Source organism: Halictus rubicundus, chromosome 16 (assembly GCF_050948215.1).
Source record: "Halictus rubicundus isolate RS-2024b chromosome 16, iyHalRubi1_principal, whole genome shotgun sequence".
NCBI classification, from domain to species: domain Eukaryota; kingdom Metazoa; phylum Arthropoda; class Insecta; order Hymenoptera; family Halictidae; genus Halictus; species Halictus rubicundus.
In genome coordinates, this window is record NC_135164.1 from 5,761,014 (window position 1) to 6,873,667 (window position 1,112,654).

The 1,112,654-nt window shown below is 42.5% G+C and overlaps 21 protein-coding genes and 3 long non-coding RNA genes across 50 annotated transcripts; 10 read left to right on the plus strand and 14 right to left on the minus strand.

Moving 5' to 3' along the window:
- Positions 1–43,093: 43,093 nt before the first annotated feature.
- Mesr6 (misexpression suppressor of ras 6) lies at positions 43,094–875,486 on the minus strand. Its single transcript, XM_076802429.1, has 8 exons — positions 875,090–875,486; positions 874,717–874,862; positions 873,448–873,597; positions 358,897–359,023; positions 300,057–300,251; positions 192,323–192,438; positions 46,321–46,539; positions 43,094–43,291 (listed from the first exon to the last, which is right to left on the minus strand). Exons 1-8 carry the CDS (start codon positions 875,147–875,149, stop codon positions 43,162–43,164), a joined length of 1,143 nt encoding a protein of 380 aa, XP_076658544.1. The 5' UTR covers positions 875,150–875,486; the 3' UTR covers positions 43,094–43,161.
- LOC143362366 (uncharacterized) lies at positions 104,946–206,327 on the plus strand. The gene is made up of 3 exons (XR_013083626.1): positions 104,946–105,024; positions 184,628–184,733; positions 206,149–206,327. It is a non-coding gene; the product is annotated as an uncharacterized LOC143362366 (long non-coding RNA).
- Positions 575,583–653,011, minus strand: LOC143362365 (uncharacterized). Its single transcript, XR_013083625.1, has 3 exons — positions 652,887–653,011; positions 651,816–651,862; positions 575,583–576,164 (listed from the first exon to the last, which is right to left on the minus strand). It is a non-coding gene; the product is annotated as an uncharacterized LOC143362365 (long non-coding RNA).
- A 311-nt stretch (positions 875,487–875,797) lies between the features above and the next one.
- Positions 875,798–880,595, minus strand: LOC143362019 (uncharacterized). 3 transcript variants are annotated; one of them, XM_076801790.1, is made up of 7 exons: positions 880,420–880,595; positions 880,067–880,289; positions 879,816–879,989; positions 879,535–879,736; positions 879,257–879,452; positions 879,093–879,178; positions 875,798–879,005 (listed from the first exon to the last, which is right to left on the minus strand). In XM_076801790.1, exons 2-7 carry the CDS (start codon positions 880,251–880,253, stop codon positions 876,410–876,412), a joined length of 3,441 nt encoding a protein of 1,146 aa, XP_076657905.1. In that variant the 5' UTR covers positions 880,254–880,289; positions 880,420–880,595; the 3' UTR covers positions 875,798–876,409. The 3 variants fall into 3 exon arrangements, with proteins under 3 accessions (XP_076657905.1, XP_076657906.1, XP_076657907.1); XM_076801791.1 differs by lacking the exon at positions 880,420–880,595 and having other exon boundaries at positions 880,078–880,214; XM_076801792.1 differs by lacking the exons at positions 880,067–880,289; positions 880,420–880,595 and having other exon boundaries at positions 879,799–879,921.
- Positions 880,596–935,575: 54,980 nt separating this feature from the next.
- On the plus strand, positions 935,576–938,169 carry Emc (Basic helix-loop-helix domain-containing extra-macrochaetae). Its single transcript, XM_076801732.1, has one exon. It carries the CDS (start codon positions 936,146–936,148, stop codon positions 936,524–936,526), a length of 381 nt encoding a protein of 126 aa, XP_076657847.1. The 5' UTR covers positions 935,576–936,145; the 3' UTR covers positions 936,527–938,169.
- A 4,489-nt stretch (positions 938,170–942,658) lies between these two features.
- Positions 942,659–946,878, minus strand: Psa (puromycin-sensitive aminopeptidase). 2 transcript variants are annotated; one of them, XM_076802360.1, is made up of 4 exons: positions 946,576–946,878; positions 945,780–946,024; positions 945,531–945,678; positions 942,659–945,234 (listed from the first exon to the last, which is right to left on the minus strand). In XM_076802360.1, the coding sequence occupies exons 1-4, from the start codon at positions 946,840–946,842 to the stop codon at positions 943,150–943,152; spliced, it is 2,745 nt and encodes a 914-aa protein (XP_076658475.1). In that variant the 5' UTR covers positions 946,843–946,878; the 3' UTR covers positions 942,659–943,149. The 2 variants fall into 2 exon arrangements, with proteins under 2 accessions (XP_076658475.1, XP_076658474.1); XM_076802359.1 differs by lacking the exon at positions 945,531–945,678 and adding an exon at positions 945,329–945,479 and having other exon boundaries at positions 946,576–946,873.
- Positions 946,879–949,835: 2,957 nt separating this feature from the next.
- On the plus strand, positions 949,836–957,981 carry Eip63e (cyclin dependent kinase Eip63E). Of its 4 annotated transcripts, none has more exons than XM_076802423.1 (7): positions 949,836–950,426; positions 952,785–952,874; positions 953,626–953,754; positions 954,214–954,410; positions 954,676–955,061; positions 955,147–955,691; positions 956,036–957,981. In XM_076802423.1, exons 1-7 carry the CDS (start codon positions 950,381–950,383, stop codon positions 956,125–956,127), a joined length of 1,485 nt encoding a protein of 494 aa, XP_076658538.1. In that variant the 5' UTR covers positions 949,836–950,380; the 3' UTR covers positions 956,128–957,981. The 4 variants fall into 4 exon arrangements, with proteins under 4 accessions (XP_076658538.1, XP_076658537.1, XP_076658539.1 ...); XM_076802422.1 differs by lacking the exon at positions 949,836–950,426 and adding an exon at positions 950,808–951,174; XM_076802424.1 differs by lacking the exon at positions 949,836–950,426 and adding an exon at positions 950,808–951,146.
- A 799-nt stretch (positions 957,982–958,780) lies between these two features.
- Positions 958,781–966,892, plus strand: LOC143362355 (RAB11-binding protein RELCH homolog). Its single transcript, XM_076802419.1, has 16 exons — positions 958,781–959,020; positions 959,283–959,483; positions 959,641–959,799; positions 959,873–960,219; positions 960,295–960,408; positions 960,491–960,735; positions 960,803–961,113; positions 961,182–961,468; positions 961,553–961,880; positions 961,964–962,117; positions 962,184–962,307; positions 962,448–962,718; positions 962,813–962,948; positions 963,084–963,283; positions 963,353–963,614; positions 963,837–966,892. Exons 1-16 carry the CDS (start codon positions 958,969–958,971, stop codon positions 963,982–963,984), a joined length of 3,339 nt encoding a protein of 1,112 aa, XP_076658534.1. The 5' UTR covers positions 958,781–958,968; the 3' UTR covers positions 963,985–966,892.
- Lpcat (lysophosphatidylcholine acyltransferase) lies at positions 966,419–996,342 on the minus strand. 3 transcript variants are annotated; one of them, XM_076802427.1, is made up of 11 exons: positions 995,776–996,342; positions 984,438–984,583; positions 972,115–972,329; positions 970,418–970,530; positions 969,612–969,766; positions 969,343–969,480; positions 968,817–968,942; positions 968,589–968,736; positions 968,273–968,371; positions 968,061–968,205; positions 966,419–967,634 (listed from the first exon to the last, which is right to left on the minus strand). In XM_076802427.1, the coding sequence occupies exons 1-11, from the start codon at positions 995,899–995,901 to the stop codon at positions 967,549–967,551; spliced, it is 1,497 nt and encodes a 498-aa protein (XP_076658542.1). In that variant the 5' UTR covers positions 995,902–996,342; the 3' UTR covers positions 966,419–967,548. The 3 variants fall into 3 exon arrangements, with proteins under 3 accessions (XP_076658542.1, XP_076658541.1, XP_076658543.1); XM_076802426.1 differs by lacking the exon at positions 972,115–972,329 and adding an exon at positions 975,388–975,605 and having other exon boundaries at positions 995,776–996,339; XM_076802428.1 differs by lacking the exons at positions 966,419–967,634; positions 972,115–972,329 and adding exons at positions 967,742–967,855; positions 975,388–975,605 and having other exon boundaries at positions 995,776–996,340.
- On the minus strand, positions 976,185–976,991 carry LOC143362085 (uncharacterized). The gene is made up of 2 exons (XR_013083574.1): positions 976,677–976,991; positions 976,185–976,540 (listed from the first exon to the last, which is right to left on the minus strand). It is a non-coding gene; the product is annotated as an uncharacterized LOC143362085 (long non-coding RNA).
- Positions 996,343–996,787: 445 nt separating the features above from the next.
- Positions 996,788–998,819, plus strand: LOC143361917 (uncharacterized). Its single transcript, XM_076801631.1, has 5 exons — positions 996,788–997,704; positions 997,845–997,980; positions 998,132–998,289; positions 998,371–998,483; positions 998,556–998,819. The coding sequence occupies exons 1-5, from the start codon at positions 997,559–997,561 to the stop codon at positions 998,600–998,602; spliced, it is 600 nt and encodes a 199-aa protein (XP_076657746.1). The 5' UTR covers positions 996,788–997,558; the 3' UTR covers positions 998,603–998,819.
- A 1,867-nt stretch (positions 998,820–1,000,686) lies between these two features.
- On the plus strand, positions 1,000,687–1,008,856 carry LOC143361923 (sodium-dependent neutral amino acid transporter B(0)AT3). Of its 2 annotated transcripts, none has more exons than XM_076801637.1 (14): positions 1,000,687–1,000,843; positions 1,002,581–1,002,857; positions 1,003,247–1,003,442; positions 1,003,585–1,003,700; positions 1,003,794–1,003,901; positions 1,004,367–1,004,450; positions 1,004,516–1,004,677; positions 1,004,791–1,004,901; positions 1,005,196–1,005,397; positions 1,005,480–1,005,679; positions 1,005,754–1,005,955; positions 1,006,456–1,006,615; positions 1,006,914–1,007,177; positions 1,007,496–1,008,856. In XM_076801637.1, exons 2-14 carry the CDS (start codon positions 1,002,672–1,002,674, stop codon positions 1,007,689–1,007,691), a joined length of 2,187 nt encoding a protein of 728 aa, XP_076657752.1. In that variant the 5' UTR covers positions 1,000,687–1,000,843; positions 1,002,581–1,002,671; the 3' UTR covers positions 1,007,692–1,008,856. The 2 variants fall into 2 exon arrangements, with proteins under 2 accessions (XP_076657752.1, XP_076657751.1); XM_076801636.1 differs by having other exon boundaries at positions 1,002,584–1,002,857.
- A 3,999-nt stretch (positions 1,008,857–1,012,855) lies between these two features.
- Positions 1,012,856–1,016,273, plus strand: Art7 (arginine methyltransferase 7). Of its 2 annotated transcripts, XM_076801669.1 has the most exons (9): positions 1,012,856–1,013,337; positions 1,013,410–1,013,559; positions 1,013,649–1,013,870; positions 1,013,950–1,014,182; positions 1,014,510–1,014,639; positions 1,014,700–1,014,926; positions 1,015,000–1,015,558; positions 1,015,719–1,015,879; positions 1,015,958–1,016,273. In XM_076801669.1, exons 1-9 carry the CDS (start codon positions 1,013,167–1,013,169, stop codon positions 1,016,214–1,016,216), a joined length of 2,112 nt encoding a protein of 703 aa, XP_076657784.1. In that variant the 5' UTR covers positions 1,012,856–1,013,166; the 3' UTR covers positions 1,016,217–1,016,273. The 2 variants fall into 2 exon arrangements, with proteins under 2 accessions (XP_076657784.1, XP_076657785.1); XM_076801670.1 differs by lacking the exon at positions 1,012,856–1,013,337 and having other exon boundaries at positions 1,013,442–1,013,559; positions 1,013,631–1,013,870.
- Positions 1,016,269–1,017,850, minus strand: Dtwd2 (DTW domain containing 2). The gene is made up of 5 exons (XM_076801671.1): positions 1,017,438–1,017,850; positions 1,017,134–1,017,295; positions 1,016,883–1,017,063; positions 1,016,553–1,016,755; positions 1,016,269–1,016,497 (listed from the first exon to the last, which is right to left on the minus strand). Exons 1-5 carry the CDS (start codon positions 1,017,521–1,017,523, stop codon positions 1,016,368–1,016,370), a joined length of 762 nt encoding a protein of 253 aa, XP_076657786.1. The 5' UTR covers positions 1,017,524–1,017,850; the 3' UTR covers positions 1,016,269–1,016,367.
- Positions 1,017,851–1,038,775: 20,925 nt separating this feature from the next.
- Positions 1,038,776–1,044,994, minus strand: LOC143361925 (uncharacterized). Its single transcript, XM_076801640.1, has 5 exons — positions 1,044,805–1,044,994; positions 1,044,135–1,044,257; positions 1,040,379–1,042,328; positions 1,039,869–1,040,034; positions 1,038,776–1,039,191 (listed from the first exon to the last, which is right to left on the minus strand). Exons 1-5 carry the CDS (start codon positions 1,044,868–1,044,870, stop codon positions 1,038,980–1,038,982), a joined length of 2,517 nt encoding a protein of 838 aa, XP_076657755.1. The 5' UTR covers positions 1,044,871–1,044,994; the 3' UTR covers positions 1,038,776–1,038,979.
- Positions 1,044,995–1,046,076: 1,082 nt separating this feature from the next.
- On the minus strand, positions 1,046,077–1,047,818 carry LOC143362269 (FGFR1 oncogene partner 2 homolog). 2 transcript variants are annotated; one of them, XM_076802274.1, is made up of 4 exons: positions 1,047,636–1,047,818; positions 1,046,900–1,047,034; positions 1,046,527–1,046,778; positions 1,046,077–1,046,443 (listed from the first exon to the last, which is right to left on the minus strand). In XM_076802274.1, exons 2-4 carry the CDS (start codon positions 1,047,032–1,047,034, stop codon positions 1,046,216–1,046,218), a joined length of 615 nt encoding a protein of 204 aa, XP_076658389.1. In that variant the 5' UTR covers positions 1,047,636–1,047,818; the 3' UTR covers positions 1,046,077–1,046,215. The 2 variants fall into 2 exon arrangements, with proteins under 2 accessions (XP_076658389.1, XP_076658390.1); XM_076802275.1 differs by lacking the exon at positions 1,047,636–1,047,818 and adding an exon at positions 1,047,256–1,047,387.
- Positions 1,047,819–1,048,150: 332 nt separating this feature from the next.
- LOC143361987 (baculoviral IAP repeat-containing protein 8-like) lies at positions 1,048,151–1,049,968 on the minus strand. Its single transcript, XM_076801748.1, has 2 exons — positions 1,049,005–1,049,968; positions 1,048,151–1,048,932 (listed from the first exon to the last, which is right to left on the minus strand). The coding sequence occupies exons 1-2, from the start codon at positions 1,049,839–1,049,841 to the stop codon at positions 1,048,549–1,048,551; spliced, it is 1,221 nt and encodes a 406-aa protein (XP_076657863.1). The 5' UTR covers positions 1,049,842–1,049,968; the 3' UTR covers positions 1,048,151–1,048,548.
- Positions 1,049,969–1,050,937: 969 nt separating this feature from the next.
- Mfs9 (major facilitator superfamily transporter 9) lies at positions 1,050,938–1,059,617 on the minus strand. Of its 5 annotated transcripts, none has more exons than XM_076801741.1 (10): positions 1,059,370–1,059,617; positions 1,054,731–1,054,792; positions 1,054,289–1,054,472; positions 1,053,332–1,053,565; positions 1,052,244–1,052,549; positions 1,052,026–1,052,149; positions 1,051,730–1,051,863; positions 1,051,458–1,051,600; positions 1,051,264–1,051,384; positions 1,050,938–1,051,147 (listed from the first exon to the last, which is right to left on the minus strand). In XM_076801741.1, the coding sequence occupies exons 2-10, from the start codon at positions 1,054,784–1,054,786 to the stop codon at positions 1,050,968–1,050,970; spliced, it is 1,482 nt and encodes a 493-aa protein (XP_076657856.1). In that variant the 5' UTR covers positions 1,054,787–1,054,792; positions 1,059,370–1,059,617; the 3' UTR covers positions 1,050,938–1,050,967. The 5 variants fall into 5 exon arrangements, with proteins under 5 accessions (XP_076657856.1, XP_076657857.1, XP_076657858.1 ...); XM_076801742.1 differs by lacking the exon at positions 1,059,370–1,059,617 and adding an exon at positions 1,056,949–1,057,232; XM_076801743.1 differs by lacking the exon at positions 1,059,370–1,059,617 and adding an exon at positions 1,056,805–1,056,922.
- Positions 1,059,618–1,061,580: 1,963 nt separating this feature from the next.
- On the plus strand, positions 1,061,581–1,065,703 carry Atg4a (Autophagy-related 4a). Of its 3 annotated transcripts, none has more exons than XM_076802375.1 (9): positions 1,061,581–1,062,275; positions 1,062,341–1,062,511; positions 1,062,608–1,062,785; positions 1,062,862–1,062,941; positions 1,063,019–1,063,170; positions 1,063,266–1,063,344; positions 1,063,418–1,063,572; positions 1,063,657–1,063,825; positions 1,064,389–1,065,703. In XM_076802375.1, the coding sequence occupies exons 1-9, from the start codon at positions 1,062,173–1,062,175 to the stop codon at positions 1,064,454–1,064,456; spliced, it is 1,155 nt and encodes a 384-aa protein (XP_076658490.1). In that variant the 5' UTR covers positions 1,061,581–1,062,172; the 3' UTR covers positions 1,064,457–1,065,703. The 3 variants fall into 3 exon arrangements, with proteins under 3 accessions (XP_076658490.1, XP_076658492.1, XP_076658491.1); XM_076802377.1 differs by having other exon boundaries at positions 1,062,360–1,062,511; positions 1,064,389–1,065,696; XM_076802376.1 differs by having other exon boundaries at positions 1,062,327–1,062,511; positions 1,064,389–1,065,695.
- Positions 1,065,704–1,066,663: 960 nt separating this feature from the next.
- LOC143362325 (protein phosphatase 1L) lies at positions 1,066,664–1,070,192 on the minus strand. 3 transcript variants are annotated; one of them, XM_076802374.1, is made up of 9 exons: positions 1,069,732–1,070,192; positions 1,069,512–1,069,645; positions 1,068,965–1,069,210; positions 1,068,663–1,068,860; positions 1,067,740–1,068,033; positions 1,067,513–1,067,669; positions 1,067,301–1,067,431; positions 1,066,924–1,067,231; positions 1,066,664–1,066,848 (listed from the first exon to the last, which is right to left on the minus strand). In XM_076802374.1, exons 2-9 carry the CDS (start codon positions 1,069,512–1,069,514, stop codon positions 1,066,764–1,066,766), a joined length of 1,422 nt encoding a protein of 473 aa, XP_076658489.1. In that variant the 5' UTR covers positions 1,069,515–1,069,645; positions 1,069,732–1,070,192; the 3' UTR covers positions 1,066,664–1,066,763. The 3 variants fall into 3 exon arrangements, with proteins under 3 accessions (XP_076658489.1, XP_076658487.1, XP_076658486.1); XM_076802372.1 differs by lacking the exon at positions 1,069,512–1,069,645 and having other exon boundaries at positions 1,068,663–1,068,845; positions 1,069,732–1,070,191; XM_076802371.1 differs by lacking the exon at positions 1,069,512–1,069,645 and having other exon boundaries at positions 1,069,732–1,070,191.
- A 1,146-nt stretch (positions 1,070,193–1,071,338) lies between these two features.
- Positions 1,071,339–1,083,672, plus strand: Ziz (dedicator of cytokinesis protein Ziz). 5 transcript variants are annotated; one of them, XM_076802330.1, is made up of 29 exons: positions 1,071,339–1,071,589; positions 1,072,257–1,072,373; positions 1,072,583–1,072,761; positions 1,072,915–1,072,984; positions 1,073,104–1,073,544; positions 1,073,656–1,074,150; positions 1,074,249–1,074,415; positions 1,074,485–1,074,646; positions 1,074,712–1,074,791; positions 1,074,868–1,075,121; positions 1,075,200–1,075,441; positions 1,075,515–1,075,614; positions 1,075,696–1,076,067; positions 1,076,162–1,076,359; positions 1,076,435–1,076,581; positions 1,076,661–1,076,847; positions 1,076,924–1,076,953; positions 1,077,503–1,077,681; positions 1,077,757–1,077,965; positions 1,078,044–1,078,454; positions 1,078,538–1,078,838; positions 1,078,918–1,079,077; positions 1,079,144–1,079,304; positions 1,079,406–1,079,735; positions 1,079,806–1,079,956; positions 1,080,120–1,080,382; positions 1,080,470–1,080,827; positions 1,080,941–1,081,232; positions 1,081,308–1,083,672. In XM_076802330.1, exons 1-29 carry the CDS (start codon positions 1,071,491–1,071,493, stop codon positions 1,081,540–1,081,542), a joined length of 6,390 nt encoding a protein of 2,129 aa, XP_076658445.1. In that variant the 5' UTR covers positions 1,071,339–1,071,490; the 3' UTR covers positions 1,081,543–1,083,672. The 5 variants fall into 5 exon arrangements, with proteins under 5 accessions (XP_076658445.1, XP_076658446.1, XP_076658447.1 ...); XM_076802331.1 differs by having other exon boundaries at positions 1,079,806–1,079,947; XM_076802332.1 differs by having other exon boundaries at positions 1,074,485–1,074,637.
- Positions 1,083,673–1,085,551: 1,879 nt separating this feature from the next.
- On the minus strand, positions 1,085,552–1,087,923 carry LOC143362302 (uncharacterized). Of its 2 annotated transcripts, none has more exons than XM_076802336.1 (6): positions 1,087,403–1,087,923; positions 1,087,095–1,087,331; positions 1,086,814–1,087,002; positions 1,086,173–1,086,725; positions 1,085,823–1,086,102; positions 1,085,552–1,085,734 (listed from the first exon to the last, which is right to left on the minus strand). In XM_076802336.1, exons 1-6 carry the CDS (start codon positions 1,087,491–1,087,493, stop codon positions 1,085,615–1,085,617), a joined length of 1,470 nt encoding a protein of 489 aa, XP_076658451.1. In that variant the 5' UTR covers positions 1,087,494–1,087,923; the 3' UTR covers positions 1,085,552–1,085,614. The 2 variants fall into 2 exon arrangements, with proteins under 2 accessions (XP_076658451.1, XP_076658450.1); XM_076802335.1 differs by having other exon boundaries at positions 1,085,552–1,085,730; positions 1,085,819–1,086,102.
- A 646-nt stretch (positions 1,087,924–1,088,569) lies between these two features.
- Positions 1,088,570–1,095,979, plus strand: LOC143362052 (uncharacterized). Of its 3 annotated transcripts, XM_076801859.1 has the most exons (6): positions 1,088,570–1,088,767; positions 1,089,243–1,089,432; positions 1,089,653–1,089,835; positions 1,089,917–1,090,136; positions 1,093,305–1,093,616; positions 1,095,600–1,095,979. In XM_076801859.1, the coding sequence occupies exons 2-6, from the start codon at positions 1,089,244–1,089,246 to the stop codon at positions 1,095,872–1,095,874; spliced, it is 1,179 nt and encodes a 392-aa protein (XP_076657974.1). In that variant the 5' UTR covers positions 1,088,570–1,088,767; position 1,089,243; the 3' UTR covers positions 1,095,875–1,095,979. The 3 variants fall into 3 exon arrangements, with proteins under 3 accessions (XP_076657974.1, XP_076657972.1, XP_076657973.1); XM_076801857.1 differs by lacking the exons at positions 1,093,305–1,093,616; positions 1,095,600–1,095,979 and adding an exon at positions 1,090,782–1,091,896; XM_076801858.1 differs by lacking the exons at positions 1,093,305–1,093,616; positions 1,095,600–1,095,979 and adding an exon at positions 1,090,785–1,091,896.
- A 632-nt stretch (positions 1,095,980–1,096,611) lies between these two features.
- Positions 1,096,612–1,104,636, minus strand: LOC143362011 (uncharacterized). The gene is made up of 6 exons (XM_076801780.1): positions 1,104,494–1,104,636; positions 1,103,683–1,104,099; positions 1,101,056–1,101,527; positions 1,100,466–1,100,854; positions 1,099,320–1,099,604; positions 1,096,612–1,097,909 (listed from the first exon to the last, which is right to left on the minus strand). Exons 2-6 carry the CDS (start codon positions 1,104,010–1,104,012, stop codon positions 1,097,718–1,097,720), a joined length of 1,668 nt encoding a protein of 555 aa, XP_076657895.1. The 5' UTR covers positions 1,104,013–1,104,099; positions 1,104,494–1,104,636; the 3' UTR covers positions 1,096,612–1,097,717.
- Positions 1,104,637–1,112,654: the final 8,018 nt, after the last annotated feature.

Sequence of the window (1,112,654 nt, forward strand, 5' to 3'; positions counted from 1 at the left end):
TCTCAAGTCATACAGTCAAGACAGACCTAAAGTGTAATTTATAATCCATTAAAATTATCAAGAACGTTGCAGATATTACCCTTTCCCAAGGTATATCGTGGTTGAGCTTAGGGGTCGGTCGAAATTCGGCGACCCTCTGACAGGATTTCGGTGTTATGGTCCTTTCGGAACTGTGTCGTGATTTTTCGTGAAATGACCGGCTGGAAATTCGAATTTTAAGGACCTGCGTTTAGGATACAGGTTCCCTTTGAGGTGGGTGACGAGGAGGAATAGGAGAAGAGGCGCCCTTGTCTTCCTCGACCTAATAAAAAGCCTCGAGAAGAGATCGGCGTGGCTGGGCACCGGCATCGGCTTCTCGTTTCTTTGCAGTTCCGTCGAACGCCCTTGTTTGCGACGGTGTACTCCCTGCGCGGGGGTGTGGGGGGTGGGTAGGTGGGTGGGTGTCCTCGCGTAGGATACCGGGGCGCTAAACAAGCCGTGCACACGGGGAACGAGAAGGAAAGACGAGGGAGGACTCGCACAAAGCGTCGGAGGGGCGACGTAGGGGGGAGGGGGCGGCAGGGTGCAGAATAATGCTTAACAAGCCGACTTGAAAGGACGGCCGCCATTTTGAGTCAATACTTGAAAGTCTTTGCTCATTAAGAATATTTTACGTCTCCCTCTTTCAATGGAATCACCCGTCCTCTCCTCGCGGCACCCCCTTTCCGCCGGTTGCCCTTTCTTTTTCTCCACTTTTTCGCTTTCTCTCACTCCTCCCCCTTTCACCCTGTCATTCTGGGTCCACCCTCCGAGGGGGTGGTTGCACCCTTGAAGATGGAAGTTATTTACACGGCACTCGGAGCCACCTTCCACCATCGCAACCCCGTAACCATTCCCTCGCCACCTCCGCCCACCCCCCCGCTGTTGCCTCTATCGGCCTTCCCTTTCGTTCAAGACGCATCCACGCTGCTGCCACCCCACCATCCCCATCCCCTTCAGGATATCTCACCCTCGACGCTCCGCTCCACCATAGACTCCCGATAGCCAGCGCAATCCCTGTCGAGGGCAGAAAATTCCGACTTCGCCCGTGGAACCACCCCCTTGGCCAACCCCCTCGCTCTCCGCTCGTAATCATAGTCCCATTTCGCGGCGTTTTTCCTAATTCCTACCCAATTTCGCTTTTAGCATTTCAATTTATGCGCGCGAACCGATTCGCCAGGCGTGTCAGCTCTTGGCCCCAAATCGATTCGCCATTTTTACATTTGCGCGAATCGCTTCTTCTCGCGCAATAATCTCGTATTGTCGATCATGACTTTGTAACCGGAACTTAGCTTTAGATTCGTTCACGTATTTGATCGATCCGTACGTGAGATCACCTACTTTAATCAATTTGTTAAAAATTAAAGCCTTAACAATTTCGTATTGCGACATGTATTAACTCTTTACCTACCGGCAATGGTTTAACGCTCACACGTTCCTCAGGGTGAAAATTCATTCATCCACTATTTTCACATATTGTAAAATGATCGATTCTGTCGGAAATCTTGAGTGAGATGTATGTCCCTAACCCTTTAACTGGTATACTGAGGTCTCTAATGCCGCCAACGAAATTTCTGTACGCTAACTTTCGCTACTGTACGATAATTGCAAATATCAAGTTGCTTTAACTTCTTCACAGAGAATTTATACAAACTGTTACAAAGTATGACACTTCGTAATCTGTGTAGACACCGTACCACTAAAGGGGTTAAATTGCGACGTTATAAACGAGACATAATTTTTTGATTTTCAAGCATAAAGCAAAAAGTGGATGAGACATTTTATACGACTATTTCGGAGGAGCGCGTAAAATACACGCTTCTATAGGATACAACGAACATTTAGTTTATGTATAGTTGAAAACTTACCCTTAGCAAGCTCCTTTAGCGTTCGCACTTTTGAGCGAAGTCGATTGCTTATCAAAGAAACAGAAGGAGCGTTTAAAAATTCTGGTTCGTAGCCGATGAAACCCGAGGCACGCGAGGGTTAAACATCCCCGCGGACTTGTCGCAGCGTTCGTTAGTCGTAACGAACGTTCCAAACAATGAGGGGGCCGGTCGTTCGAGTTTTTAAGTCATCGCGAAGGTAATTCGTCCACGGGTCCCTGCAACACCGTGCCAGAAAGACAATAGCGGCGTTACTAGCTCTGCCAGGGGATGCTGGCAGAAGAGAGAGAAAGAGAGAGAGAGAGAGAGAGAGAGAGAGAGAGGGAGAGAGAGGGGTCTTCGGGGTCTGTAAAAATAAATCACGCGTGCAACGTCGTCGTTTCTCGCTCAATTGTATCAACTTTAACCCCTTTATTGTATCGCTCTTTTTTTTCCGTCATTCTTTCCTCGCCGTTTGACCGGATTCGACCCTCTCCCTCCTCCCCTCTCCTCTCTCTCTCTCTCTCTCTCTCTCTCTCTCTCTCTCTCTCTCTCGCTCCGGTTCCGAGTGAATCAGGTTCGGAGCTCGGCCGTGCGAACAATCGTGCGCGCACGGAACGGCAGAAAGCGCATATAATAAGCTGCGGAGAGAGAGACAGAGTGGAAACAAAAACTGGTCTCGCTTGGTAAAACAATAGGGGGTTCCTTTTTCCGAGGGAGAGGGAGAAAGAGGTGAAAGGAGCTGCGCGCGGCGGAACGGAGAGGGTAGAGAGAGCAACCCCATCTCGCAAAATCTCGCGGGCACGGAGGACGTGTGTGAAATTCAAGAACCTGTAGCGCCGGTGAAGAACAAAACGACGGTGCCCAGAGCAGCTGCATGGTGCATACGTTATTAGTGCGTCGTTTTGTCCTTCGCGAGACTTACTCGCGTTCGCCGAAATAAAAAGATCATCGTAACCCCGTGAGACGCGCGCCTCCCTATACCTCCCTTCTGCTGCTCCGGGTTCGCCCTCTCCGTTTTGTCTCTCTTCGTCCTTATCCCTTCCTCGGTTCTGGGTCTCCTTCTCGGCTCGCGGAACAGGTTCCTCTTTATTCGGCCTGCTTATTATACAAGTTATTGTTTTCGCCCGAGACACGAGAGCCCCGGCGAGGAGTGCCACCAACCTGGAACAAGAACCGGAGGAAAAAAGAAGCAAGTCCTCGAGTGATTCTCTCTCATGCGTCCCCCGGTCCACCCGGGGCCGCACCAAATAATTATCATAACTCTGTGTATCGGGAAACCCGTTTCAAGTAGAGACCCCCCTGACCCCCTGACCCCCCGACCCCCCCGTTCTCTTGGTCTATCGCGAAATTCGCGGGGATTCTCCTCTCGGCGAGAAATATGGAATAAATTTCTGCCTCGCCGCTTTCTTTCCGGCGTCAAGAGACTTGTCGCACCCCGTCTTTTCTCGGGCTCGTCTTCTCTCAGGTTTAAGCCACTGTGCCGCACCGTCGATACTCTCTTCAGGTCGTCCAATCGCATCTTCTCGGGCACCGGTTTCCCTGTTCAAAGCCACGAGATGCCTCTCGTTTTTATTTAACTGCTGGCGTTTAAATAAAATGAATGGTTTCCTAGGTTGTTTTATGGACGCTAGAATGAGCGGACGTCTGCCTTTGATAATTACTAGACTTTATGCATTTATGGCCTGTAAAAATCTTCAAAGAATCGGAGAACATAAAATGCGATAGAATTTAGTACGGTTTTTATGTATTTTGGATCTACAAAGCCTATTCTAATTAGAAATAAAATTTCGTGTGATTCTACTTTCTTAAATTTTGTCTATAAAAATTGAAAATTGCATAAACATTAATAAGTACAATAGACAGGTGGAGTTTTACGAAGAACAGAAGACAGATGAAAATATATTTCTTTGTTCGATAATTTTATAAAGGTCTAAAATTATGATTACACGATAGTGCATTTTCTCTTCTAAGAATTTTAGTAAGTCAAAAATAATATACCATCATCTTTCTTCTAATGTCTCAGGTTTGTTATCGACGAATTCATTTTTACGATAAGTCCATGAAATCTTCTAGTATCAATCAATTTTTAATATTTTTTCATTTCTAGTTCAGTAGTAGCTTATATGTTCTTAAAATTTTAATTTGTAGCTCGTGTGTATATTAATCGATGCGATGAAATTTTCAGAATGTGTATAACTAATATAGTTCTACAAAACGCACACTTTAAATTTTCATTACAGGCTCAAATAAAAAAGTTCTAAAAAGTGCCATTTTTATTTTTCCACGTAATTCCTACCAACTGCAATTTCTTCTAAATCTTTCTTGCACATCATTTGGAAAACCAATTCTTCTAGTTGCTCAAAAAAAGTCAATTCGTTTGATCCAATGTAGAAAAAGTTATACTGCTTTAAAAAGCGTTCGAATCTCGTGTATCCAGTACTTGAAGAACACTCACCTAATTCAGCAGATAGGTGAACTTTGTCAGCGTTGATCGAAGAATTCCGAGACACCCAGTATGTCATCTTACACTCTGATGGACAGTGGTCCAGTGGTGGAACCCTGGGTAGCAGGGCCGGCGCAATGGCGATCAATGGCAGATGTCCAGAGGCGAGTGGAAAAAGGATTTTTTTTTCTGGGCGCGGGCTCCTATGGTCCCGTCCAGGTGTCCATTGTGGGTCCGAGCTAGGATTCTCAACCCTTAGACTTTAACCCTTTGGCCGCACGCATCCGCTGGCAAGCACCCATTTACCTATACTGAAACAATGCCGGCCGGACCGCACCCCGGATGCGCACGTTTATTAAGTAATGTCCCCCTATGGTTTTACGCTCCACAGCTGCCTTCGCAAAAAAAAAAATCACTGTTGCTTTTGTCTATCGCCTGCTTACTGTGACGCTGCACGTAAGAATCGTTACGTTGTATCGAGAGACTCGATCTGCTCGCGGAATCCCGCTGCTCGGGCAATTACAATGGCCCCACCCGTTATTCGAATCTAATTGGAGCGATTTTCGAACTCGTTCATTTCTTAAAAACTGGCATTTATATATTTTCGTTGAATTTTGCGAGCCATTTTTTGTTCGAACGTTACCTTTGATTTTCTAAAGATGGAGAGAAGCTGTTGGTAACGGACACAGTGTCCAAATATTTTTTACTGCGTTTTAAACTTTTTAAACGGACGACAATTAGTAGTTTTGGTTCAGTGTTTATCAACTTAGAGGAATGGATGATATTCGTATTATAACATTCCGTTCTTTGATTTTAAGATACAGGCACTGAATCACCGTTTTATACTGCAATTTCGTATAGTAACGTTGAGAAACATCGTTATGTTATTTTGCTAATTTCGTTCGAAATATTTAATATGAATATTGACAGTCTTGATGAGCAAAAAGAATCGATTGTAGGAGTTCGAATGAGATTTTCATCGTTCAAAATATGTTACTCTTTGATTTCATACGTAAAGTGTACAGGTAATAAGTATAATGGTGAATAATCACCATTTTATTCTGCAATTTCGTACAGTAACGTTGAGAAGCACCGTTTCACTATTTTGTTAATTTTGTTCGAAATATTTCATATGAATATTTACAATTTTGATGAGCAAAAAGATTGTAGGAGTTCGAATGAAATTTTCATCGTTCAAAATACACTGTTCTTTGATTTCATACATAAAGTATACAGGTACTGAATCACCATTTTATACTGCCATTTAATACAATAATGTTGAGAAGCACCGTTTCACTATTTTGTTAATTTCGTTCGAAATATTTAATACGAATATTGACAGCCCCGGTGAGTAAAAATGACCGATTGTAGGAGTTCGAATGAAGTATACAGAATCGCTTTTGGACCACAAGTTCGTATAGTAACGTTTATTATTTTCTTTATGTCTGCTTTATGCGTTCATCCACTTCCGACTATTTGGTACTGTAATATTAGCGTTTTAAATATTTAATATGAATATTGACAGCTCCGGTGAGTAAAAAGAATCAATTGTAGGAGTTCGAACGAAGTATGCAGAATCGCTTTTGGACCACAAGTTCACACAGTAACGTTTATTATTTGATTTTACGTTTGCTTTATGCGTTCGTCTACCTCCGACTATATCGTACAGTAATATTATTTTAAATATTTAACATGAATATTGACAGGTTCGGTGAATACAAAACTCGATGGCCACTCAGTCGGTGGATTTAAAATTTTCAGAATTTCAGATGCACGTTGAGCTTCGTGATCAATTAATTTGACGAATATTGATGAATTCTGCTTTTCTGCCACGTTAAAAAAGATGGACGACTGTCGGACCGTTTTTGCCAGCGAAGATACCGAACAATGCTCATTGTCAGACGATGCTCTTCTAGGGACCGGTTTCTAACGTCAGTTTCTCGACGAGAAAATCTGCATACCGTGCCGAAGGTCCAGTTTACGTACAATGAATCAGCACACGAGCGGAATCCTATGGAATCTTGAAGGGGTCACATGAAACCTGACCAAGTCCACGGACTTACCCCACCATGTGGCCAACGAAAGGGTGGTCTTTGCCATTCGAACCAGTCCTACATTCATGCAAAATACAAGAGGCCAGTTTGAAAACGGCCGGCCATCATATCTCCACGATATTATTTCGACGAAATTGTCTGCGCGAAATTTCGTGCAAATCGGTGAAACGAATTGATGGATTTTTGAGTGGCGAGAATGGACACGAGGAGGAAAAAACAAAACGGAGGCAGAAAATAATTGCATAATTTCTGGAGCAATCAACGAAAATTGATTTCGGTCGATCGACGTTTAAATTGTTACTCTAATTCGCGACGTTTTATTTAGTTTATAGGTGACTATCAATTTTATAGTTAACGTTCGTCACGATGAAAATGTGCTGTGCTTCGGTGTGTTCGTAAACAGTGAATTATACTAATGTTTCTTAAAAAATGTGTCCAGTTTTGAAACAGTATGAAAACAGTATGAAATTGCAGTATACTCTGGCGTCTTGTGAAAATGGCGGCAGTGTGAGTCATCGTTTCGCTGATATAAGAATTGTTTGAACAGTGTGGAGCCTCGAGGTTTGCAGTATTGATTTTTTAACGAAAAGTCAGTTGAAAAAATCTATTTCTATCTCTATAATAATCGCGTATGTAAATGTCGATTATGGTAGGCGACGATTTGTTGTAAATTTGTCTAACTATTGGGGTGTTAAAAAATCAGGGAAAAAGTATTTTTGTATGCTCTGGTCCTTTCTCTTTCAATCGGACTTTTTTTCGCGAGGAAATTCAAAAATTATTATCTTAGTAAGCCTATAAAGATGGCGTCCGGTAGTAGATCGAAACATCACAAATGCGTGAATTTTTAGCTTCGTATACAGTAATAAAACAATGCTTGAACTGTCGGATTTTTATGAGATTTTATCTTAGAACGTGTGCAGATTAATGTGATATTATTTAGAATTGTTGAATTAATTTCTTACCTCTGACAAAATATAAAATTCGTGTCTGATCCACCAGTACGTCGCCATGACTGCCTGGACGAGCGCACCACTATGTTTCACGATCTGTCACCGACTGTAATTTGAGAATGTTTGCAAACTGAGCAAGGTTAATTGAAAGAGGGAAGATCATAGAATACGAAAACATTTTTTGTCAAATTTCTTTAACATGTGAAGGGTAATATTTGAAAGGTAACACAAAAACGTGGTAGGCATTGGCCGATATTGTCAACCTTGAGAGTTTGAATTGTTTACACAATCTCGACACCAGCAAAATGATGACTTACAATATATTTTAATTTAAATGTCTTCTAGTTACCCATAAAAATGAATTAATTCCCAAAATTTTCGTGAAAATATTTTTATAGATCTTGAAAGACTGTTTAACGACAAAGAAGCCTTAGAACTATTATTTTATTTCTTTATACAATAAACAGTCGAAATATATTTTTATATTATCTGCTATTTAATGTTCATAAAAGGTATGTTTTCTGTTTGATCTAATCCAATATTTCGTTTTGTACTTTGCTGTGTCCGAAGCCAGAAAGATTAATAAATTTCATATTTTAATAAAAAGAACAGATGGTAGTTTTTCTATAGTATTATGATAACCGAAGTCGTTAAAATTGATAAGGGTTCGAAAGACTCTCGTCTCAATTTTTCAATGGATGAATAGAAGGATGCCGGTTGGCGCGATCGATAACGGCGTTTCGCCAATTAATGCAATTAGTAAAAACTATTTCGGGTCGAGGGTTTAAGGCGATGACTTTAATCCCTGCAGAATCAATTAGTCACTGATTAATTTTCACGAAGTATCCTCTCGGCCATTTCCTCGCCGATTGTCTGTGAAATTATCGCGCGTAATTCAGACCTCATAATGATCAAGTCGACTTTCCTCCCTTGAACTTCAATGAAGTTGCAGTCCATTCTTGTTCGCGCCAAATTACAGCTAATTAGGACCGGATTCGAAGGGTGACTCTTGTTTCAAAGTAGGTACGCATTTTTCATTAAGAATTCAAGAAGCCGCTGCAATTGTTGCTCGGTTACCCAGGCCAATAATTAAATAAATTACCATTGAATCACAAATCAAACGTATATTTTTATTAACAATCTTCGTTAAGAGCTCGCTATATTTATGTTGGAGTTATTGACAAATTTATTTAATAATAATCAATAGGATATAAGAAAGCTACAGAGAAATCAATAAATATGATAAGAAAAGAGTTTATGAAATTGCCCAATTAGGTACTGATTAATTAGGTAAATTCGACTACCAAATAGGTACACAAAAATATTGGATAAAGAGAACATTGTGTTACCAATTAATAATACTTTATCTACTTAGTAACACTTTGAAAGAAAATCTTTTTTGAAATAAGAATCCTAAAAGAAATGATTAGATTTCGCGTTGCTGAGGGTGATCTGTCGATTCACAAATAATATTGTCATTGTTATGGAAAAATTGATTTAGAAATTTTCAGTTTTTAAAAATCATTGAATTTTCAATTAGTTATGTCTACTATTGGTTTCGGTAAAACAAAGATGGAAATCTGTTAGCTCTGTATTTTATCTCCTTAACATTTTTATAGGGCCTAAAAATGAACTATTTTTGTGAAGATATTTGTATATTTCAGAATACAACGTTTATTATAAAACGTTGGTCTTTTAAATCAAATTACGAAGATAAATACCATGGTTTTCGTGAATCTTATGCAACTGCGTATAGATCCGCAGCAAATAATTAATATACGTTGTAAATATTTGTATATTTCATTATAAAACCCTTTTTATATAAGCAACTATACTATAAATAAAACTGCACGATTTTATACGATTTTAATTCCACGCAAAACTGCAAAAACAATAAAAATAACGGAAGAATTGGATAATGTTGCCATATTATTCCCATATTGGATAATGTTGCCATATTATTTATTAATGTCGCCATTATTATTATTATTATTATTATTCAAATTATTAGAAGAGGAAATATACTTTTATTCAACTTCTGTTCCCTGCAATCGACTCGGAAATTTTTATTGTGCTCAAAGATCCACAGTCTACTGAAAAAATCAAGATTTATCATAGCCACTGTTATTTCACCTTATGCATCGTAGGTCCCAGCAAAATTTTGATTCGCTCTGCCTACCACCGTGCGAATTAACGTTGAAATCTAGTAAAAAAAAAAAGAAGATGGTGTCAGTCATGACCGACCGACGCGGCAGTTAACGCGTTAATGAAATGTCATTGAGACACTCTTTAAAATGAACATAAGGGGCAAAATGCTAGCGTTTATAGAACTATCGCGTGTGGATAATATTAGTTAAAACACGATCTTACCAACCGAGGGCTAAGAAGTCGCGAGTGCAACAATTGCGAGGGCTAAGACGTGCGGGAGCAACAATCGCGAACGAGGGCGTGATTGCTTAAAATGTCGACCGCGGAATCATTCGCCGTCACCCGGTGGGGGGGGGGGGCGGGGGTGAACTCGGAGGAGTTAGATCCCACCCAGGCCTTTGTACATCGAAGGTATGGAGCCATTGATTTTGAATATGTAATCCGAGGCATTTTATTATTCCGTCGTACTTGGCCCGGGGTAGGGGGTGGCGACCCTCTGTAGTCAGGGGCGGTTCGACCTCCACCGCCATCGACCTTCGTCCCTGGTCAGAGAGAGGCTGCGAAAGGGGGTGGGGGGCGGTTAGTGGGCTGGGGTTGAAGAAGACGAGGGGGGCACCGAGGGTGATTCGATTCTCCGGCAACCAGCACACTCTCTCTCGCGCAAACAGGGGGCACACCACCACCACTACCACCGCCGCCCTCGAGTTCTTGACGCGTGATTGAATATTTTTTCGCTGTGCGCGATTGGTTCGTCGTACCGGTGGCAGGCAGAACAAACGAGTCTGGAGGAGATGGAGGGCGCTGCTCCGGGAGAGGGTGGTTGGCGGTGGTAGCTGCAGCCACCTGTCAAGCAAAAGAATCGCCATGGTAACCGGGGCCGCGTCGCCATCGGCTCTCTCTCCGAAGGGACGGAGGTTCCACGGGGGTTGGCGACCCGGTCTTCTCTCTCTCGCAGGGGTGCCCGCGGGGCTTATATTGAATTTTAAGGAAGTTCCTGCCGGCGGAAAAGACGACTCGCCGAATTATATTTATTCGGTCCTGTCTTGCCTTACCCCATCGATCTTCCCCTTTTTTACAAGCCGAGCCACCGGCTTCGACTTCTCCGGACCTCGGCTCCTCGCGCGCCGGGGATTTAGGCTACTCCTTGTACGGCTGGAGAATCGATTGCTTCTCAGAGAAAATATTAACACGTACAGTTTCCTGTCCAGATCCACCATCCGAAACGCACTTTGGTTTTGATTAATATTTACTTCCTGCTACGCGAAGTTAGACGAAGAGTTACAATACTCGTGAGCATCAATTGATGCTATAGTAAAACCTTGAGTAACCGAACCAGACAGAGGAACGTCAGAGTTGGCATAATAAAATAATTTTGGTCGGATTTAGTTTAGTTTATAGTTTAGTCGGATTTTATGCATTTATAGCAATAATGGGTGGGTGCCATTTCAAACAATAAAAAGATTGCCAATAAATTTCTTACAATTTAGTAAAACTATTGAAAAGAGGAATAAATTCCTACTTGGCTCCTATGTCTTGCGATTAATGCAAACAATTTTTATTTTGCATAGAGATACGTAGTCTATTAATTGCTAGATTCAATGCTTATTGTACAATAAATAGACTGAGCTATGTAAAGAAGCATGTCGAGATACCAGAGACCTCAGACGTCAGTTCTCCTATTTTTCTATTTGTTTTTTAATAATAAATTTACCATGGTCAGATGGACGGTTCTTTATATCGCATTTATTGAAATTATAGTGATGTTATGAAGCTTCCATCTGAATTGACTGAATAAATTTTAATAAACCCCCTTTCAGGGGGTGTTGGACACTATTTACTTTAGTGTTCGGTAGGTTTGGTGTTGAACAAAAATTTATGACGACTGTAGTGATTATTTTTTTAATAGAGCGAAAAGCAATTGTCCACGTTTTACTAATACATCAACGAAAATGTAACAGTTACAGCGGTAATTTGTGGGAGCGTGTTAAATGACGTAGAGTTTAATTTGGGCGGATTGTAACCAACCGCATGGCGGATGGCAGGGTTGGTTCTGACCCATGCGTAGAAATTCCAATTTGTGTCATTGGAAATGAACTTTTGATTAACACTATACCTACCAAAAGTGTCAAGAGGTGAAAATATATTACCGAAGGAATCGGCCAAGTATATTGATTTATTCTAGCATATATTCTACTAAAAATTATAAAGAGTATAAATATAAAATCCCACACTAGGAAAAGGTACAAGTATTCATATATTGCATCACAAAGAAACATACTATTCAGGTTAAGAATTGTTTTCAATTTCTTTGGCACATTTATCTTGTTTGGAAGTGGATGTTTTAAATTTTTCCAACAATTCCTTAACAAAATTAACCAAAATGTCTCCGTTTCCAGCGAACTTCCCTTAAAAAGTGCGAACAAAATTTCGTACATCCAATGCATAGAAAATTTTTCTAACAAATAGTTTGTTCAAATAAATACTTCTATTTCTATTAGTGATAATTTTATCTAGAAAGTTCTGTTTATTCATTTTTATTCTGTTTCTAACCTATTAAATCGATTGCTAGAAAAATTGAATTTCAATTCTGCCACCCTCAACTACAAATGTCCATATAAAAATGCACAGGGTGGTAACAATAAATGATTGTCGCAACAGACTCGGTTGAACGATGGAAAAAAAAACTTAATGCCAATGGTGGCAGACTTTCGAACGATGATACGACTGAAGAAATATTATTTTCAACCTGTTAACTAATGGACAGAAAATTTTGATCATCTTCAACTACAAATATCGAAGTTTGAGTAAAAATTCACAGTAACGATAAATGATTTGGTAGAACCGATGGAAAATACTTGTTGCCAATGGTGGCAGACTTTCGAACGATGATACGACTGAAGAAATATTATTTTCAACCTGTTATTTATGGACAGAAAATTTTGAACATCCTTAACTACAAATATCGAAGTTTGAGTAAAAATTCACAGTAACGATAAATGATTTGGTAGAACCGATGGAAAATACTTGTTGCCAATGGTGGCAGACTTTCGCACGATGATACGACTGAAGAAATATTATTTTCAACCTGTTAACTAATGGACAGAAAATTTGGATCATCTTCAACTACAAATATCGAAGTTTGAGTAAAAATTCACAGTAACGATAAATGATTCGGTAGAACCGATGGAAAATACTTGTTGCCAGTGACTTCTGAACGTCGGCGAGCGAAGGAACCGCGAAGTCACCTAACGTTCGGCGACAAAGAAATCACGGAGCGAGGCTGTTCGAGATTCACCGTCGCGAGTGCACGAAGTGGAAAGAATTCGCAGCCCCCAACGGTCGAAAGCGAGCGGGAGAGAAAGTGAGGAGGACTAAAGAGGAGCCAGGGCCAGGGAGCGAAGGGGTGGCGCTCGCAGGGAGCCTCCTGTAATGATCTTACGGCCGTGGTAACTTTTTTAATCAGCGCCCGGTTTAATTATACGGTCGATGAGGAAGGTGCTCGTCCTCCTCTTCCCTGTACCACCCCTCTTGCTCTCTCGTTCTCTCACCCTTTCTCGCTTTCTATCCACCTCTTCTTCCGTCACTGCCTCTTCTGGCTTTCCTCATCAATCCCTCGCGCAGACCCGGCCAGTCGTCCTAACTAGGCACCGACTCGCAAACAAGATTTAACTTATTACGCCCGAGCGATTCCTCCTTCGCCTCCTTTTGCCCTTCGCGGTGAAATCCCGCAGGAAATTTTGAGACCTTTTTAAACGGACTTTGTCGCGGGGCTGGATCTTCGGATTGCTCCGCGAGAAAATGTCTGACGCGGCGACTTGAACCCACGAGGGTAACCTGGCGACCGCCGATTTTTACGTGGCTCCAAGCGATTGTTTATTGATCCGACCTAAATTTTTCCTCCCGTCAACAAACCTCTCAAATGGCAGACGACAGAAAAAAATATTAGAACATCGAACTCTTCATTAGATTAATTTCTTGACGCGAATAAAAATTGTCAAGGACATTTGAAGGTCGCTTTACATTTTTCTAAATTAAGGTACTAATTTTTGTTCTTGTGTGATGAGAGGAAAGAACGAATGCAGAAGAAGTCATTCAATTGCAAGTATGTGTGGGTATTTTGATTGTTAATTGAACTACAACTTTTTATAATTTAAGATCACTCGAAAGCAGTATTTTGAATTTATTTCTTTTTCTTTTTCATTACTTTTTTTCTGAGCCACACCCTTCATGCTTGTATTACATGAATTGTAAAATATTAAACTGAAGATATTAAAAAAATATTTACGTCAATTTTGTTACCATTTCTGTTTCTGAAATGATGTGCACAATTTTCCAAAGCTACTGTTCATACATAACAGTACACAATCATATATTTCTAGTATGCACTGCATAAATTAAAAGTATTATTTGTAATTTTACAGTGACGGTACAGAGCTCGAATAAAAGAGTACAAGAGGATGCCAGGGGTGGGGGTTAGGGGGTGGCTCTACGTCCAATGATACAATTCAAACTCTGCTGTGCAATGGCGGCTGCCCGGGCTTTACATCCCTCGAATATACTCGCTAGATCTGATTAATTAAGCCATGAACTGTTACAACAATTATTAAAATATTAATTCAACGTATAATTATAGAAAATACATTTCTCTGTACTCTTAGAACGTTTTAAGAACACAATGAAAGAATAAGGATTATCGGTAGAGAAATGAATTTGTAAATCTAAGTGTTAAGGAAGTCAAACGGTGAACGTGTCAGTGGTTATTGATCTTTTTGAAAGCTAAGCCCTGAATGGCATTCGAGGTGAACCTGCGAACGGATTTTACCTGGTCGCGTGCCACCTACCTGCTGTGTGACGAACAGGTGCGATATCGATGCTATTGGGTATCGAATCAATAGTGCGAAAATAATAGAAGGTATCGATACCTGTTGCTGGAAGCCCGTTTTGTTACCTGCCTCGGCATTCGCTTTTATGTACTGTCAGCCAACTCAATCCTTTCCCCTGTCCCTACCTGTTCTGGTAAACATAGTCCTTCGCACCGATATTATCCTTCTCCTTCGTCAAAGCTTATGGCTCATCAACTATAAAGTTTTCACCGTCGTTATGCAAACTAAAATGTCTCCGAATTAATTGCACGATATAAGAGACAGGTGCGATCTTATTCTTTAAATCTTTCGACTGTTTTAAATTTTATGCAGTCATATTTTTGTAATTACATTCGCAGTCTAATTGTCATTTACTTGGATATAGGACTGTAACATTAACCTCGATTATTTTATAAATTTTAACAAAAGAAAACGGAACAGACGGCGGATTATTTTGAAAAATAATAATTTTCTACATCAATTCCAAGAACTAGAAACAAAATGAAAAAGTCCTTTTGAATTCTTTGAATCTTTCTACTGTTTTAAAATCTACTCAATTATGTTAGAATCATTAGTAGTGTGATGAAAATAATGTGCTATGCGGTACATAAAATATCGGAGGTTAAATCAACAGTAACAGAAAGTAAAAAACAGTAGAAATTTGGAATTCTGGAGGTCCATTTCATTTTCGACCGCGTTGTTAAAAGTACAAGCTATAAGTAGGCATAAAATGAAGTTTTAATGGCGCGGTGTTCGATTCTGCCATCGTTCTCCCTTCATCTTATTTTCTTCCCTTTTTTTTCTGTGTCGGAGGGGGTCGATAATCGCCATCGTTACGTTTTATTCGGCGCCGTTAACGGTGGCTCGAGTTTACCAAGGATTTTCGAGGTAAGCGGTGTAAAATCGTTCCGCTGACTTTCTACGATTTCCTCTGACAATGTCCGCGACGAGAGTTAATTACTGCGTAATTAACGTGTAAGGTAATCCCAGACTTACGTTTCCGTTCGAACGGGAGAACCGAGATGATCGTAATTAGCGCGTAGCTTTGCAAGATCTATCGCTTTGATGGGGGTGGCTTTTGAATGGAATCTTATTTTTCCGAGAGCCGAGAACACCGTTGTTCCGTTCTGTACCAAAATTTCACGTCAATCTTAATTAGTCGCTGAATTTTTCAAACCCCGGTTCAATCAAATTAAATTGAATAGACTCGAATAGACTCTCAGTCCTGAAACTTTTAGAATCAATTTTGCGTAAGTCACTATGTAAATTTATTCAGAACTTGATGATTTCTTTCCCCTGGCTCGTTTTTTCGCTAATTAATGATTGTGGAAAAAGTGTGTTTGATTCTTTTCAAATATCTCAATTTTTCAATTATTTAGATCACTGTGGAGTAAATGCAACGATAAAGACGCTATGTAATATCTAATGTTTAAAATTAAATATCACAAATGAAAAAATTAAAAAAACAGTTTGTCCTTTGCAGAAGGGGTTGATCTTTCTGCAAGAGGTACAAATGAAGAAAATTAATGTTCACAAAAATGCACAACAAAATTGATACGGATCGAATTAAATTATAAATGCTATTTCAACATTAAAAAATCGAAGAAAGTGCGCCGGAATTATTAATAAAACGGGGGTAAGATCGACCTTATCGACTGCAAAACAATTCCAGAAAAGTTTCAGCCACCCTTCGCCAGATGGAGTAAAATTCAGCATCCCCCCACCGCCAGACCAGTTCCGACAAAGTAGAAATTTTCTTTACCCACAGAATCATTCACGGCGCAGATCTCTACGTTATCTCATCAGTGATTCTCAAATCACAAGCCCCGTTTAATTCCCACGTTTAAACGTATCTCACGTATCGAATGCGATGGCTTGTCTCGCTCCTAAACGATTTATGCCGGCGATAAAACAGTCACTTATGCACCGAAAGCGCTCAAATTACTCGTATAAATTCCAATTCACCATCTTACCGAGTTAATTGCATGCGTTCATCTTCCGGCAACCTATTTCGACGCATTCAAACGACCCTTAATACACAATTATACTTTGCGTGGGTCATTTGAATGGAAATATTCGTTACTGTCCGTCGCGATTAGCTGAAAATTATTATTTCATGATTTGCGACTTGAAAATAAAGTCAATGCAACACATTACACGTAGACATACAATCATTTTTAGTACTGTATAATTTATAGCTGAGGACTGCTCCATTAACGCCCCCAGTAACATGATCTAATCATTTCTTTTGGAATTATCGTTCAACCCTCGTATGCGCCCAAAAATAGTTGCACAAAAGACCATTTTGTAGTTTCTATACTGCACTTTAATTGTGTCTTGTGTATCATTTTATATTTTAAAGAAATACATCAGATTGCAATATGATCAGGAAGAAATATAAATTGTGCAGTATCTAAAACAGAAATGGGGGTTGAAAGAATATTTTTCAGTTTCCAAAATCTTAACAATAGAGTAGAGGATGTATTAGTAGGTGGATGAAGTGTTATTACCAGAGTTAATGTTATTATGTAAATTGGAAAAATGTGATTATTGAGATTGGAATTGGCTGCTATTGCATTCTCTACCAAATAAATTCCTCGATGAATCTTCAAAATAAATCTTTTCCGTTTTTTTTATTCCAGTTTTGGTACTTTTATTTCACTCGATGCTCAGAGCAGAATCGGCAACATAATCGACTGCGTTTCGGAACGAGTATGCGGCGAAATTCGCAAGGAATCGCGAGTTGACAAGCGGCAGAGCCGGTTCTCGCTCGGGCAATGTATTCTCTCCTGTAAAAACAGTTATTATTTTTTCGACGATTGTTCGAGCAGGCAGATGTATACTGAAAGGCCTGTTCTCTCTCTCTCTCTCTGACTCTCCCTCTCTCTCTCTCTTTCGCACTCGCAGCCTCGAAACGGCGAAATTTGCATACGCGGGAACGAATCGCTGGATCCGGAAGGATGTCAGGTAGCGATGCCGTCGCAGTTCCAGCATTGGTGCGCGCACGGTGAAAATGAAGTGGCCCAGGGCATTAATAACTATACAAAAGGGCCTTAAGAACGGGGTGGGAAACGTGGACCGCCATGCATAAATTAAATCGAAACGAGTTCCGCGAGACAACGGACCCGGAAGGGTCGAACGCCGTCATTCTATGCTCGAACGGTGTACTTGTCTGTTGTGCTGCCGTTTCCATTAACAGTCCATAGAAATTATCGTTCGCTGTATCAACATTCTTACCTTCAACCCCTTGCCAACGACGATTTTTTTCGAATACTAACAATATTCTCCACGGAAAATCAAATAACGTACCAAGGTCGTCTTGTAAAGCTAATATCGGAAAAAGATTGGGAGAAATCAAATTTGTGCTATTTAAATAATCAATTATTCGAATTAAATATTCGTCTAATTTAACCCTCAAGCGCAGCAAAAGCAATGCAAAAGACCGTAAGGGTCGAAAAACGGTTGGAAAAAGAAGTAACCAATTTTTCGTTACAACATTTTCATTCAAACTAACTTATTAATTCACTTTTTACATTTTTATACACAGTATTGATTTTTCTTAACGCCCCGAGCATAATGAGAATCAAATCACGTTCCACATTTCACTTTTACATAACCATTATTGCTAAAATGGTCCCAATAGTTCACTTAAGGGTTGCCAAAAATTTATTTGGTATTATTTGAGGATGTTTTACGAGTGTCAATGAAACGTTCGCTTTACGTTTGACTGATATTACGAATTTTTCTTTGCGAAAAATTTAATTTCGGGGAATAGAGAGATGTTTTCTGAAGAATTTTTGCCCCACCGTTGAAATCAATTGTGGCACAATTCGATTGTACGCGTTCCGAACAATATTCACCCCTCCCGATTTGAAAAGACGCGAACGAGGTACGCGTCGAGTTGTAACGACTTCGCGCGGAGGATTAAGCGCGATGATCAGCATTGATAAAGACACAAATCCCCGAGGAAGCCAGGGAGAGAGGAGGAGGGCCAAAGGAAGAGGAGGGAAACGTGTCCACCGGCGCTGAAAAATGCGAGGACATTACGATGTTCTCGTTCTTCGATCCCCCTTTGGCCTGTCCCGAACGAGACAGAGACACCAGCGTTCTCGATAATCTGTATAAATTGCCGCGGATCGCTCCTCATCAGGTTTATTGAATTAATACCATGTTGCAACCTCAGCTTCGGCCCTTAGTCAGCGATCTGAATCGGGCAGGTCCGAGAATGTAATTCTCAAACGACTGCAGAAAAAAAGGAAGAAGATTCTTGCTCGAGGAACGAAGGCAGCTTCGATCGAACGAACCAAAAATGTTAAAACACTCAAAAGTGACGCTACGATGAAAAATAATCTGATAAAACAATCAAGTTCAATTTTGAGTACACTAGATGTGTAACATTTTAGTTTTCTTCAGAAATAATCATCTGTTGAATTACGTGCCACTGCAATTATGTGTTATATATATGTGGAATATTTTTTTGAACAGAATAAAAACACAAGTGGAGTGTTAAATAAATTATTCGCCTGTCTAGTTCAATTTTGACTCGAATTAATTCCCTTAATTTTTCCTATGAATTTTTGTCCTCAATCCGTTTATTATTTTTATATATTTATATCAGCCCTATGGCTACGAATGGACTTGGTTCACCTTTATCTATTTATTTACGGACATTTGTCACACTTTTCGCGTTGTTTGCAGCTGGAGAAACGTGTTAAACAAATTGAATATAATATTGTTGAACAGACCAGAGTTGCGAATAAGGTGTTAACACAGAACCTACCAAGCATTAACAGTATCTGGCAAATATTGCCTTATAAAAATGGCAACCCTAAATTTGCTAAGATTGTCCGTATGTCAATACGATAAATGCTTGGACAAGGACATTTATTCCACTATTTTCCATAAATGAATTTTTACAGTTTGAATAATTGTAAAATATAAAACCGGTCATTTCGACCATGGTAGGTTTAGTGTTAAACGGATTATTCGTTTTGCAGGGAGGAGCGCGATTCGACAGGATAAACAAAACCATCAGATGTCATCAGATGTTCGGGGCTGTCGCAGTAACTCATCTTGAAACTTGCACCCCGGCTGCCTCCGCCATCCCAGACAGTTTTGTTCGTTTTTGTCGGGCGGAAAGCAATTGTTTCGACCTGGCAGTCTGCAAGAGAGAAAGAATAAAGTACCAGGAGTGGTCGGAAGGGTGGTGTGGGGGACAGAAATTATAAATGCGCGACTGCCAGCGACACCCCATTACTCGGTCGGCGGGGCCCTCTTCTTTTCGGCGCCATTGCATCGAAAATGCTTGCACGGCGAAAAACAAAAGACGAACACTGTCGGACTCCCTTTTCGAGAGTTGTTTTATTTTTTTTTTTTTTCACTGGTATTAATGCGGTACGCGGCACGGCCAGATACACGGTTAAAATATTAAAACGTGCGCGGGAATTTCGTGCCGAGCGTGTCGGCGAATTTTTTCCGAAGCTAACCGTTGTGCCAACAAACAATATTTATACGTTGCGCAATACACACGGTAAGAAGCTTTTATTGTTTTCGATGGAAATTTTTATTAGTTTGTGAAATCGAAAATGTCTACTCCCGTATATTCTACAGTTGTTATCAAAAAATTCTTGAACATCACTCGCTGTCGCGCGAGAAGTCTCTGTTAATTAATAAATATTTTAGATTTTGTGATTTTATCTTTCCGCTGACTAGAGTTTCCGATAGCGAGAATAAAAAGGGAGTATAGCAAATTTTTATTAGTCCGCGGTTTATGAATTGGGGATGAACGCGGGCGGGAGTTTCCGGGCATGACACGCTTTCGCCTGTAGTATTAATTGAACATTTCGCCCGGTGTCTGCATATTGCGGGGCTCGCATGATAAGGCCGGGAGACACGACCATTCTCCTTTCTTCTTATTTCCTTTTTTCCCCATTCGCTTCAACCTCGTAAATCCGCGTCCATGTTGGCCTGGGGTTGAACGCGCACTCCGACGCGCATCGATCCGAGGCGTTGCGACGCCTGCCTTTCTTTTTGGATCCTCGGGTATGTGTTTCCCTTCGATCCTACCCGCGAATGCCATCTCCGCTTCTCTTTTTCGGCGTCTCTATTCGAACACCATAGAAATACACACCCGGGAAATATTAATAATCCCCTGGCACGCCGCGCCGTGATCGCCGAGCTCAAAGCTCCGTCCGTGCGTTCGACGATTTTGTCTTTTGTGCAATTTTAATTCCGCCCGGAATTTAAACACAAAACTCTTCTACTCTTGCACGGCTTAAAAACAGCAGAACCCTTTCAATACATATTTCATACAAGCATCTGATATTCATAGTGGAAAATTCAATTTTACTCGGACACGTCACGTGTATTCTTATGCCATTGTATTGTTGTAGAATATTATTTAATATCGACAGAAAATATTTTAGAATTTGAATTTAAACAGAAAACCTCGCAATTCTTGGATGTATTAAAATTATAATTATAGGAGACGAAATTATAATCGATTCTGAGGCAACGAATTTTGTAATATTTAATTTTCCGGAGGATAGTAATGTAAAGAAGGTTTTTGTGTCTGTGTATTTCAGAAGGACGAGGATATTGAGCATGTGATATTGAAATTTTGTATTTTCTTGAACGAATTGTGGAAAGAACTTTTTAATATTTATGTAATATTGTAGAGTTTGCACGTACGTTTATTTCGAAAGGACCAGCGCGCAGGATATCGCAGAAATTTTGTTTCTCGAGTGAAACCGCGACCTCTGTTTTTCTCACCTTTATTCAGAGCGGAAGCTCGGCTGACTGGCACTCAGGAAGACCTTAACTTTATTAGAGTGTCGCAACTTTCCGGGTATTATCCATGGTAATTGTTACCGCGATGCTTACTCGCCGATTTTCTGACGTTTCCTTTCCAGGATTAATTTTATGTAGATACAAGATTTACAAACTAATTTCTTGCCCGCGAAACTTCCCCGCGAACTTTCTGTTTGGTGGACGTTTGTAATTTGAATGGAGGACGGATTCTGGATAATGGAGCGGGTCCTATTTATTCAATTTCAAGAGAAAGTTCATTCCACGAGGATAAACTATACCTGGCTCCACCTGCATCGCCCGGAATATCCTTTTCTTTCGATTAACAAAGGAACAAACTCATTACTAAACTGCGCACCTTTATGCGAACTAAAAATTTTCTGCACCATTTACACGACTCTAAGTGCCTCTCTCGGGTCATTAGCGTGTTCGCCGGATTGAAAAATAAGGGTATGTGTAAAACCAGGGACAGACATTTATTTGTTAGATAGGGGGATCAAATTTTATGTAAAAATTAATCTATGCGAAGTTTAAACCATAAATTACGATGAATTCATAGCACGTTTGAAACAATCCTTTAGATTGCAACAATTTTGCATTGCCTTCTATGGGTTTACTCAAATTTTTCGGAAGCGGAGCTGCCTCTGCGTAATAATGTATTATAATTTGTTAATCCTTAGCACTCGAATGGCGACTGTAAGGCACCACTAAAAATTGTTGTATCATTATCCAAAATATTTTTTACATTATTAAATTAGTTTGTATTAAATGAATTACTAAACATTTCGGTATTGTACGAGCAAGATGCACCATTTTCGTATGTATAACATGAAAAAAAAAATATAGAGAAGGGTAATATTAAAAATTGTTGAATTGAAGCGCCATTAAAAATTGTTGTGGCATTATTTCAAAGAAATTACAAAAACTATTACAAAATATTTGTTACATTACAAAATTTGTATTCAATACATCACTAAACATTTAAACATTGTATGTGCAAATCGGATCAGCTTCGTATGAATAAAATGAAAATATTTTAAGACGAAAGAAAACTTTAGTTTTAGAATTAAAATAGGGCCGAGTGCAAAGGGTTAAAACAGCTTCGAGTGCAAAGGGTTAATAAACTTGAAATAAGTGGTAGTTTCGAAGAGTTCATAATAATTTGATCTCGCACGGTAGTTTAACTGCATACAAGGGTAGTACTCCATATTTGGTCAGCGTCTCCTAGAAATGACTGTCTCGGTGGCCGGAAGTCTCGGCGAAGGATTCGAGAATGATTCGCGGTTCGCGTGCACGGGAGAGCCGGTGCAACGAGTGCACAGTTTCCAATTGCATTCCACCGATTGAAATCCCGCGAGCAGAACTCGGCGAGACCCCCGTGTACAACGGCAACACACGGAAGCGTAAAAAGAAGTCTGCGGCGCGATTTCCATCTCTCGAGCGACGAAAGGTCGCTCGGGGAAAGCGCGAGCGTGTAAAAGCTCGAAAGCTGGAAAAAGCTTTTCGGTTCGGTGCCGGTCGGATAAAAGTTCTCCTATACCGCCTCCTTGCCGGCTTCCGCCCTCGCATTCCTCCTGATTCGCGGTCCCTTTCTCCCCTATCGGCCTCTCCCGCCTTCATCCCCTTCGTCCCACTCTCTCCCTCTCACTCTCTCTCTCTCACTCCCTCTCGCGATGGAAGGCGAAGATTGAAGCTTACGCGAGTCGTCCTTGTGTTCGCATATTCCATCTGCTCCTCCACGGCTCCTCCGTCACGTGTGTGTTCCCTTCGAACGCGTATACAGGGTGGGCCACGCAACATTCTCCTCCCGAAACAATCTTGCGATATGGAAACTCGCGGAAAGCCACCCCTGAAAATCCCAACTTCACAATTCTTCGAGAACCAGTGCGCTCTTGCGCTGATTATTTTCCAATCAGCACAGGGTTGATAAAATTATAGGGCCAGTTATTTTTTATTTATTTATTCGCAACCGGACGGAGTCAAGTGCCCTAATGTCTCGCGAAAAGCCACCCCTGAAAATCCCAACTTCACAATTCTTCGAGATCCAGTGCGCTCTTGCGGTGATTATTTTCCAATCAGCACAGGGTTGATAAAATGATAGGGCCGGTTATTTTTTATTTATTTATTCGCAACCGGACGGAGTCAAGTACAGTCGCCTATCCGAGTCTCCTAACGTCTCGCGATGAGCACTCGCGAGAAGCCGTCTCCGAAAACCCTGAAATAGCAATTTTTCTGGGATCAGTGTGCAGCAACGGTTGCTAAAATAAAAGAGCCAGGCTTGTTTTATCGCCTTGACGGTTATTTTTTGTTTATTTATTCGCAAGAGCCGCGGAACGGAGTCAAGTGCAGTCACCTATCCGAGTCCCCTGATGTCTCCCCTGAAATTGCAGTTATTCTGGGATCAATGTGCAGCAACAATGTTTTCCAGACGGTTGATAAAATAAAAGAGTTATTTTTTACTTATTTATTAGCCACAGTACAGGACCTAGCGAGCTCTCTAATATCGGAACTTCGCGCGAGAGTTTCAACTTTTGGTTTTTCGGTTTCGGGGATGGTTGTTTGTCAACACGTGGCGCAAGTGTCAGCGACATTTTTAATTACACCGGTAGCGTTTCAGGTGACGAAGTTGCACGGTACACCCTGTATGTGTGCGCACCTTGGTATTGGGGCGAATGGGTTAGTATGTACGCGTGTCCTATCTCTTTGCTTCTCTCTCTCTCTCTCTCTCTCTCTCTCTCTCTCTCTCTCTCTCTCTCTCTTGCTCACTCTCTATCCCCTTTCTCTCCCCTTCTGCAACCCCTCTGACTCACAGTCTCTCTCTTTCTCTCTCTTGTTGAACGTAGCGCGCGCACTCTCTTTCTCCCTGTTCCGTCTCTCTTTCTCTCTCGCTCATTCTCTTCGGATACAATGTGTGCGCGTCAAGAATACACGCTATTGATCGCGGGTGGATGCGAGAAAGAGCCGGGAAATACGAGAAACCAGTCTCTGCCTCTGCAAACTCTTTTTCTCTTCCCCGCGTTCTTCACGCGAGGGAGGAAGAGAATGTGACGTTATTCCGGCCGACCCGATCCTCTCTCGTATTACCCTATACTTGATTTATGCGGACGACTCGGAATCGAATGCGTTAGGCTGTTCCCGCTTCCTTTCGGGCGTGCTTTTTCACGAGCCCGCTGAAACGCGAGAAGAAAAATCCGCGGAGCGGTTCAACGCGAGACGAAATGTTCAACAATTTTTTTTCCAGTCTCGTAGGGTCACGAAATTACACTGCAGACAACGTTGTTGTTGCGGAACGATGTGCATTTATGCAGGGACGTGTATCAACTCTTTGCAGTCGAAGCTATTTCAACCCCAAAACTAGAATATTTCCCTTCTTTTTGTTCATGTTATACACGCGAAAATGGTGGAATTTACTCGTGCAATACTGAAATGTATAGTAATCTATTATCACTTTAAGTGCCAAATATCAACCCCTGAGATTCTTACGAAATCAGAGTAATTTAATTAATGAAACCAAAACTAGAAATTTTGAATGTGTTATAGTCTATAGTATATACTTATAGTATAGTATATACGTATATAGTATATAAGTATAGTATATACTTATAATATATAGTATTATACTTATAGTATATTCAATAAAATAAGAATGAATTTCTAAACACAGTAAAAAATCATTGTCAGTCATATGTGACTGACGTGGTAGTCTACGTGTTAAATACAAACAAATTTAGTAATGCAAAAAATATTTTCAATAACGATACAGCAATTTTTAGGGACGCCTTACAGTCGCCATTCGAGTGTTGAGGGTTCAAGAGATTAGGACTACAAACTGGCTCAAATTAAATACGAAAAATGATATTCAACAATTTGTTCTCGGTTTTATAAAAATCGTGAAATAGAGAAACGTGTCCCAAATGTGTTTGCACATCAACGAGTTAAATATTTTCATTTGTCTGTGATCGGTGGACTGCGGGTCTTTATGTAAAATAAAAAATATGCAAGACACAGGAGCGAAATAGAAATTTCTTTCTTCTTTGAATTATTTTATTAAGCTAAAGCCAATACACTGGTGCTTTTAAATCTTATTAACATGTCCACTGGTTTAAATTGTGCCCTCCAATTTTTGTCATAAATGCGTAAAATCTAGTCACAGGCATTCCAGCGATCGCAAATTTATCTAAAACTCGCAAAAGCTTTATCTAAGCAAAAACACACAGTCGATCGATGATTAAATTTCACTGGTCTCCGAGCGGAGCGATCATTCGAAAACTGTTTTTTACGTGTTGTCCTCGAATAAACTCTGTAGGGTGACTTTCTCAGCAGACTGAACCAACGATTGGTCACCGAAGTGATCCAGAGAGTGAACGGCAACGATCCCGAAGGCCTCTAGAGGCGTTTTTCTAGGTTTTTGTCGAACGTTGCGGAGGGAAAATCTTGGCGGAAAGTTATGGTAACTATCGATGCAGATGGTACGCTCGGGCCTCCCCGGGCCTCCCCGGGGTCTTCCCCGGTGCTTCTCCAAGACATTGTTTCGGTGTTTTCCCCCGTGATTTATTGATAATCGGCATAACGGACACGCTGGAAGCCTCGGAGACGCTATAACGACGCCACTCCATCTTGGTTCGCCCGGCGCGACGCTATTCGTTGCTCTCATCTCTTCCTCCTCCGGAAGAGTTTTTGCCTCCTTCCGTTCGCGCCCTCGGATGTCGGTGATGAATGGATCCTGGCGAACCTCCAGGACGGGGAAGGAGGGAAAAAAAGATATCCTGGCCTATGCGGGAATTATTCGAAGACGAAGACGTCGTAGTCCGGGGGTGTGAAAGAAGAAACGACAACACCGCCGCCGACGACGACGCCGCCGCCGACGACGACGACGACGACGCCGAAGACGACGCTTCGGAGCTGGCTGAGACGGACAGGGAACGGGGAAAGAAGGTCTGCCGGCGACGTCGAGCTTTCCTATGATTGATCGAAGCCACTATAGTTTACTATAGCAGATCATCGTTAATGATATCCATCGGCTGGAGAACCTGATCCATTATTAACGTTGTCATCAATATCTCCCGGACGCTATTCCGCATTGGCATGTCTCGAGCATTGCTGCCTCCCGCCGCCTCGAAAATCTCGTCCTTATTCCACGGGGGAAAAATACCTCTTTGTTGCTCTTTTTACAGTCGTTAGAGCCGCCAGATTGGTAACAGTCTCCTCTATCGACGATTTCAAAAAGAAAAATTAATCAAACCAACCGAATAATAAATAAAATTTCCATTCTAACCCGTCATCCCGAAGTTCAATTTCCGTTCCTGATACTGTCGTACAGCTGTGAGGAGAATGAAAAATTTTTTAACTGTCTTTATGGATCGATTTGGAAGAATTGAACACCTAGTTAAACTTTTCTAAAGATCTCACGATGCTGAGTTTCGTTAGAACTGCAAATACTTGAAATTTGAAACATTGTCTTTATAGCAAAAGAGCACCCGGTCCTCCAGAAACCTGTCTGTCTGTTCTACTTGCTTGGTTGCTTCGAAAATTTTTCAGGGATTATGCGCTCGAATATGAAAAGTGAGCGTATGGATGTGAAAGAAAAATCGGGAACGCAGGTGTACACAGCCGGGATTAGAAATTCCCAAAATGCACTGGGTGCCGCAACAAAACCACGGGCAGGTACGAGGGAAAAATTGTTTCAACTGGTACGTGCGTCGACTGCGAATCGGAATTTCTGAATGGTAGTGAAATGAACACCGATTCGGCAGAGGATTTGAAAGCGAGGATGCCTCTCGAATAATTCTTACGCCGCGTCCCGGAGTCACATGGTGTGCACGGTTTAGCATTTTTTCCTCGCCGGTTGAATATCAATGGCCATTGATACGTGTGTCATCTTCTTTCTTTTTCGCGTCACTACACACCTGCCCCGTCCGGCGCGGGACAGGTAAAACACACGTTGGATGTTTAAATTAAACGTGGGAAAAGGTTAGCCCGGGCCTGCCTGCCTGCCTGCCCGTTCTCCTCCTTTCACCGGCGAGCGATCGCATAAATCAGCATATATACATGCGTTCCGACGGTGAAAAAAACTTTTGACGCGCCGCCAAGGGTGTTTTCCTTCGGAGAAACGTTAAGGGTGAGAGACGGGGCGAGCACCGGGCCTGGAAAAGAGCAAGAAACGCTCGATAGACGAATTTTCAATTTTCGAGCACCAACCCCTTTCTGTCGGCCGCCGCATCTAAATAATAGTGTTGATTTCAGGGGTGCAGCAAGTGGATATCGAATGTCGTTCTCCCGGGCCATTTATTTCGCACCGAACCCCGAAATTACCGTTCCCCGATTTTTGAAAATGAAAGGAAACGTAGCATCCCGGTTTGCACTTACCATTTATGCCATTTTTCAGTGCTTAAATTATTTCAACCCCCAAAACCAAGTACTGTCTAATATCGTCTTCATTATTGTATCGAAAAATGGAAACTTGAAGGAAATCATTTTCATTTCATTTCTGATTTAAACGAATTAACAAGTACAAATTTGAAGAAAGCAAAAACGATCTCAATTTATTTTTGCTTCATCGAATTTCAAAGAAGAACTAGCCCCTGATCTCCGTCATGTGTAAATCAGGATAAAAAACCACAGACATGCACGTAAATCGTTGTTATTAATGATATAGATTTACCAAAATGGATATTGTTATGCAAAAATGTTTCCGATTAATATCCCGGTTATTTTAACGCGTCAAAATGTATCGCAAAATTAATTAAATGCAATTTCACCGACGGATACGACAATACGAGTTAAAAATACACCACACTGGTGACTTATGAATCAGGATCGGTATGGTATCCCGACAAAGGACTCGATAGGTCGTATATCCTGCGGTTCACAATAGCAGAGCGGCACAATAGTGACGAGACAAGTATATATTTTAAAAGTCAATTAATCAATCCCCGGAAAGGTCGGCGAGGTTAAGAGCGATCTGACAAACCTAAGTGCGAGTAGAAATCGAATTGCAGTGCATAGGGGTAGATGTCGATAGTTTGTCAAAACTGATCATTTATCCTGGGCCTCTTACGGGGTGCCCCACTTTAATTTCCATGCGCCATTATCAGTCGCTAAAAAATCTTATGACTATAAACATTTGTTTCTGTATCTGAACACATTTATAATATGTAGACTGCGGATATTTATGCGGAATAAAAATGTTCAAAGTCGATGGTAAGAAATGGGAGTTGGACGAAGATGTGTATCTTGTTTCAATAATTTCTATAAGTCGAAAATAATGTAGCAATATTTTTAAATTCCTCTTGTGTTCTCACAGATCCATTGTTGCCATAAAAGCATAAAAATTAGCAGTTTAGTACTTCAGAATTATTCAACGAAGCTTTATCATTCTTCTAAACATTGAAAAATCCGGATAGATTAAATGCAAGTCTGCGAACACTTAAAGAAAGTACTCTGTATAAGAATAATACCACATTATTCATAAATGATACCTTCATAAATGAAATCATGATACGACTTATTAGTAAAGATAATAGATATACCACTAGATATAATAGGATTGTTTTAAAAGTAGTATAATAAGGCGTAACTAATTGCAAGGATGGAAGAATGATCGATGCATGAACGAGCGAGGGTGTGTAAGATAAAAAGGCAATTATTGTAAACCGGCTTCTATTTTCATATCTAGCAGTCTGAAAAATAAACTAACTACCTATAACAGGATTGTTGTATCTCTACTCTCTATGTGCAAGTTGTAACAATTTAGAAGTAGATTTGCCTAATATTTAGAAATGTGGGATTTATAAAAGCTTCTTGCAGGAATAATTTGACAAGGCGTCGAAGATGCGTGTAAAACAATTTTTAACGAAAGTGAGGCCCGAGGATTGTTTAACGTTCAGACTGTCGCGGGTTATAATGCCGTTTTGCTTCGTTCGATTCTTAATGATGCATTCTTCGTCGCCGGAGCCCCGGATTCTCCTATTTTCCTCGGGCCCGGCGTTCTCTTTCCTTTTCCCTCAATTAAGGAAGCTGAAGATCGCGCGTCGACGCGCTCGTTTAACCTTCCATTTTTTCAGGGACTCGTCCTCTATTTATTTTCTTAGTAAATTACTTGAGGACGGTCCGGGACACGGTGAAAAGGGGTGGCCGGTGGGGTGAATCGTCGGCCGAGGAGTGTGAGGCCAATGAAACAGACGAGGAGAGAGGAGCCAACGCAAACGAGAAGAGAGAGAAAGAGAGAGAGACCGGGAGAGAGAGAGAGGGTGAGAGAGTTTAAAGACGTCTACACCCACCTGTTGAGACGCTCTCATAATTAATTCCATTTCACACCGCCACGCGCTTACTTTCTTCGCGGTGCGATAGAAAGACTAAGAAATAGCGAAAAAAGTGACGACGCGACGGGAACGAAGACGCTCTTCCAGCTCGCGCTTTAACTCCTGCACCCTGAAGAGAGCTTCGCAACTTCACCGCCATCGAATCCCGGGTCATCTTGACCCGGGAAGGAAACGCACATTTACAGCGTCGAATTTTTGCGTTATTGTTTCTTTAACCCTAGGTTCACGGGGTTCTAATATCTCTAACTCAAAATTATTAAGATTCTAAAGACGCATACATGAGAAATTATTTAGCAAATTTATTTCTTTGTAGCACGTTCTTCTTATTTTTATGGAGCAATGCAAAATAGTCACTTTTACTGCTCCGTAAACCTAGTGTTAAAGACCGTAAACCTTTCTCACAATAGTGAACAAATATTGTACCCAACAGTACAATATATTATTTTCAATCTGCAACTATGAACATTTACAAAAAAGAAACAAGAAAAATCTGTCTCATGTATGAACATAAATTTTTAACGCACTAGTTTGAATACAATTTCGTGACAGCTATGCAAACATAGCAAAGAAAATGACCGCATGACTTTAAACGAGAACAATGTTGGAAACATCCTTCTGTTTTTTAAATCTATTGATGTATATATAAACTGTTATAAATTTGTTTTTTGCTGTACCCCACCACAATGTAAATATTATTCGTAACCTTCTCTTCTATATTCAATTGTAAACCACGTGGTCGCTAATGACCTAGCTGTTAATGCGACCACTTTAAAATAAACGATGTACAATATACAGGGTGAGTCACCAAACGGTAGCACCTCAAATATCTTTGTTGTTTCTAAAGACACGTAAAATATGGTAAGGACAAAGTTGAATGGTACAATGGGGCTGACACGATGCAAAAAAAAACTTTTGTTTTTATGTCATTTTTTTGGAGATATCAAGGTCACCTTGACTTTTTTATCACCTTGAATTTTCATTAGGAATTCAGTGACTATAATTAGTCCAAGGCTATGTAGCTCCAAGAAAACCGCAATAGGATGTTGAACAAGTTACCTAACGTTTACTCGAATTTTGTTCTTTGCACTGGAACATTTCGAACAAAATGAAACGCAAACGCAAACGCGTAACTAAAATCTCGAGCGAGTCCAACGAGAGCGTTGTTGGTCTAAGAAGTCGACGAGCTCGCAAGGGTTCATTTAACCTAATTAAGGGTTGACGAGTCGTTGAATTAGGTCCCGGGGCAAAAGGGGCGCGGAAGTTTGACCGCAAAGGGTTAACGATTACAGATAGTGGTCAGCGGTCGAAAGTTTCGATTCTGAATTGCATTCGGGATTTTCCGGTTGGTTGCCAGCTGCACAAAGAATCCCGTCCTAACCTCAAACCCGGCAAGGAGCCGCTGCCCGCATGCACAAGAACTTCGGGGGTCGTTCTATATAGTTTCGGCGAAGTATAGTATAGTTCGCCGGCTAACTTTCTTTCGCATCCATTCGGCCACGTTTTAATCTTTCCCCGGGTTTGGAAACCCGCGGGGCCGTCTGCTCCTTCGGGTAGTTTCATTTCAATTTCATCCCCCGCCACCCCCCCTCCCCTGTACCAGCCATCTCCAAACCTCGAAGCTAACGGAAGAGGCAAGGAATAGATATCTACATTATGCTGATACGAACCAACTACGTTTTCATCCCCTTCCCGAGCCGCGGTCCACCCTCGTATCTTTCTGGCCCACCCCCCGTCGGTTCGCATCTCTCCCTTCCACCCACGCCCTAACCTTAATCTTGCCAACTGCGATATGTAAGAGTCTCCAACTTTCCATGCGAGGAGAAAAGTCCTTTTCGAGCAAAACCGATTCGAAAATATTCCCTGGCTGCTGGTCCAATTTCGGCGAAATATAATTTCAACGTTTCATCCCTTCCTCCTCGAGTTCAATTTGTCTTGTGATACAAAATCAATATGCTGGGAAAATGAACGTTGAACGTTGCTCCTTTGACAGTGAACAACTGTGGTAACGATAAGACAGTAATAAATCGAAATGCAGGAGATGCTACCCTCCTGGAATACCTAAAATGTTGCAAACTGTAGAAAGTGTTGAAATAACAAATAACATGCACAGGAGCCTGTTATTAAATCGTAGGTAATTTCTAAGCTCAACAGAGCTATACGGAAGATCGTAAGCTATCAAATCGCTAGCCAATGAGATGGAAATGTAGGACCAATTTTAGAGGGTTGCTAATGACCTTGGATGCTGAGGAAACGTTGAAGCTGGAAGATTAAAAATACGTGCAAGGCGGAAAGGTGCTTTCCCACGTTTCCCGTGTACCCGAGGCATGCCGGGCCGGTCAGAAGGACGCGAGGCCAGCTGTCGTTCACTTTCACCTATCGAGTTATGGTCGTTTTGCTCGATTCTTTTTTTCGCCGGTAACGAAGGTGGTACACGTCGTCGGTGCCAAGATTGCGAGTGAATCGATACGAGAGGTGGATGCACGACGAGAACGAGAGAGGAGAGACACGTGGAGAGAGGGTAGGGGAGGTCGCGAGGGTGGTTTTTGAGGGAGATGTTTCGTTCGTAGGCAGTAGGTTTCCACCACCCCCGGTCGGCCAGAAGTCCCGCAGCATAATCTCCATCCCTCTGGCCCGTCTCTTTCGCATCCCCCTCCCCCAACTCTTTTCTCTCTCTCTCTCTCTCTCTCTCTCCCCCTTTTCCAACCCCCTCGCAAGGGGGTGAAACTCGCTCATCCTCTGTTCTATGAACGTGGCCCTCCACCCATCTCCGGTGTAAAACCCCCGGTGCCGTGACGTAAATGCCAGAGAAATGGGCTGGAGGGGCTGCGAGAACGTGGCGTGGCCAGTGACGCGTGTGCACGCAGGAAAACTCTTCTTATTTATATGCTCCACGCTGCCATGGCGAATCGATATTTCGCGTGAGTTCGCTCGCCGAAAAAAAAAAGGAAGGAAGAGGGTCACCCCCGCGTGCCACCGGGCAAGGCCAACGATTTCCTTTTCCGCCCTCGACGAGCCCGTTTTCTTGCTGTCACCTACCTTGCTCTCGCTGTAGCCTCCATCGGTGACGTGTGCTTATTTTTCTGCCACCTTACGCAATTGTTTAGAGGGGAAACCGTGGCTCGCGGTTGCTTTCCAACTTAATCGGGGCTCCAATTCCAGCTAGAAATCGAAATTTGAACGCTCCGTTGGACTTCTAATAATTTAACCCCTTGCACTCCAAGCTACTTTAACCCCAAAACGAAACATTTCTTCCGACCTAGAATATTTCCCTCCTATATGTTTTTTTTTCATGTTGTACATGCGAAAATGGTGCAGTTAAAAATGCAACATGCAGTTGATAATGTAAAACATACGTCGAATAATGATACAGCTATTTTTAGTGGCGCCTTACAGTCGCCATTCGAGTGCTAAGGGTTAATTATTTTCAAATGCCACCAATCTTGGAGACCTTCCTGCAATTATTCATTGGATAGACATCTTCAGTTTCAAAGGACCCTTCCTTTATCATCTTTGTCTCTATTATCAAAATTTCCAGGAGTACGAATCATTTTTCAACCGACTTCGAAAATGAGGATGTTACTCAATTCGGTCTTGGATGTAATTTGTAAATGAGCCGTTCACAGGCCAAATCGATTAACTCCACTTTTTGAAATATTTTAAATTTAAGCGTCAAAGCACTTGGTTCAGTCATAACTTTTTATATTTGCAACAAATTTCCCAAATAATACAGATCAACAGCATCAAACAACAAAATTGTTTTGGTCGCCGAATAATAAATAATTTATTTCAGAAGCCATTCATTACACCAAGGCTATTCTATCTTATTCATTATACGTGTCTTTACATGAAAGCTACATCTGTACAATGTTTATTTCAATTTCTATTTTAAAGGGAATTTTAAAAAACAGTGTATACTATTTCATCACATTTCTCCACTTTCTCTTTTATGGGGTTAATTTGGCAAGTGAGCGGCTCAAAGCATAGTTAATTAGCACCACTAGTAATATTGCAAGTATTTCCCTCGTTTATTGTACATACAGCTAAACCAGACTAAAAGCATAATTGCCAGTCAATTGATACTATCATGAACTCTTGAATAATTTTTCTTTCCAAAAATACACGGTGTTTCAAGTAAGGTGTTGGTCCAAATTAGGCTACTCTCCCCTATGTCGTCTCTTTAAAATTTGCCGGAAGGACCACTCAGAATGCATCCCTCTGCATCTCGTAGAGGATTCTTCCCTGGTGGTCCACATTTTCCAGATTCGTTTATCGTTAGCTATTATTGTCACGAGAAACTTGTTGATTTAATTTTTCCTCAGCGCCCCAGGAGCTGTCCTCGTTGTCCGAACTACGTTTAATCTAGCAAAGTAGAATCGTAGAAGTTTCGGAATTTGTGAATGGCATTGGACCATGTTCCGTTCGCCGGATAAAAGATTGAATGCGATCGCTCGCATGAAGCAAGAAAGAAGGACCTCCGTCGTCGGGGAGGTGGCTAGGATCGAAAACGGCGTTCAACTAATTTGTTCCGAACAAACGAAGGCACGCGGCCGCGCCGTTGGAACGAGGACTCCTCGAGAGGGAAACAAGATGTCAGACAAGAAAGAGAAATTCTTTCCCGGATAGCTCGCCGATGCATGGGAAGCCCCTCGAAGGCGTATCGTGAACGAGACAGCCGATAATTTGTTTTGGGCCTGTTCTTTTTCCCTCTCGCAATAGGGGTAGTACACGGAGAGAAAGAAAGAGAGAGAACTTTGCATTGTTACGGAATCGAGTGTCGCATTCGCTGACTGCCGACAATTTCGAAGTTTTAATTTGAGTTTGAGGATTCATTAGAGACATTATGCTCCGCCCGGCAAACTTCCAAGCAGCCACGCGAACGCCACCCCCTGCCACCCCTCTCGTCCGTCGTCCGAAGTCACCCAAAACAGCCCTCTCTCCTCTCTCGCTCTCTCTCTTTTTCTCTCCGATGCTCTCGCACCACTCGGAGGGGCACAGATCGAATAATTCCGGAGTCGCGAATCGTGTCCCTTTTTTTCCATTATCTGAAAGCAACTTTTTCCTCAATGGCAACGAAAGGGGTCGGCCGACAATAACAGGCGTGATTGTGCGACACAAGGTCCGCTGATGTCCGTGATTCCCTCGGATTTCAGGTCGGCCTGCTCGAACCTCGCGATTCACAAGCCCTGAAGAAGGACCTTGCAAAATTGGAAAATTAGAAGCGTCTTTACCGATACTACTTATCGCTAGACTGCGGATCTTTATGCAAAATGAAAATTTCGGGAAATTGGGACCAAGTGAAAAATTGTTTCTTCTTTAATAAGTTCAGAAAGCTGGAAATAATGCATCGATACATTTGAACGATTTTAATCGTTATACTTTTTCAAATTGCACCTACCTAATAAAATCCGCAGTCTACTTAACACCTGTACGCAAGGCCTATACTTAATTGTACTCTGAGCATTTCGAAGGTACAGCCTTTTTTAAAATAATTGGATAACCGTCCAACTGTAGTTTCAATTTGTTTGAAATTCCCGAATCTGGAGTAATTGATGCAAATATGTTTATTCAATTGGGCAGTGTGATTTACATAGATTTTAGCTTACAACCAGAATTATCATGAGCACCATGTACAATACAGCCACTGTTGCAAGAAGCCCATAAGGGATAAATATATTCTGCAAGTCTTTCCTGAAATAAATCAATTAAGCTAGAAGTAAGGATTTATTATACATGAGGTGGAATCCCTCGATGATTTTACTTTCCATGTAAAATACTTTCGAAGCTTAACATTTTGAGTCCCATCTCAGCAGCCTCTAAAATTCCACAAGATAAACGTAACGTATTTAACGAAATAGAACTTAAAGATTTAGAATGTCCGACACTGAGGACTCTGCCACTCTTGTTTTATTTTTCAGATCCCAACCAAATTCCTTACACTTAACACAATATCGCCAGAATTTGTTTATGAGTCTGTCTAAATCTAGTTTGGGGAGACGTGGCATTAAAAGTGCCAGTGTCTCCTTGTCATTGCAAAGAAGAAACATTTCCGGATCGAGTAGAATCCCGGAACGTGGGTGCAGTGTTCCGGCAGGACCAAACAAAACGATCTCGTGGTGGTCCGGCCGCGCTCGTCCTCGTTCTACTTAATAATTCAATAAATCGTGTCGGGGCATTGTGGCAACTTTCGCTGTTCCGCGGCACGCGTGTACGCATGTTTGTCCGGGGCCGGTCGGCAAAAAGAGAATGATTACCTCTCGGTCGTGACTCCTCCGCTCGGCGGCGAACCGCGCGAGTAATTTTCCGCAGGAAATTTACCGCGGTACATCATTACCTGGTGCAGTCTCCCCTGTTCGTGTCTACGTTCACAAAGAACCAGAATGCGACGGAGCAAAGAAAGGAAGAAAGCCCGAAGGAGGGGTTGGTGAGGGGCGGCGGGGACGGTGAAGGGAAGCGGGAAGAAGGGGGAGTTGTACCACCTCCTACCCTTCTCTCTCTTCCTCTCTGCCCTCCGCTTCCCTCGCGTTCTCCATCTCGCTCGATCGCACCCCTCCGCCCTTCCCGTGCCCTTCCCTCCGTCCCCCCTTCCTCGCGAAAAGTAAAAGAACGTCGTTAGCCCGCGCATCGCACCGGTTTGCCTTCCATCCTCCCCTCCCCGCGGCCCCCGCAAAAGCCAACGGGGCGGGGAGGGGGTGGCCGGCGATGGGCGTTGGTTGCCGAGGGGTCGACGTCGACTTCCACCCCCTCCACACCCCCTTCGCCCCCACGGTTTCCCCTCGGATAGTCCCCTTTCCCCCGCGTCGCCCCTCCACGGTCTCATCGTGCAGCTCTCTGCAACGTTCACCCCTTCCACCCTCGCAGAGCCCCACCATCCCCCTCCCTTCCCCCCGTGTTCGGCACAGAGGGTGGCGGTGGGGTGGGATTGTGTATTCCAGATAAACCACCCTCCCCGTCGACGGCGCTGCCACGTGTGCGCCGACCATTTTGCTGAAACATAATGTAACTCGGAACGATGTTAAAATATGGCGCGGCCTCGGAATTACACGCACCCCCGCGTGTATTAGAGCCGCGATCCACTCTCCGACTCCCTCGCGCGCCCTCCGCCACACCCGCGAGACTCGCTCTTATCGGCAATGGATTCTGGCAGGTTCACTTCGCGCGATTGAGTAGCAAACAAAATAGAAAGAAAATGAAAAAAAACACCCGCAGACTCTCGCCCCTTTGTCCAAGAAAATCCAAGCGTTTCGTTCCTTTTTCGGGTTTACGCGATTTTCTGATTTCTGGGATCAACCCCTCGCTGGACACGCTGCTTTCCGTTGGAAATGCGGGAGGCTTCTCAGAATTTGTTACAAACTATAGCCGAAAAGTCGTTTCTGTCTCGTTAGCGTCCTCACGGATGTTGATTTGTTTGTAGACATTACAAATGAAACTGTTCGACAGATACGAAGGGGTGGAGGTTCGAAAGCAAATTTTTAATCTTTTCAAAGCCTAAAAAATATTCTCGAGCACTTGGGAGTGTCCAAAAATTTCATACGTGTACAATTTAAAAAATATAACATTCCATTCGAATAACGGCGGTCTAATTATTTTGTAACTCACTTATATTTCCTGGTTGAAAGGTCTCTTTAAAAAAACCCTTAAAAAATACCACTAAAGATTTATTTATTTCCCAAGTTCTGCACTGCTCGAACCAACCAAAAGAACATCAGGTAAAAATTGCAATAACCAGGAAACGCAATACGAAAATGCAAAGATGCAACAATGTACAGTCTCCGTTTAATTGTTTCGAGGACCCGACGTCTCCATCAGCGGCGAAACGCAAGAATCGTGCTCTTAAAGAGGAAGGACTAACTCCGTTTGTTTCGTCCTCCAGCGACGGAGTTGAAGCTCGTTAATTTCCGATAATTCCGTCAGAAGGTACCATAGAGGCCACGATGAAATTCCGACAGCGGCACATGCTCGGATTACGCTTGTCTGGCCTCAGCGTGTGTCGCGTGATACGTTGGAGAGAAAAACCGTGATGGTTGCGATTGAATATTTATAACGAGATCGCGTTACTTTTGCAACGAATCTCGCTCGGGAAAACTCGTTCCGCGGGAACTCTATTACAACGTTCCCGTTTATTTATGTACCATTAAAACTTATAACGGGAACTTCTCGTTTCGTGCTTCGACCATGTAAAAACTGTCCGGAACTTCATTTTGCGACATTATGAAATTACTTGTCCGGTCTCCCTTCCCCGCGAAACGTCGTGGGTATCCATAGGAATGAACTTAGAATATATAGAAATCGCCAAGGAAACTTTATTGCACCGACAAACGCCTCGAGCACATTTTTCATTAACCGTTAAACAGTCTGTTGTTTCAACTTTACAATCGATGGAACACTTCGCGAGCACACCGCGGACAGACGCACTGGATTTTCGAAATTATTTCGTAGCCTGAATTTCGTCTCGAGGCACTGAGCAATTGTTGTTGACAATTTGTTGTTCAACGTATAATTGTTCGCGGACACGTCACTCGCGAGCCACGACGAATAAGCGGCGAGGGAATGTACCGAGCGGTCAGTCGTTTTGCGAGCTACTGGCCACTCGCAGTTGCATCCACTGCACGAGATGCATTCACGCACACATGGAATCATCTCGTCACATACTGCACCAACGGGAACGAGGGAATCTGCATGACGGAGCAAACGCTCGCTCGTAATTCGATTTCGCGAATTATTCCCGCCGTCCGAACAGCTGCTCCCTGTTTTTCTTTCGAATTTCTCCCCGATTCAGCAGTTCGCGGAATCCGACATTTTCAAACCCCGTCATCCGTCCAGAATTATCTACGGCCGAAGAAATTCAAACGATGCGATTCTCGCAGGAATTATATTTGAAAGGCGAAACGGTACCTTCATACACAAATAACCATTCGTAAAATTCAGTAATAAATTAAGCAAATCTACGTAGATCATTTTCAATTTATTCAAATACCGACAGAAAGAAAGAAATTGAAGTATTCCGTCTTTTGTTAAGTACAGTGTATATTTATTCAAGTGTTCTTTCTGGTCAAACGATACAGAATATTTTTATTTTACACCTAACTTTCTGCGCTAATATCAAACAAGGTGGAAGCAAGGCACAACTGTTGTCAAGCAAATAAATAGATAAAATAAATATTTCGTGCGTCGAGTCACTTTACACTTAATGGACGAGTCTAATGAGTTCACACAGCGTACGGGACTGTTTCGAACAAGCTATGCGGTAGTTAGGTCACTTTTGTTCTTTCGAGATCGCGCAGGAAGGATATTATATCGTATCGCGTCAGGACGATTATTTTTTTCGACCGAAACGCGTTGTAGTGCCGTAGCAACTAGCGAGCTTCACCCTTTGCTTCTTGTCTGCATAATTTCTCGCGCGACCCACCCCACCCTCCACCCCATGGATCTCCAGGGTCGGAACAAAGAGCTCGAATAAATACAAATAGCACTTTCGAACAACGGCCAACGAGGTCTCCGCCTATCCCGTTGTCTATGACCGTCCCGTTCTCATTCTTCCGTCTTTTTTTATTTGCCATTCATTTTCTCTCGCCGATGCGACGCTGCGTGCACGACCCTTTCATGCGATTCACCGAGACGTTTTTCTAGAGAGAGAGAGAGAGATAGTAGCATGGATCCCCATGGCATAATTGGCTTTCTCCAGGCGTATCGATATTGCATTATGCCCGCTGATTAGCATACTTACCTCTCTGAAGATCTCTTTCGTCACGCGCATAATCGTCAGGTATGCCCGAGGAAGGGTTCCAGGCGACTTTTCGAACAGGATGCGTGACTCGGCCCTCCTGGAAGCTGCTGGCTAGCTAAAAAATATGATTCTGCGATAATATTTCGAGTTTATAGCACTGTTTTCAAACTTTCTGTGGAAACTAGCGGAATATAATAAATAAAATTCAAGTCATCAGTCGCGTGGACTGCGTGCGTTTCCTTAAAATTCCATTTGGAAATTTGTGGAATTAGTTGATCTGCTGATAGGCAGTTCAGAGTATTTTTTAATGTAAGTACCATTTTTTCAGGCAAATACTCGAATTTTCTTACCGTGATTGGTTAGGTTGCCTCTTACATGCAAACTGGAACAGTTGAACTCAAAATGACATCGTTAAAAAGTTGGGATCTTTCTCGTATTTTAAAATTTTGTATTCCTCGAAATTTTCATTGACAAATTCATATACCATGGTTTAAAGTAAATATTTGAATTTTTCTTTCGTGGTTCGTTGTCTCTCGTACATGAACCGAAAATTTCTTTGTACCTTTAACTGTGGTTATTGCTCGAAAAAATCTGTTTAAAATTCGTAAAATTGATCGTAGAATTATTTATTGTGTCGTTTTTTTAGAGAATGCTTTTAAGTTTCCGTGCCGCGGCTTGCGAGATTGTTAACGTGCTATAAATTACAGGTAAAAAGGAGAACAAAGCGTTTTTAATATACAGTATTTTAATCCGGACAGTTCGTTGCACGTCGCATTTTGTTATGTTTTCTTATCGCTTTTGTTTTTTCTTCCGTCGCGTTTATTGTATTTCTCCCTTATGCAAATCAGATGCGGGATTACGATGCCGGGGACGGTTGTGCTTTTGCCAGCCAGGCCTGGTTTTGAATAATTCCGCTAGAACTCAATGTCACGGTGTCACCTGGGTGAATGAAATCCGAACAGCCGTGGGAGAGACCGGAACGTTTCAAATTATACGCAGCTTGCGATAGAAAACAATATTTTCAACCATCTTTGTGATTAAACATTTTCTTTGGATCACTCGTTTCTCGCGAATCTCTTTGGTTCGTCGATTCTTGTAAATTAGTACTGAACGTTGCATTGATAAATCGAGAATTTAATAGTATTTTAATTTTAAATCATAAAATTTTTATTTTTAATCACGAAAGTACCATTTATTGCTTTTTGAATGCATCAATGTTGTCAGAATTGCTTCTGATATTTATAATCAAAAAATGCTTAGTGTATTAAGGGTTCACATATCTGTTTCAATTAACCAAAGATTATCAACAACTCTACTGTTAAAATTGTAATTGTTAATGCCATCAAAGATTGTTTAGAGTGCAAATTGTTGATACCTGTTTCAACGAACTTTGAGATTTTGAACAGCACAAAAGACTTAATTAATTAAATAGAACTGCCGAGCCCTAAACGACACTGATGTATATTCCTTTGTAATAATAACAGAACTGAATTCATTCAGTTATAAATAAGGAAGTTTACGAAAAAATTTCTCAAGAAAATATTTCCATAACTTCACGAATTGTAGAAGTAAAAATTCTGAAATCCGTTTGCTTGACGGGCTCGGGATAATGATAACTAGACTGCGGACTTTTATGCAAAATAAAAATGGTTTCCATCGATTACAACAAACAGGAGCCAGATGAAAATTCAATTCTCTCTCGAATAATTTCAGTGAGCTGAAAATAATGTATGCACGTTCTCAAATGCTCTTAATCTTTCTACTGTTTAGAATTTCATTTATTCAATTTTATACTAAATTTTATAAGATCCGCAGTCTAGTGATAACGAAGCTCTCAATAAATTAGTGACGCTGTAGGCGTTGGAAGTGCTCGAAGGCAAATGATAATAATGTCTGTGATTACCTCGGATCGTTGGTTTCTGGGTTAGCAGGTTTTCGCGCGGCGCAGCTCTCGTTAGGTGCGAACAATGAGTGTAATTTAATGAATATTAATACGCGTGTTGCTCGGGCGAACGGTGGCGTGCCGGTTATCCCAAGGGTCTCGAAGCGTTTGCCATAGTTTGCCACGGGCATCTCCAGTCTCCCGACCGGAAGTTAATTTCGTACGAATAGGAGAGCTCGCCGCTTGCCGAGTGGGGTTGGAAGGGGGGTGGTGGGCGGGGGGTGGGATGGGATCTCGGGGTTCCGTGTTCGTCAATGAATTTGCGAAAAGTACGGGTATATACCCGGCCGTCGTAAAGTTTTCAGCGGGTCGAAGGTCGTGCCCGTGTTTAATTTGAGGTCAATGGTGCTCGAGGGAGACTTAAAACTCGGGCGAAGCGATGGGTCTGTTGACCCCCAAGATTTTTTACTCCCCGGGCCGGGTGAAATCGGACCACCCTGTCATTAGCATACAAAAGTCTGGCTCTGCCGTTCGAGAGAGGCTCGCGCCGTGGTTAACGACAGTCATTACGTGAGGTTGGCAGCTCGTAAACTCTTCTTGCGGCTCTTTAAATCTCGTCCCTTCCTCGCGACCGCATTTCCGCATTCACCTTGTCCATTTCCCGTTGATTCGACGCCGTTATCGCCCGTTGCCTCCGTGCAACCCCTTAAACGCGACTCTTTGTCATCGGCCTAACTGCGGAATGACTCATTCCCGCCAAGTATCGGCCGCATATGAAACCAACGATCCCGCCAAGACTCCGGTCTTCCCGCTAATTGATCCGCAACACCCGAAAACCACCCCTAATTGCACGATAAAATCGTTTCCGTAACACTGTATCGAGGGAGTCAATATTTCATTGTCGGAAAGTCAAAACTTCATTCTCTTCAATCTTTCCATTTGTCCCAGTCCATCATTTCACCGAGACTGAGCTGGTTAACTGTTTCAAAGCAGAGCAATATTACAAAACAGAGAATAAATTAATATCACTTTCTTCCTGTCCCTAAAATAATTCTAGAGACAGAATTATTAGAGAAAAATGATTAGAATAAATTCAGAAATCCCGTGACGGGATGTGAACAGAGGACCATGCTCCCTCAATGACAGCACATAGAGGCTGTCAGTGGGAGAGAAGTCTCACCAGGAAACGCCAGCATCCTCCAGAAGAAGGAAGACGTCTTTTTTCCGAGTCTGTTCAAATTTTTTGTCTTTGCCGGCTGAAAGGGTTGTGAAACGAGCAACGGAAGGGGCAAAGGAAGCGAGGAGGAAGTCGAGTGAGACGGAAACAAGGGAAGTAGGAAGCGAGAGAGGGTGAGAGAGCGAGAGAAAGCGAGCTAACGATCGCCCCGGCTAAGACGTGTGGGAAACTAGCCCTACGGTATGCAAATAGCCGACTGGCTGGAACGAGGAACCGTCGAGGGGCGCAGGGGTGCAAAAAAGAAAAGTGCTAACCTTCAGGTTGCCATTGTGCTCGGTCCTTATAATGGACCAGTGGCACCGATCTTATGTAAATCGTCGCTTTGATCAAAGACAGGCCAGCTTCCTTCTTCCTCCTCGGTCGCTCGATCATCTGATGCATTCCATCGATTCGACGTGCTGCCTACAACTCGGACTTTTCGACTCGTACCCCTCTTCAGCCCCTAATTGGCTCTTCGGACTCGAAAACGAAAACTGAGTCGTCACACTCGATTAACGGATATGGCGTCTTCTGATCATTTTCACGTCTCTGATGCCAGCCGATAGGTGCTGCAGTTCTTAGTGGGGCTACCCCTTCGAAATAACGAAGAGGGATGAGAGAACAGTATACTTATTTTTAAATATGTATCTGCATCAAAACGTTGACATGGTCCGAAAAATTTAAAGAATTGTGTTAAAGAAATAGGAATGATAAGGGTATGAAGGGTCCAAGGAACGAAGAAAAGGTTGAATAAAAGATCTGGAGACGTTGGAATCATTTTTATGCGAATATTAAAAAAAAATCTTTATTAAAACCCATGTATTTTATTGAAGGAGGAAAAGGGTATTTATTATCTTGGAAGGTAGGATTAGTATGTTTCCTCTCGCTGGTACGACAACTGAACGTCTATGTCGCCTAATCGCTGGCGAAGCTCCTCGAGGACGCCTATTTGTATCAGATCGACGTCTTCCGGTGGGCAATATTCATCCTCGCTGGACCTGAAGCAACAAAATTGACAGAATTTGTACCGTCCGATGTTCGATGCAATTATCTTCATGGTCCACCTAGATCAGCCATACTCAACCTGTTTTATTCGCGGGCCATATACATTTGTCACAAAATAAACGAACGTGACGTTCGTGTGACCATTGCCCGAAAAATTTCGTTTGTCAGACGTCCAAAAAATTACCAAATAATGAAAAAGTAAGTGTTTTAATGTCATCTAAATGTCATCCGTTTCTGAGAACGCAAGCCGAAGCTTGTGGCGATAAGATTAAATTGGCACAAGAAGATCAATGTGTACGGATCAAGTGACCTCCGTAATTGTGATTAAAATAATGATGAAAATAGTAGTTAATGATTTAAATAGATCAACGATACGGTAGTCTGAAACTTTCGTTTTCCAAGGGCCGATAGCAGAGTCTATTATTTAGCCACGGAAAACAAGGATTCGAATAATCGAGGGGTTGATAAGGCGTAATCCGTCGGCGTAACGAGTTTTAGACATCATTAAGGGGTAAATTTGATTTCCCCGTCGGCGGCTTGCTTTTTGCTTTTGTTTGGAGAGCCTGGAAAGCTGCAAGAGAACCTCGGTGCAGTCCAGAGGCGACATCCGGCAGCGTCTTCGCGTCTTCTCCGGAAGCGAGGCGTGCCGGAGCAGGGAGGAGCGGATTGCGAGGGATTGGAAGTGGGCCGAACACGATGAAATCGATTTTTTTTTCTGGCATAGCCGGAATTCCGAATAGCGTTTCCCTAATTTCATCGCGAGATGGCGCCAACTCAACCGTTTACGGCTCCCTTTGCCATTCTCGCCCACGCAATCTGGTTGTTAAACAACGTATTCGACATTTCGAATAGCTCATCATTTTTCCATCCACCTAGCCCCTCTTTTTAATCTTTAACACGTTCACGGACAGTAAAAATTTCAGTGAGCTGCAAAAATAGACAGGCAATTTTTCTTGAAAAAAGTTGTACTATCCGAAATCTGATTAGAAATAAGCAATAATAATAAGTTAACTGTCATTAGTAATGACAGATGAAATGTATATTAATTACAAAAACAAATTTCAATTTGAAATGTATATCAATTAAAAAAAATTAAGGTTGTATAAAATTAAATGAATAAAAATTGGCTTTAAAATTTGAATGCTACAGCATTCACGTCATTTTGCATCACTATGAAAATGAATGCTACAGCATTCACGTCCGCGAACGTGTTAACAGACGTGCCAGGGTCCATAGTGACCCATCTTTTCAAAGACTTTAGTCATTTTCAACCGTCGGCTAATTTTTAGTTATTTCCATTAGATGTTATATTAATTTACGTAAAACGTCTGACTTGCGAGGGTTAATGAACGCTATAGAAATCTTTTTAATGCTTCTCGTATTAATTGGACATCCTGGAACGAATCAGTAAACAGAAAATTCATATAAATGCGCCATCGTTCCCCGATAGTATCAATTTCCAGGAAAGTGTTGTAAAATATGCAAAGAAACGAACAAATCGAAGACAGATAAATTATTTCAATGGTTCCCGTTGTTCTCCCGTCCGAGCTGTTTTCCCACAGATAACTTTAAATAAACAAACAGCAATAAATAACAGCAGCCCGTCCCGCGCATTAATATAAACAAGAGTCTCCACAGCCGGATAATTAACGGTTCATAAAATTGCGAGAGCCGTCATAAAATATTGAGAGGACAGGACATTTTGTGGAAAACGAGATTTAAGTATTTATCCGGAAGAATCCATAAAGGGGACGAATGTTTCCTGCGGAACGAGCTCGCCGTGGCCAGCATCCCCCACGCGTAATTCATAAATTACAATTCTCCCGGTGTACGCGGGCGTGTACGCGGGGATGTTTATTACGGGGTCGCAGAAATTGAGAAACGGATTACCACGTCTCGCCTTAATCATCCGGCCAACTAGAGCGTGGCAGGAAGATAAAGGAGTAATTAGTGCCTATCTGTCGCAGGACATCGAAGACAGAGACATCTGACAACGACCGCCGAAAGCTCCATCCGTTTGATTTTGTGCACCCCTGAGGAGGCCACCCCTTACCCACATGGAAGGTGGGGCTTGATGGTACCTGAACCTCCATGAACCCACCCCTCGCCCGGCCCAACCATGCCTCCCTTATGGTCCTCCCTTTTTCTCGATTTTCAACCCCCCCAGCATCTTCGGCCGCGCCATCTGCGACTCTAACCCCGTGCTTCCGAAGGAAATGGAGAAACCTCCGTTTAACATACTTCGAAAACTTTCCGCCCGTTTATTTATGAAGGTTAATCGCCTCGCGATTATCAGTGGACTGCGGTCTTTCATGTAAAATAAAACTTTTCAGCGTCCTATAAAACAGGCGTTCGTTCCTTCTTTTAATAATTTTGGTGAACTTGATTTAATATATTAACATTTTGAATTGTTTGAAATTTTTCACTGTTCACCTTCCGACTTTTTTCATAAATGCTGAGACTGCGAATTTGGTGCATTCATAGAATCGCTGATTTTCTACTCCGTACAATAAAACATTTAATAAAGTTTCAGGAGATTTTTGTCTCTCTAGATTGTATATAAACAGTTAGCAGAATAAGAAAATTTTTTATTAATACCATTATCCATGAATTAATCCATAAAAATTTATAAGTTGCATAAATATTTACAAAGTACCCCCTTTTGTGTATAGTTTTGTTAGATATCTCAATTTATCCCATGGGCATATTTGCATTCTTTTTAGAGATATTTTTTAAATATCGAGAGTATTTTGATTACTGTGCATTTTTTTGCAATTACTACCTTTTGACAAAGTCACAATAATTTTTTTTTAACGACTATTAAGAGAGTTTGTGTTTCCATTTATGGTCCATGGTTGGACTTGCTTATTATTCGTTTTTTGTTAAAGATATTAATTTTTCAGACAATGTGTAGAGTTTTATTCTACAATATGAACGTTATTCCTTGTTAAGTTTTAAAAATATGCTCTATTGAACACTGTAAATGTAATATTGGAAATTGTTTCAACATTTCAGATCTTACCTGGCGATTGTTACAATTGTTGGCGGGCTAGGTAGAGCAGCCAAAAATGCTCTGAAAGTACCCGTAATCAAACGATCAAGATCTGTACGTGAAGTGATGTGATGGGGCAAGTCAGTGTCATCTCTGGTGCATCCTGCATCGTGTATGATCTTCCAGTCGATGTCCGACTGCTTGCAAACTTTTGCCAACTCGCGGTATATTAGCTGCACTGCCTCGTATCTGTAAATAAAATATCGTTCTTCATTGATACACATTTAACATTTCATGGGGATCGTAATTCACAGGGTTCCATGAAATATAGAGTAGAGTAGCATAAATAGTTTATTTATCAGCCTCTCAATCGTGAAAAAGGACTCTACCTAATACAATGTTTCGATATATGTCCAAAAAACGGGACTAGCCACGGACATATATCGGAGAGGAGAGGAGATATCGGCTAGGAGATATTATTCTTTGATCCCCCTCACACTCCTTCGCAACCGAGGTATGCACCCGGTAGTGGGGGCAATTCCACGACATTTATCGGCCATGCCTCGGCGACATATATAGAGAATTCACTGTGATGCCCTCTACTCTAATTGTCCTTTCCCATTTTTAAAAAATCAAATATAAATAATGTGTGATCTTCTTTCAAATAAAAATTCGAGAAGTTGTTGCATTGTACCAATTCCAAAAATTTGCTAAGTTACGAATGAAATTGCTGTTGCTCTGGACCAATTCGTCGAGAAATTCTCAACCGTCGATGATTTTGGAAAGACAATTAGAAAATTGCCGGTGAGTAGAGCGTTAAAACGAAACACGTCTATTGAGAAGTAGAGCTTGCAAAACGGGCATAAATACGAATAAAAAAAAAAAAAACGTGGGAATCGGGAAGATTTCGCGAAGGTGTTTCACTTTCGAGGAGAGTAACGACGGGACCGGCAAGGTTGCCGCGTAAAATTCGTTAAAGTGTCGTAAATAATGAAGGCAAACAAGGAAAGGGAAAAGGAATAGAGAGGGAAAGGCCGGGGCAATGGAAAGTTTATAATGCGCGGACGATAACACGCGGCTGCAAAAGTTGAGGCATTTCCTGGGGGCACGCGACGAAAGTTAACACGGCCACGAGACCAGTTTCCGGGTGCTCGTAATTTGTACACCGCTCCCCGCCGCCTCCCTCTTCCGCTATCTCTTTTTCTCGAACTCCTTTCATGCCCTGCGCTCGCCTCCACGTTCGCCCTTATCTGATCCCAAGTTTTCCTCGTTTTCTGCGGCTGCAATTCGTCCTGCACCGTGCGCCACGTACCTACACGCTTTCGTTATCAAGGCTACCGAGATTCCACCGAAAGATTGCCGGTATGTGTGTTAGCGGACTGCTGCGCGACCGCCGAATCGCTTATGCTGCCTCTACCATCAACTATACCGCGTTTCTCACATCCCTTTCCTTCGATTACTCCCTAGAAAGGGACAGAAGTGCAAACTCGAATTTTAATTGGCGCCCCTACCATCAATTTCGCGGTTTTTGACATCCCTTCCCTTCAATCACCTTTAACCCTTAACGCTCCAAGTGTGCCTCTAAGGCACCACCGATGTGCGACCGATTAATATAAATATTGTAATCAAAATTGCATTACTTCTGAGATGAATAATGATTGTTTTGAATGACTTTAATATTATTATTCACACGTCATTGCAGCATTTAAAATCCGACACTTAAAAACTTGCAAGTCGAAGTATGATGAGAATAAGTTGAAGTTGACGGTATATTCACAATTAAAAGTCGGAGCGTTAAGGGTTAAAAGATTCTTTAGCACTAGGTTTAATGACAGGTTCCAATATTTTTAATGTACAATTACCGAGATAAAGACGCATCCATGCGAAATTATCCAACAAATTGATTTCTTTGCGCACACGCTCTAAAAAGGAACTGCTAAAAATTTAGATAGATAAATTCTTGTTATTTTTATAAAATTATGTAGAATAGCAATTTTTAGTGATTGAGAATAATTACTCCAACTATATCTTCCACACAGTTGAAATCACGTATGAATGGTAAAACACCAGTGACGATATCAAGGATTAAATTTCACATTAACTCAGAAAAAACAGATGCTGATTGGGTAATTGCAGGTGTATTAGTAAATATTGCATCGAAAGATGTTTATAGTGATCCATATTTTGGACTGAGAATAATTACTCCAACTATATCTTCCACAGAGTAATTTTTAGTGGTCCGCAAACCTAGTGTTAAACCATAAATGTGTATCTGTACGATATCATTATCATAAATATTTTCGTAGGAAGTTTTCTTTGCTCTTTTCACTTAAAAAATAGTGGATACTAAGGGAACATTAATTGTACTCCTCTATGGTCCCAATGTGTGAATTTTTCACTTCCAGATTAAGTATTACAAGCTCAATTTTAATACAATTATCGGATGTAGATTAAACGTAATGTGTTGCTTGAATTTTCTTCTTTTTCTTAAGTTTTTCTATGTAACAAAATTCACTTAAGCGAATAAGTAACATAGATTTTTGTAGGTACACGGCGACGCGATTGTTTACCGCGTCGCGTGACTGAAATTGATACATTGAAATGCGAGAGCGAAGTCTATCAGGCAACAGGGTAATTATAAATATTCGCTAAAGCCCGTTGTAGGAAAGTGTTGCCGCCGAACACTTTGGCACGCCACCGTGATTACCGCTCGTTACAGATAATATCCGTTTACGAGAGCATAAGCCTGCATCACGAATTTCTGAAATTCACGGCTTCCTAATCAACACCCTAGCATTACGTCTAATTACGGTCCGCGAATACTTTTCGAACACTGTATTCAATTTCCTCGTAAAATTTCTTTATCGTTTCACCTCGTTTGAGAAATAAGCATCCTTGACCGGCTCCCAGAAAGCGTTATGATCGCTGTTCTAATTGAAACACCCCTGCGCTACGAAACGGAAGCATAATTTATTCGTAATTCACCTGGTCTGAGAAAAAAAACATGCTTCACCGGGCTCGAGAAAGCGTTGAAATAATTCTTTTAATTGTAACACCTATTTCTATACAATTTCAAAATAGTATCAAAACCTGTATACTCAATCTAATTTTATATTTACTTGAAATGTTTGATATCTGTAAGCACTCAAGAATATTTTTCTTAGACTGCAATGATCTCAGAGGCAATTATAGTTATCAACGAACTATGAGCCTTTGTGCAACATAAAAATGGGAACGGGAACTGCACAGACACCTGGTCTTCACAATTTTATCAAGTTACAAATAAGCTAATCGAATTTTTAAATTCCCGCGGCACTTTCAGTGTTTCATCTTCCCATTTTTGTCATAAATTCCGGAGCGTGGTTATTAAATTCAATTCGAAGTTGGAAATGACCTATTTCTGTGGATTTTAGCTATAAAATTCATGCTTTTAGTCATGTCAAAAACAAGGGACCGAGATCGTATAAAATCGGCGATGATACCGAGCAGATCGAATGTTAGACTATTAAAAATCATGTTTTTGCCCGGTGACGTCCAAAAAAGGATTCTCCGATCGTCGGAAGTTCGGCGAAACGCGAGGGACCGGTTGAGATAAAATCGATCGCGTAAAATCGCCGGCGATACCGGATCGAATGTTAAACAATTACGGTACAAGAAGAACAGGCAGACGAGCATAATCGACTCCGGTGTGTCTCCAGCGAGGACCAGCTGCGTGTCTAAGTAGAAGCGATGCGCCCGTTCGCTAACGCGCTAACTGTTCATCGGAGAAGACCATCATTGGCTCTCGCCCACTTTTTCCTCGCTGAATATTAATTATTCCCTCGGCGGGTACACCTGCCCTCACCCTCGGGGCCGGACATACCTATACATGCTCGTGTACATGTATCACGGCTCATGATTCTCGCCGCAGATTATCCTAACAGTTGTGTAACGAAGTCGGTAACGATCGGTCTCACGAGGATACGAAACCAGCCGTGTACAGTACTTTACTGCCACACCGAGCCGTCGCAGAAAATCCTGGAAAATACCCGCGGTCTCAAAGTTCATTATTAATAGTTAATGTTAATCGCAGCTTATCCGATTTGCGACGAGAGTTATGCGTTTCTTAATTATCGCGGCGGTCAACTAACAGCGCTAGGAGGTCGGCGAAATTCATTTCGCCTTCTTTAGGGCCAGATGGACTGCGATTAGTATTTTTATTCTACTATACAGTTAAATGTAAGACGATAGTTGGTTAGTCTCATTTTGTTCGTCGAATAACCGCACTAGGAAGTGAGCAAAATTAATTTTATATTCTTTAGACATGAACTTCAGGCATGATCTTGCTTCGGATATGAATTTTAAAATTCTTGTCCTTGTAAAAAAATACGGTACTTTTATCGCTTATGCATTGTGCAGATTCTGATCTCTATGCGAATAATAAAGCGAACGGTTAACAGTCCAGATGGAGAAATATTCGTTTGCAATAATTTTTTACAGATTTTTTCGTTTAAATTGTTATTTGTACGAAATCATGATCAATTTATAAATATGTACTACTCAATGGAGCTCCTAGGATAAATTAAGTAACCTATATTGTGTTTTATATGAAAAATAGTTAACAACTTCGAAGAAGAATTTACTTGTACAGCAGCCTTTTCGTTTTAAAATTGTCTGAGGTCTTCTTGGCATAAAACTAATTAAAACAATAATACATTAATTACAAGATTATTCGTTTTCCATTATTTTTCAGTGTTGCCTTATCAACATTTCCAAAACCAGTGTTATCACGCAACATACAGTTCTAGAAGGTCTAGATTAATAAAAAAAGACAAGGTTTAGCAATTTTCGGTTTCCATAGACAGGGTGCGTTTATAACTCACTCAAATGACAATGAACCCAATCGAATCATTCTAGTGTACCCATGGTTCCTGACTGCACGAAGTTTCGCCAAAGTTCTGCCCAGTAAATTTTTTTCCAATATTTATTTCGAAAAGCAGATGTCACAGCGGAGTCTCTCGAACGCGTTCACGGTTGCAGCTCTCTATCTTTATGATTCATATTTTCTGACGTGCAACCGGTTCGACCCCGTCAGTTTTTTTTCTACTTAACACGTTTCGGGAACGGTAAAAGGAAGAGAGGGCGAGAGAGAGAGAGAGAGTGAGAGAGAGAGAGAGAGAGAGGGAGGGAGAGAGGGGATAGGGGGACAAAGAGAAGGCGAAGGAAAGATGAAGAGGATAACGAGGAAGGAAGGGAGATACGAGAGCTGGTCCACGCTGCCACGTCGAATGAGTTAACGGACAATGGCGGTCCACGTTAAAAAAATAAAGGAAAGAGGGATGAAGAGCGAGGGAAGGGAGCCCTCATTACGAGGGGCGCCCCCGGTGTATTTGTCGATAAGGGGGCCTATATGCAAATGATCGTCCCTCGCCCGGCCGACGGAAGAAAAACTTTGCCTCTCTGTTTCTCTCTCCCTCTCCCTCTCTCTCCAGCTCTGTTTCCCTCGGTGCACGAATAATGCTCTCTGACGGTGTACCAAAGTAGAAAAAAAAGGGGGGTATAATGTATCGTAATCAGATGATCAATTATTAAGAGCGCGGCAAAAAAACAACGAGGGTTGACATACGACTGACAGGACAGGAACGTATCCGGATACGAGGGGGCCTTTTCCTATCCTCTCTCTCTCTCTCTTTCTCTCTCTCTCTCTCTCTCTCTCTCTCTCTCTCTCTCTCTTTCTCACTGTTCTGTAACGAGCTTCCACGAACGTAATCGATACTCCGAACGATATTAGAATATTCGTCGAGCGAACATGTCTCCTTCCAGGGGAAAAGCGAAATGTAATTCTCGTTTTGGTCGAGAATATTCGTGTGGGATTCGTATAGAAAATGCGAACCTCGGTCGGAAAATATTCCCTAGGTTATAGTATCTACAAAATAGAATATCTAGAATAACGAAAACATGGATATTTATGCATTCATGACGAAATTTTAAAGTATAAGGAGACGCATATATTAACGAAAATCGATTGTTATCTTTTCAAACAGAAACCACAAAAACTCTATTTCCCATTATAATTCTAAAATAATGTAAAAAAATCTAAAGTAATCTAAAATAATCTCTAGGAAAATAAGAATTTCTACTATAATCCTCTCACAATCCCTAATAATGACCATTTCGAACGGTTTATCCGCGGTAAGAAGTTCATAACTTTTGAACAAATTCACATACAACAATGTTTCTTTCGTTTTTAATAAGTGTGAAGTGTCCTTTAATTTTTCAGGTAATTTATTTGCGCAAAATGTACCTAGATAAAAAATTATAGCCAATTATTAGCGAATATAGTTGATTACAGCTGTTCAATCCGAGCATTTGCACGTGTAAATGGGGGCGTTGAAAACGATTCGATATCTATCGACTTTCCAATCGATATTAATTTGTTAAAATGCTTCAAATCCTCCAGATTAAAAGAAAAAAAGATTCATCTCGATCGTCCATACAGTTCCAGAGATAAACATTCCTGAATACAGCGAAATTGATAGTAATCAAGAAAACTGCAACGTTTTAAGAAAAATTGATAATATAAATTTGAACTTTTACGAAACGACTAATGAAAATAGAAACTTGCCTAAGGAAGCCGAACCGAAATGAAGTGAAGGGAAAAATGTTTGAGAATATTGAACATGACAAGAAGCGCATGAACAAACTCGGGAAAACCCGTTCGGAACATTGTTTAGCGATCCTGCATAGTAAACGTATCGTTTCCTTCGACCGCGGCCGCATAATAAATGTATCGCTTTCTTGGTCTCTCCTGCATAGCTGAGCAAACTTTTCAGGCCTGTGTATCGAGCGCACGTTAGGACAATACCCTGGTATCGAGTTACCAATTTTTAATGGATGTGGATCTAGCCGCGATCATGCGTGTGATCGTCGAGGTAAAAACTGGTTGCGGCCATTTAATACAAGCGTCCGTTATGCGTTCGGCTTTGCTCGTAATTATAATATCCATATGGAGATTGCTACGAAGCCTTCGTTACGAGGTCTGTCAAGGGGGTGAGCTGAAAAGAATTTTTTTTCATTTTTCTTTACACAATATAACACTGTTCTTAAAAAAAATTAGACATATCGAATTTTGTACATGCAGCGATTCGGTACTCAACTGAATCGTTTTAATGCACTCTTAATTTCGGAGAGATTCTAGACGATGATTACTAGTATTTTGCGAATGAAAATTAATAACATTTCCATTTTTCGTTTATCGCAAGCAATCTTTTTTATTTTTAGTCAATGAAGGGAAATGTTATTTTGTTTCGGTTTGATGCGATTAAATATGAATTTGTGAATCTGTGATTATGGAGTTTTAGATAGAAGTCGGTGAACGGTTATCGATATTAGCTATTAGGAAATGAAAAGAAGAGGCGTTATAGTGAGTGTACCTGACTCGCGGCACGTGCCACTGAAAACAGGATAATTTGCTGCATACTCGCAGGTAGCACGAGCATATTTGGGGTGGCGGCAGGTATACGACTATATATCGAGGCGATTCTGAGGGGTGGCTTTGCCAATCAATAGATATTCATCCCCATCGAACCATCGACACTATTGTCGATACACGATGCATTCAGCTGCACCGAGGGACGCGCAGGTTGCGCTTTGATGCGCCGTGCACTTCGAGCCGAAGAGATCATCGAGTGCAGGTACCTTCTGGTGCCTCTTTCAATTCTCCGCAATTTTCACACTGAATACACACACCCCAAGCAGTCAACAACTTATTTATTCTGTCACAAATACCGTCCGCACTGCTGACAATAATTAGCCCTTAAAAAATTAACAAAATTTCCCCGAGTTAAATATTTCTTTTTATTTTGTTGGTACCATTACCGGAAGCAAATTTGTTCAACTGTACAAAAGTACTCCGGGGTCTCTCGCGACTTCAGCAAAATTTTCTGCACACCGATTTTCTTTTCTTTGCTTCACGTTAATCGCAAATATGAAATTTGATGAACTCCTTTTAAATTGCTTACGATTAGACGTGTAAAAGTATTATAGTGAACTTTTACGAAATTCTGACGCTTTGCAGTTTATGTGCACAGAATTAAATGCACAAGAATTACAATACCTGCAAGTGGAACAGTCACGAAAATGGCGCGCGATCGTTTGAGGGTTAAAATACATTTCTCCGTTTGATAGTATGTTCCGCGTTGCAAGACAAATCTTTCGGTCCATTAGGATGGAAAAAAGATGCGAGTCTGGAGAATAAATTTGGAGCGCCGGAGGAGTCTTCCGTATTCAATTATCAGCGGAAGGAACGAGGGTCGAGTTACGGGGCGAAGAAAACAAGAAGAAAGGGCGCATACATCAAAACGGAAGGAACGGCTCTTTCGAATTTCTAATGAGGTGTGTGAACTTTCAACCCGTTTTCTAGGCGTAACCTAATTAAAGTGCCGAACGCGTATGCAAATTCTCGCTCAGCGGGACACAGCCTCCCTTCTCTGCGCTTTCGTCCTCGTGGCTCCGCTTTCAGACGGCGCGGTAGAGCTGTTCGTGCGACGATTTTTCACGGAGCGTGTTCTCAGTTGTCGTCGGGACCGGCCGTTAATTAATTAATTTTATGGGGAAAGGGTTCCCGGCGGATTCCGTTGCCGGATTGAAACGTTCGACCGGTACCAATTAAACGGACGGAATTTCAATCGCTTAGCTTCTCGGCCGGATCAACGCCGCTAAAAAGGTGTACGGCTGTGCAATTTATTAGCCTAACCATTATTCTCTTTGTGTACCGTGGTATCCTCTTCTCGACGTGCTTGCTCCATCACTGAGACGCGTTAGGAAATATTGTTGAAAAGCTTGGAACGAAATTATTAAAATAGAAGGCAGCGAGAAAAACATTTCATATTTTGGGGGCCAAAGCATCCTGCGGAAATGTTTAACTGTAATCAGATTTATTGTCCCGAGGTCTTGGGAATCAATAGAAAAATTGCAAATTTACTATGATCAAGGAGAAAATTTGTCGGTTGTTCACAAGGGGTGAAATAGTTGACAAAGTGTAAAATATATGTCGTGAGAATCGTGTCGCCATACTGCCGGAATATTTAAAAGCGTGTAACATAATACGCCGCTGGTATTTTCGCGAGCATTTGCATGCGGCCAGCCCCTGCTAATTATAAATTTCATGCGGCAGCCGTGTAAGGGTTGCGCGTCTTCGATCCTGCCGAAACGAACAACGCGATCCGGATGTGCCTAAAATCAGGACCATATGCAAATCGTGTATCCTGCGCGATGCCATCAGCTGTCTTAACCTATTCCAAGACACGATCGCGCTGGAAACGAGGTGGATCAGCCTCCTGGAATAATCCCACGCTATCCCCACCTTGAGGAAACTCGTTCTTCAGGTGGGGAGAAAATTCTGGCACAGTACCGTCAACATCAAACACTCGAAAATGTTAAAACCAATCCCAGAAAATTTTTATACGATTTTCAATTTTGATTTGTCTGATCTACGATAAACATTTTAGCTTTTCAATGAAATTTAAACAAAAAGCGTAAACGCCTATTGTCTTTGGTACATTGTTCCATAACTGTAAAATCTGCAGATTATGTGAATCATCTAAGACAAAAATTCGGTGGTACGGTATTTTTGCTTCTTCAGGAGGCTTTGAGATTTAAAGACGAAACGCAACGGTCTATTGTCTGTCGCGCATTGTGCATCGACTAATGCAAACGAAAGGTGCAAAACAAAGCTCCATAACGTGACTAATGACCATGCTTATTCGGAATGCAAGAAGGTATTGTCTTCGTCGCGCAGTTCTTCGAGTGACGCTGATGATAGCTGCCGGTCGGGGATTAAATTCGGTGATTAATATGTTTAAGAATTTCTGCGACAATGTGAACGTTGAAGAGTCACGTTTCCGTGACCTCTGATTCGGCGCAGAAGTTTCGGAGTTGGAGGGGTGAGGGGGGTACCGTTTAAGTCGTAGAATTCCGTGGCGCGGCGTCTTAATTGCGGTCGCAATCGACAATTTGTACGGCAACGGCTTAACGAACTTTTCCTTTGTCACTGGGCTCTATCGATTCCGGGTGAATGCCGAGTCGCCCCCTGATACGAGCCAGAGGGAGGACGGTGGTCGGGTAGTAATAATTTTTTAAGAACTCTCGACTTCTTTCAGCGTCCCCGTCCTGGGGTGCATTTCCGCGGTCGTGATTCGTACAAATTGCAATTTAACAGTGGCGAGAGAGAAAGAAAGAAAGAGAGAGAGAGAAAGATGAAGAAGAGAGAGGGTGGGTCGGTCGTTTTGCTCCTCGAGGAATTTTATCGAGAGACGTAATCCCGAGGAGGTGGGAGGCGCAGGGTCGTTTAATAACGTAATTAGCTCGGAGGATCTGGAATTTCTGCGGCAGATCGGGAATAAATTAATGCAATTATCCTTGATCGAGGGCGGGCGCGACTGGACGAAAGGGGTGGAGGCTCCAACTTCGAACCCCGTTCCCCGACTCCGGTCCCGTTTCCACCCCCCTGGCCCCCGTCTAGCAACGCGACAGGAACGATTTGGTCTTTCCTGTACTCATTGTCGGCCCTCGGTCTTTCCCGGCGAACAGCTGAAAGCTACCTCGGTTTTTGGTCCTCGAGGAATGCTTATTAACATCTCTTATCGATTCGTCTCACCCAATTAACTTGCTTCTCTTATTTTCCTTTCTTTTTCCGCTCTCCTTTCTCTCCGCGCGCTCGCTGCATCCACCGGCCCAGCGCCAAATGAATACTCGCCCCGCGGGTGGCTCTCTTTTAATATGCTAAACATCCCGCCGTTCGGCCCTCCGGGGGAAACGCTCCTAAACGCTCCCTGACCACCGATTATTAGTTGCCTTCGTTTTTGGTAACCCCGGGTGTGGTGTCACGGGCAATTATTCGCTCAACGATACTGCCGCGCCGCGCGGTGGGATAGGCTCTGCGGCAAAAAGTTCGTAACTCTTGAACGAGCCAGGATAAATCAATGTTTCTTTGGTTTTTTGCGAGAGCGACGCGTTCGTTAATTTTGAAGCTGAAAAATGTGCGTAGATCATGCCTCGATACAAAGTTACGAACGATTGTTGGCAAATATTGGAGAAGAAACGCGGTCAGCGGCAGGTTCCGCTGGTGCAAATGGGGGCGCTGAAAAGAATTCGACATCCATCGACTATCGAGACGATATTGAATCGATAAAATAGGTTGAGTCTTCCAGATTAAAAGGAAGCAAGGTTCATCTCGATCGGCCAAACGGTTCCACGGATAAAAATTCCCGAGTGCGGTGGAACTTGGAAAAATGAATAAAAGCGCGACGTTCTAGAAGAATATTACGGGTGCAAAAACAAAGTATCACCAGTTAAAATATTTCTATTTTACAGAGTTTGATTTACTAAATTCATTTCTGCCTTTAAAGAATGCCCGTTATGGAAAAAGACATACGATCTCCATTACCAAGGATAGTCGATGACGTTTATTCCCGTCGGCCCTGATCTATGGACACCGATGCGAACGCCGGCCTGCGATCTCTAGTGGATCACAGGCCGGCGACGTGATCTCGCACGAATTAACCGCTCCTATATGAAAAACGACGCTTAACACGCACGACCATGCTCGTCACGAACAGAAGAAAAATAAAAAATACGTAGGAGAGAAGGGGGGGAGCCTCGCATTATTTGGACGAAGTAGGGTCGCGTCTTTTCGTTCTCCTTTTGTACATGTAGCATTATACGAGTTAGATTCTCAGGCACGAATCTGTGTTAGCATGCAAATGCAATAACAAGAGTGCAGGGACGTAGCTGATTTCCCGATGCGCCCCAACGGTATAATGACGTCAGGGTAACGACGCTTGTAACGTGCTAATGGCTCCGGCAAAGTCAATAATCCCGGTTTTTAACGTTCAATCTTCGATCTGATACGACTTAACCGGATACACTTATTGTCCATTCTAGATCATATGAAATTTTACACAATTTCTAGTTAAAAATGCCGCGAAACAAACTATGTACTTGTTTTCACAAGTCTTCATTACGGGATGGTGTGTTACAATTTTATATAGAGGGGAGTGCAACTATAATTTTATATGAAATTAGATAATATAATTAACTAGATAGTATTCATTTCACACTTTAAGCTCAAAATGTCACACGGTTATGCACCGTGTGTGCAACAATTGAGAACAGAAAGAAACGAGTACGTTATCGTGAGTAGTGGGATTTTTATTTTATTTTTACCACTAGAAATCTACTTTTTCGATTTTTGTAAGATGAGTGATGAAAGTAGAGAAATCGCTGAAAATTGTATGATTGTGAATGTTAAAGCTCGGAAATGGGTTGCACACGTTGGCCAGTCAGAAGAGGGTTAATTGTATGAAACAGGATCAATGAGACGGAGCAGACTGCAGAAATTAAACGAATCTCCGGCAGATGTGCCACCGGAGCATGGTCCTGTAGGAGAGGAGCCCTCAAGGTAGCTGTGCAAAGGGCCCATTACGCGAACCGGCTCCGGAACAAGAAAAAACGACACATTGTGATGGGATGTATGCGCAAAGGGTCGCACCGTGGGACTAGAACAAAGCGCCGCGATAAAAACTGGGCATGAATCCGAGGGCCCGGTTGCTCGAGACGTCGGAGTAGGAGGAGGGGATAACGGGGGGCCAGTGGGGGCCCCTTGCTTTCAAACCTGCTCCAATAGTTTCAGTCATCCGCGCGTATTCGGGCCCGCGTTTCCACTCGTCCTTCGCCTCTTTCAATCCGCGAATTCTTCCTTCAAACATTTCGGTACCACTCGATCATAATCGCGTCTCGTACGTTCACGACAGGTGCGGCTGTGCGAAACACACAATCAAAGTTTCGAGCAATTTTTAGTGTACTTCTGCTCCGTGCAAAATGAGAGTTTGCTTGAATTTCTGCGCTTTGTTCCGAGTGTGATTAGTTCTTCCATTGCGAATTCTCTTTCATATTTTTGGAAGGAGACGTAGAAAAATATTTGCATTAGTATGATGGAAATCTAGCGGTGGGGATGAAGTTTTTGTATTTTTCTTTTGGAAAATGTAAATAGAAATTCGCATTACTCATGGAATGGTACACAGCACGTTATTCATAATTTTTGAGAACACGGGATCGAAATGAAATTACGAATACGTTCTTTTGTCGGCATAGTTGGGATCCCGGGGCCGTTTTAATTCATTCGCACGGCGACAAAAGATTTTTTGCGCGGTCTGAGCAGACGCGCCTGGATTCATAGCAATTTACAAAAACAGGAACCGGAAAGGAAGCAGGATCCGTGGGATCCTGAGAGGCGGGAACCGGTATAATGTCATCCCCTCTCGTTCGATTCGTACGCGTCCGATCCAATTGTGGTTCCATCTTGGATTCCGGCAACCAGTTTTCGAGCAACTCGCGTTCGCCTAACTCGTTCTCGGCGAAGAAACAACACGAGCACGTGACACCACGGTAAATAGACCAGTGCGAGAAATTCTACGGAGAATCGCCGTGTCCTTCGACGGGAGAACGTGTGAAATGAACAGTGACAAAAGTATGTTGTAACCAAAAGTGAGAATATAAAACTGCAAAGGGAGTTCATGCCAGAGCTGGTGCGTTCGAATAGTTTGACGCTCAACGGGGGTGTTTCGCAAAGATGGCCGCTGCGGCCGAACTGTGGGGATGTGGAGCATTAGGGCATTTCGGGGTGTACACCCCTGCTGCGGGGTGGATGACTTTCCAAGATGGACGGTGGAGACATTTTCGAAAAGAAATATGACACTTCGTGAAATGTTGGAACTGAAAATTCAACCCTTGAGTACTAGAGACATTGAAATTTATTGAATCACTGTAGAAGGTCTTCCGGGTCGCTAATATTTATCCCGTTATTACCAGACTGCAGATTTTTATACGAAATAGAAATTTTCTGCATAAATTGTGGTTCTTTAAAAATTTCAATAACCTAAAGATTATTGATATTCTTAAATTCTTTTCACGCTCACTGTCTAGTTATTACATGCATACACGTGGCAAATAAAAATTCAATTATTCTTACATTATATGTTACTGATAAAGAGTTCTATAACGAAGTCGAAAAATAGCAAATATGTTGGAAAATAAAAATTCTGTAATAATCAAATATAATCAAAATTGAGACACAGATGAATTCTGGGTGGCTACACAGACGGTTTACAGTACGTAAAGGGTGATATTTGTATCAGCAACCAGAAAATTTGTTTTTACATTGGAAAACAAAATAATTAGGGCTACCTGATCTCTCGAATCGATTGATCTCAATTTTTTCATTCTGCGATTATCAGGGTCGAAAAGGGTCTTTGCAGGAAATTACGAATGAAAATGACTTTGGACCCGAAAGTAGGTGATTACGTGGGAAACATTGAAGACTACAGCTGGATAGCTTGTCGCCCGAATCGTCCGGAAACGCTGTCGATATTAAATGCGCGAGTTACAGTCGAGAGTTTCGAGTCTACCTGGTTAGCCGGGCTTTCATCCCCCGCGATATAGGGGGTGTAGGAGGCGCGTCTCTGCAGAAAGAAGAGCGAAAAGGGAAGAAGAGAGAAAGAGAGGGAAGGCAGCAGGGCCGCGTATGGATTTGCTTGGGGCCGTTTCAAGGGAGAGAGGTTAGACCAGGGCGGTTTGAAAATGATGAAAAAGCTTCTTGCGTCACTGTCAGCCTCTGTCGCTCGTCCCTCTCCCCCCTCCCGTTCCTTCCCTCGCCCCCTCGGCACCTACAGAAGAAGAACCTACACCCTCGCCCCTATCCATCTTAATATTATTATTTCATTCCGCGAGCCTGTTTTTTAGAGGCTCTCATCTTTTCTCCGGTCTCCGCCGCCGTCTTTCTCGCTTTCTCCCGCTTTATTTCTCCTGATCTAATCGTACGAATACGACCTCCGGGTTCACTCCACGGTGGAAGCCCACCTTCCATCCCCCGCGTTCACCCCCTCGGCACCGATCTACCCCTCGGTCAGGGGACACCCTCCACCTTCCGGAGCACCATCACTTACGGATCAATAGGGTATGGAAGATAAACGCACCTAGAGGGGATTCAGAGGGGCTCTGTCGGTCGAAAGCAGGAGAAAGAGGAAACGCAAATGGCATCCGAGGCAGACTGCCGGCCTCTTGTCAACAACCTGCAGGAATTGTGCTGTTGTTGCTGCGTCGGGACTCGCGATTTTTACCTCTCCCCCCCCCCCAGCTCCGTGCACAGCCCTAGACGTCTTAGCTACCTTGTTTATGGACTCCTCGATGACTGCACTTAACAATTCCATGAGCAGTTGCCGAGAAATCCTTGGCTGCCAGCTAAACAACTGGTTTTATTTAGCTGGATGCGTCGAAACTATTGTTTTTTAGGTTTGGACGCTCTTTTTATTCTACTAACTGATCAGCCATCTTTGTAAACTTGTGCATCAGTGGTGATATCGGTGGGCTGGATTTAACAGTGAATTTTTATGTTGATACTGGTCCGGTAGACGATATCTAAACGACTTAATTTTGCAAAAATAAATAGCTTGCATTATAATCCTTGTAGCTGTGTTATAATTAATATTTTATTTTTGCATAAATAGCTGCTCCTATGACTCTGGTAGCTCACGAATTTCTCAGAAGAATGTTGACAATAAGTATGTTAAAATAACGAAGCTATTAGGCAAAACGTACCGGGAAAAATGTCAGATTCGTCAAAGAAAGTAAGGATATTAAGATGCACGTCGCACGGTGGCTCGAGGTACACGATTTTCGGCCGGTTATAGTGATTCGTTGTTGGCCGGGCGGTGATCGCCGCGCGACGTTTCATTTCCAGGGCGCATAAATAGCCAGCAGCCAGGAACAGAAAACATTTGCGAGCAGCTTTTCCGTCTTTATCTTCTTCTTCTGGTTCCTCCGCGGCTGCTCCTCTGTCTCCTTCGAGGGTCCTCTCTCTACCCTTGTCCCGGTTTTCTTGCCCAGAGGGTGCTAGAGCCAGAGGTGGGCGAAACTTTCGAACGAATTTGCATGTCGCTCTCCTAACGATTTCCTCCTTCGAGGAGAGAACTCGGCCTCTCCGTCCTCTCTCCGTTCATCGATAAAAGAAATGACGTTGAATAAGGTCCCCCTTCGGCTCGGCGCGAGATACTCGCGATAACGGCCGCGAGATTCGTCCCAAATATATTTTAGGGGGCTCATCTTGATACGGAGATTGGTCTCCTTCGACTTCGAGACCCGAGAATATCAATACCATTCACGGGAACGTAACCGAAAATCCGCGCGCAACAGTTCACTGTTCTCGGGAAAATTAACACGTTAACTGCCACTGATCATTCCCAGAGATTCTCACAAAATCATAATAAAAAATAATTAATGTAAGCGAAACTAGAAAATTTTAAATGTAGGGGATGTTGTTTGAACCCTTTTCAATTCTATAGATCTTAATCAAATTCGGTTCGTCTGGATATATCACAATTAATGTCTAAACCTGGTCAAAAAACACATGTGACTGACATGGCAGTGTTAATCTTTCTTGACCGAGAACCGAGTTTAATTACTTCATATCCGACGCACACGAGAGGCTTCAATTTTATAAATTTTGTACGTTATTTTAGCTCCTGCAAATTGTTCTGAGAATCGTTATATTTCGAACGAAGGGAAAGACTTTTTCTTATAAATCGATTGTACTGCCTGAATGTTAGAAAAATTGTTTACGAGTAAGGATGATTGATGAAACACTCGTGCAAGGTATCGAAAATGTGGAAGCATTGAAATTTGTTTTGGACCGATCTAAAAATTTAATTCCCCAGATTTTAATATTCCTTGCTCTCCGAGGTATTCAGGAAATCCCCGGCCGAAGACAAAGAGATTTTTCTTCTTTGATCTTCAGTACACCGGCAGCGGAACATTCGGCCGGAGAGCTTTGAGCCAACTTCGGAGTCCAATCGTGTCCTAGACTTTCCAATATACGGAGTAACTTAAGCCGTGTCCACACTGTCTCGGTTTAAATCGCATAGTTTCGTCCTGTGGCTCCATTCGGATCAAATTCTGAGCCGTAACGTAACCTTCAAAATATATTTTTCCTATCATTAACGAATGGCCTAAAATTTTGAGAAATATATATGGAGTAGAGTTAACGTGCAGCTGTTACCTGCTTTTTGGTTCGTTGAAATATCTTGCCTAGTTGTCGAGAAAAACGTTCTCAGAGATTTAAGACTGGTGGAGTAGCTCTGCCGTCGCAAAAATATTTTTTCGAAGCTCGGCGAGCTATCAAAAAATTTTCCGAAAATTGCAGGAGATAGAGCCGATGTGCAGTTATTGTCTGCCTCACCGAATCGCCAGAATCTCTCCGAATGGTAACCGAGGAAATCGAAGTTTCCGAATCGTTTATCCGGCCGTCTATATTTTTCGAGAGGCTCGGCGCGGCCCGCGAGAATTAATGAGAACGCGACCATAAAGCGCTCCCGTAGGAAGGATAGAGTGCAAGCGTCGGCCGAGCTGTTTATAGACAGCAAATTCGCGTGGTATCCAATTATTTTGATATCCCTCGCCATAAATCTGCGGGACACGCGAGATAACGCGGTTTCGGCTCCGGCTCCCGGCATAAACGGCGCCTCGTTTTTCAAGCTTCGTGAATTTTTATCGTATCGCGACGCTTCCGGCCGCGCGTGCCATATTTCCCCGGCCACCCGATAGATTTTCGGCCCTGCAGAAATACTGTCGAGCAAGATAAAATAAACGCGAAAACGAAAATCGGAGAAAGAGGGAAACAATACCGCTCGGTTTCGGATCACCGCAAAACCCGCCCACCGACTTCCTCCTGCTTCTCTCTCTCTCTCTCTCTATTTTCTATCCGATCTCTCTCTCTCTCTCTCGCTCTCTCACTGTTCCCCTCTCTTTTTTTCAATCGCCGGCACGCCGTCGGTACGAGGGTGGATGGCAATATTCGAAGCGAATCGAGCCAAGCCCGCTTAATATCAGCAGATCGAGGCACAAATGAATATTCATTAAACACATTTTTCCGATTTTAATTACATCCCCTAAGCGGATCTGGCCTGGGCTTACGCAGCGGTTCCCTGCCTCTCCTCTCCACCATTTTTCTACTATTCCAGGGCCGCGTCTCTCTCTCTCTCTCTCTCTCTCTCTCTCTCTCTCTCTCTCTCCCCCGTTTCTCCGCTTTCCCTTTCGACCCGTCCTCTCTCTCTCTCTCTTCTCTCCCGTTTCTCGCTCTCTTCACATCGCGGCGCCCGCTTTTTAATGAAATCCACCGCGGCCCAGGAACAACGAATGCCATTATCAATATCACCGGTCTTATCTTTCGGCGCAATAAAGAATTACTTTGTTATTAATTTCGATGTTCCCCCAAGCTGGAGGCAACCGAAGCCCTCTAGAGTTCTTCGGCCGCTGTTTCGTGTTCCCGAACGAATGAAATTGCTATACCCCGGGCGCATCGAACCGGAGACACCTCGTCGAAGGGTGTCCAGAGACTTCCGGTCGAGATGCTCGCCGATTTAATTTGGCAAAAAACGAAAGAGACACCGACGATCGCCAGCGACGCGGAAACGCACGGTTTTGTCTCCCGTTTGATGTCTTCGACCGGCTAAGCAAATTTCACCCGTCGCTTGATGCACTGCCAGCCACCAACTTTCGATCCCTCGCTTTCTTTCGCACTCTGTTTGCTCTTTCCTGCCCTTTGAATTATTATTAGCCGATCCTGCGAATCGGTTGATTCACAGCTTTATTTCGGAGTTGGTTTGTGACCGGTAACCGTTGTTATCTCGTTCCAACTTTTTATAGCAACAGGAATAAATTGTGCAAAAATTAGGGAGCAAGTAGAAGCAGGTACACATAAATTCAGGAAATATAATAATTAGACTGAGCATTTTTATGTAAAATAGAAATTGTCTTCATTAACTGGTAGCTACAGCCGCTACGTAAAAATTTGTTTCGATTGAAAATAAGGCAATAGAATTTTTAAATTCCTTAAACACTTTTTCCGGTTTATCAGAATTTATTAAACCAGCGAAGTATGCACCGAGCAACAAAGTACGTCATTAAGTGTATTGCAGAACTATATGCACTCATACAATACTTTATTATTATATTTTATAGAAGAACCTTACAATCGATCACAAACAATTTTGTTACGTCTTGACAAAAATAAAAATTTATTTAGCTAGCCGGATGTGCATCAACCAATAAAATATGTACGTCTATATGACAGAGTGGTAGACTGCCAATTTTTTTTTCTATTTGTACCTCATATAAATCCATAAAATATAGTACCTACATGTATTTCATTCTTACTATGAGGAATTTTAAAGTTGACGAAAACAAATATTTCCTTGGTCCTGATCAAAATAAGAATTTACTTAGCCAATGACGTACACATCGAGCAAAAGCGTATGTCCATGTATACCGCAGATCCGTGTGCACTTATATTGTATATAAACTGGCGAAATATATATTTCTTTTATTTTTCTCGTCCTGATTAAAACGAGAATTTATTGAACCAGTGACGTGTGCATCGAGTGACAGAGCCCACCCCCAACACATTGATACCACATCTAACAGTATAAAATCAAATATTTTTATTTCATTTTCACCGTGACGGATTATGCGGTGGTTGAACAGAAGTTTCGCCAGCTCCTGGTAAAAACAGGAATTTGTTTAGCCGGTACCGTGGCCCGATCCGCGATAGTACCGGGTGTCGGAGGGGTTGTTAAACAATCGTCGGCAATCCTCCTTGTGATCTCCAGACGGCCCCGAATTTTTCTTTGTGCCCTCCCCCATCGTCGCCGTAACACGGGACACCGTGCGCACACATGACGCGATGGCGAATGGTGGCGTACCGGGACGCATGCGCCCCCTCATATTTTTTCCTCTTCTTTCTCCCGTACTCCACCCCAACGGGGGCTACTCGCAAGACGAGGGTTTGGTTTGGTTTGGCGGTCGGGGGTGCGGGTCTGCGAAGGTAAGGGTGTTGCCACGGGCAACGCTAACGAGCTCCATGAGCGACGTTAGATAGAGCAACACACCCCCGTGTTACCCTCGGAATTCCCCTCCCCCTTTCCACCCCCTTACCCCCTGTTCCTGCCACGGCTGCTACGACAAACCCCGTAGAAAGTTGGTTATGTATAAATACTCTCTCTTACGCGGCTACCGTCTATGCGATACGAAGGATGAGAGGATGTTGGGGAAAAAAGAGAGGGGGAGAGAGAGAGAGAGAGAGAGAGAGAGAAGGAAGAGAGGAGAGAACCTGGCCACGTTGTTCCACGTGCACGTCGATTCAGTCCGCGGCTTTCTTCCTTTTTGTTCTTGCCCGCGCACGGACGTAATTTAACCATTTTCGTTCGGGATACGGTTTTCTTGCCGCTCCCCAAGCCCTTTCTTCCGTTCCGACGATCTGTGAAGTCGATTGCCGGCTATGGAGAGACTTCGATCGCTCCTGGATTCGCCCAACGAACCTCCCGGAACAACTACACCCCATGGCACACCCGCAGGATTGCATAATGTCCCCATGAAATTGTCAGAACCGAGGAGGACGCTCCGAATCGCACATTCGATCAGAGCGAAATAGATTTATAGAAATTGGAACTGCCAGAAAATGATCTTGTGCTTTCCAGCGCTCTTCCTTGGTCTGAAGAATGCGCAGATTTCATTATTTACCATTTTAATTTCAAGATTTACATCGATAATAATAACTTGAGACAACTGCTGTCTTTTTGAAGAAAAATCTACTTGGCCGTCTTACAGTCAAGGCTGGGTCGCTTTTGACCCATTGTAACTCAAACCTCTTCTCTTAAGGCGGCTACTTAGAAATGAAAAATATTCCCTGTGACAGAAGAAAATGAAAATATTTTTAATTTTTGTCGATACGCAGGATTTTTGGTATTTTAAAGATTCATGTACGAAAGCAGTGGTCCACTGGTTAATCATAAATAAAATATTTTGTTGCGGGGGTCGAGTGTTAACGGCGTTTTTAAGTGTCCGCGTCGTATCAAGGGCCAGGAAGGAATTAATTTGCCCTAAAAGGGTTCTTTCTTTTAGGAAGATGTTCAGGGTGAGGAGGATCACGCAGCTAGGGGTGAATCAGCGGGGGTTTACCGGCCGCGACGAGCCGTGGGAGGGTGATTGTCGGAGCGGGAAGGCAATTACGTAATCAAGTAATTAGTCCCTGACCTCGGCTAACAGGTTTCACCGTGCCATTCAACCGTCCTGATTTCCTACTGAATCTCAACTTCCTTTCCTCTCCGTTTCTTCGCTCGCTACACCGCTTTGTGCTCTCCTTAAAGACAACCGTCGCGTCGGTTTTATTTTCCGAATTACCCCTCTATGCGATCCTCCATTTTAACTTTTTTAATTCACCCTCGGGCAAGATGTCCATCGTTACATTAAACTTTACGTAATTGTTTTACTACGGTATTGTCATTCAATTATGCCAGAGTCGTTAAGAATATTTAATCTTATTCGCATTTTCTGCACAATTGCGCGCATATAATTGCTCTTAGTGTGTGTATATTTAATCAATTTCGACTCCTTCTCTCCTCTGCTTTTATTTATTTTCTTATATCGTCAATCTTTTTAAGCCAGCTACTTCTACAATTCTATTACGTCACGATACCTTTTAGATACTTATTTATTCTCTTCACCCCCTCTATCAGAAGTATAAAACAATTTTACCGCAGAATTTATATTTATTGACGCAGGTTAAACATTCTGTTTTTGAATATTCAATTCTGAAGGTAAGAAAATTGATATATCGTTTGCAGAATGCACCCTGCAGGTATGTTTGCAGATTCCCATTTTCTGGAGGGTTAATTTACAAAAATCGATAAGGGGTTGATTCTGCAGGAAAGAATGACTAAAAAAGTATCGGCAGAATTTCTTTACAGGGGATTGTATTTCACAGATAATTTCGAATCGTGACGCTGTCCAGCAGCGCCATGTCTGACCACGACCGACCGTTTCTACTTCCTCGAAAGTCCACATCGCGCAAACAATCGAACTCGATTCTCTGTGAAACGAAGCCCCCAGCAGAACAGACCGTTGTTCTCCGTGTTCCGCGTATATTTTAAACAAATTGTTGCGGGGCCCGTTCAGACGCAATCGCGCGCAAAAAGATGCAGAAAAACCGTATCTATTTAATTGACTTGTTTGCCGATCGATTGCAAAGTTATTTCGCGTGCTGCAGCATTCCTTCGTTCGCAAAAAAAAAAAAGGAAAAGGTGGAAAACAACGGACGAGCGAAAGCAGCGGAACAGCCGAGCGAACGGGCCGGGGGGGGGGGGGGAGAGAAAGAGAAAGTTTGAGCAAATTAAAAGACTCGCTTTAAGCAGCGTGGTATCGCGTGGGGAATTGTTTGCGCCGGTTCGATACCGATTTCCAGCCTCCGCTTCCGGGGGGAAGTTACAGAAATTTTTCGCTCGTAACGCGACAGTACGGAGTAGTTGCGAAAACGCGGATATACCGCGACGGAGCGGCCGTTTTCATTTTTTTCTGTTTTATCTCCGCTCCTCCTGGCGGGACGCAGTTCATGTAGAAATATTTATTGGAGCGAGAAATGCGACAAGGGTACCGGCGGACCGCTTTTTTTTTCGCGAAAGTTTTGAACAAATTTTTAAAAGCACGATATAAAGACTAGATGAGGTAACGGGAGGATGGGCAAACGAGTTTCCGCGCAAATTGGAGAGTTCCTTTTCGCGAACACGGTAAATCGTTATATTTGAACTGCGTACAACGCGCACGATAAAAAAAAACGAGGACGAGGGAGAGGGGAAAAGAGAGAAAGAGAGAAATTCTATTCCACTGCTCCCGGGGCCGCGTACGATTTCGTCTAATGAGATACTCGTGTATCAAGGGAAGGGAAACGTTAAGCATTGCGACGCGAGTTTTTGTTTTCGAGAGATCAAAGCCGATGCCGACTGTATGTCTGCGTGCGTTTCACCACGACGTCGACAATTATCGAGAATAATTCGACGTTTAATAACACGATAAGTGTTGTTCGAACAATTGAGCGAGCGGACAGGTTAAGTCAACCACACTGTGCATAATTTGCTCTGGTATGTTTGAGCGCGTTTGTTTGCATATCTCGCAAACATTTATCGAAAACAGAGATTTCATTCATACAAATATGAGCTAAGAGCGACCGAATCGATGATACAAACGCATCCATTTGCCTGTAGTTTGTGGTTTAGTTTGAAGTAGTTTGATTATGTTGAGTGACGAATATACATTAAAAAGCCGATGGTGATGGACTCGATCATTTTGTTTATGATCCCATGGTTTAGTTTGAAGTGGTTTGAGAATGTCTAGGATACGGATATGTCCAGAATAAAGTATTATTACAACATATATTAACTTAGTCTCAGCATGTTTAAGTGTGTTTAAATTGTAAGTGAAAAACTGATTATTGAAATAAGAATCTGTGTAAAATGAATATCGAAATTAACTAATCTGTAGATCCTGGTTCAGTTTGGTTTAAATATATTTATGTACGTTTAAATTGTAAGTAAAACGTTTCTTAGTAAAATAATAAATTGAGTTTAGAAAGTGTCGAAACTAATTTGCCCGTAATTCCCGGTTTGATTTAGTTCAGGTACGTTTGAACGATAAGTGAAACATTTGTTGCTGAAAGAATAAATTGCGTAAAGTGTCGAAATAAAAGAGATGCGATATTTACGTGATATTTCAGCTCGTCCGCGTTCGCGAGTAAACGAGGAAAAATATTCGACAGACACACTCGTCCCCCCGGGTACAAAAGAAATGATGTCAAGAGTTGTCTGGGAATTTCGAATATTTCATATCTCCTTTGTTCTACGGCGAGCATTGCGGGCACCACGTCGTCGTCGTCCCAAGAAATGAAAAAAAATCCCCGTGATCACACAGGATACAAGAGGGTGGTTCCGAGGGGTGGGGACTAACATCGAAGGCAAGAGGAAGGAAGAGACTGACGGAAACCTTACTTATTGCTATGTTTTAATATAACGATGCTGTAACGATGCTTCGTCTGCTGTTGTTCTCTCTTGTTTTTCCCATTATCCCCGTCGCAATTTATGCTTGGATAATTCAGGATCCTCGGTGTGTCTTAATACGTTCGCCTTGTCCTTATAAAATATTCACACCCGACACATTTTTTCCCCGTACCGTGGATTTTACGATTATGCTCTCGAAAAAGTCATTCAAAAAATCTATTTCACCCCTTAACTGTCTATGTCGACACTCGTTTTTAAAGTGACAAGTTTTTTTTATTTTCTCTGAATTAAAATAACGGAAGCACCTATAAATTTATCAGCTCGTTATTTTGCGAACAGAGTTAAAACCAGGAAGCTATTGTTTCGCGTTGGGGGGAAAAAATGGAGGAATTTATTTTATCGAGCCGCTGAGACAGCGACGGTCGGGTTTAGGCACAGAAAGAAACAATGGCATGCTTCACGGTGCGATAACGTCGCAAAAAATTCGCTACAAGCGTTCGAGCCCCTGCATGCCATGCGTTCGTCACGCGTTAGATTTCTTCTTTCGAGATAAAAACCATACAGGACCATTATCCAAGTGTCACGCCTCGATTTCGACGAAACGTCACAGGGAACTTTTCAAACTATTCTTTCGGAGACCTACATTCGATTTCAGGGAACGAAAACTACCCTTGAAACATCGAAATTCAACAATTTTCAACTAAACACCATAAAAATTATTATGTTTGGTATTATTTCTGCCGAGATAATTATACTAAAATAATTTTCCTTTTCTCAAACTTAAGAATTTTGCTGTTTCTACAGATATAGAAATAAATCGATACAGAACAGACATAAAAATAGTATTACTAGTAATATAACTTTTTGAAGGACGTATCAAAGAATATTCGTACAAAACTATTTCACGAGTTCATCGATGTCCTCGAAGGACCACGTTCCAGATCCCCGGGGGAGAATGAGTTCGGAAAGACAAAGATATCCCGGTAGCAGGAAAAATGATCAACGAGAAGGACGAGTCACAGGCGGTGCGGTATTGTGCATGGCACAAAGCACAGGTTTTCCTCCATTTCTTTCCATCCCTCTCTCCGCTTTGACCGCACTATATCAGTTTCTCCATTCTCCGGCTTCGTTTCGGTGAATAATACCGCCTCGGATATAATAATACTCCCGCGCAAAGCACAATGCGATATTTTCTCTTGGTAAATTATCTCTGCGTTGCCTCCTCGAGTTCCTTCCCACCTGCTTCTTATCCTCGCGTTCCCTTCGCTTGATCATTTCCTCCCTTAGTTTGGAATCTTTCAACAAATACCTTTGATCTTCCCTTAATTATTCTCCTAATCATTTTAATAAGCTAGAGACCACGTGCGTGAAGTACCCTGTAAATATTTCTACATTTCCACTGTCATCCGTGTCACTTAAATTTTTCTAGAAGTATATAAAATTCAGTCTGCTGATCCATGACAATTTTTAAACAATTTTTTCTTTAGAATCCCTAAAAATATTCCCATAAAATATCCTGCTACGTTTAACCCTTAAATGCATGAGTGGGGTCCGCAAAGGACCCCAGTGTTGGATTTTGCGTTAACATTTTTAGCCGCACCATTTGTGAACTGAGAGTTCAACTATTTGCTTGAAATAAATTGTTGCTGTAATCAAAGTTAGCAAGGAATTAGGTAAGTGGGGTCCTCAATGGACACCATGTAGGCATTCATGTTCCTAATATTTAGTTTACCTATGCACTTAAGGGTTAATATCGTAGTGGTTGTATAAATTATTTTTGTGCCTCAGTTGGAAATGAATTCTTAATTGTCCAAGTAGAAATCAGTTTTGGTCAACTAGAAAATAGAACAAATATTAAAGGAAAATTGAAAGTAGGTACTCAAGTACCCAGGTACTGACGCGAGGGTTAAATGAGGATCTTAAGGGATGTTAGCCATTGTCATACCAATTTAATAAAAGAAAATGGCTATTTCCTGTATACCTCGTGTTCATCGTGCGTCTGACACATACTCGTTCCGAGAGTTCGGTGGCGTTGCTATTCGAGGAGCAGAAGCGATCTTCGTGGAATCGGAGGCAGGGAAAGCTGGGCAGAAGAAAACAGAAACAATCTGCCGTGTTCGCGGATGATAAATGTTTTCGTTCTGCGGTGCCATCGGGCCGTGGCATCTCTAAATCCAATTCCTATAATGCTCGCCGCCCGCCCCGTTCAATCCTCCCTGCGTCTTTCGCTCCGTCTACGGCGAGGAGGAAAAGGGGAGTGCAAGCGTAAGCGCGTCCAAACAAACCTGGAACCGGGAGAGCCGCGTTCTCGGGGATCTAGGAAAACGGGTTTCCATTCCCGACTCGATTTTCTCTCCGTCGGAAAATCCTCGGCCCCCCTACCCGAAAAGAGACGGGAAGAGGCGGGATCGGTATGATAATGCAAAATGAGGCGTCTCTGCGGATACATTTCGGCCGATTGGAGCGTCGAAAGCCTTATAAAATACAGTAGAACATTCCACCGTTCTGGGCCATTCCACTGGCCGAATAGTTCCATTAGCGAGACGTTCTATCGGTTAATTAATTCCTGGACGAAGGTGTTCTCTGCGCAGCGAGAAAATCCAGATTGTATTACGAGTTTGGATACCTTTGAACGATTGAATAAATAAGTGGTGTTCAATAACTGTATTTTGTACATAAAATTAAATTTCTTTAGAAAATCGGCACATACATCTTATTAGCAGTACTTGCTGAAATGTTAACCCTTGGCACTCGAAGCCATTTTAACTCGAAAACGAAACATTTCTTCCGACCTAGAATATTTCCCTTCTACATATATTTTTTCTTGCTGTACACACGAAAATGGTGCGATTTACTCGCACAGTACTGAAAAGTTTAGTAATCTATTAAATACAAACAAATTTAATAATGTAAAAGATATTTTGAATAATGATACAGGAATTTTTAGTGGCGCCTTACAGTCGCCATTCGAGTGCTAAGGGTTAAGCTAGATATCTTGAAACTCGCTAGTTTCCCAAAGCCATTTTTGCGAAACCTATAATTGGTATATACCCTGTACAAATTACGAGAATCGAAAAACCAAATAAGCTCCCACTTCAAATTTTCTTAATAGCGAAGCTAGGAATCTGAAATGGGTAATTTCGACTCCCCAATGGCTTTCAGCGTTAAACAACGAAGCCTGCCAACAGCCTCTGCTCTGACGAAGATGACCCGTGAACCGGGTTCGAAGTTTTCTTTTTCGACGGAGCGTGGAAGCCGGAGGATCCGCGGAGGAAGAGTCACACACAGTTCCTGTCGCAAAATAATCCCCTATACCGGCTTATTGATCAGATCACAAGTCGTTGGGGCACGCCACCCCGTTTCATCCACCCCCTCTCGCCCCTTCGTCGACGAACAACCCACCCCCGTTCGGTGCCGGCTCAGAAACCGGGCATTTTTATTCGCGCAGTTTCACCCCCCGAACCTTCCTTCCATCTCGCCTCACCTCTCATTCTCTCTTTCTCTCTGACCCCCCTGCCACCCCTGTCGCCGTTCCACAAGCCGCCCTCTCAACGACACTGGGGTGGTAAAGTCGTGAGAGCGCCATTTTTTATTTCACCTACGTCGTGGAACGGCCGCATGGAGATTCATTAATAACAAGCTGCGGTGGTTCCTACGAGGATTAGAGAGAGAACGAGAGAATCGGAAGCGGCTGGATTGACAGCGGGGGTGGGGGAGGAGGAGGGGCGAATATCCCTTTCTCGCTCTTTCTCCCTTCTTCTCTCCCTCTCTCGTTCTCTGGTTCTCGTTTGTTAGGTGGGATCAATCCTCGAACGAATATCGAGGGAAAAGGAAAATTGCACGAGTCGAAATATTCGACGGATTAGAGGACACGTGCCCGCAGACTGAAGGAAATTGTTAGGAAATTTTAATAAACCGACCTCGGCCGCGATTATGGCTCCGGGGGTGTTGCGTCGTGCACGCTCCGACGGAAATTATCACTGGATCTCGAGGATTATTCGGTACATTTCGAAAAACGGATTTACCGGTTGGCAGCAGTGCGTGCAATAATTTATTTTGCGAGCAACAGGTTTGTTGGCGGATTAAAAAAGAATTTCCGAGATCACTAGTAGAAAAAATAAGTAGCACTCTGGGAGCAGAAAGAAATTCCAAAAAAGTTGAATTCGTCGCTTTGGACCTTGTTCACGAATTATTTTGAATCACTATGCGTGAGTAATTAAATTTCAAGCTGCTCGAACATCGTCGCTGGTGTTTTAACTTTATTTTAATTAAAACATGGTTTAAACGTCAGGGGTGCGTTTTATTTAACTGCAGCGAAAGAGAAAGGGTGTTCTTCTTCACTATTATGGGGGTTGCATCTTGTTCCCTCGATTCCAAGAAAAATTGTAAATTTTATCAACTACTCCCGCCATTTCAAACGCTATTTTCAATTTTGAGTATTAATTTATTTAACACAGAACAGGTCGCATAAGGTGGAAAGTAGGAAAGAGCCCAGGAAGCGAGAAGGAAAATAAAATTAGTTGCGAAAGAATTTTGTCGAACTTTGTACGCCAATTATTATTAATTATTCCACGAATAAAATAAATTTAAGGTTACCGAAATGTTACGCAGAGTTTTGTTAACGCCGTTTTAGTTCCACGGTTTATAGGAATACGATTTCAGTGTCCACGGTTAAAATGTAAGGGGGCGCGTTTAATTCAACTGCAACGAAAGAAAAAGGGTGTTTTATTATACGTCAACATACTGCCGGCTCCGCGAACACTTTTATTCGGCCGATTCAGGGGGTTGGTCTCCGTTGGAAAGCGCCGTAGGGTGGATCGCTGCTGTTGCAACGAAGAAAGAGGATTTTTGGTGTTTCGCGGGAGACCGGAGGGAAACGGAACGACGAACCGAGAAGGATAGATCGTGGCTGGTGGGGGACGGTTAAATAAGGAACAGAAATAAATAGGAAGGGAAGAAAGGAGCTCGTTAGGGGGTCTTGGTGAGTTTCTGAGTACCCAACTACGCGGCACCGAACCCTCCTCGTTCTCTTCCTTCGCCTCTATCCCTCCCTTCTTTCTCTTCTGCTCCTTTTCGTCGTCTCTCTGTCGCCTCTTACGTCCCATTTCATTCTTCGAGCCTCCCATACCGCCGGCCACGTTTCAACAATAATTTTCTGCAATGTCCAAATGCTTGTAAAAATTAAAAGACTGCTCGCTTCCTTAAGCCACCGTTACTCTCAGAGACTCAGCCTTATTATTATCCAACTATGTAAGCAACGTCCATCCATAGAAAATATTGTTAAGTAAGAACATTATTGTATGGTAACAGTTATAACACTATTTTTCACTTACTGAATTTACTACAGTACCTCTCTGGTTCGTTCTACGCATCACGAGTAATTTAAACACAACGTTAAACGTATACCGATAATTTAAAAACAGTACTTCTGAAATTAAATTAAAATTGAAATCAGATATTGTCATCGGTAGACGGCGGATCCCTGTGCAGAATAAAAATGTTCCATGCCAATTGCAAGACACGGGAGTTCGATAAAAATGTATATTTTCCTTTCAATAATTTTGAAAATCGTAGAGGATACAACATTCTTATATTTTTCTGTTTTTACAGTTTCGAATTTTAGCTGGTCATTTTTATCGTAAATCCACCAGTAGACTCGTAAGACGATAATTAAAAACGTTTAGTAATTCATCTTGAGCACAGAGAATACGTTCAACGACCAAATAAATTATTTCCTCGTACTGATTTTTAAACCATCATCCCTAAAAATCGGAGTTTGTTAGGCCGGAGAGTTTCACGCGTTCCCGGCATTTCCAGAAAATCCTAAGGTGCAAGATTTTTAGAATTCCGGCTGCCGAGTATTTCGAGGAACAATTCCCGGTAGCATAGCAATTTTCCTCCCGGTCCCTGGTCCCCGGAAAAGCAAAATGTGCGGCGAGAATTGCGTTCGGCTGTTTCAGCGGGGGGCGTAAAAATATTTTCCCGGATTCGAATCGGTGTGTGGTAGTAGTTGGTGGGTGGGGGAGAGGAGGGGAGGGGAGGGGAGGAAGTGCAACAACCTGTCTGAAAACTTCCACTTTAATGGATCGAATATTGACGTGGACGACGAGGCTGTTTTCCGCGGCGGGAAGCACTTATGTCCTTTACGACGCCTCCATTACGGTGAACATTACGTGACGATAGAAGAAAGGTGGGAAAGGGACGCTTTGCACGGGAGAGAGGGGTGGGGAGGGGGTGGTTGGGAAGAAAGATGGGCTCGTCCGCGCACGCAAATGCGAGTACATAGGTATACGATGTGCCGAGCAATTAACTTAATGTCTTCGAGCCATTAGCCCGTCGTCGTTGGAACGACGACGCTCCGTAAACAGTATCCGCCTCGTCTTGATTGTGTACCGGACTTGTCGCGAGACAACAGAAACGGGGATGGCGAAACGGGGAGGGGTGCTGGCCAATTCCCGCTCACGTGGCTGCACGCATGCTGATTAATCGGAAATCAATCGAGCCCCTTCAACGGAAACTGAAATCTCGCTTCGCGTTCGTGTCCGTGCTCGAAGAATCGATTAAAGTGCAGTACAACCTCGCTTATTGCACCGGAATCTTCGCACGTTGCCCACTAGCGATCCCCACCACGAGCTGTTCCAAGTTCTGGGACACGTGGTGGGAAAATTAGGCACAGTAGAACCTCGAGTGTCAGAACTAAACGGGGAAACGTGACTGTTCGAACATTAGAAGAGTTACTCGGTGATAACGCTGTATTTAATATTTATTAATTTGTGCAGGTATGCTGGTATGCTGAGGACGCGAGATATCGATGGTTCGGATAACCGAGACAGAGATGGGGATAAATTCACAATCGCAGTAAACCCTTCGCTGCACTCATTTCTGGACGCAGGAGTCGAACAAAGTGAAAATATCTCAGTTATTTACAACGGCAGAGAAAAATTCCTTAGGACGAAGTTGTGCCGCCTCAAAGGGCCCATTTAATGGCGGGAAAAGATTTCTCTGAAAGTTTCGTTCCTGTGAGACTCCAAAGCCTTTTCCCTTCAGTAACGTTCAAGGAATTTCCCTCGTCGTAGCAATGTTCTGCAACGTCGGTCTAGAGTTTCAATAATGGATCCTACACTCTTTTCGATAAAAATTAACCGACAGTCTCGAGGAACTTGGATACTAATAGTCCACTGAATAGATCGTTTCTCGTCGGTGTATCGCGCGGAGGAAAGCGAGGGTAGAAATAAAAGAAAAGAGGTGTAATTCAACAGACGATTGGCCCAGAATAGGCCCGGTGTCGGTTGAACGATTCTGCCTGCGGGCGACATGTGGACAGACAGCAGGTGATCCCAATGTAACACGTAAGCTCCTGCGCCTGTGTATGCGCGCGTGTGCGCGTGTGTGTGTGCGTTGCACCCACGTGTCCGTTTCTACGGTAGCCATTGAACGAAACGAATTGCGATGGACACTTTTATCTGTTTCAACTTCAATTTCTAAATCTATTATACGAGCTCTGTCGACAAAATAATGGGACTAATAAAAATGTTTATCCGATAAAAACTACACACCCTTCAAAATAGCGACGTTGCAAACTTATACACCGTTGGAGACGGTGCTTCCACTTGTGGAATTAAATGCTAGATTAATGCTGACGGTAGAGTGGAAATACAGGGTGTTTGAAGTAACTTTTTCCCTTGACCCCTTTCAGGGAAGTACAGAATTTTTGGGACACCCCGTATACAAGTACACGACGGCCCAGAAGTGATCATTTAAAATTCGAATTTGCTTGTAAAAGAATAAACGTGAATTTCTGAAGAGTATAAGGGTTGTTACATTTTAAAATGGTCTAGTCATTTTAAAATGGTCAGTGAATTTCTGAAGAGTATAAGGGTTGTTACATTTTAAAATGGTCTAGTGATTTTTGGGGTAGCTTGTGTCAGGTGGCGTCAGGTCATCGATGCAATGACGGATTTCATAGAACCTAAATCATTACTTGTTCATCATTACTCGTGCATTATCCGCGTATTAATAGATCTTCCATAATTTCTGTGCAGGGTAACCAGAAGAGCACCTGTGTGGACGCGTAGGCAAACCGTAGGGACCACAGCCTCTGTGTCTGGTCCTTTTGGAAGACGCTCTTCCAGATGGTTTGCTCCCGAGTCGGCCCTCGAGTGGATCAGTGTCCGTTCTTCAGGATTCCGGGAGATTGAGCTCTGTTCATGGTTCATCTCACGGCAGAAGACTCGGTTATGACCGTCCCCCTTTCCCCTGTCAGTCCCTTGCCGGTCGCCACCTCCCCCGGTTTCTTTATAATACCAAGTGTTAACGACTTTGTTGCACGCTTCTGTGACTGCATCGACGGCTCCTTTGACCGGCCGATCAAACTTAACAGCCAAAAAGTCGGGAAAGCTGTTTCCCCTTGGATAATTAAGCTCGGCCAGCCAGCAAGCCACGCGAAGCGTCATCAGCTCACGGTAACGTGTAATGACTCCATTTTACACGTTAGATGAAACGCAAACACCAAATTTTTTCAGACAGACTGGTCACTTGCCGTAGAACAGATTTTTCCAAGACGGATACTTCATTGTTTCATCATCTGCACACGTACAATTGAGTTGCGTTTATTTTCTAATTTTAATGAAAGTAAAAAATGTTTAAGATTAAAATAACCAAAGTAAATAAATAATAAAAAATGGAGTGATTTGGACGGTTACTAACCATGTTTTTCTGTTGTGTTTGCACTACGTCAAACTGAATTACAGTGATTCCTCTATATATGTCGCCAAGACCTGGATGATAAAGGTCGCGGAATTATCCCCACTACCGCCGGGTATACCCCTGAGAGGTCTCGTAGAGGAGTGTAAACATAACACGGCTCGGGTATACCTCCTGGACGATACATGACGCTGGCAAGACCCGTGTTGTTGACATATATCGAGAATTCACTGTATGTTCACTAGGAGTAACACATTGAGTGTTCAGATAATAAAAACATAACAAAATATAAATTATTTCATTGTTGCCTGTTCTGATAGCACTGGTCGAGCTCGAAGTGTTTCTCCCTTTGAATACAAGTAAAATATTAAGTGTGTGCATTCGAATAATAATAACAGAGATTTAATGAAAATATAATTAAAAATATGTGATAATTTTATAAAAGCTGTTTATAAGGAAACAGATTGTTGCACTCTGTTTGACCTGTACCCGAGCAGCGGCTCGAAAGGGACAAGTTTCGCGAATGTAGTATAGTTTAATTCCCCGGCGGTTTCTTGACACACTTATCCCTTTGAAGGGCCGTAAGACGGAAATTCCTGTCGGATCGAAGGGCTTGGTTTAATGCGGAGACAAATGGGCACGGTCGACCTCAATTATCGATGAGAGAAGTCGCGGCGGGCCCGGCTTGTTAAACGGTGTCTTTCTAGAAACGAGATATAATCGCGAGGTGATATCTAAACGACCCTCGAGCGGGGACCGGGATAGCCTAATTAACGTCATCCTGGGGATGAGGAGCGACCGCGTTCCAAATGTAAACAAGCCGAGTTAGGTCCAATTAGCGAAATCGAGCATCGAATTAAGTTTAGGATCTAAGGTGCAACCGTCTCTAGCGGACAACGACCCGTAACGTATGATTAACCAGCCGTTGCTTATACCAATTATCTATGAGCTTTGCTATTCTACCGTAATTATGCGTGATGGACACTGCAGCCCGTAATTATAGTGAATTTCGTATCTGTTTCCCGTATGTTCGATTATATTGGACTGCAAGTTTGCGCCATTTCAATGTCTACTATTCGTATTTGTTAGTATTCGTACTTTTATCTTTGTATTATCGCAAAGGTTTTATAAAAATAATGTGACAATATCTGACAAGTAAGCTGTGGATTTTTATGCGAGATCAAAATTGGTTTCTTTCTCCAATAATTTCAATAAATTGCAAGTAACCCTTCTACTATTTTTGACTGTACTTAATTAATAAAATTAATGAAATTGTATACAAGAAAAATGTTCTAGGTCGTAAGATAAGTTGAAATTTTGCGGATACAAAGGATCACGTTTTACGAAAATATCTGACAACGAGCATGTTTCGCAGTAGCATTTTAGAAGATTGACTGAAAATTAGTTGTAAGCGATTTTGTCATTGTAGAATCACTTAATGCCTGTATGGTAATTTCGAGGGAGACATGTCCCATCGAGAAACACGATACCGGCAATGACTCCGCGTTGACGGATCGGGAAATAATTTTGTGTGTACGAGGCCTAGAAGGAGGGAAAAAAGTTTCGCCTGTGCAAACACTGCCTCCTAAGGGACAATTAGGACGGTCCATAACACGGTGGAACATCAAGGTACGCTAGGACAGCTCCAAGGGAGCTAATGTGCTTGCGCGACTCCGATTACATTAGGCCTGGGGGGTGGGAAAGGGCTGAAATCAGATAATCGACACACCGCTACACATAGACCGCCAATACTATTTCCTTTATGAACCTATAACGTTCAGAAATCTTCGAAACACACCGCAAAGAAGACTTCCGAAAAATTTCTGATAGCACATCACTGTTGCGTCTATCCTAGCTCTTTAATTATCATTCTCTTTCTACATGTTTCTCGACGCGGTTCCTTGAAATCTTCATCGACTTCTTTTTTAGTCTTCATACTTTAGTCTTCATTAGTTAAGGCTTTCAGTTAGTTAAAATGGACCCGACACAATTTATCCGAAGGTTAGATTGCAGGTTCAGCGGTGACAACAACCGAATTAAACATTTTTATTTCACTATTTTCCACAAAAATATCTTTGCCATTTTAATATACATATTACGAGGAAATTCAAGGAGTCGTTTTGACTTGATCCATGACTATTGTCATAGTTTTGAGCAGAGAAAATATAGAAAAATTTAAGACCCCTGAGAAAGGCTTTGCTACCTTCTGATGACGAGTTTAGGTTTAAAGAATCTCAAAAATATGAAACAAGGAAATCAAGCACAGCTTTGACACTAAAAATGCCAAACACGCACTGCATTAACAATTGATTTGAGAATCCTCCACAGGAAGTTTCAATGATTAAAATTTCAAAATTGCAAAATGAGCTTGCTGAAAGTACTCGTGTCAATTTCGAATTTTTTAGTAGGGGAAGGATTAAAATTCCCGAAAAATTAGGGAATTAGTTCCCGGTGATGAGCTTTCCAGCCAAGGATAGTGGATGCAACGAACTGTCCGTGGTCTTCGGTCCGTTCTGAATGCGTGAGCGCGTACACACGCTCGTCGTTCCCGTCCGCCATGATCAAATATTGATGCCGCGCGAATGAGTTGGACCACCGGCAGGAAGCCATGCTGCCACCCTCTGATTACAATGCGAGATAGCGACAGGACTATTAGGCTGTGTCTCGAGAGGAGACGTCGGGAAGAGAGAACCGGGCGAAAAACACGCGGGGAAACGAGCCGCAGCGATGGCCTTCATCACCTTGGAAATGGTGACACGTGGCAGGAGCCTTTACATTTTTACTTTCGCCTCCGGGAGAACCGCCTCTGTTAATTACTGTTTACCTTGCGAGCATTCGGCCCGCTCCATTTAACCATGTTCTTGCCGTTATTGTGCACCGAAGGGATCGTTAACGAGTATAGGCTCGCGTCTCACAACTTCAGCTTGTACCTGCGAATTTATAATAATTAGCGGACCTTTGTGCGAAATAAAAATTCTTCAGCTCGATCGCAACAGACTGGAGGAGAATGGAAATTCTTTACCTCGATTCCGACAGACCGGAGCAGAATAGAAATGCTCTAACTCAATTGGAACGGGCTCGAGCAAAATAAAATTTCCCTAGCGTAATCGCAACCGGCTGGTGCAAAATACACATTTTCTCTCCAGACATTTTCTTTTACAGACTGGAGTGAAATAGAAATTCTATACCTTGACTGGCATAGAGTGGAGCAATATAGAAATTCTCTACCGCGATTGCAAGAGATTGAAGGAAAAATAAACATTCCCTCAATTGAATCAGGCTAGGACAAAATAAAATGTCTCCACCGTAATTGCAATGGACTGGAGAAAAATAAAAATAAAAATTCTCTAGCGTAATTGCAACCGACTGGAGCAACACCAACATTGATTTCTTCCTTTAACCGATGAATTAGAAGATTATTGGAGGAAAAAAGAAACTTCAATGTGTCTCGTGTTTCCTGTTATTCATAGAATAAAAGCAGTTAAGTCGTCCACCATCCCAGAATTGAACATGACTCGATGAAACTCGATGGAAACAATGTTTAACACCTCCAATCTAAACCTGTGCCAATTGTTTCGACGTTGTTTTTCATTTTTTATCGACGACAAAACATGGCTTGTTCGCTGCAAGTCGCGTTCAAATCTCTTCAAAACTCCGCTCGGTTCTTAGATCGCCGTGGAGTCGATAGAAGGAACAGTTCGACACGCACTCCCGATTCGTCTGAACTCGTCCGGACACCTTTAATTGAACCAATCAACCGCGGATTATCCATATTAAGTTTCGCGCCTCGTTTCGCTCCTGCTGATTCCGTTCTCGTAATTTCGTCGGATAATTCGATCTACGGCGAGTCTGAGCGGGAAGAAAAGGACGCTGGCAACAGGGAACAATAACCTGCGCGTACCATCGAAATCGAATTGTTAATCGCGAGGAAATATTCAAAGTTGAAGTGTGCTCTTTCGATGAGAATTTATTGTTTAGATATTTTCTAGTTGAACTTCAGCGTCTTCTAACAATTATCGGAGGTTCTTCCAACACAAAAAAATTATTCCGACAATTATACAGTGAATTCTCGATATATGTCAAAAACGCTTGTCAGCGTCATGTACAGTCCACGAGACATACCCGAGTCTTGTTTACACTCCTTGGCGTGCGAGGCCTCTCGGGTATACCCCGCGGTAGTGGGGATGGTTCCGCGACGTTTATCATCCAGGCCTTGGCGACATATATAAAGAAATCACTGTATTCCCCTTCGATGCAACTTCAGGTATTATACGCTTATGGAATCTTTTTCCCAGTCGTCCTTGAATCTGTTAAAAATGTTTTAAAAATGCTATACTGTGATGTTCCCGAACTGTTTAAGTACACATAATATCTTGCGTTCTCAAGAAAATCGAACGAACCGCGATGAAGCGGAGGAGGATGTAGGTATCGTTGGCCTATGGTGTCAACGTGTTCGTGGCAGGACACGTGGTCCACCAGGATTGTCCAGGGCCAAATAACCCGGAGGCATGGCGATCCTCGCGGTCGCAGGAGCGCACTGATGAACCGGGGGAGACGGTTGTCAGTTAATCACGCAATTTTCGCCGGTTCCTATCAAGTCCCCTGCCTAGCCGGATAGGAGGCCCGGTCTTAGGGGGTGAGAAAGTGGCTGGTCGGTTAAAGAACGAAGCAATGGCGCAGAATGGCGGTGGGCAATTGCTCGTAACTCGCTAAACCACCCCTCTCTCTCTCTCTCTCTCTCTCTCTCTCTCTCTCTCTCAGTCTAGCCTAAACCCCTCGATCCGGCGACCAGCGAAACCCCGTTAAACTCACCGCCGAAAGCACCAGACAAAACCTAGCCGACCCTTCGCCGGGCCGGCGATCTTCCTTCCTTCCTTCCTTCCTTTCGTGGCGAAAGGGTTGACCAACCTCTAGAACCCTCGAGGGCCACAGGAGGGGGGAATTAACCCGTTAACATTTAAAGCCACCCAGAAACGATTAACGACACGATAAATGCGCTCGCGGGGATCGGTGACTTCCGGATCGGCTCGAGACTGTGTCAAGCTTTCGATGCGGGCCCTCTAAGCTTTCTTATAGCGTACATCACGAGTGCAGTAATGCCTCGACGCATGGGAAAGAGATGTGCACGATGTTTGTCAAAGTTTGGCCCCCATACCGCGGGCTGCAGCCTATCAGGGGCCTGGAAGATTAGATACACCCGTAAGACAGTGCTAATTTCTTGACAAAACTTGTTTGTTTTTAATGATTTCTTGTGACACCTTTAGCAACATATTTGTTACGCTTTTATTATTAAAATGAGAATTTGTTTAGTTCAGGATTTGGGCTCGTTTCGACCAGTATCACAGATATCCTAATCAATTTACTTGTGTAAAGTTAGTGGTACGCGTTAAGTAATTATCAACGTAAATTCCAATAAAGTTGCCGGGAGTCAAAGAGTTGAAATGCTACATGAAAGTTTGAGGATATTGATCAAAGTTGCTATATAAAGAATGTTAATTTATTTTATAAAGAAATGCTCGTTTCTTTTTACCGATTTCAGTGAAAATGAAGAATGACTATATTTATCAAGCCGTTGCATTGTTCGAGACAATTCTGAGAGGCCCGTTGGGTGGTTAAGGGTGGCTGATAAATAATCTAGTGATATTTGGTGGTGAAACCAGGTTGCGAGACATCCGCGAGGTTAACAAAGTGTATACTTTAGAAATTCGAAGCGACGCCGAGCGTTCGGAGGGAGGATATTATTTTTCTTTCTATTTCTGTCTGCCGGTGGGATCGAGATGGGGGTGAAATTACGACGGCCGTGCATGAAGGACTCGTTTAATGGATACTTCAATTAAAATTGGTCGAATCGGGGACGGGTTAATTAAAACGGTATTTACAAGGGGGCATGAAATTTAATAGAAAATTTTCTCCCGGCCAGTTGAAAGTTATAATGCCGATTATGTAACCAAGGAGCAGGAAAGAAGCAACGTGGCATTTATTAATTCGGCGCGGAGACCCGCGACGGAGCGGGTTAATCGTTATAGGAGGAACTGCTGATGAATTCACCGGCGAGCCCCGGTTATAAATATGGATGGTCCTCTCTCTCCGAAGAGCCACGCCGGGCCCCGCTGTTACAACTTAACCTAGAATAATCGCGGAATTATTTCTCAGAGGCTCCCGGTGTGCCCGCCCCTCCTCGAGATTTCCTACTTTTCAACAATTTTCATAACGACCGGAGGAGAACGCCGCTGAATCGAGTCCACCGGTAATGCATATTAAATAAGGAACCTCCGAGTATCAACGTCTCGTTAACGAAAACACACTGGCGACCGATGCTTCCGCCCCCCTTTACCGAAAATTTTTACTCGTTTCCGTCAGAAACGCTCGAAATAAACAGGAAAACCAATTGGAGAACCACTCGTCGGACCGACAAATATTTTTCTTAATTAGGAACCATTTTTAACACCACAGCATTCCACTTCCACCCTGGTAACCGAAAAGTAACACTAAATATACGTATAGATACAGAAATTAGAAAATTACTCACAGTAGACATTTCTATTAAACAAAGAAGAATATTTAACGCGTGTTCAACTCTACAGAAATTTTTATTCAACTGTCCAGCCTGTTGGGACGACGATCGCAGTAATTAAAACGCGAATGAATAAAAATTCAGTCAATTATGTAAATCTACCTTTCCGAGGATCGATCGATAGGAAAAAGAATTAGAAAAATACTCACTGCCTCGGTGGACATTTTTACTCGACAGAGAAGAATATTTAAACCTGTTTAACTTTGCAGAAATTTTTATTCGACTGCCCAGCCTGTTAGGACGACAAGCTCGGTATTTAAAACGCGAATAAGAACGCAAAAGTATGGATGCTTGTGCAAATCAATTATTTTCAAGATTATTTGATGCAAAAAGTTATTCCAAAAATAATTACTGCCCTGGGAAACATTTTTCTTGGACGTAGAAGAATATTTAAATCCGTTCCAGATATTCGTATTCATTATAATTGTTGGTCCTGATGGATCCTTCTAGGATTTTTATCAAGGATAAAATAAAAATTCATGTACGTAATTCTCAAAGTGACTACCGAATAATTTAACTACTGAAACAATAACAGATTAATCTACTAATTCTTTTTCTCTCCGTTATTCGAGACTAATATATGATCTATATCTGCGGGGAGACCATCTTCAATATTTTAATCACTATGAAGAGGGTGTCTTCTTCCCAGACTAAATTTTGAACCCAGCAGTAACAGCATGAAAATTCGACTTCAGCGGCCGCGGAGAGCAGAGCCCGGGAACAATTACAACAATTCGAATTGTTCGAGCGACGACGTCGATTTGTTTGCTCCGCTAGGGACAATTATTATTTTTCTCCATCGGTTTTAACAGCCATACTTGTTCGGTCGCAAATAACCTCGAAGGGTGTATTTTTCTTATCGTCTTCTCGTTTCCCGCGCGGTTGTTGACTCGGAAAGTTACAAGGACAGAGACGGAATAAAGAAACGACAAACAAGAAGAAAGAGAAACAGAGGGGGTCGCGGGGCGGGGGAGGGGGGTTGAAACGGGGGAGGATTGAAAAGGGGGGAGGGGTGTTTCAGGAGAATCGGTGGAGAAGGAACGAGCTCGTTACCTCTTCCTGCTTCGTGGATAGAGACTCACCTTTTTCGCACTGTCGCATCATCCCCCGATCCTGTACCGACCCGACCAACCCCCCGCGCACCCCCGTACAACCCCTCTCGATCTTTCCTTTGCGCGACCTCCTGCTTGTCCGATAAGGAATTTGATTTAAAAATTCCAACGACTCGCCCTTTTATGTAAATACACGCAGACTGTTCGACGAGCAAAAATCAGGGAGGTCTCCCTCTTTATCATCCCCCCTTGACGACATACTATAGCCTTTTTATATTATTTCTCTGTCGCGTGATTGCGGCCGTTTAGATGGAACCGTGAAAAACGAGGCACAACATGTTGTTTACCACTGAGTCTGTGCCAGTTTTACATTTTAGCAAGGTGAAGGGACATCGCAAAATTACTGAGGGATGTCGTAAAATTAAAATGTTTATAGTTAGTATGAACAGCTTCGTCTTTTATTTTTACATCGTGTAATTCCGGTCGTTTACGCGGACTCGCGAAAAACGAGATAATACGTGTTTATACACCGCGGTGTATGTTACTTTTAGTTTTTAGCAAAATGGGGGAACATTGGCAGACTTTTTAAACATTTTGTCGTACCAACGTGGTAGCGAAAATAAATACTTTTGATGCCCCCGAACTTTTTAGAAAACGATGGATACCCTGGTAGGGGGTGAAAATGTTTTATTTTATTTTTTAATGCTAACTTTAACTGTTTAACAAAGTGGAGGAACGTTGGCAGACTTTGCAACACTTTGTCGTGCAACAAGAAACTTTAAAACGTTTACATTTGTCCTAAATAATGGAATTCCTTCCAGGGGAGGTGAATTTGTTTTCTATACACATGTTTATAAATAAATTCATTAAATAAAGTGGTAGGATATTGATAGGCTTTTACAACAATTCGTCGTGCAACTTGGAAGCTAAAATGTTCATTGCAAATAAGCATTTTTGATTTGCCAAAACCTTTTTGGAAGATAATAGATTTCCTAATTGTAAGCTCGTTCTCGACAAAAATATTTACAACTCAGCCCATAAAAATCTATATTCGCATAAATCCTGATTCGAGAAACGTTTGATCGAATTTCTACGGGCAAACAAGAACGTATTGGTTTGATTATGTGCGCCGGAATATTGTGTACGGCTAAAGATGTAATAAAAAAAGTCTTTGATATACGTAAATGGCGGAATGAGATTGAAAATGAGAGATGGCAAAGCGGGAGGAGGGGTTACCGAGGACATAAATCTTCGGAGCTTCCTTATCAAAGGTGCTCCACTGGGAAATGGCGGCAATCTCGGACCTTTTCGTTCTCGAAATGAAGAAAAGCCGATCTCGAAGCCGATATGCCTATCCCGTTGCTTCGCCCGCCCCCGCGGAGCGCAGATGATCATATTAAAATATCCTTTATGGTAAAATCAACCAACGAATCAAAGGAATATTTATTAACTTTTTACCAGCAATAGTACGGGAACAACCGCATGATAAATATGTATAGAATATTGAAGCATTGGTCCTCGAAAAGAACATCAAAGTTTCTCCTCAAGAAAGGAAATCCACTTTAAAACTGAATATCAATGTAAATACATATTCTAAACACAAAGCACAATATAACTACATATTCACGAACTCAGGGACTACACAGTGCTAATTTCTCAGGAATTATTACATTTCTACCGTTTCGAAAGTTACAAATAAATCGTGGATTTTTCATTTTTAGGATTAAAAATTATCAAGAGGAAAAATACAGTTCTATTTGGTAGCATTGCTTGGGAAGAGGTTAATGGAAATATGGAAGATGTTTATTTCGAACTCCGACCATAATCTCGCGTCAAGCAACTTTGTGTGGCGTCAGCCAGGGCCGGTGACGTCGCCCACACGCGCGTAGAAATTTTGATGACACGGTCGCGCTGTGATCAATCTCGATCTTCGGTGGAAGCCGCCCTCGACGAACTGCATCGGCGATGCAACCGGCGATCGGCTGCGTTCCCTCAATTTCGGCAGGGTGGCATGTGCGGCGGGACCGCAATGGCCGACTAGCGAGATAATGAGACGTCTCGATCTGCGATTGCGGGCCTTCGGATAGGGATATCGCGATTGGTAGTAAGAGGTAGCCGGGATTTATAATTGATGAGGGCTGTAGAACGACGCCGAGGTGTCGTTATCCGCGCTGACAAGATAATACTCGCGAAAGCCGAGAGCCCTCTCCTCTCTATCTCCCCCCCTACCCCCTTTCCAAGCCCCCTCTCTTTCCCTTTCCTTCACCGTCATCCCCTTATCACTGTCTCCGTTGCTCTCGCCGGGGTTTCTCGCTTCGGCCCTTTCGTCCCTTTTCGCCCACCCACTTGTCCCGCCTTTCTCACCCCGATAGCACTCCTATTTCCCTGCGCTCGAGGGCCCTCTCTCACCTGACAGCCCTTCAAGGAACGACCGACTACCACGATAACGACCAGACACTATATGCATGCGAATACATTATGTAACGACTATTATGTTACGCCTACTGGAAACCTCGTGTCACCCTGTCGATGACTACGACCGGGAAATCTTCCATCCCGGTTCGAATTTGTTTATAGCAGCGGTGGGAGTGAGCCAATTCTTTCTCAACATTTTCATGTAATTCGTCAAGTACTTACCGTAACGCGCAATAATAATCGCACACTCTTAAGAGGATGATCACTTTTTTCATATTGGACCACACGTCTTGGAAATTTTTGAGACGTTAGAACAATTAGTTTACTGCTTGACGTGACAAAGAAATTGAATAAAAATTCCAATCGATCGGAATTGCAGAGAAAATACTAAACATTGTTTTTCTACAACTTGTTTTGTGTGGGCCTATATTGAAAATTTCAAAAATTTTGTAGATCGATGCTTATGTATTCGTATGTACCTTAAATACAATCATATTTTGCTATTAACAATCGATGTTAGTCGCAAGAGTTACAAAGAATCGTTGGTTTTTTCTAAAACCTTGACCGTAAATATTTTATAGTATATGTCTTCTCATTTTCTACAAAAAAATAGTAAACGAAAGTTCCCGTTCCCCCTCCCAAAATTTTGAAGGGATTTTAGTGTCTTTTATATTTTCTGTCATTTTCTGTAAAATTGTTAAGGGAAAGTTTCCCTTCACATCCCAAAAATTTTGAACGGTACATTGATGACGGAATCGCCTAACGTATTTAAAGAAATACCAGTCCGTAACGAACCCTGGAAGGTCGAAAAAATTGACCAGTCGGCGTTTCTCCGTTAACGAGTCGGCAGAAGTCATGGGATCGCCTAAAAACGCGAGGCCATCGGTGATCAGGGGATTAACGATCCCGTCATTAAGACAGTCGGAATGAATAGGCTTTGTCGGCAGCTCAAACGCAACGGTTTTCCTCCGTCGCGAGGAATCCTCCGTCCCTTTCGCCCTTTTTCCCTCTGTAGAAGATGCAGCAGGTCCATCCTTGATGGACAAAAGGTGTTCCACATAATGAAGGGTTCCAGTTAGCCTAATAAAAAGCCGGTGCCATTACGCCTGCTCCTTTTCTGTGCTTTCACAGATATATATATATATATATATATATATATATATATATATATATATATATATTCTCGTCAGGGTACCTTACGAGGACATCACCGGAAAAGATAGTTCAGCCTGATGCGATCTTGCTTATCGAGCCTATATCTCGATCCTAATGACGAGGGTCATGGCACTTTTCCTGCAGCTTGAAAACTAGAAAAAGGTGTCTGCAGTTGCTATAGTTTTGAACCCTACATTTCATGGCATGAAACCGAGAACGTTCTTACAAATGTCACAGAAACAAGAGGTTTTGTAAAAAGAATGTAGATTGAGATAAATATAATTGAAAAATAAGTGAAAGACACCCCTGACGATCCTGTGAGCTAATTATATTCATTATGGAACTATCAGGACTCTGTGAGAGCAAAGTATTAAATCAGCTTTAAAGTGAATATCCTCTGTTATTTTAATTTCTATAAAATTGTCCCATGAAAATAAGACTGCAGAAAAATCTCACGTCTAGTAATAATAATAACAGAATTTCAGAATTTTGACACTAGAGGCAATTCGGTGAACCATTTCAGGAGCAGCAACAACGTTACAGCACTACGATACCAAAGTGACATAATTGCCTACTAGGTTGCCTACCCCTAGGAGTTAGTATTATGTATATTATGTAGGGGCGGTTAACCCTTCAACAGGATCCATCTGCCTGATATTCATCGGTGAATGCGTGGTTGCCCGATTCTAGGGGCAAATAAAATAATACAATCTGTTTTGGACATTTTATAATTTTTTCTCTACACTCACAATTCAACAATCGATATTAATACTTTAAACGAATTAACGATAGCAAGGAAATTGTATTTCTAGCATCGAAATTTAAATTAAATTAGTCGGTAATAAACTAGTATGAGCTGGAGAATAATTTCCAATTTTTCGTTTCAACTGAAAAACAAATAAAATGATTAAAACTTTTTGGTGGTAGTTCTTCTGCGAAAAAGTCACTAGGGGTTGTAAAAAAGGATTCCGTCATGTAGTACCGACCCTCGCCACGCGGGTCGCTGGCGGTAAAAAAAGAAATTACCCCCGAAGAAAGAATTCTGCCGCATCGATACGATGGGGACGCAAAAGAGGGTGAGCTGCTTTATCGACATTTATGGCTGTTGCCATTCGTGTCATTTCTAGCGTCACCACTAGATTGGTCTGATGTGTCCACAAATTTTTAAATTCAAACTTACCACCCCTGACTCGATAATGATTTAAAATTCTCAAACCCCCGAACGTTGACGTACAATTTACAAAATAACTATTTCTAAAATTGCAACATAAATCGGTCCTTCAAAAACAGAAATTTAACAAAACGAACCGAAGTCTTTAGACGAAAATAAAAAAAGATTCGTATCGATTCGACGCATAGCTACCGAGATAAAAATTTATACAATGCATAATTATAAGAAAATTGAAAGATATTTAGGGATTTAAATTATTCAATGGACAAATTGCAATTGAAGAAAGTGATGACTTAAACTACCCCTAATTTGACACGCAGTAACCAAGAAATATTTAATTTTAACCCTCACTCAATCAATAATGGACTATTTTGCGTTGTCACTCGACGCTTCATCACAGTTTCGTGATGGAGCAGCTACTCCAGAGGGGTAGGAATAATGTATATCCTAATTTAAAAAATGGTTAACAGAAGATAATTGTAACCTACCACTGCTGCTTTCAGGAGGTCCGTACCCCGAGGGTTAAGAGTATAGTAGATGACCATAATGTCATCTGAAGATGACTTCGGTTTACAGTATGACGGAGACAGCAACTGTTCTGTTTGCTGCACAGTTTCATGTTGTGTTTAGATGTATTGCAAAATGTAAATGCAAGCGCACACGCATCGCCGTCGCGAGTTTTCCTCCTCCTCCCCCCTATCTCTCTCTCACTCTCTCTCTCTCTCTCACTCTCTCTCTCTCTCTCTCTCTCTCTCTCTCTCTCTCTCTCTCTCTCTCTCTCTCTCTCTCTCTCTCTGTTCGCGGACTTATCGCAGTGGAGCAGAAATATCTCGAGCGTGTAATAAAGCACCGAGAAAAATGTCGAAACTCGAAACCGAGACGAAGCTCGAGGTGCGTAATGTACGAGTATCATACGTCACAATCAACTGCACGCGGCGCCGAACGCTTATTTCTCCGATGGCGCTGCCACGCTATGAAATTACACCAAGTTGACTTACGTTCGCGAACGACACCCTGACGTAGTTTAAACTCGGTCTCGCTGGGCAAAAATAATTTTCTCGTATATTTAATGCCTTATTTACGTCTATCGCAGCCCACCTCGAGCCTCTGTTCCACGGTAACGAGGATTTTCCAAGGAGCTAACGAGCGTGCACACGCAGACCCCTTCGCGAAACGAAAATTAACATTTCATTCACTGCGTTTATCGCTCAAATACTATTCTCCGCGCCTTTATCCTTCACTCATTTTTTAACTCGTATTATTTTCCTCGCGGCTGCACCGAGCAGAACCTCTTTGTCTTTGACAACTTTCTAGTAGAAAATTTTAATTTTTAGATTTTTAAAGTTTTCCGTTTGAAATTTTGTGTCTGATTCGTTGTATTGTATGGGAATGTGTTAAATGAGAAACTTAAGATTTAGAATAATGGACAAATTCAATATTGAATCTTTAAGGTAACAGTACGATTGAATTGAAAAATTTAGAATTATTTTCTTTGTGTTAATTTTATACATTTGTAGACAAATTATAGACGTATAAAATCAAGTAAAATTAAAAAGACATGCTTTTAGTAGTGAAAGCTCTGATTGGTAAAGAATAAGTAAGAACTTTCTTGAATTTGGTGGCTTAACGTTTTTTGAAAATTTTTGTACGCCATACGGATTAATGTCTTAAGTATCCATCTATTTATCGCATTTAATCGAGGGAGAGATTGATGCTGAAACAATAAAGCCACTCTGTGTTCCAATGGTCGGCGGACACTCGAGAACTTTATACTTTAATAACTTTTGAGGTATTAATTGAATTTTGCTCGAACGATCAGGGTTAATGGCTTTCCCTCCTGAACGAACTTCAACCGAAGTGGCCGAACGGCATAATGCAGGATTATCGAGGCAGGAACAGTTAACAATTAGCTTCGATGAGGTTAAATTGAGATTGAAATCTAATTGGGAATGAATTGCGGCGAATGATTAAAAACTTGTTACCGACGAAAGCTGTTGTAGAATGTACAAATGTGAGATATAAAATAATGCTTAATCTTCGTGAATCTTTGTCATTCATTAAAATGCAAATACTACTAATATAAAATATTAAATAGAATATTTCCAATGAAGTACCGCTTATTACAAAGGAAATAATTCTTTAACTTATTGTTATATATTATTGTGTTAGTCTTGTGATAAAGATCTCGTCAAAATTACTACATACAAATGTTATTCATAGATTTCACGAATTCATAACAAAAACTAGGAGACCAATTTCAAGTAAAAACATTTAAAGAATTTTAAAATACTGTTGTTTCAAAGTCGTTAAAATTATTTAAACAAAAAGAGGACATGTGAAGCTCCTGTATCTTGCAATTAATATACACAATTTTTATTTTGCACACAAATAAACTAGTCCAGTTAAAAATATTTAAGAATGAAAGTAAAGGTCGACGTACAATATATATAAATTCCCTTTCGCCACTAGAAAACTCTCCAGAAAAAAGTACAATAGTCGTAACCATTGTAGCCGTGAGACAATAATAGAAGGGTTAAACAGAATTTAATAAACGCGAACGTAGAAAACAATCGCACGCCCGTGTAACAGACACACCAGTTCCATTTCAAAGGGTTCAAAGGAGAAATAAATGGCAGCGTGTATAAATTACACGGGGACGTACCTACCTCGTTTACCTGAAACACAGATCTCGAGGCATTGTGCGCGCACAGCTGATAACGAACAATACGCGGCCGTGGAACAATGAAGTTTTGCATGAATGGAAAAAACAGCGGCTCGGGGTCAGCAGGAGCGATCGATAGTCGACGGGGCCAATATTATCTGACGGATTCATCGAAAATATGATACCATATGCTAATAACTCACGCATGGCTCGTCCGTAAAAAAAGGCCGAGAGAGAGAGGAGCGAGAAATCGGGTAGCAAGGCGGTTAGAGTAACCAGACAAACCGATCGTGTTATGCTCGCAAGAACGAATAAAGCCTGGATATTCCGCATTGTGGTTCGAGGGAGATCAGAGAGAGAGAGAGAGAGAGAGAGAGAGAGAGAGAGAGAGAGAGAGAGAGAGAGGGAGAGAGAGAAAGAGGAGGTCAGGTAGAAGCTTTTAAATATTCGAAAAACGAGACAGAAGCCAGGTAGGGTTGCGCGCGTCGACGTAACCGGTTACAAACGCGATATGTACCTGCGATTCCGCTGTTCGATCGAATCAGTAGCCGGCTCGTTTCACAGGATATTCGAGGTTCGAGAGCAAACTCGTTCAAAGAGCCTACAACAGCCTTCATCAACGCTCAAAATCTTGTTTGCCGCGCACAAACGGTGCAAACGCAGCTTTCGAGGCCCAGAATTGCAGCGCAAATAATCGTTTGGACAACAGGGGACCTTCTCCGTTATTTATTTATTTCAGCAGCTCGAGATAGTCGCTTCAACCCCTTGCCCTACAACATCAAGCCAGACTTGTCATGAAGACGAGTTGATTGTGAACAGAGTCTAACAAATACGTACCTATGTTATTAACCCTTTGCACTCGAGTGGCGACTCTGAAGCACCACTAGAAATTGTTGTGGCATTATTTCAAAGAAATTACTAAATATTTGTTGCGTTACAAAATTTGTATTTAATAGATTACTAAACGTTTAAATATTATATGTAGAAATCGAATCAGTTTCGTATGAATAAAATTAAAATGTTGTAAGACTGAAGAAAAATTTAGTTTTGGATTGAAAATAGCGCCGAGTGCAAAGGGTTAATTTCCTTTAAATCGAAATAAAATTCAATTTTGTCGCAGTCATATATCCTTCGAAGAGAACTTAAGCGTACAATAAATATAAACTACCTTTTCTATGAAATTCTGAACGATGAAGAATTTCTAGTCATTAAAATCACAGAATAAATAGTAGTGCAAGGGGTTGATTAAAAAATCGTTTGTCGCACCTACCGTGATCGATGCTGGAACAAAAGTGTAGAAAAAAAAAATGGTCCGGTCTGGTCTGTGAAGCAAGCAAACAAGGTCAGTGGAATAAGAATGGCCACTGGCTTTGAGGTACGGGGTTTGCCGATTGATCGACATCAGCCCCAAACCCATCAATTGGTCGAATCGGTCCCCCTCTGATGAACGGGGTGGACGCATTTCGATTTCCACCCCCTGCGTGCGAGGGTGCGTTTGTCATCAAACGGCTCGGCCATGCTTGAAATTTCGTGCGATGCAGCTATGGAATATCGATATTCCCTGGCAGCGTTGCTGGATTCCTCAAGGACGACATCAAAGGACGCTATTCGCGGGGATTACATTTACAGAAGAACATACATGTCGACCATTTTTCCTGCTCGCAATCCACGAGCTTTCTGATACCGGAATATAATCTGCTAGAATTTTATAATCACGGGCTAAACTCTGTTCGTAACAATTCGTCGTTCCGTAACGTGCTTATACATAGTGCTTTATGGTAAAACAGTTTTACTGTACTGTGTTTTGGTATATTCTTTATTATGCTTTTCGTGCTTATACTATTGTGTACTATTTTGTTTACTACGCTGTTATCCGGTTGGTTCAAGATGGACGGTCACTGGATGTATAGTAATTTCCTTGCAGAAAATTTTTCTCGTCACAGGAGTCAACAAAACGCAACCCCCTTTGCGGGGTTGGAGGGGTTGGATTTCTGCGGAATAGTTTTGTAAAATATACGCAATGTTACTTTCCAATTTTACGATTGTTGGTTGCTTTTTATAGAATATTTCAAGGATTATGAGACAATATTACGAGTATTTATTAAGTAGGTATTATAATAGTGCTCGGGGGGTAAATTCAGCGCTATTTTCTCTTAACTTCATTAATGTCTACAACAGTACACGATTACATTAATTTCATTAATGTCTACAAAAGTACACGATTACATTAATTTCATTAATGTCTACAACGGTACAATACATATATATAAATGATGCCGAGAACTGCAACTTTACAGGAATTTAATTTTTATTACTGACTTAAACACTAAGCCTTTGTACACCTATGTAATGGAACATGACTTGACATTTTTAAATTGCCAATTTAGATATGCATTATATTCTATAATATCAACCGTTAGCGGACGAATTATTTTATCCCTTACATTTATCTCGATAGTACATAACCTTTCTTTTTAACTGTTTATTTATACAGGTCGCATCAACATCCAGGTGATCAACCATATTCTTCTTCTATAGAAGGATGAGTATATTTGACCCGCCGGAATATTCACCAAGAAATAAGGCAGATTTGCCCTGGTCGTGAAAATGGTCCGCCGTCCAAGGATGAAAATAATAGGAAGCTGTTGAACTCGAGGTGCAAATGGTCAGCAAGCGACTGGAACGTCATCGACCGATTGTGAAACAAGACAAAAATTGATGCACCCGCGGGGGTGAAGGTATTACGGTTCGATTTACCATTTATAAGGATACGGGGGCCAGGGTCTCGCGGATCTGGCCAATAAAGGACGACTTAAGCGTTCGTTTTCGAAGGCAATGGGTGCCATCGTTCTTCCGTCACGCGGCCCCGGGAAAAGAGACTTGCCTGGAATTGGCCCCGACGTCACCGAAAGAAGATAATACCGAGGCTCGCCTAGGTTTCCCCGCGGAAAAGAAGGTCCTCTTCTCTCGTGAGGTACGCCGGGACGCGGTGCATCTCGTGATTCTGGTTTCGAGAGGATCCTCGGGTTCCTCCCCTCGCCTCCCACGACTTTGAAGAAATAAATCTTCGGCCCGGGGCTCTACATCACCGGTTGGCAAGCAATTTGGGCCCCGACGATAACTCATACATGCATCGATAGTACTTCGTTCCCCTCGCCTCTCTCTCTCTCTCTCTCTCTCTCTCTTCTCTCTCCTCTCGCCGACGACGACGACGACGACGACGCGTAGGCTATACGCCACCGCTGCTGCCTATCCGTGTGCGCGTGGCTGCGCTCGTATATACGCATAATGTATTATGTATGTACGTATATAAGCTGAGAAAACCGGCGGAGAAGATGCACGATGATTCGCCGCGGCCGTGGTACAATGTCTCGAACGCTCGGGAACGAGACGAGAGCATCTCGACGGAGCTGGATCGCTGGATCCTGATAGCGCGGGAATAAGCTGCGCCGGAAGATCGCTGCCAATTTTCTCGTTGCCGCCGATTTTTAACTGCGCGGCATCGATCCTCCGAGTCTTCGCGGTCCTGCGATCGTGGACGCGTGGAAAACCAGCGGCTTATCTTATGGGGAAAATTAGACGCGGATGTAGCCCGGAGCTATTAGTCCACTGTCACCGTCGATTGGGACATTAAACCACGATTTTCAACCCTGGGCACTCGAAGAAATTTTAACTCCAAAAACGAAACGTTTATTTCCGACATAGAATATTTCCCTTCTATATATTTTCTTTTCATGGTATACATACGAAAATCGTGCAATTTACTCGTACAATACTAAAGTGTTTAGTAATTTATTAAATACAAATACATTGAATACTGTAAAAAATATTTTGAATAACGATACAGCAATATTTAGTGGCGCCTCACAGTCGCCATTCGAGTGCTGAGCGTTAATTGTCTTTGCTCGACGCTGAAAGTTCTCGCGGCTCTGCACAGCTCCGGGGAGTTTACTTTATTTCACGAAGAAAGTTAGGTGATTTGGATGTAGCCTGTCTAGACTGTCGTTGTTACTATATTTTTAATCTCGATTTCTAATTGTGCCAGGTCAATTCTGAGGAATGTTGTGACGATCTGCAGTGTCAGATGGTAAAACAGTAACTGGATTTGTCTAACAGGAAATATTGGGGGACGTAAATCTAGCTCAACAGCTATGCGTTCTGTTATCGCTGTCGATTTGCCCCCCGGCTGCGATATTTAATTGTGATTCCGTGACTTAGGAAGATTAATAGACATAGTCGAAGCTCAGACCTAACTCGTAATTAGTGAGCGACCGTTTTCGAGTGATCTGGAAAGATTAATAGCAGTAGACCCAGCCTAGACTTAAATTACTATGTATTTTCCAAGCAGTTTGTAAATTAACAGTCCCGTTTCGTTATTATTCTTGTCTCAAGGATTCCCATCTTTGGAGAAATACAGTTTGTGCTTATTCTACGTTTTATAAGATAAAAAGAATTCCAAAGACAAACGGGACGCACAGCTTTTTGTTTCAGAAATTCGTATAGTTATTGTTCTATAGTAACGTCTATAGTCTATAATGTAATGGTGTGGTTCTATACATATAATTTGATATGGGGATTACAGGGATAGGAAATCTCGCTGGCAATAGGTCTAGGGAAAGGGGGATAAGAAATATCGGTTCTTCGTTCAATGCTGTCGACATTCACAGCCGCATTTCCGGATATGATTTGTACGTTACGTAAGCACATCGGATCAGTTTCTTACATAAGACCACCGCCACCCGGTAGATAGGTAGTTTCGTACATCTTTGCATATAATTAGAAGAGCATTGAATCGACCCTCATCGGACGTCTTTTCACTGTGAAAGAGCAGGATGGGACCACGGGGGTAGGTCTGCTCGCATCCCGAGTAGCAAGCATGCAACCCTCTCTCCCTCTCTCTCTCTCTCTTCTTTTTGGGGGGCTTTACAAAAAGAGGTCTCCTCCACCCGGTGAAAAAAGAGAAGGGATGTGGGTTCCTTTCTAGATCGGCAGGTACATGCCTGTGACGTGTTCTAGGGCACATGCATATTACCTGACAATGGCCCATCCGGAAGAGGGCAACCGAATTAGGCCAGTGCCGTACGAGCCGCGTCGCTTACCAAAAAATCAACCGACAAACCAATAAATCAAAATCAATAACAAGATTCCGGAAAAAGTTCAGCGTTCGTAGTTGAATGATAATAAACCTAAAAATAATTAAAGAGGAGTATACCTGAGAAGCCACCCCTTTCTGTGCACACAAATATTTTCTTTTCAACACACAATTGTATAACAGCTTGGTTAAACATGTTTTCAAAAGAAACTTATAAATGGAAGAAGAATTTCTTTCTCAGTATGGTGATGTAATAGCACACTTAAAAGTAATTGACGGGAAATATACTTGAAATTCTATCACCTTTCGCGTACCTAAATGTTTCCTTCAGGAAAAAAATTGTATAATGGCTATAGATAAGAATAATCGAAAAATGGTAAAAGTACATCTTTTTCAATTTAGTTATACACAGTGGCACGCTTATTTAAAGTAAATCTACTTGAGATTCTACTCCGTTTGCTAACACACTTACTTTTTCGCATAAAATATTCTTTTGAAGAAAAATTGATAAATTAGTTTGTATGCAGTTTACTTCGTCCAGGTGACATCGAGGCACGGATTGTTATGATAAATATTCCGAATGGACTTTATTTTGTGCATTCGTTTCAAACGGGAGGAATTGATGAACGTTACGGCCCTGGCGTAGCAACCCTTTCTTCCTTGGGCCCCGTCTGCTTCCTTGAAAATCATCGGCATAAATTATGTATGCAGGTAGCTGACATTGTGCGGCCGCTCACCTCAGCGGGGCCCGATGATAAATTATTGCACATTGAGAATTTCGGGGCTAACGAGGGTACGAAATTTGAATATCCTTCCGCGGGCTTTTCATTCTCACGATCGTCCCACCCTTGTCCCTCTTCTCTCGCTCTCTTTCCTTTCTCGCTTATACACTGACTCTCCTCTCTCGGCAACCCCTTATCATACGTTCTCTTACGCTCTCGCACAGCTACAAGCGCATCAATTCTGGTCTACCTGAGGCCACGCGAGCACAATGACTCTCTGATTTGATTTATCGAACAATTTCTCTCCTATGCGCGGACTCGCGTTTATCAAACGATTTTTTTTTTCTTTCACACCTCCCCCCTCCACCTCCCTCTGCACGCGCAGCGAGTGCAACGATGCGGCGAGGTTTTAACGGAGTCACGAAACTGGGACAAATTCGCGTGACCTTGGATCTTCGCCGGTATAACCTTGAACTTGCGGCGTCGAAGTTCCTTCTGTCAAACATCTATTTTGCATACAAATTTTTAAATATTGTACATATTTTCGGTCTGGAAACAGTGAAGATACAAGATTTGTTCTTTAGGATGTTAAATGAAATACTGTTCCTATGAAATATTGAAAAATCGAAATTATTTACTGTGCCACTTACCATAAAAGAAATAAGATTTATGTTGTGGAATATTACACGAACAAGTGAAAAAAAAAAATAGTAAAATATTGAGGGTATGTTAGTGTGCTATTTAATGCAAAAATACTAAAATACGTATGTTATATTCCAGAACCGTTTATCATATAAATATAAGATATATTTTGTAGAATATCAAATGAAATAATGACGGCGTACAATACTAAAATATCTAAATCGTGTTAGTTTTATCAAGTAATAAGATTTATGTTGTAGAATACAAAACGTATTAATGGCGTACAATGCAAAAACATGATGATTGTTTAGTGTGCTATTTGTCACAGAAAGGTTAGGTCGGTTTTCAAGAATCTAAAACAAAATATCGTTGCTATAAAGTACAAATAAATCAAGATTATATCAGCATGCTATCTGTCATGAAGTGAACAAACCATTGTTGCCATAAACTGCTAAAAACCCAAGACTATACCAACACATTGCTTATCACGAAGGTGTTCCCCGTGAAACAAACAGAAAATTGTCGGCGAAAAGAGCGTGGCATTTATGAGGCCAGCGATCCAATGATTACAGGATCGATCGAAACGCCCATCGGTGTAAACTACACCCTTATAAACAATCGTGAGTCGCGTGGTTGGTGGGGTTGTTCGTCATGATGGCTGCCGGCTCGGACCCAGTGCCCCTATCTCGGCCGAAAAAAAAAAAAATAATGAGCTTCCTGGTTCGGCCCCACCACTCGGCACGATTATATTTTTCTTTTTTGTTCGGCACGGGGCACCGGGATAGACTAGAAAGAGAAAGTCGAAAGAAAGGGAGCGGGAACCGTGGAGGAGAGAGAAGGAACGAGGAAGAACCCCACGCGAGTGATTTGCATACGCGGCCAGCCGGCTGCGCGAACCGAGTTAGTTCTATCGACGAGGGGTTAACTCGAGTCGTCTCTCCGCTTTAATCAAGTGCCGGTTTTCACCGTTGCGTTCTCCTTCTTCTCCTGCTCGTTTTGTGCGAAAACAATGAACAATCTTTTGTGAATTTTTCGGGACCACCGGCCGCCACCGGTTTCGCCACGAGTTTGGCCGAGACGCGCGAGTTTAGGGTTGCCCGGTGACTCGGAATCGCGAGTCGATGTTTGTTAGTTGGAAAACAGTAACGTGGACTATCCGCAATTTGTTCGTTGAAGTTCGTGTGAAATATTGCACGATTTGGAAATTTTATGGAAATAAATGTGGTACAGTTGTTCTGCAGAATGCGGTAACTTTTATTGTGGGTGGTGGAAAATTATGTTTTGAGATTCGATAGTTGTTTCGTTACTTCACTAGAATGGAAGGAATAATGTCTTGTGTATAGTAATCGTTAATGTTGTTAACGTTTCAGTAGAAAACAGATCCTCTTTTTTGCTGTTACTCTTTACTTCGATAATATCGTATATATTTTCTGAGAATATGATTGATCACAACATTACCCTTGATTGATCACTACGAAAGAGTAAATGAGATTGAAAACAGTAGAAGCATTAAACGAATTAATTAATACAGTCCCTTTTATTTTCTAACTATTTATTAACACTAGAACTACGAGACCTGTCGAAGTAACGGGCTCCAAATTAGTTAATACAAGATCATTGTGGTTCCAAGGCTGCATTTCAGAGGAATTATTCAATGAATTCATGTCTTACATATTATAATACGAATCGTTGAAATTCTGAATGCACTCTTGTGATTTTCATAAAGTATTATGAAATTTTTAGTGATCCGTAGATCCAGAGTTAATAGAATTTTATTAGTAGAATATTAATAAATATTATTACTAAAATTAATTGGATCGACATAGAAAATTCTTATTTTGTACAAAGATTGTCAGACCACCGATTGACACCTTATTTATTCATCGAGCGAACGTTCACTTTCCAGATTTGAAATGCAATTTCCAGCCGAGAAAAACAATTTAATTCGTTCGTTAAAACAAGGATACATCCGCTATACAATTGTTTAGAGGCTCTAACATTTCTGATGTCATTTTCTTGGCAAATTAGGTCACCACCTTCGAAGAAGGATCGTTCATAGCACATTCTTCGGAAATTATTGATCGGCGAAAACAACCACTTCGACTCACAAATTCGTGAAAGAAGGCACACGGTACTGCTCTGTCAACTACGAACAATTTCCACGACGAATTTCCATTTAATCCTCCTGCTACCTGATCGAGAAAGGAGTCCCGGCCGAATGAATTTTCATTAACGAAACAACGGTCACTTCACCTCGATTAATCGTCTTCCGGATTTCGAGTCACTGGAACGTCTCCCGTGAATCTCGAACACTCGAAACAGGGTTGTTTTTTTCGTGGAGGAGCCTGCACGCGAGATCGTGTCGGCACGAAAGCACTTAGCGACGTTTTATTAATTACTGATACGGGTTAAACGAGGGAGAATCTAGCCTGGATGGAGGCGAGAAGTGGCGGCCATTTTGACGCCTGCGTGGACGGCCGACAGAACGCTTTTCTGGGGCGTCGTGACACGGGGGCGGAAAGGGGTTGTGCTTTGCCGTGAGGGGGTGATACTCGAGGAACACACTGGGAAAAGCTGAAAGGCGTCGTTATTTTTTCAGATTTTCATCCCTTGATCTCTCGCGTAACTATTTGCCCTTAGATCCTGCCCAAAATCGCACCCTTCGATCCAATATCACCGAAAACCAATCAATTTTCTCCATCAGATTCAGATCATTCCACCGGTCAGAATCAAACGATTTTAACAATGTGCAGTGGAGAATAACACAAAAATTGCTCACCTTAAAATTCAATCAATACTTAACCCTTATATCCGAGTAAAAATTTTTTGTCATCCACTGGCTGTCGTACAATAATTTTATAATGCACTCGTGGTACTGTAGACTCCCGTATAACGCGATCAAAAAATTGTTTACGGAGGCTACATATATATGCGTCTCCTGTGGCAGCAAGTGTACAATCGTTTTAAACAATTGCACGTCTACTGCACATTTTCTACCACACATTTTGAATCCCCATTCTACAATTTTTATGCCATATTTTTTCCAGTGAATTAAAATAAAGTTAGACAACCAGAAGCTAGTTAACATAAAATTTAATTGAAGGAATTAAAGGCATGTGAAACGAACTCTGTGTCGGGCCAGAGTGTTGGAAGAAATTGTGCGTGACTTCGGTTGCAATAAATAATATACTGGCGGGACAAAAATGCAAGTAATTATGGGATTCGTGTCCAACTGATCAGTCAAACAGTCGGGAACAGCTACTCCAGGTACCACGGAGGGAAAACAGGGAACGTTTCGAGTTTTCTGCCGGTAATAAGACGACGACGACGACGACGACGACGACGACGACGACGAAAACAAGAATATTTTTCCTTCGAATTTGATTGGCGCTTCGAGAGGCTCCCGCATACTCCCGAATAGGTTGGTGCGCGCATGTAAATATTATATTATACAATCCGTACATGCACGCCTCTATTCGACTACGCAGATATATGTATATATAGGCAGATGGGACGCAGACGCCGGCGTCGCGACGTTCGACGGTACAGTTCCCGTCGGACGGTCCTTCGAGATGGCAGGATCCACTCTCAGTCCTTCCTACGCCTCCGCTCTGACATATCGTCCTTCCCTCTTCACAACCTCCTACAAGAGTCGCGAGTCTAAGTGTCCACAACTTTCGCCTCGATGAATTACACCTTACCGATTCTATCGAACAGTACACGAAAACGAAAGAGTGAAGTGACGTTTCGATTTTCATTCTTCGAAAAGCTAGCCAATCGAAAAGCCTCTCTCATTTGAACCGTGTGTCCGAATGATTACAACTTTTTATTGCAACATCTGAGAATTTATAGGACCCGTAGAGTTTTAAATACAATTGCGTTGCGTTGACAGTGAAGTTCGGTGACGGCTACTTTCTTCTTTGATTAATTGTCCAACCCTCTGCGTGACTTTCGAGTCGTATATTTCCTATTTGTCTTTTGCAAGTTTAGTAAATATTCCTCCACCACTTTGAAGCCAAAGAATTTCTACGGTACAATTTTTCTATTTTTGTTCAAGAATTCTGGAACTCGCGAGAGGGTAGGTTTCTTTTTGCTAGGATGTTAGAGTAGCGTTTGAGTCTATTGTCTTCGGGTACTGCAGATGTGTTGTATAATTTGTGAGGGGATGGTAGAGTAGTGTCGCGGCAGATTCTTGACACAGATATTTCGGGGAGACGAACTGTCTCCAAGGGCAGCCAACAGCTGATTGTTTCCCTCTCGCGATGCGTCGACCGCCCCCGTCTCGAATTAATTACGTCACCGCCACCTCTCCACGAGCCACCCTCTCTCCGCTCTTAATCACCGTACATCCCCACCCTCACCCAGTGCCTTCTCATTCATTTTCACTTTCACCGACGACGCGTTTCCCCCGCGCTTTCGCCGTTATTTACACCCCTTTCCTCCTCTTCTCTCTCTCTCTCTCTCTCTCTCTCTCTTCCGCTTTCTCTCATTCCCTCTGTGCACGTGAAAATCAACGCGGTCACTCGGCTTCTGAAACGAAATCCGACCTGGCTATCGATCATTTTCGACCTTCGTTTCTACCCGGTTCGCGATCGAGATCGGCGAGGGAGATCGGCGATCGAAGATCATCGACGGTGAGTACTTCGAACAATTCTAACTATTCTGTACCAATGTCATGAAAATCATTGTTTTCTGAATTGAAGCTGTATGTTTGTGGAATTTTTATGACGATTTATTGGATATTAAAAATGTATTATTGAAACTGTGCTCCCATTTCTGACATGTATAATGTACTTTTTATGGTGCATACCGAATTATAATGATGCGGAGAACACGACGGATTATTGTTAATAGAAATAAGCCAATAGTTTGTCACTATTTCAGGTCGAATCGAATCTAAGACAGAAAAAATTTTAAAATAATGTTTAAGAGCTCCAACATATTTTTTATTAACTATTCAGAGTTACATTCAAACTTCTCTGCTCTCGTATCAAATATAGCAGATTTCATTATCATTTCCGACATTTCCAGATTCGAAGGGAACAGAGAAAACTTTGGAACAATGTTCGAATATGTTTAACACGTTAGCTGCCCGTAAAGTCCATTATTCTATTCTTTTCATTACCTGTTCTGAATTAAAAATGAATTTTTCTGCTTTCGTATCAAACATGGCAAATTTTACCATTATTTCTGGCATTTCTAATATGTATATAAAATATTATCGAGATTAATCTGGATTAAAAAATTGTTTTCTCTGTTCATATATCGTGTACAGTAAATTTTATGATTTAATCATTACTTTTGATGGTTCTAGTATGTTTTATTAGAATTGATCCAGATTAGAAAATTAATTTTTCTGTTCACGTATCACGTACATCAAATTTTACCATTTCTGATGCTTCTAGTGTGTTTTATTCGGACTATTTCCTATAAGAAAATTAATGTATTTGTTGATCTTCTGAGGAAAAGCGGGCAAAATCAAAAGGGCAGCTACGAACCTCTGTTTTTTCAGTTTCTGCTCCGTAAAGCGAATTACGTTGGTTTTGCTGGATTTTCATGGTAGCCGGGCTCGGCAGTGAACGTGTTAAGGAGCCACGATTAAATAAGATTGCGAGGAAGCGACGTTTAAAGTCGACGTTGGTCGCCCGCTCGCCGAGTATCGGAGTATTGCCGACGTTCATGAGACTTTCACCGGGCTAAACGGTTATACTTTTGCGCGAGTAATAAATACGATTTTCTCGGGGGCGGAGCGAAAAGAGCGAGGAATTGATAAACGTATTATGGTCGGGCCGGAGCGGGAATGGAATCTTTAATTCCGAAACTGAAATATTCGAGGGGAGCGGCGCCGGAGGACGTTGACAGTCGCGATGTAGATCGTTCACTTTGACAGTCACTTTCAGTCTCCTTGCAATCGCCTGAGAAATTAATTTCGTCAACCCTCTCAATTGCTCCACAAACGTTTATGCGTTTACAGTATGCTTAGATCGAAACAAATATGAACAAAAATTAATTTTTATCCTCCCCCTACCATCGAGAATCTCTTGAACAGTGACACAAATATTTTCCGAATTTAGATTGCACGAAATAATTTTTAAATGCGAATATTTGCATAAAGATCCTACATTGCGAATATTTATGCATCTGTACCATGCGTAAATTTAAACGTATATTGATAAAAATTAATTTTCATCTTCTTCCTACTACGAAGAACATCTTAAGCAGCGATACAAATTTTTTTCCGAATTTGGATTGCACGAAATAATTTTTAAATGCGAATATTTGCATAATGATTCCCCATTGCGAATATTTATGCATCTGTACCATGCGCAAATTTCAACGTATATTAATAAAAATTAATTTTCATCTTCTTCCTACTACGAAGAACATCTTAAGCAGCGATACAAATTTTCTTCCGAATTTGGATTGCACAAAATAATATTTAAAATATGAATATTTGCACGAAGAAGTGTTTCGGAAATATCGTAGAAATATTTGTTGTCGATTTGCGCGCAGAGAGCACTTATTAATTAACAAGATCGGCGAGACGTACTTACTGAATTAAAAATTTTAACTAAAGGTTCAACGAAATAGTCACTTTGTTCGAATTGAGCGATGATTCGAGTTGTGGTTTTTCTTTAGAGTAGATTGGCGGCACGATAAAGTATTCGAATGAGCGGTCTCTAGTTACTATAGTCGCGAGGGTAGGTATCTACGTTTCCGTGTTCTCACTTTCGCTGGCACTTTCGGTCGTTCTGCATCGAGATTACGTGTTAAACTGACACGTTTCCGATGACAGGAATCCGCGAGGCCGTTTTGTCGACTGTTGGGGACAGAAGGTGGGGAGGAAGACACCGGTTGCACTCATCAAACCCCCCCTCTCTCGACCTTCTTTAACCCTTTCGCCCCCTCCAGTTTCCGACGCACGTTCTGCATGTGTTACGGAACGGTCGGGAAACATTGCTTCTTCTTTTTTCGAAATTACAGATGGTGCTCCTCGGTCTAGAAACTAGGCTTAGGCACCTTATCCGACATTTTCTAATACTCTCCTTGGACAAATATTCTCTGAACTGTAACAATCTTCGTTAAACTATTTCATTTGTGCACGACGGGTTAATTCGTCGGTCGATCAGTAGCTTCTCATGTTCTTCTCAATTAAACGAGCAACTCTTTTAGTTCATTGTGCTGGGCTATGTTGATTACGGTGAAATTTTTGTTACCTCAAGTTTACTTCGTCTTTGTGTCTTTGTAAACCCAGTTAACAACTGAAACTGGAAGCTTTCTACAACTTTTTAAATTATTCCCTTTTTGAAAACTCAATAGAATCTTATTGTCCATAAAAATCCGCAGCCTGGCATCGTGATCGCGCTGGATGATTGTGGAAGAGTCCTCAATTGTAGAAACTGATGATGTCTATATTAATTGATTAACAGAACTGTTATTTTAAAATGCGAAAGCTTCATTTTCAAGTCGTGCAGGAACTTTTCGCCGCGTGCAACAGAGGACGAAATGCAACGCGCGTTCCACGTAACAGGCATAAAACATAGGTGACAAAAGGCGGTATGAACAAAGACCGGCAGAAAGAGGAAGCGTCAGGGAAAGAGCGTCGTATCAGCGGGTCATTAAACACAGATAGGGTCAGCCCACTGCATATGTCGCGGCTCGAAGTCTCTCTGCCGTTGGATGCCAGCCCGGCTACTTAGTTATCGTGTATGCAAAGCCGGCCCAGGTAGAAGAAGAGTCGCTCTGATTATTTATGTGCCCTGCGCCCTCCCCCCGTTCTCTCCAACCCTTCCGTTTCGCGGGTAGGGTGACAAGGGAAACAGGGTTCCTGCCAGCCGTTTGCTTTTTATAGATAGTAAAAAATATTATAATCTATGCTCCGATGGAAAAGAAAAATATAATTCATTATTCGACCCGGCGTACAATGGGACACGACAACGGGGTGCCCCGCAGGGTGAATCCCGCCCGCCTTCCGGCAAGGAAAAAGGGTTCAAGGGAGGCGAAAGGGTGATCCGAAGAAAGAAACATTCACGGTGGATTCAAGGAACCGAGAGATATTTATTTTTACACACGGTGTTTCAAAGAGCAGTGACTCTAAACATTCGAAAAAGAAAAACAACGTTAATAGTCTATCCCGTTGTCATTATAAAATTTTAATCTGATTTCCTGAACCTGCCAAATTAAGGGGGGTTTAAGTCACCCCTTTGCTAGTTACGACGAATTTTCCAAATTCTAGGTACGGTACCTACGAATTTTTATCTTCACTTTGAGAATTTTGGAGATAATGCTTCGAATTCGAAGATTAAAATTTGGGTTAGGTACGAAATAGTAAGTCAGCTACCAGAGAATTAAATTAGGTGTTTCGTGTACTAATTTTCGCCATGAATGCATAAAATCGTGCAAAAGTTAACATCTGCAGTTTCTCGTCCAAAAGGTAAATGACTCGACGTTGTCGGGGGATGATTGTTCGGCGGGCGAGCGTGTTAAAAATGCGAAAAACTTTTCAAAGGTCGAGAGGAGACTTCTATGAATCATTCACAGCTCGCGAAACGCGCAGAGCACTGCGGTCCAACAAATCAAACGTCGGCGCCGCGCAACAAAACTACATTCATCTATCAGAGAGGCGAAGGAGGATAAAGGGAGAGGAGAGATCTGATTTTCTTTTTTTTTTTTCGTTGCTCTTCCCCTCTCTCCCGGTAAACGGGCACTTTGGCTTGTATCCCGTTTCACACATGGTGCCGCGGAACCCCTTTTGCCGGCATTTCGGTCTCCGTCTGTGGCAGGTCGGAGTAATGTTTTAGATCTTATCCCCGAAATTATACGTCTGTCTGGCTGTCTGCTTCTACTCCGGACCCTCAGGACGTTGGCACGCGGTATCAAACGCTAATCGCATGCCACGTCTTTCTTCCTCCGGCTCTCGCTATCTCTTTATTCGGTCTCCTCCTTTTCTTCCTGTCTGGCCCTGTTTCACGTCCTTTTCCCTTCCGTTCTCTATCCCGCAGGATAACGGAACGACACCTCTAACCAAGCCTCTCGCGATGGAGGACAGGGACCTGGACATCCTCTTCGAGGGATTTCGAACGTCCCCGATTCGTTTTCCAAGTCCTCCCACTCCTCAGACTTCTACAATTTTATTCCAGATTTATCTGTACCTTGACGTTTTGTTGAATTTTAACTGGCTGTATTTTGCATCTATACGCGTTCACAGGAAAGTCTTTAGAAATTCATATTCAGATTTGTATGTGTTCACCTATCAATTCCATTTAATCGTACAATTTTTAATTCGTTGATCAGTGCTGTTTGGTATTTTAAAAATAATTTTTTAATAAATGAAAAGAAATATATAGATAATTCCATGCAAGGAAATGTATTTCATCGTTCCATGTGGAAAAAGAATTTTAACATGAATTTTATCAGAGAAAGTTTTATCATTCTTTGATAATTTTACAGGAAAGAGAATAATATATTAACGTTCCTAAATTTTCTTAATCGTCCTACTATTTTTAACTTATTCATTTCTGTCTGATACAGCATAATCATTAACAGTCTTCAGTCAACAGGAGCCAAAGAGAACTTTCTTTCTTAAGTAATTTCAATGAGTTGATAATAATCTACAAACATTTTTGCATTCTTTCAATCTTACCATTTTAAATTACGTTTCACAGTTCTGTCATAATGTTTCGGCAGTCGAGTCTGAGTTTAATTTGAGATTTTCAGTCGAAAGTGTACAGGGAGTTTTTAGTTGAATTTTACCGTGACGCGTGGTTTCGTTTCGTTTGGAAAGTTAATGGGTATTACGAGACGGCGTTTAACGATGACGAAATGAGCCGCGCACGCGCTGCATCGCGCAGGACCCAACTCACCCCTAACGCGAGATCTACGTTATTATGCAACAAGTTGCTCTACTCACCCCCTTTCTCTATCTGGTCTCCAGTCGCCGGTAGTTATTAAGGGCGTCGTTCTCATTGGGCCACATTCCAGCGAAATGCAACGGTATCTTACGGTCGCCCTTAAAGACGATGCTAGGTTATTTATGACTCTGCACCTTGCATCGATTATTAACACTTCTGTCCCTGTACTTTTAACGCTCGTATCAGTCTAATAGTATTTTATAAAATTCATTCGTGGTTAGATATGATATATTATTCAATTATGAAAGATCAAACGAAAGTGTATCAGTGAGCAATCGGAACGATTTTTCGAAACCCATTTTCGTTGCAGAAAAATAGTTAAAAATCGTTACGGAAAACTTGCTTCCTTCGTGAATTGTAGCAGACAGAAGCCAGATAAAAATTTCTTATTTTCTTTAATAATTCTAGCGAGTTGAAAATAGTATAAATTCCCTTAATCTTTCCACTTTTAATAATTTCACCTCCTCATTTTTATTATAAATTCATAAGCACTGCATTTATTGGTTATTCTTCGAAGCGAAATTTCGAGAAATATCATTTGCGACAAAAATGAGTAGCTGTAATTTGAAACAGAACGATACAGAAATCGATGCAAAAATTACTGAAGGTAGAAAGACAATTTTTATTTAGCGTGAATTTGAGCAGTACAATTACGAAGAATAACACCGTAGAAAAACCGTTTCGTTCGCCGAGCCGAGCATTCTCCGGCAACTCGAAATCGCACGGTCGATTAAAAGAGGAGAAAAGGGTATTCGGTGATTTATGGGAGATCGGCGCTGTTGCGTTTAACCCTTTCGAAGGTCAGGGTGCATCCTCGAGGACCGGGGGGTAATCGTAGGCATTTTACGGGCCTTTTAGAATCGGGGCCTCTCTTCCCGGCGCGATATTACGATACTTCGTGATGCTCGAGGACAACGCGACGCGCGTGTAACCTGGCAATAAATCCTGATTATCGGTGTCCTTCTTCCCGATTCTTTTATTCGACTCCGCCGTGTCCATATGCAGATACGCATGCGTTATATAGACCGTGAAAATGTGGGGAGAAAAATGCAGGCTGCCGTGCACCGTGAAGCAACAGAATGCTTCGGTGTAAATTCCGGTTTTTTTCGACGCGTTTTCGATCCGTTTAAAATCTGGAGCAATCGGTGGCGAAATTTAAACATTATACAAGCCTTCAACCAAAGCACTTTTTTAAAAATCATTGATTAAACGCACTGCAAGGACGGGACTCTGGAATAATGAAATTTTTGTGCAATACTTACATTAGAATTATATTTAGTCTCGTTAATACTGGTTTCTAAATTCAACAACTAGTTTTACGACATCTGCTACGATTTTTTTATTTAAAAGAAAACCGACCGAGCTTCTTTCATAACTACAGAACAATTTACATATTAACACATATCCAATCACTCAAATTCTTCGCTATATCGCCAATCAACGGCGACCAAATGATTAATATTAGTCGTACGAGTGATTTATGTCTCCCAGTAAATATTTGACTCCAATTTCTTTAAACCGAGAAATTGAAAAATATATTAGAAAATATGAGAAAGAACAGAGAAAAAATGTCGGTAGAATATGCGTTAAAAAAATTGTCAATTGTTAAGCGTTCAGTCTTAAAAGACTGCTAGGCAGTATTTAGCAGGGGAAATATTAAATTATGGCATCCTGGCATTGTCAGCATAGCAGAGGTGGTCGTTACAGTTGTTCGCGATCCAGAACGAGAGTTCCGGCTGGATCATTCACGCGTTAATGATCGGCACCGCGTATTTTGCCGAAATAAGAATGAATGGTGCCCGTGTCGACTCTGTATAACCGAATACATCGCAGCGGTTCTTTGTGTCTTTTTACACGCATAAGCCTGGTGCGAGCGTATATATATATATATATACATGCATACACGTATATAGATATATGTATATATATAACATACGTTGTTCAATTTCACGACGTCTCGCTTCAATTCAGCCGACGGATTTTCCACCATTACTCCGGCGTATTCCTCCTCTTTTTGCCGTTCTCTGCCTACACCCTCGCCCACCCTCGCCCACCCCCGCAGTCAGCCCGTTTCACCCTTCGCCGGCCTCAGGGACAGCACACCACTTTGTGCTCGAAGACAAATTGGAAATATCTTCTCGCGAAATATAGCCGAGGTATCGGCTTCGACTTGCCGAAATATATGGGGCGACGACGGTACATCCGGTCCTACCCGCTCGTTATTAAATATCCGTGGTACCTGCGCCTCTGCGCTGCCATAAGCACCAGTCCTTCATACGTAATCCGTCTCCAAATAGAAAGAAAACCAGGCAGGATAGACAACGTCTTTTGTTACGTACAAACATGTACGTCAGCGAGTCAAAACAGAAGGTGCATTCGCCTGGAAATTTTTCCGATAAATAACAATCCTTCAATAGCAAATGAAAGGCGATCACCACTTCGAAGATGCCAACCCAATTTTTATTTTGTACAAAAATTCCCAGTCTAATCGCAATACTTTTAACTTAAATTATATACTGCGTTGCATCCACGAGTTTGTCTAGATTTACAGTAATAATTCGAACCTTCGCCTGGAAATATTTGCGATAAGTAACAATCTTTCAATAGCAAATGAAAGGCGGTCACCATTTCGAAGATGCCAACACAATTTTTATTTTGTACAAAAATTCTTAGTCTAATCGCAGTACTTTTAACTTAAATTATATACTGTGTTGCATCCACGAGTTTGTCTAGATTTACAGTAATAATTCGAACCTTCGCCTGGAAATATTTGCGATAAGTAACAATCTTCCAATAGCAAATGAAAGGCGATCACCACTTCGAAGATGCCAACGCAATTTTTATTTTAAAAATTCCCAGTCTAAGCACTTTTAACTCAAATTATATAATGTGTTGCATCCACAAATCTGTCCAACTTTACATTAATAATTCATAGCTTCACTCTCCGATCCAACAGCCAAGGAAACAAATTAAATTCTAACTGTAATTAATTCTACTGTAATATTAAGTAATATTGCAGGAAAATTCCTAAAAATAAATTCGCTATCAAATTTTCGCTTGGAGGGGTTTGCTCAGCTCTCGGGATGATCAGGCACTTTTCCCAGCAACACTGAGTCAACTCAGGCACACAGTAACACCTGACGCCGTACTTCAGGAATCACCTTTGAATCGTGCGACCCCGATTTTCCCCGAAAAGTGTTCGTACAGCAGCACAAAAAGGAAACGCACCCTCCCTGTGTGAACACACGTTGACCCACGACCCCTGGCTACCTGCTGACGGATGCTGCGGATACAAACATTTCTACGGTGATTCCTGCACAGCCCCTCGGGACCTTTTACACGGCCACTGTTCTTTAATGCGGCATTATATTGGACGCGGGTTATTAATGGACGCTGCTACGAGGCTTCGCCGTTCGATCGATCGAACTGTCCTCCTGTCGTTTAATCCGTCAAATCGCAGCCTAAGCGGATCCGTCGACGACACCGCCTTTGAACGTGTCAACGAGAATAATATTCGGTATTTAATTATTCTTAAAAATGTCGTTTGCCGAGGGGTCGAGTTTTCGTTCGAATAAATCGGCAACGAAATATCGTACAACAAATTTCCTGCGCCCGTTCCAAAGGGGAGAGTTCGTCCTTTGAATCCAGGATACTGTGAGAAACAATCTTTAAATCTTGTAGAAACGTTCGAATTAATAAATTTGAGAAAAAGAACCACTTTAATATTCCCATCTATTTTTCAGCGCAATAGTATAGTCGAAAAAATATAATTCAGGAGAATGTACAGATTCTACCCTTTAACACGAGCTAAGGTAGACTGTCCTCTAATTTTTTTGTACAACGTTTCACCAGGTTGACCATCAACAATATTCAAATATAATTTTTATAGCGATTACATTTTACGGAAAGAGCAATCAGGGGTTGTAAAAATAGAGATTTTGAGCGCTGAGACGAGCTCAATTATTTTACCATATTTCAATACAATAAAAAAATTAAAAGAAACAGAAATAGTGATTCCATCCTTCAGATTTCCAGCCGATTGTGTCCGCAAATTTGACACAGGTTGATTAAAAAATGTTTCGGAGATCCAGTGACGCTGTAATTTTGATCGTTGATATTTCCTCGAAGAGAGTGGCAACGGCAAGGGAAATATTCAGGCGCGGCGGTTTCGAGCGGTTAGAACAGTCGTCGGCACGCAGGTATTTCTCTCAGGTAGAGACCGAGGACTACCCCAAAGGTTGCGCAACCCCTAGACAAGCCCGACCGGCCCGGGACAAGAGCGTCCGGGCCGAGAGAAGAGGATGAGAAAGCTACCTACTGAACTGTCGCGGCACAATGACACCAAATAGGCGGTTGATTGCACAATGCGTCGATGTTTATCGACCAACATCGATACCGTGCCTCTCTTCCGCGCGCATCCGTGCCCCCCTTCCCCCCGAGTTGCGAGAGTGTGTGTGTGTGTACGCGCCGAGAGTCAACAGCCGAATGTTACACCCAATTTAAGACAGCCAATGCGGAAGCGTTTGATGCGCATTAGAAAGCGAGAGAGCAGAACCGCCCTTTCGAGCATTTCACTCGAACGTCCACCCGGTAACCGATCGGCTCTGTCACCTTTCGATCGTCCTCCGATCGAGGGGACAGCGACCGATAACCCGGAGAACCTCAAGTGGATCATCCATTGTCGGGATCGCAGATAGCGAAATCGACGCAGGTTGTTTTCCTGGAAAGCGTATCGCACGGTTTTTGGGAGACTGCATAATGCTAGACGATTCGAAACGTTTGTGTCCGATTCTATACAGTGAATTCTCGATACATGTCAACGACACCGGTCTTGCCAGCGTCATGTATCGTCCAGGAGACATACCCGAGTTATGTTTACACTCCTCGGCGTCGGAGGTCTCTCGAGTCAGCCCGCGGTAGTGGGGATAATCCCGCGACGTTTATCACCCAGACCTTGGCGACATATATAGAGAAAGCACTGTAGTTTAAAATAACAGATTTATTAACCCTCAAGTACTGTAACCGTTTGAAACTATTATAGAGGGTCCCTCGGACGCCTCGCGAAAAGCAAATGAATTTTACAAATAACTGGATAAACGAGTTTTAACATTCGGCTCTAACGTTGCCACAAGCAAATACCTCGTAGGACTATAGAGAGTATTTCGAGGTGACAGTACAAAAAAATCATGTCAGGAATATCTTGAACGGAGCAGTATGCTTAAACTAACAGAGTAAGTCGAACCTGATGAGTTTTTCGTTCTGTTTAAATTGTCTCCTACCGAAAAATGAAGAGCACGGGTCATAGAGAAATCCTTTGAGAACGTCACCCCAAAATTTGAGCAGCGACGCATAAATTAGAAGCTCGCAGTAGCCATTTTCCAGAACAGTCTGCTCACCAGTCGAGGGGGATGCTGATACAGGAGTGGCCAACTTCGTGTACAGTCTGATCGCACAAAGGAAGTGGTAATTCAACGTCTTAAGCTTCTTGATGTGCTTAATGCGCAACAATCTAAGCTCTCGTGGCTGTGCCTGGCTCCCTACGGGAAATTTAATAAGAACCTGTCCGAAGACTGTCGGTCAAACTTCCGAAGGGAAAACAGGGGAAAAGTCGTAGCCGTCCGTGTCGCTGCTAAGAGTCCGCCGGAGCCGCATAACAGGTTCTACAATGTGTACGAAGAACGGAGGATCGACTATGCGAAATTAGAGTCTACGGGTGGCTCGAGTGGGTCTCGACAAGCAATGGGGTCCGGTTTGCCGGGAAAGCGGAAAACCGTGGATGCACTCGTTCCCCTCGATTACCGGGCGTCCTGACAATAGACGGCCGCCGGATAAGACGGCAGCGGCAGCTTTGGGAAATTTTTCGATTCGATTGCAGCTGTCGCGCGACGACGACGACGACGACGACGACGACTGCTGCTGCTGCTGGTTGCAGCCAGCAGCCAGCAGCCTCGCGCCACGGGAATAAGATATGGAAATTTTCAATTCGGGCAAAATTTAAGAATTTACCCCGCACGCGGGCTCGGGTAGGGTGCAGGACATGTATTAAGCGGGGAACGGTGTCTTGCGAGTGGAGGAACGGGGGAGAGAAGGCGCTGGAGGAGGACAGACAACACGGGAAACGGAAGGGAGAGGGTACGTGTGTGTGACGTGTGTGGCGGCCATTACGGAGAGCCGGGGGTGGTTGCCAGGCAACGCCTTTCAACCCCCACATACTCACACCACCCTCGACCAACCCCAATACCCCCTTGCGAGCGCCCCATACCATCCCCCACACACCCTCCTTCACCTCATGGCGCACTCTTTCTTTCTTTCGTTCTTTCTTTCCTTCGAGGTCGGTTCATTGCTCGACATCTTACACGCGGATTTTAATTACCGGAGTACCGCCGCAGCTGCTCAACGTTTGCTACCGTTTGAACCAGTTCGATCTTCCTTTTCAGGGAAACAACTATTTGCCCGACATTTTATACGGGGATTCTAATTATCACGGTCCCGCCTCGGTCTCCCGAGATTGACTAGCTTCCGAGCGAGATTATTCGATTACTGGACTGCGAATCTTTGTGCGTTTATGGCTTCGGAAAATTTTCACAGAATGCCGTAACATAAAATTCCACAGAATTTAGTACGATTTTTATGTATAAAGGTCGCCGCTACTGAAAGTTAGATTTGTCTCCACTTTCCTAAAATTTGCCGACGAAAATTGTAAATTGCATCGACATCGGCAGTCTATCGATTACACTTCACCTTGCGTCTCGAGTTCAATTCTTTCTTCGGGAGGTTGAGTGTCTTCGGTTCGTTGCGAGTAGCTAACTCTTAGCAGTGATGGACACAACGACGTTCCGTTTGTGCCGCGGCAAGGGTTAAACTAGTAATTAAATTAAAAGAATCGAGTATTTACTGAATCATTAAAATGATTGAAGCAAGAAAGGAATTTGGTACGGTCTACTAACAGCGAATGGACTAAAAAGAGATTAAAAAATTGCAGGAAGAGCACCATTGACCTATATATCCTGTGAAATAGATTGGAAAGAACGAGGCACCACAAATTACTGATTGGAATGAACGGGAACGGGATAGTTTGGTGTTTTCGAGCCGGTCTAAACGGCTCGGTTTAGGATGAGGGATTCTGTGACGTGTTTCGGGGGCAGAGAGAAAGCGCGAGAGAGAGAGAGAGAGAGAGAGAGGGAGAGAGGTAGAAAAAAAGAGACAGAAGAGGGAAGCACAACACCCGGAAGCAGGAAGCAGAGGGTCGCGAGTCCTTTAATCGGATGTCGGGGCACGTGTTTCGTGGTGGCACCGCTCGCAGCTGCCAGGACATTTATGCAAATCGCGCGCGCCTCGAGCCGGCTGAGCTTTCGGCTTTATGCACTCCGTTTTAGTTGGCGAATTTGCATCCGTTGAATCGACTCTGCGCCTTCTCTCTCTCTCTCTTCCTCCGGGCCCCGTCCATCCTTTCTATTTTTACCTTTTGCCCCGCGATATATACCTGAGCGAGAGAGCACTGCGAGCTCCGCGCGACCGGGAGTATAGTACCAGAAGCGTATGTATACCAAGCCGCCACGTAACGCACGACAATATCGACTAATTTGCATACGAGACGCGTCGCTACAGGGTCTTTCAAAGCTTTCAACGGCGCGCCAATCGGGCCCGACAAATATTTTCCTTTTGCTCGAATCAGTCCTTTCGTTCTGCCACGGGCGGAACGCTACGCTCTTCTTCCTGCGCCAAGCTTGTAATCCTGCACCGCCATTTTCGGGGAAATGCCACCTCGCCGCACCGCGGAATCTCGAACCGTCGAAAATCGATTCCCAATTTTTCTTTCTCCTCAAACTTTTATTCCCGGTTCTTGACAGTTTACATTTAATTTGCTCCAACTACTCCCGGAAAAATCGAGTCGGCTCTGTTACTTTCGACATCGTTCCCGGTGCTTAAATACGTTCAAATTGGTTTAGAGAACAGAATAACTTTCTGTGTCGATATCGGAAATTGATTCTCGATTTTTTTAAATTTATACCGTGATTTTTACCAATTTAGAATGGTGATTTCTCGACTCTCATCGACACCTTCGTTTGCGAAAAAAGAAAAAATTAGTGACCAGATGATCGCGTTGTTTATGCGTACACGTGCTATCCGACAATATTAAACGTGCAGATTGCGAGAGAAACTTTTCAGACAGTCGCTTGCAAATCGCTTGCAGGAGTCGACAATCTTGCATTCGAGCAATCAATTTTTAAATGAACGTCCCGCCAGACTAAATTCTTAGCAATTTTTTTTTCATAAACTATTGATGCTTGAAAATGCCAAATATAGCAATACGCTGGACGACACGTGATTCTTCCATACTGTGGATTTAACAATCCGATCGCCCACTCCGGGAGCAAATTGCGATCACCCAGATTTCACCGATCAGAAACTGCAACCCGGAAGCGGCGTCGTCCAGTGGCTGCCTATCAGCGTTCTCCGTGAAAAAGAGTAGCCAATCCGCGTCTGCTTGGAGTGGAATAATATTGTCATGCAAATTTCGCTGACCGTGTGCACGCACACGCTGAAACACGCGTGGATCTCCTAACCTGGCTGGCGCACGTGGGCCACTCGATACACACGGGAGAACAGCTTTTGCGCGGTGATTTGCATATGTCTATGGAACACGGGACTGGAACAGCGATAGGTCTACAGTCTGGAGGGAAAAAGAGAAAGAGAGAGAGAGAGAGAGAGAGAGAGAGAGAGAGAGAGAGAAAAGGGAAAATGGATAAAGACAAAAATTGGGAGCGCTCGCTCTGCATCTACCTGATTATTCGAGGCTCGAAGGGCACACCGATCGAAAAAGGGTGCCCGGAAGAACGTTGAAAAGCGACGGGGAAGGGGGCACCGTAGATCGTCGAGCATACGTACATATTTGCAAATATATTTATCCCGATTCGACAGGGCCGGGAAGTTAAAAGGGCAAACGATGTGCGCTCGATACTTCGTCCGAACTCGTTGAGCCGCAGTCAATTTAATGATTTCGTCTACTCTGTTCGCGTCTCGCGACTCCCTCGAGCAGAGCAGCCTGACGGCGAACCTAATCGCACGAAGTACACGGAAATAGCAAGTTTTCCTGTGTTTCTCCTGTTAAACGCGAATCTCGAAATTCGAAGTTTCCACGTCTGATTTTTAGAGGCGATTCAAGAAAAAAATTCTTTCCGCTTTTGTTAGCGCTACACGTCTGTAGTATTATGCATAAACAACTAGAAGTATATAGATGATACTCTGTACCGGAGGTGATATGTAACTTGGAGCAATTTAATTTAACACACTTTAAGATTCAATTTAATTTAACAATTTAATTTAATACGATTTAAGCGAATAAAGCGATGCACTGTTACATTTTGGTGGTTTAAGTCGATTTAGTTGCAAGATTTCTTCGTATTTTTCAATGCGATGCTTGTGGAGTTATGCGTGAACTAATACAAGAAATAAACAAACTGAGATGGTACAGAACGTACAGCACCTAGTCGAAGGTACTTAAAACAATAATCTGGTTTAGTCTAATTTAATTTGATGGACGAATTTTACTTTGCCGGATTCAAAATTACAAAATATTTATATGTGTCACGCTTACTGTGTTAATTTTAATGAATATTTTAAGCAATTCAGATTTGAAAGCTTCAGTGCATCATCTGCACTCCTCGCACGAAAACCGACACGTGTAAACTAAACTGGGTGCTCACCACGTATAATGAGGGATCTGTTTACAAGGTTTATTAGAGGGACAAGATAACAAAGCTGTCGGTTCCCGTGGTCGGGCTTCGTCATTCAAAATACGGGCACGGCCAATCAAGTGACGCAGGTATGCGAGATCCGAAACCGAAAGGTAGGGGCTGATTCCGTGGATCACGCGCTCTATGAACGGGTACAGGGGTTAGTTTTCTCTAGAGCATCATGTGAACTGCATGGGAATCCTCCTGTGAAGTGTTCCATTTTCGTTAAACAATTTTATTTAAACCCGTACACGTTATACCGGAAGTGAAGTGCTTCATTCTCAACATCTAACGCTTTTTAACTTTGTGACCGAATTAAACGTGGATCATCAGAATACAGTCGATAATGAAATTATATTGGAGCCACCAATAACGTTGCCTGCAGTCTTGTTGACTGTATGTTTGCAATTTCACATTTTCAGTCATCGATACACCATCAAATACACCATAAAAGAAATAATAAGAGCTCAGTAGAATCGACAATTTATGCCAGTGTTCTCGGGTGGAAATATGTCGAGCGACGATCAAGCTGCGAATTTTTATAGCAGTTTATCTTTTTTATTCGAAGTGTAATTTATTCACTGTAGAACATTAACCCTCGTCTGTTTCTCGAATTAATTTGACACGTTTCTCGCTGCAATTTTATTTCCTGACTCGTCTTACCACAATTTTCTGTTTTCAAAGAGGGTGTCTACACATCGAAATATATATATAAAAATAAATATAAAATATTTGTTTACCGAGGCGCCAATTTCACTAAAGGATAAGTTAGTGCAGATCACTTGACACTGTTATCTAATTTGCCAGGATAATTTTCTTTTCTCATGCCTTGGTTGGCTTTTCTATATTTTAATTGAAATGAATGAAATCCAAGCCTTGTCTATTGTATTCGAAAACGTTCTGCTATCTCGTGGCCTCTTCATTTTACTGGAATAAATAAATCCAGCAACCAACGCTGTCGATCGACTGAAAATGCAAAACCATTGTGGCCAGTTTAACGAAAACAGTTTCTCAGAAAAACCGAAAGGTGGACGTGGCTCGACATAAATTTCCGACGCAAATTCCGCTGAATTTTGTCGCGCGAGATTCCTGGATGGTTAGGGAATCGTTCTCGAAATCGAAACTGCCGCGATATTTTCCCGAGCAGAATCTCCGCGTCATCCCGGGAGCTTCTCATTCTCTCGTTCGCCGACGATTTTGTCTCTACCTTACGACCTTTCGCGAAAAGGTGTGCCTCCGAGAACAGTGGCATGATATGCAAAAATATATGATAAGGGTGGCTGGGGTATCGGGCTTGCCGGCGTGTTGGTCCCTGTGCACGTGAACCCGTTGGTTGGTGTGCGTCGATGTATGCGGATATGGAAAAGCCAGTGGCAACCCTATCAGAATGGAGGCCCCAGGGGGGCTCACGGGAAAAAGAGGAGGAGAAGCGACCGACCAACCAAGGCCCGAATATAGGATGTCAGGAATTTTCATATCTCGATGCCACTCTCGGAAAGTCGCGAGCTTTTTCTGGAAAATTCTTTCGCGACCGCGCTCGCTCGCGCGCGCGCGCGCTCACACGACCCTCCGAACAGACGTGCAATGCATGACGGGATGCGGAATCAAAGTACACCGCCCAAAAAATTTCGAATCCCTCGGAAAACTTTTCTTCCACCCGCCTTCACTATTCTGCAAATTAAAACTTTTTTCGTGCGTTCTTCTAATTCGATCTAACAGAATTCGAGGATCTTTTGGCGACAACTGTGAAGGAAATAGAAAATGATTCTGTGGATTCTCTGGATTAGAGAGTATATTTTTTTTACGTTAGGCATGTTTGACGTTGTTTGAGCAATGTTTGAAGTGAGATGGTTACTGCTGATGAGTCTCTTCGGTTGCTTTTCGAATTTTTTTTTAGTGGAAGTTGGGGGATTCGGTGGAAAATTTTTCTACGGAAACTGCCAAGAAAAGCTACGATTCTAATTTTGCTTTTGGTGGTAAAAATAAACGAATCCCGTGAGATGTGAAGCATCTCAAGCTTATGGTCCCTTTGCATGTCTCCTCAGTTGCTTCAAATATTATTAAAACATCTATATTTCCATAAAAATATGTACTATTGTATTCTGGTGGATTTGTAGAGTCCTGTTATAAAATAAATTACAAAAAGATTGTTGGAGATTCTATTCTCTCTTCGAAATTAACTCTACAGAAAATTAATTGGAAAACATACATGAGAGTCTGTAGAAATAGGTAGTATTGTAACACTAAACTATTTATAAATATTAAAATTATAAAAAAACATTCATACTGTAGCCTTTGCAGCCTGTAGAATTACCTAAACGACTTTATTCGAGCTTATATTACAATAAAAATAGTTGAAGATCCAAGTAAATTTAGTATAGTCATTTTTATAAGGCAACAGATACAAATTCCTTTTATTGCTCGGTAGATATAGAGCATTCTACGTTGAATAAAAGTTTGAAAACGGAGCGGGCCCTGACAATTTATTGCCGGAGCCAGTATTTTATTAGTTCGCAAGGCAAAAGTGTTTTTTGCAATATATCGAGCGTATATTTGGAGCATTCGCATACTCTCTCGGGCAGGGTGCTCGCACGAGGCAGACACTTACAATCCGGAGCAGCCCTCCTCCCTATTGGCAAGAGGCAGCCAGCCCGAAGGATGAAGGTGTTAGGAGTGCAAGCTGCAACTGACAGCTACATTTATACGTTTCGCGGATTTTCCATATCGAGATTTGTCGAGTGCACACGAGCGGGGTTAACGTCGCGCCATGCCACTGCAAATAACGTCGGGAAGATTTGTATCTGTCAGAAGTTGCGGAGCTGGTCTGTACGTGCCTGGCTGGCAGGCTGCTGGATGGCTGGCTGGCTTGGAAATCGCCGGCTAACGGGTTACCAGAAATTCCACGCATTCTGCCGCCTCGTTCGATCGCGAACGAGAAGCTTGTCACTTTTCCTGCGCCCCGGAAGATTTGATTTCTTCAACAGATATGGAACGAGCTGTCCCCAGCCACGCACACACACACACCCGCCCAAACTCCTCGTGGCTCCCTTCGAAAATCTCTGATTTTGCCCTTCAAACTCGCTGCCACCCGTCAAATTTATTATTCACCATTATCTTCAAATCTAATCCGTCAAAAGTATTTTTTTCTTTCCTTAATAGACGATTGAAAATTTTGGAAAAAATACACGGGGCACAGCAAGAGTGCATCTACTAATCGCCGTTTGATTCGTTTGGATATCTTGAATATTTGTCGAGAAATATAATTCTAAAGTTTGGGGTGTGTAACCTTCTTTTCAGTTTAGAAAATTAGTTTTCGTATCTCCAAGCCTATAAAAGTATTTTTTTCTATCCTTAATAAACGACCGAAAATTTTGGAAAAAATACACGGGGCACAGCAAGAGTGCATCTACTAATCGCTTTTTGATTCGTTAGGATATCTTGAATATTTGTCGAGAAATATAATTCTAAAGTTTGGGGTGTGTAACTTTCTTTTCAGTTTAGAAAATTAGTATTCGTATCTCCAAGCCTGTAAAAGTATTTTTTTCTATCCATAACAAACGATCAAAAATTTTGGAAAAAATACACGGGGCACAGCAAGGGTGCATCTACTAATCGCTTTTTGATTCGTTTGGATATCTTGAATAGTTGTCGAGAAATATAATTCAAAAGTTTGGGGTGTGTGACTTTCTTTTCAGTTTAGAAAATTTTTTTCTATTCTAAATAAGATGGTCTAAAATTTGGAAAAATGGCATAAAAAAGAGCCATAATGCATCTATTAAGTGCACTTTGATTCGTTTGAATATCTCAAGTAGTAGTCACGAAATATAGTTTTAAAGTTAGGGGTGTGTAATCTTCTCTTCAGATTGGAAGATCAATATTTTAAAGCCTTTGGAAGTATTTTTTTTTCTAGATTAAAATGAATTTTATGGAATTTTGTGTTGCAGTGAATTTTCATGGTTTTTGTAAGTTATAGTTTTGCGGAAAGAGGTATTGTTTTCGATTTTCTGTATTTGAATATAAGGCGAACGTGCGCGGATTTTCATTTATATTCAAATGGAGGATAAGTGGGTATAGCTGCGGAAGTTCTTTTGTACTTTTAAATACTCGCGGAAGACCTACTCCGTCGACGACACGAAAGTTTTCGTGCTCGAACAAGTTTCCTTGTTTCGACATCGTCGAACATTCCGAACTTGTGCCCGCGCACGCCTATAGTTTACGCGCTTTCCGTAAAAGATGAAATTCTCGAGAGCTGCCGCACCATTTTGAATCTGTGGCACGCGTTTCAATCGTGCCGAGACCAGAGAATACCAAATTTTTCATTCTTTTCCTTACCATTCGACTATTTCTCTTCCATTTTAATCATAGTCTTTACCTTTCGTCGATCGTTGCGTCTCAGGATTATTTTTATTCGTACAAAATATCTCAAAACCTTTTCTATAAAAATATCATAAGACTTATAATCTTTGATAGTTCTGAATAGAAATTTTTGGTTCTTCACTAATTTTCTCGAAGTCGTGGAGGGTTAAATTTGCATTACATCAAACAAACATTTTAATAGAAAAATAATAACAGTAATAATTGCATTTTACGCGAATGAAGATATTTTTATCTGCAAGATTTACATTCTGGTGGCTTTAACGGGTTCAAATAAATATTATTGTAGATTCAGCAATTTCCTAGAAATTATTCCTCGCAACTAAAAATGTTCATTACAAGAGACAAGTGATTCAATTCTAGCACCAGTTGCGTTCCACGCAAATAAAAATAATTTCACCTATAAGATTTACGTTATCTCCGGAAGTTTTAAATATAAATGTTTGGAGATCGTTTATTTTTTTTAAAATCGTGAAGAATCATCCCTCGAAAGTGTCTCAGCGGTTACGGACAGTATGAAAGGATAATAAAGGTATGGTCGTCCAGAAAACTTTAACGCTCCCCCAGCTGCGAGTTAGTGGCCACGTTGAGAAGTCTAAAAACGCGTGCCGGCGGAATTGTCAATTTCATAGTCGGACTCGGAGCTCGTATCCCAGCTGAAAGGGCATATTTGCCCAGAGCGTAGACGCTACCTTGGCCAGGTTATATTTATATTATTATTAAACATTGCAATGCGCAGCTCATGCATACATTCTCATATTCCACACCGCAGGGCGACCTTTCGCTTCGCGGCTTCCTTTTCTCGCGATATATTCCGTTCATGTGGCACTATTTCTATTCCGGCCCACTATTTCTACTCCGAAAATTGCTTTCGCAAATTCCGTTTCACTTTAAGGCTCGCCCCGCGACCAACAATACTCCCTGTATCGTGGTTTAGGGCGCCCTACGCACTTTACTTGACGATTTTCTTCTATTCGAAAATCACGAGCAGCAAAATTCGTCACTCTCGAAGATTTCTGTATTTTTTCTACAATTTCGGTGACTGTTCTATAAATATTTAGAAGCAATACTTTCCTAAGATGGGACGCGGGATACTCGAAGAATCTCTCTTCAAGACTTCTATAATTCTTCCATAATTCTGTAACTGCTCTCTAAACATTTACAAGCAATACTTTCCTGAGATTGCAACTGTAAAGTTGTGTAACTTTCTGAAAGAAAGAAATATTTGCGGAGCATATTTGATCTTCGTCTTCCGCATAAAATATTACCGAGCTGGAAATAACGTTTGAAATATTTCTTCCGATTATTCTAGCTCGTAAACATTTCATAAAATCGTATAAATTAAATTACGGAGCTACAGAATTTCGGGAAACAATTCTCAAAGTTTGTAAAGACTCTCGTTCAAAGAGTATGCGGTGGGTGGGGAGTAATCGAAGTAAGGGGTTAATTAATTCCATTGGTAGCGGGCAATCTCGGAGCAAAATGGGGGGCAGGCTCATTGAAGGCTGGCGCTCGAAAATCCATTTTCATTGGTCGGTGAATGGCCGTGGAACGACACGGGGACACACCGGTGGGCGCTTATACTTTTATTAAAAATCCACAGAATGCGAGCACATAGTCTGCACGGTGGTTGCCACGGTATTCAAGAGTGGCAGCCAGACTACGCCACTGTGCTATTCACTTGAGACATTTCGCGGCGTTGGGTTTTCTTCTGAAGTTCCAGGCGGTCTGGGAAAGACGAAGAGAAGGTTGCAGCCCAGGATAACGGGTAGTGGATGGGTTGGCTATGGCGGTTTCCGGAATCCGAGGAGAAGGAAGAGGGGGCACGCGGGTTGATGCGGGGGGCGGGTTTTTTCTTTTCGTTTCCACCGGCGAAATGGGAGGGCCGGAGGGCGAGCGAAAGAAGAGTGTCTTATACCGCGGGTGCACCGGCCTCTTATATGAAATACTTATACCGGGGGATATTCAGCAAGCTTATATTCGACTCGTATGCAAATCTCTTCCATACTTGATTTCTCGTGGATGCGACGCTCCGGGGGATGATGGCTCGTTTTACGCGGCAGCCACTTTCCTTCTCTCTTCCGTTCCTTTTTCCCGTCGTTAAGTTCGACCAGCCGCGTACCGTTGCTCTTTCTATAAAAGGATACCGTTGTCTCTGAAAAACGGTCTCCGTGAATCGCGAAAACTTCACCCATTCCTTCTCCAGCGTTGTGCTATTTTTTCCGGGCCTCAACGAACGATCGAGAATTTTGGAAAGAATATATACGACGAAGCAAGAGTGCGTCTGTTAACTGAATTTTTATTTGTTCAAATATTTCAAGCAGTCGCGGAGAAACGCACTTCTAAAGTTAGGGGTGCGTGAGCTTCTCTTCAGATTAGAAAATTAATATTTGGATTTTCAAAATGTTTTTTTCTAGCCTAGACAGGTGACATGAAATTTAGAGAAAAATACGTATAATAGAGCAAGAGTGCGGCTACCGATTGCTATTTTATTCATCCCTGTAGCTCAAGCAGTAACCGAGAAAAGTATTTACGAAGTTACGGGGTAGTTTTCTGTCCGTGCTAGGCAAGTATCGAAGAAAACATTTTTGTGGCTCGAATGAATTTCTGAAAAAATTATAAAAAAATATATTTAATAAACTGTAAGTGCCGTTATCATTTTCGCTTTTCACCGGAATATTCCAAGCAGTGCTGAGGAAATCCACGAAGTCGCGAAAGTCGTCATCTGTTTAATTTCGATCGAGCGTGTGCGAGGGTAAGATGATATTTCCCGCGGCCTTATACGTCACTGCCATGATTTCCCAGTTATTACCGGCTGGCGCATGCATCGCGGGTGGTACAATTTCTGCCAGAAAAATATGGCGACCCACTCGACCTTAGGAATAATATAATCTGGCTATTTTACTTGAACCACTGTGTGTACCAAGACTAGGAAGAGTACGCGGGTGGAGCAGAAGGGATGAGAGGGATGAAACTGGAGAGGGAGAGAGACTGAGAGAGAGGGGGGGTGGAGAAAAGGGGGATGCTGTGTAACATAGTACCCGGAGGGTGCGCGGAGCGAGGATGGTGAGAATACTGTCGGATGGGGCGCGATGGCCTAGCTTAAAGCACCAAGACACACAGTCTGGCTACGGAATTGTTTGGCGAAATACGTTGGGACTTTGTCACTTCTTTCTGGATACATTTTCTTGCCCATACGCTCACGTGTACCCATCCACGCTCCCGCGCTTCACTCGGAATAACTTTCGTGAAAAAACAAAGGTCTGATTTACTTTGTTCCGCCGCGACAGCTCCTCCAACCACCTCAATCGCTTTATAAATACTCTCTTGTTTACTGGCTTCGAAGTTCCTTGAAACACTTCCCCCGGAACAATTTAGAGATGTCTTATATTTCAAGAAATGTCAAGCTTTAATTCCAACTTAAATTCGTTCTCCAATTTTAAAGCTTCAGTACTGAAGATTCCTTTTTGTAGCAACAGTGTCCAAAGAATAAACATCCAAAGCGATTATATATTTTTAGAATAAAATAGAAAATTTTTTAGGAATTTGTATGAGTGAAGTGTTAGGATAAAATTTGTTTTTCGGAAATTTCCAAAGAAAGAACTCGGTATCCAAGTCCTACTTTTCTTCGAAACTTAGCTAAAGCGACGGAATCGAAGTCGGAGATGAGTTTCGCAGGGTGTGGGTGGTTCTAAGTCGTGACGTGAGTCCTTCTGCCCCCCGTAAGTGTATGCACGTGTATCGCGAAGAGGGGCTGGATCTTGGAACGATAGTGTCCCGAGGGAGGCGTCTCGAAAGATAGGCGAGATAGTGGCTGCGAAGTATGTATACTTTCAGGATGTAGAACCTGCAGGAGTTGAAGATGCACAACCCACTTCTTGCATTTTTATTATGCATTGTATATTTCCTTCCATATACACGACGTCAATATAGCAAAAGAAAATCGTTAAATTCAGCTCGCGTGTACAGTTTGGGCAAAAATTAGCCTGCAGTTAAATTTTCCACATTTGCACATACATTTCCGGTTTGTACAGTGCGACGTATTAAACATACATTAAAAATTATTATATATATATAAGATAATATAGGATAATATTAAATATAAATATGTATAAGATGATATAGGATAATATTAAATATAAATATATATAAAATGATATAGGATAATATTATATATATTAAATATAAATATATATAAAATGATATAGGATAATATTATATATATATATTTATATATAATGTATATAGAACGATTGTATTATGTTACAATAAGAGACGCCCGATTTGTCTGTCGAGCAATAGTTAGAAGGGTTGCGGAAGGCCGATCAATTATGTTGATTCGCCCCCGTTTACTTAGCCGTCGTCGCACACCTATCCGCTTTTGCTCATTGCTCGAGAGCGTCCCTCTGAAATAACATCGTGCCGAGGAAAGTCCTGACCCACCTTAAGAACTTTCGCAAAGTACTTCGCAGTAACTTTCACTCTCTCCGAATGAACTTACCCCGAGTTAACGGTCGAAGTAACGAGGAACAATTTTCCTCTCTCTCTCTCGCGCGCGCGCGCCACAACCACGGAAGTTGCTGCGCGCACGATAAATTTGTTACACGCGGTACGCCACTGTACTCCACTCGACGGGATTCGATAAATCACATCGAGCATTAGTCTGTTCACGGTAATTAATTTATTGACAAATGCATTACACGACAAAACCGTCTTTATCGATTCAAAACTTCACAACCGCGCTCCGCGAAATCGTGTTATGCCTTCAAACAATACACTCCGCTTTTCGAATTTACGCTGCGCACAAATTCTAAACAAACGAACGCTGAATCGAATTTTATTCGTGGTTGACGCGTACTTGTGTTCAATTCCAAATTTGTGTGAATATAAAAGCGGATATTAATTGATTTAACACGCGAAAATTTATTATTTTGCATCAGAAGGGAAAGAATAAAAAAAAAGAAATAAAAATCTTGAAATCTGGGTTACCGGAAAATAGTTTTTATTTTCTCATAATTTTAGTGAAGTGTTTCAAGTAGAAGTAAGTAAAATGGAGGTCTGTTGGTATATTGGGAGTTTTGTTGTATGTGGAGGATGTAGTGTTTGTTCCTCGCTGTTTAAATTATTGTTGATAGAGGATACGAGATTTAGGCAAATTTCTGAACGGATACAGCGTTTTTCAGATCGAAGAATTATTAGTGTCACGTGACGGTTACATTCGCGAGATCCCACGTATCGTGGCTATCGATTTTGTGTTCCCAGTAGTTTTACGTTTCCAAGGAGAGGCCAGACAGAAGAAGATGGGTAAACGTACGTACGTACATAGACTCGCGTATGTGTATTTATATACACGCGTATATATGTAGATGATGCACACGTATGTACATCCCGTCTATATGGTTCATGCGATCCCCGTGCGAGTACGTGTTGTACGGGGTAAAAATAGGGTGACATCTCGGCGCCATGACAGATGCGTGTATCTGTCGAAGGAAAAGATGGAGTCTGGAAATAGTTGCCCCGTTGTGGGAGTTGCCCGAATATTCGCTCACTAAAATATTTTCATAGAGCTTCCAATAATCAAATTTTATTATTGCAAATTTATTAAGCACGAAGACATCCGGAATTATATATTAATACAAATCAGCAGCAAATTTATTTAATTTTTGATAGAACAAATTTTCAAGCTGGCAAACTAGATTTCTTTTTCATTCGAATTTTTTTTACGAACATCCAATGGAAATTGTGGAGAGAAATTCTATTAAAATTCTCTCAGGCTTCTGCGAACTCGCTGTAATACTTTGCTTTCAATGAGAGAGTCGCGAAGGGACAGGAAAAGAAAATCCGTTTTCTTTTTCAAAAAGAAGCCTCGCTAGAAAAGGGGTAGCCTAAACGCGTCATTGGGCTTTCATTGGCACGTCCAACGCGTTACACGATATAACGGTGATCCGAGGTAATATGGTAGAATGTCGACGTCGGACCGGTACTTAAGAAACGGGTACAGGATATATAAGGGATGAGCGATGATGCTTGATATTAGGCAGGCACAGGACACGTCGCCCAGGCGAAACTCGGGGGTGTAACGTGGGGTTGCGAAACGGGGGAGCCGCCTTGCGAGAGAAGAAGAACGTGGAAAAGGAAGACGGTCTGGTGGAAGGGCGGGTTGGTTGGCAAGGATATAAGATAAGGATATACGTGTGCATCGCATCCAGGATCCTTGATCCTTTATCCCAAGAGAGCTCACGCTGGAGATGGAGCTTTTCGAGTCCTCCTTTCAGCCGAGACTTCGTCTATAGGTCGGTTCAACGTGAAGCACTTGTAACCGTATCGGTAATATTCAGCCTTTCATTATTAATAACCACCCGTCATCTGGTTTTATAATTTATTAGCCTGCAAACAATCCTCTGGACGCAGCACACAATTTTAAAATTTCTTTTCTGGAATAATGATTGCAACCGAAATTTGTCACTGTTTTTGCTACGAAATTGTAACCGAGTTAGTAATATTTAAATGAACAATCCTCTGGACAAGAGATAAATATTTTACAATTTATTTTTCGTGAAACTGGGACCGGAAAAGTTCAGTTTGCTACTTTTCTTTTTCGAAAATTGTATCGCTAATATTTCACTTTTCATAGTAACCATCTGTCATCTACTTTACAATATTTAGTAATTTATCAATCTGTAATTAATCATTGAGACACGGAAGACAAATATTTTACAAATCCTTTTACGAAACAGGCACGAGAAAACATAAGTTTGTTTTGACACACTCAGCTCTTCTGGAAATAATATGCAATTAATTCTGTTACCATAAAAATTAATTTTATTGCCACAAAGAATTAATTGCTAAGTCTAGAAGAAGTACTAAATTGTTGCGTTTCGAGACAATCTGTCGCTGCATTTTTCTGTGCATTTCTCCTTCGTGTTCTAACGAAGCCCAGAAATTTTTGAACGTCAGTGAAATTGAGCTACCATAAACGATCGAATACATCGGCGAGATAAAGTTTCGAAATGGCTACTATAACAGCGAAAAAGACGAGAAGACATCGTAAGAGTTGCGATACCGTGTTCCAGAAGGATGTGCCGGTGGTAATTGAAATGTCCTGTAAGATCAGCAGTGGAAAATGGTGCTGGAATACTATGCGACATACAGTATGCTGCTTTCCTCTCCATCGTCTTACACGATACCATCCCCGTAGAAGCCTTCTCCCATCCCCATCGTCGAGTTCTCTGGCACATCCCGATCTCCCATATTATATTATTCACAGCGAATCCCTTTTTTGCTCTCCCCTTTCCAACCTGGCTATTACATACCTTATAGTGTCACAAAAAATGCTTAAAACTCTATTCCACTTAGAAGAGCAGAACCGAAGAACAAAATACGAAGCTTCCTAAGCAATCCTTCTCCTCAAAACAAAATTCAGCTAACATATTGTTAATACAAGATGTCGGAGCCATTAAATCGTCCTTGAACCTTCCAATTGGTACTTTTCACAAGGTTGTGCTTAATTGTCCGTAGTAATTCCAATTTTGATCTTCTACTAAAAATTCGTGAATGCAGTTGAAAAATTGTCAAACCTGCCCACGAGGTCCAAGCTAGCTACTGCAGTGATTTCTCTATATTTGTCGCCGAGGATCGATGATAAATGTCGCGGAATTATCCCCACTACCGCGGGGTACCTCGAAGAGGAGTGTAAACATAACAGGGCTCGGGTATGTCTCCTGGACGATACATGACGCTGGCAAGACCCGTGCTGTTGACATGTATCGAGCATTCACTGTACACACTTTATAGAATTTCTAAAAATGTTTAAAACTCCATTCTACATCAAGTAAATACTATCTATGATATTCATTAAAGATATTTCTTGTGCAAGCTGCCAGACCAATAGCTAGAACCACTTAAATGGCACTTTTTGCAAGTTTCTGCTAAATTGGCTGTAGCAATCTCAATATTGACCTTGCCTCTAAAAATTTGAGAACATTGCCAAAAGTACTCCATTAATCCCACGAAAAATATCAGATTTAGGAGAAAGAGAATCGCGAAGAAACCGGGAAGTTTCTTCACCGAAAATGGTTCGTTCGTCAAGTCGCGTGCTATACAGCGGTCTCCCTTCGCTATCTCAGCAGTCAGCGACCCAATTGTATGTGTCCTGGAAGCTCCTCCATCAGTCAGCTTACTGATATCCTCGGATCCGTCGTGCCTCTCTCGAGGAAAAATCTATCTTCCTTCCGCTTCGACACATATGTCGCTGACGCGGGCACACAATACCGTTTCGGTGATGGCATCGTGTCCTCGGCTTTTCCTCCGCGCTCTCCCTGTGTATCCAGTTCGAAAGTAACAACCTTGCAGTCACCGTTACACCTACTCGAAAGAGGAACTTTTCCTCCTCGCTATCCCGTTTATTCGTCGGGCGTTCTCCGGCGCGTTTCCAGTTCGCAGAGGCCCGGCCTAGCGCACTCCAGTTTTCCTTATCCTCTGTTTCTTCGCCCGGTAATGGTCCTGACGTCTGCCGGAATACGCAAAATCCTATTTGGACCCTCGACAGACGTGTCTCAGCCCCCTGGCTGCCACCCACCTTCAGGTCGGTCGGCGAATCCTACAGGAAACAGGAAAGAGAAACGACGGAAGAGAGGAAGAGAGAGAGAGAGAGAGACCCAGACCCGGCTTGCTCTTCGACTTGAATTTCAGAGGAACGAACGACCCTTGAGAAAACTATACCGACGAGGTCCTTAGTGTTCTTACATGCTCGAGGAGACGACGCGACGTTCCGTTTCCTAGGACGGCCATGTGTGTACTGAAAAAGCATTCGTAACGATGGAAACGGTCGCGGAGCTCTGTAGAGCCATTAGGATCGACGTATAAAAATGTTTCCCGGGAATCCGTGTGAGACGCCAACGAGCGATAGCTTCCAGTCGCATTGTTAACGACGGGCACCGTTATCAGGGGACAAGGAGCTTAGACAATCTTCGATGCCGCGTCCCGGCCACTGTTGCCATAGAATATTATTTCGCGACCATACCGTCGCCAAATGTAATAAAATTGTTCGAACTAAAACAGAAAAATTTGTTAACTCTTCTTCGAAGTTCGAAATTTGTGGCGTCCAAACTGAGCTGTTTAAAACAATACAGTGGAGAAGATCTAGAGAGCAGAAGGTCTGGAGATACTGTCAGTAAAGTTAGAAAATTGTTCCAACTAAAACAAAAATCTTTCAACTCTCCTTCGAACTTCGAAATTTGTGGCGTCCAAACTGAGCTGTTTAAAACAATACAGTGCAGAAGATTTAGAAAGCAGAAGGTCTGGAGATACTGCACCGAAAATTAGAAAATTGTTCGAACTAAAACAACAAAATTTTTTAACTTTCCTTCGAACTTTGAAATTTGTGGAGTCCAAACTGAGTCGTTTAAAACAGTACAGTGCAGAAGATTTAGAAAGCAGAAGGTCTGGAGATACTGCACCGAAAATTAGAAAATTGTTCGAACTAAAACAACAAAATTTTTTAACTCTCCTTCGAACTTTGAAATTTGTGGAGTCCAAACTGAGTCGTTTAAAACAATACAGTGGAGCAGGTCTAGAGAGCAGGTCTGGAGATACTGCCACTAAAATTAGAAAATTGTTCGAAGTAAAACAACAAAATTTGTTACCTCTTCTTCGAACTTTGAAATTCGTGGCGTCCAAACTGAGTCTTTAAAACAATACAGTGGAGAAGATCTAAAGAGCAGAAGATCTGGAGATACTGCCACTAAAATTAGAAAATTGTTCGAAGTAAAATAACAAAATTTGTTAACTCTTCCTCGAACTTTGAAGTTTGCGGCGTCCAAACTGAGCTGTTTAAAACAATACAGTGGAGAAGATCTAGAGAGCAGGTCTGGAGATACTGCCACTAAAATTAGAAAATTATTCGAACTAAAACAACAAAATTTGTTAACTCTCCTTCGAACTTTGAAATTTGTGGCGTCCAAACTGATCTGTTTAAAACATTACAGTCGAGAAGATCTAGAGAGCAGAGGGTCTGGAGACACTGCCACTAAATTAGAAAATTGTCCACCGCTGTATACCGCGTCTGTAAAAATTTGATTAACCGCAAACTTCTTCAATAAATTAAAATGAAATACTCCTAGTTAATGCGTGCGTATTCTGTGTTTCGCGGGACTGCAAATCCGGCTGCGTCCTTTGCCGATCTCTTCCGCGCCGCTTGGCAAGTTGAGAGCTGATCGTTTGACGACGGATTTCCTTTTTTCGAAAGGATGGTCACCCTGGTCAAAGGACGGCCCTTTTTAAAGTTCAAACCCCGGCTCGGAACGTTTTATTGAAGACACGTCGCGTCGTGGGGGGATGCGATCCGAAGTCGAGGAATTATCTTGCGAAGTTTAAGGTCGAGTGAACGTTCAAAAGGGACGGGATTATTTGCTTTCGGAATTGAGTAATGGAACCCTTGCGTTTGCAGTGTTTGCTCTTTTTTTCCTTAGATCGTCCTTCTTTTCTTGTTAATGTGTCTTGTGGGTCGACTTTCCAATCTTCTGACCGTTCAATGCAAATTGTATGAGAATAATCTTAGGAATGAAGAAAATCTTTACGTTTCCATCCACGAAAACATTTTATAAATTATTATTTTATTGCAGATAATGAAGATAGTGAAGGTGGGAGTTATTGGTCCAGTTTATGTGCTTAGAAAGTAGATATTAAGACAAAAAGAAATTTTTATATTCGACTACGATATTATTTTTAATTGTTTTCTATCATTAGTGAATCAAGAACTTCAAATTAACAAGTTTGACCCATACTGCACTGTTAATTAAAATATCTACATTTTTCAAATTTATCCGTTCAGTTCAAAGTGTTTCTTATTAAAATCGTTTACGGTAAAAGGGAAAAAGAAATTTGACAAAAAAAAAATGCAACTGAGACGCGGGTCATAAGTGACCCGGAATCGGCAGATTATTGTTGCAAATCAGGTAGTCAACGGTAAAGAAAAGCAGGAGGGGAATTTCTCTGAGAATTGCAGGCGGAGCCGGGTTTCAGTGGTTAGTATGACTTAATTGACATGAATAATGAATCCTGGTTCTCGGTGATACCGAGGAGCGTAGGTCGGGGCTACTTGGATGTGTAGGTGCCGGCGAGAAGCGCAACAGGTTCCACTTAATTATTGAACACTATAACTGACTGGCACAGCTGCCACCCCCGTTTTTGCGCCCCTCGCGGCGAGACGTAATCAACCACCTGTCCGCGATTACGCGAAGGTTAAGGCCGATCGTTGCCCTCGAATCGCTGCCAGTTCTTCCTCCTCTTCGGTCCTCCTCGTCCTCCGTCAATTTCCATCACAAAGCGAACTGTTTCTCCCGCGAAATCTCCAATTTCGCCAGCCGTGCTCCGGTCGATTAGAAAACGTCTGTCGAAATCCTTCCGAAAAATCATTATTCCGCTTTCATTCTGATTTTCGCGGATTTGCGGATACGCTTCGTTTTTGGAGAACGTGGAGACGCTCGCCGTTGCGTTGGCAGCACTGCAGGCGGCAGTACGGGAAATGGGTTCAGAGACGCTGAGACGGTATTGATTTTCTATCTGACGTATGAAAGATGCGTGTTTCGTATGGTCCTCTTGCTCTTTATTTTCCTCTTTTCCTCTCTCTATCTCTCTCTCTCTCTCTCTCTCTCTCTCTCTCTCTCTCTCTCCCTCTCTAGCAGGCTCTCTCGTCTACTCCCTATCTCGCCGAGCTGCATTCTTTAGAATGCACTTTGATAAAATGTCTTATTTACGAGTTTCGAAAACACGGCTGCGTGGCGCGCGCGCCTGCGCACCTTTTTACGTCCTTCGATCTAGGATAATAATTTCACACTGTTTAACGGGGACAACGGGTTTCTATAGCGTCGCGAAAAATTGCTAAAATTACTGTTGCACTGAATCGAAGACTTAACGCATTTTATTTTTAATGGGATCAAGCGGAACTTCGAAATTCTTATCCGAATTACGAAGCTCATGTGTACCACCTATACTATTATCTATAGAATAATAATCTACTATCTGTAGTAATTTGTTTTTATTTTATATAATAAGTTGTTTAAAAATTTGTAAAATAGCTTCTAACGCGAAATAAAAATTGTCCAAGTCGGTTGTAAGAAGTGGTACTTAAATGAAAATGTGTTTCTCATTTTAACAATCTTAATAATGTAAGAACATCTTAAAATTCCACTAATTTATTCACAATTTTGCAAAGAGTTGCAATAAAAAAGGATTAACATAACCTTACACCATTTCTCTATTTAATACAACCAATTTACGAAAGGAACGGAATAGATCTTGTACAATAAATAAAAAAAAAAAAAAAAAATAAAAGGGAACGCATAAATGGAGTCAAAATTTACTTTCACCATTCCTTGTTGCAGTCAGACAACTACCCTTCGTAATTTCCCAATCGAAGCAAAAATGATTCTAAAAGACTCTCTTATCTATTTGAATAAGATGAGATTAAATTAGAAGCCCTTGAAATAGAGATTGCTTTAGTTATTGTGTCCCGAATCCGTGATTGCAAGGTTTTCTTCGAGCGAACATTTGAAAATGGAGGGAGGGAGTAATTTCGATGGTTCCATGGGTATAAACGATGGTCGGCCATTTGGCGTGCAGGCACGGCAGCGTCGGCGTCTCGTGAAGAATGAATTTCTTCGTCTTCTTACGAGGGTTTTTGCTCTCTCGCGGGAGAGGGGAGAAACTCGCGAGACCGGGCTGACGTTGACGAAACGCTATTTGGAAACAACAACTATCGAGAAACTCGCGATATGGGTAAATACAGTGGCTGCTGCAGGCGGCGGCGGCGGCGTCTCGCGTTTTACACACGGACGAGCACACGCAAACAGGCGAATGTGTATGGAAATTCGCGGCATGCAGTGGCACACGTACGCCTCCGCATCTCTCTCTCTCTCTCTCTCTCTCTCTCTCGTTTCCTCTCTGTGTACGTCCGCTTCCGGCTGTAGGGAGCACGAAAGAAAGGAAACGCAGCTCCGCCGCTGGCTGAAGTTGACAGATTCGGGAAAAGTTGAAATAATGCCACTGTCTGTTCCGCGAATCATTTTAGTAATAGAGCACCGGATCAACGGGAATACTGATGCAACTCGGTACAACGAACAAGATCCTCGCAAGCATGGATGACATTGCGCAATGAGGGTATCCGGTCCCAGACAATTTTAATGTGTCAGACGCTTCAGACCGATGGTGTGCCTCGCTACGTTCTTGTGCTATTCTTTTTTTTTATAAATAGACTGTGGATCTTTATGCGAAATAAACATTATCGACCGCAAGAAATACCAGCCAAATACAAATAATATATTCATTCTTAAATTTCTGTAACCTCTTCGCTATTGCAAATTTTACACATTTTTACCATAAATGCATAAACTCCGCAGCCCGTTTATAAAATCTTCGAAAACGTCATCGGACGTTTCGTTACTTTATTTTTACCACGAAGAAGCGTGTAACTAGTGAAATAAATGTTTCATTTCCTCCCAGATAATTCGCAAATTGTTAAAACAGTATGGACACTTTCTATACATTTATGTTGTTTAGAAATATACAAATTATTAAAAAACCTGCTCAGATGTGTTTTCACTTTAGTTCACCGTACCCAATCCTCTGTCCAGCGAAATAAAATCTTTCGTTGCCCCAGAATTCACAAAATAGTCTCCGAAAATAAAAATTGCATGCTGATCTGTATTCGGAAGGCATGCATTCATATACTATTCTGGTTTGATATCTTTTCAGCCATGCACTAGCCTGGTTTATTGTTAGACCTTTGTCAAGCGAGTAAGTAACACGGAGGAGAATTTTTCAGCGCCATAAGATTACACTCTTTGCCATTATTGTTGCCTACGGTCGCAACAAAGCAACGTCAGTAAATTCAGTTGGTAAACGATCATTTCTGCTCTGCTTGATCATTCAATTCCCTAAGTTTATTTAATATCCATAAAAATCGTAAAAGGGAGAATATTTCCCTCCGTACATTTGAATTAATTATGCAACGTAATTTGTCTACGACACACTCGCTCAAACACGTTCACGAGCGAAAATCCTGTTCTTGTCGAACAGTTGTCTAGGGTTTCTAGGGGCCCTAAATTAATGCCCGCTCGGGTCCTTAAAGATGGCCGGAACGACTCAAGTTGCCGAGTGCGCATAAAACAGGAACGGCGTGTTCTCGTTTGTTAGCGACCGCAGTTCTGCGTGTTTTATCGCGGCGAGGAGCGCGTATGCGAGCCAAGAAACGACGAAAGGTCATGGGACGCCTCCCGCGCGCGCGAAGTCCATGGAATTAGCGAGATTTACACGGGACATAAACGCCGTGAGGGTGTCGTAAAAGTTTTCAGATGCGAGGGTCGTTCCGCGTCTCTCTCTCTCTCTCTCTCTCTCTCTCTCTCTCTCTCTCTCGCTCTCCTTTTCCCGGAGAGTGTAAGTGTCCACGTATGGCGACAGGGAACCCGTGTTCCATGCCAGGTCTCGTTCGATGAGGATGTGCACGCGTTCGCCTTCGATCCCGCCGCACACGTTGCTATCACTGCCAGAATGGTAACGGCCTCGTAAAAATTTTGAATCGCTGCTACGACGAAACTTTCAACGTCTCTTACGAGTACGGGATAAGAAAAAGCACACGGCCCGACGAGCACGTATATTCTGCCGTGAACACCGTCGTTCGTTACACGCGAAACGGTGAAACGCCTTTCCCGCTAAAATATTCTAATCAAACAATTCTCAAGCGGTTCAGAGCTGAAATTAACCCTTTGCACTCGGCGCTATTTTCATTCTAAAACTAAATTTCTCTTCCGTCTTAGAATATTCTCATTTTACTCATACGAAACTGATCCGATTTCCACGTATAACATTTAAATGTTTAGTAATCTGTTCAATACAACTTTTGTAATGTAACGAATATTTTGTAATAATTTTTGTAATATCTTTGAAATAATGCCACAACAATTTCGAATGGTGCTTCAGAGTCACCACTCGAGTGCTAAGGGTTAATTTGGTCGGAATTTTATGGAATTTTTCGGCACGAATATAATTAAGTTCTGTGCTTCAATGAGTTGCAGCACAAGAACTATTTCGATAAATCCGTCAGTGAAATGTTCTGGTAAAAATTATTAGTTTAACGGTTGTCAAGTGTTCTTAATACTTTGTGTACGGAAAATCGGTTAGAAAATCTTCAAATAGTAAATTGTTACTGGGAACGATGAGAGTTTGTTGAAAACCAGCCAAGAAATAGAATGTTCTTAACATTTTATTAGTGGAAGCGTGAAGATCATCTCCTTAGTAGTTCTTGTGTTAAATAAAATTTGCGACTGTAAGAACTAGACATTTTTTTTATCTAAATTTTTAATATTTCTAAATATATCCAAAGATATGGAAGGATTTATGCGACTGATAGAACCTAACCTTTTCGTGTTCTCCAATGCATCGAAAGCTTTCAGCAAAGGATCGGATTCAAGCAAAATTTGTTGGTTCGTCGGCGTAAAGATTTTGCCAAGAGGTTCGGCTGTGTTTATGGGAGACCATAGCTGTCGGAGGTTTGGCAGAGAGCGTCTCCGCCACATCCAGCCATTTGTTCTTGTCCTATCTACATCCGCAACGTGCTCTACGTAGCGCGATGAAACATGGCGGCTTCATTCCCGAAACGGCACTTCGTGGAAACGAATTTTCCGACCGGCGGAATTTTCGATCGCTTCTGTACACTCGATCGGAAAAGATCGATAAGGATCTCGCTTGAGAGGAAGTCGGATCAATACGTCAACGACGGCGCACAAAACGGACAATGTGACCTCGAAATCGGAAACAATTATTTTCTTGTGATCTACCGATTTTCAAAAAGAAGTCACAGCTATCTGAACTGAAATGTACGAGTTTTCTTTCGCTTGTGAGAAGAGAAAAAGAAAAATATACGAACCCAAAATTTATTGTTAAGCTTACAGAAATGATAAGTTAATCATTCAAGGACGACATGCTACTGCCAATTTCTTTTTATACCGTCAGCGTTGTAACGCTTGGAATTGTATCGCATTTAACACTTTGGCTGTCAAACTACAAACCTCAAATATTCCATAAAATCAAAGTGTTATTTAATGAAATAAAAATTGAAAAAAATGAAATGTATGATATTGAGTAGTCCTCCAACTTTCTTGAATTTGACAGATCCTAATCAAATTAGGCGCAATGAATATATTAACGTAAAAATTCATTGTAAAACCTGGACAAATAATTCTTGATGAAATGAAACGAAATTCTTCTTGAAATTTAATGCTTGATCCCATGTAATAAATTTTAGAAAACTCTTCAAAGTGAATACGGTGCGCAGGCGTCGTCCCCGAAGGGTTGAAAGATAAATAGTATCGTTGTAATATTAAAACAGGCCCAATAATTCGCACGTCAAAGGGTTGAGAGCACCTCGAAGGACATCGGTAGTTAGATGGTACAGATTTTGGAATAAAAACAGTGACAGTTCGATCCCGGCAACAATGAGGCGGCAGATAGAGACTCGTTGGCGTGTATCATCAAGCTCTTTCGCCATTTACTTGGCTTATCTATTCTCGACCAGGTCGAGCCTAAAGATCGACAGCAGCGGCGTCATCAGGAAAGGGTGTCGAGCGATAGTAGATACCGGTGCGGGGGATGCAGAAGAAGGGGGTTGCTCGGGGAGGCTGTCGAGAGTAAGCGGGTAGGTTCTTCCTCGTGTCACGAAGATTATCAATATCCAAACTCCTATCTCTGGAAGGCGCGTGTACACATTCCGTCTACATGCTAAAGAGCCGGTATCTGCGGGGGTGTAAACGTTCCGTCGTCACATAAACACCCCTGCAGATTACACGGCCGTTGGGTCCTGGAGCTTCTCCAGCTCGTCAGCAACCGGCAACACCCGTCCGCCTGTCTGCTGCCTAGCTGCCGCCTACACCTCTCCTTGTGCCGGGTAAAACCGTTTCGTGGTCGAACTCGAAAGCGGGACGCGTGTCGTTGTACACGGGAATCGATTACCGCGCACTCGCCCGATTCCCCTCGATTCATCATTTGCCCCCCAAGTGCCGTTGCAGTTCTGCCCCGGATAAAATAAAATCGGGACCAGTTATTGAACCCGCGATCAATCTTCCCCGCGACGAACCCCCGCATCTCGTAATTCGATAGAGACCCGGAAAATATCGGACCTCCGATTAGAGAAGCAGAAACGATTCGAGTCGACCTTTGCGTTCTTTTTTTAAATCTCTGAATAATAATAACGCGCTCGGTGAAAATTGGAGGTCCATTTTCTAAGAAATTAATTTTGGCAATTGCTTACCACCGATACGTGGGCTTTGCTTCTTCAGGAATGCGAGAAATGAGAAGGGCGTAGCTGAATAAGCAGGCCAAGAGTGCTCACAAAGCGAATTGAATTTGCAATAAGAATATTCGACAGCTTATCCAAAGAAAATACTTTGTGCCAATTTTCAACCCTGTATTTCGACATGGGAGGTAGTAGTGACAAAGAAAATCAGATTTTTCCGGAATTTCTCTTATCCCCTTCGATTGAAAATTCCGAATAAATCGGATATATTTTAGCTGTTAGAATGCACATCTATGAATTTTTTCAGAATCTTTAGCTTCAAAACCGAATTTTAAAAAATAAAGAAATTCTGAAATCCGATTTCTTGTGGAAGTTATGGGTTACAGAGGAAATAATGTAACAGTATTTTAAAATTTTTCTAATGTTTTTACTGTTTAAATTTGACGTTGCAAAATATGAAAGAAAACCTTGTATCCAATGTTATACATGCGAACACTAATCCTACAATATAAAATACTAATGTAAAGTACACTTACAAATTTTTCAGAATGATCTGTTCGTCCGTCGGATCTATAGTACACTATTCTTGACTCAGGCGAATGCGTCCGATTAATTGTGCCTGTCTATTTTCTACACAATCACTAAACACTACGCGACACACTTTACGAAATCGTGACAGCGAGCGAGAAGAAGTTACTCCGACCACGGTCAAAATAATAATGCGATTTTAATCGCTTCGGTGCCACAGACGTGTTAGGGTCGCGTTATCCTAGGCAGGTCAGACTCCGAGGTCTGCAAACGCTAGAAACAAAAGAAGGTAAACAAATTCTGTCGGCTGAATTGCCGTCCCGATTTCCTGGAACTCTCTGTTTTGGTATCTAGTGTTTACAAACCCACGGCGTCCGACCTGCTTAGTATAACCTAACCGTCACACATGTGCGAGCGAAGCGGTTCAAATCGCAGTATTATTTTGTTCGTGGTCGGAGTAACTTCTTCTCGTTCGCTGTCACGATTTCGTTAAGTCTGTTGCGTAGAGTTTAGTGATTGTGGTCCAATTATTCGGACGTATTCGCGTGAGTCAATAATAGTGTTCTGTGGACACGACGGCGGAACAGAAGATTCAGAAAAATTTGTAAGTGTACATTAGTATTTTATACTGTGGAATTAGTATTCGTATGTAGAACATTGGATAAAGAATTTTCTTTCATATTTTCCAACTTCAAATATGTGATCCTAATGGGCAGGGAGACAGTGATTAGGTGCGAGCCTAGCGACGAATGTCGCTTCAAATTTCGTTTGTCTCGAGACACGCACACGATTATGTTCCGTCCCATGGACACGGTCAGGTGGACTGTAGTAGTAGGCTTTTGGCTATACGTATAACTCCATACAATCAAATTTTGCAGAAACTTTAACAGCTTATTTTTGAATAACTGTTTGTGACATATGGTTCCTTTCAAACTTTTTCTTTTCTCGAAGGTCAAGATGTAGAGAGAAACTTTAACAACAATTTTCTTTGTTATAAGAACTACCGAGCCCTAAACGTAACTTATACTTATCCCTTTATGATAACAGCAAGATTGAATTTGCTCAGGTTTGATACGATTTTTATGGTAACGTGTGCTCCAAAGAAGAGTTATATTAAAAAATTTCTCATGAAAACGTTTTCATAGTTTCACTGATCGTGAAAGAAAAAATCATCCACCAGTCATTTTGACTGGTTCGGTAGTTCTAGTGTTAAAGAACTTTATACGTTTCATTGCTGGAGGACCACTCCGTGTCGGTATAGAACATCATCTCGGATGATTAACAGACTCCGCAGGACGCAAGCCCCGACAAATCGTGGCGGCCATTGCAACGGAGAAAGACATCCCGGATGAAATACCGTGGAGAAATAAGGTTTACCGCGAGAGATCGACAGTATCCAGCGGCAAGGGGGGGACCGGAGGGGGACGAGGATAAAGAAGGTGGATGGGAGCTGCGAGTAGATGCGTGGGCGAGAGGGAGGCGGTTAGGGGGCAGTTAGGGGGTAAAGTCTGTGGTTGTGAAGGTGAGGCAAGCATGCAAAAGGGGTCCTGGATGGCGGTGGGTTCCAAGAGTGATAGATTGCCTCCTCGCGAGGACGAGGCAACCTCTCTTCCAACGGCAGAGGTGATCTCTCTCGAGAAAGCTCGAGCTTTCTCTCTAGGATCTCGCTTCCAGGAGGAACGGAGAGCCTGCCGCTCGGCGATGGAACGATAGAATGTATCATCGTATGATTTATTATCGGTAGCTGTCTTCGAGTAACCATCTCGCATCCAGTTCCACCCTTGCCACCCCCCGGACTACCGCCGTCGTGGACCTAACCTCGCGTTTCGACTCGAAAACCGCTCGAAAACGGCGCGGAATCATCGAACGCCTCGGGAACCTCGAAATTCGATATTTCAATCTGTCGCGACACTAAAACGATCGATTAGGGATCGGTGGATCTGTCGGAACGCGAATTTAATCGGGTGGCTCTTGGGTCAATAGACTAATATCCACTTTTCATTTTTCAACTTAACTAACTAAGCTTTAACTTAACATCAACTTGAACTTCATTTACTTATTACTTATTTATATTGAATTACGATGATTGTTAGAACTTACTTATATTGAACTTACGCAACTTGATCGATAATAAACGTGGCTAAATAATTAAACTCATCAGCCGAGAGGATTAACTTTTGATGCATTACTGTTTCTTTCTGCTAGAGAGCTCTGATAAAAAAATTGTTTTTCAATCAGTATGCTGCGTAAAAATAATAGTTTCGACATATCCTTTTAACACTAGGTTTACGGAGCACTAAAAGTGACCATTTTGCATTACTTTATAAGAATTACAAGAACGTGCAACCCAGATTTTTATAAATATTTTAAAAATAATATATACCCAAAGAAATAAATTTGCTAAATAATTTCTCATGTATGCATTCTTAGAATTTTAATAATTTTATTTTTAAAATATTAGAACTCGTCATTTTGACGGGTCCCGTAAACCTAGTGTTAAATAAGGGTCCCAGAAGAAATTTATGCGAACAATATTGAATTTAAGGTATAAGTCTATTTAAGGGTTAAAATGTAATAAGAAAGCTAGTAAATACCTTCTGAATGATTTTGCGAACAAATTTAAATTGTTGCTGATGATCTTGTGGCCACTTGGACTGTTCATTAATAATTTGATCAACGCAGTGTCTCGTACAACGTTCGTTCCAAAGCGAAAAGAAGCTTTGTTGTGAAGCCCGAGGAATGCGTCGGGAAATTACAGACACGCGAGAAGGGAAAAGATCGGAGCGATTGTTTCGGATGGCGGCTCCTTATGAAATTATCGCGAATGCAGAAAAAATCTGCCTCGGAGGCAGTCGTTTAGAAAATCGACGATATGAAACACCGGCTTTTGTCGAAAGATAAAGGAAACAGCGCGGGGGATGAGCACAGGCTGAGATTCGACTTTCACTTAGGAAAAAACTTAGCCGACTGGAAGACCATAATACCCTGCGGCTCGAGGTCGATGCATGTCAGAACACCGACGAACCACGGGAGAAATTCTTTCGGTGCGAATTCAATCGCTGAACATCGGAAACGTTAATTATATTTCCAAGGGTTGTACAAATCTTTAAAAAAGAAACAATTACCGATATTACAAATGCATTCTACGTCAGGAAAGTGGATCAGGATATTTTCAACCCCTTAGATCAATCTGAACCACTTAATATTTCTTAATGAAGAAATTATGAAGAATGCTTTAAAATGCACTCCTTCGGATAGGGAAATTTTTATTATTAACACTAGGTTTACGGAACTCGTCAAAATGACGGGTTCTAATATTTTTAATTTAAAATTATTGAGAAATGATTGAAATTTATTTCTTTGGGTATATATTATTTTAAAAATATTGCTAAAAATATGGGTGGCACGTTCTTTTCATTTTTGTAAGGTAATGCACAATAGTCACTTTTAGTGCTCCGAAAAACTTAGTGTTAAAAGTTCAAAAAATAAATTAGAAATAATGCTTTAAAAATGTATTCCTGAGAATTCAGAGCAGTCCTTCACCATATCTTCAACCCCCTAAATGAATTTGAGTCAATTAACATTTTTTGATTGTGAGAGGTGGAAAGCACAATCTATCGAACAGAGAAAGATTCGTTGTTGAAAGTTTACGGGTTTTTTGAAAAAAAAATTGCACAAAGATCACGTTTCCCTCATTTCCTGCAGTCGGTTCGAGTGCAACGACCGAACGTCGTGGCGGCGCAACTAAAATTCTGAAATTGCACGGCACGATATTGACATTCGCAGAGTGAAATTTTACACGAATCCCGTAATTTCTTTCGCAAGATTTCCTTCGGCTGTATGCATCGCTGTTTGCATGCATCGGCAAGCCGCTTACTCGAACATTTGTTAACGTGTCTCGTATGCTTACTGAAAGCACAAGTCGCTCGAGTGTAAAAGCCTCCTTCAAATCCCCAATTACCCGGATCTACGAGCCGACACTTTTGTTGCATAATCGTTCGTTACGAAAGCGTTTCGCAGGATTTTCCTTGCCTCCTCCGTCAAAGATCCTCTTATCGCTGTAACAAGTGAACTTACATGACGTTAGTATCATGAATTTCTTAGAACCTTTCGAAACGTTTTTCCGCGCGTACCACCTTTGTGCCATCGTCCGATTTTCGAGAGAGAAAATTTACATCATTGCAGTCTATCGATCACGGGTTAACCCTAATCTTCGACCTATCCCTTTCAAAAATCGAAATCTTCAAAGGTACTCCTTTCATTTTATTTGTTTAAAGAATCTTCCGATGTCCATATTATATTAAGACAAAGTGAAAATCAGTTATTTAAAACAGAGTCAGAAGCCTAATCACCGAGACGTGTAACAAGATTAGATATATCGGTGAGAGAATACTGATCCAAAAGCTCCGTTGTTTTTAATTATTTCCTTATAAAACCTTTATTAAAATGCTCGTGACACTTTCCTGATTAAAACGAGCACAAACTTGACATATTTCGTAGCACATTTAATTGTTTACTACACGATTTAGTAGAACCTCGATTATCCGAACCGATGATATTTGAAAACTTTTAGTTGAAAACACGATTGATTGTAGAAATTACTATCGATTTAATCTAGCAAAAAACTGTTCTATTATACGATACTCCAGTTGATTGGTTCGGATAATCAAGGTTTTTCTATATCGTGGATTAAAGGATCACGATCGAAACTGTGACATGTTTGGTGTCGTTTTAATCAGGAAAGTGTTACGGATATGTTAGTAAAAGCTTCGTTAAATAATCATTGTACACGGAAAAGGGTTGTAAATGAATTAGTATTCTTTCTATACTTTTCTCACTAGCCTAGATTCTATAGGCAGATGGAATGATTTAGAAAGATACTTTGCACGAGGAAGAATGTAAGGAGAAGGTTCGAAATTTCTGCGAATTTCTCTTGGGTTGATATTTTTATGGTTTGAAAAACGGAAGCGGAGCAGTGCGGGACGCATTCTCTCGCATGAGAGCGACCATAATGGAGCAGTAGGAGCAACGCGTTCTTTTCCCGACGACATGTCATCCGGAGAATTGCCGAGGCTCGTCGATGTCTTCTCATCCCTCGCACGTTAAGAATAATAGAATTTTGATCGAATACAAACAATCGCGTGGGCGGCAACAGGAAAAAGTCGCTCGCTAGGAATATGGAAGAGGCTCTCCGTAAACCGCCCATCCAATCATCCCCATGGTTCTGCTCGCGCGTCACCTTTCGCCTCTCTCTCTCTCTCTCTCTCTCTCTCTCTCTCTCTCTTCGCTCTTTCGTATTTGGTCTCTCTCCATCGTCGTCATGTGTAGCCTTCGCATTTTTCGCGATCAGTCTTCCCAGGATTCGATGCTTCACCTGCGGCGACAACTTCTCTTCTTGCATTTTTATCCCGTGACGCTACGCCTTTGCTTGTTACCCCCGCAAGAATAGCGCAAAATTCAATCTGGCCGCCGCGCCAGATCGATTTTTAATTCTTTTCGTATCTGAACTCGAAAGTTCTTCATCAAAATCTGACGACTTTCTTTTTCGAGTTGAGTTGTAAACAATTTCCATTTCTGAGAACAAATTGTAATGCATTTGCCATTAATCCGAGGATTTTAATGCGTTTTTCATTCCCTATTATAGGGTGCATGCTTAATAAACCGTTCTTCCACCTTGTGGTCATAAATTGCTACTTAATTTTAAAGAATAGACTCTTAGTTTGATTCGAATAAAAGTTTACAGTGAATTCATCGTATTCGAGCTATTTGATAAATGGCGACGAATCATTGTGAATACTAGTGAATATGTAATTGATTTAGGAGCAATCATTGTTTACTGGTATGTTTTATTATTGATATAGAAAATTGACATGGTAACACGGACAAATTTCACACTAATTTTAGATGAAATTGATATAGTAAGGCGGATATTATTTGTGACTCGAATCTGAATCAGAAACATTAATATTTTTCATCTTTTTATTATAATATGCAATCTAGATTGTTAGGAAGAACATTTTTGACAGGGTGAATTCCTTTTGATCTTATTTTTAATCTTTGCCACAAAATATCCGATTGATATCTTGAAGTATTAGGTACTTCTATGTCTGACCATAACCTACCACTTCTACTTCCTTCACAAATGCAGCCTACTAAAGAAACCACTAAAGATACAAAAGAACTTCTTCACGGAGACGCACTAATAAATCAATGACACTTCCTAGACAAGATGAATCTTCTACTTCCGCTAATTTCATCTACAAGAAGATCGAATATATTTTTAAACAGGCGCAGCTACAAAATCGAAAAATTCAATCTCCGCCCAATTAAACCCAATTTAATATCCAATGACCTTCGGCTTACGAAGAAAAGGGATCTCGCGAACGAACATGGCGTCTCCAGCACACGTTACGCAACCCCTCTGTCGAAGAAAAAAAGAAAGCACAAAGAAGAGATCCAGAAAGCAGCAGGGTTCAGTTGAATTTCATCCGGTAGTTAACCGAACCCGGTGGATAAGAAAAAGAAAAGAAAGGTTGGATGTCAGGGAGAGTAGAAAGGAGAGAAACAAGAAGGGGAGGAGAGGGGAGGGAGAGAACCGTGGCCGAGGGATGGAGGGCTCCGGGACAAAGGGGTTTGTATCGAAAGTCGGAATGCAAATGCGAGTAACATCGACACGGCATCTCCATTCGAACGGTCCCTAAATTTGTCCCCGGCATTCTTTTCGTTCCTCCACCCCCGTCCTTGGGGTTTCACGATCTCCTCGAATACGTACGAGGACTCACGGACGAAGGTACACAGGACAGAAAAGCATATTCCTGCCGGGGAATACACGCGAACGAACGCCAAAGGAACGAAAAGGCACACACGTGAACGCGGAACCGGCAAGGGGGCGGCCGTGGAGAACCCCAATCAATAGGAAGTGCGGCATTTCGCATGACAATCAACGATCAAATAAGAGAAACGTCAGTCACCGGTACTCCTTACAGTCCTCGATCCTCTCGTAAACTCGAGACGGATCTATGATTTACGGTGCGGCTGTCGGTGGTCACGCGAACCCGCGATTCCATTTCGGCGGGCTGCGTTCTCGTCGATCACGACTGCGAACCTGACGTACACCAATTGTTAAACGGTCTTTATGCGATATACGAATTTTCCACGTCCGTTGCAAGCAACACGAATGAAAGTGTATTTAACAGTCTCAAGCTATTACTTCTAGACGGACGATCCAAACGGCCGTGGTCTTGAATAATAAATCCGAATGGCGGGATCGAAAGGGTGTTCGCGAAATAAGGGTATTCCGGGGTCCTCGGCTCGGTGTATAATCCAGATCCGAAATGGGCTGCAAAATTTTCTTTTAAAGTCCGCCGAAAAAAACCGGGTCAGCGAGATTGGTCGTAGAATACGAGCGCAGCGAGGGGTAAAAGAAGGAAACGACACCGGGGCAGAGACGGGAAAGGAAAAGAATAATAAGCGATGCAAGGAGCGAAGGGTGGAGAGGAGGCCGAGAACGGGTGAACTCCGAGTGATATGTACGGGCGTAGGTATGCGGGGTGAATATTTCACGAGGAAAATTCAGTTACGGCCCCGAAGATTCTCAGGACACGTAGAGCTCGTCCGCCACGGCGGAGCATTTCAGAGTATTTCAGACTTAGTTAGAACGTTTGCGTTCCTATTTAACGTCCGATGCCTTCGAATCCTTCGCGAGAGTTTCCTTCCTGTTTTCCGAACGGAGAATACACTGCATTTTTATAAGCCGCCGTCACCGGTCGAGTGTGACGCACATACCGCCCGATAATATTCTCTGCGGACACGCGTCCTCTCCGAATCGGCTGCCGACTATGGCTGCAGTCTTCTGACATGACAAACTGCTGAAATATTTATTTTTTAGCATTTTATCCCATTTTTGCTTCACTTTTAAGGCGATCGAAATTGTTCGAGATAGAACAGCTATGACAATTTTTCTGATATGTCTATACTCTTTGTTATTCTTTGAATTTCTTTTATAGATTACGTAATTTTTTTCAGAGATACTCTTCCATTACGTTTTTAAAAATTGTTCAATTGGTCGACGTGCTGGACCGTTGGTTGTTCTTTGGTCTTTTTGTTTCTGGACTCTTCGTTATTCTTTCAATTCCTTTTATACGATAGATTACATGTTGAGGATCGCGGTCAATTTTTTTCCTGAGATGCGCTTCCATTACGTTTTTAAAAATTGTTCAATTAGTCGCTGAGCTGGACCGTTGGTTGTTCTTTGGACTCTTCGTTTCTGGACTCTTTGTTATTCTTTCAATTTCTTTTATATGATAGATTACATATTGGGGATCGCGGTCAATCTTTTTCCAGAGATACTCTTCCATTACGTTTATTAAAAATTGTTCAATTAGTCGATGTGCTGAACCGTTGGTTGTTCTTTGGACTCTTTGTTTCTGGACTCTTTATTATTCTTTCTATTTCTTTTATACGATAGATTACACATTCAGCATCGCGGTCAATATTTTTCCAGAGATACTCTTCCATTACGTTTTTCAAAATTGTTCAATTAGTCGCTGAGCTGGACCGTTGGTCCAATTTTTACATTTGTACTTCTGTTAATTTCTATTGACAATCCATCATTTCATTTATACCCTTGCATCATTTGTTCGTAAATTCTTCACCGAATACAGAATGAAAAATTTCAATAATATACTTCCATTAATGACATTTCCCAAAAATCGTCTGATCAGCCAACGTTCCGGGCTCTCTAGGACTCGCGCTCTAGTTTGATTAACGTTTGAACCAATTAAAACCGAAGGAACCGGCTCTCGGCAAAGCGGATTCCCGCGGAGGTTTCAAAGAGGCTGAAGAAGAGGGAGAGAGGGCGAGTGGAAACGAGGTTCGTATTTATCCCGGACATGTATGTAGGTTACCGCGCATGTACATCGCCGGATAGATAACCCTGGAGGATTTCGCTTTTCTGAATTCGACTTTAAACCGCTCGCAGACGAGCCGAGACGAGACGACAGCCTTCTGCCAATGACGTCGGCTCAAGCCGCCGCCCCGGCCCTTTCTATTAGGTTACCTATCCTATCCGTACTATCTGTACTATCGTTTTTTCTCGGTCGGTCTCTCTTTTTCTCACATCGTACCGGAGGCATGCGTCTATCTGCCAAGTTCTTCCTTCGAGGTTGCCAGCTGCTGATGTGCCCTCGGGTTCAGACCGACGGACAGGCAGACATACGAAATCTCGTATCCCGCGCGCCTCCTCCCAGCCTCCCCCGCATCCTCCTTCCCCCTTGTCCCTCTTTTGCCTCCTCCTCCTCCCCTCTCCGTCTCTGGTTCTCCTCCAACCCCGTTCCTCGTTCCGCCGGCTGTTTCTTTCCGCGTCCGTCTCTTTTCACCCGTTTCCCCCTGCACTCCACGCTTATATCGGCTGAAAGACGTCGACTCAGCTTCCAACCCTCTTTCCATTCCACCCTCCGACGACTCCCGCACAACCCACCCCTGCACTCTCTCTCTCTTTCTGTCTCTCCCTCTCTCTCTCTCTCTCTCTCTCTCTCTCTCATTGGAACCCCGCGCGTATGAGGCGAGGAATTCGATTCTGCGCTACCGCCGCGCGAATGAGTCCTCCCGGAGCACACGGGAAATTTTGCTTTCGACTCTCCGCCACCGTGTCAGCGATTTATAATGGGGGGAACATTAATCCGGAGAGTTGACGTTTCCACTTGTCACCGAGAACGCATGAAATTACTTTCGATAACGGCCGATTGTCGCCCGAGAGAGCCGAACCGCCGACATCCCGATGCAAACACTGCGAATCGAATTATCCTGGCGATTATGATGTTGCCTCTTGCCACGGTTCAAGCTGTTCTTGAACTTGTATCGTCCAGGAGACCCACCTGAGGCCTCTCGAACTTCCTGGGGTTTACGGTACGGGTTCTGCGACATTTATCAGCCAGATATTGGCGACATGTATGTATATAAAAGTGCGATTTTAAGACGAAAATCGTGAAAAATGGCAATTCGTCCACTTTTAAGCGTTTATAACTCGTAAACGAATTAACCAATATCGGTGAAATTTTCAGCATGGATATAATTTATTCGAGCGAATCAAAGACATTTTTAAAATTTTCAATACAGGCTCAGATAAAAAAGCTGAAAAAACCAACTTTTACTATTTTTTTTTTTGCTATTCCGACCAATTCAAACTTTTTTCAAAAATTTTTTACACCTCGTCTAACAAACTAATCCTTCTAACTTCTCAATAAAATTCAAGTCATTTGATCTAATTTTTAAAAAATTATGTTGCTTCAAATAGTGCAGACTCAGTTTTGCTCGTTAGTGTATATCGAGAAAAGACTGTGTACCCCTTGAGAATGTGTACGAAGTAGTTTTAGCGATTTCTCAATCCCCAGAGACGATCCTAAGTACAGCTAACTTTCTTTCGAACCTTCACTATAATGTGCGTTAACACTAAATAACATAAAAGATAAAATATTTGTATAACCGTTTGTGCTTGCTAAGACAAGTGTAACGTTGATTTTCGTTAAGACTTTACCGATTCCACAGCTGAAGTAAAAGCTTTTCCGTTCCGTTGTAAGATATCTGTGAAAAAAGCAAAATGGACGATTGTGAGAGGATATGATGGAAAGTTTGAGACCTTGACACAGTAATGTACAATTTTGACCAGCAGGAGGCACGGTGTGCTGGTCTCGCAGGGAGCATTTTCAGGACCAGAGACGAGTAGAAAGGGGTGAGTGCGAGGGGCGTGCGAGTCTCGCGTCACCGACGCATTCTTAGACTCCATCCTATTCCGCGATTCTACTCACTCATTCCACTTTGCTCACCCCCTGGGAACCACCGAGACTTCTATTCCTCTCTTCGCATCCCGCAGTCCCGACACTGACATCCCGACATCCGCAGTCCTCGGCTCTCCCTTTCTACCCCCAGGTTTCTCTTCTCCCGTCTTCCTCGCGTTCCTCGTCCTTCTTCCTCTCTACGGTCCCGTTCCAGATCGTCGCGGCGTATCCTCTTCGCAACCTTTCTCTCTTCTCTCTCGTATTCCCTCTCTCTCTCTCTCTCTCTTTCTCTCTTTCTGGTTCCCTCGCCGTTTTCCATCTTCAGCTCCCCGGCGTCAACCCCTCTCTTCTCGCCCACCCCTCGCTCGTACATCCAATATTGTAGATATGTCCCGGCTACGTCTCGGGAATCGCGAGTGTTCGCCCAGCGACGCCCCCGTTCGTGTGCGTACAGGTGTGTACCGACAGACAGGTGCGCAGGAGACGCAGGGCTTCCCCGGGAATTGCGGAATTTTCGTCGGGAAAAGGAACGAGACCGGATAGACGCTGTTTGTTCGGGGATCGATGCGTCACGCTTCTTTTCGATCGGCACGATCTGTCTGCCTCGCATCGTCCACGCTGCACTTCGATACCGACTGCGTACTCGAAAAACGAGTGCAGATCTTTCTGCGTTCATGGCGAATTTCGAAAATTTGCCGGCACTCTTATTTTATGCCGAGCTGGCGAAATTTGTCATCAAACGAAGGACACTTTTGATCTGTGCTCCACTTTGTATAAGACAGGCCGATAAGAATTATTAACTCCACGCGTATCAATTGTTTAGTGAAAGTGCAATTGCCACTTGGAAGTAAGAGATTAGGAATTTCAAAAGAATTTGGAATTGATCCTACCAACATGTATCCGAAGGGTGAAGATCAATATTGCCAGGAATTTCGAAAAAACGTCGACTTGAAATGGAGGCGATTCCGAGGAAACCGGTTCCCGGAGGATGCACCGGGTTCAATTGTTACAAGGTCGAATCCGAATTCCAAGGGGATTCATTTGCTGAGAGGGTATCATCCCTTGAGTCAACTCGGCCGGGTTTGCTCTACATTCGCGCACCCTCTCTCATTTAAGGGTGCACGCGAAGAGTCAAGGTCGCGATCAGACGTGAATGAGAGACCAAAAGAGAGAGAGAGAAAGAGAAAGAGAGAGAGAGAGAGGGAAAGGGAGGGAAGCGCAAGAACGCGATCCTCCGAGGCGCAAGAAGGAGAGAAAAATGGATTGAGATAAAGAAAGGAGAAAGCGGAGGGTTGGGGCGGGGGGTGACGGGAAGAGAGAGAGCTATGGAGGCGAGAGTAAGCGGGGCTGAACGAGGAAGATGAGACCAGAGGAAGGTAGTTTCCCCCTTATAATTAATGTGTAAGGGTAGGTCATGGCACGCGGCGACGGCGGCGCTGCCTCCACCTTCCTTTCGTGGGAATTAAATTACATCAGCTGATTCGAGAGATAGAGGACGAGGGTGGGGAACAGGGACGATGGAGAGAGAAAGCTGTTTCTTCACCTTCTCTTCCCACCACCTTCGGGGCCTCTTCTTTCTTCTCAAACGGCTACGACCCGTCGCAACCACTTGTTAAGCGGCTCCCATTGTCCTCGAGGAACTGGCCGGGACGAAACTCTTGATTAACGGAGCTCCGACGCTGAACCGATTACGCTACCGAATCGTTTGCTGTTCGATGGTTGAATTATCAACACATCTTGCGCGGGAAGCGACTAAAGTCGTTTTCTGCGGATTTCACATCTTGAGCGGGAAGCGACTAAAGTCGTTTTTCACGGATTATTGATGGATTATTGTTATCGATGGATTTACAATGAAATCGCATAGACATGCGTTGCAAAAATACAAAACGTGCGTTGCAAGAATGAATGCAACACGGTGAGACTTTGGCGGCAAAGTGCCCGCGCAAGATGTGTTAACGGTGTTTGGAAAGTCGAATATGATCGTCTCGGTTTACCTAAGTTTTGCGACTGAATTTTCTACCACAATTGATAACATTGTACTTTGGAGTTAGACCTCGAGTATAGTGAAGTCAGACCTCGTAGTTTCAGTGCATATTTTTGTGCCTCTTTAATTTACAACTATTCAACGAAGTAGAATTTATACAGTTGTCAAGAACGTGTGATAAATTCTAAAGACACGTTGAAAATGGATGACCACGTACCTGACTGTTGATATAAAGGTTCATTGACTTCGGGGATTTGAAAGTAGAATTCAAGTTTGTCGAATTTGACTGAGTTCTTGGGCTGTACAAGGTTCTCGGAGGTTATCTAAATTTTGTAGAAAGCTCGAATAAACATGCTTAAGATAAACATGTTTTGTACATTTCTGTTAAAATAATTAACCCTTAGCACTCGAATGGCGACTGTAAGGCGCCACTAAAAATTGCTCTATCATTATTCAAAATATGTTTTACATTATTACATTTGTTTGTATTTAATAAATTAGTAAACATTTCAGTACTGTACGCGTAAATTGCACCATTTTCATATGTATAGCATGAAAAAATATATATAGAAGGAAAATATTCTAGGTCGGAAGAAATGTTTCGTTTTAGAGTTACAAAGGCTTCGAGTGCAAAGGGTTAATAGACGCCAATATGGTGACACACGTCCTTAAAAAGGTAGCACTAGATGTTCTCGTATAACCTTGCAACTACAGACTGTGCAGAAGGTAACAAAATCTAAAACCAGACGTCCATGTTCAAGTTTCCAAGAAATCTGTTAAAAAGCCAATTCAAGCTCACAAAAACGTTGCCAAAAAGCTAAAAGAACATGTTGTACGCGAGCTGTCGTAATCTAGACCTAGTCCTCGTCCAAGCTGTGAAAAAATCTGTTAAAAAGCTCAACCGACATGTTATACACGAAGTGGCTTAGCCTAAAACCCAAACGTGCTCATCCAACCTTCCGAAAAGTATCTAAAGAGCTAACTCGCGATGTTCAACCAAAATTTTCGAAGAAGAACAACTCTTGAGCGCCTAGCAGAAAGCCCCGAAAGAACGGCAGCTGCCTGAAATCACGGCTGCAGCCGGTATCCGTCTACCCTGTCCTAATCAGAATCAGGCTTAGCGGAGCCGTGTTCGGAACGGAGGGCTGGCATCCTTCTCGCAGATCCTTCCGTGATCATGGGAATCCTTGGGTGAGCGCGACACACGTCTCGCGACATCGAAAAGGGAGTCTGCCGGAGGAAAACTCGCGAGGGGCGGCGGTGTACGTTGGTAACAATCTCGGATAAGGAATAAAGCTGGTGCGGGGGTTGGAAAAAAGTGAAAGAGAGAGAGAGAGAGAGAGAGAGAGAGAGAGGGATAGGTAGACGGAGGAACGAGGGGTTCGGAGGGGTGCTAGCGGGGGCGGATGCGGTACGACGAGGGATGTACGGAAAATAGAAAGAATTCAGATCACGGGACGCAACGGGGGGAGGAGAGTAAGCGACGAGGTGGGCTCCAAGGAGCAACAGAGACGAGCCACGGGGCCAGAAAAGGGGGAAGAGAGAGAGAGAGAGAGAGAGAGAGGAGTGGAGTGGTGAAAAGGAGAAGGAAGAGAAAGGAAGGGAAAAGGAGTCCCTAGAACGAGAATGGAATCAATACGTGGAGGCAAGTGTGTGCTTCTAGTCCCACATGCGTGTTTCACTGCCTGGGGAGGCCAAACACGCGAGTTTCCGCGGGGGTGGATAAAGGCGGCCGCCCCCATCTCTCCACCCCCCGACCAACCCTCGGGGCCACGCGTGTGCGCCTTTGCGTGCGTGCCCATATACGAGAAATTCGATGGTATCGAGAGTTATTGGAATTTCTTTCGTTTCGTACCCGTATTTTGCCCGGTTGTTGCGGGAAATTGGTTTTGTCTTTCCGGTTTCGGACTGACAAACCTGTGCCCGAACAATTTGTCAATCACTGGCGCGTCAGCGGCGACAGAAAGAATATCTAGAGTCAGTAGTGGTGACCAGAATCTGTATTAATTTGGGAGCACTGGAACGGTAGAAATAGGAAAGAGGGTATTGCACTTGGTAATTATCAGTTACGTTATAGCGAGTATCCAAATTATATAATATTTATATTTAGCAGATACTATTTGAAATTTTTACTTTTTGACGTAGTGTTAGGCGGCGTGGGGTTAATTATTGACACTTTCTTTGTAAAGAAGAAGGACGAACAGAAGGCGCGCCGCATCCTTTTGTCTCGCCAATAAAAATGAAACTCCCATCACGTATGATTGATTCTTTTTGCCGTCGTGGGGCTGCTACATCATTTTCGTCCCTCCGACGATCTACCCTCCTGCTTATCTTACGGAATACGCAAGAATACGAGTGGTATAACCAAGCTGGAGGAGAATGGCGAGGGGGGTAGCGTCGGAGGGGGCAATATTCTTGACTCTATCAATTCTCAACGGGAATGGTTGGCAGCCACCCATGAACTCTTTGACGTTGTTGATTTGTCTCGAAAGCCTCCTCTTCCGCTTCCGAAGTCCTCCGCCCGTCCAACAAATATTCCTCTATCGCGTCGTCGTATTGACATATCCTCGTAAACATGTTGCGATTGTTAAAATAAATATACAGGCTCCTAGACCCTTTTCAGTCCTTTCGTCTTCGGAAAAATCGCTGCCTCGTCGCTGACAAAACTACGATCGTTATACGATGATTATGTTCCGCATCGTGTACGAAATAAACGTCAACCCTCATCCTTCAAAATAAATATCTGCCATAGGAACAAAAAATTAAAACTTCGAAATATGATCATTTATAACAGGTCCAAATTTTTATACAATTCTCTCTGTACAAATATTTTACAAAAGAGGATGAAAAAATAATTTTTTCCCGGAAAGATTTCACGCTTTTTGGGACCGAATGTTCCAACGGATCTTCGGTAATGGTAGGACGAACGATAACTAGATTCCCGATAAAATAAATCCGGGCGATCAACTAAAATCCAGCATTGTTGACCGGTGTCCTAATTGTGCTTGCGAATGCGCTGTTTTAAATGCAGAAGCATTACCGTGGGCCACGTGCTGATGCAGTCAGAGCCGGCGAATGGAATTATCGAGGCACCGTGCGTACTCCCGTAAATACCGTGCAGCTTTACGAAATGCGAGTGGAATGGAATTAAATAGGATTTCCCGGCGTGTACTGTCGCGCCCGCGTGCGCGCGCGCACACTCTCACGGCCACCCCCGTGTGCTGTGAAATGCGTTCGCACTTAGAAACCCCGTGCATGACGGAATTAAGTGGAATTAGCATGCTTCTCGCGTCCGGACAGTCTCGCGAAAAGCCCGATTTTTCGGGGAATTGAACCGCCGAAACGATATCGGGTCCGACTACATTTTCGAATTTACTTTCCCAATCCTTACTCAATCCGACAAGAAAGACTGGGCAACCCAGAAATCCAAAAACCCCCAAAATTGTGCGTACGAATAAAATATATTGTCCGTAGTATAACTTCAAAATTTTGAATTTCTTCGTGGAATATATGACAAGAAGGTCATACAAAGGTCATACAATTCTAGTTTGATCATGTTTGATACTTTAAAATTGTTAAGGGATGAATATATTGTGGGTTAATATATTAAAATTGTTGGGGGACGAATATATTGCGTTCAATATATCAAAATTGTTAAGGGATGAAATATACTGTGTTCAATATATTAAAATTCTTAAGGGAGAATATATTGTGTACAATATATTAAAAGTGTTAAGGGATGAATACATTGTGTTCAATATATTAAAATTGTTGAGGGAACAATATATTGTGTTCAATATATAAAAATTGTTAAGGGATGAAATATATTGTGTTCAATATATTAAAATTGTTAAGGGAGAATATATTGTGTTCAATATATTAAAATTGTTAAGGGAGAATATATTGTGTTCAATATATTAAAATTGTTAAAGGATGAATACATTGTGTTCAATATATTAAAATTGCTAAGGGATGAAATTTGACTCGTATTTTAAAAACATTTAGAAAATAATGGGTTAAAAGTTCATTGTCCTGTGTCGTATCGCAATAAAGGCTAACTTGTTTTATGGTTTTTATTACGAAGAATACCACGTCGATAGACATGAGTGCTGCATTATAATGCAAGATGAAGGCACGTTAAAATAGGAGAAATATGACCGAATGTAAAACCAGTGGTACAAGTGACCGAAAGGGATGAATTCGGCCGAAAATCTCGAAACTACCCACGGTCCCGTTCATGCTCGGCAGAAAGGGCTTCGTGGAAAGCATGTGCGCCCTTATCGGGGAAAAAATAACGCCCAATCAGGAGCGTAGAACGTGTGCAGCTCACCCCAGCCCGGGGATGCGTGTGTCTATGGAATTCGGAGCGGTCGCCATGACAACCCCATGCCTTTCTTCGAAAGATGTCCATAGGAGGTTGGTCCACCCCCACTCCCCTCTCTCTCTCTCTCTCTCTCTCTCACTCTTTACTGTTCGTCTAACGCGTTACAAGATTTACATGTGTCTTTCTTGTGCTCGTGTCAGTGGCCCGCCTTTTAACAATGATTTCGCGTTTAACGAGATGCAAACGAATCACCGCGGAATAAATTTGCCATTGTGACGCAACCCGGCGTCTTTGGACCGTCCCCGACTGGCAACGGTTGATTAGCCTCGGCGAGACTGCTCGCGACGCCTTTCACCTCCGAACGATGCAGAAAAAATTTAATTTTTACATAAGTGTGATACGGCACACCGTTTTCTCATTGAAAGTCCCTTTTAAGAATTTTCATCCCTTAAATACCATTGTCACTTGTAGCGTGCAAAAATCCGAAAAAATTCATACGGTACGGGGTTCAATGAAATTCAACGATTCACCGAAGTCAACAGGAAATCTAATCTGAATAATCGTACGTATCTTGTTATGGCTTCGGACGAAAGAAAATAGTTGAACACTAATTCCGCACTTAGACCGTCGCATATAAGAAAGGTACACGGAATATTATGTTCGTAGAACGAAACACAAGTTTCTTTAAATAACGATAACAAGAGAGACAACAAAATATTGATCAGTGGCATTACGACTGGAAAGAAACTCGCATCACTTTACATATCTATCAGCGAGAAGGTTCATAAATATAAAACGGTAAAGTAAGGATAACATGTCGACGAGTTTATGGTAATTTTCTTGCTCGCACGAAAATTGTACTGCCGATGTTTTTACGAGGCGATTGAACATTGTTTCAGTTTGCTGCGCGTCGAATGCAATATTTACCTGCACGCCGCTTATTGTAATATATCATTCTAAACGCGTTAAAATTGTTCAGATTCTTCGAAATTGAACAATGATAACCCAACTAGGTCTGGTCGAATAAAATAAATACAACAGTGTTTTTAACTGCTATTGACAAACGCCATAAAAACAGTTGCCCAATAGATAAACAAGTGAATAGATGCAGGGCGTCGTTCTCGGGACAAGCGATGGATCAGAGCATAGTTGTCGAAAGGCGATGCTTCAGGGTGGTGATAAGAGCCGATTCCTCGGTTCCCGGGGCGGTGATTTGACGGACCCGGGGGTTGGTAGCTGTCGGTCCATTTCGCATCCTGTCACCGACCGAATTCCGTGAACGCCGAAGACGAGAGCTGGGGCTACGAGTATCCGCGCGTGTTTGGCCCGGAAGTCCATTCATAAATCTGGCTGTTTTCGAGTCTCCTCGGTGAAATATGATAATAGATGTGCGAGCGATGGAGGGCTGTCTGCTGAAGAAGCTAAATTCCAGCCCCGAGATAGAGAGAGAAAAGGAGAGAGAAAGAGAGAGAGAGACGATAGTCCGCGGGGCTAACCTCCGCGAACACTTACAGTCCTCTCCATTGTGGTCTCGCGTGCCGACAGCAGCTGAGAGTAACCGGCACCAAGTCCCCCAACCCCTTCTGTCTCTCGCTCCCTCTTCTCTCTCTCTCTCTCTCTCTCTTTTTTTTTCTCCCCTCCTTTTTCTCTGCAACGTGGATTCTCGAGCGTGAGTTTTCCTGGGAAAGTTTGCAGATTACTCATGCGGATGCCGCGGTGCATCGCGTCGGATAGCGAACTCGTTGAATAAATATGTTTCGCGGTTTCCTGCGGCTTCACTTCTTGCCGCGCCACTTTTTCGCCACGCTTCCGGCCTGGCTTGCTGTCGATACCACTCCGCCTTGGGCGCGTTGCGAATTACAATTAACAGACGTGTGTCCAAGCAAACGATTCGTCGGTGGAAATTTTCTAAACGTGAACGATTTTTAAAATAATACGTGGCACGTATGGATCGCAAGGGGTATCGTACAGTTCTTTGTAACGGTAAACTTGCTATTACAAATTAAACAAGATTGTTTTAACCAGCAGAGGGCATTTTTTAACATTTTAGATACTGTATTAGGAACGAGGCTCTGTCATGTGCCTCATATTAAATTACTCGTAAACTATTAGTATTGAGTAAAAGTTCTTTAAACAAAAGTTGTAGGGCTCCAAAGGAACTATATTTCCTGGTAATTAGTTTTTCAATAGTTCCCCTTTCTGTTGAGATACAAGGTTTACAAGGTGAAGTAGAATAAAATAGCAAATATACCATCTATGCAGGGGTTGGATCACCTAACCTCAAATTACTCGAAGACTATCAGTATTATGAAAGAGTTCTTGAAACAAAAGTTGTAGGGCTCCAAAGGAACTATATTTCCTGGTAATTAGTTTTTCAATAGTTTCCCATTTTATTGAGATAGAAGTTTCAGAACGTGAAGTAGAATAAAATAGCTAATATACCATCTATGCAGGGGTTGGGTCACCTAACCTCAAATTACTCGAAGACTATCAGTATTATGAAAGAGTTCTTGAAACAAAAGTTGTAGGGCTCCAAAGGAACTATATTTCCTGGTAATTAGTTTTTCAATAGTATCCCATTTTATTGAGATAGAAGGTGAAGTAGAATAAAACAGCAAATATACCATTTATGCAGGGGTTGAGTGACCTAACCTCAAATTACTCGCAAACAATCAGTATTATGAAGAAGTTCCTTTAACAAAAGTTGTAGGGCATTAAAGGGACTGCATAACCTGGTAATTAGTTTTTTGTTAGCTTGCTGTGTTATCGAAAATAATACTTATGCCGTGTATGCAGGGGGTGAAACCTTAAATTGTTTGAAAGCTATCAGTAATATGAGAATATTTTCTAAACAAAAGTTGTAGGGCATCAAAGAGATTACATAATCTGGTAATTAGTTTCGTAACAGCCTGCTTTTTAGATAAGATGCAGTGCTCGAGAGGGAGGATGCAATAAAGTAGTGAATGTAAGTGTTGGTCAGACCCATTCGCAATTTTGACAGCGAATAACCGAGAGTTGCGGCAGTAAATCAGAAGAGGGAGGCTCGCCCGGGGTTTCGAACAATATTCTTTTCGAGGGTAAGAGTGACAGAGATAAAGAGGGAAAGTGGCGGCGGTAAGCATTTTCCGCGGCGCCGGTGGTTAAGAGAGCTCGCTCGGGGGATGATAAGATGCGATGCGAGTTTTTATTAATACTCTACCTCATCTGCCAGTTACTCCTTCCACCGCGGGGTCCCTAAAGTCTTAAAGAGATTACGGAACAAATGGCGAGGGGGGAAGGAGACGCCAACGGCGGAGGAAGAAAGATGCAACCGGAATTTCCGCACCCCTGCTGTACAGTGGCAAACACCACGGTATACCTGGCTAAACGAAACACCTGACCTACCTTAACTTGACCCGAGCTCTGCTTGACGCAGTGCTGCTTTAAATTAGACCTACGACAGCAATTTTAACTGGTCAACAACTGGATAATATAATAATATTTTATGTTGTACACATTTTCGTAAATTTCTTTTATTATCCTTGTCTGCTCTATGAAAATCAGAACGAAAGCAAAATGTTGACTAGAAGGTGTCTCCAGATGGGAATAATAAAATGAAGCTTATGTTAATTAATTTCTGCTGATACACACGCTTTTTTGCTCCATTTTATAGAGTAGGAGGAACAGCAAGAAAGAAATTAATCTATGCACTCTACAGAATAATTTAAACTAATTCTAAAAACATGAAAGACCTGCTGACGCACCTCATAGAAGATAGAATTCAAAGTGCAAATAAAAAATAGAATAGGAAACGTAAAGAGTGAAGAAAGTGATTGTAGATAAAAGGATTTACTTCTCCTTTTGTTGTTCAAGGATCAGGGTGTTTGACAAATCCCGTTTTAAAGGCGGTTCCGTCCCGGTCCCTTTAAACTGTACGCAGTGGCACAATTTAAGCGCGACCTTGCGCTTGATAATAGTTTATGAAGCGGGGCCATGCTCTCTATGCAGAACGACAGCTCGTAGTTTGTTCGAGAGAGAAAGAGGGAGCTCGAGAGCGGGGGTGGGTTTATGTCCCGGAATTAATTAACCTAGAGCCCCTCCGACGGCAGCCATTCCACCCTCTCATTCTCTCGCCGTGAAAGCGGCGAGCGTGCCAGCCATTTTGTCCACGACTCTCGCTCTCGAAATTCGATTACCTACTTTCTCCACCCCGCGCGAACTACCCCCACAACTTTTGTCCCGCTCCCCGCCTTTCTCTCTCTCTCTCCCTCTCTCTATCTCTTTCTCTCTCACTATCATTCGGCTGTTCCACTCGCCCCTGCCACCCCTTTTGGCACTGTCATCGTCCACGCGGTTTCACCCACCCCTACAGACTTAAACCACCACCCACTTCCTGCCAGAACTTTCTCTCGAGTGGCAACGAACCGTTGAAATCAACGTGAATTCCATTCACGTTCCCGGCTCACTGCGAATTAGTCACTGCTAATTAGTCACCGAGTTCAACCCTGCCGCCCTTTAATGTCTCATTTTTGTATTTTACTTCTGCCCTTTGCGCGTGAACGCCTAGGCACACACCGACAAATATAATGCAATTGTAGATCGCTTGATACCAAACAATTTTCATTTGGAATATGTTTTTGTGAAAATATTTTGCAAGTAAATGTGGGTGGTACAGTTTAATAATTCAGTCTGCATACCAAAGTGTAATTACAGTAATCTTTTTTTTTTGTCAATCAATGATGTAAAAATAATGGTGCACAAATCAGCTGTCGCTGTTAGCAGGTTTGTTACAAATCGAAGTTAGAATTCAATAAAAAAAAAAGAACTCTTCCAGAACTCTTTTATTACACGTTCGAAAACAGCGATTTTCCTGCAGTTGCAAGGCACAAAATCGACGTGTACATTTTCCGATAATAATTAACCCTTTGCACTCGGCGCTGTTTTCAATCTAAAACTAAATTTTTCTTCCGTCTTAGAATATTTTCATTTTATTCATACGAAACTGATCCGATTTCTACATATAATATTGAAATGTTCAGTAATCTATTAAATACAAATTTTGTAATGTAACAAATATTTTGTAATGTTTTTTGTAATTTCTTTGAAATAATGCCACAACAATTTCTAGTGGTGCTTCAGAGTCACCACTCGAGAGTGCAAAGGGTTAAACAATTCTGCAAATGCGCATAAAAATTTCATCAACTAGAAGATTCTTCGAGACCAAAATAAATGAACAATAATGTTCTTGGCTGATGTATACATTTCTACTGTTTCACATATTTATGCGCGGCTATGAGCGCAGCTGCACAGCCTATTAACGACAGTTCCTACAATAATTTCGATTGCGGCGGAATGCAAGATCGTTCCGAAATTTCCAGGCAGAAAAATTTCGCCACATTACAGTTTGCCGGGAGACGGGGAGGCTATTTCCCATGTAAATGTATACGGACATTCATCAGAGCCCATTGTAAGTCTTCCCGCGCGGCACACGCGAGAAAGTATTCCGACTGTGCCGACTTGGTTCGCTTATTGCTTATCAGGGTATCCTTGAAAGCATCGCTGCGCCACGCACGATCGCTGTAGGGCTGTTTGCCTGCCTTCGCCTATGATTGAATGCGTAATTTACGATGTTTTCGCGGTGAAGTTGACGATACTTGCCGATAAATCGCTGCGCCTGTGAAATATCGGGAACGCCGCGTACGCCGAAAGTCGGATAAGAATGTATTCCCTTCTTCCTGCATAATTTTATGCCTCCCGAAAAAAAATAACCGCCTGAGCAGTTTAATCAAAAGTGGTTGCTCTTAACAAAACTAAAAAAAGACAAATAACATCGGCTTTTTCGTCTTTTCGTCCTTAGTTGTTGGAGTACAGAACTAGTAGATATTCATTTTGCAAATTAACCCATCGCTGTGTAACTCAACACTAGATTTACGGGACCCGTCATAATGGCGGATTCCAATATTTTTAATTTACGAATATTGAGATTGTGAAGACGCATCCGTGAGGAATTATTTAACAAACTGATTTCCTTGGGTATAAATTATTAAAGAAATGGCTGCAAATTTTGACAGATACGTTCATGTTATTTTTATAAAGTGAAACAGTCATTTTTAGTGGTCCGAAAACCTAGTGTTAAGGTCACACATTTATTAATTACTCCATTGTATCGTGTAGCATTATAACCAAAGAATTTTATGATTTTTCGTTCGACTCTATTACACATTTTCCAAGCCGTTTTCCATGCTACGAACATTTAGTTGAAAGTTGAATTACAGTTAGGTTAGTTAGCAACTGAAACGTTTCTGGCGATTGATAGTTGGAACCACGGTTTCGGTGTGCAGCAGAGATTCGTTTCGAAAAGCGTCGATGAATACTAATTTCTGTTTGCTCGCATACAGAACGGTTTCGGATACAGGAAATCGAGCAAGGCTTTCACGGCCGGCGAGCATCCGATCGTAACCGAAACGCCGGGATCGGCTAACCGAGGCAGGTGCTCGGCGAATGATACGCAGATGGCTGCAGCCGATCGTAATCGGCCGGGTCGAAATTGATAAAAGATAGAGGGAACATTTAATTAGCGCGTTCGGACGTGTTACGCGCGCGATTGCCTCACGACATCACGGGATCGAAATAATTATAGCCAGCACCCGCGGCTCTTCGCCGGCGAAATGACTCTTCGATTTATGGCTTCCGTGCCCGATGCTAATCGGATTTTGTATTTGGAGAAACTGGTCGTAATCCAATTATCGATTAATCGGCTGCGACAGTGCCGACGGCGTCTTTATCGTTCCAACGGTATTATCTGTTTTATTGCTTCCTGGACATACGTCTCGAGAACTATTGTTGCATGTTATAGGCCTTTAACGTTTGAGCGGACTTTACCCTCCGTCTGCAACCTAATTTCCGCCGCCTGTATGCTCGGTGACCATGTTCACGATTAATCTATTTTACTGCCCTACGTTTTCGAAAAACATTCTGTTCGAATCTGTTCGCAAATGTACATAATTCAGATAATAATAGAAAAGGGGCCACTTGCAGTCCCAAATTACACAATCGATTGGATATAATTCTGTGCATGAGTAAAAAAAGATTCAATAAGTAAAAGTCTCAATACCGCTAATCATTTAAAGAAGATATCGAACGATGTACAGTGAATTCTCGATATTTGTCAACAACACGGGTCTTGCCAGCGACATGTATCGTGTAGGAGACATACCCGAGTCACGTTATGTTTACCGAGGCCTCTCGAGCTTCGGGGCCCCTCACTCGCTCCGCGGTAGTGGGGATAATTCCGCGACGTTTATCATCCAGGCCTCGGCGACATATATAGAAATAATCGCAGTTTTATACAATTTTTGTAGGGACGAATCACTTGTCGGACTATTGGAGAAGCAACAAGAGTCGAAGTACGTGCGCGAACAAAGTCCGATCGTTGCCGAGCGCCGATCATTGTACTTCGACGGTCTCCTTTCATCGTGTCGCTTAAAATTTGTTTTGCAGTCAACTCCGCAGGGCCTATGGCAACGCTAGAATGGAAGAGAGTTCGATTCCATATGCAAATGCGCCGCTCTCACGACATTTCGCGCGTGGAGGACCCCCGGCGCGGCGGCCGCCTCGGGAATTTGAAAAGCCACCACCTGAGAACGTGTCAATCGGCCGACATAATTCGATTTGAATAATGAACGAACGTCCCCTATGCAAATTTCGTCCATTATAGAGGGACCTTGTAACGGTCCTCGTGCGACGTTATTTCACGTGACAAGCCCGTCACCTTCCTTGAGGAACGCGGCCTCGCTTTTCAACCCCTTTTGATAATAAATCCCTGTTAACCTCTTAGACGTGTGCAACTGGCATACTCGCCACGAAGAAACGGCAACATTATGTGCTACGGTGCCAACAATGTAATTGCTACACTGCGAATCTCTGCGTAAAATGAAAATTTTAGGTATATAGAAATTTCTTTTCCTCTTTATGGATTTTACGCAAATTTATAAATATAAGATGCAGGAGTTGGTGTCGTTTAAAACAATGGGCAGATTAAAACAAGCTAATAATGTTGATCTAGTACTTATTCAACTTATTCGGATTATTAAAGAAAGAAATTTATACGTGGCTACTATTTCTTGCAGACAGTTCTCATTTTGTAGAAAGATGCATAGTCTAGCAGTTACATTTTTATGTATTAAATGTTATATATAATAGTAAACGGTAACTATGAATTTTATATATTTATAGGATAAAGTCATTTAAGATACTAAAAAGATTTATGCAGGATGAAATATTATTTTCTTTTTATTCAGACTATTACTATTTATTATTGGGATTGAAGTTTTTAGAAGCTAGAGTATATTCGTAGATTTCAGACATTATAGAATTATTTTAGACAATGTTGAAATAGGAAAATCAAGTACAAAATTAAAAATTTATATAAGGTTGCATCTGCTTCCAAAAAATCAATTTCACAAAAATGAACAAGGGAAACTGATATTACCAAGGTCTGATAATCAAGAGGCTTCTTTCTATTTTAATAAAAATTGTTACGATTCATGTTACCATTGAAGTTTAATTAAAATACGTTTACCTTTAGCCCAAGAGAAAATAATGTACAACTCGACGATACGTTTTAAGAATAAAAGTCCTTTCAGAGCCTGTTACGGTTTGTTTAAAATGTATTTCTTTCTTTCGGAGTGCGAACAATGGCACAATGAGAGGCGAAGTTCGTCAAACATATGCGAAACGAAGCGTCCAGGTTTTATCTGAGGCATTCACCTGCATCAGCTCGCTAATTTTTTCTTTTTCTCCAGAAAGAAAAAGTTGTGACGAAGAGCCTAGAGGGGCATGTGACTAAAAATTGTTTACCTATTGTCTAGCTTCCACGAACTATTTGCATGATGTTAATTAGTGTCGAGGCACGGTCAGCGCGAGGCGCGCGCACTTATCTGATATTGATCTTTCGATCCTGATATCATTGTTCACCGGGGACTACATATTCAATGGCGTCAAGAAACAATTATAACTGTTATCCGCGCGGAGCCTGTTTATAGCGATCTCCATATAATAGCGTGTGCGCGAGCGTGGAAAGTTGAAGGTGGTGTATAATTTCCACCAATTAACATCGACTTCTAAATGTCAGTAAATGGTGGATAATCATGTGCAAATGATATATGTCGCGTTAGTTAAAAGTTAACATCTTTGTCAATTTTTTAGACTTTTGCTGCTAAGAACGGGTTTTGTGTCTGGCAATTCGACCAGGGTTTTCCGGCTACCCGATTGCTATTATGGCGGTGAACTGGGTGGACCGTTTGCGTCCACCACCCGCACGCGTTTAGGCTCACAATCCGTCGGGAATTAAAAGCGAGCCGGAACAGATACGTTGACACGCGCATACATTAGCGAGCGAACATCTGTCGGCGGGCAAAACGTGATAGACGGCCCTAATAGGGTCAGTACAATGGCTGAATGCCACCTTGAGAACTTGGAGTGATCCAAGGTTGCGGATGAAAGAACAATTTTCATTTTTACTATAAATTCGACACACCTTGCATCGTCAATTAAATCAATAAAACATTCGAGGACACGATAGAAAAAGTTTTCCTGTTTCAAATTATTATAACCTAGGAGTTTAAGGGCCACGATTTGTTTAACCCTCGACTGGCGGGGAGTTGCAAACTTTCCATCTAAATTCTAATTTCCTAGCAGGCAGTTGAAACCGTTAGCTAGCTGTATCAAGATCAATAAGGCGATCAACGTAGATCTCAAACAAGTAGGTTAAAAAAATATCAGGATTTGGCCGCAAAATGCATTCATTTTAAGAAGGTTAAGACTAGAATTTCCCATGAAAATTAGCGAATTTGTTGACTGATTCTTTATAGGAGAATCTTTGTGATTTTTGAGATTGTAGAGTGAAAAATTGGAAATGTTTCTTTGTTGAAAAAACAGATCTACGGATAAGAATGATTCCCAGCTGAATTTGTTCCCCGAGGAGGGCCAAAATCCTCGAATTTACTGCTTCGATCTTGCCGGTCCTTTACCGAATCCCCTGGTAAACGAGATTCGATGAGACCGTGTACCAATGAGATCGATAGTCTCCCCCTACAGATGGTACTGTCTTCCACGCCTGTAAGCATGCAACTGGAACTACACCTCTGTGCGGAGACCGGTTCCCCTGAAAGGATGCTACCATCTCGTCCTGCCATTGTGATGCAATCGTTCTACAGGCGCGGTCTTGTAATTGTATCTCCAGGGACCGTGCTAGTCTCGAAATTACAGAAAATTTTTAAACGGTGTTCCCTCATCCCATAGAATTCTCAAATACTAAGAACACTATTTTCACTTTATCTCGAATTTCCATAATATGATATTTTGCTGTGAAATTGTGCAGCAAATTGTACCATATTTTATTTTAGACTGTAACTCGCTGAATTTTATCGTGAAAAAATGACATTTGCAATTAGCACTAGGTCAAACTAGCACTAAAAATGACTAATTTTTATTGCTTTCTAATGGATTGAAAGTTATGACGAAAATGAGCAGATCTAATTTAGGAAATTGAAACGATCGAAACAATTTCAGAATTTCTAGCTTATTGAAGTTATTAGAGAAATAATGAAGTTTCTATTTGATTCTTCGCTCTTGCAATTCCTGTAGAATATTTTTACTCTCCATAAGGGTCCGGCAGTCTAGTCATAGTAGTTGGAATAAAATTCTTTAAAGAATCCTTAAATAATTTACCACTTTTTGTCAATGTATCATATCGTTCTTATAAAAATTTAATCTGCTATTAAATACGAATTGCTGTTCGTTCGTGAGAAATCGGTTCGAGCCGCGCAAAGGTCGCTTCGGATCGTGGTTCCTTAAACGTGGTATGATCGCGGGCTCTGTTAACGTTAATACGCCGGGTAAAACAACAAAAGAAGGAAGATTTTGTTTAAAAGAGGATCTCCGCGAGAGGTTTCTTTTTGCGGCGTAGGATAGGAGCCAGCGAGACCACGAAGAAGAGCCATCCAGTCGGATATCGACGGGGCAGATGAACTACCAATAACTCAATGTGCGCTTATAAACTGATCAGACTTCCAACCCACTCTCCTCTCCCACCTTCCATCTCCGTACAATCCTCGAGACCTTCGACTCGACCCCGTTCCAATAGCTCCAAGTTCCTCTTATGCCCTCCATGACGACGACGACGACGACGAAGACGACGACGACGAAGACGACGACGAAGACGACGACGACGACGACATATTACTTGAGACTCCTTCGGCAGAGAGTGAAATGCAAGCGAATTTACCGCACGATTTAACATCCCCTCCGACCTACGGGCACGAATCTGCCTTCTCCCACGTATTCGTTGCGTAAGGGGGTGGGTGGAGGATCGAGAAAAAATCGGGAATCGTAAACGGGGGTTAACCGAGTTACCTATGCCCAAATTTCGACCGGCGACCTTCCATTTACCTGTACAGTGCAGCCAAAAAGTACAGTAGACTGCCGATAACAAATTGTTCAAGAAGACTGCATGTGTGCACCTTCTGTGCTAGTAAGTATGCAGTCTTGAACAATTTTTTAGACATTTATTGTAGATTTAATGACGCGAAAAATATATATTATATATTGACTTTTTAATGAGTTTGACATGTAGCAATTTAATTTTGTAGTAAAATTATATTTCCTTATCAATCTTACTAAGCGGTATCTCAGTAGTATTTGTTGAAAAAATGGGCTAATACCATTGATCCTATATCAGATGTATGTCTATGGGGTTTTGTCTAATACATGTATTTTAAATTTTGTATTAAACTAGACAAAACACACCTGTTTATGTCGTCAGAAGGGAAAGAACTATCAAAAAACTATCAAAAAAAAAAAAAGGAAATGAAAATACAATTCATTATCTACAAAATACCTAAATTGGCCCAATGAATTTGCTTAATAAACTGTCTGAATAAATTCATTTAGTAAATTCACACAATAAATTGAGGAATTAATTTGCCCAATAATTTCACGAATTAATTTGCACACCAAATATTGTATTCACGCTTTCAATAAATGCGATTATACAGGGTTGATGATGTCCATGTCAAAGTTGTTTCTAAACGGCTATCAGATGGAAATAAATAAAACGCGTCGTAACTCGTTTAGAAGAAGAATGCGAATTTTTCTTCACACATGAGGAGATGTGTGTAAAAATGTAATTAGCATTTACAAATATACGAAATTAAATTATGTATCAATCTTAAGTTGTGGACAGTGTTGTTTTGGAGATATCGGACCACCAATAAACTGCGGTGATAGCGTATCGAATGCCGCAGCTATGATGCGATAAAAGACCGGTAGTGGTAATCGGTCATCGAAGCGATGATAAATCAATGTAAGAGTACCGTATTAATAATATACAGTGTGAGCCACGAGAAATGGAGCAGTTGAACAATTCAGACGAAAGATGTAAGCTGATATCCCAGGCGCAAAAATTAAAATAACTTTTAACTTGACAAAATACAGTATAGTTTTTTCGTAATTCATTTTGATGGGGCTTTGAACAACCTTTGCTATACGACTTTACGTTATTTTTAAGGTTGCTTAGTGTATTTATCATGTTTTAATTTCAGACAGAGGTAAAACATCAATGAAAGAAGAAGATGAATAAAATTTTGCTAATTATTTTACGGAAAATAAATTCTTCGTACATTAATTCTCGTTTAGAGATATCACATTTCATTCGCACGTGTTCGATTTTGCATTGACTCAATCTCACCTTTGTCTCGCGATGAAGACATCAATGAAAAGAAGTTGTAACGCGCCTTCTTTGCTTCTTCAAGTATGCATGTCTAATTGAATTCTAATGAGATGAAATTCTGAAGAGGCAGTCCAATGAATGCATACGTATTCGAGCAACAATTACAAAGCAACGAACAAGCTGTCAAATGACCGTACAAATCGAAAGAGTTACGTGGGACGTCAATCTGATAGACCTTTGCGTAACAAACAAATATTTTCACACCGTGTGGACATATATTTTACCATTAACAACACCAAATATCAGATCAATTTTTCTACCGATAGCTGAACAACATCTTTCGCGTGAAAAGCGTGTCAAATTAACGCGAGGGACATATAAGAGTTAAGAGTCACTATGTACATTTGATATTGGAGCGAACAAATTGCTATTTTTAATCGCAAAAAATTCTTTGCTTTACGTGCCACCATGTGCATATGTATCAGCTGAAACCAGATAGCGAACATCGGGTTCCGGGCTCCGGAAAAATCATGTTCCTACATCGCGTGGAAAATAGACGGCGTTATTAATGGCCAGACGTACTCCATACAAGTGTTTCTAATTAACCGTACAAATTGACATGTTGCCGCTCGGTGAAAAACCGTTCTCGATCGGGACTTGAACAAATTGGACTCGATTTCTAGGATACACCGTGGCCGTTTCCTGCCCGCGGAAATAAGATCACGGTGACGGGCCGGCCATTAGTCCGCGACTTTTTTCGAGAACAGAGAATAGATTAGAACGGAACAGGCTGCTGGACCGATTACCGAGCATAATGACGCTTGATTGAGAAACTCGAAAAGAGTGTATTACCCACTGAAACATCGTCCCGGGAGCGTACCGCCGCTCGCCGGTGATCTGCGTGCAAGAAAAATGACGTGTCGTTCGCAGGTGTGCCTGTGAGTAATCTACTGCGGCCTTGATGAGTTAGTAACAAGGAATATTATTAAAGAAATATTGTTTTACTACCGGAACGGCCTCCGACGATAGCTCACCGCGTTGATAAATACGACGTCACCGTTGAAAAAACAATCCCATTTACAGATTGCATCACTGCCGAGATATACCTACGAAGATGAAATTATTTGCGCTGTAGAAAAAGTAGCAACGATTAGTATCGCTGCGAGGGTGAGTATTTACGACGCCATTTGTCTTATTGGCCTCGCTGGATACCGAAAAAACCACTGTCTCCGCGACACAGACGCATAAATTTCGCGGAAACCGATACCGTATCACGAATTTATTTTAAACCATGGCCGACACGTTTGTCAAAATAATCGCCCGATGGTGGGGCAATTTTTGTTACTATCAGCAGCACGTGGTTGGATAAATGCGCTTTAGAAATTGAAGCAACAGGTGCTATAAACGCCGCAATAACTGGCAAGCTCTGTAGTGATTTCTACAATTTTCTTTAATACGTCAAAATCTGCAAGAGTTGGTTGCCAAGACGCAAAGAAGGAGGTTGAATTTATTGGATAACTTTCATATGCACTTTTATGTGCAGAAAGTATTTCTGCTTAACACTAGGGTTACGGGACCCGTCAAAATGGCGGATTCGAATATTTTTAATTTAGGATTATTGAGATTCTGAAGATCCATCTACGTGGAATCACTCAACAAACTTATTTCCTTAGGTATATATTCTTTAAAAAACGGCTGAAAACTTGGAAAGACACATTCTTCTTACTTTTATAAAGTAATGTAAAATACTCGCCTTTAATGCTCCGTAAATCTAGTGTTAAAGATATTGCTCGCAATTGCTACGAAAAAGATAAAGGTAACAATTTTTAATGCAATCTTAGCTTAGACTTGTAATTTCACTTTTAAATCAATTTTATGCAAACCATATTCACAATAGCATTGTGAAGAGGTTGATATTTGGTAAAAAATGTTGTGATTTTCTCATCTCTACAACGCAATGTTAAAAAGTCACTTTTAGTACCGCGTAAACGTTAATGTCACGGTGGACAATCGGACACAGCATGCGCAACGAGCTAACAAACGAAAGCCATCAAAATCATCGAGAAGTAATATTTCCCGGACGCGATCATTCCGTCCCGTCGGATTGGTAAAATGTCACGCCGCGGGGAAAACGGGAGAAAAGGGAATCCGAAACGCGGCGCTGAGATTACGCGAAAGAAGAGCAGTGGATATTCGGAGTGGAAGAAAGACTTAGCAGCTTGTCGGGCAGAGTTATGCGAGATGAACGACGTAAATATGCGCCTCTGCCATGCTTCGGCTATGAAGACCCGCCGGAAGAGGTGCACCGGGGGTGGGGGCGGGGGGTGTAGCGCGGTGGAGGGGCGGAGGAGAGGAGATAAAGGAAGTTCTCGTACGTAGGTACAAGCGGAGGTTTCGAGATACAAAAGGCTAGGCGAGAAGGAAGGTGGTTAGGAGCTAGTCGTAAACAACTGTCGAACACAATCTCCTAATGCACGCCTCTTCTTTGGCACACGGGACACCTCTCCGCCCCCGCTCCCCGCCTTCACCCCCAGACCGACGACCCCCCATCTAGATCGCGCAGCCCCCGTTCGGTAATAGGAAGTTATATTCGCGGGATTCACGAGAGACCGGTGCCGCCGAACTTATCTTTCGCAGCGCTTTTTTGCCGGGCTTCGGCGAACGGGCCCGTAAACATAACATTCCGACTCGTGAAATTTATATGGATGCATCCTCCTCCATTTTTCTGTCTCGGCGATCGGCGACTGTTGGCGCGCGTGTGTGTGCGTGAAAGTTTCAGTCTTCTTCCATCGTTCATGCAGCGAGTTTGAGCAGAAAGCTTGTCTAATTCTTTCGAGAAAACTTGAACGACAAATAGAATTGCAGGGACTTTTGCTGAAATTTGTCGCTGCACGAACACTGTATATACCAGAGCTGCTCAACAGCCCCAGTGTCGCCAGATGAGGGGAAGGAGCACGAATCAAGGGGAAAAGTTACCCCCTCTCTGCCGGTAACGGAGTGTGCACGACAGAGAGGGAACACGCATCACGTGACCCGGCCGCGTGGTAGAAGGGGAAGTTAGAGTGGGGGAACAAGTCTTGATCTGGCGAGCGACTTAGCGGAGTGGGCGTGGCATGCCCAGGGCAAGAAAATCGCTGCCCGTAATTAATAGCTCGACAACAAAGCGTTTCAGAATTGGCGAAGAAAAAAGGAGCTTAAAATCACCTCTTTCTTTTTCCTACACTCTTTCTGGGACACCCTGTACACGGAACGTCAAATAGTTTGGAACATGAACACTTTGATCGCCAAATTAGAAACCCTCAAAATTCCATATAATCGAAGTAAGTTATTTAATGAAATAAAAATTGAAAAGAATTAAATGTATGACACCGAGTAGTCCTCCAACTTTCTTGCGTATTACAGATGCTAATCAAGTTTGGTACAATGAATACATCAACGTAAAAATTCATTTTAAAACCTGCACAAATAATTCCGTCTCCCACATATGACGTAGTATTGAACGTGTGTTAATGGGAAAAAATAAATATTGGAATGATAGAATTGAAGAATGAAATTTCCGGTATAAATGGGTTATCACAGCGGAGGGTAAAGATTTGTTGGTGTAGGAGCATCGACTTTCGCAGTTCATTATTCAAGGCTGATTGAAAAATAAGAGGAAGCGATTAGGTCAGAAGTCAGATCGCATCTCGACGCGGTAGGATCTGATCGGTGTGATGGTACGCGTGGGTATAGAGAAGTTTGAAGCGGAATGACGACGAAACGCGATGTCGTCAATTAGATCGGGGCCGCGGAGCATATCGCGTGCCGAGCCGCAAAGAATCTCCCCGTCAGCCTATTACATTCAAATGGTCCGCCTGTAAATAAGAGTAGCGCATCCGCTTGTATCATTAGTCGTGGCAAGTGGAACCGTACACGGAAATAGAGCAGGGACGCACTCGATTACGGTTTATCGGTTCTGGATCCTCGAGAGTGTTGGATCGTTCGAGCCGAACGAGTCGGCGCGACGCGACGCGACGCGGTTTAATGCGATTTAGAATAAATACGGGACGCGCGCGACTCGCGGCGGTTTGGTTACGGATAATTGACTTCGGACACACCGTGCGCGTCGTCTCAAAGGAGGTGCAAACCTGTTCGGCAAACTTTTCGAACAGGAAGCCGAGTTTCGCGGCTTTTTGCTCGCGAAAATGAGACAAATGGATGGCCGGGACAGGCTGCAAACTATACATTAGCGATCGTATTTTCCACGGTACATTACGCGTTTTTGTATAACGGTGGATAGCGCGGCGAGAAAAAAATCCTACGGCGCGAAACTCGAACGATTTATAACCGCGCAGAAACGATTTTGTAACCAGATTCCCACTGCAGAAAATGAGCTATCCGCCTTTACATGGGAACAGTAAATGGGTTCGTATCAAATAGAAATAATAAGCTGTCGATGATTTATTAACCGCCGTTTTATTGGATCTCCTTCGTTTAATTATAGACGCCTATTCCCGGCGTTTCAACTATGCGGATTCCGCTTTGTATCGAAAACAACGTTCGCAGAAGTGGAAACACACCTGGAAAATATTGCAGGTTCTCCCGCAAGCTTTCACGGAGTGTGTCGAAAGTTTTCAACCTCATTGATTTATGTTTAAACATTTCAGTTATATTTATGATAATGGACGGCGCGCTTTTCATGTAAATTGTTGTCTTGAGCAGCTGGAAAAATTCCAACAGAATAAGATATTTTAAAAATGTTGCTACGGCACGGCGGAGTGCTGAACACGTCCTCGCAGTAGGCACAATTTTACATCGCAATAGACACAAGTTTAAATCCCTTTTTAACCCTTCGAAATTAAATATAAATTAAATATTCTCTATACTTGAATAATCCATCTCTAGGGGATCTAGTAATTTTTATGTTAGCCATTAGGTCCTCCTTATGGAAAAATTATTCTGCACAACTAAACATAAATCTATTGAGTTTCACTAATAAGACCACGGAATACACAATGTTGCAACGAACTCTGCATCTTTCTAAAACGAATAATAACCGAATGCTATATCAAATTGACAAAATGAAATCACTACCAGCCCCACTGGTAGAAAACTGAGCAGGGATGTTCAGCTTTTGAAACGCTAAACGCGATCGTGTTGCAACCGTGCACACGTGCACAGCATTGCAACAAACCTGTGTAATTAAAACATTTTGGAGAACAAAACTGGAAAATCGTTGCGTATCGCAAACTCTTCTCACAGAGTCGATGCAATCGCGGAGATAAGTTGTGCGATTTCATGGGCGCCGCGTCCGCACGCATGTAGCTGGCTTTGATTTTTTTATCGAATATAAATTGGAATCATATTCTACAGATTAGCGGTGTTGCTGGAGTTCGTCAGTCCCGAAAGATAAAGATGCGAGAATTGGTTCCCACAATTTCGTTGCAACTGCACAGCATGCGGGACACGAGACATAAGAAATCAGCAGCCGCGACGGAGTTGCATACATTGCAACCAGGAAGTTCCCAAGTTTATCGCTCGGCGCGAGGACTGGACTCTATTAACTCGCGAACGAAGCAATCGTGTGTCGGCAAATGCATCGCCACGAGAAATTAAAGATTGCCGACAAAAAAAAAAGAAAGAAGAAAAAATAATACAAGTCAATCGTGTCCGGCGGAAGGGCGGGGAGGATCAGATAATATTGCAACAGTGTTCCAGGGGCGGCCTGTCCGGCGCAGGTGCATCCGATGATTTAAGCGCGCACAAAGTAGACGGCCAATAAAGGGAATATGCAGGGTTGATGCTTGCAACCTTTTTGCTCGCCTGTTGTCCCTGCACCACGTATGGATACGAGAGCGATCAACTGGTCGTTAGCATGAAAAATTCAACTTTGATTGTATACCGTTCCCCTGCAAAATTATCGACTGCAGAAACATTGATGCAACCTTAATATTCAGAGAATAGTCCGATGAAAATGAGACAGACTCCCTCGGCAGATCTATTACTAATACGCGATGCAATCGCTGTTAAATCGTGGAAATGACGGACAATGTAGATAATCGTTGCTCGGGATCACAATAGATTAAAAAGAAACGAGATCGTCAGTTCCTTGCGAAATTATTGGGTACAGAATAATAATATTCAGGAAATCATCCAGTGAAAATGGATCTCTTGGTAGTCGCTAACACGAAATTATAGACAATGTGCATAATTGTCTCCCGAGGGACAAATAGATTTGTTTTCGAAGGGACGAATCATAAGATGGGATCGTAAAAAGAGCAGCCTGGAGGAATGCTAGTCGAATTAGTATACGTCGAAATGATACTAAATGAATATTGCTATTAAAAGGGGGTGTCCAGTCGCATATAATTCCATCTTTAATTACGCGGCTTAATTAAACGGGCGATTTAAATCACCGACACTTATCGAATGGGAATACGATGCCGCTTTGATCGATATAAGGGACGTTCGAGATCGAGTCGCCGGCGATTCATACACAGATCGCTTGGTTCGGCTAGCAAATGGCTCTGTCATAAAGTACGTATTAATTGCTAGTCGGGTCGCGTGCAATTGAAAATGTAGTTTATTATTGATTCATTCGATTACCGTCCGAACAACAGAATTCATTTCAGAAACTGTTAGGGCTGCTATTATACTGCTCCCTAATCGATCCCGGCCAATTAAAACGCGGGTTCGTTAAACCAAATTACAAATTAAATCGCTCTCTTATTAACATTCGGACACGCTGAGAGACGTGCGCTTAATATTTCGAACATTCTGACACTTTCTGCACACCGGATGCAATCCATTCAAATTTTTAGAACACTTTCCTTCCAAGTAACAACATAAGAATTTTTATGGAAAAATTGCTGGAAACAAGGGGGTAAATAAAATAATAATTCCAGTACTGTTCTACATTATTTTTTAAAAATAGTGAAAATGCATCTATCCAAAAGCCATTTCTTTTACAATATATACCCAAAGAAATGTTGAATAATTTCTCATTCGTGCATCTTCACAATTTCGATAATTGTGAATTAAGAATTCTAGAAATAAACCTGGTGTTAATAACCGTTTCAAATTCCGCCTACTTATTGTTCTCATAAATGTATAGAATTCTTTATTGATCACTCACTCGAGACAGACGATTAATCAATTTCTGTTTAAAAATGAATTTCAACAGCTTCGAAACGTTAGAAATCGTGATTTTGTTTTTTTTTTTCGACCGAACTGAACAGATTTCTCAAGCAGACTATAGATCGGAGGACCGCCGCAGGGCAGAGAGGTTCGTACCGATCGCATCGATCGTCGATCATTACCGGGCGTCATTATTAACGCACGCCTCACGAAAAGATAAACAGGTCCCGGAGACCCGAGTTCGTGCGTTCGAAATCAATCGGTTTCTGCGAGCCGCATCTGCCTTGTATCGGATGAAACGCGCGGCGTTCATGCAATTTTAATCGAATGATTGCACAGTTCGGATAACCGGGTCGGCCGTCGTTCAACGAATCAAATTGCATTGTGCCTCCGACGATCCCGGACCATAACCGACGGTTAGATCATTTTCGTGAATTAGCGGTCGAATTCTTACTTAACTGTCCAGCGAGACTCGCGGAATGCAGACGATCGAGAGCTCGATCGCCGCCGCCGATCCGAATGATCCCAGGAGCAGATTAAAACCGTTCATCGCGTATGCATTTACCAGCTGTTTAATTCGTGCTCGCAGGAATCCTCGTTCTGACAATTGTAGTCTCGTGCATCTTAATAATTATTGGATAAAAAATCTGAAACCGTTCATTTGACCGGGCGGTGGTAGGTTTACTGTTAATTGTGAATTAAGTCTCGTATGTATTTGACTGCGGATTTGATGCATTTCTTGACAAAAATTAGTAGGTGTAATTTCAAGTAGCGAAAATATTAGAAAAATTTAAACATACTATTACATTATTTTCAATCTGCTAGACATAATAAGAAAGAAAATAAATTTCACTTGAGTTCGTTGCAATTCAGGTAAAATAATTTTATTTTGCGCAAAGTTTCGCAGTCTAATTATCACAATTTCCAAAGAACAAGGCGCATTTATGAAACATGGATATCTGCTGTTTACAGCGCAGCGTGGTCATTAAAAATGATTGGATGTTCGTTGAAAATTTGCTTGGGGCTACCTGGAATTTCGCGGAAACTTCTAAGCATTCTGTCTCGGCGAACGATACGTCCTTCTAATCTTGTAATGTAAAATTGTCTGGAGAATTAATTGAGGTATTCCTGATATTTTCAATTCTCCGGTTAGAACAACGTGTCAAGGATCCCGATGAATACTCGTCGCGGCATGTCGAGAAAAGAAGTGAAACGTTTTCGCGATAGTCGCCGGCCATAGAAAAATCTCTAACCTAGATTTATTATGCTATATAATCGTCCGCGGTGGCGTTGTCTGATCATTATGCAAATCAGTCGTGGCTGTTAGTTGATCGTCTCGCGGCGAGGTCTGCGTCGTTTGCATAACTTTAATTATTTAGTTGGTGCCGTATCTATTATGGGGCCGCGGAAAGAATTTATGCGTAATAAAATTACAAAGACCGCTAGACCAAAGTATTCCGACGGCCGGCATTCTTCACGAATTTCTATTATAATTACTCGCGGATTACGTCGATTCGGAAATAGCCGAGGTTCGATTAACTATTCGTCTGAACTTTGCCTCAACGTATCAATGAATTATTAATTATTTTGCGACGTTGATATTCTGTTCAATTTATTCCGATTGTTATTCAGAGAGAAAACCTGACTTCTGTTCATTTTTATTTTGTATCAAGATCCGGCAGTGTAAATGTTATTGCTTGCTTACGCGAACAATTATCAGTAATATACTTATATTTCAGAAATTAGATGAAAATTACTATTGCCAAATTATTACTTACCGAGCATGTCTACTAGAATTAATGTCAAAAATTCTATGGCAATTGTTATTAACGAAATTCTATCACAATTTTTAATATTAAAATATTATAGTATCATTACCGAAACCTAAAATTAAGTGTTACACAGTAGAACATTCAATTTTAATGAATCGTGAGATCGTTAGCATGTACTTTGAGTGTAAATAATTTGGATAATGAGAGATTGAATATAATTAACTAATTTTAGCATGAGAGGCCGGCGAATTAGGTGTCTCGATCGTCGGTTTCCGGTCTGCTGCATCGCAAGATGGCCGCGGTCGTTGTCACGGTAAAAACTGCATCGGCTTCCCTCTTTTTTCGCGACGTGGAAAAATTTTCGCCGGCGCGGCGGGACGAGAGAATTAACACGGCGGGCTTGTACTCATTAAAAGGAACAATTACGCCCCCCCCCCCACCCTCCTCCCCGTCGCGAGATTTTTATCGATGCCCAACCGCCGTTAATGTCTCGCTTTTTGATCGTGTTGCAGCCTCGGCCGTTGCACGACACCGATTAAATTAATAACACGTTTCAGCGGCTCGCTTCCGAGTTAAACAATTAAGGTTCTGTCGCGCGTATATCCAAGGTGGCCTGCACACATTTCACGCCCACGTACAATGTTGCACAAAAATCCGAACAACCGGCGTACCGCTCGACGTGAAACTCAATTTTCATACATCAAATGTATGTTAAAAAATAAGTCAGAAAGCAGAAAACATTTTTTACAATTGAGCTTCGTCTCCGAGAAAATGGACCCCACAAACTTTACATCAGGAAACTAGAAATTTTAACTTTTTGTTATGTAATCCTGTAGATTTTTGCGAGAATGCGTCGAAATTTCAAGTTCTAGTCCTAGAAGATCGGTAATTCAGCGTTTTTGACAGGTAAAACACACAGGTGAATTCCTAGCATGAAAACTTGGATTTTCGGCATTTCCAGGCCAAAATCTACAGGATTACATTAAAAAAGATAAAAATTTCTGGTTTTCTGAAGGAAAGTTTAACCAAGATCCATTGGTCACCAACTGTACAAAAATTTACAAGAAGCTGATTCTTATTTCCAGAATATTAGCAACACCCTCATCCCACCGAGTTCCATTTTACAAGACGAGCAACAAGCTAGTCTAAATCTATTGTTCGCAGTTTAAAAATCGGTGGCGGTATTTTCAGCGCAGAATTGAAAGCGCTCGTGCTATCACCGCGAATCTTCAGTGTGTCAGAGGTTAATAAACGAGGATAAATAGCGCAGCCTGAGCGGAAGATCTCGAAACGGTTTGCGAGGCCGCAAAAAGCGTTCATCAACATAATAAACAGATTATACGTACGGTTATGGTGGCCGCAAAATGGCACCTCGTTAACCGGGGAATCATTAGCGATCGCGGTCGCATGTTCGCGCAATAACAACGGGCTCGCCGCGGCCGCGGGGGAAAAAGAAGGCCGCGTTTAATTCTTTGTGGCATCCTCGGAAACTATTATGAATACGTTCGTGGCGGGAATAGAAGCTCCGTAGTAGACAAATTGAATGGCGGACGGACACGCAACGCTCTCGGAGATGCTCTCCTCGGTGCGCGTGGGCGTCTGCAAACGTTCCGGACGGCGAAACGTGCGAATCGAGAGAGGAACACGCTGTTTAGAAATTCTCAAGAGCGAACAGTCCCAGAATAAGGCTGGCTGCGACCACGTAATGTATTCAAATTGACACCTTTTTGAAAATATCCCGTAAACAGATTTAAATTCATAGCGACCACGGCGCGGCCGAGCGCGCGTTTAGCGTTCCTTTCGCAATGTTTGCGCTCCACCGTGACTAAACACGGGTCACCTAAACGGTGGTCTGCTTGGAATCCAAAAAGAACAAACACTCTCCTTCTTAGAAAAATTAATGTCCCACGAATATCGTACGCGGGACACGTCGACGAGCCGAACGACCCGAGAAGCGACGATTTTTAAACGTTTCGCTTTGGGGATCTGTAATTTTGTTTGTGGGAGTGCAATTTTTGATTTTAATTAATGATATAAATTTTGTTGGCATTATTTTCAGCGTTTGCTGTACAAGTTACTTTAAATGAAACAGATTGGATATTTTAGAAAATTTACTTAAAATACTTTAGAAAAAAATTTGAATTGTTATTTTAAATGGTTATGGCATGTTTCAGAAATTCTAGCTCATTTTTTAAGATCGAGTTAACCCTTTGCACTCGGCGCTATTTTCATTCTAAAACTAGATTTCTCTTCCGTATTAGAATATTTTCATTTTATTCATACGAAACTGATCCGATTACCATAATATTCAAATGTTTGGTAATCTATTCAATACAAATTTTGTACTGTAACAAATATTTTGTAATATTTTTTGTAATTTCTTTGAAATAATGCCACAATAATTTCTAGTGGTGCTTGAGAATCACCGCTCGAGTGCAAAGGGTTAAATTTTCCAGCTCTTCTACGGTTTGTTTTCAGCCGCATAAGTTGCAGCTGGAAATTTTGAAAGACATTTCGAGTCCATTCCTGATTTTCATAGAAATGGAAATTTGCGTAGAAATTCGGTCTCGTTTCTGGAACGATGGAGAAGGCAGACGGAATGATTAATAAAACCGAGCAGTCGTTTTACGATTTACGATTTAATAATGACGAATGCACGGGGAATGCCTGGGAGTATTATTTTCCTTCGGTCGGGGCAGGATCGATGGATCCTTGGCTGGCACACGCACGACCGATTATGGAGCCGTTGTTCACGGTAACGCAACCCCTTCTTCTCATTAGAAACTTGTAAAACTCTCGGGAACGCGGCGCGCGGTAATGCTAGAAAGGAGAGGGAGCGATAGAAGGGAAAAAGAGGCGGAAGATGTTCGTGGAGAAGCGAAAAGAACGAGCCGGAGGGAGACGAACTTGGAAACCAGTTCCTTGGGCGTTACTCGAACCGAGGAAGAACGATTTCTTTCCCACGTGGAAACGCCACGCCGCGGATAAATATACCTGTAGCTCCGGCTCCTTTTATAGCTATGCGAGATTAGTCATTGGAAATTCACGGGTGCACGTGTGCCTTCTTATTTCGTTCCGCCATTCTACATTGTGAACGCGGTTACCGTGCATCCCTCGACCCTGGCAAATGCGGTTCAATTCCTGCCTCGGCAATGCTGGCCTCTACGTCAGATTCTGCTGTTCTACTCGATTTTATAATTCGCGCTTTGACTCCCGCGAAAATCAATTTTTACTAGAATTTACCAACAATTTTTACTATTAAGTAAACCGAATTTTATGAGACCTGAGAAGGTTACAAGAATCACTGATGCGATAAACTTTGTCTGTTGTCATAGACCGAGGATTTTATCCTTTTATAACAAAAATTAGAATTCAACGAAAAATGTGACCAAACGAATGAACGGAGGTACGCGGCGAATGATAATTGCACAAACTTATCCTAGGACCATTGAGCGAAAATAAATGTACGAGAGTACGTGGGACGGCCTATGAACAATTGCTAAATAAATTAACGTAGTGCCGGTTGTAAAAGCAGAAGATCTTTCTAGCGAGACATTGTTGAACGTAGAATAGAATTTTGTATGAAGACACGAAAGAGGTCACCGTGAATGTTATTTTTCCGTTTAATGCGAATCATGTTAATTCCCTGGACTCGCCTTACGTGTCAAGACACGTCCGTCGATTGAAACAAATTTCTAAGCTCGACCGTGAATCTTTCAGAGGCCGATGAAGACGTATGCTCGGTGGGACGGACGCTCCTTCAGTGGCAGCTATAGCAGCGAAACGATCGAGAACGCGGATGCTCCTATTGCAATTGTTATTCCCGGTAAGGATGCGTCGTATTATTCCACGGGCTTCTCTCCATGAACCAGAAGAGAAATAGCATGGTAATCATTACGGTTGCCCCGATAAGATTCATAGCGCAGGCTATTTTCAGTCTCGTGTGAAAATTCCACGATCAGATAGCGGCGAGGTTCGCGACCCCTTTGTAATTGCATACAAATTGTCGGACTATTTACGTTACTGCTCGTTTCATTCGCATTTTATTGCGTTTCTTTTTTATAGTACACGCCCGGCTAACTTTTCCTTCGGCATTGTTTAATGACTTGTTCTTCGGTTCCGTGGTAAACAGCGCGATAGACCACGGTCTACACTTTTCTCACACGGTGCGACGCGACGCGACGCGACGCGACGCGGCCGGTGCTCGTAAAAAACGCGACTCGCAATCAACCGGCGAAGCATAATCTGCATGCACGTTTGCTAATTTTCGTCGTGGGTTTATGGGACACTTTCGGTTTAATCTCGTGATTCGGGAAACGTGTTTATTGCGAAACGTTTGTTTAAAGAGACTAGACTGCATGCGAACTTCGCTGTGCCGCACCTATTAAATTTCTTTCTTTCGTGTCAGTTTGATCATTAACCGTTGTCCTGAGATAGCAAACGAGCAATGAACGTTGGTCATTGGAATTTTAATGGCCGTGAAAAAGATGTTTCAAAAGAACAGTTAAGGATTAAATGGTGCACCTGATACGTTCATTTACTTGCTCATTTATCTGCTCGCATATTATTCAGTTTAGTTTATGTGTCAGCTTGTTCGCTGACTGTTGTCTACATCTTTTCGATTACCATTTGTCGCATTTTTTAACAAATTTTACTACAAAAATTTACGTGCGACAGACAAAATTTGTTCATATGCAATATCTTTTAAAAGAAAATCGACTTTAAAAATTTGTTTCACATGCATGCTATTTTACACTTCTTGTAAAAGCAGGACTGGGCAACTTCTTCCCCGCCGTCGCTTCACAACCCCCACCAGTCTACAGGACACCCCACCACTGACCATTTCATTTTACCCTACCGTGCTTTTGTCTCTCCTAGCCCCCCTTCTCTTCTTCAAAACTCCATAGAAGTATGATGGGGAGTCTCAGGTGTGGGAAGAGGACTCGCTTGTGGCTCGCGAGCCGCCAGTTGCTCAGGCCTGTTGTAAAATCAGTATGTGTAGTGTAATTACTGCACCACGAATTTTTACAATTAATTTGCAGAGACTGGAGTCGAACAAAAGCTTGATCCTTCGGTTAAACGTTTGATTCGGACCAGAACTAAATAAAAAACTGAAAATTTTCATCCGAATAATACTTTATGTACTCATGGGAAGATAAAGTGGGTGAAATACGAAACAGTGAAACAGAAAAATGTGCAAGTTCTATTATTCGCATTTCATTCGAATCAGCGAGAAACAAACTTGCAGCTTGTAACATTTCCCTGCACATGCAACGAGGAGACTTTTTATTCTGCATAAAGATCCGCAGTATAATTAGAAACGTTCCGAGCAGCCGCCTGCATAGTGGCCAGGCAATTTACCGAGCGCAATTAATAATTCATTCTAAAACGATCGTCGTAAAGGAAAAAAAAAGAGCAAAACAACAAAAAACAGAGCAGGAAGACGATTAGACGAAGCGACAGTAGTCGGACAAAGAATGGATCACGGCGTGTTCGTTAGCTCATCCTGTTCTTGCAGAAATGCAATTCGCCAGCTGACGATGCGCTTAAGTGCAACGAAATGATCGTGATGCAGGCCGCGCGTAGAAACGCAGTGAAGTGTGGAGGGGTGGGCAGGGCTGAAAGGGGAGGGGGAAGGAGGAAACGCTATAGCAATAGAGGCAAGGGAGCAACGCGTCCAGGATAGAAATAGATAGGGAATCGGTGGAAAGGTGAGAGGGAGGAGTTGGGAAAGGATAGCAGCGATCCTCTCGATTTTTTATTTCTAATTATCGCGTAATGACCCTGCACTCCAACCCCCGCGCCCCACGTGTGCAGACCTTATGCTTCGACGGAGTGCACGGCCCTTAGTTATGGGTTTGCGATAATTGCCAATTTCCATCCGACCCGTCTACTCTAGTTTCTCATAGGTTCTGCACGTGTTCCGCGCGACTATGCACCCCTAAGCTCCATTCACACGGGCGCGATCCGTCTTCGGGATCCTTCTTCAGCCGTTTGTTCGATTAGAAAATTCATTTGAAACGTTTAGGTGAACGTAACAATTTTTATACACGCACTGCACTGACTTTTAGCCCTTTTAGTGGTCACTAAAGCAAGAACGTGTAACGCAAAAAATATCTAGTTCATATATTACCCATATTACACCATGCCACACAAATTATTATACACCAACCGTAATAAAGCAAGGGACGGATATTAATAAAACAGCGGCGTTAACGTCCCGGTGGTGGAACCCGATTGCAAGATGCTGAAAAAAAAATCCGTTTATCATCGAGTCAAGAGAAGCGAGCGCGCCGCTCGCAGAAGTCATTTGCCTTCAAGAGTAATTAGAGGTTCGACACGCTGCAATTCAATGATAAAATCTGCATATCTGAGTTACAATCATAGGATACACCGGCGGCTATTTCGGTCCGTTGAATGCTGGCGATAGCGAGTGCGTGTTCTCTAATTGCAAACATGATATTTGATAAATTAAGTTTATCGTGGATAACGATATTAAATGGCGGTCTATGATCACGAGAGGAAAACTGTATTTAGAAGTCTTAAAAATCGATAGAGTTATTAATCTGTTCCATTCTCTTGTCTCATCTTTCTCGGTGAACTGCAGGTGTATTATACAGGTGTTATACCGTGCGTTAAGAATGACTATGCACGTGGAGCAGATGATCTCTTCATAGAAAATTTCCTGGGAGATCTACGATCGACGTTGATGACTTTTTCACGGGATAACACGCGGCCAAGTAACATTCTAGTTTTTGTGCCTGGCTTTTTGATGAGCAAGGGTTACAACGATTAAAATGACTTATTGTTCTCTGTCGGATGCAATCTGATGACTCGTCTCGATTGATTTTATCTCGGCGAGATGAACGCGTTGAAATTAATTAAGAGCCTGACCGGGATAGGGGAAAATGTTTCAAGCGTTGCCTGTGATAGTTGATGTATGTTGTAGAGAATTTCTGTAGACAAGGGGATAAACGATCAGAAAATATTATAATTTATTGTAATACTTTATCTACAGGAATAAAGCTTGATAATTTTCTTCTAGACAATACAAACGATTAAACCGTAAGAAATGATTAAATTATTCATGAAAATCCTTATTATCCCTGATTATTAAACAAATTTCTTAACAAGCCTTGTATTAGTAGTCTTTTAATGCTGAAATTACCTCGATTAAATGACTGGCTTCTTATTTGACAATTTCGGAATTTTAACAAAGCATTTGTTAAAATAAAATCGAGGAAAATCTAAATAAATTCAATATCGTCTACTTTTGTGTATTGCTTGTCTAGCCTATTACTTTTAGTGTTCACTACATTTAGCGTTAAGACTACCAAAAGTTTATTCGCCTAATCGAAAGTTCGACTACCCTCTGTTTCGAGTTTTCGTAAACTGCTCGATGCCTTTCTGTTTCAGTGTCAAATTAAATTTCCGTGAAAAGTGACATTTATAGAATAAAACGGAAATTGTTCATTTCACAAATGTACAGCAATGACGAATCAAGTTTTAATGATCCAGTGCTTGAGATATTTGTGGATCGAATTCGAGCGAGTGTTTGGAATAATTCTCGATGAAAACAGTGAACGAGAATATTGGAAAGTGGTGAGTGAAAACGGTTCAAAACGGAGGCGCCGACATCCGCCGTTAATTGTCGATGATTATGCGTGCGGGTGGGCGGTTAATTGGTATTTATGCTCGCTATGATAACATACGAGTAACATGGTTCTACTCGGCTGGGGGCGGCGAGAGAGTTCGACTTAACGCGCCCATGGGTTTCATTTAATTGTTATTTACGCGAAACGATCACGCCATTCTCACGATCGGGCGCCGTGCGAGGGAGTAGACAAAGGGAAAAAAGAAAAGAAAAGAAGAAAAAGGAAACGAAGTAACAGAACCGTAGAAAAAGAACGCGAAGACGCAATGGTCTGATTTACTGGACTAATTCGCGACAATTATCAACTGAGAAGAAAAAGCGCCTCGGCTCACGCGAACCTCTAAATCTTTCACGGGCTGCGACATTCTACGAGAAACCTAATCTTTGATACGATTAATCGCTCCTTTCGATTTCAGTGATACACTATTCATCTCACACGCTAATATTAGAAGCGAGATTTAAACGCTATCCATATACATGGTGCTCTATAATCGATAGGAATGTGTTAAACAAGACTTAATTAACACTACATAATTATTGTGTTATACATCCACAGTTTAGTTGCGAGCACCAAAAGTGACTATTTTGCATTACTTTATAAAAACAACAGGAACATGCTACCCACATTTTTAGCAAAATATTTTAAAAATAATATATACCCAGAGAATCTTAGAATCTTAACAATTTTAAATTAAAAATATTAGATTACAAAATATTAGAAACTAAAAATATTATTTTGACGGGTCCCATAAGTAAACCTAGTGTTAAAGGGATATGAGCGTGATTATTTTTCAAATTGTTTCAGCAAAGACAGGACTTTTTTAACTTGTTTCAGGATAACTGTTATTTTTTTTTATGCTGATGCCAGGGTGCTGGTCCCTGGAATTGATCATGCGATCTCGCCAAAGCCACCAGACATTGTCAAGCCCCCGCCCGATAGTAACGTCTACACCTTGCGCTTTTTTTCCGGGCGGCCGAACGGAATGCCGGAAGTATCGATGCTCGTATTCGCCAACGTAAAAGTCACGGGGATACCGAAGAATCCGGCGGGCAATAAAATCGGAGACAAGCCGTGAATTCGTGACACGACGCTCATAAAGGGATTTATGCGCGCGTTCGAGAGTAACGGTCGCCGAGATCGACGGTTACGACGAGGATGAACATGCTGACGGGGAATAGTCCTAGTAAAATGGGCGTCGCGCGTAAACTATGTTTCACGAGTTCCGTACAGGACGATTCTCGAACGATGATAATCGCGGGCTGGCCACCATAATCACCGGGAATTCAGCATTCGTAAAATACGATCGTGGACATTGGAGTACCCGAGCCTCCAAACCGTTTCAATGCGTTTCATAACGTTACCAGGAATAAACGACATTGTAGCGCGTGGGCGAGATGCTTACCATATTGCCGGTTAAACAGTCTTATAAAACATAAATTTTCATAATCGAGGTACTCGTGCAACTAGAAGATTGTCCCTAGTAACATGACCCCGATAACTTCTTTAAAAAAGAAGTATTATTTGAAAAGAAATGATTACCTCTCTGAGGAGTATGTACCCAATTTCTGAAGTTGTTGGTATAATTAAAAGCAAAGAATATTTGTTGGTTTGCTTACCTGTGAAAACCCTAGTTCAAGTATAAGACTACAGTAAGTGCTGTGACATAGATCGTGTAGGGCTACTATTTCCTTGTGTTTCTCGAACGTAGAAATTGACAGCGCGTGTAAACAGCGGAGTAACAATTACATATTAAAATAGGCAACTAAATAATGACCATTGGGTGTCACTAACAACCTAATGTTGCTATATTCTTGGATGGTTGTCGCCTCGCAAGACCACAAGGTTATTGAACGTCATAGATAATTATAGGCTTAATACAACACAGTAAGATCGTTAGAGGTTTCCTATTTGGTTAGCAATGACTAGGTTCGAGAAGATCGATGGATCGGCGGCGTAAATGCACAGGTTTTGTTCGATATTTCTGTGGGATCAGTGTCCGCGTGTCCCGGCAAAGAGTGAAACAGCGTTTCCCAGTGTAAATCTCATCGCGTTCCGGACAAACAGCGTGCGAGACGCGGCTCTGAGAGATCGCAGCGAGATGGGACACTGAAAAGGTCGCGGGGAAAGGGACGACGGGACCAAGTAGTCGCCGAGGAGGCAGAGGAGAGAATCAATCGAGCCGATTGAAGATTGATTAGGCGGTTGCAGCGTCGTCCGAGATTTAGCATGCAATGCAATTTCTTTGCCGTCTGCCCTTTGTGCTCGGGGATCTTTGGCTTCCGGATGCTTCTGCATCAGCCTCGCTCCTATCCTCTCTCGATACTGGATCTCCGGTCGGCACAGAGAAAACGCCGGTTTCAATGCTGGCTTAGAAAACAGTCGACGGATAGCCGGGGCAAACGGACAAAAGCAGGAAAAAGCCATCCTGCGGTCTCTCATTTTGTATTCGATGGATTTTAACCATTCTGGATTAAGCATTCTAACGCTGAACCCAACATTGAACAAACTTACGGCGACTACAGTGATTTCTCCGTATATGTCGCCGAGGCCTGGATGATAAACGTCGCGGAACTATCCCCGCTACCGCAGGGTATACCCACGAAGCTCGAGAGGCCTCGGTAAACATAACACGGCTCGGGTATGTCTCCTGGACGATACATGTCGCTGGCAAGACCAGTGTTGTTGACAAATATCGAGTAACTTACAAGACACTAAGATCGGACATTAAACGTATGTAACTGTTACATACAGTGACTCCCACTAATATTCGGACGCTCTTAAAAATCGCATAACCTTGTTAATATTGGACTATACTACCTGAATTTGTTTCGAGAAGTTAGAACAATTGGTTCGCTACATAACGTGAAAAAATGTTTGATTAAAATTGCAAATGGCGGGCTTATATAAAAAATTTAAAAAGTACGTTTTGTACATCTGTATCAATTATACATATTCTGAATGTTTCGTCTAAATCAGTCAACGTTGCAATGAGCTACAAACGCTTAACGATGATAGCTTAAGGGTGAAAATCGCAGAATTGTGGTCTTGTCAGGGAATTTCGCCCTTACGTGTTCATTTTGAAACATCTGTAGCTCATTGCAACGTTGACCGATTTTGATGAAATTCTCAGAATATGTATAATTCATACAAATCTACAAATCGTACTTTCTAAATTTTCAATACAAGTCCACATAAAAAAGTTGCAAAATACAACTTTTCCTATTTTCTCTGCAATTTATTGTAAAAATTTTGTTTTCACTTTACGTAGCAAACCAATTGTGCTAACTTCTTTGAAAAAATCTAAGTCGTATGATCCAATAATAACAAAGTTATACGATTTTTAAAAGCGTCCGAATATTAGTGGGAGTCACTGTATGTGCTGATTTATAATAACGACTGGATTGAATTTGTTAGATCGCCCACGATTTTTGTTATAACGTGTGCTTGCATGAAGAAGCGAAAATGCTGACTTGGGTTCTCTAAGGGAACAAGGCGATCCGAAGATTGTATAGCATAATTCCGGCTCGTGGACGATTTGACGGGAAATGGCTCGTCCCCGTTCCCGATTGACACCGAGCAAACATCGAACGCCAATAAAACTCGTTGAACGCGGCACAATCCAATTACGGATTTCAATTTTCTCTGTCAGGCGAAACTCATTTTAATCCCGTTACCCGGCCGTTTGATTTACGAGCGGCCGATGTAAATCACCCCCGGTTCTCGAGTGTCTAATAAAACGTAGAAAATCATGCAAACTCACCGCGCTGACTTTTCGCCCTCGTAACCCTGTAGGCTCCGGTGTTCCTCCAAATAGCCGAACAGATTTTCCAGCTCGGATAGCTGCTCGTTTCTTGCCGCTGTTGCTTCCTTCAGCACCTGCGGACAACCGGCCGTGATCAATTAGAACACGTGCACACTCAACAGTATTATACATCGTTCAATATCGTTAAATTGTCAGAGCTGGATAAACATTTTCCACTGGAAGGCTTAGAAGGGAAATTCGCGAATATTTGCTCGCGTTCTCAGTTTCTTAATTTGAACACATTCGAGAAACCTTCGCGGAGGGCTGAGTCAAAGGGCCGACTGCAAGACCGCGATAATTTTTCACAGTTGAAGACTCTGTCTCTCCCCCCGGCCGGAAATCGAAAGGAACGGATAAGTGGTTGTTACGGGCGGAAACAAATCTGACGCGGAACGATTCCGAAATGGCGCGCGATGTCGTTCGTAAATGGGGTCTGAATTTCTGGGATAAAAGGGTGATTTCCATCGCAAGCTTGCGCGAACAATGCAGTGTTTTCGCGGCTGCGAATCGGTTTCTTGCGCGTCGAACGGTGAACACGTCGTTGAGCACCGTCTTTCCCTGATTTTCACGGAAATTGAGCGGCGAAAGCGAATTCTCATTTGAGGTGAAAAAATACTTTGTACCGCTATATTTACATGGTAGTCGAATTATTGAGATCACGGTACGAAAAACATATTTTATCGGCAAACCGATACCTTATACAAAAATTATAAGAATTCTAGACTTCGATTAAAAATTGATTTTAATAGTTAATCTATGAGACCAGTTTTAGCAACTGTATTTGTACCGAAAGAAGTGCACATTTTCCCTTTTATTCGCACTTTCCCGTCGCGCATCGAAGCGGAGATTGCATCGAGGCTATAAAAAGTAACAGACAGTTTCCCAGAAGAGTTCACGAAACCTTGTAACACATTTCGCACATATTACATGTGTCGTGTGCAAAAATGGCGTCTATGATACGCGGCGTGATTTACATAATTGTAATACCTGCGCGTTGTATCGCATCACGACAATGGCGCACGGAATCGTTCCTCCGGTGGTCTTCTGGAAGCCGTAGAAAGAAACGCGGAAAAAGACGGGACGAGAGATCACGTGCTAACCCGTGGAAGCCCTTGAAACATTTAAAAAATATTTACAGACATCGGCGACGTCTCCGCGAGGAAAAACACCGGCCGAATCGATTTCGAAGGAAAACATGCGCGAGGCATGCAAATCGTTGATTTTCTATCGCCTTGAACGCGGAAAAATGCGTTAGGCTATACTCCTCAACAGCAAATCGACGCGACAAAACTAACATATTGTTCGGCAAAAATGTTACTTGACAAATGTGTCAGAATTGAAAACAGTTCCATTGCAAAATACCAAAACTCGGGACACTCAAATTCTGTTGTCCTTTGCAAATCTGGTCCCTGGACAGAATTCTCGATATATGTCACGGTTCTTGTCAGCGTCTTGTATCGTCCAGGAGACATACTCGAAGCGTGTTATGTTTACAGTCCGCGGCGTCCGAGGCCTCTCCAGTAGTGGGGATAATTCCGCGACGTTTATCATCCAGGCCACGGCGACATATATCGAGAAATCACTGTAACTCGTGTAATAGTGGCACGCCCTAATTTCCTACAGCGTTTTCTACGAACTTCAGCAACTGTTTCGAGTTTGCCAGATCCGCCAGGAGGAACGTTTGCCTATTTTTGTCCCATAGCGGAGCGTATCGATACACAGGTTCGCAGGCGATGTAAAAGAGAGAGGAAGCGGAGAGAGGGGGTTCGATGGTTAGAGACAAAGGGACGAAGGGTAGCGACGAGACACAAGAAGAAAAAAATATCGAAGGCAAGCGTCCCTCGAAAATAAAATCGGTTTTCCGATAACTGGTTATTTGCTCGCACAAGTGGCTCGCTGACTGGGCGAGCACATCGAAAGCGGTTTTCGCGTGTAATATTATCGAGTTATCGATAGGAGAAGAGGGCATTGATCGGCTACCGAAGGGACAGAGGGAGAGAGGATGCGAGCAGCAGACACGGAGAGAGAGAGGGGAGAAGAGGGAACAGGAGATGGAGGAGGAGGAGGAGGAGGAGGAGGAGGTGGAGAGAGTAGGTGGATGCGGAGGATAGGGTGGCTGGAGAGGACTAGGCGAACGTGCATTGCACGAGCACAATATATCCGCGTGATTACAATATGTCGGTCCTCCAGAGACCAATATCAACGTGAAGTCGGCTCAGCCAATGCTAATAATCCCTATTGTTGGTGTCTCCTCTCGACTGCCTCCCGCGATCAGATACATCTTGTTTCGAAAATTCGAATTGCCTCGTCGCCAGCCCTGCTGTCTTCCACCCTTCCCCCCGCCCCGTTAAGAACAAATCAGCATTTGCTCACTTTTTATTATCATTTGCTCTTCACGGTAATTTTTAAGCCAGCTACTTTGACCAATTGAAAATTATAACGCCCGAATATTTGCTGTAATCTTTGGTGGAAACATTATTCTATTTTGTTGTCGTTTGCCTCTTGGTGGTTTTTATTGGGAGCCATGTCCAGATTCAGTCGAATTCTTATGCAGTTTATTTACAAATATTTTCGAACTCTTTTTGCTGAGGCCAAAATGAAATGAAAGTTCTCTTGAAATTTTTAAAAAATCGAATCTACAGTACGAACGCGTGTCCCATGGTGTTTTCTGGAAATGGTGGTTGAGCATCGAGGCAGGCCAACGTCGACGTGGGAGAACTGGCGCCGAAGAATGCGTAATTGTTTTGAAAGAGATCTAAGCTTCGTCGTGTTTCGTGTAGGACGTGTGAAAGGCGACGTAGCCTGCTGACGCCATGTTAAACATCGAGGACAACTTTGATTTCCTTCATCGATTGTCGCTGCCTGCCATAATCCCTTTTTCTTTCACGCCCGATCCCAGAAGCAACGGGAAAATTCCGGGGAAAACTGGAGGAAAGTCGGCCGTCGAACCCGTCGTAATTAGCATAATTCTTTAACAACTTTTTCAGTGGCAGGCTTTAGCGTATCACCTTGGCTGATAAAGTACGATGTTTATGACTTAGGTCGGAAAAACCGTGCGCGTGCATTTCAAGTGAATTCAGCATTGCATTATTAATAATGCATAATTTCAACCCCAACGGCGTACTCGGTTAATAGTAATTTTTAATGATCGCATGAGAATACACTGGGCGAAAGAACCGCGGCGTTATTATGACGTATACAGGAACGATGCTAATCAATGCTAATGCATGGTGATTAGCCGTATATGTGTCTTCGAAACTTCACAGGATTCGCGTGGAATTGAATTGAGAAGTTAATGATCGAGCTAAAACAATTTCTACGCGGGCCCATTGTATTAAAATACGAACACGTGCATATTAATTCTTTTCCGACTATTCAATTGTCATTCAGGAACACAACTGATTTATGCTCTCCCGAACAATCGCACACCTACTCTCCGTTTGTTGCACAACGAAGATAATATTCGCATAGGCAGAATGTTTTCGGATTCAGCGGAACAAGTAAAACAATTTCGCAATTAAACAACACTAACGTGGCACGATTAGGATTAAATTACTTCGTTTATTACAATTACGAGATGATTAAGTTACATTGTAATTCCTGTTTCAGAAATCTCCCGTCCAATTAAATTACGATTCCATTTTTTAATTATAGTAGAAATATAATCATTTCAAAATGTAATGTGAGATGTGAAGATTTCAAACAAAAAAAAAAAGGATTGCTATAGTTAGATTATGGATCTTTATGCAACATGAGCACTTCCTGCCTCGATTGCCATGAAATGATGTCAAATAGAAATTTACAAATAATCTCTTAATATTTTGAGTTGATTGGAAATAATATAATTGCATTTTTAAATTCTTACAATTTTTTCTTATAATTATTGTATTTTTTTCACACGGCATGTAGTAAACTAATCCTTCTAAAATCGTAGAAAAATTCAAGTCTTTAGTAGAGACTTTTTCGGCTGACTGTAGCAAGTTACTGGACCACACCGCGACAAATAAACGCGAATCCGTTCAGACACTTAGCTGAATGGGAAGATGATTATCCGATTGGTCGTTCGAAATGGTTGTCAAAACGAACCGGGGAGAAATTGTTGGAATTGCATGTTTACTCTTACTAAGCGAATGGTCATTTTCGCAATACCCATGTGGGAAGGAATTACTAAGTACACATTACGGTCCGGTGCTCAACGATTTCACTAAATCTCGCGGTAAATATTGTTGAGTTAGCGGTAATTGGTGACCCGGGGAACCGTAATACCAGTGTTTACACCCGTCATGAAATAATTGTTGCGTCCCGGCGATCCCGTAATTTCCCGGTACGCAATTTCGCGAACGTGTAATTCAAGAAGCGAGAATACCAATTGTCTTCTCGCAAAAATAGATTTCTGGAACCTGTTAACAGACTCTAAATCTCCAAATCTAAACAGACTCTAACTTTCGGGGACCATTCGAGAACCCATTAAATCGTCTTTCAGTTTTTATTGCTTTTCGTTGATAATATTACATTCCCTCGATTATTGTTCTCATTTAAATCATTGGAAAAAATATCAGCCTTTGTTACGAGCATGGAACATTTTATTGAATGCACTTTATCCTGCAGTTCGATGTTCATTCATGCAACAATTTTTACGCACAAATTAGGGAGGATTCGGATCAAAGGAAAATGTTCATACTTTATCAAAGGCTACGAATGAAATGAAGGGCCACAATATTGTATTAAATACTTTTTTAGTTTCATTGTAAAATATAATTCGAGGATTATTCGTGCAGAAACTTTTATGCACAAATTCGAGAACAATGGCGTCAAAGAGAAAAGTTTATATTTTATTAAAGGACTTCAGTAAAATATTCTGCCACTCGATGTTCATGCACGTGATAATTTTTGTGACGAAAGTATGAAAGAAATTAAATATGAAAGGAACGTGTGTACCTACACTTGATAAGAAATATTAAATAAAATAAGATGCCATGCTATGCACTGACGGAAGAATTTCACGGCTACAATATTGCATTAAATGCATTATACTCTCGCCATAAATTATTCTGTAATTCAATGTTTATGCACGTTCGAACTTTTATGACGGAGAAATAGAAAATCAAAGAACAGTTTGTACCTAATGCCATGATCCACGCAGGTAGAAGTCACACAACTGTGATATAATACTAAATGCGTTATACTACCGTCATAAATGTTCTATCGTTCGATGTTTATGCACATACCAATTTTTATGACGAAAAAACACGAAATTAAACAGGAGTACCGCAAACACACAAAACTTTCAAGTTATCTCTTATTAGAGACTTTAAACGAAATAAAATACCATGCTCTACACAGATGAAAGTCACACGGCTATAATAGCATGCTAAACGCGCCATACTCTCGTCATAAAATATCCTGAAATTAGATGTTTATTCACGTAACAATTTTCATAACGACAAAATGTGAAACCGAACAACAGTGTGCACCTAATCTCATCGAACACGTTAAACGAAATAAAATGCAACGTTGCATACCGATAGAAGCCCCCGCAGCAACAATATTGTATCGAATGCGCTATAATCTCGTCATAAAATCTGTAATTCGATGTTTACGAACGTATCGAATTTTACGACGAAAAAGACAAAAACCAAACAGAAGTACTGCAATCAATCAAAACAAAAGTTTCTGGCGCTTCGAGGCTTCGAATAAACTAAAATCCCATAAAACTATACTAAGTGCACTATATTCTCGTCATCAAATATCTTGCAATTTGATGTTTATTCGCGTGTCAATTTTTACAGCGAAAAAATGCAGAACCAAAGAGCCTAACCTCATGGGACACTCAAACCTAATCTCGTTGAACACTTTAAGTGAAATAAAATGCCATACTGTGCACCGATGGAAATCTTCGCGGCTACGATATGAAATGCACCTGGTAATAAAGTTTCCCGTGATTCGATGTTTATTCGTACAATTTTTATAACGGACGGGGGTTCGTAATAATTGAAGAAATAGAACGAAACGGCACCGAGAGAAAAATCGTGCGCAGAAACACGGCGTTTGATAGAATGTTAGGCGCATATAAAGATCGGCTCGCAGTTGCCGCGCCGATACCGAAAGGTTCAGCTAATTATCTATTCGAGCAGTGAATCGGTAACAGGTTTGGTGTTCTATTTCTCACGTCCTAGGTCTCCTTTCTCTGGTAGCTAGACAAACCGCGAGTGCGTTCTATTAACGCGGTGTCAGTTACATGGAAAACTACTTCCAGTCAATAAATAGCGGTCGGCGAGTGCCGATGCAGGTAAACGCATTTCCCTTTGCCGTTTCCCACGTATTTCCACGGGTTTCCTTCACCCGGGGCTCGCACACACGGCCCGTGGCTGTAGGATGGAATTCCAGTGGCCGACGGGAGTACCGTTCCACACTTTATCCCACTCGCGATCGGCCTACACACGCCTAGAATGCGCTGAAATAATATGATTATGCTAATGGGACAGGACACCGAGAGAGCGAAAGAGAGAGAAAGACAGAGTAATGAAGAGAGAGAGAGAGAGGGTGAAAGGGGGACAGAGGGAAAAAGATTCTATTGAATTATTCTTGGGAGTAGCGACGCGATCGGCAATAATTATCGGGTACACACCATTCATCTTGATCGGCTTCGCGAGACGTCGCGTAATTCTTATTGTTACTAGCCAGCATCGACACCTTCGCCGTATGTCTTATTCCTCCTTTGTGTCCGTGGCGGCCACGACAAAAGAATGTAATTTACGAGACGATTTGTAATATACCGTTTGCTACAACTGTTCGCGGCTGAACAACTATCCCGCGAGAGGGACTACATGCAACGGGATAAAGCTGTAAACCTGGAGCGGCACTAATGCGAAAAATTCAGGCCGGCCGGCCTTCAGGCACTCCCTCTTTACTGCCCTGGGAACAATTAATGCTTGAACTGCCCGACGTGTCAAAATAAGTCATTCCTGATGGATGCTTTGAGAGTTACTGCCTATACAGAGTCTCCTTTACCACGGTCGCTGCTACTGTTACGGATAAGTGTCGTCCGCAAGCTCGCGGCTTGCGCACTTAATAGTGCTGCATCAGAAGGAAACTTCACAATCTCCTTTTATGTTATTATAATACCAAACAAAATTATTAGTTTACGTCACTGGGGTTGACTCGTTTGGTTACGACTCAAGTAGCCATTGCTGTTACAGGATCTACTAAAAATCTAGATATTTCAAAATAGCAATTTTAAAATCCGCTGGATATTTCAAAATAGCAATTTTAAAATCCGCTAGGGTTAAAATTTAACCCTATTTGATTTCCGCACGGTTAAGGTAATAGTTCACGTAATTCTGCTTACTTTATTTAATATTTAATATAGGAAGTACAGTACAGATTTCTCTATTTATGTCGTCAAGGCCTGGATGATAAACGTCGCGGAATTATCCCCACTACCGCGGGGTGTACACCGTGAGGGGCCGCGAAGCGTGTAAGCATAACACGGCTTGAGCATATCTCCTGGGCGATAAACGACGCTGGCAAGATCCGCGTTGTTGACATATATCGAGAATCCACGTTGCATTTCGAGAAATATTTCGACAAGGAAGGTGAGCAGCAAGCTTCGTTTGTTCAAAATTGAAATTAGTAATTCTATTGCAAAGAACGTCCGACTATTAATAAGAGCCTTTGCAAACGGTACTTTGCAAGTGAGTCCAATATTTCCGGGTGAAGCGTGTATAGAAAAATTAAGTATGAAATTGAAATGCAGAGAATAGTATTACATCTGGTGACAATTTTTGACATTGCTCGACATTTTTGGAGTGCAACGGTTTACTTGAAAATTGCTGAAGAACGGTGAACATTGATTGTCAGCAGACCACGCGTCCGCAAAGGGCCAGCTGGTTGGATCTGCGAGAAGACATTGAAGCGGAGGATAGTTCGCATAACCAGATCGCAGAGACGTGTCGACCGAGCGAAGACAGAGAAAGTCGTGGTTAGACAAGGGGCCTGAAAACGGCGGATAAAGGTTAACCGGGCCGAGAACGGGGGCATAGTAAAATGGAGAAAGGATCGTTACAGCTCATTAGCCTTATCGTCTGTTGATCGTTTAACCTCACACCTTTCCGGCAACGGGAACATCTATCCGAGAATATTGGAATTTTAATAGAGCACCGCGCCGCCGAGGTATAACCCAGGCCCTCTTTATGGGGATCGGGGCCCTAATTGTGCGATCGAGGCATGTCTCGATCAACAATTGGGCCGCCCCCGCGGTCACGGGGACGATCCCCTAACGAAAAAGTTTCTTCGGTATAATAAACACGGGCCCCGCGTGACGTAAGACAATAAATTCTGCAAACGAGCCCGTGAAAGGTCGCCACATGACGGAACGATCGTCGCTATTCCCGAGGTTGATTTATGTGCCTACGAGCGATCGTGAAGATCGTTGCGGCTGATTCGAGAGACAAGTAAAATAAATGTCAAGCCTGGGCACCGGGATCCGTGGAAATCTGCCGACGACACCGTTGAGCTTTCTCTTCTATTTTTCCCCGTCCTTTGTTTCTTTTTCTTGTTTCTCCCATTTACACGATATTTTACGCGTTCGCGGTACACGATAATTCCCCCCACCATTAAAAGATGTCCGTAACCGATGCTAACACCACGATATCAGTAATTCACTGCGGATCTTTACGCAATCTAAAAGTTTGCTGTGTCAATTACTAGAACTAAAGAAAAACTTCTTGCTTCGGTTTATCGGTTTAGCGAGTTGGAAACAGTAGACCAGTGACGGGCACGGTAGGGGCCCCTCGAACGCCTGCTTCCCCCACCAATCTCTCTTTCGTCGCGTTCCCTGGTGTCTCGAGTCTTCGCGGAAGGCGACAATAGGCGCTATGGTGGGGACTGTATTGTCTCAATTCGGACAAAAATGCCCGACCCTGCAGTAGACCGATCTTCATTGAAAATGTTCGTCCGTATTTAACACTAGGTTTACGGAGCATTAAAAGTGAGTATTTTACATTACTTTATAAGAATAAGAAGAATGTGTCTATCCAAGTTTTCAGCCATTTTTTAAAGAATATATACCTACGATCTTCACATTATATACCGTAGATGGATCTTCACAATCTCAATAATCGTAAATTAAAAATATTAAAACCCGTCATTTTGACGGGTCCCGTAAACCTAGTGTTCAATTGCGATAACTTTAAGACAAAGAATCGTACGGTAATCATTCTCGACTCGTTTTAAAGCCTAAAGCCTCTACTTTCAGAGTCATCAGTTCATCTTGTCAAAGACGGTCCTGTATCGTGTGGAATAATGAAAAAGGTACCTCCCTTTTCGAATATATTTTCGTGGCAGCAGACTATTGAAAGTTCAATAAAACGGCGTCGAAAAATTGTACATCAATTTTATAGAGGTAAAGGGGGTCCTCAAAAAAATTGTTTACGGCGGAGTCGTTTGAATTTGATAAATTTTTGTAAGAAAGAAGTACTCTTTCATCATCCCATACGATGCGGACACGCAGATTATAGTATAAAATGAGTCCAGAATGATTGTTGTACGACTTTTGGTCACGAAGTTGTACCAGTTTAAATGTCAGCAATTCTTCGACGGGAATTTAGTGCTTCTTTTATTTTGCACGCTAGCGTAGTTGTACAAAGATCATGTAAAAGGATAATGCTTAACCCAATTTTGCTTCGTACTTTAAATTACCAAATTCTATTTATAAATCCACCGTCAGGGAAAAAGATTTCGTAACGCAAACAAAAAGAAAATGAAGCCATTGCAGAATTTATAAACTGAAAATGTGTAAATTTTCACCCTTAGGAATGTGTGAGGATTTTATCTACACATTTTTGAATGCAAAAGAAAGTTTATTAATTAGCACACCATTTTGAATCTCTGATAGAGCAGTTCACCATTGAATAAACACTGTGAGACCGTTTTCTCGTATCGACAGGCTCTCAGTCGATATTTTACATTTTATAGATCCCGATTGAGACATTAACTGCCCAAGATTTATTATCGTTAGTCGATGGAATGCGTATTATAATAAGCGAGTAATGAGGAAATATTGCGCAACACCTTGTCACCGATTATCCCCGAAACTCTCTGATACGATCGCTTGATATCATAACTCTGTTGAATAACACAGTTTTTGCTCCGACTTGCTATCTGGTTAATTGACGTTCATTCGCTCCGAACTTTTTAGACAATTTGATACGTCGATTACCAATGATCATTCAAGCGTCACTGGCAGCACAACGAAGGGGTCACCGTGAATGTCGGGCTTGTCAATTTAGCTACTAAACTTCATTACTTTTTTATCCCTCGAATATCTCGACGGAAATTCCGACTTCCTTTTCAAAGTTTCTTCTGAAAATTGCCAGCCTGCGCAGACACCTTTTTCCCAAGCTAACTCTTAGCTCCAATGTTGCACAGTAAAAATATGTGAATCAGCTTAAAAAAATTCTAGGAAACAAAATTGGAGGTATCTGTCAAATTGAACAAGTTTCTTAAATTATTGTAACGTTACGAATATTATATTATATAAATGTTATATTGTAACGACTATAAGCTAGCGCGAAAGAAACTTTTTTAATAAACCTTCCAAGTGAGTTGGTTTGCTTTGGAACTTTTATTGTACAGATTCTGAAATACGTGCTCGATGGGGACACTTTTTAGAAAAGTTCGTAGGAGTGACACGAACTCCTCGTAGGAAGAGACATTTTCCTAAACGACGCGTACGAAATCGAGAATAGCAATGAAGTTTGGTGAGGACAAATTAATCGCGTCCGCGCGATTTGTCGTTGTACGTCGAAACGATCCATATTTATGCGTGCCGATGATGCAACCCCGTACACAATCGGATGCCTGTTGACACACCTGGTCGGAGGCGAATTTAGCATAATTCATGGCGGGACTCCTTTCAGCTCGGCTCGGCTCGGCTCGCGCCGTCTTCGTTGAAAGGATCCAACCTACCGCGATTAGAATTCGCAGACGGGCGTGATGCGGCGCGACACGTGACGTATTTTTCACGTGTTTCTGTTTGTCGGTTAATCCCGTGCCCCCGCGCACCATTCATTCACGGATAATTGCTTCTCCCCGCCCCGTAGGCGTTATTGTTGTATCATTACCATTATCGTTGCGTTACCATTCGATGCTGCGCCGCGAGGAGGAGTTTCAGAATCCGCGGCTTCGTCCGAAGCGAATGCACAATGCGAGAAACATGCGTTTTTCTCAGCTGGCTGGGTGCATTCTATGCACGTCTAACTACCGAGATATGGATTTTTAAGACGTGCATTGTTGAACGTTTTTGAAAAACGTTTTCATATTCTCCGATGGGATTGGATAAAGAAACATCCTGGAAAGTTAGCTTGAATTAGCAAGTACAGAACTATACTCGTTATACTTGCATAATGCCTGATTGCAGGTGACTTCTTTTCAATTGCATACCATTACCATGAGTCATAATTAAATTGTAAAAAATTAGAACATGTTTATACTTGCTACAGAATTTATGTTACGTCCCAGTCAATATATCAATTTTTCTATCACAGAGACAGATCTTTGGTGCATCGACAGAAGAAATTATTTAAGAAAGAATTATTTTGTTAATAATTGAAGGAGTTTAATGATTCAGTTTAATGAATCAACGTATTCTAAGAAAAAGGTATGAAGTTTGAAGAACTTAAAAATAAGACAGCAATCTTACGTTCTCTGGTTAAGGAAAAATTCTTAAAATTTGCAGTCTAATATCGGTTTGAGGCATTTCGAGAAAAAGTTTGGAAGTTTGGGCGATCGTCGTTCATTCCGCGATACCCACACACTCTCGGCTTAATGTTCAGTCTTAAAGGGCAGTCGAGCGTGGAATTTGTTTGACAAATGGCATGGAACTAGTACTAGTATGGATTAGTTCGTCCTTGGAGGAAATCGCGTTCTCCAGGTTGGCGGTACGTACAGCCGAGCGATTAATGTGAGGCGAGAGCCATAGTGAATGCACGCGCGTTGCTCAAACGACAGAAAACCGCCACGCAAATGTTCTTTATGAATCGACGCAAAACTGACAGACGGCCGACAGCATCACAATATAATCGGCCTGGAAATACGAGCTGCACCGGCCGTTTCGATATTTCACCGAGAACCGTTCCTAACCGACCCCGAGAATTAATTATGAGACTATTTATCGGCCATGTTCGACACCAGATTAAAAATCAAAGTGATTTTTAACCCTCGTTCACTGCTCAGATGAAAATTCACCCATTTTCTCTTCTGTTAAATATATTTGCTATTTCTCTGCGATTGTCCTATAATTTTATATATTTGCGTAAAACACGAGACTGCAGTGTGGTAATTTGACATACAATTTATTTGAAAAACGCGGGGTTGTAGCAATTCTCTGTTACATATTTTTGAACCCACTTTCTCGAGACCAAATTCACTCCTTTTCTTGGATTTGACATAAATAAGTAATAATTTAAATTGGCTGCTGGAGCATCAGAATTTAGACTTTTATAATGACGGGTCACAATGGACCCAACTCCCAGCATTTGTGCCTAAATTGATAAATAGAGATCTTCGTGCAAAGTAAACATGGTCTCCATCGATTGCGATAAACAGAGAATAAATTGAAATTTATTTCCACCCTCAGCAGTCCTGAGAAATAAAAAATAATAGTGATTTTAAACTCCTCCGATGACTGTGCTATTCTAAATTTGATCTGCTCGTTTCCCTTATAAATAAAATCCGCGGTCTGTCGAGAAATATTTCCGTTTGACATGCTCTAAATTTCATTTCACGGAACGTCATCGCAGAAATATCTGTCGATTAAAAGAATAAATAGCGAACAAATTAAAACGGAGCCAACGTTCTCCGAACTAGATTTACATAACACGATTGAACATAACCCCGCGATGTAAGCTCGGAGGATGCAAAAATGCGTGGCACGATCGGCGTACAGAAAAAAGCGGACCCTGTCCTGCAAGTCCCGAGCGGTTAAGTCTTATTAGGCGATGTTCTTCCTATCGCAATTAAACTTTTACTGCCCGGCTATGCAATGATATCCAGCTTATAATTCGCGGAATCGTTCTTCGGGCTAATTTACGCTAGCTGTTACGAGCGTTGCAATTAAAAGGGAACGTGGCGAGCCAAGCTAGAAATCGCATAAATCTGCTCGGGTGCTTCCGTTTCGGATCGACGTCAGTAACGTTCAAGTATTTTACCATCGATCCAATCACGGATCCGTCGTATTTCGGCCTGCTAGATGAGCTCGGTGTTAATCAGGAAAGATATCCACACTAATAACTTCATCTCGGTCTCATCTTTAATCGCCATCCCGAAGAGTTTAACCGTCGCGAAGGTTCAACGTTACTGCGCACCAAAAACATAATCGTGAAATACATTGATCAGAAAAATTCGCTAGAGAATTACTGCGGTACGTTTGTAACACTAGAATCACCAGATGAGTCAAAATGATGCATTTCATTTTCCTTCATTCAATATGTAAAAGTAGTTTTTAACTGCTTGGTAGGTTAAACTTTACCTCAGGAAACTAGGAATATTTAACTATTTTTAATGTAATCCTGTGGATTTTGGCGAGAAAATGCAGAAAATCCAAGTTTTAATGTTAGGAATTCACTGGTTCAGAAGTTACGCGTGTTTCGATCTGTGTTTGTGGCACTTTATTCGGTACATTCTGAGTGTTATAAAGAATGTATGTATGTGTATGTTTCTATAGAATATTCGTAGGGAGAAAATTTCCAATTGTTTGTGGTATGAAGTTCGAATAACGCGTTTAGGTTCGCAGGTGCGGCGAAATTTTCGATGACTAACGATTGCCTGCGAGCATCGGCGTCGATCGAGGTGCTAAGAGGCGGTGGAACAAAGGGGAATTAATTAACACCTTCGCCACCTGCGCAGACCGGACGGTGTCACGACGATAAACGATCAAACCTCTCGAGAAGAGAGAAAGAGAGAGAGAGAGAGAGAGAGAGAGAGAGAGAGAGAGAGAGGGAGAGGGGGAGAAAGAGGCGGCTGATTTTGTCCTTTCGAAATCCCGATCCGCGGAAACGCGATCTCTAATTGGCCGGCGGCAATCGCATCGCGTCCGATACGGTTAGAATTTTCCTGGCCGCGATACCGTACGATGGCGCAATTACGCATAATTTCTGCAACCACATTCAGCGCTGATTCGCCGACGCCGGTTACCATCGCGGTAATTGCGCGAATCTGGCTCGAAATCCCGAGAAATCGAACGATCTCGCCGCGAAATATCGCCTCGACATACCAACAAACTTTGCTGATTCTCCCTTGAAAATACTGAATCGTCTTTTTGCACAACATTTCGCATTGCATCCACCCAGCACTAACTGTGCCACGGTTAAAAAACACGTAATCGCAAACGTAAAAATGGCACGGTTAAATTTATCTCGATGCTGTGCCATTTTTATCGTAATGTCTGCTTGACCAAATACAACGAAAGCATTTTTATAATTTCATGTGCATAATTTAAAGTTAAAGGCTGACTCTTCGTTTCAATCCTCTCAACACAAGGCAGGTTTCGAAAATTTAAAAAGAACACGATTATTAAATATTATGCTTCCAAACTTTGTACACTTATGAAGTAGCATTTGGAGAATGTACTCAAATTTTTTAAATTAGCAATAATTATTTTCTGCAAAGTTACAGCGTTAGAACATAGAGGGTTTGGAGAAAGTATGTGACATTAAAAATACAAGATATTTCTTAACCTGTATGAGTGTTAATCTAGCATGAAATGGCATAAATATGTATTGAAAAATACGGAAACGTTTGAAAGAAGAGTTTTATAATTCGTTGAAAAAGTTAGATGTTAAATATTATCAAAAAAAATAGATATTGCACAAGAAGAAATCAATATTTTTGTAATCTTGCAATTCTTCGCGTTTCAATGTTTTAACCTTATCCGGGTTTTGTAATTTGTATAAAATACCGCGCACCAGTAGCGCGAAAGCTGAATAGTTGTGTTTCGCGTGAACGATAGTAAAAGCAAGTCATACTACTTCCGCGTCGAAATCGTAGAAACGTGGAAGGAATGCAGCGGTTCGTTCGTTGGTGGTCCTCGATTTTTGCGAGAGCGCCACTGTCATCATTCCAGCCGTTCCAATTACAGACAACACCGCCATTAAATTCAATTATTTATGAAGCATAAGCGGTAGGAAACGATCTTACTGTCGAACTATTCGCGACCATTCCTCCGGGCGGTATTGCTAGATATACCGGTTAACTAATTCCGTCTACTTTTTGCCGGAGATAATCGGTAACTGGAACTGTTTATACGGCTGAACGATCGATTGACTCCGTAAGAATCACTTTCCATAACTCGATCGGGGATTCCGATCGGTCGATTCTTCCAAACAACCGACGAAACTCGGAGTCGAACGTTCGAAATTAGCTTCGAACCGTTCGCCCGGATTTTTCGGAAGTCTCGATTCGCCGCGGGCGAGCATCGTGCGAACATTCATGCTGGTTAGGAAACACGCACAGCTTGCAGATTTTTGCATAGTGATGTCGGATATTCGCCTACACTTCGTGTGCTGTTGTCTGCTTTAACACGTTGAATGCCACGTCACCCATATGCGAGTGACGGAATTATTTGTGCAGGTTTTAAAATGAATTTTTACCTTGATGTATTCATTGCACCAAACTTAGGATCTGTAATATGCAAGAAAGTTGCAGGACTAATCGGTGTCATACATTTAATTCTTTTACAATTTTTATTTCATTAAATAACTTACTTTGATTTTATGGAATTTTGAGGGTTTCACACACGTATAAATATACAATAGTTAGACTACGAATTTTATGCACACATGACATAAGTACAAAACTGTGGAAAGATTGGAAGAATTTGAAAATATTTTCGACTTGTTGCAATTATTGGAAGAAGAAAATTCATTTGTTTCGACCACTGCCTCCACGCAATCGATGCAGAACATCCGCAATCTGGGACTGCAATCATTTTTGCACCGGTTCGGGTTGGAAAAATATCGAAAAATCTTAAGAATCGATAGATCAAAATTCCCTCGAAACGGCTTCGCAGGAGCAATTTCCAGCTGTCTTTACGATTTTGAGTTTGTCTGATGCGATTGATTCAATTGCGTTCTCGCGTACCGCGTTATACGGACATGATTTTCAATTGCGTTCGCAGCACGGAGGAGTTACGCGGCAGATTTGAGGATACTCCTGCCAATTAATACTTTGTAAATCAATCTCGGACACGGGTTACACGGGAGTATGGCCGGAGTCGTGGGGTTTCGCCTTTAACAACGCCGCGATTACGCGGGCCACGGTCGCCTTCGAGATTCTGCTCGTCTAATAATACCCTGCGAACCGGTAATTGCTACCCTCTGTGTGGAAATGGCTATTCTTACTCGAGATAATCGCGCACAGTCGCACGATTAATAAGCGATAAAGTCGCCGAGCCCTTCCCGTCGCTCTGCCCACCGTCTCGTCCCGTCCATTCTTATGGTTACCGTTTTTCGATCTTTTCATCCTCTATGGCCGCCGCGTGCGCAGCCATGACTGCGCTCGACGATGCACGTGTCCGCGATCCGCAAATTACTCGGCGCAAAAATTTGTATAAAACAACTTCATCTATATCTACATTAATTGCTATTAAAATTGGCTACTTCGTATGTCCTGTATTATCAACAGTAGCTCCAGATAAACGATCGAACATCGTAATCACACCTTTTCACTGTATAAAAATTCGAAGACCGGTTTAACGGTTTCTGGAGATACTAGACTTTCGAAAAAGCTACTTTTTGCGTTACGTAAATCCTAAAACGAACTATCCTTCAATTAATACATGTCGGTATTCCAGAACAAGTCGTATATTTACTTGCATCTGTCTATCGTAAGGAAACGGTGGTTTCAGAGCGTATAGAAATGAGCTACTATGTTGCAGAAATATAAAGGAAGCATTAGGTGGTCTCGGCCTGGAGTATGGAGGCCTAATCGCCATAAACCAGTACATATATCCCAGTGCCTCCCGGTACGAAAGAATCGAATCGCGGACGAGGTACAGGATCGAACGTCGGGTTCGCGCGACACTTGCAGCGTTCGTGTCGCAGAATGCAATTACATCTTATCGCGTAAGGGATCAACGGCGCGCGGGAATGACGCGGACAGCGCACGCGTTTTGTCAGTATTTATCGAGCCGTGTAATTGCGCACGCCTACAAATTAAAGTCGGGCAAACGGCGGACAAGCCGCGGCCGCGGATACACCTGGCCTCCCATCGGTGGGTATAGCACGCGGAAAATTTTCGCGACGTTCGCGCGAGCTTGTTAGCGCCGCGACAGTGATCGATCGCCACGTTCGAAGAGGATTGACCGATCTTGCTAATAACCGAGCACCGCTCCTACCGACGCCGAGAGAATTTCCAACGAAGTGGAAAAATTTTTCAGTCAAAGTTCTCGGATGAAAAATTTCCTGCTGAAAATTGTTTTATCAATTGTTGCTACTCGTCACAGAACGAAGAAATATTCTGTGAATCGGGACGGCAGATAATAATTAACCCTAGCACTCTCAGGGGGGGACTCCCCGATCACATAGTTTGGAAAACTGTAAATTAGGGCTATCTTTCTCGGGCCAAAAATTCTCAAAATATTATTTTTGGCGTTTGTGCATTTAAGTTTAATATTCCCGTTGCTGTAGGAAAAAATTACAATTTCGAGGAGCCCCCCCCCCCCCCCTTGAGAGTGACAGCTCGAGGCTTGGGTTAAGTATTTGAAAGAATTTTGAAAAATAGATAACGCCGAGGCAAAGGACGCTAACGCGTTTCAGTCGATGCTCGAAACTGTGTCGGCATTCTGGAACAAGCTACACCCACAGATTGATTTCAGCGTAATTGTGGATGTTGATTAACGTCGTTGTTAGCGAAGAAAAAAAAAAGAAATGGCACCAACACGGGACTGGCTATCTAGATAAAGCGGAAGACAACTTAATTTGATAAATCGATAACGACATACCGGCTCGGTGGACAGAATAGTTCCCATGCGACAAGAATTTGTGATCAAGGTAGACAAGGTTCCAAGTGGAGTAGAAGAGTCGATTTAAAAAGCTCGAGAGTTGGGTGCCGAGATAACCGTAACTATGTAAACATCGGTGCAAGCGTAGCACAAGCTTGCGATCAATTTTTCCAAAGAATTTTGATCCTGTTCGACAAGCGAGTTCTCGCTTGAGAATGAAAATTCCGTGTCCTTCGAGATAATGAGTCTGCAATTCTGATCAGTCTTATTTTCCTGATCGATTGATATGCGACGCAGGAAATAATGCGTCTTTAGTTCGCCAACAGCAAAACCGGGAACTGCTTCACGATAGTCTGACGCCGTGATACGATAATTGCAGGATCAATGAATTATACACAAAGTAAAGTTCCGTTCGCGTGTAGCGTGCGCGTATCGTGAATGAATATCGATTAGATGCATGCCATTAGGCTATGACCTCGGTCGATTCTGTCGGCAAATTTCAAGGGGCCTGCTCGAACTGAAGATTGAAACAGTGGCTGATCAAATTGTTAGAGACACGGTACGAAAATCGGTTTCCGAAATTGTTTAACATTGGAAGCTATTTTAACTCCAGGAAACATTTCTTCCAACCTAGAATATTTCCCTTCTATATATTTTTTTCATGTTACACATACGAAAATGGTGCGATCTACTCGTACAATACTGAAACGTTTAGTAATTTATTAAATACAAACAAATTTAATAATCTAAGAAGTATTTTGAATAATAATAGAGCAATTTTTAGTGGCGCTTTACAGTCGCTATTCGAGTGCCAAGGGTTAAAAATCGATTTTGCCGTCAAAAATTCGGTGGGGATTAGCTCGAACGACCGTCAATATGCAATTTTATTTCGAAATAAGAAAATCGCTATGGCCTCTTCTTTTCCTTCTCCATCCGAAATACGGCGAAAGCCGGTACCGAGCGATCGCCTTGTATCGAAAGGAAACTGTAGTGAAGTGTGGGTCAGAAATGACTCCGGCATAGGCCTAGAAAGGTGGGTGCGTACCCGCGTACCCTGGCGATGAAACGATGTGAAACTTTTGGATTACGAACAAGATGGTTGACACTAGGATTACGGAGCACTAAAAGTGCCCGTTTTACATTTCTTCATAGAAATAAGAACAATGTGCTCCCCAAACCTTTAGCCGTTATTTTTAATAACATACACCCAAAGAAATAAATTGAATAATTCCTCGTGTATGTATCTTCAGAATTTTACTACTTGAAAATTCAAAATATTAGAACCCGTAAACCTAGTGTTGAGAACGTTGCACGGTTCGCGTTCGAAGCAAAATCTACCTGTAAAGCGTCATAGCTCTTTCGCTGTGTGGTTCGAAGCGTTCGAGACGAAGTGTTGGCCGTTAAATCGGCAATCGACTGAAAGCGAGTCGGTTCTCGCAGGGATATCGTTCCCGCGGATCTCGCATACCGATAGCCGTCGTCTTTCACGCGAGCGAGAGCGGTCTTCGCGGACGATTTATGTATCAATGCTATCGAAAACAGGTGGTTGCCTAATTAATTCCATGCGATCGGCGCAGGCTGTGCAGCGAGCGCGCGAGCCTGCCGGGAGATAAAGGGTTCCAAAGGGGGAGGAAAGAATGGGAGGGGAAGGGTTGGCGGGTCGACGGAGGAAAATCGATGCAGGGATTATTCGATATGGGACGAATTATCGGTATCTGAACGGTGTATCGGCCGGCGAGCAAATTCGAGCGACGCGACGCGACGCGACGCGACGCGGAATCCCGTTTATCGCGGACGTTCGGTCATGCGAGGATATTCGTCCGCGGGTGCGTATCCGCCAGCCCGACCTTTAAATAGGCACAGTGGAACGGGTTTTAGAACAGCCGGGCCTTAAACCGGTCCCCGGCGTTATCTCTCGCGAAGAAGTATTTCCTGCGCGTAGGTACAACGATCGTGGCAGATAAGGCGGCCGAAGCTGCGCCACGCCGAGTCCGATACCCGCGAGCTTCGCGACAATGTTGCGTTTCGCAACACGCAACCACAAACCAGGAATGTTAATCTGCCCGGGCGCGTCCACTCGCCGCACCGGATATCGCCGATTTCGTGAGCGTAATCCGGTTTTCAACTTTCAAAACATCCATTTTTGTTTGCTCTCGCTCCGGGTGCACGTGTTCCGCGAGCTGAAAAGGACCTGTCCGAATTTGTAAAATTATTTTACTTACAGGCGATTCATGAATGCGCGTCATCGATCCCTTCAGTTCCTAATCAAGCTTTTAGCTTTTTACGACCAGGATTTAGAGCCGAAAATTATTTTAGTTACAGGCGATTCATGAATGCATGTTATTAATCCCATCAGTTCGTAATTAAGCTTTTAGCTTTTTACGACCAGGATTTAGAGCCGAAAATTATTTTACTTACAGGCGATTCATGAATGCATGTTATCAATAACTTCAGTTCCCAATCAAGCTTTTAGCTTTTTACGACCAGGATTTAGAGCCGAAAATTATTTTAGTTACAGGCGATTCATGAATGCGCGTTATCAATCCCTTCAGTTCCTAATCAAGTTTTTAGCTTTTTACGACCAGGATGTAGAGCCGAAAATTATTTTACTTACAGGCGATTCATGAATGCGCGTTATCAATCCCTTCAGTTCCTAATCAAGTTTTTAGCTTTTTACGACCAGGATTTACAGCCGAAAAATTCGAAAAAATTCAGGGATGCGCGATGAGGTGTCTGTAAGGTGTCAGATTTTTTTCAGAATTTTTGCTCGCAATTAGGCGAAGCGAACAGGCCTAAGAGCGATAGGTCTTTGGTAAAAGAGGTTATCAAGGATAGCGAGGAAGTGACTGTTCGAGGACAGGCATAACAGTGGTTAAATATCGCGAACTGTTGCCACTTGCAGATGCCATAAATTCGCCTGGTATTGTCCATTAATATCGAGTGGCACCGTGATAAAGCAGCATTAATTTCTAAGCGGACACGCCGCTTTTCGTTCAAGAGCTCAAGAGCTCAAGAGCAGGCAACGATTATCACTGGCAACCGTTATCTGACGCATAGTTTACGAAGTATCCAGCGGAGGAAGTGGCAGCAACTCGCGAAACAAATTCAGAGAATATCGCAGCCTGGATTTCGTTGAATGGGAGTCGCATTAGTTCGATTTAAAAATAACGATACCTTCGTTCGACTCCGTGAATTATGAGCCTTTTAGAGTTTCGTAGTCCGGCGTGAACGACATCAATCTCTCTCCGCATATTTCACCGCGCGATAAGGACTCGAATGTGCTCATATTAAATTTCTAGAATCGGTGCTTTCCGAAAGCATGACGGAATTTGCCTCGGTGACCTCGCGTTAGCGCATTGGCGCGCAAACATCCGGGAGTGGGGGTATATCACTCGTTATTAATCACCAATCAATTCTGGATAGCACAAATGCAGAGAGCACCTCTAAATAGTTCAAACTATTTCTGCGGGAAACCAAGGTGAAAATGATCACTTTCTAGTTTATGCCTCCGGGATAATTCTGTGTCACAGAAAGGAGCAGCTGGGGCGTCTGAAAATTGTTTGTTTGGCAATTATTAATTGTCACTTGCCAGGAAAAGAATTCTTCTGTTCATAATTTCAATTACTTTGAGACGATCCCCTAAAATTTCTTCCTCAGATTTTATTCCTAATTTCTTTTCTATAAAACAGCTGAAAATGTTAAAAATTTTCGGGGCTCGTTGAGAAGGGAAAGCTTCAGTCTTCGAACCTGCGATGGATTCAATGAGGAAAGAAATTTTCCAATATTTTTAATGCAGGCTTAAAAATGGTGGTCCGCTTGAGCTGTTAATTATGTGGGTACAGGGTTGACGGAAAGACCGTAAAAGTCGTGGGAAATCAATCTGGTTTGCAATTGTTGCAACAGAATAGTAACCCGAGATTCAGAGGTTTTCTCGGAGGCGAATACACGTATCTCCAATAACGATCCTTGTAACAATTTTTTGTTGCATGCTTGCGGGGTTTCGCATCGGCGAACGAGTTACGACACGTTCAAATTACCCTGAAAGATCACTGATTTTCCTGCGATCTGCACATACGCTCGCGGTCACCCGTGTCCCGCGTCCTTGTCCACTCGGGAACACGCGCAGATAATAACTTAATCGGTTCCATTATTTTCGAGGGCCTCGGGCGACGTTTAGCATGCGCGCCGGAGAACGCCGATCCTACTCGCGATGGATTCACTTTGAAACTTTAAATGCGTCATTAGACGCCGAGCGGCCGAGTGGGACGCGGCCGGATCGTCGAGTAATTCGTCCGCTATTGTTTCCCGCTGCCACTTTGTTCCGTGCGAGTTTTGCAACCGATTTTATCGCGCCGGCGACGCGATCTCTCCCGAGCCGCGAGAGCTTTGCACGCGATTTCTCGATCACGGAAACCTGCAGAACTCACCTACGAAAGCACCTTGGAACCTTCGGATAATAGAATTTTCGAACGTTCTTCTCGAAAAGTTTCTCGCTTTTGGAATCGCGCTGGTTGCGATTGAAAAATTAACTGCGCGTTGACAAATTACTTGAATCAAACGCGATGAAAAACGCACGAAACTGCATTTAATTAGCTCGAGAGTGAATCAAAAATCGATTGGAAATGTTGAAAACTGACAAAATTACAGCCGTTCGAAGATCGAAGATTTCAGCCTTGATATGCTAGGAAAAATTGTCATTATTCTCTTCCTTGTTGAAATTCGAATGAGATTTGTTAGCCTTCGAGGATCGGTGCGAAATATCAACAATCTATCGGAAGGATAATGTCACAGGATTGTTGGTTCAACATCTCGATCGCGAAGCAATAACTCACACGCGCAAATTGCGAGACTAAACGACAGATTGATTCCACGAGGCAATAATTGGCGGACGATGATAGTCACGATTGATGATCCACGGGAAAAAGAGGCGCAGGTAGAGCACGTCTCAATTAGGCCGGTTGTTAATTAGAAAAGTGGTGGCTGCTGGTTTTCGTGAAGATGTAAAGCGCGTAATTAGTCAACCGCCTGCAATTACATTCCGGTAGCGAGCATCGGTCGGCGAGTTGCAATTATCTGTCGACAATTTTACTGACAAATGATCGATATTACCGTTCTTAATGGTCACCATGATAATTGATCGTTTTATAGCCAGGTTTGCGCGAATCATCGAGCCGCTCAGTGCGTGCTATTCATTACGAGTCAGTCGATCTTCCATTTTATCCGAAGACAATTCGATCGCACTATCAATTATATGAGTTGCCAATCACGAACGATGTGATTATTATTTAGAAGCGCTATTGTAGCACTGAAAATAATTTTTTGAACTATGTCTTGTCCACGTTTCGACGGGAAAGTACTCATAATTGCATCAAAATGCAGTCGGAAGACTGCAGTCACGAAGCTGTACTTTTCTTACAATTGACATTAAATTTGGGATATTTTAGCATTCGGTAAACTACCCTTCCAATCGTTAATAATTACAGTTTTTCTGTCTCAGTGTATCATCAACAGGAACCTCTTCTTCTTAACTTTTTGTACAATTAAAATTAAATTTGAAATGTTGCAGCAATATTTGAAATTGTCCCTTCAGTTGTAAATGATCACATTTTTAAACCTGTCACAATGTTTTATCAGGTCCAAGAAAAATATATATGTTTTATCCTTCTCCTCGACTTTTTTTACAACTGAAATTAAATTTGAAATATTCTAGCAATATTTGAAATTATCCCTTCGGTTGTAAATTAGCACATTTTTAACCCTGCCACAATGTTTGATTACATCCAAGAAAAATATGGATGTTTTATCCTTCTCCTCGACTTTTTGTACAACTGAAATTAAATTGGAGATATTGTAGCAATATTTGAAACTATCCCTTCAGTTGTAAATAATCACATTTTTAACCCTGTCACAATGTTTGATTACATCCAAGAAAAGTATGGATGTTTTATGCTTGCCCTCGACTATTTTTACAGTTGAAATTAAATTTGAGATATCGCAGCACTCGGAATCGTTGAGACAACTGTTTAAATTTAGTCTCCCACCGTATAGATAGAAAGTCGCCTCGATCCCGCAGCTTCGGGTCGCGCCCTAATGAATTTATAAAGTGTCGCTGTTGCAATCGTCGGATTTTATGAAGTATTAACTGTAAGCGACGCGTACAAATCGCCGATGTTACTAACTTGTTCGCGCGTTGCGCCAACCAGGACGGAGAAGAAAAAGAAAATGATTCTATCGCTTTATCGTTATGCTTAATTCACAGCGGCACGGCCGGGAACGAAATATTCGGCACCGGGCACGCCTTTCGTGAGATTTGATTGAGTCACGCGAAGCCTCGGAATCATTAATAAAATGAATCGTTTCTCCGGATCGGGGTAATAATTTCAACGTAACTAGCCGAAGTGCACAGTTTAACGGTACCGGTGATTGCACGTGAACACTTGAATGCAGATCTAGAGAAATCGTTGGATCTGTTCGAACATCAGGAGACTGTTCTGGAAAAGTCTAATTACTAATCTACTAATTTTCAAATAAAACTTACAGAACTGATAGACGAAAGTATACACTTTAAGATGTACAGAAAGAGATTTCTCGATGGAAAATACAGTTTCACCTAAAAATATTGTCAAAGGTCGCGGTGTAGTACGCAGGTTCGCCAGATGAGGGGAGGGAGCACGAATCGAGGGGAAACAGTTACCCTCTCTCTGCCAACCGCGTCACGTGACCGGCCGTGACGAAAGCATGGGGGAATAGCGCGGTAGAAGGGGAAGTTAGAGTGGGGGAACAAGGCCCCTGATCTGGCTCTTGTATACAGGGTGTTGAGAAAGACGCGCGAGCGTTTTGCTTTTATTAAAAAATGTTTTTTTTTTTGCACGGGAGTTTCGGCGCGTTGGGTCGAAGGAATTACGAAGCATGAAAAATCGACTAAAAGGCGTTATCGCACCGCTAATTAGCGGGCTTCTATCGAGCGTGATGAAGCTCGTCAATGTGCAACCACGATCCGCTGTTGTTCGAGGGGCTTCGTGCAGCGTAGTCTCCATCGTGCGTTAATGTTATCGCATATCATTAACGTTACTCATGCCGATAATGCGTGCTCACTCTCGAAGGCGGGTGACCATATTTGGCTCATTGTTTAATTATTGATTGCGCGCGCGCATCCGTGGGTACTCCGTTTCTCTCGTCTACGCGATTACGCCAAATTATAGATTATTTTGTTAATTATTTTGTTTATTAAGTTACTCTCCCTCTTTTGTTCTTTATTTTTTCTCCCACGTGTCGGCTGCCCACTCTTTCCAGTTACACAGTTCGCCATGCTTAAACGGCTCGTACATTCCGCTCATTAAATATTCTTCGCGTTGAGCAACTCTAATTAAAACTTCTCTAGCCTCCACATTTTTATAATTCGTCCTATTAAGCAGCTAGAAGGCCAAGTGAAATTTGTTTGTCATTTACTTCAGGATATTTCAAGTATACGGAAAATTCTTTAGACATCGTTCGCTTTCGCGATCAGCATTTCTACAATTTAATGGTGGATCAATTTTATGCCGATTTGACCAATTAAATTTGCTTCCTGTGGATTGCCGTTACGTTTATCTCCTGATACTGTAATCACGGAATTAAGTAGAAATTTCTATCCGATTTCTCCGAGCCCCGCTTTCTCCATCCCCTAACAGAAAATAGATAAAGACGTCGCCGATGGCAAACATAAATGATGGAAAATTAGAAAAATAATAGAAACGGACTACAAACTTTCTCATTTCCGCACTTCAAGGAAAGATTAAACTTCGCTCCTTTCATTTCTGATTTCATCTCTTTATAGTGAATTCTCGATATATGTCAACAACACGAATCTTGCCAGCGACATATATCGTCCAGGAGACATACCCGAGCCCTGTTATGTTTACACTCCTCGGGTCTCTCTAACTCCGGGACCACTTACGAAGTATACTCCACGGTAGTGGGGATAATAACGCGACGTTTATCATCCAGGCCTTGACGACATATATAGAGAAATCACTGTATTTAGACCTCGGTGATCGGCAATAGAATGACTAATTTTTAACCGTGTCATATATGCGTTAATGTAAATCGAAGAGGCTGAGAGCAGTCAAAATAAATAGCAAAAAATTCAGAAAGAAGTTTGAAAAATGACAAAAACTTCCTGGAATTCTTCCAGAAAGGTAGCCATAATTTTTCATGGATGCGCCGAAAGAAGACGCAGGTTTGACTTCCTTCTGCGTCCAAAAATAGAGACGTCACGGAGTGAAAATCGTTTTCCCGGCTCGAGGGACCGAATCATGAATATGGAGAAGGTGGGCAGTGTTCCAGTCGATGATTCCCGGACGCCAATCGAGTAACTCATGTCGGTTGACGTTTTCCTGCATTAGGTTGATTCCGGGTGCCTCCGATGATTCTCCGAACGGGAGAAAGGGAAAAAAGGGACAGTCCAATCTCGAGGGCGATCTTAGTAGCCAGATGAAATAAGGTGGAACGCGGTGCCGTTGCGTCGGACGGACGTGGCTCGAGATTTAAGAGGCTTAGCGGTGCTCGTCGACTGTGGCAGCCCTTCGAACGCATCCAGCCCGTTTTATGGGGGCCTCTTCTCTAGGGGCCGGGCCCCGAAATTGGAGAGTGCTTGCCCGTCTAGGGAGGGTTCTAGATTCCAGATACCGGAGGAATAGGGTTTCTCGCTCGGAACTAGCAGGTGGATACCGTCCGAGGCGTGTGAATGCTCTTCACGTAACGGGTGTCGAATATTACCGGACACCTGAACCCTTAGGGTGCTCCAGTCCCTACGAATTCTCGATCCTGTACCCTCAGGAACGCTATCTTCACTCTTTGAACCGCCCTTCGTAGGAACACTGAATTTAAAAAATTAGCGCTGTCCACGATCATTTGGAAATCGAGTCTCAGCTGTATCAAAATTTGTAACGCTTGCATTGGAATAAGTTAATCGTGGCCTCCCAGCTTTCATTTATATGAAAACTGATGATTGATCCAGAGCTTCGTGCAAAATGAAAATTTCATACATCGATTGCGAGGAACGCGAGCTGTATACACACTTGTTTCGTTTATTAGTAATTTTAAATTGTGTAAAATTAAAAATGTTGTAAATTGTGTGGATATGTGTGATCACATACTCGTCCGGTCGAGCAGAATAGATTCTGAGTAGCACGTGTGCTCCAGCTAATTTTTCATTTGGCTTGCCGAACGAACCGATTTCTACGCGGAATCGTTCGGACGTGGAAGAAAGATTCGAGCGATTAGGACGGGAGTTTTCAGCGGAAAAAGGAGGCAAGAGTTGTTCGAATGGGCGATCGGGTCCGATAAGATTTCGAATCGTTTTCCGGTCGTTGGAGGGTTCTTCCGGTATTCTGAAATCGGCGATTGTCTGGCAAGCACCGCTGTTAACCGGACTTTTACGATCCGAACCGCTAGCTCGGATGGCTCGGAAAGGTACAGAACCAGGGTGGAAGGGAACGGTTCGAACAAGGACGGAGAGGAGAAAGACAGCGAAACGTGCGTAAGGAGACATTTCCGTGGCGTTGTTTGTATGCCGTTCGCGATAGCGTACTCGTACACACGGTAACGACTCCGTCGCGTTTCCGGTACGCGTGCCGGCGCCATTTTCGTTCCACTCCGAGCTGGGACGCTCTCCGCAATCACGAAAACCTTCACACTTCGATCTCCAAACGCTGCGTCCAACCAGAACAATAATATTATTCACTTTCATTGTTCACCAAAACGTTCGTCCTATAAACGCTTTTACTGGTGGTCCCATATGAATATACGTATGCATACGTAATGTAGCACACATATACACCTCTATGCTATTCTTTGGCCAGGTTTAAAAATTCATTTTTATTGTGACAAACTCACTATTAAGCAATTAAAATGTCCAACCACTCGTTCGTCATATATAACAATTTCTTATGTATCTACAAAATTATCAAAATTGTATATCCTACAAAACCTTCGTCCGCAAACATTTTTAACACTGTCGAGCAGACGTCCTAGCAAGTTCCAAAAAATCATAATATTTGTCCGACGGTTAACACGTTGAACGCCACGACGGAATTATTTGTGCAGGTTTTAAAATGAATTTTTACGTTGATATATTCATTATACTAAACTTAATTAGGATCTGTAACATGCAAGAAAGTTGGAGGATTACTCGGTATCGTACATTTAAGTTATTGCAATTTTTATTTCATTAAATAACTTACTTTGATTTTATGGAGTTTTGTGGGGTTTCTATTTTGACGTTCAAAGTGTTAAACAATGCGATGAAAGATCGAATACGCGAAGCTTTTCGTTTCTCTCGACGCGAGAGATATTTTTATTACCGCGTCGGGTTATTATAATTAGACTACGGGTATTGATGGTCACACGCAGTTCTATTCCCGTTGCATCGAGAGGCGAGCACGTGAAATTGGTGTGCAGATTCGATTTTTCTGCGTCGCGTCGTACGCAACCGGCCTCCGCGCCGTTCAATTGTGTAATAATTGCACCCCTCGGATGGAACTGCGCAACATTCCACGTTAATTGCGCGGCGTTCCTTTGGCGCAGCCCGATTGACGAATAACAAAACGGCGCATCGGTCTCGCGTCCCCGCGCTTCGGCTTTTTTCACCGGCAAACCAGTTTACAACGATAATAATACATTCCCGATTCCCTCGAAAAATTTCTCTTACACTCTCCCATCAATTTCTACACATTTTCCGGTGAAAAGATCGAATTAAACTGACTGCAGTCATTTGACTACAAGTGACTGCTACTTCGTAAATGTGTAACAAGAATTCATAACTCGCAAAGGTTACGAGTAAAAAAACATATTTTACGTGCACTTTATAGCAGACTTAAAACCGTGCAGATTTAATTAATAGACTTATTAACCCATTTGCATCATAAGGAAATATGAAAAACTTTTCTTTTTATTATATTTAAGTAGAAAAATGACTACAAGTAAAAGAACTTCATATTTCAGCATTACAGGAAAAAATAAATTGAGCGTATATATACTCTAATGATGCAAATGGGTTAAACTGTCTTGTAACTTGAACCAGTTACGAAATATTTTCTCTGACATTTATGGAAGGACATCCTGTGTGTATATAAATTTTTGCAGATGCTTCCGACAAAGTCGACAAATTCTAGAATCGTTAATAGAAAATGGGGGTGTTCGAAATGGAGGGAATCGGAGGATTAACTGTCGTTCAGAATTCAGATCGGCATAAGGTGATCCGGATGAACGAAACAGGCGTTTGCAGAATCGGTAGTTGTCGATTGCTCGTTCCAGGAACGGTCTCGCTTGGTTCTCTCGTAATTCTCTGGCGTTCCTCGCCGCCACCCGTGAAAGATGAATATTTCACAGCAAATGTTCGGGCACGGAGAGCCCGTAGCCACGCTAATGCCTCGTAAAACAGCCCGGGAATTTTGTCGAGGCGAGCCGTTGGCGAGTTCCTTTCGGCCACGGACGGGATCTCTCCTCCGCCGCGGGAATTAATTTGAATTGAAATCCAAAAAGGGAAGAGATTTAATTACCGCGATCGGGGTTGTCGACCGTCGTTGAACTTTAACGGTCGCGGCTCAATATCAGTATCGACTCGCATACTCGCCGGGAGACGTCCTCCAGGTATCTGGGTCCCCGGCGAAACTATTATATTTCCCTGCGCGGTTTCGGTATCTCTTCAATTATAGGAAATATTCCCCATGCGCGTATTTTACCCGTTGCCCACCGTGTGTATCGATGAAATTCCTTTTTTATTGTCTACGGGCTGAGTCACCTGAGTCATGGGAGATGGGAGAAACGCTTCGGTGCAAAGCCGCTTGGCTCCGTGGCGTTCCTGGGCGATGGGCAAGGCTTTTCCTTAGGGATTCCAGGGACTCGATGGTCAGAGTAGATTTTTAAAATCGGTCCTTCCATTTTGCCTACGATTTTTTTCCAAAGTGGCTTTCTATCGCCGGAACCGTAGTCTCTCCAACATGTAAAAATCAAAAGATCAAAATTTGAAAGATTGACGAAAGGAAGAAAAGTCTCTTCAAGGAAGGCAAAAATGGTAGTTTTCCTGATCGGAGTACGCCGAAGCCTAACCGAGGCTGTTAAACGCTATCGAGTTCCCTCTTCCATGGTTTTCCCTCCCCTCCCTCGCCGTACCTGTCGGTCTAGAATGCATCGCAGGAGATAATACTCGGAGGAGTCGACTTCGAGACGCTTTGACTGTTCAAGATAAGTTTCCATGGGCCAGTTTCGTTTCTGTCCGCTCGCATAGACAGGTCAGAAGGGACGCAGGGTCCCCAGTGGGTGTGGGTGTGCCTATGTGTGTGCGTAGAACCACGGACGAAAAAGCACGAGAACATCTCGTAGCTGTGGGGTGCAGGTCAGTTTTGTGTCGGCTGTGTTACGCTGTTGGTGGCGATGCACGTGCTTGCATCGGTCCTCGCGCTGCATTCTCAATTTTTCTTCGAGCCCGGAACCAAGTCTTCACCAATTTGGTATGTAGAAAGTAACGCACAAAGTAGCACTGACGACCGACTGGAACAAAAACCCTTAAATACACCGATCTTCGGGCACAATTGATTCTTGAAAGCATATTTGCTCAGTATTTGTTACTTTAGAGTCTATTCAAGGGTTGACTGAACCAGTGGCTGTAAATGATTCGCAAAAGTAAAATAATCTTCGTACTTTTACTTGGAAAGTCGATCGACGTCTGTAAAGTTATGAAATCTTACTTTCCTTCAATTTTTGGGCACTCGACAGGTTAAAAATTCTAAATTAATTAACCCTTGTATGTTGAACTTTTCTTTTACACTTTATTCCGGCCAATTATATTTAATTTATAATCTGATATTTTCAAATTACCAAATTACAACAAATTCATGGAGAAACAAAAGATTTTATATATATATATAGGAAAGCGAAATGATTGAGTTTTTCCCCAGAAGAATGTACGAGGATTGATTGTTTAATTTAATGGATATTTTTGCGGTTGACTAGACGTTTCTCTGTCGAGTTTCGTTGAAATTCGAGTCCCGTGACCCGGTATCATATTTCGTCAGCCCGAGATTCGCATGTTGTGTAGTGTGTATCGAAATAATTAGTATCACGATCGAACCGTAACTGGCGAACGGTTCGGCACGGGCAGCATTAAAACTAGCGTTACGTGATTAGCAATGATAATGGACGATACCAGGCTTTGCCGTTAAACATTTGAAAAGATGCACGGACAAAAACCGAAGATGGTATCGGTGGCCGCGAACGACTGTTCCCGCTAACGAATCCGAAATTTATTCACAACACCGACCGATCCTGCCGGCTAGAAAACAATTTACAAGCGTTTCGCGTGCTGGATGATACCGCGCGATAACGATCAGCCGACTGCGTTATTATTCAACGCTTTTAATGGTATTATCTTCTATAAAAGTAGCTGGGAAACGCTAATGATTAATCCGCGAGGGCCGGACGGCACGAGATGAACTGATACACCGTGTATTCTCACAGTGGATACAATTAAAGCCTCTGTTAGAGCGTGACTACACGTTCTCCTGCCTCTGATGTAATTCGCCTGGTAATCATCGCTATTATTAACCAATAACGTGTAATTAGGTGTATAGCTGTTTAGAGCCAACGATAGGAGACAAATGGACGCCCATGCCGTGCTTTATAATCTATCGTCCGTGATCGTTTCTACCACCAACCAATCAACGCGTCGTTACTCCCACCAGTGCACCACGCGTCGCATAATTTTGAAAATTCTTTTTATACCAAAGATTCACAGACTCAAAAATTCAAATATTTAAAAATTCAAAGATTCAAAGACTCGAATATTCAAAGATTCAAAGATTCAAAGACTCGACGATTCAAAGACGCAACGATTCATAGATTCAACGATTCAAAGACTCAATGGTTTAAAGATTCACAGATTCAAAGATTCAAAGACTCAATGATTCAAAGATTCAAAGACCCGACGATTCGAAGACTCGACGATTCAAAGACTCAACGATTCAAAGATTCAACGATTCAAAGACTCAATGGTTTAAAGACTCAATGATTCAAAGATTCAAAGACTCAATGATTCAAATATTTAAAAATTCAAAGATTCAAAGACTCGACGATTCAAAGACTCGACGATTCAAAGACTCAACGATTCAAAGATTCAACGATTTAAAGACTCAACGATTCAAAGAGTCATAAATGTTTATTCTTTAAATGTTCAGCTATTCGAAGGCAGGTTTATAAATTGAAGAGGTAGCGGGGTAATTCGGGAAGCTGGGATATTTTCGATATTTCGGGAATCGATATTCGGCAACTGGCAATCATTCGTTGGAATATCGACCCGGCGATTTTCGTATCTGGCACGAAACATTAGTGCTGGCGGACTACTTGCCGAAATTGCCCCATAAACGGGATCGTTAGAAGTACAATAGGCCCCAGAGCAAACTACTGGTTCTCGACTTCTCGATGGAGCCTCTCGGCACGGTGCAGGTTGCAGGCAGACCCTCGAGGGTCCAGGTATCTGGAAAACGATCTTGAACACACACACCGTGTAACCGAGCTGTGGAAAGTTAGGTGGGGACCTCGTGCATCATGGGTACAGGTGCATAAGGTGGACGATGAAAAAACCACTCGAAATCCCCTAATCCCAGAGAAAGAGCAGATCTCTTTCGTAGCCACGGGAAAAAAACGTTCCAGGGGCGTGGTCGACCCTTTTAGCAGGTTGATTTTTCGAATTAGGGGCTGGCTTTCGGATCCGTCCGAGGAATGGAATTTTTTTTCTCCCTCGCGTTTCAGATATCCTGACTTCTTCCGTGATGCTTCTTTTTTTTTTTAATTCCTCCGAACACGTTCTCTATCATAGATCCTTGTGTGAACCGGAAAAACTAGAACCTCCGAGATTGATCCAATATAGTCATTAATTATTGCTCGCGGACAAGTATCGTTAATCATCATCCATTTGCGTTACACACGCGGAAATTCTTTCGTCTTGTGCTCGCTTCGTCCGTGATTTTTAAAAAGGCTGTTTTTTACTCGATCCTGATACGACGTTCAATTAACCTTTCGCCAACGTCGAACAAAAAATTGCGACTAGCAATTACTGTCAAGTAATTACTCGCAAGCTTGCGCATTCAGGAAACTATATGAGGAGGAGTGATATTGGAAGCAACGCTATCTCGTGTATCGAATAAAATACTATGTAGATGGATTCAGTCGATTAAATAGAAAATAAACAACATTTTATTCAGTTGACGCCAGAGCTACGAGACTCGTCAAAATGATGGTCTGCAAATTTGTTATTTTATAATCCTTTTAATTATAAAGAGTATTTAATCACCTTTAAGTATTCAGAACATTTTTGAAAATTTTAAAAGGTGTTCTGTCACTTTGTTACACTATTCAAATTTTCTATTTTATTCATATGTAATACACTCCGGAATAATTCGTTCCACGAATATCATATTCACGATTTTGATCGAATATATTCTGCAAACATTTGCATTTTAAAATCGAACCTTTCACACGCCTAATGCATTCTTGGGCTTTTTGAAAAGTAATTGAAAACGGTCACGTTTAATTGTTCGCGGACCTAGCGTGAATTATGAAAGTGTTTGGCCGTCGGTGCCACTTGGTGGTGCCAGGAGGCGAGCACCATGGGCGGGAAAATCGTCGCGGCGCATTATTTATTAGCCGACACGACCGTAAACACCGGCCCGTTGTTTAACGTCCGATGTACCGGTGCGTTGGTACGGTGATGCGGCGCCGCCCACGCGGTGCACGCATGCAACGCGTGCACACGCGAGCCGCGCGGTGCAACTCCTTTAACGGGGAAATTAGTTACGAGCCCGTGAGACTCGCGTACGAACGATTCCGCTACCCCCTGATTGCGTCAACCTCCTCGCGCGGCTCTGTGTTTCGCGATTTTTTTCTCGCGGGTTTAATCGACACGGCGGACATTCTACGCGTTGTTTACGATCCCCGGGATCACAGTTTGCGGATCATTTTGCACGCCATTGGATAATTGAATATTGTATTCGGCCGAGCTTTATGATCCCCGGGGCTGTAGACGGGCATAAAGCGTAGGGAGAACAATTAAGCTAACGTTCCCCGCTGTCTGCACAGAGATGTGCACGGTGATAGCGTTGTTAGCGTTAAGCATTTTTGCTCTTAAACGTCCCGCTCCGAGTAATTAATCTCGGAGATAAGAATCGATTTCTCGGAAAGGTATTACCACTTTCCAGCTAAACATTCTAGCCAGCTTTCTCGTCCCGCTGAAACTATTTGCAATTTTGATAGAACGATTCGATTATTTTCAAATTCGGAGATTCGAGCATTCGAAAACAGAGCTTCGAGGATACGAACGTTTTAAAATTCAAACCTTCGAAGAACGTTCCGAAACTCGAGAGGTTCAAACATTGTGAAATTCATGCAGAAAAAGCTCGATAGGGTTAAAGGGGGCGCCGGGGTGGAGGGGGCGAACAGAGGGGTCATGCTGCACCGTTTAAACGAAATCAATTACGAGCGGCGACAGGCCTGCCGGCGTAATCCGTTGGTTGTTACACGGCCGATGCCATGCGACGCGTCGCGTCGCCTCGACGGGGTGCCCGCGTCCAATCGGCTTCCAGGTATTGCGAAACGCCGTTGGCATCCAATCAGCCCCGGTGGATCGTACCTCTAAGCCGTTGTCATTACGTCGAATTAGTCTTCGGGGGTTTCGAAGGCCGCGGCTCGACCGTCGGCTATCCATAATCCATCCGTGCAACGGCTGAATCGCATCGTCATCCTTCGATATTATCATAGCAATCTTCCGACCCGTCCTGCCATCGAGGAAAACCTTTCGCATTGATCCCCGAATTAACTTGATTCTCCCCTAACACGTTCCTCTGCCGCATCAGTGCCCACAAGTCGCGGGAAATCGGAACAACTTATTTTCAACTTTGACTTTAACCCCTTGTCCTATAATTCTATTTAGTTATAGTAGATTATCAGAGAAGTTCTAATCATTGTAACCATGAAATAAATTGTATTGCAAGGGGTTAAGGCCACTTCATGAAACATACCTTGTGTTCTCGCTCGTGGTCCAAGGCCAACATGTTTTTGATGGAGATACGACTTAGGGCGATGAAAGCAGAGACAACACACCGTAAAATGCGCCTAGGTAGATTATTCTGCGACTTTTCTTTGCAGAATTACATTTGATGAAACATACCTTTTTCGATCACTTTCTGAATAATATTATAATTTAAGTTATCTCAGCGTGTGCCACATGTGGAAAGATAAATACTCAGTTCGCAGGAAATTGATTTGAAACTCCTCGCGTCAAGAGCCAACAGAAAATTCAGGTTAAAAATCGCTGAGGTAATTCGAAACGTCTCGCGAGGATTTCTGAAAGCAGCTTGCACCGCCTGTTCGCCTGACACGTTCCGCCATCAAAGTGGAATAAATTAAAACGAATAGCTGGCCAAGTCGGTCCGGGAGCGCAGAAAAAAGCTGAATAATACGCGCACGCACCGCGAACAATGTAGCGAGGCGATTTTCGAGCGGCCGACTTGCGGAGTTGTACAAGGAAGCGACGGCGTACGCAAAGAGCGAGGAGTTCCCTGAAACTACTAAATTGCTCCTAATTTCACGGTCGAAAGCGAGGCGTCTCGCAAAAAAAGAAAAAAAGCGCTCGTTAGGTGATTACCAGCCTGTCGACGAAGAATACACACAGAGCGATCAAGATGTAAACGGGGAAGAGCTTACTGTCAGCCGATAGTTTATCCTAGCGCCCGACCTAATTGTCTCTTTCTCTCGGAAAAAAAGGAAGCGAAACAAAACGAAAAGAAAAGACCGGCCGCAGAAGCGGAGCCTAAACGATTCGGTGGAAAGCCGGTGACGTGTCCCGGCATTCTTCTCACGAGTTCGCCGGCGGTCGTACTTATAAGGATCCGTCGAAATTCTGTGTCACTCGCGAGAGCGATTCTTTTGTCGGCTCGGCTCGGTTTAATCGGCGGTTGTCGCATTCTTGGTTACCGGAAACGCCGTCGCCGGGGCCCCTTTCCCTTTTTCTTCCGAGTGGTAATGGCGGGCCGTGCCGCGCGGTCCCACACGCATAATTATCGCCGACAAACCAGAAGATCCTTATCGGCAGCCAGCGTCATAATTATCACCGTGCCGGTGGTCACTTACGCGTTACACGGCCGCGCACATACCTCGCATTGCTTCGCTCGAATTCCGTGGCTGACTGCCACCGACAGATGCACGTAACTCGTAAAGCTGCCCCTATACAGTGAGCGAGAGAGAGAGAAAGAGAGAGAGAGAGAAAAATCGAAACGGAAAAAACTATAGGGGGTCCCACGGGGGAAGGGAGAAGGCATCCGATTCCCGTTACACCACCCGGGACCGATCGCGATCAAGAATCGACCGGGAACCGGCAAAAATCTTCGACTCGGTATTTCGGCCCGTCGATAAACACTCGCCGCGGCCCCCGTCTGACTATAATCGTTTTAATCTACTTGACGCGTTCCCGGCTCAACGCATGACTGCCTGCCTGTGCCCGCCTGCCGCTCAGCCTATGCGTTTCTTTTTCGCGATCTCGACGGAATTGTTACTACATTCCACCGACGAGAACGCTCGAGACCAAGGTGCATGGAAAATAGGAATGCGAGCGGATTCGGATGGGATCCAGCTAGATGCGTGGCCGAATGATTTAGCTACCTATCAACCCTTCAACGGCGGACCTTTTTGACCTAACAATTTTTTAAAACACTTTTTATGGCACTCCTCGTAGACGTATTTCCATTATTCTCATTAGAACAACTATTTATTCAATTTGATTGCCAGAAATTCAATAATTATGTAACGAGTTTCCTACTCTGGGTCAAAATAGACCAAGCTGTCGGAGGGTTAATAGGGGATCGAGTCATGGAAATGTCCTATACATTCCATTTATAATTCGAAATATTTTTAATAAACGTCCTCTAAGTTCCGATGAGAACAGATAGGAAAAGTTTTACTTTGAAATATAAAAATATCAATTTTCCTACTTCAAGAACAGTAATAATATATTTTCAAAAATTAAAAGTGCCCAACCATCAGGGAAATATAAACAGGTAGTGGTAGAATAATGTTAAATAACTCTAGCGGATAGATTGATGTTCTAAGTATTATTTATTGGTAGTTGAGTAGATATTTCACAGTAGTTTGTGCTTCATTTATGGAGTATAGGTCATAAAACAATCGTAATCGTTTAGCGTTAATGCTTGATTTGAGAAAACCATCGTCAGTTCGTTTTTGTTTAACTTTCTGAATTTGTAAAAATTGTACATACATGCGCCATCAGTAGTCTGATTCGTACCAAGTTAAAGTGACTGGTTGAGAATCGGAGAAAATTCCTTCTTCACCGACGGAGCGATGAAATAGGGGTGTTTTTACCAGTGGGCAATATCACCCCTTTTCAGGAAACGATCTTCCCTCATCAACGTAAATTATTTTCTTCTTACCTTGTCATGCAGTGAAACCTGGATTAGTCAAATATATTTTTAAGACTCTAAATATAAAATATTTGACAGTATCAGCCACCCCTAGAAATATTTATTCTGCAACTACACTTCAACTCTCAATCAATACTACATATCAATTTCTACAAAACTCTAACCGAGAAAATAAATGATTCAACAATTAAAACACTCAACCAAGTGCGTCTAGACACAGAGAAAAGTGGAAATCCTAAGGGGTGGGTTACCCTCGTGGCGGCAACTCCGCCAACAGATGTCGCCAACCTACAGTCTAGTAACTTCCTCGCCCTAGTAAAATCGATGCCAGAGGGACTGCAGATTCCTCCCCTACCCGTAGACGGTATCACGGAAAACGCAAACACCTTCTAAAAAATTCAATTCCATCCACCTCAATTCTCAACGAACACCCCACTCTTAATTCTCAAAAACCTCTCTATCAAAAAAGAAAATTAAATCACCAAACGAACAAAAATTCTTTGCTCCCGTTCAAATTCTCAAATACCGAAGAAATTCCGTGGCGTCCCAAAATTGTCAAATACCCGGTTCAGGCTGGCATTTTCATCGATATACCCCTGGCTCGTCGGAAAACCTGAAGAGAAGTATGACACAGAGTGATGCAGAGTGCTCGCCGCTAGATGGCAGCATAGTGTCCGTCCGCGTCGAAGCATTCGGCAGAGGGGCGGCCGGAGTCTCGCCGCGGCGAGCCATGTTCCCCGGAAAAGCGGTGGAAAATCGTCCGGGGAGGCCGTGGAAAGGGGGCGGCGCTTCGGCGCGTAGAACGCTCTGGGAAGAAGTGGGAAAAAGGCATCGTGGCTCCGCGCCTGCTCAGTTTTTTCCCCGGCGATCGTTGCCTCTCGCTTCCGCGCAGGGCTAGGCGGAGTTTAAAAAATGATTTTGCGCCCGGCGAGGGGGAGGGTGGAGTCAGGAGCCCGCGAAATTCCGGAATCGTGCGTCCCTGAGCGGGGGAGGAAGACGGGATGCAACGCGGGAAGGGATGAAGGGGAAAATACGTGTGCCTTCGGTGTGCGTTCGCTAAGACTCGGGTGGGAGGCGCAGGGAAAGTGGCGAAGGGGAAACTGGCAGCTTCGGGCGAACCGATCGAGCTCGACAACAGTCAGTTCAACGCGTGGCAACCCTCTCTTGAGACACTGTCCTGTCCGAGCAATCTCTGTATCCGTTCGTCTCGGAGATCCCCGGTGATTCCCGCGACAGTCCTCCGACTGAGAGAGGACCCAAGGTGTCCGCGAGGTTCACAGTGATCAGTGTTCGCGTTGGTCAGGCCGTGTCGGAAGATCGTGACGATTGTATCGTGATCGGACGGCGGAGTCCGAGTTGGAAGAGCGGTTCAAAGTCCCCTGGTTCGTATAATTCTATCTGTCACGCACCCCTCGGAGTGCCCCGCGAGACCTCGAGAAGAGTGGGTAGCTCGGTTAGGTGTCTCTGTAGCGTACGTGGAGATCACGTGGCTAAGTGGTAGGAAGCTAGTGACCGATTAACGACTCGCGAACCTCTGGACCAAGGTGATCCGGCTAGATATCTTTTGTCGTGCGCTGCGTTCGATTTGAACTGTCTCTTCTCGAATCTACGACGCTTCGCAAGGAAGATAAGGACACCGGATCTTCGTGCGCGGCGAACTGGTGATTAGATTACCCCGCGGCGAATTCGTCAAGCTTTTTCTCGAGACCCTATCGGCCCTCCGCTCTCCCCGGAACCGATAGACGTTCGTTCGTTCGTTCGAGGCGTAATCTATCCGCCGGGAGTGATTAACGCTGGTCGTTAGATACGAACAACCAAACGCGGCTCGAACGTTCCGCATCGGCGATACCGCGGCACGATAAGGCGACGAAGACGACCTTGCCCGTTCTCTCCCAGTCGCGTTGCTCGTGTCGTTCATCTGGCTCGCTTGTGAAAGTGCTCGGAAAAAGTCCCGGGTCGGATATAAAAATCCTCTCCGCAGCTCCCGATACGACCATACTCGCAGCGTGGAGAGCGCGTGACGTGTGCTGGCGGTATTACGATCCGTCGTCCCCCACCCCCGGCGCTCGTTTCGCAAACATCCCCGCCGAAACGGCCGCTCTACCCCCATCCGGGGCACCGGCGTACAGCTTGTCGAGACGAGGACGGGGCTATGGGCGAGCACGCAGGCCCGAGCGCAACGGAGCACGTGCCGCGACGGTGGGGGTGGAGGAGGAGCGATACCGACGGAGGGGAAGGTGGGAGCACGCTGCGAGGGGAACCGAACTCACCCCCGCAGTTACCACTCCCCTTCCACCAACCAGTGCGGACGCGTCCTCTCCCATACAGCGGCGCCGACGACGGGATCTTTGTTGCCCGCCACGCTCGAGCGACGTCCCGCCGGAACGTTTGGACGCTGGTGCCGCCCAGCGGCGACCGCGAGAACCTCTGCGAGCCCGTGGTGGGGGTACCGAGTCGTTGGCGGGGGTAGAAAAGCCGACTGGTAGGGGTAGAGCATAAAAGATCTGGTGGGGGCGAATGCAGAGAACGGAGCGAGTAGCAGGACGGGGGCACGCTGGCCTCAGGACGCGCAGAACGTCAGAGTGGGTCGAAAAAGACGGGTGTCTCCTGCTCTCTTTCTCTCCCCCTACCGCTCTCTCTCTCTCTCTCTCTGTTTCACTAGCTAGCTAGCTGGCTAGCTCTTTCTCTCTCGTTCTCTCTTTTTCGCCGGCCCTCTCTCTTTCTTCGTTTCTTTCGATCGCTAGTGTTTCCCTCTCGCTCTTGCTCACTCCTCGCGGCGAGGCAGAGAGAGAATGAGAGAGAGAGAGAGAGAGAGAGAGATAGGCCGATGGCGGGGTGAGAGTCGGCTTACTACGCGGTGAAACGCTTCCACGGCGTTCAGTCGTCAGCGATCAGACCGCCGGGCAGTGTGAACCTTCCTGGGCAGTCTCTCTTCATCCAGTCCTTCTCTGCTGCTTCCCTCTTGGACAACGCGCACCGATAACCGCCTCGGAAAGCCGGAGGATCGGTTTCGCGATGGATTTATCCGAGCTTCCGGTAGTCGAGGGCCAGCCTTGCAACCGTCGCCGGCCACCGAGTACCATTCGCTTTTTCACCGGAACGTCCTCGTGAAGCATCGTTCGAACATCATCATGCTCGTCCGTCTACGGGAAAACACTTCGAACGTCACTCTCTCTCTCTCTCTCTCTCTCTCTCGGTGTTCGAGCTTCCGAGGACTCGGCGCGATCGGCGACGACTCGGCCTCGCTGGGAACTCGAGGGTCGCTGACAGATACTAACAGATGTTCGGGAAGATCTGCGACGAACGATGCTCGTTGATCGAATCCTCGCGAGACAGTCGGATTTCATCCTCGTCGACCGAAGACGAACTCTAAGCAGATCATTCTCGAACGCCTCCGGCTCTCCGGCTTATCGAATCGTACCAGTGACGTCAACTCAGTGAAGAACAAGGCAAGGACGTTCGAATGGTTTGTGCGACACCGTGTCGAGCCACGTGGTGCTTCCGAATCGTGTGAACCGACGACGTCTCGCTCGATCCCCGGAGAAGGCCGCTCGACGATCGGCAGTAGTCGACGACGGTGTCACCGTTTGAAGATGTAGTATACCTTCGCCAGGTATGTGGTGCCGTTTTGGAATCGTTACGCAACCGACCGTTATGCCAAGACAACCGGTCTCCTGTCGGCGAACTGAAATATATTTTTGCACTGAGTGCGGGCTAGTGCAGAAAGAGAAACGCAAACGACGGCAGAGCAAAAAGTAATGTGTGATAAAAAGTGGGGACAAACGCGACGCGAGCGACAGAGCACCGACTGTCGCCTGCGTCGTTGCTACATCTCGACGGCATCGACAGATCATCGGTTTTGCGAGAGTGAGGTAAGAGACACCGCTTTAATAAACTCGATCCCCTGAAATTTCCCCACGCATCGGTTACGTCGTTCATCCCCTGGATCGTTCAAAACGACCCCGAGCACTCGTTTCTCTTGTCCGAGCGAACATGGCAGGTCTAGGCTGTCTTCGGGTACCGTTCCCAACGGGCAGCGAATTCCTCGGCTCCGGGCAAACTTGTCTGGCCAAACAAGTCTCGGATTTCGCTGACACTCCCGAGCAAACAGTTTCCCAAGTGGAAACAGATCCACCTGTTAGGCAAACGGGCGGCTGACCGCAAATCTTCGTCCGAAACTGCCGGCTCGAGAAGAGTCCACCTGTAGCGCGAGAACCGTCTCTCGCGTGTCACCGAAAAATTTGCCCGCATCGAACAAAAACCGGAGCACGTGTTCCCGTGGTTCAGGTAACGGCGCCCTCCGGCTCGGTCGCATTGTATCCTCGAAAATAGCGAGGCTCCTAATCCTGCGCTCGCCGGATCCACGAGTCAAGTGTTCCCATTCAGCACGGAAAACCGTCCGAGACACGTGCGACTACCTGTCCCGAAAATCCCGTCGTTCGAAAACCGATTTTCACACGACAACGAGCGATTCTTCCGCCTTTCAGTCGCGCAAGAAGCAGCTCGTGATCAAACTTGATCCCGCGTCGAGAGAACTATCAGGACTGCTATTAATCACACGCGATCAAGCTGTTAGAGACGGATATCTCCGGCAATGCTTCACCAAGTCCCCGTCAGACTCGCGTAACCGTCGTATTTTTCTCCGACGTCAAGCCGAAACGTCATCCTCCATAATTCATCGGCGGACGGTTTCGAAATTGCGCCGCGTTTCGAAACGACCGGCTACGATCGGCGCGGATCGTTTTCGAATGAAATTTTTCGATGGAACGAACGGAATTCTGGAGAAACCTCGAGCCGCTCGAAACGCGAATCCGCTTCGTTTCTCCGGCTAGAAACTCCGCGCGGTTAATTGACCGAGACCCGCGAAATACGTTTGCCCTCGTCTTTTCCGTTCGGTTTTGATTTCGTTGGAATTTGGTTTCACTGAAATGCACAGAATGCGAAACGTTCGAACGCGGTCTCGAACGCAATCGTCCGCAGCCTTGGACGAAAGATCTGCCGTCGGACGGCCGACGGGAATTTGTCCGCGTCATTCGGAATCATTTCACGACGGTGATAAGTGGACTGATCTTTATGCGAAATAGAAATTTTTCATGCGAATCACAAGTTGCAGCGAAATAGAAATTTATTTCTTTTCTTAATGCGTTTGGTTGGTTGAACGGAGTGTAGCGGTGTCTTCAAATTTTTCTGATATTTTTACTGTCTCAAATTGCACCTAGCAATTCTTGCCATAAATAAATCCGCTGTCTAGTGATAAGTTACGCGGTTAGTCGGTGCAGAACTTAACATTTTTGCAGAATAATCCAGCGAATGTCTAACTGTGTTTTGATTAAATGTGGATTTTGTTGCTTTTTGAACACGAAATTATATTGAAGTAGAAATTGTATTGTTTTCTGAGATGATAGAGAAGACATTTTGCGTTAACTTTGGTGAGATTCTCTTTCACACTGATTCAAGATATATTATTTCGTGATGTGCCCCAAACTGTACATATTGTGCGTTTGTAGTGTTTTTACTTTTTCGGCACAGAATGCCGAACGAAGTTCAATGAACTTTTGGTTTATCAACAATTTTTAGTTTAATAACCTCTTGCAGTGAAAGAGTTTTAGTCTCAGAAACAGTGCTTTCATTTTAAATTGTTCTGAAGTAATGCTAGATGCTCAAAATTTCGTATTTCATACGTTCCTCATTCGCATCAAGTCAAGAAACTTGTCTCCACAAAGTTGATTTGTTCATAGAAAAATCACCTACGATAAAATTTAAAACACAAAATACCAGATATTGTTCTCTAATCTTTAGTATGCTTCTTCTGACGCCATAGTAATGCCAAATGTGGAAGCGTGCTTGCATTTTAGCACCAGTCACAAGAATAGGACCTAATTCTGTAAAAACTGAAATTCTAAATCAATTAAACTCCCAGTACTATCTCAATTTTATTTTATTTTATTCCTTCAGAATTGGCAGGATTAGACTCAATTTGTGGGCGAAGACAAAGTGTCTCCGTTTCAAAACATTTTAAAATTATGGCAGCTAATCAAAATTTCGTGTATTAAACGTTCCCCGTGACAAATAAGACCTATTTTCGCCAAATTAAACATTTTCTTTCGAAAGATCGTCTTTCACTTACGAAAATTAAAATATAAAATACCAAATGCTGTTCTCTGATCATTCCAAGTTCCGTAAAAACTGAGGCCTCGAAGAGTCAAAAAAATCGAATGAAGCGCTCCGTAATTCAAAATCGACCAGTCTCTGAATGCCATCTGAATGTTCAAAGGTCTCTTCAGGATCAGAGACAATTTCCTCTCGCCACCGGGTACGGTCGTCGTAGGACATGAAGGGTTGAGTCGTCGAGCGGACGTTCCGCGGGCCCGTTTCGAAAGTCCGGGGACTTAAACACTTAATCCGGTGTCACCGGTCGTATCAGATATCGGTTGTGAATGAAATCGATGCGATCGATTGGTCGCTGGTCCCCGTGAGTAATGCGTCTTGACGAAAATAAAGGCTCTCCGGCAGCCGAAGACAATCGTGCCACGATTCCCGTACAAGCTGCGGTTCGGTAGATACCCCTGGCGGCCGAAGGGGCCTTCTCGGGGCCTTATAGGGGCCATTATCCGATCGTGGAATTCGAGATCTGGCCCTTTCAGCCGCGCGTCAAATTATCCCTGAGCACAATGCGCCCGTTGATTGATATCTTCAGTCGTTGCTGTTGTAACGTGGCCTGGTCCGCGTTCGTTCGCCTCCTTTTTCTTTCCTTCTCTTTTTCTTCTGCTCTCTCTCTCTCTCTTTCTCTTCCTCTCTCTCTCTCTCTGTGATGTATCTTTCTCTCCCTTTGGCTTCGGTCTGTCCTGCTCCTCGGCCGACAGCCTCCTTGTTGCTCGTTTTTCTTCTTCCTTTTCGGCCGTCCCGTGCAGCGGCCTCGTACAAAGCGAGTGCCAAATATTTCTAGTCCGTGGATCCACTCGGCCTTTCTACTTGATTTATTCTAAACCTCCGGCTTTCTTTGCCCTCTCCCCCCTCTCTCTCTCTCGTTGTCTCTCCGAAAATCGGCTCGCTAAATCTACCGATCACCTCCAGCGACAATCTCGATCGAACTTTTGATCCTGAGGAAATTCTAGCTTCTAGAAGAAATACAACAGTAATTTATGTTAATACTTCCCTTCTATTTGGAACATTTTCCCTATCCTGGAAATGCAGAAAAATTCGCATTCAGATAACGACAGTCTCGAACCTAGGAACCCCATGGATTCAACAATCCATGAAACAAAATTTCGCGTGTAAAGTTACTCCCCTAAGTCACAGCCCCGAAGACACCCTACGAGAAATAATTCTCCTAAATATCTACACAGAATATCTCTTAGACTAGGAGTTATTAGAACGGAGTTGCAACGAATTCAGAGAAGAAATCTGAGAATGCATTTTTGTGAAATTCCAACAAGTGCGCAGCAATAGTTCCACTCCAGGCAACGCGGACATGGTGGACGTGGGTCCAGAGAATTTTTCGAAACGTAAGACGTCTCATTCTGATTTTCGCACGAAACAGCGCGTTCATTCGGAAGCTGGTCCACTGTGAAGCGCAACGTCCGTCACTTGAAATGAGCTCGCGGCGCAGAACTTCGTATCCCGAACGACACTCGGCGGCTCCCAGCGAAGTTGCTCGTCCACCAGCGAAAGAACTATCGTTCGCGGAGTTATGCTGGCTGTCTACACGCGAGTCAGACTGGAAAGCAGCTCTCTCACGCTCCCGTCCGCGCGAGAGCAAAGTTATCCTCGCGTTCCGCGGACTGCCGGTCGACAGCTATTGGCATATAGGAGCTGTCGGGACTGTGTGTTCTCAGGTGTGCGTTCGCTAACGAGAGCCTAACCGTTCTCATCAAGTTGACACGCAGCATTAAGTCCCGCGAGCGAGAACGCAGGAACGACTGGTATTCGGTATCACCTGCAGCTGCCTCGAGAAATGTCTCGGGAACGACACCCTAATCGTCGGAAATTACGCATGGCCGAATTAGGTAATTACATCGCGCGGAGGACTATCCATTTCTATCTTAGCCGGCCGTTCCATCTCGGTATAATTAACTGGAGTCGGACCGTATAATGCCAGGTTCCTCGCGGAGGCGAGACTGTGGCTACGAAATTCGTCCATTTTACGGTGCCGTCCCTTTTTGCCGTTTTGTCCGTCGACCCTCGTTCTATTCCGCCGCTCTTGTTACACGCGGCCGTATTGTTCCTTGACTGGAACTCTCGTGACGTTTGATTAATTGTATCCCCGGTAAAAATTGAGCCCTTCGTACGTTCAGAATCGGTGGAAAATCGTCAAATTGCCGATTAAAATAGAAAAGAAACGAGAAAATTCTGTGAAATAAAATTGGATGACGGACACTAAATCGTCGAGAGCAGTTATCTCGGCTGGTTAAGGGACCCGTTCATCTTAATGGGGAGATCAAACGTGCGCCGAAAAATATCGGAGCTCCGTTTATTCGCTAAGGGTCGAACGCCGGGGTTGGCGCGACGCGATTTTCCGCAAGAGGTATTTTCGACAGTCTTCGGCGTGCACACTCGCAGCGGTCGCGAATCGCGTTCTCGCCCGTTTCTCGCGTGCATCAACGGCTTTTTCCCCCGTCGTATTTCAAACGGCCGAAGGGACGTCGAACGACCGGAAGCGAGTTTTCCGCGCCGTCGCCGCCGGCAGCGTCCTCGCTGCAGCTTCAAGTGGATTTTTCTCGCTTTTCCACTGGCTGCCGGCGTAACGAGGTTACGCCTTAAGTATTTGCTCGTCGATTCCACGATGATGGCTGCAAACGGGCCGCCGGAGGATGCCTAGCCCTCCACCCGGAGCCTCTCATCCCCCGCGGACCTCCATCGGCTCTTCGAAAAATTCGCCATCCGGAAAAAAGTTCTACGTGACTTTTCCTCCGGCGAGAGAGAGAGAAAGAAAAAGAGAGAGAGAGAGAAAGAGAGAAGGAGCTGCTCTCTTCCCTGACGCACTCGAAATACTTCAGAGACACTCGAACCGTACAGCTACTACCACGCTCGATGACAAAGTCAAATAACTCGCGTGTGTTCCGACACGATTTAGCCACTCCTGCCATCTTCTTGGCGTTTTGGTACGCGAGTCGGTGGGACTCGTGGAGAAATTTGTTATTCAACTCCTTGGAATTAATTAATTAACTAATAAATAAGATTTAGTCGAATTTTTTAATACACCGACACGAGCAAAACGAGCTGCTTTTGTTAGTGCCAGTACGATCGAATGACTCCCCAGGCATTGCGACTTCAATTTTTAAAACACTTTTCCGGATAACAGTTCATGATAGAGCCACTTAGGTTTGCAGCAAATTTTTCGAGATCACGTCGTAAAATCGATATAATCCCGATCGAAGCCCCGGGAAAAGTGATCCGTCCGTGCCCGAAGGTGTTAATAAAAAATAATTGCACTGTAGGCTTTTATCGGTCGATTTAATGACGAGAAAACAATTTCTGAGTTTAATGGGATCGTTATCGCGTTTCCAGGCCAATTAAGAAGTGATTTTTGCGTCGCGATGTGAAATAAAATGGTGTAACGCGTCAAGTTTTGTTGTTCAGTGTTTTGTCATATTTTCTTAAAGTGTTCGTAACGCGCGATATTATTGAAAGTGCCGACGTCTTCGTGAAATGGAATACGATCGAATAGGTTAGGGTCGAAGATCCGAAAGATTCGATCGTTTACAGGTGTGTGTGCGATCCCTTTCACCCCTTTCGAGGCAGTTCGATACCTAAAGTTTCACGAGGGCTGCCGTTTCAGGTCATGCGTGGCGTATAAATATTGTATATAAATAAGCACCGCCTAAACGCGCTTATTTATGTGAATTTTATGAAAATCCAGCGAAGGGGTGAAAGCTGGGACGGGAGCTGTAACGATCGGAAACCGTTAGGAGCTTGCCGTGTAGCTGGGAGAAGTATACAGTGGTATACTTAACCAGTTCACACCGCTTAAAAATTATTACGAGATTATTTTCAACCCTTGCTGCCGTAAGACTATTTTTATTCGCGTCCGGACAAAGTCAGTCTTCTTCTCGGATTTTCTGAGCAAGGTGATCAGTATCACTTCAGTCAATAAAGATCGTTCAGATCGTTAAGGAAAAATTATTTTAAGGAATTAGAAACGATGTCCTTAATAGCAAAATTGTATCATTAAGACGAGATCAAACCTGGAGCAGAATTTTATAAATATGGACAATGGAAATCGAGTTTGTTTTGAAGTAAATACGAATGAGGCAACAGTCAAAACGACTGGTCCCTAATTTTCTCTTTCACAATTGCTGAAATTATAAGAATATTGAAATGTTTGGATGAACTTATTTATTGAAGCCCATGTTAGAATAAAATTATTATAAAGCAATATACGATCAGATGCATTTCCAGTGTTAAATATAATATATACAGTTGAAATCGACTTTAGAATAAAATACGAGTATAGCTGGTTGAATTATTTTAAAACGAGCAAATTTTTGTCTGAATGTGGAGAGCTGAATTCGGATTTATTCTTAAGAAAATGCGAGAAACAACGTGCGAAGGAGCAACATTTTCCGAACATGCGCAATTGAGTTCTAATTTATTTCGAAGAAGCTACGAATCAATGAAGAACTTTCGAATTGAGACGGACAAGGTGCGAATACGATAATGGTCACCGGGGATTTGTTTATCGAGATGGTTACAGTGGCTGGGTCCGTGAGAAACGAAAGGATGATCGTCTTATGCTAATGGCGGCGAAGGAAAAACACCCTCGGGGAATTTTCTCACGGGATCCGGTAGTCTAAGGAATATTAATAGGTCCCCGATCCATCGGTCTTCGACACGAGACCGAATTCCTCCGTGATGAAGGGTTAAGGGCGACGCTGGACCATCTGTGTACCTTCTGACGAACCTTCTCCGTATTCTATTAGCATGCCCTCCTCTCGCGCGCATTATAATATGATACACGCAGGATCCATCCCGGGTAATATTTATTCGAAAAGGGGAACAGGTAAAGGGTACCTCGAGAAAACTACCTCTACGAGCAAACACACTCACACACGGACATATACCACTCTCTCTCTCTCTCTCTCTCTCCCTCTCTGTCGGATCTCTCGCTAGATTGTTTCGTGTTTGCGCTCCTGGAATTAAACCGAGAAGAACGCGTGTTCTTGTATTCATGAGACTCTAATCGGGAACTTTATTGCCGCTCGAACTCCGTTCGTGACTTTCGCGTATTACCGAAATCTTGTATTTCATTCGTTATGCCGACTCCTTTCACGGTACTCGTGTGGTCTTATCATCGCAGATTTATGTATTAATAAAGTTGTACCGGGGATTTATGGCACTGCTGTTGCTCGAGGAAAGACGCTTTTACATCAGTATTTATATTAGAATTCATAAAAGTATCGCTGATTATTCGGGAGATCTGTTGTCTTTCACGCGAGAGAAGAGCATCTCGTTAGACATTTTATGTTACCCGGTGTACAAATTGTTCTTCGCCCTTTGTTCGGTAACAATCGTCCCACGACAAATTAGTATCCTCCTGCTGACACGAGAACGTCAATTTAGACAAGCATCCGTGGCTTAGTAACGGCAATAAAATTATATGAATGCTATAAAATGAAACAGAAAGATACATTAGATCAGCCTCTGGCAAAATTGGTAAATCGTAAAATGAAATTGTTAGCTGTCAACGTTTTACATTCTGGAATAAATTGGTAACGCTTAGCTCGTCTTCCTTGCAAAATCTGTGTCTAATTTTACATTGCTTTCTAAAAATGAATGTATCTATCACAATGTAATGTATCCATCAAAATAAACCCTCGTGGATGCATCTTTACAATCTCAGTGTTCTTAAATTAAAAATAACAGGACCCGTCGTTTTGACAGGTTAATCTAGCGTTAATAATGAAAATAAAGATCTCGAAATGCCACACGGAACGAAGTAAAAGGTCGAATTAGCCACAACAGACACAAATTATTCTTTCGTTTGTTTTACGATAGATTGGCGTCAGTGATAACATAAAATCCTCCAGAACAAAATGAAATGAAAGGTAGGATCAGCCGCAGAAATTGTTGTTTGTTCTGCAAGAAATGAAAATAAAAATCAAATGAACGAAAATAAAGAGAAATTCTGTGGACGTAACAAAAGAGGATAAATTTTGGAAGAAAGCGAGCTTGTTTCTGGTCAAAATGGGCCCGCAGGCCGATCGAAATTTCGTTAAAGGGGTCCGTGGCCGTTGCCCGGGCATCATCTTGCGCGTCTTGATGCGATTATAATGAACGCTCGGTTTACCGATAACCTAACTCCGGGGAAAGAGTAGGAGGAGGAGGAGGAAGAAGAAGCTGAAACCGGCCGTGGCACGAAAAAAGAGAATAGGGAAACAAAAAAAGGAGGAATGGAAAAATGCGCGGAGTCGGGCAATAATATGAGAGGGCGGGGCAGGCCGGAATACGTAATGCGCTAACAGTGAGCCAGGAGAGCGCGTCTTGAACGGAGCATGAAATTGGATTTTCGGGGCCGGGGATCGATTCGCAACAAAAACGATGTTGTTGCTTGGCCCGACGTTTTGCGATCTACCAGAGATAGAATTATATCGTGCTTCCGCGAACACGTCTTACATCGTTGTTAATTTGAATTCGCTTCGGCGCGGCGCGGCGCGGCGCGGTGCGCGGGTATCGCACGCATTGCGCCATGAACAAGAAAATTGCCGGCCAAGGATCTCCTTTCTCGTTGCGTCGGGCCTGACACGCTAGACGGGCGACGCAACATGGAATTTCGTGCCTGCCATTATCTTCCGCAATTCGCGGCAATTATTGCTCCGTTCATTTCGAGGATCCACTCGTGGACCCCGGATTTTTATGCAAATCACTCTCGCTCTGGGTCCGCAGAACGGGCCCCCGAAAACTGGCGACAGTCTATTAGCAAACTGGGTAGAACAACACATTGTTCTTCAAGAAACGAATTCCCTAAAAATTGGGGAAGAAGCATAATTCCTCTCGGAATGTCATCGATGAATGCATCTATCCTTTGTCATTTCTACTTGTGCTAGAAAAACACATTCTTCTAGGGCAAATATATTTCAGAAGTGTTAAACAGAAATATTACGAAACGTGATTGTTTCATGCATCCATTGCTCGCTATTACTATCGATATTTGTCCATAATTAACTGCTTTTACTCGATTATGTTCCATCTGAAAACGCGTGGCGCGATTGCCAAGGCCTGCAAATATCGGCACAGATAGGACCAACCGGTACTTAATAAGAAAATGAAGCACGTGTTAAGTAAATGTCCAACGCGAACACAGGAAATATTTATGGTCGGTGTGTGTAAATATTGGCACAGATGGAACGGTTCTTGACCACTCGGAACGCTTTGAATAAAGTGGAAAGTGGACTGAATAACATTTTACTTGTATCGTACAACGTCTTTTAAATATTTCCGAATATCGTGGGATAATTATGTAAACGATCTCCGGAGAAAGCAACGCAAAATTGTTTTCGGACCAGCTCTAAATTATTTTCTTTATTTCTTGTTCAGCATGCTGCTGCGGAGTTGTTTCAGCACGCTCGTTACGATGTCATCTGCAGAAAAAAAGAAACGCTCTGCATTCGGTCGTCCCAGATTCTCGCATTTAGTATACCGAACATTACACGCTCGTCGAACATTCCTCGACGTTGCTCGTCGTTCGGTAATAAGACTTTCCGCGTAACGTGCAATTTCTACAGATGTTATTCTTTAACATCCTGTGTTTATTATAATTCCAGAAACGGCGGTGCTCGAGGCGTTTTTAAACCGTCCCACGACAAAGCAACGGCGTTTCACTTTAAGTATACGTTGCCTCCGTTGATCCTTAAAAGCAAAGTTGCGAAATCCGTACGGTTGATACCGGAGCTCTCGGAATAATAATAATAATTACTATTAAACGGGAGCGCGGCGCGAAAACAGATCCGTATCCTGTGCCTCGAGAGAGAGAGAGAGAGAGAGAGAGAGAGAGAGAGAGAGAGAGAGAGAGAGAGAGTGAGAGAGAAAAGGGGATGCGAACGAACGGTTGTCGCGCAGAACGAGAGATTCGTGTGAATTCTCGAAAGAGAAAGTGCCGAGTAAACGCGGTTTCAAATTCCTCCGCCGAAACTTTGCGAAATAACGTCGTAATTAATTCTGTTCCTTTTTCTTTGATTGTTTCAGGTGTGACGCTCGATAGGAAGTGTAACATGTATCTAGTGGACCGGTAAGAATCTTCCGTGAAACGGTAGGAGATTGATCGAACAGTGTCGCAAGTATTCTCGCTGCACGAGCTCCTTTTCTTTCATTCGCATAACGTTCGATCATAGTGGAGTGGTCGTGCCGTATGCTGTTACACGTTCGTTCAATTTTTCACTAATTCACTCGTCGACTTCTACATCAACACAACCGCATCAATTAAACTCGGCTCGCTGCGAGAGATTCGATTCCCCATACAATTTCAGAAAATTTACAACGCTGTCTACAAACAAGCAGGCGGAATAAAAATTCCGCAAACTTTAACGCCTACCGTGTGAATAGGATTTCCAATAATTGCGACGTACCAAAAGGTAGCTTAGAGAACTTCTTTTATTTTACAATCCCAAAGGAAATTACTATATAACGTCCCCGGGGTTTACAATCAAAAAATTACCGTTGCTGTCGTGGGATCCGTTGAAAACTCTAGTCTACTTAAAAATTATGAGATAATCGGACCCGCATTTTGTTCTCTGCTCATCTCTCTGTCGCTTCTCAAGTTGTCCCAGCAAGACAAAATTGTCCGCATCAGTCGCAAGATGTAGGAGCCTGACGTGGACATTGATTTTTCGTTTTTCGAATGTGACTGATTTCAATCATGCGGTCGGACGTGTGTTAATGCGCCGCACGATTCCCCCGCTTCGCCGTGGAAATAATGAAGAACACCCGGTTAGAACGTTAATAATAACAACATTGTAGCACACGGGGGTCCGCCGGTCACTCGGTTCGCTGTACCGCAAAGGTATCGCACAGCCGGGGCCGAAAAAGACACCCGAGAGGGGGGTCCAGAAAGTTGGAGGACCCCATAAGATTGTTGTTGGGGTTTTCGAGAGGGGGGGGGTGAGGGGAGGAGAGATGGTGGTCGGTTGCGTCACCGAGTGAATTCGAGGCGCCTCGGAATCCGGCAAGACGATACGGCCCTGGTCTCGGTGGGTAGATAGGGTATAATCATGGCGGGTTTCGTATCTCGAAGGGGCACACGGGAAGATGGTCCAACATCTGCCGCTGCAGGGAATCTCTGCCCACATGCTGGCCGCAGTGGTTGTATGTGGGCACGCACACGCGCAAAAACCGACATGGCTACGGGCCCGGGGAACGTCATGTAAATTCATTCGAAACACATGGCAGGGCCCCGAAAGGGTTCTCGATCGAGGAATCCGAGGAACCGTAGCTCTGACGGGGAAAGGGAGAGGAGGGGAGGGGAAGGAGAGGGGGGGGGAAGAGCACCGGTAAAAAGGCCAGATGATAACTTTGACTTACAAGTTAGATTTCGACGTCTCTTCATGTAGCCGTTCGAACGCGCCGCCGAGCTCACAGTCGCGCCGATTCGTTTCTTTAATCGTCTTCCAGTGCCCCTCTTCCAGTGTCAAGCTATACGGGGCCCCCAGTTAATTGGCTGTCTCGATGCGTGATAAATAACCCGTCCAATCGCGCGCCGCCAACAACATTTCCGAAAATTCCTCTCGTCTCCAGGCAAGCCCGTTCCGTTAGTTCTAGCACCAGAAAGTGTCGATCTTGCCTCGTACCGTACCTCGTGACGTTTTTTCTTTTTTTTTTCTTTTTTTTTATAGGACTCTACGTGTAGAAATGGCCACATAAAATGTGCACTCGAAACGTCCATAGCGGTACTCTTTATCTGGACAGATAGATGTACGAAGAAGGAGTCAGCGACATTTATAGTCGACGTCCTGTACACTTTGAGTTTAGAAATTGCAATACAGTTAAAAATATTTCGGAGAACGCGTTTTGATAAACTATAAAAGCTGGTTTTTCAGATTTTTAAATTTTTATGGAGGCAGAAGTTCTTTTAAATAAACAGACCGAAGCCTGTGTGACAATCTTATGAGAAAACGAACATTGCTGCGCGTATTAGTATTTTCTTTATACATGAAGATGTTTGTCATTGTGAAATCACTTGGTGCATATAAAATATTTGATTCTGGAATGCAAATGCAATGAAGCCTTTTGATGTGGAAGTACTATTCTAGTCTACAGGTATTTTTGCATACCGTTTTCAAGTACAGAACTGATCCTCAAGATCTACAATTTTTAATCAGATATTTAGTTTTAATTTCAAGTATAATTTACTGCGGTGTTAATCAAGGTGGCTGCTACGTAATCTTTTCATACGAGTGGAGTAAAGATATTGATCACAACGTTACGTGATTTTTGGTCAAAATGTGAAGTATAAAAATCGGACATGCAACAGACTGATACATGAATAAACGGATATGTCAGCAAAAAAGCATGTTCTAATGAAAATCGTAGAAAATCCGGATGAGAGCGGGCATTATTAACAGAGAAACTAAAAGTTCATTTAATTAAGCCTCCTTGGAAATGCGATGTACAATGTTCGTTTGCAAGATTGCGCAGAGACTCGGCACATTAAATAATAAGATAGGATCTCTATGCAATCCGCAAGAGTTTCGTACGGTTTTAATAATCGCTGATACCGAAAGCTTCGCATAAATATGCATTCGGAGTTCCGCAATCCACGGTATAGCATAATTTTCGTTGCATCGGAGGAGCGCATTCGAAATCGCAGCCAATTTCGGTCGGATTCCCCCGGTGATCATGAAATTACAGTTAGAAAGTAACGGTACCGTTCACGGTTTTCTTCGTTAGATATAATTGTTGCATTGGCGGAGGGAACGCGTTGCTATTCGACGATCCTTGAAAAACCTTTTGCCAAGAATCGTTGGCACGTCGGCTCCTCGGAGATGCCGTTGATCATGCGATCGTCGCCCAGCGGGTTCCGGGACCCGGATGGGATGATCAACGGTCTGTGATTTTCAAATCAGTGATAAACGGGCAATTCATTATTCGGGCATTATCATCGGTCCGCGGGCTTCGGGGATCGCGATATTTTTTCGAAATAACAGAGTCTCGGTAACGAATCGTCGATTTTTTTCTGTTTTTCTTTTTGGCTCGTTGCTCCTCCGAGCGGAGAGAAGAAAAAAGGATGAAAATGGAAACGGCGAGCACGGCGAAATAACAGGGCAGCCCCGTTAACGAGACGTTCTTAGCGTATAACGAGGGTTTTCGAAGAAATCGTTAGGGGAGTAATTCGCGCGTTCCTTCTCGCGAGTAATTACACGGCTGCCCGTAGAATTCCAGCGATCCCCTGATTCATTATGCCACCGCTACGAGCCGGCAGCCACCGGTGTGATAGATCACCTTTTGTTTTCGATTCGTCAAATCCGCGCGCGTATCCGTTGTGTCGACTCGCGCGATCACTACGCGCGATAACGCGCGCTCTCCTGGGGACTCCGGGGCTCGTTGAAACGTAAATACGTTCGCCTAACCGCAGAAAATGGCTGCGCCGAGGAAACAGGGGGCGTCGGTGCCGGGGAGGGTAGAGTAAAAAGAAGAAAAAAGCAAAAAAACCGGGAAAAAGTGGGAAAAATGGAAGCTGGACGGCGAGAGCCTGCGGCCAGGCTGAATTGCAGCGCGCTGTCTTTAATTAAAACCATCAAGCTAGTTGAACAATTATCATTAATTACGGACGTTGGCTCGGTTGCTCGCCTCGCGTCGGCCGGTCTCGGCGCTCCCCTCCTAGAGCCTGGTTTCGATTCCAAAACCGACCGAGAAAAAACGATTTCTATCGTGCCTCCTTTCTCCTTCGACGCCGTTCGAAACTCCACTTTTTACCGCTAATTGAAGCCACGTTAATTAAAACGACGCGACGGCCTCTCGCGCGGTACGATCGCCAGTCGTGAATTATCGAATCGGATCGTTAACCGAGAGTCCGTTCTACTCGAATCATACCGAATAATTCGTGGAATTGCCGTGAAATAAAGGAATCGGCGAATTAAGAATCAGAAATCGGATCAAGAATCGGAAACACCCTTTACTTTGACTTTTCCCGCGTTTCCGTACGATCGAAATCAACCGATCGATCGGGTCTCCTTTTATTCGTCTTTCCCCGCTTACTTTCACGACGAGAATTGATCGTTAATGCGAGCGCACACCGGTTCGATACCGTTCGAGATAATTCGCTCGATTGCCCGTGGGTGGTTAAGATTACAAGGAGAAAAATGTAGGTGGGGCACCTCGACTTCCTAAAAGCACACTCGGTGAACCGTTTCGGCCGATAATCGTCCGGCGGGCGATAATTAATTACGCGTTATCTGGAATGGGGCTCGATTACGGTGTCTTAACGGGACAATAGCGAGCGGGCCCCGATAGCGGGGTCCTTATTAGGAAAAATTTAAGGCCCGGCCCGCGTGTTTATGGGCCACACGCAACGGTCCCGGCCATATTTCTCCGTGAAATTTAACGAACCCGCGGCGCAATGGGACACCATTAAAAAAATTCTTTCGCGGCGCACGCAACGCCGATAAATACCGCAGAACTCGGCCCCGGGGAATGGCCGTTGGACAACCAACGGGGAATGATAATATTACGGGACGTTTTACGCATGCCCGTGCAAAAATGCCAACGGCGGGGCAACAACAAAAAAAAAAAAAAAAAAAAAGAAAACCAACGTACTGATTTATTCGCCGGCCGTGTAATTACGGACAAGTCGATTTACGAACCGCGATGCACGCGTTCCGCGATTACGCGAGCACACCTGCACACGGCCGAGTTGCCCGAGATGCAAATTGCCCCCTAACCTCTCGGGGACTTATCGAAATTCTACCGCGATAACGAATTCGTCTATTCGCGAAACCGGACGCCTAACGGTCTCATCTCTTCCGTACGCGGCGCGGTAAGAAATAAAATCAAATTGAACGTTCATCTTCGCTTTCGGTGATTATGAGAAATCAGCGAGCGTCGGGACCAGTTATTAAATCATCCGGAGCGCGTTCGCTGTGTCGGTTGCGTTTAAAAGCGAGAGCTGTCCGCTGCGCGTGAAATATGGCAGCCGTAACGAACTAATTAAAATTCAATGTTTTCATGGGATTCGACCAGATTTATTTCGGCGATAGCAGATGATTCCCGTTACCCGGAGCGATAAACTGAAGATCACGGTCTTAATTCATCCGAAAAAATTCGGGAACAAAATTAAATCCAACTTATTCGTTCCGCGTAAAAGCATAAGCAAACGGCTTCGTGGAAATTGATGCAATCATTATCAGAAGCAGCTTTCGTTGCACGAACCGCGGCAGATTTCGAGCCGCGCCAATTATTGTACGAGTCCCAGAGCCGCAGGAGCGTCGAAAGATTGCAAAGGGGGCCGCAGCAGCCCTTACAAACGAGGCCCGGCGAAAAAATAAAGGCAAAAAAGAAAAAAGGAAATCGAGGACATGGCCCCCGGGTCCCTCGACCAAGAGAAAATCGACGGTGTTTCGCGCATAATTAACCAGTTGTTCCGAGCGTATTTCAACCCCGGTGACGTCTCTATCCGAGCGCTTCGCTCATATCACAGCGTTTACTCGGATTTACATCGTGCATACATATGTATGAAAGAAACTACGATTTGTATCGTCACGTTGGCCAATTAAGGTTGGCCGGGGTCGTTAACGAAGAGAATAATTAGAAAGCGCGGGCCTCTCCGCGGACCAGGGACGATTCCCCCCGCGCGTCCACTATGGAATACTGGTTGCGTTACTTTTTTTTTCCTTTTACCCGTCTTTTGCATCCTCGACACGAAACCAAACGCACGGGGTGCGTCCCGTAGGTGGTGCAAAGACGCCCAGGAATTAATATGTCCGTCATGGGTATCCGCGTCCGAAATCCTCTCTGCATGCGAAATACGCCGTACAACGGGTATCCGCGGCGCATGCAATTAAAACGCCGGTAATTGGATAGTATCTCACCATCCGATGCACGGTCTGTCACTCCGGAGCCTCGATATCCCCGAAAAAAGCCGATCTCAAGCGCGATCTTGCACCTTTTGTAACCTTAAACTCCACGCTCTTTCGAGCATGCGCCAAAACGGGCCCGGTGACACGGAAACTGATTATCTGACCCACTCCAAATGCTTCATACCAGCTCAGTAGACATCTCTTCATTATTTCATGCGAAGTCTTAACGATCTCGTAAAATATTTAATTGAATACGGCCAGATCGCTGATACCGTGTTCGTCGCCCGGAAGAATTGTTCGTTAACTGCTCTATTAACCTTTCGCACTCGAAGAATTGAATCCCCCTTCTATATATTTTTTGTTCATGTTGTACACGCGAAAATGGTGCAATTTACTCGTACAAAATGTTTAGTAATTTATTAAATACTAACAAATTTAATTACGTGAAAAATATTTCGAATAATCGTGCAGCCATTCGGGTGCTAAGGGTTAAAATTTGTCCTCGGTTGTTCACAATCCTGTTTCGTGACGGAGCACACAGAATTCATATTGCTCCAAGTTCAAATCGACCGTACATTTTTCCTCGAAAATATTCCGGTCAATTCTCAGAGCGTATGTAAATATGCAGTTAAAGTGTCAAACGCACCGGTTTATCAAAGAGAGACTGTACACGTCGTCGCGCGATCAACGCCTGCCTGAAATTACCCTCGATTAATTCTCGCTTCGAAAAAAAAAAAAAAAAAATAATTCCTCGATTATCGAAGGGAAGAGGAGCGCTCGCGCGGGACAAAATATCGGTTCCGGGTATTTCCGGTCGGCTCGGGGTTTAATCGTCGCGATGGTCGATTCGCGGGCGGGCATGTTTGCCGTTTGCTTTTTCCGCGGGATTTTTTCTGGCCGTGACACGAGTCGGCGCGCGGGCGGCGGGAAACGGCCGGGGGTAGCGAGAGAGGAAATATTTGATAAACCGTCCCCCGATTACGGTCGCTTTTTTTCGACGGGAGCCGGCCGGCTGATATTTACCGCGAAAATCGTTCGGCTGGGTCGGTAAACAAAACGAGAGCGCGCACAACGGGCCGAATCCCCGTGAAAAGATATTCCCGGTCGATTGAACGTGTTTCCTGGCGGTCGAAATTTCGCGGCAATAAAGAGGCGGACCAACAAAAAAAAAAAAAGGAAAAAAAGCGCGCGAGGAAGAAAGAATGGGCGAGAGAATGAGAGAGTGAGAGAGGTGGTAAAAAAAGAACGCCACGCGCGCGCGAACCGACACGATTTTTCGGAGGCTGTAAAAATCACGTGTCCGCGCCCGGGAGCCGCCACGGTCGGGTCTGATCAGATGGCTACAGGGCTGATTTGCATGCGACCTTTGCCTCCAGGTGTTTCGGAATTTGCATACGAAAGGGTGACGCTCGCAGATTTCCCCCACCCCTTCGTTCTACTCTCTCGTCCCATTTTCCTCTGCTCCTCGTCTTTCTCTCTCTCTTTCACTGTTTCTCCCGGGGTCCCTCGGCTCGTTCAACCCCCGGCGTACGCATTTATGGGTTACTGGCTCAGCGTGTCGCGTCGTTAACTCGCCGTTAAATTTTCGTTAACGTCGCTCTTTAACCGCCGCTGCTTCGACCGCCTCGAAATCACCGTCGACTTCGACTACCGCGCGATCCGCTAGCGTTGCCATCCTTCGTCTACTCGATCCTCCTTATTAACACAGGACACTCGGGCCGCCGCTGCAGCTTATAAGAAGTCGGAATTTATGTTGTTGCAAATGTGAACGCTTTCGGTCCTCCAGAAAGCCGAACGCGTTTATGGTGCATAAATATACGATATTTATTGGTCTTTACCAGTTGCCGCGTAGTAACCAGACAGGCTCGTGATGGACACTTCAAATATAATTTAATAAATACCAGCATTACGCCTTTCTTTGAGACGATGTAAACTTCTGTACTTTCATGGCCAATATGCAGGCTATAATATATAGGCATTCGCCGTGGATGTATTTGCAGTTTCATTCATTTTAGCTACGCTGATATCGTCAGTATTGCGCAGTTGTGCTCTATGCAGTTATTATTCTCAGAAAAAGATTCTTGGAGTGCACTAGAAATTTCCTTCTTATTCTTATAGAAAATTGTTGTTTCTTCTTGAAATAAAAGTTCTAGCCATTTTTGCAGCCACGAAGGAAATCGTACAACAAGGTGTTAATGATTCACGTGTTTCGCGTCTTTTCTGAACATCTGCTCCAAATATGTTTACAATATTCATTACAATGTTTATCAAAGTACTTCACATAACGAAATTGAGACTAGAAAATAATGATTTACGAAGCCCAAGAAAATTCGACTCGTCTCAAAACACAGCAGAATACACTTTTAAAAAATACCGTCACTCATACATGCCCGAATCGGCAATAAACGCGTTGATATCGTCTCCGGTATTTTAAATCGTAGTATAGTGAAACATTCAAGAATCATCGGAATATGTTCTGCAGGAGATGAATCAATCTTTCAGCGGCGGCCTCTCGATACCAGGAAGCAATTAGCAGGGAAGAGCGTTTCAAACGCACGCTCTCGGTGAAATGATATTTATCTTGGCGTTTGAAATTTTCTTCGGGCGAGAAAATTGCTTGGCAGTAATTCACTGCGATAGACCGGACACGACTCGAAATTTAATGAGCGCTTCTCGAAAGCGGCTCGACGAATCGAACGTTATTATAAATTCAATCGCACGCGTGGCGCGTATGTGTGCGCGCGCCGAGAGGCCAGGGACGAGCAAACCGAAAAGACTCCCATGCCATTACTTCTGATTACGAATCGGTATTGCACGTAACCGGGGCCACTGCAAACACACGGCTCAATTGTAACGAGAGTTTGCACGCGACCCATTGATTTGTTTATGTACTTCGGGGCACCGACAAGACCCATAAATAATCTGTCGGCCAACCGGAATAGCAACGATTTCAATGGTTATCGCCTAATCCAATTGATTTCTATCGACCTGTCGAAATTGTATATTGAGTTCGCTGGATTCGTTTTGCAACTTTCGATTTCAGAGTCCTTATTTTTTTATTGCATCGAGCTTTTAAATGTTGCCCGAGTATTTTCGTGAACGTGGCATTATGGCAAGAGAAAATAAAGTTCGGAACTGGATTTGGAGAAATGATCGTTCCAAAGGGCTCATTTAGTTGTCAGCTTTGAAAGGCTCTATAGAAAATCTCTACTAATACTTTTTAATTTTTTATATGTCGTTAGACTGTCTTCACAAACGTAGAAATATTATCAATGGCTATTGACCTCGCACAGTATCGAGTCGGACGAATGTTACTCGTTTCTTCTAAGTCGAAACAAAATTTCGTTCTTCTGTAAACAATATTTAAGCAACGGAGTAAATGTGGACGTGTAAGAAATATAAATTTTGCCTGCTCTTCTAGACAATCATCGGAGACAAAGAAGATCTAATCCTTCTAGCCGTGATGAGATACACGAAGGAGTAAAATGAATAACGAGTGAACAATTTTCTAGAGTCTTTCTGATGAATTTCAATGAATCTATATTGTGAAAAATGATCGAATTATTAAGAAGAGGTTGGTATTAAATTTCGAAGAATTATCACCGGCGCGATTGCGTCTACGCGTACATGCCATGCGTGTGCGTGTTCCGCGATTATGGAGAGGGCCGGTCGGCAGCCATCTTGGCTGACGTCGCTCATGCTGAGCACGCAACCGCGAAACGTCGACTTCCTTGTTGCGATAGCGCCTTACTTTTTATTGCACCCTCTCTTTCCCTCTTGTTCTTCTCCCTCTCCCCCTCTCTCTTCCTCTCTCTCTCTCTCTCTCTCTCTCTCTCTCTCATTCTCTCTCCCGTCCCTCTCGTTGGTTCCTTACGCCTCCTCGCCCCTCTCTGTACACAAACGGCGTGTGTACTGTGTACACTTACACCGTGAGGCTGCGAAACGAACCGAGACACCCCTCCCGCGATAACTAAAATGGCGGAATTTAATGGACAAGCGGTTGGCCGCTATTCGCCGCTTACTATGAAAATTAAGGTAGGCGGCGGCGAGATCCTTATCGAGGCTGTTCGGTTTCCTCGTCGTCGAACCACCGAGAAAACGCACCCCTCCACCTCATAGTCTCCTTGCAACACCCACGGTCCTGGCGAACACTGTGCCGGGTCACTGGCGACCCGTTCTACTCGCCTTTCGCGAGGCTGATCCTTGACCTTGCAATTAATACTTCGGAGGTAACGTCTGCAAACTGGCTCTGACGAATATTTAAAAATTTCTGACGCACGGTTATGACTTTTGGTAAAATGAGATTCTGGAAGCGTGCAACAGAAAGATATAGGTTCCAAAGAAATATTTTCGAAAACTCTTTGGATCTGCTGAGTGAAAACGACCCTTAAAGATTGCTAAATCTTTTCCATCGAAAAAAAAAGGACGTTCACTTGAAAAATATTTTTTAATATTTTCTGCGCCCTCTGAATGCAAACGGTCCTTAAAGATTAAAAAATCTCTTGAAAACCTCCCATTTCTTTCCTATTTATTCGAGACTGTTGTAGCAGCAAGAGTGCAGGGGTTGTTTAGGTAACGCGAGGGATGTAGCGAAAAGAAATAACAGAATAGGGGTTGTTTTAGGGCTAAACTAGCCTGTAGAACATCGAATAAAAATATCGGTACATTTTTATGCAAATTAAGCATCTCGACAAATCAACTGTTTGCATTTCAATGACACAAAGTCGGAACGATTCAGAACATTCAGACTCGTCATCCCTAAAATCGTAATAGTCGTGCAGCAAATTAGCAACGCGTCACAAAACCATGTTCTAATAGCGTTTATAGCGTGTATTCTCGGCGATACGCGAGGTAATCCGAAAATAAAGATGCACGCGCGCCGTCGAGGTGTCCGACCGTTAATGAGAGTCCCTTTTACGATGTCACGCGATATCATGCCGTGCGGTGTAAGTAATTTGAATTCGCGGAAGCCCATTATTCAAGAGACGTCTCGTTCAATGTTCATCGGCGAGCTAACGACGCTAAAAGAAGAGTATCACTCCGTAATGTCGGGGGAACGATCGAAGAACCAATTCGGAGGTATTCAATGAGCGCAAGGTTTCGTTTCTGCGCGAGCATCAAACGCGTACGCCGAGCTATTATCCAAAGCAAACGTTAACCGTTACGAGCGAGCCGTTTTGCGTCGAAAGAAAATAGAAAGTGGAAACTCTTATGTGCCATTTACATCTTAGTGGAGCAAACATCCCGAAGACGGTGCAAAACGAGCACAACGTGTTCTTGGAAGCTGTTGTATCAACTTTAAGCGTTTCGAGCTTGTATAATCAGCTGCCTTTAAAAAAAATCAAGTGTATTTAAAAAATTCTTAAAAGTAATATTACCCCTCTCGAAATTGGTCTTCAACCTTTAAGTTTATTTATCGTCCCATAAGTTCGTGCCGTGGATATGTTTATATTATTCAGCATTGAAAAGTATTTTAGTGAAAAACCGCAGAAATTTTATAGCGAAGGTATGATGTCTTAGCCAAAAAGGGTCAGAAGAGGTTGTGGAACGAAAGGGTGATTACATATTTTATTTTTCGAATTTAACCGTTAGCACTCGAATGGCGACTGTAAGGCGCCACTAAAAATTGCTGTACTATTGTTCAACATTTTTTTACACTATTAAATCTGATTGTATTTAATAAATTACTAAACGTTTCAGTATCGAACGAGTAAATTACACCATTTTCGTATGAATAATATGAAAATAAAAATATGTAGAAGGGATATATTCTAGGTCGAAAGAAATGTTTCGTTTTGCAGTTAAAATAGCTTCGAGTCCAAAGGGTTAATTGGTGCAAGAGTGAACGGCACGAACCTATGAGACGACCGAATAATTTGTATTGATTATCGTACAAGATTTTTAGTGTCGAAGCAGGATTGAGTTCCTGTTGCACCAGTTCGGTGGGAAATGAATATTAAATGTTTTTACCTGTTGCATTGTTGAAGTTCGGGCGAGGGTTAAGAGCCCACGGGGATCTTTTGTGCGGCGACAGGCGGCGAACAAAAGTTCGTCGGAGTCCGGAGGCCTAGAGATTTTTTGCGGAAACATTACGAGTTATTATGGCGCCTTGTGCTCGTCGCCGATCGGCTTGCTGGAAAAGCTGTTCCCGCAAAAACCCGCTGAAAAACGAGATCGATAGCCGGCCGCGTCGCTAATCCGTAGCCAGCTCGCGTTTCCTTTTCTTCTTCGAAACGATCACGCCGGGTAGAACGGACGGCTACAACGAGAAATGGTACGGGTAAACTGTCACGGATCGGCCTAACCGTCGCTGCAGCGAATATTAATTTTTTGCAGGATCTTGGCCGCGCTGCGCTTCCCACCACTTGGAAATCGTAGTAACAGTAAAACGATCTCGGCGGTTCGGGCTTCTTCTTTTTATTTTCGCGTTTGTCCGAAGCGTCACCGCGCGATCCACCGTGTCTTCTCACCGTTGCCGATACCCTAAGCTCTCCGATCTTCGCCGCGTCCGTCGCGATTCGAGATGGTTAACGACGGTTAATTCGCGCGAGAACTTCAACAGCCGGTTCGGCTCCTCGTTGATCGAGGATCGCGTGAAAATAGAACGCTTCGACGGGGAAATCAATCGTTCCCCGTCTGATCAATTCCAGCCGACTGTTTCTTGTTCAGTTTGTTACCGTAACCGAGACGGTGCGGTCTTGCAAGAAACTTTGCCGGTGTTGCGAAATCGTTTTAACTGCTATGAGATGAAATTGATACGAAGCCCATTCAAGCTGTTCAAGAAAGATCGAGATTCCCACTTGGTTCCTGTTTTTTCTCACATTTTTTCTCTTCTGCATCCACTGACCAAAATTCACTGACAAAATGGGGTTTCGAGGACATTTTTGCGTGGAACACTAAAATTATTAACATCGAAGAATATCTAGTAGTCGTAGTGCTTCATTCATTGGAAAATTAGCTTGGAAAAATTGGGATTCCAGTTTCGGTAGCAGCAGAAATGGTAACAAGAGTGGTAACCGACTTGTTGCGGATTCAGAAATAAAAATGTGAGAAGAGGTGTTCTAGTCGCCGTTGCAAAAAGAATTAACGTTCCTCGAGAGTGACGCCTGGCCAAATTCTGAGATTACGAAAAACGGGGAGAGGTGAAAAATCAGCGTTCGAGCAACAGTGAAAAATGGCAGCAACGGGGAGACGATCCAGGAAATTTCGATTGGGAAAACGGAAAAAACAGAAAGAGGAGGTAAAATGGGAAGCGTCTGTTCTTGTTTGCACGCGTGGACGCAAAACGAGGCACGATCATCCGGGCCGGACGATTGACCGAGCGATGGTATGGGGGGTTGGTCGCGGGCGTGGTGCTTACGAGAAAAATGGCGACACGGTGCGCGCGCGAGGGTGGCCGCTTTTATTCTCGCATAAATGCCGCGTGTGCGATGCACCCTCAACAGACCGCCCCGGTTTACTCTGACGAAAAACAGCCCTCTTCCCCCCTGCAACCCCCTCGGACGCATCTGCGAAAGCCCCTCGAACCCCGCCGGAAAAGAGCGAGAGAGAAGGAGAGAGCGCCCGCCACCCTTCACGTGATTGGGAGGCACGAGTTTCCGCTTAACCCTCGGCCGGCTTATTATGCGCCAGTCGGATGGATAGATGGCACACGAATGGTTTCGGGATCGTCAGAGGGCACGTCGACGACAGATCGAACTGTTCCAGAGGGTTTTCGCGGCCTAACCGCCCACGCGTGCTTTTTCTTTTGTCGTCCGGCCGATCACGGCACATTGTTCTGCGAGACGCGAGCTGGCCGGGCAAAACTGTATTTTTCACATTTTTAGATTCCGCATTCAGCTCAAGAGAATCGACACGGTCAAATTGCCGCTTTTTAAACGATACAGCCATTTTAAATGAGTATACATTTATTTTACATTTACTGCCACATAAAATGCGTATATGCACAGTTTTCTTAAACTGTTCCGAGTCTACTGTACTTGAAATGTCTTAATGAACTAAATTAATTCGTTACTTTCTGACAGTTATTTTGATTACAATATATCTTGGCAATTCATAACTGGAGATATTAATTTTCCAACATGTGTATGGGAGGCTGTGTGGCACAGTGAGTAGGACTTTGGAGACCTTCTTTTCGGAATTATTTCGACCCACCATAACCTAAAATTTCATTCGGGATTCCCGAGAACGAAAATTGAATTTCGCAGAACAAACCGCGGTCCAGTTATTAGCTATCGATACGCAGCCACGTTTTACCTCCGCGAACGCTTCATAGCGCGCTCGACGGTGCAACGTGGGTTGGTGGACACAAAAAAAAAAAGGGGCATAGCTAGTCGATGAAGGGTGTATAACGCGCCCCTAACAATTCCATTTGCCGGCGCGACAAACCGTGCGATCGCGGGCCCGCGCAATAAACAGATCGAACCGGACGTTCCAGTGTGTACCGTGGCGATGTCATCTCGAAATCCGGATCGTTTCACGCATCCGTAGATCGAGCGAGCGCAGTAACAACATCGTGCTCTCGATTCGATGCGTTCCATCCCCCTTCTGCGTGATGGTTTACGGATTTTCTGTTGGCCGATTTCGTGGTCAAACCGCGAAATTAAAAAAGCCGGTTCGATGCCGCGTCCATCGATCCGCGCGCACGGAATTGTTCCCCGTTACGTTTAGAGTACGGTTGATGCGCTTTATTATTTCATTCCCGGCACCGAAAACCTCTTCGCGGAGTCCGAAAGATTTCTAAAAAGCTTGTCATTAAAAAAATTGATTTCGTAATTATATTCGCACGCTAGAGAATCGAATGTCTCCTTTGCGGAGGCACTGATTGATTCGAATCTATACGAAACCTTGCGCAGACGTTAACAGTGTTTAAGAACATCTAATTAAAAGCTAATTACAATTATTACAAGAAAAGACACACTGCCACCTAACTTCTGTTCCTTGTAAATGACTGGGAACAATTTTATTCTGCATTACAATATACAACCTGATAATTATCCGAGATAGTTCGTAGAAAATTTGCCAGTACAGTGAATTCTCGATATATGTCAACACGGGTCATGCCAGCGTCATGTATCGTCCAGGAGACATACCCGAGTCGCGTTATGTTTACACTCCTCGGCGTCCGAGGCCTCTCGAACTTCTGTATACCTCGCGGTAGTGGGGACAATTCCGCGACGTTTATCGTCCAGGCCTTGGCGACATATATAGTGGAATCACTGTAGTGAACAAGAAGATTTCTAAAGTATTAGAAACAAATTAGACAAAGAAGAGTATTAACAGAAGGGTCGACATGTTTGAAGTGTTTTGACCGTGAACGATTGTTTAAAAATGTCGGCGCGATGGGCGATTTGCCAGGCAGAATTTGCACATTCAGCGATCGCGACGGAGAGGTTCGTCTTCGGAATATCAACGCGAAAGAACAACGTGTTCCCCTGTTGGCAACACGCAAGAAGGTGGGGCAGGGCGTGTAACGATGCGTCGCCAACGCTCAGGGGTGGTCGGAGATGCATCGCAGGAGGATGGGCGAGAGCGATGCAATTGCATCGACCACACTGTCACGTAGCCGCGTCAACGTGGATGCCGGTAGACGCGTATAATGGCCGTGCGCGCATCGTCGATAGTTATTGCTTTGTTATTGGGCCGACTGACGCGCGCCCGGCCACCGTCGAATGTTGGATTTCCCTTTATTGGAAATTTCCCGCGTCCCACTTCTGCGATTCCCCGATTTCCCGTCCGCAAATATAACGGGCGAGCCGTCACGCGTGCGATTTCACCCTTCCGCGTTCTCTCGCGCCCTTTGATTTTATTTCTTCCCCCACCCCACCGCGATCGACTGCTGTTGCCATTTGTTTCGATCCCTCATAAAATATACATGCTCCGACCGGTCGAAAAGAACTGTTTACTCAACGCGTTGCACGCTCACGGCCGTTTAATAGTTGTCCATTTTTCTATTTGCATTTTCCAAGAATCGCCCCATTTGTCGGTCGAATTTACCGTGATATTTTATTGTTTCTTCGTTCCTTTGTCACCGACGAACTTCTTTGTTCCACTACGGTAGCATGAAACCCTTCCCATGTTATACACACCTTGCTCTGTATAGGACAATGCATAGAAAGATTTTCTCTGTTTATTCTTTTGAAATTATTATGAAACCGCTCCGGAATGTCTGGCTACTTTGGACACTACTACTTCGATGTAGAGTTTCCAGATAAAGGACAATCTTGAATGTATACCGGAGCTGTATTAATTGTTTTATCTAGAATGTGATTACTACTCGAAGTGGACAGCAACAAGGAAACTTGTTTTCTTTTTCCCCGCGGCAGGGGCAAATTAGACGACGCGTGTCTCGTTTCCTCCATTTTGCGAGAACCTTTCAACCGATCCAATCACCGATGCAGCGAAGGAGAGGGTGGGGTTGCACACGGCTTAATTGATTCGATTTCGAGGGGTTTTCATCCCACTTTCGATGGGTAGGACCCCGCCGGCATTAGCGGAGCCCTTCCCCTCTAGGGGCTTCCCCCATGGATTTCGAAAAGGTCGATCGTCGCTTGTAAACTCGACGGGTCGCGTGCATCCCTATGGTCTCCATCTTGTTGTTGTTTCCATTGACATTTTCCCCGTTTTATTTTTCCTTCATCCATCCCCCGATATCAATTAACCCGGAAACAATTTTTAAAGTTCGAACCGGCTAAAGTTCAACATCGATCGAGCGATTAATTCGTCGATTCGCGAGTGAGACGCGATCAGGGCAGTTCGGTGGACTCTCGCGTTCGATAACGAGAAATTTATCTTGAAAAACGCAAAGCCAAAGCGTCGGAGCGACACGATTTTTATCAGCGTTAACTTTACCTCATCCTCCTCTTTTATTACCTCATCGTCCGATTCGAGATTATTATAATTGGCTCGGACCGACTGACTCATAAAAACGGGAAATCGCCAGGATGATTCACCGATCCGTTTATTGCAAAATCCGCGAGCTCTGCGAGCCGTCATCGGCGCGAACGCAACGTTTCGCATCGGTTTTCCTTCCGGTGGGCTTGGCAAAATTACAGCGTTCGAAATATTCGATGACATCATCGTCTATGTAATTCGCCCCTTCGGTTGGCTCTCGCTCCGATGAATGAAAACTATTTAGGTGTATTGCCAACGACGTGACCAATAATAATTTACCCGGATAATCCCGCGTTTCCGCGGAAAATGACGATTTCACTGCTGGCGTTCTCCCAACCAAAAGAACATCAAATCGTTTTACAATGATCGAGGTCAAATTTGACAGTGTGGAAAATTGTTTCGAAACTGCCACTTTCAGTAATTATTTCAGAACTTCTAAATTCTATACAGGTAATATCGTGAACATTTTTTAGACAAATTTTATAAAGTAAAGTTGAAGTTTGTACCTTTCGTATCGGGTTTTATTAAAATTAAAGTATATTTCAGTCAATATATTTCTAATTAAATAAGCCACAGAATGCTTCCTTGGAAAGTAATTTAATTTCCTAGTTCAAGTACCCATAATGCAAACCGTACGAAATCTGAATAAATGTAATCTTGTCATTTTTGCAGGGCGACACGCAAAAGCTAAAAGTTACTTTTAACTGGCCGAGTTAAAGATTGCTTTCAGCTAGTTCTAAACGAAAGTTGTATTGTTATTAGTGTGCGAGGGTTAAAGATTCGGTAAATATTGTTAGCAGCAAGACCTTCCAAAGGAACTGAAGTTCGAGCATTGTTCTCAAAGTCGATGCAAAGTCCCCGAGGATGAAAAAAGGACAGGTCGCGAGCGGCTCTGGGTCTGCGGAGTAATTTTCAATATCCAGCTTATTAGCTCGGAATAATATCTTGTCCCGGGAGCTTCGACCTTCCCCCCGATTACACGGTGGCTCCTCGTTTCCACGGGTCTAATACCGCTCCGCCACTCGAAACGAAATCTTATCCATATTTCGTGACTATGGGGATGCGCCGTGGGCCGCCGCCGGAAGCGGAGTAACACGGGTTCCAACGGGGGTTGCGACGGGAAGCCACGCGAGGAATCCATGGGGGTGAGCCCGGGACAGCTTCGTTTCATCCCTTCTGGGCCCTCGTTTACGACCACGTAGGCGTTTTTACAAGCGCATCTCGTAGACTCCTCGATCCCGTTCTCCTCTTCGAGCACGCCACTCCGGTATTAATGTTCTGTTTTACGTTTCGGGGTGAACCGACCCCGCCGAACCCCCCCTCGTCCCCGACAACTCTCTGGCAGACGAGTAATGACCGGGACTTTCGCGAAGATTTCCATAATTTCGGCAGAAGTGGAACTCTCGGCAAGTTTGATTGCCACCGTGAAGTGTCAGCCTGTTTCGAGAGGAACGAGATTCGGAGGAACGTTGTGGTCATGCGCGACTTTCTGCTCAAGTTTCTCCTCGTGTTTTATAGTCGAGCATAGTTTATCCAGTCTCCAAATACCTCTCCTATAAGGCATAAATAACAACAAAATTGTATTTCTTTAGATTTCGTGCCTGTCTCGTTTAAATATCCGCTTCGATAGAGACGTACATCAAGAAAATGTTCTCGGTGGAAACATATTTGTAATTTCGATATTTCCAAAAGAGAAAATTAGAAGCAAGTCACTTTGAGTCTATTAGTATTGGCTCATATTTTCACGAGGAGAAACGAGTAGAGAGAATTTTCTCGGTGGAAACATATTTGTAATTTCGATATTTCCAAAAGAGAAAATTAGAAGCAGCTCATTTTGACCCTATTAGTATTGGCTCATATTTTCACGAGGAGAAACGAGTAGAGAAAATGTTCTCGGTGGAAACATATTTGTAATTTCGATATTTCCAAGAGAGAAAATTAGAAGCAGGTCATTTTGAGTCTATTGGTATTGGCTCATATTTTCACGAGGAGAAACGAGTGGAGAAAATGTCCTCGGTGGAAACATATTTGTAATTTCGATATTTCCAAGAGAGAAAATTAGAAGCAGGTCATTTTGACTCTATCGGTATTGGCTCATATTTTCACGAAGAGAAACGAGTATAGAAAATTTCCGGTCGGATAGTACGGGTTGCCGTAGAACGGCAAGACGCGAAGGAAACTAGACAGCGGAGAAAATCAATTGGACGGATATGACGGATAAATATGGAACTGGATGACTGTGGGAAGGGTTACGGGGTTTAATTCGATCCGAGGTACGGGTCGAAGCTGACGGAAATCGAGCCGGCGTCGTTCGGCGTGCAGTCTCGGCCGCGTTTCAGCAGGAAAAAGGCATTTACGGTCCGGGGCTTAATTAGAGACGAATTTGCGATACGCGACGGGACATTCTTTCGCCGGTCGTGGTCACTACCGTCGGTGGCAACGAGCGTGCCCGGGTTCCGAGATGGAATAGCAGCTCTCGCGGCTACTTGAACGGGTCCGGTGATGAACGCCGCTGCCGGGCAATAATGTTTTTCCCCTCTTTTTATCGCAATATCGATCCCCGATCGACACACGGGCCCCCGTAACACGCTGCAATTTAGAAGATGACTTGGCAAGTAAACACAGGTACTCGCGAATCATTCTCGCATCCGCGCACGAGGTGGAACTCGTTTGCGGGTGAACGAGAGATCGGACACGAAGATTCGATTCGATCGGACCAGCTCGCGCGGACGTGCGCGAACGGGAACGTGAACGTGAACGTGAACGTGAACGCGAACCTGAACGCGAACGCGCGGTTCCTGAACGCGAGAGGAAGAGGGCCCCAGCTTCATCGGTGCTCTGGACCGGTTTCAAAGTGAATAGCAAGGTGCTCGCCCGTCGAAATTGCTCCGTGTTACGAGCCCGCGGTGGAACGCTCCTTCCCGACGAGGAAATATCGATTGGGGACGAGAATATCACGCCGGTCCGACCAACGGTTCGCAGAACCCCAAGCCGGCCATGTTTTCGAGGCTCCTCGAAAACATGATCGACGACCCCGAATTGTTTATTATTGAATTTCGGACCTCGATCGCCCGGCTTCGTCTCCTCCACGAAATGTAGCCGTTGCAAATCATCTGGAAAATCGGTAGGCGGACGCGGGTGTCTTCAAGAGCTGCTACAGCCGAGACTTATAAGAATCATTTGACGATAGAATAGAATTTGCAAAGTTAACATTTTTTAAGATATTAATACCTTGACTATTCTGATATTTTTAACCCCTTGCTCTTCAATATCGACTCAGACTCGTGATGAAGATTCTGAACAGAGTCTAATAAACAGCCGAAATAAAATTCTATTTTGTTGTGGTTGATATATATCCTTTGGAGAAAACACAGGCATACGATAAATATAAACTATCTTTTTTTTAAATAGTAGTGAAAGGGGTTAATTTACGAATATTGAGATTGTATCCATGAGGAATTATTTAAGTATCTATTTTTATGAAGTAGTCATTTTTAGTGCTCCGTGAGCCTAGCGTCAAAGCAAGACGAACAACCTCGAATTGTTTACTGAATTTTCTCGGACGTCGATCGCCCAGTTTCGTGTCTTCTGTGAACAATGAAGCTTCACGAGCTCTCGTGAATTATTTAGAAGATCAGTGGTCGGTTAAAGGTGTCTTCCAGCTGAGAGTTAGAAGTACGACAGATTAATTTGTTAAGAATTAACGTGGTATTTGCAACAATGTTTGCACACCATTGAAATATTCGCTCCAGAAAGACAGCCAGCGCGGACGGGTCGCCCTTCAGTCTGCGTCTTGACTTCGGACCGAATTGATCGGTATCCAGAGACGATCGGATCGACCGGGGGAGCAAATCGTGGGTTTCATTGGCTGCCGGTGATCGAGGTAGGACAAAATACCGGCAGGAATCTTTATCATCGGTCCTGGTAACCGGGGTGTAGCCGCAAATTGGACGCGCGGTTCACGCCGGCACGCTATCATTTAACGTCGCCGTATATTACGCTAAAGCGTGCGCGGGCAAGCGAGAAAGCGAGCGAGTAAAGCGTGCAAAGCGAGCAAGCGAGTGAACGCGTCGCGTCGCGTCCCCTTTCCTTCCTCTTGTCAGAGTCCGCAGCTTGAAAAGTTTTGCTCGGTCCACGGGACGAGGAAAGGGGGAGGAAAGAGAGGACCGCGGGAGAGAGAAAGAGAGAGAGATCGGCCAGCAACGATATATAATGCCGCTGGCATGACAAGGCGAGAGCAATTAGATGTCGCCGGATGCAGCTGCAGGCGATTGCGTCATCAGAGTTACTTTGCAACCTTGATCTCTCTCGTAGGGGTCTCCGCTTCCCTGATTGCCGCCTCTGCCCCCTACCCCGTACGCTCTGGAGCCACCATGCACGCTCTCTTTTTCGTCTTCTTCTTCTTCTTCTTCTTCTTCTTCTCCTTCTTCTTCTACTGCTCCCCTTCTTCTTTTTCTTCCTTTCCCTGGCTATCTAGCTGCCATGGGCGCAGGTTGCCCCGTGGGGCACTGGCTCCGTCGGGAGCAGGAAAATCATGCCTATTTAGGCCAAGATAGATGTGCCATTTTCTTCCTCCGATTCCAAGAGTTACTCCCACGGGCGAAGCTTCCTTTGCTCTTGCGTGTGCTCTAGGATGTACAGTCTATAGCCTAGAGTCTGGACTTATGGGGAGCATAGAAGACAGTTTAGGGCCTAGGGTTTATCTAGGGTCTAGAGGCTAGGCTTATCTAGAGCCTAGAGTTTAGGCTTATCTACGGCCAAGCGTTCCTCAGGATCAAACTGGATAGCTTAGGGCCCGGAGTGTAGAGATAAAAGTGGATAGTTTAGGGTGCAGTGTTACTCTGATCTTACGTGGCTAGATTTTAGAACTTCCAGCTCACAACTGTAGCCATTTTCTTCTTCTTGTTATTTCGAGTCCCACTGATCCTAATGAAATTCGGTTTACACAAACAATCGCGTGTCGTGTTTGCATTCACTGCGATACACGAGAGGCGGATAAAATATCGTTTCTACCTTTAACTATCTTATCAAACTGGAACTAATAAGCTGACGTCCTTAAATCTTCTCAACATGGCCGCTGCTTTTTAAATTGTGCGTACCCATTTTAATCGTAAATGCATAAAATCGGTAGTGACTCGTGTACGATCTACATGATAAGTCGATGTATCTACACCAGAACAGACCTGGTTTATCCGAATTGTCAGACGTACGAATCCTCGATCATCCGAGCACCTCGCAAACGATTTCAACAAAACCAACCCGTGCGCGGCACGATTCATCGCACGAATCAATAGGAATCGAGTCCAACAGTGTAACTAAGTGACCGTGCCATTAGCCGAACGGCAGTGTAGCCCGCAGATTAGCTAAAATAACAGGGGTCCCTGTATTCCGCGATCACTGGCGGCCTCTATAATGATTCTTTCAATCGGCCCTCGGTTCCACGGGACTTCTTGCGTTCTGAAAGGCAAATCGTTGCCGATGATGCGAGGATCGGGATCGGAAACACCTGCCGCAGGATCGAGAGATCCCCGGGGAAGGGGACTGGGTCGAGGCGGATCGAGATTCCCGGGATCGCTTGGCAGAAAAATAGCATATTCGTGTCTCCGATAGGAGGCAGATAGTCGGGGATAATCAGATCCGCAGGCGTTTCTCGATTATTCTTCTTTTATTTCTTTTTTTTTTTTTTCGTTCTCTCATTTGTTGTCCCGTGGCCCCGTTTACGGGACTTGGGAGAGCAAACAGAAACTCTCGCCCGGCCGGGGATAATTAACCTGGGCGAAGAAGGCACGGTTTAACGAGTCCCACGATTCAGCCGCGCGGATCACGACGCGAGGATCAACGGGCGGCAAAAAGCGAGCGACTCGTTCGTTTCGTCGCGCGTTCTTCTGCGAGTGTTTTGCCGCCGGGATGAAAATCCGAGAGAGAGAGAGAGAGGGGGGAGTCTTCCAACAGATAGACAGAGAAAGAAGAGAGAGGAGCGATTGGTCGGAGGAGGAAGATGAGAGGAGGGAAACGCGTCACCGCCCGCAATATCGTGGATCGCACCTGTTCCCACCGCGGCTCCTCCCGAGGTCTTTAACGACTCTTAGCTTAATCGGCGTCTAAATTACACGGACTGGCTACTCGCTTCCGGGGTACGCCGCGAGACCAGTTGATTTACAGGATAATTCTATTTTATGCGCGGCGTTTCCGACGAATACACGCTCGCCCATAGTATCGCGATCCCTCTCGCCCGGGATAACCGAGAGAAACGTACAGAGAGGCGAGAGAGAGAGAGAGAGAGAGAGAGAGAGAGAGAGACCTGTCGTCGAATCGCGGTTTAATATCAGCTCCCCGGGGCCGGTTTCTTCGAATTCTGGTCTAAGCTATTTTCTGATTCCTTGATTGAATGTAAATGAGCCGCGAGATAACGCCCGGAGAGAAACCTTCTTCTAGCCGTGACTTTTCCGCGTACCCGGCGATCTTTCTCGATCCGCGGGTATCAAGGCGGCGGATCCGCGTCGAATTTCCATAGCCTGTTCTCCACGCCTGAATATGCGGAACTAACGCGAGACCTGGCACACGTATCCTCCTATCGCGTTTATCTGCCGCGCTAATGAATTCCGCGACTGTGATCCGCTTGCGAAACACTCGACACACGATGTTTTCCTTCCTACTTCGACGCTGTTTTCCAATGCGAGCCCCGTCGATCTCGATCGTGACCCACAAACGCGGCTACTCTCTCTCTCTCTCTCTGTTCCAAAGGGAAATTATATTTTCCGGCCCATGGGATCGGACCGAGCTCCCACGGGACTACGAAAATTATAATAGTTCCACCTACGGCAATTATATTCCGACGGTCTGGCTGCAATATCGAACTGTCTCGTCGATGCTGAAATGAAATTTCTAGTTTTATCTCTCGTTTCTATATTTTATTTCTCGACAAAATGAACTGCGAGGACAATTTATGGCTATTACAGAAATGATTACAGATCTTTCCGCAAAGTGAAACTGTCCTGTAGGAATTTCTCGAAAACAGGAGTTAAGTAAAAAGTCATTTCTTCTCCTGATAATTTTAGTAAATTCTAACGAATACTTGTGCTCTGAAAATCTGGCAATCTTTTGCTCGTTTTCTTTACCCATTTTTCTGCCCGTTGTTCAAAAAGGCGTAAGGCGTCGAACATCATCAAACTGGGGACGAATATTTGGAGAGAGGTAATTTTCCGCAGAGGCCGAGTGATTTCTCGGGGGATTCGGAGCGAAGTTTCGACGGCGGCGTTAATTGTGTATGCGGGCGTGCATATCACCGGAATGAAAAAAGTTCCCACGAGTTGACGAGAACTGCGGAAGAAGAAGGGAAGCACGTGTGGCCGTAACAACTTAGAGCCGATTCACACATGGCCGGGTCTGTTTCGTGGTTCCTCCGTTTGAGATGCGTGCACGCCTATACGCGTGTTCCTTCGGTATGCAAGTTGCGACTGCTAAACATCTGTCGAACGTGTTTGTTAGGCGAACCGCAGTCGTTCGAGGGACCGAGAGCGGTCTCGAGGATGAAGCCCTCGAGATTCTTTTAGAGCTCGCACGGCACATAATAATCCGACAATTGAAAATTATCTATCAGCTTCTACCAATTCTTTTTCTGCGTTCGCGCTGTTCACACGACCGAAACAATATTTGTTGTTTCAATGTTCGATCGACGTTTATTAATTTATATTTTTGTATAGAGAAGAGGATTGAGGGTCGCTTTGAAGTTGATCCGTGTAGAGAAGCGGAGAAATAATGGAAATGGAAAATTGAAATTAATTGGAATGTCGATGTTGTTTGTCGATTGCCATTGAGGTCATTGGACGGTCTTCGAATGGTCGCGTGGAAGGGTTGATTTCGCGTAAATCGCAGCGGCAACAATGATATCATTCGACTGACACGGTAGCGGTCATGTCGATCGAGCTAATGCATTTAAGTGCGAGGCAACCGACGGCCAATGCTATTAATCGTCCAGTAATCGAATCGCTCAATTGACTCGGCTTTCCTTTGAACGTTGGATCGTCCATTGTAACGCGGCCGCTTCTTCTTCGGGTTCATTGAAGGTACGCCTTCCCCTCGCGATTTATCTCGTTCGCAATGATATCGTGTTATTTCGGTATTTGCTGATAGAAATAACATGTCTATCTCTCACGATAAAAAGAAATCCAGAAGATGCCACGGTGCAACCTGTTTATTCACACGGAACCTTTTTACAGTCTGCAAGATACCAGTGGATAGCACAAAAAAGAATTTTAAGCAGTATTTCAATTGTGCATTCTAGTGCATTTTTACTATTTCGGACAGCTTCTGGAATTTTTGGAGCTGCTAATCTTTTCCAGCTCCAAAAAATCTCCTGGAAAACTCGATATAATTCCCAAAGATTTAGCAAACTCGAAGTAATCTGCCTAACGAAACAATTTTTGACTAGCTCCAAAACCTGTTTCAGAAAGCTCGATAGAATTCCCAAGGATTTAGCAAACTCGAAGTAATCTGCCTAACGAAACAATTTTTGACGATCTCCAAAAACTGTTTCAGAAAGCTCGATAGAATTCCCAAAGATTTAGCAAACTCGAAGTAATCTGCCTAACGAAACAATTTTTGACGATCTCTAAAACCTGTTTTAGAAAGCTCGATAGAATTCCCAAAAATTTAGCAAACTCGAAGTAATGTGCCTAACGAAACAATTTTTGACGATCTCCAAAAACTGTTTCAGAAAGCTCGATAGAATTCCCAAGGATTTAGCAAACTCGAAGTAATCTGCCTAACGAAACAATTTTTGACGATCTCCAAAACCTGTTTTAGAAAGCTCGATAAATTCCCAAGGATTTAGCAAACTCGAAGTAATCTGCCTAACGAAACAATTTTTGCAACCTTTTCGCACATTGCAGCTGGCGACCGATAGCGCGGAAATGAATTCCAGCATCTGGACAAGTGTTGAACCGTCAAATTGCTTCAATCTGTCATTGCTAAAACTAATTTTAACAGCTGAAGAAGTATTTAACCGCTGATGAGATGGTGGTTCAAAGAACCTTGAGGATCTGTCAATATTCCAAAAAGTCTGTTTCAGTTAGAGCTCAACAACCGCAAGAAAGCGTCCCAAACGAACCCGAAATAATTCCTGAAGAACCAAATCCAGCAGATTACCTCTAGAATGGACTAAAAATTCAGTTGGCTCTTCGGGGAGGTGACGGGCAGTCGAAATTTCCGATTGGTTCCGCGGCGCGGCGGCCGGAGGACAGTTTCGATCCCGTGCGCTGCGGATCGAGAGATCCACGCCCGCGATCCTCTCCTTCCTGTCCCGTCTCCCTTTCCTCGACGTCTTCTTCGTCTTGTTCCTCTCGGACGTCGTGTCATTCCTCACCGCCAGGGGCGTCAGCGTCGCCGGTGGACGTCGGGCTGGAGGAGGGGAGATCGGGAGGGCCGTGTGTGTCTTCGTCATGTGTGCTCCTAGCCGGTGCCCCTCGGAACTCTTCAGTTCTCCGCGGGTCTCTGTGCGAGTAGGTTCTACATATAAAGTCGTTCGAAGCCTCGAAGCCGCCAGCTCTTCCCCTCCCTCGGGGGTCTCCGATCCTCGCTCGAGGCGAACCGAGTCGAAATCGCAGGTGATCGTGTCATCCCGACCGGTCGTGTCCACCGTCAACGTCGAGGATCAATCGAGCCCACCAGTGGCTAGGATTTTCCGCGATTTACCGTCTGGACTTTTAACCGAAAATCGACGGAAACTCTTCGGGAACCGGTGATCGACTATTTTGGGACACTTGGTGCTCGACAGAGTCCTCCAGGACCGGTTAAATCGCAGTTTCGCAGAGACGGTGATCCACCGTGGGGCTCTTGGCCGGTTAGAGTCCTCGAGGATCATCTACCTGCTGCTAGCTAATTTTTTAAACGGTCGTTAAACGCTCGCCATTGATTCGGGAGAAATTGAATTTCGAGAAACCGGTTTTCGGGCATTACGGTTGGTGATCGGTGTGTAGCGGTTCTAGCCAGGACACAGTGATCCGAAAGGTCCTTGAACGGTCCGGTCCTCATTTTTCCAAAAGTTTCTCTTCTTCGAATTCTTCCAGATTCATCGGGTCTGTAAATTCGCAGGATCTTAGATCGTTGCTCGTTTTATGTAATTCGCGTTGATCCAGCCCCGCATTTTAGAAATCTTCTCCGGAGTCTTGGTTCCCTTCGGACGATTGGATTTCGAGGAAGATCGACGAGCAAACGGATCGACGGAGCAGTGCTCGATGCCAGTGCGATGACGAAAGTGCCGAGAGCCAGCAAGAGCTCGCAAGAAGAGAGAAGAGAAAACGCGGGGGACACGTATCGACGAGTATAGTATTCATATATGGTAGAGATCCAGCAGCGAGGTATAGAGTTCCTACGTAGTGTTCAGAAAGTAGGAACTTCATACCGTGCTCTTGGACTTGCCGAAAGATCGTCGAGCAGTGGGTGACAAGTGAGAAACGAAACGATAGAGACCGATATCCGCGGAATCGATCACGGAAAAGTACCGACGGCCGCAGGCCACGACCTTCGATTGATAACCGGAGGATTTATCAGCGATCACTGCCTGATCACCGGCACCGGCGATTTCGTTCAAGTAAGTCACGATCACGGAGCCGAGGATGCGTTTTTCCCGGTGCATCGATCCCTAAGCGTGCGATTTTCTTGTGCTAGATCCCGTAGATACTTAAATTTCAAATTTCCAGAGAAGCCTGGAAAAAGCACGATAGTGCTGAACCATAAATCATTATTCAGTTGTACAATAAATCGTGTTGCATATGGATCGTTTTCGATCGTAGGAAACTATTGAATAAATTCAGATACTAGAGCTCGAAGTAATTTAAGTTCTACTGCAGTTTCGAATCGTCATAGTTTTCGCCCGTTTCGTGTTCAATTATTGGATGCCTCTGCGATTCGTTGTTTTATAATTTAATTGTTTAAAGTGAAAACTTCTGTTCGCGAAATTCGAGGTTTGAAGTACTGTTTAATTTTGAAAACCTGAGAGTAGATAATTTTTAATTTTCCTAATAGAGCCTCCAATATTAAAATTTCCAGCGAAATATATCCCTGAAAAAAATAGTTGCATGTGAAAACCCGAAGCTAGATCAGTTCCGTATACGATTGTTTAACACGAGGATTTTCATTTCCGAAAATTGAGAGTTGCAGCCTACCGGTGAAATTTGCGGAAACTAGTAAATTGCAAAGCCTGTGAGACTGGAAAATGATTTCTGAATAATTGTTTAGCGCGAGAGTGTCCGTGTTAAATTTAAGATTTCTCTATGGGAAAAACTAGTGTAAGTTTTGCGAGGTGAAATTGTTGTCGAAGTTCGAGCATAGATGCGACGTTATTCGTTATCCAGCACAGGCGTTTATCGAGGTAGCAGGAGTCTAATCTCTGTTTTCATGATTCAGTCGTTACAGACGCGAATTTGCATAATGACCCACAGTCTACTTATTAGACAGAAGTTAACCTGTGATCAGGAGGGGCACTATGCAGTTTCATTTATTTACCGCTCGGTAACCCGAGGCACGATCGGCGAACTATTCCCAGTCGAGTCGGATCATTTCGGATTAATAATTAGTGATTAATTATCGATTCGTCGCGACGCAGGCCTCTGTGCAGCGACATGACCCTGCACTTTTGCCACGAGCGTCGCAGAATTTCACGTCGACACGCGCGCGTTGTTTCGCGACTTCTCTCGCATCGAGCTGTCATTTTTATGGAACAATCGGATAGAAATAGTTGAACAATATTTTGGGAGAAACGTTCTGAAGAAATTGTCGTAAAATCAATATTTCTACACGCCGAACGGCCAACAGATAAACGGTATTGACAATACGAGCGTCGACGATAAGACGATGTTTTTCTCCGATTAACGATAACAATATTACTCCAAGTTCCCTCGTGCAGTCGGTAAAAATTTATCGCGCTCCCAACTATGACGGACTCCGACGTAGACGCGCGTTCCGAACATCGACGATTATTCACGTCGATTCGAAAATGTTTCCTGTTTTCAACTTCTATCATTTCTACTTCGTATACTTGAAAACAGGTTTCAAATGTTGCTCAAGATGGAGGAATGCAGTGACGAACTCGCCGAGCCCCCCACCCCACTTTCGAAGTTGTCTAACAATTCCGTAACAGGAAAAATCCAATGCAGTCGACGCTAAAAATTCTTCGTACATAATTGTTTTGTACATAAAACGATGCTTCTATTGTTATATTGTATCATATTTTTAAGTGGAGTTACAGCTTTTCATGAAAAATAGTGATTTCTTATTTTAATCGCAGGAATCGCTCGACGATGTGAGCCAAAGTAATTAACTCCACTTTTTGAAATATTTTCAATTTCGGTGTCAAAGCACTTGGCACATAACTTTTTTCATTTATAATAAATTTCCCAAACGATATAGATTAACACCATTAGACAAAAAAATTTGTTTGGTCGCCGAGTAAGAAATAATTTATTTCAGAAACCATTCATTACACCAAGGCTATTCTATCTTATTTATTATACGTGCCTCTACATGAAAGCTACATCTGTATTTGTGCATTATACAATTTTCATTTTAAAGGGAATTTTGAAAAACAATTATTTCATCACGTTTCTGCACTTTCTGTTTTATGGAGTTCATCAAGAACTCAGGTTTATTTGTTCTCATCAACACTTTCAATATTTAAATCTTTAAAATTTGTTTAACTCCTTGCCGCACAGTGAAGATCATAGCAGTATAATAAAGAATCTTAATAGAAAGCTTGAGTTATTAACCCTCGAACTCCTGCGAGTTCTAGGCCTATGCCGGAGTCATTTCTGACCCACGCCGAGATTTCGCCACAGTTTTCTTTCGTTATAAGGCGATGGCTCGGGACCGGCTTTCGTCGTATTTCGGATGAAGAAGAGAAAAATCAAAGAGATGAAAAATCGTCGTCTTATATCGGAATAAAATTGTACATATTGACGGTCGCTCAATAAAATTAAAGAAAGAAATTTCTACTTGGTCCCCGTTTCTTGCAATTGGCGTAGACAACTTTAATTTCGCACAATGATCCGCAGTTTAATAATAAACACATCGAGAAATGTAATCATTGGGCCGACTAAAATCGACCGAAAATGTAAATATAAATATAAATTCTACCGAAAATGTTGAAAATAAAAAATGCTGGTACCCATGCAGAAAATCTCAGCGGTTGAGAAAAATGTTCACGCTTTACGTTTTAGGTGGAACCTATCAAAAAGTTCTAGAACACCTTCGATCCCTGATTTAAATTGATGGAAAACGTTGATGGGGTTTTTTGGGGGTGCGTCGATAGCACACGGCTAATATTGGTCTCGATCGATGTTTGCATGCGGTGACAGGATTATGTTTGACTCACCGAATCAGTGCCACGGCCATTTGTCACCTCGAGATTAAATAGAGAGCCGAACTGTCTTCGAGGAGGGAACGGGGACACGGTACAAGGGTGATTATTCGGCGTCCCTCTCTCTTCTCGAGCCACCCCCTTTGGCCCCGTGTCGGTTTTTACCAGTGTTACCAACTCCCCAGGAGATAAGACATCGGAGGACGATCCTGGTCCCCGTCGTTCTATTAGCATGTGTCGGTCGTCATGATATTTTTCACGGTGACGACGCGCACCGCTTTTCCACGACAAATTGTATTCGCTCATGGGCTCCAGATGGATATTTGCATTAGGGGTGGGGCCGCGCGTTCCCGCGCTTTTCTCCGAGCCTGTTCCGTACGCAGTTGCTATCTTCTTCGTCGGCAAACTATACGTTTCGTCGTTAACACCTTGTATAATCTAGCTCCATTAAAAAAATCGTGCGTTTTCCTACAGTCGAAAAATGATTGCTTACAGTAAGTTAAATTTCTACGTTATATTATAAATTTCTTTTTACCATTTTCTTTTTGCAGACTTATATGCAAAGTCTGTTTAAACGCTGACTGTTGTAAAAACAGTTCTCTCTTCAAGAGCGCATAGCCACAGTTGCAGTTAATATTTTTTCAACGTTCTTAAATTCTTGTAGTGTCTTCTTTACAGTTTTGTATATCGCCCATTTATTTTGGTCACGAATGCATAAAGTCCGCAGTTTAGTCGTACGTCGGTCACACAATCCCTCGTCTATATCTAACTCAAGATCGCGTAATTATAGGTCTCTGAATTCGCCTTTTTTTTCGACTACAAGATAACACGAAAACAATTGTGCAAGCACCTTGAAACAGTTAACGTTACCTTAATATTACAGAAAATATGAGATAGAACAAAAAAAAAACATTTAACCGACGATAGAAACAATTTTTATTTTGCGTAAAAATGCGCGGTCTATTCGTAACATTTGCATTCAAACCTCTGCATTGTTAATGACTAAAACATCTGAAATATAAGACAAACTGGTAATTATTTTTGCATACACCGCCCTATTAAACCTTGTATTTCCCCTTCATCTATGTCATTTCCACTCAATTATTTCGACAAACGTGCTCAATTTTCATAATGAACGTCTGGCCGTAAAGAACTAATAAAACCTAACGTTACACTTCATTCTCCTTCTGGGAATGAGCGTCGCTATCGTTCGCGTTCTATTTAAAATTATGAAGACAGTAAAAAGCCGATGAAATTGTTTAATAGCGTTTGTTTTTAAAAGACCGACGACCAGTGTCGACGTCAACAGCTGAATAATTGCATATTATCAACGCTTGCCAATTATTCGCTAGTTCCACCGTGAACGATTAGCCTCGCCTGTCTTTTTAGAATTGAAAATACTCACTATGTCGAGAAGTATTCGACGCGTCACGTTTCAAGAAGCATTTAATGCACCGTTTTTATTCTATTTTCCCCATTTCCATATAAAATTATTTGCTGTTCCACTGTATCGTTTTAACCCCATTTTCTTTTGTTCTGTTTTTTTTTCCTCGGTTGGAAATCGGTACGGCTCGACATTTCGAAAGTTTTCGGCTACAGCATCTGCCCGTTTTTCCACATGTCACGTACGTAGACGTCCCCCAAACAAAAATCACGCACGTGAAGGTGGGGTGCATAAATTATGGCAAACGCCATCTTTCTCCTATGCCGTGCGGATTGGACGAATGAAAAAAATCCATCCCTCGGCGGAACTGCTCCTGCACTCGCGCAGTTTTCGCCCGGAATACACGAACGTGGTCTGCGCCATTTTCCTTACCACCCCCTCCCCGCCCCTAACATCATCAATTTGCAAACATCGTTATCGCGCTCGATCTGCTGCCTATTCGATTACGGAATTGCTATAAATACGACAGTGCTGTTCGAACAGTAAATGTCTCAATAGAATTTTATATGCTATACAGGGTTACCAAAAATCTTTCTTGCAAAACATAATTTGTTCGCACAGAGAACATACTCGAAAGCGGCCTAAAACAATTCCAAAATATTAACAAAATATTCACTCAAAATATTCAAATGTGTGCATTTACAGTGTTACTCGATACACGTCCACAACACGGGTCTGCTCAGTGACATATATCGGCTAGAAGATAGATAAATGATGAATGTAGGATAGCGAAGCTTCTTGGCTCCTCACGGGGTATACCTCGCGGCAGTGGGGATACTTTTGGGACTTTTATCTGCTAGATATTTGGGACATATATCGAGTAAAGTCTGTACAATTACAAATTCTGTGTGCAAACGATTAGTAAGTTTTTTTAAACGTGTTGTAGGTTACAGTACTTTATGGTGAAGAGCAGATTCCGAAGTAAAAATGGTTTATTGTTCTTGTTATGGCAAAGCAGAGTTCTTGCAGGATTACGAGAACTCGCCAAGAGAAGCTCGTTGCAATAAAAACGTTTTCGCAGAACGATCTACTATTCGCCTGTGAATGGAATCAAGGTTTTATGCGCAGGATAGTATCGGTGCATAACTTTTTATGGCGCCGATGGGGACGTTGTTGAAAGTATTCCTCCGATATGCGTGCCGACACCCTTTACACAATCGAAAACAAGGGTGTAGAAGACTCGGTTAATGGCGGAGAATTCGCCTCTTCTATCTATAATTCCGCTATCATTTTTCGGCGCTTATTATTTGTATAACAGCGATTATTGTTCATGTACGGGGCCGAGTTTTGATTAAGAGAGCCACGATATCGGCTAAAAATAATTTATTATCACCAGATAAACGAAACGGAAATAAACGACTGTATCAACGGAAAACAAATAAACAAATGTAAAAAAAATGCACGATTCACTGAAATTCTTCAAAAAATTCGATGTAGTAAAAAAATTGATGTATAAAGGAGAAGAATGGTTTCGTTATTCTTCGGGGGACGAGCAAGTATTATTTTATGTAATAATACGTAATTGTATGTAATTGTATGTAATTGTATGCTACTGTATGCTGTTGTATGTTATTGTACATTATGATATGTTACATGCAGATCAATAAGACGGTAATAGATGCTTCAAAAATAAATAAATAAAAAAATTCTTCAGAATAATTCAATTTTATCAAAAAATTCATGTACAGAAAAAGGTGTAATAGTTTCGCTAACGTTTAAGAGAACAGATTTCATCGTATGTTAATACATGTTATATCTGTGGATGAATAGAATGAAAATAGAAATTTTGCTTCAGTGTATTAACAAGAAACAAATGAATGCGTAAAAATTCCTGATATACTGAAGCTCTTCGAAATGATTAATTTTCGTCCTAAGCAGGTGTTGTTGAATGTTACTCAGACGTCAATTAAATACAGAAATAAATAGACAAAAATTTCTGAATCACTGAAATTCACAACAGGATTCAACTCGGTGAAAAAATTAATGGAACAGAATAATGGTGTTGTTTAATGTTTAAGGGACGAGCAGGTGTCGATGCGAAATCGAAAATAATTGTCACAGGCAAGTGACAAGCTCTACGGCAAAACTCGAGATTGTAAAATCGTTGGTAATGTTCAAAGCGACTCCAGCCGATCGCGAGACAATCATCGTCGAAATATAAAAGGCCGTCCATCGCAGGGTAGTTCCGGTTTGCGACACGTTTCCGTTTGCCCGAAAGCTCGTCTTGCCGGAAGGGAATCTGTCGCGCACGAGGATATTTTCCGTAACCGTGTGCACCTGGCGCGATCGCGCATTCGACGAAAATTGCACTGTATTGTGCTTCATGACGCCGCGCTGCGCTGCACCGAGCCGAGCCGGGCCGTGCCGGAGTGTTGTACCAACTTTGGTCATTGAACTGCGCTATACATGTGGCACGAATTTGCATACACAACGTGTCCAGAAATTCGGGGTACCTGTGCAGAAGGCGCGCGTGCCCGCGCCGTTTTAAGAAGCTTCGCGAAACGAAACGACAGACCAGGAAGTCCGTGCGATTTTACTCCAAGTTTCTGCGCAATAAATTTGCCGCGCGTTTAATCCGATTTTGCATGTACCACTAAATGGATTATTCCATTTGGATGTGGAATATTTCAAGCGAGCAATTTTAGTGTCTTTTCATTATTGATCTTCCACACTTTTGTTTCATAAACACCTCTATGGAATTCGTTTAACGCGTTTAGCACAATTCAGCACTGTTGTTCAATGCATTTAATATTGTTACATGCAATTTATTTAACACTTTAGATGTTAGAAGTGTTTAGAAGTTCGTGCAAAATGAAAACATTCTGCATCTATTGCAAGAAACAGGAGCCAGATAACAATGTCTATTATCCTTTAATAATTTGATAAGTTGAAAATATGTACCACTGTTTTAATAGACCAACTAAGGTTTTAGAGTTCTGCAGAACATTAAAATCGTCAGTTTGAACGTCCACAAATTATTATTAGTCTAAAAAGTGTCTAACGCGTTTCCATTTATAATAATTAGTTCTCTTTGGCATATGTTTTGAATGAAAATGATTCAACGCTTATCGCGTATGATGCACAAGGCAGTGAACGTGTTAAGCATAATGTATTATAAATGCATAAAATTTGCAATCTATTAACACTCGATAGTGCTGTGTATTTATGATAAAAAAGATGTTTTGCTTATTCTTATCGGTAGAATTTTGCATAAAATTTTACTGTTCCGCCACTTGTTTCTTAACTAAAGTCTTTATCAACCAGTTTGACGATGCTCGCGTCTGATTCAGATGTAAAAAACATCGAGTTGTGAATGTTTATGGTTGGTATCGAACGCGGTGAATACTCGTAGGTGGACGAAGCGGCGGTCCAATTAAAAAATGATACTTTTAGGGCGACGGGAAAGTGATTCGAAAAGAAAAAGACTATAACCGAAGAACGTGACAAAGGAACGGGGCTGCGCGTCGCAGGCAAGAGTGAAACCGCGAACGCGGCGCTGCAAACCACGAACATTTCCAAGGTACGTCCGTTAAAGCGCAACGGAAATTGCGTGAATGGTCACGGGACGAGATTGCCTCTCCGGGGTTGCAAACTTATGCCACGGAAGTTCGACCGATGCAAATATCTTTGTCGTTTACACTTGCACTCTCGGTTGCTTCGAAATTCTACTACGAGTTACGCCCGTTCCTTTCGACAAAAAAAAAAAAAAAAAAAAAGAAACGGACCACAGAAAGTGCTAAAGCAGAATTTCATTTAGCCAGCCGAAATTGGATCCGAAATTGAATCCGAGAAAATATGAAAATTCTATTAACGCTCTTCGATATTTGTAACTAAATTGCGGATTTTACAGAATTCATAAAAATAGATGTAAAAACACCTAAGAATGTACTATTTTCATCTGAATAAAATTATTAATGAAAAAGTGTCACTTTTTCGCACCCGACTCTCGAAATCGATTGCGAACGATTCTTATTTTACAAAATGGGAGCTGAACGGGACAACAGGGGCCACCTACGTTAAAAACACGTTTGCGTCCGGCACGTGGTGAACGAGCAAAAAAAAAATGGTAGGAGGCAGGATCGATTGTAATAAGGGCCGAAATTTATGGGGACGCGATAAACTCGAAGATTTACCGCGCCATCGCCGTTAATAAATAACAAAATCGTCGGGCAGCGGTCGTCCAAAAACACAAAAGGCCGGAGCGGCGCGCCGCTCGTTCGCGATATATAATTTATAAATATCGGCCCGGCCAATTTGTCCGCGTCCTCCGGACGATAATTTCACGGAGCCGATAACCCGATCGCGCATTGTACAACGTCGATTCATAACTATCGTCGCGGGTTTTCGTCGTTCGAAATGTGTCGCGAACGACCCTCCTTTCGCTATCCGGGAAGAGGATGATGGCAATGGCCATCGCCAGCCATCGTCGTGCCTCGTCGTAGACCACCGGTGTTGATGGGATTTATCTGCCAAGGGAACGACGCGACGGAGCAAATAGACAAGCCATAAGTCGCGGAATTCAATTGTCGATCTCTGAAAATATTCCCGTTTTCGCTGCGAGCTGGAACGACGCTGCCGAGGCGTCTTGTGTGGCTCGGGTTTGTGGAAAGACTCTATTTTAAGTCCAGTCAATTATTTAGCTTCGAATAGAGATACCAATACAGATATTCTCTTCAGAATTTGTTGATTTTAGTAACTGATTTTATCTCCTATATTAGTTTAGCATCAAATAAATATAATATCGAATTTACAATTATTGTCATCATTTCTTTATTGAGGTAGCTCTGAGGATCTTTTTTAAAAATATATTTTGCGACTGTGTATGACTCGATTTATGCTGGACACTTTTTAAGAATGCTAAATCAGTACTGGAATTACTATAAACCTACGTCTACAATGAAAAGAAGCTTCCTAGCAGGTGTTTAATAGAAGAATTTGATTTGATATAGCTGTATAAAATTCAATTTTATTTATCCATTGTATATCATATTTTATATAATTCTTTAATAGTGCTAGCTACAATAAACCTATGTCTACAGTCAAAACTGTGCGCATTCAGTTTATAATCATCATAAATTTCTGCTCGGTGAAACGACATATTCTGAATTAGGATAAACTTATTTGAAACATATTATAAACATATTTTAGATAACTTAAAAGAATGGTTACTACTAGAATTTGTAATAAGTTCATGTATACGGTAATAAATTGCGTCCGTTCGCTTAAATAATTTCTGTGATCTTAGTTTCTTTGATTAAACAGTATCTTTTGAATTAGCGAAAAATACCAAGTGATGTTAGTAAATTCGCGGAGAAAGTAAAAAGAACAAGAAAAATTATCATGCTTTCGCATGATAATTTTTATGAACTCGAATGGTTTGCCGCAGGAAAGTGGCTGGCACGGAATTACATATTTCGTTTCCAGCAGTATGATGGTGGTAAGTTTACTGACTTCTTAAACAGAATACAGTCAGGATATCTTGGTGTGACTGTGTGAGGCGATATCTTTGCCTGCTCGAGATTGGGCCTTTCCAGTTTCGTGGTCGCTGCTCGTATCGAATCTCCGGTTGCGGGAAGCAGCCAGTCCGGAGGGCGTTAACAACGATAGGTTTATCAAGCGACGAATTGCTTTATCATAAGAATACAGAAAAAGGAAGAGAGAAAGACAAGCGAGAAGAAATCAGTCACGCGATGCGCGACAATAAGAAGCGACCAGCTCGCAGGATCCATTCTTCCGCAGAAACGCTGAAAACCGTGCACTGAAATGTGAATTAACTCGTTCGCGTCTAACTATCGCACATATATTCTATTTCGTATTTTTCATTCAAGGAAAGTTAAATTAATCTTAACTGTGACACGATATAAAATTATTCATCATTTCCAAACATTTAAAATACATTTTTCACTGCAAAATAATTTCCGTCACTTCCTATGCATTTACTCCACCTAACAAGCAATTAATAAATCTGAATTATAACTGGTAAAAGAATTTAATATGGAAGTAAATTCATTGTAGAGGACACGAATTAATTGACACGCCAAATATAATATGTTCTTCAAGAAATTTGCCATTTCAGAAAAATGGTACTCTTTTTCACATTTTATGCATATGCTGCAACCAGTAGCTGTGATAATGAATCGACTGTATCTTTTATGCAGTTATAACAAAAATTCATAAATCAGCCACAAAACTGGGAAAACTTTAAGGATATGTTTCTATTATTTCTGATCTTCGGTTTTTGGATTTTGCATAAAAACCCATAGTTTAATCGTGAAGATGTTTACCGAAACAAATGCTGGCAGCGAACGAGCGAAAAGCAGGTGGATCGCGAAGGAGTTAAAAGGAGTATAGTAAATTCGATGAATAATTTAAAAAATCAAATACTCACTTGGAAACAGCGTAACCGTAGGACAGATAAATTTACGAGACGTGTTGTAGTTTTGATTCTCTCTGCCGCCCGATTCATCGGGCACCCTCTGTAAAATTCAGATTGGCAGTGACGCGACACCTATCGGCTCGCGCCCCCGCAGTTTTGTTATTTTTTCACGGCTCCGCCGGTTTTTTTTTTTCGTGTGTGTTCTTTTTCCCGTTTTGTTTCGCGTAAACGCGACAGGTAGTTGAATTTTATGGCTTATTTTTATCGCGGCGATCTGCGGAGAGAGTTAAACGAAACGTAGTGAGTTATTTTCGCGGTGTTTCGCCGCGATGCGATGAAGCGGTCCTCCGTTTTACGGTGAATCGATACCGCGCCCATATTCCACGATTATACAAGTTTATCGAGACGAAGAGAGATCGCCCAGTTATAAATTCTGCCGGGGCTTTTTGGGAACCGATCGATCGCGAGGAGATGACCCGTTCGCATCTGCCCGCCCGCGTCGATAATCGATATTAAAATTAGTCCGACTCCGTAACAGAAACACTCCCGTCCCGTTCGTTTCAATTTTGTAAACCGTTCGCCAGAATTATTCATTCGTACCTATTTCGAATATTGATTTCAGAAATCGTAACAACCTATTTAATAAATCAGAAACTCAGAAGTTCAGGTTCCTCTGATATTAATTGCCATTTCAATCCCGATGCCCTATGCAAATCATAAGAAAAAAATATGTAAAAACTAATTTTTAAGTCATACAAAAATGTAAACGTATGTGAATGTAAAATGTAAAATAATTCCTTGTAGCTTGCTGGATAGAAAGTAGAATAGAAAATTGATGCAGCTTGTTTGAAGAACAGTAACACGAGAAGTAATAAAAACTGAATACTTCTCCTTGCTATTCTTTCAGATTATTGATAGCGGTTTTTTTAATGGCAACGGTAGTTTTTTCATTGGCATATTGTCGGAGCTGTTTGGAGCGGATTTCGTTCGGTGCAACAAATTCGTACGATGACGCGGATGAATTTAATCCATTCTGCCCGTTCGATACAACACAATGGACTTTCCTGAATTATTGATCGACTTTTGTGGACGCAGTGCAGTATTTTTCTAACCGAACCGGAAGATCATCGACCTGTTGAAGCAATTTCGAATCCGTGCACGCGACGACGGCGGACGCGACTTGATTTACTTGTGCTGGCAATTACGTCAATTGCGGCACAGAGTGTTGTAAAATCGGTAGGGGGCCAGAACGATACTCAACGGTTCCGCACTCCCACATTCCGGACAAGTAAACGGAATTTATAGGCTACGTTAAGGGCCCCGGGTAATTTGCGAGCCATACATGCTTGGTCGATCGAAAATAACTCGACGCGTTCGATCATGCGAGCCTTGACACTCCGTTCGAATTGACAACGAGCGAAATAACACTTCTCTTAAGCTTTATTTATGAAACAGCTCACCGATGCTAGACGCCAACGTTAATAACAATTCTTCTCAGCGATGTGTAAGTTGTAAATTTATGTGTCTGTGAATTTTTGAAATTTCAGCGGGCCTCTAATGACCGCGAAATAGAACGATCCACTTTAAACGTCTCAAGCAACTGTCTCTCCTATATAAGTCACCCCGATCGCGTAATTGCAACGCTGTTCGCAATTAACATGAATTGCGAATAACTTTTACCTGAGGTCAGATCTACGCGGAGATGGTAAATAGTTGCATAGATCGCTATCTCCCACTGACGCTGGCAACATGAAAAACGCGAGGCTCGCGCCTCGAGTCAGGGGTTAATTGACAGTATAGACAACGCAAAACAATTACCGTCAATTACAGAAACTTTGTTGCGCTGCGCCAGCTATGCGCGCTGGGTAAATTACGAGACACCTAAATGTCACTATTAACACCGCGTAGAACAACATTGTAATTAGCAACGTGTTCGGTACATATTTTTCAAAATCACCGACCGAAGGACCTATAAGCGTCATCTTCTTGCGCTATCTTATATTTTATGCTCTTCAGTGACTATTTCACATTACTTTATGAAAATAACAAGAACGTGCTGCCTAAAATTTTAGCCATATCTTTTTTAATAACATATACCCAAAGAAATATATTTGTAGAATAATTCCTGATGGATGTATCTTTAGAATCTTAATAATTGCAAATTAAAAATATCACAACCCGTCATTCCGGGTCCCGTAAACCTAGTGTTAAGCTTGACATGTAAAATTTATGTTACTATAGTGCTGGAACGAAAACTATCTTGCTGAGCCATGTTACTTCTCTTTCTTTCTTTCTCTGTTAGTTCTCTTTTGTAATATGGTGCCGAATGCTGTTTTTAATGTTGCGTATTTTAAAAGAGTAGGCTCGCATGCTTGGTGCACAACAATGTTAAATATTCGAAATGTGTCATCCATTACTGACCTTGTGTGACCTTGAAAGTCATTGTCTCGTACACGAATGAATTTTTCTTGACATATGATTGTCTTTCATATGGCATAAGGCAATATAATATAATATTTCATTAAAAAAATTGAAGGTTACCTTCTGTTCTGAAAAGGTAATGCAGACACAATAATATGACGTACGCCATTACGTAGCTTGCAAAGGGCAGTGTTACTGCATCCTCTGTCATGTTTCTTCTAATATTTATTATTTGCGAGAAACAACGCGAACGCCCTGTATAGGTATAAATTTTTCGAAAAGAAAATGTTCAATATCACCGGCGCTATAAGGGTTGAAGAGGGAAAGAGGAAGATGATAGGTAGAGAAATGATGATGATCTTTTGGACTTTCGGAGGAAAAAATTCCGGAGGGTCCTGAGGAGGATCGAGAATCTCGTTCGAGATCGTTGTTCTTGTTCGTTCCGCCCACGCGTCCACCGGATTCGACTGTTATTCGGCCTCGCGGGCACGTTCTCGGTTCCCCGATTACGCGAGCGTGGGTGCAGGTGCAGATAGCGGTGCAACGGTGCACCGCGGCGGTCATCGTGCAGAAAGAAGAAGATCGCGGGACGATCGAAAGTGAGCGGAACAAGGTCCCCCCCGATCCAGCGATCCATGAAGCCCCCTAGGATGCAAGGAGCGTGTTGTAAGTCTCCGTCATGCTCCATAAATCCCACCCTCGATATTGCTTGTCCTCGGTTACGTGCGTCCGCTTACGTATACGTTCGCCACGGATGCTTTTCCGCTGTTACCAGCGTTTAGGCTTCCTTGACGGGGTAGGGACGCGGGGGAAGAAAAGAAAAAACTGCCGAGAGGAAACATCGGCCGAACGAACAGGACGAGACAGGAGACAGATAAGGAGGCAGAGCGAGTATTTTGATCTGCTGACAGACACGCTCCATAAACCGCCTCATCTGCCGCGCCGGAAACCTTGGATCGATCGTTTCTGATCTCCTCCACGCATTCGCGGTGATCATCCGCACGGATATTCAGCCAATTTGAATCTACTAGCTGCCCTGACCGGTCCGCCAATATTCCCTCACCAGAGAGAGAGAGTCGCATCTCTACTTATAATTAAACCACGGTCTTTCATGCGTTTAATGCTTTCGCGAATTTTTTTCCAAACACCAATCAACGTTTACGGCCTCCTCCGTAAGGATCCGGACACTCACGGATTTCCTGATTTAGCATAAACCTCGTCGGAGTTTGGTTTCTCTCGCGGATTTATTACGTTGTCTCATAATATTCACGTTACATTCAGAAGCCAATCAATGTAAATCGAAGTTTCCCATGCTGTTTTATGCGAACCATGAGGGCATAGCTTTAGGAAAGAAAAAAGAAAATTTGTTTGTTCGACGTCCCGTTTACGAGAAAAACGAATTTAAAGATCAGGCGGGCTCGCGTGCTTTAGTATATGCAAGAAGTAGAATCGGTACGCAGTGATCAGACGCACGCGTATTCTCCGAATTTTCAAATCCGATCTACTCGAAAACGCAGTGTCAAATGAAAAATTTGATTCTTTCTGTTCGACTCGTTTTTGTACGCGGGACACCCTGTATAAATGTTTCCGGTGCTCTCGTCAAGCCATCGGCTCATTCAAGATAAAATATAGCGAGACAAGATTATTCTGCGTTATTTTTAAGAATATTATCAAATTGTTTGTCCAAGAGAAACGCTTTTCGGACGCTTTCTTCAGCGGGACACGCAAGCAACTATATTCCCGGGGATATGATAAATGAACCGTCGGTAACCACGCCGGAATGCGGCGACATCCGGTCAAATAATCACGAGATAATTACTTTCCTGCACAAGGTTCATCGAAACCGTTCGCAAGCCGGATCTCCTGTTCCCGCGGGATCGGCAAGGATTCATAAGCGGACGGTCGCGTTCAACCGCAGGCAGGAACGGTCTTTCGTGGCTCCGAATATCTGGCTTAGTGGTTTCCACCAGGAAAATTTTACCCCATTTTCCGGAACAATTCCCGTTTCGAGATTTTCCTTGAGAACATTCCTTTAAGTTCACCTACCGACGCAATGCAAACGATTTGTCTGCGATATTCTGTCTTGCAGCTGTGAAAATGATAAATATGATCTCAATGGAAACGAAAAATTCGTGGAGATAATTCCGCGACGTTTATCATCCACGCCTTGGCGACATATATAGAGAAATCACTGTGTATCTACTGGCGATTATTTCATTTTGCAAACATATTATCCATGGTTAAGAATTTTTTAACAGATCCTCCAACGCGTTTGGAGCCACTTATTTGAATTTTGTAAAAACAAAACAGCTTTTCCATTGCAGCACTATTAACGAATATTAATTTATCGCATATTTGTAACACATTCTAAATCGTTCGATTAAATTTCGCGGAGGTGAAGTAGTCTATTTATCGCGGCTGCTCCTTTAATTGCGGTTATTGCAGCTAACGACGAATACTAGTTTATAGTATATTTAAAATACGTTCAAAGGCGTCTGCTTGAATTTCGCAAAAAGCGAATCAGCTTCTTTATCGCATTCTTCGGTTGTGGATTCGCAGCAGCCAACCGTAAACGGCAAATTCAGTCGCGAATTACTTCGTTAGGTGCGGGCACGGCTATGGGAAAATCCAGTCGGCGGAGACTAAATGGAAAATCGCGTTATTTTTCGCCGGCGCGCATTCATATTAATGAAACAAACACGCTCGAAAAGCGCGACGCAGCCAATGGCGTCTCTGTTTGAACGCGCGGTGCCGAACACCGGGGCGATTTATTATTTCCGTTTGTTGCGCCGCGGAAAAACGCGGCGAAAGGTTAAAATCATTTTAATTTATACCGCGGGGCAATTCCACTCGACAGGTAAACGCGTAATTAGCTATCGACCGGCGAGGCTGGTGGCGGGAGAAAAAAATCCCAGCGAACCGGCAGCGACGGCGGTGGCGGCAGAGCCAGACCTGCCCGCCGCGGTTTTCTGCCAAATAATATCCAGAAACGTGCCAGGTATATATGGCTTTCCTAATTAATGCCGGCCACCAAAGTGCCGCGAGCCGAGCCAATTAACTGCGATCGCATGCGCGCGGCTCCCTTTCCATTAATTGGAAGAAAACACATCATTTCCCAATTAATCGACGCGACGGAAACGCCCGTTCATTACGCTCGTCAGGCTTCCCTATGTAAATGATATTACCGAACAATGCTATCCGTTTTTCTTTTTTTCTCTTTTTTCATCTGTGAAATACAAAACTTTTCACACGACGCATCCCGAACACTGTGGCTCCGAGCCGATACCAGGCTGTTAAATAAACGGAGAAATCAATAAATGTTACATTACTGAGCTTCATTATCTTACCACCGATCGAACAGTAATTCAATAAGTTTCTTTGAAAAGAAAATATATTTTAAACGTCCGTTAAATAACGAAGTTCAAGATTGAGAGAATAAATGCATTATGATTAATTAAATGCGTTCAGATTTAGAATTAAATACATTTCTTTTGAAAAACAATATTTTTCCAAAGGTGAGTTTTCTGCTTTCACAGCGAAGAGCATTATTGTTGTTTCAAGGACAAGGAACAGGCTCCTAACACAGAAGAATGTTCTTTATTTATGAAAAAAGTGGACAGAAAGTATTAAATAGTTTCGTCAGAGCATCGAGAAGAAGAATAGCAATTTTTTCACTAAAAAATGGTATCCACGTAATGCTCATCCTCAAATATATTGTTTGAACTTCTATTTATATTATTAGTCGAAAGTGATGGACTTTTAGAAAGCAATAAAAATTCAACAAGCATAAAAAAATTTCAAGATTCCAGGACAAGATTTCCAAATTAATTTTTATCATAATATATGTATTTCTATTCGAATAAACTAATACTCGTCATAACTTCTATAGGGTGTACAAGGGTTGAGGTATCAAATTATTGGGTGTAGAAATTAACTCATGGCCCTCACAATTAACCAATAGTAACGTTGTTTTAAATTCAAATTTCATGATCACTTGTTTGCAAGATTCAGCGATATTTTTAACACTTGAATGTATTTTAGTAGTAACGTGGAAAAAAAGCCTTGAATTAATTTGGACATCCACTTAGCTTCCCCGTTCCGGCTGCGCCGATTACAATAAATTATTTTGATTTTATGGGATCGTTTAAGGTTGACAGCGCATTCGGCAGTCAATGCGTCGAAAATTATGCTCCCGGTCGGCAAATTTGAAGCAGGCAAAGTGCTTGCGCAACGAGCATAACACATTGGCCAGTCGGCTCGACCATTTTCCCTCGGCGGTTGATTAAAATTGAAAACTACGCGGAGCAAACGCTGCGACACCTGCACAAATCTACATACTGGATCGACGGGTGCGTGTCTAACCCGTCCTCGCGAGTTGATACGCGAGGCGTTGCCTCTGTAAGCGTTCGCTGCTCGCCTCGTCCACGTGTGCTCGCGTGCTGCCTTCAAATCGCCTGAATTCGCGATCCTACGACTATTGCCGAGCAGTTTCTACCACCAGTTGGTGAAGTCACGTTGGAATTCGGTGTACCGATGTGTTCGACACACTAAATTCCCGCGGTCCTCGAAGAACGAAAATATTCGGTTGTCCGGAAAGTTCGTGCCGATTTTTAAGGGAAACTGAAACCCAGTTAAATTTCTATATACGTTTATTGAATCATTTTAAGTGCCATTTTGTTCCATAATCTTTTCCCATCCTCCACGCAACTTGCGTTTTTCGGCGAAAAACTTTTAAATATGATTTTTTACGTCCACCAAAGAGTTAATGTTTTTGTCATTATCTGAATTTTGTGTTCACCTAAAGAGATAAAAATCTGAGGGTGTAATGTCCTGTTTAATGGGGTAGCACATCCCAACCAAGCTCCAACAGCTTTTGGAAGAAAAAAGCATCAAATGGCTATAATGCACTCTGTTTCCTTCCATATTTAAGAGCGTATAAAACTAAATAAAAATTAATGTATCCTAATCAAACTTTTTTCTAAAAATGCCTGAAATATCACCTTTCAGACTATGTACACACACCGTTTGTGTTCAATCATTCTGACATATTCAGACCTATCCTAATACCACCCGATACTTGCAGCCATTCTCACTTGTGAACGGTTCACAAATATTCACAATCGATTCTTGAAAAATCTCTAAAAATGAAGTGAGCATCTACAATTTGTTCGTCTGTATTTCGTCTTAGTCCCTCTTAATTCCTCTCGCAAGAACGTAGGGAAATTTCGTTTATTTCGTAATAGTGGCAATTTGTTTTGCGGTGTTTAATTTACAAAAATTTAGTGGCACCTGTTGACACGCGAAAAATAATTCGATTTGACTGCAGTGACACAAAACATTGCGATTGGGAGAAAAAATATGTTATATACTTATCCGTGATTAAAAAGTTAAAAATAAAAATATTGTAAATTGAGAAGAGTGCACCACGTTATGGACAAAGTCTTTAAGAGACTGTAAAAATTAGAAAAGCGTCCGGTTTGGTATAGCTAATATGATATAATTAATTTTGGAAAAAATACGTGTGCCGAAAGCAAGTAGAATTTGAGTCGTGAAATCATTTAAAAGAACACAGTTTCAAGATACGACGAGTGTGTCAGTATAAACGATCTATAACGTCGTTATATTTTCGAATGCGACTGTAAAATTTGGTGAGCATATTTTTTAATTAGATATGACGCTAATGTTTGGTATAAGGAAAACCGGCTCTAATCGCTGCTCTAATCGCGCCACGAGGAACGCTGAATCAACCAGTGCACCGACATAAATGGTCCGCCGCGAGCGGAGCGACAATTAAGCATTTCTCCGTATTCCGTCAAGTACGCTTATTAATAAACATTACTTCACCCGGCGCATAAATTATTTAGCATGACTGTTATTGCACCCGTTTAGCACATCTTTAAGGCGATCGGCAACCGCGTGAATCATCGAAAACCGAGAGTCTCCAAACGTCTAAGAATACGAATGACTCGACACGCTGGTGTAACGTCCATCAGGGAATCAACGGTTTCGTGTAAACGATCATCGTTCGAATCGGTTAACTTCGTCGAACTGGCGGGTTCGAAATCGTTGGAAAATATTGGACTGTATAAATAATATAAAAGGTGCGCAGATGGTATCGTGGAAGCGGTGTCGCTGACAATTTGATACAAAATATTTTATTATCACACGCCGAGGTCGTTCCGAGACGATATCTGTTGCGAACAGGTTCGTGTCGCAGTCGGCACGAAAATCGTAAACGCGAGGGCTCGCGTTGTTCGAAGGAACGTTCGCCGAGGCATTAAAAATCTAGACCATAATGAGACTGGCGAACCTTAGCAAAGTTAACGACTAATAAACAGTGCGTAACAACTTCTTAACGAATATCATTGTAACCGGACGTTTATTGCTCTTGTGCGAATGCCAGCCCGTTTTATAGCAGTCGTTCCCAACACGGCGAAGCTTTTAACACGTCGTTAACAAATTAAGAGTGAAAGTTTATTAATAGAACGACCGTCATCAAGGATACTCGCAATTAGCGTTATACTTGGGGGCATTAAATTACAGAGAATTCGATAAAACGCGTCGTGAACGCGTCTCGAAACACTTTCCGTCGACGAACGGGCCACATCGGCGTGCCTATAGTGTCCCCTATAGTTCGCGGTCTGACCGATCATCTCGTCCGTTACGAAACGTTCACGTTTGTCATCGATAATGGCCGATTGTTAAACATAACCGTTCGTAATCAACGTGGAATTCTGATTATGCGATAGAACACCAAGATTCCAGCCGTGGCAGCCATGCAATCAAGCCTTTAGGTAGTCATAGATAGTCATCAGTCTTTTAGCCGGAGACAAACAGAACGATCTTTTCTATTCCCATGTATGACGTGATTCGACAGTCATTTGGCGACCGTTTAACCAAATGTCAAACCTCCTACGTCCTTCTAATTGGTTTAATCGTGTAACCACAGGTAACGTGCGCCGGGAATTCCTCAGAGGGTAGCTGCTCCTCGACCGTTAACGATCGATCATTAACTCCTATGCCTGTGCACGATGATTTCCCGAAAATTCTTCCATCATGCTTCCAATTTTCATTCGATTCTTACACTACGTTTACGGGTTCTCAAAGTCTTCGTCATTGAGTCGAAATTCCAGTGCCAGCGACAATTAAATATTTCCATTATCGTATTCCATCTGTTTCTAAACAATTACATCTCAATAATTCTTACACTGCACGATTTAATTTCCGGCTTCCCATCTTTTCTCGTACTTCATTATAAAGATTTTTAGTTCACATAGAGATCCACAGATTAGGCCTTGAAGCACGAACGATTCAAGAAGACCAAAACTTTTGCGTACACCTATTAGAATTACAGTGAACTCTCGAAATATGTCAACAACACGGGTCTTGCCAGCGTCATGTATCGTCCAGGAGACATACCCGAGCCGTGTTATGTTTACACTCCGCGGTAGCGGGCATAATTCCGCGACGTTTGTCATCCAGGCCTTGGCGACATATAACGAGAAATCACTGTACTCCTTAGCACTTGCACGGCGACGCCGAGGCGTCACTAAAACTGTCTATATTCGATGTATATTAAGCAGTATACCTGATATTCAAAATATGCGTAAAGTGAACAAAATCACGTGAATATTTGATTTTGGAGTTGAAGGAGAGAAAGAAAAATTTCTATATCGTGGTCAGGCTGCGGAAATCAGGCGTCCCATGCTGCAAACGTTCAAAGTTTCCACGAGTTTACTCTTCAGGGTAAACGGCCTCGAAGAATAAGGGATCTGTGACGCGAGTCCCCGAAATCGTGCGGGTACGAGACGAGGAGAGGGAGAGAGAGAGAGAGAGAGAGGAGGGGAGGGGGAGAGATAGAGCCGGGCAAGGAACTCTCCGGTGATGATACGCTGAGGACATCAGGTGGTATCGACAACCGATGTACAACTGTAACGCGCTTGACATGTGCGAACTGCAAGTGAACAATTACTAGCATGCGAGGGCACGCGCGCGCGGCTGGCGCGGCGTAAAAATAAAAACGCGTGGCCGACGGTGGAATCCACGCGAAAAAGCGTGAACACGCCATCACCGGATGCACTTACCCCTTTCGCAGATTAATGGCCACCTTTGCGACTAGTCCGATGACCCCTTGCCAGGTTGACAGAAAGCGTTACAGCCCCGGTCAACGAACCCCGCGGGACGCTCGCGCCGCCATCGACGTCGTCGACGTCGTCGTCGTCGCTTCGACGACCTCCGATTTTCGTCCCGGGACGTTTAGCGGCGTCGCTTACATAATGATTCCGTCGCGCTGCGTTCGTCCATGTCCAGCCAACTGTCACTGGCCCGGGCGGTCACCTTAACGCGATCATTTTCGTTATTGTCACCGGGCCCGGTGAGTAGGTGTCAGGTGATGGGACACGGGCGACGCCGGTCGTTGAACCGTGAGCATGCTCGCTCAAGCTGTACCCGAAACCATGACAGCAGGACGAACAACGAGGACCAGCGGCGCAACAAGTTTTAAAAAGCTAAAGTATCTTGGTAGTAGGTTGCTGGGAAGTTTAGTCGCCGCTGAGGCTCTACGTTGGACTAATTGCAACCCTTCCGAGGGGGTTGATGATCCGCGGGAAACTTCAATTGAAGAATTTTTGGACACCATCAATTCCCTGGATAATCACAACGGAGGTACTTTCGGACATTGTGAAATTTCAAATTTTTCTTACGGGTTTAATCCCTTCCACTTCGTGGAAGTTTCTCTTCTTCGTTATATTGAGTTGTAATATAAAGTCGTTTAGTTGCAAATGGTACTACTGATGAGGAATCAAATGGTGTATATGATCAGTAGAGTGTGGATTTTATATGTTTACGATAAACATGGCAAGGCGAAGTAGCAAACTGTAAAACTACTAGAAGAATTTAAGAACATTATCAAATTCTTTTCAATCTATTAATATTATTAAACGAAGAAATACATATTTGTTAAGCGTTCGAGGACTTAAAGTTACCAGAAACTAATTTAATTGTCGTTGCAACTATTTTTATATTTTTATTTCCCCAGAATTGAAGTTATGAAGAAAATATTAAAAATATTTTAAAAATTCTAGTCCTCTAAGGGTTGAACTTTTGTTTCTTGCTACTGATTTAGAAAATTTCTATTTTGCCTGGGGATCCACAGCCTAGTGATTGATAGACATTGTTTTGTAGACTTGTAGGAATTAATTGGGGTGACTATACAGGCTATAAACGAAGTGGTGATGGTATCAGAATTTTTTATTTGAATCTTCGTTTAGAGAATTTGTTGCTTCGATGTTTAAACGGGATTTTGCTTATAAAAAGAATGTGATTGTAGCTATTCTTCGATCCTAATAAGAAGCGAGGATACCCCGAAAACCAACCCTTTCCGACCCACCACCCCCTATGTGCTTGCGCGCGATCGTTTAACGATCCGCGGCCATTTTGAGCACATGGCGTCGGCGTCGGCGTCGGCGTCGGCGTCGGCGTCGGCGTCGGCGTCGCTCGTCACGTCACCCCTGGACTGTGCGGCTTATCCGTAAACTGCGAAGAAACCCCTCGTTCTTATCACCCATAACAGATGGCAGTGTTGGTTCTTATCCGATTTTTCCAAAGACTCCAAAAATTACAAAACAAATTCTAGCTTGTCTTACCTTCTCAAATCCACTACACTTTCCAATAACAAATCATTCTTAAAATACCTCAGTCGTTCCTAGAATGGACCACCTCATTTCCAAAAAATTTCATTTCACCTTTACATTCGATATGAAGCCTCCAACAGTCCCATAACGCAAGCCTTTGCAGCCCCATGTGTCTTTAAACAGGTTAAGGGTTTAAGAAATTTTCTATTTCATAGGGCCTCTAATATTCCACAACAAACTTTGCTGCTCATTCCGGAATTCGGCTAGGATCAGTACTAAATAAATAAAGGAGTTGTTGAAGTTTACTCTGAAAGTTCACTAAGGGTTGACGGAGAGACGTACGTTTTGCACCGCCAGCTTCCGCAAATCAATTATAAAAATTGTCTGATACTCTCTTCGTGTAAAAGTTCATCCATTTCACAATCTAGACTTTAGAATACTCGTTATTCCTTCATGATATTCGTTTAAAGTGTGAGACTAGGATTAAAACACAGTTGCAGGAATTAAACTGTCAAATGAAGATAGACGAAATGTACAGGATGATGTTGAGTACGATGATCAAATCAACTTTTCCTACAATTAGATCAACCGTAGTTGGGTAGTCGAACGATTTCAGAAGTGATTGATTAAAAAAAAATTGAAAACCCGGTCGAATGATTTCCAAAAATTCGGAAGAATGTCCCGAGAAGAGTGCATTCGAGTGTATTACAGAAAAGAACAGGTCCAGCGACTCCATTGGCAGTCATGAACCAATTAGAAAGTATCGCGAGTTTATTGGTCACGAAATGAAACAGTTGCGGCGCTGTTAGGACGATTTGCGCGGAATGCAAAGAGCGCTCACGCGGGCGTTATCGATTTAATTGTCGGAGGGCTTAATTGTAGGGAATGAAGGGCAGCCTTAAGAAGGGCCGACAGAAAGCGAAGTTCGGCCGACGGGGGACTTCCGTGAGAGGAGGTAGTCACGGAAGTGACCTACCTCAACGACATTCCCCTTGTCAATGAAGAAACGTTCCCTTGGCCGGGTCCACGTGAACCAGTTTTCGTTCGCACGCTTTAAACGGGCAGGCTCTCTGCGATTTTCTTAACCCTCCGCCACGGAAATAGAAAACGGTTGAGAACAGATCTCAGCGAGCAGATTATGACAATCGTCTGTCTATTTGTTCATGAGATTTTCTAGAAACCAGAAGATTCGACCCTGAAGCGAGAAACTCTGCGACGAGCGGTTTGCTATTTGTTGGCAAAAGGGGGTTATTTATAGATATACGAGCGGCTCATTTGCCAAATCAGTAACAGAGAAAATTGCTGAAATAATGTACGTAGTTCTCTCTGTGCTTTGAACGGCATAAGATTTGTCTAAGGTACCATTACAAATCAGGTTATTAATTATTAGAGGTGAGTACCTTAAGAATAAAATTTGGAACGTCAGGTTTGGAGGACAATTTTTCGGAACGGACTCCGAAAGCTTCGATATTGATTTTGAGGCTTTTGCGATTCAAAACTGGAAGTAGCAGACCGGCGAATGAGAACAAGAAGGCAGAGCATCGCAATTGCAAAAGGCAATGGCGTCCCCGGGAAAAAGCGAAGTCGTTCCGGCGGGTAACCGGCGTGTTTCCTTCGATGGGAAATCCGTGAAAAGTCGTGATTGAATTATCCCAGTGCGGTGCCATGACAGAGACGACGAGGGGGTGAAGCCAGAGAGAGAGAGAGAGAGAGAGAGAGAGAGAGAGAGAGAGAGAGAGAAACAGCCGGTTGCCAGGCTGACGCCGGGGTGGAAAGGAAAACGAGAGAAAATAAAATACACACCCAGCCATTGGCGCGCGACTTCGTTTCGTACATTTTATTCGAGCCAATTGGATTTATTTATGCGGCCGGGTAGCAAACGGGGGTGGGGGACTAGGGGATGCCGGGCTGGAAGGTGCAGTCGGTAAAGCAGTTTCCTCTCCAACGCCCTTTCTTCCTCCCCACCACGCCCTTTCTGTGTCCAGGTTCGCGAGCTTTATTGTATATTTAATTCCACGGTGTTTGTCTCTGTCCTATTCCCAAGGCTTCCTGCTGTACGCCACCCGGATAGATATTTCAACGGGGTAAAGGGCGTTAATCGAATGCAGGAGAAACGACAACGACGACCGAAGACGCCTTATTGCCGGTCGAATTCCGAGGCGAAACGATTTTTGGAGGTACCTGTAGATAACACAATTTGTCTCTATCTTCCATAATAAGAAAACTTACGAGAAAGTATAGCAGATTTTTGTGCATTTTACCAGGAAAATTTTCAGAATATAGGAAAACGTTGACATCAATAAATACTAATAACTAGTCTACTAGATCGAATGCAAAACAAGCAGAAACATTTAAAGAATTTGAAAATATACTGTTTTGTTATTTTCGATTACAATTTTGTTGCTATATTTCTTACCAATTCTTAGTGTTTCATCAACTAGAATAGAGAATACGTGGTATTAGATTTTTTGGATGAAAGGCAACCCAACTTATTAATTAATTAATTTTCAATTCTCGAAAATAATACTTGAGCTTTGCTATTTATATTAGATTCACAAAGAAATTATATTATCCAAATTGATTCGATAAAAATTTTGTTCTGAAAAAAGGGTTCAAAAACATCTAAAAGAAAACAAAACGTACGAGATCGAATAAAATAGCCATGGCTACTACAAAATTGTCAAAAGCCTTCATCTGTATGAGTTAAACAATTCATAAGAAGTCGAAGGCGGTTTAAACAATGATAATAACTTACCCAATCAATTAGTATCGAAGAAATTTCATTTATAAGTTTAGTACGTCAACGAGTTTTAATTTCTAATGGTACCGTTTTATATTTTACAGAGACTTGGTAATTTGAAATTTTTACTGAAGAGAATGTGGACGATTATGAAATTGAGCCAAACCCATTTCTTCTTGGCTGACACCGGCAAGAAAAAGTCAATGACTATAATTCGACCTAGACGACAGAAAGGGCATTTCGCTCGGGGAGGAGGAGAGAAGGTGGGGTAGTAGTTTACTTCCGGTTCGTCTATTCGCGTCACCATCCGGCACGAGCTGCATTCTCACGCTCATTTGCATACCCGGCTACACATCAATATTCAGAGAGGCCAGAAAACGGGCCCGTTTTGCATACTGGACCCCCCGCTCTCGTGTTATTTCTTCTCGAAGCTGGGATCACGGCGGGACATCGCGATTTTGATCCTGAGAAAACGAATTGGGTCGAATCGATTCCGAATTCAATATTACCGATCGATTTCTCTACTCGAAAAACGTCTTCCTCGCATTCCACGTCTAAATAAGAAACGCTGTCCGATTAAATAATAACGTTTGAGAATTTAGTTGGATTCGTTTTCATCTCGTTAAATATTTTAATGGCACTCTGTCCGTTTAAAGTATTAATAACTCCATCGAGCAAATTAAATGTCAGAGTCTCTGTTAATGATGAATAAATCACAATGAAAGCGTTCTCTGAATATACGTGAAACGATGATACGCGAACGAGTACTTTTGTTTGATTTCATGCCGGTATTCTATTTGTTCTATATTTAATGCTTTCCGCAGATGTTCGTGGAAAACAAAGACTGAAAACGATTTATAACAAAGAGGAATTGGTGAATCAGAAAACTGTAATAATAACTGAAGAATTTAGAAATATTGTTATGCTATATTGGACTAACTAAAATGACTCAGAGAACATGTACATTTTTATTTGAATCGTATCTAACGTAACTGGCAAATAAACTTTCTATTTCGAGCAGAGCTCCACAGTCTAAAGCTAAATAATAAGCAAGCGGAGAATCGTTATTGATTTCTACAGATATTGTTGCAAAAAGTGACGAACAAGAAGAATTTACGAGTATCATTATATTTTTTTGGACTGAAACAATTAAAAGAAGAAATACATTTGGCTCGCGTTTAACGTAACCGATGCATCCAATCGCTATATCGCGCGAGGACTCGCGGCCAACAAATAAACAATGAGCGAATAAGGAAACAAAATACTTCGCCGATAAGGGAGCGGCGAACGTTGCAAAATGTTTGCATGGTGCCCCGTCAGAATAGCAAAAATGGTTCCCAAGAGATCTCTCGGATCCATGTACGTCCGTTGGAATCCTCGTGAAACTAGATCCCAGTCATTGATAATCAAACGGTCATCAAAGAGTACGATGAAATTCCAACCTCGAACGGCACGCATGCTCCTTATCGGGATTGCAAGGGTTTGTCCCTTCCTTCTGCCCTTCTCCCCGTGCGTTCTCTCCTCTCCTCTCTCTCTCTCACCCTTTCGCAGCGAGGGAATGCGGCATTCAACTAAAATCGCGTTCCCGAAGGAAGGAAGGAAGGAGGGCGGGTTGCGTAATTTAAATAATTCAAGAATGACCCTGACCCCGGTTAGGCCGCGGGCTGACCTGCAACCGGCGATTACAATCACAATGCAATGCCGAGTTCTCAGGGTAAGACAGGTAGCACACCGGTCCGTCCCGCATATATTAGATCGAAAGCCATCCGCTATAGAAGCATAAGCGATATTTTGGAACGAGCATACTGATTTTATGCACTCCGGCCACGGTCTCCTTCGAAACTCGAAATCATCCAGCCTCTATCTCCGGCTCCCTGACACACATTCAACCGGACCGCGCGATTAGCATAACGACTAGCGATAGTGCGTGCCTCCTGACACACGCACCTTGCGAAAATCCCACGGTTAGGGCACTTTTCTCGAGCCGATTTCCGCCAATGATTTATCTGCCGCCGATGAAACCCATCTTACGTTGCAATTGTCATTCCGATTCCGTTTGGAAAACTGATTAAAGCAGGTACGCTGTTCGCTGGGAACTAGCATAATTTCGGGATGATGCGTGCGACTGTAAACGCACTGCCGATCCCTGGATCAAAGGAAACCCTAATCGAGTTGTTGTAATCCAGAAGAGTCTGAGAATTTGAATACGCTCGAATGCTTGACAATTTGAATATATAAATATTTAAAAATTTGAATGCTCCAATGCTTGAAGAGTTGACGATTTAAATGCTTGAATATTTGCAAATTTGAACAGTCGCTTGTACCTGAGTGTTTTGAACGTCGGAGAGTTTGAAACTTTGGATACTCGAACGTACAATGTTTCAAAATTGAAAAATACGAATATTCGAATTTTTCGAAGCCGAAGAATTTGAAAATCAGAAAAGCTAGGAAGACTGATGAACACCTTGGATCGCGTTATGAATTTAGCCCGGCCCTTTGTTCGTTAGTTTTCTCTCTCGATGATTTTCTATTCGTCGAAAGAACAATGGGGTGGGCTCAGTAGGAAGGAGAAACAGACGTCCCGTTTTGCATGATCGATAACAATCGAACGTCGGGCGGAATCGCAACGGTAATTTGCATCTTCGATGCTGGAAACCAAACACTTGAAGGATCGGAAGCTGGCATGCAGATGAGCTGACATAGCCGCCCTCAAAAGCGGATGTTGGCGGTCTGCAGCTACCGTAGACAATGGACCAGTGCCATTATGTCCGTCGAATCCTAAAACCCCATAGAGTCGTTCTTCTCTGTCTATTATCCGGCTGGTGGCAGGCCACATTGTGTATCCGGTCTGCCACGGGACCCCGGCTATTGTCGGCCCACCTAATTATTCGCAAATCTTCCGCTCCTTGTCAGTACACACCCCTCCCACTCCCACTCCCTCTTCGTTACACTCAAACACCGCGAATTTCCGTCTTTGGTAACCGGGCCTCGCTGTTTCCGTTTAATTCACCACTAGTTCGAATCTCGCCGGGCCAGAGCCTTTTGTTTCGCGAAACTTTTATGTTTTCTTGCCCGTGCGATCATGCTGCACCTAACTCTGTCAACTAAACCAACGGAAATCGTACCTTAATCGTAACTTAAATTAAAATTGAATCGCCACTTATACATGGACTTTGTGCACATTCCTATTTTCATAGGCCATCTTATAACCGTGCGAATAAAGTAGAAATGATTAAAAATGAAGAAAATTACAAGTTAGAATTCCTAGGACACGAAGGAGCTAAGGAATCATTCACTTGGTACCTTTCTAAGTACCAGTGAAATAAAATCAAAAATTTGCCACTCAATGAGTAATCAGTACTCACATCAGGATCCGTTGATTCGGGTCGTTGGAAAGCATACAATGGCGCTAATTTGTCGTAAAGATTCGCTTCTTCGTGAAGCGATTTGAACGGATTCTTCGTGCTGAAGAAGTCCAGATCGATGTCCAGTATGTACGGGGTGTCCCGTTCCGGAAGATATTGGCGCAGTGCCGCGGTGATTAGGCCAAAATCGTCTTTCTGAAATGCAAAAATTCTCTTATTTAGACTTCTCAATTAAATCTCACTTAGAATTCTCAATTTTTGACATATAAGAAATTCCGATTCATTTCAAACAACACACCGAAAATATTAGCTTGGCCGGAAAGTTTTTCAAATGTTCTGACGTTAACAGGCAAATTGAGCGCTACAAAATACTTTTGGAAACAGTTCCAAGCAAAACAAATTTGCTCTCCACCTTCGAAGAGGTGCAGTAACGTATTCAGGTTTAAAAAAATACGGGGTTCTCTGAAAAAAAATCCGAAAAATCGTCTTATTTCGTGTCGCGTGAGCCGGTCCCGTTAAATTTCCGAAACGAAACCGGGTAAATGGCGAAATAAAACGTCGATTCCCCGTTTCGCGACTCATCGAGCGCAATTTACAAACTCGTCGATTCTTCGCGGCAAGAGGACCGGTTGCTCTCGCACGTCCTGGATATTATTCGAAACGAGGCGGACGCGTCACAGGCCGCCATAACACCGAGCCTAGGGGGGAACGAGTAGGGTAGCAGAGCGAGGGTTCGAGGCTTTTTGCGACGCGCAAAAAACAATGACTGCACTCGAATTAATCCTGTTAGAATTGATACTCGTCCCGGTAGCGGGATCGCGATTTGCATGCGCTCATAACAATGAAACGCAACGGTGTTCGCAGCGGCGGCCACGCTGCAAGGGTTGCGGCGGATGATCGAGGGGGTGGAGGGACGCAAAGCCAACGATCACTATGGTCAACGGCTTTCAAACGTTTAATACGGTCTTCGATGGCCGCGGACGTTCTGCTTTTTCCCGTCGCGGGCCCCCGGGGAACGCGTGATCTAATTTAATTATCGCTTTTTCACCCTTCCGCAAATGCGCCTGGCATAGTTTAGTTTTCGCCTATTCGCCTCTATACTCCTGCGTATTTGGAACGAATTTCTATCGAGTGACATTTAATCTCGCTTAATATTTTATTTCATACGATGTATCCAGAGAATTTTGTAAACTGACATTATTATGTGATGTCGCTTTATCCTGCTACAGATTAGGAGTGCATTTTTGTGGAGTGGAATTCGATCTTAACCATCACTTTTTAACCCTTTGCACTCGAGTGGTGACTCTGGAGCACCACTAAAAATTGTTGTGGCATTAGTTCAACGAAATTACAAAAAATATTACAAAATATTTGTTACATTACAAAATTTGTATTTAACAGATTACTAAACATTTAAATATTATATGTAGAAGTCGGATCGGTTTCGTATGATTGAAATGAAAATATTCTAAGACGGAAGAAAAATGTAGTTTTAGAATTAAAATAGCGCCGAGTGCAAAGGGTTAACCTGTAGCTACCAAAAAGTGCATCGAGAGAAGCACATTTCAATTTCGACGCCACCTATACGGATTAAGAGTGAATTTTCGTGACGTGGGTCCGACTAATTGAATTGTTATCGTTTGATCCCCCAACCGGTAAAAATACATCCGGCAATGTATACTTTTGCAGTATTTGTAACGCCGTTCGTACGGACCAACAATGCCTTTTTGTGGTCCACGATGGGGCGGAGCACCGGGAGGAGTACATTTTATTTTTGGCGTATTGGTAACGCTGTATTCGTAGATTGAAAGCGAATGTTTACGACCCAGACTCTAATTTAATTTAGTCATCGGTGTTGAACACGCCGCGAGAAGCATGTTTCACTTCTCGGCGTATTTCCGACGCGGTTCCAGCGAACCGCAAATGGACACTCGTGTATCCCACTGTCGATTCTTCCTTAAATGAAATAACTCGAAGCTAGAGCCTGGTACAATCGATGCATACAAAGTTCCCAAAGCCGGCAGACCGCTTATCAAGCGAGTTAAAGTTGCCGTTCATTAAACGAGCAAACTTTCGCGAACAGATCGCCGCCGGTAGGCGAAGTTTCCGCGACAAACCCGGTAATTTTCTTTGACCGAAAACATCAGACCCGATGGAGCCTGTTTTCTTTTTCTGTTTTTTTTTTTTGTGAAACGTGTCCGAGAAGTGTCACGCGACCACATTAGCCGGGCATTAGAAGGGAGCACTTGAATGGCCGCTCTTCCTGGACATATTCATTTGCATTCTCCAAACATCGGCTTTTTCGTAGCCCTCGGTTTCCTTTTCAATGCGACGCGGGGAGAAAGAGAGAACGGAAGCGTGAAGGGAACGAAAGGGTGGACGGAGAGAGAGAGAGAGAGAGAGAGAGAGAGAGAGAGAGAGGGGTGTGGGGAGAGTAAGAGAGAAAGAGAGAGAGTGAGAGAGGAACGAGGGCCGATGGTGCAAGCGAAACCAATCGAAAGAGGTGCGCGCGTTCGTGTACTCTTTTTTTCTCTCGTTGGCCCCGTGACAATGCACTGTTCTTTTACGCTGAACTACCAAAGCTCTTTCTGACTGGAACCCGTTTCCCGTTTATGCGAACTAAACCGGGCAGCAGGGTGATTCTGACTGGAATCGAGGAAGGACAAAAGGCTCTTACGGAATCCCCGTTGTGCTTAAACCAACAGCTCCGCATGCACGCCAGACGTTGCCATCACGTGTCCGCAGAGAACCAATCTTCCAGCGTTCCTTGGATATCGGTTTCCATTATTTCTTCATTCACCAGCAACGCTTCATTATTCTTTCCAATTCGTGGCTGCGCGTTTCTCATCCTCGCGATCTAAATGCTCGTCATCTGTAACGCCTCACGGCCCCCCCCCGTAATGCTTTTAGCATAATAAATTAAAGGTGTACACCGAGTGGAACGGGAACGAACGAACAGCTTGCGATTACTGTACACCGGGTCTTTAAGCGGAATAAAAATTCTCTACCTAAATTGCAGCAAACTCGAGTGAAATAGAAATTTTTTAAAAATATTTTTAATAGGTTGAGAATCACATAACAGAATTTTTTAATTCTTCTAATATTTTTACAGATTTTTTAAACTGCACCATTTTTGTCATAAACGCAGAAAATCCGCTGTCCAGTGGTTACAGATGTTCTTCATGAACCACCTGGTTTTACAATTCGTTCATTGTGATGCCATACTCAGGCTCCGTAAAGTCTAATGGTCTTCGAGGATGAGTCACTCGAATATGCTACCTTAACGCGATTGCTATCGCGTGATTCATTCACCAACCATGCAATTATTTGTCATACTGATGAAGACATTTGTGTGCTGATCTTTTAAATATTGTTTCCAATACATTTGGAAATTGTGTTACCCGGGATGGCTTGCCGGTACATGCTTGAAAATTATTAGTGTTGCTCAGACATTTCTTAAGTCCTCAGATGCGAATCAAAGAATTTGAAAAATTATTCCATGCATCCGGTCGCGTTCGAACCAATAAGGGATGGAAATATTAGTGCTTTTTGCATAAAATTGCAGGAAAATATTTTCTGATATATATGTTATACTCTCGAAAAATACGGATTTGTAATTCCAAGGTGTTACGCGTTCAAAAAATACGATTAGAAAAGTAGGTTTTTTCGTCTCCCCGGATAGAAATACCTTCTAAATTTCACTCGGCTCTGCAGTAGTATGTGCATAAGTTAAACGCGACTATAACGGGGACCGGTGGGTGTTATTTGTCTCGACTTGTGTTTTCTAAGACGGACACGGCTGCTCTTAGAGTGGTTGATCGGTGGAATTTCGAAACAAGTCTCGGCTTGTCTCTAAGACAGTCTCGACTATTCTTGGAGTAGTTAATCGGTAGAAATTCGAAACAAGTCCGATTTAGAAAAGTCCCGTTACGTTCGAAGAAAATTTGCGTACGTGTGGCCAAACTATTTCGAAACTATCCCTCGGAGCGATAGTGGAAATGGTGAAAAATTAGACGGAGCGGAGTCTGCAATTATTAGACTGCGGATTTGTATGCATTTTTAAAGAAATTTTCAAAGTGACATATAAAACAACAAAATATTCGAAAAATCTAAGAATATTCGTATTGTCCATGTATAAAAATCGTTAACGGATGAAATGAATTTTCATCTAATCTCTGCTTCACCCAATCAATGTAGAACATTTGCACAAAGATCCACAGTCTCGTAATTATAAATAAAATTTCGCTAACCGGAAGCCAAACTTCAAGAAATGTAACTATCGGCTGTGCAGAATTTTCGATATATCAACTGTCCTAAATAATTACTCATTTCGCAGTAGTATTTGTACGAATTGGGATTAAAATATATATATATAAGACAATTAATTGAGGAATTTCAAATAACAATCAACTAGAATTTGTTTCTCTGAAAATCAAAGTTTTTCGTTATTTATTTTTTTGTACATTAGGTTACTATTTACATTATATACACGCTCACCTGAAAATCAAAGAAACGACAATTAAAGTTAATTAATTTATCTTTCTTTGGTCTGTACTCTTAACTTCTTTCTAATGGTTTTACCCCGAGTTCGAATAACAGTTCTACTCGCGGTCAGTTTCTCACACGTGCCCTATCTTATATATGTGTTCTCTCTATCTCTTTCTACCGGTCAGTCGGTATCTCACTCGCGCGAGACTCGACACATTCGGTTCAAGAAAGTACACTTTCTTTACATATATATTTCAAATTTTCCAAATCTTGTATCAGTCGAAATTTATTTATTTTTTCCCAGCCCGGAGAGCAGGTGACCGAAGCCGAGCGTTTTCCTTCGGAAGGAGATTTTCAAGCTGGAATAAAAGTTGAAACACGAGGTTCGCGTAAGCGCGCGGCCATCGGGAAGTTAGCCGGAAGTGCAATTTTGGATGCAGGAATCCGGGGGATTCGCGACCTCGTGCGCCGTTCGCGAACGCGTAACAAGGCCAACCGCGGGTTGGCGACATCGCGCCACTACGGGTCAAGACAATGCACCGATTTGCATGCGGCACTGGTCGGCTTAATTGCGCTCGCGACGGTGCGGTGGTGTGATGGACGACCGTCTGTTCGGTTAATGCGCATGGAAATGCCTTCGATCTGGCCAGCCACGTGCTGCGACTCGTCCGCTCGCATGCTCGTTTGCGAGTCATTCCCGCGCCGCCCAAAATATCTGCCGAAATCGAACCGACGCGGATTATCGCGTTATTGCACTTACCATCGCATCGGGTGCAACGCCCTGCCTTGGATTCCTCGCGCGAACGATGTAAAATTAGCCGAGCCACTGTCCGCGCGTATCTTTCTTTCGCGGGAATCGCGTGAAATTTTCCTGCTTCAGGGATCCCCCAATTTCTAGAAAAGATCTAATCACGGTTACCCGAATTCGAACGCGTCACGTGGCGTCCTCGATTAAGTTGGACCAGACCACCCTAAACGAAGACAACATCAGAAACTCTTCTATCAATCCATTGATTTGCATGACTCGTTATAGCTTTATGCTGTAGTTACTCAGGCTGATGTCAATGGTAATTACATTGTAGTTAATGGTAAGCCACGTGGTCTCGAATGACTTCGCAGTTAATGCGATCAGGATAAAATAAACTATAAAAAGGAATTTCTTGCGCGTCAGATTACGCTCGAACAATTGACCCTCAGACTGAAACTGGTTCCAACAATTAATCCTTTTATGCCAAATTCTAATTGTTTAGTAGTCAGGCGCTTGGGGGACGAAATTTTGTATATAATTATATTATACATTTACCACCGCAGAAATTAGTCGTCAATGTCGACATTCGTCATCAAAGGGTTAAAGCTATTAGTAAGTAGATTAATATTGATCTCAGAGACGTAGGTACAGAGATATGCAAAACAGTATTAACGCGCAAGGATTCGAATGGATTTAGCTATGACTGCCGTGAAATCATCAGAAACGTCAGCCTGGCGAAGGTTAACGATGTATGCATAATGCATTTGTGTGGCATCGTTTGAGAATCATGTGCAAGGTTAACAAATTCATTTAATTGGAGTGACGAAAGGAAATTCGTGTATAATGATGCCGAACATCGTTGTCTTGTTGGCAGGGAAGCCCGGTGACTATCGATTCGAAAGCAGCGGAACAGAATTGCTCGCGAACGCCTCCGCTCGGGGAAAATCCTGTCGCAATATCGGGCTGTTGCCGCCATCGCGGCTAACAATAAGCGACAAACCGGTGTTTCTTTGTTTCCGACATTGTCCGCGATGATGCATCGCGGTCAGAATTGCTTCACCCGGCTATGAGTCATTAGAATCGAATACTATGCGTTTGTAGAACACGGTTCGCGACTCGCGATGCTCGTCACGCGTACGTGCCCACGAGATAACAGCGCCTCGATGCAAATTAAAAATCGCATGACAAAGATAGGGGATTACGGGTGTTGCGCAATCGCGCACTTAATGATTTCAACGTATACACCAGAAACACATGGCTACCCGTCCGTTTCATCGATTGTTAAATACCGCGTTGCCATTTTTACGTTGCCCAACCGACTTCGCAGTTCCAGAGAACGCTCGTAATTAATTCTTTGATTAACCCTCAAATTTGCGTTCTTCAACTAATACACCGTTCGTTCCATCGACTGTTAAACATCACGTTGCTATTTCTATATTACCCAAATTATTATATTATCGCAGGAAATAGTCGTAATTAATTCGTTAGCTAACCCTACAATTGACTGTGGATCTTTATGTGAATGCATATTTTTATTTACTAATTTATCTCCCTATTACAGATACCTATCTATTCAAACAAGGTAAAAATCTTGTTAAATGTTTTTAACACAGCTCGTACTGTCGACTGTTTGTGGACTAAAAATGTTATTATTAAATGTACGAGCTAGCAATAATTATTCAACGTGTGCACATGAAATTATTTAAAGGATAATCCTCCCTTGTTTTACAGTGTTTGATATTGTAAGGAAAATTCATTTCCACTGGCGAATTTAGTTAAATTAAGATGTCAGATTTACATTGTAGATAATTAAGAATTTAGATGAATTAAGTGAGTTGCCAGACTTCCCAAGTTAATTTTGATGGTCCGCTAAAAATTGTACAGTGACATAAAGCTAAAATTTGTGCTATGCAATATAAATAAAGTTGTGCGGAATCGTACGTACAGATGTTACTCGAAAGTAACAAAATAGCCAGAAATAAATGTAATGCATTTAGAAGTTCCATTTTACGCTGTGCAAAATTGATGGTGCTCCAACCATGTCCGACACGTCGCAGTGAAATATTAATTTGCACCGTACGATATAAACGAAGTTCCACAGAATCGCATATAGACGTTACTCGAAGGTAACAAACAGTAGACAGTAATACGTTTTGAATGCATTTAGACGTTCCATTTAACGCCGTGTAAAATTTATGGTTCCCGGAGCGTGTGCGAAGTTAAAACTTCGTCTTCGGACGTCGAGGATTTAATTTAATGACTGGCACAGTCTGATTAGGAGCAGATGTCGGTAGCAAAGGAACGAGAGCGGTCTAGATCGGCGAGTGGTGATTCGGTTCAAAGGTCACCCGTGCGGCTTAAATCACAGAGAGGCCGACGCAAGAAGTCCGGTGAACATCTGCATGGTGGAATTCAACGATTGCGCAAATGCTGTTATCATTTCTAAACTGGGACAAGGGGCAGAGGAAAAATTGATCGGGAGCTATGCTCCTCGAAATGACAGAATCATCTTCGAGTGAAATGATTGCGTTCCACGGATTGCCGCAAAAAAAAATGGGGGAATACCGGGAAAAGTGCAACGAGCTTCTTCAAACGGAAAAGAATTTTCTAAGAAAAGTAATTGTTTGGAATAGAGACGACTTTATCGGTTTCAATGACCTTCGGATATAATGTCAAGGTCAACATTCTAAACTACTATTCCCGGTATATGTTGCTTAGCACGTTCTGCATTATACAGGGTGGCTCGAAAGTCACCGGACTATTTCTTTTTCAATTTCGACTTTTGGGCCACCCTGTACTATGTTTCCAATTTTTGGGACATATTTGCATCGGTTGTGGTTAGGGATATACCCCTCCCTTCTTTCTGGCTTTACAATTATAGTTAAACGCAATTAGAGCTCGTCTGTACTGGGTAGAGACAAGATACAAACAAACCAAATCATTTTAATTATCCATTTCCTATACATATCATTCTTGCTTGTTGTTATTCTCCAAGGAATACATATCTAGCACCACATCTGTGCAACACTATCTAAATTACCAAGTGTCTAGGACACTTAGTGTCAGATATATACTTAACATAGTTGACGTATAATTACTCTGGACCTAACCCAGATCTCATCTATGCAGATCTGTGCAGATGATGAACGAGAAGATTCATAAAACAGGTTCAAGTTTATGACACTTATTCACGATGAGTGTCAGAACATTAATAATCACACGGATCTGCTTGGTCCCACGTAGGACGATCCAGAGATGTAGAATCGTCCACGACATTTATTTTTGAATAGACCCTGTACACCTAATACGGTGAATTCTCTATACATGTCGCCGATGCATGGCCGATAAATGTCTATGTTTCGCGCGACTTCTGGACGATAAACGACACCAAGACCCCGTACTCACCGGATATTGCTCCCTCTGATCTTTTCAGATCTCTGGAGCATTATTTAAGAAATAAAACATTCTGTAGGAGATGTAAGGAGGCACCTTGAGTCATATTTTGCTTAACCCTGGATTTCTATAAGAGGGGGATTGAAAATTTGCAGGAAAGATGGCGAACTGTCCTCGATAATGATGGAGATTATATAATAAATTAAGAAATAAAAACTTGAATGTACTACAAAGTTCGTTTTACATTTGAAAATAATTGATTACTTATGGGTCCCTGTAATAAGATCGGAGACACGTTGCTGGGAGAAAATGCTGTTCCATCCGAATCCGCCGGAGGATGCAAATAAAACTGTTCACCCGTTGATTGAACGGCCCAGTTGATTGTAAAAGGTGGCTAAGGTCGCGGGCAAACAACTTCGACACCGGGCCAGCCCGCTCAGTTCGAATCCAGGGGACGGAGCGGTTTTGTTCCTCAAACTCGTTAACAGATTCGGTGCCGGGGACCATGCTCCGACACCCTTTTTAATATTTCTCGTCTTTTTTGGCGCGCAGTCGGCCCGGCATTCCACTTTTGCAATCAACGGGGTACGCGCGCGAGACTCCAAGGACGTCCTGCTGCATTCGGCGACCTATCGCGTGGCAGATGCGACGCCGATCGTGACGCATTGTTCTCGTACAAGGCGAATTAGTTCTACGAACGCCGCGACGCGACGCGACGGGACGCGACGGGGCAAAATTCACAGTGTGTTAATTAAAACAATACCATCAGGCGCGGCGAGAATTCAAATTTCGCGCGCACATGTCACACCTCGGCCTTTTATTTTTTTTTCTTTTTTTTTTTTTTTGTTGTTGTCCTTTCGTTGCGAACAATATAGTCCGCGTCGAATGTTCACCGTGTTTCCCCCTGCAGCGTGCACTCGGCCGCGTCTATTGTCGATGCAGTTCCTTTGCATTCTGGTAATTGACGTGAACAATACTACAAATAATTAATAACATAAGGAAGCTCAGCGTTCCCTTAGTGTGTTGCACCTGGATGCATCCATTATCGATGCATCACTCTCGCATTCTAGTAATCGACAAATTTAAAATTCATAGTCATTGCTAAATAAAGCCATCAATTCTTTGCTGTGCTCTTTTGCTAAATGCGTACCGCTTGGTTGGATTCATCACCGACGCATTTTTTTGCATTCTAATAATTAACGAACACAAAACATTAACACGGTTCTTTGTCACTCCTCACCAACGCACCTATTGGTTAAAAAATAATTCGAAAATTGAACACGTTACTCGCTCGTAATGCAATTCTGCACTCCGTGTCAAAGTTTGTCCAGTTGCATTCGGTTGCATCCGCGATCGATGCATTTCCTTTGCAAATAGAGGCAGTAGAAATTCAAAATAAGGAAGTCGTCTACCGTGTTTCGAACGGTTCAATTGCTTCGACAACGTCAGACGTACGTCATCGATTTCTAAGAATAGAGTAGAAATGTGAAAATTAAAATCTCCGTTCGCAGCACAATCGTTGCAAGGGATTACCCGCGAACGCGTTCGGTCATCGGCAATAAACGGCCGTGACGATCCAGCACGTCCTCCAGTTGGGCCTTAGAAGACGAAGCCGCTGTTCAGTATGCAAGTTCGGTGTGGGCGCATCCGGTAGGCGCCGCAACCACAGAAACTCACGTTGCATTATATATCCGGCTGTCGATACGACCGTCATCCCGATGATAAGAATAGAATAATAGAATTTTCTATGAGCCTGCGACTCGTTGCGGTCGTAGTGGGCTACGGTTCAGGTGGTGGAGGGGGAACGGGCGGGAAGATGGTGACGTGTTGCAAAACGAAGAAAATGCACGGGGGCCTTTTCCGGTCCGATGATCGACGACGATCCACGACGTGTCTCTCTGTTTCGCGTATATCTAGCCTCCGGATCTCTCCTCCTCGTACGTCATCGTCTTTTTTTGTCTATAGGGCTCTGAAATTACGATAGAGCACTGTTGCACCGACCTCGTTTCAGCTTACTCTGGTGGGAGTTCTTCAAGTACCGCACAAGATGTTTTTCAAGTTGTGCACACAATTACAACATCTTTTTCGGCATTTTCCTTGCACGAACGCTAGCTTTACGGGACCCAAAATGACGGGTTCTAATATTTTTAATTTACAATTACCGGGACTGTAAAGATGCATCCGTGAGAAATTATTCGACAAATTTATTTCTTTTGGGTATATACTGTAGAAAGGAATAGCTAAAAATTTCGGTGGATAAATTCTTGTTATTTCTACAAAATGATGTAGAACAGTCATTTCTAGTGGTCCGTAAACCTAGTGTTAAATTACATTGACTAATAAAAGGATTTGTAACTATTGCGCCGTATCAGAAGGAAGCTTAAAGACCATCATTATTTAATTACGTTACTATTGCTGGTGGATAATTTATTAAAAAGTCCGAGTTCGTTTTTCACCGAATCGAATTTTTTTCTCTGTAGAATATTTGACTTTTCCATTGTAATAAAATCAGTTACTTCGCAAATTTCACTTTGGAATAAGGTAGGGAATTTACGTTTACAGATTTACGTTTATAATTTGCATAAGTTAACGAAAGGTTTATTTATGAACTGTACGGAAATAGTTTCCACTACCGGAAAAAACGATGGCCAAAAGTCTCGGTAGCGGCGTTCCAACAACTAATTAACAAAGAATCAATAAAAGACGAGTCCGGAGGAACGGCAGCTCCGCGTGGCACTGGTCTTAGCAATCGCGCGACTGGTAATTGCCGGACAATTACAGTCGCGCTGACGTGTTTACTCGCATGCGAGAAGACTTGGCCTTTGTTTACTCGGTACCGACGGCACCGGCCACCGCCTAATTACATAGAATGTTCACGAGGGAAATTGTCGACAGCCAATACTCGCTTTCCGCGGGATACGGGCTCAATCTTTTTACCGGTGAATTCAAGTCGAGTCCAAAATCAAATTGCAGCCTTCCCTGATAGCTGGTGCATGCCAATTCTTAATTTTCTGAAGGCAAATGCAACTGGAAATTTTATTTCTTGAGAGATAAGTTGAGATAAGTTTTAGTTGGCACTTTGGTGTATCAGAAATTAATTTCCCAGCTCGAGGAATACTTGATTACACCGATTTCTCTATATATGTCGCCAAGACCTGGGTGATAGACGTCGCGGAATTGTCCCCACTACCGCGGGATATACCCCGTGGGGGGAATCTCCTGCACGATACACGACGCTGGCATGACCCCTGTTGTTGACATGTATCGGGAAGTCACTGTACTTGGTGCTCAAATTAGTCTGAGCTTTAAGTTAGCCCTCGAGGAATAAATTCCTAAAATCAAATGGCATTTAGCTCGACTAAAAAAGATTATAAATTCCTTCTCTACTTATTCTCTAGTTCCCGAGTTATTCTTGATTTACCCCTCAGGGGACCGATGTCCGAGATTGCAACGTTATTTCGCCAGACGAAAATTGCATAAAAATTCACCGAAATAGAATCGTCCGTTAGAAAACATGGCGACGGCTCCCCATTTAGTCCGCGACACTCGGGACTCCGTTTGAGGCAGTGCAAGTGTCGTATCGCAAGCACGGGATCAGGCAATTGTACCTCTAACGAAAGACGCATTCTGGTTGCGCCCTCGGCAGATTAATGAGGCCGGCTCACCGGTAAGCGAACAGAAGGTTCGTTCACGCGTTTGTTACATTCTAGAGGAATCTAATGGCGCGGTGAACGCTCAAATTGCGTCGAAGAAGCGGCCACTGTGCTGCGATTGCTTCGGGATTCGAATCGTCGAGATTCTGACGCGAGAAAGAGGGGCCTTTCCGACTGCGACGGTTGGCCGAGGGGAAGGGGGGTTAGAGGGGGCAAACGCAGGGCGGAGGAGAGACGTAACACGACAAGAAGACAGAACGAAAGAACCACGAAAACGGACGGGGGGAGGGGGGAGGAACGAAGGAGAGGAACGAGGGTATAAAAGGAAGGCCGAACGCGGAGTCGCAGATGCCGGCGATAGCGGGCATAAGAGCTGTATCTACATTTAGTTCGGACAGGCACCACTTTATTCGCTCGGCGAGCGTTAACAAGTGTTTTCCATCGGTTTAAAAGGCGCTAAGGTGCTTTGCGGCGGCGCAACCGGTCCAGGAACCCGCTGCTCGCCCGGTGACTCATTGGAAACGCAGCCGGTTTTCGTGTGCGAGAGAAAGATTCGATCGGTCGATCCACGCTCGAGTTGAGTCGTTCGATATCACACGGCCGGACAGAATCGTCGCCTATTTTCCGCGCGATACCTCGGGTCTAGGTTTGCGAGAATCCGACCGAAAATTCCCGAGCGATCGCGCTTTTCTTCGTCCGTGCCCGATAACTGCTACACAAAGCGATAGCGCTTTAATTGAATATTGAACGCTCTAAATAAGCCACAAAACGGTATAAATGTCAACTTGTTTAAATGTCAACATGCATCGACGAAAGTTGAACTCCGTTGAACTCTGTCAAGACTATCATTTACAATTATTGTAAAATGGCAAAAGAAACACGTATCCCCCATCTTGAATCGAAGATCACACACCCGAGTTTATATTAAAATAAATTGACAATAAATAGGAGAAAGTGAAAACAGAATGGAATCATTGATATAATGTTTAAACAAATGATTTTTGTTACAATTTTCCATTCAAAACCCACAACGTAGAATTCAATTTTTGCGACCCCTGGTTTCCGAGATATCCCACAAAATGTCGTTTCGACCCCCAACTCTGAGGGCTGTTTTCACCCCTCCAAAGTGAACGGTTGACGATAAAGAGAAACACGTGTCAAATATTTTTTGAAGAAGTGTGTCCCGCGTAAGTTTCAACAAAATCGGCTTGTGCAACTTGAATATGTTCCCTTGTGAGCGACAACATAAACTCTCTGTATAAACAAGGCCTAAGAAATTGCCGGTCGTAGCTAAAGAGAACATAATTTTTGTTAACCTCATTCCACGCGCGCATAGTCATCTTAATAAAGTCGCGTTACTACCGACACGTTGCTGGGAGTCAGTTTGTGAAAAACCTGATCCTACATACATATCGGTTATTGGATTTTTAATGCGATCTTCTAGACACTTGTTTAGCTTTGGAGTGATTAAAAAGATACGTAGGTTCGGATCGATTTGGGAAAATTGTAACATGCTGAAAATGACTGTAGCAGAGAAACGAGAAAAGAAGTTCTAATATGATTTTGTCAATTTCGTTCAGCTAGAGCGAGCATTTCGAGCGCCGTGCGCCTGGTTCCGGTTGATTTAGCCGGTCTTAATGGTCGCTTTTAATTAGGAAGTCCAATCAGACGGCCTCGGTGAATCGACAGATCTGGTTTACCCACTAGCGATAGCGATACCATAGTTCGCGGTGTATCAGGAACAGGCGCGGTGACTTGTTTACACGAATACTGTAATTTCGAGCCGGAAATCGACACGATCAATTGCCGGTACAATTATTGCTTAATTTGCCAGCGAACAACGTCCGCGTTCTGCGCTTCCAGCTACATAATATTTCAATATGTTATCACTAGACTGCGGCTGTTCATGCGAAATAAACATTGTCTGCGTTTATTTCGGACATAAGACATTCGTCTCTTTCCATAATAATTTCAGTGAGTTGGAAATGGTCCAACAGCATTTTTCAAGTATGTAAATGCTTTCACCATTTGCGCCGTGAATGCCTAAAATAAACAGTCTATTTCTTTTGGAAAAAACGCTTCTATCTGCTTTTTCTTCTTGAACATTAAATAGAAATAGAAAACCACAATTTAAAAATCGAATTCAGTCTCTACAAACATAAACATCGTCTCTGAAGGGTTAAATCGACCAATTGCGTTTCATTTCAGTGGTTTCAATCAATTTCAGTATAAAATGATGGGAGAGCATTTTTAAGGTTCTATACAAAACTCGATGTTTTGGTCCAATTAAACGGGAAAATCCCCGCTCAAAATTCCACGGTCTAACCCTTTGCATCATAATCTATTTTCCCTGGAGAGTCAAGTCAAGGTCGACTCAAGAATTCCATGGGAAAATAATGTTGCCGCGTCAAAGGATGACAGCAAAATGCAGAAGGGTTAAAGTAGTATACGGAAGAAATGAGAAGACTTGGCAGTACTTGGCAGACAGAAAATGAGCGAACATTCACAAAGAGTGACTTTTTCTGGTTTCAAAGCCTGAAACCCGCAGTCAGGATTAGAACAGCCGAGGCAGGACGCCGAAGGGCTCGCCAATTGCCTAGCGTGCAGCAGAAGTGCAGCTGAAGTCGGTCCCGGCGTTACGATGCGAGATTTCGCGGAACAAAACCGTTCGCCGTGGTCCTGGTCGGTTTTATTTATCGCGAGGCATGGGCCACGATCCCGTGGCCGGTTTCGATCCGTTTTCCCGGCGGTTCCGGCCGATCTCGGGACTACCAGAACTACTAGGAAACGGTGTGCAGCGTGCGGCGGCCGGGCCTCGACGGTGCAGCGAATGCACCCGATGCACCCGGCGGCGGTTCTCTGCCGGTTGAACCTCGAGAGAGCCCCGGAGAGCCTTCACCGGCGAACTTTACGTTTATATGCGCCCGTACAAGACGTTATCCCGATAGCGGGCCGGCCACACGTCACCGAATCGTGATCCTCGAGAGGTCGAAGACGATGTTGTGTCCCCCATCAAAGCTAGAAGCACTCCACGGGTTCGTGAGCCGGGCTGCTCCCTGCACGGCCGACCGTAAAATATGAAATACCATTCCGGGGCTTCGGTATATCGGCGTGGCGGGCTATTCTTTCCTTCTTTTCTGGCGTGCCGTTTCGAACGCGACGTCCAACGGTATGACGGGGCACATCACGTGTTGCCCCGACGCGACGTGTCACGGTGCCGTGTGCCGTGTCCCCCTCGCGAAAAATCCAAATGTCCCGGACACGACGCTCGGTTCTTTTCGACCTCCCGCGAGCCGGCTCTCTCCTCTTCCTTCTGCTGATAATCGGATTAGGCCCGACCACAAAGAGAGAGAGAGAGAGAGAGAGAAAGATACTGTCACGCTCCGACTTCTGCTTTCCCAACCGTTTTTATCTTTACCCGGTCCCAGACACCGCTACACCGAGCCAAATCGTTGACAGACACATCGCCGACCAGGTGTTTCGAAACTTTTGGTTCGATTTATTCGGAGAGACTGTTCGAGTTCCGGATGATCTTGGTTTACGGGCAGGAGACCGCCGGGGACCAAGGTACACCCACACCGGGTTTATTCCCGGGTTTATTCGCCGGCCGTGAGCGGTCTAGTGATCGTGGATAGCGCAGCCCGGAATGGAGATCGCGCAGCCCTGTCCTTTCCTAGGCGAGCACGGACCCGTCCGTCATTCTTCCGATAACGAGCAGCGACTTAAAGTCTTTACGGTGTCATACGGGCTTAATGCCACGGGCACGGCGACGGGCCGTGAGCCAAGATAGCGAAGGCGCTATTTAATTAACGATAATAGCTCGGCTTAACAAGAACTTCGCGGCATTTTCTTTTCATTGTCTTTCCGTAATGCGATGCCTTCCTTTCCCCCTCCACCTCCTCCTCCTCCTCCTTCTACTCCTGTGGACCGCTCGAACGCGGACACGGTTATGTCTCCGCGTTCCTCCTTCCTGTCTCCGGTTGAAGCCTGTCGATATACACCGTGGCCAATCCGTGGAACTCGTATCGGTCTGCCGCGACCACGACGCTCGGTCCCGGCGAAATGGTCTCGCCAATCATTCCTCCCGGTTTATTACCCCGTCTTTTATCGAATTTACCGTTTTTCCCCGTTTTTATTGCGCCCCGGCAATTGCGCAAGCATCTGCGATAGTGTCTGCGCGCGAACCCACCCGGCGAACGCTTTCGCAACCGGCGCGGAGCTGCTTTTCTTAATAACTTTACGGAAAAACGAATTCCGCGTTTCGCGAGAGTGTGTCGTTATTTTGGTTTAAATGTTAATAAGTTGCGATGGTTATGGACTGTATGCCCACCTGACTCTGTGGCTTGGCTGTTCCCGACTTTTATGGGCGCGGTTACTGCCCCAGAGGGCAATTTCTGCCGTCGGGTGGGCTTTGTATTTTTCAAAAAGCTGGTTCTCGAAACAGTAAACGAATGTTTAACTTCCTGTTTCTCTGTACAGAGTGCTCTAAAGGTTTCGCTGCTCTCCACTTCGACTGAGGCAGGACAGTGCCCTACAGGGCAATCTGTGGACGTGATAACGTAAAAATGATCTGGACTGTTTTCTAAAGTAACTTCTAAACAAATTATATCAGAAAACCTGCTAGAAGACATCTGCTTCCTTCTTTGCAGAGTGCCCTGAGTGGGCGTGGCTTCGGTGCTCCTCACTTCACAGAGCCATAACAGAGCCCCACAGAGTAATCTTTGCCATCGTGGAACATAGACTCTATGTCCGCTAAAAGTTCCAACTTTAAGAAAGCAGAGTAAATGTAGTTTCTCTAAAAGGACGTTGTCGTGTTTGTGGAAGAGAATAAGTGGGCGTGGCTTCGTTGCTCCTCGCTTCACAGAGCCATATTAGTGCCCCATATGGTAATCTTTACCATCATGGAACCTAGACTCTATATCCTCCAATAATTCCTACTTTAAGAAACCAGAGTAAATTTAGTTTCTCTAAAAGGACGTTGTCGTGTTTGTGGAAGAGAATAAGTGGGCGTGGCTTCGTTGCTCCTCACTTCACAGAGCCATATTAGTGCCCCATATGGTAATCTTTACCATCATGGAACCTAGACTCTATATCCTCCAATAATTCCTACTTTAAGAAACCAGAGTAAATTTCGTTTCTCTAAAAGGACGTTGTCGTGTTTGTGGAAGAGAATAAGTGGGCGTGGCTTCGTCGCTCCTGACTTCACAGAGCCACATCAGTGCCCCATATGGTAACCTTTGCCATCGTGGAACTTAGACTCTATATCCTCCAATAATTCCTACTTTAAGAAACCAGAGTAAATTTAGTTTCTCTAAAAGGACGTTGTCGTGTCTGTGGAAGGAAATAAGTGGGCGTGGCTTCGTCGCTCCAGACTTCACAGTGCCACATCAGTGCCCCATATGGTAACCTTTGCCATCGTGGAACTTAGACCTTATATCCCCTACAATTCCAGCTTTAAATAATCACAATAGATCTAGCTTCCTTAGAAGGCCGGTGTCCTCTTTACAAAGCGTTCCAAGTAGGCGTGGCTTCGCCGCTCCAAATTCCAACGGTGCCAGTACACTGTCCCAGAGTGCAGCCACCATACAAATTGACTGATCCATCAATCCTAGAGTCTCGAGAACAGTTAAAAAAACTGTCTCGACACTAATCTCCCCCAAGCCATCAGTATGCTCATGGCCGTCGCATATCGTAACTTAGCCAGTCCAGCTCGAGTGTTAACATGAATGACCAGTGTGTACGTTGAACGCGATCGGTATATTTTAACGGGTGTTGGGGCCAGCGCCAAAGCTCGGCGCATCCTGTGCGCCGTCGGAGCTTAGTGTATAAATAACCTTGGTAGTGACCATTCCTTTCGTCAAACAGTTTTTTGCCGGGGTCTCTGTGCATAGGCTAACGAAATCACGTGTTCGGTTGCGTCGGTGCAGTCACCGGCTATCCGCAGATGGAAGGCGTGTCGTCGTTCGAGCCCGCGCGCGGGTGACGCACGTGCAACAAGAGAACACGGCTCGGGCTCGGCTCGGCTCGGCGCGGCGCGGCGCGGCTCGTTGCAGATACGCCGGTGCTAATTGCAATTTATGTCTCATTGCAGTCGTCGTCGGTGCGCCACGACAAAGGCCTGCGCGCCGCAGGCGGCCGTTTCTGCGTTAAAGCGTTTCAAAAGAGAGCCCGCGCGCGTATGTGTATATGCGCGCGCGCGCGCGCGTGTACGCCACCGGTGCGCCTGCACAAAACCGGCCGCGCGATCCTCATTGTTGTCGCTGCCGCTACTGTTGCTGACGTTGCTGTTGTTGTTGTTGACGCTGATGTCGATGCTGGTTCACTTATGACAGCAAATTTGAAATTACAGTGATTTCTCCATATATGTCGCCAAGGCCTGGATGATAAACGTCGAGGAGCTATCCCCACTACCGCAAGGTATACCCCTAAGCTCGAGAGGCCTCGGTCGCTGAGCAGTGTAAGGTGGATCAAAGAATAATATCTCCTACCTGATATATGTCAGTGGCTGGACCCGTGTTTTGGACATATATCGAGTAGACACTGTATTAATGAGGTAAAGACTGCGGTAAAGAGTTCTTTTTCATGATTGAGAGACTGAAAATTGCTGCTGCCGTATATTTCATGGAACCCTGTGAATTATGACCCTCATGAAATCTTAAATGAGAATTTCGCAGGTAGTTTCAGTGAATGATAAATAAAATGAAACGTTGATGGGATCGCGCAGAAACGTTAGTTTTGCGTTTAAACAGGAAGGAATTCTGCAGGCGTCACGAGATGCTATCGACCATATTTTATTAGCATTTCTTGGTTTTAGTTTCATTGCGTGTCTTTTGTAATTTCTTTGACGCAACGTGTTGCCTTGTTAGCCGCAGAGATTTCGCGTTACTATATAGCCAGTCCAATTAACGTTTAATAGGATTAAGAGCAGGCAACTGCGATTCAGGATACGTGCAATTACAACCATTGCACAATAAAGACAATGTTAATTGTTCTGAGAACGAATCTAATACAATGTTCAGAAAATCGTACTTTCTGTAAAGATCTCGAGGCATAACTTTCTCGGAAACATATTCAAGCGCGAAGTCTCTATGATTTTTATAGTAATATTTCTCCCATTCGCACAGACATTGGCATCGTTCTCTGACACCTATTTTACATAAGCTGCTGTGCCTTCACCGTACACTTTCAATAATAATTAGATACAATGAAATGCAATTTTACATATGAAAAAGAAAATGTTTAATCCTAGTTTTGCCATACGATGCAACCGTTTGAGAAAGCTGGAAGGAACTGCGAACCAAAGGAAAACACGAATACATAATGAGATAAATGCCAGTTAAGGGTAGAACCTTTTATTCCCGTGTTGCCGCGGCAAGGTTTCACAAGCGAGGAACCGTAGAATGATTTATAGGCTTTCAAAATGAATAGCGTATCAGGTGCGTTCAAGCGTGTCCATCAATCGTTGTTACATCAAATTGACCTTTACATTTAAAGGCGGCTACTTGATGCCGGGATAAGCAATCTTTAATGATGTTGACTGCATTAAGGATTTTTCGAAACGGTCTATACCTCTCTTTCAATTCGCCTCTCTAAACATCCATTTTAATACACTAAGTGCATTCATATTCTCGTCGGCCATCCATTATCAAAGTAACTATTCTACGATTTAGTCGCGGAACATGTTGTTGCGGCTGTTAAATAGCTGGAAATAATGGATCCATCAATCAGCATCGATTCAGGCGTTCTCCTGGCCCTGGAATCAGGTATCAGGACACATTCTAGAGCCTTTTTTCATTAGGTGGTTCCTTTCACTAGGGTTCCTTCTCACTGGGGACTCTCTTTCACTTAGCTCTTTAGTAGAGATTCTTTATGATTAGGACCTCTCTTCACTGGAATCTCTCCCACTAGGATCTGTTTCTGAGAGCTACCTTTCATTAGGGTTTCCGTTTCTCTGGGATCTATCTCTCGCTGGGGTCACTTTTTCTCTTGGGTCCTTCTTTTACTAGGACCTCTCTTTCCCTAGGACCTCCCTTTCCCTAGGACCTCTCTTGAGTAGGACCTCTCTTGCGTAGGACCTCTCTTGACATAGGACCTCTCTTTACCTAGGACCTCTCTTTCACTAGGTCCTCTCTTTCCCTAGGACCTCCCCTTCCCTAGGACCTCTCTTTACATAGGACCTCTCTTTACCTAGGACCTCTCTTTCCCTAGGACCTCTCTTTCCCTAGGACCCCTCTTTCTCTAGGACCTCTCTTGAGTAGGACCTCTCTTTCTTTAGGACCTCTCTTGAGTAGGACCTCTCTTGAGCAGGACCTCTCTTTCTCTAGGACCTCTCTTGAGTAGGACCTCTCTTGAGTAGGACCTCTCTTTCCCTAGGACCTCTATTCACTAGGACCTTTCTTTACCTAGGACCCCTCTTTCCCTAGGACCTCTCTTTCACTAGAACCTCGTATTCTTTTAAATTTCTTTTCCACCTAACTCATACATTTTATTTACGTCACTTTTAACTAGGACTCCTCTTCACCTAGGACCTTTCTTCCTCTAGGTCTTCCCCTTTCTAGGAAATCTCTTTAGGTGCCTTCACTAGAACAACATCTGGAATGTAGAAATAAATTAGTCGTAAATACTTGCGAAATAATTACAGCTGACCGCAAAGTAGCTGTAGAGACACGAAAACATTTAAATTCCGACTACCGCGAAGCTCACGAGCAATCTCGCTGCCGTCGATCTGTTGAGAGCTCATTACAAGCGGCAACACGCATCGGAAATGCAATTCACCGGGGTTGCAGTACGGTAGCACAGGCTCCAACAATTTCGCATTACCATAATTGAATAGATCCAGCCTGGCATTAATGAAATATCAAATATCCACGGTCCGTAAACAATACCGCGAAATCCATTTAAATGGCCGCGATTAAATATCCATTCACGACTACCATGTTCAACGAGACGGAACGCGTATCTTTTCTGCAACAAAGACGTTACCTACCTCGGCCAGCCATACAGTGTGTTGCAATATGGAGGCCGTTGAGCCGGCCGAGCACAATGCTGAGCGAAAACGACGTCATTTTTCAGTCGCATAATGCCGTCCATGCGTAATAAATGCAAATCCGTACATCCCCGGCTCGAAAGTTCCCCCTCGGGACGTTTACGGCTTTTGTTAAAATATAAAGTCGATTCGCCGATCAAAAGATCGTGCTCCGTTGACGTTCGATTCTCGAAAGAGCATGTCCCCGACTATTTGAGTCGAACGTTCGAGAAAATCTAATTCTCGAAAGGTCGGGACGACGAAGCCGATTCGAGTTCCCTAATTCAAGTTCCACTTCCCACGCAGCGTTGTTGCGTGCCTGTTGCTAAACGAGCAGCGGCGGCGCACGGGTTAGCGAAAAATCCGGCGGTTGCACAATTCGCACGCTATTAAAACGTCAACCGTGCGTCGCGTCGGCCGTAGAATAAATAATAAACCGCCTCGCCGCTAATTAGTTGGAGTTTCCGGGGGCACGAAACGGTTTTATAAGACAACGACGACGTCCAACACTGCTTGCTCACGGATTGTTCGACAATCCAACGCGCCAGGCCGATAAATTAAACCAGAAACTATTCCGCGAGCCGCCGAAACCACGGTTTCAGTATTTCTAGCCGTAATTTAAATTCCAGCCGGCGGACATGTACGATTCGACGGATTTGCATAATCCAATCGAGCGCGAACGCGAAACTCGACGTTTAACTGACCCGGTATACACCTGTTTACCTAAGTTCCGACAAACTGCGAACAATCCGGTTACCGCGGGGCCCCCGGTGTTATTAAGTTCTCGTCACAGTTTTTGCGACCATCGACGCGGGAGGTCGCGCGAAAATAATTATTTTATTACCAAGTTCCACGCCGGTCCGGCGCCGTTTACGAAACTTCGGAAAACTGCTCGCCGGATAAGAGAAGTTTCGCCGGATGCCTGCGGAAAATTCAATCCGCCACGAATTTAATAAGCAACCCCGCGACTCGATTTGTATTATCGGAGTTTTCTTATCGATAAGATTAACTCGATGGGCCTACCGTCTCTCCTTCGCCTCGGATTCGCACCAGCTCTGTCGCTTGATTTTGCGCTAATCGAACCACATTATTTTTACTTCAACCGAATGAGTATATTTGTTTCGATTAAACGACAATTTAATATTTCTTTTTACTCCTGCGAGAATGTTCTGTCCAAGCGAAACTGTGTCAAATTGTTCATACTTTAACCTACCGCGAATGACTGGCTTTCTGTTCCACAATTATTGAAATTATCAAAACTTTTTCGTAGGAAATTGCTTAATTGATTTTTTCATTTCAGGACATATTGTAATAAAAATCGTACAAAGTTTAAGGAAATTCAATCTTCGCCCTTCTAGAAGACGTTTCGCTTTTATACATTTTGTGCTTGGTAGGTTTAAATTAAAGTGTATTATTTTTGTTTCGAATACAGAATGAGGCACTGACTAATTGTATTCGAAGTAAGCAATACTCATAGAATTGCATATATTTTTATTAATTCTAGCCGTAGCGTCGTTTACTTTTCGCCTGTCGAGATTGCATTATTTTGTGTTTCAATCCTATTGCTATAGTTGTATTAACACGTTGACTGCCATGTGACCCATATGTGGGTGACGGAATTATTTGTCCAGGTTTTAAAACGAACTTTTACATTGATATATTCATTGCACCAAATTTGATTAGGATCTGTAAAATTCAATAAAGTTGAAGGACTGCTCAATACCATACATTTAATTTTTTTAAATTTTCATTTCATTAAATAAAACTTTGATTTCATGGAATTTTTTAAGTTTTCAGTTTGGCAGTGAAAGTGTTAAGGTGCGTGGATTTTCTTAACTTCCACAGATATTTTAATTTTCTGCAAGTGAAATGCACTTGTAAGCGTAGTTTCGTTGTATTGTTCGTTTAATTTACAAACAGTGTGATTGCAATATAGGGCAGCCTGAACTCAACACTAAGTTTCCATCCTTTTCATTTTCAGAGCGACAATTCCCGTACGATTTTGCCCAGTGCACATATGTTTCGCACGCTAATCCTGAATAAGAGCAGTTTCGAACCGCAGCGTTGCAATTCCGAGAAACAGGCGGCGGTTCCGTGAAAGCGTGTGCGGCGCGGGTCGATTTTATTGAGTGTAAACCTGCGAAATATTTTCAGCGATCCTTAAAATCGGACTTTCGACGAGTTTTATTGGCTGGACGTCAGGTGGTCATGATCCGGGGAATTTACGACGCCGGTTATTCTTCTTCTTGTTATTCCCCGAGGTGTTCGAGGAGTTGCGCCACGCGGCGTGCAGGATTTTGTTGGAAATGCAATTGAAAGCTTACGAGCTGGGCGCAGCGCATGACCAGCATTCGTTGCTGTCGCCGAGGCTCTTTGCACCTCCGGGAAATCACGATGTGGAGCGATTGCGAAAAACGACGCCGCGTCGGCGTAATGGCCGCCGAGCGCGGCACCGTGCACACCGTGGTGCAGCGTGGTGCAGCGTGCTGCACTCGGCCGCGCCGCCGGTCTATTGCGGCTGCGGTCGCGGCAACAACTGCACCAACAACAACGGGCCGAGCGAAAGGAAATCCAAAGGAAAAGGTAGCCGGATCGCGTGCGCGCCAGACTATTTACTCTTGGCGCACAAAGAGCCGCACATAATGCGCGATTTATGTGCCACGTGTTTCTATGCTTCCACGTCCATTGTGCGTTCGTATTTTATCGACCCGCCGCGTTTCGGCGCTCCTCGCCGCCGCTGCCGAGCCGAGCCGCTCTGCTCGAACAAACAACGAACGACGATCTCGGTCGAACACACGACGATCGATCCGATCCGCGTTTTGCTCGATCGCACCTACCACCGCTTCCCTTCAATGTCCACCGGCTTTGCAATTTTTAACAATTTTCTGCTCGGACGCAGAGCACCTACTGCAACGCAATACCCACGCAGAAACTTGGAGTGATCGATACCCGTCTAGTTTCAATTTTTATGGAGTTTTCTAAAAACGTAAACTTCCTTTCTTTACTTTGAACATTATGGACATTGAATATGAATATTCCTTCTATTAAATTCCACTGGAATTTGTTTTTTGTCATTTTTGTAGCACATGGTTACGCAAGCCGATTTAATGAAACTTTTGTATGTGAGAGAATGTTCTTAGGAAAATCTTGAATTTCTTTTCGTTAGACATTGTCTAGATTGAAGGGACGAGAGCAGCCAAGTAAGAAGTCAGAAACATGTTTCTTGAGGTATTTCCAAAATTGTACATTGAATATGAATATTTCTTCTATTAAATTCCACTGGAATTTGTTTTTTGTCATTTTTGTAGCACATGGTTACGCAAGCCGATTTAATGAAACTGTTGTATGTGAGAGAATGTTCTTAGGAAAATCTTGAATTTCTTTTCGTTAGACATTGTCTACATTGAAGGGACGAGAGCAGCCAAGTAAAAAGTCAGAAACATGTTTGTTGAGGTATTTCCAAAATTGTACATTGAATATGAATATTCCTTCTATTAAATTCCACTGGAATTTGTTTTTTATAATTTTTGTAGCACATGGTTACGCAAGCCGATTTAATGAAACTTTTGTATGTGAGAGATAGTTCTTAGAAAAAGGTTAAATTTCTATTCAACTTCTTCTTCTTTCTATTCAATTTTCTTGAGGTATTTCCAAAATTGTAGGGTGCAGGAGACTCGAATTTCATTCAAACTGTATGTTTTTGAACGAAGAATTTAGTTACGTACGAAAATTTTGAAGAATTAAATATAAAAATAGATAAGTAAGAAAAATTCAAATTATTTTTGACGGCCATTCCCGGGGGGGGGGGGCACTTCTGTGAGGTATTTTCAAGGACCCCTCATGCCGTTCTGCATTTCCAATAACCCGCAATGTCAATTCCAATTAATTTTAGGCCCTGATAATTCAAATCACCGTGTTCCTTCGTCAATCAGAAATGGCTCCAGCTATCAGTAATTAAAATTAACGTACAGAGTGAAGGAATGCTGTAACTTTCGGTGGCGTTGTGGACCTAAGGGCGGGATACGAAGCGACACTATACGTCGGCAACATGATCGACCCCGAAGCGGTCGGGAACGAGTCCTGGAGCAAGGTGGGCATTAAAAGTGACATTTTCCGAGCGGGACGGGGTCCGGATCTCTCGTGAGATTCCCTCGGCCGGCGAATCCGGTTCGGGGGGCCCGTGTGACTCGCCGACCCCGAAACCACTGAATGAAGTTTGTCGCCGGCCCTAAGAAATAAATAAAGAAACGGAGCAGTGCGCGCGGCGAACAGGGCCCGTTGAGCCTGGTCCGGCTTCTGGTACCGGTTGCAACGTGGTCACACGTACTTCCAAGTAAGAGCCGCGGACGAAGTTGCATGCGAATGAACTCCCTCTGACCAAAACGGGCGTTCGAGACGGCCGGCTGGGGCCCGATGGGTCCCCCTTTTCTTCGGGATCTCTCGTCTTGGAATACCGTACGGTTCCTTCTTGCTGCTCGCTTCCGAGGAAGCCGCTTTCTTTGGTCTCTCCTCTTCAGCGGCTTCACACGATGCCCTCTCTCTCTCTCCTCATCCTGTACCTTCTCCTTCTTCTTCTTCTTCTCCTTCTTCTTCTTCTTCTTCTTCTTCTTCGTCGTCGTCGTTGTCCCCCTACTATCTCCCGGAAGATGCTTCTGGCTAAACATGGATTCGAGGAATATCACGGGCTATGCCTAACGGGCTCTAGCGAATCCCTGATACCTTCCTTCGGGTGCCATTTTTTAGGCGGCCGTTATGGTCGTCGCTGGACACTGACCAACGCGCAACGCTCAGGAATACAAAGCTCCATGCGTTTCGACGCGCATTGTTCACACAGCGACGCTGCAGGGGAGACCGAGGCTGGTTCGCTAATCTTTTTTAGCATATCCAATTTTTATTACCGTTGGCATTTTCTTGGCCTGTTGCGCACCGAAGTGAGCACCACGAGCTGCATCTTGTTGCAATATACTTGATGCGTAACTCTTTTCTTTGTCAAGCAACCATTTCTAACGTTGTCTTTCTATGACAACCACAGTGAGTGTAATAAAGTGTTAAATATAAAGTAAAAATCTTGTCTACTATTTGCTATTAAAATAAATACAATGAATTATAAATAGTCCACGTTATACTTCGCCGCCAGAATCGCTGAATCCTTTCTTATTTCGACGAAGCTGCAGCGCGCGTAAACACGGCCACAAAATTGTCGGTGAGATTTTTAACGAGGAAAACAAAGTTTGAAGATAAAAAAGCAGGAAACCGAGAGGCGAGAATCCCGAAATATCCGAGCAAATGGAATAATCTTTAAGAAAACGTGTATTGAAATGAGCGAGGAACGCTCAATATTTGCCGTTAACAAAGATACAGCTCAAACAAGTGCTCGAGATAACGACTTCTTTCGATGAAACGAGAGTTTCTCACGATCGTCAGGGTATCGCGTCAATTAAATCCGCATCAAGATTCGCTCCCCGGCATCTTTATCTGCAGATTGATTATCAAAACACCGTTTAATTCCTCTCGGGCACGATACCCAGCGAGACAATTTACCGCTCACGGCCTTTCAACTCTCCGTTCAGGCGCAGCGCGAGATGCAGTTTGTCTGCGAACGTTGCACACGGCATCCACGACCGATCCGAATTCCCGATATCCCGAAATTATCGAGATCTGTTATGTCATCCCGCTTTCCCTTCACCCAAGCTTTTTCTGTCGGGCCGGTCCACGCCCGTTTCTCACGCCATTAAGCTCTCTCGTGGCCCTGACCACCTAGTAATCTAAACAACCTCGTCCAATAATCAAACATTTTCATAGCAAGCTTCGAGAATTTTCTTGCCTTCGCCGCAGCCTTTGTGAGAATAAAATAAAGAATAAAATCTGTTAGGTTCTATTAAAAGAGTTTCACATTTCCTGCAAGATCTTTGATATGTTATGTAAAATTTTGACGTGGTTGGTAATTGCCTAGTGCAACTCTTACGCAGTTTCGCGAATTGATGCTATGAAAGTATAAATATTCTTGCCTTTATCGCTGCATTTGCGAGAATAGAACGGCGGTCTACCAATTTCCACCGAAATTTCTGTTTCACAAAATTTACTACGTTTTGTGCAGAAAACAAAGGAGTTCCATAAAGTTCTATTAAGTTAAGAACTCTATTAAGTTCCATTGAAATTTATTCTTTACTGTTTTTGTGGGCTATGGATGTAGAAAGTTAGTTCAATTGTTATCAGCAAGTCTGGTCTCAATTTTCTATTATTGCCACCTTTAGTAAGTTGGCTAGAAAAGGAAGATTTTACAGGTCATGAATGCAGAAAGTTAGTGCAATTATCTTCAGTGAAGTGTTCACAGTTCAATCTAAATTTCCGCCAACTTTTGCAGGATAAATACACGAGACGACTTCTGCAGTCTAGTACCAAGCGCGTTGCAGGATTAACGAGACAAGGACCGCATGAAAAAGAGAAGATGGTGAAGTTCTGAATGCAGCTCGATTTTGGACAGCCGAGAGCTTCGCGAGGAAGGGCGTGATGGCTCTCGGGAACGGAGAAGAAGCACGGAGCCGGCGTCGAAGGTGGGAACCTTCGAAGAATCTCTAATAAACACCACCATTGTATGCTAATCCATAAATATGCCCTGACTACGGTGCAAGCTCGCGTACAAACCAGCTGCGCCGTACGTGCGTGCGTACGCGCGTTTTCTCTCGGCCAATCGGCATCTCCGTGCATACCAACAGCAGGTATCTCGTCGCTGTACATAATAATATGATCTTGACGACGACGTTGTCTACGATCTGACATTTTTACGCTGACACATCCGTCTTCTCTTTCCTGTTCCACGTCGAACCACTCGCCCGTCCGTTCAAGTCGCGCCGGCACACCTTGCAAAACTCGATCGTACGTCTTCAATCTTCCCCGGCACAGCGAAACGATTTCGCTGACCTCCCACGCAAAAATAATTGCAATTCATCTATTAAATAAATTGCGTAGGTTTGTGTAACGCCGCGATTTCAAAGCGCGGAGTTATATTTAGAATACCGGTCGAACAGCAGCAATTATGCATTTAATATTGTGATAATATTATTCAGTATTCGTTACAACGACTGACGACTCTTTTTTTACACTAGGCTTACGGAGCACTAGAACTGAATATTTTACATTACTTTATAATAATAAGAAGAATGTGTCTTTTCAAGTTTTTTAGCCATTTCTTAGATAATATATACCTGAAGAAATAAATTTGTTGAGTAATTCCACGTAGCTGGATCTTCACAATCTCAACAATCGTAAATTAAAAATATTAGAACTCGTCATTTTGACGAGTCCCGTGAACCTAGTGTTAATATCGATGAGCAAAATATATCTGTCCCAGCCAGAAGATTTTCATAGTTTATAAGTTCTATTCAAACTACAACTGACTACAATGAGAACTTGTGACACCGTCTTCCAAAAAACTCTACGGCCCATGTGGCAGCCTTCCATTGGCGAAACTGGGATCCATTTTGACCTACAATTTAAACAATTTTGACCTACATTTACCAATAATTAAGAATTTAATTTTCTAGTAGGTTCAAAAATGTGTGAGAAAAATCGACGCACGAGGAATTGAACGAATTCAGCCATGGCAGCCATTTAAATCGTTGAAAGCGTGTACCCGGCGAGGTTTAAATAGAACCTATCGAAAAATTTCATAACTTTCACAATCCCTACTTTTATTCATACTAAGTCACAACTATTTCCCAGGCTAATCCAGTAATTGCAAGAGAAATGGGGAAAACAAGTAACTACAGTGATTTCTCTATATATGTCGCCGAGGCCTGCATGATAAACGTCGCGGAATTATCCCCTCTACCGCGGGGCATACCCCGAGAGGGGCCTCGGACGCCGAGGAGTGTTGGACGATACGCGACGCTGGCAAGACTCGTGTTGGTGACATATATCGAGAATTCACTGTACACGGAAGCGGCAGCCATCGCGGAGAGCAAACCTAAAGTCTGGTTTCCGGTTCCCCGTGGCCGATCGATCGTCAATCATCCTGCGAACAGTATCAATAATTAGATGCGTCAATAACGCGTGGAGCACGCGTGGGCTAAAAAGCGTTGCTCGCTCGCACGCTCTCGCACGGTGAATGTCGTTCTAACGGGTGTTCTAAATGTCAGCCACGTTCCACGACGAACTTACGCGCCGATACCTTTTTCCATCTTTCAAAACCGTTCGACGCCTGGCTACACGACTTTTAAGGTCACCGGAGTAATTATACGCCTTCGAACACACGCGAGAGCTTGACGCGCTGCGCGGAGCGCTGCACCGCGCCGGGCTGCGCCACGGCCACCGCGTTCGATCCGACGCGCATCGACGTGCAACGTAATGAGCGAAATCTAATTGTGCAACGCGATACGCGGATGCAACCGCCCGTCGCTGCTGCGCTCCGCGATGAATCTCGTCGCACCGATTGCGCCGCGCACGAGCCGCGAATCAATGATATTCCAGACAATCGCAGACGCAACGATTCGCGCGACTGGATTCGATGACGGTGAACTATTATACTTGGCCGACGACGTTGATGACGTTGGTCACGGTGTTTTTCATCGATACGATTAGGGATGACCCCCACGGACCCAGACGATTTTTTGGAAAGATATTATACATGTCTTTTACATCTTTTAGTTGCACCGGATTGCATCGATCCTTTGTACTACAAAATCGAGTTCGACTCGCGATGAAGATTTCGAACAGGATCAACTAAACATGTATGCTATTAACCCTTTGCACTCGGCGCTAGTTTCATTCTAAAACCAAATTTTTCTTTCGTCTTAGAATATTTTCATTTTATTCATACGAAACTGATCCGATTTCCACATATAATATGTAAATGTTTAGTAATCTGTTAAATACAAATTTTGTAATGTAGCAAATACATTGTAATATTTTTTGTAATTTCTTTGAAATAATGCCACAACAATTTCTAGTGGCGCTTCAGAGTCACCACTCGAGTGCAAAGGGTTAATCTATTTAATTTCTTCTAAAACGAAATAAAATTCTATGTTGTCAAAAACAATCTAAATACAATACAAAATAAATATCCTTCTTCTTTCAAGAAATCATGAACCGTAAGGAAGTTATAATCACTGCAATCGTGAAAGAGGTTAGGGACACAATTCTAGTCTAGCTTTAAAAATTAATTCTCTTCATGCTAATACAGTTGCTTAAACCTAACTGCATTAAGATTTATATTAACACTTTGAACGCCAAACCAGAAACCCCAAAAATTCCATAAAATCAAAGTAAGTTATTCAATGAAATAAAAATTGCAAAAAATTAAATGTACGATACTGAGTAATCCTCCAACTTTCTTGCATGTTACAGATCCTAATTAAGTTTAGTACAATGAATATATCAACGTAAAAATTCATTTTAAAACCTGCACAAATAATTCCTTCAGCCACATATGACTGACGTGGCGTTCAACGTGTTAAAGATGCATAAAACAAGAAAATTGTATTAAAAATTTGCGTAAAAACCCATTGCTATATTATTTCGACAGCAAAGATTTTCGTTGTATGTCAAAGAAACTTGTGTTATTTTACTATTCATAAGACGAGCAAGAGAAATGATATACCTCGCTCCAATGTCTACAGAATAGGCCGCAGATCTGCACGCGTCTACGGTGTACAGTGATTTCTCTATATACGTCGCCAAGGCCTGGACGATAAACGTCTCGGAAATATCCCCACTACCGCGGGGTATACCTCGTGAGGTGTCACGGAGCTCGCGAGGGCTCTGACGTCAAGGAGTATAAACATAATACGGCTCGGGTAGGTCTCCTGCACGATACAAGACACTGGCAAGACCCGTGTTGTTGACATATATCGAGTATTCGGTGTCTACCGCAAGCGACTGTTTCTGCGCACCTGTTCCGAAAGCTGTCGATCATCCGAAAAGCTCGATTGTAAATCGCGGCGTGGCTCTGCGCGCGGTGCATCGCCGGTTTCCTGGAAGTGCACCGAGTGCACCGATGCAAGAAGATGAGCTTGCTTACGCGCGCGCGCGCGCGCATTTTTACGGCGGTCCACGGCGGGACGCGCGCGGAATGGGACGAAGCGCGGTAATTAAAATGCTGCGTACGAAGCGGTGGCGCGTCCGACGCTCTCTTTTCTTTCTGCGATAAATAAATTCAACGGTCGGTTCTTGTTCCTCTTGGTCCCGCGGCCGGGCTTCGCTGGAAACTGTCTGCGATACAGGACGCCGCGCCGAAAGAAACCCGGGGGAAAAAAAAAGCAAACGAACGAAAAGAATCGCGGCTCGTAACCGGCGAGAGAGCGCTTATGGCGACAGCGATACTAATTTCACCTCTGCATTCCATCGCCCCGTTGGCCTGTTGCCTTAAGGCGCGCCTCATTCGCGACAGTTGACGCCTCGACGCTCGCTGCTTAACGACCTTATCCATCCACGAACGTCGAAACCATCGAACTCCCAAATTACCTCGCGGACCTTTAAAAACTCGATTCTTCAAGTACAAAACAGCTTCCGTCCTTGTCTGAGCAGTCGAAATTGAACGAGTACCTCGCCTACATCTACTTAATTTACGAAAGTAGAAAGTTTTGGTTGGTGACGTGAGCGTTCTACTGCAGGACAGAGCAGCCGAAATTGAAGCAGCGTCTCGACTGGGTTATGCAGGATCTAAGTAAAATGCAACGCAGAACGAGTTGCATTTGGGGGGATGCGACGGTCTGCGCGGAAAGTCGAAATTCCACGTGGCTGGTGACGTGACAGGTGTTGCGAACGTCCGTCGTCGCGGATTTCAGAAGCTTGTTTGCGAAGCCGCGTCGAGGACGTGTCAATATTGGCGTTGCTCTTCGTGGTACACGCACTCTACGAGTGTCCTCTCGAGGCCTCGGAGGATCTCATCCGCTATTAGCGAAAGCTGCGGATCCAGGGAAAGAGGAAGGCCGCTGGGGACACAGCGGGGACTGTATCGATGACCGGGGTCACGCGGAAGGGAGCTGCACCGGACCAAAGGATCGCGACGGGCAAAGTGCACGGCAAACAGAGATGCACCCTCCTCGAGGGCGCTGCCAGAGGACGCACGACCACGCGTCGCCGGAATCATGGTCGAAAACCCACCTTTGGGAATACGAGATCTTGCCCGTGCGTCAATTTGCGCGGGTTGTTTGACCCCGTGGTTCAGACGTATCGGGATTCGACTCGGGGGCTGCTAAAAGGACCATGCGTATTCCGATTGCGAGCCCGCCGAGTCGTGGACTGTGTCGCAAGATCGCGGGGTCGATGACCATGGCGAACGAGGTTCGAAAGTTAGCTGTTGGTAGGAGCGCGTTGGGTCTAGGTCATTAGGAATAGATGCGATCATTCTATCAAATTTAAATGAACTCTCTGTGCCGGCAGGTCTACCTCGACCCAGGGCTACCGACGGTGTGTCCAGCTTCTAACCTTCTGGCAGACTGCATAAATTATTACCTATTTATGTCTGGTCATTAGCTATTTATATCAGGAAAGAATGCAAAAGGAAATTGATAGGATCTAGCCATGGCTGTTGTACGTTGACCGATTCAGAATATAAAAATTACACTGTACTTCGCAGTATTTTCTGTGCTTCAAAATATTTTACTCAAAAATTTCTAGCAATTTTGTCTACAGGACTAAAAGCTAAGAATGTTCTTACAAAGGGTGTTTGATGTACGCATGGAGTTTAGACGGTATAAATAATTTTTCCACGAGTGTACCAGTGCGGAGGATATTTCAGAAAATAAATGATTCGCGTCGTCCGATGTTCTTCTGCGCTCGGAACGATTTTTGCAAGAGCAAAAGCATCGAATCGAACGGCACACAGTCTAAGCGGGAGTCGCTAAATTAGTTTAGACGGCTAATTGCGGGCAAGGTAGTTTATAATCGTAGGATGCCGTAAACGCGGTTCGCTGGCTTATTGTAATCGAAGGCGCGGCGATTTCCGAGAGTCCTAATAATATGTTGAAATTAGAGAGGTTCCGCAATTTCCATCGAAATCGGCGATCGAAGGCAGAGAACATCCGATTGGCGAACACATCGGCTACGTAGCCGGGACTCCGGAGAGAAATTTCTCTGCGTCGTTGCCCATTATCGTATCGAGTATCGACCGCATGCCGCAATTTCTGCCCACCGGGTCACGTCCAGCTGCGAAATCGGTATGCGGAAGAGAAAATATCGATGATTATCGCGATGCGGACGGTCGCCGTTGGTTCCCCAACGCGAACCTAATCTCCCGACGCCGCCTATAACGGTGCCCCGTCATGTCTTTCGGGTTTCCTCATACTTTTTGCCACCCTATAGAACGGTCTCCCTCGACGGACAGCTGAAGCTGAGGTTGCTGCGAAGTACTCAAGATCCTCGCACTTTTTATCCTCCATGATTCCATTAGTTTCACTGTAACCGTGTGACGTTCACGCAGGATCCGCGATTTCATTGTTCAGCGACAATTAGATAACTACGTGATCTTATCACATTTGTGGGGTTAGAGTTCATCGATATCTCCCTTTCACTCCTGGACTCTCAATTGTTACAGGATGATCCGAACCGTGCTTTCGTGCAGGATTCGTCATTTTCTAGATAACGATAATTCGTTGATCCTAATATGCTAGTGGGGTTAAAGTTCACCGATACCCCCAATTCCAGGATTTTTCGACAACCCTGTACTTATGTTGCAAAATTCACTGCCAGGCTGTAACACTGGTAAGGCCTGTTCAACGGATCCTCTGCATAATGAATAAATTGTTATCCACTCAAGACGATCGACGTGTCATAAACAATAGACATCTGTACAGGAGTTTTAGCGGGTACGACAAGTGACATAGTCTTCGTACTTCTTGGACGTGCTGTTGCTTCGAAGAAAGCTCGGATATTGCCTCTACGGCGCGCTAATCATTAATTAGCTGTTTCTTTGGGCAACATTCGTGCCGGGTGTTTCGTGGGGTTCTTGTCACCGCGGTGGACAAGCAGTATGGCGGCCGAGTAGGGTTGCGGGAGCGGGGTAAGAGAAGACGTACGACGTGGCGAACGAGTCGGAATGCCGGTTGGGACAGGCGATCCTAGAAAGGGCCGATTAATTTTTCGTGTCGGTGACATCGGTCGTTCTCGATCGTCCCGGTTTTTCGTCCGGTCAATGAAGATCGACGAAAGCCGCGTCCCCGGGTCCGCGTGGTTGTCGTGTAGGAACGCTGGCCCGTGTCGTTACCGGCGAGATCGATGGTTTCGCGTACCGTCCCCGGCATCGCTGCGATTCGTTTTACTCTATTGTTATTGCCGCTCGTTATGTCACGCGGCCCGATGTCGGAAAAATTAACGTTTTTCTATCGCGGTCCCCCGACTCGTCCCGAGATTTCTTCATTAGCTTACGGAACTCGGCGACACGAACAAGTGCCCGTCGTTCGCGATACAGGTTAGACGGTTTTTCCCTCCTCGGGGATCTTTCGATCTATTTGGATCGCGAGCGTCTAGGAAATTCTGGTAGCATTCCCGGGACCTGTTGGCGAAAATGAATTTATTTCTCGACGGGCAGCTTTTTACGACGTTCCCCGGACAGGATCCGGTCTTATTTCGCTATAAACACGGACCGGGACCAGTCCCGTTGTCAATCAGCCCTATCGAGATATACCGGAACGGCCGGGACATTTAATTTTTAGCTTAAAAACCGCCGGCAACTCTCTCGCGACGTTCGAGGAGACAGCCGATACGGGATCCGCGATATTCTGTTTCTAAAGATATTTTACGATCGCCGGGCATTTATTCCCCGAGATCTGTCGTCCGTGACGATCAAACGTCCCCCGTTGGTTTATGGAAGCGATGCTATCTTCGCGGATATCAGTTCGGGGCTATAAAGTCGTCTCGCAATTACGGGGTGTCTGACAGGTGTATAGTGCGAGGCGAAACGCTGAGAAGTCTGTTGCTAGAGGATAAGAGCCAGAGACGAACGGGAGAAACGAAAAACGAGAAACAGGAGGAGGTCCACGGAGAGAGAGAGAGAGAGAGAGAAAGGGAGAGAGAGAGAGAGAGAATGAAGAACGTGGGACACGCCGGCTACCGAGGTGCCTTTTTCCCTTTTTTAATGGGAACACGGTAAATCACAATTGTCTGCAGCACGTGGGGTTTTTATTGGCCAGCTTCAGGGAAACATTCAGTGCACCGTGACTGGTGTAACTAGGCTGCGGATTTTATGATAACAATTACTAGGTGAAGCCTGTAATTACGACAAACGAGTTTCAAAATTGTCAAAATGACGGGGTCTAATATTTTTAGTTGAAAATTATTCAGATTCTAAGGATGCATAGGTGGGAAATTATTTGGTAAATTTATTTCTTTGGGTTTACATTATTTTTAAAATATTGCTCGAAATGTGGATAGCACGGTTTTGTTATTTTTATAGAGTAACGCAAAATAGTCACTTTTAGTGCTCCGTCGACCTAGCGTTACATTTATTAACCCTTAACGGACCAATGCCGCCGTATAAGCGGCATGGCACTTTTACTTACTGGGTCCAATGCCGCGTATATGGCGGCAAAAATCGAATTAATTAATAATATAAATATTTTCCTTTCTACACTTGCTATCAAAATATTGAGTCCACAGTTTCCCTTCGTATGAAAAATAGCTTGGACCTGGTGGGAAGTAAACTTGAAATACTTCCGGACCGTTAAGGGTTGAAACGATTAAAAGAAAGTATCTTGAGCTTAGAAAATTATGGAGTCTAACAACTCGACTGTGTACTTATGAAAATCAGTGTCGGAGAAAATAAGAGATGAATCGAAGCATTATTCTGCGGGCCATAAGCTTGTCAATGCAGTAGAACCTCGCTGGTTGCACACTAGCGATCCCCACCACGAGTTGTCAGAAGTACTGGAGCTCGCGCTGAGGATTGCGGAGTGGAAAGGTGGGGAAACGGGCCGCGTGATTGGTTGCCTCCTTCACGACCTCCATCTTACAAGCGTTGGGTCCCATTTCGTGCAACGAACGAGATACCACTTTATTACAACCTCTGAAATGAAATTTTCGGAGCCTGTAGTGAAGACACCGTGCCATCGAATGAAGTTCATTTTGAAGCAATAAATTCTCTGTGTTTTGACAAGCCACGGACGACTCGCAGAGGTGAAGATCATCGTCGAATGCTCGCTACGGTCTCTTCAGGTAGTCGTAATGTTGTCGGTTTCATGGACATTGGAATAAAATGTTCAGAGCCTGTGGTTAACGAGAACGAGACATGAACCGAGACATTGTTGGAGAAGAGGAGGTCGGAAGAAAGGATGTTTCAGACGGTGTGTACAAGAAGAGAGGGTCCAACGGATTGAGGAGAACCGATAAACGGGAGGCCAAGAAACGGCAGAGAGAAGGAGCGAGACTGGCCAGCTAGAAAATCGGAGATAGCGTGCGAGAGAGGAGGTCGCCGACCCGTACGGAAATAGGATCAAAACCTTAGGTAAACGTAACTTTTCCTCCGGAGTGAAAGGGTGGGGGGATGGGAGAGGCTCTCTCTCTCTCTCTCTCTCTCTCTCTCTTTCTCTCTCCGGGTTCGACTCATTCGGCGCGTTTGGAAATCCGCCAAAGAAATCCAGGAACGCCGTACGGCGTCATGGCGATTTCCCCCGCGGCTCGCCACGATGCGCCGTACTTCTCGATCCATTAGCACGAATTGCGGCGCTGGCTAAGGTAATTGGACGGCTTCGAGGAATAATAATACACGATACGTATCGCCGGGGCGAAAGCTCGAATAAACGGGACGACGGAGGATGAAGGGACACGATCGACTTGTACACCCCCGCACAAAAAGATGCTGTATCTCTCGTGCGTCTCTCAGCGATCCGCGGAGAAATACGCTCGGGGTACCGATTGTTCTCGGCGTGCGAGTGCCCTGTTACCAGCGAGACGCAACGTTCAAGTCGAATCACCTATTCGCGTCGTATGCAAATAAGGAATCAACGACACGTCCTTTTCAGAACCGCGGGAAAACGGTAGAAACACCATACATCAAAAAGAAGAACAACACAAAAATTCCTCCTTCGAGAGAACGTCAAAATAAACTGACCCGTTCGCACCGTTCACGAATGATAAATTAACGTGTAAGAAATTGTTTGTCGGAGTCGGAGAAAATCATTGTGTTAGGTTGGGGAAAAAGAAATCCACTACCTTTACGTGAACTTCAAGACTTCATTTAACATGTTTCGGATTGTCCGATTTGGGTCAAATATGCACCGTTTTGTTCTATAATTTGTTGCCATTTTAAAGGTAGCTTCATAAAGCCTCTGAGCTGCTTCACCGCGCTTTGACCACGATTTTTGGGAAGTTTTGATGCATCCACCATACAGTCCAGACCTGGCAGCAAGCGATTACCACGTTTCTCTTGCATTGCAAAACTTCCTTAGCGATCAGAAATTGGCATCAAGAGAAGATTGTGAAAATCGATTACTAGAGTTTTTCGCCAATAGGGACCAAGACTTCTATGAGAGAGGCTTTATGAAGGTACCTGTAAAATGGCAACAAATAATAGAACAAAACGGTGAATATTTGGCCCAAATCGGACAATCCGAAACATGTTAAACAAAGTCTTGAACTTCACGTAAAAATGATGGATTTCTCTTTCCCCAACCTAATATTAAAAATTCCAGTTTTGAAGGAACGCGCGTACGATGGGTCAAGGTTAACATTAGATTCCTCACACCGTTCACGAAATAACGAATCAAGGTTCCGCTTCGGGAACGGTGAAAAATGTATGCGACCGACACGACCGTAAAAAATCAATATGTTAAAAGAGAGACAATTGATAAATTCTTGCATCGCGAGAGCTCGCGTCCAACGAGGTGGGATCGAGCATGAAATGACTCGGATCGTTCGCAAATGATAAATCAACACTCCTCGTTCAGAGCCGATGAAAAATGCGTCGAGTTGACGCGAAGAATGACCGAAGATTAATAATTCCGCGTTTTCCACCGCAACGACGCGCGGGATCGAATAAAAACGGTTGTACCCGGTGGAACCCGGGGAACGAGGAGCAAAAGTCGGCGAGGACGATTGTATCTTCGAACAAGATTTGAATGTCCGACTGGATCCGGACTCGCTAACGGCAGGTAGCACAGTAGCCCCGTGTCGCGAGGTTGGTACCAGGTTGCAGGGATGTTCCCCGGGCAATCTACATCGTCCAGGAAGGACAGTGGTCGGGTATCGGGCTCACCGGGCCGTGTACCTTAGAAGTAGAAAGTTTTTCTCGTTCGATGACCCGGCACCTTCCATCGGGAGGAAGGTTGCCGGCTACGTCGCCGTCTTCGTCTACGGGTGGGATAGCTCCTCTCTTCGTGTAATATAGAGAAGCCCGGGGGGGGGGCAGCGGGGGCCCACGGTTCGCCACCGGTGTTTATTCAGGAAGAGTTCTATTGCTCGTAGATAACTGTGCCCGCGGACAGTAACGAAGTCCATACGTTTCGCCGCGGTGGCACTCGATCGGCGAGAGACCGCGGCCACGGGGATTTGCATGAACCAGGGCCTACGATAGCAACCGCGAGTGTAGCCTACTCGTTCCACGAGACGTTCTCGTCAGACGTCCCGGAATTGATGGAAACTATATTTGGATGCCGGGGAATAAATTGTAATCACGAGCCTCTGCCTGCCCGGCGAACGGATCGTGGAAGGTCGTTCTATATGGGACGTGGACGACGTTTATGTGGCATTCTAAACTACGAGATTTACGGGACAATCGCCAACCAATTCCTAGGAAATCGGCGAGAATCCGCTCGACGTTATTACCCTCTTCGTACACGGTGGTGGCACCCTCGAATTATTTTCGGCTGCCGCGGGACCTCTCGTCGACACTTTAACCCCTTGCGCTACTATTTCATTTGTGATTATCAAGATCAGAAGCTCTTCGTCGTTCATAATTTCATAGAAAAGAAAAAGATAGTTTATATTTATTGTGTGCCTATGTTTTCTCCAAAGAAAATTAATAACACACATATTTATTAGACTCTTCGTCACGAGTCTGACTCGATATTGTGCGGCAAGGGGTTGGTTAAGCAAATTCGATAAATCGACTTTTTTCCATTAATCGACAGCAGGACCTGTAGATATCGGGTGACTGATTGCAAAGAGGTAATTCCAGCTGATTACAATGTGTTGGAATTCAACGATGCCATACCACTTTCATGCACAAACATAAGGGATGGCATGAGGGGTCACGTATGAGGGACCGTGGGACACAGTCGGGGGCGTAAAGTTGAGTCTGTCGTCAGTCCGACTGAAGAAGTTAGCCCGTGCGGATCGCAGTAAAGTTTAGTCCCAAAGTCACCGTGACATACACTGTACATTTACTGTTCAATCATTATACCGTGAAACACGCGGATACACTGCGGCGTTATTAGAATAACATTGCCATTTGTAATAAAGCATATATATATATAAAGGGTGTGTTGTTTATTTCTAAAGACGCATACAGTACAAGGATCGTATCCAAGTCGTTATCGTCACTGGATAAAGGTTATTCTCTAACACAATGTCATTGAGATGTGTTGTGAAAGTCAACATTCTGAACAACTTTTAATCCAGACAATTTTATTTTTATTATTCTGAATCGGGCTCGCTTCTCATTGCCTGAGACCCCTGGGTAATCCTAGCATCTTACTGCCTACTAGCAATGGCGAGACCTTGGACACCGGAATAAACGTTGACAGTCATTTCGAAGGAAGAATGGAATTCACCTCGTCCAGATGACGGTGTACATCGACGCGGCAGAGGAAAGTGCATGACACGCGGTAGCAGTCGCATTTCTGCATGAAAGGTCCCGTCGAGTGACTATCGACGAGACTTTCCTGGCGAAACTTTCCTCGCTATTACCATTGCAAACATCCCGTTCCCCTAGGGGGGGGGGGGGGAGGAAGACACTTGAGAGATGTCTGACAATCGGCGTATCTGCCACCGAATGCCAGTCAGACGACGCCGGTGAAAAGGGAAAGAACCGACAGCCGATTTCGCAGGAAGGAAGTAGCCGGGCAGAGACACGAGGACCGCGAGAGGAATGATCGATGGCCTCGCACAGCGACTACGCGGCCATCGATCACCGCGAAGACCTCGCGTCGCACGCTACCATACCTTCCGGTACCACAATAGTGCGTCCGCGACTCCGGAAAACGATCCAACAGGCCACTTTGCCGAACCAATTTTCCTCGATCGAGCTGTGTGCTTAATTCTCCGCGCTTTGGACGATTTTCAAGCAAGGGATCTAGCTTTTAAATATTTTTTCATGAAACTTTTACTGACACATTCGCGACACTTTTCCGATTGAAACGATACCCAACACGACACACTTTGCTTCGCGTTTACTCGTTCAGTTCGCGATACAGTGGAACCTCGATTATCCGAACCAGTCAGTGGAAGTCCTCGAAGGAGATTAATCTTATAATTCCTAGACCAATTAAAAATCATTCGATCTTCGACGATCGTTCGAATGAAGCAACAACAATGAAGCGATGAAATGCTCGGTAGGAACAAAGCATCTAAACGGCAGAAAATAACCTTGGCCGTTGATGTCGTTGATCGGGCCAAGAGATCTGCCATAACGGCACGAAAATGGTTTTCGGATTGCTCGCCATTACGATGCCCGAGCAGCAGCCCGAGGATGATCTCGACAATGAGTTATTAAACAATTATATTCGCATCAAAGGCATAATGTTTGCGCCTCGATTCGACGCGCCGATAGCCGGCATCAACGAAACCCCCGAGAGCGAGAGCATGGGGCACCATACGTATAATGGTCCCGGAGAAAGAGGAGGCAAGATGGTGGAAGAGGACGGGACGCAGAAAACCTCTGGCGGTCCTCCCCGGCCCGCTAGGCGGCCGTAAATTGCATCAGTCGTTGAATTAATCGATTGGTAAATAGCAGTTTGATTGCACGACACGTTTGTTAATGAATTCACATAATTCCTGGCTTCTGCTCGCGAACCTTGCGCCCCTCGTCCCTGTCTCTTTTTCCACCGGGAAGTGACGTACGAGCGGCCGCGAGCTTCTTCTGCGACGTTCTGCGAGCATCGAAACGATATCGGTGACCCGGCATTCGTTTCTTGCCGGCCGACAGGGACTGACCATTCTTCAAGATTTATGGAACGACGGATCGTACCGTTGTTGTTTTGCTCAATGGCGCACTGAAAATCTTGTTTTCGATGCTCGACCGGCTCGCAAGGACCAGAATATCGCCATTTTTTATCCCTGTTACATCGCCGGGCATTTAAATCGAGAATCGATACCGCGCTCGACGCTGCCCAACATTTTTAATTGACCCACGGAAAGCTGCTTTCATCCTTCGAAATTATTTCGTCAACAAAATTAACCCTCAAGAACCCGTTCTCGTATAAAGCAGAAATTTTAGCATTTATCTTTTTTAGAAAACTATTAGCTATAGCAGTTTATTACATTATAGGTGCAAAGATACTTCGAAAAATTTTGTAGCAATTTGTGAGAAAGACCCTTATGCTATAGTCTATATTTTACCTCGTCCCTGGCCGACAACTGCAAATAATATTTTCCAGTTCGGAAAAAGCTGAAAAACCTCCCGCCACCGCCGCTTCTATAAATTTGTTCGGACCGGCCAAAGTAGAATCGTTTTGTAAACTGCAACGTGTGTTAACATCGGTTCAAAGTAACTTTGATTACGGACCTCTGTTTATTGATTCACGCTAATTGGCCGACAGGCAACGCTTAATGAAACGTAAATATTTTCCGTTCGTCTACCGTCTACCGTCTATACGATCCAGCATATCATTCCGATTGAAGACAGCGGGGATTTTCGAAATAATTGTAGCAACGATCCGCGGATTGACCTTTGGATCGTGGCTAAAAGAGAGGAACCAGCTAATGGGAGCCCGCTAATGGAGGACCGGGCGACGACCTTTCGAAAACAATCGATCGCCATGCTTGGTCCCGGCTATGAACCAGGAATGAGCCTTCCGAGTGAAAGTCCCCGTAGCATTGGTAGCATTCCGTTGTTTCTTCACCGATATACACCATGTTGGGACGAAGTGGGTCAGCTGCAGATATTGCACCACCTTCCTTCTAGCGTATCAGTTTCCGTTTTGTCCGTCTATCGCCGCCATGATGGATGAGCCATCGCAGAAATTAAATCTAACCTCGCCGCTCCCGTCGTGCACAGACTCTGGCCCGTATTTCACACTAATTCGCGATTTAAGTCCAATGTCTTAAATCATTTTGTCCAGATTTTTAAACGAATTTTCGCATTAGTGTGTCGAGTGAGGCAAATTTGCTTGGGATCTCCACAATGCTAGAAGCGTGAAAGAATACAATTTTCCTTTCAAATATTTTTTTATGGAACTTTTACCAAAATACTTGCGACACTTTTCCGATCAAAATGAGACCAAACGTGACATAATTCGGAGCACACTTGCTCGTTCAATCGGCGATTCAGTAGAACCTCGACTATCCGAACCTATGACATCTGTATTCTCCATTATCCGAATGCAGGCTTCACACGAAAATACTTCAATCTGAAGTTAGGTGAATCCTGTCAGTAAAGATTTAAGTTAACAATTGCCTATTTCTATTTTCATAATTCTACAATATTATCCAGATGCTCGTGTTGCACAGATCAGTTCGGATAATCGAGGTTCCACCGTATCGCGAATAAAACGATTGACTATGATCCAAACTGTGTCGTGTTTGGTATCGTTTCAATCAGAAAAGTGTCCCGGAGATGTTGGTAAAGAAATCATTGCAAACACACGAGTTCTATTATTGGACTGGTATTGTCTCGTGGTACCCGTGGTAAGTGACACTTTGGTGGCGAAGTTTTCGCATATATCGAGGCATTACCGTGTTTCGCGGTGTCCTGGCCGCGCTGGGAAGCCTGTTGGAGCGTACACGGCATAAATTAAGCGTCGATACGGTTGCCGCGAGGAAAGCAAATACTCGCCGAGGGAAAATAGAAAAGGAAGACGCTCCGAGAAGACACTGGCTGTTCGTTGCCTGTCCGTCGTCCAGGCTTCCCGAGAGGCTCGTCGCTCGGCGACGCATTTATCGATACATCGAGCCCCGGCGTCCGGCACTGTTCGCCGTTCTTCCGAGCCCCCGGCTCCGGAGACGCACGATCGCTTTCGTGGCCCCGAGTATCGTGTTTAAATCGATGGAAGGAAGCCAGCTGCTGCAACCGGTTGGCGCCGCTCTGCCGAGTGACTTCGGACAACAGTCAAGAATCGACTTCTACGATCCGATGGCCCCGTGCTGCTCCGCAAGGCCCTTCCCCGTAGGGGGCGACCCCGATCCCTGCACCACCATTTAGCACACAATGCGCGATCGCCGCTTTACGAGCGGATAATCAAACGATTTCCTCGATACTTGTACAGCTCCTCCCAAAAACACCGGAAAAGCGACCTTCGTCGCTTTACGAACCTATCCGTCCAACAAGCCGAGCCAGGAAACAAGTGCACGTGGCAGACACTGTGTGCGACGAAGTTGATGTCATAGCTCCCAGATTGTTAAAACAGGACGTACGCTGGTGTTTTGTTTATTTATACTTACTCATCCCGTTCGGTTCAATATAGAAAATAGTACTGTACTCTTGGTTGTGAAATGAGAGGATATTTGACTTAGATGACTTAAAAACTGATTTCTTCTATTTTATATATATATATATATAATTTAATTGTTTAATGTTGCTTCAACATCAAAGGTCATTAGCAACACGGTACATTTTCTTACAATATACTATACATATTTGTATCCTTGATATAGCTGTGCCTTATAGTTCTGAAAATATCTTGTTTCACACTGGTAATTAGCGAAAGCTACAGTTTCAACTTAGGACAGCGATGGGCACGGTAGGGGCCCCTCAAACGCCTGCTTCTCCCACCAACCTTTCTCTAATGCAGCGCGCGTTGCATCACGGTAACGGCGCTTACTGGAAGGGGACAGTGAGCACTATGGTGGGGACGATTTTGTCTCCATTGTGACAAAAATGCCTATCTCTGACTAAGAGCTTTCACCATGGACCCAGAAAGTGGCTCCATTAGTGACTTAACATGAAGTAGGTATGAAAAGCAAGGTTCTCGACCCAAGGTTACCAACAAAGCCCTACAAAGTGGCCCTATTTTCACACAATAAAAAGTTCAATCTTCCCAAAGCTAGCAAAATTGGGTCTCTCATTTGTTGAGCCTTGTAGCCTTGTTAGACTCTGTTTCACACAGACAAATATCAGCTGCAATAATTTGAACTGAGGTTTTCCCCAAATTCCAAAACGTGGCTCTATCGTGAACCCAACAAGAAAATCAACATTTTAAAAAATAGTAGTGACGATAGCGTCACCAACATATTTTCAATGTATTTCTTGTTCTGGTTTGCACGTTCAAAAACTGAACGTATTTTCGTTTCAATCATTTTGTCCCGAGGTGAACAGGGACCAAACAGACAATTCGAATGGGACACCCTGTACACCCTTCAGGAAAAGGTTGCGAATCGTTCGCGTACAAAATGGAAAGAAAAGGCGCGCGGTACTGTCACGAGCGCAAGTGTTGCTGCCCGACGAAACGGACACGACGGTAATTACAATTTCATAAAGTTTCTTAAATCAACCAGGTGTACATGGGTCCCGAAGCTCGCTCGTCCCGAGTATTTAACACACAGGTGAGCATTACGGGGCTGGGGTTGGGTGCGGTGCGGTGCGGTGCGGCGATTTCCTCTTTTTGTTTCCGCCTCGAAAGCACGGAACGGGGCAAGATATTAAATTTTAATACCGGGTACGTGAGTGACGAGACATCGTAATTCAAAATTCAATTACCAGAACTGTTTTCCATGGGCGCGCGTCCGTCGGCGCGTTCCTTTTTCCGCTCTCGCGACCGTTCGAGGGCTAATGAAAGGTAAGTGCACACGCGCACGCGCGCGCGCGCGACCGCGATCGGTATAATGAAATGGCTGCCGCGATACGAAAATTATAATTGACCGCGAGCCGGCCATCGCGCCGGATCGGAAAAGGCGGTGTTAATTAGGATATCGATTAGGCGTCGATCGGTTTGCGCGCCGACTATTTTGGAGATGCACTCGGAGGAACACCTTCTGGGAGGAATTATTAAGCTATGTCCACACCGATGCAAAATCGAGCTACTTTTCGTCGCCTCTTGTGGCCATCTTCTTGTTTGTCACCAAATAAAAGAATAAAAGTTGCTGGATGTTGCTTCGGTGTGGTCGTAGCTTTACACGTGTTGTGTTTGCATGTGTCTTACAGTAACGGATTTTGTAGCAGATTTACAAAACACTGTGAGTTGCCTGAAGAAGTTACCATTGAATGATTGAAGAATAAGAGAGCTTCAACAATTTTTTGTTCTATATAAAATTATGTTTCCTTAAAAAATGTCTCCAAGTTCTTTTTCGTGTAATCAATAATTCCATCACTGTATTGCGCCGTAAGTACAACACATATGAAAGTACTGAAGACAAGGATGCGAAATAAATTGGTTCAAATATTTATTTCTAATTTCCATTTGAAGTGAAATTTGTCCCGGTGTGAACAAAGCTACCTGTATGGTATTACTATGGTATACGGTGTTCGTAATGTAAATTTTTCAGAGTGCTCGTGGCTGATGAATTCGGTTGCCAAAGGACGTGGTGCGTGGGCGCGTTTGATACAAGTTCTTAGCTGTCAGAGTGGGAGTATGTTGCTAAAAATCCGCTCTATTGTTATATCCCGCGGACACGTCAAGCTACAGTTTGATTTACTGTTAGAAAGTCCCGCCGCCGGCGCGGCAAGCAGTGAACCACTAATATAATAAACCATTTCGGATAAACCTAACTAAATACTCGGTGAAACGAATAAACAATACGTTGATCCTATGTCACGAGCACAACTTTGAAAAGATATTTAAGAAGGCTTTCAGATATTTATGAACTGTCAGAGAAGATGGAACGCTGGCATAAGCGGTATCACAGAGAAAACGGAAGTCGAACAGAAATGTTGACGAAAAAAAAAAAAAATGCTAAAAATACCAGCGGGAATTCTCGAGGCGTTTGGTATTAGATTGCTTACAATTAACGGCGTTTACCGCGGTCCGAGAAAGATTCGAAACCGCTTGGACATTACTTCGGTTGACATTCAGCATTTCCGACTGCTATCATTTTGCTGATCGAGTTCCCGCGAATCGGTGCCCGATCATTAGGAAACGTATCTCGGTGCCTCGGAGCTCTAAGCGGAGAAGCAATTTCTGCAAAAAGCACACGACGCCCCGTATCCGGCAGTACATAATAAATTAACCTTGTTGACCGGTGAATTGGTTTACTTCAATGTCGTCCGATATTACTCCGCGAAAGAATGCTGGACTCGAGGAGGCAGCCATTAATATAGCAGCCGATAAGCCCCGGCTCGAAATCATCGCGAGCTCACAGCGTCTAAGCAGAAAATACGGTGTCGTTCGACTGGATTAGTCGCTTTATAGGCGGATTTCAGAATAAGGCGAGTCCGGTCGACAGAATTCAAACGCGAAACAGCCGAACGTACTGCGTCCGAGCTGATTTTCATAATTTAATATACGGAGCAGGTGTGCGCACCGGTCGAATAAAATTATGTTACACCGATTAGCGGATCAGTGCGGTAAATTACAGGCGGTTTGTTATGTACGTGTGCTTCGCATCAATTTATTTGACGAACACATGAAGTCCCTGAAGTCCCTGAGCGTCGTCGCTGCGTCAATTTCAGTTTTTTCCTGAAACTTCGAAAAAGAAGCACAAAAATATTCAGAAACTAGAAGTTTAGTCGTGTAGGGCTCTCATGGTGTACCATATATTATTGCAAAATTGGGGATACACTCTTCGTTCAGAGTTTAGTAGAAAAAAATAAGTTTCGGGGAGTCGTTGTAAAGGGACAGCTTCAATCTTCAGATCTACACCAAATTCAATCGCGACAAAAATTTTCCAATGTTTTTAGAGAAGTTTCAATGTGCAGCATCTTCGCGAAAAAACGTATCTCTGTTTAAAACATCTTAGGAAAAGTTAGTGATAGTTTATAGAAGTAGATATTATAAGCTTTAAAATGAGCCAAGATTTCTCATCCAGGAAAATCCTGATTTTTGGAGCCACTGTATATTGCTTAAATGAAGCCGCCGCTACGTAATTTACTGTCACGGATGTTAATCAGAGGTAGCAGTAAGTAGTGAAAGAAATGAAGAGAGTTCTAAACACATTGGTTCCTGATGGTGCAGTTTAGTTTCGACTATGTCGGCAGCAGGATGCGATAGATCTTGTCCGAGCCGGGAAAAATGAGTGCACCGTTCGTACACGATTCCCGTGTCCGTTCCATAGGTGTTGTCCCGTGATCGCCGTTATTAAGTCCTTGGAAATATGGTCCCGATGTTCGTAATGGCCGTAATAGGCGAGAGATCGATTTTACCAGTGGTCTCGTGGATCGCATGAAACGGATCGCTCGCGTCGACGCACCTGACACGACACGGAACCGAGCAAAAACCCACCGGAGGAAAAACCGAAATGCCTCGGGCGTGATTAGTAGTCAGATTTTATAGTTGTGCTCCCGTGCCTCTTAATCCTTATTTCTATTATCATTGCAACCTCTTTCATAATTACCTTGTCTTTCGACTGTTCGCTTTTTCATAAATATTATTTTCATCTCTGTTTCATCTCGTGCCTGCATTTCCTTTTATTTAATTGTCTCGGTTGAAAGGTCGAATGAATGAACGTCTACAATAACACGTAACATTCTATAAAATCCTAGAGGAGAACGTGGATGCAATTAACTGCTCGCTGCGGTAATTGTCGAAGCAGCGAATGCAGCGTAAGTAATAATCCAAGCAAGCACGTGTTTTTTAAAATCTGAATTTATAAAAATTGATAACATACGCCCCTCGTTTGGACACCCATTCGAATAAATTTTCACTGATAAGGTCTCTCGATAATTAACAAGTAGGAAGTGACTCGGCTCCAGGACTCTACACAAACGTCTTTTTTTTGCATGTACCTAATAGTTCCTGTTTTCCGAACTCTCGCCGTCTGTGTTTCGTGTTCATTGATACGCAAAAAAAAAAAAAAGAAAAGAAAGAAACGAATTATAGAGGATTATAGTGATAAGCTACCTGGCTCCTGCGGTGATAAGAAAATCAGGAACCACAGTCGATTCGACTCACAACGCCGACACAGCGGTGAAACGGATGGCCTTGAGGGAACTTGAATTCCTCGAAAGATAAAACGTTTCTCCCAGAACGGAGCGGTTCATGCTTGTTACCGAAGCTCCTCGTCAAGTAAATTATGCGCGATTCCGTTGCAGATTAAAACGGGCCACGGATCTTCGATTAGGCAGACATAATGTGTACTGTTTATTCTATAACGAGCGTCTCTATTAACCCTTACACTCTCCTCGGGTAAACATTCATCCATTTTCCGGTTCTATGTACACACATGTACAGGGTGTCCCATTTACATCGACCTAGTCGAATATCTCCGAAACTGTCGATCATACTAAAAAACGTTTCAGACAAAAGTTAAACGGTATCGGAGGACACACTTACCGATGAAGATATACTTTTTCTATCTGGACACATAGAGGTCATGTGAAGGTCAAGTTTGTGTTTTAAACGGAATCGTATAATTTTGAATACACTGCTCGATGATACTCGTTTATCCCTACATAAAAGTACCAACTCACTTATGGCGAAAAATCATATGCACTCGCATTTCTAAAGTTGGTACAGTAGCGTGAATATTTTCCTCGGAACTAAATAATGCATGAATGTCTTAAAAAATGGAAGAAATGAACGATACGTTTTTATTATGTACATAAGCCTAAATTGCGACTTCAAGAATTATCATAGCCCTGATGACACACGGGCTGTGCACTCGGCCAAAAATATTTTTAAATATCGAAAGATCCGCTGAAACGAAGAGAATAGAATCTCTACAAAAATAATTACGAATTCGCCAACCGTCGTCTTCGTTTTTAATAATCTTTCGCCATGGTCATTGTCGAACCTATTCCCCGACGAAACCCGACGTCGTTTCTCGCAAAACAGAACAGCGGAACGAAATAATAAAGAGAGGGAGAGAGAGAGAGAGAGAGAGGGAGAAAGAGGGAGAAAGAGAAGGGAAAGGAAGGTGTTAGATTCGCCGGCAGTTCGCGCCAACGAGCGTTATTATGACCGGTGCGGACAAGCCGGGGCTCATAAAAATTTCAGCGGTGTTATTTTGTCATTCGGCGGAGTGATCTCGCGAAATGATTATCTCGCGAAACCGCAGAGCCCCCGGCAGCCGAAGCGCAATCGGCTGTTTCTCGCAAGAGAGGGAAAGGGAAAAGCGAGAAAGAGAGAGAGAGAGGGAGAGAAGAGAGCTTTTCGAGACTTCTGCATCGCGAATAATTTGTTTACCAAATCTGCGGTCTCTACGTGCGCGATACCGAGGGGGCGAACAAGAGAAAGACGAAGGCAGCGAGAGCGTTTATCGCGGTTTACCGCGACGATTTATCAACGTTCCCGGTGCTATCTCTTCCGGCTCGATTTGAACTCTGACCAACACGAATGGCTAACACGAAATCGTGTAACGCCTTTTATTGCGGCGGCCACGTCAACGCCGGGTCGTTACACGACTGTACGCACAACGAGCATACTTGCGACCCTTCCGTGGAAAACCTCGATGAACATCGTCGGCTTTATGCTCGCTGTCCGAGAAAGAAATCGGCGAACATCAATTTCCAATTCGCCTGTCGCGATATCGCTGAAAGCCTCCTCGTGTTTCACGGGTTTCTGTCTCCTAATGCGTTTCGCTCTGAAATTAATTCAATCGCGATATTATTGAATTTTTGTTATCAATTTCAGTGGCATGGGTCTTCGCAAAAATCCCGATCAAGCATTGCCGAATGATAGCGCCTGTTTAATTGACTAAATAAGCTACGAGGTTTATGACAGTGCAAATTTTACGGTAGAACCAAAGTCAGTTCAATTTTGCAGACTAATAATCTGACAGCCGTGAAGCGTGTCTCGCTAAAAATCATTAATAAAATAAGAACCCAATATTGTATAGCTTCTCAAACTAGGTTAGAGCTTCCACTTTAACGCCAAGCGAAATAAATAATAGGCGTGCGAGTGTGACAGTAAATTTTCTTGAATGAACTGTACCGTATTTGGAACGGTGGTATTTGGTAAATAAATAATTGTAAATAGCAACAGATTTCGATGAGATTCGACTGTGATGTAATTCATGCGAAATTGGGGGTAGTTTAAGTCATAAGATTGAACACGTTCGATTAGGTTTTCAGGTACAGGACATCAAAGTTCGCCGTTTACGTCCAATTTCACGAAACTATCCGCACCAGCATGTAATAAAATTTTTCCCTCGGTTGAAAAATGGTTTTTACTCGCGGGCACGTTATGGGATACAGCGTTCCTCGGCTGAAACTGGCACGATTCGCTCGAAATTCTCGCCTCCGCGCCGATTAATTCCGTTTTTCTAACTTCGGGTCGATTGCAGCCCGATCGTGCAACAGCCGCCTCTCGCCGCACTACTTTTCTCTTTTCTTTCGATTGGTGTACACCGTGGCAATCGAAACGTATCGCACGTGTTCCGTTGCTAATTACCCGGCCGGATGCTAATTACGATGTTTTACAGCCGTTATTACGTAATTAAGTGTCGCTGGAATATTCGCGCCCGGTTCGAACGAGCGTTCGCTCGATTTATCTAACGATTTCGCCGCGGTAAGTCGTTTCTCGATTCGATGACGATCGGGAGACTGTTTAGCCGATTTTATAAATGATCTGCGCTCGCTCCACTTTCGCTCGAATAACTCGATCTTTCCCAGAACCGGTAAAGAATGAAAAATATGTCCTTGCGAAATAATTCTCGCTAATAAACAACACAAAGTCACTGCTCACAGTACGATTCGAACTCTGTTCATCGATTCGGACTGTCCGTTTTATAGTGTACACAGAAACTTCATATTTTGTGTTTAGTTTTACACTGGTTAATATTATATCTACTTATCTCGAAAGGCTTTCAGGTTATGCCAATCAATATGTTCAATTCTTATGTCGACACTCAAACCTTCCGCGACGTTCAATAACGTTGTAATTTACAAGTTTAATGCTTATTTCTATGCCGAAAATTTCAATCAATTTATAAGCACGCGAGAAAGTAGAAATCAAGGAACATTCGATTTTTAAGAACAAATTTGAAGCAACTGAGTGGGTATCTAGGTAAGGTTAAACACTAAAATGAATTTATGATTGAATATAAAACGTATCGAACAGTGTTAAATGCAGGCTACAAATAAACATATATTGTGAAATAAATAATTAAATCGTTTGTCTGCAGCTGTGGGCATTACATGACGTTGCCAGTAGATTGGCATAACGAACTAATAAATCTTCCGAGCGCAGCCTAATGTTTTGGCAATAAGTGGAAGCGGACAGTCATGATCAGACGGTCGAGTCGCGCTCCGAACATTTTCAAACTTCGGAATGAGTTTTCTCCGTCGAGGTGTCTCGCGCGAAAAACCGTGTTAGCCGACAGGTCCGCGAAAGGATTCATCGTGCGATTCAATCGCGCAGATGGTTGTGCTGTCGCATAATTACGCGAAAGATTCCGCTTCCTACGCGGGCCGACATTACCGATCCGATGATGAGAAAAGCCCGACACGTTCCCCTGCCGTTTTGCGCAATTTTCCCGTGGCCGGTTCTCGTGCAACCACCAACATTAATAAGGTGTTAGCCTGGGCCCGCGCATAATTGAGGAACACCGAGCATAGGATACGACGTTGCAACAAAGCGACGGTGACGGGTACAGACGAGCCATATCCGGGACGTCGGCCAATAAAATTAATCGCTTTTGCTACATCGCCTGAATAATTTATGCTCGCTGCCGTGTCTAGGAATTGGCCGATGATCGTTCAGGACGTCGTCTACAGCGTTCCGCTTGCGACACGCTGTTTTCATGGAACACAAACACTCGTTCCCGTTCGTGCGAGCCTTAAAAATCCTTAGCCTGATTAACTGAACCACTTATGCTACCGTTTACAAGCGTCGCTCTCGCGCTGATCGGGTAATCGATTTTTACCGGCGACTCGAAACATGGAGAACGTCTCGTCAACACCGAACACGTCGTCCTCGAGATATTGTTAAAATATAATTAAAACCCCGTTCCTTGCAGCGCCAATTTCCACAAGCCTCCGCGAATTAACGATAGTACTTACAGCTGACATTATGAACAAGAGAACAACGTACACTAGGAACGATTTCCTCAAATAGTAGCCCTACACGATCTATGTCAGAGCACGGACCCGAGGATTGGTCTTGGATCAAGACTTTACTGTATACTTATACTTATTTACTGTTTACTTTACTGTTTACTGTCTATCAATAGCATTTTGTGAGTTTTTAAAGACCGCTAGAATGAGCAAAGCCGAAGTGCTATAGCGATACCTATAACGAGGAGGATGATTGCGGAGGCATTAACATGCGACGACAAAGAATTCCGTGAATAGCGATTAAATGGGACAAGAACGGTCTTCGGTTCGCTGTTACGGTGCAGGCTCTTCTGAAAAGAAGCGAATTGCATTAATGTAGTACACGCAACAGTCCACTATGTTTTCTGCGATCGATGACGACGACACAACTTTCCCAACGTGGGGTTAAGCGTCAATTCTTTCCGATCCTAAAAACCGTCCGGACAGGCACACCATAGATAGCTCTAGCAGCGTGCGCGTTTGTCTCGATGGGTTCCCAGTAACCACCGAGGTCAACACTCACATCGGGACATGTTTGGACGATGAGAAAACCGGGCAAGGAGGAAAGAAACTTAATGGCGGAAGATCTTGAGTAAACGCATTTACGTTCGCCACGTACACCTGCGCATACCGCCGTTCTTTCCTTACCGAATGAATTCCCTGATAGACTGCCTATCTGAAATGCGCCTCGACATGCATCGTCGCCGTCGCCACTTCAAATCTGTCAATTTCCTAACGAATCTTAACACGCTTTCTCTAATCCCGGACCTCGATTCGATATTCGCAATTTCAAAAAGACTGCGAACAGATTCGTTCCTTCTAAATATCCTGAAATCGAATTATAGGAATTTGAGTTATTTTAAAGAGTCTGCGAGTAAGTTTCCAGTTCAGATAACGTTCTAAACTGTTCAACATTTTTTGAACTTCATTTCTATATCTTTCTTTGATTTTTGTACACTTACAAGAACCACAGAAAATTTGTTTTCAGACTCTGAAAGAATCTTTCAATTTCAGGCAGTGTTCCAAAATATTCGGAACTTTCTGATCATAAAAAATGCATTTCTATACTTCGTTTTGATCATCGCAGTATTCGAAAGTTCGAAAGAGGATATATTTCGAAATAAAAGCCCCAAAATTCCGATACAGAAGACCGAATCATTACGAATTATACAGTGATCTGTAAGTCTCAAGTTCTGGTAATATTCTGAAGTGTTCAAAACTTCCTGATCGTAAATGAAATTCATTTCCATACTTCGATTTTTATAAATATTAAACTTCATAGGGGTTCGGCACATCCTTCCACGCCTAAAACGCGAATTTAATTTACGATTATCCGAGTAAGTAGAGTTTACATAGTTGCCAACACGAACGTACGAAAAAACTGTGAAGGAAAATTGAAAGCAAGCAACCAGGTACCCAGCCATTGGCATAAGAGTTAAATAAACATTATTCAGTACCGATGCACGGTACAGTGAACATGCTAGAATGGAATAGTCGAAGAACAGTTCTTGATAAATCCAGCAGAACGCCATTGCAAAAGGTCTTGTGTCCCCGAGAATGCGAGGAATAATTAGTCTGTGGCGTTTTCTGTGTATTCTTTTGGAACGCGATTGGTGTTGGTAAGTCGACAAAGAGACAAGAAAAAAAGAAAAAGGAAAAAAGAAGCGTTAGACGGTTCACCGATGAAGAGGCTGCCTCTTCGAGGCTGCTGGAAGCGGTTTTCCTGGTGCGTTGAATAATGCATGCCACGGCCGGGGAAAGCATTGTTGCCCGGCAGTGAAGACGCAACACGGAAGCATCTTCCAATTGGCACGTCGACAGCTTTTACAATCCGACGACGACGCATGGTTTGCTTTGCATGCTCGAAAAATGCACCGGATTAGACGCGACTGTCTGACAGGCTGCGCTCCCTCGAGAAACACTTCGAAGATATAAAACAGTTTAGATAAGAATCACTTTGTTATCGGGCATCTGTTTCTTAAGCAGTGCCCTCGCAGTCCTGACTGTACTTTGAAATAAGCGTTTCGTAGAAGCAAACGCAGTGGTAATGATTCATTGAACTTGACTGTGGATTTTATGTATTTACGACAGAAATAAGTTGGTACAATTTTAAAGAAAAAGTTGCAAGTATTTAACCATGTCAATATATTATGTTCAACTTGTTAAGATTATTGAAGAGAGAAAGAAGCTTCGGTATGTCCACGTGACAGTTTCAGTGCAACTGATGCAGACAATTTTTATTTTGCATAAAAAGTCAAGAAAAAATGCTTTGAAGAGTCCTCCAAAATCAAAGCAATTCATTAAGTAAGATCCATATTATAAACTTGAAGTTTATCGTTGCGCCTCTCATTCTGTTCAAATCCTGCAAAATATAATAATATTCGATTATTTTAATTCGATTGCTTTAATCATTTTAACTCCTACAAAATCTAATTTCGGTTGACAAAAATATATTATGCGAAAGATTAATTTTTGAAGATCGACAACGTGTGTCGCCCACGTACGACTCACGTGGCAGTGAACACGTGCACACACAGACGTCCAGCCTAACGAGTGGACTGTATACGTTCTTCGGAAGTCTTCGAAACTTCGAGAAACTTCGAGAAACTTCGAAAATCATTAACGCAGCAAATACCCGCGACTATCTTAATTGGATACGCGAGAGGAAAAGCGGAACGCGTTGCGGTTAACTCGCGTTTATCTATAGCCGCTCGATTCCGTGTCCATTTAGATATCGAGTGACAGTAATCGACTCCGTTAATTAAGTTTCGCTCTGCGAAACGCAAAGATCGCACGACAACGTTGCAATACTTACCGCACTTTATTACAGCAATTTTATGTTAATGTCAACGTGCTCAGAACGAAATCAAGAGTGAACTAGATTGTCGCCAGTCATCGATTCTCTCCGAACTTCTTGTACAATACTGGTGTTTAATCATTATACTTAAGGTCCCTCGAAGTGCATCCTTCGATTAAATAAAATTCATATTACAGTCAAAATTAATTTCCAAGCCTTGCCAATGTTTCTCTCGTAGAAGCATTTTTAATATGTGTTCTGAAACAAATTGTTCCCACGGAACTGTTACTACAGTAAAGTCTTGATCTAAGCCGCACGGAGCTACACGATCTTAGTCAGTTCACGATCTATGTCACCAGGATTGCTCACTCTCGCTATTCCCTGAGAAGATTACCAATACTGCTTCGCGTTACGAGACACGTTGATGAAAATAAAACCAAAGACACAAGCTAGACGGCTAATTTTCGATTTCCAGCGAAACGAAAGCCACCTGTATCAGTCGCTGAAGAAGCGTTTCCGTCGAAATCGCACCAGCTGATGTGTCAAGAGCGGCCGGAGATAATTTGCGATTGCAAATTGAATATCCTCGAACGATAAACCCGTCGCCCGGTAGATATAACATTCAATCAACAAGACCGTACCTTTGCGGAGTAAAAAAATCCACGTCCGGCCGCAAGGTGGGAGACAGGAATAATTTTATAGCTGACAAACCACTCTGATTTTTTGCTTGGTTAGTTTCAGCAATAGCGGCGACGGGATCCCTCAGCAATCATTCTCTCCGTTCGCGACACGCATCCGCGTTTCGCCGAGCATCGAAATCGGCCGAGTATTATAAACACCTGCTGCAATTTACTGTAATCTACGTGGCAGTGGTACGTCTGTTTTCCACGTCATCGGCAGTAACAGACGTTCTCGGCTGAGAAACGTTCCGGCGCAAATACACACACACAAAGAGAGAGAGAAAGAGAGAGAGAGAGAGAGAGAGAGAACCGGTTTCCCTCTATTTTGACACCACGCGGAGTCCTATTAGCCGCGGACGCGGAATCGGCGGAATTATCGCCGCATCAGTCGCTGTAATTATAATATTATGCTCGGTGTTCGGTAGTACGCTTGTTAAACAGTGTCCCGAACCGCCTGTTCAACCAGTCGACACGCCGAAGCGCCGATGCGACCGCAGTATGTGGTCGATCAATCTTTCATCTGCTGCGAACGCTGACTAGCAACAGTTAATCTCATCCCGTGGACAGCTCCTCGGCACAAAGACGGCAGAGCGGGAAGTCCTCCATTAACGCTGTTCATGCAATTAGCGAAAGATTCGATCGACTATCCAATTTTTCGCCGAAACGAGTCTCGAGCGGAATTGCGCGCAGCCTGATAGAAGGAAGAAGCGACACACAGCGAAAAGTCGACTCCGATGGTTCGTTGACAACGTAATTTCGTTTGTCCACACCGCCAGTTCGCCCGATAACGAAATTATTACGCTGCTACGTGTGAAATGTCCGATTTTCAACAGTGACTCAACACTAGCTTTACGGGACCCGTCAAAATGACGTGTTCCAATGTTTTTAATTTACGATTATTGAGATTGCGAAGATCCATCTACGTGGAATTACTCAACAAACCTTATTTCCTTAGGTATATATTGTTTAAAAAATGCCTGAAAGCTTGGATAGACTCATTCTTCTTATTTTGATGAAGTAATGTAAAATACTCACTTTTAATGCTCCGTAAACCTAGTGTTAAACGAACACCACTTTTTCTAAATGAAACTTATCGATCAAGGCGAGCACCGAATTACAACTTTCTTGAAAATTGTTGCACCGAATAAAATTGGAAGTTCTACAAAAACCAATATTGTTTAGGGTTCAAGGTGGACCCATTTTCTCTTTTTAGAAGCCGTGCCACGAATCCACAACGTTTCGAGCACGAGAGAATGCTGCTGATCTGGAATATTGTTCAGAGACGCTGTACGCTAATCGAGTATATTGTGTGTCCCACCCGGAGCATGTTTTCAGAATTATGGGAGCGACAGTGAATGACTGTCAGAGATCAGGCGGTTTGGTGATGAAATCGTTCAGAAGTAGCAGTTACAGGTGCCAATCTCTTCTCGAATTTTGCGGCGAGTTTGCAACAATGTGGTGGCAGGCAGAACGAATTTTTCAGAAGCGCAGCTAGTATGTTCGAAAGAATCGAAGAAATGTCAGGCGGAGGTTCGTTTGAATTTAATTGCAATTGCACAAGAACACGTTGGATTTCGTTCTGCGGCGAGTTCTGCGGCGAGCTCGAACGAAGGATACAGTAGCAATCAGGAATAGAATTAGCCGTTGAACAGGCAGCGTTTAGCAGGGCGTTCATAAATCACGTGTAAGGGACAAGCAATTATAATAACTATCGCAGGCTATAGACAGAAATAAAATGCTCGATCCCCTCGGCTAGGTAATGAGGTGTGCGAACCGGGATGTGAACCAGTTTCTTGACTCGTTAATCGCAACACGGGCGAACCTGGGGAGGGGGGGGGGGAGTGCTTTCACGAAAAATATCCCGCAAGACTGCCGGGGATCGGTAAATACCATTATTCAAGGAGCGAACTGTTTGAAATCCTGTCGGCCGCAGAAACAAAAAGATATTGCCGCGGGCCGTCTGACGCGCCTTGGAAACGGACCGGCAAAATTTTATTTGCGGCTAATAATTACGTCGATCGTAACTCGATTCTTGATTGAACTTTCTCGAAAAAACGAAGCTCCCCCCGGGAAGAAATACAGGTTCTCCGCGACGACGGGACACAGTAGCTTCTTTGTTCTTTTCCTCGGCGATGCAACAAAACCGCAAACGTTCGAATAAATAAAAACGCGACTAATTGCTGGCGCGCGGAAGCTGAAGTTCATCTCTTCGACCCTTCGTTATCTGTCGTGTGCACCGATTAAAATTACGTACGACCAGGCAGAACCGTTCGTCGGTCTCGCACGCTGCCGCCGCTATCATTCAGCCCTCTCGTCGGATCGTTAATTAAATGCAACGGCTAATTAGATAACTGATAAAAGGTTATGGCGGTCCGCGATCGCACGATGCGCTTTCGGCTCGCTGTTACGTGCGAGCGTACCCGAACGTACACTAACGTTCAAAAATATCTTCTAAATTGCAACAATAGAACACACGGTGAATCAGAATAAATCTGACCGTTAATTTAGCTTTATCGCTGCGTGTTATCTTCCTCCCGTTCTAGAAGTAACCAGAAAACGGAGGACGAAATTCTACCATCATCTGGAGATATAATTTATTCTGCTGTGTAAACGGGATATAAGAATAAATTGAGAATTATTTGATTACGCGTGTAAACTTATTTTTGACGCGGCGCCTGTCATTCCGGTCGCGCCGCTCAATTTTGCAACGGTAACAAAATAGTGGAGGAGCATTAGCGGCGCATCGCGGCCAGCAGCGAGGATGCTTTTGCAGGTGCAATTTCACCTCGCCGATCAGCGCGATGAAAAGAAAATGTTTGCGTAACGGTGGACGAATGATTTACCTTCCCCGGTTCTTCGATGAAGCCGCCGATGGTCATCACGTGTAGGGTTACCTCGCGCGTATTCTCGAGCTCCTCCGCGCCGCTGTACAAGCCTTCGCTGACGAAGTAGGGCTCGGCGCATGTCAGTCTGCAACAAACCCCGCCAAACCAATTAGCTGATGATCCAAAAATTATATTAACCCTCGCTCCACAACCCGCCGAATTATTTCGAAAACGCTCAAAATGAATTTCACAGCCTATCAATACCATTAGCACTGCTCAAAGAATTTTAATACAGCAGACGATTGTGTTATTAGAGGCATAGTATGAAAAACATATTCTTGAACCATGTGGTGAACAGTGTTCTCCACAGTGCTGCATTTGTAATTTGCAAACATCAATACTTCGTACAAAAATGACAAGACTTCTGCATACGTGGCTAGATTTCCATTTGAAAATTGATTGTTTCAATGTAACATCGTTAACTTGTGCAAGTGCTGGTCCAAATTAGGCTACTGTCTACAGGGTGTATAAAAATTACATGTCACGACCACCATAGCGTGATTCTACGCCTCTGAATCGGTGGAAATCTGTTTAAAAAATTGCACCGCAAAATTCACCTTGACCTTGCAAAACAAGATGAAAGTGTCGACAAATGTTCTTTTATTGCATCGTATAGTACTCGTCGCTCAAATTTTTCGATACTTTGACCTTAAGTTTCGAGGTCAAAATGGAATTTTGCGGTGCATTTTTTTCACAGATCTCCACCGATCCGGAATACACTTCCGAATCACGCTATGATGGTCGTGACATATAATTCTTATACACCCTGTACAGAGAAGACTGCCTACACCAAGTCTAAAATGATTTATCAGTCGCGTGGTCGGTTCATAATGCTCGAGAGCATCGCAAGGTACTTCGAAGCAAAAATAAATGGATTTTACCGAAGGGAAACATTGAAGACAACAAGGAAATTTGACGCACTCGCATGCACCGCTCCCTGTGTACTATAGGATTAACGATAACGACCGAGAATTCCCGCTATCTAGAGCGCACCTCTCACATTAGTTCTGGGAACGGCGTACCACGTAGTACTTCGTTCCAGGTAAAAACGCATTGATTAGATTTGCAGGTCGCCGTCTCTCGTATCCGAGTATCCAAGGGGAAGCCTGTAATGCCTCAAGGTCGCGGGTATACCTCGCACCGTCGCACGAGAATTCAAGCCGAGTCTCGAATTCCCGGTGAATGAACGCGAGAGTGGTGGTTCCCAGAAAAAGGGTTAACAGAACGTGAGCTCATTCTACGGCAAAAGCGAATTTGCGCCACGAGTGTGGGATCTCTCGAACTTAGGATCGAGATCACACCTGGACAAAGAGCTCAGAGCAAGAAGATCGGAAGACTATAACATCAACCAGCTGAAACACTTGTTCAACCATCTTACATTTTGTAAGTGTGTCGTGAAGAATGCTATTTCTATGAAGAAATTTAACCCTTTGCACTCGAAGCTATTTTAACTCCAAAACGAAACATTTCTTCCGACCTAGAATATTTTCCTTCTATATATTTTCTTTTCATGTTATACATACGAAAATGGCGCAATTCACTCGTACAATACCGAACTGTTTAGTAATTTATACAAACATATTTAATAGTGTAAAAAATATTTTGAACAATGATACAGAAATTTTCAATGCCCCCTTACGGTCGCCATTCGAGTGCTAAGGGTTAATAAGCCACATACTGTCAAGAAGTACTTATGCACCCTTTACTTATCTTGTGCATTTAATTCTTTAAGTTCTACACAGACCACTTGATTATCCTAATAAAATAAGGTCGGCACGTACGTTTATTCACAGCGTTTATGGCCTCGAGGAAAATGTTTTTAACGGTAGAACTACCGAGTAATAAATACAATCGATGTACAGTGATTTCTCTATATATGTCGCCAAGTCCTGGATGAAAAACGTCACGGAATTATCCCCACTACAGGGGAGTATACTCCGCGAGGGGCCGCGAAGCTCGAAAGGCCTCGAAGGTCGAGGAGTGTAAACATAACGCGGCTCGGGTATGTCTCCTGGACAATACACGCAAGACCCGTGTTGTTGAGGTATACCGAGAATTCACTGTATCGATAGACGAACCACGAAAAACTGAAGCCGAGGGTCGCCGAGCTTAGGAGTCAACATAATTGGGTGTAATAAACGCCCTGGACAGTTTTGATTCGAGTGGGGACCCGTTTCTACCTGAGAAACAGATCGTGCCCCAAATTACAATGCCACGCGAGGACCTCAGTCGTTTCGCGAACGTTGACGCGTGTCGATCGCTGCGAGTCAAGATATTATATTATTATATTATTATTTGTGCCGACTCTGTGAATTCTTCGATCCGGGTCAGTGTGCGTCGTAGGTACGTATACCGTAGATCTCGTTACGGAAAAATTGTGAAAATGTGACCGGTCACGGATCTCGCGAGGGTAAAGACAGTGCGTTACGTAACGGTGGACGAGTGACTTAGCTTCCCTGGATCTTGGACGAAGCCGCGGATGGTCATCGTGATCACGTGTAAGGTTACTTGGCGCGTGTTCTCCGGCTTTTCCGACGAGGCGAACAGACGTTCGTCTGACGAAACAGGGCCCGGGGCACGTGAGCCCCGACAGAAACCGACCGATCGACAAATTAGATAATAAACAGGAATGCGATAAGTCGCATCCTTCTGTGACGAAACCCTCGCCAAACCGGCTGAACCCCGTGTAAACGCCATACGTACCAGATAACGTAATTAGCGTTGCGCAACCCGATGTCGGGTAAGTTCGCCGTCGTGCGCCTCATTGATAGCGACGGGTACACTGTTTGCTATTAAAACGTTAACGATCAACAACCGTTGCGAAACGATTTAGAAGGCCCGGAGTGAATTGTCGACCGCAGAAGTTCGATCAAGACGGAATTTTCATTTTCTTCGGCCTCGAACTATCGATTGTTTAGGCACTCTGTGCAAAACATGATAGAAATTAATCGGGCTGAAATGTTGCACATGTTTTTGTTACACTTTTGTCGTGATAGTTGAATTTTTTCAGTGCCGCAATTGAAAATCCAGTTTGTACCGCCCGTTGATTAGACGTTCATTGCACAGCGAAATTGCTTCATTAAAGGTTCACATTTGTTCGCCATTTTATCTGATATCGTAAATTCCAATCAGGTTTTACTGTACCAGCATACATATATGCAGTTATCGTTTAATCTACAACCGACGGGAAAGATTGTTCTTCGAGAAATCGCTATTTTTTGGCAACGAAAACCGCGGTGTCGGCTTCTAGTTAAAATTGTCAGAATTTTTAATAATTTAACCAAAAATATACGATCTACCATCTCGTCAATATGTCGAGCGATAAAAGAAGAGTTTCTTAGCATAAAGTTACCATTTTTCGAATTATAGAATAACTACAGTATATTTTTCTTAATCGTGTTACCTAACTGCAAAAATGCATTTAAATAACCGTTTCAAATTTCTGCCTGAAAAATCGGGAACATGATCTCTACATGTATTGCTGTTCAGTAGGACAAAAATAGATCGATTTTTTGATGTTACGAAATTGGATCATACCATCGGAATTGTTATCCACGGGATTAATACGTTTATCGAAGGGTAGAATGCTTCAGCAACTTAATACCTCGATCGTTGTTATCAGATAATTGTGAACCTTGTAGCGAAAAGGTTCAAATGGACAGGTACACGAAGGTTCTTGTTTTACTCTGGTCCCAGGGACTGTACACAGCCGTTTAGCCGACTTTCTCCGATAGGAACGAAACCTGTAGAACGTTTTCGGCGTCAGAATTTTTCCCCGGTAGTTTGCTGTCAATTAGAAGTGGAGTGTGAAAATTAATTACCGTCCGAAACCGGTCCCGTAACGAAAATCTCCCACGCGTTCCTGGCCTCCCTGGTCTCGCTAGAATTTACAACCTGTCCTAGGCGATTTGCGAGGCACAACATTATACAGTGCGTATCGAAACTATTCAAATAGTGGATGTCAAAACAATCTTTATATCTCTTACGTACATGGTTCCCTAATAACACACATCAGCGCGCTCTCTCTCTCTCTTTCTCTCTCTCGCGCCTTGTACACATCCTCACGTCCTAAGCCAATTCACGTCGTGTTCTACTCTACATAAATCATTCTCAGCAGAAACAAATCAAGCTCATCGATTAATTAAATAAAGTGGAAGGAGCTTAATAAATGCTAGACTGTGAATCATCGTGCATCTGTGTTACGTAGACAATTTCGAACATAAGAAAACCTGTGTATTAATCATTCAGAGATGACCACCGTGCATTGTACTGTGGTCTTAGAGGTTATTTGAAAGTTTATCACACAAATTTGGATTATTGTAGTGGTTATACACTTTCGTGCATTATCGTTGACTTTCTAGAATTTGAAGATAGTTAAGACAAAGGCTATGAAAAACGTGTAGATCAAATGGAAAGAGGCAATGCGGAGCGTCAAATTCAAAATATATTCTTACATTGCATATTTAAAGAAACCAAAAACACACTTATATTATTTTCGTTTATATTAAGATATAAATGTCTATGCAGCCTGTGTATCTTGCAATTGATCATTTTTATTTATCGTCAGTCTATTCAAACTCTTGAACGAAGAAATACATTTTTATTTCACTTCTGTTTCTATCAATTAATTTAGACAACTTTTATTTTGCATAGAAATCGGCGGCCTATTTATCACACACAGCGAACCTGTTTCGAGCGTCGATTTCGGTGGACTCGGATCCACGTGAGAATTCGTCAGTATTATATTATAATAATTCAGCGGGGATTGTTTGTAAGCCGGCTAATATAATTGTTACGGCTAACGAACTCCGATGCCTGTTATTTCGATCCCCCTCGGTAATTGAAATCGGCCCGTTAGCCCCGGCAGCGTTTCATTGATTTTATTGGCTTGATAAATCCACGGAACGGTTTCGCCGACGGTTTCCGTATCGAAACGAATTCTGGGAAGCCCGCGGATCGATGATCACGTCTCGTAATTACACGTTGCGAATCGAGGGTTGCGGAGCAAATAGAGAATCCTTTCTGCCGAGGATTTCCGTCCGGTTAATAAACATCCTCCGAACATGCGATTAAGTGTGTGTTCCTTATACCTGGCCACTGGTTTTACGCGCATTAATTTTAATATGAATTTAATGAACGTCGCCCGGATTGAGAGAGAAAGAGAAGAGAAAACGTGTCTCGATAAATGTCCCGGCCGAAGAGAGACGTTACACCGTGTTTCACAATCGGGTGCGAATGTTTATGTGGCCACAATTAATTCTGAAACGACCTTTGTAACTGTCCACCGTTCATCGTGATCGCGGAAAACCCGGTCCGCGCTATTAACGAACTCCCCGGGAAAGCTCATTAATTCATGTTCTCGGCGTGTTCCCATGAATCATCGCGTCGAAGAGAGCCTGATGTCCTGTCGCTAATGCATATACGATGCACCCTGGTCGGCCTCTCCGTAAACAACAATACGTAACCTGATCACTGGCGCGCCGAACGGATAAATAAAGTGTGATTGTTGAATATTCCAGAAAGGTCGGCTGAATGTCAGCACGTGATCGAATTATTAGAGCCACGGTACGACAAATACACCCGGTTTTCTTTCATATTATTCTATGCTTTAGAACATCATATACTCCAGTATACTATATTCTATTCTAGTATATCGTTACTATATTCTCGTATATTTTGCTATATTCTAGTATATTACGTTATATTCGGACACATGACACTGTATTCTAATATTTTATATTGTAGTCTAGTATCTACAAGGTGTCCCAAAAATGTTGCACTTGAAATTGATTACTGAGGTCATTTGAAGTAGCTTCTTGTTATTTCAAGTATTGAAAATAACGATGTAAAATCACTTATCTGAAACAGATGTTTCTTAATTTCGTGTCGAATAAAATTTTCTCAGGTTTCGTGTTGCGCAACGAGTTCGTTGACGTCGTGTGTAAAAAATTGGTGGAAAAATCTGCTTCGGCTCGATCGGCAGGAAACCGATTTGGTTAAAGGTCTGGCCAATAAAACGTGGGATGAATAGGGTCTTAAATTTCGAGCAGAAAGCCTCTATGCAACGTTCCCACAAACAGACGGATTGCATTCCGATTGCGCAACATTGTTGCCGGCCGTGGCATAGTGAAACGATGGGTACGCCTAACGACGATCGTAAAACCGAAAATGTTACAAATAAATTCATAAATCACCGCATGCTAATATCCCGTTTCGAAACGAGCCTGTTGCTATAATAAATTTGTGGGCGTGTATCCACAAGCTCTCGTGGCACCACGTGTCCGGCCACGTTTCCATCATCGCCTTTCCGAATCCTATTATTAGATCGCGAATGCCCATGCGAACTTCCAGTCGCGTATTTTTTTACAAATTAACAGAATTTGCCGCATGCTTTCTTGCGGTGGAAACGCAGGTGAAAAGTTGTTAATGCTTGCCGATGCGCGTGACGAGCTGTGCAAAGGTTGCAACTCTGCATCGACGCAAAACAGTCAACACTTCGCGCGTCCTCTCTAATTGATTTTACTATCGCGCGTTGTTGCCCCGATGAATTTGCCAGAATGTTTGCAATCGCGCACCGATGAAAAAAGACACAGTGTCCCATTCACCTCGCTGTAAAAAATTCAACCTCGCCTGCGTGTTACGCCCGCGCGAAAAAGTTTCACATCACGTTGTGTCCCACTTTGTACAGCATACCTTTTAGTGCGTAACATTTTTTTTTATACTGTTACAAACAATGAAAATATTTGTGGACAAAGCTGTTGTCCCGAAATATTGGTGTTCGCAATTTTTTAGATTTAATCTTTTTTTGAAAAATTATGCTGTTAGAGACCGAATGCAATTTAAAAAAAAATATATGCATTAACTAGTACGCCTTCAACACTAGGTTTACGGAGCATTAAAAGTGAGTATTTTACATTACTTTATCAAAATAAGAGGAATGTCTCTATCCCAGTTTTCAGCCATTTTTTAAATAATAAATACCTAAGGAAATAAGTTTGGTGAGTAATTCGTAAATTAAAAATATTAGAACCCGTCATTTTGACGGGGCCCGTAAACCTAGTGTTAATAACGCTTCTAATATCTGAAACAAAAAAAGGACTCGTTTGTACTCATTTTGAAAAGGTTATTCTGTTTCAGAGGGGTGTAGAGAGAGATTTTTGATTGGCTGTGGAATAACGCGATTAGAAAGAAATTTCTCGGAGCTTGTGTGGTTCGTTTCTCGCCTAGAGAAAGCAAGCCACGTTCCCGGAGTAAAAATCGTAAGCGTGTCGGCTCGTAAGGTAATTTGTAATAAATTCCACACGGGCAGGCCAACAGAAACCGATCGGCACGTACGAGCGCCGAAACGGAATCGCAGGAAAGCATGTGGGCGCCTCCATCGAATATACATACTTACATATGTATGCGCGAACTGGTTTCTCCAACGACAACGTAGAAATTCGTTTTCATGGATCTCTCGTGAATGGAAACTTGTCTACTCGGACTCTTCCCGAGCCGAACCACGCAAAACAGATTTTCGGTGTCTGCTCAAAAACGCTGCTTAGAAGTCGATAAAATGTGCTCGGAAAGTCACTTAAAAGCAAACAAAACGTGACAGGAAACCGTGTAAAAATTATTCATGGGACCGTGTAAAAAGAGCAGGTGTGAATGTATTTTTAAAATGGTTGCAATTTTTGATAACAGCATTCCAGCCGTTTCCCAGTTTTTCCTCGTTGCACGCGCACGATCGCTTCGCCGACAAACCCGAAAGAAATCGTGAACGGCACGATTCGTTCGAGCGAAGGAAATTCTTATTTGCCACGGTCAATTAGCGAAATCTAGATAAAGCCGGACCAGAAAGGGACCGTACGGAACGGAGCAGAAATTATGGCAGCCCGCGACGACAAACCCCGATCGTAAATCCGACTTTGTTCTCCCAATGTCGCGAACTTTTCATTTCGATTCTTCGCGTTTCGCAAACGGATTTGATTCCGCAAGTAAAAAAAAAAAAAGAAAAAGAAAAACGCACCAGTTTCTCACGTCGATCTACTTCAATTAACGGTTCTCACGGAAGAAACGCAAGACCCGATGCATTATTTATTAATTCGATCCCGTTCCATCGCGCGATTCTTTCGACGCGGCACCGTTTCTTCTTCGCACTGCAACTTCTTCATTTCACGATTTCTTCGATGTGAGAATACCTACTAGGCCGATGTGGAACTGAAGTTTCACCTTCTGGCAAGTTTCGCAATTGTTTCGATATTTTTTAATTGAGCTGCAAACAGTTTTACACAATTTTGTCAGTCAGAAAGCGCGTCAAGGTAGTGGTGACCAATTTAGTTGTTTTCGATCGAGGAGTCATAAGTTTATATAAAATGTCAGCCTTCAATCTGCGAGTTTTTATGCGAAATAAACATTGTCTGTATTCGTTGGAAGACGCAGAAGCCACGTAGACAGTTATTTCGATCAAACTTCACCTTTGCAATCCAGAAATTGTTAACTTTTTGCTATATAATCCTGTACATCTTGACGAGAAAATGCCAAAAGTCGAAATTTTAAGACGAGGAATTCACTCCCGTTAATTACTGTTCCAGCTTGTCCCAGAACAAAATGTAATCGTTCAACTTTAAACAAGCATAACTCTTGAACCAGTGAACTTCTCGACATAAACCTCCGATTTTTATTTAGTTCTAAATTAGTTGGCAAAGTATTTTATTTCGATATCGTGGTGAAACTGCAGAAAAGTCGACGTGCGTTCATTGTCCGACCTTCGGCGTCGGATAAATAATTATTCGTTAATATGTACGGATTGTTGCGAGCAAATATTCCTTGCGTGGGTGGTCCGCGAAGCATGGAGGATGTCCCCGGTCAATTGATGGGATTTTTCGTTTCGTCCGTCCGATGGGTATGATGCAATTCATCGTCGGGGCGCGAGGAGCCGACAGAGAACGTCGGAACCGCGGACAATTTCGCTCGATGCTGAAACAGATTCCTTTCTTGTGTGGAGTTGATTTAATTAATGGTAAGTTGACGTTCCGGGAACGCGGCGCGTTGCGCTCTCGGTATGGTCGCTATTTACGAGCCACGTCGTAGTCATTAAGAACGCAGAAGGTAAGCGTGCGTTTGTGCAACGAAAAACGCATAAAGTCCATCAGCAGGCTGGTTCGAAAAAGTTTAATGGAGGCGAGTTACGGCAATCTTAACTCTTAGACGCTGGCCATCGTGCCTTTAGCAGTTCTCTTTTTCAGCCCCTGATTCCGCTGAATCTGTCCGGAAATAGATGATTCGGCCAAATTTATCCCGCAGCGTTCCTTTCGCTGATTTGTTTTAAATTGCGATCGGTTGCGGCGAAACGCTGCGCTGGGCCCGCGACAATCTCTCGCGCTCGAACACGAGGTTAGCTCGTCGTTCCTATGTCTAATAATACAGTCAAATCTTCTTAGTTCTCGAATTCTATTGATCGGCGCGCGTCGGCCAGCCAGTTACAATTCCAACGATGTCATAGTAATTTCATTAACCGCGCCGAAACTCAGGGGGTTAAAAATTTATTACTGCCATAGGCTTCCTTGAATCTTCTGCGTATTGAAAAATTTAATAATGCTCATCTTGCACGGAATGTTTCGCGTCAGAAATCAATTTTCAAGCTGCACCGAAGAACAGTGATAGATTCTATTTAACCCATAGATACTGTTCAGGTAAAATATAATTCCAAAAGGAAACATTTCTTCCGAGCTAGAATATTTCCCTTCTGTATATTTGTTTTCATGTTATACAGACGAAAATGGTGCGATTTACACGTACACTACTGAAATGTTTAGTAATTTATTGAATACAAACAAATTTAATGATGCGAAACATATTTTGAATAATAATACAGCAATTTTTAGCGGTGCCTTACAGTCGCCATTCGAGTGCTAAGGGTTAAAAATTAAATGATATTAGATCGACCGAATTTGCACTCAACATCTTCCCTACATCTTTCTATCTGTGAATCGCACGCGATATTCGCGCGCACTGAATTAGTTCGGCACTTACGCCGCGCAGGAGTTCTCGAAGAACGATATTCGGAGATTTAACGATAAGTAAGGAGGCAGAATCAGTCGCCTAATATTGCGAGATTCTATTTATCGTTGTTCAAGAGGTTCCAGATCGTTGGAAGCGTCTAAACATTCGCCATTCCATTAAGGACAAGGAATTATGGCGCGCTATTTAACTCATTCGGCCGAAATAACGAGCTAAACTCGAAGCGCATGACCTGCGCCGAGATATGCTCAACTATGAGTCAGACTGGTAAATTTCGGCTGCATATCCCGGTAACGCGGCACGACTGCAATTTCAAATCCCATTTCGCGTCTCTCTTCGTTGAAAGAGGACTGAGAATTATCGTCGTTTCTTCTAAATTGCGTTATGTAACGGCAAATGATGTGAACCATTAGGTTGCTTGCGAGAGGAAGCACAACTTACCTTTCGTTTTTGGTTGCAATTTCATCGTTCGTGAGGACGATACATTGCTATAAAAAAAAAAAAAAGGAACGGTTGTATCATGGACACGGACTGTCGATACTATGTCAGGAGACGTGTAATGATCGACACCGAATTAATTCACAGATTACGGATTACGGTGACGCGTTTGTCAACTTTCTCTATCGGTCCGAGGTTTGAGGAAATTATTGAGCGTCTTTTTATCACCGCGTGTCCACGCGATTGTCAATCAGGCGGCGCGGCGGTCCGTACGTACGACGCAAAACTACCGTTCTCGTTAAATAAACATGACGCGCGTTAAGCCGCGAATTAGCATTTTTATTATGCCTCGCGGCTCCCCATTGGCCTTTATTGCTCATCCTTGAGACGCATCGTGCTCCTCCCCGACTAAACTCGGCTATTTAAAAAGACAAAGAAAAACGCGAGGAAACGAGGAAGTTGGCGGAAAACGCGCGCGCACGGCGAGGCAAGAGAGCAAATCTCGGCGGCGAGCGCGCGGAAAAATCAACAAATTGACCGGCGGTCCGGTTCTGGTTCTGCGCGCGCCTAACGACCACGCGACTACGTCAAATGGAAATGCATAAATTGCCGTTTTCACGGCGAGGAGGAATTCTCTATTGGCGCGTGGCCTGTAACTATACCATTAACGGTTACAAATTAGCTTGTAAATTGTTGTCTCGATAAACAGCTTCGAAAAGTTGCCGGCCCCGCGCTCGTCCACGGCCCGAGAGAGCCCACCTCATGCCACTTTCATGCGGCGGCTGTAACTTTCATCGACTTGTACCCGCCAACTTATAGATAATTACGTTCCGCCTAGCCGGAAAACTTATTGTCCGGGGAAAAACGGGGTCCAGCTATCTTGTCCGCGGCGAGCAATTAACATAAAGCGCAAAAGAAATTGCCCCGTGCACGGTTTCGAAACCGAACGATCAGCTGCGCGGAACCGATCACCGGCATCCCGAAAAGAAAAAACCGTAATGCCTGTCGTTCGGCGAATTAATGCCACGTAATTATCGATACCGAGCAAACAAACTAATTTTATAGGACCAGGCCAATTTTTCCTCACCTCTGCCCACTACCTTCGGAATTTTCTTGTAACGAAATTAATGGACGGATTCGAACGAAACTTAACACAATCCTAGCTCGTATTTTACACTAACTATTCCATTTTTTTCGTTATAAAATATCGTACAGTTTCTGCTGAACGCGTATTGGAAACAAGCCTTGCGCCAAGGGAGGGAGCGTGGTCTGTGCGTCGACGTAGGCGAATTTTATTTTCTTATAACGAAATTAGTCGAGCGATGCGAACGAAACTCAACACAATCATAGCTCGTATTTTACACTAACTATTCCATTTTTTTCGTTATAAAATATCGTACAGTTTCTGCTGAACGCGTATTGGAAACAAGCCTTGCGCCAAGGGAGGGAGCGTGGTCTGTGCGTCGACGTAGGCGAATTTTATTTTCTTATAACGAAATTAGTCGAGCGATGCGAACGAAACTTAACACAATCATAGCTCGCACTTTACACTAACTATTCAATTTTTTTCGTTATAAAATATCGTACAGTTTCTGCTGAACGCGTATTGGAAACAAGCCTTGCGCCAAGGGAGGGAGCGTGGTCTGTGCGTCGACGTAGGCGAATTTTATTTTCTTATAACGAAATTAGTCGAGCGATGCGAACGAAACTTAACACAATCATAGCTCGTATTTTACACTAACTATTCCATTTTTTTCGTTATAAAATATCGTACAGTTTCTGCTGAACGCGTATTGGAAACAAGCCTTGCGCCAAGGGAGGGAGCGTGGTCTGTGCGTCGACGTAGGCGAATTTTATTTTCTTATAACGAAATTAGTCGAGCGATGCGAACGAAACTTAACACAATCATAGCTCGCACTTTACACTAACTATTCAATTTTTTTCGTTACAAAATATCGTATAGTTTTTTGCGTGACGTGTGTGCATCTCTTGTGCTAAGCAAGGGTGCGTGGAATTGGGCAAATTTTATGAATTTTTTTCGCCGACTATAACCGAATCGGGGATTCCGAAATTTTCTGTGCTCATTGCTGCGCTCACTAAGTGTACGTAGTAATTTTTCCGTTAATTTCTAACGGTGTAAAATGATCATTTCTTTTTCTTTTGATTACTCCTGTCGATATCGGTAGGATTAATATAGTAATGATTTAATGTTTCTCGTGCACCGAGGTAAATGGTTCACACGCTTCCGGTCGATTATAAAATGATCTACTGATAGTATCGAGCTTCGTTACAGGCGCGAGACAGGATCGTATGAATACTAATCGACGCCCGATCGGTATTTTCTTATTAGAAAATCGTATCTCGGCGTGGAAAGAAAGAAAGAAAGGTGAAATTCCCATTGATCACGTGTTCGCTCGGACAATTAAGCCGCAGTTCGTTGGGCCTGACACGGTGTTCGCCGCGCAATCCGTACGCTAGCCGTCAATTATTAAATAACGATAATGAACGACCGGTATATAAATTCAGACTCGTTAAAAGCCGCGCGCGGGAAAGTATCGTGCGCGCGGGTAACAATAATTCGCGCCCCGTTGTGCTGCTATAAACTATGACTGCTTTAGCGAGCGAGCCACGATCGACTTTGACATTAGCTCGCGTTATAACGAGTGCCCGAGGGCAACGATAACCTTTGCTCTATCCAGTTGCCGTGTATTTCAGGAAATGTCTCTCCCGTCGACATAGATACCTCGTTATTTTTCAGTGCCGCTGCTCTCTCGTCGCTGCAGACACGAATTTAACGCTGAGGATCCTCCGAACAACTTTCTCGACAACACAATGTGTCAGCAGATCCCTCGGTATCGACGCGAAACGACCGTCGCATCCGCAAATGACGATGATAAGCAAAATGGCACACAACCTTCGTCTTTACGAGCCGAAGGAATCGGTAAAAATCAATTTAAACAATCTTTTTATGCACTAGATTTGTACATTGAAACCTAACAGCTTCAATTTTCGTGTATAGTTTTCTCTGAAAAAGTTCTACTTGCAAACAATTCGAACACTAAAAGAACGGCACTCTGTCTTCATGTGTCAGCAACACAGAAGTGGCTAAAAATTAAATAGAAAAAATTCTCTCGCACACTAAATTTGTAGTACATTTAAATTTAGTTACTGTAATTTTCGAAAAAAATTTCAGAACGGCACACAACGTGAATTCTTTCGTATTGAAGGTAGAGGAAACATTAATTTAAAAAATTGTTTTAGACTCTCCTTGGGAGAAATGGTGAAAATCAAGCTGGAGGGAGTTTCTAGTTTACAGCAGAATTTTCTGGCTCACTTTCAGATTTATTGTTGCAGAAATGAGCAAGGCTATCGAAGTGCTGCTCTTTGCATTTGGTCGCACAATAATCGCTCTGATTTTGACAGTTCTTTCACAACTGTAACCCGACTAGTTTCGGAACAACTTTTACGGGACAACTTTTGCCGAGGCGTTTAGGCGAGTTCCAGGCGTTCGTTCTGGAGTAGCAGAAGAGAAGGGATTATTGGGAGCACGGGCGGGTCCGTCAGGCTTGCAAGGGCTGCGAAACACGAATTATCGTTGGCCGTGTGACACCCTCGCGAACATTATCGTCTCCTTGGTTCGTAGAGTTGTTTATGGCCGCCGTGAACGCCGGTGCTCATTCCGCGTGGCTAATAGGCATCCTATTAGTCGCCGGCGAGCCCGGCCGATTATCGGGTCTAGAAAAGTCCTCGAGCGGACCCCTAATGCGCCTCCGCTCTAATAGAATAATTCCTTGCCGCATTAGTCAGTCCGTGACTCTAATCATGATTGCAGAATGCATACACGGTTGCCGAGGGTGAAGAGAGAGGCGAGAAAGGGGGGAGAGAAAGGCGACAGGGGCAGAAGGGCAAAGAGAGAGAAAGAGAGAGAGAGAGAGAGAGAGAGAGAGAGAGAGAGAGAGAGAGGGGCCTTACGGTGCGCCAAGGTATGATAATAATTGAATTAAGTGAACGTCGCTTAATGACACTCGTTACATTACCGATGGCCGGGTCGCAAGAAGGCACCAACGCAATCGCGATCTCGCGTATAATGCTTGAACAGCCGGGCCAGCGAAGATGATGCATTTAAACATTAGCGGCTTCGCTGAGACGTTCTGATTGAATTATAATGCCGCGCGGCGACCGCTTCGGAGATTGGAATTGTGTTAAGTCCTTCGAGCGATTCTTGCTAAACGCGTGACGAAAGCGAAAAATGGTAAGCCAAGCGCTGCACACGCTTCGAATGCGAGTCCCGCAAGAATGCCCTCTGAAATATTGATTGCAATCGCCGTATGAAAAACACAGAACAAAGCTCCAGGCCGAAGATACGGGAGCGAAATCGAACCCATGAAATCATTTCTCCGGAAAACGATTATTCATCGGTTCATTAAAGCGGGATCGCAGAAAACTCGAGGGGCACATGATCTTAATCCGAACTTCAGAAACAATTAATATCTTAACTCTTTTACACTTAATTCATTAGGTACAGTATTTTATTCCTCAAAAGAGGAATGACTCGAACAAGTCATGAGTCAACCGTTTATCAATGAGTCATGACTCATGTTTTTTTTTTGACTCAATTTTAAACCAGTCCAAAATGTAAGGATCCTCTATAACTTCCTATTCGAGCAAAATTTTTTAAAATTTTAAGTAAATGCATTTTGTGTCTCTACACAGGCCCAGTGTAAAATCACCGTCACGAGACCGCCTTAATACCTAAATACACAAGTGTAATGGTCTTTTGAAAAACTAGTTGCATTGATACAATTTTGCACCGCATTGTACACCACACGAAAATAAAGATCAGCCGCCATTGCGTTGCTTTCGAAACGATCTACGAAATATTTCACTTCTGAAACCACTCTTTCGATTCTTTTTCTTCTTTTTTTTTTGTATGTTAATCAGGAAAGTTTGCCTGGTCGTTGGACAATTTTTCAATGGAAATTATCGCGTCGTTGCGAAATGTAATTGGTCGTTTCGCAGGACATTGCGCGGAGAAGGCACGCATCGAGATCACGCGAACGACACGCGTGCGTGAACGGATTCAGGCATGGCCGATTAGGCGAATGTGGCCAGCGTGGACGGGAAATTGTTCCGAGGGTGCGGGAACTGCGTCGTTTCAGAAATGAAACGACCGGGAAAAAACAACAGGAAACGAGAGAGCAGGTAGAAACGCGTGATAATTGAAAACTCTTGTGCAGACGTGACCGAGACGGTAAAACTGCGGAAAACCGCTTCCGGAGATCTACGTTCGAGGGAATGGATACTTCAAGCAGGTGATTAAGGCGTGCGTGGATAGTTTGCAAAAGCCAATCCGATCCCGAGTTCCGTTTCCACTCGCGACATTGTATAAGTTGGATCGCAGCTTTTCACGCCGACCAAACGGTTTCTAAACGGCTCACGGTCATTTTCTTAAAAACTAAAATAATGAACCGTATGCGTCAAAATAAGTGCTCGTACGTATTAGTAAAAGCAAATACCAGGCATGCATATTTCTCAAATATTGTTTCTGGTAAATACTTTACGCATACGGAACCGAGAATTTATTTAACCCTGATACGCTCTTCAGAAATAGTTGCATAAAAGATTCTATTTTCGCTTTACACTTGCAACCAAACATTTATGCTTCATTTATAACGAAGTCAATCATTTTACATTATGTAAAAAAAGCAAATGGGTGAATTTTGACCAAGTATGATGATTAAATAATCACTAGTAGACGGTTTTGCTTTGCTGTATGTGCACATGACTGCAATATTTTTGTGCAACTAGTAATCGGTACAATGAAACGTATAATTATCTATATACTGCATCGTTCTCGTTAAAAATATGGCTCTAGCGTGTCTCGAGATTGCTTAAAGACGTGAGCGGATTTTTCGAATGAAAAACATAGGTATTCCATGAATAATAAATTGCGAAAATAAAGTCACGTTGACCTTACGGTGTCCTTGACGCCTCGATCGGAGTACAAAGTAATCATTTCGTCCGGCTTGATAGGCGGTTTTTGCGTGCAACAGTGTTTTTCGCCTGTCCTTTTACATTCGCGGATAATTGCACCGCTCGCGGTTCATACTTGGTTATTTATGTGAAAAATCACAGGCTAGATTTCACCGTAATTTCCCCGGCGAAGTAGAAGATGTTTGCGCCGTTCCCGGCGTTTTCAGTTTGTCCTATTCCCCGCACGTTTCTTCTGCCCCGAGGCAACCGTAGCCACGCTAGGTGTAAATTGAGTTATTAAACTCGCCCAGTATTTTGCCCGGGCAAGAAGTATTCCGTAGAAATTACCGGGAAGATTAATCTTCTTGTAGAATTCGTTTTTTGACATTCTGCGCAACTTAAAGGCCGTTCCACCACCACCACCACCACCAACACCGCCACCAACACCAACACCACTGTCCCCGCTAATGCTACCTGTTACCGCGGCAGCCGCGAAACCTTCTTCAAACAGATGACTGCTTACTCAACCGAGCAAGTCCACGCGAGAAACTAGAAAAATAGTATGACCGCGCAAATTCTTTCTATAATTGTTTGCTTCTTCACTGAATAGTCGAGTATGCTGCTTCTTCGGCCCCGCGAATGCGGACGAGAGCGGCTGAATTTGAACCGATGCCTCAGACATAATTTACAAGATCGACGTCGTTAACAACACTGCAAATCGTTCGTTTCTCCGGGCTAAATTAGACACAGAGTAAAATTCATAGCCAATTAGTGTCGTTAATTGCAGGAGAATTTTTCTTCCCCATGATACACGGTGGTTCGACTCGGGCAAATTAGGCTACTGTCTAAATCTTTGCAGGTTGGTTTCTTCTCTTTTAGAGACGGTGATATATTTATTTTAATAGTAGACTGCGGATTTTATGCATTTATGATACAAACGAGCAGGCTGAATTCGAGTCGGTGAAAATGTTTCAATTTAATAATACCGTTGTATTAGTTTCGACATTTTAAAGTGATTAAAGACAGCAATATATGTATACGTAGCTCCTGCATCTTCTAATTAATCCACGCAATTATTTTATCTCGCATGAAATCCTGTATCAATTAGCTGTCGCAATAAGGACACTAAATCTGAAAAAAATTTAATGAACACGTCGGTTACGTAATAGCAAGTACCGATCACGGTAGCGATGTTTATTCAATCTGAAAACTAAGATGATGCCCGTGGGTAATAATAGGATGCTTGGATATTAGACGGTGATTCTGTCAATCATGATTGAACAAGACGCGTCGAAGTATTTTGATGACAGAGGCCACCGCGTATGAGTTATTAGCATGGGAAATGATTCTTCGGTCCTCGCGGTCCGAAGATAATTAATGCGGCAATTACGAGGGTATCGGTCGTCCGGTATCGAGCGCTAGATCAATCTGAATTAATTCGTACACGGTAAATTTGAAGGGGAATAAATTGAGACATTAAAAAAGTAGATTGACGAGGATCGGTACACGAAGCTACCGTGCTCCGAAAATTACATCGTTTTATCGGTTCGCGACTAATCAACCTGCGGAGGACTACCTGCGCGATGGCGAACGTATCCGATCGTGCCCCGCTTTAATAATATATTTTAACATAACATTAACATTTTTGCACGTACTATCGATCGTACCGGCGGACTGTAATTTCATTTTTTGCGTACGCGCATAATTAACGACCGCGGGGCCGCGCCCGGGTGAAATTGACCCTTTGATCCGACGCGACGGCGCGCTAATCAATTGGCAATAAACGGCACGAAGAGGGAACATATGTATTTCCGTTTCCCCGGAAGCTGAAGAGGAAGGGATGCCAAGAGTTTGCTATGCGGGCATGGTGTTTGTCAGGCGGCTCGTCATCCATGGAATTCGTAAACGCGATTTTCAGGGGCAAAACGGATTCCCGAGAAATGACGAACACATGCACTCGCCTGTGACCGCGCGAGCAAAGCGAAACGACGATTTCCGGATGATCACCTACGCAATTAATCCTGTAACGACTAAGGAGGAGGTTCGCGAACCCACTGGATGGAAAACGCGAGACAAACGTTATTGATCTTGCTTGAGAAATTTTGTAAAATTTACTACTGCTGCGCTACTTCAACATCGCCACTGAATTGCTGACTTTGTTCACCCAACGAAGACATTACAGGTACAACTACAGGCCAGCTCGGTACACAGTCACCGTGTGCCAATTAAAATTCGAGTTACCTCGCGTAGCGAGATACACTCGCCGAAATTTCTATAAAGTCACTGTGTTTTGTAATGAATTCTTATAATTATACCATTACCAATGAAAAATTTGTATTTGGTAGCATTTCGGGATTACATAAAGAAAGCATACACGCCGATTTCAAAACATAAGTATAACATTTATTGATAAAAGAAAACAAAAATATAATTTTACACAGAACAGACTGCGAAATTTCTATAATGTCAGTTTCGTTTTATACGGATAAAGTTGAAATTAACAATTGTTTTTTTATTATATCTATTTTAATATTTAGTGTAACCTCCATTTTTTGAATTACATTAAAAATGCGATTGGCCATTGACGAAACTAACTTTTGTAGCGTTTCTGTTTTAACAGACGCCCATGCTTCAATCACCGCATCCCTTAGTTCGCTAATGGAGTTGTATTGTTTGCAGTTTTTATAAACTTGTCGCGCAATGATACCCCAAACATTTTCAATAGGATTTATGTCCGGAGAACAAGCAGGCCATGGCAAAACATTGATATTTCTTTCAAGAAGCCACTGCTTTGTGTGCTTCGACGCGTGCACTGCAGCATTATTATGCTGATAAATAAAATTGTCATCTTCAATATTTTCTGTAAAGGGTATTAGAACCATGTCTAACAAATCCGTATAATTTTCAGAATTCATTTTGTGTTTTATGAAACACACTGGAGTCCTTTTGTCAGCATTGAACGCAGCCCATATCATTAGGGAACCACCGCCAAAGTTACGACTCATTGTTACACTTTTCTCATTTCTCAGATCATGCCAATAATATTTACAGCCATCAGGCCCATCCAAATTAAATTTTTTCTCATCTGAAAAAATGACAAACTCCCACTCTTTCGTCCAGGACATGTGTGCCCGTGCGAAATCAAGACGGGCCTGTTTATGTGTTTCTTTAAGGCCTGGTTTACGTTGCATTTTTGTCCACACAAATTGCCCAGAATAATTTAAAAGTTGTTGCACACGTCTTCTTGTTACTGGGAGCTCCAATTCAGCTCGCAATTGTGCTGCATTTTTCGTTTCCTTAGCCGCAGACCTCATTAATAATGAATGTTGTCTCTTTGACAATTTTTTATTACCACCTTTAAAATGATTTTTTCCGTAATTTTCACGTAAATTGATATAATTATTAATCACAGTATATGACCGATTAATTTTCTTAGCAATTGCGCGATTAGAGCAGCCCATATTTTTATAAGCATCGATCGATGCTTTTTCTTCAATTGTTAGTACTTTTCCTCTCGGCATTGTACTACACGCGAATCAAATTATAAAAAACAGGATTTCTATGAGTTCTAATACTAATACTTTTAGAATGTTTGCAATTTCCCGTAGTTCTCTGCTCAGAATCCAGAGAAACACTAAGTGACTTTATAGAAACTTCGCACTTGTGTTCTGCACCACGCAGAAATAATTAAAAAAAACGTAAATAGTAAACAATGCGGTCTTGAGTGCGCGGTCCTTCTATCCGAGTGTCAACAAAGCACAAGGCCAGATACGATAAAGCAACAGAAATTGTAATATTTTAAAAATATCTATGAAAATGACGATGACTTTATAGAAATTTCGGCGAGTGTACAATGCGAACCCGTAATTGAGACAGTCTTCAGAAACCTATTTCTAGCAACAATCTCGACAATCACACAGCAGGAACGCATTCCTGGCACCACTTTTCGGAGCATTATCCATCTTCACGGGCAATCCAGTCTGGGCAACGACAAAAATGTATGATGAAACTCTTCCGTGATCGGGGAACGGTTGAATGAGAAAAATGCGAATCGGACTTCCCAAGTAGATAACGGAGAATGATAATTCCTGGCATCGGACGCGAGTCCAATCGAAAATCTAAGAGGCACTCGCGGTGGCTAAACTCGGAGATTGATGTCGTTTCGGTAAATTCTCCATCAGTCAAGGAGCAAAGTAACGTCGGGCGCAGGGGGCAGAGGCGAAGCCGACGGTAGGAGTAGCCTCGGTGAAGCAGGATTGAAAAAAAGAAAAAAGAAAAAAGAAAAAGAAAAACTTTGAAAGACTGAATCCCGGGGACCCGTAGTTCTGCGCGCTTAGAAAGAACGTAGAATTGCGGTGGTTTATAGACGGCGTGCCCCCAGGTATATTATAATGTGGTCAGCGTCCTCGTCCTCCATGTCTTCCTCCGTCCTTCGCTTGTCCCGTTGGCTGCCGGTCCTCTTTTTCTCCTTCGTGGGGTGCGCCGACAATGTGACATGCAATATGGTAATCACCGTGGAACGCTTCGGGGCCCTATGTGGATGCTGAACGTCGTCGTAGCGCAACCTCTGAATAGACTTCCCGGGGTATCACGGGAAAGGAAGCACGACAGGCCAACGACATACGTCCCCTTTCCCTTGTTCGCCTCTCCCCGGGCTGCTCTCTGCGGCCGCGGTACGTGGCGCACGTGGCACATGAATCATTGGTCATTTTTCCAGGTGGCCACCAATTGTTTTCCTTTTGCGGGAATTCGTACTGCCGCCTGTGCCCGCTCATTATCAGATAGTGCTAGATGTTTATGGAAATTCGCGACAGATAAATTTCTGCTAAGAATTCCCACAACGGCCGGCAAACCTTTATTACCTAACACGGTCCTTCCGGTTATGGACGGGGCCAATATCTAACCGGAAACTCGAGTTTAACCCTCATTTCAATGTTCGAGATTTTTTTGGGACGTTCTGCTAACAGCAGATTTTATATAATTACTCGAGAAGTAATTTTGCTATTCGTCGACAAGAACTTTCACGAAACCTCCGAAAAGGTTCAATCAAACCTCTCAAAAGGTTCATTTCAATTTTGAAATGTAATTTCAGTGAAAATAGAGATTGCGGATTTTGTGCAAGTTTTGACGGGAATGTGCAGATACTGTTACATTGTCATCAACCTACTGAAATTATTAACCCTTAGCACTCGAGTGGTGACTCTGAAGCACCGCTAGAAATTGTTGTGGCAATATTTCAAGGAAATTACAAAAAATATTACAAAATATTTGTTACATTACAAAATTTGTATTCGATAGGTTACTAAACATTTAAATATTATATGTGGAAATCGAATCAGTTTCGTACGAATAAAATGAAAATATTTTAAGACGGAAGAAAAATTTAGTTTTAGAATGAAAATAGCGCCGAGTGCAAAGGGTTAATAAAATGAATTTCACAATTCTGACAATTCTTTTTTCGCAGAAAAATCCGCGGCCCAAGGATTAATGTCTTCAACTATTACGTTTGAACAGTAGCAGAGTAATTTCATGTCATATAAAATTCCGAGGTCGATCAACCGATTATGTAGTTCTTGACCAATTTAACACTTTGACTGCCAAGCTGGAAACCTCAAAAATTCCATATAATCAAAGTACACCTAAGTTATTCAATGAAATAAAAATTGAAAAAAATTAAATGTATGATATAGAGTCTCCGAGAGTCTCGGAGAGTCCTCCGAATTTCTTGCATTTTACAGATCCTAATAAAATTTGGTACAATGAATATAACAACGTAAAAATTCATTTTAAAACCTGGACAGATAATTCCGTCACCCACGTATGGGTGACATGGCAGTCAACGTGTTAAGAACTTCCAAGACAATTGAAAGTCGCGAAACGAAGGGTACAAAAGAGTTTTGAATAATGTACAGGAGTTTTTCGCAATCTGCAGACAATCTGTTCGGTTAGGCAACGAACAGATCAGATCACTGCCAGGTCCGGGCTAGGTCTAGAGTTAGCTCCGGAGCTAGTGATTTGTTAGCTCGATCGCCAATCCCCGTGCACAAGATGTAGGGATTACTCTCTCGCTTCGGGTCTTAATTGAGACAGCAACAAAATTGTGCTCGATCAGGAAGCCCAGATTTCTAGATTCTCGGGTCTGTCGTCATCAATCCCCGCGGCTGTGGAAACGCCAGCGGCTACAAATGTCCCGTGATTCATACGCCACGTGTATCGCGAACGCGCATACGCCGTGTCGTGGTCTGCACGCGTTGTTAGCCTCTGTCTTGCTTCCCGCGACTTTCCAGGAACACCTTCCATTGTTAAGGTGCTAGTAGATCCCGGATACGCGATTGTTGGTTTTACGAGCGAGTCGAAAAGAATTCCGGCACACGAATCGAGAGAGACTTCCTTTCAATCTCACGCACGATTGCGCTGCAAAACGACGTATGACAATGGTCGAGAGATCCCCTCGGATATTCTACTAAAATTACAGTGCCACATTTTAGACAATTCAACTAATGCACGATTGCACAAGTTCCTTCCCGAGTCTCAGACACCTCATTCTTCGAGGAACAGTCGTGCAGCTTTTACGAAAAAGAAAACCACCGGTTTGTAAAGCGGTGGTGACGAAATAATTGATTAATAAAAAAACTGTTTACTTCAGAATGCAACAGCTTGTGTTTTCTTTTCAATTAGAATCTGAATTACGAGCAACGAAGTGAGCGCGTGATAACAAAATTGCACCAGTCTTTACATTCTTGCACGTTAATGGTAATTAGACTACGGATTTCATGCATTTAATACAAAAATGAATAGGTCAAATACAAACCTGAAAAGTCATTAAAAGAAGTTACATAAGTATGCTGTCATACTATTTTCGGCTTTTTAAAATGCTTAAAAGGGAGAATATATTTTCTTCTTCTTCTTGGTTGCTTTTCGTCGCATCGACTTCGAGGTCATTAGCGATGATATTAAGAATTTTGCTGGACGCATTTTATTGAACATATTTATTTAGCGCTGTATCTGATTTTATATCGCATTTCTGCCTCACATTTAATATTTCAGATTTTTCAGTAGCCTTCGGTCCCTTGTAATTGGCTCGGACAATTTTTAATTCGCCCAAAAAGATCCGCTGTCCACTGATAATGTAATTTTGATAACTGAACTAAGTATGTGACAAATGAGTCAGTATTTACCTGGATGTTGTAGACGGAGCGAAGGCAGAATCAGAATTACGAGCGGCGAGGCGAGCTTATGGCAAAGCGATGCACGCGTCTCGGATTTTTGCTTGCAGATGATAAAGCGATCGTGTCGCTGCAGCTGCGTAATTGCTGTAAAAATTCGAGACCGACGTTTACCAATGTCTCGCGGAGTTGTTTGTATGAAAGACTGTCACGAGACGAATCGCCTCCGAGATCTTGCGCCATTAAGCGCAACGGTGTATTCGCCTCATCCAACAGTACGACATTTAGATCGAAAGTCCATCGAGCGATCGTCCGCGCCGTTGAGATTAATTCGACTCATTACCAATGAGTAATAACTATTATTATCCGCGCGTTCGGAGCACCCGCTTGTTCATCACGAATTCCTAGCAATGAACGTAATACCGCGGAACGGGCAGGCAGCGAGGGCAGTTTTTGCGAAATCGAATCGAACGTTTGCTTTCACGATAATCCATCGATCGGGATCGTCCGATCGCGAGCGTGCGTCACTTCCATGAAAAATTACGAGTTTACAGATGTACTATGAATAAGTGCTCGGGAATCGAGCGTTTCACAATGCCTATATATCAGCTGTTCTCCGGCCAAATCGGTTAAGAAACTTCTGAGTTCTGTCACATTTTTCTGGAAAATCACTTTCCAATTCTAATGTTTTTAATATTTTTAACCCTTTGCACTCGAAGCCATTTTAGCTCGAAAACGAAACATCTCTTCCGACCTAGAATATTTAGATTGTATATATGTTTTTTCATGCTACACATGCGAAAATGGCGCAATTTACTCGTACAGTACTGAAATGTTTAGTAATTTATTAAATACATACAAATTTAATAATGTAAAAAATATTTCGAATACAGCAATTTTTAGTGGCGCCTTCCGGTCGATAATTCGAGTGCTAAGGGTTAATTTACGATTATTGAGATTGTGGGATCACTCGACAAATTTATTTCTTTAAGTAGTAGTACCTTATTTTGTTCTATCCTCAGCCTTCCTTCCTTCTATCTTAAAAATTATCTTATTTTTCTAACTCTTATTTCTACCGGTATATATTATTTAAAAAATGGCTAAAAACTTGGATAGACGCGTTCTTCTTATTTCTCTAAAGTAGTGTAAAATACTCGCTGTCGGTGCCCCGTAAACCTAGCGTTAAAATAAATTTCCTTGGTAATTAATATAATGCGAATTTTACGCGTTCGAAATAGAAATAAGTAGGTGACTAGATTTGCATTTACAGTGAAAACGAGTAGGCGCAACTTAAGGTAGTAGACAGATCAATGTTACGATAAGAATGTTAATGATTTCCGGCTATTCAAATCGTTAAAAGGAGAAACAAGAGTCGCTGCTTGGCTGCTCTCGCTTGTAATCGATGCGAGCAATAATTCATTTCGCACGGAGATCCGCGGTCTATTTATCTCCTAAACAAAATTAAGAGTGTTCAGGAAAATTATTTTCAACCGGCTCCTGTTTCTTCCCGTTCAAGCGGTAGGTGAAATTCCGCATGAAAATCCGCACTCTACTCGCTACCGTTCAGACACACCTGCGTCTAAAATTGATCGTCCGTTAAAAACAACACCTCGTCAAGGAACTGCATGGTCCGGCTGGCTCGTAACTAAAAATCATCGACGTGGGTCGACTATGTAGGCGGCTGGCTACCGCAGAAGCCCCATAGGGTCCGCGGTGGCGCGTAAGTCATTCAGGAGTAGTCGGAACGCGGGGGTCGGGAGCACTTAAGGGAGCGTGACTGCGGATGAATTTATAATGATCCCTGGACGTGGTGTACGGGAGGCATCGCTTCCGCAGAAATTCATGGGAGATAATCCGCCGGCGGACAGAACGCAACGGAGATCGGCCGCGGAAGGGTGGGAGGTCACGGTGTAGGGAGTCCGTAGCCGTAGAAACAACCTCGGAATCATCGAATCCGGGGCCCGATTCCTGGCTCGTGGTGGTCGGGGACACGGTCACGGAAGAGGATCTGCAGAAATTCTTCTGTGTCGATCGAATCGCGGGAATCATCGGACCGTTACACAACGAGAGACAACAGGCCACGGCGCAGCGCGGCGCGGCGTTCGGAGGAATGCGATCGAAGATGAATTTATAATGACCGCCGCGTAGACACGGCTGAACCACCGGTGGTTTACTCTAGCGGAAAGGAAATGGTTTCCGGGGGAGGATGTATCGAGACGATCTCTCTCCCGGTGCTGCGATCACCCCCGCGTTTATCCTCTCTCTTTTTCTCTCTCTCTCTCTCTCTCTCTCTCTCTCTCTATGGTTGGCTACTCGGGCCGGCTTCGAACTCTGGTTTAAGTCCCGACGATCAGATCCATACAAATGCAATCACGACGTCGCGGGAGATGAGGACTCGATGCACCGGCCCCCGGACCCGCTGACTGATCGTGCACATTTTTGAGCGACTCTCTCGCACACAGCGAGATCGAATCGCGTATTAATGTCGACACGACCGGGACACCTGCGGATATATTCGCCCCGGAGGATGCACCGGCTTGCCCCGCAGCCCCGATTATCCATGCAGAGGCCCTTTACGTATGCACGAGAGAGGAGAGGCCGAGGAGAGGACGCAGCGAGAGCACACGCGATCAAAGCAGAGCCCGAACCAGCCCGCTTTCGATCTACCGACGCAAACCGTGCCACCTATCGAACCGGGCTATCGTGTTCCTACCATTCGGAAGACATATGGGCTCGCTATTCAATGCCCCGAGAGCCGAACGATCAAGGAATACACGGACGATGCGCCGGGGATCGATGCGTTGCGTCACCACGTTCTGCCCGAAATCTGCTGATTCACCGATTACAGGTGTGTCCGTTGATACTGTTATCGGTAGATGTTCACGATATCGATGTATGTATTACCAATATTTTGATATGTCGATAACATCCTGGAGGCAGCGTCAAGACTGAAAGGCGAGAGCTGTCGAAGTGAAGCGTGAGGCGAAATTTAGATAGAAATAAATAAAACGTTGCACCATTTTGAAGACTCCAAGCTACCTGAGGGCCTTCTTCTAGGTCTACAATTTTCAAATACCATAGAAATCCTGTTGGTCAATGACCCGTCGATTTAATACCGCGATTAATGGCGCAGTAGAGACGACCAGTCGTAATCAGACTGAAATTTCCCTGTAAATAAATGAAATTGTGGAATCGCGTCAAAGAGAGACTGGAAAGGGTATTAACGCGGTGGACATTGTGACCGAATGTAGTAAATCCGATCAGCTTCGAAATAACGTGACATTTTGTTCTTTTATTAACGCAACCGATAAAGTATTAAAATCATGTCTTTCTCGGTCGACGTGTTTATTGCATCGTTCCCCGCTGCAGCGAAATGTGAAGGTCTTGGATGCTGTAAAATAAATCTGATCGCTTTTGACTGACAAGCAAAAGGAGCGGAGCATTATAAATGCAAATTATGTTGTGATCGCAGCGTGACAATTATCTTGCATGCTTGCAGTGTAGAGTTCTTATCGCGGGGATCAGAGATATCGAAACTGTTACGGTCACGAAAAGTCATACCCCCCAACGAAGAGTTTAGCTTTGAAATCGAAAGTTGAATACTGCTGAACTGAATCATTTAACGTTTCAGTCTCGCGGAAGGGTTAATTATGCGCGAATCACAATCTCTTGCAGAATAATTTCCGAAGGGCAACAACGAAGACAAAGAAATTAATGATCGCCATCGACCCAGCTGGAATCCTCGTTAAATCTTAACTGCGTTATGCAAACTCGTAGATATCGATCACCTTCAATCAGCAGCTTTCACAATGCAAAGTGAAGTTATTAAAGAATAATTTATTATCTGATCCCTTGGGAAAAAGGCCGCGGAAACTCAACGATATTCGCCTTTTGCAATTTTCTGGCTGAAATAATGGCCGGTTCCATTCGATTTACGTGGCGGTCTATCGCGGTCATCGACGATCACGATACTCGCGTCTTTGCGCATAAATCAGAGGCTGATTAATCTTGACCGACGTCGACGAGGGGCAGAAACGTTTCCCCGATTAATCAGCCGCTTGACAAATCATTTATTTTCAAATCCGCGGCTCAATCCCGCCGCGCCGAGCCGCTGCAAAACGAGACAATTCGAACGCCTACTCGGCTGCGTAACTCCCGACAGCCTCGCGATTTTCAAACAAAACAATGTTCACAAGCTCATCAGACACCGAGAAACGAACCCCGACAAGTCCTCCATCCATACGTCAATTCCTTTTGTTTAAAAAAATTCTCGAACATCTCCGAACTTGTGGAACTAGTCACAATTTTCCTTGACGAACACCGTTTATTAAGTACTGAACATTTATTGAAGAATCTTCTGATATTTTTCTAATAATTTCGAGATCATTGTAGAAAGCAATAGTGGAGCGATCCACTTGTATGCATCAACGATTTTACGTTAAAATAATTAATTTTTAAATGAAAGTTGATTTCGTAGCTTATCCAAACAGCGGTTTTTGATTTTTTTAACTATGTGCCCCCACTCTGAAAAATCTTAAAAAATTATATGTTAACAATCATAACGAGATGTCAAAATAGTAAAAATATAAACTTAGTATCTTGTAACTTCTACAAGATACGGACATTTCAAAATTGTTTTTTATTTTTTAAAATTCGGTTTCGAACCTAAAAATTCATAGATATGCGTTCTGATAGCTGAAATGTGTCTGATTTTTTAAAGAATTTTTAAGTGAAGAGTATAAGAGAAATTAAGAAAACCTGATTTTCTTTGTCACCCCATTACTACCCCCAATGTCGACATATAGGGTTGAAAATTGGCTCGAAGCGTTCTCTTTGGATGAGCTATCGAATACCCTATTACAAATTCAAATTGGTTTGAACACTACACCCTTAACGAAGAGGTGTTCTGATATTTTTCTAATAATTTCAAGATCATTGTAGCAAATTATAGCGAGCCATTCGTATATGTTAACGATTTGATATTAGAGGAAGGAATTTTTCTGCGAAAGTCTAGTTACGTCGAGTTCCTGCAATGTTTGCATGAAATGTTGCTGTTCGAAAATTGCAAGTGCACGTTCCGCAGCAATGTAGACATTATTCATCAGATAGTTGGAAAAACGAACCGTTCGTATTGTTGCTCTAATAATATGATCGGCCGCCGTTCTCTTTGGATAAGCTATCGAATACCCTATTACAAATTCATTTTGGTTTCAACACTACACCCTTAACGAAGAGCTGTTGTGATATTTTTCTAATAATTTCAAGATCATTGTAGCAAATTACAGCGAGCCATTCGTATATGTTAACGATTTGATATTAGAGGAAGGAATTTTTCTGCGAAAGTCTAGTTACGTCGAGTTCCTGCAATGTTTGCATGAAATGTTGCTGTTCGAAAATTGCAAGTGCACGTTCCGCAGCAATGTAGACATTATTCATCAGATAGTTGAAAAAACGAACCGTTCGTATTGTTGCTCTAATAATATGATCGGCCGCCGTTCTCTTTGGATAAGCTATCGAATACCCTATTACAAATTCATTTTGGTTTCAACACTACACCCTTAACGAAGAGCTGTTGTGATATTTTTCTAATAATTTCAAGATCATTGTAGCAAATTACAGCGAGCCATTCGTATATGTTAACGATTTGATATTAGAGGAAGGAATTTTTCTGCGAAAGTCTAGTTACGTCGAGTTCCTGCAATGTTTGCATGAAATGTTGCTGTTCGAAAATTGCAAGTGCACGTTCCGCAGCAATGTAGACATTATTCATCAGATAGTTGAAAAAACGAACCGTTCGTATTGTGGCTCTAATAATATGATCGGCCGCCGTGCATGTATATTAGCTTTTATCCGCGTTACTATGATAAAGGTCAGCGAATATCGAGCTCGAATAGAAAATTGTTGTCCGAAGGTAGTATTTGCCGCGGTGATACGCAACCGAGGCTCAAAGTGGGTGTACGTACGCCATTCGTCCGCGTCCGCGTCTCTATGATCAACTGGGCTCCTTCGTATCTGACACGTGATTTCTACGGACGCAAATAAAGCGGTTGCAAGCAATGCAACGTTGCTTCGTGACTTACCCATCAACAAATGGCAGCAATTCCCCCGGTATCGCGAACGGAAATGAATTCTAGAGGAGCGAATGCAAATGATATTGCCCGTTGGGCTTCCCCACATTGTTGCAAGTCGTGCGATATTTGCACAGTCGCGGACAGAACATTCCCAGCGACAGCGATACGATTGCATCCCGTTCGAGAGCGAGCAAGCAACCGGGAGAGATTGACGCGAAAATTGCGCCCGTTCGTTTCGAGTCTTTCTTTGCTGCTCCTCGCACGACTTTGATGAGAAATAGGCCGAGTTATCACAAAAATTGCCATTGTAATTGCGCGAAGCGACTCCGATCGTTTTAATAGCCGCGATAAAGATCGCGCTGGAAGAAATTTCGAGACAGCGGCGTTTCTTGTGCGAAAGTCGACCATGGACAATTGCTCGGGAAGAAACAATGCCCGAGGGTTCGCCGTGAACGTAAAAATGCGCAAGAGCTTCGCGAACGCGGGCAGCAAAGAAAGGTGAACGTGTCCACTTTGCATAATGCGACGTGAAAAATTGATTGGCTGATAATTTGACACGTCGTTCCTTTTCTCCGACTGTCAATGGGAATTTCATTCCCGGAATAGAATTATCTTTCCCGCGCGCGATAGCCTATTCGACGCGCAACCCGCAGCCTGCTTCGCAGTGTATTCACCTCGTGGTTTATTTGCCGATGTAATTGCCATCAAGGCGTGCCATTCTCCACACCTGGTGGAGTGATCCACACCTTTGGAACTCCGTGGTTCGACTACGGAGCCGCAGCCTACACGAATTTACCGTGCAATCCACCCGAACACTCGAGTGATTATCTGCGAAGGTGTTGGACGGCACAATCGCGCACAGCTACGTCATTTCGCAATGATAAATTACAAAAAAACCTGCCGAAATAACGATCGCACGTCGCTTAACGTGTCCCCAAAAAATCTCGATCGTTTACTCGATAGCCACCTCAAACGAAAATTTTCAATTCTTCTAGCTTGATCAAATAGGTATTTGCAAAAATAAAATCGAATTTCACTCTAGTTTCTTTGCACAGGTGTGCACAAAAATTTTTACACATTACAGTGTAATTTTGAAACTTTTTGTCCTTGTGAAAAATTAAAGACAGGAGCGGTAACAGCAACACTAACACTTGCTTCACTGTTTATATCTTCATTGTGAAAATGATTTATTAAACGTACCGTCTCTGTGTAGTACTACGTAGTATGATTTTAGTATTGTTATAAATATCGTGCAGAATCTGAACAGATTTAATCTTGTTATTACCACGAAAGAATATATGAGCCGCCTTTATCTGTCAGTAGTGGTGGCGTAAAATAACAGCGTGTATAAAATTAATTCGACCGATTTCAGATAAACCAGAATGTCGTGCATAGACTGTATGAACAGGCACGTTTTATATTTTTCAAACGCCGGCATTGTTCGCATTTTTACAGTGACCAAGTATTCTCGCGGCTATTGTCAGGCAACTTTTCGAATTTTTTCGGCGAGCGGTATAATGCCTAGAAAGAGATAAAAGGCGATTTCCCCGAGGTGTCATGCGTGAAAGGGTAATTCGCTTTACGGGTTTTTGCGGTTTATTGAATATGGTGAATGATGTCGGAGTTCTGTATGCTATGGGCGAAGAAGAAAAAACGCGGAAGGTCTACGGAGCCGTAAAAATGGTGGTTCGCGAAGGAAACGAAAGAACGCTATTCGCTTTCCAGAATGATGAACAGTAACGTCCATCTGGCAGCTGGTTATTGCGTTTCTCTGGCCGGTCGTTCATTCTCGAAGAAGGATCGCGCTTCCTCGAGGACCTCCCGACGGAGATTTCCGTCGTCGTCCGGGCCCCTCTCGACCGATGACCTGGAAGCCTTGCGTACACGTGAAAGCCCATGCGTGTCCATCGCCGCGCGATGCTATTTTATTGCACGCGCGGCTCTATAATCTTCCGCTGGCTGCGAGCACGACGACTCATTTCTAATGCCTATACTTACCGCTTTAATGTCTATATCTGCCCTGTCCCGGAGAACAGTAGCGCGGTTGACAGCGGCAATGAACGCCGCGAATCGGGTTTCAACCGCATTCTTCGACAAGCGAACCTTCCACGTGTCCATCGAAACTCGAAAACTTCGTTCACCTGCGAATCCGGATGATTCGTTCGCCGGTTCGTCAACTGTCTGACCGAATGGGCGCGGTTAATAAGCGTAATATATCTAATGGAGTACAGTGGAAAATAATGAATGCTAGTGGGACATTAAACGCGAGCACACGTTTCGAAGGTTCACATTAGGAAGAGTGAAGTAATCAGTGGCCATAAAACGCGACTCAGCATGAAAAATAATATTTCCTGACGCAATCGAATGAAAATATTTTTAAACTCGCGTAAACTCGACCCGAGCAGGTTTTCTCTAAATGTAGAGCGCAGTTTTACTAGTGCCCTCGAGAGTTAAATAATTAATTAGTGACCGTAAAAACGACTCGACTTGAAAAATAAAATATTTCTTGACACAGTTCAATAGTTGGTAAGATTGCATCGATTGATGCAGTGTTCTTATTACCTCCGGAACACGGTAATAGAAATAGTCCCACTGTGACAATATCAATTTTTCTCGGCACAATGAAAATAACAACCAAGGCAATATTGCTGCGAGGAAATTCCAGAACGAGTTTGAAACCAACAGGTGCTATTACGATCCAAAGATCGAAGTAACCATGAAAATGGTACCGCTCCAACAATATCAACGTTTCTCGATGCAATCGACTAACAACATTACAGCGACGAATCGTCATTTATTTTTCAAGAACGATCACCGGAACGAACAGCCAGGTGTTTCGAGTACGTGTGCTCGGACTCGATCCGCAGGCGTGTGTTTACCGAACAATTTTCGAGGCTCGTTTCACGCTGAAATTGCGCGCGAAAGATAAACAAAAAGAAAAGGAAACTAAATAAAAGGCTCGCAGTCCCGCGGCGAGGACTTCTTGGGCGTATTTCGCGGTTCGCTTTTGCGTAGCAAGGCTTGAAATTTATCGCATGACTGAGCACCGACGAGTTGCAGCGGTTGATATTTCTCTTATTCGTATGCATTGTGCTTAACGAAGCTGGCTCCGCGATATGTCCGGCAATGCCGGTTGATTGAAGTGACTTACGAACTTCCAGATGACCGGTTGCACTTGGGATATGTGCTACGGGATACGCTACTATTCTTTGGATTTACGACGTGCGAATACAAGCGGACTCGGCGCGCGCGGCGTCGTTGCGACATTTATGCGGTTGCATATTCTAGATCTTAGATCGCTGCGGTATTGCGGTCCACAATTTGTATAACACGTTTGCCATTTTTCCCGCTTCCCGATCCGATCCAACCGGAAAACGAACATTCGTTTCTCCTCAAAGTATTTCCCACTGATCGAGAATTCGGTTGAAAAATCAAACGAGAATCACCACTGCTTTAATTTGCACTGATAATATTATCGGTTAGTGCCGTGAGTGATAACCGTGCCGTGGTGATAGTAAACTCATCACGGCTAAAATGACCGGTTTTATATTTTTAAATTATTGAAACTGGACAGGTTCATTTATGGAAAACAGTCGAATAAATCTCCTTGTCCAAGAAATTAGGGACAAGATCAATAAATTTAGGGTTGCCATTTTTGTAAGGCAATATTTACTAGGTACTGGTATTGGTTGGTAGGTTTAGTGTTAACACTAGGTTTACAGGACCCGTATAAATGACGGATTCTAATTTTTTTAATATAAAATTAAGATTTTAAGGACGCATACACGAGAAATTATTTAGCAAATTTATTTCTTTTGGGTATACATTATTTTAATAATATTGCCAGAAATGTGGGTGGCACGTTCTTCTTATTTTTATAAAGTAATGCAAAATAGTCACTGTTAGCGCCCTGTAAAGCTAGTGTTAATAAAATGATATTTCCTAATAATTAAATGAGAAACAATTTCATTATATTCAAATTATATTAAATTATTTGGGATTATATTCAAGAATTCTACTCGCCAGAAGAACAAGAAATAGGAAGCGTCTCAGCATTAAATTGCATTCACAATTTCAAGAGACTATACCGCAGTGATTTCACTGTATATGTCGCCAAGGCCTGGGTGATAAACGTCGTGTTCTTAGAGAACATTTCCGAAGTACGCTGATTTTTTGGTTCAGGTAAAGACAGTGACGTCGAAGTCGTGTCGTTCCTTCTCGAATGACTTTCTATCGATCGGTCGTCCGCGAAAAAGACAAAAGAAACAGGAAGCGCCGCGGTCGCGTTGTTTTCCGCGCATCCTCAATAAAATGCCCGCCATCCATTTTTGTTATCTGCCGCGTATCGGTTGCGGCCGCAATTTCGTAAATATTTTATGGGAGCCAGCAACTTTTCTCGGAACAACGAAACCGTGTGTTTGTCTATTTATCTGCTCGGTGTTTGCGCGCCCGCATTCGGCTCCGCTGCACACAGAAAACGCGCTTACGGTGTGCGAACGTGTTCCCGCCAGCCGACGGCATTACGAACGAAGGTGCATTGCAACACCCAGGTGTTTTGCAACGCGGCTCGATAGTCGATACCGCCGTTTGCGCTCTTATCGGGGTGTCTAAAATCGTATATAGGAGCGCATTCAGGGCCCGTGTAAACACGCGTCAGCTACCTCGGGATTCCGGCTCCAGACTGCGTAAAAATGTCGAGGTCGGAAAATACGTTGCCATGTGTGCGCGCACGCTATTCCGCGATATTCTTTGCGTTCCACCTCCTGCGCGCTGATTCGCCGGCGAAATATCCGGAACCTCATCTGGGATCGAACGCGAAAATATTTTCGCGATCTGTAGCCCTAGACGAAGCGTGACGAAAAATTCCACAGTTCCGTATTTCGTCTAAACTTGGAATAAATAATTTTAAACCGATCCTTCTAACACATCTCGAAAGAGCGTCGTCCAATTTGAAGAAAATTATTGAAGGGTGTCCACGTAATTTCGAACCCCGACGTTTCCGCGTGTAGCTCAGCATTAGGGTACACCATAAAAATCAATGTTCCCCGCGTCCCGACGTAGCGTGCATCGGAAATTTCGATTTCAGGAGGTGCTCGGCGCGAAACGTTCCCCATGAACGGCTGTTAGCCACGCTTAGCTTGGCCATTTTTCTTCATTAAACGGTTCCATCTTCCCGCCGCGGGGTCTAAGCCACAGATTATTCGTCCCGTTAGGTACCATCCGCGAGGGAAAAACAATCAGTTATCCATCGCTGCGAACCTTTCACCTACCGGGAAGGCTGCAGGCAACCCGTATATCCAGGTTGATTGTTGCAACGAGTCTCGGAGGAGGCTCGCGGGTCATCTCGTTCGCGGGGATAATCGACTCTCGAACAAGGTTGAATGGAGCATCCTCGATCGGCGCCCATCTCCACCTCGGCGCGCGGGCTTATCGGTGCTTCATAGAGACGTAAAATCACTGGCCACTTTAATCTTGACTTAAACCGATCATCGACGGGCTGGCCGAGAGAACCGATGATCGCCGGCCGATGATTATTGAATACCGTCGGCCGGTTATCGTTTGTCGGGATCTCGTTTTATGGCTGCCAGTGTTCGCTAGCCGAGAACTTCGCCGCTGTAATTGGGACACAATTATTGCGTTGCCAGCGTTTCACGGGGTTTCGCGGCCAGTGGTCCACGGCGAAACGTTTCACGGTGATGGATGATTAATTAGAAATTATTAGGTTGCGACTTTGACTCTTCAGGATCGACCGCCGCGCATTCTGCTCGGTGAAAACGTACTTCAGTATTGATTACAGGCGGGCAGATCATTAGACACGCAATTTTAGACTTTTACTCGTTTTTGTATTTTACAATTTTTATGTAGGCGTGCACAATATCGAAATGTCTAGATGATCTGCAGATTCTGATAGCAGCTGTAACCAACAATCAAGTGTCAGCCCTGATGGGTTGTTGAAAATTGTCTAGAATTCTTATTCAGTTCCTCCAGTTTTAATAAATTGGTATACAATATAATTCAAAATTACAATAAAGACGAAGTTGAAATTGAAGCATGCGAATAACGAACTTCCAAGGAGGGTTAAAGTAGTATTTGCTGAACCTAAACAAATATACTAGAGTGTGGTAAAATTATCTGCGCTTATTCGAAAAATTTAGTAGCTGGAACAACAGAACTATCGACAACAGATTATCGGGCGAGGAAATAAATTGTAATTTTTATTGTCCGATCCCCGCGACGCGCTGAAGCAGAAAATTTGTGTTTTGCATAAAGATCTGCGGCAATTAATCACAAACAACGGCCTAAGTTCGTCCGATTCAATATTCCCGATGTTTCAATGATTACGCGTGATTGAAAGTTCCCAGCCGCCTTTTTATTGCCGCCACGCATGGCCGTTTTTACGTGCAGTTACTCAGACTATAAATAATCGTCGATAGTTGTATTTAGATTGTACGTACAGCTCTCGCTGATAATGCGAGCGAAGTGGCGGACGGAGCACGTGTAGCAATCCAATATTAATATTAATCGCGTACATTCGCACTGTTACGTTAGCGCCGACTGGTTTGAAAGTTATGCGGACTCCGTGCACAAGTCATTGACACGATTCTGATTTATCATCTCGTGTTCACACTCATTTTTGTTGAACGAGTAACTATAAATATTGTCGCGATCCAGGAAGGAGAACAACTTTGGTGCTCGATGAAAAGTCTTCATTTTATACGGGAGGACGAACGGATGTGAACAGCTAGAAGTACGAGCGAATTCTGATCTAAGACGGTTAGGGGAAATGGAGGGGAGGGTGACTATAGGGTAGGAGAATTGCAGGGGAGGGAAAGTTGGTAATGAAACGAGGGATGATAGCTGACGAGGAAGGTCTGGTTTTCGTCTGTGTCAAGAAAAGCATAGTAAGAGCATGCAGTATCTAACAACATGTATGCATTGATAAATGAAAAACCTGTAGTAATTATAAAATTAATAGCGACATCTGTCAAGTAGTTAGTCTTAAAAGAAATCTGTAAAATGTACACGTGCCTCAGTACTAAATCAAAAATTATAAGAAAGTAGAACTGCATTTATTCCACTGTACTTTAAAGCTCGAGTAAAAATATTAACAATTTCAGCAGCTGTTGTTCCTCCACGCGTGAACACGAATACATTCGACGATTAATTCCACACGTGGTTGCAAGCTGTAAATTTCTTGTTACATGTTGCAGAGACTCCGCCACGAGTTTCTTGCGCGTCTAAGGGCACGTTTATGCTGGAGTTGCTATAAACGATCAGACGATGGGAGAGAGAGGAATTGTTTTATAACGAAAGTGTTTACGTTGAAGCTGCGAGCAGAGCTGCACTTAATAGATAATATAATCAGTGATACAAGCCCCGAGAACCAAACATTACTTCTCCTTCGCTTGTATCGCTGTTTTCATCGTCGACACCTAATCGAATTGCCATGCATATACACAGACTAGTGAGAGATAAATTAATAATACACATGATGAAAGTCTTCAAGTTTAGTAACGTCTCCTGGTAAATGTTACGTAGGAACCAAACACATTTTTGTTTCTCTACTCAGCCATCTTGCAAAAAAAAAAAAAAAATACTCGAGTATTCCTCAAACTCTGATCAATCAATCCCATATTTAAAATTTCTCTTCACTTTCGTCCCTGCGTGATAAAAAATTCCAAAATTCAGGAGTTTCATACAATTCTGAGAAAATGAACGGTGATGCAAGCTCATCCAAAATGACGGTAATTTACAATTATTAAGATTCTAAAGATACATCCGAGAGGAATTACTCAACAAATGTATTTCTTTGGTTATATGTTATTAAAAAAAAAAAATGGCTAAAAATTTGGGCAGCGCATTCTTGTTATTTTTATAAAGTAACATAAAACAGTCACTTTCAGTGCTCCGTAAACCTAGTGTTAAGAACAGTACCGCCATTGTATGCTTGTGCCTGTGTCATGAACGCACACGTACGAACAGAACTCAATGGCTAGTGTGTTTTCGGCGAATATCTGGATCTTGTAATCTCCGCGAAAATCGAAAGTCGTATTCGTATCCAGCACGTCGAAACGACTAGAAATAATGGTACCAAAAGCTTGTAGAGGGGCAACGGTAAAGTTCAGCCTAGCGGGACAAGACATTATTTTTTTGCAGGAAAAAAGAAATCCGACGACCAGGCCAGAAAGGACCTCGTTCAAGATGTGTCGCTGGCAGTTAACCTATCATGCGGCCCCGTTGAGAAATGAATACCGGGCACCGGCGAAGGATGATTGACACGCGCTGCAATTCCCTTTGAGCGTACGATAATCTAATGCACGGTCGTGCAGACCAGATAGGGTACCATTAGCGGAGAAAACATTACAAACAATTGCAACATCCCTCGCCGCGAGATCCGTCCGTGGCGGCCGTGCCATTATTTAACGAAACGGCGCGAATCACCGAGCTCGTCGAACGCGAACACGTTTCTGCTGTTTCCGAGACATTTAGGCTGGCCGGGTTCGTCAGCACCACCGTGCTTACTACGTATCGAATAATTACACCGTCCCCGGTGGAAAATTTGTCGAACAACGGGATCGTGCAGCGAACACAAAACTAGACCCGATCAAATCGCGGGACACGCTAATTATAGTCACGCCGCCGATACACCCACGACCCACGCTCCTTTTTACGTTTTTCTTCCTGGGAATCGGGTTGAACACTGACATTACCCAACCGACCATTAAGGACACAGAGAAGGAATTGTTCCTTCTCTCAGTTTCCATTTTTTTCCGGGTTACACTGTCGAGAATGTGCCGAGAGGTGTCATAACTCTGACTTTTTGCCATTACAGTCTCTACTCGATATATGTCCTAAATATCTAGTCGATAAAAGTCCCGGAACTATCCCCCCTGCCGCGAGGTATACCCCCTGAAGGGGCCAAGCTTCGTTGTCCTCTATGTTTGGCGTGAATCAAAGAATAGTATCTCTTGGCCGATATATGTCCCTGGGTGGTCCCGTGTTGTGGACATATTTCGAGTATCGGTTGATTCTCCGCGGATATGTACCGGCATTTTTACGTCGGGGCTGCAGTGGAAGCTATAGCGATCAAGTTATTAGTAACCACGACTAACCTCTAGCCTTAAAATGACATCTCGGAGACGTCAGGGATCTCGAATGGCAAGCTTGACCATTTGTAACTTTCTCACAATTTTATATTGATTTTTAAGCAATACAAACTAGTTCGCTTTCTACCGTCGCGTGTATAGAGCGTCAAGCAAAATTGAGTACAGTGTTTTCTCTATATATGTCGCCAAGGCCTGGACGATAAACGTCGTGGAATTATCCCCACTACCATGGTGTATACCCCGCGAGGGGCCACGGACGCCGAGAAGTGTGAACATAATACTCGAGCATGTCTCCTGGACGATACACGACGCTGGCAAGACCCGTGTTTGTGACATATATCGAGAATTCAGTGTACCTGTACCAATCCGTGTGTCGTTGGCGACTGTTTTGACTCGAGAACATGCATCTCGTTCGTTTGCCATAATTAGGTATTCTGGCTTCATGCCCGTTGACATATATCGAGAATTCACTATAGTATGTTCTACTCAGGACCCTCAGCTATCAATCACGATTGTAATTTCCAAGTAAAATTTCAGGAGAATATTCTAGAAGGACCAAGTCAAGAATGTGGGTACCACTTTTGAAAAATAAGTAACAGTTGGTGCAAATATACCTTCATCGAAGAAATCTGATATTGTTTGGACGTTCGTCGGACTATACTTGCGATCAAGCGCCGTGGCGACCGAGCGGACATCTCGGACGGATCCCTTCACCGGCGATCGATCAGAAGCGTCGATCGGTGGATCACGGCGCGGAAAAAGCGAGCTGGGCCGGTCGACTGAAATCGTTCCCCGCGGCGCGCTAACGGGGCGGTTGTTATTAATTGCGTAATAAGTGGTATAATCCGAACCATTACCGTAGCGTAATTATGCGCATAAATTCCGGCGCATCGGTAACCGCGCGACCGCCTAAACAGACACTCTTGCATCCGATGTAGTAATAGCTTCCGACATCGTTAGTTATGCCGGCTCGTTATTTATTTGACATTATTCATCGTAAAGCTAATTGGCCCGGATAAGAGAGGCTCCGTCCCGCTTGGCCCGCGCCGCGTCGCCGTCGTTCATAAACCCCGCGAACCAGGAATTCCATAAAAACCGGGCCACGTAACGTGACATTAAGCTCGATAAAACGACGATGAAATAATAAAAGACCCGCGTGTTACCTTCGCCGTGGAGCCGAGGAAGACCGTCAACCGTGAAGCGGCGACGACACCTGTAATCTTTACGGCGTCGGGGACCCGTCTTCCAGGTTCCACGGGGGCGTTCTAATCAGAGTCAAACCGCACTCCCGGAAATTTATCCCGCCAGTTTCGCCTCTATTTATTGAGCATCCTCTAACGACTCCATCGACAGCGGCCGCCGCGCCGCGCCGCGCCGCGCCGCGACCAACGCCGATCAAGATAGCGCCGCGAATTTATACGTCGAAGATCCTATCTGCTCGACGCGCGATCCTGACGTACCGCGTCCACTGCCGACGATATTCGATTCCATACGTGATCAACGGCCTTCAATACGTCCGAAAGATTCCGCTTTCTCTCAAACGTTTCACGCTCACCCGAACAGCCAATCTCGTTCTCAACTGTCGCCATTCTGTCTCCTGATAGCGCGTAGCCAGCCTTGCTACCTTAGCGTCCGATCTGAACGAATATTCCTATAAATCTAATCAGGCCTCCGATTAATTAGACTGTTCCAGCTTTCGTTCGAACCCTGAGGAGTTCACAAATTCCCACTTGGAAGCGTTTTAACATCGATTCGAAGCGACCCTTAAAACTCGGTCATTTTTCTCCGATCCGTGGATCGGGTTTTAGCAACATTGATCACGAATTTTTCGACAAACATACATCGTCAAGTGCTCGGCTTTCGTCTGAGCATAGATAAATATAACAGCTTGCTGAGGACAAGTGTAGGTGTCCTGTGTAATTCTCAATTTTCACGGAAGTAAAAGTTGCCAAAAATCGAGAATAACGAACGATCCGTCGAATGAAATATTTCTAGGGACACGTTCCCGCCCTTACGAGGTTCCTTCGAACGAGGGGAAAGGGAAGGGCAGGGATGTTGCATCGAGCAGACACACACCGTGGTACGCGTTGATAGCGCGCTCCTCATTTCGACCGCGTAGGCTTGTTATAACTGATTTATGTTTAATATAATTGCGCCAGCATTCTCGGAACTTGTCGACCGTACCAAAAAGTGCCGGGTGATAAATGATGGCCGATGGTACCCGGGTGCGCGCGGGCCCCGGCTACAAGAAGATGATGATGATGAAGAAAAGGGAAGACGCGAGAGGATGAGGAAGACCCGTTAAGGCGGGGTCCGAGGTCTTATCGTGCGTACAGCGTTCTTCTGCGGACGCGGCGCGGCTCGGCGCGAAACCGTTCGAGCTTCGAAAATCTTCGGACCCCGAAGACGAGTCCCCGGCACTATCTCGGACAAGCCGACCGGACGTAATCATAATAAATCACGGGAGCGCCGGGTCGGTCAGCTTTTCTGCAAACACTCTTATCGGAGGCCGAGTGTACGACGACGCGTCCGGTTTCGCGTCGGTTGTGAACCGCGAATTTGACAGCCAAGTTGCCGAAGAACAAACCTGTCCGCGTCGGTCGTGATAAATTGCCTGGCCTAGCTTTCGCGTGGCTCTTCGCTGGCCTGGACCTTGAGGAACCGCGCTCTTCTAGCTGTGTAATCATTCAACGAAACTTGCAATTGGTGCATTCTACTCTAAACGCACCCTGCTCCCCCTGTAAGATGGATTATAGAACGCTGCATCGATGACAAGAGTTGATAAAAATGTAACAGAAAAATATTGTTATATTCTAGACACGTAGCATAATAAAATCCACGAAGTCTTATTTTATCGTGTAGTGCTCGAAATTGATTCTTAGCTTGTAAGTCGTGAGAATGTTCACGCCAGTATCAGATAGGTTATAGCACTCTCCATTGACGGTAAAAGTTGATAAAAATGTAACAAAATAATATGGTTATATTCTAGATAAGTAGCATACTGGTACGCGCAAAGTCTTATTATCACGTAGTGCTTGGAATTGATTTTTAGCTTGTAAATCGTGAGAATATTCATGCCATTGTCCGGCAACTTGTAGCACTCTATATCGACGGTAAAAGTTGATGAAAATGTAACAGAGAAATATTGTTATATTCTAGACACGTGGTATAATAAAAACCACGAAGTCTCGTTTTATCACGTAGTGCTAAGAATCGATTTTTAGCTTGTAAATCGTGAGAATATTCGTGCCATTGTCAGGCCGGTTATAGCACTCTCTATGAACGGTGAAAGTTGATAAAAATGCAACAAAAAATATTGGTGTGTTCTATGTACATGGTAGAAGACAGCCCACTAAATCATATTTTCACGCAGTGCTTGGCATCCTTTGGAAAAAATCGCGAAGATGGAAAAATTGAGATTCAGCTTGTGCAACGCCTGTGTAACGATTCTAATTCGTGTAACGAAAAAATTAAGAATATCAAAAAGTGCTACTTCTCGGTAGAATGAACAGTCCTGCTGCCAAAGTTAGTTCGGCGGTAGATCGTTTCACACCGTTTTCTTTGATTTTTTCCGACGATATGGTCGATGCGCGTTATTGCGTCGACTAGGTCGGGTTGTTGCGTGGCCCGACGACCTCTGCCACCGCGGCATATATTAAAATCAACTTTACGATCGTGCGTATATCACTCGAGGTTGGCTGTGCACTTCTCACCGGTTCCACGTAAACAAATGTAATAAACTTCGAGCGGAATGCCTCTAACGACGCTCCTTTCCCGAGAGAGCTCGGCTTGCACGCAGTTGCAACGCGCGGCGATGACATCAGGGGTCGCGCGAGTACTTGACCCTGCTGTTTTCCATAATATGGTCAATTAGTGCAAGATGGAACGCTGTCGGCTCGTGAACTCGCTTTCGAGTGTTCAACACCGCTGTCACACTGGACGAGATCGAAAAACTCCGCCTGTTGCCAATTTCATGAACACATAATAGCAGTATGTAATATATTACGACATGTAATATAATACAGTGAGTTCTAGATATATGTATGTCCTGCCATCGTCGTATATCATCTAGGAAACATCCCGAGCCGTGTTATGTTTACACTCACCGGCGTCCGAGGCCTCTCGAGCTTCTTGGCCCCTCGCGTGGTATACTCCGCGGGGTTTATCGTCCAGGCCTTGGCGACATATATAGAGAAATCACTGTACATGTAAAGTAGAATTCGCTGGTTTCATTGGGGGAGGTTTCTGGAGATTTCGTGGTTAATTGGTCCACCCTGTATAGCACGGTAGGGGCCCCTCGAACGCCTGCTTCTCCCACCCTCTTTCATGCGACGCGCATCTTCGTCGTGTCACGATGACGCCGCTTACTGGAAGGGGACAGTGACAATTGTGACAAAAATGCGCATCACTGCTGCAGAGTATCTAACAGTTTCAACGGGGAGCGTAGACCCCAAGTGATTATGGCTCGGCTCGTTAAGAAACAAGAAAGCGGAGGAATGCGTACGATATCTGACATTTGCAAACTAGCTGCCGCTTAGAAATCAGACACCGATATACCGTGGCATTAGCCGGCTATTAATATGTCATCATTAACGGCGTATCAGAGAGACGACGCGACGCGACGCCGCGCCGCGCCGCGCCGGGACGCAACCTTCGTGACGATTAACGGTAGTTTGACTTTTCGTTCGAACGGATAGCGACACGAATCGATCACGGTGCGACATCTCGACGGTATCGGTACCTGCATCGCAGATGCAGTCCCCGATACCGTTAACGATTCATATCGATAGCATTCTGTTCACACGGAACGCTCTTCTACAGGCTGTTCCAAAACTAAGCTGATCTTGGATCGCATTTTCTAGACGAAAATTCACATAAACCGGAACCCTCAGAATTGTTCACCAAAATGTACCATACAGAGTATTCCCGAAAAATATATACGCATTTTAAACCAGAAAGTTGACGATTAAAGTTACTCGGTTAAGCCTGAAAGAATTATCAGCTGTTGCATTTTTATGGGACACTGTGTGTACGTTTCACGCGATCAAACAATTGTTTAAACAGACTCTACATACACAGGTCACGTCTCGTAACTGGGCCAAAGTATAACTCGGTTGTTGTTAATGATAGAAAAAAAAAAAAATTGCACAGGCACGTTTCGGATGATTTATCATCCTGCAACGAGGCCGTTTACGTTTTAATTGCAAACTGCAGTTGCACTCGTTCACTGAATGACGTTCTACGATTTCTTTCTCTAAATACTGAACACTGAAAAATTATTAAGTTTCTGTACACTATGCATCACCCACTGTACATTTTTTTTACTAGTAAATTACTAACAACAAAGTTTTAATCATTGCAGCTGCGAGAAATATGATGGATCAGCTGCCTCAGTTTCTCGCAGAAAAGTGACAAGTCTACTTGTCGAAATCGAACCACCCACGCCCGTAACTTTTCCGTTCCAGTCGCCGTTATGGCTGCTTCCAGTGTTGAGTAATTTCGCGAAAAATAGTTTATTGTTGGGGGAGAGAGGAGGATTGTCGGCGTGGCGCTGGCATTATGCGCGAGCATGCATCGCTCGTAACCTCCCACGTTAGTGAATATCTGACCGGTGCGGTTCTCGAGCAACGATTCCGTTCTGCCGGACACGGAATTCGATGTTTCGCCGATAATTACATGCAAAGAAGCCCGGCGCGGCCACTTCGGCACGTAGCAGGAACGGGCGTAATGCGTATGGACAATTTGACATTTGTAAATAGGGCATCGGCTGTATTCAGAGGTCGTGTCGGCAAGCAGCCAGCGTACGTGCAAATTACTCGGTCGCGTAGGCGGAACAACGCTCCGTTTGATGCAACGCGTAGCGCAAAAGTGCGCTCGCTGCGCCGCGAACGTCGAAGCCAAATGGAAACAGTTCGGGTTTAGTCTACGACGTTTCTAAACTACCACCATCTAATACGAAACAACTGTTTCGTTTAACGATTTCCACGTTTATGTCAAATACACGAGTCGTGGCCATTTTTTAGTGAGCCCCTCTGCTGGAAATATTAAGGTACAGTGACTGCTCTGTATATGTCGCCGAGGCCTGGACGATAAACGTCACGGAATTATCCCCACTACAGGGGGGTATACCCCGTGAGGGGTAACAAACATAACACGGCTCGGGTATGACTCCTGGACGATACGCGACGCTGGCAAGACCCGTGCTTGTGACATATATCGAGAATTCACTGTACCTGCCAATCTGTGTGTCGTTGGTGACTGTTTTGACTCGAGAACATGCATCTTGTTCGTTTGCTATAATTAGGTGTTCAGGCATTGTGCAAAGTAAAAATGATATACATCAATTGCAAGAGAAAGGAGCGAAATATTTTAACAAGTTGAAAATAGTGCATATTCATATTTTCAAATACTCTCAATATTGTGATTTTTGTCACAAACGCATAAAATCCACAGTCGATTGGTTAATAAGGTTTTGACATGTACGTTTGCTGTCTGTGACAAAGTTTTACGTTATATTAATACTTATATGTTAATAACATCCTTGTCGTAAAATTTTATTTTCCATTGCGATGATTAACAATTTGCTAGTTTTATTAGCAACTGAGATGATTTCACAGAAGAGGAAAGAAAATTTATTCTAATGCATATTAATAATTTTCCAGATCAGAGAAAAAATGTGTATTGTATGCTTACATTTACTTTGATGCTTACGTATTGATTGCAATAGAGTAGAATTTGATTTCAATTGAAAAGACACGAATGACACTCGTGTTTCGTAGATTCTGTTCTTCGTTGCGAGTCTGACACGATATTCTATGGCAAGGTGTTAACTAGAGACAGGTAGCGAGTCTCGAGCGAACATTTTGCCAGGATTGGTAGCGATGCCTGTCCAGTCTGGCTTATCGAAAGTTGTTTATGTCGCTTACGGTAGCTGTTCCGTGTAAGACAAGCGGGAGGTTGCACTTGTGCATGCGCTACCGAAAATTCCGTGGACACCTACGCGCGGCCCAGATGCACTTGACCGACATGATCAAAAGAATGCGAACACAGTCGTTGATCCTGACGAACCCTGGTAGCGTTGGTCAACTAATGAATCTGTATCATCAGCATTTGAAAAAGCCTGAAGCGAGACATATTTATCGTATTACAGGAGTCCGAAATTTTCACAAATTTATTAAAAATATTTACGAGTTAATAATGTCAGAAACGACCTGTCAATGTTTGCAAGAGAGTTAATTCTAAGGAAATTGTTAGGATGCGTATCGGGAGGCTCTCCTAATAAAGTACCTGAGCCCGATCCTCGGGACCGTGCTGTGACATAAATCGTGTAGGGCTACTATTTTCTTGCGACCGCGCCGAACGTAAATAAATACAGCTCAAATTATATCGTGTTTAGTGTCATTTTAATCGGAAAAATACCACGAATAAGTTGGCGAAAGTCCCGTAAAAAAATAGTGGAAAGCAAAGAAGTTTTGTGATTGGATTAGTAGTGGTTCACACCGATATACCCAGCAGTTCGAGATTCTCGGCCCCCAGTGGAGGGGATAGGTGAACTAACTAAGATCGTGTGGCTCCGTTCGGCTTAGATCGAGACTTTACAGTACTTGGAATGATCGATTGCAATTTTAAACGAAGCTTCCAACATGTTCACATCTGCGTTATGCCTCGTGCAAGCTCACATATCAGAAACGAGCCTGTAAATGATATGAGGTATTCTATTCTGGTCGGAAATTTCTTTTTCGTTTCTGCAGCGTTTCGTCTCCTTCCACGGGACACGGCGATCTACGGTTCGGCGAACGATCCTCGCATGCGATCGCCGGCCATTCCCGATGTTCGTCTACTTCGGATAATAATCGGAAATCGACGGTAACCCAGACGATCGTGCGGTATATTCTGACACAGGGTCGCACCGTGTCGGTGGTAGGTATTACGACTGATTGTGAGCACAATGGTGGTAATATCTCGTGATTTAGTGGCGGGTGCGGCTAGATAGCCAAGACCGGCGTTCCATTACGCGGCTGCGAGCCCTCCTTGCTCCCTCCTGCCTTCTTCGACACTCTAACACCCCGACGGGAGAGCAAAACAAATCGTATAATGCACGGCCTTCGCGAAAATAACCGAACTTCTTCGAAACCGATGAAAATTTTGTCCTCGATCGGCACGCCCTGCGTTCCACGCTTCGGACGCGCGTTCCTCGTTAACGGCGACGGCTGCCTTGGTTGTTTATTGCATAGACATGTTCTCTAAACTTTTCCAAACACGACGGTATAAACACATTTTTTGAATTGTCGTTCCAAGCCTACATAAAACGGGTGTAAAAAGAAACGGTTACTATTATTATCGTAATTCAGATTAGACACAATTTCCCCGAAATTTTCATTACACATAAATTAACAAACTGATACATCTAGCTTGCCAGAAAGACTGAAGTCGTTCGGTGTGTTTATAAAAAAGTTATTCTGAGTTAAAGTGTGTGCCACCAATTGCGAGACAAGGTGCGCGTACAAGCAGATCCGACAAGTTGTGTTGGAGGGGTATGATGACCTCATCGAGTGCGGCACCTCTCTTTCGTTTTGTAATTTCGCGGTGTTGTAAAACGCAGTTGTTACTATCGTTGAAATTGCGGAAGTTTCTTGGATCCAGCACGAGATGCCCGCGCGGATAGGTTAATTACAAGCGCGAAATGGTTCGATTCGTAATACGATCGTGCGGACGCCGTTATCGGTTTGTTCGCGGGAAGATTCGCGGCGAAAGAGTCTTCGGAGGAAATTTGCATCGGATGTTGCATCGGCAACAGACGGCAACGGTGAGGCACGCCGTAAAATAGCAACAAGGTTGAGAGCTCGGAGCCACGGAGTCGGTGACGACCGCGGCGGGTAATTAACTAAGCGTTTGAGGACGCGTGTAAAAAGTTTTACGAGCGAGGTGACGCGTCGGCCGGGTTTATCGGGCCCTCGGCGTTGCGGAGCTGTAAGTTCGCGATGAAATTCATGGAATCCAGGAGGTCACGCCCAAAAAGTTTTGCGAGCGGCGCGTCTGGTCATTGTGGCGATAGCGGCGCGGCAGCTGCGCCGATAACGCCGTATGATAAATAGACACATTCGCCGCACGTGACTGCCCGCTGATAAATCCGATGACATTTTTCGAATGCCGTCGTTCGCGCCGCATCGAAAACGCGCCGCGCCGACGGCCGAGAGAAAATGCGGGACGGCGATTGTTAAAAGCGGGCACGTCTCGCGTAATTGCGATTATGCCGATCCTTTACAACCCCGTCCCCGTACGACAGCATCAGGGCACGTATACACCGGGCATTACCGTTGTTTATTTATTTATATTACGGCGGTCGCCGGAACAATGGAGTCGTTACCTCGACTTTTTGACGTTTTATGCGATCTTGCATCGCTTATGCTTTACCTTCACAAGAGACGTTATTTAACTGATCATTAAATCGCACAGATTTTCTATTTTAACTCTTCAGTGTTTTCTCGATATTTGTCCTCAACACGGATCCAGCCAGGGACATGTATCGGCCAGGAGATACTATTCTTTGATCCACGTCGAACATGGAAAAGCACAAAAAGTTCTGGGACTTTGATCGCCTAAATATTTGGAACATATATCGAGAAAACACGGTACTTGGTACCATTAGTATTATTTTGAACACTACACTCTTCTTCAATCGTCAAGTGAAATGAAAAAGAAAAATGAACGATGGATTGAGAAATTGCTGTTTAAACAATGTCTCGAGAATGGGAAACTTAGCGTTCAAATGCTCTTTGGATCCACCGTACTTTTATTCGTTCTGTTGGCTTGCGTCATTCTAAAGCAAACAAAAACAGCGTTGCTGCATTATTCATACGATTAGTTGCAGAACATATTATAATTACGTCTCGTTACATTGCTAATTCGTAATGGCTGGCATAAAGAACGATTTAAATAATTTATTGCGCTAGTTCGAAGTTTATATGATAATGTAGAAAATATATGGAGTCCGTCCATCGCAACAGGAGAAGTGTAAAAATACGGTGCAAGGATTTCACCAAATAAATTCTTTTTTATCTGAGTTTCGCCAACAGAGATAACGGTTATCAGGAGGCCGCGCCGATGGCAGCGGTCAGGCTCGAGGAAACATATGTGTGTACACGACGTATATACTGGGTGGTTTTCTTCAAATACTTGATATAATTTCCCTTTGAGTAATAATTCCAGAACGTTTCAAAATAATATCATTCTACAAGAATTTAATTTTTAATTCGCAATCCCCATTCAATCCTAATTCACGATTCATTTGTAACACTGGGTTTACGGGACCCGCCTAGTATTCTTAATTCACAATTTTCGAAATTGTAAAGATGCACGAATGAGATATTATTCAACAAATTGATTTCTTTGGGTTTATATTGTAATAGAAATGGCTAAAAATTTCGTCATTTTTATAAAGTATCTCGTACTCTGCCGGGTCGCACAAAATGAAATCTGCGACTTCGTTATATTTTTGCGAATTTTATGTCAATTACTTATTTATTTCTTTGGGTTTATATTGTAATAGAAATGGCTAAAAATTTCGTTATTTTTATAAAGTATCTCGTACTCTGCCGGGTCGCACAGAATGAAAGCTGCGACTTCGTTATATTTTTGCGAATTTTATGTCCATTTTAATTTTAATATTCAACAAAATTTTCCGAGCACTCTTTTCAAAGAAAATCAATTTTCGTATTATAACACATTCGTTACACATTCGTCGTAAAATAATTCGCTAAATCGTTATAAACGGTTCAATTTTCTTTTCGACTATGTTACAATTAGACCGCGAATTTTATGCATGTGTCACAAAAATGTGTAGGCATTTTTTAAAACAATAAAAGTATTAGAAAAATTTTAAAATGCTGTTACATTATGTTCAACCTATTACACATATTAAGAAAGAAAATACATTTCTGTTTCACTCCAGTTTGTTGCAATTCAGGTGGAAAATTTTTATTTTGCACAGAGACCCGCAGTCTAGTTATAATACACGTATTACGAGTTGGACATACGAATTGATTATGTTGGTTCTCTGAACACGATACAACTTGGTCGCGGACGACACGTTAAGTATTCGCAGCGGATCGGATACTCTAATTGCGCGTATCGCGGCGCATGTTTTCCTCGGTCTCATTCGGCCTGCCTGATCACGGTTTTCCAGGCGGATCGTGCTTAATGAAAACCCGCCTTATCATCTGGAGAGCCGGGAGTAGCGATGCATTTCGCAGAAAAGACTCGCGAGACCGAGGCGAGGCGAGGCGAATTTATTGTGCTCGGACTTATATTGTCCCGTAAGAACAAAGACTGCAGAGACAAAGAGAAAGAGAACGTCCTGCGGGACAGGGGGGTGGCGGTGGGGTGGGAGGAGAGGGAGCTAAGCAGACAGAAACAAAGGAGGAATATATTATTATACCGCGGGAGGTGTCATCGGAGGTGACGGCGCGCCGCGAAGAAAACAGGTGAGAGAGCCGCGCGATGCATTCGAATCATCCTGCTCGGCTCCGCTCGGCCTCGATCAACAGAATTCCGCTTGGAATCGAGCGAGCAGAGCCAACCAGCAAGCTAGACAGCGAAAAACTAAAGAAACTCTGTCGGGGAAACGTTTTATTTCCTAATAACGCCGGCAACCGGTGGAACGGGAGTACCACTCGGCTCTCTTCCTCTCCTTCTCTCTCTCTCTCTCTCTCTCTCTCTCTCTCTCTCTCTCTTTCTCTCCCTCTCTGAAGCGGTTCGAAATAAAAGTCTCTCCCGGCCAGAAAACTAATACCGGTTGCACAAGCCGATCGCACGTTACGATCACAACGAAATCCTGTTGCACGCTATTCAGATGAATAATTACGACACATCGCACGACCTTAATTCCATTATAATTGAAGTAAGGTCCGCGGATCTACGCGCCGTGCTCGCCAATGCACCGATTCGAACGATGCACTGGGATGCATAATCCTGCGTCGAAATCTTGCTCGAATTTTTCAGCCGTATGTACACAGTCGGTCGCATAATTCGCACACTTCGAATCCGAATAACTTTTTCACGAATGGACCAATCGACTTCTGTTTTTCGACCAACCTACAAGAATTGCCAGACGACGTGCAATCAAAATTTTGGAATAATTGCGCTTAGTCGGAATTACGGAAAAAAGTAGTTTCTTTTTACAACTTTCTTATTTGGGTCGGTAACGAAAATTTAAAAAATGTGCGTGCAAAAATTGTGGAAATTACTTGTTTGATGGCTTGTAGCGGAAAAATTATCTTCCGTTCGAAGGTGTCCAATAATGTCTTCTTCAACCCAGTTTACAATGAATTTTTTTGAAATGGACGAATGATTTTCTTCTAGAACTAATTCTCTGCGGAAATGCTACAACAAACGCGACGTTTATCGCACAGTATTATGGATTAACCAGTCAACTGTGTTTGACGAGTATACTCGTCATGAAGAAATGGCAATATTTTGTGTCATGACGAGTACACTCGTCGAAACAGCTATAATTCATACAGCGGTTAATTTTTGCGACGCAACTTAGGTACACATTTTTCAAAGAGGTCGCAACAGCTAACTGGTTAATTCTTTGAGGAAGTACAACAAAGAATGAGATGGGCAATGGGGAGAATCGGCATTGCTGTTGAATAAATTTTTAAGAAATGCTCGACTGTGAACGATGAACGTTTAAAATCCACTAATAAATCGTCGTAGGCAAGTGTGTTAATATTTTCCTCTGCAAGTGACTCGCGGATTTTTTGTCATTCCAGTTCAATTTATTATTTTTTTTTCGATGCGAACGAAAAAGGACGATTCACATGTCGGAATGCAGGGTCAGCGGACGGGACCGGAAGAGTGGCAGCAGGAAATTGGTGTATGTAATAACCTGTACTCAAGGTAGTCGCGTATCGTCAAACGGAAGCCGGCCACGTACAGAAAAGACGACGACGACGACGACGACGACGACGACGGGGATGCGCCCGTAATCGCGAGACTTAACTGGCAATTATCGTTTGTTTCGAACCGGGCAACCGGCAGCAGCAGTCTTTCTGCTAAAGTATCAGTATTCGGTTCGCCTTATAATGGCCCAGGCCGAGGTTTTCAGGTCGTAAATCGCTGGCCGGGGCATTGGGCAAGGCGGGAACTAATCGAGGTAGCCCCTTCGTATCCCCTCGAGATCGATCGGCCACCGTCCTCTATTCCATTCCGTTTCGTTTCATTGCGGTTTCCTTCTATCAATTATTTCGGATCTGGAATCGTGTCTATAAATCCACGGAATCAGGATACGCCGCGTTATTATCCTATCCGGCTACCTCTCCTCGGCCAGAAACCCCGGCTGATCCTTACCGGCTCGCGAAATTGCGAAAACGACGCACACCCCTTTTAACGCGAGCCACGATCACGCTTAACCGGATACCATTTCCGGCGGATAACGTTTTCGTACTCGACCATTCGTCTTCGATTCTTTCCACTCGCAGATTACGCTCACCGAATTTTTCTTGACTGCAGTTTTCACGTAATCTGTAGTTCACTGGCTGCTATAGTATAATACGAACCCTTTCCTACGTTTGAGGTCGTTCATTTATGCTGCATTTTTAACGCTAGGCGATGGCTTCGATTTTCTGAGTGAAATGGAGAGTGTTCAATTTTGTTCCTGATTTTTTCCAACATTATAGCAGTACGATCTTTAACAGTAGGTTTGCGGAGCACTAAAAGTGACTATTTTACATTACTTTATGAAAATGGCAAGACCGTATCTATCCAAATCTTTAGAATGGTCAGTACCAACCTTTTTGCTCCATTAATTTCTCATTTTATTGATTAATTTTTGTCAACGTGTTAAGCATGGAAATAATAAATTTCTATTTATTTTCCGCTTCTCTCTGCACGAATCTGACTGGACATACTGGGTGTCCCAGAAGAATTATCGGAAAGAGAAAGAGGTGATTCCCGAGGTGTTTCTAAGCACCTTTTTCCTTCGCCAATTCGCGCCGAAACGCTTCGTTTCCGAGTTATGAACGAAAAACGCGGACCAATCAGCACGCGGCAACAGCGGAAAGATTCCGCCACGGCGAATGGCAACGTCGCGCTGAGCGGGACCTATCACCGAGCCGGGATGCGTTCGCTATAGCCGCGTTCTCATTGGTCCGTGTTTTTCGTCGATAACTCGGAAACAAAGGGTTTGGTCACGAATCGGCAAAGGAAAAAGATGCTTGGAAACACCTGGGGAATGTGCCCTTTCTCTTTCCGATCGTTTCTCTGGGACACCCTGTGGAATCGGAAAGGGTTAAAAAGCAACGTTGTCAGAAGGTGGGTGATCGAACAAATCCGCGATACAATGAACAGCACGATCGGCGCGCACGGTTCGTTGAGGAAGCAAATTCTCACCGGACGCGCACCTGCGCCGACAGGCCGATTCTCGCAGGTCTTCTCGAACGAAATTACTCCGGGGCCCTGGTCTGCGAGAGAGCACGATTCCCGGCAGCTATTGGCAGGCTGGCATCTATAACTCAATCACGGATCGGTTGCGGTTCGGACGGAACAGTGCGGAACAGTCCTGGCGCGGTGGCTCGGTAACCAGCTTGTTCCCGGTGCGTAATGATCCTAGTCGCAATTTCTATCCGAAGGAGAGACCGTAGCGGTATGAAAAACTAAAAAGAAAGATGGAGGCGATCGATGGACACGTGAGGTCCGTTTATGCACGGCCAAGGTGTCCATGCAACGAGCCGCGGTTGCTGCATTCCGTGGCCAAGCTATCCACACGCGTTACGGCCTTGCGCGTTCGCCAGATTCTGGCGTACGCTGCGCCAATAGGGATTGCGTGCGGTTTCACGTGGATTGCTGAGTGATTGACGCGAGTCAAGACCGCAAAAATAAACGCGACCGATCGCGCGGCCTCTCGGTACGTGCTTTTCGACCGCAGATACTTCGTGCGCCTTCGACTGGAGCACCACCTCGCGCGATAAAATTAGAATAATCTGCAAGTAAGCTGTCCCGCTCCCGCCTCCTGCAGCCCACTTCCGGTTCGAAGCTGCTCAAGCTGCTCCAACGCGTTCAAGAGCGCGTTCGGGCTTCCCACCTACGAAAAATCAATTTTTCCATTCCTCTTAAGGAGGGAAACCATCTCGACTGTCAAAAATGTGTCACGGAAGTATTTTTAGGTATGATTTTTACCTTTAACACGTTGGCTGCCATGTCACCCATGTGTGGGTGACGGAATTTTTACGTTAATATATTCATTGTACCAAATTTGATGAGGATCTGTAAAACGCAAGAAAGTTGGAGATCTACTAAATATCACATATTTAATTTTTTCAATTTTTATTTCATTAAATAACCTACTTGGATTTTATGGAATTTTTGAGGTTTCTAGTTTGGCAGTCAAAGTGTTAAGACTATTCTCCATTTTTCTTTTTAGCCAACTACTAAAAAATTGCAGAGTTGTCGGTGGATGGCCGCCATTGTTGGCAAAAATTGAGGAGCTTGAAAGAAAGAATTTTATCTACTCTCAAAATAGAAGTTATCGTCTGCAATGCAGCGTGGCATTTTGAGGAAATCCAAGGATTGGCAGTAATGGCGGAGTGGGAACTCGAGCACAAAGATGTCGGGCAGAATTGGCTTTTTGGTTGCAGAGAGCTGGCTTTTGGTTCCGCGTGTAATTGTGCAGCGTGAAAAATGTGTTTTGAATAAATTTACATCTGTCTCGAGGGAAAACATACGGAACGTGTTGTTGACCGAAGCAGATAACCGGTGATACCGGGAGATTGCAGATAAACGGAACGCGTGCGTCTGCGGCAGACGATGTGAATGCACCCTTATCTCCCCTCCCGCGACGTTGTTTACAGCCACCCACTCGTGCAAGTCCGATTGCAGTAGCCTTGAAGTTTGCAGCATGGAGAACCAAGGTCGCTATTTACAGCGGCCTGCGGCAGAGAACACAATCACTTTTGAATTGAGCGGATTCTGCTCGTTCCATGTACAAGGTGTGCAACAAAGCGTTATCGGTCCGCGCATCGAACATGAAAAATCACTTAAAATCGCGGAAACCTCAATTTCATAATCTCGCGTGAGGAACGGGAATTTCACGCTCGCAAGGCGTATGTTTTCAACCGTTTTACGTTAATCATGTCTAGACCCGTATAAATCTTCGATTTTATCTGACATATTTTCAGATCTAATTCTTTGAGATCTACGTTCATCTTCTCATCGATCCCAATACAAAATGATTTGAAATGAACCCAAGTCCCGCTGGTCAGCGGATAGTACCTCAGCATGATCCGATTCCATTAGCGTGCAACCAGGAAAAGAGACATTACCCTAACGTTTCGCGCAACCGGAAGTACGTGTGCCAGTACTCTTTCTCGTCAGACAGAAACGCAGTTCTACCCGATCCGCGCACGCGCGCGCGCACCTTTCTTTCGACAGCTGTCTCAGACGATTTCGGTTTATCTTCTGATGAACACGAGCGTACTTCGTGATTTCTTGGTAACGTGGCAGACAGTAATTCCCTTTATCTGTGCCATTGCCAGTCTGTCATAGGACGGACAGTTGGAGTCGTGAGATTAATCGTTTCCAAGATATTCATTCTTATCTACGATGTAGGTGTCAGTTTACAAAAACTGATTTAATTACGTGTAGACATTTATGTTCAAATAGAATTCCCTTTCCGACTCTAGAGTTTGCAAACATCTCTGCTTGGCAACCAATGGGTGGCCTCAGTGTTTGGCCTCCGCGACATTCATCTGCCAAGCCTCGGCGACATATATAGAGAATTCACTGTGCTGTCTTCCGCTGATGCGTTGCAAGCTAATCGAAAATATGATCCTAAACTATACTTTTTACAGAATTTTTAGAAATATTCTAGTGCGCACACCGAGGCAATACCGTTTCAGGGTTAATACTTTTCCCAGAGGCGTGAAGCCCATTCTCGTTTCGATTTAGCGAGTCGCAGGGGCGATCGATCGATCTATCTTCGCGCGTATCATCAGGATCGCGGTCTCGGTAGCATATCGCCCCGTTCCCCTCTTTCCATGGTGGCATGCACCTACTAATGTCCCGGAGGCTATCATAAACTGCAAACGATCTTCTCCCCCATGTTTGGGCCGCCTCTTTCCATCGCGCATCGTTCCCCCTTTTTTCCTATCTCGCCTTCCGTTCTTCATTTACCATTTGGCTTTCTTATTACCGTTGCTCCTCTCTCCTCTTCGCACCTGAGCCTCGACTAATTCGTTCTTCCCCTTCATCTGTTTCCTTCGAACGAGAGCCATGATGAGAGAGAGAGAGAGAGAGAGAGAGAGAGAAGAGGACGAAGAGGAACAGAGAGAAGAAGAATGGTCAGGAGGGGCCTAAGAGAAAATTATCCGCGACTTACGACGCGCTTCCACACCGAGGACCCCGTTTCTGCAACGCGTTGCACACGGACAACGCCGCTGCACGCGTGCACCGTTGCAGCAGCGGCTCCGCGAGGCCGTATCTCTCATATCGCAATGTGACGGGTGTGTCGGCAGTATATCAGTCCAGCCCCGCCAGCCAGTCACCATTGACAACGAGATATTAACACAATGGACGGGGAGACGCACATGTGCATACGAACACTACTTTCTCTCTCTCTCTCTGTCTCTCTCTCTGTCTCTCTCTCTTTCCATTTTGTTAATCTGCGCTCCCATAATGAAAATGTTGATGATTATTATCGTGCTCGCTACCAGTGACAATCGGGATCTCGTAGCCAATCAACCACTCGCCAAATAATTACTGTTGATTCCTGCAGCCGACTATTCAGGCAATTAGAGCGATTTTTCCAATATTTTTGGAGCAACCTCTAGATCAAAGCAACTGTGAAATATGTGCACCATTTTAACCAGTCAAAATTCATCTATTCAATGTTTTTGATAGTGCAAAATTTATTATTGTTTATTCTGCGTGATTCGCGCGTTTCTACTGTAATCTAATTTCATGTATAAGAGAACACAATTGACACGGGGTCTGTCGAATTGCCATCCAAAGATATTAACAAACTGAAACCAGACGGTTAACATTTACCATAGCGATTGCCCTTCGACTCTTCCGCGTCCTGTACATCCGAAGAAAAATCGGTTTGTTCGCGTATATCACGAGAAAAATTAATAACTCAATCTGGACTCGGAATCGTCTACTTGTGACAAAAATTAGAATGCAGAACATTTAAAGAATTTCAAAATACTGTTAGGTCATATCCACCTTATTAAAACTACTAAGTCAAAAACTAAATATCTACACTTAATACAGACAATTTTTATTTCGCATAAAAATCCGCGGTCTACTTATCACCGGCAAGGCAACTAAAATGTCAAATTATAGTGTGAAATAAAAGTAAAAACGTGCACCCAACCCAGACCACAGGATTGCAAGAATCAAAGTGTTTGGTGCATCGACTGCCAGAAATGATTAAATACTGAGGAAAATGTTTGCGATCATTTTCCGCGTGTGAAAGCGAATTGGGCAGCGAAAGTGCTGAATAAATTCGCGTTTGCGGTGATCGAAACAACTTTTAGCCTAGCAGAGCATAGAGCCAAGTCTGAGAGTCACGGGAACCCTGGTATGGTAGGCTGTTAATTATTAAGAAAATCGATGGGCGAACTGTCTCGATTTCGGTCGGCTGACGGCCCATGAAAAAGGAAAGGCACACAAGGGAAGCGAAAGGGCCAAGTGGATGGACGTGACGCGAGCGCAATCAATCATTTGCGGGGATTTAAAGACTGCAGCTCCAACAGGCAACACGGAACGACGAGGTGACCGGGTAAATGGAGGAGGATCGTAAGAAATTTTCGATGATGAAACGCTTCACGCGAACAAACTGGAGCAGATCCTATTCGGATCGTTCCGTGATCGTAGCAGCTTCGTGCTGAAGGATGTCTTCGGCGATAAACGCATCAGCGATTCTCTTTCTAACCATTTTTGTAACCAGTCGGAACATTTATTCAACGTTCCTTTCTCAATTTCTGTTTCATCTTGTCTCTGATCCACTCCATTTTTATTTATTTATATTACACGCAGACATAGTCTCTTTCCACACAACTTCATAGAGACAATATAACTACTTCTCTGCTGCTTTCAATTGGCAGATTTATCAGTTATGAACACTTACAAAAACAGGTAACATTGACATAATGACTACAGTAAAGTCTTGATCTAAGTCGTACGGAGATACACGATCTCAGTCAGTTCGCCTATCCCCTCCCCTCCTATCCTGGTTTAATCGACGGTATGTAGTGCGCCTTATATGTCGACTAGGTCAAAAGAAAACAGTAGCTCTCCACGATCTATGTCACAGCACGGACCCGATTGGGCTTGGATCAAGACTCAACTGTATAACCGTTGCAAATACGATATAATTTACACTAAGATGACACAATGAGATGAGAGAATTATTCGGTGAATCAAGAGGAAAACGAATAAAAAATTAAATGGAAAACATTGTCACGTTTTTTTTACAGTTTCAACGCGACAGTTGGCAGAATACTGGGTAATACTAAAATTGCCTGTCACAATTTCATGAGCATGAACTTGAACGGCGAAGTAGAGCGGAAAAGGTCATTTCATGGTTAAGGTGCACGTCAATGGACTTTTATGCAAAAGAACAATTGTCTGCATGAATGACAAGATACATATAATTAATTTCTTGATAATTTTAATGCGTTGATAATAATACAACAGTATGTCGAAATTCCTTGAATGTTTTTAGTGTGTTGCACTTGCTTTTCAACATTGTGCATAAAACACGCAGTCGTCTAATCGTAAATAACGGTGAATGTTTTCCGAACGTGACGTTTAGATATCCCTTGGGGATGTTTAGATCTTCTCGAGCGTTTTTCGGCGAGGATCGATCAGAAAGTGAAAGGAACAGAAGTCTCGGCGGGTTCTTTCATTCGATGACAATTATCCTGGAACGGCTTGGCGGCGGGCAACGTTTGTTTTTACAAACGAAAGGATGTAAGGGTAATGGGTGACTTCCACCTTTGGTCAGCTTCTACCTTGGCCGAATTCCATCGAACGCCTACTTCCTGTCGAGCCTCTGAGCACAATCTACCGCGTTGCGTGCCACGTTTTCCCTCGCTTCTCGCTCCATCTCTTTTTCGCCTGGCTTTTGTCAGGATCCGCTGTCCCTTTTTGCGGCGCAAACGTGCCGCTCCGTTCGTGTACGCGGCTCTGAAATGCAACGGAGCCTTTCACGCGTATCGTCGATCAGCTGCACGTGCACCGGGAATACCGGAGGATTTTTCGAAATTTCGAGAAACTCTCCGCGTACCCCTTCCGGCCGATTTCTCAACGAAACTCCGAAAATCAGCACCAAACTTGCCCAAAACAATTCCCAAAAACTGCGACACACAAAATAAAACTACCGGGTAAGGATCTTCTCTTCTTCTGCGACTGTTATTCCTATTTTGAAGTACAATCTCTTCATTTTAATCATATTTATTTATTTTAATCAATTTTTGGGTACCATTAATTGAAGCATTTGCTGGATTCCTGAATTCCTATTTTGAAGTACAATCTCTTCATTTTAATCAGTTTTTTTTTTTCTTCAAAGTGCATCCGTAATTCGGAACTCTATAGATGCACAATTTTTGGGTACCGAATTTATTAATCGCAGGATTTGCTGGATTCCTGAATTCCTATTTGGAAGTACAATCTCTTCATTCTAATCAGTTTTTTTTTCTTCAAAGTGCATCCGTAATTCGGAACTCTATAGATGCACAATTTTTGGGTACCGAATTTATTAATCGAAGGATTTGCTGGATTCCTGAATTCCTATTTGGAAGTACAATCTCTTCATTCTAATCAGTTTTTTTTTCTTCAAAGTGCATCCGTAATTCGGAACTCTATAGATGCACAATTTTTGGGTACCGAATTTATTAATCGAAGCATTTGCTGGATTCCTGAATTCCTATTTTGAAGTACAATTTCTTCATTCTAATCAGTTTCTTTCTCTTCAAATTGCATCCGTAATTCGGAACTCTATAGATGCACAATTTTTGGGTACCGAATTTACGAATAAATTGCGAATAAACGAATTGGGTACGAATTCGGGGAAAACAAAATTGTTTTGAGTGGAGTTAGGGAATTCAGGATTTTTGAAGGAGTATTTCCGAAGGAGTACAAGGCGAAGGAAGAGGTGGTAGGGTGGAGGAGAAGGTAACGTGCAAGTCGGAGGAAGAAGGGAGGCTGTCGCAAAACGTTTCTTCCCACGACATGGCCCCAGACATTTCGTCCAATAATAACATTAATTTGGTCTACCAAGGAAACCTATTGTTCGGTTGACTGTGTGAAACGCAAGTCGGTTCCACGGGGCCCGACTTGCTCCATGCGAGACGCCCTCTTTTCTTTTTTAGAATCGTCCTTTCCCTCCGGTGATATTTACTGATTTCCTTAGGATCGCTCGGACAACCGAGAATCTTCCAATTACACCGCAAAAGTGACTGCACCTGTCGCAACCTGTACTTCGGCTCTTGCGTACACGTAACGCGACATGAAACGTCACGAAATTGGCTTTAAAGTGATTCCATTTGTTGGTTAGACCAAGTCGTTTCTTAAATACAAAATACAAAAGGAGATTATATCTCTAGAAACATTGAGCGCTGTATTTAGACGACTTTATCAGGGATCAAGTCAATTTTATATTACCAATACACTGTCGATCTTTAAAATAAAAGTCGTGTGCATTAATTACAAGAAGCATAACAAAATGTCGAAAATTTTAGCTCTCGCGTACACGTAACGCGATATGAAACGTCCCGAAATTGGTGATTCTACTTTCTGGTTAGACGAAGTCGTTTCTTAAATACAAAATACAAAAGAAGATTATATCTTTAGAAACATTGAGCGCTGAATTTAGACGACTTTATCAGGGATCAAGTCAATTTTATATTACCAGTACACTGTCGATCTTTAAAATAAAAATCGTGTGCATTAATTACAAGAAGCATAACAAAATTTCGAAAATTTTAGCTCTCGCGTACACGTAACGCGATATGAAACGTCCCGAAATAGGTGATTCTACTTTCTGGTTAGAATAAGTCGTTTCTTAGATGTAAAATATAAAAGGAGATTATATTTCTAGAAACATTGACCCTATCGGCGATCAAGTAAATTTTACATTAAAATTGTGCATTGATTGCAACAGACAGGAGCACAACAAAATTTCGAAAAATACTGTTGCAGAAGGTGTATTAATAATTGCAGCTTACCGGAAATGCACGTGTGCACCAACCTAATGTTTCTGGCGGTAGAAAAGCGGCGAACAATCGATGTAATAGGAACAGTGGTGTCGGTAATGGAGGTTAATGGACGGCTATCTTTTAATTGTTCGTCGGTTTGCCAGTCGATTGCGTAAAGTTTCGGCTTGTCGCCTTCGGCTGAAAGTGCATTCCGTTGTTTCGGCGACAAAGCGGAATGTCGGCGGCGCGGCGGTTTTTTTTTTGTCGACGGTGACACACGTATTCGCCGCTTCCGGTGTTTCTCCCCGGGGCACCGGGGATCCCGTTCGGGAAAATAATTAAGGCGCATCCAGATGTCGGGGATGATAACCGCTTCCAGGTTTTTCGCGTGAACCCGTTCCTCCCATTTTCGTCGTCTTGTTCGCCGTTATCTTGATCCGAGCCGAGGGATACTTTCCTGAGAGAATGGATTAGGGTGTAGAACGAAAGAGAGAAAGGGAGAGAGAGGAGAGACGGGGAGAGAGGGGAGAGAACTGCGGTTTGTGAGTCGTTGAACTACACGCCGTTGTGCAATCCTTCCTCGTAGAAACGCTCGCCGGATTTATTGCCGGTATTTCGAGTGATTTCGTAATCTTAACACGGTTCGTAGATAATTCCTTTCCTTTTTTCGCTTTATCGCTTGTTAAGCTACTCTTAACGTTCCCGGGTAATTAAATCCACCGGCAATCCCACCGATCCAGGCGATTGTTGCCCGATTTTTCTATATTTAGCCGAAACCGTTCTCCGCGCTGACAAACCGTTCCTAACACCACCAGATGGGTCGAAGCAACTTATTTTTGATTCTTTCAAAAAATTATAACAGTGTTTTCATGAGGAACTTCTTGATTCAATCACATTTTATAATAAAAGTCGTACGAAGTCTTAACTTTGTCAGTATTACTAGATGGCTCTAGTATTAATACCACTTCAATGGATTATATTCTTCAAAACATAATTCAAAACATGTAAAATCAGGGAGAGTTTAAGTCATAATATCGCTAGTTTCGAATTTATTCACGAAATAAACGATTTCGAAAATTCAGCAATTTTTCTCAACTTTCTCGAAACCAGGTTACACTAAAAAATGTATATCTCGGAAACTACTGGTCCGATTCAGTTGATTCTTCCTTTGTTTCAATCCACAAGGTTCGCTCTATCGTCGTAATTTTTTGTTCGGTCGAGAAAAAATTGATGGGCCTGGGAAAAAATAATTAACCGCTAAGGGTCAATCTTCTGGCGACCAGGCGATACCCACAAAATTTATATCTCGCAAACTACTCGTCTGATCGCGTTGAATCTTTTTTTGTTTTAATTCTCAAGTTTGGCTCTATCGTCAAACATGTTCGTACGATTGCGAAAGAATTAGCGGAGCCGTGAAAAAAAAAAAAGAAAAAATGAAGAACCGTTAAAGGTCGCGCGTGCTCGTCCCGAGGATCGTAATGCGGATATTTTTGCGCAGCCAAAGCGAATCTCTCCGAACGGCGAATAAAAGCAAATGATACTCTTAACGACTACCCGCATCAGGCTACACGTCCGCGGGTAACGTCCAGTCCACTAATTTTCTGGAGTCCCGTTTTAATATTCGCATCCGTTCCGCGAACAGGCTCGCCGTATCGTTGCCACTCTAATAGAATCTGCATGATCTGGGTTTTTGCGTGGACGCGCATTTCCGACAGGCAGTCCTGTGCTGGGGTCGGCGTCGTTCTCCGCCATCGACGATCCTCTCTTCGAGAGCACTTCCGGTCCCGACGAGGACGCAAGCGTTCGCCATCTTTACGAGTTCTCGCGAAACCCCGCGAATCTGCTCTAAGCCGGTGTAAAATATTTCCCGGGCGGTTATGCGCCGGCCACGGAACATTATTACTCCGGTTTTCTTTTTTTTTTTTTTTTCTAAGGAGAGGAGAGCCGTGCTCTCTCTCTCTCGAGGATGTCTCTCCTCCGTTCTTGCTCCATTTTATCGCGCTCGGCAACGCCGCCACGCGCCTTTCATTTGAAGCCGCGCGGCTTCTTACGACGCCGATTATCCTGCCAATTTATTCACCTTAACTGCCGACCGTAATTGTTCATTCAATTACCATTGCCTATCGGCGTTATGTTTTTTCCATGAAACAACCGAAGTTCCGGTGTGAGCTCCCCTTAATGCGAAATCGGCACACCTTCGTCTTCGACTTCATCTCGCATTTCTCTCATCCTGATTCGGCAACGCAATTGTTCCCTTTTTGAACAATTTTGGATCAAAGATTTATTTCGTTTTGTGTCGGGGAGAAGAATTTTTACAGACCGCAAGCTGTCTGCTGCTGGTAAAATGAAACACTGAAAGACTATCATTTTTATACTCCCTTTTTACCTGATAAAAATGACAATTTAAGAAACAGACAAAGGTAAAGCTACAAATACTGCCAGAAATACTCCCTTGATAAACGTCGTAGCATTTTCAACAAGCCGAGCGATTTTATCAAATGTATTACTGGGATTTTGTGCAAATTTTTACGATTAGATTAATTAAAGTCGTACAAAATCTGTAGGAATATATTCTTGCAATTTTTGTAGAATATCATAAAGCAGTTTCTTTTAGTGTTCCCTTTGCTAAAATATTGAACATTTTTAGAGGACTAGATCATACATTAAAATCTTATTAGGGGGGAAAGATTACTTATCTATCGTCACTTAAATTAATTTATATCGTTTTCGAAATTTAACGTCGTTAATGTTCGGTCTCAAAGGTTTAGAACTGAAGATGGAACAATTTCTACGAATTCAAGCTCGATCTAAGTTCTAAGAATAATTTTCGGGTTTATCTGGGAGCTCGGATCTCGACGTAACCTTGATAAATATAATAGTAAACCCGGCGTTGAGCGTCTACCACACTGTCATCCTCCTGAGTAATTTCTTCCTGTCGATCGCAGATAACGATACAATCGTTTCGTAGGGGACCATCGTCGCTGTATTTTGATCAACCCGGTAACTACCGGTTAGTTACGTCAAAATAAATCGCTCTGTCTCGCTGGTAATCCTTTGTACACACTGTCACGTTGAGAATTCAGCGTGTCATCGTGACTACTTCGAGCATCGAGCGGAATATCGAACGAACAGACCTGGCCTGTGTTGAATTTTACACAGTTAGAAAACACAAACTCCTCCGAAACACAAATTCGTCCCAGCCTATACACTTTAGTTTAATGAAAAATAAAATCGAGGCCCTCTTTATCTATCATTCAAGAAAATCATGGAAACAACACTTGTTCCATTTCATTTACAAACAAAATTCACGGTGTTGCAGGTTATGTAATTGCAGGAATCAACGACGTACACGTTAATAGTTACATTCTCCTCGTAGTTAAACATTGTCAACGTTGCGCAATGCAGAACGAATCAACACAATGCACAGTCTAATATTTTAGTAGTCGAGTTAATTTTCAATGGTCAAGTTGGCTGTCCTACCAATAAAAATATATAGTGATCATTTCAATGGGTGTCGTCATGTACGGTTTTAACATTACTTGACATTTATACGCAAGATAAAGAACCAGATTCGTCACCAGAATCATGTATCAGCTATCATGCGAATACTGTTCTGATAACTGTACATCAACCGATGGAAACCAACATTGAAAAATTGTCACTTCTGACAATTTCTCTTTACATTAATCATGGAAGTGACAGTAGAAATAAAAAAATTATGGATATCATAATTCATCAGAAATGACTTTCTTGGCTAGCTTGGAATAAAAAATCTATAAACACTGTATGAGGCGATAAAAATGTGGTTATAATTCAAAATGAAAGTTGAATTACATGCTAAGTGTTATGCAGATTAAGAAACCTAACAAAATGGCATTTGAAAGGATCAAAAAAATCGTGAATGTACCTAGGGCCATAGGACAAGAGAACATTTCTGAAAATATCAGTATCGATACAATCAGAACACATACATTTCAAGAATAGTCAGTACCGAATCAATTGACAGTACATCATGTCCAAAAATCTCGGTATCGGTCCTATTAATAGGCGAAAACAGTACTTTCGCTTTCTGATTAAATGGACACCATACTATTGATTGGGATTATCTCCGCTGTGATCGAAGTTCACCGTTGTCCCTCTGGATCGCAGAAATACTTATCGCGCACGGAGCGCGACGCGCACGGTGTCGTGACAGTAGCGTGGCGGTGTTTCACGGGAACGCATTCTATTCCAATTTGGTTGGTGTCCCATTATCGTTGATTCCGCAGATTTTATCGCAAAGGATCGCAGGGGCTCGTGCAAACAGAGAACAAGATCGGCCTGTGCCTTCTGGCCTCTCCCTTGCTGTCTTCGTCCCCATTCGGCTCGCGAACGTGTCCGTGCATTAATGCCGTGGCACACGCACGTGTCCTACGCGGCTGCATAGATCCTGGCAGACGGCGCGTCCATTTCCTGTTAATTAAATTAGTGTATCGGCCACTGTCCAGTGTCGTGCAGGGCCCGTGAGTCGCGAGACTCCCTCCTTCTCTCTCTCTGTCATTGACTCACTCATTCTCTCCCTCTCTCTCTCTCTCTCTCTCTCTCTCTCTCTCTCTCTCTGTGTTTCTGGTGTCTATGGCCCTCTTTTTTCATCTGGCGCGAGTTTAACGACCCCTTTCGCCTCTCCTTTTTAGCCTTTGCTACCTTCATCTTCATCAGTCCTGGCCACCGATTCCCGAGAGGCTCGTATCAGGCGCGGCTGTTGTTCTCATTAGGATAAAACAGAGGAGTCCACCCGTTAACCGGATTATCAGACACGTGAGTACGCGTAAGCCGACTATCCGCCTATCTGGACGTCGGTTAGGCGCGGTTTGCCAAATGCGAAGGTGTCTGCCGACCGCCGATTGAGTCATCCCCATTCTTTCCCTTATGCCTCGCCGGGTGGTTTGACGTTATCGATGCTGCCAATAAAGTGAGCAATTGTTTCTGTGCCTCACTTGATTACTTATCGATAAACCGGTACTGAACGAGGTGTGCTTCGATTTTTAGAAAATGAATTGGCCACTTTTATCTCTCTGGCTAGTATACTATTTCCCTAATATTAAGATTTTTGTAATGAAAAGATAATGGTCTTTCCATAGTACAGTGAATTCTCGATATATGTCAACAACACTGGTCTTGCCAGCGTCATATATCGTCCAGGAAACATACCCGAGTTATGTTTACACTCCTCGGGGTCCGAGGCCTCCCGGCATGCCCCGTGGTAGTGGGGATAATTCCGCGACGTTTATCGGCCACGCTTTGGGCGACGTATATAGAGAAATCACTGTAGATACCAAAGAGCGAAGGTACGTTTTAATATTTAAAAAACGCATTTACCGTGTCGTTATCGATATTCCCAATAGAGCAGTAATCCAACTTGTTTTTCCACAGTAGGTATTAAAAGACGGATGTTTCAATCATGTTTCTCTAGCAACTGTGTTATTGTTCGCGTGTATAGGTGTTTCCAATAGTAACGATAACAGTCTTTGAATCCAACTGGTTTGGTTTACAATCGATACCAAAGGGTGGAAGTATGCTCCAATTTAAAAACAAAAATGAATTGGCCATTTTTATTTCTGTGACAGTTCCGCCATTCACGCGATCTATCGACTTTTCCAATGAAAAGAATAATAGTCTTTGTATCTCATTTGATTTTTCACAGTGAACACCAGAGGGTGGAAATGCGTAAAAATTTAAAAAACAAAATGTATTTATCACTTCTATCTGTCCAGCAATTCTCCCGTTGTCGACGATTTCAATGAATAGAATAACAGTTTTTGTTTCCAATTTAATTTTTCACGGTAGATACTGACAGCTGCACGTGTGTAACGTTTAAAAACAAAATTAAATTTACCACTTTGATTTCTGAGGAAATTCTGCCATTTTTTTAATCTCTCGACTGTTCTAGTAAAAACAACGATAGTCTTTGTGTACTCAATTTGATTTTCCACAGCAGATATCAAAGAATAGATCAGCGTAATAATTTGTCAAAAGCGTACAAACATATCTGCTCTCTTATTTCCGCGACGATGTTCAATAATCAACGTTTTCGCGAAAAGAATCTTCGTGCCCAATTTGATTTTCGCGAATACGTATCAAAAGACGAACACGTGCAATAATTGCAAAAAAAAATATGTGTTTACGACGTTCGAGTGCTTCAGTACTCTACCGTCAATTTTTGTGCGTGCGTGCACCAAGTCAATTACTGCTCGAACATGGAAAAGAAAACATGAAAGTGAAAATAAAATCGGAAACGAGCCGTTAACCGGATTATTGGATGTGTTAGGGCGACTACGTCGCCGGAGGTCAGGAGTTCTGAGTAAAAGGCTTCGTTAGTCTGAAATGAAGCACACCAGGAAAGTTCGACAGCATTAGCTCTTCGTGGAATTACGTCATGGGTATATCCAACCAAGAAAGATCGATCGGTACACTCTTCTTACGAACTAACGGAATTCGAAATGGATTAGGGCACTGTGTCCATTGCGCCGTAGTCTATGCATCAAACCTACTCGCCATGAAATACAAATCAAAAGCTTTTATGCTCCACGGAATCACATTATTTACTTTATTTTCGACAAAAATATTTATTAACCCTCGGACTCGTACAAGTTTTACGCCTATCCCTATAATATTTCATACAATTTTATTCCGATATAAGACGACGGCTCGGGACCGGCTTTCGTCCTATTTCGGATGAAGGAGGAGAAGAGGGGATAAACATTTTCATATATTGGAATAAAATTGTACACATTGACGGAGGGTTGACCATTTATTTTTTGACACGATCACTTTATTTTAGGCCAAATACTACTATCTGGTTTATCAATTTTGGGGATCGAAAAATACTGCAATTTTTGTACAACAAGTGTTCCACTTCAAGATCTGCATCAATGCTAATATTTTTAACCCGAATGGCGACAGTAAGGCGCCACTAGAAATTCCTGTATCATTATTCAAAATATTTTGTACATTATTAAATTTGTTTGTACTTAATAAATTACTAAACGTTTCTTGTACTGTACTGAAAAATATATATACAAGGGAAATATTCTAGGTCGGAAGAAATGTTTCGTTTTGGAGTTAAAATGGCTTCGAGTGCAAAGGGTTAATTTCTCAGAATTACAGTGATTCGTACATCCACTCACAGAGGTTACATTTAAATTGTAGACTAAATTAAAAATTCGATGTGTAGTTATCGCAAATGCTTCTCCGGAGAATGTTCTAACAAAAGCCAAGAGAGACAAATCACGAATCAGTGTGCAGAGTCTGAGGATGTAAGACAGCAAGACCTGAAGTCGTCAAAGTGAGTAGACTCGCAGCCTAATCTGATCCGGCGGCGGTTGCGAAATTGAAGCTAGCGGAGGCAGGCCCGCACTAATCAGATATTTGCAACCGGGTTGCCACATCGGTGAAAGGTCATCATCGGGGCTCAACTCGGAAGAGGAAGCCATTGTTCAGAAACAGAAAACGGTTTTTTCCATTTTGAGAAGCACGATGGAGAGCGATTCTCGTTTCAGTTAGCGGGGCCCCTAACAGGCGGAATATTATCGGGGGTCACGATCGGCACGAATTAAATTTGCGGAGCTCCACTGACAGCCCTGTTAGGAAGGACAGGAGTTTGTCGACTAGACCGGAAGTCGCCAAGTAGGGAAAACTCGGCGCACCGGCCGAATATCATCGCGACGAGCCTGTGACAAGTATGGTAATGCAACGCGAGCGAGCATACGTGTCTAGATTTCAACCGCGGTGTCTGCCTACGCCGCGGCCCAGCCGGTCGACGTGGAATTCACCAACGCCGGACTGAATTTCCAAAAAACTTAATTGGATAATTGCTTACTTCGGACTCGGCCATTACTTGCTCCGCGCGCCGCGCGCTCGTCTTCGTAAATTGTTTCGTAATTGCGCGGCGCATGTGAATGGATGCCACGTACACCGCCGCTCTCGCTAAATATTTTTCGCCGTCCGACTCCGAAATCTTTATGCAAATCGCTATTTTTATGGCCCGAGCCAAATGGAAGATTTCCCGTGGCGAGGACACGGTTAAACATTTATCTTTGCCAATTTACTCGGCTCGAGCCTCGCTTCGACTTTCGACAAACCCTTGTGCCCTCATCTTCTATCTGTAAAATATTTTATTCTGTGTCTTTCCTTTTACAAATATATCTTTTAATTGTCGATATCGATCGAACTTCCAATGTACCGATATTTAAAGAAGAAAAGGTGTAGCCAGTAAAATCACAATTAAAAGTCAATTTGTCGAGTCAAAGCGTGAAATGAACCTATAATGCAATTCTCATTTCTGGAATAAAGAGTAAACTGCACAGTCTTCGCAGCTCCCGAAATTACGCATTTATAGAGCAATCTTCTAAATGACGAGTGAAGCCACTTAAACTAATTAAACCGGTGGAGATGTGCTTGAAAATATGAATAATAGTTGCATGCACTTGCAGCAGAAGATATTTCTCAGCATCAACGAGCAGCGCGACACGGTGAAGGAACTAAAGCGACCAACGAAAGAAAAGCAGAACGTTTGTTAGCGGAGCATAGTTCTCGCTGCAGTCTGGGTTAGGCTATCTCTAAATCCGTGTCGCAAGAATTCGAATAAATCAGTTGACACGCCGGATTTATTCTAATTCATAGAGACTCGTTGCCGCTAATGATATTCCAACCCACGCCTCGACACACGTTAATTACACGCTCGTGACGCTCGTGAACAATGTAAAGCACAAATTGGCTGACTAATATCGGCCGCTGCATATATAGAATCGAGCACGTGTCCGGCTGCAGTGCTGAAAAATGCGCGACGTTGAGTCAACACGCTCGCATAGTGACAATCGGTAGGAATTTACGCTTGTCGAATCGTTCCTGACCTTTACATACACTGCGAATTTAGTTTCTATAACAATGTTTCTTCCAGATAGATATTAGAATAAAATAAAAATAATAAGCCTCAAAATAAAAATCTTCTGCGACAACTGTAAGAGAGGGGAGCTAAATAGGACTGTCTTCCTCCCTTTAACCCTCCTATGCTGGGGTCATTCGTGACCCGTAGTGGTGGGGGTAAGCTCGAGCGATGGTCGATATGTCTACAATTTTATTCCGATGTAAAATGGCGCTTTTTATTTCGAAATAGGAAAATCCCCTTTTTTTCTTCTTCGTCCGAAATACGACGAAAGCCGGTCCCGAGCCATCGTCTTATATCGGAAGAAAGCTAGAGGTCTAGAAATCGCAGGAGCCCGAGGGTTGAAAATATCTATATTAACTGTTTCAATAGATTATATATTGTTCGACTCAGAATATGTTTAACACTTTGACTGCCAAACTAGACACCTCAAAAATTCCGTAAAATCAAAGTAAGTTATTCGATGAAATAAAAATGGAAAAAAATTAATCGGTAGACTCAATATGTTAACGTAAAAATTTATTTCAAAACCAGGACAAATAATTCCGTCCCCCACATACGGGCGACATGGTATTCAACGTGTTAACACTAGGCTTACGGGACCCGTCAAAATGACGGCTTCTGATATTTCTACTTTACGATTATCAAGATTGTAAAGATGCGTCCATGAGGAATTATTCAACTTTATATCTCCGGGTGTACACTATTTAAAAAATGCCCAAAAATTTGGACCAGATGCCCCCTTCTTATTTCCTTAAAGTAACGAAAAAATGTTCGCTTTTCGTGCTCGGTGAGTGGTGAGTGAAATTGAACCGTGCGTTTAGGTGCGAGGAAAGTCTGGTGACTTTTGTAGCGCGGCTCGCATTTTCGCGTGGCCGATGATGGATCGAGCGGCTCGATACAGACCCGGCCGGTCGGTTGCACGGGATCGGTAAAAATCTCTGACACAGAACAGATCGAAGGCACAGGAGTAAGTCGTCGAAACGCGTAGTATGCTCGCGCGGCGAGATTTATGGTTGCGAGGGGGCCGCGGGCCGAGCCGGGCGTAATATGCACGCGTTCTCCGTAGATGATGCGCGTCTCCCTTCGTTACTATCTGGCGTGCAGCTCGTTTTTCTCCTCCTCCCGTACCATTCATCCCTCCCAGGAGTTCTCTCTCCGGCTTTTTGTCCCGTTCTCACGTCACTCCTCCCGGGGCCGAGGGCTCGATAATTCGCGTTTGCAAGCCCAGATGCTGTTTGTATCGTGACGCGCGCGTGTATGCATCTGCGTGTGCGCGCGGAAGCAACGGGCATTAGTCGATCGTAGATTATTGATGGCTTCATCCTCTTGGCACTACCAGGTGGTCAGATTCTGGTCTGTTTCCAACGGGCGAAGGAAGTATCGGCAATCGTGGAGGGTGAACGATCCCTCTCTCTCTCTCTTCTTCTCCTCGGAATTGAGAGAGGTTAACTAAATTCCGGGGGGGGGGGACAGAGAAAGAGAGCACGCAACGGGTTTAGTTTACAGCGTGGTGATGTTTGACTAATGCCTCGCAGTTTTGGCTTTTGTTGCTCGATACCGATTGCCCGCTGCGATCCGCCAAATAGGGTATCGGTTGGTTAACCAACCCTCCGGCTCCGGGGGCTCCTATGAAGCCACCCTGATCGACGACCCGCTGCGAAGCGCCACTGCCAAAGGGCTTGTCACAACCACCGATTACCTTTAGGTGCATCGTCGAGCGGCCTCTCTCCTCTTTGTACCTGGATTTTCTCCGGAATTCAACCTTATTCCGTGAGTCGATAGCCTGGTGCATGACGCCGAGGTTAGGATCGCCAGGAGCTCGACCTGCCCCACGAGGAGCACGGTCGAGTTGCAGCATTAAAAAGAAAATGTTCAAATTGCGTCGGGTAGCGCAATTTCCAAGGGTGTACAACATTTTTGGGACACCCTGTGCAGTACAATACGTAGTAATTATGCACAGTACAGTAATATACCCCTACACTGGTTTCAAAAACTGGTGGGGATAATCGACAGTCTATTGCAGTCTGCTGACGTCTTCAAAGGATTAAAATATAGAGTCAGAATAGAATTTGCCATTGCATTTTCCTGGTATCAATAATTAGCCATTATTCTGAAGAGAGGTACACAATAAACATAAAACTTCCATCTCGTACGGAACACCGATTCAGTTCTAATAGTGTCGGTCGCGAAATGAATAAGAGAACGCGGAAAAATGAAAAACGTGAGAGAATCTTGAGATTTCCGTGGTGTCGCGAGGGGTTAAAAATATTCCCGGTTCTAAGCCACACGTGTGTCGGTTCGCAGCAGCAGGATTAGTATCGAAATGGTTGGCAACGTCCCCGGGGGCCGCATCTCTCGGTCTTTATGACTCCTCTGTATGACATTTACGCCTTGACAAAAATATAAATCAGGCGCGAGAGAGATCCGATCGTGGTTGTCGACACACCCGCGCGCTCGGAGATCGTCGGGGCCTCAGCTTCCCGGACGAGCCCCAGAAAAACGAACGGAGAGCCGTGACTCGTTAACGTGGCTCGGTTATCTATCCTATTCCCTCCAGAAAATCTCCGGGTTGTATCTTCGAAGGTACGACCTCGTGGCCAAGTAAAGAAGTGATCGCGGCAAACGTAGACCGCGACCGGGCTTGGTGGTGTATGTGTGTGTGTGTGTGTGGACTCGCTCCCACGGTATCTTTATTTCAATCGTTATCTTAAGCGTTCATTAAACGTCCAGTTACCGGTGGTAGAGATACAATTACAATAGGCAGCCGGCACACAACCCCGGGGGCAGCGGCACAGGCTTGCACCACCAGCCACGGCTCTGATATTTAGAAGAAACAAGGGGCATTCTGGTTAGCTGAGGCAACCGGATAGCAGATCATCGATCGCGATATCGTTCGCCTCGGCCTTCTTCCAGTCTCGAATACCTCTTTATTTGCCCGTCGATAGATCACACGCTTCCAATTCGCGGCTTGTACCTCATAACTCAGCGCGATCGTTCGTTGCATATTTAATAACGCTCTCTCGCGCCTCTCTCTCTCTCTCTCTCCTTCTCTCTCAGTGGAAAAATCAACTGGCTCCACCGTGTGACCCCTGATGACTTTTACGACTCCTGCAACGCTTGCCAAAGACAATTCCAAAAGGAACGACTTGCAAAAAGTCTCAACAACGAACACTGCAGCAACACAGCCTCCCACTTCTGATCAGCAGACAATAAATATTTTTGTTCAACCTGGAGCCTCACGCGAAATTTAGGGATATCAACTGAATTTCATTAATTCGCAAGGTGGTCGAGAGATGCTCTAGGAATTCCTTCCTTGGTGGGAGAATCGGTGGAATAGACGGTACTTGTTGAAGAAAGTTGAGATTTGTATTAAATAGCTCGATTGAGCAGTCTAAATATATTCTCAATGAAAAACGATACAAAGAACGCACGGAAGATTTTCGCCTTCGCGATAACAAAGCGGTACACGCACGCGGTGGTTACGCAGTCTCAAATAACGCACCGCAAGTGTTACGAAAATCTCTATCGGAATCGAGAGTGACGGAGAAACGAGACAGAATGCACGGAATCGAAAATGACCGAAAGCTAAGTTATGCGCCTCGCTTGGCCTAACGCGTGCGGTTCGATCTACGTCTAATACACGACTCGTCTTCGCGGTAACGCGCGAGCACACGCGTCGCCGGCGAAATGACGTCACACGTCACCGGTACGGCTACCGAATTTGTCCGTTTCGTCGAATTCAAAACGTCTCCAACGGCAGAACGTACACGGAGCACACCGAAACAAACAGTTTTCAGTTCCCCAAGGATTCCGTGTCAAACCCGTTACGTCCGTGCCCTACACTACATACACAGTGTGTCTAACAATTTTACTTTATCACGCGCTATGTTTTCGTCCGGGAGTGTAACTTATCAGAATCACTAAAGAGAGAAACAAAGTTGTATTTGGTTCGAGTACCTTGCAATATTGTCGCAGAGGATTTTCATTTTCCATCGAGATCCGCAATTTGCTGATCAGATTTTTCAGATTATCGCTTCCTCGAGGCTTCCTGCCTCCGAGACATTCTGGAACCAAGATGGCGGCGGGAAGAGGACGCGTGCCGAGCGTAAGCGGGATGAAGACGCAGGGAAAATACGCGCGAGGATGAATAGAGATCGTTCGATTGGAAACAGAAGTCGGACGGATCGCGATCTCCATTCCGAAGTGCCTCCCCCGGTCAGAGCAACACGCGTTGCTCTTAAATCTCCGGCTGGGTTCACATGTGCGAGCGAATTTGCATATTATAACGATATCGATATGGGGGCACGTTAATACCGGTGTCGCGGCGCTCGGCGTACAAGCCGGGCACACCTGCGCTCACGTTCGCGCGGCCCTCCGGCTCCGGCATCCGGCGATTGTCCGTTCTCCTCGGCCTTCTTCGCTCCGCTCTCTCGTCTGCCACCCCTTTCTCGTCATTTCGAGATCTCCGCGCGTTTCCTACGCGAGCCCCGCACGATTGTTAACCTCCTCGAACAAGCCGGCGCATGCACGCGAATCCTCTCGCGCGGGGACGCTGCTTTCCTCGACCCTCCCCTGACCCCGTTGGGACCTATGTGTTCCAGTTATGCTTCCCATTCTCGGCGCGACAACGTGCGTCACGAGTTATCCTGTATTCCTCTAACTTGTTTGAGCGTACTTGGAAAGCAACACAACGCAAGCATTCATTCCTCGGACAATATTAGAAGAAACTACCGAGGATGCAATTAATACCACCGAAATGTGCATTCAAGCAAGAAGAACATTTACTGTTGTCTCGCCGATAAAGTATACATACGATATAGCGTATTAGTGAAAAATATTTCAAATGTTTCCTCCATTTCTGACCTTGAATGACCTTGAAGGTCAGTCTGTCGTATAGACATGAATTTGTCTTGACAAACGCTTTCATATGAAGTGTGGGAAATATAGCATCCAATTTGAAAGATCGAAGGTCATCTACATTTCTAAAAAATACGCCATTACGTATTACTTTTCTCCCTTTCATTCCTTCTCTAATACTTATTATTTGCAAGAAAAGTGCTGGCTAAGTGAACACCCTGTATTGAATATAATATGTAAAAAAGTTTAGTAAAGTCAATATATTCGAGATATGATTTGCAACGAGGATGCAGATTTTCAATGGGGGGGGGGGGGGGAGGGCAGCGGCAATGAATTGTTGGACGGTATAACGGTTTCGAAAGTCCCTTAAACCGTCGTAAACGGAAGAAAACGGCAACCGTTTGACATTTTCGCGGTCCGCGAGTGTCGCTCGCGATTTACGAGCGCGAACCGGCCAGATCAATGATTTATCGTCGGCGCCGTTACACATACTGATAAGTTTACGACAATGCACGATCGTCGATAGGATTTTTTTGTAAGCTCCGTTGCATGGTTTAATGTCGCAGCTGTAGCTCACCACAAATTGCCCGGTTGATTTCCTACGAGCTACAGGTCGCCCCGGAGAATATAATAGAGAAACGATTGCGTCTCGCGGTCAACAATGGCCAATTGAGACGTACACGAGCCACGATAAACGATAACTGTTGCACCGGCGCTCCGGTATACTGCAAAATTTTCACCGGCGAGCTTTACTCCACGACTGCGTACCTGTACCCGAAGACATCAACGATACTATCTCGGTAATTGCTGATGTCGTTCTTTCTGCGGACGCGAAACTTCTCGCTGGAAACCCTAAATATACCGTACTATACCACTCACGATCTGGTTGACTTTCTTGCAGCCCTTCTGCCCAGGGATTTAACACTAAACCTACCAAGCACGAAACATATAAAATTGAAACGACTTATAAAAGGGAGGAGATTGAATTTACTTAACACGCTAAGTGCCAAACGTCATTCCCAGAGATTCTTACAAAATCGGAGGAATTTAATCAATGAAAGCGAAACTAGAAATTTTAAATGTATTATAGGGGATGCTGTTTCAACTCTCATGAATTCTAAACATCTGAATAAAATTCGGTTTATCTGGATATGTCACAATAAAAATCAATGTCTGTTGTGACAGTCATATGTGACTGTTAACGTGTTAAACACTGTACGATTTTCACGTGTTTAAATAAAGAAACTAATTCGGTACCTTCCTATGAAAACGTTTTTATAATTTCAACGATTGTGAAACTGAAAACCGGTCATTTCGAGCGTGTTAGGTTTAATGTTAAACCGTTCTGGATGAAACTTTCGTTTGTACAATCGTTATACAATGAGTAATTTTAGATTTAATTCCTATAATTATAAATTGGATTAATCCATATACGTTTCATTATCCGAACAGCTGGATGCTCCAGTTGGTTCGGACAACCGACGCTCTGCTGTACATCTAATTCGTGGTAATGGCGAAATGATCGAACTTTCGAATGCGACAAATTAGAGGTGGAACAGCTCTCCGGTGATCTTGGCGTGTCGGTCGAAACACGGGCCGTTCCGCGATAGGTTTACGACAAAGCGAGATTCGAAATCGGCCGCGCTGGTTTGCACGGTGAAAGAGCGCGAGATACGAACCATATCTGCACGGTATTGGTCAATTGCACGCGGCTGAATCGCGGCTCGCAGGGACGTTTGATTTAACGGTAGTCGATTTGTACCGGCGAGATGAATCACGATCGGCGGGCTCCTTTCGCGGCCGGAACAACACGTGTTGCTTGAAAGCAAATGTATGTAGCCCCGTGGTCGGCAGCCCGTTTTCCAGCCAGAGAGAGAGAGAGAGAGAGAGAGAGAGAGAGAGAGAGAGAGAGAGAGAGAGAGAGAGAGAGAGAGAGAGAGAGAGGAAAAGAAAAAAAAATATATACTGCCACGGCTCTCGACAATGCCCGGCGAACCAACTGAGTCATCGTCGCTCACGAACCAACACCGGGGCTCGGTTAATATATTTATCACGATGTCGAGCAAAGGTCGCCGAGCCGACAAAGTCTGGCGACAAGGCGATCGCGATCGTTGATGCCAGCGTGCCCCGAATCCGAGCAACGCGTTTCACTTTTGACCGATCGACACGGTGCGCACGCGCGCGCGCGCGCGCGGCCCGCGATCGTGGCACTTACCTTTCCAAATCCCGGAAGCCACCTTTTCTGCCGTAGAAACGCAACTATGCGGGTTAAAACGCGATTGCCATTTGGAAAGACGCGATTCGATAAGGTACTCGCTCTCTATACATGCCCCGGGTGAACTTTGCGATTCTTTTTGTCGTCAGACTACACAACCTCTTGCTACGGGACTTTAATGTATACTTCCCTGCAGGCATCTTCAATGTTCTCAATTTTTTGTAGCAAACAGAAATCAAAAGTTGAGCTTATCGGTGACACGGAAGAATTACACAGTGAATTCTCGATATTTGTCAGCAACACGGGTCTTGCCAGCGACATGTATCGTGCAGGAGGCACACCAGAGCCGTGTTATGTTCACACTCATCGGGGTCCAAGGCCTCTCGAGCTTCGCGCTAGTGGGGATAATTCCGCGACACTTATCATCCAGGTGTAGGCGACTTACAGTGACTCACGAAATTGATCAAATACTTTCCTTTGCCATACTTTTTATTTAATCAAAATGTAGTGACTAATTATAGATTTTTGGAAATGCATCTGATCAATAACTGAAGTTGTTCTCTTAATAAAAAAAATACAGAACGTATCGGAAATATTATTTATTAGAACAATAATTAAACAATAAACAGAATACTGAATTTGATCAATAACGTGACTTAGCATCTAATAGTTTTAATATTTTGTATATCCGCCTTTGGCATCAATAACAGCTTGAATTCTCCTGGGCATACTTTCAACGAGGTTTTTACATTGTTCACTTGTAATTTGGTTCCACTTGTTCAAAACATTTTCCCATAATAAAGACAAGTTGGAATTTGTCTCTTGGAAATCGGCCATGTCTTTTTTTAATTGGCTCCAAAGATTTTCGATTGGGTTTAGGTCTGGTGACTGAGGTGGCCATTCTAAAACATTAAACCCTTTACTTTGGAGCCATGATTTGGTAATCCGAGCCGTATGTTTGGGATCATTATCGTGTTGGAAAATGGTATCCCTTATATTTAGTTGCAGCTTTTGCATACTTCCTACCAAGGAAGTGTTTAAAATATTTACATAATCCTTTGCCGTCATTCTCCCATCTATACGATGAGCCATACCTACACCTAAGGCAGTCATGCAGCCCCATACCATAATGTTTCCTCCTCCAAATTTTATTGTAGGACGAACAAGTCGCCGGCTTAACTTTTCATTTTGTTTTTTCCAGATCCATTCTTTTCCATCAGACCCAAATCTATTTATTTTAGTCTCATCCGACCAAATTACGCGTTCCCAGTCTTGTAAAGAAAAGTTTACGTAGTGTTTGGCAAATTTTAAACGTAACATCATGTGGCGTTTTGTTAAGAGCGGTTTTTTCACTTTGGCTCTTCCCTTCATACCAGCTTCTCGTAATGCTCTCCGAACTCCTTCAGCACTAATGTGTATGTTATCAAATGTTTTCAACCTATTTTTTATTTGTACGGCATTATCTACTTCTCCTGACCTTATAGAACGAATTATACTACGCTTAATAGTGTCGGAAAGTTTCGGCTTACGGCCAGCTTTATTCCTCGTGACATTCTCTGCATATTTTTTTCTAATATTGCTAATCATTCCTACCGAACATTGATATTTATTTGCTAGTGTTCTATGTGAAACACCTGCCTTAAGTTCTTTTACGATCTCTTGTACGACGTTTTGAGCGATTGGTTTCACTATACAAAATATTATTAAATATTAATAAAAAAATAATATCGTATAAGCTATTACACAATTCGTGCGTACTTACTGACTATTATATATTACTTACTGACTACAGTTGAATAATCTAGTGTATAATAAGCGAAGAAAAAGGTTAACAGGAACCAAACAAAATTCTTACACTTTGAAAATCTAAACTCACAAAATCGATCAAGTGCAGCAAGCAACAGTTCGGACACTACTAGCTAGATCTGAAGGACCAGATCAACTAACATTGTATTCAGCGTCAAGGGGAGATGTAAACAAACAACCTACGTGACTTTGTTCAAGCGTTAACTGTCCTAAGAAAACTGTATTTTAAGAAAAACTAGAAACAAACTACTATGTGATCAATTTCGTGAGTCACTGTATATACAGAAATCACTGTATTCAGAAAGAATTGAAACTGAATTTTTACCTGGCTATGAAATTGAAACAGCCACCTTTTCTGACATAGATGAGCAACTATGCGGGTTAAAACGCGGTTGCCATTTGGAAAGACGCGATTAGGTAAGGTACTCACTCACTATAGATGTTCTGGGTGTACTTTGTGATATTTTTTTGCCGTCCGACTACAAAACCTTTTGCTACAGGTCTTTAATATATACTCTCCCGCACGCATTTTCAATGTTTTCAATTTTTGTAACAAAGAGCTTATCGGTGACACGGAAGAATTATATTCAGAGAGAATTCAAATTGAACTTTTACCTGCCTTCGAAATTGAAACAGGAGATTATTTTGACTTGAAAATTGCACAGACTGCAGCGTTCGGTGTACTGAATACACCAATGAATTATTGGTGCAACGAATATTTTAATGAATATGACTGAACGTTGTCAAAGAAACGAAATCAAAAAATACCTTCGCACACCTGGAGACGTGTACAATAACTGGTTCCTATGAAATTTTGTCATGTGCTTCATAGTTTTTTCGTGAAAAATTGCCAAAGATAGCTTTGATCTGCTAGACACAAGTTTCGTTTGATTCGGCTTCGGAGATGATCGGGGCTCGTGGTATCGGCGAATGGGGGCCTCGAAATTTGAATATACACGGTGCTCGGAGTGCTGGAGCATGCTCGGTCTGTTAATTAATTAATACTAATTAATCATGGTGGAGGATGGATCGATGATAAGCCCCCCCCCCCCCGGACGACGCGGAACATTATCGCGGTGCTCGTGATTACGAGAGACCGCGTCGGATCTTCTCTTTTCCTTTCTTCGGCTGTTTCTTTCTGTTCGTTTCTTTCGGGCTCGTAGAAAGCTAATTACTCGGCTGTCCGATCGGCGTCGCCGATCGCGAACGAGTGAAAGATCGCCGGCCGGAAGCGACCCGAATGACTAATTACGCCCGTGGATCCGTACCGGATAGAATAACGTTCTCAATTGCGCGTTTATGCTGTAATACCTGAAGGACCCGCCTCTGTATTACACGGAGGGTTATTAACGTGGAAATTTCGTTCGCGGCCACGTCGTTCCTCTGTGCCGTGTTAAACACGCAGGCATATACGGGAACCGGACTTTCGAGACGTCGCCTCGGCGCTAATTAGCGCCACCAATTAACAAACAGCACGGCCTCCCTCCATATCTATTTCTCTGTCGGTCTCCCGATACCTCTCTCTATTTCTCTCCCTCTCTCTCTCTCTCTCTCGTTTGATTCCCGATGCTCTGTCCTTCTCTCGCGTTTCACAACCCTTTTATCCATTGATCCCGCGACTCGGCAACGGCCACGCGTTTTTCGTTCTCCGTTCGCCAGCCATTTTCATTTTACGGATTTTCATTTTTACCCCCCACCCCCATCCCCAGACCCTATTAAAACCGAATGAAAGGGATCGTGGTATTTTGCGTTTCTTTGTTTTCTTGTTCCTTTTGTTTCTATTTCTTTTTTCTTTTTTTTCGTTCGTCGCTCTTCTTTCATGTGATCGCGCGAATCCGTTTCGCCCCGTTCGCTTTTCAACGGGTTTCCCGCGATGATACTCATCATTCGTTAATCACGCCGCGATTATCAGACTGCGTACACATATTTAATTAATATCGACGCCACGTGAAAAGTTCGTTTTGCTTCGCGCGTTCGATCCATTTGCCGAAAACCAGATCGGCGGTGAAAAAATCGAACGACGAATTTCAGGGCACGGGGTTCGTTGCGAAGCTGCGATCGTGAATTTCGGGCCCATGGTGGTTTCAGTTGTGTGAAAGATCATTTGAAACTTTGCGGAGACATTTGAGGAAGTCACTTTCCTGATGAACAAGCTGACGTATTGTATCTTCTCCGCTGAATCTACTTGCCAAAAATCGTCCATAAATTAGCGACAAAAAATTAAATGACAACTTTTATGTGGTCCTCTCAGAGCTGACACTTTGGTTTCCGAATCCATGGTGGTTTGAGTATCCAGCAAAATTTAGCAGACTCCACGGAGCCCTTGGAAGGAGCCATGATTAATTTCCTAACGAAGAAGTAGAACTATCTATCTAAGAATCGTCTATAAATTCGCGATAAAAAATCGGGAACCAAGTTTTAAGACGTCATTGTAAATCTGATCCCTGTTTTCCGGATCCATGGTGGTTTGGGTATCCACAGAAATGTTCTAATCAAAGACGTCCGAAGAGGTCACCGGTGATTTTCTGTCGCAGACGCATCTTCAAGAACCGTCAAAATGAGTTGTGCCAACGTGTTTATGCGAATGCCAGCGTAAAGAGGAATAGAAGGCAGACCCGTTGTCTGGCCTGGCATTGTCCGGTGATTTACGCCGGTCCTATTATTCTACGAAGATTTCTGGCAGCGTGGTTCCTCGTCGTTCGCGACTCGGGCAGCCAAGAAAAAGAGGAACACGGTGAAATCGCGGCGAGAAAGCGCGCCGGGGGACCGGTCCTCTTCATCGAGTGATTATCACTTTAAATGGACTCTAAAGAGCTCCTAATGGCGTAATTATATGGAACAGGCTTCGTGGGAATTACGTTTAAATGCATTCGCGGAACGTCTTCTAAGTTTCACTGCATTTCCATCCGATCGTCATTCCATCCTGCCACAGTGAATTCGCGCTGCAAGTCCCTTGCGCGGTTCTGGCGAGGGACATTTACAATGTTGCATTTGAAATACAGTAAATTCTCTATATATGTCGCCAAGGCCTGGACGATAAACGTCACGGGTCTCGAGAGGCCTCGGACGCCGAGGAGTGTAAACATAACACCCGTGTTGTTGACATATATCGAGAATTCGAGAAATGTAAATGACCCTCGCGTTTATATGTCCACAATCAGGTACACACAGATGGATAAGAACAAGATAGTTGAGATAGTGTCTTCCTCTGATACAATGTTGAGAAGCTCGAGAGGGGCTATACCCCGCAGCGGTGTGGGTAGCTGCAGGGACCGTAAAACGCGAGGAGGCTAGTAGGGACTTATAGCGGAAATTCAGTGTATTCTGCGCGAATAAAAACGGACCCTGACTATGAAACGAAAGAGTATTCGATCCCTTATATTCTGTTAATTGAATAAATGGACCGAAGCGTACGAAAAATGCTTCTCGAAGCCGAGCAACATTTTGTCAGAAGCATTTGCGATTCGCCGGGACTCTCGGCCGGAGGCTGCGCATGTCTCCTTAATGTCACTGTGACGTAAACCTGTTTTGTTTTCAATGCGCTCGCTTCACACGATCATTCGTGGAAGTCGTAATTGAATAGAAAACCGTGCTATCGGGCCTGGCGATCGTCGAAAACGCTGTCGACACGTGGGCGCGTGTGGTAGACACACGAACGCGAAAACAGAAAAATCGCTTTACCGCCGATTTCTCTCGCGAAACAATATCCGTCGGACTCCCGAGAGATCAGATGACTCCGGCGAGATAAATGATATTTTCGAAATGTATCGGACAAATAGTTTGATTGTTTCCGCGCGAGCGAATCTCCGGCGCATCTTCGCCGAGATAATCAAAGATCACGGGCCACGCCCTCGGAATGAGCTATTCATCAAAACGCAGCATTATATGCTCGCGCAATGATATTGATTTCTCGGGGGATGGAGGGGGTGGGGGATCGAAGATGCATCGAATGCACGCGTGCAATCACGACGCATCGCATCGACCGGGCCGGGCCGGGGAATGCTAAGCCGCTCGATCGGGAGACTAATCCGATGATGCGTTCGCGCCGTGAAAGCGCCGTAAATGAATTTTAATAAGCCGCGGCGCTGTCGCTCGAATTAAACGGCCAATTAAAACTGTAAAATAGATCCGATCGGCGCGCGGAGCGTGGATGCTGTAACAGCGGAGATTAATTTGCAAGGGAAACAATGACCTTAAGCGCCCCATTGTGGCGATAACTCTTAAAGTGGAGCTTTGGATTACATTACTAACGAAGATAGCGAATCTAAGATGAGATGCCGGATAATCGCGGATCACACGTGCCCGCGCACCGTGAACTTTATCTGATGTTTCGCGTTGTATTCTCACAATAGTAATAACCTTTCGCGTGCACGTTCACCGCCGTCTTCTAGGCCTGGAGCCTGCTCGATTTCAGCTTTACAAGCGGAATATCCAGCGAAAAACTGTAATCGCGCGACTCCTATCGAATACCAACAACTTTTCACTTTGCCCGATTCGAATCGTATCGAACACCTACTGCAAACATTCCATCGACGTCCGAATTAAACCATGCTCACGAAATTCAATTTTTGCGAGCCGAGAAGACCCGAAAAACTTTTACAAGACTAAATTTCAGTTCCAAGAATGAACCATGAAGGTGTATGTGGAACACACTACGCGATATTTACCGGGTAGAATTTTTGTCGCGCTCTTTAAAGGTCTCTCGCTGTCGGTGTGTAAAGTTTAACAACGACACCGTTCCGCAGTTTAGTTTGAACAAATTCCCGGAGATCGCATTGTTCGCCGAGCGTCCGAGAAGGCTCCTTGAGAAGTTAGTCCCGAGCGCGATAGAGACGATAAATCTTTGGCAAGATGTACGATAATCAAGGATCATGCATAGGGTTCATGCATTCCTGCCCGTATCTGATGTCTTGCATTGTGTTCCTTTGGCGGCGATAATCTTCCGCGAGATACACGCGTGACTATTGTTTATTTTTGCGCGGGAGGGCCGATCCATAACGGCGAATAATAAAGTTCTTCTTTCTTATCTGATAGCGGGCGTCGTTAGCGGGCCGATCGTTTTATTGTTCGCTTTTCACGAACGGGCTGCTCCCTACCGGCGATATTCTCGTCACATTTACGCTACCCTGAACATCGACTAATCTCCGCCATTGTGATCCACTTCGACTTACCGTTGGAGCTGTTCCAAGCGAAACTTTCGTGCTCTTCTGTAACATATTACACTCTTTTCTCGATATATGTCGCAAACACCTGGCTGATAGTAGTCGCAGAATTATCCCCACTACCCGAGAGGCCTTGGACGCCGAGGAGTGTATACATATATTCAGCGTGGATCAAAGAATAGTATCTCTTGGACGATATATGTCGCTGGCTAGACCCGTGCTTTGGACATATATCGAGTGCACTCCTTTCGTTGTTTGCCAAGCCGCGGGCATTTACACTGGCGTTGACTTTCAAGCGAAGTGCCATTTTCATAAATTATTTTATAAAAGACAGGCTGGGTGGAACATTTTCTTCGTTCACTGGAAGATTTTCGTTGCATTGAAGCATTTGCTGGTATCGAAGCACTTCCTTGTATTTTACAAATTGATACATACTATAATTGCATAATGAGCTGTTTGCCTGGCTGTGCCTAGAATTCCCCGAAGCAGATGTAAGAAACATTAGGTGCTTCATCTTCTATGAAATTGCTGTCGAGTTACAAGAGCCATTTACATACGTTAACGATGTTGTATTAAAATAAACGATTGTTTAATAAGTACTTACCTGCAGCTACATTGAAATATTATTTTTTTCATCAAGTATCAATGATTGCTAACCGCAAGAACACGTTCAGAAACAACGTTGTTAAACATTATGCTTCACTCGGAAGCAAGATATGTTTCTCGCACTGTGATTGACAAATTGATCCCTCTCGAAGATCTTTAACCCCTTGCCCTATCGAGTCATACCCGTGACGAAGATTCTGAACGGAGTCTAACAAATGTGTATGTCGTTAATTTCCTTTAAACCGAAATCAAATTCTATTTTAGCGTTGTTAATGTACAGCTATTGAAGAACATACAGGCGTACGATAGATATAAATGTTCTTCTTTTTCTTTTTAGGAAATTACGAATAAGAAAAAAAGCTCTAGTCACTGAAACCGTAAAATAAATCACAGTGCAAGGGGTTAATGACTCGCAAAGCGAACGATGGTGTACTGAAATCGTTTTGAAGCGGTTCCCGTTTCGCGTCTTAATTCGCCGGCAAGAATGCATAAAATCCGCGGTCCGAGGATAATCAATGTCGAAATAGTCTACAAAATATACGTGCTATAATTATTAACTGTTCAAAGGTTGAAACGCGAGTCGCTCCACCGAAAGGAATTCGATCTAAGCGAACCACGCCACAGAACAAATATGTACCGTGTAATGGCGTAGACCGGTGTGCACGCGGCGTAATTATTCGTCGGCCGGGAATTCAGTCGGTGGCGAGGAACGTTTGGGAAAAGAGATCGAACCGATCGTCGGTAGTCTGTAATTACTAATAACGATACCTACATCGTAATTGCTGCGCTCGATATATTTACCCGAAGAACTTTATTGCGAGGCCGGTAACACTTGGGGCCTTAATCGGCGTCATTACAAGTCGAGATAGCAGTTGGAGATAATCGAATCTTCCGGATGCGGATCGCACGGGAAACATGCGGGCAGGACCAGTTCTAGAATGCAGGAATGCGTGTTCGTTAAACATTGATGCCAGAAGAAGACTGTTAACACGGAGCTAAGCTGATGCTCAGACCGGCGAGCGTGATCGCGTATGCGTTACCTCCCGTAACTATGAAATTGGCGAAACATTAAATACCGACACTATCGTTTAAAACTGGATCCCGCAAATCTGCAGAAAATCCGGATCATTAACCGATCTACGAGGCCCGAACCGCTTCGATTTTGCAGAATTTAAATCTGTGTCGGCGGAATGATTAAGTTAAAACTTATGGCTTCAATGGGACTGTTCATATATGATAGCTGTGTAACAAATTTTTAACTGTATATCTCTCCTTTTCCGTTTTAATGCAGTGTAATTATTCGCTTCGCACAGGTCATGCCTGTTTTATTCTTATTAGTTACTTGGTAATGAAGCTTGCAGCACAAACTACAATCTCGCTCATTTTAGAAGGAATAAAAATAAAAATTTGTTGTGTAAAAATGTGTGAAATAGAAGTTTGAGACAGCAGAATTCAATTGTATAGAATATAATAAATTTTAAACAGAAAAGATAATACAGTCATAAAATTACAATTTTATTCTGTAACAACGAATTTCTTCATTCGTTCCCAGGTTCGAACGCTTGAACTTATTATATTGTAGAATATTATGGTTAAATGTATATCAGAAGTGTGGTTAGATCGAGTAGGAGAGTTTCGAGGGCCGGTTCGATGGGATAGGCGAGCTTATGGCGCAGCATACATTTTGGTAGGACAATTACGCGAGCGTTCTACGCACAGGTAGAGACCCGGGTAGCAATTACACCAGCGAGTTGTTATTAACTTCCATTTTCACAGTAATTTCTGTCCTCAGCTCCGGCGGTCTGTCTACTGGCTACCGACCGGCTAATTTACCTGGCAGGATATCCTGTCGATCGGCATCCGGCGGTCATTCGATCGACCAATCTTCGTCAGAAATCAAATGACGAGGCGAAAGCCGGTCAGAACGCACGATGCCATAAAACACGTCGTGTTAATTAACGATTAACCATGACCAGGATTACTGGCTAGTCGGTGGAGCTGGTAGCCGGGGACTCGAGAGCAACGCCTACTACACGTCGCCCGTTCGCGAATTAAGCCGAGAATCAGTGCATGGTGATTAGACTGTTGATGGGGCCGATGCTGCCCGATCCTCGGCCACCGTAACGACCGTCAAACGGATCCGTTGCCCGGCATTGTTCGGACCGCCATAATCCCGAAATTTCAAAACCCGCTCGATTCCTCGCGACGCTCGTAGCGAAATTAGCGTGACCTGTCCAGTGAACATGATTCGTCGCTGGAAAATTTCAGCTGCCTCTATTGCTATTCTATTCCTATTTCTATCTAATTTCAAAAAATTGTAACCTGCGCGTTTAAGAACAAAAAAGGAATGCTGTATACCTTTAGTTTGAGTGTGTGTGTGTGTGTGTGTCTCGCTCTGTGTACTACGATTTTATATATATATATATATGATTTAATTGTTTAATGTTGCTTCGACATCAAAGGTCATTAGCAACACGGTACATTTTCTTACAATGTATTCTACATATTTGTATCCTTGATATACTTGGCAAGACCGGCTACGATTTTGTTTGCTCCTAATGTTGTGATAAATCTCTTCTGAGATTTCTTCAAAAATATAATTCCTATTAAGCGATGAAATAACATTTGCCCTCGAAAGCTAGGAATTTCGCAAGAAATTTGGTTGGATCGACCGTACAAGCAAGACTAAGACCAGGATCAAGTGATTCTGCGTGCAGAAATGAGTTGAAAATGGAGAATGAATGTTTTCGAAAAGATGCCTCGTGTTCGAGATAATCGACTTCGAATGTGTGGCGCGGAAGCAAAGTAGAAACGGTCAGACATGATCAGACGCGTTCATCGAACCTTCGATCTCGAAGGGAGGGAGTCTCTTCGAGAGGAGGTTTCTTTTAAGGAAAAATGTTATGTTTTTAGGACGTTTTGACCTTGTACATTTGCCTCCTTGCCGTTGTTATTATCAATTACAAGTTACGCGTACAGTAGAGGTCGTTTTTTGATCGGAATCAACTACGCGAGTAGAAATGTTAATCTAAAAACCGGCTGCGGAGGATCTATTGCACCTGCATCGCCGAACTGGTACCAGGCGAAACGATCAATGCGCCGAGAGGTTGGTAGTCCCGTTTTGACAGATGATAATTTATCGTGCGGTCGTAAAACTGATTATTCAAGCTCCTTTCTCTGTTGCACCTCCGGTGAAATTGGCTGCGGGATCGGATTAAAATTAAAGAGACCAGAAAGGAGGCTCAAAACCAGTTATAAATTATGAAAAATAAAGTATATCTATCATTGGAAATATTTCCGTCAAATGGTTCGTTGCGTTAACAGGGTGATTATTATCTGCAAGAATATGGAAGCCTAATGAATTTGCGACTGGTATTTTACCCAAACTTTTCCCTAATTTAGATAATTTTAGATTTTAGGTTTTGGACAAAAACTGAATACATCACATGCAAAACAAAGGCGTCTAAAAGATTTAAAAATACTCTTGCAAAAAAAGATTTCTAAGCTCCCTCCCGGCACGGCACTATTATTGAAAACTCTATTAACCCTCCGACGGCGGAGTTCGGGTACAGTTTGACCCAACGTATCAAAATTCCTGCGAGTTCTAGGCCTATGTCATTTCTGACCCACATTTCACTACAGTTTTCTTTCGATACAAGGCGATGCCACGGGACCGACTTTCGTCCTATTTCGGATGAAGAAGAATTTTCTGATTTCGAAATAAAAAGCGTCGTCTTATATCGGAAAAAAATAGTACATATTAATGGCCGAGCGTATCCCCACCGTGACGAGTCACGAATGATTCCGGCGAAGTACAGGAAGGGTTAAGAAATTGATAAATGCCACAGTGAATGGTCTTAAACATCATGAATTGTATTGTTATGAGAATGGTCCGCCCACGTAAGATTTCAAACGAAGATACAGTGATTTCTCTAGATATGTCGCCAACACCTGGATGATAATTGTTGCGGAATTATCTGGACGATACATGACGCTGGCAAGACCCGTGTTGTTGACGTATATCGAGAGTTCACTGTATTTCCCTCAATACAACAGTGAATGGTCCTAAACATCATGGATTGTATTGTTACGAGAACGGTCGGCCGTCCGAGGGTTGATAGGTAGGTGCAGCGGTTAAAACGATCAAGAAAACAAATAAATGTTTATCTCCGCATCTCGCAATTAACGGAAATAATTCTTGTACTGCATAAAATTCCGCAGTCGAGTTACTACTTTTCGAGTGCGCGCCGTGGATTCGCGAGCAAACGGCGAAATAAAGCTGTCGGTCGTCCCGGCATGCACCGTGAACCTGCCATGGGTCGTCAGATAACCCCGAAGCAGTGCCGGAACTCCGAGGATTTTACGAGCGGTCCGCCGCTGGTGTTCCTTAATAATACATCTATATTATGCGCTCGGCCAGAATGGGAATCGCGGCGACGAGGACGCGGGACGCGCGCTAAATTTTTACGTTTCAATTAGACAGGGCCGTGTCCCGTGGAATTTCGAACGGGGCCCTGGACACGGGTGCCGGCAGCGCAACATCCTTTAAACTACTCGCAGCGCGAAACGATGCTCCCTTTCTCTCTCTCTCTCTCTCCCTCTCTCTTCCCTCCCCCCCCCTCTCTCTCTCTCCCCCGTTTCTTGCCTGGCATTCGTCGTGCTCGTTCTCTCTGGGTCGAAGTATTATTTCTTTCCCCTTTCCACTCTTCCCGTCGATCCCTTTCTGTTGCTCGTTTTCGCTCGAAAGGACGACGCTCAGGAGAAGAGAATCCGGCCGCGGGTTCTCGCAGGCAATGTAAATTTTTACGTTCTAATTATACGGCACGTACGTCCCTGGAATTCGTAAGGGCGCTGTCCGGGCCCGAGATGGATGGCCTCAGTTTTTGCGGCACGGTGAACGACCAGCGCCAAGGAGGAGGCGTCTGGAGCGTGAGCCGACTTCCACCCGGACGATGATCCCGCTCGCATCCCGCTCGCATCTGCAGACCTGTCGATCTAACGGGCTCCGCCGAATTTCGGCCACTGCACTCTCCACGCCGCCTCGGCGTTAGTCCCCTAATTTTTAGGACCCTGATCCTTTCGCTTTCCTACCGCCCCTACTCGCTCGTTTTGAACACTTTGCGCTTCGAGTTTGATTCAGCGTCGCACTTCGGTCCAGCCAGTTTTACGTTGACATAAGAATTTTTGGGTGGTCGGTGTCGAGAGTATTTCTCATACTGCAATCATGTTACACCTCCCGACACGTTATTTATCGGCGGATTAGTTGTTTGGATGAGCTCTCAGCTGTCTCGTGCAGTGATGAGTAGACTGTGGATTTGATGCATTTGTGACAAAAATGGGTAAGCACAATTTAAAGCAGTGGAGGTATGAAAAAGTTTTAAGGGCATCAACGTATTGGTTTTAGATTGATAAAATAATTAAAGGAAGATAGAAATTTTTATTTCGCTCCTAGGTATTGAAATCAATGCAAATATTTTTTATTTTAAACAACCGCAGTCTAGTGATGAGATATTGGATGGTTTCTCTAGCGCATGTGCGAAGATTTTGGCATCAGTATAGTAATAAGATTGGCTAAAATGGGGTACCCTGGTCACCCCGCGTAATTTCGCAAAATTTGTTGATTTTGAAAAATGAATATATATATACATAATGTGTAATCTATCATCCTGGTCTCTTCCGGCACTTTCCGCCAACAACACTGCCCCCATCATACAACTTAACATGTCTCAGATAACGGAAAGCTATGTCCACACTGAAGCAACATCGAGCAACTTTCTGTCGCCTCCTTTTTCTTCTTTTATTCGATAAGAAATGTTGCTGAATGTTGCTCCAGCGTGGACGTGGCTAATCAATTTTGTAACTATCCACTGTCGCTCAGGTTTCTTTCCTAATTTTGCTTCGACAAAGATGTTATTTGCAACATAAATAGGAAAAGCCTACAGCGTCTGGCCGAACAACATTTCAAGCGAGTGTGAGATAAGTCCTCGTAAAAGAATAAGAAAAAGAAGTATAAAAAAATGTATTAAGTCTCAGGATAATTATGCAACTACGGCTAAGATGCTCGGATAAATGCTTACGGAAAGCATTCGATAGAATAAAGATTCGCTTTTGAAACTGACAATTTATTATTAGAGATGATAGCATGAAAGTTTGCAGTTTTCGACTAGCTGTAGACCGAGAACCGTTGGGATTAGCTCTGCTCGGTTAAAGGGACGAGTGAACTGTAGACGAAATAATTGACTGCCAAAGGAAATTCGCAACTCGGACAAAGTAATTGCAAAGTGTCACGTTTGTTGAGCGTCCATCGCATAAATCACGGCCGCTTCACAGTTCTGCTTTTTACGAGGTTCATATTTCACCGCACCTCATGGGAAGCAATGGATTTCTTTCGGCAGAAGAAGCCTCGTAAATCAAACATATAAAATCAATGGGTCCGCGGCGAGTGCAATAATATCTTCATTTGCAGCTGCGTTTTGCTGTGAAATGCGCATTCTAATACGAAAATCGAGTATCAATAAATAAGCTACGTCCCGCGCTCTAACTTCTGGTTTCAGAGAAAGATCTCTCCGTCGAGTATGCGGCTATAGTAAAAGCAATACTAGTATTTTCGTATTGTGAGTTCCGACTCGATTGCATCATCTATAACAACTACATCGAAATACTGTTGTAAATTTCTTACGAGCGAAACGATTATGAGCGAGCAATTTCCGAAGAAGTATTGCGTGAGTATGGACAAAATGCCTAAAGTCGTCAAACAGTTATTAACTCCTTGACCGCGGCGATCTCCGGGAAACCCATAAACGTTTTGCTTCGCGATATTCGCGTGGCAATCGCCGCGGCTGGCTAACATAATACAATTATCACTGTAGCGAAAGTAGGAATTGCTTTGTTACGAATAAGAAACCATGAGAACCTTTCTTGTGTATTAAAACTCAATTTAATTAAACAGCTAATCTAGACTGTGAATCTTTATAAGTTCAATTCATATAACATTCGATACGATTCAGTACGATTTTTCTTTGTATACTGAATATACGGAAGCTGTTACCAATGGAATTAACATTTCACGTGATTCTACGGAATGTTACGACATTTGTGTAAAAAAAATTGAAAATTGCTTTACACCCGCAGTCCAGTGACTGCCCCTCAAAATTTCCAGACCATATACAGGGTCATCCGTTTTTAAACGGCCAAACGTCAACCAGCTATAGAGGACCCCAAATGGAACAACTTTCACCCCTAACACTTTTTTTGATTCGAAGTGATTTCATTCAGTCTCCACGGCGTGCCCCATGTAAAAAAAAACCAAGATCCAAAGGTCATACAAAAAAGTTGACTGAATAAACAAGATGCCCCTATTTATTTTAAACCAAACAAAGGAAAAATCATCAGGATACATAATTGCAGTCCTAATATATTTAATCTTAAGTGGACGCAAAAAATGACGGGTTTTTGCAATTATCTAAAAATCAAGACCGAATCAAAAGAAGTGTTAGGGGTGAAAGTTGTTTCATTTGGGGTCCTCTATAGCTGGTTGGCGTTTGACCGTTTAAAAACGGATGACCCTGTATAAATACGTATACGCGCCTTGTGTATAAATGAATGACCCTACGAGGACGTGTACAATATACGCCACTCGCAGCGAAAGGGTTAAATAGTTTCTCCAGTCTACATGTTACCGTATCGGTGATTGATAGACGCGTTCTGATTCCTGTCGAAACAACCATTGCGAAACGTCGCGAGAACAATTGCGAAAGGACACGGCTCGCGCCCGAAATCCTCGGGATTAAAAACTGTAGAATCACAAATGATTTCGTCGCGCCTCGCGCGTCAGAATTTCCTGCCAAGGTCCCCAGTCCGTATATTACCGTGGCGGTTATCGATATTAAGATACTTTATGCGGCGTGGCTCGCTGCTGCCGTGTCGTTGCATGGCGTTGCATGGCGTTGCATGGCGTTGCATGGCGTTGCGTGGCGTGGCAGGCCGGGACCGCGGTCGCCGTTTATGTGTGCGGCGAACCACACCCAGGGTTTCTAAACGCCCGTAAATATTCGTCCTCGTCGCCGGAGAAACTATCTCTCGGGAACCCGGGAAGGAACCGGGCATGGCACTCTCGGCGTGTCCCGTGAAAGTGTTACCGGGGGACGTTCGGACCACCAACGCTCGCAAAAACTTAATCGTCCTGGCTCCGCGACCGTGATACGGCGTCCCGGCGCGATAAACTTTAAGGCCGGCCGTGATTTATCGCCTCCATGCCCTTATAATGCTAAGATATTCCCCGATCCCGGTGAATGGCGCGGCGATTCGAAAAATTTCGCGAGAAACCGACGATTTATAGTGGCCGCGATCGAGATTAGTAACAACGCGGCACCGGCGCGAGAGGACTGCGACGCGACGCGACGCGCCGCGCCGCTCCGGCCACCCTCGACTATTGGCTATCGCGTTCAGTCCCCGGGGACAAACGAGCCACCGGAATTTATGGAACGACCGCCGGATTCGCGGCTTTTCATATTTCCTTCGAATCGGCTGCCGGACCCGCGCAGATTTCCTGTTTCACGCCAACGAGCCCCGGACGAACGGGTTAAGGGGTTTTTCGCGTCGCGGTTCCGTGTCGCTCGATTCGCCGATTTTATACGGGCCAGCGGCCGCGATTTATGCCACCAGTGTCCCGCGATAACCACAGCGATTTCTCTACGTATGTCGTCCAGGCCTGGATGATAAACGTCGCGGAATCATCCCCACTGCCGCGCGTCCGTGAGGCGCCTCGGACCCCGAGGAATGTGAACATAACACCGGTACGCCTCCTGAACGATACATGTCGCTGGCAAGACCCCTGCTGGTTGACATACATCGAGAATTCGGTAACCCATATTTTATACGAGTAAGTAGATCCGGGTTAGTAGTTCAGGATAACATCCTGAAATTGCCAACAGAATGCAGTTTAACTTTTATCGCTGGTCAAGGAATATAGTCATCAGTGTGTAACCGACGCAACCTGTTGAAGGTGCTGCAAGCAGTAAAAAATTCAGCTTGCTTTTTCTTACGCTTTTTGGCTCCGTCGACCAAAATGGATGCTGCGCGGCAGACAGCCCGAGGTTCGCTCTGATAATAATTACCGGTGTTTACACGAGTCCATATATTACCGTATAATATTATTTACGATGAAGAACCCTTGCCAGTCGATAAAGCTTGATTTACTATTCCAACTGGCCGCCGCGCAGCGCCGGTGCGCGCAGCCTTATGATCAGGAGCGCCAGCACGCGTGTCGCGCGCTGAGAAGTTTATTATTCCGAGATTAATTTAAGCGACACACGGAGAACCCGGAAAAGTTAGAACAGTTTCACTGCGCGCTTTATCGATAGCAGATTGGTACACTCGACGGGGAGAAGAGAAACATTTCCACGTCTTGTTACGCGCGGGGATTATCGCGTACGCGACCAGAGTGTAATTACGGTAACCGCCATGTTGTCCGGTACCCTATATCAAATTGCACGGTGCACGATAATATTAGAGTTTCCGGGTACCGTGAATCCTGTCAGATTCTGAAACGACGTCGACCGAGGGTTTCCGACAAAATGTCGACGCTGCCCCCCTCATGAAATTCAATGACCTCTAATTACAATGATTCAATAAACGATTGCTTCGCTAACAAGGACACTTTCCGTTCACCGACGCTTCCTGCGCTCGCGCTTCCGAGCCGTTCGGGTGTGACGCTAACAACTGTGATCTCCTCTATGAGCTCCCTTATCATCAATCAACGTTATCGATCAATATATTACAATGTTGAATCGGTCCATCGGTTCACAGTCCGCAGGTTTTCTATTTTGCGTTCGTAGACTTGCATATCAGCACGTGCTTGTATTCCCCCGTGATTGATCAATAGACAGCGGACCTTTACGCAAAATAAACATTTTGTTTTTAATTTTCAGCAAACTTTAGCGAAATTGAAATTTATTTTCTCTCTTAATATGTGTAATAGGTCGAAAATAATATAACAGTATTTTTAAATTCTTCTAATATTTTCGTTGCTTCGAATTGCACCTACTCAATGCATAGAATCTATTGATCAATTATCACGCAAATTAAATACGACTGATTACTAAGCCATGACTCACTTTTACAGATGTAACGACTGCGATATCAGCAAAATTTTTGACACAGAACCCCGAAAGTCGGGCTTCATTCATGTCTTTTATTTATTATTGTATTTCCTAGGCTCGACTGTCAGCTAAATTACAACATTTTCTGTTCCAAAATAAAATAATAATGGTCCGAATTTAGAGATCCAATTTTTTATTACGAATTCGTACACGTTTGACTTGAACGTTAACAACGAAAAATACCTGAGAGACGAAGCAAAAGAATCAGAAATACTTGACTCGGCCCAAAATTTTGCGAAACGAGAGATACAAGTGAATAAAAATTAGCTTCCTTGGCATAGTCTGTTCAACGAGCTTAATCAGGATTCATACACGTGCACAGAACACATTTTGTACCACATTTTCGAACATTATTTCACCTGCTCCAGTTTTTATTTGTCTTTCTTTTTAAAGGGACAATGTTTTTTATAAAGCGCAAAAGTAGCCCGCAAACGTGTCAATTTATTAATCATTCGGCCTTCGTCAAGTCCGGACCAAAACGAAAAGAAACTTGCAACTCTCCGATGGAAACTGCAGCGCAACACGCACTTTCCTTCGCCGCGGGCGCGTCGGATCGACGCGCGATGATTAAAGAACGATTTCAGTCGGTACAAGATCATGTTGATAAATTGCTGCGACGATGATTCCGAGTCAGGCCGGGATCGATACCGGGAATCCGTGGATCGTTCGCAGGCGTTACACGCGCGACGGTGCAAGTAGGATCTTCGTGATCGAGCGACACTTTTCAAAGTCCGATGAAATCGGTCGTAATTGCACGTAGGAAGCAGGTGATCAGTAAAGAAAAAAAAAGAGAGAGGGGGGGGGGAAGACACCGAGCATCCAATTTGCGCTCGCATCTGCCTAACGACAGCCGGCGTTGACGAAATGTAAATTGAGCCTGGGGGTACGCGATCGTGCTCCTTTCAAGGTTAGGCGAGACAGATCTCGCGTCGTCGATCGTTTCGAACCGAAACGCTTTCGGTTTTCGGTGGAAAAAAACGGCCCATAAGTCTTCGACTAATTAAGGTGATCGGGGAATCATGCTCCGTTATTATGCAGAACGACGGACTAATTTTAAGTATTGTCTTCCCGAAGAGTACGAATTTTCGGAGTCCGGAGACAGAAATTAAATGGAAATCGGTTTCTTGTTTTAATAATTTTGCGAAGTCAACTGTGACAATTTTACTTGCTGATAACAGTCAGGTGACAACAGTTCTTATTTCATCGCTTTTTAACAATCTTAATAAGCTATCTGCAGCAGTATTACAATATTTTTTATAGGAGTGTGTGGAGGCAACTCGTACGTGTGTTACACGAGACTTACAATTAGAATTGTTCTTTCACGAAAAAGAAAAATTGCTTGTTAGAAGTCTTAAAAAGGAAACTTTGAAACCCGTGTAGTTAACACTAAACATTAACAGTATCTAGTAAATATTGCCTTATAAAAATGGCAACCCTAAATTTATTCAGATTATCCCTAATTTTCAATACAATAAATGCTTGGACAAGGAAACTTATTTCACTATTTTCCATGAATGAATTTTAATAGTTTCAATAATCGTAAAATATAAAGCCGGTCATTTTGACCGCGTTAGTGTTAAAGTATCGCGTTGTTGTCGCAATTTTTCACCATGTTACTTGAATTCCTGGGTAATTCTAAATTAATGTCTGCTGCCAATTTTTCGGGGGGAAATTTTTGCAAACGCGGATGGGAAGGATTTTTCGATAGCAACAATGGCTTGTCGTAGGTTATCAGCGTAATCGCGTAAGATCGGCGAGGGGCCGCGGTGCGTTCACCTCGTTCCGAGTTAATTAAACCACTTAGCGGCTTGCCATAAAATCTAGAAGAAGACTACGTCGGTATTTATAAATTAATTCCTGGTCGCGGTCGGGAATTAACCGATACGACCGGCGGTCTTAAGGTTGTAAACTTTATGCGTCGTTAAGTATATTTTTAACGTCCGCGGAAGTGTCACGGATGTAACAGCCGAGGCATCATCCGTTGAAATATGCAACCGCGTTTCGTCGGCGGCGTTTCATTGAATTGCCACCAAAATATGGTAACGGTTCAGGCATAACTGAGTAGTCGATGTGAGATTCGCTAGATTATGTAATTACGCGAGGTTGTATAATTAAAACGTGTAGTCGGAGATCTTAATCGACGAGGGGTCATATTATATTAGAGGAAAATTAGCAAACATGGAATACCACTTCGGATTTTAACGTCATCCTTACAAAATTAATCGAAACGAAAAGATATTTACTGGTACTCAGTCGTATACTATTTTCTTTGTAATATCAGGTTAAGAACATTTACATAATCCCGACGTATGAACAATTTTTAATATTGAACTCATGGTAATGAAACGCTGATATTGGAAAACACTGATATCAGGTACTAATGTTTTCGTATGAAACAAATGAAAAATAATTTTACACTTCTCATCGACTAAAATTCTCGTCGTAAAATCTGCTGCAGATGAAAAACTATTTTATATTAGTTATACTGTTCTATATTTAGTCCCCTGCAATGTTTCACATCTGAAACACGAGTGTAATAACGGGCGTAATAAAAATGGTGAAAAAATTAGTTAGACAGTAAAGCAGTTTGCCGTGTCATACGTTGGACAAAATGAACGATCTCGCCACAGCATAGACATAGTTCTCGAGCTCTAAAAGCAACCGTACCCGCGTCACTTTTTCACTGTCTCCCGGGCAGCGATCCCCAGGTAATTCTAGATCCTCCGCTGGAGAAATACCACCAACGGTGAGCTTACCTTACGCGTAGATTTTCTGCGTCAAAGGTCTGTCAGCAGGCCGAATCTATTATTACGCCTGTCTTCGTTGTAATTAATTATGATTGCGGCGTGTGCTTCGAGTGCCACGCCGTTCTCGGCCGCCATTACAGCTCCTACGCACCTCTGCTCCTTTACAACTGTATCCTAAAACCCCTGCCACAAGAAACGAAACTGTAGTTCATCTGCACATTTACAGTAGACAGTCGCAGTACATCTATTTCTCTATATATGTCGCCAAGGCCTGGATGATAAACGTCGCGGAATTATCCCCACTAGCGCTACCACTAGGGGTCACGAAACTCGAGAGGCCTCTGAGGAGTGTAGACATAACACGGGTATGTCTCCTGCACGATGCATGTCGCTGGAAAGACCCGTATTGTTGACAAATATGGAGAATTGACTGTATAATCCTTGCGTGTCACCGATAAGCTCAATTCTTGATTTCTCTTTGCAACAAAAAATTGAGAACATTGAAAATGCATGCAGGAAAGTATCGCAAAGTTCACTCGGGTCATCTATAGAGAGTACCTTATCGAATCTCCTCTTCCCAAATGGCAATCGCGTTTTAACCCGCATAGGCAGAAAAGGTCTCCTGGACGATACATGTCGGTGGCAAGACCCGTGTCGTTGACATAAATCGAGTATTAACTGTATTTCGTTTCGAAGGTATTATTAGTGATCGGGGATACGACTAGTCCCACACCAGGTGGCGTTGAATATCAGGTGCGGTGATTATACGGTTAATAGCGTGGCCTGGCAACGGAATCTTAACTAAGAATTAGGCAGCGGAGGCTGACGTCGTGTTTCGAAGGCCGTGAGATGACGAAATACAGCCCTCCTGGGCGGCGAGGCTTGCAGGGTCGTCGAGTGTGCTCTCGAGTGGGTTCCTCGAATTAGTTCTCTCCGTCTTAGACGTGGTATACGGACGTTTCTCCTACGGGCATGTAAGTGTATACGACTGGCAACAATAGCGGATTCCGAGTGGCCCTTGAAACGGCTCTAATAATTTATATGCTTAAAGGGGCCCGGGCGGCTGCCTACGTGAAACATAGACGCCATGAGACAAGGGGTGTACGTAGAGAGGAGCGAGTCGTGCTCAAGGGTGGCTCGGCTCCGAGATCCGTGGACGAGAACCCTTCAGGAAGGAGAATCGCTGCTGTTGCTGCCGCCTGGGGTCCTGTCGTTTGTCGTCTGTCGTCCGACATCGACCGAGACCAGCCGGTAACCCGTTTATGAACCATTCATTGCGCAATTCCCTTTGCGCCTATCTGGATCAGAAATCTCCTACATACAAACCCCGGCCACGCCACTCGCGATCCTGATGCCTCGAACATTTGTTTAGAAACCCACAACAAATCAAACCCGCCGAGATCGCAATAAATAACTCGTCCTTTTTAAACAGGCATTAGCCCATTTAGATCTACCGTGCCATGTAAGGCACAATTCATTCGACGAAATTTACCGACGCACTCGCTCAACCTTCGTATTAGCAATTTAGCTCCGACGTCAAGCAGGAGGCATAAGTAATGCGGCGACCCTTGCATCAATTTATTTATTTATTTTTTTGTACTTCCCTGACGATTTTCGAACGTCCTTAACGCGCTCTCAGTCCCTTGTTCTATACACGCCAGTGAGCGTAAAAGTGGTCCAAAGTTCCAGACTGATTGATCGGTTTGCTTATTATACAGGGTGTTAGAAAAAAACCGGTCCATAGGTCGAAAGGTCAACCGTTTCTGAGATGTGAGCATTTTTGTTTGCTAGCATTATGTTCAACTCACTTCAGTGTTTATAAAACCGCGTTCTAAATGTCCTTGTTCAAGTGCCAACAGCAGATTTCATCCGGAATGTGATGTTTACATCTCAGAAACGGTTGACCTTTCGACCTATGTTTACTAAGGCTTTTTTACTCAGCACAGTGCGTTCTATATACTACATAAATATTGAATGGTTTTTCTTAACGCCCTGTGTACATTATGCCGATGTTACTTCCGCCCTGAATTACTATGAGCTATCTGTGAGACTACTTCCAATTTTCGTTGATCCCCGTATCAACTTTTCTCAACTTTTCGTACTAGTTTGTTCAGTAGGATCAAAGATCCAAACGAGAAGTTGCGCGCAGCGGTGCAACGGCAGATCGAGCTTCAACCGCGTGCGCGAAATGAACTTCCGGCATTTTTACGATTGTCGTGGTTCGAAAGCGGCAGTCTGGCCTAGGGTCGATAGGAATGTTTTATGCAAATCAAATAGTTTGGCGAGCCGGAACGCGCGAGTTTTCTCGCCCGATCTATTCCAGTCATTAAAACGTCGATCCAATCTTCCGCGCGCGCACACACGCTCCGACGTGGACCCCGCGTTCCCGTACGCGAGATTTTCTCCATCGAAACCCGTCGCGATCATTAAACTCGCTAATTAATTAATATCGTCTGATCGCGGTATTTTTACGGCTATCGATCAATGCGCGGGAAACGCTTCGAACGAATGACGATAAAACCCGGTAATTATGCGACAAGGATTGATTGTCAAATAGAAAGCTGGAAAGACATTAAACGAATTCAAGGAAACTATTATATCACTTTCGGCTTTTTAAGATCATCGTAAGAGAAAATTTCGTTTCGATATAACTGTAACTAATACAACTTCGATTTCCTGTAATAGCTTTGGACAATTTTTATTTTGCTTGATATGTGTCATCAACAATATATGCTCGATACATGTCAACGACACGGGTCTTGCAAGCGTCGTGTATCGTGCAGGAGACATACCCGAGCCGTGTTATGTTTACACTCCTCGGCGTCCGAGTAGTGGGGATAATTCCGCGACGTTTATCGTTCAGGTCTTGGCGACATATATCGAGAAATCACTGTATAGGTATGAAATTTTGAGCAAATTGATCCCACATTACTTAGCTCACTGCAAAACCCTAGGTGCAGCGCGCAGGGCCGCCGAGAGTTTTCGCAGAAGCTTCCGATGTCCTCGATCGAGCCGCGAACACAGCGCAGCGCAGTTTTACCGAGAAATCGCGTGCGTCCATGGGACCCGTAAAAATGCGAGCGTGCGAGGGACCACGGGCCGAACAAAAACCGGGGTAGCATTCATTAGAGGCGTCTCGTTATAGAGGGCCCTCTTCCTCCGGGTCCTCTCCCCCCTCCCTCTCTCGCTCGCTCGTAACTTGAATTTTTGCGCGCGGGACAAATTACGTCAGGCCGGACCCCGGCCCGGCCCGGCCCGACGCGGCCCGACTCGCTCTCGAGCCACGTGCATCGTGTGCATATCGCGGCGGCCGCTCTTGAGTTCGCTCGGAGCAGCCAACCGCCCATGAATCTTCCTGTATGCACATTACGCTCATAAACTGTCATTAAGGGATCGCGATCTGCGCGGATGTACGAATGCGACTTCGCAAGAAACCGCTGTTCGGTTTGGCGCAATTAGAAAGCAACCGGCGAACAAGTGCACCTTAAAAAACAGGGTAATCGTAAAGCGGGGCCGAATCCGAGTACTTGCAGGCAGTCGGCAATCTTCTAATGACTCTGCTATCAACCATCATCCCCCTCACCCCCTTCGCCGGCAATACTCGTCGCCTGTCCTCAACATGTTTTTTCGATCACGATTTTGTTCGCGCCGGCAGCTTGTAACTGCTCGTGTGTCCTATTTCTATCATGTATGCATCTAGTCATGTTTTCATCCCTTAATTTGTTAGCATCTCCGCGGTTCCATATCATTTTTATATCAATAATCGTTTAGCCCTTGCCTGTACGTCGTGTCAATTTTACCCTCGGTCAATTTTTCTTTAAATTTTTATCTTCCTATTATCCTGTAATTATTTATAAATTCGTTCAGTCATTGGTTCAACCCTTAAACGAACTAGGGCTTCCTATATAATTTTTATATCAACAAATATTAAACTCTCATCCGTTGCTCCTGTCAATTTAACTCTTATTCATTTTTTCGTTAAAATTTGTTGCACTGGATAATTATAAATTAGTTTGCACTTGAGGCGTTAAAGTATAAAATCTGAAACATTGAAGTCCAACGACATTTTATTGGACGTCGTGAAAACTTGTGGGGATGTTTCATAATTGCCTGCAGAATTCTATGGAAAATAAAAATGTTCTGGATTGAAAACGCGAGGTTGAATTTGAATTTTCGGATGGACGGATCGACGAAATCGCTTGAAACTGGCAAAATGAGAGCCACTGACGGCGAGCAACGACCCATTGGCGAACGCGACGAAAACATCGGGTTTCCAGCGAGTGGATTAACAACCGGATGGCGCTAGTTCGTTCGAAATATTGCGAAGGCGCCCTTCCTCTGCCCTTCGACCTCCTGCGACTCATTTTTTTTTATCGCGCCGTGCGGTGAATCGTTTATCTTAATAAACCGGGCGTCTCGCTGCACATATCGCTGGCAGAACAGGCCCTGGTGGCCCTATTTTTCCGAAATGCTTTATGAAACACGATAAGACAGCGACGACACCGTTCTCCAATCGTTATTAATGATTTACGCCTACCCAATCCATTCCTGAAGCATTCCATGATCACTGTCACACGGACAGCAAATCAAAAAATTTATTGTGCTAAGATGCACAAATCAATTCGCAGACCATTCTTCGCGAATTTATTTATTCCATACAATTAATTATTACCATCAAAATATATTTTACCGTCGAAAATAATCTCTATCACCCTGTATCCATTTGCTCCGTCTTATAAATAATTAATCTAATTTGACGTGTTATCAACTTACCTACCTCGTACTTTAAACGCAAATAATGAAAGGTTTTTTAATTAATCCTTCAACAGCCACAAGCAATTCCATTCATAAAACAACAAACGGTCTCGTGTAGTAAGAGGTCATCATTAAAGCGAAAATTAAAGCTTCCTCCAAGCGAAGTACAGTCATTAATAGACCACAGATTTAATACGCTTACGGCATTTTTTACAACCTGCAATAAGATAAAATTTTTTCCATTCCGACTTTCATCAATTTGTCCATAAAAATCTGTACGTGTATAAAAATTTGAAATCCAGCCATTTTAATGGCTCTTTAGAGTTAATAATAGGCTCCCAGTTAATGACGTATTTGCTTTTTCTACCGTACTTACTACTGACTACAGATTTATGCATTTATTTGACAAAACTAGAGAAACTTCTGTTTTTCACGATTAAAGACCAATTTTTACTTTTCATAATGATTCGCAGCCTCGTTATTACTAGAGTAGGTGAGATACAAATTTGTAAATGCATTCACAGAATCCAAGTACCGTTAAAATTAACAAAAGAAAAAATCTTCAATTAACCTCTGTGTTTTCAGAATTGATCATGAAAATTTTTATTTTGCTTACAGATCCACAGTCTAGTTATCACATTTAAAATTCCACTCGAGGTGGAACCCTTGTGTGGGTATTAAAATCGTGTAGATCATTTTAAAGCTTCAGTACGTAACATTTTTCCACAAATTTTCTTATCTCGAAATTGTGAATTAACATATATGAACAAAGAATGGCCATTCGGAGCGTTTTGTTTTCTCAGAGGAACGTTGAAGGATTGTTGGAAGAAATCCAGTGACTGTGTATCCAGTTGCGTACATAGGGGTCAATAAAAAAAAAAAAAACGCTGTCAAGTTTTTTCCACGGTTTTTATAGTGATCATCTCGCGCAGCAGCAGTATCTCCCGGTGTTCCTCGAGCCGGAGTGCACGCGTTATTCAAGCTACTGTACCGCCACGGAGGAGAATTTAATTCGAGCTGTGATCTGGGGGTTTATATAAGCAAACAGACAATGGTTGTTATTGTTTGAGCGGGATGAAAAGGACGGGGCCGGACAGCTGTGAACGTGAAACAAAAAAAAAAGAAAAAAGAAAAACGCGCGCGCCTCACGGAGGAGCCTAGCTGCATATGCATTCGCGTGCACGCGAGCGCTGCGCTGCGCTGGCGACGCGACCCGATGCACGGATGTGCGTAGGACCCGCATCGGCCGAGATGAGCCAGCACAATGACAGCTTTCACGAGGACCGACGTCAGTTAATGCGATGAAAGCATCAGCCTCCTTCGACCACGGTTTCTTCGTCAGAACTGACGTTTTACCTTCGGGTCCGGAGCACATCGGAATCTCTATTATCCGAACCAGGACGCGTTCGAATCACCCAGCGACAGATTGTTGTAAATCTTCGCATTTTCCAGACGAAACGAGACACTCACATCTATTGTAAACATCGTGATGCAAACTTTTATGCAGAGAAGACTTTTTGATTGAGATTTTTAGTGACTGAGGTCACTAGTTTTTTTTTTTTATTAAAAATTACGAGTTTAAACTCATTTACAATTGACACAATTTTTACCACAATATGATCTTCAATGATATAATTTACGTAACCGTTTCCTGTGAAAGCATCTTGATCGTTCCAATAAATGTAAAATAATTTGAAGATGGGAATCTATCCGTTGTTATGATACCATAAAATTTACAATAGAGTAATTGCTGTTTGGCACGTTTTACGTGGCAGTCGCCGTGTTAGAGTACTGTCTTGGTTCCGACATTAAGGAAATTGTTGTAGTGAGCAGGATCAGTCGATTTAAATTTCAGCTCGGTGCGGGAACGCGCAAAGTGTTTCGGAAAAGCGTGTTACGCTCCGTCCGATTAATAAGTATGATATATCGTCGGCGCGGCAGCGAGCATTAACGATGAATCGCTCATCCGTATTTATCGCGGAGACGAGTGACGCCTTGAATTTCAATAAGCCGCGCCCTGGAAACAATATAGCGCGGCGTTATTATTCGTTACCGATTTTTCCGCTTTCGCCGCGGAGCCTCGATTCTCGTCTCGTTTCCCCTCGAGAATCTGCGAGGATTACTCGAAGCATGATGTAGAGACACGCGAAAACTATTTTCGGAACGCAGGACTAATTATCCAGTTGATTCAACGGAGTACATAGCGTGTGAAAGAGATGTGCGCGACGCGTTTTTGGACAAATTCATCCCCACTTTTTTGTCCTTAATTTATGAAAGTTTCACCGATGCACTCGTGCATACTTTTCCGATTAAAACGATACCAAACACGGTACGATTTCGACCACATTTACTTCTTTAATTCGCGATGCTGTGGCACCTCGATTATCCGAACCAACGACATCTGAATTCTATCCAAATGCACACAGTTCAAATTGAACTGGTTACGTGGAATACGAATTTTTGCATAGATCAGTACATTATCCAAATACTAACGCGTCACTGATTAGTTCGGATAATCGAGGTTGAACTGCATCGAGAATTAAACAAGCAAATATAATCGAAATTGTGTCGTGTTTGGTGTCGTTTCAATCAGAAAAATGTCACGAATGTGTTGGTAAATATTTCATGGAAAAATGATTGAAAATAAATATGAGAAGTAACAATAACAAACTAAAGCTGGCGACCAGAGATCAAGAAATAGACGCACGTGTTGTAAATGACATTTCAGTTTTCACATATATCGAGGCAGTACCGTGCTTCGTATATCGATCCAGCACATTTTCGTGGCCGGGATCGAGGACCCCGGCGAAAACAGAAAGGATCGAGAGGCGATGGAGCGCAAATGATATTTTAACACCGGCGATCTCCGGCTCGTTATTAAATCAGAACGGGAGGCTCCTCTCGTTGCTCGCATGGAATACCGGTTTCCCGGATTACCTCGGGCGAAAACATTTCTCGATACTTTCGTCGTTTCGAATTTATTAACGGGAACAACGTCCGCTGAGAGCCAACGAATCATCGAGCTGCGTCGAGAGTTTCAAATTTAACGAATCCCCGGCAGTCGACATTATTTCATAATTCTTGAAAGTCTATCGTCCATGGCTAATGGGTTATTCGTTAAATAACTATCGGAATCTTCATAAAAGTGGCCAGTCGTCGACAAGAGAAATCCAAGTTGCGACAGACAAAGCATAGCAGACTGTTACTCCGCAGGAGCGGAAGTCAACTTAGGCGGTATGCTATTTTCGATCCGCTAACAATGAAAACTTCTCCGAAAAGGTCGAAGACAGGTGGCACAACGAACAAGAGATCTGCTAGGTCTTTGACATCGAAGTCTGCGGAAAATGCCAATCAAAGAGACAATGCTTGTACTGCCGAACACATGTGTTTGAGGATCGAATTGCATCTTTCAAGAAGTTTCAAAAAGTTTTGCTAGTCATTCCATGTGATACCTCCGACAACCCTATCGTCGCCGTTTGCACTGTCATAAAAATTTCAACAAACAACGAGACGCTTTACTTCTCGCTTTTGCATTCGTTCCAGTATAACATCGGTAAATTGATAAATGCATTCACATCGTTACAATACCAACTTTTGATTGTACTGGCTTTTAAAAATACCAAGGCCGCATTTATATATATATATATATATAATTTAATTGTTTAATGTTGCTTCAACATCAAAGGTCATTAGCAACGCGGTACATTTTATTACAATATATTATACATATTTGTATCCTTATTGCAGAGACGTTGTACCAATCTTTTCATAATCCGAATAAATAAATGTATACAGCAATTGCCCAGAAAAATATCTTTACAATCTCGAGAATAATTATTTCACAATTACAATAACAATTATTATAAAATACCGGTAGTTCCAGTGTTAACCCTTAGCACTTGAATGGCGACTGTAAAGCGCCTTTAAAAATTGCTGTATCGTTATTCAAAATATTTTGTACATTATTAACCCTTTGCACTCGAGTGGTGATTCTCAAGCACCACTAGAAATTATTGTGGCATTATTTCAAAGAAATTACAAAAAATATTACAAAATATTTATTACAGTACAAAATTTGTATTGAATAGATTACTAAACATTTGAATATTATGGTAATCGGATCAGTTTCGTATGAATAAAATGAAAATATTCTAATACGGAAGAGAAATCTAGTTTTAGAATGAAAATAATTTGTTTGTATTTAATCAATGACTAAATACTTCAGCATTGTACGAGTAAATTGCACCATTTTCGTATGTGTAACATGAAAAAAAAATGTATATATTAAAGGGAAATATTCTAGCTGGGAAGAAATGTTTCGTTATGGAGTCAAAATAGCTTCGAGTGCAAAGGGTTGAATCGCAATTTATTAGAAAATAAATGAACAAGAAAGAATGCCTAATTGTTTGCCATTTCGGGGGTACGTTTCTGCGCGACTTATAGCCTATTTTCCAACCGGTTAAAAGCGTTTGCAGGTGGCCGGTTTTCCAGTATGAGCGACGCCGAATCGAAGAACGTTAATCAATGGACAACATCATTGTTCGCTGCCGTAGAGCGCGCGTGCGTGCGCGCGTGTGTGCATTCGCGGTACATACAAATTACCGAAACTCATCCGTGAGATCAGCAGCACACGGGCTCTCCGAGATTATTCACCGATATTACCATTTGACTGTCGGATCCCGGATAAACGCTCGATTGATTTAGTGGCGGGACTAAAGCGATCGCGTGGCAGGGCCGTACGAAAAAAATCGCGGACCCACGGGGGTAGAAAGGGGATGCGAAACGAAACGAAAAAAAAAAAAAAAACAAAACAAAACAAAAGAGAGAAAAAAAGAACAGAAAAAAAGCGGGGCGAGGGGCCACCGAGATGAGACGAGGAGAAGGTAGCCTCGTGAAATCTGCATATCACGGTCGCGAGAGTTCCACGGATTAAAACGTACGGGGCAGTTTTTTTTTCCTCCACCGGTGCGCTTTTTGCGACCGTTATTATTTTCAATCTCTCCGGCTATCAAGGGCGCGTACGTGTACGCGGCACACCCTCTTTCTCACTGTACAAAAGGGGTGGCTTCCTCCTCCCACTATTCCAGGCTCGTCGAGGGAAGAAGCAAGAGAGAGAGAGAGAGAAAGAGGAGAGTGGAGGGCCCCGTGTTGCGAGCGACCGGCAGATTTTTTTCTCGTGGCCTCGGTTGTGCCACAAACCCCCTTCCCCACGACCCCCTTAGCAAAAATTTTTCCCCGATTCTATCTCGCGACGACCGCGTCACGGGATTGTCGAAATGGCCCCGGCGCATTGTTCTGTATCTCGTGGAACGAGACAGACGAGGGCGCCGGCTGCACGGCACTACTGTCCTGCCCCGACATGTGGCGGATGAAAGGAGCCACCACGAGCTCTCTCCCGACCATTTTTAAAGCGGCCCCCGCCTTTGTTTTCCGGCTCGCGCGCGACCTTCCAATATCCGATTGTAGTATTAAAAGTGTGCTCCCGGCGATGATACAATCGGCGACAAAATTATAAGACGCTTCGCGGACCACGCACGCTTCCCGAATACACCCTACTCTTTCGTTCACACGATTTTGAAATAACACAATCAAAAAAAAAAAAAGATGTACATACGTATGTACCTACGGCAGATCCAAAAAGCATTTAAACGTCCTAGTCTCGGGAAATTGTCGAATTTTAAACAGTCATGCTTCCGTTAAAAAGGAATAGTACGATAATAATCCTGGTCTCATTTTGAAGCTTCAGACTTCTACTTTCATTATCAATCATTAGTTTTCGCATGTGATAATTTCGCACGACCTAACCGGTGGAAAACTGAAGACACGTTTTCTCTCCAAAATCCTACCAACCGAAGCGTCTCTAAAAACTTTCAAAATTATTCTCGTGAAAGCATCTTCCGTAGATTTGAAGATTACATGTACGATTTTAATAGTCCTTTTATGAAAGTTTAAATGAAAGACGTACAGCCAGCTTTGCAGTGACAAAAGGTGCACAATGATGGTTTCGCACCACCGAACTGGGTCCTTATTTTTGTTCCATAGAACAGAGAAAAAAAATCGTACATCAATTTTTAAGATGTCATTGTAAAGGGGAGGCTTCATTCTTCAAATCTGTGGAAGATTCATTCACGGGAAAAATTTTTTAATGTTTCTACAAAGTTTCCAATCTATAGGATTTTTTAGGAGAAATGGGTCCTCAGTGTTTCATCTACTGCAGCATTAAAAAATATCTTAGAGCGAAATGAATAACGGTGTGCGAAAATCGAATCTTTAAGCTTTAACATGAATCCAAGTTTATTGCTGTAGGATTGTTTTTTACGGAATTACAGCGGGTTGGATATCGTCGATGTCTCGAGAATCAGAAATACTGTTCAACACTTTTTGGATCTGCGAACTTCTACAGTTAACTTTTCATTACCTTTTTGCCGGCGATGCAACAATAAATTTTGTCGCGGAGTGTAGCTGGAGAATAATTAAAGGGTCCGGAGGCGGTCGAATTTTTACGGCGGGCCAGACGCGAGAGATTGCAACCCCTTCTTTCCCGTGGCGCACGTTCGCCCGAAATCGCGAGCCGAACCGTGTGCACAGTAAATCGCGCTGATTTCAATTGGTGTTTGATGCCGGCTGCGGGATCCCGGCCCCGTGTGTACTCGATGCATTGAGTATCGAGATTGGGTAATTTTCAATGACGCTCTTTAACGTTGCATTCGCAGCTTGTTACGTAATTCTGTAATGCGCGCGATAAAATGTGATTTATCAGTTCGAGTAATATTCACGGGAGATTTCTAGCGGCGCGTAGCGCGTTCTCGAATATCATTTTTCCAGCTGGTTGTGGGCGGTTTCGATCCGAGATGCCGCGCCGATGGTTTCGCGGCCGGTTGCAGCTGCGGAAAGATAATAAGCCGGGGGTGGGAGGAGGAGGGGGTGGCTGGGGATCTCTCACGCCTCGGACCGACACTTTTCTCCGCGCTTTTGCCCCTGACCGACAATCTCAACTTTCTCCCGTAAAGCAAAGTGCGGATTATCGCAAATACGACGCGGCACCTCCTTTTTGCGAGCCGGCACGGCGATTCCGCGTCGATTGCACGGCTGTTTCCCCCGTTTATGCGAGGCCGCGTGATACGAACGGGGGCAAAACGTCGGATCACGCGAAGATCGAGCTTCCAACGTTTCATATCGTACACACCGCTTAGACTAATCACCTGTTTCACTCCGCGAATTTGGAAACAATTGAAACGAAACGCCGGTGCACCGGCAAAGGGAACGACTTTGTGCGAAATTAAATGCGGCGTGGCATGGAGCACGCGAACTTCGGGAGGGTTTGAATCATCGTTTCCCTGGGATTAAATTCTTTTGTGAAACACAAGTCACCGGACTTTAATCTAGAAACCGTTATCCTAGTATACGTGTATTTTTAATCGAATCATTAATTTTGTAACAGTAAACAAGATAAACAGTTCCTTGTATTATCTTCGAGGGTTTTCGCACGCAGCTACGATCGAATATTCCGTTTACAATATTGTTGCAATTTAAAATACAAAGTTACATATAGGATAGCATAGTGTACGCGAAATTGGGGAGGGTTTGAGTCATCGTTTCGCTAGTTTCCAATTTGTTTATGAGATACGAGCCTCTAAAGCAAATTCCTTGTATTATCTTAGAAGGCTTTCGCACGCGGCTACAATCAAATATTTCATTTACAGAACTGTTGCAATTTAAAATACAAAGTTACATATAGGATAGGATAGTGTACGCGAAATTGGGGAGAGTATAAGTCATCGTTTCGTTGGTTTCCAATTTGTTGATGAGATGCGAGCCCCTAACCTTTCGAATCTCTGAAACCATGAACTAGAATTTTTGTACATCTACAAGTATGTAATTAGCACAATTGTATTTAAGACTTTTAATCTCCAAAACTCATCCGATCGAGTCAAATTTTCATTTATACCAACCTAAAAAGTGTTATCCACCTACGCTACACGCGATTTTAACACTAGGTTTAGGTCTAACATTTTTAATTCACGATTATTGGGATTGCGAAGATCCAGGTACGTGGCAACCAAATTTATTTCTTTAGGTAAATATTATTTAAAAAGTGGCTAAAAACTTGGATAGACACATTCTAAAACACGCACTTTTAGTGCTCCGTGAACCTAGTGTTAATCTGAAAATTATTCTCGCCACAGTGCAAATGATAAATTATTTCCTGTCTCATCTTGCGGGGCTGTTGCACGGGTCTGTGACGAGACATTTGGCCAAACATTTCTGTATCTGGGCAAACAATGCTTATTATAAAACCATCAGCCGGTCATTCAGCCGCTTACCTTGTTGCGAGCCAATTTTCCAGTTCGGATTCATTTTAGAAAATTAGTCGGACGTTTGTGCGATAAATGCATAATAAATTCGAGTCGCGACTCGCTCGGTCGTCGGGAGCACAAACAATCGATACTCGGGGCCGACAGAAGAGCTGGGCTGCCGGGCTTTTCCCAGGGAAAATGGTGTCTCTTTCAAAAATTTGGCAAACTCCGGCTCGTGCATATTTAACGCGTTCGTCGACGAGGTCGCCCGGCGTTGGTGCAATTTTTAGGCAGATTGTACCGGGCTAAATAGTCGTATTCGAGCGGCGGCCGCGCGTATACACAAGCATCATCTGCCCGGCGACATACGCGCACGCATCCGGTATTGTCGAGAGAGCCGAGCAATAATCCATCATTTATATTAATTGCGCCCCGCGGTACGTCGCGTCTCTGCATAAATGATATCGTTGTGTTTATACAGGCGGGCCGCGCCGCTCTATCCAGCTAGCGTGCTCCTCTTCATAAATTCTAATTAAGTTCGCGTGATCGACTAGCGAAATTACGCCGCCGGTTGCTTTCCAGCCGCGTTGCTCCTTTTCCTTCAAAGAATTCACAAGACCGCCGCCCGATGCCTCGCAAAAATTCTTCGGCATCGAGCAATCCCCATCTCGCGAATTTCCTCCATTACGGAACGCCGTTTCTAATTTAAAACGCCTTAACTATCGTTCGCTCTCAACAGGACACACACTTCTGGAAAGATCAGTGTAAAGTTGCAATTTTTTCCCAAAATTCTTCTGCATGCTTAATAAATTACTCCTTCAATGTAAATTATTTTATTAGTCCTGAGCGTTCAGAATAACGGGACACACTCTTCTGAAAAGATCAGTGTAAAGTTGCATTTTTTCCCAAAATTCTTCTGCATGCTTAATAAATTACTCCTTCAATGTAAATTATTTTATTAGTCCTGAGCATTCAGAATAACAGGACACACTCTTCTGAAAAGATCAGTGTAAAGTTGCAATTTTTTCCCAAAATTCTTCTGCATGCTTAATAAATTACTCCTTCAATGTAAATTATTTTATTAGTCCTGAGCATTCAGAATAACAGGACACACTCTTCTGAAAAGATCAGTGTAAAGTTGCAATTTTTCCCAAAATTCTTTGGCATGCTTCATAAATTATACCTTCAATTTAAATTATTTTATTAGTCCTGAGTGTTCAGAATAACAGGACACAATCTCCTTGAAAGATCAGTTTAAAGTTGCAATTTTTTCCAAAATTCTCCTGCATGCTTAATAAATTACTCCTTCAATTTAAATTATTTTATTAGTCCTGAGCGTTGACAATAATCATGTATGAGGATTCAGTCTAATGAAGCAGGAACGAGTCGGTTTAAATATCGCTTTGCGAACGAATCAACCAATTTTCCTTCACCTTTGTCCCTCCCACTACCCTGCCGTTGCATACACGTCGGGAACACTAAGAGCATTATTCTGCAGCTGCATTCTTTGTTGCAGAAAAACGCGAAGCACCGAAGAGACCGCCCCGGGCGGCTTCAAGACCTGATTAAAATTTAAACTCTACCTAACCACGAATGATCAAAAGGTATACACAGAAAATTACACTGAAAGATAGCGAGGCAGACATGCCAGTACCAGGTCATGTTCCAGGTCCTGACAGTTTGCGTGCAGGAATACTTCGAAACGATCTTCGAAAGTTGCGTGCAAAGAAGATTACTTTGAAGTGTAGTTCGAGAGATACAACGGCGCGATTAAGGATTCTGCCGCCCAATTTTGCCGTGGCTGGTTCTGTAAGTGGTCCGCTCGTTACATCCCGATCTTCGTTTAGGCTCGAAATTGCACCAGGCCGATAACACATGCGATTCACCACGCCGATATATTCCCGAAAAAGGTGTTTACGGTATAATAATGAAGTGAAAATGGAATTATTTGTACTACGGTTTTTCAGTAATCGACCCCCGAAATTCCTCCGAGATCCGAAGTCGCACGATCAACTTCATTTCTTTTTTCCGAAAAATCTTCACTTCTCCCTCTCTCTCTCTCTCTCTCTCTCTCTCTCTCTCTCTCGGGAAAGTTAATGAAATGTTCCATCCACTCTTGATTGATTAAAATGAAGAAAGAACACTGTTCGCCGTTAAACGGCCGAGGGTAAATGCGAGTTTTAAAATTGCACCGATCACCTCGGCCTTATTAATAGCTATAATCTTGTGAGAGATAATCTAGGGCTTTTGAATTAACTAAACGTATTATGGAGTATAACCATCGAATAAGAGAACCACAATTAACCTGACGACACGTCTATTTGCGATTTTTGCTGACACGATCGGCAAGCTAATCGGTAACGAGAACACGATCGCGAATACGGACATCGTCGCCGTTACTCTTATTTATAGAGCCAGCTTATTACACAATGTCGTAAAAGCTGCATTTATATTCAAAAAATGCGGGACATTCCAAAAACCTGCTGAGAATCCTGCAGTTTCGGAAATAAGCGGAAAAAGACTGCTGATTTCCATACCAGTGCAATTTCGATTTCACGCGTTGCGTCGAGCTGCTCTGCAAACTAGACTATTTTTGCACGGTTTCCGGTACGGTTTGTAATAGTTGTGAAGAAAGCTTCAACATATTTTGCTGTGACTTATGAACCTGACCAATTAGCATTTTGAACCTCTTCTTTCAATAGATATTTTTGTTTTCAGAAATTTGGAGGTTCAACGAAGGTTCATATTACTAACCTTATCATTATTTTCTAGTTTCTGTAATTTCTACATGTCAAAAAAATTAACTATAAGTTAAAAAAAATCGAGTCACTGTTTTGCATTGTTTCTTCGCATGTTTAACAGATTTTATCGCCACTCCTATTATTCTACTGTACATTCTATTACCATTACTACTATTTACTATTATCACTTGGAGTGTACAATATATTTTACGCGCAGTCGATTATTTTGCAGAATTCATACTTTGTGAGACTTACATTAGCCGTTTAAAATGACGCAAATCGAAACAGTTAATTATTGGATAACAGGAAATTAAGTAGAAGAATATCGAAGAATGTTGCAGTTCTCTTATGCAAGCCATGCTGGAATTATATGAAAATTGTTTTATTTAACGACGGGATTAAACCCACCAGACAAGGTATTAAATCAAACGAATATTGACTTACACCATTTTTCCATCGAACGGCTATTTCATTTTTCCACTTCGCATAATTCAATTTTTATTTCGCACAAAGATTCGCAGTCCAGTCACAGCCTAATCAAAATTGAACGAATAGCCGCGCCAACGAGTTGCATCGATTCCGTCCAACAAGAGATTAATGATTTTTTTTCGAGTTTTTTGCGACCGTCCACCTGACTCGTTTCGATGATTGCCGGCTCGGCTCGGCTCGGCTCGGCTCGGCTTGGCGTCGCTTCCGCGCAAAAATGTCAACCCGAATCAAGACACAGAGGCATGAAAGTGCAGGCGCACTGGAAGTTCGCAATTTAGTCATTACGGTTCTCTTCTGCCTTCAGCGTGATGTATAGCTTCCCTTCCACCTATGCAGGTTCTAGCCGGGGCCCCTCCTATCGGAGATCGCCTTATCAACTTCCATATCGGCTTAATAAAGTGGACGTTGATTGGTTTCAATGATAAACCGATTTGAGCACGATCGGTTCTCGATTATCCTGGCCTGACCGCTAAACCTGTCCCTCTGGCGAGCACGACCGACTATCCGCGAGAGCATAACCGGGGACCGGGGTTTCTCTTTTTTTCATTTTTTCGTTTTTTTTTTTCTTTTTGGGTACAAGAGACCAGGCGAGTCTGATGACACGTATGGTGGCCGGAATCTCGCCGGGTAACCAATAGTTAGGCAAATGGAACGTTCGTAGAAAGGATTCCGAGTAAATGAAGGGGTAGTGGAGGAAGAACTTGACTTTGTTGTAGATTGTGTATCGACGGTGCTAGCCCGCATACCGTTCGCAAAGCCTTTTATCTGTTGGCAACGAACGCGAGCGCGAGCACGCCTAGCAACGCGGTATTGTGTAATTATACGTTGTCTTCGCGATGCATTATGGGGTAAGCACGACCGGGTACTTAAGGAACAGATGCTGCAGATGCGTGTTTTTAAGCAACTATACACGACAGTTGCGATTTACGAGGTTTATCAGGAATCGTGCGCGTCGCTCATTTTATCTGCTTCTTCCCTCGTGGAATTTAGTGCGATCGCTAGATTCGGCATCTTCCGGCACTCCTGACTCGCGAAACAACTCCAAAATTGGTCTAACCAATGCTCCAGCAAAAATTGCAGGCTTACTTTAATCTGCACTGGTCAATTTTTATTCAATTCGAGACACTTCGGTTCTGAACGTGTTACTTGAACATTCTACAACGTGTACGTAAATACTCTCATAAGTGTCTTACCCCGCGAAATAATTAACATTTTGGACCCACAAGTTGGATCATGCTGTGAGTTCTACGATGCAACTCAATTTATTTAGAACTTAGAATTAGTGCGGCTCCAAAATTGGTCAAACACAGCTCCAGCAAAAATTGCAGGCTTACTTTAATCTGCACTGGTCAATTTTAATTCAATTTGAATCGAGACACTTCGGCTCTGAACATGTTACTTGAACACTCTAGAACGTGTACGTAAATACTCTCATGAGTGTCTTAGCTCGCGAAATAATTCATATTTTGGACCCACAAGTTGGATCATGCTGTGAGCTCGACGGTGCAACTCAATCGATTAAGAACTTAGAATTAGTGCGGCTCCAAAATTCGTCAAACACTGCTCCAGCAAAAATTACAGGTTTATTTTAAACGGCACTGATCAATTTTAATTTAATTTGAATCGAGACACTTCAGTTCTGAACATGTTACTTGAACATTATACAACGTGTACGTAAATACACTCGTGTCTTACCTCGCGGAATAATTAACATTTTGGACCCATAAGTAGCATCATGCTGTGAGTTCTACGGTGCAACTCAATCGATTAAGAACTTAGAATTAGTGCGGCTCCAAAATTCGTCAAACACTGCTCCAGCAAAAATTACAGGTTTATTTTAAACAGCACTGATCAATTTTAATTCAATTCCAATCGAGACACTTCGGTTCTGAACATGTTACTCGAACACTCTAGAACGTGTACGTAAATACTCTCATGAGTGTCTGACTTCGCGAAATAATTAACATTTTGGACGATAAGTTATATCTCGCTGTGCATTGTGAGCTCTACGTTGCAACTTAACTGATTTAAAATTTACAATTAGTGCGATCGCTAATTTGTGGATCTTCTGGCACTCCTGACTCGCGAAACAACTCCAAAATTGGTCAAACCCAGCTCCAGCAAAAATTGCAGGCTTACTTTAATCAGCACTGATCAATTTTAATTCAATTTCAATCGAGACACTTCGGCTCTGAACATGTTACTTGAACATTCTACAACGTGTACGTAAATACACTCGTGTCTTACCTCGCGAAATAATTAACATTTTGGACCCACAAGTAGCATCATGCTGTGAGTTCTACGGTGCAACGCAATTGTTTTAGAACTTAGAATTAGTCCGGCTCCGAAATTCGTCAAACACAGCTCGGGAAAATTTTAGGTTCATTTAATGGACATTTTATGGGGAGCCAGAGTACAGGGACAATTATTTTGGAAACCAAGAAATTCACCAGGGTACTTCTTCATGGTTCACAGAGTGTTCCAGTAACATTTTCGAAACACAAGTCCCCTGCTGTGCATTACGAGCTCCACGGTACAACTCAATTGATCCGGACCGATACACAAGTTGTTCGTACTTGACACACACAGCAGGCACAGTAGGTATTTGCAATCCGCCGCGAATACCCGATATCATACGTGTCATCAGTGTTCGGTCCCTACCGTCTTTGCAATGTTGCTGAAACACAATGTTCTTTGCCTTTGCAACACAAGCCGGCATTAACTCGACACTTGAGTAACAGATGTTACCGATATTGTCCGCCGTGCTTCATAGGAGCACGAACGGCATTTGCGATTCGTGATGTATACTTGGAATCATATATTCCGTTTCTGTGCCTTTCAGCGTGGCGTCTTCGCCGTTATTTATCCCTGCCCGGTGTGTCTCTTTAGGTCACTTCTGAGATTCCGAATTCGTTCGAAAACAAAGACTCACGGCAATGGAGAACACTGTGCGAAAACGAAGCAGCGTTTCGACGTCGAAGAAAAATTGATCGCCCACTGCAAACCGTGAACAGTAATTACCATAAGTTTAATTCTCGATGGAGTCAATAGTTTTCTCGAAAAAATGAGGCGTCCCTTTGTTTTTTTGGAAACGGAAGCTCGGATTTCTCTCGCAAATGATTATCCAAATAAATTTTCCCTTGGAGACGGTAGCACGGTTAGGAAATTCAAATGATAAGTTGAATGTTGAGTGCAGGGTAAGGCACCCAATTACTGCGAGGGTACCAATTCCTGTGCTTATATTATTTATACTTATTTTTAGAGCATAGGGAGAGATCAAAATTACTGTGGGGGTACCAATTCCTGTGCTTATATTATTTATACTTATTTTTAGAGCGTACGGAGAGATAAAAATTACTGTGGGGGTACCAATTCCTGTGCTTATATTATTTACACTTATTTTTAGAGCATAGGGAGACATTAAAAAATAGATATTAAATTCCTGTTCGTTAAGATCAGTCAATGTATACGTTATACATCTCTTTTTTAATATTTTCAATTTTTAAAAATAGGTGTAACCGATATAATTGTCCAACAAAACGAGTAAATAGTATGATACCCCCACAGTAATTGAGTCGCTTACCGTATCGGTTCGTTCGAGCGATCAGACGAAGCCTTCGGGTATATCGCGCAGGCGAACTTGAGAATCGCTGCGATTGCGTCGGCGACCGAGTCACAATGCTGAGAAAAATAAAGGGAAGAGGGAGGAGAGAAGGTGGAAGAGGTTAGGAGGGAAAGAAAAAGTGTCGCGTACACCGCAATTCCCACGGGACGAGGACCGATTTAAACTACACGGCTCGTGAATGTAACTGGCGAAACCATGAGCGTGGACCTCCTTAATACCAACTCCCTTGTAATTTGGTCATAAGAAAGGAAGGCCTGGGCTCTCTGGCTGTGTCCTCTAAGCCCGCGGGTTCGTTGCACGATCGGCCGGCCTCATTATAGTAAACACGCCATAGAAATAGTTGTCCTGTTAGGTGGCTGCGAAATGATCGATGGCGAGAACAGGCGCGGCCATGTTTCTCTTTTCCCTCTTTAATTATACACGATGCAGCGCGGCCCGGCGGTTTGTGTATCTTTCTGTTAATTAAAATGCTTGCCTAGTTTCCGAGAATAAAACGTGACTCACTCTCGACGACAGATTTTTCTGTTGCATCGAACCACAACACACCGTTCTCCGAACACGGCACGGGAACAATGTTAATTCGATTTTCGGAAAGACGAGAGGAGAAACTCCGGATTAGAAGTCGGGTCGCGCTTATGCGGCGCAGGTCTAATAATACCAATTTTCCTGGCGGTAATACTCGATGGTCGAAGGGTGCGCTAAGAAGGTTTATGATCGCCTTGTACATCATTCTTCGCGCGGCATATCCTGTAATGAACAAAACGTGTACTTAGATTGCTCCGTTACTTTCTAAAGATACGTCAATAATTTATTAAAAGTGACCGCGTTGCCGCTTATCCGCCGCTTTTCGTACGGTTAATTACTCAGAAATTAGTATTATGCGGCCGTAAGTTGAAGGTGATGTATGATCGTTGGTGAAACCCGGGTCAAACAAATCCTTTATCCATTAGGGTTCATACTTTACGTATTATGTGTCAGGCGTTTTACATCGCGCAGAGGCCATGTGAAATATTATCGGCGGACGTGCCGCGTTTTAATGCCCTTTCTCTCTCGAAACGGAATTTTCCATTCTTCCGATAGTTTGGCCACCGCGAGGGGAATGTTGAAATAATAGGTTCGACGATTGATTTGGAAAGGTAGCGGTGGGACTAATTAAGACGACCGGCGGGTCCGCAAAATCGACTGAGAACCACTATACTCGCGCTAGAAGGCAACGAACAAGTCTACGCCAGGTTGTTTACTACAAAGAAGGCGAGGCGTGTCGTTGAACCAGCGCGCAGCGCTCCGGAGAGTAGCAAGGCGGACCCAGGCATGCCTGCGTCCGTGCTCTCCTCGCTTTCAGCAATACGTTCCTCCGTCCTTTCCATCTTACACCCTTCCTTTCCCGCTTCCACAGCCTCCAGAAACCCTTGTTCCCATCTTTCATTGCCAAAGCTGCTGCTCCTCCGAGATTCTCGCTTGTTAATATCGACCGACCGATAAACCGATCGCGATTATACCTTTTTTCGACGCGATATCGATGACCACACGCCCCTTCTCCATTCACAGGCGGACGTGCTCCCAAAATATTAGCCGCACGGAAAAATAATTATTGCAACCCGAGCTGCTCAACCGTTCAAGTCCCACGAACCTTTGCGAAAACCCAGTGATAGAGTGCCAGAAAAATCTCGAAGAATGTTAGACAGTGCGGTATTGTTTCTCTAAATAAACTACAATGCTTACAGCGTCATGTATTACTTCAGTCTCCTTTTGAAATGAAACCACTGATTTTTGCGGGGACTATTTCCGGTATGCGACGCAGGAAAACGAAGCATTTCGTCACAGAGAAATATTGAGTACCTAGACCAAACCGTGAACAATAATTGTATAAAATTTAATTTTTAATGGTACCAGTAGTTTTCTAACAAAAATTTCCCCAAATAGTAGCTTAATTTTCCTTTCAAATAGAAGCTCGGATTTTTAAGGGACGACCACTTCCGTTGCGTGTTATGCGAGAACAACGCTGCATTTAATCACCTAAAAAATTGAGTACCTAGACCAAATCGTGGATAATAATTGTACAAAGTTCAATTTTCAATGGTCCCGGTAGTTTCCTTACAAAAATTTTCCCAAGTAGTAGTTTAATTTTCCTGTCAAGCGGAAGTTTGGATTTTTAAGTGCAGGGGCGACTACTTCCGGTGAGTGTTATGGTAGAACTACGCTGCTTTTCGTCGCCGAAAAAGTTGAGTGTTTAGTGCAAACCGTGAGCAATCATGTTCAATTTTCAATGCCTCCGATGGTCGACTTAACATTAAAAGTACAAAACATATAAAAATGAAACGTCTTATAGAAGGGAGAACATTGAATTTACTGAACCCCTCGCACTACTATTTATTTTGTGATTACAATGATTAGAAATTCTTCACCTCTCAGAATTTCGTAGAAAAAAAAAAGATAGTTTATTTAGATTTCTCCAAAGCATATATATATCAACTACAACAAAATCGAATTTTATTTCGGTTTAAAAGAAATTAATAACATATATATTTATTGCACTCTGGTCAGAATCTTCATCACGAGTCTGACTCGATACTGTAGGGCAAAATTTGTACGATTTTCATGGTAATCTGAAAAACATTTTTATAATTTCCATAATTGCGAAAAGAAAACGTTTTCATAATTTCTATAATTCTGTAATAGAAAACCGGCCATTTTGACCGTGGTAGGTTTACTGTAAAAACATCTGCAAAAGGCATAGTCGTTTGTCATTTATATTCTGTAATAATATCTCTGCGATTTGGACGATTGAGGACCAGTAATCCGGAAACGAGATGCTAGTAGGGTGTCGCGTGCTATGACACGGAATTTCGGCTACTCGTCCTCGAATACCATCAAAAGCCAGCACGCATCTCTTGGAAATCGAGGATGCGCCGCAGATTCGTACCCGGAATCGCGGCGTTCCACGGTGTCTCCGTCAACAAGTGCAACGTGCACGCAGATGGGCCGACTGGCAAGCTTCCAGGCCGTTTTCGTGCAACGACCGTGATATCGTTCCCATAATTTTGCCCATCCTCCGTCCTGCTGCTCTTCCTTTAGATTCGAACGATTCCCCATTGCTAAATTTACGTGAACCGGGAGAGGCTCTTCGGTGCCAATACATGACGGCCATTTTTCTGGGGCAACCGCGCGATGACGCGCGAAACGAACTCGGCGAGCTACACTGTTCTTCAATTTTAGCTTCCTTATTATTCTTTCGTAAATTCATCGTTGAAAATTCGTGATACGGACAACGTGTCGATACGTATGTGTTTTGTCTACGTCGGAATGTTTAGAGTTGCCTGTAACCTTAGACTGCCGAAAGAAATGCTCGTGGACACCTGTGCGCTCTATTGAGTTCCCAGCGCGGTCCACTAATGGTTCTAGGGCTATATAAATAGCGCGCCGCTTCCAAAAATGTCGGTCCCTCTGGAACGACTGGGATGGACCACCGGGAAGTCACGGGAGTTCCGGGGGGCCTGACCCTGATAGTTCCGAAGGAACTATTCCTGTTTCATTCTTCCTATTCCTGTTCCTAATCCAATTTCTTTATTCTCACTTCCCCATTACTCCATTCCAAAGACATTCATCCAATACCGTCCCTAGTGAAGGATTATACAGTGAATTCTCGATATATGTCACCAACTCGGGTTTTGCCAACGTCATGTATCGTCCAGGAGACCTCTTCAGCTTCGAGACCCTTCACAGGGTACAGTCCGCGACATTTCTCATCCAAGTCTTGGCGACATATACAGAGAAATCTAAGCCCTATTTCCTAAGCCCTACACCTACATTCTTCCTCCAACTTCCCTAATTTCTTCCCTATCCCAAAACCCTCTCAATCTTACTCCATAGTCTAGGAATCTGAGGTAAAATCTGAAAGAAAAAATCTAGGAAGATAACTTCCTCAGACCCCTCGCTCGACTGTCTTCGAATTTAAACATCTCACTCCGATGATTCCTATCTAGATCAGCACTCAAACCAAAGCCGATACCCACCGCATGCGATTACAAACCCGTGATTCACATAAACGTATTCGCGTGATCACCGGTCAGTAAAAACGAACCCCACTACGTCTCCACCACGTCGGTGGTTCGAACGATCCTTTTGAAAGATCAGGCTGGAAGTATGCGAACCGGGACAGTCCGTTGCGTGACCCGGCACAGTTAAAAAAATCCTCATTAAAAATCGAAAAGTGATTGAAATCGATGCCGACGCGAACCTGCCCGCAGATGGGGAAATAATAACTGTTAATCTGTTGTACAAATCTTGTAAAAATCTTATTTTTTGTCCATTCCCGACACGAAATTCCTGTACACCCATTTCGTTTCCACCGCCTACTTTCTTAACCAGTTAGCTGTTTTTGACGAGTATACTCGTCATGAGGTAACGGCAACACTTTGTGTTATGACGAGTATACTCGTCGAAACAGCTATACGGTTCATTTTTACGACTCAACTTAGGTACACATTTTTTAAAAAGGTCGCAACAGCTGACTGGTTAATACTAAACCTACCACGGTCAAAATGACCGGTTTTTTATTTCACAATTATTGGAATTGTAAAATTTTTAAATTGTACAGGAAATTACTGAATTGACTTTAACAAAGTAAAAAGTTTAAGTAAATCGAATCTTCTCCCCTCTACAAGACGTTTCACTTTTACATGTTTTGTGGTTGGTGGGTTCAGTGTTAAACAAAAAAGGAGAAACGATACCCTCAAGCCTCTTGTATCACTTTGAAACTTTTTGAACCCTCACACTGTTCCTCATGAAAATTCGTCCGTTTACTATTTTCACATACTGCAAAACTGGAGGTTCGCGTGCCTAGCATTTGTATGCAGCTCTGCCCAGAACGATTTGTTCCGAAAAATGGATAACACCGCAAACGATCGGCACGGTGTCCAGTTATTCCGCTTGCTGGTTCCGCTGCGCGGGTGTCCGGTAATTTTCGGCTTGTCTCTGGGTCAGCTCGGTCCGCGAAGTCGCAGGAGAAACAATTTTAATAACGATCGACGTGCTCGCCGCGTGGATACCCTCGGCAAGGGCCGCGTCAGCCTCCGGAGGACCGTAATAACTGGAAAACGGGATCGCGGGTGCCGTTTATGTCGAAATTGCCTGCAAACATTTAATATCGGCTGACGCGGCGCGACGCGGCGGCACGGTAAAAGCGTATCAGCTACACACCGAAAATTGACGATCCTGTGTGGGGAGACGGTGACAGGACCGCCATCGATGGATCGTCCAACGGGGGTAAGGCGTGTACACACCGGCGTAATTAACGATCCGTATATTTTATTTCCCTAATTGCGAACACATAGAACGCGGCCGCGCCTGCGCTCGCGCTCGCGCCCGAGCCCGCTGCTGTTTACACTCGTCTGGTATTACGTTATTCGGGGTAATTACAGGGTGCACGCGATACTCGATGCATAAATGATGCGACCAGAAAAGCTCACTCTCTGCGGGCATCCATTGACCGTTCGGATGAAAGGGTCTAGACGTATTTATTCGTTCCCGGGATCCGTTCTGCGCTGTCGGCGCGTCGAATCTTTAATGAATCGTTAAGTTTTCATCCCTCTGTGGCAGTTCCCGTTAGTTTATCACGAAAGTCGGTTTCGTTTTTCGATGAATGCGAATTCACTATTTGATTTTTGAGGAAGCTCGCGACGCGCTTTCCCCGTTGGTATTTGAAAAACCTTCGACGAGACCCGATACCGACACGCACCCTCAGCCGAAGGGTTGAACTGAATATTATCGGAGGTGCCGCGACTTCAAGGGTAATTGGTCGCCGCGGATTTCGCATCGGATGCAACCAGCGCATTCGGGACACACGAAGCGCACTCGTACGCAACGAGTAGACCAGCAGGCTTTCGTGGTTCACCGCGGCGGTGTATCTTCATGGACCGACGAATCCATCGTCTGTTGGGAGCGGGCCGAGTGGACCGGATTCCGGGCCGTGCATTGACCGTTGCTGTAATAAAGGGCAATCATCGGCGATTACACTGAGCTGGGTGCTGACTGAGTGCGTGTGCGTTAACGTTTACACGCGCTCGGTCGCGCGCGCGCGCGCGCTCTCCGAGGACCCGGTGCCATGTATATTTATAATTTTATCCGCGAATTTCTCGGCGGCGCGAGTGTGCTGGAGTTTTATCGTTTCGCCCGGATCGATTCCATCCACGCATTCGCGCACTGTTTTTGCGAACCCTTTCACTATGTTCCCCACCCTTTGACTATGTCCCTTTCCGACGAAATTGATCCCTTGGCAAAAATATTACGAATTACCCAAGGGAACCGCCTACTCTTCCATCCTCTGAAACTGCTCGTCGATCAGCTGGAAATACAGTGAATACTCGATATATGTCAACGACACGGGTCTTGCCAGCGACATGTATCGTACAGGAGACACACTCCCGGCGTCCGAGGATTCTGGAGCTTCGAGACCCTTTACAGAAAATACCTCACTGTAGTGGGGATAATTCCACGACATTTATCATCCAAATCTTTGCGACAAATCACTGTAGTTTAAAAATTTTAAAGGGCATTACCATGGCACGCACAGAATTTTGAAAATCAGCTTTCTACCTTAACACATTACCTACCGGCGATTGTTCTATGAATGTTGGTAGTCTATGACGAGGGATTTTTTTATAGATCCTTCAACAGCAACGCAAACTTCAAGCCAACAACTTACCCTCGATAATGTAATCTAATCATTTCGTTTGGGATTATTGTGCAAAAGAAGATTCTTGAGATTCCATTTGGTACAGCACGATTATTACATGGTACTAACATAACAAACTGGTAGACTATAATAATATTTCTTACTCGGAAGGGTTCACAACATGTGCATTCCAAAATCTGATATTTCCAACATAACAACCTAAGACATGCAATCACGTCACAATCATAGGAATGTCGATACTTCTGCAGTACAGTAGAACCTCGTTCGTTGCATACCAGCGACTCCCACCACCAGGTGTTCAAGGTTCTGGAACTCGTGGTGGGGACGAATCGCTACGATTGGTTACCTCTTTCGTTGCACAACCTCGGTTTTCGCACGCGTTTTCGGCCCGGTTCCGGACAACGAGCGAGGTTCTACTGTACCTAAGTCGACTAGGTAGTTTACGTTCGAACAGTTTTAGTTCTAACAAATCTCACAAAATTTCCATTTCATCTGCTGAAGACCCTCACGTGATAATTTTCACTGATTCCGCTAGTGTCCTAGAGAGCTTATCTAACTCGGAAAACCAAGACCCCATCATTACACATATCATCAATGCCTTAATCAAAGCTAAAAATAACAACAAAGAAATCATTTTTTCATGGATTCCCTCCCACGTTGGCATATTGGGCAATGAATCAGCGGACGATGCGGCTAAAAAGGCCTCCAGAGAAATACCTTCAAACAACTTGGCTTCTTACAGAGATTTGAATAAACAAATCAAAAGAGAAATCTGGTATAGATGGAACAATAAATGGTCTAATTCTCCTCCCTCTAAGCTATCCTTGGTAAGACAACACCTCCGTAATAACGACTGTCCCCCGATTACTAACAGAAGAGACCAGGTAGTCATCACCCGACTTCGCATTGGCCACACTAACCTGACCCACTTACATAAAATTTTAAAAGACCCTCCCCCCGTATGCTCCCGATGTAATACACCACTTTCAATTGAACATCTCATCCTACAATGCCCTCTTTTCTCCTTCCAAAGAAGACGCTTGGCTATCCCCAAACAATTTAAGTGATTGTTTCAATGTTAAGTCGAATATAGACCAAGTCTTAAAATTTCTAAAATCCACAAAAATTTTTCACACATTGTAATATTGTATACATATAACAAGTACAAAATTTGTTCTCCTCAGTATACTTGTAAGTGACTTATATGTTAAGTACAAAGATATAATAATGTAACATTACGATATAATATCTGTGGTCGCTGATGACCTAGTTGTTGATGCGACCTGTATAAATAAATAAATTAAAAAAAAAAAAATCTCACAAAAGATTTCCTAATAAAAAAAAAAAAAAAAACAAGACAGTTTTCGCGCGAACACCGACACAGTCACATCGCCGCACAAATCAGGACGATAATATTTTCATTTGTCCGAGGCGAGTCCGAAGCAAGTGGCCGGAGGTATGATCGCAATCGCGCCTCGTCTATTTCGATAATTCATCTGGATAGTGAGGAACGCGGCCGGTTCATAATGCGCAGATCCCTTATCGCGTGCGCGAGCGTAACATATCCTAGCAGTTTCTTTTTTCCGACGATGCAATCGCGAACGGCCTGCCCGGTTTTTAATTCTTTCGCCGAGCCCGTCACCGCTGCCACTACCGTCTCGATGCGATAGAATAAAATTATTATTGCCGCGCTGCGTCCCGCGCTCTGCGATATACAATCTATTATAGCGGCACATTCAATTGAAACGCACGACATTTCATGGTAATTACGCCGGGGGTAATACGATCCGGCAGAGTTGACTGACCAGTTTACGCCCGTGCATCCCGCGCGTCGTTAAACGTCCCGTGTCCTGGGCTCCCGAAGTTAATGCGTATCGCTTCATAATTCTTCGACGCCGTTCATAAAAGTTGCCGCCACGGCATCGGGGAACGCTTGCTGCGAAATACGACGTCCGTCGTCGTTGTTGAATTTTAGCTGCGGCTATCGTGCAAGGTGCGGTGCAATATTATTTTGTCGAAGTTAATCGGTCACCGTTATTTCACGTTCCAGCTTTATACGACGGCCATCGTTGTTGTTCAGCTGCGGCAAGGTGTACTGCAATAGCATTTTCTCGAAATGGATCTGTCACTTTTTACACTGCAGCGTTTGTGCGCGAATACTGTGCATGTCTCGTAGGAAGTCACGTGAAAGAGATACGGCGCTGATTGGTCAGGTGGAGGGGATACACCTGATTTCACACGCAACTACAGTAATTTCTCTGTATATGTCGCGAAGGCCTGCATGATAAACGTCGCGGAATTATCCCCACTACGGCGGGGTGTACCTCGTTAGGGGCCAAGAAGCTCGAGAGACCTTGGACGCCGAGGAGTGTAAACATAACACGCGTATGTCTCCTACACGATACACGACGCTGGCAAGACTCGTGTTGTTGACTTATATCGAGCATTCACGTGCTACGTGTGACGCTCTCAATCTCGCAGTTTACTCGAAAATAGTGGAATTAATTTTATAAACTTTTCTACTTAAAGTTCTAGTGCACAGCATAATGCTCAGAGACTCCACGACTTTCTTCTGTTAACACTTTCACTGCCAAACTGGAAACCTCAAAAATTCCATATAATCAAGGTGTTATTTAATGAAATAAAAATTGCAAAAAATTAAATGTATGATACTGAGTAATCTCCTCCAACTTTCTTACATTTTACTGATCCTAATCCAACTTGGTACAGTGAATGTATTAACGTAAAAATTCATTTTAAAATTTGGACAAATAATTCCGTCACCCGCATGTGGGTGACATGGCAGTCAACGTGTTAAAATGTTTTAATAGTTCCTGAAGGAGTTGAGTTGTATTAGGTCGCCCCATATAGAGTTGGGCAAAATATTTATCTAAATAAAAATTTCGAATAACGAATAAAGATAAAAAATTTTTATTCGTTATTCGAAGCTTCGAATAAAAAAAGTATCTTTATTCGACGAGTATCGAATAAATAATTTTCTTCGACGAGAATTTATCCGACGAAAAAGATACTTTTCTTATTCGAACCTTCGAATAAGGAAATAAAAATTTTTTTATCTTTTATTCGTTATTCGAAATTTTTATTTAGATAAATATTTTGCCCAACTCTGGCCCCATAAGTTCGTGCCGTTTACTCTTGTACCATTTAAATTCTAAACATAAAATATGTAATTACCCTTTCATTCCACAACCTCTTCTGACCTTTTTGGCAAAGACGTCATACCGTCACTATAAAATATTTCTGCGGTTTTTCATTCAAATACTGTTCAATGGTGAATAATATAAACATATCCACGGCATCCCAGACTATGAAAACGAACGTAACACATTGGAAACAAAGCTCCTCAAAGGCAAGTACTGTTTCCCTCTTTGTATTAGTTCCTTCTTATGTAAACCTGATATAAAAGGTCTGAAAATAATTTGTAATTTCCTTAAACAATGTTCCATTAGAATTTAGAAACAATGTAAACCTATTTAATGTAAGCCAAATGTAATAATACTGTACTTGCTATATAAAAACCACTTGGTTTAAAGCAATAAATAAATAAATATCCACGGCACGAACTTATGGGACGACCTAATATTTGATAAAATATTGGAACATTGACGGTAGGCGGTGATACAAAGGGTGCCTAATGTTGCAAAGCTATGCAACCTGACCTTCGATTCGCTCTAATGATAGAACTCTTCAGGATCCAAACACTTGAACAGACAAGTTGATTAGCAGCAACGTTAATCTAGAGATTAGAATACTATCAACAAGAATACTATCGAGATCATTCATCTCTGCTGTATTTCTGTATTTCATGCTTACAAACACAATCGACCAGATGTGTTTGAAAATAAAAAATGATGATCATCTTCAACTTCTCGGAGTTCTTCTTTTGGACTCTAACTTTGCGCTGAACCGGAGAAATCGCCAACGTGACCCCTCGTGTTTCAAGACCGGAAGCGAGAGGTTTCAAAATCGCGATCTCGTTAGAGCATTAGCAGGCAGCTCGCGGTTAGAACAGGAAAATGGGCGCCAGCTATTTCTACGATCCGGATAACAAGGAGCGCATACTGACCTGTCATCGGCCGAGATTTATGGAAGTTACTTGCAACTTACGGGAAGCCGATTTTCCTGGAACAGGATCGCGCGACAGCTAGCGGTCTCCGAGGCTGGATACACGGTCCCCGGGATCGATCCAGGGTCCCGGTCTTCGTGTTCGTTTATCGAGAAATAAACGTTCCCCGTTTCTGCTCCCCCTCGCCCCTCGGCCTTGTCTTTTGCTCGCGCTTTTGTGTCCCGCTAACGCGATTAATTATTGATAACACGTTATGAATCGTGGGAAACACGATCCCCGCGGTTTCTGGACAGCCGTCGCCACGAATAATTCATGTCTCTCGCGCTTCTGTGTTTCCACCGCGTCCTCCCCTATCCCCTCTCGCGCCTTGCTCTCCTCTAATTCCCGCCGCGATCCCGCGTCTTCTGCTTTTGTTTCTCCGCGTTTCTTTCGCGGATTCTTCGAGGGGCGACAGCCGGCAGAACGGTAGATACAAATTGCAAAATGCTGTCGGGACACCGCCTAGCCGAAACCACGCGGCTTTTTCCAGGGGTTGCTGCCGACCCACCACCGGGTTCGCCACGGTGTATTCAGTTTGTCGAAACCGGTGGTAAAATTCGAGCGAGAAACTGTTCCTCGATCGTGTTGTTGGTTTTGTGATTTTTTCTCACACCCTTCGATTCTATCCATTCTTTCACAGGGAAACTGAGAAACCTATTGCGACTTCGCGCAACCCCCCGTTTACGTCTGAGCAACGGAATTTTTGTATACGGTATATGTCAACACGGGTCTAGACAGCGTCTTGTATCGTCCAGAGGACCTGTTACGTTTACACTCGGCGTCCGAGTGGGGATAGCTCCGCGACGTTTATCATCCAGGCCTCGGCGACATATATAGAGAAATGACTGTAAATTTGAGAGTTGAGTTTGTCACGGGAGAGTATAGAAATTTCCAATTTCGAGGGCCGGTCGTTCGGTAAATATTAAATGTTACCGCGAGCCTAATCTCCATTTACATCGAGCCGCGGCTCCTCGCAGCACCTCTACCCAGGTACAATGAACATCCACTCAACGGTCTCTCGGAATGGAAACAGCTGGTTAGGAACCATGAGTGAAAAGCAAATGAAATGTCGCCGGCTCACTTGAGAACATCCACCGGGGAACGATGCGGTTAATCCGCCGTTGTTTCGCGGAGTGATTCAATTAAGGGAACCGTTAATTAATTAATGCGGAGAGACGGACGGGCTAGATGGTTTATCCAAGCCCGTCGACTCCTCGGGAATCATCGGCAAAGAAAGGTAAAAACCGCGAGACCGGAGACCGCGTCTCTGCTTTGTTATGCTTTAATCAATTATCAAAACTGTTCCGAACAAAGAGGAATATACGAGGACAAGCAAGCATAACGGGTCGTGGTCGGACCTTATCCGTTTCCTTGCCCGATACTAAATCCTTCAGGCTCCGAAAGATCTTTCAGAAGAGTCTCGAGACGCGTTCAACTTCGTCTGCAATTACGCGAATTCATTTGAGCAGTTTTAATCCTTCTTCGCGAAGTTTCAGCGGCTTAGTCTTCTGCTACGGTTCGTCCGCGGCTATAAATTTCGCGAAATCCTTTTCCACTTTTAAGGAAAACACCCAAAGGATCGGTAAGTAACGGCGATAGTAATTTCATTTCATGGAGGAACGATCCTTTTCGCGAAATGAGAATATTTCGATCGGGCCAAGTTGCGCGGACACCTTCCAATTTCCAAAAGAAAAAGAAATTAGGCGAAGACATATATTATACTAGAACTCGACGATCTTCATTTTGCAAAATATGCCTAGTCTATAGAACGACTCTTACAGTACGCGATTTTTAATTGAATTGAAAGCAAAAATTGTCAGAAAATTGTCTACTCAACAGAAACGAAGCTACCTTTTCCGAAAATTGAATTGAAGAAGCCATTAAAAAATATTGTAAAAAACAACAACAAGAAGTAAAATATACCCAACAGATACACGACTATTTTCCCCCCAAAATTAAGTAAAATAAGCTACTAGAAAACATTACAAAACAGCAACAAGAAGTAAAATATACCCAACAGATACACGACTATTTTTCCCTAAAAATTAAGTAAAACAAGCTACTAGAAAACATTACAAAACAGCAACAAGAAATAAAATGTACCCAACAGATACACTTTTCTCTAAAAATTAAATAAAATAAGTCATTAAAAAACATTGCGAAACAGCAACATGAAGTAAAATGTACCTATCCACGAGAAACAGTTTCAATCTCTTAAAAATGAAATTGAACGAGCCATTAAAAAAATATTGTAAGCAGCAACAAGAAGTACAGTATCCTAGTAAGAGATAAATCTACTTTCTCCAAAAAAATAATTAATATCTTCAGTCTGAACTTACTCGATTTCAGATCACCGAGAATTAATAACTCTTCCCGACACATTATACCGCACGCCGCAGTGCATTCCCTCCTGCAATGACTCTTCCGCGGATTTCTATTCGACTGCATCGAATCGCAATATGAGATACGTGTGACCTTTTCCTTTCCTGGACGTGCATTACCATGGTGGACATTAAACAACGGTAATTACAGCGTTTAGCCGACGGGACGGTAGTCCAGGAGTATCGCAATCAATCGCATCTCCCGATCCCGAAGATACCAGCCGGGTTCCGCGGATTATGATCCAGCGTGGCGGACAAGGATATTATGCATGTTATCTCGAACATGAATCCAAGAAACTCGAAGATAGTACTTACTCTTCCCCCGCTGGTGGATCCGTGTACCGTTAAGGTTATCGTCGCCGCTGTTATCTGCCCACGAGTCAATCGTATTCTAATTGCACGCTGTAACCGACTTATTACGGCCTCCTCATTAATGTTTTTTTTTTTCAGATCCGACGGGTTTATGTCGACGATAGAACGGGAACCCTTCTGTAATACCGTATTACTCGATTTTACGATCGACTGCCATCTCGTAATTAATCTCGCGGTGCGGTGATAATGAATCTTCGACCACGTTTACCTCAGAATCCGTACTTTTATCCAGGCGTTCGCCTAAGTAATTGATGAATTCCTCGATCAGCTGTGCTCGAATCCAAACTTTTATTTCCTCGTCAAAGTTGACTCAGTTCAGACAAAAATGCCCAAAAATGTCCCTGATGTACAGCATTAACGTGATAGAAAAATAAATTCCGTTTGTAAATTCTCAAGATTGCCCACATATAATAAATCAAAATAATAGAAAGAATAAAAGAAAGAATTTTTAAAAATTGCCAAAAAGTAAAATCACTCAACATCTTATACTTTGTTTTAAATTAAAGATGGGTGCACTACTGATCTAGAAATGGGGGCTGTCAGAAATAAAATAACTGAACATCTTATACATTATTTTAAATTAAAGATGGTTGCTCTACTGGCTTAGAAACGAGGGGCTGACTATATATATATATATATATATATATATATATATATATATATATATATATATATATATATATTTATATGTATCATATGTAATATTAAATGTGCATATATGTGATGGAAAAGAAGCCGCTTGCAGTCAGGAATTACACAATGATTGAATATCATTCATTACTTCGTTAACGAACAAAAAGAGACAGCCAATAGCTCCAGCGTATTGCGATTAACGCGGAGAATTTTTGTTTCGCCTAAAAAATCCGTGGTTTACGGATTAATCTCCATTTAGCACGGGTAATTTTAGCGTACGCGTTAAAAATGCGAATCGGTTCAGAGGTCGAGGGTTAAGAAATTCCTGTCCGGACGTTTGCGAAAGCGTTAATTACCACGGAAATAGAAAGCTACGATTAGGGTCCATTTGCGTACCCGGACAGTGTGGTAACCGTGAAAAATTCGGTGCAGCAAAGTAGGTGCGCGAGAAAAGAAGCCTCCCGGTGATTATCATTGGCGTGAGCGACGCTAGAGAGGGGAAAGAGCGCAGGAGGAAGACAGAGGAGGAAGAGAGGGCAGAACGACGCTGGGACACGAGAAGTAGAATGATGAATTGCAAGGCGCGGCAATGAATCAGAGCCCAGCGACAGGCGGTACACCTACCAACAATGCGGGGCCCCCGTTCTTCGGGGCCCACCAAGGCTGTTCGGAAACACCTAACCAAGCTTAAAGCTCTCCTGAAACAACTGCCGACCATTTCCCGCTACCATCACACTAAATTATTAAATATAAAAATTTTTTATCAACTCCGTGTGAAACGAAAGCTCTCCTGAAACAACTGCCGACCATTTCCCACTACTATTATACTAAATTATTAAATCTAAAAATGTTTATCAACTCCGTGTGAACCGAAAGCTCTCCTGACACAACTGCCGACCGTTTCCCACTACCATCACACTAAATTATTAAATATAAAAATTTTTTATCAACTCCGTGTGAAACGAAAGCTCTCCTGAAACACCTGCCGACCATTTCCCACTACCATCACACTAAATTATTAAATCTAAAAATTGTTTATCAACTCCGTGTGAACCGAAAGCTCTCCTGAAACAACTGCCGACCGTTTCCCGCTAGCATCACACTAAATTATTAAATATAAAAATTTTTTATCAACTCCGTGTGAACCGGAAGCTCTCCTGAAACAACTGCCGACCATTTCCCACTACCATCACACTAAATTATTAAATATAAAAATTGTTTATCAACTCCGTGTGAAACGAAAGCTCTCCTGAAACAACTGCCGACCGTTTCCCACTACTATTATACTAAATTATTAAATCTAAAAATGTTTATCAACTCCGTGTGAACCGAAAGCTCTCCTGAAACAACTGCCGACCGTTTCCCACTACCATCACACTAAATTATTAAATATAAAAATTGTTTATCAACTCCGTGTGAAACGAAAGCTCTCCTGACACAACTGCCGACGGTTTCCCACTACCATCATACTAAATTATTAAATATAAAAATTTTTATCAACTCCGTGTGAACCGAAGATATTTCTCTCCATTGCTCCAACTGTTCTAGACGAATAGAGCGATGCTGAGGAAAATGTGTTATATTTCCTTCTGAGTGAATCCGATGTTTTTAAAAGTCTATTGTTCCAGAGAATTTTGGCTAGGAATAATGTCGAGCAAAAACGCTTGACCACTTTTCATCCCAGTAGACCAATTCAACCAGTAGAACAACTCAATAAATGAATCTTTTCTTTTGAGCCATACGTATCAAAATTATTAAGTTCAGCGACTGGAATCTTATTAAACATCGTTGAAACGTGGCGCAGTTAACACAAAGGCTAAACATGTACCCCTCTAATATCGTAAAGGAGAATGAATTTTTATCTGTAACTGCACTCAAGGATTAACCCTTTGCGCTATTTGAATTCTGAAACTAAATTTTTCTTGCATCTTAGAATATTTTCATCTTATTCATACGAAATTGATTCGATTTCCAGATATAGTATTTAAAAATGTTTAGTGATCTATTAAATACAAATTTTTTAATGTAACAAATATTTCGTAATACTTTGTAACTTCTTTGAAATAATGCCACAACAATTTTCAGTGGCGCTTCAGACTCACCACTCGAGTGCAAAGGATTAACACTAACCGTGTCACGGCCGGTCAAATTACTGGTTTTAATAATTACTGACATTACAAGGATGCTTCCACAAGAGATGATTGAACGGATGTCTTCATTCAAGCACGTGATTAAAATTCCGAGAAATCTAAATAAATTCAGACGGATTGTTTTTATAACGTAACGTACCCCAGTCATATTTAGCGCACGGCACGGCCAGTGGTAAGCAGTGTATACACGCATACCGAAGACCTAATTACCGACTAATTGAAACCGGGTACGTTCCTAGAAGATCCCGTGCCGAAAAATGCAGCGAACGTTCCCGGCTTTCTATATCGTAACGGCGAGTCTGAAAAGAGTCACGAGAAGCAGCAAGTGGGTTGCGCCGTTGCCAGTAATCTTTGAGTTCATCAGGAAACGACCGCGCGCGCGAGGCGAAAGCGATTATGACTCGTGTGTGGTCGGCTGACTCGTTTTTCTCCTATTTAATTAACGTTAAAGCGAGGCTGCCCCGTACGGATTAAGCGCGATACATGCACGGTACAAATCGATTCTAAATTGCATCGCATTCATTCGCTCTGGCGTACCCGGGGCACAGTCTATCGGGACCGCTACGAAAACAACCGTATTGTCAATGCAAATCTAAATTCATACGTTACACCCCTCGGGAACGGTCCAGATTCCTGTCGGTGAACGTTATTTCATCGTATCGGTCCGTACGCGCATAACCGAGCGTTTGCTGCGACGGTTTCGTAACACGAAATTCCCAGTTTTGCAATGATTCGCACGGAAAAGAGTATTCTCTTGGTTATGGTCCTTGGAAACGGAAAGGAATGATGCTCCTATATTATTTTCGACTTATTGAAATGATTAAGACTAGGTTTACGGGGCACTAAAAATGACTATTTTAGATTACTTTATAAAAATAACATGAATGTATTCTGTCAAAATTTGTAGCTATTTTTAAATAATATATACCGAAAGAAATCAATTTGTTAAATAATTCCTCATGGATGCATCTTTACAATCGCAATATTTGTAAATTAAAAATTATTAGAATCCTATTATTAGAATGAGATGTTACGTTGCTCAAACCATCGTGCAGAAAATCCGTGCGAAAAAAGTAATGAGAATTTAACTGTATGAGTTCTAACTTGACGATGTTTAAACTGTTTTAATTTCGTAGAAAACAATCGTACAGCTATAAGCTTAGACTTATTTTAAAGCTTGAAGATTCTACTTTCGTACACCGTTATTAATTTTCTATTGAATTATTTTTTCGCGATGTAGCAGGTGGGAAACTGGAGGACCATTTTTCCTGAAAAATGCTGTAAATTGAAGGCTCCGTAAAAACATTAAAAAAGGTTTTCCGCGGATGAATCCTCCACAGATTTGAAGATTGGACCCTCTTCTTTACAAAGACTATAGTAGTTTCATGGAACAAGAATGAGAACCAAGTTGGGCGGTGTAAAGCCCTCATGGTGCACCTTAGGGTTGCTGTCTTAGGGTGGTTAATAAGAATAGCAGTCGGAAGTTTTGAAATGAGACCAGAATTATTATTGTACTATTTGTTTTAACGAAATCATCGGTGTTTAAGGTTTACGCGCCGCTTATAAAAATATCAAAAATGTATCTATCCAGACTATTAGCCATTTCTTTTACAATATATACCCAAAGAAATACATTTTTTGAATAATTTCTCATTGGTGAATCTTTACAATTTCGATACTTGCGAATTAAGAATACCATTACCCATCATTTTGACAGCTCACGTAAACCTAGTGTTAAGTATCCTCAATTTCCCGAGACTGTGAAAATTAGTGTCGCAATACCTTCTGGGTCGACCGTATATACATACGTATCTTTTCTCTGTTCGAGCCGTGTAAAAAAATAGTTGTAATTATTTTTAGACTCGAGTAGGGGCGGCGTCCGCGCGCAAAGGGTTGAGACGGCGTCCATCTGGTTGTTGGCATAGTCGCGGTTAGAGGAGCGAGGTTTTCGGTCTTGGTGTTAATTCGACGGCCGTAGACCGAGAAAGGACGGCCTGTAAGCAGCGACGAAACCGTGAGAAAGGGGCGTGCGAGGGCGGGGGATGGGGGTGGAAGGGGGGTAGGGCGGCATAAAAGATGCTGATGGTTGGCGTACTGCCACGAGAGGAACGTAAACTGATCGTGCAATCTGCCGGTGCGCGCGGTAAGTCAACTCCAGCCACGAAGAATTTCAATCAGTAATAATATCGCCGTGCTTTCTATCTTGCTCTCCCCCCCCCCCCCCCGCCTCCCTCCCTCCCCCGCGATCGCCTGTCCTCCTCCAATCCGAAGCTCTGCTCGGCGTGTTTTCCTCTTTCGGTTCGCCCGGCGTGCTCTCGCGCTCTTCTTCTCCGCTTGCCCACGGTTCTCCTCTTCGCCGGGTCCTCATGCCGGTTACAAATGGCGTCATTATTCCTTAATAATTCGAGATATCAGTCGGCCGAACATTTATTGTCCACCGTGGACGGGCCACGACCGAGAGCCCACGGGAGACGATAGCTCTCAACGCCACCCCCCTCGACCATCCGTTCATATATTTTTTTTTTTTTTCATTTCGCTGCAACGCGCGCGGCAACCTATCGGCGCGTATTTATTAGCGGCCCGCCGAGAGCCAGAGGATGCACCGAGAGAGCGCATCCTTTGCACCTTCGTCGTTCGAGGAAAGATGACCGATTTATGCGCAGCCGGATCGCGCCCCCATAGCGTACCCCGTAACGGCTCCCGTGCGCACGGTAATTGGACTTGCACGGTTTCGGGGCACCGGCGATGCCTTCGGGGGGCTGCCTCCTGTAAACTCAAACTCCTGTTCGAATTACATTTTGGAAAAGTGCAGAACCGTAGGAATGCTCCACCAAAATGTTATGCTTACGTTCATTCGGGTGAAAGGAAAAAGAAAACTTGGAAGACGGAGAACACTCTATGCATAAAACAAAACTCTATGAAAACTCGAAACATAGTGTTGGAGTATACACCGAAATGCACGAAACATGCGGAGAGGGAGGTCTTTTTTGACCTGCGGTTTATTCCACCTCGAACGCCGCCTTTTTCCGTATTAAAGGGCCCAAGGAGGAAGAAGGCAACCGTCAGTCCAAGCCAGTAACAGCTCCCACATTTCTATTCTAACTACCGATAGCCATACTTTCAGTGCATAAGTCAAATACAAAATTGTGTTATATGCGAACAACATTGACCAAACTGATCAACGTTTATTCCGTTGCGGAGTTCAAATAAACACTTGAAATATAAAGTCACATTTAATCTCCTAACCTCGTCATCCCAACACATAGAAAACTCTGAACGCGTTTTTTCCGAAACTCACGCTTCTCACCTGGCGTAGACGAAATCTCAAAATCTATGGCGGCTGTCGATAGGAACAAGCATTGATTCCAATTTCTGCTGCGTCCTCATTAATCAGTGAATTTTCACTGCAAACTCTTTCCCCAAGTTAAGGGATTAAAAGCATTTTCAATCGACAGTGTTTCAATATTAGTTGCGGTGCAAACCCATAAATTCAAAAACTAGTCGTTGGAATCTGCTATCGGTTTCATCTACGGCCGTCAGTTGAAATGTTCTCCTTCCATGTTGGACAATTCTATGTACACTGTTATCTTGACAGTCACGCAATAATATATCCGTATAATTTGCTATTCACGAATTCTTTTGTCGTAGATTATATGCATTTATACTGGCTGCAACGCTTTATTTGCCAGACGTGCAATCATTTCGCGAAACAGGAATTAATTATCGTAAGTACAAACCCGCACAAATTGTTCTATCATTACTTAAGCTCGCGTGCGGTACACATAAATCGGCGGTGTTAACTTCAGCAAGAAACAATATAATTAAAGGCAAAGATTCGTTTTCGTGTCGGACGAGGGTTCAAATTTATTTCCTGCGGTCGTGTCAATCATTATACCACGCGTGCTGCGTATTCAAACTGATAATGTTAAATCAACCCTTAAGTGTTCGCTCGGATTACGAAGTATCATGTTAGGACCTCTCTAAAATTCTGTAGAAATTTTCTCGGATGCTCAGATGTTCTCAGAATGTTCTAAAGAAGTTGAAGAAACTTGACACGGTGATTTCTCCATATATGTCGCCAAGGCCTGGATGATAAACGTCGCGTAATGATCCCCACTACCGCGGGTACCCCGTGAGGGGCCGCGAAACTCGAGAGAACGCCGAGTCTCCTGGACGATAAACGACGCTGTCAAGACCCGTGTTGTTGACATATATCGAGAATTCACTGTATTCGCAATTATCGCGCAATACAGTGGCGGAAATTAGTGTGGCGAAATTCGTTTGGGTTCGTGAGAGACCCCGGTATACCGGTGAAGGGTTAACTTGTACATTTCGGCAAGAAAAATGATAAACGCAAAGATCAGCTCGGAACAATAAACGAGGGTGACAATTGATCTGATCTGAAGATTCCGGAGTGCATGGTTGCACGATCGACAGACTCGAGAGCTCGGAGAAAAGACAGTTTTTATCGTGCATCGATTTTACAAGTCGCGCGGATCACGCAACACCCTCACGCTTTACAATAGTAAACAGCGATTATCTTCCTTGACACGAATGTTTTCCAGAGCGGCAAACGTTGCTCTTCGTGGGCGACACAAGCGGAAAACTTCGTCGGCATTACTATTCACGGCACACTCGAAAGATCAGATACGCGACAAACGAGTTTCCTGAGTGAATCAATAAGAAATCATCGGACCGTGTAACATCGAGATCGCGTGACACGCCGGCGCCAAAGACATGATTTTCGTTTCAGACGTTAATTGGCCAGATGCGTGTAATCGATCGCTTAAATACTGCGGTCCCCAAGGCCACGCGGTTGTACGCCAAATATTCGGAAAACTTGACGAGTTCATCGTGCAATCTCAAAACGCTTGCTCCGCCTTTCGTAACGACGTTTCCCGAAAATAAACCGATGACCGCCATAATTGGCGGTGAAGTGACCTACTTCTCCTAATGCAGTCCCACGTTTACAACTAATGAAATGATCCCTAAAGAATTTCTGGAATAAAAGTTCTGAGCGATTTTCCATTCTTCTTCCTTAAGAGCGATGCAACCCTGAGGGTGCGAGAGAAGTTTCTGGAAAATTTATGTTTCAATAAATTATCTTGCAATGGATGTAATTTTCTAAATGAAGAAATAGAACCACGTTTGTCAAGGGGGTGCGAGAACTTACTTTTCGATTCAGGGGGTGCCGATCCCTGAAAAGGTTAAGAACCACTGCTGAAGAGTAAGTCTTGTTTCGATTTGATAGTCGCGCACGTACAATTGTTGACTTTCGGGAAAAATATTTACAGTGCGATGCGTGTACCCTCCGTGAGACCATTTCGACGTGTTAATGAGCTAATATTGAACTTTTCGTTCCTTCCGAGACGTATTTAAGCTGGACTAACAAGCTCTTAACCTTGAGGCTGGATGTTTGTCCGAGTTTCTCTCTTATCTAAAAAGCTATTTACATTTAAATACGCTCTTTCACTTCCAGCAGTGCTTATAGCAATTCTTATCTTGGTACAAGCGATTTTAATATTGCCTCCAAATTGGTCGACAAAACGAAAGAGAAAATGAACGTGATGTACGCAAGTGGTACATTAATTGTTAAAAGTTCTTTCAATTTTTGTCATTCGGTGGTATCGAGCCATACTATTAAAGAAATGTATTCTAAATGGTAAAAATTTAATCAAATACCCGGAGATGTTATTAGAACAGAAGAATGGATTTCTAATTAATCGATGTTCAGTGGCACTAATTTTATAAGAATCGTTTTAAAGTAGTTTCGCCGGTACCGGTGACCACTACGGCGTTCAACGTGTTAAACGGAAGGATCAATATGATTATTGCTGATCGGTGTTCATTGAAAAGTCAGCGCTACACCTCCGGACACCTCTCCTTGTTAGACGCCTTGCGGTTCTCTAGTCCGACGACGTGACTATAAAAGGAACTCGCGCAGGCTTGTATCACATTCCTTTCAGAACCATGATTTCACGGGGGCGTATCACGCCGGAGATAATCTGGCGCTCACCTTTTTCACGGATTCGCAGCTGTCGCTGCCACCTGCTGTATCCGCCCTTTTCGCGCAGCTCGCCGTCACCCACGTGATAGCACGACGCAACCCTTGACTAACAAACCACCTCGATGCCTAATCGTTAACCCGAGGACAGTACGGTGGTACAGTGAATTCTCGATATATGTCAACAACACGGGTCTTGCCAGCGTCATGTATCGTCCAGGAGACATACCCTCGACGTCCGAGACCTCTCGAGCTTCGCGACCTCTCACGGGGTATACCCCGCGGTAGTGGGGATAGTGCCGCGACGTTTATCATCCAGACCTTGGCGACATATATAGTCGGATCACAGCACTGTGGTCGGAAATCGCGAAAACGTGGCCAAAATAGGAAGTAGTATCCCAGTTTAGTTCAAAATTGATACTCTGGGGTGTAATTTTAAAAATTACAAAAAACAAAATGGCGGATTGAATATGGCGGACGCGTAACGCAGAAGATTATTGGACTCTCTTCGAAATTAGTATTCCCATATTTCTCGTACCGTTGAGTACGAATCTGATGTCAAAATTATAAGAAACAAAATGGCTGATTCGATACGGCGGACGGGTATGTGAAAAAGTGATTTGATTTCCATAAATATTTGGTAATAGTATAGTTTCGGTAACTCTGATTACGATTCTGAACTTGAAACTTCGAAAAACAAAACGATTTGAATTTCTAATTAATTCTTTTCAAATTTTCAAGTTAAGATTTTGTTCTAGGGGTTTTTGGGGTGGTAGAATCTAATTCTGGTATCGCTTATTTGCTAGAATGAGAAACAGTTTTTTTCTAAATAGTTAGATATTGTTAACGACAGTTACGATTTTTAATAACGACTTAAAATTCCACAAAGAAAACGTAATTTGAGCAAAAGTCAGCATTGGAATCGTTATTAAATTATTACGAAATTACTTCCTGAAACAAAAAATTGTCTCGCGGCTGTAACAAATTGCTGCAGCCTTTTGAATTGGCAACAGAATATGGAATAATATTTGATGTGACAGTGCACTAGTGATTTACGGAAATATAAAAGTTTTTTTGGTAGAAGCAGGTAAATGCCGTGCTTCGTGGCCATTGTTAGGAAAGGGAGTTCTGTTCTAAATATTGACTGTTTTGGAAATAAATTTATTCTTTGAATAGCCCGAACGATTAAAGTGGATCCCGATGAAGGGCCTGTTAAATGTTTCGAGTAACGGACAATCGTGAAGAAACATCGTTTTAATGGCTCGAGGGTATTATCGGGACAGTTCGGGGGTTCGATCTGATCGGCGAAGCGAAAAACAAGGACCCACGAAGCAACCCGGCGAAGGAGGAGGCGCGTAACAGGTGCCAGACTGAAAAGAGATTCTTATTGCCGAGCAATCGATATTAATCAATGATCCAACGAGATGCAGCTGGCCCCTAACCATAAACGTCAGTCCCGAGAGTTGTAAATTCGTGGATTTATACCTTTCATCCGTCCTTAGCAAGGACTCCCTTCCCTTTCTCCCGGCTACTGAACATCCTTTCACTCTCCTGTCTTTTCTTTCCCGTCCGCCTTGTCGCGATTATTTGTTACTCGCGTTTTTATTTTCTTGTGTAAATTTTATACGCCGGAGGAATAAAATGGCCGAGGAAATTTACTTTCGGATTAAAAGGAGGACCGGGCGTTTTACAGCGCTTAAAACCGACGTTAAGGTCTCTGCAAAATTAAAAATTAACCCCCGCGCGTCGTAAATTTCTATTTTTAATTTCGTTATTATTTTCCCACGCAGATTTTATGCGTTGGTGAAATAAAATACCGAGGAGAACGTATTGTTGGATTGGAAGGAGTGTCACGGTTTCGGGGCATTTGAAATTAAACTTATAAAGTTTTGGAAAAAGAAAGGAGAACCCGTGAGAATTAGTTAGGCCAACCACGGTCTATGAAAGCAGTTAGGTGCATTCCGCGCAGCAGCTTGCGGTGTAGGAGAAGACCCTAGCGAAAGGATACAGGCAACCCTAAAGGGATCCCTCTCCGTGTTACGTAGAAAAAAGGGGGGAGTATCTGGTTCGCTAGGCGAAGTTTTTCAAACTTCCTTAGGTGCGTCTTGTCTAATTATAGCAAGCATAGTTGCCCAAATACGAAATAAAAATGAGAATACTACTGCATTCGAGAATCCTGAAATTACAATCCATTGGCGGTGACCACTGTCTGTAAAAATAAAAAACGTCACATTCACATGTTCATAATACGTTCGCCTGAATATTCACTAAAAAATTGCTATAACTCGTTAACGAAAGATATTAGATACAATTTCATTGAATCATTGCGTTTTCAAAGTGCATTTCGAAGGTCCATTTAAGGGTCAAGGGGTACAGGTGAAACGCGTGCATCGACAAGGTATTCCACACTAGGGCAACTGATCCCGCTAAAACTCTTCGGCAGCTTATTGTTAATATCGGATTGGAGGATGTGGCGAAGCTACGCGTCGCACATCGGTTGTTCTAGCGTTAAGGGCGTCGTGCGGACACTCGATACGAGATAAGAGGACTCTGTTGAGCGTATCAAGCGCATATGAAGTTTCACGAGGCATTTCCAAGCGTCTCGTTGGCCGGCTCGAAAACCCGTTCTTCGGAACATCCTGTTACAACTAGAAGCTCGGGAACAGGTGGCGGGCCTAAATTCGAACCGTTAGATTAGAAAGCTAATCGAACATATCTCGTCGCTACGCTTAGAGGACAGATGGGGGGGGGGGGGGGAAGAGAGGAGTAGAAAGAGAGAGAGAGAGAGAGAGAGAGATACAGAGATTTGGTAACGAATTAGCGGACAACGTAATCGGCGAGCGGTGTGACGCTTTTTTTTTCTCGCTTCCTGCCAAGTGAAACGTAATGGTAGGTCGCGAGGAATACATAGCGAGCGAAATGGGTCAGTCGGAACACGCTCGCGGTGGGTATACGTGATTCGGAGCGGTTGATAAATATTAATGAATAGCGGGAGTCCCGGGCACCTGTTCGTGCGAAACTACTATTTACGGAATCGGTCAGCCGCGGAGCCTCTAATTTTCGATGTGCTCTAACCACTTTATCCGAGGGCTCCTCACTCCGTTCCCTCGGCTAAGCAGTCGCCAACGGCTTGCCGCGGTTCTAATTGCGCTATCCGGAATTCTAGATCGCCGGCCGGGATATTATCTACACCTTGTTGAGCCCCCGGACGTCCATGGTCCCGTCGAGCAATTTTGGCCGAGCAAATATCCCCGCGGAATCGCGCGTCGGTTGTCGCGCGACAGGCTTCCGTGCCACGCTATCGTCGCGCGTGGGCGTCAATCGGATTATTATTCTTCCGTACGGTCGTTCCGCCGACCTGCTTCTAGGAGGCTCCGCAGTCGTCGAGATTCTGTTAATAACAATACGCTCTCGAATCATTAACTAACGATAGTATACAGCTTCCGAGCTGTTCCATTCTTCACGCTCTATTGCTGGCGTCCCGTAGTGATCCGAAACTCAGCGTCAGATTTTTCAGTGAAACGAAAAATATTCTATATTTGGGGTTCATGGGATTTTATTGGAAATAATGATAACGATAGTTGGATTTCTCTCGTCCTTCTAGGCTTAACTTCGCCGTGGCAATCCAGAAATTTTCAACTTTTCACTATACGATCCTGCACATCTTGAGAAAATTCCAAAAATCGAAGTTCTAAGGCGAGGAATTAACCCTTTGCACTCGAAGCCATTTTAACTCCAAAACGAAACGTTTCTTCCGACCTAGAATATTTCCCTTCTATATATTTTTCTTCGTGTTATACATACGAAAATGGTGCAATTTACTCGCACAGTACCGAAATGTTTAGTAATTTATTAAGTACAAACAAATTTAACAATGTAAAAAATATTTTGAACAACGACACAGCAATTTTTAGCGGCGCCTTACAGTCGCCGTTCGAGTGCTAAGGGTTAACTGATCGAAAAGTTATACGCGTTTAAAGTTGAGCGATTATGAAAAGAATCATGTACAGATTAGAAAGCAATTTAAGTAACGCGATCAGGACACTTCTCAATATTTAAAGACGACAATAAGAACGACGGAAGACGTATAACTGCGAAAATTCTTAAACTCTGCGAAGTCCACAGGAGAATGTTCCCTTAATCCGATGAATTATGGCAGCTCCCGGCCTCGATGTTCGAACCATTGTGCATCATGCACGGCCAAAAGAGCCCGTTCTCTTTTCGCAAAAAGCGAGGTTAGGACACGGGGGAAGGGAGGGATCGCGAAAGTTTCTCGGAGAAGAGGCCGTGTACCATGAAGAAGATACGGGGGTCCGATGGGAAAATAGGCGGGGGAGGGGGAAAGATAAAAAGTGATGGGGTGTTCGGCCTAGTCCGGCGCCGGAGCGGAGGATGGCTGATGCGTGTTCAACGGCGATAGAAACCGAAAAAAGCCGTAGGTGTTTCATTCTCGTAACCACCCTGCTCGATGCTGCGGCGCATGGGACCCATGGGCGCGACGAGGACCGGCATGAGGATGGACGAAGAGAAAAAGCCGTAATCACGAGCAGGTACAAGGTACACGGCAACGCGTTGCGAGGATTAATGATTCGCGTCCGCGACGTCGTTACGAAGCGAGAAAGCATTTTCCATTCTTTCTACCGGTCCCGCGCCCTTGGGACCGCCTTTGTTGGCGAGAACGCGGATTATGCGAGCGCTGGATCCTGCGAACCGATCGCTCCGAGATCCCGGAGACTGCCAAGTCACTTGGCCAATTCGCGCTTTCAATAATCGAATTAATTAACCCCCTCGACCCCGGTCTCCGCTATCCGAATCTCCCTCCTTTTCTCTTTCGGAATGAGCGAGCAACAAATCCGACCCTTGTGGACCCTTGTCGACCCTTCGGTGGACGGGTTAAAAGTATCCACTTTTCGGTGAACATTCCTTCAGAAAACTTCTGCATAATGCACTTCTTTTTCGTTCATGTATTATGCTATTTGCGCGAAACAAGAATCTATCGAGGAATCCCAAGATAATTTTAACGAAATTAAGTCAGTACAATTGATGAGGCTTATAAACCAAACCCGTCCACTGAAGGGTTAACATTTGCAACTGGGACCTTAGGGTTTCAACAGTTTTTTTATTCAACACTTGCATTTATTTGTATGGAAAAATTCTGAATATGTCTACTATAGAATAATCTAGTAAAGAGACAGTTGGAGGCAACAGAATGATTATGACATTATTATTTAATAATAAGAATATATTTTACATACGTATTTATATATATGTATTATATTTTATATATGTATTTACACTAAACCTACCACGGTCAAAATGACCGGTTTTATATTTTACAATTATTGAAACTATAAAAATTCATTTATGGAAAATAGTGGAATAAATCTCCATGTCCAAGCATTTATTATACTGAAAATGACGGACAATCTTAATAAATGTAGGATTGCCATTTTTATAAGGCAATATTTACTGTTAATGCTTGGTGTGAAATAATTCGACAAAACTTATGTTCACCGGTCACAAGTCTTTTTGTAAAAATGATTTAAAGTCACGCCTACTCGATGAATAATTATTGAATACCTACACTGTGTGTACAGCAGTTGTTACATAGGCACAAATTCAGTATGGCTCTGTCCTGCACAGAAGTTACGGCACACAAGGAGGACAATGATTTGCCATATAAATAGGAGCTAACGGAATTAAGAAGAACCTCATTATTTAATAATTCCTTTTGCAGGGAGGCCCCGGAATGTGCGTTGATTAAGCTCGTCAAATGAGATACAGTTCCCGTGCACTGTCACGGAGATTCTCTCCGCCTCTTCTCGAGGCAGCGCAACTTTGTACCGAATAGTTTCCCCTTCCGTAAATAAGTCAGACATTTTCGGTCCGATTTAGACGGGCAGGAATCGCGAACATCGGATCGCTCCTGACAGAAATCTCCCGAAATTTCCGGGGACGCGATATTCAGACGTCACCCGTTGGATTACCGGTGACACGATGTATCTGGATCTCGCCCGCTGTCACACGTGATTCGCGCGGCTACATACTAAACGCGCGATAGACGTCAAGGAGGAATAACACGGCCGCCGTCATCCCGATCGAAGGTTCAAAGCGGAGCGATCCAAGAATCCCCCGGGTGATCATTCCGCGCGAGTGTGCGCGTGCTCGCAATAATGCTCGCCGGCCATGCGTTACAGAAATAGAACACAGCCGACGATTTGCTTTGATACCGGCGACTTTCCCCAATACCGCATAACTGTCCACTGGAAAACGAGTTTTCCTTCCCCGCCTGCTATTCGCGGCTCTTTGACCACCGTTTTTCGAGATCCGGTCGCTCGAAAATGTACCTGCTCTATTTCCAGCTGAAAGTACCATTTGGAACCTTGAGTAAGGGTCTTGTGTTACGTATACTACTTTCTAAGATGACGTTTTATTGCTTGAACGAATTACTTGCAGTATTACTGCTGCACAGATGGAGATCACAGTGATATATTTCATTCCAGTGGCCGATAAACACCAATTTTCGTGAACAACAATAAACACAACTCCTCTGAGAAATAATGTACACACGTACTTTCATTCAAAGGTATTTTGATAGTCGAGTATTTTAATTCTTAATTTTTCGAATGTATTTTCCTATTTGGCTCCTATATTTCGCAATCGGTGCAGAAAATTTTGCATAAAAATTCGCAGTTTAAACATTCGCCATTTATATTCCATCGAATGAGATCAACGTTGGCCTCAGGTTCAAAAATATATACAAAACAACGGATTGGAATGTAAAAATTTGAATCGTGATAGCTGTAATGAAGTCGTCGGAAGTCTTGCAAGCCTCGATGCAAAAACCACGATACGTATATAATTAGAAACGCGGTATTAAGTAGTGCAAAATTACTGTTTCAGCCTCCGCCGAGGAATTCCACGGAATAGCTGGAAATCCAGAGCGGCTCGAGAGGCTCTCTCGTCGGCAACGACTTCTTGTATCAACCAATTACAGCCCTCGAACATGATGCATCGTTGTAATAGATATAACACTCTCATTAACAAGCCGTCCGGCGAGCATATGGTAAAGATTTCCGTGCAGCACTCTCGCGCTGAATAAGCTCGTTTGTTCGATAAACAGTGCGAGTAGCCTGAAAGCGTTCGATCAACGCTCGGCCAGCCTATTAATTAAAAGCGGCCGAGTCTCACTTCGTTAAGTGCATCCGATGCATCACGAAGGCGCGAGAAAAAAAGGCAGCCGCGATCCGGGACTGAAAAGGACATGACGCAAGTAACCGAGGAAATGCTTGTATACATTCCTTTCATGCCGACCATCAATTTTCACTGTGGATACAACAAATAGCAACTATTCAACGATTTTGAATACGCTCTTGCGGTCAATGTTTTCATAAATGTATAAACCAAGTATTGATCCTCGACCGTGCATTGGCGAGGGTGCCAAAGGAGAAACAGAAACCATGTTTTTCTTTTTATTATACTTGATGAACACAAGTTATGTCGTACTCGCATTATGCGCATAGCGAGACGTGTTTGTAAAAAGAGTTGAAATTGTCTAATGCTCGCCTGCGAACGTTATTTGAAGAATCAATTTTAATCTTTCCCTGTAAGAAAGTCTCTTGGAACATTTAATTTAAGAAGGGAACCCTGAAGTCGATACAGTGATTTCTTTATGTATGTCGCCAAGGCTTGCACGATAAACGTCGCGGGTATACGCCGCGAGGGTCCACGAAGTTCGAGAGGACTCGGACGCCGAGGAGTGTAAATATAACATGACTCGAGTATGTCTCCTGGACGATACATGTCGCTGGCAAGACCCGTGACATATATCGAGAAGTCACTGCATCTTCTTCAGATTCTGATGTAGCAGCTTGTAACACTTTATTATAACTCCTATCCAATAGTCTGCCTTCCTGAGAACAAATTGCTTAAATATAAATAACTACAAACAAATTCTTAGACACTTCGACGAGCACAATGACCAGGCTATTCCCCATTTCCAAAACGTAGCTCCGTATCTCCGTACAAACCAAGCAGTAAATATTATATTAATGACTACTGGAACAATTAACCTGTTCTGCACACTCTGTACCATCGAAAATATTTTTGCAAGTTAGCCCGTAAAGCCTCGACCGAGCCCGCAAAGAAAAGGTGTTCAGAACGTTTCAGAGACCTTGTAAAAATATTCAAAGGTGAAATCGGCGTGTATCTTTTCGCAAATAATTACCGTTTGGAGTTCTTTTTAATTGCGGGTTAATATCGAAGCTTCGAAAGGCCATAAATTTTTACAGAATCGGTGCACCGTAAGGAGCTTTAATCTCGCAAACAGCGCTATCAAGCGCGAGCCATCCAATATGATCGTCCGAAATTACTTGTATACAGTTTCACCCGTGGTTCATTACGCGTCGTTTCATCCCGCGAGCGAGGCTATCATTACCGAAAATACATGTGCCGACTTAGAAGCCCGTTCTCCATCAGACTGTGATGGTGTTTCCCGGTGCCCTCTCTGGCAGCCTATGCCCATAAATAAGTAGCCGCGGCCTCCGATCACGCGTCCCGAAGATTTCCCTGCTGCCATTCTATTTCTCGTTTACCAGATTACCACGATGTTGCGCCGAGGATCATCCGAGAGATCCCGTCGAACCACGCTTTCCAGATCAGCCGGATTCTCAATTACTCGTTCGCCCGAGCTCCTCCTGCCCCGGAGAGCTATATGCCCTTAAGACTCCCACTTCGCTCGTCATGCTCTCTCATTCTCTTTCTCGCTCTCTCTCTCTCTCTCTCTCTCTCTCTGTTCGATGCAGCTATCCATCGGGCGCTCGTTGCACTCGCCGGTTTGATGCGTTCGCATCGGGAATAGAACACACCGGCGAGCCTCGACGGATATGGTAATGCATCGTTGTTTAACATATGCAGCGCTAGCAGCCAGCACGTACAACAACGGCTTTATCATTAAAGGTAACACACCGAGCGCCGTCTGTATCATATATGGAGAACAGCCCGACCGGTAATACATTCGTCCTTATACCCATACACAACCGCCTCTATTGCATTTCAAACGTGGATGCGTATAATCGAGCGGGCCCGTTGCCTATTCCGACTACAACCACGATCTTCCCCGTTGCCGCACCGAGATCCCACAGCGAGAGAGAGAGAGAGAGAGAGAGAGAGAGAGAGAGAGAGAGAGAGAGAGAGAGAGAGAGAACGGGAGAGAGAAATTGTTCCCAGATTTTAGCCTCCGTGCCTACGTCGATTTCGCCGGGGCTATCGAAAAGAACATCGATTCTTCTGCGTCAGATGCAGTTTAACCCTTACCTCGACGACCACAATCGTGGACGTGATTTTTGCCGTGCCCGAGCATCCTCACGATCATTTCCTGCATTGTCTTATTGTTCTTCGACAGCCGCGGAGCAGTGTAATTTTCTCGTATCACTTTATTTGAACCTTTCCGAAGTTGATTGTTAACACATTATCCACCGGTGTTGGTTCGGTAATCTTTTAAACTGTGCGTTCCATGGCTGAGGATTATACAGGTATAATCGTTTCAATCATTACCTAACAACTCACTCCCACTATTTCGTTTGGGATTGCAGTGAGTTCTCGATTTATGTCAACAAAACGGGTCTTGCCAGCGTCTAGTATCGTAGGGGAGACATACTCTCGGCGTCCGAGACCTCTCGAGCTTCGTGGCTCCTCGTGGGGTATGCCCCGCGGTAGGGGGGACAATTCTGCGACCTTTATCATCCAGGCTTTGGCGACATATATAGACAAATTACTATATTTATATGGAGAGATTGATTTTTAAGCTCCCTCTCGGTGCAGCACAATTATTCCTATCGATAGGAAGCATAAAGAGAGTGAGTACGTTAACTAACAATTCAGTTTTATTTGTTTCGTGCTTGACTACCCGCCTTTCAAGTTATAACGTTTTGTTAAATACGATGCGTCCTTTAACACTAGATATATTTTTAAATTGCGAATATTGAGATCGTAAAAATGCATCCATGAGCAATTATTTAACAAATTGATTTCTTTGGGTATATATTATTTAAAAAATGGCTACAAACTTTGATCGATAGATTCACGTTATTTTTATGAAGTAATGTAAAATAGTCATTTTTAGTGGTCCGTAAACCTAGTGTTAATTTAATGTGAGTATCGTCTCGCTGAACGTTGAAAATCGTGCGAGCATAATGCTGCGCGTTACGATTTTAAGTAACGACGGGCACAAAATGAATCTGATTTCCTCCGCGCGAAATAAAATGGAGGGAGCGGTAACTCACAACGTCATTATACTTGGTCTCGCACAATTGCAGAGAAATTGACAGAGTTCCCTTCCGATAGCAGCATGCGGCAGCTTAATGCCGAGGATACCATTCGAACAGTATACTTTAGAACTGGAATCGTATTGCCGATCATTGCAACTTGACCGCAACTTCACGTGTCCGCAATTGCATCGGGTATTTCTGGTGGCAATCCGGCGCGCCGCGCGAACCACCAAGTTCGCTTGACCTTGGAATTTATGCATCGAATTGCCGTGTGATTTCCCGGCCGAAGTATTGGCCGCCGATCTTCCCGATGCAACAGCAAAACACAGAGCGAAACGATTTATGACCGTCGATTTTCAGAAGAACTCTGCCGACACTTTGCTCGAACTGCAAGATTGTAGAGGACTGCGTGCGCAACTGTGAGTCGTACTCTTTCATTGGTCCACCATTATCCCCACCTTGTCTCGGCTTCGACAATAATCAACGATCGCACTTAAAGTACTTTGCGATTTCCATCGCCGGCAACTTTGTGTACGCTGTTCGACGAACTGCAAATAAAGTGTCGAAGTAAAACGGATTTTATGGAACTTTTTTCTGTGTGGATTTTTATGGAAAATAAAAATTTTCTGAGTCAATTGTAAGAGAATACTTAATTTTTACGGTAGTGTAATCGAGAAGCTCATTTTTTGACAGAATGTGACAATTACAACGATGCTTGCTTTAACCCTTTGCACTCGGCGCTGTTTTCATTCTAAAACTAAATTTTTCTTCCGTCTTAGAATATTTTCATTTTATTCATACGAAACTGATTCGATTTCCACATATAATATTTAAATGTTTAGTAATCTATTAAATACAAATTTTGTGATGTAACAAATATTTTGTAATATTTTTTGTAATTTCCTTGAAATAATGCCACAACAATTTCTAGTGGTGCTTCAGAGTCACCACTCGAGTGCTAAGGGTTAATCGATGAGGTTTCATTCAGAGACAATTGTCCGTTTAGAGTCACCGTTATGAAATATGTCATTTTCGCTAAAGATTAGTAATCTATGGTCGCAAGGCCTATGTTTATATAATACATTTTCTTTATATTCCGACGCACAGAATATAAACTGCTAACGGTTCCTGTAGAAAACGATATTTTCCGAAGAAAATCTCGTGATCTCTGTTTCGAGATTTATCTTCGTTACTGATTTCGGGGTGGGGGGGGGGGGGGGGAGGAAGGATCGAAGAAGAAAAACGACCGTGTTATATAGGTTGGCTTCGTATGGTTGTTATCAGCGAGTAGGAGAGGCTCGGTTATCCAGTGATTTATTCTCGCTCGGAGTAAAACGACCACGGGATAATCGAGATTCAGGATCGAGACTTGAGACTTCCGGTACGCGTACTCGTTGCCACGATCTGCGGAGCTGTGCCTCCTGGACATACCTGAACGGCAATACGTCGTCGGGTACGTGACGATTATTTCTGCGTGTCCGGCGCGCGTACGATTTCCTGATGCCGGCCGCGGAATGCAAATCCCCGACGGCCGGCCCAAGGAACGCGACCAATTAATATTAACGACAGCAGCGAGCCGCGCAACCGGGAGCCCGATCCAGCCGCGATTTCACCTGCCATTAAACGATCTAATCCGGCTCGTGCTGGTGTGTCCCGGCCTTTTCGGATCACGCGTCGATACTGACGTCCACATCGTTTCTGACGCGGTACGTGTCGTGGGAGTCAATCAACGGCCCGGCCCGGCCCGGCCCGGCCCGGCGCGCCACGGCGACCGCTAATTCCTCGCTCGTCTATGATCATGTTTGCTCGTTCGCTGGACGCCAGGCGAGCCTGATAAATATGGACAATGACCCTGCTCTGTTGGACATACTGAACCCAGTCCGCAACCGTTGCGACGCTTGTATACCGGATCTTTACCGGCTGTCCAGCGAATGACACTTAACCCTCACCGGCGATTAACTCGCAATTTTTCAAAATTTACGATTCATATCGAGAAATCTTTCTTGAAGGCCCCCCTCTTGTCAATTTGACACATTCTTCGCGCGAAGGGTGACGTTCTTTTGCCATTTGTGGAACAATTGATCTCCAGATTTGTCAACTTTATTTTCTTGACATATAAAGTTTCTTGACGTTCCCTCTTGTCAGTTTGACACATTCTTCGCGCGAAGGGTGACGTTCTTTTGCCATTTGTGGAACAATTGATCTCGAGATTTGTCAACTTTATTTTCTTGACATATAATCTTAACGCCCCCTCTTGTCAGTTTGATACATTCTTCGCGTAAAGCATGACGTTGTTTTGCCATTTGTGGAACAATTGGTCTCGAGATTTGTGAACTTTATTTTCATGACATATAAAGTTTCTTGACGTTCCCTCTTGTCAATTTGACACATCCTTCGCGTGAAGAATGACGTTCTTTTGCCATTTGTGGAACAATTGATCTCGAGATTTGTCAACTTTATTTTCTTGACATATAATCTTAACGCCCCCTCTTGTCAGTTTGACACATTCTTCGCGTAAACCATGACGTTGTTTTACCATTTGTGGAACAATTGGTCTCGAGATTTGTCAACTTTATTTTCTTGACATATAGAGTTTCTTGACGTCCCTTCTTGTCAATTTGACACATTCTTCGCGTAGAAGATGACGTTAGCTGTAGCTGTTAGCTGTAGGACGACTGTAGCCGCTAAATTTTAACAATCTAGTTGTGCCTCGTTGCAAGTACTGTGATTAAATATGATATTGATCCAATATAACATTTGTCATCAGTTATTTGAGCATAGCATTTTCTGAGATTAGTTCAGCGACACAAGAAGCTGCCACATAATCGTTATTTTTCGAGGCTGGCCGATGAAAAACGTGGATCTGCGTAAACATCCGTTGTGCGGTTATTACACAGCAGAGTCTGCGCATTCATTATTACACGAAACAGGAAAACAATGAGAGCAATCCCGTTATAGGTCGCTCGTAACCATTAACTGCGGTTGATGCCGCATTAGACCCCTATTAAAATCTCTTCTGAGAAACAGCAGTATTCGTCGGGCAATTTCTCTTTACAGAGAATATACTGCGCCATAGTTTCGATAATAATATAGATCAACTCATTATTCTTTATTATTACCGGTGGAAGCATGCTAATTACGTTTAACCCCGCGGAAGTCGGGAGATAAAACATTTTTACATACATCGATATTACGTATGAATATGAATCAGTCATTTTTTTATAAATATTCAAGAAGCAAGTCATTTTGTAATAACGTTCTTCGAGAATCTCTTCGGCTAAAAATAGCCGATCCTCAAAGCGGAGCATGAAACACCTAATTCTGAAACCTCTTCGGACTATCATCGTGCCAGTAATAGCTGTTGATAAACTCCCAGTGAAACAGCAATGCTGTTTGGAAGCCCGCCGATTAACTCACCGACGGTTTTATTGAGCAGGTATTAATTACGCGCCGGTATTAATAGCTCCGTAGACGAAAACTTGTAATCCTGGAATCTCGTCTCTAAATGGACGACGAACATCCGCCGGAAGCTTAAGAGTTTTTCAACCCCTCCCCTTCCTCCCGCTACCCCCGAAAAGTTTTCTCATATCCGAAGCTGCTGGGCGATAAAGAGCGTTGGCAGATCTTCTTAATTGTTACGGCAAGAATCTTTGTATTAAAAGACTCAGACTTTCCGCACACTTAATGCATTGTGCGAAATTCCGCTCGTAAATATCACCTGGCTGCACGAAATCGCTGTTTAAGACGAGGTGAAAGATCTTCTCAAGCTCACTTTAACGCTGATTGAAATTTTTTTTTGAAAGTATTAGAAGTTTCGAAGTAACTGATTAACTACAGACAGCATTATAAAACATTATAGAACATCCTCAATATCACCGGAATAAGAGCTTAATATTACTTTTACATTAAACATGATTAAACAGAGCCATTTAATTTTGTCAAACAAGTGTCGTCCAATTAACCAGTCCTTCTAATTTCTTAACTTTCACATTTCACTACAGTTTCCTTTCGATATAAGGCGATGGCCCGGGACCGGGTTTCGTCGTATTTCGGATGAAGAAGAAGAAGAAGAAGAGGGGATAGCGATTGTCTTATCTCGAAACGAAAAGCGTCGTCTTATATAGGAATAAAATTGTACATATTGGCGGTCAACGAATGACTCCGGTGTAGTATACGAAGGGTTAGGAAAGTGATGAATGCAAATGGTCCTAAACATCATGGATTGTATTGTTACGAGAACGGTCCGCCCACGTAAGATTTCAAACGAAGATACAGTGACTTTTCTATATATGTCACCAAGGCCTGTACGATTATTGTCGCGGAATTATACCCGTGTTGTTGACATATATCGAAAATTCACTGCACTTCCCTTAATACTCTGAATAAAATTCTGTTTCATTTTTTAATTGCTGCATCAACGTATGCTCTTGAGAAAAGTATGGAAGATCTCAGGTCGAACATGCATTAGTTTAGAAGTTACCAATTATGTCACGTCCACGTGCTCGTGGTAGTATATCAGAACCAGGCGCGGCGCAAAAAGTCAGTCCAGTATGAATATTAATATTTTTCTAGTTCGGTCTATCGCTTACCACCAACGTGCTCCAATTGCATTTATGTTAATTAAAATCGGCCGAAGCCGTGCGCGAATTACGCGCATCCTTAATCACCGGGGGACCTGCACGCTGGGAGCCATGACGTTCGCGTGCACAAGAAAAATCTGCACGCGCCACGGACATTAATACCGAGTTAGAAGTCGATACGGTTACCGGAATATACAGGCGATTCGTTTAAATTATGCTACATTTTACGTACCTCGCTGGACTCGCAGGTATGATAATAAGTTTGTCCGCGAATGTGCTCGGCCAAGCAATTCGAATATAAATAATTATCCACTATTCTTTTTCAATTAACTCACATCCTTGCAGTAAATTGCCGAAGTAACAACGTGTATTCCTACTGAAACCTGTTATTTTAAATTCGTTAGTCGTACTTGTAAAAGTCTTTCTAAGAGTCTTCCTTGGTGGCAACTTCAGGGCAACAATTTTGCATACAATGAAAAGAATTTATTCTTTGACTTCATGTTGATGTCAAAATGCTACTAAAAACAATGATTTCGTACGATTTCTGATAGGAAATAATATCTTTCTCAAAATTTCTTTTGCTTTTCATGTAGTAAACTGATTGGTCTACTCAAAAAGAAATCCTCTTAAAAGTGTTGGAATATTACTGCGAGTCGCTTTATGCAAACCGTGTTACAGAAGTGTTTACTGTACAATGTAATATTAAATTCAATGAGGTTTTTTTCTGCTAAACTTATTAGCTTACCCATGTCTTCAGCAATTTTCAAACGAATTTAACTTATGAATAAGACATGAGGAAGAAATATGAAACTGGGGGGGGGGGAGGGGGAGCATGTTACCATTCCTCTAGTATTGCAGCTGGCTACTGCTCGAGAAGAGGCATGATTAGAGTAGGCTGGTCGCGTCCTCGAGGAAGGAGAGGGGAAAGAAGCGCATGATGCGCTCGCGGCTAGAATCCGGGGTGAACGCGGAAGAGAGTAATTAATGGCGGAGGGTTGTGACACACGCAAATTGCGGCGAACGGTTGACCGGCATTAAGCCGGAGGGCGCGCGCAACAAGGAAAGGGAAAAGATACGAAATCGCGGCGCGGCATCGCTTCGAGAATGTCACAATTTCCTGGAAAGGAGAACCAGCCCGTCGCTAGAAGGTACCGTTGGCAATTAAGAGTCCGCGCCGCCGCGAGAAGGACGGGCCAAGCGCGATGCTAACGAGCGAATTAACCCTTCGCTAAATGGACTTTCCTTTCCAAGGCAATCGTGTTTTCCCGGTGAAAGGAAAAACGTTTTGTTTAAATGTCACTGGGCAGCCGAGCCACGGCTTTCAACGGGCCTCCGAGTGCCGGGGATGCTTCGAATAAACGGCCACGTTCTCACTATAATCGGGCAACACAATCCACAATTATTTCTGATCCGAGAACAACACCATCCCAAAAAGTTCACTTTTTCGAATCGATGTCCGTTCAATTTTGCAACAAAATCTTACTGGGAAAGGATTTAGCACTAAACCTAACAAGCATTAACAGTATCTGGTAAATATTGCCTCGTCAAAATGGCAACCCTAAATCTGCTAAGATTGTCCGTAAACTTGAATGTAATAAACGCTTGGACAAGGAAATTTATTCCACTATTTTCCATAAATGAATTTTCATAGTTTCAATACTTGTAGAATATAAAACCGGTCAGACTGTGGTTTGGTGTTAATAGTTGTTCCGAAAACAATTCGTAAAAAAATGGGCATTCAAATCCAAAACACCCTTTAATCTGAAACAATTGCTTGCTTCTATTTGCTTTCTTTAAGTTTCTTCGTTCATTCGATTTTTCAAATATATCTAATACATAAGAAAAGTTATTCGAAATAAATATTCCAATTCCGGCACGAAATGCAGATAATCAGAACCCGTTATTGCCACAAAGTGAAGCATTTCAGGCAGTGTAAGTGCCTGCTAGATTTGCTGTTAAACGGGACCAATCGAAGAGCAAAGATCCGTTGATATCAGCATCTCTCAGCGGTCGGGTCTGTTCCGGCCGGATTAATTGGTACTAATTTTTTCGAGAGCGGTTTTTTGCGAGGGACTCATTAGGGAACTAAGCGATAGGGGCGTGTGAACACCGAGAGACGAAAGCAAGAACCTCGGGTGTGTTCGCTGTGAGCACTTCGAATTCCAGCGAGCTTTGCTAGGACTCGAAGACAGCTGTAGACCGGGATTTTATTGGCAGTTAAATCCCCGCTGTGCGTCACGTCCGGCCATGATTTGTCAATGCACCGATAAAAGAAGTCGGGGGAGAGGGCGATTCCTAGGTTGAAGATCACGGGCCTGATAAGGGCCCCCATCTCGAAAATATTCTATTCCCCGCGATTGTACGCAGGTATGCCAGAAATCCACGGGCGGACGTTGGATGCTCGTAAAATTCACCGGGCCGTTCGGGCTCGAAGACCAAGTTCGTTTACGAGGATCCCGTTAGCGTTCGATTCCATCGTCAGCGTGTTTTCTGACCGACGACCAGGAATGTTGCGCGACCGTTTGATAGCGTGGTCGTGCGCTATAAAACAGTTCGTTCTTATCCGAGCTGCGCGCTGCCAATCTGCGCCGGGATCTTTACGTTTGCGGAATTTTTTCCAAGACCGTCCACTTTTCCAACCGTTCGACCACGAGTCGACTCGATCCGCGATTTCTTCGATCCTGTCTCCGAAATACAGTACCTACTGCAATCGCACGAAATTGGATTACCGTTAACTGTAGAAAGTGTCAGTCGACTTTACTCACGTGTAAGAAATATTTTAATTTTACTATTTACAATTATAATTTTACTGTTCCCGCAGGGCTAGAAAAATAATTTCTAAGAAGACCGAAATTTTTCGATCTCTTCAGAATTTTGCAGACAATGTTAAAATTTTTCCTTAGGTAATTTTTCAGTGAAACATAAAATTCCTGTATGAGAATGTCGAGCAATTCATCAATTTCATTATCAGTACAAATAAATCTGCTGAGCAGATTGCAGGCCTTTATGCAAAATAAAAATATACTCGATCATAAGTCGATCATAAGAAATAAAAATGAAGATAAATGTGTGTTTATTCTTTAACAGAATTCTTAGATTCTTGTAACAGTTCCGCAATTTTGTTTGTCGTCCATTCATAAATGCACAACATCTACTCACAAAACCTTGTACAAAATCAAGCGCGAATCAATAAAATCCAGCTGCCTGACTTCGCCGGGGAAAATATTAGCCAAGAAATTGCACCGTTTACGCTGCGCATTTTTCAAGAACCGCAAATCAAGAATGTAACGCGCGTTGTCCGCGCAGGTCCCGCGAATCGAACACCAGAAAATATTTTCCAAAGTATTTTCGAGGTATTTTCAATTAGTAAGAGGTAACGAAGAGTATCTCTAATGCGCTGCCAATTAGCGGCCCGAGAACGCGCACCGCCCGAAAGGACAAATTGCCTTCGATGCTCCAGGATATCCTATCCTCGTATAATTGTGTTGGCCGAAGAAACGTCAGCTATTTACGGTTCAATTAAAATACCATCGGTTTCTATTCGCCGTGGAAAATTGTATCCCGCTTGTACGGGAATACGAACCGCGCGCAGTATCTTTGGAAAACGTCGGGGAACCGTGCAGATGATTTTGCTCGCTGAAAAAGAATCCACGTGTCTGCATGCGCGCGTTTCTGGTGCGTCACGAATGAAATTTCCATCCCCGACTTATCAAATATCTGGAAAACAACCGGCAAATTTCGCTTGAACCGACGGAGATATTTTGGATCCCCGAACAAAGGAAATTAATTTTGCTCATTATTCCGATGAAATGTTCAGTACTTTTCTATATGGGCGCACATGAAAAATTTGTTTTGCAATTTTTCCCGAATTCTTTCCCGCGTTATGTAATAAATTTAAGTATTCTTATCTTTAAAAAAAAAATAATGGAAGTCTTGTGGTCCAATATTAAAAACGTTATCGTCTTTTCAGGAACGTCCGAATATTAATGACTGCATTTATTTAAACCGCGACGCTACAAATGGAAGATGTTTGGGTAGTTTGACCCTCCGTACCGTCAATATGTACAATTTTATTCGGATACGACCCTATCCCTATCCTCTCTTCTTCTTCATCCGAAATACGGCGAAACCCGGTCCCGAGGCATCGCCTTATATCGAAAGAAAATTAGTAGGTGAGTCAAAAATAGGTAAAATATTATCCTAAGCCTTTTTCAGGATCAAAAGGGATCGATGCTCGGTTGTCGCAGCGTTAAATAAAATTTCTGGCGCATAAGGCGCGCACTGCGACGTCGGTGCACTCGGTGCGTTCTGTTGCGATTGTGGGAGCGTTCTGTTCGTTTTCGGGGCACGGCGAGGCGTGAAAGATTGAAAAGGCATCGCGTGCTCGCGAAGACGAGCGAAGCGGCCGTTTTTCTCCGGGAGCCCGACGAAAATTAGATTTTTGCGGTGCTGTTGGCGGTCGCCGGAGTGAGTAACATCTAGCAGACACCTTAATCAAGATACCATCCGGCCCGGTTGCCGCGCTCTCCCGTTCGAGAACTCCATTAACATATTTCACTCTTTAATTCGCAGGTCGGTGGCACGCCGCGCGTTTCACGGGGCATTAGCAACGAGACAGAGATGCGCAACGGTATAACAGATCGCGTGGAAACGTCGATCCGTTTACCAAAGTTTCCCCGGGACAACGACAGAGACAAGTCGCTGTTGCGAAGATCTGCTACCGGTCTCTACGCTCCAAGTCGATTCGAGCCTAATGGCCTGCTATCGGAAGCATCAAGGCTATCCACTACATCTTCGCCCGCGATACGTCTGACGCGAACCCGTACTGCGATTCGCGTTCGTATAAAAACGAGAGGTGACTGATGGCAAACTTACTAGAAAACTGCCTATCGTGGTGCAAATAATTGTCAGACATAAATCATTAGGTCCCATTCACGAGGCTCTACTTTAAAAGCTTCATTTCGCTCGTAAATGATCAGAGCCTCTCGCATACGCTGACGAGTTTACATTGAAATTTAAAGTGAAGGTCCGTCTACACTCTTGCTCTTTTCTAGAATTAAATATCGATGATTTAACCTTGGAGATACACATTTAGCAATGCTGTAGACAATTTGATGTGTCACCTGGATGATAAAATCAAGTTTCCGTACTGCTACTCTGATAGTTTCACCACTCACGGCAGAATCCGGTTTAAATCATTCAGAGATCATTTTTCTAGGCTTTTACAGGAATACTGTCTTCTATCAGACACAATTTGATCTTATCAGACGTAATTTGAGCAGCTAGTAATCTAGGTTTGCTACTAAAATGCAGTTTTCAAAAATATTCTCCCTCTAATAGCTTAACCCTTAGCACTCGAATGGCGACTGTGAGGCGCCTCTAAAAATTCCTGTATCATTGTTCTAAATATTTTGTACATTGTTAAATTTGTTTGTATTTAATAAATTACCAAACATTTCAGTACCGTACGAGTAAATTGCACCATTTTCGTATGTATAGCATGAAAAAAAATATATATATAGGGTTTTTCAATAGAAACACAACGTTTTTGTTTTTTAATATCGAACGTAACCTAAAACTTTTTTATGATTTCTCAATGTAAAATAGTCTGTGAAGGGGTAAACAAATAATTCAATAAAAATGTAAAGTGTGTACTACACAACCCTAATAAATTTCAGCGCGATATTTCGATTATTATGTGTTTGTTTTTTAACTTAAAGTTGTTATGTCCTTACTGAAAAAACCCTATAGAAGGGAAATATTCTAGGTCGGAAAAAATGTTTCGTTTTACAGTTAAAATGGCTTCGAGCGCAAAGGGTTGATAAACATCGTTCCCCTATTAGCCGCAGCCTAAGTCGAAGAAACGGAAGGGAAGAAATTCCGTGTATCAACCAGGGAAGCTGCGCCAGATTCGCACAGTTTTCGTCAACGTTATGTCCGGAAAGATGACGAGCTGATGATCGACACGTGACAACTGCGTCGGGATCAACAACGCGCGAACACCTCTCGGTCGCGAGACGGCTTCCCTCACACCGTTGTTGTCCATTCCAGCGGCGTGTCTTCGTAGATCAACGTCCCCCCGGGGCACTGAAGTATAGTATATTAAATGGGGATTTCACGTTTAAACGAGCCTCCCTTGCGCGGATCGCGGAGAAAGCCAGAAAGGAGGAGCCGCGGCCTCGTAACTCCATCAAGAGCGGCGACTTGGCAAACGTGCGCGGGATTAATTTAGTGCTTCGTACGCCTTAAGATGCGTCAACCTGTGTGACATCCAGAAATTCTCTTGCGCAGCAGCTGCGCGTGGCTTCTCCGAGATCTTTGAGCTTGGCTTGTTGCGAGGGTTTCCGATGCGACGGTCGTGTCGGCGTTGCTATGCCTGACCCGGTTAACCCGAGAAAAATTCGCTGATGCTGCCGAGGACCCGGAAACTCGACCATCCTGAAACTAATTAGCGGGATCGAAACTGAAAAGTTTGCACGCCTTTCGACCCGAGCTCCGCAATTGTCGATAATTTGTTACGTCGCTATTCACGGTTTCCATTAAAATTCCCCGCGCCGAGGAATTTTCGAGGATGCATTTTCGGTTGTCTTGCCGCTATTTCGATCGGCCGCGAACTGTTCTCGCGAATTTCCACCGTCTCCGATTCGACGCATTCCTCGGAACTCGTTTCGGCGTTATTAATGCGCAAAATCGAGCGAAATTTTGAAAATTTCACGGTTGTCGGACACCGATTTCCCGATAATAACGCGACACTTGTTCCGTCGTGCTCGAGCAAAATCGGACGCAGGCCCGATCTACGGAAAATAAGTTGCGATCCACAACGAATTTACAATCTCGACGGCGATCATAAATCTACCGGCCGTGATACGCGATAATGAATGATCTACAGATTATACGGGCAATTAAAAAATTCCATTGATCCTACTGCCACATTTATCTTCCGCAATAAATCACAATTTACCGTTCGCATGAAATATTATTTATACCGTTAGCAGCGTCGCGAGTGCCCGTGCCTCCGATCGCGTCGCTGCGTACGACACAATTTCGCATTCCCTGATTTTGTTGCTCTTCTCGTGGCAAACGCTGATAAACAATTTCTGATGGTACTACTTGCCCCTGGTAAAAATTATTTCATCAAATAAAGCAAATGTCCGTCGTTGTAATTATGCGTATTTTCAAGTTAGAAAATGTATCCATCAACGATAAAGGCAACTGCAACGATCTAATGTATTCGTAACGTTTGTACCTGAAATGTCTTTGCTGGTTTTAAAGATACATTAAATTGTCCTCAGGACAAATTATTATATTTATGTAATTTTTTAGGTCACCTTAATTTTCTTTTATGCAACCGCGCTTTGTTAAACATCTACGATGATAATACAGCACTCATATTTTAAATATACCTGCTTCCTCTGTCTGTGACCTTGAATGACCTTCAGTAATTGTAGTCAGTGAATGCACCTAATGAAAGGAACTGAGTGCAGTATTATTTTTCATATTTAATACACGCTCGAGTAATTCATTTAACAATCTCATTCACGAATTGGGTGGAGCATTTTATGCCAAGGGTAGCATTTGTAATGTACTTTGATTATTTTCGTCATTTGTACCGGGCCAACCCTAATCGGACGAAACGTTTGAAGAATGTGTAGATTCGGTAATTTACCCCACCGATATTTGCAATTCAATTAGCGTTCTGTGTTTCGCAGCCGACCGAAACGCACGCGGCGCCCGACAAATCTCGCGGCGCTCAAAGCGACCGCGGGGCCTGTTAAGCCCTGATTTACAAACCAAAATTTAGTGCGTCTTAAATTAAAGTGGCAAAACGACGATACTCATCGTGTCATCATTTCCATCAATGTCAGAGTCCTCTTCCACGTGGTGTAGCATTACTAAATCTCCGCGACAGTCCGCCGCAAAACGACTAAACCGAGAGAACCACCGGCATCAAAGAATTCTTTTGAACTTCCGACACCCTCCACGCTACGGCCGGAATATCAAAAATACGATTCCTTCATTGCTTCTCGCGTAAACACCTTACTCTTTCTGCCGTTTTCAAAATAAACGTGTATGCGACCTCAATTCATGCATGCTTGCTGCATCAGACTCATATCCAATAACTTTCCCAAGTGTATTTGAATAAATATCTACGCAACTATACTTGAAACGTGTAACGTGCTCGCCATCTTCCTTTCGCAATGAGTTTTAAAAGTTTACAAAAATTTGGTCAAAATCTTGTCAAAAGACACTTCTATGCAACCGCAATTTAAATGCATCGTATGCGTTAACACGCTTTAAATTTACAAGCGGGAGCTTTCAAAAGATTAGCATCGAAATCACACGAAAATAAATATTAATGGAACTGTACTTCGAATGCATCGTGTGGTCATTAGTTTGCCACGAATCTACGACTAATTGCTTTCAAACATATGTAAAATTATATCAAACCCCCGTCAAAATAAATATTAATGCAACTAATGCAATTTAAATGTGTTCTCACTGGCTTTGCTTCGGATCTGCAACTAATAGTTCTGGAAAGTTCAGCATATTTTATTAAAATCAGACGAAAGTAAACTCTAGTCTAATACCGATTCACAGTTGACAGCTTTTAAAAAGTGATAAAACTTTATCGAGTTTTCGCCAGAATAAATATCCATGCAAACGCAATTCAGTCTCAAATTTTGAACGAGGCAAATCGCACTGTACGTCACATTGTACGTCAATAATAAAAGAGTTGTTAAACCCCTTTGACATAAAAATTAACATTAAATAATTTTTCAATGGGTCTAATGTACTACCTACCTACTTTCTCTTTTAAACAAGATCACAAATTAAAGAGGAAAGTGTAAACATTAGACGAAGGAATTACTCGAGAATTTTCTGCAGCTTCAGTGACGACATAAGGTATTCGGTATTAGTCGGTATAATTATTACAAAATGACGCGTGCTAGGTTTTTAATTTCGTTGTCATTACCCCATTCTTCCATACGTGCGCAAAGGGTTAACCCTTTGCACTCCAAGCTATTTTAACTCTAAAACGAAACGTTTCTTTCTACCTAGAATATTTCCCTTCTATATATATTTTTGCATGCTATACATACGAAAATGGTGCAATTTACTCGTACAATACTGTTAAGCTCGTGAATACAAACAAATGTAATAATGTAAAAAATCTTTTGAATAACGATACAGCAATTTTCAGTGACGTTTTACAGTCGCTATTCGAGTGCTAAGGGTTCAGAAGAATTGGCCATTTTACGGCCCTCGCATTGAAGACTCCGCTGTCGCAAGGCGAGCGTGGAGGACCTCGTTGCATTCTGTCGGAGCTTTGTCATTTTTAGCTGAAGTCGGACGAAATCGACTTTCGGCCAGCTGTATCGGTCGCGGCTGAACCGTTCGGCGGTTCTATTAATCGTGCGTTTCGCGGGCATTAATTTCGAAGCGGTCGCGGCCCGAGGATTATTTGTATACGTCGAATCGGCCCGCGTGATCTGCATTTTTGAAACGGCCGTTCTGCCGTTCGCTGGTCGGCTGCCAAGCAGCCGCTATTGGGACGGGTTCAACAGCCCCCGCCGCGCCGCCTGCGCCGTCTGATTTGGCCTCATTTACGACGGGGCACAAAAATTCCTGTAAATTGGCCGTAATTTACCGTACAATGGGACGAGTTGCGCCAGTGGTTAAACGCGGTCTTTTCTACTCCACCTCCCCTCCCCCTCCACCGCCGGCGTTGCAACCGAATTTCAGAACCCGGCGTATGTGCGTCCAGGAACGCTGCTCGGTGCCCCCTCTCCCCACCCCCCGAAGATTACGATTCGCATTCGGAACAGCATCGACAATTTAATCCTCCTTAATGCCGGCAACCCTTTTCGTTCGTTAATTTTTACCTCGAGCGCGGGGATAACGTCGCGGGACCAGCCGACGGGATATTTCTCTGTCACTGTGTGCTTATGAGTCATGATGATAATCGTCCTGGGAATTCGATGATCCCGGTGCTAAAGTATCGCTGGCTATCCTTAACCCCTCGGTCCGCAGGTTCGCGGGACCCGCCAAAATTCTAATATTTTTAAGTCACAAGTATTCAGACTCTAAAGATACATCCACGAGGAATTCAACGAATTCATTTCTTTGGCTAAAAATTTGGGCAGCACACTCTTGTAATTTTTAGAAGGTAACGTAACATTAAAAGATTCTCAAAAATCGCCTTGTCGTTGCCTCGCTGCACCCGGAAGGCGGAAATTGTTTTTCATTTGTGTAGCTGTCTGCGTTAAGCAGAAGCAAACATTTGTTTAGCGTTAACAAGTTGGAAGGAACGGTTCGGGAACCTCGGCAAAAACGAACTGTCGATGTTACGACGAGAGCGTCATAATTACAATTAATTAAGAAATTAATAAGCAGCCGAAGAAACAGCGGTTGGTACAGGGGAACGGACGTACCCGACAGGCACTGCTGCTAGACACGCCTCTGCAGCATATCTAACGTGGATTAACTGCGCGCATTTGTCCGCGTCTTCCTCCATCTTCCGCATTTGCATCGATATTTCACTCGTATAAATAATTTACTTATCCAGCGGTGGGTAATTTTTTGAGCGGCGCGGCGCGCTGCAAATACAGCTATTACCGGGGCTTAAAAGAGACTGCGCGGAGAAGATATACATACGGGTGTAATGAGCCCGAGCCGATGGTTTAATGTATTCGCAACGAGTAGGAAACGCGAGATCGCCATTACACATTGAATCGAAATGCAATAAGGAGAGTATAAATTACCGGATGTGACCGAACGGTTTACATAAAAGCCGGCGTTAAATTTTCGCGAAGAAAAAATTCCTGTTCCCGCGATCGTATCGCGCTCTCAAAAAGGAGAAAAAGTGATCCAACACAGTCGCTACAAAGAAGAGACTCGGGCTTTACGGTTCGAACAGCGACTTTTACGGCGAGGGTTGAATTTTTATGCCACGGTAAACACAAAAAGTGTCTAATTAAACACAATGCCATATGAAATTTCGTCCGCGGAACAATAAACGCTCGCCGGGTTTTTACATTTAGTGTGTAACAACCGCGGGTTCGCAAATTAGCCGTGATCTTTATGCAATCTTGCCGCATAAAAGAAATTAAACTGTAAAACGAAAAATGTTTACGAGAGACAGAGAGATCTAGAATACGCGGGGCGAACATCGGCGAAGAATTTCATGCAAATCGCTCGGGCGCGAATTTGTTCGATGAAACGAGAATGCGTGTACTTTACAAGCAGGCGAAGCCTCCCGTAATTACGCGTACCTTCCACAAAGGTGAAGAGTCCCATTAATTTGCGTCGCGCGCAAATTCAATCTACGTGTGCCGCGAATCTATTCCATCGGGGCATTTAAGAATACATTAAACCGAAGGCGGCGCCGAACGTTTAATGCTTTTCAAATGTATCGAGCTTCCACGTCCTCCGCCTTTTATACCTCTTTTATTGTACTTCATTCCCGCAGAGTCCCGCTTAATACATCCTTTCGAGAAGCTTTTCAGCTGACAATAAAGATATCGAACTCTTGCGTTTCAAGCGACCGACTGCCTCGGTATTAATTCACGATAAAAGCGATCTTCCGTTTCCTAAACGCCACCGTCGCTCAAACCAGTCCGACGTCTTTGATCATTTTTCTAAGTTCCGATTCGACTCACACGTTTCGAAAATTCCGAATAATTTTGGCAGCAACGCGTGAGCAGCTTGTCACTTTTAAAAAGGTTAAACTTCACCTTGGCAACCCGGAAATTTTTAACTTTTTACTGTACAATCCTGTACGTCTTGACGAGAAAATGAAGAAAATCGAAGTTTTGAGGCGAGGTATTTACTGGTTCAAAAGTTATGCGTGTTTAGAGCTGAGTGATTATACTTTTTACTGGGTTAAACACGCATAACTTTCGAACCAGTGAATTCCTCGCCTTCAAACTTCAATTTTTGTCATTTCCTCGTCAAGATGTACAGGGTTATTTACTAAAAATTTAAAAATCTCTGGGCTGCCAAGGTGAAGTTAAGCTTTTAATAAAAATTGTAAATTTTTACAGAACATTGAAATTCGGGAGCATCGAAATGATATTTAGGAAGAAGAATAGAAAATATGTGAACAGGCATGTCACTTTCAAAAATCACAACTTCTTGCAGAAACTGATAATTTTGGAAGGAATAGATAAATAGTGTGTTACTTTGAAAAGCCAACATTTTTTACAGGACATTTAAATTTGAGAACATCGCTGGACTAGTCTGGAAAGTGTATTTTCAAAGGGAAATGATATTTCAGTTGGCGGGAGGGTTCGTTCAGAATTCTACAAAAACGAAACGAAAATACGGAAACGGGTGTGTTACTTTTCAAAACTGTAGCTTCCTAAAGAACACAAAGATTTCAAAACATCCTTGGATTTTTCTGAAAAATGAGATCCAAACAAGAAATAATATTCCAGTCGGAGGGATCATTATCTACGTTACTATGAAAACAGAGAAACAATACGTAAGCATGTGTGTTACTTCTGAAAAACGCAGCTTCCCACATGATGCGAATATTCCAGAATAACCATAGATTTGTTTCACAAAGTAACGTTCCTAGATCATACAATATCTTAATCGGTAAAGAGATTATTTATGTAGATGAGCAGTAAATTTGTATGTAATTTATGTAGCTAGAAAATGTCCTGAATTGCATAAATTGTGTTTTTGAAGTGTTGTAAAGATATATGAAGTAAATTGAGTATTGTATTTTCAATTTTAAGCATTTTAAATCATGTCGAATGGACTTGGGCTCTTTCAAATTTGATAACGAATCTGGTTGTTAACTTAATATTATTCACTTAATAATTGCTATTATTTTACTAGGAACTGTCAATTTTACTCTTTTAGATACACTTAAGCGGTATGACACATTGCTATCCTATACGTATATTTTTAATTTTATTGAAACACAAACCCTTAAATATCTCAAGTATAAGTGGACTTAGGCCTCATGTGTCGATCGGTGGAAGGATTATTTAAAAAGTAGAAAAAACGGGAAATGGAGGATCGTGGCCATATGTTATTAAGCAAAAATGTCAAAATCGTGTTCCGTATCACGGTGAATAGAAAGTGAAAAGCGGAGACGGACACTTTCCTTTTTTCAAGTTGTCAGGGGGAGGAAAAAAGAGGCGCATCGAGGAAGTATTCAAACGGAGTCACGTAAGACTTAAAGCGGAATCGCGTAAGAATAGTGGAGAACCTTTTTAACGTGAATGGGCTCTATTATACTATTGTGAAGGGGCTTGAAAGGACCGATGAGCCGGTGCTTCTCGACGGAGTCTCGATCAGACGTCAAGAGTTTCATTTCGACGCTCGAACCTCCGGCAAGGATCGATCCGAAACAATCGTTTCTTCAAACATCCTACAACCGATTTGCGGAATAATACCCGCGGGCTTTGACTTCTCCGATACTTGCATCCGCCCGACTGCATACTGGGTGTGCACCACTTTCGTCGAACGCATACACTTGCCCGACAACTTCCGCAAATCGCCTATTGTGTTACAACAATTCCACCATCAACTTTATTTATCTAGACATCGAAAAAATGCCGGTTAAAAATTATTACAGCAATTTCTAGTTCACGAAAAATTCGACTTTTCAACCCTCTGTTACCTAACGTTTCTACTTAAACGTTTACAAATACAAATTCAAAAATATTACAATGAGTCAGAAATTTGTTTATTTCGTTTATTCAGAAATTATTTACTCCTTCAAAAACACACTAATTGAAAAGATCTACCTGAAGGAATACAAATTAAAAATTGCGACAACGATTTCTAGCTTTCTATAATTCACGTGGAAAAATTTAATTTGAGCTTTCTAATCTCTGTTCTTCAAGCATATTCTAATCTAAAGGTCTACTTGAAGATTCAGGAATAGAAATGAAAAGTTATAACGATTTCGAGCTATCGCGTGGAGAAGGTTAATTTGAAATTTTTAATCTTCACCCTAACCGAGAAGGTCTACGAAGAAAACGAGAAGCAATTACATCAATTTTTAGCTTTCTATGGGTCACATGGCTCGTCGTTTCCAGTCTCTATTGGTCCTTTAATAACCTCCATTAAGTGGTCCACGAGAAAAATAGCGCAAATTTCCCCTTTCTGGCCATCTTGTGGCTTGGTGGACAGAAATAAGCCGAGGCGGACGGAACAGAAACGACGAATGAAGCCATTATTCTCGAATAATGGATCGCCCAGAACACCCAGTATATTAGAATGAACACACCCAGACAGGAAACACGTCTGACATCAGATGGGCCGGCATTGTTGGCCGGAATGGACGAAGGTTTGGTGAATTTGGCACCCTGGATCCGTTTCTTAGAGTGGCACCGCCTTTCTCTCCCATTCTTCCGGTCGTTTCTCTACAGTCGCCTACGTTACAGTCAATTCTACACAGTGGGCTATCTGTTCTAGCCATTCGGAATGATTGCCGGCGTCGAAACGCACCTGTGCGTCGACTTCAACCTCCAAAAGCATCAGAACACTTTCCCCTTTAACTCTTGCTTCCCCTATTGTCCATTTACTACAATTACTTCAACAAGTTTTGTGTGTCCCAAAAATTTCACAAAGCCGCTCTGTATTCTTTGGACACTGTTACTTCAATTTATAGCTTCAAGATAGATATACGCTACTAATCTTAAATACTATTTAAAACTTTCAAAATTGCTTACCTATTTAATTGCCAATATACGTGGGGGGTTAAGATCAAATGGAAAATTGATATTAAAGTAAATGCTCCGATCTGTACGCACTATTGCACGCTTTGGAATGGCCCACAATGAAGTATCGCATACTTCCAAAATTAAATTGTCGTAGGAAATACTGATTGCAAAGAGTCACGTCGGAGGACACTGAAAATCGCACCGCCGCGCAAGGGGATGATTAATTTCCAGGTGATCTTTACCTGGCAATTAGCTCACGGAGGGTTCCCCTTCCAGGGGGAGCGGGGGATGCCGTAATGCATTTCCCTAAAAAAAAAGGTGATCTTTACCTGGACCGTAGAAGGACACGTATTATGGCTGATCGACTAAAAACCCCACTGCGCATCGGTTCCTTCCTCACAGGACCCTAATCCACCCTATTAGTTCGACTCCGGCCAAATATCGGTCAGTTACAGGGGTAGGGGGTGAAAGGTGGCGAGGGGAAAACCGAGGAGCACAATGCACGATCGTTTATCCGAACGGGCCGATTTTCTCGACCTCTTCAAGCCACAAGTGCCTTCCTTTGTGACTCTTCCTCGGTCTACGGCTGGCCTATTGATGTTAGAGAGCTTTGAGGATTCCACCCATAGGCGCGCAATCCTTTTTGTGTTCTCCCGATGAAAGTCGGGAACGCCGAATCAAGGGGAAGATTATGTTGCGAGGGATCGATGATCCTCACAAATGTCGCTCCGCGGGGAGATAGTTCTCCGGTTATGGCACCGGTATTCCGTAAATTGGACGCGCGTTCTGTCAAACTTTTCTGTAATTCGATCACCGCTCAACAGTTTTTCTCTCTCGGAAACGAATCGAAATTTTTAGGCAACGTTTCGACGTTGTAGTCATGTCTCGACGTGTGTGAGAGAGACGCGCGTGACATTTGTGAATAGTTTGTTCCCATTACCGTGGGACGCACCCCAATTTTTGGGACAATTTTTGATTTTGATCATTTTTGTTTTATGAAACTTTTACCAACACATTTCTCACGTTTTTCTGATTTCAATCAGACCTAATTCTGAGCATATTTGCTCGTTCAGTTTGACGATTTAGTAGAGCCTCGATTATCCGAACCGATGTTTCACTCGTGAACAGTTCAATTTAGATTGGTGCATATACTACATACAATTTATTCTACAAATCAGTAAAGATTTAATCCAACGATTTAGTTAGGTAATTGTTTCATTATCTGAACACCGAAACGTGTATTAACACTTTGAACGGCCAATTAGAAACCCCAAAAATTCCATAAAATTCCATAAAAAATTAAATGTATGATACCGAGTAATTCTCCAACTTTCTTGCATGTTACAGATCCTAATCAAGTTTAGTACAATGAACATATCAACGCAAAAATTCATTTTGAAACCTGCACAAATAATTCCGTCACCCACATATGGGTGACGCGGCGACGAACGTGTTAAACAAGTAAATATTGTTTGAAATTGCATCGTGCGCGGTGTCATTTCAATAAGAAAAATGTCACGAATATTTTGAAACATTAAAAAATAAAAGTAAAATTTTTGTCACTGGACTAGTATTGCCTTATTGATACGCTGGTGTCGATATTTTGATTACTCGCTATTCTTTTTATTTCCGTACAGTATACGAACGACATTTCGGTCCCGAATGTTTCACATACACGTACGTATACAATGTTTCGACGTTACTGTGTTCTGATGTGTTGTTCGCTGTTCAAAATCATGAGATGACAGGCAGAGGCTGTTTTTGACTTTTTGGCTAGGTGATGTACCGAAGGTTTTCGAACTTTCTGAACGGCGGTGAGCAAAATATTCGCCCACCAATGGAATTTGTAATTCACTGCCGATGAGACTACGTTTTCCGAGAACAACAAGTTCGGAGCCCAGTTTGGCGCCGGTTTAGTACAGGACGGTCAGCCGTCCGGTTTTTAACTCGTTTGGCCAGTTTTCATGACATTAGTCTGTTACCGGTTTCGTAATATATGCCGCCCCTTCCCTCCGAGTTCCGTATAAGATGATAATGTTTAACAGATCATGGCTGTGACGGAAAAACGTGGCGATGGAGATCGAACAGCGATCGACTTTGCCGTCGGCTCGGTATCGTGACGTATGATGCGCAGCACCTATTACCAAATTAATGGTCCATTTAACAGTTTCAGTTAACGCAACAGCTATAACAATTAGGCAAAAGCAAAATTAAACGACGGAACAGAAGACGAACAAATTGACTACGCTAAATCTGTCGCAACAAAGATTAATTTTTAAGAACGCAGATATATAGTTCCACAAAGTGCACGACAGAAAACGTACCATTGTGATCGGCCGGCGAGCCTAATCGCCAGATCGAAATCCCGTAAAACGTGTTTAGCTTGTTATTAAAGCTCAAGCATAAAGAAAAATGTATATTAACCCTTAGCACTCGAGTGGTGACTCTGAAGCACCACTAGAAATGGTTTTGGCATTATTTCAAAGAAATTACAAAAAATATTACAAAATATTTGTTACATTACAAAATTTGTATTTAATAGATTGCTAAACATTTAAATATTACATGTGGAAATCGGATCAGTTTCGTATGAATGAAATGAAAATATTCTAAGACGGAAGAAAAATTGAGTTTTAGAATGAAAATAGCGCCGAGTGCAAAGGGTTAAAATTGAGATTTTTAGTTGAACGTACAAGAAATTAGTGGAAAGCACACCAAAACGTTGCCAACCTACGACAATGTAGGCAATTGGAACCATCATTAAATAAAAGCGTATTCGTGTTTTGGATGTACTTCTTATCAGTGATAAATTTTGTACAATTTAATTGTACAATTTAATTGTACAATTTAAAATGTTTTATTAAATGCAACATCCCTCCTTCACGAAATATTGAAACAATTTAGCAGGAGAGAATCATGAATCTCGTAAAATTATGCTGTGTGCCATCAATTTAAACAACAAAGAGTACAAAATTAATTCGACCATCTTTAAATAAACAGCGGGACAGTGAACGTCACATATCTGTGACACTGTAAAAATGTTTTCATAGGCAACTACTGAATTGACTTCTCCATTTAAGCACATATGATAACGAAAATCGTACAAAGTTTAATTAAGTTCAATCTTCGCCCTTCTATAAGACGTTTCAATTTCATATATTTCGTGCTCGGTAGGTTTATTGTTAAACTTTCTTCCGTCCGGTATTTGCAAAAGCCTTACACGAGCGGCGCTCGGAGAGCTGCCGGCGCATTTTGCCAGCGCATTTCGAGCACGCAAAGAAAGCCATAAGAGCCCGAATATGTTCGAACTGCGCGAGTGTTCCTCGCTGGCGCCTAGAAGCGACCGTCGTCGCGTCGTGGCCGGTCAATTAATTCCGTTCGTGCAAGTAGTCGATCAAGTTCGCTGGTCGGATGTTTACACGGGCCCGAGGCAATGGCCCGGGCGAAGACAATGCCGCGGCGTTCCGGAGTTCCGCTGTCTTCCATCGAATTCCCCGGGGTGTGTCCTCTGACCCGAACTTCGTGGCACCTACGAGCCCCGCGTACGAGCACGCGGACTCTCCCCGGTATAAATAGAGAGGCTGAAAATACTGCGAGCGGCTAGGCATTCTCCGAACCAGCTCGCAGCGAGCGAGAAAGCGAAAGAGAGAAAGGTGGAAGCCGAGGAAGAGTGCGCAGGGGAGGGAAGAGGAACGGTGGAGGAACGAGACAATGCGTACCCGCGGACAATTATATGCGACGAATGCGTGTCGCTGTGACATTGCAACGGCCAACGGAACGGTCCCGCTCAGAGAAAAGGGAAGAAGACGACAAGGTGACGCGGCGCGGCGTCGAAAGACGGTAAAGACGAGAGCGAACGCTGCTGCTGCTGCTGCTGCTCGCTCCGACCGAAGAGAAAAACGACCCACAAAGACGATCACTTGGCGCCAGTATTATCTTGGCTCAGACCAAATTCTGCCGGAACTCCGAGGCTCGAGTTTCCTCGGTTGCGAATGAGTCGTCACCGATCCGGGCTCGTTCGATCGCCGATCGACCACCTGGCTCACTACGCGTGTGCCGGAACCCGCAAAACACCGGCTCGGGACGGGTCGAGAATTTTACTCGGCATTGGGTCGGGTCCAAAAAATTTTGCGATCCTCGAATACAGTAGAATTATTCCCGAGAGTACTCTAAATCGAGAATCCGGAAAGACCTCTAGAATCCACACCTCTAGATCTCCTGGAAAATTCAACAGATTGTTGGAGAAATGGATTAAAATAATCCACGAACATTCGCGAAAAGATTGAATAAAAATTTCTTAGGAAATGTATGAAAAGAATAGAACAACAGAGAAAAAAAAATACCGGTAAGTTAACGTACCGAGATGTAGCTTTAGAGTGAAATTATTTTTGCCTCGATGCAAGATCGCAGCGATCAAAGAAGCGTATGATTGTAATTGAGGAATGCGAATGTGGGCTATTTACAATGAAAATTGACGTCCAACGACGAAACGAACAGAATTGCCGTGGACAGTTGAAGAAAATAAGGCCCGATCATGCGAACGATGGCGTCGTTTCGCGGCGGAATTGAATGACAAAATGATGATGAAGACATCGCGGGACCGACTTTATGGTCTTCGTGGAAACGAGTCTCCGCCGTCGACTATAACACGACGAAAGAGGGAAACGCGGCCGGTAAATACAAGACAGCGTAACGACTTCGCTTCGAAGCGAAGTTTTGCCGGGAATAACGGGCCTCGGATATTCTTCATGGGAACGGGGATCTTCATCATACGCAAGAATGTAAACACGGCAGGAAACCCGGCAAACGAAGACTAATCACCCGGCCTTCCGCCATTTCGCTTCATTTTTCTTGCCGGTCGGTCCCGGCCAGCCGTTCCGCTGAAAACTTTGATTCGATGGTAATTGAATTAATTGCCGAGAGCCACCCAGACCGTATTTTTAAATGAATCACCCTCGTCAGGTTCTCTGCAATTTCTGCGTCTCGTGTTTCGTGCGCGGTGTTACCTCCTCCGTCGTCCGCTTGTGATTCGTTCTTTCTTTCTCTTTTTCTATTTTTTTTTTTTTTTGCCGAGTAATTTTCTGATAAAATGTTCCGAATATATTGCATTTTCCGCTCGGTCGGTCGCGTTAGAACGTGTAATCATAATTAAATCATTTCTTGCGTGCCTCGCGAGCCTGACCTATTTTTCGAACACAGTCTCCGTCACATTTCAGCGACACACGAAATTCTGCAAGCATGTTCATGCATCGCACACCGGAGAACGTATTTGGTCCGGAAAGCTGGCCATAATTATTTCAGCGTTTCTTCAGGGTTCAAGGTCGCGATGTCGACGACAGGGTTATCAAATAAAGAGAAGCAGTATCAGGGTAAAATATCAGAGTAGCCTCAATGCTTCAAATGTATAGAATAAAAACCTTATAATACCTTATAATCTGCAGAAAAATTCACAGAAATTTTATACAACATATCAAAATCACGAACGGTGTAACAGAGACTGATCAAAAGAGGAAACGTGTAACATTCGCAAAGAATGCGCTCTACGAATGACTAAATGACAAAATACAGCATTGACCTTCTGTTCCTCAGACATTTAAATATTTAAATCCGGAGGTAACAATTTACTTACGGAATATGTATGTCCGGAAATAACAATTTTCCAGCTTGTAGAGAAGGTGGACAGCTACTCGGACCAAACAATTTACCATGCTGCAGACACCGGATACAGTGGCAAAATTATTTTTCATTTTCGAGCGGCCGCGTGTCGATCGGATCGATCGTTATCTTATTGTCGTTGTCGGGACATCTGTCTGTTATGGTGGCAGCCACCGGTTGTAAGACTAATTGCCGGACAGAGTTCCCGATCGTAAGAATGCAAAACGAAGCGGCGCGGCCGTGGCGTTGGGCGACGAAGGCCGCCGTTCAGAGATCGATCTTTTCGCGCCGGTTTCGATGATTGGTATCGAAACCGCGTCGCAAGATAGTCACGGGCCAAGGAGCGACATGTCGATTCGATCGGGCCGACGCGTCGCAGCCGAGCGAGGTATTTGCGCGACGAGAAACAAAACGGCAGCTGTAAGCAAGGTATATGCACCATTATTGCATCGAACAATGCAGTCCCCATTCGAAAATCGCCGCCTCAGGACGCTGGGAATCAATGGATGGGCGCATTCTGGAGAAAGGTGCTCTATGACCCTTTGCACTCGAGTGGTGACTCTGAAGCACCACTAGAAATTATTGATGGCATTATTTCAAAGAAATTACGAGAAATTTTACAAAATATTTGTTACATTACAAAATTTGTATCTAACAGATTAATAAAACATTTAAATATTATATGTGGAAATCGAGTCAGTTTCGTATGAATAAAATGAAAATATTCTAATACGGAAGAAAATTTTAGTTTTATAATGAAAATAGCGCCGAGTGCAAAGGGTTAATTTCCTAATCAATTCTGTTAACTACTGCAACAGGAATTGCGGTCAGAAAATCACGGGCAACGGCTGAATATCAGTTTCTTTCGTACATCGAAAAATAAGAGAAAGAGTTAGCCCATAGAAATGTAATACATGCGAAATTCGAACTCGTTTAGAAGATACAGAAAAGTGAACTCTCGATATATGTCAACAACACGGGTCCTGCAAGCGTCAAGAATCGTGCAGGAGGTATACCCGAGCCGTGTTATGTTTACACTCCTCTACGAGACCTCTCAAGGGTATACCCCGTAGTAGTGGGGATAATTCCGCGACACTTATCATCCAAGTTCCAGCGACATATAGAGAGAAATCACTGTACAAGCCAAGAACGTTCGCAATTTGTCTCATTGTTAAGAGGAGCCTGGCGCGGAAAATGAAAGTTTGCGGGGCTCGGTCGTGTTAATGGGATCGGTAGCGATGACGAACGCGTCCAACAGATTCCAGAAACCTAAAATTATGCTGTGTACCACGAATTTAAACAACAAAAAGTATAAAATTAATTCGACTATCTTTAAATCAACAGCGGGATAGTGGACGTCATATATCCGTGACGCTGATTGCGAACATAGCTGAAAGGTAGGAACACACTGCCATCACGTCAGATGAAGAGAAAATGAAAAAATTTCGATGAAATTTTTAGCATGTGTACCACTGACATACACATTTCAAGTTTTCATTGCGTGTTCAAATAAAAAAAAGTTTTAAAAAGTGCCTCTTCTATCTTTTCATGTAATTCCTACTAATTGCAATTTTCTCTGTGAAGTGAGCTCTCGATAAGTGTCAACAACATGGGTCTTGCAAGCGTCAAGAATCGTGCAGGAGGCATCCCCGAGCCGTGTTACGTTTACACTCCTCTACGAGACCTCTCAAGGGTATACCCCGTAGTAGTGGGGATAATTCCGCGACACTTATCATCCAGGTCCCGGCGACATATAGAGAGAAATCACTGTACAGGGCAAGAACGTTCGCAATTTTTCTGATTGTTAAGAGGAGCGTGGCTTGCGCTTATGAATTTTGATCGCGAGAACAACTTGTCCGATCGAGTTGGAACTTTTTTCCGTTTTGACCATCGAATCCGATTTTATAGGGAAAGCCTGGCGCGGAAAATGAAAGTTTGAGGGGCTCGGTCGTGTTAATGGGATCGGTAGCGATGACGAACGCGTCCAACAGATTCCAGAAACCTAAAATTATGCTGTGTACCACGAATTTAAACAACAAAAAGTATAAAATTAATTCGACTATCTTTAAATCAACAGCGGGATAGTGGACGTCATATATCCGTGACGCTGATTGCGAACATAGCTGAAAGGTAGGAACACACTGCCATCACGTCGGATGAAGAGAAAATGAAAAAATTTCGATGAAATTTTTAGCATGTGTACCAATGACATACACATTTCAAGTTTTCATTGCGTGTTCAAATAAAAAAAGTTTTAAAAAGTGCCTCTTCTATCTTTTCATGTAATTCCTACTAATTGCAATTTTCTCTGTGAAGTGAACTCTCGATAAGTGTCAACAACATGGGTCTTGCAAGCGTCAAGAATCGTGCAGGAGGCATACCCGAGCCGTGTTACGTTTACACTCCTCTACGAGACCTCTCAGGGGTGTACCCCGCGGTAGTAGGGATAATTCCGCGACAATTATCATGCAAGTCCCGGCGACATATAGAGAGAAATCACTGTACAGGGCAAGAACGTTCGCAATTTTTCTGATTGTTAAGAGGAGCGTGGCTTGCGCTTACGAATTTTGATCGCGAGAACAACTTGTCCGATCGAGTTGGAACTTTCTTCCGTTTCCGACCTTCGAGTCCGATTTTGTAGGGAAAGCCTGGCGCGGAAAACGAAAGTTTGAGGGGCTCGGTCGTGTTAATGGGATCGGTAGCGATGACGAACGCGTCCAACAGATTCCAGAGACAGAGAGCAAGGGCCACTGAAAATATCGCGGCGACGCGCGATTACCCTTTCGCTTTCACGGCGATCCTCCTTTTTCCGTGGCAAGGTCGTCGTCGTTTTTTCACCGACGGTTTCGGAACGGCGCGGCGGACCGAACGACGGACCCTACAAATGGCAGAAACGTGGGCACCGCTCTCGGCTCCCTCGTCCGTTGCTTCACGTGCAGCCTATTACTCAACGTCGCCGGCGTAATTAGCATAATAATATCTGTAACTCGCGGTTGCAGCGCTAACTAATTACCGGCGTATTAATCAAGGTATTCGACGCTGGAGCCAGGCCAATCCCGCCTATCCGAGTTGTCAATCCAATTTATCTGTGCTGCATTAGAATGTCAACCGCGGCCGGCCACGTCCGACGCTATAGATCTCTTCATAGATCCGAGAGAATGAACAATTTTCCACTGTCGGCGCCGACAAATCAAACGACCGGAATCCTTGGTTTTCATCGGTCCTCGGACGCGCTACGAAGTACCGTTTACCAAACTTTCCCTTTTCGATCGATCAGACTTTCCCATTGGTTCACTTATGGTTGCGGATCTCTATGTGGATTGCAATTTTTGCTGCGTAGGCCGCGAGGAATAGGAATTGAATAGAAATCTACTCTCCCTTTTGATAACTCTTAATTGTTTTGTGTTTCAAAATAAATGCGATTCGACTTAATTTTTTCTGAAACGATTGAAAAAGAAAGGTTTCGCAAAACCGGACATACGCGACGGCAATTTCGGATAAGTTTCCGAGGCTTCTGATTGATGTGTCGGCCGAAGAATGATTTTGTCGGGTAAACGCTCGCATGCGCGAGGTGTTGTCGGACGAGGCGAACGATGGGGAGCAAAAAGGCGCGGTGAACGCGGTAAGAATCGGCGATCGAGGAATTGGTAATCGGCGGGAATGCTCCACGAAAATTCTGGACGGCGCGCGGCGCGGCGACCGGCAGATCGGATTCCATCGAGTGGTCCTGGTGAGATCCTGCGTCGATCATCGACCACAGGCGGAGTTTCTTTTTCGTTCAGCTGGCTCCTCTGATCGGATTTCGAGCTTCATCGAAACTTCACACGAGTATTTTCGCCCTGTGCCGAGCCGAATCGGCGATCCGAGGCCTTCTTCTTTTTCGGCGACTCGCAACGACAATTAACCTGCCTATCCGAGAAAACGAGGTGCGTCTAAAAAGTAATAAGATCAGTTCGGTGATTTGTGCGTTGTCTAAATTTCTTACAGATGAAATAAAGATGGTAAAGTCGGTAACAAGTTTCGAATTAGAACGAGGTTGATACGATTAACTGCGAGGAGCGGGAATTAATTTATGCGCATAATATTTCGTAACGGCTCGAAAACAGCGCAAACTTTCGTTGCGAGTGCAATTGCACCGGTTTCCGGGACGCGTCGGGTATCCGCAGAATTTTTGCACCGGGACAAGATAACATTCTCGAATTTCACGGCCGCAGTAATTCACGCGGATCCGCCTCGTCCCTTTGCCATCGTTCAACCAGTTCCGAAAGGGTTAAACGACCTTTAAACGTTCACCGCGAGAGCACCAAATCATGTAGAAGGAAACACACAAGCCGGCGTGCTGTTATCGATGCGCGAATGCTTAATTAATACACCGGTGGAATTGATATCGTGCACTTATACCGCATTCGCCACGCTCCATCGCTCGACGCATTTATGGAGGTAACTCCGCGATTAATCATCTTCCTGCATCCGCGACAGGATGCATAATTCATGCGTTCGTAACTTCTTTGAAATTTTCAGCAAACTCGGAACTTCGTGGCCGAGCACTTACAGATCGGTGTTTTACCAGAGAAACCTGTAGCGGAGATCAGGTTCAGATAGACAGTGTTGTTTTTTGTTTGTGTTGGTAACACGACAGTATCTATAAGGTGGACGAAAAACGATTCAGTAGAAGGTTCTAACAAAATCACAGTTTCATACGTGTAGATTGTAAGAAGACTGCGGATCTTTGTGCTGAATAAGTATTGTCTGCATCAATTGCAACAAGTGTTCAATACAAAATCATTTTAATAAACAATGGATTGTCAGCACATGAATCTTTTAGAATTTTGTACGAATTTGATAAGTATATCACAGTGAAAAGTGGGAAACAACTTTCCTCCTGAATCTATGTGGTCACTGACCGCAATATCATAAACGCAGATGATCACAGCGGTCAGTGACTACTTGGAAAGTTCTAAAATTTATTTCGAAAAAGCGGGGGATTTTCAGTACGTGATTCTTTCAGAAGTTTTTATGCTTTTGACAAGTATAGCACTGTGAAAAATGACAGACAACTTTCCTCCAGAATCTAGGTGGTCACTGACCACAATATTACGACTGAAGATGATCATAGCAGTCAATGACCATTTAGAAACTTCAATTACTTAAGCCTGAAGAGGTGAGAGAGGTGAAATAACAATTTTGTGAATTGACTACAAGAAACAGGAGTTCAATACAAAATAATTTCACCACTTCATCATTTTAGTAAGCTGGAAATAATGTAATACTGTTATTAATTTCGCCTTTTCACTGTTTTGTTCCACACAGTAAAAAGTTACACATACCTTCGCTTCGTATGACCATGTTACCCTGACCTCCTCTGTAAGCAGCGACTTATTGCAATTTTTCTTTTCTTACCTGAAACAAATGCGAATGAAATCCTGGGTGCAGGAAGAATCTATAAAATGGTCGTGAGGGATTGGTCACTCGGATCCGCGAGCGTGGTCACGTTCCTGGATCGAGGATTCGGTGCACCGTGCATCATGGTGTCGACAAGTATTTCAAGGAAGATAGCCGGAACAGGCCGGGTACCGTTTGGGCGTGGGACCTCTTCGAGGTTCGTGGCGGGGTCGTTAATTATGGAACGCCATGGGTTACGTTTCAATGGATGATTGATGAACGCGCGGCGATCCTCATCTAACCTCCACCGAAAGAGTAAGGGAAAGAGACAGAAAGCGGTTGAAAAGAACGAACCAACGAACCAACGAACCAACGAACGAACGAGTGTACGAACGAAACAGAGGGATGGAGAGAAAGAGGATCCAGCCGGAGGTACCACTCTGGAAACAGGTTTCTGATTGTTCAGAGAAGCATCTCTCCTCCGTTTCTCCGCTCCCGGAACACGATCGCGAAGAGCTGACTACTCTTAGAGTATTACTACTTACATTAGGCTGCTCACCTTGCGCTGTTCCTTGTCAATTTGACGAAGCGTTACTGTTCCGTTGATTTACAGTAATCGTGCGCCTGTATCGACACCGAAACCCTTTCCTACTTTCGATTCTCGCGAGCGAATGTCGTTACTCGGCACCACCGTTCGTTTCTCCCGGAGAAAAGCTTTTGCGGACCCTGGGACCTGTTAGTGGACCGCGAAAGTTTACGAAGAGCCACGCTGGCCGTACACACAATCGAAGAAAATGATGATTCAAATTGTTATTCGACTCGAAATCGCTGCGCCACGTCTAATCTATTCGCGAGAGAAAACACGTTCGATCGCCACTCAATTTATCAGGAAAAATTACATGGTATATCGGCAAGCATGCACGCGAACAGCGCTGTGATAATGATGATGATCACGTGAATGACGGTCGCGATGATAATGATGACGACGATGATGATGATGATCGTTATAACCGAGGCGGTGCTCGCGACGATCGCAAATAGACGTTGGGTCGTTTTATCCCTTCATTTGCATGAGTATTATCTTGATTGCAATTACGTAAGGAACGATTCGAAATCGTTCATGTATGTTTTTCAAAACCAAGTCAGTTCATGCTTGGTTGGGTACAGTTCTTGTTTGTTGAAACAAAATGAATAATAGAAATAGTAGTAATGCAACGAAAAAGTAGAGTGGAGTAGTTTTCTTCCTGAATTTGTAAGGTCACTAACCACAGCGTCGTGACCGGACATGATCATAACGGTCAGTGACCACTCAGAAATTTCTATTTATTTCTAAAGAGCGATATATTTCCAACACATGATCGTTCCAGAATTTTTCACGGGTATGACAATGTTCTTTCTGGATCGATATGGTCACTGACCGCAAAATGACAACTGGAGATGATCACTTCAATAATATAATTCGAGCGTGCACTTCCGTCACTCGATTGCTCCGCAACTTTATACCCTCGTAACCCGTATAACAGGCTGCCGTTCGGAAAAGCAATTTCACATTAATTTTCATTGGTTTCTGAATAATCTTTTACGCGGATAATCGGTTCGCAGGCGAGTCCGATCATCGATTACCCGGCAGCCAGTATGCATAAGACTCGGTTCCTGGTTCTAGTCGGACAGGTCTACCGGTCCTCTGAACCATGACGTTTTCCGCATGCGGTCTCAAGGTCGCGTGCTCGCGAGAATCCATACTTACACGCGAGCGTTCGTCCTCCCGACACGCTGACGCGCGAGGCTGTACAGCACGTGAAACGCAGATGAACCGGTAGCACCTCGGAGGAGTTCTCCGGGTATCCTTTACGACGACGGATCACGCGAGCCTCCTCCGATACCAAAAGCAGCCGAGCTCATCCCGACAGTAAGGAATACCGGTATTACAGGTGTTGCCGGCGGTCATTAGCAGTTTCATACTTTTCCGTTCCCCCGTAGATCGTTCGCGATCTCGTTGAGATCCGAGGAGAGACGCCTTCAACGCCGCTTATCCACGCGAGATCCCGGCGAAAACGAACCTGAAGAAGATCCTCGCCGCTATTAATTGGCACAGATGCGCTCGGCAAGCTCTATCATTTTTCTGATAAACCGTACCCGCCTGCCCCGCGCTTTATAATCACGCCAGAGAAATTCTGTTGGACGACACCGTTTCGAGAAACCCGGTGTCACCGACCAGTTTATCATCGTTAAATATTTCGGGTGCTCCGCTCTCGTTACTCCGAAGAGCGAAATTAGCTCGACTCAATTAGCCCCGGGCTCGTTCTCGCCGTCTTCGTCGCGGCTGCTTATTATCTCGGAGTCGATTAATAAAACTCTCGACGGCTGTCACCGCGAGCTTTCCGCGGAAAGACCGTACACGTGTCGCTTGTTTGCGGCGCTGTCCGTTTACACGCGTTTTCAATTTGTCGTTACCGAAATACGGCCGCCTCGTCGCCGTGAACCTGCGTGAACTCCTCTTCGTCTTCTCCGTCTGCTCGCGCGCTCTTCCAGCTCCGGCCGAAACTCGATTTCGTCGAACCCGTTTCCAAAGAAGCGCGGCAAAGGTCTCGTGGCGAAGGCGCGCGCGCGCGCTCCCTGCACCGATTCTAACGCGGTTATGGCACTTTGTAAGAAGATTTCTGCTCGCCCATAAAGAAGACCACCGTGCCGGACTCATTAACCGCAGAAAATGCTTAGACGGTCTCGGGCAAACGGTAAGCAGCGTTTATAAATGTATAATTATAGTGATCGGAGTGAAGAGATTCCGACGCGTTGTTGGCACGTTTCAATTAACGGCCAGGTGTAAATCATTATTATTTATACGCGACGGGGCACTTGAACTCGTTCCTAGAACGCTTAAGAGCCTCAACCGAGCATTGTTACATTCATAATTTTATCTTTTCGAGGCAGCGTCTTTTGAAAGCGATGCTAATGTGTTCCGGGAATGTTCTTCTAGTATTGTAATTACACGGTGCTCAAATACTATTTAATATTCATAGGGTACATAGGGTACGCCACACCGAGCCGCAGATACGTTAGGAAACGCGGGTCGATAGTTCAACTTTTTCTGAAGCATAAACATCTTTTTATGATAGCATCGTGATTGAGTCATTATTAGCCAGTGATATAAGCTGATTTTTATTACCAAATATGCAATCACTGGTTGACACGTTGAACGAATCCATGTCGTACTATAGTTGGGTAAAGCGGATTTTAATGGGCTAAAGAACTGATGAAACGACTGACTAAATCAGTTTGACTTTATAGGATTTCTTACGGTACAGCAATGAGCGTGTTAATGACAATTAACTGTGAACAAAAATCTTCTCCTGGAAGTCGGGATGTTACGAAACATGTTTTTATCCCTGACTTAAAAAAAAAATACGTGTCAATTATCGTTTAACAAACATAAACTTGATTAATACACGGACTTTAATATAAGATAAAACTTCTCTCTATTAATGATGCAGAAGCTGTACAGACATTCACTAAATTTTGCAGACCTCTTTTAAATTGACATTTTACTAAATTCTTTGAGTGTTATTTTCTATTTTGCATTTGATCTGCTCATTTTTATCGTAGGCACATAAAATCCGCAGTTTATTGGTTAAAAACGGGGCGTTACACACGCACGTGACACACAATACCCACGACAGACGCCATTTGCATATCGAACGTTTTCATGAAATGGTTTGACCGTATGCACGACTAACCAAGTCGGGTGGATCGACTAGAAAGGAATTGTCCAAGATATTCATATGTTAAATATTATTTTGGGGGCCATCGAAGATTTGGAAAAAAATCGAACGAATCAAAGTGGAAGAGAGATCGTGATATTCCAGTTACATCGGCTATCATCGGCTGTTACGGCGCCTTTCAGCCACGAGACAGGTGGTAAAATAGCCGAGTAACAAGAGGGAAATACAATAGTATCCGCTATCGATTACACCCGATGGAGGTTCAAGAGCTCGATTTTCCCGAACGGGCAACGCACGATTTCACGGGCGTTAACTCGAATCGGAGCGAGCCGTCGATGGGCGCTCGATCGCGACAAGATAAATGACCGTGTGTCCGGCCGACCAGCAAACCGGCACTATTCTCCCAATTATGTGGGGTCTCCATCGACCCCAGTGTCCACCTGTCGCCGGGAACAGCGTGATTGATGGACCACACGCGAGCAGTACGTGTCCTGCTGCCGTTCCGTCTTGATCCTCCAACCCTTTTGCTGGCGTTGCCGAAATTTCGCGGTCGGGATGCTACTTTTTCGCAAACCTAACACCAAATGCACCGCGAAACAGGTGCATCGTGATCCCGCCAGTCGAACGCGTTACGCTCGTGAGAAACTATTAACGTGTCCGAAAAGTTCATTTCGTTCCCGTTTCAATGGTTACGCACGTTTGATCAAGGGATGAATATGGGAAATTATGTTTATTTCAAAAATCAATGTGTACATCTAGTCGTATGATATTTAAATACTATTTTATTAAAAATTGAGGACGTGGCAGTAATTTTCCCAAAGCCATTTCTGCATAACACTGTGCTACCAAAAATAGTATTTCAGTAGGGTTTTATATATAAATGAAATTATTTTTAAAACACGCTGGCATGTAACAACGAATAAGAAATATTACACTGATGTCTTATATCGTTATGTGTTTGTTTCAATTTAATCGTATATAGCCCTCGTTCGGTGACCCTTAAAAATAAATATGCTTGTATATAAAAGATAGTGTGTGATAGTGTGTATAGTGTGTTTAATAAATATTAATTTTTATGATAAAAGTAAAGACTGTTGAAATGAGGTATTGTCGCCAGTGTTAACGCTATTCGGCTGTACAGTTAGCGTTATCACGCTGTTAGTTCGTAACGCGGTTAAGTAGCTGGTTAATGCACTCCGCAATTAGCATCTGCGAGTCGTAAAAATCAACTTCCGTATTTTCTGGACTCCTTTCTCTCTCTCTCTCTCTCTATCTCTCTCTCTCTCTCTCTCTCTCTCTCTCTCTCTCTCTCTCTCTGTGTGTACATCGTTCTCCGGTTGCCGTTCCAGTATCCTCTGTTTCTCCGAACAGTAGAAGGGGATAATTAAAGCCGGCCGCATTAATTGCGTCCATCGGCGTCGTTCGACGACATTAGGAGAGGTACGGCCCGATAGCAGCGCCGGTACTCGGGGCTTTACGACCGCGTTAGGAGCGTGTTTTAATTGATAAGCAACTGTCACGCCGACGAGACGAAAACCGACCGCGGAAATGCAAATCGACCGTCCGAGCCGGGGAGCACAACTTGTACCTCGCGCGCCGGTTTTCTTTTAATTGTGTGATTAATCGCAGCGTTGTTAAAAGCAGGTTGCACGTTACAAGCTTCGCGGGTCAGGTGCATCGATTGCATTCGCCGTCCTTTTTACTCTCTTCGCACACCGATTCGGTACCCTTCTTTTTCAAACGCTTTGTAATCGCTTTAATACGTTCACTGCCGAATATCGACTAACAAAAATCCCACGAAATCGAAATAACTAGCGAAAATGAGACTGAAAAGTTATTGTTACTTTAGCCCTTTAATATCTTACATATTCTAAGAAAAGACAGATTCAACGAAAGACTGTGGATCTTCATAATATAATTTCTCTATCTCGATTGGAACAAACTGGAGCAAAATAAAAATTGATTTCCCTTCTGGATAGGTTCAATAGGTTGAAAATAGTGCAACAATATTTGTCTAATGTTTTCACTATTTTGTGAGTCACTTGTTTATTTTTCACATAAATGCATGAAATTCGCAGACTATTCACAATATTTCTGAACCTGGTCAAAGAATAGAGTCACCCTTGATGACGCATGTGTATTAAGGGCGTATTGTCATTCACAGAGGTGAGAAAATCATATGCTTGAATCCATTGAAATAATAAAGTTACGACAACTAAAAGAAAACCAGAGATCCACGACACAAAACTTTCAATCTGTTTTTCTCAAAACTTCTTCAAGCTTAACACACATATAAAACAGAGCTCCCTTTATCTCGTAACCCAGAATTATTTCACTATCGACAATCGTCTTTGTTATAGCAGAAATCACAATAAACGTCTGTCGCACGCCAATGACATCCATTCTCCGCCGTTCGAACGGCACTCGGGACAATTCAACGTTCGAGCACCACTCAAACAACGTTCTAAACCGACGTTTCCATTTCATTTAGCAGTACATTAAAACGCAAACAGCCAAGATCGAAGGCAGGGTCACAGTGGGGGGCCTCCATTGCCTCGGCCGAGGCAATTTTTCATCCACTTTCCCCGTCGTTTGTCTGAATAAAATAACATAAATATTCCGCAACGTCTGGTTATTGATATGGGCCACGGAGGACCGTCTTAAAAAGGGGTGCGCAGGGGTAGCATAATCCGGGGTAGTCATCGATACCCATTAACCCGTTTCCCCCATCCAAGTATCGTCCCGGTCACCGATTTCTGCGGAAGGTTCGAGCGGGCTGTCGCGTGTATCCACCGGATAAAGAGGTGTGCATTTTTCTCCGTAGGGTCGGCGGCATGTAATCCACCCTATCGACGCGCCACCGACATTTATTGCATTGATATTAATCGATCAGGAAGGGGCCCGGTGTATTGGTTCGCCTTTCTTCTTTTCCCCCTGAACGCAGCCTCTCTTTCTCTCTCTCCCTCCCTCTTTCTCTCTCTATCCTACCTGCTCGTCGAGCCGGTGGAATGTTTACGGCCGTTGTTCGTTGTTTGCGCCGGTTTGACGGACGCGTAAACGGGCACCGTGCATTGTTTGATACAATGGCCGGGGCTCTAATGGATGTTTCGCGCAATAGGAAGCCGCGGGCCGAGCAGGAAACGCGTTTTTTAATGCGCGCGACCCGCGCGGCGACGCGCGAGGACACTTGCGCGCCGCGAAATGTAATCGCGCGCCTCGCGCTCCCCCCCCCCCAGCCCCGGGGTGAAATATTCATTTTCACGCTCGCCCCGGTAATCAATTCGACCGACCGCTCGACCAATCGAACGTTTTCATAAATTAAACTCAGCTCGGGCGCGGCCCAACCTCGTTAACGAGCCTCCGAGCGCCACCGCCGTTCAATATTTTCGCACGGTTTTTCGGCCGTATTCGTTAGCCGAGTACACGCCGTTTATAGTGATGCTGTAATATTGATTATCATTATTATTGTTATTGCGCGCCCGGCTCGCGGGTGCAATGTGTCTACAGGATGGACCGCGCAATTTTAGTATTTTAAACGATTGCGCTTCGTGAGACTTCTCGCAAATAGTCTACCTCGAAAGTTTTATTGAGAAAAGTAATTATGTAAGTCTCACTACAGGTCGTTCTTCCCGAAATTGTTAAGGAGACGAATGGTTATAGTAAAACATATAAAAATACAAGAAGATCTAGAATTGACGTTCTCAGAGGGACATTCGAGTTGTTGGATTCGCGATGTCTCTCTGAAAGGGACAGACGAGGGTCAAGAATTGAATGTTCGGGAGAGCAAGTCACAATGATTAGAAAATTGCTATAAATTGCTACGGCCAGTGTGTGCCAGGCCGCGTCTCGCTCGGAGCCATCCGTATCGGGACACCCTGTAATTGCCAGGATCGTCCCGAACCGGAGGAAAATATGGCGCAGGCGTTTACGACGGCGTAACAAGGGGTGGTTAATTAATTAACGTTGCTGTTTGATGTGTCTGGTAGCCGGGGTGTCGAATATTTTCGTTTGTTTATGCTCCCGGAGCCGATCCGGCCCACGGGTACCAGCCGTGTCTCGGCGGAGAGAAGTGAAAAAATATGCTGTCGTATAGCACCGGGCGAAACTAGCCTATTTTTAGGGAACCCGTAGGATGGCACTCAGCGTGGGGTGCGCTCTTTTTGGTCAGCGACACTAGATGCCGTCTAGGGGAAGTCCGCGGCGACAAAGACGATCGTAAAAGAAGACATCGGGGACACCGTGGGTGCAGGAAGACGCCGCGCCGGCACCGGCACCAGGAAGAAGAAGAAGAAAAAAAAAGGAAGATCGAACGACCAAATAAAGAGGAGAACATCGTCCTCGCCGGGTGTTGGATTACCCCCGGATCTACGGGCGTTGTTCCTTGAAAAGTGCAATCGAGGATCGCGGGACACAAAGGGTAACGGCCGCGAATTTTCGGAGAAACCGGGGCTGCGAGGGTTTCACGTGCTACGGGGACCTCTTCTCGGCGACAGTCCGCTCGAGAATCGATAAAACCACGACGGTTCGAGTGTCTCGGTTCATTCTGACCTGGCTGCTCCAAGGTTTTCGCCTAATTTTGCAGCTTCCAGCAGCTAGCTCGCATTGTCGGCCATTTTTATCGATAAGCTGCTTAAAAATTTTGGGGATATGTCTGTTGAGACTCGATACTAGACAATCTCGAATGACTCTCGTATTTTATACTATTAAATAATATATAATACATGAACATAAAGTCAATACTCAAATCAGTGATTTGACGCAAGAACAAATGGAAAATTGAAGAATAAGATCCGTTCAGTTTTCCAATAATAATTGACAAAAAGCACATGAAAATGAAGCTGATGAAGTTCTCTTTAAAAACGTGGACACTTTATTCCATAATTCAACACTGACACAAAACGAAGGTAACCTAGAATAATGTCCATTTAGACACGACGCTAGACAATCTCGAATATCGTTAAAATGTAGCAATAATAACTGACAAATAATATACGAAAATAAAGGTAAGTCGCTTGACACTAACACAAAATGAAGGTAACCTAGAATAATGTCCATTTAGACACGACGCTAGACAATATCGAATATCGTTAAAATTTTACAATAACAGCTGACAAATAATATATGAAAATAAAGGTAAGTCGGTTGACACTAACACAAAATGAGGGTAACCTAGAATAATGTCCATTTAGACACGAAATTTTGCAATAACAGCTGACAAATACTATACGAAAGTGAAGGTAAAAGGTCGCTTGACACGTCTACAAAGTGTTCGGTTAATCCTCTGGATAACTGTCATCGGAGAGAAATGTTGATTCGAAGAACCGAGAGAAACGTCGAATCGAAGAAAAATGGTAAACATCGGAGGTTGCAGGAGGTCTCGAAAGTTGCAGGCTCGCGCGAGGATTTCTGGTCACGAAGCGAGAGGGAAGCAGGATACAGAGATCGATCGCCGGGACACTCGGCAATATTCTCTCTGTGCCGATAATCTTCGCGCAATTTCGCGGGGCTGATAGCTCGGGGTGGCCGGAGGCGCATCGACGTCGAATGATCCGGCGTGGCGCAGAATCGGAGAACGGTTAAGAAGCGCTCTCGGAGTCGTGGCTCGATGACCACCCCGTCATTTGCATATTCATATCCTATCGGCGCATCTCGATCACCGATGCCGATAAAACAGTTTAAGCGCTAATACCGGCTTTCCGACGCCCGGTGCCCGACCGTTCTCGCCAAGATAATCTTCGGTCGCTCGGATTTTTAATCGACCCCGAAAAGTTTCGAGAAGTCGCCGGGGAAAAGCATCCTTTCACTCCAACGCTCGCGTGCACTTCAATGGGAAACCCCAATCCAGTCAGCAAAACCACAATGATCGTACATAAACAGTTTCTCCAATTCTGTGTCATGGGGTTACGCCACCATATCAATTTCCATATAAATATAAACCATATAAATTCTTGAATAAAATTAAAAGATTTGTTTTTCAGTAATTCTTGAATAAAATTAAAAGATTCGTTTTCCAGTAATTCTTGAATAAAATTAAAAGATTTGTTTTTCAGTAATTCTTGAATAAACTGAACACACATTTTTAGAGGATATTTAGCAAGAACTTGACTTCACTTTTATATTTTTTTTTACTATTTAAAATTACAAGACGGCGACGTTATGTAGCGTACAATTTTATCTCAGTTTTTTGAATTTTTATAAATATTTAAACTTAATCATTCTTAGGGAAAAAGATTGCATTCTCGAAACAGTCGTCATTTCTTACTTTTCTGAATTGCTGAAATGTCTTAACTCTACAGTTTTGACGACGGTTATCAAATGCATTTAATTCTGTGGGATCTCTTGTTTGGTCCATCAGTGGTACTTTTCAGAATCCGAAAATAGTAATGAAAATATGGATAATTCTAATTAATTTGTACACAATACTCGTCGACACTCGTGTAGATAAGGAGATTTATGCAGTTGTGCAATATGAAGTCCAGTTAATATTTGATTTGGTAGATACTCTGTCTCGTGTAGATAAGGACGACGACGACGCAGTTGTGCAACGCAAAGTCCAGTTAATATTTGATCGAGTCTTGTACTTGCGATCCTACTTACAGTGTTTCGAGCAATTATTTTCTTTAGAGCGTACAGATTTCGTGAGAAGTCTACAGGAGCAAGGACAGAAGCGATTGGTTTCTCCCTCGCGCGGTTATAAAAATAGTCGGACACCTTCCGCGCGCGTTACGTCAGCTAAAAATGTGTTCCCGCCTCCTGGTAGTCAACCGACAATTTTTCTGTAAGCAAACATTATTTTAACCCCCGGCTTATGATACTTCAGCGCGGCGTTCACTCGCACGTGGATAAACAGTGGAACAAACCAACGGTCGGTCGGCTGCAGGACGACCAGAAGGAGTCGTTCCTTGAACCTTCGGACCTTAGGCTTTCGAGCGTCTGACATATTCAAACTGAATGCTCGTTCAAACGCATAAGATCTCCGCTACTTGAAACGCGAATTTTAACTCATTGCCTCGTGATTAGACTGCCGGTTCAACGCATTTGTGCAATCAGTCACAACTAAATTATTCAAACTGCAACATACTTACATTTACAACCGAAGGAATTTACGTTAAAACCAATTTACATTTCATCTCTCCTAACTCCTCAAATTAACGCTTTGATCGCCAAACTGGAAACCCCAAAAATTCCACAAAATCAAAGTAAGTTATTAAATGAAATAAAAATTGCAAAAAATTGAATGTATGATACCGAGTAATCCTCCAACTTTCTTGCACGTTACAGATCCTAATCAAGTTTAGTACAATGAATAGATCAACGTAAAAATTCAATTCAAAGCACAACTTTGTATTTTTTAAACTTTCAATATAGGCTCACATGAGGAATTTGTCCAAATGCAATTTTATTTCAAATATCTTTCTCGCGTCGTGTTGTGAGCTAATTGTTCCAACTTCTCGACAAAATCCAAGTTGTATAGCTATGCGAGTGGCACTCGGAGAGCTTGCTAAAAAGGAGAGACAATTTTGTTTATTGTATTTCCGGTGATATTTGAACGGAGACGTTTAGCCGGGAGGGGATCAATTCGCCGGATCCGGGAATTTTATGGAAAGAACATTTGCACCGAGTGTTCCCACCCCTCTCTCCCTGGCTCTTCCCCCGTCTCGCTGCTCTTCGTTTATCGTCTCGATAAGACTGTCCCGAGGAGATAGCGTCTACCAGAACAAGGAGCATTCCGGTCCTCGAAGGAGGAGCCCCTCCTCCTTCGTATCCATTTCAAAGGACAATGATCCGGCAGTGTCTTTGTGCGATCCGCAATGGAGTGGTCGGATTGCCGTTGATTACTGGCAAGCAGCGTGGGTGAAAAACAATGACAACGGAGGGAGAGAGAGCTTGAGACGCGCCGCTATCAATCACGGGTAGGATGAAAGCCACGCGAGCCGCTCTATGTCACGCCATTCATTGTGAAACGCCAGCCAAAATTCGAGCAGGAATTGTCCGAAATTTTGAAAGTTTAATCGAACGGCTACCCCGTTTGTTCCGCCGTGCGCTTGTTCCGCATTCTGCGCTGCACACCAGGGAGTTGTTATTTGGACGCGGGGACGCGTTCCGCAAAAATTGACTTTTCCCTGAAAAATACTTGTTACTCGTCGGGTACGAATTGTTACCATTTTTTATTCCTTTTTTTCTCTCTCTCTCTCTCTCTCTCTCTCTCTCTCTTTTGTACAGTTCGAGTATCATTGTCCAATGACCACGGGAAACAAGATCGAGCCTTTGTCTTTCGCGAGACGGAATTTCCTGGACAGGATGTCTCGTTTTTGCAATGGCTGGGACGACTTTTTTGAAATCTCATCATCGCCTAGTTGCCGAGGAATCTAATACCAGCTACTAGATTTTCATGAGGTCGCATCTGGATAGCGTTCACACAACACGTGTACCCGAATATTATTTTACCAGAACGTGTGGGACGAGGGGGAGGGGGAGGGGGGGGGCGAATTAGATGTCCTGGGGCGACCGGTTTCCGGTTTCACATGGACCTCGAGAGATCGACGTCGTTAACAAAACTCCCTAGCATTTTTTAGATCACACGGAGGGGCGATTTCTACGCTTGCGGAAGATTAAAAGAATTTGTAAGATATAATTATACGTCCATTAATTCTATTCAAAGGAATCTCGAACCGATATAAAAGAAAAAACTATACAACGAGTCGATCTCTGAAGATCAACGTGATTAATAAAATCCTCGACGCGCTAGGCAGTCGTTGGTGAAACTTACGGAAGGATTGCGCAATTTGCGAAATATAATTGACAAAATGGTAATTCATGTTCGTTAATTACGGTCGAAGGAACCTCCTCGTCGCGATGGGAAAAGCAATACAATGAGTCGTTCGAACCTGACGAGATTTAATATTCTTTTAATTGTCCTCCCCGTTTAACGGCAACCTCATTTGCATCTGAATAGATCCTGATCGACGATCATTAAGAGAAGCTACAGCTGGAAGTCGCTCAGAGCGAAAGATAACGGAAACGAGACACGAGAGTTTCAATGAGATCGAGTACGATTTATACGGACTCGCAGTTGCCGATCGCTCGATAATCCTCCGTTCGATCGAAGCACTTTTCATGACCGAAGCTAATTGAACGGCGGACTCGAACAACCGTATCAAAAATATAAAATAAATATTCTGCAACTAACGGGTATTTAAAGAATAAATTACTTCTCCCCTTTTCAATACTAAGCCCACCGGTCGAACAACCGGTTTTCTACACTCGACTTTGCAACTATTGATATTTTATTTTACAATTGCTTAAAGATGATTTCATGGACAGTTTTTGTAAAAATAATCGTCCGGATGAGTGGGGTCTTGTTATTTTTAGAAGGCAACGCCTAATTCGGTCACTTGTAGTGCTCGGTTGTTTCAGTGTTAAATATTAGTCCGTGTAAGTTACCCGTGGTATTATCAAGAAGAAATTTCCATAATTCTGAAGTAGGTTCGGCAGACATACGATTTCACAGCCGACGGTTCTCGTGCTCGTTTCTTTCCCCGGAACGGGCACCCACGTCGCATTTAAATGACAACTTATGTCGGTCAACAGAGTCGCAGAGTCCACTTAGCGGTTCCACACGAACGGGCCCCAAAATGAAAGGGCCTCGACACTGACCACCCGTCCCCCCTTTGTGACCATTTACTCTCGTAACGTTGCTCGTGGCAGCGTCCTCCACGCATCACCTCCTTCCCACAATGAACCACCTCCTGCTTTCTTACCCTAAAGGAAGTTCACCGTCCATTGTCCTTACTATTTATCAAAGCCTCCTTTTCGTGTCGATTTATATTATACATCTTCCGCGAAAAAAAAGCACAAAACAGTCAAGAACCTCTACCAGCAATTCGTTCGCGATCAAATGTTGACGGTCTTATTTTTCCTTCTGGAAAAATGCGATTTTTACACACACATCACTTTTGAACTGGTGATCTCCTCGGATTGAAACTTGGATTTTCGGAATATTCTCGCCAAAATCTACAGGACTACGTAAGAAAAAGTTAAACATTTCTGGCTTCCTCAAGTAAAGTTTAGTCACTTCTCCAAAAACTCTCGAGTCTCTCAATGTTCGTACGCGACACCGTACTGTACTTTGGTGGCCGATCGGTGATTTTTCTATTTCCCTTGGGCAGTGGCGATTAAAAACCGCAACGACCACCGAAGGCTCTGGAGAACTGGCATTAGAGGCGGCATAAACGCGTCGTGGACGATTTACGAGACAGCTCCGGTTCCAGGGCCGCGTGTACGTCCGAGTACAGTTATTTCCATCGGCGCTTTTGTTTCTTGTCCGGCCCGCTGCATCTTCATCTTCGGGAACGAAGCCTGCCAGCGCACAGCGCACCGAACAAGCTTGTGCATTTTAATTGTTTACCTCCGCAGACGCTGCCGCTTCTGTTGCTCTTCCCGTTGTTCTTTCGGCCAGTTTCTCCGTTCGTACGATTCCGCGAGGATGCGTTTCGGTGCCCTAGAATTAGCCCGACCCAGCGTGGGGGCCGGAAAGATTGCAGGGTTGAAAAGTCGGCGAGCAACGATGGAAGGAAACGAAGACGAAGAAGAAGAATGACCACGGGATGCTAAGTGTGGGAATGCCCGGGCCGGGCCGGGCCACATGGCGCGAGAAAAGTAGTCCTTGCCATCTACACGGTGCGCGGTGGGGTGTTTCGCCCGGGAACCTGACCAAAATGTGATTTCAAAAAGTTTTTGTTTCCTTGGAATAATTTTAACTGGTTGAGAATAATACATCAGTGTTTCTAAATCCGCATTAACGTTCACGTACAGGATGCATAATTTTTGTAAAATTGAGTTCGATTTGAAACCTAATCCAGGTGTAACCAGCGTTGCCACCGTACAGCCTCTACGTTTCCCTCTCCACCATCAGATTCCCCTCTCGCGACTCTCTGCACGAGGGGATCCGTGACGTCACATTATTCCCACTGCGAGGAGAATCGAGCTACATTTAGAAGAGGGGGAAGAGGGGAAGAGGGTCATTTGGTACAGGGGAAGAGAGAAGAGGGTCATTTGGTACAGGGGAAGAGGGGAAGAGGGTCATTTGATACAGGGGGAAGAGGAGAAGAGGGGCATTTGGTCCAGGGGGAAGAGGGGAAGAGGGTCATTTGGTACAGGGGAAGAGGGGAAGAGGGTCATTTGATACAGGGGGAAGAGGGTCATTTGGTCGAGGGGGAAGAGGGGAAGAGGGTCATTTGGTCCAGGGGGAAGAGGGCAAGAGGGTCATTTGATACAGGGAGAAGAGGGGAAAAGGTTCATTTAGGACAGGAAGAGCGGAAGGGGTCATTTGGTTCAGGGGTAGAGGGGAAGAGGGTCATTTGGTAGAGGGGGAAGCATTTCGAGGGGAATACACAGCAGTCTAGTATCGCTGGATTTAACCCATACCTAGGTTGCCAGTGTAGAGTCTTTACACCCCCCCTCCACCACAAAAACTCCCCCTTCGCGACCCTCTGCGAGAGCAGAGTTGCCAGATCAGGGGAATTGACTAGAATCGAGGGGAAAGGTTACCCTCTCTCTGCCAGTACCGGATTAGTGACATTGACACGTGACCGGGCTGTGGCTGAAGCGTGGGGGAATATCATCGTGGAGGGGAAGATGGAGTGGGGAGACAAGTCTTAATCTGGCGACGCATCCCGTCGTGCAGAGCGTCGTCGCTAGTGTCGCTGAAGCATCTGCCATTACCCTCGAGTTGTCGTGGACTATAAATTGCAAGCTGCGAGATTGTGGAACAAAGATTGTTCCAGGTCTGATAAGTAAAGGAAATGGGACTCGAGGAGGCGAAGTAGCACAAATCGGAAGAGGAGCTTGTAGTAGGTCGCTCAAAAGGAGGACTGCACGGTAATTTATGGGTTATGATTTGCAGGTCCGGAAGCTGGCGGGCGCATCGATGGAGGTTCGTGCCGGTGGTTTTCGGTGCCGTGTAAATCGAATGTTAAGCGTCCAGAAAAACACGGTTTCTGGTCCCGGATAGCCGTGAGATACAGCGTCCGCTCTCTCGGTCGTTTGCGTAACGCGAAATTGCCACCGGGGAATGACCACGCACGGTTATTATTGAAATTTCTCGCGGTCGCACAGACACGACCTAGTTCCGGTGGTCGGTTAGGCTGGATGCATCGGGCTTTGGAAGGAGGGGGGGAGGGGGCAGGAAGCACGACCATGAATGGCCCCTCGGCCTGTCATCTTCGGCATATTCGCACAAGTGACGATTTCACTTCGGCGGCGGCGGTGGCGGTGGCGGTGGCGGCGGCTCGGCATGTTACGAAAAGTTTTGCGGTGGATCTTCGCGTGACGAGCGGCGGTTGTCGACGTCACGATTTGTATGTTTTGATTAATGAAACATGCGAGGACTATTGAATCGTCGTTCCACAGCTTTTCCCTTTCGCCGGGGCCTTTCGGCGGTCCTCGCGAAACGTTATTGCGTGACAAATTGGCCCCGTAAAAGGCGTGTCGTACACACTTTCTTCGTGATTGCCGGCACTTATCGACACCACGAGGAAACCATAATTCCTGCAAAATTCGTTCTCGATTCCGATCCGCTTTCCAGCCGCTCGCTCCGGAATTTGATCATTTCGTTCCCCGTTTCGAGCCGCGTTTCCCACCTGCCTTCGCGATAGGCGAATTAACCCTCGACTGCTATAGTAGCGAAATTGCTCTGGTTTTTCAATTATCCATAGTTTATATGTGTCCAGTTATCAGTAAGATTAATTTACATTTATGTGCTCAGTTTTGTCTTTACCGGTTAAGAGTTAACACGTCAAAACTGATTACTGGACTGCTGATTTTATACAGAAAATAAATATTGTCTATATAAGTGTCTCATTCTTTCTTTAATGATTTTAGTCAGCTCGAACATTCACATTTTTAAATTCTTTCAATCTTTATTCTTTTTCAAATTGCACTTACTCATTTTCGTCGCGAAGAAAATTTCAAGACAGCTGCGTGAAATATCAAAGAGATTACCTGCAGATTATGGTAACGTACGAAAGCGAGGTACAATTTGGCGTCGTCCCTGAGGGGTTAAAGTTCAAGTGAATGGTGATTACCAGTTGGCGGGCGATTGTATATTCGCACGCATAATTAGACGCAGCGGTTTTGCGATGCACCGTGGCCGGGTACCGAGAAAGGAAAATCGTCCGGCCAGCAAGACAAATTACATTCTCTTAACAAGACATTGGCATTAATTGACTCTTCCATTTTACCTATTGCAGCGTAATTCCTGCAATCATAATTCTCACTTAACTCGCGCTCGCGGCAATCGCTGAACCGACGTTTCAATTAATTTATAGATTACGAAAGAATCTGGTGTTGAGGCATCGTGTGTGTGTGTGTGTTTCTCACTTTCTTGGTACCAATTACTGTAATTGGAAGAGACAGTCCGGAGGTACACTAATAAGCGCAGTGGACCCGCCGCGAATCTAATGTGCCGATGTTCGTGCCAGGAACTATGAGATCTGTCCCGATTTTCAAGTCCCTTGACGTTCATGCTTCGAACATGTGTTCTTTCGGATCATTTTCTTCTCAACACAATCTTATCATTTCTGTTGGATGAATAATTCTATTCAGAAAGATGATAGTCTCTCAAAAGTTTAATATGTTAACTCTCGGACTTCTGCGAGTTCTAGGCCTATGCCGGAGTCATTTCTGACCCACCACAGCTTTCTTTCGATATAGGGCGATGGCTCAGGATCGGATTTCTTCGTATTTCGGACGAAGAAGAAAAAGAAGGGATAGCGATTTTCTCATATCGAAATAAAAAGCGTCGTCTTATATAGGAATAGAATTATACATATTAACGGTCGTTAGGCATAGCATACGGAGGGTTAACGGTTGATTCGCAAAAATCAGATGAAATCGAATCAAATCATTTAAGAAAACAAACTGTGATAAATTTTGAAACGGAAGTCCAGTTCCACTGAATTCTTTTTATCTTTTTATGCGGATTATTAACGTTTTCACATTATAAATAGATACTTAGCAATATTGTGGGCAATTTTGTGCATGGACAATAAATCTAGTTTTCATACTATTACTCTTACTAATTTGATCACCCTCTATATAAGTACATATATGTACAATTTTTCTTGCATGTTGTGGTTGGCATTCAAGTGCTATCCGACCCACCAAATGAAACTCTGCCGTGCAATTTATTCCCAACAAATTGCACGCGAAATATTGTTCACGTCATCACGTACAGAAAAAGATATGAAACAGTTGAAATAAATTGACATAAGAAAATTGGTCTCACACCACCGATTGGCTTCCGAGCCATTCAATTAAACAGCTGCCGTTGGATAAAGTAATAAACGAGGCATCGAGAGAATACTGGTCGCATAATCAGCTGCGCTATGCGGCAGCGTGTGTTCCCGTAGGTCCGAGGTTCGATACGATCCGGTGACACAGTTTGATAGGATCACCCTGTATACGAAGGCTTTCTACGACGTTGCTGACGGTGCGTCAGGTGGCTCTGCTCTCCGTTTCCCACGGACTTCAGCCTTTATTATATCATTCGATCACAATGCACACCGAAACGTCTTCGGATCGAGCGTGGAGAAGCGGTGCACCTGCAGCCGGCTGCAGCTCTTCGACTTGCGCCATGCAATAACACCGGCACGCCAGCAAGAGAACACACAGCGGCCGCCACACCGCCGGTACCTGCGCGCTCTGTTCCCTTCGAGATGTATACGTGTCTTGTCGCGATTCTTCCTCGTGATAGATGCGCCGCGATTCAGGTCAGTTTCTGTTTCGAAAGAAGGGAGAAAGGTGTTTTAGAGGGGCCCCCGGGGGAACGGGGGGAAGCCGGAGCCGTTCGGGGCGGCAATAACGGTGAATCCTGCGATCCTCTTTTATTGACACGCGTGTGTGTTCCGTTCCTCGCACACCGACTCAATTATCCAATCGATTTCTTCCCCGGCCATTGTCAAATCGAACATCGCTCGAGCTTGCAGTTCGCAACCCTTAACCCGTTGCACTCGAAGCTATTTGAACTCCAAAACGAAACATTTCTTTCGACCTAGAATATTTCCCTTCTATGTATCTTTTTCCATGTTGTACATACGAAAATGGTGCAGTTTACTCGTACAGTGCTGAAGTGTTTAGTAATTTATTAAATACAAGCAAATGTAATAATGTAAAAAATACTTTGAATACTGATACTGATGATAGTCGCCATTCGAGTGCTAAGGGTTAACCCTTTGCACTCCAAGCCATTTTAGCTCGAAAACGAAACATTTCTTCCTACCTAGAATATTTCCTTTCTGTATATATTTTTGCATACTACACATACGAAAATGGTGCAGTTTACTCGTACAGTGCTGAAGTGTTTAGTAATTTATTAAATACAAGCAAATGTAATAATGTAAAAAATACTTTGAATACTGATACTGATGATAGTCGCCATTCGAGTGCTAAGGGTGAACCCTTTGCACTCCAAGCCATTTTAGCTCGAAAACGAAACATTTCTTCCTACCTAGAATATTTCCTTTCTGTATATATTTGTGCATACTACACATACGAAAATGGTGCAGTTTTTCTCGTACAGTGCTGAAGTGTTTAGTAATTTATTAAATACAAGCAAATGTAATAATGTAAAAAATACTTTGAATACTGATACTGATGATAGTCGCCATTCGAGTGCTAAGGGTTAACCCTTTGCACTCGAAGCCATTTTAGCTCGAAAACGAAACATTTCTTCCTACCTAGAATATTTCCTTTCTGTATATATTTGTGCATACTACACATACGAAAATGGTGCAGTTTACTCGTACAGTGCTGAAGTGTTTAGTAATTTATTAAATACAAGCAAATGTAATAATGTAAAAAATACTTTGAATACTGATACTGATGATAGTCGCCATTCGAGTGCTAAGGGTTAACCCTTTGCACTCGAAGCCATTTTAGCTCGAAAACGAAACATTTCTTCCTACCTAGAATATTTCCTTTCTGTATATATTTGTGCATACTACACATACGAAAATGGTGCAGTTTACTCGTACAGTGCTGAAGTGTTTAGTAATTTATTAAATACAAGCAAATGTAATAATGTAAAAAATACTTTGAATACTGATACTGATGATAGTCGCCATTCGAGTGCTAAGGGTTAACCCTTTGCACTCGAAGCCATTTTAGCTCGAAAACGAAACATTTCTTCCTACCTAGAATATTTCCTTTCTGTATATATTTTTGCATACTACACATACGAAAATGGTGCAGTTTACTCGTACAGTGCTGAAGTGTTTAGTAATTTATTAAATACAAGCAAATGTAATAATGTAAAAAATACTTTGAATACTGATACTGATGATAGTCGCCATTCGAGTGCTAAGGGTTAACCCTTTGCACTCCAAGCCATTTTAGCTCGAAAACGAAACATTTCTTCCTACCTAGAATATTTCCTTTCTGTATATATTTTTGCATACTATACAGACGAAAATGGTGCGATTTACTCGTAGAGTACTGAAATGTTTAGTCATTTAGTAAATACAAACAAATTTAATAATGTGACAAATATTTTGAATAATGATACAGCAATTTTTAGTGGCGCCTTACAGTCGCCATTCGAGTGCTGAGGGTTAACACTAGGTTTACGGAACACGTCAAAATGACGGATTCTAATATTTTGAAATTGCGAATATTGAGATTGTGAAGATCCACCTATGTGGAATTACTCAATAAATTTATTTCTTTAGGTATACATTATCTAAAAAATGGCTAAAAAACTTGAATAGACACATTCTTCTTATTTTTATTAATATAAAATATTCACTTTCAGTGCTCAGTAAACCTAGTGTTAAGCGGGCTACCTACACGCTGAATAATTAATCAATTTTCACGAAATTTTTTCAAATTAGTAGTACGCCACGTTAAAATCTTCTTTATAATCGATTTAGCTACTCTTTCGTCGTAGAGAACAATTTTTTTATACAGTTTTAATTACTTGTCTCTTGTTTCTATCACGCTCGCAATGAACGCATGCTTAAAAATCGTGTCTCGCCTACGTGGAAATTAGTCGAATTAATTTTATGTACGCTGCTATTTAATATCACAGAACGTAGTATAACATTTGTGGAGGAAGCGGAATATTCAGGTATAATATTTCGTCACTTTTCTTGGCTACAGTTTGCTTTAGTATTTCCTAAAGGTGACATTTTGCATTCGATCGACGTCCCATCTGAAATCTTCTCTTCTAGTGGTCTTCCAACAATTTCAAATGTTCCATCTAAAATTTTCCAGCGATCAGTTTCAATGACTAGCTGTTTCTATTGGCTCCAACGCGGGGCTTAACATTGGAAAGGAATAGTTTCAAAGATATATAAAAGAAAATTGATGGGACTTCAGTAGATGACACTACAGCTGTTACGAAGCCATCAAAAGCGCCCGCCTCTCGAGAATTAAAATATAAGATAAAATTTGCCGAGGATCTCGATCTCGGAGAATGGTACGAGGGTGAAGGAATCAACGATAATGAAAAGTTGATAAACTTCCGCCGATGCGGTATCACCTGGCCGATTTCCGTCGGATTAAGAGGACTCCGGAGGATTTTTACGTCCCGGTCCGATCGACATGTGTAAGGGAAAGGTGTCGGTACGCCCTCGCGTAGAATTGATTACGTCGAAAAGCCGACGAGTTATTCGAACGGTTTGCTCTCGCCGGGATATCGTGGCGGTATCCTGCGGGGCACGGCGTGGTGCCTCGGTGCTATCATCCCGAGCTTTCACCGTCGTCATCATCATCGTCATCTGGCGGATCTTATTTTTACCGGTGCTGTCTTTAATGGCCCGATGCGTCATAAGTCGTTTCAACACCTCGATCAATTCCGGGTGTCGATTCCGACCGCGATTCCATAATTCCAGCTGGAACGGAAGCGATCGGACAATTAGCCGGGATCCATCGGCCCGATGCTTCTGCTTCTCGATGCAAGGTAGAAAGTTTTTCGACTGTCGGGAAGCAGCGGTTTTCTTTGTGGACGTTCCACGCGCGAGTCCCGGTCCCATCACAATATGGGAGGCACTCCAATATGAAAATTAATATCCCCTCGGAAGTCGCGGGACCATTCAATCATCGCTTTTTAGCGTCACCGGGGCCCTCGGATGAAGAAGACGACCACACACTCCACTCGGGTTTTACGTGAACCTCGTGCTTTCACTAATCCCGCGATTTCTCACAATCAACGGATCCCCCTGGCCGCTGAGGGCGGACGACCACTTTCTCGGATTAGACAGCGACGCGACGGTATCGCCGAGATTAATAGCGATCGCGAAGCGTTTCTCTAAACGCCGCGGGTTCCGAACCTATTTGCCGTATTCCGCTCCTCTCCCCCTTTTATTTTAATCACGGAGTAATCATTTAAAACACTCGAAGACCTAGGGCTCGACCATCTTTGAAATATTTGACTGTCCAGCATCCTCGTTACCATATTCTGCTTGCCACATTCAGCTGAGTTCCTTTAATCCAGAAGATTCAGGTCTCGAAGTAATTTGAAATCCTCGAAGAGCAGGGGTCAAACAATTTTTAAAACGTGGTACCGAATTTCCGACGCTGGTAAATCATGTTGTAGTGATTTAAGGAAATCGTAATCTAGTGCAACCTTGGTATCAATAGTCAACAGCTTAACCCCTTGTACTATAGTATAGAGTCGAATTTTCTAAATATGTATATTATTAATTCTCTTTAAATTGAAATTAAATTCTATTTTATCGTAGTCAATATTTAGATATTACAGAACACAATAAATATAAATGGTCACACAATAAACATAAATTTTCTATTTCTCCTGGTAGATTATAGGCATCAGAGAAGTTCTAACCATTGTAATCGTAAAATAAGTTATAGTGCAAGGGGTTAAGGGAGAACTTTTCGACTCGAGGAGAAGATGACATCGTCACTTTCGCTGCATTTCAAACAAAAATTAACGGACCTTAACAATGAAACGACCCTATTGGTAATACTTCATAATTCAAGTTCATAAAGCTATACCAGGGAATTTCAATATTAGGCATTGTTAAAGAGCAAGAGAATGTTCCCATTTAAATAGCAACATTGCATGAAACTGTGTGGGAAGAATTTATCTCCACACCTGATAGCAATAAATTAAAATCGTGGATTAAGGGAATTTTGAAAAAAAAAACGCGACCAAATGAAGGATTTCTCTACCTTCGAAACTAGCCTAGTCCCAGATAGAAATCTTTAAAATCAACGTTCAGCAAAGAGGTCTTTCGCAATGTTTCTCTATGAACTAGTCGACCTTCGTGGAGACGAAGAAGTTTTGACGGTGAAATTGTAATTTTGGTCGCAGGATTTGTGCGCGTGGTGTGCAGGGTAGGCTCGTGTGCGTGAAATAGGGTCCTCGGTATTTCCTAAGCCAGAAGAATGGCGGGGCCCCGGCGTCCAACTGGTCCGCGTACAATGCCCGGCAATTTCTACGAGTAAACCGCGTTTACATATGCATACAAAGCCGTAGTTTCTGCGCGACAATGCTGGCACGCAGGCAGGGCATCGATTTGAGAAAATAAAAGCTCCCCGTCGGAGGAACAGAACGGAACGAAACGGAACGGTACGACAAGGACGACGACGACTATGACGCCACATACATATACGTCCATAGAAATGTCGGCGGATAGCAGCGGCCGTTTATGTACCCGCTTCGGGACCCGGATTAATAGCCCTTGTACTTCTCCTTTAGGCCGAGATACCGTTCCTTGCACCTCGTATACCCGCGTAATCGAACCTTGTATCCCATTCCTACGTGGACGCTGACAATTTGCAACGCCAAATAGGGCGGCTCATTTAACGAGCCCCTCGCCGATTTATTTGGTATTTCTGCCGCCGCGGCGCGGCGTCGCGTGACAATCGAATCGCGCGCCCGTTCGAGCGCGCACACACCGGCCGGCCCTGCCAACCAAACGGGATTAAATTTACAAGGAATGCCGGCCGGAGACGCGTATGAAGCCGCGGCTAATCGGGCCCCGCCGAATGGATTAATGCTACGCGTCGGTTTACCTCTGCAAACTTGCTAGACGCCTCCGCCAGAGCAACGACAACTCACTCCGCAATCGAAGGCGATTAGGGGACTCGGTTTTTACACATTTTTTCATATACAGTAGATCTAAGGCTGAACCAGCACGGCCCGGCCACGACCATAACCACGGCTGGCCGTTTTGACAAAAGCCCGCATTTTTTACTTGCATTCATGTTCGTCTTGAATCGGTTCCCATGCGGCCAGCCTCGTCGGGTCAATGCTTTGACATAGATCGTGTAGGGCTGCTATTTTCTCGTGACCGCGTCGACTACGTACCGTCAATTAAACCACTGAACACAGTTCAAATTATATCGTCTTTAGTGTCATTTTAGTCAGCAAAATGCCACGAATGAATTGATGAAAGTCCCATGAAAAAATAATGAAAAATAAAGAAGTTTTGTAATTGGATTAACAGTGGTCCAAACTGATATACCTCACCCGGTATTGTACACCTGTTTATTTTACTCGGCGACCGAGGCGGCGGTGGAGGGGATAGGCGGACTGACTAAGATCGTGTAGGTCCGTTTGATCAAGACTTTACTTTATCGGCTATTGAATAGAGAAAAATCAGATGTTCCAATCGATATAAAAAGGAGCTCGCTTCAAGTATTAGTTATCGCAAAAAGTTCGCTAAACACTACAAAGTTCTGATCACTGCAACCTTCAAGAAGTTGAAGGGGAAGAAGCAGGAAGATGTTCCAGTCAAAGATGCGTGGATAGATAGTTCGGTAAAAAAAAAAAAAGAAATCGGTGCGGATCGGTTGAAAAGCAGCAGATAGCGGTTCCGAGAGGCGAGAGAGTCGAGATCGCGAATCCTTTCGAGAACATGGCGACATTCTTTATCCGTGGTGGTGAACGCGCGAGGCGGCGCAGCCTTATGTATCGTTCCGAAGTTGGCAGCGACAATTCACAGCGCCGAATAGGGCCGGTTATTTAATGCTCGGTAGGGCTTGTTTATTCGACCGGGGGCCGGACAATTGAATTACTGCCATTAAATAGATCGGGGACATTGAAATTTCCTCGTGGCCGTTACCCGACAACCCGGAAATTCTTTATTTCGCGGAGAGAAACAGATAATCCGTTCGGATACGCCGCGGCTCTTTATTCCGGCGAGCTCGGCGAGCTGTGTTCGTTATGTGTATACCATTACCCCATTACCGTGGCTATGAAGACGTATGGCGTTGTTTCCCGCGCTGAAACTGGAGGCACAATTTGCCACGTCGAAGGAACTTGTTATTAGACCGGGGATTTTTATGCGTGCGTCGCTTGCCGAGCCTTCGAAAATAATCGGACTATTTCCACGCGGAATTTCTATCGTTCTTTTACAGTGGGGTCAAACGCAACAGGGGGCGAACGTAACGTTGTAACTAAATTAACCCTCTGCACTCGGCGCTATTTTCATTCTAAAACTAAATATTTCTTCCGTCTTACAATATTTTCATTTTATTTGTACGAAACTGATCCGATCTCTACAAATAATATTTATATGTTTAGCAATCTATTAAATAGAAATTTTGCCATGTAACAAATATAGTCTAATATTTTTTGTAATTTCTTTGAAGTAATGCCACAACAATTTCTGGTGGTGCTTCAGAGTCACCACTCGAGTGCTAAGGGTTAAAAATCTATTACCGCTGTTATCGCGAATTTATGATATATTATTAGACTGCGGATCTTTATGCGAAATAAAAAATATTTGCATTGATTGCGAGACACAGGAGCGAAATAAAAATTTCTTACTTCTTTTAATTATTTTAGTAAGCTGAAACCAATACGCTGGTTTCAGCCCTTAAATCTTTTTCTCATAGATGCATAAAATCCGCAGTCTATATTTTATGCAGAACTACTGTTCCAACATATTCATTGTTATTTCAATCGTGTAGATATCCAACTAACATATGTACAGGGTGTATAAAAACTAATGACCATCCGTCCTAGGGGTGAATATGAACACCTTCTATACATCGAGAAAAGAAAGTTCGAAAGGAACCCTATGTCGCAAATAAATAGTTATTCAGATATAAGCTGTTAAAGTTTTTGCAAAATTTGATTGTGTGGAGTTATAAGTATAGACAAAAGCGTACTACTACCAGTCCACCTGACCGTGTCGACGAGACGCAACATAGTTGTGTGCGTGTCCCAAGCAAACGAAATTTAACCCTTAACACTCGAATGGCGACTCTAAGGCGCCACTAAAAATTGCTGTATCATTACTCAAAATATTTTTTACATTATTGTTTGTGTTTAATAAATTACTAAACGTTTCAGTATTGCACGAGTAAATCGCACCATTTTCGTATGCATTACATGAACAAAAAAATACGTAGAAGGAAAATATTCTATATAATCATTCTATATTATATAAAAAAAAAGCTTCGAGTGCAAATGGTTAAATGGACATTCGTCGCTAGGCCAAGTCATTATCTCCCTGCCCATTAGGATTATATATTTGAAGTTGCAAAATATGAAAGAAAACCATATATCCAATATTCTACATACGAATACTAATCTTACATTATAAAATACTAATGTACACTTACAAATTTTTCTGAATCTTCTGTTCCGCCGTCGTGTCCACAGAACACTATTATTGACTCACGCGAATACGTCCGAATAATTGGACCACAATCACTAAACTCTGCGCAACAGACTTAACGAAATCGTGACAGCGAACGAGAAGAAGTTACTCCGACCGCGAATAAAATAATACTGCGATTTTAATCGTTTCGCTCGAACAGGCGTGTGGCGGTTAGGTTATACTAATCAGATGCCGTGGGTTTGTAAACACTAGATACAAAAACGGGGAGTTCCAGGAAATCGGGTCGGCAATTCAGCCGACAGAATTTGTTTACCTCGTTTTCATTTCTAGCGTTTGCAAACCCCGGCGTCTGACCTGCTTAGGATAACGTGACCCTAACACGTCCGTGGCAGCGATGCGATTAAAATCGCAGTATTATTTTGATCGTGGTCGGAGCAACTTCTCCTCGCTCGCTGTCACGATTTCTTAAAGTGCGTTGTGTAGTGTTTAGTGATTGTGTAGAAGTGTGGCACCATTATTCGGACGCATTCGCCTGAGTCAAGAATAGTGTGCTGTGGATCCGACCGAGGAGCAGATCATTCTGAAAAATTTGTAAGTGTACTTTACATTAGTATTTTATATTGTAATGTATTGTATATTGTATATGTTGTATTGTATTGTTGTATTTTATATTTTACATCAGTGTTTTATATTTTAGTATTCGCATGCATAACAGATAGATAAAAGATTTAAAAGGTACGGGCCTAGCGACGAATGTCTAAAATTTATGAAAATTATAAATTTGAAATCTATAAATTTTGTGAAAATTTATATTTATTGTATAACCACGTGTTCTGTAATGACTAAATATTGACTACGATCAAGTAGAATTTCTTTTCAATTTAAAGGGAATTAATTAGTACTCTTAAGGGATCGGTTAGTGAGAAAGAAAAAGTAAAAAATATGGACAACAAAAGCGAGAGTGAACAAATCCATTGATGCAAAAGATATGAAATATTATTGCATTGTATGTCTCGATTCGTACAGTTCCAGCAAGCAGAATGAAAAATGATTAGTATTACTAGATTTATCTGTACTAGAAATATCTGAAAAATTAAAATGGCTCGTTCAAAAATTCGTCAATTTAGGACACTCGGAAGTATACAAAAGTTTGTAGGCACCTTAGGAAAAGCTTTTTCCGGAGCTCTTTTCAAAGTTGGAAAATTAAAAGTATATTAATATTGAAATGGATTCGAACGAAAGCTGAAGAGAAAAGGAGTTTAATCTCGATAGGAAAAGAATAATCGAAGGAAACACAAACTCATAAATACGTTTCGCGCGTCACACGAGATATCAATTACATCCTGCCACCGCCCCAGGCGCGAATATATCATTAGAATCAATAACACCGAGCATCATCCACCCCCGGACTCATCCCTCTCAGCTCGCAATTCTATCCCCCAATATTTCCTTTCGAAGACTTTCTACGATAGCACTGTCACTCAAGGCTATTGTGTTTTGCTTTGGCAGCGCAACCAAACTTTCCTCTGTCCTTCTCCAGTCGGTGAAAGATAGGGGACACTTTCCCCTAGTAATTTTACAGGTTTCAGCACACGGGGTTGATTAACGAAGACGTTCCGACGCAGCATCATGAAAATTATATTAATAACACCCCCGGAAATATGGCCAATTTTTCGAATCAATTTAATAAATCCCGTTGTATGATATTCTCCAATGACTTTTCTTGAAGAATTGTAAAAAATTTTTTAAAATATTGACCGAGCATTACAAGAAAATCTATATTTATTTATATTACACACAGTTACTTTACTGCTTCAATATTGATAAAAAAATAAAATTGTATTTCGATTTAAATGAAATGGATACCATTCACATTCGGTAAACACTGCTGTTGTGAGGCGAAGGGGTTGAAAATATTCATTTTTTACCATTTAAACAAATCAAATTCCCAGAGGCAAATTGAATCGAAAAATATTGGGCCTCGAGATAAATAGTCTCCAATTTAGTATACCATTCGTTCATCAATTAAATAAACGACAATTGTATCTTGATCAATATTTTTCATCACTTGCTGAAATTTATCAGATAGCTCGAGCATAACTAGACCGTCGATCTTCGTGCAAAATAGGAATTTTGTGCGTGCACAATTGAATTTGAGAAAGTACAATAGAAAAATTTGGAAATATAATATTTGTGGCTGCTCTTCAGGATTTCCCTGCGTTGTCAAGCAGTTGAAACGACACGCAAGATTCGGCGGCGTCGTCCTGTCGCAGGATTCTTCAGACCTTGAAGAGTGGATGGGTAAGGAGAAATTGGAGACGCGTATATATACCGTGAAAATATACATGGCCCGAAGGTCCAAGGGGCTGCGACGTTGTCTTCCGCGAGGAGGATTTGCCTTCGAGAAGGCTACGGTCTGCGAGAGGGAAGAAACCACCCCGCTAAGCTACCATGATTCCACGAGATAAACCCCCATATTATGTCGCCCGGGATAATGCGAAAAACCACCACGAGATGTGGTCCACCGTGTACGTGTATAAACGGCCCTGTATACAGGGTGTTTCCGACTGAAAAGACACTAACTCCGGATTACGTATCAAGTCCGCTGCCCGGCTAAGGGAATCTAGAAACTCTCCCCTAATAATCCCGCGACAGACTCGTCTAGCGCCATTTTCTTAAAAATGCCAAATTCTTGCTCATCTCACTCATATTTCCATCTTCGTATTTTTCATTGATTCCCTTCGCTCATTTTTCTATCCTTGCGAATTTTCTTTCGATTATTTCGTGCCTTTCTGTACCGTTTAATGAACCATGGAGGATCATAATGAATTCACTATAAATTGCAGAAGTATTAAGACTATGTTTGAACAAGAAATTTGAATCTAGAAACTCATTTATACATTTACAAACGCAGATACAAAACTGTGCAGACTTCAGAAGAATTTAAGTATACTATTATCCTATTTTCAATTCTTTGGGATTATTAAAAGAGGAAATACATTTTTGTTTAATTTTAAACTTCCCACAATTCAATTAGAAAATTTTGATTTTCCATGTAGATCCAAAGTCTACTCACATTAATTTTAACTCGCGTTAATTATAAATATTCCACAGAATTCTTATTCTTCGTTCCACTGTAATTTTTCTTTTCTTCGTCGTTTATTCAGTTTAATATTTTCGTGTACTTCCATTTAATTATTCTGTGTTTCTCAGTACTTTTTCTGGAATCGTAACAGCGCCGACGATGAGATCCCCCATGCAAAAAGCCCGGGAGAAAAGGAAGCGGATGATCGTACGTGGCTCGCATAATATGAAATTGATTTCGAAAACCGTACCCTTAATCTGAAAACAAAAACGCGATTGCGCCGGTTAATTTACAGCGTGCGGTTAATCAGCCGGAGGCTCAAACGATTCGCGCGAGGCACGGTAATCGCGGCAATAATTTCGCGTGCAATTTCGCTGCATTAGTAATTTATTTTACAGCCAGTTGCCGAGATACGCGGCTCTCGTAAACCGCCGGCAATAAAAAATCGGGCTGGACTGGCCGAAGACAACGAACCGCGGGATGAGAGCCAACAGCTGATCCTACCAGGGAACAGAAAACACTAATTTTCGTATCAAACATTTCTACGTCATAAAACAACCCTGGGGATTTATTTAAGTTCATAGTTTTTAGAACGGATTCATTGGAAAAATTAATTAATCAATTGTCTGCATTACTTGAAAGATAGCGGCATAGACATTAATTGCTTTTTAAAATAATTTTAACGAGTCAAAAATAATAAGAGGATGTCTTTAATTTCTTTCACTGTTTTTACAGTTTTGCATTTAATTTATAAATTCGTAAAAATCGCAGTTTAGCGATCACTCAAAAATTGCGTCCGTCACTTTCGCTACGAGGGCGGAATAAGAATAATTATCATGTTAAAATTGAATAATTTAGATCAGGGGTGCAGTAATCGTTGGAAAGCTTCTTCCAGCACCCGATCCTCCGTTCATCGAGCCCACGATCTCCGAGCGATCGAGGGATCCAGCGATCGAGACAGTTGCCGCTGCGCCGACTATTCGCGGAGGACAGGCTCGCTCGCCTGGTTCGTTAGCAAAAGAATCGAAAACAAAAGAAAAGAAAAAAGGAAGAAACGGGCCCGAAAAACGTGGAAGAGAAATCTCTTCCGGCGGCGGGTATCCAGAACGAAAGAAACGTTTATCGGGCGAGCGAAAAAAGGAAGGGGCCCCGGCCCGAAAGGGGGCCATAAACGGTCCCCGTGGCCGGCAACCGTACGCTCGTATTTAAGGAACTTTAAGAAACCACCGGCATTTCGACGATTTTTCGTGGTGTCCCGGGGACGTGGTGCGTTTAATTAAGCCGTAAATCGAAGTGGTCAGGGGGCCCCGGTTTTATTGCGGCCCTAAACTATATCAGTCTCGCCAAAAAAGATAAAAAGGACAAGGGGGGTGGAGGCGGAATTTCGGGTCGGACCGGGCCGAATCCGCCGCGAACCCGTTCCCTCGTTACGATTTTTGCTCTCCCGTTCTCTTTTCGGCAAAACGGCCCGTTTTTATCTCGCACAGCCACCCTCGCGAACCTCTCGCGGCTTCCACTCCCCCCCCCCCCTACCCCCTCCCTCCCCGGCTCGTTAATGAACGAAGAACGTCATAAACAGGGTCGTGATCGGGGTGGTCCTGCGGGATCATGGTCCTTCCTCCTTCGGCCACGGTGTCAGCGCACTTAAACTTTAACGTTCCGCGTTTCATTGGCTATCATTCTCACGCGCGGACGTCGTTAACCCGACAATAAAAAGACGAAAAAAGATACAACCCCGGAGCATATCGCGTTCAACGCGCTAAACTCTTGCCACTTCCCGGACTAATTTTCGTAGAAACGACCGTTACACTAATTAGCACGCGATAATCGAACGCGAGCTCGGGGAACCTCGCGATAGCTTGCGCTTTCAATTGTCGAATGAAAACCCTGCTACGCTGAATTCTTATTGTTCTTTCACGAAGTATCGATGCTTAGGAATAACTACTACAATGCTGACGATATATTATTCGTCGTATGGATAAGAGATGTGATTTTTGTACTGTGGTAATTTGACTGTGGTCAATGTTGTAAAGAAATATTAGTTTGCCACTGGATGGATTGTTCATCACTGGATCCACTTCGATTGGCTAATGATTAGGGCTGACTATTGGAAAACTAGAATTTCGATGAAACGTTCATTGGGTCAAAATGGACCAGTTATCCGGGGGTAAACATTTCCTTAACTATTTAGACGATAAACTAAATTCCGTGGGAGTATCAGAGCAGAAATTGGACAGGCAATTTGTCTATGGCGTTGAATTTTGGTTCGGTTTTCGGGGGGTGGGGGGAGCATTTTTCGCCATCTCGATTATCGCCGGTAGCAAGGGGTCCAACAGAAATAAGTGAAAACAGAGAGGCAGCAGGAAGGTGGAGTAGAAAAAGCGTCCGAGATACAGGTCGCATCCGGCGCAGCTCGTCGCCTTCCACTCTCATTTGAATAAAAGCAACGATAAGCACATCCTTAGAGTCACTCGCAGTTCTGAATTGTTTCCGCTTCTTAAACCCCCGACAAATTTATTATAATAACTACCCTTAGCGGGGGCGCATCTCTCTCTCTCTCTTTCTCTTTCTCCTCTGTTCTTCCGGTTCGTTTTCTTTTCCCTCCTCTCTCTCTCTCTCTCTCTCTCTCTCACTCTCTATCGCTCTCTGTTTCGCCTCCTCCGTTTCTCCGGTTTTCATCGCCGCCGAGAGAAACACTGGCCGTCTTCGTTCCACCTCCGCCGCGACCATAATCTTCTCCCCATTTTCTTCCATCGCGTCTTCTTCTGGCTCGTTTTTTACCGGAGCGAGAGGAGTCCCCTTTTCTTCGTGGCCGCGAGGCGAAAGGGAGGATCGTTTCCGCGAATAATGTGTTCGTTCCTCGCCACGCGGCGGTGAAACTCCTGGATAACGGGGGGAGGGGCAAGGGGGGGGGGGGCAGAGGAGGGCAGCATCAGTTGCAATATTCCCGGTGAAAACATTACGACAACGAGTTTCGGCCTTTTTACGCGCTCCTGTTCTAACGGCGCCGCGGCTCGCTGTTTTGCGCCACGAAGACGCTCGTTCTTTTCGCGGATTACGCTCGCGCCACGTGACCCCGCAGAACTACACATTTTTACGCGATATCGTACCGTATGAAGACACTCTGATTGAAATTCATTGGTTTCAATCTCGGCTAATGAGTGGCTCCAGGTCTACATTCAAAATTCGCGCCTTTGGTTATCACAGTATATTATAGTACATTCTACCGTATCCTAGTGTATTTCAGTATATTTTAGTTCAGTATTCTAGTGTATTCTAGTATGTTCTAGTATATTCTAGTATATTCTAGTAGACTGTAGTATATTTTAGTATATTTTAGGTTTTTCTAGTATATTCTACTATATTCTAGTGTGTTCTAGTATAATGTAGTATACCCTAGTATATTCTAGCATATTTTAGTATTTTCTAATATATTCTAGTTTACTTTAGTATATTCTAGGTTATTCTAGCATATTCTAGTATACTCTAGTACCTTGTAGTATAGTATTTTAGTATAATCTACTATATTCTAGTATATTCTAGCATAATATAATATACCCTAGTGTATTCTAGTATATTCTAGTATATTCTAGTGTATTCTAGTATATTCTAGTATGCTATAATATATTTTAGTACATTTTAGTATTTTCCAATATATTCTAGTTTAGTTTAGTATATTGTAGGTTATTCTAGCATATTCTAGTATACACTAGTACATTATAATATAGTATTTTAGTATATTCTACTATATTGTACTATATTCTGCTATATTCTTGTATATTTTAGTATACTCAAGTACAGTAGAAACTCGATGATCCATGTATAGTGTCAAAAACTTTGTACTGATTTGTGCAACGAATAGTATTGTACATGGATCATTTCAGAATAAATCATAAACTCATCCAGAAAATACAGAAGTCAGAATAATTGAGGTTCTACTATATATCATTCTAGTTTATCATAGTATAAGTATAGCAGTATATTCTCGTACATTCTAGTATGATCGCATGGTCACAACGGGCTCAGAAAATGTTTATTCCGCATAAAAATCCGCAGTCGAACCATTAACAGTACTAAAAGAATTTTTTATTGATACCTGGTGGTTAAACCTGAGCGCTCATCAAAATTAGGCTACCCTCTTCCACGAGGAAACTTTTTTGCAGTTAAATACTAATACTCACAGAAATTTTTGCCAATGCACACGCGCATATTTTACTATTTCGAAATTGCGTCATTCGTCAGAAACCGCGGTTTAAATACAAGGACACGATAAAGTAGTAAAAAATGGTTACACAGGATTAAAATGAACGAAGCCGCTCGATTCGATCGTGGTGGTCATGAGTTATTGTTATGGTCGCGTCGATCGCCAAAACGGTCCGGATAGTTTTTCGTGCGGGAGTCCGGCTACCGTTAATTATTTCAACAACATGCTTCCAGGAAATCGTTTCGCGTCACGTGAAAGTTGAAACTTTTCGCGAACGCAGGCGGAACGGAGGCGACCAACGCGCAACGGGACGACAAAAACTGACGAAACGCTCATAACAATGAACCGCTATGAGAAACCGGGGGATGGGAAGCGGTCTTTATTGTTTGTTTCTCCGGGCGAATCCTCGTTTAAACGACGCGCCGCAAAACATGGAACACGGTATCTCAGCTGTTGAAATACCTTCGTTCCACCGACTTGTGATGCGCTCCTTCGTTAAAATCGCGTCGCAGCTTTTCGTGGACGGAACGCCAGACGTTTAATTGTTCAACCTTTTCACGGATCAATTAACCTGTTCACTGAAAGAAAGCTAATGACAAGCAATCTCGGATATTTTCTATTTTGTTCATAATTCTTTCTGGGCTTGAACGGGTTGACAATTTTAACCCTGAACTGCTATCCTGAAGTTCTTCGCAACTAGACTGCGGATCTTGAAAACCATTTGCATTTCGGACAACCTCCTAATTACCGAGAAAACTCCATGCGACGTCGTCCGCAAGTATCCGGAGGACGCAGCCGCAAGCCATAATCGCGGTTATTGAGACATTGTCCTTTTATAGGCTCGTACCCGCGAGTTCGCAGCGTAAAATAATTTTATTTCCGAACATTTGAAGCCGTTCGACAATTACGAGCGGCGTTGCACACGCATCGCGTACCTGCGGCGGCTATAAACGTCACGTCACCGTTCGCGGGAGAGCCGCGCTCTTTCACCTGAACAGCATTGTTGCGGCGAAAGCCGACCGAAAAAAAATAAACAAAGAGCGTACTTCCCTCTCGAATCACGTTGACAGGGGGGGGGGAGGGGAGGCGGTATTCGACAGATTCGTCGGTGTCTGTGCGCGACACAAGTCGGCTGAACGCGAGAAACAAATTATCAAAAATGTATTCCGGCTGTCGCGGCGCGGCGCGGCGCGGCGCGGCGCAATCTCATTCCACCGGCGCGATATTACTTTTCGGTCGCCGCGGAACAGTATCTCGAGGACGTCTCGGCGTCGGTAGCTTTTCAATTTGCCCGTGGAACAACGCCGCGAAGGTGGAGGAGGGAAGCGTCGTGGAAAAGAAAGAGGTGTGGCGAAACGAAGAAAGCGAGACCGGAGAGAACCGAGAGAGGCCGGGAGAGAGCACACGAGAAAGAGAGCCGGGCATGCCTTCCACATCCCCCAGGGAAATTATTGACAGTCAGCGAGGAAATGACGTCGTAAATACCACGTCGCGCCTCTCCGCCTCCCTCCACCCCCCCTCCCGCCTTCAACACCCTCCACCAACGACCTCCTTCTACCGAGACGTCACCTTCTTGCGCTTCTTCTCGCGTAATCCCGCGCTCCTTTGTTTCCTTCGCACCTCCTCCTCTCCCCCACCCTCCTCTCGCCTACTTCGCTGTACCCACCTTCGAGGGCCAAAATTGATTTGATACGTTCCCTCCACCGACCAACAGATTTTTTACCGGGACTAACGAGGCGAACGTTCGCTCCTCGATTATTTCTGGCTACCGAGAAAATTGGAACCACGTACACCGCGATGATAAAAAAATTATCGACCGAGGATTACGGTTTTTGTTGCATTTCTGCACCGGACGAAAATCATCCTCACCTGAAGGAAACGACGCCTTCGGTATACGAAGCATCGATATCGGCGGTCAGGTGATGCTGATTCGCTGATAAAACTTGTTTATTTTTTATTATTTTTCGTAACACATTCGGGACATTTTTCTGATTAAAATGATACCAAACATGACACGAGTTGGATCGTATTTACTTGTTTAATACGCGGCACAGTAGAACCTCGATTATCCGAACTGAATATTTCTAAGGGAGGATTTTCGTGCGATAAAAGTGATTTCATTTTTCGGAAAACTATTTGATAATATCGATATTGATTTACTTGGGATACATGTATAGTACATTTTTATATTATATGAGAACATTATCTTAGTTGCATTTGTTTATTCATTTATTGGACAGTGCGCAACGATGTCAACCTGTTCGGTATTTATGTAAGTGTCAATTCTTGTACACATACACGCTTTAACGAGTCCTAACGTTTAGAATAAAACTAAGCTTTTTCCACAAAAAAAGAAATTGACTTCGTGTTATTGAGAAGAATGTTATAAATGAAAAATAATATTGATCTCGTTGGTCCAGTCTAGACAATCTTATAACAAATCGAATGAATTTATTAGTTTATGCCAATCAATGTCAATCAATGCATCAATATTAGCTTATGCCAGAAAGGAGTGCAATGGAAAATCCAGTCACTTCGCATGCGTACCTACTTAACCGTTTACGAACGTTATTGATTTGAAGGTACTTAATTTTGTAAATTAAAGATTCTCTAATTACAAGTAGATTTATTTGTGATTATGACAGAAATAAAATATCCGTTTTCGACGTTTCTTTTCTAACATTAACATAAATGTAGGCATTCAGTAAATATGAATATTAGTTTCATATATTGAATTGTTAAAAACAAAGAGAAAAATTCGACGCGAGGGGTCAACATACGTTGATCCGGAGGGCGTAGTAATTCGTGAACTCTGCACCCTGTATTTGGAGGATCAGGCACCCCGCAAGGATAAAACCCATGAATCAGCTGATCCTAATGAAGCATCTCCTTTAACTAATTTACAATCAGCGCCCCCGTGGTCGGTTCGTGAGCGGTGGTAAGGGGTTTCGAAGCCGGGGGAGAAACGGTGGAACCTAAGTTTCCGCGTTTTCTCCCAGCCGGGGGGGTTGTCGCTTTCATGACCCAGAACTCTATAATTTCCACCCTTGATACCGCGGCATCCCCTTTAACTCATTACACTCAATCAATTATACAGGCGTACGGTTATAGTCTCTTTTCCCTTTCGTCTGGGTTAAGTTCTCGCTCGCTCCAACCCCGTCGATCCCAGCAGCCCTCTGTCGTCCCGCTCGACAACCCTGTCTTAATCCCTCGACCGAGACCCCGAGTGCTATCCCGAGATATCCAGGTTCGCCAAGGTAAACCGCTTAGCGGCTCCCGTGTCAAGGTCACCGGGATGCAAGAAGTTGAAGCAGCGATTGGCCAACTCCATCGACAGCTTCAATCGATTCCTTACCTGAAACACAGAACCGTCCGAAAGATTAGCCAAAAAATTCATTAAACGCTTTATTCAAATTAACGCTTTATGTACTAATTTCTAATAACTGGAGTGCGTTTATGACAAAAATGAGTAGGTGCAATTTGACCCTTACGTCAATACCCGGCCCACTTGAATTTCTAGAATTTTGAAAAGAAGACAACTTCAGTTTCTCACTCTGTTGTATGATAAAATAGTGCCCTTGGAAAATACTAAGTTGAAGAGTGCGAAAGTAGAGAATCCACCTTTTGAAATCATTCTAGTATTTATAATTCTAAAATTTAGAAGATTTTAATATTTTTTTCACGAAGTTACAGAATTTTAAAAATCGACAATTTTGGGACAATAATTCAACGTTGCTATAGTTTAGGAAGCTCTCGTTAACCCTCGGACTCCTGCGAGTTCCAGGCCTATGCCGGAGTCATTTCTGACCCACGCAATTATTTCACTAGTTCTCTTTCGATACAAGGCGATGGCTCGGGACCTGCTTTCGTCGTATTTCGGATGAAGAAGAAGAAGAAGCGATTTTCTTATTTCGAAATAAAAAGCGTTAACATACCATTGAGCTACTACCGGTAGGCAAAATGTTGAAATATTGATTCCAAAATTAATCGTGGTCAATAATAGTTCGCAGTCAAAAATTTCTCTACCTCGAGAGTATAATAATGCTATAGCTGCTAAAAAATTGATTGAGAAGTCCCGCTTTAAGGACTACTAAAATTATTGTCACCGGGCAAAGTGCTCGAATAGAAATTCCAAAATCAACTATTGCCACGAACAGTTGTTGGTCCCACATTTCTCAAACTATAGACTAGAATACTTAGATTCTTTTCCAGCGTTTTAATGTAATTAACAACGATGAAAGACACCGTAGAACCCAAAAGAATAGTTAAGATAAACAGAGGGAGATGGGTAGCCAGGTGATTCGTTGCCCACGCCAGGGTTGAAACAACATAAAAAAAAAAATAGTGTTATCGAGCGTATTTGTACGTCGAGGAGGGGGTCGGGCGAAGAGGAGACGTCCAGACGTAAAATTCCACCCACTCGTCACGCTCTGACGAATAACACGAGATGCAGGACGATAGCGTTCTAACTGCCGGCTAACACACTACGTGACCGTCGACTATCGGGGCCTTATCGGTCGACATTACGGCCCTGGACGCGAAGAAAACGAATGACTCCCCCTGCCTCCACCCCTCCAGGTATAACGCCGCCCCCTTGACCGTGCATGTGTACGTTCCCTAGATTAGGATAACGAAAGCAAAGTTGTAAGATCCCGCGCCAGGTCGTCGTCAAGGGTTCTTCAACCCCCAAATGAATTCCGTCGCTTTTTCACTGTTTCTTTCCCGCCTTTTCCGATGCCGAACAGACGATGCTATCGTCCATCGAGATAAACTCATAATTCATTACTATGTACGCTACTCGCGGTCGCACGAACAAATGCCTTCGGACAACGTTATACTACTCCAAAGAGCCAAGATGGCGGAAACGATTTCCTACCAAGGTCGTTTATGAATTTCTAAGGTCATCGATGGTCTCAGATGAAGTAATTCATTTTTCATCGTAATGTCGCGGAGAATGAACAGTTCAATTTAATCCTGTGGGTTGGTTGGCCCGCGCAAATGACCTTCAGAAAATATTTCATTCTTTGCGGAGTGATAAGTATGTGAGCGAAAATCATTTTCGGATGGTGGAAACAATGTTTTACCAAAGCTGCTTGCAAGCTTTCAAGGCAATGCATTTTTCATTCTAATATTGAAGAGAATAAACAACTACCTTTAATCCTGTGCATGACTTTTGTTATTTTAACATGTCAAGCATAAATGGTTGAAGCACCATATTATCCCAGGATCTTTCATGCAACTGTTTCTAAAGATTTTATGAGAGTTAGCCCTTATGCCGATACATAAAAATGTTCTGCGACGTACAGTAACGTTATAGTCATCGCTAGACTGCGGGTTTTATGGATTTGTGATGAAAATGAGTAGATCGAATGCAGAACAGTGAAAACATTTAAAGAATTTGAAAATATTGTTGCGTCGTTTTTATCTCTATAATATTATCGAGAAAATTAATACGGATGTATTTATGTAGCTCGGAATTAATGTAACCAATTTTTATTTTGCATAAAAATGGCAGCCTGATCATCAGACATCACAGTATTTTCACGCGGTATATTTTTACGCCTCGAGTTAATTATCCAAGGAAGTGGAAATGCGTAATAACGTTGTTATTTATCATCGAGAACATAGGAAAGGTTTCAGAGACAAATCGAAAGTAGGTATTCGGGTATCCGGGTAATTAGATAAGGGTTAAAATTTTCTGGAAAAGTTAAAGGGTGCGGTGAAAATTCACGAACGTGGAATTCGCCGGCATTCCGTAGCCGAGGGAGTAAATTTGATCCCTCGGAAGCGTTTAGAGGGGCCCGCTTATTTAGCGTCGTTAAAACACACGGAAGTTTCATAAACTGATACATCGCCGGAGAATTAGCTCGATCAATTCGCGGCGGTGTCGGTAGTTTGCGTGCCGACGTCGGTTCAGGAAGGTCGTTAAATAATTTCAGGCCGCGGTAATTAATGGCGAACGCTTTGTTATCGCGTCGAGCGTGAAACAACGCGCGCACGCCGCCAAGACGATGTCATATTTATTTCGTTAATCTCTCGCCCTAGTGCTTCGTTTCCCGTCCACCGATCTCTCTCCCTCTCTCTCTGTCTCTCTCTCTCTCTGTCACTCTTTTTCTCTCGCTCTCTCTCTATGCGTTGCTATCGTCCGCTCGGAATGGTCGACGATAAAGAAGAGGAACGTTTATCGGAATTAACAAGCCGATAACATGACCTGTAATTTTTCTAGTATGGGGAGAAACAGCGGTTTCGTGCGAGCCGCATTCCAAGATTAAGATATTACCGGACGAAATTGAATAGTTCGTTAACGAGAGTTCCTACGGTTCGCCAGCTTAGTGTTCCTCGCGGACGAATAATTTTAGCTGATGATTTCATTTATAGGATATTCTATATTCCACCCACTGACATTATCAACGTTTCCATCAGCAGATTTTATGCAGTCCTCGGCAAAAATGTGTATGTAAAACATTAATTTGTAAATGAATGTAAAACATTAGAACTGTGCTACAAGGATTTAACACCAAACCTACCGAAGAGTGAAAGAATAAAAGTAGAAAAGACTAGGTTAAGTGTATTTAGAATTGACAGAATATTGATTAAAAAATAAGCCTAAATGATAAAATATGTGTAACACGATTTCCTACGAATGCATGTTTACAATTTTAACACTAAACCTACCAATCACAAAACATATAAAAGTGGAACGTCGTATAGAAGGGAGAATATTGAATTTATTTAAACTTTGATCGAGTTTCATTATAATATGTGCTTAAATAGAGAAGTCAATTCAGTAGTTTCCTACGAAAACGTTTTTATAATTGCAATAATTGTGAAATAGAAAACCGGTCATTTTGACCGTGGTAGGTTAATAACCAAGGAATAAAGAAACTGAAACAATTGTCCGGCTGTGGTAGGTGTAGTGTTACAAATATGGACATATCATTTTAAGTTTACAAGGTTTATTACAGAAGGAAACACATTTCCAGCTGGTTCTTGTTTTCCACAATTCGTACAAATACTTTTTATTTTGCATCAAGATTCATAATCTCTTCATCAGCAACCGGTAAAATGAAGTTGTTTAGAATCAAAATGTTTATTTCTTTAGCGAGGCGTCCGTGAACTAACAATTACTGTATAAATTTCAACATGAACATCGTGAATGTTACTTTTTCGCTTACGGAATTACGTTCATCGGACAGGTCACCGTGTTGATTATAATGGTGGTTGCTGTGACGGATGATTCAGGAAAAAGTTGCGGTTAAAAATCGGACTGTCCGTGTGTAGCAAATGGTAATCGCGATGATCGAGGAATAAAAATTCTGAAGCGTTGGCGGGCAAGAATGGAAGAAGAAAGAGTGGAGAAAGAAGAAGGTGAAGGCCTAACAGGATGACAGGAGCGCGACCAGCGATATTATGCAGGACAGGAAGGCAGGAAACGGTGTAACGTTGGTCGTAGACCCTGTATACGAGGGTGGAATATGCTTAACGTTAATTTGTACGATAAAGGAATTATTGATTTTTACTTAGGCGGCCGAGTCAAGGGTGAGGGTGGTCGAAGGGGGTGATGAAACGTCGCTTTAAAGTGGAGGTACTAATGAGACGCCTTTAACGGGACGTTCAATTCCTCTTTTCTGCTCGTTTTCGTACCGGCGAGTCTTTTCAACGGCAAATCCATTTAAATAATCGAGCGACCCCACGATTTTCCACGTACTCGTGGTCGCCGCAAAATAAACAATTTCCGATTCCTACGTCCATACTAATACGAAGAAGAACGAACGAACGAACGAAAGGACGAACGTCGGTTTCTAAGGCAGACCGCGCATAAGTTTATTTAAACCATTTGATTGATACTTGCATTTCCTGTGCACAGATTCGCATTAAACAGGCGATTAGCGGTACGAGGCTTAATGTCTTGTCCGTTTCCCCTGGCCACAACCCCCCGGGGCCCCCCCGACAGACGATTTTCCATCAAACAACGTATAATTTCTGGCTCAATGTCGAACCTGTTTTTCTAAACCGATCCAATTATCATTAGCGCTTAATGTCCGATTGAAATGGCACAATAATTGTGGGAAATAGCATGCAGCGCATAAAAATTGATTCGTACGGTTCCCGTTCCCAATATCCCGGCGACTATTAAATCTTGAAAGAAGTATCAAAAGCCTTAACGACTTAAAGCATTAATGCCTGAAATCCACTTTCGTAATCACTGGTTACGATTGTTTATTGCTGTTCTTAATCACATTCAACCCGTTGCCCACCGTCGATCTTTTATCGTGCCATTAGCATTAGAAATTCTGGACAATGGTCGTCCTGTTCGAGCCTGATTCCAAACGAACACAGAAACATCCGTCTCTAATCACAATAATAATATATACGTTAATTTAATCGCGTTACTGTGTTGTATCCAGTGGAACCTTCATTGCCATGTAATAGATAATAATTATTAACAACTCTGATCGTCTATGCAATTAGAGTAAACGAAACACGACTCGCGCGAGGAACACGAAATTCGGTGAATGGTCCGTCGTAAAAACCCTCTGCAATGGGACATCGATACGACCGTGAAGGTCAGTTAGACTAACCACCCGCGGCATAATGACCATGACCGCCATAAAAAACCGACCATAGTTTAGCGTAGTTGACAATCCGAGTAAACTCAGCTGACTGCGAACCGTTAACGTACCGAAATTTATGGTTTTATAGCCGTAACCGCCTGTAACCAAATGTACCTTCCACTCCTACTCTTCCTAATTTTCCACCACTTCCAACACCTTCCAAAACACATCCTTCGACCAATCATAGACAACTTCCTAAGACCACACCCACATCCGAGCTTTCTTTACTCCATACGATTGCAACAAGATCGGAACTGTCTAAAACACCGAGCTGTTTCGGGGTTACCCTGAGATCGTCGACAACTCATTTCACCGACACCGTTTTCATCGACACGATTTAACCGACATTAACTTTCGTGGACAGTATGTTTTCATCGACATGGTCAGATAGCCAACAAATATTTTCATCTACACGGTTTGACCGACACTGTGTTTTCATTGACACGGTCAAATCGTCAACAAATGTTTTCATCGACTGTCCGTATTTACCAATGGGTTTGAGTTCATTCGTTTCCACGAACTGATAACTACGTAAGAAATTGTTATTATACTTCCCAATTTGTACCTTTGCTATATCACGCGTACTTTATCGACAGCCACAATTTCAAATCTGACCCAGACCTATTCTTATTATTTTTTCGATTCCATATTCTAGATCTAGATAATGGCCTAAAAAATATGACATCCCCTTTTCCATGGCAGACCACCGAGCGTAGACAGTATTTTTCAAGTTGAACCCTTACTTTCCCGGTAGTGGAGGGGCGTCGCCCCCCAAGCCCACATCCTGTATGAGGATTATAAGTTAAACATTTTTTGAGCCAAGACTTATGTAATTTGAAATGCAGCGGATTATGTCAGTGGAACGAATGAACTTAATTCTGTCGCTAAATATGGTATAGACTGTCGATGAAAACATTTGTCGACGATTTGACCGTGTCAATGAAAACATAGTGTCGGCCAAACCGTGTAGATGAAAATATTTGTCGGCTGTCTGACCATGTCGATGAAGACATACTGTCCACGAAAGTTAATGTCGGTCAAATCGTGTCGATGAAAACGGTGTCGGTGAAATGAGTTGTCGACGATCTCAGGGTAACCCGCTGTTTCGAATACCGAGTTACCAAAAGCAAGCCAAGTCTTGCATCTAGCAATAAAGACCAGTTCTCCGGAGTTTGACTATACAATCGTTCGCCGATAACCCATTACCTAGTCGCGATCCGATTCTTTCCGATTCGGGATCGACGCGACACCACAGTGAACGTGTTCAACAAAACGTTTCGAGTTTCTGAAAGTAATGGGTTTCTAGGTGCGACTATGGGTTCCCGGTGGAGTGTCAACCATTCCCGCGTCGATCCCCATGGGGTTGAGGGGGCGTACCGCGGCGGGCCAGCCGAAAAACCAATAGAAGATGGGATCCTCTTTGGTCCACGGTAACCGCGGCCGGGTGGTTGAGGCGGAAGGTCAGGGGTAGTTGGGGCTGGAGATTTTTCAAGTCTGGCCCAGCACGCACGGCCTCGGGATAGATTGGTAAGTTTCGGGATCCTCCCCGACCTCGCCGGGGAAACGTTAGTGAAACGCGACTCGACGTGGCTTGGCAGCGGTGACGACGCCGACGAGAAGAGGGCGGAAAGATTTCGAAGGTTGGTCGGGGAGGGAAGGGGGAGAGGGAACGGCTGAGTCGGAATCAAAGGAGTCAAAAGAGCTTTTCCAGGCTTCTCCCCCTGGCCGGCTAGATTGAACTTCTTTTCCGCTCAGGAGTTTTCCTATTACTCCGAATTTCCAGCCGCGGCAAAGCCACCGAGCGCGAACGCGACCGCGTAGCTCACCCACACGCGTGCAACGCAGGCGTCCAACTTGCTGTGCGTGTGGCGAAACTTTCGTATCGTCGAGGAAATTTCTTTTCATCGGCGAACACGGGGCTGACGGAAGTGCGTTGAACCTGCACGCTCGCCCCGTTGGATTCAATCTATTATAAATATACATGCTTCGCCCGTTTTAATTAAACCTCCTGCGAGGCCTGTTTCCACCAATCCGTTGCCGTCACCGAATCCTCGCGAACGATCTATCATGTTCGCTAACATGATTCGTCTCACTGTACGTTTTCATGGTTGGAATGTTGTACGAAATGCAACGTGTACCTCGGTAAATAATTTAGTAAAGCGGAGTATTATTACGCACATGGAACGCAATGTACTGCGACTTTAGGGGAGCAGCTTGGTATAACTTTATGCATCTTTGGGAATTTATTGTGTCGAATGGGTCGGGTCGATCACTTTGATATTTTATAGCTATTTTGGTACACTATTTGCGCAATCGAAAATATTTTTCTTAGTTGAAAGGAATCGCACGCGAAGGACTTATATACGCATACTCCGACGGGACACGTCAAAATCACGGGTTCTAATATTTTTAACTTAAAATTATTAAGATTCCAAGGACGCATACATGGGGAATTATTTAGCAAATTTATTTCTCTGGGTATATACTATTTAAAAATATTGCTACAAATGTGGGTAGCAGGTTCTCGTTATTTTTATAAAGTAATGAAAAATAGTCGCTTGAAGTGCTCCGTAAGCCTAGTGTTCAGGAGGCATTGTGGTTTTCCGTTGCGCCAGTAATTTTTAGAAATTTCTATCGCTCATTTTCCTCACCACCCAAGACCATGACAGAGAAGCTGTTGTTAGTATTTTTAAAAATTACGCGACGCGCGTATAAAATCTGCAGTAGGGCGATTAACTCGGAGAATTGATTTTCTGTCGGCAAAGAGCGATCTCGGCCGACAGTAAAGAAATATAAGATTGTTCGGTTGAACGGAGGGCGTGTAATATCTCGGTGGAACAAATATCGTCGTCGTCGGCGGCGGTGGCGGCGGCGAGCGTGGGAGGACGGTCGGACAAACTGAAATAAGAAAAAGCTGCCGGGAAGAAAGACGAGACGGTGGATTTCGAAAATTCCATCGTAGTCCGTAGGGTGCACGCTCGTCTTTCCTGGCGCCTCTTCCATTTCCTCTCCCGTCCTTTTTTCTCCTTTTTCTCCCCGAGCCCCACCCCCCGTAGGAGAGCCCCGATATCCCCGTAGAACCCCACCATTCCACCATTCCTGCCTGGTGCTCCGGCATTCGCCCCCTTCCATGGGTTTCCTCGCGACTCTCTCACCCCGTTTTACCCGGGCGATCGCAAATTTATTCCGTCGAGTAGGCGACGGCGTCGGGTGGAATCGCAGTACTTTATACTCGTCGAGAATCGATAGACAGCCGCGCACGGATATGGAAGCATTATATTTTCCCTCGTCTCGCACCTCCTTCGCCCCCCTCTCTCTCTCTCTCCCTCTCCCTTTCTCCTGCTCTCTCGCCGAGGCTCTCTTGTCAATAAAGCGAGCACTTTCCTGGCACGGAGTTTCATTATTTCTTTGCTCTCGCGCATCGCCAACGACAACGCCCCCTCTCGCCGAAACCACCCCCGCAAACCGCGTAGCCATCCTCCCTGCTCGACGCCGTGACCTTTCCAGGGGATAACGGGGAAGTTGGTTAGTGTTTCGCTGACCTACTGACAATGGGACGCGATGAATCAAAGCAGCTTAACCCTCGCGACACCCTCGGAAATTGTTGCTCAATACGTCCCCCGATAAGACGCCAGAAATAAACAGTCTTCCGTTTTTCGGAGGAATTCTGCTCGAACTCGTCCGTTTCCTTCAACCCTCGTACGCTCTCCGGAAATTAGTTGAATAAAAGCTCCTTCTAATTCACCTATTTTAGCTTTGGACTTTAAATCAACAAATTAGATTCCATTCGTAACGCCACACGGTTGAAATACATCTCGCAACACAGACAGGAAGAAATCAATCGGTTTACAATATGTAAAATATGTATGTTAAAATTACTTCAAATGGCCACTGGAAACCCCCACCCCTTCCAAGGAAATACGTTTTTGGAACACCCTGTATAATTGACAAATTTATCCAATGAACTGTTCGAAAATCATAGGAACAGTAATTAATAATTGCAAAAGAAGTGTTGAAGAGAAAAGACTTTTTTCTTGTTTTGAGAAGAGAACTTGTCTCGAGTAATACACGAGTAAAAAATAAAATTATAATTTAAATGGAATAAGACCACGGAAATTCTACAATATTTATTGCAATGCTCACAGAACTGCTTTATTGCAAGTGTGAAACAACTACGCGGAGACACATTTTACGACAATCAATATATTAGAATATTAATACTAAGCAGAGCGTTAAATATTCAGGATGACAAAATACATGACTTAGAGACTAACAAAGAGCATGGGGTTTGTTCGAAGATTATTCTTCGAAAGTGTACCGTAAAAGGAAAATCGTTACCCAAGATGGCTTGGAAGACGCTCCGAAATGACAGTCCTCGAAACGAGGAAAGGAAGAGGGGTCGCGGGTCGATTTCCACGCGTCATTACGCGATGATCGAGTCATGAAAATCGCCGGCTCGAGCGGCAATTATTCAAACGAAACCTCTAACAGGATTCCCAGCAATCAGCTGCCGTAACGATCCTCGGCTGTCAAAGAAGAGATCCTTTTCCCGTGGCGCTTCCCGTGAAACAATCTGCGGGGAGTAAACGGGAAAGGGTTTTACCTCCGCCATTTCGTTCCTGGTGGAATCGAGTGTGCTAATCGCTTGCACTCTGCGAAACAGACCTCCGTTTTCTAAATATTTATTTGCCGCCACGTGAAGAGACGATGCTACGATGTTGCAATTTACACAATGATTTTTAGTCTTCCTCTTGGTACGTCACTGTAACATCGAGTCAGACTGGTGATGCAGATTTCGAACAGAATTTACCGAATATGTATGTAATTATTAGACTGCGGATCTTTATGCAAGATAACAAATGTTTGCATCGATTGCAAGACGCAGGAGTGAAATAATAATTTATTTCTTCTTTTGATTATTTTATTAAGTTGAAACCAATACGCTGATATCCTCAAATATTTTTAATATATCCACTGCTTTAAATTGTGGTTAACCATTTTTGTCATAAATACGTAAAATCAGCAGTCTAGTTATTATTTTCCTATGCAGTGAATTCTCGATATATGTCGACAGCACGGGTCTTGCCAGCGTCATGTATCGTCCAGGAGACATACATAAACCGTGTTATGTTTTCAGTCCTTGGTATACCCCGCGGTAGTGGGAATAACTCCGCGACGTTTATCATCGAAGCCTTGGCGACATATATAGAGAGATTACAGTATAAGACTAAAATAAAATTCTATTTTGTTGTTTTCGACGTACATATAGTCATTATGGAATACACGGACATGCAATAAATATAAACTTCTCTCATTTTTCTCCTAAAAAATTATGAACGATAAGGAAGTCTCTAATCACCGTGACCGTAAAATAACTAATACCAGACAGGATTAACCCTTTGCACTCGGCGCTATTTTCATTCTAAAACTAAATTCTTCTTCCGTCTTAGAATATTTTCATGTCATTCATACGAAACTGATCCGATTTCAACATATAATATTTAAATGTTCGGTAACCTATCGAATACAAATTTTGTAATATTTTTTGTAATTTCTTTGAAATAATATTACAACAATTTCTAGTGGTGCTTCAGAGTCGCCACTCGAGTGCTGAGGGTTAGCATGCTTCCGGCAGGCAAAGTGTTAAGAATCGAGTGGTTGGTAGAAGTTTAATCGGTCAGGCGAGGCAGGACAACGAGAATGGGCACGGTTACGGACAATGGTTTACGGCGGGAGCCACCACCCGCTTAGGAAACGCGATACGGAATAATCTCGGGAGGATTATATTAATGACACCCGAAAAGCGGCGGTCCTCTGAGAAGCGGGCTGGTTGTAGCTCGATCCTCCACAAAGGATTGTTACAAATATGTTTACGTTCCGGGGCCCACAGGTGCACCAGTTTACACGATCATCCGGCTCCCTTTCTTAACGGGCATCTCCCACCCCCACCGGCGGTAGGGGAAAGGTGCACGGCGAAACAGAGAGGAAGCGAAACGAATAAAACGCGTACATCGGCACAGAGAGGGAGAGAGAGAGAGGTACGAGGCCGGCAGATCAATCTTCGCTTCTTTCCCCGTGTTCTTTTTCCCCGTGTGCAGGTATACGCGTCTGTACGTGCACGTGCATTTGCGTGTGCATGAGCGCGCGACCCCACCCCTGTCTCGCGATTCTCCTCCACCTTCGCAGCCAGCCATCCAGCTTCTTCTTCTCCCACGCAGAGACGGAGGCCCGTGCACGTCAAGTATACGCACGCGTGTATGCCGTCCGGAGGAAAATATATCCGGCAAGTCCCTCCTACGGAGCTCGCGAGTGGAAGCTACGTTTCCGGATTTATCGAGCGTGGCCAGTCCCATTATTTCCTGGATTACTGTTACCAACCCCCGCCTGCACCCGGGGATTTTTCTCTGTCTTGTACATCCGTCTTCGACGGCCAAGAAAATTATGTGGACCACCGTTGCGCAATCTTTTCGCCTCGAAAATGCAGGAAGGGTAGCTGTTCGACAATAGAACAGTCTGTCCCATAATTGTCGTGACATCTGATACCATGGATAAGCAAGGAAAATGAAAAGTTTGATAGAGGGGAACGAGAACTCTGATAGTCTGTAGCTAGCTCAAGGCAGACAGAGTCTATGACTTTTGAGTCTTAGCTCAAACCTGACGCGCGAGCCTGGTATTTGAAATTAACTACAAATTCCGTAAAAATACCGCGAAATATGTCATTTAATCCCACGAAGACTACTTGCTCCAAGAAGTCAATGCAACTTCATATTCACGGTTATCTCACAAGAACAAATTTTTCTGGAGTCACGAGATACCCTAGAGCAACATTGTATCGTTAAGGCGCGCGTCGTTAACTACCCGAGTGATTAGCATCTGAACCCACAAGAATAATCAAGGCTCTCTGTTATTGAAAGTGAACTTTTCGATTAAATATTTATATTCTAGTTCCTGTGGAGTCTAGTTCTCAATCATTAAGCTGCTGTGAAACGACTGGATCTGTGCACAAAATACTAGGGTAAGGGACCGCATTACTGTGAGGGTACCAATTACTGTGCCTATATTATTAACATTCGTTTTTAAAGCATAATAAGTATTGAAAAAGATATATATATATATAACATGTGTATTAACTAATTTTAATGAAAAAATGTAATATTTCTTTTTTAATATTCATTATGCTTTAAAAAGGAGTATAATTAATATACGCACAGTAATTGGTACCACCGCAGTAATCGGGTCCCTTACCCTACGTCTACAAATAAAGGCGCATTTCGTGAATATAAATATTGTAAAAATCTTTAGAACATCTATTAACCAGACGATGGTTAAGGGTTGTAGAAATTAGATAAGCTCGTGAAAGAACAAAACGATAAGCCTCGCTGCGATCGACTCACCCCCGTCAGCCAATCAGAAATTACAAAGCGAAAGGGGACCGTGACACCGGTAACACCGTTCCAATAACTAAATCCGATGCTGTGGAGTTTTAATTACCATCGATTCACCGGTTTTGGCATAGAGGAGCCTAGTCAGAACGCATCCATCTGGCCGCTAGAACGAACGAGCCGGGAACGCTAAAACTATTACACGTGGCTCGGGGGTGGTTGGGGGGTGGAACGCTCGAGCACGTAGCGGCCCGTACACGCTGATAACGCCGCTACAACCCTGGCCGAGTAATTTGAAAATCTGGTGCTCGCGCGACGTAATAACGTCCGTTCCGCAAACAATCTTATCGACGCGGTCCACGCGGCTCGTTAAGGAGTCTCGCTGGAATTTCGTATGCTCACGCTCGGAGGAGCAGCCAGACGGGAAGGAAGAAAGCCGGAGGGCGGGGAGGGGCTGGCAAGAAGCGAAAGAGATTGACTCTCGAAAGTAAAGCCGATTAGGATCCCGCGGCAGATTCGAAATTCCTCTCCCCCGGGGCTGATCCATCTCCCGGTTGGATCCGGGCACTCCTCCGTGCGTTTCTCCCTTGAAGTTAAAAATTCCTGGCTGGCTGAACCGAATAAGTGTTAGCTGCGTGTTAGGACTACAACGGATAAGCGTTGGCTAGGTCGAAGTCCAGACCGTGGATCGTTATTAACGCGTTAAACCTACCAGCGCCGGTCAAATTCACCGGTACGGTTATTTTAGAATTGTTGAAATTGGAAAGACTCTTTCGCGGGAAATTATTCAACAATACTCACTTCCGACACAGTTGAAAAATTGCATTACTTAAACCAGGAAACTATTACAACTTTTTAACCAATTAATAGCAATTCTAACACCTGAAACATCCGTTTTATTCACGCGTTTTAGCACACGGGTTTGAAGAATCTGAAACGTGTTGAACCACAATGTATTGTACTTCTTCTTCCAACCGGTTTAGTAAGTCAAACATAACAACGGCATTCTCGATTATCTACACTCGATTATATACACTCATTGTTGTCATAAATACAGAAAATACGCGGCAAATCTCAATGCAAAATGAAAATTGTCCACATCGATTGCAAGTGACTGGTACCAAACAGAAATTTCTTTCCTTCTTTAACAACTTCAAAAGCTGAAAACAATGCATCGATGCTCAAAAAATTCTCTCAATTTTTGTACTCTTTGCAGCATAACTGCGTAAAATCCGCAGTCCGTTAAAGCGTATCTCTACGTCTAATAATCCGTAGTCAATTTTGGAACCAGATTCGGTGTCGATACGGTGCCCAGACGTTGACCCCGGAGGGTCAACGATTCCCAAGCAGGTAGCGCGACGTAAAAACGCTGGGTAATGAAAGAACTCCATTTCGCAGAGGTCAAAGGTCCCGAAAAACGTTCTCACCTGTGCAGGCGTGGTCGCGGGAGTTAGCTGGAGTATTTTCTGTAGCGCGGAAGGGATCGCGGCGACCGGAGCCGGAGAAAAGAGCAGGAGGACGAGGAAAGAGGCTGAAAGCCAGCGGCGAAGAAGACGGGGAACACGGAGGCCGGGAGAAAAGGCACGGAAAAAGGGAAAAAGGAGAGCTGGCGAGCCAGTGGGGGAGAGAGAAAAAGAGAGAGAGAGAGGGTTGGTTCGGTGTTCCCGGGGGCGAAAGTGGAGCGGCGTCCTAATGCGATTCCGATATCGGCCCGGACATCTCGTGAGCCGACTACAGGCTCCTGTTTCCCCACCCCTCGCGCCACGCCACATCCCCGGAACTCACTCTCTCTCTCTCTTTCTCTCTCACCCTCTCACCCTCTCTCGTCTCTCTTTCTCTCGTTTTCTCTGTTTCACCCCCCTCCCACCCTGACGGTTCGTGGACCCGAGCAGATCGGGCTGTGGGTGGGCCATGAAAGCGAAGAGGGCTCCCGTAAGGGCGGGGTGGCTCGTAGAATGGGCCGATATGTATGCCGTGGCCGCATCGCTGCCACTCTCTCTGCCGCCATCTTGGAATCGATGTCGATCAAGCGGAAGGAAGGAACTTCTGCGCAGCTCGGGGGTGCACCACCCCCCAGGGGCCACCCCCTCTCTATGTGTGCGCGGCACGACGCACATATTCCACCCCCGCAGCAGGCATCCGCGACGCGAGACCTCCTCTTTTCTTTCCACCCCCGACGGGCACACACAGGGGGTGACGACCGCCGTGCGTCAGTGCGGGCACGTACGTCCCCGGCATCCGCACCGGGCTTCTTCCACCGACACGAAAAAATGGCGTCTTCCGAACCCCTGAAGCATCGCGCTTACCCATCTTCCGGAACAATAACGTTTAACCCTCTCGGGTACAATGTCGACACGTTGATGTCAGGGTTGCGCGTTTAGTTCCTCAAGTCGCAAACGTATCATTTAACCCCTAACTCCATTCGGGTGTAACATCCGGTCATACTCGTGACAGATACTTCGAAGAATACTTGCTAGATATACAGGGTGGAAAAATAAGTTGAAAAGGAAAAGTATTGTTTTTTCGTTCGAGACTTTCTTTTCGAGAAAAACGAGCTTGGCGGTTCACTAGGTTCGCGAGCTCGTGGATTTGCAGCAAGTAGAAACGGTCGGTCATGAACAGACGCGTCAGCCAATTTCTGATAGCAAGAGTATTCGCTGAATTTCCAAAAATACTCGAAAACAAAGGGTCAAATAAAAAGGATCGCTAGGAACTACCCTTATGTATGGGACAGTAGGTTCGTGCATGTTCAAAAGTTACAGCATGCTGGTTTACTTTTCCATTTAATGACCGTACACGGTACCGTGTGTGTGAATAGGATAAAAACGGAGGGAGGTGGGAGCGTATAACTATAATGATGTACAGATATGAAAATGTACAGATAATACATGGGTGTAAAAATGTAGGTGAATAGAAACGTGAAAGTATAAAAATAGAAGAATGTAGAAACACAGAAATACAAAATATAGAAATATGAAAATGTAGAAACATAGAAAAATTGAAATATTTGAGCATAAGAACGTAGAACTGGAGAAACGGAGAACTCGCAGTAAAATAAAAATGAAGGATCGGAGCAATTACTGTGCGCATATCTGAAAACATATGAACGTAGAAATGCAGGGACGTCGGATGATAAAAGTATAGGAAAATAGAAATACAGGGATGCAGAAACGCGAGGATGTGAAAATATAGGAAAACAGAAATATCAGTTATACGAATGTAGAACCGTAGAAACAGAGGACCACGGGAGCACAGCAAACTAAAAACAAATTAGGAGAGAAACGCTGCGAGCGTGTATCCACAATAGAAACATAGAAACGCAAAACCGTAACAATGCAGTAATATAAAAGTACAGGGAAACAGGATCAGGGATGGGAGCACAGAAATACAGAAACGTTCTTCGGCGTTCACAGAAGCAGAAATCCCTCTAGGAGCTCTAGAATCGAATATCCAACCCCGCGGAGATTAAACCCGACTTTTATTAATCAGCCGATCGAACGTTTTGCGCGAAGGCCCGCGGGGGGGGGGGGGCGGGTTGTTCGTAGCATGACAAATTGATGCAGAAGCGTTTAAGTAGTCCCGCGACCATCTTTCCCGTCCCGCAATATCGAGTTTAAAGTAATTTCAAACGGAACCAAGGACAATGTGCTCCCTCCCCCTGCTCTCAACTTAATAAGACTTCTCGGTGAAATCGGATCGTCCTAAGTAGAACCACGGACGAAAACAATACCGTGGAATAAATTACCTTCCCTGTTACTCCGGATGATCATTCCCTGTGCAAGCTCCGTGAGCCCAGTATTTTAAACTCACCCCTGAAAGGGATACCGATGTGCGGGGGTGACGGTGGAGAGGAGGGCGGGGACGGGGAGGGGGAGGTGGTCGAACACCCGAACCCGAAGAAATATCGCCGTCTACAGAGAGATATTTCTGTAAAACGGGGACACAGGGGGAGGGGGATAGCTAGTGTGCGGGGGTGGAAAGAGAGAGAGAGGGGTGGAGGGGGAGGAATGAAAAAAGGAACGGGGGGATAACCGGCGCGATATAGGTTGGCCCCCGGATCGTTCGCGAAGAATCGACGGGGTTACGGTGTGGCGGAAGGAGGGCGGCTGATTTATGGAATTGCAGGTTGCCGGTATAAGCGAAAATGGCGTCTCTGCAAATCGATCGTGAAAAGGATGTCGCGGCGGGCTGCCTGGAACCCCGGTACAATGGCCAGCATCTCGTTCGTTAGCCCCGGGACGAATAAATAAAAACGAGACCGGGAGACGTCCATGGGGCTCGAACTCGCACTCGCGCGCTGCCCGCTAAAGGGGAAACGCCGCCGCGCCGGGGCTATACTCCTTTCTGACCCGTGAATGATCGAGATTCCCGGTGATTTATAGATTATGGGGGCGGCGCACGCGAGCCCCCCTGACAAAGGCACCAGCCTCGAGCGTCTTTTCGTCGTCGTTGTCAATTTCGTTTCGAGACACGATACGCTATCCGACCGATCGATTCGCCATTGATAGAGCTCCGCACGAGCTGATCGTTCTGCACGGTTCGCTGCGACAACTATCAAGAAAATGCGCATCTTGGAGATAGATACCTCCACGTACAAGAAGATTGACGATTAGAATTCGTTTTCGGAAATTAACCCTTTGCACTCGAAGCTGTTTTAACTGCAAAATTTAATACATTTTTCTTTTGACTTAACAAAAATATTCTGTATATTCGTTTTCATGTTGTGCATACGGAAATGGTGCAATTTACTCGTACTATACCGAAGTGTTTAGTAATTTATGAAAGACAAACGAATTTGATAATGTTAAAAATATTTTGAATAATGATACTGCAATTTTTAGTGGCGCCTTACCCATTTATAGAATTTATTTCATACATTGTCCAACGGTATGTAAAAAGCACAAAGATATACCAGTCATACAGATATGCTAATTTGGCATGAGAAATTGTTGAAACAATTTCTAATTGTGAAATATGAGCGACGAAGAAAAATGTTAACCCTTAGAGACGATTGAGCCCTTCCTAAAATCAATATCAAGTTACATATCAAATATATTAATTGATATATTAGCGTTTACTTTACGTGTGCATTTAACTATTAACCCCTGAACATGCATCGTACACATTGAATAATCAAATATTAATTAATATTAAATATAGATATTATCAACGTATTATTACTTGTGTATTATCACCCCGAGGAACATGTTTGTTTTGAATGTATACGAACAATCACGCTTACACGAATTACAAGTAAAATAGATGGAATTGTCACATTCGATTCTATTTAATTTGTACGTCAATGGGTTAATACTTTCAAAATTCTATTTAATACTTTCAGAACTATTTCGCTTCGCAACATCAGAAATGCAGTGCAATAGTCAAAATCTGTGCAATATCTAACGGGATAGATCCTCAAACGGTTAAATTGTCGACGTTGGGTCTCCATCTGCTTTCCGAAGCATCAAAAAAGATGCAAGACTGAGATCTCTGAAGAAAATATGCGCAATATTTCAAAAAATCGTCGACCCCGTAAGGGTTGTGCGTGCAGGAAGACGAATATAAACTGAGGGAGAGAGGGCTGTAGGGTGGTGTGTATGGCGTCGAATTCCCATAGAACGGTCGTCAGGGTGGCAGGCAGCGTTTCCCGAAGTTAGTTGGAGCGAAATCGGTAACTGGGTCGGGTAACGAAGGAGAGCGGGGTAATAAAGGCGGCGAGAAATAATCGAAACTCGGAAGTGGAGCTTAAGGGTAAATTCGGTCAGTGTGCCCCCGTGGGTCGAGGAACACGGAGAGTTGAATGGCTCGTGACCTTGGCCCCGAGGCTGCTAGCCTGGGGTTGGCAAGGTAATTAAATGCCATGGATGGGGTTGGTTGCTATAACCGGTAGGATAGAGCGAAGGGTATCCGGGGGAGGGATGGGGCTAATTGCCGATGCAAGGAAAACCATCCCCCCCGTGTTACGCCGGGATCTTTCAAGGTGCTCATCCTTGGGATTATACCGCCATATTATTAACGACCTTCGTCGCGTTCTGCCTCCGCTAATGTCGTTTCCCGTGTCTTAAAGGGGTTGCTTCCCTTGTCGGGAATTGTTGCCGTTTACTCGTTGAACCTGCTCGAAACAATAAACTTGAACTCCGACCGTTAGTTTAAGTACGTGATTGCTCGACAAAGCGGATGTTGTTTGAGCTGGTGTAAAGGGTGTTATTTGATCGTTGATCCTGCGTGTAGAACTCGAGGCTGGGTTTCTGCGAAAATGGTTCTTCAATGTTCCAGGGGTGTGTTTAGGCTGACGCAGCGGTGCCATGTGATTTCAGTTTGTTTCGCTTAGCGCGATAAATGAAAACGAGGGGCATTGATCCAGCTGATGAATCGTTGCAGGATAAAACATTTTTCAGTAAAATACACAGAAAGAAACTTTTCAAATTGCATCCGGTCGCATGCCCTCCCAAGCTGCACGATCTTGAACTAGGAGTATCATTATAACTATTTCTATATCGTGACTGCGCTGCGTCGTGATTGTTCATTAATCCACTTCCTTGTTATTGCAAGAGCTCATCGGTCACAAGTTTTTGCTCAGACTTCAACGTTAATTCGTTCGGTGGCAGACAGAATAGATCAGAATTTCAGTAGGACCTAGGAAGTATAATAAATATTGATTTGTCAGTTAAGGGTTCAATTGAAAAATTGATTTTTTGGAACTTTGGTACATATGTGCTGGCGTGGCACTTGGCGCTAGGTTTACGGAGCACTAAAAGTGAATATTTTACATTACTTTATAAAAATAACATGAATGTATCTATCAAAGTTTGTAGTCATTTTTTTAAATAATATATACCCAAAGAAATCAATTTGTTAAATAATTGCTGATGGATGCATTTTTACAATCTCAATACTCGCAATTTAAAAATATTAGAATCTGTCATTTTGACGGGTCCCGTAAACCTAGCGTTAAGCGGGTGAAATTAAAATATGAAAATAGAATATTTCTCCGCTTCGAGTTCAGTCTATCAACTAATTCGGCTTGGGAGGGATTCATGAACCGCGGGGGGAGGGGATGAGTAATTTCCAAGACACGGGGCGTGTAAAGTTTGACGTGACGGGGAACCACTGTCCCGGAAGTAGCCCAGTTACAAATTAGCATCCTAGGATTGCCCTTGGCGTTGCTCTCGTCCCTCTCGTTCCCCGTCCGGGAATCCCGTTCTCTTTCTCTTTCTGGTTTTCCTGGTTCGTCGCCGGAGGAGAAGCGAGCCGGCTCGCTCTCTCTCTCTCTCTCTCTCGCTCCTCTCGGTCGGTCTCTTTCTTTTCTGGGTTATTAAAGAAAGCCGCCTTCGGGGTCACGTCGGGTTAGGTCAGGACGGCAGGGAATAATGAGCAGGGAAAAGTTAAACGAGAGTATTTTTTACCGAGAGGAAAATTACGCTGACCTCTCTCTACGGTCGTAGTAAAACCGGGGAAACGAAGACGGTAGATCGCGGCCACGTGGCCACGAGAGAGCGAGCGAAAAGGGAGTCGGCGTGCCGAGAGAGAGAGACAGAGAGAGAGAGAGAGAGAGAGAGAGAGATGCCGAGGGAGAAAGAAGAAAAGGGAACTGAACGGGAAATCCAGGGGTTGGAGGTCTCGGGGTGGTGCTGGGAGGTGTCTTCCATTCATTACCGCCGGTTACGCCTTAATGGAATCTTCGTGTCCTCATCTTTCCACTGTCCTTCCTTGCTCGCCATCCTCGGCGCCGCCTGGGTAATTTCTGTTTTGCCGAACAACAACAAGTCGTTTGTACCCCCTGGCCTCCGAACGCGGTCAAACGCCATTCACCAACACCAGCCGCGCAACTGTCGTTGACCTTAATTTACACCACAGTAGGGCAAACTGTTCTACAACCATTTTTTATCTCTGTCGACATCTATTTCCATTATTAATAGCTTCGATGGCACGCAAATAATGTTGTAAGGTTTACATTTTTCTTGTTTCGTATATGCACAAAATCCACGGTTCAATTAGAACGAAAACTCATCGTCTCGAGCTGATCACAAAAATACTGTATTAGGTCATTGACACGATTAAGGAAAGAAGTGAATGTATTCGGTCGATCACAAAAATATTCGGAGGCCAGTACACTATTTCAATTCTACGATAGACAACAAAAGTCCATCACACCATACTGCAGTACACTATAAATACTAACAACAAAAAATTGTTCATTCTTTACGGACCATTCTTACATCCATTCTTACGGATTTTTATATCGTACAAATATTCTATAGTGAACTCATTGGCCAAATCGATTAACACTTTGAACGCCAAACTAGAAACCCGAAAAATTCCATAAAATCAAAGTAAGTTATTTAATGAAATAAAAATTGCAAAAAATTAAATGTGCGATACTGAGTAATCGTCCAACTCTCTTGCATGTTACAGATCCTAATTAAGTTTAGTACAATGAATATATCAACGTAAAAATTCATTTTAAAACCTGCACAAATAATTCCGCCAGTCACGTATGGCTGACGTGGCGTTCAACGTGTTAACTCCACAAACTAACAAGTAAGGAAAATTGACAAAATGTTATACGATTCTTCGTAGTTCGTTCGATTTTTGAAAAAATGTAAGAAATGTAAATGTAAATGTAAGAAAACCCGAAAGGTGGTTAATCAATTTATCCTGCGGACGGCTTACATATAGCTTCTGTATTTCGTCTGAACAATTTTACTATTGCAAAAAGGTCCTCAGTCTCCTAACGACATATTAAAAGAATTTTCCACCGAAACGTTCGCATAGTCGGACGATCAGAAACTCCACTTCAATTCCGCACGATTGTCGGGAGTCTGCGCGCGAGATACGCGCGGAAAGTGCAGCTAATAAAGTAAGCAGAGACTGACAAAATGGCCGGGGGTACGACAAAAATGTAAAGAAGGGGTGCGCGGAGCGGTGGAGAGGGGGGGGAGGGTGAGCCGGCGTTATATCTGTTCTTTGAAGCACGGGGATATCAAATTATTCTGCATAAAGGATGACACAGGTCGATGGTAATAAACTGACTCGAGAAATAATGGCATAACGAGCATAAAGTGGGGTCCGCTCGTGCAGCCGGCGCGTAGCGGCGAGAGCCAAAGAGGCGGAAAAGGGGTTGAAGGACCAGGTAGGCCCATTATCCCCGGTGTGTGTCCGTGTACACAACAGGGTGTCTATAAATGTTTCAGGGACTCTCGATCCTAGCGACCGGTAATTTATTCGGAAAGTCACTTGCCACCTGAGTAACGTGAGAACGATCGGGAGATGCATCTGCATGCAGATGTCGCAGTCAGTTGCCATCGGGAGCTCTGTCGAATCCACTCTAATTTTTTTTTTTTCACCATTCCCCACCCCACCATCCTTTTTTCTTCTTCACGGGTTTTTTCTTTTCGGCCGCCAACCGTCGTTGCCCGTGAACGAATTAATATCTCGCGCGACGCTATGGCTCCCCGTAGCGTGAAACAAGAATTTCTCTATATTTCCCCCTAGAAAAGTCCCAAGCAATGGAATAACACGATTTTTGCATAAAACACTTCTTCGTGGAATGAACTAATGAATGTAAAGAAAATAACCGATAATAAGGTAAAAGACGTAGACACTATTCTGTCGACACATACAGGTTAGACTGCGGATCTTTATGGAAAAATTTTCTACTTGAATTGCAACAGACTGGAGTGAAATAGAAATTTATTTTCTTCCTTCATATGTTTAACGGGTTGGAAGTAACGTAACAGCATTTTAAAATTCTTCTGATGTTTTTACTGTTCTGAAATACCCATTTTTGTCATAAATGCATCAAATCCGCAGTCTGGTAATAATACTATGCTACATGTCGAAGTCTACTACATAAAAAATATTAATTCTTATGAGAAAGAAATTTTATATGATTTAAGGTGAAATTGCTTCATCGTATCTCTATGAATAGTTCAGTTTCCACAAATTTGAAAATATCGTAAGGTTCAGGTGCAGCGAGGAATAGTAATAAAACAAATGTAAATCTTCGGAATCCCTTGTTATATCTACAAACATGCAAAATAATTAATTTAATGATGTATGTTGTGCTTACGCAACGTTCGACCTGAATGTGTGTTAGGAGTTGAACAACACGAATTTTTAAGGGTCGACTTCACCCAGTTAAAGTGAATGTGCACTACATATTCCAAAGTTTCATAATTTTTCTGGGTTCGGGACAATGTCTTGTTATTGTTATGGAATTTTATAGAAGTCTCAGTACGATACTTGATGCTCGGAGCGAACGTGGCACCGCTCAAGTGTTAAAATTCTGAACTCTTCTGAAGATTTATGGTTATAGGGGTGACCGGACGGGTTCGACAGGCTGCAGAAGCAGGGTCCCGGCCGAATTTCTAGAATCACGTTGCACGGGCGCAAAAACGTTCGATTTCAGAGCACGGTGTGACCGACATCTAGCAGACGGAAGTGACGTGGGCCAGCGGAGAAAAAAAAGTCCCATTTCGGATTGATCCGGTGGCTGAAAGAAGCGGAACACGTGGCATGACTCGAAAACGCCAGACGACCGTCTTCCCACGCGTATATCTTAACCCTTATCCGTGGCTCAACCCTTTGGCTCTCCCTTCGCGCGCTCGAGATCCCTCCCGTCCCTCGGGCATTCCGTAAAATCTACATACGAAAAGGAAGAGTGCTTTCCCATGTCCCTATCTCGCGGACACCAGGCAGAGCCTATCCGTCCGAGGAAACCTAATCTCTTCGGCCGGGCGCGCCACGGGAAATTCCGAGAGAGGGAACGTTAGTCACGCGATATTCAAATCTTCCAAGATTTATCTACGGGGAGGTTATGCGCGCGCGATACATCGACGATCCAGGTTTCGGTTTACGACGGGGCTCATTGTTACCGAGGGTCTACGCTGCGAGCTTTTCTACGGCGGAATCGGAATCCACGGAAAAAGGTTCCTCGCATTTCAGTCTTCTCACAGAAAAATGCATCGCCGAGTCTCCCACGACATTAAGCGGTGGTATGTAAAAGGCTTTCAATGTTACTAATGCCGCGAGATAAACCGGCGAACGTTAGCAAGATAAATATGTAAAATACGATAACGTAACCTGATTCAATGATTTCGTATTTATCAACGATGTGTGTACGCGCGTCATAAAGATTAGATTCCCACGTTCCGGGAAAGACGTCGAAACGACGATTTATATTCCTCCACGATCGGGTCGATCTTCTTCGAGAGTCGCGGGGAAGAATGATTTTTCCTGCGAGCAATTTTGTACGGCAAATTAATAATTTGAGCGCCGATCGAGACGTGGGGCCGTTATTTGGCCATCGGGAAACAGTTTCGTGCCCACCCTGTGACTGTTTGACGATCGTGTTTGCCGAAGGTCCGTTTACACGTGAGGCAACGTCGTTAGAAAATGTGACAAGGTACACACGTGTCCGATGCTGGCTCTTCCTCTTCTAATACAAATTTACACGGGTACTTAAAACTCGTTGCCAAACACCGGGGAAAAATGAGATGCGCACGAAACCATGATCGGAACCGTATTGACGCGTCGAGCCTAGTTTCCAACGTTCAGGTCACCGACTTGCTACGTCTTCCACTGTCTCGGTCGAAATTTCAACAATGATCCCAAGCATTGTGACCCGAGGTCCACCGCATTACAGAAAATTTTGTCAATAAAGATCACGATTGCGGCTGGTGTGAGCAGGACATAGGGGAAATTAGGGAATTTACGGAATTTCCATATTTTCTATATTTTCTAGACCGTCCAAATTGCAATCGCAAGATGAGTTTTAGCAATAACTTGTGAATCGTGACTCGAGTTCCTTGACATTGAAGAAAATTTGTCAATAGAGAAGATCACGATCTCGACTGGTGCGAGCAGGACATAGTGGAAATTAGGGAGTATAGGGAATTTCCATATTTCCTATATTTCCTAGACCGTCCAAATTGCAATCGCAAGATGAGTTTTAGCAATAACTTGTGAATCGTAACTCGAGTTCCTTGACATTGAAGAAAATTTGTCAATAGAGAAGATCACGATCTCGACTAGTGCGAGCAGGACATAGTGGAAATTAGGGAGTATAGGGAATTTCCATATTTCCTATATTTTCTAGACCGTCCAAATTGCAATCGCAAGATGAGTGTTAGCAATAACTTGTGAATCGTAACTCGAGTTCCTTGACATTGAAGAAAATTTGTCAATACAGAAGATCACGATCTCGACTGGTGCGAGCAGGACATAGGAAAAATTAAGAAATATAGGGAATTTCTATATTTCTATATTTCCTAGAACGTCCAAATTGCAATCGTTCCAACGCAAGATGAGTTTTAGCAATAATTCGCGGATCGTGACTCGAATTCCTTGACATTGAAGAAAGTTTGTCAATAGAGAAGATCACGATCTCGACTGGTGCGAGCAGGACATAGGGGAAATTAGGGAATATAGGGAATTTCTATATTTCTATATTTCCTAGAACGTCCAAATTGCAATCGTTCCAACGCAAGATGAGTTTTAGCAATAATTCGCGGATCGTGACTCGAGTTCCTTGACATTGAAGAAAATTTGTCAATAGAGAAGATCACGATCTCGACTGGTGCGAGCAGGACATAGGGGAAATTAGGGAGTTTCTATATTTCTATATTTCCTAGAACGTCCAAATTGCAATCGTTCCAACGCAAGATGAGTTTTAGCAATAACTTGTGGATCGTGACTCGAGTTCCTTGACATTGAAGAAAATTTGTCAATAGAGAAGATCACGATCTCGACTGGTGCGAGCAGGATACGGGGGAATTAGGCTTGATGACTCAATATAGTTCAAATGGGAATTAACCCACTCGTGTTCACGAGCGGTGGAAATTATGCTTAACCCTTCGTGGTCAGAGGTCAGGGCATTCACGGCTGAAACTTTTACTGTTTAGATCGCGCAGAAAATATCCAGTCCGATTGTCGTCGTTCCTCTAAAGTAGGACAATAACGAGCCTACGCCGAGTCTTTGCGTCCTATTAACTCGATCCACGTGAATTCTGCTTTGCTTCGGATCCTATAAACTCATCAAACAACGCGTACTATGGAATAGATCATTTCGGAGAAACCTTACGAACAGTGTAACTTCGAAAACAAATATGAAATATCAGAAAAATTATTAGAATAAGTTGTTCGTTATTCGGTCAACGATGTGATTTTCTCTGTGTATTTTACAAAAGCTGAACTGAAAAATTAATTATTATTGTAGATTGTGGCTTGATGGTATTTTTTGAAAATCGGAGAGCAAGTCCTGGTTAAATTCGACCGATCCCCGTGGTTACGAGTTCCTGGAGTTTCTGGAGGTTGTAGTTCACGGGCGAAATGTCGCGACAGGATCACTCGATTTCCTACGGCGAATAGTTTCCCATAGGCGGCTGTTTCCTGGTCAAAGTTTGCGGTGGCCCCGGCCGCCGCACCCATGTCAGAGTTCAAACCGGTGAACAAATTGCCGCGAGTAGCGGGAAGGCATTACGGGCAAGTATTGTCGGCAATTACGGGATTTAGGGCCGGCTTCCAATAATCCACGCACTCGGAGCCACTCGGAGGCCACTCGAGGCAATTGTCGGGGATGGCAGGACACTCTGTGCTCGATGTTACGTATTCCCTAGCCTGTGTCGTTCCATCACGTTCGGATTTTTCAATTTTATTGCTGGGGGTTCAAGTCGGACCAGATTGGAAAAATTCTGAGCTAGGGCAATCAATGTTTCGAAGGAGGCGAAGGACGAGAGAGAAAATTTATATTTTTCTTCTGTTATTAGTGGACTGCGGATTTTTATGCAAAATAAAAATCGTCTGCACGGGAGCAACGTAGACAGTAATTTCTTTTTTGAATAATTATAAGCAGATGAAAACAGTGCAACAGTATTCTTAAATCCTTGAAATATTCTTTCTATTTTTATTTGCATTAACTTTTAGCGTAAATGCACGAAATTCGCAGTCTGGTTACTAGGTGTACAAATTGTTGATTGTTTAGAAACTCCACCGCTTTTCATGCATTTCCTCTACTACGATTTTAATTTTGTAAAATAATATTTGTGTTATTATCAGTCCTACGCGGTCAGAAGTAAGCTACTGAATAATATGAAATAATATCGGATAAATGAGCAGCGCTTTCGTATAAAAATTGTTATAAAAAATTCGCCAGGAAATACTTCTGTTCCAGACATTGTTCTAAAAATACGTTCAGAAATAATCGACCATCGGTTCGTTCTAGATGATGTAACGATCAGTAATGCATTTTCTAAAACGAAAATAAGCACGTGTCGAAGAAAGTAAAGAACGTGTTCCCAAGAGCAAAAAGAAAGGTCGTTGTCGCACACCCGGTCGACCCGAGCAGGATTTTAACGGCGTTAACGTGGGAGGGAACTGGTTCTCTCATTATCAACGAGGAACAAACGTTAAAAATACCCGACGTATCCCGTGCTGCATACGAAACGAACCGGCCCCGATAAGCACGCAAGGACAAAAATTAGACAGCAGATTTCCGTCCGATAAATTTCCAGGCCCTTTCTTGTCTCGGGACAACATCGAGATAAGCCATTATCCCTTAAGGAGCTTGCTCCTGACCCCATTTTCATTCAAGTTCGATAAATCCGTGATGTAACGTAATAGGGAGAGATTACCGGACTCCCTCTCGTTACCGCTTCTTATCTTGCCGGTCAGTCTCCTGCGGGTAATCACTATTTCTACCACTCACTTGACCCTTGGATATCGAAGTTGTTACGGCCCGTTCTGTTTGCCGACTCTTATTCATGCTCTGAGCAGTCCGGGGGAACGTTTGAACAGGATGGTTAAACAGACCGAACAATAGGGAGGGAAGCATCTTGCTTCTTATTAGAAAACCCATGATCACAATTATTGAAAACCATTCGCCTCCGGGTCCGAACAGAAACTGATTACGAACCTCTGACCTTTGCATTATACAGGTAGTCCCAAAAATGTTGCGTTTCCTTGAGAAGGGCGGTCCCTAAGGTCATTCGAAATAACTTTTTCCTTTGCAAAAATGCTCTCCGCGGCTTCGTTAACGAGTTATTAACGAAAAACGCGGCTCGGATACCGGCTCGGCAACAGGTCTCGCTGAACGTGGCGTTTTTTCGTTAATAACTCGTTAACAGAGAAGATTTTTGCAAAAAGTTACTTCAAATAAGCTGAGGAATCACCTCTTTCAAGGAAGTACAACATTTTTGGGACACCCTGTATAGTGATGAAAAGAATTCAACTTCCTGTATCGTAATCTTTCGACCGCAAATCCCTCGTTTGTACGTGATGGTAAGTTTTCTGCGAATATCTCGGGAACGTGTAATTTCCGCCAAAAATGAAGGTCATATTCGCATTCTGCACGTGGAAACGAATGGAATGACGTATAATAAATAAGAAAAACTTAGGGGAGCAATTGTGAAGTTCTCAGCCGAATGAGTATAGCTTCTGTCCTCGATGACTGTGATCTAGCAAAAGGGAATCTAAAAATCTTCTTACAGGTTATCTTCTTTTAATCCCAAAAGATACGATTGGACAATGTTCCCGAGGATGGCTCACTATTTGACGACTGTTTTCTCCAATTGTTGTTCAATAATTTTTCAAGCAATGCTAATCTGTGAATCACAAGCGTTGAGTAATGTGTTAATAATTGTTACTGTGTCTAGAATGACAGAAAGACCAATGGCTCTAAAAGTCTTCAAAATGTTTCGCGAGATAGAAAAATAAATAAATTATAACTAAATAGGTAATAAATTCAGTAACAGGAGATCGAAGCCGGGAGACCGCGAAACAAAGGTAGCCACTGGTGTTTGATCGGCAGGAAATTATCGAATCTCGCCGAAAACGGCGTATTTCACCGTTATCGTGATCTGAGGGCCGACCTCCTGGCATCAGAGTGATATCACGAAGATGTACGGAGACACCTGAAACTTACGACGCGAGACAGTACACGTTAATGAGCACCGTTAAACGGTTTATCGTCAGGTCGGTGCTCGTTAGCCTTATCGGCGCGTCCTAATCGAGGAACCGTAGAAAACTCTTGGCGGAATTCACGGGGCTCTCCCGATGGCCGGGAGACGATATGGAAACGTTCGCCCGGAGAGACGGTTCTGATGTTTCTCGGACAGGCTGTGTGCCGTAGGTCAGGCAGAGGGGTTAGGGTCTGGAAGGGCTTTACGGAGGTCGCGCTTTACGATCGCGCAGGAAGGATCTTCGTCTTTCTCGATTCCGTTCCACGGACCTGGAACTGACCACACGCAAAATCCACACCTTCAATTTACCGAGACCCTGCTCCCCTCCACCCTCGCCTCAACGGGATTCGATATTGTTCTGGAGAAAGGGGGGAAGGGGGGGGGGGCAGGGGGTCCGCCTACACCTGTTAAGGTTAAGGGCGCCTCGGAGTATTAAAGCGAATCTTCAGACACTGGTTTTCGAGCTCAGTGATCAATTTCTCGACGAATCTATCGGATACCGTGCAAGTTTCCGAAAAATTTGGCCGATTAACAATTTTGGAAAGTCTATGGTCAATGGCTCAGCATTTTTTAACGGTTGGGCTCGGTGCTCCTAGTTTCCTTTGTCTGCGTTAGAATGATATCCGAGTCTACCGTGTCTTTCATCGGCACAGTGAATTCTCGATATATGTCACCAACATTTTTAGAATAAAAGTTTAGAGAGTGATGGAGATTGTTTTATGGAGAATAATTTTTATATTTATATTAATATAATCAGGAAGAAGGATCTTATGGTAGACACTTGATTCTTTTGATGGGAATACCTTGTGTCAGGTGTTTAGACATACTGCGACTTATTAAATAGAATTACCCTAACCCATCGCCCTACAATATCGAGTCTGAACGGGGTCTAATAAACATGTACGTTATTAATTTCCTTCAAACCGGAATAAAATTCTATCTTGTCGTAGTTGATGTATATCCTTTGCAGAAACCATAGGCACACGATGAATACAAATCATCTTTTCTTTTTCTATTAAATTCTGACCGACGAAGAACTTGTAATCATTATGATCACAAAATGCAGTAGTGCAAGGGGTTAAACAATAACAGGAAAGCCCAACACGTAGCACGACATTCCGCTTAACACTAGATTTACGGGACCCGTCAAAATGACGGATTCTAATATTTTTAATTCGCGAACATTGAGATTGCAAACATGGATCCATGAGGAATTACTTCACAAATTGATTTCTCTAGGTATATATTATTAAAAAAATGGCTACAGATTTTGATAGATATATTCATGTTACTTTTATAAGGAAATGTAAAATAGTCATTTTTAGTGCTCCGTAAACCTAGTGTTAAGGTTTGGAGCAGACAATCGTCCTCTCAGAGAGAAAAAGAATTCCCTTCCCGAAATAAGAACGCGAAGTTCTGGAATCGGTCCCGAATAAAACCAACTTTTAGCAGCCCGTCCGCGATCGCATGTCGTGCCGAATGCAAACCAAGGCATCAGCTCGCCGGCAGTTCCCTTCAGAAACGATCGGAGGATACGCTCTAATTATACGTCACTCGGGAGATACGTGTAGCATCGCGTGGCTCATCAGGCTCCGTCACGATCGAAACAAACAAAAGTGGGTTTCTCTTGAAAGCATCGACGACGACGACAAGAAGAAGGGAGGATCAGAAGAAGCAAGAGAAAGAGCTGCTGCACGGAGAACAACGGTTCGTGATTCCTTTATAAATGAAAGAGCCGGGACAAGAGTAGGAATAAGAGAGGAAGAAATTGAAGAACAGGAATAAGCGTGCCGGGATCGGGAAAGAAGACGAACGTTGGAATCAGAAACGAACGAGAACGATAGAGGAAAAGAGGGAGAGGGAGAAGAAGAGAGGGAAATATATATATATATTGAGAGAGAGAGAGAGGGAGAGAAAAAGAGAAGGACGGAAAGGGTAAGAGAGAGGAATTGCGCCCTTGAGAGGAATCCCGGGGTCGGTTCTGTGTGCGATCCAAGCGTGAAAGAAGAAAGAAGCCAGCGCGGAGAAGAGGGCATGATGAAAAGAGCGATGAAAGATTGTAGAGAGAAGCTGCTGCTGGCTGGCTTGCGAGCTGGCTGGTTGGCTGGCTGGCTGGCTGGCTAGGTTCCTCGATGTAGGCAGCACTGGTGGTGGTAACGACATTGGTGGTAGTAGCTCAGAGGGAAAAAGAAGAGGGAAAGAGGTGGAGGTTGTGGAAGCAAGGGCGGCGGTGAAGGAGGACGGGGGGTGGAGGAGACTGTACTAAGAAAAGCCGACACACGGGGTGGCTGGGAGCAGTGCAGATCAATGCCAGCCAGCCAGCCAGCCAAGCCAGCCAGCCAGCCAGCCAGCCAGCCAGCCAACCGACCCAACCCTTCCGAGTCTACTGCTCTTTAGTTCCCTAACCCTTTACCCCCTTTTTTCCACCCCGACTTCGGCGGACTCACCCGGAGATAAAACACGAACGGCTCCACGAGCCACCCCCGCCTATCCTTTCGGTCTCTATCCCCTAGCTTTCCTCCACCTCTTTCTCCCTTCTGCTGCTCCGCAAGCGTTCTCTCTCTCCCTCTCCCTCTCTCTCTCTCTCTCTCTAGACTTCTTTCTCGGTCTCTCTCCTACCCTATTTCCCGTTCCCTCTTCCCAGCCCGCCTTTCCCTCTTCCGCGAGCTCTCTTTCGTCCGTTCTATGTCGTAGCTATAGTCACCAACACCGATGAAAAATAATAGCTGTGGCTGTACCAAGGCGGAAGGGCGGCGGAGCGGGGCAGAACGAGAGGAGATGCATCGGTGTAAACGCACTCGAGACGGAATTGCTCGGCAGCCTCTGCCTTCCCTTTGACGCTTCGAATGCCGTGCATTTCAACGAGTTGCCTTCCTCCCGATTTGTTCCGCGGAAACGATTTTTTCGGGGCAACGACACCCCGCATGTCCCGCTCTGTCAACCGACCGCCCCCTCTCGCCCGCCAACACCCACCGCCACGGAATACAAACGGAAATCTTTGCAAAGTTGCATCTGGTCGCTTCTCAACTTTCTCGGGAAAATGCTGCGCTCCCCTCCCCCTCTTACATTTAACCCTTGTTAGGGGTGCCCGTTTACTGTAACCCCTTAACGGTCTCTTGTGCTCTCATAAAATATATTAGGTGCGCGAATTAATTCGTGCGACCACTTAATAGATTTACTTTATGATCAGCGAAATTACAGTGGGTCCAGCTGCACTGAATTCTTATTATTTATTATCGATTATTAACGTTTCCACATTGTTTCCACGTTGTAAATGTCACGCGGACGATAAATATTGTTTTTGCACTGTGGACAATTTTTGTGTAAATACATTTGTGTTCATGTTACAATAAAGAATGAATAAAATTTCGATTTTCAGGATCTTGAGGATTTTCTAAAATGCACAGAAGATTTTTCTTAAACAGATTATGTATCGAAGTCATTAATCACGTGCGTAACTTTCCCCAGTATTTAACCACATGTTTGCAACTTCAGGAACTGAATGTATCGTCACGATAAAAAGAGTATGATCGTCGAGTAAAATTGTAGACGATTTTCATCGTCAGCTAAGAATTGGATATAATTGTAAAAATAGGAAAAATAAAAATTTCGAAGAGCTGGGAATTGAAAACAATATTTGTCACGTGAGATTTCATACAGAGGGGACACGGATGTAGGAATTAGGCGAGCACGGCGGGCAAAGAGAAAGAAAACTAATAAAGCTGGGGAATCCCTGGGAAAATCTTGAAGGGAACCGAAAAACTTTGGCAACAATGGCGGGGCTGGTCTGGTCGCCAGTAAAAGGCGTCAATTTCAGAGTTGTTCAGAGTCTGATCTTTCCTGCAGGAAGGATGAACAGCGTCGAGAGGGCCGGCAACGGGCGAGGGAACGTCGGGATGAAACGCCTCTCGCAATCTGCCAGGAGTTACTTTCATGTTTCTACAGAGTGGCGGTGGCGCGGTCGCATATAAAACAAATTAATCTCGTTAGGTGGAGCGTCTACCTTCGACCTTCTGCCTTTCAGAGGCACCAACCCCGGCTCCGACTCACGGGCTCCCTTTCCCCCAACTATTTCACGGGGAATCCAGCGACTTTGCTCCTCTTTTATCTTAATTCGTCGTCTAAATGAGAACGGAGTCGCGGTTATCGCGGTTCCAGGAGGGAGAGAGAGCAAGAGAGCAAGAGAGAGAGAGAGAGAGAGAGAGGGGACTCCTTGAATCGGTCTGACTTTAAAAATCTTGTTCACTGGCCAACTCTCCGCTCGGGTTTCACTTTTCTCCACCACCTTTCTCCACCGTTATTTTCTCTCTCTCTCTCTCTCTCTCTCTCTCTCTCCGCCTCCATCGAGAGCTACTTCTCGCTTAAGTCGACGTCCTGGCCTCTTGCACAGAACAGCTCTGCCCTCGCGGAAATGTATTCCCAATGCAATTAAAACGCACCGTCTGCGGGAATCGTCGGTTTATTTTGTTAATTCAGTTTTCGATTGCTCCGAGGAAACTATTGAAACATCCGATTCTTTCTCCGCCTGAAATTAATTTAAACCTTTCCCAGGGTTGCCTGTCCGATGAGCCAACGCCTTCCGTAATTCGTTTTAAACGAGAAAAAACACCATTTCCAACATCTACTATATCCTATTAATTCGAATCTGAACGTATGTTAACAGCTATTTATTCTTGAGAAATGTGTGCTTTCAGGAAGGCTGAATATAAAGGTACATCCACAGAAACATCTTTAACACTATAATAGGATTCTGGGGTCTCTCATAGCTGCAGTAACATTGGCTGCATTTACGTGTCAGTATTGCGGGGCAAGTAGCGAATATGAAATGTTTTGAACTTCTTTCGAACGTCCTTTGTAATCTTACACTATACACCTGAATAACATTACAGCACCACACTGGGATCTTCCTAAATATTCAGTTAAAATTTACTAGAATACCAACTACACACCTAAAGGTATTCTAGTAAATTTTAACTGAATATTTAGGAAGATCCCAGCGTGGTGCTTGTTAGTCTGAGGAAACAGTGTACCACCACTTCACGGTTAAGATCTCGACAGTTGACGAACAAAGAATCTGAAATCGCTCGCTTTAACGAGCCCGGCGGTGTTAAAGAAAATGGAGGATTACAGGGAATTTGCACATCGATTCTCCGCGTAAAAATGAGGAAATACACGATAGGCTTTTTTCGTGAAAGTTCATTCAGGAAGCGCGGAGCTCAACAGCAAGTAGAATCGGCGAGTCATGCACAGACGAGTCCGCCGCGTGCAGCGAATTTTCAAACGGCACTAACTCGAGAACCGAGGCTCGTAGGGAAAAACGTTGGCGCAGGTTTCAGGGTGCATTTTTGCAGGATCTAGGGACACAGTCGGTCGCACCCCGTGCAAAACTCGCTGCTAGGGGTGAACCGATCGGAGGACATCGAACGTCTCCTCCATGTTTCGTCGGTGTGTAAACGAAAACCAAAAAAGGAGAAACGCGCGGGCGGTGGAGGGATGTGGCGGAGGGGTGAGAGGGGGGTGAAAAACTTGGAAACGCCGGGGAAAGCTTGGTGGGCGGGGAATGTCCGCGCCGCGAAAGAAACTCCGAGGAAAGCACACACGACATCTCGGGGCGCGTGTGAAAGGGTGCGTGTGCCGGTCTGTTCCAGGTTTGTGTGCGTGTGCCCGGCGTGTGCCTTTGCGGGTGTGTGTCCCGCGAGGGTGGCATCCGGTGCGCATGCGCCTACGTGGGCGTCAATACGGGTGCTGCACACGCTACCCTTTCTCTGTCCTTTGTCACACGCACAGGAGGAACGCGCACACAACACTCCGAAACGACGGCTAGGCGTTCGACGGTCCACGTGTACCCACACACAGGTGAGCCGCGTACGTGCGCGCACGTGTTCCCGACGAAAAGAAAATACGTCCCGGGGCTTTTACAGTGCTTCAAGGCGAGCGATTTTACTGCTCGAGTAAATAGGAGACTGGATGCAAACGCCCCGCGCTACCGACACGAAGAATTCCCAAACGACCGCGTTTCTGCGCTGCGCGGCGATAATTAATTAAGGGAGCCGCTCGGCTCGGCAAACGATTCGGCTCGTCTCAACCCTTGTGTCAATAACCACAACTTTCTGCGACACTCGATTATGCGCTTTATTGCTCCAACGCATATCTTTACGCATCAAATGCAAATTAATCACCGAAGAACATATGTACAATAATATTAACGTTGAAGAGGTTTTAAGAAGAAATTGAAAATTGGGTATCCAATGTTTCTGGTTATTAAACGTAAGGGTTAACCCTTCAGAGACGACGATGGACTGACAGTTTGCTTCCGTGTGATCGAAGGTTATATAATATTACAGGCGGTACAATAATCTCTGGATGATTTAGAGTTATTGATATTTTCTCTAGATATAAAACTTTAGCAAGATAATCCAGATCTAATAATCGGATTTTCTGTAATTAATTTTGAAATATTCCTCGCAGTCAGAAATGCAAGCTTCTCGATTGTACTGCGATAGAAATTTAATTTTTTGATCGTTCACGTTCTCGTTATTTACTAGTATGCCACCTGCACTGTCAAACAGAACATTTACTACCACGTTTTGATTAATCATCAGACTGCGGATTTTATGTAATTATGGAAAAAATGGGTAGGTGAAATTTAGCACAGTAGAAGTATTAAAAGAATTTAAGGATGTCAATATATCATTTTCAACCGGTTAAGATCATGAAAGAAAAAGAGAAACTTCAATATGGCTACCGTATTTGGCAATTTGATGCAGTCAGATTTAATTCTGCATGGAAATCTATACTCTAGTTATCCTTGTAAGTGGATTTCCGAAAACATGACTTAAGAAAGGGGTATCAATTATAATCGCTTTACGAAAACGTCGAGTACCGTGGTCCAACAACATAAGTCAGAAGTTATTCGACGATTAGAGGCGTACGGTGCTCGAGCCGGCCTTTCATTCGCGATCATTTTAAATGCACGCTTCGTCGCTTAACGTCAACCCCCCCCCCAAACGATTTGTACCGACCCTAAACAGTTAAACGATCAACGCGAGGAAACCACTCGGTGCTCGATGCTCGGTGTGCAAGAGCATTGCGCGCGCGCATCGTCGAGTGCATCGGACGCACCCGCGCTCGCAACCTCCCTTTAATGAGGCAAAAGAAAAAGACACGTCCTGTTTCGAACCGTCGAACGCAGTAATTGCTCCTGAAAACAATTAGTCCGGCTCCCCAATTTATTTTCGAAATTCCCATTTCTTCTCCGCGACGGCAACCGCCGTCGTTGCATTGTGCTGCAACGTTCAGACGGATTTTTCCAATTCGACGGGTATGACGTGCAATTTCCACGCTAATTAGAAACGTACGAAGCGATGTCAAAAAATGTTTATTCTCGATTTGCAAAACTGTTCTCCTTTCTTCATCTACGCGGGAACAGCCTTGATAATTTGAAACTTTTATCTGAGATACTTTTCTGCAGAAATTGCCTGCAGTCATTGCAAGATAGCTGTGTATGCATTTATTTATTTCTTCTCTTGATTATTTTTATGAGTTGAATATGATGCAGATTTTAAAACGTAATTAAGGAACAGGAATATAATTCTCTGGAGACGGTGTTTTAACACTAGATTTACGGGGGCCGTCAAAATGACGGGTTCTATCTCCTTTAATTTTTAGTTATTGTGATTGTAAAAATGCATTTATAGGAAATTTATTTAACACAGTTATTTCTTGGAACATATGTTATAGTAAAAGCTGCTAAAAGTCTGGCGGAATGTATTCTTGATATTTTTTATAAAATGATCGAAACTGGACAGTTTTAGTGCTCCGTGAACCCAGTGTTAATATCGCATAGTGATTTGGTGAACTGTAAACTACAAGTTTCCAGGCTAGACTCGCACGGAAGAGAGGAACAAAACTACCAGGAGAGAAAGTGGAAGGAAGGGACGACGAATAGGGTGAGTGTGTGCGCGCGCGTGTGTATGTGTGTATGCGCGGGAGAGAGAGAAAGATGGGAGAGAAAAAGAGAGAGAGAGAGAGAGAGAGAGAGAGGGGGGCGAAAGAAGGGTAAAATGGGCAAGACCGAGAGAGACGACGCAGCCAGGAACTTTTTAAGCAAATTAATCAATATCAACGAGAACGGAAGTTTACACGGGCTACGCCGGAGAAAAAAATTCCACCGGGGAACATCCGGGCGGACCTCGCTAATTTCTTTAAAGTAGTTTAGCAATTTATTATTTTCCTATTTTCCGCGAACTTCCGCGGCGCGTACACACGAAGACTTACGCCGTTATCCTGTTCCAGTTTTCTATTTTCCTGTTACGCCGATAGAAAATCTCCGTTCGTACCGCGTGCCAATGGGAATTGAATTTTTCAACTTTAGCTGCGACCTCTGGAACCGATATTATACCGTGCTGATTATTTCACTCGATAAACTATTTCTTAACACGTCAGGTGCCTGTACGCACCAAAGTTCCGAGAAGTCTAATACCTTTTTTAATTGAACCCTTAATATTTATTATACTTTCTAGATCCTAATGAAGTTTTGATCTGCCACTGAACGAATTAACGTTGAAATTGTGTCGGTCGTCTTAATGTTTAAACTTCACGCACTAATTAAAACGCCGTTGAGCTCTTGCGATATCAAGGAAGTGGATCAATGAATAACCACAACGCAGCACCCTTTTTCATACCTCGTACAATTCCTGAAGTTGCAAACATACAATTTAATTATTTATACAACAAGCGATCAGTACAGAGAGGGGAGCAGCTAAATTTGAACAAGTGCCTCGATCGAATTTAATTTGCAATTGATAATGCTTACAACATTTACTTTCATTGAGACATTAGCTGAAGATTCAAAGCAAAATTTTAGGGGCAATTAATGCCATCAACAACGCTAAAAGGATTTTTCTTTTCTCTGATACAACGTCATCCCTAGTTCAACATATCAGCTATCTCCAATTAAGCTATTGTCAGACTGCTAAGTTAGGCTCTAGAGCAGTCAACATTTTCATCTCTGCTGGAAACAATCTGCAGTGACTCCATGGATAACCTAATTCGGTACAAGTGTAACGAAACGAGCGGTTTCGCGGCGAAATTGTCGAGTAGTTGAAGAGGGTATGGTAGGAACCCTGCTGCCCGGAAGAAAGTATCGGCGATACGTTGAAAATTCGCGGTCGGATTGTCTCCGGGACACCTGTACCTCGGAAGGTTGCCATATTCGTCGAGCTCCACCCTCGTCGAGAACAAAGAGCGAAAACATTTCTCCGGCGGGATAGGAGACGTCGACAGGTCCGCGAAGTTCGCGTGGGCAAGCGTTTCGCCGAGTGGTCCAATCAAAGACGATCGTTATCGCGAATATAAAGTCGCCGTCTCACCTGGGGGTGAGCCCTCGAGCCGGGCACGACGTGGAGGGGGTTCTAGAAGGGTTCCAAGGGGCCGGGGGAGGGGGGGGCAGAACGAAGAGAGGGCACAAGTGGCCAGGTAGAGTCTCGGCGTTGAAGTAGTCGAGTGGAGTCGAGTGTGGGAGCCGAGTGGCCGTAGGCACACCGGGGCTCGGCCGCTCTCATCCGTCTCGAGCTGAAAATCGATAGCTGGAAAAAGGGTTAAAATCCACCCCTGCCGGCGTGGGCCGCGAAAGAACCTGACTCAGGGGTGGACTGACTCGGCTGGAAGGAGGTGGAGAGCCCGGGGAGAGAAAAAGGAAGAGGCAGGAGGCAGAGAAGCGCGCGCGGCGAGCGGCGCGACCTCGCTGAAACGAGATTTACATACCTATCCGGTGCCTACTCTTTCAGAGAGTCCCTTGTTAGCCGAAACTTGCCTCGTCTGCACGTTCCCGTTGGCTTTTACCGCGCTCAAACATCGCCGGTCGTTACCGGGGGGAAAAACTCGATGCCACCGGGAACTTTCTGGGCCGTGGGTCCAAGGAAGTCGGGGTTGGGAAAAGGGGAAGGGGTGCCGGGCCGAAATTTTGCGCGGGTTCTGTCTTCTCGCGAACTTTGAATCTCCGGCTCCTTCCCCTCGGTGCCTGATCCCCTGAACGGATGGGGACGTCTGCTACTACCTTTATCAATGCCTTCGGAGTTGTTCCAGTAGAGCTGTATCATTGTTTTCTTCATTCGTTTAACCCTCTCAAATATGGCAACGAGTCAGGCGAAGACGTCGAACAGAGTGCGCCAATTATGAATGGTATCAATTTCTTTTAAATCGAAGTACTATTTGTTCTGTATCGTAGGAATAAATTCAGTCTGAATGCTCGCTGAAAAATAATTGCAGGAGCTTTATTTATTTATTATTGACGAATTCACGCTATCTTTGCGACAACTGTGCAAAACTAATACACTTCGATACTGAATTAATAAATTCAGTCCGGCATTTTTTAACATCGTCAAGTGCATTTAAAGTTTCTGACCCACACCGATATTTCATCACAGTTTTCCAGATGATCCAATGACCAGAAAATGACCAGAATGGTAATTTTTGTTTCGATTCATCATTAATGTACAAAATTATCAACTTCAATCGATTCAATATGACTTTATGAATAAATAGAGATACCGCACATAACCGGACGTACTTGTATTACGACCCAACACCAACACAGTACACAGACTGTCTATATAGTCTAATGATATTCTAAAACTGTACGGATCCATTACGGATGCTGCAATGAATTATTATTATTATTACGTGATAAGGCTAGAATTTCAATTTGATTTAACCATTATGTCAACAACCAAAATTATATTCAACTATGTTGCACTTTATAGTTTCAGCGCATATTTGTATACCTCAAATCTATATAAAGTCGCGACAAAGTGGACAAAGAACGTGAACAAGACCATTTAGAAATTAATAACTTTTCTCAAAATGGAGCAAAGGACTTGAGTTCTTTCGAGACGTTAAAAGGACTAGTGTACTAGATAATGCATAAAGAAAATTGATTAAAAATTGCCTCGATCAGACGGAACCTTAATCTCAATGAAGAATATGAAAATCTATAATAATTTTGCTGTTTGTCGACAATAATATTAACACTAGGTTTACGGAGCACTAAAAGTGGCCAGTTATAAAAATACCAAGAATATACTCGGCCATATTTTTAGCAGCTTTTACCACAATATATGTTCCAAGGAATAAATGTGTTAAATTTCCTATAAACGCATTTTTTTTAAGAATGTAGAACCCGTCATTTTGAAAGGTCCCGTAAATCTAGCGTTAAAGAAGTTTTGAAAAGAAATTGGGTACCTAATTGTTTGCGTACGGGTTAAAAGGGACGAATAACAATTCCGTCTGAAATCTTCGAGAGTCAGACTCGACGTTCCACGGCAAGGGGTTGGAAGACGAGGGGTCGAAGATCTGAAAGAACATAACGCGCCGAAGTGAGAAGAAGATTCCCGGGGCGCGTTTGAGTTTTCTGTTCCGCCGCGAGTGCCACCCACACCGTGCGCCCCTATCGACGGTTTATCTTTCACCGATAGAACGTCGCTTCGGTTGGCTGTGCCAGCTTGTACGGCAAAGTGCCGCGGTGCAAGGGGGATTTGATTGATTGCCAGGGTGGAGTCTAACACACGAGGGTGGCTGACTTGCGCAGATTACACACGTACGACTTCCCCGGCCCGAGTACCAAGATTCCGCGAAGAAAAAGGAGGTCGCTTCTTCCCCGCACTCGTTTGGCTTCGCGGAATGGTTTCCGAGAGAGTGAGAGAGACAGAGAGAGAGAGAGAGAGAGCTATAACCAGCTACAATTTATGCCTTCTACCAACAGAGACACCTAACTCCAATCCTCATCTACGATGTTATCGTATTTTCAATGACTGGACGATCCCCCATAGCAAGAACTAGAGCAAACACTGTTAACATTAAGCCTATCACGGTTGAATGGCCAGCTTTACGTTTGAGATTACTAAAATGGTGCACAGACACATTCGTGCGAAGTAATTGAGTAGATTCATTATACGTGACTCGAGCGATTATTAACCAGTTAAGTGCGGAGTTTAATTTGAAGAATCCCTCGCGGAACGCGGAATTAAAATCAAGCAGAGACGAGTATACACGTCGAACGCAGGCCGAATGCCGGTATTATAAATTTTACGAAAAAAAGTAAAGCGAAATGAGGAAGAATTACATTTTGATTCGATAAGAAATTAAGAATTCGTTAACGTCAACCGCACCGCAATAGAGTTTTGGTCCGACGTCAAACGCACTTAACTGGTTGAGATTGTAAGGAGAAAATTGTCATAGTCTTTCACTATCACATTGTGAGAATTAAGTATAAATTAAGTACTTTTTTATTAGAATGAATTGAGTTTCTCCACTTTTATAGACACGTGCTCGTCATTTTTAGTGCTCGGTAGGCACACTGTTAATTGTTTGAAGATGTCAGGACTGTGCGTCTGAAGTTGCGAACAAATAAATTAACTTAATCTCAATTTCCCAGTGTTCGTGACATCGATACGTGATCGTTAATATTTTCAGAAATATTCGCATAATTTTTGAATACCACGGAAAGTTTCCAATTCTCGTCGAGAGTTTGGTAACCGGTTCCCCGATGACTCCTTGCTATTGACAAATCAATTAAGAAATCCTCAGCAATGTTTATCTTTACTCTTCACAAGTGCTTACACGTAATCATTCTTGCGAGTCCTTATGATTTATTTCCAACCCTGGAAACTCAAAAGACGTTTTGTTCAAACACCTCGACACACAGTAGCAAAAGTGGACAGAAAAGGTTAAGATCATCCTATGCCTCGAAACACGATTGTTTAGGGTATTAAAAACCGTTATCAACCCTTAAGAAAATTGTGCAAGTTTGAAGTGAGTTAGATTATTCCAAGCTGTGCAGGATTTTAGTAAAAATTGCTTCGGATTTGAATCGGATTTCCAGAAAAACGCCGTCCGGACCCGTGTTCACCAACATGGACGCCTCCCCGCTGGAAATCCGGTGTATCGCTAAGTAAAAGCTACGGGAAACCATATAAGTTTTATGGCAGACGTACCGGGTGTGCCCCGGGTGTATGCGTGAACCCGCACACACGGGCCACGTGTACAGAGGGTGCACGAGGGGGTGGATGGGCAGAGACCAATCGGAAGCAAGCATTCTTTATCCGACCAAGTATCTTGAACGCATGCCTCACGTACGAGGCGTGGTTTGGGGGCTACCCCTTACCCGAACGTTCCACGGTTTCTTTTTTCACGGGCGTTGCGTTTTGCGTCCCCCCGCAGCATAGCCACCGCCATACTAATGCCTTGAATTCAACCTCGGTACAGCTACTAGCCGCAGGCCAGCCGTTGCCAGCCCCCCCACCCCCACTGTCTTTGAAATAAATAATCGCCGAACAACTTCTTCCTTCGACAATTCTCCCAACGAAACTCCTGCACGCACAGGGTCGCTCCCTGTTACCCTTTCACCCTCGATTATTCGTTAACAAAACTCTTCACTCGTATTATTGTTTCTCTTCCACAGGAATTCTTTTTTGGTTTTAATTTTGATGTTATTAGACTTCGGATTTGATGCAATTGTGGAAATAGAAGGAAAATTGGATAATATTACTGGTACACTATTTACGGGCTATTAAAATTAAGAGAAGAAATTAAAAGTTGTATAACTCCCCTTTTTCGTAATCGATGCTGAGAATTTTTATATTGCACAAAAATCAGCAGTCGAGTTATTATATCACTATATATTATATCTTTTTTATTTTATATTTTATATTTTATCAATTTTGACAGTATGAATATACCTTAAAATACCTTTTGCATGTAATACACTCGTGAGAACTCTTATTTGCATGTTTCCTGTTCGAATGTGAATTTCTAAATTTTGATTTCAGTCCTAATGAAATCGTGGTAATTAAAAGAATGCGACGGCTAAAATCGTCGGGTCTGAGAAGGCTAATGACGAAAGCGCCGGGTCCGAAAGCGGGTATAAAAAGATACGGCAAGCAGAAAACAAGATTTTCACTTATCAGTTTGCCTGCAGTCGGATGACATTTTACTACAGCGTTCTTCGCACGTCCTATTTGCACAGGTGTCCGACTGATATAGGTATGCGGTCTTTCGCCGAGTTCTAGCTAGCTGCGAGGACACTGTGTCTACGTACTTGAATTCGAATTCTTTCACGTAAACTCTCCACGACGAGAATTGCACGTCCCCGAATGAATTTTCAATGAATCTCGCGTTGCGCGTCGTTGCTAGACGGACGCGCTGCAATGAAAATATTTCCAAATTGACGTGGCACCGCGGTTCTCGCAGCAAGCTCATTATTTAAATAATTTGTGCTCAATTCATTTTGTCCATGTGCCAAACCAATTTGTTCATATGTATCTGCTAGAGGCATGTAACGAATGTTTCCAATAGATTCTAATTAGAATAAATGCTGCTGCCATTAAAAAGACACATTGGTGCAATCCTTCCCTAATTAACACCGACGCACTGTTCATTTGACCTGGATCTTTACCTTTAATTATTATATTCATTCTGAAAATATATTCACTAATTTACCGTCGACTGATTCATAATTGATTTATGAACAAGCAGACTGTGGATCTTTATACATTTTTGTGTACTTACATTTATAAACTACAAGGAAACTTGCATATTAATAAAAATGAATTGCACTATTATTCTTCGTTCACCGCAGAGAACCTTCTATTGTAAGTAATATAAAACATATTTCCCTCTTCCAGATATTTCTAAAATAGGTATTAAAAATATAATTTTGTATAAAGATCCAAGCCTACAAGTCCTCCTTTAACATTAGAAGAAGCATTAAACCAATTTGTAGTGTCCTCGAAAAATGACATGTATCTTGAAAGATTTAGTAAGGTTTTTATCTCAATACGAATAAATAAATTGATTAGTTTCTCAGAGAAGTAGGTATATAATTTTAGCAATTGTGGAAGAAAATATTTGCAGCAGCTCATAACGCATAATAGTAACGATTTCTGGCGCGTTGCAGGCTAGCTAACTAAGATGAAGTATCTGCTATGAAATTTGTGGAGAATTAGAACTGGAGGCAGAAAAATGGCGATCGAGACATTTTCACCTGCGCCGTAATTCGCCTAACTCGCGGCGACGAAGGCGGCCGCAAGACGGACGAGGCGAGGCCGATTTTGCGATTTCCATGAAATTTCTCGACGGTAGTGCGTGTGCATGGCGTAACGATAATGCATACTCGTATGCTGATAGACACGTGGGTGGAGGGGTGAAGGTTCGAGGCGCCTCGGACCCGGTGCACGTCGGGAGATATCTCTCATTATGCATTCCTTTCAGGCGGCCGTCATTATTTTACATATTGCAGGAGGAGGCGTACCGACTGCCTTTGCCAATTTTTCCAGCCGGGCAAAAAGGAACGGTCGGCAATTTGGTGGCGGCATGTGCGTGCACCTGTGCACCACCTAACAACATTGCTTCTAGTTTAACCATCCAACCGGGTAGAACAACAGGTTCGCTTTTAGCGCTTCGAACTGTGCTCTCGATCGGCGCCGCTATTCTTTCTTGGCCTTTGTTTCGCGTGGCCGCTCCAATTAACGTTGGAACTACCCTTTTGATTGATTGATTTTACCGCACACTTTGAAGCATAACTCTGAGAATTTCGTTGCACAGAATTAACGACAATAGAATGTACATTTTAAGCGTTTAGACGAAAATGAAAAACAAAATAAATTATCCGACAATTTTGAGAATACTATTACAATATTTGTTGCTTGCTAAAATTATTAAGAGAAGAAATAAATGCAGTTCCTGTAATCGATAAAATTTTTATTTCGCACAGAAGCCCGCAGTTTAATCATTAGGCACCTGTATAGAATTTTATAGATTATAGACAATTGAGAAAAATATGAAAGACAATTAAAATTTCCAAATTTCTTTAAGGCGTTTCGTCAGCATTTTCGAAATAAACAATGGGGTTTAAAAAAAAAACGTTCCTTTGGATTGACAGCGACCCTCCGCGGCAATCTGCTCGATAGATAATTAACGAACAACCGGGGGACAAATGATAGGATATCAAGCGAAGAACAGGATCGTTGAGTTATCCGAGTATCGGACGACCAATGACCGGGAATTATGGTCGCATCGTCATTACGGTTTCCGCCGCGACTCCGGGCGCGTGTAATTATTTCCACCGTTTGCCCTGGCAGCGTTCATTGTTTTAAATTACCACGGAATGAGAAGGTACTCTCGAATGGATGGGCGTTCACCTTGTTAACCACCGGACTTTTTATCCGTTTTCTCTCTGTCTTATTGAAACGCGGAGCTTTTCAACTGCGATGATTGATTATCGTCCTCCGGATCCTCGTCACGTTTTCGCCATCGGAGAGATTCAAATTTATTTTCTTGGCGGGCACGCACGCAGCCTAATAATTAGACTGTCGTTAATAGACTGCCGGATCTTCGGCCTTCACCATCCAAATCATTAATGGCGAATTAAATGCGTCCGCTGTCAACAGTGTGTGACGCTATTTCCATTTCATTCTCTTCTTTCTTGCATTCTCTAATAAATTATTTACTGCAAGATATGAGCGACTAATATGGGTCTTGCGAACGGATGAGCTGTTAATTTCGTGCATGTTGTTGTTTAAAATTATGACGAGCAAGTGTTCAAGGAATTTCTAACTTTTCTGTAATAACTGGACTGCGGATCTTTCTGCAGAATAAAGAATGTTTGCATCGATTGCAAGACGCAGGAGCGAAATCAAAAATTGTTTCTTCTTTCAATTATTTTATTAAGTTGAAACCAATACGACGATATTTTTCTTTTTTTCTTTTTAATATGTCCACTGCTTTAAATTGTGTTTACCCATTTTTGTCGTAAATGCATAAAATCCGCAGTAATAACATTTCTTTCTGTTTTATTACAGGTTCGATGCAGTTAAGGGAAGATTGTAAATATAAGGGCTGTTGATGGAACGAACACCGACAGCGAATGTGTTCGTACAGCAGTAAGATTGGAAATTGAGAATTTGAGAATATTAATATGCTGTATTCAATTCATCCAGAATATTTACCCTTAGTACTCTCACCCTTTTTCCACTACGATTTATTTTACGGTTACGGAACTTCCTTGTCCATCACAATTACATAGGAGAAGAAGAAAATTGGTATTGTATGCCTATGACGCATCAACAGCAGCAAAGTAGAATTTTATTTCAGTTTGAAGAACATTAATATGCATAGTTAATAAATTCGAAAATCGTCAAACAAGCCAAACTCTTACAGATAACTTCTCGAGAATCAGCAATTTTATCCTGGAAACAGAAAATCCAAAATGTTCGTGCATTTAATTCCTCTGATTGTTGATTAACCCTTTGAACTCGGAAGTCCCCTCTAAGGGGACATTACGAGTCTACAATCGATGGCTCCGAGTGCAAAGGTTTAAACCCACCAGTTTGAGAGCGAGAACAACATTCATACAACTTTCATTCATAGACGCGTTGCGACTTCCACTATTAAAAATTCCGTAAAAATCGGCGCGCCACTTTCCCGAGCGTTCTCTATTGGAGGGGGGGGGGGGGGGGAGCCGCACAAAGCTCGGCATCGTTTAAACCGAATCGTCCTCGATCTCTCCCGGCGCTCGGCGTCCAAGAGAAATGATTCGAGAACGGTTTCAGAACACGTTCGCGGGTTATCCGACCGAAAATTTCCAATAGGATCCTCGGGGACTACATTGTCAAGGCATCAAGAGCCGAGTAAAGGAAAAAGCGAGTCGAAAAACGCGAGCGGTTCCCGACGCAATCGTCTCGCCGTCGAGGCGAGTCGAGGCAGGGCGAGGCGAGGCGAGGCGAGGCGAGGCGAGGCGAGACGAGACGAGGCAAGGCACATCGTAACGATTTCCCGATATCTCTTCCGCTCGGGGCTCGAAACGCATCGATTATTCTCAAAGGGCGGCCTCGAAGGAGCGGTTCGAGGCAGCCACCTGTACGTGCACGTAAGCCAGATAAATCTCGGGGGCGAATCTGCTGTCAGAGATGGTGAGGGTGGGGCGGGGGTGAGAGGCGGGAGGGGCGGGAGGGTTGTAACAGGCCTCCCTATATGTATGGTAATATCGAAAGAGAGGTCCCTGCGATCCAATAGCTCGCTATCGCGCGCGTATTATGCGGTGGCGCCGAAAAAACGAGCAGAAGAAGGGAACGAGGAAGAAGAGAAGCGGCGAACGACATCGGCCGAGGGTTCGGGAGCAAGAGTAGACGACGCACCAGGTAGCAAGAGAAAGAAAGAAAGAAAGAGAGAAGAGGAAGAAGAACGAGGACGAGAATCATCCTCCACCCCTCACCCCCGGTTTCTGTCTCTATATTCCAACATCGTCGAACCACGCGGGACCTCGAGAGAAGAAGACGAACGGGGTCCGGCGAGGAAGAACCAGCGAAAGAGGAAGAAACGCGTAGAAGCAGAGGAGAAAAAAGGATTGGAACGGCGAAAGGGAGAGCCAGAACGCGACTGTCGAAGGAGAAAGAGGGTTGGTTGGAGGGTCGGGGGGCAGAGAGAGAGAGAGAGAGAGAGAGAGAGAGAGAGAGAGAGAGAGAGAGAGAGAGAGAAAGGGAGGAGGAACATCTCTCGCTTCTCTGGAAAAGCATAGAGGAAAGTAGTGAGTCGGCGTCGCCCGGGCAACGGCTCTGCCACCTTATTGGATATGTTGAGCAATTTATTTTATTTTTCCCCACTCCCCGGGTGGGGTGGGGGAGCGAACGAGAGGAAGAAAGAGGGTAGGCGAAGGGTGAGCCACCCTCCTCCACCTACCCTCCGCCGCACACATCGACGCCATTTTCCAATATCGCGTCAAGCGGCCGCCTAGCCGGCAGAGCTACCTTCCTCCCTCACACACCCCGAGTCCTCTCTTTCCTGCTTTCCTCTATCCTCGTTTCGTTCGGCGCTCCTCTCTGCCACTCCTCTCCTCGCGTCTCTTTCTCCGCCGACTCTCTCTCTCTCTCTCTCGTGATTCTCTTCCCACCCCCCGTGGAGGAAGAGGGAACGCGGCGGCGGCACGAAACGAGAAAAAGGGGGTGCAGAAGGAGGCTGGAGGCGGCCTAGATGGAACGAGAGAGTACGTGGAGAGCGCGCGGAACGGGAACGAGGCGAGGTTAGGTGAGAACCGTACGTTCCTCCACCCGTAAATTGGCAATATTCATGCCGGGCCGCGTACACGGCTTGAACGGGGGCGGCGCGGGGTGCGGGGACGGCTCTCTCCGGCTGCACAACCGATTCCCATAGCCCCGGGGGCGCACCCGCGAAAACGCTCACCTAGACAGTTCGTTCGTTATTTTTACGCTGCTGCCGGAATGAGGATAAAGCCACGCTAACCGCGCGCCACCCCCGGACCGACCCCCCGCCGCCACCCCCTTTCTCCGAGCACCCTATCCGCCAGCCGACGTCTCTAAGCGAGACGGCTGTTGCTCGGCCACCCGCGATGCAAATTTTCCAGAGGATTCCTTTTTCTTCCAGCCTGCTCGAGGAATTCAACCCTTTCCACGCGGTGCCGAAAATTCGATCGAAATTGCTCGGCGTGCACCCTTGGTTCTCGCCCCGGGGGAGAGCGGCGGCGGCGGCGGCGGCGACGTCGTGCGAAATCTTTAAAAGTTTGACGGTTCATCTGGCAATCTCGGAAATTGCATCAAGTCGAAGTGACCTGTTCGATGAAATGAAAATTCGAAGAGAGTTTGGATGAATAGTTTTTTGAACCCCTTGCGTTTCGCAGATCTTGGGGACGCTTGCTGCACCGAATGTATTAGAGCTAAACGATTTTAGGAGAGCTACTGCCAGATCTATGCAATCTCTTGTTAAACTAGTTGATGATTTCAGTTGACTGCTAGAATGATTAAACTGTGAATTTTAATTTTGAACAGTAAGCTAAGGATATTTAATCGTGCCTTTTAATCGTACATTTCTGTCATAAACGTACCAAATCGGCAGTATGTTTACTAAATTGAATGCGTATTGTGTCTATTGACACAGGCGGCGGTAGACAACAATTTTTCGAATCGCTAGTTTGCACGAAGCATCGGGAGTTTGATATTCTGTAAATTAATTTGAATGTGCTGTGGAAACGCGCAACGTTAATTACTATCTGGTTACAGCAATGATATTGATTCCGCTAAACGGACGGAAACACTGGCGGTAACATTAGCCAGCAATATTCGTATAAACAGTACCAATTAATGCAACCGATATTATCGTCGATATTGGGAAAGTACGTATGCGAAAACGATGGAACGGTTACACATGGCGTTAACGAGATGCGGAAAGATGAAACGTGGCCGTTGTAACTTTAACCGAAAAAATACCGGTTTCGGTAAGCCCTCAATTAATGTAAACTTCTTCCCGGTAAAAATCGCTTTAAAATTACTTGGCGCCCATCGTCTTCGAGTTGTAGCACCCCCTACTGCGACCTCGTCACCTACCCTCTCCCCCAGCTGAGCCCTAGCAGCGAAGAAGCCGGCTCGAGGGCGGCTTTAGAAGTTCGAGCGGTATTCCAACTTTTAAAATATGTCAAATTATTTTCCTTTCAGAAGAGCTGTCCTCTAAATACATTTCCATCCTCCGCGATGTATTCAAATATACCTCGGCCGCCTGCCCCGCTACACCTAAAACCCGTCCTGACATCGAAACGAAATTTATTTCTTGGCCGACACGTTCCTCGATATTCCCAAGAAACGTTTCTTCCGCGGCGATTTCACGTTCGAACGCGGCGCAGCTACAGAAATTCGTCTTACCGGTCGTTTTCTTTAAATTCCGGAGATTTGAAACACTGATTAGATTATTTCACATTACTCGATTCCCCCTGAAATTATTTCTGAATTAAATCTCGAAATTGTCATCCCTACATTATTAACACTGAACCCACCACGGTCAAAATGACAGGTTTTCTGTTTCACAATTATTGGAATTATGAAAACGCAGAATTCGTCTTACCGGTCGTTCCTTTAAATTCCTGAGATATGCAGCACCGATTAGGTTATGTCACATTACTCGATCCCCCTTGAAATTATTTCTGAAGTAAATCTCTAAATTATCTATTTCTACATTATTAGCACTAAGCCCTCCACGGTCAAAGTGACTGTGCTTTCTGTTCCACAATTATTGAAATTATAAAAACGTTTTCATTGGAAATTACTGAATTGACTTCTTTAATTAAGCACATATAAAAATGAAAGGTCTTATAAAAGGGAGAATGTTATAATATAATATGTGCTTAATTAAAGAAGTCAATACTGAATCTACCAAGCACTAAACTTATAAAAATGAAAGGTCTTATAGAAGAGAGAATGTTATAATATAATAAGTTTTGTGCTCGGTAGATTCAGTATTAAACATACTTCTCTGGCGTCCACGCTTCCAGTAAATCAGAAATAAAATCAAACTGTGTCGAGTACTCTGCAATCTTACATTTCTCCATTTATTGGAGATTCCATACTCGCAATAGAATTTCGTGTCACGTGTACTACCCCTATGATGTACGTATTCAAAACATAAATAATTTTATAGTGAGTTTCGGACTGAAAAATATACTATTAAGACGAGCAGAATGGCCCACGATGTAGAAAATAGTATGTAAGCAGTAGTATGTAAAGTATGCATTAGTATGCATGCTAAGTTCGTATGAACAGCTAGCCTAAAAATTTAATTCCAAGGTTTCTAATTGAAACATACTATTTCATTTCATCTGGCGTTCTAAACACATACCAATGGAAGCTAAAACAACTTGCTCTTTAAAATTTGGATTCTCGAAACAACCTAAAAATACCTGGTGGCGAAGATAGGGGTACACAGTGTCTACTCGATACATGTCAAAAACACGGGTTTAGTCAGTGACGTATATCGGCTAGGAGATGCTATTCTTTAAAACAGGACAGCCAAGTTAAGGCCTCGGTTCATGGCTCCTCACGGGGTATACCGCGCGGCAGTGGGACTTTTATCGGCTAGGAATTCGGGACACATACAGAGTAAACACTGTAGCGCAGAGTGGAGGCTGAGGTCAAAGTGTTAAGGAAAAAGTGTTAAGAAATTCTCGTTCAGAAATGGTCGTGCTCAAAAACGAAAACTGAATTGAAATCGAAACGAACTTTCGGGACAAGCGCTTGGTGGCGAAGATAGTAGGGGTAAAGGAAGACGTCAGGGGGGAAAAGGGGTGAGAATGGTTGCTCGGTGACCCGTGGAAGGCGCACGAAGACCAGACTGCCCTTAACGCCGTGACTCACGGCATTCTTCCCCCGTTGGAAACGATAAACGGCCGTGTCCTCGCCCTCCGTCGAACTTCTCCTGTCGTAGGACCGGTCCTCGCGTTCTTATTGTACCTTCTTCTTCCGCTCCTGTTCGCACAAAAACCATACGGTCTGGCGAGCATGTCTGGTGGGCAGTGAGTAGGCGCCAGGGTCTCTCCACCCCTTCCCGCAACCCGCACCCCCGCTCTCTAACTTTCTCTCTCTCTCCCTCTCTTTTTCTCTCACTCGCGCGCGTACCCCGTACCCCGGTGCAGTCTTGGCCCGTTTCACCCCTTTCCCTTTCTCCATGGTCGTTAGAGCGAAAACGTTCTCCATTAACGCCTCTTCTTCCTTTTTCCCCTCCTTTTGTCAGTTGGCAGACGCAGCCGCGCCAAAGCGATATTAAAAACTGCCGCGCGCTGCAATAAAGCTAACTGCTTCTCGCCCGCGCCGCGCCGCGCGTACAGTTTCCTCTCGATGTTACGGCGCGCTGATTTCTCTCCCTTCCACCGGTCTCTCGCGCGCCGCCTTCGGTCACGCTTTGTCGCCTATCTTCATTCGCCGCCGAATTTTCCCCGAGCAAATAAGAAGCACAGATCGGACCGCCGGAAAACTGGGCTTTTCACCAGACTGCATCGCTCTCGCTAAGATTCGACGCGCTTCACTCGCTACGGTATCATCCAGCTTCCTCTTCTCCACTCGCGTCCCGCGAATCGTCCTCCGAATTATCAACAATTTGCTCCTTCACTTTCCTCTTCACTGGCACCCCCGTCTCTAATCGTTCTCTTAATTCTACTGTGCCTGACGAATGAATTCGAATGCAATTTGCTTTTCGTTTTTAAAAGCGACCGTCTCGGTGAGAGCGAGGATCGTCGGTTTCGCGTTGAAGCGCCGTCGGAGAGGCCAGTCTCCTCCGGGCCTCGGAATAAAAATCGCAGGAAGAATGTTATTAGTCCTCCCTTGCATCTTCAATTTTGCGTTTCGCGCGGGCACGGTGTTCGTCGGAGAGGAAACGGGGCTCGGATCGGTGGCGCACCGGTGCGGGGTTGGCGCGGAGGATCGTCGCGAGAAATTGTCTTCCCCTCGTTTCGCCGGTTGCGGGGGTGGCGACTCGAGGAGGAAGAGACTTGACAGGAACGGAACAGAATGGGACAGAGGGAGAAGAAAATAGGGGGCACGGGGAAGGGGGCTACTTTGAACCGGCAGAAGAAGCAGCGCGTCGCGAGCTGGAGTGGCGGAAAGCCGAGGGACTCTATTGCAAGAGAGCTACGAGATGGAGGGCTAGAAGGGGTGAGGGGGTGAGGGTGGGGGTGGGGCACTCGCCTTCCACTGCGAGCTTTGATATCCAGCGCCGCTCCTCGGCACAAAGAGTTGACGCCCGGGCTTCGTGTATAATGTAATTGCGTGGATAGACACGTAGCTATCTACCTAGACACCCCATTCGCTTATTTGCTCCGCGAGAAAGAAGGTACGGGGAGGGGGTGGGAATATCTCTCGGCGCACTTTTCACCGTGCCCGTGCTGAAGCGTGTCTTTCGGCAGCTGCCAGGATGAAAGAAAATTCTGCACCGCCGTGAATTGGTATCGCGAAAAAGAGAGAGGCAGAGAGAGAGAGAGAGAGAGTAGTAGAGGAAAGCGTTTCGCCGGTCCACGTGTCCCTTTGTCAACGGTCGAATAAAACTAGCCGGATGGAGGAGGTGTCGTTATCGTCCTAGGGCTTTTAATGAAAGTGCTCGCTGCAAAATTCCGCGCGCAAGCATCGGGAAACGTTTTAACCGGCCACCAGCCGAGAAAACGCGGGACCGTTTTAAAATGATTGTGCCCCCGTCTCCACAGTTTCGTCTTCGAAATGGGTTTCTTGGAACGCGTTCTCGAACTCCTTTCCACGAGGATTTCACAATTTAACGCGGACATTCTAGCGATCGACGAGTTACCATTTTGGTCGCCATCGCAACGTCTAGAAGGTATGGAACAAGCGAGACAATGTGTATAAATTAATTTGGTGAAGTCGAATTATGTTGGAGTTTCTGCAAAACTATTTCTAAAACGGTCCTGAACGTTTCTTCGAAATGTTTCGCATAGGATATTCCTTCACAACGTGCGTACCAGATAACTGCAAAAGAATGATAATGAATTTTTAAAACGGTATAGAACAAGTGAGACAATGTGTATAAATTAATTTGTTAAAGTCGAATTATGTTGGAGTTTTTGCAAAACTATTTCTAAAACAGTCCTGAACGTTTCTTCGAAATGTTTCGCATAGGATATTCCTTCACAACGTACGTACCAGATAACTGCAAAAGAATGATAATGAATTTTTAAAACGGTATAGAACAAGTGAGACAATGTGTATAAATTAATTTGGTAAAGTCCAAGTATCTTGGAGTTTTTGCAAAACTATTTCTAAAACGGTCCTAAACGTTTCTTCGAAATGTTTCGCATAGGATATTCCTTCACAACGTGCGTACCAGATAACTGCAAAAGAATGATAATGAATTTTTAAAACGGTATAGAACAAGTGAGACAATGTGTATAAATTAATTTGGTAAAGTCGAATTATGTTGGAGTTTCTGCAAAACTATTTCTAAAACGGTCCTGAACGTTTCTTCGAAATGTTTCGCATAGGATATTCCTTCACAACGTGCGTACCAGATAACTGCAAAAGAATGATAATGAATTTTTAAAACGGTATAGAACAAGCGAGACAATGTGTATAAATTAATTTGGTAAAGTCGAATTATGTTGGAGTTTCTGCAAAACTATTTCTAAAACGGTCCTGAACGTTTCTTCGAAATGTTTCGCATAGGATATTCCTTCACAACGTATGTACCAGATAACTGCAAAAGAATGATAATAAATTAGTTTACAGTACACAAGTTAGGTATGGAAACATTACCCCGTAAATGAAATGATTTGAAAATGATTTGAAAGTCGGAATGATTTGATATTGAGCAGTATTTAAAAGTGGCATTTTTCAATGCTGAAATTAATTTTTTGCGCAGTTGTGCTCCAATTTGTCGTGTTTCCATCGCGGAATTAATATTTTGCGCGGCCGTCTTTGAAATAATCGTGTACCTACAGCGTATCGTTCTGAGCATCGATTAAATATTGTTATTACGGAGACGGAGATTTTTGCAAAACTAAACGGTATTTGGAACTCGTTTGCGACAAGCAAAAATCGCAAAAGAAAAGGAAAGCTGCCAACGAGCCTATCGCTATGATCGAGATTGCAAGATTGATATAAAATGTGTTCAGGAATCCGATAACAGTGTTTGTTAATACAAATTTTCAGCAATTATCCGGACGCATTTTTCGGATGCAACATGTAAAATCACGCACACGACTCTATAATTAAAATTATCAACTCTATGATTGAAAGCGCGAAGCAACCTGCAATTATCCTTCAAATAACCATTAAGTTGATAGATCTTAATAATATCTCTTAAAAATGATATAATAACAGGGAAACATTAAAATACACTTGTCTTGGCGTTCTTGTTTGGAAATTATATCAGATTTCACCTGCGGCCCGCAATTATTGCATACGTAGGAACGAATATAGCTGAGGCCGAAACCAGACGCAAAGTGAAAAAAAAAACCATGTGAAAATACCTCCGCGCGGAATCGTCGTTAATTTCTTAGTTAATTAAGGAGGCTGTTTCCTTGATCAATCGAACCTAGAGGATGCACATGAGATTGTCTATTTCAGTCAGTTCAATCGATTCCTCTGTCGACAGCCTGGTACATATTGAATTATTAAACATTTGCCTCGACGAAAATTAAATCACTCTTATTAATTCAAATTACCATTTCGTCGGAGATTACAAATTTCGAAATGTGGAATAAAAATTGACAAAATCAATGTCTGATCTAAAATTATCTCATTGGCAATAATAGACCCTGGTTAGACTGCATTTTCATTCTCTTTCAAAAATGAAAATTCAAGGAGGACTTATTAATACTTAACATCAGGAGAAATCATTGATTTTTATGTCATAATTATTGAAATTTTAAGTACTACATAAAAATTAATTAGATAGAAATAAACGATGCTTCGAGCTTTGAACTGAGTCTACGTTATTGTTGTACTATTTCTTTAAACGAAATGATCACAGTTCGAGTATCGACAATTAGTGTTCAGATGTAATTATTAAGTCTAAGTCGGGCGGATCTTTATGCAAAATAAAAAATTTCTATCCGAATTGCGACAAACTATGCTGAAATAAAAATTTCATTTCTTTCTTAATATGTTTAATAGATTGAGAATAATATAATAGTAGTTTTAAATTCTTCTAATGTTTTTTGCTGTATTCAATTACACCTACTCATTTTTGTCATAAATGCATAAAATCCGCAATCTAGCAATTATGTATGATCAGTTGTTACCAAGGCGTGTTATTCATGTTAAACAACTCCTTTAACAGTAAGTTATATTTTATAAAAACCTACAAAATTTTTTAGGAAAATCGGAACTCTGAACGAATCCAATGTTGTCATTACTAAAAAGTACTCCAGCATCAAATAACCAGCTACACAAAATTAATTTAATTTTCCTTACAGAGAACTGAAACTCGTATTCATCACACACGTACGACGCAGGTCGTAAACGTGTGAATAGAAGGCACTCGGAGAATTTGAATTTTAATCTAAACCAGACATAAGCTTCAAGAATGAAGTGTCGCTAGATTAAACGACGAAGGAAAGAATCCTGTGAACTACCTCGGTTATGTGATTCGCCCTGCGCGCTCCGGCAGGTCGATGAAGATTTCGTGGATTCCTGCGAGTCTAAGGGTGGCGAATGGAGGTTGAAACGGGGAGGATGCCGGGGAATCTAAATCCAATTCTGCTATGCGGATTAATAAAAGGATTCACGGAGTTTAGGTCGCTCTTATTCCTCCCGCTTTCTTGGGCCGGGTCCCACGGGAGTTGCGAAGGGCTCTCCTGACTTTGACGAAAAATCGAACACTGTTAAAAATGCGTGACTTCTCGCCACTCCTCGGAGAGCGTTTTTCCGCCAAGCATTTCCCGCTTGCCTCATTAACGCGTTCACTTCTTTATTACTTCATTTCCTGTATGGATGCAGCTTTACAATCTCGGTAATTGTAAATTAAAAATATTAGGATCCGTCGTTTTGACGGGTCCCGAACGCCTAGAGAATTTTTGTCTAGAATTTTTTGACAGGGGTGAGTAGTAAATATAATTTAATCGAATCATCGCGTTTTCAAAGTACAGTTTGAAGACCCACCTAAAAGGGTTAATAAAAACCACGAGCTCTGGGACAGCAAAGGGCAGCTGCGCGACGAGTCGAGGATTGCAAACAAAGATTAAAGCGAGTGGAAGTAGCCAGCGTTGGTCAGACAAATTTTATTTTCCCCGATAGGAGCAGCGACAAGAGGAGAGCCATTAACGGGAAGACGCTTGTTCTTTTCTGCTTCCTGAACAACATAGCTGCGCCGCCGGTCGATTTCTTGCGACTGTTGGATTAACTAGAAGGCATTTAGCGCTAATTGCTGGCAAGTATTCCCTTCACGACGCACCGAACGTTTAATCGATTCGAGGGAATCGCACCGGCGATCGCGAGTCGTTCATTGTCCGCGCGTCTCTTCGACCCTCGAACAATTCGATTCGGCTAAATCAATCACAAGAACGCGATCCCCGCCGGATAAGAGCGGACCGGGCTGCTCGGAGGAGGCACGAAATTAATTACCGACCAGATATTCACGATTAAAATGTCCGCCTTATTACGGGACACTTTGCAGCGCACGACCAAGACGAAACCGTGCACTGTCCCTCGTTGCGAAGCCCGGAAGTTACATTATTAAAGCGATATTAGCCGCGGATATTGGAAGAAAGCTCCGGCGAGGAATTTAAATGTGTTCTCGATAACAACAAGAAGTTCCCCGGCGAACTTTTAATTACGCGATGCATATTCTTCTTCTTCTTCTTTTTCTTCTGCTTCCCCTTCGTCTTTTCGAATAACTTGTGCTCCTGCAATAACACGTCAGCTCGAAAGAGTTGTCCTGCTCACAGCAAAATTATAAGAACGTTCCCCAACTCCTGACACTTTCGTTCGATCTTGCAGCAACAGCTTATGCTTGCCTCGATGATTTTGCTGATTGTAACCAGACGGCGGATTTTATGCGTTTATTTAGGAAATATTTAGTAATGCCAGCATATTATTTTTAATCCTCCTACGAGCTCTAGGCATATGCTGGTTTTTAGTTTTCCTTCGATATAAGACGATTTCCTTATTTCGAAATAAATATCGGAATAAAAGTGCACCTATTGACGGAGGGTTAATGTGTTAAATTTATCAAAGAATGAAAGTATATTTCTTACAACTTTGCATAGAGGTCCGCAACCTACTGATAATAAGGCAATCCTTTAGGAATTTTTTCTTAAAAACTGTGCGTCCTATTTTCCAAAAACTTTTATGGCACATTGTTACATATCGTAGGAAGTGAAAGACATTTTTTTGGAGACATGACACCTATCGCAACCTGTAGAAGTATTTTCGAATGTACCTCCGTTGATACTTCGAATTTCGGTTTGAAACTTCGAAGAAGCGGAGCCGTTGAATTATACAGAAGAATTAATTTTTTTTCAACTGGTTGCAGGTTCTGTTAAGGCTCTCCAGACACGTATCGGGACACGGTGATACTCGGCTTGTAATTCGCTCGGGCAGATTTACTCCGTACCCTTTAGTTCGGTGTTCGTTTACATCTCGTTATACGTGCTCGCGAATATTTATTTACTCGGTCCTTGTCTCTCGGCCGGTCTCCGTCTTCGTCTTGGTCTCTCGGCTAGGTATGTACCCGGTTGTTCCCGTCGTTTCTCGGAAGTCTTCATCGGCAGGAGCTACTGTACCCTCGCGAGGTCGACACGAACAAGGCCTGCACACCTCGCGAACCGAGCCCCCTCTTCGCCTCCCTTTTCTTCCTTCGAACTTGCTCTTCCCACCGTCATTACAGTTATCCACGAAGACCGCAGAACTTCGAATGAAATTTTCACCTTCGCGCTCCGAGCACGAAACCATGAGATATACCTGCCACCCGGGTAAAAATATTACGATCAGCTGATCTTTCCCACCGCGAGCTAAACCCCTTCCACTATAGTTACCCTGTCACCAAGTAGTACCTGCTCGGTTGACAAGAATACAGCGAGAGTCAAACGTGATTACGCGCGCTTTAAAAACCTTTCAAAAATTGAAAGAACTTAAATTTTTTAAGAATTTAAGTTCTTAAAGCGTAAAAATTATTTGCAAGAGGATTGTATGTCTCTCCAGCCTTTATACAAGGTGATCGGTAACTGCTGGTACAGCATGGTCTTGATCTAAGCCCAGTCCTCGAGTCCGTGCTGTGACATAGATCGTGTAGGGCTACTATTTTCTTGTGACCGCAGTATATACCGTCAATTAAACCGCTAAATACAGTTCAAATTATTTCGTGTTTAGCGTCATTTTAATCAGAAAAATGCCACGAATAAGTTGATGAAAATCCCATTAAAAAATAATGAAAAATGAAGAAGTTTTGTAATTGGATTGATAGTGGTTTTACTAATAGTGGAAGAGGTATGCCCCCCAGTGGAGGGGATAGGCGAACTGACTAAGATCGTGCAACTCCGTTCGACTTAGATCAAGATAAGTGGCAAATGTAGAATAAAATTGTTTCGTACCAGGCGTTATTTTCTAGAAAATTGACTTTGATAATCGTAAGTGACACTCGATTTTCTCAGAAACAAAGCTCCGTATGAAAAAATTAGTACCACCAGTTGCCACGTATATCAAAACCGTTTAACTGTCAACCGTCTGGTGCTCGGATCATTTATAAATGTTCACAGGTACGAGACGCGCGATAGAAAATGGCGATAGATGTGAGATTAAATATTTTGCACAATCGGCGACACATAAAGGTACGAGAATATTTTCGAGGCGGTTGCACGCGCACGAGAAATTCTATTAATTGGCAGAAAATTATTGTGATCGGATAGATCTACACGTGTTCGATCGGAGCTGATAAGCGAGAGCCGCGCCAAAGGCAACAACCACGTCGTATTGATACGACACCGTAAATCATATTCACTCCGCGGACAGTTTGCACAACAGTACCGCGTCTTATTTTTTCGAAATAGCCGCACACGCGATCACGATACGCTCGCGCGATAAGTATGCAATAAATTTCTGCTCGCCTCTGCGAGCCGCGAACGGGCTTTTGTTCGTACGCATTATGCCGTACGTGGAACCGTAATTATCTCATTGTCAATTATTTGCATCAGCGGCGACGTGGATATGTCCTAACGATCAACCGGACTGGTTTGTCGTTTTAGTGTTGCTGATAAGTCTGGCGAAACCCGCGGGATGCAGATTAATGTTTCCTCTCCGCCGTGTCTCGCTCGTCTCTCGGACAGAAATAATTACTGGCTGTCAATTACCGCGATATCGTGTCTCCTGGAAAGCCCGTCTAACGTGGGATAAGAAGCGAGATATGAATCGTTTGCGATCTAACCGGGCAGAAAAGTGCAGTCTAGTTTACAGATTGGTACATCCGACGTGCATCACGACTCGCAACACTTTTACTCCTTTTAGTGCTTAACATTTCATTTTCTTTCATTCGTGTGTCGATATACGAGCGTATGAATACTTACGTTTGTAATATGCCTTTAAGACGTTTTGTACGTTCCTGTTCGTAAATTGTTATAGATTTTTACTGTCTTGAGTAATTGGTCGATTTTTATGCCAAATAAAAATCATCCGCATTAATCGCAAGACGTAGAAGCTACATAGAGTATTATATCTTATCGTCATCAGAAGTTTTGAGCACTCACATTAGGACTACAATTTAACATAAATCTACGGTGACTGCCGTTTCACCAATATGTGAGTGACGTCCTTTAATTTGTCCAGATTTAAAAATTAATTTTTGAATTGATGGATAGAGTATGTTAAATTTTTTATTGGAAAATGCGATTTTACCGTTAAAAAGAAATCAAACTTATACAGATAAAGTTTGACTCTCAGAGATTCGGCTGTTTCAAATTTGACTTGTATTGTATAGTATAGTATAGAATAGTATTGTATAGTATAGTATAATATAGTACAATATAGTATAGAATAGTATTGTATAGTATAGTATAATATAGTACAATATAGTATAGTACAGTAGTAATATAGTATAGTAAAGTACAGTACAGTACAGTATAGTATAGTATAGTATCGTATAGTATAGTACAGTGAAGTACAGTACAGTATAGTATAGTATAGTATAGTATAGTATCGTATAGTATAGTATAGTGAAGTACAGTACAGTATAGTATAGTATAGTATAGTATAGTATAGTATAGTATGGTATAGTATAGTATAATGTAGTGTAGTTTAGTGTAGTATAGTACAGTATATTATAGTATATTATAGTATATTATAGTATAGTACACTGTAGTGTAGTATAGTACAGTCTAATATAGTAGAGTATAGTCTAATATAGTATAGTATAGTCTAACATAGTATAGTATAGTCTAATATAGTAGAGTATAGCCTAATATAGTATAGTATAATCTAATATAGTATAGTATAGTCTAATATAGTAGAGTATAGTCTAATATAGTATAGTATAGTATAATATAGTCTAGTATAGTATAGTATAGTATAGCATAGTGTAGTATAGTATAGTGCAGTTAATTTCGACTTGTAGAGGTTCTGGCGGTGAAAGAAACTGGTCGAAGTGGATAAACTATCGATAGATTGTCTGGCGGAGGTTTCCGAGTTGCAGAGGTTCGAGTAATCGATGTTCGACGGTAATTAGGCTCGCTGGAGATGAAATAATTAGCCGGTTGACAGAGAGATGGCAGACAACGTAGGCAGGGGTTGTATTCGGAGATTTACGGGCAGTCCCATGCTAAATACTAAAACGCGAACATTATTCCCGGCGCAGAAACTTCCTTTCAGCCCGCTCCTGTAGAAAGTAAAACGATTCCGCAACTTCTTGGCGGAGGAAATAGTCGAGGCAGCCGTTACGATAAAAAGCATTCGCGACCCTGCGGATATGTACAGCGGAGCAGAGAGAGAGAGGGAGAGAGAGAGAGAGAGAGAGAGAGAGAGAGGGAGAGAGGGAGAGAGAGAGAGAGAGGGACAACCCCGTGGCACCGGTACGGCGAAGAGGAGGATGAAACGAGGACCATTTGTATTCATATGAAAATATTATCTCGCCGCGCGTCCTGCCTCTTCAGGATCGCTATTGGGTTTGCATAGATACTTATGCATGAAGGTAACATTGCCCGGCATTGTTATGCAACCCGCTGTAGATCCTCAATATAGATCCTGGCTCGCGGTTCCATTCGGATTTGAAGAGCTTCGTCCTCGCCTTCGGAGGATTCATCGGCCAGAACCAACTTCTAAATCGAAAGCCCCCGCCCCTCGAAAAGATTTACATTTTTCTTTTACTCGTTGATCACACTACCGGCCCAGGGACTTTGTCCATTTCCTGTTTGCCCGATGTCTATCTTTTTACGGATTAACCGACGACTTTTAGTATTAGGCTGCCCGGGAAATTATGGACCGATCCTTTCCCGTCGGTAATCCTCGCTCTCGCGTAACCATAATTTCATATATTTTTTAATACGCTTGACTTGTATGCCATGGAAGACGCAACTCACGCTACTTGGAATGATTTGTTTACTGACGAATCTCTGAACCAGACTGATGTATGATACCCTTATAATAATAAGATTGAACTTATTTCATAGGATTTTCATGGTAACGTGTGCGCGAATAAAAAAAGTTTATTAAAAAATTTCTCGAGAAAATATTTCTCTAACTTCACAAGTCAGGTTTATTATTTGGAAAATGCAAGGGGAGCTCAGTCATTATTTTTCCAGTGACTTGATATTTTTGGATTCATTCTGTGGAAGTCTCGTGAACCCCTAAACTGGCAAACTGAGAAATGATTAAATTAGTCTGATTAAATCCCGAGAAGCTATTAAAGTATGTAAAGGCTTCGTTCCGTTCCAGATACGTCAACGAGGCTCTCGCACGCGTCACTAAATCCCTGCACCGCGAATGCAATCCGTCGTTGTCCTGGCCTACGACCCAGTTTTCACTGCAGCTTAATTTACGACAGTTTCGTGCACCCTCCGATTCCTTTGCACCTCGCCGCGCGGTGATCGATCTCGCCGATCTTCAGCTAAACGATCGACACGGGTTTGGATTCAACTACTCGTTCGCGACGTATTCAAATTAACGCTGAACCTGCCAGACATTGAAATTCGTGTTGCCTAATAAAAATGACAAAATTAAATTTATTTAGACTGTAATTTACGGTAGATGCTTGAACGAGGAAATTTGTTGCACTAGTTTCCATGGATGCATTTTCCGAATTTTAACCCTTTGCACTCGAAGCTATTTCGACTCCATAACGAAACATATAATATTTCCCTTCTATATATATATTTTTCATGTTATATATATATGAAAATGGTGGACATTACTCGTACAATAGTGAAATGTGTAATAATTTGTTAAATACGGACAAATTTAATTATGTGAAAAATATTTGGAATAATGATGTAGCAAATTTCAGTGACGCCTTACAGTCGCCATTCTAAGGGTTGATAATTGAATGGACACCTCGAACAAGTATTATATAACGGCGACCCTTATTCGAGGTTTCGGTTCAATTATAAAATATAAAACCAGTCATTTTTAAGTCATTTAATCAACCACCGCCGATCGAAATAACCGGTTCAAGATATCTCATTTCACAATTACTGAAATTACAGAGATGCTTTCGTGGAAAATGATTAAATAAATTTAGCAGATTATAATACGAGCCGCACAAAATCCAAATAAAATCAATCTCGTCATTTTTATAAGACAACGCGTATCAGTTACTTTTAAGTGAATATTAGGTGTACAAATTAATTCGTGCTGCACACAATGAATGTATTTTACATTCACATCTTTGACCAGGTGTAAACTCATTAACCCCTTCCCGTAGAATGACGTCATGGAAAGGGCATGGCCCCTGAAGTTATCAGTTATCTCGTGAGTTACGGTGCCTTCGTGGAGGAGGATTTTACGGAGCACTAAAAATACTTTCCTCGGAGATCTAGATTAGGAATCATGGTCTGAAAAATATAGAAAACGACTGAAAAATAGGCGACATTGAATTCGAAAAGAAAAGGTGAGAAGTGCTGAAGAGAGAAGACTCGGATCAGAAGGGTTAACAGGTTAACAACGTAATACTTCGGCGCGAAGTACCGTTCGAGGAAAGAATAGCTCGGGAAACGAGCTGATAACGACGTTGATTGGATTAAGGAGCGTTTATCGGTTCTGGGGAGCGTAGGGCGAGTTTGTGAAAGGTAAATGAGCAGGACGCGCGCGCCTCCGCGGGGAGTTACGGGGAGGACAGAGACAGGGGCGGGGGGGGGCGGGGGTAGCGTGCACGCGATTAAGGCGACGTCACGTTTGAGTATCAAACTGGAACTACGCGTTCCGACAACTGGAAATTCGATCACACCTTGCCGTGTGTACGGGAAGGAAAGCAAGAGGGAACGGTTCGCTGGACATTCTCCCGGTGAACGGATTCTTCAAAGACGTTCTCGGGGGGCCCACTTCGTGGCCGTAGCAGGGGCCCGGAGAGGGGGAGGGGGGGGCCCGGATAGCAAGGGGGCCCCGGCTTGTAACATTCTATATTAAGAACTTACGCAAGGTTGTACGGCGATGCGGGGTGATGAGGTGCGATCAACGGTTACGCGCGCGCTAAGACCCCGTATTTGCGTTCCCCGCGAATCGCCGCGCGTTATTCGCCGCGACAAACTTTTCCGCGTTGCTAAACCGGTTACCGCTTCGATCGGAAGTTTCAATGGTCCGAGCATTCCTGCGTCCGCATCACGGACAACTTTCACCGGTTCGCCTCTCTGAAAAATCTGACTACTGTCCTGTCGCTCAAACCGGTGCGCCGCGCGCGGTTTCATACCGCTGCTAATATCCCCACCAGCCTAATCATGGGATTCCGAGTGTTTAGCGCTGCCAACGCCGGCCAACTCGAAACCAACCGCGCCGGGACTCTTTATTTCACAATTACGGAATCGCACGGACACCGCGAAACCTACCGATCCGATTCGCTTGCTCGCGCGACGTTGTGCAACGAAGTCGGTGTGTATCTTCTGTTTTAATTAGTTTTGCGATCAACGCTCCTACAGACTTGATGGAAAAATTACTGGGGTTTAGCAAGTACATGCTCTGTAAGATCTACTAACTTTCATAACGAAAGATACACGCGTTTTTTTTTTAAATTTTAACCCTTTGCACTCGGCGCTATTTTCATTCTAAAACTAAATTTTTCTTCCGTCTTAGAACGTTTTCATTTTAGTCATAGGGAACTGATCCGATTTCCACATATAACAATTAAATGTTTAGTGATATGTTAAATACAAATTTTGTAATGTAACAAATATTGTGTAATATTTTATGTAATTCCTTCGGAATAATGCCACAATAATTTTTAGTGGTGCTTCAGAGTCACCACTCGAGTGCAAAGGGTTAAAAGATACACGTGCTCTTGAGGCTCATAGCAGCCCCTTGAAAGAACACTATTTTGCTGGAATTTTCACTGTGTTTCCTTTTGAGAAATCTGATTATTTTTTTACGAAAAAATTACTGGGGATTACTAAGTATATGCTCTGCAAGATCCACTAACTTTCATAACGAAAGATGTGCTTGTCTTCCTTTAAAAAATTTTGAAAGATACACGTGCTCTTGGAATTCTTAGCAGGCCTTTGAAAGAACACTTTTCTACCGGAAATTTCACTGCGTTTCATTTTGACGAATTTGATTATTATTTCATGAAAAAATTACTGCCGTCCACCCACTATGTGCTCTATGATATCCATTAATTTTCGCAGCGAAAAACTTGTACGTTTTTCTATAAAAAATTACGAAAAACGCTCGTGATCCTAACTCTCTTGGCAGCCCCTCCTAAACGACTCTTTTCTTCCGCCACTTCTACCATTTTTCAATACAACAAACTCTACTATTTGTAGAAGTAAAAAATACCCGGTATTCATCTAACATGTACTGCTAACTTTCGCAACGAAAAATCCACACGTTTTCCGACAAAAATTTCCCAGAAGTGCCACAGTTTCTTGAACCTGTTGGAACTTTTGTCTCCCGTAACGACCACTCTGTTTCTTTGTTATTCCGCTTGTTGTTAATCATTCCGAGTCATTGTCAGTCGCATTGGGAGGGTCCACAACGAACAATCAACCTCGGACAACAGTCAGTCTCGGTTCTACGTCTGGCCTGCAACAATAGGCGAGCTTGTTGTGCGCGCACGCGAGCTACGCGGGGGTGAGTTTTCGATGCGTGTGTTCGCGCGCGCGTGTCTGCGAGAGCCGGCAACGTTTATTGGACCCCCGGTACGACACTATGTAATCAATAATTACACGGGGCTGAATTAATGCATGGCCATCGGCGAAAGCGGCCGCCGCCGTTTGCGATACGAGCACGGTTTGCAGCGACTCGGCAATGATAATTCATCGTGCGCGCTAAAAACTATGTGCCCTTCTTATCCCTAGATATAACAGAAGAGAAAAAAGCGTTCGATCCTCACATGCAAACTGCGGATTCTGCGCAATTGTCACAGAAATCGGTCATTTACAGCCGAGTATAAAAGAATTTAAGAGTATCGATGTATTAATTCACACTAACATTTGGACGAAATTTTTCTTTGGCCCCCGTTTCATGAAATCAAGTCCCCGCTTTTATTTTGCATAAATGTCTGCCAGCTTCTAATGGTCGTTGTTCATAGATACAAGGCTCCAACGTTCCAGAGAAAATGTAGAACCGCAAAATTATTAGTGACATAAAAATTGATGTCAAAATTCAGTAGAATTTCAGGCTTCGGTGAATCGAAAGAATTTTTTGTGGACTTTTGTAAAGATTGCAAGCAAGGAGTTTTCGAAGCGCAGATTGAGGACAAAAGACGTGGGGGGGAAGGGGGCAGAGGGAGTCGCGGAGGGGAAAGAATGTAGAGCAAGAATGGAAAAGATGTTATAGTCGGCGAAGAGGAAGCGAGGAGGATTCGGCCGAGGAGTATGAGATTACATTACACCCGTGTGGTCTGCGGAAGAAATTCAAGACGGCAATTTCGATTAAATTTAATCTTGTCCAGGTTTCGAATCGGGCGCTGTGCGCGCCGCAATGAAACCGGAGGGGCTGTGCCGCGCTCGTCTCCCATGTAAGTCAGTCACGGTGCCCCGTGGGCCCGAGCTGGGGTTACCCTACGATCATCTTAAAAGGGCGGCCCGTTCTCCGAAATCTACGGTTTCACGTCGAACGTTTTCATTGAAATTCTGGCCGGCGCGGCGCGGCGTACTGGCCGCGTCATTTCGATCTCTCCTAGGTGATCTTGATTTACGCGGACCTTGTCCGTCTTCGGTTCAACAAGGCTCGCAACATTGTTACACCTCGGCTCTCTCTGAAACACGATATTCCCGTTGTCTTGTATCCTCTTACCTCGCTGGTAGATCGCGCCCCGACTACACGCCATGCAAACTCATTTTCATTTACAATCCGTTATCCTTCCTGGAAGTGAACAGCAAAGCAGCATTTGCAAATAAATGTACCGCTGACAGTTTTAAACGTAACGTTTACTCGATACCTTGTACAATTCTGGTTGTAATTTTATTCGGAATTCAACTAAATAATCGATCCATTAGCAACGATTGATTTCCATCTTGATTTTGGAAATAATAATGAGACTGTGGATTTGGTGCGTTTGTGATGAAAATTAGTAGGCGAAGTAAAGAACAACGAAAATATCAAAAGATTCGAGTCAAAATGACTGGCTTCAGATTGTATTCTTTTACAATTCAATCATTCCAATGAACCAATGAGCTAACTTCTCTATTTTGTTTGTTAGTTCCAATGAACTATAAAAACGTTTTCATGGGAAACTTTTTACTATACTTCTTTCTGTGGGTATAAAATCTGAATAAATTGAAACTTGTTATTTCCACAAGGGAATGTACATATGTCAGTTGCGTTTCGCAAGATCTTAGAAATAACACAGCTTTCTTACAGGAACAACAGTTGGGTAATTAAATTAAGATCATCGAATGCTAATTTCGAGGGACTACACTTTTCTCTATTTCCAAATGATCCTGGACAATCCACGTGAATCCTAAATCAATTCCAGACGATCCAACGGATACGGTGGTTGATCGAATTGCTAGAGCCACTTGCATAGCGATTTTGAAGTGGGTGCTCATTTCAAATGAATGAGTTCTTAATTGGAGACCTAGGTACCCTAAATTCTTGCCTTCGGTGTCGACTCACTGGACAAGTCCCCGGTATTTCAGAAGCTGACCCACGGGCCTGAGGAAATATTGTTCTAACCTGGTGTACGTATTTTTCCTACGTCCTAGAAGCACGTTGCCAGCTATTTAGCGACCAGTCAGGAATTCAGCAACGTTCCTGTAAACCGACCGTCGCAGCTCGCTTCCGCAACGACAGCAAACCTCCTCCCGCCCCCTTATATCCGGCCATTTCTTTGGTTTCCCTGCTGTCAAAGCTATCTCCCTTCTGTCTCCCGATTAGCGTACCGTGCGAGCAATAAATTGCCCTGAACACGCAGTCAGCCAGCACCGGGACAAGCGGCGCAAGATGCAGCCAGGCATAGGTTGCCATTATGCGTGCACACGATGCAGGGTACATGCGCAAAGAGAAACACAACGCGCGCGCTAGAGAGAGAGAGAGAGGGAGAGAGATAGAGGGAGAGAGAGACCGCGGACTGCGTCGAATGTAAACAACCGCGGACGCTCCCGGTATCGCCGATAATTGGCGTAATCACCTGTAAACAGCTAATTTATCCTGTCATTATGGATTTACCGCGGTGCAGACGACTAATGAATAGCGCCGGGGGCCGCCACGGATTCCGGCCCTGGGTCCGGCTCAGCCACCCGGGCCCACCCCCCGCCATTTTTACCGATCTCGAACTTTTATCTTTCCCGCGATTTCGAATTTATTAGCCTCTCGTTCGCCCGATATACCCCCGAACGCTTCCCTGAACCCTTGCTAAGCGTCGCTCTGTCGCGGACGTTTAATTAACGCTCCGGGGACCGCGTAGCAAAGCGAGTCAGCTCGTCGATGACCTGGCGAAACGAGTTTGCTCACCCGCGGCTCCAAAAATTCTCGTTATTTCAGCTCCGGCGATCTCTTTCCACCGAAGCCGCATTCTTTTAACCTTCTTCAGGTTCAACTCTCGAACTGATCCGCGCCTTAGAAGCTGGAAAACAGTCTTTTCACGAAGAAAGTGAGGAATTTTCGAGACATCGATTTCTGGCCAAGTACCGTTTTAAGGTAATTGTAATTTTTGTGTCACGTCTCACAGGTGCCATTTGTTCTCATATTTTTCCTCTCCCTAGATTTTCTGCAATTCGTAAAATTTTCGTTGACTGTTTTCCCACCTGATATTTTTATTCTAAAACAATAGTTGGAGCGAGGATAGTGTGCAGGCGCCGTTCCTGAAGGTTTGGTAAGCAAATAAAGCGTTAAAAATGTAGGTAAACTAGAATCAAATGGAGTTTCGTGTGTGTAGAAATGTCAGCGGGTCGCTGGCGACCGTTCCATGGGAATATTGAGTTCCAGCGAAATTTCAGGTTGCACGGCTCGGAGAAAAGTGCAGTCGGAACCGGTCGGGTTCGCGGAAACGGCCTCGCGGAAGCGTAGAAGGCGGCCGGGATCGCGTTCACTCACGTCGCCGGGCAAATTATAATACGGCAATTATTATATTTCACGGCGGCGCGCGTTATTAACGCTACCGAGCGCGACTCACGGCGCAACGGAGGTTCACAGGCGAACGGAAGGCGTGGCATTGCTTCAAATTATACCTGATCCCCTTCTCGCCACGGAAAATAAACGAGGACAGGCCACCCTCGCATTTTGCGAGAGCCCGATACCCGTGTACGCCTCGCGATCTTCCTCCTCGAGGATAATGAATTGTCATCGATAGCCGTGTAAGAGCCGTGCATTAATCAAACTCATCCCCGTACAATTTTCTTCCGTGTTTAATTATCGCGGATGATATTAACGTCGAACGTAGAAATTTATCGCACGGTAATCGTTTATCTTTTCGTTTTAATTATATTTACGGTTCCGAGCCGGTCGTTCTCTTGCTCCTTTTCAGATGCATCGCGTGCAATGCGTCGACCTCGAGGCCGCTGCATCCTACGCGGCGGAACGAGAGTTGCATCCTCGGCGAAACAGGTGATTCTGATGGTAATTGCCGTTTTCTCGAATGTGTTTATATTCGCACTGTTGGCTTTTAGTTCGTGAACTCGAAGTCGAATGAACAATTCACGTGGAAAGTGCCATTTTAACCGGGACACATTGCTACCGTTTGCTAGATTCTTAAAGGACACGAAGCCACGTCCGACAGAAACAGCTGATTCTGAAATTAATTTTGTCGTTAATTGAATCGTGGAAAGTGCCATTCTAGTTAAAGGACCTGGAGCTACAACCCGAACGAAACAGGTGATTCCAGTATTAACCTCCGCTGCTCGAACGTATTTACATCAACAATGTTGATTTTTAATTCTGTGTGAAAATTCACAAACTCCAAATGCAAGGGACGATACACTAAAAATCGTGGAAAGTACTGTTGGATTTAGTTTCAGTGAAAATTGATGAACTCGAAGTCGAATGAACAATTCACTACAGGTCGTGGAAAGTGCCATTTTGATTAGAACACAGTGGTACCGTTTACTACATGAAGCCACGTCCGACAGAAACAGCTGATTCTGAAATTAATTTTGTCGTTAATTGAATCGTGGAAAGTGCCATTCTAGTTAAAGGACCTGGAGCTACAACCCGAACGAAACAGGTGATTCCAGTATTAACCTCCGCTGCTCGAACGTATTTACATCAACAATGTTGATTTTTAATTCTGTGTGAAAATTCACAAACTCCAAATGCAAGGGACGATACACTAAAAATCGTGGAAAGTACTGTTGGATTTAGTTTCAGTGAAAATTGATGAACTCGAAGTCGAATGAACAATTCACTACAGGTCGTGGAAAGTGCCATTTTGATTAGAACACAGTGGTACCGTTTACTACATGAAGCCACGTCCGACAGAAACAGCTGATTCTGAAATTAATTTTGTCGTTAATTGAATCGTGGAAAGTGCCATTCTAGTTAAAGGAACTGGAGCTACAACCCGAACGAAACAGGTGATTCCAGTATTAACCTCCGCTGCTCGAACGTATTTACATCAACAATGTTGATTTTTAATTCTGTGTGAAAATTCACAAACTCCAAATGCAAGGGACGATACACTAAAAATCGTGGAAAGTACTGTTGGATTTAGTTTCAGTGAAAATTGATGAACTCGAAGTCGAATGAACAATTCACTACAGGTCGTGGAAAGTGCCATTTTGATTAGAACACAGTGGTACCGTTTACTACATGAAGCCACGTCCGACAGAAACAGCTGATTCTGAAATTAATTTTGTCGTTAATTGAATCGTGGAAAGTGCCATTCTAGTTAAAGGAACTGGAGCTACAACCCGAACGAAACAGGTGATTCCAGTATTAACCTCCGCTGCTCGAACGTATTTACATCAACAATGTTGATTTTTAATTCTGTGTGAAAATTCACAAACTCCAAATGCAAGGGACGATACACTAAAAATCGTGGAAAGTACTGTTGGATTTAGTTTCAGTGAAAATTGATGAACTCGAAGTCGAATGAACAATTCACTACAGGTCGTGGAAAGTGCCATTTTGATTAGAACACAGTGGTACCGTTTACTACATGAAGCCACGTCCGACAGAAACAGCTGATTCTGAAATTAATTTTGTCGTTAATTGAATCGTGGAAAGTGCCATTCTAGTTAAAGGAACTGGAGCTACAACCCGAACGAAACAGGTGATTCCAGTATTAACCTCCGCTGCTCGAACGTATTTACATCAACAATGTTGATTTTTAATTCTGTGTGAAAATTCACAAACTCCAAATGCAAGGGACGATACACTAAAAATCGTGGAAAGTACTGTTGGATTTAGTTTCAGTGAAAATTGATGAACTCGAAGTCGAATGAACAATTCACTACAGGTCGTGGAAAGTGCCATTTTGATTAGAACACAGTGGTACCGTTTACTACATGAAGCCACGTCCGACAGAAACAGCTGATTCTGAAATTAATTTTAATTACTGTTGACATAGGTAAAGTCGAAACGGCGTGCTCAATTCATGGGGAATCGTGGAAAGTACCATTCTAGTTAAAGGACCTGAAGCTACAACCCGAACGAAACAGGTGATTCCAGTATTAACCTCCGTTGCTCGAACGTATTTACATCAACAATGTTGATTTTTAATTCTGTGTGAAAACTCACGAACTCCAAACGCAACGGACAATACAAAAGTACCATTCCAGTTGGAACAAGCGGTTAAATATATCTCTATAATTCCAGCAGATCGTTTCAAAATTAGCTCAAGTTGCTTTCTCATCGTTGCAAGAGTGAATCAGTTCTGCACAGAGTCGCGGGTAAATAGAATGACGTGGGAGAATTCTGGTTTAGAACGACTTTGCGCGTGTTCTGTTAAATTTATAGAGCAGCAACAGCCGACAAAATTCCGCGGTGGAAGCGGTCAGGATTTCAGTTTACGTTTGCAGCTTTGCAGCGGTATTTTCGGCCGGGGTTTGCCGGAGAAGGAGGATGCAACGGCGTCGGGGCGAGCAGCAAGCAGCGCGACAAACGTGACGAACTGTTAAACAACGGGGCCGTTTTTTCTCGCGTCGTCGAAGTGCGACACACGCGGAATGCGAATATTTTTCCGCCGGGTGCCGGCTAAGACAAAAGACCGTTGGCGTTGGCAACGGGCCCCGAGGTTTGCATAATTTATTCTCATAAACTCGGAAGCTTGCGTGGCCTTTAAACGAAATAAAGACATCGGGCCGTTCGCGGTCTCTCTCTCTCTCTCTCTCTCTCTCTCTCTCTCTCTCCGGGCTTCGTGCATACGTTTATGCTCACGTACGCGCATAAAATCTACACGACCATCGGGCCGCGTGCCATTTATTAGCAATTGTAATGAAACTGCCTGTTGCAACGATAATTTAGAGTTTCTCTCGCAACGGAGTCGGGCCGCTATTAAGCGGTCGCGCGAGCGCCGCGGCGGCGATTCCTCGCGATTCCCGCGTCTTCCGCGAAGTTTTGTTTACAGGCGCCAACCGGTGGGCGTCGCTTCTCGTTCGCGAGAGTCCCGGGACCGTCTAATGGCACTGCAAATAGTTTCTATTGAACCAGCCTGGCCCGACGTGGCCATCTTGTTCAGAATTTCCTGCGCGCTTTCGTGTACCCCGCGCCTCGAAAGCGCAAATTTCCTGCTCGCCTATTTGCCGTCCCATTAAAGCCAATGAAGGCGCGTCCATTTCTTTCGCCATGAAACTGTCTGCGCCGACTATGTGTGCCGTGCCTGTTATGCTGACTGAGCAGTAAAGACTTTCGCGTAAACGCGAAAGAATTGCTTCAGCGCCAGGAAACACGTTCTCCCACCTTTCAGAAAAGTTAAAGGAATTCTCTAACACCTCTCTTCGATCCTTTCGCGAAATTCAGAATATTCTTCCCTAATTTCTCCCTTCGTCAACAATCTGCGCAATTTACTGGGACATACGCGTGACAGAATGTCTGCGCAGTTCAACGATACAATGTACCGACAGTCTATTCGAAAATCTGTAACGTGCGAGCATTGTTTGCCGAATAATTCTGAATAATTAACCAATTTGTTTCTCGATTTAATAATCGACCCGACAAGCAAGCCTGCAGGCGGTTCGTTACGAATCGTCAGAACCTCGAGCACAGAAAGTCCGCACCGCAGGGGCATTGTTTAGGAATTTGTTCCTTAATCTATCATCGTGACAGATTCATCCCCTTCTCGTGATCACGGGAGTCCAAGTCGCGGGTAAATTATTCATCGGGCACCCCCCGTACCGCGCATCATTTTCCATGCATACGACGCCGCGCACCCACGCGCACCGAGATCATCGCGGTGTGCGCGCAGGGAACGCGTGTGCACGCGCGCACGCCCGAGGATTCATGGTCCGCAGAGATACGCATCGTCCACGATATTGTTGTCTTCCGATTGCATCGGACAATAGGTCCACTTCCGGAAGTGCTGCGGAAATTGTACCTGGCGGCGCGAGTGTGACGGAACACCAGGACAGAGGCGTAGAGATCCACGCGTCTTCGAGAGGAAGCTGATTTCGGATGCTGCATTCACGCCACGAAGAACCACGGAAATTGATTCGATCCGCGACGAACGCTTTGCGACGGGTTCTGTTAATTGCAGAAATTATTTCGCGGCACACTGGGAATCGTAAACATGTTAGGTGTATGCAGAAGTTTCTGATTGTTCGTACACGACTGCCGGACTTTATGAATTTAACCACAAAAACGAGCAGGAAAAGAAATCGACGTCTACGTAGCAATTAATTAAATCAACTCGGATACTGCATAGAAATCCGCGGTTATAATTGTCCGCCTTCTTGCACGATTGATTGCTTGCCATCAATGCGCCCGAATAACTTCATCGTCGACTGCAACATACCTCGTCTGTCGTGCACAAATAAATGAAAATTTAAAAGAAAGACCTTCAGCAATTTACTAAACACGAAAGACGTTTCGGTGACGTAGAAATTGTTGGGAATTATAGCACAGTAATTTTCAGTGGTGTCTCAGAGACTCGACTGGAAAAGTTTAATGGAATAACAATTCCAGAAAAAAGTTGTTACGCTATACGATTCGTCCATGTAGTATTCCACGGATTTCATATAAATTCTCAATTGTCGATGATTGCAGATAGGAAGAAGGTATTGAGAAATCCTGGTCCACAAAGTGTTGCGTTTGAAAAAGAAAATGAACTTTCGAGGCAGCTTAATATGGCGAAGGAAGTTGGAGTTGGTTGCAGATGAGGGATTGTTGTTGAACGTTTCGCGGAGTAACATTCACGGAAGGAGCGAACAAGGGGCCCCGCGATGGTGCACACGCAACGCACAATTTGATGTATGCGAATACGTATCCGGATCACGAGTAAATTAATGTGAGAATTAGTGCGGTACGCGCGCGCGGTCATATACAAGGAGAGATACCGGCGCGGCGCGGCGGATCGTTGCATAACGTTAACCCCGGGTCGTCGTAACTTGTAAATGCGGCGCAAAGACTGACACGGATATATGTACACGCTGATCAAGGTGTCGCCGGGATGGGTTAGACCCCAGACAGCGGACGTTTCTGACGACTGCACAATTGGCAACGATTAGGTCCACTTCATCGCTCATTTCGCCATTTTTCTTGAACCTACCTTCGAGCATGCTGAACTAGAAAAGGATACTAAGTCGAAGGGTCTTCCCTGTGAATGCTATTCATTAATTCGTAGTGTTTAACGCGTTGACAGCCGACTCGGCAACCACAAAAATTGCGTAAAATGCAATTTCTTTGATAAAACGAAAAGTGAGAAATAAAGATTTAAGGTGTCGATTGCTTTGTCAACCCTCTTGCAATTCACCACCTCAGAAATGAATTTTCAATTCTAGGGAAATAATGACTGCTACATTGATTTCTCCGTATATGTCGCCAAAAAGCGAGAAATAAAGATTTCAGGTGTCGATTGCTTTGTCAACTCTCTTGCAATTTACCACCTCAGAAATGAATTTTCAATTCTAGGGAAATAATGACTGCTACATTGATTTCTCCGTATATGTCGCCAAAAAGCGAGAAATAAAGATTTAAGGTGTCAATTGCTTTGTCAACCCTCTTGCAATTCACCACCTCAGAAATGAATTTTCAATTCTAGGGAAATAATGACTGCTACGGTGATTTCTCCGTATATGTCGCCAAAAAGCGAGAAATAAAGATTTCAGGTGTCAATTGCTTTGTCAACTCTCTTGCAATTTACCAGCTCAGAAATGAATTTTCAATTCTGGAGAAATAAAGGCAGATACCGTGATTTCTCCATATATGTCGCCAATAAGCGAGAAATAAAGATTTAAGGTGTCGATTGCTTTGTCAACTCTCTTGCAATTTACCACCTCAGAAATTAATTTTCAATTCTGGAGAAATAAAGGCAGGTACAGTGATTTCTCCATATATGTCGCCAAAAAGCGAGAAATAAAGATTTAAGGTGTCAATTGCTTTGTCAACCCTCTTGCAATTTACCAGCTCAGAAATTAATTTTCAATTCTGGAGAAATAAAGGCAGGTACAGTGATTTCTCCATATATGTCGCCAAAAAGCGAGGAATAAAGATTTAAGGTGTCAATTGCTTTGTCAACCCTCTTGCAATTTACCAGCTCAGAAATGAATTTTCAATTCTAGGGAAATAATGACTGCTACATTGATTTCTCTGTATATGTCGCCAAAAAGCGAGAAATAAAGATTTCAGGTGTCGATTGCTTTGTCAACCCTCTTGCAATTTACCAGCTCAGAAATGAATTTTCAATTCTAGGGAAATAATGACTGCTACATTGATTTCTCCGTATATGTCGCCAAAAAGCGAGAAATAAAGATTTCAGGTGTCGATTGCTTTGTCAACCCTCTTGCAATTTACCACCTCAGAAATGAATTTTCAATTCTAGGGAAATAATGACTGATACAGTGATTTCTCCATATATGTCGCTAAGACCTGGATGATAAATGTCGCGGAATTATCCCCACTACCGCGAGGTATACCCCTTATAAATTAATGAATTCGTATTTATCTTATTTCAGAGGAAGGCAATTTTAAATATGAAACGAATTTCCTAATTCTCCTTATTTTTTTAACAATTCCGAGGACTGTAACCATTTAAATAAAAATTAATTGACACTTACGACGACAGGATCGAGTAACATGATGTTGATCCGAGCATAGAACCCACCTGAAACAATTCAAACGAACACGGATTTATAGCAAGCATATTAATTGAAATTTTATCGGATAATTTTTGCAAATTCAGCACTTTATAAGCTGCAAGGACCAGTTTTATTAACCTAAATCATTCTTTCCGCAAGATATATCACCAGACGAATGTGTCGATGAATATGCAGATTAAACGAAGCATGCAGCCTCAAGGGCCAAAAACGGACTTCGTTTCGTCATTCTCCACCTCATTAATCTCTGCATAACACACGTAATTAGTCGATGTGGGTTTATGCAAACTCTTATAGACTGCTTCGCAAAACCAGCAATCAAAGAGAAAAATAATGAAACAAGGTATTCGTCTGATTTACTCTGTTCAGTTGATTCACTCTTAACACTAGGTTCACGTGTTCTAATATTTTTAATTTAAAATTGTTAAGATTCTAAGGATGCATACATGAGAAATTATTTACAAAATTTGTTTCTTTATAATATACCTGCACGTTGTACCGATAATTTAAATGCAATTTCAAAAATCGAGATGCAATTATATGTTTGCGTTATTAATATTTCGCCATTGGACTACACGTAGGTAAACAATAAATATCAATTTTCTTCTTCGTATGGAACATTGTCGACAATAAAATAGTGCTATTTATGACAGTAGGAAAAGAAATCGTAAAACAAGGGGTTGAATATGCTTAATTTTCTCTATCGTGATTGGCTACTATGCAGTATTTCATTTTTAATAAAATTTAAATAATTCATTCTGTACTCGTAGCGACGATCTTGATCGAACATTTGTTTTCCAGGGGCAGTATTTTGAGAATGCAATATTCGAAAGGGCGGAATTTCCTGTAAAGTTGTTCGAACGGCGCACGCAACTCGCAGTTAGGTACTTAGCGCAGGTACTTAGCGCAGCGATTTAACATATTTAGTAGTTTACTTGCTTAATATGCAAAGTAACCGGGGAATATATGGAACGAGAGCAAAATGAAAGGAAAAACGTACTCGCTTCGCGGAGGTGTGACCATAATACGTACGTGTGACACTAATACGTTAGCCGCGCGCTGGTTATGCGGACAGTCGCATCCACCATCGCGCTCGTGCACACATATATGGGCATCCATACCTGCGTGTCATGCATAAATGATATATGCATACCATTGCGAATACCTCTACCGCCGCAACGCCCAAACGAAGATCCTCGATCCGATCCTCTCTCTCTCTCTCTCTCTCTCTCTCTCTCTCTCTCTCACTCTCTCTGTCTCTCTCTCCCCTGCTCTCCCTGCCCCATGTCAATCTTCGCGTACAAGAATACGTACACGCGTATAGTAATTAATAATTTCGAAGTATCGCTAGCCATCCCCCGAGACTCGACCAAAGTATTAATTTCCCCGAGTGACATGAACGTCTAAACTGCTCAAACTAACCTACACATAAATCATTCCCGTAAATTACTCCCCGCTTTATTATCGTCAGGCAAATACTATCCCCATCGGTGAATAGTAAATTGGAAATTTTATTTCATAGCACCAACCTGAAAGTAAAGTATTCTCTTGAAAATATTATATTACAATAGAAATCACTGAATTGGTTGGGGGGTTCAGATATTTAAAACTCTTTTTCGATGAAATATTTTTATCCTGTAGCTATTAACATGAAAATTCAGAAAAATTTCTCTAAAAAAATTCCTGCCCTCAAGAGACCCTACCGCCGCCACTTTTAATACAACTAACATCAACAAAATGTTGTTGTATATGTCCAGACATTCTTCTCGTTTTTTCCAGAAACTTATAAAATTAGGGTTCATAATCGGGCGGTTGCACGAAATGAAATACAGTGATTTCTCTATATATGTCGCCAAGGCCTCGACGATAAACGTCGCAGAATTATCCCCACTACCGCGGGGTATACCCCGCGAGGGGCCACGAAGATCGAGAGACCTCGGTCCCCGAGTGTAAGGTCGCCTGGATCAAAGTATAGTATCTCCTTGCCGATACATGTCCCTGGCTAGACCCATGTTTTGGACAACTATCGAGTAGATACTGTAGCACGTTCTGATCCGAAAACATGGGACTAAACTGTAAGGCAAGGGATTACAGAAGTGAATGTAAGCATTATTCTAGTAACTTTTGCGTATTTCTGAACAATGCAGCACGATTAGGGAATTTTCTGTAACAAAGGCTGTCGGTGCGCTACAACACACCGACGTTGAACGCAGGGTTCCGCAGGTTGCGAGCGGTCCGAGTGACCTGTCCGTCGCTCCGTCGATATCTCGGAAAGAATCGGAACGAGCGACGTATTATCGCGATTTGTATTATTAGCGTCAGCAACAAGCGTCGCCGATAAATTACCGTTGGAGGCCGTCGACAATGTCGTCGTTATCGTTGCCCTCTAATTTGAACGTTATTAACCTGCGCGTCTCGACGGCGCGCCGCGGCGCTCGGATGACTTAACGATGACAGGTTGAGAGATACGGACATGCGGGCCATGACAGTGATCGAGTCCTCCGTACAGGAAACACCTTTCGATAGGTATCGAGTGTTAACGAAGTCAATAGGGCAAAAGCCTGTCCCGAGCCTGGGCCCGAGACAGGACAATAACCGATGTACGTACACGTCCGTCTGTTCGTTCGCTGACCGGCACGTCCTCCAATAGGATGCACGCTGTCAGTATGAGGAGCAGGTGCGACCATGACTTGCCTTCTCCCCCTCCCTCCCTCCCTCCCTCACCCCCTATCCAACGTTTCACCCTCTCATCCCTCCTCTTCGCCCACCCCCTTGTCCACGTACGTATAATTACGCTCGCGCGTATCTACGTGCACCTACGTATAGGCCTGTGTGCTCTATCCATCAAACGTGCTCGGCTCCCACCCAGCTCGCACTATTGCAGCTTACACACAACGCGGCTATATGTTACAATATGCTAATTACACGCCGGCCTATGTACACACAATGGCCGTCGAGATTATTAGGGCCAATTGCACGCGTTGCCAGATGCACGCCGATTCCATCAATTCCGTTAGACCATCTTTCCCCTCTCATTTTCTTCGCCGAACCTTGCGACTCCTCGGAATCGAACGCTTCCAGCGCATAGCAAATATATTGGCACAAAATGTCCAATCGATTAATTCAATCGGCTAGAACAGCACAACCCATCGATCCGTCTTTACCGCGTACAAATGTAAAAATTAATTCGTGGCTTTGAAAGTAATCCCCATCATTTTCCATACTGTTACAGTTCTACAGTAAGATTGGATACAAAAAAAAAAGTTACAAATAATAATTATGACGGCCACGAATTAATTTGTGGATCTAATATGGAAACATAATTTAGAACCGCCTCGAAACCCCTTGAACTTTGCAGCAATTTGTTGGATGAAACACGGGGATCCTTGGTTCGGCAAAGAAAGTGGAGATTTATTGTTATGGGGCCGTCCTTTTAACGTTTATGTCGCCCATACACAATTCACGACCAATCAATTCATTTAATCGGCTAATTTCGGCATGCAGATACAAATGTAAAAATTAATTCGTGACTTTGAAAACAATCCGCATTATTTTCCATACAGTTACAATTACACTCTCCAGTAAGTTTGGATACAAAAAGAAAGTTACAAATAATAATTATGACGGCCACGAATTAATTAGAACCACCTCGAAACCTTGAACTTCGCAGCAATTTGTTGGATGAAACACGAAGGTTCTGGGTTCGACAAAGAAATTCGAGATTTATCGTTATGGTTATCCTTTTAACGTTTATGTCGCCCATACACAATTCATGTCCAATCAATTAATTTAATCGGCTAATTTCGGCATGCAGATACAAATGTAAAAATTAATTCGTGGCTTTGAAAACAATCCGCATTATTTTCCATACAGTTACAATTACACTCTACAGTAAGTTTGGATACAAAAGAAAGTTACAAATAATAATAATGATGGCTACGAATTAATTTGTGGATCTAATATGGAAACATAATTTAGAACCTCCTCGAAACCTTGAACTTCGCAGCAATTTGTTGGATGAAACACGAAGGTTCTGGGTTCGACAAAGAAATTCGAGATTTATCGTTATGGGGCCGTCCTTTTAACGTTTATGTCGCCCATACACGATTCATGTGGCAGTCAACGTGCTAAAGGGTATGCCCGTAAAGTATAGCATTCTTGTGCCCGTTGCCGATAAGAAGCGAGGCATTTGCGAAACGGTACAGCCATGTTGATCAAACGCAACTCGTTTCGTCCGCGGCCATATATGCAGCATCGCATAAATCTGCAACAAAGTTTCACCGTGCGAGCGAGCCGCTAATTCCGAGACCCGGAAATACCTCGTCGACGATAATGCCGATCATTTTCTCGATTTTTCTGCGCTCGGCGACAGAACTACAAAATACACCTAAACGGCCGCGACGTGGCCATAATCGAACGTGTCTAACGAGTCTCTCTGCTTTGACTTTCTCGAAAAATCGCGACATTTTACAGTTTGGAAATGAAGTTGACCATTTTATAGTGCAGCACGCATTCCTGTTCCCTCGGCTGTTGGTAATTATCGCTTCGATTAAAGCTAATGCCGATTCCTGCGGATTTAATTTCGAACGGGAACAGTTTGAAATAGTTTTAATAGTTTTATATATAATTGCTATATAATGGCTCGAAGCGAACCGCGGACGTGTTTAACGATTAAGTGAAGGGAAATGTCACATAAACGCGATATTTACCTATATGCGTCGATCGTTGGCGAGACTCGTAAAATGAATTTATCGCCGAGCGCTATCCAATGCTTCGAGATACTGATTTACACTCGATAGGACCCGGAGGTAAGAGTATTTTTTTCGTCGCCGAGGAACGCTATGAATTCTATGAAACGATTGGCATCGAATGGTCGCCACCGGGGCCGCACGAAGAGGCCTCGATAAAGCCCGGCGAAGAGACAAATTGCACGCGATATTTCAGGTGTAATAGCCTGACATAATACTCGGTAATTATGTACGAAGTAGCAATTTTACCGGCAAGAATTTATTCTGCGGCCGCGAGCCCGTGAGTGGAGCATAAAGTAGCCATGAGTAGCAATCGAGTCGCGACAAAGCTGCGGGCTCTGGCAGATCCTTTGTGGCGGAACAGGTTTCGCCGCGTAAGTAGTATGTTAAAAACGTGACAAGAAGCAGTAACGAATTTACAACATCGCTCAATGTCAAAATGTTTATATTTCTCGATATTAAACCCCCTCGTAAATGCTGCTCGGGTATATAGCTGCACAGGATCCTCCAGTAATTTTCGCACATTTACAGTTCAACACTGTAATTCGATCGATTATGATTTACTCGTTGTTTCACGTTTCTAATGAGCACGATCGATTGCAACACTATCAGCAAGAGAAGCATTAATAGAGAAATCAAAAGTTTTTATAAAACCGGTTGACCAGTTCTCGCCACCTTGTTTGTTATTATTATTACTGGCGACAAGCACATACTACATAAAAATAGTTTTACGTAGCTCGGGGTGGGGGTATTATAAACCGTCTATTTTTCATTTGCTTAAGGGTTGGTCCAAATACGTTGCCAGAAAGTGACTTTGATCTCTCGATTATTAAATGCTGCAAAGTGGCACATTTTGAATTGTGCATTTTATTCTTTTTATTCATTTCTGCATTCATGACTGCGGTTTTTATGCGTTTATCACAACAATGAACAGATCGAATAAAAATCTGTAGAGACATTAGAAGAATCGAGTAATGTTTGTATCAATAGTGAAGTTTGTATAAAATTATTAGAAGAGGAAATGCACTTTCATTTAACTTCTGTTTGCTACAATCGACTTGGACAATGTTTATTTCGTAATTCCAATCATTTTGATGACTAGAGAGCGGACTTTTATGCAAACTAAAAATTGTCTGTGTCGAGTATTAGAAATTCCAGTCGAATAAAAGCTTTTTTCTTGTCTTAATAATTTTGGTAAGCTCAAAAATAATGCGTTTTTAAGTTCCTCAGATGTTGCCACATTTTTGTATTCTTTTCTATCAATTTTCCCCATAAATGCGTAAAATCCTCGTTCCGTTGATCATCCATCGTAAAGATTGGTATCAATCAATTTCGTTTGTTTTTCCCTTATGAGCGCGAATGGTAAAAATCGTTATCGTTCGTTAAAGTGAAAAGGAAACGAAAGATAAATTGGCGAAGAAGAGAGGAAGCCTCTGACGAGGTAATTATCGTGGGTCTAGGGCCACCTTGCACGCGGACGCGCCTCCACGGATGCATTCTTGCACCCTGTTGCACCGCTAACAACGACCGCTACAAATTACAGTTTTCGAGCTGGAACGATCGAGCTCGACTTTGCATAAAAAATTATACGCCGTTTCGGAAGTAGGCCGCTTCCGGTCGATCCTCGGCGACGACGATGTCGAGCCGGTTCAACGTGGACCCGCCTTTACGGAGCGGAGGGGGTGCGAGCGTGTGCGAGCGAGCGCGAGCGGGCAAGCGCGAGCAAGCGCGAGCAATCGGCCGACAATTTTTGTCTCTCGTTGAGGAGAGATGGAAGCGAACGATACAGGAACCCGGTCGTTGTAAGCTGTAACGAGCTGGTTCGAGAGACCGGTCGACTGGTTTTCCTTCGCTTTCCCGTTGCGCAATACTCGCGGCGCACCGATACCGTCGGTTTTTCAGTTTACGGTTTCGGGATTACGATCAGGACGTCACGGTGATTAAAGCCAACGTGTCCGCGAGTGAAATCGACCGGGAAAATTACGGCTAAATGGAACCGCTGAACGCTAGAGAAATTAATAATCGCCCCGGCCCGGCCCGGCCCGGCCCGGCCCGCTCCCTGGTCTGTCCCTGGCTCTCTGTGCACGTCGCCTCGGCCTCTTATGAAATCCCGCGTGCCCGTGGAAAGTGAAATTACACCGGATTTAATAGACTTATTAATGGCCGCCGCAAATCACCATTGTGGACACACCGATATTTCTAATCAACCCGAATCCCGATTCGTTCCGACTCGAGCCTCGCGGGATAATTAAACGCCCCGCTCGAAATTAAGTGGGAACTTGTGCACACCGAAATGTACCATTTGTTATACAAGAAAATGTTTGTTGTGATCTATGGACTGCGGATTTTATGCATTTACGACAAAAATGGGTAACCGCAATTTAAAGCAGTGGACATATTAAAAAGATTCAAGGATATCAGCTTATTGGTTTCAGCTTGATGAAGTAATTAAATGAAGAAAGAAATTTTTATTTCGCTGCTGTGTCTTGCAATCAATGCATACATTTTTTATTTTACAAGATCCGCAGTCTAGTGATCTATTTTAAAACTGTTCTTCGTTTCCTTCTTCGAAATCGCCAAACAATTTTAGTCCCTTGCACTACGATTTATTGAAACGACTTTGACGTTCATCATTTCCTAGAAGATGAGAATTTGTGTACTTTCCGATAGTTATACATCGATAAAAACAAAATGGAATATTATTAACATTCCTTAAGGGGGCATTCTAGTCTAGACTTCCATTTTTCTGGTCTTTTTAGGGAATTTTTTACAGGAAAAATATAAGTTTCTTGATATCGGCATTTTGCATACATATTTATTTATATTCCACGAATGTTCACAATTTTTTATAAAAGAATAGACTATAATATACCCTCTCGTTCTGACACTAAACAGTGCCCTGCAAACAACTCCAAAAGAAGAAGAGGGGATAGAAATTTCCTTATTTCGGAATAAAAAGCGTCGTCTAATATCGGAATAAAATCGTCACTCAAGCTTATCTTCTCACACTCTGGTGTAGCATGCGGAGGGTCAACGAGTCGAGTTAAATAAAAATAATGTTATATTTTCTACAGGCGTTTCAAAAATGGCCGGAGCCGAAGTCGGCCAAAGGGAACGTCTTGACTCGTCTTGATTATTAAAGCGAGCAGGCCTAGACGACAAACGTCCCAGTTTCTCGTGTTTCCGTTATTAAACGGAGGCGACAGGGAGTCTACCGTCGACGTAATAAATATAGATGAATAGAGGCGGTAGAGATTATGCGTACATCTACGAGCACCTACTTCGTCTCGTTGAAGACGCTTTGATCTATTCTCGCTGGCGAACCACTTGGTCCACCTGCAGAAATTTATGAAACCACAAAACGGCTTCTTCGACCGGGTCTGGACACGTTGGATGATCGTGAATCATCGTTTCCATCTTAAACCGGGAAGAAGGGATCCATAAACCTACGTGTCATTCTAATTTATCCGTTCGGCTGCAGCGGGAGCAAAACGCTCTCCACCAGCGAATAAATAGAGAGTTCATCTCAAATCCGATAAGTTATCCTCTCGTTACGACGAGGAACAGCGATATATAATGTACGTAGACTAAAAAAAAATAAAAATCATAAAAATAAATCGATAAAATCGTTTTTGAAACGATTGAGTATCGACGAGTGTTCGGTAAATCACAGAAAAATTATTTTCTAGTATCGGTGACTCGGCTGTGGATTTTTATGCAAAATAATAACAACCAGATGGACATTTAATTCTTACCTTAATCATTTTGATAAGTTTGAAGATACTACATCGGTGTATTTAAATCATTTTAATCTTTCTACTGTTTTAAAATGCACCCACTCGTTTCTGCCATAAATGCATACAATCAGCAGTCTATTATAATGACCTCCGCTGCAAGTGCAACACGTGCGCGACGATTTCGTATATCACAAAGAAAATCAAACTAATTTTGCGCACGTCGCTAGTTAAAATTGTAACATACAGCATGATATACAAATCTATTGGTGGCCCTCGCAATCATTCACTTCATTTTAAATCCAAATCTTCTATAGACCAAATTAAATGCAGTTCACTTTCTGCTGATACATTGCCTCGTGTACGAGTAAGGGAAGCTCTAAAAGACACATATAATTTTTATACTTTTACCACTAAACCTACCGAGCCTTAAAAGTAACTAATACATGTCTTATAAAAATGACGAGACTGAGTTTACAGTGAATTCGCGATAAATGTCGCCGAGATCTGGATGATAAATGACGCGGAATTATCCCCACCACCGTGGGGTATACACCGTAATGCCAAGAAGCTCGAGAGACACTCGCCGAGGAGTGTAAGGTCGCGTGGATCAAAGAATCAAAGATCAAAGTATCTCCTGGCCGATACATGTCAGCGGCTAGACCCGTGTTTTGGACAATAATCGAGTAAACACTGTATTATACGTACTATACGTATTATGATGCATGTGTGCTGTACTAAATATATTCATTTAATCATTTCCCACCAAAGCATCTTTGTAATTGTGAAATAAAAAATCTGGAACCGGCAATTTTGACCGGCGGTGGTAGGTTTAGCTTAGGTGGTTAGTTTAGGTGGTTAGTTAGAGAGAGTAGTTTAGTTTTTCTTTTTTTTTTTTAGGTGGTAGGTTAAGAAGGCGTGTGTGTCCGATACTCGGAGGACTCCTCGCGCTTTATTTTCTTTTTTTCAATTCGAACGCAACACACTTTTCTACTGTGGCCCGTACATCCGAGGAGCTACGAGCACGAGCATGAGCACGAGCATGAGAGCACGAGGGTTAATCGGGCCGCGATCGCAACGAATTTTCGCGCACGCAGAACCCGTTCCACGCGCGATCCACGCGAGCCTCGCGAGTGCTCGTGCGCGCACAACGGCCGTTCGTTCACCTATGAATTCACGGCGCAAGAACAAAGTCTACGGTCGCCGTCACGGATCGGTATCTCGGTAATTTATTGCTTCTGATACGTACAAATTGCGCTTGTCCATCTCGCCGGGCTGAAGTATCGACGGACAGCGATTAATTGAATTTTTACCGGGCGCCGTTGCTCGCTCGCCCGAGCTGAAAAAGCTGTCTGAATATATCGACCGATTCCGTTGAACTTTTTCTTCGAAATTAATCATACTCCGATCCCCCCCCCTCCCCTCTCACATCCCCCCGTCACTCCCCGATCCGTCCCGTGTAATGCTTTCCAAACAAACGACTGCGTTCCGCTTGATTTGTTGTGTGATCCGTGGAATCCCAAAACGGAAATCGAGAGAATCGCCGATTTTTTCGATGCGAATCTGGTTTCATTCAAAGAAACGTGATATCTCGCTGACTGCAAGGAGCTAGATCGGAGCGAGATAAGATTTGCGGAGTAGATAGCGTGCTCGATATGATTAGAGAGAGCTGCGGGAGACACCAAAAATTGAAAAATATGAAGACAGCTTGCTGGAATACCTAGTCGAGAAAAACGCGTTCGAATGCGTGGCTCTGTATTAAAATGAAACCAGAAAGATTGGTCGTTTGATTGCTCTGACGTTAGGGAGAGTTATTTAAAGATTCTTTCACTGTTCAGAGATTATTTGAATATTATTATTTGTAGATGCGAGAGCGTTCATTATAATAGCAATTACATGAAAATACCCTCTCCTTTTGAATCCCTTTAACCCTCGGACTCACACCGATATTTCAACTGATACAGTTTCATTCCGATATAAGGCGATGGCCCGGGACTGGCTTTCGTTGTATTTCGGATAGCGATTTTCTTATTTCGAATTACAGTCACGAATGACTCCGGCATAGCATGCAGAGGGTTAACCCAAATGACACTTTTGGAACAACCAATATTTAAATTTAAACTGCCTCCTCAATAAATATTAATAAATAAGAGACAGCGTTCCTTTTCATTTGGCAGCACAATATTCTATCAAGTGCAATGAATCCTCTTCTATCGCACAGTGTTGAGTCGAAATGAAAATAATTTATGAACTAACAAAAAAGGAAATGAGAATTAATTGGAAAATATAACAGAGTAGGAACAAAAATACGAATGGAGAAAAATGGCCATCGGATATTAAATTTCGCACCTGTAAATATGGAACTGCGAATGAAGCACAATTGGTCAAATTAGGCTGAATGTAAATATCAGGATGATCTTTTCTACGACTATACTTGAGTGTACGATGGTTAAGTTTGCAAAACGCCGGAGAAAGAAAACGGTGGTTTATTGGCCAGCCGGAAGAATGTCCCCCGAAAATAAGCCGGTGAAATTTCGCTAAGAACCGCGACAGGTGGCGAGTAAAGTGGAAGGGCAACGAGGAGCAAAAAGGGACCACACGAAACGAAAAGAATAAAGAAGAAATACATAACTTATCTCGGGACAAGAGTCACGTGGACGGGAAATAAATGAAGTCGCGCCCGAGACGGCGAAAAAGTATTTTCGTCAGCCGCTGTCGCCGCTCCGCGCCGGTGTATTTTAAATATCGCCGGATAATAAATCCGAGAATTACCGGCCGCTTAATCCTTTCGCCGATTCGCCGGAGATCATTTCGCACCCCCGCTCTCCGTTTCCCTCGAGCGCCTAACCCTCTCGATCCGAACGTTTCGGTCCTCTGCGAAAATAATCGCGACTTTTGCCACTTCAAACTTTGCCTCCTACTTCTAAATTAACTAAAACGTTCAAACAATAATCGATTACAACACTATTCAAAACTGTATATTTTAAGATGTGTACAACAATTTTTCGATAGATCGTTTCCCTCCGGTAAAAAATATCCAAGTGCACAAGGGAATCATTGAAAACACTATATGCCTTTGTTCGTTACTACAGAACGTAAAAATGTCATAAATAGACTGTGGATTTTTATGCAAAGTTCTCAGTATCAAATATTAAGTTGTTGCACATGAAATGTCGAATTCTCAGCAGTGAAGTTACACAGACATGTATATTTTGTTTAAATAAATCGTCTTTAAATTACAAGTTCCTTGATTCTATTAAGGTAAGCTTTTCCTACAATTCACAAATAGTGCATGGATTTACCATCACATTTTGATCAAACATTGCATAACGCTATCGTCAAAAATATTGATTGACACTGAAATAAACTGCATTTAAAAACTGAAGGTGGGACCTTAAAGCTCAGCTTCGTGACATTTGCATTAAAAAATCGGCCTTATTGATGCGCAACAACCTAATATTAGGAAATGAAGTCGAAGTTTCTTTCATCTTCTAACAATTTTAAAAAGTTCAAAATAATAGAATGTCGTTTCTAAATTCCCGATGTTACACTGTCCTGCATTTCGCCTGCTGCTTTTCCTCGTAAATGAAGTTCAGTATAAAAACGTGTATAACAAAAGAATGATACCGTGGGTGGGGAGTGGGGATTGGTCGAGAATGAGGACATTTGCCTCATTTCTCATTGGAAACGTTCAGGAATAAATTCGACGACGGAGCGCGGCAATTATTTACGGCGCGAGGCCCACCGACTTAATTAATTTTATGTAAAAATATGTTCGCCGCGTCCGCGTGTCCGATGTTCATCCGTTTTCAACTGATACCGGGACCGGCTAGAGAAAAACGTCTTTGATAAACTGTTGCCCGGAGAACGCACCTGCTCGCCTGCGCGATACTTTGCACGTGTCCCGTTTCGACGCGCATACTTTATCCGGCGTTTTGTAGTTTTCGCGTGCGCGCCTCTGCGAATTAAACACGATCCGTGGACGTGTTTTATTCGAATGAAACATTGCTACGAAACGTTCCCGCTCTTCGGAATTAACCATTGCGATAAAAATTAATAAAACGCTGGAACACTTCGGGACCAAGATCATTTCGAAGCTAATGCACTGTCATAACTCGACGATATTTATTATCGCTAGACTGGATTTTCAACAGGAACAAATAATCTTTAACTCCTTCAGGCACGAATGCAGTTCGATGACCCCGAAGTTGCCATTTATTATTTGCAATGAATTTCCGTATGAAATCGAAACAATTCCTGGGATTATAATGGACACGTTGTTGGTAATATTTGTTGTTCGTTTCACGTAAACGTTGGGATAATCGTACTGGTCAGAAATTAATGTCATCTATATTATTATTATTATTTATTGATTGATTTAAAAAATATAAGGTTCATATAGAATGTCATCTATATGCACCTAATGTGGCACTCTTATGTTAACAAAGACTTCTGATAGATAATATGACAGTCGAGGACAATATTAAGTGGACACTTTTAAAGATCGCATAACTTTTTTAAAATTGGTCCAAATGACTTGAATTTTTTTAGATGTTAGACCGGCTAGTTTGCTAGACAATGAGTCACCAAAAATTTCTTTAGATTGCAAATGGTTGGAATGATGCAAAAAATGAAGAAATAATGATTTTTCAACTTTTTCATCTGAGTCTATAATTTACAAAATGCGTTTCGTAGATTTTAAATCCTAAATCTCTTTTTTAGATGGGCAAGGCACTCCGGATTCGCACTCCGTAATTAATATTGTTTTCAGATGTACAGTAATTTTTCTCTAAATTTTGTTAAATAGTATACTTCGAGTCTCCAGGCAGTTTCCAGGTGCGCAGCAGTTTTTTCGAAATTTTGTCTCGGGGAAGTAGAATCGAATCGAAAGGGTGACGCGTCGTGCAGGGTCACGGTATCCGACGAGTTCTATAAAACAAAGGAAGATCGTCGGGCGGCGGGAGGAGGGGTGAGGGGAGGGAGGTCAGGATAATCCTAGCAGGCGGATTATTCGGGATTTTTCTTGGCTGTAGGGTAAAAAGAAACGAAGAGGACGCGGCTCAGTAGTTCCTCCACGCAGGCTCCGTCTTCCTGCCAACCCTCCGCTGATATATTGCTCGCTCGACCCTTTTTTACTCATCTCTGCTGCTGTTTCTCCACTCCTCGCATTATCCTGGAAACCGTGTACAATGCACGGCCTCCTGAGACAGGGCTTCGCCGCATCCACCGTTCGCACTTGCGCAAATATTTCTTATCTCCTGACGGTGAGTGCATTTATAATTAAGAGGTGAACTTTGCGCGCTCTTTAACGTGCTCGCTGCAGCCCGTGTGTTTCAGCAACAGTCTCCATTGTTGGAGCGTTCTCTTAAATGCATCTGTTCGTAAAATATGATAGAAATGCTGCCACCGGACTGCGCATTCCGTGCATTTCTGATAAAAATGAACCGAGCAGGTGCATAAGAAAAAAGACAAACTTGAGGCGATTGTTGTCTTATTTTCTCTTTCTTATCATTCACTTAGACAATTTTCATCTTGCACAGAGATCCACAGTCTAGTTATCATGAAAAAATTCTAATTAGAACGACGGATTAATTCTGTACAACTTAGAATAAAAGAAAGTTGTTTCCTGTTGCTGTATTCTGCAAATTTAAATCAATATTGTAGCAGCAGTAATTTTATGTGAATGGAATTTTGTACATAATGGACACAAGTAATTTTACGCTAAATTCAAGTCTTCTGTCCACCATATTCGAAGTTAATGAATTTTACTCGTCTGATGAAGTGAATGCACAGAAATTATAGAGATTATTTTCGAGAGTAGTATACTTCACGAATAGATTCACGGAGGAAGTGTTCAGAATTAATTCGTACACTAATAAGAATCGATTGAACGAGTATATATGTCCAATAATAATTTGTTGAGCACTACCTAAGAATAAAAATTCATAAACAAGTTGAGACGAGTATCATCGAAATGTCTTTACTTGGTCGCCGAAATTATTTTGCCTCAAGGTTGTGCGAACATAAAAATGTGGCTGGGAATTATGGATCAGCCAGTACGAAAACAGCAAAGACAGAGATTTTGCGGAACGAGGGACACATCCCCTCTCGGTTCATAATATCATACACCGACTCCGAAATAATGCCTCCGCAGCCCCGTATTCCCGGGCACTCCTCTCGGGCCCCTCCACCCCTCGTCCTTCAACAGTTTTCTTTTCCCTGCTCGTGCTTTCCCGCGGCGAGAGGAGCACGCTTTTCCGGGAAAGATTTATGAAATGGTTCTTTGTACAGTTCCATTTTAGCGTGCGCCTCGATTTACTCGCCCGGGGTAAGGCTGAGCGCCACCGACGTTGTCTTATTCTGAAAGTTTCCGGGGGGGGGGGACGTATAACGCGGTGACGCTCGAAATACGAGCTTACAAGAGGACCTGGCCAAGTGACGGCCACCGATTTCGATGGAAACTTCCCGCGGAAAGTGGCCCTTTCAAAATATGATCGCCACTAATCTTTTTATCGGCCGTCGTTTGCGTCGAACAGGCCGAAATGGCTAAATCGCTGGTGCGAAACGTATTTAGCACCCTATCTCTGCAGCGAGCGTCCCATCACCGAGAAAAAAAATTCAGTGCGCAGGGCGAGGTGTGTGCAACAACCCTGCCAAGTTTCATTTTCGTAGCTGCGATGGTTCTCTTGCGAAAAATTCCTGAGGAACAACTTTCAGCAGAAGTCTCGTTCAAGCATCTGTTACTTGAATCCTTTTGTGGACGCAGAAAAATTTATTTACAAAAATTGAAAATACCACAACTAGACTGCGGATCTTTATGCATTTATGGCTTCCGAAAATTTTCAAAAAATGTCATAGCATTAAGTTCCACAGAACTTAGTACGATCTTTATCTATTCCAGATCTACGAAGGCTACCACCACTGACATTTTCATTTGTTTCCACTTTCCTGAAATTTACAAAAATTGTAATTATGAAATTCTTATACCACGTGGCTCCAAAGTTACACAACGTTACGAAGAGACAAATTCATGCCGAAGCAACGCGTACGAGCTTATTGTTATTTGTTAAATATTTCGCAGCCGTCTCCAGTGCGTCCGACACCCTGTATATGGTCGCGTTGGTTGCACGCATGTCAGACCAGTCACGTTCCAGGGTTGGTCGAGAGGAAAGGGAGTTTATGTAAGACGTTTCCATACGTGGATGCGTAGGAAAGTCGGGAACGCTGATACGCGGCAAAGAATTCCACGAGAGAGAGAGAGAGAGAGAGAGAGAGAGAGAGAGAGAATGTTACACGCATTTTCTCAGCGCACCCTCTCGCCACACCCAAGGACCCACCCCTAAAGTCGCATCTATCAACTTGGAATCGTGATTTCCAAATCCCCACCCTCACCTTTCCCATCCAGCCGTCTTTTCTCTCCCACAATGCCCCGCCTTGCGTCACCTAACGTCTAATCGTTTCCAAAAAGTGGCTAAACACCGATTCAACCCGCACGGTATAGCTAATCAAATTCTACGAGCCACAATACTCCATGGAAAATTAATTCAGTGCAGATTAAAAATTGGACTGGCTCTAATAATTCGGGTAATTCTGCGATAGAATAAAACGGTCTGGTGTCGGTCTCCGCGAAATATTGGACGTGGGTTTGCATTCGCAGAAAACAGGAAGATCTCAAGTCGACGCATCGATTTTTTCAAACGGTTTTGCAAACGATCCGCGCAGAACGTTTACCATTCAGATTGCCGGGGGAAACTGACAGCGCGCCGCGTGTAACGGCTAAACAAAACTCATTCAAATATAGAAAAGCGCATAGTCTCCGAGATAGACGGGATACCCGACACGAGCACCGGCCACGATTATGGTCGTCACGCCGGAAAAATCCGGCGAGCCGGTCGGTAAACTCCAGAAATGTGTGAGATGTATCGGTGAGGCTGCCCAGTCGCCAGAAATACTTAATCGTCGATAAACGTCGTCGTAAAGAATCAATAGAAAGGAGTACGGGGCGTTGAGCGTTAATAAAACGTGCGTGTGCACGGCGACATTCTCTAAACGGTGATCGTTTAGTCCAGTCGTTATTTCCCTGAGATATCTTAAACAACATTAGTAATGTTATTACGCCTGCGGCATTTCGCTTTACACTTTATCGTTATTTACTTTGCCGCGGTTATTACTTGCATCCACCTCTTACCTCTTTTTTTTTCACTCCGCAACGACAATTTGTTAATATTATACAACTCGTGTTACAATGTGTGACTCTGGGGAAATTTCTATACCCCTGCAGGGCATGCTCTAGCGGTTACGACGCCCCGGGCAAAGAACCAAATTGCCGCCCCCTTTTAAGCACTAAGCACCGCGCTGAACAAAATGACCGTTTTTTTTTTTAGCAAAATTGTCTGGCAAGGGTAGTCTGAAATTTTCTATTAATTGAATATTTAAAACATCATTATTTTTCTCACGCTTACAGCCAAAATTGCGCCCCTAAATTTTGGCGCCCCGGGCAAATGCCCGGGTTGTCCCCCCCCCCCCCAGAGCGGGCCCTGCCCCCTGGTTTCTACGATTTTTTATCGTTATCTTTATTTCGTGGACTATGATTGACACGGTGAACGAATTCGGTGACGATGTTACTTCGCACATCTTTGCACACGCATAGCTCTTGAACTAATGATCTCCTAGGGTTAAAACTTGGATTTTCGGCGTTTTCTCGCCGAAAACCAATGGATCACATAAGAAAAAGTTGAAAATTTCTGGTTTCCCGAAGTAAAGTTTAGTCGTATTCCAGTGGTGCGTTTCGCGACGGAGGCAACGGAACCTCTTCGATTCGCAGCCATTCGTCTTTCAGCGAAACACGTCCTCGTCTCGCAGTTTTCCATAATAGATCTTTCACGAGGTGACAGACTTCCTCTTGGCCAGAGACTCCGCTGCTCTAGACGACAGAGCGAGGCAAAGGAGGACATGGGCAACCAGAGACGAGTCTAGCGCACAGAATAAGACTCGTATTTATCGTTGGCCCGCCGCTAGCTACGGATAATTAAAGCCTCTCCCTGTGCTCCGACCCAGATATTAATTAGACGCGCGTGGACACGTTGCATGACCACGCTTTGCATCTCCGGACCCTCCTACGTCGCTCAATAACTTCTTAATCGCTCGATAAGAACGATAACACAATTACTCGCCACTCGTTTCATAATAGACTACAAAAAAATTCCTTCTTTCACATCGCTATGGAAAACGGAAAATCTCTGATGAACAATTAACTCTTACATTTCTGTCTTGGATATTTCTTGATGTTATACTTGTCTATATTTGTTGTGCAAAGCGATAGTCGAATAATCTTTTCATACACTTATTGCACATTTACTGGCACTTAAGGTACACATAGAAATTCTTTAAACAATTTTTTGATCGCGTTATGTAGTGAGGAAGCATGGTTTAAAGAAAATCAAATTAATCACGTACTTGCCGCCGCTGAAAATTTGTTCTTAGTGTAACGTGGTATTCAGGGGATCTATGGTGACAATATTTTTGTACATGTTTCGTAAGATGATACGTTAGAATGTCATAGTTGTGAGCGCTGTTGACCGAATCGGAGTGTAAAATCGGATGCAACTATTTTTGAGCGGTTAATGTAGCATCGAAACTGTGTAAAATGGCGACTGCAACAAAACTCCGAGGACGCAGCGACGAATCGAATGTTCCGCGCGCGTCTATTAATAAGAAAGTGGCCTGTGCATCGCTGTAGCCGCGCACAAAGACGTCGGGTACTAGCGGGAAAGCTTCCGCGGTGAAAATTCGCGCACCGGTACTCGAAGGAGGTGCGCGGAACGCATCTTCGGCGCAACATAAACCTGCGCCTGCTCGTGCATCAAGATCTCCAGCGTTACATAAAAGGTTCAAAGCGTCGGAGCGCGTACGAACCGACGGATTTATGCGCGGGAAGCAATCGCCTCGTTTTGAAGTACAATAAATTTATTTAAGCGACGTTAATGAATAGCGAAGCGGTTAATAGCCGTTGGAGATCCGTCCCCGGGAATCCGCGTTCGGTCATAATGACGTAATCGCCGCGGCGATCGTAACCGAACAACTATGAAAATCGCGAGGGGATCGCAGCGTCGCGCCGCAACGCGCTGCGCAGCGCGGAGATAACTGTTGCGTGGAGAGGAACGGCACGAAAAAAGAACGTCTAATCGCTGCGCAGTATCGTTTCCTAGACAAAAATCGTGTCGCCTCGACTCGGTTCGTTCGGTATCGCGGGCCCCGGCGTAATCATATTCTACGCGATAAATGCGAGAGAAGCAATAAACCGCGCGTGTCACTGTAAACCAGTCACGCAATCCCTGCAGGAATCCGGATTGTAACATCCAACAACGGAGTACACCGAGACACCAGCGCGCGCCGTTCCTGTTCCACTCTGAAACAAGTGTCTCTTAGATAGCACGACGGATGGAACACGCGAAACTTGACGCGAGGGGATCACTATGTACATCCACCAAGATGAATGGCAATGATCTAATATATCAGCTCGACGCGTCAAACGAGAAAATTCACTGGAAAACTTCATCGAAATTAACCCTGACGCGGTGTACCCTTTCCTCGGCCTGCGAAGTGCCACACTAGAATATTGGTAAAAATTCAGTTAACCCTTTGCACTCGGCGCTATTTTCATTCTGAAACTAAATTTTTCTTCCGTCTTAGAATATTTTCATTGTATTCGTATAACATTTAAATGTCTAGTAATCTATTGATAAACATTTTGTAATGTAACAAATATTTTGTAATATATTTTGTAATTTCTTCGAAATAATGCCACAACCATTTCTAGTGGTGCTTCAGAGTCACCACTCAAGTGCAAAGGGTTAACTAAAAAGTAGTTTTAGGTGTAGAGTTCAAGATTACAAAACCCAAATGTGAGAAAGAAGGTCGTATTTAGTGCGACAGTACATTTTTGCCGGGGTCATGAGGGACCCCAGGATACCATTACAACGTTTAAAAATTGTTTACAAAGAGCATGTACCTTCTGTGGCAGTTGGTATGCAGACTTTAAAACGATAAGAGCTTTTACTTTAGAATTGAGAATTAAGGGTTCGCTGAATTTGAAAAATTGGTGATATTCAACCTGTTGTAACTTTGTAAAAAAAGATCGTATAACTGTTTATTTGGACTCATTTGGAAGGGCGAACCATTTACTATGATCCTCCAAAATGGTTTTCTTTTTAATGCACTCAGTTACTGTATACAAAAAAATTGACTGTACACCGATAAAAATGAAATATTTCCTAGCTTCAACGAATTGTTAATATTTGGAGTATTGTAATTTCATTAAGAAAAATCGAACGGTGTACCGAGGCTCATTTTGAAGCGTGAAGCCTCTATTCTGACGTCCCTGAATTGTGTATTTCTAATATGTTATAACTGCGGATCGTAATGCAAAATAAAAATTGTCTGCATCGATTACAAGAATCTTCGCTTGCTAATTTTAATAGACGAGAAATAGTATATTGACAATTAAAATTTTTTAAATTTTTCTACAATTTCGAAGTTTGTCTGCTCAATTTTGTTATAAATGCATAAAGATCCGCAGTCTAGTTACAAGGATGAAATATCCTCTAGTTCTAACCAATTGTTAACATTCGACTATCTATAACGTCGTTAAAAACAAAGTCGAACGCCATTGTGCCTGAACCCGTTTTGAAGTGGAAAGTCTCTACCAAAGCTTTCTTAGATTGTTTTATTTTTCGAGGGTGTTTGGACGGCAGACAGTGAATCTTTACGTATGCTCGGTCGTGGTTAAGTTTAAAGATTCGAACCGGGAGCAATTAAACCGTAAGTTTGTGTAGCTGATTGGTTCCGCGTGATCCTTCAGGATTTTTTGTTTCAGTTGACCCGCTTAAAGGGCTCGTTTAGGACAAGGGACCCCTCGTGTTCTTTCTGCCCCATTCTCAGGCCGACACTCCCTTTATCGATCCCACTCCCAGCCTCTCTCCCTCGCTCGTTGATCCTTCCATCCTTGCAGGTTCTCTCTTTTTTCCTTTTCTTCGCTCCCCTTCGGCCGCTCGCCTCTCCACCCTTTTTCTCTCTGGCCGTCTCTTTCTCTTCCTGTGTACGGGCCGGGTCGGGCCGGGTCGGGCCGGGCCGGGCTGGGCCCCGCTCTCACCCTGTCATCTTTCCCCGTCTCTCTTCACCACCTAGTTACCCCGGGGAAAACCTAGAACCGGTTCCGGACGGATCCGGCACCCTCCTCCTTCGCAGACGCCACCACCATCGCACCCACTGCCACTCGCCTCTGCCTCTATAAACCCGACCAACCAGGAAGCACGTATCTGCCCTTTCGAATTATCCGGCTGGCTTGCCGCCCTTTGTTGCACGCGGAATTTCGTTTAATTAAAATGAGACTGTACGGAGGAGAGAACTCTCTCTCTCTCTCTCTCTCCTCCTCTCTCCCTTTCTCTCTCGCTGTCTCTACGAGACGCTCGCTCCTTCGCCGAAAACGTCTCCGATTGTCAGCCCCGGAATGCTTCACGGTTCAACGTCCCGAAGAAGAATCTCCCTTTAACGTCTTCTCGGCTACCAACCAAATATTCACACGATACCGTCTCCCCTCTGTCCGCAGCATTCGCGTTTTCTACTAATTTTAACCCGTACACGGCCGCTGCAGCCAAACAGGACAATGCTCACCAGACAAACCCGACAATTTCATCTTTGCTACGCAAGTATCCCAGTTCTTCTTAAAACCAGGTCAACTTCCGAATTATTTCTCCGTGTACGTCTCCCATTCGGAACCTTTCCAACATTGCTTTGTTAACCCTTTGCACTCGAATGGCGACTCTGAAGCACCACTAGAAATTGTCGCGGCATTATTTCAAAGAAATTACAAAAAATATTACAAAATATTTGTAACATTACAACATTTTTATTCAATAGATCACTAAACATTTAAACGCTATATGTGTAAATCGGATCACTTTCCAAGACGGAAAGATCAGTTTCTTAGAAAAAATATTCTAAGACGGAAGAAAAATTTAGTTTTAGAATGAAAATAGCGCCGAGTGCAAAGGGTTGGTTTTCTCTAAGGGACCTCAGTGAATATTTCAAACACCTATACAATTCAAGGTATTCGATTCTTCGTACGACGTACGAAACATCCCCTTCTTTTTTCTTCTTAGTGGAAACAACTGTATCTGCAGAGGGAATCTTGTCACGTGTCAACGAATAAAATTGAAATAATTAGCGTACGCTTCCCGGTGGAAGAGCAAACCGTTCGTTCTCTGCGTGACAGAAACCGACGTTCCTGTGTTCATTTTTGCTGAAAATAATCGCGCGGGGTAGGTCGCCGACGACAGCGTAAAATCGAATTAGCATCGTCGGTATACTCCGTCGGGCATGGATTACGACGACCGTGGCGTGTATGTAATACAGGAATGAAAAAATAATCGCGCGATCAACGTCGTTCGCCGTTTTCCCTCCCATTCCGCGTCGTCCGTGCCGCGGTGGGAATTCTGGCGAGACCACGCGGAAATTAGCTTCGATTGCGATCTTGGGAGGTGTAAACCGGCAAAATGGCGGTGCACCAACTGGGAAATGCATTGTTCGGGGCGGGGCCAGGCCACTGGGAAGGGCAGGCCGGCGTTAATCACGTTATCGTGCCCGGAGATCAACTAATTAATACCGAGTTAATCGTTCGCGGCGCTGGGTAAGCCTGTCTCTGGTAAGCGTCGCCATTTGCGAGCTTTTTCTCCGCCAACCGGGTCATGCACACCTCCGGTCTGCGCTGGGAATGAGTTAGGCTGAATTAGGACACTCTGTTGTTACTGTACCCTTTGTTTCAAGAGCAACAGAATTACTAGACAGTGTTAGAGAATTGAGATAATGCAAGCTTCGAGGTCTCCCGAAGAACAAATACAAGAAATAGTGTTCAAACTGCCACAAGGCAGAGCTAAAAAATTATTGAAACTGTGAACAGCTGATCGATAGCAAACTGTGAGTTCCTCAAATTCGAATCGCTAATTTCTTCGTGGACAATATCAGAGAATGTGGACACTGTAAGCTTCAATGGCTCCTAAATGAAACAATAGGAAGTGCTCGAACTGCCACAGGGCCAAGCTAGTAAAATTATTCAGAGCAACGAACAAAAGCTGGTCGACAAAAGTTCCTTAAATTGGAATCACTAATTTCTTCGTGGTTAATTTCGAAGGACGTGAATCTGAACACTGAAAGCTTCAATATTTCCTAAAAAAAGAATAAAAATCTAAGACAGTATTCAAACTGCCACAGGGCGAAGTCAGTAAATTGTTCAGACTATGAGGAGCGAACAGCTGATCGAGACTAAGTTCATCAAGCTCGAATCACTAATTTCTTCATGGACAATATCAGCTGAGACGAACAATTTAGACACTGGAAGCTGCAATGTCTCCTAAAAAGAGAATAGTATTGACAGTATTCGAACTAACGAACAACTGGGTTTCGAGTATCGACAGCTGATCGGTAGGAAAGTGGATCCTCGGAATCGCTGATCGGCCATGAACCGGGACACTGCTGAGGACTTTTCAACGCGGAGAAACGACTGCGAAGAGAAGAGGATCCTCGCTCGATAACGACTGTTGCACCCAGAAGAGCTCTGAGAAGGTCCTGAAGATCCGTCATGCACAGATCCGTCGAGGACCGACAAAGAAGAGAACAAAATCTATAGAACGTCGTTCACTGTCATGGCCAGCGACACCGTTACGTGGCCATTAAGCCTTCAGCAACGACGTTCGTGCACCGTAGCGACTGTAACAAATTTTTGAAAAGTCATTACACCAAACCGGGCCATTAAGGATACGATATTGATCTATAATTGCTCGCTAGAGTTTGAGAATAGCTATGAAACATATGAGGAAGTTGAATTGATCGATATCATGGTAACAACGGTGACACTACACAACGTCGGGCGTCGTCCCTGAAGGGTTAAGGCTTGTTCACACTTCACCGTCGGAGCCTGCGGATTCGCGGGCGCCTCTATACAAAAATTGATCCATACACACTGTGCGTCCTGATCGTCTCGCGAGCACGTCGAGAGGATTCGAGCGTGAGAGCGTCCTGAAGACAACGAGAACGACGACGACGACGGCGACGGGAGGAACGGTAGCTGAAGAGGAAAGACAGAGGATTGCAAGGCGTCGCGGCGCTGGTCGGCACTAGACTTGGCGTCGGTTCGTTCGTTAGCTGGACCCTCTTGCTCGCCCGTATTAATTTGCTTCCTCCTCCTCTACCCCCGTCGACACTCCTAACCCCCTCTGCCCCCTATCCCCCTCGCTCGTTGGTCCCTTCCTCGGGCATCCCCACGAAAAGGGGGGCTCCGGGTCGCCCCTGGTCTTAGCTGCCGACTGCTACCACTGCGAGAACCGAGCCCACGGCGCATGCGGATGCTGCTAATCACCCTTCGTCCTCTACCCCCTCGGACTCTAGCCCCCGAACCACCCCCGCAAACCACCACCACCCCAAACCGCCGCTCTGCCGGCTTTCTACGCGACGAACCTCGATGAAGGTGAGCCACCAGAAAATTAACTGGAACTATCCCCTGTCTCGCTCCCTCGCGTCGTCCAAGGATCCTCTACTTTCGTCCGACAACCCTGCTCCAGACCTACTTCGGGTTTATTCCTCGCGACCGTGACCTTCCGTTAGAACGGACCGAGGACTCGCCGCGGAAATTTATCAGCGAGTCAGCGACATCGCTAATACTTCGCGACGAAGGAAACTTTTTGCACTCGACTGTCCCCGCTGAAACACCACTCAAAATTACTGGAGGGGTGGGTGGTAATGTGAACTGCCAATTTTATATTTCTTACAATCTGACTCACCACTCGAATTCATTTAAATTTGGGCTGAAGATGTAGGTAAAGTAGTAAGGTTGCGTGTGATAAAAGGCGGAAGTAAAAGAAAAATAACTTCATTAAATCATTTTTGGACCTTTTGCAAATTGTTTGCAAATGCAATCCCAAATTGTTTTGGTAACATTTCCAAATTATTTTCTTTACATGGAAAAATCGCACGCGTACTCTTCTCTCTCTCTATCTATATTTCTACGAAATTTCTACGAATCCATATTTCTACATGTTGCTCTATTGAATAACGTCTTCCACAAAATATGCATTTATATAATTAAAATATAAAGATTTGGCCCCCTCCGTTACGGAGGGCCAAACTGTCAAGCTTGTCATAGCCTCAGAAACTTTCACTTTATCTTTAAAAATAACAATGATTAAATAAATCACTTATAAATAGACTGCGGATTTTATGCATTCATGACAAATACGGGTAGGTGTATATTCAAACAGTAAAAACATCAGAAAAATTTTAAAATACTGTCACATTACTTTCAACCCATTAAAGGTATTAAGAAAGAAAATAAATTTCTGTTTCCCTCCAGTCTGTTGCAATTCAGACAGAAATTTTTGCATAAAGATCCGCAGTCTACAAATATATTCCAGCACAGTATAACTCATTCAATTCGCAAGAGTCCTTCAACGAAACGACGAGCAACTTTTGTTCCTCGGGTTATGTTACTCGCCTCTTCCTAAACAAGGTCAGATGTAGGTCAGGTAAATTTTTATTCGACGGACTAACATTAGCCGCTAAATAAATCTGATTCGAAGCAGACAGTCTTGCAATCGGGTCGACGCGGTAGCTGATTTTCCAAATAAGGTCCAAAATCCATTTTTGATTCGATGGTCGGCCGATATCGTCATCTATCTGAAGGAGGACGCGTTCAAAGGACGCCAAGAAAATATTTCACTTGGAGCGTCGTCGGGTATATAGATGTCGTGTCAGCGATTGGAGGGTCGATGACGTGATGAGACTGCTGAAGAGCCCGGGCAGAGAGCATGGTAGAAGAGGTAGGGGAGGGGTTGCAGGAAGCCAGCCAGGGTAGTAAACGAGTTATTGGAAAATCGTATAGGGGGTGCACCGAGGTAGGTGACTCCCGGCGAGAGAGCGAGAGAGAGAGAGAGAGAGAGAGAGAGAGAGAGAGAGAGAGAGAGAGAGCTAGGCGACGGGCAGAGGGAGGAGGTCAGTAATTTTTCGCCTCATTGCCCGTAAAAAGGAGACGCTTTATCGTTTGCCCGGAGGAAGAGAGACCCCCGACGGACCCGGCCCTGGGCTCCAAGTTCGAAGGTGGGCCGGGTCGCATCAACACCGGCGCGGCTCGCGCCACCTCGTTGGAAATGTTGATCGGGTAGCGCATTTTTATCGGGCCTATTTGCCGGGGATGAAGCTCAACTGACATTCTACCCGGCCACTCTATCTGCGCCGCCTTTCGCGCCGGATAAAATATGACCCCCTCGATCCAAACTCACCGGAAATCACCGTGGAATTCGCTCCGAGAGCTAAAACCAGAACTGGAGGCTACCTGCAGGCTCATTTCGCTTCCCTATTATACCTACGACCTTTTCTTTTCCCCTAGATAGGATCCTAACTTCAAGGTCCGTCCTAGGAAGCATGCAATTTTTGTTTCCATCTTCGTTACTGACTGGGCTAATGTAGATAACGCTCATATACTTATTCATTTTCGCTTCTGAAGAAACTAAAAAAAAAATGTTTCCCAAAACGCGTGTCGTTTTCGCGAAACAAAAATTCTCGCGTTGGAGGTCTTCGTGGTAAAAATGACCATTTAGTAAAATTCAAATAATTAGAAAAAAAAAAAATACTGTAACATATTATCAATTAACAACCGCATGCAATTTTTGTTTGTATCTTCTTTGATAACGCGCACATATTTATTCATTTTCGCTTCTGAAGAAATTAAAAAAAAATGTTTTCCAAAACGTGTGTCGTTTTCACGAAAGAAAAATTGTCGCGTTGGAGGTGTTCGTGGTAAAAATGACCACTGAATAAAATTCAAATAATAATTATCTGATTGCACTATAATTAGGAAAAAAAAATATTGTAACATGTTATCAATTATAGCACAATCTTACACACTCACTTCGTTTATGTATTGTATTATTACACAAAACATAGAACATCGCGATTAGTATCCCTGGAATAATCCGATGACACGAAGTAATTGTAAATTTCGATATAGACTCGAACGAGTGGTTATTAAATGCGAAGACTGTGCAAAGTAAGTGATCAGTACTATAATGCCAAAGCAGACAGCGGATCTCTGTGCAAAATAAAAATTGCCTATCTGAATTGCAACAAACTGGAGTGAAACAGAGATATAATTTCTTTCCAAATATATTGTATCAGTTAAAAATAGTAGAACAGTACCTTCAAATTCTTCTAATATTTTTACTCTATTCGTAAGTACGTGTATAATACAGTGTAATTATTTTCTTCTTGAAAATAGTTTTTTCATTTTATTCAATCTGAGTGGTCAAAAGTGAGCACGAATGCCGTTAACGTTATTTTAAATGGAGACCGTATGAGGGTTGATTTAGGAATGATCGTCTCCGAGCGATTCTTGGTGTTGGAAGGGGGTGTATTAAACGGCCCCGACGTCGGATAGGAAACAGCGGAAAAAGACGGGGGTGAATTCCGATAAGAGACGCCCCGTAGTCGAGTTCAAAGAGCCTGGAAGATTCGGGCGGCAGTATATTCGCGCGGCATAAAACAGCGGAACGCTTAGCATAGTAACATCGGCGAGCGCGGGGGCGTCATTACTGTATTGATCGCGGGGGTGGTTCCTCCGAACACCCCTCCCGGACCAGCATCGGTCCCTCCTCCTCTTTTACCCCTCGTCTTTCGCCCCGGCGGAACTCTTTTCGCGGAGGATCGGAAAAGGGTGCAGGCTGGACCAGAAGAGCGGAGAGACTCAGACGTTCAACTTTTCGGAGCCGGGGAGAGGGTTGAAAAGTAGGCCAACGAACCCGACGATGCGACGACGCCGTGTAACGGGTATCTCGGATCAAAGGGCTGACGAGAACGCGCGGCGATCCGATAATTTCGAATCGCACCGCCATTACGCCGCTATCGATCGCTATTACCTCGCAATGATTCCGCACGCTGCGCGATACGATGACGCGGTGATTCCACGTTTGTTTCCTGCTAATCGAACCACCCTCCGGAAAAATGTCTGCACTCCGTTCGAGCTATCAGAGTATTATTTTAAGTATTTTCCTCAGGCAGATAAATCGCGTATCATTGCTTCGATTATAGGAAATGATTAAGATATATAAAAATGTTTTGTTGCTACAATTATTTGAGTAGTTATTTGCCATTTTAATGGGTTAAGTCCAAAACGCAGCCAGGGACATATATCGACTAGGAGATACTATGCTTTGATCCACGCCGCACGTAGAGAACTCTAGACACCTCGGTTCTCGGTTTCTCGGACTTTTATCGGCTAGGCATTTGGGACAATTATAGTGTAGACTCTGTACTTAATTTCGTCTGACGCTCTAAGTACGCATCGATGGAAAATTAAATAATTTGGATTGCTTTAACGTCAAAGTAAAATGGTTAGGTTTCTGCTACAAATATTAGTATATGATGGAAGATTAAAAATAATGAAAATTTGACGTCGAAAACCCATCGTATCTCCGAGGCGTTACTTTAAAGATGAAGATAATTTAAGTAGAAATTGAACTTGAAGCCATAAGCACTTTGCAATACGATGTTCACGCGAAAATCGTTGGAACTTGTTACAATAATTGACAATTGAATAATTGCTGCAGTAAAAGTAAGAATCTCATTGTGCAGAACAAGAAAACGTAGAAATGTTTTTAGATAGTTAAAATGTAGTCGTTCCAGTCTAATGAAAGTGTTAATCTGATTGCTAATGCCCTGTAAAGCGTACGAGAATTTTTTTATAATAATCGAGATGAAATTTGTCTGCACACTATTCTGAACTCTATATATTTTACAACTCTTGTAAAATGTGTTCCCCACTTTGTTACAGTTTCCACGTCTGCGAATAATTAAAGCGTTAAACTTGTTTGAAATGTATTTAGCTCTCATATTCTGACTGTCGAGTGAAAATTTCACGTTTTACGATCCACGTAAAATATTTTGTTTCTTTATGATTATGATTTGATCTATCTGTTTAAAATGTAAGATTATGAATAAAACAGGATCGGTCGAATTGGAAGATCTTTCAAGAAGATCACAGAGAGATCTTTGTATAAGGGCGAAGGTAAGAAAGCCTTTTCCTTTCACCGAATATCAACTTCGATCCACTTCAAAGGACAAAACATCGGCCCGCAACTGCCTGAACGATGCAGCGAGGTTCAATAATATCTCGTATATTCTGAGCGCGGTTTGGCAGAAAGCAAAAGGGAAAAGAAAAAAAAAAATAAAGAAAAGGGTTTGTTTGCACCGCGAGAGAGGCCGTGATGCTTCTGCTCCGATTCGACCAGGTGATATTGACCTCCGCCGTGACGTCAAACGAAGTTCGAAGATGCTTCTTCCTTTTCTTGCCGTAATCCACTCCTTTACATCCTCGCCGCGATGGTCCAGGACCCGTTGCAGGACCGGTTTGGTAAGAATCACCCGATCACGAAGGCAAGAAACAACTGAATCACTGTGGCTTCGACCCTTCAACTCGAGGATCGAACCACCGCGAGTCGCTTCGTCGAGATGTCGAATATTTAAGGAATCCGAACGCCACAGAACCGACGCGAACAATCGCCAAGCCGAGACGACGAAAATTTCGCCGAACGTTTTTCCAACTTGTACATTCTGTTGGGCTGGCACGAAAGTACGTTGCGTTTTTAAATTAAAATTCAAAGTTAAAATGCAGACATTTATTCGTCGGTTTATTCGATAGCGTGATAAGTCACCTCAAGACAGTAATAGAACAGAAAATATTTATCTATGAATAAAAATCTTAACTTAATTTTAAGTCAAATTCCAACCCAATATTAATATTTTACCATTTTTAACGGGGACATTTCTCGTGTAGACAAATGGATGAATTTTCATGCGATTTTGCAAACATAAATGTGAGAAATACATTTATTCGAATTGCGTATAGCATTTGAAACTTTGTGTTCAGATAAAGAATATTGTAATGATTTTTTTATGCAGATTTTACTAGCATACTCGTGACAATTTTCTGGTTAAAACGATACCAAACACGATAGACTTCGGCCTATGTTCGCGCGTTAAATTCAAGACACAGTAGAATCTCTATTATCGGAACTAGGCGGTGGAACTTCAGTGTTCGGATAATAGAACAGTTAATACGATTGGTACAATTGAAGAACAATCGTCATAGACACTAGTAATTATATATCCGCGGTTCGGATAATCGAGATTCTACTAAATCGTGGATTAAGCAAGCAAATAAGAACCGCCTTGCGTCAAGTTTGGTGTCATTTTAATCAGAAAAATGTCACAAATCTGTGAAAGTTTCGTAATGACATGAATAAAAACGAAAAAGTTTTGTCACTGGATCAGCATTACCGCTATTGCTTCTCAAAGGGCAGATACACCCTATGGTGGTGGGGATCGTTCTTACGCATATCCGGTGACATTACTCTATTCTTTGCAATGGAGAAAAAAAAATATGCGAACAAGTATGCGAGTCATTGTATATTCACACTTGAAAAGCGGCCAGGAAAGGGAAAGAAATTCCGTGCGAACATTGTCTGGAGGAAATTGGCATTCCGTTATAACAAACAAGTTGAACAAACTGTCACGAATGAGGGGGGGGGAGGGAGAGGGGGGCAGCCGAATGCGTGGCAACGCGGCAAGAAGAGTCAGCGAACGTTTCAGAATGTGGTACGAGCAGCAGGAATGATAACGCTGCGCCGGCATAATGCAGCAAAGAAAGAGCCCGAGTGGAAGAAGCTGAGTTATTCGCCGAATCGATTGGTAGGGGGATGAAGAAACAAAAATGAGAACGGTGTGTGTGTGTCTCTCTCTCCTGTCTTCCCCCTCCCGCCCCGCATCGCCGTGTGTGGCAGTTATGCGGTGCCGTCGATAATTTTACCGGGGCACAATTAGTATAAGAAGATGCGGTACCTGTGCCGCAAACAGGTTATGAACAGAGTGGGTTACGTGAATCATGCTCGTGTCGCGTGCAATTCAGCCGCGTCGATGCGAGCGCGTGGGGTCGTTTACAAAGTATGAATACGGTGGCAGCGCAGGATCGCTGCCAAAACACCACGGTCAATCGGGAACCGCAGCAATCCCACCCCTCACCCCCGCCCCACCCCCATCGAAATCTCTTGTTATTCCACTGAAAAAAAATCGCTCGATTGACCACCACCGTTCGAACCCTCCCTTTTAAATACACAACATGGCCGCCGCTTCGCCGATCTATCCCCTGCAGATTTTCTGCATCGCGCGAACCACTTTCCCAAATAATTAGCCAACTATTTTAACGAGACAAAGTGACGGCTGGACTGCGCACAATTTATTAGATTAATAATCTAGTGCTGTCGTACTATCTCCATCCGATCACAATTAAACGGTTTAGCTATCCTTGGGATGGTGGGAGTAGGGTCCATGTGGACCCGGAATTGCAAACCATCTAAATTGTTTAGTAGTCGAATCATTAACTATTTATCAGTTTATTTATCAGTTCACTAAGATGGCCGACATTAATCCTGAAGAAGTGAGTTCAAAAATCTGTAAAAATGAATGGACCTGTCAGAATATAATGGATCCCCAGCGGGGGTTAATATGCCTTCTAATGACTGAGCTGTGCGTAAAGGAAGCTCGATAATTTTCATTTTTATAAAATAATAAATTTCATAATAATTAGACACTACGCATTTTATGCATTTATGGAAAAGTCTCAGGATTCGAATTTTCGGGGGCAAGAAGAAAAGACAGTCGACGAGGAGCCATCATGCGAATCGAATATGCCATAAGCACTAAGTATACCTATTCTACATTACTTTATAAAAATAACGAAAAATGTATCTATCCAAATTTTTAGCCGTTTCTTTCACAATACATACCCAAAGAAATAAATTTGTTCAATAATTTCTCATTCGTGCATCTTTACGATTTCGATAATTGTGAATTAAGAATACTGGAATTAATTTGTACGGTCCCGTGAACCTAGTGTTAAAGTAGTATAACTTTAAGTATTGTCTCCACGAAACCGAAAGTAGAAGGGATAGTTAATTCCCATTTAATTCGCATGAAACGTCTAGTACACGTATATTATCTAAATTCTCGAAAACGGAGGTGTATTCTGAAGAACGTGAAGGGTTCTACAGGCCTAGAAGTATGCGAAGGGTACGCTATGTTCAGCGTGATTAATGGGTAGAAATGATTTGCACAGCCCGTCGTGTGGAGGATCTTTTCTCCATAAGGAGCTAGAATCAAATGGCTGGACATTCCTCCGCGTGGTCCTCGTGAATGTACGATTGAGACGTTCGGCGCGACGACGACGAAGACGAAGACGAAGACGAAGACCTCGTCGTCGGTCGTCGTGTGGCGTACATAAGGAGAGCCCTTGTTACCGAGTCACCAGTCACGAGTTGCGTGCTCCGTAATCATTCTCGGGCCCGGCAAAAAGCCCCGGTCATTTAACGAACCTTAAAAACAAATCTGCGCGCGTATCCCTCTCGCCTGCTGCCATTTCTCCTCGACGCGCTGCCACGGACACGCGGAGGAACGTATCGCGATGCTAACGAGTACCATTTTGCTCCGCGCGATCCGCTTCAACGTTTAGAAACGCTGGAAACACTACCGACGTCTCTGCCGACCGGCGTCATTCCATTTCTGACCTTGCGTGACCTTGAACGTCACTGTGCAGTATGCGGACGAATTCAGACACACGCTTTCGCCGTCTTATCTAACAGAACAGTATGAACACAACAAAATTACGTACGCCATTGTGTTTCGTATAAAAAACAGTACTAGTTTTTCGTCTTCCATTTTTTTTTCTAATATTTACTAGTTACAAGAATAGTATAGAGAAATCACAGTACAACATTTTGTGGGACACCCTGGATATCTAAATAATTAAATAATTCTCCGTACGTGAAAATTTCCAAAGAAATGTGGACATCGTCATTTTGACGGGTCCTGTATTTTCAATATTAACACCAGGTTTGCGGAGCACTAAAAGCGACTATTTTGCATTACTTCATAAAAATAACAAGAGCGTGCTACCCACATTTTTAGTAATATTTTGAAAATAATATATACCCAAAGAAATAAATTTGCTAAATAATTTCTTATGTACGCATCCTTGGAATCTTAATAATATTTAATTAAAAATATTAGAACCCGTCATTTTGACGGGTCCCGTAAATCTAGTGTTAAAGGAATAAAGAGCGACTGGATGATTTAAAATTCTATTATCGCAGTAGTTGAAAACAGTAAGCAGTTCTAAAACCACGGGGTTGACTTGAAAAATGATTTTCGGCGATCCCAGCGAGAATTTCGAGAACGAGATCAATGCGATCGAAAGAACGAGGAGCAAACCAGAGTGGAAACACGTGGATCAAACGGGTGGGAACGAGTACGCGTCGACAAATGATATTTCTGGTTGTTGCGCGGTCCCGGCTGGTTCTACAAGAGTTACAAAATGTGTACTCGTGTTGTTGTTACGTCGCGGAGAGATGTGCAGAGTGAAGGGTACCATAAAGATACCTAAGATTTCCATGAAACAGAGTTCCTCGTTATCTCCGACAAGGCCGCCGCGGGGCATCTCTCGATCTCCCGTGATAAATTGTGCACGAACGCACGTGCGTGCACGATGAAGCGCATTCCGCGTGCGTCGTCGCACACCCACACGATCGAGCCGACCCGAAAAAATCGTTGTTCTATCGTTGATTGCAACGGGAAAACGCTTCTCTCCTCGATTTCTATTCGACCGATTCTAATACACGCTTCGTTGCACCGTGGAAAAAATAAATAAAAGTCTTAAAACCGTCTTGGCTAATTACGAACCTCCAAAAGAGTTCGGTGAAACTTCCGATTCTAATACACCTTTTATTGCATCGTAGGGTGACCTATACAGAGAATAAACATAATTCGTATTAACCGAAAATCTTCCGCCTTTTATTCTTGTCAGACAGCTAAATTTTTCTTACTTTTCTCCGCGGTTTTTTGAGGAATACATCTACCGTGTAAAAAAAACAGTTCGACCTCAAAGCAGTTTCTGGTAATCTTAACAAATAACCGATTTTAATATTATACGTTTCATTGCAGCGAGAAAAAGTGTGAGAAAAGCGTGGGTAATCTGGAGCTTAAAAAAAAAAAGGTTCGGTCGAAACGAGTGCGCGTTTCTAAGCGCATCGAGCCCGGCCGCGGTCCTTGAAAAATGTATTTTAATTACACGTTCAATCGACTCGAGCGCGACTTCCTCTCAATCAGAACGAGTTCATCAATTTTTTCCGCGCGAGCGGGGCCGTTCCGCTGCAACTCACTTTCATCGTGGATGCAACAACACGTCGTGTCGGAATCAAATTGCGAACGCACGCCCACGAGACCGTTCCGCGGCACGCTTTGCCGTCACGTGTATATAAAAGGCTGAAAGCTCGTTGTCCCCGGTTGACAAGCACGCTCGTAGGCAGCCGCGGACCCGGATTGAAAATCGTAGGTAGCACACGACGATGCGCTCGATACACGCTCGAAAGATACCAAAATAAAACGGAGCCCGGCACTCTTCGAGCGGTTCTCTCTCTCTCTCTCTCTCTCTCTCTCTCTCTCTCTCTCTCTCTCTCTCTCTCGATGGGACGCGCGCGGGCGTCGCCATTCAATTCAATTCGAATAAAATACATTGTTCTCCGAACTTTTTCCTTCACCCTGCACAAATCCGCTCAGTTACATGCAGAACAACCGCTTCATTCTTTTTTCACCACGACCACTACTACTAGTAGTATCTCTACTAATGACCGAAATGTTAGGTGCAGAAATCATTTTCATCAGAGATGGAACCTCCAAACACAGCCCTACAATTTACTTCTCAAATAATTCCGTTTCTTTTAGAAAAATGTTTCTCGATATATGTCAGCAACACGGGTCCTGATGTCGTTTATCGCCCACGAAACATCATTCGATACACGCGTAAATATTATTAGAATTATATTGTATTTAGTACCATCTTCATTCGAAAAATGCCGCAAATATGTTGGTGAAAGTCCCATAATAAAATAATGAAAAATAAGGAAGTTTTGTTATTGAATTAGTAGTGGTTCACACCGATATTCCCGACCCGTATTATGTTACACTCCTCGGTCTCCAAGGTCTCTCGAGCTTCTCGGCTCCTCACGGGGTACACCCCGCGGTAGTGGGGATAATTCCGCGACATGTGCCAGCCATGCCTCGGCGACATATATAGAGAATTCGCTGTATTATCCCCGGGAAGACTTTCTTCATCGAACAATTTATTTCTTATGGTAGCATCTAATATTAAAACCTTCTTAACCCTTAAGTAAATTATTGAAGCCGATGCGGCACCGCCTCAGTTTATACTAATAACTACTAATAACTAGCAATAAGTACTACTAATAGTTGCTAGTAATAATACAACTATTTGCGGGTTTAGATGGAGCAAACTGCCCACCGTCGTTCCTGAAGGCTTAAAAGACGTAGCAAGGTCAAGTTCGAACGGAATTTTTTCAAAACCGAACGATAATTAAATAAATATTGGACAGTTTGTCGAAGTTCGACGAGGTCCAGCTAGATTTGCGGAGGCGCGCGGGAGAGTCTCGGTGTTCGGGCGTACCGGGGGATCATCAGTATTCTTATTCCCGGGTCCCGGCGATCGTGGTTGCCGGATTTATGTCAGCGGGAGTCGCATAACTGAAAGCGGCGCCGCTATAAATGCAAACGTCGTATCGCCGGCAGCATCGATGCCGTTCATTGCGGCAGCAGAAAGAGAGACGCGGATGCCTGCGCGACTCCGCAGCTCCGAGAACTCCGGAGAGGAACAAAGTGGCAGAGACGAGGAGTAGCAAAGTAGCAGAGGAGTAGAGTGCCGTCGCGTATTTAATCTACGTGCGTCGCATTTTGCCAAGGAACCGTAGGCAGCCCGGCGGAGCTATCGTAGTAGGCGTAGAGCGCGCCACGGCGATGCCATATGTGTCTGTCGCCGGTTTCGCAACGTCGCCGGGTCGCTAACTTCGAGGATCTCGCGGCCGATCGTATCAATCATGCAACCGTGCCCATTGTGCAACTAGCCGCGCGCAATGGATCTACCCGATTCTCCGTCTCGCCGCCCGTTTCGGCAACTTCGAATCCTTCTTTTCTTCTTTCTTGCCTTGCGTCTTCGTTATTCATACGGTCCGCCTAATGGACATTTAATTTCGACCACTTATCGCCAGTCCTCCATCTTTCCGCCCTCTTCGTCTTAGCTTCCAATGCACTTTTGTCCATTTTCTTCCGGCCGATTTCTTGCGCTTCTTTTGGAAACACCAGGTGTTTTGGTGGCGGAAGTGATTCAAGATTTGAGGTGAAATGGACATTTTTACACCTTCCAAGGCAGACACTTGTGACCATTTCATTGTACCAATTTATACCAATATGTACCAATTTTTTTGCGTATTTTTAAATGCACTTCTTCGAGAGCAACGTTGCCCAAATAGCTACCGATTTGATCAGCTTACCAAAAACCAGAGTTCTGACGGAACGTTTGTATCTCTGGGTCAAGCATGGCCCAAGTCACGTAAAATGGAAAATTTCTTTCACAATCTTTCCGAGTTTGGGGTCAACCTCATTGTCACTCGATCATCGCGACTTAATCATTCTCACAGAATACTCCATTAACACTAGGTTTTTACGGTACCCGTCAAAATGACGGGTTCTAATATTTTTAATATACGATTATTGAGATTGCGAAGATCCATCTACGTGGAATTACTCAACAAACTTATTTCCTTAGGTATATATTATTTAAAAAGTGCCTGAAAACTTGGATAAACACATTCTTCTTATTTTTATAAAGCAATGTAAAATACTCACTTTTAATGTTCCGCAAAACCTAGTGTTAAATCGTAGATTCCAGAACGAAATAAGAATCAAAAGATGCTATTATAAATATAGTACCACATCAAAATTTCAAAGTTCGTCGACACCACACAAATCCCAGAGCCTAACGATCGCACGATCATTGTCATATCGCGAGGATCCGCAGTCCCACGGAATGCTCATCCTCCCGTTGTCCAAGTATCGGAGCTCGGTTAGGCTACCTGTTCATTATACCGTGTTCGATTCGAGTAGGGTCTCCTCGCGGCAGGCTCGCAGGTCGCTCGGCGTTAGGTTGATCCTGGTGTGTTCGGTTAGTAACTCAATCCTCACCGGAGTAAGGCTTTTCCGGTGGTGACTGGCAGCGCGTCGGTTTATTTGCTTAGGAGCTCGTTAGAGCTAATCCACGTCTATTTACGCCGATCGATAAGTGATCGAACGATAACTACCGGTGTCGCCGATATACCCTGAACACCTTCACCCGGACGAGAACAGAAAATCGTTTCTCCGCGCGAGACGACTGAATGGGAACAGTATTTTCGCAACGCCGGACGGGATTCCGGGATGTCACTTGTGAACGCGCCCGACCCTCGTAACAACGATCCCCTGCTCACAGCGAGCCTACTCTTCTTCGAATTCGCTCCTAACCGGCGATCTGGATACTTCAAGTCCTGCCACGCATTGCTGCACACTCGCAATTACACGGCCACACTGTAAGACACTGTGCGAAAACCGTGCAAATTTGTGCTGTGCAGAAGAATGTCTTTTTCTAGTGATTTTACGTTGCGGCAACTGCGATGGCTATTAGCAGACTGGGGATTTTGGGTGTTTATAATGAAACTGGTGGAATTTAAATCGGTGGACAGATTGGAAGAATTTACTGGCGGTGTACAAAGTATGCGTACACTTTTTGAAAATAAATAGGTTAATATTTTTTAAAGTTGGACTGAACGGCCTGCATTTTTGGGAGATTTTAGAAGGATTAATTTAATAAGTAATGCATAAATAATTTTTTTTTTTAATCCCTACTGGTCGTAATTGCGATGAAAACAGTACGGCCACGAATTTTTAAAAAATCTGTTTCTGTGTCTGAAAATTTAAAAGGTGCCTTTTCTTGATCTAAGGAAGTTACATGCAAAAAGTTTCATTGAAATCGGTTGACGCATGAAAAAACTATAGGCATTGTAAGATTGAATTTAGGGTTTAAATCGCGGTTTCTTACAATTTTTCCAACAATACAATCTTACAATAATTTCATTAAACCGAAAATGGCGTAATCGAGCTCTCAAATTCCTCTAATGTCAAATGCATAAAATCCGCAGTCCATTGATTACGAAATGAGTCGTTGCACCATGAATTAATTCATACAGTACCATTCAAATACTCACAAATCTCCACTAAAATGAAGATCCACAGATCCACGCGATCACAAGTCACGAGGCTGTCAAAAGAGCGAGAAATGCGCAGATTTGCCACGACACGATTGAAGCACAACTCACTTCGTATTTTCCAACACTTTCGACGTCACAAGTGTCAAAACAATCGTACAATTAGGCACCAATTCAGATTAGGCAGTTCCAAAAATGATTGTTTAATCCACAGAGACACGGGATTCGCGAGCCGGAAGCACAAGATTCGTACGGCTCTCGCGGGAAACTGATCGGGCCCTTGATCTTGCGGCCCGTGTTCCACCTGGGCAACCTGCGAGGGGTTGAAAGGGGCCCGCCCTTGAGGTTTTATCGTGCCCTCTGTAGTAGAACCTGCGCCGGCCCCCTCCTCTAAAATCGAAACGCAGTCGATGGCATTCAGGGGACCTAACCCAGTGCTCTCGATCGGTGATCTATTGATCCCCACTCGACCTCCCCGCGAAGGGCACGCGCGATCCTATATTTCATTGACGAATTCGAAGAGTGTAGAGTCGGCTCTCCGGTTCTCTGTTTACTCGGCAGCTCGATTGTCGTCGCGACCCCTATTGTCGGGATCGTTGCAGAATAGTGGAGAAGGGGGGCTTCCCCGAAAATCAAAGTCTGCGGCCTGGCAAAGCGATACGCAGGGTACTAAACCGATTTGCGGGAAGTGGCGTTTTTTCCCCCTTTTCTATTTTCTGTTCTTCAGGGTTGCTGCTGCTGCTGCTCTCTCTCTTCCGTTTTCGAGCGCGCGACGCGCCTCTTTTGTACGCCCCCCGTTCCGCAAAGTGTATTCAAGAACGGATTTGTAGGCTTGGTCGCGATCAACGGGGCGCGATCTAATGGTCCATGATCGATTACCGGGCATCGATTGCGGTAATGGATATAATGACGACGCGATATTACCCGTGTAACCGATAGTAATCGGCGATCGCGCCCGAGATGTCTTTAAAGGTCCCTTTTGCCGGCGATCGATACGCGCCGCGTTCTCCGCCGATGCAATCGCGGTGCTTTCTGCCGAGTTTCAGCCACAGGAAACTGTAGATTATGCCCGGGTGTAATGGTCAGGTTTGTCTCGGTTTGAAACACAACGTAAGTGGTTTCGGCGCGATACGTAAGAGGTCGAGTTCGGGCGGAATGAAAAATTGAAAAATCACGAGGAAGCAGTCGGACACGTTTATCGTGGCACGCGCGGACCACGTCGAGTTTACCCACGCGACGCGCTCTATATTCGCCTAAACTGAACGTAGCGAGTCACCGCGTGACGATGATTAATACTGCAAACAAACCTGGAGAACGTTCTGCGCGATCCTTGATTTCCTTTACTGGAACGCGATCGCGCTATCGTCGTTTGCTTCACTCATTATTTCTATGATTTCAATGGAAGAATTTGAAAAGGTTAATGTAATTATTGGTGCATTTGATCTTTTTTAATTACTTCCTATAGACTGTAGTTCCTCGCCAAAAGCCAGGTATTACAAATATATCCTTTTAGTCATTTTATCGAGCTTTAAATGAAAGATGTACACTGATTTCTCTATATATGTCGCCAAGGCCTGCATGATAAACGTCGCGGAATTATCCCCACTACCGCGGGGTGTAGCCCGTGAGGGGCCCCGAAGCTCGACAGGCCTCGGTAAACATAACGCGGCTCGAGTATGTCTCCTGGACGATACACGACGCTGACAAGGCCCCTTTTGTTGACATATATCGGGAAGTCACTGTACACAGTTAACTATACCATAATACATATAACACCGAACTCGGTCCTCGTTTCTGTTCCATAAAACTGCCAAAAAAGAAATCGTTTGTCAAGTTTTACGTGGATGTTGTGCATCTTCAAATCTGTAGCAAATTCAGTAACGAACAAATTTTCTAACATTTTTAGAAACGTTTCAACTCGCAGCATTTTCGGCGAAAAGAAATAAATATTGGAAAGAAAGAAATTCAAGAGTGTACTTCCGCTCCGGGCATGAGCGCGCCAGGCTGTCCAACGGAGGGTTAAATAATGAAAGATCGAAAAATAAAATATGAGAGAGCCGTAGACGACGTTTGAAAACGGCTCCCCACTATGTTTCCGATATTTTCCCATCTCGGGGTCCTGAGAAAAATCTGCGGGGCTTGTCGACGCGTGACGCAGCCTCTTTCGACATGCAAATGAAGAGGAAAAGGTCCGCGACAGATCCCGGGTGTTCCTAAACGAACAAGGTGCCGACGAGAAACACATCGGGCAAGGGAGAGAGAAAAAAAAAAGAAGTTATTGCGTAACCCGTGGTCGGAGAGCCGGCAGAGCGCGGGGCCTCGGGGCCGACCGTTTTCTTTTTTTTTTTCCAACGACACCGCGCGGTGCATAAAAAAGCCGGCGCTAATTATGCGAGAACATATACCTGGCCCGTGAGACATTAATGCTAAAGTTGCGGCATTATGCGCGTGACAGCCCCGGTACACGTTAGGGACAATGTTCCAGGAGGTGGGTTAGCGGTTCCGTGTGTACGTGTGCGTGCGTGTACAGTCGGGTACCTGAAGTGCGGGAATGTCACAGACAATGCCGGAGAGCGTTAGAATACGCAGAAAATTTTGTTTCCGGCTGTCAGGCATCAACGTCGTTATGGTTCGTTAGTTCCTGCATTTATATTAATCACGAACCGCCGCCCGCCCGGCGGGGATGCACACGTCCGACCCGGCCATGTTTCTACCCGCCGTGACCCTCTCTCTCTCTCTCTCTCTCTCTCTCTCCCCTCTCTCCCCCCCCCCCCCGTCTCATTCCATGTCTCTGTGTGTACCCGCTTGCTTATCACTAAACATCTAAACAGCGATTCGTTGAGAGATTTATCATCTTCCACTGCCGTGGAAACCACCGGGCGCAGTACCGTTAATGGGTTTCTCAATATCCATGTAGCCATAAACTGCCCAGCGGAAACCGCCGGGCACCGTTCGAACCTTAGACCCCGAATACTTCAGAAGACTCTTCTCTCGAATCCGTTCTCTGGCGATTTTAAACGATCCTCGTGCTATAATCGATTTTACGAGCGACCACGTTCTCAAGTTGACTCTTCGTTTTGCACCGTGTTTGCAGAGGCTTCAGTTACGAGGATATTCTTCTAGCTTTTCGGCCTTCCACCTCTAGACCTTTAGTCCTTCAGCTTGGACCTTCTAGTTTTGGTCTTCTAGCTTTGCACCTTCTAACTTCAGATCTTTGAGCTCTAGTTCTTCTAGTTGTAGGTCTGCTAGTTCTAGACCTTCTAGGTTCTAGAACTGTCAGCTCGAGATCTTCTAGATTTAGGCCTTCCAGCTCTAGACGTCCTAGTGTTAGACCTGCTAGCTCTAGACCTCCTAGTTCTAAATCTCGTAGGTCTAGACCTCCTAGTTCTAAATCTCCTAGGTCTAGACCTCCTAGTTCTAAATCTCCTAGGTCTAGACCTCCTAGTTCTAAATCTCCTAGGTCTAGACCTCCTAGTTCTAAATCTCGTAGGTCTAGACCTCCTAGTTCTAAATCTCCTAGGTCTAGACCTCCTAGTTCTAAATCTCCTAGGTCTAGATCTCCTAGTTCTAAATCTCCTAGATCTAGACCTCCTAGTTCTAAATCTCCTAGATCTAGACCTCCTAGTTCTAAATCTCCTACGTCTAGACCTCCTAGTTCTAGGCCTCCCAGTTCTAGATCTTCTAGTGTTAGACCTGTTAGCTCTAAACCTTCTAGCTTTTAGACCTTCCAGCTCTAGACCTCCTAGTTCTAGACCTCCTAGTTCTAAAGCTTCTAGTGTTAGACCTGCTAGATCTATACCTTCTAGCTTTGAAACCTTTCATCTCTACACCTTCTTGTACTACACCTTCTAGCTGTAGATGTTCGATCGTGAATAACTGTCAGATAAAATCCTAGTTTAGTAAATCCTATATGTGACTCCTTCTATTAAAGTAAGTTCTTGACGGTGCATCCCAGTGTGTCAATCTCAGTGACTCAATTACAAGAGAATCCTATTAATCCTCGAATCTCCACCCTCCACTTGTTAAACCTTCCACCTAGACTTTGGTCTCGAATTATGTTACCACTGATTTTCAATAATTCTCAAATGAAACATACAAATGCATCCATAAACATAACAATTCGTTTCACAATCTGATAACAAGATCGTTCAAGGGAATATTTTTTTCTGATCTTCGTAGTGCTCGGCGTTCTTCGAAATCATTCCGATTTTTCGTAACTCCTAATAAAGACACAGGGGGACGCGTGTCAGCGTCATGACGCGGCGTGAAACGAGGCTAATTACGTATCGGAGTATCGGTCGGTTGTAATTGGAACGCGCAACAGCGTCGTGACAATGCAACTGCGCTATCATCGAAAAATCAATCGGATCGCGAGGCGACGCGTCTCCACTCTTTTCTTTGGCTCTTTGTTACGCAACCGGTGCACAATGATGCCGATGGATGCAAGTCATCGGCGTCGCGAGCCTCGATTATCGTTCTCCGGATCGGACAAAGGTGGCCGAATCGGAGATCGCGGAATCGAATCGTTCGTTGCAGTCATTGCATTATCATCGTTCCTACTTGCTCGCCACGCTTGCCCGCTCTGGAGAAGTCAAAATCCAAAAAGTCATCGACTGACCTCGATTGAATTATCATTGTTCCACGTTCGTCATTGCTAGAATGTCTTCATGCAAAATATGCAGTTTCTGCTTCTATACATTTAATTTTTCTTTTTAATCATTTTAATACGTTGAAAATAGTATATTATCGGTTATCTTAATTTTTCTCCTGTTTTAAATTGCATCAATCCATTTTTCTTGCAATCGCATAAAATCCTTAGTCCAATCCCTGCGTTAATAAATTACCACAGGTGAGGTTCAATAAATTGCTGGAGTCGTTTCCAAAGAAATAATTAAGAGACAACCTAATCATAAAAAATATTTAATATTACCGTTGCACTGTTCACTGGGTAGTGTCCACTATCTGACACAACGATCAAGAACTTTTTTGACATTAATGAGACCAAGTAAATTAACACCTGTTAGTGTTAAAACTTTTCTGTACGTGTTCTTATGGGAACGTAAGATGCGAGAACGTTTTTTGGAAAATGTTCCACGGCCCGCGTTTCAAGTGGAACGCATTACAGAGTTCCCTAATTCTTTCGATCCCTGGCGCGACAAGCAAATCGGATCGATGTATCATTCCTCCGGAGTTGAAGTGGCCGGGAGATCGCACGGAAAAATGATACACGGATGCTGTCTTTGTTCCGGCACTTGGTTCCACGCATTTCCGTTGATCTCGCGCAGGTAGCCGGTCTCCTGGTTGTGTGTACAATGAGAGAGCGCACTTCAGATTTATTCCTGGCCGTGAGTTTGTGCGTGAACCCGCGCTTCGGCTCACTGTGATGCAAATCTCTGCGCCTGGTCTCGATTTAAATCTGAAAAGTCGTCCTTCCGTGCCCCCGCTCGAACCGTGAACGATAGTTAGCATGAGAAAGGGAAACATGCTTCTCTCGCCGAGCAGGGAGAAACGTCTTCCACCGAAAGGTGCTCGTGAATCGACGCGGGGACCAAGATTAACAGGAACTGCGCAAGCTTCTTAGTTCCCATAGGCCTCTCGTAATCGAGCCCTGTGAAAATGTCCGGGGCAACGTTAAGAATCTACTTGAGCAAAGGGGTCGCGTACCGGATCGATTAACCCTCGGAATCCTGCGAGTTCTGTGCCGGAGTCAGTTCTGACCCACGCCGATATTCCGCTACAGTTTCCTTTCGATGCAGGCCTGTGCTAATTCAATTACAATTGAATTACATCGTACTTCAATTATTATAGTAATTCAATCGCGTCGTAACTCAAGAACATAATTCAAACCTTTCAATTATAACCCTTAGCACTCGAATGGCGACTGTAAGGCGCCACTAGAAATTGCTGTATCATTATTCAAAATATTTTTCACATTATTAAATTTGTTTGTATTTAATAAAATACTAAACACTTCGGTATCGTACGAGTATATTGCACCATTTTCGTATATACAACATGAAAAATATATATATATATATATATATATATATATATATATAAAAAGGAAATATTCTAGGTCAGAAGAAATGTTTCGTTTTGGAGCCAAAATAGCTTCGAGTGCAAAGCACTCGACAAGCATTCAATTACTAATTATTTTAAACAGACGTGTAATTGAAATACAACACAATGAAAATATAGATATCCAAATTATAGCCTAGAAGTGTGAAGAAGTGCAATGAAATTTTATGTTTTTCTTTCATATGCTTGTTTGCCCGTCCTCGTTCATAATACGTAACGCTATTTTATGTAATTTAATTACAAAGTACTTTATAATTGTACTCCAATTGCAATTACGAATTACGTTGTAATTTGATTGAATGAAGATCTGAATTATAAATTACAATATCACTGAATTACGATGTAATTGCCTTCTAATTATAATTCCTGGAGTAATTCAATTGTAATTCTGAGCAACTCTGTTTCGATACAAGGCGATCGCTCGGGACCGGCTGTCGTCGTATTTCGGATGAAGAAGAAGAAGAGGGGATAGCTTCTTATTCCTCTTATTGATTTTATGCATTTATGACAAAAACTGGCCAAACACAAAATTGTCATATTACTTTCGACTTGCTAAGGTGAGTAACAGCGAAAAACTATTTTCATTTAACAATCCTTACAATTTTTCATAAAGATCCGCAGTCTAATTATTACAGTTAAATGGATGTCCTGAATACGTACAGTTCAAAGCTTCTTTGTGGAATCTTTTTTTTAAATAAATATCTTAATGTAACTAGTTCCCACGGAATGTTTATAGTTTCTACGATATCTGTTCTATTAGAACGTTCTTTAAAGAAGGACCCAAAGGTAGCATTTCTTTCTATAAAAATTAAAGAAAAATATGTACTTTCCGCGAACAGAATTTGTTCAGAAACAAAAGACAACTGTCCATTTCGATCCCAGGGTTAGATTGCATCCCGAGGCGCAGTGTTCGAGGTTCAATGATGCGTTTGTGCCTGTTCAAAGGATGTCCCTGAACGAATTTCAACAATTCGACGTCACCTGCACGCCCGTGCCTATACAGGGACAAATTATTGCGGGAGCAGGTGTCTCCGCCTCTTGCTGGAAATACACGGAAATTAATACGTTTGTCGCACGCAAACAAAACTGATTGCATTGCAAGTAACGCTTCGCTCGAGTAACGTAATTAAGACAGCCCAGAGAAAAATGGCCGTCAACCTACCGCGAACAGCATCCAACACATTTTTCTAGAATAGCAAACTTAGTTTTCCAATTAATAGCAGGTTAGCTACAATGCCACCTGTCGGTTCATTTAATTGAGATGTACACAAGACACGATTTTAACAAAAGTATTAAACCACGAGCCACGAGCCAAGTCAGTCCGTTCCCATCGGCCATAATATAAACAATGATTAAACAATATGTTCGTAAGCTATTGATCTTGTGTTGTAACCAAATTCATAATCATCTATATTCACTATATTCGCTTCAATGCACTCATCGATCCCAATCTGAATAACATTAATTTGTCTAAAAAGGAATTTTTGAGTTATTAGGTACCAAATGTTCTTACGATTTTAAAAATTCTTTTTTGAAAGAGTAATTAATATCACGAGTCCGAATTTCTCAGTTTTTATTTTATTAACTCTTTAAACGAATGTGAATATGTTTTCTATTTCTTTGAAATCAAAATGGAATTTTGTTCCTCCGTTAGTAAATATAAATTTTCTTCTCCTTCCAGGAAAGCATTAGAGAAGCAGTAATCATCGTAACTGTGTAAAAATATTACGGTAAGGGGTGAACTAAAATTGCTCTGAATTTATCAAATTTTCAATAAAATAACGAACATTCCAAGACAAGCTGCACGAAACGTCGACACGCGGCAGCGTTCTGATCAAGACAAACGCGGATATCGTTGAAATATGTTAATCGGATATCATCGTCGGATACTAAGTTCCATATCGTTTCGTTAATGAAATATCTATCCCCGAGACTGTTATCGCGAGTCCATAAATTCTCGCGGTACCGGCGAACAGCGAGCCGTTTTAAATGGAAACACAGACAGATGCGCGATAATCGGAAGTATCCTGCAAAAAAAAAAAAAGAAAAAAGAAGCAATACACCGACAGAAACGCAATTATAGAGCGCAAGCCTCGTATGTACATACGTAATGCGCTTGTGCTGTCTGCACACGCCCGCGTAACCATAAGTTAGCATTATTCTAATTGCTCTTCGTTGCTGTTCCATTCTATAACGGCCGTCCGAGAGACGTCTGCGGAAGAAAATTAATTAAGCTCGATCGCGATACGATCGGGATAATTAAGCGTTCGCTATGAATTCGTTTTGAAGCTCTCCCTCGTTATTGGGCGAGATGTATCTATGGATCACACCGTGATGTATCATCCGTCCACGTAGTCTCCAAATATTCGCTTCTCTCCTCGCGCCGGAAATAACATTAAGGAAATGATACGTCGCGTCGTGATTAATTAATCAATCGTTCGAACTCTCGAACTGCGATCGGATATTATTCCATTCAATAATGATCCGACAATCTCGAAGTGGTCAAATTCATGATAAAATTACATTGAATCCCATTGCCGTGGTCGAAGAAAACAAATTTGCAGAAAAACTTCATTTGCGAAGAGAAAAAAGTTAATTTAAAAATGAAAAGTGAATTCGACTCGCAGAAAGGCTGTGATCAGCGAACTGGCGAATGCGGTCTGCAAAATGGTGAATTTAGAGTGCCAAAACCTGTATCATCCCCGAATTAGCATCCAGACCCGATGGTTCCACTATCAAGGGCCAAGTGGCGGAATCTCGAACACGAGTGATAAGGCAATCAATTAAACCTAGATACACACGAGCAACTACGCTCACGTTCGTCTAGGAAGCACTTGGACCGATTGAAATACCCATTCTAAGGCAGCGTTCAGCCCACGCTGGTCCGAAACACAAATGTTGATCAAATGACGACCCAATCGGGATATTGCACCGCTACACTGGAATTAAATCGATTTAGAAACAGACAGCACCGGAGAAACAATTTGTCAATTGATTAGCTGTCTTCAAAAACGTGTGAATCTACCGCGAAGCACAGAGGCCACAATCCTGGCTTCGAGACATCCTGATAGTCGGACAATAATTATTCGACTGCGGATTTTTAGGGAGAATAAACATTGTATGTATTAATTTCAAGGTACGCGTGATACATATACACGTATTCAATAATTTAATAATTTTATAGAGTTGGGCACAATGCAACGGTAGTATTAAAGTCTTCGAGTATTTTCACTGTTTTGTGATCGATCTATCGAGTTTAGTCATAAATGGATGAGATCATTTGTCTCAGGTGACTTAAATCGAGTTAGAAGTAGCGAGCACCGAGGACTATTTGTTGATTGCTTAACTTCTTTCAAGTGCACGTAGATCAATCGCAACATTTGGAGAGTTCAGATGTTGGAGTGACACCTTCCACACTTGGAACCACTCTGATAGTCTAGACAGTAATCGTACAGCACCAGTAAGAAGTGGACATACTCAGAGTATCTATGGTTTAGACACTCAGGATCTAGATTGTTAAGGGACACAAAGTCTGGACTAGGCATAGTCAAAGAATGCCCTATAGGGCACAGTCCTAGGTTGTTCAGAATAAAGAGCATCCGAGGCACCCTGATAGTCAGGACAGTAATCGTATAGCACCAGTAAGAAGTGGCCATATTCAGAGTATCTATGGTTTAGACACTCAGGATCTAGATTGTTAAGGGACACAAAGTCTGGACTAGGCATAGTCAAAGAATGCCCTATAGGGCACAGTCCTAGGTTGTTCAGAATAAAGAGGCGCCCAGATAGTCAAGACAGTAATCGTATAGTATCCATTAAGAAGTGGACATATTCAGAGTATCTATGGTTTAGACACTCAGGATCTAGATCGTTAAGGGACACAAAGTCTGGACTAGGCATAGCCAAAGAATGCCCTATAGGGCACAGTCCTAGGTTGTTCAGAATAAAGAGGCACCCAGATAGTCAAGACAGTAATCGTATAGTATCCATTAAGAAGTGGACATATTCAGAGTATCTATGGTTTAGACACTCAGGATCTAGATTGTTAAGGGACACAAAGTCTGGACTAGGCATAGCCAAAGAATGCCCTATAGGGCACAGTCCTAGGTTGTTCAGAATAAAGAGGCACCCAGATAGTCAAGACAGTAATCGTATAGCACCAATAAGAAGTGGACATATTCAGAGTATCTATGGTTTAGACACTCAGGATCTAGATTTTTAAGGGACACAAAGTCTGGACTAGGCATAGCCAAAGAATGCCCTATAGGGCACAGTCCTAGGTTGTTCAGAATAAAGAGGCACCCAGATAGTCAAGACAGTAATCGTATAGTATCCATTAAGAAGTGGACATATTCAGAGTATCTATGGTTTAGACACTCAGGATCTAGATTGTTAAGGGACACAAAGTCTGGACTAGACATAGCCAAAGAATGCCCTATAGGGCACAGTCCTAGGTTGTTCAGAATAAAGAGGCGCCCAGATAGTCAAGACAAGAATCGTATAGTATCCATTAAGAAGTGGACATATTCAGAGTATCTACGGTCTCAGTAGCTGGAGTTTGAAGAGTGACAAAGTCTAGACTAGCCAAAGATTGTCCCATAGGGCAGAGTGCTAGCTCGTTCAGAATAAAGAGCACCCGAGCCACGCCTACTCGGAGCACCCTGCGCAATTATTTCAAATCAAGAATCATTGTCGTGCCCAGACAACGGTCGTCCCATCAATCCTTGCGGTTCGAATTTTTACTGTAGGAAAATAGGGGTGGTGGATGAGCGAGAGGGAGAGAGGAGGAGAGAGAGAAAGAGATCAAAAGATGGACAACCACTCGGAAAAGAAGAAGCATCGTTGTGAGGAGTGCCAGACTAAATTACCCGGACGTGCCCGCGCAGATAAGGCTCCCTGTGTACGCGCATAATGCGCTACGTAATGTGCAGTCCACAGGCAACCACCGGCGTCCTCCCTCTTCCTCCTCCGCGTCCCCCGGCTGCCACATCCTCCTCTCCCACCCCCTCTGCCATCGCTATCACGCCTGGAGGAAGAGGTAGGAACCTATGTACCTACGTATGCAGTCTGTGTGCTCAGAGGCTGGGCACATATTGACCGATACGTACCGCCGGTAGCAAAATAAACAGTTCTCTCTCCATCTGCTCTTCCATCCTCCCTCTCCTCCTCTCTCTCTCTCTCTCTCTCTCTCTCTCTCACGCGTTCCATCTCTCTCTCTTTTCCGCATTCGAGTTCCCCTCTTCATCCCTCTCTGTCTCGTTTGACTACGAACCGTGCGTCGGTATTGGCGCGCACCTTCTTTTCGCTCTTCTCCACTGTCCTTTGGTTTTTCGCTGTTTTCGTTCGTCTAGCCGTCTCCTCTTTCTCCTCTTCATCCGCGCCCTCTTCCTCTTCCGCCCCAGCCGACTCCCTTCAACTCTGGACACCCAGTTCACGAGCCACTGCCTCGCAATTGAACCTTTGAACGACGCTCCAATAAGTTTTCGAGCCACGCCAGAAATTTTAGTTTGCCCTCTCGAGCTCTCAGCTGGCCGACGAGCATACTCGTCACGAAGGAACAGGCTCGAGAGATATTCCCACAGGCCCTGCGTTGCACTCTCGGCCGTTTCGATCAAATAGGCGAGGTTAATTAACAAATCCGAGTGACGAATTAAGATGTGACCAAATAGAAAAGAGAAGAATGATTATCAATGACCAGTACTGTATTAGTCAATTCTAGTGCCATCTGGACCGTGGATTTCATGCATTTGCGAGAAAATGAGGATTCGCAGTATAAACGTCGCCATCGTCGAATCGACGAATTCAATTTTGTTTATAAATTCGTAACGCCCACACAGAGATATGTTTTGTTGTAGTTAGTGCAATCCTATCGCAACGAATCGACGGACAACCGAACTATACCGTCGCCGTCGTCGAAATGAAATTAAAAATCGTGCGGCAGGATATAGGGTCGGAGTATCGATGCACATTTCTCAAGAAAACTGCGTTTTCGAAACCGATGGAAACGTGATCCCGAAGGGCTAGGAAGCTGAACAGGATACTAGTATTACCGACACGGTAATTCTAAACTAAACTAAAACGTGGATTCCCTCCAGTGTGACTAGATCCCTTGCACAGAGAGAGAGGGGGGGGGGGGAAGAAGAAGAGGGAAAAAGAACGCGGATAAATTGACAATGGAGGAATCCGTGAGAATGTCTGCGTTAAACCAAATAAATAAACATAAATTGACAACGGCGGTACGCGCGAAAATCGAGTTTCTAAACTAACGTAAAACGCGGATTCAGTCAGACCAGATCCCTTCGACACAGAGAAGAAGAGGGAAAAAAGAACGGCTCGCATAAATTGACAATGGCCGGAATCCGTGAGAATCGAATTTCTAAATTGAACTAAATAAATAAACATAAATCGACAACGGCGGAACGCGTGAAAATCGAGTTTCTAAACTAAAGTAAAACGCGGATTGCATCCGGTGCAGCTGGATCCCTTCGACAGAGAGAAGACGGAGAGGAAAAGAGAACTGGTCGCATAAATTGGGAATGGCGGAATCCGCGGGGATCGTGCTTCTAAATGAAACTAAATAAATAAATATAAATCGACGGTGGCGCGGATCCGCGTGGATCGGGCTTCTAAACTAACCTAAAACATGGATTGCCTCCAGTTCGACGGAGAGAAGAAGTGGGAAGAAGAAGAAGAAAAAAGAGCGGTTCACATAAATTGACAATGGCGGGCATCCGTGAGAATCGGATTTTTGCCGGACGAATCGACAGTGGCAATTCACTCGGGAGAGCGATCGTTAGCCGGAAGCGACCTTAGGGCCCAGTATTTCAGTATCTGGTTAAGTGGCGGCTCGGCGTACAGCGGCCTCCGGTTACGAGAGGTGATTTTATTCGCGTGTCGTGCGAGTTTACGTTGAAGCTTGCACTTAAACCCGAAAGGGATAAATTTCGCAGATTGGAATCGGCCATTTTCGAGCAGCCCGCGCGCTCTCGGTGTCGCTGAACCGGAGAGACGCGTGTCCCTTTCGATCGTCGATCGCCTGCAACCAACAATTTCACCATGAAGCTGCCTTCCGAACCCTTCCTCGAAACAGAAGTCGGAACATCGGTCCGGTAATTAGACTACACATGCTCTCCCTCACGCAGCGCACACCACACTCCCGTATAACGCCGATTCTTACGACGCGCCCAACATATTACCACTGCCGTCTTCACATAACGCGATATACACGGTGTCCCTAAAATGTCGTAGGTACAATCTTTACGGGGCCGTCCCTGAGCTGATTCGAAGCGACACCCTGCACGGTTAGGAAATGTGGTTAAAATAGGGACAATGCACATTTTTAACACTGGAACTACCGGACCGGTTAAAATGACTGGTTCCTAATTTTTTCTTTTACAATTACTGGAATTGCAAAAATGGAAAGAATTACGGAAATTTTTTAACGAACCTCTTCATTGAAGCACATATTACAAGAAAAGTTGTATGAAGTCTGAATGGGCACGGTCTTGTCACTGTTACAAAGCAATATACGTCAGTCGCATTTATTGCTCGGTAGTTCTAGTGTTAAAAATGCATTTTATCGAGTCCTGTAAATTATTGGAATTATATATATATATATATATATATATATATATATATAATTTAATTGTTTAATGTTGCTTCAACATCAAAGGTCGTTAGCAACACGGTACATTTTCTTACAATATATTATACATATTTGTATCCCTGATATACTTGGCAAGGCCGGCGATATACTCCTTAGAACTTAACAGAATGGGTAAGGATCTAGGCAACTTAGCATTTTTCCTTTCATTCTCATATTTTTTGCATTCTAAAAATTATTGGAATTGATTAACTTTGCTACAAACGATTAAAAATAGTGAAAAGTATTTTTCAGTATTTTCGCCGTCTTCAATACTGAAATATTATAACGTATGTGAGTCTGTAGAACACATTTTTTAAATTTTCATTACAGGCCCAGGCCATTCTTCTTTAAGATGGCTGTGAGAAATTATGCGAGTCGCTGTATGTATGATCCGAGAAAGTTGATGAAGGTTAATGACTTTTAAAATAGTTCGGTTTTGTAGGGTTTTACAGTAGCTCCGCAGTCAGCGTGTTAAAACGCAGACTCGAACGGTGGAATAGCATTTTGCAGAGCGTACGGATGATAATGGCCGCTGCAAATCACGCCGGGGTTTGGAAAAGAAAAGACAGAAAAGTATGATGTTGTTCAGTATTGCACTCGACGTAAAGTGGCTCGTACGTGGTCGTCGCGTAGAGACGGGAGGAAGCGCATGATAAGCATATGCGCGTTAATGGTTCCGTGGCCGCAGTTTGCATTACGAAGACAATGATAACGACACGCTTGGTCGCACGGAATGCACACAGACGGGACTCGCGCATGAACCTAATATTTGTAGACATAATTTGTCCGGACCATGCAAATTTTCTTTGGGAACTTTCGATTCTTTGCAAACGTTCTGCGACATTCCGAATTAAACGAAACACAATTTAAATGTATCACAAAAGTAATTATATGTTTGCAAACGTCTCATTTAGTCAATTGATAACACTGTGTAATCATGAAGTCAAACATTTATTATTTGCTTTTTCAATTCCTGATTTCCGATAGAATTAAACATAACATTTTTATTCGTACACCGCCTCCTATTAACGAAAGGATTTCTTTGTTGCAGTTCCACAGTTTCTTAACTGCAACTAGATTATGTACACATTTTTCAAGCCCTTTCCAAGTTACATATTTATTCTGGTCAGTTGACAAAAATTATAGAGGATCATAAGAGATATTTTTGGATTTTTCTCTACTAGAATAGTATGAAAAAGTAAATAGTAATTTAAATTGCTTATGTTCGTAAGGTAAATAGCGTAACTGTGTTTTCGTTTATGGATTAATTTTGTAATGCGAGCGTCGTGTACCGTGACCGTTAATTTTATTAGCCAACGGTCATGCCACGCACGCGCCGGTTCCTTTGTTTAATTACAATACATACGTAGACGGCGTAATTATTGGTTACAATGGACGGAACCGGGTTTGTTCGGCAGCTCTTCTTTTTTGTTCTAATTGTCAGCAACATTTGGTAGCCGTGCACACAAGAACGGGCCAGCGTGTTGAACGCGTATCGCAATGCGCCTCTGTTATTGTGGCTATTACGGCGCCATTAATGCCACTACACAATCCAATTTGCAGCGCCCCTTCCTCTTACATCCCCTCCATTCTCTCTCCCCTCTGATTTTCAATCCATAACGATTTTCGTTACTCCCTTATTAATAACGAATTTTTTATTTAACAACCACCATCAACGAGAGCTTCGAGGACTGTCGTTCTTCAACGAAACGGAGAATCCTTGATTTATTCCAATTTTTTAGGGCTGTTAAATTAAAAAATAAGTTAATGGATTGACATTCAATCCAGAACGATTTCCGTTAATCCTTTATTAACCATTTTTTTAGCGATGAGGACTACCTACGAGTTCCGAGGACTGTCAATCCTTATCGAAATTAAGTATTCCCATTGTATTAGAATTTTTATGGATGTTAAATTATGAGGTAGGCTAATGGATCGGTTTTCATTATTTTGTTGTTAGATGTTTTATTTAACGACGAAGCCCGTCGTCGAGTTTCACGAACTATCATTCTTTAAAGAAATGGAGTATCCCCATTTTTTTATAATTTTGATGGACATTAAATTATGAAAAAGGCTAACAGATTGGTTTTTAACAACGGGGACTATTATTATTTCACGAAACGAGGCATCCTTTTTCAGAGTGGTAAATCATGAAACATACTAACAGATTCGCAGAGAATCCTTTGAACCCGCGTTCGAACCGCGCGGCGGAACACCTCGGGATCATCCCGATGGAAAAGAAGATCCCTGCCGAGATATCCTTGGAGCCAAGGACCTCCGAATTTGTAAAATGTTTCTTTTTGAATCCTGAAACAGTGGTGATACGGTGTCAATTTGATCTATCTCGTGTGGATGTAGATTAGCGAGTGGGATGATATTTTTTTCATTTTTCCGAAGAAGACCGATTTGATCGGGAGACAGGATAAAAGGACGTTCCAGGACACGCGGCAAGGATGAACACAAGTACGATGTTCCGCCGCAGAGGGAACCACTTGCTGAGCCGCCGGCGCCGAGCTCAGCGCCAAATAACGGCCAAGGGAAACAGTGAAAGCTTGAATTCCTTCTATTTTCAACCTCTGACGATAAGGTAGCGGTTTTATTGATAAGCTCGACTCGCGCCGATTGCGAATAAATTGCAGACGAAAAGTATGGTATCTAATTTTTGCGTGAAAATTCAATTTTTAGTTCAGAAACTCGTCAGGACGCTGTGTTGTGCTTAAGCTCGTGTATTGTTTGCGAGTTTAGATATTTATAGACGTACATAATGTTGCAAATATTCTAACCAGACGTAAATTTTTATAAATGAAAAATTTACTCAAATGATAGCGCACATGTTAATAGTTAGATTAGATTAAGAATTATTTGAACTTATATTACAACTAATGGAAGTTGCTTATTTATATTTGAAATGATTGAACACTTTTGATACACTACAACGATATAATAATACAATAGTTATAAATGATTTGTTGTAGAAATGGTGGATTGTTTGTCGTTCATGGTATTATGGAAATATAGGTGGCACGATACTTGCCGTCGGAAGCAAGAACAAAATGGCCTAATGCTAGCAAAGATTCATATTATCTTCTACTATTTTATTATAAATAAAGTTTGTTCTACAGTCCAATCAGGCTAAGTATGTTTCACGTAAAATTTCGATTTTATAGCCTAGTTAATATTGGTTTGGTTTTTATAGCAAGCAATAACTTTACTTTCCACTGGGACTCAGTTTGAAAAATATATGGAAAATACGTTTTCAGGTTAATTTCTGTTTCCTGGCATTCGTGTAAAAAAAAACAATACGAAACAAATTCTCGTGAACGTTTACTTCCTTTCGCGTCCAATTAAATAATTGCCTAGCAGAAGAATGCACAGAATAATCGAATATCTTCTGCCACAAAATAAAACTATCTCTGAAACAATTTTCTATCCGTACTTGGTAATTCCTACACCGCAGATCATTATAATTTCTTAGTGAAAATCACGCCGAAAGGAAAGTTCGACTTCACAAACCAGACGGTGTAAGCTTCCTTGCACCAAAAATGACATAAAAATTAATTAAAAATTATCTCGCCACAACCGGTCAAATGAAATAGTTGCATCAATTAATTTCGCCATTGGTCAGCAAGGACATACAAACAATTGCAAAGATAAAATTGAAACTACTTGGATAAGGGTTGATAACGATGAGGGTAGATAACATAAGGGTTGTTCATGCTTGAGAAATCCGATTTCCCATAATCTCGTTTCAATCACGGTGCGAAAACGCAAAGGTATAGCTCAGTGCATCCAGCTCGAATCTTTCGGCACAGTGAACGCGAATGTTCAAGGATCGGCCATTTTGTTGGCAAAATGTGACATCGCGCTCGGTGCTCTCCGGCGCCGAATATGCTCGAGCGTTTTCCATCGAGCGAAGCGAAAGTTACGGGCGTAATTGCGCGTTTAAGGTTTTACGAGCGAGCACATTACGCCAGGTGATTCGCCGGGGCTGGAAACCGCACACGGGAGCGGAGAGAGAGAGAGAGAGAGAGAGAGAGAGAGAGAGAGAGAGAGAGAGAGAAGCGGGCCGCAGGAGTTAGCGGCGATAAAAATCACTGCAATTTATATCCGGGGCTTCGAAATAAGGGGAAAAAAAGGACACGCTCAAAAAATACCGGAGGCCGGGATTTTTGATAATCGGCTCGGCTCGGCTCGGCTCGGCGCGGCGCCGAGAGCAGTGTCCCGAACGGCGCGTCTCCGCGGGTTTCACGCATAACGAAATAATTCTAGTCCCGCGGTTAGGCCAGGGCAACGCGTGCCGAGCGATTCAACGAAACGCGAAATTATCCGGAATTAAATTAGGATCGTAAACGGCGGCAACAAAGCCGCGCGGCCTGGCCCGGTTTTACTGCGCGTAAAGCATTCCGCGCGAGCGAGAAGCCTAACGAAACGGAACCGGCGATGGCTGACAGCCCCGGCGAACGCTACGCGAAGATCGTAATTAGAAGCCGCTACGTTGCAACCGAGAACGCGTCAATTTGCTTCGACCGTGCGCGCAATTCCTGCGCTCCCGGATCGAAAAGTTGTCCGCGACCGTCGAACGTTATCTGGAATTCAACCTCCGTCGTTTCCACTTATTCCTTGCACTTGCATCCGCGTGCTTAACACTTTGGCGGCAGCTGTTTTAACAAATAAACGCTCGCCCTTGCCGCCGGCGTATTAAACAAAACCAATCACGTGTACGTGAAGTCGGCCGGTAACCGCTTGCTCAATGAACTCACGTACACGCGAGTCCGGCCGTCCAAGTGTTAACGTCAGCTGCCTGATCATTTGTGCCTGCCTCGGTTTAATTTGTTGCACAAATCTACAGGACGATAAAAATATGATTTCAATAGCTGCAGAAATTGACCCTCCGTAATATCGAGTGAGACTCGTCCACAGATTTTAAACAATATATATATATATATATTGACGCTTGGTGTACCACGTGTTCCAGAAATGGAAGACGGAATTATTTGTCTAGATTTATAAACGAATTTTTGCGTTAACGTATCGAGTGCAGCAAATATGGTTAGTATTTGCTAAATGCAAAACCGTGCGAAGAGTACCGTCATATAAGCGGCATTGCACTTTTACTTACTGGGTCCAATGCCGCCTACATGGCGGCAAAAATCGAATTAATTAATAATGTAAATATATAAATTTATAATATAAATATTTTCCTTTCTGTAGTTAATGTAGAACTGTTGAGTCCACAGTCGAGCCCTTCGTACGAAAAATAGCTTGGACCTGAAATAGCTTGGTGGGCAGTAAACTTGAAATACTTCCGGACCGTTAACGGTTAATATTTAAATGTTTATTTCGTTCAATACGTTACTGTGATTTTATGGAGCTAATTGAAAAATCTAATCACAGGTTTATGACATGGAGACGGATAGTGGAACTTTTTATTTTTGGGAACCACAGATTTCGTCTAAATGTCACTCGCCAGAACCGCGCAACTGACTTATAGCGGGAATTCACTGTGCTTGCAGTTTCGAACGCAGGTGACCTCGCATAAATACTGATCTTCCGCCGAGGGGCGCGAGTGTTGGGTGACTTGTGGACGATACTGTACCCTTTTGACCACAGTGTCCGTCAACTTCCGCGGGCTGCGAGGCACGCTGGGACCGCAGAAGGTTAACTACCCAGGAAAGTATTCCTCCTCGCCGGAAAGATGAAGCCAAGCAACGCGGAGTATGCCGGGGAAACCGCGTGCCTGTTTACACGTACGGGCGTAAACCTCGCGCCACGGTGATTTATCTCGCGGCTCTTCGGATTTACAGCCGATACCTCTTATAATCGATCCCTGGCACGCAATCGACCTTTGCTATTCGGTCAGCCGGTTCGCGTACCGTCCATTCGGCCGGGCTCCCGATTCGACGCTCGTTTCTCACTACCTACGCGCCGCTAGATAGTTAACGTTGACACGCCGATGTGGGAAGCAAACTCGGCTCGCAAACCAAAAATCGCTGTCCTCGAGAAACGATTCCCAAATTTTTCCACGTCCTCGTTTTGGAGAGTTCGGTACGTGGGTCAGTCAACGATCAGGCTCGTGGACTATTCCATTCAACCGTTTTTGAACGCCCAACTAGAAACCCCAAAAATTCCATAAAATCAAATTAAGTTATTTAATGAAATAAAAATTGCAAAAAATTCAATGTATGAAACTTCCAATGTATCCAACTTTCTTGCATGTTACAGATCCTAATCAAGTTGAGTACAATGAATATATAAACGTAAAAATTCGTTTTAAAAACTGCACAAATAATTCCGTCACCCATATATGGGTGACGCGGCGACGAACGTGTTAACACGTTTCCTTACTTTGAAGAATAATCTCGCAAAGTGTTTCGTCTCGATAGCGTTGGTAGTTTTGCTCGCAAATTATTATTCAATTACATTTTTCCTTGGCGACGATAGCACGGTTTGGAAAATTGTAATGAAAAGATGAATTCTGAGTGTAGGGTAAGGCACACAATTACTATGGGGGTACCAATTCCTGTGCTTATATTATTTATACTTATTTTTAGAACAATTTGAAGTACCCATCAAGCGTTTCGGCAAAGCGTAAGAAAACTCGAAAGGTGATTAATCGATTCGACCCGCAAACCGGCTGATTTATGTATCTCTTTAATTTGATATTTTCGCGAACACTTGACGCAACACCTGTCCGTTGCAGCACTCGTAATTAAAGAGTTTGTTTATAGAGTCCTATGGTTTTTGTCTCTCGCATCAGAGTAATTATCGTTCAACGTTTGTTCGCAGCGGACATGTAGCTATTATAAAGCAATAAATGTTAAAAGGATCATAAAATCGTTACAAACGTTTGTCTCTCTTTCTCTCTCTTTTTATTGCATTTATGTAATGATTCTGTTGCCGTTTTCGTATAATATGATTACGTGACTTGCAGCCATGTAGGCGTCCCCTCGAGTGTTTTCTATCACCTTCTTCTTTTACAAGAAGATTATTTATGCTGTTACAACTTATATTTAATATCGAATCAGACTCGTGTCGACGGTCTCCAACAGAATCTATTAAACATTTATGTCATTTATACGTTTTCAATCGAAATACAATTCTATTTTGATCACAATTCTATTTTAATCATATATATTTTTTAATCGCGTGATACAATTTTTGTCTATTTCATTCGGATACAATCTAACACAAATTGCTTAAGACATTTCCACACGGAAATGTCACGTCAGGTTTGTGTGACTAATTCCAAAGTTAGAAACGGAGTTTCTTGTAAAAGTATTTGCAAAAATAGTAAATTAATTCACACGAGAAGAATAACATTTGTCCGGTTTTTCTCGTAATAGAATTTGCAAAAATAGTAAATTAATTCACACGAGAAGAATAACATTTGTCCGGTTTTTCTCGTAATAGAATTTGAAAAAATAGTAAATTAATTCACACGAGAAGAATAACATTTGTCCGGTTTTTCTCGTAATAGAATTTGAAAAAATAGTAAATTAATTCACACGAGAAGAATAACATTTGTCCGGTTTTTCTCGTAATAGAATTTGCAAAAATAGTAAATTAATTCACACGAGAAGATTAACATTTGTCCGGTTTTTCTCGTAATACAATTTGCCAAAATAGTAATTTAATTCACACGAGAAGAATAACATTTGTCCGGTTTTTCTCGTAATAGAATTTGCAAAAATAGTAAATTAATGCATACGAGAAGATTAATATGTATGCGTGATACAATTTTCAACTAGAAGAAATCGAGTTTCCAGGGGAATCGCGACGTCTATCCAATTTGTTGCAAAATCTGTGCATTCTCGTAGGGGTTTGACGGACGGTAGTGTGACTTTCGGTTTCGTGCGGCGACCGGAGAACGTGGTGCACTGGTGAACGCTCTTATGCACACGCCGCTTAGCGTATAGTCTACAGTCATAATACGTCAGTTTACCGCAGCGTAAACGTATTACACTTTCGAGCTAGAAACTGATTACCAAGTCAAATCGCGGGGATCATTGTTGGCGAGCGGGCCCCAGGATTGCAATGTAAGTGCACGTAAATGTTTCCAACAGTGCGTCGAATGTTTTCTAGGAACCAGTAAATATGTGCGCGCGGCCATAAACATCGTGAAAGGTCACATATAATACTCATGTATTAAATCTATCGGAGAGTTTCGCCGTTTTTTTTTTCCTCTTTTCCCCTCTCTTCCGTTCTTTTTCTATCCCGAGCCTCTCGGCATCAGGTAGCCATTATTTAGCCGTGATAGTATTTCAAAGTTCTTGTACCTAGGCGAATCGGAAAACAGTAGCGGCGTGTACAGTGTTCGCGCAGCAAGGAAAATCGCGTGAAACGCGGATCCCATGGGTTTCCCAACGATCGTCGTCGATAAATCTCGAAAGACCGTTGCGCCTCTCCTTCTTCACCGTTCGCCTAATCAAGCCATCATCGTTGCGGCTACCCCGGGTGGAAAGCATTCAATGTAGAATCGTGTTTACGTTCACGCAACTCGGATGCCTATTAACTTGAGCCACGCAACATCTTTTTTTCGTCACGACGGTTTTTACTGCGCCACGCTAATGGCGTGTCTCGGGGAGCAGCGTCGTTAGCTTGTACCACCATAAAGTACACACTGGAATCCTAGTTTACATCATTCCTCTGTTACGGCGGCCAGCCGCGCGCTGGAATTCACGCGTACACGTCGAGTCGTGTGTCACGGAGCGCCCATTGTGCTGCAACATCGCCAATGACATCTTCTTTCGAACGAGCCAACGGGAAGTTGTGCCAGACAGTTTCGCCGGCGACGTTTTCAACAATTCAACAAACGGACGTCGATATGCGGTGGACTCGAAAAGTATTTCAACACTGAATTTCCCATTCTGAAGAAATTGTCCATATTTAAACCGTGGTAAACACAATATCATTTCACTCGTTTCAAAGCTCGAAGCCTTCACTTTTCCAGATATATTCTCTTTGTAACATAGTCAATGTTTCCGATGAAGAACTCCTGATTTTTGGAGGAAGCTTGCACATCGAATAGGTGCAGATTATTGCAGATCATTCAATACACAATTAAAAAATTCTACCTTCTAGCTTAAGGATGTATCTATACATTCCAGTAAAGTTTTCCCTCGTGCCATCAATAATTTTGTAGCTGTTGCAAATGAATGCCACTTTCACGTTCATGTAGAATGGGTTGACATTATCGCGTGCCGTTCGATAAATGAACAAATAACGAAACTAAAAAAAAATGTTTCCTTGTAGCTTAAGGATGTATCTATGCAATCCAGAAAAGTTTTTCCTCGTACCATCAATAATTTTCGGGACAAAAATTCATAAAAGCTACTCTTGTACCTGTTGCGAATGATTGCCACTTTCACGTTCATGTAGAATGGGTTGACATTATCGTGTGCCGTTCAATAAATGAACAAATAACCAAACTAAAAAAAATGTTTCCTTGTAGCTTAAGGATGTATCTATGCAATCCAGAAAAGTTTTTCATCGTACCATCAATAATTTTGTAGCTGTTGCAAATGATTGCCACTTTCACGTTCATGTAGAATGGGTTGACATTATCGTGTGCCGTTCAATAAATGAACAAATAACCACACTAAAAAAAATGTTAGCTTCCAACTTAAGGATGTATCTATGCAATCCAAAAAAGTTTTTCTTCGTAACATCAACAATTTTCGGGATAAAAATTCATAAAATCTACTCTTGTAGCTGTTGCGAATGATTGCCACTTTCACGTTCATGTAGAAGAGGTTGACATGATCGTGTGCCGTTCAATAAATGAACAAATAACTAAACTAAAAAAAATGTTTCCTTGTAGTTTAAGGATGTATCCATGGATTCCAAAAAAGTTTTCACTTGTACCACCAATAATTTTCGGGACAAAAATTCATAAAAACGACTTTTGTACCTGTTGCGAATGATTGCCACTTTCACGTTCATATAGAATAGGTTGACATGATCGTGTGCCGTTCAATAAATGAACAAATAACTAAACTAAAAAAAATGTTTCCTTGTAGTTTAAGGATGTATCCATGGATTCCAAAAAAGTTTTCACTTGTACCACCAATAATTTTCGGGACAAAAATTCATAAAAACGACTTTTGTACCTGTTGCGAATGATTGCCACTTTCACGTTCATGTAGAATAGGTTGACATTATCGTGTGCCGTTCGATAAATGAACGAACAACCAAACTAAAAAAATGCTTTCTTGTAGCTGAAGGATGTATCTACACGTCCCAAAAGATTTTATCCCTGTATCATCAAAAATTGTCAAGAAAAAAATTCGTAATCGTTACAGAGGAATCCGCTCTCGAAGGTCTTAGTTCCGATATCTGTGAAATGAAATGCCTGTTTAGAAATTTGCTAAATCGAATGAAATATTAGATTCGCCCATAAGAAGGAGTATTCTGCTTTCACCCAGCTCGAACACGTGAAGATTCGCCGTACGCGTCGCTCGGTATAAAAAAGAATGAGTCGGGGATCAGATGTGAATGCCAATTAGATACACCCTTGCACGCGTTTATAAAATGTCAGATATCATCGGCGACATTCTAATCGTTGTTAATGGTAGGACGGTCCGCGCGGCGGGGTCGGCCATTCCATAAACAACCGCGTAACAAATTACAACCGCGTAAGAATCCAACGTTATTCATTGTCACGAAGAGGCGGATAAGAAAGCGATAGAGAAGGCGCGAGAGGGACGGAGAAAGAGGGAAGGAGAGAAAGCGAAGAGAGAGAGAGAGAGAGAGGGAGAGAGGGAGTCCCATCGGTCGCTATCACGATCACTGATTACAAATTCCCCGTCATAATTCTCCGGCGGCCGGCGAAAAGAAAATTACAAACGGAAGTCAGGCGACTGAAGGGACACCTCTCTGTGTCCGAAAGGCGAGCCGTGAACGGATGCGGACGGGGATCTATCCTGTCCCCGCTGTCAGGACGATTAATATTTTTAACGGCGACAAGGATACGAGCAGATAGAAACGGACAGATAGGATCGGGACTGTGAACACAGCTGGCGAGCTCCCGAGATAGATCACATAGTTTGTCGCCGTTGTCGCGTTTCAGTGCCGGCCGTTCTAGGACACCACTTTCTAACCGTAAACCAAACTGAAATCGATTCTCCAAACGATATACGACTGTCCAGATTTTTCCCGTATTCCTCTGTCATCGATATTACACGGATACAAATATGGACGTACCATAAATATCGATCTCATTTTTCCTCCGAGGAGTTATTAACGACAAAACGGTCTTATCCCTCGGATCCATTTTGATTTAGAAACGATCCGACCAGATTCTAATTTTTTAGTAGCCTGCTCGAATCACATTAGCTGCTTGTATTGGGTCCGTAAATATGGATATACAATAAATATCAATTTTCTTTCAAAGGAATTATTGACGAGAAAACAGTCTTGTACTGCCCTGCCTCACACGAAGTCCCTCCCAATGGTTAGGCTTTGACGTCACACACTTTAGCCAATTTTCTTCAGTTAATTTTCTAATAATATTTTCAAATTAATTAGTTACACATATTAAATCCAATGAAAAGATCAACGCCGACCTCAAAATAGCAGGATAATAAATACATCGAAAGCAAACATATAATAGCTGCGAAGAGAGTCATATAATCAACCCCATTTTTTTTTTATTTCAAAGACTTCTTATGTCTAAAACTGCAACCACTTCGAAACGAGGGACTATTATTAATTTTTAATCAATCCCACTTTTCATTTCAGATAAGGGATGCACGTCTAAATAGTGCAAGGTGTTCGACGAGTAACAAAAATGATTAATTTCAAAAATTTGTTATTTTATCAGGTGAAGCGAACCAGGAGAACCCTGTCTAAAATAATTCAGAAGAACAGTAAGGTAAATAATTCAGTATGATGATACCGGTTTGGGACACAGTTATTCCAGGAATATCCGCGACCCGGAAGCGATGTGTCCGCGGAAAAGCTGCGGCCGTTTGCCCGCAGAAAAACCGACAACGTATGGCCGGCGATTAAAGGGCCGAGGAAGGGATAGAAGAATGATCGAAGGTGTGTACGCGCGCGCTATAATCCTCGTGCGGTTAGGGGGGAAAGAGGGGTTGCCGGGGATCGCAGAAATTTCGCATTCCGCGGATACGTTCCAGCGAACAATTTACTCGGCTCCTTATATTTTATTTACAGTTTCCCCGATCCCTCGGTTCCTCCTCCTTAACGCAATTCCACGCATACTCTCCCCGGTCCTTGAATAGCCCCCGCGTATCTAATGAACGATAATTGCGCGTACGTATAATACGCGCCAGTACACGCCTAATGAAAGACCTTAACACCGAATAAAGCGCGGCCGCGCGCTCGTGATCCTCTTATTCTTAATCCTGTTCTTCATAGGCTTAATCCTGGTTTAATGAGACCCTCGGCTAGCGGCCTCTCCGACATGCTGGAAACGAGCTGCGGTAAATTGAATCCGAACCACGAGTACCACTGAGCAACTACCAAAAAGTATTTCGATTTTCTGCCGTGGCAGTTCGGCTTTCAGATTTTCTCCTAATAACACTTCCAACAAATTTTATTTTCTATCCACCCTTTTTGAAACACCTACAATGATAATCCTTCAAGCAAATCCCTCCTCCTTCAATAATAGTACTCAAGGTCATTCAAGGTCACACGAAGCGTATAACATTTAAAATATAAATGCAGAATACCTGTGTTTCATAAATGTTCCGAATTATAGCAGTTTACATCCATACATTTTTATAAACAGACTATGACGGGATGTCGAACTCTGAGAAATACTTCCGAGGTGATACTAATATTTCAACTGTCGTTGGAGCACTCATCTGTACGCGATCTTTTAGCAAAAATAATCTTGTTAAATTTTGTAGGTTTCCTCTGTCTGTGACCTTGCATGACCTCGCGTAATTACAGTCGCTGAATGTCTAATGAAAGGGAATATCATCGTAGGTGTTTAGAAAGATGTGGTCCGGTTTAGAAAAATGAAGGTGATATCTCTGAAAAGAATGACACAACAACAAAAATATTTTTTGTATCGTGTGAGCCCTAATTTATCATTCAACTTTGTCCTGAAGACGTATAATGTATCTTTGAAAACAACACAGATATTTGAGGTGAAAAGGTTAGGTGACTCACCCTGTAAAAGATGTTAATAAAGGTTAATGTGCCGAATTAGCCTCTGCACTATTTTCCACATATTCTATAAGTCAGAACTTCGAACCCACCGTGTAGATTGTCTTATGGTATTACCGTGGAGTGCAGCTACCAGCAATCTTCGGGGCGAAAAAACGAACTGTCTTCGGCTGTCCTGACCTGGGGTAATTTATCTATGGGACCCGACGCGTCGTTTCTCGACTGCGAGTCCTTAAATGCTCATTAATAGCGCGCGGAACTTCAGAAATTTATGCTCGCGGCGGAACCCGGGGGCCGTGCCGTTAATCAGGTCTTCCATGAGTAGCGTAACTTTACGTAATTACCGGGACAATAGTCGGCACTGTATTTCTTTGTAACTGTTCCGAGCCGACGCTGGCGCTCCTGCAATTAAACTCGTTGTCTTGCCCCGTCCGTTTCCATATTTTCTTTCCCATTGCGTGCGTGCTTCTAAGAAAAGGGCGTCGCGTCGCTCTATCCTGGGAGCGAGCCCGCAACGGAACCACGCGAATCTCCGCTCGCGTGGATCGTTTCTTGCGTTCCGGGTTTAATGAGCTATCACCGGTGCCTCCGCGAATAAATTAGTCTGCGAAACAGCCACCAACTTTCTCAGATTGCCCCTCTCGCGGTCCTCAGATTCTTCTTCGATTGGGAATCCGAACAGGTTCGCATTGTTTCATACCAGGCCTGAGCACAGTTCATTTCAAGCAATTTTAGATAATTAATTAAACGGCTCGCAAGCCGGCGTTCCATTTTCTCGCGAAAGATCTGCTCGAACCACAGCGGTTCGGTTTTATTTCTTTTCGCGCTCAAGTATATTTACTTACCGTAGAATCAATGCGAACGCAATATTTTTAATGTCTTATTAGATTTTTAAAGTTGGCAACATGACTGTGCCAGTGGTAGCGGCCATTTTGATGAACTAGTCTGTGCTGACCTGTTGGGAGGTATTGACGTGTCGTTAGTGGAAATTAAAAATTGTGCAATTATATAATTGACGCGTCAATACCTATCAACAGGTCAGCACAGACTAGGTCATCAGACGTACAACAAAATGGCCGCTACCACTGACGTAGTCATGTCGCCAACTTTTAAAAGCTAATAAGACATTAAAAATATAGTTCACACTAATTCGCACACTACTGTAAGTATATTAGAAACGGATCGAGATAAGGGTCCAAAAAGCTTGTATAAAAAAAGTAAAAACTGTCTATACTATTTATCCTAATCTATCCGTCTATTTCGCAGTTCCTGGTCCCGTAAAATAGCGGAAGTCGAAGTTCGAAGCTCGCGCCCGTAGCGTGAAAGATAAAAAAAAAAAGGAGTAGAATCGTGTTGAACGCGTTCACCACGGTTTAATGAAACAATGGACGGCGGCAGGGGCCGCGCAAAAATCGAAATCGAGATCCACATTTATATGATAATGTTCTATTCAGTTCGAGCAGCCAGCTTTTTGTACTCGGAACAATTCCGGAGTAAACCATCCTATCCTCCCACGCGGGGCTTATCAATCCAAGAGCATCTCGAAATAGTAGCAGAAGCGTGAAACAGTTTGCAACCGGTGGGCGATAGGGCACGCTGGGAAAACGCGCGGGGGAATAATAGGAGAAATGCGGCGAGCCGGCGTAGAACCGTAGCTTTATTTCCGGTTGTTTATCGGTTTCTTTATCTCTTTATTGCCGGAAATCTTGCGGGATTCTAGGCCGTCTGCTACCTTGTTTCGAGGCATAACGTGAACGCCAAAAAACCCTCTTCGCATGGTGCGTGCTCCGTGTCGGTCGTAAAAATAAACATTCGCGAACCTCAGGAAAAAGAAGAAGAATTAACGCACCGGAGATAATTCGTAATTGTGAACTTAACCAGCCACAACCTGCAACGATGCGAACGACGAACTAAACTGCACAGCGTTATGCAAATCCCCGTTTTTTGCCAAAACAATTTACAAACTTGTGAATCAGATATAATTGTATCTTTTCGCTTTGAAACTCCGAGGATCTCGTAATTATTTCTCGAGTAAATCGAGCGCTTCATTGAACTGAACATTTTTCGTTAGCGTTAGAAATAAGGGATAATTGCCGAGAAAATTGGCCGTAAATATTTCCCCGAGCTGTCGCAAGAATATATTAATCGCACTCCGATAGGGGCGCAGCGTAATTAGCAGAATGTCGCTGCAAGGAATAAGAGGATCGAAGCGGGGAGAATAAAATGGCGTAATTTGTGTCGGACGGAGCGCCGTAAAAGTAAACGGGGATCGCTTGGCCGAAGAACAACGAATGCATCGGTAGCGGCAATTTAACGAGCAACACCGTGTACGTAAATATATGCACGGCTAGAACTATTTAGCATGTCGCGTGAATCGCAACAGGTTTACGAGACAAAAAATCCTCGGGTTTGGCGTACGCGCGGATTGCAATTAAAAGCGGTCGCAACGTTTTACAACGACGGGTCACTCTGAGCTAGTGGAAGAAGGAGTAAATTCACCCGGCAGATAAACCGCTATAGTAAATTATAGTACGTTCTACTATCGTCTGACGATTTGATTCGCGTCGCACGATAATTTCCACAGAATATTCCCTGTCCTCAGAATAAATAGGGCATTCTCTCTATATCATAAAACTATTAATTGTATACTGTACCACAACCGTTCTTTAAAACACATATTCATAATTTCTTTAGAAGACATTTTTGCAGGCACCGTTTTATCAAGTTCGCAAAATACTCCACAGGATCTTCGTTCCTTTCTTACCCTTATTTGCTTAGCTTTTTAATTTCCTAGTTCCTTGGCACTCTCAGTTCTTTTCTCTAGTTTTTAATCTAGTTCCTTCCCTTTTTCTTTCCCTAGTCCTCAACCATAGAATCTTCTCCTACTTCCTCGTCTTAGAGCCCTCCCCTAATTCTCCTCACACATTCCTAGTACCATTCCCCCTAAATATCTGTCAACTTCCCTAGTTTCTTACATAGTTTCTTCTCTAGTTCTTTCCCTTGGTCTTCTCCCTAGTTACTTTCCAAGTTCCCCCTCTTAAAACCATTTCCTTCCATACTTCCCTCCCAGCTCCACTTCCCTAATTTTCTAAACCGAGGTGGAGACTACAGGATGGTCCAAGGACTAGAAATACACGGCGAGACCGTTCTCGCATCTAGGGAGACGTTTCCTTTCACTGATTCTCTAGTGCCTTCGCGTCCCCACCAAGAAAAAACCCCCGCATTCATGCGTCCCGCGCGTTGACTATTTCCAAACGTGAAACAACCAAGATGTCAGAGTCAGCATCGACGGAGAATCGTCGTAAAACGATCCCCGGGCGGAAGATACGAGGATAATTCGACGCGTCGGTAGGCAGTATCTCTCCGGTTTAATTGAAATCGCCGTTGGCACCGGGGCATCCTATCTTCCCGCGCGTCGCCATTTCTCACCTGAAATGATCTAGCCGCTTTCCACAATCGTCCATTGATAGACCAGAACGGCGGATAAGTCAGCCGCTTTAAGACCCGCCACCCACCGTTCTGGCGAAAACGAAAAAAGAAAAACGAGAAAAGAAAGAAAGAAGAATGGGACAGCGTGGGCTACGAGGCGATTAATTCGAGTGTTTACTTCCGCTTTCGACGCTCCGTCTTCTCGCCCCGTTCGATAAACTCCGCAGAATATTTTCCAGCGGGGAAAACGGCGCGGCGGTCGAACGACGACAGGAGGAATCCTCTATTCATCGTTCTCTCGCGCGCGCGCTCGTTGCGAGAGAGCCGCGCAGCTGTGCCATTCAGCCATTTGCATGTCTCTTTGCACGCGTCCCCAGAATGGCGACCGTCGCGCCGCGAAACTCGTTGTTTTCGTTCGCCGGTGTTTTGTCTGACGCTCCTCGACCATGAAGCCCATTATGCCCGAATGGCCATCGAGCCTCGTAGGGCAGCGTCACCTTTCACGGGGACCCTAAAGTACCGACCGATTGGTCAACCAACGCTTCAACACCCGTGTCCCGATCACCGTGCACCGATCGTTCAGTTTCCACTCGTTTTTACAGTCACTAGCGCCAGCTTTCTTCCCGCTGCACATTATAGCCTTTCCACTCGCCTAACGACCAGGACATCCCCTTCTAGCTTCTGCAACTGTGCTAGTTTCCTTTAGAACACGCGTCAAATCTGCGAAATTTTGCTCTTTTATTATGGAAAATCTCATACGAGATTTATTTCAACATAAGAATACCGTGAAAAAACAAGAAGAAAATTGTCCTTCTACTCCGAGGACGAGTGTGTCCCTTCCTCTTTCTAGCTCTCATAATCACACTAATTTCTTACGATACCGAGCGTTAAATCGGCGAGATAGACAATCTCCGCGATTCTTTCTTCCCGTCATACGTTACACTCCAGGTCTCTCTTGTTCTCCGAGAAAGAGTCCTTCCCCGCCTTGTTTCTAATATTTATGAACGTGCTAGTTTCTTTTATTACCATGCATTAGTATACGCTTGTGCTGCGCTTCTCCTTGCTGCGCATCGCTACCTCCGTCCTTCTACCGGTTCGAGAATGAGTCCTTACCATCTTCTTTCTAGCATTCATGAACATGCTAGCTTCTTTTACTACCGCGCGTTAAATCTTTGAAAGTCTTTCTTCTGGGATTTATTTCCCTTCTTCTTTTTATCTGCCATAAGCGCGCCGGTATCTTTTGCTGCAACGTTTCAAGTCGGTAAGACAAACAAGAATCTGTACGACTCTTTTGCTTTGCATTATAGTCTTCGTCCTACTTCTTTCGACGAGTCCTTCCCCTCCTAGCTGACAATAATTAACCCTTTGCACTCGTAGCTACTTCAACACCAAAACGAAACATTTCTTCCGACCTAGGATATTTCCCTTCCACGTATTTTTTTTTCATGTTATACGTACACTACCGCTCAAAAGTATCCGGATTGCGTACAAGTTATTTCAGTGCCTAAAATAGTGACTGAAAATCGATTTTTATTAGCTTCTTATGAAATACCTAACGTTTTAAATTAAAAATTACGTACATGGAACTTACCAATACTACACTAACATTAACTACGCGGAGTGTCCGGATACTTTTGAGCGGTAGTCTACAAAAACGGTGCAGTTTACTCGTACAATACTAATCTATTAAATGCAAACGAATTTAGTAATGTAGAAAATATTTTGAATACAGCAATTTTTGCCGCCTTACAGTCGCCATTCGAGTGCTTCTCTTTTTCCTTCTTGCTGCAAATTACAGCCTTCGTCTTTCATCTTTTCTGAACATGAATCTGTCCTCCTTTTCAGCTTTCGCGAGCACGCCGATACCATTGCAGCCGCGCGTTAAATCCATGAAATGAACAACGATCCACGCAATTGCGATTTTTTTCCCTCCCCGTCGGTGTTCTCTTTTGACGCGTCCCCCGAGCCGCGCTCTTTGCGTTGCGCAGCGCGCGCGCGCGCGGGCGCGCTCGGGGTAAAACGCGATCCTTTGGGCACGCGGGGAATATGAATGTTCGGCTTTCGATTCATCGTTGGAGCGTCTAGCCGACGGGGGGATGCGTATCGATGGGTCCGCTACTTAGCCGACACGGCGTAATTGTAATCACGCTAATGCGCCGCCTGGTTGCAGCTCGTTGCAGCGCAGCGGCGCGTTCCCCCGGGGGGCGACGTCGGTTGCAGCTGTGTGCCACGCCGGTTCAATGCCGACGAGACACCTTTGGGATCGTTTGCCGCTGCGTTGACGCGATGCGCCAGCCAGTGGAACCGAATGCAACTGCGAGTGCAACGCAACGACAGCTTGCCACGGCAAATCACATTCGCGGCCGTTGTTTCCGCGCCACTGTGCACGGTGAACAGTTAATCATTGCACGTTTCTCGAACTCTCCTCGCGGAGAACTCTCCCCGACGCAGGCTTTTGTGCTGATTTTACACAGTGGTACGAGCAGCTATTCTCTCCCTCTCTTTCTCCCTCCTTCGCCGAGCCGCTCGGAAACGTGTCTCCCGCCGGTTATTTGGCCGCCATTGTTCCGACGTAATTACGGAACTAAAAGGTGTTTAATGTGGCGGTTAAATTGAATTGGAGAACGCCGGAAGGAAAGGAAGGGGAGTGGGGGCCGGAGCCCTGCGGACGCTGAGAGTCTTTTTCTTTCATGCTCGAAATAGTTGCCCACCCTTTGGAACGCCGTAGAAAATAGTTAGAAGCATTCTGCCTCGCTCTCGTTCGAAAATTGTTGCAATTTGATCAATTAGTTCAAGTCTGCAGGAGCCAGCCAAACGATCTGTAAAACGTCTTGTGAGTTGTCTCCGAGATCTGAAGTCCTCGTCCAAATACCCAATGATCCGAATTCGAGAAGCTGTTTGCGAACGCGATCCACTCGAGAGCTCTGTGGACGCTGATAGCCTTTTTCGTTCATGCTCGAAATAGTTGGCCACCCTTTCGAGTCCGTAGAAAATAGTTAGACGCATTCTGGCTCGCTCTCGTTCGAAAATTGTTGCAATTTTTGTCAATTAGTTCAAGTCTGCAGGAGCCAGCCAAACGATCTGTAAAACGTCTCGTGAGTTGTCTCCGAGATCTGAAGTCCTCGTCCAAATACCCAATGATCCGAATTCGAGAAGCTGTTTGCGAACGCGATCCACTCGAGAGCTCTGTGGACGCTGATACTCTTTTTCGTTCATGCTCGAAATAGTTGGCCACCCTTTCGAGTCCGTAGAAAATAGTTAGACGCATTCTGGCTCGCTCTCGTTCGAAAATTGTTGCAACGTTATCAATTAGGCCGGTGTCCCATTCGAGTCTGCCAGCTAAGCAATCTGTAAACCGTCTCGTGAGTTGTCTTCGGGATCTGAAGTCCGCGTTCGAATAGCCAATGATCCCGAATTCGTGAGTCGAGAAGCTGCTCGCGAACGGTTTAATGCGATCCACTCGGCTATTGTTCGCGTGCGAGCCCCAGCGGAGAGGCCCGGCATGACCTAAAGACAAAGAAGACGTTCCCGTCGACGATATTTTACGAAACCACTCCAATTTCTTCAGCGATTCGCGTGTGCACCGTCCCGGCTCCGGTGACTGGCAAAAAGTCACGCTCGAAAAGGTGGTCGCGGTTCGTTTAAACCGTCTCTCCTCTGACGGCTGCCAGCCCGGGAGGGGAGATCCTTGGATGGCTTCGGATAATGGCGCGACATATTACGCCATTTTGTAAAAGGGGAGCCTTGAAGAGCGCGAACTCACAATGCATAACAGCGGGCTCCGTCTCTCTTTTTCCTTCTCCCCCTCTCTCTCTCTTTCTGTCTCTCTTGCTCTTTCTCTTTCTCCTCTTTTCAACCCGCTCCATCGTTCCGTTCTTCATCGTGTGGGTGCGCCAGGTAATGTCGTAAATGGGTTGAGTCGGGCTTAAGGTGCCGTGGCCGGGATAACCATCGATGCATTAGAGAAGATGACTTCATTCGCGCCCGGTTGCGGCTTTCGTTCAGCTCGTTCCGCGGTAAGTGGCCTGAAGAATGATAATGACAATGAGAACGGCGACGATGATCATTACGATGATACCACGGCGAGCGTGGCCGCTATTATTTCAACGTCCAACCAGCCGCGTCTCGTTACGACCGCGGGACGCCTCATCATTGTTTCGGACCTGGCCCATCCGTCCTTGTCTCCTTCCCGCGAGCCGGACTCCCTCGGAAGTTTAGAACCTCGTCGGCGAACCTCTATCAAATCCCTAAACAATCGTCTTTCCAAGCACACAATTTCCAAGAACTATAATCGGAGTATCCAGCCTTGGATGTCTCTTTGTTAGTTTGCCAGAATTTCGGAACGAGACTAAATGCAACCTGAAGAGCCCCGAGACCTTCTACGCCTATTGGTCCTCAGGTCCAGGTGACCTGACTCGTCCCGATATAAGCCGATACCGATGACCTAACTCCTCCGAGCGAAGGACAGCCCGTGTGATGATCTATCGCGGGATGCGCGAGCACATGTCGAAAGCTTCAGGTGTGAGGACATCAGGATCGTCGGGCACATGCGAGGAACGCTGCGTATCGGCGTAGTTCGAGTTAACGGAGCGGTGGGCCGCGATGCGGATCAGTATCGGCGCGGCCACTTTTATCGGCGTCGCCGGTGATACACGGACATTTTTATTCCTTCCGGCTGGTTATGGCGCTGGCGTGTAATAGTGGCTTCAACTGCGTTCACAAAGTGGCGTAATTTATTGCGCCATTATGCCCGGCTAAGGAGCTGCTTGTTCCGAACGAAGACGACGACGACGACGACGACGACGACGACGACGGGTACATAGAACAACGACGGGGACGCGGCGAGTCGCGTGCATGCAGACGTGATTTAAGTTAAAGAGGATGACTACTGTGTCGCTATTACGGGCCCCGCTATTGCAGGGTCTGGCCAAACCAGGAATTTCCATCGACGGTACACGGGTTACAAATGCCTCGTTTACTTTTACTGCGCCCTTGCCGCGAACCTTGCGAAATCAACGACGAAGGATCCGCTGGCCGATCCGACAAGCCTCTAGACCTTCTTTCGCCGGTCGTGTTCGTGTTCGTATACCAACGTTTGCCACTCGACTCAAACATCATCGAAAACCCAATGATTCCATCCTCGACCTACTCGTTCGACCTCTGTCCTTGCCCTTACACCAGCTACGTCATCCTCAAGCTCTGATCTCACTAACCGTTACGGGTCGGGACCGATTGCGGACACTTAAATGAGGGCGGTGGCTTCTATGGAAAAACAAGGGGTGTGTGCGAATCAGCGATAACTGTCACGTATCAATTTTTTGGAATCGGGGGGATTGCGGTGGACGCGTAAGTGTGCAAAAAGCGGACACTTAAGTGTGCAAAAGAGTGGACGTTTCAGAGTATACATTTTTTCCCCTTGTTTTCTCAACTCTTCAGATTTTCCAGTTTCCTCTGTCTCAGAAAAGTCTGACTGTCTCAGAGCTGCAACATACAGCGTGATTTCTCCGTATATGTCGCCGAGGCCTGGAGGGTAAATGTCGCGGAGACATCCCCGCTACCGCGAGGTATACCCTGTTAGGGTCCTCGGACGCCGAGGAGTGTAAACATAACACAGCTCTGGTATGTCTCCTGGACGATACATGTCACTGGCAAGACCCGCGCTGGTGACATATATCGAGAAAACGCTGTGTTGTAGGCGAAAAGGTTAATAAAGTTAGCTGTTACCGGAATGCAACGTTACTACCTGCAGGTGATATCGAAGAATCTGTCGCTGAAGGTGAAATATTTCATCGTCACGGTTCCATAGCTAATTCAATGGGATAAACACGTGGAACGTGCGCTCGTTATTTGTTCAGCCGATCGTTAGTGGCACACGCTCGCCCGTCGAGTTAATAAGCGACGCTGAAGCGCGCGAGTTTACGGGAATACGCATGCGAAACGCGCGGAGGAAACGCGTTTCTTCGACTCCCACGCTCCTGCCTTTTACCTGGACAAGAGAAAGAGAGCGTGCATCGGGACCGAGCTTAACGACAGCGCCGTTCGATCGTGGACGATTCGTCGTGCACCGGTAACCCGCAGCTATGATAATATCGCGAGACCATGGTTGAATCTGTCGTAAATCTATCCACGGCCGAGATACCATCGGAAAAATCCCGCGCAGGTGCGTGAATTGGTCCGCTCTTGCGAGATTTATCTGAACGTAACCCTTACCACTATTTCTTACTTTTCAATTCTTCCAGGCCCAGAATTGATAAAGTAATACATTTCGCGTGTGTCTTTTAACACGATATGACTGTAGTACGTATCTATTTAATATATTTATCTGAACGTAACCCTTGCCACTATTTCTTACTTTTCAATTCTTCCAGGCCCAGAATTGATAAAGTCATACATTTCTCGTGTGTCTTTTAACACGATATGATTTTAGCACGTATCTATTTAATATATTTATCTGAACGTAACCCTACCACTATTTCTTACTTTTCAATTCTTCCACGTCCAGAATTGATAAAGTCATACATTTCGCGTGTGTCTTTTAACATGATATGATTTTAGCACGTATCTATTTAATATATTTATCTGAACGTAACCCTACCACTATTTCTTACTTTTCAATTCTTCCAGGCCCAGAATTGATAAAGTCATACATTTCGCGTGTGTCTTTAACATGATATGACTTTAGCACGTATCTGTTTAACACTAGGTTTACGGGACGCGTCAAAATGACGCGTTCTAATATTTTTAATTTACGATTATTGAGATTGTGAAGATCCATCTACGTGGAATTACTCAACAAACTTATTTCCTTAGGTATATATTATTTAAAAAATGGCTGAAAACTTGGATAGACACGTTCCTCTTATTTGTATAAAGTAATGTAAAATACTCACTTTGAATGCTCCGTAAACCTAGTGTTAATATATTGGGCTGTAACATTTCATAACAAACTGCGGAATCATAAATCAATTGAGCTGTTCATATGGACAGGTATTAAATAAAAGTTCTATAAAACACAATAATATCGAAGGATGCTATGTTCGTCTCCGGTAAGATTTCTCTATATATGTCTCGGAACGTCGCGGAATTATCCCCACTACCGCGGGGTGTGCTCCGTGAGGGGCCGCGAAACTCGAGAGGTGTCGAAGGACATAAGAAGGTTAGGGGTATGTCTCCTGGACGATACACGACGCTGGCAAGACCCGTGTTGGTGACATATATCGAGAATTCACTAGGGTCTTAGGGCCATCGCTAGGGTATAGGGTCTTCTCGCGAACGAATGTGCAAACGTGCACGTTTCGTTGTCTCCGAACGGGAATGACGAACGTTGAAGGTTGTGTAATTAGAATTTTCGCAGAGGGGGAAGGCTAGCCGAAGACAATCTTCGGGAATCAGCTCGGATTACGTTGATGGCGGGACAACCAAGGATAGGAAACTCGTCGGCGGGTAGCTTGTTTCCGGCAATATATCAAGAGCGACGATCTAGCGGTTAAACATACGTAAACTACGAAAGTATTAATCATAACTCGCAATCAGATATTCGCCTGTGCGCCACGAAGTGTTGACGTGTAATCCTTATATAGCGCCTCGCTGGCTTCTGCGAGGCTGACGTGAACGCAGATGTTCTTGCGAATGGAACTGTAACCGTTTCTGATGAATTGCGAAATATTAGCTTGATTTATCATCGGTAACGAATTTTTCTCGTCCCGTCCGTTCCCTCGAATTATTTAATAAATTATTCAACATTTCTCTTTCTCTCTCTCTCTCTCTCTCTCTCTTGTGCTGCCGTCAACTCGCGCCGATTGATGCGGCACTTTTATTTCGCCGAGCGGTCATTTTAATTGCATTAGAGTGGAAATGATTTTCGAGGTCAGCACGCATAATGCCGGACACGCGTAACGTCGCGAAACCCCGGCCACGGGTGATTAACGATATTTTCTTTTCTTTTTTGGATTGTTTTTGTTTTTTCTTTGCGAGGCGGTGCGCGCGCGTTTCCTCGGGGTGAGATTCGCGCACGACCGCGAAAAAAGGAAGCTGCTGAGATTACGAACTTATGATAGTCGCAGGTGAACCCGAGCGTAAAAACTACAGCACACAATATGCTCTCGAAGAGTCGGTCGGTCGGTCGGTCGGCGGGATAATGAGAATCGCAATCAAGGGAGGCTGTACGCAGGCGATGATCACGATCGCCCAGGGCCACAGTTTCGATTGCAAACAATTTATCTTTCGCGCTGTCCGCCGGCAACTATAATCAAGGAAACATCACTGGAAAGGACAGGGTCCGGGGCAGTTACGCCGAGGAAAAGTATCCTGGATGAAGCTAAAGGGAATGCTCGGTCACCGGAAATGACGGATATCGTCACGCCCTTCCCATCGGAGTCCTCTCCTGGCCGCTTAAAAGTCGTAAGCGGTGCTGTCTCTATCTTTCCTGCTCCTCCTCCTCTCTATTTCTCTCGGCCGGTAGATCCGCGCAATAAACCATCGAGCAAGAAAAAGCGAGTCGATTAAGAGTAATTACGCAATTAGCCTTTCGCGCGGCCGCCGGATAAAATATGAAAACTAATTGTCAGTACGCCGCTGCGAGACCATCGCTCAACCGGCTGAATTACGATGTAGAACTGCTGGCTGCCGTGGGTGGCATAATTCAGTTCAATTACATGTGCCGCGAAAACCGGGATACGGTAATTTCACCACATGCTAATGAAATTAACAATTTAATCGACACGGACGGTGGAAACGCTCGGGCACGCTGCCCGAGACTTTTTGAATAAATAAGAATAGCGCGCCGTGCCGGTTTGTTCGCTGCGAAACGCTCTGCGTGTTATAAATATGTCGGCAATATTTCAACGTGTCGTTGCAGACTTGTACATAATCTGTACAAGATCCAGGAAATGTTACTGTGTTAATTATAGATGGAAGTGGCGTCTGAATTTTTGTGGAAACGGAAAATTACCACGATTTTACGGTAGAAGAAACTGTACGTAATTTGGTAAGGCACAAGTTTAAACAGTACAGTACAAGAATTAAATAATTTACATTACGTATCTGTATAGCTTTACATTATTAACGGACTGCTGATTGAGTGCAAATTTTTGCAAAGTACAGTGATTTTTCTGTATATGTCGCCGAGACCTCGATGATAAACGTCGCGGAATTATCCCCACTACCGCGGGGTATACTGGACGATACATGACACTGGCAAGACCCGTGTTGTTGACATATATCGAGAATTCACCGAACTTAAAATTCCATTCGTTAAAACTAGAAACACATTAATGAGAATACGAGTATTTATTATAAACCTCTAACTAAACCACTACTATAACCTGACGATATTATTATTAATATTTATTTCAATGGTGCTACCTAGCAATGAGAAGAAACATTATGGCATAATTTATTCCCAAAAAGACAAACTATTAAAATTTTATAGGGTTGAAATATTTATGGAGCGCGCTCCATAAAATTTAGATTTAATCACCGAAATAATTCGAATATTCATCGAGCTTGTAATTAAGTTCTTCTCGCAGAGTGTTTTAAAAAATTTTATAGGACCCAAAGTAGAATAAAATAAAATATCAGGTCACCAGAAGAAATTTATTTCTCTCGCCTGAGTCATACTATGAATTTATGTATACAGGCTGTACCAATTATCGTCACGAGAACACGTTCAAAACAGAATTTCAAACACTTTTCAGTGCGCTATAAATTGCAATAAAAAATGTTAAAAACGCAATCTTCTCAATGATAAACCAAAACCCCCTTGACTTTCTCGAATGGACCTATCAATTTTCGTGTTATATATGGTATAATTTCATGTATTGCCTAAGCTTTACTAATTCAAACCTGAAAATTACGAATCAAACTAAACCATCGAGGAAATTTGCTGTTGCAACCAGTACCAGAGAAAAAATCCGCACTATTTAGTTAATTTATGCCCGTCGATTTACCATCTCTTTTTATTGAAATCAGATTTCATTGAAAGAGACGTCACAACATTTCCGGGATAAAAATAATAAATTCCAAAAACGTTTCTGTTCAAGTTGCCTTCCCGTTGAGAGAAACACAAATTGAATCGATGAAATAAACCCGATTGTGAATGAAAAATGTAAACGATTCAATTGAGCGGCGAAACGACGGCAGAGCTCACTCGGTCGGCAGTTTTATCTGCACCTTTCAAATTAATAGAAATAAATTTGAATGTCATTATAACGTGGCGCGTAATGTACTGTATAATATTAACCAATTTGAGGAGAGCACGCCGAGAAGCAGCGGCGAGCGAAACCAATAATAAGGTGTTCATGCGGAGCAACACGAAATGAAAGAAACGTCGAAACGATCTCGTTAAGATTGGGCCCGGCTGCCAGCTGCACGGCCGTATTGACACAGAAAATTTACGGTGTGTCGCGAGGACCACTCATTATTGGGCCACCTGAGCCACGTTACTTATTCCCCGCGTGCCATTTTTTCGGCCGGTCGAAATTTTTTTCGAAAACCGTGACTGCCGCGCCGTGGCCGAGCAGGGGCGAGCAAACGTCATTATCCGCCTTCCTGTTTCTTCGGTCCTTCGTGTGTCAACGTGCACATACAGGGTGTCTTGAGAATTCTATACGAAAAAACGAATCGAAAAGGTAGAACAACAAATTTTCACAAAATCTTCCATTTCCGAGGAAATCTTATTCGAAAACTCTCGTGCGCCAGAAGTAGAAACGGTCAGCCATGAACAGACGGCCGAATTCAAGGTGGATTTCCTCGAAAATGGCGGCTCGCCGGAGAAAATGTTATACGACATTTTCGGTGCGTCTTTTCAAGTAGAATCGACCCAGGTAGGATAAATTCTCCGACACCCCGTGTATTTCGTGCACGCGTGCACACAGAGGAGGCTTAATCTTCCCGCGGGGATCTCGTTGGCTCGCTAAACGCGGTCAGCTCTCGATCGTAATTTTCGATCGTGTCGCCTATATGTTGGCACGTGTCCTGTCACCGCGCCGCTCGTTTACGTCGCATCGTGTCGCGTGCATCTGCGCGCCCCGCGGGCGTGCCCGGTCGAAAATTTTAATAAAACTTTCTTGCCGATCTTGCCGGTCGATTTCGTGTCGTCGGCTTCGGTCGCGTGACCCTTGATCGACAGGGTCGAATCGAAGACCGTGGCTCGCTTTGTCCTTCGAATCAGGACACCCTGTGCTCCTTCGATCGGCCGATAGCCCGTATCGATCGTCGATCTAACATTTTATGGGACGGCAGATGACGACGCTTCATGGCCGATATCGGCAGGAAATCCGCGCCGATATAGATCCGGAGATATTGTTACTTGGCCGTTCGTTTCGTCGATGAAGAGCTGCCACGGAGCTGAAACGACGGAGACGTTGTTGAGAGAGCCCCGCGAGGAAAATGCTTCGGAGCGGCGCGCGAATCTCGTAATTATTTCAATTAAAAGGACGAACGCGGCCTCGTTACCTAAGCGCCGTTGCGAAACACGCTTCTTCCACTCGCTCGCCGATCGACAAAAGGAGTCGAACCGGTGAAGCGGACTGGGAACACCGGGATCTTTCGTTCCAACGATTCCGAGATCGTCGAGAGAGTGGATCGTTAAACCCTAGATAGCCGTCGTTCGGGATCGCTCATTAACGGGGAATGTATTTACATAGAAATACTTTGTAAAGAAACTGGACGTAATGAAACGGTTATATTTAACTCCGTGCGGACGAGAATTATTTCTGATGTACGCTGCTGGATCGATGGATCGAATGCCGCCCATTCTTCCTGAAGTGTCCTATCTAGAGAAGATTTTATGCGTTTATGACAAAAATGGGTAACCACAATTTAAAGCAGTGGACACGTTGAAAAGATTTAAGGACATCGGCGTATTGGTTTCAACTTAATACAATAATTAAAAGAGGAAATACATTTTTATTTCGCTCCTGCACAGTCTACTTATAACATTATATCTTACCCTATATTAGTCGAAAATAATGTAATACTAGTTAGAAAATATTCTCTCTCCACAATTTCATATTTTAACAATTCATTTTCGTGTTAAATGCATAAAATTCCGTGTCCAGTAACTTCTAAAATATTGGGAAATCTAACTGAACATTTTACAGAGGCGTGTCCAACAAATGAAACTACAAGGTTCCGTGAAAAAAATCGCTATCCTCGATCAAATAAAAGAAATGCCCACCGAAAGCCCTAAACGATGACATAGCTAAGGGAAAAAATAAGCATTCGCGACCCGGTGCTCATTAGAATTGGGGAACAGCACGTTATCTTAATGTTCGACATTAGTTATTATATTACTCGAAAAGATTGAACGGTACAATGAATCACCCCGAAATTCCGCTCATCTTCAGACAGGTAGATAACGAACCGCATGAAATATTATTTCAAATATAATCTCGAATCTCGAGCGGCGAAATAATATGTACGCCATTCTAGACTGTACGCATACACTGCCGCACAAAAGTATGCGGGCATTGGTCAATTTTTGGGAATCGATGACACATTTTATTGAACGATGTTTATTAGTAAATTCTGTTTGTATGCGTCTATTAATATTATTGGCAGTTTGCACCAGCACCTAGACTGAACCACTGTGTACATTCATAAAGAAACATAGTTACAGTATTGTGTACTGATAATTCAGAATACGAATAAATAAATAATATTAGTTAAATATAATATTATGCGATCCAGTGTGGTCACTCATTTCTTGCACGCAAAGCGAATTAAACCTGGTTTTTTAAAAAAAGAATTAATACAACACGTTAACCAACAGATGATCGCGTTGTTTGTATATGCTTGTGCTATTTAACAATATTAATAAACAGCGGGTTTCATGCAGTTATGACAAAAATGAGTGGGGGTAATTTCAAACATTAAAAAAATTAGATGTCTTTAACAATGCTGTTATATCATTATCAGCCCATTAAACGTATTAAAAAAGAAAATAACTTTCAACTTCGTTCCAGTTAGTTGCAATTCATGAAGAAAATTTTTATTCTGCATAAAGACCCACAGTCTAAATATAAAACATCCTTAGGGGAGAATTTTCCGAAAAACGTTGCCGTTCGCAGTGCAGGTTGCCGTTGAATTCTCTGTGGTATAAAACGTTATCTGCCGAGGAAACTTGGCGTTGCGAGATGGTTAAGAATGTGTCCACAGACTTTTGAGCAGCAGTGTACCCAGCCACGGGTACAGTTTACGTCGAGGAGAGATTCGAATCTGAACTAAACCGAGGGAGCACCTGCGCTTTAAAGCCGATCGCGACACCGCTATCTGCGGGATCGATAGTTCACGAAATCGTCAGGTGACGGTAACATCGCGCATCGTAGCCCGTTTAGCTATCATAGAAGCGGTTAATAATAGCGTGATATAGGGGAGGTGCATGGGCAATTGGTGTATCTTCCCCTAGGATCTCGGTTCACAGCCGGCGATCAAATATTTATAGAAACCTGTCGGTTGTGTACGGGGGCAGACCTTTTTATCTCGCAAAACGGGAGAACGGGGGAGAAAGTGAGAGAGAGAGAGAGAGAGAGAGAGAGAGAGAGATAAAGAGATAGAGAAAGAGAAAGGAAGGGAGAGAGATAGAAGACACGGAAGGTCGGTCCTTGGGAATCGAACCGATACCGATCGTCGTCTCGACGTAATTAAAGCAACAAATTCTGGAATATAGCCGGCGGCAGGCGCGTTGGCGCCCGTTGTCCGAGCGTTCCGTTTCGTTCCGTTTCGTTTCGTTTCGTTTCGTATCGTTCGGTGATCGGTCTTCCTGACGGATCGGTACAGGTGCGCGTCTCGATATGGGACTATGGGTGTCCTGGAGCACCCGGTCCCAACAGGCCAACAGGCCGCAATATGACCGCGCGAATAACTTACGATCTCTCGCAGTCCTTTGTAATTATTGGGCGAACGCCAACGACCCAATTAACTACATGTCCTGCCGGGTCCTTTGTCTTGCTATCGATCTTAACCGGGCATCGGGACGAACAGTTACCTGCACACAAAATTGACACGCTGTTACTCAAAACAATTTTTGCCGTTACGATTCTTGCATACAAAGTATCCGATTTTAGAATAAAAAATTTTATGAACCGTCTTGACCAAGAAGTACTGTTACCATTTCAAGATATTTAACCATCTAAGGTTCCACAGAATATAGTGGCTTCATAGTACTTACTTCAATGACATCAATTTAATTCTTTTTTATGCAGGAAATCTCGTAAGAAATTTGTTACAACATTAGGTAGAAACAAAATCGTAGTACAGAGAACGAAAGACACACACACCAGTGCTTACTTCAATGATATCAATTTAATGCTTTTTTATGCAGGAAATCTCGTAAGAAATTTATTACAACATTAGGTGAAAACAAAATCGTAATACACGGAACGAAAGACACACACACACTAGTGCTTACTTCAATGATATCAATTTAATTCTTTTTATGGAGGAAATCTCGTAAGAAATTTATTACAACATTAGGTAAAATCAAAATCGTAATACACGGAACGAAAGACACACACACACTAGTGCTTACTTCAATGATATCAATTTAATGCTTTTTTATGGAGGAAATCTCGTAAGAAATTTATTACAACATTAGGTGAAAACAAAATCGTAATACACGGAACGAAAGACACACACACACTAGTGCTTACTTCAATGATATCAATTTAATTCTTTTTTATGGAGGAAATCTCGTAAGAAATTTATTACAACATTAGGTGAAATCAAAATCGTAGTACACGGAACGAAAGACACACACTTAAACTAAAGTGTATGCAGCATTTCCTTTCCTTTTTTTTTTTGTTTTTAAACGCGCAGGTTACAATTTAATATCGATTTATTTAGGCAAGGTAAAAACAGTCAAGCTTGGCATTCGGAATCCGTGGTTATTTATATCCAGAGCGAAATTTCACTCTTGAATTTCCAATATGTATTTCTCCCCATTAAAGCTTTAACAAATTGACTGCCATGTCACCCATATGCGGGTGACGGAATTATTTGTCCAGGTTTTAGAATGAATCTTTACGTGAATATATCCATCGTACCAAATTTGACTAGTATCTGTAAAATGCAAGAAAGTTGGAGGACTAGTCAATATCATACATCTAATTTGTTTCAATTTTTATTTCATTCAATAACGTACTTTGACTTTATGGAATTTTTTAGGTTTCCAGTTTGGCAGTCAAAGTGTTAAACATTTGGTATATTCAAACAAGGAGTACGTATCCCAGAATTTGTACAAAATTTTTAAAAAATCTGGAACAGTGAAAAGATGAGAACATAAACGACCCGGAGGTTAAGGCCCTTAACTCAGAGAACATAAACGACCCTAACCCAGGCGGAGGGTTAAGGCAAGGGGTTAATATCATTAGAAACGTGTACGTTATCAGGCATTGAATCGCGTATCTTCTCGTGATTAATTGAAACATGCTAGAGCGTCGTGACGCAAATGCAACGTACCACTTTTCCCCAACGCGCATCGTCCTAACAAGCACAGCATTCCAAGTCGAAAGAAACGTTCAGATTTCGTAGTTAGAACAGCCGGCGAGTGCGAAAGGTGAACTATCAGTCGGTTCCTGCCGAGAGGAAATTCGCGGTTGGCTAAGGATCGTTAAAAATAATAGCGGCAAAAATGCGCCGGCGATTCCTCCAGGCAGATAAGATCTGGAGGCAGCGGAGGGCCTGTTTAAAATCGTATAAAAATTCCGAGGAGCGTTTCGTGTAGGTAACGAGGCAAAACCGATATCGCCTACCGGGAGAAGTAGCATGCTCGCCATTTTTTTTCCGGTGGTCCGAATGGATTGCTCAGGGTGCACGTGGCGCTCGACGCCTCGTTAAGGGCTAACCTACGACGTGCTACCGTGTAAAACCGTGGAATGCGGATCGTCCGGCAGCTGCGAGAGTACTTTGCGACAGCGGACCTTCCCGAACGGATACGTTTTTTCTTTTTTCTTTTTTCTCTCGCCTCTAGCCGTTTTCTCGCGGCCATCGTGCGAAATCCAGGGAAAACCGAGGCTCTCGAGAAAGGGCTGCGGGTTTATCGCCGGGTAATATCGAACCGTTGATCCACCTTGTGCTACATATACGGGCATCTCCTGCATCCACCAGGTGCACAAGCGCCTCCGTAACTGTCGATGGAAAGTGCCGGACAAATATGGGCCAGTTGGAAATGTCAAGGTACACGCGCCCCATTATCTCGCCCCTAAATTATTCGTTTCATTAATAACTTCATCTCGGTGGCCGTGGCCCGACGCCGCTGGTAATTCAGTGTCCCCCTAAATGCCCGCCGGATATTAATCAGTCCCTTCGTGGATAGTCTCCAGATTAAATTACGCGCTTGTATAATCGGCCGACATTTTGTAAGGTGCGCCCATTAATTCGCCGATCTGCTTAGCCGACAAGTCGATCGAATCAGCCGATCCTCCAATAGATCCGGGTGCGAATTTTACATCTTCATATACGAAATCTTCGTGTACCTTCCGAATTTATTTTCAAAAAGACATTTCATTTTTAACACTTCTTGTATACCTTTTCCTACGCGTGCGCGGTCAAAATGACCGGTTACGGAACACTAAAAATGACTATTTTACATTACTTTATAAAAATAACGTGAATGTATCGATCAAAGTTTGTAGCCATTTTTTTTTTAGTAATATATACCCAAAGAAATCAATTTGTTAAATAATTGCTCATGGATGCATTTTTACAATCTCAATATTCGCAATTTAAAAATATTAGAAGTCGTCGTTTTGACGGGTCCCGTAAATCTAGTGTTAAAAAGAGTTATTGTTAATATAATTAAACGTAGATAATAGTGAATTTGTAGCTGAATGAATTAGTAGACGAACAACTTTCACAAAATGACGATTTAATTATATAAAAAATACTGCGAGGCTCTCTCCTCGATTTACAAAATTGTATTTGCCATGAAACGTGGGTAACGTGATAGCGTCTTACTCATTAAGGCGGCTGATTTATTTTGGTCCGGCCATGTCACGTTGAGAATAGATTTTCTTTTATACCGATTGTTTAGGTTCAGAAGAGCAATTAACATAGAAGAGCTATTTAAATACCATATTATCTCGAGCGGACAATATTTCTTGGAGAAAAGAAAAATAAAACGAGAAACAAATACTGACAAATAAATAGTATACATGCTTATGAAAAGTCGTAAAGATAAACAGCGATGTGATCATGTTGTATGTACGATTACCAAATTGTACAATTTGACCGGCCGTGGTAGGTTTAGTGTTAACGAGAGATTGGATGGTTTCTTTTTCAAGACAATGGCAGTTTGTTTGTTCGTGGGTAGGCCTGGAAGCTCAAGTATTCCCCGCGACTGTTCTAATATTTCTAGAAAGCGTTGGTAGCCGGCAGGAACAAGCGTCTGTATTTCGCGTGGACATATCCCCGGTGCAATGAATGCATAAAGCCGCGGCGCAGTCCAGTTGTGCAACGTTCCGTCCATAAAACAGACAATTTGCATAACAATCCGCGGGTCCGGTGTAGAATCGTCGCGGAGCGGTACGTGTTCGTAATGGAAACGAAGCGATTGCCGGCGGAGGCTTCCGCGCTCCTGAGAACGCGGCTTAATGACCGAGGCATCGTCGTTGATTTACAGACTGCGGCGCGCGCCGCAGCAGCTTTGTCTTCCGGGATCGGCTCGTTAATAAAACTTTCTGTAATAGAAGGCTTCGTCATGCCCGTCCCGGCTCTCTGCTCGTTTCTCCGCTCGGCGACGGCATGCGCCTGTTTTATTATTGAAAACCGCCATAAAGCTGCGCGCACGCGGATAACATTCCGCGCGTACACGAGAAGAAGAAGAAGAACGAGGAGGAGGAGGACGAGGAGGAGAGGACCGATCATGCGAACAACGCCGGGGTCATCGGCGGGTACGCCGATAAGAACCGGGTACGGGGCGGGAATTTTAAATTTGTCGCGTGCCGACAATCCGACAAGCCGCGCCGCCGCGCGATTCGAAACCGCTAACCGATTATCTGCCAATCCGCTCGGAGATCGATCGGTCTACCACCAACGGAACATGTACCGTCCGTGATCGATGCTAAACGGTACACGAACCGATGCCTCGGCTTATCGTGCCACGTGACGGATCGCCATGAAATTATAATCGGCCTTCTCGCTCGAATCTGCGAGCCCGAGGATCCATCACCGCGGCGCAGAATCCGCGATGCCATTGTAATCGTAATCGGACGAGGAATCGACCTCAACCCTCTACCAGCTGATCGTTGCCGATCGCTCTTTTGCCGTGGAACTCCTAACGCAGTGGCTTCTCGGTCCCATAAGTCTTGATCCCATAAATCAAACGAACAATACTGGGAATTCTCGGTATACGTCAACAACGCGACATATATCGTCCGCGAGGCCCCTCGCGGGATATACCCCGCGGTAGTGGGGATAATTCCGCGACGTCTATCATCCAGGCATTCGCGACATATGTAGAAAAATCGCTGTAGCTGGCATTATTTCTCTAGACTGAAAAATTCATTTCTCAGGTGGTACTTTGCAAGAGAATCGCACGATTGAATTGATTTGTATGTTAAGACATTAACTCCGGGGCGATTATTCCATAATTTTGAAAGTCTGTGGCCCATGGCTGAGGATTTTTTAAATAGACCCTCTTCTAGAGCATCAGAAACTTCTATCATGAACCAAAAACTCACCCTCAATAGCTTAATATAATAACTACGTTTGGAATTATTGTGTAAAAGAAGATTCGTAAGCTCCCACGGGATATACCCCGCGGTAGTGGGGATAATTCCGCGACGTCTATCATCCAGGCATTGGCGACATATGTAGAAAAATCGCTGTAGCTGGCATTGTTTCTCTAGACTGAAAAATTCATTTCTCAGGTGGTACTTTGCAAGAGAATCGTACGATTGAATTGATTTGTATGTTAAGACATTATCTCCGGGGCGATTATTCCATAATTTTGGAAGTCTGTGGCCCATGGCTGAGGAATTTTTAAGTAGATCCTTCTAGAGCATCAGAAACTTCTATCATGAACCAGAAACTCACCCTCGATAGCGTAATATAATAACTTCGTTTGGAATTATTGTGTAGAAGAAGATTCGTAAGCTCCCACTTGGTATAGCACAATTATTGAAAAACCGATTAATAGACTTCCGGTAGATAAAGTGCTAATTGAATAGGTTCCAACGAAAAACGACGGAGTGTCCTGCGAAGGATCGAAATGGTCCCAAGCTGAACGAAAGTTAAGAAAGACATCGGAAGTGCGCGAAGGCCCGGCGGGTTCGAAAATGGTTTCGAGAAGGGTCGAAAGTGAAAAAAGGTGAGCGTGGCTCGTTAAAAAGTTTACGCCACACCCTGAACGGCAAAAGGTGGAACGGGCTCGCTTAAAAGGCTTGTCCAGCCTCTAGGAATTTTCATGGTCCTGGTCAGCGTTGGCAGGATCGGATCGGTTCGCCACAGTGGGCAGTCCTGTTGCTGTCAGTACGCAAGAAATATAGTCGTACGCATAGGAGCATGCGAGGCATAACGACTACACGCAGAAACCGGGTATCACCGAGGGTTGGCTACGGCGGCTCGGCTAATTACACGTAATTATCGTTACGAGAACGAGCATTGTGGACGAAAGAAGCAAACCGAGGGGAAACGCGATCGCGAGCGCGCGCGCGCACGCTCGCGAAGATGGAAGCCCGCTACCGAAATGATCCGAAAGAACGGACAGCCTGTTGTTACCGTGCTAGCGCCTATTGAATTATTATACTGCCTTCTTGCCGCGACCGCAGACTCCGCCGATTTAAACGCCGCAAGAGGAACGCGAGAATTCGAGCGCCCGGGTAATTAACAGTGACGAATGGACGCCGCCTGAATACTTGTTTAGTGCGTGTCTCCCGAAAAGAACGCTCAAACTTTTTTATGGGAACGTTCCTGTGATCCACGCGTTGTTTAACCCCCCGAAAAGTCACGAAATTAGTGTAAGGAGCATTAATTGGTACACTGGGGTCTCTCAGGACCGCTCTGTACATTAACCTTCGCCACTGTATTGTACGACAATTGCAAATATCGAGTTTCCTTAACTTCTTCGGAACATTTGGATTAACTAGAAACAAAAATCCTAAATAAATTGAAATGAAAGATAATTTTAATCTAATTTAATTTTAGATTATTTAGAAATAAAAATCCTAAATGATCGTAAATTTGCTTAGAATTACTAAATTTAATTTCTTAAGTTACACATACAATTAGAGGTATCCGAGGAAATTTGTACAGCATTCTTGAAAGGTTCTGGTAATCTTCGTAATTTGAGTAAACGCTGTGCCATTTAAGGGTTAAAACAGTTAGGCGGTGTCACGTTACGGACGCAACACTAGATTCTATCAGCTCGTATTTGATCAGCGGCTGTTTCAACACTTCATCTACCAAAAGCCTATTAACCCTTTGACTCTCCAGTTTAAACCATACGCGTATTGCTGCACGACATTCGCATGGCGATTGTTCAGGCCAGCTGAAATAATTCACGATTGACACGTTGACTGTCACGTTCGTCTTCTGTGAGTAACGTTATTTTTCGACCAAATTTAGAAATGAATTTCATTGAAATATATCCGAAAACGATTATATTTTATCAGGACTGAAGAATGCTGGAGGGTTAAATAATCGCTATGCTGAAGGATACAGCCGGACAAGATGGTGAAAAATGCCCTTGAATTAACGCTTTGATCGCCAAACTAGAAACTCCAAAAATTCCATAAAATCAAAGTAAGTTATTTAACCCTTTTAAATGCACGAGTGGGGTCCGCAAAGGATCCCGTGTTGGATTTTGTGTTAACATTCTTAGCCGCGCCATTTGTGAACTGAGAGTTCAGCTATTTGCTTCTGTCAATATTTAGGTTATGTTTAATGTGTTTACAGAAACGAATTGTTGCTGTAATCAAAGTTAGCAAGGAATTAGGTCCTCAATATAATATTTAGTTTACCTATGCACTTAAGGGTTAATGAAATAAAAATCGCAAAAAATTAAATGTATGATACTGAGTAGTCCTCCAACTTTCTTGCACGTTACAGATCCTAATCAAATTTGGTACAATGAATATATCAACGTAAAAATTCATTTTAAAACCTGGAGAAATAATTCCGTCACCCACATATATGGGCAACGTGGCATTCAATGTGTTAAAGGAACCATGAATTAAAGGACCGTTCAATAGGGCATCAAGAGAAACCCTAAGACAAAGTTAGTAAAAATAAGGTTGCAAACTGGTGGCCGAATAGCAGCCTGGACGATAGAGAAATCATGAGAATCGGGAACGCAGCGGCGTCGGGATTTATCGTAGATGCTAATCGAATCCCCCCTCGGTGTCGCAATTAATTTCCATACTAAATAGGAAAGAAAAAGTGACTAATGGCCAGGTTATAATATCCGGGACGATGTATCGCCGATAGGGAGTCGCTCGGCATTAAACCGAAATGAACCGGCCGCCGGTTATAGTCTTCGTCGGTGGATCGAGCGTGAACCGCGGTGCACGCAGGTTCATTTTAATCTGTGCAGATGTCTTGATGCGCGCGGCGAGTCCCGGCGAACCAGGAAGCCACGGGATTTCAGCGTTTCGTTTCACGGTAATGAATTCACAATTCGTAACAGCCAGATAACATTGCGAAAGATCGCGTGAAACAAACTCGTTACCCCCGGTAATCTCCGCGATATATCTGTATGATGGATTGTGAGAAACAAACGGACCACTCTTGGTCGGGCCTGTCTTTTGTTTTCTTTAAAGCGTGCCCCGCGGCGCGAGCGTCGTTTTTCGGACGCCGACGGAACGGAGGAGAGAAACGATCCCGATCGGCGTTCACACGCGACCGAATAATTCCGAAGGGCGGTCCGGCGACGTTAATTAATTACAGAGGCAACCTTCGAAAAAAAAAAAAAAAAAACAGGTCCCCACCGGAGGTAATTAGATCGACGACCATGACTCGCTTATGAAATCATAATCGAATTCACCGGGGGTTAATCGGTATAATTTACCGGCGACGTTTCCTCAAGTTAAACGCGACGATTATCGAATTTACCCGGCATCTGCGGCGGAATATAACTTTCACTCGGACAAGAGAGAGAGAGAGAGAGAGAGAGAGAGAGAGAGAGAGAGAGCTGTTATTACGCGAAGACTTTATTATGTGCGAATGTGTAAACTGAACGGTTTGACGCGCTGCTGAGTCGGCCATCGTGCGACAGAAATAAATTGCGCATTTTAAAGGCATGAGTCGATGCAGACAAACACTTCGCTTCGACTTCAAAGGAACGCGCGTGCCGCACGTTTGCCAAATCGATTAGCACCGCTAAATAAACACTACAGAAAATCCATGTCGCAGCCTACGGTTGTTTTGATAAATTCCTTCGCTGTTCGTCAATCGACGGCCCAATTATTAAGGAAGTCCAAATAGTCTATTTTCGGCAGAAAAATGTGCGAAAACTCAAAGCGTGGTTATTTGCATCATCAGCGTGATACATCTACGAATCACAGAAACAGCTCTCTTTTAATTTTTGACATTTATCTACCTCAATTTAACGCGTCACTCATACGTGGGTGACGGTATTATTTGTGGAGATTTAAAATGAATTTTTACCTTCATATATTCATTGTACTAAACTTGCAAGAAAGTTGGAGAATTACTCGATATCATACATTTAGTTTTATGCAATTTTTATTCCATTAAATAACTTCGATTTCATGGAATTTTTGAGGTTTCTAGTCTGGCAGTCGAAGTGTTAATTTGTTAGTCCTCCTCTGAACTAGATCAGACTGCAGAACTTTACGCGAAATAAAAATTCCTAAGTCAATTAATCAGAAGCAGAAATTCAATAGAAATATATCTCTCCTTCTGATCACTTTAACGAATTAAAAATAGTGTAACAAGAGCAAGAACTTCTGTCTCCGCAATTTTCTGTTTCGCCGATTCGTTTTCCTCGTGAATGCATAAAATCCGCGGTCCAGTTATTATAGTTATTCCCTGCACAGTTGTCTAGTATACCAAATAAATTACAACTAAATGTTTCGAATAGGCGAGGAAGAAGACGACCGCCGTTTCGTTTAATTTTGGTTGGAGATGCTCGTGATATATGTGATGCGACAGGACACCGGGAACATACTCGGGGATAAAGAAAGTATACTTATGGTGGTTCTGCTGCGGGTAATTTCGTAGGGAACCTTTACCGCGCGTTCACAGACAAGAAAGGTCTGCGGTACCATAAATCTTCGTATCGATGTTACACGCGTAGCCTTTCTATTGTGGGCAGATAGGCAACAAGTAATAAGTTATTTTCACGAGTGCGCCTGTAATTGTATGCACGCGCGATCGGAAATTTATGTTTCGCGTCGAACGAAAATCGCGGACATTTGATTGGAATGCCCGGGGGACACACATCGTACACCACACCGTATTCGATTGCATAGTTTTATTAGCGACAATAAATTTACCGTCGCGGCGCCGGGGACATTCGGCAAGTATGTCAGATTCTTTAGAAACCCCTGTCGCGAAGCGTCGAGAAACACCAGAGCTTATTTACAAGCTTCCCGTTCCCTCGAAATTTCTACTGATCGATCATCGACGCCGGAACGTGCGCCTCGATCGTTTGAAATTTTCGCGATGTTTATCAGAAGCAAATAATTCTTTGTCCTAATGCCGCAATCAATCACGATTTCAACCACTGTCCAGCGTTCGACGCGAGAAGCAAATACAAACACAATACAAGGCTAACAACACTTTGTTCCTCTTTTCGAGTGCTGTGAGTGATGACTTCTGTTGACGTTCGTAAACAGGCAGCGGATTTTTTTTTTTTTTTTAAGAAACCAGTAGGTGTAATTTAAAACGGTAAAATCTATCAAACGTGCCAGGAAAGAAGATAAAGGTCTATTTTATTTCAGTTCCTTGCGAAGCAGGTAGACAATTTTTATGCTGCGTAAAGATGTCGATTTATAAATGTCAGAACTGTGGAAGACGTTTAATTCACAGTATCAAGCACCGCTAAAAGTGACTGAAATGTTTTACTTTAGAAATAGACCGCGGAGTTTACGCATTTACGACGAAAACGTGCCAGTGAAATACGGTGTAGTGAAAACGTCAGGAGAATTTATTGGTATCGTTACACTATTTTTAATTCGTCGAAACCACTGGAAGAAGACACACATTCGCATTCTGTTCCGTAGAATTGCCGTAGAACATTTTTATTTCCCACAAATTGTCCGCAGTTTACGTACAAATGTCACTGAATTTATTTAGATCTCGATTTCAGTGGAATCAAACATGGAGGCGTCTTTACAATTTCAACACTGAACCTACCACGGTCAAAATGGCCCGTTCTCTATTCAACAATTATCGAAATTATAACGTTTTCACAGGAATTGACTGAATTGACTTCTGTACTTAAGCGGATGTTCTAAAATTTGCACAGAGTTTAAATAAATTCAATCGTCTCGATAAGACGATTCACTTTCATATGTTTTGCGCTTGGTAGGTTTAGCGTTAGTAGTAGCGAAATAAAATTTTGGAACCGGTCAGTGGTGGCCAGTGTTAAGAACATGAATCTTCGAAAATTGCAAAAATACGTGTGACTTGTACCGCTGTGTCTTGGGGCCGTTGCGCAAACGTTGCAAATCGACAATTCCTCCAGCCCGATATTTATAGTAAAATGAAACGCTGGAAAGCGACAATGTCAATCGCTGAAGGAAGAGAGAGAGAGAGAGCCACGCGTCTGTGCGTCTCGTATAATAATACCTGGCCGTTTCCGACGGCTAGGATTTCAGAAAAAACGCCGGCGACTGGAAACGACAAACACGCGCATGAGAAACGATCGAAGGTGGAAAAGATGGCCGGCTCGGATTTGCGAGGATGTCGCGGGAATATTCGAGCGCGGCCGAGGAAAGTGTCAAATAACTTCTCCACGGTTTAGCTCGCATTCTCGATATAAATAAGGCTCTCCTTCGAAGTAATGGAGAAAGAGGGGGGGAGGAGGGGAGGAAGAGGAGACCAGAGAGGGGTATTTGCGAGAGTCCGTACATATCTCCGCCAATATAAATATGCGCGTGACGTGGAATAAATAATATCTCCGCCGGAGAAATATTTGTAGCCACGGGCAACGGGCAGTGAGGAATGCGACACTTAGCCCACCGGGACCAAGATCGAGGATTCCCGATGGTTGGCGCACCGATCTCGTATGACTTCGACCACGGAACCTCGCGATATTTATGGGGAGGACCCTGTCCCATAACGATCAGGTGCGAGAAAATTTAATTTACCACGAGAACCACGCCATTTCACGACTGGCGAATCCACCGGAGAAATTATCTGTTCTCCCGGTTCGTCGAACCTGTTATCGAGACAGACTGTCTTCGGGAAACCAGAGGAAGGGTTAGGGTTATGATTGGATACGCTGGAAAGATTTCCTGTATTTTTTGTGCATTTAAATTAAATCGTAATTTTTTCTGTATTTAAACTGTGATAATTTCGGAAAAAGTGATCGTACGACAGGAGTCTCTGGTTTCATGATCCATCGTTTTATTTTAAAATTTGAACAAATTGAAGACGCGATTTTTCTCGTAAATACTATACTTTCAAACGTCTGTGAAAACATTGAAAAATTTGTCTGGTGACTGAGACCACCATAGGTCTATAGATTAACCCCTTGTACTAGAGTTTATTTTATGATTACAATGATTAGAAAACCTCTTTGGTGCCTACAGTCTACTAGGAAAAATAGAAAATTTATATTTATTGTATAACCACGTGTCCTGCGATGGCTAAATATTGACTACGATAAAATAGAATTTCATTTCAATTTAAAGTGAATTAATAATATACATATGACTCCATATTACAGTACAAGGGGTTAAAGTTTCCCATGGCAGTTTCATTTTCAATTTTGCAGACGTTTGAATTTGCATCGTTTTTGTGGAAAAAATGATACACAGTTTCTCACCTGCTAGATCACGCAAAGATATCGTATAGAAAAATGAAAAGACTGCTTTGCAAAAGTAGAGGCTTGAAGCTTCAAAATGAGTCCAGGTTTACGGTTGCACTGATTGTTACAAAATTATCACGATTTAAATATCGACAATTTTTTCGGGAATCGGGAATGTAGTGTTTTTAAATACTTCTCGAACCCACTGTACATCGATCGCACTTAGTGCTGGGTAGTTCTAGTGCTGAAGAAAGGAAGAAATTCGAAAGTGGCTGGTATCATGAAATAAGTCGCTCTGATCTCGTGTGACATTTATGAGCACCGGTGCCGGAATCGCCGCGCTAATAATTATAAAAATTCAGGTATCCACTGAGAAAATGGGTTGGAACGAGTTAGGCACGCGCAGACCCTATAATCAGAACGTCAAATGATTATCTCGCGAGATCGAGTACATATATATCCTGTAATTGCGTCCCGCGCACCGGACCGAGTTAAGAATAATGAAATTTTATTTCACCGCGGAGTGATCCCCGTGTTATGGCTGCACCGTACCGCGCTTATTTCGCGTGCGAATGAAATATAGCCGAAAATGCTCGTGGCGTTCTTGTTTCGGTTCAAGCAGACGATGATGTAGAGAGTTTCCAGAGCCTAGCTTGGCTCGGATCATCTAACGAGATGTAAATCCTCGCACGAGCTGGCTAATACGTTTATTTTCCTCGTTCGCTGGCCCCTCTAAAAGCATAACAGCAATTACGGAGTTTATTGCGCGTCCTGTAACCCATTCGCAGCGCGAGCACGTTCGAAATGAAATCCGACGTCGACGTGAAACACCGACGCGCTATTTCTAAACGTCTCCGAACTCTCTTCCGGTCCCCGAAGCGGATTCTGCTCGCGTGTCCGCGGCGATTCTCGCGCTATCGATCACGCGGCACTCGGATTACGTTGACGACCCGACACGTTTATTTTTCGAACAATTTCTGTCCTCTTTACTGCCGGTGATTTCATCCCCGAAAACTGTTTTCACAGATTCCATAGCCTTTCCTTCAACCAAATAGTGTTTTCTCGATATACGTCATCAACACGGGTCTTGTCAGCGACAATTATCGTTCAGGAGATACCATAATCCACGCTGCACTATTACGGTTACACTCCTCGGCGTCCGGGGCATTTCACGGGGTATACCCCGCGGTGGGGATAATTCCGCGACGTTTAGGCCTTGGCGACAGATATAGAGAAATCTACTTCTTTAAACTGTGAATCGTTTATTGCTGTAACGTCGCCGACACGCCTCTAATTCTAAGCTCGATAAAACAACTGAAAGAAGTGATACATTAATTTTGTATTCTGTGGTGGTTTCAGGATTTTCCCTGGCTTTACAATGAGTCCAAATGTATTTTTTACGAAATTATCACGGCTTAAATGTATGCAATTTTTCGAGAAACGAGTATTTAGTGTTCAAATACTTGGATCCACTGTAGGAGAAATATAACAGCGAAGAGGGATTAAAAGAATTTCAGAATATTAAATTGCATATTAAAATCATCAAGGGCACAAATTTCCTCTCGGTTTCCGTTCCCCGCGACTGACGCAGAAAATTGTGATTTTTTGCACTGAAGATCCGCAGTCTGCTCACAAGTGTCACGAAGGGAGACGAATTCGAGCCGCTCCACGATTACTATGCCGTGCTGTACGATTGACTGGCGCAGTCAGGCGGAAACTCGCAGTGCATAAACATTGATGCATACAGCTACTATACAGCCAACCGCCCGAGATACTCAAAACTGAGTTTAAGGGAGAGTGTAACTGTATAAGGGTCTAGGAAAACTGTCCCAACTCAGGATTATTCTGATATTAGGCAACTTCGCCGCACGGTCGGTGGAATGAACACGAGGATAAGGTACCGCGGGGTTTTCGCGAAACAAAGCGCTCGAACAACGGAGTAGCGAGTGCGTGAGACTATTGAAATTCTAGGAGTTCGGATGGCGGAGGTTACCAGCCGGCGATATTCAAGGAGCATAATGCGACGCTCGTAAAACGGGAGGCTCGGCCGTACAAAGGCTTCGATGGTGTACCGGGGGCCGTTTTTGTGATCGTTAAGTGGCAATCCCGTTCCTAATTCAACGATTCACGTCGGCCTGGCTCCGGTCGCTGTTAGGGACGCGGCTCTGTCACGGTCTGACAGCGAAATGGAGGACGAAGCGACAGATTCTGTATTCGCAGAGAGTAGCGCGGCGCGGCGCGCCTCTTTCGGCTCGCGAAGGCGAACGCTGCTAACGCTGGATGAATTCCAGCGAGTGCAAAGCCGGGTTAAAGGCGGCGTTTCCGATGTCCCAGCGTTTGTTACAGCTCGCTGGAATGCGCGGCAGCCTCTGATACCGATCTCCCGGTTATCCGGTCGCCTGATCTCCGTCCCCGAACGATGAAGACGTTTCTGCGACCGTTCGGACTACCGGGAAAACCCGCCGACCACGACAGATTATCGGAATATTTTCGGTCGTTTGCGTACAAATGACCAGCATCGCTACCGGCTTTAATTAATCGTTTTTAACAACTATACAAATCTAGCCTGAACACTCCTTCGATCGTACAATTATCTGTGATCGAGAATGCTCAGGGTACAATTAATGTAAACTCTGTTTCTAGTGCAGAGGGATTTCTCACCTTCGTATCTAAGGTATGGTGCGTGTGCTTCATATAGTTGTTTACTGTAACATTGATAACTCACGGAATATTGCGAAGAAAGGGATTGTTTTATTTCTTGTCATTTTGTTGCATCTTATTCGCATACTAGCTATTCTGTGGTCGCTTACTGTTACATACATCTGCTTTGATTACAATTTCAACGTTTTATTTCTAATTGATAGTAGAAGTATTTGTGTATCAGAAAGGAAGTTGCGAGGCAAGTGTAAGAAACGTTGTTAAATTAAATTATAGATAATTTCAGCACGATTCTACTCTTCACCGAATACCTACCGGTACGTTCACCCTAAATGCTTCTAAGTAGGCTATTTGTTCCAGTAGTCAGCCATTTAAGGTCAGTAGTCAGTCGTCTTAAGCGTTGCTATTGTTCACAATGCTATTTTCCAAATGTTTTGTTGGCGGAGATAATGGTACGCATTGGAAGTGAGGAACAGGCCGATCATTGCTCTCATTGAAACGTATAAGAGTAAGCGAAGTAGCTTTCATGTTAGCGAGAACAGATTACGGAAACGTTTAAACGCTGCACGACGTCAACAGTTCCTGTTCGTTTTATCGCGTTGATTGCCACGCCAGTGCTCATAAAAGTCACACGAATATCAAGACAACTTATTTAATACGTCAACTGCCGTGGCAGCGTGCACCGACGTCGCAGGACATCTGATCAATTTTTTAATTGAATACGTAATTGCTAAGTCGAGATTTATTATGGATTAATATTAACGTCCAGAATTAACGCAAAATAGGCCAAGCCTAATAGCTTATCCAAAGAGAATATTTTGTGCCAATTTTCAACCCTATACGTCAACATGGGGGGTAGTAACAAAGAAAAAGAAGTGACAAAGAAAATCAGCTTTTTCCTTTATTTCTCTCATCCCCTTCAACTGAAACTTCTGAAAAAAATCAGGCATATTCCCAGCTATTAGAATGCACATCTATGAATATTTTCAGAATTTTCAATCGAATAGAATAAGAGAAATTGCGGAAAAACCTGATTTTCTCTGTCACCCAATTACTAGCCCCCACGTCGACACAGAGGGTTGAAAATTTGCAAAAAGTATTTTCTTCGGCTGAGCTATCGAATGGCCTATTGCAAATTCCTTATCCGGCTACACCCTTCACAAGGAGTATGCCCCCACCTTCCAGTTTGCAACACGGAGCCAGCGTGGATGCCGCGCGGGTAATTACATCGAACGCTAATGAAACAATGAACACCGCTTGTCGTTCGAAGACGGATACAATAACTCGACGGCTAATTTATCGTAGGCAGCGATCATCGGGGATTAACACCGCGGATGACCTACATATTTCCGAGCAGGTTGATGGATAGTCATTGAGGTAACCGTATGGCGGTCACCTGCTACCAGTAATGGACAATCCCATACATGGTCTTCCACGGAATTGTCTTCCTCGCCGGCATTGTGTGCGGTTTCACCTTACGTTTACGACGAAAAAACCCGAAGAGACCAAGCGCCGAGAAAGCGTGGCGCGAATTAATAGACTTTCGTTCGCCGCCGTCGAACGCCGTTCGATATGATATTTATTTCCCTTCTTCGGTTTGCGTGTATGTGCGTATGAGAGAGAGAGAGAGAGAGAGAGAGAGAAAAGAGGAACGACGTCCAAAAAATCGGCGGGACCGCTAACGAAGAGAAAACGCTTGTCTGACATTTGCCGTCACTTTCTACTGGCGAGCGACGCTACCGTTCATAACTCACGTGACACCTATACCGGACACGGTTCGCTATAATGAATCTCGCGTTCGACCTGTCCGTTGGTTTTCACATTTTCTGCGCCTAACCCCCCGCCCCCCGAGCAGATAGAAATCGTCGTTTTTATTTCGACTTTGTCTAATGAATCTTTAACGACTTTAATGCCCGTGAACGGCGAGCAACGGCAAGAAATCGAGTCATTTCTTAATAGTAGTCGCGCGTAATCGCGCAACTTCGTGTAGGAGATCGACGAAAGTCTCGATTCTAGCGACCGATTATTAAAAAGATTCAGAGTTCCGTAAGCTTTTGGTAGCATCTTGTAATTATTATGATTACACGGTACACGGGTTCGACAGGTTTCTGCGAAGCAACGAGGTTGCGAGGTTACGTGACTGGAAATTGTACATTTTAACAGCTTGATGGATGATGCTTTTACCCTATTAACGGATGCCCGATTATTAATATAGCCGCGGTGAATTCAATGTTTCTGTTATTCTTTCGAAGGAACGATAGGCACCTTTTTTCGACGTGAGTCGTGAGAGTGAGTTACGGCTCAGCTCGGCGGACGAATAAATTGAAATAGGATACATTTTCCAATTCCCACGCGATTTTTTCCACGACGACGAGTAAACGAGCAACGAGTTCTCGGGCCCGGAGAACGGGCGTCCATTTATATCATAATTCTCGGCGTCTTTCACCGAAACAGATACCCTGCCGCGACACCGAACAACAACATGTGTTCGCGCGCAGATTAATCGCCGGCCGATAAATAATTAATCCTGTGACCGGGGAAGCGACTCGACCCGCGACTGCAAAAACCGTAGGACTGGCGCAACACACCAGTTAACAGAGAATAACAGATAACTGCCGCCGCTGTGTACCGGTGCGTCGGCCATTACTGCGACTATGATTCGAGTTACGTGCGTCTGGCGAGTAAATCATTTGAGCATTTTTTCGTATCGGGAGTACATTAATTCCCACGTCGAAATTGCGTCGATATGCTGGAAATCGTTGCGTATCCAAGGCTCGATATGTTCACCTTTCCCAGCACACCCCCCGCGATAAGTATTCGATCAAACCAGTATAATTACTCGGTGCATTCGACGTGGAACATTTCGTTCGTTAACGGCGAAGGCGAACATCCTGAGAAAAACTCGTCATATTTAACGAAAATGTGAAACGGGCAAATAATTCTTTTAACAACCAGGCGAACGACTCTGATCGATTATTCTCTGTCCTGCTCGGAACGCAGTTAAACTCCCATTAGTCGAACCACATTAAACTTTTTTCAGGAAATCGATTTCCTGCGCGGTCGAACGTAGAATATTTGTCACTGTATCTCGCAACATATTTCCTTCCTCCCGTTTATTAGCAAGTATAATACATCCTTTATAACGTTCGCTGAGCACCAGCAATTCTCTATTCACAGAAATCGAGCCTTTCTAAAGTCGCGCCACCCGTGCAACCGCGGGAACGGTGTAAAAATTAATTTTACGTTCGGATCGCGTAAATATCTGTTCCGCCGCGTTTCGAATCCCGAAAGCCGGTTGGATAATAGGAAATCCCACGCGAACGCGTAAAACTTGGCCCAGCTCGTTACGCGAAACGGCAGGAGGACCGAACGCGAGGATGGTGTCGGAGATAAGCCGCGTTATCTTTACGGCGGAGGACGCGAAACGTTGGAGGAACAGGCCGTGCGCGAGTCACCTAACTCATTAGTGATTAGCGGCTAGGGCTGTTTCGACGGGGCGATCGCTTGTCCAGGCGTCGAACCAGTTTAATACGCAGGCTAGGCGTGCAGGCGGGCTGGCGCAATTTCAGCTCGTAAACTTAAAATATAAACGGCAGTTAAGTTTTTACGATCGCGGCTGAGGAGCTCGCGAGGAACGCTGGCCGCGGGTAAATGCACACCACCGGTAGACACTGTAAACGTTGGGCAACCGGTGTGACGAAACGAATCCACCTATTCTCCGCCGCAGCATCTCGCCGTCATAGTAATCGTCGAATTAATCCGCCCAGCTCGCTCGAATTAGCCCGATCACCAATGTCAATTTCTCCGCGAAACCTGATTCGAGATCCAATAAATTCGAACCTGAAATTACGGCACTGATTATATTTCCGACTCTCGAGATTATATTAGCGGGACCCATAATTCAAATTTTTATTTCTTAATTTATTATATAGTCCCCATCATTGTCAAGGACAGCTTGCCATCTTTCCTGCAAATTTTCAATCACTCTCGTATAGAAATCCAGGGTTCGTCAAGCAAAATATGACTCGAGGTGCCTCCTAACATCTTCTACAGAATGTTTTATCTCTTAAATAATGCTCCGGAGATCTGAAAAGATCAGAGGGAGCAATATCCGGTGAGTACGAGGGGTGCGGTAAAACTTCCCATTGCAATTCTTTGATTTTTTCCTGATCGCAAATTTTCTTTGTTGTTACCGTTGCATTAAATCCCGCACGAAAATGAAAAAGTATGCAATGACGAATACGATCCTCGGACGGTACGGACGCCGCCATTTTATTTCAGGGTTGGAAAAAAATTATACCTTTTAGAATATTTTGAACACAGGCTGCTTTACCGAAAAGTGTAAAAGAATACGTGTTTCCTCTTCAACGAACGGTACGGAATTAAAGGCAAAACAAATTCTTTGCAAATAATTGATTAGCTATGGGTACCCCTAATAATAGGTCGATTGTACACGGAAAACTGAATCAAAAACGTCAGACGAAAACCGTGCATACTACGCTTCGATTTCGAGATAAACTCGTTCGAAAATACCTGTGCTCTGTGTCTGTGCGAGGCTGACCGTTTCTACTTGGTTTCTGATTTGAGAATCTTCTAGCTCGCGTTTCTCGAAAACGAGGCCCCGTACGAAAATCATTTATTCCGCATTTCTTGCTCAGTTTTTCGCGCAGAATCTCCCGAACTGATTGGTGCCATAAATGTTAAAACATTCCACATAAACGCGAACAAAGAACAGGTTTCCGTCGATACTTGGATTCACTTCAGTAAATATTAACCACCTACGGGGTTATTCAAATTGTCGGAAGACCGGCCGTGTAGCTCATTTCCTTATGAAATTTTTCGATCTGATTACAACAAGGACCCCAATTAACCTATGTTAAACTGCTACCATTTCGCCGACCGCCATTTTCCTACGATTACCATACTCCTGCCGCGAATAATTACTAGACACCTCAAGCGTTTCCACCATAACTTTTAGATTGCGCTTTTCTAGGTGCACGGTGCGTGGACGAATTAGAAATGCAAATGATCCTGCGTGTTACCATGAAGATGCGTGCGATCGTAATCTTCGATTGTAATCGATGTAATGGTAGCGATCTGATAGCTCAACCGAGTGGATATATCAAGCATGAACTTTTAATTGTAAAAAAGAGATTTGCTTGGCGTCTACGAGAACAAATTACACGCAGACACACGAACGCTCAGAGTGTTCTCCGTTCGATGAAATCTAGTTAGGATATTAAAGTAAGATGAAGAAGTGAGGATACCGGCGAGCAGACTGCTTAATTGCCGGTTGAAATAATAAATTCCTCCGGTCGAAAGACGGCGCGGCGGGAGGAACGAAAGAAATTCTATTCATTGGTTCCGCGGAAAGTTAATTGTTCGCGCCGCGGTCTTTAATTCCTGCGGGGCGAAATACGAGCGAGACCACGAAATAATCCTGCTGCGGTTTAATAACGAGAAATCGCGCATGATACCTCTCGCGGTCCGGGGTGCGTGAAATTCCTTGAGCGGTTCCCGGCTTCTGCTGGGCCATTAAAACGGCCATTAACGGGGCCCGCTTTATCGATGAATAATTAAATCAACCAGCTGTAAAACAATTTGTTTACGGTTCGATCACGCCGGCCACCGTCCGCTCGAGACCCACGCGCGTTTTTCCACGTCGCGCGAAACCGAGATTTCAGCGGATTGCTTTGGAGATCAACACACACCGCGGCAAAGACGTCGTAAACTTTAACGCGACGTTTAATGTTTACCGAAACCCGCGTGCGTTCGCGTAATTGAAAACCTACTCCGCGAGTCCGTTAAACTGACGCTCGTGCGCTCAATATTTGCGCAAACGCGTAATAACAATATTTTACGCGCTTGAACACCGCCGGATTTTACAGATGATTTTATAGAAAGATAATAAAACCCCGACCAGGCTTGGTAAATTCTCCTTTCTTATCGTCGTTTAGAGAAACGTCTTCTTAAGGCCATAATCGACGGCGAAAACTATAATTTTCTGTGATCAATCCTGTTGCCGCCTCTTTATCAATATTTATTTGGATCGTTCTGTATTTCCTGATTGCTGTTGTGCTAGATGAGCAAAATATAAAATGACAATTTCTCTTTGGCAATCTCTACCATTTTTCTGTCACTATTTTCCAATATCACTTCATCTTGGTCGAGTGTATATTAACACTTTCTATGCTATATTAATATAGTCAACATTGATTCTCCAGTTTGGCAAACAAGTAAACCAAATTTTATTAGGATCTACGAGATGTGTGATTGCTAAAAAATCATGGTTATTATAAATTTTGTCTTTCGCATTCTTCTACGATTAAATAAGTTGTTTTGATTGTGTGAGACTTTTGCAGTCATTAACGTGGCACTTAATTGAATAGTTTGGGGGCATTTGCTTCAGAAGACTGCTATTTTGTGAACACTGTGTACACGCACAGTTTGTTCGTGTGCCAGCGGGTTCGCGTGTAATTTATCGATTTCAGTGATAATGTTTTGTGTTTATGTCACTGTCGGTCGCCAGGTAATTGCCGCGTTTAAGTTAAAGCGCGGTATAGACATTTTTTCGAGCGGCGCCACGGCAACGTATTTTTCTTTCTTCCTGGTTTTTCCCCTTCTCGCCTCTCCCGGGAAACGTTTCCGTAATTGTTGTCGAGAAACGGCGTTCAATTTATGGGCAGCGCACGGCACGCAACGCGCGCGCTCTACACCATAAGCTGCGTAACGTATAGGAGTATAACGAATTCTACTGGTCGGGAGGTTTGGATCATTTGTAGCGGAATTGAAGTCAATTGAGGGACATTTTTGACGGCCAAACTAGTTTCTTTCGTGGGACAACGTTATTAGACGTTAATGTTGTTCGAGTAAGGCCTGCGACCACGAAGAGCCGGAAAAATCCCTGCTGGAATTTAATTATGCAAATACGTGTCCTCGGGATACGGTTTATCCTATCCATTCGAACGGAACCGAGTCACATTATTTAATTATCGGCTTCGATTTCCTTGTGCAGTTTCTCTGAAAATTATGGAAATCACGTCTCCACTATCGATTCAGATTTTTCGTATAAAAAGACCGACGAAAGAGAATTTATTACACAAAATTATTGAAACCCTGTTTCCAACCCCGATTAGAGCCTTGAAAAAGGAGAGGGAAAGCGGCTGTTCGCAACAACCTTTCCGACACGCAATATTCCGGTCAGTGACCAAGCGAGTGACAACTTCTTTCTTGATCCCCGATACTTGGTCACTGACCACAAAGGCGCTTGTAAAATACGACATTTCGGTCAGTGACCGTGCAAAAATTTTAAAGAAGGATTTCATTGGTCAATGACCACGCAGAAATGTTAAGAAAGGATTTTCACCGATCATTTCATAGTAGTCAAAAATTAAGAGAAAATATTCTTCATCAACTGTCAAATTACTTATTATGAAAATGAAATAATTTTCATTAATTCATGCGTCCCCTTGTGTCTGTAATATACCTTCCTTATTATTCTGATAAATACGTAATGGCAATTAGAACACTGTGTCCCAAGTAAAGGAGGAAGATTAGGGTACATCGGGAGAAATCGATGACAAGATCGTCCGATGATAACAATAAGAAGAGTATCTTGTTGGTAGAGCAAATCGAGGGCAGGATGGCCGATATAATGTTGCCAAATGGAGGATAATTTACGGCGGTTTGATGTACAGCGCCTGCGTTTATTGCGAATCTTTTCCTCGGTTCCGCTTTCAGTGCCCGGCGTCGCCATTGTGTGTCATTCTCTTGGCTGAGAATGGATTATGTAAATACGGCTTGAAGGATTGTAGGCAGCGACCGATCGATAAATCACCGGCAAGTCATAAGCGTGTGCTCGCTATATGGAAATCCGCGAAGAAAACGAATTCCTCTTTTGTCTACTTACGCGTCCGTGGTTGGGTTTCAATGGACGGCATAATGAGACCGATTCATCATAATTTTATGCGTGGATCCCGAGATCGTACCGGGCGGGGAGCGGAGCATTCATTGTTGTTCAGCATGATATATCTCGGCGTCGATATCGCGCAACGAATTGCCCGATTGAAATCGGACCCTGAAAATTGCGGTTAAACGGGAATAATGAAATTTATTATGCGCCCGCGCCTTGAACTCTCAGCCTTTAGACTTTTTATCTCTATCGTTGATAAATCGAAGGAACGATCGAGCTTAACCAACCACAAAGGATCGATCAACTTTCCTTTTAACACTTGAAAGGGTACCAGCGATCAGATTAGAGCACCATTTTGTTATGACGAATAAAATTGCCCGCACGTTGCTGGTAATGTTTGATGTTAGTGTTAAAAAATGTTTCAATATGTACAATGTCATATTTGATTTTTAATTACTTTCCGTTGACTTGCTAAAACGACTCGAGCAACGTTGTCGTTTTGTCGCAGCAAGACTTCCGGTGAAACGACTTCGGGCGAGCTACGATAGAGCAAATAAATCTGCGTCAGACTAATTTGTTGATTTGCATCCGCGGCTCAGCGTTATCACGTTTGCAAAATGAACGGGCGTGCAATCAATCGACGTATAGCCGCGTTCACTTGACCGGGCATCGTTAGCAACAATGCGATTCGTTCGCGAGCATTGTACTTGTTGAATAGGCGCAGCCAGTGTTTCTAATTCATGCGAAGCAAATGGCAGCCGGTCGGGGTTATTTACCATTTCTACCACTGCCGGAGGAGATTGAAGTTAACGATTGTGAAGCGGATACTCGGACGCTGTTAGTCGAAAGTTCTAACGCGTGTCCGGCACGCACAATTTCCCGGCCGCGTACACGTACGGTGTATGCACAGTGTCCTGGAAAACCAATAGTTGTATCGAGCCAATATTTGCGAAGAAACATTGCATTCGTCCTTTCACGTTAACATTTTATACGTTCTCAATATGCAATATTTCGGTCAGTGACCAAGCGAAAGCGACGACAACTGCTTTCTCAATACCCAACCCTTGGTCACTGACCACAAAGACCCTTTTGAAATGTAACATTTCGGTCAGTGACCACGCAAAGATTCTAAAGAAGGATTTCATTGATCACTGACCACCCAGAAATTTGAAGGAAGGGTTTTCCTCGGTCAGCGACCATACGGAAATTTTAAGAAAGGGTTCTTATGGAATTGGAGGAAATACATGTTTTTACGTAAGCCAACAGTATTGCACAGCATTTCAAGAATGTAGCTTTCACGCATAAACCGCACTGCATGGATGCAACTATGCATTACTTCCTCTGTCTTCTACCGTAGGTTTGAAACAACAAATTGCTCTACAACCAATAGTTGTATCGAGCCAATATTTGTGAAGAAACATTGCATTCGTCCTTTCACGTTAACATTTTATACGTTTTGAATGTGCAATATTTCGGTCAGTGACCAAGCGAGGGCGACGACAACTGCTTTCTCAATACCCAACCCTTGGTCACTGACCACAAACACTCTTTTGAAATGTAACATTTCGGTCAGTGACCACGCAAAGATTCTAAAGAAGGATTTCATTGATCACTGACCACCCAGAAATTTTAAGGAAGGGTTTTCCTCGGTCAGTGACCATACGGAAATTTTAAGAAAGGGTTCTTATGGAATTTGAGGAAATACATGTTTTTACGTAAGCCAACAGTATTGCACAGCATTTCAAGAATGTAGCTTTCACGCATAAACCGCACTGCATGGGTGCAACTATGCATTACTTCCTCTGTCTTCTAGCGTAGGTTTGAAACAACAAATTGCTCTACAACCAATAATTGTATCGAGCCAATATTTGTGAAGAAACATTGCATTCGTCCTTTCACGTTAACATTTTATACGTTTTGAATGTGCAATATTTCGGTCAGTGACCAAGCGAGGGCGACGACAACTGCTTTCTCAATGCCCAACCCTTGGTCACTGACCACAAAGACCCTTTTGAAATGTAACATTTCGGTCAGTGACCACGCAAAGATTCTAAAGAAGGATTTCATTGATCACTGACCACCCAGAAATTTTAAGGAAGGGTTTTCCTCGGTCAGCGACCATACAGAAATTTTAAGAAAGGGTTCTTATGGAATTGGAGGAAATACATGTTTTTACGTAAGCCAACAGTATTGCACAGCATAAACTGCACCGCATGGATGCAACTATGTATTACTTCCTCTGTCTTCTAGCACAAGTTTGAAACAACAAATTGCTCTACTTTTGGCAAGTTTGTGGGTCGTTCCAATTGCCAATCTTTCCCCTATAATTTGTCCAGGCTGTGCAGCCTAACGTCGTTCTCCTTTTTCGTCGGATCGGCGTCTTTCGCAAGCTCGGATATATCTTTTTCGTCCCGTTCACCGGAGGGCGGTCGATAATGTTCTGAAACCGGGAAACGAGCCTTTCACAGAGGAAACTCGAAGCAGTCGGGTAAAATGGATTTCAGGTAATTCATGTTTCCGCCTGTTGCCTCGTTCGCGGTGTCCGGCGAGAGCGGACGAAGTGAATTGCGACAGGGAAACCGCTTGCCAGGAATCGCAAAAAGTGTCGACCGTCGATCTACGGAGCAACTGAGATCTACCACAGCCTGGTGTCTGGCGATTAATCATCGATCCGGTGGACATTAACCGGGGTGACGTGTCCAGTGGATGAACACCTCCCACTGTATGTTCATAATTCGTATTAAACCAGAACATAACACTTCTGGTGTCACATCAAATGACCTGGACAGTTCTACGCATAAATCCTAAGTCAATTCTAGACAATCTAAGTCACCAGCATATGACTAATTCCTTTCCAGTTCTGGGCTTTCAAGAAATCTAAAAAAATTCTGGAACACGTATCGAAGTCCCCATTTTCATATATAATTGCTGGAACGTTAAATGTTTAACACTAGGACTTTTTGAACCAGTCAAAATGACGGGTTCCTGACTTTTTCTTTCACAATTACCGAAATTATAAAACTGTTTTCATCCGAAATTTGTGAATGAACTTCTTCATTGAAGCACGTGTTAATCTCGTCATTATTACAAAGCGATGTGCATCAGTTGTATTTATTGCTCGGTAGTTCTAGTGCCGAAGCGTTAATGGGAAGAGATAAATATTGGAAAGGAGGAGACTCAAGAGTGAAATTTCGTTCCGAATTGAGACCCAGTCACCCTAAATTCTCATGGTTATATTGATGCGTGATTCCGCGGCTTGCCATACGGCCAAAAAGGTTTCTAAACTTTCTATTGTCGCTCGGCGATCGAAGAAAGAACGTAATCGCTGAGAGCCCGGGGAATCCGTTCGCCGCGCCCACGCGTTTCGCGAAATTTACGACGCCTAAAATTCGCGTAAGAAAGCGGGAATGTCCTGGCAGGCGACTACGACGAATTATGAACATTGGGAATCGCGATCGCGGTCTGAAACAGTCGTAAATGGCGCTTTAGAGAGCGAGAGGGCCCCCGGGGGCCATGCGACGAGAACCGGAATCACGCGCCGGCTGGCTCTTTTACGTATATGCGATTCAGGTAGGCAGCCAGTGTTTTATTGTTATTTTATTAATCGATGCTGTCTGGTTATTGAGTAGGCAGTCGGGTACATACACGCCCGCTCGTAGGTAGCGAATAAAACACCGCGCGGGCAATGCATGATCGGTTGCCTACGTGTACGCCTTTTGTCAGCGCGTCAGGCGGAACCAGTATGTATATGTGTACCGTAGGTGACTCGAGAAAGAGACAGACTTCTATCTGAATAATCTACCCCGAGCATGGTCAAATATCGAGTCGTTTAATCGATCACGTCCGCTGGCTCCTTCTTTTTTCCCTCCGTTGCGTTGGTCGCCGCGCCCCACGACGCCGGAAAACATTATGTTTATCTGTGTAACCGATTCCGCAATGCGTTCGTGCGTACTTTTTACCAACGGTGACAGATTACACCGGGTCTCGAGCTCGTCGATAAAATTGTCACCGGTTATCGGACAAGCCGTGATCAATCGATAGCGAGCCTGGATCGATTTCGTGAACATTTCTTTATCTTCGAGGAAGCGATAGTTGCTACCACGCTTTCTGCCACTTTCCGTGTTGTCGGTTTACCCCTGCTGCGTTCCCGAGGTCTGTTTGATCCGTGCACATTTTCATTAGCTGGACGCCAAACGCACCGACCAGTAAAAGCATATGCGCGTTGCCTTAGGGGAATGACAAGAGATTCGGTTCAGTCAGATTTTCCGCAATTTGCACCGTAACAAATGCTTTTTGGGCAAATACATTTCAGTACTTTTATACTCGGAATACGCGAATCTATCGAAATCGAGCATAAAAAGTTGGACGTTCCATTTGAAAAACGAAGGTGACCTCTACATCTTCTCTACGCCTCCACTTGCAAGAATATCATTTTTACCGTATTATGTAGTTTCTTAAACCCTACAACATCTGTAACATTATTCTCGTATTGTTTGACATAACCAAGTGGAGAGAGTTCGTGGGACACACGCTGTACATCTCGCCGCAAATTAATCGTGCAGACGAGCAGCAATAATCGTCTAGGCTTCTGGGTGCCAGCATTTTTCCAGAGAGCAGTTGATTATTACGTGTACCGCGGCATACTGATTTCGATAACGCTTTCCGCGTTGCAAACGCACGGTCCGTGGAGCCGCGATCAGGAAAACTGGAATGCCCGTGCAGAACGGGACAATCTGCAACGACATCGGGCAGATCGCGGCGAAAAGGCGAGCCGGGACGGACAGTAAAGATGGCGGCGATACCGAAAAGCGGATTACGTACCTGGACGAAACGTGGAAGTGTGCAGCGGCACGGCGCGGAGCGGCGGCCGTTAGTAGAGAAATATTTATGAGGGTTTTTATTCGAGCTAGAAGACGGTATCAGATCGGTTACGCCAGCCGCGGGAAAATTACTCGGCGTCCCAGAGCTTTCAGTAAAGCAATTAGCAGGTAATGAAATCGCGGGGACACGGGGACGTGGGCCTGAAATCCGATGCCTCGAAATGAAATGCAATCTCCAGGATGATCTCCTCTCTCGGCGGCGCGGCCTGGCGCAGCCTGGAAGGCGGTTTTGTGTCCTATCCTATATAGCGATTCCTCTCCTTATCCTCTCGCAAGTTGATAATGGTTCCGATCCCGCGAGGCAGTCGTCGGCGCTCTGCGCGTCAAGCAGGATAATTAGAAGCGAAGAGTGCGCGTGGGTTAGGTCTTAATTGCTCGGCCCGACATGAATTATCCGGCACACTCTCCGGCTGAAAGCGTTCCATTGTCAGGTGGAGGAAGTGGAAGTGTCTATCTCTGGCCACTGGCTGAAAAAACCAACTGCCTCCTCGCATGGGAAACTCTTTGTCTTCGGACCCGGTCATGCTCGCTTATCGCGGGAGCCTCGCTTTATGAAATTCCGTTACGTAACCGCCCGTTTAATTATTTATTTATTTATTCGACCGCGCCGGGGTTTAATACCCTTCGCTGGAGGAAGCGTTACAACAACGATCGATCGCGAACGGATTCCATGCTTCGGCTACCCTGTTGGTGCTGTTTTCAGCGACGCTCATTCCAACGACTCTTCCGACAGTTTGTCCTAAACCCCGGCAAATTTTACAATATTTTTACGCTCGTAAAATTGTTCATTTAGATTGAGAAAAGCTCCTTTTCGAACGCTCCTAGTTTTCTATCTTCGAAGAAACATTTCATTTTTATAAAGTTGTATTATTCTTAGCTCGCTAAAATAATTAGGCAAAGATATAAATGCCTACGTAGTTCTTGCGTCTTGCAATTGGTGCATATAATTTTTATTTCCTTTTAAAAGAATTCCCGAAATAGAGAGACCCGCAAGTGTTCGACTACGGTGAAGAATGAACAGCAAGAGGAGGGAGTTGATTTTTGAGAATTTTTCATGGAAAACCTGACAAACTTATGGCGACAAATCTTTCTCTGCTTGAAAGAGCACACCTGCAAGCTCCTTTCACAATTTTTTCCGTTACAAAATCTCGACGATTATCGAAGATACGGTTTTCCGAAGACGACTTTGGTGGATTGCTTGAATTTAGCGATTCTCGGAAACACCCTGTACAAGGAATGCACGGAATGAATTCCCGATAATTGGATTCCAGCGTGGGGTCACGGGTCGCGCGCGGTCAATTCGTTCACGGGCTCGCGTTCCCGATTGACTCTTTTATTATCAATTAGTTCCCAGAACGTCTTCATAGGAACGTTTCCCCGATTGCGCGTCGGAATTGGCGCCGCGATGATCGATTATCGCCGTAAATCGCGGCATTATCGCGCGGTCGCCAACTCGAGGAAATAATTAGCCATAAATTGTTGCATTGCTGCCGGTAACACCTTAACTTTCTTTCACCTGTGCTCGAGTGGCGTCGTTATCTCTCTGCGATGCGTCGTCGTGATCTCCTGGAAGTTGTCTGCATTTTCCAAGATGTTCCCCGAGACTCCTATCTAGGGATTTAATCCTTTCCTTGGGACATGTTGGTAGCGTGATCCTCGATTTACCGGTTGCTATAACTGGTCTGAAACCTTTGCCACCCCTTCCACCAACTTTGTCAATTTCCATTAAGTCGTTCGTTTACCACATAATTTTAATTTCCGAGTGGACCCCCAAAATGCACTTTAAAATGCAACGATTCAACTACATCGTATTCAATCTCTGTGGAAATTGTAAATAGAAACGTAGTAAAATTTCGTAAACCTGCAAATAGTTATATTATTAACACTAGATTTACGAGACGCACTTGTGAAGAATTGTTTAATAGATTCGTTTCGTAAGTAACTTCAATTTTGTTATTTTTACAACGCAACGTGAAACAGTCACTTTTAGCGCCCCGTAAACCTAGTGTTAATAATTACAGAATTAATAATAATAAATTTTAGTGGGGCCGCGTCGAACTGTATTCAGTGATTTCTCTATATATGTCGCCAAGGCCCGGATGATAAATGTCGCAGGATTACCCCCACTACCGCGAGAATACCCCGTATTCCCCGTATTAATTATACCCCGAGAATTCATTTCAATTCATTGAAGTGTTAAACATTGGCTTGGGTTCAATGAACGATTGTTAGTATATACCCGCAAAAAGATGTTTGAGAAAAATTGTTAAACGAAGCAGTGAACACGAAGAGTCCTAAACATCACGAATTATAGTGGGAACGGTCCGTCGTCCGTTAAATAACAGTAGGTGTTAATGTTCGCTAAAAATGACGAATATTTCAGCATTTCTCGCAAAGTAATTACACCGTTCCGGCGATGGGTGAAGAGAGAGTTTGCCATATTCGCGAGCCTCGCGATTAATATTGCAAAGGCGTTCGGTGATTTGCAAGCGGGGGTGTGCATGTTAGAATTACAGAGTTTGTTAGGCTGACGCACGCCACGGAGACTCGCAGCGTGGAACGGATTGCGGGCCGCGAATTATCGTAAAACGTGAAAGGGACTATTTATGATATTAGCCCACATTGACTGGGAAAATTGCTATTGGCTGTAAACACGCCAAGGATTTTACGGTTCCTTTACGATCGCCACGGCCTCGACGATTCAGTTAGAAGCCGAGGAAACTTTACACCGGCTGATATCGCCTGATACGATTTCGGCTAACGACAGGCCCCTAAGCCGCGCGAAAGATAAGAGAACTTTTTCTCGCGTCCGAGATTATCACCGTGGAATTTCGTTTCGCGTTTTATGCCCGAGAACTCGATTCAGAAATCGAGAAATTATCCGAACGGGTTCCCAAGATCACGATCGGACGTTCGCACGAGTGGAATTATTTTACTAACACTGCCTGTATTAGTAGAAACGATTAAACTTTTATGCGTTACAATTTTTAAGCTTTACGACACTGCGAGCTCGAAATCTTTCCGGAACAAAATAAAATTTAACTTGTGCGTACAAGTCGAATTGCTTTACAATCTTTATCGCGGCTGCGATGAGTGGAGCTTTTTTGTCCTTGATCATGTCCCAGAATAAAATGAATATTTATGTTTATATCTTCATTATTGGATTACGGATCTTTGCACGAATTCCCATTTTTGCATACGGTTTTATGAAAATACTTAATCATGTCCCACAATAAAATGAAAATTTATATGTTCATGATTAGATTACGGATCTTCGTACGAATTCCCATTTGTGCATACGATTTTCTGAAAATCCTTAATCATGTCCCACAATAAAATGAAAATTTATATGTTCATGATTAGATTACGGATCTTCGCACGAATTCCCATTTTTGCATACGATTTTATGAAAATCCTTAATCATGTCCCACAATAAAATGAAAATTTATATGTTCATGATTAGATTACGGATCTTCGTACGAATTCCCATTTTTGCACACGATTTTATGAAAATCCTTAATCATGTCCCAGAATAAAATGAACATTTATATCTTCATGATTAGATTACGGATCTTCGTACGAATTCCCATTTTTGCATACGATTTTCTGAAAATCCTTAATCATGTCCCACAATAAAATGAAAATTTATATGTTCATGATTAGATTACGGATCTTCGTACGAATTCCCATTTTTGCATACGATTTTATGAAAATCCTTAATCATGTCCCAGAATAAAATGAAAATTTATATGTTCATGATTAGATTACGGATCTTCGTACGAATTCCCATTTTTGCATTCGACTTTATGAAAATCCTTAATCATGTCCCACAATAAAATGAAAATTTATATGTTCATGATTAGATTACGGATCTTCGTACGAATTCCCATTTTTGCATTCGACTTTATGAAAATCCTTAATCATGTCCCACAATAAAATGAAAATTTATATGTTCATGATTAGATTACGGATCTTCGTACGAATTCCCATTTTTGCATTCGACTTTATGAAAATCCTTAATCATGTCCCAGAATAAAATGAAAATTTACATCTTCATGATTAGATTACGGATCTTCGTACGAATTCCCATTTTTGCATACAATTTTATGAAAATCCTTAATCATGTCCCACAATAAAATGAAAATTTATATGTTCATGATTAGATTACGGATCTTCGTACGAATTCGCATTTTTGCGTACGATTTTCTGAAAGCTGTAATATAGGAAAATCGCATGCAACATGTGCACAGAAGTCGGAGAACGTCGAGGAGAGAATTTCGTCCTGGTTTATTAAACGAATGCTAATTGTAGATTGCGCTGGCGAATAAATTAAGACCCAAACCGTATTAATGGTATTCCGGATAGCCACGTTGGTGGCTGTAAGTGTACCAATAAAATATCCGGTACACCGACCGACGAAATTAGTATCCACTGTTTCCAATTTATGGACCGAACCGCAGTAACTTATCACTATTAGTAACGCACTAATATATCACTCGCGGCTGAAACGCAATCTGTACCGTATCCGCGTCGCGACGGAGACAGAAACCGCGCTGTGTAAAATATCCGCGTCCCGTTTCTCAAGTGTACGTCCACACTGAATCAACAACGGGCGCTTTCTTCTTGATTCTACAATTCCACGTTCCGTGGAATCGCCGAATGTGCCTCCGAAACCCTCCTGTTGTCAGCAACAGATATCGTCGCTTGTCTGTTCCCATTCGAAGCAAATCAAATAGAAATAGCGAGCGCTATGGAACACCTATTACTATAGTGCCATTAATTAACAGCGCTAGTAACAGTGCATCACAGTAATATTCGCACACTTTTAAAAGCACCACAACTTCTTTAATTCTGGATCGTAGCACTCGGATTTTTACGAGAAGTCTACTACATGATGTGAACAAAATTTTGAGAAGATTGCAATTGGTCAAAGCTACAGAGGAAATACTAAAAGTTTCATTTTACAATTTTTCTGCGTGTGCCTATATTGAAAATTTAAAAAATACGTTTTGTAGATCCGTCTCAACTGTACATATTCTGAAAATTTCATCAAAATTGATACGCGTCTCCAAAATGTATTTCTTAAATTTTCAATGTAGGACCACATAAAAATTGTAAAAAACTCCTTTTCGCATTTTCTTCGAGACCAATAGCAATTTCTATCAAAATATTTTTGTCCTTTTCTGCAGAGAAAATAAACACATTCATTTTTATAATTATATTTACTTCATATGACGAGTTTTAGTATTGGAAAGACAAATCTTCATTGTGAATCAAAATATGAATAACGATAAGGAAAGGCACTTGATTCGTTTGATCGAGTAATTTTCGCCACGAATAATAGTCATTAATTTCTTTTAACTCGCGAAGAAACAAATCAAAAAATTTTAAATTTAAACTTTTATTTCTAAAAAATAATAGTTTCGAAACCGAAACCAGGCGAAATGACCCATTCAGACTAGAATGTTTCTATAAGTTACTATTCGTTCGAAATGTTTCAGACCGTGCAGCAACAAGAGGCAATCAAAAAGTTCTTGACGTCTGACAAAGAGCTGACATGGTCGCCGTCAAGCAAACTGATCAGAAAACTAGAAAAAGAACGCGGGCAGCATGAATTTCGGCAGAACCAGTTCGCACAATTCCGCCGTACAAAAGTGGATCAAAAGTGACCCGGTTGAACCAAGGGTTGAAGAACGGACAATAAGAATTTGTAACGCACAGTTCGCGAGACGAGTTGGTCAATCGACGTTTTATTCGTTCGAGGCCGAAATCGACGGGGTCGACGTTTCAAGGTTCAAGGATCGTTCTCTGAATGAAGTTTAAATTGAACGAAACAGAATGGACATCGATCCCGACGAATCATTGAGCACGAGGACCCGTCCCGTCCCGGCGCATTATCATAATTCATTTTGAAAACCGAATCCTGAATCCAGACGCGGTCGGCTCCGTCCGTTTATTCATTAATGCCTATTATGCGAACGTTTCGGAGGATTCGTTCCCGTAACAAGCCGCCATTGTTTGTCCAACGTTATCCTTGTCCCGGCCAATTGATCCTGTATTGAATCGCAAACCACGAAAATTTCGGTGTTCTTTTTCCCATCTCTTTTTCCACCCCGTGAAAATTGTGCAAGATCTAAAAGTATTTATTACATTCTGGAATAATTATATTCAACTTCGTAAACCTAGTTAAATTTTGTATAACTTTCACACAACGGTGGACAGCGTGCTATTCCGTTCTTCGTAACGGGATAAAATTCTTTCTATCATTCTAAACAAAAAGATCTAAAATTCTAAAAAAGTTTCATTAAAATTCTTTCTAAAATTATCTCGTTTAAATTGGACATTTTCCGCGAAGAATAGTATTGCAAGGAACACGTCGCTTTCGCGTCACTGGGAAGACAGTCGATGAATCGACTTGAATCGCATCGATCTTATTAGATTTTTTTCGCTGTTAATCTGCGTTTTACGAGGAACTCGGGGCAGTTCTTATTACACTTTACCATGAACGATCCAATAATCCGAATCCTGTTTATTGTTACGTTACGGTGCCGCTTAAGCGTTCATATAACGAGCTCGTAAAAACGTGTTTTATCGTCGGGGCTTGCCATAATTGTTACCCTGTTATTCTGTCCACCGGCGTTTCATTGATAAGATTGCGCGGCGTTGAAATAATCAAGCATTTACTTTGAAAATTTACACCTGATAAGTCCGACGGCGACGACGGCCGGATCTCGCAACATTGCAACATTCAAAACCATTCCCGCTAATGGTTTCTGCTTCTCGTTATCTGGCAAAAGAACTAAAATATACAGCGGCACGAACGCGAGGCCCCGCAAATGACGAAAGCGGAACTCACAACTCCGCCAGCACGTCGAAAGACTGGAAAAGGAACGTTTAACTTCTAATAGGACATTATTCCGCGGATACGAAAACATTTTTTACCATCGGACGCTGTCAATTAGCAGTTAAGCAGCATTAATCGACCCCGTTTTATCTTTCGGGAGGATTTGTGGTGACAGCCGACTAACAACCTGTTATCAGAGCCCATTTATCTTGCTATCTTCGTGATATTATCATATTATTGCCTTTCGTTTGCCACCGGCTTCCTTCAAATATTTCTACGCTTCTCGTGTCCCGAGGGATGGTGACGGGATGGCTTCCGCATCGGTCGCACGTGGGTGACATAAGTGTTCGTGCAAGTTTACATACTCATTTTCATTGCAATACATCGTCGTGATTAATTTTTGTTTTCTAAATACGATATTAGAAACTGCTCGGTTAAAATGACTTGTTTCTAATTTTGTCTCTTACGTTTATTGAAATTATAGGACTGTTTTCTGATAAACTTCCTTATTCAAGCACTTCATTGTAATAAAAATTTTGTCATTATTACAAAGTGATATTGTATCGGTGACATTTAATGCTCGATAGTTCCGGAGTTGATCAAATTATTTTGATTTTTGCGGGACATTTTTAGTTCGGTAGTGGACGCGTCAGAAAACGAGGCCTGCTATTAAATAATAAATTGTCCTTTTCTTTGAACAATACGATTGTCGTGAATTTTATCAGAAACGAACACTCAAGAAACGTTCAATCGATGTTGGAATAAATTTCACTACTTTGCGACCATTATAATAAAATTAATGCTGACACAAAAGAACGGGTAATTTACTTGAAAAAATCAAACTATTACTGACTTGAGAGACAAGCAACTTTAAATAATCGAATTACAGTGTTTTCTCGATACATGTCCACAACAGGGGTCTACCCAGGGACATAAATCGCAAAAAAGGACAGCAAGTGACCTGTGGGTATAGTAGTGGCGGCAGTGGTTACAGTTCCGGGCTTTTATCGGCTAGATATCTGCGACGTATATCGAGTAAAGACTGTAACGCTGAGAGACACGCAATATCGAATAATGAAATGAATGCTTATCGAAGCGAACGGTTGTTGACAACTTATCCGAAAACAGCAATGCGTACAAATTGAGGGAGGAAAAATGGCGGTAGCAGGTTCGAGGTAGGACAGATTAAAATGGTTGATCGATCGAATTCGAGGCGAGTTCGTTATAGTAATTGGCGGAGTGACGGTCAGGCTCGCGACGAGTTGAAACAGGCGTTTTGTAATACACGCCGCTTGCCGAACGGTGCGACTTTTCCCGTGGTATCGCGGCACTCGAAGATGAAAGTAAAAAAGCGCCCGGCAATGAGACGATTTCTCGCATCCGCGCGTCCACTTCACGGCTCTAAGCTAAGGACTGTTATCGGATCCTTCAGAGCTCGTTTATACCGGTTCAAAGACCTATTTAGCATTTTCTTGTGAGACTTTAACGACGCTCCGCCACTCCGTCGCGCTCCAAGAATAATTCCCCGTTTCAGGAAGCCAGTTAACCATCGCCTTAGAAGAATCGCCGAGGACTACGCTCCGTGGAAAAGGAATCGGCGATCTCGCCGGGATTATCAATTGCCAATCGTCGTGTCCGTCAAAGAGCCGGAGGGGGGGGGGGGTGCTCCTCGCTAATCTATTGGCGGAACGATTTCGGTTCGAAAAGGCGAGGACTACCGGCGATCTCTTCGGCTCACTTTACCAGCTTCCATTAATCGAGCTCTTTCGCCTCTCAAAGTCCAAACGGTGCAATTATTGTTTCATTCAATCAACTATCCTACAAGCCACTCTACCTGCTCCGTTCAGAAACGATGTACAATTCTTTAACTGGTCCTGTATATCGCGAAATCTGCACTCTAAGTGCCTCGTTGGAAAACGGTGCACGATTCTTCGATAAAAAATTTGCACTCTTCGGGCTCCGTTAGAAAAGGGTAAACAATTATTTTTTTTTAATTGTCGGCGAAGTCTGCACTCTTCGTGCCCAGCTGGAAAAAATGGCACGCAATTCCTCAACAATTTCCACACGCTGTGAAATCCGCGCTTTTCGTTGAAAAATGGCACATAATTGTTTAATGGGCATTCCGGGTGCGAACATTGAAAAATTAATTTCTTTTTCGGATTTCCTTCAAGCATAAGTGATCGGTCACAGAATAAACCGGAATCGGACTCGCTCCTAATTTTTTCTTTTAGAAATATTCAAATTATAAATATGCTTCCATTAGGAAATGTTTTAACACTAAACCCACCACGGTTAGAAATCACCGGTTTTCTATTTCATAATTATTGAAATTATAAAAACGTTCTCATAGGAAATTACTGAATTGATTTCTTTGTTCAAGCAGATATTATAATAAAAATCGTACAAAGTTGAAATAAACTCAATCTTCTATAAGACGTTTCACTTTTATATGTCTTGTGCTTGGTAGGTTTAGTGTCAATAAACTTCTCTATCGAAGTAGATATTTAAACAAAACTGACACGAAATCTACCCAAATACAATTTCGTTGTTATTACAAGACAATATATTCCAGTTGCGCTTGGTAGTTCTAGTGTTAAAAAATATATAATTTATACACTACAAAAACTCATAAATGTGTGTGCAAAAGAATTCCTACAAAAAAGCATTGAAAACTGGAATACCTCTTTAACAATGCTCTGAAATCTGCACTCTTCATGCTTCGTTGAAAAACAGGACACAGTTCTTTAACAATTCAGCGGTTTAACGCAAAAGTGGTGTAACTCAATAATTGTCTGTTCGGCTTAACAGCACATCTCGAGGGTTGGATCGTTATTAAATAAAACAATCGTAATATAATTTCAGCGCGGCCTGCACAAACGTAACATCTTTCAATATTATCGTGTTTTACAGAACTGAATTCATAATCCAACGATTAACCGTTCCGACTTCCACCATTTTTGCATTAAATGGCTCAATTTCTGCACACTCTACGTCGCGGTTCGCTGGTGCACAATTCATGAACGGTTTCTGTACACAGTGAAATCCGCAGTCTGATGATTAAATACCGATGATACGACGAAAAGACCCTGTTTCTCTCTTTCTCTTTTCAATTTCTCTCTCTCTCTCTCTCTCTCTCTCTCTCTCTCTCCGTCTCTCTCGCGGCGATCAGAGAGACAACCGGCGCGTTCAGTATTTCAGTGTACGCCGGCAACTCGCGATTCATATTTTATCTTGGTTTATTTATGCACTTTCAGTGACATACAGTCGTCGTAAAGTCAGCAGCGGTTTAATGGGCGGCATCCGAGCCGCGATTATTTAATAACGGCCCTATAATTAGTATCCAGCAGTTCAGTGACATTATCCGGAGATGTTTTATCTCGTTAGATTTTATGCAACGTGCACGACCGGTGGGAGGATCGGCGGAGGTGGGACACGTCGGTTCGTAAAAATAACAGCTGCAGGTATTAAAACGGACTACGTGCAAGCACCGATAGAACCCGCGAGAACGGCGGAGACGTGTGCGTGCACACACGCGTAATCCTACATTTTGTTTTCTCGTTGGCCAGCTTTTATGCGGACACTTTTTTACGGTTTTATTGGACAATAAAACTTGAACGGACGTACGCGAATACGACACGCTCGCCTAGGTATACAGCGCCAGAGTGTCCGCTTTGCTTTGTCGCTGTTCGCGGACTTGCATCGATTCCCGCGCGATCTCGAAGAATATCGAAACGTTTCTGAAATTTGGTGTACGAGGTAATTAGTCACTCGGCGGACTAGTGTGAAACGTTGTTATACAGGTGGTACAACCGAAAAGGCGGCGATTCTACATTTAAAAAGCAAGCCGAGAATATGCAATAACGTTTGTTCATGCGAGGCTGCGTTTTCGAGAAAATCGAGTCTGAAGATTCAGGAATGATATGTGTCTGTTCATGACCTACCGATTCTACTTACTACTAGTTGCATACGAAATGTCCGATGATAGAATGCAAATGTTACGAATAAACTGCGGATCTTTATCGTGCGAATTTTCTTTCTACTCCTTCATTTGCTTCGACACTTCTATCTTTTCTCGTGAACGTTTGTTCATGCGAGGCTGCGTTTTCGAGAAAATCGAGTCTGAAGATTCAGGAATGATATGTGTCTGTTCATGACCTACCGATTCTACTTACTACTAGTTGCATACGAAATGTCCGATGATAGAATGCAAATGTCACGAATAAACTGCGGATCTTTATCGTGCGAATTTTCTTTCTACTCCTTCATTTGCTTCGACACTTCTATCTTTTATTTAAACAAATATCTTTGCTGTAAGACGTGAAACAACTGAAGGCGTTTGGTTCGATTTTGCCCTACAATATCGAGTCGGACTCGTGCGACGAAGACTCTGAACAGAATCTAATAAATGTTGTTAATTTCCTTTAACGCATTCGTCGCCGCGTCACCCATATGTGGTTGACGGAATTATTTGTGCAGGTTTTAAAATGAATTCTTGCGTTGATCTATTCGTTGCACTAAACTTGATTAGGATCTGTAACATGCAAGAAGGTTGGACGATTACTCGGTATCGTACATTTAATTTTTTGCAATTTTTATTTCATTAAATAACTTACTTCGATTTTATGGAATTTCCGGGGTTTCTAGTTGGGCGTTCAAAATGTTAATAATTTTATTCGGTTGAAACCAACACGCTGGTATCCTGAAATCTTTTTAATACGTCCACTGCTTTAGTGAAGGAATTATTTTTCCAGGTTTTAAAATACATTTTTACCTTAATATATTAATTGTACCAAATTCGATTAGGATCTATAAAATTCCAGAAAGTCGGAAGACTATTCAATATCATATTACTTCTTTAAATAACTTGCTTCGATTTCATGGAATTTTTGAGGTTCCTAGTTTGACAGTCAAAGTGTTAAACCGAAGTAAAATTCTACTCGATTGTAGTCGATACAATGTATCCTTTGGAGAAAACGTAGGCATACAATAAATATAAACTATCTCTTTCTTCTATGAAATTCTGATCGATGAAGAATTTCTAATCGTTATAATCACAAAATAAATAGAAGGTTATTTTCTTGTAGAGGGCTGTCCGAATATTAATTCTGACCACCGTATATAGCCATTATCACACAGGAGATATAAACTTGCTTCTTCTTCTAAGGAATGGTGAGCGACAGAGGAGTACTGATCGCTGAGTGATAAATCGTACCGCGAAAGGGTTAAGAAAATTTCGGGGTAGGGTGAAAAATAGTGATCGGCGACACCGAGAGTGCAAGGTCCGGCGGAAAGGATCGACGGTGGCAGGCAGCCGTCCCTGGGAACACCGTCAGGAAATAAATTCCTGCTAACTTGTCCGTGCAAGTGGGCGCTAGGGCCGGGCATCGGCAAAAAACGCAACGCGTCTCTCGAGGGGGAACAATGGGACCGGCTAGAAATCGCTCATTGTGCCCGCGAACCGGTAAAAATAATCACGTGAAAGACCGCGAGGACGGACGGAAGGACGGACAATGAACGGCGGGCACGTATTGCTCGGCTGCCACTCGTGCTTCGCAAGCGATTTCCTGGACTCGAATCGCTCTCGTTCGCCTATAGCATTTCTGCTCCCCCGTATTCCCCCCCTCCCCCTCCCCCGCCGACTCCGATTCCTGTCCTCGTAGGCGAACTATACTCCCCCGGGGCAAAAATTAAATATTGTTTCACCGGGTTACCCGTTGTACCCGCGCGGGCAGATGGCCGCGACTTTTCCGCGCGAAATGGCCGCCAATCGAGTCAGAGCGCCGCCATTATCGGCGCTGGCCGGACTGTCCGCGCAATCCGGTAGGGGAGTTTTATTGATGGGGTTGCGGTTCTGCGTTAGGCTCGAAGATAGCGAAAGATTTATACGCTCTGGAAACATAATTCTTCTCCGGAATTATTTCCAGTTGACACTTCAGCTACCGGCGCCGCGGCGGTGATTTCATTTCACAGATCGGAGATTAGAGGACGGTAGCCGTGCACGGGGCGCCATTTTGTTTCTCGAATGTTTCGCAAATTGTTCGTTATGTTCGTGCACGGTTTGAGAACAATGTTTTATTTTCCTAACGTCGTGGACAATTTTTTTTATGGACTATTATTCTGAATGAGTGCGTCGCGGATTTTACGCGTTCGTAGCAAAAATGAATATTTAGAATATGAAACTGTGAGAACATTAATAGAGTTTTAATAAATAATACAATTTTATTGTTCGTTACTTCAATTTAAGGTAAAACGCGAAACTACGGATTTTATCAATAATAGGCTGAATAGATGCAATAACGTTAGTCAGATTTCATTAAAGGTGTAACGAGACTCGTAGGTTGACCTAATCGTTTCTTTCGGATTCGTTACGCAACAAAGAAAAATAATTGATAATATCTCTATTACAAGTTTCCAGAAAGGAAACGGTTCATTTCGTAAAGTTAGGACGCGTCTGTCTGTTTTTATTCAATTGGAAAGCTGGTAACAATTTGTCTATAAATAGGAGTCCCAGGATAAGGACGCCAGTAACAAACCGTTACGTTATTAAGATTAAATAACCAGCTATTTGCATACCGGTCGACTTCTCCAAGAACAAAAGAACGAGCCGCCGCTCGTGCAGGCGTCCGAACGGGCGGATCGAAGCTGATTTCAATGCGACTGGATCATCAGTTTCGAAATCGAATCGATCTCCGGTTCCCGTACGCTCTTTAATCTCCGGGAGACTGTGGAACGCACATAATTACTTGATGGATGCAATTAGGAATGGTAATCGTGAATCTCGATTGCGAGAGATATACGACCCCTTTCGCGTGCTTTTCATCCTTCGCGTTCATTGATCTCTTCCCCGATCGTGTTTCCCGTTTAAATTAGTGCAAATGTTTTTTTTTTTTTGTGATCTTCATAGTTCAATGGAACGCACACCTGTGCATCGTTTCTCAGTTTTCTACAGCGTGGCACAGTCTTCTTTAACGCGTTCACTGCCACGGTACTTTTCAGGATTTCAATGGAAAAATCCAATCTAATTTAATCGTCGCAAAAGACTGTTTTTTTCTTCTATAATTTATCATTTCATACGCGAATGCTAGTTCTTAATGCAAAAATGTTACTAACCCCTTGCCCTACAATAACGAGTCATACTCGCGATGAAGATTCTGAACTAATAAATATGCATGTTATTAATTTCCTGGAGGGTTTAGTATTAAATATTTCATACCAATTCTTTAACCATCGGACTCCTGCGAGTTCCAGGCCCATGACGGAGTCATTTCTGACTCACATCGATAATTCACTAACACTAATTTTATTCCGATATAAGGCCCGGGACTGGCTTTCGTCGTATTTCGGATGACAGGGATTTTCTTATTTCGAAATGAAAAGCGTCCTCTCGCATCGGAATAAAATTGTACATACTGAACGACTCCGGTTAAAGTCGAGTGTTTTCGTTACTTTGATCGCTGTCGATAAATATTTACGAGTTCGCCGGGCAGTGGAAACTATAGCAGCTCGGTCGGTAGAGTGCAGAGAACAATTTCACCGTGAATCACAGTTGCGATAAAATTTCAGAGAGACGGTGCAGAAGGTTTTTCCTGTGCGGTGTTTCGCCACGGCGCGCGGTTCTTTCTAATCGCAATCAGGACAATCGGCGGGCAGCTTGTTGTGTCCCGGGAAAGGTAAAAACCGGGAACACAGCGCACGGTAGAACAATAATTCACCGGCGTTTAAAAGGCAAGCGATATCACGAGAGGATCGATGTCCCTCTCCATAGAAATATCGAAAGATTCTAATGATCGGGTAAATAGGAGAGTCGTGACTCGGCTACCTCTTTCTCGGGGACGTCTCTGTTTTATCCGATGATCTACGAGCCGGTGAAAAAACACTCGGACTCTGCATTGACGGGGATCAAACATCACCGCGACGTCACGATTTCGTTGGTATCGATCGCGGCGATCTATCGGGCAGGATGCATGCCAACGGCGGACGTCACGACTCTCCGGCCGCGGATTCTCCCGCAGATCTATCGCGAATTTGAAATGCGAACGAACCAGGAAATCTCGTGGATCGGCTGGCCCCGACTGTTCTCGATGGAACAGATTATGACAAATGTGACGGCCGTTGGACCGGGCTTGGCAAATTACGTTGCGGAATCTGAATTTCTGATTTTCAACAGCAACATTCCTTTGTCAATCTTCGTTCTACCTGTCGTTCGCGGAATTTCTGAAGGGAGTACAGTCGTTTCAGAATTTCTCCTGCCGTAACTGCGATTGTGCGACGACAATACATAAAATACACAAAACGGTGAACACCTCAGAAGAAATAATGACTGCTGTCGCGTTACTTTTAACTCGTTGAAATTAATCAGGAATCGTATTTTTGTCGAAACCCTGTTTTTAATTTTTATTTCGCGCAAGGATCGGACTAGTGATAACTGGACTGCGGATTTTATGCAGTTATGGCAAAAGCGAGCAGGGGAGATTTGAAACAGCCAGAAGATCGAAAGAATTTTAGAATACTAGGGGGGGGGTGTAGCCTAATTTGGACCAACAGCTTGGTTGAACTTCCATGTGTCTTGAAAAAGAAAAATATTATATTTAAAGAGTTAATAGTGGTATTACAGTGGTCATGCTTCGAACGTAAATAACTCAGTCTAAGGAGATCGATACGCGACACTGTTTAATAGTACAAATTAATGAAAATTGAATCTAATATTATAACTGAGTGCCTGATCTAATATTCGAACGGTCACCTTTCCCCGTTTTGTTCGGATAATCGGATTCTATTTTCATCAATTAGTCACGCTATGAATCTGGTTTAGCAATATACGCTAACCAAGAAAGATACTTACAGCATTGCTACTGGTGCTACTTAATTATGATTCATAAATTAGGAGCAACCTAGCCGCTGCACGGTGCAATATCTGTACTGGCCAAAATTATTTTCTGCGTTTTTATCGGGCTAAATATATTTGGGAACGAGATAACGCAATTATTCGTTACAATTTCAGACAAAACTGCACAGGATATGATATTTACAAATTTTATAAGTGTGTATAAATATTGTATTAGGTATTCTCCCCGAGATCAAATATTTTTAACTGACCGAAGAGAAGAGCAAAGGAAATTTCTATTTCGCGTAAAGATCAAATGATTGGATCGTCTATAAATCATGTAGGATTTCCGTAGAAATTCCCAGGGTCGTTTGGGAACCGAGAGAAGGGCGAGAGGGGGAAGAAAGGGAAGATCGAGCCCTCGGTTTGCGAACGGGCCTGCTGGCGACGCGTTCCCGTTTCGATAGCGGGCCAGGTGTGGGAGTGACCGTCGGAGATACCTAGTTCGATAAGACGATCGATCCTCGGGACAATACCGCGACGGTATCGATGAGATCGTAAGCGGGAGAGAGGCTATCGGCGATCGTTATGCGATAGATGACCCGGATCGTTAAGGGCCTCTGTTTCCCGTATGCGTGACGCACGCCGCGTCGCCGTCGCCGTCGCCGTCGCCGTTGCAGTTGCATCGGCGCAACGTGCACGCGTGCACACCGATCGGCTCCCGATTAAACGTTCGCACCGGTCCCGCGGCCTCGCGTAATTTTCGCGCCACGTCCCAGATACCAATTTCGTTGTGACACGATCGCCGTCGTGCCAATCGGCGACGTTACACGTGTCATGATTCACAATACGTTGCGAGACACGGTGTGCCAAGGTCTGGCCAGACAAACTTACTAATTATTAATCGAAATGTTCGCAGCATAAATCGTATGTTGAAACAGGAAATCGCTGAATGAAAACCTGAATTCTTAGATCGTTATGTATTTACAGCACAAGTAAATTCACGTGCTGCGCATTTCTATTATTTAAATGTAATAGCCTTTTTGGTTTAGTCTTTTTACCATGAACCATCCAATCGGCGAAAAATATATTTGATTCGATTGCTGCAGAATAATGGGAAATTGCATGAAGATCAACTAGGTCTACTTATCAATCTTTCATGGGATTTTGATTATTGAATTCAGCAAATGATATTATTCGTCGAGCGGATAAGGAAAATACTTTTTTATATTGCGGCTCTGGTAATTTAGGCATCCACTCCAGCTTGCAAATTCCAGAAATTTTTTCGAAAAACACATATGGAGTATATCTATAGCGACAAATTTTATTATTTCCGGACGAAAAAATTACCAACGTTGAATATGCACTTTACAAGCACCGCTAGCAGCCGCAATCAAAGATCCACAGCTTTCTGTGCGAGAAATTCGCAAAGCAACAGTGAATTCTCGTTACGAGTCAGTTGGGGCGTTCTGGTGACTGACTCTTAGACGAAATTTGCGGTTGTCGGCGAGCGTCGCATTTGAAATACATAGGGCACGCTGGAAACCTAAGAGTCATGTCCGTCTACAAGTCATAAAAGCCTATGACTACTAAGCGATAGTGACAAGAAGACTGAGATTTTCTCTGAGATTTTTTCTTTTTTTTTTGTCTTTCTCCAATACAATGTTGCTCTCGAGTTTCGGCCCCTCGCCGGGTGTGGGTAGTTCCACTGACTCTAAATTGTAAGGTTGGCACTGACTCGTAATGAGAATTCACTGTACCTTGTAGACAGACTGCTCAAGTAGATTAGGCGGTCTGAGACAGCCATCTTTTCTGGAATGAATTCTTCCTTCCGAGAGGAGCTCGTTCACGAAGAATCGTCTGTTCGAGGGGCATGAATGAGAAGTTCGGATTTAGCGTATCGTGCGTGTAATCACGGGGATTATGCGTTCTCGGTGATTTCGTTATCTGCTGCAACAACGGCGCGGAAACGGGAGCCTGTTATTCGTTGTTGACCCGAGCGACGCGACGGTCGTCCGTCACGAACGGATTTTCTCGGAAGAGCCACCCGGGGAATCTCGGTCGTCGATCGTCAGAAAGCCGCCTTTCATCCCCTAACCGGCGGGACACGCGATCACGTGCAATCGTGTTCGCGACGAGTCCGGCAGTTGGTAGCAACAGAAAGATAAATCGTAGCAATTTGAACGCGGAGGAGCGCGCGCGATATCATTTCGCGGTAAGGGAGCATCAGATAGCGGCGTAACTCTTAATTAGAAAAATGAACAAGCCTTTTTCTGCAATGTAACGACCGTCATCCGCAGCCCGCGGGATAGCCCGCATTTAAAAGCGCATTTGCAAACATGTTGATATAGAGATGCCTGCACGTAATTATATCGGGCTGTTATCGCCGGAGAATGGCGTTGCGATGGAGTTCCGGTGTTTGCCCCTCGATCTCCGGTGCAACCATGTTCGTTCCCCGCGTATTCGGTAATCGTTATAAAGTAGCTCATTAAACGTAAAATATTTACTCTGCTATCGCGATCCGCTGGCATCGGGGCCCCGTTTTGCCTCGTTCGGCGGCAACGGATGCGTTGTATATGTGCAATTTTGTTAATTATTTTCCAAATCGTGCCGATTAATTCCGCTTTCGACTTACTGGCCTATCGCGCGTCTGCCATCTTGCGAATTCAACTGTCTTTTGTTTCTGCGAACGATTCTCTGATTAACCGTTCGCAGTTTCTCCGATGCTGCATGAAACTGTACCTGAAATCAAAGGTAAAAATATTTTTAGAGATTGTTGCTTAGGAAACAACCAGATTTATACGGAAGAAAAATTGTTTAAATCAATTGACAGAAGACGTTAACCATGAATATGTATTTCCTCTTTTCAACATCGTAACAAGTAGACTGCGGATCTTTATGCAAAAGAAAAAATATTTGCATTGATTGCAAGACACAGGAGCGATATAAAAATTTCTTCCTTCCTTTAATTATTTTATTAAGCTAAAACCAATACGCTGGCGCCGTTAAATCTTGTATTTTTGTCATAAATGCACAAAATCCGCAGTCTAGTAATACATAATATAACAATATCCTCAACTTCTTCCACTGTCTTTATAGTTTCGTATTTGTTACTATAACTGTTCATTTTTGTCATAAATGAATAAAATCCGCGGTATAACTGTTTGCCCAATGGGAATACTGTTTCGAGTGTTTATTAGATTTTATAAGTAATATGTATTTCAATTGTGCATATCTCAGCACGAGATTCGAACAGTATAATAACTTTAAATAATTGCTGCTGCCGTTATTCGCGCGATGAAATTGTTGCCATAACTGTTTCGATATTAATGACTGCATTTATACATCATAAAATAATCTAAAATGCACGAAGTAATAGTTGAAATAATTATATCTCATACATCTGAGAAAATACTATTTGAAATGCTTATATCTATCACATCCTACTGGAAACATTATTTCAATTAGTAACTGCAATTCACGTGTAATAAATAAATTCCTATCCTCGAACGTTCTAGTACATAAAACTGAGTAATAAAATAAATCCTGAAGTATTTCAATTACTATGGAATAGCAGCTTTGATTCTGAAATTATATTTCTGGCTGCAAGGAAAAACGCCATAAGCTTCAATTTAAAAAAATTGAAGCTTATGAATTAATCGAGCTTTGTAATATAGGATTTACAAATTTGATAGGCTCAAAAAAATAATGCAAAAAGGAAACGTTACTGGTACGTTACCAGTAAAGTGAAAACATGCGACATGCTGTGTTTTCCTTAGAACCACAGACATAATGTCAATGTATGAATTTCGATGAATCACAGTTTCCGCATAATTAGCTCGAGATCTACGAATTGCAGTGCGCTCGTTAGCAAGCCAAGGACAAGCAGAATTTCCTTGGAAGCGCGTCGAATGACGAGCTCACAATTAGATCGAAAAGATACTCGTCGCTCTGTATAGTGTTTCGCGAGCATCGTAAAAATTTATAGCCCGAAACATTGGCATCGCGGCCGGCGCGTAAACACCGTTCCCTCGTCGTTCGCGTTGATTTTTTAATTTTTGCAAACGAGTATCGCGATAAATCATAGGGTGTTTCGCATCGACCGATGGAAATTGCCACATTAAACTCGTCGAAAATTGAAACCCACGGTCGGAAATTTCATTTTCGCGATGCGTGTTTCGCAACGCGAAAGCTTGGGGGAGGGGGGAAGATCTTCGAAAGAAGAAGTATGAATTCTAGAAACGCACTCGAAATCGAACGAAATAATATTAATTAACGCGCGCGGAGCACCTGCGTGAAATTAGAACGGCAACATATTGCACGCTGCCACTCGCACGCGCGGTTAATTTAATTACATTTTATAATCTCTTATATCTTTAATTGATATTACCTTAACGATATCCGTTCTTACATTTGAAATTAAAATGTCGCGACACGGCAACGCCGGTCTTGCAACATTTTTAATTAATTTATCAAACGATTAATTATGCATATTCCACGGAACGAAATTCGCTTTTTATACCATATAGCAGAATGTAAATATACATAATATACGAGCAACGAACGTCAAAGTGTAAAAAGATCGCTACACTAATTTGGTCTTCTTCGCACTACGGCAGCACACGATCCGCGTACATAAATCGTTTTTAATAATTACTCTATTTTTATTCTGTTCACCGATATCGGTAGGATGTGCGCGTTTTAAAGAGATCGCGAAAATGTAAATTCGCTGAAAGATCCGCAATCTCGTTACCAGTATCCAGCTCGCTTCTTAATTACTGTGAAATATTTCACCGATTCCGGCGTTCGTGGAATGACGCGTGGAAATCGAAATTTCCATGAACCGTGGCGGCGGTCTCGCAACGATAAGGAAAAGAATAACGCGTGTAAAACAAATTAGGAGCCGGCGGAAAAGAGAAGAAAAGCAAAACCGTGTATCGGTTGTAATTGCTGCGCCGGGTTATTGTTGCGGAACGCATTAAAGGTTTCAATGGCCGTCAATTAAACCACGTTCCTCCGTTCCGTCTGTTATTTCTGAACACCATAAAAATTAATCGCTGAAACATCAGAACACCGAGAACAATCAACGTGCCAGCCAGCAAACCGTTGCCGTCAGCTATCTTGATCGCTTTAACACCGCCGGGTTCGTCAGAAACGAAAACCGTAACCAGTCCCATTATTACACGCGCGCAGACCAAAGAAAACTCGGCTAAGGTTGCAACAATTAGTGCGGCGAGCCACTCTCTCGCCGTGCTCTCTCCACCGTAAAAATATTCTAACGATATTTACAGATATTCAACGGCCGCGCGCCCATAACTCGATGGAAATTCCCGTAGAAATTACAGAGCGTCCCTCGGGAGAACATACAGGGCTACACGATGCAGCATGTCAAAGAGCTTTTTGTCTGCAAAAATTGCGCACGGCGTTTCAGCAACCGCGTGCTTTTATCGTGTTCGCCGTTCAACGTTTTGCAGCTGGGTTTCCGCATAAATTACAGTGGCGGACGCCTGTTCTCGGCGAGTTACAGAATATTCTTGTAATTTAATCCTTCGGCTTATCGCGTCTCGTCGCCCATAGTGGCCGCGCGGTGGCAACCGGCCTGCAACATAGTCGCCGTCGTGCAACCGCGTCGATGTTCGAACGCCTACAAACGTTTACTATGCCGGGAACAACGCGGAACAAAAGTGGCTGCCCGCACTTTTACCCTCGGACTATCTTGTCACGACTGTCGCGAGTCTGACGGCTCGAATCAGCATGACGCGAGTTGAATGCCACGCGACCCCCCTCGCGATTCGGGGGTTCCTCTTTCGAACACCGAATTTCTGCCGACGGGAAACAATGCGGGAACTTTGGGGCTGCTGACGTAGTCCGAAAACGGCAACTTTTTTGGTTCAGAGTCAACTGAGGATCTTCGTGCAGAATAAACACTGCATCGGTTACGATGAAAATGGATTTCTTCCGTTAACACTTTGAAAACTAGAAACTAGAAACCCCAAAAATTCCATATAATCAAGGTAAGTTATTTAACCCTTAAATGCACGAGTGGGGTCCGCAAAGGACCCCGTGTTGGATTTTGTGTTAACATTTTTAGCCGCGCCATTTGTGAACTGAGAGTTCAGCTATTTGCTTCTGTCAATATTTAGGTTATGTTTAATGTGTTTACAGAAAGGAATTGTTGCTGTAATCAAAGTTAGCAAGAAATTAGGTCCTCAATATAATATTTAGTTTACCTATGCACTTAAGGGTTGATGAAATAAAAATCGCAAAAAATTAAATGTATGATACTGAGTAATCCTCCAACTTTCTTGCGTGTTACAGATCCTAATCAAGTTCGGTACAATGAATGTACCAACGTAAAAATTTATGTTAAAACCTGCACAAATAATTCCGTCACCCACATATGGGTGACGTGGCATTCAACGTGTTAATGATCTTAACCCCTTGCACTGTAACCACGAGGCAGACTCGCGAGGAAGATTTCGAACAGGATCTACTGAATAGGTAGGGTAAGAGACCCTATTACTGTGGGGGTACCAATGCCTATATCAATTACACTTATTTTTGAAGCATAATGAATATTGAAAAAGAGATGCCACGAGCTCTGTCCACTTGAATATCTTGGTCATTTCAAATAATACAAGAAAATGTTACATTAACATTTATAACATGCATAACATGTATAAGTAAATTGATTGAAAAATTTTAACATCTCTTCTTTTAATATTCATTATGCTTCAAAAGGAAGTATAATCAATACAGACACGGTAACTGATACCCCCACAATAGTTGGGTCCCTTGCCCTGGTGATAAAAAATTTTAATGAAAATACTCCTAGTATTGTATCTGCAATTTTTCCAAAAATGTTTTTCGCGTCACCTGGCACTAGCACTACCGAATCAAAATGGCTGGTGGATGATTTTGTCTTTCACGATTAGTGAAACTATGAACACGTTTTCACGAGAAATGTTTTAATATATCTCTTCTTTTTTAGTACATGTTACCATAAAAAATCGTATGAAACCTGAGCAAATTCAATCTCGCTGTTATTATAAAGGGACAAGTCTAAGTCTCGTTTAGGGCTCGGTAGTTCTAGTGCTGGTAAACCAATTGTTCCAACTTCTCGAAGGAATCCAAGTAGCATGGTGCAGTATTGAACAAAAGTTCTGGTCCCCTGAAAAGTGTCCGAGTGTTAATTACTGCGATTCGCTGCATATCTACGTGCAATCCCAAATCCTAGAAAAGGGTTTAACGAACCGAACGGTCGGAGAAGTACCCGCTAACAATTTCGTCGCGTTCGGCTCGTGGACTCATTTGGGTGCGTGGCGTAACAATAGCAGTTCTACCATAAAAAAATCAATTGGCCGACACGCGAGACCCCTCGAACTGGCGCGTTAATTGCGGACAACCCTGAAAAAGGAGCAGACCGAGCTGGTTGGGCCGGTGATCAATATCTGCGCGATGTTCCTCGCGTTTCAACGCACGCCGAAGAATTTCCTCTCGCGTCCATGGTATTTCATTATCTCGTTGCACTTGTAAACGCATGATCAAAGCCGCTAGAGAGAGGGAGGGGAGAGAGAGAGAGAGAGAGAGAGTGGATGTGCTCGGAGGTCGCGGAGAACGCGTGCCCTCAGCGACACGAAAGGGAACGTCCACGTGCACGGATCGGGGCCCGCCTTAATTAAAGGTTCCCCTCTGCTAGGAAGTTCGTTTATTGGTGAACCGTACGCTACGCAGAGATCATGGTTGCGAGACCACGAGGGGGGGAGCGAAGGGAGCGAACGACGACGACCAGGAGGATCACCCGGGGGTTCTATACAGCCCGAAGAAGAGGTTGCTGCGAGAAAGAGGGGTGGACGAGAGTTATAATCATTGGGGTCGGAGGTTCGCCTGGCAGCCACCTTTGAACGAGCCTGCGAAAGGTTGGTCACTTCAGGAAGTGTGGAATCATAAGGAATCGCGGACAGCATCGTCCGTTCAAGGACCCCTCTCTCGTTCACCTGAGTCATTACCGGGCTCTTACTGTCGCCTAACTGTACACCTTTTCACTCAGCCACGGACCAACCCGACACTCTTCGATCTCGTCACCGGGAGTGATCATAGTATAGTGAATTCTCGATATATGTCAAGAACACCGGTCTCGCCAGCAACGTGTTATGTTTACGCTCCTCGGCGGAAGTGGGGAGAATTCCGCGACATTTATCACCCAAGCCTTGGCGACATATACAGAGAAATCACTGTGATCCGGAGGAATCGGGCACGATTCTCTCCTTCAAAATGTGACGTTACAAATGAAACATATTTTTATATTCGTTAACTCTCGATTTGTACACTTACAAATATATTTCGGACGTTTCAGATATGCAGCTCTGAACACAATGTATACTTCGCGGAAACAAAATGGGAGACAGTCACGCAGAACAGTCGTAGAAAAATAAAGCTAGCTGATTCTAGGGATCCGCGTACTTACACCTAGAAAAGCGGAAGGGAAAGGGCAAAGATGACCAAGCCTTAGAGCTGAACCCTGACCCCGTCGTGATTCAGGGTTCGGGGGTGATTCAGTGGTGACAATGCTCGAAAACATCTGAGTGATTAGGCCAGCGCGGTGTTGGCGGTTTGCACGGATTGGTCATCCAACGGTTTGTGGATTTACTCTGTCGAAGAATTATTATTTGTTTTATGCGACTATTTTCGAGGAGGATGACAAGTTTATCGATTCGAGGGTGAGAAATCGTGGATCGTCGTCGATAAGCGCGATCCAATTTTCAAGGCAGCGTCGCGACAAGAGCGCGCGGGATAAATCATTCGGGTTCGTTTGGCCAATTAAAATGTAAATCGCCGGCGCTTTCTTTCATCGGCGCACGGTGCTCGGCCTTGCGTTCAGGTGTACAGACGGCGTTGCCACGAACGTCGTCGCAGCTTGATCGATGATAGCGTTACTCCTAACGGAGAGATCTTTCTTCCCGAACAAATCGATTTTCTGACCGGTCGATCTTATCTAACGCCGCCGACTCGGCTCTTTTTTTTTTTCCCCCCGATACCGCGGAATAGTTCGCGCGACAGACGCGCACACGTTGCTCGATTCCGTATCGGCGATTTCTCGTATTTATAGCCCATTCAGTTGTTTCGAGCTCAGCGCGCCGAGAAACTCGATATGCTCGTTGCGGACGTCTTCGGGCGCGTTGCGCACCATTTCCTAGGAAAGTTAACAGCTTCTCAAATGCACCATGTGGCCTATTATTACGGGAAATCGTTTCGCCTTAATTTGCGGCTCGATTTGTTCGTACGTTAACAGCGGCGAATGGTTTAGGGGCGTGCGCTAACGGTTTAGGACCGACATAATGCTCACGGGATAACTATCGCGTGTACGATTTTGGTCAAATAGTTTCTGACGGCAGTTCAGACGAGAATTCACTTAGCGCGTTGACTGCGCGGCAAATTTTATCCGTTTCTTATTAATAATTATCACCGGTTACTCGGATCGTGAAATTTGCACCTTGAATCGCAATTTAGTCGATTTCAGAACGATTCAATTAACGCTCGGAGCCGTTAACTTTATGACAGCCGATAGCACCGGTCGCCGGTCACCGGCATTGCAGCGAACGCGTTAACGTCGAACTAGCAATTTATAAAACAAATAAAACGGAAGGATATATTTTACCAATCCAACAGAACTGATGAGGAGATTGCGGATTTGATCTAGGATGCAGGGTTTGTATAGAAATTCATCTCTTTTGTTGAGATTGGCTTGTCGGGAAAGTCATGAGTCATTTTTCAATCAGTCGACAATAACACGGAAGTGTCATCAAATTGGTCAACTATCTTCACCGTTTTGCACTTGATCTACCCATTTTTGGTATGCATAAATTCCGCGGTCGAGTTACAACAGACAATGCATTACCCAGCTGCGCATGTTCTTGCAGACACGCGAATTTCTGCATCTGGTAAATAAATAAATAAATATTTCGAGTCCTGTCGAGAAAATATCCGAGCATTTCGTCTGGAGCACCGAGCGCGCTTTTGATCTGTTCGCCCCGATTGCTCGTGGCTGGCGTTAATTAAAATTTAATTTGCGCCAAATCACTGGACAGGGAGCCCGTCATTGTGCGAGCGAAAAATCCGTCGGGCCTCTGTGTGTGTGTGTGTGCGTGCCCGTAGAAATACACGGCCACGCGGAGCGGCGCACAGCGTTCGCGGGCAAAGCACGAAACGCGTAAAAACTTTTTTTCTCTCGATCGGACGTACGCATGAAAGGGAGAACCCGGGGGGAACAAGCAGCCAGTCGGTCCGGCGCGACGGACAGAGCGGAGAGAGGGTGCATTAATTAATTACGAATTCGTTAATTGCCACGAAAATGGCCGACTGGGCGTGCCCGATCGATCCGGCCACCACCTCGAAAAACTCTGCATTCTCTCGGCCCTTTTTCCGCACCCTTCGCTCTCTGAATTTCACCGGGGAATAGGGTACTCGACTGCTGCACCCGCCGAGTGGGTGGAGAGAGAAAGAGATACCGCGGAAGAGTGAAAAGGAGAGAGAGAGAGAGAGAGAGAAAGCTGCAGTCGGAAACGGTGGAAGTGGGGGGACAAAAAATGAAAGAAGAAAAAGAAGGGGCCAGGAAAAAGGATCAAGAGGAACCGGAGAGAGGCTACGAGAGCGTGTTACTTAATTTAATAATTATATGCTCTTGGTTTTTACGACTTAATTACCAGGCCGGGAGGAACAGCCGCGAACACCGGTGAATGCAACTTTCGTGCACAATACCGTTCTAGAATTATGCTAGCCCGAGTGCAATATTTTCTTGAAAGGCCGCGCGGCGCGGCGCGTCGCGAGAACAAAAACCCGAGGCGAAAGCGACCGGCAAAAAACACGAAGAGAAGCAACGAGTCGCGGTTGCAATTCGGTGAATGGTCAAAGTTGCGCCGAAGGGAAGACGCGGTTACCATTACCGATAACGGCGGACCAACTGAAATTACTGTTATTAAAGTCTGCCGCGTTGCACGAGCCGTGTAAACATGCCTCCGCTCGTCTACAGCCCCTTCGAACCGCTTCTTCGCCATCGGCCTGGATGCTGAAGTTCTAAGGTCGAAGAGAATTCGACGTTTCTTCGAGTTGGACAATGTTGAAAAACATCTGATTCCAAGTAACGACGTATAGCACCTATGTGCGACGGTGGTAGCAAACGTGTTGACGATACCGAAACTGGAAAGCTAAAATTTATCGTGTCATAGCAAATACTACCCCTTTCCGTTTTGATAATCCTAACACTGTTCAGGTGATTCGAATACATTGCAATAACCGTGAACTTCTAAACCCGGTAAAAGACCAATGTCACCATTAACCTCTTGCACTACTATTTATTTTGTGATTACAGTGATTAGAAATTCTTCATCGTTCAGAATTTCATAGAAAAAAAAGAGATAGTTTATATCTATTGTATGCCAATGTTTTCTCCAAAGGATATGTATCAGCTACAACAAAATAGAATTTTATTTCGGTTGAAAGGAAATTAATAACATTTATTAGACTCTGTTCAGAATCTTCATCACAAGTCTGACTCGATATTGTAGGCCAAGGGGTTGCCTATCAAAAACTACATTAACCCTTTGCGGATGCGTGTCTATGTAATTTAACACAAAAAATAACATGATCACTCTCAGAAAATGTTCAACAAATTTTTACCAAACCCAACACTTCTCTTCGCTTAATTCTCATACTTAACTCTGCGGTACATCATTTCGATTCGACCAGTCGAAAAGCAAGTTCAAGATAATTCCTGTCCGCAAAGGAATAAATTATTTAATTTTTAAATGAGAATCTAGCTACCCTGAATGTTTTATTTAGCAACTGACAACTGGCACTGTAGACAACGTTATCACACTGTACACTCGTTCATAACTAGACAGCGGATTTTAGGCATTTATGGGAAAAGATTGATCATTTTCAGGTGAAATACAAAACAGAAGAAACATTAGATGAATTTACTGGTACATTATTTGCAACCTTTGCAATTTTAATAAATCATTACCGGAAGGATTCAATTATGATGTACGTCTCCTTTCCGCGTAACTGATGCAGACCATTTTGCCATATAGATTCACAAAATATTCGTAACATGATCAATGTTACTTTTTCGTTTAATATGGATTACGTTCATTTACCGTGTTAATTCATTCTAATTCCTGTTTAGCTAAAGTCGAGGTATTCCTCTGCGCAAAAGCGGTTTGCTGGTTTGTTCGGTCCGCGATCATAGTCGTTATTATCTTGATGGATGCGGCTCTCTCCTCTTGTTAACGGTCGATGTATTCGTTGCGCGAACTTTACGAGTTGTAAAATAATTTAGCGGCGTGTGCGTAGCGGGCCTCGGTGCACTCGGCGCACTCGGTGCACGTGCAGAGTTGCGTGCAGACGCGGCGTACCGTTATCCTCGCGATACTGTTTGTTCCCCGCGTGTCCGCCTGAACGCGGAATATTTACGCGTGCCGCTAGAATATTTCTGCGACATCCGATGCGTTTCGTTTCGTTTCGTTTCGCCTCTCCTCGCATCGGCTTTGCGTTTCCTCGACGTATCGCGAACCATAGTCCAAGCGTGAAAGTAATCGATGACCGACGGAAACAGCACGCCCATTCCATCCGATCCGTACGGTGTAAAATTCCGTCGGAACATCATAGCTAGTTATTTATGATTAAACTGCGGCCGCGTATGCGGGAATATTCACCTGTGACTTCTGCACGGGTGGCAAATCGAAATTATTAAGTCACATCCTGCAATTCAAAGCCTTGGGCATATACACCGAGCAGGATCTTTGTTTTTTTTTTTTTTTAGTGGAATTCTACTAGTGGAAGCGTAAACTCCGTTACGGGGGACATAACGCGACTATGTTCAAGGCTAACCAAATAGTCAAAGACTTACACTCACTCAGAGCAATAGTCAGACACTTTTAAAAGGACGACAACTTTTCTAAGCTCAACCAGACTTGAAACGTTTCGAGAAGTTAGAACAATTAGGTTATTGCACGTAGAGGAAAATAAATTTTGGAAAAATTCCAGTTGAAAGTTGTTATTTGCAATTTTTTATGTGGGACTATATTGGAAATTCGAAAGGTCCGTTGTGTAGATCTATATTAATAGATTCTGAAAATTTTATGAAAATCGGTCAGCATTGCTGTGAGCTATACACGGTTGAGGGTAGTGAAAATCGCAGTTTATTATGTTTGCCAATAAATAAATCCAAAGATTTTTACACCTTTCAATAGCTGTACTTTTCTCCGCCTCGACCGACCATAGCGAAGTTTTCAGAATCATATATAACTGGCATATATTTCGTAAATACAGTTTTCAACACGCCAAGTGCCAAATATCATTCCCCTGAGATCCTTACCAAATCAGAGTAATTTAATTACCGAAAGCGAAACTAAAAATCTTAAATGTATTATAGGGGATGCTCTTTCACCCCTTTTGAAATCTAAAGATCTGAATCAAATTCGGTTTATCTACGTCACAATAAAAATGAATGTCCGAAGCCAGTCAAAAATCACTGTCAGTCGTATGTGACTGACATGGCGGTGAACGTGTTAAACTTTTCAAGCGGTAGATGAAGTGTCAAGATGGCCGATTGCTGGCTTTGAATGTGAACTACCCTGTATTGAGACATTACTGTACCTAGATAGAGAGACGAAGAAAAAGGTTCGCATGGTCTCCAGAGTGAGATTTTTCGAAAACTCATTGTCCGAGGCTGACCCCAGCGCTCCGCCGAGTGTGAAGACAATAGACGAAGCGACTAAGATCTAGGTGTCTCGAAGGCCACGCGAGATCCGCCGGTGTCGATCCGCACGCAGTGGTTGATACGGTGTTTCTCGGTCTGGTCGTTGTGCATGCGTGGTCGACATCGTGATCGATCATCCGGCGTCACGGTAGGGTGCGTACATAGGTATATCAACAGGGGATCGCATCTTTCTTCCTCATTTTTTGCCGGCCCCCCTCCCGCGCGCCTCATGTCCACGGTTTCGGGTTCGAACGGCACCGCTCGGCTTCCGGTTAACTCGACTTCCGGTTGGCGGCGGTCTGCAGAGGCACCGCCTCGTCCTCCCGGCTTCCGGTCGGTCGGGGTAGAACGAGGTTGTCATGGCGACCGGGTCTGCCGGCAACACCCCTCGAGGCACACCCCCGACAAACATGGCCGTCTGTCTCCCACCCTTTCCCTTCGCCCACTTGTTCCCCTCTACCGGGCTGACCCGCGTCACCCGCTCCCCTTTGCTTCGGGTATTTCGAAGCGACTCGTGTCAAGGGGCTGCTTCGACCGGGGGCGGAGGCAAGAATACCCTAACAGCCAGCAGCCGCGACGGGATCCAAACCCCATGGGGCATGGCGTACCCGTGCAAGGACCCTCGACCCCACGAGTGCTACTCGTCTACCACCGTGCCCAGCCCGATGTACACCCTCGCCCGGTGTCCCTCCCTCCCTCTTTCTCTTACTGCGTGAATATGTGCGTGAACCTGCGCGAATGTGCGTGCACGGTAAAACCCTCTCCTCGCAGGACCCCTCTCGTGCAGCCCGGGTGACGACTGGCGATTTTTAGTGCGCCGGATGCCGGTGCTTTCGACTCGCTATGCGCGCGGGATGTGTATTCAAGGGATGAATACCAGACCCAGCGCCTGGCAACGCCGCCGCACCGCGCAACCCTGTGTCTCGATTGTAACGAAATTAATTAGATTCCTAAACTACCGGTCTAATGGACCCACGACGAGCCAGACTCTCGAGAACTTTCGTTCCCCGGGTTCCCTGCACTCGCTGTTCCCAGGCTATCGACGAGCACGCCCTTCGACCTTCGTCAAAGTGCCATATGAGCCTTGCGAACTCGATGCTTCCGATTATTTCGCATTTGGAAACCTGTCTGTTTCTTCGAGATCAATGCTCAGCCGATTGTTCGCACTAGTTCTACGATTCCAACGGATAGATTTTGAGAAATCGTTGCAAGTATCGGTACACTTGTTCCTACGATTGGAATTATTCTTACGATTTAATTAGTGAACTGCGTTCGACGTGTGTACACGTCAATTCAAAACTCTATTGCGGTGCGGTTAATGCTAATGAATGGTTAATTTCTTATAAAATTGTAATTCTTTCTGATTTTGCTTTACTTTTTTCGTGAAGTTTATAATACCGGCATTTGGCATGCGTTCGACGCGTATACTCGTCATTGCTTGATTTTAATTCCGCGCCCGTGAGGAATTTTGAAAATTAACCCTTGGCACTCGAATGGTGACTGTAAGGCACCACTAAAAATTGCTGTATCATTATTGAAAATATTTTTTACATTATTACATTTGTTTGTACTTGATAAGTTACCGAACATTTCAGTATTGTACAAGTAACTTGCACCGTTCTTGTATGTATAAGATGAAAAAAAAATATATAGAAGGAAAATATTCTAGGTCCGAAAAAATGTTTTGTTTTGGCGTTAAAATAGCTTCGAGTGCAAAGGGTTAAAAACTCCGCAGTTAACTGGTTAAGTGACCATGGCAGCGTTAACTTTGTTGAAATCGGAAATATGTGTACTTCGCGATGGAGTTTAAGAGCGACGTTATTTCTAGTTTTACAGTATCAATGTACAGTTATTAGTATTGTTTATACATTTTAGAGAAACTAATGTGAGATTAGAGTTTTTACATTCCGTGTGTTCTGTAAGTATATCAGTAGTGTTGAACATTTATCAATTCACCAGAAACAATTAAAAAGCAAAGTCAGCGTAATCAGTGATGTCTACGTCCTACGCGTTACATGTCCATTGGGTGTTTGAGTAGAATCAGCAAAGTTGATAATAGATCAGAAATTCTGAAAATGAGTGTCTTGCAAGAAATTGCTGTTCCGTTTCGTTGACTAAAAATCTCTTTGCGATGAAACTATTATGATATAAACAAGCCATTTGTATTCGTTAACAGGTTAACTGCCACGTCAGTCACATATGACTGACAGTGATTTTTGACTGGGCTCAGAAATTCATTTTTATTATAAGGTGTCCAGATAAACCAAAAGGGTTAAGACACCATTCACTACAATACATTTTAAATTTCTAGTTTTGGTTTCGTTAATTAAATTACTCCGATTTTGTAAGAATCTCTGGGGTTGATACTTGGCACTTAACGTGTTAATAAATTTAGGGTTGCCATTTTTATATGGCAATATTTACCGGATACTGTTAATACTTGGTAGGTTTAGTGAATTTTATTGGAGTCTTTCGAATTCAAAAGGGCAAAGACAGCATCCACTACAGTACATTTTAAATTTCTAGTTTTGGTTTCGTTAATTAAATTACTCCGATTTTGTAAGAATCTCTGGGGTTGATATTTGGCACTTAACGTGTTAATAAATCTAGTGTTGCCATTTTTATATGGCAATATTTACCGGATACTGTTAATACTTGGTGGGTTTAGTGAATTTTATTGGAGTCTTTCGAATTCAAAAGGGCAAAGACAGCATCCACTACAGTACATTTTAAATTTCTAGTTTTGGTTTCGTTAATTAAATTACTCCGATTTTGGAAGAATCTCTGGGGTTGATATTTGGCACTTAACGTGTTAATAAGTTTAGGGTTGCCATTTTTATAAGGCAATATTTACCGGATACTGTTAATACTTGGTGGGTTTAGTGAATTTTATTGGAGTCTTTGGAATTCAAAAGGACTAAGACAGCATCCACTACAATATATTTTAAATTTTTAGTTTTGCTTTCATTAAGTAAATTTCTTGTATTTTGCGAATCTGCACTCAGTGCGAGTGCATAAAAATCATTCACCAACAACTTGACGCTAAAACGCTACGGAGGCGTTAATAAATTAAAGTGAATAGACTGCATCCTGGGCGGCTGTGCATGAAACAAATACTGCGTCGAATGCATTTTTCGTGGAAGCAACTTTTGGTCCAGAGAACGTCAGTTGTCAGAAGCGAGGAACAGCGGTGCCAAGCGGTACAAAAGAAAATGGTAGGCACCGGCATCGTTTGCGCCTGCTGAACGACCGGGATTTTAAACAACGCTCTGCCCCCGCTGGCAGATTTTCGCCGCGATAATAATGCAATAACGTGTAATTATCCTTTGTCCGTCGGCGTTAACGTAACTTCTGCGGCTACCAGTTTTTTCTCCTCTCGGCTTTTCAGAACGCCGGTTCTCCTGGGTACAGCGGACTCGTCCGTCGGTCTGAACCAGCCTGCTCGTGCACACAGAGGAAGAGAGAGAGAGAGAGAGAGAGAGAGAGAGAGAGAGAGAGAGAACCACGGAAAGTTGGTATCGATCCGCTGAAATCCCCATAGAAATTAACTCGAGAACACTCGGCTGCCCCTTTCGCCGAGCCACCGTTCCAGATATACGGGCACTCGTTAGAACATTCATTAATTAGCCGTAATCGAAGCCCGTTTTACTGACGCGGAATTGAAATTCGCTCGGGTATCGTCGGGACTTCGCCGCGGGAACGGGAGCGGGGAATGAAAAAAGGGGGAAAAAGAGAAAGAGAGAGAGGAGCTCAGTCATTCTCCTGCGAAACCATTCTTCCGTCTCCTAACGCTCTTAATTATCTCTGTGGACTCAGCCGGAAAGCTCACCTTCGATTACGATTGTGCTCCTGTCTCGCGCACACTGAATTATTCAGATCGAAACGAGACGAAAATTGGAACGGCACCGGTGTAATGAAAGTGTCCCTCTACTGTCGCGATCCGGATTGGCCGTCTAGCGGGCGGTTCGAGCGAGTTCGAAATTAATAAGGTCCTTCAGACGCTTAATGAGTCAATCGGTTTCGCCGGGGTCGTTGATGAGATCAGGCCCGAGTAGACGCGGGCTCTATTCCTTTTTACATACGCGAATTGTCTCGAGCGTTGAAGATCGGAACTCGGAGGGTGTAACGAAACTTCTGATTTTCCTCGGAGGGTTGTGACAGTTCTATTTTGAAATTGTCAAGAATAGAAAAACGTGTCTGTCCACCGTCTCGCGGGCAACGCAGACAGTTTCCATTTTGCGGAACGATCCGCAGTCGAAAATGTGGAGGGGGCCGGAATAGCGATGACGCGGATAAAAATGGAAAAGGTCAAGCGTTCACTTGACGAGTGACGTGAACGAAAATGGAAATAATCGGGGGTGGGTTTGTCCTGATGATTAACTCGTTCTTTACTTCTGACTAGTCGCAATGCCCCATCGCTCCAACAATATCCGACAACATTATCGAGCAGTTACGATAACCTGTTCTTCGTTTCGTACGGAACAACATTTCCCCTTCTGCAATCTATGAAACTGAATTTTGCTATAAAACCGTCGCATGTGTAGCGCAGAGAAATTTCGCAGAACTGTTACGAAAATTCCCGAGTTTCTGAACATTTCACGAAACCTGGCGGCGAGGATCCAGAGGTGGGGATCGCGAGGTTTCATCTCTAAGGAAAACCGCTTCTGAATGCATTCAGTGTGATCGCCGGGACACCTCAGCCCCCAGGCGACATCCTGCCTTTGGCATCGACGAGCAAACACCGGAAACTTTTTCACGGGGCCCGGGGTATTTCGTCGCGGCTGCTTAAGATTCATCTTGAACCGCGATCTTGGCGCCGTCGAAAGATCAGCTAAACGAACGAAGGAACGGAACGAGCTTGCGAACGAACGAACGAACGAACGAACGAACGGTTGGCACTCGTTGAAAGAGCGTAGGCGTCGGGCGACGAACGCGCGACGGTCGCCGTGCCAACCGTCCGTAACGACAAAAGAGAGGCGAAAAACCAAGCGACAAAAGGTCGTCGCCGGGCGCGCACTCGACGACAGAGAGAAAGAGAGAGAGAGAGGGAGAGAGGGTGACAGGGAGAGAGGGGCCAGATCCTCTCGCGCAGGGGAAAAAAATTCGGGCGTCGCGCCGCTCTCAAGTGGACGCCGACCGAGAAAAAATCCATACCGGGTTGCTAGAACGGGGCGGAGTCAGGTAGAGGGTGCGACTCCCTTTTTCGGATGCACAGGGGCGAAAATGATAATTCGTCGGCATGGCAACGCCCGTCCCACCTCGTCCCGATTCTTCGACGAGTATTCTTCCCCAACCCTACCACTGAATCCCCGGGACCCTCTACCTGGGGTAGAGGCCGGCATCCCCCTCGCGCCACCGTCACAGACCCTCTACCACCTAGTGTTTCGGGGAGGGGGGGGGTGGGGGGCCCCCGAACGAATGGCGCTCGTGAAATCGTGTTTTCTTCCTTTTGAAGATCTTCCAACGGGCGCACTTGCCACCCTCTCGGCTCTCCCTCCGTCAGGGGTGAAACGTGGCCGCGCAACAGAGAGGCTACCGGGCGCAAGAGTTAGCTACCCCCCTAGGAACAGGGCTCCGGTAGGCATGGCAACTACCGCCTGGCAACTCGCGTCCCCAAGAACGATGCTGCCTGCCTGCTTGCTTGCTTGCTTGCTTGCTTTTTCCCCGACCGGTGGAATGGGCTGCAGTCGGGGGTGGGAAAGAAGACGAAGAAGCCAGCTCTCTCTGGATAACCTTGAAAAGCACCTCCTTTAAGGCCGCCGCATCGAGGGTTGCACGGGAGCAAAGGTGGATTATGCGGAGGGTGCAGTATCGACGTGCGGGCACACTTCACCGGGCTCGGTGCACAGTGGTTCACATTCCGAGAAAACTTGCACGGAATTTTTTGACTTTACCGGCTTCGTTTCGCACACTCCCCATCACGACTGGGTAGGGCACCGACGGATATTTTGAAATTGATCGGCAGACTATGGATTTTATGCGTCTGTAGAGAAAAGTAGTCGGTCATTCGAGGCCATCGGTCTGCCATCTTAACCAGTTAGCTGTTGCGACCTCTTTGAAAAATGTGTACCTAAGTTGCGTCGCAAAAATTAACCGCTGTTTGGATTATAGCTGTTTTGACGAGTGTACTCGTCGTGACACAAAATATTGCCATTCCTTCATGACGAGTATACTCGTCAAACACAGTTAACCGGTTAAACGTTATTATTAGATGTTTATGCAGTTTCCTATTTTTGCAGACAGATGTTCAGAAAACGGAATGAAATGAAATCCTATTTTCCATGGGAACAGCCTCTGTAGATCCAAAACTAATGAAATTCGTACTAAAGTCTATAGAATTTTATATTGTAGCTTTTTTTGAAAATTTTCGTAAGCCATAAATGCGCAAGGATCCGCAGTCCAGTTATTATTGTTAATATGCTGTTTTATAAATCTTTTATAATATGCATGAAGCTACAAATTCGACGTGAGGCGTAGGAATAATATTGTGTAATGAGTACATACATGTAAATGTATAATAAGAAGCGAGAAATCAGCACAATAAAAATGTATTTCATCGCTGAATAGTTTCAATAAACTAGAAGCAACGTAACACTATTCTCAAATTCCTCTGCTTCCACTGCTCTATATTTCAGTTACCCACTTTTGCCATAAATGCATAAAATTCACAGTCTAATAATGTGTATGTCCATCCTAATTTCAATACAGTAGAACCTCGCTCGTTACCACCTGAGTCATTGCACGGAATAACCCCCACCACGAGCTGTCAGAACTTTTGGAACTTGTGGTGGGAGTTGTGCTGGTTAGGTAGAAAACAAAAGACCAACTCTACGAGTCACTATAATTGTTTCGTGCAAACGAGCGTTCTACTGTAATTATTAGACTGCGGATCTTCGTGCAAAATAAAATATTTTTGGATTGATCGCAAGCCAACTAAAAACATTTTCAATTTATTGTTGAACTGAAGCTAACGATGGCCTTAAATCTTTCCATTACGACCACTGCTTCAACTTGTACCATTTAACCATTTTCATCGTAAACGCATAAAATCCGCAATGATTATAAAATAGAAACTGCGAAACTGTAAAATTTGTCCTTCAAAGCGTATACTTCTTTCGTGACTGTCTGACCGGTGGTTCTAGCTCGACTATAAATTTTGTCGAGTTAGTTGAATTATTCCTTTTAAGGAGCAGTTGAGAAAATTTCAGAATTCCGCGGATGTGGACCACTGGGAGACTTGGCGCGCGTCTCGCGCGTTCCCGGCTCGTTTCGCTGGCTTCCTCCAATTAAAACGAGCGCCAGTTCTTCTTTAATGTTCGCCGAGTGAAAGGAGCTCCGTTTTGCTACCTCGCAAAGGATCGGGACGCCGGTGTCTTTCACTCGGGCCAACGGAAATGTATGCGCCCGTTCGCGTCTAAGATATGCAGATATTCCTTTGGACGATGCCGGAACGGTGTCCAAGAAACAGTTCAAGGAACAGTTCCGAGGGCGTACGAGATTTAATGAACATTCCCTTCTTGAATTGAATTTGATCGGCGCGACGGCGCGACGGCCTCCGGGCTCTAAGCGAGCTAAAACAGTGGAAGAAGGAAAGTAGAATTGTAAGGAGATCCTCAAGACAACTCTTAGCTTTCTTTTGAGCACGACACCTTTGAATCGCGGCAGATAGAGAGGGAACCGGAGGACAAAGACGAGAACGCTCCTCGAGGAGGAAGAAATCCCTTTGGTGACACACGTTTCAACGGCGTAACGAGGCGTCTACGTAATAATAACCCCGGCTTGAATAACGAAAACCTAGACGGCCCTGTCTAGGCTCCAGCTGTCCTTCATTTTCGTACGAAAACTCGCGAAACCCTAAAAATCTTACATTTTTTAACGCTAAACCTACCACGGTCGGAACCACCGATTTTACAATCATTGAAACTATAGAAATTCATTTATGGAAAATAGTGGAATTAATTTCCTTGTCTTTAGAAAATTTCCTTGGGTTTAGGAATTCATTTTTATTATGAGATATCCAGATAAACCGGATTTTATTCGAGTCTTTAGAATTCAAAAGGGTGAAGACAGTATCCCGTATAATACATTTTCAATTTCTAGTTGTGGTTTCATTAATTACATTTCTCTGATTTTGTAAGAATTTCTGGGGTCGTCCCATAAGTTCGTGCCGTGGATATGTTTATATTTATTCACCATTGAAAAGTATTTTAACGAAAAACCGCAGAAATTTTATAGTGACGGTATGACGTCTTTGCCAAAAAGGTCAGAAGAGGTTGTGGAATGAAAGAGTGATTACATATTTTATTTTTAGAATTTAAATGGTACAAGAATAAACGGCACGAACTTATGGGACGACCTAATATTTGGCACTTTACGTGTTAGTAAATTTAGGGTTGCCATTTTTGTAAGGCAATATTTACCAGATACTGTTAATGCTTGGTAGGTTTAGTGAATTTTATTGGAGTCTTTGGAATTCAAAAGGGTTAAGACAGCATCCCGATAATACATTTTAAATCTCTAGTGGTGGTTTCATTAATTAAATTTCTCTGATTTTGTAAGAATTTCTGGGGTTGATATTTGGCACTTAACGTGTTAATAAATTTAGGGTTGCCATTTTTATAGGGCAATATTTACCAGATTTAGTAGGTTTAGTGTTGAAGAAAAATTTGAACCCCAGACAGGCTTGTCCAACGAATGAACATAATTCGTATGGAATGGAACTATAACATTTCTGATGCCTCCTTCATGTTGAAATGTATACAGTAATTCTATCGTGAGTTCACAGATTTCTTGCCACGGGGATCTACATTTTATTATAACCGAAAGTGGGTAGATGAAATTTAAAACAGTCGACAGAATAAAGCAATTGAGAAAACAAATTTATCCTATCGCGGGGAAATAATTATTAGCTATAAACATATAAAGACCTGCAGTCTTCAGCCCCCCCCCCCCCGTAGTTCACACACGTCGACAAACAAAGCCGCGGAGGTCTCTATCGGCTCGTTACCGAGCGATTGTAAACACCGTGTTTTTTTTTTGTTCCAAGTCCTACACGATTACCATAAATTTGCAAACAACGGGCCCGTAAAAATGTGAGCAAGCTAGATCTGAAATCATAGGTGCAATTAAAGATCTGCTCATTACCATGAGAACGAGGCTCATGCATATGCGGATACGCACGAAAACGTCCACCCATAGCGATTGCTCGTTTCGAACGCGAGATACGAAAGCGTGCGACAATACAACCGCCATTTTTAGTCTGGCAGCGGCACTTCGACTCGCCGTCGAAATTGACTATCGCGAACGATCCGCCAATTAGTTATTTCCCGAGGAAAAAGAAAAGTCGACCGATCGATCCGAACGCTGCGACGGATCCGTGAATCGGAGACTAATTACACGGATTAATTGAACCGTCGAGAATGCCCGAGCTGAGACTTAATTGACAATTATGATAGAGAGACGGGCCCACCCTTTCCACGCCTATTCTTCGTTCCAGGCTGTCAAGAATCATGCTGTTTTATTCATGAACAGGCGACAATTTCGACATCGCAGACAATCTTCGTGTTTCTCGACCGAGAAACGTGTCCTCGCTGAAGTGGCAACAAGCAAGTTTTTTTTTTTTGCCTCTTCCATATTGAAAAATGTTTCTGAACCCAAAATTGTCGATTTTCAATTTTTTTTTATTTTGTACAAAAGAGTGGCACAACGATAAACTAGCACTCGAAGGAAATGAGGACAAGTTTGATTGGGAAGAGCCTAACACCGAAAGCTTGATGTACAACTTCTTTTTTTAATTATTTTATGGAAGAAAAATATAAAGAAATACCGAGGGTGTGTGAAAGTAGAAGCTCCAATCTACAAAAAGGGTTCAGATTTATTGTTGTACGATTGTTTTTTTACAGAATTCTGATTTAAATATCGACAAATCTTCAAGAACCGAAAGTTTAGGGTTCGAACACTTTTTGGAGCGACTGCAGGTTAACAAATGAGTTCGGAAAAGGGTTGCGTGTAGCTCGCTTCGGTTTATAGGACCGGCTATATATAAAAAATCAATTTGGAGGTTCATTTATAGTCGGCGTTACACGTGTGTCAGGTGGAAAGAAACTATTTGATTCGACGAAGTTATTAGTAGATGTCGCGGGGCTTGATACTTTTTATCCGAAAGCCGTCAGGTTTTATGCTCACGTGACTCTCTCGCTCTCTCTCTTTCTTTCTCTCTCTCTGTAGGGACAAAAACATGCGCGAGCCGTCGGTTAATTAGCGTGTCGGTGCTTCGAAAGAACCATAAATCATAAAAGGGTCTCGGTGAAAAGTACTGGAGGACCTGCACACTACGCGGTAGCAAAGATATATGACCTAGTTTATAGCGCCTAAGCCGTTGTGTGCGGGAACGACGATAAATCGGCGCATGTACACGCCGTCGGAGTTGCCATTTGACACGCGACCGGCTATTTTTGCGGAAAAAAAAACTACCCGCCGATTACAGTTCCAGAATGTTACGGACTGCTGCTGCCAGTCGACACTTTCAAAAAACCAATGGAATTATTAGCGGACTACAGACGGCTCGAATTATCTTGGTACCTGGTTGATGTTTCTTTAATTGTACGCGAAAGCGAAGCAAAAATTCCATCTTCTTCCAGTGAATTTATTTCTCAAGAATATTCGCCCTCGGAATAAATCTGTCACTTCCTACTAAAATTATTTACCGAAAAATTTTTCGTTATACGCGGTATATCACGCTGACAATATCGTTGCATTAATTACTTGTTCAATTGTACGTGAAAGCGAAGCAAAAATTCCATCTTGTTCCAGTGAATTTATTTCTCAAGAATATTCGCCCTCGGAATAAATCTCTCACTCCCTACTAAAATTATTTACCGAAAAATTTTTCGTTATACTCGGTATATCACGCTGACAATATCGTTGCATTAATTACTTGTTCAATTGTACGTGAAAGTGAAGCAAAAATTCCATCTTGTTCCAGTGAATTTATTTCTCAAGAATATTCGCCCTCGGAATAAATCTCTCACTCCCTAAAATTATTTATCGAACAATTCTTCGTTATACGCGGTATATCACGCTGACAATATCGTTGCATTAATTACTTGTTCAATTGTACGTGAAAGTGAAGCAAAAATTCCATCTTGTTCCAGTGAATTTATTTCTCAAGAATATTCGCCCTCGGAATAAACCTCTCACTCCCTATTAAAATTATTTATCGAACAATTCTTCGTTATACTCCGTATATCACGCTGATAATATCGTTGCATTCATTTTCACTAATACGCAACCTGAGCCAGATCACAACACATTAATTGTAACAAAGCCATTCGAAATCCATTTATTTTTATTTAAGCTGATCGCGCGACAACATGAGTTATTTTCCTAGATATGCGTGCAGATTTTATGCACTTATGATGAAAATTAGTAGGCGACATTTGAAGTACATCATTTCTCTTGCAATTTAAGCAGAAAGGTTTTATTTCGTAGTCTAGTTATAAATGCACAGTCTCACGAAAGTATTCGAACGTCCTTCAAAACAGTACAATTTCTTTTAAAATTGTATCAAACGACCTGAGTTTTTTTAGCAATTAGAAGAATTGGTGTTCCAAATGGTGTGCCAAAAAGATTTTGAAAAAAATTGGTAAGAATTACATGTGAAAATAAAAGTGGGTCGTTGTGTTTCTAGCAGACTCAAATAAACCAAAGATTTCCTTTGAGAACTATCAATTTATGAAAAAACGGACACGAAAATTTGCAAGTCTCTTAAATTCGTTCATGAAACGCGAGAATCTCGCGGTGTTTACCCATTTTCGCAACAACAGTCTGCAGCGATGTATGCTTGGCGAATCGTGCGTCTTAAAAACGCATTTTCCGCGAGCCAAAGTAAAAAGCATCGATCATGAATGACACCCGTGGAACACGAGATGCATTCGCAGTTAAAATCGCAGGCGGATTCAGTCGTCGTTCGAAAATAATTGCCCAATAGGACATCGATATCCGTGGTATCAAGCGGCGCTCGTGCAACGTGGATTTACGAGCCGATAACAATCTACGTGCGTTAACGAATTAACGAGCAGCATTAAATCCACGTTCCCCGTCGTCCCGGTCGTCGAAGCTCTCCCGGAAGCCTGTTAGAAAATGGTCGCCGACGGGCCTTCCGAACGAATCAATCCCCGAGAAAATACCCGGGGACCTTTGCCCTAAGACCTTTGCTATACAATTTGTCAATTTATGTCCCCGTTCGGAACATTGCACTTTAAAGTTGAAGAAAATTCAGAGGAAAAGGTGCTGGATACAGTCTTTGGGAAGCTTTATTTAACCCTTTGCACTCGAGTGGTGATTCTCAAGCACCACTAGAAATTATTCTGGCATTATTTCAAAGAAATTACAAAAAATATTACATAATATTTATTACAGTACAAAATTTGTATTGAATAGATTACTAAACATTTGAATATTATGGTAATCGGATCAGTTTCGTATGAGTAAAATGAAAATATTCTAATACGGAAGAGAAATCTAGTTTTAGAATGAAAATAGCGCCGAGTGCAAAGGGTTAATCGTTTGTTCATAGTAATCGCTTACTTTCGGAGGTATCTTGACACAAGAATGCAAAACTTTCATTTCAAAACCCAGGGATTGCGTCGGACTTAAAATTTAGGACAGTCGAATGACGAGCCTGGTCACTGGCCTAATCTATCTTCCGAGTTTTCTTACAATTTTCAAACCGCGTGATTGACGCTTAAATCTTTCCACTTAAGTCACATTTTCTTAATAATTAGACTGAATACCATTTAATGACAAAAATTGAAGGGACTGTTAAATATTAGAGTGTACACAATTTCCGTGTTCCGTATTTTCTGGGGTTAATCGATTTGGCTCGAATAACAAGAGAAAGAAAATCGAGCACGTTTAATCACACCGAACATTTGGGGGAATATTTGATGGCGGGACTTGGATTCATTTTGGTAAAAAATTGCAACCTCTTCATCTGAATCCCAGTTTTCTTGTATCCAGCTCAAATCAACAGTGTGAAGCGATACCAGTATACTTATACCAGTATACAACCGTTCAAAAATGTGTGAGAAGAAAATTGCCGCGATTTGAACGGACCTAACCATGCCGTGAAATTGAATAAGGTGGAAATCGTGTCGATTGAGTTGATGGTGACACAATGGTCGCCGGAAGAGGCTTCATGCGAGCGCGTCGAGGTGCGTTAACAAGAAAGCGCGCGCTCACGGCGAAAAAGAAAAACCTTTTCCTTCGAGCAGTTTTTACCGGCGCGAGACTATAAAACGTGTCGCTATTACACGCCGCGGCGTGTATATTCGAACGGATGTTTGGACATGCTTTCTGTAATTCACTCGCGGAGTCTGTGCACGCGAGGCGAACGTCTATAAAAGACCGGCTACCGCCGCTAAACTGTCGGTACTTTTTCCCGGATTGAAAATACAACCACTTATTCCGCTATAATCCTCGCGTTGCGAGGGAGCGTTTAAGAACAGGAGAACGAAGTTACTCGACGCAGCACGACCTGTCTCGTACAAATGCTCGTTTCGTTATGTTCCCGTGGCACGCTTTTCGAGGCAGCTGCGCGCCGTTCGATTTATCTGCGATTTTCGTCCGCTCGACTCTTAATCCGCCGCGCTAATCACTGATAATCCGTAAAACACGCCGCTTCCAAATTTTAGCATAACTCGAAGCACGCGAGTTCGTTACGCCTGCGAAAATTACGCGGCAAAGACACGCAGATCGAAAATGAAATTGTGTAGTGATAAGTAGACTGCCGAACTGAAGACAAATAGAAATTTATTTTCTTATTACGTTCAGCAGATTGAACATAATGTAATGGTAAGCTTAAATTTGTCTAATATTTCTGCCACTTGAAATTACTAAGTTTTGTCATAAAATCGGCAGTCTAGTCATGAGTAAGACCTTTCTCATATTTTTATTTCCAGTCCTACGCACACTTCCTTTTATTCTTTACAGTCTGTAAAATTATGTAGAAGAAGAATCGTTGTCAGCGTATCGTCTTACAAAAATTTGCAACGAAATTCATGGTTAACGCAGAAGCAAATGTTGCAGCCTCCGTTTATGTCTTCACCATCGTAAAAGAATGCAATCTGCGTGTACACATAAAGACATGTAATTAAACTTAAAATTGTAACTAGGAGAAACTGCAATATTTCCAAATTCTATGCGCGTCCTCGTTGCTCTGCAGTTGATCCGCGCATTTTTCTGATGAGCGCAGAAAATCCGCAGTAATCTGCACACTCGCGTACACGTAGCACGTAAACATGCGTACGTGAGCGGAAATAAACCACGATAGAAGTTTCATAAGCGAAAAGGGGAAAATAATCTAGATATCGCTTGACACACGGTGAAACGATCGTGACTCGACAACGTCGGATAAGCGAGCAACATTTTCGCGTAACAATTTTGTGTTGCAAACCTCTGACGGCGTACGAAGGCCGGCCGATAGATAAAGCAATAAAGTGGTAGCGGTGTAAAGGAAATTTCAGACAAGAGCTGCGTTTATGCGGCGTGCGCGCGCGCGCCTATTTCCCCTTGGCGAACATAAGGAGGCTGTTGTCACGCGAAATCGTAACGGCGCGGCGCGCCGCTCCGAAGAGGATTACCTTGAAACTTTTGCATGCGGGGGTACAGGAACCAGGAACCAGGAACCAGGAACCGAGCCGGACCGGTTTGACTGGTCCCGGGTTCCCTCCTTTATGTAGGTATACGTGCAGGTACACGCGATACATCAAGGGATCGGGACGCGTGTGCCTCGACACGCTTACGTAATCCGCTGGGAGTGGCGTGTACCACCTATTCGATCGGCCGAGTGGATATTATTTGCAGAAAGACCGGCGCGTTCCGCAACTTTCGCCACCCTTCCGAAAAATTCGAAATTTTCAATCGAGAACCAGCCGGTGGGCCCAGGAAATTTATTGGCGACCGCCTCGCCGACCGACGGCAGAGCTACTTCGATTTCACCTTGAGATCGCTCACGCTGTTCTCGCTGTCAATAGTTTACCGATACCGGACTTCACTGACGATTGTTTGTGTGACGTTGGTATTGCTTGATTTTGTGCGTTTCGCGCAACAAGTTTCGACTATTTCATTCGTTAGAGCGATCAGTGTTGTTAGTGACTGGACTGCGGATTTTTATGCAAAATTAACATTTTTCGATTTGATTACTCAAACTGGGGTAAAATAGTCATTTGTTTGCAAGGTTTAGAAGGTTGGAACTAGTATTTTTATATTTTTCTAATGTGTTTACTGTTCTGTGTGTCTCCTTCTCATTTTTGGAATAAGATACGTGCGCTATTAATGAAGGGGGTTACATGCTGGATAACGAAGTTTTCACCTGGCACTGTAATCTAGTTAGTTTTAGCATAAATAAAAATAATATATATATAATAATTCAGCATAAATAATCCAGTGATTTTATGCGTTACACGCAACCAGTTTCGACTATTTTATTCGTTAGAGGGATCAGTGTTATTAGTGACTAGACTGCGGATTTTTATGCAAAATTAACATTTTTCGCCTTGATTACTCAAACGGGAGTAAAATAGTAATTTGTTTGCAAGGTTTAGAAGGTTGGAACTAGTATTTTTATATTTTTCTAATGTTTTTACTGTTCTGTGTGTCTCCTTCTCATTTTTGGAATAAGATACGTACGCTATTAATAAAGGGGGTTACATGCTGGATAACGAAGTTTTCACCTGACACTATAATCTAGTTAGTTTTAGCACAAATATAAAATAATAATTCAGCATAAGTAATTCTGCATAAATAATTTAGTGATTTTATGCGTTACACGCAACCAGTTTCGACTATTTTGTTCGTTAGAGGGATCAGTGTTATTAGTGACTATATTGAGGATTTTTATGCAAAATTAACATTTTTCGCCTTGATTACTCAAACTGGGGTACAATAGTAATTTGTTTGCAAGGTTTAGTAGGTTGGAACTAGTATTTTCATATTCTTCTAATGTTTTTACTGTTTTATGTTTTTCCTTCTCATTTTTGGAACAAGATGCATACTCTACTAATAACAATGGTTTCAGCATTAATAAATTGATATTCAGTGGCATTACTTTCATAGCTGAACAGCGGATTTTATGCATCTATGACAAAAAAAGGCTAGATCGAATGCAAAATAGTAAAAACATTTAAAGAATTTAAAAGTACTGTCAGATTGATTTCAACCCATAACATAATTAATAAAAGAAATAAATGTCCATCTAGCTCCTGTGTTCTGTAATTAATGCAGACAACTTTAATTTTGTCTGCCGTCGGCATCTCTTGCGTAGATTTTGTTTCCTGCTTTTCGAACGGTAAAGTAGGGTTAAATGATCGGTCATTTCTGCAGAACACAGTGCGAAGATCAGTGTTATTCTGAAAAACGTAAGTTCAAGAGCTGAGGAAAATTTATGCATAAAGATTCGAACGGGTTTAGCGATCGTCTCGCAAAGACCGAAACAGTGAACGAGCAACAAATATCGTATTTGCGCATAAGAGATTGCAACGTACGAAAAAATACGAAACATTTTTCTTCAATTTCAGCATACATAAATTTGCCCATAAACAGCTATACTTCCAAAGATATCAGCCGTCGGATAATAATTACCACACACGTGCACGGTCGTTTCTAATCGAATCTTCCATAAAATGCAATTTTATGGCACGACAGCAGGACAAATAATCCCCGTGAGATATCATAAGAACTTAATCTGACAAGTTTATGGGATTCCTTGTTTCAAGAATCCTCTCCGAAGCAGAAATTCTGATAGAATTTCAAGCGAAATTTACGCACTCCGGCCTCCCGCGCGGATACTTGCAATAAATACTCGGATAGTTGTAATTTCTCCTAAATTCCCCTCTCGCGTCTGCAAGTTTTCACATTTCTCTCCGCGGATGAGGAATATCTCGAATGCTGACACTCTAAGCCTAGAAACACCGAGTCTTCCCGCTTTCAACGTTCCCTTTCGCTAATATCTTTATCGACACATATTTTTCTCTTCCCACTTCTATTTCCCAATAAATTCTCATCTCATCTTCCGCTTAAAGTCCACACATTATATCGATTCATCGCGATTCAGAAGAAAAGCTACAGCCATCTATTCTCTGCGAGACACAAACGAGCAATATTACTCGTACCGATCGGCACCGAAACGATTAATTTCATGCTGCGGTCGGACGCGTGTTAAGTTGCTCGTAATTTTTTTGAATGAACACACGAAAGCGCGGTTTACGATTCAACGAAAGCTCGGCCGGCCAGAAAGGAAACGTTAATGGGGCCCGCGGCTGACTTCTCGCTCGGCTCGGATCCGTCAACAAAATGGCACCGGTACGGGCTGGCCGTAAACACGTCTCGCGTAACACATAATTAAATCCGCCGGCTACAAGCGAGCGAAATGACTCGCGGCCATTGGAGCCCGTTCATTGTAAACTGTTAACGGGGCCTGCGTTTACGGGTACTCGCGGACGGACTGTATCGCGATCGCGGATGATACCCTGTGAAGCGAATTCGGTTCGAGGTGCATCCGCGATAGCAAGAAATCAAGCGAGGTGCTCGGGGACCTCGACATCATCGTGTCCAGGGGTTATCCAGCGCGAAAAAACGGTTCGCGGGGAAGCGGCGATTGAATCGAAAGCCGACGGGTCTGGCATCGTTGAAACGCGCCGCCGAGTAATTCTACGATCGAATCGCGTGTGTTCCGTTGGTTTGATAATCGCGGTAGATCAGCGGATGCAGAAGAACCGGCCTTGGAGCAGCAAGAAAAATCGCTGGCGCGCTTGATGTCGTTGCGGAACGGAAATGAGGCGATTCGAAAATGGCCGAAGAACGAAATGGTTATGTTCCCAACGAAAGCGCGCGCGCGTGTGTGTGTATGGAGCGGGGTTAGAAGGGGGCAGATGAGACGAAATAACAGAGAAGAGCGGTACAGAGAGGGCCCGAGCTGCTGATGATTGCATGCATCCATAGGATGATGGATTGCGAGCGCTCGGGAGACCGATAGCAAGAAAAGGAGGCGAGGAGAGGCTCCTGTCGTTTGATTCCTAGATCTAGATGGCCGCGTAGGCCACCTACCGTTCTTGTAATGATATCGATAACGACGCTCTCGTACCTAAAAACCACCGGACTGGCACTCGCGCTCGCCAACCCGGAGATGGAACAGCTGCTGATTGCATTCATCGTGATGGATTGGCTCTCTCCGAAGCGGGATACACGGCAAATGGAACCAGCCACCGCGTGCTTTGGCCCACCTACCGCTCCGAGTAATGATACCGATGGGGAATCGCTTCCTACCGTACGTACCCTGCGTACCTGAACAAACATAAAGCCTCCTAAAGCATGCACGCTGCCGACGACTCCGCTCTGCAAGTCGACGACGCTGCGACATCCGCGTGTCTTCCACCGATTAATCATTAACCCCTCAAACACCACGTCTGCGCCCTGTGCCGACTCTAAACAGCGTTTCAAAATTTGGTGCTCGAGAAAACGGCGACATAGTTTCACGCATCACCGTGCACTTTCCGAAATTTGAAGATACCCACGAGAAATGTCTAATAGTATTAGCTACTTGAATAAGTTTCTGTCGTTCACTATCTCTGAACTAATAGCACAGTGAATGCTCGATACGCGTCAACTCCGGTCTTTCTCGCGACTTGTATCGTATAGGAGCCGTGTTATTGACCTCTGGGGCCTCTCGAGCCTCGGGGCTAATTCCACGACGTTTATCATCCAGGCCTTGGAGACATATATAGAGAACTTGCACATAAGATCTTGCATGTTCTCTGTACTTGTAATTTGAGATGGTGTAGTATGTACGTGACAGTATCATAAACAAGCTGTAAGACCCAGCCTAGCAAACTGGATATTGGAAATGGCGAATTTCGATGATGATACGCTCAAAGGTTTGTCGGAAACCGTCGCTGCGAATCGTTATCGAGAACGATTAGTGAATCGAAGTCGAGCATTGAAAAGAAAGTTCCTGAGTATGCAAATAGACGTGACTAAGCGATTTTTCAACATGCTATACCACGCAAAACCAGTCAAGGAAATGCTGGACCCGGTTGGATGGGATGTGCCACCACGCCCGCCATATTCATCAGTCATTGCCCCATCAGATTACCATTTGTTCCGATGAATGCAGCATGGCCTTCCCCAGCAGTACATTTCTTTTATCGCGGAGTCCATTTATCGAAAAATAGGGAAAGGTATGTGTGTTAGTTAAAGATTGAAAATACTTTGAACAAAATATTCCACATTCGAGTAGACGTAACTAAATTGAGCGTTGAAAAATATAAATAACTATGTCTCGGAAAAAATTCCATCCGAGTGTAAACCGACGGATTTTACTAGCGAAATTCGCGTAAAATGTAAGCACGGTAAACAATGAAGAGTATCTGCCGGATACTCTGTGATTTACTCCCCAATAAATAAATAGTTTGTCTATAACCGAGGAAATCGGTTAGTCATTCTCGCTTCTGGAAGGTTTAGGAACGCTTTCGTTTCTCCGCGCGGGCATGCTACGGTCGCCATTTTGCGCGAAGAGTCTCTTCGAGCTCCAGTCATAAATGACAAGCTGGCGCCTTTATTTATTGTTCGTGAATTTCGTAAAACATGATACGTTACTCGCCGAACATTTTTATCTTTGCGACGGCAAAACGTGTGTCAAATCTTTTAGTATTATTCAATAATTTACGTAACACCGAACGTGGTTGCAGTGTTTTTATAGCAAAACGACTGGAATGTTCGATGAAAAATGAGAAAAAGCATATGAGGGCTTCCCGACGGTAAAATTCGTGAATACAATGGCAAGGGAACATGAGATCCGCATAAAGTGACGATTAAAAAACAAAAATTAGAAATTCAGTGAATGATCTTTCTTCGTTTTTAGGGTTAAATAAAACTCCTACTAGAACGGAGAATCTTATTTTAGTATGTACATTTTTATAGAAGTTAAAAATTTAATTACTACTAGCAATCTAAAGTGGTTATTCCTTTCTAATGTAACATAACTTTCTTTCTGCAGTACAACTGTTCGTAGCAAGCGAAGATGTAATAAATAGATACAGGATTTAAAAATAGAAATAGAAAGCTATTTCTTCAGCTAATTATCTTAATAAGTCGAGAATAATTCAGCAGTACTCTTAACGTTTCAACTGCCGTTTAACAACTATCAATTCCATGAAAGCCAAAGATTAACGACCACGACATTTTTAATAAATTGTCCAGTGTCGACGACAATTTCCAGTTCTTTCAGACACAGCAAAGTGCTTAAAAGGCTTCGGGTGTTAAAGTCTCGTAACATTTCTGCCATTTTAGGATTCGCCTAGTTGCTTCTGTGGCAAACGCATAAAATCCACGGTCGAGTAGTAAATGATACTTGTGGCCGGTAGTGTACGTTATCGGTGTTGCAGGTGAGAAAAATCGGACTGACGTAAACAAGCGAATGTTGGAAAGCCAACAATGATCGCTTATAAATCGAGTAGCGACGGCGGTAGAAAGATTTCGCTCGGAACTATCGGTTGCACTTGCGGCCGAGGGAAAAGAGTTCTCTCTCGCGGGCAAGACAGATAGGTATCTTGGTGGCAGAAAACGTTTTCAGGAACGATAAGTGAGTCCCGTGGCTCTCGCTCGCCGAGATAAACGGGGACGATAGTAATAAACGGCGCGCCGTTAGGCCGCTGCCGAAGGGAGCTGAAATTATTGCGACCGGCGTTATCATTTTGTATCGCGTTATCTATTACGCTATTGTGAGCGATGTGGCTCGGGCCCGGCTCTCTGCCTCGCTAAATCGACCTATTATCCGATACGGGAATTATTGTCGTCGCTGTTTCCCCGTGGTGGTCCGCCGACGGAAACATTCTTGCCGGGCGACTCTCGCCCTTTCTCCTCAAACTTCATCCCTTGCAAACATTTATCAACCCTCTTGCTCGCAACCGAAAAATTTCGCACTGTTTCACGACCGGGACACCAACCCACCGATCACCATCGTTTAACACTAGGTTTACTAGTTTCACATCACTCTGTAAACATATCAAGAATCCAAATTTTTAACCACTTTTTCATAACATACACCACAAGAAATAAATTTGACACTCTCTCCTTACCTTTATAATCGGAAATTGAAAATATTCCCACCCGCCATTTTGAAATTCCCTCGATTCTATTCTCTCAATTAAAAGAAGCAAATTCGTGGACGTATTAACTCGTCATTCCTAGCTGGAAGGTTCAAAGGGTTTCAAAGTAACTGAACATCATAAGAAAATTGTAGGTACGACTTTAGCACTAGGTTTACGGGACCCGTCAATATTTTAAATCTAAAATTGTTAAGACTCTAGGATGCATACATGAGAAATTATTTAGCAAATTTATTTCTATGAGTGCATATTATTCTTTAGATATTGCGAAAAATATGGGTAGCACGTTTTCATAAAGTGATGGAAAACTCCAGGAGGAAAGGAAAACATTCTTTCAACGGCCCGAATTCCTGAATAAAATGGCGTCGGCACGACTCGACTGTAAACACGTGTCGCTGCCACGTAATTACAGCCAGTCGGTGGGAACAGCTACCATTGGAATCGTTCTCCGTAATCAATAGGGGATAGTAAACTTGTCAACGAGTCGAAGCTGAAGAGTTACGCTATTTTATTCGTTTGTTCGCCAGCATAGGAGTCTGCTCCGCGCAGCTATTCAATCGCTCTGTGTGATATCGTAAAGCAAGGAAATCAGTCGCGTGTTGCCGGTTACAAGAAACTCTGATGCAGAAAACATGAGAAACCTAATAAATGCAGGTTCACCGGGCTGATGCTCGCTGCTGCACGAGTCATGACTCGCTCGCTCGTTAACGAGTTCATTCGCGAACGAGCCGGAGAGCAAGACAGCTGGTGTAATTGATGCTTTGACAATGCCAGTTAGCGTATACTAATAACACCGATGCTTCGAGGTAAAGCGAAGAAAAGGAAGAACCCTCCAGCGGGGCTTCAGACTGCTGCAAAACGTCGGCTTCGTTAGAAGCAAACCAATTTTGCTGTGGTATTGTCTTGTGGATACACTGCCGTTAACGCTGTGGATATGACGTCACCTATTTCTAATGTTTTTCCAAATTTTCTTTTTCCCGTTTGCTAGTAATCCTAACTTCTCCGAAAAATTCAAGCTGTTTCTTTAAGTGGACTCAACTTGGGGTCGATGCGACGCAGCTGAAATTTATGCTAATAATTATACGATCCTCCGATTGCCGCATATTTTGAGCCAGAGTATTAACACTAAACCTACCGAGCCTTAAAAGCAACTAATACATGTTGTCTTATCAAAATGACGAGATTGAATTTATTTTTTGAGAGATTGAAATTATAAAGCATTTTTATAATTTCAGTAATTGTAAAGTAAAAAATCTAGAACCGGTCATTTTGACCGGCGGTGGTAGGGCTAGTGTTAAAATCGTCATCCGATTACTCGGTTTCTGGCAAAGTAATGAAACGAACAGCTGCTGCGCTAGGAATAATGAGCAAATTAACGCGCGTACAAGAAGTACCTCAATACAACAGTGAGCGGTCCCACACATCATTACAATTATAAAGTTATAAGAGTGGTCATATCGACCGCATAAAATTGTCGCCAAGAAAATTCAACTTTTCAAAGGTTGAAGGTTAAAAGCGTCCGAATATCACTGCGAGTCACCGTGTATCAAGACATTATTGTTCCCGTCTACTCTCTTCCGCGTTCCACGAAAGCTTTTCCCAATCACCGAGGCGTGTTAGAGCGGAGCGCGAGGCGGGCAGCTTAGCGGCAAGAAAAAGGTGCAATTAATTAGCCAGGGGTGTCGTGAAATTGCACGTTGTCGGCCGGGCCGAGTACGGCCCGAGGTGCACGGGTACCCGAAGCTTTGAAAACGGTCCCGATACCGTACCCGGAGGAACACGTACGGCACCTATCGACGTCGAAAGTGCGCCCTCTCATTATAAGGTAGCTCCACTTATCTCGATGACGCAGCTCCCTTTTTTAATCGGCCACTAACCGATCGATCAAGCCCCGCGAATTACGCTGCGGAACACCTTGCAACTAGAGAGGTGGCCGATCATCGACGCCTCGCGCTCCAGCAATTTGTTTAATCAGCGCTCCGTAGATTAATGACTCGGGTTAGTCTTTCTCTTCATCTACCCCTCCACCGCCGCTTCTTATAGTCTTTCACTCATTTCTTTCTACGCGGGCCCGGCGAAATTACTGATTTACGATTACGCGTTTATTACGGAGGCGACGATCCCTCCTCCTCCTCCCTCCTCCCCCCCCCCCCCCTCTTTTTCTCCATTTTGCAACGCGTAATGGTCAATCCGCCGGGCGTAACGAGCTCCCGCCGGAATTTTTACGACGCGAAATTCCGCGCAGCGCGGCAGATCGAAATTGGATACTCTTTCAGCAAAACGCGAACTAAATGAAGCTTTTAACCTCGCCAATCGGCCGGGCCCGGTGCTGTTAGCGGCTCGTTTCTCCGTTAACTCGACAAAAGTCGATCGTGGAACGCGATTCCGGATATTGCAACGTTCGTAATTATTCGATCGCCGCGCCTCACGCGTCGACGAATTTATTCGCGAAACCGATCGAGACGCGTCGCGCAGTGGTCGATAAGTGCGAAAACTGGAACCAAAAGGAAAACAAAGTTATTGTAGAAATTGAAGATTATTGTGGAATTTGATCCGTCATGCTTTGCATCCGCGCGAAGCCCGTTGAGACAGACCCGATTTCACTGGAAAAACCCATCATGGTCGGTGGCGATGCTAAGTCATTGCTTAACATCTACGAATATTAACAGGTATATTTTATTGTACGCGGGTGAATGAAATTTTCAAGTCGCGTCGATTTTTGTCCCACTTTTTCGAAAAAATCGACCTCTGCTCGACGCGAGGCAGATCGTAGATTCACCGTGGAAATCAAATGGAGCAACGTAATAACTGTTGTTTGCGTCCAACGGATTACATATTTCCGCGGAGAAATGTGTTATTAATGTCGATTTTTCGATTTTTCTCCGCGCGCCCGAGTTAACTCGGGAGACCTGCAATTTTTGATATTCCGGCAAATCTTTGTGGAGTGAAAACAGCTTCGAGTGCGAAGGGTTAAAATCGCCTTGTTAATTGTTTTGTACATCACTGATGACGAAACATATATTTTCCACAGTCTTAAACGACTCCCTGAAACATTAAGACTCTGAAAAATATCCTAGCACCGAAAGAGAGGAGAATGGTATATGCTGTGGAAACCAGCACAACTTGCATAATTGCAAGACTATCTCCATCGCTGCACAGCTTCGTCAATTCCCAACATCGATAACGCTCTTCTCCCAAATGTTGTTGCGAATGTGTCCACAATTAACCCTTAGCAGTCGAATGGTGACTCTGAAGCACCACCAGAAATTGTTGTGGCATTATTTCAACGAAATTACAAAAAATATTACAAAATATTTGTTACATTACAATATCTGTATTTAATAGATTACTAAACATTCAAATACTATATGTAGAAATCGGATCAGTCTCGTTTGAATCAATTGAAAATATTGTAAGACGGAAGAAAAATTAAATTTTACATTGAAAATAGTGCCGAGTGCAAAGGGTTAACTGTAAAAATGTGCGTTCGTCAGACGGTATCAAAGCAACCGTGCCCAGAAGGAACGAATAGTGCAGTACCCTGTTAAGGAAGATATTGTTCGGAGAAACAATGAAATCTCTCTTGCAAGAACACGAAGCACCGAGCGCATTCGATAGCGGCTTATCAAACACGCCGCCGGTATTCGACGGGATCGGTTTTCCCGATCGCGGGTCGCGATAGCGCGGAATATTTCGCGTGGTTTTAGGTGCACGGACCGCAAAACCGATTAGGAACATCTGGCCGGGGTTGCTATCTGTTTGGTTGCGCGGGATTCTTCTACTTCGGATCCTTTTTTCGGCAGCGCTCGGTTGCTCGATAAAATCGGGAACACGTACCGATTTCTCTCTCTTCTTCTCTCTCTCTCTCTCTCTCTCTCTCTCCCGTGGTCGAGGAATATACGGTTCGTCGAAGCGTTCGAGGAGCCCGCGGATTCGGCGAAAGAATGCGACGAGAATGTAACAATGTTGGCCGGATGGTTCGCGCGTGACAGCGGCCCGGCAATCCGGGAAAGGAAGTTTCTTAACGGCACGTACGTGCCAACATACGCTCACGTACGTGCCGATGAGTACCTGAGAGTACCGACGTGCCCGGTATCCAGCCGAGGATGCACCGGGGATGCGTTCCTTATCGATACCGTAAGAAACAAAGCCCGGGCTTAATGGAACGCCAATGGAAAAACCGAATAACACCTTTAGCGGCTGCGCTTGCGGTTAGATCTCGACCGTCGGTACCAATCCTCTTGAAAAGTTTGTTCGACTTTCAGGTAGTCCACCTCCGTTAATTATTCTCGGACCGATCGTTTCTTCTCGCCGGCCACGCTTCAACCTGTTGCCATCGGCACTGCGTAAAATAACATCTGAAATAGTGAACAGCAAATAGTCTATTTCTTTTGGAAAATATGTTATTTTGCAGAAAAAGTTCTGAAATAATAGTAGTATTTTATGCTGTTTTATTCATGATCGCATTGCTACTTTATCGATAATAGCATCTTATTTTATTTGAAGGATTCTCGAAATAGCGAGAGTTTTATTTCTTCTTCTTCTGAAAATATTAATGCACAGGGTGTACAAATAGCGTGATTCTGCACCTTTGGATCGGAGAAGATTTGTAAAAAGAAGTGCAAAAATGCCCCTGACCTTGATTCTCGTAGCATTTGTAAAAAGAAGTGCAAAAATCCCCCTGACTTTGATTTTCATAGTATTTGTTGAATTTCTTTTTATTGCGTCAGATAGTCTCAAACGAGAGTCTGAAACGAACCATAAATCGTTCGCTTCGATGACGACTTTAAAGTTTTATGAACTATTTTATTCCATACGTCTACAGGGTGTCCCGGTATTTCAGAACCGCGGAGGGCTAATTCTACGTGAGAAACAAGTCGAAAATATGGGATAAATTATGGCTTCGTGCACACTAATATTACCTGTTTCCTCGATCTATTTTCATCGTCAAGGAATATTTCAAATACTATCTCACGCAAAGTTCGAACAATATTATTCTATTCAGTCACAACTACGTGCATTTGCAAAGAGTCACAACTAAATCATTCGCGCATTGAAACATGCGATCTATAGTTCCTCAGCAGCGTCGTTCATCCTTCACTGCTGTAACGTCCATAATTATGCGAATATTTGCATGCTTTTTAAAATGTTCACAAAGCATGGAGCTTTCAAGCTCAGCAACGCAATCTATAATATTTGATAATGCTACGTGGAACGTACAATGCAACTGTTCCGTACAAATACCTGCAGCGTCTTCGTTGTTTGTCGTTGAATACGAAAGAAAAAAGAACGTTGATTATCATGGTATCGTGCTGTGCTTCGGAGCTACGATCGATAGCAACAAGCACCTAGGCTAGAGAAATTGATGAAGAAATCAGCGGAGAAGGACTACGGACAGCGAGGGCCGCCGAGAATGATTGCGAGAGCGCGAAGAGTGAAAGATAATAGAGATTAAGCGTGCATCGATTAGCGTAATAATCCCGGACTTATGGGGCGAAATGTTATTATCGGTGAATAACGAACCTAATGTGTTCCGAGACAACGCATTAGCCTGCGGAGCCTCGGGATTCCTGTGGAAAACAACTATGGCAGGATAATACGCGTGTTCCCGCTAAGAAATTCTTGTTAGCCGAGAGAGAGAGAGAGAGAGAGAGGGAGGAAAAGAGAGAGGGGGGGGAGAGAGAGAGACGGAGCAGAGAGGGGAAGTGCCCGAGATGCCGGGGTCCGAGGAAATTAAGGGCCCATTTACAATTACGATGAGAAGTTGATGAAGTAACAGTACGTAAAGCTCATTAACGGGATACGGGGTACCCCGTACACCGCGCCGTGATTATGAACGTTGATTGCGTATGTGTAACTCAGTTACCGGCTTAGGCCGACCTTAAGAAGCACGGTTAATTGTAAATGAAACACGCCGCAATTTACCATGTTTAATTGAAACCACGCGCAACAAGCACCGCTGATTGGTTTCTTTCAGAAATGGGAATGATTAATGTGTCTATTCCGATCAACTAATAATTCTTTCGCCTCGTCAACGCTGCAAAATTGCACTTCCGTGGTGGCGGTTCACTCGCCGCTAACCATTTCAATTCATGTACACGGTGTGTTCGAAACATGGGACGAACACCTTGGCGCGAAACCTGAGCAGGTTTTACTGTTCGTCGATGACGAACAAAATTCATGAACGGAGGTGATAGTTACTTGTAAACGATCGAAGAATTCACTTCCTCGTATTAGAATCGAGAAACTTGCAATTCGTTGGCAGAATATGTTGATTACGATTCGTGCTTGATCACGCTATCGGTGCCGCAGTACAAAAACCATAATCCTTATTCCATATGACTAGACTGCGGATGTTTGTGCAATTTGCAATCTTTGTAGACGAATTTTAAGAAAGTGGAAAATTGTATTTTCAGTGGTAGCAGCCTTTGTGGATCGGAAATGAATCAGAATTCTACTGAATTTTGTCCAATTTTATGTTCTACCATTTTTTGACAATTTTCGGAAGCCATAAATGCACAAAAATCCGCATTTTAACCATACATTTACGGGACCTGTCACTTACAATTTACAATTATTGTAAAAACGCATTTATAGGAAATTTATTTAACACATTTATTCCTCGGAACGTATATTATGGTAAAAGCTGCTAAAAATCTCGCTGAATATATTCTTGATATTTTTATAAAACAATCAAAGCTGGCCACGTTTAGTGCTCCGTAAACCTAGTGTTAATAAATTGAAAATAATATTCTTAAATTCTTTCGATCTTCCTGCTATTTTATATTTAATTTATTCATTTCTGTCTCACATGCATTAAACCCGTAGCCTAATTGTGAGTGTGGATAAGCAGAGCTACTCTCGAGCTACGTGCGACATTGTATCGGAGAAAGTCTTCTTGTCGCTATCGGTTAGTAGTCATAGGCTTATGACTTATAGACCGATGTGACTCTTAGATTTCCATTCTCGGCGAGAACTTCAGATTTCGTCTAAGAGTCAGTCGCCAGAACCGCGGAACTGACTCGTAACGAGAATTCACTGTACTCGAACTTTGCACGATTTTCATTACAATATGTGCTTAAGTAAAGAAGTCAATTCAATAATTCCCTATGACAACATTTTTACAATTTCAATAATTGTGAAATAGAGAACCGGTCGTTTCGACCGCGGTAGGTTTAGTGTTAAATAAATTAAATCTAGAAGGGTCCGAAGTCTGTTCGTCTGTGATAGGACTCCGAGATTGTGCGATGGTTGAGATTCTTATATTTGGTCCGACTTGAGGACGCTACGACGGACGATTATGGTTGTTTGGGGCGATCTCATAGGCGTCGACGCGTCATGTTGAGCGCGCGTGTTTACACGTGTACCACCGGTACGAGTTTCGCTCCTCTCGCGACGAAAGAAACGCGAAAAAGCGATCGCGCTCGCCGATCCGCGGATCCGTACGTGAAACCAGTTTCTTCGGCGTTCGGGGACGTCTTCTTAGGCGAATGCTACCGACGACGCGACGCGACGCGACGGGACGCGACGCTTGACTTATCCTCGCCGAACCCAATTATTGACCCGTCAAACACACCCTGGGAAGCGATCCTAACCATTTACTCCCGTTCTATTCGATTAACTATAGACTACCAACTACCCAGTTACTCATTTACCACATATTCTCCATTTTTAATGCGCTTCTGAACCTATTACGAAACTAGTCGGAAACGTTCAGTAGTGTTACATCGTAAATTAATCGTACATGTATGCACAACAATCTTAACCCCTTTCTGTATAACGAATCGGGCTCGCGATGAAGATATCAAACTGAAGAACAACCAACCAGTCACTCATTTATTACATTTTCTCCATTTTTAATGCGCTTCTGAACGTATCACGAAACTAGTCGGAAATGTTCATTAGTGTTACATCATTCATTAATCGTACATGCAAGCACAACGATCTTCACCCCTGTATAATAACGAATCGGGCTCGCGATGGAGATATCAAACTGAATCTACTAAATATGAATGTTATTTCCTTCCCTTAGGAAAAGGACAAAAAAGAATAAAATTCTACTCTTTTGTAAGCGATATTTAAGCATTAACCCCTTGCATTGAGATTTATTTTATGGTTGCGCTGAGCAGAACTTCTTTGGCGGTCATAATTTCTTAGAACATCGAGGAAGTTCACATTTATTACATAGACAACAAGAAACTGGAATTTTCGTAATCAATGTCAACAAAACTCAGATTTTAGGTAGACATTTGGGACTAATTTGTGACGATGTTTCATCCGAATTTGACAAGTCAAATTTTTTGCTAATCATGCATGCCAATACGAGCAACGATTGCATCCTCGAACGGATGACATTGAACAATTTCCAATGAACGATAAGTAGATTAGGGTAAAAGAAACAAGAATATCCTGCACTCTGTGCCAAATGGACAAACAGTATGGAAGAAGAAACTGCCATAGCGTTCCACGGATAAGTATAAAACAAAAATGTTCGAAGTTAGCATAGATCGCCTCGTGTCGAGTAACAGGAAGGTTCGGCGCGAGGCGGAAACGGGTATTCGAGATCGTGGTAATTTAATAAAACATTGTCTGCATCCTGTCAGTATTCGGTAACCGCAGATAAGCGATAAGGCTCCGCAACAAAGCCGAAAACCTTGGGAAACGGTGCGCAGAAACGCGGCATAGTGACGTGGTGCGCTAGTCTAACCGCGACCGACCGAAGCCAAGAAACCGAAACCTGATATACGGCCGAACAATAAACAGAATATACATAATAAAAATGTGCAGAGAACCGGCATCCTTTTTCAATGCTAATTAAACGAAAACCGTTTCCTCAAGGTTTTCCTGTTGATCGCCGCCGTTTCCTATAAAGCTGGAAACGGGTTGCGCGCGCGGGCGCGCGATCGCGACGATAATTGCCCCGTGGCTCACTAAAAACAACCAGATTAATTACCTCCGGCGGTCTACAGCTGCGCAGTTGGCCGCGGTACGAGGTGATACGCGGTTATACTAAATTTCCGGCGAAATTATTTACCGCAAAACGGCGAACGCTAGATGCTCGCCGCTCGGTTCCGGTCGCCGTGTCCGCGGAGTAACGAGGAACGCCGTCGCGTTTGACGGAAACATCATTTAATGCGAGTCAAGGCTCTCTCTCTCTCTCTCTCTCTCTCTCTTTCTCTGTTTTCGCTCGGCGATAATATCCGGCGAGGAATTTCTGGTATAACAGTGTCATCGTTCACGATGCCAGATAACGCTGGAAAGAAACGAGCGAAACAGGAAGTAGCCGGGCGACGCGAAAGGACGAGGGCCGCGGGGAGGAACGCGCCGGACAATAAAAGTGATTATCCTTTGAGCGGAGAGGAAGGAGCGGAGTAAAGAAAACGCGGAGCGCGCGCTGAAGATTCCGCAAATGGTAAATGGGAAGCTTGTTAAATTTTATTGACATTGCTGAGCCAGCACATTCGGAACAAGAACCGTCCGATTCCATTAGGGGGAGGCAGAAGTGTCCCTTCGCTTCGACCAATGGGACAAAGAACGGGCAACGGACTCCAGAAAAACCGTAGAAAGACTCCGCGGGAAAGGATGCATTCCCTAATTGCGCCGATCCAATTATTCCGAACTTCCGACGGGATACTTCCATCGGGTTAGGCGAACGGCTACCCACTGGTTCGATCCTCGATTAAACGAACCGAGGAAAGGGCGGCTAAACCACAACCCTTGGCGAAATGCTTTCGATCAGATTCGGTGATATTCTATAAAAACACTTTTGTTTTATTATGCTTCATGTTTCTCTTTATGGTCTTTCGATTCGCCGAACGAGGAGCTCGATTACTCTTTCTACATATTGAGTAATTACGTAACAACTAGACTGTGGATCTTTATGCAAAATAAGAAATGTTTGCACGGATTGCAAGACGCAGAAGCGAAATAAAAATTTATTTCCTCTTTTAACACGTTCGTCGCCGCGTCGCCCATATGTGGGTGACGGAATTATTTGTGCAGGTGTTAAAATGAATTTTTACGTTGATATATTCATTGTACTAAACTTGAATAGGATCTGTATCATGCAAGAAAGTTGGAGGATTACTCGGTACCATACATTTAATTTTTTGCAATTTTTATTTCATTAAATAACTTACTTCGATTTTATGGAATTTTTCGGGTTTCTAGTTGGGCGTTCAAAGTGTTAATTATTTTATTCGGTTGGAACCAACACGCTGGTATCCTGAAATCTTTTTAATATGTCCACTGCTTTAGTGAAGGAATTATTTGTGCAGGTTTTAAAATACATTTTTATCTTGATATATTAATTGTACCAAATTCGATTAGGATCTATAAAATTCCAGAAAGTCGGAAGACTATTCAATATCATATTATTTCTTTAAATAACTTACTTCGATTTCATGGAATTTTTGAGGTTCCTAGTTTGGCAGTCAAAGTGTTAACTTGTGGTTGCCCATTTTTCTCATAAATGCATAAAATCCGCCGTCTAGCACCGACTGACAGCAATCGTGTCTCAATATACATCATAACTTTGCCTCGAGTGTATACTCGTCGCCCGTGCTCTATCTGTCAGCGTCGAGTTTCGACAATCGAATTCGTCGAGATTAATCGTCCGAGCGATTTATCCGAAAACTTTTTACCGGGGACTCTGCGAGAGATCCGCGGTCTTATAAATCTCTTTTAAAAGTTGATTTACGGTTACCGGTACGACTGAATTATTCCGATCCGAGGAACGATTAGGACGAAGCAGAAGACGAGTGACCTGCATTCGAAGAAACCCGAGAGTAGATCGATTGATAAGGGGTGGTATGCGCGTTCTGGAGTCGTTTTTCGTAAGTGCATTCTAAGCAGTCGAGATAAAATTCTCGTGCAGAGTAGAACTGGAAGTGCAGGGGCGCGTAAGTGCAATTCGAAGATCAAAGGAATCCGGAGCGTCTTCCGTCGACGCGGGGAGACACACAAAACGTTCGTTCGACGCGTGGGGCCATTCGTGCTCGTCACGCTAATTGCCGGCCATTACGCACTATACGGGCGGATTTTCCCGGCGCGCGCGTTTCCCTTTGTCGCCGGGCACTTTCGAATGGTACTTTTCCCATTGTTTGGTCCGTCGCTGGCGCGTCGATATCTGGCCGAGCTCCTTTGAAAGTCCAGCGGCCGGGGGATCGTTACCTCTGCCGCCTCTCGTTTATAAAGAGCCTCCGGGTGCTCGAGGTCTCTCCAGCTCCTGAATAGTGCATCTGTCGTGCGCCTCGGCCACCACTATTATAGAAATACTTATAAATTCATAGTTAGCCATTAAGCGAGTACCAGGAGAGTTCGCGGGACGCGAAAGCACCTTTGTTTGTTCGCGATTCGTTTGAACACTCGCCTTTTGTGCCCGGATCCTACGAGAAAGTCCGAAAGGTCCCGGCATCAATCCCATCGGCAGCCCGAGCGAGAATGTAAATCAGCAATTAGCGATTTCCAGATAATCAGTTTTGTACGAAATTTTTGTGAAAACGTTACAAGCATCTCAGTGGCGTAAGCAATATTCAATCGATTCATCTTTTACGATACGTTAAATGTACTCTGCACAAGCATAAACTTGCTATTTCTAGGCGACACTGTTTAAATCATTTTTTATTGCGGAGTTGTTCTCAGAACAGCATTCCACGATTTTCTAAACAGGCGGAACAAAGACCGTTACGGCAACGTTATTTACAGCTCTTTGCGACTCAAAAAAATTTGTTTGGTTACTTCAATAGTGCTGTAAAATATCTGTAAGGTTTCAGAAAGATTGGTCCAATACCCTTTCCAAAATAAATTCGCAAATATTCGGTAAGCCTCCACCTTAACCCTCCACCTTGCTGGATAAAATTGCTACGATAAAACAAAGACCGTTACGGTAACGTTATTTACAGCTCTTTGCGATTCAAAAAAATTTGTTTGGTTACTTCAATAGTGCTATAAAATATCTGTAAAGTTTCAGAAAGATTGGTCCAATACCCTTTCCAAAATAAATTCGCAAATATTCGGTAAGCATCCACCTTAACCCTCCACCTTGCTGGATAAAATTGCTACGATAAAACAAAGACCGTTACGGTAACGTTATTTACAGCTCTTTGCGATTCAAAAAAATTTGTTTGGTTACTTCAATAGTGCTATAAAATATCTGTAAAGTTTCAGAAAGATTGGTCCAATACCCTTTCCGAAATAAATTCGCAAATATTCGGAAAGCCTCCACCTTAACCCTCCACCATGCTGGATAAAATTGCTACGATAAAACAAAGACCGTTACGGTAACGTTATTTACAGCTCTTTGCGATTCAAAAAAATTTGTTTGGTTACTTCAATAGTGCTATAAAATATCTGTAAGGTTTCAGAAAGATTGGTCCAATACCCTTTCCGAAATAAATTCGCAAATATTCGGAAAGCCTCCACCTTAACCCTCCACCATGCTGGATAAAATTGCTACGATAAAACAAAGACCGTTACGGTAACGTTATTTACAGCTCTTTGCGATTCAAAAAAATTTGTTTGGTTACTTCAATAGTGCTATAAAATATCTGTAAGGTTTCAGAAAGATTGGTCCAATACCCTTTCCGAAATAAATTCGCAAATATTCGGAAAGCCTCCACCTTAACCCTCCACCATGCTGGATAAAATTGCTACGATAAAACAAAGACCGTTACGGTAACGTTATTTACAGCTCTTTGCGATTCAAAAAAATTTGTTTGGTTACTTCAATAGTGCTATAAAATATCTGTAAGGTTTCAGAAAGATTGGTCCAATACCCTTTCCGAAATAAATTCGCAAATATTCGGAAAGCCTCCACCTTAACCCTCCACCTTGCTCGATAAAATTGCTACGATAAAATTATTTGTGTCCCAATGTTTCGGATGAACTTTCGGTCAATTAATTGCAAGGATCGCTAACGACCGACACGCGTGCAAATTGAGTCTTTCGGGTCGCGCGGAAGAACAGGGACACCCCCGAAGAATCGTAACAAGCTTTCTGGCATGGCGGTCGTATTCACGGGCGCGTTAATTAATTTCCGCGGTGAGCCGAAAGCTCTGGTAATTGGTGGCGTAATGAGATTTTCTCTAATTACGCAACACCGTCGGGACCGCGCGAGGGGCTGGCCTCGGCGTTGGTTTACCTCCTCCGGAGCATCTTTCTTCGTCATCATCCGGCGTTTTCGCTTCTCGCCCCGGCAACCACGGTTTTCTAATCTCGCGAGTCCATTATCGTTATTAACGTCAACGCGAGCGTTTAACGAGCGTGGGTCATTCTACTCCCGCCGCGCCGGTGAGCGTCTCTCTCGTCGCGAGTTTCAACGCGGACAAAGCTCGAAAACGCCTCGAAAAGGGGGAGAGAAGAGAGGGCGAGACCGAAGGAGAGCGACAAACATTTTTCACGCACGGTTCCCGAAACGAGTCGCGATTTCAAGAGTCGTCGCTGGAAATAGGAAAACAAAACCGGACGGAAAACCCGGAGAGAAAAGAGAGGAACGAACACGGCGCGCTTTGAGCCGCTTGGTGAAAAGTGCTAAAAGCGTCGGCGTTTTTTCGACAAACGCCTCCCGCGAGCTTTCACCCGCTTTCCTCTTCTTCTTTCACCTTTTACAGTCGCTGCCCGGACCCGCTTGCAAACCGCTGCGGGTACGCGGCCATTATCGGCACGACGATTTTGTTTGTACACTGGCGGGTCGAGGCTTTTTCAAACCTGCAACGCCCACCGTTGTGCAAATCATACACAGTTTAACAGTTTCTTCAGAAACTCTTGAGATGTTCCAATTTCTGGCTTAGAAAGATTGTTGACCATTATGCAAAAGGATTTTGGACTTCAAACGTGCAAAAGAGTACGCGCTGATATCCGTTTCCTTTTCTCGGTAGAAAAATTCACGTAGCCTCGTGCTTTCTAAGACCTAAATAGTAAATAATAAGTTTTCGGGAATTGTTTATCCTTTCGGAGATACTTTAACACTAGAACCAAATATTTCTTCCGACCTAGAATATTTTCATTCCATATGACTTTTTGTGTCATGATATAATACTTCATACAGCACTTAAATGTTCAGAACCTAATTTCTTAAATGCAAATTTAATGATTTAATCAATGTTTTGAACGACTGTGCAGAAATTTTTATAGCTAACGGTTAAAGACAAAATTATTAACACTGGGTTTACACGATACTAAAAGTGACTATTTCACGTTACTTTCTGAAAATAACAAATATGTGTCTCATCCAAATTTTCAGCCATTTTTTGAAAATATATAGGTACCCAAATGAATAAATATGGTGAATAATTCCTCACGGATGCATCATTACTAGACTGCGGATGTTTATGCAATTTTCAATTTTGGTAGGCACATTTTAGGAAAGCCAAAACAAATAAAATCTAATTTTCAGTGGTAGTCACCTTTGTAGATCCGAAATAAATAAAAATCGCGCTAGATTCTGTGCAATTTTATGTTACAGTATTTTTTAAAAATTCTCAAATCATTGCAATCTCAAAAATCGTGAATTACAAATATGAAACTAATTATCACAGCCGTGAGGAAAATCGTAGGGCAAGGGGTTAAATGTCTTAAAATATTTTGTGCAGTCATTTCTGAAGAACGTTCTGTTAATCCTCCGATTACGTGGGTCCATTTTGACCCAGAGATACAATCGTTCCACCTGAATTTTCTATTACCCAGTTCAACTGATTAGCTGTTCGTATTAGGTCCAACACGGGGATCAACGTTAATTTCAAAGAAGTAGGTGCAAAAATACAAACTGTGGAGGCGAGGTGGCCTATACGATTTTTTCCTCGGGTTTTGCGCTCTCACACGTCGGCTGTTAAGGGAGGTTAGTTATACCGGTTGTCGGTACGAGTTCACGAACAAACAGGGACCGGTTCCATTCCATTGAACCGATCTGCTCGCCGGAGACCAGAGACGGACCGTGTTACGTATCGCGAGAAGGATCGGATCTGAGAAAAAATTCTCACGAAACAGGGAATACCATAATCTACTGCAATAACGTCCAAGACTTTCCGCGAAACCAACACACACATCTCAAAAGAATATTCGATACCACAGCAGGAAAAATTTCATCAAGTACCACACTGTACAGATCATTGCACGAGAGAAAACTTTCTGATCAAAAATTTTTCTTGAAATTCATCCTCGAATTAAAATTTTACAACCGGGAGGGGGGCAGCTTTAAATTCAGACAATCAAACGAAAATGTGGAATAAACCTGCCGCGGTTAAATGTCAGGTTTCTCACGATGCAATTATTGACAATTATTTAGACACTTCTGTGAGAAATAATTGAATTCAAGCACATATTATAATGAAAACTGTGAAAGATCTAAATAAATTCCGTCTCCTCATTTTTATCAGGTGACACACACTACTTTTAAGTTTTAAATTTTTCAACTCATTTTCAGTGTTTCATAGGTTCAGCATTGAGTCTTGACTGGCGGATTTCATAGTGTTATTTCTATTGACATTAGGTAAAAATTACTGATGTATGCGTATAGGATGAATGAAATATCGAAGACACAAAATCGTAGGGTCCGATCGAAGAAACAGAAAGGTGAGTAAAAGGTACCAGGTGAACATTGAAATCCGATTTGCTCGAAAACAAAGCTGCGTACGAGCAAATTTTCTTTCCATTTCCCCAGATTTCGTCTAGTACCACCCAGTATTTGGAAGATACTCGAACCTTAGGGAGAATAAAGTATAAATGGTTTAAATACCGTAAGGAGGCGAGGGTACCGAGCAAGTAGGATTGATAAACAGCTTGTGTAAGTGACACAGCCGTGCCCCGGTTAGCGAACAAACAGCGGAATCACTTGAAAAGCCTGCAAAACCTCATCAGGCCGGTATTCTTCTGGTTGCCATTCTAGCGAAATGGTTCTCTCTCGCATTGCTCGCACATGCGTGCGATCTCTCGTGCGCGTCTGCGAGCGGCAAATGGTGGATCGGCGCGGCGGTGGCGACTAGGTCGCCAAACAGGAGCACAGAAATACAGCGAGGAGAGAAGCATAATGGCACCAAAGCCGAACACCTGGCCTCGTATCAAATATCACGGTCACGTATACTCGCGGAACCAAGTTTTCGGCGGTTCTCCGGTACGATCGCGGAACTTACGATTATCGTCGTTGGAATACTGGAGGAATCAGGAGGAGCGGCCACTAATGGCGGTGTACCGACACTGAATCTGGTCCAAAGACCGGCACGACCCACGTCGGTTGCCCGGCGAGCTCGTAAATTCAATTAGTCGGCGAATATCTCCGGGACCAAGCCGAGCCAGCAGAGGCCCTCTTCTTCGTCTTCTTCCTCTTCTTCTTTCTCGTCTTCTTCGTCTTCTGCCTCTGCCCTCCGCTCCTGGTTCTGGTTCTGGCTCGCCTTATTCTTGATCCACCTTCCAGATCCTCTTTATCTCGGGACCAACACCGGGAATTCGCCCACTTTTGTTCTTTGTCCCCCGGTGGCACTTCCTTTTGCTCGCGATATATACCCTCTGTACTTCCTCCTTTATTCCTCAACCCTGCCCCCGGTCCACTTCTCATTCTTCTGCGCCCGCCTATTCTTCGAAGAAAGAGGGCCCGGGACAAAGTTCCTCGCGAAACCAACCATCTCTAGGAATTTTTCGAGCGACCCTCACCTGTTGTTCCGAGGCCTCGCCGCGCAGGTGATTACCGTGGAAAAGCCAGCGCCGCTTTCGACTTTATTCTGCGGACTATGCTCCGTTGGGATTATATTAAAAACTATCTATCCAAGACTACGGTCTTTGACAGAGGACGCCTGCAACGCGCTCGTAGTCATGAAATAACGATTAGGATCAGTACACGCAGTTCTTCGAGTTCGTCGAATTTGACTGTACCCGACTTTCTCCTACTAGTTTTCGAAATTTTATTTTCTATCCGAACTTAGTTTGTGGATCTCTCTTACGACGTGCACGAATTTCTAAAATATTGGGAGTTCTAGAAAATCTAGGTTTTACTTGAAGAAATTACTTTAACTTACAGCCCTTAATTATCCTTTATTAACCCTTTGCACTCGGCGCTATTTTCATTCTAAAACTAAATTTTTCTTTCGTCTTAGAATATTTTCATTTTATTCATACGAAACTGATCCGATTTCCACACACAATATGTAAACGTTTAGTAATCTGTTAAACACAAATTTTGCAATGTAGCAAATACATTGTAATATTTTTTGTAATTTCTAGTGGTGCTCCAGAGTCACCACTCGAGTGCAAAGGGTTAATCTTTTCTGAGTCACGCAACGTATGTATTGTACACTGCATTAAAACTCGCAATAGAAACGAATTTATTACAAATAGACTGCGGATCTTTCAGTTAAATTAATTTCTTTAAGTTAAAACTAGATTTCCTAGAACTCTCAGTATTTCAGAAATTAGTTTTCCACCGAAGTCGAAGTGTTAGAGTGCGGAACGGTTTCTAAATATTTTTAATCCCTCCACTATCACGAGTAAAACGGACCGCAGCAATTAGGGTGGTAGTTTAGGAGAGAATGAAACATTCTCCGCCAATTAAACGTTCCCAGGTTCTCCAAGGTAAAAATTCCTTTTTCTATTTCTAGGCTACAAACCATATAACGTATAATTTCGTTCAATTTGCATCGCAAGATCGGTTCCCTTCGAACATGAAGTTGCAATAAAGCACAATCAGTTGAGGTAAACTGTGAAGCGAAAATGCGCTACGTATTTTATCCCCAAGATCTTTTGTCCGATTATTTTTTCGAAGCGCGTGAGAGTCAAGGGAACACGTGGATCGTGCGAAAGATCGATCGCCGGCACGATCATTTGATAAAAATAAAGCCGATACGAATTTCTCGATGTTGAAACGGTCTCCTATGAATTCTACTTGTGTGGCGAGAGGAGGTCATGCGCGCACAGAGTACGAATTAGCTATTTGCTACGGTACCGAGCTCCTTCGGCACTTGAACCTCTCCTCATTCTTCTACCTGGCAGGCACACGCAACTTCTTGCCCCAGAAATCATAGTACTTTAGTCCTGCCAGCTTTATATTATCGAAATTGCTGGCGAGTGTTCCACCGTGGTCACACACTGACAATCTCCCCGTCCCGCGAACATCGGTGCGACAAGAATGAAAATATCTTAATAACATCGCAACCGGATCCGGTACCGTGCTACACCCTGTATAAACTTCTCGTCTTGATAAACACAGCCGTTCGATTAACATTCTTGAAAATTCCACGCCCTTTTGTCAATCTTTCAACATCGTTGGACGATTTTTCGAAAACTCACAACGAAGCGAATAAAATTAATACGGTATACAGAGTGTTTCGTAAACGGTGGGTTAAACCTTAGGAATAGATTCCTGATGCTTAGGGGAAAAATTAAAGTTATGTCAATGTAGGTCCGGGAAAGATTAGTTTCCGAGTTGTTAACGCGTTAACTGCCACGTCAGTCACATATGGCCGACAGTGATTTTTGACTGGGTTTAGAAATTCATTTTTATTATGTGATATACCGAATTTTATTCAAAAGGGTTAACACAACGCCCCCTATAATAGATTAATTTCATGTATACACTTCATGAATATAATTTCATTAATTAAACTACTCTGATTTTCTAAGAATTTTTAGGGTTAACGTTTGACGATTAACATGTTAAACTATTTGTGCCACAATTCTAGTCACATGGTCTTAGAGGAAATGTTCAATATAAGGTATAAATTGTAAACAAGAATAATACACATCGATAACGTGAACCTAGACCGGCGATTACTTCGAAAACATTGTCGGTGCCTTTAAACGAGCCTTTAACCAGTCAGCTGTTTTTGACGAGTATACTCGTCACGAAGAAATGGCAATATTTTGTGCCACGACGAGTATACTCGTCAAAACAGCTATACGGTTAATTTTTGCGACGCAACTTAGGTACACATTTTTCAAAGAGGTCGCAACAGCTAACTGGTTCAGATGAAATGACGAGAATTGTGGCACACAAAATGTAATTACTCAGAAACTAATCATTTCCGGACCTATGTTCATATAACTTTTTGTCTCTTCTAAGCATTAGGGATCTATTCCTAAAGTTTTCCCCGCAATTGACAAAACACTGCAGATTTTTTGTGGCATAAATTTGATATAGTATAAAGTTTCGCAGAATTTCTTTCGTTAGTAGTATGGACAGGAAATTTCGAAGAGTGAAACGGAACGGAGGTTTCTAATTGGTGTTTCGGGATTCCGAAATCGTTGTCATAGTAGTTGTTCAAGCGGCGAGCGCACAGTAGCTCGGACTCTAGGCGCGCAAATATACTCGCGGCGCGCATGAGTGTCCATCGCGGGACGGGTTTACAAATCAATGTTTTACATCGGCTACCGGTAGGCAGCAATAAAACGTGACGGGCGACTGCCAACAACCATTCCGACGGATAGGAGCGATGCAGTCGCGGATAGCCGGGGCCGCGCGGGTGCATCGGTGCATCGGTGCACAATGAAAAAAATTCTCGCATGAAAAGCGCGCGTCAGCGATCGCATGGGAGGGCACCGGTGTGCGCGAGCCTCCTTTCATCGCGTGGGTGGCTTATCGATCATTCGAGCCCCGGGGACGAGGGGAGGAATGATTTTCTGGTGGTATCGGTTATTAATTATGTATCGGGATGATTGCACGAGACTCGCGGGTGCAACTCGGGGGGCAAGCTGCGCATAAAAAATTCATCGGCGCTCGCCTCGCGGTGCTGTAATTCCGGGGAAAGGGGGGGGGGGAGAGAGAGAGAGAGGAGAGAGAGGAGAGAGAGGAGAGCGCGTTTCGCCTTCGCGTTTTTGACTTAATGAAACCATAATCCGCGCGCACCGTGGTTTTCGTACGCACCAGCTTGAAATTAGCTACTAAATTCAACGTAAGCGCGTGCCCCGCAGCGCCTCCCTGTAATGAGCCGGGGCCGCATTACAGCTTACGAGTAATTACTTCGGGGCCGAGTAGTCCGTGCCGTTTCGCGAGCTGAATTTTCAACGATAAGGGACGATAAGCTCGCCGAACGATCTCCATATCGGCTACAGAACAATTTCGGATAATTTCAGGCTGCTCCACCGACCGATTTGTTCGCCACATTTTAAAGGGGCGAAAGAATTCATTATGCTTTTCTAAAATATCATTAACTCCTGTACCATCTATTATACGCGGCAATACTTTTCGGATTTAATACACGCTTAAATGATTCGTTCAACGATCATCTACACAATTTCGATCGAATATTTTCTGCCAGGGGTAGTGCGGCAGTGCTTCGTTAAATTCAACCATAATCTGCTCGGTTAAATTTACACGAGTCAGCACCGCTCTTATCCTACAATCCTCTTGTCAGTGCATTGAGCTCTGCCTCGGCGAACGAGGGGAAAAAGGATACAGCGATTTCTCTATATATGTCGCCAAGGCCTGGACGATAAACGTCGCGGAATTATCCCCAAGGCATACCCCGAAGCTCGAGAGGTTTCGGTAAACATAACACGGCTCGTGTATGTCTCCTGGACGATACAAGTCGCTGGCAAGACCCGTATTGTTGACATATATCGAGAATTTACTTCGAAACCGAGGTTCATTTAACCGAGCACTACCGTAGAAGCGAACACGGTGTATACTCTTGAAAAATGTTGCATTTCGGTCCATCCGATCGAATTGAGCAACCTCCTGCTTCTCGAAAACGGTGCGAACATAATCGACTTTTGGCCCAGCGGATGATCAATCCGCCATCAAGATGTTCTCGATCGAAATCAATCACGCAGGAATTTCCAACGGATAAGAACGATTTCTTTCTGGTTTTCACGATTACTCATCTTTAGAGTATCGGGAACGGACAGCGCAATTATGCTCGGCGGAGTGGCCAGCCATTTTGATTAATAGAAGATCATTATCTGCGGGGACGGTCGGAAAAATCGTAACTCGCCTAATAAAGCTTCTCGCATTAAGCCCACTTGCAACACCCGCGAACCGAGTTATCTCGATAGTAAAATGAGCGGAGCGTTTATCTGCCTACACGCTGGGAATTTCGCGGCTTATGGCAGCCATTTCGGATGCTCGTGTCGCGCGACGCTTCCTGTTGTTGCCGTCGCTGTTACGTTCTATTGCGACCGCTCCGCGACCACGTCCTGAATCTCAACGTTTCATATTTCACAATCTAGACGAAAATGCTGCTTCGATGTTTTGTGAGTGTGCGCGATTTTGCGGGAATAAGTTGACAATTATCCGAAATGAAACCAATTAGACTGCACGCAAAATAAAAGTTTCTTGCATTGATTCCGTGAAACATTCACCAAAATTTCTGACTCCCACCCTGATCCATGGTAAAGTTCATTAAAAGATTGCATAAAAATTCTAGTAATCATTAGACCACGGGTCTTTATGGAAAAGAAAAATTTTCTTCGCGCGAGATATAGGAGTTACGTAAAAATTCCAATATGTGACATTTAAAGACGTTAAGAACAATAACTCGGGTGTCGTTGAGGTTGGAAAAGACTTGTAGAGGACCGTTTTAAATAATTAGCAAGCTTCATCGTCCTGTAATGCGGTTTCTCACGGAAGTCGATCGGTGCAGTTGCAAAGTGCAATCGCATTCGTCGTTTGACAGCTACTCTGCTAATATACAGGGTGTTTCACCTAACTCGAGCATCTAACATATCCCGCTCGTTTTTTATGATAGACAAAAATTTCAAAAGAAAATGTTAGTTGATTCAGAGGGGCAAGTGACCTTGAAATCTCGAAACATATAACCTTGAACAAATTTTTTCGCCTATCATAATATTCACCCCTCTGAACCAACTAACGTTTTCCTCTGAAATTTTCTTCTATCATAAAAGAACAAGCGAGATATTTCAGATGCTCGAGTTAGGTGAAACAGCCTGTACACGGGCTTTTTAAACAGCTATCCGAGCACGTTGTACTACCGTTATCGCAACAAACTTCGCGATTGCATTCTACATAATGATTGAATCGCCTTCGTATTTCATAGAATGGTATCCTAATGATTGGCATCATCCCTCGAACAGCACGGTCATGGTCGCACGGCCACGGAAGGTGTTTCGAAGCATGAAGTCGGGGGAAATTTTTTCCAAACTGCTATAACGCATCCCGAGCGCTGACGAGGTCGTTGCCTCAGCTATCAAGACGTTTCCTCGTAACTCAGGCCGCGCTACGAGGATGACTTACTCGCGGAAGACCACTAGGCGATTACACGGTCCGCGTCGTTCGCCCTTCGGTAATGCGAGATGTCTCGTTATTTGCCTTAATCGTTGACTATTTCACAGTGATTGCACCGGTCGTCAAAATCAATTAACAATTACGACGTCTGCCCACGAACCGGAGAGAGAGCCACGATGCTATCGGATTTAAATCTGGTCCCATTTGTCGGTTTGCCGGAGATCCTCAATTACCCGGAGACTATTTCGCCATCTGTCGATCCGCGTCTCCCATCTAAAGGGTGTCGCGAAATCGGTGGAACGATCTCCGTCGCGAGAACATTAAAACTTGTGTACACGGTGTATGAAAAGTAATGGTCTAGGTGTGAATCTACAGCACCGGATCAGTGGACATTCGTCAAAGAACCTTGCCGCAAAAATTGTTCGCAACAAAGAAAATTGTCGAAGTTTCTCTTTACATCTACACCTTCTATACATCGAGGAAAGAAAACGATTGAAAAGAACCGTATGTCGCGAACAATGCTAAGTTGCCTAGATCCATACCCATTCTGTTAAGTTCTATATCGCCGGTCTTGCCAAGTATATCAAGGATACAAATATGTATAATATATTGTAAGAAAATGTACCGCGTTGCTAATGACCTTTGATGTTGAAGCAACGTTAAACAATTAAATTATATATATAAATAGTTATCGAGATATAAGCTGTTAAAGTTTCTGCAAAATTTGATCGTGTGGAGTTATACATAAAAGCCTACTACTACAGTCCACCTGACCGTGTCGATGAGACAGAACGTAATCATGTGCGAAATTTACTATCGAAACTTCTCTATCGAAGTAGATATTTAAACAAAACCGGTACGAAATCTAACCACCTGCAATTTTGTTATTGTTATAAGGCAATGTACGCCAGTTGCATTTACCGCTTGGTAATTCTAGTGTTGAGAGATATTTCAACGTTAGCTTCTTATCATTGACGATAAATTAGAATTTAAATTGGCATAAAGAAGCATAAGAGAGAGAACAGAGTTTTTATCTGGCTCCTATTACAAGCAATTGAGATTTTTATTCAAGACAAGTTCGATCGAGTACTTGTTGCGACAAATGCGCAATGAGAAGAATGCGAGACAAGCATGAACGTGGCATCAGCGACGTCCATCTTCTTGTCCAGGAGCGCTCGGAGAGCCATTCGGCCGCTTCCACGTAATATTCGCGAGTAAAGAGATCATTGTTGGTACATTCGAGCGGAATAACGCGAAAATCACCGACATTCCGGCGCCAATGGCCGGCTGAATGGTGTATCGCCCACGTAGCCGGCATTGCCAAGCGAATGGCAGATTGATGTTAACACTGAAAAATAAGTCCCGTGGGCGAAGAGTCAGGAGCGGCGCGGCGTGTCGTTCCCTGCGTTCAAGGGGGTAACACCGCGATCTCGGAACGAGCGTGTCTGGTTCGTAACCCACGAAACTGCGGTTTCTTAGCGTTTCCGTTGCGATACGGATCTGCCATTTTCTCATGAAGCGTGTGCGCAACATCTTGGCTCCACCCACAAATCCGCTACGAATTGCGAAATTCGCTATTATCTCTTTCTCTCTCTCTCTTTCCCTCTTTCCCTTTCTCTGCTCTCCTCTCTTTCGCTGCGTAACGCGCTGACTATCCGCGTTCACGCCATTGTTCTAGACCGATGGTCGGCCGTATCTTGGGCCCAGGTATATTGCTCGGACAGGTAAATGAAGAGGCTTGATATTTATTGGACGTGGCCGTAACGTATTGCCCACGCGCGGGCATAAATTCATCTCGCGCTCTCCGGCCGTCTTGTGAAACCGGAAGAATAAGGAATCTGAAAATTTACGATCAATACGGCCACAATAAAGCATATTTAAAGTAAGCTGTTACCGTTTCTACCAGGCCACTGCCCCTCCCCTCCCCACCCCTCCCCTCCCATTGCGTTTCTTCGCCGCGGCACGGCCGGGCCTGAATAGCGCTTTATTATGCACCGTTATTGAACGTTCAGCGTTGATTAATGATCGGTAACGCGAGACCGCATTATCTGTTTGCAGGACGCCCTTGCTAATTAAAGTTGTTTAACGCGTACCCGGTGGAGACTTTCGCTTCGACGTGGGAGGACGACGGCCGAGGACTCTCCGCTGTCTCACGTGTGCCCACTCTAAACCGAAATTGAAATACTTTCTTCGCGTTGATTCGAGCCTATCGGATTTCATTTCCCGTATAAAAGTTTCATGCGATTTTTAAGGTTTTAGGTTTGGTATTGACGGTACATATTACCTCTAGATTTGGGGGAGGGAGTGCCGAAAAATTGATTAGTACACGTATTATTTAAGTTGGTAGTGAGATGCTTCCCAGGCAAAACAACGGACTATTTACAGACTACATATTATTTAAGTTCTTACAAGTCTACACGTAAATTGTAAGCTAACACTCTGGCACATAGTTTGAGTAATATTTGAATAAAAATTTTGCACTAGATTTATGGAGCATTAACGCTAAACGTACCGCAACCGGTCAAATGACCGTTTCTAGATTTTTTATCTGACAATTTTTGAAATTATAAAGATGCTTTCATGAGCAATTATTCAATAAATATCTTTAGTAGAGCACGCATCGCAATAAGAACCGCGCAAACTCTAAATGAATTAAATCTTGTCATTTCTATAAGGCAACATGTACCTGTTACATTCATAGCTCGGTACGTTTAGTGTTAAAAGCGACTATTTTGTATCACTTTATAAAAATGACAGGAACGTGCTACCCACATTTTTAGCAATATATTTAAAGTAATAGACATAATAATATATAAAAAGGATAGGTCGTTTGATCCAGTTCAAAAAAAGTTATACTGCTTTAACCGTTAGGACTCTGAGGCGCCACTAAAAATTACCAGATCAAAATATTTTTTGCATCAGTTTCGTATGCATAAAATGAAAAAAATATCTAGGTAAGCAGATATGTATTCGAGTTAAAATAGTTCCGAGTGCAAAGGGTCAAAGTATGTGTGTATTTAGTATTCGAAGACACAACAAAATGGTAGCTCGTTTAGCGTGACGCAAGGAGGACAGGTCATCGCGTTCTTCGAAATGGTTGCTACATGTCAAAAAGTGTTGTGCCAGTTACCGATCAAGATTGCCGCGATTATTTCGAGCAAGCAATCGCGAAAGTATTCACAAGATAATTGTTGGCATAGTTGGAGCTATGGCTGGGCGTTGTCCGGTGTCTCTCGCGTGAACGATGCTCGTACAGAAGCCGCGGCCTCCTCTTGTCTGAGCATGCGAGCCCGGCTTTAGCCCGCGGGGGTATCGTCTCGAGATGCAAAGCGAGACAGAAAACCGGTCGGGTGCAATAAAGTTCGTGTTTTAATTCCGCTCCGCGGCGGTGCGCGGTGTAAGTGAATTTAAAAGTCGCGCCTTGTATACCTGCATTTACTGCGCAGTAAAAGGATGCGCCGAGGTCTCTAATAGTCCTCGTCCGCCGACCGAAGTTCCACGGGCCGAGGGAAGCCGAGGGAAGCCGTGCACCACGGCATTTAGGGTTGCGCTAGCAACCGTCAAGTACCCCAATCAGCCGATAGGATATCTATTAAGGTGTATTAGAGCCACCGGCTCTCCTCTCCTCGATAAATCGCCGCTTCCTTGATCTCCGCTCCATCTTCCCCACCACTTATCCAACCGTCCCTCTCCTCGCCTCGATCTAGGAAGATCGATACCTCGCGTGCACTCCCGGTGCCCTCTCCTGCCGCTCTCCAATCTTAAATATCACCATTTTTTTCCAACTTCTTGGAAAAACCGGTATCTTCCTTTTTTCAATACTCGTCTGTTACACTGAGACGTTCAAAGTGCCTCGACGTATCCATTCTTCTTCTTAAGAAACACCTCTTCTTATTTCCAAAAATGAGATCGACAGCGTTCATAAACAAAAATATCAATTTTATATTTTATTTAACACTAGGTTCACGGAGCACTAAACATGACTATTTTACATTACTTTATAAAAATAACATGAATGCATCGATCAAAATTTGTAGCCATTTTTGTAATAATATATACCCAAAGAAATCAATTTGTTAAATGGATGCATTTTTACAATCTCAATATTCGCAATTCAAAAATATTAGAATCCGTCAGTTTGACGGGTCCCGTAAATCTAGTGTTAAGAACGTTAGACCAATTGAGAAACGGTGTTATATCGACTTCAGCCTATTAAAATTATTCTGAATGGAAATAAATTTCTATTTCAGACCTGTTCGTAGCAATCGAAAATTTTGATGTTGCATAAAGATCCGCAGATAACATTTTGTTGAATTGTATCACCGTTTTCGGGTAATACAAGTAAATGAGCTAATTAATTAAAATTCTTTTTGTGACAAAAAAAATTATAAATATTTAATTTGATGTGAAATGTAATACGAATTTATAGATATCTAGTTTTTTTAGAAGTGAATTTAATTCATATATTTATTTAAATAATAAATATATGAATATATATTATATATATATGATTTATTTATATTTATATATTGATTATATATTTATTTTATTTATATATATATATATTAAATATAAGTAATTTAAGGGATGAACTTTAAGTTAAGTTTATAATATTTTGAGGGCTCGCAGGTACGAAAATACACAGAAGAATATTTGATACGCGAGAAGTTTGAATGGATCTAATCATGGGTGCCATGAGTTCGTGAAAGGCGTCCGTCCTGGAAGGGTTAGAGACGCAACGACGAGGGATCGTTCGAGATCGATATCGCTCGAAAGGTCTTTGATATATCCTCGATTTGGTTCGGAGGGTATTCGTGTATTAGCAGTTAATTATTGGCGCGGCGGCGACGGCGCGGCAGAGAAACGATCAGATATGGCGGACGAAGATCCGAAAAGGCAGGTGCGGTCCGCGAAGGACATCTTTCCCATAGATCGTAGGACGAGGAGAGCCGTGGATCGGGGTCGCCGGGCTGGAACAGCTAACGCCCGTGGAACGTTTCATATTCGTCCGACGCGATTCGATATCGTCCCGGCTCGCGTAGACAATGGGATAGAGCAGGGGGCGCGAAGGGTGTCCGCTCTTCCGAGAGAGAGAGAGAGAGAGAGACAAAAAAAAGTATCACGGCAATTAATCTCGTATTTTATACGCCGTAATGAATCCAGATACCTATCGCATAAAGAGGACCGTTCAGATTCTCGTTCGCGGGAGCTTACGGAGGAACAGCGACAAACGCCATTAACCCTAACCGCACCGACGCCCATAAACGCAGGTGGTTCACCGTTCCTCTGCAGGGAAACAAACACTTGACGAAAATTTACGACGTTTCCGATGAATTTTGGCCACGTTTTATCAGATCGTTGCACATGAAATATCCGATTTTTAATAGTAAAACATAACTTTGTTCTAAATCAAACTTACTGGTCGAAGTCAGCATCATTGTGGTCAACATGTTTTTTTTTTTTAACGAATCCTAACATTAAGTTTTACAAAAATTATATAATACTATCGTCAATATGATTATTTCTCTGTTCATATAAAAAGAATACATGACGAACATTCATATTGAAATGAATTTTATTTAACACTAGGTTTACGGAGCACTAAAAGTGACATTAAAAATCAGCTTTGTACCTCAAGATGAACCTTAACAATAAATCTGTGAGACTGTTAATAGTTAGACTGCGGATCTGTACTCAAAATAAAATTTGTATACACCAATTTCAATCTATAGGAGCTAAGTAAAAATTGATTTTGCTCATTAATCAATTTTATGTGTTAAAAATAGTATATCGACATTGTTAAGCTCTTTTAATCTTTTCACTGTTTTCAATTACACCTACTCATTTTTGTCATAAATGCACAAAATCTCCGCAGTCTAATAGTAGTATTTCTTCACAACCATTAATCAGCCATTGTAAAATCGGGCCTACTTACGCCTCTGTTTGATCAAAAAGCAGCTCCCCTGCTAATTGGTGTCGTTATTTTCAGTGAAAGGACTGCAAATGGTTTCCTGTGAATCACAGTGCACGCATTTCGAACGAGTCGTAATTAGTTCTTTACTGCCAAAACGTGTTTACGCAAGTGCCAAGATTTAGCTCGAAGGTCCGCGCGATAGCATCTTCGACGGAAAAAGAAAAAGAATAAGAACGGGACGAAAAGCGACGAGATTTGGCGAAAGGAAGCCATAACTCTGACGTGTAACGAAGTCGATACAACGTTTATGCTTTGTTTCGCGTGTCCGGTGCAATAAAAGAATGCAAATCTCGGTCGGACGAGGATTTATCTGGGCGCTGCCTCCTACACCGGATCCACGGTATTTCCGGTGGCCGCGGGCCGGTTAATTAGGGGTCAGAACGTTTAGGCGTGCGAATTCCTCGCTTTCGTTCTGTGGGTCACGCCACGGTCTCGGTCGTTCTCGTTTCTTTTTTTCTCTTTTTTAGGGGGTTGAACGACCCGTTCAACGATCGCGATGCGATGGCGCCTCGGATTCGCTAAAAATATCGCTTCCTCGCGACCCCCGCCCACTTTTTCGTCTGCTCCGTGGATCAGATGCCAGTGATACGATCCCGGAGAGCAGAGGATCCACCCAGAACGAGATACCTGCTCGCGATAACTGCTATCCGGCCCGCAAAAAATCGCCGAACCGCTTAGAAACGCGTCGACATTAGGTTGGTGCGAAAATAATTGCGATTTTCATCAATTTAAACTTTAGCGATTTTTCTGTAGCGACGTTTTATCTCGTTGCGTTCACATGGTACGACAATCGAAAACGCGAAGCTTCAACTATCGATTCGCGTTCCGTTTTGTCGTAAGTTTTTATTGTTGAGTTAAGTTTGCTGTGAGTTTGCATCTTGTACGCATAAGTTCAGATTAGGATGAGTTGGTGAGGGAACTATTGATCAGTGTACAACTCAACACTGGTTCCAAAAATTCCGTGACAGAGTTGCTTTCCAAGACATACCCTATTCGACATGTAAAAAGCTTTTTATATTGCGTACAGTTTTGCCACGATTCTTTTTGCAAAAATTCCATCTGGGACCGCCAATGCCTCCCATTTATGAAAAAATCCATATTTTCAAAAACCCCTACACGCAGTTCTCTAGGCATTTTAATGTAAATTCAATAAAAATTCTTTTTTTGTTCTAGGTTACAAAATGTCCGCACATCCAAAAAAGAACATGTTAGGTTTCGCAAGCGGTAGCGCCGCCATTTTGGATCGAAAAAATACAAAAAAATGTTTTTCAAGTATCTCAAGATATGTTCTAAACAGTGTGTCATTCATTTTTTTTTATACTGAAAGAAATTGTTCAATTTGCCGATGTTTCTAGGGCCCGTTATCGTAGTCATGCCCAGTAAACCAAAGGCAGGCAACTTTCTAGCTCGGTTCGAATTTCAACGAATGAATCGCAGCACCGGCGCGAAGAAACGCACGCGAGAACACTTCATAAATAATGCTTTCCAGAGCTACTCGGAGTAAGATTTGACTGGGCCCCGCGTACCTACGATAAGGGAACGTGTGGCCCGGGCAATTAAGGCGGTGCTGGTGCTCGAAAACAGCGACTATAACGATTAGCGGCCGTGTTTTACGAGTGGGGCACGGTCCCAGGGGCCCGTCTTCCTCCGATGACGTAATTGCGGACAGGATAAAGATATCTGATAGTTATAACATGCCGGGTAAATATCGCGAGAGTCGAACAACCCACATTTTATTACCATCCGCCGCGTAAACGTAAAATGTCACACAGCCACCGTTGTGCCGGCGTGCACAGTGCCCTTTCGTCTGTCTGAAACACTTGCCGACAGTGTTCTTCGCTGACATTAAATCAGCATTCCGATCTAGCGCGGCTCTTTACAAATTAGTTTGCCCGCCGATGGTTATTTTAATTAAAACGTCGCTCCTCTCTCGGCGAAACGAGCCGTGCGCTGTCCGCTATTTTGTTAACAAAAGAGGACATTATCTCCTCGCCGTCGATTTAAAACCCTGCAAGCAAGGCTCGATTCGAACGAAAGCCTCGAGCGTCGATCGTCCGCGGGATATTCGATTATTTATTGGTTATTCATCGATCGAAATGACCCACATCCCACCGATAGAGTCAATAGGCGAGCGAGCGATTCCTCTAGGGAATCCCGAGGATAATTGGCAGGCTAAAGCGTCCAATTAAGACACCTTAATTACAGGGTTCCGCGGACGGCCGTCTTATTCGCGTCTCTCCACTCTTTTCTTTTTTTTTTTTCTTTTTCTTTTTTTTTTGTCACGACCGAACCTTTGCTTCATTTCTACACTCGAGCCGCGCGACTCGGCCCTCGGTCTTAATTACTTTCGCAGTCGGTTAATTGCGATTAAGGAACGTGCCCCGCCGGCGGAGGCCGGATTCTTAAAAACGAGGTAGTTGAAACATTTCCTTTCATTACTGTTAATTGTGACCAGCTTAATTAATTTGCGGCCGTGGCCTGTGCTCGGAGTTTCGCGGCTACCGCTCCGTTTCGGTATCCCTTCGTTCGCTGTGACAGCTTCTGTGCCATTAGCTCGTTTCCATCGGGGTTCAAGGAAGAATTCAGTGTGCGCAACAATTTCGTTCCGCTTCACTTTACCTCGGCTAACAATCGTTATTCATTTTTCGGAATATCTGGCGGTGCGACAAAAGGCGAAGCAACATCAACTGGCCTGGCCAAATCAATTCTGAGACTGGTTTAATTAAATCACGTTGGTTTGGGTCTGGGCTAGATCTAAATCAAGTCTAACTTAGCTACCCTTTACCTGTCAAGAACGCTGAAAATCCTCGTAACTTTTGAACTAGCGATCTCCTAGGATTCAAATTTAAATTTTCAAGCATTTTCTCGCCGAAACCTACAAGATTATATTTAAAAATGTTAAAAATTTCTGGTTTCCTGAGCTGAAGTTTAACCCTGTACTATACACTTTGAAATAGAACTCGTTTAAAAAAGAAAGCCCACTGATATTTTTTCGCACAAAAATTCCTAAATATCGCGTTCTTTTCACATTGTTGGCTAAGCATTATTCAATAAAATTTTCAAGCAGAGACAAAGCAACGTAGAAATATTGTGCTCGTTGTTTGTTCGTGATACAAATGATCCTCGGTGGATGAGTCACCAGGAGAGTTTTCCTCGTAGTCGATTCCCCGATAACGAAAGTTTAGCGAGACGTGTTAACACGGAGTTCCACGATCGGCATTATTCAAAATCACAATCAGACGCGGTTTTCCCCGGTTGATCCGCCGCAAGAGAGACACCGACGAGTGACTCGATACTAGTTCCCAGCACGAGACGGCCATTTATTACCGGAGACAAAGGTTAGGCTCGCGGACCGACAATGGTTGTAAGTGCGCGCTTCCAATGGCCGTCGAAGACAATGCCTGAAGTCGACTTAATGTCAGAAGGGCGACCGATGCATAATTTATTAGGCCGGCCCTCGTTTCTCACCGAGGCTTCTACACTATCCGCGGGACGAGTCCGATCATGGCAGACGACGAGCATAACAGAGCGATTCGCACCCTTGTTCTAATACACTAACCGACTACTAAACGCGTCGCGGTCCTACAAACGGTGCACGAGTATTGTAACGTTACTTCAGTCCTAAAGTAATCGATACCGAACGATTAGAAATAAAAATGTAAGCGTCAAATGCAATGGGAAATTAGGGAAATTTGAAATTACGCGTGCATTAGTAGACACGTACAGCCAGTAGAAACGGAGCGCCATGCACAGACAAGCTGTACCATCGAATGCATATGGGCTGACGTGTCTGTTCGTGGCGTGCCATTTCTACTTATTCTACGGCGAAAATATAATCGCAGTTTTCGTCAATTTACGACTGTGTTGTAAGCAATACCTTGTAACATTTATAAAAATATGGATAATGGTAGTTTGATTAAATTCTATGTGAAATTCTATGTAGTTAAATAATACTTATAGGCGTTTTAAGAAATTAATTTTGTACGTATTTATAATTCCAACGCTTGATATTCTATATTATTATTAGACTGCGGATCTTTATGCATATATCGCTTCTGAAAATTTAAAAAAAATGATATAATATAAAATTACACAGAATTTAGTACGATTTTTATTTATGTCAGATCTACAAGGGTCACTACTACTGAAAATTAGAATTTGTTTCCACTTTCCTAAAATTTGCCGACAAAAATTGAAAATTGCGTAAACATCCGCAGTCTAATTATTATATACCATTATAATTCTAACGCATGACTCCTCTTTGGCAATATCTTTTTTCATATTTTACAATAGAATACATTTCGTTTAATAGAACATTGTAACTATAAAGGCTTAGATAAATGCCGGTCACGACGTTGTTAAACTTTAGAATCACTTAAAACAGTATTTGAAAGAATTTTGCTACTGGTGACGAGTAAAATAAATTATAGTTTCAACACGAGTGTCGTACAATTATCTTTTAGGTACACTTTCGCGCAGATTCGTGTATCTTCTGAAGGCATAAATCCTCGAGACTGAGATTTTACGTGTTGGATCCATGTCGTTCCGATGTTCACGTGGTTTTATTTCGATCGGCTATCGGTATCGTTTGGGAACAAAATGAGTGTGGGACAAACGATCTCGCGCGTCCGTTTCCCAGGATGATTAAAGGAGAACGGGTTTTTGGAGGAATCGGGGGATTTGCAGGGGATCGTAAACCGTAGGTGTCCAGTGGATTTTTGCAGGCTGCTGATTGTGAAAGCGACATACGAGCGAGAACAAGCGCGGCGGACCTCGGGCGGCAACGAGCTCCAGGAACGAGCTCGCATTTGTTTTACAAATGGACTGCGATCGGGCTGGCGCGGGCCGGGGCGGAACGGGCAGGACACGCGGCAATAAATGCCAACGTGATTTTATGGCACGATCAAATGATTTTTCGTTGCCTCGAAAGACGCCGTGGATACAGCGAGCATCGGGTCCGGACGCGGTCGGGAACAACGTGCGCTGCCCGTGCGCCCGACAACGAAATGCTCGAAAAACGACAGGTGCGAGTGCCGATCATCCACGCGATACACTTTTTTCTCCGGACAGACTTTCGTGATCCTGGATCGCGAAGTGTCGTGCCGATCCATTAACTTTTACCCGGCTTGGACACATTTTCGTCGGAATTAAATTAAAACCAATCATTGGTGAATTATCTCCGATGCTTTATCGTTTTTATTTTAGATGTCACGGGAAAAGTAACGATCCTTTGTATGAGATTCAAATTAACCGAACAATTTCTTATTTCAGCGAATTAAATCAAGTAAGCTGGACAATCTCTTAGTTAAATCTGTCAAATTTAGTATATATGTTTTAACTGTTGTATAAATTGATTGTATTTATTCTAGCATATTTATTTTAACTAATTCGCTATTTTTGTTTTAGGAATAACACGGAGAAAACAACATTGTTTTGTGTGGGATTCAAATAAATCATTTTCAAATAATTTCCTCTAATATTTGAACCACTTAAATGATTCATTTGAGTTCACTTAAATGACGCATTTATTTATATTTGATCGCAAGAAACACTTGAACCTAAAGCCTGACAATTTTTACTGCAGTAAGCCCACCGTTGTTGCAAATGAAAACAACATCAGAAAACATTTGAAAAATGATTCGAGTCAAAATTTATTCAAACACAAAACAAGAAATTACTGGATAGCGAAATAACGAAACAACCTGAAGAAACTTATTTTCCGAAGTGATGAAAGCAACACAATTATTTCAAAACAATCAGCCAAATTAGATAAACCATTGAAATCTTTATATTCCAAAGACATCATTTAAGTGACGTCCAAGCCAGACTTTTGCTCGACAGGACAATCTACCCATCGCCAGTAACAGCATAAACGCTGTCTCCTGACATCGCGAAACGTTCTTGAAAAAAAAAAAACAAACTGTGCCATGTACTTGTCAGATCAGTTATGCCCGACACAGGAGATTTTAATAAGAAACATAAATTATTGCTTTGGAGTAGCAGCACACTCGTCACCGAGTACATTGTATTTTCGAAACGTATGATGCGGCGTACACGCCCGATTAAAATGTCCCTCGTAGATTACGCTAAGTGGCCGAGGCTGATAGCTCGTAATTTTTAATTACCTCTTCGGCCAACCACCGATAATGAGCGAACCATCGAATTGCGTGTCGCGAGTGTGCGACTAAGCGTTAATTACGGGTTTGCGCCGCGTTGCACTCTCGTATGCCACGGTGAGTGACAGTTTGCAAAACACGAACGTTCGGACCGTTAACCATCTCGAAGACGACTGGGTCGAACGCTATGCACAGGCGACACGTTCTACCCCGACGGTATCGCGATCGATAACGATCGTGACAACAGTTACTCGCGTTCGAATTCGAGCGGTTCCCCGATCGGACACACTCCGATTCCTCCGCTATGCAATTATGCCAACTAGCATCACCTGCTGCGCAGCGAGTCCCGTCATAGGACGCGTCAAACGATAAACAATCGTCTCGATCGTTTCCTACCCACCGTATCATTTCACTATTTTCATTCGCTCGATTTTCCCAACCCTTTGCCCACCGTTGCACGATCGCGAAGTTCGGTTTTCAGAGCCCTTCCAATATTTTTCATTTATAATTATTCAGATTCTATAGCTACATCCGTGAGAAATTATTGAACTTTATTTCTTTGCGTATACACATATGTTATTTAAAAAAAAATGACTAAAACTTTAGGCAGCACATGCTTGCTATTTTTATAAGTTAATGTAAAATGGTCACTTTTAGCGTGAACCTAGTGTTAACAATGAATTGACGATTGAATTTACAATGAGTATAGGAATGCATGATTTTCTTGCTTGCATAGAAAACTCAATACAGCCAGATATTTTTGTGACATAATAGTTGAAAATTAAAATTATACTGAAGACTATTGATACACCAGTACGAGACTTGAAAGCGGAGCTGCAGAGCCATTGTTACCATTTCTTAAAGCAAGCAAAGAGAGAGGTGGTTCTCGCGATTAATGCAAACATTTGATTTTGCAAACATACAGGCAGTCTAATAAGTAACGTACGAATCTAGTTGACTTTTTCACGGTGTCGAACTACCGTGCTCGTTTTTCCTCGGGAGGATGGGTCGTAAATAACGAGCAGCAGAGCGTAATTGGTATTCGCGTCGCGGGTCCCTTTCTCGGGCGGCGAACAAAAGGTGCGACGAATTTAAAAAAAAAACGAAAAAAGATAAATAAATAAAAGGAAACGAGCAGAGAAGAAAAGAGGAGGATATCATAACGACGATCGGTCCTTCTTTTTCGCGTCTCGGGATCGATAGGTTGCCACCTGTCGGAGGTTTTCGCTGTTCCCCCTGCCAAGGGGCAGGGGGCAGGAAGGGAGGGGGGCTGGGAACAGGCAGAAAACATTGCGATAAAAGCGCCGCGCCAAATACGGCCTCGCCGTCCGGGACATAAAGCTTGTTTTGAGGAATCATTAGAGGTGAAATAAAATGCGGTACGCGGCCCCTGCGCTACCGTGCCCGGCACCGGACAGGCTCGTATATAGGCTTATGGCATCGGTACCATCCAGGGCTGTCGGGAGACAACCATGTTGTCCCTTGTCGGCGCAAACACGACGTAAATACGACGTCCGGCCCATAACGTTTTACAATTTCATCCATTGTGCCTGAAATTAATTACCGGACGGACGAATGCGTGCTCTAAATAACGGACGGCCCGCCGATGTTTATGCGAATTTCTCATCTCGCGCGCTGTCTCGTAAACGATAGACCTTCGCTTCGACTGTACCTCGGATCGTCAGACATTGCAATCGCGTGCGTACATGCGTCTCTTTCTGTTTGTTTTTTGTTGTCACACGATTTCTCTTAATTGTGTTCTGGTTAATGTGGAAAGCACGATGGATAATTGAAAAAAATAGAAATTTGTAGATTCATAATTACACTGCGGATTTTATTCATTTGTGATTAAAATATGTGGATGTAATATGAGTCGGAAGGAACATCACATGAATTTAATGTTATTGGTAAATATAGAACCTGTTAGAATGACTTAACTTCACCTTGGCAACCCAGACATTTTTTATTTTTTACTATATAATCATGTACATCTTGACGGGAATATGCCAAAAATCGATGTTTTCAGGCGAGGTATTCACTGGTTCAAAAGTTATTCGCGTTTAACGTTGAGAGATTACACTTCCTTCTGGGACAAGCTGTCATCGAACAGTAATTATCAAAGGGAATCTCAAAGAGATCGTATAATCCAAGTTGGTTGGGATTAGGTCGCTGTCATCAACAGATCCGCTCATCAAGCGACGCGCAACGCCGATCACGCACCAACATGGCGGCGCCCTACCTGTTAAAAACGCTTAAAGTCCTTTAAACACGCATAACTTTTGAATCAGTAAGTTCCTCGCCTTCAAACTTCGTCATTTGGCATTACCACGTCAAGATGTACAGGATTATATAGTAAAAAGTAAAAAATTTCTGGGTCGCCAAGGCGAAGTTTAACCATTACAATTACTAAAAGAAGAAATCAATGTGACCCCCGTTCTCTTGCAAAGATCACTCTAATCGTCACAGTTAGAGACCAAAACAGAAACAGTAATTTTCAACAGTTTGTAGCTCATATATTTTCAGCAGTTTTACTACAAAACTAAAAAGAAAGGCAAGGTGTGCTATCTTTTCGTGACACAGTGTATGTGACGTCAGCCGCGCATTATTCCCAAACAAAATTCGCCAGTCTCGGGGACTAGCGAGCGCCGAGAAATACCGTTGCCGATGAATTCCGATTTATTCGCGCGTGTTCGAGAGAAAGAAGGTCGATAAGCATATTTATCGCGACACGTTTGCCAAGCAGTCGGCTGCGATCCATCACACACGCGAAAGGAAGGCGCCGCGTCCGGCGGCCGATCAATTAACGTGATTTTTCGATAATTAATTGGCGGCCGAGTTGTCGCGTGCTCCGAGAGAGCGGAACGATAAATACCAGATGTTCTAAAAAAGGCGAGACCCGATTCGTCAACGTCCGATACCGATGGCCTGCTAGAGAAGACACCGTCTCTCTCTCTCTCTCTCTCTCTCTTTCTCTCCCTCCCCCCTCTCTTTCTCTGCCGTGCGTTTGTATAATCACGCGATTCCGCGGCCACGGAAAAACCTCGGTGCTCGAAACCCGCGGAAAAGGCTAATGTGGCAAAGAAACCCGAGAGAGGAACTCGTTCGCCGGTTCGAATATGGCTCGCACCGGCGCGCACTATAGGAAAAACAGGCACCGGTGTGTCGACCAGGAAAAAGCAAAACGATCACAGTCAAAGACCGCGACGTCTCTGTCGTTTTTGTCGCCGGTGCTGCGACAGATGGCGGAGTTTTTCCTGTCGCTTCATTTAAAGTAGCGCGCCGGCCGGCCTTAACCGATCGGCGGAATTACAGATTGAGTCGCTTCTAATTTTCATTAAAAACACGCTAATGACAAGAAAACCGAGCGCTTAGGGCAGCACTACATTCGTTACCGCTCGACCACCGCTTTCGCTGCGACAGAACGTTTTTCTAGCGAAAAAACCGGGATCACCGGTACGCCTGAAAACGCATGAATCTTGTTCGACGATTCGCATGTAGGAAGATCCTCGAAGCTGTCGCGAATAATCTTCCCGCGTCTGCTGATTAAGGGATTCAATTAAGGACAGCGTCCGCGGTCCGTTTTTCTCCCTTTCGTTTTATTTTCTGTTCGAGGATTCAATGATTTTACATTCGCATCGGGAACTTGATCCTAGACAGATCGACCCTCTTCGTTCTAGGTCTTGCGCGAACGCTTCAACATGTGATTAATAACGAAAAAGATTAACTCGAATAAAAAAGTTGCCGTCCCATTTTTTTCATGCGATTCAGACCAATTGCTATTTTTGCAAAATCTTTCTGCAGAGAAGTTAGCTCAATGCTCGTAATTGCTGAGGAAGAAAAGTCAGGTCTTCTAAAGTGCATTCGAATACTTTTGTGAGCAACTATACAGCAAATTCTCGATATATGTCAACAACACGGATCTTGTAAGCGTATCGTCCAGGAGACCTACACGAGCTGTGTTACGTGTACACTCCTCGTCGTCCGAGGCCTCCGTGGGGATAATTCCGCGTCGTTTATCGTCCAGGCCTTGGCGACATATACAGAGAAATCACCGTGGTTACAAGAATGGCCCGCCGTTCGAGGATTCATAAAAAGCAAACCGAACTTTCGGGACTCAATGCTTTGTCTAGCTGCTAATACAGTTCTTGGCAGTGACGCCACGAGGAAACAAAGGATGCCCCGAACAATAGAGGCACAGAGATCGAAACGCAGAAGAAGATATCGGTCTCTCTCTCTCTCTCTCTCTCTCTCTCTCTCTCTCCTGGTTTTTTCTCGATGCTAGACAGAGTTCACGAGGTTAATCGAATACTCGTGTCGCAGACGGTTTAGCACCCGCTCGCTAACCACGGAGCCGTTTACTTTCCCAAGTAGCGTTCCTCTTTTTCGCAACGAGCCTAAGCGGCTACCGGATAAGCGCGCGGCGACACCGGCGCTCTATGAACAACACGTTCCCAAGGATGAACGTTGATTCACGAGATAAGTCGAATTGTTTGCCTAGGCTCGGCCGATTCGCTTCTTCGTGCCATCTTCGGCCAACATTCGCCCACGCCGATTAGGCTCTCGGATTTTCTCTCCGGGAACCATACAACTCCTCGTCCAGAGGCGGAACAATAATAAACCGGGGCCCTCCGTGTGCAACCGGATGTGCTCGAGCCTGCCTCAAACATGGGATTAACGTTCGCGTGAAACGAAAACCTGGTCGCAGTTCGCGCGATTCACGGTGATTAAACATTGTTCGATCTGTGGGATAGATCGACCCTCTACGCCGCTGTGTAAATTGAAACTCAAGCATTTGTTGTTTGCTAGTTTTAACTCTCGCACGGCGGACCATTTTTGTAGCTATTACGGGTAGCCATAAGGAATCAATTGTTTGCAAAGAATTTGTTTTGCCTTCAGTTCTCTACCGATCGTTGAACACGTATTCTTTTACAGTTTTCGGTGAAGCAGCCTGCGTTCAAAATATTCTCAAAAGTATGATTAGGTAAGTTTTACCGCACCCCCGTACTCACCGGATATTGCTCCCTCTGACTATCATCTTTTCAGACCTCTGGAGCATTGTTTAAGAAATAAAACATTCGTAGAAGATGTAAGGAGGCACCTTCAGTCATATTTTGCTTGACGAACCCTGGATTTCTATAAGAGGGGGATTACAAATTTGCAGAAAAGACGGCAAACTGTCCTTGATAACGATGAAGATTATATAATAGATTAGGAAATAAAAACTTGAATTTACTACAAAGTTTGATCTAGATTTCAAAATAATTGATTACTTATGGGTCCCCCGTAATAGAATCGGGCAATTCCCACGGGAAACGCGAATCCGCGGTAATTGTTACGTATTTCGCAAGCTCGTCGAGCAGAAACGTGCAAGCCAGGAGCGACAATGGCGGTGTTCCAGTCAACGTCTCTCGGAGGAACTCGTTACAGGGATCGATTCTCGCATTCGCTCCGGCGGCGAGCCGCCGATACGTCAACGGTTAATTGCCAGCACTGTCGATTAACACCGGCCGGTGGTTAATGTGTCTCCGGGGAATAAAAGTGGAATGAAGGATCCACGGCGGAGCACGTTTCGCGTGGAAACGTGATCACCGTGGGACAAAGGAAATTCAGCGAGCGGCGATCGAATAAATCTGTCCGCGGTGTTCGCCGGCGTCTGACCAGGCTGCTGTCTTTCGACCTGCTCCGCGAACGCTTTCGAGAGCCCGTCCGAAGGCTGAATAGATCCGGAAGATCGTTTAGACGATAATTAACAAGGGTACACCGAAGGTCGAGCGGAGCGCGACTAATTAACGCTAAACTGGAGCCGGTTGATCCAGCATCAGCGCCGACCAGATTCGAGAAAACTCCTCAACTCTATTATACAAACGGCCGACGGTAATTAGTCGTTAATTACGATACGATATCAGCGGAGCCCGGCGCTGATAGATTAGGCTGCGTCCGAAGAAATAAGAACCGGACCGGCGTGGATCTGGTTTCCGTTCTATTTCCCTGATACCGATGATCAACCGGACCGCGACGACGACATGTGGAAACGATCCACGCTCGATCGTTAGATCGGACGGCTCGATAATTAACGCGGCCGCTAGCTCGGATCTGCTCGCGAAATTGAAAATTAACGGGATCGTGCGCGGGCTTGCTCGCCGATGTGTCAGTTAATCAGATGTCTGTTACATACCGGGCGCAAATTAGCCCCTTCGTGGCTTCAAAACATAATTGAATAGATACTCCATCATTGATCGGATGCGATCAGGACCGACTAAGTGTTCGATTATAATTGGAAATTGTAACGAACAGGATGCGGGGCTGTGATGCATATTCATAAGCCCACCAACACTTTAGCTCCGGTGTTGTACGCGCGGGCTGTTGCAACTGCCTTGTTGCGTTCGAACGCACGAAAAAATTCGAAAATAGGATACCGACCGGAGCATCTTCTTTGCCATGGACCGTGTGGACCGTAGCCTCGTATAAACGAGGCTTCTACGAACCGAGATCGAGAATTCGGCCGCTCATTAACCGAATCAATTAATTCCACAAAATAAGGAAATAGGGAGAAGCTACTACCCAGTGTTAACACTTTGACCGCCGAACTAGAAACCTCAAAAATTCAAAGTAAGTTGTTTAACCGATTTGCATTGTAAGGAAATATGAAAAGAAGTCCTTATTAGTGTTATTTCTGAACCTGTTAATCCGATCAATTTAATTCTAGTCCGTTTAAATCTGCTAGGATCGGTCTTATCCCAAGAATATTCACAAGCGCTGCTATAACACTGAGAAAGGAGTTAAATATCGTAAAGCAGCATGGGAAGGAAGAAGCGAAGCAAATTGAGCAGCATTAGCCGCGATCCGAGAAAGAACACCAAGAACAGAGACGAGTGACCTCGCCTTGTTCTAATGCGATTCATACTCGGGGCAGAAGAAGCCAGACGTATTTGGCGTTTAAAACCGTCGGCGGGCAGCTTGTAAAGCAGCGGGGAAAGATCAAATCTGGAACAATGAGCAATTTTCCTTTCTTGCTGGGCTGCCGCACCGCTCCGCAACACTCCGCGCCGACTCCAAATACGCTGCGGGTCTAAAAGCGCGGCGAGGCTCTCTTTCTCGTCAGCGTTTACGAGCGCCAAGTCCCGGGGGGTAGTTCACAGAAAACTCGACTCCCTGCCGATCGTAAATTTGCCGCGGCGCGTAAGTAAGACAAACGCATAATAAACAACCAGGGACGGCGCGGCGACCGCGAGCAGCGGAATGGCGCGCAACTCGCCTCGCCTCGCCTCGCCTCTCGCGAAGAAGTTAAAGTGAAAACTCTCGGATCGATGCGCCAGCAATAACTTAGGGAACAACCTTTCGTCTGGACTCGCGGGCACAAGCGGAATGCAGGCGTCTCTCATCGGTTCTAGGAAGCGACGTATGAGGCCCGTGACATCTGGGAAATATTAGCATCCAAATCCGCGCGGATGAAATAGGATCCGGATAATTCTGCCCGAGCCTGATCAAGAGCTATCGTCCAACCGTTTCGAGTATATTTAACCCCTTAAGAGCCAAGACTCCGTAGATTCGAGATAAGGTAGAGCGACCACGTTACCGACGAAATTCGGCGAAAAACGGTTTTACGCGCCTCAACTTCTCGTCCTTATATGAGAACACTTTTCGCTGGGAAAGGTTCAATCTAGCGCGCGCTGGTCATCAGCTTCATTTGGTAATATAAGCGTTAGAAGTGGGCCAAACATTGACGATGTGCACGCCGTGGAGTCCAAGGATTTTTATGCCATTGGATGAGTTTCCCAGCGCGCGCTAGGAAATATCTCCGGCTACAAATTGAGCCATATTCTGTCTTGATTCTCTGCGAGATGAAGGCACAAACTTGAAGCACGTTTCTGGCGTCAGAATTCATAGTATCGATAATAGAAATTTAGTCACAGACTTAGGACCCGTCGGATCAAGACCAAGACGAATCTTAAGTCAGTGGCTGAAGACTGTGAACGGAAATTATACAGCAGTTGCCGACCTGCTGGCTCTGCAAAAGTCACGTGACTAGCCTTGGCTCTTAATTATCTTGTCGTTACCTCCCACCGCTCATCCACATTCTAAACCGGAGATTAAAAGTCATGAATAATCAACAAATCCAAGGAGAAAGGGCGGCTACAACTTAATTTATTTTACATCTGACGGCACACGTTCCCGAATAATTATTTCAATAATTTCCCGTGAGAGTGTCTTCAGTCCTGTCCGGTAGTTTTACTGTCAAAACACATTCAACGTGTCATAAACGGCAGTGAAACGCTTACATTTTAGGAATCCCGATGAATTAAGGGATCAGCTCGATCGTTACGCGCCTCGAGAGCAGCGCTCGCATAAATCTCCCGGTGGTCCCTAATAGGTTAAGCTCTCAGCACGCTTAATTTCGCCTGCTGTCACCTACTAATGGACTCGCCCGCCAAATTCCGCAAGGATTTCGGGGAAGCGTGTCAAACCACGAGATGTGTTACGAGAAAGAAGAACAAGGGAGAGAGTACGCCGACAACGACGGCGCTATGAATCTCGCGTGTTTTAGAACGCGTTTGCGGCTCGTAATGTCGCGGGAAATTACGAGAGCCGAAATTATGAGATTGTTGCAGAATGAAGAGCACGGAACAAGCCGGCGATCTATCATCGTTTCTCGCAGCTTGGAATTTCTCCGGAAAGCGTCGCGGACCAGAAACTGTCTCTTCCCGACTGCTCCCCTCTCTGCTGCGCTCCGTGCGTTTGCTCGTGCGAACCCCGTGGCAAGCGACATTTTCTCTTCTTTGTCACGGTTTCCCATGCTTCCGGCGCCAAAGATTATTGCTTTATCAGCTATTAAGACTTAGCACTCGAATGGCGACTGTAAGGTGATCCTAAAAATTGCTTTCAAAATATTTTTTACGTAAACATTTCAGTATTGTACGAGTAAATTGCATCATTTTGGTATGTATAACATGAAAAATATATGTATAGAAGGGAAATATTCTAGGTCGGAAGATATGTTCCGTTTTGGAGTTAAAATAGCTTCGAGTGCAAAGGGTTAATAATAGTGTAATAATCTCCATTTAGATAATAGTTTCACGGGAAATGAGTGGATTATGATACCCAAGGCAAATTGTTCGTTTACGAATGCTATTGAAGAATTCCTTAAGAAATTTTCAACTACTAACCCATTGCAAGCAATGATTTTTAAATAGTACTAGAAACATTTCGGAAGAACCGGATCGTGTTTAAAAATCTTAAACACGGGGAAAGTAGAAAAATATGTTGCACTGGTATTTTTTTAAGCAAATAATTACATTACATTGTCTACAACTTTGGAAGTCAGATACTACCCAGTTCTGACGTCAACGTGTCGACAAAATTTTATTTTCAGGAGACTGCTACGTACAAAATATTAAAATGTTTACAGATGTGTAAATATTCCACTGTCGTTTCAAGTATTTCCTATCGAAGGACAATTTGCACAAAGTTCTGCATTCCAATCGTCTCATTCGTTTGATCGGACCCAACGAGTTCACCGATGCAACATAGCGCATAGTGCCCTAACATCCCCTAGCATGAACGCGAACAATTTAGCGACCGGCCTGAAGTCCGGACAGCCGAAGAATTCTCGTGATTTCCTGGCACACTCGGTTTTGGTAAATGTATTCCGAGAAACGTGCCGGGTCAGTGCGGCGATACGATCGCGATCCATCGAATTCGTGCTCCGTTAATAAAATTACAAGAACGCGTAATTTACCAGCGTCGGAAATTGATTTTAATTTGTCGGAGCTGTCCCTAAGAACGTAACAGCGGAAAAAGAGAAAAAGATGAATAGGGGCGAAAGAACGGGGCGGAGACAGGGGGGTTAGGGGGCAGGAGAGGGGGGAGAGGGGTGGGGGCTCGCGCTGCTTGCGCCGAGTATAATTTCGTGGGACACGCTTACGAAACACGGGGACCGGGACTGATTACGGGCGCAGTTAACGAGAAACGCGATACACCAGGAAATTATGAATTTACAATTCGGGGCCCCGGTATCTTTCTTCCTGCGATCCGATCGGAGATCGAGAAGAGGGGGGGTTGAGGGGGGAGGGAAACAAAACGAGAGGAGTAAAAACGAAAGAGAAGCAAAGAGAGAGAGAGAGAGAGAGAGAGAGAAGTATGGGATCACCGGGCCTTCGGGGCCGATCTTATCCCCGGCGTCGTCCCATCGGCTGCCTACGCACGAACGTCCCCGGTCTTGACGGACGTCTGAATGTGCATGCGCGCAGCTGCATTTCACGCGAGACACCCACCGGCAATTATGCGCATGGTGAAACGCACGGAAGGGTGAAAAAGAAATCGCCGGAGCCGATGGCGGGAGAGAGCCGCGCGCAAGCCTAACCGAGCCAGAAGGCCTCTATACGTGGAAAAGACCACGACGACTATTTGTCAACGGCTGAGAGACGGGGCAGCAGATCTTACCCGCTCGGGCCCGAGAAAAAGCGAAGATGGGACGCTGCGAGACCACGGGACGAGAAGAGTAGACTCACTCTCTCTCTCTCTCTCTCTCTCTCTCTCTGTTTCTTTCTCTCTCTCTCTTTGTCTCTCATGTCTCGGCCCTTGCTCTCGGAACGGCCAAGCTGCCGGTGAACGGGGCACGTTCTTCTTACCCGTGGATCGCGGGTACAAATCGTCGCGGTGAGATCAAAAACCGCCGTGCGCTCGCTTTCAGTGCCGCGCCGACAACGTGGCGAGCAGATAATCCGCCGTATAATTTCATCGTCTCCAGGAACACGGTGCTCCTAGTCGAAAACCCCCCTCTGGAACATTGATACGCGTGTAAACCCTGCCAGCCGGAGGAACTATGAGCTAGACGGAACACCGGCAGCGGAGACAGCAAGAACGCATCCCTGGATTTTGATGGATCGATCGGCTGAAATCGTTCGACCTGAACGAGGCCTTTCGTTCAACCTCGGAATTTTAATCGCGACGAGGGTGAGAAGGCGCGATCGCGTTGCCATTTAACTTGACGGCACTTCTATTTCGACACCTGTGCGCGTTACACTGTGCGCGACGCTTCAGTATACTCTTCGAAAGCAAAATATACCATATGTGTAGGAATATGTTGAACTCCTACGTCTCGGGTGTGACGTATCGGGTGAAACGATTGACACCGATTTTCTCAAGCTACAATTCGATATTCGCGCGGTCTCGACAACTAACTCGCTCGCGACTCTCGCTCAACTGAACCTGCTCCGTTACGAAGGACAAAAACGTTACGAAGAACAAAAACGTTACGAAGGACAAAAACGTTCCTTCGAAAAGCAAAACGCTATCGACGCGGCTCAGCGTCTCGCACCACACATAGTCGCATTCACAACCATACATCCCGACTCAGTCACACTCACATCCCTACATATGGATTATATTTACTTGTTTAATTTTATTATTTAGAATTTTCTATCATTTGAATGCGCGTCTCATGTGAACAATTTTCAAGCTAACACGATCCATATACCGGGTTATCCGTAAAGTTCGTGCCGATTTTTAAGGGGAACTCAAACGCAGAAATTTCGATACATATTTATTGAATTATTAAAATTATTAAAAACTTTTAAGTATGATTTTTTATGTCGACCAAAGATAGTTAGTTAGTTTTTATCATTATGGGAATTTTGTATTGAGCTAAAGAGATGAAAATCTGAGGGTGTAATGTCTGGTTAATAGCTTTTGGAATAAAAAAGCATGAAATGCCTATAATTCACTCTGTTTCCCTCCATATTTAAGAGCGTATAAAACTAACAAAAATTAATGTATCCTAATCAAACTTTTTCCTAAAAATTCCTGAAAGATCACCTTTTTAAACTATGCACACCTACCATTTGTTTTCAATCATTCCGACATATTCAGACCTATCCTAATGCCACCTAGAGAAAAGCGGCACGAACTTTCCGGACAACCCAATGCAACACGAATTATCATACAAATCGGTACAGAATTAATCCAACACCGTACGTACATTGTATCAACCAAAGACACTAAACAGCCTAATTCTTAACCCTCGGGTACGTAATTATTCTGCTCCTGGTGATTAATTTAAATCGGGCATCGAATAATTGGATGCAACAAACAGACCAATAACTCTATACGAGGTACCTGTAAAAATATAGTAATTCCTCTATATATGTCGCCAAGGCCTGGATGATAAACGTCGCGGAATTATCCCCACTACCGCTCGAGAGGCCTCGGACGCCGAGGATTGTAAACGTAACACGAGTCTCCCGGAGGATAAACGACGCAAGACCGGTGTTCTTGACATATAACGAGAATTCACTGTAAATTGAAAAAATTGATGGACAACTGTCCAAACAGAGCCGAAATGGAGCTAAGTATTGCCAGCTGTGCAATCGCGAGAAGCGTTCGGCTTCCAGCGAGCGTTAAAGCTTGCACAGTCTAATAATACACGTAAAAACAATTTCTCGCATTGAACGGGAGATTGCGAAATAGCATTTCTCTGTTCGGTTACTGTTTCAGTGGGAAGAGATTTTTCTGGTGCCAGCTAAAATAACCGTTCTCCGCGTGGGTATGTTGACGCGTATCAGCCTTGCAAGGCTGTTTCTGACAAAGCGGCCTCGTTCCACGCTTGAAAGCAAACTCGTTCTAACGCGACATTCTTCTTCCCCGGCTGAGCCGGCCACGAGGGACGAGAATATTTTCGTATTAACGCTACGGTGTTATATACTGAAGCATTACGCTCCCAATTCTACAATCATTCAAAGATCGCGTAGCGAAAGTTGCTGGAATAGAATTTGATCGGTTCTCGATCTCGCTGCAACACCGGTCCAGCTCAGCGACACTAAAACGATCTCGGAAGAGGGAATTTATGCGCCTGTCCTCAGTTAGATTCAAGCAACTTTCAAGCTTGACATTCACCAGCAATAAACTATCATTAGGTTTTTTACTGAATGGCCGAACAAGAAAACTTCGGAGTTCGCGAAATCAAGCTTTTCACGTGCCCACGAACCTAATAATGTTGCAGTGATGTCTCAATAATCGTTGGTCTCTTCGCGGTAATGTGTAATATTTGTTTCATCAATTACTGCATGTGCGGTCGATGATGGTCAATGAAGAAAAAGGAAGAAGTCAGAAAAAAGAGGGAAATAATTTATAAGAAGATTGAAACTAAAAGGTTTCATTTTTCTGAGAACGATGACAGCGATTTGGACAAAATGGAAAATAACTGCAATATTTTGCAATGTGGTTCCGGTGTATCTCTTGCGGCCTTTGGGCCCATTGACCTGTGAAGAATATGTATTAGGTCGTCCCATAAGTTTGTGCCGTTTACTCTCGTACCATTTAAATTCTAAAAATAAAATTTGTAATCACCCTTTCATTCCACAACCTCTTCTGACCTTTTTGGCAAAGACATCATACCGTCACTATAAAATTTCTGCGGTTTTTCATTAAAATACCTAACATTATGAGAAAATTGCAGCGGTCCCTAAGTCACCACCGCCCACAAAATAATCACTATTGCCCAGAGGTATGGCAATGGTAATCGAGGATACCATTTTTATTTTTATAAATTTGACTACTTAGATGAGTACGAAACTAATTTCTTTCACTGTACGAATAATTTAAGTTCGCGAAACGTATGTTTAAATGTTTCGCCGTACATTTCCATTTTATTATAATTGTCGGATAAGTGGCCGTCATTAGCCCGTCCTCCCCTGCGCCGAAATTCCAGATACCGAAATGGACGGAGGGGTACACGCGACTTTTACCATGATTGCCGTGCAGTTATTCGCGTTCGAAAAAGAACGCGGATGTCTGTGCCGAAAAATTGAGAGGCAAATTATGCGCAATTGACGTCGGAGGTTATGCACGCGTGTAGAGAAACGGTACGGTGGAAACGGTTGATCTTTCGGCTGAAGCAAGCAGATGTTGGATAAGTAGGGTACTCGCGTCGAACACGAGACCATCCAGTCCGAGAAATTACGGATAGGTTTATAATGCGAACAATAATGTGGAACTGCGGGTAGGCCGGGAGCATCGCGCGCGAGCATGCTCGCCGTTCCTCCCCCAATTACATTCGATTCTCGGTATTACGTTCGCATGAGTCCTTTTTAGATTCCCGAACGAAGATACCTGTCTTCACCGGCAGATCTGATCTGGTTGATGATGATGACGATGATTATTAGGACGACGGCGACGACGATCATCGCGATGATGAAGAGGAGGTCGACGACGACGACGATGGTGATGATGATGATGACGACGCCGATGAGGATTGGGATCGTGACGGACGGTAAATACCTGCATCTGCCCCTGAACCGTGGTGCGCAGAATTAAGTTGTGTTTATGGTGCGAATGATACCTCGGCCGGCCGCCGCCGTATCGGTGGAACACCATGGCGAACAAAAATGCAGACCGTTGTAATTGGCGGCCATTCCACGGGTACAATTACCCGGGGAATTATGCACGGCGAATTACATATTTAGCAGTGCCAGCGAACGCAATTCGAAACGCATCCTACGAAGACGGCTTTCGCAACGATTCGAATTTCCATTCCTTTTTCTTCGGTATTAACAAAGCTCTTGCGCTGGGGTTCGGCAAAAGTTATTTTTCCTAGCCGGTTTCTTATTTTTCAGGTAATTCAATAATTTTGTGATATTACGTACATTACGACTACTAATATACCACTAATCTTTATGATAAAATTTAAGAAATACGATTTGTCCCCCTTTATTAAACCTTTCATAGCACTTTTAACCAATTGTACTAAAAATTTAATTTTTGTCAACAGTACCAGTTATGGTAGAAAAATTTTGCCACGTTTTTATTAACTCGCTCTCTTGTCTGTTCGGCACAAATTTTGCAATTGACTTTAAACTAACTTCCCGATGAGCTAGAGACTCGAAACTTTAAACGCTAGTCATTTCTTTGAAATAATGCCAGAACAATTTTCAGTGGCGCACCACTCGAGTGCAAAGGGTTAAAATACTTGTAAGATCTAAAACGAAAAACGTGGGGCGCATGCAATAGACAATTGATGCACGAATAGTTCACCTAAGTCACTGACAATTTTATTGCACTGCAAATGACTGTTACTCCTTACTACATACGAACTCTACACTCCTTACTATTATCTTGCGTTATCTTCTTTTAAAATCCTACAAATATTTTCATAGCTATTCAAAATTCAGAATCAAACTGGGATGGGACTAAAAAAAATTATTTTCTACTTTTCAGTCCGTCTTGAAAACGTGGTATATTAAAAATTTTGTTTTACTTAAGCAGTTGTTAGTTTCCTAATTCGCCTGGAGAATTTGCATGAAAGGCACACGGATGAGCAATTAATTGGAACGCGTAGAAGCCGATTGTTCGTCGTAACGAGCGAAAGTGACCCATCGATACCATAGCGAACAGCAACAGGCACTCCCCCATTATGAAATTCCAGCTTAATAGGCTTCCGGCTAAGCGTGCGTGCCTGATCAGGCCCAGCGGCCTAAATTCCATCCGATCCTGCTCTAATTGTCATTCAAGTTGCCGCGCTCGCCAGTTTTTCCAGTCGAGTTTTTCACCCGTGATCTCGCAACGAGACAGCCTAAGCAACCATGCGAGCACTTACTAAATTCCGAACGAAACAAGACCGCGAGCGCGTTGCCGCTCTGACAAACGATGTTAGAATATTGTGTTTAATTATGCCGCTTACAAGACTGTCCGGTTATTTATTCCACGATACAATCACGATGCTAATTAGGGAATTCGCTACATGTGTTTGAATATTACACCTTGTAAACGTGGCACGGGCATGCGACCTGAATACGGCATACTTGTACCGGATATTGACGCGGGACATACTTACTCATTTTTTTCGCTCGTTCAGTCACCCGAAATTAGCTCTGCTCGCGTTTTTTTTTTCTACCGCGAGCGACAAATTAGTGCCAGCTTGTGTGTTAGGTGTAGCAACGGCTTGTGACCCTAGAGATTTTTAATTGATCGATACAGAGTTTAATGGAGCAATTCACCATTTTGTGCTACGGAAACCAGACATCAGAATTGTTAGACAAAATTTAAAAATGATGGTGTAAGAGGTAATACATCCAATTAACAAATTTTGGTTGGGAATGACTATTACGGATGACAATGAATAGATATTAATTTTTGCTTACTGACTACTTTAAAAAATATTCGGAATGCTAGAGATCCCTCTCTAGCTTCGCAGGGACCGTGGCAATTTTATTATAATTTTTTATATCGTTCTGAAATTCCCGAATATATTTTAGCTTTTCCTAGAATTACAATTTATATAGCAAATGCTAACTGAATTTTACGCGATACAGTTGTCGTGACACTAAATACTGTAGCTTCTCCGTGACGGATATACTCGTCAACGCACAGCTGACATGTTATTTCACATAAATATATAAAAGTATATAAAACCGATCCGCTTCGTGAGTAAGAGGATCTCGAGGACGAAAGAGCCTGATCGAGAGGAGGAGCAAAGACGAATCCGCTGGCGGAAAACCGTAGAAGGAGCAGTACGTGGCGTCAGTGTTGCATAGCAAACGATCAATTAGGATTCAGCCAGGACGAATCAATCGGCCGAGGAACAAGAGGCCGAGCCGAGCACGGAGAGGGAGTAGGAGGATCGCGATCGAGAAACCGATCGCCGCGAGGTCGCTGCTAATTCCTCGGGGTCGGGTCGAGTCGTGCCGCGACTCCGTTCCCGATTGGTCGACGTCACCGGCGGCCCCTTTTGTTCTTTTCGCTAAGAACCGCGCCGATATGTGTAGAGCAACCTGACGACGATCGTGATATGCCAGCTGGCGCCCACGCTCCTGCGACTTGAGACGTGTTCCTGTGCGCCACCTTCCGGCCCTGACCTGCCATCACCTCGGCCAATCTTTCAGGCTACACCCTTTTTCCTTTTTCTCCCCCTTCGCTCGATTACGCCGCCCCCGAACGATACCCTGCCTAGTTCCGAAACGACCCCTTCACTCCGCAAAATTTATAGACCGACTTATAGGGTGATCGGTCCAGCGAACGAACGCTTAAGCCGCGTGTCCGCTGAAATTAGTAGTCGCAAATCGTCATTTAATTTATCACCGCCGCTATATTCTATACCAACGTCATTCCATATCCGGAACGAGACACGCAGTCGGCTACAAAACTAAGTGGGCACCATTTAAGGGGGCCGGCAGGCATTTGGCCTTGACTGTCACGCTATGTTACGCTATGCCTTTTTTTCTAGACATTTTACGTCTTAAATAAGTAAGTAATCAATTAAAAATGCATACCACCGTGTTTGTACATGTCTTTGCTATGTCTGTATAGAGCCCTTTTTTCGATACGAACACTAAATCTCGCGAAATTAAGAGAATCTCTCAGCGGCAGCCATCTTGTGACGTCATACTTGCTTCAGAATTCGAATTTTCTGCCGAATATTACAAATTACTCCACGATGAGGTAGAAATTCGCAATTTGGGCTCTATACAGACATAGATTGGACTTTTCGGAAACACAATTGACCACTTCTAAACTGCTCATTGCAATATTGAAGCGATAGTTTGAAAAGGTTTTGACCCATGCATACGTATATGGATTTCAAACCCTGCCGGCCCCCTTAAGAAGTAATATTAGGTTGGCAAGAAAGTAATTTCGGTTTTCACTAATAGATGGCTTTACGTTTTCTTTGATTGACTTCTGTTAACATTGCATTTGTTTTCTTTTGAAGCAAATTACACGTAATTTTGATTAAAATTGTTAGTTCTGTGTCAATTTGAACATGGAGTGCAAAAACGAACGTTATAGGCACATATTGCTTTTTTATTTCCGTAGAGGTAAAAAAGCTGCCGAGGCTCGCAAAGATACATGCGAAGTTTATGGTGTGGATTGCTTAACAGAACGCACGTGCCAGAATTGGTTTAAACAATTCCGTTCTGGAAATTTCTCACTTAAAGGCGACCAACGTTCTGGTCGACCATCTGAAGTTGATGATGACCAAATGAAAGCCATTATTGAACCGGATCGTCATATAACTGTCCGAGAGATTGCAGACAGGTTAAATGTCTCGCATACAACTATAGAATATCGTTTAAAAAGTCTCGGAATCGTTAGGAAGCTCGATATTTGGGTTCCACACGAATTGAAAGGAATTCACTTAACGCAACGCATCAACATATGCGATATGCATCTCAAACGAAATGAGATCGACCCTTTTCTGAAGCGAATCATCACTGGTGATGAGAAATGGGTTGTTTGCAATAACACAACTCGAAAACGATCATGGTCGAAGCGTGATGAATCAGCCCAAACCACACCGAAAGCTGAATTGCACCAAAAGAAGATCATGTTGTCAGTTTGGTGGGATTACAAAGGTATTGTGTATTTTGAGCTTCTCCCAAGGAACCAAACCATCAATTCAGATGTTTATTGTCGACAACTAACAAAACTGGACATAGCAATCAAAGAAAAACGGCCAGAATTGGCAAATCGCAAAGGAATCGTGTTCCACCATGATTACGCTAGGCCACACGCATCTTTGGTAACACGTGAAAAGTTATCGGAGCTTGGTTGGGAAGTGATGTCACATCAACCATATAGCCCTGACATTGCACCATCAGATTATCATTTATTCCGAAGTTTACAAAACTCTTTGAATGGTAAAACTTTCACTAATGATGATGGTCTGAAATCGCACTTGGATCAGTTTTTCACCGAAAAGGATCAGAAGTTTTATGAGCGCGGAATTATGAAGCTACCAGAAAACGATCATAGAACAAGATGGAAAATATTTTATTGATTACAGTTCATTGTTTCGATAAAAAAATTGGATTTTACTTCACCTAAAAATACCGAAATTACTTTCTTGCCAACCTAATAGCTTTTTAGAAATTCGACCGAATAAACTTGTGCCTTTGAGATGTCGGAAGGAAAAACTTTCTCAATCCTCTTACTGCATACGCAGACAGCTGAAAATTAGGAATAGACGACACAGTTAGTTAGGACAACCTTAGCTGTCGGTACCGCGAACGTGTTAATGATGATCAGACTGCGGATTTTACGCATTCGTGACAAAAATGGGTAAGCAGAATTTAAAGCAGTGGACATATTAAAAAGATTTGAGGGCAGTAGCGTACTGGTTTTAGCATAATGAAAGAATTAAAGGAAGAAAGACATTTTTATCTCGCCCCTGTGTCTTGCAATCTAATGATGATGGATGGACTAGCCGACGGAATCGGATGCCAACTGTTGCGGAAAATAATTGGAACGCCATAATCAGACTATGTGAGACGTATGCGACGCGACAGTTTCAAGTTATTGAATCTCTGGCGAACGTCAACGATGAGGAAGCGATAAGTCCCTTCGCAACGCGTGAGGCACGATTAAGAAAGACGACAAGAAAAATGGAATTTCTGACGAAGATTGATGGACCAGTACCATAGGGTCATTCGATGAAATAATTGATTGCAATTTGGTAGAGATTTTGATTAAGACTTGGAATTTAAGGCACGATGATTTTCCGCTAGTCCCACCTGGAAGGTCGATGGGGACAGTCGAAGCTTGTGATGGCAATCGAAAGAAAAGTGGCTGAGGATGAAAAGCGATGGTTGAGGATTGCATCCACCACCCACTGTGATCTCTCCCACCAGGATGATCCTCGTGCTGTAATGTCAGCCGAGCCACCTCTTCCTGGAAAGTGCATCATTGTCGACCAATGGATGCTACGGGATCGGGCTACCAATTGGACGACACCTCTAACTTTCACCTAGGAGTCGACCTTACCGAGGCAACACCGTCGTCAGCTCCGAGTAGGCGTGGTTATCTTGCTCTCGGGGGCAATGCCCCGTGGGGCAAACCGTGCCCACTTGGACCGTACACTATAATTTGTTATTCTTTTCTGACACTATAATAGTGACTCGCGTTTTACAAAAAGATACGACGCAGTCGGCGAAACACATCCATGAGGAACGGTGCGTAAAAGTCGTTTTGAATGGGATTAACGACGTCCGAGAAGAGCGAGATAGAAACGATAAAAACGACGAGAAACAGAAAAATGACCGTTCCAACGTGTCTCAATTATCTCGGGCGCAACGCAATCAACGGGTGGATAATCTTCGACAATCGGGACGCGGAGATCCAATTAAAAACGGACTGGCCGTGTGAATTTGATCGTTTCCGCCGGCAATTATCTAAATTACGGTAGAACGTAAACCGTAAATAATTCAGCAGCCCCGCGCCGCAACAGAGATGCCGTTTCGAAGGGACGCCGCGACGCTGAAGAGGAGCAATTCGTGCTCCGCAACCCGTGAACTTTCCGCGGACGTTGCCGATGCGGCGATAAACGCCGCTGCGCTGCGCTGCGTTGCGCTGCGGTGGAAAAAGAGCCAGGAAATATAAGCCACGGTTGCATTACCTGGAAACGAGTTACGCGATTAAGACACACCGGCGCGGCGCGGCGCGGCGCAGCCTGCAAAATCCGGGCCCGGCGTGCCCCGACGTGCCCCGGCCATACCGGTATTCAAAGAACCGGGACGCCGGAGTCCAGTCTTGAGGCATTTGATACTCGGTATGGGGAGACATTGCGCTCGATCGCACCGTTTCGTGACATCGACGCTGTTTTTCCAGAAATTCGCGGAATGCTCGACGTCTCCCGGAGACCCGGCGCGGCGCGGCGCGGCCGCGTAACAACCCTGAGGAACCATTGCGCAACCGCTTTCGCGCGAATCACGCGCCTCACATTCCGAAAACTATCGTTGTCCCGCGAGCAGCGACCATTTTTCACCGGAACGAGCAACCGTGTTCTTTCGACAGCTCTTCAGGGCCAAGACTCCGTAGATTCGCGATAAGGTAGAGCGACCACGTTACCGACGAAATTGGGCGAAAAATGGTTTCACAACTTTTCGTCCTTATATGAGAATATTTTTCGCTGGGAAAGGGCTCGTTTGAAAGAGGAAGGTTTAATCTTGCGCGCGCTGATCATCAGCTGACGAGATTATGCGGATATTTGGTAATATAAGCGTTTGAAGTGGGCCAAGACTCCGTAGATTCGCGATAAGGTAGAGTGGCCACGTTACCGACGAAGTTGGGCGACAAACGGTCTCACAAAATGGGAAAGGGTGCTTAGAATTACTTCAGCAATCACCCCTCTCTTTTTCCGACACTCTTTCTGGGACACCCTGTATGCGTATGTACAGGTTCACTATCAAGAGATTAAAAAAGGACCTACACGGAGTCACTGTATTAAACAAGTGAACAAGTAAATATTCTGTAAATTGTACCGATCAATTGTTTGGTCTCATTTTAATCGGAAAAGTGTCGCACATGCGACGATGTAAGTATCATAAAGAAATAATTAAAAACAAAAAAGTGTCATTGGATTGACATTGTTTCACCGGTATAGTTACTGACACTTCTCACACTTCGTGCAAATATCGCGCGTATCTCTTTTACATATAACATCGTGAAACTGCTGTACATTGTTTCACAAATATAATTATTACTGTTCTATCAATCGACAACGTGTAAGGGTAGAATTCGATGAATCCTGCATTCGCCGGTTCGAGTAGCTTCGCGAAGAGTCAAAATTATTCTGCGGCACACGGAGAATTTCCTTAGCCGACACTTTCGCATAAGTAGGTGATTCAGATTGTCGCGTCCTCAGAACCACGAAACGTGAAATACAGGCCCAGAGGAGCGGGTACAAGTCGCGGGGCGGTGGGGGCCCCGCACAAGGAAGCCGAGTTTACGAGATGATTGTCCTAGGGGCGCTATTCATTCGACATGGAATCTCCAAGCGGATCTCTATTGTAGATTATTGCGCCATTGTCCATTGTCGCGATCCCCCACGGCCCGGTTGGGCCCACCGCTCTGGGCCTACCCTTCACGACGATGAAAAAGAGTCACCACCGCCGTCCGAACATCGAAATATCAAAGTCCGTTGTAATTGAGAAATTTCTTCTGCGAATAATGCGGCTTTCATCACCTGGACCAGAACTATCGTTGTAGTCTTGGGTGTACAAATAAGCTCCGGTGTTCGAGATCGGTGACATCATACCGATATCCCACGGTACACCAACGGATCACTAAAAATAATCACTAAAATTACAACCGGCTAAATCATTAGAATTGTAAGAAAAGTTTGTGGCCCTTGTAGGTAGTTTAATCCTCTATAGCAGTGATGGGCCCGGTAGGGGCCCCTCAAACGCCTGCTTCCCCCACCAATCTCTCTTTCATGCACCTCCGTCGCGTTCGCTGGTGTCTCGCGTCTTCGTTGCCCCACCATAACGGCGCTTATGGGAAGGAGACAGTGGGCGCCAAGGTGGGAACGGTCCCAATTCAGACAACGATACCCATCCCTGCTCTATACCCTAAATTTTTGTCACGTGAAAACAACGAATAGCACGAATGTCTCTAGCACGCGTGAAATCAGAACTGACAATGGCGACGCATAACTTTCTTGGTTGTGGAGGAGACACAACAGAACAACATGCTTTCCTCGCGTTATAGTTGAAAATAAAGTTGGACGCGAAAATATTGATATATAAATATGTAACTGCAAAGTTAAACGGAGCTATAGAGGGTCAAAGATGAATGGACTTATGTCTTATTTTGTTAGCAACATTAACTTGTATACAATTTACTTTTCCACGTGTATTATTGAACGAGACTAAAACACGAGTCCAGTGTTTTCAATATAAATTTCAGGAACAGCTAAAGGATCCAGAATTATTTGAAAGACGTATGCAGAAAAGAACAATATCTTGGAATAAACATGTCAAAGAGTTTTTTTGCGTGTCCTCCGCATTTTTGGAACGAAGTGAAAGTGAGGAACTGGGTCGATGACGTTATCGCGTCGCAGAATGACAAATTTGATCTCGTTTATAAGTTGGGGCAGAAAAATGCGACAATTTATTTATAAATATAGACGGTTGTTCGTGGCCGTTTAAAAGGTACAAAATGTCCGAATCGCCGGGCATTATCCACGCGCGACCATTAAGGCGAACTACGACGGGGACAAAAATTTGCCAATTACTAATAATTGCCTGGTCGGCAGGATCGGGGCTCCGTGGGCAGAATACCGTCCCTGATAAGATCTAAAATATGATGGCGTCGACCGCTTTTCGTCGAAGTTATACATACGTAATCGCATGTACCCACGCGCAGGTGCCGATCGGGGCACGATCGATTTGCATCGAACGGTGGCCCGCAGGATGCCGGGCGACTTCTCCCAGGTTGCTGTTCGTTTTTTGCATGCTACCCGCGTCTTCCTTTTAATGGGATAACGCTACCGATTCGCATAACCGTCCTCGTGCGCGCGCGCGTCTCGTCGCGAAAATCCTTTACCGAGAAACCGCCGCGCCGCAAAGAGAGCAAACACGACACCATTAAAACTCCGCTAGGATGAATATGCTTTTATTGAACCATACGCACGGGTGACTAACGTTCGGGCCAGTTACCTTTTAAAGTCAACGCCGCGAATTCCGACGGGAACGTTAACCGGGGTCCCCCTTGCTATTAAATGCTTCTTACGCGGAGTGTAATTATCGGATTCGCCAACTTCTGTCCGGTTTAATCAATTCCAGGCCTGCCCCACCTGTTTCGAACAAGTTACAAATATTTATGGCCGGCTCTCTGCCCGAGAACAAATGCGAAGTTATTGAATGCAACACTCGGACAGCAGCGACGATAATTCCGTTCGTCCTGCAATTACGACGGAGCGGCTCGAATTTCCATGCGAGCCGTGCAACTTTTAATGTCCCCTACATTCTTCGTATTACTTATCCGTAAGTAAGCAATACCGGTTACGATTTGCGTTAGGTTACAATATATCCAAAATTCAAGAAAGTCGTCGAGACTCCTCTTCTTGTGCACGAAATAAAATGTGTAGACAAAATACAGTTGCAACGTGTAATCGCGTTCTAATTAAAAAATATCTAGAAGCGTTTCTTCCAACATCTACGGTGAATGGTCAAGCAACGTCATGTTCTTGTAGAGCCCCCGACGTTGCAAATAAATAATTCAACTCTTCATAGCTCCCTGCAACTTTAAAGTTACATGTTCATCAATATTTTTTAGTCGAATTTTAAGTAAAATTTGTCACAGGTAAATGGTCAAACGTCCTACCACTGTGGTTACGAAGATTTCCATTTTGCAACTGCACCGATGTACTTCCTTAAAAATTCGCATTGCAGGACGATACAGTACCGCTGAACCGCGCAAAATATTCCTGTATAATGTTATCTATTTCCCGTGCCTTCGCACGAGGGGCAAAAATCTCGGGCCGATCTCGGCTAATTATTTAGCTGAATTTGCGAGCGCGAATGGCAGAAGGAGAGGGTTCGACGAGTAAGAAGAAACGATTTTTTCCGACTGCTATATATAGCAGAATAGCCCCTTAATCACGATACACATCTGACGAGGAATCGCTGGCGCAAGTGCGCAGAGGAGTCCCGACAACGGCATAATTCGCGTGCTTCACTCACAGTACACAGGACATATATCCACGGTAATTCGAGAAACATAACTCAAGTCCCTGCGGAGCGCTACATCACGGCCACCAGTTTCTTGGCAGATATCGCCGCGGCGCACCGTGTCGGCTTCCCTTTGCTACTTTACCGTACACTTTTTCCTTTTACCTTTCCTAACCCTCTTCCCCCCCCCTCGCCCCGACGATCCTCGCCCCTCTTCGTTTCTCTACAATGTCCTATCCCTTCCAGTAGCCTAACCGACTGTGACAATTTTTCATTGTCGCGTGTAACCACGGCTGCGCCGATGTAAACCGATACCCGAGACGAGAGACGTCCACGCTGGCAAATAGGGGAGCCGAAAATCTACCACGGCTTTTTGCCCAACAGGTTCAAAGCTGCACGAAAGGGACGCTTCGCTGTTCCTTAATAAATAAACCGTTTCAGTTTTTTACACCTCGAGAACGTATGTCGCCAGCGACGTCTCGTTCATGCGCAACGTATGGCCCCCGACGTTGCAAATAAATAATCTAAACTCTCTACAGGTCCCTGTAACTTCAACGTTACACGCTCTTACATCAATATTTTTTAGTCTAATTTTAAATGAAATTTGTCGTACGTATTTGTGACGTCTGCTGGCGAACGTGTTGAAAATAACAAAGCATCAGCAAATATATGATCTAGCGTTCTGAGGAAAATACCAAGGCACAACTAAACAGCATAACTGCATCTAAAAGCGCATCTTAGTAATTTTCTTGTATATACCGAGGAAAAGTTAAAGCGAGTATAAATCTTGAAAACGCTACAAATGGTAGCGGAATCGTTAAAGGAATAAGAGTACATTTTAAAAACTAATTAGTAGATTGCGGATCTTTATGCAGAATGAAAATGTTCTGCATTGATTGTGGGAATAAAATAAAAATTGATTTCATCCCTTAATGACTTTGTTGCGTTAAAAACAACGTTGCAGTATACGATTATAATTAATTATTTGCACCGAACCAATTTCTTCTATAAATGCATAAAAGATCCGCAGCCTGCTAATTAGCGACGTCGGTTAAATAACGAGCGGCGAATTCCAGTAGCTAAGAATTAAATTACCGAAGGAGTAGTTAAACGTGTCGCGTTATGGTTGGGCGGTGTAATTACAGCGAGATCGAGTTATAAACTATGATGTTACACGGCCGTCGAAGCCGCACAATACGTCATGTTTTAAATGTCTACATCGAACTTCCGTTCGTAACGGAGGAGCAATCATTTGTATCGTCGAGCGACGCGTATACAAAGAGCCATGACAGAACAATAAAACCCGTATACTACATGAATCATGTTCAAACTTCATTATACGGTACGTAAGTACGGTACAGTCGGTGTTACGACTTTCAGCGCTTCACCGTTGCGTCATGAATCGCGCGTAATGGTTTCTGCAACAGTTTGATTATTCGAACAAGGTCCGATTTCGAAATACTTAAATGACCGGTAACCTCCGTACATCCCTCAGAAATGGTTACACAAGAAGTACCAGCACACTACTCCACGTATTCTTGCTTTGCTCTGTGACTACTCTATAACTAAAATTGCCTGCAACAAATACAACAAGCATAAGCCAAACAAACTTTATTCTTCTTTTAACGATCACAGTAAGCCACCTTTCTACCGTTTCCATTTTCACCTGCTCATTTTCCTCACAAAAGCATACGATCCTCAGTCTATAACAGAGCAAGGGACCCAATTGCTGAGCCTATATTAATTACACTTATTTTTAAGGCATAATGAATATTAAAAAAGATATATTGGATTTTTAGACAATTTACCATGATAAGGAATTACTCAAACAGGGTAAGGGACTCAGTTACCATGGGGGTACCAATTATTGTGGCTATATTCATGTTAATATTCATTATGCTTTAAAAATAAGTGTAATTGGTACCACAATAATTGGTACCCCCATAGTAACCGAGTCCCTTACCCTATTTGAGGAATTCCTTGTCATGGTAAATTGTCTCTCGCATGTAGACACAACTAAAAAATATCCAAAGTTCCAGTCACCCCGGAGTTAAGATGATCACGATACTCCAGTTGATTGCATTGTTTCGTTTTCTTATATAAATTGAAATCACGCGACCGACGAAAGTAAGATGCTACCACGCCCGGATACTAAAGTCTGCAACCACCTGTCGTCAATTTTCTGATGCTTGTCTTGGGTACGGGAGGACACATGTAACATTATGCTTCGGCTATCCTAAATGTACACGAAGTAGCATGTTCGTATATGCTAATCGCTGCGAGACCGGACACTTGACCAGTGCTCTCGCAAGTGAAAAATAATTCTTGATCTAAACGATGCGCTAAGACCTCGCATAAGCTTGAATACTCGTGTGCATTGGTGTAACTATTTAGAGATGTACGTGAACTGTTGGCATCTCGCTTCGGTTCCAATTAACCGAGGTGCAATTGATTTCCATTAATCAACTTCATGCGATGCCATAAATACGTCATGAACGCTGAATCCAATCAGTCCTGTCTAACTAGCAAGTATCGAGGAATGTTCTAAACCTGTTTGTACTTGCAGTAATACATAAAACGCCATAACGTGCATAAACACATTATGTGTTTTCACACAATGCATTAATTTGTCTATGATAGTCGAATAACAATAGAAATGAACTCTATTGAAGAGACAAGAAAAATATTCAATCGAAGAGTTCATTTGCTCTAACGTAAATTACAATTTCTATCACGGGTCTTGATGGACCCTGTATTCGCTATGCGTTCGGTTAATAATAGCAATTTGATTGTTATCGGCGACCTTCGTGTTACGGTCACGACGGTACAGGAACGTTGGTTTTAATGAGACATCTCCAATTACCTGTTCAGTGTGACACCTGATGAAAATGAAATGATATAGTGTACCAGAACTCATACCTTATTGAGCCGGTGTCCTTATGCTTGCCGATGAGGAAGGTTGTCACGCCATCGTTCATCTGATTTGCCCACGGTGGTTTGACCCAGATCAGGTGCCTCAGGTGGCCAGCGTATGCCGCAGGTAACATCCAATTTTCGATGCTAATTTCACTGTGCCAGAAACACAGTGTAAGTATCTCAAAAGTATTATGGTGGTCACGCAAAAAAATTACGTTTACTGCTACTTCGCTAAATTAATCTTTCAAACAAGTTTGTAATTGTGGATTAAAGTGCACCTTTTACGGCACGATCCCTTATCTATGCAACCCGTTCACCATCGTGCTTTTACTAACCGAAAATCAAGAGTTTGTTTTCATTACAAATTTGTAATCGATCACTAATTATTAAAAAACTCAGTTTTTTTTACGTATCTCAGTTACTAGATAATTATGTGTCTATATTATATTGTCAATATACAAACTTATTTAAGCTCATTAACTAAAGTGATAGATTATCCGAAAAAGTGAATTTTTCGTAATATGACCCCTCGGTGATGCAACCTTCTCATCATCGTAGCTTTATGAACCGAAAATTCGTAGTTCATATTCGTTACACGCTTTTAAACGACCAGAATTATTTAAATATTCGTATTTTCTACCTATTTCATAGTTTATTTGTTCATAAAGCAAACAAGTAACAAATTCTGATACGAATCTTGAGCAAATCACGCGCACCCTAACTTACCGACCGTACATGCAGCGCTGTACAGATGGTTGCCTGCCCACAGGGGCTCTTTTTACGACAAGTGCATAACCATAATAAAAGATACCTTATAACTTATAACTTTCTAAAAATTTAATCCTCTATACAACAAATAAATATCTATAAACAAACTTCCAAGATTCATAAAACTCTGTAATAGACAAGATAATTTAAACTACAGCTTAATGAACAATTGTATGAGCCAAGGATTTGTTCAGCACAACAATTCATTTGTATACATGTTTAACGTAACAAAATATCACTAGATATTGCTAGTTATTGCTAAATAATGCTAGTAAAAGTCAATACTTCAAAATGACGATGATTCCGTATATTAAATGTTGTACTTAACCTGCATTATTGCAAGCTGTTTTCAGATAATTATACTACAAACCGCAAACCAACTACAATATCGTGTAGATATACATCATAAATAGCTATGATTAACAAATAACAAATCAATCTTTGAACTGTACAAACACATTCAAAATTGGAATAATACCTTTGTACATAGCGTATTATGTATACCTGAATAGCTCATCTTTGTCCAAAACGGTATCAGCGGACATTGCTTTTGGTATGAGCATGTCCGGATGAGAATCCAGATGTATGAACGTGTTTCCTTCGAACGGAAGATGCTTGGAGCCCAAACAGCGATAGATAAACGGCAGAACCTGCGACAGCCACAAAAACTCTTCACAGGACCCACCAAGTGCAAAGCGCGCGAAAACTTCGAATCATTTTCGCGTTTGAATTTCGCATGAAATGCCTGGTCACGTGAGCTTATGTCAGCGATAGTGCAACGACCAGCGCCTCTAGCGCGCCATAACGGAAACACGTAAGTACGGAACAAGTCGAGATGTAAACAAACAAGGAAAACGTTGACCATTGTAAAACCCACCTCGTCGTGAGCTTCCACCACGTAAGCCGGGATCCGTTTGAAATATTTCCTCGAGAACATGTTTTCGCCGCGCACGATGCGAATATCCCCGAACGCACGAAATTCGAAAAAGAAACAAAAGATCGATAGTCCTACTAATTATCACGATACGGAAACTCGCGAACGCGATTAAGAGACGCCTTCACGCGAAAGCACGTGGTGACCGACTGAAGTATGCCAGGCGGACAGCTCAAACGATTATTTTGCGAATAAAGGACGGACACGACAAGGCGCGTACCCCAAATTCTCACGAGACGAGTTTCGTAAGGTGGCTTTTTTTCCCCCCTTAGCGTGCCCTTCAAAGAAACGCCTTAGAAACCTGATCCCTCTAACTCACAGCCGGCCCGCAATGTACAAATATGTAAATAAGATATTTCACATTTTCAATGCACATACATACATACAATAATTAGTAGACTGCAGATTTTATGCATTCGACAGAAATGAGTGGGTGAAATACCCTATAAATATTATTTTCAATTTATGCAGAAGTACATTTTTATTTAACTCCGATTTCTTACAGTTGACTTAGAGACTTTCTATTTTGTATGATCCGCACTCTGATAATTACTGTATTAATTAACTCTATGCGAAATAAACATTTTTTCCTGTAATAAATGGAAGTTGAAATTCATTTAATCCCTGAGTAATTGTAATAAATTGAAGGTAATTATGTGGAATAGGCAGACATCCCACTCGCCTCGATGACCTTGAAACATGCTGAAGTCGACGTTCCGAGCATTTTTTGCTATGCCGCTCGGCTTCATTCTCCGAGATGCACAAGAAAGTATATGCACTGCTAATTTTTATGTAAAATAAAATGTCTCTTGCATTTCCTTTAATCATTCTACTACGTTCGAAATAATACATTAACATCTCCAAATTCTTGTACCTTTCATCTATTTCAAATTCCACCTACCTATTTTTGTAATAAATGCACAAAATGCGCAATCTAGAAATGATAATTGTTCTGTTTTTACTCTTTTGTATTCCACATAAATATTTCTGTTATAAATGTATAAAAATCAGTCACTGTGTAAAACTACAAGTTATAATTCTTGCATTACCCATTCCTCATAATGTACACATAAACTATGATCTATAAATCTTTATATATTTACCTATAACTGTACAAATATAATCGCGTTTTCAATTTAAATTAATCGCATTGTAGTATAAATGCATACACGAGCAAATATGTTACATCGTTTATAAAATCTTAAAAAATAATACAATAGATTTCATGGCAAAGTTCAGTTGTTGAAATTTACATTGTGTACTTTATTCATCCTGTGACCACCCATGATTCATCTGAGACTTATATAATTCCATGTGTAAACAGTCTGTTTCAACTCTTAAAGATGCTAGAAATTGTTCAATATTCATTTCGTCTTCATTAATATGTTTATTTGATGGATAATATAGATTAGTTTCGTTTTCCGGTACGTTAAAATGTGAGAATTGATTAGGAAAATGTGAATTAATGTCTTCTCGAGGAACACAAGGAATACTATGCTTATAATTATAAAGAGAACTATGATGATGTATATGTGTAGGCTCTATCCTTTGTTTAGATTGTTGCCAATAACTACTATTATATAAATCGGTCGAGTCTGTTACAAAATTATTATACCAATGCCCCTCCAATGAATCCTTTATTGATGTTGTAAAAGTAGAGTGGCCTTGATATTCTTGAAATTTAGAAGAATACTTAAAATATTCGGATTTATTATTGGCACGCGAGCTTGACTTTGCTATCGATGGAGAAACATTGGCATGACTTCTCATAATGGATTCAAACGAATTTAATTGTTCTTCCGAGTCAGACTGTTTATCGGATGAATCAGAACTATTAACAATTGTATTAACGTTGTTGTAGAAAACATTGTTTCCATAAAGTGGTGTAGGTGTATCTTTTCCCTTCTTTTTGGTCGATGTATTTTTCCTTTGACTCCTTCTTTGTCTACGGAATTTGCTCTTTGTGTATGCTACCTGATGAGATGCGCGTTCCTCAAAATTATTACTTTCGCTCAATGAAGTTGAACATGTACTATTCTGTGAATTATAATTTTCAGGACTTTCTTGGGTGTACTCTATGGAAACTTCAGAGTTGGCATTCGTTTTTTGTTCCAGCTTTTCTTGGTCCATTGTTATATCTTCTTCTTCTTCAACTTTGTCCGATGATTCGACGTCATTCTGTACACGTTTGTCTTCACTTAATTCATCACTTGCTGCTTCATCTCGTACTATCATTAATAATTCATCGAGCGTCCTTCCTTTTTCAGCTTGTAATTTTAGCATCACATCATGCTTCTTAGTTTCGCTAAGAGATGCTATAAAATTTATTATTTCTCCTAATGTTTCAGCAGGGTAAGGAGTTGACCTCAAATAATGCAATGCGCTGCGATAATTTTCTATACCCGATTTTGTGAGCATGAGATTCGGCATATATTCGTCTTCTTTAACAGGGTATGGAAAGTGTGCGTAGAACTCTCTGTCAGATTTTCTATGTAAACTTTTGAAGTCTTCTATTTCTTTATACACCCGCAATAAATCTCCACCTAAAGATCCAGAATACAAATAAGTATCGTTTACTTCGTCTTCGTTCCGTATTTCTGGGTAAACGCACATAACAGCATGTTTCTGTGTAGTAAAGAATGTTTTGAGCCCTTGAATATACTCGAGATATATCGATCTTTGAATAGATTCCGCCATATTTTCCACCATGTAATTCAATAATCCGATTTCAATATTCAACTTTTGCTTCCAGGCGTCTGCCTGCATGATTTGTGCTTCCTCTGTATTTCCTTTTGCAGAATTATTACATTTATTTAATTCTGTCACACAGGTAACGAAACAGCTAATTAATTGGTTTATTTCATCCTGATCATTTTGCACCACTGTCAGTGTCTCAGTTCCGTTAGTCATTACATTTTCAGTATTTGTAACATTATCTACAGCAGATTCGGCTTCTAATTTTTTCACAGGATAATCATATCTTAAATGCCCAATAATGTTTTCAATATCAGCATCAGATAGATCATCCTCTCGAACGTCCGTCAAGTCAACTTCAAACTCCGTCTTCTCGTTTACTTTTTGCCAGTGAGAAGGACTGTCTGTAACAGGGTCTAATTTAAATTTATGTATAACCTTTGGCTTCGATGTACTGTAATGTGCGACTTCTGTCTCTCCTTCGTCTTCTTCTCTACTGGTTTCCAAATGTGAAGAACTTGCTTTAACTTTATTTCTTTTGTGGATATTTTTAGTATTCTTAATTGCACTGCTTTTTATATTTTTCTGGGACTGTACGTTATATATAATTTTGTTGTTTCCACATCCTGCATCTTCATTATTTTTAACATTTTTGTCGTTTTCTAATTTAATCTTATCGTCCGTTGCAGTTAAATTATTTACACTTTCGATGGGTATATCAGTTTTTAGTGTATTCTCTTTAATATCAGATGCTGCATGAACTTTTTCAAATGTGCTAATGGGAGCAACCCAAATATTCTCTGGATTCGTAGGAAGTTTTAGTACATAAAAGTTCAAACCACCAATTGAAGTTAACAATTGCGTGAATGTTTCAAGTTCGTTTTCTGCAATTATTGTGATGGAGATACCGTACGACCCATAACGCCCAGCTCTTCCTATTCTATGCAAATAGGTAGCTGAGTCTGTAGGCAAGTCGAAATTAACGACTAAATTCACGTTGTCTGCATCTATACCTCTTGCAGTTAAATCAGTCGTTAGCATTATCCTACATTTAAATGTTTTTAATTTACTAATTGCCTCAAGTCTTTTCTGCATGTCTTGATTTCCAGCGATATACGTTGCTGTGAAACCCATAGAATTAACTTTGTTGCACACAGATTGTGCTCTGAAATGAAGAAAGAAATTTTGCATCAAATATAAGACATTATATAATCCGAATGCGAGCATGAAAAACATTAAAATACATATTTACCTTGATTGGTAATTCGAAAATACTAAGCTTTGTTTGAACTGAACTTTATTAAATATTTTGATCAGTTCATTTACTTTTATTTGGACCTAATACACCAGGTAAATATAAGTATCTTTTAGTAAAGTGATAATACGTTCAAATAAGATATCACAAACAAATCGAACCTGTTTCATTGCGTTTGGATGAAAAGGAACAACTGCCACAAATTGTTTGAGTCCAATAAGTACTGGTCCGTCGTTATCTGGAGATGTTAAAACCGGAGAAGACATGTATGTTGATAAAAAGGTTTCCAGATCCCCAGGGTAAGTTGCGCTCGATGCTATAACTTGTTTATTCCATGGTAACTTTGAAAAAATAAAACTGAAAATTTTAAAGGATTACAAATAATTATTTGTGTTTCTCATGCCAACTGATAGCAATACAATTTTCCTATTGTACTAACTTAATGTCTTTCTGAAAGCTGCTTTCCATTAATTTGTCTGCTTCATCCAGAATAAATAATCTAACATTTTCAAGTGTTAGCAGTCCTTTCTCAATTAAATGTCTAATTCTACCTGGAGCACCAACAGCCACATGACATCCTTTTACTTTCTTTTTATCTCCTTCTAAAGCCATTCCTCCAATAAATACTTCTACTTTCAAGCCTAAAATGATAAAATGATTATCACATTTCAATTCCTGAATGTAATAGTAATATTTTACCAACTTTTCCATGAAATGTACCATTCATTTCACATCCTATAGATGAGCAAACTTCCGAAATTTGAACAGCAATTTCTCTGGTTGGTGCTAGCATTAATGCTTGCACAGATGATACTTGCACATCAACCATCTCAAGTGCTATCACGCAAAATACCAAGGTTTTACCGGTACCTGATTTAGCTCTCATTATTAAATCTATAATCATTGGATTATATTGTTAATTATAAGCTACTGAAAACATAGGAAATACTATTAAATAAAGTAGTATTTACCAAATCCACACCTTCCTAATGGAATAGCCTTCAGCTGTATCGGCGATGGTTTCTGAAATCCACAAGCAAACAATCCATCCAGAACTTTTTCAGAAAGTCCCATTTGAAAAAATGTGACATCTTCTTTTATTTTAATATCCTGTGTGCGTGGTTTTTTATTTATGTCATGTGCAGTAACAAGAGCCATTCTTCTTCAAAATACTGTTATATTGGTTACATGTGACTGTAATGAAACATTAAAAATATAACTATTAAATGTATCAAACAATATTTATATACCTCATTTGTCCCTTGTCATAAATTATATTTTGTGCACTAATGCGTTAAGACGATAGTGTATATATGTAACATACTTGTATATTTATCTTCGTCTGCATAAAATGCTTCTCAGGAGCAATTATCCAGTTTTCATGAACTATTATTATAACTTTACGCGGAGTGAATTACAGTTTATACTATAAATCAATGTTACAGAAAGTGCCGCTACGGATGCCGCTAACAAAATGCATCTGTAGTAGAGTGCATCAAGGTTAAGTCATAGAGTTACTGTAACCAGAGAGGACATGAAAGGAATCCAGAACACTAATCGGTTACAAGCTTGGGCGTTTCGCCACTACGAGGTAATGGCGCTGTTTGCAGATTTTGCCGGACTTTATGTGTGGCGCCACCCAGCGGAGGAATCCAGAACACTAATCGGCTACAAGCTTGGGGATTTCGCCACTACGAGGTAATGGCGCTGTTTGCAGATTTTGCCGGAAGATGTACATGGCGCCACCCAGCGGAGGAACCCAGAACACTAATCGGCTACAAGCTTGGGGATTTCGCCACTACGAGGTAATGGCGCTGTTTGTAGATTTTGCAGGAAGATGTAAGTGGCGCCACCCAGCGGAGGAATCGAGAACACTAATCGGCTACAAGCTTGGGCGTTTCGCCACTACGAGGTAATGGCGCTGTTTGCAGATTTTGCCGGAAGATGTACATGGCGCCACCCACCGGAGGAATCGAGAACACTAATCGGCTACAAGCTTGGGCGTTTCGCCACTACGAGGTAATGGCGCTGTTTGCAGATTTTGCCGGAAGATGTACATGGCGCCACCCATCGGAGGAATCCAGAACACTAATCGGCTACAAGCTTGGTGGTTTCGCCGCCACACCAATACGCGCTCTTTTTAAATTTTACAAAGTAATTGATTCTTGTCCGCATTTACTAGACGCCTTATAAACGTATAGACAAGAATCATTGGGAACGTTAATTATACGTCAAATTTACATTTTATTAGTTCATTTCCTCCATTAGTTATACTACGTTATTTCCTTCGTTCCCTCAAATCGCTCAAAAAATAAAAAGCAAAATACTGCGAGGGCACTATAAAATTAACATTTATCATTACTTAATCAATAATAAGAGAAACAATATAACGAATAACCGCAAGAAATATCATATCCGATTAGGATTCAACTTTATATGCGAAGCGTAGATTTCCAACTTTCCCCATCAACGTCCAGAAGGTGTCATCGTTCGATGCTTTCATTAAATGAATTCATTAATTACGGGGGCGGTGAAAGTTAATAACATCCAACAGGGAATTATCAACCATGATAGATGCCGCGTCTCACGGTTTACTTTCAACGGCTCGTCTCTTCTAAATCGAGAAACCGCGAACAATTTTTGCTCGGACGGAGCTCGGAGTCAGTCCTTCGAATGCGTGATCGATTATCTCGTCTCGGGAAAAAAAAGAGAGGCGACGGGTAAAAAAAACGCGCGACGTGTCCTTCTGTCGTGGCACGGAAGCCACGTTTCAAATAATCAAGGTGAATCGACGTTCCGACACGATGCGTGCGCGAATCTTGAAGTGAATTCCTCCGAGCGATCGGGTCGCAGAAAAAAATGCGCGTACACGCATCTTCCTCGATAACGATCATGCCAAAAATATTCCTGTCGATCGTTTCTCCGAACGAGCATTGCAACTTATAATTTAGCTTCCGTCCTCGACAATGGATCGATGGAGCTTCGATAAGTGCTTTCCAATCGATAATTGAGCTGTTCAACGCAAAAACTTCAAGATACTGTTACATTATTTTCAACCTATTAAACATATTAAGAAAGAAAATCAATTTCTATTTCATTTTCATTTTCATTTCATTACATTATTTTCAACCTGTTAAACATATTAAGAAAGAAAATCAATTTCTATTTCATTTTCATTTTCATTTCATTACATTATTTTCAACCTGTTAAACATATTAAGAAAGAAAATCAATTTCTATTTCATTTTCATTTTCATTTCATTACATTATTTTCAACCTGTTAAACATTTTAAGAAAGCAAATCAATTTCTATTTCACTCCAGTCTGTTGCAATTCAGATAGAAAATTTTTATTTTGCATAAACATCCGCTGTCTAGTAATTAATATAGGCACAGTAATTGGTATCCCCACAGTAATTGGGTCCGTCACCATGCAGCAAGGATGGGCATTTTAAATGTTTCATCGAATCCGCCATGTTCGATTGGAATCGCACGCGCCGCCAGTTATTGTCAACGATCGGAGGCAGTGGCTCGTTGGAAATTCAAATGGTCGAGTTGGCATAAATAATTTTTTGCAAAGACCAATCCTTACGTAAGCCATTTGGAGAACGCTTGTTCGAATTCATTTGAATAACGCGTCCTGTGATAACTGCGAGGGGTATCATTGACATCGTTTCGTGACGCGGTGCATTGCGACTTTGAGATGCTTTTGCCGTGATGTCGCTTCGAAATTTTACGCAACCGCGACAAACGTCCGTCTTCGATTCCCGGCGCTTCTCGTTAACCCTTTGCACTCGGCACTATTTTCAATGTAAAATTAAATTTTTCTTCCGTCTTACAATATTTTCAATTTATTCAAACGAAACTGATCCGATTTCTACATATATAGTATTTGAATGTTTAGTAATCTATTAAATACAAATATTGTAATGTAACGAATATTTTGTAATATTTTTTGTAATTTCTTTGAAATAATGCCACAACAATTTCTGGTGGTGCTTCAGAGTCACCATTCGAGTGCGAAGGGTTAATATTTCAAAAATTCTAGACAGAAGTGCAATCGTTGATCACTCGCATAATTAAATCGTCAGCTATGCAAATCTACTTGAATAAAATACGTTAGACGCATGAATATCAATTAACATCATTAACGAACGTTAACGCGTCGATTCAGTGTCCTTGCGATTTATTATACAAAAAAGTAACACCTGCTAATAGCGTAATCGATGCATAAATTCATTTCTTTGCACTGTCGCCTTGAATGTGACAGATTCCAAAGTCATCGGTCTTTATGCGAAACACAGATCGTTTCAGAAAACAAGCGAAATTTTTGCTCACTCTTCCACAAGTTTACCGTATCCTTCGCGGCACATTTTTGCAAGAAAATGGCCCGTTTTCACGCAGACAAATTTTGCTTAGCGTTCCAATTTAAAATTCGATTAGCGCACTCGCCGCTAGCAATCTCACATGTATAGGTACGCTGATCATGATCTTCTATTTTACGTATAAAGAATCGAATGAACTTCATCCGTATCGTTATTAATTATGAATTGTAATACAGTCGGATATCCGCGGAATATACAGGTAGGTGTTTAAAAAAGGGTGGTTCCATTTAAAAAATGTCAAGGTGACCTTGATATCTCCAAAAAAATGACATAAAAACAAAATTTTTTTTGCATCGTGTCAGCCCCATTGTACCATTCAACTTTGTCCTTACCATATTTTACGTATCTTTAGAAACAACAAAGATATTTGAGGTGCTAACATTTGGTGACTCACCCTGTATAACATTTTAGGATACGCTGTATTTAACTATTGACTGATACCCCCTATGTAGGTATGTTCCATCGAATTTTCCAACAAAAAGAAAACTGCTTCACACAATTAAAAAGTCACGCAAAATGTTCGAAAACGTACTGAAAACGCGCTTGGTTGGTCCAGTGTCAATAAAATGTTACGATGAAGGCTATTATGAAGAGAATCGCTGGCAGCGTGCGCGTTCAACGCGACACCGTTACGCAGAAGCAAAAATCGTTTTCTCTGTCGCGAATCGACTCGCAGAGAGGCAACGAGAACTTGAACGATGACCTAATATTGTCGTCGGTTGCGTGTCGGCTTCCGATGCAACGATTTCATAGTATCTTTCTTGATTCATGAGAGAGGTCGCGGAGGCGACGCGAAACACGCGAGGAATGGGATGAACAACGGTACTGTATCTGTCGCCGGTGATCGTACACCGGTTCGTCGGCAGAAGTGAATAGTTAAAATGATGTTCCGCTGATGTTCGCGGTATTTAACACCGGCGGAGAAGAAGCCGATTCTTAGTTAGCCGGAGAAGCGAGGGGACGCGGAGGCCGCCGAGAACTCTGGCGAACGCAGCTTGAACGTTCAAACTCGGCCCGTTGAATGGCCAATAAAAGTTTATTCCTACGTAGGTACGTGGCAATGAAAATTTATCGCGTCGCTGTGATATCATGCGAAACGAAACGCAGGTGCGCCGGATCGTTGCCGCGAATTTACTCGCGGTTTCAGCAAAAACACAGTCGAAACGGTGCGCTCCCCCTTTCACGCGTGTTGCGACCTTTTTACGCGACACACACACACGCGTGCACACAACACGGTATTTTCGACGTTGTTGCATAACGCAGAGGCATTCCATCGATTGCTCTATTCTCGAGGTTTCCGATGGCGGGGCCCTCACCTCGTCGGAAGGAAAACGCGAGAAAGGAAACGCGGACTCCTCTCTGTCGCTCGTGTCCCGCGATGCGACTCCAGTTTGTAATCCCGCGTGTAGCTCGCGTAATTGCACCGCAATCCCGAGTTAATGAGGCGACTATTACTATTATTAGTAGCGCAACCAAGAAAATAAACTTATTCGGAACTTATTACTAATAAGCGAGCGTGCGCGAGTGCGAGCCAGCGGAAATTACACCGGTCGCGACCGTGGCTGCGAGCGGCGCTAATAAACAACAGTGGCCCGTCGAACCGTACAAAGGTTTCGTTCGAAAAAGTTGAGAAATTCCCGCAGCAATTGGCAGACCGGACGCCGACAAGAAGACAATTTGCACCGACGTACAATCATTTTGCCTTCTCAGCAGTTCCCGATGGCAGAAATGGAAACCGCGAGAAAATGGCAGAATTTGAGATAAGATGCGGGTGCAATGAAACCGAGCTGTCCGAAAAATTCATTTAGTCCGTGCTGCCGAGGAAATGCTATGGGTTAACGCTGCTCGCAAACATCGTGCATATTTCAATCATGTTTAACCTAAATATATTCCTTTGATCTTGCGCCACTTGTCCGAACACTTGTCTCCTTCGCCCACAACATTGCCGGTAATTTGTATTCCTATTTGTTCGGGGCAGATTTTGCAGCTTTACTTAGAACCCCGAGTACCGTGAAGTCAATTCATTTCTTCGAAATTTATTTCATGCAGAAGTCAATGACTGTGATTTGTCAGTATTTCGTTCGTGTTGCCGAGGACGGTGAGGACTCGTGTTGTCCGGTTAATATTTCTTGGATGTTCTCCAACCCCGTATTCTCTCATATTTTATATTTCGAGTAATTGTCGGCTCGTTCAAAGTGGCACACTCTTGTGCAAGACTGCGGAGAACTGCATTGTGTGAAGCATTAAATTTTACTCGATTTTTGCTTCTATAAATTCTAAACTTTCGAGGAGGCACCGTCCAAGTACTAAATATTATTTATCAACGAATAGTTTCTCGAATTTTCAATACCGAGACGGCGAACCAATGTTGTTTCTCGCCAATTGACCTACTGTTGTTTTTTATCGTTACACTTACCGATACGTGTAATTGGCATAAAGGAGTCCGATTACTCGCCGAGATAAGATCAGAATTTCTACAAATTAAGAGATTAAATTGAGAGAGTGATTTGGAAAGTCGTCGAAGTTAACTGATCTCGCGAGAACTAATTGCAACGGAAGTAGAAAATTTGGAGATTCTAACGCGACGAAACGGCACGCGATTTCGGCCTTGCCGCGCCGGTATCGCGAGACATCGGCAACTAAAATTAATTTTGTCACTTCAGACTTTGTACAAAATACAGCGATAACGGAAAGCTGTGCTCTCGTTAACGCATTATCGTCTACTTAAAATTCTAGATAACTTTAGCCGAACGACCGCCAAAACGGAAATTCCAAACGAAGCGATGTACTTAAAATGTTGTCGATTCCAGTATTACAGAACGAGAAAACAATTACTAGGTTGGCGCCTGTGAAATTTCGTTTGTTCGTGAAACTTTGTTTCCAAGGTTTACATCGTGTGTGACATTTTTGCCATTTTTAAATTACAGATTTTTTGGATTTCTCTGATATTCGTGTGATTTTCTTGTATGAATATAAACTTAATGCCGCGTAAACCACTCCCAATGTAAACAAAGCTTTTGGAGATGATACTGTTAATGAGAGAAAAGTGCAGCGCTGGTTCGCAAGATTTCTTTCCGGTGATTTTTCTTCGAACAATAAGCCTTGTGGAAGACCTCAAATATGGATAACAATGTGGATAACAAAGTCATTATTCATTTCTTCGTACTGGAGAAACAATTACAGCTGGCATTGATAAAACGCGTGAAAAGTTAAAAATATTACGTCCTGCACTCGGCATGGGCCGATTCTTCTGCACGACAACGCTCGAATACGCTCTCATATACGTTGCAAAAGACTGTTAATAAATTAATCAAATTATATTATCAAATTTTAGATCGTTCCCCTTATTCACCTGGCTTATCTCCGATAGATTATTTTTTAAAACTTGACCAATATAGACACGATAATATGATGAATTCGATAGCAAGGTTTATTAAATCTGAAAACTCCAAACCAATTAGGAAACCCATTAGGAAAAGTGTATTCAATGGTGCATACTTCGACCGAAGAAAATTGAATAACCAACGAAAATAAGCCAGCAGCGTTTTCTGAAACTAAAAAATTCCCAAAATATCCTTTCGGTGACATATTTTCAAAGATTCGAGTGAATTCGAAAAAATGATATTTTCACGGATCGATTGCGGTTCTTTTGTGCTCGTTGATGAAGGTCGATTCTGTTTTCGATGTGTTCGCGACTCGAGGTGCTCGCATGCTCGCGAAGGCGACATTCTTCGATTGTACGGCGTTAATACGGCTCGGGGGAGCAATCGTTTCGTCGTTGGAACACGTGTGCCCTTATCAGTGGTTACTTTTTTCCTCACAACACGATAACTGTACTCGCAAAGCGTAATTTCCATTCGTGGCATTTCGAGGAAACTTCGTTCGATTCGAAGTTTCGCCGCTGGTAATCGGGATTCCGTTTTCCTGCCGATAAAATTACTATTTCGAGAACAATCGGTAACAATCGATTATAAGAAAGAACAGCGACAATCGAATCCTTATTTTACACGAATAAAAATAGTGGGAGATAGAACGGAAATGTCTCTCGTGTTTGTGAACGTTTGATTGCACCGTTTTATAAAAATCTCTCCGGATTTTACAATGTCCCAGAAAATATCGCAACCTATATACCAGAATGCTAATTTTCGAACACGTTTGCAACATATGAAGCAACCGCAAATAAAATTAATTACCCGCGACATTAACCGTAATGAAGCTATTAAACAACAATCTCAGGTAAAATAAAATCGAATCGAACCACAGCATTTATATAGACGAAACATTTCCAGCTTTTCGTTCGCGCAGAACCTGCTCCGTATAACCGAAGAACATTGCCGATCAAGTACATTAGCACTTAATTATCCGGCCTTATCTGCCGAGCTCGCAAGCTACTATCGCAATCAGATCTTTTAACATCTTCTTCGTCTGTACGTGAAACCGAAACGTTCGCTCAGCGGTTTTAGAATGTGAATACAAATTACGAGATCCTATTACGAAAACTATTTACTTAGTGGCAGTGCGACCGTGAGAAATGAAGGCTGAGTTGAATTTTTTTAATGCGAAATACCCCGTGCAACCATAGTTTCTCAACCTCCCTTCGCTTCGACCTCTGGTTGCTGCCTTTTCTAAATTTTTGTTTTAGGAATTTCCAATTGTTGGTAACTGTTTCCAACTGTTACTGAACAGCGATAGAAAACAGTGAAAACACAGTGAACAGAAATTTCTAATGTCCTAATTCTCTTAGAGTCCCAAAAAGTGGCAACAGAGGTGAGCTTGCAAAAAGGAAGCTACAATTTGCACTCGATTAAGAGTAAACAATTTAAACTATCTTCGAGGTGTGTTCTTCAAGTGTTTTTTAGAACATTCACGTTTTTATATTTCTTAACTTTGTCGTGTAATATTTTTTGACCCAGTGAATAAATTTATATTTCTATAAATTAATTAATTCTAGTTGTAGCTAATGCACTTGTTCTTCCTTATATTAAAATGTTATTATAAATGTAAATGAAGAGGGCGCATAAAGAATACTTCAGGTATTGTGTTTACAGACATTCTCGTTGCGTAATGAACGGCCATGACACAATCGTCACATAATCTGAAAACATTTCTTTGCACTGGGAGCACTCGAGAAAAGCAGATAAACGTCTGAAAAATTATCGCTACAAAATGAGTGCATGTTACACCATTCGTCTGGCATTGGCCACTCAATTCGTACACTGTATGTACTCCTACTCGATCCTAATCGCGACACCGGGGATTCATTAATTCTTCTATTATCTCGACGATGGTTATCGGCCACACCTGCGCGAGATCACCGAAATATTTGTATCGATGCTTGCTTCGCGTTAATAATCTCCACGTGCTGATAGGCCAGTGCGCGTGCACTCGATGCACTAAAAAAATGTACTCTAGAGGTCCCAAATTAAATCGACTGAACCTCCATCTTGCCAAACTCGTTAATATAAATTTTTGTTAAACTTGACAGCCAAGGAAAACGAGACTATATATTTTGAACACGTTACACCCGGAACAGTGGAATTCACCAAATTTTCTGTTATTTTTTACTTTTTAACGAAGCGAACAGATTTTTCCTTCGTTCCAGTTTCTGCGAATTGGACCATGAATGTTTGCAGAAACCGGTCGATTTATTTTGTAAACCGGATATATTTTTCTGATCATCGACGAAATTTCGCGAAGAAATCTGTTTTACTCAAATTGATAGAAAATTGATTTTAAGTCGTTGCTCTTCAAGGGAATTTTGTGTGCTACCGGATGAATCGAACATTTAGGCTTAATATAAGCGTGACAATGACTACCGTTCACATTTAGGCTTCACATAAGCGTGACAATGACCAACACTTTTGGGAAATGAGCGATAAAAGAACGTTATCAGACGGGTACTCGGCGATTAATAACGGACACAGGTCTAATTATACAACAGCCTTTTTTCGTCTGTATAAAATCATTTCTTTTCCGCGAACATAATCCAATTCGCTCGAACCACAATTTGAAGAACGCAAGGTACGTTCTTCGAGAGGTTCACGTTCTTTGAGATATCGTGTCCACCCAGTATGCAAATTAAGTTAACAGACTCAAATCGTACAGGCACACCGTTATCGCTTTGGCTATTTGCATGACAACGGGCTGCACATAATAAAGACAGCCGTTTGTACAAGTCGAGCAACTATTAAAAATTAACGAGGCACATTTATGCGAGTTAATCGGGTAATTAGGCGCTTCCGGCAAACCTGCCAATATTGTTATCAACGTTCCGATCGATTCAAATTCTGTTGGTAGCACCCTGAGCAAAACAGTTTAGATTTTTCATTGAAAAAGTTAAATATTTGCACCGAAAGTTATTCAAACATTCTAGGAAAAAATGAAAATATTAGAAATATAATTAGGAAATCCTGCGCCTACGTTTAAACGTTCCAATAAATATTAATATAATTATTATAATAAGCACAACATGAACGTTACTCCTCGAACACAGTCGATTCGCGATTGCTCAAAGATTTGATAGAGAGCTTGCAAGATTTTTGAATCGTCAGCACCAATTGAAACGAATCCTCGTAATCAGTTGAAAAAATCGAACGTTGCGAAGAAGCCGGTCGTTAAATTTGAAAGGGATTCGTTAGCGTTCCGTTGGTTTTGCATCGTTAATCGCGAAAGGGTGCCGTTTGCGAGCAAGACGATCAAGTGTGCATAGATTGCAACATTTTACGGGTAAATTACTCCTCTTATATTCAACTTTAGACTTCCGTTTGGCTTCGTTCCAGTGCTGAGTCTTTCGTACCGCGAGTGGAAAGAAATACGACCACTTCCTTCCCATGTATCTGAAAACCACCGAGCCAACGAAGCAGAGATATTAATTGCTTAACTCGTCGTGTGTAACCGGCGACCCACCATATTTTACCCGTGTACAATTTCACCGGCTAGTCTGATACTCGCATAACTGAACGCTGCAAGCGATTAGCGCTTTTTTAGACAACAAAATTTGTCTAGTGCTACCAGCGTTACACAAGCACGGCGACCACAATTTCGTATTTTTTCAGGATAAATTAAAAATATATTGTACCTTTCGTCACGTCGAATTTTATTTAATTCCTGTGCCAAGGGGTTAAACCCTTCGTGGAATGTTTTAAAATATTAACAGTAGAATTGGTTCCTAATTTTTCCTTCCACAATCACTGAAATTATAAAAATGTTTTTATCAGAAATTTTTGAACGAACGCTTCTTTATGGAAGCTCGTGTTAGAATAAAAATGGTATGAGGTTTGAATACATATAGTCTGGTCATTATTACAAAGCAATATACAGTGAATTCTCGATATATGTCCACAACACGGGTCAAGTATCGTCCAGGAGATATACCCGAGCCGTGTTATGTTTATACTCCTCGGCGTCCGAGGGCTTCTGATCTTCTTGGCCCCTCATGGGGTACACCCCGCAGTAGTGGGGATAATTCCGCGACATTTATCATGCAGGCCTTGGCGACATATATAGAGAAATACTCCTCGGCGTCCGAGGGCTTCTGATCTTCTTGGCCCCTCATGGGGTACACCCCGCAGTAGTGGGGATGATTCCGCGACATTTATCATGCAGGCCTTGGCGACATATATAGAGAAATACTCCTCGGCGTCCGAGGGCTTCTGATCTTCTTGGCCCCTCATGGAGTATACCCCGCAGTAGTGGGGATAATTCCGCGACATTTATCATCCAGGCCTTGGCGACATATATAGAGAAATACTCCTCGGCGTCCGAGGGCTTCTGATCTTCTTGGCCCCTCATGGAGTATACCCCGCAGTAGTGGGGATAATTCCGCGACATTTATCATCCAGGCCTTGGCGACATCTATAGACAAATCACTGTACATCAATTGTATTTATTACTCGGTAGTTCTACCGTTCAAAACATTTTCCTCAAGGCCATAAACACTGTGAATAAACGTACGTGCCGATCTTATGTTATTAGGATAATCAAGTGGTCTGTTTAGAACTTAAAAAATTAAATACACAAGATAAGTAAAGGGTGCATAAGTTATCGTTAATTTTCGTGGAAAGAAGATTGGCAAAATGGTGAGACATCTGTCTGAGGGTTAATGGCGACCGTTACAATAAACGCAAGGACACGGTGTAAGTATGACGACCTCATCCGAAGTCACGGTCGTCGCGGTGGAAATCTTGCGAGTATCATTCGCGAAAGGTTAGACATCGGCAGAGTTGGACATGCTCGGTCTAATGGCGACGCTTTCATGGCGCCCGACAATGCACCATGGCCAGTGGGTGGGAACGTAGAAAGTGAAGGCATTCTATGGCCATAATCTGCCCCCACGAATCATTACACCGGGATAAACCGCTTACATCATAACCAGGCCATCGTTGTGCCTTCCTATTACTCATTTCGCTTGTTGCGCTCCCGCGATGCATATTCATGACTCCGGCTCCATTTACAACGAGCGTTTCGTTTTCACCTCGATTCCAAGGTTCCGAGAGGAGACGGGTGTCGCCCGACGTGCCCTTGCTCCTTTTCGGCAAGATCCTTGTCTCCCCCGATCCAAAGAAAAAAAAAAAACCAGAGACCGTACGCTGCGGTGGCTGCGATCAAAATCGACTTGCGTTCCCATGAAATTTTTATGATCGCTCTCCCATCTTGTTATACCCGGCAAAAACTGTTTCCTTTGCACGACGGAGCTCAGGTGATCGTTAGAGCACAGATCTTGTGGATTTATTGCACCCTGAGGAGCTTGGCAACGTGCGCTTTTGCTGGCCAGCGTGGACGAAATCGTGGAGCATTTGTCCTAAATGGTCAACCAAAGATAATGTTAGTTTTCAAGATTGAATTTTACGAGAAAGTAAATGGGGATTTTTTATACAAGATGTCGCAAAAATGTTGTACTTCCTCGAAAGGGATAATTCCTCACATGATTTGAAGTCACTTTTTCCTTTGCGAAAATGTTCTCCGCGGCTTCGTTAGGGAGTTATTAACGAAAAACACGGACCAATCGGAGCGCGGCTATTAGAGATGGACACCGGCCCGGCTGAAACTGGTGTCGCCATTGGCTGAGCCCGGAATCCGCCCGCTGCATCCGCGCTCTGATTGGTCCGTGTTTTTCGCGAATAACTCCTTAACAAAGCCGCGGAGAACATTCTCGCAAAGGAGAAAGTCACTCCAAATGACCTCAGGAATGACCTCCAAATGACCTTTCAAGGAAATACAACATTTTGGGACACCCTGTAGATCATTCTTCTGGAGCGACGCTTGAACTGATTTTACAACAGCCACAGCTTCCTTGGAGAGTGCTCCAGCTGAACATTGTGATAAATGCAACTACTGTATTCGAGTACGAAGATCGATCAACGCAGCCAGGAGACTTGCAATCGACTTGCGATTTTTGCGAGAGGAGCGTATCGATTTTTGCGGAGGTCGTTCCCGTTTGCGTGTCGGAGCTGTAATCCGCGTGGACGCGAAACGTTTTGCGATCGATAACGCGTGAAAGTGCGGGCGAGTGAGTTTTTTCAATGGCCGTTTACGACCGGTGGTGGCGCGGTTTGCATGAAAATGCAAGAAAAGCGGACGAGATAACGTCGGCGGAACGGGGTTCCGCTGCCATAAGTCAGAGAACCGAAGCCAGGCTAGGACGAGGCACGTCACTGGATCGTAATTACGGTGAATGCAAATTACCGCGGGCTCACCGACACGATCTGGTCCAACGTGTCATTATTGTTTATTAGCGCGGGCGCCCGCTGCTTTTATCGGACGCGAGATGCAACGTCGTATTAAGAACAACCGCGGGACCATATATGCACCCGTGTCGAACAATAATCCCACGCTACAGCCTTGTTCGATTTTCCTTCGCGGCAGAAACGAAAATTGGCACCGTGTGCGTTTCGACGCGTGTCTCATGCGCGACCTTCTCTTTCGCAACCAGGTTGCGGATTTTCACGCGAATTTGCCTTGGCTATTTCGCAAAATTGGAGTAACGGAGAAATTCGATTTCACTCCGAAATCGCTCCTCCGGCGGATGAAAGAGAATATATATTTACACAAATGAAGTATATCGAAGTGCTGATAAAATGACGAAACCTTTTTCTCTGTAATTATTTTCTTGTGAAACGTTTGCCAACACACTTGTGGCGTTCTCCTGATTAAAATGAGCCCAAACACGGTACAATTTGGACAATACCTCCTTGTTTGGTTTACTATACGGTAGAACCTCCCGCTGGGCGTGGCGTTGGCGTTGGCCGCCCTATGATTGGTCCGTGTTTTTCGTGAATAACTCCTCAGCAAAGCCGCGGAGAACATTTTCGTAAAGGAAAAAATTACTTCGAACGACCTGAGGAATCTCCCATTTCAAGGAAATACAAGATTGTTAGTAGACTTTTTTGGAAGCGAAACTGAAAACGAATGTTGGTAGAAAAAGATGAATCACGCATGAGAATGGGCGCCAGGTGAACGCGACACTCGAGTGCCTATTCTTAGGAATCCCAATTGATATATGCAAACTCAGCTACGGCGTGGCGCGCGCTAGATAAGCCTTATCAGACTGGCCTACCTACTTCACGCTCGGCCGTCTCTCGATTCGTGCGAACAGCTTTGTGTAGCGTTGGGCCAACGATTGAGTTAATTACATATCGTAATTAACCATCGCGTTATCTCGCTCGCGCGATTAATGGACGTAGAACACAAGCGAGAATTCGATCGACCTTTCCGCAATGGCGAGCGCAGAACGAAAATCTCGATACAGGAAATAGAATTGTAATTCTTTCTGTTCCTAAAATCGTGAAATCGTGGGGTTCGAGTTTCCAGGTGCGAAAAAGGAAGAGGATTGCGGGGAACGCTATTTGGCGAGACAGCCTGCCGAGAAAGTGCCGTTACCGGTAATTACCGGAGGATTATGTTTCCTATTTCCGTTCCCTTTTGTTCGCCGAGCGAAAATTCCGTTCACCGTGGAACTACTGTTCGATGAATTCGGTGCATTAAATATGGAAATTCGAGATGCGCTCCGTGCACGCGATTCATGAATTATTGAGGGCCGACCGCTGTGCAATTGTCCAAATTGTGGCAGGGTACTTTCGAGTGCGTGGAGTTTAAAGGACATCGAATTATTCGAATGATTTTAGAACTTGAAAATAATTTAGCAGATTGAAAACAGCGAATAGGTAACTTCAGCTGCGGAAATTCGAACGAATGACCATTATACGCTACAACTATGTCGATCGCTGAAGGTTGTAGCTTGGCTTTTTGAGAATAACAAGGCAATTAAATTCGGATAGTCAATAAATCTGTGAGAAAGAACTCCCTGTGGTTATCGATTAAGCCAGTCGACAAGCAGTATCGGGTTATCCGCTATCGGGTTATAATGCTTGTAGGCAAGATTCGTTTCACTATGGCGCGGAATACTTATGTGTCCGACAACACATTGATACTATCGGCGCCAAGCCTCACAAGAACACCGGATGTTTTCAAAATAGCGGCAATTCACGGCCTCAAAACAAGTTGGATAACAACATCTTCTCTAGCGAATGACAATATTTTTATATTTTACAATTTGAAAATTATCGACACGTGTTCGAAATTATTCGAGACAATTCCTGAGACGTTCTACAATAGTTTCCCGGTGGTTTCGCAATCTTCCAAAAATGTAAAAATAGATAATCGCGGCTTCTCTAATGACTAGTTCAACAGCTACAGCCATTTTAGTGAATTATCTCGACTGATAAGGTTCGGTAAACTGCTTGCTGATTCAGCGACTACAAAAATAGGAAAGGCCAAAGCAATTTATTTGACAGAACGAAAAGCAAAACGGTAGTGAGCGCGTTAATATCACCGTGTTTTACATTTTACAATCTAACATAAAATTGACAGAAGATACTTTTAGCACAGTGTGGTTAAGAATAAAATTATCATGCACGAAGCTATAGGGAGTTAATGGATTTTAGCAAAAATTGATTTTCAAGTATGGTAAAAGAACGGTGACGATCAAACATGATCGACGTGGCACTCGCGGTGTTCAAAGCATTCAAAGTTTCGATTGTCTGTTAGCACGGCAACGCAACCGTACCGATACCGATACAATTTTTGAAAGATCGCTCTTTTTTGCCCTGGCAAAGGTATGCAGCCCTTTAAAGCGAAGGAAGGAGGAAGGAGGGGGAACGATGCCCGCGGGGCAGGAGGAAAAATCTCGAGCGAAAAAAAGGTATTCCGTAGCCAGATGCATGACCTTTTCGGTACGGGCTCCGTGGGAGATAACGATACGAGGAATGCACTCGAGCGATTCGAGCCCGGGAGCCGTGGTAGGAAAGGGAGTTCGGGCCTCGTAGGTGCGGCCCTGGCTGTCGGCGAGCAAGTGCAGGTGCGCGGCCGCCAGTCTGTCGCCAGGCCCCCCACCACGGGCCCACGGACCCTTCTGCGCCCCTCCCCTCCCCGCTCGCGGAGGACCCAGAGATCGCGGACCCCTCCGACTGTGCCCCCCGTCGCTACCTCACGGGTCCGACGAAGAAGGGGCTCCTCTCGCGCGGCACCTTCTCTACCTCTTGCTTTTTTCTTTCTTGCCCACCGTTCTCCATCTGCCTCGCTTCCCCTCCCCTCCCCTCCCCTCCCCTCCCTCCGCTCCTCAACAGGTAGTGCGTACGAGGACCGCCTGTGTGAAACCGAACTACTCGCGCCTATCCTGGTCACTGGGTTTATGCATTTTTAACGCGTCACCTACCTCGCTCATTATCCCGTAATTTCGAAAAATCCAGCTACTACCGATTTCTTGATCCTCACGGCCCGGAATGCAGATGATCTTTATACTCGAGACGAGCCAATAAATGTAAACATGGCCGCTCAAGTGCGACTTGAAGTTACCCTTCTCAGATAGTTAACGAAAGATATGTACCATCGAAATGACGGAGAATCTTTGTTTGTAGTTGAGCCATTTAACGCAAAAATGGTGGCAGTCGATATTCGGTCGGTTTATTACTCGTCATTACTCGTTACATCAAATAATTGCTATGGAATTATAGGATTTTACCGAATTCTATTCATTATCCGAACCGTTTTGACTCGCACGGAGTGTAATTTTAAAAATTCCTCACGGACGCGGAGTTCAAATCGAGCAATGACGAGTATACACGTCGAGCCCAAATGCCGCTGTTATAAATTTTACGAAAAAAGCAAAACAAAATGAGAAGGAATTACATTTTTATTCGATAAGAAATTAACAATTCCTTGCACCGCAATAGAGTTTTGAATTGACGTGTACACACGTCGAACGCAGTTAACTGGTTAATTAAACGGCTCAACTTAACGCTAGGTTTACGGAACACTAAAAGCGACTATTTTGCATTACCTCATAAAAATAACAAGAACGTTCTACCCACATTTTCAGCAATATTTTAAAAATAATATATACCCAAAGAAATAAATTTGCTAAATAATTTCTTACGTATGCATCCTTAGAATCTTAATAATATTAAATTAAAAACATTAGAACCCGTCATTTTAACGGGTCCCGTAAATAAATGTTAAAGATGTTTCTTGGGCAGTTACTGGGCACGATTATTTATTCGGCTGTATTTTGTAATAAGGTTGTGGAATGTCTCGATAACTGCAGTCTTGTTGTTTTTAAGGGGGAAACTAGTCAGTTTGAACGATCGTCTGTTTTCCATGCAGCATTAGCAACGCGACAACTTTCCGCGAAGGAACAGTGGAGGCACAGTATTTATAACTATAGGAGTACTAATTGTGCTTACCTTGGGGCCGTGTTTGTGTCACGTAATGCACAATAGTGAATCGTTATCAATGGATAGCTAGGACAGCAACTGACGCTATCACCAACGGCGGTTGGGCACGACGGGTAAAACCGATTGTTAATGGCGCGGTGGTTTTCGTTGGCGACGATCAATCGAGAAGGACTTCGAAAGGTAAGACGCTCGAGGATGCTGGGTGACCATGTGGGAAGGTACCAGTCGGGACACGTCTGAACTCGTCATGACCTGTGCGTGAGCCGAAGAAAAGGAATGCAAAGAAAATACTGGATTCTCTCCTACGCTTTAAAAGACGGCCCGAGTTTCGGCCAGTTGGAATTTCTCGGTGGCCTTTAGTCGCTACCTAACATCACCTGGTGTGCGAGCCAACGCTTCTGAAAACGACAATGCACTACAATTTTCACTCTCGAAAATACAGTAACAGAACCATTCCAATATTTACTGTATATTTACGCCTGTAATAAACTGCTCGATTTCCCCAAAAAAATGTATTGGCCAAGAATAAAAATATTCTTCTCAAATTTGTTCATTCGTGCTCTTGAAATCTACAGTCTTTTGCTAGCAACTTTCTCTCACAGCAAAGCTACCCAGCTACATTAATTTCTTAGAGAAAAGCACAATGTTAACACTAGAACAACCAAGAAGTAAACGCAAATGGAACACAATGCCTTGTAATAGCAACAGAATTGCATTTGTTTAAATTTCGTTTTATGTTTAAATATCTACTTCGACAGAGAAGTTTATTAAAAAATGTTCGCATGGAAACATATTTATAATTTCAACATTTCCAAATGAAAAGGTTAGGAGTAAGTCATTTTGACTCATCCGATGGTTCTACTGTTAACGAAACAAGTAGAAATATTGATAGGTTTGTTATAAATAATCTTCGCAAGTTTGTTCATTCGCACGCTTCTCGGATGAAAATTCTCCATTGTTTGTTTTTTGATCCTATACATAGTGTTATGCATAGGACGTCATACAAAACTTTACGTATTGACGCAATGGTTGAAATACGAAATCTCGAGTAAAAACAAAATTGGCTTGAGGACCAAGGTCCAAGGACCATTTTTGAAAGGCTCACGATGGCTAAACCTGCGCTTTCGTTACCGTCGCGTTATAAATGATTTATATCTGATTCATTTTGGTGCGATTCGATCGGTGTTTCGGGCACGGTCAGAATTTGAAATTGCCGATGCACCTGACGGGTTTGAAAGCGACCGTCGTAAAGAGGCATTCCTTGTTTCGGCGGTGCTCCGGCTCTCATTTGTTCCTGAATGACAATGCCATTATGTCCGTTTCAAGGATCAACCGATATATTTCGACATGCTACGGATACCTGCATTGTTTCTGACGCTGCATAAAGCAGAAGGTGTCTTTCTTCGGCAAAGCTGACCTCGCCGAAGGACGAGCCGAGAGCCGTTTCACCGGCCGAAATGAGCAACCGGCTGTAAAAGTGGCGTTGAGTCACGTTCTCGGTCGCGAAGCTGCAATTCGTCGCGTTTCACCGGTGCAGCGCGCGATGCGCCACGGCCGAAAATGCAATTCCAGCTGTATCAAATTGTGCTTCCAATTGTTCCGCGAAGTCCTCGTTTATTCGCTATTTCCAACGTTAATCCTGATTTTCAACGAATACAAATGTTTCGCCTTTCTTTTTAGACGAAATCAAATTTTATACTTTTGCAAGCGGAACATTTTTCTTTTCTTTTCCGTGATATTTTTGGTGATAACGACGTTCTAATCACTGCAACACTTCCAATTTGCGGTGTCTCCCACAAATGGGAGACGGAATTGTTTGCTTAGGTTTATTAGACTTGAGAAAAACATAATTCGAATTGTATCATGTTTACTGTGAATTGAATCAGAAAAATGTCACAAATATGGTGGTGACAGTTTCATAATAGGCATTGCGCGTCTTTAATTCGTGGGCCTGAATATTTATTATTCCCGGCTATAAACAGATCTTAACAAATCCTGAGAAACTTATTGAAGTCTCTAATTTAATGTATGAGTGTTAGTTTAGAGGAAATGTTTAATCAACTTCACAAGAAAAGTAAAAATTCCAAGGAAGAAATTGAAGAAGGAAATTTTCGCCTAAACGACCCATAATGACGGCGAGGGTTAGAAACAACAAAGTTTTATCATTGGATTTAGTATTGTTTCACTAATGTATTTAATCCTGGCTAGGCAAAAAAGTCTTCGTGCACCCTTAGCACTCGAATGGCACCACCATTCCTGTATCATTATTCAGAATATTTTTTACATTATTAAATTTGTTTGTATTTAATAAATTACTAAACATTCCAGTACTGTACGAGTAAATTGCATCATTTTCGTATGTATATCATGATAAAATATATATAGAAGGGAAATATTCTAGGTCGGAAGAAATGTTTCGTTTCAGAGTTAAAATGGCTTCGAGCGCAAAGGGTTAAAACCTTCATACTGATCAGTAGACTGCGGATGTGTATACAAAATAAAAATTGTCTGTCTCTGTGGCGTGAAACGCCTTTCTTCTCTAAACGAAACGTGCCGAAAGTGAGGTATTGATATTTTACTCTGAACTTAAAAGAAATTAACAGTGTCCCTACTTATATGCAAATGAATCTCACGTGAAATTTGTCGTTTTGTCAACTTCTCTTCGTTGGTTACTGTTGTTTGTTGGCGTGTGTCCTCTATTTGGTGTTATTATCTTGCCTCCTAAATTACGATCAAGTTGAGCGCAAATTGAAATCTTAGAAGAAATGCTTCGTTTCAGAGTTAAAATGGCTTCGAGCGCAAAGGGTTAAAACCTTCATACTGATCAGTAGACTGCGGATGTGTATACAAAATAAAAATTGTCTGTCTCTATGGCATGAAACGCCTTTCTTCTCTAAACGAAACATGCCGAAAGTGAGGTATTGATATTTTACTCTGAACTTAAAAGAAATTAACAGTGTCCCTACTTATATGCAAATGAATCTCACGTGAAATTTGTCGTTTTGTCAACTTCTCTTCGTTGGTTACTGTTGTTTGTTGTCGTGTGTCGTCCTCTATTTGGTGTTATTATCTTGCCTCCTAGATTACGATCATGTTGAGCGCAAATTGAAAACTTAGAAGAAATGCTTCGTTTCAGAGTTAAAATGGCTTCGAGCGCAAAGGGTTAAAACCTTAATTCTAACCGGTAGACTGCGGATGTGTATGCAAAATAAAAATTGTCTGTCTCTGTGGCAAGAAACGTGTTTCTTCTCGAAACGAAACATGCCGAAAGTGAGGTATTGATATTTGACATTTCCTTGGATCTGTCTGCAGTTGTAAAATCCGCGGTCGTCCGATTTCTTAAAAAAAATTTCCGAACAAGGCGTACAAAATGACGCTGTAGACCGGACGACCCCCTTAAGGGTCGCAATCGGTCGCAACGAGGTTTCTTCGATCGGCCGAGTCCGAGTGTCCCGGCGATGTAAGGTTGGTCGTCGGTTTCTGGAACGCAGTCAAACTCGTACAATCTTTAACGAACGATAAGTCCAGGCCACCGGAGCCGTGTAATCGCCAAAACGGTCATCGGTTGTCGGTGTTGTGACAAGGTTTCACCGGCGCACCGGTGCCAGTTCCCGATTCAGAGTGCCGGCGTACCTGCGCGGCCGCGCGCACCTGTACACACAGCCAGGTCGCCACCTGTGCGCGCGGCACAGAGATGGTCGCACAGGTGTCTTTTAAAGCATTTCATTAATTACAAATAGGAAACCCGCGAGGGCCCCAACCAGGCCTCTCCGACCACCGGTAATTCGCGGGACACCTGGCCGAACTCTCGGATTTTCTGCTGACGGCCTCGACCCCCCTCTTTGCACCCCCCACTTCGTTTCTCGTCCGTCAGCCCCCCCTACGAAACCTGCTTCGTTTCCTGGTAGCCCGATCGAAAGGTTGCAATAAAACGACCGTCGGCTAAAAGAAGAGAGGCTCCTTCTGCCCGGCGAAATTCCTCCCGGACTGTACCATCGGAGAGAAAAATGAAAACGTGAAGCAACGATGGCTACGTTTTCGGTGAATTAATAAGTCAAGGGGCGGGGGGAAGCTCGCTTATCGAATGGAACGATCGGTACACGACGAGCGAAGCCGCTGCGGGGACGGAAATCAAATTTCAAGCTTCCGTGATTCGTTTGCACGTGTTCGAATAAATTAAAACGATTTCTGTTCTCCCCCTTCCTTCAGACAAACTGCCCGTCCTTCCGTTTTGCCCTGAAACGATCGTTCTCGTTCTTCTAAATATTCTGGCAAACGGAACGCGAACTTTCCGTGTTTGTGGCGAAATACCACTCAAAAAGAGTGCAAAGGGTTGAAACCTTCATACTGATCAGTAGACTGCGCATCTGTGTGTGAAATCAAAATTGTCTGTCTCTGTGGCAAGAAACGTCTTTCTTCTCGAAACGAAACATGCGGAAAGTGAGTTATTGATATTTTACTCTGAACTAAAAAAAAAATGAACAGTGTCCCTGCTTATATGCAAATGAATCTCACGTGAAATTTGTCGTTTTGTCAACTTCTCTTCGTTGGTTACTGTTGTTTGTTATCGTGTGTCGCCCTCTATTTGGTGTTATTATCTTGCCTCCTAAATTATGATCAAGTTGAGCGCAAATTGAAATCTTAGAAGAAATGTTTCGTTTCAGAGTTAAAATGGCTTCGAGCGCAAAGGGTTAAAACCTTCATTCTAATCGGTAGACTGCGGATGTGTATGCAAAATAAAAATTGTCTGTCTCTGTGGCAAGAAACGTGTTTCTTCTCGAAACGAAACATGCCGAAAGTGAGGTATTGATATTTTAGATTTCTTTGAGTCCTTTCGTTTTGCCCTGAAACGATCGTTCTCGTTCTTCTGAATATTCTGGCAAACGGAATTTTCTGTGTTTGTGGCAAAATGCCACTCAAAAAAGATTCACATATTTCCACAACTGCGATTTCGATCGATCGGCACACGAAAATCTATATTTGCGGAGAGATCTGCCATCTGGTTGAAAAAGAAAAACTGCATCAACACCACCGAGGGAGGTTTCGAATTTTTCAGGTGTGCGATCCGAGCGATAAGAGAAAACGGCCTGATACGGGGAACAAGGTGGCAGTTCACCGTTGGACGTTCGCGCATTATCGATCTGACGACGGTACGTGTTTTAGGTAGCAATTTGCGTCGCACAATAAACACCGCATAAATATAACGGTAAACTCGAGAATCTCCAGGTGTCGGGTCTCTCGCAACACCTGGACGGACACTCGAATTTTCTCAGGGACCCCTGCCTCCGAAAGTTCAAGGTTTCCAGGACCCCACAGCGAGTGCAGATGCGAATCAAGAACGTACCCACGAATTTGCGTAAGGACACCGACGTCACAAGAACATCTGCGACTACGACAACGGCTACCGTGTCGCAATGCTCTCGCGTAACCCTTGTGCAGCAAAGTTGGTGCCGTTTCGACGTCCCATATCGTATCTACAATTTCTATTCGGTTCTTCGAAAAGTAATTTCGTTTTCTTTTTCGAGAGAAAATGAAACACTATTTATCATTACTTAGCAGTTTTATTCTGTAACGACCATTTTGTTCTATGATCTTTTACCATTTTTCTGGTTTACCGTCTTTCTAGAAATCTTTTTATCAGCAACAAATTGTGTTCTACCACTTTTGACGGCTTTATTTGAAAGAAAATTTACACCGCCTAAAGGCTGTCGAAGAGAACAAATTGAATGGTAATCTCTCCGTGAACAGCAGACAACTTTTTCCATACTTGCACTGCATTCTTACCGTTGCGGTAATAAAATACCAAAACCTGACGCGGAAATGATCGCTTTGATTTTTCATATTTGATGCGGTGACAAACAAATGGTTATAAAACATCATAAGGCATGAAATGGCGACTGAAAGGTCAACTGTCAAGATATACAATGACTTTGCGATTTAGTAATAAGGTTAAGTGATAACTAGACTGCGGGTCTTTATGCATTTATGGCATATGAACATTTTCAAAAAATTCGATAGAATTTAGTACGATTTCTTATTGGTTTTGAAAATAGGATTTTACTTCGTTCCATTTTCTGAAAATTTGCGTGCAGAAATGGGAAATTGCATAAACATCCGCAGTCCAGTGATAGCAAACAAACGTCCCTACACGAAAAACGAAATTATTTTCAGAACGACCCAATGCATCTGACTTTCTTCGAAAAGTTGCATCTGGGCTGCGGATTTTTACGCAAAATAAAAATTGCCTGCTTTAGTTTGAAGACGCAGGTGGTAAAAATCCTCGCCCGCAGAAGATGAATAATGTGAATAATGTCTGCTCGGTAACTTGGTGCGTTGATTTCGCCGGGAATAGTTGAACGTTGTTTGAAAAAGGTTACAAATCGCCTGGCAACGGACGGAATCATTTCTTGCGGCGGTTGGAAAGTCGCGAGGCGAAGTAATTGACTTATAGACACGCTTATAGACAGGTGGAGGAACAAGTCCAGAAAAATGTCATCATCGGATGATACCGGTTGTCGCAATCGGGTCTCGAGGAGCTCCGGGAGCTGGTCTCGGCGACGTTTTCCACGGAGAGGCGAACGGTTTCTAATCTGTGCACCTGAGGAGGACCCAGGGACGGTGTCGTCCGAGGCGTGTCCTCGAATCTCATTGTTAGCAGAAATTCGAGACCTCTCGCTCGCGGTTGTCCGACAATAAAACAACGGTGTGGGGTCCGTGGCCGCGATGGAACAAGGCAAAAACGGAAAACAGGCTCCCACGAATCCCACGACATTCGTTTTGAGCCGTGAAGGAAAGACTGTGGGTCTCCCGGTGGCTCTCGCGGCTCGGCCAGCGAAAGATTCGAACCGTCATCGAGCGCGAACAAGTGAGTCAGCCGAACCTCGACAGCCACGAACGGCCTCGAAGACGGGAGCAATCCGAAGAAGAGGATGATTAAGTTCGCTTCCCGTCGTTGCGGGGTCATCGAATTTCTCGATTACCACAGAAATGTCGATTCCGTGGAACTTGAATGGGCCCCGGGGACCAAAATTCTACGGCTTCAAAGATCGCACGCATACAGGCGCCGCGCCGCTCGGCTGCGTCACACAGAGACAGCCGGGGCCCGACTTATGAATGGTATCTGCACACGTTCCCACGTCACTGAATGAGTCCCGAGGTCTCTCACGTCCGACAGGATTATCGTACCTGGTCGCGTTCTTCGCGTAAACCGTGCGAGTCTCCTTTCACCTTTCCTCCCTGCTCCCGGTGCTCCAGTTCTCTCTCTCCCGGTGAGAAAAAACAGATTTCGAAGAAGCTACGAAACCGTGCTCCCGCGAGAGCGCAACCGCGGCCACGGGCACAATGGCTGCGCGAGGATCTGACATTCCCCATCGAATTTCTCAATCTTCTAAGAACGAAAATAAAAAGTCAGAGGAGGTGATAGGACAATCACAGATTGTGTACCCTGGGAACGTTCCGGGTTGCCCTGAGGAGTGTTTCTTCGGGGCAAACGAGAGATAAGAGACTGTATAGGTGCGGCCTCTTCCGACCAACAAGCGAGTCTTCGTTGCTCTTCACGTTGACTGAGACAGTTCCCTGCAGAGCGCTCCTTAACATTTTTCATTCCTAAACAATTTCGGCCCGGGGTACTCTCTGCTGATCTCCGATGAGCATTTGCGCTTCCAGGGGCTATTCTTCGGGGCCAAAGAGAGAAACGCAAAAGAACATCAGCTTGGCTCTGTGTTCCCGTAAGCGGGGGGCGAATCGGTTGCTCTCGCCGTCGCTGGAGCGCGACCAGTGCCCCACGGGGCAATCTCTAGCCAAGTTCCTGTAAGCCGGAAACGGCAAGGCGATTCGTGGAAGAACAGGGTGGAGCAAGGCGAATGGGAAATCCCGATTCCCGTCACGTTTTCCCCGGCGAAAAAAGAAGTTCGCGCGGCGCGGGGTGCTCGTCGGAAAACAGGTGCTTCCTGGAAAAACAGGTGTCCGCTCGTAGCCGTCGCTACGGGGCCCATCGGTGCGACTTAGATTGTACTGACAGACGTGCCGACCGCCGGACGAACGACGGACACCTGCACGCCTCCGATTGTACGTAAGATCGGGTCCTCCGGAGTCTCTGTTAGCCGCTTCTCTCTTTCTCAGCCGGGACTTGGGGCCCGGGGCCCGGGGCCCGGGGCCCGGGGCCCGAGGTTTCGTGCGTCCCTTTCCAGAGGGCCTGGTCCTGGTCCTTCCGTGGCTATTCGAGGATAAGGAGAGGTAGACGGGGCTGAACGAGAGAGGAGAAATCGTCGGAAAATGCGCAGGGGACGTTGGACAGGGGGGAGAGGGGTTCCGTGATCGAGGAGTCAACGAGACGTGCCCGGCGCGGTAGACGAGGCTGGGGAGAGCGAAGCTGCGCCGTTCTGAAGAAGGACAGCCGGTCGCCGCGGCCTGGACGAAGAGAGATCTCGAAGAGAAGAGGACAGAGCCGGTTACGGACGAGGATAGATAGCGTCGGCACGGTAAAGACGGAGACGAACGCGCTGCGGGACGAATAGAAGGAGCAGGAGGACGAGATCTACCGGAGGGAGCGGGACCGATGCTCGAGAACGAGAAGGACGAAAGGATTGGGTTATGTCGGAGGCGCCGTGATTCAACCGAACGCGCAGGTGTGCCGCAGACTGGCCGGCGCCTCTCTGGAATGCAACACCCCTCTCCGCGAGCCCTCTCACCCGGCTCTCCCCCACCTCTCACCTCCTGCCAACCCTCCCGAGTCGACCTCCCTTCGGCCCCCCTGCACACCGCTTCTACACTACCAGTCGCGACACACGATCGAGACCGCGAAACCTAGCGATGGGAGTGACGTTCTCGCAATACGTCGCGACACGGTTCTGATCGCGCCACAGTCATTTCTCTGTATATGTCGCCAATACCTCGATGATAAATGTCGCGGAATTATCCCCACTACCGCGGGATATACCCCCCAGGGGCCACGAAGCTCGAGAGTCCTCGACGCCGAGTGTAAGGTCGCGTGGGTCGGAAAATAGTATCTCCTGGCCGATACGTGTCCCTGGCTAGACCCATGTTTTGGACATGTATCGAGTAGACACTGTGGCACGTTCTGATCCGAAAACATGGGACTGAACCGTAAGGCAAGGGATTACAGAAGTCCGAAGCGTTACTAAAAATTAGAATACATCATACGTGATTTCTCTATATGTGTCGCCAATACCTCGATGATAAACGTCGCGGAATTATCCCCACTACCGTGGGATATACCCCACCAGGGGCCACGAAGCTCGAGAGTCCTCGACGCCGAGTGTAAGGTCGCGTGGGTCGGAAAATAGTATCTCCTGGCCGATACGTGTCCCTGGCTAGACCCATGTTTTGGACATGTATCGAGTAGATACTGTGGCACGTTCTGATCCGAAAACATGGGACTGAACTGTAAGTCAAGAGATTACAGAAGTCCGAAGCGTTACTAAAAATTAGAATACATCATACGTGATTTCTCTATATGTGTCGCCAATACCTCGATGATAAACGTCGCGGAATTGTCCCCACTACCGCGGGATATACCCCACCAGGGGCCACGAAGCTCGAGAGTCCTCGACGCCGAGTGTAAGGTCGCGTGGGTCAGAAAATAGTATCTCCTGGCCGATACGTGTCCCTGGCTAGACCCATGTTTTGGACATGTATCGAGTAGATACTGTGGCACGTTCTGATCCGAAAACATGGGACTGAACTGTAAGTCAAGAGATTACAGAAGTCCGAAGCGTTACTAAAAATTAGAATACATCATACGTGATTTCTCTATATGTGTCGCCAATACCTCGATGATAAACGTCGCGGAATTATCCCCGTGAGGGACCACGAAGCTCGAGAGGCCTTGGACGCCGAGGAATGTAAACATAATGTCTTCTGGACGATACACGACGACGGCAAGACTCATGCTCTTGACATATATCGAAAATTCAATGTGTCAGAATCTGAAAAGGTGTTAGGCGATAAATGTGTCTCATAATAATGAGGGAGAGGGAAAAGTCCATCCGTCTGATTGTCACCTTTGACTCTGTTGGATTGATTAGGTGGATTTCTGGCATTCTACTAGCGGGAACTGAATAGTTGCTAGTCGAGACGTTATGAAGGGAAACTTTTGACTCTCTTGGAGCGCACAGACGGTACATGCTCTGTACACTCTGAAAATCGGTTCCACCCGCCTCGTCCTTGACACTTTCGGAGCACCTAATCGGGGCATACTTTGACATTGTACTATCAGCACCTGAAAAGATGCCAATCAAGACGTTATGGAGGGGAGAGCACGCAATTTAATTGATATTGTTTTGTTTCGAGAAAATCGTTATGAGTGAGCGTAAATAAACAAATCTCTGTAGTCTAAAGAAACGCGAATGATTTCTATAATCTGCACATAATTAAACGATAAATAAACGCACAAGTTCTCCGTCGATTAGTTGTACGTCGTAAATAGATTGTGTAAGAGCTCGGAACAGAGATAATTGGCAGTTTTAGAATCGTCAAAGATTTTCAAATCCTCCATTTCTAAAACTACATTGGCCCTTTCGTTTGTTCGTTAAAACTACGAATAACATCGTCTTTAATTCTATCGCAGTCATGCCTGTGGAATTTATAATCGAACATTTTCGCGATCCGCTCTTTAAACTTTGTCTAATTTTAGTTTGCCAGTTTTATGAGTCGATCAAGATTATTTACATGGCTATAAGGCTTCCTGTACGGTCTCGGAATTCCTGAATTCACGACCAGGATTCCATCCTAACTTCCTGGATCACTTTTTTACCGAACAGAATGGAATGGATAAAATTCTACGCTCGTATTCACGACGAATAAATAGAATTACCGTGAGATTAAAGTTTAGATTTAACTGCTGTGCAATTATCGTTTAAAAGTAACTGAGATAGTATTTCCTATTCCCCGTTCGTCCGTGCGACTCTAATTTACACATTACTTTACTGTTCTAATTAATCCTCTGCATTTTTATTCTTTGTAAGCATCGAGTCTGCCGATCTAGATTTCGAACGGAAGTTACCGAATATGTACGCTATTAATTGTTGCTGTACAACCAGAATGCACAAGCTTGCAATGAATATAAAATTTGCTTCTTGTTCTAAAAAGTCATGAACGATAGATCACTGCAACCGTACAATAAATCATAGTGCAATCGTAGTAAGTTGCTCTGAACTTAAAAGAAATGAACAGTGTCCCTACTTATATGCAAACGAATCGCAGATTATGAAATTTGTCGTTTTGTCAACTTCTCTTCGTTGGTTACTGTTGTTCGTGTGTCGTCCTCTATTTGGTGTTATTATCTTGCCTCCTAAATTACGATCAAGTTGAGCGCAAATTGAAATCTTAGAATTATCGTTGCGTCAAAGATTGTCAAAGACACCGAACGGTGCTTTTTGCGCTGAGAGTCGGTGTAGGAGAGGTTCGGTGTGGTTCGTGGAACAGGATGCGGCTCGATCCCATCGCTAGAGCCGCGAGTACATAAGAGTAAAAGACACGTTCGTGTTGCATGCGCGGCTGTGTGGCTTCAACGACGACTACGTCACGTCCTCTCATGGCAATCAGTGCAGCTGGCCACCAACGCGTTCCCACGGGGCCAAACCGACCAGGCTGGCCAGCTTCGGTCGCCTTTGCGAACGCGCCTTTTACCTCTTTCTCTTTCTCTTTCTCCTCGCCCCCTCCGTGCCACGTTTCTACCGCCCGTATCACGCTTCTCTCCGCTCCTTCTCTTTCCTTTCAGCTCTTCTCTCTCTCTATCTCTCTCTCTCTCTTTCTTTCTCTCTCGTCCCTTTTCACCTCCGCTTCATACCTTTCCACGTTGTTTCGTGAAGATTACTCACGCTAGCGCAACAACGTTTTCACGCGCCGCACTTGCCTTGTAATTCCAATAGCTCCATCCGGACATACGAATCACGTTGCCTCCTGCTTCCATGGCTTTTCGTCATGGAACACCATCATCTTCTTCTTTTTTTTCTCTTCTTTCGAACCTCCTCCCTTTCTCCTTTGTTGTCCAGAAAGTTCGTAGAAATCCAGTAAGCAGGTTCGAAGCAATATTTGCAGAAACTGCTGCGAACAACACTGTACATTTCTGATGCGCGGTTCTTGCCCTGCGCTTTGACGTTTTGAAAAATTGTCCGCATCGAATGGAAACAAACAGGAGGCGAATTCTGAAATTCTTTTCACACGTTAACTGCCACGTCACATACGACTGGCAGTGATTTTTGAGTAGGTTCAGACATTCAGTTTTGTTGTGACGTATCCAGATAAACCGAATTTTATTCAGATCTTCAGAGTTTAAAAGGGTTAAAACACTTAAAATGTATAGTTTCGGTTTCATTAATTAAATTACGCTGATTTGGTAAGAATCTCTGGGAATGATGTTTGGCACTTAATCGGTGTTAATCGTTTCAGTATTTGAAACTTCACCCTCTAGTTTTCGTCAAAAATGCATAACGCAGTCGACGTTTGTTCAATACATCCTTCCCCAAATCTCTGCCGCCCGGAAAGTTTACAAAAACATATTAAGCAGATTAGAGGCAATATTACGGGAACAGCTGTGAACGGTACTGCACACTTGACTTCTATAAGTAACATGCAGTTCTTACGGTGTGCTTTGATGATTATTAGTCTTGTTCTTTTTTTTTTGGTTAGGAGGATTTTTAGGAGCTTCCTCCCCGTCTTCCACCCGCGCCGATGATTTATGAAAGGATCGTTAAGATTTTATTGCTACTTGCTTAGTCGAACGGTGCTCGCGGCTGAAACCCGCGGATTTAATGGACCGCTTCTTATAACTGAAAGACTGTTCGCCGTGGAACGAATAGGCATTAATTAAATATCTTAAGCGATAGCCATCGATTAGAATAAGGCTAATTCACCGACGGAGCGTTGCGTTACCGGTTATCCACGGTCTCGTTCCCATTCAATCGCCACGGTAATTAAGGTGGGCGTCATTAAAACGCCGTTGTCTCAGGATTTTAACGGATTCGGTCCTCGGTCCGTCGCCGTTCGACCGTAGAAAAACAAAGGCGCCGTTCGCAGGCCTAATTGGTCAACTTTCTTTCGAGTTGTTCACAATAGAAGTCTTCGCAGGTTTCCAATTCATACAAATATCAATTTAGCACGCTAATTTATAGAAACTCGAATCAAAGAAAATATTCTTTGCTTTACGTTTCTATGCCAAATTTTCAGACACCAAAATTCTATAAATAAATACAATCCCTAGTCTAATTATGGTGAAAGAAAACATGTCACCGTGCGTGCCTTCAAAGTTGAAATAAAAGGAATTGTTGTCGTTTGAACGAAAATTCGTCCGATAATTTTGCCAGGGTATTAACGGCAATGAATGATTTTTCGTTAGGTCCGTGTGGGTGTTTTGAAAATAATCTCCGTTTCCGCAGTGATCGAAACAGAATGTCCAGGTACATACTTAGATGGTTGACAGCGGTGAACGTATTACACAAGCGAGCGGGATGGTCGTCCGAGGAGGCCACGTTGGTCATTTCAATGCGACACGTGCATTTTAAATTTAACTCTACAACAACGTGGCTGACGGGCACGCGTATCATTAAAATGTCCCGCATGCGCTAATCACCAGACACACGAACGATCAACGCTTCATTAAAAATATCTGCACGCATGGCTGCTCGTCGGCTCGCCGTCACTCTGTCCCTTCCATGAAGCGAACGAAACACTTTTCCGTCACCCTTTCGCACCCTCTTCTTTCTTCCTTGTTATGCATTGTTCCCCCCTTGCATCGAAGAAAGCGGCCATGCTCAATTTTTCCTCCGAGAAGTGGCTCGTCAACATTCAGAATCGTGTAGTAATAAAAATGAAGTGTGAACGATGTTATGCGACACTTATCCGTTCCTATTAGCCCGCATATGTTCCCCAGAAATAGTAGTGTGGAAGACGTTACGATAATGTTTCACCGGGTTTCGCTTCACCTAAAAAGAATATTTTAATTCTTCTGCTTTGACTATTAAATCTTTAATAATCAGTTTAAGAATCTTAAGGAAGGGAAGTCGACGCGAACAAAGGGACAAGTGAGACTAAAAAGAATACCTTAGTTCTTGTGCTTTGAATATTAAATCTTTAACAAGTAATTTAAGAATCTGAAGGGTTTCGCTTTGCGCTTTAAATAATTGCGTTTCGAGTAACGCAAACGGAAAGAAATCAAACATTTAAATGTAAACCAAACGTTGCACAGCATTTCAAAACATAGAACGAGTTGAACAAATCACTCTGCACTTTGCGTAAAGAGAATCGAAATAATTTCGTGTTATTTTAAATCGTAACGATTCAGTCGACGTTCGAGGAAGATATACACCTTTAAATGACAATATTCCCTTTCATATTTTCTCAGAGCATATTTAAGTGTTATTTAACGAAACGTACTTCGATATACGCTCCTGTTGATTTCTTAACGACTGACAACACCAAACAAAAGCAAGGATTGTGTCCAAAACTCACTGATTCAACGGACACTTTCGTCGGGCAAAAAAGAATCATAAATCTGTGCCCAGCGTCAGTAAAAGTGGGTTGAAACGCTTATATTTTGCCAGGCGTCGTTCGTCGGTCTAACAAGCAAACGCTTATAATGGCACCGTAAAAAGAAAAAAAAAAGAGAAAATGAAAAGGCTTATGGCTCAGTTTTGTTATTTTTATGGGTGACACGTAAAAAATTCGACGCGCAGTCGGCCACGGAAATATTTTACGGCGAACAGAGGTGGTTCTTGTGATGTGCGCCGTTATCGATCCAAAGTGGAGTAACGCCGAGTGATATTACCGAGGGTGGGCCACCGGGCGTTTAGGCCCTTCATGACTCGTTCTTGAATTTTGATATGCGAGTTCGGGCTCGTTTTCAAGAAATATGGTGACAGGGGTTAGAAGGGTTACCGTCACCAATGAAACTCTATTCCCCCTTTCCATATCCGTTCGTTTTATCGGTTTCATTCGTTTCTCCGGCAAGATAATAATATTACCAGCGAAAAAAAAAACCGAATGAATGGACCTCTGATTAGCGTCTGCTTCCGGTCAAACCGATTCTCTCGTTCACAGTTTTCCTCGTCGGCGCCATTGGTTTCGCGTCGATCAATGCTGTACAGTGCGCACAATGTGTAATTTGAATAGCGTAAATGTACAGCACAAATGGACCCGCGAACATTTTTCCGAAAATGTTATTATTTGAGTGATTCGTTTACTCCATCTTTGAATAGTTTGTCGTTTTCTTGGACCATTAACCCCATCGCACTACGATTTATTTTACGGCTGCAGTGATTAGCATTTCGTTCATAATTCCTTAGAAAAAGAATAACATTCTGTGTCTGTCGTTTGCCTAAGTCAGGGATGAGCATTTCTGTCTGAATTGAGGAAAGTAGGGGTTTGAGGGGCCCCTACCGCGCCTATCTGTCGAGAACAATAAAATTTTACTTTTTGAAGACGGACTGGAGAAGCTGGTGGGACAATAATAAATGTGACCAAGTCGATTGTGCGAGAAAATGGTACATGCAATATTTTCTCGGTATATGTCCCAAATATCTAACCGATAAAAGTCCCAGAACTGTCCCCACTGCCGCGGGGTATACCCCGTGAGTGACCATAAACCGTGACCTCTAGCTGTCCTCTCCTACGTTCGGCGTGGATCAAAGAATAGTATCACCAATATATGTCCCTCTGGCTAGACCCCTAGAGAATCAATGCGTGTAACAAAATTTGTTTGTTCATCGTCTCCCGTAATGTTTATACTACGGTTATTTCCATTTCGACGGGAACCCTTCTTAAAAGCCTGGTAATAAAGGTATTCTCTGAAATTCGAAACCAGCTGTTTTAACAATAACGCAATAACGGCGGTTGGCTTGCGTTCCGTTCAGGTAATTTCAAGAACTGTTGCCGGTGTCCCTGTTGCAGGATCTAGAGCTGCAAAAGGCCCCGGCGTGTTTAGGTTCGAGACGTTTGGGTTGCACGCATTCCGCATTGTGCAGTCGGGAACCGATGAGACCCGAAACGAGTGTTTCCCCGATAACAATGTACAGAAGGTAACAGGGTATTCCCGAAACGTTTGAATTGTACCTGGTGCGCCGGGGAATACCTGGGGACGATGGGAACGGCCCGGGATCCCAGAATTCCGCTGGAGGTATAGGTTTCACTTTGAGGGACCTTGGTGGACGCAGAATATGGTCGTAATAACGTCGTAAATATTAGCGGCCTGCGAGGCCCTCTATTGTGTCAGGTGGAACGGAAAAATTTATCTTTAATCTTCCGGTGAACTACTCTCTCTCTCTCTCTATATATATAGAATTATGTTTAGGTTAAGTTTAAGCGTAAATTAGAGTTAAGGTAGGTTAAAGAGTAAATGGAAAAGCGGCGATGGAAGAAGAAGGTGGATTAACGATTGTAACCCCTAGGGGAATCAAAATAAAGTTTATAGGAGTTTATATTTAAGTTTATATACATCTAGATATATAGATATAAGAGATATATATCTAGATATATATATCGTCGTTTATCGTCTAGATCTATATCGTCTGGATATATAAATCGCTTCGTGCAAAATTCAGGTTGTAAAAAATTGAAATTAACGATAGAGAAACAATGAACGACCGGTACAATTCTTCGACTGGGTGTCAATGTTCGATGGTAGGCAGAGTAAATCAAAATTTCGTTGGGACCTACGAGAGTTAAAGTAACAGTGACTATAGTAAATCTTGACTTATCAGTTGTTGCCGGTTCAATGAAAAAATTGATTAGATTTCTTGGAACTTCGGTACGTGCTGTCGTGTAACAAACAGCCGGCATGAAAGATCGAGCAACAACCAAGGAACTTGTTAATGGAAGAGTTTGACGGTTCAATTTGACCGATCGCAGACATTCAGCAGGTTGTCTTCGAACGCAGGCAGGTAGACGGAAACGCACACACTCCGGGACAAAAAGACAGCACATATTTATAGCAACATTTACGTTCTCGTTCCTAGAATTCTGACGACGTGAATGTTGCGGACGATACTCGGTGCGTTATACATATGGACATGTCCAAAAAATGTGGACGTATTAAAATGTTCATTTTCTTCAGTTTATGGAATCAAACGAGAAAGAATATGTGATGTGCTATCTTTTTGTCCCGAAGCGTAAGATCCGCTGTTTACGGAGCATTAAACGCGAGTATTTTACATTACTTTATAAAAATAAGAAGAATGTGTCTATCCAAGTTTCCAGCCATTTTTTAAATAATATACACCTAAGGAAATAACTTTGTTGAGTAATTCCACGTAGATGGATCTTCAGAATCTCAATAATCGTAAATTAAAAAGATTAGAACCCGTCAATTTGTCGGGTCCCGTAAACCTAGTGTTAATCATGAAATTTTGAAAGCAACCGAGCCGTGAAGCGGTTAATGGTGCCCCGTGCGGTCAAACTCGCAGCTGCAGTATAAAATCCGGTGTCTAGCCGCACAATAACTGGTCTGTTCTTGGGGAAGCGTGCTCCCGGTAGTCGAAGCTACCAGCCGCGTGTACCTAGTGCTCTAGATCTCGTTGAGGCCCGGCTATGAAGCGAGCGGAGCCTCGCCGAACCTTGTGCACCGCGAAAACAGGTCACGATGTGTTCCTCGGCGTGCTAATCGCGCGATTGCGTGCGCGACGCTGCGCGAACGCTGGGTCATGCACGGCCGCCACTCGTGACTCGGATATTTTAAAAACGAATGACGACGAGGTAGTATTTTCGCGGTACGGCCCGTTTGAACAGCTGCGCAAATAGCGGATCCTCCTCTCGCGTCGGCGGCGCGGCGCGGCGCGGCGCGGCGCGATTTTTGTCTCTCTCCCGTTTCGCCGAGCGCTCCAAGTATTTTTATTGCGCTCCCGATTGCTCCACCGCGCCGCGCCCCGTCACCACGAAATCATCGGGAATCAACACCGGTCCCCCTGGTTATTTCCGTTACCGAGTGGAAACGGTCTCCGCCGGATCGGCGGAACGCTCCGCTCGATTAAATCGTTAGCGACCGATTAAAGTTCATCAGCGTTTCTGGCAGGAGCGAGGCGAGCGTCGTCGAGGCCCCAGAACCGGATGCGCCCCATGAGAGACCGTGAATTTTATAGTGATCGAGCTGGATGCCACGGAAAAGGTGACACCGGTCACGCATGCCGGAGAAAATGAAATTGTGCGAGGCACCAACGCTCTGTCAAAAATACCGTGCCCGGTTCGACGATCTAATCGAGAGACACCGGTGTTTGAGCAACGAGTTCTTTTGACGTGGATTAACACGTTTGCTATTAGGGTTTGTCGTGATAACGGTCTTCGTACTTAAACACGGCGTATCACCTTATGAAATGTGCACAAAGATATCATCTCTTGAAAAGCCATACATTCCAGAATATGGCTGTTATAAGCTGAATCTCTACTCATCTTCAAGTCTGAAGTTTCTGTTTTCGCATGATGTACCCGGTGGGAAACTGGAGATCTGGTCTTTTCTCTCTCGATAATATTCTAAATTGAAACGTCTCCAAAAACTGTGGAAAATTGTTTTCGTAATTGAATCTACCACTTTACAACGACCCTCTAAAAGTTAATGTACAATTTTTCTAATGGTTGTACTAAAGGTAAACGATGAACAGTATACTGTAAAATTGACAGCATACCATTCACTATGCCAGTATTCGTACATACAAAATAAAAATTATCTGCATTCATTGCAAGACACAGAAGCTACATATACTTCTCTTCTTAATAATTGCAATGAAATGAGAATAACACTACAGTAACTTCAAATTCCTTGGGTGTCCTTATAACACTCGCGTCTGAACTGATTGTTTAAAGCACACATAACACCAGTATCGTGGTCAATTACGCTGTTAGTAGATCCTCACCCGATTAGTACAATAAATCCTGTTGCATACGGGTCGTCTCAGGCCGGATTGTTCGCGCGCGAGACGTGTTTGGATAATGAAGCGTTCGGATAACGGAGCGACAATAAACCGATAATAATAAAGGTCCTTGTGTACGAAATCTAACGAATCCGTAAGCCTAGACTCTACTTCCTCGAACTGGTAGGTTGGCTACCGATCCCTAGACCATCTTTAAGATCCGAAGGTCCTGCCTGAAAGGTAGTGGCTGGAAGAAAGGGACCAAAGGGCATTCTGGATCGAATACATTCTGTCAATGGCAGTACGTGGAATCGGCGTTTTCGGTTCGGTCGGGTAAAACCGCCGCTAAAACGTAACCGAACAAACAGAGGACGCGACGGAAAAGAAAATTCAGCTCGAACAAAAGGAGTTGTGCTACGCTTTGTCCCACCTCCGAGCGATGCAATCACATTGTTCCCGATTCGCCGACTGACCAGCGTATTCCTGCGAGAAGCTCCGCGCTTACAATTAACACGGTGTTAGAATAGACGAAGACGAAGAGAGGGAGACAAAGTTTGAAAGAGGAACGGACCTGGGAGATTGAACGAGGAGAGAGATAACGGACGAGGGAAGAGAGAGAGAGAGAGAGAGAGAGAGAGAGAGAGAGAAAGAGAGGAGGGGAAAAGGAGACGAAGCACAACGAGGCAAGTGTGGGTATATAGTTATAGCCGCCGTGGCCCTGATACGATGTTACAGTCTGTAGGCAGTCAGGAATCGGGAGGGTCGCCCCACAGCTAACACGTGCAAGGCGCACGTGCACTCCGAGAGACCACTCTAGCCTCTGGCGCACAATCATCGGATGCCAAGATACACTCCACGGAATAATTTTCGAGGGGCACTCCCATGCCTTCCTCCTTCGACTCGCACAGCCACCGCGAAAAAAGAAATCAGCCACGAAGGAGAACGAGTTTCGTCGTTTTAGCCTGCCAAGCGCGGACCGTGTCGGAACATCCTTGCCTCCCTACCGTCAAGTAGACCACGTACGCGACACTAAACAGGATCGGCTAATTTTCTTCGTCCTCCACCGTACACTTTTCAGAAACTTAAACGCAACACGCTTCGGCCGATGCAGTTTCCACTTCACGCCGATTCGGAAACGTTAATGGATCTACCATTGAAAGATGGTGCACCAGAAAATGAAAATCTCGTGACCAATCAATTGTTTATAGGATGTAGCGTTTATCAGTAGACTGCGGATTTTATGCATCTGTAACAAAAATTAGTAGGTGTAATTTTAAGTAGCAAAAGTATTAGAAAAATGTAAACATACCATTATATTATTTTTCATCTGCTAAACATAATAAGAAAGAAATTAAATTTCTATTTGACTTCAGTTCGTTGCAATTCGGGTAAAGATTGTGCACCAAAAAATGAAAATCTCGTGACCAATCAATTGTTTATAGGATGTAGCGTTTATCAGTAGACTGCGGATTTTATGCATCTGTAACAAAAATTAGTAGGTGTAATTTTAAGTAGCAAAAGTATTAGAAAAATGTAAACATACCATTATATTATTTTCCATCTGCTTTTAATAAGAAAGAACATAAATTTCTATTTGACTTCAGTTCGTTGCAATTCAGGTGAAGATGGTGCACCCAAAAATGAAAATCTCGTGATCAATTACTGTCCATAGGATATAGCATTTCTTACGAGTAGACTGCGGATTTTATGCATCTGTAACAAAAATTAGTAGGTCTAATTTAAAGTAGCAAGAATATTAGAAAAATTTGAGCATACTATTATATTATTTTTCACCTGCTAAACTTAATAAGAAAGAAAATAAATTTCTATTTGACTTCAGTTCGTTGCAATTCAGGTAAAAGATTTTTATTTTGCATAAAGATCCGCTATTAATTAATCCACAAAAATTAATAGAAGAAACTTAAAACCGTATAAACATTGGAAGAACCACTGTCACATTATTTTCAAGCTATTGAACCTGTTAAGAAATCAATTTTTATTTTGCTCCACTATGTTGTAACTGAGAATTGTCAACTTACATAAAGATCCGTTTAGTTTACTTATTAAGCACACGCAAACATTCTAGTCTCTTTTTCAATTTTCTTGTATTTACACACGACATAAGAGGTATACTATCAATCGGTAACGAAGTTGATTATTTAGACACATCGATGGCAAACGAACAATGCACAAAGAGGCGGAAGATTATAATCATTGTAATTATGAGTCATTGTGTACGGACGATTGAAAAAGATTAAAACTTTTGCATACGCCGATGCAATGTACCGCCCGGTCCATTGAGCCGAGACCATTATGAAAAAATACTGAATGCTCCTTATTCAGAAACGTTCAGAGTAGTCTGAACCCTTACGTCAATATCCAAAATTTCCTATGACGTTCATTGATGCCATAGTCTTCGTTCGACTTCGTAATTTCAGCGCATATTTGTGTGCATCGAATGAGAATTAATTTCTAATTATCCGAGGCAGTAGAAAACTATACTTGCTGTCCTGCAACTAGAACATGAACTAAATTTTAAAGATACATTGAAAATAGGTACCTGGGTATTTGTAGAACAACATTAAAAACAATAAATAAATGAATACATTTTAAGGAAAATGATTTTAGTAATGTGCAAGCTATGGATATTGGGTCTAAACGGACCCAGGGTGAAATATTACTTCCAATTTTTTCAAATGTGACATTACAATTTTATTAACGGATTGCGGTTTTTATGCATTTATGACAAAAATGAGTGATTTAAAACAGTAAAAGGATTAAAGGAGTTCAACACTGTCGATATACCATTTTTGTCATATAAAAATTATTAACGAGCAAAATAAATTTCTATTCAGCTCCTATAGATTGCAATTGATGTATACAAATTTTATTTTGCATAAAGATCCACACTTATTTATTATTTGATCACGAAAGCTCTCAATCGACTCGATATAAATAGCTAATAATTTAAACTTGCTGCTCAAAGACTAGAATTGAAATAAAACGTTTATAACTAAATTGCGGATCTTCATGCAAAATAAAAATTGAAGCCAAACACAGAAGTCTTCCTTCAATAATCTCGGTAGACTGAAGATTTAAACTTCCTACGATTTGAAATTTTACCTACGCAATTGTAGTTACAACTCCGGGTCAAAATGGACCCGGGGTTGATGGACGCTATCCGAGGGCTAAGGGGAACGTTTTATCGAGCAGGATAATCGAGGGAAAACTGTTCTTTTCGATCGTTGGTTTCGTTCGGCCGGAATCGATTAGAAAAGTGCGTTCCACGGAGAAAAGTCGTGTGCACCGTGCAGCGGCCTTGCACTTATTGTTGGTTTGCGTCGCGTCGGTGTCGTGGCGGCAGTCGTGGCACAAATTTGTTCGCGCGAGTGTACGGGAGCGTGTGCGAGGTGAGTACCTACGCATGCTATCGCGACGGACGACCGAACGCGATGCGGCAGGAAGCACACGATTACGGACCCGCTTTGGGGTCGTTCGTGCACGGTGCATCGGTGCATGCATGTGCGGCAGCTGCAGAGATGCGCGCAGTTTCACCGGTCGCAATCTCGCCGGCCCGATTTCGAAGGGGGCGAGCACGCAACTGCGCTAATTATAGGTGCATACTCTAGCCTTTCTTTGCGACAAATCGCGGACCGGCAGGGAATGCATATACGCGTGCACTCTGTCGAGGACTGTCCCGGCTCCTGCAACGGCTAATTGAACTGTGTCATCGTCGGCCACGCGTCGAACCATTCATCCCCCGCAACCCCCAGCAAATTCGGAGCGCGCCTTTAAATTTTCAACCGCGAGCATTAACTATTTTAATTGCCCTCTTTGTTCAAAGAAACGCGCTTCTGACAGGAACTACACATCCGGTATAAATAGGAGGTCTGTTCCATTTGTTTTCAATTTGTCAACTGCATTCCGGGCTTTACAAATTGATTTTAAAATAATTTTATACAGAAAGAGAAGAGTTTATTTCCACTAAATGTAAAGAAGAAGCAACTGTACCGCGGACATTTATGCATTTCCACAAACTTGTGAACGTCCGTTCCATTTTTGATATGTTTCTTTTTCGGTTGACACTTTATCTGTGTTGTTTCGCGACGCGAGTGATGGAACTTGTTGGTCTTGCTTGAAATTTTTATGAACCAATTGATTAAAGCGAGAGTTCGCGCGCGGCTCGGCAGTCTAATAATAACGCCGCGACGATAAATAAAACGAGCGTATTTGCACTTAAGAAAACGGACGCCCGCGCATTACGATAAGCGGCAGAGAAAAATACAGTGACTCACGCGCATTTGTTCGCAGGATCCAGTTGGAATTATTTGCTGAAATTCCGTGGAAGATTTCAGAACTCAGAAGCATCACAAAAGGATCCTAAGACCGAAGGCGACAGAAACGAGCAAATAAACATCGCGTAACGATTTGTTCGTCCCGTTTTCTCTTTTCTTTTTCTCTTTTTCCCGTAAAAGCACGCGACGAACAAACGCCCCGTGACTCACTGTAAACGCACAGGCGGGGCTTGAGGTGTTAAGGCGGTCGATAAATCTCGTTAATTTATACGTCTCTTTCGCGCCGAGATAATAGGACGAAAGCGCACTGTCATTCGCCGAGTTACGTAACCAACCTTTCAGCCATCGGTTTATCATAAAGCGTCGCGAAACGTTATTATGTGGTCTCGACCTTCGTATCGAGACGAGGCGATTAATTATCTGTGCCAGAAGATCGGCCGACCATATTTTTCGAACTCGCCGAGAAACGGGATCGACCGCGGGTCCAGGAAACTTCGGGATCCATTAAACTCGGGGAAAGCTCGGGATCAACCAGCTCCTTGGGTCCAAACAGCCCACGGATCTAAGGATTTGTTGATCCAGGAGTCTCGGGGAAAGCTCGGGGTCTAATAAGCTCGCGACTTTAGAAACTTATAGATTATAGAAAAAGGTGTTCATAGATCTGAAGGAGGTTCACAGAATGTCTACAGAGATCAAAGAGAGTCTACGGGGTCCATGAAAGGGCTGTAGAATTCAGTATAGATCCGTGGAGTCCAAAAGGAGTTCACTGGTTCCGAAATACTCGAATACCTCCACGAGTCTAAAAAGGATTCGAGTTTCTTGTGTAGAGAGGATTCGAAAGGAAGTCCTGTAATTTATTCGTTTTGTTTTCTGTTGGACATTAGAATCTCCACTGGCAATTCGTTCGGATTGTTAGAGCAGACACGGTGAAGGAGATAAAAGGCGAAAAGCGGAAAATTGTGCTCGAGCGTCAGCCGCGACAGGAGTGCACACCTGACGACTCGATCGTAAAGGAAGGAGACAGCGAAGCGATAAATTCGCGCGGTACACCTGTTTATCGGGAACAGTGATTTATGAACGCCGACGACGAAAACTGATTAGTCAAACCCATTCGATAGTCATCGGGATCAACATTCGAGTTCGATCGCGAAAAGATCGGGTCCTGGCAGTGTTCCTGATTTCTCAACATTTTTCATTTCTCGAGAAATGAGAAATAAGTCTATATTGCTCGATAATCCTCGAGAATTCTCGAGAATTTTTAATAAAATAAAAAAATATTGTTGGGAAACTTTTACCAAACTGTTATAAAGTGAAACATTACGCTTTTGTTTTGAAATGACTTCTTAAGAAGCATAATGCGTCTAATATAGAATCAGACAATCTACTTCTTTTGTCTGTAACGAAATCTGTAGCCGTAGAAAAATTTCTTTCATTTTGTACGGATGTTGGCTTTATCGTATACAGAACATCCAAAAGTTGCTGAAGATTGGATGTCCTTTTTCCAGTGGACTGAAAAATTTGGAATTCCTTTGTTAGAGTCCGGAATTTGTTTTCTTCTGCCGCTAAACTCTTGACACTAAATTCTTGAAGGCTATCTGCAATTTCTAATTCTAACTGTTTTTCCAGTGATAGTTCCTCATTCTGAGAATCTGAAAGTTTTTCACTATTTCCATAAGAATCATGGTTATATTTTTCAAAAAGTCTGCTTAGAATTTGTTTTGCCATTTTATACATATCTGCCTTGGATGTTACATAAAAAAATGTATCTTCTGAATCTTTTTGCAGAGACTCTGGAGATTATGCAGATATTTCATAAGGGATACGACAATCTTGTCTCTCCTTTTAGATATTTCTTCTTTAATAACAACGAGAAACTCATTACTCAATTCAGTATTCAGTTTTTCTAAAGTTTTAAATAAGAATTTAAGAGAATTCAAGAATTTATGCGTTATAAAATAAATGAGATTCATAAGAATTTTCCTAGATTTAAATTTCTCGGGAAATGAGAAATAATCAATTATCAAATTTCTCGAGAAGGAACACTAGGTCCTGATGACGTGCAGATAGTTCGGTTTACGGTAGTTTTCTGTAGATTTTCTGTAGACTCGACTTATGTTATACCTTATTTAATCGTTTTACTATTAGATAAAACTAAGATACCGGCAGCAGGGATTGCGTCGATAGGGAGGGAAAAAAAAATGAAAGTTCGTCGCGAGAAGTTTCGTTTCCGCGAAAGTCCGGTTGAAAAGCGATCAAGTACGCGCGCACTTGTCCGAGCGTTGATAAATGTTTCCCGCTTCAACGTGCTCGTATCGTTGTACCTAAACGAGTGTTTGTAAATACTGACGGCGTCATAATTTGCTTCCTATCAATCACACTATCTGACTTAATTCTCGGTCCCGATCGAGTTATGACGGCGGTGCGATACAATTATGTTTTACGGAGAACGATTTCTCAATCGCAGCTATCTCGATGGACAGCGCGCCAACGCAACGGCAGACCTGTTATTATTCGACAGGACCCTGCCACAGTAACACCGAAGAGTTCCGTGTTTAACATTAAACACTTAAGTATTAACGGTGCCTGGTAAATATCGCCTTGTAAAAATAGCAACCCTAAATTTATTCAGATTGTCTGTAATTTTCAATAGAATAAATGCTTGGACAAGGATATTTATTCCACTACTTTCCATAAGTGAATTTTTATAATTTCCATAATTGTGGGATAGAAAACCGGTCATTTTGACCTTGGTAGGTTTGGTGTTAACATTTTTGAGTAGCCACAAAAAAGCAAATGATGAGATTCTGTAGAATCAAAGCTGATTCGACGCTGAAATTATTTCAATGAACCACAGTAGGATAAGGGACCCAATCACTGTGCCTATATTAATTATACTGATTTTGAAAGCATAATGAATATTGAAGAAAGAGGTATTAAATTTTTTTCATTCAAATCAGTCAACATACACAGCCTTGTTCTATATTAATACAGAACGCCCTATACAACAGTATAACTTTTTCTTAATTGGATCGAACGACCTGATTTTTCTTTAGCAATTAGAAGAATTGATTTACCGAATGACGTGCAAAAAAGATTTTGAAAAAATTGCAAGTGCTAGGAATTATAAGAGCAAATAAAAAAGTTGTAAAAGGTGCCATTTTTATTTTCTCATGAAATTCTTACCAATCGCAATTTTTTCAAAATCCTTTTTGCACATAATTTATACTGTTTTACAGGGCGTTCGAATACTTTCGTGAGCCTGTGTGTATGTTATATGTCTCTTTTTTAACCCTTAGCATTCGAATGGTGCGTGTAAGGCACCACCAAAAATTGCTGTATCATTGTTCAAAATATTTTTTACAATACTAAATTCGTTTGTATTTAACAAATTACTAAACATTGCATTATTCTACGAGTAAAAACATATATAGAAGAGAAATATTCTAGGTCGTAAGAAACGCTTCGTTTTGGAGTTGAAATAGCTTCGAGCGCAAGGAGTTAATATTCACTATGCTTTAAAAATAAGTATAATTGATATAGGTACAGCAACTGGTGCCCCCCACAGTAATTGCCCCTCTAGCTTCAAAGTAAGACCATTATCTAGTAATTAAAAGATACACTGCAGTCGTAGTAACGCAGTAGACCGCGGATCTTTGCGCGAAGTAACAATGATCGAACAATCTTCGGTGCGATACGATAAATAAAGTGTGCAGCGTATCGTACGAGGCGAGAAACCACGGCACGAAAAATCGGCTCCGTCTTGTTTATCGGAACCAAAGCTTCGGCCGAGCGTTATCTCGCCGGTGCGCCTTATCCGCAGGAAGTTCATGGAATTTCGGTTCACCTGTACCGAAAGGAGTTGCGTAGGGACCCAGATTTCTTATCGCGTTCGCTCGATAAAGTCGATTGCTTGTCCGCAGACGGAAATCGTTCGAGTGCGCGCTTAGTACAGCCGTCCGAAACACCTGGATGAGTCTCGATCCGGCTAGATCGTTTCCCCGCGGTGAATCACGCGCAAACCCGGCCGACAATTACTTCTGATCCGAGCACTAGCTTCTTCTATACTTTCCCTGCTTCCCTGCCCAGCTAAATCCTTAGTTTTTCTTTTTCTTTTCTTTTTGCTGGCCAGTCACGTCGATATCTTTTCAACCTGCCGTCGGCCGTACTCTAGCACGTAGTCGGGTTTTGCGTCGCGCGAACTTCGACGATTATGTTTCGCTAGACACGTGCACGCCTCGGTTAGCTGCGTTTCAATTTCGAATGCAGGAAACGTGGGAATCGAAAATTGTTACTGCAAATAACGCGTTACCTCAGCTGATAATTCTTTTGTATTTTAATTGGGACTTCATTCGCTCGTCTTGTCGACGTTAATCGATTCACGTGGCAATTCGATGTTTCGAATGACGTTTAAATGTGAAATAAATGTCGGCTGAAATTCTCAGATTAAAAGCTGATACAATTCCAACAACGTCTATACATGACAATACGGTCGGACGTAAAAGACGTTCTAATGGTTCTAACAATTCCAACGATTCGCTTAAAGTTTTTTCTGCGGTCGTGCGCATCTTTATCGCGATATCTTGACGCTTTTCGCAGCGTTTATCTGTGCACGATGTTGATAAAGCAGATCCTTGTGTACAGGGACGCGTTTCTACAGAGAGGCGTAATAAACGTTACGTAACTGCGAATCATTTGTTATTTTTCTCTAAAAATCCAATATCGTCCGGTTACAAAGGGGCTTTGCTGATTTACTCACGGGTATTCAAACAGAGATAACGATCTCGAACACCTGAGATGCATTATTTGTTTCACAATCGTTGTGAACGTATTTTTGTTTTCTGCTTCTGCTGACTCGTCGGTTTTCAACCTTAGAGACTTGAAAGAGTTGCATGGAGATACTGTCCATGGTCGTCAACATTCCTCGAACAATTAAGATCTTACGGTCGCTTGAAATTATTCTCCCGACTTTTGGAAATCTATAAACATATACAATGTTAAACGGGAGGGTTCAAATTCTGTACAAATCAGCGAACAAATGTAAGCATTACACAAAAAATATCAATCAACAAGAAATAATAAGAATTGACTACAGGGCTGTCAGAAAAAATTGATTGTTATAATTACAGGAAAACACAAAAGTGTATAGACGTTAGACGAAAATACGAGAGTCGCGTTATTTTAGATTCAGTGAAATTATTAGAAGGAAAAACTCATTTTTGTATAATTTCCACTTCTTACAATTGACTTAGAACATTTTTATTTTCCATAGAGATACTCTAGTTATAATTACACTGCGGATCTTTATGCGTGTATGGCGTATGAAAATTTTCAAAAAATGCTGTGACACATAATTCAATAGAGTTTAGTACGATTTTCATTTGTTTTGGGTCCACAGAGACTGTTCCCATTCCAAGTTTGTCTGCAAAAATTGGAAATTGGCTTAACATCCGCAGTCTGGTTATAATGTATAGCCGTCGACTGATTGTGCAGGTGGCTCTAATCACTCGATCACTGTAGGAGCTTCACGCAGCCACGCCATGAAAATTTCGAGCGTTTATCGTCGTGTCGGTTGTGCCTGTTCGTTTCGAAACGGTTCGCGCTAGCAGCGACGGGACGCGTCGAGAATATCGTTCTTGGAAACGGTACCAAGGAAAATCTACGATTTTTACAAAAGCAGGCCACGTAGCCAACACCACGATTGTTCATGAATCATTCATAATGCATGAGATAATCGCGACGAGCACTGAAGTCAGCTGTTGACGAATGCGTCCGCAGCCGTCGCGCTTGCGTTCCGCTTTTCTTTGCTCGTCGCGCCGTTCGCTTCTCGGTCAACAGAAAAACTGGAACTTCGCTTCGCCTCATCAAAATGTAGTTATCGCAAGCGTGGTTGTGTCTTGTCGAATCAAAGTAATCGCCGAAGAAAATATCCACCCCTTAGCTATAGCTACTACTTTTAACGCTTTCACTGCCGAACCTCAAAAATTCCATAAAATCCAAGTAAGTTATTTTTGAGCCGTTCATTTTGAAACTGGCCTAAGTCCATTTGTCAATTATTATTTGTTGCCCGTAATTACGTGTACAACTTCAAGTCAACTGTCGTAAGCAACATTTGCGGTTAAGTGTACTCAGAGTATATGCGATAATTTTGGACACACAAGTTTTGTCCGAAGGACATTGTCAAAAAGTGCCGGAAAGGTAATAACTTTATTGTAAATGAAATGAAACAAGAGGATTTTATATGAATAACATTTTTGGAGTACGTAATTTGTTATGTAATTTACTATGTAATTTACTATGTAATTTACTATGTAATTTACTACGTAATTTACTATGTAATTTATTATATAATTTATTATGTAATTTACGCAAGTTGTTATGTAATTTATGTAGTTAGAAAATGTCCTGAATTGCATAAATTGTGTTTTTGAAGTGTTGTAAAGATGTATAAAGTAAATTGAGTATTGTTTTTTTCAATCTTAAGCATTTTAAATTATGTCGAATGGACTCTTTCAAATTTTATAACGAATCTGGTTGTTAACTTTGAAAGTGGCTTAACTCCATTTTTGGTGAGAAAACACATATTATTCACTTAATAATTGTAAAATATATTTTTAATTGTATTGAAACACAAACCCATAAATATCTCAATTTAAGTATAAGTGGACTTAGGCCACTTCCAAAATAAACGGCTCATTTAATGAAATAAAAGTAGAAAAAAATTAAATGTACGATACTGAGTGGTCCTCCAACCATCTTGCATTTTCCGGATCCTAATCACATTTAATACAATGAATATATTAACCGTAAAAATTCAGCCAGTCAACGTGTTAAGGGGGAATTTTTTCCATGCACAGAAAATAAAATTCGCACTATAGATTTTCTAAATTTGCCATCCTCGTGTCAAATGGCCTTGCGCGACCTCTCAGTCGCAAACGCGTCGAAGCGAGGAGACGATCTGGGATACAGGTTGCAAACAAAAAATCTGATTTATTGCCCGATTGTTGCAAGAACCGGTGCCACGGTGAATCGCAGGGACGGTGGAAAGGGCCGCAAAGGGCAACAGCTCTGTCAAGAATGCCGACAAAACGGGCGAACTTTGTTGAGAATCGATAAAAGGGTACGGGCCGGACCGTCGTAACTATAAATCACATTATGCAAATCGGCCGAGACGTTTCATTGACTGCGACCCGATACAATTTGCAATCGAATCGCCTCGATACGTAACGAGGAACTGGATTCGAACTGGATCGAAAATAACCACGGCATTCCTCGGGGCCGACACTATCGGCGCAACGCGTTGCAACGTTTTTAAACCGTGACCAGACGCAACGCGGCCGTTTTAAATAAACCGTAAACCGCCCCGGCCGTTGCATAAATCTTTTTTTTTTTTTTTCGAGCATCGACGAGTTAATCGACTATGTATTCCGATTGCCCGAGGAGGGGCGCGCGTGTTCCGAGGAAACCGCATAAATTATGAGAACCGATCGCCCCGAGGTGTTCTCGCGGCGAACGAAAGCAAGCGACGCTCGACGAGACTTTCTAACGAGCAAACGAGGACTTCCGGTTTCGCGAGCATCGATCGCCAGTTCCACGAAACGCGATCTCGTCCGCGAAATCGATCGACAAGGCTCGGCAAGGCGGCTCGGATCGGATCTTTCGAGCACCGTTCGAAATCGATCGTTTTCTGCGATCGATGTCGCCGAAGACTTTCCTCGGCATCGAGCATGGCATTTCGTATGCTAAATCGGTGCCAGTTTAAGTCATCGCGTTGCTGATTTCGCGTTTGTTTGCAAATTACGAGACTTTGAGTTGCGCGTGTTTTGCCCGCCTCTCGTCAGACTTATTGAAAGTTAATGCAGTCCACGCGACGCAATGCCAATTGGAAAAACATAATTATTTTCCTTGAAGTCTCGTTCACGAAACGAACTTTGCTTCACGATGCGGCCACAACGAATACAGTAATGAGCCGTCAAAACATCTTCGAAGAGTGGTAATACCCAATAACAATTTGCACGGTATTTATTTTTAAAGTTATTGAAACCTATCATAAAGGTTCATTTCCTCGCGTTTGTGCGCAAAATTTTCAATTTGTATAAATTCTCAGGATCTGTTTATCACACATGTACCGTAGCAAAGAGACGTTGATTATTTTGGTTGAATAATGTGAACGACAATAGAATTTCCCGAGACAAGAGGACAGAAAATTCGGGAGAGAGAGAGCTTATGGCTCGAGTGGAAAATTCGTAAACTGAAGCGGGAGACGGTATTAAATATAAACTAACGAATCGAGTGGTGCGTACACAACAACCTGACATGGATAGTGCAAATGCAATTTCGTTGTACGCTTTCGAACGCCGTCAATCAGACCGTGAATCGATCGATCGGCTTCGACCGGGTTCTTTTTTTCATTTGCTCTCCGTGATCCGTTCTCGATCAGCTAAAAACGAAGAAATCCGTCATTTCACAGGACTCCAGAATAAAAGCAACACCGTGGCTGTGTCGTCGAGCGGTGATCAAGTGCCGCTCGAACGTGCTGGAAAATGGGACGAGGGACATTTCTCTGTATGTGTGTAGTGGCATTTATAAATATAAGGCCACATACGCGAGAAATAACACACCTACGGTGATCGAATTAGTAGAAATTGACGATCTCTCATTAAAAAACTTCAAGAAAAATTGCGCCAAATGAAAAATCTGCAAAGCGCTCCGATCGAATTGCTATAGCTTTGGATAGCATCGCTACTTTTCGGTAAAAAAAAATTACTCTACGGTCTCCGAGGATCAGTGAATGTTATCAAGTCAATTTTAAACAGACTAGGAAAATTCTTCAAAATTTTTCAAAAAGTTGAAATAAAACCGCGTGGCGAAAAGCTAGCAAACACGTTTTCCGCGTGGCGCTCCGATCGAATCGCCATAACTTCGGATTAAGTCGTTATGTTTATATGCAAAAATTCTTATGCGGTCTCCAAGGATATGTAGATCTTCTGCCAAAGTTTCAAATCAGCAGAAATTCTTGCAGCAGTATGCGTCCCGCTGTAGGTATTACACTTCACCCTGTCGGTCAAGGTTAATTTCGAATTATGCTCGAGTCATCCGGAGTCAATGAAGATCCGGTGGTTATAAAGCAGCTACGTGTTCGGCATTCAGCCGGCTTCCTCGCCTCGTTGGTATTCCTTGGAATTCTCATGTAACGCGTTACTATTCCGGTTCCTAACGCCGGACACTGGTTTTTCTGCGGGGGACGACACGCAGACCACAGTTCGCTTCGAGTCTCTACGATAATCTACGGTAGATTTTTCATTCACGGTTCAACTTTACTCCTCGTTTTCTGCGAACATTGCAAGAACGTTGAACCTACTTGTCCCAAATGGAAACGAGGGTCAACTCTTCGTGGTCGACTCGGCATTGACTCTTACACCGATGCGTTGCGTTGTCGCGTCGTCAGCTCCAACTTCAGTCTGGGTTTAGGCTCGAATTAGGTGATGTCATTTTTAAGCAGGCCTCCTTGTGCATCTTTAACGAATTTATTGCTCTACGACCCGGGGATACGGCTGGAAAGTGTCAGCGGATTTTCTCGAACGCTAGTCCTTGACGTAGGCCCACTTATGGCGCCCGGACTAACGATGACTTATACACCCTTTACCTATCTTATGCATTTAACTTTCAGAGTTCTAAACAGACCACTTAATTATCTAAATAACAGAAGATCGACGCGTACGTTTATCCACAGTGTTTATGGTCTTGAGGAAAATGTTTTTAACACCAGAAGTACCGAGTAATAAATACAATTTATGTACAGTGATTTCTCTGTATATGTCGTGAAATTATCCCCACTACCGCGGAGTTGTCGAAAGGCCTCGGATGTCTCCTGCAGGATACGCGACGCTGGCGAGCCACGTGTTGCTGACATATATCGAGACTTCACTGTCGCAGCGACAAATAGCTCGGTCTTATAACGCTGGGACGTTTGTCGGACGGTCGGTCAGGTAACGCGAGGACTCGAAGGAAAATTACAGGGAATAAAATCGAACGAAACGCCCGTGAGACTCGGCCACTTGCTCGGTTACATACCTGGCCAACCGGATCTCATTGACTTCTTGACCTTTCGGTTTAAGAAGCGGAGTTCCCTTGACCCGGGGAATAAATAAACTGACGAAACCGGTGGCCCCGAGTCGCGGCGATATCACCGATGACCCCCCCCCCCCGAAATCCTTTATTTATACGTTCACCGGGTGTATCACTGCTCTATTACCGGCATGCTCCTCTTCGGCACAAAGCGGTACACGGTAATTGGAACTCGATACAAGCCCGCGTTTATCTGTCATTACGGGGGTCATGGATACCGGTCGCTTCTTAACGATCCCGGTACGCCTCTAAACTCCTTAATCCCGTTAATTAATTGTTCAATTGATCACCCTCCCCACCTCGTTCGTCTCGGTTTTTACTCGGCGGCTCGATTACGCTACGGCTAAAGTGTTAAGGCGTGTATCGCCGTGGCATTATCTATCCCGCGTTACAACCTTAATTACCATGAGAAACGTTAAATAACCAGCCGCTGTTCCGAGACAGGTAAATTGGTATATTCGAGCCGGCTCCGACTCGATGGGGCACCGTAACTGGTAGCCTCGGATACGACCGGATAGCCGCGAACACTCTATCACTGCCGATAATGACGGCATAATGAACGCGTCCTCCTCGCGGCCGTACAGCCAGCGAATTATCCTCGCGGTTTTTGCGAAATTTCCTTTCTATTTTTACGTCCCTGCACGCATCTAACTATTTATCCGGCCAATTTATCGAGCGTTTTATCGTTTCGTCAGGATTTTATACTGCACAATTTTAGGGAGGAGTTGGTACGTACGATCGTATCCGCTTTTTTTTTCAATTCCACAAGCTTATGAAACCGTTTACTCTGGTTTGTTACACGATACCTGAGCGTATTAGGCACGTGGGAAAATTCTGTTGCTCTACGAGTTTGCTCTTCGTTAGCGGGACGGTGTCGAATTAACCTTTTGCCCGCCGCTCTTTAACACCATCATCGTTCATCAAATGACCGGTTTCGGATTTTCAATTCTACAGTTATTGGAATTACCGAGACGCTTTCGCGGCAAATTATTCCACGATTTTCTTCGCTCAAGAACCTATTGTAACAAAAGCCATTTTCATAAGGCAACAGTGAATTCCAAATTTTCCCTTCTCTACCCATTCGTTTTCGTCCTATTCAAGCGTCGAATTTAACAAATCTGAATACCTCACGAACAGCAAAACGGAACGAGGATAGAATTCCACGTTCTTCCGCATCTCGCAAATGTGCACGCGCGAGTAAAATCCGAGGTCTATTATTAAAAAGCTCGATGCTGCGGTAGGCGGTCGTAATAGTTTCATCGAACTGAAACCGAATAACTAATGCCAGTGATTAAGACGCAAGCAACGTTCGCGGGTTTTTTATTTAGAAATATCGTGCGGAAGAGAGACACGTGGTGCGATGTCGGATCGAACGGAAGATAAAGCGGGGATAGTCGGTGAAGAGGAACAGCTACCTCGAGGCGAAATAACAATGTCGTGTTTTACAGGATTCCCGAGCGGTGTTCGCACGTGCGAGGAGCACGTGGTGAACGTAGAAAACGCGGCGGCGGGCATGGAAATATTCGCGCGATAATCGAAAATGCAAAGCGTAAACGGTGCCGCGCCTGATTGCGCGAGAAATCCGCTCGTGATAAAGACTTCAGATACGGCGAACAGTCGAGATGAAAAGCAAATTTTTTTCAGCCGTTGAAAGCGAAGGCGCGAAGCCGGCGACTGAGAGGAAGGATAACGGGAAACGTGCGGGAAATACGTGATTCGCGAGCCTTATGCCAATCGATACGTTACGCTGTCGAGACAGAGTATTTCTCTGCGCAAGAAAATTCAAAATCGAAGTCCGTGCACTGTTAGATTATTGCAAAAATGTGTGCACGATTTTTGGAGACCTGGATACCTTCTACCAACTTGTTCAGAGACAATTGATCCGTTCATAGGTCGATTCGCTCAGCGAGCACAATGATATGCGATTATGAAAATCGATTCCCTTCCAAGGGAATATCGAACGGGTGCCTGGGGAGCCGGTTGTTGGCCACGCAAAGGTTAAAAATCGGACCGAGCCCACTGTGAAGACAATCTTATCAACTATCCGACGCATAGAGTAAACTGCTCCTTTGGTCACCGTACGCGTCATCTTCTCCTGACGCATAGAACAATCACTGAGATGCCCTTTGGATCGCAAGGCTCATCGTCGAAGACAACGTGCCCTTTCGGACCCCCAAAACTGTATATAAAGCCTGTTATTCTACCCTGCCGACTCCGTATCTCGTACTACGGTTCAGAATACGTATTTCCGAAGTATTAACACGCGAAATCGCGAAGTAACCATTGTCCCGTGACACCACCGTCATCCGAGTCGATAGGAAGGATTCCGCACCTCGGGTGGATTCGGTGCCGGGGTCTCTCTCTCTCTCGCAATTTCGTGGGGCCCTCCCGAGGGACTCGTTCGGCGGCGCAGCGAATAAAGGACTCCCTTCTTCGTTCTGTGTCCGTAGCGCCGGACATCGGGTGGATTCTTGTCCCGACCGGTAACGAGACTCCGAGTAACCAGAGTCACGAGCAGGCTAGACGGAGCTGAGCTATCCGGCGCGAGAAAGACGGAGAGCTCCGAGAAAGGAAGAGAGATTGCCCGGTGTACGCGCGAGCACACCAGTCAAGAAGGCAAGAGTCTCTCGGACCCGGTACCGTGCACGCACACACCTACACAACGGAACCGTAGCCGGAATCATGGTGTACAGGTTGCCGGTGCACAGAGCGCCGAGCGAGCCCGTGAACCATGAGCATACACGAGAACGGTGGTTGCCGTCCCGCCGGTTGGTAGTGGTGCGACCGTGTCACGGTGGTGGTAGCCGTGATGGCTAGTGGCTGGCGCCGCCGGACGTTCAACAATGGTCGCGTCCCCCTCCTCTCTCCTCCACCCGCACCCAGGACCCTTCACGCACCTCCTCCCCTCGGCCCCCCAAACCCGGCGTTGCCCTTCTCTTCCACGCCCGGCTTGTCCCGCCGACGCCTCTAGTCCCATGGTCGTCAAACACCCCCGGCTACGGTCGGCTTCGACCCGGACCATTTCCATGGAACAAGCACCGCCGGCATTGGCAGATCGTGGGAATAGAGAAAAAAAATACAATAATAGAGCAAACACTGTACTCAGAGTGACGTCACCAAGCTACAGTGTAGTCTGCCTCAGACGTCGCGACGCCACTATTTACCCCCACCATTGGCACCGTCGATGGGACAATTCTCCGAACGTGACGTCGTTCCTTCCAATTTTTACAGCAATTCCCAGTCCAATATGGGAAGATACAGCGTTTGGAATTCCTGCCGGCACTCCGTGTCAGGTCTTTCCTGCAAATCACAGTAGTGCTCAATTAAGTTTGATCAAATAACGCTTAAATTTACACCGCTCATCTTCACCTACCTCCCACCTGCTACTTAGTGCCTTTTTCGTACCGTTTGTTTGTTGTACTGGATCTCGTCGACCGTTGGTGCTGTATACCAACTGTTATCGGTACGGTAGGACCTCGCTCGTTGTACGAAACGGGACTGAAAATGTAGAAATCAAGGTCGTACAACGAAAGAGGTAACCAATTACAGGTCGTAGCCACCACGATACTCACCAGTTCCAGAAATGCTGACAACTTGTGGTGGGAATCGCTAGTATGTAATGAACGAGGATTCCATGCAATAAACTAGGTTGCGACAAGGTTCTAGTACAATGTCAAACCATTATCCTTGATTGTTTCAGGAACGGTGGTAGCTTCTGTTGGAATTTTTAGAACGTTGATAAGTTGGCACGGCGTAAAGAGGAGTAGGGGAAAGAAGCAAAATTTGTCAGAAGATTGCTCTCCTTTTCGTCCCGATATTTGGGAACCTGAGAATAATGGAGGCGATTCGAATTGTCTTGATCCGAGGGTTTTCTACCTTATCAGAGACCCGAGATTGCGTGGTACTGCGGTTGAGGCAATGTTAACCCTTCGCACTCGACGCTATTCTCATTCTAAAACTAAATTTTTCTTCCGTCTTGGAATATTTTCATTTTATTGATACGAAACTGATCCGATTTCCACATATAATATCTAAATGTTTAGTAATCTGTTAAATACAATTTTGTAATGTAACAAATACATTGTAATATTTTTTGTAATTTCTATGAAGCAATGCCGCAACAATTTCTAGTGCTTCAGACTCACCACTCGAGTGCAAAGGGTTAAAATTCAGAAAAATTCTTGTAGCCGAAAATTCTATTTCTGAATCAGTCTGAAACATCTGGGATCAGCTGATTTCCCTTTCCAAAATATTTGTCGGGCTAAAACATCAAAAAACATTACATTAAGGGGGCCAGCAGGCATTTGGCCTTGACTGTCACGCTATGTTACGCTGTGCCTTTTTTTCTTGACATTTTACGTCTTAAATAAGTAAGTAATCAATTAAAAATGCATACCACCGTGTTTGTACATGTCTTTGCTACGTCTGTATAGAGCCTTTTTTCGATACGAACACTAAATCTCTCGAAATTAGGAGAATCTCTCAGCGGCAGCCATCTTGTGACGTCATACTTGCTTCAGAATTCGAATTTTCTGCCGAATATTACAAATTACTCCACGGTGAGGTAGAAATTCGCAATTTGGGCTCTACACAGACGTAGATTGGACTTTTAGGAAACACAATTGACCACTTCTAAACTGCTCATCGCAATATTGAAGCGGTAATTTGAAAAGGTTTTCACCCTTGCATACGTATACGGATTTCAAACCATGCCGGCCCCCTTAATAGTCAGTCTTCCTGAAAATAAATAAACAAACTCTTATAGATTCGAATGAGCACAATGGTCAGCCTATTCCCCGCTTCCAATTACAATCAAAACTTCGTCTCCTGACAATCTCGATTTCCAGTAGAATCGATCGCAAAAAGGAGGAGCGCTCGTTCGCGAGAAGAAGAGAATAGAAGAATCAACTCGAGTAAACGCGGGTACAAAATGGAACAGAAAAATCGGATTCGCGAGCAATTCGAGTCCAACGCTATTCTATTCGGGCAGCGATTGCGCCGTACAAGTAGTGGAGGCGTCGCGGGGGTAGCGGTCGTGGTGGTGGGGGAAGGCTATAAAAGCTCGCAGGTGAGGGGCGGAGGCCAGTTGACTTCGATCCGTCGAGAGTATCGTGTCGACAGAGCGTCGTGCATATCGTATCGCTGTTTGTTGGCGCACTGGTTGTGTGTCTGGATATTAACTCGACGCAATTCACCAGAAACTGGACAGTTGAACCGGAAAATGTTGAACGCGAGTAGTGGGATCGGCTCGCGATAACCGAGAAACAACGGAGAGAGAGAGAGACCTGGCCAAGAGTGTGTGAGTGACAAAAAATAAAGGATCGTGCGCAACGCTAGTAGAGGAAATAACGCAACGCCGAGGAGAGGAGAAAACCTGAGGAAACGGTAACCGAAAAAGCGGCGAGACACGATCGAACCGAACGGGAAACCGACTTTGGTGCTGGTCGCATCGGCGGGTTGGTTCGATCGATAAATACGGGGTGCGTGTACGGTGCAGCACGGCGTCCGGCAGATAACGAGTCGAGAAGAGCCTGTGTGTGACTATATTTAATCAACGACCCACATTTCTTTCTGGTTTCCCCGGACCCGCGGCCCCCGCCCCCTCGAACGAGAGAATCCTCGTCCGTGTGTTCCTCAGGTGCGAGAACCGAAAGGATCCGAGAATGAAGGCGATGGTAGTGAGTCCGGTGGGTGGCAGGGTACCACCTAGCAGGGGTGTGCTGCACAGTAGCCTCGGGATCAACGGGACCCGCCGGGATCTCGAGGCGGAGGAGGTGGCCGCTTATTTGACGAAGCTGCGATCCCTGGTGCCGGACATGCCGAGGAAGCGGAAGCTGTCCAAGCTCGAGGTGATCCAGAGGGTGATCGAATACATTTGCGACCTGCAGACCACCCTCGAGGAGACGAACCACGAGTCGAGTATCGTCAAGACCACCCCGAGGCAACCGTTGCAGCCGTTGCTGAACGCGGCCACGACGGCGCCCACCACCTCCACCGCGTCGACGACGACGACCACGATCACCGGACTGGTCACGGAACGGTGACATGGCTCCTCGCACCAGCTCCAGTAAGCTCCAGGTCGCCGCGAGCAGCCGACCTTTTCCCGACCTCGCTCGGGACCGTGTTCGAACCGGCTTCGAGGCTCGAGGGTTGAAACGACCGGAGCCCCAGACTCCTCGGCCAGGATCGCTCCAGGACATCACTCCAGGACTTGCCGCGCCACATCGTTTTCCTCCCTCCGTGTACAGAGAGACTCTCGAACAGCTTAGGAAATAGGCCCGGGCGCCGAGGGACTCGAGACGCGCGTTCTTCGAAGGGATGAGAATTAAAGCGGGCCTCGTGGCTTATCGAACACCTCTTTCTCCCCGGGGAAAGATGTAAATACTTGTACATAAACTCGCCGCATTCCTCGCACCATTTATTATTGTACACCGCTCTTCTTCCCGCTGTTCTTTCTCGCTAAACCGTGCCCGACGATCCGAGTTCTCGTTTCCTCCTCGACGACGGTATGGATTTTTCCTGTTCGTGCCTCGTTTCCGGGGGGGTTGCGAAACTCGGCGTTCCACGACCGTTGGGACTCTCTCCCTCTCTCTCTCTTTCTCTCTCTCTCTCAATCTCTTGTGTATATTTTTCGTTTCGCCACTCATGACTGATTCGGGCCCGTCCTGTTCGATCTCCGACGGTAAAAATGTCGCTTTCAGATTTTTCGGAAACGCTCGACGACCTCCTCGTCGACGCCCCTATGGAAGATCATAGAATCTAATTGGCCCCGTCACGTAACAGTGCACATCCTGCCCAACCAGTCATGAATGAACCCCCCCACCCGTTCTTTCGCGTAGATTTCGTACGGAAGAGATGTTTTTATCGTCGCGTTGATCAGCCCTGTATTATTTCGACACCCGTTGTAGATAATAAAACGAATCATATGCGTTATGGATTACATTAATGGTAATTGCCGATACTATATTATTATTATTATTATATTATTATTATTATTATTATTATTATTATTATTACTTGATTATTATCGTTGTTATTGCTTTTCATATTGTAAGTTGGAGATCTCCGATGGTCTGTTCATTCTGACCAGAAAGATTCATTTTCGCGGTTCTCTTCCATTTCCACGTCTTCGGCGACCCTGCTGCGCAATGTTCACCGTCGCCAAGGTCTTTTACGCAAACTCCGAAACCGAAGAAAAATTGTTTTGCCCGTGATTAGCCTCCGGTAGATTAAGGATAATTAAAAAATTCGCGAGAACGACCGCCGGAGATCTCCAACTTGAAGACGAGTCTCTAACTAACTGTATATTCGCGAAGACTGAAAGGCTGTAAAGTGTAAGTAATATTGTCGCGCGGGCGTGTCACACTCGCGCACGCGAAATAAATGCAAACTGTGTCCACACGTTTACCTCTGCGTCTGTGATTCTTTATTCGAGAGCAACACCTTCCCCCGACGACCGTACGAATCTATTATCGCGCGACCATCGGCGACTGTACCTGATATAGAGACCTCTCTCACGTCAATTCCCCTCGTCTTGGACGTTCGAATGCAATAAACAAAAGAAACACCGTGAACGCGAGAAATATCAGATTTTAAATTCACGAGCTGTAGCGAATAACTACTGTATCGGTTGATACCGAAATTTTTCAATATTGTTCAGACTATTTCACAATGAATCGGTGTTTTCTCTACGTAAATCATTCCAGCCATGATCATTCTAGATGCAAAGAGCCGAGGAAAATAAACAATGTTCCAAAATAACACGTAAATAATTTTTCACCAATCATAAAATACGGAGTAAAACTTCAGATCGTCGAGAGGAAGGTAACAGTTTCAAGATGTAGAAAGTAATTTTTAGCCGACCGTCTAGGAAGACATAGCTCGTCGACGATTTGATAGAAAGTGAAAGTAAAAATGTAGCTCGACAAGGTGCACTTCCTTCTAGGTGCGCGGTGTATTCGCGGAGAAAACTGCGCGCAGCTGCGAAACGGCCGAAAAACAAAGTTGGCTTACAACGCGCGTAAACGTACTTTGGAAAGTATCAAAAGAAACTGCTTGCACCGTTTCTTTCTACATTTACACGGTTGGTAAATTAATTGTACTTCAATTGCGGCTCGCTTATCGATTCTAGATAGACGATTAACGTCAGTATCAATTTTGACAAGAGTTACAACCATTCGCACGTTCTGAATAGCGAGCGAACGAAACTGTGAGTTACGCCGAGGGGACTGTAATTTCCATTATGAAATAGAAGATTCGTAATTAAAAGCAGTTTCGCGAAAAATGATAACCGGCTGAGCACACAGTGTCGTTATCGTGGCCTCCCCGATTTTAATCTCGGCGGAGCCAGACGAAAAAGGAGAAGCTAAAGTAACTTGAAAATCATCGTAAACCTCGCCGAGCGATAAAGTCATTCGGCCATTCTGTAATGATTCCCGGCGCGGTAACAATCGGGAGGATAAAAACGAGCATCCCCCTTCGCGTCCATAAAACCAGCCTCCGTCAGCGAACGACGTTCACGAGCGGGTAGAAGACGATTCCTAAAAGGACTCGGTTCTCTCTATCAAGCTCGTCCATAACGATCCTCATCCTCATCCTCATCCTCGTCCAATGCACACAGTCGCTTGCAAAAATACGTCTGCCGAATTTCAAATATTATCACTTGCACACCTACAAAAGAATTGCACAAAAGATTCCCGATTAATATTCGACCATTCTCGGTTTACGCTGAACGGCGACTCACAAAAATTAGATAAAATTAAAATAACTAACTCAGTAAAACGAAAATCAAGTCGCTAAGATTTACGACTAGACTTAATACATAGATCTTTATACATTTATAGTAAAATTGAAGAGACAGAAATTGTAGGAAAATTTTTAAAATTTCAAATTCGGTATACTATTGCTCATCCATTAAAATCAGTCAGCGAAGAAGTAACATTCTACTTAGTTTCTATTTCTTGTAATAGAATTTTTATTTCGCAGAAAGATCTATTTAAAGGTCTATTTATGACATTAAGCAAGAAGGAATTTTCGATTTCTTCTGTGGCTGCATATGAAGGTGTGTCTCCTACCGCGATGACATGAACTTGCTAATAAATTATTGATCGTATGAAAAAACATTATCAGTTGTATAGTATACGAAGATCACTTTCAAGGTTTCTAATTAGATACCAGATATATAAAATCCATGTATAAAATTAATCCATGTATATTAGGTCTTTAGTGGTTTGTTACATTTTTCCTACTGTTCTTAGGTCTTCCTATACACAACACGATAGTCGTTTGATCATACAATAGCCGCAGGTAAATAATGAATATATTCAGAAATTCCTGATACGACCCCCTAGTCAGAATACACTCATTTGTTCCTAAGTACTGTGAAAATTCAGTGACGTTTCTCTATGAATGTACTTTAATTTATTCGTTTTCGATTAATCCTGAATAACTCCACAATATCCCGAATAAAACACCAAAAAAGCGTGAAACAAAAATGGTTGAAACATCGCGGAATTTTGTGCGGTAATTCCTGAGGAGCGTGCATGAGGGATGACGAAAAATTAAGGGAATGGCAGAATTGTCTTGATGGGTGCTGCGGAAACGTGTGCTGGAAGGATATTTTATCGCGGGTATATGTTATGTAATATATGACGTGTATATTCGGCGAGGCAGAGTCTGACGAGGGGTGGGTTAAATGAGCACACGTGTACGTAATAATCCACGCACACGGGCGAGGGAGGAGTCTCTCGGTGGTTGTCCTGGTTGAAGGAGGGCCTGGCCACAGCACAGGCGGACGATGTATCGTCGCAGGGTGTAGGAGTTCGCAAAGTTCGTATTGATCGTGTTCCCTGTCCCGGGTCGCGTGCGCGTTCCTGGGAACCACGGGTTCACGGGATACCCAGGGAACTGATTCCGTCCGACTGGCTGCGTGTCCCCGCGGCTTTTCGTCCCTTTGGCCACTCGAGGCTCACTTCGTATTCATAGCGAGGAGCTATGGGGGAACGCAGAATGGCTAGGGGGTGGCAAAACTACTCTCCGACGCGAACCACCACTTTCTGTCTTTTTCTCTCTCCCTCTCTCGCGCACGGGTTCTGGATGTACGCTAATAACGAAAGTGGAGGCTGACTCACGGTGTCACAGCGGCAAACCCTCCCACAAGGAAGTTAAACGGGCTGATCGATCCAGATAAGGATCGCCTCGGTTGCCTGTGACATCGCCTTACGCTCGCTTTATGCCCAGCTCACTTTTCTATAACCTGTTTTTCGAAAGAAAACGCCTGAAATGTGTTTACAGTCGTCGTAACCGTCCGCTTCGCTGCTACGTTGCAAATCTGGAGTGATAGGGCTGGGATGAACAGCTATTATGCCTGTATCTTCTTCCGAGACACAGGCCCTAACGAGGCGACGTGGGACTGAATTGCCGGTTCGCGACAAGACAGAAATCCCTTGGGAAGAAATCATCCATCCAGCCAATGATTAACGCGGTGGCAACTATTTTAAAATATAGAAAATTCGATCAATGCTGTTAGCGAAGCCGAGACCGGAAAGGACTTAATCCTACAAATCTCATTTTTAGTATTAAACACTGTAGAAGCAAATCAACGTTTTAGGACTTTGGGTGATTCTCTGAGACAGGGTTGATTGAGAGAATGATCTGCATAATGTCAATGCTTCTAAGAGGAGTTACGATTCTTCTAAATTCTTCAAATATTGTCTACAGTCGATTCAACGCATCCTGATCTTTAGGTATCCAAATTTTCAGTGGTACATTGGACAGAAACACTGGTTGTTGTTTAATGATGTTCGTTGATTCCTTCCAATTCAATAGTTCTAAACTTATATTTTCTTCTTCTAATTTCTGCATGGTCATTCCAATGCCCCTGTTAACATTTTAAAACTCGAGGTAGTGAAAGTAGAAATAACAGAAAAAACATTACAGTAGAAAGAACAGTAGAAAGTAACATTTTCAAAAATTCTACGCACAAGGATGCCGATCAACAAATTTGAACCTAACACAATCCAGTTTTGCAAACTATTGTACACGTATCTATCCATTGTGTTTCGAGATTCAATTCTTATCGCGCGGTACGTACAGCACAGCTGTGTCTAGCTAATCCTTTCAATGGCAGGTGTTCGGATCTATTTGTCCCGAATTCGCGTGGCGAGGAGACAGATATTTCTGAGAGTAAAATGCTGGGAAGCGATTAATGCATGTGTGCTTCCCTTTATTCTGCGTATTAGGAGTTTGATACGGTCAGATGTTGTGAGATTAGGACTAGCTGAGGGAGAGCATGGCTTTATTACCTTCAAAGAGTTTTGCTCTAACCGTGGTTCCTGTCAAGGTTGCATTAAAGCCGACAGGGCTACTTAAGAATATAACTGAAACCATCGAGCCTTTAGTTGAGAATAACTTTGATGGTCAATATGCGTACATATACAAAATATTTTACCGTAGATTCCAATTATTTGTCTTATTGCAATACTGCTATTACACTTTCATATACCCAGGCTTGGTCGAGAATATATCACACTAGTCGTTCATTGATTGGGGTGGGTGCCAAAGAACGCAGTAATTGCTCAGCATATTGGAGAAAGCAGACTTAGCATACGTTTTCTCCTGTGCATTCATAAATGGTAGTCATCGGCAAGCATCATAACAGAGGTCAATGCACAGCTTTCTATGTTGCTGGGTAAGACATCTTCTCAGGCTCGTCATCTAGATGTTGTTGAATTATTAAATTCCAAATTAACTGGAGCAGCATTTGCCTCAAGAACCGAGATTATAAAGATTTAAATGCTTGTGAAGATCTCTCAAAAATGGTAAAAGTTCACAGTGACGTACTTAACACTAAATTCTAAATGTAAATAAAACACCAAAGATCTGTAGAATTACAGTTCTATCCATAAGGTACATATCAATATGTATTCAGCTTTGTTACACGCAATCATCTATGTAGAATTAATAACCAATCTTATGAGAGAGCATAAGGAAACATTTTTCATTCTGTAAATTGAATCCTCTTGACAGTGATTCGAAACTCAACCAGAAATTGAAATCCAAACGTGACTTCCAGTATTGAAGATACACAAAAATAATAGTAAAGAACTCTGTGAAAGAACGATGTAAAACAATTCTGTAAACGATCGTGGAGAGGACGTCGAAAACATTCGTGCAGGTACAAGCGTAAAAGTATTTATTTCAATCTTCTCGATTATGGTACGTGATATAAATGTATACTGCAGCTATACGCTTGTTTCACTTACTCTCTCTTCGTCTTACATACACGAGTGACAACACGATACAACAGAGGCGCGCATACGCAATCTCGCACTGGCGAAGGAAAGATCATGTGCCCAATAGGATACAGTATAGAAGTAAATGCAAAAATGAATGCTGCGTTTCCGAAATACTGTTCAGCACGGACACGAGCACCGCCAGAAGCGATACATCGTGATCCGAGGAATTTCCAGTCAGAGTAGTTCCAACCGTTTTTCGTTTAGAACGACGGTGATCGAGTTTTATAAAAACATTCTTCCTTCATCCGAGTCCGCATGAAGTAGTTTATTGATACTCGGCACTAGCATAACGCAACCTCTCCGTTTCCTGCTTCATTGGTCATTGTAACAAGTCGCTGATAAAAATCCAGCGCGCAAAAGACTCTGTGCTACTACTTCACCTGCTGCTTTTCCAGAAATTCTTGAATAGATTCTAAGTCTCTTTTCAGCCATGCCTCGTTTAATCTGATCGACTCGACGCTCTGCTGGACCGTTCGCTCTGTGCCAGGCGTTGGGTGTTCCTTGAAGAACTTTTCAACTTCTTGGGCCTGTTCCTCGGTGACGAAGTTCTCGGTAACGATCTTGACCAGTCTCGACATCAGGAAACCGCCACCGTAGCGGTCGCGAAGCGTCTGCCAGTGTTTCTTGATAAAGTCCCAAGCCATGAGACGGCCCTTGTACGACATTGACACCGACATAATCGCGTACACCGCGTCCTGAGCCCTGACTTCCTCGCTCATTGCGAACTCGAGGGTCTCCGCGAGTAGACCTTCGTCTTTCACCACGCCGAGACTTCTCAGTATTCTATCTTTCTCCTCGTGCAGGTCGGCTTCGCGGTACAGTTTCAACATGGTCTGGTAAGTTTCGTTGTTGCCGTTGGAGAGCACAGCTCGGTATACAGGTCTACGCAGGTCAGCAGCAAGAATCGTTTTGCGAGTGATGTGCAACTCGAATCGTCTCTTCGCCTCCTCGATAGTGTCAGCATCGTTCAGACCTGCCATACGATCCAACACTAAGGATCTCAACAGAGTGTCGCAATGGCTTTCGTTCGGTTTAGGGTCCCAGCCCAGTTCATTGCAAATGTCGCGCAACAAGTTACGCCCAAATGCCTTAAAGGCGTCCAGGCTCTCTAAATGCGAGAGGAGGATACCGATTTTCCTCATAGCGTTATCTATGCTAGACCACACGGTGAAGTTGTCCTCCTTCTGGAACGCGTGCATCAGCTGAAGCACCTCCACGGTGGAGGCGCTTCCAGCTTGCGCCACGGCAAACAAATCATCGAGGAGACCAAGTCTATCCAACGGAGGTAACGAACGATCTTTAACCGCTGGTAACAACAGGGACAACGCATCTTGGCTGTAGTAAGTCCTGTAGAAGCCTACCGTTCCAGGATTGATTTTCACCCAGCTATCCGCCGAGACGTCTTTGATCTTGAACTCTTTCGTTTTCTCGTCCAACAGATCCGTCAGTACGCATTCATTGGGATTTTTCGATGTGCTTACACTGACGGGAATCATCCACAAAGTGTTACTCGTGTCCTCGCCACCGCCGGCCAAAAATCTCTCCTGAGAGAGGGTAAGAATGCGGTCATTGCCATCCTGACGATGTCGGACTCTGACAACGGGGAAACCCTGCTGCTCGGTCCACATAGACATCACGCGGCCTACGTTCTTGTTGCTGGCTTCTTCCAGAGCGTTCCAAAGGTCGGCGGTCTCCGCGTTTGCGTAACTATGCCTATTTAAATACAGGTTCATACCCTTGCGGAAATCATCGTCCCCTATGTAGGCGTGCAGCATTCGAATGACACACGCGCCTTTATTGTAAGAAATCTCGTCAAATATTTCGTCGATTTCGGACGGGTGTCCAACCGGTACCTCGATCGGATGGCTGTTCTTTAGAGCGTCTAGTTCCAGCGCCCTGATGTACGTGTCCGTGACGAATTGCGTCCAAATGTCGTACTCTGGGAACAGGTGCGCGACGCATAGGAACTCTACGAACGAGGCGTATCCCTCATTCAGCCACAGGTGAATCCACCATTCCATGGTAACAAGATTTCCGAACCACTGATGCGCCAACTCGTGAGCTACGACCAATGCGACGCATTGCTTCCGAAGAGCAGACGTGTTCTGTGGATCCACTAGAAGACACGTCTCACGGTACGTGACTAGACCCCAGTTTTCCATAGCTCCCGACGAAAAGTCAGCGATCGCGATCAGATCGATTTTCGGCAGTGGATAAGCAATCCCAAAGTAATTTTTATAGTATGGCAAAACCTTCACGGCCGTTTCCAAGGCAAATTGCCCCTGTTCGGTTTTAGATTTCGGTGTGTATACTCTTACCAATACCCCGTCGCTAGACGTGTCCTCTATGTAATCGAATTCTCCGACAACCACCGCCACCAAATACGTTGACATTATTGGTGTGGTCTCGAAGACTAACGTCTCTGTCGCGTCATTCGTTACTTTGTTCTTAACAGGCTGAAATCAATAAGAAATGGTATCGTTTCAATGGTGCTTTACAAGAAATTCCATAAAGAAGAAAATATCACAACAGATGCTAGACGCTACTTACCATATTCGAAAGTGCTACGAGACCTGATGGCACATTTAGGGTAATATCAAATGTGGCTTTGTGCGCTGGTTCATCCCAACATGGGAAGCAACGTCTAGCATCTGTTGCCTCGAACTGAGTTACAGCTGCGTATTCATCGCTCCCGTCCGGTCTAGAAAGACAAAACGAAATTATTAGATGGAATATATTGATTGTAGCTCACCATATTGGACAAGGTGACGAGAGACGTGCCGCGTGGAAACGTAATTTTGATCGCGAAGCTAGCTTTTAATGAGGGTTCATCCCAACAAGGGAAAACAGTGCGTGCGGATGTGGGACATAAAAAAGTTACAGCACCCCACTCACTTTGCCTACAAAGCATCAAAATCTGTAGTGTTGTCATGCATTCATATTAAACGAAGTTATCTATTCTTATGTGAATGGAATGCATAATTGTATAACAAACAGGTACCCAGCGTATTTGCTCCTATAAAGTCCTTTCATTTTGTCATTAATTTCTGCTTCAAACTCTAGGGTCAAGTATCCACTTCTGCCAATGGGCAACTTGTCATCGAAGATCAGGGTGGCTGTCTCCTCGGGAATAGAGATATCAACCTTTTTAGTTGAAATAGTGTTTCCATCGTTACCAGTGAAAGCAACATTTTTTATGTCGATATCCAACGAATTTATAACAACGGTGTCTGTAGATTTCTTTACCTATAAACATTAAAATCTATTAATAAAAATGCATAGACTTACAGAAATGCAAGGTTCGATAAAAATACGATATTTGATTTTTGATTTTAATAAAATAGTAGATATCTTCATCAAAGTCGAAGAAGATAATCTATATCAGCGTTTCCCAACCTATGGACACTGCAATAGTTGCCACTTTATGTCAAAGCAAAGAAAGTATATAATATGTAAAGAAAACTGATTTCTTATATTACTATTAATCATATTGTGCGAAACCATTTTAGTGATTTTCATCATTTTTAAACAATCTGTTTTATTTAAAAGCGTTAGCTTTATTTATTTTCGTTGTTAGATTGAGAAAATTATAAGTGAATTAAAATCAAAGTACATATTCATTTTAAATTCATTTGAACCACTCTCCACGGAAATGTACCAAAAATGTTACTTTTACATATAATTTTAATTACATATATAATATATAGTGCTTCTAGTCTACCAGGCTTTTGAAGATGCAACACTTGAAATATTTCGATAAAAGATATAGAACGCTGATCTAGATTGATTGAACTTACGTCAATATGCACATTCTCCTTTCCATTGAAGATAAAAGTTTTCAGATTCAGTGACAAAGTAATATCATAATGGTATGGCAGAACATCTGTTGGTAGCCGGCGGAACGGTTGCTTTTCTGTGCTCGACATCACTCGATATTGGATCGCAACCCGAAAAAGTCTTTCACACCGAAATATTTTGAAAGCCGACCCGTAACTGAAAGCTTTCCTCTTTTGCTGACTCACAACGCGAAAGCATGTAACACCACACAGAACGCCTATAAGCATTGCAGACGCATGCGCAACGTGCACATCGCTTCAGACTACAGAATAAAAATGGAGCTATTTTCTTAAAAGAGAAAAAAAGAAAGAAAAAAATACTGAATCACGTGTCTATATAGTATGGCTATTGTTATATAACAACGGTGGCCAAATTGTGGCTCGCGAGCCAAACGTCAGGTAGGGCTGAGAAGAAGCAGGAGAACGCGTAATAGCGAAAAGTTAAATTTCAGTCAATATTATAACATTGAATTGTCTATCAAAAAGAAAATGGAATATAACTTGTTGTAGTGTGTTCTCTTTCGAGATTGATGTAGTTAATGACGGATTTTCGCTTTTAAAAAATTTACTTTACGAACAAGCACTAGGAAAAATGGAGTTAATAGAATTATAAGAAGAATGATTTACAAATCTGCGAAATCGGTTAATGAATTTTGTAGGCATGTCCCTACAATGAAATATCGACACTTAAAAAGTGCAGTATGCCGCGTATTATCCATATTTGGTTCTATATATAATTGTGAATCTTTATATTCGCCTATGAAGTTTATCAAATACAAGCATTGTTCCGAACCGAATTTTAAACAACTAGTGTCCAAATTACAAGCTCACAAAGATTCTACCAAAGTTATTAATAATTAATTAATGAAAGAAAAACATTTATGTGTATATTAATAATTATCATATTGAAATAATTCAAATAATGAATTAAAAATATTCCTATGTATTAATTACACAAAATACCCTAGTATTTCTGATAGACGAAATATGGCTCGTGTCATGATAAAGTTTGGCCACCACTGATGTATAACTTCCCGTATCGCGAATTTTTAACGCGCCAAATATAAATTGTCCCGTGGCTCAGACGAACTAACGAATAAAATATGTATTAAAACAAGATATTTCATTTCAAAAGATGTTATACATATAGAAACTAATTTTTGTAGAATTTCGTACACAATTGCCGAGTTTATCATAAAAGCATGTTACTAAGGAGAAGTATGCATATTAGTAGTCCACGAACAGGATATTCAATTTGTAATCACAAATAAATAACATTTATAAATCTCGATTACATTTATTCGTTAAATTCTAATACTCCATAGATGTATAAATGATTTCTTTACGTAAGAATGATTCATTCGTTTTACACGTAACTAATTTGCTTACATTGCCGCTCTGCAAGCGACAACCCCAATTGCTCACATAACACAGTAGATAATATTAGCGCAATTTTCAATTTCCGACACGGAACGAGCTCGTGTTTATCCTCTCTATCGAAGAAAAGTAACGTCGAAGGATGTTCCACAGGTTTCACTATCTATTTGTACTACATAAACACGGGTGTAGTGATTTTAGTTTTTATTTATTTATAAAATGATTCAATAGGAAAAAGAATTTGTTTTTAGCTAGACTCGACCTCGACTGTTTTAGAAAGGCGCATTTTTATATCGCTGGTTCGGTAGATTGGAAACTGCTCGTATCCAGCGGCCTAGGGGAAATTATAGTTTTAACCTGTAGCCTACCTTATCGATTGAGCGAAGGCGCGTAAATCGCGTATGATTTGAATTACAATTTTAACAATTACTGTCCGCTTTTAGTTTCCGTTTCTCCAACCTTCTCAATTCATTGTGTGTGAAATATTATTTGTTATTTAAAAACTAGAGATCACATTTGGTACGTTCATATTTTAGAAAGTATTTTAAGTAATTAGATAACATTTTTATATTTTCTTATTACTTATAACTGTTGCCTTTTGTATAGCCTACACGTAAATACTTCTTTAAATTATACGAAAAGTTATAAATTAGTATCTAATTTTAATTTACAATCTGTTTACAAGAAAAAAAGTGCATAGCCGTTTGCCGTCATAAAGTTTTTACGCCTGTGTTCACACACAAGAAATAGATAACAGAACTCTCCCTTGATCGAGCCGAGTATGAACCCTCTATAAATGATGTTGTAATAATAATACTTAATCGACGTTTTATCTACGACGACTTGATCGAGTTAGACAACACAGTCTAACAATTTCTTTTCGTATTGTTGTTTAAAAAGAAATTATCACGCTCCCTATAAATGTAGCAAGCCGTTAAAAGATCTATTAGTCAACTTCCGGCAGATAAATCATGAAATTATAGTGAGATCGAAGAGTAGGTATAGTCTCTGATATAATAACAGGCGACACTCTGACAAAGAAACTACTTTTAGAGAGAGATGAGATAATACAACCAATTTAAAGGTCCATTCGGTAAGGATCGATAAACTTCGGCAATGTTCGTTGAACTGCGATATAAATATTTTGTAATATATATTCTAATATATTTAAATTTATATATTCAATATATTTAAATTATTATTGATTATTTTATTGGAGTAGTTTATTTATTTTGATTTTAGAAATTAGGCTTAAAGGAATAATGTATAGATGATGGAGGGGATGTGTGTGGAAGGACAAGGCATGAATGTGTGGCATTAGGGAAAAATTATGGTAAGTCGAGTCCCTTTTCATGACCGAGAGGCTGAAAAATGAACTTATTGTTGTTGTTATTATATTTAAATTATTATAAGCAAAATTACATTACATTATCATTGTCCAAATGGCTAGAATTATAAACATATGTATGTATATATTTACATTGTTTGCAGTAAGTTTTCAATGTAAGCTACTAAAATATCTTTCCTGCATTTTATTATATTTCTTAAATATTGCATTACAAATGAAGACAAATAGATTACCAATTACTAGACATTGACACGAAGTAAGAATATCAAATTCAGTTCATTCAAATTTCCCGTTTGTCTATAAAACTAATTCAAAGGGACAGGTTACCGATCGACTTCGAAGGCACCGCCGAAGTGTCGCCTCTTGTTACACTTACTGCATACTCTTTGGCGAGATAGTGGCTGATAGCGGCCATCGAGGACCCGCGTAAACGCGCTCGAGTTTCCGTACTATCTGTAAGGCAGGTGCGCTCGGGCCAATGTGGTTCGGCCAGTTTCAGACTTTTGTCTGTGGCGCGAGGCATTCCGGTCGTGGGAAGAAGACTTCTTGGAAGAAGTTTATTCTCGCGGATGAATTGTTCGAGATAGTGGTGGCGTGCGCGAGCACCCGCCGTACATCCAGGGGATCGCGACTACTAGAAAAGCCTCGGTGTCAGAAAGGTTATTTACGTTCCTGGTGGCTAGAAGTCCGAGGGAGCGAGACGGTCCGAGAACCTTTCGGTGAAGTTCAACTGGAGGAATATCGGTGGCGCGTATCGTTGCCAGGGTTCAAGGCGCGAGATCTTGAAACGGCGAACGGTGGAAACGACAGTGTGTTTTTCATGGCGATCAGTTCGTTAGGAAGGCGTCGTGCGCTGCCGCCGATGTACGAGATACGAGAAAGGTGAAGGTGGTGCTCGCCGGACCTGACCTGCCCGAGAGAAGCATCACGGAACATAGCTTCTTGCATACATACACACACGCACGCATACACATACACATACACCAAGTGCGTCACCGCCCATATGTGATGTGTTTCGTGCGTGCGAGCGAATGAGTAATCATGTACTGTCAAGACAAGGGCTCGACCGCCTCGAAGAGCAAAGAGGGTAAGTTGACGCCCGCGCGAGCAGCTCCGGCTACTAGAAGTAATTCACTCGGTTCCGTTCCCCCCTCTTCCACTCCCCTCTCTCTCATTTCATTTTCCGCAGGCTTACGGACTTACGTCCTCGTCCTCGGTGCCGCGCCGTTCATTCCGTTTTTACCCTTCCTACGCGAATCTGTTTGCGGATTTCGACCCCTCTGCGTCGCACATGTGGTCCCGTGCGAGACGGACAGACATAGAAGAATAGGTTGGGCAGTGTCAAAAGTTCCGCGATCGTGGGGGTGGACGTTCGCCTGACAAAGAGAGACAAAGTGACTGGCCCATCAGAGTGCGGCAAAGAGGGAGCCGTAGGAGAGTGTGTCGTTTACAAACCGTAAGGGTGGGGGACGAGCAGTACGCATTTCGAGGAGAGAAACGTACGCGAGATCGTGTGCATTCTCGTTGAAACGGTTCTCTTTTCTTTTCTTTTTTCTTTTTTTCGTTTTTTAATCTTTTGCCGCCTCTCTTTCGTCGAACCTTCGCTCGCGGATGTAAGTTTGTTGATCTTGCGAGAGACCGCCACGCATCAAGGCTGTGAATCCGTCGCCTTCAATGCGGATTATTAATTACCGTTCCGTCTCGTTGCCGTGAAAACGTCATTCTTAGAAAGCGACAGATGCGTGAATGGAGGAAAGTGCTTTTGTGTACTGGGAAGCATGCGGAACAACGTGAACCGGGATGCGGAGTCAGTAGCCAGTCTAGAAATTATGAACGTAATTTATTTATTGTTATTTGACATATCCCACTACTAACTTTTGTTGGTTCGTTGACCCGTTAACAAACAACTCACGTGTTTGTATATGTATATATATATACATGTACATATGTATTTTGTGTATACGCATACATACGCACATAGATGCGCGTATACGCATCGTACAGGGTGTTCCACGCAACTGGGACAAGCTGTATTTTTAACCCTCTATAACCCAATTTTTCATTTCATCTCTGATAGAAAAAAAATTATGTGACCTAAAATTAGCGAACGTTAACCTTCCGATAGAAACTAACGATTCATTTACAATTTTTTATTAACGTCGTTATAAACTGAACGGTTTGTAACATTGAAATTATAATAGGGTATAATATTTGTACGTACATATAACATGCTGTACATATGGAAATCTATAAAACGATTTGTATTTGAAATTAAACGGATACGAACATTGCAAAATCTATAATACACAATGAGAGAGTAAAGCATTTAGTTCTGTAGGAAATTTTTTTTAGTTTTCTTTTTCCTTTCTTTGCTTTTTGCAAAAGAGTATTAGTACCTTGTATTAGGCACTTGTATCGTGGAATTATTAATAACTAAAGTTATTTCAATCTAAAACTTGATTAGTTGAATCTGTGTCTATCAGTACGTCGTCATCAAGGTATTAATATGTATTATTGTATCGTGCAATATGTTTAAAAACATAAAATGAATGTGTTCTGATTGCTTGGAACGTCCTGTATAGCGCACACAAATAAGAACGATAATATGTGTGTACAATATTTACCAAATATCTAGCGTCTTATTGCTTTTTGATAATGAAGTTCATATTTGCACAGTATACGATTGTAGTTCTTGCTATTCAAATGAAGGTTACACGTTTTCAAAAGATTCCATTAGAAATGGTTAACGGGTGTGTTTCAAACGTATAGAATAATTATAAAAGAACCATGGTATGTTCATCGTTTCATCTATAGTTTATATGAGTAGTTGATGTCAGTATTGCCTAATTAACTGTCATTAATTTTATCGATGGTACAGGTTTGACAGTGAAACTAACAATTGTTTCCATTGGTCCATTGAGAATTGAATGTATGTACATGCTTGTATAACACTTCAGATAAAGGTGAACGTCATGAGCATTTCTGCAGGCAATTAAGCATTTTTTGACTTCATTGGTTCATTGATGTAACGAACGAATGTTAGAAAACGTAATTATCCATATGCTTGATAGAAAGAAGAATATCATTATCAATATAATGAGCATAATATAGCGTTTCTCATTTATGTACAGTAATAATATTAATTTATAAGATTTATCCAAAACACACATTTGTGTTACCACAATCTGCTTTTCAAGAAAAAAGCCTAACTGTACACTGTCAGTCGAATAGCTATCAACTGTACCAAGATCACGTCATAATGACAACACTTCGGTGCTTACAGTAGATAGCTATTGCAGCTGTTAGCGGCTTCCAGGCTTTTTCTTTAAAACATATGCTACAGTTGTAAATATAAGCAATAATTTGCCATAAATATATAAACATTTGAATTCATAGATTTATCCTTCACATTATAGTTACTATAGATTATGATTATTATGTAAAGGGTCTGTGACAATGCGGGAGAAGAAAGGAGGTGCCCTTAGCAGAGTACAAAAGCTGAAAAAACGGCTTAGCCACAGTTTTGGGAGACTTTGTAAGTATACTTGAGCTGGTTGCTGTACATTGATGCACAATTGGTAATTCTATTACTTGATTCAGTTATAGTCATTTTCCATTACATAATGTCTACATACTACAAAAGTATTAATGCTTTCCAGAAGTTATCAAAAGGTTTCACAAACATGCTCATCTATTTTTATGTTACATTATGTAACAACATTACTCATTTAATTTAAGGTATCATAGAATATCTTGTACATAATGTATCAATAATGTATCAATGGTTATGATACTCATAATGGTACTTATTATAGTATCTTTTAATTGTTTAAAAGGCAGAGCTGGGTTCATTTCAAATAAAAAGTACTCATTGAAATATTTTTATTTAAAGAAGAAGAATAGTATTTCAGTACTTATTATATGTATATGAAGTGGCATTATTAATTGAAATAATCTTTTTTAATAACCAATAATAGTCATTACTCCAAGCATATATATGAAATATTTTCCATTCATCTTTAGCTTTTTTTTTTATTGTGATTATTACTTTTCTCTTGATCTTTCTTCCTTATATTTTCCCTTCCACTTCCTTACTGAAATATTGTGTTCCATTTAATTATCTTATTCTAATCTACTCTGTCTAGTTTTAATCTACTCTTTACAAAAAAAGGAGTGTGAAGACATTGATACCCAATTTCCTTATTTTTCAAGATTTTTGAATTATGAATGCATAATGCAATGAATGTGATTACAACAGATCAACATAACTGGTTTTCGTATTTTAGCGATATCAAAAGAAGAGGCTGATGACGCTGCAAACAGAGGTCGACTGTCATATAATGGCTATTCCGAGGAGTTCCTAGACCGTTTGGAGCCAAACGGTAATATACCTGCAGATAAGGATCGTCGTTATGGTAAGTGAGATATAAATTAATAATACACGACATATTAAGGCAATTAAATGATTCTCTCAATTGATCGATAGATGATATTAAAGTTGCTCTAAGATAACATACGTCGCACAGTTCTATTTATCAAAATGATTAATTTCTTGTAGTGATAGCTCAGTGCTTTTTTGTTTTATTGGAGATAACAAATTGCATGAATGACTTGCTGGAAAATGTACTTACTCAGATTTCACAGTAATTGTGCTTCCCATTTGATCAGGCATTTAATAATTTATTGTAGTCAGATATATAATCTGCTCTACATAATATAATATATAATGCTATTATTGTATCATTCAATGACAATGCGTTGCGTGAAACTAAAATATTATGTATTGATACAATTATTGAGGAATTATGATTTTACGTGGATTCCTGTTGCTGTTATTTTAAAGAAAGTTTTAAGGACGAAATTGGATGTCATAGAATGGACAGGTGTGGGCGACCATGAGAGAGTGCATCGGCAGCTTTCCGTTTCTAGTGATTCCAAGCTTCTTGATGAGGATATACGCGAAGAAGCTAGAGTTATATTGCGACCTCGGCGTCCTCCGCGACCTAAGTCCGAGGTATTCCTTGGCCCGGATCCACCTCCTAGAAGAACCAAAAGATTTTCAGCTTTTGGGGTAATCCTCTACTCGATTGTACTCTTTTGTGTTCTTTATCGAGCTTTGAAACTATTTAAGAGATACCCTGGTCTGATGAATCATAATTCAAAATGTATTAGTTCGCACAGATGCTAAATTTGAATTATAGTTCCTGATACCTTTCATTTGAAAGAATTCAGAATATCAAAGGGACTCGTTAATTATTCCAAGCTCAATAATTCTTTAAACGTTTCTTCCATCTTTTATTTACTGTTTTTACAAATAATTATGTTTATATGTACAGGGTGATTCTCCGTTCGGCAAGTCCGAAGCTTATATAAAACTGGAACAATTAGGGGAAGGATCGTACGCCACAGTGTTCAAAGGTTATAGCCATCTTACAAATCAAATGGTGGCACTTAAAGAAATTAGACTGCAAGAGGAAGAAGGTGCTCCATTTACTGCCATTCGCGAGGCAAGCCTTCTCAAAGAATTGAAGCATAGCAATATTGTAACCTTGCACGATATAATTCATACGCGGGAGACTCTCACTTTCGTTTTCGAGTATGTTCATACTGACTTGTCTCAATATATGGAGAGGCATGGAACCGGCAACGGTGGTTTAGATCCACGAAACGTGAAATTGTTTCTGTTCCAATTATTAAGAGGACTAGCGTATTGTCATAGGAGGTAAAAAGCATGCATTAATTTGAAACAATTCATTCGGTAACCGCCCACGGACATATTAATCAATGCGATTGTAACCTTGATATAGGAGAGTACTGCACAGAGACGTGAAACCTCAGAATTTATTAATCAGTGAGATCGGAGAACTGAAGCTGGCAGATTTTGGTCTAGCTAGAGCTAAATCTGTACCGTCACACACGTACTCGCACGAAGTAGTGACCTTGTGGTACAGGCCACCCGATGTTCTTCTGGGCTCCACAGAGTATTCTACCTCACTTGACATGTGGGGTGTAGGTTGCATATTTATGGAGATGTTGACTGGTGAACCAACATTCCCAGGTGTACGCTGTACATACGACCAACTTGATAAAATATTCAAAGTATTGGGTACCCCTACCGAAGAAACTTGGCCCGGTGTCACGCACTTGCCGGGATACAAACCGCATAGACTGGGATTTTATCCTCCACGAAAATTGGGTCTTTCGTTTCCTAGACTCTACGACATAACTGAAGGTGATAGTATGGCGTCGTCACTTCTACAACTAAATCCCGATCAACGGATAGGAGCTGATGAAGCTTTAAGGCACCCTTATTTCTCCTCCCTTCCTAAAAAACTATACGAATTGCCTGATGGTAAGTGCTAATTTCACGCGAAAATCGATTCGACGATAGTCTCATCAAATTTTCAGATGCAATTCACGCCTTTTGGACCATGAGAACAGTTTCTGTTTACTGGTCGCGACTGTTTGGTACTTTCAAAGGTGTACAGGTTGTCATAGATTATGTAACCTTTCGACTTACCTTGTACTTATCTCTTAATTCGTTATTGTTGATCCATTAGTCGATGCAGCACGACATTCGTTTAGCTTGGAAGAGATTAGTATAATTTATAAATCTGATGATATTATCCTTGAATCACCCTGTAAGCATTCTCAGTATGATAATTAATGTTTAACTATTTTTCTTTCTTTTTGCAGAAGTATCGATATTTAGCGTTGAAGGTTGTCATTTGTATAAAAATTCGAAGGACATGTTTGCATATTCGCGTTATACATCTCTTAAGACTTGAGGTTAACAGCGAATATGAGAGGAAGTAATGAATAAGTAATTCCCAAAATTCACATGTTCAGTGATGAAAAAAAAAAGTTCATTCTCATACAGATTCAGATTCACAGAAGCGGGTATGCCTGAATTCACTTAAACATCATTTCCACGCGCGTCGTTCGTTCTTTCTCAGGGCTGTTCCACAAATTCCAATCATCGTTCACGGACACTCACAGGACAACATGCGTACAGACGGTTATGAGCTTTCGTTCTTGTTTTCTTCTCTTTTTTTCTCTCTCTTTTTAAAGAACAAAAAAAAAATAGAGTACTTACTTGTATTTAAGCGAATTAATAACGAACGATAAATTATAACTTGGCAAAGGAAATAACGAAAGTAAGCTATTTGTGGCTAAATGAAGCAAAAACGATTTTATGAGATTCGCACGCTCGATTTAGAAAGCAAAAGCACGCACGACCCATCCTCGCACTTCGTCCAAATACTAGATTTAGATTGATACCAATCAAAAGAAGAAAAAAAGAAAATAAAAAGTACTATACCGCCTTGCGTCTCTCGACCCCAGCCTAAGTCAAATTTCGTGTTGGCGGTTGCTGGTTAGGGAAAAAAAGATATTATAACTTAGAAAAATTCTGGAAGATCTGTAATACTTTATATAAATTTTATGCTGTTTTTTGACTCTACTGTTGGTTGCTGAGACAATTGAATATATTGGTATGTAACGAGAAATAAAAATCATTGTTCTAATTAAACTCTAGTTGTTAACTATATGAACGTGATCGTAGGAAATAAATAAGTAGAAACCTAAGAGAAAAAGAGAGAAGAATAGGATATCAGTATGTCTCAAGTGTCGTAGCCACCAACACAAAAACGAAACACGGCAAGACTTACGAAACAAAAAAAAAAACTTTATTGCTGATAATATCGACGGTAGTGATCTAGTTGTAAGAATTAATATTAGTATACTAGCGTCGATCGAAGTTTATATCGACATTACAAAGTAGTTGTCTATCGATGATAGTGAATCGAGAACGAAGTAATAATTTTAGACTTAATCGAATCCAATTTGTTCAATCGCTGACATAATAAAGAAGAAAGAAAAAGAAAATCAACCAGCCAATATGGTGCTTGAACGAATTGTAGGGAGTGGAAACATTTAATAATTTTCATATTAGTGGTTTAGAAAAGGGATCGTTCGGCGAATTTTCTTTACTAAAATATGGCCCTCTCGAGGCCATGTATCTAAACGAACCAACTTTAATAACGTTGCAATAGTAATATATAGGATAACGTAAAACGGTGTTACAGTCCTTCCGAGTTTTGTCTAAGCTACGACGATTACTACGGTAATATTACTCCTTTAGTAGTTACATTTATACCGATTTTTCAACACACTTATAAAAATATCAACGAGACGAAAGCAAAAAAAGATGAAAAAGTATATCGAAGGAATTTGAGACACGTGTTATTACTACTATTATTAATTATTACGATTATTATTTGACAAAAGACGCGCAGAAAGGTAGATTGTACATAGAAGAGAAAAAAAAACACACACACACACAGGTTCGTATCATTGTAATAATAATTGTAATAAATTAAATCGTAGTTCGGTACACTTTAGATCCCTGTTTCTTCGTTAGGTTTTCCATGTGCAACCAAGCTGCAGAATCGTTTTAGACTTTTAAGTGTAATATAATGCAAAGCCACTTGTATTTGTAGTACTTATTCTGCTTAAGTATTAATTTTATACACGTTTATTTCCTTATGATTATATTTTATTTGTAATTTTTCTATGAAATCATTGATATTCGAATTGCTTCAAACTTGTACTGAGAAAGATAAAGAACTATGTTTTTGAAATACCTGTGTATATTTGAAAATTCATATCTCGTATACTAAACATAGAAGTATATATCGTATTAAATACACATGTGAAAACTATATGGAATATGTGTGTTTAATATACTTAGAAATATAATATTTCTATTGTAGAAACATTGATAGAATATATAATAATTTAAATTCTGTGATACTACATAGACGTAAAGCTGTTATGTTGTAATGGTATTCGGAAATGTGCAAAGACAATGAATTTTTTGAATAATAGATTCTGAATTACCGCATACGATATCATCGAGTATTTGAAAATATTAGAATATTTATAAACATTAAAATATTTTATTTAAATCTATATGCCGTGTACAGAGTTGGGCAATACTTCATACAAATAAAGTTTAAATTTTTAATTTAACCGCTGTATAATCGCGATCAACTAAAGCAGATATGTTCAATCATTAATTGGATTAATGATTACCCATTAAAATTCTATTCATCGTGAAATAAATATTCCAGTACTCAACCATCAAATGCTACTATAATATATTTCTGTCGGTTTAATATTAAACGAGCTTACTGAATATCGCGAGTAAAAATTAATAACAATTAAGGTTTTGAATCAGCGATTAATATTTAGTATTGATCGCGATTTTTCAAGGTTTCACGTTTGAATCATAAACGTGAATTTTTTAATAAAATTAAATACTTCAATCGATTAAATGCCGCCGAACTCTGATCGTGTATGAATTTTGTTATAACCAATCAGTGATGATTATTTCTAACCCCGATGGGCGCTAATGTGCCTATTTAGTCGCTGCCATCGCAGAGTGTAAAACATGGCTTTGTTGTCATCGTAAACGATGTGCTGTGTCGCTTAGAGCCAAGTAATTTCTATTAATATACTTAATTAAATTAATGAAAGCGTGGCATGCGCTCGAGTGGGTTGCTATTTTATTCATCAGCTTAGATGGACATGTCATTCTCAGTTAACGTTTGAACAGAGTGAAAGTTATGGTCGATGCAGTGCAAGAGGTTAGGGATCCTCTGTCAACAGACAGTAAAGGTAATCATTTTTTAATACTTGCGGTTTAGTCATTAAAACGGCTTACATTTTCTACCGTGAGAATTAATATTTCAATGCTGTACCGTCTGTAAAACGGCTCGAAATGAGAAATCCCTGTAACGAATCCATTACTTGTCGTTGATACTTGCTACTAGAATGTATACACGTCATCGGTAGTTGGAGCATGTACAAATTATCGTGTAATAATTAGCGACAGTCTGATTCCTCGGAGAAATTAGTAATGTTTGTTTTATTGCTTTAGGATACCCAGCCTCGAAAACATGTATAACTTACGAAGAAATCGCCACGAAGCTTTTAAACGACAAATTTCTATTAACGGCCTTGGAGCTGCACGTGGAATTGCGCGAAGCAGGGAAAGAATTGCTTGTTTTGCAAGAATTCTTCTCAAATCCAAGCAATTTCGAAGGCCAAAACATCAAGCCGGAACCATTCCCTTCTATGCGTATGTGTGACTCAACTGTATTAAGCTTTTAAATAATAATCTCAAAAGAATTGTAATATTAATTATATTAATTGTATTATTTATATTGATATAAATTTTGAAAAAGTACTGAAAGTGTAACAGTCAAAGTATAATATTTCTGCTTCAATTTATCCAGCTAGGTCATCCAGCCAGGCTACTTTAGATTCACTTGATATGACAAGATATTCAGAAGATGGTGCAGGTGTTGACGAGAAAGTAGCAATTTTGGAATTTGAACTTAGAAAAGCCAGAGAATGTATCTCTGCTCTTCGTACGAATCTCACTGTAGTAACAGGTTATTTTCGTTTTATTATTCTCTAAATATTATGTATTAAAATTGTATTTTAACTGACATCTCAATGTTTTAGAGTCAGATGTACCTACACCAGATAAATGTTCTGACAAACACTTAGCCAATGAACCACCTATAAAGCCTCACGAACAGAGAGCTTTAAATTTCCTCGTTAACGAATATTTATTAGCACGATCATACAAATTGACTTCCATCACGTTCAGTGATGAAAACGAGAATCAAGATTTCGAAGATTGGCAGGACGTGGGATTGAATATCCCAAAACCTGCGGAATTATTACAAATCTACAGAGAATACATGCGAGCTAATGGCTACGAGAAAGCACCTTCGGCGATTATTGGTGTGCAAACAGACTTCAATGATGTTGAATTAGAAGCAGAAAAGGATGAATTTAAGCAATTGGCATGTTAAAACAATTTTACGTCTGCCATTGGTTGAAAGGGTTAAACACAGTTTAAAACACCGTATTATTTGCAGGTAAAAGAATTGGAAGAACTCAAACAACAAACTGCAATGTTGGAGCAAGAGAAGGTGGACTTGCAACAAATTATTGCAACAACAAATGAAAGTTTATCACAGAATCCGAACAAGGTACCGGTTACACATATAGGAAAACGTTTCCAAAGTATAGTTTGCTTTCTCAGTTTCTGTAGCTGACTTGTTTTCTCTGTAGCAAGGTAGTAGCGGAACGATACAAACGTTGAACTCCAGTTCTACAACTCCGGATAAGTTCGAGCTTCTTGAAACACCACCTCGAGATACATCGACAGCAACACACGAACCAGAAGAAGATGACAGTGTGTCCGTGGTTGTCAGCCTCGGCGAGACTGATCCTGGGGACAAGGAGTGGACGAGAATTCAGCTACCAAGAGTAGACGTCACTGAAGGATCGTCTATCCTTCCAAATCCTCCATCTAGGTATTCATTTGCACTCTCGATAAAATTGATTCTCTACTGAAGGTAACTTGAAATGTATTATTTTTAGACATTTACCGTTGAAATTCAAGATGGAGGTGATAACACACTGTTTAGTAAATATTCCAAGTTCCATTGTTTCTACAGCCGAAGAACCCTTTAGAAACGGAGTGACACGAGATAATCTTGTTCACATTTTGGCAGAAACTTTACCTCGTATTGTACCCAACGTCATACTCAATAAACGCGAAGAAGTAATACCGTTGATATTAAGCGTGATCCGGCTGCACGCTGAATCCGCAGAAAGAGAGAAATTTTTGCAGCTATTGTTTAATCTTAAGAAGAGGCCACAAGAAGACGAAAGACAATTGATACTAGCTGGTTAGCATGTAGAACCAATTATATTGTTCTCTGTGATATACTGAGCTTACTATTTGTTGTACCGTTAGGTTTAGTCGCAATGGCGAAGCTTGAGAATGACCCAATGGAGGGAGAAGAAATCTTAACCATTTGTTGGGAACAGAGTCAGTATAAATATCCTGAAAAAAGGTTACTAGCTGTGGAGTGTTGTTGCGCATTGGCTCCATACATGTCTGTCGGCATCAGGAACTCTTTGATGCTTTCTATGTTGCAACAAATGTTACTCGATGACAAGGATCCTATGGTCAGAGCGTGCGTTGTGAAGAGTCTTGCGTTACTCATAGCTTTAATGGATGATCCCGACAAGTATTTTCAGGTAACATATCGCACATGACAATTCTAAGATAATCTGTGCATCGTAAACATGTTTTACATCTTTTACAATTATTTTTTTTTTTAGTGCGAAGAGTTAGCGTTAACCGCGCTAAACGATTCATCACCGATCGTTGTAGAAGTCGCTTCCTCTTTACTTCTACCGATTCTAGCTCAATGGGCGCTCTCTCTAAGAAGATTACAAACACATTTGTTACCACGAATAATATCAAAAGTGAAAACTCAGTTGAAATCTGGACAATATCAACATTCACCTAACAAGGATCACATAAACGAGGGAAGGACGGTCTCGTCGATTAACGTTTTACAGTATTTATTACCACATATGGTCATATGTGTAGCCGATACGGATGCAGTTAGATCAAGCATAGAACCTGGAACATCGTCTGAATTGTGTAAATATAATATATACCAACATAAATCGTTTAAATTTCAAGCTGAAATAATTGTCAATTTATTTTTTTATTTTATTTCGTAGCCGACGTGTTTCTGTACCTGTGTCAGACCGATATCGTGAACCCGAAAGTGTTTTACGAGGGAGATTTAGATGTCGGAACACTTTTGAACACATTCTTTGCAAATACGTGGGAAAATGATACGTGGCCGGAATTAGAGTGGTTCACAAATAAATTGTACGCTTTTTAATGGTAAGACGTTTTATGGACATTTCGCGTATGTTAATACTTACTGTGTTTTAGAATAATGGAAATTTTAGAAATGGTAAAATCCATAGAAATCACACACGAAACCATTTTACACACTCTTCTGACATACATTCGCTCACTATGTTTGGGTTTTGGACGATACATCACGCAAACACGGGTAATTTCAATATTTTAAGTACTCGATAACACTGTTCAACATGAATTTTGATCGTCGAAACGCGAAAGAAAAGTTTCAATTTATTGGACAGTGTGATAGAAACTGTGCTTCTATAATAAACGTTGTCTGTTAATATTTAGATTCAGCCGATATTTGCGTCCGACGTGTCCGAACTCGAGCAACAATTGACAGTGTTGTCGACAGAGAAGAAAAACATGAATTTGACGATAATGCCTACGTATTTAATTCTATTGTCCACCTTGAATGGTACAGAGGTTGCTAAATCGTTGAAAGAATTCCTTGTTGCTTTGTCCATGAGCGGTATCAGCATTACTTGCTTACAAATCGCAGTAATTATGTTGTGCGCTGATGAACATATGCAAGAATATGTCCTTAGCGGTTTATGGGATGGTTAGTTCCACTGATCATTATGACTAGCGATTTTGTTGCATTCTTAGCGGCACTTTAGCGATTCAGTTACACCTTCCATCCCCCTTTTTTATAGGGGTAGTGCACCAAAGACCTGTTGTACGATGTGCAACCGCGACGATATTTGGTTGTGTGATAGCTCATGTTTCCGATCGGTTAGCAAGCGCTAAGGTAGTTCCAGCAATTGTAACACTCGTTAGTGATCCTGATATGTAAGACATATTTGTAAATATTTTTCTACTCGTATAGTTATTTTCTGTTTCCAATTGAAAAGTCCAATTATTAGAATCGCAGTATTAATTGAAAGCGACGTAATTAGCGTTGTTATCGGGATTATTTGGTTTTAGGACTGTTCGATGCGCGGCGATTCCCTCGCTCGGCCGATTGATAACGGAATGCAAAGTAAGAGAAATGAGGGATAAAGCACGCCTAACGTTGGAAAACATCGCCAAGGACCCTCAAGGTGTTCCTCCAGCTTTAGCGCTTCCGTTAGTTTCCACTTTAGCACTTATCGCTCCGAATTGCCCTCAAAATTACATTGAGGATGGTAAGAACTCTTCGACTCTAATGTTTCCAAAAGCGTTCCTATTAAAACTAATGGTAATCTTCCTTGCAGTGATAGCTACCCAATTAACTACGATAGCCTCGTTCACGTTGCAACAGGGTCGTAAATTCGATCTCATTAATGCTTTGGTTGAAGCATTTTCTGTTCTGGTTTACTGTCCGCTCAGCTACCAATGCGTTTCCAACGTGTTGCTGCCCGGCTTAAAGTGTCTGGAACAATTAGTGGCCCATCATTTACCTCAGCAGGAAGATGCGGTCAAGTCCCTCCTCAGGGAAATAGAATCTCGACAAGATCTCTCGAAACCCATGAAGAGGTTTGTACGCGTTGGTCGTTAACGAGTAGAATACGGATGTTCCCATAAATAAATACAGCCAGTATCATAATTGATGGCACAGATTTTAAATGTTGTACATTGTACGCTGGTATAAATTCACATAGTTTGCTAATTTTGAAGTTATAACATCCGTATTCTAGTAGTATGTAATATTTTACTTGGCGAATAATTACATGAACGTTGTTTTCTGGTGTTCGACAGTTCGCTATCGATGAACTCTGGCCTCTTGTTGTCGATGGCTACTGCGAACGTGGGACAAGGTGTGGAGGACATGCGACAGAAAGTGAGCAAAATTTTCCAGCAAAAAAGTAGCTCGTCGAGTATGTCAAGTATTTTGCGAAAAAAGTAAGACTAACTCATTTCTTTCTTAGTTAAGTCCATAGATTTCTATGTCTTGTTATTTATGAGATCTTTAGTTGAATTGTTTTCCGAGTACTCATGGGGATCTGACGATATATTTGTACTTATGTATTTTACAACACAACGTAATGCACAAAACTTGTACGGAATAGAACACAATACCGTCTAAGCATTATCGATTACAATCAGGATATAAGTTTGATAATAAAATCTATGAAAGAATTAGTAACGAACATCACGACAGAATGATGTGCCTTTGAAAATACATACTACTTCAACAATCTTAAGAAAAACGAAAATTTCATTGCGTTCCGAACTAGAGTTTACAGATAACAGTCAATAAATAATAGATTACTTTCCATACTCATGTGCATATGTAAACGTAACAGTAAATACTAATATAATTGCAACACATTGCATACTCAGTTATTTTAAAACATTGCATTAAATTGCATTAACTGAAACATAGTTTGTTAGTTTATATTATATAAATTACAATATATTTATTAAAAGGGAATCTCACAAATTGCTATACTGTAGATATTTTGTGTACTATATAACAGTGATCTGAAGAAACAAATTGAAAATAATATCCTGCCATAATTTGACTCTTAAAATTCAGGTTTCAAGAGTTGAGTAATTAATATTTACTACATTGTAAATCACAGGAATATATTATAGGTAATATTAATCGTTTAATGACTCGGTTGTAATAACCAAGTATTAAAATCTTAAAAGACAGCTCCATTTTTGTATACTATGCGATTTTCGGATTAGAAAAGCCTTCATTTTTTATTGTATATTCGATGTTATGTGATATTGTGGGGCGATAACAATTTCGTTTTCCTCTCGACTTATTCTTGTGCTTTTCAAGTTTAATGTCTCCTTTATTTTACTACATACTAGCTAAAATATCCTGATGGTTTTGAACTTTACAAAAGTATTGTTAAAAAACAGAAGCATCGGTCAATTTTTATTTCTAGCTACTTTTCAATTCTTCCTACAAAAAAATTATCAAGGAGTAAGTCTAACGGTATTTTAAATAAATTCAGACCACTTCTGCTTTTAAAAATGTTGAATTGTTTATAGTACCACATCAGAAAAATTTACAATTTATTTATTTATTTCTATGTCATGTGTTTGTACTTAAATCAAACTAACAGTAAATCAGTACCGACACTTTCGCTGCAAACTAATGAAAAGAAAAAATCAAATTTCTTTAGAATAGTTCATATCTTGTAAGAATATTTTATTGTATCTATATATATATACAATCATATATCCCGTATATACATATATATTGATATACAATACATGTATATATGTATCTAATATATGCGTATATACAATGATTAATAGTTTATCGTATTTCATGACCAATAAATAATTATTATTTTACATACGTATACATGTACATATATTGTACACATGTATATGTATTTATGTTTATTAAATATTAAATACTGTAGCATGTTTCATTATCGTGCAAAGAATAAATTTTATATTATATTTATTCTAAATGCATGTCCAAGCCCTCAACATGTTTGAATTACCTTGAACTGAGGCTCTTACTAAAAGAGAAACGAAAATCCAATTTTTGGACCATACTAACGGAAATCTCGAGAAATTAGTTTCCTACGAATTTTTACGTATACCATGTATACTTATTTTCGCATCCCTTAGGCTTAATTCTTTATTGAAACTTATAATTCAGCTTACAAGAGAATTTAATAAATATCAGTACCATTCCATTCTTTCGAGTCCAAATAAAATATTGTTTTCCATGCAAACTAAAGAAATTTTAAAAGAATTTCTTTTTCTCGCAAATAAGACGAGGGATCGATCCGAATTGAAACAGAATTTTTCCATTTGATTAATTGATTAAAAAAAAATTGTACTCGAGCATTTCGGATCCACGGTTTCGCATTGGTACGGTAAGAGCTCTGGACACATTGCTGAACTTAGAGAAGTTTGTGATCGTGGCTTAATCGGTACTACTAATAACGCGCGAAATTCTCAATAGCCTTGAAATTCTTCTGAACCCTGAGCAATCTAAAATAACTCTAAACCTAATCCTTTCGTACAGACAACACGTCCGCCGTGAATATTAAGTCCAACACGGAGGAGTTTGTATGCTTATATGTCTAAGAAACCTTCGGTGTAATACTATTTACATGACTTCAAATGCGAGTGAAACTCTGAAGGGATGTCGAATGTTTTACAATAAATATTAGGCGAGCGTTAACGAGAAATAAAGTCTATTCTAGACGACCACGTGTGTGCACTAGATGGAAAGTATGTAAAAGTATGAAACGCAAGAGAAAGTTATGCTACGTCTTATTTTACTCTGTGTGAACGTGTAGATACATATATATGTGTCGCTATGTGTATGGTCCGCGATATAAAGCAGCCGTTATTTATCGTTTTTACGGATTCCGTGCCCATACTTGTACATACTTATCCTACCCGAAAATCTCGTGAAACACAATGGCGTAATACAAAACTTGTCAATAAATTAAAACGCTTATTTACGGGTAGAACAAAAAGAGAACAGTAGTATTTATACATCCTCTTACTTTCTCGAGTAAGAGGTTCGGCCCGAACCTCGCGGTCTCCTTTGGAATTCGACTTCATTTGTACAAAAGAAGCTCTTTTATAAAGTAACGAAATTACAGCTGCGCTACGCAGCAGTGCTGTTCGTTTAACCCTCAAGTGGACTCTCGAAGCGAGCTTCGCCATCGCAACAACATAAACATGCTCATTTTTCATTTTCCTGCATTGGAAATATAATCAAATAATACAAGTTCATCGAAATCTTCAGAAAATCAATACACGTTAAATAATACTGTTCAAAAAATCTTAATACTTCTTTACCGTAGCAATAATCAAAATCGTTGTATACTCATCCTGAAAAAAGTCAAACTTTCAACTTTGAGAACTTGTTCTGCTTTCACCATAAAAGCTACCATGAATGTTTCTGTAGACTTTCTCAAGTATAATGATATACATGTATGTTTCACGTCATCATAAACATTCGAACATGTTTAGACAATATCTAAAGCTTTCTCGCTCTGGTCTGGCTCTCTTGAAACTTCGTTTGAACACTTTTGAATATTTATAATATTACAAAATTCGGGAGAGTCTATAGAATCGTTCTACGTAAAAAAAAAAAATGAAAAGAAAACATTTGTGTAGCTTCTACGGATAAAACCAAAGAGATTTTCAAGTACATCAAAAATAAAAAACATGATTATCATAAATTTGAATTAGGGTGGCCTCGACAGTCGACTCAAAGGATGAACAGAGTCTGTAATGTCTCCTATGCGATCTTCTCGTTCCGTGTTTCGCTTAATCCTCACGAAGACAATCTCCTTTCGTTTCATCAACGATGACTAACAGAAAATGGCTATCTAATCGTTGAGAGAGTAGCAGCATCGAGGAAAATAGAACAAAGTTAGACAGGACTGGCGCAAATCTGATTGAGAAGCGGTCTGCTACAAACGGCACGCGTCTTGCTTCTTCGATGAGTGTGGAACGAGTTGATGAAATATTCTCAAATACTCTTTTTTCTTGTTTCGGTGGTCACCGCGAATATATGGGTGTACTCCGCGCGTTCCGAGAGCGCAGCCAACACGAATTCTAATGAAAGGGAAAGAAAGAAACAGTCAATCACTCGACACATAGTTTTTCTCAACCCTCATACGTTTCTCAGAGAAATAGATAGAACATTCTAGAACAATACTTCACCCATTTTTGCTTCAGACTTCAATTCAACAGATTACGTTTCATTTACAGCGTCGCATTTTAAAGAAATACATCCTGCAACACTCACAGAAAGAAATCTGATGTTTTTACAGTATCTAGAAAAAGAAGATGACTGAATTTCCACCCTGAGGAACGTATGAAGGTTTCTGGTTACCGACTATTTTCATTACTGAACGTGTTCCAGTAACTAAATTCTTTTTTCGACAAAAATACAGAGCATGATAGATAATTGAGTAATTTTTGGTGAATTGGTCAGTAGCACGACACCGTGTCGTCTCGAGCAATGTCAGGGCAACCTACCGAAATTCACCGTTGTGTCCGGAAAATCAATTTTCGCGTGCTCGAAAATTTTGTCGGACTCCTCTGCCGGTACGTTCAACGACATTTTCAAGGCTTTCCTCAGCTCCATTTTACCGATGCACGATAACGATTTCGTGCCGCACACCTGTTAATTACGTGAGAAGTAGTAAAGATTATCAACGATACTATAAAACTGTACGTGTTGCGCTTACTTCAAACGCTGTCTCGACCTTGTCCAATTCAGTGTTCGCGTTCGACGTGGCTAACACCGTGAATATGTACTCCTCGAAGTCTATTTTACCCGTTCCGTTCTGCAACAATGATCGGTTTACAATTCTGGAAGTAACCATTTCATACCACAGTCAAGCAACAGATTTTAAAGAAAGTCAATCCTCGATTATTCTCCGCGAACTTTGCTTTCGATCGAAACCTAAGTGAAACCTTCAACACGAATAACCGGTTCAGTGCTAAAATTGACATTGATTAGTGATAAAAATCGAAGTACAATTGACACGTCACGGAACATACTTTGTCGTGTATTCGAAAGAGTTGTTGAGCAGCTGGCTCTTTCTCGTCGATTCTTAAAAGTTGTACGAACTCGTGGAAACTAACTTCCTCGCTGAGTCTCTGCGTTTTCTTCTGAACTATCTCTTGCTCCGTCTTCGCCACCACCAGCCTAAACGAACAACGATGATATCGTTTGCAAAACGAAAAAGGAAAACCATTTTTTCCGGGGAGCTATTTTCACAAGCATACCCGAGTTTGTTGCGAAGCTTATGGGCCTCGACCAAGATGGATGCGTGAGGCATATGCAGCTGATGCGCTTTGCTGATGATTCTACAGTCGTCGTACGTATAGTCCGATACGGGGATCTGTAGAGCCCTGAAAATAAATACAAATTAGGACCGAATATTAGGAATACAATTTCTTGCTCGATTGCTGAATGAAAAATAAGATCAACTGGTAATTGTTTCACACGAACATAAATCTCTGCGTTAGCCAATGCGATCATCGAAATCGAATCGTGAAGAATCCAGGAAAAATTGAACGAAAAATAGAGATCGAGTGGTCTTGCGCGAACATAAATCACTCGAGTAGACTACTAAATGTCAGTTGACTTTTTTTTATTTTTGTGGTTTCAGATTTATGTGCTGTTACGTTTTTAGGAAGATACGGCCACCGAGAGAGCATTATTCCAAATTCGAGTCGTTCGCGTGCAGAAAGCTAAAAGCAGTGCAGTTTCGAGAATTAATCTAGCGATTTATTAACAAGATAGACTTACTCTGCCATCAGGCGTCGCACGTTGTTTGCGTAGAGCTTAGGATCCGTTTTCTCTGCCTCGCTCGGCTTGTAAACGGGGAGAAACTCGATTTCGCAGCTGCTGTTCAGCTGGGTCAGTGTCAGCCAGAGTAATTTCAGTCTGCGATCAGAATTTTCTGATTATTCATCGCGGAAATCGCTTGACTTCGCGAAAACTCTGCTTTACGGTTCTAAGCCGACCGAAAATTCCGTTATAGCTAACTGAAAAGTATTCGTCTAGGTGATGCTTACGCTCCGGGACCCTCCCAAGTCCACGTGACGGTGTCCAGCTTATTGGGATACCTGATGCACACAGGTTGCACCGGGACACCGGGATAAAATGCACCCGACTTAAACGTAATTAGGCACGATCGATTTGTACAGGTTCCTTCGGGGAAAATCATGACCTGTAACCAACAGTTTAATCATCTTCATTTGGTGAATTAACGAGACAGCTGTTTACATACACAGTTGAATTTCTACGTCTATTGGTAGCAATGCTGCGGTATCAACACGTTGACTGCCACACCAATGCTCATAAAAGTCGCATAAAATTCAAACACAGTGTGTTGTTTAATAATACAAGAACAGGAACGACAAAGTTTATCGTGAAAATAATTTTTGTAGCATTCTCACGGCTCGTAGGAGCTAATCAAATTTGGTTCACTTAATAAACTGTAGTGAAAATTGATTTTTCAGGTAAGAAAAATTGACGTGGCACTTTAACTTTCATAGTTAAAGCCCTTTAACTTTCATACGCTTCTCAGAAATAGTTTAGCACTTTAGCACCGCGTGTTTTATTCATTGCACAAGTTAATTTAATAGCGGAGGAATTTTACACCATCGTCGTAAAATGGATTCATCCAAGATGCGTATGAAATTTAAAATAGCGCGAATATGCACCAAGATATGAATATGTTCATCTTATTGTGAATGCAAAGAACTCGAAAAAGAAGACAAGTGATTCAGATTAATACAAAGTTGACTGAGAAGCGATTAATGTCGCATTTATAGTTAGCTTTCACGAAGATACTGCATTGTTTCGCTGTTAAGGGTACCTGTGGCCAATCCTCTTTCGAAGTAGCCCTCTCGATGATCTCCTTGATCGTATTCTGCCGCGAATTTGGATCTTCCCTCCACACGTAGACCGGCTGCGTGTAGTTGATAAGTTCTGCGAGTGATTACACAAAAAATTAATGAATGAGTACATTCAAACAACCAGTTTCAACGCTATTTCACGCGATACCTATCGACAAGTATACCCAACGCGATGATACAATAATTGCGGTATAGTGAGCGTTGCATTTCTTAACACTAGATTGTCGGAGCGAGTCAGTTTGACTCATTTACGATTTTATTGCTTAAATCATTTTTTAAAAATATATATTGGTTTTTAATAGAATTGTGAAGATAGATAACCGATCACTAGACTGCGGATCTTCATGCAAAATGAAATTTTTATACGACAATTGCAATCTATAGGAGCTATGTGAAAATTTATTTTGCTCATTAATAATTTTTATATGTTAAAGATAGTGTGTCGACATTGTTAAACTCTTTTAATCTTTTTACTGGTTTGAATTACACCTACTCATGTTTGTCATAAATGCATAAAATCCGCCGTCTACTGGTCACCCTCATTATCAAACAATACCACCAATCTGTTGGCAATCTAGTGTAATGACCACCGCGATACACGTTTACGAAATTACTCGACGATTTTTTTACGATATCTCAATACTGATCAATTTATCGATCAGCTGACAACAAAACCAGCGATCGTCTCCAATAAAATTTTCCTGTTCCAAGTTCGTCGGTATACAGTGACTCCCACTAATGTTCGGACGCTTTTAACAATCGTATAACTTTGTTGACATCGAACCATACGACTTGGATTTTTTTCAGAAATTAGCACAATTCGTTTGGTACATAAAGTGAACAAAATTTTTTACAAAAATTGCAATTGGTCGAAAGTGCAGAGAAAATACTAACTGTTGTATTTTGCAACTTTTTTATGCCGACTTATATTGAAAATTTAGAAAGTACGACTTGTGGATCTGTATGATCTGTATGATCTGTTCTCCGTATTCTGAGAATTTCATCAAAATCGGCCAACGTTGCAACGAGCTACTATCACATAACTTCTGCGACTTTCGTCCTTAAGTTTTCATCGTTAAACGTTTGTACATGTATAATTGATACAGATGTACGTACTCTTTCAATTTTTGATACAATCGCGCCTAAAAAAGTTGAAAAATACAACTTTCAGTACTTTCTCTGCAATTTTGATCAAACATTTTTTCCCGTTACGTAGCGAACCAATTGTTCCAACTTGCCAAAAGAAATTCAAGCAGTACAGTCCAATATTGACAAAGTTATGCGATTTTTAAGAGCGTCCGAATATTGGTGGGTGCCACTGTATTCTCGTACATCGTGGTGAACAGAATACGAATTTCTGTAACATTTCGCTTATTTTATAACTCGAAGAGCCATACTCTCCGCTGAGAGTGCTCTTCGCTAAGAGTACCGCTACCATCCCTCGAAAAGAGTTTCCCGAGATCGCCTTGTTTCGGTGCATCGTAGAATAATGGGACAGCCTTGTGCCTGGATCTGTTCGGTTTTGCATTATCGAACCTTGAAGAGTATGACCGGGACGGTGGAGGAATTTCGGCGAAAGAGCTGCGCCGCGGTTATGGTTGGCTCGGTTAGTCGGACGGGTGAGTTACGGAATCTTTGAATATAACTTATCACATACTTCCGATAAACGGATTCAGGCCTGATTCTCGTCTTACGATGATGGAAGGGAAGCCGGTTATGTAGACGATCCCGCCGTCCATGAAGGTTGAATGGGGTGCGACCACGAGGATCGGCGCCTCGGATCTGCTGGCCTGTCTTCCGCGCACTATGATTCTCATCCCTCCTGCCTGGTACGTCAGCCGACCCATGAAGCACAGCCATGGTACTATTTTGCTGCAGGTTTCAATCGGGTTTTGGTTAACGGCCTCCTCTCGATCAACCCTTCTCGCTAGCAGTTTTCCACGAAGATTCGTTTCACTCCTCGACGCTCGGTGACACGGTTCGAGTCTAACAACGATACCTTTCCCCCCCGCGTTTTATTTTACATACTTTCCCAACGAACAAACTTTTTAACACGTCCTATACCAGCGCTTAGCTCGGTGACAGCCTTCGCAGTTGTGATATTTTATTAAACGTTCGGGAGTGACGTCTGCGCACCGACTACAACGAAACTAAGTTATTACACGTGGCCAGGCTATTTCAAGTGGGACATACTTTCGTCTATTATTGCTTACTTTATGGAATTTGAAAATAGAGGCGAACCGCGAGGCATATCAGCAAGTCTAAATAATTAGCAATCGTATGAAGGAAAACCGAGAATCGAGAGACCTTGAGAAATTAATTAAATTTTCGTCATCTTTTTCTTATTGTACAGGTACAGTTTGAAATACGGCTTTTATAAATCTCGAGGTATTCGGTATTTTTCACAAAACAATTCTTTTTGCCTCGGTTTGAAATGATATTTTCTGTATTTTATAATATTTACTAGAAAAATATCTGGGAGCGTGCTGGTAGCGAACATGTTAAGGGATGTAAAAGTCCAGCGTCTTTCTGTTTGCTCCCTTCGTTTCCCCGTTGCATTGTTGTCGAGTGAAATAAAATAAATAATAAATAAACTCTTCGTCGAGAAAGTTGAAAGTGTCGCTGGACAAGAGACGTTATAAAATTTTTTGAGAAAAAGGGAACGGTCCGGAAACGTTGGGAAACTATGTTTTTTACTGGTTTTCCGAGAAATTCGTATTATTCGTGTATTGTTTCGAATGAAAGTGGAACAATTGTTCAGCCAACCGATTTGACGACACCGCGTGCAGCGGGTATTGCATTCAACGGAGGAAGAGTATAGTTCCCGCGATGTTAACAATTTTCCGAGCGTGTTTCTCAACAACGCACACAAGAACCACCTACAGTGGAAAACTCCATATCACCGGTTTATTTGCACAAGAGTGAAACTTCTAAACGACTTCTAAACCACGTGACACCTTACTGAGAAAGTTTATGGCGGTCGCGAGCTCTTCGCCGACGATACACGCACGCCTCGCAAAAATGTTTGTCGGCGCGCATAATCTTCGACATTTAAACAAATCGCTCGAGCCCAAAAACCGACGAAGCGATCATTTTCCAGTGTTTCGTCTGAATTTTCTTCGGCACAATTAACACTAGGTTTACGGAGCACTAAAAATGACGATTTTACATTACTTTGTAAAAATAACACGAATGTATCGATCAAAGTTTGTAGCCATTTTTTAAATAATATATACCCAAAAGAAATCAATTTGTTAAATAATTGCTCATGGAAGCATCTTTACAATCTCAATATTCGCAATTTAAAAATATTAGAATCCGTCATTTTCTAGTGTTAACCCTTTGCACTCGAAGCCATTTTAACTCTGAAACGAAACATTTCTTCCGACCTAGAATATTTCCCTTCTATATATATTTTTTCATATTATACATACGAAGATGGCGCAATTTACTCGTACAGTACTGAAATGTAAAAAATATTTTGTGTAATGATACAGGAATTTTTACAGTCGCCATTCGAGTGCTAAGGGTTAAGTTAAGGAACAGATGTCAACATTGTGTAGAAATTGCATGTATTTTGCGTGCCAATTATTAGTTGTTCATTTTTGTCGCTTCCTACGTCGCGTATGCGTATAATAAGGGACACAAAGCGGAAGTACCTTGGAAATGATCGATTCATGGATTTATGCTGATCGAGACGACTCTCTCGCGTGACACAAGATTCTTTTTTCAAGTGTGTTCGTCTTCGTTTAGTAAATTGTCCACGGAAGATACGTCGTATCGGGAAAGAGGAGAACAGAAAGAAAAAAAGGAAGACAGATTTGTTGAAGCGTCCGATAGCGTCGTTAAGCATTAATTATATCCAATATCTATGTGACGCTCCGAGAATTACCCACGGTATTAAAAGGCATCAGTTAATTAGCGCAAGTGTTCCCATTATTCCACGATCTTGTTAGTAACAATATGGATGGTCCCATTCACCACATACATAGTTCCCCTGTTAGTGCGATTCTGTCGCCTTGGATGACCAGCCTCGAGATATCGAGTCGCGCGTTCATACTCGATAGAGATTGCTATAGGCGGAAATATACATTACAGAAAAAAAACACACAATCTGTTCGACGAGTCATAATTTTGGAGATGAACAATACTTCACCCGAACGAAAGATACTTTAACATATGTCTGCGTCTCAGGTTTGACAAAAAATAATGCGACGAAGCCTGTGTTGCGTTCCATCATGTTACTCGACACAAACGGAATCGAATAATACGTTAAACATTGCGTAGTCACTAAATTATTTTCCCTTTTCATCGTACGGCGTAATATTCGTTTTTCTTTCATTTGAACGTTCATCAAGTTATATGGATGGACGTGTACGAATAAAATGAATCGTCCCTTGAGCAGATTAAATTATCCTCAATTAAACGATGAATTTTATTTCATCCTTTGAAAAATCGTGTAGAGAGTGATAAAAAATACACAAATGTCGTCCGTTTTAAATTTTCCAATTTAATCAATTCCTTGACCGAGGAAATATATATATTTTTCTCCAATCTTACTTGGAGACATTTTAAAGTGACATAGAAGAATACAACTACGACCGGCCTTCAGCCAATAAAAAGTCCATCCTTCCAATTTTAACACTCAAAATTTCCAATTAAAATGAAGAGTGCAAAACCGGTCTTTTCGGAGAATCCGTCGACAAGGTTTGACCAAGACTTTTGGCATTTTATTTCAAGTATGCCGACCGACATTGTGCCCGAGTGCGAACGATGCGCTCGGTGCACGTTCATTGAAAAGTGAAACAAGTTGACGACGGTCGAGCAACAAACGGGTAAAAACAAAAGAAAAAACGAAGTCCGGGGACTAGATGGAACGCGTCAACTAGGCGACGGGTAGATCTTGACACAGAAAACATGGAAGACCTACTTCCGAAAAAAGGAATGCGCCCGGTCTCCGCCTTGGCGACGATGCTCGGTCCGCCGAGGTACACAACCGGAAACGCGTCGAAGAAGCTTGAATGTGGAGCCACGGCTAACACGGGGGCATCCTTTGTTTCCGCTTTGCGACCTTTCACCTTCAGATGGTGGAATCCCCCGCAGATGAACAACGCTCGCATCATCCAGCAGATCACGATTCGTATGTCTCTGTTATATTTTAGTTTTTTTTTCGTTCAAGCGTTTTAGAATCGATCTCTTCACGGTCTGCAAGTGTGTATGCAAAACCAATGGGCTGCCATTTTCCGATTTGAAAGGAAAGCCCTGCTCGCCGATTGTTCCCCGCCATTCCTTTATCTTCCGCGAAGTAATTGGGCCGCGAAAGGACGCGAAATTGTTAACAGAGAATCTTCTATTCATCCCGATCTGATTTTTAATATCCAGTGTATCGGAACGAGACTCTATTTCAAAAAGGATTCGGAGTTGAAAATTTGTTTGCGTTGCACCGAGGCAGAATTTAACATAACAATAGCCAATTTGTTCTTACTGCTCGACACTGCTTATTAGAAGATACCGTAAATGCCTCGGCGATAAGAAACGATTTGTACGCGATAAACGTCTTTTTTTTTTCACGACGTAAGTAGGTTTTGAGAAAACGAAAAAATGTTCGAGAAGTAATTCTCTTGGTACCAAGCGTTTTGTACTCGACACACCCATTGTTTTTGCGCACACGTGAACGCAGCACTCGCGGGAACATAACTCCACTACGTGCAATTGACTGCCGTACGTGCAAGCTATTAAAAGGAAATGCTCGAAAGTGGATTTTAGTTGCTCTAGAAACAGGTGTGTAGAAAATATTTAATTATCGGGTGACCGATCAAGGGAAAAGTATGTAATAAAATCTCGTGCTATAATTTCGAATTGGCTCCACGTCGGTGACTAGAGACAGTTAACTACGTGTGATTTTGGTTATTAACGGTCTAGAGTTATTTACCAGTAACGAATACGTACAAAAGTAGTCGTATCGATTTCCAATTATAAAACGCGAATGCGAACCTAGCACGAGCAAAATTGGCTTCATATTGGATAAGCATGCTTTTCTGTGGAGCTCCTCCGTTCGTCAGAGTAATAGGTTCGAGGATCACCTAAGTAAACATGCGTTAGGAAACTTGTTCTCGTAGACGCACACAGTACTTTCTCCTTGTGCAAACAAAGTGCGACTACGATGTTAATGTAATCGAGCACAGAACTATTCCTATTCGGCCGACAGTTAATCCGAACCTTTTGTTCTTTTCCTGCCTCCTATCAATCTTGCTTTGCATCAATCTCGCTCTCCAGTTTTCTTTCCATCTATTTTGCTCTCTGTCCAACTGTTCTTCTGTGCAACTCACAATTAGTTTCAATCTATTTTGCTCTCTGTCCAACTGCTCTTCTGTGCAACTTAGTTTCAATCTATTTTGCTCTCCCGACAACATGCACACCATCTAAGTTGTTCTTTGTCCATCCAATCCATTCAATTGTTCATTCAACTTGTCTTTTCAATCCATGTTTTCTTCTCCGAGTGTTCTAGGTTGTTCTCCATCTATATTGCTCTCTACTTAACTGGCCCTCTGTCTACTTTGTTCTCAATCTATCTCGTTTCTTATCTATCTTGTCCTCTGTCTAAGTTATCCTTCATCTATCTTGCTATCTACTTAACTGTCTCTATATATACCTTGTTTTTGATCTATGATGTTACCTCACCTTGCTCTCTAATTCTAAGTATCATGCACTTGATCTATCTTGTTCGTTACTTAAGTTGCTCTTTGTCTATTTTGCTCTCAATCTATTTTCCTTCCCTAGCATCTTGCACTCTATCTAGCCTGTTCTCCATCTATCTTACTCTCTACCTAACTGGATCTCTATCTATTTTGCAGTGTGAGTATCATGCACTCCATCTATCTTGTTCTCTACTTAAGTTGCTCTTTGTCTATTTTGCTCTCAATCTATTTTCCTTCCCTAGCATCTTGCACTCTATCTAGGCTGCCTTCCATCAATCTTACTCTCTACCTAACTGGATCTCTATCTATTTTGCAGTGTGAGTATCATGCACTCCATCTATCTTGTTCTCTACTTAAGTTGCTCTTTGTCTATTTTGCTCTCAATCTATTTTCCTTCCCTAGCATCTTGCACTCTATCTAGGCTGCCTTCCATCAATCTTACTCTCTACCTAACTGGATCTCTATCTATTTTGCAGTGTGAGTATCATGCACTCCATCTATCTTGTTCTCTACTTAAGTTGCTCTTTGTCTATTTTGCTCTCAACCTATTTTCCTTCCCTAGCATCTTGCACTCTATCTAGGCTGCCTTCCATCAATCTTACTCTCTACCTAACTGGATCTCTATCTATCTTGCTGTGTGAGTATCATGCACCCCATCTATCTTGTTCTCTACTTAAGTTGCTCTTTGTCTATTTTGCTCTCAATCTATTTTCCTTCCCTAGCATCTTGCACTCTATCTAGGCTGCCTTCCATCAATCTTACTCTGTACCTAACTGGATCTCTATCTATCTTGCTGTGTGAGTATCATGCACCCCATCTATCTTGTTCTCTACTTAAGTTGCTCTTTGTCTATTTTGCTCTCAATCTATTTTCCTTCCCTAGCATCTTGCACTCTATCTAGCCTGTTCTCCATCTATCTTACTCTCTACCTAACTGGATCTCTATCTATTTTGCAGTGTGAGTATCATGCACTCCATCTATCTTGTTCTCTACTTAAGTTGCTCTTTGTCTATTTTGCTCTCAATCTATTTTCCTTCCCTAGCATTTTGCACTCTATCTAGGCTGTTCTCCATCTATCTTACTCTGTACCAAACTGGTTCTCCATCTACCTCGTTTTCAATCTATCTAGCTCGGTACATATCTTGCTCCCTACCCTTCTAAGTGTCTAAGTTGTTCCCCATCTATCTTGCCCCCTGCCTAATTAGAGCTCTATCTACCTTGTTCCTCACCTAAGTAAGTATCCTGCACTCCATCTATCTTACTCTCTAATTTCTGTTCTTCCATTTGCCCTCAATCTTGCTTCCCAAAAATCTTCTATTCTACCTAAATTGTGCTCCACCTATCTTACACCCTGTTTAACTGGTTCTCTTTCTACCTCGTTGTTAATCCATCTCGCACTCTATCTTTCTATCTTGCACCCTATCTACCTTTCCCTCTGCCTAAGTAGTTCCCCATCTACCTTGTCCCCTGCCTAATTAGATCTCTATCTATCTTGTTTCTCACCTAAGTAAGTATCCTGCACTCCATCTATCTTAGTCTCTAATTTCTGTTTTTCCATTTGCCCTCAATCTTGCTTTCCAAAAATCTTCCACTCCATCTAAATTGTGCTCCACCTATCTCACACTCTGTTTAACTGGTTCTCTGTCTACCTCGTTGTCAATCTACCTTGTCCTTCGTCTAATTTATTCCCCATCCATCTAGCTCTCTACGAAATTATGTCTCTGTCTACCTTGCCAATCTATTTTTCCCTCTATTAACCTTGTTCCCCATTTACCCCCCACCCCCTAAGTATCTTGCCCTTGATCCATCATGCTTCTTTGCCGATTTGCAATCGGTGCTTCTACCAAGACTGGTACCCTAAACTCTTGAACTTCGTGTCCTTGAGACGCATGATAACCTCATACACGCCTGTTTGAAGGATTCTCGTGCATGTTGCATTGCTTTCCACGGGGCGCAACAAATAGAATAACAAACTAGTTTGTGTAAAGACGCAACAACATAAACTCGCCACACGGTCGCGACTCGGACACCCGTCTTCTAGGCAAACAGCCAGTCCTTAAGGGACGTATGTGTGTATACCGACCCACTAGCTGCGATGTTTCGTGGTTGAATTATTTATCGGAAACTAGAAAGAACCCTGCGACACTAGCGGATGCGGACAATCGTTTTTATTGATTATTATATGAATAAACAACGCAATCGTGAGAACCACTCGCTTCGCGGACACGAGCTTCAAGAAAACTTCCCGTGTCCCCACCTTCTCGTAACTTGCTCGAGGTTAGCGTTTTATGTAAACCATCGCACTGTAAATATGTTAATAGCATCGATTATTTCAGGAATCTTATACAGGGTGGCCCGTTTGATTTCGTCGCTCGCGGAGCCACGGCGATCTTCTATGCGAGGTCAGTGAGATCTTTTGTGGACATGATCTTATCGATGTCAATTTTTATAATTTGAGTGCGGATATGTTATTAAAAAATCACCCGTTTCATGGCAAAATTTAGTATTTCTCTATAATCGTGTTGTTATTAAATAGATTTGTTCGAAATACAGGATAACGCGTAAAATATACGAAAATAGGCGAGGACAAGGAAAGAACTTCTCGTTATTACATTAGTTATTACTAGACTGCGGATGTTTATGCAAATGCATATTTATATAGAAAACTGATAAAGCAATGGGACTTAAACAGAATAATGTTTTGCGATTAGAGGATTCTAAAAATATGTTTTTTATTTTGCACTTTTTGCATAATGCATATGTTTTGCATACTTCTCTTGAGATATGCGTTAGTTATTTTTAAGAAGCACACCAGCGGTTTAGAATTTGCAGAAAGTTGAACATGCGCGCATCAACGCCCACTGTACAGTTAAAGTTACACCGCTTGTTCGTTGCATCATATGTCAGGTTCACTACGCGGCAGCCCTGAAAAAGTATTAGGCCAAAGGGGTTGTACGGTTGGCGGACCCATCGATTGCTATACCCCGTATGGGGGTTTGTGACGCGTCGATCGCTATTGACCGAGCACAGAGCCAACAACACCAGAAGCGGATGCGTTCGTTCAGCAACACTAGAACGATTTCTACGACCCGAATTCCTAATTTAATTTCCCGATAGACGTAAAAACCCTCTAGCCGTGACTTTCTCAAAAGCAGACTCTCCAAATAAACCATAAATCCCAGAGTACTATGCAGAGACTGCGCGGATCTTTATGCAAAATAAAAATGTTTTCTATTAGAAGAATCAGAAACAAAAAGAAAGTTCAGCATATTTTCATCGATAATGTCACTTTCGAAAATCCTGCCACGACACACAACAAAGAATGGGAGTAATCTTCTCAGAGTTTCATTGTCTCCCGAAACAAATGCCAACCTCTGTTGCAAAGAGCTGTCGGTAGTGAACAAACTGACTGGAAGTTAGGGGAGAAATCGTCGGATAAAGTTAGGTGGCCGATAACCATTCATTTACAGCAGAAGTTGCCTTCGGACATCTAAAGGTCTCCGGCGTGTGTCTGTTTTTTGAAATAGAACGTTCTATTTTTATGAACACAGTTTAACCCTTGCCTTACGATTTATTTCTCGACCAGAATCGCTTTGTTGCATCAATTGTTCTTCTAACAAGAAACCGTATCACAAGTTTTTCTATCGTTCAATTTTCTTCCTTGACTTCTGCGAATTGTATCTCGAAAAAGATTAATAATATAAAAGGAAATTCAGCCCCTTAACGATTTGATTAGTACAACACCCTCAGACACAATAGCCAATATCGTGCACTAGTTTCAGTCACGGAGACACTGCACGATAACGTTTGCGAGATAACGTGACGAACAAGTAAGGAGAAATTTGAATATTTAGGTTGCTTAGGACATCGGCGGTAAGCACAATTTCGAAGAGTATTATAGACGAGGAAGAAAAAAGATTGCCCAGCAAAGATGCGCGTCGCGGATTCCTCGAGTACGTTGTTCGTAAGAAAATGGACGCGAACTACTTGTGTCTGACGCATACTTTCTCCCGTTATTCTTCTTTTTGCAGTATCCTCGTTCGCTTCTTTTCCGCGGTCATTCACGCTTTCTCCCCACCAAGATCTGGAGTCGTTTCAACTATGCGTTCATGAAATAAAATTCTTCAACGGATTTCCGCAATTTACATCCTCCCCCTCTTGCCTCGCCACTTCGCTTCAATTCCGACGGATCTTCGCCGAAGGATACTTTGCATCCGCCGCCGCGCCGGTTTAATAGCACCGGATCTCGCACAATTTCTCAAGACGTCTAGCATGATCGCCGTTTCACGGCGAGAAAGATCCGGAAATAGGGCTGTCCACTGGAAATTTGCAAACATTCCGAAAGTGTTGCGCAAGAAGTTGTCTAATCGTTGTCGAAGAAAATTCCTCGGCCTTGAGGCTGGAATTCACAATAAATATTAGGGGGACCCATACGTAATTGTTTTGAAATCTAAAACAAACTTTCTAGTAAATTTTTATTTCTTAATTTATTATACAATCTCCATCATTGTCAAGGACAGTTTGCCATCTTTCCTGCCAATTTTCGATCCCCCTCTCGTAGAGGGTTCGTCGAGCAAAATATGACTCAAGGTGCCTTCTAGTATCTTCTACAGAATGTTTTATTTCTTAAATAATTCTCCAGAGATCTGAAAAGATCAGAGGGAGCAATATCCGGTGAGTACGGGGGCTGCGGTAAAATTTCCCATTGCAATTCTTTGATTTTTTCCTGAGTTTCGCTGCATGGGGCAGAGCATTGTCAATTTGCAGTATTACACCTTTTCTGTGGACTAAAGATGCCCTCTTTTGCAATAGTTCTGAATACAGCCGTTTGTAATTGCTGACAATACAACTCGGCAGTAACTGTTTCTCCAGGTTTCAACAACTCAAAGTATGCCACGACAGTTCCTCCAAATGCACAGTAACACCTTCCTGAGTGATAATCTAGGTTTAGGGGTTGATATTGCGGAAATCCATTGCTTGGAACGCTTTATGTTATCATGAAGAATTCATTTTTCATCTCCGGTAACGATTCTGCTAAGAAATGGATCTCTACGAATTCTGGATAGCAATCAAGTGCAAATTGATCGACGAATATTTTTATTGCTCTCAGATAATTGATGCGGCACCCATACTTCTTGCCTTTCCCATTTCGTGTGGGTGCCTTTGTATAGTTGACCATGGGAACCCAAGGCTTCTCGATAATTCTTGTATACTTAATTTTGGATCAGCTTCCACTGTAATTGGGTCCGTTACCCATCATTAACCTCGCGATATTATATTTAGTCACTGGAAATATTTTTCCAAGAATAACTTTCTTTCGCAGTAAAGTTGGAGTCGATATACTGTCAGAAATACTATACTATATATATATCAGAAATACTAGTTTCTTTTTAGAAAATTTGATTAATTAATTCCTACGGAAGCGAGTGTTTAGAGCGACCTTGTTTCGATCCCCGGATAAATTTGTCCTGGAAAGTGTGCTGCCGCCTAGGAAGGTGTCAAATGATGTCGAGAGAGTCATTAGAATTTTACGAAGACTAAATGAAATGTAGAGGTGTCAAGGTCTCGCCGAGATCACGCGAAATCGCTACATTTCGTTTCTAGAGCTGAATTTCCAGCAAACTCGTCGAGCGCGCATTTTTGCTGAATACAAAGACTATATTTTATTTATAGTTAAATATTTTGGCATGCAATTCTGCATTTTATTCTGTAAAAAATTGCTCTGACTTTTAAATATCTAAATTCCTAAGCACGAGATTTTTTCAAACTAATTTCATCTTATTTCAGATACTTTTCCTTTGAGATTCCCTTGGACAACTAATAATTTATTCTTTAAGAGAAATTTAAAATATCTGAAATTTGAGAAAATATTACTAACTGTGACAATTTCGTATCACACGAGCATTTCCTAATTTCTTAGTGTGGCATTGTTACACCAGACAATACGTTCCATGCTCCTAAGGAAAATTGAAAAAGAACAAGCTGCACGCATATGGAGTAAGTGAAAATTATTATAGTTAAGTGGAGCAGTAGACAGCGGGTTGCACGGCAATCATAGGTGAAAGGTAAAAGTTTGATTAAAGACGCTTCAGCGTGCGGATTATATTAGCGAAGCGAGTGCGAATACTTTGCAGTGTTAAAAGTTCCAGTGAAATTTGACATGACATGCGTTAATGCTTATATTTATTGGATTTGTATCATACCATTCGTAACACACACTTTCAATGAAAAACTTTAAGTATGCCTCTCGATCATCGATGCATCCATCATTCTTCGTGAAATTCACTTAATCTCATTTTAGACATATTTTTATCACGATGTAGTGTAATCGAATCATTTGAATTTGGCCTGAGCAACATTTCTGAACACAACAATTTCTAATTCATTGTTTAATCCCGCTGTGCTCCCCGCGTGCCTTAAAGAAATTTCAATGAGTTCCTCTGCATAAAAATTCCACGAGAACGTATATTTTCTTAAATAAAACATTGAGTTCGAAAAAAAATTCTTTAACGCTTTAACTGCTGATCAAAGTAATGCACCTAATGAAATAAAAATTGTAGAAGTTAAATCGCATATTGCAGATCTAATCGGCACATGAATGCACATGACACGGTGCTCCACAAGTCACTGTACCATTTTAACACATTATCTACCGGCGATTATTTCATAATTTCTGAAAATCTATGGTTAAGGATTTTTTAATAGATCACCAACCAACAACTCACCCTCAATAGTTTTGGATTATTCTGTGAAACAGATTTTTGAACTTCCTTTTGGTACAGCATAGAGAAGCCTAATAGGTTTAGATAAGTGTTGAAGTGGAATTTTATTTAACAAAAATTCTTTAATTCACATTTATAGGCAAATTCGAGTTTCAAATTGTCTAGTGACTTTTGGGCCATTCCGTATTAGCAAAAAAGTTAATTTTTAAATCGCAGCAGCGACACGGCAGTGGGCGTGTTAAAAACGAAACGTAACTGCTTATTTCCATCCTTGATTTCATCCGCAGAGCATTGAAAGTCCAGGAACACAGAATAGTAGAAAAACATAAGGACTTTTGAGTAATCGATCGCCGTGTATGGATCGACCCGCGGGGAACGAGTTTCAGATTGTACGAACGGTGGTACAGCATCGAGCAACCGTGTACGTGGCCAGCCAAAAGTTCTAGCGGCAGCTCGCGAATGGTTAGGAGGCATCATCATAATCGAGAGAGAGAGAGACCAGGAAAGTGTATGTAAAAAAAGCGCAATGGAAGAGGACATAATGGCAGCTGATGCCTTACCGTCTCCACCCTTTCAGAGGAGCTCGCCGGAGATCCTCCTCGGATAATCCAAGGAGACCTAGACAAGCGAGCAGCCAGGCCATGATCACCAGTGCCGTAATTGCAGCCAGTCTGAATGGTAGAAGAGCCACCGTCAGGAATGCCGTCTGAAACACGAAGCACGTTTTGCTTCAGCCAGCAGCTGTCAATACCTACCTAGAAACAAGTACTCTCCGCTGCAATCATCATTTACAGTGACTCTTACTGGTATTCGGACACTATTGAAAACACGAAAACTTTTTTTAATATTGGACCATAGGATTCGGATTTTTTTTTAAGTTACAACAATTAGCTTACTACAAGACGCGAAAAGAAAGAATTGGTCCGAATTACAGAGGAAATACTAACTGTTGTTTTTACCATATTTTTATGTGGGAAAATTTATGTGTCAATTATACATTTTCTGAACATTTCATCGAAGTATATATCGACTTTTAAGAAGACATAATTTTATATATAAAAACAATTGTTGGAATTTTCTTATTTCGAGATCATTGGAAGGTATGTGACCTCTTCTCACCTTGCTGTATCCTGGAATCATAGCAAAATTTTCTGGATACTGATTTTCCACTACTTTATTGCAAGATAATTGCGAATATGAAAGTACGCTATTCTCTTTTAATGTTTGAATTTTATAGCTTCAAACTATACGCGCAAAAAGTGTTTTAGGACATTTTCATGGAACTATTACAGACCCCGACCGTAAACTTTATATTCGGTACAGTCAACTGATTGTTAATCCTTTAATATCCGATGCAATGATTCGCCACTGAATCGCAAAAATAATTATAAACAGAAGACGTCTTTAACATCTTTCCAATATTTCGATTCTGTGGCTTCAAACTACAACTAAAAGTGTTTCGGTATATATTTACGAAGAGAAGGACATATCGTTGCAAAGTTAGCATCCTTTTATACGGATTTGTCGTTTGTTGATCGCGTACAATAGGAAGACGAGCGCATTCCCTTTTGTTACGGAAAGAAGGAAATCGGATGCTACCTCGCAGTGAGCTATTAAGTAAATTGGCATGAGGCTATGCATCGGAGAAAGAACATTATCACGAAGCGATAAAAAAAAGCCTGCAAATTAGAGAAATTAGACACGCTGTGTACATTGAACAACTGGGAAATGAACACGAATCAAAAATAAATGTCTTCCGTGTTTCGTTTGTACGGCAGCATTTCGATGGGAGCAGTAATCAAAAGTAGCTTCGGGTCACGAAAGATGAAAGAAGAAAAGAACAAACAATAGTATGAGTTATTAGAGCTGCCAAGAAGAGGTGTCCCGAAGGGATTAAAGGAACGATGGACGTAATAATGCGGAAAACAGATGGAGCAGGGTGGGAAATGATGCAATGCCGTTGAAAAAGACGTGGGGGTCCGGTTATTGTAAAACTTCCTCGATTTTATTGAAATTTCGTCTCTTTTCTACTTAAATATAATTCCTCGCGTTTTTAAGGAAATTTTAAGTACAATGACGGATGTAGAGACATTCAGTAATTTTTTTAAAAAGAGCAATTCAATTTATAACGGGAGCATCGTGAAAATAAGTTCTCGGCCTCTGGTAGGTTAATTCGTTTATGGAAACAGAACGTGAAAAATATGTCATGCAAAATAGAGAGAACGAATACTGATCTACGAAGACAATTTTCTAATTTTCTAACAGAGTGCAAAGACTGAAGACGATTTTCTAATTTTCTAACAGAGTGCAAAGACTGAAGACAATTTTGTACATTTTCTAACAGAGTGCAAAGACTGAAGACAATTTTGTACATTTTCTAACAGAGTGCAAAGACTGAAGACAATTTTGTAAATTTTCTAACAGAGTGCAAAGACTGAAGACAATTTTGTACATTTTCTAACAGAGTGCAAAGACTGAAGACAATTTTGTACATTTTCTAACAGAGTGCAAAGACTGAAGACAATTTTGTAAATTTTCTAACAGAGTGCAAAGACTGAAGACAATTTTGTACATTTTCTAACAGAGTGCAAAGACTGAAGACGATTTTCTAATTTTCTAACAGAGTGCAAAGACTGAAGACAATTTTGTACATTTTCTAACAGAGTGCAAAGACTGAAGACGATTTTCTAAATTTTCTAACAGAGTGCAAAGACTGAAGACAATTTTCTAACAGAGTGCAAAGACTGAAGACAATTATCTAAGTTTTCTAGAGTACAAGTATTTACTGAAGACATTTTTCTAAATTTTCTAACAGAGTGGAAGTACTGACGACAATATTCTAATTTTTCTAACAGAGTACAAGTGGTGAAGAAAATTTTCTAAATTTCCTAGATTCGCGATCGAGCGAACAAAAAAAGTAAAAGCTATTCTTGGACCACCTTTCTCTCGTTAACAACGGGACCACACTGTTCCCTTAGTGGGGCAAGGTTATAGGACTGAGGAGGATTTAGGATGCCGACAAATCGATGGATAAAAGAGTAGAGGAAGAGAAAGGAGCTGAATGATGGGACAACGGAGAAAGAGAAAGGAAGCTTGGGGAAGGAGAGACAGAGAAAGAGACGGGAAAGAAGAAAAAACGAGAAACGAGTACCGTTCAGTCGTTCCGTTAGGCTCCATCACCTGTTAGCTTCATTTTGTGCCTATACAAGAGCTACGCGTGTTGTATCTATTTACATAACTTTCAAGATCGAGGCCGCGACCAAGTAAATACTATCAATTCTTCTTCTAGGAAAGAATTTCTGTTTTTTCTTCCTTTTTTCAAGAAAGTTTTCTGGGAATTTCGATTTTGTTTCCTCGCGTATCTACAATTACCTCAACAGCCTCGATAAAATTCGCGCTCAAGAACAGGAATATTGATTTATGTAGAAACGAAGATAAAAGCTGATTGATCATTAACTGAGAGCTGAGGATTCTTTCATAGGAAAACTCATTTCCTTTGGGATTATTATTTAAAATAAAACCGTTGACCTCTCACTTTTGACGCAGTCAAAATCTTCAAATAAACTACACTTTAACAAATTGCGGTCTGCCAAATCTTAGCAAAAATGTGGAATTATATTAGAATCGCAGACTGTTTTGCAAATGCTATTCCGAAAGTTAATTAGTCGACGAATTCGTAAATCGAGCAACGCACGCATGTTGAACTTGCGTTGCGTGCACTTTCTTTTTTCTCGTTCGATATCTCCATGAATAATGCGCGCGCATCGCGGCATTTCGACTATGATTTCACAAGCCGGAACCGAGCTACACGATCCTCCAAAATGTTGTCATCGTTGTGAACAAAAATTGCAACATTTGGGGAAACCAGTTTACGCAAAACTCGTGATCAAACTCGCTCTCGCTAGAAATTAATTTTTCGCATCGAGAACTTTGCCATTTAGGTGTTCAATTATAATTCGATCCTCATCTCCGATAGTTGGTTATTCGCAAGTCAACGATTCGGTGGCGTAAGTTGCCGCACTCGATTTAAAAACCACGTTATTAATATTCCTCTTTACTGCGTAGACTTTCATGACCGCTGTACGTTAATGTCCGATGGACGTACACTTTTTCCTCCTCCGCCATCAATTCTCGGCGGGTCGGCTCCTAATTCTCGCGAATTTTCAAACGGTAAATATTGCAAAATAATAAATGGTTCCAGTGATAAATGTTTACGGCGACCGTATTTGGCAACCGGTCCGCGGTTTTGCGCAATAATTGTGGCTCGTTCGGTGGAAAAACTACCGCCGGTTTACGAGCAATTTCTCGAGAACAGGCCGAAAGGCCCGCGTTAGAGAAAGGTCGTTGCAAAGACTATACTAATACTACTGTTATACCACTGTCTAAAATACCATTTTCCTGATTTACTTCTTGCTCTTCTCTCGCTCGCCCGGAGACAATGCGCGCGAGGTAAAAGCTGCTTTTATCGGAGAAAGTGACTGGCGAACTGCGCCGGCGGATTGCGTAGTAAAGTCCTCTTAAGTTCAAACGCCGGGAAACGTTGCAATTTCGTAATAAACTTCCTAGCAGTATTCAAATTATCTACCGAACCAGTCATTTTCGCAACGTGCACGGGTCAGCGCATTTTTATACCGAATTCCGGGCCGCATCGACCGGTGTGTTAACCCTCGGACTCCCGCCAGTTCTAGGCCTATGCCCGAGTCATTTCTGACCCACACAGGTATGTCGCTACAGGTTTCTTTCGATATAAGGCGATGGGGACCGGCTTCCGTCGTATTTCGGATTGAAGAAGAAGAGGGGATAGCGATTTCCTTATTTCGAAATGAATAACCGTTGTCTTATATCGGAATAAAATTGAACTTATTCCCACGCATCACGCATGACACCGGCATTATTCCATTCGATTCTCATCTGCGTCGGCGCTCACTGTGGATGATAATAACGATGTTGCAATACTGTGTATATGCTATATGTATATGTATATGCAATACTGTATTCTGTCTTGTGAAGAGAAAGAAACACAGTGCCGCACAAAATGATAGGATGTTTGATATGTTTGTATATTTCATACAACATAATATGTACACAGTTTATTCAACCTACATATTAACCATGTCCCACAAAGTATACATACGGAATTGCAATTTTGTATCTTGTGCATGAAAGAAATTGGAGAAAATAACATAGCCATGTATTGATTTTAGTCGGAGTTTAAAAAATCATCTCTTTCGCATGTTATTCGGTAAACCAATTCTTCTAATTGCTCAAAAAAATTCATATCGTTTTGTCCAATTTCAAAAAAGGTATACTGTTTTAGAGGGCGTTCGAACACTTTCGCGAGCCTGCGTATATCTTATCATTATACTGCGGATCTTTATGGAAAATAAAAAATGTGTGCATTGATTGCAAGACACGGAAGCGACACAAAATGTCTTTTCTTCCTTTAATTAGTGTATTAAGCTGAAACCGATCCGCCGATGTCCTTAAATTTCTTTAATATGTCCATTGCTTCAAATTGTGCTTACCCATTTTTGACATAAATCCATGAAATCGACTTATTACGTTATATGAGATATACAAACACATCGATCGTTCTATCATTCTTTCCGGCACTTAACTTCCCGTGCGAGTGCATTGCGGATCTCCGCAACGTCACCGACTCCTGACGAAACCAGTCTCTGTACCTGCGCGACTGGCGGTCGCGCGTTAAAAGCGCAATTAGTATTCCAGAAGAATGGGCAGCGGGCGCGCAATTTTTCGTCGGGGAACTCCCAATGAACCAGCCAATGCCACGAGCGCGCGAAAACCCGTCATCGAATAGCGAATTTCACGTCGTGTTTATATTACGACGCGAATTAATGAACTCTGCGGTATTCGGGCCGACTCTCGGTAATCGTGTCAAGGCTTTCCAGGGCGAGGAATTTTTAAAAACGAGCTCCTAACGAGAACCATTTTGCGCATGATGTGTTTACATGCGCGCGGGACGAGCTTAGAAACCAGCGTCGAATGTTCCATGGACACTGCGTGCTGCGTGCGACACTGGGTCACCGGATCGGCTATCAAATAATTGTTACACGCATTTTGAACGTTCCATTGGGAAGCTAATGAGACCGAAGACCTGCCCGGTGATTTTCTGAAATAATTTCCATCGTGAACGACGACCTCCGTTCGGTACGTCAGCTCGCTTGCCTAATCACAGATTCGCGTGCCGCTTTCAACGTGTCATCCGACACCCTAATGAGGCTATATAGCTGCAATGTTCGCGAAACGTCGGTATAATTTTTCTGAAAAGACACGGTTTTACGAAAGCCTCGACAATGCGAACTGTTCTCGAACGAATAACAAATTTGATTCTAATCTAGCTAAGAAAGCGTTACGATTAAATGATTTCCTTTGTACGAATAGCTTCTTTAGTTTGTCCCAACTAGTGATCAAATCATTTCCCGCTGTATCTTGAAACACCGTTTAGGAACGCAGTCGAATCTTTTTAGCATTTGTGGCGACAGGATGCTATCTCGTCCTCCATCTATTTTATTCTCCAAATGTCTTGCTTTCTAATATTAATTTCCAACTATCTCAGTGTTCGTCTACGCATCTCATCCTCTATTTGAGTTTCTTTCGACCCGTTTCTCTTCAACTGTCTTTGTGTATACTTTGCACTCAACTTACTGTTACTGTCTATCCTACTCTCCATCCACGTATCTTGTTTTTTGAGTTTAATTATTTTACATATTCGCTTTTAATATATTTTACTCTGTTTTTTACCGCTTATCTATCGCGCTCTCCGCACATCTAGTTGTTCAGTATCTTGTACACCAGGCCTGCTCAACGATGGCTCGCGGAACAGACTGCTTCACCTCTTCGTCTGCTCGGTGACTCAGTCCCCACCATGCCCGACCCGACTTTTCCTTCGGCACGGGGCCCACGACCGCTGCACCGGCAGGTTACTCACTTCATGTACATGCGCAGTGATTTCTCGATATATGTCGCCAAGGCCTCGATGATAAACGTCGCAGAATTATCCCCACTACCACAGGAAATACCCCATGAGGGGCCCCGAAGCTTGGGAGGTCTCGAACTTGAGATATCTCTTTAAATGTCTGGCAAGACCCGTGTTGTGGACATATATCGAGAATTCGCTGTATATGCCGCAGGAGAAATTGGAGTGGACATGGTGGGGACTGCCTCGCCGAGAAGACTGAGCAACTTCAACTCAACGAGAAGTTGAGCAGGCCATCTATCTTGATTTTTAAATACAGGGTGTCCCAAAAAGGTTGTATTTCCTTGAAAGGGGTGATTCCCGGCGCCATTTGTAGTAACTTTTCGAGAAAATGTTCTCCGCGGGTTTGTTAAGGAGTTATTAAGGAAAAAGACAGACCAATCAGAGCGCGGATACAGCAGGCGGATTCTGACTCAGCCAATGGCAACGCCGAGCTCAGCGGGACCTGTCGCCGAGTCGGAATCCCTCTGTGAAGCAACGGAGAACATTTTCGTAAAGGAAAAAGTTTTTAAGAATTACCCCTTTCAAGTACAATACTTTTGGGACACCCTGTGTTTTGCAATGCTTGTATCTTACTCCCTACTCGCACTCCTTACTCTTTTTCTTAACCCTTTGCACTCGAGTGGTGACTCTGAAGCACGACTAAAAATTATTGTGGCATTATTTCAAAGAAATTACAAAAAATATTACAAAATATTTGTTACATTACAACATTTGTATTTAATAGATTACTAAACGTTTAAATATTATACGTAGAAATCGGATCGGTTTCGTGCGAATAACATGAAAATATTGCAAGACGGAAGAAAAATTTAGTTTCAGATTGAAAATGGCGCCGAGTGCAAAGGGTTAATATCTATTATGCTCTCCGTCTAGCTTTTCATCTTATACCGCGATCTGTCTTACTGTTCAAGTATCTTGTACTCCATTGTTCTCTTTTTTCACTCTATTCGGTCTGCTTTCTAGCAATCTTGCACCCTATCTCATCTATCTCTCTGTTCATCTATCCCGGTTCCTGAACGTGAAGTGTCCCGAGTAGGCGTGGCTTGGATGCTCTCTAGGAGCCAGGGCAACGCCCCCCAAGGCAATACTTGTGCCCACGCGTGCTCCCGGCATGCAACGTGCCTGTTACAGAGACAATCTCCCTGGCGAAGTGTCACCGAAGGCTACTGTGCCGTAGCAATAAGTAAGATTGTGGTGGTGGAGTCCGAAATACACGAGCCTCCCCATCCCTAAATAGATTATACACGTGCTTAGGCACGTACCACCGAAGGATGTCAATATTCCCGTCCTGTAACGTTCCAGATCGAACAATTTCGTTACAGTCTTTCAAAATATCAACCTCGTAAAAATCAGCCCCTCACGACGAAATTAATTCAAACATCTACAAAACGAAAACTGTTTTATCGTGCCTCTCTAAATTGATTTTTACAAACGAAAAAAGAAAATGAAAAGAAATCGTGTCAACGTACCGAAGCAAGCCTAAAGCCGAATACTACTTCAGCTTATTAAACGCGATCCAACGCGTCACCGCGAGATCTTCTCGTAATAGCTAAAGAGATTTTCTGTTCAGCGAGACGAACAAGCCAGAGGCTTCGAAATTCAATAACACTCGGCGCGTCGCACTCTCGCTTTCCGCTCCGATCCTGCGAAATTGCTATGCAAAAACTTCCATTTCATTTCCGATAACGGGGGCACAACTGAATCGCGATCATTTTCGCAGTATCTCGAAAACTTAGCAAGTAACTTATTAGTCATTTTGGTGTCCAAAGAACAAAATTGTGTTCGAAGGCCGAAAGAAAGCGTAAACTCGTAGATTGTTTTCATTGTCGCGAGAATTGATTTCGAGTCGCGGTTCGGAATCGTCGGGACTGGTTTTCCTTGTAATTTCATCTTTTCTCCCGTTACCATCGGGTTCCTGTTACATCATGCCGCGGCGCAATGGCGACACAAACGCGCACCGACGAAATCCTTGAGCGCGATGCAACATCGAACGGTTGGCTCGTGTTTTCCGTCGCGTACCAAGGAAAATGCATTTCCGTGGCGGTGGTTGGCAAAGCGAGCCTGATTTTAGCACGGGCGCCGCGGATTCCAAAGTGATTTCTGTAACAGTTTCCCTTTCTTGATGCCCGACGCACGGTCGCGCGCGTGCACCGTGCCACGCTTTTGTGTCTCGGTTTGAAAGCTGCATCTCGCGCTGAATGTTTATGCGATGCGACAGCACGAATCGCTTTAGCATGATCCGCGCGAGGCTTTGGTGCGCGCACGTGTCATGAAACAATAATATTTCCACACCATCGTCACGCGAAATACGCGCGACGAGTCTCGCGAACTATTCGTTCTTTCGCCTGGCGCACGGGATCGATAAGATCGCCGATTAATTAATTAATACAGAGCAGAAAATGTGACAAGTTTAGTCACAGACTTATGACCCGTCGGATCAAGACCAAGACGGATCTTAAGTCTGTGTCTGAAGGCTGTGATTGGAAATTATTAATTAAAAAGTCACGTGACTAAATCCCGGGCCCTTAAGTCTTGTGCGACAGCCACGCGCTGGCCGATGTTGTATGCGCACATTTATTCGTTATCGATCGAACTGTTTAAATTGTTTGTGCAAATTGTGCAAATTGTTTATTGTTGGTCTTGTCCCGATGGATCGAAAGTTTCAACCTTTTCGAGTTCTTTAACCGGAAGCCGCAGAAACCCCTCGGAAAGCCGGCGAAATAATGGCATTACACGTCACAATATGGCGGAAGGTTTATTTTTGTTATGACGTTGAGTAATTGTTTGACGTAAAAGTTTAGGTTTGTAAGGATGTTATTGCGGCTGGAAGACTGTTTTCTTTTTCGGACAGTTTCGATCTAATAAATACTGTTGACTGCAGTTCGAGAAAAATTAGTTGTGCATTTCTATTTGTAAATATACTGTAACAGGCGACGATTGATAAAACACATGATGCGTTTTAAGCGAGTATAAATTTAGAAAATATATCTCATAAACTGATACGTTACGAGTTGCACAATGACATGGTGATAATTATGGTTTCTAGAACGTAGGTATAATTAAGGCAATAATGGATATGTAATTTGACCCACGATAAAAAGTCGAAAACAGGTTTGAAAGATCATTTTTCTAGGTCATTCGAAACTACTAATTTTGGTTTAACGAAAATTCGGGATACGTTTAAACGGAACTTAAAGCGATTGTTAAAAAGATTATTTACTTATCGGCCTCGAAATGCGTATTAATATGTTAATATTAATGTTTACAACAATGCAATTGTTCACTGGCATGCAAGCTTGAAGTTTCACTTTTTCGTTAAACAATTGTCCTGTTCAAAGTGTTCTAACTTCACCAGAAAAGAATATTCGAATATTAAAATATTAGAATATTAGAATTTTAGAATATTAGAATATTCGTTCTCGTCTGATTTTAAAGCTCGAATCTTCCATTCTCGAAATCCATTGTTCATTTTTCTCAACATTTTTTTACACCACCTAACGGGTGAAGAAGTGAATATACGTTTTTGTTTAAAAAAATTTTCCAAATTCAAACGTTCGTACAGACAATAAACAATTTTTTTATGAATGAAGCCAACATAGAAGATTGAAATCTCATCTTTAAAAGCGACTCCTCGATGGTCGCTGTTCGAGTTTGTTTTATCAAGTTATTAAACATTCAATGAAAAGTGTGTCGGCAACACTCGGTGACGAATACTGAATGTTTACAGTTAACAAAGCTTGCAGCGACTTCGTACACGTAGGATAAGGGATCCAATTACTGTGGGGTTACCAACTACTGTGCCTATATTAATTACAATTATTTTTAAAGTATAATAAATATTCAATTTTTTTCATTAAAATCAGTTAATACGTTATATATCTCTTTTTAAATATTCATTATGCTTTAAAAATAAGTATAATTAATATAGACACAGTAATCGGATCCTTCACCCTATATAAATAAAAAGCTATGCGACAACTAAGAAGTCTGGGATAACTCAAAGACTGCGAGCTACCCGATACGCAATAAGCAGAAAACCAATAAACAAACATACACGCGGTGCTTGACCGAACGATTTCCGCGTCGAACGCCATAAACATTGCCCTAATGCGGCAACACGCTATTCATTCATTCTTTAATGACTTGGTGAAAAAAAAAACGACACAGGATTTGAACCATACTTTATGGCAATGACCTTTCTTCGATGAACGAATTTCTGCCTTCCATTGTTGTCTAATGTGCTGCTTCGTGCACTGTACGACTCTAAACTTATACATTTGCTTTTCAGAAACTGTAAACTAAATATACCACTAGGTTTACGGACCACTAGAAGCGAATATTTTACATTACTTTGTAATAAGAAGAATGTGTCTATTCAAGTTTTTTAGCCAGCTTTTAGATAATATATACCTAAAGAAATAAATTTGTTGAGTATGTAATTCCACGTAGGTGGATCTTCACAATCTCAATAAACGTAAATTAAAAATATTAGAATCCGTCATTTTGACGGGTCCCGTAAACCTAGTGGTATAAAAGAATGCAAGAGATAGTAATGCGACAATTATTGTAACATATACATACACACACATATATATATTAGAAATATAATATATAATATTCTACTTAATTGGTCAAAATCTGTACCGTAAAAGAAAGTTGTATTGCAAAATAATTTCCCCGTGAAAGTTAAAATTGTCTAACGAAAGTAAAATATTATTCGAATGATTCCCAACAGCGGGGGAGACACGGTCGTTTCTCCCGCGATTAGGATGGTTGGTGCGCCCCCTCCCCGCGGCGCGGCGGCCCGACTTCGGCAACCCCTAAATGCTCGGGCCGCGTGAGCATCGATTCCTCTCGGGATTCCCGTGTGCGTGAGGATTCGGAGAACCACTGACCTTGAGCTTGTCGTAGGTTGTGTCGAGCTCGAGACGGTGTACGAACGGATTCAGGATGTCGGCGCCGAGGGATGCCGTGTCCACGTCCTCGGTCTTGTTCCGCATTTTCCCGTTCGTCTCGTCCATGATCCTCCGGTGTCGGAGAAAGAGAGAGAGAGCGAGAAAGAGCGACGGGGTGGGACGAGGCTAGACGAGAGTTGCACGGTTTGACTGCTCGGCCGAGAGTCACGCACTGTGTCGGCCGCGAAACGTCGATACGAATCGGCCAGGTGAGAAAGTTCCAACGATGTGCCCTCGACGTTTCCTGGCACACTGTTCGAAGACGCGTTCGGTGATGTACAGCGGGTAGGAAAGAGAAACAGAGACTAAGAGAGAAAGAGAGAGAGAGAGAGAAAGAGTAAGAAAGGGAAGGTTTGATCAGCCGTGACGATACATCCTTGCACGCGAAAGGGTTGTTGGTCGACGGTACACTGTGCTCTCGCGGTTCGTTCGACCGAACAAACCGGCTAAACGCTCTCCCGACCGTTACCGAACTCTACCGAACGCTCGGGGATACTGTCAGATGCGTGCGCACCGCGTCGCGTCGAAAGTTCCCTCGGACCCCCCACCCAACCACCCCCCTGACAAACGAATGGGCACGAGTATGGGCCAGGGACGTACGTGCACGGTCCACGGCCCCCCTTTTACAATCACTACAATTTGGGACACCGATCGACTGAAATTTTTTATTCCATCGATCAATGATCGTGATTGTGAATATCAATCGTAAATGGCTGATTAGGGATAGTAACTGTTAACTGTCTATTCACGTATATACAGAAAACGAGTTCGGTGATGCGAATGCTTTTGGAAAATTACGCATTCGGATTTTGTCCAAGTTTTCGAACTAAAATTAAATCGTAATTGCGTCAGTCGGAATTACATTGAATAATGTTTATTTGTTCGATTACGTATCATGAGTAGCAGTGTAGCAAGGTTTCCATTATCGCATTGCCAGTAAGGTATTGATTGTTTAGGTTTAGAATAATTATAGTAATCGTAACTTATAATTTCATTGTGTGTCAAGGTAAGGTAAAGCTACAGTTTCCAAGGATTATCATCCAATTTTTATCAAAGTCGAACAGCAATTCTATAAACTCATGTAACGACAGAGTGCAGAGAAAAGAATTGGCATTTTTGCATTTTGTATTATTTACGATCAATCGTTTTATTATTTTTCTTTTATCTCTTACTATTTCTTATTGCTAGTATTTCAATTTTTCTGATAATGCTGTTCTTTTAACATCACTGCGAAACGCGGATAATGCAATATCAATAAAATTTGATTACGCTTGCAAAATGCCGCGAAATAGTTCACGTATGTGATTGAAACAAAGAGGCCCGTATCAGTTATTCAAATATGTAATTGGAAACCGCAAATAGTAATTTACCACCATTTAATTAGAGCAGAACGATTAAGTGGTCATTCATTACTTTTTCACTTCCAGAAATGCTCGAACGCGATGTTATTAGAGCACGTTAAAATGGACAAACGCGATACACAGCTCTCAAAGACGACAAAATGTAGGACGTAAATGTCACACGTACTAAATTGTACATGTGAAACCTTTATAATTTTATTCTGTTTCTTAATTTAATATTAATGTTCGCGTTGCATCATTAAACGTTAAGTCTTGTCAAAAGTCATATTCGAGATACGGAAACGTGCTCGTGTAACGGCGCTGACTTCAAGTAGCGCACTCTAATGTCTAGTAACACGGTGCCATGAATTAACCTATAAATTATGGCAGTAGAATTGCATAAACATTTGATCAATTATTTCTCGCAGTTGGAAAAAGTGGATTGCAAATGGAAGGAATTGTCGGAGGAAGCCAAACGGCCTCTGCACGCGTTGCAGAATCAATTAGAGCAGCTTCGTCTCGTTACAAGGTAAAGTCTACTTTCCACATGATCATTACCATTCGAACAAGTTTCCAGAGTGGAAACTCTACGAACAATTTGGGACCAATGTGAACGCTCGATACGGTAAAGAGTTCACTGATTTACCGACAGATGTCGTTGTGTTACAGCGAGGGCGCCGATAACGCAGAGATCTGCAAAACGGACGAGATTCACGGAAGATTGATTTATAAAATTCTCCTAGGAATCGACAACGAAATTGCGTTGCTTCTGGATATTACGACGCGCTTTCATAACGTCAATCAAGTATTTCATTTGCCTGAAAAATTGTATATACTTTGAATCGAATCAGTCCTTTCTTCGTTGATTACTTGAATAAATAATATTTTCGAGAAAGTAATGTTAGGAATTTCTGCAATTTTTCCGTGCGAGTCTCTCGATCGAAGCTTCGTTTCAGAACCTGCGGTCTCGTTATAAAAATCTGGAGGAGGCTCGAAGCAAGGTTTCATTGAATGATGACACGATGAAAGAGTTGGTTAATGGTACCCCTTACAGACCGAGATTGAATTTACTTTTAGAATGGGCCATGGATGGACTGAATTATTATCACAATTTGTATCCTTTGATAACCATTCATATTGCGTGTTTTCATTTATACACAATTCGACAATTTCGCTTAACTCGTATAAAACGTAGGTATCTACGGATCAGCGGAAACATCAATCAATACAATTTCAAAAACGAGGAAATAATGGAAGAATTAACGAACTCGTTCGTTGAGGACAGATTTAAGAGAGAACGGATCGATCGTGAGCACTTATCCTTGATTAAAATTCTACTTAATTAGCGTTTTCATCGCTTACTTATATCATATATTTCAGAAATATTGGGTTTCACGCAGTTCCTAATCAAGGAGACTGCTCGTTGAGCAATCTTACGGTGCAAAGATTGTACAAGACAAAAATTTACTGGAGCACCGACTTTCTTACGAAAACTTACGAAATAAACACAACTTTTTGTCTAGTTTTTTTTTTTCGTCATCCTTCCCTAGGGTAAGGGACCCAATTACTCTGGTAATACCAATTACCATGCCTTAATTATACTTATTTTTAAAGCATAATAACTGTTCAAAAAGAGATATTAAATTTTTTCACTAAAATCATTTCACTAAAATTAATATTCATTATGCTTTAAAAATAAGTATAATTCACATAGGCACAGTAATTGGTACCCCCACAGTAATTGGGACCCTTACGTCTCGGAAAATGTACAGCTTTCGAAAACTTTTATCGTAACACATCAAGACATCAATTTGAGAAAGAAATAAATTATAAAGTTCGGTAAGAGATTCGTATTTTTTACGTCTGGAATTTGATAAAATTGTATAACGTGTTATATTTTTTCAAGCAATTCGATTTGGAGGAGACGGACAAAATGAATTTGATTTTCTTCGGCATTATGGAATTATACACTCTGATGCTATCGCATTGATAGTGTTCATTTCGAAATAGGTATTATACGCGTGTTACTTGGAGCACCACGAGAGCCGTCGCGCCAACGCCGTGTTATACTACTTGTCTGATTCAAGGCGCGTTTCTCCACTGACGCTGGTGCTAATTCCCTCTGTTTGCAACTGGCGACATGTATCGCACGCTATCGCATTAGTATTGCGAGCCGATGATTAACCGTTTCCGCTGACGCATCGTACGATAACATTTAATTAAAACTTCGATTCCGCGCATGAAACGAGCGACGCAAATTCTGTTGCTGACAAATTTGGGGCGAATCTATCGAACGGTGTTTTCGGTCGAACAAAATCGACAGCTGTTCGCCGGGTAACGAAATTATCTTGTAATTCTCGTCCGGCTCGGGAACTTAAACGTTCGTTGATTGTCCGTCACCATAAAAGCATGTTTAATCGAAACGAGCGTTCGCCCTGGGACGATATTAACGGTGATCGCATTATTGTCATCGACGGTTCAGCCTCTTCACCTGAATTCAGCGTAACGCGAACAGCTGTTAATGGAAGGGAACAACCACTTGCCGAAAAACAATTTCCCTTACATAACGCTGTCGATGCTGGCCCGAGAAAATAGGCTGGAGCATCGTCCTAATTTTTTTGTCACATCGTGTTTAAACATGCGCTTCTATATATAGACACGGCGAATACATGTATATAAAGTTCGTATCGATTCAGTTTTCGTAAAGGTCAAACGCTTCTGCTTGATCTTTTGAAATGCGTTGTCGCGGCGTCACGCCTACGGATCAAAATCTGTATCTGTATCTGTATTCCAGCATCTGCGCAAAATTAAACTTCTCTCGGCGAATATGTTTGCGCGTAATGGCTTCGAAGTAATTTTTTTTTCAATATCCTTTTGCAGGCTGGATTCAATCATCCCAACTCGTATGCCAGTTCGGTCGATAAAACTGCAGTCTTAAAATCACAATAATGGATCCTTCGAGTCTTTTAGATCCCGCAAATCGTAATGAAATTCAGTTCAGACAACCGCATCTCGAGGGAAATTAAATTTTAAAGGTGGACGAAGAATTGTGTCAAACACATACAGGCGATGTGGTGGTCTTAATTCTGTGACCAGTAGCTGTACATGGTAACAACAAAGAATAACATCGGTCTCCGTATTAACTATTTCTACCGAGCATAATCAAAGAGCTGTGTAAGCGAGTAATTCGAAGCAATTTCGTCTGAGACCGAAAGAACCCTCGGAAAGGGGAATGTAAAGTGGCCAAATATTTGTATTGACCATAGTCACACAGTTGAAGTGGCGGACGACTGTTATGCGACTCCCTGCCAATTTTCGTCTACACCGTGACCAGGATCCAACAGGAGCTTTCATCGTGATCGATCGTTTTGTTATGGACAGCCTCGTGTGCACGAAGTTAATGGGACAGAGCGACGTCGCGATGTGACGTTTTCCATGCTTTCCCGCACACGGTTTTGTCGATCGTCGAGCAATCTCTCTCGACGAAAGGGGTACACGCATATTCCGGTCTGTGGGACACGGAGGCATTGGGGCGCCGGCGCTTGCTATTGATTCCGTGGGGTATCGTGATTTCGAAAGTTACCATCGCAGTAGAGGGTGCCACAGTAGCTAACTGCTCCTCGTCCCATAAGGAGGCCCTCGCGCTTTTCTTTCTCTCACCCCAGCAGGTCAGTGACGAACTCGAAACGATACATCCTGACAAAGAACTAACGTTTTTCTTTTCGTCGGTTCCGTCGTAGAATCGCTCGATTATAACGCCCGGTTCGCCGACAGCCACGGGACGTCGTGCTTGCCGTTTGAATCATCCCCCCGGGTCCACGCGATCATGTCAAATCCCACCCCCGTGCGTCCCAGCACGGGACACCCGATTTCCACGGAACCAAATTTCAAATTTGTCTTTCTCTCGCGGGGGAAAAAAATGCGACCGGTTTCGCAGACGACGAGGACTCGATCATCGGTCCTCCCATGACGTCAACGGGGAAAACAGTATACTCGCGTCGAATTGCCGCCCTCGATGGTCCCGCGGACCAACGACGTTTCCCTTCGTCTTGAACCGATAATGCGATTTTATTCGTTTCCCGAGATTGTCGCGGATCGTCGAAGAACGATTTTTCATTCGCGTAATGTCGCGCGATTCTCGGCTCGCTCTCGAGGCATCTCGCGTACGAGGTCAGGGACGTGGTGAAGCTGAAAAGCAAATATCTCTCCCCCTTTTCGCGACTCTTCCCAGCCAGCAGCGGATTCTTTCACCGGGATTGTGCGATGACGTTTCCGCCGAGTGCTTCGCTTCGACGGGAAAGAACGCCCGAGCGAGAGATCAGTGGTCGTCACGTTGTTTTATCTGCCTATTGTTTACTTCGAGTTTCGCGGACTTCGCTTTCGACGGCCCTCCCTTCGCACGGTCACGTAAATATTAGGTAACCAAGACTGCTCGTGGCTTTCGTCGATAGAGATCAACGATACGGAGCGGATCGATAGAAATTATATTCGGAACAATTGACGCCTTTGCTGTTGCCTATGTTTCTGGAAAAACGTTTCAACCGCCTTTCGTCAATTTTTGCGTCGGATAAGCTCTCGTTCGGTACACGTAAGCTCAAATTGAAGCAGTAGTAGAAGCAACTTTCTTGGTCACTCGATCGTTTCCGTGAAAAATGTTTTTCGAAGCCTTGTACAAATAATAAATGCAGGTAGTTCGATCGAGATGGTAGTGGGACGTCGTTGTCTTGTAAATTTGCGAGTTCACGAAATTTCGTTTAACACGCGACAGATTACTGCGTTCGTATAGGCGTGCGAGAAACAGCGAACAGTGCCCGAGCGAAAATATTTGTGGAAAACTGAACGGCACTTGCACTCGTGGAGAAGTGTTCCTTGTTTTCTCTCGTGTTCGGTAAACAGTGAACTTTGCGGCGCCGAATTGTATTTGCACAATCGTCGACCACGAGCGTCCGCAGTCCCGTTGGAAAATTCTCTCGGCAAATCTGTTGGAAATTCATTTCGTTCGCCGAGTCTCGAAAGAACAGAGGAAACACAGCTTTTACGCTGCGAACGAATAATTGATCAGTACAGTTTCAGCGTGGTCAATATTGGAAACTGCGCGCAGTTTAATTCAACCCCGTAGATTATTATTCGAACAGTCGTTCAGTTTTACATGAAATCTGGCGATCTGGAAGGAACTCTTAATTATTTTCTTATTCGCTTAATTTCGAGTTTTCCGACAGCTCGATTAAACTCCTCTTTCATTTGCAGCAGCCGCGTGCGATTGAATCACGAGCTACGAGCAGAACCGAGTGTGTTTATCGAGAAAATCGTAGATGAGAGATTAGGTGTATTCGCCCACGCGCCGCGCCGGGGTAGTTCAGAAGAGCGCACGACGATTCATAACGATTTCAAACGACTGATTTCAGCAGGATGGAGTCCATAGGCGCGTGTGGCATTTCCGTTTGATTCTAGCAAAGAAAGAAAACCCGTGGCTCGCACCACAGGAAAGAAGGAAGAATGGCGAACACAGCCCACCTAGTCCGTCGGCAAAGCTCGCGCGACCTAAAGCCTCAAAAGAGCGTCGACAGACTCGAAATGAAGGAGATGAGAGGAAGATTGATGGCGGAGAACAGAAAAAACGTCAGTACTGCCAATTACGGTGCCACGAACGCAGCCTTTGAAGACTCCAGTCCTAACACAAAGGTAAACACAAATAAACGAACCGCAAACAAATCTTGGCGTCAATATGGAAGAAATTTTCCTACGAACTTTTCGCGAAAGTGATCATTAGACTGGCGGATCTGTATGCAAAATTTTTCTACCCGAATTGCAACAAACTGGAGTGAAATAGAAATTCATCCTCTTTCTGAATACGTTTCACAGGTTGAAAATAATGTAACAGCATTTTAACATTTTTTCCCATAAATGCATAAAATCCGCAGACTAGTAATCGTGCAGAACACGAAGGAAGAACACATGCTAGCAAGCAGAAACCTGTTACATTTTCTCCGGGAGATACATTTCGTCTGATTATTTATGATCCGAGAGGGATCGAGAAGATCGTCAATCTTCATTCGTTTAATCGATTGCAGAGCAAACCAGGAAACGGGGGTGGGAGCAGCAAAGTCAGCAACAACGATGGGAAAACGACATTTCGACCGGAAGCCGGCGAGGACGAGAGAGAGAATTGGGATAGCAAACTCACGTTTCTGTTAGCAACTGTCGGGTACGCAGTGGGCCTCGGGAATGTCTGGAGATTCCCGTATCTCGCTCAAAAGAATGGCGGAGGTATGTTGCAACGACACCATTCGAACAAAGTATCGGTTAGAATAAAATTGCAAATTGTTCGATCGATGGAACAATATGAATTTTCATGTGATTCGCAAGCTAACGACTTGTTTGTTTTTATCGTCGACGATTCTGAAAACAGGTGCATTTCTAATACCATACTTCGTGATGCTGGCTATCGAGGGCATACCCATATTTTATCTGGAACTGGCGATTGGCCAGAGATTACGGAAGGGCGCCATCGGCGTGTGGAATCAGGTGATTGTTGCGCGACGCATGGAATAATATTATAGAAACAATCGAAATATATTTGGGCACACACTGACGAGCTGTCTGTCGTGTTTACTAAAGGTTTCTCCGTACATGGGTGGCATAGGGATAAGCAGCGCCGTGGTTTCCTTCAACGTTGCTCTCTACTATAACACTATTATCGCTTGGTGCCTCTTCTACTTTGTTCAAGTAAGTCTCCAGGAAACGTTGCTAAACGTTGAAAAAAATGATACAAGATTTCCCCGATAAAAGCTGCTCGATGTGCCTTTAAAACGAAGCACATTTAAGTTTAGAAAATTTTGTGTTCATTTCAATGCCCGAAACGATCAACTGCAATTGCATATGAATTTACGTATTTGGATTTTCACCGGTTCATGATTTGATCGCTGCACGTATCAACTGGATCTTGTGTACCACTTTATGATCATTTTTGTAAGTGTTATAAATATTTTCCGCAGAGAAGTACATCGTGTTTCGTGCAAATGTGCACTGATTTGTTATTGTTCAAAGCTTTGTATTTCTAAATCTCGAAGGGTTACAATTGTAACAGTGTAAACCGATTCAGCAGTTTCTATCGAGAACCTCTGGCAGTGATAGTAAACCCGTTAGTATCGATCATCGGCGATTCTAATAAACGAATCTTCTGGCTGGCAGAGTTTCCAATCGCAGTTGCCGTGGGCGGAATGTCCGAACGTGTATTTCCAAAACGGCTCGTACGCTCCGGAGCCGGAGTGTGTGGTAAGTTCAATTAGTCCTTCGATCATTGAAGACAATTACGCCGCAACCGGTGCCTGATTCCATAGGTCAGCAGTCCTACACAATACTTTTGGTATCGGACCACTCTGATGATATCGAAGGACATCAATAGCCCGGAGCTATTCAATTGGAAAATTGCGCTGGCGCTGGTGATCGCTTGGATTCTCGTTTATATGTGCATGATCAAGGGCATCGCGTCTTCAGGGAAGGTATTCCTTTAGAGGGTTCAACACCCGACCGGTCGCTATAAAAATCAAATGATTATCAAATTAATTCGTCTCCAGTTGTGAAACAACTTTATCAATTCGAATGTCTTTTATAGGTCGTGTACGTGACTGCCACGTTTCCGTATATTGTTCTGATCATCTTCTTCTTCCGCGGCGTCACTTTGACTGGCATGTCCGACGGTTTGCGCCACCTTTTTATGCCGAAGGTAATGCTGCGAGACTTAAACCACTGTTTCGTTAAATTAACGCGCTCATTTTATAATTCTTGAAGTGCTCCTCAACTGTTCTATACCAATTTTAACGAATCAATCATATCGTACTTCTTGTTTTTGTATTTTACTTCCAATAATATGCTTTACATAAAGTACACGAATTTCCAGATTTTCTATAATTTTGAGAAAGTATTCCAACAGCTATAAAATGACGTTAATAACTGCATCAATTTTTAAATAGAAATGATAAACATGATGTTTCCCAACTATGAAATGTCGCTTTTCCAGTGGTGGAAAATAGCAGACCCGGTAGTCTGGTTGGAAGCGGGCACACAAATATTTTTCTCGCTCGGCCTGGCATTCGGTGGTTTGATAGCGTTCTCGTCTTACAATCCCGTGAACAATAACTGCTACCGAGATGCTATTATGGTCAGTATGACGAACTGTTTCACTTCGATGTTCGCGGGGATTGTCGTGTTCTCTATCATTGGTAATTATTCGCGTATTGTCCGAATTAATCAGCTATCGGTCGCGTGTCTAGACGTATCGATCTGCTAACACTGCGCTTGCAGGATTCAAGGCGACCATGGTGTACGAACAATGTCTGTCTGAGAGGAACGCCACGATTCTCAGCATTTTCGGGCCGAACAAAATACCGGACGAACTACCGGTCGCTGGCTCGCTTTTAAACATTACAACAGGAAATGGAACTCTCGACAATTTATTCATGCCCGAGTTGCCCGAGTGCGATCTCGAGAAAGAACTGGATAATGTCAGTGAATAATGTTATCCAAATTTTCTGCTTCTCTTTCCGGTGCTTCACGAGTTTCCGTTTCGTTGTTATAGTCAGCGTCGGGCACCGGATTGGCGTTCATTATCTTCACGGAAGCGATCAATCAGTTTCCCGGAGCTCAATTCTGGTCCGTGTTGTTCTTCCTCATGCTGTTCACCTTGGGTATCGATTCACAATTCGGTACCTTAGAGGGTGTTGTCACAAGTATCGTGGACATGAAGCTGTTTCCGAATTTGCGCAAGGAAATTCTCACAGGTCAGTTGTGTTGCGTCACGATTACCATATTTCGGAGCTAACAGTTTCCATCTGTCAACGCCGACGGATGGAATTATGCTGTTATCTCACGAGCTCGTTACCTCCTCTCGCTTACATCTCGCATCCCTACATTGCCTTGATGAATGTATGTACTTGTACTTTCCGTCTGGTCACTGACCATAGTACCCCCTTCCATGTGGTCACTGACCGCAGTACCCCCCTTCCATCTGGTCACTGACCGCAGTACCCCTTTCCATCTGGTCACTGACCGCATTACTTCTTTCGAATTGGCCAGTGACCACACTTTTGGGAAATCTCTCTTTTCTTTCATCTTCTACACAAACAGAAAATATATTTAAAGATTCAAAAATTTAAAATTTGTTAGCATCAATATACTCTAACACATGTTGCAGCAAGAGTACAAATTAAACCTTAGCTAAAATACTCCAGTAAATGCTTTATCAAGTGGTCTTTCTCACGATGATTATATCTTTTATTAGGTGGAATTTGTCTGGTCTGCTGCATGATATCAATGGCGTTCGCCCACGGTGCCGGCAGCTACGTGTTCGTGCTGTTTGATAATTTCAGCGGGAACTTTCCTTTGCTGATCATTGCCTTCTTCGAGTGTATCGCTGTGTCTTACGTGTATGGTTTGAAGAGGTACGCACAAAATTCTTAGACATGAATTATAACCCTTAGCACTCCGAACATTTTCTGATATTATCAGCAATCTCAAGTTCTTGAAGAGAAGAGAAAATTGTTTGAGAATTCCTGTACTTCGATTTCTTTAGATGCAAATGAAAATAACATTGCTATTATCACCATTGAGTAGCAGACTATGAATGTTACCACAGTGGCGTCAACAGAGTGTTGTAGGGGGTTAAATACTACGAACTAATTCGGAACGTATTGTGTTAATATTGAATAATTAGATTCGTGTTTGTTTGTCTCCTCTTAGATTCGCCGACGATATCGAATTGATGACCGGAAACCGTCCAGGTCTTTATTGGCTGATCTGCTGGAAGTATCTCAGCCCATTGGCGATGCTGAGCATTCTGGTCGCCTCCATCGTGGAAATTATCGTCGACGGTAGCGGATATCCGGCTTGGATCGCCAGCAAAGGCGTCACGGAGAGACACGAGTGGCCAATGTGGGCCCTGGTCCTCATCGGAGTTCTTATTCTTGCATCTGTTCTCTGGATTCCTGCGGTCGCTATTTGCAGGTAACATAACGTAACACGATGCAGAGTCTTCCTCATAGAACAAGCCACCCAGTCGTCATTTCCAGACGTGACATCCATCGACATCCATCGACTCTAAAATTCTTGAATCATTCCAGAAATCGATTTTCAATCTTCTGACTCTAGAAAGCGTGACACGTAGCTACTTTAAACGAGATCTCAAGTTACAGAAATATTTGGACAATTCAGTAGCCTATAATTTATGTTCGTCGAACCAGTTACAAATCGATATTTCGTCCCCTATAGATTTCTGAATAGCTAGCGTTGAAAGGGTTCTTAACAGTCTATTCTCCTGTCTAGATTTTTTGGAATACTCATAATCGAAGATAACGAGAAAGCTTGGTTCCCCGCGGCGGATTTGAAAGAGTTCCATGGGATTATGCCGCACGAAGTTACGCCCGCCGAGACATTGTTGTTCTGCATAAGAAGCGACGGATCCGAAGGACTCTGTTGTCCGACCGGTGGTCCCAGCGATGACGACGAGGACCTCACCTAGGAATGGTTGTCGTCGCCTATGTTGGGCTAATTATGTGTTTGAAAGGTTCATAGACCGGAAAACAGCGTCCTCTCATTTTTCAAGGCGCCTCAACTCCCGATACTTAGCCCACATTGTAGCTCGAGGTCGACGTTCAAAGACGTGAACCCTTAAGTGGACTTTCAACGCGTAACAATTCACCTAATTTCTTTAATCCACGCGTAAGCCTTTGTGTTTATGCTTCTCGTTGCGAAACACGTAGACATTAATTTACCACCATCAGTTTATATGCACGATTATAATCGAGTAACAAGTCTTTATTCTTAATCGAATGTCAGGTTTCGTTACAGTTTAATTCGGAGAATATTAACGAGATTCATTTTCGAGAATGTTAATATTGTTCAGAATGATTAGTTGGATAATGTTCCATTTAAGGGTTAATGGGTTCCATAGAGTGGTGCAAAGATATCGCGTCAATTACCATGAAGAAGAAACATACGTGTAGTCAATCTGGTCTGCGAGTGTATCATCAATCATCGCCGAATGGTTTCTAGCAGTTTTCTTTCAAGCAGGAGATGCAAAGAAATTTTGGGAAAACAGAACAAGAAGGAATCGTGTCTCATTTTTGGGCAATGTCCGCTGTTTTCCGTGTTTCTGAACCGTTTGACAACGCGTACACATGTCAATATTAATCCGGTCGATATATCGTGAGCATGTAGGGAATTTTCAATAAGACGAGGACGAAGAAATGCATGTGAAACTGGAAGTTCGACGCAGGCGAAGCGAAAGGCACGAAGTTTGCGTCACGAATTGAAACTTGCAGTTTTTTAATCTACGAAACCACGTTACATATATATATATATATATATAATACATCTCGATATCGTACGGTTTTAGAACTTTTATTTCGTCGTTTCTTCCATCGAAACAATTCGGTTATGGAAAGCACGAAAAAGAAGTGCTCGTGAAAAAAAGAAAAGTTAACTCGATAATTGCAAGATATTTTCTGAAAGACTCGAACCGATGAAACTGTAACAACGTTCGCGAGATGTATCGTATATGTATGAACTATTTAACGCGTAACACACCATCTTAGCATTTGCAATACGTATTCGTAAAGGTCAACTTAAAACCGATCGCAAATCATTAATGAAACAAAAAATTAAAAAAAAAAAAAATAAATAAAGTGAACTAGAATAACGTTAAAGTTAGAAACGAGATACCTTTGCGCTTAGCGGTCGCAGATTATGTGAAATGTAAGGATAGCGTAGGAACCGTCCAATGGGCGTGACGAGGACGTTCCCGAATATCATTATACTAATTTCCGTTTCGTGAGGTGTCTAGCTCTTGATCGATTCTCCGAAATTGAACGATTTGTATTTTCCTTCGAATTTAATACAAAATCACGTACAAAATTTGTAAAAAAAAAAAAAAAGAAAAAGGAAAGAACAAAAAGGAAGCATCGATGCCAATTACTTGCGACGCGCGTTAGAATTCGCCGAGCCCCGTTTGTTTTACCGATGGTTTACAACAGCGTCGAATCAATTTACCGAAACGGTTACATATCCAGAGAGGAGTATTTTCTAAGAGAAGGGAACGAAGAACAATTAACGGAGAGAATCGATCGGTGAGATCGGTAGTTGGATCGCGAAAGGCATCGGGAACGATATCGAAGTGAAGATTGAGACGAACGCATATCAAAAACGAGGATATATATATATCAATCGCGTGGATTCATTTGCAATTTTAGCGTGGGCTCGAGAGCGAGCATTCTAATATATAAGGACAATAACAAATTTCATAAGACTCGAGGTTGAGGAGACATCGCGCGACAATAAACACAATCGAACCGATTGAAATTAATTATTCGAAAATCCGGCATTATGGTCAATGTTTTGCACTGCACTTCTTGCACATTCACAGAGGCCTATAAAATCGTGAAGTTGGCGCGTCGGAATCGAAGGAATAGCACGTTTCCTTTTGACACCTGATTTCTCGAAGAGTACAATAGCAAATCAAGCTAGTATTTTATAATATCATTTTTCCAAATTTTCTGCTGGTCCGAAATACAATTAACATTAATCCATCGCGTAGTATCGACTTGGAATATCTTATTTTTATGGACTACCTTGCAAAAATAAGGGAAACATTCGTTTCGCAGTTTAATAGTTTCTGTACTTTTAACAACTTTAACGTTTTCTTGAATTTTAGAAATTCTAGTGGTTCAATTATCGTTTACCAAATTGGTGGCAAAAGAAAATTTGTAGAATCGTAAGATGAATATTAATTATTGACTAGTTATTTGTCATGGTGCCAAGTTGGTTAATTTCACAGTGCGAATAAGGTAGAATTTCTTTGTTGGTAGGGTTTACATTACAAATCGGTCTAACTGTCTAAATTGGGAATAACGATTGATTAGTATTATGCGAACGCAGATCTATTCCTTCGATGAAAGAGTCGTCTAGTAGCGAAGACTAGAGCAATAGTGAGATGCGCTCAAATCACGTCTATTTGTACTTCGGATCTCTCTATTTTGTATGTGCGCTTTTGGGTATGGTGTTTTACCCCTTTCTAACAAATTGTTGATCGCAAATCTGTTATACTACAAACCGACAAAAAAACCGATCTCATAATATCAGGAATAGGTGAAAGATTGGCCGTCTACAAGAACGAGAAAAATTTGATCCCTGTCTTCGATTAACTATAGCTATACCTTCTTCTCGTTTTTAAAAATACCTTCACATAGGTCGTTCTTTGTTTATCAAGAAGGTGCTAAACTATGATAATATAAGAGTGATTTAATACGAAACGATAATGCTACATTATACATATATATATATATATATATACATATACATATAAATATAAAAAAATATATATACATACACAGTCGTTAACGATAGTGTACGCTAAGGTCCTCTCATTGAATTAATTAAATGATTGCCTTCGACAATAATTCGGTTGCTCCCCGATCGGTTAGATGGTTTACTTAGGCTTATGTGTTATGTTGACTCGTACAACATAGATCAGCTGTAAATAATTGTTGAAGTGTCTTTTAAACTGTAAAACGACAATAAAACGCGGACGAGGACTTGCCGTGCACAACAAATGAATAATCTCCCGAAAATGGATAGTACAAATCCTTCTTTCGCCATGGCGCGTTTCGTAGGAATGAATACGGAACACTGTGGAATACCAGACAATAATGTCGAATGCATTTTCCGTTTTTCGTGTCAATATTTGGCTCGGGCCTCGAGCGACAACGTTATCGCGTAAATCTTGTATCGTACAATTGTATTAGAATAATTACCAAATTATTATAACGTACAAGGTGTTCTGCGATTGGTAATACAACTGAGAAATTGATTTTCAATTGCAACACGGAGCAGAAATGTAAATTTTCATTTTTCTGAAATTTCTAGAGATGTTTTATTCTAATTGGAATGGTTTGGTCTGCTGTAAGTAGAAACAGCCAGTAAGAGTCAGACGAATTATTCAATTTACCACAATTATATTCTACGCATTTTACTTGCACTGACAACTGCAGGGCACCTTGTATAACTAGTACTCGTAATCGTTAGATTAACAAAAGTTCTTAGAAACTCTTTAATTGATAGTATCTAAGAGCTCTTTTTCTCTTTACTTTATCTCGACTAAGTTCAAGCGACGTCACAAAATTAAGTTACCTTCGACGGAAATAAATAGTACAAATAATGCAAAACATTATAAGAGAAGCGAAGCTGAACGAGTTCGAGAATAAATATTTCGTGAACATACAGGAATGGAGGTCTAAAGTAGTCGATCGACTACTCGATTGAATCGACGTTCGGCCAGACAATACTACTGTTAAGCAAATGATATACGCTACCTATGGTATTTTTGTAGCTACTAAGTAACACGTTATTCAGCATACTGTTCAGTTAAGTGAAACAACAAGTTTTGCATTCAATAGTTTCAGCCACGTGTAAGAAATAATTTATAAATATGTCAGATCAATTTGTATTTAATATCCTGTTTACGCACTGGCCATGATTTATAAATATTTTTTTGGATCGATTTGTATTTAATATGTCTAGTCGCACATAGACAATAAATATTTTCGATGAATTTGTTGACATTAGTGAGCTGTTTGCGAGCGCTCGAGGCTCAAACAAATAATTTAGTGTCAATACAATAATACTATTAGAGTCTATTGCGTGCTTAATCAATGATGAAATTATATAAAGAAGAAAATACGGAATATCAACTTTTCTAGTAAAATTTTCATCGATTGGACTTCGGTTGTTTCCGTTTGTTGTTTTAGAGGTGTCCGATCGGTATCGATAGGTGTGTACGAAGTTGGGTGTCCATCCATATTTAAAATTCAATTAACGCGTGAGATAAGAAGGCTGTGTATCCGAGGAGCGAGATTGCGGGCTACGAAGTTAGTTTTCACAGACGATTCGTGTTATTTAAATTTTATTCACGATACATCGTACCAGATAGCCAAACCTCGATGTAGCTTGTGCAATAAAATAAATAAGATACACTGAGATGCGGAAGGTAGCTAATGTTACAATTATATGTGTATATGCATATATAATCAGTTTTATACATATATATATACACATATAAAGACGAGTATACATATACACTTATATTACGTATACGTAAAACTGTACATATATATATTGTTGTCAGTTGAATGTTAAAATAAATACCGTGCGTGAATATGGATCTATAACTACATTTTAATTGATCGATTTAATTGACCCATAACCGGACTATCGGGGTCAATTCAGATCTATATTTAATCTATTGATAACTATGCAAGATTTAAGCTGTCCACTTAAGGGTTGAATAACTTGATGACCGACCTAGTTGCCCCAAGAAACTCGAATAGCCTTCGGTATTTATGGTTTACCGGCAACAAGAAAATTTTTTCTGATATTTTTTCCTATTATCAATAATAAGGGAGATATTCAATCAATTGTACATCGAAATCGTGTCTGACCGCGACTTGACAATTCTACTTTTAATACCGTAGATACTTCTACTTTTAAAAGTAAGTAGATATGGCAAGTCGTGGTCAGACACGCTTTGATTGAGGGGAAAAAAGTTACCCTCTTACGTCACATGAATATTATCGTAGAAGGGGAAAATAGAGTGGGGGTGACACGACTCAATCTGGCGACTCTGCGCGGTGGGGGTACATAATACGTATTCGCACGTGCTATGGTTTACATTTGCCATAACCCCGAAATCGGCAATAGTTTTTACAATTTTGTCGTAGTACTGTCACTTCTTTTTGTATAAAATTGATTCTACAGTTCTTTATAATTCTCGAACGAATTTGAATGTGTCTAAGCTCTTTATCAAACGTTCCATGTGGTACTTAACCTATAGCATTCAATTTGCTAAGTACAATAAATAAAAGTGTTGTCCAAAATATTGTCCCTTACGCAAAGAAACGTTTTTGTACTTTTCTAAGTAATTAAACAACTTTATGAGAAGTGCATGTTAAGGATATCATTAAATCGATTTTCTATTCGAAACATGAGTATTTTTACTCAATATTTAAATCCATTAACCGGTACTACTACCTGGGAGGAAAAAGATGAAAATTATGATTACCACCAAGAAATTGCTAGATCAGCGTTTGCTGATATGCTACATGATCATGAACGAGTTAGTTTTATATAGTGTTGTTTAAATAACCTTCTTCATACAACAATGTTTCCAGTGTTATTATAATTGCAGAATCAGAAGTATTACGTTGCTCTTAAAGCTGCCATTGAGAGGAAACACCAAATGGGAGAGGAGGCCAATGTACTTGATATAGGAAGCGGTACTGGTTTGTTATCGATGATGGCTGCCACATGTGGAGCCGATACTATAACAGCATGCGAGGTGATTCCTTTCTTCAGAATCTTCATTATCACTGTATTTATAAATAAGAACTTTGTTAAAGGGTTAAGAAGTTGTCAATTATTTTTTAGGTTTTCACATCGATGGCTGAGTGTGCTACGAAAATAATTAAAAGAAATGGTTTTGGAGAAAAGATCAAACTGCTGCAAAAACGGTCTACAAAAATAAGAGTAGGAAAGGATGGTGATATGCCTAAGAAAGCAAACATTCTAGTCACAGAAGTGTTTGATACAGAACTTATCGGAGAAGGAGCTCTTTCTACATTCCGACATGCTTATGAAAATCTGCTCGAAGTATATACATCATATGTTTGAGTCCTTATATATGCTGTGCATACTTGTGATGCATAACTTATTACTTCTTTTTTTCTAGGAGAACAGCATAATCGTGCCACACAGTGCTACAATCTGGGTGCAAGCTGTTGAAAGCACTGCCGTTCATGCATGGAACACAGTGCAACCAATTAAAGACAAAAACAAATATTTATTCCACACTCCACATTCTGTAAAGTCCTGCTTTGGAGCAGCGGCCGTGCACGATATACAATTATCGCAATTTCCACATGATGCATTTAAACCTCTGATACCACCCCAGCCGGTATTTAGGTGGGTGCATATTATGAGTTAAAGCAATTCTTGAAAAATACGCAGGATGTTTTAAGAAGGAACGATCATAAACTTTCTGAGTACATAGTACACAAGAAAACAAGTTTCTTCTTTGCGGTGTTGAAGCAGCATTAAAAAGTACTTTTAAAGTTATACAACTAAACAATTTAAACAACAGAAAATAAATCATATTTAGCTTATTTAGCAAAGTATATTCGCTTAGTTTGAGCCAATTAGGATGTGTAGTATGTACTTGAAAGGTTTGTAACTCCTTTCCTGAAACATACCACGCTCAACAGATAAAGCAATGTCTGATGAACATTTCAGGTTTGATTTTTCTGGTAAAACTCCTTTGTTGTACGACGAAAAGGTATGTTTACGTGTCAAGCCAACAGCGACTGGCACTGTTCATGCCATTTTCATGTGGTGGGACTTGAACATGGATGTGGATAATAAGGTAATAATTATATGCCAAGGGATACCCTGAACCTGGTGCTAAATAGCTTTTGTGTTATAGGTTCTGTTGAGTTGCGCCCCTGTTTGGGAGCATCCTGATGCCAAAAAGTTACAATGTGAAGGTTTAAGCCTAACAGAGATAGCAGATATGATACCATGGAGGGACCATTGGATGCAAGCTATTTATTATTTGCCTGTACAAACCTCGGTCGTTGCCAATCACGAAGTCAGTTTGATTGGATATCACGACGAATATTCCTTGTGGTTTCAGTTGCAAAATGAATCAATGTACGCCGGTTCCAACGCTTCGTTTCTACCATTTACCATTTAACAACTCCGTAATATGACCGTTTACTTTCAGAAACGAGGTACCGGACTCAGAAAGGCCTATCTGCAGTTGCGGTGTACACGTCGCTTATTGTAGAACTCGCATAGGACAGTTAAACGATCAGAAACGAAACGAGAAATATATTAGAGCGTTAGAGGAGAAAGTTACCTCGGATACAGTTTGTTTATGTTTGTCGGATGGTTGTTTATTAAGCCTTGCGGCTATTAAATTAGGAGCAAAGAAAGTATTTATTTTAGAGACAAATTTCCTATCCAGGAAAAGCATAGAGATGTTTGTTAAATCCAACGAACTATCGGAAAAAGTACGAATCGTTGAATCGGTGGATAATTTGCCCTCGGAAGATGAAATTAATTTAATCTTCGGTGAACCGTACTTTGTCACTTCCATCGTGCCGTGGGAGAACCTTTATTTCTGGTATCTCAGTTCAAAGTATTCGTCTCGTGTTCAAAGGATACCGATCGGAGCGACCATAATAGCTGTTGCTGTCGAATTTAAAGATCTTCATAAAATACGAGCTCCGCTCGGTGTCTGCGAAGGTTTTGACTTGTCGATCTTCGATGTACTTGTACAAGTGAGTCAATACACTGATAGCGTGATGCAGTGGTTAACAATTCATTAAAACTTAGTATACAAGAGTATCTCCACTGGTTTACCTAAGTAAACTATTATTGCTTGAAACTACTCCAAAACAGACTTACTAAGAGGTAAATAATTTTTAAAATTCTTTTTAGGAATCAAGCGAGAAAAGTGATAGTCCGGTGGAAGCCCAACCACTATGGGAATACCCAGCCAAAGCATTAAGTTCACCTTTTGTTATTAAACAGTTCGATTTAACGCAAAACATTAATGAATTAAAACACATACATATCTCCGATAGAGTTCCTATTCTAGAGTAAGATTGCTTTTATTTATTTTCTATTTACCAAGAGTGTATAATACATTTTAACAATTTGGTTCTTTGTTAATCTAGGAGCGGATCGTGTAACGGCGTAGTTTTGTGGGTGGACTGGCATTTAAACTCTGACATTACAGTATCATCGGGACCAAAGAAAGAAATACAGTCCGGCAAACGAATATTGTGGGATCCATTCACAAGACAGGGTGTACATTTATTCAGGGACATAACAGACGTTACGCAACAAAGCGTTCTCCAATGGTCATTCGACTTTGTGCCACAGCACGGAAATATAAAATTTGATTTTAATATATTATCAGAACCTTTGAAATAACCTGACGCATTATTTATAAACATACATGTTATTAAATTACTGTCCCCTGGTATACGGTTATCAAAAATTAAACATTTATTATAGGATGAACCTCTTTAAATAGCTATAATTAGTATTTCATCTATAACTCCAAAGCTACAAAATGGAAATGTTACGACGACTCCTCAGGTAACGTGCGCAATTGCTTTGCCAGCCGTCGTCCTATGAGTTTAGGATAAGCTTTTTGCTTAATAAGAAATTCTTTGCTTTGATGAGTTACAGCACCGTTTTCCAACTGAAACCTGGAAATTTGATAAATATTAATTTTAAATTTATACCATAACCTTGAGGGCTTACTTGCAGAGATAATGCAGAGGTCCAAGCATTTTATTCTTCAATTCCGGATCACCCTCCAAGATGGAAAGCGCGAAAGCACCGGTTTCAAGTGTAGATAAACATCCTTCAGTTGGTTGTGTTCTAATAACATATTCACTTGTTGGAACTCCAACCAGTTTGCACGCCCTTAAAAGACAAAGTGCTGGACTCGAGTGGTATATTGCCTATAGAACATTGAGAAACAAGTTTCCATAAATAATAATGCATATTCTTCTTCAATTCGTCTTTGATAACTGTTCTCTTGAAATTTGAGGTACTAAGGATTGTACCATAATATTATCATCCCTTTACCTTTGCCTGTGGCCAAGTACCGTCTAACAAGATAAGATTATAAGGTTTTTGCCCATCTACACCAACAGGAGTCAGTTTATCAAGTGCTATAGCATCAGTTGATGGATACAGTAGTATAGTATTCTCGTCGTTCAAAATTTCTGTTAATTCTTCGTGTTTAGGTGATGGAAATTTTTTGCCCCTAGAACATGGGATAAAGTCAAGACAATTGCATTCTTTTGTATTAATTTATAATATTTCTCGTTACATACCTATAAGTAATGCACTTTCCAGGTTGTAGACCTAGAGCAAGCATTGGTGCCGTTCTTAAACAACGTTTTACTTCAGCAGGATGCTGTAGAATGATTATTCTCGATGCAGGGCAAAGTACGTGTTTCGGTAGTCCTGGACACCAGCAAACTGCCACTGGTCTCCTAGAAAATTAGAATGATTCTTATAACGATCAGTGACTTGTACGTCATTGTAATATTTGCACTATTATTATTTTTTAAAATACACGGTATAGAAATTGCAGCACAGTAACCAAATATAACCTAAAATTATTCGCCTACTTACTTGCATTGCGTACACTTGTCTCTTGCTTCTGGAGGGTCAGCATATATTTCTGATAATTCTTGCCACACAGATTCTTCGTTTGTCATAATAACAATATAGAAAAATATAAAAGATATCGGCCGTTGAATGTTGACAAAGGTGCATACATAATAAACAGTTGGAGATAGCGTGAAACTTATAATATTCAAACGTGACCAGAGATATTGTCAACAGGATCTAATATACCTTTGTAATGTTAAATGTTCACTAAACTACCATTGGCATGGATTGTAAAACTTTAATATTATAAGAATATAAAATTTCAGGGTCCAATTGTTTAGAGTGCTAATGTCAATTTATGATGTATTATATAAATCGAGGATGATATCGATGTAACAATTACCTAGCTGAAACTTATTTCTATATTGTAAAATAGGATATAAGACTTGTACAGTGTACGAATAAATTTCTTGAATGCTGAATCGATTTTTAATGCAATACCAGACTTTGAGTATGCATATACTTTGAATACTTCCATTTCATTACCTTGAATAACATCCTATTGTGCTAACCTTGAAGAACCATACAACAGTAATTCCTTTATACTTTAAGTATAAAATATAGATTTATGTGCATAGAAATAATTGTAATAATTTAATGACATTCGAAAGAAATTTGAAACGACCAAACAATGCCGCCAAAATGCAAGCGATGATGGCGCCATCTATGGTGGCGACTTTGTGAACTATTTTTCCCTATCCTGGCAACGTGTAAGACAAAGACAGTAATAGTGTGCAACAAGGAGAGATAGAGGTATATTCCTGCCACCTACTTTTCTACGGGACTTCGAATTCCCTGGTAAGTATTAGGCAACTATGATGAATAAGGAGGTATCTGACAAGGACAGACTTATGCGATCTTGGTGAAAAGAGAAGGACAGATATAGAGGATCTCGATAACTTTGAAAGTTGAAGAGAAAATTAATTAATATCTAGCTTCCCGTTAATGGTATATAGAGTGGACATTTAGCTATTTCTAATTAAATCTATAATTAGACAAGAAGGGTCGGACTGTGCGACAAGGACAGATATATAAGACATATAAGGCATGCGACCAATAATTCCGAAAATAATTAATAACTAATTAATTAGATCTCAGACGTATGCAAAATTATAACAAGAATGTAGCCAAGACTTCAATACAGATTCATTCATTGTAAAAGTGCAGTAGTGAAGTCTGTCAAGTTAGAAAATTAATTATTTATAGGAGCAATGTCAAATCACATAAAATTATTTTAAGGGTTTCGATAATCGTTAATAATTATATCGAAACTGTGATCAAAAACTACATATGAATGTCGCTAAAGGTCTATTTGATGTTATCTAACTGTTAATATTCCTAAATTGTTAACGAAAAGTGTGGTATTAATTAATTTCCCCTTTCATTCGATAGATTTTCGAGAAGCTCCGTGTCTATCCTTTTCTCTCTGCGTGGATTGTATAAGTTCATCCTTGTCGGATACCTCCTTACTCATCATGTTTGCCTAACAGGTACCAGGAGATTCGGAGTCCCGTAGAAAAGTTGGTGGCATGATTACTTCTCTTTCTGTCTTTGTCGCACAATCTTTCCGTCTTTGTCTTACACATTGCCAGGATAGGGAAAAATAGTTCACAAACTCGCCACCGTAGATGGCGCCACCATCGCGCGCTTCGTGGCGGTAATGCGTGGTCGTTTCAAATTTCATTGGAGCGTCGATAAGTTATTAATTTTAATTTCTAAAGCGTTTAACGCTAGAAATAATTGATATTCAAATTATTTATATTTTTTCTAGGTTACCGATAATGCGCCTAGAACATAGGACTTACTTTTTCACCGAATTTTCTTTTAAATGAATTTATCTCACTTACCTTTCATCGAAAAGAAGTCTCGCTGGTGGCGTAATACGAAAGTAAAGGAACCCGTGTGATACGTGAACACGAAAGATATCATTTATTTGTAATTTATGAGGACAAACAAGTAAATGTACATAGGAAGGACACTTTCAGTAAAACACATTTGCTAAACCGTTGTCATGCTGAACATAAAAAAGAAAAAGAAACTAACCGAAATCTAATCACCAGCCTTGCTGATATATAGTCTTCCATAGAATGTCGTTCGTGTGTTTCGGAACGTTTCAACGCAATCGTGTTAGAACCACGAGACATTTCGAAGCAAAAGCATGATACAACTGTACGCATCTTCTCTTCCTGCTAACGATGCTAGCACTAATCTTTAATCACCTCGTAGCAGAAAAATAAAGACTTAACAGGATTGTTGAACGGACAGTAAACATTCTTTATCTTCTTTGTCTCTCGTCGCATTTTCTCGCTCGCGTGCGCTTTGCTCTCCTCGTCTCCTTTCTCTCCTTTTGCTCGCACTCTCTCTCTCTCTCTCTCTCTCTCTCTCTCTCTCTCTCACTTTCAATTCCACTATATTGTAATCTACGATAGCGTTTCATAGTAAACTAGTAAGGTACAAACAGGAGTTTTATACACGGTTCCACGAGAGAATACATGTTAAGCTCAAAGGTCTTATCTCTACGTTTACGAAAACGTGGTCCTGTGTGTGTGTCCAACGTCGCGTGGATCATTTTCGTTCGGGAACAATTCCTGAATCGGCCAACGAACGCACGCGGCGATCAAAGAAAATCGACGAAGATGCGACATCTTCAGACACGCAAGCAAGACGAACATTTCGAAATGTTTGTGCGAAACGAAAACATCAACGTCCGAGGAGCGCGAGAAGTACAAATCGGCTCGTAATGTATCATAGAATTGAACAGGCAAAACAACCGTTCTGTTAATGATTCAATATTTATTGCTGCAGGTACAGGCAACCGACGTTCAGCCGCTAGAACCGGCGAACATACCGAGACTCTATTTTAAAAATGGCCAATCCGAATGATGGTCACCGAGGGTCCCGTGCGATCGATCTGCCATTTCGAAAATACAATTCCACCGGCTCTGCTCGCAGTCCTTTCGCGAGTTTAGCGTGGCGATTATCCGAAGACTCGGTTAGATCGTGTGCCTACAACAAAGCCGTTCGAATCAGTAACAAACAAATGATTTACACGCGCAATCCCGTTCCGGATTTCACTCCAGTCTGCGTGACGACTGGAAAGAATTCTCGTGAACTTCTAGAAACAGTCTGTACGACGGATGTCGCCCGAGAATTCGTTCCGCGAGAATGGCCCAGCCCTCGCTTCGACCTGGGTTGTTCAACTTAAATTAACATCGGTATGTATATAATTCACGACATCGAAATTAACATTTTCTTTATTGAGCAAGGTTCTAAACATTCGTTCGTCTGTTCAACTAGCGAAACTAAGGCTATGACATTCATATAAACAATTATCTGTGCACGCTGCTTCGAAGACACCCCTCGGCGAGGTGACTCTCCCCCGTGGACGTTTCTCGCCGTCTTTCTTCGAGGGGATCTCGGCGATCAGTGGGGGGCAAAAAGAAAAGAAAAAACAAAACGATCGTTGCGTTACAAAATAAAAAGTAAGGGGGCAATAAATACTGATAAAGGGTTCGTACAATCTGAGCCCGCGGACAAAGCCGCGCCCGAGGTCTTCGAACACAGGAAGAAACATGTTCGTAAAATCGTTCTAAACGTGACTACGATGCAAGCGGCGAAATCGAAAAAAAGATATATATCACCGCGTGCGACCATCGTTGCGATCGCGGTGTCACAAAGAAAAGCTTCGAAATATCAAAATCGCTCGCGTTGCGATCAGCGTGCTCGACCCCCGGGGACAAGCGTTGTCGAGCATGATCGACGGTAGCCGGACACACGGTGTCAAGGATCTGTCGAATTTTGTCAGAAAGATAGGCGTCCTTGCAGCTGCGCGGTCGAGCACTCTGGTCGTCGGGGATTGTCAAGCTAAAAATGGACTTCTCGAAAGTTTCGTTATTAAAAAAAGCACTCGGCGTAGGCTCCCCTAACGGATCGAGAGAAAGGGAGAGCTGAACGAGAGGTCGTCTTTGTCCGGCCTCTGCGAATCAGTGGTTCCCAAAAAGTCGATTTCTAAAATAAACGCCTCGTTTCAACTTAAACCTCGTTTGTTAATAAGGCCGTACGATTAGCGTTACAGGCGTGTGCGAAACGAACAAAAGAAATTGACCGGAAGTTTTGGGAACCGCTGTCCTCTAAACGAAATACGAACAAGGGCCAGCCGAATAATCGTCGTGCGCTGGTCGGTCTTCGAAGCAGGTGCATCACAGTACAGTTTTCAGCAACTGGGTTTTTTTTTCTCTCTATCTAGTCGTAGTTACACCTTACAGCCTTATTAGCCTAATATCATAATTCGCCCGCGTCCACGTCCACGGGCACGGTAGGTACAGTATTATTGACAATCATTAAGACGGATCCTACAATATATTACGTGTAATTAGGTACATTTTGTGCAAGGTAATCGTTGTGTGACAGAATATAGGACAAAGTGGCTACGCACTCAAAACGACAAGCGTCTCTGTTTAAAATGATGCCGTTACATTGATTCGGTACGCGGTTTCTCTTCACTTCTATGCTTCTCTGTGTTTCTTTCTTTCTTTTTATTATTTTCTTCTCGTCGTGCTCTGTTTTCCCCGGTTTACTTTCGTCACTATAATATCGATGAATATCGTTCTCAGTTTTTAGCTCGAAAGACAAACGAAACAAGAGGATCCGACTCGTCTGGTGTATAAAGTATATAAAGGTTTCTACCACAGCCCATTTAACGATGTATTCATTCATACATATACATAATATATATGTATATAATATATATATTTGTGTTATATTATCATATACGTATCATATCGTTTATACGATTCGTAGAGTACACTGAAACGTAACATATATATATTTATATATAAAACACTAAGAACGACAGTTAATTTTCATCTCTCTTTTTTCTTCCGTTTCGCGTCCAAATCCCATGTATTTGCCCTTTTAAGTATTTGTTTCTCTCTTTCTCTTTCTCCCTCTCGCTCGCTTTTTGTCGTTTCGTTCGTATTCTCGCTCGCGTTCCCCGTTTCGACGAAACTCAGATTTTCTTTTTCGCACGCATACTCGTTTCTCACGCATTCTCTTTCTCTCTATCGCTCTCGCTCTCTCTTTCTTTCTGTCAATCGAACAATCGTTCGCAAGCGGCGCTTAAGTTAAACAGTGCCGAAGTCCCGTATATCTCTAAATTCGGAGAGATGGGTTAATAAGAAGAAAACGGTCAGTCGAAGTCTATTGAAAGTTCTCACGGGTTGGATTGTCGATACAAGGTTCCGCTTGAGAGATAGAGGCCTGGTTCGTTCGGGTGTTCAGCGTTGTAAAATCACAGCCCAAAAGCATCGAGGGAACCGAACGAATGGAACCTCGCCTCAGAATAATCTCGAACTAATCCTTCACTCGTCGTTACATCCAAAATACAATAAGATACGGAAGCCACGCCCCTGTGGGCGCCAAGCCACGCCCCTGCGGGCAAGGCTCCACTCCGCCGAGTCACTTGCTCGCAGTTTTGCCCGTAGCTGTGCCCGCGGGCGTCCTTCACCGCCAATAGGTATGTCGAGCAGCTCTGATTTACGGGGAAGTCGCAACATACTAGATCAGTTGATTCTCACGAGACAACATACTATTGATCAATGAAATAAAAAATTTCAGAACCACTATGTCGGATTATTTATGGTTGATTTGTAAAACGCAGTGAAACGAAAGTAGTACGAACGGGTTATTTTCTATGAATTCTTTCGAAATTCCGTTCTTGTAAATCGAATTTCGGAAAGAAGATTTGCGCATCTCGACGAATTTAGAAACGATCGAAAATGTGTATACAATAAATGTAGCGAAATGAAACTCGAAAATTTGTATAGAAAATATCAAAAACGTAGAAAAGTGCGAAAGATTCTATTAAATATGCTTTATGGTAAAAAATATTCCATCGCAGTGGTTTCGCAATGTTTTGCAACGAGTTATTTTGAGGCGAGGCAGGAAATACTTTTCGTCTTTCATACAGTCGGTAGAATCAAGAGAGTCGAATTTAATTTCGTTGGCGGTGAACTGAACTGAAACAGGGCGTCAAACGCAAAGTAAAAAAAAAAAAGGAAAACGGACATGACCAGAATAAAAGATTGGTCGAAGTATAGTTTCCGTCGCATTGGACACTCGAGTGGTGTGTAAGTCGGGCTTTAAACGCAATAAGGCCATTTGTAAATTGTACTCGCACACCCACGACTGAAACTTATAATCGCAGTTATTATAATAAAGCTAACGCGTCTTTACCATCCAAGTAAGTCTAAAACGAGTCGATCATCTTCTCGAACGAAAAGCGTTTGATAACGAAACAAAAGAAATCATTCGTAAGACACAGGTGTTTCGGAAGTTAGGTGCAGAAACACATGCGGAAAATCGTGAATCAGCTTCCATTGAGCGAACTGAAGGTACATCAATAAAGTTTAACCGAATTCAGTTCAACTATTACACATTACTTCTTTATTTTATCTTTATTCTCGTCTGTGCTCCGAGACACAGCCATTCGAGTCAACTCCGTACGGATCGTTTAGACTCGCCCAGTGAAATGGTACCGACTCGGCGTACATAATTGAGCGAACATGTTTTTCCGTATCACGGGAACGCAATTTTAAGGAACTTTACATTTAAGGAACTTAAGTAAATTCAGCGAAAAAGCTCGACAACGCATCGTCGTGTCATTATCCGATTAGTCGTCGTTCCTCGGCTCGATCGATCACTATACCCATTTAGTTTACGGTGTGACCAATCGATCCAACGAAACGCGACCATCTCGCAACCAGCGATTTTTCTCTCTCCGTTTTTCGTTTCGTTTTCGGCAGTATATAAACTGTGTGTTATCTCGATTGTGTTTCTACCCGCGAGATTTGAAAACCAGCCGTAGAGATAACGCAATGTACATGCGTACGTGTGTGTGGTAGCGTGCGCGCGCGCGCACGTGGTAAGCATGATGAATGCGTGAAAAGAAAAAATTTGCTCGAGTTAAGCGACGAAAGCGAATCTGCGGTCGGTGGCACAGTGTTCTCTTTGCCTGTTCCAAAAAGAACGGCGTCCGTATACACCCGCGTATATGTACATATACATATACATATATATATATATATATATATATATATATATATATATATATATATATATATATATATATATATATATATATACACGTATATGTATAATATTATATATATATACCCGTAAAAAATTATTTTTGTGCAATTCATAGAAGGTGCGAGCTACCGTTCTCTTAGAATCTCCTCTACAGTCTTTAATGTACGTATCCGATCGGTGCATCCGTTCGATGCACACCGACACGCGTCGTCACTTACAATTTGAGCATCGTTTCTGTTCAACGTTCGTTTCATCTCGTTTTGCTTTCGTTCGATCGTATTGTTTCTTCGCTTTTTCTCTCCTCTCGTGAATTTCGTACGTCGTGCAGCGTCGAAATGCGAACTTTAAGGCGAATTTGTTAAGTACTGCACGCGAGATCGATGAATTTGCTGTTGCTGCTGCCGTTTATAATACGTATCTACGAACACGATTAAACACGTGTTTACAGGACGAATTAGATTCGCAGATTCAACGTCGAAAGGTTCGTACAAGTCGGCCGTTCCGCTAATCTTTCAACATTCTCCCCGAACCATAATACTGTAGGAACAAATTATCTATCGTTTTTTATTGAAAACATTTTATGCAGAATTACCTCTTAAGAATGCTCTGTCGCAGGCATGAATGCGGTGAAGCAATATCGTCGGTAAATCAATAAGAACATTTGCGAAACAAGAAGATTCGCTGAACGACCGAAGTTTCTGCAACGTGTGTCGTGAAATTGCGAACTGCTTACAATCTGATGCACCTTCGAACCCTTCAAATTGCACAGGATTGCACCGTGCTCGCATCGGACAAAATGTATCATCAACGACGACGGAAAGGTGGCAATTAATTCGATCAACTTATTCGTCAATTGTCTCTGATCTAGTTGCGACTGCAGTGAGTTGAATCTTAAAAAAAAAAAAGAAAATTGTAACTTGCAATCGAATTAACGGTTGAAATTCCCCCGTCGTTGGCAACGATCATACGTGTATGCGTGTAAGCGAACAATTAGATCGTTTCCCATTAGATTGATTAACCCTTAACACTATCGTTTCACGCGACTTTCGCGATCAACCGCCCGAAAAAACCTAAAGACTCCGTGTAGCCTATTCGCTTTTATTATCTTTTGCTTGTCTGCTCGATTATAACAGAAGTAGAAACGATGGTGTCGCTGTTGTCGACTTATGAAGTACGTTGACGGAGTGCAAAGGGTTAACGAATGAACGAAAGTGCCTCGACACGACAGCGATTCGGAAATTCCCGCGATAAATAGAAAATTCGATAGACGAGAAATCGCGTTAGTCGAAAACAGTTTTTTCTTCCTTTTTTCTCGCCAACAGTCAGAACGATTCATCCCGTAGCTGCCGCGGCTACGACAATGAGCGTACACTCGGAATCGCAGAACTAATTTCAGTCTAATATAGGCGAAGTCTAGGTTGAACCGGAAAGGGTTAGATTGCAATAGGCAGGCGAGACGCTGCTGGTCTATAAAAGTTAGGTACAAAAAACAGGGCAAATTTTATCGACAGAATTTGTTTACCCTGTTCTCGTTTATACACACTCAGCGTCTGACCTGCTTAGTGTAATCTGACCCTAATTCGAGTCCTAGCGATATATTAATTCTATCTGAACCGTATGGACGCCGAAGAAGTAAGATTGAGAGGTCAGATGGACCAGTGTAAAACAGTATCAAGAAGATTCATCGAGCGCAACTCTCTCGCATAATTCGAAATACATAGCTCTCTCTCTTTCTCTCTCTCTCTCTCTCTCACTCTCCCATCCACGAGTTCGTGTGCGTCCGTAACGCTTGCGAAATGTATCGATCACACGACAATTCTTCTCCCGTATCTTCACATCGAAATCCACGGAACAAATTCTATCACGGGGATGTCCTAACACGAAACCTAGCCAAACCTCGCTGCTAGGCGAGAAACGTACAATGGAACTATTATCCTTAAATAACGTCCTCAATCAAATTTACTAACCGATTCACCGCAATACGGCAGGAATCCCATCGCGATCGGATCCTCGGGGATCGACGGTTCGGTTCGTCCTTCGTTTCCCCGGATTTGCGTCGAATCGAGATTTATCGACCGATCCAGATCGCGATCGGATCTTCGATTTTCGGCGGTCGGGCCCCGATTCCGGCCCTCTACGATTCGATTCATGAACGGATGATCGGATCTCTCGTCGCATCCTTCGTTCCCGGTCCTATGTTAAATAATTATTGTAACGCGATCGTTGTATAGTGTTTGGTATTTAATGGTCCGCAAACCAAGTATTCCCCTCGCGACGTCGATGTTCGTTTCCTCTGTCGTTATTATTTAGTAATTTTTATTTATTTAGTTATTTATTTATTTATTTTTTTTTTGGTTTTCTCTTCGTTATCATTATTAGTAGTTTTGTCCTCTTTTTTTTCATCTTTTTTCCCCCCTCCCATCTCGATGACCCGTTACCCTGAATCAGCAGAGCGTTTTTTACTTTCTGTAATGACGTAAAACGATTGTCTTCGTGCGAGCAAATTATGCGCATGATGGCCACGAAATCGCGTTAACCTTCTCTCTGGTTGCACGACGCGTGAACCCGGACCCCGAGAGGTCTCGAATTTTTTATTTCTTCGGAGCAGCAATCGGGATTATAAAATTTCTGTTCTTTTGTTTTTTATTTCCACCGTGGATAAAGAACAGAATATGAATTTTGGATAATTTCGAACGGTTCGCCTGCGAATTTTCGCCAAAAATCAACTAAAAGAAAGTCGCGCTGATTTCGTAGAACTAAAAATAAAACAACTTTTCAAATATTCTCCCGACCACGATGATCGATACTTTTCCATGATCGAACAAAAATGTTTATCGTCCATTAAAAAATAATTTTCTTTCGTTGTACCATTAGTTCGAAAAAGAACGAAACAAAAAGTAGAGATTCATATTGTTCGAACAACAAATCTTTCGCTGCTCTGTCGAGATCCTGCCGGCGTCGCGGAAGAAGATCGACCGCGATCGATCGGTTCCTACGTTCACGGATCGCTGCTTCCGGTTACATTTCCCTGAGAAAATTTAGCCTGCGATGCGGATGATTCGCGGGATACTCTAATATTGGCAAACAGCTTCCCCTCCTGTTTTTTTTTCTCCTGAATTTGTTCGCTTATTATATTTCATATATATATTTACCTCCTCTTTTGTTTGTCCATAGATACCCAAGCGTACCAATCGTTGCGACATTCGATCGCTGAATTTGATTGAGGATCCGTAGAGATCCTAGTTGTACTACTCTAACAAACATCGATACGATTGTTAATACATTTTCCGTGCATGACGGGGCCGGGTCTGGTCCGACCGATCCGTCGGATCCGGCGCCGGAACGACGGACATGAAAGACAGATTATTCGGCTCGCAATAAAATATTATGCCAGGAATTTTGCTAGACTAGTGCCCCGTGCTCTATGAAACGATTGCGCGGATAATATTATACTGCGAGATATATATGTCACGTTTCCGTTCCCTACCGGCCGCCATGTCCGAGCCGGTGGACGGGAAAATGTACTTCATCGTTGCAGTGGAATCTAAAACCTAGAGAATCGTTCGAAACGCTTTTCCTTCTCGTCTCGATAACGCGGAACAAGCAGAAAAAGTACGAGTGGTAAACCCGCTGGCAAGATACTGCTGATATTCGCTCTGATCATCGATATGTGGTGTGCCGCGGTGCACGAGCTCGTGCAACGGGAAACGAATCGATATGATCGATAGTCTAACGTCGACCAGATTGCCTAACAACGTAAAATAAATATTAACAATTCAGGAACTATAATTGACTACCGAATTTACCTAGAGAATTACCTAAAGCGACCCCCCACCCCCAAAAAAGAAACAAATCTCCGCGATAACAATTCTCGTTTCTCGAAACAAAAGCACCAATGGCGATTACAAAATCGAGCTCCTACTCTGGGGCGAGACGCGGGCACGGATTGCCCCGTGGGGCACTGCACAGAGCCACGCCCACCACGCGCGCAGGGATCGAGTGTACATGCCCTTGGGGGCAATCCGAAGCGCTCGTTGCCCGCGTCCGCCTTAGGCTGAGAGAAAACGAACGCGGTAAACCTGTGAAACAACTAAAAATCAATTAGTGCCATTTCATTTCCGATGACTGTCCATCGAAGACACGTGGATTTGAAAAATCATTCCGAATATTTACAATTCGACGGTCCGCGTCCGGGACCGGCTGGAAAATATTACTAAGAAACATTCGCTAGAATATCCGTCGTCAGGATCGACTGATATGACGAGCATACTTCTCGAATCACTCTTGTCGAGACGATGCAAACGAACGGCGAGAAAAGTCGCGTAATCGGCGAGAAACGGGCGCACCTAGCCAGCGGTTTAGTCGGAACGGAAAAATCCCTAAAGTCTCAGCTAACTGTCGTCTTCGCCAACTTCTCCTATCGTTTTCCTAGTGAACACGAGCTGCTCGTTTCTCTCTAGTCGTTCGTCTATATTTTCCCTAAGTTTAATTCACCATAGCTTTGACATAGATACATATATCCACCTATATACATATATTTAAGTCTAATATGCGTTTTCATACTACCGATTCCACCGTGAAACACCTGTCCCAGGAGCGTCGGGCTCATGCTCGATCAAATCAAACGTTTTCGCACCTGCTCGAGCACGCACTGGTTTACGCCCGGCAGAACGACGGCAATTTGTTGACGTTTCTTGACGACTGTCGAACATTCGTTGAAAATCGGTGCGAGAAACATCTCCGTCAGTATGATTTCAGGGAACCGAGGGGTAAGTTGGCTCGACCGGTTCGTTCCAGGCCGGCCCCAGTGTCAAGGTCAAGAGCCTACTTGGTGCAGCAAGCATGTGCATTCCCGTTGGCGGGCTAGCGCTCGGTGGAGGATTCGGATTTGCACGAGGAAGCCCAGATCCAATTTCGCAACGAAGCACTCGTACGCGTTAATTGGACGACGTTAATAACTCCTCGTTCACTACTCTAGACTCAGGACCGGAAAACTTTGCCTAACATTCAAGCGACTACCTAATCGGAGAACACCGTGTCCACGCGACGATACTCACCGTCGCGCACGCTACTCGCGTAATTTCAACTATATCGCGAGAGTGGTCGCGTGTCGATGCGCGAATCAATACCACCCGGCGCCGATTGTTTGCGAATTGCAGGTGTATACTGGACGAAGTTCGCGAACGAAACCGAGAACGCTTTTACAAGTGGGGAAACAATTGTTCTGTTAGTAGTATTCCGTTTCTCTGGCTCGAGTCTCAGTCCATTAAAGATAATGAAATAATTGACCATTGAGTATCGTTTGTTGGATACTGTTCGTTATTATAACGTATATGTATATATATATATATATAAATATTATTAAACGTGAGAATTATTGCTGTTACTTTTGTTCTTTTCTTTTTATAATTAGCGGGTGCAACAGCTGTCGTTTAAGCGGCTTGATCGGCGAAACTTGTTGCTTCCGGTCTTCGTGGCGAACGATCTCCGCCCCACTACGATTCGTTAGCGCGCGTTTGACATTAAACTTCCTTAATAATAAATAACGCCGCGGATAATTTCAAAACAGCCAAGTATCAGTTTAAATCGTTTCACTAAGAAGCGTAGTGGTTGTTAAATGCTAAAGTTACACGGAAACCGTACGATACAAGGTGACTAGACAATGTTTCAGGTCGGGGAAATCGTTTCGCCACGAGGACAGTGAAATTTTAGGTACTGAACGTTACATTGATCTGGGACTGGTTGACTCGTCGCCAATCACTCTAATTGCGAAATAAATCGACGAAATTCAATTCTGAGCGCGGGCTGTAAACGACTATTTAACTTTTTGGCATTCGACATTTTCTTTTTTGATTCCATCGGTCAAATGTCAAAGCATCGCGTTGCACCCACGCGAAGACGTTCAACTATTACTTCTTCGAGTAACAGTAGAAACTAACAAATAGGAAAACCGAATCTTCCTTCGGACGATCAGCAATTAGTTACCAGAGAAATTTCACGCCTAACTGTATGGAACACGTCGAGTATTGATTACCATCGATCCTCAGCCCCGGGAAGATCCAGCATCGATCACACACACTCTGCAACGAACTTTAAACAACGTCTCTCGACCGTGTTACACTATCTCTAGCAATTTGAACTACGCTTTGGGAATTCTTCAACCGTTCCAATAGATCGGAGATTTTCACTAGAAATCGGAATCTCACGAGCGCCAACGAAAACTCTATTGCGTTCGTAAGACCGTCTAATTCTCAGACACCTGTTCATAAAAAAGATAACCATTAATCGCGCGTACGTCTTTCCCGTAAATATATTCTGTCGTCTTTCGAGATCTAGGCGGTATCTCGATGCTTTACCGAACGGTTCTCTCAATTTTTCTGTTTTCTCTTCTTTTCTTTTTTCAGCGACAGATTCCCAGAAATTCTCTAGCACTTTGAACTCTTCGAAACTCTAGTAGAACTACTTTCTTGTCAGAAAAGACATGGTTACACCGACAACGCTATGGAAACTAGCCTAGTAGCCCTAGTCCTTCTAAAACGAACTACATCGTCACTCCTTCGATATCGTATCTGCTCGCATACGCGTTTCGTACGCTATACTAGCTGTTGCGAATCAACTTCTACAGTGATTACGGGCGTACGCGGTCGTTCGAAATGAAATTCCAGCGAAACAGAGATGGAATGAGCAACGTTCCAGACGCAGCATTTCGCGACTACAAAGAAATTTCGCGCGCGAGTAACCGACGGAATAGAAGGGAAACAGTATGTTCGCCGGTATCCTACAAGAAAAGCAATAGTGGCCGTGGTAGTTACGGGGTCGAAACAAATGCGCGAGTCCCATGGCTACGATCTAAATTTGCTATTCGGTTTACTATCGTACACGTATAAAATAACGAAATTCAAGAAACCTCACCACCACCCCCCACCCCCACCCACTCCCCCGACGAGACAGATTCGCAGCGAGAGAGCATGCAACGAACTGCATGCCTGTTCGTTCCGTGGAAATTAGTCTCGGATGAGTACCTTTGAGCGCGTAGCGTTTTAATTAGTGCCACGTTAGTGAACCGTATCCATACCCGGCAAGACTATGTACTCGATTAGTTGGTTTGCGTATTATTAATTAATTCCTCGTCGACCGTCCCTGTCCTCTATCTCACATCGAACTTTAGCAGCTGGACCCACGACCGCCGAACGCTCTCAATCGGGACCTCCATTTTTTTTTTTTTTGATTGTACACTAACAACTAAATCGCAAATTTTCGCTCACCAGAAAATTTGGTACGTTTGATTTGGTTCACGTGGAGAATTTGTCTTTTTTCTCTGCATTTTTTAGTCTCGGAATCGATGAGCGAGGTTTTGTCATTGATGATTGAAATTTGATAATCGATGCGAAAGAATGGTGTCGAGAGTTCTGTGCTACGAGCACGAGCGGCCGATTGGTGGGCGGTTCGTCGTCCGAGGGTCAATTTTAGTTTCGCCATTAAGCTTTACGAAGCCGACAGAACGCGAGTCGAACGATCAACGACTCGCGATTCGTGTCGAGACGGATGAATCGGCGAATTAGAAGCGAATTGCTATCTGCGGTACCAATGAAGTCTCGGTTGGCCAACGGTGGTCGGCACCGGTGTGAACAACAGGCGAAACAACGGTGAACACTTTTGTTTCTAACGCTGAAAACACTGGCGGACAATGTGTTCGAAAATCGCCGAATTTTGTGATCCGTTCAGTTTCCTTTTAAACCAAACGCCTTCGAGGATAACAGAAAAGAAAAATAATTGATGAAAATTTCCTTCGCGAGATTCGCTGACCTTATAAATCATTTTTAATCGATAAATGTTGAAAGTTCACTGTTGAAAAGAAGACAAATTTTCACCTGTGTAATTATTTTTGAAAAAACCCGTGCCGCCGTTATTCATCACGGTTCCGAACCATCGTCTGTTAGGTTTCCCACCGGTGGTGCTCAACGCGACTGATCGGTAACGAAATCGTAATCTTACGACACTAACAATACACTCTGACAGTTCCGAGAGTGAAACATTGGTCGGTTTTTCTCTATTTTTCCTCGTTACTACTTTGTTTGCTTTTATGTACACGTGTTCATGGACGCTTTTCGAAATTTCTTCGTCTGTAGTTTCACCTGCGCCCTGAGCACTCATATTATTCACCTATATATCCATGTGTACGAGCATATGTGATTCGCGTGTATGCTATGTACGCGTACGCAAAGTATTTCGTCAACTCTGTCGGACGAATTTTCCGCGAACGCGTTGCAAAACGTTAACGTTAAAGAGATGTTCCTTCAGCTAATAGTCAGTCGCATGAATTTTCGCGAGCTCAGCTCGAGATCTCTACTGGTGTAGATTATGCCATTGCTTACGATGTAGATTACGAATTTCGTAAATCGCGTCTCTAAAAAATAGAATTTATATTTCTCCCGATATGTGATAGTGTAGCAATAACTTTGATCATTGTTTCTTGATATCTTCCGATCGATCGAATCCAAAAGCTGCTCGAGTTTAGTGTAGCAGTTGCTGAAAGAAAAATCGTAATTTTATTTCCATTTTCTACTAATTCTTTTTGTGAAAAAAGAAAATGATAAAACACAACAACTCAGTAGCGAGACCTAGAAGAGGTCCCAAGAAAATTTGGAGGTCCTCTCGTTATTGTTTGTTAACGGAGTAATTGTCGCCGTGACAGAGTTGACGGAGCACCGTGCACGCGTGTACGCATACGTAAACACATATACATTTAGCTAGTCAGTAATACATAATATCACATGCAATTTAAATAGGATTGTCAAACACGTACCTATGCAGATAGTGTTTCTATTCTTAAACGATGCTGCGTATGATAAATACGATACGAGGTAATCACTTAGTACGTGCGCATGCACACATATGTATGTATGTATACGTAGCCTTATGCAGAAGCATTTCATTGTCTTCTCGAAAAAGGGGATTGAAAAGACAGGCGTTCTCGTACGGAGACTGGACGAACCAAAATAGTTGGAGGAGTTTCTTTCCACGTGATCAGTATAACTCGCGAACTCGGGTGTACGGTTGACGACAGTCGACAGCAACGATTCAACAAGGTCACAGTCCCAGCAGGACCGTGCAAAGAGTCCCAGCAGTCAAGAAAGGATACGATTGGCAGTAAGGAATCGACACCATCACCGATGATGCGAGAAATGCCTCTATTAAATGAATATCTCTCCGCAGAAGCTCCTAACAGTCTTAGAACACTTAACCCTTGGGTGGCAGTGCCTGGGTCCATGTCGACCCAACTTCTCGAGAACGTCCAATTTAGGTTTTTGCCGATCAATTGATTCCGATTTATAGATAAGAGTCTAAACCATACCTTCCCGACCCTTTCCAGTTCACATTCTCTTTGTCATTTTCACTCAACATCCCCTCTGGTTCAAGTTGACTCTTCAAAAATTTCATCGAGAATCAAAGAAAAATAAAATATCAGAGATTTGAGGCTTTCACGGCCCGGCATCATACAGTTTTGTCTGTTGAGGCTTTCGGGTGTAAGCCGTGTCCTGAAGGAAGAGATTTCCCCACGTTTCGTCAGCATTGCAGCTAGCTTCATCAGGGGATGAAGCTAGCTGCAATGCTGGCGAAACGTTGGGAAATCTCTTCCTTTAGGACACGGCTTACACCGGAAAGACTCAACAGACAAAACTATAAAAATAAAATAATTCATAATTGCACCGATTGCAGTTTAATTCGTCAAATGAAAAATACCTTAAAATTTCAACTAAATTGAGCGTAACCAGTTTTCGGAAGTTCCGCCGGAACTTAGATCTCGGCGCTCCCGTTTTGGGAACCTGATCGATTGCTCTAGGGTTGAAACGCTCGTGAGAATGGTCTCTGTCCATGGCCCGACTGTGCTCTGCATCCTCGAGAACCGTTTTCCCTCGACTTTCCAGGAAGAGTTCGCGTCCCGAAGCATCCTCTTCGCGTTAGATCGATGCATAAGTCCCGTCGTTTATGTATCCGTTACAATTTCTGCCTTGAAAATAAACATTTGCCATGCGTCTCCTCCTCTAAATGTGCCTGGAACGTTTCGATGCGGTGAAAAATGCGGTATCAAATTGAAAAAGGGTGAACTCCTCCGACAAGTTCTTCTCGCGATCATTTCGATCCACAGCACAAGCTGGTCTCCGCTGATTGGACTTACGGGGATCGGGGGTTTTATGCAACGACGCGATAGAATCCAGAGCGAAAAGAAGACGAAACCGCGTGGATGCCCGATTATGTTTGTACCGGTTGCGAAGCCTGAGAACCTCGAGATCGCTCGAGGGGCTCGAACGACGGTTAGTGTTGGATCGGCAAGCACGATCGGCTCTAGGCTTTCGCAGCGAGGACCCAACGCTGAATTGTAAGCGAGACATTATGTACATCAGTTCTTTGAAGGTTCAGAGGGCAACGAAGAAGAAAACTGGACAGACAGGCCGGTGGCGGTCTCGGAGGATCGTTCGTGGGGGTTGAGTACCCTAGATAATTCGGATGATTGCACGATATTGACGGTATTCGAGCTATAAGTACTATCTCGTTATAGATTAAGTGATGCGGACTTGCGTCCACCGGACTTGCGTTTTCCATCTACCGGTATATCACATTCCCTGTGCCATACGGAAACAGCAAGCGTCTCGCGAAGCGGAAAACACCGAAAAGAAGAAGAAGAGAACTGACGGTTCTCCGACGGTTTTTCTTTTTTCTTTTTTTTTTTTATGTATAAATTGGCATTATATATATCACAGTTACAATAGAATATACGTCGACAAATGCGGAAGGAAACTGTAAAGCGCTGGCTGCCGTTCGCGACCCTAATGCAACGCAACCTGTTCATTGTACGTTTATGAGCATTCGATAATCCTATCCTATCCTAACGTACGCGTACGCGTGCCGCGCGTTATAACTCTCCCGGTTCTCGCCTAAGCCTATATACTTTCGATCCAGGACACGCGTTCGAGCCTTGGCAGGCTCGAGGTAAACGAATCCGTCCTCTTTCTCCCACTTTCCCCAATGGCGGGAAGAAAAGCCAGGGTGGGGGACGGGGTGCAAGGGCAGAACGCGAGAATATCGAGCCTGAACACCGCCTGCAACCGAACGAAAACGGAAAATGCAAGTGTCGCCGCTCCTGCGGCGGAAATCAGGTGTCCTAGGGAGTGCTGATGCACGGAGACGATGCTCGACGTGGTCCCTAGTGGTTAAGCGTTGCGCGAAAGCAATCCGCTGGAACTTCGATAGTCGAGTCGTCTTTGCAGCCGAGCTATCGAGCTCTATCAAAAGCGTCCTTCTTGCTCGTGCTGCTAGCACCGTTCTAGTTCGAAACGTACCGGAGAATCGGCGGGGGCCTCGATCGGCACCAAGTTCCACGCGAGAGAGAAATATTAATATAAAACACCTCTGTTAAGCGTCTAACAATTTTGTCCGAGGTCGCCAAGAATTTGTACTACTGATCGGCAGCAAAGACAATCTGGGAAACTGTGCTCGAATTTCTGCTGGACCTGCAAACACCTTTCCCACGGATTCAATCGTCGACGACCATATATACACACAGAGGATCGCATGAACCCTCGAATGGAAGCCGAGAAGACGACGATTGGCTCTCTAGTTCAGTAGGACAACCTTCGTAGAATTTAAGCACACTGTGTCAGCCTGTGTAAGCGTTTCGAGAGCGTCAACGATAAGGCAGATGGAGCGAACTGTGTTTCCTTTTGTTGGTCGCCATCTTTTCAGCTTTCAATGGTGCACAGTTGACGATGCTCACCGTTTGCAGCCTCGTTCGTGAACTCTTTCAAACGCGCTTCCGAAGGTACGTTTCCCAGACACGTTGTGAACTGACGGATACCTATTCGAATTAATCAGAGGAGGCTGACCGTCGATACACCGAACCAAGACCGACCCAGCCATCGTCGCCCAAGGGTTGAAGATCCACCAACACTCTGGAAATTCGATTCGCGAGCAGTCTAACGGTAATACAGGCCGATTGATCAAGCTTAAGCATATCGGAGGAGATTAGACCTCGAGGCAGCTACGAGTTGCCGACTTCTGTCGCTCTGTCACTCGTGGACAATAGATAATCCGATGAAGGAGGACTGTCTCGTCGTCGTTGTGCGAACATCTCCACGGGCCAGAACTGGGCAATGCTCGATCCATGATCATTTCACTGATTTACAATTACAGTTATTCGACGTCGGTGCTTAGATTGAATTTAAATTCTCTTCATCGTTGAAATTTCAGCGCTAGATTGTCGCGCATAGTGACTCTCGAACTTTAAAGATCTGATTTATCTCAATTTTAGCGTAGAATATGAAATGTTGTGCGTAATTTGAACGAATGAATCATTGCGCTAACAAAGTACACGACTGCTATAGCACTATCGATCCTGGTTATTTTTAGTTGGCGATCAACCGTCAACGATCGATATTCCTCATCAATAAACTGTGGATTTTACGTGTTCACGACAAAAGCAAATAGGTGAAGCTTATAATAGCAGAAATTTGATACTTGCAAAAAGTGTTAATCAATCAAGAAAATTGTTTCAATCGACGAATGCCCAATTCTGCCGCGGACGAAAAGGGACGAAGAACGGAAAAGAGCGGTGACGAGACGATGTTTTCCGCGGACGTGAGTTCGCGATCTGATCGCGATGTTCGACTAAAAAGGACCTGTGTACAGTTCTGTACACGTTCGGAACGTTAGAACTCTTGAAGCGGAGTGTTATGGTCGCCGTGAATCGTTCTGAGAGAATTCGCCCGGCAGAACGGGCGAATCGAAAATGGTGAGCATCGCAAGTCGGCCATATAAAGCTAACAGATTTGCCTAGAACGTATATATAAATATATATATACATTTATACACAGTGCATTTAAAAGGTTCCCGGACTAACGCAGGATCAAATCGAGACTGACGTGTAAATGAAATTTTACCGATTAGTATTCTACATCTCTCCTCTTGAAACACCTCTTCGGTTCACCGAGTTCGACAAAATTAACGTTGGTGTAGCAAAGAGTTCGCATTAATCAGTCCAACTGGGAAAACAAAGAAAAGATACTGAATTTCATACAATTAATACAAGGGGTAGCAAAATGTTCATGTTACCTAGAAAAATGATCAGTCCCGACACTTTTTGAATGCATTGTGTGTAAATATACATATATATACACATATACATACATATAAATATATGTGTATATGTATATATACGCGTGCCATTAAAAATTCTGTATATATACCTTACGTTGTACGCGTACTCGCCGGAGTACAGTAATTATGGTAGCAAGTACGCGATTAGGAAATTCCTTGTCTCGGCAAAGAGATTCCGCGCGTAGCGTCGCACAGTGGACATCGTTCGCTTTCTCGAATCTAATTAACTATTCACCGATCGGATCGAAGGCTGTGCTCCATTATAGCTCGCGGATTGAAGAGCACCCGCCCGATCTTTACGAATCGATATCGACGTCTATCGCGTCTTCAGTTCTCGAGACGTTCTTCTCTGAAGGTATCCGAGACGATCAGCTACCCGACACACATCTTGGGTCACACATTTAAGGAAGGCCACATTGAACTAGTCTAGGAAATTACTGTCTAGCGCATCTGAACGAATATATTGGTAAAATTTAGCCTATGTTTAGAACCGCTAACCTATGACACATACGCAAACGAGTAATAGTTGGATATTCTTGCGATTCTTGCTATATATTTGTTTGTTTTCGTTTAGTACATCTGAGCAATCTTGTTCTTCGTTTTTTTCCGCATCCCCGACGGATTCCTCTTTTCTTTCCCTCCCTCTCTCTCGAAACGATTATTATCTTTGGCATTCATGAGACACGCGAGAGACCAGCACACCCAAAGATTAAAATGCCCGCGGTTTTCTTTGTTCGTTTCCGTTCTATCTCATTCTTGACTAAGTTACCCCGTTAAGTCTGTCAGCGAAGAACAAGCGAAATCACTTTGAAAGTGCGACATACGATATAGATGATTGGATCACAAGTATTAGATACCAGAACTGACACTCCCGAGGACTGTACTATAGTAGGGATAAAAATATGTACAGTAGAAAACTATGGAGTCGCTATTAACTTGTAAAAAGTAGACACGCGTACGGTTCTTTTGTCTCCCTCCCAACCCCATCCCTCCCATTGTTTTTTTTTTTTTTCGGCGTGAGTACGCGTACTATTTCCGTAATGATGATCTGAAGGTTTCTTCTTTCTTTCTTTTTTTTTTTGTTTCTGCGATTAGTGGGCGGCATTTCTTTGTTTCCGTTCTTCCAGCGATAAAATTATGATAAAACGCCAGCTGAAGCTTTCTTGATAACGTAACACGGATATACGTAGGTAAAAAGCTGCTGGACACATAGCCTATGTTTCGTCACGCGAATCGGCGAACCGCCTCTCGAAATTTTGCTAGGTACAGTTCGAGTAGTCGCCGACCTCGGTTCCTACCTGACTTTCATTGCGTTTTATCACAAGGACCGGATCCTTCGAGGACTCGACGACCTTTCTCTCGATGTCCAAGTCGTATAGCAGCGTTGCCTGTAGCGCGTTATACATACCGGTTCGCGCGTACCGAGATGCCTTTGTTAATTCATAGACGCTGGCAGCCAGAGTTAGTATATCTACAAGCAGAAAAGATCAATTAATTCCCATCTTAATTACCGTTTCATCGGAATCTCCGTGCATCTTTAATTATTTCTTTCCAACGATCAACAAATTTGGGACATTTCAAAATCTTGCGCATAGGAAAGTAACAGAAAGTTTCATAAAAAAAATTATTATTTGTAACTTTCAAACCGGTAACTTTGAAATGGTCAAAGACAAATAAAGGTTTCCACAAGAAAAATTAATTTGAATGGTGCATCACCACTATTTTATTTTAAACTGAACAATATACTAACACTTTACCTATTGAAAGCTTATTAATAGGTTTCCGAATAACTATTTGTTAATATGCTATGTATTGTTCTAGATAACTTGTTGGATCGCAAACGAAATTGCTGTTATTACTGAGAAGTTTGTTAAGATGTTCTCCTCTGTCAATCTTTAATTTTGCAGAACTTTATGCTGTAGGCACCGTTCAAGTAGGTGTCTATTACATTTTTTATTTTATTTTTCAGATGAAACTGTATTTATATTCCAAAAAATATAGATGTACGATATCACTTGAGTAGAAAGTTTGTAATAAGTAGTTCTTTGCCTATAAATTCTATTATAGAATGGAAATGCAATTATTTAAAAGAAATTCGGCTGTTCGCCGAATAATTAATCTCAACTGTGAACAGATATAGGAACATACCATCGTTATTATATACAGGAATACACGTTGGATTCTCCTTTTGACATTTTGTTGCGTTGGCGATTTCTCGTCTACGGCATTCCTGGACGAATTTTATTGCTTCCAACCAATTCTCCATAGCTTTGTGCACGCGTTGATTCATTGTGGTCCCTCGCAATCGTTCCATCTGTTTTAAGAAATGATTTTGTAAAATACTCAAGTTACTTCATTGCAACTGGACTGTGGACCTTGCTTTCATAAATTATCTTTTCTCCAACGAAAAATTCCTTACAATTAAAACATGAAATTTTGCCAACTTCTTTGACTCATTAAATTTCATAACTTTAAACTATATGCCTAAAAGTAATTCAGAAAATTTTTACTATTTTTGTTTAGAAGATCTCAGTGTTGATGTTCTGTAGTTCCAGAGAACATGAACACATGCTTATCTGTATTTGATGAACTTAAGAACTAAAGATCTATAGTCTAGTTGCAAACGAGAGGAACATAAAGATTCTGAACTGAGCTTACTTTTGCAATCAATGTAATAACACGTGCGTGTTCTCTTAAATAGTCGATAATTAAACGATCTACACGCGATGGGTTTCCTTGAAGGCGAGGAACGGGTATATTGTTTGCACTGGTAACTCTTTTGCCTGGGAAATGTGCGGCCAATCCAGCCTCACATTTCTTTCGCTCCTTCTCTAATTGCTTGAACTGTTTGTATGTCTGTTCCAGCCTGAAATGGAGTATACTCGAAGGAGCTGTTCGTCTAGCTGTTCCACTTCCATTTCGAAGACTCAAGCTTCCACCACAGAGCACAGAAAACGAGCGTGGAACTGGAAGTGGCACAGGAACTGGCATTACTGATGGGAATACTCCAGATCTGACCGTGCTCGGACTTGGTACTATTCCTGAATTGAACAGAACATTCCCAGAGGAGACGCCAAGAGCATTTTGTATTCTTGGTATGTGATGTCGTTGCTTTACAATGTAATTAAAAGTATCCTTGTTCATTGAGGACCCTGCGATTTGATTGGTCAAATGGCTGACGGAAGGAAAAGCTATTTTCTTGGTGAGATCTAGTCCTTCCATTTTGTACGTATTAGCGCAGTTAGGCTGTTTCAAGTCGTGATACGATGCAGAGCTCTGTGGTAGCATTTTCAAAGTCTCGCCGTTGCTGGCAGTGTAAGGTTGATAATTATGGTATCCATATTTTGCAATTGACTGGTGCGCATGTCGTGAGCTTAAATTCTTGGGGAATCCGATCGGTGAGTATGTCTTGGTCTCGATAGTCTTAGATTTTGGACTGATGATTTTCAACAGATTGTTGTCGATTCTGTAATCATTACCCGAAAGACAGTTCTCGTTCGTATCTAAGCTATTGATTGAGGTCGTGGTGAAGTCGTTCACACCTGGATAATAATCGATCAGTTGTTTGTATTCTTGGTCCACAGCTTGATCCAATTTGTAACTACGAGCTTGTTGCAAAAATTGAAATTGTTCGTTTGGTATAGAGATATTCGCCATGCTTAATCTACCCGAGTCTTGTAAATCCTTATAGTCACCGGTACTACCGCGTTGTATATTATTCCCAAAACAATTGTGCAAGTTTGTGTCAGCCGGAGAGAAGTGTTGTAATGGAGAATTCGAGAGAAAACCAGAATCAATGCTCAAATCAGTCATTGCCGAGCTTGGTCTATAACTTTGATTACTGGCAGTCATACTATACAATTCGTGCATAGCAGCTGTTGGATTATTATATGTGTTGGTGGTGCCATTTTGTCCAATGTTATTATGATATTCCAGCTCGTTCAGGGTAATCGGATCAGGAGAATCTAATGCCAATGTTAAAGCCATATTAATATTCAAGTCCGGATTTGTGCAATTTTGTATTCGTTGATAATTTCCAAATAAATCCGTTGTACATCCTACGGTGGACAAACTCTCTGACCAATTAGACTGTTTACTCGAATTTGCATCATTCGTTGCCGTTAACAGATCATTACACAGCGGTATGGTATTTCCACTGATACATGAATTCTCATCATTTGGACGTAATATGTACGATTGTGAGTCAGATGGGTATATATTTGGATATGCATTAACTCCATTATTGTATAAACTCTCTTGATCTGGTAATTGTACTGCGCACGTGTTGAGACTCAATGTTTTCAGTTCTCCGCAAATATTATTATAATTACATTCGAGTTTAGCATTGCTGGAAACACTGTTCTGTAATTTGTTGAATGTAGAATGCATATTAAAATGATCTAAAGCAGACAGACTAAGGTCTGTGCTATTCTCCATTTTACCCTCCATGATAGAGGATTGTGTTTCCGAGCGATATTTAATATTGCCATTATAACTATTACTCTGAGCATTGTCACAGATGATCGAATCGTCATCAAGGATTTTCGAGACCAAATCATTTACCATAGGATTATTTAAATCCTGACTATCTTCATCCTCCACATTCATCTATACAAATGAAATATTAAAAAATTGGTGTCAATACAGATTACATAAAATCATTCTTTTTATAAAAAATAAGTGGGTTTTTATTGGTAAAATAATCGTAAATATGTGTATTTTAATTAATTCTACAAACGTGAGTAATCTTTCTCATGAAAATAATGTGTTCAAAGACAATTCTACATGAACAAATAATACGAAAATTAAAAACGCCGAAATTTCTGTAGACGCTCCGTTTTCAAAATATCGGTAATTAAAAGCTTTTCTAAATTCTGATTTCGTCAATGGCGGACACTTACTTTGAAATTGAAACTCCGGACTCCAAACAATATTTTCGAGTATACACGATTAGCGCTCTTTACAATGAAACACTTTGTGCTGAAGAGTCACCCACTCATACGCATGTACATACGCACGTCGCGAATGTCAATATGCATTAACCATTAAGCGCTGTAACCATCTTATTTGCAAGTGTTCACAGCATCTCGTGCAAGTGTTAATTTGAAATTTTGCGAGTTAAGCACGAACGGAGCCACTTTCGAACGTATACTTGATTTGAAAAGAGTACACCAGAGTTTGTAAACGAGTCGTGCCAAACAATAACACGAGAGTGGAAGCAAGCTCTGTGTTCGGGAAAACAAACATCGATCATGATCTTGTCTTTTTTTAAGCTGAGCATACCGAAAATGCAGAACTGGCGACATTACATAGAACAGAAAACCTCCGTAAATTTCTATTCTCGAATAAATATGTATACCAAATAACAAAATAAAATTTCGTTGATTAACTATTTTTTGGAAGATAGCATTAAGCAATAAAATATTACTATAGTTGTGTACTTGATTTCATATTTTAGATTTGTCCAACATTTTCTTGAATTCGGAAATTCCGAAGATTCAGAAACTCTTTTTGCTATCCAAATTCAATCTAAGAAGTTAAAATCAACCCCTGAAAATTCGTCCGTTTATTCGATTTTATTTCATACCCGCAAACTGTAAGTGACAGAAAAAGAGTTGTCCGGCAAAAATTATTTCTTTTTTAATTACATCGTTCAGACGTATGAAATCTTTAAAAGATTTTAACTTAAACTGCGAGTTAAAAATATTCGTAAAATTAGAGTACCGACTGCAATGTTGTGGTATGCGTTGTATTTTATTTTAAATTCGATCGTGGTGTTGTATAAAACATGAATTTCTTATGTACAGCATTAATAAAAAATAAAGTCTGTTAGTTTGCAATTTATTTTCACGCTTTTTGACTAGTTTACTCGTTTTTGCAAGTTCATTGCGACGCGCACAGAGTGCGCTTTTGGAAAATGGGCTCCCCGGTTAACAGGTTAAATCGATCGTAATTATAGTTAGATTTGTCGTCTTGCTTTTGATACCTGAATCGCAACAATTGCAGCGCGTAACAAACATGTTGGACTCTAGGTCATAAGTTCGAATACATATTCGTTTCTTCGCGCGGTACGCCACTGTTTGCGCACTTGCTAACCTATCCCACGCGTCGCTATTGGTAGATTTTTCAATGTTAGTTATTTGAAAACGGAGCCCCTAGCGCAATGGCATCTCCCTTGATTTTTTTCATTTTATTTTGACATGTATAATCATCCTGTTGAAAGGAAACACGTGAACATGTCAAAATAAAAAGTGAGTAATTTTTAAATAACATTTGCACTGTATATATTCCAAATAATAATTTGCTATTCAGCAACTTACAAACCATAGAAAAAAAAAATAACCTGCAATATCTTAAGTTTGAAAGTACTTTGCCTTGCATTTAAAGGCCAACTTATTATTATAAACTGCTTACATTTTTCTGTGCATTACGCTCCATTAAGTCATAGTTCCAATAGTTATATTCTGTGTTACAACGGTCAGCTGGATAATTGTTTTGTGGTTCCAACATGCTGATGTTACGTTCAACCATGTTGTTCTACAAAAAACAACATTAAATATCAACGAGTGTTACCCTATTTTCTAAAATATTACTTATATTGGAAATGCATATTCTTTCACGAAAATCTGTTTTATGTCGTTCCTTTTACAATAATCGTGTATCGTTAAAAGTAAATTAACGTGGTTATACACGTATTGGAGTACTATGGCAGAAAAATCAAAACTGAACAGACCAACCCATTCTGCATTCACAATCTGATATCGGTGCGGAGAATTTCCAATGTAAACCTAACGCGAGAACAACTATGATATCGTTGTATGCGAGCAGCAACTAATTAAAATGAAATCGTTTTTGTTAATTACGTTACCGACATAAACAGTTCGGACAATAAATTCTTCGACGTGACAAACGCTATGCGTTTCATTTATTCGTTGGTCGAATAATATTCGTCAAACAATACAACCGCATCTTTCCCTACGCATTATGTTGGAATGATCGCGTTGTACATTACAGTAGAAAAAGATGAACGTCATTTTTTCGGTGATGAAGTCAGAGTCAGTGGAAAGATGGTCGCTTCGCTTACCTTGTTAACTGTAAAACCATTGTTGCCGATAATTGCAGCTAAATTGTGCACCTCGGACAGAGCCATTTGTTAAAGATCACTAAAAATCACCTCTACTCCTTGCCATCACCCGTTCACTTGTGCGTCTGTCCTCCCAGCAGTGCGCACAACTACATCAACCTACACACTTTCTTTAAACGGAGCTCACTATATAGTATCTCGCGATGCACATTAACGGTGCTGCTATGGGAGGGCAGAACGTAGATGGAACTGCGGTTATTGTACTATACATACATGTACGCTATATATACGAACCACAGAGCATTCTCACATAGGCGAAACTCCGATGTTTTTAGCAATCAATTTCGAATGCGCATGCATCTGCAAGTGGATCCCGCGCGAACGTAGTCCCTGAACGTCATATTTTATCACCAGCAACATCTTATGAGAATATTTGTATTTAATAACTGTACAAATTAGACATAAAATGTGTGAAAATATTCAGTTACATATGTAACATGGTAAAAATAACATTTCGAACGATATTCGATTCATGAAATTGTATATGATTGATAAATGCCATCTTCTACCATAGCACTTTTAAACATCGCCGCGCTTCCCAACGTTTCAAATTTCTCGCACGCAATCTCTTCGCCCTATTTCATCCAAAGGGAGACAGAGATGTCAATATTTCGGAATAACCAGCATCGAAGGTTCCAATAGAAGTTTCGTCAAATAAATAATACCACAGCTTACCCTAGTACCAGAGCAGGCTGTGATAATGCATGTTAATCTCCAATTATTTTGAAAATATTTTCTTTATTTTTATGCGTACATTTATACATATTTCTTAGGATAATAGAAGACGAAAATCAAGAATAAAAAAATTCAAGTTACTAGCGATTAAACATCTTCGTAGTCCACCAATGACAACCTCCACAATTCAGATCGAGAGTTGCTATTGGTCGACTTTAATTGTTAGTGACGTGAAAACGAAACCAAACTTACAATTCTTTTACTCTTGACTTTTGTTTTACATTGTCATAAAGTATGAATTTTTAATTTTTTCTCCACCTGTTGCTGAACGTTTATTGCTAAACGTTTGAACCATGCGCAAGAAGGCGGGAATATTCGAATACTTCGATCCTATGACATATCAAAAATAACATGCTTTGAAAATATTCATCAAAAATATTTAATCCTAACTACAAGACAATTATTATATAAAATAGTGACGTGAAATAAATATAACAATTAGAAATGCTTTCGTTTTAATAAAAGTCATTAAAAATGTGTAGTGTGATCTTATATTGCATGTGCACTTTATTGCATTACAGATAATACACTTCTTTTTTTGACAGCAATTATGCTATAAAATATGAAAGGAATAATATGAATTTTATATAAGAGTTGTATACATTACAAAATTTTTTTATAAGGTTTCCGTGTCTGTTTGAACAACTTTATTTTCCACTTCGCTTTCCTTGTTTAGGGAACCATACTTATTCGCAATATTAACTAATTCTCGCAATGTTGCATTCTCTTCCTTTAAACTATGATACATCTCTTTCTCTTTTAATTCATTTTCCTCATCTAAGGAAGCTGCAGTTTTCATTATTGCTGCCATTTCATTAATTTTTTCAGCTTGACTTGAAATTATCTGTAATTTTACAAGGATCAACATATAATAGTAATACAATGAACAAATTACATTGATTATAATTGAATGAAATTTATACTTACATTTGCATATTTTGAATTATGTAATGAAGTAAGATCCGTTTTACACAGACGCAACAAAGATGCAGTCTGCTGTCTATACTTAGACATTATTAGTTCGAGGACATGCTGATGATCTTTTAATGCATTTTTAAGATGTTTATTTTGAGCTTGTATTTCTTGCAAATGTTTACTTTCCCTGTGTATATTTGCAATTAATTGTACGTGTGGTCTTTGTTTTGCTTCCTTGTTCAAAATGTCTACTTCTTCTTGATACTATGTAGTTTGTAATACAGATAGAAAACATTAAAATTAGCATTTGTCTTTAAATTTTATTAATTGTTTATTTTATTGATTGTAGTTTACGGAAACTAACATAAACGTACAATCCTTTTACCTGTTTCATATTAATGATCTGAGTAAAAACTGATTCTATTTCGCTTATCAAGTTATCCACAACATTTTCATGGTCTGATATCTTAATTACTAACTTGTTTGCATTCAGTACAATTTGTTGAAAGGTTAGTGACATCTGTAAAAATATGTAAATATATACATATTATTAATATGTAAAAATATGTATCAACTATAGATCTATTCATCAAATTAGGCATACATGCACATTTATCAGTTTTAATGCACTGTATACATTTGAAGCTATTAATGAATACCGTTAGACATTTTATTTCTGCATTACATTTATATTTTGAACGCGAAACTGTCAAAAGCAATTTGCATAAATAAGGTTACCACCTTTTAGAAAGCTATAAATTATTGTTATTATTACAAGCGATCCTTCTGACAAGAGTATAATTATTCCAATTCCGTAGATAAAGGTAATAGTTAGATGTATCTAATATACAATAAAAAAATTGTCAATTTCATAAAAGAATACGTATATGCATCCCAAGGATTGATACCTATGCTCGTGAGAATATTTTGTGTATCTGATTCATATATTACACTAAATGTTTAATATTTCACGTTTTTCACAATGACAAACTAAAAACCTTCTTAATATGAAATCTGCTCCTACAAATGGTTAAATGTTGACGGACGTGAAATAGGTTATACTTACGATCAACCTGTTAAATGGTTCTCGTAGCGTTTTCAATGGAAGTTCGCAAACTTACCTCTTATCAATACAAAATTTGATGCTAGAAATGTTGGTGCAGCTTTAATCCTTAATTCATCCAGCTTGAAATATGTGCGAAATCGTTGAGGCTGACGTTACATCGACATATCTTCACTAGCTGTATAAATACAATCGTTTATTTTCAAACGCGTCCATAAGATCATTGGTTTACCAATTGGAGGACGAAGAAATTCTTACGTCACTCATATGCATGTGTCAGAGTTGAGTATTAATTGATTAATATTTTGCGTTTGATTGATTAATTAATGCTTACGGTTGAAAAGAGTTAACAAAAATTATTTAATGTTTATTTTATTATTTAATTGTTGATTGACAGTAGAAAGTAGTCACTAAATATAAATATTAATATATTATTTAATATTAAATATAAATATTAATTTATTCAAATATTAAAATCGAAATTGAATTGAAATTTGATTTGATTAACACTTACTATTTTTAATAGTGTTTTGTAATGAAACCACCTATTTATTCTTAATACAAACTTAGAAAACTATGTATGAATATATCTGTACATTGTATTAATTGTAATACATATTTCTTCGTCGTTGTACTTAAATATAACCCTTTAAAATAGAATATAACGTATAATTACAATCTATTCAAATTTCCTGATGTGATTGATTTGATTTACCTATACATATATTTGTTAGTTCTCCTACTCGAGAAACATATTTTCTAGTTGAAAAAGTTTATGAAAATTTTAGTTCCAGATGTACTTACAAGTACATATTTGCTCTAAGTATCATTTAATATGCATAATGCATGTACACATACACATCATTCGGGATTTCGTTCGTAAAAATGTTGCTAAAAGTATCTACATAAAACAGTTGGTCAACTACATTGAATTTTGAAATTTCTTTACATATACAGTACAATACGGAATACTACGAAAAGAAGGCTCGTACGGTCATGGTAACAGGTTCTCTGCATACTGCGCAAGTTGCCATTTCAGGAGCACACTTAACGCAAGCTACTATATGTCTACATGGTAAAAATACTACTCCTAATTCTCCGTTGTAACAAATTTTGCACATCCTCGCATCGTCTATGGGCTTATTGTTTTGCGTTTTCGCATTCGATAGATCTTCTATGCTTCCTTTTACGGATTCTGTGACAGATCCAGTGCTTTCTATACGACTATCCGTGGAACAGGATTGAGAACTTGGACCAGGATTACTTTCCTTGATCTCTTCTTCCTTGATTTCTACACTCTTCAATACAGATTGAACTTTCTTCATAAAACTTGGTAGATTCATCTGCATTGTTTCCTGGAACAAAATAATATAAGAACGACGATCTATATACAGAGGAAATCGAAAATTTAACATTTTTCCACATACCTTTTTGGATAGCGGTGATATGTGCTGACCCGTTACTTTATTAACATAGTCTTGACCTTTAACCATCAGCAAATAATAACATTTCGAGAACCATTTTGCGTGTTGTTCCCAGGGCATATCTCCCAGTTCCCAATCTTTCAAACCACCGCCGCAATGATAACACAGAGTTTGATCAGCTTTACCAGTATAATAAAAACCAGCATCCGCTAATTGTTCTTTTGTTTGTGCCATAGCTTTTGGCCATGTTTCAAATGTCCGTAGTCTAGCAACGTAACTGGCATATTCGGGATGTACTGGTCCTTTAAGTCTTCCCAAACCTAAACAACTTCGTTTTGCTATACTTGGTAATTGTAATTCTGATGTTAAATTATGATTGTCTGGACCAGAAGTAGGTCTATATTCTACTTCATAAGGGTCTCTACTCCTTGGCCTTGGTGGTGAAAGTGTGTTAGGGTCTACTCCGATTGGGACATTGCCACAATTAATTTTTCGAATAAATCTGCATCTTGCAGACCAACGTTGATGATCAACCATCGGATTATCACCTTCTACCCATTGATATATTTCCATGTAACATTCAAAGCATCTTACTTTATCGCCTTCGCCTGTGTAATAAAATCCAGCAGCCGCAAGTCTTTTTGGTTCTATAATATGCGGGACAGGCCAATTTTCAAAACTCTGCAGTCTGGCTTGTTCGAAACGATAATCAATGTTATCTACTTCATCATTTAACGAGTGAGTTGTAGGAGATGTTGGTGGTGTTAACTGCGAATTTGCTAAAGACTTAATACTCGAATCACTTCCCAACTCTCTACGATATTCAACAATACCAGTCATCGTGTTTAACAGTTCATTGACACTAGATTTGACTTTCACTCATTCTTGATAGTTTTTGATGACAATAACAGCTAACAGCAATGGCTTCTACTTACTTTGCTGTGCTTCTTCGTCACAGCGCATGCGCAACCAAAACCAATACTGTATCTACATATGTTGTGGAGAAAGTAGTGAGGAAGTGTTGTTGGCGGGAAAGTACCGAAAGAGTCCAGGACGATGTATTATATATTATGTGTATATATATTAAATTTAATATATATAGATACATATGCACATGTTACACATTCATTTTTCGTTTATCTCTTCCTCTGCTTCTACTTCTAGTCTCTTCTCGTGCGAGCGAGAATTGTGGCTACGCTTACTCTCTTTATTTATTGTTGTTTTATGATTGTAATTGTATTTCTTTTCTTTGTACATATTCGCTAACCATGTACAACTTTGACTTTTCTGTATCGCAACTATATGATAAAATATGTGAAGGAAAGCTGTCTTTTATTTACATTCAACTTAAACAGAAAACAAGTATGATATCTAAGATACATATATTTTCTGTAACAATTTACAATTGATGACAGCTTACTATTATTTTCTGGATCGTTATTACTGTCGGAAGAACTGTATTTCAACTTCTTCTTATGTTTTTTATCCTTCTGCTTGTGTTTTTTTTTCACCTTCTTCTTTTTAACCTGCGATTTCTTAGGCTTTTCAACTTTGATGTTGGCATTTAGAACTTGTTGAGCAGTGTTCTCTGACTATACTACTGCTTCTTCAGCATCAAACGTACTAAATAACTCTGTTGGTATTTCATTCGATGAAAATCATTTTTAAACTACGTAAAATTATTCAATTTTTATAGTTGTGAATAGACTACGGATTTTTACGCTAATCTTCATTTTCGTAGATAATTTTAAAAAATCAGAGTCGTGTAAAAATATTTTGTTTGGTATTTTTGAAACTTTTAAATTTCGTAAGTCCGTAAAAATCCGCATACCATAAATATTGATAATGTGGCGACCTAGCTGTTTTTGAACACATATATACTATGCGTATACGAAACATATACTCATTGAGAGTAATATGTTTTTGACAATACTCGTTTCATACTGATCAATGTATTTTCTGTATATTACAAATTATCTACTTCCATGGCAGGATTTTCATAAGATCGTTTTGGTTCCTTCTCTGTCCTCTCTGTTTCGTCCGCCCAACTTTGTTTCTCACCAGATGCGTATAAACCATAAATAATTGCACCCAGTAAATAAACTGCACCAGCAATTATGAACACTGTACGCCATTCTGCGTGAGTCTGTAGAATGCATTATTCTATTAATGTATCATGGCAACAAAATATATTAGACAGAATTAATTGATTAGACGAAATGAAAACTAAAAAATACAATATAAAAGTAAGGACGAACTTACTTGATTTTGAACAATGTAACCTGTAATGATAGGGCTAACTACACCAGGCAAAGTTGCGATAGTGTTTCCTATTCCCATAAGTACACTGGCATGCCTAGGAGCAATGTCTAAATGGTTGACTCTGAAAATGAAACATAATGTAGAAAAATACAGAATAAAGATTTTTGTAAAATTTTTAATAAAAAGTATGTTACCCGAAACCAGACCACGCGAAACCGCCCAGACCAACCGCTATAGTAATGCAAATAACCACTCCTGCAGGGGTGTGGATGAAACCTGTGCTCGTCATAAATATTGTTTGGAATATGAAAGCTCCGCAATTAAATAATTTGCGAACCTACAAAAAAAAATTGTTTACGATAAGTTTTTGTTAAAAAATATATATCGACAGACACGTGAGACAATTTACGTGCACTCAGCGTGCGATTAATTATCGAACAATACACGTGATAAATATTTAATCGACCTGTGTGGTTGTCAAAATATTCCTCGATCTTAAATAATCTGCTAAGTGTCCAGAAATTTGAACGACGAGAGTCATGGCTAAATACGGCAGAGCGGATAAGTATCCAGTCTTATCCAACTGGAAGTCGAGAATATCTGAGAAATAAGTTAATTCACTCGTTAAGGTTGACGACATTTATAGTAGAGTGTAATTCCCAACGTTTTTGGCTAGTAAACCAAGCGCAACTGAACGTACAATTTTTTAGTCTCAAAAAGGTAGACAGACACAAAGCAATTATAATAATATGGTATACCAACCGCTCATAAATCTCGGGAGCTGCGTGAGCATAGTGTAGAAACCCCAATTTTCACTAAAATGCGCCGCAATGATTGCCCACACTGGCGGAGAAGTGAGCATTGCTTTCCACGGATGAGTGATTTTCTGTAAAGTGGAACAATAATTTTCTTATAAATAAACAAGCCTTTTGTTCAAGCAGCAGAGACTTTATTTTTATCATTCGACTCCGAACACTCGCCTCTTCCTTGTTGCTATTACCAAGGCTGCTTTTTATATATTCAAGTTCCGCTTCAGAGATGTACGGATCGTCTTCCGGTCTGTCCTTCACGATTATCCACCAAAAGAAGAACCACACGAGGCCAGCGGCACCGAAAACGTAGAAAATGGACTCCCAGCCAAGGTGTTCGGCCATTAAACCGGCGACAGGCATGGCAAACACTGTGCCAAGGAAACTTCCGGAGAACGCGAGGCTTGCTAGCTTTGACCTTTCCAAGGGAGGCGCCCATTGCGCCCATATCGCGTGTATGCAAGGATAAGTGACGCCCTGCAAACAATTTACAACGTACCAATAAGAAATCGAAGAGAAAATGTTCGATCACTGTGCAGTTGGCTTAAAAAAGTTCCTGAAATTGCTTCACAGTAAACGAAACGAAATCATTCTTCCGTTGATTTCCCTTAAAAACAGTTTTCTTGCGCACTCAGTTTACGCTTTTTGTTTGCCCTTTACCACGATCGAGTCTTTCGCACGAAAAAGGAAGAACGGAAGCGACGAACGAGTTGAACAGCATTTTTTAATGTTGAGGTGTTTCTTAGGTTTCACTGTCACCCTGCTTCTTTATTCTTTATTTACGAAAGAGAAGTTTCAGACCAGTTCTTTCCCGTAGTAGTATTTATACAAAACCGTCTTTGAAAAAGACCGGGCGAATTCCAGTAAAAAACCGGTTAAACCGGTTAAAAAATTGTTGAGTTTACTTAGTATAAATGGAACTATAAAAAGTTCTCACAATTCTTATTTTATGCGGTATCTTTCTTCAGGAAATGGGATTTCGAAAAGCACAAAACAACCACTGACAATGAGTTCTCATCCGTCGGTCTTCATGCTGTTACATGGAGTAGCGTGTGGTGGAACACGTCATTGGATTTGCATGTCAAATAGCAGTCGGAGTTAGGGAAATTGGTTTTACTACAAATGTTTTCTCATTTAACCATTATGTATCAACAGTGGTAGACTAACAAGCATAAGACTATTCTATGGACAGTCCTGAACAAACGGAAATATGTTTAAACAATGGCTGACCTTTAACTGGTAAAAACGAGTATGCCTACCTCACAGACTCCTTCGATTATCCTTAGAACAACTAAGATGTAACCGCTTATCTTAGCCAACGGCGGTGTGATAATTGTGAAAAGGGCCGTGGCTGCGATTCCAAGGCCAAAAACCCTTTTTCCACCTATGCGTGCTCCGAGCCATCCCCCGAGCAATTGCGTGCTTAAATATCCGTAGAAGAACGAGCTCAAGACCAGCCCTTGCATTTTAGTGTCCCAGTCGAACTCTGGCTCCTGCAAAGTACACTCTGAATACGTATAAAAGTGGATAAAATAGAAATCATTCTTACACGTTCTAGAGCTGCCCGACATGCATATTAGCGGGCAAGGACGCCCGCCGATGCCCGTGGGCACAGCTACGGGCAGTACCAAACCTAGCCCCAGTGTCGCCAGATGAGGGGAGGGAGCACGAATTGAGGGGAAAAAGTTACCCTCTCTCTGCCAGTACCGGAGTATGCACGATAAAACGCGTCACGTGACCGGGCCGTGGGGAATACCGCGGTAGAAGGAGAAATTAGAGTGGGGGAACAAGTCTTGATCTGGCGACACTGGTTACTATGCTTCGTGCCCGTCGTTCCGTGTATGCCCAGGGCAAGAAAATCGCTGCCCGTACGGGCAGACGCTGAACAGCTCTGTTCTAAAGTGTCGTTGTTCGATATCTCTCTATCTGTCGTCGCATCGGTGAAAACAAACAATCAGGTACACAAATCATATCAGAAGTTATGGTAATATTTATTCAGCAGACATCAGATTCAAAGAACACCGATGCACGATTCCGATAAGCGAATCAACGATGATAATTTAATCTTCCTTGCAAATACATCATTTCTGATAAGATCTCTTGTTTGATCTATTCATGCTACTAATCTTTGATTCAATCAATTAACACGTACTGAAAATTTATACACAGAGGGAGAGGAATTTTTGGGCAAAGAAGACTGAAGATTGATTACTCACAAAAGTAACGTTTCCGTCAGCATCGACTTTCTCGACTTTTGCGGTCATCGCAACTATAGCCACGCTCAAATTCACGCGAAGGATGTACGAGGTGAAGAATCCTAGGAACGCCAATACTCCCACTACGTATCTTCTTTTTTTCCAAAATTTCCACGACGACACGAGCTCATCTTCGTATTTCACACTGTCGGCGACAGGCCCGGAAAAACGAAAGTAAACATTTATCAATGCTCAATAATAACTCTCTTGAAACGGAATTTTTTCATATCTCGGTAATTACTAGCGTTGCGCCGAGAAAGTGAAAACCTTCCGTAGATTAATCACGCTTCACTATAATGGCCCAATCGACGCAATAAGTTCGATGTGAAAGGAATTTATTTCTTTTAAATAAACAAAGGAACCAAGCTACGGTGAAGCAATATTGCTGTTATGTAAAACTCACGTCCCGTATTCGGTATCCTTGGCGGTCTCGACCGAGTTCGACTTCTTCCTCTCCATTGTGTCCTGAAAGGTGACTGGTTTCAAATGCTGCTCAATGAACTCTATTATACTTCGCGAAACAGAAAAATCGACCGAACGATATATCCTACGCCTTTGTTTATGCACGCCTAATCTTTGCGTGAACTTTTCTTACAATCTATAGCGATCGGATACCTGTTGCTAGATTGCGAACCTTTATCTGTTCACGCATCGCGATAGCCGTAACAATTGAACAGATCTCCTATTGAGATCGGCAATTTTGTTGATTTATTATCAATGAGAAAAATATCTGCAACGCATTGTAAAGTGACCAGATCGAACGAGAAAGTATCGACATCAGGATTCCACACAGAAGTAGCCGCAATGACCTAATAAAACCACGAAAGTAGAAAGTGCCGTATTTTGGACAGAGAAAGACGCCGCGGAGAACAACAGAAATCGTGTTATCAATATTATTGTATTACAAACGGGTCGGAGAAATGCGCTATGTACAGAGTGATACTGTGGCAGAAAGATGCAAGGAGAGATTAGAAAAAGTTGCACATAATCCAGATTTAGAATAAAACATCTGTCGGCTCGATAACACTACGTTATTTACCACATCATCTATCGCCGTAGCTTTATCGCTAATCCGGGTATGTATCAATTGTGTCAAGATATTTTTTCCATTGAAGTTAATACTTTTAATCCTATTTTCGAGGAATGCGCCAGCAATTTCTCCTCCCACTTCCATCCGAGCTTAGATCGAACCGTCGGAATAATTTGATTAACATAATTAATAATCTCTACGCCAAACTCCTGCGGAGTGTAGATGCGCTTACACGCATACATTCGCGATCACGGTGCACCGATAGTGGGGGTCGTGAAGCTATAGTGGGGAAGAAGTTGACCGGGCCTTGTCTACACGATCACTTCGCCTACTCGTTATTGACATAAATGCAAAAAATCAGCAGCTGTTGACATTGTTTCAGCCACGATAATTCAAAAAGTACAGTTTCCATGGCATCAACTTTCGAACAGACAGGGAACGAAGATCCAACAAATATTCGAATTATTTCTCTCGGGGAATATAATATTTTTCATTGACGGTTATTGAGATTGTGAAGATCCATCTACGTGGAATTACTCAACAAATTTATTTCTTCGGGTATATATTATTTTACAAATGGCTAAAAACTTGAACAGACGCGTTCTTTTTATTTGTATAAAGTAATGTAAAATACTCAGTTTTAGTGCTCCGTAAACCTAGTGTTAAACGAACTTTTCCGACGTCGTTTTGCCACGAAACTAGCAGAGAGCGCAGTAATTTCCATTGCTAATATTCCGGGCAATTAAGTACTTTCGTTAGAGCAACGCGGACACTCAGGAATTGCAACCAGCGTTGCAGCGCCTTGAGGATCGTTGTTCTCAGGGGCGGCGATTTTTCTCGAGATTTGGCGGTTCGGTGATTTTTCTCGACTCGTCCAGTACCTCGTCCGAATGCACTATCAATTTTTCGAGCACGCTGGTGTCCATCGGCAGATTATCGACGTACTCGCGCGACATTCTCGGCGCAGGTACCGCGACAACCTGTTACGCAAAGCAACAGTTGTGTATACACGTGGTGCCTGCATGCGACTCGCCAGCTCGCAGCTCATGCTCAAAAGCGGCCACAAAACGATAAGAATGCGTTAATACGTGCTATTTCCTACCGCAACCTTGCCCGTGAAACGCGTAACAGCGACAGGCCAAGAGCTAACACTTTCTTTGGGACGTGGTTCTTTCTCCGATGATTATCGTCCGTTGATCACCGGTCCAGAGTCACTTTCAAACTTCCTCTCCGTTTCTCGGCGAAACGACTCGATCTTAAACGACGTACACCGTGATTTCGCGGAGACAGCAACGCTTCGCGACTTTCTAATTTGATAGTGTCCGGAAAAAAGGTTAACAGCGAACGTGATGGATGTCTATGAAAATGGGTCACCGCTAGGCAGGTTTCAGGGACTTGCCGAAGGCGTTTACGGAAAAGAATGACGTGGTTCAGTAAAATCACTCACCGAAGTAACTATTCTTTGCAATCGGTTTCTGGATTCAGGAACAAGAACGACCGGTTCAGACTTTCTGTATTGTTATTGAAATGGTAAAACACGTTGCGAAAATCATGGAAATTTTAATTTTAACTTTTTGGAGGCGATGCGTACCGATTGTAAACGTAGAAATCGCCGATTTTATGGGATTGCGGAATCGTTGGTCGTTGTTAAGCTCGATAGAGGAAAACGTGCGGTTTCACGAGTTCCATTTTTATCTCCGCGTTCTACGAATTTGCTCGTAAATATACCGATTTGTACGGATCAACAAGGAAATTCACAACGCGTTTATCGCGATAATAAACAATTCGCACCGTGGTGGATGGAACATTTCGAATCGCGGGCTGCACTCGCGATCGGCAGCGAAACGATCGTCACGATTCAAATGATAGGACTACGGGGTCTCGGGCGAGCGCTTCGAGATTATTGATCGCCGCTCGCCCACTATGCCACTTTTCCCTCTTACTGTTTCGTTAGGCATTTTCAGGAACCCGTGTCCCTGCTTCCAGGTGAAATTCCAGTTTCGAAATCTGGAGAACAAAATTACTCGAACTCTCAAAATTGGTGGGATCGCAATTGAATATATTGATTAGGTTGTCCGGAAAGTTCGTGCCGATTTTTAAGGGAAACTCGAACGCAGTACATTTAAATTTTGACATACATTTATTGAACTATTATAAGTGCCATTTTGTTCCATAATCTTTCCCCATCTTTCACGCAACGTTTTTCGGCGAAAAACTTTTAAATATGATTTTTTATGTCGACCAAAGAGGTAAAGTTTTCGTCATTATGGGAATTTTGTATTGACATAAAGAGATGAAAATCTGAGGGTGTAATGTCTGGTTAATAGGGTGAATGAGGTAGCACGTCCCAACTAAGCTCCAACAGCTATAATTCACTCTGTTTTCTTCCACATTTAAGAGCGTATGAAACTAACAAAAATTAATGTATCGTAATCAAACTTTTTTCTAAAAATGCCTGGAAGATCACCTTTTTAGACTATGCAGACAACCCAATAGATTGCAATTTGTTTTCTAGCTGATTCTCTTGTTCGAGAAAACTGCGTCCGAATTTCTTCGAACGTGTCTGATCGTTGCTTTCTAGATCTACTTATTGTAGCACGAATTCGCAGACGTTTTCTGCATAGCTGCGAGAGTTGAATCTTCTTTAGATTTTGAAAACTTTCGAAATTGAAAGTTTAAGCGAAAGATTATTAATTTGTAGAATTGACATTAAAATTACAATTTTTTTTTTTTCATAGAAAAATTATAAAGTTTAAAGTCAGCGCATGATGCTGTTCCCCAGCCTAAGTGCTTTCCGTGTACAGACACGTTATCAGCTTTTATACTAATCCTTATGGATGTTAATAAAAATCATTCATTATCGCTGGTGTACGCATGTTATGACGAGAAAGTGTAATTTGTCTTAAAGCGGATTCAGTTGTTCGCTATTTTACAAATAAATCTGTCACAATTTTCCGGGAGATAAATCTGTCAAGCTAATTAGCGTTTAACGCCGTAAAAACGTGAGAAATATGCGACCACGGTGCATTATGAGTAAAATGAGTTATTGCGCGCGTATTCTGAACTCGAAATATCATAATCAGATAGATAATTCGGTCTGGAACGATTAAATAATTCATCATTTGAATGATAGTCGATAATTGTATCGTTTAAAGTATTCCCAGAAAATTAACTCGCTTCCTGGTTTGATTGCTTCAATAAGATTTATGCGAAGATAAGAGCGCATAAGTAACATAGATGTAGAAAGTCTCAAGGAAATCTAGTTTATGAAAGGAGATTGCATTGCAGGAGATTTCGCTCGTTAAAAAATGCGCGCTGACATTTGACCAAAGGTATTTGATGCATGCTCGGCTATGCACCATCAATTAACTTCTTGCAATTTTCCCACGTATGTAAATTTATTATGATTCATACTATATTACAATTACAATAAACGAATAATTTCTTACATAATAATTCATTTAATTAAACAATAAACTACTTGATAATATTGAATAATCGAAGAATAATTACAATCTCCATTAAGTTTTATTCATAATACACTAATTGTATCTTATAATATCGTATGGATCCGAACATTATTTCATGAAATGATTACGTTTATTATAGTTGTAAATAGTGGACAGCGTGTAAAAATATAACAATCGGATAATAATAGTAATAATGGTATAGTCAATTTTTAAGTAAAACTGAAAGAAGATTTTAATTAAAAAATGGTAAACTGAGAGCAAAGTCAATGCGATGAAGGAATAAAATAAAAGGCAACAATCGGGACAATGTTATACGCAAGGACTAATCACAGCGACTAAGCGCAGTCATTAAACCCAACTCAGATAAAAAAACTTTGTAAGTTAAGGTTGCGTTAGAGGACAAGTTAGGATCGAGTAAGATTAAGATAAAGAAAAAACGGAAATTTCAAAAGAGGCCAAATCATAAAAGTAAATCCTTTAGCAAACGATGTCGATGCTTAGCTTGATCCAACAAAGACTAAAAATACAGAAAGAATACTTACCTCGTGATTGATTTATTTTATTTTATATATTATTCATCCATAGACACGAGAATATCACTGTCGCACTATCACTTGCACTTAGAGATTCACAATAAATAAAATACGATATAACTATTGGGAATTTGTACTACTGTAGAGTAAGAAGTGTGTGGCTTTATATTTTTCTAGAATGAATTCCGTAAATTCGAATGGTCATAACACTATGCAGCATGGAGCGACTGACCGGAATAAACGGAAAACGTTAAGTGGGTAAGTAGTCGACTGTGCAGGTAGAACCTGAACATATAGGAGACTGGAAATTGTTCTCCAAGCCAATCGGAGTACCGTATCACCGGTGTAATGGCTCGAATATTATGCAATACTAATCCCGTGCGGTAATAAACGTGAAAATATTTTGTCGCATCCGGCCATCCACAGTGTCGCCGTCGACTCTTTCCATCGTGATCCTGTGGTTTTTAATTCACCAATAATCGTGCTTTATTTTGAAAAGACCAGCATTACAAATAGAAACGTACCTTTATTCAAACTTTTACTTCGCTATATTTAACAGGTTTCACTCGACAGCAATTACTATTGTATTTATCGTATTATTGTATCTGTGATCAAAAGCTAACAGTACCTGTTACTTGTCGCTGGAGTATTAGCAAATCGTGAGAATTGTTAAAAGCAATTGTCGATAGTTTAGTGTTAAAATTAATTCGACAGATTTAAATGTTGACAAAATACTATGACAAAAATAAACCGGACGGGAAAACTTTATTGTTGATCACTATCGAAATGAATATTTTAAAACTTTATTATAGATTATTTATAATACAAGCAACAACGGTAAATATGTGAACAATATGCCAAGGAAAAATTAAGGGCGCGGTAGGGGCCCCTCAAACGCCTGCTTCTCCCACCAACCTCTCTACAAACATGATTTACATAAAATAATATTATTGGTACAGACATGATAGAATTATTTTTATATTAAATAATCTTTCATTTAGTTGATATCTTTATAAGTACCTTGTATTCCCAAAGAGTAAATCCAACAGATCCTTTTTGATTGCTATATCAATTAATTCCTGATTACTACGAATCCAGCTGTCGATTACAAGCTACTCAATTAATCCCACACAGAAATTACATGTCGCTTGGTTTATTTGACGTTTTCAACAAGGCAACTTCAATCACCGCGAGGGACGATAGCAAGGTCTGATAATTCAGCGAATAATAATCATTTCAATCTTTGCCTCCGTTCAATTACTTTATTTGCCTTATTTTCAATTACTGAGTTCCGTGTGATGACTATTTGACCTTAACAATCGTTTTCTTTCAAATAAGCTTCTAAAGTTATTTGAAACTGTTTGTACTCGTCAATTTCCCGCACATTTAAATTCTCTTCAAATAATCATCGAATTTTCTAACGCAACTTAGAACAGAATCATCGTCGGGTCATTTCCGACCCACGCCGATATTTGCAGTTTTCTGTCGATATAAGGATGAAGAAGAAGAAGAGCGGATAGCGATTTTCTTATTTTGAAATAAAAAGCGTCATCTTGTATCGGAATAAAATTGTACATATTGATGAATGATTCTGGCATAGTATACGGGGGGTTAATAATATATGCTGCACTAGCATGGTGTCATTTCGCTGTCCGATATGATTTATTCCGTAAACTGTAACGTTATCTACGCTAAAGTTGTCACCTGATAGATGGCATTAATCTATGCTTAAATTATACATTTCAGGTTATATTCGTGTATAACATAAATATTATTACAAGTATGCGTGTTCTGTTACATTACATTTCAAATATTGGCGCGCCTTTCGACGTTTCGAAAGAATTAAGATAAAGACAGATAAATATCGTTTACACTTTGCAAAAGCGACAACAATACCGGCTCCAAATTAATTTTAAGATCCTCCATAATCTATGGTGTAGGCAAACAGATTAACTAATTAAAATCTGCGCGGCTAATTATTTCACCCAAAAATTTCTTTTCCGTTAATAAGTCTAAGGTACATAACATAGATTAAGCTGTAATTGTCAATTTTGAAAACTTGTAGCATTATTAGTTAGTTATGTGATGCACTATAAAACGTACAACATAACGATTCAAATTTAAATAAATGCATCATTCAAAGCACCGATAAGTTACGGAATAAGAGGTGCATGTATGTAGACATTTATTATGTACTTCATGTGAAAATGGTCACGCCATCTAGTGCGAAGAGTAGGTAATCCAAACGGGCTTTCTATGATGTATAAAAATGACAAACACGCGAGATTGAATACGTGTTTGATTTAATATTTCATGAGTCACCTTCTTTAAACTAAAATTCTTTTAATCATAAGAACACGCGCTCGATTAGTTGCGTTTACTGTTAATGGTTTATTGTTTGGTACCGTACTTCGTAAGAATAAAAATAATTCCGCCTATCGTGTTACCTTAAAAAGCTTTGTTAATCAGTTGCAGTGCTGTTATCATAATACTGTTGATATTTTCGTAAAGAGGACGAGACAACGTTACGTATGTCATTTCTGAAAACAATGAAATCTCCGCTGGACGAGCAATAACCAATGCTGTTTAGCCAAGCTGAAGTTGGTTGTGTTGTATACATGGAATATCATTATCCTTTGATAAACGCTTAACTTTGAAAGATCGAGAGATCATTTATTTTTTCGTTGAAGGAGGCAGCACCGATTTTGTTTTTTTTTTGCCCCACACATTTATCAAAGAACGGAGCATTTCAACCATATGATACATTGAAGATTGCCGATTAGTATAAGTAGTTTTTATAGAAATTTAAAAAATGGATAGCCTTTTTACACAAAACATCACGGATGAACCAGTGGACATACCACAAACAGATGAGCCAGTTTGGGTCCTTGGGAAAAAATACAATGCCATAAAAGGTTCAATAGACAACAGCGATAAAGAGATTTTTAATAGCTTGTATGTATAAGATCTTCAATTTCAGAACTCGACCTGATTCGTAGGGATATAAGGTCTAAATTATGGTTCACATATCGCAAGAATTTTGTACCAATCGGTGAATCCAGTACCACGTTTACGTCTGACAAAGGATGGGGTTGCATGCTAAGATGCGGACAAATGGTCCTTGGACAAGCTTTAATTTCTTTACACTTAGGTAATTTACACTTCATTTAATTATAATTTGTTCTATTTAAATGCGTAGAGAGTCGTAAAAGACTTTGAACATTATGTAATACATATATTGTAATAGGTAAAGATTGGCAATGGACACCAGAAACTAGAAATAGTACATACTTAAAAATTCTGGAGCGTTTTAAAGACAAAAAGACTGCAGCCTATTCAATTCACCAAATTGCTGTAACGGGAGCTTCGGAAGGAAAAGAAGTTGGACAATGGTTTGGTCCCAATACAATAGCACAAGTATTAAAGTACATATTTGTTGTATCGTACAGGTGTGTTGATATATACGGACAATGCATTGTATTATTGAATTATAATTTTCAGAAAATTAGTTGTGTACGATGATTGGAGCTCGATCACGATACATGTGGCTCTAGATAATACATTAATAGTTAATGACATTTGTAAGTACAAACATAGTAGTTTATTGTAATACACAAATTTTTATACGAAAGTGTAAAATTCAGTTTAATCTTTACAGTAAGGCAATGTAGAGTAGAAGGAGGTACTACAGCGGAAGCAGATGGTAACATACCATTAAAAGCACCTAGCCAATGGAAGCCTTTATTACTTTTAATACCTCTTCGCCTTGGATTAAGCGAGATTAATCCCATCTACATTAACGGGCTTAAAGTAATAAAGAAATGTGTTCTTGCATGAATGCCTAAAGATGGACTGAAAACATGAATGAAGTGAAGGATAATATATACATACCTATAATTTTTCAGACTTCATTCAAAATCCCACAATCTCTAGGAGTAATAGGAGGAAAACCCAATCTTGCACTGTATTTCATAGGATGTATTGGTAGAAACACATTTCTAATGTTTCGTACAGATTTCATGTAACAAAGAGTAAACAACAGTATTTATATTTCCAGGAAATGAAGTAATTTACTTAGATCCCCACACAACGCAAAGATCCGGCAGTGTTAATGAAAAATTAGAGGAGGATGAAATTGAAATGGATACGACTTATCATTGCAAATCTGCTAGTCGTACTCCTATTACGGGAATAGATCCTTCCGTAGCGTTGGTAAGCATAAGTTAAACTTATTAGTTAAGAACTATTAGCGATTAGTATCCAGTTGTACAAATGGACAATGTTCCTTTTTTCCAGTGTTTCTTTTGTGCGACTGAAAGAGACTTCAAATCCTTGTGCAAATCCATTCAAGACGAACTAATTACTCCAGAAAAGCTACCCCTTTTAGAATTATGTGCAGAGAGATTGACACAGTGGTCCTCTTCGGTGGACGACGCTGTTTCGGAAGCAGTACCAGCTGCAAGTTGTAAGTACTTTAATACTTCATAAAATCAATTCATAATAATTCATTGATTCTGCAAAGGTACACTGTTTTCGCTGAGATCTTTTTCAAAATTCTGTAAAAATTTCCTAAAATACCTTATCTTGTCTTATATTACATATTACATATGTAAAATATATATTATAAATATACATGTTGTATACTATGTTGTATACTACTTCACGACTATGTAATTCAATTATTTCGAGGTGCAGTTTGAGAAACACCAGTGAACCATTACAGGGTTGATAACATATAGGGTGGGCCATTTAACTGTACCACTTAAACGATGGTATGTCACCTAAATATCATATACTGTAATACTTTTTTAGCATGGTCAAATATTACATATTATAATACAACTACTCAAAGTTACTTTCATATAATAATAATTTACAAGTAAATTTAGGAGACATGGATAAATGACTCAACCTGTATAAAAGGTGTTTCATGAACCGAGCCCATTTTTATCTCAACTACACTTTTTATAAATGTTTTCATCAATAAATTAGAATTGAAATAGTTTGCTTTAATATAACTTCTTATAGTTCTAGATTTTGAACATCTAGATCCCCAGTGTGATACGTCTGATGAGGACTTTGAATTACTTGGTTGACATTTAATCACCAATTAAAATCACTACGCAATATCAGAAAATATGTATATAATAGCTTGAATAGTTCACCGACACGCATTGAAACAAAATACCCTTATTCATTGAATATACAGTCCTGAAACGAACTAGTACTGTTCCAGTACTAGGTGGTGAAAAATAAAATAATTTATACCAAATAATAAAAACATTGTATATATTAATTATATTGAAATTTTTTGGACATGAGTGATCTACACATTGTTAATATAACAATGTTAATTAAACTTTAAATGTAAACTTTGATACTAGAGTATGGTCTGCATAAAGAGATATTTTATTTTGCCTACAATGTGGTATGTACTTACCTATATGTATTAATTACACTAATATTAATTTATGCTACTTTAATTAAATAATAATAAACTCGTGTCAAATACAAATGGCTGTTACGCTGAGGGAACGCAATATATACATATTTATGTTTCTTCAAAGTATAATTGTGATATATTAATTTTTAAAGTGTTTATCGTGTTATTTTACAGTTTTGCAGCTTAAGTTCTATGTATATAAATGTGTGGAAATACTTTACACACGATCTTTTGTAATAAAATTATAAAATCATCACATATACGTTACTATTTGTTATTTGCTGACAAAACAGTCAAATCAAAAAGCAAAGAACACTCATGTCCCTAAAATGTTTTTGCCTTCTTTAGCAAATAATGGGCACAAGAGCCTTGATGTGCACTAATGTACAATAGAATTTGAAATGTGTTCAGGGAGCAAGAGTGAATTTTTAAATTCTCATATTTTTAATTCAAATTCATTATTATTTATTTTCAAGACTAACAGAAAGACTTGTACCATTGAAACGAAAATACAGAAATTCAAAATATTAATGCCTTTAATCGATCAAATAAAAAAAATTAATATACATTTATACAGAAAGGGGGAAAATTAATATTAATTTGTACCATATATTAATTGTATTAATAACGTGTCGAAGTGTATAACTAACTGTGTTCATAACTATCAGACATAAATTATATTTGTACATATACTCCAAATATTCATGAAAGTTACATTGAATTGTAAGATCATTCTTGGTTCGAAGTTCAATGTAATTATCAAATTTTATATAATGTAACTGTTTCTAAACCTGCTTGAAAAATTATTTTATTGTTATGTTACTACGCGTGACTAGTTGAATATATTAACATTATAATGAGATCTATTCGAATCGAATATAAATATATCTACAGTTTTATAAAATTTATTAAAAAATGATACAAATTATTGATTAGTCCCCAGTTTCCTAAACACTTGTTATGACTATATACATATATATATATATATAAATAAACTTAATCGATTATGTGATATAATTGAATAAACATACAATTTTAAATATTAGACTACTTTTCAATAAACGAATATTTTATAGTATGATATATATTTAAGATAAAAATTTTGGCAGCACTTTACGAGCGACGAACTGTATTTATTTAAACCTCATAAGATTTTCTGTATTCCAAAGTTTGTGTAATAAAATGAATTTTGAAATGTCCAAGTAATATTGTCATACTGAATTATAAGACCTCATAATTATAGTTGTAAGAGACTATTTTATTCGCATGTATTCGGTACAGTATTTCGGTATTATAAAATAAGAATTTACTATGTTTATTACATTCGTAGGACATATTTTTAATTCGTACTTATAAAATAATACTGTTTTATTCGAGTTGTTTCTAATAGCGTACATTTTATTTTAATTACAGTACAATTCATTAGTTCCAAAGAACATGTACATATATACCTATATGTTAAGAAATTCATTGAAATTGAAATTGTTCAAACTTGCATTGTATTCTTCATATGTACTATCATCAATGTATACAAGTATAAACCATTATATACGAATATTTTTCTTTTAACGTTTACACGTTACTATTAGACGATCATTTAAAAAATAAATATCTAGTATTCACATTTGCATAAGAAACTCATATTACTTAAAAATCATATCCTAGTTTAATTTTGTATACACCACATGCATTCAATTACAATTGTTAACGCGTAATGCACACAAGTGTATATAAATCTTGTACTCGCACGTCTACTGTTAATGACGTAGAAAAATTGATATTTCAAGAAACAGATGCTACTAATATTAATTATCGATTCAATGATTGCATAACATATTGAACATAATATATAAATGTAACTCATGTAACAAGTAACATTTTAATTACATTTTTAATATACAATTTAGTGACTAGTATATCTTTGGAAAAAATATCCTAGTTTCGTTGTACAATTAAAACATCATTCAGTTTTTTTGGCCTCAGCAATTGCGAATTTACGATCTCTTAAATTGATAACAACCACGGTAATATTGTCGGCAGAACCTCTATAAATAGAACAAAATATGTAGAGTAAAAAATTCTTCAAATAATAATAATATTATAATACTGTTTCTAATTACCTGTAGTAACTTTGTAATGTGATACTTTTTGCCCCATAGTGTGGTTCATTTATCCGTTCTTTAATAAACGCCACAGCCTCTTCATTCGTAAAAGTATCCCATAAACCATCAGATGCCAAAACAATAAACATTGGATTATGATCGCCAAGATCAAAAGTTAGAATATCAGGATCGGCGATTACTAATTTTTTATCCTTCAATGGATAATCCCCTAAAGCTCGAGACGTAGCTAATATACCAGCAACTCTCCACACGCCATTAAATGTTACTACACCCCCTGCTTTTTTTATCCTCCTTCGTTCTCTTTCCTAAGAATAATTTTCATTACAAACAAAACGGTGCAATTAAATAAGAAGATAAAAAATAAAAGAATTTACTTGTTGAGGTTTATGGTCGAAAGATAAAGGTATTGCGTTCCCTTTCCCGTCACACATTACGCCCCTTGAATCTCCAACATTTGCTACAATTAACTTGTTACCTTCTAACAGAGCGATCAAGGCAGTTGTACCTATAATTTAATGGAAATGTTTCCATTATTGTTTTGACAGTCAATTGAATGAAGTGATGCTAGCTTCAAATAATTGATTACCAGCGACATCCCTATTTTTCTTAGCTGCCTTAACTAACAACTGATCAACTGCTAACACTTCGTCAGTTAGCAATTTGCCATAGTTGATTCTATTTCCATCAAGATAATTTGTAATATCTACTTTCTGTGGTTTCTCTGTTGTCCTGCATGGCCTTACCTGCAAATTTCGATACAAATGAATTAGTTGTTTAAGATTGTCATCGTTAATATTAAGATATCTATTATACCTCTCTTGTAATTGGCCTCTGTAAGCTGTCTAATTTGTCAAGTAACTCTGGATCAGTTACACCAACATTCTTCTTCATGCAGTCATCCGTTAAGGATGTACTGACTGTTTTTCGGAAAGACTTTTTACGTTCGAGATTTGCATCGTTTTTGTCTTCTTTTGACTTTTCGTCAAATGTATCTGTTTCTTCATCTGATTGAACACGTGGTAGTCTACCAGCTAACATATCTTTCAGTTCGATCACTTTTTTGTTAATGTTTGATATAAGGTGATCGTACGCATAATTTGCTGCAAACTGTGAAAAGAAATTTGCTCTAATTCTATTTTATGTTCGCTAATAAACAAATACATTCGCGATATTAGCATACTATTAATATGCTATCACTAATTCTATAATAACTAAATCATTTAAATATGCATATTTAGTGCCACAATAGTCCTTTTAAATATTTTTCAACAATAATTTAAATAATTATTCATATGTTTTTCCTATGAATAGACAGTATATACATCTATTCTATATTTAAATAAAATACACTATGTTTTTAATGAAAATACATTATCATATTTCTAAATTGCTGCATGCTCTATTCTGTCTCCATTGAAACATTCTGTGACCTATAATACTTCTCCATTATCCTATGTAATCTAAGCAATTACAATTAAATTAAATTAACTTAAATTCAGTATAATTGTATTGCAGCCTCAAAATCTATTTTCACTTTTTATGTTTTTTTACCTTATCCTCGTTACTTTAATCTGCAATTTTGGATGGATCATTTAAGACCATAAATATAATACTAGTTTTAATGATGCACAGTGAGTCTAATATTAAAATATGTTACACTTCATTGTAAGAAGTATTCTGTTCGTAGATTAGTTAAGTCTCTGTAATAAGGTCAAACTATTAAGTATTGAACTTACTTCCCCACCGTGTCCATCAAATACTGCGAACAAAGATACACCTGTGTTATTCATATCTTCGTTTATAACAAAACGATCTTCCATACGAGGCCTGTGACCTTGAACAGCATATGCAGCAATATGTCCTTGTTTTAACTCCCAACTGAGCTTCACACCATTGTTAACGGAGTCATTAACTAAAAACTGTAGTTTTGATACCTATTTAAAATGGATTATCGCATAAATGCCTTACGGTTATGTTAATCAAATTTATGATGCATTAGTTAACAAGCTTATTCTTTACATTACTTTATATGATTTACCTTTGATGTGGTACGGCCAAGTGTATATTGAATTCTTCCTAGTACTGATCGGCTCCATACATCAACTGCTTGTATGTAAAATATAATAATTGCCAAAACTGCTCCACAAATTAACACTTCTGGCTTCAGTGCATAGGCCCTCATGATTCTCCAAAAATAACCCAAAGGAGTATTTATCCCAGCATTCAATCCAGTGGGAATACCCACTGCAAACTTTGATACCAGCTTCATATGTGATACATAGGTCTGGTTTACAATTAAAAATATACATAAATACAAATTGCAAATATATTGCTTTGCATCAAAGCTGGACATTCAAGAATATGAATAGTTGAATAATTATTAATTTAATTCAAATTAAATAACTAATTTAATTGTTTCTAATTATTCATCAGTTAAATTCAAAATTTAATCGTGGATTGGAGTTAATAATAAAGTATTTCGTTTGTAATCGTTTGTTATCAAGTGTTGCCCAACTCTGATAGGATAATATGTTTTGAAACGACAACAATAAGGTATTACTCGTATTATAATTATTGAATCTTACCATGCGTTGTTAAACAATCGAACAACAAATGTTATTGTACCAATTTTTCTTTAAAAGTGTATGTTAGAAAAATGTGGAAGCAGTTAACTGAGACTATTTTTGAATACGAATTACGTGACACGAAAACCGTGTACCTATTAAAAATTTAACAAGCATTTCCCGTATACAATCACTTTTTAATGAGTGTTAGTAAAATTACTTTCAATCATTGTTTTGTCACCTGATACAAAATCCTGTCTTCGAGTTCGTCATCCATAATACAAAGTGCAAAACACCTTGAATCAAGCCAGTTTTGCAACGAGTTCAAGTTTTGGCGGAAAATCGACAATTATTTATTAAATCGCGTATGTGATTGAACACGAAACACACATGAATGCAACATTAATAGTTCTTCCGGATATATTCTACAGTCAATCGTTCGAAAAGTTTACAAAATCGTATTCAACCGACATTAATTTACACAATGCCTGGCACTTATGGGCACTTACAGCAGACGATACCAAATTTGAAACGTTACTACAGATTGCAGCTTAAACTCACGCCGCAATTTAATGCACGCGGCATTCTTGGTATTCTAAATATATCGGTTATGTTACTTTTAATCAATTCTACTATTTGCCAAAATTGAAAAAGAAACACATTATTTCTATATCTCGGTATAATGCTATCTTTTTCATCTAATATGAAATTAATAAATGCTCATTATATAACAGTATTTATATGAATAACAATTACTAAAGCATATCTACGACGCTCACGATGCATAATAAATTCTTGTATCAAATAACTTAAATATTTACTGATCGTAAAAAAATTTAGAAGAAAGGGTCAAACCTATTGTCGTTTAAAATATTTTAGAGAAAAGTAGTCTGTTTAAAATTTCTTAAACTCATCGAAATCATGCAGAGTATGTTCTTACGCATTCAAACAAATTACTCATTATCTTAAATTTTCAAATTTTATTTCATATAATGTACAATATGTGAAATATCGTAGTGACACAACTATTTAAAATAATATCTGGGAGTCTTTAAATAAATTATACAGTTCAAACAAGGTCGTAGCGTAAACAAAAAGGATTTTTATAGAGGCGAAACTCCACTATTTTTCAGATATATAGTCTTAAAATGGCATATGCATAGACAAGTTTGCGTGTCAAAATTTTTCGGTTACCAATTTCTAGTGCGCATGCGTCCGTAAGTAGGTCCATTATGAAAATTCACGTCAGAATTCTGTATTTACGAGCACATGCGTAGGTATCTAAAGTATACTCGTGAACATAACTTCAAAAGTATACATATACATCTCAGCTAATGGCCGAAGCAATCACAGAATTCTTAATTTTTCAATGCTGTGTGATTCAAGTTTTTCGAGTTCTATTTGCAGATGCATGATAAACTTGAATACGAAGTTCTACCACAGACGAGATATAGTATAGACCTATCATCCAATGTATTTCTGTGGCCCACATTTTTGGGGTAACGTAACCCCATTACCATTTTCGTGTCACGTCTTGTATTACCAATTGGAACTAAAATTTGCTGACAGCATCCTCAGTGATAGTAATTAAAATCAAAAATAGCTATATATAGTCACTGCAGTCTCGCGAATACGAGAAAATGAACGAATAATTCTAAAAACCTCTGATTTTTTGAACAGTCGATATTTCAGAACATGAGACACGAAAGTCCAATAAGATGATAGATCTATCCTTATACCTCGTCTGTGGTTCTACTTACAAACGCATGCTCAGTGGAAATTAGTTTTCAAGAAACGACGGAGTTTCATCTGTGGTGTATGTAGTCTGTGGCATAGAGTGATCAGTCATGCGTTCTTACGACGTGAGTTTAGAAGCCGCGTAAATATGGCCGCGGCAATAACGAGCGGTTACCATGGTCGTGTGTAATGAGTGCATGTGATATTTGTGATTTGTGTTCTTGTTGGTGTACGGTGATGAGATCAACGTACCATTGGCAAAGATGAGCGAAAGGAAGTTTACTCGCGGCTTAGGTAAACCAGGCATGGCAGCTCAATTGCGAGAGACTGTCTCCCAGGTAGTACGCGAGAGTACCGTACAGGTAGGACCGCTGACATTCTCATTTCGCTACTTTTTGCCGCTCGATCTTCGCGATCAATTTTCACTGAAACCTTGATGAACAATTTCATAATGACAATTGACACCGATAAGAGTTTGTTTTCCTTGACACTATTAGCCGATACATTCATTAGAATTTTCATTCATTATTCATGATAATTGCTGTCAACCCTGTACAAAATTCTCGCTATAAATATTTCGAATCGAGAAATAATTAAATAAATATTTCACTAATCGACGCTGTTTGTATTGACTTTAATATACCCATGATAGACTTATTAACTAATTGTGGATTTGTTCACATGAAATTCCGTTTATTTCCACGATAATGTTATTCAGTTCGAAACATGTCTATTTATGGTAGCTAACATCGCCTTTTTAGTATTGTCCGATGATTATTATTATTACTTCCTTGAATCAAGGATAAATTATACTCTTTTTGTACATCGTTGTTTGTCCCATTTACTATCATGACATAATAGAGATTGATAAATTGGTGTTTAACTTCTAAAGAATGTACTGGTAGAAGTTCTAATCTGCATGTGTTATGCATTACTTGAATTAACATTTAGTATGCGAATTAAATTAATATACACGTAAGTGCTATTTTCTTTTTTATTTATCTCAGTAAAATTACTATTTATTTTCAGAGCAAACCACATTTAGTAGAACCCATAGATTTCGAAAGTTTTGTATTAAAGAATAAAACTTTATTACAAAATGACCCTCAAAGAGAACTTCTACTTTATCCTCAGGACGACGTCTCTGTGAGTTTTCATTCACTATTTCGTATCTATTTATCAAAATTTGCATCCGTTGTATGAGTAGATAAATTATCATGAATTCATACACAGGATGTTACCGAGGTCAGACTATACCTATAAGAATATATTGCTATATTTTGCTGCAACATTTTCATGTTAAAGTTGTAAGTTGTTTTAATCTAATAGTTTGAAAAATATTTTTTTCCTTATAGCAAGTAGTATTGCCCAGAAGATACCGTACTCTTACGCCAACAGTACCGCAAGTTTCAGATAATGATGAAGGAGGGGAGAATCTTCTTACAAAGGAATGTTTACGAAGTTATACATCCAACTGGAACCTGATACATTATAAATATTCCGCTTATAGTGGAACTTATCTTGAATTGCCTAAGTATGTCTTTTACCCTTGCCATATCTGTACTCTCAGACTAGCATAAATATTATTATGTATTCCCTGTAAACAATGTTTATAAAACTATAATTGTGAATACTTTAATGGCAATGTGTGAAACTAAAAGCTATATTTTTACTTTTTTTTTTTTAGAATAGCAAAAACCGACGATTTGAAAGATGAGATATATGAAATCGATACTGAAGTAGACCAAGTTGACGAGGTAAAATATTTTGTTTTAAATACAAAGACAGCTATCTTCAAATTAATATTCTTTATTACAAAGTTTTATCTGATTGCATGATATTATTGAAGAGATAATAATTTGTTTACTGTCACCAGGAGTCAACAAAGAGTAATGGAATCACGAAAGAGGGCTATCTGATGAAAGGACCAGAAATTGGAAGCAGCGACCGAATGTTTGCACATATTGGCTCAAAATCATTTAAAAGACGCTTTTGCCACCTTAGACAAGAAGTTGATGGCACATATATTCTCGAGTTTTTTAAAGATGAAAAAAAAGGCGAAGCAAAATTAACGATAGTTATGGATTTTTGTACTGAAGTTGCGAGGAATCCGAAACGTGGAAGGTACTGTTTCGAATTAAGAATGAGCGGGACTCATAAATCGTATACTTTAGCGTCAGATAACGAGGCGGACATGCAGGATTGGTTATTAAAGTTGAGCTCAGTATTGCAGCATTATAAACAACAGGAAGAAAAGCGCGCTGCGTCGTTGGAAAGAGCGTGCAATACACCTCCTCCCTCGCCTCAACCTATGCAGGTATTAAACGTAAAAATAAAATATACATAGTAGATTCTTTAACATTTGTAACTTTTGTGGCTTCTGTAACAAGCCACATGCATGTTAAACATTTTATATTGGTATTTCTAGGTTTATGGAACATTGAAAGGCTTAGAGCAGAGCATGAATCCACAATTGATTAAATATTCCAGAGAAACTGATACAAGTATAGCATTAGTCAGGCGTGAAAATCGTAAACGATTGTTTAGTATTTACCCTCATATTCCACACAGTAAGCAACAGCCAGGAAGTTCGAATGAGCAGAACGTGGATCCATTCAAAGAGCAATTTGGACACAGGATTTTTGTGAAATGCGAAAGTCTTAAATTTAGATTACAAGCACCTATAGATGAGAAGGAGTCATTGTGTCAGGTGGAACCGTATCAAACAACGCTGAGCCTTTACGATGCAAGAAATGGTAGAAAACTTGCCGAAAATTTTCATTTTGATATCAATCATGAAGTTGTCCAAGGAATGATAAAAGAGTTGAGTCCTGTGGGTATTATGTCAGAATCTACGGATAATATAAAATTAGCAGATGATTTAAAAAATATACCTTTAGACTGGATCAAATATCCGAAACAGGTTTGTCATTTTAAATATTTATTTTATATTGTGATTATCAATGTCATTATCGTGTGAATTTTTGTATTCTAAATCCAATATGTTTTTCACGTTTATAGGCCATATTTAGTATTAGTAACCCTCATCCCGATATATTCTTGGTCGTAAGAATAGATAAAATATTACAAGGAAATATATGCCAAACTTCAGAACCATATTTGAGAGCTACAAAAGATCCACGGTTAGGTTTAAAAGTTCACAAACAAGTTAGAGCTTGTTGCCAAAGGTAAATTTCATTATAACTTTATCAAAAAACTATTGTAAAATTTCGATTAATGTGATTTGCATTTTTCAGACTGGGTAATTACAGAATGCCTTTTGCTTGGGCTGCCAGACCTTTGTTTCGATTATATAGTAATGAACTAGATACGTCATCCGATTTTCCAGCAATATATAGGCAAGAAGGAAATAAAATAAAGGATGAGGAATTGCTGAAACTTCTTTCAGAGTACAGAAAGTATATGTCAATGTAACACAAGCCAAGTTGCATACGAATGTTTACTAATGCGTTTTTTATTTTAGGCCTGAAAAACTTAGTAAATTGACTGTGATACCAGGATGGTTAAAAATAAAAATTGAGTCAATTACAGAACTACCTGAAAGTATGTATTTTATCGATGAAATTTTCTATTCGTAATTAAACGATGAAAAGTGTCTATGTTCCTTTTCTCTTTCCAGACACACTATCTACGTCCTTAGCAGCTTTAAAGCCATTCCCATTGCCGCCTACTTCGGAACCGACTCTTGAAGTGGCAGAGTTCGAGTGTACTTCGGAAAAAGATGTCCATCCTTATACGACATACATTAATCACCTTTACGTTTATCCCCAAACTCTATATTTCGATACTCAAAAAATATTTACGAGAGCCAGAAACATTGCATGCATCGTTGAACTACGAGACGAAGATAGTGAAAATGCTACACCTTTGAGGGTATGAGTAAACTTTGCTTTTCTTCGAACAGGTTGTCACAGTATTACTAATATTGTTCTCTCGCTTTCGATTATGTAGTGTATATACGGAAGACCCGGTGCTCCGCTTTTATGTCTACGGGCGTGTTGCTCGGTTTTACATCACAATGCTGTTCCTTCATGGCATGAAGAAATTAAAATACGACTGCCAACGAAACTGCATTCGAAACATCACTTGCTCTTCTCCTTCTATCACATAAGTTGTGACATGAACAAGAAAAAGGAGAACGGAGTCGAAAATTGTGTTGGTTATGCATGGTCCCCCTTACTACATAAAGGAAGGTAGGACAACAAAAAATAATTCAATCATATATTTTATATGCACTTATATTAAAAAACCGTATATTCTCTACAGACTGAATGTGGATATGGATATGAACGTACATACTCTACCAGTAGCGACACATTTACCTCCGGGATATCTTTCAATACAGCCTCTTGGGTTAGGAAAAGGGGTAAGAATAAGGTCATATGAAATATGTGCTTTGAGAAATTTTGACAATACTTTGGAAACGCGAATTTTTTAATAATTTTAGAATGCAGGACCAGAAATCACATGGATCGATTCTCAACGACCAGTATTCACAGTAGTGTTCCAATTAATTTCCACTGTATTCACGCGCGACGTGCATTTGCATAATTTATTTGCCCATATGGAACGAATCCTGGACACAACACAGGGAGCAATACCAGCGGATTCGGAAACATGCAAAATATTAAAAGCTGCTCATGCAGTACAGCTGGTTACTGTTATTACATTTCTTCCTACTATTTTGAACCAACTGTTCACGTTACTAACGCATACCATGAACGAAGAGGTCGGATTATTTATAATTAGAGTTTTAATACACTTCATAAATATGGTACACGAAGCTGGTAGAAAGGAAACTCTCCAAGCTTATATTAAGGTAAACATTCGTGGAAGACGAGACCGTTTATCGTCTTTAAATAATAATCAAGAATACAAACAGAATATTAATCTTGCACTGATGTATTTTATAGTTCGTTTTTGTATCGCCAACACAAGGAAACGGCAGTGTTACAGTTCACGAACAGTTGGGAAAGCATCTTCCTACATTGTTGCAGCCTAGTAATACTGATTTTCTTGTAGTAAATAAATTTATGCACCACTCCAGCTTCTTTTTTGAAATAATGATCAAAAGTATGGCACAACATTTACTTGCAACGGGTAGAATAAAGGTGGGTAGTGTAATAGGATGTTAATCATTAACCCATAGATTATTCGAATAAATATATCAACTAAACTGTTTACAGATGCACAGAAACGAAAGGTTCTCCAAAGAATATCATGAAAAAATCAAGAGCTTGGTAGACGTTATTATGCCATATCTTATGACTAAATACAAAGAAATGCCCGTTGAAACACACGAGTTGAACAAAAGTCTCGCACAATTTTTGAAAGTAAGCGAATGCAAAGTCTTTGCAAAGTCTTAAGCAATAAAAATATAAACAAAGCGTTAATCAATGAAAATTTTCATAGCGATGTCTCACGTTCATGGACCGTGGATTTGTTTTCTGCCTAATCAATTCATATATGGACAACTTTTCCCCTGGTGATCCACGTACATTACACGACTTCAAATTCACATTTCTGCAAATAATCTGTTCGCACGAACATTATGTATCCTTCAATTTGCCAATGATGCAATCACGAATCACCTCCAAAGGTAATATTATAATCACCATTATTATTATGTTCAGTATCTTCAAGTATGTAATATAACCATTTTATGCTTTATTCAGAAGATACAGAGAGTGATCCAGAATGTGATGGTATGTTAAGTTATGTTCATACACTCCCGTCTTTATTGTGGTTTGTTACTGTAGCCATAGTGAGTGGGAGATGCACACAATTTTTTGACATTGATCACCATCAATCACTAGATCTATAGAAAATGTTTTCATGGCATTCTTATTTGTTGCTATGCAAGCTTGGTTTATTATATCATTGAGATGCACCGAGTATCGAAGATTTTAAAAGTTAACATGATATTTCGTAATCACACTACATCTATAGTATGCTCACACTTTGTTTCACGTTATTTCAAGCATAGTATCATATAAACTGCACGATTTTATAAACATTTTATAAATATAAAATTGACAGAATAATATGAATTAATCGATTCCTATGAAAAATCCTTTTCAGTGGCCTTGAGAATTGAAAAATGAATAAATTGTGACATAATTTTATTTTAATTTCGTTTGATATTTAATGTTTTTAGGTGGACTTTGAATGTCTATATATAAATTTATGTTTTCATATCATCAGTTTCATTGCAAAATAAAACAGATTTATTGACATGAAGGTATTCGTTACAGATTTAATTAATGAGTACTGTTTATCTGAAGATTTCTGTAAACATCACTTTTTGGTTGGGTTGTTAATGCAAGAGGTCAAAACGTCTTTGAATGAAATTGTACAAATTCGAAAAGTGGCGATAGCTACGTTAAGAGATTTAATGGCGAAACATGAACTCGATGATAGATATCAGAATAAGGTAAATCGGCTATAACTTGATCCTTCGGGATAATTAAGTTACAAATAGTAGTTTAAAATAATTCTATTCGCGCAGGGTCAATTAAGTAGAATAGCGTCCGTTTATATACCATGGCTGGGGATTGTATTGGAGAATTTGCATCGGCTGCAATCTGTGCACGATAGCAGTAAAACAGAAGCTAAGCAAAATGGAACCAACAGAATATCAACCAGTAGCTCATTCTTAGCGAACAAAGATACTAGTAGCGTCACAACAGCTACCGGAACTCCAAAGTCAATTCACAGGTAAGTTCGCATAATTTCTACTTCAATAACAGATACGAAAATATAATGGAAATAATTTACACAAAACATTGCGCACAGGCTCACTGTCAATTTGGATACACAGTCTCCGATAAGAGCGTCCCTGCATTTACGAGATTCTACATACTTTGCGGCCATAGCAGGCCAGGGTTTAGTCAATGGATATTCGTGTACTAGCATAGAATCGGATACGTCAACCATATCTGGTGCCTCGCAGTCAAATATATCCCAAGAAACTACAATTGTGATGCGTGAACCGATTGAAAATGGCACTGGTGAGAAGAAGAGACACTCGCGGTCCCTAAGCGTTACACAGTCCTCCTCAAGATGCGATAAATTGCAGTCGTCCGAAGTGAAGGACATTCTGCTTTGTTTCTTATTTGTTATCAAATACTTGGGCGACCATCAAGTTATTGCTTGGTGGCAGCAATGCAGCGATCTTGAAATTTTGAACTTTTTCTCAGTGATAGAGTAAGTTGGTGCCTACGAATGCAATATCAAAAGATTTATCCTTACTGCGCGGAAAGTAGATACATTTTAATTTCTTTTTTTAGGATGAGTCTTTATCACTTCAAGTATATTGGAAAGAGGCAAATCACCACAAACGTGACAAACAATTCTGGCAAACCTCGAACAGTGAAGGCGATGACATTGCCAGCTAGAATGGCGCCTCCTGATTTTTCCAGTGAAGGACCAGCTACCAGCACATTACAACCCCATAACAACACTCTTAGAGAAAATCTTGTCGAAAATGACACTGGGAAAGTCCATCAAGTTTTATTAGAAGCAAATATGGCAACAGAAGTTGGTCTTATCGCATTAGATTGTTTAGGATTGTTCTGCCTCCATTTTAAGGTATATTACCACACATTTCCGTTTACACAGGATGAGCTATTTAACCGCAGGACAATAAAATTAATGTGTATTTTTGCAGGATGTACTTTTAGCAACGAACGGGGATAATCCTATTATGCAAAAAGTTTTCAATATATATTTATCATTCTTACAAGTTGGTCAGTCGGAAACTTTGTTACGCCACGTTTTCGCCAGCTTTAGAGCTTTCCTAAACAATTACTCTATAATTCTTTTCCAAGGTATGCATTCTAATAACATCGTAAAAAGTTGTTAGGCTGTGTTATTAATTATAATTAATTTTATAGGGAATGCAGTTCTTTGCGGGCGTCTGTGTTACGAGCTACTGCGCTGTTGTAACAGTAAATTAAGTTCCATTAGACAGGAGTCTTGCGCATTGGTTTACCTGCTTATGAGAAGTAATTTTGAGTTTACCAGTCGAAAGGGTTTGACTAGAGTTCACTTGCAAGTAAGTGAGATTTATAAAATTTAATACTTTTGTATTTTTTTATTGAAAAAGACGAAGATAGAAGTGCGTTTAAAATATTTTATGCATTTATTTATAAACAGGTAATAATCTCTGTTTCGCAAATGCTTGGAAACGTGATTGGATTGAATAATTCAAGGTTTCAAGAATCATTGTCGTTGATAAACAGCTATGCTTCGTCTGACAAAGTAATGAAAGGTACAGGTTTCCCAGTAGAAGTGAAAGATCTCAATAAAAGAATCCGGACTGTTCTAATGGCGACCGCGCAAATGAGAGAGCACAATAATGATCCAGAAATGTTAGTTGACCTGCAACACAGTTTAGCCAACTCTTACGCCAGTACGCCGGAATTGAGATATACTTGGTTGGAAACTATGGCTAGAAATCATGCTAGGGATGGAAATTTTTCAGAGGTACACATTTTTCCATGTTCTCGAATAACTGGATTTATCACAAAATTTTTATACAACTATTTTATCCTAGGCTGCTTGCTGCCATTTACATATTGCCGCATTAATGGCCGAATACTTGAAATTGAAAAAAGTTCACACGTGGGGCGCAGAGGCGTTCGACAAAATCTCCGAGAACATTTCTAGGGACGAGTGCAGTCTCAAACTCGATGCTGGTGAGATTTGTATGTTTTGTACACGTTTATATTATGATTTATATTTATAAATATTTTGTGTAGAATAAAAATGATCTATTTATCTAGATTTTATCTTAATTTATATTTTTATTTTAGAAAATCAAATTATTTACATACTTAAACAATTCAGTTTTTGACCTTACTATTTTAGGGGTACAAGATATTCACTATAACGAGTACCTACTCCTTGAACAATTGGAAGTCTGTGCCGAAATGTTAGAAAAGGCAGAAAGATTCGAGTTGCTTGGGCACCTCTACCGTTTAATAGTTCCTATCTACGAAGAGAAACGAAACTATGAAGCTCTAGCGAATTGTTATTCACACTTAGCACAGGCGTGTAATAAAATCGTGGAAGTTACTAAATCCGGAAAGAGGCTTCTTGGGAGGTTTTATAGAGTTGCATTTTTCGGTTCGGTAAGAGAAAGCTGAAAATACTTCCGTTTTACAGACGTGAGTTTAATCGTTTTCATAATTTCATTTTTACACGTATCTATTTTATAGGCGTACTTCGAAGACGAGAACGGACAAGAGTACATTTACAAAGAGCCAAAAGTCACGTCTTTGTCAGAAATTTCCGAGCGTCTGAATCGTTTATATTCCGATAAGTTTGGCGCAGAAAATGTTAAAATGATCATGGACTCCGTGCCGATTGATGTAACCGAATTAGATCAAAAATTTGCGTACATTCAAGTAACTCACGTGACACCTTATTTCGAGAAGTACGAATTGGAAACCAGGCAAACCGAATTCGAACAGAATCATAACGTGGCGTGTTTCATGTTTGAAACTCCGTTCACTAAGGAAGGGAAAGCAAGGGGTAATCCAGAGGATCAATGGAAGCGGAGAACGATTTTAACGAGTACGAGTTCATTGTACATTTGCAATTTTTAATTTTATTGTAGCTTCCTAAAGACAAAATATGTGTTTCACTTAATGTGTCGAATATATTGATCGACGTTTGCAATATTTTAGCGCAATATTCGTTTCCGTACATCAAAAAGCGAATTTTGGTGTCTGAGAAACGGATAATGGAGCTCAGTCCAATAGAAGTGGCACTGGATGAAATGCGGCAACGTGTTCAAGAATTAGAGGATGTAGCCCTTATTGGCCCAACTGATGTGAAAAAATTACAGTTAAGACTACAAGGAAGTATATGCGTTACAGTGAATGCCGGGCCACTTGCGTACGCTTCTGCGTTCTTAGATCCTGCGTTGTCCCCGCAATACCCAGATGACAAAGTCGAGGAACTAAAGGATGTTTTTAGGTAACTACTCATTCTCAATGGTCAGCCATTTTCTTGGCTTATAAACATTTTCATTTAATATATAAATTCTTGCAGGGAATTTGTTAAGATATGTTACACGGCTCTCCAAATAAATAGTAAGTTGATTACATCCGATCAGCACGAGTATCAGGAAGTATTACGTGAGAATTACCAGAAACTTTGTCAAAGTTTATCGTCGTTACTCGGAGAACCTATTTGGCCTGATGATCAAGTTTGTAATTTCAAGCGCAACAGCGCTGCTTTGTTTAGTGCTATCAGTGGTGCTAATAATCATACAAGTACAGCTTAAAGTAAGCCATGTCTCGAATCAAATCACCAGAGCAAATCGATTAGATTTGTTTTTAAAGCAATTTCTTCTCTGAATGGGTGGTACAAAATGGGTTGTGCGTTAGCTCATTATTCATTTCCTTAAGCACAAAAATAACTGTGTTACTAATTATGAATTAGGGAGTATTGTTACTAGTTTAGTAAATCGCTGCAATTATGCATTAGTAATAGAATCAAACTGTCATTTCTTATTATATCACTAAATGCTAATACGTGCATAGACATAGAAATGAGAACAATTAAATTATTTGGTTTCGTATTGCACTTCATAAACAGTGGACGTATACTGGACTACTATCTTTATAAACAGTATATATTTATCGGTGGCCTAATCGTAAATATTTCTCATGTTCTAATCACTGCCATGTTTTAATGGATTTTCCACGTATAGTCTCTGCTTAGCGAAAATTTATACAGATGGAAAGGTAAAATGCAGAGAAATAGTGGTTAGGTATTTTACCTCGATCAAAGACTTAAATTTCTTTAGAATACAAAATTTATAATTGTCTTACACACAATTTCTACATACTAAAATATTCTGCAGTGTGTAGCCTCCAAGATGAATTATCGTTTTTCAGCTATTTTCAATTTGTTGAAAACATATCTTTGACAGAGTATCGGAGATAGTTGAAAAATAGTGGTCAATCTTAGGGGATGCACCGTGTGTATATCTAGTTGAATGTAGTATAGTTTGGTGTAGTGCACCTAAAGGGGCATTGACATGTACGCGTACACACTGACTTAAGAATTTAATGATTTGTATATTAGAATGTGTTACATGCGTAGAATTTAATTTGTATATATTTGTATAATTTATTCTACATATATGCATTATGTAAAGAAGATGTGGCTAGCAAACATTCTACAGTTACACAAATATTATGATTAACCGAGAGAGAAAAATATTTTATGACGTCACCGCATTTTGGGAAGCAAAGCATTTAAAACACTTTACAAACTTTTTTACATACTTATACATGGTAATACATATTGAAATTTAATATAGCATTTATACACTACGCTATGTCTGCCACATAAAAATTGTGATACTTGTTGCGTTTTCTCATTCTAGTTAACGAAGTAACGGAATTTTATAGACATAGTACTTAACCCGAGATTGTTCTTTCCAACAAGCTTTCCCGCAAAATAATTTCAGATTTACGCTACGCGCTTATCTTCTTTATATAACTTTGTTGTGATACATTTAAAACAACATGCAATAACTTCATTGCATTCTGTACAATTGTTTCATGAATTCGTGTACATAAAATAACGAATATTGAAATTTATGAGATATGTAAAATTTAAACGTCTAAATGTTGAATATTTTAGAATTTTTATCATTTGTCTTTACAATTATTGCATGCAATATCAAATTTAAAAAGAAAAAAGGATATTTTATGAATTTATATTATGTTATGAGTTTTCATGTAAAACATTTTGTGCAGATTTTATGTATTTCTATGTGTAACAAAATGTATAATTGTAATTAATGCACACAAAATATTGTGTTTAAACAATGGAGTACTGTTATTTAACTTTAGGAATATGTATCGCTTCAAATTAGAATTTATTTCAAAAGGTGATTTATTTAATACATACACATATACATTTGCAAATTATATTATGTGCTTTATACATATGTTTGCAAATTTAGTAGTACAAAGCTGCTTATAAATGTTTATCCAAGCATGGGATATACTGTATAATATATGCATATATAAATGACAAAAAATTTTTTTGTATTAACAAATTATAAATAATTTTGTTCTTGCATTATGACAAATGGTATTATGTAACTGAATTGAATAAGGAGTAACTGTGTATTCATTTTGTCGAATTTAATATTATTTGCCATTTTATTAATTTTAAAATCTGTCAACTTTTAATCCGCAAAATTAGTGTACAGTTGTTTATTGTCATAATGCTATAAGAAAAAGGCTGAGTAAAAACTATGTATTACAGTATGTACATTAAACATATTAGACTTGTATACTAGTAGTATTTAGTTACAGAACTGATAAACTTTAAAATAAAAATAGTATTTGACTAAGAAAACTGAGGAAAGCTTTTGTGCCATGGCGTATTTCATGCATACCATTAGAAATACTTATAAAATTATAAATGATTTAAAAGAAATAATTGTCAGGAACAATTGTATGTCTTTAACGTAGCAATGCATTTGGCAGTTCTCTAATAAAATCTACGTCAGTTTAATTCTACGTCTATTATCAATGTTTTGGATATTTGATAGTTGATGGAGTTGTTGTTCCAAGACTCGAGCTTCTTGGTTCCGAAATAGGTGCCGATACTCTTGTTTTAGGTACAGCTTGAACCTCTGCTGTAGTGACCCTTATCTTGTAAGCCTCAATAGTTGTCCTACAGAGAGTAAGTTCCTCATAGGTTCCACTCACTACTTCTTCTAAGTCTTTCATTCTACTCTCCAGTTTCTTGAACCTTGCATCTAACTTTGTCTCTATCCTATGCATGAATTTCTCTAATAGACATGTCAGATGTGCGTTGCTTGACGTGGGAGGGGATCCTCTTTTCAGGATTCTAGCAACCTTTTTTTTTCGCTTCTTGGAGGGTGACACTGATGACTATCTCTTGCTGCCTGGTGTAGGTGCATTCTAGGTTGAGCTACCAACATTTTGGAGTCTCTCTCTTCTTCTCTTCCCTCTAGGTTCTGAGTTGGCTCTCTCATCACCTCTGACATGTCACTTCTTCCTACACGCTTTTTCTTGTAGAAAATTTTTCTATCCCTGGCTTGTCTATTCCTGTCATTTCGGCCATTCTGTACGTAAAAAATTGTTCACAGGTCTTTATATATCTCTTTATAAAGTTACTTAATTTTAAAACCCAGTGTTACATAGAGTACATCCAGTAAAAATAATTTTCTCACGCTGTACATTACGTATTCTTCACTGGAGAAAAATGTTTATTATATGTATAGATCCTCTTTTATTTGTGACATTCAAATAAGACGTTTATTCTAGTACAGTGCACATTTAGTTGCAGAGGTTTCAATAAATGAAAGTCAGAATGCTGTCCAGTACTATATTTATAATAAAAGTTACACTTTTAATATCATTAAGAAAACTGATGAAATATTACATCGTATAAAGTGTACGACGTCATTTGTTTACATTTAATATAAACTTTTATAACGAGAGAAAAACTTATAGTAATGACTATAATGTATGTATGTGTGTGACAGAGGGAAATCACAATAATGTGTGTCTAAATTCAATAATAGAAATGAGTGCTGCATGAATATAAATGTTGCTGTTATGTTTGTAAGTGACACGATGCGACTTTGTTCAAATAAATATCATATTAATTCGAAACTTAATATGATAAATATAAACGATGAGTTGCGAAATAAATTTATGTTCATTAAATGTGCATGAATTTGTTACACAATAGTTTTTTAGTTAGAAGTTGTATTGGAAATAATGTTAGCTTAATTATTAACTTGCAATATAAAATGTACAAGCAATCGTTTTATTTAATGTAAATCAATTGTAACAGAATTGTAAGTTTTAAACACACTCGCAGGATTATTTTACATTTTATTATATACTAATGTAGTCACATAGTTTACAGCTTTAAATACACTGATGTTATAATAACTGATGACATATGGCCATTATAAAAATATGCCATCATCGTGACTAAAACAATAAAATGACAAATAACTTGAAAACTATCACGGTACTAATAATAAACTATAATATATCCCTCAAAAATATATTTGTTTCCAGCAGATATATAGGGTGTCTCATTATTAATGGTACATCCGTGTAAGGGGTGATTTTACATGAGAAAATAAGTAAAAAATACAGAATAAATTTTTTCAAACTCAAACTGTTAGAGAAATGTTTTCGATGGGTAAGACTCAGTGTTTTTTTTTTAATATTTACTTAATATTTATTTTTTATTAGTAGTTACGTTAAGTGTTAAAAACATTAATTCTCTTAAAGTATTCTGTATAAAAATAAAATATTTTATAGATAAAACGATAACACAATAAATTAATAATAATAACTATACTCGTTTGTAGCATCTAATATAGCTTTTCTGTCTGCATTATCTGTTATACCAATTTCAATTAAGTCTTGATCAGTTAGACTCATCAACAACTCGAAATCTATCTGGAACAGTCATAAAATAGTTAAGATGAAATAAAAAATTTGTTCTCTTTCACAAATCTTATAATTTTTTTAATATAAAGATACTTACTTCTTGCTCAAGGAATATAGGAATAAGTTTACCTAATCCATGACGTTGTAATAAAATACACATTTTTGTTTCTTCCGAATTCAAAATCATTCCTTTTGGTGGTGTTTTATAATGAGGTGGGGTCGGTGTATTTTCACCAAACACATTTTCGTCATTTAGATCAGCAGGTACATGTGGCGAACGAACTGGACTAAACTCAGGAATGAAACCAAGGGTCGTATTGGGATCATCTTCTTCATCATTTTGTATGTTCAAATCTGGTGGTCGGATAGACTGTAATCTTCAGAACAAACGAATCTGAGTTAACATTAAAAAAATGGGTTGATCAATCACTATATTCAATAATATACCTCTGCAATGGTCGTTCTGGTAAAGATTCGTTATGCTTCGATTGTTGTATACATTTTTCAGTTTTACTTTGAATTAATGCTTCATACTTCATGTTGTTCGCTGTGCCGATATTAACTTTATCGCTACTATTATCGTTAGTGAAATAGATGTTTGGTGATGCTGGTAAGATTTCATCCAGAATGCAAGTCAGTCTTGGCGAGATTATACTGCATAAAGAAGGATCTGAATGCTTTACTATTAAATGCAAATTAGAAGGTATCCCTTTTGAATATTGACTAGAATTCATTACTACATTGTTGTTGCAGTCCTCGCTGGACTCTTCTGGAGAATGTATTGTAATTTTAGGTTCCACAAGGGAATTTAAGGCTAACATTATGTTGTCATTTATATTTTCTTTGTCATATTCCTTTAAATTTTTTGTTTGGTTTGAATCACTTTCTATGGATATGTTGTCTGAAGTATCATTCCAATAATCTTCTACATCAATACTTTCTGCTAGATTTCGAATTTCTGATACTGTTGATAGTTTCATCATGACATGTGTATATTCGTCTATGAAAAAGAATAAAAAATGTTATTACAAAAATATCTATGGACAATATTATACGTTTCCATTTAGAAAGTACGCATATGTTCTTACTAATTCTAGAAACTTCAAATCCTAAGCTTAACAATTGAAAGAACAATTTCTTATCATTTTTCATTGCGGCTATGCAAAGTGGTGTGATGTCATCGTGCATACAATTCATTAATGCAGATGGACACGCTTTGTATACAATTTGAAACATATTTGCATCTATTGCAGCTGCTAATCCAAGAACAGACATACCTATTTATATTAAAATAAAAAGAAAAGTAAATTGATTACTTTTTGAAATTTTACAGTCTTAAGTTGTAGAATTAAGATATCAATATGCTCACCAAGATAAGTTGACTCGTTCACATTAGCATTCTTTTCTAAAAGATATTTCACCGTATTAACGTCTCTATTTCGAATTGCTATCATTAATGGTGTCCATCCGAATTTAGTTTTTCTATCGATTATGTTACAACTGTTTTCTTTCTGTAAAATTTCTTTTGTAATGTCGAGACAACCATTTGCTGCACTGATGTGTAACAAATTCTCCCCACGAGAATTCACAGTATTCAATGTATAATCTGACAATAACAAAAATGAATATATCATGTAAACTTTATTTTCAGTATACATCAGTAAATAATTATGATACCTTGTTCTTGCAGTACTTTTATAACTTCTGCTTCTACGGTCTTTCTTATGTTAGAGTTTATTGATAGTTTTGTGCTATCTTTGCAAAACATATTGTTCTTACTATTAAAACGATAGTTTTCCCTTTATTTTTCCTAGAACAGTATTGATTAATCTTCTGTAATATAATTTGTACATTGAATTAAGTGTTTTTTCACCTTTAGAGTTGAATAACGAAAGTGACCTACAAGAAATACATTTTGTTCTTTTTTAGATTGCTGTTTGTAAACTTCTCATACTATATAATAACTTCTCATCCAGATTTGAAAGCGGTAACAGTTTTTAAAGAAAGTATGCATAGCGATATTTAAAAAGATCATTTTGCTCATTTGCTACAATAATAACATAGATCAGAATTTCCAGTCTTCAAGTTATCGGTATAGTAAAATCGGTTCTTGATTCTGCGGTAGAAGTTCTACCTTTTTCGGGTAGAGTCCTCAGGAGTTCCATAAACGAGTTTCAGAAATTCACCACATGAGAGCACTCGTGTCACTATTGCATTATCCCGTTTGATCCAATTGGATTACTTCAACGCTGATATGCCTTAGCTGGATATGTATTTGAATTTAAAGGGTAAATTATACGAAAACTTCAAGAAAAGAGTTACATTTCGTGCTACTACGATATTGTTGTAAATGTGAGTATAGTTTCTTTTCTTTTATTACCAGTAACAATGTATAATTTCAACTTACAGCTTTGTTAGACTCTTTTTAAATATTTCTTTTATCAACGACGACAAATGATTAAATAGCTCTTCATCGAATAATAAATTGCACATCGATCAACCATTATTTATCAGAGTATAGAGTGTTCTAAGGGGAAATGAACATTTACAACATTAAATAAGAATATCATTATATTTTTATACAGAATCGACATCTTATCGTATAAATTGTTATATTTTAATTCGATGCTGTTACAAAGTTCAGAAACTTCATACTCCCTAAAATCTTGATTTTTGACTTATGTATGTCACGTTAGCAACAAACGGAGGATATGTACATTGATAATTAATATTACGTCGAGTGTTAATATTCCGTTCGATATTTTACATAATTTCCGCCAAAACTGTACTCAATTTGACGAAACTTTTGTAGGCCCAGCATGGTGGCAGCACAGTCTCATAAAATGTGACGTGCATGATAATTTCTGACAGCATTTGAATTTCATTTTACATATCGTGTGTCTATTTGTCTCCGAAAGTAAATTACTTTATAAAATTGTATAAGTACAATTATCAAAAGTATTGCTGTAACACGCGAACAACGAATTTAGTGTGACTGTTGTATTTTAAAGTATAATTTACGGCAATAACTCGTAACCCAATGTAAGTTATTCTGCATTAAGTACTAATTTTCTATATCTTTCTCGATTTAGCTTTGCTTTTTATTTCTGTACATGTATCCCGATCTATCGTCACATTATACGTTTCCTTCCAATATTTTTGTTATTTCTATCGCAGTAGAAGCTTTTGTTAGGTTAACTTTCAGACGACGCCGAGATCATATTTTTCGGGGTGGGGGCAGTAATTAAGAGAATGTGGATAGGGAACACGAGTATATGTATATCGTCACCGTTAGCGAATAGTTTCACCGAATTTTGATTAACTCGATTCGTACGCGGTGTTGTCCACAAAAATTTATGTATGTTAAATTCTTTGGAATTTTTCTGTGAAACAATATGTATCACTGATTTTTCTTACAACAATACAATATGGGATATTGATAAGCTGTGGTTGTACAGTTAGAGATTTTTTCATTATTCAAAGGCTTGAATCAACTAATTTGTGATTTACTGTTTAGAATGGGAAGCAGCAGCCAATTGTATAGTCTCTCTTGGGGAGAATTCAATTCGTCGTTGGCTTCTGCGGTGCAGCTATTAAGAGGTCACGGCGATTTGGTGGATGTTACTTTGGCTGCCGGCGGACGTAGTTTTCCTGCACACAAAATAGTTCTCTGTGCAGCTAGTCCCTTTCTCCTAGATTTATTAAAGGTTTTATTTTAACTGCGATCATTTTCACAGATATAAATATTAATACATTGGCAACCATTTGAAATATTGTTTACACAATATACCTTTAAATATTGAAAAAACATAGTTTTTCATTCTCCATGGTTGGCAAAATGTTAATGCAATTACTTACGATACTGGAATAGTTTATGGTACGATTGAAAACTTATTATTCGGTATTGTTTCTGTTTTATGCAATTAGAGCACACCGTGTCAGCATCCAGTGGTAATGCTGGCTGGTATAGGTGCAGATGATTTAGAATCTTTATTGGAGTTTGTATATCGAGGCGAAGTGAGCGTAGAACCGTCTCAGTTGCCGTCTCTGCTGCAAGCTGCTCATTGTCTCTGCATTCATGGACTAACGCCGCCTACAATATTGACTGAAGTACGTTTTGTCAATCAAGCAACTAAAAATGTCGTAAGAATAGTGAAATACACTTGAAATTAATTAATTGTATTTATACAGAATGGCGAGGAGGTACCCGTTTCGGCGATACCCACGACGAACGAAGCTTTGTCAAAAGAAACCTCTAATCCTTACTTTCCGTTAAAACGAAGAAAGAAAAGGAGAAAGTCTTCCTCATCTTCCGGAAAATGGCCACGTACTGGGAATAACGCAGATAACGAAAATAAGCATATAGATGATCATAAGGACGACGACAATACTGAACACGGTGATGACACAGGTAAGAAATACTTTAAATTATATCCACTCCCTTTGCAAAGGAGAAGGTTTCTAAAAAGAAAATGGTAAGGCAAGTACCATCCTTTTTAGATCTGTAAATAAAGTAATTACAGGTTTAAGTAAGTAATATATGTTCTGTTGTAATTTAATGCAAACTATTATATTGTCGCAATAAACAGCAACGTTTTTCTGTTAGCACTTTTTACAAACGGTCTCTGTGTATTGATTTTTCGGATTTTCGCATAGATGTTCGACCGATTTGTTGAATTTGGTTTGGCTAGAGGAACAGAAAGGCAAAAATTGGAAATATCATTTCAAGTCGAATGGAAGTTGCGACGTTAATAATTGTGTTTGGTATCCGATATATATTATTTTAGTGTGCGAACGAGTATAAAATTAGTGTACATACATACACACGTGTATATTGTATATTTGGATTGTATGATAAGGAAGGCTTCAGTGTTTTGATATTCGAAAACGGACACAAGCACAACCATCGATCGGGTTGAACTGCGGCTAATCGATGCACACCAGGATAATGCTATTCGGATAGAAGATAGAAGTTAGAAGTTAGAAATACCGTTCAAAGAGAATAATATACATCAGTTCAGCCCTGCAATGGTAATGCTGTGTTTGTGTCTGTTAGCAGCCAGCGATCGATTGGAATATTCGAATCATCGGAGTTGTCATTCGCCTCGTGCTCAAGAAGCGCAACCGATCTCGATGTCGACAGAAAATTCCCAAGCAGGACCACATCAGGATCAGATATCGGATAACGAGTCGCATCTGCACACTTTAATGCCAATGCAGCCGTACTCTCCGCTGCATATACCGCAATTTCCCGGGCCTCTCGGTATGGGTTTTCCCCCTGGAATACCGCTGCCGTTGGTTAGCCAGGGCTCAGCTGCTGGGACGGCGTCGTGCGGGCTAGCTGGGAACATGAATTTGTCGAAAATACGCGGTGCATCCGATTGTCCAGGCGTTTGCCCGCTTTGCGGTGCCACGTTACGGCAGGCGAGAAATCTTCGGAGACACCTGTTGTCCTCCTGCAAATATCGGTTTAGTAGTAATTCAGTTCAGAGTTCCGCGGCCGACGCGATGATGATCGAAATAAAGCCCGAGGTCGAGTTGTCCAGTTACAATGAGCAATCGATGACATACGGGACCGACAGCGGCAGTAGTACCTGTGAGCAAATCGTTTGCAAGCCCAGTCCACTTCCTTCCCCGACCTCGCAAGGGCCGAACGTTGTCTCCCCTCAAAGCAACGTCTCCTCGCCAACAATTGCCAGATGAATCGACAGAAGGTCACGACCGTGTCAACCGGATATAATTCGATGCGAACAGAATTGTTCTTTGGTTCTGTTACTGTGATTCGGAGGAGTCTACCTTACTTTTAAACTTACCTTTTTTCAGTGATTCTCAGTGACACTCTTGTTTCATACTGATTCTACGGTGAGAGGGGTATAATACCGATGCTGGGGGAAAGAAACAATTCAGTGAATCTTAAATTAAGGTTGTGACTGACTCGGGGGTCGGATCATTTCTCTATAGGAAGAAATTTTCATTCGAACAAAATGAAATGAGAAAATGTACCGATAGAATTGCATATATAGTGCAATACAATGCAATCTCTGCAATCTCTGCACAGCGTCGTGTGCGACGATTATATTTTCGTAATGTAAACGAGCATTATGTTTTTATTTCTGTTACTTTACTATGTTTCAGAATCTGTTTATACGATAATAAATCAAGTTAAAATTGTTTATCGGCTTATTGTAATCTCACTCGTATCACTGTTCGTTCCTCTATTCGTGTCCTTAGATTTTATTTAATTTTAGTTCGTATTACGGTAGTGTGTTCAATGGAAACGTTACACGTGTACAGTTTCACGCTAATCTAAGAAAGTAGTTAAACTCTGTGGTAGTTTGTTGTATTGTACGATGTAACGATACAAAGCCAAACGATATTTTACAAATTGACCATTTTTTCAATGAAAGTTTCTTTCTACGGAAAAGCAATAGAATAGAAATACCAATGAGATTTCAAACAGACTTTCCAGACTCGGTGAAATTTCCAGCGATCGCGATTTTCGGTGTCTGCGAGAATTGGTCATTTCATTTAAGCGAGCGCAATCAACTTTTTTGTATCGTTCGAACGCGCTTACGCGAATCGATGGTTTAAAATATTAGGTCGAGTTGTACGTCGAAAGAGGAGGAATCGTCTAAATGTTGTTTTGAACGGTTTGCTAGCACGAATTCGTTGTTACATTACTCGTATAGTTTATTTTATATTTTATTTCCAACTGAATGGTGTTTTGTCAACATTTCCTTTTTAACGAATCCAGAGACATTTCGTGTGGAACAGTTATAAACAAATCTTCCAGGTTAGCGAGTAAGAATTAGAGTATTATAGGGATAAACAGGAATAGCGTTCGATAAAAAGAAAACAAAAAAAGAATTATGCATAGCGACAGCGATGGTGCAAGTATTTGCAAAATACTTGGACGTTTTTTATACCTTTCGAATATTCGTTCATGCGATAATTCCCTTACGGAGTTGTATAATGGAAGAGGGTGGAATCGGAGTATCTCTATTCATCATTCGTTTATATCATTGTTTGCCAGCATCGTCGAGATTTCTTATAGTCGTCGATGTCGCGAACGGTTCAATAAATTTTTTTACTGGTGAAAAAAAAAATCAAGTTCCTAGACACATAATTTATTCGTTTCGTAATTATATCGACACGCAGACTGACGTTGCGTTTCACGAACGGTCGTGTCGATCGAAATGCGTGTTTTGCGTTGACGTACCTAATCGACATTAGGTAACGAACTTTCTCGAAGGGGATAGTAAAGATTTATTTTCGTCGAAAGCATTACTATTCTTGGAAATAAAAAATCATTATATACAATACTCTGACGATCAATCATTTTTCGACACTGATCCACACCAAGATGGGTCACAGTCGGCGACGCGTTCCTGCGACTCTTTTCATGTTCTCAAGGGGTTACATATGCTTCGTTTCTTTCTTTTTTGTTATTTTTCTAAATATAAGATTATGTTCGACCGAGCGATATCTTCCGTTTACCTGTACGTAAAGTAGCTGTATGGTGTTCGATGTAAATATGCAACCCCTCGAGCCAGTTTCGTTTTCACGGAATTAATTCTAGGAGATGGGTTGTCCAAGGCAAGAAGCATGTCCGATCAGCCGGCCACTTGTCCAATGTGCGGCGCAATTATACGCCAGTCACGAAATCTGAGACGACATTTAGAACTTCTGCACTTTGGGTTCGGTGGCAACGGTAAATCCAGTGTCCACGCCAGACACCGAAGGACCAGCCGAACAAACGATCTCGTACGATCCACGTTAGCGTTTATTTGCCCGCCGCACATCACCAGGACCGATCATCCGAGAACCATCGAGAACAATGACTTCTCGACGTCTCATTCCATTGCTTCGACGCTCGCTTCGAACGTTTCAGGTGAAAACAGTTCCCTAAAATACGGAGCATAGAACGATTGATACGAGAACACGTGTATCGTCGAAATTGACCTTCAGAGACACCGCATTCCACGTCGACACGTGTCCCGTTCAGAAGAAACAACCAGAATTTACCGAATTGGCGATAGCATATCGAACGATACTGTATCAATCTTCCTATTGTTTCGCGTAATAAGTGTACGCGTACCAGTACGCATTGCACGACGCTTTTTATTCCGAAACAATGCTTTTATTTTGGAATATACAGGGTGAGTCTCCTCACGTTTGCACCTCGAATATCTTTGTTGGTTTTAGAGGTACGTCCACTGTCTTAAGGACAAGACAAAAATATTTGTTTTTCTTATTCTCTTTCTTTTTTTTTTTTTAGAAATATCAAGGACACTTCATTTTTTTTCATGTTAATTCTTATGAGTTTCCTCTGTCTGTGACCTTGATTGACCTTGAGTGATTATAGTCACTGAATTTCTAACGACTGTCATCGTAGCTGTTCAAAAGAAGGTGGTCCCGTTTGGAAAAATGGAGGTGACCTTGAGATTTCCATTACACCTCATTCAGGGCTCGTGTGAGCCCCATTGAACCATTGTCCTTAAGACATTCGACGTATCCTTGAAATAACGAAGATACTTGAGGGGCAAACGTTAGGTGACTCATCCTGAATTTATGAAAAAGACCATTGCGTTATAGAAATTTGTGTTATCACACGGACAGCGTATGCATCCAAGTTGCATCGAAGATTTTGCAGACTTGTAGTGGTGTCGTCTGACTTTATTTCGGTAGCTTTTCGTAGATGCGACTAATCACACGATCAATAAAGTTGAAGCAGTAGTTGCCTCTCGTTTCACGATCCTCGATCCTCGATTTTCAATCCTCGATGCTGGATCCTCTTATGGCCTTACGTGATCAATAAAGTTGAAGCAGTAGTTGCTTTTTGGCCCACGATCCTCGTCCTCGATCCTCGATGTTCAATCCTCGATGCTGGATCCTCTTATGGCCTTACGTGATCAATAAAGTTGAAGCAGTAGTTGCTTTTTGGTCCATGATCCTCGTCCTCGATCCTCGACTTTCAATCCTCGATGCTGGATCCTCTTATGGCCTTACGTGATCAATAAAGTTGAAGCAGTAGTTGCTTTTTGGTCCATGATCCTCGTCCTCGATCCTCGACGTTCAATCCTCGATGTTGGATCCTCTTATGGCTTTACGTGATCAATGAATTTGACACAGTAGTTGCTTTTTGGTCCATGATCCTCGTCCTCGATCCTCGACTTTCAATCCTCGATGCTGGATCCTCTTATGGCCTTACGCGATCAATAAAGTTGAAGCAGTAGTTGCTTTTTGGTCCATGATCCTCGTCCTCGATCCTCGATTTTCAATCCTCGATGTTGGATCCTCTTATGGCTTTACGTGATCAATGAATTTGACACAGTAGTTGCCTTTTGGTCCACGATCCTCGATCCTCAATTTTCAATCCTCGATGCTGGATCCTCTTATGGCCTTACGTGATCAATGAAGTTGAAGCAGTAGTTGCTTTTTGGTCCAGGATCCACAATCCTCGATCCTCGATTTTCAATCCTCGATGTTGGATCCTCTTATGGCCTTACGCGATCAATAAAGTTGAAGCAGTAGTTGCTTTTTGGTCCATGATTCTCGTCCTCGATCCTCGATGTTCAATCCTCGATGCTGGATCCTCTAATGGCCTTTCGTGATCAATGAATTTGACACAGTAGTTGCCTTTTGGTCCACGATCCTCGATGCTTTATATTTTGCAGGCTTATTGTATCGTCTAGCTTTGTTTCGGTAGCTTTTCGTAGACGCGACTAACCACGCTAAAGTTGACAAAGTTGTATAAAGTTGAAGCAGTAGTTGCCTATCGGTCCACGATCCTCGATGCTGGATCCGCTTATGGCCTCCTCGGTGAGCACTCGAGAGCCGTGTAATTAAGGCGTTTTGATATGTTTGTATGCAGGAGGTTTGGCGGGACCGAGTTCGAATTCAGTCGCAACCGGGGATCAAGGTACGAGTTCCGCGCTACTTCCAGGCCCGAGCTCGTCTGCCACTTCCACCGCTTCTGTTAATAGCGGGATATACGCATATTCGTCGGACAGTAATGTCAATATGTTGAATTGTGTGTCACCGTCGGCATCCTCGCTGCCACCATCGACTCTTTCCTCTCCGCACGACGTGCTCCGATACGGCGAAATCTTGAGAGCTGGTATTGCGTACCACGAATTCTCGAGATAGTGTGTCAAATAAATACAGCATTCAGCAAATCGATGGTACTTCACCCCTTTCGACACATTCCTCTTCTTAGGATACCCAATGCTATATCGACACTAACGATAAGTAGGCACCAGTCGTTCCGGAAAGCTAACTCTCGCAATTTCTGGGGAAATCGACACGATTATGTTGTACGAGCATATAAACAAACCTGTGAGTAGTAGTTATTAGACTCTGGGGCTTTTAATGCAAAATAAAAATAGTTTGCATCAATTCAGGAACGCATGTACTAACATCTTTGTTCCTTTAATGATTTTATTGCGCCTTCTCGTTTTGTTATAAGCGCATAAAATCCACAGTCTGTTGTTCAGTGGTTGCTACGTTTGCGTAGAATTTAAATATTTAATGGCGTGCTAAGACGAACGTAATTGTATTAATTTCCCTGGAAATTGCGATCGTTCATTTACTTTCCGAGGCTACCGTATTTGTCGACGAACGGCAAATAACACATTTTCGAGAATCATTCGTCGGCTTTTTGTGGCCGAAGTTTGATCGTTTGATATCGACATAGATCAGTGTTAAATTAGAAATAGGAGTGAGATAATTGGAGTATCTCCGAATAATTAATAAGTCGATCAGTCTTTCCTGAATCTGTACAATAAAATCCATAGTCACGCATAAAGCGGAAACTGGAAGAGTGATTCGCTGATTCGAATCTATCCGTCGAATTACGACTGCGATTCGTAATTGGGATTACCACCGAGGAACCTAATCGAAGATAGCAGCGAAAGCATCGCAAAACAGGATTTTCAAATACGTGTTTATAAATACTTCGATTACAAAAATTCCAAATATATTTATAAATAGATTTCTTGCATAAACATAGATATAATACAATGTTTTCGGAAGTTTTTATTACATTACGTTATTGTACACCTACACCTCGCTATGCGGCCGCTCTTTATACGGCATTTCGCTATAACGGCCTCTTTTAATTATGGCACTTTCTCGATTTACGGTCAAAAAATGCATTAAGTAAGCACTTTTATAGGAAGTTAAAAGAATAAAATGCTTTATGAACTAAAAGCTATATTATTTTATAAAAGATTGAGACTTGTACGAGTTTCTATAAAAATAACAGATCTGTTTTACAGCTTTTCTTTTAGGCCGTAAAGCGAGGTATGGGTGTACTTCGAAAGGTTGAATTAGCTCGGAGGACACTTTCTGCAGTATTTTGCCGAATTAAGTATAATATTAATACTGGCACCAGTCTGTTGCAAGGAGGCGACAAAATTTAACGTACTTGTAAAAGAAACAACCTTCCGGATGGAAATTTGCGAATATTAATGTCCGCGTATTCGCGCATTGATAATTACAATTGAAATTTTCTTTGGAGTTGTTTGTATCGGGCACGGTAACTTGCGAAATCTTACAGCGTTCTCTTGTATCGCGAATCGGTGGTACTTTTCCAATGAACAAGGACGGAAAGAAATTACGAGGTATAATAAAACTGAATGGATTTCGACGTTAATACTATGCTGAGTTAATCGAGTTATTGTCACAGCCTTCCCTCCTGTCCGAAACCGTTTCCGAAAGATGAGGGTCGAGTCGCGTCGTTGGATCGTTGGGATTTCGATCTCGGGTTGTCGCGAATAGAATGGCAGTGACCACGAAAGGAGTAATCGAATCAAAATTACTGTTGGATATCGCGCGGTGTATGGAAAACGAGACGACCATTATTTACGACTAAACTTACAATAATACGAGACGTTCGCGTATTTTTCAAGGGACGATACGATATGCTCGGCGGCGTTCTCTGAACCCCGAGAAAATATTCTACGATATCGAAATCGCCAAAGGCACTTTTCTACACGACGAGATTCATTTCCTCCGAAGGGTGTTTCACGCGACCTACAACGAACGGCCAATCCCTTTCCGAAATTCTCTCGAGATCCTCGCGCAAGAGATTTAAGAGATCATCGAGATATCGCAGCTCGTGAACGTCCTCGCGCAGCTTACTCGTACGGCTAGAAATGTCCTCCATTTTTCGTTCGTCGCACTGGAACAAAAAAAGAAAAAAGAAGAGAAACACGTTTTCGGAGGCGTAATTATTATTAATACTTTTATCTGTAATAAACATTGTTAATGCCAGAACACGGTACGTGTTCTCTCTGTCGACGTTATTATGTCTGAATTATTAGTTTACATCGAATGATTGCGAGCAGCCTGTAATTACGTGTTATTGTTATGGCCAGCCGGACACGATCGTTAGTAGATAATTTACAAGCGAAATGCAACCGAAGCGGACACGTGCCAATTGAATTTATACCCGGCTGAATCGAGGTGGTAAAAGCAAGATAAAAAACAGCGGTAACGGACCAATCATCTTTCTATTAACCCTTTGCACCTTAATCGTACCTTCCGACTTAGAACATCTCCCTTCTGTACAGGGTGTTCATTTGTAAACTTTCCAGCCGAATATCTCGAAAAGTATGAAGGATATTAAAACAGTATTCTACAAAAATTGCTGGTCTTTTTACGTAGAGTAAGATCCCGTAATAAAATACATAGGTTTCCGTTTGAAAAGACAAAGTTGACCTTCAAATGACCTTGAAAACGCCACCCAAATAAAAGACTGATACTGCCCCCCACTTTCCCCCTCGAAATCTTTGGATACGTGTTTTACACTTTTTTAAATATCTTTCATAGTTTTCGAGATATTCTCGACAATTTACTCGTACGATACTGAATCATCAATTTTTATTTAGTACTATCAATTATTATTTCGTTCGGTTATTTTGACTAGCTCGATGGGCACCGAAAGTGTTAATTGCACGACCATGTATAGCCAAAGTTAAGTGAATGGGAACGCGATTGTGATTATTCACGTCCAGAGTGAATTGTACAGGGTGTCAAAAAATTACATGTCACCTTCAAATAAGCAGCTTCTTTATTTGTAAATTTTTTACATCCAGCGCCAATATATAAGTAAATAGCGTACTATCATACAGCGGGTACCATCGGTAAGCTATCTCGTTGGATATGAAATTATCATAATCACGATACTCCTATTTCCCTAACTACAAAATGAAAGAGAGAAGCTGCAGAAATTACAAGAAATGCAACATCATTTTTTAAGAGAACGGTTGAGATGCGACCCATGGTTTCTTTCACAAAGTTGATCGTTATGACCAGTAGAACACGATTGAACAAAAAAATTCTTGTTTTTTGACCTTGATTTTCAAGGTCAAGGTCAATTTTGCGGGGAATTTTTTATGTCGATTTCCACCAAATCGTAGGTGCAGAATCACGCTATGGTGGCCGTGACATATAATTTTTTGACACCCTGCACAGTCTTTATCCGGTGAGATACCGGAAGTAAGTAATCATTTTAACGTATCGGAAACATAATGTCCCCCGCAGAATGAATAGGATGAATAGAGGCGAATAGATTGGGAGGTAATCTTACCTGAAAACTCTGTCGCAGGTTACATATATCTCTGAACATATCTTTATTACTGGCCTGCAGCATTTCCACTCTCCTTTGAAGATTTCGGACCACGTTCCCCGAAGTTTCGAGCACACCCGGGACTTTCGCGTCCGTTTCTATCGCCAGGGCTAGCCTGGTTAGCTGATCGTGGGAAGAGGTGATATCGCAGAAACGATCCTCCTCGAGAAGAACCGCCGCTTTTTCGGGATCCGTGTCGAGGACTTCGAGAATTGATACCACTTCGTTGATAGCGGTGCATCGCCCCTGCAAAACGTAATTCCAATTTTAACGATAACTAAACACGCTGGCGCAATCGATCGATCGAATACTCGCTGTTCGATCCAACCCGGATCGTTCGCGGTATAAAAATCCATCGGAAACAAGTAGAGAAACATCTTTTCAAAAATTCACAAGGCCAAAATTCTGCAACTTTCACCCTTAACGCTAGGTTTACGGAGCACCCCAAAAAAAAAGGACTATTTGAATATATCTATCAAAATCTGTAGCCATTTTTTAAATGATATATACCTAGAGAGATCAATTTGTTAAACAATTCCTCGTGGATCCATGTTCGCAATCTCAATATTCGTGTATTAAAAATATTAGAATCCGTCATTTTGACGGGTCCCGTAAATCTAGTGTTAAGCTTTGAACGTTTGTAGCTGATTGCAACGTTGACCGATTTAGATGAAATATTCGGAGTGTGTATAATTCATACATACGCACAAAACGTACTGTTTAAGTTTTTAATATGAGGCCTTTCAGTACTTTCTTTGGAATTACGACCAATTGCAATTTTAATCAGATATTTTTCTCACGTTCTGTAGCGATCCGATTGTTCCGACTTCTCCAAAAAATTCAAGTGGTGTAGTCCAATATCGACAAAGTTATGCGATTTTTAACACATTCGCGACCGCTGACGTGAACTCGCGTCCTGCAATTTTTGTTTCTGAATGCGGCAACGTTAGGCGCATTGGGATTGGATTTAATGATTAATCAATCCTTGCTTTGGCGATACAAGTTTTCGGCAACCAGCTTCATTACTTTCGCCGGTACTCAGTATCAGAAACGGAAAAAACTTGCCGGTCGCGAGTGTGTTCAAATATTATCGGTGAGTCACTATACCTGCGAGGTGTCCAACTTGTAGTTCGTGGTCGCCAGCTCGTCGGAAAGGCACAGGGGTGTGTTCTGGAGGTCGCTGTGGGTGTCCGAGCTCCAGTCGTTGCTTTGTATACCGGAAGTGTCATCCATGGAGGAGCTACGGGTTTCTATCCTCTTGCAGTCCTCCCAGCTGACGTTCAACCCCTCGTTGCTGGATCTCTTGTAGATCAAATCCGAGGTCTGCGAGTGGTTCGGTCTTCTCTGGTCGGTCAGGCTCGAGTCGTAGTTCGTTTTCGAGACGGCCTGGTCTCGTTCGAAGATCCCCTGCGAGCTGCTCCAGTGTGGCGAGAAAATGGCCGGCATCGCTACCTCGACGGGAGTGGAACATAGGCGGGTTCTCACTTGAGCAGAGCCTGATCGAACATTTTCCAGTTAGACGTGTCCTTTTTCGAAACATTGGGCAAAAATGCTTCGGAATAAAACAGAAGATCCAGAGAAAAGGGGCGAGCAAAGTTTTCGCGAAAATCTGTGTGCATCGACTCGACAAGTTTCGTCCTCGGGCACAGAGCATAGCGGCGAGAAGTTTAAGGGTGCAGGTGTTGAAACGAAAGTACGCCTAATGAACGTGAAGCGAAGCGAACCGATTTCACATATTGGTAGACCGCAAAACTTTACTAGGTCAGACACAATGGCTGGGTTATGTGTATTCAAGCTGGCTGACGGCAGTCTTGCTCGAACAAGTTTGCCCGATCTGCCGTGCGCTGTTGCACGCTCCGCGAATGTCGAACATCGCGGGGGCTCCACTGTAAACGGGGGAAAATACCTACCAACTTGCTTCGAGTCGGGAAGATAATTCAATCGGCGTCGGCTGCGAAGCGCTTTCCACGGACTTTCGTTTTCTGGCATCAGCCTCGACTGAGAGATGGACAAGTAACGGGCCGACGGAGTGAGTATCCTGTACTCCTGGGACTTAACCAGCCTTTCCGGCGTGTAGCACACTCCCTGGGACCGGGACCTCTGCGATTTAGGGCCCGCGGACTCCTCGAAGTACTTCTCGGCCTCCTGAACCGAAAACCCCCGGAGATCCTGCGATTTAGGCGGACGTTACGGTGGCCGGCAGGCATTTGGCCTTGACTGTCGCGTGCCTCTTTTCCTAGACATTTTACGTCCTAAATCGGTAAGTAATCGATTAAACATGCATACCACCGTGTTCGAAATTAAGAGAATCTCTCTGCAATATACGTATATGAACTTGCAAGGGTCAAGATCTTGACAAATTGACGCTTCGATATTGCAATGAGCAGTTTAGAAGTGGTCACTCGTGTTTCCTGAAAGTCCAATCTACGTCTGTACAGAGCCCAAATTGCGAATTTCTAACTCATCGTCGAGTAATTTGTAATATTCGGCAGAAAACTCGCTTTCAGAAGCAAGTATCACGTCACAAGATGGCTGCCGCAGAGACGTTCTCTTAATTTCGAGAGATTTAGTGTTCGTATCGAAGAAAAGGCTCTGGACAGACGTAGCAAAGACATGTACAAACGCGGTGGTGTGCATTTTTAATTGATTACTTACTTATTTAAGACGTAAAATGTCTAGAAAAATGTCACAGTGTAACATAGCGTGGCAGTCAAGGCCAAATGCCTGTCGCCTCACCGACGATGATCATTCGAAAGACGGAATGGCGCGCAGTGGAGCCAAGGCGGCAAAAATTTATGAAAAAAAAAATATTTTTGTGTAGCCCAATAGTGAGTGCATCATGTGCGAAAGTCGGATTTAAAAAAAAAATGTTATCAACGGAGATATACGTATGGTGAATAACCTTTTCTTCTCTTCTGAGAATTCATCAGTTTTCAGTGCGATAGTTATGTAATTACTCCGCCTACAATTGGATACTTAGGGGTCTACAAATTATATGGATTATTACAAATAGGCTAAACTATTAGCTGGCAAACAAATTTTTCAAAAAACGTCGTTTAACATTAAGCAATATGGATTAACCCAGGGGTCGGCAACCTATGACCCGCGGGGTCACCGAGTGACCCATTTGATAATTTCAAGTGACCCACTTTAGTTACAAAAATAAAGTATAATATATGAAAATAAATTATAAAACATAAACATGAAACGTCAACTATGTTTGTAATTAGTTTCTTAATAAAATATATCTTATTATTTACTAAAAGACTGTTTTAACACTTTGACCGCCAAACTAGAAACCTCAAAAATTCCATAAAATCAAAGTACGTTATTTAATGAAATAAAAATTGCAAAAATTAAATGTATGATATTGAGTAGTCATCCAACATTTTTGCATTTTACAGATCCTAACCAAATTTGGTAGAATGAATATATTAACGTAAAAATTCATTTTAAAACCTGGACAAATAATTCCGTCACCTACATTTGGGTGACATGACAGTCAACGTGTTAATACTCTTTTTTTATTCATGGAGGGATAGAAAAAATCCTTCGAAAAGCTTCGATCTGGAATCGTTTTGGCAATATTGATCTAACTTTGTTTAAAAAATCTCGAGACCCTTTCAGACCCTTCCGTCGCAATTTCAGTTTAAACATGAACTTTCAGAATTTGGGTATTTACCATGCGTACATCTCCGTTGATAAAATTTAAAAAAAAAATCGGACTTTGGTACATTATGCGCGCACTATTAGGTTATACAAAAATATATTTTTTTTTCATAAAATCGATTTTTTGCCGCCTCGGCACCAGTGTGCGACGAAATCGGATTCAAAATCAAGGAACTTTCGATAGGAATGAGGTAGAGCGATGAAATTTTTTTTAAATGAAAGATGCAACTTTTTAGAATATGGAAAAAATAGAGAGATTGTGGTACGAACACTTTATAACCTCGAGAAAATTCGTCAAACGCGCACAAATTCAAGAAAATTTTACTTTTTCCAATACCACGCTCGGAAAAAATTTTTTTTTTAACATGCTATACACAATGTCCCATAGATTTTTTCACGCAGATTTCAAATCTGGTCTCAAAAATTGTCTACGACCTCAGGATTTTCCAAAAAATAGATTTTTGTGACAAAAACGAAAGTCATTTTTCCGTTGAAATGATTGGATGGTAATAATCTCCCTATTTTTCCCAGATTCTACAAAGTTTCAGCTTCAATTAAAAAAAAATTTCATCGCTCAACCTCATTCCTATCGAAAGTTCCTTAATTTTGAATCCGATTTCGTCCAAATTGCCCGCTGCGCGGCGTTCGAACGTACCGGTTCTTCGGTGGCGATCGCATCGCGCTCGATCAGCTCGACGTCGAGGTCCTTGTGGATCATAGACGCGAGCTCGATCTTCTCGCAGTCGTCGTTCGAGTCCGGCTTGAACTCCTGCGCGAGAGAATAGGTCTCCTCGTCGTCGAGATCCGAGTCGATGCAGGAGAGCATCGACTCCGACGCGGAGTCCAGCGACAAGCAGTCCTTGCTGCGGCTCGATCTCGGCGACTTCGGATCGTCCTCGTTGCACATTCGCCATCCGTAATCGTCCTCGTTCGACGTCTCCTTCAACTTCTCGTCGCGATCCCCCCTCCCTTTCGCGAGGAACATCGTTAAAGCCTGCCGATGCGATGCGAGTCTGCCGCATCAATCTTCTCGCTGTTCTCCGGCCGACGGTGTATCGGTGTGTAATTAAATCTGCAATCGAACAGAAATTACGCGCTTGCTCGATCCGCGAGCGTTCCAACTTTTACGTATACACCGTTCGAAAAGTGTTCCCCGGGAGATAACCGGCGGCTAACCTTTGTCGCAGGAATTTCATTTGTACTCTCGAGAAACGAGTTCGTCGAAGAGTCGACACGCTGCCAGGTAAACGGCAGTCGATTCACTGTACGAAATCGTTCTCTGGTTCGAAACGCGTGACGCAAATGTTTATCATCTCAAGTATTGTTTCACCGTACGAGACCGTGATAAACCGTTGACGCGATAAAACGTATAAACTGACGTCGGACGGAAGAAGAGAGAGAGAGAGAAGCGTATCGGTGTGGGAGGCGCACGGAGAAATCGAACCGCGGGCTCATTATATACGTACACTTGGTCGGCTTCTGTGTCGGCGTCGGAGACGCGACGGAAACTTCTAATATCTAAGAGCTGCCGATAATCAAACGATCTTCGAAGGCGGCTACTCCCTCGCGAAGCCACCTAACCGAACGGAACGCGTCTTTTCCGCGGCGGTGGTCAAGCTACTTTTCCGCGCGAGTCAGCCTGCTCGGTCGCGAAACCTCCGATCACGATCTCTCATGCTTCTTCTGTACAACAACTAGTTTGACAGTCGTTCGAAGCGCTGTCGCCGCTGTGCTTCGACTGTCTACGAAACGACCATTTCCTTGACCACTGGTCGTCATGGGGACACTAACTTAATAATCCGGCGTCTCTCGTTCTTATTTGACCGTCGCGCCGCGCCGCTCGCTACGCGCGTACGGCTTGTCGTTTTAACCCGTTCGGTATCGTTCCGAACGAGTCGCTTAACATTAATGCGGGCGTTACCGGCGCGGTGCCCCCCCCCCCCGTTCAACGACCTTCGTAATTTCGTTCTATAATGAAAGCTAATTAACCCTTTGACTGGCCGCTCGGCCGCTCCGGCAAAAAAAAAATCCGTTAGCGTTGCGCGACGCGATTCGAGCCCGAGGTACGGGCCTCATTGTCAGAAATTCATTTGCACCAGCACGACGCGGGGAACACGTTGCAACAGCCGCTAATTGTTGTGCAACGCGTATCAATATATATTCTATCGAGTCGCATTCATACGCGTAAACGATCGATCGGAAATCAAGCTAAACCAAATTTGCCAGCGAAATTATCGACTGTCAACGATCACCGCAACCTTGTGAAGAAACGAATATGTTCTGTGCAATTAATAGACGGATTTCTACGCGATAGAAATATTGTCTGCGTTAATTGACGGTTCGTTTCTGTTTTTAACCCTTAGCACTCGAATGGCGACTATAATACGCCACTAAGAATTGCTTTATTATTATTAAAAATATTTTCTAGATTATTAAATTTGTTTGTATTTAATATTAGTGAGCACTTCAGTATTGTACGAGTAAATTGCGCCATTTTCGTATGTGTAACATGAAAAAAAATATATAGAAATATTCTAGGAAATATTTGGAAATGGATATTGGATGGATATGGATATGGATTTTTTGGATATGGATATTTTGGATTCTTTGGAAATATTCTAGGTCGGAAGAAATGTTTGGAGTTAAAATAGCTTCGAGTGGAAGGAGTTAAAAATTTTTATCGACTGTGAACAGTGCGACAGTATTTGTAAATCCATTGTCTCTCGGAAATAATTGCGCGAAAAAGCTCGGGATAATGTTTCAACTGTTTCTATTTTTTTAAATATCCAAGCCTTTTTTAGTAAAATTTGATGTAGTGTACCTGCATATACCGATACGAGTCATTTTGACTCCCACGAAACTTACGATATTTTCCTACTCTTTTTAATTTCTTCATATCGTTGCAAGGCCGTAACATTATCTTCGCTTGTATATAAAAACATGTAACGTTTGTATACATCGATATGCTTCTGTTTTCGATGCATCGCAGAAAGCATCTCGCATTCAGTCAGAAAGAAACGAATTTTGGTGAAACTCACAATCGTGATCTGTAGAAATATTTTAACCTATAAAATTACTTAGAAACCATGTGAAAGTTTTCACGAAGCGGTAAATTACTGCAAGAAATCATTAAAAACAAGTCATTTTGACCCCTCCGGTAGAAGCAGGTAGGGCGAGGGATCCAATTACTGCGCCTACATTAATTATACTTATTCTTAAAGCACACTCAATATTAAAAGAGAGATACATAACATATACATTAACTGACTTTAACGAAAAAATTTAGTATCCCTTTTTAAATATTCGTTATGCTTTAAAAGTAAATACAATTAACATAGGCACAGTAATTGGGTCTCTATACGTGAATCGTCGGTTGGTCTACTGTCAAAGAAATACGTCTCACAACACAGGAATGGATTAATCGTTTTGCAAAAATGGGTCAACGGGTGAACTTTTGCCCTGAGGAAATGTTAAATGTTTTCACTATTCCGCATTCATACATACATGTGTTGTGATAAAATCCGCAGTCTAGCAAGGGAACACAAATTTTTGGCACGGTTTTCATTCACCTTTCACGGTTTCCTTTTGTGGAGTAGCGGAGATTCAAGGTTATCCGGCACACTTTTATCACAGGTCGCGAGAGAAACGCACAATTTTCGCGTGGAAAGTTGCTCGCGGGTTTGAAAAGCGTTACCGAACTCGTTTTTCACGGGAAATCTTGTCGCCTTCTGCGTTCGAACGCGCACTAAACAACGCCGACGCGCGACAAGCAATCCCGGAACATTCTTACTCGCGGTGGAACCTCGGTGAACCCGCGATGGGTGTCGTGGCGTGTTTGAATACAGCCTAAACAAATACGACAATGCGCGGAACGCAATTGTTACGGATCGACTGGATGACTGTATCGCGTATTTACGTTTCCCCAGAGTGTATTTCTCCGCGATAGCTCGATGACCCTTTTGCGATAGTTTTCGCTCGCAGTGAGTCAAGACCAGAGCGGTCTCTGCCCATACCGATCATCATCCAGCTTTCTATGGACATTTCTCTGTTGACGGTCGCAAAAACCTATCGGCACTAACGCAAATATTTCAACTTGTTCATCGTCTATTCGCATCGTTCGCGTTTATTTACCACGATAACCGGCTTATCGATGCGCGACGTTATCTCGAAAAGTTCATTGTGTCGTATAATTCTTCTTCAATTTATTAGGTAGCATACGTTCGTATAATACGACGACAAAGAAGTGTTCAGCTATTTGCAGATTATACGTGATAATTAGTACTGCGGATCTTTATGCAAAATACAAATTTTCTAACTGATTTATTTTCTTTCTTAGTATGTATAGCTGGTTGAAAATAATGTAGCAGCATTTTAAAATGTTTCTAATGCTTTTACTGTTTTAATACACGCCTACCCATTTTTGTCATGAATGCATAAAATCCCTGATAATTAGACTGTGGATCGATGTCTTCTGAAAATTTTCAAAAAATGCTAAAATATAACATTCGACAGAATTTAGTAGAATTTTTATTTATTTCAGATCTACAACGGCTACTACCGCTGAAAATCAAATTTTATTTGACTCCACTTTCTTAAAGTACCTCTAAAAAAAAATTGCAAATTGTCTAATGATAATATTAATAACACGTGATACTTGCGCATAAATTGATCAGAGTTGTCTTGTTGTTATCGTATTTCGTAAATTCCGAACGCCTCTTTTGGCACACTAAGTTTCTGATTTTCGTGAAATTGTGGCCATTTAAACTGTTACAATTTTCTTAAAAACAATTGCACTTTTATAATCGCTCGTTTACTTTCTAACAAGATATTTTTGCGAAATATAGTCGAAGACTGAACACAGATTCTTCTTGATAACGATGCAAATTGAACCGTCACTAGAAGCTTCGCGAAATTTTTGTCTTGACGGAATTTCATTTTCGTGTTCCATAAAAAGAAAGTGTGGAATGGTGCACCGTACATTACTGTAGAGTTGAGTACACCTCTCATTCAAAGCACAGTCAAACGGCCAGGAAAAAAAATCGCACATCCAGCTTCAATCTCGAAATCTATGGTAGATACGGCCAGGGAAAAAATTTTGCAATGCTTTTAGAGACGCTGCAACTTGCAGCCTTTATTAGAAAATACGAATCTTCAATTCCTCACTAGTTACATCATGCAAAAACATCTAAAAAGAAAGAAAAACAAATAAAATAAAATAAAAGATAAACTGTGAAAGTGGAGGCTTCATGCTTAAAACTAATTCCATGTTTACGGTTGCACTATTCTCTTTTATAAAATTATAACGGTTTAGCGGAGATCGACGATTTTTCAAAAATCGGAAATCTACAACACTTTTTAGAGCCACTGCATGTACTTGTGCGTACATAATCATGTCTTTATCTTTAACATAGAAAAGTAGCTCGCTAAATAAATAACAATTCCATAAAACTTTTCGCTTTACATTCACAATGACATATACGCTTCGAGTACGTGTCGAAGAGGTTTGGAATCTCGAGTGTTTTCTAGGATGCGTGCGTCGAGCAAAAAAATGTTGCGTTAGATAAGCAAAGCGAGTTGCACCGGGCACAGAATGAAAATTTCACTTCGAACGGCACAGTGTTCCGTAATGGAGGTCGCGCACGCGTCGCAAGTGTCGCGAGGCTCGCGTCGCGTCGCGGCATGATTCAACGAGCTGGGAACGATAGCGCGTCCGCGGTAGATCGTATTTCATATTTTCGCTATTTTATAGAAGTCAGCCTGTGGTCTAGGGGTACGATTCACCACCGTGAATCCAGTGTCTGGATAGAAACGGGTATTCGAGACTACATGCTGATTTTCAATTTTTTCCGTCAGATTTTTCCGGGCAAAGGTCAACGGATTCGGCGGGAACGCGACCCGGTTAAAAACGCGAATTTAACTTGATTTTTAGGACGAATATTCATGAGCGTGACGTCAAAAGGCCTTGATAGAACCTGGCGCATCATCGATAAGCTTATCGTTACGATTGTTGCACTCAGGTGTAACGGGTGTTTTATAACGTCCGGATAATCGACCTAACGCCACGTCGACTCTCGGGGAACCTGCTTCCTAAAACAAAGACTGAATGCATTTAGATAGCTTTGAGCTTTCACTTTGAGGACCCATTTTGACGGCATCGACGACATCAGGACTGTGCATCTAGTTCCTGAAGTTGCAAACGTATAATTTCATTACGCGCAAAAGACGAGTAGATACTCATTTTCTCCATTGTTTAAGATATTCACGCGTAATTCTGATGGTTTATCATATTTTTCGAAATCCTCGTTTACAAAGGGTTTAAACGCTGCTCGAGACTTCACGTACCACCGTGTATGCACGCGAGCAGCGTCGCGACAAATTTCCGATTGGCTGACCTTCCTGTGCCGATCGCGAACGATTATCTCGTAAATGATAACGCAATTAAATCAACTATGATTCATGCAGCGCCACGTGAAACCGCGTAGGTGCATTTCGCGGTCACGGAAAAAGAAAACATAGGATACTGTTCCCTGTAAACTAATACTCGGGCGCAAAACGTAACGCCTCCCGCGTCTTTGTTTCAGCAAAACAAAGTTAATCATTCGTTCATTTGTCTGTAAGAGATCGTTGTCCACGTAAATCCCTTATCCACCTCAGCTTTCACTCTCGGTTCGATTTCAAAGGCATTGACACGCGGCGTTTAAACACAAATAAACGATAGGTTAATACATGTTGGTGGACCTTTGTGGAAAATAATAATTGTTTGCGCTAATTTTAGGACAGGGGAATAATAATAGAAAAGTTTGGAGCAAATTTTGCGCAATGTTCATGGCATACCTTGCGAGCAACAGGCGGCCAATTTGGTGCCAAAACCTGCTTGGTGCAGAATTTGGTCCCTATTGGACGGCACAGTTCCATGCGAAGGATCCATGCCAAATCGAGGCCAATCCTTGTCACTAAGACCTTGCTCTACGAGGACATAATCGGGATAAACCTTGCTGTAGGAGGAAAAATAGAATTTTATTTAAACTTCTAAATTATACGATTTTCAGTTTCATGTATTTTCAATAATCTAATTCCGTTTTCCCTCCTGCAGCAAGGTTTACTCTCAGAACATGGTTAGGTTCGCTCTTAGCGCGACCGATCTGCCCTCTATGTATAACTAAGCCAAGGTTTGGCCTCGATTTGGTCTTGATTTGACATGGCATTCTGTTTTGGTGGCAAATTTATAGCAAATTGCTTACTGGGCAATTTCTCTTTATAGTAGTTTTATTGAAATGTACGAAAAGTGTTGATACTCTTAATCTTTTTACTGTTTGAAATTGCACCCACACGTTCTTTTAAATAAATGCATAAAATCCGTAGTACACATATTAATCCTTTTTTAAAAGTCCGTAGTGTTAAAAATGGGAAAATGAACATTTAAGTGGACTAAAGGCCTGCAGCAATGAACGCGTTAATACTTTTAGAATATTTACGGTTTGCCGTGTTTATCCGCTTCGATTGCGAACAGGAACTCACTATACATATAGAAAGTTCGCACCTGTATTCCCCTCTGCGCAGAAACAAATTAAAAGAGCCGCAAAGTGCAAACATAGCATAGATAGGTTCTATGTATCCGAGTATCAGCAAAATATAAATACAGATAGGACGGAGCTATAAAATTCGTAGTATCTCCAATAATATTTACGAAAGTGATTGTAGAAAGAACGATTAAAGAATTCGGGCCCCGAAGGACATTATCAAAAAGTGCCGGAAAGGTAATAACTTTGTTCTAAATGAAATGAAACAGGAGGATTTCATACCAACAAAATTTTTGGAGGACGCAATTTTTAAAAGGGTAAAGAATTCTAACGGAGAAACAATAAATTGGTTAAAAATATGCTGGATGCGTTTTTTTGAGAGATGAGCCATACGAAATTTTCTATAAGATATCAATGGACGAGAATGCAAAGTTTAAAATCCTGGATTTATTACCACGTCGGGGTAGACCAAGAAAGTTCGAAAATATTGTATCGACATTTTATAAAAATATAAGACGAACTACAACAGCGAAATACAAGGACATGATGGGCTTACTATGATACATATCACCGGAGCACCATGACTTCTTCAAATCCCTCCCGCATACACAAAATCAAGATGAGTAGTAAATTGTTATGTAATTTATACAGTTAGAAAATGTCCCGAATTGCATAAATTGTGTTTTTGAAGTGTTTTAAAGATATATAAAGTAAATTGAGTATTGTTTTTTCAATTTGAAGCATTTTAAATTATGTCGAATGGACTAGAGCTCTTCCAAATTTTATAACGAATCTGGTTGTTAACTTTGAAAGTGGTTTAACTCCATTTTTGGTAAGAAAACACATATTATTCACTTAACACGTTCGCGGACGCAAATGCTATAGCATTCATCTTCATAGTGATGCAAAATGACGTCAATGCTACAGCATTCAAATTTTAAAGCCAATTTTTATTCATTTACTTTTATACAACCTTAAGCTTTTGTAATTGATATACATTTCAAATTGAAATTTGTTTTTGTAATTAATATACATTTCAAATTGAAATTTGTGTTTTTGTAATTAATATACATTTCATTTGTCATTACCAATGACAGTTAACTTATTATTATTGTTTATTTCTAATCAGATTTCGGATAGTACAACTAGTTTCAAGAAAAATTGCCTGTCTATTTTTGCAGCTCACTGAAATTTTTACTGTCCGTGAACGTGTTAACCCTTTGCACTCGAAGCTATTTTAACTCCAAAACGAAACATTTCTTATAACCTAGAATATGTCCCTTGTATACATATTTCTATGTTATACATATAAAAATGGTGCAATTTACTCGTACAATACTGAAGTGTTTAGTAATGTATTACATACAAACAAATTTAATAAAGTAAAAAATATTTTGAATAACGATACAGCAATTTTCAGTGGCGCCTTACAGTCGCCATTCGAGTGCTAAGGGTTAATAATTGCTATTATTTTAATAGGAACTGTAAATTGAACTCTTTTAGATACACAACAGTATGGACACATTGCTACCCTCTACGTACATATTTAATTTCATTGAACCAAAAACCCTTAATATTATACATATAAAAATGGTGCAATTTACTCGTACAATACTGGTGTTTAGTAATTTATTACATACAAACAAATTTAATAAAGTAAAAAATATTTTGAATAACGATACAGCAATTTTTAGTGGCGCCTCACAGTCGCCATTCGAGTGTTAAGGGTTAACAATTGCTATTATTTTAATAGGAACTGTAAATTTAACTCTTTTAGATACACAGCAGTATGGACACATTGCTACCCTATACGTACATATTTAATTTCATTGAAACAAAAACCCTTAAATATCTCAATTTACGTATAAATGGACTCGGGCCACTTTCAAACTAAACTTCTCACACATACGGAAAATATAAATTTTCTTCAGTGTATGTTATCAAACGAGAGAAAATAGGCGACACGCTATAATTTCGTCCCGAAGTGTAGACAGAATTCTCGTAAGATTCTTCCGAGCAGAGAAGCCGAAAAAGGATCGAGCGGGTTTCGAACGAGCGTGGGAGAAATCGGACGGCGAGAGGTCGACTTCCGGGGGTTGAAAGGCGC

Excerpts from the sequence above, each read along its gene's own strand:
- Mesr6 (XM_076802429.1), bottom strand. The coding sequence starts at position 875,149 with ATGTTCTCGAGGAAATATTTCAAACGGATCCCGGCTTACGTGGTGGAA. Across the intron at positions 359,024-873,447 it reads AAGGACACCGGCTCAATAAG|ACTGACATGCGCCGAGCCCT; the intron begins GTATGAGTTCTG and ends GGTTTGTTGCAG. Across the intron at positions 46,540-192,322 it reads GAGGGCGAAAAGTCAGCGCG|ATACGAGGCAGTGCAGCTAA; the intron begins GTGAGTTTGCAT and ends TTTTATTTACAG.
- LOC143362019 (XM_076801790.1), bottom strand. The coding sequence starts at position 880,253 with ATGGCTCTTGTTACTGCACATGACATAAATAAAAAACCACGCACACAG. Across the intron at positions 879,453-879,534 it reads AGCTTTCAGAAAGACATTAA|TTTTATTTTTTCAAAGTTAC; the intron begins GTTAGTACAATA and ends TAAAATTTTCAG. Across the intron at positions 879,179-879,256 it reads ATCCAAACGCAATGAAACAG|GTCCAAATAAAAGTAAATGA; the intron begins GTTCGATTTGTT and ends CTGGTGTATTAG.
- Emc (XM_076801732.1), top strand. The coding sequence starts at position 936,146 with ATGAAGGCGATGGTAGTGAGTCCGGTGGGTGGCAGGGTACCACCTAGC.
- Psa (XM_076802359.1), bottom strand. The coding sequence starts at position 946,842 with ATGCTTATAGGCGTTCTGTGTGGTGTTACATGCTTTCGCGTTGTGAGT. Across the intron at positions 946,025-946,575 it reads AGGAGAATGTGCATATTGAC|GTAAAGAAATCTACAGACAC; the intron begins GTAAGTTCAATC and ends TAATGTTTATAG. Across the intron at positions 945,235-945,328 it reads TCGTAGCACTTTCGAATATG|CCTGTTAAGAACAAAGTAAC; the intron begins GTAAGTAGCGTC and ends TATTGATTTCAG.
- Eip63e (XM_076802422.1), top strand. The coding sequence starts at position 951,078 with ATGCGTGAATGGAGGAAAGTGCTTTTGTGTACTGGGAAGCATGCGGAA. Across the intron at positions 951,175-952,784 it reads CCAGTCTAGAAATTATGAAC|GGTCTGTGACAATGCGGGAG; the intron begins GTAATTTATTTA and ends TATTATGTAAAG. Across the intron at positions 955,062-955,146 it reads CTAGCGTATTGTCATAGGAG|GAGAGTACTGCACAGAGACG; the intron begins GTAAAAAGCATG and ends ACCTTGATATAG.
- LOC143362355 (XM_076802419.1), top strand. The coding sequence starts at position 958,969 with ATGGTCGATGCAGTGCAAGAGGTTAGGGATCCTCTGTCAACAGACAGT. Across the intron at positions 959,484-959,640 it reads GGAACCATTCCCTTCTATGC|CTAGGTCATCCAGCCAGGCT; the intron begins GTATGTGTGACT and ends CAATTTATCCAG. Across the intron at positions 963,284-963,352 it reads TCAAAATTACATTGAGGATG|TGATAGCTACCCAATTAACT; the intron begins GTAAGAACTCTT and ends TCTTCCTTGCAG.
- Lpcat (XM_076802426.1), bottom strand. The coding sequence starts at position 995,901 with ATGGACGAGACGAACGGGAAAATGCGGAACAAGACCGAGGACGTGGAC. Across the intron at positions 975,606-984,437 it reads CCTCTGAAAGGGTGGAGACG|AGACATACGAATCGTGATCT; the intron begins GTAAGGCATCAG and ends AAAATATAACAG. Across the intron at positions 969,767-970,417 it reads CGAAAGAGGATTGGCCACAG|GTCATGATTTTCCCCGAAGG; the intron begins GTACCCTTAACA and ends TGTTGGTTACAG.
- LOC143361917 (XM_076801631.1), top strand. The coding sequence starts at position 997,559 with ATGGCAGTAGAATTGCATAAACATTTGATCAATTATTTCTCGCAGTTG. Across the intron at positions 997,705-997,844 it reads CAGCTTCGTCTCGTTACAAG|CGAGGGCGCCGATAACGCAG; the intron begins GTAAAGTCTACT and ends GTTGTGTTACAG. Across the intron at positions 998,290-998,370 it reads CTGAATTATTATCACAATTT|GTATCTACGGATCAGCGGAA; the intron begins GTATCCTTTGAT and ends TATAAAACGTAG.
- LOC143361923 (XM_076801637.1), top strand. The coding sequence starts at position 1,002,672 with ATGGCGAACACAGCCCACCTAGTCCGTCGGCAAAGCTCGCGCGACCTA. Across the intron at positions 1,004,678-1,004,790 it reads GCATCGCGTCTTCAGGGAAG|GTCGTGTACGTGACTGCCAC; the intron begins GTATTCCTTTAG and ends TGTCTTTTATAG. Across the intron at positions 1,005,680-1,005,753 it reads TCGAGAAAGAACTGGATAAT|TCAGCGTCGGGCACCGGATT; the intron begins GTCAGTGAATAA and ends TCGTTGTTATAG.
- Art7 (XM_076801669.1), top strand. The coding sequence starts at position 1,013,167 with ATGTTAAGGATATCATTAAATCGATTTTCTATTCGAAACATGAGTATT. Across the intron at positions 1,014,183-1,014,509 it reads CCACCCCAGCCGGTATTTAG|GTTTGATTTTTCTGGTAAAA; the intron begins GTGGGTGCATAT and ends TGAACATTTCAG. Across the intron at positions 1,015,559-1,015,718 it reads TCTTCGATGTACTTGTACAA|GAATCAAGCGAGAAAAGTGA; the intron begins GTGAGTCAATAC and ends AATTCTTTTTAG.
- Dtwd2 (XM_076801671.1), bottom strand. The coding sequence starts at position 1,017,523 with ATGACAAACGAAGAATCTGTGTGGCAAGAATTATCAGAAATATATGCT. Across the intron at positions 1,016,756-1,016,882 it reads GTACTTGGCCACAGGCAAAG|GCAATATACCACTCGAGTCC; the intron begins GTAAAGGGATGA and ends AATGTTCTATAG. Across the intron at positions 1,016,498-1,016,552 it reads CCTCTGCATTATCTCTGCAA|GTTTCAGTTGGAAAACGGTG; the intron begins GTAAGCCCTCAA and ends TCAAATTTCCAG.
- LOC143361925 (XM_076801640.1), bottom strand. The coding sequence starts at position 1,044,870 with ATGGCTCTGTCCGAGGTGCACAATTTAGCTGCAATTATCGGCAACAAT. Across the intron at positions 1,042,329-1,044,134 it reads AGCGTAATGCACAGAAAAAT|ATGAATGTGGAGGATGAAGA; the intron begins GTAAGCAGTTTA and ends TCATTTGTATAG. Across the intron at positions 1,039,192-1,039,868 it reads TCCTGTATATAATAACGATG|ATATACTAACTCTGGCTGCC; the intron begins GTATGTTCCTAT and ends TTCTGCTTGTAG.
- LOC143362269 (XM_076802274.1), bottom strand. The coding sequence starts at position 1,047,034 with ATGTCACTAACCTTTCAACAAATTGTACTGAATGCAAACAAGTTAGTA. Across the intron at positions 1,046,779-1,046,899 it reads AGATCATTAATATGAAACAG|TATCAAGAAGAAGTAGACAT; the intron begins GTAAAAGGATTG and ends CAAACTACATAG. Across the intron at positions 1,046,444-1,046,526 it reads ATAATTCAAAATATGCAAAT|ATAATTTCAAGTCAAGCTGA; the intron begins GTAAGTATAAAT and ends GTAAAATTACAG.
- LOC143361987 (XM_076801748.1), bottom strand. The coding sequence starts at position 1,049,841 with ATGACTGGTATTGTTGAATATCGTAGAGAGTTGGGAAGTGATTCGAGT. Across the intron at positions 1,048,933-1,049,004 it reads TATCACCGCTATCCAAAAAG|GAAACAATGCAGATGAATCT; the intron begins GTATGTGGAAAA and ends ATTTTGTTCCAG.
- Mfs9 (XM_076801740.1), bottom strand. The coding sequence starts at position 1,056,313 with ATGTCGCGCGAGTACGTCGATAATCTGCCGATGGACACCAGCGTGCTC. Across the intron at positions 1,052,550-1,053,331 it reads TAATCGAAGGAGTCTGTGAG|GGCGTCACTTATCCTTGCAT; the intron begins GTAGGCATACTC and ends AATTGTTTGCAG. Across the intron at positions 1,051,864-1,052,025 it reads GCTCCCGAGATTTATGAGCG|ATATTCTCGACTTCCAGTTG; the intron begins GTTGGTATACCA and ends CTTATTTCTCAG.
- Atg4a (XM_076802375.1), top strand. The coding sequence starts at position 1,062,173 with ATGGATAGCCTTTTTACACAAAACATCACGGATGAACCAGTGGACATA. Across the intron at positions 1,062,512-1,062,607 it reads TTTAATTTCTTTACACTTAG|GTAAAGATTGGCAATGGACA; the intron begins GTAATTTACACT and ends ATATTGTAATAG. Across the intron at positions 1,062,786-1,062,861 it reads ACAATAGCACAAGTATTAAA|AAAATTAGTTGTGTACGATG; the intron begins GTACATATTTGT and ends TATAATTTTCAG.
- LOC143362325 (XM_076802371.1), bottom strand. The coding sequence starts at position 1,069,767 with ATGGATGACGAACTCGAAGACAGGATTTTGTATCAG. Across the intron at positions 1,068,034-1,068,662 it reads TTGATGGACACGGTGGGGAA|TTTGCAGCAAATTATGCGTA; the intron begins GTAAGTTCAATA and ends TTCTTTTCACAG. Across the intron at positions 1,067,432-1,067,512 it reads GAAAAATAGGGATGTCGCTG|GTACAACTGCCTTGATCGCT; the intron begins GTAATCAATTAT and ends ATTAAATTATAG.
- Ziz (XM_076802330.1), top strand. The coding sequence starts at position 1,071,491 with ATGAGCGAAAGGAAGTTTACTCGCGGCTTAGGTAAACCAGGCATGGCA. Across the intron at positions 1,078,839-1,078,917 it reads TGTTCTGCCTCCATTTTAAG|GATGTACTTTTAGCAACGAA; the intron begins GTATATTACCAC and ends GTATTTTTGCAG. Across the intron at positions 1,081,233-1,081,307 it reads GAACTAAAGGATGTTTTTAG|GGAATTTGTTAAGATATGTT; the intron begins GTAACTACTCAT and ends AAATTCTTGCAG.
- LOC143362302 (XM_076802336.1), bottom strand. The coding sequence starts at position 1,087,493 with ATGTTTTGCAAAGATAGCACAAAACTATCAATAAACTCTAACATAAGA. Across the intron at positions 1,087,332-1,087,402 it reads AAAAGTACTGCAAGAACAAG|ATTATACATTGAATACTGTG; the intron begins GTATCATAATTA and ends TGTTATTGTCAG. Across the intron at positions 1,086,726-1,086,813 it reads ATTTGAAGTTTCTAGAATTA|ACGAATATACACATGTCATG; the intron begins GTAAGAACATAT and ends TCTTTTTCATAG.
- LOC143362052 (XM_076801857.1), top strand. The coding sequence starts at position 1,089,244 with ATGGGAAGCAGCAGCCAATTGTATAGTCTCTCTTGGGGAGAATTCAAT. Across the intron at positions 1,089,433-1,089,652 it reads TTCTCCTAGATTTATTAAAG|AGCACACCGTGTCAGCATCC; the intron begins GTTTTATTTTAA and ends TTATGCAATTAG. Across the intron at positions 1,090,137-1,090,781 it reads TGAACACGGTGATGACACAG|CAGCCAGCGATCGATTGGAA; the intron begins GTAAGAAATACT and ends TGTGTCTGTTAG.
- LOC143362011 (XM_076801780.1), bottom strand. The coding sequence starts at position 1,104,012 with ATGTTCCTCGCGAAAGGGAGGGGGGATCGCGACGAGAAGTTGAAGGAG. Across the intron at positions 1,101,528-1,103,682 it reads CGATCGCCACCGAAGAACCG|GATCTCCGGGGGTTTTCGGT; the intron begins GTACGTTCGAAC and ends CCTAAATCGCAG. Across the intron at positions 1,099,605-1,100,465 it reads ACAAGTTGGACACCTCGCAG|GGGCGATGCACCGCTATCAA; the intron begins GTATAGTGACTC and ends TACGTTTTGCAG.